At 44.3% G+C, this 817920-nt stretch overlaps 6 protein-coding genes and 4 long non-coding RNA genes across 46 annotated transcripts; 4 read left to right on the top strand and 6 right to left on the bottom strand.

Moving 5' to 3' along the window:
• Positions 1-6161: 6161 nt before the first annotated feature.
• Positions 6162-68601, top strand: LOC309651480 (uncharacterized protein; the record flags this gene model as incomplete). 9 transcript variants are annotated; one of them, XM_082444296.1, is made up of 5 exons in its annotated part: positions 6162-6309; positions 35608-35714; positions 39000-39096; positions 39197-39283; positions 61020-68598. In XM_082444296.1, the coding sequence occupies 5 exons, from the start codon at positions 6162-6164 to the stop codon at positions 61100-61102; spliced, it is 522 nt and encodes a 173-aa protein (XP_082300422.1). In that variant the 3' UTR covers positions 61103-68598. The 9 variants fall into 9 exon arrangements, 1 of the variants encoding a protein (XP_082300422.1); XR_014258147.1 differs by lacking the exon at positions 39000-39096 and adding an exon at positions 17375-17462 and having other exon boundaries at positions 6286-6420; positions 39129-39283; positions 61020-68600; XR_014258149.1 differs by lacking the exons at positions 35608-35714; positions 39000-39096; positions 39197-39283; positions 61020-68598 and adding exons at positions 17375-17466; positions 18525-18640; positions 21070-21597 and having other exon boundaries at positions 6194-6309.
• Positions 6336-398725, bottom strand: LOC309651492. Its single transcript, XR_014258189.1, has 8 exons — positions 394540-398725; positions 390145-392801; positions 116083-117158; positions 113605-115933; positions 104193-104568; positions 96266-96410; positions 47341-47386; positions 6336-6466 (listed from the first exon to the last, which is right to left on the bottom strand). It is a non-coding gene; the product is annotated as an uncharacterized lncRNA (long non-coding RNA).
• LOC309651489 lies at positions 172972-195835 on the bottom strand. 2 transcript variants are annotated; one of them, XR_014258185.1, is made up of 8 exons: positions 194871-195835; positions 190552-190672; positions 182711-182832; positions 181880-182635; positions 181519-181693; positions 177920-180753; positions 174535-174731; positions 172972-173138 (listed from the first exon to the last, which is right to left on the bottom strand). It is a non-coding gene; the product is annotated as an uncharacterized lncRNA (long non-coding RNA). The 2 variants fall into 2 exon arrangements; XR_014258186.1 differs by lacking the exons at positions 182711-182832; positions 190552-190672 and having other exon boundaries at positions 181519-182081.
• Positions 195848-268201, top strand: SH2D4A (SH2 domain containing 4A). Of its 9 annotated transcripts, none has more exons than XM_082444256.1 (10): positions 195848-195977; positions 200650-201024; positions 216727-216886; positions 218159-218330; positions 232719-232799; positions 239104-239215; positions 240352-240553; positions 245465-245595; positions 266098-266318; positions 266963-268201. In XM_082444256.1, the coding sequence occupies exons 2-10, from the start codon at positions 200844-200846 to the stop codon at positions 267053-267055; spliced, it is 1353 nt and encodes a 450-aa protein (XP_082300382.1). In that variant the 5' UTR covers positions 195848-195977; positions 200650-200843; the 3' UTR covers positions 267056-268201. The 9 variants fall into 9 exon arrangements, with proteins under 9 accessions (XP_082300382.1, XP_082300381.1, XP_082300380.1 ...); XM_082444255.1 differs by having other exon boundaries at positions 195871-196134; XM_082444254.1 differs by having other exon boundaries at positions 195871-196353.
• CSGALNACT1 (chondroitin sulfate N-acetylgalactosaminyltransferase 1) lies at positions 280063-607391 on the bottom strand. Of its 9 annotated transcripts, XM_082444243.1 has the most exons (10): positions 453277-453466; positions 452872-452965; positions 442591-442662; positions 362213-363105; positions 320679-320895; positions 307391-307492; positions 293512-293690; positions 292565-292659; positions 284232-284313; positions 280063-281735 (listed from the first exon to the last, which is right to left on the bottom strand). In XM_082444243.1, exons 4-10 carry the CDS (start codon positions 362820-362822, stop codon positions 281446-281448), a joined length of 1575 nt encoding a protein of 524 aa, XP_082300369.1. In that variant the 5' UTR covers positions 362823-363105; positions 442591-442662; positions 452872-452965; positions 453277-453466; the 3' UTR covers positions 280063-281445. The 9 variants fall into 9 exon arrangements, with proteins under 9 accessions (XP_082300369.1, XP_082300366.1, XP_082300365.1 ...); XM_082444240.1 differs by lacking the exons at positions 442591-442662; positions 453277-453466 and adding an exon at positions 607295-607391; XM_082444239.1 differs by lacking the exons at positions 442591-442662; positions 453277-453466 and adding an exon at positions 607197-607300.
• LOC309651500 lies at positions 486353-496995 on the top strand. Its single transcript, XR_014258197.1, has 2 exons — positions 486353-486546; positions 487192-496995. It is a non-coding gene; the product is annotated as an uncharacterized lncRNA (long non-coding RNA).
• Positions 607392-663074: 55683 nt separating the features above from the next.
• Positions 663075-705370, top strand: INTS10 (integrator complex subunit 10). 4 transcript variants are annotated; one of them, XM_082444229.1, is made up of 18 exons: positions 663094-663492; positions 664077-664144; positions 665332-665435; positions 667046-667185; positions 669329-669410; positions 669905-670045; positions 670480-670651; positions 671110-671279; positions 672052-672185; positions 683158-683311; positions 684453-684535; positions 685263-685415; positions 688108-688216; positions 697858-697937; positions 699056-699218; positions 700072-700165; positions 702828-702905; positions 704982-705370. In XM_082444229.1, the coding sequence occupies exons 1-18, from the start codon at positions 663364-663366 to the stop codon at positions 705136-705138; spliced, it is 2211 nt and encodes a 736-aa protein (XP_082300355.1). In that variant the 5' UTR covers positions 663094-663363; the 3' UTR covers positions 705139-705370. The 4 variants fall into 4 exon arrangements, with proteins under 4 accessions (XP_082300358.1, XP_082300355.1, XP_082300356.1 ...); XM_082444230.1 differs by lacking the exon at positions 702828-702905 and having other exon boundaries at positions 663107-663492; XM_082444231.1 differs by lacking the exon at positions 663094-663492 and having other exon boundaries at positions 664080-664144; positions 665349-665435.
• An 18637-nt stretch (positions 705371-724007) lies between these two features.
• On the bottom strand, positions 724008-771049 carry HGSNAT (heparan-alpha-glucosaminide N-acetyltransferase). Of its 4 annotated transcripts, none has more exons than XM_082444233.1 (18): positions 770836-771049; positions 763553-763668; positions 759996-760132; positions 759669-759790; positions 756973-757042; positions 737249-737318; positions 736498-736595; positions 734972-735048; positions 734343-734373; positions 732748-732908; positions 731511-731626; positions 729226-729347; positions 728737-728863; positions 727521-727607; positions 725781-725858; positions 725112-725182; positions 724910-725022; positions 724008-724263 (listed from the first exon to the last, which is right to left on the bottom strand). In XM_082444233.1, exons 1-18 carry the CDS (start codon positions 771020-771022, stop codon positions 724082-724084), a joined length of 1965 nt encoding a protein of 654 aa, XP_082300359.1. In that variant the 5' UTR covers positions 771023-771049; the 3' UTR covers positions 724008-724081. The 4 variants fall into 4 exon arrangements, with proteins under 4 accessions (XP_082300359.1, XP_082300361.1, XP_082300360.1 ...); XM_082444235.1 differs by lacking the exon at positions 770836-771049 and adding an exon at positions 770286-770701; XM_082444234.1 differs by lacking the exon at positions 770836-771049 and adding an exon at positions 768977-770255.
• Positions 740260-743955, bottom strand: LOC309651499. Its single transcript, XR_014258196.1, has 2 exons — positions 741006-743955; positions 740260-740821 (listed from the first exon to the last, which is right to left on the bottom strand). It is a non-coding gene; the product is annotated as an uncharacterized lncRNA (long non-coding RNA).
• A 16932-nt stretch (positions 771050-787981) lies between the features above and the next one.
• POMK (protein O-mannose kinase) lies at positions 787982-813323 on the bottom strand. Of its 6 annotated transcripts, XM_082444251.1 has the most exons (7): positions 812969-813124; positions 811151-812531; positions 810947-811040; positions 809948-810100; positions 806010-806312; positions 796545-796604; positions 787982-796423 (listed from the first exon to the last, which is right to left on the bottom strand). In XM_082444251.1, the coding sequence occupies exons 4-7, from the start codon at positions 809973-809975 to the stop codon at positions 795834-795836; spliced, it is 981 nt and encodes a 326-aa protein (XP_082300377.1). In that variant the 5' UTR covers positions 809976-810100; positions 810947-811040; positions 811151-812531; positions 812969-813124; the 3' UTR covers positions 787982-795833. The 6 variants fall into 6 exon arrangements, with proteins under 6 accessions (XP_082300377.1, XP_082300373.1, XP_082300378.1 ...); XM_082444247.1 differs by lacking the exons at positions 810947-811040; positions 811151-812531 and adding exons at positions 804902-805030; positions 806441-806548 and having other exon boundaries at positions 787982-796604; XM_082444252.1 differs by lacking the exons at positions 809948-810100; positions 810947-811040; positions 811151-812531 and adding exons at positions 804902-805030; positions 806441-806548 and having other exon boundaries at positions 787982-796604; positions 812969-813113.
• Between the last annotated feature and the right edge of the window lie 4597 nt (positions 813324-817920).

Below are 817920 nucleotides of genomic sequence, written 5' to 3'. Positions count from 1 at the left end.
CACTTTATATATATGACTTCTCACCCCTAGAACAAGGTAAATATTAGACTCTGTCTCAAAGACAGGGACACAAAATCTGCAGAAGTTAAACTGCTTTCCCAAAGCAACATAGCAATGAGGTGGACCCAGGTCTTTCAGGATCCAAAGTCCATGCCCTTTCCACAATGCCACATTGCCTCCCAACAAATATATTTAGAGGACAATGTTATCTTCCATTTTACAGACAAAGACTTGAGATTTGGAGAGGTTAAAAAAAGAAAACTTTTCTCACATCCTCCCTAGGTTCCAGGGGCACATGGTCCCCTCAACTCCTCCACTCCTTACTTTCTCCAAACCCAGTCCCCTGTGACTATTTTTTCCTCTCCTCCAAAAGCAAGCCGGGCTCATTTCTTCAGGAGATGACACTGTGTCAGATAGTCCCCTTGTGATGACTATTTATGGAGGAACCAGATGGGAACGCTTGGGAAATGCTCTGATTAGAAGGAGGCTTTCATTTCCATCCTGCTTCTATTTCCTTTACTGCCTGCCACCCAACTCCATACACACATGGGTGTGTTCTGAACGCTTCTTTGTATGTTAAGTTGCTATGTGTCTACCCTGGCATCTGATCACACAGGCTGATGCTTTTGAAGTAAATGGAAAAAGTTCTTGAACAGACCAGAGCACTGGCCTGAGGAACTTGAACGCTCTGTCCTGTGTCGAGCTCAGATGGCCATCCTCTCGTTCGCAGTTCCGAGACCCTTTCTACTACTACGAGGCGCTGGGCAGTTAGAGGTGGGGGTCCTTGCAGGGAGCAGGGCCACCCCACCGAGGGGCTGGGGTGGGTGGGAGGAGAAAGGCGGCTTGAGGGGGAGGAGTGGGTTTGGGGTCTGTGTTCGCTGAGGCCCGGGCCAGAGGCAGAGGCTGTACCTCTTCACTTGGTCTGTAATTGTCCCTTGGGGAAGCCATCGTCACAGGACTGTGAGTTTACTGGAAGGAGCCTTCACGGAAGCTTGATTAGTTGAGTAGCAATGATTTCAAGTGCACATTTTGTAAGTTCCAGGTGAACTTGGTGACGGCGCAGTTTGACCCTGCATGCCCAGCGCCTCCCATCTGCTCTCCTGTTTAGTTCTCGGAATGCAGAGCCTGAGGCCCAGGGAGGTGGGTCAACTTGTCCACTGCCGCTGACCAGAGGCAAAGCCAGCCCTCAGCCCTTCTGTCATAACTGCACACAGGGCCCTGATGGCACCAGGTGCCTCCCAGACCCACCCAGGCCGCACTCCCTGCCACCCCATCGCATCCTGGCAGTGCCCACCCCATCCTGGCCAACCGACTATACTAATGCTCTGCACCCGTCTTCCAAGCCCCAGGTCTGCACGCCTGTGACCCTAGGTCCCCAGTGTCTCCAGCGTTGTCGACTCCACAGACAGTGGTTTGCCTGCACCATCCGGGCTTTCCCAGACTCTCCTCCCACTCTTCTCCTGTGGGGTTCCCTCAGACAGGACAGGTTCCCCAGGTCCACCGTGCAAAGCCTCCACCCGGACCCTGGCTGAGCTCTCCCCTTCCCTGTCCTCCCCATCCTTGCTAGACACTCTGGCCATCAGTAATACTCCCCTTTCTAGCATTTTCTGCCAAAACATTCATTCTGATGCCCATGGTAGAAGTAAGAAAGAAAAGACAGGAAAGAAAGTTTTCAAAAGGCTTTAGAAAATTTCTTTTCTCTAACTCCTGACACAGTCTCAAAAGCCATTTGAAATATTTTAATGTTGCAACTCTTCTCCCATAAGTAAAATATTAGGCTCAATTGTAAACTCAGATCAGAACTACATATTGATAATTTTTAAATATACACCGGACTACAAAGTTTATTGATACTCTATGGAACTATGACTAATTCAGCAGTGAGCTTGAGAAGCTATGTGTCTGATATACTTGCATAGTGAGTGAGGCACCGTTTACGTAGAAGTGAAGGAGGTTTTATCAGGTCTTAATAGGAACAGCTGTACCCGTATGATGAGCACGCTCTTTTCGCCCTCTGGTAACGGCCCTGCATGAAGGCTTTGAAGGGAAAACACAGTGATCCTCAGCCCTCGTTGGGGAGTTTGATCTTTTGCTCTACTCCCTAATTCCTGAAAGGGTAGAATGATCCAGAAGTCAGGAACCAGTCACCTGGATCAGTGTTAAACAGAATCTCCGTCCCAAAAAAGGTACAGTGTGATCACTTAAGCAATAGGGAGGGAGAAATCTAGAATTAATAAGGCTGGATAATATTGGGGATCCTTACTTGTCCATTGGATTCCCAGCTTCAGTTTTAGGATTTCCCAGCTTCTGCTGTACTTTTTTTTTTTTAAGTTTTTTAAAATAAATTTATTTATTTTATTTATTTATTTATGGCTGTGTTGGGTCTTCGTTGCTGTGCGCAGGCTTTCTCTAGTTGCAGCGAGCAGTGGCTACTCTTTGTTGCAGTGTGCGGGTTTCTCATTGAGTGGCTTCTTTTGTTGTGGAGCATGGGCTCTAGGCTCGCGGGCTTCAGTAGTTGTGGCTCACAGGCTCAGTAGTTGTGGCTCACAGGCTCCAGAGCGCAGGCTCAGTAGTTGTGGCACACGGGTTTAGTTGCTCCGTGGCATGTGAGATCTTCCCGGACCAGGGCTCGAACCTGTGTCCCCTGCATTGGCAGGTGGATTCTTAACCACTGTGCCACCAGGGAAACCCTCTGCTGTACTTCTTGACAGGAGCTTCAGGCTGAAGGAATGCCCCCCACTGGAGACAGGCACAGGCTTTGGTCTGGAGAGAGTGATGGAGAGGAAGGAGCCGTGGACCAGACTACAGTACTAGCCTCACACCTTACCAGTAGCACAGATGTGAGGGTTCAACTTCTGCACGTAAAATTTTTTTAAATTTTTATATTTTAACTTCAGAATGTTACTGAATATATTTTTCTTCATAGTGTTACTGAATAATTACCATGTTAGGACCATAGAAGGGAATTTGAATCCTGATGCTTTCTTTGAAGATAAGAGAAATTGATTGAACAACTGATGTCATTGCCAGGAAGTGACACAGTTCACTATTTTAACAAATGCTACCGAGCATCTCCTGTGTGCCAGGTGCTGTGAGTCCTGTGTGACAGGGCTGCAGAGGTGAGACTGCACTGTCAGTGCCCAAAGCAGCTTAGACCCTGTGGGGTGCAAACTGCACAAGCAAGTAAACGTCCTTAGAGGCCGTGAAACCAAAGTGCCACAGGGCTCAGAAGAAGGGACATCATATCAGAGCGGGGAGAGTCAATGGAAGACGGCCTTTATGGGCCGAATGTTTGCGTCCCTCCAAGATTCACATCGAAACCTAGTCCCAGAGGAATTGTGTTTGGAGGTGGGGACTTTGGGAGATAATCAGGTCATGAGGGTGGAGCCCCTTTGGTGGGATTAGTGTCCTTACAAGAAGAAGCCAGAGGGCAGTTCCCGCTCTTTCTGCCACGTGAGGACACACCGAGAGTTAGCAGTGGGCAACCAGGAATAGGGATCTCGCCAGACACCAAGCTGGCCGGCACCTTGATCTTGTATTTCCCAGCCTCCAGAGCTGTAAGAAATACGTTTCTATTGTTGATAAGCCACTCGGTTTATGGTATTTTGTGATAGCAGCCCGAGCTGAGACGGAAATGGGGTGCTGCTATAATAAGTACCTAAAAATGTGGAAGCAGCTTTGAAACTGGGCAATAAAGGAACTTTTAAAGGCAGTGCTGGTACAAGCTCAGAAAGGAAAGGAGAGCTGTAGAGAAAGCTTCCATATCCTTAGAGATCACATAAATAATCATGTACAGAATGTTGGCAGCTATATGGATGGAAAAGGCCATTCTAATGAGGCCTCAGATGGAAACAAGGAACGTGTTACTGTACAATGGAGAAAAGGCAATCCTTGTTATAAGTTGGCAAAGAACTTAGCCGAGTTGTGTTTGTTTCCTAGTATTTTGTGGAAGGCAGGACTTGTGAGTGATAAAATTGGATATTCAGCTGAGGAGGGTTTTTTTTTTGGCCGTGTGGCTTGCAGGATCTTAGTTTCCCGACCAGGGATCAAACCCGTGCCCCCCTGCAGTGGAAGCTCGGAGTCCTAACCACTGGACAACCATGGAATTCCTAGCTGAGGAGGTTTCTAAGTGAAGTGTTGAAGGAAAGGCTTGGCTCCTTCTGACTTTTTATAGTAAAATGTGAGAAGAGAGAAATGACTTGAAGATAGTATTATTAAGCAAAAAGGAACTAGAACTTAAAGATTTGAAAAATTATCATATTACAAAGAAAATGAGAAAGCGTGTTTGGAAGAGAACACTGAGGGTGTGGCCAGGCCACTGTTTAATAAGTAGATCAGTATGAGTGTGAACTGCGTCAGAGAAGACTTGAACAGACATTTCTCCAAAGGAGACATACAGATGGCCAACAGGCACATGAAAAGATGCTCCACATCATTAATCATCAGAGAAATGCAAACCAAAACTACAATGATAGGTCATCTCACATCTCTCAGAATAGTTATCATCAAGAAGTCTACAAATAACAAACGTTGGTGAGGGTATGGAGGAAAGGGAGCCCTCGTGCACAGTTGGTGGGAATGTAAATTGGTGCAGCCACTATGGAAAACAGTATGGAGATTCCTCAAAAATTAAAAATAGAACTACTCCATGATCCAGCAATTCCACTCCTGGGTATATATGCAAGGAAAACGAAAATGCTAATTTGAAAAGATACATGCACCCCAATGTTCATAACAGCATTATTTACAATGATCAAGATATGGAAGCAACCTAAGTGTCCATCAACAGATGAATGGATAAAGAAGATGTGGTATATATATACAATGGAATATTAGCCATAAAAAAGAATGAAATTTTGCCATTTGCAACAATGTGGATGGACCTAGAGGGTATTATGCTTAGTGAAATAAGTCAGAGAAAGACACTTACTGTATGTTATCACTTATATACGGAATCTAAAAAATAGAAACTAATGTATGTAACAAAACAGAAACAGACTCACAGATATAGAGAACAAACTAGTGGTTACCAGTGGGGAGAGGGGCACGATGGGGGTATGGGATTAAGAGACACAAACTACTGTGTATAAAATAGGTGAGATAAGAGCCAGCGTGGAGCACCAAGGTGTGGTGGGCACGTAGTCATGCCAAGCAGGCAGGTGCAGATGACGCAGGCGTGCAGGTCTGGTTCACCTTCGCCTGGCGGACCAGGCAGAATCAGCAACCTCAGCCAGGCATGCGTGGATTTGCTTCTCACCAGTGCTCTCTGCATTTCAGAAGGAAATCCTGCAATAGCAGAAAAAAGGCCTTATTTATCTTGAAAGGCCACGTCAAGTACAAGAGGAGTGAGGGGTAGAGGGCAGCAAGAAACACTTAAAAGTGCAACTGTTTGAAAACAGAATGCTTTTCATTAGGTCTGTGCAGCTGCTTAAATAATGGAAAATGACTGTTCATTCCATTTAACACACATAGGCATTAAAACCCCTTTTTAAACTTCGCTTCACTTATCTCCACCTGGTAGTCAGGGGAGAGGAAAAGGTGCTTGCTTGTGAAGCAACTTGGAAGATGCCAGGAAGGCCTACTTGGCCTAAAAGTTATGCTTATCAGAGTGACATAGACCCAAACGATCTACCCCCACGGATTCATTTCTCGGGGTTAATCATTGCCTTGGGGGTGAGGGTGGATTCTCCTTTAAAACACTAATTACTCTGGGAGGAGCAAACCCACCACACCCTAGTGTCTCGGTGCAAGTGGTTTTCTTAGGCTGCATCCTTAGGAGGGCCCAGTGGTGCAGACTGGGGGAACAAGCCTCACTCACCGCCCCAGGAAGCTCCCCGCCAGCCGAGGACCCGGGGCAGCTGAGGAAAATAAAGGGTTAATGAGCTCAGTGATTCCAACTGTAGTTGCAGCCTTTTCCTTTAGTCACTTTCTACGTCTAAAATAGCGTAAGTGACGTAGAACATTTTAAAGATAATTTTCATCCTTTCCAGCTCTTTGTTATTACAAATATTTGCTTCTGAAAGAAACATGTTCGCACGTGTACACTTACGTGACTGTGCTTTTTTGGTTTGTTTTGCGTTTAGCAAGAGGAAAAAACCAGTTAACACTAAAAAAAATCCAGCCAAGCAGAAAATTGGGAACAGCGGCAGCTGCGAGAAGAGATGCGCGCACCGGGTACAAATGAGTTTCCTTCCCCCGCGCCCCGAGGCTCTGTCCTCAGTCCTCCGAGTCACCAGAGGCCCATCGGACAGGCGGCCGTGCTGCGGGCAGGACGGTGTCGGAGGAGAGACGGGAGGGAGGAGCATCCTGGTGAGTCCTGATGGAAGCGGCTCCTAGAGGCCGAGGGTTTCCGGTCGCGAGGAGCCGCCCTGGCAGCCTCGGCTCGGAGGGAGAAGGCCCTGCCCCTGCCGCACCCGACGGGTGATCTTGGGCGAGTCACTGGGCTTTCTGATCCTCGTTTTCTCATCTGTAAAGTGATCATGGTAATGATGTCTCCCTTGCGGAATAGAAGCAAGGACTAAATGAGATACTATACAAGGAAGCAGCTTGTAGGGTGGATACTGCTGTGCACGAATGCATAGATGGCTCCACTCAAGGTTGCAGTATCTCCCTGACAGACGTGTCCTCCTGCACGTGGCTCACACCAGTCTTAAAAAAGTATAGGAATTAGCCAGTGAAGGAGGAGGGACAGCATTTGTGTTTGCAATGAACAAAACACACGCAAAGAAATCCGAGGCCTGCAATGTGCAGGGCCGGCCGGGGCTTGCGGAACTGCGAGGCGGGGCAGCGATGAGCCTCAAGGGGGTTGGGCTCCGTGCCGCGTCAGGTTTGAGGCAGACAGCAGCGGGAGCTTACCCCGCAGGGCATCACGTGCCATGTTAGAGAGCTTGGATTTTTATTCCCTAGAACAATGTTTATCTATTGCGTTCAGTGAAATGTTAACAGACATGTTTGTTAAAGTTTCTATAGTCCAGCAAGTTCAGGATTAAATAGTAAATCCTGTTTCTTTGCTGCAGGACTTGTCAGGGCCTTTACTATGCTAAGGTGCTCCATGAACCTTCAGTAAGGGCAAGCACTCTGCCGTATTTCTTCATGTTTGACAGGAGGACCTTTTTCTGATCCTGCCCTCTCTGGAACGCCTGCTGCACCAGGGTTTCCATTTTCTAGCTCCACAGTTGGGAAATGCTGCCACTTCGGGGAACCAGCGTCAGGGTCACTGCATGTCTGTGCTTGTAAATGTTACTGTGCTTTTCCAACCTTTCCTGACCCTCTGTCTGCTCGCCAAGACCCCGTCCCAACCTTCTCTTCTCAAGGGCCCTGCTTCTTCCCCAGTGGATGAGTGTACAGAAAGGATGAGGTCCAGCTGGGCCGGCCCTTGGCTACATCCTAACACATCCACGTCTGCACACTCTGTCCTAATTAGTTCCAGGGATGGCGTTCCTCTTTCCTAGGGTGGACGCCAACATGTCAGTCTAAGAAGAGGAAAGAACTGTCAGCGAAGGGAGGCTACCTGTTCCAGGGCACAGAGTTGAAATAGACAGAGGTCTGGCTAGAACCCGTCTTGGCTGCGGCGGCGGGACCTTCCGCAGGTCCCACTGCCATCCAGATGCCCAGGAGGTAGTCCTGGTCCGAGAACGTGGCAGAGGCATATCATCAGTACAGCGTTTATACCGGCACAAAATTACTTAGTCGTATCTTGAATATCTGTGGTAGAAATCTCTCAAGTTTCTTTTACTAGAACTATTTTGTTCCCTTTCTTTTCACTACAGTTGCTTCATATAAACCACTCTTAGTCCCAGAACTACAAGGGATTAATATAATGCTTTCTGCCCTAACAATTAAAACAAAAACTAATTTATTGAGCTGCATTTCACAGGCGCTCCGTCATTTTTGCTCTTTTCCCAGCACTTTCTCTGGTTCCCACTGTGCTGGGGATGCCCAGGAGGTGGGCACGAGACGGGTACCCTCACCCTGCAGCAGCTGCGGCAAGCTCTGCCGTCAGCATCCACGTAGAAGCAAACACTCCGGGTGCGTTGGCTTCACTTAACATTTTTGGATTTAGAGACAACACATGAATAAAATAGCCATTTAAAGCGCTTTGCCAGAGGTGGCCTCTTGGCATTGAGTCAATGAAACCCCTTTCTTTCTCCACTGCTCATTTCTCTTGGCACTTAGAGTAAAGCTGTTCCCTGGACTCTTTCTTTTTCCAGGTACTTTGGGTAGAATTAGTTTCTGTTTATTTGTTTTTAAATACATCTTTAAAATCTGTATGACTGTTTTCAAAGTTTTCAAAACTCATAGCTACTTTAATCACTTTTTCCGGGCACTGTTTCAATCCAGATACTTTGAAGAAACTGGGCCTTAGAGCTGGCACACACATGTCCTGAATAAGGGCCCTTGTTCTCCAAGTTTAAAGCAATCTGATTTGGAAGGAGTGAGACGTTGCTTGTGTTTAAAAATAGCCAGCTGAATATGGGAGGCTTTTTCCAATTACTGTGGAAAGATACTTTCAGGCCCGATTAGCCCCCAGACCACAACTATAAATGTTTTACAGCTTGTGAACATAAATATATTTGAGATAATTTGGGACAGTCATTCAAAAATTGATCTTTTGAACATGACAAATCCAAGGCTGAACTATTTGCTCAAGTCAAATATTGCTAATTCTTCATGAAGAATATAATTAATTACTCTATGTAACTTAGTTCAACCATACATTTACACAGCCTATTTACCTTTTTAAAGAATATATGTGTATATATATATTCAAAGAATATATGTGTATATAAATATATATATACTTATCTGCTGAATCATTTTTTCTTCCCAGCAGTTTTGCCTCCAATTTCTTTCTGATTTAATCCATCCCTTATGCTGCTGCTCGGGATACCTGCCCATAGCCCATGCATGAAGCCATGACAGATAAAGGAATTTATGGCATCTGTAAACGATGATTAGAATGGTGGAGCATGGGATTGAATCTAAGCAAGAGGGGAGCCATTTATGAGACTATTGATGGACAGGGAAGAAGTGGGAGACAGTGAAGTGTGAGTCGTGATGAGGTTGGAAGCCCTCTAGGAGGGATACTTGAATAACTAAACTAGAAGGACATGGATGGTCTGGGAGCTGGAGGTTGGCCTTCAAGCTTTCAGAGGTGGTGCAGTGTCCGGGGGCAGTGTCCGGAGGCAGCTGTCTGAGTGGGCAGCTGCTGGAGAGGGAAGAAAAGATCATTTGAGACACGACATGAAAAAAACCGAGATGCTGGGGAACCTAGATGGCCTCCCCTGGGAAAGTCTAAGTCACAAAAAGGATGGAATTTGAGTGGAAGGAAGCCCAGGAACCAGTGAGTGAAGAAGGTGACTGAGAGATGACAGAAACCGGGGAGAAGCCCGGAGCGGGCGGTAGCATGTCCGAGTCACATGAACATCAGAGGCACAGGTCTGGCAGGAAAATGGGTGCAACTGTGTGGAGGTGGCAGAGGTGGGCACGCAGGCACCCACCCCCCTTCCTGTGGGCCCTGGTTACATGGCATATGGGAGGAAAAACAGCCTCGAGTGTCCGTGGGAGAGCCGTCTCAGAGAACCTCCCCATTTCAGAGGGGAGGCCGTGAACAGAAGGTAGACTCGGGCACATCGGGGCCTGTGCAGACAGGTGTACGGTGATTGCTCAGGTGAAGGGCGACGGGGACTCGGGGCCTCTGGATGCCTGCACAGCGATGAGCCCGCTGGCCCCTTAGAGGGGGGGGCTTCAGCCGGGCCGTCTCGGGCCACAGCCCTTGTCGTCCAGGGCGGCTGCCCTTCCGGTGTGCCCTGTGTGCATGTGGGTCCCCACGGTCCCCAGACACACTCTGGATCCTCCCACCTCTGCCCTCTGCCCCCGGCGCCCCACGGGAGATGCCCTATTTCAGTCCCATCTGTCTTCAACGCCTGACACAAAAGCCACCCCTTCTGCAAAATCCTGCAAGTCACTTCCAATCAGAAACAACCACTCTGGAGTTTGGATTTATGTCAGTGGAATGAGATGGAATTCGAAGTGGAATGTTTCAAAACAATTTTTCCCCTGCTCAGCAGAAAACCTTTTTTCTGAGCATTTTTGAGGGAGGTGACGTGTCTTAAAGGTGGGCCCCTGTGTTCCTAAGGCCCCTACACTTCCCTTCTGGGGAGGGGAACGGGTTTTGTGTTGCCCGGGATGCGGGTTCCAGGCCAAGGGAGCCTTGGGCCCCGCCTGAGGCTTTGGTGAAGGAGAGCTGAGGCGGGTCTGGGGGAGCTGGGGAGGGACCGTGGAGGGAGCCCGGGGAAAGGGACAGGGGCCGCTCAGAGAGCTCACATGCCTGCGTCCATCCTGCGGCCCAGGAGCTGCTCTCAGGGAGCACGAGGTTGAGGACGGGCAGGGACTGACTGCAGCCGCTCCTGAGGGGGCCTCGCCCATCTGGACCGGAGCCGGCACCTGCCCGATGCCTGGTGGATGCAGGTGCTGGCACTGCCGTGTCCACAGTCCCCAGCGAGGGGGCTGGCATGTGTGCGGTTGGGACTCGGTGTAGGTTTACTGAGTGAAGCAAACATCCTGTGAGGTGGGTGGGATAGGTCTCATCCTCTGCACTTTACTCCTGGAGATTCTGAAGCATAAGAAGGTTAAGCTGACATCCATATGTTTATTTAAACAGTAACTGACAGGAACAAAACCCAGGCTCTGCAGGGACTGGCGTCATTGCCATTTGTTTTCCCCAGCTACACAGCTTCCCTGAACAAAGAGATTGAGGCTATGTCAGAAAAGAAAGGCAGAATTTTATGATTCTGCATTAAAATTATCCCTTTGGTAGAGAGATCATTTTCTGTAAAGCATCCCTTTTGTTTGCATAAACAAAAGGCCACTTAAAGACAATCTCCTCATGTGAACCTGCGGTAACCACAGGGTAAGACTTGGAGTGAGTGTGGACAGGACGGGGAGGTGATCTGCAAATTAAAGTGGTGTAGAGTTAGGCTGGGGTTATGATAAACCTCCTGACTTTTCTTCGATACCTAACTTATTATTTTTATGTTACATTCTCAATAGATGTCTAAGAAAATCTCAACTTTAGAATAAGGCAATAACTAGTAGCACTTGTTGAACTGCTGTTAAAAAGAATCACAGGTAAACAATATTTTCTTGTCTCTGCTCCTGGAAGACAGGAAGACAGTTGTTGAGATGGGAGCAGCGTCAGGGACCGCCCCCAGCCCCTCTCTGGAAGCATTCCACTTGGGATGCAAAAGCCCTGGTGTCAACTGGGGACTCTATGGGTTGAACACCACTGTTGCAGGTGCCTTTTGTGACTTTGTTCGGGGACGTGCAATTGTGTGGGAAGGTAGAGAAGTGGCTGAAGAGCAGGCCTGGGGGTGGGAGGGGACCACGCTGCCTATGACATTAGCTCCACGTCTTCCTCATCAGACCCCACTCGTCCCCAGTCCCTCCCTGCCCAGCTCTCACCAGCTGTCACCCTGACACCTCCGGCTGGCAGTTCCCGAGCAAGTTCTGATGAAGGCAGATGACAGGGTATCCAGATCCATCGGAGGAGGGCCTTGAACTAGACTCGCTGCCACAGGCCTGGGGGCCAAGGCATCCTCAGGCCCCCAGGTCAGAGCCGTCCCCTGAGTCCTGCATGTAGGAGGCCTGACCAAACTAATAACTGCTCTTAGAAGGTGGGACAGTGTTTCCCTTTAGCTTGTGTGAGTAGCTCCCGAGAGGGGGCAAGGAGGGGCTTCTGGGGGCCCGTCAGGCTCTCCTTCCTGATCTGGGTGTCACGTGGGTGTGTCCAGTCTGTGAGAATCCCCTGAGCCAGGCAACGCTTACGACGTGTAGATTATAATTCAGTAGATCAAAAGTCAAGAAGAAAAGAAGAGAGGGAGGGAGGAAAAGGAAAAAGGGAGGGAAGAAGGAAGGGAGAAAGGGAGAGTGATGTAAAGCCGGGTCGAGGCACTTGGACCCGATCCAACAGGTAAACGTGTGAACTCCAGTCGTCCCGTTGGGACAGGACAGGACAGGACAGAAGCGTTATTGTAGGAAGATTGATCGTGGAGAGCAGTTGAAACGGGATGAGGCTGAAGCAAGAAAACAGAGGAAGGGTTACAGTGGCCTTAGTCTGGGGATGAGGCTTAGATTAGATAGGTGGGGATGTTAAGAGGGTAGGGGGCCAGTTTTAAGGTAAGCTTTCCATTCATGAGCCCTCGTGCAGCACACGCTGTCGGCTGCTTTCATAAGCTAGCATTTCATATCGTGCTGCACAACATTAAAATTCACTTTCTTTAAATAGTAATCATGATGCTTGCTGCTATCAGCTGGGCAGGGCCCAGGACAGCCCGCTTAGACGTGCTCGTCCACAGCTGAGCTCCAGAGCTCCAGCCTGGCGAGCCTCTGCTCCCAGATGTGTGCCCTTTGTCAGGAGGCCCCAAGGTACTCTAGCAGAGACCAACAGTGTGATTGGCAACATGAACCTTGTTTTTTTTGTTTTGCTTTGATTTGGTTTGGTTTTTAATACATCGTGATAATGTTGGTGTCAAATGATTAGCCTGCCAGATAAAACTACTAAGACCAGTTCACAAGATTCATTTAATGGCAGAATACTGGAGATTGAAGAGAATATTGCTTTCTAAAGTATATAACGAAGATTTTAAAGATTGGATTGAACAGATCAAGCTTGTTCTTTGGAAAAATAATATGAAGCACAGGGTATTAGCACAGGGTCCTTAGTAGAATTTAGATTTATGCAAATGTTCAGTGTTCCATAAGCCAAAATTAACAAACTTAGAATGACACAAATCTGTTGAAATATGATGCAAACTAAACATTTTAATGCATCTTTCTAGAATTCAACAGAATGTTGACATCTAAATTTACATTATGCACCTCATTTAATTTCTGCATGATGAACCAACAGGCAGAAATAGATGAATTGCTGACACATTGACTTTTTTCCAATTCCTAGGAGGAAAACAAAGGTTTGTAGTCAGAGATGAGGGAGGAGTTCAACTGGTCCATTAGTTTGTGTAAATCCATAATTATGCACACAAGTAATTTGTATGTGCTGCACTAAATGTGTTATTATTATTCAGCTTTGCTGCAATGCCTGTCATTGAAACATAATCTAATTTTATTAAGTTCCTCAAAGCCTGGGAGAGTCTTAGTTACAAGCCGGTTCCCTACTCATTAGCATTGACCCCTATGGTTTGTTTGTTTGGATTTTTCTTTTTGGCCTTCTGCCCCCAAGTTAACACCCCTTTGTTTCATAATCCATACTGTCATCATGCCCTCTGGACCCAGAAGAGAGGCAGATGAATGGAAGTATTGATGCCAATTTTACAGCTTCTACAAACAGGCAAGAGGCCTGAATGCCTAGTCACTTGGCTCTGATTTCTTTGGAAACAAAGAAGGGAGGAGTAGACAGAGGACTTGAGCAGGTCTTCAAGGCCTTCATGGACCCACACTAAGGAATGCTGTCTGTGCACAGCGCATAGGAAGTCCTGCACAGACAACACTCTGCAAGATGATTAAACCGTGCACAGCGCATAGGAAGTCCTGCACAGACAACACTCTGCAAGATGATTAAACCGTGCACAGCGCATAGGAAGTCCTGCACAGACAACACTCATTATTGTTGTCCCTGGTGTTGGTATTTTGAGGGCCTCTGCTTCAGTCTTGTACTGTCTTGAGACTTGGTCCAAAGGCCCTGTATCCCCCCTCTAACTCCCAACCAGCTGAGCAGCCCTCTACCCTCTTCGAAAAGAACAGGAAGAGTCAGTTAAGATGACCAGCCGGACAGGTGGTGCTACGTGAGGATGTGCAGAAGAGGGCATGGCTTCAGCCTGCACGAGGGACCGCAAAACCCACAAAATCAGAGTGGCCTGTGTAAGAGGAACACAGGTACCCGCCAAATCTAGCCATATTCACATGACATGTGGATTCTGAAGTTTCATGATTAAGCAACAAATAAAATGAATTTTTACTTCATTGAGTTGGTAGTAAACTTATAAAATGCACTACTAGAAAGGTCGGGCAGGAAACATATTTGAATTATAAAAAGGTCAAAATAGCTATTATGAAATTATATTATACAAACTACATAAAAGCTTGGGAAATTATGATGTTATAATTTTAAAAAGAAAAAACAGAATTAAAATTAAATGGATATCACAAATCAGTAATATAAAAATATGGAAGCTTGGGACAAAAGATAGAGGGATTTATAAAAATGAAAATAATTGTGGTTAAGATTTGGGGTAGTGTTTTGTTTTCTTTATTCAAAAAGGTATTGAATATAATATTGCTTTAAATAAGTGTTTATCTGTTATATTGTTTTCTGTTCTTTTACTTCAACTTGTTGGTGTTTTAATGTTTTAGGTATGTCTCATAAATAGTATATAGTTGGAATTTTTTCCCTCCCCCTCTCTTTGGTTTACTTCGTTTTTAACTTGTAAGATGATAACACTTATATTCATTGTGATAATTGATATATTTAGATTTGTTTATACCATCTTACGTTATTATTTTGGTCTTACTTTTTCTATGCCACTTTTTCCCCCTTCCTTGCCTTTTAAAAAAATTAACAGAACTTTTATTCACTTTTTTTATCCCCTTTTTTCTTCTTCTGGTTTGGAAGCTAAATATTCTATTACTATTTTTGCCAATGATATTTCTGGAGTAAACAAAGCCTAACTGAAGTCAGTATCTTAATCTTTTCCCCAAAATACAAGAACCTTGTGTTGGTTCTAATTCCACAATTAGACATCGTTTTTATTATAAATTGCATGATTTCTACTTTATTTTCCTGCGATTCCTTCTTGTGCCTCAAACCTTCCTTCTGGGATCACTTTCCTTGATCTTGAAGTAGGTTCTTTAGAAGTTTCTTTCATAAAGTTCTGCTCCTGGGAACACTGGGCCTTTATCTCAAAAGGTTGTTATTTCACTCTTATTCTTAAAATAGTTTTTCTACGTTGTTATTCAGCGATTGATGATACCATTCCACCATTTCTGGCTCCTTTTTGTGTGTTGAGAAGGCTGCTGTAAGTTTAGTTGTCGTTCCTCTATGGAAAACTTGCATTTTCTCTTTCGGTGCTTATCAGGCCTTCTCTTTGCTTAGATATTCTGTAATTCGTTATGGTGTATCCAAATAATTTCATTTATCCTGTTGGTAAGTTTTCTCTCATCAGAAATCCCCTTTTCTCTTCAAGTATCACCTCTTTCTATTCTCTCCCTCTGGGACTCTGCTTATATGTTTGGTGGACTTATCCTTCTATCCTCCACATCCCTTTATCTCTTTCCCATAGTTTATACGTTTAGAATCATATAGTCTCTCTTCAGCTACTATTAACACACTAATCTATCCATTGAGTTCTCAATTTCAACAGTTATACTTTTCACTTTAAAAAGTTCTATTACAAATCAAAACTACAATGGGGTATCACCTCACACTGGTCAGAATGGTCATCATCAAATAGGCTACAAATAATAAATGCTGGAGAGGGTGTGGAGAAAAGGGAACCCTCCTACACTGTTGGTGGGAATGTAAATTGGTGCAGCCACGGTGGAGAACAGTATGGCGATTCCCTAAAAAACTAAAAATAGAGTTACCATAGGATCCAGCAATTCCACTCCTAGACATCTATCTGGAAAAGACAAAAACTCTAATTCAAAAAGATACATGCACCCCAATGTTCAAAGCAGCACTATTCACAATAGCCAAGACATGGAAGCAACCTAAGTGTCCATCAACAGATCAATGGATAAAGAAGATGTGGTATATATATAAGATATGGTCCATATATACAATGGAATACTACTCAGCCATAAATAAGAATGAAATAATGCCATTTGCAGCAACATGGATGGACCTAGAGATTATCATACTAAATGAAGTCAGACAAAGAAAGACAAGTATCACATGATATCACTTACAAAGACAAGTATCACATGATATCACTTACATGTGGAATCTAAAAAAAAGGATGCAAAAGAACTTATTTACAAAGCAGAAACAGACTCACATACATAGAAAACAAATTTATGGTTACCAAAGCTGAAGGGGAGGGAGGGATAAATTAGGGGTTTGGGATTAGCAGATACACAATACTATACGTAAAACAGAAAAACAACAGGGGCCTACTCTATAGCACAGGGAACTATATTAAATATCTTGTAATAACCTATAATGGAAAAGAATCTGAAGAAGTATATACATACACTTTATATATGTATATATATACTTATATATATACTTTACATAGATGCTTATATATACATTATATATGTGTGTGTGTATATATATATATATATATATATATATATATATATAAACTGAATCACTTTGCTCTACACCTGAAACTAACATGACATTGTAAATCAACTAAAAAGAAAAAAAAAGTTCTATTAGGTTGTTTTGTAAATCAACCCATCATTTTGTTTCTTGATCAGATTTATGATCCCATCCTTTATTTCCATAAATACTTCGTATTTAAGAATTATGTATTCTATATCTGAGAATTTAAAAATATGAAATCCTTTGGGGTCTAAGTCTGTTTATCTCCGTTTTCTATGACATGATGTCTTGTTTATTTGTGTGTTTGGTGATCTTTTTGAACTCATATTTGCTTGAGTGCATGGAAGTCATGCAAACTTCATCAGAGAGAACTTGTGCCTCCTTTTGCTACTACTGAAGCTGGCACTGTCTACTTCAGCCCCCTCTGAAAACCCCGGCTGATGTCAGAACACAGGCTTCCCTCGCCCACCTGGCACCGGCCCAAGGCTGGAGCTCCCGACTGCAGTACAGCTCTCAGCCTTTGCCCTCAGGGAAACACTGCACGTCCCATTTGCTTAATGCTCCCAGCTCCTGACTCTGCTTTCAGCTCACTCTTTGGTTGGGGGCTGGGGTCGGGGCTAAAGCCTGCAGGGCTGTGGCGTCCTGAAGAGTTCCTTTCCTTCTCATCAGTCCAGCAATCTATCTACAATCTACGAGGTATCTCAAAAGAGATGTCTTCTTCAATGCAAAGTCCTTCAGCACCCAGCACAGTGTTTGGCACTGTATTTATTTAAGGAATGGATAAGGAATAAAAATGTTACAAAGATAACAACACAACCACATTCAGTGTGTCAGCCTCTATGTCACTTTTAGAAAGTGGTGTCCTATTCCCTATAACCTTACAAGGTCAATATATTTATTATTATTTGTATACTTTACAAATAGTAAATGGCAGCTATACCCCAACACAAGTATATTTTGCTCCACAGTCTATGTACATAATTGCTATGTGTGTTGTTTCAGCATAAATGAATAAATATAAAAATCATTCATTTATTCAATTAATAAATATTTATTGAGAATTTACTAAGATCCAAACATTGTTCTTAGGTACTGGCAATATAGTAGTGAACAAAACAGAAAACAAGTCTTGCCTGTGTGGAGCTTATATTATTAAGGATGGAGAGAGCACAAACATGTAAGTAAATTTATAATAAGGAATTTATATATAAATTTATAATGTATATATTTATAATGAGGAATTTATATGTATAAATTTATAATTAAGGAAGATTGAGATTGCCAAGGGCTGGGGGGTTGTTACTACTTTACCTTAAGTGATCAGGCAAAGTCTCACTGAGAGTTGATATTTGAGCAGAATAAATGAATGAATGAGTTTAAATTTTAGCTGTCTTAGTACAACATGAGACAAACTACATATAATTTAAACATAAACGGAATAGGATTTCCTTTAACAAATGTCATTTTCATTAATAAAGGGTTGTTTCTGAATATTAATATATTGCATTTATACTATAATTTCTATTTAAGATAATGAGGTTTCATCTTATTTTTACCTTGTAGATCTAGTAGTTTAGAGAATAATGATTAATAACATGGGTTTGAATTCTCATTCTTTTCTCCTTAGCTCTGTGACCTTGCGGGGAAGTTACTTTACCTTTTTGGTCTCAGTTTCTTCATCTTTCAAGTGGGAATAAAACATAGTGTCTTCCTTATACAATTATTGTGAGGATTAAACAAATCAGTGCATGTAATACACTGAGAACAATGCCTGTAACAAACACTGTATATTATTCTCGTTTTATGGTGGTGAAAATCTAAATGCAGCTGGTTACTCTAAAACAAGATTGCAAAATCTAAATTCCCTGGCTCCAGAGGGCAGGAAGCCTAACTGCCTAAACACGCTTGAATTTTACTTTTGAACCATTGCAACACTTATTTGCCATGTTAACGTTTGCTTTCCTCAGAGCGGTTTACATTGCTACCAGGGTTAAAGTCAACAGAGATACCTGGGTTTGCAAAAAAATTGATGGGCAAAACTTTTCCATTGCACTGTTTCCTCCAAGTTTGGATTCAAATTGTGACTTCTGCTTAGCCAAGGAATGACATGCGATTCTCCTCCTGAATCCTGTGCGCTTCATTAGTTTAAGTAGGAGCCATTCTTTCCCCAGAAGAATCACAGATTGCTGAGGATTTGGGTGCTGGCTCTATTTTCTAAACTTTCACGTTCCCCGCACAGTAGCTGATGGTCATATGTGGCGACTGAACACTTGAAATGTGGTTGGTACAATTCGAGATGGTCTTTAAGTAAAAAATACACACAAGACTTTGAAGACTTGGTGTGAAAAAAAGAATGTAAGTTATTTCATTAATTTTTTTTAAATTTTATTTATTTATTTATGGCTATGTTGGGTCTTCGTTTCTGTGCGAGGGCTTTCTCTAGTTGTGGTGAGCGGGGGCCACTCTTCATCGTGGTGCACGGGCCTCTCACTATTGCGGCCTCTCTTGTTGCGGAGCACAGGCTCCAGACGCGCAGGCTCAGCAATTGTGGCTCACGGGCCTAGTCGCTCCGCGGCATGTGGGATCTTCCCAGACCAGGGCTCGAACCCGTGTCCCCTGCATTGGCAGGCAGATTCTCAACCACTGCGCCACCAGGGAAGCCCCTCATTATTTTTTATATTAAGTTAATGTTCCTGATATATGAGCTTAAATAAAACATATTAAAATTAATTTCACTTCCTTCCTTTAACATTTTTAAATGCAGCTACTAGAACATTTTAAGTGGCAAGTGTAGCTCACATTATATTTCTTTCCTTCATTAGTTTCCTCCATTGAGTAGGTCTGAAGACCAGGAAAATGGCATTTTCAGTTCTTAAACTGACCACTTGGCCATTTCAAACTTAAAATTGGTTCACAGCCAAAAAGATGACTTTACTTCACACTGGCTACATCTGTTATGCTTGAAAACAAGTGCTAGTTATCTCAATACCCCAAATAAGGTTTTTCAAAATTTGCTCATACTTTTAATTCCATGTAACTTGGATTGGGGGCAGAGGGCTCAGTGGGGAGAGAAAGGGAGCAGATAGAGAACAGACAGGGTTCCTTATCCATCTAAGTTCATTAGGAAACTAAGATGTTTTTTAATCATCGATTATCTTGCACTGTTGAGACAAACGATACACTTAATTTAGGTAAAAGTGAGCAATAGAGTGAAAGATTCCCCAGGATTTGGATACTCACATACTCACCATGCTGCACCAGATCCAGCAAATACAAAATCCTTCTCTTGGGGTGTAGCTAATGAGGATCTCCACATTTGACTAAAGGTCAAATGCACCTCTTTCAAGACTCATTGATGGTCCAGCCAGGGTCGCACAGGGGTCGGGGCACTGCTGTCTCTTGTTCAAGCTCTGCTGTGGAGCTCAAGGGGGACAGAGTGAAGGAGCCACTGGAGAGGACTTTTCACCCAGAGCCCAGTGAGGATTTCCCTCCGTGCAGAGGAAGAGGGCACAGACTCTTACATTTAATTACAGTTCACCATCTTTTGCCCACGATTCCAAAGAAATTCCTGAAAACCATAAGATTTTCAGAATTCATTTGAAGGCGAAACCTGGTCTGAACTGACTGGAGGCTATTCTTAGTCTCCCTTTATCCCAGCTAGTGTGATGTTCCTACAGAAACTGCAGACGTGCTGCTGTGTTGGGTTGTGCGCGGCTGCCCCAGCCTCCCTGGGGTGTCACACCATCTGTCACAGTATGTCCGAAATAGATTACCTTCATGAAACCCAAAACATTCGGAACTTGGAAACACATCTGACCCCACGAATCTCAGAGAAGGGACTGTGAACCTGCCTGCGGGTACCACAGCCCAGAAGGCAGGGAGTACCAGAGCTCTCCACCTACCAGGGTTTTCTCCTGACTCAGGCTCTTATCCCAGGGTTACTTTTCCCTTCTGTGCTTTAGTTCCTCGTTCACACAATCCTGCCCCAACTCAAAGGGCACTTCGTGGATAACCACAGTTGCCAGATATGTTTCAGACACCCCGTGGTTCTCTTTATGATGTGGGCCAGTCTTTGTTTGCAAGCCTACATGAAATTATAGTAATGAAATTTACATTCTCTAAACTTACTAAAACAGAAAAAGGATATAGAGGATCTTTTTCAAAGGGAAAAAGCATCCCATGAGTTAGGAGAAGAAAATAATGTGTGACGTATTGTACTCTGAAGATTATACATTATTTTCAGAAATTTGCAACATTCTAATCTATTGAGAGAGCTTGATTGTTCTCAAATTTCCTATTAAGAATTACGATTTTAATTCATTTTCATGAAAGATTTTAAGGATTTGGGGGAGAACTGGCAACTAAAATGTAATCAAATCTGTTTTATCTTAACCAGGGATTTTTTTTTTTTTTTTTTAAATCCTACACTGTTTCTTTAACAACACTTCTAATTATCTGGCTTTGGTGAAAGCATTTATGGTTTCTTTCTTGGAAACGTTTCCTTAGTGACTATTCATATACCACTCCAGATGGATGTTGCATATTTGTTACTGTTTACAGCCTTTGGCCCTAAATTTCATTTTACATGAAGACAGAACATGAGAAAACTAATCAAAAGGCTGTATACTTTTCTTTCTTTCTTTTTTTTTTTAAAGAAATCTTTCCACTTCTCTCTCCCTGGGAGTGTAAATACGTAAATCTATATATAGCTTACGCTATGCAGTGGTTGCTGTCGTATATCTGTCCAGTTACTATTTGTTTGCATTTGAATATCATTGCTTCAGTGTAAACTCAGAACTCTGGGATCATCAGCCTAGGTAACACACAAGACATGACATACCTTTCAAACCCTGTGCCTCTTGCAGAAGTCCTGCACGCCAGCCTATTGGGGCCTCCTCCTCCCTCCCACCTGCGTGGGGTCATCTTAGTCGTGCCTTGAAAATTCAGACCAGGGTACCTACTGATGTGGCACCTCTGCAACCCCAGGAAGTCGACACCTGAACGCAGCCCCACTGACACCAGGCCGGTCCCTTACCTGGGATGTCGAGACCCGCCCTTGTGCTCCTTTTCTGGAAGTCCCTCTACCTTAGGACCAGTTGGTCTCCTTTTCCCCATGGAGCTACCACCTGGAGCCTGAGTCTCACTCTGCTTCTCCCGTCTCCCAGTTCTTACTCCAGCGGTAGATCCAGGCATGGCTTCAGGAGAAAGTTCATCTGTCCATTCGCTCCTGGACTTACCCCATCTCACACCATCAAATGTGTTTCTGTCATATTTAAAAATTTGTCTTTTGCCATTAAACTCCATTCTCCTGCCTTTGTGTTCTTCTTTGGGGAATGAATTCAAATGAGGGCTGCTTTGATTGGATCACCCTTCCCAAACTCCACAGGTGACCAGAGAAAAGGCACTCCATGCGGAAGCAGATGATTTTTCCACGATGTATGGGACCCATGTGCTGTCATGGGTACGCTGGTGTTTTGGGTTTTGTTCTTGTTTCCTTCTTTCTAGTAGTTTCTAAAGTTTCATCTCTGCCTGAGTTTCACAAGAACACATGTAAATTCTGCCCTAACCCAGGCTTAGGGCGTGGTAGGCAGCCCTTAAACTGGCTTGTCTATACTTTCTTGTGGGTTTGCATCTGCCCCGCCAGCACTGTATTCACTCAGCTTAAACAACTGCATTTAAAAAAAATATTTTATTTATTTATGTTTTGGCTGTGCCGTGCAGCATGCGGCACAGCCAGGGATTGAACCCACGCACCTTGCGGTGGAAGCCTACCTGGAATCTTAACCACTGGACCACCAGGGAAGTCCCAGACAACTGCATTTTCAAACTCTGAGCTCGACAGCAGTTGCCCTGGGAGCGAAGTGACCCAGGAACTAAGCCCAACGCTGCACTCAATCTGGCAACAAGGATTCTCCACAAACTCCTCCTCAGCAGAAATCTACACTACAGTCTCCTCCACCCATTTGTTTATTTTCTGGATCACAAAGTTTGTTTCAAGTTGTCTCTAAAGCTCCAAATAATAATTTCTGGAGGACAACATTTTATTCCACAGTATTTGTTTGGGATATAATTCATAGAACACAAAACTCATCATTTTAAAGTGGTTTTTAGTATATACTAAAGTATATACGGATAAAGTAGTTTTCATATAATAAAGTAGATACTAATAAAGTGGTTTTCAGTTTATCCACAATGTTATGCAACTATCACCACTGTATAATACCAGAACATTTTTATTATTTCAGAAAAACCCTCCATACCTGTTACCAGTCATGCACCATTCCCTCCTCTCCCCATCTCCTAGCAATCACTAATCTACTTTCTCTCTGTAGGGATTTGTCTATTCTGGACATTTCATAAATGTCATTGTACAATATGTGGCCTTTTGTGTCTGGCTTTTTCACTTAGCATAATGTTTTTAAGGTTCATCCATGTTGTAGCATGAATCAGGACTTTATTCATGGCTGAATTATATTCCATTGTGTGGATATACCAAATTTATTTAATCATTTATCAGTTGATGGATATTTGAGTTGTTTCCACTTTGGGCTATTTTGAAATATTGCTGCTATGAACATTTGTGTACAAGTTTTTGTGTGAACATGTATTTTATTTTATTTTATTTTTTTGATTTTTTAACGTCTTCATTGGAGTATAATTGCTTTACAATGGTGTGTTAGTTTCTGCTTTATAACAAAGTGGATCAGTTATACATATACATATGTTCCCAAATCTCTTCCCTCTTGCGTCTCCCTCCCTCCCACCCTCCCTATTCCACCCCTCTATGTGGTCACAAACCACCGAGCTGATCTCCCTGTGCTATGTGGCTGCTTCCCACTAGCTATCTATTTTACATTTGGTAGTGTATATATGTCCATGCCACTCTCTCACCCTGTCACATCTCCCCTCTCCCCCTCCCCATATCCTCAAGTCCATTCTCTAGTAGGTCTGTGTCTTTATTCCCGTCTTGCCACTAGGTTCTTCATGGCCTTTTTTTCTTCTTCTTAGATTCCATATATATGTCTTAGCATCGGTATTTGTTTTTCTCTTTCTGACTTACTTCACTCTGTATGACAGACTCTAACTCCATCCACCTCACTACAAATAACTCAATTTCGTTTCTTTTTATGGCTGAGTAATATTCCATTGTATATATGTGCCACATCTTCTTTATCCATTCATCTGTTGATGGACACTTAGGTTGCTTCCATGTCTGGGCTATTGTAAATAGTGCTGCAATGAACATTTTGGTACATGACTCTTTTTGAATTATGGTTTTCTCAGGGTATATGCCCAGTAGTGGGATTGCTGGGTTGTATGGTAGTTCTATTTTTAGTTTCTTAAGGAACCTTCATACTGTTTTCCATAATGGCTGTATCAGTTTACATTCCCACCAACAGTGCAAGAGGGTTCCTTTTTCTCCACACCCTCTCCAGCATTTATTGTTTGTAGATTTTTTGATGGTGGCCATTCTGACCAGTGTGAGGTGATATCTCATTGTAGTTTTGACTTGCATTTCTCTAATGATTAATGATGTTGAGCATTCTTTCATGTGTTTGTTGGCAATGTGTATATCTTCTTTGGAGAAATGTCTATTTAGGCCTTCTGCCCATTTTTGGATTGGGTTGTTTGTTTTTTTGATGTTGAGCTGCATGAGCTGCTTGTAAATTTTGGAGATTAATCCTTTGTCAGTTGCTTCATTTGCAAATATTTTCTCCCATTCTGAGGGTTGTCTTTTGGTCTTGTTTATGGTTTCCTTTGCTGTGCAAAAGCTTTTAAGTTTCATTGGGTCCCATTTGTTTATTTTTGTTTTTATTTCCATTTCTCTAGGAGCTGGGTCAAAAAGGATCTTGCTGTGATTTATGTCATAGAGTTGAACATATATTTTATATTCTCTTGGATATATACCTAGGAGTGGAATTTCTGGGTCATATGGTAACTCTATGTTCAACTTTTTGAACAAATGCAAAGCTGTTTTCCACAGCAGCTGCACCATTGCACAATCCCAGCAAGAATGTGTGAGCGTTCCAGTTTCTCCACAGCCTCATCAACGCTTATCATTGCCTCTCGTTTTGATTATAGGCATCCTAGTAGGTGTGAAGTGGTATCTCACTGTGGGTTTGATTTGCATTTCCCTAGTCACTAATGATGTTGAGCATCTTTTTATGTGCTTCTTGGCCATTTGTATATAAATTTTAGAAGAAATGTCTATTCAAATCTTTTGCCCATTTAAAAAATTGGATTATTTGTCTTTTTATTATTGAGTTGACAACTTCCTTACATATTCTGGACACTAGACTCTTGTCATATATATGACTTGCAAATATTTTCTCCTGTCCACTTCTTGATTGTGACTTTTTTTTTTTTTTTGGCTGCATTGGGTCTTCATTCCTGTGCACGGGCTTTCTCTAGTTGCAGTAAGCAGGGCTACTCTTCGCTGTGGTGCACAGGCTTCTCATTGTGGTGGCTTCCCTTGTTGCGGAGCACGGGCTCTAGGCACGTGGGCTTCAGCAGTTGTGGCACACGGGCTCAGTAGTTGTGGCTCACGGACTCAGTAGTTGTGGCTCACGGGTTTAGTTGCTCCATGGCATATGGGATCTTCCCAGACCAGGGATCGAACCCATGTCCCCTGTATTGACAGGCGGATTCTTAACCACTGCGCCACCAGGGAAGTCCCTGATTGTGTCTTTTGATCCACAAAAGGTTTTAATTTTGAGGAGGTTCAGTTTATCTTGTTTGTTTGCTTGGAATACCCTCTTTTTAAAAAATTAAATCAGTGTGGAACACCACTATATAAAAAGCGCTCTGGTGAAGCAGAAATGGGGATCTCATATCTGATCACACAGGAAGCCTTCCAGCACATCAGGCTCTATGGCATCTGATGAGGTCCTGGAAGCTTTTAGGGCTGATCTCTGAATATCAGCTTTTCACTCCTGACCTTTCCCGGTGCTCTACATAACACATGGGCTGTTCTACTGTCTCACAGCAGTGAGAAAGAAAATAAGTGAATGTGGGAAAGTGTTTTGTGAACTTAAAGGGGCAGCAAAAAATGGAAGTCAGAGATCATAGAAATCAGAGTAAAAAGACTATTAAAGATTATCTAGTCTAATATCATATTATGTAGAAATAAAAACTGAGGTCTTGAAGAGTCATTTTCAAAGTGCTGTCTCTTGATCATTGCTGGAGAGCTTAAAGGCTCTTTCATGGAGTGTGTGAGGTGAAAGCTATTTCCGTAATAATAATAACTTTTCATAATAATTCTAAGACATTATTTGCCCTTTTCACCCTCATCCTCTCACAAGTATACAGAAAAGTTTCCCATGGTGTCATTATTCCAAAATCTAATGGAATATGTGCTTTTGTACTCTTGTGTTTTGTAACTTTTTCAGATTTAATTTATAATATATATCAATATACATCTATCTTTCTATCATCTATCTACCTACTTACCTACCTATCTATCTCTCAAGTAACACAAGCAAAGAGCTCTTAAGGGTCTCAATAATTTTTAGCAGTGTAAAGTGGTCCAGAGATCCAAAAGTTTGTGAATGTTGGTCTAAAGAGATTAAATAACATAACTAACTATATTTTCTGTGACATGTTTTCTTTTCACTATTCTGGAAAGAAAACAAAAGGTTAAAAACAGTATGGACTACATAGTTGTATACAAGCTTAAAAATCATTCATTGTACATATAAGAACTGGGCAATTTAAACACTTTACTATATTCATGTTATGCCTCAACTGAAAAGTAATTTTAAAATTTGGACATAAAAAAGAGTTCTGGTAGAGAGAAGAATTAGAAAATAAGTAGCTGCACAAATCCCAGGTAATTGTCCAGGTCAATAAAAGCATGAGTGATTTGACAAAAGCAGATTTTACCTCCCTACTAACTATTATCTCATTCCTAGAGAACCCTCACCTTAGAGTCTCACTCTAAAGGAAGTAAAGGAGAAAATATCTCAAGAATGATGGGAGGGTTCTCAAAAATGAAGCTCTGTCAGTGCACTGATAAACAAAACAGTTGGCTGTTTAAGAAGGTGGAAGGAGACACATGTGCAGACTGGAGAAGGGACCCACGATAAGGAACAGATAGCTAGTGAAATTGTACTTGGGATTTAACCAGCTTGTTGCGTTCTTCTACCCCAGCCCTACTCGGACTATGTGATGCAGACCAACACTTGCCTTGGGAAGAGTCTTGTCAGAAATGAAGCAAATTTTAAGTGGAAGCACTAATAACCTGGGGGTGAGGCGATGGTGACTCTGTGAAACAGGTCCCTTTTCATCCCCTCGACTCATTAAAGAGCTCAGATTCAGGGAGAGGGAGAGAGAGAGAGAGAGATGGGATGAGAGGAAGAATACAATGAGAAATAGTGTAAAGGCCAAGCTCTGTGTCCCCATCTCCATCCCCCAGAACAAGTTGGTGGGGACCCAGTGGAAACTAGTTTGGGGGTCCAAAGGAGAAAAGACCTGGGTTGTAGCCTATGGGGAGCAGTAGCCAGCCTTGGAGAGACTGCTTACCCTACTCTGTGCCATCCTGGGTTATAAAGCAAAGATTAGGACATGTGAGCCTCAACAAGCAACCTCATTCAACACCATGACTCCAGTTGTATCTTACGTACCAGCAGTTTCCAAGTGGTATCTCCAGGCCAAACTTTCTCTTCTCAACTTCAGACCAAGAAATGGGGCTACCTACTCAGCACATGCATTCAGATCTCTCACAGTGTCACAAATTTAACATGTCAAAAATCCAGTTTATGACCTTTCCCATGCAAACTGCTCCTTTGCCATTGTTTCCAGTATAAGTTCATGACATCATTCCCTAGCTCAGTAAAATTGACACCTCCACTTGGATATTTAATAGACATATCAAAGGACAAAAAACTCTTTTGACTTTTTACATCTAGTCTTTACCATCTCCGTAAAAAGGTCTGTCTCCTCTCTTCCACTCATTCTCCGTCCCCAATCCCAGCACAAAACTGTTGTTTCTGTCCCCACTTTAGAGATCTGACCACTGTTCTCCATCTCCTCTGCCACCAGCCAAGGCGCCCTCACTTCCCATCTGGGCAAATGCAAGCCCCTTGGAAAGGCCTCCCGCTTCCATGGCAGGAATCATTCATTCTCCACACGGCAGCCAGAGAGAATTTTTTAAATACTGATCTTTCCAGGGGCATCGCATTACACTTAGAATGAAATCACAACTCCTTCTGGTTTACAAAGCTCTCTGTACTCTGGCCCTTCTCTACTTCTTTAAGTTTATCCCATTCCACTCTCCATTCACCCACTAAGTCCAACCACAGGGGTTTCTCTGTGTTCCTAGGGTTGCCAGGTAACATACAGGATGCCCAATTAAATTCTTTTTTAAATTAATACACTTTGATTTTTAGAGCAATTGAGCAGAAAGTAGAGTTTCCCTATACCCTCTCCACCCTCCCACACAATTTTCCCTATTGATATCTTGTGATACATGTTACAACTGGTGAATCATTATTAACACATTATTATTAAATAAAGTCCATAGTTCACTCTTTATATTGTACACTTCTATAGGTTTTGGCAAATGTAGAATGACATGTGCTTAATGGCACATGTTTATCTTTTTTGGAGTTACATTATCACACAGAATAGTTTCACTGACCTAATGATCCCGGGTGCCCCAGCTACTCAACTCCCCTCTGATTCCCCTCCAACCCCTGGTAATTGTTGACCATTTTATTCTCTATAGTTTTGCCTCTTCCAGAAAGTCATATTGTTGGAATTATACAGTATGCACCCTTTCCAGACTGGCTTCTTTCACTTAGCAGAATACATTTAAGGTTCTTCCATGTTTTTGTGGCTTGATGGTTCATTTCCTCTTGTTGCTGAGAAATATTCCACTGTATGGATATATCAAACTTCGTTTCTATTCGCCTATTGAAGAATATCTTTATTGCTTCCAAGGTTTGGCAATTATGAATAAAGCTGCCTATAAACACTCACGTGCAGGTTTTTTGTAGATAGAAGTTTTCAGCTCATTTGAGTAAATATCAAGGAGCATGATTGCTGGATTGTATGGTTAGAGGATGTTTAGCATTGTAAGAAACTGACAAACGGTCTTCTGAAATGGCTGCACCCTTTTGCATTCCCATCAGTAATGAATGAGAGTTCCCATTGCTCCACAATCTCACCAGCATTTGGTGGTGTCAGTGTTTTAGATTCTAATCATTCTAATAGCTGTATAGTTTGTTAGGAAATTTGCAATTTCCTGATGACATAAGATGTTGAGCATTTTTTTCAGAGGCTTATTTGCCACCTGTGTATCTTCTTTGATGACTGTCTATTCAGATCTTTTACCTTCTTTATAATTGGATCATTTGTCTTCTTATTGTTGAGTTTTAAGAGTTCTTTGTGCTATTTTGAATACAAGTTCTTTACTTGTATGTTTTGCAAATATTTTCTCTCAGTTTTTGGCTTGTTCTTTCATTCTCTTAACAATACCTTTCAACAGAAGTTTTTAATTTTAATGAAATTCTACTTAACGAATTTTTCTTTCATGGTTTGTGCTGTTAGGTGTTGTATCTAAAAAGTCGTCATCAAATGCACCACTTAGACGTTCTCATATCTTATCTTCCAGAAGTTTTATAGTTTAAAATTTTATATTTAGGTTTATGTTCCATTTTGAGCTAATTTTGGGGAAGGGTGTAAGGTCTATGTCTAGATTAATTTTTTGCATGTGGATGTCCAGTTGTTCCAGCACCATTTGTTGGAAAGACTATCTTTTCTCTGTTGAATTGCCTTTGCATCTCTGTCAAAGAGCCGTTGACTATACTTATGCAGGTCTATTCCTGAACTCTCTATTCTGTTCTACTGGCCATTTGTCTGTTCTTTCACCAGTACTACACTGTCTTGATTACTGTAGGTTTACAGTCTTGATGTTGAGTAATGTCAGTACTCCAACTTTGTTCTTCTTCAATATTATGTTGGATATTGTGGGTATTTTGCCTATCCATACAAACTTTAGAATCAGTTTCTTGATAACCACAAAATAACTTCCTGGTATTTTCATTGGTACTGCACTGACTCTATAGGTCAGGATGAGAAGCACTGACATCTTGACAATATTGTCTCTGCCTATCCTTGAACTTATTTAGATCTTCTTTGATTTCTTTTATCAAAGCTTTTTTTAGTTTTCTTCATATAGATCTTGTACATATTTTGTTAGGTTTATATATTCCTAAGTCTAAGTGTTTCTTTCTTTATTCTTATTCTTTTTCTTTTTCTTTTTTTTTTTTTGGTGGTAATGCAAATGGTATTGTGTTTTTAATTTAAAATTCCAATTGCTGGGAATTCCCTGGTGGTCCAGTGGTTAATGTGGACCTGGGGTTCGATCCCTGATTGGGGAACTAAGATTCCACAAGCCGTGTGGTGTAGCCAAAAAATAAAAAATTAAAAAATAAATAATAAATAGAATAAAATAAAATAAAATTCCAATTTTTCATTGCTGATATATAGGAAAGCAGTTGACTTTTGTATATTAAACTTGTGTCCACAAATCTTCATGTAATTGCTATTAGTTCTAAGAATTTGTGGTTGATTCTTTAGGAGTTTTCTACATGCACCCAGTTAAATTTGAATTTCAGATAAACAACAAAGTTTTTTTTTTTTTCTTGGTATAAGTATGTTCCAAATATTGTATGGGACATATTAATACTAAAATAAAAATAGCTGGTTACCTAAAATTCAAATTTAACTGGATATCTTGTATTTTTATTTCTATATCTGGCAACGCTACCCATTTCTCATTTCACTAAGCTCATTTTTGCCTTGGAGAATTTCAGCAAATAGTCCCTCTTCCTGTGATGCTGTGTCTCCTACTTTGCACGGTTGTCTTGTTCTTGTTCTTCAGACCTTAGTTTAAATGTCATCTCCTCAGACAGGTCCCCGCCGCCGCCCAGTCCAATCCAAAGTCTCCTCCTCTATCACATCAGCCTATTTTAATGCTTTGCTTAGCAGCCATCACTTAACGATTTATTGACTAATTGACCCATTGATTGTCTGTCTCCTCCCCACGTCTCACTAAGGTGCCTTTTCTTGCTCAGCACTGCACCCTCAATACCTAGAATGCTGCCGGTCACTCGTAGGTGCTCAATAAATATTCGTTAAATTGATAATTGAGTGAAAGTACTTTACGCCACAAAGCTGAGTATTTAATCCTTCCTCTTTTTCCTTTGTGTTTATATCCAATCACCAAATCATGTCCAAAAATCCCAGCAAAGGTATCTCCAACCCATCCTTTCTCCTTAGGACTGCAGTGTCAGTCCTCTGACTCAGTCCTCAGCTGGGGAGGAAACTCTCAGGATCTTAGCACCCTAAATTGAATGGTGCCATGCATCTCCTGCACACTAAATTTTCTTTTAGTGTCTGTCTTCTCTTAGACTAAGCTCCACAAAGGAGGAACTGTGTCTGGGGGCTGCTGTGTCCTCTGTGCCTGGCGTGGAGACTGACACAGAGTAAATATTCAGTAAGTGTTATCCATTATTATTTTAGAGTAGTGACAATAATCATTTATTAAAACCCATTTCGCTTCAGTGAAAGATGTCTATTAACTAGAATTTGAATTAAATATAATCTTACCAGTGACATTCATGTCATGACGCATTCATCAGTTATAACTCCGGGCTGGCTACGGATTCGGAATTTAGCAAAAATCAACAGAAAACTTTCTGTGAGAATCAGTTGGCTATATGGAATTGATAATAAAGAGCACTGTATATTTTATTATTTCTAAATTGTGCTACATATCCTTTATATCAGTTATAGACGTATATTGACACACACGTACCTACAAATACCTTTTTTTTAGAGCTGGTTGTTAAACATCTACTGATACACTACTGCTTGTGGTGGTTTTATCAGACGTGAATTTTTCCAATTAAAAAGTTTGGTGGACATAAACTTGATGGGCTATATCCTTGTCGCTTTTCTCTGCGTTTACATGATTCTGTACTAGTTTCCTGTGGCTGCTATAACAAAGTACCACAAAGAGTGTGTCTTAAAACAACGGAACTTCATTCTCTCACAGTTCTGAAGGCTAGAAGTCTGAGACCAAGGAGTCAGCAGGGCCATGCCCCCTCTGAGGCTCTGGGTAGAACCCTTCGCTGCCTCGTCCTAGCTCCTGGCTGGTGATCCTTGGTGCTCCTTGGCTTGGAGCTGCCCCTCTCCATCTCTGCCTCTGCCGTCACATGGGTTCTCAACCGGGCCTTCACACTGTCTTGTCTCGAGGGCCCCAGCCATGTTGGAGTAGGGCCCCTTCACCCCAGGATGGCCTCCTCTTAACTAACCGCATCTGCAGTGACCCTGTTTCCAGTAAGGTCACACACTGGGGGTTAGAACTTCAACATAGCTTCTGGGGGGACACAATTCAGCTCAACAATTACTAACGAAGAATAGATTTAGGTAAGATTCCTTATAAGATCGAATTTAATGAAATCTGTTTATCTTTGATTTCAATTAGAGCAAAGCACAGGAAACGCTGCCCACACTCCCTTTCTCTCCTACCCTTCCTGCTTTCCCAATGCAATGCGATTCTTAGAATATCGAGGTGATCACTGCAAAATAACTGTTTGGATTCACAGTTCTATCTGATGGCAAAAGTGCTTCCAGTGTGGATACTAGAATAGAGATGGTGTGCAGGCTTTGTGACCAGACAGACCTGAGTTCAAATGCCAGACAGATCTTATCAGTTCTGTGACCTTGGGAACAGTACTTTAACCTCTTTAGACTTCAGTGTTCTCATCTGTAAAACGGAGATACTAATATCTATTCAGTAGCACTGCTGTGAGGATTTTATGGGATAACAGACTATGCCTGACATGTAGTAAGAGCTCATTTAAAGTAGCTGTTATTACTATTGTTTTTTTTTAAATTAATTAATTAATTTATTTATGACTGTGTTGGGTCTTCGTTTCTGTGCGAGGGCTTCCTCTAGTTGTGGCAAGCGGGGGCCACTCTTCATCGCAGTGTGCGGGCCTCTCACTATCGCGGCCTCTCTTGTTGCGGAGCACAGGCTCCAGACGCGCAGGCTCAGTAGTTGTGGCTCACGGGCCCAGTTGCTCCGCGACATGTGGGATCTTCCCAGACCAGGGCTCGAACCCGTGTTCCCTGCATTGGCAGGCAGATTCTCAACCACTGCGCCTCCAGGGAAGCCCACTATTGTTTTTTGTTGCTGCTGTTCTGTTACTTGATAAACCCCAGTCAGTCATCTTGTTTTAAGTAATTGTTCCTCGCCTGTTGGAGGGTCTGCTGTAGGTCGGTTACCCTGGAAGCCAGCACTTAGGCGGTGACTCACTTGCAGGACGTTTGCTGGAACGACTGTCAGAATCACGTGGGGAAATCAGTGCGGCAGGACCAGACAGAGGGGGCCCGAGAGGACCAGTTCTACAGCCCAGGGGGTGGGGAGGGGGACTCTGGAGCTAGAGTGGCCCCAGCTGGAGCGAGGGGGCTGCACCTTTAGACGCCCACAGCAGCCAGTCACTGGACGTGGGCTCCGCACCGCGGGGAGCGTGACCGCGGACGAGGCTGCCCCTGCAGAGGCCTTCGGTCCGGGGCAGGGAGCGAGCTGCGAGCTGCCGCCGCCCAGGCTTTCCGCGGCGGGGAGGAGCTCTTCCGTCCCAGGCGGGCGGGCGGCGTCGTGCATCACAGCGCCCCCTACAGTGTCCAGGAGATGTAGGATTTTCTCCCCTGCCCCCAAAGAAGTAGGCTTCTTCAGTAAATAATTTCACAATCACATCTGCGAAGCTTTCTTCACAAACCCCAACTTCTCAAGTCCTTTCTCCACACTTGTTGACTTCAGGGGCAACAGGCTTCAGCGGAAGGAAGACTGACCTTGTCACAGAGGCCGGCAGGCAGGCTTACCTCACGGGCCACCAGCGTGCCAGACCCTCACCAAGCTCGGCGGAGCGCAGAGTCTCGTCCACGTGAAGGCTGTAATAGCGCACGTGGTGTGGTGTGCCTGGGTGTGGGAAGCGACAAGAACCGCGTCCATTTAGCTATCCCACTCCTCTCCACCTGTGATTCCACTGCTCCTTTATCCAGAAAGTTCTGGCTCGCTAGGTCACCATGATCACTTTAGTTTATACCCTACACTCTAAAAGATTAAAAGCAATATAAAAGACCAGAGAGCATCCTTGTCCTGATCCAGCGTCTGAATCACGCTGGCCAGCTGACTGTTGGCGTCACGGGTCAGCTTCCCACCTGGTGTCCATCTGGCCACTTTTCTTACTTGATTCCCAGTGCATGGTTGCCTCCCTCTTTGCATGACCCCTTCTTTCTTGACCTCTGGCCGGCTCATGGCAGGCAGCTGCACAGGACCATCAGTCTTAGCTGAGATCCTTGGCTTTCATTGTTTATCTTGTTTTGGCTGTTGTTAACCCAGTGTTTTTCATTGCTGCCTTGTTCTTCTGGATCTTACTTATATCTCTTCTGAGCTGTGGCCAGTGGGAAGCCCTCTTGGACTGTCCTGACCCCACGGCTCCTCAGGTTTTAGGGCAGTGCCTCTGTGTCCAAGTTTGGTCCGAGACATCACAGCTCTCCTAGCTGAGTAAGAGCCTGTCAGGTTGGAGCGAGGAAGGCAGGATGGGGTGGTGGAAAGAGGGATGGACCAGGAATCAGAGGCCTGGGGACTGGTCGTTGAACCCTGCCATGTCAGCACTCGAAGGAGCTTAGAGATTGTATTGTTAAAATCTGTTATTTAATTTAAAAGGGGACTAACACCCAGAGAAAAGTGTCTTGCCTCAGTTACAGAGCTACTTAGTGGCAGAGCTTGTATAAAAATCTGAGCCCAGAGTCTAGTCTCCTGGTTTCTGCTCACAAACAGTATGAACTCAGCAAACACATGTCTCTGAGCCTCACCTTCCTCATCTCCCTCCAGAGGACAGCAATAGCCTCAGATAGGATCAATGTGATTAAATACGATCACGTATGCAGAAAGGATGTCTAAAGTCTTAATGCAATATAATATGAAGTCTCTCATTTGTCTTCTTGACAGGCTATAGATAGTTAAGTACCTTATTTTTCTTGTGCTTATTTTTTGAGACATAAGTCTACATGTTACAGGAGGAGACAAACACACATCACTCCCCTAAGGTTAACTTAACTTACCTACCTGGGGCTAGTGACAAGAGTAGCAAGCGCTTAACTAATCAAGTTATCTAAGATTTTGAAGAATAGTAAACTTTGCTGCATTTTTCATGATTGATCTATTTTTTTCTCATAATCTATAAGGTGAGTTCAATGAAATTACACATACACAACTTATTTTTTAAAGGTTATATTCCACTTATAGTTATCCAATATTGGCTCTATTCCCTATGCTGTACAATGTATCCTTGTAGCTTATTCATTTTATACACAGTAGTTTGTACCTCTTAATTCCCTCCCCTTATCTTGCCCCTCCCCTCTTCCCTCTCCCCACTGGTAACCACTAGCTTGTTCTCTATAGTATCTGTGAGTCTATTTCTTTTTTGTTATTTCACTAGTTTGTTGTATTTTTTAGATTCCACATATAAGTGATATCATACAGTATTTGTCTTTTTCAGTCTGACTTATTTCACTTAGCATAATGCCCTCCAAGTCTATCCATGTTGTTGCAAATGGCAAAATTTCACTGTTTTTTTAATGGCTGAGTAGTATTCCATTGTATATATGTAGCATATCTTCTTTGTTCATTCATCTGCTGATGGACACAGGTTTTGCTTCCATATCTTGGTTACTGTAAATAATGCTACTGTGAACATTGGGGTGCATGTGTCTTTTCAAATTAGTGTTGTTGGTTTTTTTCTGATACATGCCCAGGAGTGGGATTGCTGGGTCATATGGTTCCAGTTTTTTGAGAAACCTCCATATTGTTTTCCATAGTGTCTGCATCAATTTACATTCCCCATATACAATTTATTTTGGTCTCAAATAATTTGTAGAACTAGGAAAAGAAAAGGAAGGTAACCAGTATGTAAAGTTTGTCTCAAACTTTTTCAACATTTAAAACAACAAAAGGGAGTAGAGGAAAGAGCACGAGGTTTGGGCTGGGAGGCTCAGCCGTGAGAAGGGTGGATTTATGTAATCGGGGTAAGCTGTTCTCCCTCAGGTTACCACCGTATCAGAAAAGGAAAACGATAAGGTTCCTGCCTCACCAGGTCGTTGTGAAGTCAAGCAAGAGAACGTACCTGAAGGAGTTTTGTAAACTCTAAAGCAGATTCAAACTTCTGCTCAAGCCTGTTTAGTGTCCGTGTACCCTGTTGGCCTACACCGTGCATTACCATTTTTTACCTGCTTGCTAACCTTTTTAGAAAGGAGATTTCACATGGAACTTGGATTTCTGTCTCTACTTGGCAGCCCTGGACTGACATTCCAGGGATCGGGACCATCAGGACAGCCCACCTGCCACGGAGACCAGGTGAGAGCTGCCGCTCATCATCGGGCCACCTCTTGTTTTTATTACACTGAAATTTTTCTTGTAATGGAGTGAAGAAATAGTGAAGCATTTCTTAGATTCAAGTCTTCATCAAAAGTTAGAAAATGAATGATAGACTGAGAGGGTTGCAAGGCTCAGAAAAAATGAGAGGAAGTGTGTTTCTTTGCAGAAGCTAAGTAATGTTTATGTGTTTACTATGCAAACAAATCTATCTGTATTCAAAGCACGTCCTAAGATGCCTTTATGAAACAAGCCCAGCCTGAATACTGTGACAAGACTCCACATGTCAGGCAGTGTTAGCGATATTATGTCAGTGTCTCCTTATCTATTATTTCTCCTCCTCTCTCTACTTAGCAGGATAGGAATTGCTTTTACAATCATTACATCCCTCTGCGACCCTGAAGCCCTCTATCATAACATTTTTGTAGTATTATCCAGTAAGTATCAAGTGTCTCCAGTTTAAGTGTGAATTGCTTATTTTTAACCTCCCCACATTTCCAGCCTTAAATTCCAGTTCATATAAGGGAATATGAATTTTAGGACCAGAAGGACAGACAGTTGTCCACCATCTGCCGCAGGAAGTCACTTGTGCGAGATGTAAAAATTGACTCAGAGCATGAGATCGATTATAAAGTCCAGAGACCTGTCAGCCTGAATTTCCTCCGGATTGGCCTTGAGTACATTGCTTGCAGGTCATATGTTCTACCTTTACTTAATGGCATTTAAACACATTCCCAAACACCCATGAAACTGTGCACCTCAGATTGGGACTTGAACCCATGTGCCAGGACTCAAACCCAGCCTAAAGCCAGATTGGAACTTGAACCCACGCAGCCAGGACTCGAACCCAGCCAAAACCCCGATTGGGACTTGAACCCACACGGCCAGGACTTGAACCCGGCCAAAACCCACAGTCTTCCAACTGAGATCACACACCTGGTTTCAGGACTTAATGAAGCTCGGGTTCTTGATGTCTCATCGCAGAAAGAATTCAGTGAGAGACAAAGTGATAGGTAAGGAGTGGATTTATTTAGAGAAAAACACATTCCACAGACAGAGCCTGGGCCATCTCAGAAGGCGAGAAAAGGCACCTCAGTATGGGGTTGTCAGGTTTTATAGTGGTGGGTAATTTTATAGGCTAATGAATGGGAGGAGTATTCCAGCTATTTCTGGAAGGGCAGGGATTTCCAGGAATTGGGCCACTGCCCATTTTTTTGATTATGGTTGGCCTTGGAACTGTCATGGTTCCTGTGGGTGTGTCATTTAGCTTGCTGATGTGTTACAATGAGCATATACTGAGGCTTAAGGTCTAGTGGAAGTCTTGTCCACCATCTTGGACCCATTTGGTTCTAATCTTTTTATGTCATGTCCTCGGGCTATGTCATTCTTTCAAAAGTTGTGCCCTGCCCCCTCCCCTCCTGTTTCACCCAGGCTAGAAACTCAGTTACCTTGGGTCCTCTTTCTGCCTCACCTTCCACATTAATTTAGTTACTACATGTCATGAATTCCACTCTGAAATGTCTCTGGAATCTGTCACATTTTCCATCCTCACTGTCAAATATCATTGCAATAATTTTTAAGCTTTTCTTTTCCCTGCCTTTTCCCCGGTTCCAGGTATTTTTGTGGTACGAATCTTTGCTGCAAGGAGTTTTGCTGCACAACTAATTGGCCATAAGACAATTTTATTGTAAAAGATAAGAAGGACATAATAAAAAAGATTAAAAGGACATAATGACACATGAAAAATTAATAACAAAAATTTTTTAAGATCTTATTGTAAAAAATGAAAACACAAGAAAATATTTGACTACGTTTAAAATGTGTAGATTCAGGGTTATAGTTGTATTGGGGTATATCTTAGAGAAAGTGATGATACTTTCTTTCTCAGTGTTGATCATTAAGGATTCAGGATCTAATGTCAGACGTAAATTCTTTATGATATAAAAAAATTTGCTGCAAGTCTCTCCAGATTTCCCTGGAAGTAAAACAAACAGACAGGGACACTGCTATTTTTCACCAGTGTATGGAACATATGTAACCGCTGGAACATATCTGGGCTATATTGAAATGTTCCATCACATGCCTAGTCCGTATATTCCACCAAATCAAGGAAGCCACATTCTGTGCCAAATACCAAACTTCCATCTACATCATGTTCTCCATTATCAAATGGCAAAAAATTTCACATTTTCAAGAAACTTACTCTCATCGGGAATCACATAACTATTTCTTTTGAGTGGGTAGGAGGACCTTGATGCTTCTTTTGCCTCCAACCTCTAATATTGTTAATGTTGATAAATTTTGTTAAAAGTGCAGGAGAGAACAAGCGGTGTATCTAAATCAGCCAAAGAATGGATCAATGCTCTTGAAGACTGTTGTGAATTACTAGGTGCATCTTTTATATTGTCTTTAATGGCACTGGCACCAAACTGTCAACCAGCTGGTTTATCTTTTAGAGCAAAACTGTCCTACAGCCAGATAGTTGTGCAATGAAACTGCTTGCAGCAAAGATGTTTATGGCAAAAATACCAGACGTGCTTTCACGCACCCCGCTGCATTCTTTATGTTGTGTATATATTTACATGCAAACAAATGGTATAACCATCTCTCTTGTTCCTGTGATTTTCTATTGTCTGATGAGGTTCAAAGCTCTTATGGTGGCACCTTCCAGAGCTGGGCCCTTGTTTATCCCTTCAACCTCAGTTTTGATAATATCAAACCCCATTCAGACCTCACTCATTCATTCACGAATTTCACAAATTTTTATTGAACACCTGTAATATTCTGAGTGTTATTCTAGGTTCTGAGGACACATCAGTGAACAAAACAGACAAAAATGTCTACCTTTCTGGAGCTTATATTCTGAGGATGGGTTGTAGGTGGCAAATAATAAACTAAATAGGTAGAATATAGAGTGTTTGATAGTTATATGTGATATGAGAAAATAAAAAATAAGAGGATAGGGTGTAAGAGGAGGGATGGCAATTTTCTGTAAGAGGATTAGGAAGGCCTATGGAGAAGGGTCATTGAATAAAAACTGGAGGGGGAGAGAAGTGTGGCTCGGGGAGGCTGGGGGGAGTGCTAGGCTCCCGGAGGTGGTGGGGAGTGGGCAGTCGGGGAGTAGAAGGAGGTAGGAGGGATGGGGGGGTCAGATCATTCAGGGCCTTGGTCGGCCACAGTGAGGACTTCAGCTTTTACTCAGTGAAATGGGGGTCATGGGGGTTTTTGAGCTGGAGAATTACATGATCTGTCTCACCATATACGTGGATCGATCGCCCTGTCCGCTCTGCTGAGAATGGATTGAAGTGGGGCAGCCCTGCGAGAGATGATGGTGGCTTGGATGAAGGTGGAAGCAACAGAGCTGGTAAGACGTGATTGGGTTCTGGATCCTTTAAGTGGAGCCAAAAGGATTTGCTGACACTTTGGAGAGAGGATTACAGAGAGGATTCAATCGTGACTCCTAGGCATGTGGCTTGAGCAACTAAAGGATGCGGCTGCCATGACTAAGAAGAGGCAGACCATGGGAGGGGCCAATGGAGGAGGTGGAGAGGGTAAGAAGTTCAGCTTGGGGGCGTATTAGGTTTGAGATGCATGTTGAAGAGGCAGCTTGAGATGCGCCCCCTTCACACCCGGGAATAGCAGTGTTCTCACCTTTCCCTCCTTACCTCATTCTTTCATGTTTATGCGGGTTTTGCACTTGCTTAAATGCACTTTCCTTTTGGCCTCCACTTTACCTCTTACTGCATTGCATTGTAATTATTCTTTTATCTTTTCTCTTCCTTTCATCATACTGTCCTGCTACTCATCCTCAGCATAATGCCTGATACAAAATAATCAAGAAAAGTCTATCGAATAACTCAGACCTATTGGGGCCATAATCTCCTATGTTCAGTTGTTAGATTTCTTGATATATGTTGCTATTTTTTTCTCTCCCACAAAAAGAGCTGTTTGGCACACATTGTTTTAATCGATGTGAATTAAATTCTATTTTTGTTGGTGTGCTTTTTTTCATATTCCCTTGGGAATGTGATTTATCAAGCATGAGTAGTATCTGGCACACAGAGTCTCTAATAGCTTCCTTTTATTATTAGATCAATGATTAAATTCTTGAGAAAGGAACTATCTGGAAAGAGAATGCCCCAATTCCTTGAAAATGGTGCTAAAGAGAAGACATGGCAGTATAAACAATGAACAATGAAGTTGCTTTGGGGGCACTTGAAGCCTTATTTATGGAAACTTGGAACCATTTTAAAGTATCTTTTTCAGCAGCCAGTGAGTTAGTTATGATAGTTTGGCCTCTGAATATTGGATGCATTTATCGTGTCTTTCTTTAGTGTTTGGCATATTTTAAAAGAAACATGAAGTAAACAACTAATTTTAACAAACAAATTCTCACCCACACCTCTCCACCTTCACCAGCTCGCCAGTCCCTCTCTGCACTCAGTTAACAGCTATTTTCCTCATTTTTTTTCAGAACTAAGCCTTCATAATTTATATTTATGTCTATCCCTTTTTTTTTTTTTACATAAATGGGCCCCTACTGCGTTATCTTTTCTGTCACATAGTTTTCTTTCACTTAACATATCTTAAGCATGCTTAAAAAGTTCTAGCATGTAAAACAGCTAATACATATCAGTATACTTTTTTCTCGTTAATACCTCCATAACATCCCACTGTATAGTTGGGCTATAACCTAATTTAAAACATCCTACTGTTGAGTATTCACGGTTAGACATTTACTGTTGCAATAAAAAATGCTACAGTGAACAACTTTGTGTATGTACACACATATATATACCTATATATACAGATACATTAGCATTAAGTACAATAGGTATTTGTATGTATACATATTACTATATGTATTTGTATGTATATGTATATATAGGTATATATGTGTATACATACACAAAGCTGTTCGTATACAGGCTTCATGCTAATTATCTGTAGGGTACTTTTCAAAAGGGCATTTGCCGTTATAATTTTTGACATATAATTGACAAGTCTGAGAAACCCAGCAGGATACACTGGTGTCCACAAACACAGGCTGCACAAAATTTAATCAGGACCCAGGTTTCCATTATCAAAGCCTCATTAACCAAGCCATCCGCACTCATTTCGAGATTGCTGGCTGGCCAAAAAAGCAAGTAGCAGATGTTGACCTTGCAGAGGTTCACTTAATAGAGTTGAACTTGATTCAGATTCAGTCACTGCTTCCGCAGCCGTCGGGTGGGCCAGTAGTACCGCAGAGGTGAGGTCGTGGTGTGCACTGCCAGCTCGACGTGCAGGCGTGACTCACACCTTTGCCTTGAAAGGCTCCACTGTGTGTTTGATCCTGGGTGGAGTGGGGATGTGACTCACCTGCTGACTCAGCCCCCCAGCGCCTCCCAGACCTGCTGATGGAACGTCCGTGTGGGGCGTTAACTCCGTCCCACCCTGCTCTCCAGCAAGTTGGTAAAGAGAGTTGCAGCCTAGGATGGCCTTTGGCTGGGCAGAATGCAGCTTGTCCTTGGGGTTCTCCATCCCCACCTCCTGCCCTCCACCCAACTACCCAGCTCCCTAATGTCACTTTAAACGCAAAGTGGTCTTTTAAGTATAAACCAACAAGTGTGGATGGGTAATATTGTGACTACACATTTCAGTTCAGTCTATGTGCTTAATTACAGGGATATAATTTATCTGAATCAATCCGCCAGCGTAAGTGCAGTTTGAGTCTCATCCCTCCTAAGCAGGGAGATGGTAGCTTCACAGCCTGGGGGAGCGGACCTCATGTTTTGGGTGGGTTCTTTGTCCTCTACTAAAGCCCCATGCTTCCCCTACCCCTTCCAGAGTCACTTCTGCACATGCTCTGGTTGACAGGGTTATGAATGGTACAAGATAAGTTCCGTGCTACCAATTGTTGGTCTTTTGGTTTATTCTTTTGCTTTCTCCTTCCTTTCAGGAGATGCCGCTGCTTCTCCCCAAATTTTCCCTTTTTCCTCATGCTCCTTGTGGTGTCAGCATCTGCATTAAATCAATGTCTGGTTTATGTTTGTTCAGATTTTTCTGTCTCGCAAGAGATTTTTCTGGGACTGGCTTTTTTCATGGCGGGAGAGGCTATTTCTCGGCCATTCAGGAAACCTCATTAGTGGGTCAGGAAAGACCAGCTTTTAGGCACAATCATCAGAGAGAGTGCTCCCTACACACACACACACACACACACACACACACACACACACACCCCATAAAGCGAGCCCTCTCTATGCTAAATACCATTTCTGCAATTTAAAAACCACTTGAGACTGGAAGAAAGGTCCCCTCAACACCTTCCCTGAATCCTGCACTGCGTCCTCAGGCCGTCCTGCCCTGCGGTTTGGGGTGTTAGCAGATGGGAGGGATGGAGCAGATGTGCTTGAGTAGAAGCGAAGCCGGAGGGAGCATGTTTGTTTCATCATCTGGGCAGAATGTTGTCACAGGTGGGGCTGGAAGAAGACGGCTGTGATCCTGTCCCTTGGGTGATGCTTATTCTGAGCCATGGCTTTAATTTTAGCTGCCTTTCCTAAATTCTTCCAAATTGGCCAGTTAAAAGCACAATATACCATTTGCAGGAAGCATTTTTTATTTCATCCTCACCTCTTCAATCCATGCTCTGAAAGTGTAGCTTGTCAAGGAGAACCAAGGGCACAGATGTGCTACATCTCAACACATATTGACACTCACTGCCACATGGAAGCTCAGTTTAGGGGAAGGAGATCTGAGCAGGAGACAGGATCTTAGAAGGAACCCCAGACTGTGGCCTTGAGGAGGTGAGTTAACCTCTCCTGCCCGCCACCCACCCTGCCCCAGGCGCAGTCATCTGAAGGCAGGAGGCCAGCTCAGGCCTCTCACAGCCCCTTCCATCTCTACGATCCAAGCACTTAGTTAATTTGTTATTGCACTAGTCCTCCCAAGAAAAAGAAAGAAGTACAAATAAGTGATTACCCAAGTCCCATGAGGTGAAGAAGATTACATTAATGGAAAATCTGCTGTAAGTCAAATGATGTAAGTCAGACCAGATGACTGTCCAAGCCCTGGGATTCCTTGAGTACATTACTTTTACTCAGAAACAATGGCACAAGAGAGGGAATATGAGGTCATATAAAATGTGCTCAGCACAGGGCCGAGAACACAGGCAACAAGAAGTGAGAGCTGCTATTAAAAATAATAATAGTTTTGTTGTTAACTTTTTAAAAAATTAATTAATTTATTTATTTTTGGCTGCATTGGGTCTTCATTGCTGGGTCTTCATTGCTGCACGCGGGCTTTCTCTAGTTGCAGTGAGCGGGGGCTACTCTTTGTTGTGGTGCGTGAGCTTCTCATTGCAGTGGCTTCCCTTGTGGAGCACGGGCTCTAGGCGCACGGGCTTCAGTAGTTGTGGCATGCGGGCTCAGTAGTTGTGGCTCACGGTGTCTAGAATGCAGGCTCAGTAGTTGTGGTGCACGGGCTTAGTTGCTCCGCGGCATGTGGGATCTTCCCGGATCAGAGCTCGAACCCATGTCCCCTGCATTTGCAGGTGGATTCTCAACTGCTCTGCCACCAGGAAAGTCCCTGTTGTTAACTTTTTATAGAAAGTTCCTAATGTGATGTCATAGTCACGTATATTATCTGTCTATATAGTTTCCACCGAGCAAACAGGAATATACTTTTAATTTAATATTGTATAGTATCTCTCCATGAAAGATGCCTCATTTGAACTCCTAAATCATGGACTAATTTTACTACAACAAATAAAAAGTTTAGGGACATATTTACTCAGGAGAACAGGACAGTCTAGTAAGAAGAGTATGAGCTTCGGGGCTGTCTGGAGTTCTTCTTGGCTGCACAAATTAAGGACCTTGTAGTTAGACATGGTGCCGCCTTTGAAATAGACAACCCTGGGGTGTTACTCGGCACGCAAAGCCTCAGTTTGTTCCTGACCTAATGCAGGGCATCTGCCTGTGAAATGAATGACCAAATCCACCCGTGCACCCCTTCACCAGGTGAGATGCATAGTCAAATCTTAAGGTGAACATCCACCTGTGCTCCTTCACCAGGTGAGATGCATAATCAAATCTTAAAATGAACAACCACCTTTACCAGGTGGTTGATCTACAATGTCAAAGGATGTGAAAGTCTTGGCTTGGTTTGTGCCTCAACCCAAAGGTGTAGAACACTGAATTTGATCCCGACTCTTCAGAAGCAAGATGCTTTCCATCTTGGTGGCCTCTCCCAGTCTGCCCAGCACTGTATAGCTACCACCTCCCTGCCAAAGTGACCTGCCAGCGTCAGGCTTGGCCCAGGTGAGGATGCTTGCGGTCCACTTGGAGCTCTGTACTCAAGCAAGCGGGCTCTGGAGCTGGTTCCCTGCCCCGGGCCTGTGGTGCAGGCTACAAGGGGCAGAGCCGATGCTTCTGTGATGCTCATGGAGGTGACAGCCACGGGGCCCTCCTCAGTCCTCACCCGGGGGAGTCTGTCTGTCCTGCCTTGTCCTGGAGGTTCACTTTGGCCACCTGAGACCATCACCAACTCACCCAGTACCTGCTAGTCTCTTCCTCCAGGGCAAGTACCATTGCTGTAAGAGCTCCTATCTTCCCAGTGTCTGTCCTTGACCCCCAAAGGCTGGTCCTTGAGCCAACTCCCTGATTCTGAGAACCACGGCTTCCTCATGGCCCCAGGAGCTCCCCAAGGCGGATCCCATTCTGAACTAAACTTCTGGACTTGTGATTCAGGCCCTCCCCGACAGCTCTGCATGGTCTGGCCCCAGCCCCCTCTGTACACACACCTCCTTACCCTCTGCCCTCACTCCAGGCCCACTGGCCTTCCTCCTCATCCCATGGGGACCAGTTAAACTTGATCCTAGTTTTGATCCTTTGCAGTAGCTGAGCCTCTGCCCGATGTGCTCTCCCGCCTAATTTTACATGAGTTGTTCCTTCTTATCGTGCAGATCTCAGCTCATATGTCACTTTTTCAAAAAGACCTTCCCTGATGACCCCAGTCTCTTTCTCATCACCCTTTTAAAAATCTTTCCAGAGCATTTACCAGTAACTGACACTTTCATATTTTCATTATCATGTGTGTCTTTGTCTGTCTCTGGCCTTACAATTTAAGCTCCATGAGAGCAGGACGTCACCTGCTCAGCCTGTGCTACATCCCAGCACCTGGGACGTCTCTTGGCATGTGGAGCTGCTCAGCAAACGCTTAGGAAATGAATGAGTGTTAACCCCACCCTGGGTGGAGGGAGGCCAGAGACCCCCCCACCCTGCTCATCCCCTCCTTGGCCGCCGCATGGCCACCTCAGCTCACAGCCCCTACCCCACTGGGCCTGCCTAACACCTGCAGGTTTAGGCTGCACAGTGTAAAAAGATGTCCTGCATTTTGTCACAAAAGCACCACTGTTCTCCTTTTTAAAACAAAATTCAAACACAACAATAAAAGATCGAGCCTTACACTATATACTCATTTCTTCAACACATGGTTAAAATTCTCCTTTCTAACTTTTAAAAGTTGGTTTATCACGAATAAAGCAAAATCACATTCCAGGGCATCCTCCATACTCTCCCTCTCTGCCTGCCCCCCGCTCCCTTGGCAGAGCCTGAGGGCCCCCATGTAGCGCGGAGCTGGAGCAGAGACACAGGGAGAAGAGCTGGGGGGTGAGGCGGAGGCACTGCTCACCCAGTGGGATGGGCTCCGAGCGTGTGTGCCAGGCTGGGTGCAAATGCTGGGAAACTGAGAACCGTCCCCCGTGAGGGCGGTAATGGATGACAAGCTGGGTTTGCCTGCCTGAACCAATGAGAGAAACTGCACGGCCACACTTGAACGAGAGGCTTAGCTGAGAACTGCTTGAAAACAGGCTGGAAAGCCAGGCTGCCAGGCTGCCCTCAGGGGCGTCGAATCTCACTTGGATGCTCCAACCATACAGCCCACACATCCAGGACCACCCTGGTCTGGAGTAGGGAGTAAGGTGTAGACAGTGCATAGAGAGTGTCAAGGGGAACCGGAAACTAGATTCAGGAACCTTCAGATGAAATCCAACGCATGTACTGAAATCCTATCTGTAATTCTAATTCCTAACAATGGTATAAACTTTGTACCCTATGGGGCATTTTCTCTACATTACCTTGCTGACCCTTATAACAATCTCATATAGGAGGCAGAGCAAATAATATCATCCTTACAGTCGAGAAAATGGAAACTCCGAGTGGTTAAGAAATTGACCACAACGTCATAGGTGTTGTCAGATTCTCTTGTGGGTTCAGTAGGTTCAACTGAGTCTAAGAAACCATTTTTCCTAAGTTTTAACTTTGAGTAACTTATATTAGCCTAAAGACCTTGCCATTAAAATGGTAATTATTCATTTTATAAAAAGAATCTTAATTTATCAAAAGAATATATGATTTGTTTAAATAACAAACTCCTTTAAATGTAGGCTAAAACGTTTTAAAGTATCTTTATTGATGTATGTGCACTGGTGCATTTAAATGATCAGATTTATTGTATAAATTAAATAGGCAAACTAGAATATGTAAGGAATTCCTATAAATCAATAAGACAAAGCAAACAAAATAAAAATGGACAAAAACTTTTACCAGCTGAGTCATGGAAAAGGAGGCCCAGAAGCCACACAAATACCTGCTTGAGAAGGAGAGCTAGTCCCCCTCCCCACTTCCTCCTGGACACATAGTTGCCCATCCAGGGACCATGACTCCCAGCGCCTCCTAAGGACACGCCTGACTTTTGCCAATGGAACGTGAGTTGAAGGAGTGTGTGCAGCTTCTGCCTTATTTGCCTGTAAGACAATTGCTTTCTCAGAAACTCTCTAATTTTTTTCCAAAAGTTAGTGTGTGACAACTACCCAACTTCAACCATGGGGACGAGGAGGATGACCTAAGGGGTGGCAGTGTGACAAAGGGAAGGATCCCTGAATACCAGCCTGACCGCCCAATGCAAGGTGGTTACGCAAGAGAGAACTACTGTACTTGGGGCCTCTTTGTTACATCAGCTTAGCTTTACCCTAACTAATACAATGTTCAACCTAACTAGTAATTGGGAAATGCAGGTTAAAATGAGATGTCATCTCATGCCCTAAGGATGGCAACATTTTAAAAGTCTGATGATACTAAATATCGGCAAGATTATGGGAAATGAGAAACCTGCATATAGTTCTGCCAGGAGTGTAAATTGGTATAACCACTTGGAGGACAATTTGTCAATATTACTGAAGTGGAAAATGAGCTCCCTACAGTCTGTTCACTTCACTTCTAGGGACAGTAAACTTGCATATGGAGACTGTCTGTAGGGTGATTCCAACATCACTTTTATTAGCAAAATCGAAAGCAACCTGAAAGTCCATTAATAAGGGGATAGATAAATAAGTTGTGATATTTTCACATAACTGAGCACAATCAGCACTTCAAATGGATGCACTGCCTCTACATGCATCAATATGAATAAATTTCAAAAACATAATATTGGAGAGAAAAGAAAGTTGAAGACTATGTACAATATGATAACACTAGGTAAAATTCAGAGTAGGCAAAGCATAACGATGTACTGCTTTGACTACATATATATATGGTGAAAGTATAAAAGTGTAATCTAGAAGAATACATACCAGATTCTTGAGATGGTTTTCTCTGGGGAAGGAAGGTAAGATGGATCTGTGGAGAGAAACAAGGAGGGTTTCAACATTATTCACAACGTTTTATTTCTTTTGTGAAAAGATGTCATGCGAAAATTGTTAACATTTGTTTATTATGGCTGTTGGGTCCGCTCAGTGGTGAGCTGCAGCTGGATCACCCCAGGAAGGGTAGATTGTGTGCAGGTCCTCCCAGCTCCCCGTTCAGTGATATCACCGTGATAGCTGGAAGTATTCACACCAATTCACAGAAATCAGCAAGTCCTACAAATCAGAGCTTTGCTTTCCTCTTGAGAGTTGGTTGTTAACATTGACCACTGGGTACCTACTAAATTAATCTTGGAACTTTTAAATATTTTTTAAACTTTTCAAAATATAAAAATTAAAATTCTATATCTAATTTTTCAGGATTATGCTTTTTGCACAAAGCATCCTGAAGGTGTGTCTTGCTGGTGATGAAAAAATAAAGCATCTCTCAGAAAGAGCCAACCAAAGGTCAGGCTTTTGAGAAAACCTGGTTCATTTGGGTTGGGAGAAAACTTTGGACCTTCTACTTATTACAAATTTTCAACGGCTAATGTCTTCAAATCATATATGACATTCCCTATGTGATAAGAAGCTTCCTGCCTCTTTTTTTTTTTTTTTTTTTTTTAATTTATTTACTTTTGGCTGCATTGGGTCTTCTTTGTGGTGAGTGGGTTTCTCATTGCGGTGGCTTCTCTTGTTGCAGAGCCCAGGCTCTAAGCCCAAGGGCTTCAGTAGTTGTGGCTCGCGGGCTCTAAAGCACAGTCTCAGTGGTTGTGGTGCATGGGCTTAGTTGCCTGCGGCATGTGGGATCTTCCCGGACCAGGGATCGAACCCGTGTCCTCTGCATTGGCAGGCGGATTCTTAACCACTGTGCCACCAGGGAAGCCCCCCTGCCTCTTTTCTAAGAAGAAAACGTCTTTCACAGCTGCTAGAACGCCTACATTTACCTCCAAACTCCAGGTGTCGACACAAGTTTGAATCCTACTTGTGTAAAAATAAATCTGGTTTAAAGGGTTTACAATGTGGCCTTGAGACCCCACCTGGTTTTAGCCAGCCTCTGCGTCTGTCACCTTGGGAAATGGGAATCACATCCTCTGCACCCCACATCGGGACAAGTGGCCACATAACGAGGGAGGACTGCGGGAAGGGTGTTTGACTTCAGTTCTGTCATTAAGATTCTGGGCTTTTGATCTTCTAATCGTAGTACCAGGTGACAAAAGTGACTTATTCCTCATTAATCACACACAAATCAATCCTTGGAATGATTATTTTTAAGTAATTTTCCATTTTTGTTATTAAAATGTAAAACATTAAATGCAGAAAATAAAAGCATCCATTCATAATTTCATGACCTAGAGATAACAACCGTTAATAGTTCAATAAATAACTTTTCAGATTATTTTGTCTATTTACTTTTTTTTCTAAAATAATATTAAACTATATACACCGCTTTAACTAGCCTTTTTCACTTAAGACTCTATCGTTAACTTATTTCCGTGTCATTACATTTTTTTCAGATGTGTTTTTTTATAGCTATATAGCATTATATAACTGCAATCAAATTTATTTCACCCATTCTCCCATTGTTAAATATTTGGATCATTTGTTATTCTTCCATATAAATAAGCATAGTTTAAAAAAATGAGTAAAAAAGAAAAATTAACAAAATTCATCTTCACTTCCATAGCTGATGACTTGGGGCAAGGTAATTAACTTTTCCTGAATCAGTTCATTTTTCTCTGAAATAACGGTGTTAATTCCCAAGTCGTAGAGTCATGGCTGCTGCATTTCCTGACTCTACAGAGGTTTTCCTGCTGTGTGTCCAACCTTGTCAGCTCCTGAACTCTTCTGACTGAGGTTGGCTGGCTGACTCATCAGCTGGGGGGCCCAGAAGGGGAGGAGAAGCCTCAGGGTTTGGTGGGCTGGGTGCTCAGGGAGCCTTGCTTCCATCTTCACCCCGTTACCCTCACCTCTGGGCCTCCCTGAAGGAAGGACTTCCTGCCGCTGCTGCGTACTCTCAGCAGACAGCCTTCCGCTGCCGGCCGTCAGGGTTACTCGGCTGCAAAGCGCTACCTCATTCAAGGTCCAGCCTTTCCCAGGGCAGCCCATACCCAGTGACTGACAGGGGGGTGCATGACAGCCAACCATCTGGCCCACCCCAGGACGGCTCGGACAGGTGATGTTCGCTCCAAAGCTCCCTGGCGGGGTGGGGGGGGGGGCGTCGAGGCTGCTGAGGCTTGGCTGCCCTCCTCCTCCCGCAGGCACTGAGCGCGTTCCCCAGCGAGCACACAGTCTGCTTCCTGGAGAACCCACCCCGTGAAGCTGGTACCAGGACGGGGGTGACAAAAATAATGTGGGGTTTGGAACTGGTTCACTTGCTACCTGACTTACCTCTCACTGGTGCTGAGTCAAGCACGAATAGCCCCTGCCACAAAGCGGCTCTTGGTAGTGGGTTGACGAGTGTCCCCAGAGACTCACGTCCACCCAGAACCTCAGAATAGGACCTTACTTGGAAATAGGGTCTTTGCAGATGTAATTAGCTAAGGACCTCAAAATAAGATTTAGGATTGGCCTTAAATCCAATTATGGCATCCTTGCCAAGGGGAAGCGGGGAAACCTACAGACAGAGAGACGTAGGGAAGAAGGCGTGTGAAGATGGAGGCAGAGACTGGAGCGATGCAGCCACAGCCAAGGAGCGCCAGGAGCACCAGAAACGGGAAGGGGCGAGGAAAGTTCTCCCCTCGGGGCTTCAGAGGGAGCCCACTCTGCTGACTCCTTGATTTCAGACTTCTGGTCCCCGGTACCAGGGGACAACACATGACTGTTGTTCAAGCCACCCAGTTTGTCATGGCGGCCCAGGGAAACTAATGCCCGGTCTAGTCGTTAAAACTTTTGCCAGTGACCAGTTGAGAGGGTGGAAGGAAATGCTAGTGTAAAGTGCCAGATGTGTGAAAAGTTTGGAGGAAACAGCGACTCTAATGACAGTGGAATTCAACAGCTATTACTATGGCAAAGTCGACACTCGTCATGAAAACCTGCGAGCGATTTACGGTGATGGAGAGTCAATGTGGAAGCCAGAGGCCCTCCTTACAACAGCAACGAGGGTCTCACCTCCCAGAGGGAGAAGGCAGAGAAAGATGACCACCAGGCTCAGGACCTAACCGTCGGAACAGCAGAACCAAAGAAGGGGAAGCGTCCAGCCAAGGACCTTTGGGATGGTTTCAGCTCCCCCTTCAGTCTTTAAACTCCTAATTCCCCAAACCCTCTGGGCCTGCAGAAACAAGCCACCCTCCCTATAAAGAGCGGCCCTCCTGCCCCCATCACTGCCGCCTTGCAGGCAGTGCAGAGACCTCCACCCACAAGACACGTGTCCCATCAGGACCTGCTCCCACCCACCTCTTGACCCTAGTCCTATAACTGGGGTTAAGCTTCAGCATAACTCAGCCCTGAGGATACGGCATGAGCCTGCATGCCTCACTCTTCTGTGGTTTCACTGGACCACAGCTCTCGGGAGTGGCCCCGGAGAGACTCCCTACAAACCTCCCTTCCGGCGCTGTCTCTGTCTCAGCACATGATCCGGGAAACCCTACCTAAGACAGTAAGCACTGCCATCGTCCATGGAGTCTGGCTACTCGCATACAACTTCATGTTTTTAAATAAGTTTTTATGTATTAAAAAAGGAAATTGGGAAGAAAGGGGTGAAACTGACACCCCTGAATCCGCCAGCAGAGGGATAGCTCCGAGAGCCCCATAACTGGCGCCTCCATCCTCTGTGCTACACGTCAGTTTATCAGTGAATTGAAGAACACCTGACCTATAAAAGCTCTGGGTGCGGGCTTCCCTGGTGGCGCAGTGGTTGAGAGTCTGCCTGCCGATGCAGGGAACGCGGGTTCGGGCCCTGGTCTGGGAGGATCCCGCATGCCGCGGAGCAACTGGGCCCGTGCGCCACAACTACTGAGCCTGCGCGTCTGGAGCCTGTGTTCAGCAACAGGAGAGGTCGCGATGGTGAGGGGCCCGCGCACCGCGATGAGGAGTGGCCCCCACTTGCTGCAGCTAGGGAAGGCCCTCGCGCAGAAACGAAGACCCAACACAGCCAGAAATAAATAAATAAATAAATAAATAAATAAATAATTAAAAAAAAAAAAAAAAAAAAAGCTCTGTGTGCACTTACAGTTTGCTGATTGAAAGCCCGCTTGACACTAAAAGCAGGCTTTGCACACCAAAGCTTTCTTGCATGTTGGAAACAAAGGGCTCTCAGGAGAGTTCGGGTTTACAAAGGCACATTCGTGCTTGGAGATTTATGGGTTTAGTTTTTTCAATTAGGTCATCTCATCTCTAGGTTGTAGATCAGGAGCACTGAGAACACGCAGGTAAGGTCCTGGAACATTTATTGGGATTGATGACAATTTCTCGGGTATCTGGGAACCACTCCAAGGGAGGAACTGGATTTAAAGTCCAGGCGACAAACGAACAAACAAACAAAAACCCCTGCTTTTGGGACTTCCCTGGCGGTCCAGTGGTTAAGACTCTGCAATTCCAAGGCAGGGGACACGGGTTCGATCCCTGGTCGGGGAACTAAGATCCCACATACCTCGCAGTGTGGCCAAAAAATAAAAAATAAATAAATAAATTGGACCTCATCACAATTTAAATAAATAAAGTCCAGGCGACATGCACTGTGCTGTCCCCAGTAAGACTATCTGGGACTGGATGGAGAGAGTTAAATAATTTCTTAACACATCAGAAAGCAAATTCTGATGGTGATATGACCCTGAGGAGAGCTAACAGTGATGCTTCTACTTTAAGCTGAAAGGCTCTGGCGGCCTTGAAGTCCGGTTAAGGAAGCACAGAGGTGCTGGCACAAAAGAAGCTTAAGAGTTCAGGCAAAAGGGCATCATTCTGTGAAACCACCAAGAAGGTTAATAAACGACCCAGATAATGGGAGAAAATAATTGCAAATCCCTTATCTGATGAGGGACAGGTGTTAAGAATATACAAAGAACTCTTGGAACTCAATAATAAAGAAATAAACAACGTAATTAAAAATGAGCAGTCTTTGAATAGATATTTCTCCAAAGGAGATATACAAATGGCCAATAAAGATGCTTAACATCATTAGCCATTAAGAAAATGCAAATCAAAACCATTAAGGATGCTAGGATCAAGAAAGATAATTACAAATGTCAGTGAGGATGGGAGAAATTGGGAGCCCTGTACATTGCTGATGAAAACGTAAAATGGTGCAGCTGTTCAGGAAAACAGTTTGCAGTTCGTCAAAAGGTTAAACATAGGGCTACCACACGACCCAGCAATCCCCTCCTCAGTATATAATCAAGAGACATGAGGGACCTCCCTGGTGGTCCAGTGGCTGGGACTTCGTCTTCCAATGCAGGGGGTGTGGATTCGATCCCTGGTTGGTGAACTAGGATCCCACATGCCTCTCTGCCAAAAAACCAAAACATAAAACAGTAGCAATATTGTAACAAATTCAATAAACACTTTAAAAATGGTTAAAAAAAAAAAAAGAGAAATGAAAGTGTATGTCTACACAAAAACCTATACACAACGTTCCTAGTAGTCCCAAAGTGAAAACAACCTAAATATCCATCATCCAGTGAATGGATAAGCAACATGTGGTCCATCCATACAAAGGAATATTATTCAGCCACAAAAAAATTATGAAGTACTGATACATGCTACGGCACCCGTGAGCCTTGAAAACATATGCTAGGTGAAAGAAGGCAGTCGCAAAAGACCACATATCATACGGTTCCATTTCTAGGAAATGTCCAGAATGGGCAAATCTAATGAGACAGAAAGTGGATTAGTGGTTGCCTCGGGCTGGGGGTTGGTTCATAGGGAGAGACTGTTAATGGGTACAGGGGTTCTTTCTGAGGTGACAGAAATGTTTTAAATTTAGACAGTGATGATGCTTGCACAATTCTTTCAATATGTTAAAGTCATTGAATTGAATTGCACACTTTAAATGGGTGGATTTTATGGCATATGAATTATATCTCAATAAAGATATTAAAAAAATTTAATGAACTTCATTCCATTAAGACTGCCCTATCCATTTCTTCTGCGAGGAGAAAAGGAGCTATTGAATCTTAGTCTCCTGGGAAAGTCTGCCTGTCATTCTACAGCTGAGGTTTTAGTTCCTCGGTGTATATTTTCCACGCAGGCGAGAACTATATATGTATGACAACTTCCCAATCAGAAAATTTACAAGGATGGGAAATTAATGTGAAAAAGCCTTTTCAGGGCTGTTGCTTGGCTCGGTGGTACCTTTGCTGCAGCAGGAATATCCCCTATGGATCTGCTTCTTTTCCATTCTATACACCTCATGTCTTTGTGGTGGGTTACATTATGTTTCAGCAGATATTCCCTCTCACCTCCAAGTCTGTCCTACCTCACCCCTCCCCCACACCAGGAGCAGTGCATTTCCCAGGGAAGTTGGGTTTGGCTGGGTGGGTCGCTTTGGCTAATTGAGTGAGGGAAGCAGTGGCCCCTGCTTATCCCAAGTGGATGCTGGAAAACGCGTTGAGAGAATTCCCACCAGCCCTCTGACAACTACCACCATGGGAAGTGAGCATACAAGATAGTGTCTCCCTCAGCATGAGTCCCAGATGGAGGACATGGGGCAGAATGGAAGCTACCCGACTGCCCATGACTGCAAGGGAGAAATAAGTGCTGCAAGCTGCTGACATTTTCTTTACGCAGCATTATCACAGTGAAAGCTGACTGATACAACCATCACTTTATTCATTCAGAAAACATATTTGGAGCACTGCCATGCATTAGATTTCATGGTTATTCTTTAAGGAATAAGACAATCTCTTCTATTCTCAGGCACCTTTCCATCTAGAAGGTAAAATAGGAGAAGACACAAATAAACAAAATACAAAATATGTGGTGAGTGACACAAGAAATATAAAATGTAAGAGCTGTAGAGCAGAAAGAGATTATTTCTGACTCAGAGGAATCACAGAACTTCTTTAAAGAAGTGACATTTCCATAATCAGTTATTTTAGGAAATGAATACCCAATAGTATATAGATTGTTTTCACCGGGTGCCACTGTAGACACAGGACAGCTGGAGAGCTCCTGCTTTCCCCACAGGCACCCTCTGCCCTGGCTACAATGTAGATAAGCCTCTGGGGCTGATGTCGCCCTTCAGAGCAGGAGGAAGGGGGCAGGGAAATCATAAAGTGACTGGGAAAGCCCTGCGGTGATAGTTTTAGTTGAAACTGACTAGATTTTCTAGATTCAGGAAGGATGGGGACTTAGGTAGACTTGAGTTTTAATTATAGGAAAATATAGGCAGTTAGGTTTCTGTGCCCCTGAATGTCACACACTGCACACAGGAAGGGAGCAGCTCTTCCAAATGAGGCCATAATCTCAGAGAGCCAGATGCTTGGGTTCTTGCCCAGATGTCTTGTTCCTTTAGGTAACTGTTCCATTTTATTCCATTTGCTAAAATAAAGTCTGACGAGTTTTCCATATATTGTGCTGTGACCAAGAGCCAAGAAGAAACATCAAACCCCAAAGAAAAATCAACACCCTTGCTTTTTTTCTATATTGAAGGCATGCTTTGGAAATGAGGAAGTTCCTCCCAAATGTTTCCATTAAAACATCTCTACCCACACACCCCACTTTTTTTTTTTTAAGTACATTTGTAATAAAGAAAACCTGAATGTACCTTTAACACAATGTACTAAAACAGACCACACACATGCTGAAAGACTCAAAACCATGGTGGAAATTACACAGGCATTTTTGACAGTCTGGATTTTAACTTTTACTTCGGTACATTTTTATGAAGTCAAAATAATAGGAAAATACGTTCTCCAGTTTCTTTCAGTCAATTTTAGGATAATCTCTAGGTCTCCAGAAGGTTTCAGTACAATCTCCTGCAACTGATTTTGGCATCTCCAGCAACACCAGTGGGGAGCACTGGGGTGGCCCTGGGTCGACTCCTGGCTCCACCAGGAATTCCCCTGAGGCTCGGGCAAGTCCCTTCCTGCCTCTGGAGCTCATTTCCTCATCCTTGAAATGCATGGGCCTCTAGATAATCTTTAGGCCCTTTCCAGCTGCCACTCTTTGATTCCACTTTTTTTTTTTCGTGAAACTTTTAGATTCATAGCTTGACGATTGAATCCTTTAGAATTAAAAATATTTTTCTCCGAATAACATATGTTTTGTTCAAAGTCCATTGGAACTAATTTTATTCATCTTCCTACGGGTTGATTCAGAATTTATCTCTATAGTTACACACACACAAAGGGGGTGTTAATGCTGGAAGAACCACGTCATCTTCTGCAGACTTGCCTCTTAGATCAGTTAACTCTGCCTCGTAGATTACAAGTGACTGTGGGTCACTCAGAGAAGAGAGAGTTAGCGGGCTTTTCCATCAGGAAGAGAAGCAATAATATTTCAGCAGAGACTGCTCAGTACAAACCACTGCCTAGTCCTTTTATTCCCATGGAGCTTTATTGGCAGATTCAAAGGTACAGTTGAGTTTGGGGCAGGTAACAGTATTGGTAGTTTGCATTCAAGCACAATTTTTGTGAGTGCTTATTATGTGCCAGACACTGTCCTGAAAACTTCCCATGAGTCAATTAACCCTCAAAATAACCTCACAAGGTAATATTCTTACAGATGAAAATACAGACACAGACAGGATAGGTAACTTGTCTAAGGTCTCAGCGTAAGCGGCAGGGTCAGGATTTGAATCTAGACAGAGCCCAGCCCAATGAACTGGACAAAGTCTGTCCCTGGAGCTCAAGGGCAAACTTGGAGACCAACTCAAACCACAGGGCGGATGTTTGGAATTGGTGGGGTGGGGATGGAGTTTACTGTATTTAACCTGCTTTCTTTCTCTGCCTTGAGGGGATTTAAATTGCTGCCACATGAATGTCAAAGGGAAAGGAAAATATTAGCATTTAAATTCTGACATTCAGGGCTTCCCTGGTGGCGCAGTGGTTGAGAATCCGCCTGCCAATGCAGGGGACACGGGTTCCAGCCCTGGTCTGGGAAGATCCCACATGCCGCGGAGCAACTAAGCCTGTGACCCACAACTACTGAGCCTGCGCGTCTGGAGCCTGCGCGTCTGGAGCCTGTGCTCCGCAACGGGAGAGGCCGCGATAGTGAGAGGCCCGCGCACCGCGATGAAGAGTGGCCCCACTTGCCACAACTAGAGAAAGCCCTCGCACAGAAACGAAGACCCAACACAGCCATAAGTAAATAAATAAATAAATCAAAAAAAATAAATTCTGACATTCAAAGTAGGATTTTTCGGTTACAAGACAGGCTTGATATGACATGAAGGGAATGAAGCTGTATTAGTGCCTGGCTGGCTGCCCAGCCCAGAGTGCACATGGGGGTGGGAGCCAGCCCACCAGGAAGAATCGAGGACAGCCCCCTTTCTCCTCCCAAGCGTAGTCGGGGTGGGGATGACACGGCCAACAGAGGCAGCTGTGTGTTTGATAGAACTTGGAAACCTGAATCGGGGGCAGGAGGGGTTCGGTGTCTCCGTCCCAGCGTTGATCAAAGGGCAGAGAGAGTGTCTAGTTTGGGAAGCTAAGCTTCCCGCCCGTCCCCTGTGGGAGGATGGTGAGTTGAGAGCCAGCTCACAGCAGAAGAGCTGGGGGTAGACCCTGGAACAGGGGACAGGATGGAAGACGGAACAGAGGTTTGGAAAGTCCACAGCTGGTGGGGCTAAGTCACGGGAAGAGGCACTAGGTCTTCCTGAGCTGAGAGACAGTGAGGTTAGTGAGAGCAGCCCCCAGGGCACGAGGGAGAGCCCCTCTCAGCGGGGATAACAGAGAGCATGGCCTGGATCGGAGGCCCCTGAGCTCCCCCATCAGAGGCAGGACGTCCCCCTCCCTCCCAGAGGAGCTGGATGGGGTTTGGAGACCTTCAGGTCAGAGTCTAAGCAACTACCCCCAAACAGCATTATCAATGGGCTGTTTAAATGACTGGATCACATTCAGTCTGCAAAGCTTCCTCTCCCAGAGCAGGAGGGGTAGAGGTGGCCAGCTCACGAGGAAGTCCAGGAAAATCTATAAACAAATGAAAGAAACTACACTTTATCTGCCTCACTGAGTTATGGCAGTCTTTGTTTTTGAACCGTGCACTGCACGTAAACAGGTAACCACGATGAAGCGCGGGAAGTTTTGGGGGAGAGTGAGAGAACCGTGCTTGCTGCCACGTCAGACCCTGTCCCAGCGCCGAGCAGACGTTAACTCCTTTAAGGCTTAGACATTCCCATGAGGTGGTGCTATTTTTACCCTCATTATGCAGGTGAGGAAACTGAGACACAAAGGTGAAGCAACAGGGTCAAGATCACACAGCTGATCAGTGGCGGGGCTGGGACTGAGCGCAGACAGTCCGGCTCCCAAGTCCAGGCTGTCACCCTCCGGTTCCGCTGTGCAGATACCAAGTGTGACAAGCACACGGAGAAGACACGCCCCACTCTGCCCGCTGCAGAGCAGGCTTCTTAGAGGACGTGCCGTGGGCTTGGCCTTGAGGTGGAGAAGGGAAGCAAGGCGGGTGGAAACAGGAAAAGAGAAGGCACAGAATCCTGAAGGAACATGCATTCAGGGAAGGGCAGTGCAACAGACCCCTTAACGTGCTACAGGGATAAGTCCAGACGCCTCTAGAATATCTGCTTGTGAATATTGTATTAGCTGCTGCACAATGGTAGGCTTTATACTCAAGATTTCTTCTTCTTCTGACCAAGAACCAAAACTTCCTAAAACCTGCACACTTTGACTTCACTTTCACTACCATGCTGCTTTCTTTCTTTCTTGATCCCTTTGCATAAAGAAACAGTTTTTACTGCTTTATGAGAACGCTTGACGATGAGTATGAAGCAGTGAAGCACAGCGACCTGGGATGTTAGCATCAGGCAGGCTCGCTCACCAGCTGAATGACTACGATCCAGATTCCAGCCTCAGCAGAGCAGCCCCGAACAGTCAACGCCGGGAAAGTGAAACGCAGGACCGCAGGAGCCCGCTGTGTCCTGCTGAAAGGCCTCACGTCCCCAGCTCACCACAAGCTGGGAGCCTGGGGACAAACGGGACCGGAGAAGGACTCTCAGAACGGGGACGTTCTCTCAACCTAGGAACTATTCTGGAGAGTCTTTCTGTCTTAGAGTATTTTTCTCTTTATTGCCCAGTTGTATTTCTTATTTTGTGAATTTTCAGTGCACATATTTTGTCTTTTTTTAAATTGAATATTCATCTTTTTAAACACTTTTTAATATTCTTAGAATATTAACCAATATATGTTGTGAATGTTTTGCTCAGTTTGTTATTAACCTCTTAAATTTTAAAAAAGTATGTTTTATATTTAAAAGTTTTAAAATTCATGTTATTAAATCACCTTATGTTTTCTTCATTTGTTTATATTACTAAAAAGTTCTTTCTATCCTAGTTCAGAAAAGCAGCTCTATATTTTTTTATATCTGCTTCCTGGCTCCCTTACAGCTTAGAGGCTAAGAGCCCAGGTTCTGAGTCCAGTGAAGGTGAAGTTGAATCCTGGTTCTGCCCTTCACTGGCTGTGAGAATTTCCCTTCCTTCTGTTTCCTCACTTATAAGCCAGGCACTCAACGATGCAGTGAGAGAAGTACACTCCCAATATGCAGATGGGAAAACTGATATTTAGAGAGGGGAAATTGCTTGTGCAGAGGTACTTGGTAAATGGAGCTGGAATTGGACACCAGTTCTCCTGTACTCTTACCAATTACACTTACGCTGTACCGATTTACATGGAACATAATTGTTTTATTTTTATTATATTATTGAAGAAGTTTTGCTAGCATTCTACTTGAGATTGTCAAAGGTGAGGCTGTGGTGCAGTTTTCCTAATGGACATGTTTCCTAACCGTGGTGTTTGAACTACATTTAGGCTCTGCCTGTGTCTTCTGAGGCCTCAGTTATCATATCTGATTGGCCTGCTTCAAACAGGCTTGTACACAGTCCCTCTAGCGGGACCTACAGGGGGCTAGACAGCGATTAGAACAGATCTTCGGTTTAGTTAAAGGCTCTTAGTATGTTTTTCTCTGCATCAGGAATGAAATAAATGTGTGTAAACAGGTGATAAGAAGATTCCACTCCCCCAGGGCTCCTTAAAGCAAGACCTGTCTGGAGATGGTGTGGGTTCATTCAGAGCCTGTTTCCAAGTTTTCATTTAACTTGATTAGAAACAGCTGGAAGACCAGAACGACGGCATAACCTCTCCAGTGATGCAGAGGGAAAGAATGTTCAAGTGACAGAACCGCAAGTCACCACCCTGGCTTGACTCACAAGTGGAAAAATTGCATTAACTAAGTTACAAGCCCCAAACTTCTCATCCTTTCAGTGTTCATTTTTACGTCTGTTCAAATTAATACTACCCCATGCTGCCAATTCCTGTCACAGTGCTAATTATTACATAACTAACATCCTTTTTATCTTTACAAAGGGTTTTTAAAAAATGTGCATATCAATATAAAATTTTTAAAAATCAAAAACAATTATTTCCATTATTCAGTCACGAGCAGAGGGGAGAGGAGTTTCTCCAGACAATACAGGGCTTGGTGTTGACCCAGCCCTGAGAAATGTGCTCGCGGCGGGGCAGAGTCTGGTTCTGTTGCTGAAGGTTCAGCCTCGTCCGTACCGCAGTCAGTGGCTTGTGAACCCTGCACCGAGGCCAGGCTCCATCCCCTCCCTGGAGACCCCCCCTCCCAGGCAGTGGTCCAAACTGTCCTCAGATCCTTAATCAAACCTACTACTCGACTCGAAGAGAAGTTGAGAGAATTCTTTGCTAATCTTTTCTAATCTTCACTTGCATAGTGTAAATAATTAAATCAAAATGCGGAGAGTGTCAACCTCACAAGCCATTCTCAGAATAAACCGTAAAACTTCTACATAGTGTTTTAAATAAATCATGTTACCTTTAAATGATGAAAACATTTAAAGTTGCCTAAAATGTGAAATACAGAAAAGGAAGGTGGTAACAGAGACAGAAAAGGTGATCCATAATCTCACCACCTCCAGACAACCACTATTAACATGTTATTTTTCCCCAATATAAGTATTTTGTTCTTTCTCCCTCTTTCTCCTCTGTCTTTGTCCCCTTCTTTCACTCCCTCATCCAGAGGTTGCCTCGTTCACCTTCCCTCACAGATGAGACAGAAGGGCAAAGAGGGAAACGGGTACAATGGGATCCACACACCTGGCCTTGGATCTCCACACACCATGTGTTCTCGGCCCTGATAACCTAGAATCTTGATCAGCTTATTTCTTAATTTCCCACAACTATCTCTGTAGAGGTTAGCAGACACTCATCTGTGAGCAGGGATGGAAAAAGAGCAGAGACATGTGGATGGGATAGAGAAGGACTGACTTTTTCATGGCTGGCTGGCCCCGGTGGAGCTCCACAAGTTCTAGGTGTTATAGCCAACCTCACCACCGCCCTTCCAGTGGCTCTTATGGTGCCCTATTTGGGTAGTTTTAAAATTCCTTTTCTCCTGGTGGGGCAGAGACAGTTAGGGCTCACCAAGTATTCTGTTTGCTCATCAACAATACCAGCTCTCCAGCAGTTAAGCAAGGCTGTGAGACTAATTCCCTCTTTCCTTGCAGACATGGATGCCTTGTGTTCCATCCAGATGGTGCAGCTACAAGACAGAATATTGAGGGATTATATGTTGCAAGACCCTTGTTGACTCATGTGAGACATGTCTTGTGAGAGAGAGAAATAAACATTTTTTAAGCCTCTAAAGTCTGGGGTTTGTTTATTATTGCAGCACAAACTAGCATATTCTGACTAATGTAATTGGAGGGGTTCTCTCGGTTGGCCCTATACGCTGATCTTTTTATATCCTTAAAATAACAATTTGATCGTAGTATTTCCTTGTTTAAAAATTATCAGGAGCTAGCCATTGCCTAAATGGTGAGGTCCAAATGCCTTACCCCAGCAGACTATCTGGTCCAACTTATCCTTGTGGGCTAATCTCCTGGTGTTCTGCCCCCCAACCTATAGCCTAAATTACAGCCACACTGACTCCTAGGCCATTCCCCAAGTTTCCATTGCCTGAATTTCCCAGTCCTTTAAATGCTGTAAGGCCTTTGTTCATGCTGTTTTCTTTGCTTAGCTGGCACTGCATTTCTCCACTTAGCATATTGTTACACATCCTACAAGACCCAACTCAAATGTGACATCTGTGATGTTGAAGCCAACACCGCAAAACATTGTCAGCTCCCTCTGCCAAGTTGCCACAGTGATTGGTAAGTTCTTTTCCTCAGAAAATCTCCTACCATATGATTTATTTGCATGTACACTTTAGGCTCTTAAAGGTGATGTTGTACCATATTCTTTTCTAGCACAATGGCAGTTACATAGGCATGCATATGCATTCTCTATAGAAACTACTATTGTGGCCACAATGGTGGTCTGGGAGCAGCACCTATGGTTTCTGTCAGTCTACCCTCCCTAGTCATTGGTATGTAAAACTGATGTTTCTCAAACAGAATGTTATGTAAAGCAGCTTAAGACAAGTCCTCTGGGAGGGGCCCAAGATGGTGGCATAGGGAGACCCTGAGCTCACCTCCTCCCTTGGACACACCGAATCTACACTACACCTACATATAGACCTCAGATCTAAAGACACACACAGACTGAAAGTGAGGGGATGGAAAAAGATATTCCATGCAAAGGGAAAAGAAAAGAAAGCAATACTCCTATCAGATAAAATAGACTTAAAAAAAAACAGACTGTAATAAAAGACAAAGAAGGGTGTTACATAATGATAAAGAGGTCAGTCTAACAAAGAATATAACATTTGTAAACATTTATGCACCCAATATAGGAGCACCTAAATATGTTAAGCAAATATTAACAGCATAAAGGGAGGAATAGATGGAATACAATAGTAAGGAAATTTAATACCCCACTTACATTAATGGATAGATCATCCAGACAGGAAGTCAATAAGGAAACACTGGCCCTAAATGACACATTGGACCAGATGAACTTAATGGTTATAGAGAGAACATTCTATACAAAAGCAGCAGAATATACATTCAAGTGCACATGGAACATTCTCCAGGATAGATCACATGTTAGTCCACAAAGAAAGTTTCAATAAATTTAAGAAATCTGAAATCACATCAAGCATCTTTTCCAGCCTCAATGGTATGAGGCTAGAAATCAAGTACAAGAAGAAAATTGGAAAAAACCAAAAACACATGTAGACTAAACAATATGCTACTAAACAATGAATGGGTCAATGAAGAAATCAAAGAGGAGATTTTAAAATACCTTGAGACAAATAAAAATGGAAGCACAATTTTCAAAAATCTATGGGATGCAGCAAAAGCTGTTCTAAGAGGGAAGACCTAAATATAAGACCAGACACTATAAAACTCTTAGAGGGAAACATAGGAAAAACACTCTTTGACATAAATCACAGCAAGATCTTTTTTGACCCACCTCCTAGAGTAATGAAAATAAAAACAAAAATAAACAAATGGGACCTAATGAAACTTAAAAGCTTTTGCACAGCAAAGGAAACGATAAACAAGATGAAAAGACAACCCACAGAATGGGAGAAAATATTTGCAAACAAAGCAATGGACAAAGCATTAATCTCTAAAATATACAAACAGCTCATGGAGCTCAATATCAAAAAAACAAACAACCCAATTAAAAAATGGGCAGAAGACCTAAATAGACATTTCACCAAAGAAGACATACAGATGGCCAAGAAACACATGAGAAGATGCTCAACATCACTAATTATTAGAGAAATGCAAATCAAAACTACAATAAGGTATCACCTTACATTGGTCAGAATGGTCACCATCAAAAAATCTACAAACAATAAATGTTGGAGAGGGTATGCAGAAAAGGGAACCCTCTTGCACTGTTGGTGGGAATGTAAAGTGATACAGCCACTGTGGAGAACAGTATGGAGGTTCCTTAAAAAACTAAAAATAGAACTACCATATGACCCAGCAATCCCACTACTGGGCATATACCCAGAGAAAACCATAATTCAAAAGGACATATGTACCCCAGTGTTCATTGCATCACTATTTACAATAGCTAGGACATGGAAACAACCTAAATGTCCAATGACAGATGAATGGATAAAGAAGATGGGGTACATATATACAATGGAATATTACTCAGCCATAAAAAGGAACAAAATTGGGTCATTTGTAGAGATGTGGATGGACCTAGAGTCTATCATACAGAGTGAAGTAAGCCAGAAAGAGAAAAACAAATATCATATATTAATGCATATATGTGGAATCTAGAAAAATGGTACAGATGAACCTATTTGCAGGGCAGGAATAGAGACATAGACATAGAGAACGGACATGTGGACACAGAGGGGGAAGGGGAGGGTGGGATGAATTGGGAGATTAGAATTGACATACATACACTACCATGCATATACACTATATACTACTATACCACTATGTAGAGTGTATATATACTACTTACATATATACTATACCATGTATATAATTGACATATATACCACTAAAATAGATAGCTAGCGGGAACATGCTATAAAGCACAGGAAGCTCAGCTCGGTGCTCTGTGATGACCTAGATGGGTGGAATGGGGGGTGGCAGTGGGAGGGAGGTCCAAGTGGGAGGGGATATATGTATACATATAGCTGATTCACTTCATTGTACAGCATTGTAAAGCAATTATACTCCAGTAAAAAAATTTTTTTAAAAAGGAACAAGAAAAATCTCAAACAATCTAACTTTACACCTAAAGGAACTAGAAAAAGAATAACAAGTAAAGCCCAAAGTTAGTAGAAGGAAGGAAATAATGAAAATCAGAGTGGAAATAAATGAAATAGAAACTAAAAAAAAAAAAATAGAAAAGGTAAATGAAACAGACTTGGTTCTTTGAAAAGATAAACAAATCAACAAACCTTTAGCAAGACTTATCAAGAACAAAGGAGAGAGAGTCCAAACAAATAAAATCAGAAATGAAAAAGGAGAAATAGCTAACACCATAGAAATACAAAGAATCACAAGAGAATACTACAAAAAATTATATGGCAAAAATTAGACAACTCTGAAGAAATGGATAAATTTCTAGAAACATACATCTTCTAAGACTGAATCATGAAGAAATAGAACATCTAAATAGAGCAATTACTAGTAAAAAAAAAAAAAAAAGGAAACAATAATCAAAAAAATCCCCCAAGGTACTTCCCTGGTGGTCCAGTGGTTAAGACCCTGCCTTCCAATGCAGGGGACGTGGGTTCGATCCCCAGCCAGGGAACAAAGATCCTACATGCCGCAGGGCAACTAAGCCCGCGAGCTCTAGAGCCCACATGACACAACTAGAGAGAAGCCCACACGCTGCAACGAAGAGCCCACGCACTGCAACGAAGATCCCACGTGCCGCAACTAAGACCCGATACAGCCAAATAAATGAATAAATAAATAAATGAATTTTTTTAAAACCCTAAAACAAAAGTCCAGGTCCAGATGACTTCATAGGCGAATTCTACTGAACATTTAAAAAGAGTTAATGCTTTTCCTTCTCAAATTATTCCAAAAAGTTGAAGAAGAAGGAACACTTCCAAACTCCTTTTATGAGGCTGGCATTATTTACCCAATACCAAAACCAGAAAGAGACACCAGAAATAAAGAAAATTACAGGCCAATATCCCTGATGAACATTGATGCAAACATCTTCAACAAAATGTTAGCAAACTGAATTCAGCAATACATTAAGAGTATCATACACCATGATCAAGTGGGATTCATTCCAGGGGTACAGGATGATTTAAAGTAAATCAATCAATGTGATATACCACATAAAAAAAAAGAACTATAAAAATTATATGATCATCTCAATAGATTCAGAAAGCCATCTGACAAAATTCAACATCCATTTATGATAAAAAAAACTCCCAGCAGAGTGGGTATAGAGGGAACATGCCTCAACATAATAAAGGCCACATATGACAAACCCCCAGGTAACATCAATGGTGAAAGGCTGAAAGCATTTCCTCTAAGATCAAAAACAACACAAAGATGCCCACTCTCACCATTTTTATTCAACATAGTATTAAAAGTCCTAGCCACAGCAATTAGCCAATAAAAAGAAATGAAAGTCATCCCAATTGGAAAGGAAGAAGTAAAACTATCTGCAGATGACATGATACTACATATAGAAAACCCCAAAAACTCCACCAAAAAAACTATTGGAACTAGTAAATGAATTCAGTAAAGTTGCAGGATACAAAATTAATATACAGGGTATTCCCTGGTCGTCCAGTGGTTAGGACTCCATGCTTCCACTGCAAAGGGCCTGGGTTCAATCCCTGGTCGGGGAACTAAGATCCTGCATGCCGTACCGTGCAGCCAAAAAAAAAAAAAATGTATAAAAAAAAATTTCTATGGAACCACAAAAGACCCCAAATAGCAAAAGCAGTCTTGAGAAAGAAGAACAAAGCTGGAGGTATCACACACTCCCAGACTTGAAACTATACTACAAAGCTATAGTAATATACTGGCACAAAAACAGACATGTACATCAATGCAACAGAATAGAGAGCCCAGAAATAAACCCACACTCACATGGGCAATTAATCTATGAAAAAGGAGGCAAGAATATATTATGGAGAAAAGACAGTCTCTTCAATAAATGGTGCTGGGAAAAACTGGACAGCTATATGCAAAAGAATGATACTGGACTACTTTCTTAAACCACATACAAAAATAAACTCAAAATGGATTAAAGATTTAAATGTAACACTGGAAACTATAAAACTCCTAGAAGAAAACATAGGCAATAACCTCTTTGACATTGGTGTCAGCAATATTTTTTCAGATATGTCTCCTCAGGCAAGGGTATCTAGAGCAAAAATAAACAAATGGGACCACATCAAACTAAAAAGCTTTTGCACGGTGAAGGAAACTCCACAGAGCCACTATGGAAAACAGTATGGAGGCTCCTCAAAAAACTAAAAATAGAACTACCATACGATCCAGCATTCTACTTCTGGGTATTTATCTGAAGAAAATGAAAACACTAATTCAAAAATTTATATGCATCCCCATGTTCATTTCAGCATTGTTTGCAATGGCCAAGATATGGAAGTAATCTATGTGTCCATCGACAGATGAATGGATAAAGAAAATGTGGTATATATGCAATAGAATACTACTCAGCCATAAAAAAAGAATGAAATCTTGCTGTTTATGGCAACATGGATAGACCTGGACAGTATCATGCTAAGGTAAAAAAAGTCAGAGAAAAACAAATACTGTAAGATTTCACTTATATGTGGAATCTAAAAACATAACAAACAGGGACTTCCCTGGTGGTCCAGTGATTAAGAATCTGCCTTCCAATGCAGTGGACGTGGGTTCGATCCCTGGTCGGGACCTAAGATCCCACATGCCACGGGGCAGCTAAGCCTGCATGCTGCAACTACTGAGCCCGTGCGTTCTAGAGCCCACAAGCCACAACTAGAGAGCCCATGTGCTGCAACTAGAGAGATGCCCGCGTGCCGCAACTAAGACCCAACCCAGCCAAATAGATAAATTAATTAAAAATTTTAAAAAATAACAAACAAACAAAATAAAACAGAAACAGACTCATAGATACAAAGAACAAACTGGTGATTGCCAGAGGGGAGTGGGGATGTGGGACAGATGAAATAGGTGAAGGAGATTAAGAGGTACAAACTTCCAGCCACAAAATAAATAAGTCATGGGGATGTAATGTACACATAGGGAATATAGTCAAGAATACAGTAACAACTTTGTACGGTGACAGATGGTAACTGGACTTATTGCAGTGATCATTTCATAATGTATATAAATATCCAATCACTATGTTGTACCCTGAAACTAATATAATATTGTATGTTATGACTCAATAATAAAAGGACAAGTCCTCTGTGTACTCTTCTCCCACAACCAGAACTCTGCCCTTGAATCTCTCCTACATCAAAATGTTAGATCTGGGAACTCCCTGGCGGTCCAGTGGTTAGGACCCCATGCTTTCACTGCCGTGGGCCTGGGTTCCATCCCGGGTCGGGGAACTAAGATCCCACAAACCGCGTGGCAAAAAAAAAAAAAAAAAGAAGAATGTTATAGCCAACACTGAGTGCGACTGACAACGTCTGTCCCTAAGAGGCGCTCAACAAGTGTGTCCAGCCTACAAGGAAAATAAACTATATATAGTAAGAGAGGAAAGCTATGTGGGAAATGGATTGAGTATTTTTAATAATAAATTGATATAATTATTCTTTAAATGGTTTTAAATGATGAGGGGAAAAGCCCCAAATGTTCATTTGTTCATTCATTCGAGGTTTCTTTCCCATGAGCCGGGAACAGCTGGAGGCCCTTCACGTGCTGCGTCATTTAATCTCGGTCAAGGCGCCCGATAATCCCAGAATGGGCGATTTTTTCTCATTTACAGAGGAGTCAAGGATAGACGGTCACCCACTTGACACGCATCCCAGCCAACGGCAGAACTGGTGCCTGCAGTTTTTACCTGATTTCATTAGCAGGGAAGCAGGAGGGGGCCCAGTTCTTCATGCCTCTCCCTGGAGACATAGTCAGTCCGTGAAGGCTCAAATCAACAGTTATCCAGGTGACCCTTCAAGCCACTTTTGTCTTTTTATTCACACCTAAACCTTAAAGTCCTCAGGCAGAAACCAGAAACTAAAGGGCCCAGGAGGAGACAATCGGCTTTTAATTACTTGGAGGCTGTTCGCTCCGATGGAGATTCATTTCATGTGCTTTTACCATCTCTTCCTTTGGAAGCATTTTCCTGCTTAAAAAGTGTATCTACAAGCAAGAGGGAAAAGTGAGAAGGATTCAGTTCAATTCAGTTCAATTGTACTCCATAGATTCAATTTTCTCAGAAGAGCTCTGGAAAACACAGGTCTGAGGGAAATAAAAGCTGACTTAGTTCAAATGGAATTTAGCAATGCTGCAACGCGGAGGTGGTCCCTGCTCCCAGGACACAGGGTCTCCAGGAAGCCCCTAAGCGGCGTCGGTTGGTACCTGGCGGTGCCTAATCCTTGCTTCCCAGGCCGCTCCTGGTCAAAGGCACAGTGTAGCCGTAAGAAAACCCTTGATTTTCAGGCAACGCCGGACGAGGGACGGGGAGCCAAGCTGGGATTGTACGGCTTGCGTTTCAGCTCTGCGACCTCTGCACGTCTGGGGACCCACGCCCCCTCCTATCCGTCCACCCCCCCGTCCCCGAGAGTTCAAACCCCGATTCCGCTCCTCCCGGGGGACGTCAGAGGCCCCCACGGGCGTCGGCTGTCAATCCAGGATGACAGCGCCTAGCTGCGGACTGTCCGGAGGGTCACGATCATCCATACAGGGTCCAGGGCCCCGGCGCCCCTCGCTGGCGTCTGTTGGTCCCCGTGAGGCCGGCGTCTCCTCCCGGCCTTGTTACTTTGTCAGCGCCCAGGGCGCCCCTCTGGGAGCCTGGGGCTCGGCTGCTGGGGTCTCCAGCTCTCCCTGGGGCCCCCACCGCTCTCCTCTGAGAGCCCCACTGAGCTGCATGAGCTTTTCCATTTTCATCCCCCGGGGAGGTCCAGCCCCTGGCGTCAGCCACATGCTCTGCCGGCAGTGAATTCAGCTTGCTGGTACCTTGCACCCCAGTTGCAAGTTTGTGGTGAGCAAACGGTTTCACTGCATTTTAAACCCTTTAAAGAAAAATCCAAGATGTCATCTGTGCTTGAAACACACCATACCTGCACTGTTCCACAGGGCAGGTGCTAACCTCACGAGGCTGTGAGCCCCTGAAATGGGGCTGGTCGGAATTGAGTGCTGTGACGTCAAATACACCCCAGATTTCAAAGACTTAATACAAAAAAATTGGAATGTAAAATGTTCAAATACATTTCTGTTGATTACATGTTAAGATCCATAGGGTTAAATAAAACATATCATGAAAAAACCTCAACTGTTCGTTTTTACTTGTTTGAATGCGGCACTAGAAACATTTACTATGGCTCACATTGTATTTCCAGTGCCTCTCACTGTGCCAGACAAACCTGGAAAGCACAGATACTAACTATTACAGGAATACCGCAGTCATCAACAACGTCATACTGTTGGGGCAGCTTTTTCTCTGAAGAGATTAGGAAGCCAGCTGCGTATGTCACGTGCGCTACATAATCATTAATATTTTGAAACAGTGCTTGCAGCTGTTGTATTCTCCTTCTATGTGTTGTCTGACCGTTTCTTTTACTTTATTGAGTAAGGTCACAGATAAATGATGTTCAGTTGGCAAAAAAGTTAAAAATCATGCATAGGGTTTTCTATTGTAAGAGTAATATACCAGCTGATAAAGCATCTGCCATCTCCCATGGACGATGATTCTCCTATGGAGAATTTATAATAATTTATAATAATGGAGTCCATTTGTTTTCTGGTTTATTTATTTGATTGTCTTAACTCTTTTTTATACATTTCAAGCTATTTTTGTTAGTATTATGTAAGCTATTTTGGATAAGCAAGTCACTTTAAAAATTTTTTAACTGCCAATTGCTCAAGCAAAAGTGAATCAAATTCAGTAATTACCTCAACAATTCCCATGGAAGTTGCATTAGTTGAGGACAGCCGCTTTTCATTGCAACATCAGAAGGACAAACTTTTCATTAAAAAGTAATAAACACAACTCTGTCAAGCAATCCAGGTAATACTGTATTTCTTTGTTCTTTGAGACACAGAACACTTTTATTTGATTGATACGTGATCCAAGTACAGCCTTCTAGCGCTTTATAGAATCTTTATGACTTTTGAAGGTTCTTTCTTCACATACACATCCAGTCTAAAAACTGGTCTCCTATAAGGAATATCTGTCCCTTTGAAAGCAGTTTAGGAATAAAATGACACATGCAGTCTTGGAAAAGGCCAGCCAGGGTCTCATGATAGTTTTGATCATTTAAAATTTTTTTCCAGAATGTCTATTTTCAAAACTTTTTTGTGTGGGTGTATGTGTGTGTGTGCTTGTGTGTGCTGTTTGATTTTCTGTAAATATTAATGGGATAATAATTTGGGGGGAAAAAAGAAAACCAACGTTTTCGTTAAATGGTGTCAAAAATTATTGCTCATTGTAACAAGCTGAGATCACAGAATTTATCAAAGTCAGCGAATTCATCAAAATTAAGCCGCTGTTGGCCTTTATGTACTGTTTGTACAAATTGTTTTACTTTGTTCTTGTTTTAATCCTCCTTCTTCTTTTTTTCTTTCCTACTTAAGTGTCCTGACCTTCTTTATCTTTAAAAATTCTTCTGTGTCATTTTCATTACCTATATTTTCTTGCCTTTATTAAGTCATCTTATCCTTATCTTCATTAGTTTTAATTATTAAAGTTTTGGGAGTTTTTTAGTTTCCAATGTGCTACATCAGAGAGGTTTTGACATTTTAAACTCTGTCAGTTTTTCTTTCTTACAATGTGGGCTTCCACTGGGCTACTTCTTTCTTATTGTGTTTGAATTTTAGTATGAACAATAAATCTGAAGAAATATACCTAATTAATTTGAAATCAAGGCCTAGAGTAGAGCAATTCAAAGGTAATTTTATTTTTTTAATATAAATTTATTTATATTTTATTTTTGGCTGTGTTGGGTCTTCATTGCAGTACGCGGGCTTCTCATTGCGGTGACTTCTCTTGTTGCTGAGCAGGGCTCTAGGTGCACGGGCTTCAGAGAGCAGGCTCAGTAGTTGTGGCGCACGGGCTTAGTTGCTCCGCGGCACGTGGGATCTTCCCGGACCAGTGCTCAAACCCATGTCCCCTGCATTGGCAGGTGGATGCTTAACCACTGCGCCACCAGGGAAGTCCCAAAGGCAATTTTAAATGGTTACGATGCTGCTTTGTTGCATTGAACTGTGTAGCTGTTTAATCAAATCACTCTTCTGTTCCATACGTTGACTGATTGATGGCTGAGCTCAGGAGTTTTGTCGCTGGACCACTTGTGTCAGTGACTGTTTGCCACATCGTTTCCTCTGGAACCACCAGACTCTGCTAGGACAAGACCCCCGAGGATGCCGCCCACGGGGTGTGGCTTGTCGAGATGCATGAGCACACGGCTTCACACACACACGTTTCCCCGTGGGTAGGTTTGTGTCCTCACGCACAAGAAGTCTGATCAATTCCTCTCACTGGCTTCCGCCGACAAAGAAAAATATTGCACAGGGATTTTATCATTTTATACACTGGGTTATTGCGTCTGTTCCTGAGAGAAGAACATTTCCCTTTTGACCAGGTGCTATTGAAAGTGGACTCCTCTACCTACCATCTTACACGTCTGATAATTGGGAGAACTTTCCAAGGACCAGTTTCTGTCTCCAAGTGTTTAAATCCTGGTTTCTGCTCTGCTATCCGGCTGTACCAGTGCAGGCACCGCGGGACACGCACTTATCACAACCCGACCCTGGCCCCGCACCATGACATCACAGCAGGCAAGCCGGGGTGGAAGCAGGGGACCCCAGGAGACAGCTCCCGGTCACTTAACCCTGCACAAACGTGACAGTGAGCCCCATAAATATACGCCACGACCCAGCTGCACACATCCCCGATTCAGCTGCCGCTTAGATGGAGAATCAAGACTCCATGCACGCGCTTCACACCCTGGACACGAGACAAAGCACAGAGGCACAGCAGGAGGGGACCGGGACAGAGCTCTGGGCCAACGGTGCTTAAGGTAGCTTATTTTTCCTTTTGGCGGTATATTTTACAAGAACACGCGACCATGTGAGCACACTGCTAGGGCCCCTCCCAGGGTCTCGGAAGAGACCCACACGGTGAGGGTCCCTGGTGCATAAGTTTACTAGCTTCACAGTGAGTCCGCCCCTACTCTGAGGTCAGCTGGAGCTGGGTTCCAGGACTGGCCCAGATGTCTCAATTCTCCCTTGTGTCAGGGCATCCCTCGCCCAGCCCCTGTGCCCTTTACCCAGATGGGGGCACCTTTTGTCTTTCGTGTATGCAGGAGCATTCGTCAACGTGGAGGGGCCCTATCTTCAAGCCCCCTCCCACCTCGGCATGGCATTGCCAATGTCTCCCAGGTGGGAACAGCTTAATGCAAGCATGTCCCTTTCTGGCCTGTTCTGATAACCAGAGCTCCCTTGGTCCTTGCTCTGAGTTATGGAAGAAATTATCATTAGGCGAAGACTATGAAAAGTTAAACAAACTTTTTCAGGCAAAATTCTAGGAAGCTACACAAACTTTGCATGTTGACGACGAGAGAAGAAAGTTCCCAAGTATATAATATGATTTATCATAATGTAGATAAGTTTGTAAGTGATTCTGGGAAGAGCATCAAACGTCAGCGTAGATGATGTAATGCAAACCCCAAAGAATTTTTAACCCAGTTGTGACATTTGAGACGGGATATGATAGCTGCCTTCAGTAATTGCTGTGTCTACTTACAAGGAAAAGGATGAATAACTTAGCTTGGTACAAAGCAATCTAAATTCAATCAGTAAATTAAATTAAGTAAAAAATAATTAGGGCCAAATGTTGTGAAACTCCATTAGGTTATGGAAATCTCCCAAAGGAGATGCAAATAACACCATTACTCAGAACTGAAAAAACAATATTATCACTGCATGTGTTATGAGTAACTGTGCTGTGCTTCTTCCCGGGCACTAAAGGGATGTCCAGATACATGTTTACTCTTTCTTTTTCCACAAGCTATGATTCTGTGGGAACTGCATCTTTGTTTACCCAGCGCTAAATTATGAGAACAAATTTCTTCGTTAATATAATACTTAAATGTAAAGACTGTTGACTAGGGAGTTTAATTACTTAAAGCCCTAATTAAAATGCAGTCATCTCATACAGTAGCTGAATTTTCCATGCAAGCCAATTAATTTGATGCTATCCAGTGAAGAACGTCAAGCTGGGAAGAAAAAGCTGAGAGCAGGGATGACAAGTGAACTTCATCTAGCAAGCCTGCTCTAACTTAGTAGTAGTGTTTGCTTGGAGCTCTCGGTTGAGAAAGATAATACCATGATCCACCAGTGACGTCTGCCAAGGCTTAGGACAAGCCAGCGACAGCCTGTCTGCCATTTGCAAAGCTGCTGGACCACAGCTACTGGTCAGGATCGAACACACCCCAGGCAGGGTGGACATCCAGGACCAGGGTTCTGGGCTGAGACTCTCTGCTCCTCCCCTAAAGGGAGCAAGAGACCAGGAACCCATGCTGTAGGCACCCCCTCCCTAGGCTCTGGAATGCAATAGAGCCGTATCCACTACAGGGAGGCCTTAGGGGCCTTTTTACACAACTGTATCATTTCGATTATGAGGAAGCTGAGGCCAGAGAAGCTATTTCACCCACTGTGGCCATAAGACAACTTAGAGGCAGTGTTGGGACCAGACCCCAAGCTCTCTGGCAACCAGACCTGCCCCCCGTCCCCCCACCTGCACACTGGTCCCAGGTCCTGCACAGCCACAACAGATTAGCCCTAAAGCAGTGGACATACTCAACCTCTGGGCTGTTGGCCATCTTCACTCACTGGTTCTGTTCCTGTTTCATTTTGGTGTCAAAGGCCTGACATCCTCTTGTCCTTCAGGGTCCAGTGGCTCACGGGTGCACTGAAATTCAGGAACAGCAACAAAGGTGGCTCTGAAGTGCCCAGTCAGGGCTCAGCCTGGAAAGTAGTGTCATTTGTCATGTGAGCTCTGAATCGGGATGTTCTTGACCTGCATCTGGAGAACCCTGAACAAGCCCACATTTCTTTCCAGTCTGTGAGCAGCGAGAGCCTGTGAGGGCACATATGAGTCAGACCTGGTTTCAGGCTCGACCCTGGGCTGACCTTCAGAGCAATCTGCCTATGAGAGGCCTAGAAACAGCGGAGCAGCTCCCCCGCCTCGCCACGGGATCATCACCCAGCACAGGACCACCTGGTCCGTTTCACGCGGCTCCCTTTCCCCTGCACTTTCTCTCTTCCCATTGGGCACCTGACAGCATGACGACACCACTTCACTCTTCCGAGGACCTGGCAGGACGCGGACAGAACAGGTAGAATAGAATTCGTATCAGCAGAAAGCTGGGCCCTCCCATCTCCTTCCCAGGACAATATATGTTTCATCAGCGCCCTTCTGAGCTTTCTTCTTTGTGTTACTTCCTAGGTTTGGCCTCAGGCCACAGCCGGGGGGGTGATGAACAGGACACCCAGTGGGGGGAGATGAACCATCCCTGGCGCTGGTGCGGGTATTTGTTTTCTTTATACATGCAGTGCCTTTGGCTAGACCACCAGGCAGTATTGTTCTGGCATAACCCAGATTGCAGCCAATAAACACGGAACCCAGCACAGTGTCCCCAGTCCTCAGAGGCCCTGCTTCCCGGGAGCCTGGGCAGATGGCAATTACCCTGCCAACTGCCCCCCGAATCTTCACATGTACACCCAGGGCTCTGTGAAGGGGTCCATGTCTCTGCATCATCACCTAATGTTTAAAAATGAAATATCCAACTGCTAATGCAAAGCATCTAACACAGTGCCTGGCACATGGTAAGTGGGAGGTACCATTAACTATTAATATAAGTATTATGATTCTTATTGTGTAAGTAGTACTATCCTATAGTGTGTAATACTATGTACCCAAATCTTCATAAGAGCTGGCATATTATAGAACTTTGCAGCTATTAAATAATTTTCAGTCATAATCCCATTTGATCCTCAGAAAAATACCTTAAAATCCACCTCTACATAAAGTTTTCTTCATTGGTTCCAATCTCTTTCTTCTCTGAACCACCATAGAATTTTATTTGTCTCTATTTGTCCCCCAACCCCTGCCATCCCCTCAACACACACACACACACACAAAACCCAGGGATCATGCACGTCCTCTGTGGCACTGCTATGAGCCCCAGCAGGTGACATCACCTGGGTACCCTGATGGCTGGACTAGGTCAGTGGAAAGTACCAGCAGGAGATCAGAGAATGTGTAGTCAGGCATTAGGGCTCTCCTGGTAAACAGAACCAACTGTGTGCGTGTGTTTTTGTGTTTGTAATATATGTATTAAGAGGTGTTTTATAAGGAATTGGCTCACGTGATGATGGAGGCTAAGCCCCGAGATCTGCAGGGTCAGTCAGCAAGCTGGGGACCCAGGAAAAAGGATGGTTTGCATATTCTTCAAGAAGATGTCCATGGGGCTTCCCTGGTGGCACAGTGGTTAAGAATCCACCTGCCAATGCAGGGGACATGGGTTTGAGCCCTGGTCCGGGAAGATCCCACGTACCGCGGAGCAACTAAGCCCGTGCGCCACAACTACGGATCCTGTGCTCTAGAGCCTGCGAGCCACAACTACCGAGCCCGTGTGCCACAACTACAGAAGCCCGCGCACCTAGAGCCCGTGCTCCGCAACAAGAGAAGCCACCGCAATGAGAAGCCCGTGCATTGCAACAAAGAGTAGCCCCCGCTTGCCGCAACTAGAGAAAGCCCAAGTGCAGCAATGAAGACCCAATGCAGCCAAAAATAAATAAAGAAAAAGAAAAAGAAGATGGCCATGCTGGGTCTCTCTGTGAATCTATACCCATATCCAGGTATCTAGGTATCTAGAGTCTATTAAGTGACAGAGTCCTGGTTCTGGCAACATGGGCATTTGAACTAAAATAAGCTCCATCCCATCTACAAACATAAACTATAACAAAGATTGTAAACACATAGCCAATATTGAAAAAACAAATGGACTTTCTTCAATTATCAGCAACAGCAGAAAGGTCTTGGGCAGGGTGAGAGGCTTACAAGCTGCCTCGGGTGGCCCCCGAGACATCAACCTGAATACAGGTCCAAAAGAGTGAGGTTTTAATGCTCCAAGAAGGACATTTTGATGTGGTCTTAGGCTCTGCAAAGGAGGGAGCTGAAACTGGGAAATACCTTATTCAGCTAAGTCCCTAGAAAGAAGTTCTAGAAAAACTCTACTAGTAGCTTGTTCCTTGAAAGGGTTCTGATTTTGGAATAAAAATCAAATAAATGAACAACAACAAAAATTCTTCCGTGAGAATGAAAATCCAATCCTGAAACCCTCGCAAGGTATAGAGTCCTCATTTATGGGCTCATAACCCTTATAATTAACACAAAAGTGGTTTCCAGATCATTGAAACCCATGGAACACTTGGCAAAAGAAAATGCAAAACAAGTCTGTAGGGACATTTTCCTACCAAGCTCATGGGACACCCACAGAAACAAACAACTTCAGTTGAAGATGAGCTCATGGTGAAAAGTTACAAACCACAAAAGAAAATGAATCATCATAAGGAAATTATGTGCTCCCCACCAAACTGAAATATTAGAAAGAGACTATATAATACTATGTTTAAATCATTAAAAAGTTAAAAAGAGGGAATAGAAGCCGTATGGAAGATCAGGCACTGAAGAAAGGAGAAACAAAACAGAACTAAAAATGAAGCATGTAGTTATTGAAGTTAAAAATTCAAAATATGGGTTAAATAACAAATCAGATACAATGGAAGAGAAGAATGACCTGAGGACATACCCCAGAATTCAGAGAGAAAATGATTCTAAGAGGTAAATGACAGTGAGTTTAACAGCATATTCAAGTTTACACTTAGATACACAGCACTTACTTTCGGTAGGTGCTGTACTGTGTTCTCTACAAATATCATCTCACTTAATCCTCGTAACAATCTTATGATCTAGCTTCACTTATTTTCACTTCAGTTATTATCAACTCATGGCTGTTCCCAGTGCATTCTTCACTAACCCCACACGCCCCAGTGGCCGAGTGCTCTAGTCCCAGCATGTCTACAAACACTCTTCCATTCTGAGCCTCGCAGCAATCCCGCAAGGGGAAGGGCAGGAATTACTCTCTGTGTTAGGCAGACGGGGCAGTGGAGACACAGAGTTCAGGAAACTTGCCTCCGTCCATGCAGTCATTTAGTGACTTCAGGACTCGCACGGCCTTCTGCCTCGGTCTGTTGCTTGTGTCACCTTGTAACATTATCCTAAAATGGTGATGGTGGAAACCCCAGCATGATGGGGTCCCCAGGAGTTTCCTGTTTCTTCTTGGTCTGTACCACTTTCTTCACCCAAATAGCGCAAGATCTCTGAGGTCTTGAGGTCTATAAAAATGCAAGGAAATTCCACGAACTCCGAATCCCCAACAGCCCAAACGCCACCTTCTGGGTGAAGACTGCTCTCCCCCTACCTCCCTGTCTCTCCCTTTCCAGGGAAGACTTGTCACCCTTCCCTCCGTGCTCTGATATCCCTTTGCACAGGACTTTACTAAAAGTTTTTACTTCATGTTACAGTTAGCTGTTATAGGTCTGTCTCTCCAGCTAGAATGAGTGCCTTAATGGTGGGTCTATATCTTCTTCTATTAGGGCCCTGGCCCCTCAAGTTAATAATCTGGAGCAAGTTTAAGAAAGGGACTGTTTACAAAGATGGGACCAGGATTTAAGAAAAATAAAGAAATCACACAGTATCTTTCCTTCCCCCCCACCCCACCCATGGATTTACACACACACACCCCCAGACCTGACCCATTACTGGAACCCTTCCGGAACAGAGAAAGCCATATGGGCACAGCTGCCGACAGGAGCCGACCCTAGCCAGAAGCCAGAAGGCAAGGGTCAGCCTCCCAGGGCAGAGCGGGGAGGGCAGGGCAGAGAGCAGGACAAATGGAGGACGTGCCCAAATCTGTGCACTCCCAGCATGTAGCAGGGAGCTCAGCACACAGCCGGTGGACGGAAATACTTTTGATTGAATTACTGAATCTTAGATATTCCTCACTGATATACCCTAGAATGGTAGAAAACATTTTTAGCGTTGCTACAGCGTAGTGATCACAGTTTAAACCAGAGAAGTACCAAACATATGATCAAAGTGTAAAGTGTTATGTTGTCATAATGAACTCAGGTTTCTAAACCAAAACCTAAAACTCATTTTCTATTTAAGAATATTATAGCCAAGGTATATCGTGCTGTATGAGTATGAAGTTATAATCCTTCCCTACTAAATGGATTCCAATAAGGACCCTGTATACTCCTTAGTATTAGAAAAATACATTTTTTGTTCTACTTTTCTTGCCCAAATGCTGAAGCTCCTCAGGCTGCTGGGTAGTTAAATCACTGTGAGAGTTAGAATGACAAACGCCACCACTTATGACAAACATACCCAAATGCCTCAGCTTCACCACCTCTGAAGAAAGCAGAGAGTGGGTCCAGAACTCCCCAAACAGGTACTGTGGGTCCTCTGGTTTCCAAAGCTCTTTTCACCAGCAGTCGGATTCTCTGCTTTTATAAGTATGTCCGTGTGGTGACTTTTGCAACATGAAATCCTTACTTTAAAGGCCACTCAGTATGCATTTGTCTAACTGACTATTTAACAAAAACGCCCTGAAGGGTTTGCATCACACACCCAAACACCTGGCACATCTGAAGTTGATAAACCGAGATAGTGGCTCCAACTGCAAACTCACCAGCGACCACCAATTTGCTGAAAATGAATAGCTTAAGCCATTAATCACCCAGGGAAGTTGGTCCAGGACTTGTTGCCCAGTGTGGTCACTGGTAGTCCCCACTCCCTTCCTCAGAAGTGTTCTGATTGGTCCATAAGTTATATGGTCGCCCTACTTAAGACCCACGATCAGTCTGCTCTTCAAGACTCTCGGTATGTAGATGACAATGCTCAAGCAGCACCTTCGCTGACATTAAAATCTCAATGTCTGTGCTGTCATCTGTCAGTTCATTGCCATGCTGTATTAACTTCCTGCAGCTGCTGTAACAAAGTATCACAGACTTGGTGGCTTAACACAGCAGACATTTGTTCGCTCACAGTTCTGGTGCCTAGGAGTCCAAAATCAGGGTGCGGGCTGCTGTGCACCCCTTCTAAAGCTCTGAGGGAAGCCCATCCTTCCCTTCTCCAGCTCCCCCTGGCAGCAGGAGCCCTCGTGTTCCCAGCTGTCGCCACCTCACTCCCGGCTCTGCTTCTTCCCCTTGCGGTTTCCCCCTTCTGTCTATGATAAGCTCCCGGTCTCATCCTTATAAGGATGCCTGCCATTGGAGTTATGTCCTACCAGGATAATACAGGATGAGTTCTTCATCTCGAAATCCTTAACTACATCTGCAAAGACTTTGTTTTGTTGTTTTTTTCAAGTAATGTCACATTCACAGGTCCCAGGGGTCAGGACTTGGACAGAATTTTGGGGGCCACCATTCAACCCACTACACATATTAACTGAAGCTTACATTTTCTAATTATATTTTTGAAAGTGTGGGATTTCTGTGCTACATTTTTAAAGATCCTGTTGAGTCACTTACACTTGACATAATTATATCCCAGATGTCCCCATTACAAATTAAAAACCAATTGAGGACAGCCTCGCTGGCCCCTGCTCTGAGAAGTCTGCTTTCTATAACACTCTCCACGGCAGATGAGTCCAGTTCATTCAGAGGGTCTATCACTGGGACTAGGGTGACGGGACTGAGGCACTTGCCTAGGGCACAAAATTTAAGCGAGTGCCAAAAATCTCAGTGATCAAGATAAGTAATCTACTAGATATTAGGTACTGTGTGTCTAATATATTAGATAGACATTACTTATCTTGATCATTGAGGTCTCTGGCAGGTAGGTACCAGTTAATGGTAGGTACCATTAACTATTAATATAAGTATTATGATTCTTATTGTGTAAGTAGTGTAGTCCTGTGGTGTGTAATACTATGTACCCAAATCTTCATAAGAGCTGGCATATTATAGAACTTTGCAGCTATTAAATAATTTTCAGTCATAATCCCATTTGATCCTTAGAAAAATACCTTAAAATCCACCTCTACATAAAGTTTTCTCCATTGTTTCCAATCTCTTTCTTCTCTGAACCACCATAGAATTTTATTTGTCTCTATTTGTCCCCCAACCCCTGCCATCCCCTCAACACACACACACACACAAGTAAGTAAGCATGCAAGGTGAGAGTCCTATCGGCCTCAGCCTAGGCTCTACATCTTCAGCTATTTTCCTTTGTAAGAGCGGGCATAGCTCCCGTGTTTGCAGTGTTCTCTAATAATGAATGTACAAAATCTGCTCTTTCCTTTCCACTCTCAGTATTTCTCAGCATCATAATCTGCATCTCCCATAAATAAACACAGAATGTAAATGTTTCGGAGGGTTAAGTTTCCTCAGTCCCTTCCCTGTCCCTCACCACCAGCCTGCCCCACAGTCTCTTCCAATCCTAGAGCCCAGAGAAAAAATAACAGACTTTCTAATTTTCCCTTTTTGGCCATCAAACCAGTGGACACCAGGTTTTTTCTTGATGGAAGAGGTAACTTTAAATCAACTCGGGACCTCACGCTCATCTCATGAGATGTTTCTTTCTATTGGAAACATGTAGTGTGTTACCACCACTGTATCTCATTCGGACAAGTCACTCTCAAACTTCTGAAGATCACAAGCCGCCATCCTGAAAGGCTGGCCCTACCGGCAGTATCTTCCAAGTTAAGCCAGCAGGATCTGAGAAACCTGGCCCCGACGACCTCAGCCCCTGGTCCTCACCCGGAGCCCCTCTCCAAAACATCACTTCTGGAGACTTCCAGCCTGTTCTGACATTGCTCTCCTTCACTTCGGAGAGTTCTCAGGGCTTATGGGATCTCTCCCCAAAGAGTCTTGGTCTGCATCTCTGAGCCTAACTCAGAGCCCCTCTCTCACGAGAGTGCAAGAGCTGTCCTTCTCAAGCAGGTGGTGTGTCACATGCATCTAAGCAGCCCGGGAGGCCCCACGGCCCCCAGCGAGTCTCAGGAGAGACCTTGCACTGCTCAGGGTTTGCTCAGCGTCACTGTCAGGACAGAACAGAACTTCATGGTTGGTCTCCTTCCTGAGCAATCACTCCTTCAAAGTCACTGTTTGGGTGTGAAGTCAAGACAGAACAAGGCAGCAAATTGTGTGGAGACAACTGAAATATTTTATGGGTTGTTTATGTGGTTCCAAATAGGAATGCGTAAGAAAGAAAGAGAATTTCCTGACTTGACTTTTTACTTCAAGCCCCAATATGTGAGTCTAGTGGCTATGAGCTCTTCATTAATAGCTCATTAATAGATTGAATCCATGTTATTTCTGTTTTCAACTTGATTTGCTTATTGGTCTTTAGTCTTAGCACTCTCAAAGGACATCGTTTTTAAATAACTGAAAAACTATAGCCTTTGGAGCTTGTAAAGAAAAATAATTTATCCTTTTGTCATGCCCAAGAAATTTTGTTATGTATATAAACAGCTCATACAACTCAACATCAAAAAAACAAACAACCCAATTAAGAAATAGGCAGAAGACCTGAATAGACATTTTTCCAAAGAAGATATGCAAATGATCAACAGGCACATGAAAAGATGCTCAACATCACTAATCATCAGAGAAATGCAAACCAAAACCACAATGAGATATCAGCTCACAACTGTCAGAATGGCTATCATCAAAAAGAACACAAATAACAAATGTTGGCAAGGATGTGAGAATAGGGAACTCCTGTACACTATAGGTGGGAATGTAAATTGGTGCAGCCACTGTGGAAAACAGTATGTAGATTTCTCAAAATATTAAAAATAGAACTACCATCTGACCCAGCAATTCTACTCCTGGGTATATATCTGAAAACAAAATGAAAACACTAATTAGAAAAGATACATGCACCCCAATGTTTATAGCAGCATTATTTATAATTGCCAAAATATGGAAGCAACCTAAGTGCCCATCAACCCATCAACAGATGAATACACACACACACACACACACACAATAGAATAAAGTCGGCCATAAAAAACAACAAAATTTTGCCTTTTGCAACAACATGGATAGACTTGGAGGGCATTATGCTAAGTGAAATAAGTCAAACAGAGAAAGAAAAATACTGTATGATGTCACTTATATGTGGAATCAAAAAATAAAACAAACTAGTAAATATACTAAAAAAAGAAACTGACTCACAGACATAGAGAACAAACTAGCAGTTGCCAGTGGGGAGAGAGAAAGGGGGATATAGAAGTAGAGGATTAAGAGGTACAAACTATTATATGTAAAATAAATAAGCTACAGGGATATATTGTACAACACAGGAAATATTTTATAATAACTATGAATGGAGTATAATTTTTAAAAATTGTGAATCACTATGTTGTACACTTGTAACTCATTTAATATTATACATCAACTATACTTCAATTTTTTAAATTTGTTTTTAACTAAAAAAAAAAGAAATCTGTTTTGTGTAAAGAAGATAGAGTCAACTAATTACTCTTCTCAAATGTTAATTGTGGTACCAGTACTTGGTCACTTGGGATCTTTGTATAATAATCATAGGCTTTGATGTAGGCTACAGTATTTATGTACTGTAACGTAAATATAAATTACATTTGTATTAGAGAATTTCCTACACAGCTACTCTGAAGTTAATGAATCTGTGCAATACATTAAAATTAAAAAAGAAATTTTGTTACCATGTGGTTTACTAAATAAACCACTGGGTTGAGAACAATTACAAAAATTCACTCATATTCTTTCAGTTTCTGCATCATTAAACTAGTAAGACAGAGGGACAATCAACCAATCAATAATTTAACACCTACTAAAAATATGAGGCAATATCTATTATCTATTATCATAGAGAACAGTCACTCATAAGCTAAAATCACAGATAACATTAAAAGTCATATACTTATTGGTTTTTGCATATAATGCTTGCAGATCATTTATTTTTAAAGTTATATTTTGGAGAGACTAGTATTGAATTACATTATTTGAGCACATAAAGTTGGGCAATAAAGAAAGTGACCTGAGAATTTGTTGGGAACCAGAGGAGACTTCAGTTTGAGACTGAGAAAAAAGAAAAAATGAAAAAAACAAAAATAAAAACCATGAGACTGAATAACCTGGAAAACATAATTGAGAATAGGTCTATTCTAGTCACGGCTATAAGATAAAGGGACAGTTTCTCATGTGCAGTTGGGATAACCAGTGTAAGACTTGGTAGTCACTTTCTCTGTCAGAAGAGGAAGAATTAGGAGAGAGAACAAGAGACCACAGTGAAGGGAAGGGAAGAGGCTCCAGCTGGGAGGACTTCCTCGGCTCTCTTCGCCTCTTCCTGGTGGCAATCGTTAACTTTCCACTCAGTTCCCACTGCAAAGGGAAGGGAAGCAGGTCGAGAAAGAACACACCTGACAGTTGGAACCAGATGTAATACTGCTCATTTGTTTCCCAGAGACGACTTTGCTAACATAGACCCAAGCCCACCTGTAGGGCTGCACGTTCTCTTAGACTCAGGCTACAGGCCACAGGACACCAAGCGTTCCGAAAGAAAAATATTTAGGCACATCCACTGCTGTGTGCATTTAACACTCAGACCAACGCCACTGCTGCTCATCAGCCCCTGTGGAGCTAGTGTGCCCTGGGAGCACGGCCCCCAGGCCCTCATCCTCCTGCTCTGCTGCAGGTGCCCTCAGCCACCCAGGGCTCAGTTGTGGGGCCATGGCTCACTTCCTTTATGGTGTCTGAGCTGGGCTTGGACAGCTCCACCATCAATTACCTCTTCTGGCACTTGGTTTTAGCAAAGTTGAAACATCGTGTGAAGGTTATTAAAAGAGAAAACTGACGCTCTGAGGATTCTACAAAAGCCATACATAACTAAAACTTAAAAAAAAAAAAGTGAGGCCAAACCAAGAAGAGTACATTCTGGGGTACTCTTGTACCATTTCCTTGAACAGTGATGCAGGGAATCTGAGTTGGGTTTGAATTCCAAAGGCGAAATTTCCAGAGCATTACATGTAGTGCCCTGTCCCTTGGCCACAAGAGGAGGTAGTGATTCAAGCTTGTTAGGGGTGGAGGGCAGTGAATGAAATATTGTCATGTCAAAAGGCCAGTGGGACTGCTGATTAGACAGGCTTTCTATGTAAATGGATCCAGCCTCAACAGTAACTGCCTGACACAAAATCTATGGTCTGTTTGCAAAGGCAAAAACAGAGAGAGATGACCCATAGCAGCAAATCACTGAGAAAAAGGTGATTTGGCTTCTTTGTCCCAGGTGTTTTGTATGTGCTGTGTTACACTTTTGAGGTCACAGGAGATAGTAGGTTTTTAAAAATATAACTTTTCTCAATATGTATTCCTCCGCAAAAATTTCAGTCCCTGGGGCTTCCCTGGCGGCACAGTGGTTGAGAATCTGCCTGCCAATGCAGGGGACACAGGTTCGAGCCCTGGTCTGGGAGGATCCCACATGCCGCGGAGCAACTGGGCCCGTGAGCCACAGCTACTGAGCCTGCGAGTCTGGAACCTGTGCTCTGCAACAAGAGAGGCCGCGATAGAGAGAGGCCCGTGCACCACGATGAAGAACACAGCCAAAAATAAATAAATTAATTAATTAAAAAAAAAATTTCAGTCCCCAGGTAGAAGGACGTGTGCTCACACTCTCTCTTGTGAGAGAGTGAGCACCGGAATCACAGCTAACTGCTGAATCACAGCTAACTGCTGAACAATCATCGACATGAAGACACTGGAACTTACCAAAAAAAGATACCCCACATCCAAAGACAAAGGAGAAGCCACAATGAGACAGTAGGAGGGGCACAATCACAATAAAATCAAATCCCATGACTTCTGGGTGGGTGACTCACAAACTGGAGAACACTTGTGCCACAGAAGTCCACCCACCGGAGTGAAGGTTCTGAGCCCCACATCAGGCTTCCCAACCAGGGGGTCCGGCAAGGGGAGGAGGAATTCCTAGAGAATCAGACTTTGAAGGCTAGTGGGATTTGATTGCAGGACTTTGATAGGATTGGGGGAAACAGAGACTCCACTCTTGGAGGGCACACACAAAGTAGTGTGCACATTGGGACCCAGGGGAAGGAGCAGTGACCCCATAGGAGACTGAACCAGACCTACCGGCTAGTGTTGGAGGGTCTCCTGCAGAGGCAGGGTGTGGCTGTGTCTCACTGTGAGGACAAGCACACTGGAAGCAGAAGTTCTGGGAAGTACTTCTTGGCATGAGCCCTCCCAGAGTCCGCCATTAGCCCCCCCAAAGAGCCTGTAGCCTCCAGTGCTGGGTTGCCTCAGGCCAAACAACCAACAGGGAGGGAACCCAAACCCACCCATCAGCAGACAAGCAGATTACAGTTTTACTGAGCTCTGCCCACAAGAGCAACACCCAGCTCTACCCACCACCAGTCCCTCCCCTCAGGAAGCTTGCACAAGCCTCTTAGATAACCTCATCCACCAGAAGGAGGACAGCAGAAGCAAGAAAAATTACAGTCCTGCAGCCTGTGGAACAAAAACCACATTTACAGAAAGATAGACAAGATGAAAAGGCAGAGGGCTATGTACCAGATGAAGGAACAAGATAAAATGCCAGAAAAACAACTAAGTGAAGTGGAGATAAGAAACATTCCAGAAAAAGAATTCAGAATAATGAGAGTGAAGATGATCCAGGAACTCGGAAAAAGAATGGAGGCAAAGATCGAGAAGATGCAGGAAATATTTAACAAAGACCTAGAAGAATTAAAGAACAAAGACCTAGAAGAATTAAAGAACAAACAAATAGAGATGAACAATACAATAACTGAAATGAAAAATACATAGAAGGAATCAATAGCAGAATAACTGAGGCAGAAGAACGGATAAGTGACCTGGAAGACAGAATGGTGGAATTCACTGCCACGGAACAGAATAAAGAAAAAAGAATGCAAAGAAATGAAGACAGACTAAGAGACCTCTGGGACAACATTAAACACAACAACATTTGCATTATAGGGGTCCCAGAAAGAGAAGAGAGAGAGGAAGGACCTGAGAAAATATTTGAAGAGATTATAGTCGAAAACTTCCCTAACATGGGAAAGGAAATAGCCACCCAAGTCCAGGAAGCGCAGAGAGTCCCAGGCAGAATAAACCCAAGTGGAAACACACCGAGACACATAGTAATCAAACTGACAAAAATTAAAGACAAAGAAAAATTCTTGAAAGCAACAAGGGAAAAATGACAAATAACATACAAGGGAACTCCCATAAGGTTAACAGCTGATTTCTCAGCAGAAACTCTACAAGCCAGAAGGGAGCGCCATGATCTATTTAAAGTGATGAAAGGGAAAAACCCACAACCAAGATTACTCTACCCGGCAAGGATCACATTCAGATTTAACAGAGAAATCAAAAGCTTTACAGACAAGCAAAAGCTAAGAGAATTCAGCACCACCAAACCAGCTCTACAACAAATGCTAAAGGAACTTCTCTAAGTGGGAAACATAAGAGAAGAAAAGGACCTACAAAAACAAACCCATAGACCTAATGAAACTTAAAAGCTTTTGCACAGCAAAGGAAACCATAAACAAGACCAAAAGACAACCCTCAGAACGGGAGAAAATATTTGCAAATGAAGCAACTGGCAAAGGATTAATCTCCAAGATTTACAAGCAGCTCATGCAGCTCAATAACAAAAAAACGAACAACCCAATCCAAAAATGGGCAGAAGACCTAAATAGACATTTCTCCAAAGAAGATATACAGATTGCCAACAGACACATGAAAGAATGCTCAACATCATTAATCATTAGAGAAATGCAAATCAAAACTACAATGAGATATCATCTCACACCGATCAGAATGGCCATCATCAAAAAATCTAGAAACAATAAATGCTGGAGAGGGTGTGGAGGAAAGGGAACACTCTTGCACTGTTGGTGGGAATGTAAATTGATACAGCCACTATGGAGAACAGTATGGAGGTTCCTTAAAAAACTACAGATAGAACTACCATACGACCCAGCAATCCCACTACTGGGCATATACCCTGAGAAAACCATAGTTCAAAAAGAGTCATGTACCAAAATGTTCATTGCAGCTCTATTTACAATAGCCAGGACATGGAAGCAACCTAAATGTCCATCAACAGATGAATGGATAAAGAAGATGTGGCACATATATACAATGGAATATTACTCAGCCATAAAAAGAAATGAAATGGAGGTATTTGTAATGAGGTGGATGGAGTTAGAGTCTGTCATACAGAGTGAAGTAAGTCAGAAAGAGAAAAAGAAATACAGTATGCTAACACATATATACGGAATCTAAGGAAAAAAAAAAAAAGGCCATGAAGAACCTAGTGGCAAGACGGGAATAAAGACACAGACCTACTAGATAATGGACTTGAGGATATGGGGAGGGGGTGGGGTGAGATGTGACAGGATAAGAGAGTGTCATGGACATATACACACTACCAAATGTAAAATAGATAGCTAGTGGGAAGCAGCCACATAGCACAGGGAGATCAGCTCGGTGCTTTGTGACCACCTAGAGGGGTGGGATGGGGAGGGTGGGAGGGAGGGAGATGCAAGAGGGAAGAGATATGGGAACATATTGTATGTGTATAACTGATTCACTTTGTTATAAAGCAGAAGCTAACCCAGCATTGTAAGGCAATTATACTTCAATAAAGATGTTTAAAAAAAAAAACAAACCCATAACAATTAAGAAAATGGTCATAGGAACATACATATCGATAATTACCTTAAACGTGAATGGATTAAATGCCCCAACCAAAAGACATAGACTGGCTGAATGGATACAAAAACAAGACCCATTATATATGTTGTCTACAAGAGATCCACTTCAGACCTAGGGACACATACAGACTGAAAGTGAGGGGATGGAAAAAGATATTCCATGCAAATGGAAACCAAAAGAAAGCTGGAGTAGCAATACTCATATCAGATAAAATGGACTTTAAAATAAAGAATGTTACAAGAGACAAGGAAAGACACTACATAATGATCAAGGGATCAATCCAAGAAGAAGATAGAACAATTATAAATATATATGCACCCAACATAGGAACACCTCAATACATAAGGCAACTGCTAACAGCTATAAAAGAGGAAATCGACAGTAACACAATAATAGTGGGGGACTTTAACACCTCACTTACACCAATGGACAGATCATCCAAACTTAAAATTAATAAGGAAACACAAGCTTTAAATGACACAGTAGACCAGATAGATTTAACTGATATTTATAGGACATTCCATACAAAAACAACAGAATACACTTTCTTCTCAAGTGCACATGGAACATTCTCCAGGATAGATCACATCTTGGGTCACTAATCAAGCCTCAGTAAATTTAAGAAAATTGAAATCATATCAAACATCTTTTCTGATCCCAACACTTTGAGATTAGAAATCAATTACAGGGAAAATAATGTAAAAAACACAAAACACATGGAGGCTAAACAATACACTACTAAATAAGCAAGAGATCACTGAAGAAATCAAAGAGGAAATCAAAAAATACCTAGAGACAAATTACAACAAAAACATGACAATTCAAAACCTGTGGGATGCAGCAAAAGCAGTTCTAAGAGGGAAGTTTATAGCAATACAAGCCTACCTCAAGAAACAAGGAAAATCTCAAATAAACAGTCTAACCTTACACTTAAAGGAACTAGAGAAAAAAGAAAAAAACCCAAATTTAGTAGAAGGAAACAAATCAAAAAGATCAGAGCAGAAATAAATGAAATAGAAACAAAGGAAACAATAGCAAAGATCAATAAAACTAAAAGTTGGTTCCTTGAGAAAATAAACAAAATTGATAAACCATTAGCCAGACTCATCAAGAAAAAAAGGGAGAAGACTCAAATCAATAAAATTATAAATGAAAAAGGAGAAGTTACAACAGACACCGCAGAAATACAAAGCATCCTAAGAGACTACTACTAGCAACTCTATGCCAATAAAATGGACAACCTGGAAGAAATGGACAGATACTTAGAAAGGTATAACCTTCCAAGACTGAACCAGGAAGAAATAGAAAATATGAACAGACCAATCACAAGTAATGAAATTGAAACTGTGATTAAAAATCTTCCAACAAACAAAAGTCCAGGACCAGATGGCTTCACAGGCAAATTCTATCAAACATTTAGAGAAGAGCTAACACCCATCCTTCTTAAACTCTTCCAAATAATTGCAGAGGAAGGAACACTCTCAAACTCATTCTATGAGGCCACCATCACCCTGATACCAAAACCAGCCAAAGATACTACAAAAAAAGAAAATTACAGACCAATATCACTGATGAATATAGATGCAAAAATCCTCAAGAAAATACTAGCAAACAGAATCCAACAACACATTAAAAGGATCATACACTGTGATCAAGTGGGATTTATCCCAGGGATGCAAGGATTTTTCAATATATGTAAATCAATCAATGTGATACACCATATTAACAAATTGAAGAATAAAAACCATATGATCATCTCAATAGATGCAGAAAAAGCTTTTGACAAAATTCAACACCCATTTATGATAAAAACTCTCCAGTAGGTTTCCCTGGTGGTGCAGTAGTTAAGAATCTGCCTGCCAATGCAGGGGACACAGGTTCAAGCCCTGGCCTGGGAAGATCCCACATGCCGTGGAGCAACTAAGTCCGTGCACCACAACTACTGGGCCTGTGCTCAAGAGCCCACGAGCCACAACTAGTGAGTTCGTGTGTTGCAGCTACTGAACCCCGCATGCCTAGAGCCCATGCTCCACAGTAAGAGAAGCCACCACAATGAGAAGCTCGTGCACCACAATGAAGAGTAGCCCTGCTCGCCGCAACTAGAGAAAGCCCGCGCACAGCAATTAAGACCCAACACAGCGAAAAATAAATAAATAAATAAGTACGTAAGTAAGTAAGTAAATAAATAAATAAATTTATTAAAAAATAAAAAAAGAACTCTCCAGAAAGTGGGCATAGAGGGAACCTACCTCAACATAATAAAGGCCATATATGACAAACCCACGGCAAACATCATTCTCAATGGTGAAAAACTGAAAGCATTCCTCTAAGATCAGGAACAAGACAAGGCTGTCCACTCTCACCACTATTATTCAACATAGTTTTGGAAGTCCTAGCCACGGCAATCAGAGAAGAAAAAGAAATAAAAGGAATACAAATTGGAAAAGAAGAAGTAAAACTGTCACTGTTTGCAGATGACATGATACTATACATAGAGAATTCTAAAGATGCCACCAGAAAACTACTAGAGCTAATCAATGAATTTGGTAAAGTTGCAGGATACAAAATTAATGCACAGAAATCTCTTGCATTCCTGTACACTAATGATGAAAAATCTGAAAGAGAGATTAAGGAAACACTCCCATTTACCATTGCAACAAAAAGAATAAAATACCTAGGAATAAACCTACCTAAGGAGACAAAAGACCTGTATGCAGAAAACTATAAGACACTGCTGAAAGAAATTAAAGATGATATAAACAGATGGAGAGATATACCATGTTCTTGGATTGGAAGAATCAATATTATGAAAATGACTATACTACCCAAAGCAATCTACAGATTCAATGCAATCCCTATCAAACTACCAATGGCATTTTTTATAGAACTAGAACAAAAAATCTTAAAATTTGTATGGAGACACAAAAGACCCCGAATAGCCAAAGCAGTCTTGAGAGAAAAAAACAGAGCTGGAGGAATCAGACTCCCTGACTTCAGACTATACTACAAAGCTACAGTAATCAAGACAATATGGTACTGGCACAAAAACAGAACTATAGATCAATGGAACAGGATAGAAAGCCCAGAGATAAACCCACGCCCCTATGGTCAACTAATCTATGACAAAGGAGGCAAGGATATACAATGGAGAAAAGACAGCCTCTTCAATAAGTGGTGCTGGGAAAACTGGACAGCTATATGTAAAAGAATGAAATTAGAACACTCCCTAACACCATACGCCAAAATAAACTCATAATGGATTAAAGACCTAAGTGTAAGACCAGACACTATAAAACTCTTAGAGGAAAACATAGGAAGAACACTCTTTGACATAAATCACAGCAAGATCTTTTTTTATCCACCTCCTAGAGTAATGGAAATAAAAACAAAAATAAACAAATGGGACCTAATAAAACTTCAAAGCTTTTGCATAGCAAAGGAAACTAAAAACAAGACAAAAATACAACCCTCAGAATGGGAGAAAATATTTGCAAACAGATCAATGGACAAAGGATTAATCTCCAAAATATACAAACAGCTCATGCAGCTCAATATTAAAAAAACAAACCACCCAATCAAAAAATGGGCAGAAGACCCAAATAGACATTTCTCTAAAGAAGACATACAGATGGCCAAAAAGCACATGAAAAGCTGCTCAACATCACTAATTATTAGAGAAATGCAAATCAAACCTAGAGTGAGGTGTCACCTCACACCAGTTAGAATGGGCATCATTAGAAAATCTACAAACAACAAATGCTGGAGAGGGTGTGGAGAAAAGGGAACCCTCTTGCACTGTTGGTGGGAATGTAAATGGATACAGCCACTATGGAGAACAGTATGGAGGTTCCTTAAGAAACTAAAAATAGAATTACCATATGACCCAGCAATCCCACTACTGGCCATATACCCAGAGAAAACCATAATTCAAAAAGACACATGCAATGTGTCCCAATGTTCATTGAAGCACTATTTACAATAGCCAGGTCATGGAAGCAACCTAAATGCCCATCGATAGACGAATGGATAAAGAAGATGTGGTACATATATACAATGGAATATTACTCGGCCATAAAAAGGAACGAAATTGGGTCATTTGTAGAGACGTGGATGCATCTAGAGACTGTCATACAGAGTGAAGTAAGTCAGAAAGAGAAAAACAAATATCGTATATTAACGCATATACGTGGAACCTAGAAAATGGTACAGATGAACCTGTTTGCTGTACAGAAATAGAGACACAGATGTAGAGAACAAACTTATGGACACCAGGGGCGAAAGTAGCAGGGAGTGGTGGTGGTGGTGTGATGAATTGGGAGATTGGGATTGACATATATACACTAATATGTATAAAATAGATAACTAATAAGATCCTGCTGTATAAAAAAATAAATAAAATAAAATTCAAAAAAATAATTTCAGTCCCCATAGTAATTTTTCAGGTTTTCTTGCATATGCAGAGAGTGAAATAAAACAGATTTCCATGCCCATGTGTAATGATCATACTGGCACTTGGTAATCTGAGCAGTGGTTCTCAAAGCGCGGTGTCACTACAAGCAGCAGTAGCACCAGCTGGGAACCAGTTAGGAATGCAGATTTGGGGCATCACCAGAACCCCTGACTCAGAAGCCCTGCAGGTGGAGCCCAGCCATCTAGACGAGCAAGCCCTCCAGGCGATCCTGACACAAGGCAAAGTTTGAGAAAAACCTTGTCATTGTTTATTACTGATTACCATGACATCATTATAAACTAAGCAAAAGGAAACCACGGAGTTGCACATTTTGGGGTCTGTTCTCACATCTGCTATTCAGCAAGATAGATAATTTTGGAATTGCTGTGTCCACATGTATCTCAAACATAAATCCTGGACTCACTCCACTGAAAATGGAATTTTGAAACAATAGATTTCCTGCTGTTTGCCTTTCAGCTTCTGCAGAGACATTAGATCCCAAAAAAAACCTTTGCAGTTGAGTTGCCAACATTGAGGATTATTCTAAAGGATGGATGTTACACGGTTTCAGATGCTGGATGGCACTTCATTGTCCTGGGCAGTAACTGGCCAGGGCTCTGACTCCAAAAAGAAACGTGAAGCAAAACTCAACACAGGAACAAATCGCAGCTTTTTTTTTTTTTTTTTTTTTTTTTTGGCCGCGCTACACGGCTTGTGGGATCTTAGTTCCCCAACCAGGGATAGAACACGAACCCTGGCAGTGAAAGCACCGAGGCATAACCACTGGACCACCAGGGAATTCCGCAGCCTTTTGTTTGCATATAAATGGATGGGAATATTTGGGATACTGAAGGGAAGAACAGCGAAGTACAGTATCATTATTGTGACCAAACTCTTCCCCCCAGGTCACTTCCATTTTAAATTAAAGCCGCTTTTTATTCCAGGGTAAACACTTGAAATTGTCTGGAATATGCAAAAGTGGAAAATAAGGTAAAGAAAAGGAGGAGTCTTCTGATAAACGTTTCCAACCTCACAGTGTACCTGTGGATAAGTGCTCCTTGGAAAATTATCAAGTGTTCACATCCCTCTAAAAATCAAGTCTAAAAAAAAGAAAACCAAAGGACTGTTTGGAGCCTGATAAAATCAGTATCTTCACTTCCTCCAAAACCCAGTACATTGGAGTTTTAACGAGTGCTTGAAATAAGCTTTACTAAGACACAGGGTCAGTGTGGCTTTGAGTTTTGAGACTCTGAAACTCTCAGCCACCTCCCTGGGCGGGGGGTTGGGGGGTCCCAGGTGTGTGTCCCCTTTCCCGATACCTCAAGGGCAGGAAGGGCCTTGGCATCCCAGGGCCACCCTGACAGCTTCTCTGCTTCCCGTCTCCCTCAGGGCACAAAGCTCACATCTTACTTCAGGCTCCTTTGCTACTTTCAGTTCAGTATCTGCACGATTTCTGTCATCTGTGTCCTCTGATCTTCAGAAGAAAGATGAAAATGCAATTTTTAGGGGTTATTCATGGTTTCCAGTAAAATAGCCCATGAGCAGGAAGGAAGGAAGGGCAGAAAGGAAAAAAAGTGGAAGAGGAAGGAAGGCTTTGCTGAAAGGAGAAGTGAGCAAGTAACTACAGTCTCCGCCCAGAATCCGTAGCATGAATGGTCCAACTTTGGAGACTTTGCCTTTCAGGGACTACCCCAAGCCCACAGAAAGATTTCCCTGGACAGTTCTCAACGCCGTGGTGAAGGGGTGCTGTGTGCCTTGTAATAAGGACCACCGTTTCCTAAATAAAAGACACGCACTTGTGCCTCAAAACTATTTCACGCAGTGACTCTCCGCCGTGAGGGAGTGTGGGCCTCGCCTGCGGGAACCCGGGATGCACTGAGGCACGTGGATGGTGCAGCAGAAACCTAAAGGGCCAGAAGCAAGAGCTGCTCTGAGTTTTAACATGTCCTCGTAAAACCCTCTTTTGTTCTGACTCATGTCAATAGCCGGTACAGGACAGACAATGACCAAGGCCTTTGCCACTAAAAGTGCCCTCCTTCCTTTATTAGGGCAAGGCAAGCAGGGAAACAAAAATGGCAACTTCTGAATTTGTGGCAGATATTTCGAAGCCTTCTCATGTCTCTAATACCCTAGGGAAGAAGAGAAATGGAACCAAGAGACGACCCATGCCTGGAAGTGTCACTGGAGAGAACACGACAGGAGCACATGACCAAGCCCCTCTCCCCAGCCCCAGTGAAAATCGACCCCAGCAAAGGACCATGGTGACACCTGAGGTTGGGACCAGAGAGGGAGGGGAAGAGCGCTCCACGATCCCCAGGGAGGAGGTGTCAGGAGAGAGGGCTGTCGAGAGGTCCACTCGAAGGACATTGTAAGGTGACCACTCAGAAGGACACTGGGTTTGAGGTCACAGATGACCTTTGCTGTGACAATTCAGTCGAGCGGTGAGGACAGAAACCTCACCTCATTTATAGGCTGGGGGAGAGGAATAAATAGATGAGAGAGACGGAGTAGGAAATTGATGAAATAAATCCCCAGGGAAGGTAGGAAAAGAGAAAAACCATTAGCAAAGATGAAAACAGTTGGCTTTGGGGGGACATGAAGGATTTCTTTTCCTCTAAGGTAGGAGGGAGAGTGAGATGGGTAAGGAAGTGGACCAGATGAAAACTGAGGCACGAAGCTGCCCAATAACTTCTGCTAAAAGAAATTTTCACATGTCGAGAGATAGGGAAGTTATTCTGGCTTATATACGAGCTAACTTAAATGTTATGCTAACTAAAATAGCCTGTTTGTGGCCTATCAAACATAGGTTGTACATCTGCTTTAATTATTAGAGAAAAGGGAACACTGACCAGAAGTAAAGACTGTCCAGGGCTTCTGGGTGGCGCAGTGATTAAGAATCCGCCTGCCAATGTAGGGGACACGGGTTCGAGCCCTGGGCCGGGAAGATCCCACATGCCACGGAGCAACTAAGCCCGTGCGCCACAACTACTGAGCCTGCGCTCTAGAGCCCGCGAGCCACAGCTACTGAGCCCGCGTGCCACAACTACTGAAGCCCGCGCGCCACAACTACTGAAGCCCGCGCGCCTAGAGCCCATACTCCACAGCAAGAGAAGCTACCTCAGTGAGAAGCTCGCGCACCGCAACGAAGACCCAACACAGACAAAAAAAAAAAAAAAGAATGTCCATATTAAAAATAAAGATTAAACGCGTCTCTTCCTGGGACACAAGTGCTGGTCCTCCCTGATGAGAAGACCCCCTTCCCAGGTGCCAAGGCCATGCTGACTTGCTGTGTATGTGCTGGCCTGTGTGACCTTTGTTTGTTTGTTTGCTTGTGTTTTGTTTAGTTTTGACCTTGAAGAAATATATCCCTGACTTGTTTAATGTTCTTTGTTCTGACAAGATATAAAACTGCGGTGGACACCCCGCTTCTCGGGAGCAGCTCCTCAGGCTACTCTGGGAAGTGCGCGTCCAGGCCAGTCCTCAGTTTGACTCACATAAAACTCTTTTCTATTGCTATTATTGTTTATTGATTACTTTTTTTTTGACACTTCTTTTCTGAGTAGCCCAGGGAGCAGGTTCTCTGCAGACGTGCTCATGGGGATGGGAACAGGAGGAAACTGGGTTCATGTCACAAGCTCCAGAGATGCTATGGACACTGGTTTTTAGGGACCAAATCTTAGGAAAAGGAAAAAAACCTTGCTATTTATTTAAAGCTTCTTCCTTCAATCACGACATTTCCTGGTAAAGCGGCACTTAAAACGGGGAGAAAAGTGATGCTCAGGCCAGAGCAGGGTGACCTTCACAGGCACCACTTTTTCTGAAAGAGAAACCATAGCTGATTGCGGCCTTAGGTCTGAACATGGGACATGGTTGTCTCAATTGCCCTCATAGGGACAAAGGGACATCAGCCAGGTGAGGTGATTATTACCTTCATTCTTGGACTCTTTCGGCAAGGACTGCTGAGGAAGCTTGTCATTGCCTCACCTCAGGTGTCCCTGGCCTGCTTGCTTGGCTTGAAAGAGGCAAGTGAAGAGCCACGTTTCCATCTCCTCCGAGGCTCTGGTTTCTGGATTCTGCCGGGGCAAGAGGAAAACGATGCGAACCTCAGTCGAGAGCCCAAGGAAATAAACAAGTCTCAGCAGAGCACCAGGTAACAGACACTGCTTTCTGGTGCTTCCAACCACACTCAGAAAACACTAAGCTCCAAGAAGCTATTAAAAATAGGAAAATATTCAACTTCCCATATAGATACTGACACAACATGTGCGACCACCCCTTATAAAATATTAAGCCTAAAATGTGCACTATCACAAAAGGTTTGAGTATACAAACACTTGCCTAGAGCACTGACTATGTTTCCAGTGGAAAAGCTGCCACGAGGTAAAAAGTGATGCTTTAAGTTTGGGTACACAGGTGAGCTGGGTATACTGTTTAGCTAAGAAGTAATACACTTAGTCACAATTCAGCCAATTATTCTTTTCCAAAAATATAGTAAGAGAGGAAAAATGTTTACTAACTCATGTGTAACCAACATAAGCTGATACAGAGCAAGATTTAAAGAAACTCAAACACCCAGATATATTTTGGTACTACATGAACTAGAATTCAAGTTTAACACTTCTAACTTTAAGGTAAGACTCACTGAGCCTTTTCTTAAAATCAGAAATTACCTAAGACATTATACACACAGAACAATCTCACTTGACAAGAAAGCTTATTGTTTTAGCTGTCAGGCCTTTAATTACTTCCTTATTCTAATTACTAGGACTTTATCTGTATCTATTTCCTAATTATCCCAGGAATGTAAATTCTCTGAATCTTCTTTTCTAGGAGAAAGTTACTTTTCTTCCTGTGTGTTCACTTCCTTATGGCTAACAGAAAAAAAGGAAAAAAAAAGAAAGAGAGAAAGAAAAGAAAAAACCATGGCATACACTACTAACTTCCTTTGAATGTCTTTCTTATTTCCAAATTGTATGTTGCATCGAATAATTTCCTTGCTTAACCTTACAACGTTTAGTGCTGAGACTTCTTTTTAACTTTTGCAGTTTTATTGAGATGTAATTGACATACCATATACATTTAAGGTGTACAGCGTAATGATTTCATTTCACTTCATTTCATATATTGTGAAGTGATTAAGAGACTTCCCAAATGGGTCAAACCTTTTCTTTTTTTCTGAGCATTTTAAGATAAAACCACACCCAAAAAGTATTTTAAGCCAAGCTATTCAGTAGTTTTTTAAAATACTTATTTAGAAAAAATAATTTAAGCCATTTTGTTATACCTTCCGTTATTTCCCACCATCAAATTTGTTGACTATACCTATTTTACACATGAGTACATTCAGGCAAATTTACTTCCCTCTAAATTTATTTATCTATTGAGGCAAATTTATTTTTATCTCCAATCATCATTTAAAGTCCCTGCCTCATAAGATAGCTGTGAAAATTATATGATTAATGGAAACTAATTACATATAATGTAAAACACTTAGGAAAGTGCTTACAAGTGAGCAAGGGCTATAAAAATGTTAGCTGCTATTACCATCATTTCAGGAGTGACTAAGAAAATAGTGATCACCTGTTCTGATAGTTGGCCTGTATTTTCTAAGAAATCTATGAGTTTTTTTTCTTTTTTCAGAGAGCTATTTCAAAGCCAGATTTTTAAAGATATTAAACTCATTGTTTAAAGGTGAGCAGGATTGTGGTTAACCAAACATTTCCTGTTAAAACTTCGGACAAACGTATGTGGAATAGAACAGACTGCAAGGCTGTGAGCTACAGAGGGACTTTATGTGTGCCACTATCTCCTAAACAGATTTCTCAGTATCTGAATTATCAGCTTCTGCTGGTGTTTCAGCCAAAAGAACACGGTGAGGTCACATTACTCGGGAGCTCACCTCAAGTACACACGGCGCCAGTAAAACTGTGTGAGTCATGGTTTGTTCTTTCGTAACTGCTACAAAATATGAAGTTTTGTAAAGAATATAAAGTATTGCAGCCTTTCCCCTTGCTGTGCTAAATTACACAGTCTTTAGAATGCAGGGAGTGGGCAGCGAAGCCTGTCATGAGTGGGCATCTCGGGGTTTAGTGTAAAAGTACATGTTTCAGTCAGACCACAGGCTCCCCGGGAGCACATCTAGGAAGAAACCAAACCACTATAGAGGCCCGAAGATGTGGTCTGTCACCGCAATGGTGGGATTTTATTTCCTCTGGAGGTGTACTGACGATACTCAGTGTTTAAAAAGAAACCAACTAGGGAATTCCCTGGCGGTCCAGTGGTTAAGACTCCGCGCTCCCAGTGCAGGGGGTCCGGGTTCCATCCCTGGTCAGGGAACTAGATCCTGCGTGCTGCACCTAAGACCCAGCGCAGCCAAATAAATAAATAAATATTAAAAAAAAAAAAGACTCTGTGTTTATACTGCAGGGGACTTGGGTTCAATACCCAGTCAGGGAACTGAGATCCCACATGCCACACAGCCAAAAAAAAAAAAAAAAAAGAAACCAATTAAAGAGTTCACATAAATTCAAAGCAATTTCAATTTTTGAAAGAAATATATAAAATAACATAATCACTTTGCAAACTAAAACCAAATGATGCAGGACCTTACTTAAAAACAAAAAAACCCAAAAATCTAAAATATATTTAGAAAGGCAGAGAGCAGGAAGGAAAAGACAAAGGAGGCAGAAGGGGGTGAAGAAAAGAGAAGGAAAAAGGAGAGAAGAGGAAGTATAGCAAGAGAAAACTTTAGGAAAGTTATAACAGAGACAAGCGATACAAGAGCATGATTAAAAGAGTTCCTTTTGCATTAAAGAAAAATAAGAAAATGATTTTCTATATCTATTTCAAATTCATTTTCTGATTAAATTCTGTAGCTTTTTTTTTATTGCATCGGGTCACAGTTGTATGTAAAATCATAAAATGTGGATCACAGATAAGAGCATTTAGGGTGAATTTTTTATGTGTTTCATTTTTATTGGCTTTTACTTTGGCAGAAGGATAAATATGATGCTTATAATAATAAAGAAAAATCAGTGTGATCCAATTAAAGGAATCAAGGCAATACAGGAGGTTCCATTTGAGTTGGACCTCAACCTCCTGAACTGAAAAACATATATAAACTTATTAGTAAGAAAATTCTCAAGCATACACAAAGGTGGAGAGAATAGGAGAATACCTTCATGGACTCATGGCCCAACTTCAACAATGATCAACACATTGCCAATCTCATTGCAGCCTTCTGCCACTAACACACACACACACACACACACACACACACACACACACACACACGGGGGCAGAGAGGACGAGCTGATGTGTTTGTGTGTGCAGATACATAGTTTCTCAAAACTATCTAAAACCCAGCAAAGCCAGCATATTTAGGCACTTTTTGGAAATGCAAATTCTTAGTTCCACTGCAGACCCACTGGATCAGAATCTCTGGGGGGAGACTCAGTATTCTACGTTTTCCCAAGTTCTCCAGGTAATCCTGGTGCACGCACACTCTGAGAAGCAATGTACGCAAGCAAATCCCACACATGAGGTCATGTGACCTGTAAACACTTCAATATGCATCTATGAGTGATATTATTGCATCAAACAGAAATGAATAATTCCTTAATAACATCCAACCTGGGGTAGTCACCGGTCCCGATTGGCCCAGGTCAGTCTGGTTTATACCTGCTGTCTGGTAATAATTATTAAAACTACCCCTTTTCACTCTCAAAAGTGTCCCAACTAGGATGACACACTTTATGGTCACTATACTCACTCTCAGTCTAACCTTCATGCACTTGATATACGATTACTAGGTTCATTTGCTTCCTTTTGTATTGTTTTAAAGGTGCTTTTCAATTTCTTAAAATTATGTAAAACATTTTCATGTTTCTGAAGTAAAGGTTCATCTTGGTTCCCTCCACCCTAATTCCTCCCTCCCCAAAGGTAAACATTTTTTATTAGTTTTGTTTATTCTTCACTTGTTTCTTTTTGAAACTATGGGGGAACTCATATGCTGTTTCACTCTGTCCCTCTTTAACACTGTTCCATAGCTCAGGGTTTTAGGTACCCCGTGGGGAGCTCCCTCCAGGGTGGGTGTACAGACCATTCGCATTCCTTTTACAGCTGCAGAGTGACCCTTTGTGTGAAAGTAACAGCATCCAACGCCTACTGACAGACATTTGGGTTTCTGACAATCTCTCGCCATTTCACATAGCGCAGCAATAAGCAACCATGTGCCTGTTGTCACGTCATAACTTGGCCTGCACGTCTCTGACGCGGACTCCTAGAGATGGCGCTGCAAAGTCAAAGGATGAGCGCACACATAACTTCGCTAGGTACTGAGAAATGCCCCCCAGGGGTGCCAGCAGCTGGCACACCCAGCAGCACTGGATGAGCGGACCGGTTTCCCACCACCTTCTCTACAGGATGTGCTGTCTAACTTTGGGATGTTTGCCTACCTGCTAAGTGAGATGTGGTATCTCAGGGCAGTTTGCTTGTTAACTTATTTACGTACAACGTACATACAGGAGGGGTACCTATCAGAAGTGCGGAGATGGTAAATTTTCACAGACTGAGCACATCCTTGTAATCAGCACACCAATGAGGAAACAGAAAAATTACTAGCACTGCAGAAGCCCCCTTGTGCTGACTTAGTGAGTTGCAATTTGCATTTCTCTTACTTTGAGCAAGGGTAAGCTTCCTTTCATATATTTAAAGGCCATTTGTATGTTTTTCTGTGGAACTTTCTGTTTCAATATTTTGCCAACTATTTTCCTACCAAATAGACTTCAGCATGATTTATAGGAAACCCACAAAGTTTTCAGGAGAATTGTGGTAGCAGAAAATAACATCAACTGGGACAGAAAAGCATAGAAATGTTATAAAATAAAGAGACCCCTTTGGACCCACAAACTTCTGTACACAAAAAGCAGGATGGGAAAACCACTGAGCTGCAAACATGGGCTACATTTTACTCCCAGGGAGGAATGAAGAGCCTGGAGGGCAGAGTCAAGAGCTGTCAGGAATTGTTCCTAGAGTCATAGGCCTGACGCCTAACCAAGAACCTGGCAGCACGTGCGGGACTGGATTTTAGAATTGCTGTGCTTCTCCTGTTACTGCCTTTTGAGTGGGAGCATCTATAACGGTTATCCTATGCTGTCTCACTATTGCAGGCTGCACATGCAGAGGGCAGGTAAGTCCTCTCTAGCTTGCAAGACTTCAGATTGAGAGGAATATTACACAACGAGCTGTATGTGAAGAAATGCACTTGAGAAGCCTCAGCTGTACATAAACTTGATTTAAATAACTTGATCCTGAACTTCAAGCCTGAGCCTGGTACCTTAATGCGCAAGATCTGGGGGTCTTCTGAGAGGGGATGAATGCATTTTGCATATGGAAGGGATGCAGATGACAGTAGCCAGAGGACAAACTGTAGCATATTGTATTTTCCAAAAATGGCCATGACAACACTCCTGACCCCCACATGCTCTTTCAGAACTTTTCAGCTCTCCCATCAAGAGATGGAGTCTATGTCTCCTCCACTTGATCTTGGGTGGGACTTGATGACTGTCTCAATGAATAGACTATGGAAGAAGTGACATAGGATGACTTCCAAGGCAAAGTCATTATAGGCAATAGAATTTCCTCCTGTCTCTCTCTCTCAGGACACTAGCTTTTGGAGCCCTGCACCACATGTAAGACGTCTGAGGCTGCCACGCTATGAGGAAGCACAAACTTCTTTAGTCAAAAGCAGAGACCGTGTGAAGAGAGAAGCACCTGGCCAGTCCCCAGATGCTCCACACACAGCTAACCCCACTGCTGCCACCCTCAGACTGACCACACCAGCCACTATCAACCAGAGCTACTCAGCTGAGCCAACCCAAACTCCTGATCCACAAAATCCACGAGAAACACTACACAAGAGCCCTTGTTTTCAGACACGAAGTTTTGGGCACTAGATAGCTGGAACAGGTTTTGATCCCCGCTCGCAAAGTAAGAAAAAATCTAATTCTCTACTAAATTTAAACTAAACTAAAACAAAACGAAACACCCTCAGGAATGGTGGCTGAAAAACAGCTCAAATTTTAGAAATTCACTCTGGAGCACGAGAGATGTTGGTTAATTTAATACACATCATCTGTAACTTAAAGTCATCTGACTGCCTTACGCTCCAATTTACAATGATGGGACTTAATGCCTGAATTTTCTAGTCAACACTTATTTACTTGATATGAGATTTCAACTGTTCCCATAAAATTAAGTTAGGTTTTAAAAAAATCTAGTCAGTACAAATTAGGATAACCAATAATAAGAACAACATTATCAAAAGCGAACATACTCTAGGAACAAAATTGGAACTGCTGTTCTCAGAGATTCATCAGTTTTTATAAGCTTTGCTCTGAATGGAAATATTAAAGAAGTCAGTGGATAGAAATTATTCTGTGAATCAAAAAATATCCATTTTAAGCATAACTAGCCAAATTTACCTTTTAAAAGTTGGGACTTGATAGAAGCTTTGAAAGCCCTAATCTCTATCATTTGATTTGCCAAGAGCCAAAACACAGTCACTGGATATATTTTCCAATACTTTTATTCTATCATATTTAAAATAGCATCAACTCTTACCTTGACTGAAGTAGTAAGCAACAATAAAAATGTTGGGTTATATACTTTTGATACAGAGGAGATATATATCTGAGCTGCCTTGTGAGCATAGAAATGGTGTTAAATTACTGAGGCATTAGATGTCACTGCTGCTGTAATTCTATTATTCAAAAAAAATGTTTACTCTTCTAGATGGTTAATGTGTTTTTCTTCTGAAAGCTTTTGGAGTCTCAGCACATTTCATCATATTTAATGGGTGTTGTTTTTACTTTTAATTTTAACAGAAAATTAGGATGTGACTTGACTTGTTTTAGTTAAGACTGAGAAATCATAGGTTCTAGGGACTGCCAAATTTCACACCTAGGCAAGATGCATAAGAGCTGAAGACCGCTTTTATAAAGCTTCGCTCGCCCCCAAGGCAAGCTGTAATGAGACCGAAGGTGAAGAAGATTGGATGCAGGTGTGTGTGGGGGGCTTCCCCTCCACTGCCCTCACCTGCCGTGGGGAAGGGGAGAGGATGCTTCAGCCCAACCGCAAGCCAGGTGGGAGAGGGGCTCCAGCAGAACCACGTGGAGAGCTTGGCGCCAGTGCAAAGGTGCCGAGATGATGTCGCTGGGTCAGCCTGAGCAGGAGAAGAGATGCCTGGAGCGCCGTGCCTCCCCCCACCTGCGGGCACAGGTGCGCCTTCCTCCCGCGGGTCGGGATGCCCGGAGATGGTAGTGGACGGAGTCATGGACAAAAGGGGTGTTTGCCCAAGGCCTTCCTCCAGGGGCAGGCCTATGGCACCTCAGCAGAACCAAACTGGAGGAGGACCTCCATCAAGGGGCCAAGGGTTAAAAGAGGTTGAAAACGACCAGCCAGGCGAGTCAAGATCCTCTTCACCAGAATTCAGTGGGAAGTACCCAGAGCGGATTCTTTTAAAAAGCATGGACGCTCCCTCATCCCGCACAAAAGGCCTCGGCTGTAGGAACCCACAGCCCCAGAGCACCCACACACGTGAGCTTGGAGCCGGACCACGGCGCTTACATGCGCCTCACCCCCTTCCTGGGTGGGCCACACCAGTTTCTCCGGGTGTCAGGTGGGGCCCCAGCAGGAGAGCAAGATGAGACCGGGGATCGGAAGCGCGCTCATCTGCCTTTATGTTTGCTGCAAAAATATATTTCAGAACATTCTGGACGCAAGACACCTTGAGAAACATTTACTTGTCGTGCCTTTTTAAAGCATGGACTCACACTAGTGGTGAATTTACTAACCTCAGTTGCTGTACAAGTGACACTATTAAGCTCAGTTGTATGAAGACGCGTCTCCCCTCTTCCTCCAGTTGCTGGACAAGTGACACTATTAACCTCAGTTGTATGAAGACACGTCTCCCTCTTCCTCCAGTTGCTGTATAAGTGACACTATTAACCTCAGTTGTATGAAGACATGTCTTCCTCTTCCTCCAGTTGCTGTATAAATGACACTATTAACCTCAGTTGTATGAAGACACGTCTCCCCTCTTCCTCCAGTTGCTGTACAAGTGACACGTCATTGGAAATTTCTCTGAAAACTGCCTGAAGTAGAGTCTTGAACATACAGTGGAAGTTTGGAGACATCCTTTGACCTGTAATTCCTCTTCTAGAAATTGATCTTAAATAATTAAAAAGATGTACAAAATATTAGCTGCAAGGATGCTCACTGCAGCATTGTTTATAGTGCTAAAAATTGGAAACATCCTCAGTTTTCAATAACAGATTGAACAATATTTCAGTTCAATAAACATGGCACATTCATACAAAGGAATACTATTCCATTATGTAAAATGATGTTGTAGATCATTGTTTCTCGACCTTTTTCCAATATTGTCCCTCTAAGGAGCCTTTTTAGACTTTTTTATCCTAATATCTTAATAGTTTCTCACCCACCTCCTTCCCCCATGAAAGTTTTTCTTTTCTTTTTTTTTTTGGCGGGGGTGGGGGGCATGCCATTCAGCTTGTGGAGATCTTAGTTCCCTGACCAGGGATCGAACCCCTGACCCCTGCAGTGGAAGCTTGGAGTTCTAACCACTGGACCACCAGGGAAGTCCCAGCCCCCATGAAATTTTAATACCACGATGTACATCTGTTTATATACTGTGGTCCTTTGAAGGGTCACAAAACATTGTAATATCTAAGATTTTTTTCACCCCGAAGAGCCAGTATTTTCCAACTTGAGGGCTCATTCTCAAACTCATTGAGAAAGCATGTTGTTGATGGATATGTATTGACATGGAAAAATGTTTATGATATTTGGGAAAGTAAAAAAAAAAAGGTTGTATGATACAATCCACATTTATTTACTTGTAAATAGGTATAGAAAAATATCTAGAAGTTTCTATATAAAGGTATTAATTTTGGTTGTCTCTGGGTGAAAACCAGACCAAATATTTATTAATGTCCTATTATGTGAGGCACTTGTCATGTCATTCACCCCCGATAACTCTGTGAGGGGCTGGGGGCCCACAGTGAGACCAGGGGAGGGTAGCAAGCACGGAGCTTTGTACAACTTGGCATTTAGTAAGTGGTAGCTATTTTATTATGATCTTTACTATTTTTATTATTACCTTATTTTAGAGGTTCTGTTTTTTTGTTGTTGTTGTTGTTGTTGTTTTTAAAACTTTTTACACGTTTAGTTTCTTTCCCTTGACTCTGTTTTTTTTTTTTAATTTATTTTTATTTATTTATTTTTGGCTGTGTTGGGTCTTCGTTTCTGCGCGAGGGCTTTCTCTAGTTGCGGCGAGCGGGGGCCACTCTTCATCGCGGTGCGCGGGCCTCTCACCATCGCAGACTCTCTCGTTGCGGAGCACAGGCTCCAGACGCGCAGGCTCAGTAATTGCGGCTCACGGGCCCAGCCGCTCCGCGGCAGGCGGGATCCTCCCAGACCAGGGCTCGAACCCGTGTCCCCTGCACTAGCAGGCAGACTCTCAACCACTGCGCCACCAGGGAAGCCCTGTTTTTTTTTTTTTTAAATTAGACAGCAGAGGTGAAATGGCACAGGGACCCATGCAGTCAGGCAGCCCAGGTCTGAATCTTTGCCATTGGCTGGGTAGCCTTGTACCAGTCACTTAATCTCTGATGTCCAGCCCCTCACTCACTAAATGATCATGATGACAATAATTATAGCCACCACATAGGCTGGTTGTGAGGATTAAATAAACTAATCCACGCACTATGCTTAGAATAGTGTCTGGTATATAGGGAGCCCTCAATAATGTTGCCTTTTATTCTTACTTAATCTTCACAATGAACCCATGGTGGGGGGATATAATTATCTCAGTTTTACAGGTGAAAGGACTGAGGCTTGGAGAGTTTAGATGATGGAATACGACTGCATTCCATCCCAGGGTGAGGAATCTGGAACCACAAGACAGTGCATGGGGGTCCAGGGGCCAGGTGGAAGGTGGTGATTAAAAGAAAATAAGTTCTCTCCAGTTTCCTATTCATGTCTGTGGTGATGATTGCCCACCTACGTGCACAGCGTGTGTTTTACACACATACATACGACTGCCTTGTGCTTCCGGCGTCCTTTCTGGGGACCACATGGAGAGATAGGATCAGGGAAGGTGCATGGCCTGGGGCTGAAGCCTGGCTCCACCAGCGCTAGTTAAGTGGCGCTAAAGTGCACACCCGCCCTCGGATCCAACATTTCCTTACGTGTCAAAAAGGGGCCATAACATCCACCTCATGAAGTTAGTAAAATTAAATGAAATACAAATAGCTACCATTTAGCACATGCCAGAAATGCATGAGTTACATTACGTTACACAAATCCCACAGGGGCTCTCAAAGGGCCACCTCCTCTCCCCCCCCTTCCCTTTCCCTGTTCTTTCCTGAGGCTGATCCAGGAGATGTCTCGTTCATTCTCTGTCCACCCAACAGGCCCTCAGCAAGCTGCTTCCTGGTCCCGGCACCTGCCAGCTCTGGGAGGTGAGAGGAAAAACATCACCCCAGCTCTGGAGTGGCACTCGGACTGGTTAGAGGACAGTCCCATAAAGGTGTCACCGGAGTACAGTGTGATGCAGCGCCCCAAGGGACAGGCATATGACATTTTAAAAGGCTCAATAACATTTCATTTCAAGCTGCAAACCCTCCGTGATTAAACCTTTCCTTGTTCTGCGTCCGCTGCCAGAGAACACCGTCTCGGAGATTCATAACTGGCACCAAGGCACCTACCTCACTTTCTAGTAACCTCCTCTCACATCAAATAGTGGTTTCTCTTCCTTCAGACCTCTCTGTTGCAGAGACAGCGAACTGCGTCACGTTCCCGAGCAAGTGACCTCTTTTCCCAACTTTGAAACCTCTCTCAAGGGCTTAGGTTAAAGGAACCCAGAACTCAGCCCTTAGAAGAAGGCTGAGGAGTGTCCCACTACATCTCTGTACGTCTCTAATACTTAATCACATGCTCCCAGGGTGAGTTAAAGGGATGACAACTCTCATAGTTAAGATCTAGTTGGGTAAAAAGAAAAGATGTTTATAATCGAAGCCCTAAAACAATGGGGAGGGTTCTCTTTCCCGCAGAAATTCCTTGGAATGATGTAGAAAGAATACCTCCTAAAAATGGAGAAATGCACAAGGTAACTTTCTCAAGATCCATCTCCTCCAATTAGGGGGGAGCAAAGACTAAGAACGTTCAGTTCATACAACAAACATCGACGAAGCCCCTGGGGTACATCAGTAAACAAAACAGTCAAAACCCCTGCCCTGGGTCGGTTACATTCTACTCAGTGGAGGCAGACAATCGTCGTAATAATGCACAGAGCCTGTCTTAGAATGTAATCATTGCTCCTAAAAAATAGAGCTGCTTAGCAAATAGAGCTCGCCAGGGGTGACCGGGACAGGAGACCGCAACTGAAAGCGGGCTGGTCGGGGTGGGCATCGCAGCGGCGTGACGAGTCGAAGGAGGGGAGGGAGCATCAGGTCCCGGGCAGGCGAGGCGGAGGCAGCGTGAAAGCCCCGGGCCTGAGCGTGCCTGGCGCGTTTGGAGAGCCAGAAGGAGCCCAGCCCGGGAGCCAGTGTGGCAGGAACTACGCCGGCTGGGAGGACAGATGATGTAGGGACTTGGAGACAGCTCGCTGGCAGGACTTTGGTTTTCACTCCAGGTGAGACAGGGGGCCCTTGGAGGGTTTGTGCGGCAGCACAGTGTGATCTGACTTTTGTTTCAAAGGGGCCACCCAGCCTGCCAGGTGGAAAGTATATGGGGAGGGGGCTTGTGAGGGAGCAGAGAGCAGTTCCTGCAACGGTCCAGGTGGGAAATTATGGCGCTTGGACCCAGTAGTCAGATTCTGGGTTTTTTGAAGACACAGCTGACTAGACTTCCTGGAAAATGGAATATGGGGGGATGGGGTGAGAAAAAAAGAAGAATCAAGAATGACTCAGATTCTCGGAAGGATGGAGAAAGATGGTAGATGGGGAAGATTTAAGGGGAGAGTTTGGAACATGTCATGTGAGAATCCATTAGACACAATGAGGACTTTGAGCTGCATCAGCTGAGCTAAGACAGAGCCCATTCCCTCCCGTGGCTCCCGGTCGGGCCACAGGTGAATCTGCGCTGAGTTTGGAAGGTGCAGATGAGGCAGCGTCTAAGGTCAGGCCAGGACCTGCCTGCACTGTGGCCGAAGCGCTGGCCACCGCGCTGCCAGGGCGGGTAGCAGATCCTGCAGCCTCCCTAGCCCCACCCCTCCCCAGCTCTGCTGACCCCGGGGCCGGGGTGCAGGCCGGCGTGCGGTCCAGGTCAGAGGCAGTGAGAGGCAGATGTGGCCCCAGTCGTCCGGCTCCCTCCCACTTCAGGTCCAGCTCTTCCTCCCAACTGCAGGTACAGCTGACCTAGGGCACCTGCAGGCCCCCAGGGGCAGAGTCAACAGATCTTCACAGACCCTTCGGCAGCTCCACCACTGCAGAAATTCTAATCCCTGCAATGAATCCCCCCCCATTTCCTATCACTCAGAGTGGTCCTGCCCTTCTGATTAGACTCTGCTACAGCATCCAAGTGAGATGCTGGGTAGGTGTTGGTCGTAAGTCTCAAGGTCAAGGTCCCAGCTGGATGTGTAAATCTGGGAGTTGTCGTCATATGACTGGTATTTGAAGCCCTGAGACTGGATTGGATCACCCAAAGAGAGAGCATTCCAATAGGAGACGAGTCCAAGGCCCAGGACCCTGGGAGCTCCACAGTAAAAACGTCAGAGGGGAAACAGCCAAGGAGACTGAGAGCTACCAGTGAGATAGAAGGAAAACCAGAAGAGCACACGCAGTTCAAGGTGAAGGAAGAAAGAATGTCAGGAGGAGATCGAGATCGACCGTGTCAGGTAAGATGAGGACTGAGAGGTGACCGCTGTGCTTGAAGTTATTATTATTGACATTTTCCAGAGGGGTTTGCTGAAGTGGAGTGAGTAAAATCTGATTACAGCAGGTTCAAGAGGAAATAGGGTGAGAAAAATTGGAGAACACTCTCGAGACATTTCTTTCTGAAGGAGAGCAGAGAAATAATGAGGAAAAAATGACGTCAATAAAAAGTTGCTGTTTTTTTAAAGTTGGGAGAAACAAAACCTATTTGCTTTCTGGTGAGAATGACCCAGTAGAGAAGGGGCCCGATTGCTGGGGGAGTGTCCTTGAGAAGTGATGCTGATAGGGTCTAGTTCACAGGGAGGCCCCTGGCCGCAGAAGCCTGGACGCCCCGTGAAGGGGCAGGAACATGGGGTCACGTGCTTCCTGATTGGACTCGTGTCAGGAGTTTGGAAGCTCTCTTCCAATGACCTCAGTTTTCTCAGTGAGTAGAAAACAAAGCCATCAGCTGAGACAGAGCACAGGGAAAAGGTGTTGGGGGTTTTAGGAGAGGAAAAGGCGTGAAATATTTCTCTAGGCGAGCAGGAGAGCACACGGACCAGGGAAATATAGGATGTTCTCAAGGCAGCATCGGGGCCCACTTGGGGACGGTGGTCGTGAATGTCACGTGTAGTGTGAGTGTGTGTGAGCCACTCTCAGCTGCGCAGACACAATACAGAGAGAACGAGGGCAGGGTCAGGCAGGTTTGTTGAATGAGAAGGATGAAAAAGACAAAAACAAGGGGGGATGAGGGTGTGCACAAGAGAGTGATTGTAACAATTGGCCATTTAACTGGGCAAAGAGGGAAGAAAGGGGGTGAGAGACAGGGAACAGGTGACAGAGTTGACGGAATGAAGGTCCCACTGGGGTCAAAGGATTGTTGGGCTCAAGGTGCTGTATGAGTAACTGAAAAGACAGGGGATGGAGGCGGGAAGTGGGAGGCATGAGATGAAGGTCATGGGAGGTAAGGACGTGGAAGTGAGTGGCTGACGGCGGGTGGAGGGCAAGATTATAGGGAACAAGAATGAAAGGACCTGAAGACCAGGGCACTGCAAGGATCACAGATGTGTACGTTGAAATCAACAAGAGTTAATATGAGAAAAGTGTTGAAAAGAGTGATAGTGATTCGGGAACTAAAATGACCCAGAAATGAGGGGACTTGACTGTTGTGATCCCCTTCCACCCACTCATGGGTGAGGGAGGGGTCCCTGTCTGAATAGCATGGGACACAGGACGCTCAACACGGGACAGAGGAGAGGGCAGCGGTTCACCAGCCACACACACTCACAGCTGGGGGAGGAGGGCACCGCCTGCCATGCAGGGTCTCATGGGGGCTGCTCTCAAGATTACAGTGAACCAGAGAAGCCTGGGGGCAGGCTTTGTAGTAACAAGAGGGTGTGGTGCCCCTGCGCCCTGTGGGAGGGGCTGATTGGCTTGTTTGGGTAATTTTTCAGGGAAGTGAACTTGTTAGCTTGAGGACCAAGTGGGGCGCAGCTGACCCAACTGACAGGAAGCCTTTCCCACTGGGGTGGGAGGCATATCCGGCAAGAGCAGGGCAACGCAGGATCAGCCCTTTGGGGCCTGTGAGGCTCCAAAGTGTCAAGGCGGCATTTGAAGTTTTAGGCTTTACAGTACACTTGACCCCAGCTGATGACTCTGACAATGAGAGGGAGTGGGGGGCAGAGTCTGATGAGATGGGGTTTAAGGCTGGGAGATGTCAGGACAGGGGGAAAGGGTGTGGAAGGAGCAATGGGGGCCGAGAGGACATCGACCCACTGCTACCTGAGGAGCTGCAGTGTCCTCCAGGGAGACTTGGGTTCAGTTAGGCAGTGAGGGGACCATCCAGAAAGGAAAACTGAGGGATACGGAGAAATAAGCTGATGGCTTTCAGCGAGTTGCAGAGGCACTGTGGAAGGTTCCAGGAGTTGGGGAGGACTGAGAGACAGGGGAAGAGGGGCTCTGCAGAACCACATGGTAAATAGAGTCCAGGAGGGGACTAGGGCCCTGTGGGCTGGGCTCCTCGTGGTGACAGACATAAACAAGGGAAAAGGAACAATGAGATTAGTCATGATAGCCTCAAGGCACAGCTGACCACTCAGTGGGCAGGTTCTGGCCAGGCTCTGCCATGATTAGTTATGGAATCGAATCGTGGATTCATCTCTGGGCTTCACTTTCCATGTGAGTGAAATGAGGGACATGGAATAGAAGATTTCTTGGGGTAACTTTTAGTCCATAATATGAGATTTTATCCAGTTTGCCCAAGTGCTGCAGCGCCTGTAGGCCACCGTGGCCCTGCCCCACTCACCCAGCCTCAGTGCACAGGCTCTGTGAGCAGAACCAGTTCAGAGTCATTTCTCACGATTCCCTCCTTTCCACCAGCCCCACTGTGCTCTGAACTCGTCACCAACTTTACTCCTGTCCTCGCCCTGATCCCCGGAGCCACGCACCTCTCGTCCTCACTGTGCTCTTAACGCTCAGCGTTCTGGCTCTCCACGTGAGTCTCCAGCTCACCCCTCCTGGATGGAGGTCAGAGCCGCCTCAGTGAGCCTTGCCTCCTTCCACGGTCAGGACCCTCTCTACCACCACTTGGGCAAGACTAACCCAGTTACAGGGTTCTCAGATTTCTCTGGATGACCTGTACTTGTTTACACAGGGCAAGAAGCATTTTCTGCTCTCTCTCCTACACAGACACTGCACACAAAGCGCAGGGGTCTTGGACTGGGCCTGCTCTTCTCCCAAATATCCTGAGATGCCAGAGCGGTAGAAGTCCAGCTTCCAAGGCAGCGTAGTTCGAAGACACGTCTCTCCTCCACCTGTGTGAGTCCTTCCCCTCGAACACGCTACTCATGCAGAGGAGTGGTTCTTCCACCAGCAGTTCTGCACAAGTTGCAGGGGGGTCATAGGCCTTCTTAGGTCCACCTCTTAGAATCCCATAGATCCCCTTAGGGTTTCTTAACTTGGCCAGGATCCCTTCCTGGGAATTTTATTTCCTTCTTTTCAAAGACAGAGAGAGAGAGAGCATCCAGAAAGGAGATGGAAGGCTCCATCTCCCCTCATCTCAGGGAAGAGAAATTCCCGGGACAGAGAGTGGAAAAAATCCCATCTCCTGACAAAGACTCCTTCCTGGGAAACTTGTCTTTTCAGTTCATATCCACAAAGGCGCCTCCACTGCCCCCTGGACAGCCTCCCCTCTCCCAGCACTTGTCCTTGAAATCTCAATCCTCTGCTCGTATCCTGCCCGTGTATCTAATTGTGATTCTGGAATTAGGCTGAAATGTAGTCTACATTCTCATTTTCTAACACAATCATATTTAATCATTGTTATTAGTGACACATTCTAATATTTATTCTTCTGAGGAACATATAGGTTAACATGAGTGGCACACCTTCTAATCTTTTTTCTAATTATTTATAAACTATGCATTTTGTGTAGTCATCGGCTGTCTTTCTCTAAAGGGAGCGCTGACATTTCCCATGGTTGGCAACTGCTCTGCCCAGCAGCTGGTTATCTGATATATCTGGTTAACAAGTTCCTCTTTGACATTTAATAAACTGCAGTGATTTCACATTTAGGTATTTCCCCACTCGCTTGATGAGGGCAAAAGCACCATATAAAGGCCATCTTGGTAGGTGTGATTGCAAAAATAGCGGCAATTTTTATGGATAAGCAGAACTAAAAAGTTACCTTTTCTACCTCTGTTTTTTTGAAGTTTAAATCTTCAGCTTTTCTTTGGAAATACACGATCTTATTCTAACGTTTTTACTGTTTACAGGTTTTCTTCGTAATGTATTTGCCATCAACTGCTTTGGTTATGGTTTTGTCTCTTTAACACTAAAGATATTATTAAATAAAGGGCAAAAAGGAAAGTTTTTGTTTTTGTTTTTTTATGGAACTATAGCTCTTTAAATCAGAATAGACTTTTGAGTTTTCCAATAAAATCTTCCGTCAGTGAATGTTCAGTGAGAACTCTACACATCCAACCAGTTGACTTTCAGAATATATTGAAGGAAAGCATAATTCAAGGTCATCAGCCTGCCTAGATCCTCAAACACCAAGTCTCTGGCAATTTGACTTTATGCTAGAATAGCTTTAGATGGTAAAACCAAGAATATTTTTCTGACTCTTCTTCCTCCAAAGGAAAACATATCCCAAAGCAGCCCAGCAAAATACCCCAAATCACATCTCCCACCATGTCAGAATTCTTATTTTAACACAGTCACAGTTATAGAAAGTATAAAACTTTTCAAAGACTCAAACATTTCTTCCTAAAATATATTCTTGCTGGTGTTTTGCTTCACACAAAAGTTTCAATCCTAAGCAGTGACTTACCAGGCTTGCATCTGGCCAGGTCCTTGGAGAGGCTCCTCTTTGTTTTGAGGTTGTGTCTGACACAAAATATAAAATTCGGTCACTTCCGCTGCCTGGTATTAGTGACTTGGTTTATCCCAATGGACTGACTCCACGACAGGGTGAAATCCAATCCCTTCTCTCTGCAAATCTTCAAATTATTTTCTTCCTCATTTCTCCTCTTCTACACCGTAGGCCATGACAAAAACTGCACAATCTTGGTTTACTTGTCAAGGAAAAGGTGTCAACTGTACACGTGTCAAGCCAAGTAGGAATCATCGATCGCAAAAGGATGTAGAAGGTTCTTCAGATAGATTAGTCACCCCATTAGCTCTCTGCTTTTGTATATATTTGTCAAAGGAGTAAGTTTTTTCAAAGCGGGAGTGATATCCAAGTGCCGACAGAGAAGGAGACAGGGATTCTAAATCAGCAGGAGGGAAATCAGACCCTGTGGCTCCGACAGTTAATCCAGCAACAGGAAGCGCACTGGTTTAGCTAACGCTGGAGAAACAGTGGCCTCTTACGGAGCCAGCTGTCACACTGATTACACACGGTGTGGTGACTGGTAGCTTATCGTGCCAGTCATTCAAAGGGAAGTACGGGATGAGAGGGCTACAGCTGAAAAGCCATCTCAGGCCTAATTATTTCATTTTTATGACTAAAGTCCAGAAGTTCCATAATGTTCTTTTCCTCATCCTTCCTTCCCAGCGTGTTACCTTCCTCCTCGGAGATATTTTAAAGATGCAAACATACTCTAATGAGGTTTAACTTTTAAACAATTAGTAACGACAGGTGAATTTTTGTTTTCCTAATGTTTCTGGCATTCTCTACCGTAGGAATATCATAAGCAAAAGATATTACAGTATTTACTTTGACAACCTATATTGAAAAATATCTTACAACCGGGAAAAATCTTCCATCTCTACACAGAGCAGTTTTGCCCACCTGCCACATAAAATATAGGCAGGCAGCACAAACACTGGGGGATGGTGAGAGGTAGTGAGAAACTCAGGTTCTTCCAATCCTTGCTATGTTCATTTCTTTTCTTTTATGCCATTTTTACAAATGTGAGCATAGGCAAGAAAATTAGCACATGCGGGTCTACCCAAAACCTAGTAACAAGCTGATCCTAAAGAAAACCAGAGAGGCTGCCCCCTAACCCTTTTCAGATCTAGTATTTACTGGGGCTTGGGGACCTTGCTATTCAGAGAGCTCTGATCCTCTACCAGGCAGACCCTCGTGCGCTCACCTGTGATAAGGTAGAGTGAGATCCAGAACAGACAGTGAGGGGACACGTGGGCCAATGTAAATTGTAGGGAGAAGAAAAAATATTTGAGGAGAGTTCTCTGAACTTTGAGTAGCATGTCTTTGGTGGAAAACAACACACAGGTAAATGTAAAATACAGTCAAAGATAAGCCAAAAGGGGGCTTCCCTGGCGGTCCAGTGCTTAAGACTCAACACTTCCACTTCAGGGGATGCGGGTTTGATCCCTGGTCCAGGAACTAAGATCCTGCATGCCGCAAGGCCAAAATATAAAATAAAAAATAAATAAATTAAAACGAAAAAAAAGATAAGCCAAAAGGAAGGCTCCATTTGTCAGAATCTTATCTGTTAAAGGTAATTCCCAGGGTTTTCAATTTAAGTGATAATACAAGGTCACGTGAGATCATACATTTAGCAGAAAACTTGGCATCAAAGACTGTTTTCCCCCTCATATTGCCTCCAGTCAGTAGCACTGTCATGTCATATTATGTTTATTAAGCACAAAGCCAGGAATCTTCACGGATCCAAGATTTTAAGATAATTATTCTATTGGTTTTCAATTATTATTTTTCTCAGGGTACATTTATGGTCTTATTTCCTAGAAGTATTTTATTTAGTTACATGTAAATTCATAAAAAAATTCTCAACACATAAATGTTTCATGATGTCACTGGATGGTCAGTTTTCATTTATGCCTGAATGCAGGTTCACTGAAAACATTTTGTGGTCCTGGTGGAAAACCAAGAGGAATCCTGGCAGAGGTTTCCTGGAGGTTAGCAAACCTAATGAAATACTGTACAATGAAGCATTGTTTGCAATTGTGACTTAACTGCATTCTTATCTACTTCCAAAGTTGCTTTTGTATTTATCTGAGTTGTAAACAGCTTCCAAAGGTCAGACTACTTTACAGGGAAGACCTCTGGTTTCCTTTCTGTGAAGGCATGTATCTCTGCTCTATCTTTGCAGTATTTTACTTTCTTCAGCCCTATTCCCTTTTTCCTATGAAGGTCACCTGTCCCTCTCTGCCATGTCTCAGGATCTATTCCACTCCACTGATATTTTCTAAGTCAGATAGAGAAGGATGCCACCTCTCTACCTATTATATGCTATTTTCTCTTGAAACAGTTATAAGGGAGACAACATATCTAAAGATTTTAAACAGTAGTGAAACAGGAGGGAAGGGGGCAGGGTACAACCTTTAAAAGAATGACATAGCCATAGGACATGATAAAAACTGGTTAGAACCAACTAGGTCCAAGATGGTGGAAGATTTGACTTCCAGTGGACCTTGAGCCTCATACATTAGCATCATTGTAATACATTAGCATAAGTAAGTGACACACCCACCAGTGCCATGACACTTCCAAGGCCGACCATGAAAGATCAAAAAGTGGGCAGTGGCCCAGTTCCTGGAAATCTCCACTTCTTCCCCAAAATAGTTGGAATAGTTCTCCCACTCATTAGCTTATGAAATTACCCAGTCCATAAATACTAACCACCCCATATTTTGGGGCCTCTCGCCTTCTGAGATGGCCCACACTCTGTCTGTGGAGCGTGTTTCTCTCTAAATAAATCCACTTCTCACCTATCACTTGGTCTGTCACTGAATTCTTTCTGCAATGAGACATCGAGAACCTGAGTTTCATTAAGTCCTGAGACCAGGTGTGTGATCTTAATTAAAAGACCATGGGTTGAAGTCCCAATCTGAGTTGCACAGTTTCAGTAGTAGTTGAACTCATTTCTTGTTCTTTTTTCTGAAATATTTTTTCTCATTATAAAAGTAATAAGGCTCATTGCACAAAATTTGAAAACTGCAGAAAAATCCAAAGTACAAAACTTGATAATACAAATCAGCCACATTACCATCAACCAGAGACAATCACTCTCCCAGTCCTTTTTTTCTACATGTATTTATTCTTCATAATATTCAGATAGTATTATGTCCTCTTTTCTCCACCTACTTTTATATTTTGAATATTTATGTCCCCATGTTATTTAAATGTGGTTTTAATTTCTATACAATACTCATAATGTATTTACTTCTCCCCCCATGGGAGGCACTTAGATATTTCCCAATTTTTCATTATTTTAAATAATGTTGTTGAGAATGTCTCTCTAGACATTTTAAAATTGCCCCTCGGGACTTCCCTGGTGGCGCAGTGGTTAAGAATCCACCTGCCAATGCAGGGGACAGGGGTTCGAGCCGTGGTCCGGGAAAATCCCACATGCTGCGGAACAACTAAGCCCATGCGCCACAACTACTGAGCCTGTACTCTAGAGCCCGCGAGTCACAACTACTGAGCCCGCGCGCCTAGAGACCGTGCTCTGCACCAAGAGAAGCCACCGCAATGAGAAGCTCGTGCACCACAACGAAGAGTAGCCCCAGCTCGCCACAATTAGAGAAAGCCCGCACACAGCAACGAAGACCCAATGCAGCCAAAAATAAATAAATAAATAAATAAAAGCAATCTTTTAAAAAAAATAAATAAATAAAATTGCCCCACTTCATCAAAACAACCAATTAATCCAGTCCATCTATGTACATACAAGCCTCAGTCCCCTGTGAGGTGAGGGGTTGCCCTTGCATTTCCTTCAGTTGAGGGGCCCAGAGAGGTTCTATCACCTCCCTGGAGCCCTGTAACTAGTTATTTGAAATTCAGAATCTTTGATTTTTTTCACTTTCTCCATCTTTCATGCTCAATCAAACACTAAGTCTGTCCTTCTGAACTGCCTTTTTTTAAACCTATTTATTTTTATTTTATACCAGCTCTTGCCACCCGGTTCCAGGCCCGTCCTTGTAGCCACACCCCAAAGCCACCTAAATGGGCTTCCTGCCTCTGGACCCCCCTCGTTCTAACCCTCCCCGCACACCAGCATCAGATGGGTCTTCCTTTAAGCCACTAAGCCAGTTCAAAGCTTCACTGACTCCTGAGTGAAACCCTACATGAAACATGAACCCCTGCCTGGCCCTCAAAGCCCCATTTTCCCTTCCAGTCTTACCTCATCCACTGCCCCCGCCCCTCATCTGCTCACCCTCCCATTCCTGGCTCCCTGCCTTCTCCTTATACTCTTTACCCCAAGCAGAATACTCTCGTTTCCTCTCATCTCTTCAAATTTTACTCAGGCCTCTAAGGCCCAGCTCAAGTCTCACTTACTCCATGAAACAGAGTGAGCTTCCCATTGGATTGAAGTTGGCTGACTTGAGGTCAAATCTCTGCTTTGCTGCTTCGGCTGGGGGATCTGGGGAGAAATACTTAACTTTTCTGAGTCATTTCTGCATATGCAAAGGTAAATGATTATACTAATACTTGCCCTTTGTCAATCTCCCAGAACCCTAGGAAGGACAGAATGTGCGTCACAAAGGTCTGGTAGCGGAAAAGTGCTAGGCAAATGAGAGGCAATACCGTCCATGTGTTGGGCCAGTTCAGCATCCAGGTCTGCACCACGCACTGTAGCACTGAATTACATCCTGTCCCATCAGGCTCTCTCGTTGTTTCATGTACGGTAATCATTTTCCCTCAACTTGGCTGTGAAGTCTCTGAATGCAAGGCAGTACCTTACCTCACTTCCATAACCCTCAGAGCCTAACACAGCACGTTGTCTTAAAGACTGCTGGTCTAATCCACATGAGTTCTAGCTGGATTCGGGTCACAGTGGAATTTAGATACAAAGGGAAGAGCCCAGCCTTCTGTCGGTCTTCTGGAGTAGGAAAGTCTTACACTTTGGGGAGTCCTAGAAGACTGGGATCAAGGTTAGCATACGCCTTGGTGAGTCTATGGAAATGTACTCTCAAGTTGGATCTTGCCTCTCAGAGACTTTCACTGAATTTTCACAATGACCCTTATTAAGTACATTTAGTGACATCAGAGGACAGAGGCAAGGATGTCCTGTAGACATCCAGGAACAACACCCACACCTTGGATATCTTTATCAGAAAGGTCAGGCTACCTGACCATGAAATGCTGTTGAAGATGGTCCACTGATGATCTGCTCGTAAATTACTCATTTAGTCTGAAATTCATTTCTCAGTTTGTTTTTTTTTTTTTAAAGATTTATTGATTGATTCATTGCTATGTTGGGTCTTCGTTTCTGTGCTAGAGCTTTCTCTAGTTGCGGCAAGCGGGGGCCACTCTTCATCGTGGTGCGTGGGCCTCTCACTATCGCGGCCTCTCTTGTTGCGGAGCACAGGCTCCAGACGCGCAGGCTCAGTAGTTGTGGCTCACGGGCCTAGTTGCTCCGCGGCATGTGGGATCTTCCTGGACCAGGGCTCGAACCCGTGTCCCCTGCATTGGCAGGCAGATTCTCAACCACTGCGCCACCAGGGAAGCCCCATTTCTCAGTTTTGATTACCTGTTTTCTAGAGACCTAAAGAACATTTTACCCTCATAGGTCTACCGCTAAAAAAGCCAGTTCTAGGGATAAGGTTAGGGTTAGTGACAAGAAATGGGGTTCACGTTAGAGTTAAGCGTTAGTGCTGCATTTAGGGTTAGATTCAGGTTACCGTCAGAGTTAAGGCTCAGCTTCGGATGAGGCGTCAGTTTAGATGCGTAGCTGCAGATGCAGGTTCATGCCAGAGTTGGTGTTAGTGGTGTCAACTACAACTGGCCCTCGCCATCGGCACTTGCCATCTACCTCTACAAGGATTAAACTACGTGCTGTTGCAGCTGCTGATTTTCAACACCCCCTGAAAGGAGTTCAGCGTGGAGAGCTGAAATGAGGCACTCTGTGCTCTGGGAAAAAACTGGCAGAACAGGTCTTCAGATAGTTAGATATTTTCAGGAGCCGACTTTATGAGCCCAGTTCTTGTATCTCCTCATATCTAGAAACACTAAAATCCTTCATGGTGACATCTGCTCCTCGTGACTAGCAGTAAGCTTCACGAGACGAGCAGAAACCTTCTACAAAAAATCTGTGCTTGACTGCATGCATTCCCCCTTCACCAAAATCACATATATACTGACATTCCCCCCTACTTCTTTGAAGCAGTTTCTCAGAGCTATCTGAAATGCTGTCTCGCGGGCTGCAGTCCTCATTTTGCCCCAAATAAAACTTAACTCGCAACTCTCAGGTTGTGCCTTTTTTTAAGTCGACAGTGCGACACGCAGGTTGGGGGTTGGGAGTAGAGTTAGGGTTAAGGGGACAGGTTAGGGTTAGAGTTAAGGTTAGGGTTAGGCTAGATTCCTGGATACAAGGACGATTTTACAAAAAGGTGTTCTTGAAAATTCTTTGTATGATAAAGGACACATTTTTACCGACTTCCCGGGAACTAGTGCGGCACTGTTGGAAAGAACCTTCATTCTACAACATTTCAAGATCAAATTCAATATACAGTTTTCCATAGTTCATCAGAGTGTTTTTTAAATCTCTAATCCTGAAAGGGCAAGTAACACTTTTAATGTCATCGTTAACACCCTGAAGTTCACTTTGTAGGTTGTGTTCAGTTCGTACTGCCCTCTTCCCCTCCTGATATGCTGAATCCCCGACAGAAAAGATGACACCATTAAAGAAAAAAGCCATGATCTGGAATCCACTTACATTTTATATGAAAACTACATTTTAAAATAAACACCATATACTTTTGAAGTGCTAGTCATTTGTCAGGTGCCATAAACATAAAGTACAATCTGTTTTTAGCAGAAACACACTTCCAAATGGTTACACGTAGCTCCCATCTGCATTTCTGGCCCAGTCCTCTTTCTCAAACTATTGCAACAGGTCCAAAAATGAGCCCGTGTCTCCACAGCCATCACCTAACACACCTGCTGCTTCTTTTCCATTCTTCTCAACAGCAACACCATTAACCAAGGGTCCAAAACAAAAACCTTCTCTCGACTCTTTTCCTCACCTCCCACCATCCCCTCCTGTTGTAGAAACTCTCAGATCTCCACTGCATCCCCTCTTTCTGTCTACCATGCTTTACTGCGCTCACCACACTTTTTTTTTTTTAATCTTTATTGGAGTATAATTGCTTTACAATGCTGCGTTAGTTTCTGCTTTATAACAAAGTGAATCAGCTATACGTATACATATACCCCCATATCCCCTCCCTCTTGAGCCTCCCTCTCACCCTCCCCATCCCACCCCTCTAGGTGGTCACAAAGCATCCAGCTGATCTCCCTGTACTATGCAGCACTTTCTTATGCTCATCTCCCGGGAGTGGATGGTAAGCTTCTGGAAGCTGAGACCATCTCATTCATTGCTGCACCACCAGTGCCCTGAACAGTGCCTGGCACCTAGTGAGCGCCCACAAAATTTTGCTGAAAGAAAATAGCTTACAGGGCTAAATAACTCTCAGAGATCCTCTTTATATATTAGTACGTCCAGTCCGAAAATAAAACTTATGCTGTGTAAGGCTTCTTTAAAAAGCACACCCTGCATCTTAACAGGAAGATACAGATTAATAAACAGCTGACAGAACAAACTAAATAGCGTCCAGTGACTCACCAGCTGACCATTCAATTGCTGCTAACGACGCAGGAAGCAAGCAAAGATGGGGACAGACCTCACTCTTCATTACTAGCAGGCTTTGCAAGGTGCTCGAAAGCTCTGGGTAGCAGGACGTTCGCACATCTCACAGTGGGAAAATCCAGGCACAGAAGCAGACCATAGCAAAAATGAAATTGGGAGGCTTTGTGAATACAAAACCTGATTAATACCAAATTGGTGGCCACAGAATATCCGGCACACCCTCCCTCGTCCACTTGTGTAGCAGGGAGCCTGGCATGTGGTTTTTAGGTGCCATTCATGAGAAGATGATGACTCTATATAGACAGTAAACGTTTCTGTAACCTCTGGGTTCTGCCCTGCAATAGAACTAAAGTGGGGGAGTTGCTGGTTTCACAATAATAAAGTCAGAAAGCTCAGTCACCATCTGCATTACAGAGCGGAAGGCCCAGAAGACACAGCCCTGGGCACATGCCTACCGCTTGAAGCTTCTTCTCCTAGGAGAATGCTAATCCCCTATTTAGCAGGTTGGAGCTTAGTGAGAACTCCCACCGACAGCTTCCACTTGGGAAGGCGTAGGTGATCAGACGAAGTACAAGCGGATGAGTGGCGGGAGACCGTATATAAATAGGCAACTCTGACCCGCAATCCCTGCAGCCACCAGACCAAAACGGTGAGGATTTGATCAAGCTACGCAAGCTTCCTTAACGTCCCGCCCCCGACTCCCCCTCCATCCCGTGCTTCCAACTCTGGACCAACCGGGGAAACCCAAATATTCTTCCTGAATCAATCACGCAGAATGCTGGGCTTGTTGCCCAGGTCAACAGCCTGGGGTCAGGGCCCCTGTCCACTACGCAGCCTTCCGACCGCCGCCAGCGGTGGCGGCCACTCCCGCGCGTTCTCAGGGCGGGGGCCTCCGCGGGTTTTCTCTCTGCGCGTCTCTGGAGCGTCCTGAGCCCCGCCTTCTGTGATGGAAGGAGGACTGGGCGCCGCGGGCGGGGTGGTGGCGTCCGGAACTGCAAGGGGGCCCTTTGGAGTTGGGGGGAGCGGCTGGGGTGCAGGTAGAGGCCTGGGGGCCGCTGGGGAAAAGGGGAAGGAGGTGAGGAAACGCGCCCCGCGGGGCCGCGGTGCGGGCGCCGGGCGAGGGGGCCGCCGGTGATGGTGGCCGTGGGAAGCCGGTCGCAGCCGCAGGGGCGCCCCGCGGGGAGTCGTGCCCCGAGGCCGGCGCCTGCGCCCTGCGGGACCGCCGCTCGTGCTCCCGGGGGTGGCCCTGTCCCGAGAGCCCGGGGGCGCGGGGAGCCGGGCCGCAGGGCGGAGGCGGCCGCCTGAGCGCCCGAGAACCCCCGGGAGGTGGGGGAGGAGGGGCTGACCCCGCCTCCTCGTTCTTACTCTGACTCAGTTCTTCCCGTCTTTCTCCAGCCTGGAGCCCTCCAGAGCGGGACGTTAGCCTGTGAGTCCATAACCGTCATGTGCCCACACCCTCCCCACCCCACATACACCAGGGGCTGGAATCAGATCCCCCCAGGGCCCTGCAATGATGCCAAGGAACTAGCTCCAGGGCAGAAGCGTCTCAGCTGACGGGAAAAGAAGGCCTCCGCCCACACCCGCGCCTGCAGCCCTCCGGCCGCAGAGAGCTGGGAAGGTCTTCTCCCTCCACCCTCTTTTAGGACGGGGTGATGTTTACTTTTTTGTTGTTGTTGGTTTTTGGCTGCGTGGGGTGTTTTCAAGAGAAGGGCCTACTCTTCCATGCGGTGCGCGGGCTTCTCACTGCGGTGGCTTCTCTCCTTGTGGAGCGCGGGGTCTAGGCGCACAGGCTTCAGTAGTTGTGGCACGCAGGCTCAGTAATTGTGGCTCACAGGCTCTAGAGCGCAGGCTCAGTAGTTGCGGCGCACGGACTTAGTTGCTCTGCGGCATGTAGGATCTTCTCGGGCCAGGGATTGAACCTGTGTCCCCTGCATTGGCAGGCAGATTCTTTTTTTTTTTTTTTTTTTTTTTTAAATTTTATTTATTTATTTTTGGCTGTGTTGGGTCTTCATTTCTGTGCGAGGGCTTTCTCTAGTTGCGGCAAGCGGGGGCCACTCTTCATCGCGGTGCGCGGGCCTTTCACTGTCGCGACCTCTCTTGTTGCGGGGCACAGGCTCCAGACGCGCAGGCTCAGTAGTTATAGCTCACGGGCCTAGTTGCTCCGTGGCATGTGGGATCTTCCCAGACCAGGGCTGGAACCCGTGTCCCCTGCATTGGCAGGCAGATTCTCAACCACTGCGCCACCAGGGAAGCCCGGCAGGCAGATTCTTAACCACTGTGCCACCAGGGAATCCCCGAAATGCAGGTTTTTGTGACACAACTTCCTATTGAAGAATTCCAGTTGGATGGTCCACCAGCACCCGAAGCAAAGCATTTTAAAAACTGGAGTAGGGACTTCCCTGGTGGTGCAGTGGTTAAGAATATGCCTGCCAATGCAGGGGACACGGGTTCGAGCCCTGGTCCAGGAAGATCCCACATGCCGCGGAGCAACTAAGCCCGTGCACCACAACTACTGAGCCTGTGTGCCACAACTACTGAGCCTGCGCTCTAGAGCCCACAAGCCACAATCACTGAAGCCCAAACACCTAGAGCCCCTGCTCCGCAACAGGAGAAGACACCAAAAGCCCGTGCACCGCAACGAAGAGTAGCCCCCGCTCGCCACAACTAGAGAAAGCCTGCGTGCAGCAATGAAGACCCAACGCAGAGATAAATAAATAAATAAATAAATAAATAAATAAATAAATAAATAAATTTATTTATTTAAAAAATAAAAAACTGAATTAATTATTCCCCACAGCCCACACAAAAAATTGAGTTCTCCTAATTGCATGTCCTTTTCCAGTGAATAGCTCCTTCTTGCACTTACCTGCTGAAGCCAAATGATTGGGAATTCATTTATGTTTCTTCTCCCTCACACCCAACATCCAGATTCACATTTAGTAAAATTTCCCTCCTAAATATCAAAACCACCCCTTTCAAATGCCACTGCACTAATTCAGCCCATCATCTCTCACCTGAACTATTGCCAAAGCCCCACAATGGATTCTCCTACCTCTTCTGCAATCTGTCCTCCATAACTTTACTAAAGTTTTTTTTTTCCTGAAAAGCAAGCCTGACGTGCTGCTCTTCAGGGACTCCCTGTGGCTTTCTGGGCTGCTCTGGTTCTATTTCTGGGTGGGATAGGAGGCCAGGATTCTGGCTGAAATCCAGGGACAGCTTACTTGCTTCTAGAACAAAGGCCATCCTGTCTTCAACGTCTTCATGTTTGCCATTGCCCAAGAACCTCCCATGAGCTTGACATGAACAGGCTCAAGGGAACTCACATTCATGAATAGACAGGGAAAGGTACAGCTTTTTAAAGAGGGTCTTCATAGCTTGAGGGAGGATTGACACTCACCTCCTGGTGTTCACATCCTTGTGTAATCCCCTCCTGCGAGGAAGGGCTGGCCTTATTGACTGACTTCCAAGGAATAGGATGTAAAAAAGAAATGGGATATCATTTCCAAATTGGGTTAGAATCATGCTGTGGCTCTGTCTCGGGTGTTCCTTCTCACATGCTCTTGGATTACTCCTGGGGGAACCGGCTGCCCTGCCTGAGGCGGCCTGTGGAGAGGCCATGTGAGGGAGCCTGGAAGCAGACCCTTTCTCAGCTGTGCGTGAGAGGACAGCAGCCGTGACCGGCACCTTGGCTGCAGCCTTGTGAGAGCCCTGGAACCAGAACCACCCAGCTCAGCCGCTCCTGGACAACCCACAGCAACTGTGAGCTAATAATGTTTAGAATTCTAACCACGACATTCTGGAGTAATTTGTTATGCAGTAATAGGTAATTAATACCAAGTCCAAGAGAAGGAGGCTCTCACTGAGGCAAAAAAGACAAAAGAAAATTTCATAGAAATTTAATAGAAAATTTCGTAGAAATGTAATAGATTCTTTAACAAGAATCTCAAATAGATGCAATTATACAATTTTAAGAAAGATTTGCTGTAAGTACAAAACATGACTTTGTATTTAAAAATTCAAGAAACACTAAAAATTATTATGGCTGTTGTGAAAATTCAATTAATGGAGCAGATACCTAAAAGGGACAAATAATTCACAACTCACAGCACAGAGGAAAAAAGGAAAGAATTGCAAATCATAAGGAAAACAATAAGACGCTTGGAAAGCAAACCTAAGAAATCTATTATACAAATAATAGGATTTTTATGAGAAAAGAAAACAAATAGAGAAGTGATGATTAAGGGTAAAATAGAATATAAAAGTATTCTAAAGTTTTTTTAAGTGTTCGAATCATTTTACTGACAGGGAATTCCAAACAGGATTGGGCAAAAAAAGACACACGCCTAGACATATTCTGGCAATGTTTCTGAACTTCAATGATAAAGAAAAAAAATATGTCTAAGCTTCTAGCCAGAAATCACAGGATACCTATAAAGAATAGAAGATTCAAATTCTCTGCAGGATTGGAAGCTAAAAGATAGTGGACAATCGTTGTAGGCTACTGAGTGAACAGGTATAAGTCCCAAGATCGTATACCCAGTGAAGACATCGTCCTTTACGTTTGCACACCACCCACATATTCTATCCAAGGAAAACACTTCAGGAAGTAACCTAACCAAAGGAAAAAGAAATCTGAACAAAGGGCTTAGATAAGGAAACTAAAGAGTACAAGAAACAGTGGTGAGCAATGAGTGGTGAGTGGTGAGTAAGTGGTGAGTAAGACATGGTTAAATCTAAAGGGATGACTATTACCTCGTTTGACATTACATACATGCACTGAGAGTAAGAAGAGCCTTCCCATTTCTGGTTGGGCATGTAAGGAGCTTGGAAATTGTCACTGTGTTCTGACAGGTAAACAGCTAACCAAACTGAATCAGCAACTGTTCTTAGTCCATCAGAGAAGTGAGGTCACAAAGTAAACTGCTGCTCCCCAAATCAGAGAGACAGACATGTGGATACTGAGAATCACAGCTTACTAGAGCAGAAGCCCCCTCAGGAACCAATACCAAGGTAGGGGAAACTGAACTTAAATTGACAAATTGCTGGAGGCTCAGTGTGAGTAATTCTGAGTTTAAAACTCCAGAGGGACACAGTCAAGGAAGGCCTCCCTTTACCTCTAAGAGTACTACCCTCTTGCAGTGAAGACTGGAGAAAGACTTCCTCGTGCTTCTGGTGGGAGGCGGGGAGGCTAGCCATTTTGAACCATGTCCGAGTACTCTGTCCTGCCCCCCAGAGTACTCAAGGGCTGCCCTCAGGAGAAATCATTTTTCCCAACTGAGCTGCAGGAAGGGGATACTCCAGCTCCCTCTATTCTTCCACATGGGGGACAGAAAATACAAGATTTCATCCCCTTCTAGCTATTCTGTCTCATGCAAGGGCGGGAAGAGCAGAAACGGAGAAGCACGTCTGAAGTCTGCCATTCAGGGGCACAGGCTCGTTAAAAGAGTAAGATTTAATCATAAGATTAAAGAACATTTCTTCTCCACACACACTTGACAACCATATTGCTAAAGAACTATTTACTCCAGTTCCTTTTATGCAGTACCTCATATCTGGCCACCAAGAAAAATCACAAAGCACACTAAAATGAGAAAAAACACAGTTTGAAGAAACTGAAAAAATAGCAGAGGCAGAGTCAGGTATGGCAAGAATGTTGGAATTATAAACCAGGAATTTTTTAAAACTATGATTAGTATGTTAAGGGATCTAATGGACGAAGTAGACAACATGCAAAAACAGATGGATAATGTAAGAGAGATGGAAATTTTAATAAAGAATCAAGAAAATATGAGAGTAAAAAACACCAACAGAAATGAAGAATTCATCAGATGTGCTCATTAATAGACTTGGCCTGGTTGAGGAAAGACTGTCTGAGCTTGAGTCTATTCCAATGGAAACTTCCAAAACTAAAAAGAAAAAAGAAAAGACTTTAAAAAAACAGAACAGAATATCCAAGAACTGTGGGACTACAACAAAAGGAGTAAATATGTGAATGGGAATGCCAGAAGGAGAAGAAAGAGAAAGTAACAGAAGCAATATTTGAAATAATAGTGCCTGAGAATTTCCAGCAACTAACATCAGACACCAAATCACAGGTTCAGGAAGCTGTGCTTAGAGAAACACAAGCAGGATAAATGCCAAAAAAGAAAAAAACAAAACACAACCTACACCTAGGCATATCATATTTAAAATGCAGAAAATCAAAGATAAAGAAATAAATCTTGAAAGAAGCCAGAGGGAAAAACAGTTTACCTAGAGAGAAGCAAAGATAAAAACTACCTCTGACTTCTCTTCAGAAACCAGGCAATCAAGACGACAGTGGAGTGAAATGTTTAAAATATTGAAAGAAAAAAACCCACCAATGTAGAATTCTGTACCCTGTGAGATTATCCTTCAAAATTAAAGGAGAGGGCTTCCCTGGTGGCGCAGTGGTTGAAAATCTGCCTGCCAATGTAGGCGACGTGGGTTCGAGCCCTGGTCTGGGAAGATCCCACACGCCGCGGAGCAGCTAGGCCCGTGAGCCACAACTACTGAGCCTGCGCGTCTGGAGCCTGTGCTCCGCAACAATAGAGGCCGCGATAGTGAGAGGCCCGCGCACCGCGATGAAGAGTGGCCCCCGCTTGCCACAACTGGAGAAAGCCCTCGCACAGAAACGAAGACCCAACACAGCCAAAAATAAATAAATAAATTTATTTATTTATTTAAAAAAAAAAAAGTAAAGGAGAAATAAGACTTTGTCAGACGAACAAATTTTAAGGGAATTTGTGACCAGTCAACCTGCCCAGTGGGATATGTTCAAAGAAGTTTTTCTCAGAAAAGGAAAATTGTATAGATCAGAAACTCAGATCTACATAAAGAAAGGAAGAGTGTTGGAGAAGGAATAAGTGAAGGTAAAGTGAAAATGTTTATTTTTCTTTTTCTTAATTGATCTAACAAATAAGAATTTGTTCAAAATAACAATAGAAACAATATATTAGGCTATATATGCTTGTGTACAAGTGAAATAAATGACAGCAATGATACAGCGATGAGAGGGAGGAATGGAATATTTTTTATTATAAGATGCTTGCACTACCTGTGAAGCAGTATAGTGTTATTTGAAAGTGGACTTCAATTAATTGTAAACATATATTGCAAACTCTAGGACAACCACTAAATAAAAGTATAATGGATATGCTAAGTAAGGAGAGAAAATGGAATCATATAAAGTGCTCAGTTAAAACCACAAAAGGAAGAAACAGAGTGGGGGAACAAAGAACAAAGGGCAACATATCATAGAAAACAATAACAAATATGGTAGATATTAATTCAGCTATATCAATAGTCACTTTGACCGTCAGTCATCTAAATGCATCAACTGAAAGACAGAGATTGTCAGAGTGGATCAAAAAACACTACCCAACTATATGCTGTCTACGAGAAACTCACTTTATTTTAAAAAAATTTTTAATTGAAGTATAGTTGATTTACAATATTGTGTTAGTTTCAGGTGTATAGCACAGTGATTCAGTTATATAGATTCTTTTTCAGGTTCTTTTCCCTTATAGGTTATTACAAAATATTGAGTATAGTTCCCTGTGCTATACAGTAGGTCCTTGTTGGTGATTTATTTTGTATATTGTAGCGTGTGTATGTTAATCCCAACATATGGGGGGAGAAGTGGGAGGTGGGTGGGGAGAGGGATAAATTAAGAAACCCACTTTAGGGACTTCCCTCATGGTGCAGTGGTTAAGAATCTGCCTGCCAATGCAGGGGACACAGGTTCGAGCCCTGGTCCGGGAAGATCCCACATGCTGCGGAGCAACTAAGCCCATGCGCCACAACTACTGAGCCTGCACTCTAGAGCCCATGAGCCACAACTACTGAGCCCACGAGCCTAGAGCCCATGCTCCGCGACAAGAGAAGCCACCGCAGTGAGAAGCCCATGCACGGCAACAAAGAGTAGCCCCCACTCGCTGCAACTAGAGAAAGCCCGCATGCAGCATGGAAGACCCAACACAGCCAAAACCAAAAATAAATAAAATAAATAAATTTATAAGAAAAAATGTAAAGAAACCCACTTTAAATATAAAGCTAAATATAGATTAAAAGTAAGTGGATGGAGAAACACATACCATGCTAATACTACTCAAAAGAAAGCAGGAGTAGCTATATTAATGTCAGATAGAGCAGTCTTTGAAGCAAGGAAAATTATCAAGGATAAAGAAGGGCATTGCATAATGATAAAGGGGTCAATTCTCCAAGAAGGCATAACAATGCTTAACATGTATGTGCCTAACAACAGAACATCAAAGTACGTGAGGCAAAAACTGATAGAACTGCAAAGAGAAATAGACAAATCCACCATCATAGTTGAATATTTCAGCACCCCTCATCAGAAATCCAGCAGGCAGAAAATCAGTAAGGACACAGTTGAACTCAACACCACCACCAATCAACTGGATATAACTGACATCTACAGACTATTTCATCCAACAACAGCCAAATACATATTCTTTTCAAGCTCACATGGAACATTCACCAAGATAAATCATATTCTGGGCTATAAAATATACATTAACACACTTAAAAGCATAGAAATCATACAACATATGCTTTCAGGTGACAATAGAATTAAAGTAGAAATTCATACTAGAAAGATGGCCAGAAAATCCCCCAAATTTATAGATTAAACAACACACTTCTAAGTATCACATGGGTCAAAGAAGAAATTGTAAGAGAAATTTTAAAATACCTTGAAATAATAAAAATGAAAATACAACTTATCAAAATGTGTGGAATGAAGCAAAAACAGTGTTTAGAGGGATATTTATAGGATTTAATGCATATATTAGAAAAGAAGAAAGATCTAAAATAAATCATCTAAGCTTTCACCTTAAAGAACTAGAAAAAGAATAAAAAATTATATTCAAAGTAAGTAAGAAAAAAATCATAAAAATTAAAGCAGAAGTCAATGAAATTGAAGGCAGGAAATCAACAGAGAAAATCAACAAAACCAAAAGCTGGTTCTTTGGAAGATATTAATAAAACTGATAAGCCACTAACCAGGCTAACTAAGAAAAAGAGAGAAGACACAAATTACTTTAATAGAAATGAAAGAGGACTTCACTACAGATCTTTGAGCTACGTTTGTTCTTTTTTTCTAGTTCCTTGAGGTGTAAAGTTAGGTTGCTTGAGATTTTTGTTTCCTGAGGTAGGAATTTATTGCTGTGAACTTCTCTCCTAGAACTGCTTTTGCTGCATCCTGTAAGTTTTGGTATGTTGTATTCCCCTTTTTGTTTGTCTCCAAAAACGTAGGGGACTTTTAACACCCCTACTAATATTGTATTGCTATCTATTTCTCCCTTAAGGTCTGTTAGTATTTGCTTTATATATTTTAGTGCTCCTATGTTAGGTGCATGTGTATGAATAACTGTTATGTTTTCTTGATGAATTGTTCCATTTGTCATTATATACTGTCCACCTTTGTCTCTTGTTACCGTTTTTGGTTGAAATCTATCTTGTCTGATGTGAGTACGGCTACACATGCTTTATTTTGTCTGCTGCTTGCTCAGAGTATCATCTTCCATCCCTTCTCTTTGAGCCTATATTTGTCTTTAGAGCTGAGATCAGTCTTCTGGAGGCAGCATATAGTTGGAGTTTGTGTTTTAATCCGTCCTACCACTCTTGTGTCTTTTGACTAGTGAATTCAATCCATTTATATTTAGGGTGATTATTGATAAGCAAGGGCTTAGTACTTCCATTTAATCGTTTGTTTTCTGGTTGCTCCATATCGCCATTGTTTCTTTTTCTTTTTCTTTTTCTTTTCTTTTCTATTTATTGTGGCTGCACTGGGTCTTCATTGCAGCATGCAGGATCCTTAGTTGCGGCATGTAGGCTCATAGTTGCAGCATGCAGACTTCTTAGCTGTGGTATGCATGTGGGATCTAGTTCCCCAACTAGGGACTGAACCCAGGCCCCCTGTATTGGGAGTGCAGAGTCTTACCCACTGGACCACCAGGGAAGTCCCTCCATTGTTTCTTTTTCTTGTGTTTCTGCCTGCCATTTTGTTTTGGTGGTTTTCTATAGTATTTTTCTCAGTTTCCTCTTTTGTATATTTTGTGTCTCTGTTCTAGATTTCTGTTTTGTGGTTAACATGAGGTTTGTATAAAATATCTCATAGATAAAATTGTCCTTTTTTTTTGCTAACAGCATCTTATCTTCATTTGCCTATACAGATTCCATCCTTTTCCTCTTCCCCTTTTGTGTGTTTTTTTTTAAATTAACTTATCTATTATTTATTTTTGGCTGTGTTGGGTCTTCGTTTCTGTGTGAGGGCTTTCTCTAGTTGCGGCGAGCGGGGGCCACTCTTCATCGTGGTGCGCGGGCCTCTCACCATCGCGGCCTCTCTTGTTGCAGAGCACAGGCTCCAGACGCGCAGGCTCAGCAGTTGTGGCTCACGGGCCCAGTTGCTCCGTGGCATGTGGGATCCTCCCAGACCAGGGCTCAAACCCGTGTCCCCTGCATTGGCAGGCAGACTCTCAACCACTGTGCCACCAGGGAAGCCCCCCCCTTTTGTGTTTTTGTTTCCCCAAATTATCCCTTTTTATGTTGGGAGTTTATTACCAAATTGAAATAGGTATAGTTATTTCTTTTCCTGCCTTTTCCCCCTTTAATTTTTATGCTGTAATAAAGTGTTTTAAAACCTATTCTAATAGAGAGTTGCAATTTTCTGTTTCTATTTATCACCTTGCTCAGGGGTTTGTATATTTTGGCCATTTTGTTTCTGGTAGAAGAGCTCCTTTCAACATTTTGTAAGGCAGGTTAGTGTTGATGAATTCCCTCAGCTTTTTTCTGGGAAAGACTTTATATCTGGATGATAACTTTGCTGGATAGAGTATTCTTGTGTGACAATTTTTATCTTTTATTATTTTGGGAATGTCATTCCACTCCCTCCTGGCCTATAGGGTTTCTGATGAGAAATCTGCTCATAGACTAATGAGGGTTCCTTTGTAAGTTACCATCCTTTTTTCCCTTGCTGCCTTTAAAATTCTTTCTTTGTCATTGACTTTTGACAGTTTTAATATGATGTGTCTTGAAACAGGTCTGTTTGCATGGAGATAATTGGTTTTTCTGTTAGCTTTATGGGCTTGTATATCAGTTCCTTCCTCAGATTTGGGAAGTTCTCAGCTGTAATTTCTTTATGTAAACTCTCTGTTCCCTTCTCCCTCTCTTCTGATTCTGGGATACCCATTATTATAATGTTGCACTTCATAAAAGTGTCAGATAATTGTCATGGAATTTCTGAATATTTTTAGATCTTAATTCTCTTTCCTCTTCTCTCTGTATTATTTCTAGCTTTCTATCTTCAAGCTTGCTAATTCTCTCTTCCATATGGTCTGCTGTATTTTCAAGGCTTTCTAATGCATTTTTCATCTTGTTTATTGAGTCCTTCATTTCCACTATTTCTGTTTGGCTCTTTTTTAGAGTTTCAATCTCTTTTGTAAAGTTTTTCAGTTTTATTCTTAAGGTTATTGAACTGACTTTCTTTTTTTTTTTTTTAACATTGGCTTTTCTTTTATTTATTTATTTATTTATTTATTTATTTATTTATGGCTGTGTTGGGTCTTCGTTGCTGCACATGGGCTTTCTCTAGTTGTGGTGAGTGGGGGCTACTCTTCGTTGTGGTGCATTGGCTTCTCATTGCGGTGGCTTCTCTTGTTGCGGAGCACAGGATCTAGGCGCGCAGGCTTCAGTAGTTGCAGCGGGTGAGCTCAGTAGTTGTGGCTCGCAGGCTCCAGAGCTCAGGCTCAGTAGTTGTAGCGCACGGGCTTAGTTGCTCCGCGGCATGTGGGATCTTCCAGGACCAGGGCTCGAACCCATGTCCCCTGCATTGGCAGGCGGACTCTTAACCACTGTGCCACCAGGGAAGTCCCTGAACTGACTTTCTGAGTTTCCTTGTAGCTCACTGAGTATCTTCATTATGACTATTTTTAATTCTCTATCAGTTACATTGCAATATCCCATGACTTTAAGTTTAGTTTCTGGAAAATTGTCATTTTCTTTTTGTAATACAGTATTACTCTGGTTCTTCATGGTGCTTGATGAATTATTCCTCTGCTTTTCTTCTTTAGGTAAAGTTTTTGTTTTTCTTTGATTCTAATGAGACAACAGGTTAGAAGCAAGAAGCCTTGCTTTTATTTCCAGTAGGTGGCGCTATAGCACAAGTTTTTGGCTCCTCTTACCTGAGCTGCCTGAGTTGGGTTCCTGGGTGCTGCTGCTGCAAGTGGGGGGTGGGGGCCAGAGTCTTGGTGCCCCCATGGCTGGAGGGATGGGGCCTGCTGCTGCTGCTGCTGCTGCCCAGTTATGTGTGGCCATGAGTGCCATGGCAGCTGGTAAGCCAGTATGCCACTTCCCCTGCTGCCACCTGGGGTTGTGGGCTCAGCTGCCACTTCTGGGGGTGGGGGGCAGGATTCCAGGCACTGCTCCACTGTTCCCCTCATTCCACCTCCTCTATTTGTTCCAATCCACTCACCTTTAGATGTACAGATGTGTGGAATTCTCCTGCATCCTGGTGTGTTGGGCAGAGACACATGTGTTGAATTGTGGATCTTTTACTGGTTGTAGTTTGAAGGGGAGAAACAAAGGAAGCATCTCACTCTGTCATGATTTGGACATCACTCCCCAAAGGGGAGGATCTTAGTCAGCACCTAGATTCAGGCTGATTGAAAGCCAGACCTTCAGGTAGCAACTTAAAAAAAAAAGCAAATATGTACAGTTCTATGGGACCATAAGCCCTAGTGGCCCCCAGAGCTGGGTGCTCTTGAGGTGTTCCCTGGGCAGCAGTCACAAAAACTGGGGTTCCAGATGGGCTTACAAGCTCCTTCTGGGAGATACTGGTGAGCTATAGTGAGGCAGAGGGAGAGCACAAAGTTGACACTCTTGGCCTATGTTCCCTGAGAGCACCTCTGTATCTTCTAGATGTGTGCAAACCTGAAGCCTGCCCCCAAGCAGGACTAGCAAGTAGACCTCTTCCACAGAAAGGCTGGGGGTGTGTCAGTCCTCGGTGCAGTGCCCTGGGGGTGGTAGCCTGCCAAGAACTGTCTCTCCAATTGTTACAGTCCTGTGGTACCCAGGAACACAACCCACCCCCCCGGCCTCCAGAACTAGACACGGTAGTCATAAAACCCAGGGCACCAGATGTGTGTTGACGCTCCCCTCTGACAGATACTGGCACTCTGGAGCATGGCAGAGGGAGAGTGAAAACATGGTACTGACTGATAAAAGGGAAAAAACAAAAAGAAAGAGAAAAAAGTAAAAAGGGAACTATAAGGAAAAAAAGGAAAAAAGGTGGCACCTGCTGGCTGTAGCAAGGCAGAGGGAGAACAGGAAGATGGCGCCCACCAGCCCCCGCCCTGGAGAGCATCCCCGCAGTCCCCGCCCCACAGACCCATGCTCTAAACTTAGGAAATGGGTCTCTTTCACATAAAGTCCTGGTGCTTTTCAAAGAGCTGCTTTTGTGTTGGGCCCCAGGGTGTGTGAGGCTGTGTGTGAGCCCTCAGTTCACCACAGCCCCGTGGGTCTCCTGGACACAAGCCCCATTGGGCTTCAAAGCTGAATGTTTTGGGAGCTCTTCTCTCAGGCACCAGTCTTAAACGTTGGGGTTCTTGAGGTGGGGTAGGAATCCTTCCCTCCTGGGTTTTGAGTTCCCTCCTGATTGTGGGGCACTGTGTGGGGTGGGCTTTATGGCGAGAGTGTCTCTGCCTCTCCTGCCACTCAGTGTGGTTTCCCTCTTGTTTGCCCAGTGTGAAGGTTTGCTCTGCCAGTTTTTAGGACTTTATTCAAAGGAAATTTTCCATACATAGCTGTAGATTCAGTGTGCCCACGGGAGGAGGTGAGTTCACGATCATCACCATCCTGAACCAGAATCCTCATCAATACTGTATAGTTTTCAGTATACAGATCTTTCACCTCTGTGGGTAGATTTGTTCCTAAGTATTCTGTTGGTTTTGATGCTATTGTAAGTGGGATTGCTTTCTTAATTTCTCTTTCAGATACTTCATTGTTAGTGTACAGAAACATGATTGATTTTTGCATGTTGATTTTGTATTGTGCAACATTACTGAATTCATTTACTAGTTCTAACAGTTTTTCAGTGAAGTATTTGGGATTTTCTATACATAGAATCATGTCATTTGCAAATAGAGACAATTTTACTTCTTTCTTTCTGATTTGGATGCTGTTTATTTCTTTTTCTTTTTTAAATGCTGTGGCTAGGACTTTCAATACTATGTTGAATAGAAGTGGTGAGAGTAGATACACTTGCCTTGCTCCTGATATTAGAGGGAAAACTTTCAAGCTTTCACTATTGAGTATAATATTAGCTGGATTATGTTTCTTCTATACCTAATTTATGGAGAGTTTTCATCATGAAAGGAAGTTGAATTTTGTCAAATGTTTTTTCTGCATTTATTGAAAGGATCATATGATTTTTATCTTTCACTCTTAATGTGGTGTATCACAATTATTGATTTGGTATGTTGAATTATTATTGCATCCCAGGGAAAAAGTCACCTACTGCTGAGTACGATACCCAGTCCCAATCGACTAGTGAGCCTGACCAGAGAATCCAGGCAACCACAGAGACCATCTTATAGCCTCACTTGGGCAGAGAACCAAGCCAGCCATCCTATCCAGTCATTCTCAGCCAGTGACACCTACCCCTACCCCCAATCTCAGAGCTTGAATATTTGCCTTGCCCCAAAATAGACCATAATAGCAGGCCCCACCTGCTCAAGGACATTACCAGCAGACTTGTCCAGAAACCCAAATTGAGCTGACTGGTAAAGAACTGGCTCTGCCAAAGAGAACCTGCAAAGTCTGGAAGAGAAGAACAATTATTCAAATGTGCAGACACCAGTGTAAGGAATCAAGGAACATTAAAATCAGGTAAATATGACACCACCAAAGGAAGCTAATAAAGCGCTAATGACTGATCCTAAAAAAATGGAGATATATGAGCTGTTGGACAAAGAATTCAGAACAGTCCTCTTAAGGAAGTTTAGTGAACTACAAGAAAACACAGACAGACAACTAAACAAAATTAGGAAGACAGTGCATGAACAAAACAAGAAGTTCAATGAAGAAATAGAAACCATAAAAAAAAAAAAAGAAATCCTAGAGCTGAAAAATACAATAACTGAACTGAAGAATTCAATAGAGAGCTTCAAAGGCAGACTTAATGGTGCAGAGGAAAGAATCAGTGACCTGGAAGATAGGACATTTGAAATTATCCAGTCAGAGAAGCAAAAAGAAAAAAGAATGAAAAATAGCGAAGAAAGCCTATGGGACTTATGGGGCACAATGAAAAGAAACAGTATTCACAGTATGAGAATTCCAGGAGGAGATGAGAAAGAGAAAAAGGGACAGAAAATATATTTAAAGAAATAAAGTCTGAAAAGTTCTCAAACCTAGAGAGAGAAACACACATCCAGATTCAAGAGGCCCAAATGATCCAAAATAGGGTGAATTTGATAGGGCTACAGTAAGACTCATTATAATTAAATTGTCAAAAGTCAAAGACAAAGAAAGAATTCTAAAATCAACAAGAGAAAGGAGAAGTTACATACAAGGGTACCCACATAAGACAGTAGGCAGATTTCTCAACAGAAACTTTTCAGGCCAGAAGAGAATGGGATGACATATTCAAAATATTGGGGGAAAAAAAGACAAAAAACTGTCAACCAAGAATACTATACCCAATGAAGCAGTCCTTCAGAAATGAAGGATAGGTAAAAACTTTCTCAAACAAACAATAGCTGAGGGAATTCATCACCACTAGTTCTGCCTGACAAGAAATGCTGAAGGGAGTTAAGTAGAAATAAAAGAACACTAGTCAATATCATAAACATAAGAGACAGTGTGAAACTCACTGGTAATGGTAAATATATAGTCAAAGTTAGATTCTATAATATAGTAATAGTGGTGCGTAGTTCACTCACAGCTCTAGCTTGAAAGTTAAAAAACAAACATAGTAAAAATAACCATAACTACAATAATCTGTTACTGGTTACACAATATAAAAGATATAAATTGTAACATCAACAGCCTAAATGAGAGAGGGAGAAATAAAAGTGTAAAGCATAGGAATTCTATTGAAGTTAATGTATTAGTATAAAAAAGGGTGTTATAATTTTAAGATATTTTATATAAGCCTCATAACAACAAGGGAAAACGTGCAGCAGTTACACAAAAGAAAATGACAGAGAAGTCAAAACATACTAATATCGCAAGATTTCAGAACATCACTTCAAGAAAAAAAAAGAAAAAAGAACAGAACAAAAGACAAGGAACAATGGATCTACAAAGCAACCAGAAAACAATATTTAAAATGGCAATAGTAATTCCTTACTTATCAGTAACTGTTTTAAGTGTAACCAGATGAAAATCTTCAATCAAAAGACATTAAATGGCTGAATGGATTAAAAAAAACAAGATCCAATGATATACTTATTGCCTACAAGAAACTCACTTTAGCCTTAAACACACACATAGATGGAGAGTGAAGGGATGAAAAAACATTTCAAGCAAATGGTAATCCAAAAAATGCAGGAGTGGGGACTTGCCTGGTGGTCCAGTGGTTAAGAATCCATCTTGCAATGCAGGGAACACTGGTTCAATTCCTGGTCAGAGATCCCAGTTCCCCGACCAGAGGCAACTAAGCCCACTTGCCACAACTAGAGAGCCCATGTGCCACAACTACAGAGCTCACATGCTCTGGAGCCTTGTGCCACAACTAGAGAGAAGCCTATGAGCCACAACTAGAGAGAAGCCTGTGCACCACAATGAAAGATCCTGCATGCCACAACTAAGACCCAATACAGCCAATAAATAAATAAATAAATATTAAAAGAAAAAGAAGTAGAGAAGCAAGACCTAAAAAAAAAAATTTTTTTTAAATGCAGGAATGTCTATACTTAGTCAAAATAGACTTTAAACTAAAAGTGGTCAAAAGAGACAAAGAAGGTAATTATATAATGTTAAAGGGATCAATACACCAAGAAGATATAACAATTATAAATATTCCAGTGCCCAACATTGGAACACCTACATACATAAAGCAAAAATTAACAAACAGCTAAAAGGAGAAATAAACAGCAATACATTAACAGTTGAGGACTTTAATACTCCACTCTCAACAACAGCAGACCATCCAGACAGAGAATCAATAAGGAAACAGCAGATTTGAACTACACAATAGACCAAATGAACCTAACAAAAATATACAGAACATTCTATCTGACAGCAGCAGAACACACATTCTTCTCAAGTGCACATGGAACATATTTTTTTTTTTTTAGCAAATTCAAGGAGATTGAAATCATACCAAGTATTTTCTCTGACCACATTAATGTGAAACTAGAAATCAGTAACAAGAAGAAAACTGGAAAACACAAATACACAGAAATTAAACAACACTTTCTTGAATAATCAATGAATTAAAGAAAAAATTAAAGGGGAAATTAAAACAAGTATCTTGTGACAACCAAAAATGGAAACACAACATACCAAAACTTTTGGGATGCAGCAAAAGCAGTTCTAAGAGGGAAGTTCATAGCAATAAATGTCTACATTAAGAAATAAAAAAGGTCTTAAACGAACAACCTAAGACTACACTTTAAGAAACTAGAGAAAGAAGAAAAAAACTGAGCCCAAAGTTAGCAAAAAAAGGAAATAATAAAGATTAGAGCAGAAATAAATGAAATAGAGAACAGGAAAACAATAGAAAAGATTAACCAAACTAAGAGTTAGCTCTTTGAAAAGATAATATTAACAACCTTTTATTTAGACTAACCAAGGAAGAAGAGACAACCCGAATCAACAAAATTATAAATGAAAAAGAAGTCATTACAACTGATATCACAGAAATGCAAAAGAGCATAAGAGGCTACTGTGAACAACTATACGCCTTCAAACTAGACAACCTGGAAGAAATGGAAAAATTCTTAGAAATATACAAACTAGCAAGACTCAATCAGGAAGAAATAGAAAGTCTGAATAGACAAATTACTGGTAAGGAGATTGAATCAGTAATCAAATATCTCCCAAAAAATTAAAGCCCAGGACCATATGGCTTCACTGGTGGACTTTTCCAAATATTTAACAATCCTTCTCAAACTCTTTTTGAAAAGGAAAGAACACTCACAAACTCATTTTATGAGACCACCAATCATCCTGATACAAAGCCAGAAAAGGACACTACCAGAAAAGAAAATTACAGACCAATATCTCTGATGAATATAGATGTAAAAATTCTCAATAAAATACTAGCAAACTGAATTTAGCAGCACATTAAAAGGATCATTCACCATGATCAAATGGGATTTGTACCTGAGATGCAAGAATGGCTCAACATAAACAAATTAGTCAATGTGATAATTCACATTAATAGAACAAAGGAAAAAAATCATATGATCATCTCAAGAGATGCAGGAAAAGCATTTGACAAAATTCCATAACTGTTCCTGATTAAAACTCTTTACAATTTAGAAGGAACATACCTCAACATAATAAAGGCCATATTTGGTAAGTCCACAGATAACATCATACTCAATTGTGAGAGGCTGAAAGCTTTTCCTCTAAGATCAGGAACAAGACAAGGGTGCCACTCTCAATACTCCTATTCAACATCACACTGGAAGTTCTTGCCAGAGTAACCAGGCAAGAAAAGGAAATAAAAGGCATCAGAATTGGAATGGAAGAAGTAAAGCTATCTCTATTTTCAGATGACATGATTTTATCTATAGAAAATAGTAAAGACTCAACAATAACAACAAAAAACTTTTAGATCTAATCAACAAGTTCAGTAAAGTCACAGGATACAAAATTAACATACAAAAATCAGTATCATTTTTATACACTAACAACTAATTATCTGAAAAATAATTAAAGAAATTGATTCTATTTACAATAACATCAAAAACAATAAAATACTTAGGAATAAACTTAATTAAAGAGATGAAACATGTCTACTCTGAAAATTACAAGACATTGATGGAAGAAATCGAAGAAGACACAAAATGGAAAGGTATCTCATGTTCATGGATTGGAATAATTAATGTTGTTAAATTATCCATACCTATCAAAAGCCATCTATAGATTCAAAGAAATCCTTATCAAGATTCCAATGGCATTTTTTACTTAAGTAGTAAAAACAATCCTAAAATTTATATGAAACCACAAAAGACCCCAAATAACCAAAGCAATCCTCAGAAAGGACAAAGTAGGAGACATCACACTTCCTGATTTCAAGCTATACTGTAAACCTATAGTAACCAAAACAGACAGATAAATAGCTCAAGGGAATAGAACTGAGATGCTAGCAATAAACCCAAGCATATAAGGTCAACTAATATTTGACAAGGAAGCCAAGAATACTCAATGGAGAAAAGACAATCTCTTCAATAAATGCTGCTGGGAAGATTGGATATTCACATGTAAAAGAATGAAACTAGACCCCTATCTTACACCATTCATAAAAATTAACTCAAAATACTTAAAGACCTGAAGCTATGAAACTTCTAGAAGAAAACATAGGAGAAAAGCTCCTTGACATAGGCCTTGGCAATGATATTTTTAGATATAACACCTAAAGCACAAGAAAGAAAATAAAAAATAACAAGTGGGACTCTATCAAATTAAAAGCTTCTTCACTGCAAAAGAAACCATCACAACATTAGCATTAATTACTGTGTTTTTATAAATATATAAAGTATAGTGTGTAGAGCCCCTTTAATTTTCTGTAGGTGGCATATCTATTTTAAATATATTGGGAAATTTATTAATACAGTTGAATAGCTCTGAATTGAATATATACATTTAATAAACAGGTTTATTGCCTTAAGTATAAAGATATTGTATGTAAGGCTTTTTTCATTTTGGAAAAGATGTTTACGTAATAAAGAAATATGTGTTCATAAAAATAAAAAGAAATCATCAACAAAGTGAAGAGGCAACTTACAGAATAGGAAAAATATTTGCAAACCATACATCTGATAACGGATTAATATCCAAGATATATAAAAAACTCATACAACTCAATAGCAAAAAAAGCAAATAATCCAATTAAAGTGGGCAAAAGACATGAATAGGCATTTTTCAAAGGCAATTTATGAATGGCCAACAGGTACATGAAAAGATGCCCAACATCACTAGTCATTAGGGAAATGCAAATTAAAATCTCAAAGAGATACCACCTCATGCCTGTTAGATGGTCATCATCAAAGAGACAGGAGATAACAAATGTTGGTGAGGATGTAGAGAAAAGGGAACACTTGTGCACTGTTAGTAGGGTTGTAAATTGGTATAGCCACTATGGAAAACAGCATGATGAATCCTTTTAAAAATTAAAAATAGAACTACCACATGATCCAGCAATTCCACTTCTGGGAATATATACAAAGGAAATGAAAACACAAACTCAAAAAGATAGCTGCACCGCATGTTCATAGCAGCATTATTTACAATAGCCAAGACATAGAAACAACCTAAGTGCCCACTGATGGATAAATGGATAAGGAAGTTGTGGTATATGTACAATGGAATATTATTCAAACATTTAAAAATGATGAAATCTTGCCATTTGCAGCAACATGGTGCTAAGTGAAATAAGTCAGACAGAGAAAGACAAATACTTTATGGTGTCACTTACATGTGGAATCTAAAAACCCAAACTCAGAGAAAAAGATCAGATTTGCAGTTACCAGAGGTGGGCAGTGGGGGTAAGAGGAACACCTGAAAGGTGGTCAAAAGGTACAGACTTCCAGCTATAGGATAAATAAGTATACTAGGGATGCAATATACAGCATGATGACTATGGTCAACACTGAACAATATATATGAAAGCGTTGAGAGTAAACCCTAAGAGTTTTCATCACAAGAATACAAACTTCTTAGAACTGTATATATTGGTAACATAATTCTTGTTTCCGGGTTTAAAGTCCAGTGGAAATTAAAGTCCAGATTCCCCTCAACATTTGACACTTGAAGTCACCCCAAAGCCTGGGTGACTTTTCCATCCATTTGGGTTGGCCTAATTTATTTATGGCAGTTGTATTCACTTCTCCTGGCCTGGAAGCCTCATCCTTGAGGTGCTGTAGACACACGCACTTTAATGCCAAATAGGCAAAAGTCACCATTAAAACTGCTGTCCTACAAGACATTACAATGAATTATAAATTTTAAAAATGCTGATTGCTCACAAATCAACAGACAACAGAAGACAATACATTTTGAAAACATCTTTAGAATATATTTTATTCACAACTTAATCTCTCTTTTCCTTCCCATCCAAACTTTTTAAAAGACTTCATTGTCTGTTTCCACTTCTTCATCTCATACCCTCTCCTTAGACCACTGAAATCTGGTTACCACCTTGGGCACCACTACATTCCACAAGGATTTTGCTGCTTCCTTTGTGTCTACACCAGGGCCTGGCACATGGTGCCCTTCAAATATTGGGCTGGCTAAAACGTTCATTCGGTTTTTTCTGTAAGATGGCTCTAGTAGCACTTAGTTGTCTTTAACTTCATTTGAAACAATTTTTTTAGGTTGTATGTGACAGCTGTCATATCAGCGTGCATTTTAAAAAAGACATCAAAATTGGTGAATTTTTGTGTAGCCATTTTAATATTGAAGATGGAAGAAAAGAAAAACATTTTCGACCTATTATGTTTTATTATTTCAAGAAAGGTAAAAACGCAACTGAAACGCAAAAAAATAGATTTGTGTGGCGTATGGAGAAGGTGCTGTGACTGATCAAACATGTCAAAAGTGGTCTGCGAAGTTTTGTGCTGGAGATTTCTCGCTGGACGATGCCCCACTGTCAGGTAGACCAGTTGAAGTTGATAGCGATCAAATTGAGACATTAATTGGGAACAATCAACATTATACCACGCAGGAGATAGCAGACATACTCAAAATATCCAAATCAAGTGTTGAAAATCATTTGCACCAGCTTGGTTATGTTCATGGCTTTGATGTTTGTGTTCCACATATGTTAAGCAAAAAAACCTTGACCATATTTCACCATGCAATTCTCTTCTTAAGTGTAATGAAAACATTCCATTTTAAAAACAAATTGTGATGGGCAATGAATGAAAAGTAGATACTGCACAATAATGTGGAATGGAAGAGATCGTGAGGCAAGCGAAATGAACCACCGCCAACCACACCAAAGACCGGTCTTCATCCAAAGAAGGTGATGTTGTGTCTATGGTGGGATTGGAAGGGAGTCCTCTATTATGAGCTCCTTCCAGAAAACGAAATGATTAATTCCAACAAGTACTGCTCCCTATTAGACCAACTGAAAGCAGCACTCAACGAAAAGTGTCCAGGATTAGTCAACAGTATATGCATAATCTTCCATCAGGATAACGCAAGACCTCGTGTTTCTTTGATGACCAGGCAAAAACTGTTACAGCTTGGTGGGGAAGTTCTGATTTCATCTGCTGTATTCACCAGACATTGCACCTTCGGATTTCCATTTATTTCAGTCTTTACACAATTCTCTTAATGGAAAAAATTTCAATTCCCTGGAAGACTGTAAAAGGCACCTGGAACAGTTCTTTGCTCAAAAAGATAAAAAGTTTTGGCAAGATGGAATTATGAAGTTGCCTGAAAAATGGCAGAAGATAGTGGAACAAAACGCTGAATACCTTGTTCAATAAAGTTATTGGTGAAAATGAAAAATGTGTCTTTTATTTTTACTTAAAAACGAAAGGCACTTTTTGGCCAACCCAATAAAATACTTGCTGAAGAAAGGGATTATTTTTGCCACAGTCATCAATGACCTTGTTGAATCAAACAGATATTTTTTTATTCCTTATTTTAACTGACCCTCTGCCACATCGGACACTGTCACTCACTTTCTATTTCCTGAGATCTCTGCTCCCTTCCATGTGATGTAACAGATGCCCTGGTTCTCCCCCGGATGACTCATTTCCTCTGTGGGCTTTCACCCTCCAGCAGCCCCTTCATGGACAGAGATCCTTGGGTTCTGTGCTCAGCCAATGATTTTTTCACTCTTCATATTCTCTTTCTTGCAACTATGATATAAATGATAAATCGCCCAAATCAAAGTCTGTGCTTTCAGTCCTCAAACTCACGTACCCAATTCTCTCACCAGAGAGGTATCCCCGGGGCCCCTCAAATCCATATATCCAAAACTGAACTCATTGTTTTCTCCTACTCAGTCCTTATTTTCCTTTATTTCATTAATTTATTCCAAATATTTTTTGAGAAATGACTAAATGTCAAATGTTGGGTTAGGGTGATAGAATACAATGGTAAAAAGACAGCAATAGTTCCTAGTCTCATTTAATTATCAGTCTAGCAGGAGTGACAGACAAATAAGAGATTACAATGCAGTATGATTAACGAAAATGAAAATTACAAGGTCTAAGCAAGTGCATTGCAAGATTACTTACATAGTCCAGTGGGGGTGTCTGACAAAGCCTCTTGGATGAGGTGGTATTTAGGGTCAAAAATCAGCTTATGTGGGGATTGCTTATTGTAAGAAACAGAAATCCATCTAAATAATGGCAAGAAAAAAGGGAAATGATCGGAAGCCCAGAGGAGTATCTCAAAGATTGTACCTTAGTTGGGTTATTCCATAGGTAGATCCTAAGACAAAGATGTAAATGCAAATAACTAATCTGGGAGGTGATCACAGGAAGTAACAGGATGGGGGAAGTGAGACGGGGAAGGAAAGGAGTTTAATGGAAAGTGTGATATTGAGCAGGTCCCTGCTGTGGGAAACTGGGGCTCATTCCTGCCAGCCCACCTCCGTTAACCTAACAAAGGCACAAGGACTCTTTATACTCATGCATCCACTAACTTGCATCAGTCATTGGTTCAGGGCTGATCCCAGGAGTCATTAATTCCTCCAACGTTTAGACCTAACCTCATGCAGATCAATTGTGCTCCAGCAGCCAGAAAAAGTCCTAGACAAAGCGTCATAGATGTTCGTTGTTGGAAGCACTTGAGTCATGGAGGATCGGGATGGTGAATGCCCAGGAGTCCCCATAGCATCTATCACAGGGTATCCCTTGCAGCACTCAGGTGCATTTGTGCCCCCACATTAAGTTCACTCTGTTCTGCATTGATTCTTCAAAGTGGTGGCCAGTCAAAATATCTATATATATTTAAATATATAGTTAAATAGATTTTCTTCAAAGTGCAATGAGAGAGTTAGTGGGATGTGCTACAGACCCTGCTGTTCAGTTGGGCCTAAAGCCATAATTTATATTTTACTCTTTCCTCTAGCACCCACTCTAGATTTCTCTCATCCTTGGCCAGCAGTTCCTCTAGTCTAGTTTGCTTGCCCAATAGGATAACCAAGACCTTCATCCCTAAGGAGTCTGAGCCCCTGGTTACCATGCCTTTGTCATGGTATGGCCACTGTGTCACCCATTTCTTTATTTAGAGCACCACACATACAGGGATCAAGATGCATTCTGAATGAAACTGAATGCTTGACTTTCAGATCTACTTCTTCCTGCCCTACACATAGCAGCCATTCACTTTCCTCGTGATGATCACAGTAAATTACACCAGTCTCTGCAGTAATTTCTTTCTTCACCAGATGGTCTGCTGGCCTGAGGAATCTGAACTGACTAGGTTTAGGATATAGCTTAGGTTTAGAGAACCTTTACAACGTCCCATGTTAGAAGATTCCTACTACCTTTCATCTTCTTTCAGGCAACAAGGATCTCTAGCCCAGCAAAGGCAAAAGTTTTAGGGACAGGATGCACAAATTTCCCAAACTGGTCACCAAAAGTGATGGTGAGAGGATGGCCAAAGCTTACTTCCTACTTCTTCCTCTTGGTTCCCATATCCACACATTGTAGCTCACTGTGACGTAATAGCACCTTATAATGGCCTTTGGCTCAAAATACATACCTTACCTAGGAGGACAGCTTCCCAACCCCAAGCTGATGCCTTAGCTGTGTGTTTAAGAGACATTCTAATACTCTTTCAGGCCAGCAGCTTCCAAGTGCTGTGATATATGTCAGATCCAGTGGATTCCATAGTCACATATACATTGTCACAACTCATTTGCCATAAAGTGGGTCCCTTGGTCCTTGAGGCAATGTCACATGGGGCCTATTACCTTAAATTACATTAAATCAGACCCTCTGTGAGACCTCAAATAGTGGCCCGGCCAAGACACTGATCTGTTTCAGTTTTGCTCTTACTTCTAAGGGTTAACTTCTTTTCTTAGAGTGTATTCCTTATTCCAGGAAAGGGAAACTTATAAATGAAAAGTATATCAATGACACTAAGAGTGAATTAAAGAAGAAAAATAGTCCAATGTAATTACTTGCCATCAAATGGCTGATTGGTCACCCTGAGGGAAGAAGGTATACTGTGGGCACTGCAGGATCCCCATAGTGACTATGTAAGTGGCATAGCTGACTTTTATAGCGGTAGGAGCTAGATCAGCCTTGGTGAGAGGCAGCCATGCTGTTGGCCTCGTGCATAGCCTTCATCTCTGCGGATTCCTTTTATGCATCTAATGTACAAGCACTGGGACTGCCAAAGACAGAGAGGGGCTGAGAGCCACCAAATGAGTCACCCAAAGCCCTGGTGGTTCAGTGTTTCCTCTGTGATGGATGCTCTCTGCTGGGCAGTGACATGAAGAACAAAGGCTGGCCTGGGCTCAATGCTCAGGAATATCAGAAACATAGGAAGACAGGGGTCAGATTTAGAGCTAAATATAGAGGAATTCAGTTAAATTCTGCATACTGACTGGTAGGAACATCATCTTCCTTCCCAAGATCTGCCTCAAGGACCCTAGAATCCAGGCATTGCCAGGCAGGAGATGCTAAGAAGGCTCCTCTCTGGGGAAACTAAATAGTCCAGAGAAAAGGACCCCAGATACTGAGATGTAGGGGAGAGTACCCCAGAGAAACAGCTGGCTCAGGTGCAATTACTCTACAGTGAAGCCCACCAGGCAACAAGCTTCATCTCTGCAAGTAGGATTTCCAGCCAGAGTTCAGTGCTTATTCTTAAGTATAAATGGAAGCAAGATATTTGAGGAAATTCTCCAACATGGATGAAAAAAGATGAAATAAATAAACCAAAGAAAAGACTCTGGAGGAAAAGATCCAATGCAGAGAATAGAAGAACATTTAAAAATAAAATAAAAATGAATATACCCAAGAATAGAGTAAATGTTACATTGATGAAATAAGAACTAGATGCTATGGGAGAAGGAGGGATGAGGAGCAATCACAGGTGACTCCAGTCTTCATGGCAGGGGAATAGGATATAGGAGGGTGCTGTTTGCTGATGGGGCCCACAGAAGATGGATCTGGTTGTGTAGGGAGGGTTGGGCTACAATGAAATCAGTCAAGGACATATTGAGTCTGAGATGTTGCTGAAACATCCAACTAGAAGATGAAAGTGTGGGGGCTGGAACTTAAAAGAAAGGTCTGGGGGTGGAGTCAAGATGGCATACTAGGAGGACATGGAATTCATGTCTCCTCACAACTAGGGCACCTACCAGGCACCAGTGGGGGACCACAGACACCTAAGGGGACAGGAGGAACCCCCAGTGACTGGTTGTTTCAATTATAGTTTTATTTTTCCTAATACATTTTTTATCTTTCTAATTTTATTTGGTTTTTTATTCTTTGATATTGTACTGCTCCTTTTTTTATTTCTTCTTTTTTTTCTTTTTTTTTTTTAACTGCACCACGAAGCTTGTGGGATCCTGGTTCCCAGGCCAGAAGTCAGGCCCAAGCTCCGGTGGTGGGAGCTCTGAGTCCAAATCGTTGGACTAACAGAGAATCTCAGACCCCAGGGAATATCAGTCGTAGTGTGGCCTCCTGGAGGTCCTCATCTCAGCACCAAGACCCAGCTCTATGCAACTGCCTGCAAACTCCAGTGCTGGACATTTCAGGCCAAACAACCAGTAAGACAGGAATACAGAACCACCCATCAAAAAAAAAATGAAATGACAAAAAATTTGTTACAGACGAAGGAGCAAGGTAAAAACCTACAAGACCAAATAAATGAAGATGAAATAGGCAAACTACCTTAAAAATAATTCAGAGTAATGATAGTAAAGATGATCCAAAATCTCAGAGACAGAATGGAGAAAATACAAGAAACATTTAACAAGGATCTAGAAGAACTAAAGAGCAAACAAACAGTGATGAACAACACAGTTACTGAAATTAAAAATACTTTAGAAGGAGTCAATAACAGAATAACTGAGGAAGAAGAATGGAGAAGTGAACTGGAAGGTAAAATGGTGGAAATAATTGCCAGGGAGCAGAATAAAGAAAAAAGAATGAAAAGAATTGAGGACAGTCTCAGAGACCTCTGGGACAACATTAAACGCACCAACATTCAAACTATAGGGGTCTCAGAAGAAGAAGAGAAAAAGAAAGGGTCTGAGAAAATATTTGAAGAGATTATAGTCGAAAACTTCCTTAACATGGGAAAGGAAATAGTCAGTCAAGTCCAGGAAACACAGATAGTACCATACAGGACAAACCCAAAGAGAAACATAGTAATCAAACTATCAAAAATTAAATACAAAGAAAAAATATTGAAAGCAGCGAGGGAAAAGCAACAAATAACATACAAGGGAATCCCCAGAAGATTAACAGCTGATTTTCAGCAGAAACTCTGCAAGCCAGAAGGGAGTGGCAGGACATATTTAAAGTGATGAAAGGGAAAAGCCTACAACCAAGATTACACCCAGCAAGGACCTCATTCGGATTCGACAGAGAAATTAAAATCTTTACAGATAAGCAAAAGTTAAGAGAATTCAGCACCACCAAACCAGCTTTACAACTAATGCTAAAGGAACTTCTCTAGGCAGGAAACACAAGAGAAGGAAAAGACCTACCATAACAAACCCAAAACAATTAAGAAAATGGTAATAGGAACATACATATCAATAATTACCTTAAACGTAAATGGATTAAATGCTCCAACCAAAAGACAGACTGGCTGAATGGATACAAAAACAAGATCCATACATACGCTATCTATAAGAGACCCACTTCAGACCTAGAGACACAAACAGATTGAAAGTGAGGGGATGGAAAAAGATATTCCATGCAAATGGAAATCAAAAGAAAGCTGGAGTAGCAATTCTCATATCAGACAAAATAAACTTTAAAATAAAGACTATTACAAGAGACAAAGAAGAACACTACATAATGATCAAGGGATCAATCCAAGAAGAAGATATAACAATTGTAAATATTTATGCACCCAACATAGGAGCACCTCAATACATAAGGCAAATGCTAACAGCCATAAAACAGGAAATCAACAGTACCACAATTATAGTAGGGGACTTTAACACTCCATTTTCACCAATGGACAGGTCATACAAAATGAAAATAAATAAGGAAACACAGCTTTAAATGACACATTAAACAAGATGGACTTAACTTTATATTTAGAGGACACTCCATCCAAAAACAGCAGATTACACTTTCTTCTCAAGTGCTCATGGAACATTCTCCAGGATAGATCATATCTTGGGTCACAAATCAAGCCATGGTAAATTTAAGAAAATTGAAATCATATCAAGTATCTTTTCCGATCACAACGCTATGAGACTAGATATTAATTACAGGAAAAAAACCTGTAAAAAATACAAACACATGGAGGCTAATCAATACACTCCTAAATAACCAAGAGATCACTGAAGAAATCAAACAGGAACACAAAAAATACCTAGACAGGGCTTCCCTGGTGGCACAATGGTTAAGAATCTGCCTGCCAATGCAGGGGACACGGGTTCGAGCCCTGGTCCCGGAAGATCCCACATGCCGCGGAGCAGCTGGGCCCGTGAGCCACAATTACTGAGCCTGAGCGTCTGGAGCCTGTGTTCCGCAACAAGAGAGGCCACGATAGTGAGAGGCCCGCGCACTGCGATGAAGAGTGGCCCCCACTTGCCACAACTGGAGAAAGCCCTTGCACAGAAACGAAGACCCAACACAGCCATAAATAAATAAAAAAAAAAAAAAAAAAAAAACCTTAGCAGTTTCACTGTATTTAAAAAAAAAAAAAACCTAGACAAATGACAATGAAAACACGACGACCCAAAACCTATGGGATGCAGCAAAAGCAGTTCTAAGAGGGAAGTGTATAGCAATACAATCCTACCTCAAGAAACAAGAAACATCTCAAATAAACAACCTAACCTTACACCTAAAGCAATTAGAGAAAGAAAAAAAAAACCAAAATTAGTAGAAGGAAAGAAATCGTAAAGATCAGATCAGAAATAAATGAAAAAGAAATGAAGGAAACAATAGCAAAGATCAATAACACTAAAAGCAGGTTCTTTGAGAAGATAAACAAAATTGAGAAACCATTAGCCAGACTCATCAAGAAAAAAAGGGAGAAGACTCAAATCAATAAAATTATAAATGAAAAAGGAGAAGTAACAACTGACATTGCAGAAATACAAAGGATCATGAGAGATTACTACAAGCAACTCTATGCCAATAAAATGGACAACCTGGAAGAAATGGACAAATTCTTAGAAAAGCACAACCTTCCGAGACTGAACCAGGAAGAAATAGAAAATATAAACAGACCAATCACAAGCACTGATATTGAAAGTGTGATTAAAAATCTTTCAACAAACAAAAGCCCAAGACCAAACGGCTTCACAGGTGAATTTTATCAAACATTTAGAGAAGAGCTAAGGCCTATCCTTCTCAAACTCTTCCAAAATATAGCAGAGAGAGGAACACCCCCAAACTCATTCTATGAGGCCACCATCACCCTGATACCAAAACCAGACAAAGATATCACAAAAAAAGAAAACTACAGACCAATATCACTGATGAACATAGATGCAAAAATCCTCAACAAAATGCTAGCAAACAGAATCCAACAGCACATTAAAAGATCATACACCATGATCAAGTGGGGTTTATCCCAGGAATGCAAGGATTCTTCAATATACACAAACTAATCAATGTGATACACCAAATTAACAACTTGAAGGATAAAAACCATAAGATAATCTCAATAGATGCAGAAAAAGATTTTGACAAAATTCAACACCATTTATGTTAAAAACTCTACAGAAAGTAGGCATAGAGGGAAACTACCTCAACATAATAAAGGCCATATATGACAAACCCACAGCCAATATCATTCTCAATGGTGAAAAACTGAAACAATTTCCTCTAAGATCAGGAAAAAGACAAGGTTGCCCACTCTCACCACTATTATTCAACATAGTTTTGGAAGTTTCAGTCACAGCAATCAGAGAAGAAAAAGAAATAAAAGGAATACAAATCAGAAAAGAAGAAGTAAAACTGTCACTGTTTTCAAATGACATGATGCTATACATAGAGAATCCTAAAGGTTCTACCAGAAAACTACTAGAGCTAATCAATGAATCTGGTAAAGTAGCAGGATACAAAATTAATGCACAGAAATCTCTTGTATTCCTATACACTAATGATGAAAAATCTGAAAGAGAAATTAAGGAAACACTCCCATTTACCATTTCAACAAAAAGAATAAAATACCTAGGAATAAACCTACCAAAGGAGACAAAAGACCTGTATGCAGAGAACTATGACACTGATGAAAGAAATTAAAGATGGTACAAATAGATGGAGAGGTATACTATGTTCTTGGATTGGAAGAATCAACATTGTGAAAATGACTCTACTACCCAAAGCAATCTACAGATTCAATGCAATTCCTATCAAACTACCAATGGCACTTTTCACAGAACTAGAACAAAAATTTCACAATTTGTATGGAAACACAAAAGACCCTGAATAGCCAAAATAATCTTGAGGAAGAAAAATGGAGCTGGAGGAATCAGGCTCCTGGACTTCAGACTATACTACAAAGCTACAGTAATCAAGACAGTAGGATACTGGCACAAAAACAGAAATATAGATCTATGGAACAGGATAGAAAGCCCAGAGATAAACCCATGCACATATGGTCACCTTATCTTTGATAAAGGAGGCAAGACTATACAATGGAGAAAAGACAGCCTCTTCAATACGTGGTGCTGGAAAAACTGGACAGCTACATGTCAAAGAATGAAATTAGAACACTCCCTAACACCATACACAAAAATAAACTCCAAATGGATTAAAAACCTAAATGTAAGGCCAGACACTATAAAACTTTTAGAGGAGAAAATAGGCAGAACACTCTATGACATAAATCACAGCACAATCCTTTCTGACCCACCTCCTAGAGAAATGGAAATAAAAACAAGAATAAACAAGCGAGACCTAATGAAACTTAAAAGCTTTTGCACAGCAAAGGAAACCATAAACAAGATGAAAAGACAGCCCTCAGAATGGGAGAAAATATTTGCAAATGAAGCAACTGACAAAGGATTAATTTCCAAAATTTACAAGCAGCTCATGCAGCTCAATATCAAAAAAACCAAACAACCCAATCCAAAAATGGGCAGAAGACCTAAATAGACATTTCTACAAAAAAGATATACAGATTGCCAACAAACACATGAAAAGATGCTCAACATCACTAATCATTAGAGAAGTGCCAATCAAAACTACAATGAGGTATCACCTCACACCGTTCAGAATGGCCATCATCAAAAAATCTAGAAACAATAAATGCTGGAGAGGGTGTGGAGAGAAGGGAACCCTCCTGCACTTTTGGTGGAAATGTAAATTGGTACAGCCACTATGGAGAACAGTATGGAGGTTACTTAAAAAGCTAAAAATAGAGCTACCATATGACCCAGCAATCCCACTACTGGGCATATACCCTGAGAAAACCACAATTCAAAAAGAATCATGTACCACGATGTTCATTGCAGCTCTATTTACAATAGTCAGCACATGGAAGCAACCTAAGTGTCCATCCACAGATGAATGGATAAAGAAGATGTGGCACATATATACAATGGAATATTACTCAGCCATAAAATGAAATGAAATTGAGTTATTTGTAGTGAGGTGGATGGACCTAGAGTCTGTTATACAGAGTCAAGTAAGTCAGAAAGAGAAAAACAAATACCCTATGCTAACACATATATATATATGGAATCTAAAAAAAAGTGTTCTGATGAACCTATGGGCAGGACAGGAATAAAGATGCAGACATAGAGAATGGAATTGAGGACACGGGGTGTGGGAAGGGTAAGGTGGGATGAAGTGAGAGAGGGGAATGGACAGATACACACTACCAAATGTAAAATAGATAGCTAGTGGGAAGCAGCTGCATAGCACAGGGAGATCAGCTCGGTGCTTTGTGTCCAACTAGAGGGTGGGGTAGGGAGGGTGAGAGGGAGACGCAAGAGGGAGGCTATATGGGGATATATGTATACGTATAGCTGATTCACTTTGTTATACAGCAGAAACTAACACAACACTGTAAAGCAATTGTACTCCAATAAAGATGTTAAAAAAAAACAAAGAGGGACTTCCTTGGTGGCACAGTGGTTAGGAATCCGCCTGCCAATGCAGGGGACACAGGTTTGATCCTTGGTCTGGGAAGATCCCACATGCCGCAGAGCAACTAAGCCTGTGCGCCACAGCTACTGAGCCTGCGCTCTGGAGCCCACGAGCCACAACTACTGAAGCCCGTGCGTGTAGAGCCCATGCTCTGCAAAAAGAGAAGCCACCACAACGAACAGTAGCCCCCACTCACCACAACTAGGGAAAGCCCGTGCGCAGCAACAATGACCCAACGCAGCCAAAAATAAATTTATTTATTTATTTATTTTTAAAAAAAAAGAAAGAAAGGTCTGGGATGGAGTAAAAATTTGATGCCACCGCTATGTAAATATGATGGAAACCACAGAATGGATGAGGTTTCTCAGGGAAAGGATTTGGGGAGAGAAGAAAAGATGGTGAGTCAAGGACCAACTCCTGAGGGACATCAGCATTTAAAAACAGCCAGGGGATCCTGAGAAGGAATAGCGAAGCAGACAGGACATAAAGCAGGAGAGGGTTGTGGTATAGTTGAAGGTATTTCAAGAAGGAAGAGGTGCTCAAGAGAGTTAAACACTGCTGCAAGCTCAGATGAGATAAAAACTGAAAAAATAATGCCATCGGACTTAGCAATGTCTGTTATTGATGACTTTGGGAAGAGCAGGTTCAGAGGTCAGAGCATAATCAGATGAAGACAGAGCAGGGCGACAGAAAGTAATAACTCAAGAAATCTGGCTGTGCAGACCACACCGCTATTGGGTGACATAGAGTTATATATAGGTGTCTGTTTTTTAAGATGGGAGGGACAGGGCTATGTTATAAATCTTTCCACTTAACACAATTACTGTGCTTTTCTGTCTTTCTCCAGTTGCAGACTGCAAGCACCATGAGAATAGTGTAGACTCATATTTTTGCGTCTGGTGCAGAGTAGTCTCTTTATTTTTATTTTCCTTGACTGCGCAGCTTGTGGGATCGCAGTTCCCCTACCAGGGATGGAACCCAGGCCCTTGGCATCAAAAGTGCAAAGTCCTAACCATTGGACCACCAGGGAATTCCCCAGACTTGTCTCTTTAGAAGGGTTTGTTGAACTAAAACTGAGCCTTAGTCCAAACTACAACAAAATCTCCTATCACTGTCATTCCCTATTTAGTCAGGATAAGCTAGGTTACGCTCTGACAACAAAGAACCCTAGAATCGTAGTGGCTTAAAAACACAATTTTGTTTCTTGCTCATGCTATATACTCATCTTCAGTCAGGGACTCAGGGTGACAGAGCTTCCACTGTCTGGAATGGCTCCCGTCACTATGATGGAGGAATGGCTGTGGAAAATCACGTACTTCCACTAACTGGACAGAGCCACATGGCCACACCTATCATGAGAGGGGTCAGGAAGGAGGAGATGCAGAATACTGGTGACACCCCCCAATGACCTTCCATACTCCAATAAGTCTTCAAGGTGGTCAGAAGAGTCTTCCTGCAGTCTTCCAAGGGGTCCGGGCAAGCACAACTGCCAACACCTAGCAGAAGCTCTCCCCTTTTCTGTCCCCGTTCCACAGCTCTCCTCAGTCAGCAGACATGCCTGTGAAGCCACTTAGAAGCTGTCTTTGACCTTCTGGATGGATCTTCCATTTTTCGCCACAATCCAAATACGCTCCACACAGCAGCAAGAGGGATGTTTATTAAACAGAAACCAGGTCATGCCACACCCCTTCTTGAAACTATTTACTTCTAAGCACTAGAAAATCCCAAACTCCTTACCCTGCTCACAAGCGTCCCCGGATCTCCCGGCCTTTCCTCACTCTCACCACTAGGCTCCCACACCTGTCTCCTCTGCATTCCTCACACACCAGTGCTTTCCTGCCTGTTCTTTCTTCTTTCTAGAGAGCTTTTCCTTCCAGGTTGTCTCACATCTGGCTCTTTCTCATCATTTTCTCAAAGCAAAGCAAGTATCATCTTCCTGGAGAGAACTCTCCTGAATATTCTAACTAAGGTCATCCCATCCCTGTCCAGTCACTCTTTATACCATTACCTAGTTTTAGAAATATTTAGCATTCATCAGTATCTGAAATTATTTTACTTATATATTTTTATGTATTTATTGTTTATCTGCCCTCACTGGAATATAAGATCCAAGAGTTTATGGATTTTTGTCTGTATTGTTCACTATTATATCCCCAGAATTGTTCTTAACAGATATTCATTGGATTAATTAATCAATCAATCAATACATTTTGGACGTAGATAAGGCTAGAAGGAAACTAGTTGCCAGATTGAGGCCAGGTTTGAGCACCAGCCTTTGCTAAAGATCAAACTGTCAAAGGAGCTCAGGAAGATGAGCGGGGAGGGGAGTCAGGAAAGGGCAGTGAGGAAGAGGAGGTCCCGCCACGCAGATGGGTGGAAGCCACACCTGGGAACACTCACCCCTCGACGGCCACACCCTCAGCTGGTTAACTAGAAAACAAAGTACACAATAACGGGAATTACAACAATCTGTCGTGCAGAGTGAGAGGGTAAGAATATTTGCCTGGGTAAGTCTGGGCTCTGAGGGGAAAGAGAAAACAAGAAACAGAAAACAATTCTCCTCTCAGAATCCCTAACCACAGCAGCCCACTGTGGATCTGGGGCCAGAAGCCACATTACTCATGGAGGAGAAAAGTCAAAATTTAGTCTAAGGAAGTCTTAGGATGACAGGTGTCTGTCAAAAACAAGGAAAGCATTTTCAAATCCTGGTTTTTTTGAATTTTCACAAATAAATTTCCAAGGGACATGAACTCACAATCAAAAATCACAAAACACACAAGGAAATAAGCCACCTTGAACTATATCAGCAACAAAATGCAAAATTAGAACTTCAAAAACTGTAGGCCTAGGAGTAGCGGTGGCCTCCTGATATTACAAGCTCTAAAATGTTTTACCAAACCTGGGGGTTTCCCTACACTCTGTTCCCACCTTGATAAATAATCATTTTATTAATCTGTTCTCAATTATCAAATTTGAGTGTATCATCTGTTTTCTACTGGGAACTTGTATGAATAAATTGGTTAGTTCCTGGACACTTTACCTATCTTTGTTACTATGTAAATGACACTTCATTTTTATTATATTTTTCTAGTTTTATATCAGTGGTGTGAAGAATGTAGTTCTTGTTGCACTGATGTTTTTCTTGGCACTTTTGCTGAACTCTCTTATTAGTTCTATTAATTTGTATATTGATTCTGTTGGTTTTCATTGGGTAAATAGATAATCATATGATCTTCAAATAGTAAAAATTTATCTCTTTTTCTTTCACAGTTTATACTTCCTCTTTTCCCCTTGTAGTATTGGCCAGAACTATACTGGGGATTGTGGACTTTATCTTAAAGGGAATTCTTTCAAAGTTTTTCCATTAAGTGTAATTCTTCCTATAGGTTTTGGATAAAACCTTCACCAAGGTAAAGAAGTTCTGTTGTATTCATAAGTTACTGTTACAAAAAAGACTTATAAATAGGTATTGACCTTTATGAAATAAATTGAACTTATAAAAATTTTTAAATTTAGCTCTCCATTAAGAAAATGAAAAGGAAAATCACAGACTGAGGGAAAATATACATATAGAAAGGACTTGGATACAGCTATCCAGGATATGTGATGAGCTTTAAGTCAACAATAAAAGGAAAATAACCCAAATTTAAAATATGGGGAAAGGACTTGAAATTAACTTCACAAAGAAGGATCTATGTATGGTAAATAAACACATGAAAAGATGCTAAATACTATTAGTCACCAAGGAAATGCAGAGTATAACCACAATGAGGTATTACTTCATGCCCACAATAGTGGCTAAAATTTAAAAGACTGACAACATCAAATGTTGATGAAGTTGTAGAACAACAAATCTCTCCTACTTTACTGGCTGAAGTAAAATGGTTTCACCACTTTAGAAAACTGACAGTTTTGGCAATTTCTTATAAAGTTAAATAGACACCTGCCATATAAACCAGTAATTCAACTCCTAGGAATTTATCCAGGAGAAATGAAAACACATATTTACAAAAAGACTAGTACAAGAATGTTTATTGCAGCTTTATTCATCATAACCAAAATATGAAAACAATGCAAATGTGTATCAAGAGGCAATTGGATAAATAAATTGTTTGGAATATAGCAACAAAAAACAATGAACTGGGCTTCCCTGGTGGCACAGTGGTTAAGAATCCGCCTGCCAATGCAGGGGACATGGGTTCGAGCCCTGGTCTGGGAAGATCCCACGTGCCGTGGAACAACTTAGCCCGTGCGCCACAGCTACTGAGCCTGCACTCTAGAGCCTGTGAGCCACAACTACTAAAGCCCACTCGCTCTAGGGCTGGTGTGTCGCAACTACTGAGCCCGTGTGATGCAACTACTGAAGCCCATGCACCTAGAGCCCATGCTCCGCAACAAGAGAAGCCATCACAATGAGAATCCTGTGCACCGCAATGAACAGTAGCCCCCGCTCGCTGCAACTAGAGAAAGCCCGGCGCGCAGCAACGAAGACCCAACGCAGCCAAAAATAAAATAAATAAAACATTAAAAAACTTATGAATTAAAAACAAAAACAAAAAGAAAACAATGAACTACTTATACATGCAACAACATGGCTTAATCTTTTCTTTTTTGGAGTCTTATTTTATTATGGTTGAGTCAATATTTGAAAAATTCTTTATAGATAGTTAATACGCATTTTACATTTCTAAGTTTTACTATTATACTGGTTTTTAATTTCAGATATAAATCAAAATCTTGAAAATTCAAACAATACAGAAACACCAGTTGGAGATATTGAAAGCTCTCCAAGTTCTCTGCCCTCCCCGCCTGCACCCTCACCCCATCAATGGTTTAGCACATCCTCTCAATTCTTTTTCATATTTTGCGGGGAGGGAGGAGGGAAGAATAATAACAACAGTACCATTAAAAGAAAAATAAAAGCTGTTATTGGTCAAGCTTTGGCCAAGTTTCAGGCAATTTCCACATATTAGCATTGATTCTTACAAAAGAACCCATAAAGGCAATTATTATTATCCTTTTCTTGTCTGTGAGGAAACAGACTAAGAGTGAGTGAGTAACTTATCTAAAGTCACAGCAAAAGAGCAGAGGCAGGATCTGAATTTAGCTCTGCCTGATTCCAAACCTATACTCTTTCCACTGTGATGAGAGTGACAGTCACCATTTAATGAACCCCTATTATTTGCTCAGCCCTTTAAAAAGTTATTTCCATTTTCCACAAGAACTCAGTGAGATAACAGTGATCATTTCTCCTTTGAAGAGGGGGTGTGGTTGGCCAAAGCCACCTGGAAAATCAAGTGCAGAGGCAGGATTCATAACCAGGGCTCTTAGACGCCAATGTCCCTGCTTTTCCCTCGACACATTTACACTGTAACATTTCAATGAAGTAGCACCTGTATCTCAACATAATCCTGTGCACAGTGTGTTCCCATAGGTTTCTCATAGGTTTGGGAATAGTTGTCCCGTAGGTTTCCACCCCTGTGCCAACTCCATAGACGGATGGTCGCTGCCTGGAGCACTTGTCTGGGAAGGGTCCTCAGGCAGCTCTGTGAAAGCGAAGTGCTGTGGTGGGCTAGCGACGTCTGTCTAGTGCTGTGGTGGGCTAGCGACGTCTGTCTAGTGCTGTGGTGGACTAGCGACGTCTGTCTAGTGCTGTGGTGGGCTAGTGACCTCTGTCTAGTGCTGTGGTGGGCTAGTGACGTCTGTCTAGTGTTGTGATGGGCTAGTGACGTCCATCATGTGCATGGAAGGGGAGGTGCTGTGGCCTCAGTGCCCAGAATCCTCCATCCCCAACATGATTATTGTAAGATAACATAAGATTACTAACTCTTAATTACTTACATTTCTACAATGATCAGTGGTCCCCTCACCTTCCTCAATGATCTATTAAAAAAATAAAACTCTAGTTATAAAAAAAGAAAAAACAATCTACAAGGAGGTATACACATCCATATACTAATTCTCAGATAAAATTCTATATATAGATAAGCTACTTTTAGTATATACCAAAGACAAAATTATTCAGTACAATTTGACTAGCAGTCTTATTCACACAACCTGCCTTGTTTCATCATAGTGTGTGCTCTACACAAAGATAGAGAATTCTAATCTTCTGCTCTAGTAATTTCCTGCCCCTCCACCTGACTTTAAGCTACCAGACGATTTTAACTCTTTGTACATCTCCAACTTAGTCATTAGTCTGTAGTTAAAAGACCAGCTTAAATATTTTTCAATTGGACCGAATGTTGGATCTCATTTTAATCTGGTACTTTGGCTTTGTGAGTAGAGATGGGTCTGGAAAATAGAAGGAAGTTGGCATTAATATAGGAGAGGGGAATATGGGGCTTAATCTTAAAAACATTGTGTGGAGGAAAATAAACCAGGCACAAAAGAGTACATATCTATGTGATTCCTCCAAAGAACAGCCAAAAATAACCTATGGTGATAGAAATCAGAGTAGGGTTGCCTATGAGAAGGGAGATTGGTTGGAAGGAGGCACAGGGGAACTCCCTGGGGTAATGGAAATATCCTGTCTTGATTGGTGCATTGATACACAGGGGTATGTGTTCGTCATCACCCACCTGATTGCACACTGAAGGTCTGTGCACGTCTGCCTTAAATTTTATCATCACTGTCGTCATCATCATAATGAAATGATGATACTAACATCACAAATGAACTGCGTAGTTTCATTCTCTATTGTTTGGAACAACTTTTTTTTTTTTAATTTATTTTATTTATTCTTTTTTTTTTTGGCTGCATTGGGTCTCTGCTGCGTGTGGGCTTTCTCCATTTGAGGCGAGCAGGGGTTACTCTTCATTGTGGTGCGTGGGCTTCTCACTGTGGTGGCTTCTCTTGTTGTGGAGCTCGGGCTCTAGGCACGTGGGTTTCAGTAGTTGTGGCATGCGGGCTCAGTAGTTGTGGCTTGCGGGCTCTAGAGCACAGGGTCAGTAGTTTTGGCTCACGGGCTTAGTTGCTCTGTGGCATGTGGGATCTTCCTGGACCAGGGCTCGAACCCATGTCCCCTGCATTGGCAGGAGGATTCTTAACCACTGCGCCACCAGGGAAGCCCTGGAACAACTTTTATAAGACAGGAAACAAGTGTTCATTGAACGTTGGTGGAATTCACCAGTAAAATCAATCAGGTGTGTTGTCTGTGTATGTATCAGTTATCTCTCGTCATGTGACAAACTACCCTAGAACTTAGTGACTTCAAACAACACACATTTGTTACTTCACAGTTGTGTGGGCCTAGTTGCTTCTCACTCAGGGTCTCTCACAAAGTAGCCGTCGATGTGTGGGTCAGCTCTCGCCCGAGGGAGAATCTGCTTTTCATCTCACTCACGTGGTTCTTGGCAGGACTCAGAAATCCACTTCCCAACCCAATAGCACGGCTGTGCAGAAGCCACAGGTCCTCACTGACTGTTGGCAGGAGACTCAGTCCTCGGCTCTGGGCCTTTCCTTCGGGGAACCCCCAGCGAGGCGCCCCGCTTCCCCAGAGCAGGGCTGAGAGGGAGAGGAGGAGAGCAGCAGCAGGGTGGGCCTAGCTTCCCTGCGGCCAAACACCTAGTGACGTCCGATCACTTCGCCATACTCCATTCATTAGGAGAGTCCCTCGGTCCAGCCCACGTTCAAGGGCACCAATCCCAGGAGACAGGTCACGAGAGCCACTTCAGAGGACACCCACCACCACATGTCCCAGGATGGCGGAAATAAAAGAGGGGCCGTGACACAGTCTCGATGCTGACTCTGAGGGGCTTGATTAGCCCCACCTGTCGTGTGTGTGTGTGTGTGTGTGTGTGTGTGTGTGTGTGTGTGTGTGTGTGTGTGTGTGTGTGTGTGCATGGGCACTTGTGCCTTGAGAGGGACAGTTCATTAATTCCATTTGAAAACTTTGTGTACTCAGTGGTTAATTTTAAAATTTCTCTTTGTGCCAATTTTTACACATTTACATTCCTAGGAATTTATCTGATTCAGGTAGTTTTTCAAATTCATTTGTATATATTCATTTATAATCACCTTTAAAATTTTTCAAGTGTCTGTAATTAATCCCCCTTTTCATTACACATTTTGCATATTTGCATTTTCTCCCTTTTTCCCTCCAGATACCTTTCTTATTAATCTTTTTCACGAAACTGCTGCTGTTTTTGTTCATCTCTGTTGGTATTTTTCCTCTTCCAGCTCATTGATTTCTGTCCTTATTTTTATTTTCTTTCATGATGTTTCTTTGTATTTATTCTAGTGCTCCTTTTCCAAACTGAGTTGAACAGTTAGCTTGTAATTTTTAACCTTTTAAACTTTTCTATTAAACATATTTAAGGTTATAATTTCACCTAAAAGTACTTCTTTAGCTATTGCACACATTTTAACATGTTGTGTTTTCATTATCCTTTAATTATGAGCATCTATTTGTTTACTTTATTTCCTCTTAAAACCAAGGCTTACTTAGTCACTAAATTTCCAAACATAGAGGATTTTTTTTAAACTTATACCTTTGTTATCAACTTCTAATTTTCCTGAATAAACTACAATTTCTACTTGAATAAATCATGGGTTGCAAGTTCTCAGGGAGACCTTTCCTCTTCCTGGGGGTTCAGCCCTCCCAGGCCCGCCTGTGTGTGGGTCTCACCCAGATGTCTGCTTGCTGCGGGGCCAGAAGCATCACCTCCCGGCTCAGGCCGACACCCCCAGGGCAGCGAGGCACCGGGCAAAGCCGCCTGGTTTTCAGCGCTGAAGCATCCCGTTACTTTTCTTCACACTCAGCTCTGTGTTGACAGGGCTGTTTGCGACAGGCGATACCGCCCGGTGAAGTGTTTGAAGTGGAGGATTTCAGGTAACCTAACCTTCTGCATTGCTTATAACTGGACCAGGGTCAAACAAGACAGAATGAAAGGCGGCGTGGGTGATCTCAGCCTCCAGAGGTGACTGCTGTGGCCTCGTGGTCTCCTTCCCACAGGCCTTTTCTCTGAGCTCACACAGCCCCGCGGGGTTGGGGGAGTGGAGCCTGAGGGCCTGGCTTCCCAGGCTCAGCTCTGTCACAAGCTTCTTGTGTGACTTTGAGAAAAATCATTAACTTCTGTCGATCCTGTTTTCTCCTTTGGGAAATGAAAGGGCCAAGTAGACACTAAGATACAGTGTTCATAAGCTTATTTTTTTCTCTGACTTCTTGTTTAGTCTGCCTTTTTTGGTCTCTATAGTTTTTTCATGGAAGTAGACTGTGGTTAGTAATGCATAACTTTTCTGGATAAAGAAGATGTGGTGCATATATACAATGGAATATTACTCAGCCATAAAAAAGAATGAAATAGTACCATTTGCAGCAACATGGATGGACCTAGAGATGATCATACTAAGTGAAGTAAGTCAGACAGAGGAAGACAAATACCATATGATATCACTCACATGTGGAATCTAATTTTTTAAAAATTATACAAATGAACTTATTTACAAAGCAGAAACAGACTTACAGATTTTGAAAACACACTTATGGTTACCAAAGGGGAAACATGGTGGGGGGGAGGATAAATTAGGACTTTGGAATTAACATGTGCACACTACTATATATAAAATAGATAAACAACAAGGACTTACTGTATAGCACAGGGAACTCTACTTAATATCCTGCAATAACCCAAGTGGGAAAAGAATCTGAAAAAGAAAGAATATATGTATATGTATAACTGAATCACTTTGCTGTACACCTGAAACTAACACAACATTGTAAATAACTATACTCCAATAAAATGTACAAAAAAACTTTTCTGTAATTAAAAGGAAAAAAAAAAAAAAAAGAGGATCCATGCTATGTCTAAGGTCCTCTTAAGCAGTTAACAGAACTCTATGGTCATCTGTACAAACAGTCCTGATAATTGGGCAGATAGTTCCCACACCTGCTGTGCATCAGAATCACCTGGGAGCACTTGTTAAAAATGCAGATTTGTGTTAAAAATACAGTCCCTGGGTTTTGAAAAAAGAGCCCTGGAGGATTCTGATGAGCAGCCAGCGGGGATGCCCAGCAAAGCTCTGGCATCAGGAACGTGGCCACCTGGTGGCACCAGGGCAGCACAAGGGCACTGCAGACGCCACTGCCGTAAGCGTCCTGCCTGGGGGTTCTGAATCCTCACGCCGACCCTGGGCAACGTCCTTCCTCTCCCTGGGCCTCAGCCGCTGGTTCTACGAAATGAAGGTTCTGATTCTCTTTCCACCTGGAATCCTACACCTTCACAACCCCGCTGCAGGCCCTCCCTCCCCCCGACCCCCCACAGGATCAAAGCTGGGCCTTCCTAGCAGGACATCCCTTTGCCCAGAGCTGGTCCCCTGCAGAATCCCGGGTGACACTTGTCTTTCAAATCCTGGCTCCCGGGCATGATTCAAGGAGTCATCCTAAACCCTTTCTCCCGCCTGAGATTTGGGAATCACACTTATTCCAAGGGGGTAGTCCATCCTTCCTGGGGATGTTTCTATTCTCAAAGAGGCCCTCAGGCACGGGCAATGTTTAACCCGAAGAAATAAATTATTGGCAAAATTAAATACCTGCTCGGCTGCTATACGGGATACTGGGAGGTGGGGTGTTGTAAGTTCTCTTTATTTCAGGCATAGCCCCTACATGACCAGCCACATTCCCTGCAGGTAAGGAAAACTCTCCCTGTCTGTTAATCCGGCGTCATTAATTCGTTCATTCTACTTCGAATGAGTCAGAGCCTGTGCGCTCAGGGAGCTCCAGGTCTAAGGGAGAGACGCCTTCACAACATAACCGGCCGGGAGGGGTGGGACCAGGCTGGGGGGAGGCGCGGAGGCGGAAGGCCCCCCGGGATGCTGAGCTCTGACTCCCAGGTGAGGGGTGTGGAGGCCAGTGTCGGGTAGGGGGAGCGGAGGAAAGGCGGAAGGGCGGTTTCACAAGGGGACTGGGCTTAGCCCGGGGCTGGCGGCTAGCGGCTGGAGGTGTCCCCGCTCCTGTGTCCTCAGGAAGTCTTTCTTCTCGTCTCTTCTCTTGAAAAGAGTAAACAAAATCATAAATGTCCTCTCCTTTCCTCTTTTCCTCCTACCGTGAACAGATTTAATTATTCCTTCGAGGAGTCTCTGAGTCCCAAATCATCAAATAATGGGTGACCTGAATGAGCACTGTTTTAAGACTCATTTGCTATGTCTTAGACTATAAAATGAAAGAGGCTCAGTTTCCTAATACTTCCCAGCCTCAGGGGATGGGCCAAGCTCATCCTGCTGACATCACTATATTATAATCAGTTACTGAGGAAGGCAGGGATCTCAACAGCGATGTTTCTCCACTCAGCATGGTCCCGAGCTTTGCTTCAAGGGGAGGGGGGGGCGCACCAAGAGTTCTGACCCCTGATCATAACCCAAGTCTGATCTCTGGGTTTGAGGAACTAGCCCATCTCGGCCCCTTGGTCCATTTTACAGATGAGGAAACAGCTGTGACGTGTTCTTCCCGTTGTATCACACTAGCCGAGGGCCAAGGATGACACGACGGCGGGTAGCTTTGCGGAGGTGCCGGGAGCCCGCGCGGGAATCACCGTGGAGATTGAGAACACAGACGCCCAGCCCGCCCGGACCCACCAGAGCTCAACAGCGGGATCCAGGGATGCTTATTTTGCTCTCAGGGTGATTGTGAAGCGAACCTCTGATTAAGAACCACTGCATCAGCGGAGGCTCTGTTTGCACTGAAGTTGTTTGGTTTAGTCGGCTCGCTTGTTAGCGCAGTTTCTGTCCACACAGCATCTCTGGAGCCTCACGGGATTATCCTCAGGGCACCTGGGCTGACGCGCCCTTCCCTCTCCAGGACTGCAGTCCTAGGAAGGTTGCGGGCACCCGTCCCCACGTGGCCGCTGCTGAGTGTCTTGTCTGTAGAAGGATCACACGACAGTGCTGCTGGATCCCAGGATGAAATCCTGGGCACGCGACCCTGTCCTTGAACGAACCCGGAAAGTGAGTTCGTTCCTGACTGTAGGACGCGCACCTGGTCCCGGAGCCTCCGGCGGCCTACAGCGCCGCCTGCTGGAACAGCTGGTTATTTCCCGCTGCATCTGGGCCTGGGCGATGCAGGGGCTGAAACCTGGTGTTTATTTCCTCATGCTTACCTACTACAGTTACTCGTTCTGTTTATCCTTTTCAGTAGCATAGATTTCCTAAGGGCAGCAACAGTAACTGAATTACTACGAAAGACTGGGCTGAGAACGCCATTGAGAATAGAGTGGGCTGGGGAGGGAAAATCTTAGAATTTTTCAAAACAAAGGATCTTTGGCTCTCAAATTGCGCATTAGGAAAATCTCAGGCCCTTCAATGGTTATTTAGAGTTTCCACAGAGACTGAAATTCCTGTGAAGTCCGTATTTTCTCAAGAGCTTCCCCAGCCTCTCAGACTGTGCCACTTCATTTGTTTAGAAGGATCTGGAACCTCCCTCAGGTTCTGTGGTGTTACTTAATAAGATGTGTCTTAGATGAATGGATAAAGAAGATGTGGATAATGAAATAGTACTCAGCCATAAAAAAAATGAAATAATGCCACTTGCAGCAACATGGATGGACCTAGAGATGATCATATTAAGTGAAGTTAAGTCAGACAGAGAAAGACAAATAAATGATATCACTTATATCTGGAATCTTAAAAAATGATACAAATGAACTTATTAACAAAACAGAAACAGACTCAAGCTCATAGAAAACAAACTTATGGTTACCAAAGGGGATAGTGGGGGGGTGAGGGGAGGGAGAGGAGGAGAGATAAATTAGGAATTTAGGATTAACAGATACACAATACTATATATAAAAGAGAGAAACAAGGACCTACTGTATAGCACAGAGAACTATATTCAATATCTCGTAAAAACCTAAATGGAAAAGAATCTGAAAAAGAATAGATATATACATATATGCATAACTGAATCACGTTGCTGTACACCTGAAACTAACACAACATTGTAAAGTAACTCTACTGCAATTTAAAAAACGGTAAAGAAAAAAAAAAAAAAAAACTTAGGGTGTGTCCTATTGCTGGTGGCTGGGCAACTCCAGCCTTGAAAGAAAAGGCAAGGGCAGACCACTGAAAATAACTTTAAAGGTTGAATCCATGTATAATCGTACTCCTTTTCTTCCTCTGCTACTCTCAGCTTGAATGGGTCTAAATGTCAGTGTAGGGTAACATAAAGGATGTGAGCTTTGAAGTCAGGGAGACTTGGGTTCAAATCCCTGCTCTGACATTTACCAGCTGGGTAACTCAGGCAAAAGTAGTTAATCTTGGGCTTCCCTGGTGGTGCAGTGGTTAAGAATCCGCCTGCCAATGCAGGGGACACGGGTTTGAGCCCTCTGGGAATATACCACATGCCGCAGAGCAACTAAGCCCGTGTGCCACAACTGCTGAGCCTGCGCTCTAGAGCCCTTGAGCCACAACTACTGAGCAAGCGTGCCACAACTACTGAAGCCTGTGAGCCACAACTACTGAGCCTGCGTGCCACAACTACTGAAGCCCACATGCCTAGAGCCCGTGCTCCACAACAACAGAAGCCACCACAATGAGAAGCCCGCGGACGGCAACGAAGAGTGGCCCCTGCTCACCGTAACTAGAGAAAAGCCCACGTGCAGCAACAAAGACCCAATGCAGCCAAAAAAATACATAAAAAAATAAAAATAAAAAAAGTAGTTAATCTTTCTGAACATGATCATTCCTCATATGCAAAATGGGAATAATACGGTGCCTCCCTCATGAGGTCTTCCTGGGGAAATCAGTGAGAAAGCATGTGATATGCAGAGCCTGGTGCCAGGCTTGCGGAAGGAGGGTGGTAATGGTCCTGAGGATACGGGGTTAGCACAGGACAGCAGGAGGAAATCGGTGATGCTCTTCTCCTGGTTCGCTGGGCAACATGGCCAAGGAAGCAAGAGAGGTCAAGAGACACGCTGGGGCCAGTGGACCTACACAGGCCGGAGCGCCACCCCTCTGGGAGCTGCTGGCAGAGTGAGGCCAGGCAGGAGGTCCCCGGGCACACGCGCCACACCTGAATCCTGCCCTGAGCCTCTTCCAGGTACCTCCCTGGAGACAGCAGCTCCCACCTGGTCTCTCCCTGCGTGGGCTTGCTGGGCCAGCAGCTGAGGAGGTGGAGGGAAAGACTGAGGTTCAGAAAGTAGGAGGTCTGAAGGGCCCCGGACGAGGATAAAGGAAGGGGCCTCGGCGGTCAGCCCTGGACCCCGGGCTTCCTCGCGGTCCTTTCAGGCACCTCACAGGACACGTGGTAAATGGAGTCGCTGGTCCAGGGCACAAGGGCGAGCAGAGAGAGCCAGGCCCTGGGCGGCTCTGATGATTCCTCTTCATCTGGCCGCTCAGGACAGAGACTCAGAGTGGCAATGGTCCAGCCGCTGACCAGCCTGGGTCCCTGGGCAGATCACTTACCCCTCTGAGGCTCGGGGCGCTCATCTGTGAAGTGGAAATAATGGTTTCACAGAGCTGTTGGCAGGATTAAGTTCGGTAATATATATATTTAATACAGCACAGTGTACAGTAAGAGCGAAATAAACGCCAGCATTCTGGTTGTCATCCTCATTATCATAATGTTATTACTGTTATTATTATTCTGGCTTCATGCTGCTTATGTTGTTCTCCCAGTGGCTTCCCCAGTCTCAGGGCGCCCCCAAGCATGATAACCAGTCTTCTTGGGGGTAGGAACATTTCGAACCACTGCTCACAGCTGTTCCTTTTGGAGGCCCTGTGTGAAGCATGGGAAGGAGAGTCGTGTGGTCAGAGAGCTCCCTCTTCAGGTCCAGGTAGTGACCCTCCTCTCCAACGCGCGTTCACATGCAGGTCACCTCTTCCTGTTCTTCCAGCTGTGGTACGTCCTTCTGCACCTTGAGCATGTGGTCTTCAAAAATGTGCTACTCTTAGATAATCACACCTTCAGCTATTAAAATAGCAGCACCGTAAAGAGAGCAGTCAATATTATTCACATTCTCATTTTATGCCCTGCTCAGTGCTGGGCCCTTCGCGTGCATTATCTCATCTAATTCTAACAACTTTCGAGGTGTGTATTAGTAGCTTCATTTTGTACATAAGGAAACTGTGCTTCAGGTGGATTAAGAAACTTGACAAAGCCCCACAATGAACAGAAGGTGGAACCGGGCGCAGCTGTGTATGTGGCGCACCTAACACTCCCGAGGGGGTCATTTTTAATACCCCTCTTCTATGTGGCAAAATTACGTTTAGTAATAATTACGATGCGAAACAAAAAATTTTAAAACCAGAAAAGAAATAGGCAATGAAAATTGTCTCTTATCGAACCCTATACTTATTTATGCCATTAAAAAGTTTGTAAGTAAATAAAAAATGAAATAGTACAGTACAAAAAAAAGGAAAAAAAATAGATTCATACTAATTATATTAATGGATTTTTTAAGGGAATGAACATGTGATAAATTAATAACGATGAAGTTCAAAAACAACAAATTAGGGAAAATGACAATTTTTAAAGAGAGGAACACATTTAACTTTAAAGATGTCATTCTGATTCTGTGTACTAGCTTCCTAGGGTCTCCATAACAAAGTACTAGAAACTAGGTGGATTAAAACAGCAGAAATGTATTCTCTCACAGTTCTGGAGGCTGGAAGTCCAAAGTCAAGGTGTGGGCAGGGCCGTGCTCCCCATGAGACCGCAGGGGAGGGCCCTTCTTGGCCTCTCCCAGCTCCTGGCCGGTCCCCAGGCCTCCGTGTTCCTTGCCATGCAATGTCATCGCTCTCATCGTCACCTGCATCACCTGCATTGTCACATGGCGTCCTTGTGGGTGTCTGTGTCTTCACATGGCTTTCCTCTCCCCACATGTGTCTCTCTCCTCTTACAAGGACCCCTGTCATATTGGATTAAGGGCCCACCCTCACTCCAGTATGACCTCATCTTAACTAATTACATCTGCAACAATACTCTTTCCAATTAAAGTCACATTCTAAGGTACTGGGGGTTGAAACTTTAATATATCTTTTGGGAGGACACAATTCAACCCATAGCATTTAGTAAAATATCTTAAGTGTTGGGACTTCCCTGGCGGTCCAGTGGGTAAGACTCTGAGCTCCCAATGCAGGGGACCTGGGTTTGATCCCTGGAGAGGGAACTAGATCCCGCATGCAGGCCGCAACTGAGGAGGCCGCGTGCCACAACAAAGATCCCTTGTGCCACAACTGAGACCCGGCACAGCCTAGATAAATAAATCAATTAATTTAAAACAATCTTACATGTCATGCGAACTAAAATTTGCACTTACCAAACAAAAATATTACACCTCGCAGTTCACACTCTGTTTTACTCTTAAATTTTAAAAACCATATAAAAACTCCAAGTGGTCATGTGGAATGACAGAGTTGAAGGACTCACGCTTCTGTTGCTTTGTTTTTACCACTCCTGTGCTATTGTTATTTAAAATCTACTGTTTAAATAAAGTATGTGTATAGGTACCAGGGATGGAGTTACAAACTGTGCTCCAAGTAAGTTCAAATCATTCTAAACCATTATGAATTCATTCTCTGAACCTAAGCAGGTAGCTGTATCCTCACGTATAACTAGTAGGGTTGCCAGACAAAATACAGGATGCCTGGTTAAATTTGAATTTCAGGTAAACAATAAATTTGTTTTAGTATAAGTATGTCCCACGTAAGCATGGGACGTAGCTATACTAAAGAATTAATCATTGTTATTTGAAATTAAAATTTAAGTGGTGCCCTCTGTTTTTCTTTAATCAATCTGTCAACCCTAACTGGGAGATCTCTGACTAACTTTCATGGAGAAGACAAGGTTTATTAAAGGATAAGAAACAAAAATGTGGTAAGTTGAAATTTTCATATATGTTATTAAAATTTAATAGTAACCATAAGAATTGCTTGGAATTCAGACCTATGAAAGACTTTTTCAGGAAAGAGTATTTTATCACTGACATTATTTAGAATTGCCAAACACAGTGATAACAAAAAGCAAGCTCACTTTTAGTTGGTTTTATAACTGTTTTTAAATTCTTTACAGACAATGCACCTTCCTGATGGCTGACCTTGGCACACTACTGACCGGGCATAGTAAAAACCTTTCATTGGTGGGATGCTTTACAGTTTCTAAAGCCCTCTGTCACATCCATTATTTAATCTGGTCCAGAACAGTTATGGAAATTAGCAAGTCTATGTAACTGACTTACCCTAAGCCATGCGCTTCCTACAAGGCAGGGCTCAGACCCAGTCCATCTTTTGACCCTTTATCTCAGGCCCTTTCTTCCCAGACACCTTGGTTCTAGTGCTGATTTTGCCACAGACTCACCTGAGTCAAGCCACGCTACTTCTCTTGGATTCAGTTTCCTCATCTATTCAAAAGGAAAGGATTGGACTAGGTGATTTTTGAGACACATTTCAGCCCTGAGATTCTGCAACTCAGACCTTGGGACGCTGCCCTGTGCAGGCATTCTCTACCTGGGTTGGAGCGAGAGAGGAGAGTCAGGCGCCAGCCAAGGGGAAGCGAGGCAGGTATGGGAGCATCACAAAGGTGACCTCCTTCATCATTTGGCCCAGAGCAGCGAAGTGCCATCCTGCCAACAGAACACAGTTTGCCCCTGAGACTAGAGCACGGCGCTGAGGAAGCACACTCACCTTCATCAGTTCACACTCACATGCGGCCCGTGTACACGCTCACACCAGGGGGACCAAGATTCTTTTCAGGTACAATGGGACACCTCCCTGAGGACACTCCAGTTTCCAATGCCAGCCAATGTGCTGTGAATCTGACCTCCCCCCACCCCATCCATCTAATTCCAGGTGGGCATGACCTACTCAAGACACGTGTGTCCCAGATACTCAGCCTCTAGCAGAGCTTTACCAGGCCGGATGCAATCACTATCTCTGCCACTGGGTTATTGTGGGGTTTTTTGGGTGTTTTTTTGGGGGGGGGTGGTTATTGTGTTTTAATTATTGCTATGGAGAGGTTGGCGGGCGAAGACAGGAGGATAGGGAGCACGTAGAAGGCAAGGAGACGAGAAGGGTGTTTGGCCCCAGGGACCTTGTTGTGCCCACATCCGATCATATGTGAGTCCGGGTGGGAGAGCCAGGCCGCGGGGCAGGGGCTTCGCAGCGACCTCCGCGAGCGCACGCAGTGAACTCAGGGCGCCGTCTCCCTGAGAGCTGCCCCTGAGTCTGGGACGGGCAAGGACAGGCCAGATGGCAGGCAGGGGCTTCTGGAGGGCACATCACACTGCCAAGGTCCAGCCTGCTCCGAACAGACATGCCAATTCGCCCGAATACATATCTCACGATATCGGGGAGCCATGCGGTGCCAGCAGGACCACAGATGGCGCGCGAGATCCCGGGGAGGCCAGAGCCCTAGAATGGCCCGCGGCAGGGTCAGGGGAGGTCGCCCCTGGAGGACCTTTCCAGGCTCCGCATCAGGAGCTCAGTGCTGGGACGCTGGCACCAGGAACACGCCCACTGGGCGGGAGCAGCCCTTGTCCACACAGGCCTGCCATCCAGGATGCCCGAGGGCAGGGGCGCTGGAGTGAACTGCGCAGGTGCAGGCATCTGTGACTCAGCCTCCAGGCACTGTGGGATCCTCTCCGGATCCAGGACGTATGGGGATAGGCCAGGCCACCGGTGGGGACTTCTGGGGACTCTCAGCAACGCCAAGGTCCACCACAGGCTCCAGGACAGGGTTGCCGGTTCCACTGATGCCAGATCTCACGGGACCTCTAGGGAGTAATCCCGGGGAGCCCTTCAGTGAGAGTTACCTGGGAGACCTGCCTCCCATGGAGGCCCTGTGTATCCTCCGGGCTCTGACCCGACGACCTCCCGACTCTGCACCTATTTCCAGGGTGTCACTTGCCGAGCTGGCTCTACTCCTGCTCACACAGCCTAGAGGTACTAGATTCCTGAGGGTGGGAGTCGCAGGGAGGGAACTGCACATGCGCCCTTCCCCTCAGGCTGGGCGGCCCGGCTCCCTGGGATCAGTCCCAGGCCAGGGCCACAGGTGGGGACTTGAGGGGGACACTCTGGGCAGCTGGGGTCCATCCTGCTCCAAAACAGAGTCAGGGATTTCCCTGATGCCAGTTGTATGTAGATACAGATATACCACATACGCATATATATAGCCAAATAAAAAATGCACAATAACGAATATAGCAATAGACTTCTTAATTGCAAGGCTGAATTTAGTAACATTTTCCCCCATAGTTAATTTACAGATTTAATACAATTCCAGAGTTGGCAGGGAGCTATGAAGTCGGCTACCTCCTGTATCAATGGTGGCTTTGTAAAGCCGTACAATCCTTTGGAAAGTTATCTGGCAATATCTGTAAAGAATCATAAAAATATTAAAGCCCTTTGGCCCAAAATCTCACCTCTGGGAGTCTATCTTAAGGAAATAATCCAAACTATAAGAAAACCCATATGCTTGTAGTTGCTCACTGCAGTATTTGTAACGATGAAAAATTGGAAGCAATTTAAATGCTAACTAATGAAGAATGATCATGGTACATCATAGAAAGAATGTTATGCAGATATTAAAATTACTGAACAGAAAATAACATCAAGGAACAAAGCACAATACAAGGCTGTATTGTTACAACTAGTAAACGTCTTAGAAGCAAAGGTTTAAAAAATTACACTTTATGAGTTAGGGTAACAGGTGACTTTCTCCATACTAAATGTGGTACACTTTTCCTGGTATAATAAAAGAAAGTAAAATCAGGGCAAAGTTGAATTAGAAAAGCATACTTTGTTCTTTGTGATTGGAGTAACTACATCAAAAATGAAAGGCAAGAAGTTTTGGCCTGCCAGATGTTACTATTCACTTGTTAGTTTTTTTCCTTAATTGCAGGCACAGTGCCAAAGAAGAAAAAAAACATTTCTTGAACGTTTTTGGAATGTCTTGGAAACCAAACACATTAAATGAAAGCAAACATTCTGTCTCAAAGCGGCCACTGCATAGAGCAGGCCGGCCTGCACACCCACTCGGCTTCAGTCAAGCCAGCGGACTGTGCTGCTTCCCCACGAGGGGTGGATTCTGGGGAGGGCAGCGCTCAGGAGGAGACCTGCCTCAGGGGATCCGAGGTTTTGCTGTATCACGGGAGGACGCTGTGTGGGAAAGACCGGAAGAAGAATCATATGTGGGATAAAGACCAGTGTTTCCAACCTCCACTACAACATCCTGATCAAAAATAACCTACTGAACTCTGTGTATTTCTATAAGTCATCTCAAATTCCCACTGGAGCAAGATGATTATCTACATAAATAAAACATCTAGATTTAAAAAACAACAACAAGAATTTACTGTATGCCCAGCACTATCAAAGGCGTTCCGGTGGGGTTGAGTGGTAGACACTTAAACAAGGCACCTGCCCTCACAGCGCCTAACATCTGGTAGGGGAGACGGGGTGGACGGGAGGGGCTATGAGAGTGGGGCTATGAAGGTAAAGCAAGAAAAGAACGAACGAGACCAGCGTTCTACTAGATAAAGGAGGAGAAGGAAATGAGAAGAGAAGGGACAGGGGCCCGTAGGGCTGGGAGACATAAAAAAGACATCCTGGGAAGATAGGGAGCCCGTGGACCACAGAACCCGGAGACATAAGAGCATCACGTAAACTCAATGGAGTTTCGTTTGGCTTCATGGTCCTGCTTTCCATTTGGGGAACTAGGAAACCTCATTTTGATTCAAGTGCAAACATATCTTGTTCATTTTGATTTACTGGAGAAATTTCAATCAAGTCCTTAGCGTAGCGCAGCACTCAAGTTGTCATTTCTTTGAAAGACACAGGTGATATATGCGTGCAGCCGCCTTCCGCAAGCCGTGTGCTCGCTGCCCTGCCAGCTCCGAGCCCATCAATCTCGGTCTCGGCTGGCACATCCAGCCTCTGTTGCCAGGCTGCTGAAGATGCCTTTGGTCCTGGTCAAAGATTATTTGAAAGCTTAAATAGGCACTAAAATTATTCTGTTTTTTTATTACTTGAATGATAACCTAAGATATTCCTGAAGGATATGGCCCGGGTTTTTATTACTATGCAGATAAGCAAAGCTTACTTTAATCTGCTGTCAAATTAAAAAGCTGTGCTATCTTTTCCAAGAGTTCATATGACACTGGGATAGGGACAGCACAGATTTTTTTTTTGGAAATTGAAGACCACATGGGAATTTCTGCATGAGTCAGTCAGCATCCATAGGGCATCAATTTGATGTCAGGTACTATGCTGGACAAAGCAGTTTAATACACACACGTGCACACACATACACACATACATATACACACACAACACTTACATACCTACACACACGACACATACACACATACATACACTTTCACACACACATACACACATTACACACTCACACACGCACACACACACGCACACAACAGGAGCCTAGCTTCCAGAGTACTCTGAGTGAGCCTCTTAGATCAGAAGGAACATTAAGTAAGGCCATGAGGATTCAGTCCCACATGCGAGGACAGGGTGTGGGGTGTGAGGCTGACACGTGGCAGTCCCAAGCACCCATCCACTGCAAGGCCACGTGACCTTCCACCCAACTCCCGCCATGGCTCCGACCTGCTCTTCCTTGCCCCTCCCCTGCTCCGATCATTCTGACCACCCCCCTGTTCCCGGGCATGTCAGGGCCCTCCCACCAGGGCCCTGTACAAGCTACCCCCACTGTCTGGCACCCTCTTCCAGAGGTCTCCCTGGCTTGTTCCTTCATGTTCTTTTGGCTTTTCCCCAGTTCCATGCTCTGAGGAAGGCCTTCCCCAGCCACCCTATCTCTCTGTATAAAAGGCCACCCCTTCTCATATCCCTGTGCCCTGTGTTATTTTTGTCCCCAGCACTTACTACTGTCCAACATAATATATGATGTACTTATCTACATTGTTTACCATCCTTCTCCCCTACTAAAATGCCAACTCCACGAGGGCAGGACATTTTGCCTGTTTAGTTACTGCTCCATCCCCAGCACGGGGCAGGCATTCATGAACGCTTATCAGACATTATCAGGTGAATGAACAAATGCCCTTTTGTGTTCCTTGGTCTGTGCCAGGTGCTTCACTTAAGTCATGTGTTGGAAGCCTCTCAGCAATTCCTTGGGGCAGATGTTATTTCAGGAATTTAAATGTTTGTCCTTAAGCCCATGTGATATTTTGGAGTCCTTCTCAGGGCAAGGCCAGCTGGATGTTTCCCCAAAGCGTTCACAGCACAGTGCCCATAATTTTGGTATATTTACTCTGGCCCGAGGCCTGCAGCCTTGCAGGCTTGTAGACACTTGGCCAGGTGTTTCAAACTGCCAGTATATTCATTCACAGCAAGAGAGAAAACTGCCCCACAAACAACCATGGGCACCACAGGCCGTGGATATTCTTTCCTGTGTAGCCAGACCACGTGGAAACTAAACCATCGCAGCATCATACAGCCCTCCGGCTTCCATCTCCACGTTAGGAACCCCGCCTGAGGTTTGGACCACTCTCGGCCAGGTCAAACTCCCTGGCCCCGGGGCAGCGCTCCTTGCCCCCTCCGTTTCCATTCTCCCTCTTCTCTGCCCCACTCTGGCCCGGGGGACAGCCTTCATCCCCAGGCTCTCGTGCCCTCAGGCCTCCAGTCGGAGGCCAGCAGGAGGCGCCAGCAAGACAGATGAAGGGCAGGAAGAGCAGGGTATTCCCTCAAAACGCCCATGGCAGGGCCATCAATTTGACAGCGGCTACTGGGCCCAGTGACATCATACCCCCTCAGGCCTCTCATCAGCAGCGTGGTGCTAGCTCCCCGCTGTGCAAAGGCCCCAGATGCTTCACCAGCTCTGTGGGTTCGATTTTAGATCAGTGTAACCCTATCTTTGTCAATAATCTGTTTACTATACCCTCTTCAGTTAACCCTGCAAGCGCCATCTGACTTCTCCCAGGACCCAGGCGGATGCAACCTCACTACCAGTGTTTAACTGGAGATTCTCCATAGTCTGCAAGGTTAATCAGCTGGCCAACTCTTCTACCAGATCACGGGAGCTTTTCTAGATTAGAGCTGACCCACAGAGCTTTCTGTGACAATGGAAATGTCCTTGATCTGCACTGTCCAATGTAATAGCCACTGGCCACGTGGTCTATTGAGCACTTGAAATGTGACTAGTGAAACTGGGGAACTGTTTAATTTTATTCCATTTTAATTAATTTTAATTTTAATCACCACATGTGACCACCGTATTGGACAGCCCAGGGCTAGCCGCTCACTCAGTCAACTACTGCTGGCCTGGCAGTTATTTATTTGTCCTTCAGATGACATACCTGTGTCTCATCTCTTATGGAAGCAGTTTTCCTAATTTCCAAGTTTTTGATGGGAAGCTCACCGTAGCCCCCAGAACTTACAACAACATTACCCGAGAGTTTAGACATCGCGGCGAAGCAGGCTGTGCCATAGTAGTTATGAGACCCTGGCCCTCCTGCAGGCGGGGTTGTGGAGCAGTGTGACACAGGACCTGCTTCCTGGCGTCCCCACCTCTGCCTTGTTTCCACTGCGGAAGTGCAACAAAATTCCCCCTTTATCCAAATAGGAAGGAATTTAGCAAATAGATAATAACATAGCAATAGGGAGTAAGTTCAGGGGGAAGAGTGACTTCCTGACGGGGGACGGGGGAGGGGCACCGGGCACGCCCAGGCCAGGCTCTGTCCCCTGTCCCGGAGCCTGCTGCCCGCAGGAAGCATGCAATCTGCCCTCTCCTCCGCCAGGAGACCTTTCAGGGCAGGCTGGCAGGTGGAAGGGGGGAGGGGGTGTCTGGTTCTGGAGCTCAGTGTCAGAAAGCCTGCTTCACAGCAGATGAAAACTAAGCCTGGCATTTATCAGTGATTAGGGATTAAGATTGGTTCTCCCGTCTGCCTTACTCTTGTCTTATTTCTGAAATGGCTCAGAACGTGGAAAGGAAAGAGAGGTGTTATTTCAGGACTCCTCAAACACTTCAATTTAAGAGTCGGGTCAATATTTTGCGATGATGACTGTGCCATCCGGCACGGCAGAGAGAGCTAGCAAAGGAATGGTGCAGCCCCAGGAAGGGGCTCCACGAAAGGAAGTGTGTGCAGGAAATGCAGGGCCAGGACAATACGGCAAGACTTACCATTCTGGGTCTGAATCAAACTTTGTTTTGATGGTTACTTTATCAGTTGGGTACGCAGCTTCAGGACGGAAGGCACTTTGTTTTGTTCACTGTCGAATCTTCAGCACTTAGAGGTGCCTGCACATAGTAGTTGCTCAATAAACATTTTTTTGGATGAATAAATGAAACACGATTGCCAGTGGTAGCAACATAGACTCCTTTTACAGGTGAATACCTGAGGCCAAGGGAACTCGATTACTCAAGGAGAAACTGCCAATTCGTGGCGGACCCCAGGCTCCCACGCCACTTCTCTTTCTTCTCCTCCAGGCTGCCTCCCAACTCCAGGCTCTGGACGAATGATCTCACCTTTAAGCCAATTTATCTCAATGCTTTAGTCTCTAATTTTTCTGACCAAACAAAGCGGTTCCTCTCCCCAAACATGACTTGTTTACGCTTGTAAGCTCTGTTCGCTCTGAGTGTCTGTGCACTCGTCCCACCATTGAACCAAGCAGGGCCCTTTAAATCCCCATTCAGACCTGCTCCCCTCTGAGAACTCCTTCCTGATCTACTCACCTGGCTCTAGTTGCACCGTAAAAGCTATTACATAGATATCCTTGTGAGCTGCAGTAGTTTCACTAGAACCTTAGGTGGAACTGAAAGATATGGGTGTGGCCACCCAGCTCTCGTCTATTTGCCTCTGTCCGCCTCCGCTCCCTCCCAAGACACAGGGTGGGACCCAACAGCTCTGGCTGTGCTCCCGAGACCATATCTCCCGCTCAGAAGTGACCAATCCAGGCGTGGACGGCTGACCCAACCTAAGCTTGTCGGATGTCTCTCCCAGAAACTAGAAACTTCGAGTTGAGAGACATGGAGCTCTGGGGGCGGGGGGCAGGGGAGGGCAGTTGAGGCGAGGGTCCTGGCTGCTGACTTCGTCCACAGCAACGTTCTAAAGAGAAATGCCACAGATGCAGCAGCCCAGCTTCCTGCAGCCTCCTGGTCCCTGTTGTTTCCGAGGCCTGGGTTTTCGCCCCTTCTTTGGATTCTCCACACCCCAGCATCCTTCCAGTACTTTCTAGCTTTTGCTTTAGCCAGCGAGAGTGAGTTCCTATGAACTGCTATCAAGCTAAGACATAAGCCAGTCTCCTCGTTTTGAAGATTGGAAAACTTGAGGCCTGGAGACAGCTGCTTTCCCATCTTGGGCAGGTCTGTCCTCTCTTCTTGCACTAGTTGGCACCTGTCTCTTTGCCATCTCCCTCCTCGCCTACATCCCACCACCCGCCCTGGCGCGAGCTCGCACACAGGCCACCGTGCACTCCTCCCGGCCAAGCCTGGGCTGCCCTTGGGCACATATGCTGCACCTCACTCCACTCCCCCACTGCCGGGCCTGTTTCTCGAGGGAGGCAGCTTATAAAACACGTTTCCTTTACGGCTTTTGCCCTTGCTCTCCCCACAGCCATCCATCACTGGTCATCCTTCAAGGCCATTTGCTCACTAGCTTCCGAGCTGAGATCCAGGAACGTGAAAAGCACTGTTTAAGAACAAGACTCCATCGCTGATCTGCATGCGTTTTGCCAGCCCCAGGAATTAACAGCCAAGTTCTGGGTTCCATAACAACAGACAATAGTTGACACTTCCAGCTGGAAGATTTAGGTTTTTATTTGCAACTCTGCTTTTTGTAGGACTGTGGCTGAAAGACGGCATTATGTCTAGACCGCCCTCCTTTCAAGGCCACCTTCAAAGCTTCCAACTCTACCAAGGTTGAGGAGTGGAGCTGCAACACGGAAGGGAATGAAACTTCCCTCTCTGTAAAAATAATAAAATAGAATAGATTAAAATATAAACTCTGACTACTTATTTATTTTAAATTCTTCTGTGAGAAAGGTAGGGTATCTGTTCATCGGATTTAATGTCTTTCAGAAACTCACTCTGATTTTTTTTTTAAGACCCCTTTTTACAATAACTACTCCATTATCTTCACAAAGATGGGTCATTTAATTCGAACTTTAAAACAGAAATAGAAAAGGAGACTTGTGGTCCCTTGGGGAGTGAAGGAGAATATTTGTTTTCAAAATTAATTCTGAAGTTTTATCATTCAAGTCTTGATTTTTAGTACCTAATGATAAGTTAGTACCTATATATTTTCTGTGCAGTTCTGCAACAATATTTATTAAGTATTGCACTTACTGTGTCCCCAGCTATCTTGATGTATCCTTAAGGAGTTTAAAATCTAGGTATAGAGACCAGACGTTCACCTAAAACAATCAAATAACAACCTAAGATGGATAGATTTGCATCCCATGGAGGTCAAGAAGCAGGAGATTTTTATATAAATCTGTTTATGATTTTCAGAGACTGGTTCCCTCTCAAAAGCATGATACTGATGGAATAGCCACAATCCAAATTATGAAGCACACTTTATGAAGGCAACACATTATGCAATGACTCTAAAAACTGACATGCTTCATTAATGATGTTTTTATTTAAATCAAAGAAGAATAATTCTCAAGCCATGTTTCATAACCACATAAATAACACCATTATTCAAGGAAGTTAGAAAAGTACAGAGACGCCTTAAAAATTATTTCCCTGTGTGATGTCAGTGGAAAAGCCAGTTAGACGGCTTCACTCCCAGACTCACTGGCCCGGAAGGCACAGGCTCAGCCAGACGCTCACACTGTGACCCACTCAGGGTCATGTTTGCTGCCTCGTGGCGGGGGAGGCTGGCGCTGCAGATTGATTGGTTCCCATGGACGCCAGGCATATTCAGATGGCAACACGGTTGACACAAATTCAAGAGGAATGTGGAATGTGACAAAGAAGACTCCCAAACTATTTTCATTCCAGGATGGAAGAACCTGTAATGGTTAAGGACACAAACTTAGGAGTCCAATGGCCTGAATTGGTTTCCCAAGTCTACCACTCTTTAGCTGTGTGATCTTGGGCAAGTAACTTCTCTGCCTCAGTTTCCTCATTTGTAACTTGCAGATAACAGAAGGTTTAACTATGAGACGTGTGGTGCCTGGCACACGGTAAACACGCAATCGATGTAAGCTGTTTTTTCACTGAAGGCTATTTGAATTATTTTGTAAAGAATACACTGGTCCACGTGGGGCAGTGGTCTCTGGACCTTTTACCCCTTTTCTTCAGGACTACATCCAGTTGTATAAATCAGCTGGAGAAAAGGAAAGGTGAGAAATGACAGAGTCCGTGTGAGTATTCCCTGCATCCCCTTTACACTGTCTTCTGTCCACTGGTGTTTACATTCTGTTGTCTACCTACACTACATGATCCAGGACCACACCACCCGCAAGGTAGATAACCTCCAGGATGGAGCTAATAGACCGCAGTCATTGAGTCAATGTTTTCCATCTCAAAGTATGTGTACACAGAGGACAAAAGTAGAGCCAGGCAAAGAGAGAAGAGTGGGCATGGGAGCCTGAGCAAGATGAGGGAAGATGCCACCTCCCCAGTGCTTTAAGTTCTTAAATCAATCCCGTGACATCTCTCTGGCCAATGGGCCTTTTAGGAGAGTAGGTGGCGATCAGGACATTTACAGCCTGAGTGATGTTTTTACCCAATTAATCCTGGTCTTCTGCTACGGGAGCCTCGTAGAAATCTACCTGGAACCTTTGTCACATCAACCTGGAGAACAGCATCCTTCCCCACTGCTCTGAAAACCCGAGGGCAGAAGCCTTGTCTTCTTGCTTTTTCACATCTTCCCCAACCTGGCACTGTGCTTCAGACGTGCTAGCACTCGGCACATAGTTTTTGACTGCTGGATCGGATCCTGAAAACCTGTAACAGAATCATCCAAATAGTTCAGCTCCACATAGGAGCCCATGCATTTGCGCCCTTTCCCTTGGAAGAGCTGGGGAACACGCTGGGGAACAGGCAGTGCACTTGGGAAGGCTCTCCAAGTGTTGGAAACCCATCAGGGGATCTGGTCTCCAAAGCCTCATACATCACCAGCCTCTTGCTAACCACTGCCGTGCGATGGGGCCTGGATCTGATGTCATTTGACTTTGGCAGATGGCAGAGTAGTTTTGAAATTCATCCAGGTGCCTCCTCACAAGAAACGCCGGAAGGACCTTTAGTTCCTCCCAGACCCTTGTTTTTAGTGAGGCTCCAGCAAACTGCCATCGCTGATAAGTATAATCGGCCCGCCTTTGGATTTCAGATTGATCTCTAAGAATGAAAAAAAAAAAGTTAGGTGATTATAAGAACACAGCTCTTGTCCGACTGACACAACCGAAATTTCTAGTCTTGAAATGTTCCACACTTGAACCTCAAACCATTAGGTGTCTGATTTATGAAAAGAACAAGAAATAGATTGACAACTGGATAAAACCCTGTCATGGGCCAGAAAAACCGGACTATCGGCATCTTCAAAAATTTCCCCATCTAATCTTTATTATAAATCTGTATAGAATATTTGTTGGAACTTGAAATTCATTGCATACGCCCTTAATTACATTTAACTCAGATTCTCAGGCTAATTAATTGTCTACTTCTCAAGTTTCATGGATCTGTAGAATTCTGGACTTTTAGGCCCCTTCCCTTATAAGCTTTTCGTTATGTAGTGAGGACGGGAGGGAGAGAGGAGCCGCTGGGGCCTGGGCCCCCTCTGCTCTGCTAGAGCCGAGATGAGTCTCCATGCGGTCCTACTCCTCTCTCCACTCTTCAGCTGGTCTTCGTTCTGCTCCCAGCTGCCATCCCTCTTTCAGTCATGGGCCGCTTCTACAAGAGAACAGCGTTCAGCTTGTCAGGACTGATTCCCAGAAGCAGAGGTGTTTTAGTTAATGACTAACTCACCACTTCCAAAAGGGGGGCTGCAGAAAGCTGCTTCTGTCCTCTGATGAAGTCCGTTCCCTCCCAAAGACACAGCCACACTGGGTGCCAGTGCCAGTGGTGTCTTTGGTCACACAGGGACCCACCTGGGGGAGAAGGGGGCGCTCCTAGCCATGGTGAATACCGCTCCCACCATGCTGGGCAGAAGATAGTGCGTGGTGGCAGTGCAGGGAAGTGGGGACGGTGGCCTCAGGCCAAGAGCTGGCATGTCCCCAGGGAGCCGAAGGAGTGGCTCCATTGGGGGTTCCAATGAGTTTAACAAAACAGCAAGAACCAGAGTGGACGTCATTCCACAGGCTGAGAGCAAAGACTCCTGCAATCGTGGGCGAGAGTGGCCAGTTCACCCTGAGCTATGCAGCCTGTAGATTAAAATAACCCACCAACCCTTTCAAGCTACCTTAGTGAAAGCCAATCATACGTTTCCAATTCAAACATAAAATTTGTGCCTAAAAAACTTCATATTGCTTCACCGTAACACATTTTTGTTATCTTCATTTTACTGTAATAGTTACAGGCTGGAATATTTAACAACTGATCTTTGAAACACTCACCTGCTCTAATTTCAGCCCAAAGATTGCAGCACATCAGCTATTTTCCTCTCCCTTGGCATAGTCTTTCTTTTTATTTTACCTTCCAACCTTGGACATGCTCTGATTACCCACTGAGCCCACGGGTCAGTGTTAGCGTTGCTTCATGATTTTAGACAAAGGGTGGTCTTCATTCTGCCACGCTTCTGATACTGATGGGGCAACTGTGTAAACTTAGCTTTTAAAGTACCTTCAGAAGAGTGTGTAAGCAGCATCGCAAGTCTTAACCATTGTCAATCGGTAGAACCGTTTTTCATATGCTATCGGGGAGGTGACAGGGGACAATGAGAGGGTTAGCATCTTGGCACCAAAACCCGACTCTAGGGTTTGTAAAGGAGATCCATTATTCCATTTGTTTCTCAAACGTTAATGAAGTATCTACCAGCTGTCAGGCACTTTACCAGGTTCTGAGGTTACAGCAAGGAATGAGACCACTATTTCCCTTAAGAAAGTTACACTCTCACAGGGAAAAAGACCTATTATAACTTGATCGTATAAAATATCCAGTGAGTGCTTTGAGGAGCATGTAACCGGCATTATGCGAGCAGGCAGAGGGGCTCTAACTCTGCAGTGGACGGAAAAGGAGGCCCAAAAAGCTTTGTGGAGGAGCTGATGCCTGAGCTGAGCATGCAAGGATGCGGAAGAGTTAAGTGGTGGTTTTGGGGGGTGGGGTGAGGTGTCAATATAGAGAGGAGAAAGGAAAGAACATTCCAGGCAAGAGAGAGGGCATGCACAATGACAAAGAAGCCAAAAATAGCAGGAAAATGCAAGAAACTATATAAATCATTAGTGCTGTTGAGGCCGAAACTATGGGACACATAGTGTGAGGGATGAAGCTGGAGAGGCAGGACACCCCCTGGGCGTCAGTGATGGGCTTTGAGATGTCACAGCACAGTTGGTTAATATGTCCTGTTTTGCGGCTATGTGGAGTATGGATTTAGAGACGATGAGATGGGAAGAAAGGAGGCCAGTTAGAAACTCAGAAAGAGATGTTGAGACCCTCAACCAATGACAACAAAGCTGGAAAGGCTGTGATGAATTCGAGAAATGTTTAGGTATTAGGATCGACATGGTCAGATAAGAATTAACATGGGACGGGGGATAGTAAAGAAAAAGGAAATGGTAAGAATAACTTGAGGGACTGGTTGAAATCACCAACTTAAAGAGATTAGAATAAAGGAGAAATGTTAATCCTGTGTGTGCGATGAGAGCTGACATCAGGTGTGATGTTCAGGTGACAGTGTGCATTGGGCATTTTACTATCCAAGTCTGAATTTCAGGGAACAGGTATGGACTAGAGGTACAGTTTAGGAGACATCCACATACATGTGGTTCAAAAAATGCAAGTAGAGCCCAGGCAGAGTCCACTAGAGTTGTTAGAATCAAAATCATGGACTTAGGAACCCCAACATTTAAATAGTAGGCGGAAGATGAACAGCCCATGAAGAAGCAGAGGACTGATTAGAAAGGTAAGGAAGACTAAGACAGCAGGGCGTTCACAGGAGCTAAAGGAGCAGGAAGTTTCAGGAAGGAGGAGGCATCTCCAGGGTCGAAAGCAGCAGCTCCGCACTTGTGAATCAGGGACTAATCTGTGTCCTTTGGGTTTGACAAATTGGTGCACGTTTGTTTGCCATAATAAGAGCAGCTTCAGTGGAGGCAAGGCTGGGAGCATTGAGGAGTGGGCCAGAGCCTGACAGCAACAGGTCGAGGGGAATAGTTGATGAAGAAATGGAAATGATTGATTTAATTTATTATTTCAGGAAGTTAGCTTGAGAAGCAGGGGAGCGCAGATTGATGGAGTCTAGGGAGGGATTTTTGGGATGGAAGAAGCTTGAATATCTTCATTGATTGAGGATAGTTGTCAAAATAGAGAAAGATTCAGAATATAGAAAGGAGAGGGTATGATAGAGGACACAGAAGAAGCAGAAAGGGGTGGAGTTAAGTGCAGAAATAAAGAGGGTGACCTTCAAAACTAGAGGCACTATGATTGGAAGAAGGAAGGTATGAATGGGTCTGGAGGTAGATAAATTTTCAGGTAGAGGTATGAAAGGTGGAAAGATCACAGGGGCTGTTTATCATGTTTGTAGCTGCCAAATGTCTTTTGCTCACCCCTCCTGTATTGGAGAATTTCCCATATGATGAATCCTGCCTCCACAAGGTAGAAACCAGAACTCACTCTCCTGGCATCCCTTGCTGCTGAGAGGCAGGCATGTGAATCCAGCTCCCACTGGTCAGATGCTTCTGCATGAGGTGTTGACTTGGAAGGGAGCAGCATAAGGAGGTAGGTACACGCAGACTCCATATTTCGGCAAATGAACTGAAGAAGTGTTTATCTCTTCAAGCACAATAGGAACAGAACTTCCGGCTTTCGGTTGTGACCATCATCAGTGCATGGTGCCAGCTAAGGTTTGGATTCCGACAGTGGTGTTTACTATAACAGCCCCCATGGCATGGTTGAGGCCGCATAGCTTTCAAGGGCTCTGAGGTCCTTCCGGAGATTCTCTGAACTGCAAAGTAATTTCTAACAAACATGCCATTCAACCAGTGGATTGGATTCCGTTGTTTGTAACAAAGAACCCTGACTGATGCAGCCACCATGTCTAAAAGCATCAGTTTTCTCAAGACAGGAGGCAGGTCATCTGCTGAAATTGAGAGACGGGGGCCTGAAGAGTGTGATTATGATAGTATTATTAGAGTAGTTGGTGGGAACAGCGGGAGAGGAAGCTAACCCAAGACTAGCGGCAGCCTTGAGGTCCAGCTGAAGTTACAGCCATGACCCTAGGCTGTGATTTTCCTTCTCCAGCAAAATGAGGGAGAAGTAAGGGAATGGAAAGTGGTGGTGAGAAATCAGCAAAGGAGGACTATGCTGGGGAGAGAAGAAGGAAGGGGCTGAGGGTAGCTGGTAAGCCAATAAAATTAAAGAAATCAAGGGAATAAATTTCCTTTGAGCTAAAAGAGCAGTGCAGTGTGAGTTCATGAGAAAATTGGGAGAACAGCAGGCTGTGGCCAGAAATTGCTATGTTCAAATACCAAATTTAAGAGGTACAGAAGATCCAGGCTGTGGACAGAGCCAAAGGAGCAGAGGATGTCTTCGGAATTAAAGAGACCCAGGAAAGGGCGAGCTATGCTGTGGGATGGATCATCTATCTAGGTAGATGGTGAGATTTTCCAGGTCGCTGGCAGGAATGGGAGTGGAGGGGAAGACTTTGTAACAGGTCTCAAAGTCTGTGAGTGAGGGGCAGTGCCTGGGAGCTGAGTAGGTGACAGTGGTGAAAGGGATGAGATGGGACAGCTTAATGAAACAGTCTGACACCGTGGAATGAGCTTTAATGCAAGAAACATAATAGATTAGAAAGAGCAGTTGTGGGTGAACATATTTCGAAAGGATACACAGCCAGAACTGACATTTGTGAAACCCAGTGTAGCCATAAATAAGAAAATGGACCAGGACAAAGTGAAGGTGGTGGTAAGTTTCCATTGTCCTTCATTTGCTAAATGACAATTACCAGAAGAGATGAGATGTCCTGAGCAATAACTGACCTCAAATTTCAAATGTCCTAATCCATCCAAGGTATCTCTAGTACGCGAGACTCCTTCAGATATTTGAGGAGGTTCCCATATACCCCCAAGCTTTCTTGGGTTCAGGCTAGTCACCCCCCAATTCCTTTAACTGTACTTAACTTATCCATTCTTCCCCGGAAAAACTACACTTGTCCATGATGGATGTCACCTTAAACTGTGGCACTCAAATTCAAACAAAATTTCCCAAAGGCAACCTGACCGAAGGAGGATACAGTGAAATTGTCAGCCTTTCCTTCCAACAGCCTGAAATTGAGCCAAAAGAAAAACCCTGGCATCATTTCCTGTGACACCCCCTCTTCTTCTCTCCATGCCCTTCACATGCACTTGAGCCTGAACAAAAATGTGCTGCTTGATGACAAGTGAGGAGAACAATATGAATAATGGTAACAGGGGTGATGACGAGGCTCAAGGCAACCCATGGGTGACAGCACTGCATAGACCCAGCACCAGCCCTCCTGAGGAAGGGGACCCATAGGTTTGGATTTGTTTGCTTATTTAACCTGAACCTTACACACAGAACAAAGACTACGTGCCTTGCTCAGGGACCTGCTATCCTAATGCCAAGTTACTTCCTGGCTTGAGTCAGAAGTGCAAGCAAGCTGAGAGCATTACTGTGGCTCCCAGAGATGCCCACCTATCCCTGCATAGTGGCTGACAGACTGGGGAACTGGGACGCAGAGAAAAGGCACAACAGAAAGAAGTACTTAACATCCTGTTCCTATTCAGCACTCTGCTGTTTGTTAAATTAAACCCTTAGGCTTAATGAAAAATAAAGCCTATAAGAAATGTGCTCTGAATTCACTTACAGTTACAAGCTGAGCTTTGTTTGATGTGGAATTATCACCTCTTTTCTGAAAAACAACTGACATTATCAAGTGTCAGACATAGTCTCATGGTCAGAATACCAGCTAAAGCAAAGTAAATCAAAGTTAATAATAAACAGGAGGAAACACAGTTTGGGGAATGTAAGGTTCAGGGCTGCAGGATCTGGTTTGGGGTCATTCCTCTGTAGTGTCTCTACTAGTTAATGTTAAACATGGTAAAAATGAAATTAATGGGAGATTGTGAAGTAATAAGGAGTATTCATAGCATTGAAAAGTAGAGGAAACAGCAAATAAATTAATTATAAATATTGAAAAGCACATAAAATATTAGACAAGAAGTCCTCAAATGTTACAAAGTAAATGAAACTGGAGACAAGATATCCACAGGGGCTGGAGAGGGAGGGAGGTGGCTTATGCAGAGATCATTAGACTGAGATCTGAATTCTAGTCTTTAACACTCCCTAAGTTAGCATGGGCAAGTGAGAGGAAGGAAGGGAGGGAGGGAGGGGAGGGGTGAGGAAGGAAGGAAGGAAGGAAGGAAGGAAGGAAGGAAGGAAGGGAGGGAGGGAGGAAGGGAGAGAAAGAGAGAAGGAAAGAAGGAAGGAAGGGAGAGAGAAAGAGAGAGAAAGAAAGAAAGAAAGGGAGAAAGAAAGAAAGAAAGAAAGAAAGAAAGAAAGAAAGAAAGAAAGAAAGAAAGAAAGAAAGAAAGAAAGAAAGAAAGAAAGAAAGGAAGGAAGGAAGGAAGGAAGGAAGAAAGAAAGGAAGAAAGGAAGGAAGGAAGAGAGGAAGGAAGGGAGGAAGGAAGGGAGAGAAAGAGAGAGAGAAGGAAGGAAGGAAGGAAGGGAGAAAGAATGAGAGAAAGAAAGAAGGAAAGAAAGAAAGAAGGAAAGAAAAGAAAAGAAAGAAAGAAACAAAAAGAAAGAAAAGGTTCTTGCAGGTAGTGTCACCAGTGGTTTATTCCAGTCTAGGGGTTGTCCAGACACTCCACATGAGACATCTACAGAAACAAGCTAACGCAGGAAACAGGGGAATAAATTCCTATACGACTCAGCTTTCCTGGGCAAGCTGTCCATGTTCTAGGGAGTTCTGTGCTGGACTGTGTGGTACACTGTAACAGTAATGGTCCCAGTGAGTCACACTTCCTAGAATCTGCGCAGTGTAGCCTCTCCTATATTGACTCTGAAGGTGGCCTTGGGTTTGCCTCAGCCAGCAGGACACGAGCACATGTGCTGTGACACACCGGGCCGTGTCCTCTTGGAATGCTGCTGCTGCTGGTGGAGAAATCTGCCTGGACCCCGTGAGAGTCAAAGGCCACATGCCTGCCCCAGGGTCCAGCTGCCCCGCAAGAACAAGCCCAGGCAAGGGCAGCAGGATAACCCTCCCGGCAACCCACAGACACATGAGGAATGTTAAAGGTTATTGTTTAAAGTCACTACATTTTTGGTGTTTGTTATGCAGCAAGAGATAACTGATACAAGCTGGAAAGATGAGACCAGAGGAATAAAACTTTCTAATTAAGAAAACCTTCATAAAATCCTATTACGTGTTCAGCCTCACTGACAACACCAAGTGCCTCTGTGATTGCCCCACGAATTCCCACCATCCCCTACGACTAAGCTACCGGAAGGAGGAAGGAATGTACAATAAGTTCTCTGATAACCATCAGAGTTTCCAGAGTCCCTCAGGTTGGTGTAATCTGTCTTCTCATGAATGCTCACACCTTTGTCTCTGTGGCCTTTGTAGTATTTATGTTTTCAACCTCGTTATTAAAACTATTTTAATTGTTTTTATTCATGACATCTCCCCCTCTTAGGTATTTGCTCATGGCCATCAGGGACTGTTTCTTTTCATTACCCCCCGCCCCCCAATGACACGGGTTTACTAAATGTTTGACAAGCCAGCAGATGCAATCATTCATTTCCTTTTCACTTTAGCAATGGAAATTCCCATCTGTAGGTTTTCACATGCTATTTGAGAAGGAAGAGAGGGAAAAGCAGGAAGAGAAGGTGAGGGCACATGTGGCTTCTCTTCTTAATGCAAATATCCTAGAAGCAGCTCCCTCAGTTCCGTCTACTTTTTTTGCCCTACCAACAGAAAGTTTCATTATACAAATATATAACTCTTAGGAAATACCATGAGGAGTTTAATAAAACAGAATTTCATTCCAGCTACAATATTAAGTTGGATCAAGATGAAAACTAAAAAAAAACATTCTCTAGCGAACATTGTCAGTCTACACTAAGAGCTCCATCAAGGGAATCTACATTCTTTGCCATGATCGGTGTACTCAGAAATCCATGTTTTGTGTTGGTCCTTCATTAGGTATGAGGGAGATAAAATACATAAAATGCACGAGTCTATCTGAAGGAATTTATAATCTAGTTGGAGAACCAACAGCAATGAAACAGTTGAATAATAACTCAAGATGGTGCATTCCTAAAACTGCAAGACTGATCATGTAAATAATCACCCTTCTAGGTCAGAATATGCTATGTATTTCAAAACAATAGTTGCTCACATGTGTGTCATTCACATCATAGGGATAAAAGATTTACATCATTGCACATAATGAATAATAATTTGAAAAATAATAAAGCATTAAGGGAAAATAAAAATAAGGCATATGATTCTGTGGCAGGGTAATAATATAATCCCCATGAGATTATCCCCTCCTTTCATACAGACTAGCGTCTCAGGTCAGAACATTCAAGTTACATGAGCCATTCCTGGGGTTAAGATGATTCCTCAAAACACACTGATAAGTTCTTAGGCTGCAAAGCTACTTAACCTTAATTTCCAAAAATAAGCTTACCCAGACTCTGCGGGGAGGCACTGATTCTCTCTGGGCAAGCCCAAATTCAGATTCCTTCAGCTCGTCAACAAACATGTGTTCAGTATCTGCTCTATATCACAGCCCAGGCTAGGCTTGGGGACTGCAAAAATAATGAGACAAAGCTCCAGCCATCCTATGCACGCAGGGAGAATGACAGGGTGACAGAGGCAGTAGCGTGTGGGGAAAAGGGCCTTGGACTAAGTGTGGGAAGACCCGAGTCCCAGCCCTGGTCCACTACCACCCAAGCTAATGTATAAACCAGGCAAATCATGGAATTGCCCTGAACCCAAGTATCCCCATTTGTCAATTAAGATCAAAAGGCCTATCTCACCAAACATGTTGGGAGGACTGAAGGAAATCATAGCTTGAAAGTGCTTTGAAATGTTGATCTGTACAGATTTACGGTGTCATGATGATTTGGCACACACTCGGAGGACTAGAAACCATTTCTATCTGACATTAAGTGTCATCTCTTTAGTGACATATGTTACTTCCTAGGAGTCTAACTAGGAAATGTTATTTAAAGGAAAAAACAGTAGAATTTGAGTCTTTTGTTTCCCAGGTACTTGATTAGACTTTTTTTTCAGCCAGTTCGGGAGGGCTGCTCACCACACAGCAAAACTAGCAATAAAATTCATGCTTTCAAGCCCAGTATTGACCAGAAATTCCTCCTCTTCCATTAAAGACTCAAAGTAATTTCTGGAGGCTGGATGCATTCTTCCCCCTCTCATGTGTGAACCCCTCCCCTGCTAGTTAGGAGTACAGATTTGAGGCTCCACAGGAAGCACCAATGCGAAGCAAAGCTCACTTAGGAAATCAGCTGAGTCATGTAGACATTTTTAAAAAATCACCTCCACTCTCTTTATTCTTCTGGCGTTGATTCCTCTGTTCCTTCTTCCCACGTCTCTTCCTCTGGGCAGAATTTGACCCAAGGAAACACTCAGAATTGATTGGTGGTTCCATCAGTACCTGCTTATTGCACTGAAGAAAGAGGGAGGGTCACAGCCTCAGGTCTGCCTTCTCCAGAGGGGCTGAAAAGCTCGATGTGGCACCTGCAAGTCTCCTTCTGCAAGTGCTATGAGCACGGCCAGCAGAGCCCAGAGGGGAGACCTGTGCCCCATAGCTGGCCTCGAGCTGGTGCAGCCCCGAAGAGGCTCCCGTCTGCCTCTTCATCACCAGACAGAGGTGCTTATGTTGGAAGAGAAACACAGGTGATGGTTCCCTTCATTCTTACTCCTGAACTCAGTAAGGTAAATGATCTGGTTAATTTATTATAGTATAATAACTCTGTAAAGACTGTATGTCGGAAACTCTTGTTTTAATTCTGTTTTCACCACTAAAGCTCTGTTATGGTTAACCTTGCTTTCCCCCCATTTTTTTCAGCTGCAAAATGAGGTCCAGATAACGTCCAAATTCCTTCCAGCCCTAAACATTGTATATGATGTACTATCCCTTAGTGAGGACAGAGCTGTAGCATGCACTCCCAGTGACGGTTCCCAGTGTGGCTATATAAACTCTATGAATACAGACTCCTTTCTCCAAAGGGAGTCTGTCCTCTTTCATATCCCCTATTTATAAAGCATGATCTGTCATCTGTTGGCCATAACCTTCCATTATACTGGATGCTATACAAATGTCCTTGTTAAAATGCTGACATGCCAATAAAATCAACTCTCCATTTCAAACTTAAACAATGGCATTCACCGTTGAGGCCATAAACTGGCTCTTCTTTAAACATACACTTAGGGGAAGAGGCATAGTATCTTACTTTACCCCAGGGTAACGCTCTCCTTGCTGTTAAAGAAGAGTCTTTAGGCAAACAGAGTATAATGGGGGAGATGGCCCTAGAGGGCAGAACTAAAGAGCTATCCCCAGGAAAGGCAAGGACGTGAGGAGAAGAACGCCTGGAGCCAGGAGCCTAGGTGGGAGTCTCTGGGCCAGAGTGCAAGCCCTGTCCTCAACCAAAAGGCCAGAGGGAATATCTGGGTTTCACAACCAGGAAGCAGTGAATGGAAGGAAAGAAGCAAAGCTCAGGCCTACTGAGCGGCAGTGACGAGCCAGACACTGCATTTATGAAATGAGAGGCTGTCCATCCCCAGACAAGGCTGTGGGACTAACTTCAAGACCAGAACCAAGAAGGTGAACATCTAGTTCTATGTTTATTTTAGTAAAGTCTAGGGGCTGCCGTTACTACTCCTTCAAAATCTCCCTTAACCAATTAACTTTGTTCCCACATATTTTAGTGGTTCTCACCCTTGGCCACACCTTAGGACCTCCTAGGATGCGCTGGGAAAATGTTGATGTCTGTGCTCCATCCCATCCCCATCAAAAGAACCCCTTAGGGGAGGGGACAAAGGGGCAAACTGTAAACCTCCCTTAGGTTTTTTGTTTTTTTAAAAAATTATATCTCATTGTTTTAATTTGCATTTTTAAAAAAATTTATTTATTTTTTATTTTTGGCTGTGTTGGGTCTTCGTTTCTGTGCGAGGGCTTTCTCTAGTTGCGGCAAGCGGGGGCCAGTATTCATCGCGGTGCACGGGCCTCTCACTATCGCGGCCTCTCTTGTCGCGGAGCACAGGCTCCAGACGCGCAGGCTCAGTAGTTGTGGCTCACGGGCACAGTTGCTCCACGTCATGTGGGATCTTCCCAGACCAGGGCTCGAACCCGTGTCCCCTGCACTGGCAGGCAGATTCTCAACCACTGTGCCACCAGGGAAGCCCCCTTAGGTTATTTTAATATGTGCTTGAGAACTACTTCTGGGATCGCCGGCAGTAAAGCTTTATAAAACTAATTTGAATCTGTGTAATTTTTGAAAAGATGGCACGTAAGAAACAGGTTAGGAAATCAAAACCTGATTCTGAGTCTGGTCCAAGATTAAGAGATGAGACTTTGGTTTTATTTGCATTAGGAGACCTATTCCAAGCTGCCTGGGAAGATCCAAGGATGCCAGGATGCTAGCAACGGCTTTTACAGAAACACAAGAAATGAGGAACGTCTTGGCACCAGCCCAATAGCGTGGGTTTGGAGGAAACAATTCCATAAAGGTCATTCAGCAGAAACATCAAAAATTAGAGTAATCTAATTAATTTAAAAATGATGTAAAGACCACTAATGTATCTTGATATTCATGAAGATGAAAAAATAAAAGCCACACAGAGTCATAAAGGAATGAAAATCTTTCAAAATCAAATCTAACTGCTGGCAAAAAACTGAAGACAAAGTAGCCCTTCAATACGTTAAAAAAAAAAAAATTGACGACTAAGATTTATTTTGAGATTGGTCAATTTTTAGTAAAATTAAAATTTCTTAGTCTTTTTCTTTCACATCAACTTCACAGTCACTGAGGGACAAATGTATAGCTTACTTCTTGGAGAATTAAAAGCATGGCTGGACTTTCTGTTACTGATGATAAAGTATGACAGGAAAAACATTATTGGTGTTTATGCTATTTTCTAAAGAAAACATCTGAAGGTAACTTTCATTTTCTATAAAACTCACACACTTATGAAAAGTGGTCTTCTTGGTCTTCCTGGCAGCACTGGGGCTGCTGTGGTGTCTCACAGCTGGGGGGTGACCTATGCTTTGTCGCCTCTGCTCGGCGCCCCTCCAGCTGCACAGAGCCGGCTGCGTGGCTGTACATGGCAGCCTACAAGCAGGGATCTTAAGCAAGATTCTAAAAGGAATGCCCCGGAACGTGTTCATCAAAACGTAGGCCATCTGCTTCATGGTATCCATTACTACAAATAAATGACTAATTTTAAAAATTAGTATCAAGTAAATAGATATTTAGCTCTTCTCTTGGAACGCGGCCCTGGGTGGGCATCGGGAACTCCTGAACACTCCCAATCATAGGGGTCTGTGACTCGCCCGTGGCCAGCAAGCAGGAGAGGCTCAGCCCCCGGCCCCTGCCAAGGCCCGCTGGCCCACACCTCACACTCGACAGGGGCCCTGCCGGCATGTGAAGGCGGCAACCCTCCCACAACTCATCCTGGATCACGGGGTGGGGACATGCTTTCTTCTGAGGGCATGGGCCCAAAGGGAGGGAAAATAATTGAGGGCCTCATAATTAAGTAACAGAGCCATTGTTGTTTTTGGAGCAATAGAAAACATTTTAACTGTCTGCTTTTGAAATTAACGAAAAAATATATTTTCTATATCAGATTATGCCAATGGAAAGAGGAAATAATGAGTGATGGGAGAGAAGGAACAGAAAGGGAAGGTGGTAGCGGAGAGGGGGACAAGGTGAAGAGGATGGAGGGGGAAGCAGAGAAAAGAGAAGAGGAGAAGAGATATCTTACCAATACAGGAGTGAGGCCCATGGCAAGGAAGATGTAGAGGAGGCGGCAGAGAAGAGGAAAGACACACCGGGCTCTTCACTGAGCGAATGATGTAGTGTACAGTCTGTGCTCAGTCGGGCTGTTAACACCCATTCAACCAACGTGTACTGCGTGCCTGCTGTGTGCCTGGGTGTCAGGTAGGATTCAAACTTGCCTGGGATCAGTCCTGGCATCACGTTTATGATTTCAAAGAGGCATGAAACATACACACAGCTACTGTACAAGGCAGTGCTGCCCCGAGGACGGCAGCAGGGCCCGGCTGTCTGCTCCCTGTGGGTCCCAGTGTCACCACGGGCCTGGCACCCAGCAGGTGTTCATTAAATGCTTCTCGGATGTGTTAAATGCTAACTTCGTAGTTCTTCAACCGCTCCACCATGCAGTGTTAGGGTTCACTCTGAGTTGGCCACAGCAGGTAGCCGGGGGGCAAATGACACTCCGGCCAGAAACACCCTACAGGCCATTCATTTAATAAGCAGTGGGAACCAAACCCAACCAGAAATTCTTCCCTGATAGGATCCCTAGAATAGTTCTTAAATAGCTCCTCAGGAGTCCTGACCTCTGCCCCCAGGTTCTACCTTTGAGTATCTTCCGAGATCTGGAGAGGCTAGAAATGGGTTTCATTTCTGAAGGAGCAAGTCAGGTGGGCTGCGTAGACGAGGTCCACACTCGCTGTTTACAGCCTCTCTGCCGGACACCCGCGACCTGGGCGTCACCAAAGCAGGCTGTTTGCTTCACACATTCTGAACGTTCCTCTAGATGTAAAATGCCCTCCAACGTTTCCGCTCCGCTTCTGCTGAACTGTCCTCCCAGATTTCCTTCTCCGTCGGCAGCCAGCTCCTCCCCCGTGCACCACCCCGACCTGGCCTGGCCGCAGTCCACGGCCTTCCTTCACCCTCTTTCCTTCTCGCCGCGTTTCTTTCATTTTCTCCCCCCTCTCCGCTGTCTTCATCTTCTCCGGCCTTCCTCCTCCTTGGTCCTGGCCTCCTACGAAGCCACACCCGTACGGACAAGCGCCGGAGAGTTTGATAATTTACTTCAGGTCAACAAAAGGGAAAGAAAAAAAAAGAAGTGAGCTCCAGCGACGCCGGAGCAGAAGCTCAGCCCGTGCAGCTGAGAAGGTCCCGCCCGCCTGCCTGGGCCCCACCTGCCAGGACGCCCGGCGCCCGGCCGGGACCCACTGCGGCCCGCGGGACACGCGCGGAGGGCTGAGCCCCGGCGGCCGCAGGTGCGGGCGGCCCGGGCGGGCCTGGACCACGGGCGGGGCGGGCGGGGACGTGCTCGGCCCATGCCTTCGCCTCCCTCGGCGCCCGACGGCCCCGGGCGGCCCAGCCCCGCGTAGGCTGGAGGCGGCCGGGAAGGGCCGGGAGGAACCAGGGAGCGCGGGGGTTCCCGCGGGTCCTTGTCCTGCCGGCGGGCCCCGCGCTCCTCCACCCGGCGGGCTCAGGTGCGGGCGGAGCGGTGTCCGGTGTCGGGTGTCCGGTGTCGCAGCGCCGGCGGGAGAGCCGCGGCGCCGAGCGCCGGGCCGGTGGTCGTGGTGAGGGGCGCGCGGGGCCGCGGGGTGCGCGGGCAGCTCCGGCTCCGGGCCGGGTCCCCGAGGGGCGCGCGCGGGGCTGCCCGGGAGGGAGCGCGCGGGCGGCGGGGTGGGGTCGCGTGGGAGTCGCGGGCGGGGGAGGACGGCCTACCGGGCGCGCTTCCCGCTTTCGAGGGCGCCGGGGGCGCGGGGGGAAGGTGCGGGGCCCGGGGTGGGCGCGCCGCCCCCGGAAGACGGGCCCGGAGGGTGGCCGCAGGCGGCCCGGCGGTGACCTTACCCCGCCCTCGGGTTCGCCGGGCGCCCCCGGGGTGGCGTGAGAGGCAGCGGCGAGTCACTGCAGGTTCGCTCAGCGTCGTCTTTCCCCCGCAAGTCACAGGAAGAAGGCAGGCGACCTCCCCTCTTTCTAAACTTAGTGCCTGCTCGCCTCTTAAAGGGCTTCGTTTGACTGCCTGCTTAATAGAAACAACGACTTGGATACAGTTTTTTGGGTTTTTTTTGAGTTAAGAAGTAAGTGGAAGGCGTATGCGGGCATAGATCTGGCATGAGTGGAGTTTCTGGGTAAATCCGTGTACAGTGATTTCAAATTTCTGAAGAGCGGTGTATATTTACAAAATTTACCAAATTGCTGTCACCATTGGCAATTCATTTTATCCTCAAAGAGAGCCCTTGTGCAGATAGATTAATAACAAAGTTGAGTAAGATAACAAAGTCTGAAAACAGCTGGCTGTTTTAAAAGAATTAGAATTCAAACTATATTCTTATCGTTAAAATTATACCATCCATATCACACTATTTTTATTATTGATTTGGCTGTATCTCTGGCATTTTGGGTAAGGTCTCAGTCCATTAAAAATACAATTTAAAAAAAGATAGAACAGTGGCTCTGGAAAGTGTGAGAGCTAGGCCACATCTCTAGGCATCCTGAAACACAACTGTGACCCATTAGAAATTTATTTTTGGAAAAAGTAGCAGATGTGGACATGTTGCTTGTCATTTCTGTCTTTTAAGAAAAGTGCTGTACAAGAAGAAAACCGAGTTAGCCGAGCATTCCTTTTTACTGGATCTTGCATAAGTGGAAGCCTGCTGCCCTCAGTGTGTTAGACACGGAAAGTCATGACCGTTTGAATCAGCAGCAGCACTGATTGTCCGGGGTAAAGTGGGGAAACCCTGGTCAGTTTATTTCCTCATTTCTGCTTCCTCTACCCCGGCTCCACTTGTCTCCGTAACTCCCCTCTAGATTATATGGCCTGGACCTCAGATTACAAAGAGTCACAGCTCAGGCTCATTTCTCGGTGAGGAAACTGACTACAAGGAAGTGAAGTGACAGCCCAGCGACACACACACAGCCTGCAAGGCAGAGCTGGCCGTCCCGTGAGCGGCCTGAGCTGTGTTTGAGGAAGGCGTTCGTTCACACCACTGGGAGTCCACAGCCTCAGCGTGGCAGGCAGTGCATATTATTCAGCAGCCTCGCCCCACAAGAATGTTGTCAGCTGGGTCCCCAAGTTTTCTCTGAGGACAGAGGGAAGCCAGTGTCTTTCCCTTAAGGTCCACTAGTTATCTTTAATGCCAAAAAAATCCATGTTTGCTACAAAAGGCGAAACAGCACGAACGTGAAGCTGTGAGAGCTTGAACGTGTCATCCCCAAGGTGCAGAGCAGCCCTGCACCCCACGGTCCGCCCGTGCTGCTCCCAGGGACAGTGGGAGGGGGAGTCAAGGAGACTGAGTGCCCGGTGAATGCCGTGGGCAGCGTCATCGACGCCTGGGCCGGCATGGCGGTCATTTCCCGCCGTCCTTCCTGGGGTGGGGGCTTTTCAATACCTGGCCTCCCCTGAGCTCACCTGCAGTTGCCGGGGTGAGGCTTCTGCCCCCGAGAGGGACACTGCCTCGTGCGCTTTCGGTTCAGCGTTTCCGCTCTCGCGAGAACTTGCTGGTTTTCATTCTGAAACTTCACCCGTGGTACCGCGTCCCGATGATGCCCTGATTCTGGGCTCACAGACTCTGCTGTACTGACTTGGAGCCAGACCGCCCGGCGTACCCCTTTCCATCTTCTATAAAATGGGGATAGTGAGGGACTGAACTCCAAGATTATGGCGAAGATTCATTAGTTACTGCATGTCAAGCGCTCAAGGTAGTGGCTGCGCGGCAGGTGTCAGCACTTGTGACCAGGAGCGCCCTGGGTGGGGAAGGGGGGGGGATTTGACCCTTTCAGGGTTTTAGTTTTTAGGCTCAACCCACACTGTCCCTGTTGCTGGGAGTCACCCTATTCAAACTGGGAAACAGAGTGGAAGCCTCCAGCTTCACTGGGCTGCTCCCCTCCCCACGTTTAATTTCTGTGAAAGTCAACCCCTGCTCAAGGAATGTGCCAGCATAAGGACATTTACCGGAATGTCAAGGACTCATTCACTTTGGTTTCTTACCACTTGGTCTTGGAGCACCGGAGTCCAGTGAGCTGAGGACCTGCATTCTTCCTGCGGTTCTGACACCTACAGATAAGAGCTCAGCCTCAGGAAACCTCCCTTTAGTGTGGATTTAGTTGGCCCACCCCTGGAGAAGCTGTGAGACCCAAGAGTCAAGAAAGCATCACAGAACTTCAGTACTGTGGCCGTTACAGCCTTTGAAGATCACCTCAAAGTAAAATACAAAGCTAGCCAGGGAGCCTGGGGCGGGCATGGCTGACTGAGTTAAAGTCAGACAGTGCCTTTAATTAAAATTTTCTCTTAACGGTTGTGTTCCATTTGAGTTTTGGTAGTTGAATGCTGCAGATTGCAGGATGCAGTTAGCGGGAGTCGTGGTAGCCTCAATAAAGGTCCCTGCTACACAATGGCTCGTTAGTGAATCGAACTATGTGTTGTGTATGCAAACCACGCTGGGTACCCTGGCTCTTGGGCTGTTGCTCTTGCGTGTCTCGGAAGACTGGTGTAAATGGAGAAACAGATGCACGAGTATGAAAGTGTGAAGCTGCAGGGGCCTCCCAGGGGTGAGAGGAGCATCGCAGTCTGGCTAGAGAACAGCCAGGTGATGGAACTGGGAGAGCCATGGTGTGGCTAAGTGACTCGTCTGAGGTTTAAGAGCATTTGAACTTAGTTTGGAGAAAAAGATATTTGAGAGGGCGTGGCTAGATGGTGGGATTATTGAGGCATTGTAAGCACAAAAGGATTAGTCAGTTTCTTAGAACATAGATCATCCTGGAAAGTCGAAATAAGTAAGCTTTTTTTTGTGTATCCTATTATACTGGAACCAAATAAACGTCTTTTTTTTCAGAATGGAAATCTATACATTATTTCCTTCTGATTACAAAAATATGAAGGTTTGGTATATTTTTTTAAAATAGACCAAATAGAAACGTGTGAAGTAGAATGAAACCGCAGTGGGGTAGGCACCCCCATGAAGCAACCTGTGTGCTTAGGTCCAAGGCTCCTTCCTCTGAGAAGCTCTCTTATAGAGCCAGGACCCTTTGTGACGAGCCTGGTCACCTCCACTCCCCCAGTTTATCTGGTCTGTAAATTTAGATCCTATTAAATTAGGTTATCTGGAAGAGGTACACCTAAAACCTGGTGACCTTCCAAAATGTACATGACTGTTCTCTCCTGCACCTGCACTGTTTTCATGGTCTAGTGTGTTGTCTGAACATTGCATTGTCCTTTTGTGAAGATGAAAGTACATAATTGTGTTTATTTAGTGCTACTTTTAAGGAGAAATGGGAAAATGGCACTGTGGTCTAATTTTTATTTCTTCTTTTTCCTTCCTTGAGCATGGCTTAGGTTTGGTTTGGGTTTGGGTGGGTAATTCTGAGAAATCTCAAAAACAGTATTTCCTTTTGAAATAACTTCTTTTAATTTTTCCCTGTGCCTTTGTCTCTTTAACTCTGTTCGTAGCCATGGACGTGGTGGTTTGTTGGGCTCTGAGGTAATAGTATGTTTGCTTAGTTGGGAGAAGGCCAAACCTCTGTTAATTTTTTTGTTTCCCTGAGATTGACCTGTGCAAGGTTAGGATTTGGTTTGTTTTGTTTTGTTTTCTGATAAAGTATCTTAGGAAATTACAGGATACAGGTTACACAAACTCTTAACAAAGCTTGCTTCAGCTTTCTTATGAAGTGAAAAGCGATACTGTATTTCCTCCAAGCTTTATTCCTAAGCCTGTCCTGGCCCCATGTCTGCACATTTTAACACTTTTTAACACGGCCTGCATTTTGGCTGTTGCTCTTTGCAGGTTCATGAGTGGCGTTTTGGACAGGATGCTTGGTGCCGGGAACCCAGAGCCAGTTTGTTGAATTACTGTCCCAGCCCCTCAAGTCTCGGGGAAGGTCTGCGGGTGCCTCCCAGGGCCAGCCCAGGTGAAGGCAGCCCTGGAAGCCATTTTCAAGAACTTTTGCCACAGGTGTAAAAGACTCCAGCCTTGCAAAGATGCTGAAACAGATACTGTCGGAGATGTACATAGATCCTGATCTGCTGGCAGAGCTCAGCGAAGAACAGAAACAGATCCTGTTCTTGAAGATGAGGGAGGAGCAGGTCCGCCGATGGAAAGAAAGAGAAGCAGCAATGGAAAAACAGGAGTCCTTGCCAGTGAAACCCAGACCAAAGAAAGGTAAGCGGAGCCCGCCTTGCCTGGGAGCCTGCACATGGAATGCCTCCCCGCTCGTTCCCACGTTTCACACCAGTCAGAAGCAAGCCAGGTGCGAGGTCCAATTTGGCAGGTGGACCCTCAGTGTTACTGAGATTTTAATGGTGCAGTTGATTGACTTGAAGTCTCCATGCTCGTGCATGTACACACACACACACACACACACACACACACACACACACACACGTGGCAATTACCCTGGAGCTGTGAGGCCAAAAGCAGATCTCCTACTTGAAACCAGACTGATCTTAAGCTGCAGTAAAAAGTCACCCGTGGAGCTGCACTTGAGGGGAATTAAGGAAGAGTTCTATCCCCTTATTGTCACAGACAACTAATATTCTGCTACCAGCATATGAAGTCTTTGTGTCAAAATCTTTGTAGCAATGCTGTTTGCATTTCCTAGATTCTAAGAGATATTTCTTTGAGTTTTCTTTTTTAGGGAAATTCACTCTTAAAATGCAAATACTACTAACAGGAAAAAAGTCATAATACTAATTTTTTAGTGTGAGATCATTTTTCAGATGTGCTACGTCTTCCTGACTCAAGGAATCCCTGGTAACTTGAGAAGGACTTTTGGGACCATGGGTGAGGAGGAATTCCTTGTACATCAGGCTTAAAGCATATACACACACAGATGTGGAAAAGCACACATTAACACACCCCCCACACGCACACACACATTCTGTTATGGATGAATACCTATTTTGTTTTAAAAAAGCACAGTTTTCGGCTTTAAATTGTCAAAGTGTGATGGGGAGCCTTTATTGAGTAATAGTCAATAGAAAGTTAATTGGTCTTAGTGATTTATTCCGTGCCACTTCTTGCTATCATTTTGAAATTGTTAAACTGCGCATAGTTCAGAAAGCAAACCTGATGTCTTCACAGGAGATGGAGCCACATTTGTGCTCTGGGTGGGATCACCTCTGTAGGAGAGCATTACATTTTCTCTTAAAGGCAAAATGCTTCTAGATTTTGCCTCTTTACTTTGTATTTACTTTTAAAGTTGCACTTGTTCACTTATCAGTGTTTATGAAATCCTATATTTGGGATGCTTTTTCTATAATAAAATGTTATCATTTGGAAAAAAACAACACAGTTTTCAAGGTCACTTACAGAGAGGTATTCAAGATCAATTTCTCTTCATTTTTCATTAAGCCAGGAAAAATTAAATTTGATAAAACCATTCAGGGTTTCAAAGATTGAGAACATGAATCTAACTTGTATACACAGACTCAAAAAGGAAGTCAATTTAGTGACCTTTACCTTGTACTGCCTTTCATTAAAACCTTTTTCCAATTAAGCCTTTATTTTTCTTTTAAATATTTATTTATTTGGCTGCGCCGGGTCTTAGTTGCTGCATGCAGGATCTTCATTGCTGCATGCAGGATCTTTGTTGTGACATGCGGGATCTTTAGTTGCAGCATGCGGCATCTTTTAGAATTAAGCCTTTATAGTGATACGGAAATAAATATGAGTATCTCATTTATTATTATTATCATCAATGGCAGCTATTTATTAAACACCTGTTTTGTCAGACACCACGCAAAGCACTTTTACATACATTATATGTCATCTTCACAATATATCTGCAAAATAGGTATCAATTGTCCTATTTTACAGATGGAGAAACTTAGAATCAGAGAAGTTCAGTAATAAATGCAAGGTCACACTACCAGTTAGTGCCCAGATCTGCTGGGTTTCACAGTACCCTACACTCTCCAGATAGATACTCGTTTTTCCTTCTAGAGGGAACGCGTCCAAACTGAAGCATGAGCTTTTATCTTTCTGAACTGGCTCCTTCATCTCCTTACATCCTTCAGTCGGAGTTTACCAGGTATAACCAGGCCTCTGGGCACCATGCTGGTTGTGAACATAACGCACAGATGTGGTGGGTGACTGAAGCCTGGTGACAGCAGAAGGACTCTTGCTCCTGGAATCGTTGCCCCAGGCTCTTTGAAAGACTTTGGGCTTCTCATGTTTGCTGAATTGTTCTCCTCGTGCTGACTTAAGACAATAATTTCCGTTTCTTTGCTTAAGTTCTTCCTCTGCAGGGTTTGAATCTACCTCTTCAAAAACCTATGTTACTTTATAAGTTAAGTGATCATAAAAAAATGTATGTTGATTTACACAGTGGAATAGGTAATTTTAAAATCTAAAAAATACAACAAACTAGTGAATATAACAAAAGAAGCAGACTCACAGATGTAGAGAACACACTAGTGTTTACCGGGGGTGGGGGGGGGAGGGGGAGGGAGGGTACAAACTATTGGGGGTAAGACAGGCTACAAGGGTGTAGTATGCAACACGGGGAATAGAGCCAATATTTTGTAATAACTAGATGGAGTGTAAAATTGTATAAAAAATTTAAGAAGTAAATTAAAATCAGGAAAGAATCAAAAGAAAAAGGTGAAATTAATTTTAATATCTTTTATTTTACCCAAGATACCCAAAATATGATCATATCAATATATAATGAATATAAAAGTATTAATGTGGTATTTTGCATTAATTTTCCTCCTACCAAGTCTCTGGTCATTTACCTGTCTAGCACACCTAAGCCCAGAGCAGCCTCATTTCGTGTGCTCAGTAGTGACCGGTGGCCAGCGGCTACCAGACTGGACCCTGCAGCTTCAGCCCTCTGGTTACGCCCCAGCAGGCAGACGAGGTCCAGAACTCTGTCCCTCTCTAACAATCATATTTTCACACTACATTTCGAAATGATTTTCTGATCTATCACTGAGTTAAATCCATACTTCCGATTGTTTTTTAGCCTCTCCTACTTTAGCCTGAGGATTACTGTAAGGTGGACAGGTTCCTGGGATACACAGTATGCTAGTATCACTAAAAGTCTAGTGATGCTTTTTGAAAACTCACCACAGCAGGCTATAGAGAGAAAAAAATGACCAGATGACAGTGAAACCGCTAAGTGGTGAGCTAGAATGGTAAAGGAATGGGGTGGATGTAGATATATTTATGAGCCAAGAAAAGGACAAGCTCAAGGCCACAGCCCAGCTATGAACCACTAAGGAAAAGTAGCACTTAAGTCAGCCAGACCGTCGAGGAGGAACACGTGCTGCGGGCTCGACAAGCAGCAGCTGGGGCCTCGTGCGGCCTGGGGAGCCCCAGCCATGACAACACGGCCTTGACTCTCTGTGGCGTGATCACCAAAGACAGAGCAAGATGAGACACAGAGGAGACCTGTCTTTATAGGGGAAGTGGAGAAAGACTCTCAGACCTTTTCCTTTTCTCTAGTCAAAGAGGAACCACTTTGGTGCAAAACGTATTCTTCCAAGTGTTAAATTTAAGGGAGTAATGAACTTTTGTTGTGAAAAACTGATAGAACTAGTCTCATAGCACTGTGGTCAGAAAAGATGCTTGATATGTTTTCAGTTTTCTTAAATTTACCGAGACTTGTTTTGTGGCTTAGCACAAGATCTATCCTGCAAACCATTCCCTGAGCACTTGCAAAGAATGTGTATTCTGCTGCTTTTGGATGGGAAGCCCTCTATATGTTCATTAAGCCTATTTGGTCTAATGTGTCATTTAAGGCCCGTGTTTCCTTATTGATTTTCTGTCTGGATGATCTGTCCATTGCTGTAAGGGGTGTGTTAAAGTCCTGTGCTATTATTGTATTACTGTCAATTTCTCCTTTGTCTGTTAATATTTGCCTTATATTTTGAGATGCTCATACGTTGGGTGCATATACAACTGTAACAATGTTACAATTGTTTTATTTTCTTCCTGGATTGATCCCTTGCTCATTATGTAGTGTCCTTCTTTGTCTCTTATAACAGTCTTTATTTTAAAGTCTATTGTATCTGATATAAATACTGCTACTCTGGCTTTTTTTTTTTTTTTTTTTTTTGATTTCCATTGACATGGAATACCTTTTTCCATCCCCTCACTTTCAATCTGTATGTGTCTCTAGATCTGAAGTGAGTCTCTTGTAGGCAGCATATATACGGGTCTTGTTTCTACATCCATTCAGCCAGCCTACATCTTTTGGTTGGAGCATTTAGTCCATCATTTACAGTTAAGGTAATTATCAATATGTGTGTTCTTATTGCCATTTTGTTAATGTTTTGGATTCTTTTTTTTAGGTCTTCCCCCCCCTTCTTCTTTTGTTCTCTTCTCATGATTTGATGACTGTCTTTGTGTTATGTTTGGATTCTTTTTTCTTTTTTGTGTGTATATCTATTATAGGTTTTTGGTTTGCTATTACCAGGAGGCTTTTGTATAGCAGCCTATATATATATACATGATTGTTTTAAGTTGCTGATCTCTTAATTTCAAATGCATTTTAAAAACCCTGCTTGTGTACTTTCCTATTACTATTTTTGATATCATATTTTACATCTAATTGTTTTGTGTACCCCTTAACTGGTTATTGTGGATATAGATGATTTTACTACTTTTGTCTTTTAACCTTGCTAGCTTTGTGTGTGGATGATCTCCTACCTTTACTGTATGTTTGCCTTTTCCATTTTGTAATTTTCTTGTTTCTAGTTGTGGCCTTTTTCACCTAGAGGAGTTCCTTTAACATTTGTTGTAAAACTGCTTTCGTGGTGCTGAATTCTTTTAGCTCTTGTTTGTCTGTAAAGCTTTTGATATCTCCATCGAATCTGAATGGGAGCTTTGCTGGGTAGAGTATTCTTGGTTGTAGGTTTTTCCATTTCATCACTTTAAATATATCGTGCCACTCCCTTCTGACCTGCAGAAAAATCAGCTGATAGCCTTATGGGGCTTCCCTTGTATGTTATTTGTTGCTTTTGCATTGCTGCTTTTAATATTCTCTCTTTATCTTTAATTTTTGCCATTTTAATTACAGTGTGTCCTGGTATGTTCCTCTTTGGGTTCGTCCTGTATGGAACTCTCTGTGCTTCCTGGACTTGGGTGACTGTTTCCTTTCCCAGGTTAGGGAAGTTTTCAGTTATTATGTCTTCAAATATTTTCTCAGGCTCTTTCCCTCTCTCTTCTCCTTCTGGGCCCCTATAATGAGAATATTAGTGCATTTGATGTTGTCCTAGAGGTATCTTAAACTGTCCTCATTTCTTTTCATTCTTTTTTCTTTTTTCCTGTTCAGCAGCAGTGATTTCTGCTACTCTGTCTTCCAGCTCACTGATCCATTCTTCTGTATCATTTACTCTACTATTGATTCCTTCTAGAGTATTTTTCATTTCAGTTATTGTATTCTTCTCTGTTTGGTTGTTCTTTATATTTTCTAACTCTTTTGTTAAAAATTTAAACTTCTTGCTCTGTGCATCCAGTCTCCTCCAGAGATCTTTGATCGTCTTTATGAGCACTACCCTGAACTCTTTCTTGGGTAGATTGCCTATCTCCACTTCACTTAGCTCTTCTTCTGGGGTTTTATCTTGTTCCTTCATCTGGAACATGTTCCTCTGCTGCCTCATTTTGTCTAAGTTGTTATTTGTATTTTTATGTATGTGGTAGGTTAGTTATGTTTCTCGGCCTTGGAGAAGTGGCCTTCTGTAGGAGATGTCCTATGTGTCCCAGCAGTGCGCTCCCCCCTTGTCACTCAAGCTATAGGCTCTAGGGGTGCCCCCTAAGAGGACTGTGTCGGCCCTTCTGTTGTAGGGGCTGAGTATGCACGCCATCTTGGAGGCTTGGTTGGTCCCCAGCCTGGTTGGTTCTCAGGCCCTGCCTTGTGTGGATGCTGCTGGCTGCTGTGTGGATGGATCTGGTCATGAGGTGACTGCTTGAGGAATCCTAGGGGGCCCTGGGGCCAGTGCTGGCTCACTGGTGAGTGGAGTCAGGGTACCAAAGACTCCAGGGATGTTGCGCACCCACTGACAGGTGAACGTAGGTCCTGGGGCTAGTGCTGGATTGCTGGCAGGCAGAGCCACGTCCTGGAGTCTGGCTGCAGGGCCCAGGGATCCCAGAACTCATTTCAAATCATTGGTGGTGGGGGAGCCAGTTGCTGGCACAGTTGGGTCTGGGGTCCGGGGTGTCCTGAAGCTTTTGCTGGCCTGCTAGTGGGCAGGGCCAGGTCCCAGCTTGTCCCACAGTAGGGTCTGGCGAGCTGTGGGTGGGCTGGATCTGCAGGCTGTGGGATCGTAGTTTTGTTGCTTCTGGTGTCTGCCTCTTGGCCAGTGAGTCTGGTCTAGAGACTAGTGCTGGCTTCGTGGAGCGAAGGGTCAGTGCCTGTCCACTGGTGTGTGGAGTTAGGTCTTGGCCCGCTGGTGGGCAGGGCCAAGTCTAGAGGTGTGTCTAGAGTCAGCTGTGGGCTCAGGAAGTCTTTAGGCAGCCTGCTTATGGGTGGGGCTATGTCCCCATCCAGTTGGTTGTTTGGCCTGAGGCATCCCAGCAGTGCTGCCTACAGGCTGTTGGGTGGGACCAGATCTTGCCGCTCATGAGCCAAGATGGCAGCCACCAACAGCAATGTTCTCGCAATAGAATGTTCCCAAATACGTCTGCCACCAGTATTTATGGGCCCAGGGTGATCCGTAGCCACCCCCGCCTCTCTGGGAGATTCTCCAAGACCAACACGTAGGTCTGGCCCAGGCTCTTATCAAATTACTGCTTTTTGCCCTGGGTCCTGGTGCATGTGAGATTTTGTGTGTGCCCTTTAAGAGTGAAGTCTCTCTTTTCCCCACTCCTGTGAGGCTCCCAAAATTGAGCCCTGCTGGCCTTTAAAGGTCAAATGCTCTGGGGGTCATCTTCCTCGTGTGGGAACTCTGGGCTGGGGAGGCTGACGGGGGCTCAGCACGCTCACTCCTGTGGGAGAACCTCTGCAGTACAATTATTCTCCAGCCTGTGGGTCACCCACCTGGAGTACGTGTCTCGTTGTGGCTCCTTCTTTACGTCTTTAGTTGTAGAAGATCTTTTCTTGAAGGTTCTGGTCTTTTTCATCGATGGTTCTGCAGATAGTCGTGATGTTGGTGTGCTCGTGAGAGGGGGTGAGCTCAGGGTCTTTCTACTCCATCATCTTGGGCAAACTCCTCTTTTGATTTTTTTTTTTTTTTTAAGAATTTCACTTATTTATTTATTTATTTATTTATTTTTGGCTGTGTTGGGTCTTTGTTTCTGTGCGAGGGCTTTCTCTAGTTGCGGCGAGCGGGGGCCACTCTTCATCGTGGTGCGCGGGCCTCTCACTATCGCAGCCTCTCTTGTTGCGGAGCACAGGCTCCAGACGCTCAGGCTCAGTAGTTGTGGCACACGGGCTTAGTTGCTCCGTGGCATGTGGGGTCTTCCCAGACCAGGGCTCGAACCCGTGTCCCCTGCATTGGCAGGCAGATTCTCAACCACTGCGCCACCAGGGAACCCCCATCCTCTTTTGATTTTTTAATTGGGCTACTAGAAAATATATAATTACAGGCGGAGCGCCCATTGGACAGCACTGCTCTAGACGGTAAACATGGCACCAGCCGGCACTGATTGAGCTGACGGCATGTCAGACCCTGACCTCTGTGCTTAAATATATCATCTCATTAAATAATCACAGCCACGCCTGGAGCTGAGTTACTGTTCACCTTTTACAGGTGGGGAAACTGAGGCTGAGGGACCTTAATAACTTGCCCAGGGCAGCAGCTAGTAAGTGACCCTGAGTCTGACTCTCCCGGAGCCAATGCTGTTGACAAACATACCACCCGTTCAGCTCACCTGGAGCTTTGTAACAGTTCCTGTTGTCTGCAGGTGCCCTGCTTGCGTCTGAACATGTGCTTGCATCGGCGTCCTGCCGTGGAGCATTTATTCTGTAAGATTCTCTCTGGTAACACACACAAAGGAGGCTGCCTAGCAATGGACCTCTCTCCAGCCGGCAGAAGCCTCACGCAGGAGGCTGGGCTCTGGGCACCGTGTGTGGTGCCCGAGAGGCTCCACGTGTGCCCCTGAAACAGCCTCGGGCTTGTGAAATTTCATTTGTGGATTTTCAGGCAAGTTCCTTTATGCAAAACCTTCCCTTTTTCATGAAATGATGATAAAGGCTTGCTTTGTGCCACCTGCCGTGTCTACTTCCTCCCCTCCCTTCATTCCTGACCCAGCACGGTGACCTCTGCTGCTAGAGTCAGTTCTTACCTCAGTCGATTCCTCAGCTGCGTCTGACCCTGTGAGTTGCCTCTGAGTCTCTTGTTGGTGTCATGGTCACTTGCTGTCTCCATGACTGCTTGTTTTTCGTCTCTGCCTGACCCTGAATACCCGTGTTCCCCAGGGGAGTCTCATTTTACACCGGTGGTTGGTAACCTTGAGGTGGGATTGAGGGGCCCATAGACTCCATGGAAAACTTATGAAAAGCTTGGACCAGGAAAATGCACACAGAGGACGTTTCATGTAGAATTTCCCAATGTTCACGACTCCCTGAGGCTCATTCACAGACTCAGAGACTAGGTTAAGGTTAGGGTCTCTGTATTCTCTCCCTGGGTCATCTCTTCTGCTCTTTATGCCAGACTCTCACACCCGTATTTCAAAGCCAGACCTTTCACCTGAGCTTTGGTTTCCATGTCAGTTACCCAGTGAACATCTCCGCTCAGAAGACCCTTAGGCCCTGCAAACTTGATGCAAAACCGAGTTCATCAGCATCACCCCGGTTCTCCCCACCCCCAGGCCTGGTCCTGCCTCTCAGTCTCCACCATGATCTGTGGCCCTGAGTCACCAAAGCCAGAAACCCGGGAGTCCCCTGGTTACTCCTGACCTCACTGCACCCCATCTGCTCCGTCCCAGGGAGGTTTTCCCCACCAACCTGCTTGTCTGTTAGTGTGTGCCAGCCAGAAGCCTTGTATTTATGTTGTTTCATTTAATCCTCACAAGAATCCAGGGAGGTGAACGTTGCCCCCCTTATTCTTACAAGTAAGGAAACAAACTTGGAAAAAGTAACTTGTGTGGGTCACCGGTGGAGTCAGGGTTTGAACTCAGGTCCAGATCTACTCCAAGTCTGTTCTGAGCCACTGGTCCCGACCCTGTCTGTGCCCCTCACTCTGGGCTGGATAGTGTAACGGACTCGGTGTCTTATGCGTTGAGCACCGGATGCAGATGCTCACTGGCTGCCCTTCCCTTTCACCTCCACGAGCTGTGGACTCAGCGGGCCTCCCTCCTGGCTCACCTTCTCACTTGTCTGTGCCACCACCTGCTTCCCTGGACCATGGCGCCATGCACATTCTCCAACTTCCTTCCTGTCCTTTTGTCTCTATAGTAAGCATAAACATTTTTGAAGTTTTAAAAGATGGTCCTGTGTTAGTAGCTGCAGGATTATTACCCAGGTTAACTTCAGAAAGTGCCGGTAGGACTGGGCCTTGTTCTTCGCTAAATGCACATGAGGCTGGAGCTGTCCAGCTCTGCGGGGCCGAGAGGGCACATGACAGTGACCCCACACCCAGCTTGCTCAGCAGAGCCCCTGTACGTTGTTCATTTCCTGCCATTCCTGTTGGTGGGTTTCCTTTTTTGCTCTCAAAAGTATTTCCGTTTGGACAATGCATCAGAGGTGCCTCTAAACACAGGTTTTACCATCTCACAGCTGAGTTTTGAATTCTGGTTCCAGTTTCACCACCTCTATGATCTGGGGCAAGTTACCCTCCCTAAGCCTCAATTTCCTTGTGGTCAAGTAGGGTTAGTAACAGCCTCGGTGATGCTCTAAGTATTTCAAGGCAGACCTGGCACGGGCATCAGTCAGAAGGGACATGGCCATAGCACCCGAGTCCCGGAGGCCCCACCGGCCAGGCATTCATTCACCCTTTGGTTTCTGGGTTGGAGGTGGGTGACCTAGAGGAGCGGCCAGAGTGGTGAGAGAGTCCTGGGATGTTGTGAGTTCAGGGAGCATATGGACACAGCAGCCTGGGGTTGGTAGGAGCCCTGCTTCCGTCAGCCCTGGTGTAGTTCATGCGTGATGCGTTAGGGGTCCTGGTTCTGTTGCTTTTCTGGCTTCTGTTCTCCAAGTCCGTGGTCTTCTCTCAGTGGGGGTAGAGCATGCGATCTCCCTCTCTCCATCCCGCTCCCTCTCACGCGCACCTGCTATTGTGCTCGTCCCTCCAAGTCGATCAGTCGGAGTGGAGACCAGGTGCTGACTCTGAGGCACAGTCATAGCCCCAGGGGTCGCGTTGACCTCAGTGGAGGAGACGACCCCGCTGACACCTCCGGGCGCCGCCTCCTGCCCCCTGTGGGCCCGACACGCGCTGCATGAGCGGCGTCCCCTCCCCCGTCAGAGCGGAATGGGCCTGGCCATGGCCTTGCCAAGGACGTGCGTGACCCATCACTGTTTCTGTGTGACATTCTACAGCACTGCCTCTTGGGTCCCTAAGAGCAAACTTGAGAGCACTGCAGCATAGAAACATGAGTCGAAGACTGGGAAACAAGCTCATGATTCAATGGAGGCGCTGTAACAGGTCCCTCTCTCACTGTACTCTGAGTTGAAGTCAACAGGAGGCCCAGGACGCCTGGAGAGCATTAAGTCCAGACGAGTTGCAGTGCCTGCCCTGTTAACACCCCTGATGCTTGTATCTTTACCTTAAGGAGGCACACTGGGGGCTGAACGTGGCTCCGTGCAGCCAGGTTTCAACTCTAAGCAGCCGAGCTTTTCTCTCCTCAAAAGCACCCTCTTTCCCTGCTCTGTCCTGTCCCTGTGTCCCCACCCCCGGCCTGGTCCCTGGCGTCCGTACTCCTTCCCCTCCCAGCAACCCAGTGGAAGCGCCCACGTTCCCCGGAGCACCTGGGCTGCTCTGTCCTGCCCGCGGGCACAGCGGGTCGTGGCAGGAGCTCAGTGATGCCCGCTGAGCCCCGCCGAGCCCTCTTTGCTCCTCCCCCAGTAACTTGTACCCAGTCCTTTGTGTCCCCGCGCAGCCTGCCGCGTCTGTCTGAAGTGACCGTCTCTGAGGCCGGAACCTCTCCTCTCCTGGAGGCAAGGCATCCTCCCCACTCTCCTTCCAGCTATTTAGGAGTCAGGATTCCCTCTCCCTCTTTTTCCTTTTGAATCAGGACTCTCCTTCCCCTGTCTTTTCTTCTGTGTCCTGACGAAGCACATGCTTTTCCGAGGGCCTCTCCTGGGTTTCATTCTCCGGGCCAGCGGCGTCCACGATGGCATCTGTAAAGTAATCCCCACATTCACCCTGCGCGTCCCGACCTCACTCTGAACTTCAATTCCACGTTTCAGGTATGTGCTCAACCTTGCCACGTGGGTTTCTAGTAAAACTGAAAATAGTTTATTCTTCGTTTCCCAAAACGTTCACTACCTAACTCCTCAAACACATGTATTTTCTTGACGTCACTGTTTATCACCCCACGTCCTCAAACCTTTGGCCTCATCTTTGAGTCCTTCCTTGCCTCAGCCGCCCAGACGCCATCGCCCCATTGGAGGCCGTCTTCCCCTCGCGCAGGCCCGGCCGGCCTCACCCCCCTTCTCTCCACCCTTTGTCTCCTGGAACATCATTGTACACCCGCTGCACACCGCCTGGTCCAGGTCCTCCCTGCGTGCGGACGCGCTGCAGGGCTTCCTGGTCCTGGCACCATCTGCACGGAGACTGTCCTGGGCTCTTTTTATAATGGAAGTCGAGGTGATTTACAATACTGTGTTAGTTTCAGGTGTACAGCATAGGGTTTGGTTTTGGGGTTTTTTGGCAGATTAGATTTGATTATAGATTATTATACGATATTGAATATAATTATACAGTAGGTATAATTATACAGTACGATAATTATACAGTGCTATACAGTAGGTCCTTGTTTATCTATTTTATGTACCTGTTATGTAGTTTGTATCTGTTAATCCCATGCTCCTAATTTATCCCTCCCTCTCCCCTTTGGTAACCATAAGTTTGTTTTCTATGTCTATGAGTCTGTTTCTGTTTTATATATGGATTCACTTGTATTATTTTTAGATTCCACATATAAGCGATATTATATAGTATTTGTCTTTCTTTGTGTGACTTACTTCATTTAGTATAATATTATCTAGGTCCATCCATGTTGCTGCAAATGGCAATATTTCATTCTTTTTTATGGCTGAGTAATATTCCAGCGTGTGTGTGTGTGTGTGTGTGTGTGTGTGTGTGTGTATATCACGTCTTCTTAAGCCATTCATCTGTTGATGGACACTTGGGTTGTTTCCATGTCTTGGCTATTTTAAATCATGCTGCTACGAACATTGGGGTGCATGTATCTTTGAATTAGAGTTTTCTCCAGATATATGCCGAGGAGTGGGATTGCTGGATCATATGGTAGCTCTATTTTTAGTTTTTTAAGGAACCTCCATACTGTTCTCCATAGTAGATGCACCAATTTACATTCCCACCAACAGTGTAAGAGGGTTCCCTTTTCTCCACACCCTCTTTAGCATTTATTATTTGTGGACTTTTTGATGATGGCCATTCTGACTGGTGTGAGGTGATAGCTCATTGTGGTTGATTTGCATTTCTCTAATAGTTAGCGAAGTTGAGCATCTTTTCATGTGCCTGTTGACCGTCTGTATGTCTTCTTTAGAAAAACGTCTGTTTAGGTTTTCTGCTCCTTTTTTGATTGGGTTGTTTATTTTTTTGATATTGAGTTCTATGAGCTGTCTGTATATTTTGAATATTAACCCCTTGTTGTTTGCATCATTTGCAAATATTTTCTCCCATTCCATAGGTTGTTTTTTCATTTTGTTGATGGTTTCCTTTACTGTGCAAAAACTTATACGTTTGGTTAGGTCCCATTTGTTTATTTTTTGCTTTTATTTCTTTTGCCTTGGGAGACTGACCTAAGAAAACATTGGTACGATTTATGTCAGAGGAGGTTTTGCCTATGTTCTCTTCTAGGAGTTTTATGGTGACATGTCTTACAGGTGTGGACTCTTGGTTGGTCACTCAGACCAAGAACATGGAGCTAATACTTTTTAAGCACTTGTCATGTGGCAGGCCTGTGAGTTCAGACTCATTACCTCTGTTTTATCAAAGAGGGAACTCCGGCTCGGAGAAACATTGCGATGTATACGTGGTCACGTAAAGAGTTGGTAGGAGCACTGGGATTCTAGTACCACTTTCTGGCTTTATGCAACACAGGGCCGAAATTTAAACCCTTCAGCCTGGTGTCTGGGGCCTGTGCCAGGCGGCCACCTGCTCCCCCTGCGTGATCCTCAGCCCACGCCAGGTGGCTTCTAAAGCCGGTCGGCTCTGGCGGAGACCCTTGTTCCCCGTGCCCCCGTGTTGATTCCCTTCTCTGATCTTGCTCATGCTGTTCCTTGTGTCCAGCACCAAACCCACCCCTGTTCTCTGTCCAGATTCCATATCCATCCTCCCGAACTGAACACAAAGAACTTCTTATTTCTTCCCTGTCCTTCCGAAGCATCCTCCGTCCTCTGAATCCTCGATGGACTTAAATCTCTCGTGGTTACGGTGTATGCCCCCGGCCCTCCACACATCCCGCAGCACTTCAACACCCCTCCCCAGTTACTGCTACTTTTCTAGGTAGCTAGCTGGTCAGCACCTGCCTCCCCCAGCTAGAAGGAGGGACTGGTCTGTCTTGTTTGTAAGTGTCCACGCGTGTCTACCTCAGGGCCTGGCACAGAGCAGATACGCAGTGAAGTTCATTAAGTCAGTGACCTACCGCCCTGCTCTTTCTCTCCCAGGCTCTGGGTGACCTGCAGGAGGATGTTTCACCCCACATCCCGCAGCACCCAGCTCTGCATCCTGCCAGCGTTAGGAGCGCAGCAGGATTTTGTGGAAGGAGCTACACAGACGCCCTGCTAGCCCCCCTGTCTTGGTACAAAGCAGAGGGCACCAGGCCGACGCTCACTTTACTGGAATGACTCCCCCTCCCTGGGTTCAGGGAGCTGTGTGGGCCCCCTGGAGGACCCCAGTGTCTTCAGAGCAGAGACCCCTGTCAGGGCCGCTAAATCTGACACGTCCTGTCTAATTCCCTTTCTTCCTGCCCCAAAGCCTCTGCCTCTTTACCTTCACCTCCCCTCCTTTAGAGGCGTCAGCACTCTGTCCTCTCCTTTGCTGCCCCTCCCTTTCCTTTCTAAGGCCCTCCTGTGTTCACAGGGTCTCTGGGATTTCGGTCCCCCCAGAGCAAGGCCCTCCCCCCGAGAGTCATGCCCCCGCCCGTCCCCCGCCCGCGCCCACTGTGCCCAGTGTGCGCCTGCGCCCACTGTGTCGGGGGGACACGGCTCGGGGGAAGCGTGTGTCGCTGTCCTGAGTAGGGCTGCGGGGACCTCTGGTCCCCTCCTGCGTCCCCTGGCTCTTGGCCTCTCTCCTCTGCGGCCACCTTCCTCCTGCTGCCAAAACTGTCGGTTAGACGGTTACTTAGGTGAAGGTTGAGAGGTGGACATAGTGAAAATATTCTTAGCTGCCCTAGAGAGGTAGTAATAAAGGGGGTCTGTGAGGTCTGCCAGCTTTCCACGGTTAATGAACCAGCGAGCATTTCCTCAAAAGAGCCAAAGCTGGCTGGGCCTCCCCCGGCCCCCCAGCCCCCAGGGCTCACCTGGGACTGACCCTCCCTCACACCTGCTCCACCTGTGAGCACAGAACGTTTGGCTCCTGTTGTGGTGAAGACTGTGACCCTGCCCCCCCAAATATCCTCTTCAGAGCACAGTCCCCAGAACATCTCTGTGGCCCTGAGGAAGGTGGAAGGCGCCCAAAGAAAGAGCAAGCCTGGCCCCGAGCAGCTGCTTTTTTAATGTGTCCTGAGGCAACAGCAGGACGTGAGTCCACAGCACGTTGGACAGAGATGCTTTCATTGGAAACCGTCCTCTACTTCCTGTGACATGGCCACGGCCCGGCCTGCGTGCCAGCAGCTGCCCGTGTCACACACTCAACACCACTGGCTAGTGTGGGTCCTCAGGCCCAGGCATCTTGACCAGCCGTGGACCATGATAGCCCCGGTGAGTCCCCTCTGGGGCCTTCAGGTTTAGGACTGCCCACCCCCTCTCCTGGGAATGGTCCACCGTCCCAGGTTTCAGGGAACATGACCTGTGTGGCCGCATCTGAGGAGCAGGAACCAGAGAGAATGTAACACAACCCCTGCTGGGAGCAGGCGGAAACACGGTTACTCAAGTAGCTTCCCCGCGTCTCACACTTCGGGCGTGTCATCTCTCACGGGCCGGCCCGAGTCTCTGAGCTGGCACGTCCATCTGTCAACAGCACAGAGGGACGGTGGCGCCAGCCTCTCCTGAGAGTCCGTCATGTGTCGTGTGTCAGACACCTGGGGACCTGCCTGCACGGCTGTCGCCGCCTCCCCACAGCCATCCTCCTGAGTAGATGTTAGTATTCCCATTTTGCAGATAGGGAAATTGCGGCTTAGGGAGATTAAATAATTTGTCCAAGTCACACAGCTAAGTGGCAGGGCTAGGATTTAGACTAAAGCCGGTCTGACTCTCAAGTGTTTGCTTTGTACTCAGCAATGAAACCTAGAAATGCAGTGGACACCCCAAGCCCTGGAGCAGCCAGGTTGCAGGGAGCTTCTTAGGCTGTAGATGTTCTGGCGTCTGATGCTGCTTTGTTACCCTAAAGATAATGCAGACAATGCCTGCTTTCTTCCCATCTCGCGTCTTCACTTAGAAAAGGGGCACCACATTCATCATATTTTCAAACAGACGTACCGCAGCCCACTGCCACCGCCCTGGGAATGCTGCTCATTCTGAGCAGGCTGGACGGGCTTTGCCTCATCTGCCTTTTAAATACTTTAATGATGGAAAACATCCTAACCCATGGCTGAAGATACGTGTTCATCCAAATTCTGTTTTGCCTGCAGACAACGGCAAATCGGTTCATTGGAAGCTGGGAGCCGACGAGGAAGTCTGGGTGTGGGTGATGGGTGAGCACCACCTCGATAAACCCTACGACGCGCTCTGTGATGAGATCCTCGCCCAGGGGGCACGGCTGAAGCCGGAGCAGGAGGTGCGGGAGCTCAGGTATGAACCCGCAGGGCCGTGAGGGACTGGCCAGGCGCCACACAACGGGGCCGCGAGCCCCCTCGCTCTCAGATCCTGTGGGGGGCCAGCTGGGACTTGAGGGCGCACGGTGACTCCCAGTTTCTGGAAAGTTCCTTCAGGCTTCCGGCGACTCCCTTCATTTTCACAGCGCCACCATGTCGGCTGTTTCGCTTTCCCACTTGGGCCTGGAGGTGGTTCCCTAGTGACCCCGGGCTTCCCTAGCCTCGCGCTGGAACAGTGCAGCTGTCGGGGGGGGACCCTCGGGCTTCAGGCTCCGGGGGCCCCGGAGGAAGCGGGCCCAATGGTGCTTGTCTGTGCTGGGTGCTGGGAGCTCAGGGATGGACCAGGAGCTTGCGGTCCAGGAGGAGAAACAGGCAGACACACAGGCTATGGTGTGCACTGTGACTAAGGCCAGGCAGAGGGTTCCCCGAGCCCATCATCCTGATCCACAGTGGTGAACCTTGAAAGGTAAGTAGTTTTCCAGCTACAGAAGGTCACGCAGGACAATGCAGGCAGAGGGGTCATCAAGACCTCTCGATGGAGCATGTATGGCGCTTTGGGTGATGGTGAGTCCTTCTGCCTGTTTGGGGTGCACAGGGGTGAGGGGGGCCGTGCTCTGAAGTGCCTGGAAGGCCAGGTTTAGGAGTTTGGACCTTATTCTGTGACAGTGAGGAGGTGGTGAATGAGGAAGCGACATAATCAACTGCAGAGACAGGAAGGTAACTTGGGTGGGAGCAGTGAGGCAGGGGATGGGTCCCCTGTGCTGGGTGCCAGGGTGGCCTCTGCGAAGTGTTGGCAGCCCCATGCGAGCAGGGAAATAGGAACAGACACGTGGGCCTCTCTTCCCTGCCGCAGTCCTGTGACTTCACAACCGTAAGTGGGCACATGGAGAGAAAGGGACTCTTTGCTGCTGATGACACGAGGGCCGTGTGCTCTGGCTGTTCAGCTTCTGAACCAGGAGCCGGGCAGACCTGGGCTCCAGTCCTGGCTGCTGCGTGGCCTTGGATGAGTGATACCATTATTTTGAGCCTCTTAACAGCAAAGCAAGGATAACAGCGCCTTCCTCGCAGGGTTGTTATGAGGATTAAGTTAATGTCTTTAAATACCTAGCAAAGGGCTCAGCCTACCATCAGCGCTCAGTAAATGGTACCCATTACTGGTTTCCACGTAATTTGAATGCAGACCTCTACTTTGGTAAAGCTGTCTTTGTTGAAGACTGTTTTTGATAATTCCACATTTGTTTCTCTTCAGAAAAACTCAGTCCAGAGAATTCACCAGCAGCTTGAAACCAAAGTCACACTCCTCCAATGTGCGGGCACCAGGTGACCGGGAGCCTCAGAGCGTATGTGAGAAGGCGGCAGAAGAGGGGGGACACGGGCGCGGCCGTGGGCCAGCTTCACCCCTCGAAGAGGAGAAAACGCCCGTGAGTCTTTCCTGTCTGTAAATGTGCGGAATTTCATAACGGGGGAGATGAAGGTATTGGGGCCACTGAGCGTCAGGATCCTAAACTGGCTTTTCTGGGAAAAATCCCTCCCAGCTTGAAGGCCCTGCTGTTATTCCTTGTTGGGAGATTCGGGGGTTTGGCTCACCTGCTTTTTCACAAACAATATAAGGCACCCTTTTCCACGGGAGAAGGTGTGAGGAAAGAACTCTAGATATAAGATTGTGCATTTTAAGACATTTCCGGGGTTATTTTTCCATGTTATGTGCCTTCTATAATGGCTCGGCAGACTCGGTCCTGAAGGGCCAGATGGTGGACCATGGAGCTTCTGGGCCCTGCGGCCTCTGTCTCAGGTGTGCACAGGCTGTGGCCACTTTACTCACCAGGATGGTTGGGGCGGGGTCTGGCGCTCAGGCAGCGGTTTACTGGGCCTGCCTGTAACACTGGCACCTCCAGGTCCTAGATTTGTCCTAATGGGTCTCCCCTTTTGTTGAGGACAAAGCATCAGTGTCTCTTGGCTTCGTAGATTCTGCCTGGGATTGTGGAACAGCTGTTGCCTCAACACAACAGCATTCTATACTCAAAACTAGGATGAATTCTCTTAGGTCAGGTGGTTTAAAAAGCTCAAATGTAATTTGCGGCTTGGATTATGGTTTGGAAGAAGAATGAAACTATATGGTGAAGTATTTCTTCTGCCAACAATTTAATTACCATGAGAACTAACAGGGGATTTGCAGCTGTGTGGCTTCCATTTGGTCTCTGGCTCTATGACGCTGTGTGTGCTCTTTACCTCTTGGAGGCTGTTAAGTGGGAGGTACATTGAGGAGACGATCCCAAGATTGATTGATTTACTCATGCAATGAACAAGTACCCATTATGTACTAGGCTTGAGATGACAATGCAGGAGTGAAAATAGAATCACTGCTGTCATGAATTTCGTAGTTGAGGAAGCAGGGAAAGACTTCACATAAAATGTCACTTCAAACGATGGCAGTGCTCCAGGACTGGGGTATGTTTCTGTGCCTCGCTCACCCCAGGACGTGAGCATTACCGGGGCGTGCATAATGGCTTTGCAGGGGACTCAGAGCTGGAGGTGACCACAGAGGCTGCCTGGGGCTGGAGGTTCCAGCAGAGGGACAGTTGGGCAGGGCTGTGTGGCTGGAATGCGGAGGGAATGACAGAGTGAGGGGCTGGGCAAGGCCAGACAGGACAGGGTCTTGGGGGCGACATACGTGTTCTGACCCTTTGTGCAAGAACAGCTGGAAATTGTCAGTGATTTTTGAGCAAGGGGCTGGCCTAAGCAGATTCATATTTTGAAAGGAACTGATCAGGCATCCCAGTGGGCAGGGGAGTGAGGTTTCTAGCACAGCCCAGGTTTCCAAGCTTGGATGCCTGGGAGTGTGGGTGTGTCATCAGCATAAACAGGAACAAATGGCTGGAGGAGTTGCTGGTTTTACAGACGATGAGTCTGGTTTAGAAACATCAAGGACTTCTCATGCTCCTCCAGGTGGAGATGTAAGTTGATTTCATACAAAAGAATAAAACACACACAATTTGACTTAGCGTCCACAAAGCTTTTCCTCATGGATTTAGTTCATTTTACAACACAATGCAAGTGATGATTTCTTTTGTACAGATGAACAAACTAATGCCCAAAGAGAGATTGATTTGCCCCCCATATCTCAGAAAGTCCTCATTTTTGTATATCTACTTGAACTTCCACTCCCATCATAACTTTGATGTACTTAAAACAGATTCATTGTCTTCTCCAGATCTGCTCCTTGGAGAAGAACTCTAGTGAGAAACCAAGGCAGGAGTTTTGGAAGTCACCCATTGCATGTTTCCAAATGCAATCCGGGCTTGCGCTGTAAAGACTTCCGTGTTTTGGCCATAATTTAACCATAGTATCTAGAAGGATATTGTCATGTCTTTAAAATTGCATTGTCTACACAAGGCCTAAAGTTTATTATAAAAGGAAAAATCATCAAGCCATTTTTATTGATGTTAGTGATCATAATGCTTATCTGAATAACCATGGGAGGATTTAAAGAGCCATCAATTTTCCAGAATTATAAAAAGTATTCAAGGAAAATCAGCTATAGATTTACTAAAATAAAATGGTCTTGTTGGACTTGTAATGAATTTCCACATGACAGATCATCACCAGAAAATGTGCCCCATATGCTCAGAAAGTTCTCCAGACCTGAATCTGAAAGCACTCCTTACTGGTCTGATCTAAAACCTCTGAAGGGCTATGAAGAAGAGATAAAAGTTAAATTCAACCCAAATGCTGATGTGCCTTCAGCACCGTGGAAGCTCTTGTGTAAGAGTCAGTCACTCATAGGAGGTGGTGCTTCTTAGTTAATGATTTAACTGGGGTGTAAGAGTGGACTGGGTTTCTGCCTTTGTATCAGCCAGTGTCTTTTCAGCTCTGCTCTGATTATCTTGTGAATGGAGGAGAACATGTAGTCAGGGACCCCTTTGGGCCTGTGTAGGACTTGGGGGCCAATCCCACAGTTATTCCTTCATTATCCTCCCTCTTTACCCGCTAATATTTTGAATAAGATGAAATCAGCTTAAAAGAATGCCAAGGCCAGCTTCAAGAGGAGAAAACAGCACATCCTAAGAGCATAGCCAGGAGCCTGGGATATTCTTTGGTGAAAAGGCAGATTTGCTTTCGTGCAGGTAACTGGGGTGATCGTGGCGAGGGGGAGGAATTTGACACTTCACGTGCAGGCATCCCTGGACAGTTGCCAAATGACTTAGATGCACTGTCTCACTCCATCCTCACAGCAGCCGTCGGAGACGTGAAACAGGGTCTGTTCTCCGAGGGGAGGAAGCAAGGGCAGTGGCTTGTGCAGAGCCTGTGTTCGAGGAAGAGCTGGGCCATCTCGTCTGCCCCTGCCCCGGGGAAGCTATCACGGCTGCATCGTCACCATCACACTGCTGGCAAGAGAGGTTTTGCTTTTGTGCCCCCAAAGCAGGAGTGCTTTAGACCCAGATGTTGTTGGCTTTCAAATTAAACAGTAGACTTTTTTCTGTAAGAAAACACGGAGAAAGAGAGAGAGGAGAGCGGAGAAACAGACGCAATGAGCTCTAACTGCCTGGACACCTGCCAGGGCGGATCCACGGCAGTGTCCGCAGAGCTCGCAATGTGGCCCTGCTGCTGCCTCGGCCAGATTCCCAGGGCGGCGTTTGCCCTGCGCGTGGCAGCACTGAGTCTGTGAGGCAGGGTTTCTCACGTGGGCTAGCGGACAAACCTCAGAACCTTTTGGAGCCTCTGTCTTCTCACCTGTAAAAACTGGGAATTAAAAATACCTGCCTTGTTTTATCTCATGGTTTATTTTGTAAAAATGACATGAGATAATATATTTGGAAATGCTTGGAAAACTGCAAATCCCACTACAACTCCAAGGGGTTATTTTAACCAGAAACACGCGAAGCCTTGCCTGGTCTGCGTGACAGCGTCCTACACCCGGCCTGCCCTGCGAGCACGGTGAGGCCGACTGAGGTGAATCGGCCCTTCCGTGAGCGAAGGCTCGCCGGGGGCTCCATACGTGTAGTGATAGGTGTTGCGGGGCCATAAGGGAGGCACCCGACTGGGTCTCGGTGTCTCAGGACTTGGGAGAAAGAAGGGACACCCCCTGGAAAGCACTGCACCCAGTGAGGCAGGACAGTCAAGTTCCTGGTGGGGAGGGCGGGGCTGGCCGGGGGAGGGCGGGGCTGGCCGGGGGAGGGAGGGGCTGGCCGGGGGAGGGCGGGGCTGGCCGGGGGAGGGCGGGGCTGGCCGGGGGAGGGCGGGGCTGGCCGGGGGAGGCCTGGGGGCCAGCAGGGTGTCAGTGGAAAGTGAGTGAAAGCATCTTGAGCGGTCTAGGGAGGGAGCGGCCTGACCCGGGCAGGGCTTGGGTGGGAAGGAAGGCGCTTTGGGAGGGTGTCTAGAGGCTGTATCATGGGGGAGGAATCAGGCTTGTCCTGTTTAGTTTTGTGTTGCTGCCGTAGCAAATTACTATGAACTTAATACCCACTTGTTATCTCACAGCCCCCAGGTCAGACATCTGACATGGCTTGGCTGGGTCTTCCGTTCTCACGAGGCAGAAATCGAGGTGTTGGCTGAGAAGGGATCTTATCTGGAAGCTTCGGGAAAGAATCGCTTCCATGCTTATTCAGGTCGTTTGCTCATGAGCCACCGCGAGCCCTGTCAGCCTGGGAACAGTCCTGGGGCTGCCTGCCTGCCTTCTCGAGCTGCCAGTGTGGCCCCTCCCGCAAAGGCGGGTGGAGTCTCCCTCCTGCTTAGAATTTAGAGAGTTGCTAATATTCTAGACTTGACCTTCTGCTGCATCTCTCAGACTCCTGCTGGAGAAAGTTCTCTGCTTTTAAGGGCTCATGTGATTAGTTGAGGCCAATAGAACAATCCAGGAAAGTCTCCCTATTTTAAGGTCTGTAGCTTATAATGAATACCTGCAAACTTCCTGTGTAACATAACACAGACGCAAGTTCCGGGGGATGAGGGTGTAGACATTTGGGAGCTACTCTACCTGCCACACCCTGTAGGCGGTGGACTCAGTACCACTGGCCTGCCCTGCCTTATCCAAACCCCTGGGCCAGATGCGTTTCAGATTTCAGATTTTTTCAGATTTTATAAAAGAAATGCTGTGTATATACTGTATAATATATAGTGTCCCCAGCAGGGTTTGGTTACACTTTGCAATCAGTTACTGTAAATACTGTAAATGATCTCATGTTAGTCCAAGTCAGGTTTTCCCCCTCAGTGTGAGTTACGTACGTTCAGAGCTTGTTGGATTTCAGAATTGTTAATAAGGGATTGTGGACTTATGGTAGGTTTTTGCTCTGTGGTAACATAATGAGAGCAAGCATGGTAAACGTAGTCAGAAGAACTGGGCTTTCATTCTCACTCTGTGTCTGCAGGATTTCGTTTTTTCTTATCTATAAAATGAGAGGCTTTTGAAAGGTACGTAGACACAAAGCTTAAGACCTCTTACGCACGTACACCTGGGCAGACATCACTAATGGATCGCAGCTCTCCTTCCCCCAACCCAGGGCACATGCGCCCTCGCGTCCTGTCCACAGCCGCCTCCGTGCTCAGTCCCGGGAGCGAGCGTCTGAGATGGAATCTATTTGCTGAGCTGGCTCCGCCTAGCCTCCCAGCTCTAAATGCCGGTGATCCTAAACAGCACCCATGCCTGCGTGCCCTGAAGGCGAATATTTTCTCATGTCTTTAGGGCTGTTAAGGAGGGTTTCCATGCAGTTTCACTGGAAAAATCACATCACCAGGGCTGGACTTTCACATCCAAGCAGGAATTAGGCAGGGGTGTGAGGTCCAAGCCCAGCAGTACAGGGCCGAGGTTAACCCAGCCCCATTTCCGAAAATAAAGTGCATACTACGTCCTCCTTAGTCAACTGGCTAGCCTATGCTCAGCTTTTCACCACAGCCCTCCACCCCCAGATTGGAAACTATACCTCTTGACCCACCTGGGTCTACTTAATCTTCTCACATATAAAAAATTGTAGAGACCTGTACCCTTCCCTCCATGGAACCAGAACAGTAAACAGCCCAATCTTTAGGTTTGCATTTGGATTATTTTATACCAGTGTAACAATGATTTATTTTATATCTTCATTGGCAGATGGCTTCATCCAAGGAGATCTTTTCTAGAACAGTGAAAGATTCGTCCCAATTCTAAGGGTAGAGAATTTCTGCTTGACCCTTAGATCCACAAGAAGCAAACCTGGGGGATTTGAGAAGAGTTATTTGATGCCTGCCTCAGGGTTTGGAAAACTTGGGGTCCAGTCTCAGCATCTTTTGACACACTGAGGATAATCTTTACAAAACATTTCTTAAGAATATATTTATGTTAACTTAAAATTTTCATTTTAACAAATGGGTAACCAAAAGTAAGACTGCCCAATTAAGTACCAGATACCTTGAAACAGTGCAGCTGACATAGAATACCTCTAGTCCGGGAATGGAGGTTTCCATCCTTAGAAGCAGCTCTGTGACCTGCGGCCACATCCTACAGGAATCAGTTCCCTCTCTAAAACAGGGATTAAATTAGCAACATTGTTTCTTTACAAAGGAAGCTGAAAAAAATTTATGACGTTGCTTGCCTAATATCATCTGACGGAAACAGCAAGAATTGCCCCTGAAGTCCTTCAGTTATGAGATGCTATTCTCACCATGAGCCCAGGCTTGGTCCTTCTCATTTTTCAGGTGAGGAGGTAGAGGCAGAGCGAGGCTGAGTGGCTGGTGCAATCTGAGGAGACAGAAATGATCCCTAGATTAGAGCTGCCTGCATGGCTTCTTTTCTGGAAGCTGTTGCCCTCTACAAAATACCTGCCCTTTCCTTGTCTTTGACAGCAGTGGTAGCACTTGGGAAACTCAGAAATGATGTTCTGCTTAATATCTAGTGAGAGTGTTCTGGTTCTCAGTGGATCACAGCAAACATTCAGTGTTGCTGGGAGCCTGTCCCTGAATGGGAGGTGATGGTAAATATGAGAATTTAGCTGTCACCCAGCCATGTTCTGAGACATGCAGGTTGGGAAGCAGAGGCCATTCCCAGGCAGAGACAAGTCTGATGAGGAGTTAATAAGAGCCAGAGAAGAGGACAGGAGAGGCACTGTGTGAGCAGGCGCCCCTCCCTGGGGGAGTCTGGGTAAGAACTAGGGGTACCTCTCTGCTGAGCAGAGATCCTTAGGGACCCTTGGTGTGGACAGCCCTCCCAAAGCAGTCAGTGTTTAACCCCTTCCTGCAGGAGAATTTGGGAGGGAAAAGAACAGGTTTGAGGGTGGTGGGTGGGATGCTAATTAAAAGAGAAGCCCTTGTGTGGCTCTGTGTCAGGTGATTTGTAGGCTGGGGACTCATTCATCAGTAGACTGACTGTCCTTGCCCCGAAGGGGACCTTGGATAAAACTATCTGCTCACTTTTAGATTTTTATTTCCAGAGAATTACTTGTTTTTAACAGAAATGGCCTTCAAAGTGGACCACATTGCAAACCAGGAGATTAAAAAAAAATTAGAACGCAAATATTTGGAATTCAAAGCATTAAAAAAAAACCAAAAAAGACCTTGAAGCTAGCAGATTAAAAACCCTTGAGCAAGAGTCTTCCCTGTCATACATAGTATCTTCTTTAACCAAATGGAGCTAGAGATGAGACCTCTCACCTCTCCACCTCTACCATGTGCACGCACACACACACACACACACCCCTCCCACACTGCCCCAAGGCTCTGGCACCTGCTTTTACATCTGTCATTTCACTATAACTGATAACAAAAACATGCCACTAAAATGTGCATTTTAATCGTAAAGTTGACATTGAAACTGTGGTAGTGTTCAGTTGTGTTTTTAGGTGTTATTCTAACTCGTAGCGTTATGTTCCCTTCAGTAGAGAACAGTGAAGGGGCACCTGGATAATGATTTTTAGACACAATGAAAGGCTTCCACTTAGGTTTTCCTTCTTCCTTACCTCCTTCATCCCTTCCAAACTGAAGTTATTAAGCTTGCTGTCTACTCAGAAGCCAGCAGTTCTCTAAAACTGGATTTTGATTGTTTGCCTTCATAAAGGAGAGATTCAGAAGCAAGATACTGAGATCAGACCACTTGAAGAGAATGGAAAAGAATATGCTTGATTGCTACTTTTGGACCCTTATTCATCTCAAGGTCCTTCTACATAGCAACCACAGTTTGGGGTTCTATGTGGCACAGACTTTCTATTAAGAGTGAAAAGTAGTATTATAGCACAGCTCCTTAGGTGACTTAACCTAGGAGAGTAGGCGGGTGGAGACCCCTGCCCCGCACCGAGGGGTACACGCCCTGTGCCAGGGCCTGGTGGAGCCGTCGCAGGACGGCTGGCTCTTGTCTGCAGACAGACATGATGCCAGTCCCTCAGAGGGAGTAGGGGTCACACTAATAATGAGGAAACCACTGCAAATGGAAGGGGAAATGTATTCTTGAAATGCAAGTGGAATTTTGAGGGTTGAGTTGAATGTGAAGAAAAAAGATAATCCCAAACCAGTAACCGTTTCTCTTGATGTATATTCCCTCCTAGTATACATGAAGGAAGCATTTCAGTATTATTTTTGTGAGAGATTAAAGTATCGTGTATACCAGGTAAAAACAGACGAGGAATTAACCGTGCTCATTGTATTAATTCAAGAGAAGAGCCGTAATCAGAGAGTTACACAATTACCCAAGTAGTTTTTGTGTAACTGTAATAGAATTTCATGGTAGTTTGTAGAATAAAATTTTATATAAGATAGAATCACAGAATCGTAAGCCCTTAAAAGCCTTTTAAGCTGTTGGAGTTTTAAAAGTAGTATGTTATATTAAAAGCTTCATATAAAGTGAATTACAAAAGAGAAAAACAGTTCTGGTGTTGAGAGTTGTACATTACAAAGTTGGTACCACAACTTCATTTTGTGTGATGCACGTGATGTTGGCAATGATTCATTTATCCGACTCACTGGAGTAGCGTGCTGGGAAGAAAAATATGGAACCCTGTGGGGCCTTGCTGACCTTTCTGGGGCTCAGTTTCCTGGTCTGAAAAATGGAGGTTACAGTAGCTGCAAATCACTGGGTTGGATGTGAGTAAAATATTATATATGTAAATACTATTTTCTATTATTATTTATTGTTAGGCTCCTATTTTATGTTACGTCAAGACTTCCCAAATCAACCATGTTTTTAAGACTCTTTGACTACTCTCCTAACAATCCTTTGTTACTATCCTCACACTTTATATTCTTATACTTTATATTTATATATATTACAGCTATGTAAATATATAAATATTTATAATATCCTTAAACTTTATATTTAACAATTACTTTATTTCTCTTGCTGTCTTCCTTTTCTCCTTCATGGATCATATATCAGGTATCTCCCTGGTGAAATTGTAAGAGTGGCCTCTGAAACTCTTTCATATCTGAAACACTTTGCCCTAACAACCCTTATTAGTTCTGATTATTGCATTTCCTGACGATGTTACTGCCCAGTTCTGCTGTTTGCACATCGCTTGGAGGAGTCGTGGGTGAGGTGCGTTGCCGGCAGACAGACCTTCATGCAGCATGACAGTTCCATGCTCTGCTCTGCTCAGAATAAACTCAGGTGCTAAAGACTAATGCATTATTTAAAGAGGTGCCATAAAATTATACATCATACTAGAGTCCACTGTATTTTCAAGTCGGACTCTCCAGTAGTCTTTGTGCATAGATTTTGCTAGGAACAATGTTAGAGAAATGGGGAAAAGATTCCCTAAGGTCTCCGTTGTCCTAATTCATGTTTCAGTAAAATCTCTCCACAGGGACCACACAACATATTTTCAGCAGTAAAATTGAATGTCCCTTTTTCATCCTGTTAGTCTAGTTGGCTTTAGGAAAGTATCTCCACTTTCTCTATATTATTATTCTTTGTCACTTTATCAGAGCACAGTTTCATTATTCTGCCTCTCTCACTATTTTAGAAAGAAAGAAAAAAAAATGCTAAACCCCAGTATGCTCAAAAGCTTACTATATAGTCATCACTGGGAAATTCCCTTTTCACTTAAAATGGTTGAGAATAGAAATAGGAATCTGATTATTCCAGCGACCTGGTTAGCAAAGTGCAGGGACAGGCCATCGATTTTTGGAGAATTTGAATTAAGTCTCTCTTATTAGTATTAAAACTAGACTGAATATCTTTTAATGATTGAGAACGTGTTCATGAATACATAGTGTGTTCATTCATTCACCAAATACTTATTGAGGCCCTGCTAAGTGCCCAGTCGCTGTTCTCTTTGCCGAGGCTCCAGGTGTCGTGAATTAGTTAAGCTGACGTGATCTTTGCCCTCACAGAGGTTACTACTCTGACCATTAGTCTGTTAAGGAGTACCATGGATTTAAGAGGTGTAAGATCAGGATGAGCCAATACTTAACCTCGCAGTTTGTTTTCAGATGTAAACTCTTGATTTTAGCCCCTTAATTCAGCGGTCCCCAGCCTTTTTGGCACCAGGGACCGGTTTCATGGAAGACAATTTTCCACGGATGGGGGGTGGATGGGGGATGGCTCAGGCGGTAACGTGAGCGATGGGGAGAGATGGGGAGCAGCAAATGAAGCTTCGCTCGCTCGCCCGCCGCTCACCTCCTGCTGTGCGGCCCGGCTCCTAACAGGCCAGGGACCGTTAGCGGTCTGCAACCTGCGGTTTAGGGACCCCTGCCTTAATTCATCATTTTCTTCTTCACCATTAAAACATAAGCGCTAAAAATGTTCTGTTCACTGGAGCTTTCTTGTTTATTCCAAAGGCTCTTGACGTTTGTTTGATTGTATAGTCCTACTTTTAAACAGAGTGAATATTAGGTTGGAAGCCAGAATGAACCATTTTTCAAACCAGTTTAAAAAGTGAATATAATTAGAATAATTCTCATATGACACATAGTCTCTGGAGGAAATACAGTTTGTAACCATATAATATTGATGTTGCTGGCAGCGTCTTTTGTTTACCCATTGCTTATATAGATTTGAATGGCCATACTTCTAAGTTTAATGGTAATTTATATATACTTATAAAATCCTTTGGTCATTGTGGAGGGGCTCCACTCCCAGGTCTCCTTGGTACACATTGACTGGAGAGAACCATTCTGACTTGGTGTCTGCAGGAAGTCCACTAGCTTGTGATGTCATTGGCTTCCAAGTTTTCTCTCTATTTTTTTGGAGCTTTTGCATAAACGTTCCATGGCAGTTTTCGTTTTTAAACAAAACAAATATGAAGAAGATACAATAGCTTTAACCCTGCTCATAGGGCTTCAGCAGCTGCAGAAGTCTCTGTAATGCAGCAGGTGGGAGGGGACTGCCGTGGCTTCTGTGCACGAGAGCAGACAGATGTTCTCTCCGGGACACCCCACAGAAGGAGCAGGGCAAGGGTTTCAGCCCCTGCTTTCCTACCTATGAACAGGTCGCCTTACCTTTTTGGTAAAGGGCTAATACCTGCTTTGATACCCTTATGGTGTTGATATGAAGGTCAAATGAGGCATGGACTTGAAAGTTCTTTGTAAGAAAAAATTATGCAGGGAGGTGGGTAGTTTTCCAACCTTCCTTGTGTTGCAAATTGGAATAGCTAAAGAGTCTATTCCCTGGAACCCAGCGTCATACGGAAGCTTCAGAGAGGGCCCGGCGCCCTCTTCAGGACGCCTCTTCATCCTTGAGCTGGGGACGCTCAGAGTGCTATTCCTGAGGCTGTCTCCTCGTACTGACATCGTGAATCATCACTTTTGAGCCATGGATCTGGCTGTTTTTTAGTGAAGGAGATCTGGCTCACACTGCTTTCAGTCTATTCCATTGTACATGGTGTGCTTTGTGGATTCGTAAGCATGTAAGTGTATCTGAATGAACTGCTCTACGCAAGTCTTGATGAACTTCTTCATATTATTTTAACATTTTGGAATAAGAGCGAATCTTCGCTCACCCTTAAAATGAGAATTTTTATAAATGTGGTTCTCAGTACACGTGAATAGTTCTAGAGTTGACAATATGTTTTAGACACATGGAAGGATTTGAATAGAAGTACTGCTCTCTGGGGTGGTTGTTAAATTAATCAGTTGTTTATGCTAAATCTTATCTACTCAAGAACCAACTTGTGAGCTTTGATGTACTAAAAACAAACCTAAACCTTCAGACAAGGAAAGGCTGTCATCTCTGAGTGGCACCGGTAGGCGGTGCTGACGGTCACAGAGGTCCCTTCAGTCCCCGGCACCAAGTCCTGAAAATTGTCTTGTTCCTGCATCTGTGCTTAGATTTGAGCTCTTTTAAAAATATTGATGACCCTGTAATATCTGACAAGTGAAGAAGCAGTGAGCATGTTGAAAGTGCTAGTGAGAAAGGGCACATGATGATGATGGAAAAAATCCAGACTGTAATTTCTTAAAAAGCAAGTGGTGAGAAAACACTTTTGTGTGTATACATGAGATCGATAGTTCCATTGAAGGAATACTTCTAAGGGACAAAGAATAACTTGTACAGTGTGTTGAAGGTGTTATGTCCAAGCAGAGGACGGTAATTGGCAAGTGATGGGGGAAAATGCTTGACAAAATAGACCACACTTTGGGATATATGACTTAGAAGAGCAACGTCAGATATCTATTAGCCTGACGCTAATTCAGGAAACAACTAAGAGTTTGTTCAGGAGCTGATCGTGGTGGAGGTGCTGCTGATGAAACCTTGGTCCAAAGCTCTGCTAGTGGCAGAAGCCCAGGTTCCTCTGAAACACATGAGTGGAGAAGCGGGGGGCTGCAGCACTGTCTACAGCACCTGAGGAGGTAGCAGTGGAGCGCAGTCACCTGCCTCCTAATTTTCAGCACAGAAGAAACATCCTTTTTGCCAAATGATGCCCCACAGATCTTATATCATTGAGGGAAGGGAGAGTGAGCCTGTTTTTAAAGTTCACAGTTCTTATAGTGGAAATGTATTCAGAGACCACAAGCCTGAGCCCTTCAAAGCCATCTCGGACTTTTGAACAGACAGACTTATACAAAAGCTGTTGGAAGAGTTCTCATCTGTTCATCAGTAGAGGAACTGGTTATCGTCCTATTCTGCTTTAGATGCAGGGCAGCTACATATCCTTTTATAATATCAGAATAAGGAAAAGATGAGACAGAATATGGCAAGTAGCAATTGTGAAACCTATAGGATTCATTACTTTGCCAAGTAATAGGTATAAGAAATCTTTTGACCTGCAACTCATTTCCCTATCATGACAATATTGATATAGTGGAAAAAGCATGAACTCTGGCACAGGCTGGCTGTGTGATCCCAGAAAGCTGCACAACTCCTCTGAGATTCAGTTCCTTCACCTGAGGATGGACGTTATGTTGCTCCTCCTTCAGCGATGTTGTGGGCAGTGAAGATGATACTTACTAAGGCGCTGATGCAGAGCCTGGGCAGGACAGGCTCCAGTGACCCTCAGCCATCAGGGAAATCAGCATCGACTGTACTCCCATGATCAGTAAGTGACCTCAGCGGAGAGCTGGAGTCCAGGGCCGCCAGCGATGGCCAGCTTTATCAGCTAAGACAGGATAGACCAAACAGGCAATGGTCAAAACATCATGGAGGTGCATCTTTCTCCCTTGTAACGTCCAGGCTGGGTGTTCTGGTCCAGGAAGGCTCGGGTCTACACAGCCGTTCAGGGACTCAGGCTTTGGAGGCTGTGCTGTTTTTCTAGTAGCATGACTGCTGTCACCATTCCAGCCCAGAGAAGGGGGAAATGGCCTGGAGACACATGTGAAGGAGGTTTTAAGGGCCCGGATAGAAGTGGCCAATACCAGTTATCACCTGCATTATTTTGGAGATAATTATTCACATGGGCACCGAACTGCAGGGGCAGGATTGAGGTAGCCATGCTGGTTCGTTTCATGGCATAGAAGTGACCCTAAAGTACCCCCTGTGCTCCACACTGAATCTTGGTACCGACCTTTGGCTGCAACTTTGCAGGCAATTTCTCATCTATGCCAGGATCCAGGAAGGAGTCCTCAGGCACAAGGCTCATGAGTCGTGGTACCGTGGGTTGAGGGTGGCTAATATCGGCCACACAGGTCACATGGCTGCCATGCTGGCCTTGGCCCAGACTGCACTCAGGCCAGGGACCGGGTGACGGGGGCCGGTGTAACTGACCTGGTCTTATGAGGCGCCCCGTGTGCTGTGCCAGCTCAGTCACAGAGCCAGAGGGGTTGGCAGGTGGCCCACAAGGATGGTCCCAGGGAATCCAGGCAGCAGAACTGGGAACCCCATTGGCAGGAGCTGGCTCCTAGGAAATCCGTCTAGAGCAGCAGAAGCCTAGATCCCGAACTGGGAAGTGGGGACAGTGGGGGGAGAGGGGGGATGTGAGCGGGCAGGGAGGGTGGGCAGGGCTCCCAGGCACTGGGTGTTCCAGGTATGCCTCCAGCCCTAGAAGGGGAGAGAGGTGAATGCAGTTAAGTGGCCGAAACTAAGGCGTTTCTCTGGTCCGACCTAAAACACGGGATGGGGTAGAGCAGGGATTAAGAGAGAAAGAAGGGAATTGAGATTAAGGAGTAGTGTTGATGTCTTAAAGTCATCCCAGGGACCTTGGGGCCAGCTGGGAGCAAGACAGGAGCAAACCACCAGCTCCTGGCTGCTGGGCAGTGATTCATCTCTAACCCTACTGAGTGCAGAGGCTGGGGCTTCATATACCCGCCCCCTCAGTCAGGATGGGCTCAGGAGCTCACTTGCTGGTGGGAAAGGGCTGGATCCAGTTGGGGCGGGCAGCATTTGGGAACATCGACATGAGGGAAGCATTAACAGATTATCTTCTGAAATTGCACTGCAGCTCTAAATGGCATAAAAATGTGTTTCATTTAATTTCTAGTTGCCCTCCAGTTCCTCAAGAAATGTTCACCAAATGTTGGCAGATTCTATCAGTCGTATGAAGGAATATGGATTTCACCAGGTAAAAGACTTACCTTCCGTCTCAGGGGCTAAGTGCAGAGCCAGTTCCACTAATGTTTCACAAATTGTTTTATTAGCCTCATGCAGAAACGAAAATAAGCAGCACACTGTGAACTCTGTCTTTGAAAAGCTTGTGAGCACAGCTGTTCATCTTTACCTGTTTTTCTGGAGAGTCTTGAGTATCATGGAAAGGGTGTGCCAGGACATATCTGCTCGTCAGGACATATCGGACTCCTCCCTGAAGATCTGACGCCAGATAGCGTCCTGGACAGAGGCAAACGCTGGGGAGACTGATTTCAGAGAGAGATAGACAAAACATGAAACTTGGCAGAAATCGTGAATTCACATTAGGTTCCCTAGGTGTTCACTCTTTCTCGAGCCTGTCCCTTTGCGCTGAGCAGCTGCTTGGGTCACTGTGCCCATGGTGCCCGCAGGGCCTCCAGGAGCTCAGGTCTCCGGGTCCATCCGGACAGGGACCTCTCTGCTCCCTCCGTCCTACTGCCTTGTTACCATATATGCGGCTCAGGATAACTGAGGCAGAGACTGGAAAGAAAGCCTGTAGGGTTTGGCCCACAGATGGTCTGAAAAAGTGGAGTGAGAGATGAGGCTGTAAAATGAAGGTTCTGGGGGCCACAGGCTGGGATGGAGGCTGTGAGGAGGCGGCTGGGGCCGGTTCCCTTGGGTGGTGACCCAGGCCTGGACTCCTCTGCAGGGCCACGTGTGAGCTGGAGAGCTCACACGTTTGAGGCTTCAGTCATGGGGAGGTCTGGAGCTGTGGGCCTGGTGTGCAGACGCTGATGTAACACATGCCTCTTTATAAAACAGCAGCAGTAGTCCCTAAAGGAACTCCCCAGTGACACTGCCCTGATTACATTATGTCATTTTAAATGAGGGCAGGTGAGGAAGAAAGGACAGAAGATCTGCGTGTTCGTTCAGACGACCTATGTTGAGTTCCTCCTGCGTGCCAGGCTCTGCTGTGGGCACTAGAGACACAGTGAACGAAACAGATAAAGTCCCTGCCCTCGGAAAGCTTATACTCCTGATGGGGAGACAGATGATACATCTGTGTGTGAAGTCAGGGCCTAAGAGCTCTGCAGGAAAATCACGCAGTATAAGGGAGCTGAGGAACGCAGGGAGGGTGGGAGTTGGTTTTTATAGAGGTGGCCAGAGAAGTTGACATTGGAGCAGAGACCTGAAGAATGAGGGCGGGGTGATGGGGATGGCTGGGGCAGTATGTTCCAGGCAGAGGGAACAGCACGTAGGAGGGCACAGAGGCAAGAGCTCTTGGACACGGTGGAGGAATGACACAGAAGTCAGTAATGAGACGTAGTGAGGGGCTGATGAGGGAGCTGGTGGGAATATTTGTGTCAGCAGCCCGGGACGAGCGGCTTTGTGTCAGGGACCTTTGACAGCTCCGTCTGCCCATCTCTGGCTCCACACCCCGGCCCCTGGGCATCTGGACCAGCGTCCAGGCTCAGCCCTGCTGCCCCTCCACTCCCTGGCCTTCATCCTGCACCTGTGTGCTTCAGCAGAACACTTCTGAAGAAGAAATGATGGTTTTCTAAACAGAGAAAGTAAAGATCAACTTGTAAAGACTTTTCTAAAAGTAAATTTTCTGGAGGAATCCTTAGAGAAACTCGGGACAAGTTCTTGAGTGTTCTAGCTGCTTTGAATAGAAACAGCGGCCAGGGTCAGCTCTCATCTGCTATTACTCTGTGAAACATTAATTTTGTCTCCTTTCTCACTGTGCCCATACATAATGACACTGTGGATGAAAAAGGAGTGAGACTTACTAAACACAGCTCTCTCAGACACTGGAGTATCACCTCAGCAACCAAGTACCGCCCGATTTATTATTTACTTAATATATTTCTTTAAGTAGACTCACTTTGTAAACTTCTTGCTTTTCCTAAGCAACAGTATCCTTAGCATAACAGTATACTATGATAGCATAGTTTAATATTGTAGCTATATTTTTCTAATTATTTAAAATCATTTAAAAATATGTGTGTGGAAGACAAACAAAGCTCCCTTTGAATTTTTTTCTGTTTGAGCTTAGAAATTTCTACCAGCACTTTTGATGTATTTCAGGCTTGCCAACAGCTTCAATAAGGTAATGGCAAATTTTAAGTCATTTCAAACACCAAAAGCTGTTCTTTGGTTTTTATAATATTGACTAAAGAAGGGGGCTTAGCTCTAGGCAGGAAAAGAATGTAAGAAAAAAAGTGAAAACAGTCAAACCACAACAGTTTCGTTGCATCTGAGGTGAAGTGCATAATACGAATTATCACCATCTTCTGTGTTAACTGTGATTTAATGGTGATTGAAACCAGTTTCACAGCATCGAGGTACATATTTTACTTGTGGTGAAATAATTTAACCACAAGAAAGTCTTTATCTTTCTATAGGAAAACACAAAAGAAAAAAAACCATGATTTCTGTGGTGCAGAGCAAAGCACGGCCAGTCTTTCCCGCCCCTCAGCCTGTTTCATGACTCAGCTGATGAGTCTTTTTCTTGCCACACCAAGTTGTAAATTCATTTTTCTCATGAACACTCAGAAGGTTGTCCTCAAAGAAACAAAGGAATTTTTAAGTGATTTGGTGTGTTAGTTTTCTCTTTGGTTAAAAACAAATTCCCTTGAGTGTACTTAAGGCTACAGAACCGTACATGTCAAAATGGTTAAGATGGTAAACTTAGTGTTATGTATATTTTACCACAATTTTTAAAAACGTTAAAATGGTAATTTTATGTTATATGTATTTTACCACAGTAAATAATATTGTAAGTCCACTATACTTCAATAAAAAATTCCCTGTTTAAGGAAGACTCATGTTTCTTATTCTATATTTTTCCTTCTCAAAAATGATGCTTTTAAAAGATATTTTTGTATATTTTATTTTTTCTTTTCTTTATTGAAGTACAGTTGATTTACAATATTGTGTTAGTTTCAGGTGTAGAACAAAGTGATTAAGTTATTTTTTTTCAGATTACATTCCATTATACATTATTATAAGATATTGAGTATAATTCTCTGTGCTATACAGTAAATCCTTGTTGTTTATTTTATATATAGCAGTTTATATCTGTTAATCCTATACTCCTAATTTGTTCCTCCCTCCCTCGCTCCCTCTCCCGTTTGGTAACCATAAATATGCTTTCTATGTCTGTGAGCCTGTTTCTATTTTGTATATAGATTTATTTGTATTACTTTTTAGATTCCACATATATGTGATATCATGTAATATTTGTCTATCTCTGTCAGACTTACTTCACTAATTATGATAATCTCTAGGTCTATCCATGTTGCTGCAAATGGCAATATTTCATTCTTTTTTATGGCTGAGTAATATTCCACTGTGTATAAATATCACATCTTCTTAAGCCAATCGTCTGTTGGTGGGCACTTGGGTTGTTTCCATGTCTTGGCTATTTTAAATCATGTTGCTATGACCATTCGGGTGCATGTATCTTTTTGAATTAGAGTTTTCTCCAGATATATGCCCAGGAGTGGGATTGCTGGATCATATGGTAGCTCTATTTTTAGTTTTTTAAGGAACGTCCATACTATTCTCCATAGTAGATGCACCAATTTACATTCCCACCAACAGTGTAAGAGGGTTCCCTTTTCTCCACACCCTCTTTAGCATTTATTATTTGTAGACTTTTTGATGATGGCCATTCTGACTGGTGTGAGGTGATAGCTCATTGTGGTTGATTTGCATTTCTCTAATAGTTAGCGAAGTTGAGCATCTTTTCATGTGCCTGTTGACCATCTGCATGTCTTCTTTAGAAAAACGTCTGTTTAGGGTTTCTGCTCCTTTTTTGATTGGGTTGTTTATTTTTTTGATATTGAGTTCTATGAGCTGTCTGTATATTTTGAATATTAACCCCTTGTTGTTTGCATCATTTGCAAATATTTTCTCCCATTCCATAGGTTGTTTTTTCATTTTGTTGATGGTTTCCTTTACTGTGCAAAAGCTTATATGTTTGGTTAGGTCCCATTTGTTTATATTTTGCTTTTATTTCTTTTGCCTTGGGAGACTGACCTAAGAAAACATTGGTACGGTTTATGTCAGAGAATGTTTTGCCTATGTTCTCTTCTAGGAGTTTTATGGTGTCGTGTTTTATATGTAGGTCTTTAAGCCATTCTGAGTTTATTTTTGTGTATGGTTTGAGGGAGTGTTCTAATTTCATTGATCTACATGTAGCTGTCCAGCTTTCCCCAACACCACTTGTTGAAGAAGGTGTCTTTTCTCCATTGTACAGTCTCGCCTCCTTTGTCATAGATTAATTGACCATAGGTGCGAGGGTTTATTTCTGGGCTCTCTATTCTGTTCCATTGATCTTTATGTCTGTTTTTATGCCATTACCATGCAGTTTTGATTACTGTAGCTTTGTAGTATAGTCTGAAGTCTGGGAAGATTTTTGCCTCCAGCTTTGTTCTTTTTCCTCAGGATTGCTTTGGCAATTCTGGGTCTTTTGTAGTTCCATATAAATTTTAGGATTATTTGTTCTAGTTCTGTGAAAAATGTCCTGGGTGTCTTGATAGAGATCACATTAAATCTGTAGATTGCTTGGGATAGTATGGCCATTTTAACAATATTTATTCTTCCAATCCAAGAACATAGGATATTTTTCCATTTCTTTGAATCATTTTCAGTTTCCTTTACAAATGTTTTATAGTTCTCGGTGTATAGGTCATTTACCTCCTTGGTTAAGTTTATTCCTAGGTTTTTGTTTTTGTTTTGACGTGATTTTAAAATCATGTTTAAATTTCATTGTTAGTTTAAAGAAGTGCAACAGGTTTCTGTGTATTAATCTTGTATCCTGCTATCTTGCTGAATTCATTTATTAGTTCTAGTAGTTTTTGTGTTATGACTTTAGGGTTCTCTATATAGAGTATCATGTCACCTGCAAATAGTGGCAGTTTTACCTCTTCCCTTCCAGCTTGGGTACATTTTATTTATTTTTCTTGTCTGGTTGCTGTGGCTAGGACTTCCATTACTACGTTGAATAGAAGTGGTAAGAGTGGGCATCCTTGTCTCGTTCCTTTGGGAAGTCTTTCAGCTTTTCACCATTGACTATGATGTTGACTGTGGGTCTGTTGTAAATAGCTTTCATTATGTTGAGATATATTCCCTTTATACCCATATTGATGAGAGTTTCTATCATGAATGGATGTTGAATTCTGTCACGTGCTTTTTTGGCATCTATTGAGATAATCATGTGGTGTTTGTCTTTTCTTTTGTTGATGTGGTGTATCACATTGATTGATTTGCATATGTTGGGCCATCCTTGTGACCCTGGAATGAATCCAACTTGATCATGGTATAGGATCCTTTTTATGTGTTGTTGGATTCAATGTGCAAGTATTTAGTTGAGGAGTTTTGCAGCTATATTCATCAAAGATATTGGCCTGTAAATTTCTTTTTTTGTAGTGTCTTTGGTTTTGGCAGCAGGGTGATGGTGGCTTCATAGAATGAATTTAGGAGTGTTCCCTCTTCCTCAGTCTTTTGGAAGAGTTTGAGAAGGATCAGTATAAGTTCTTCTTTGTATGTTTGGTAGAATTCCCCAGTGAAGCCATTTGGTCCTGGACTTTTGTTTGCAGTGAGTTCTTTTTTAAATTACAGATTCTATTTCACTTCTAGTGATCGGTCTGTTCAAATTAGCTGTTTCTTCCTGACAGCTTTGGTGGGCTGCATGTTTTCTAGAAACGTTTCCGTTTCTTCTAGGTTGTCCAACTTGTTGGCATATAATAGTTCATAGTATTCTCTTATGATTTTTTTATATTTCTGTGGTATCAGTTATTATTTCTCCTCTTTCATTTCTTATTTTGTTTATTTGGGTACTCTCTCTTTTCTTCTTGGTGAACCTGGCTAGAGGTTTGTTAATTTTGTTTATCTTTTCAAAAAAACCAGCTCTTGGTTTTGTTGATCATTTCTATTTTTTTTTTGAGCTCTATTTTATTTATCTACTCTCTGATCTTTATTATTTCCTTCTTTCTGTTGACTTTGGATTTTGTTTGTCCTTCTTTTTCTAATTCTTTTAGGTGGTAACTTAGGTTATTTATTTGAGATTTTTCTTGTTTCTTGAGGAAGGCCTGTAGTGCTATGAACTTCCCTCTTAGAACTGCTTTTGCTGCATTCCATAGATTTTGTAAGGTTGTGTTTTCATTTTCGAGCTTTCTATTCTCTTCCATTCATCTATATGCCCATTTCTGTGCCCATACTATGACTAGTGCCTGCCTTACTGCAGGAAACTGCCAGAATCCCTCACCAGTGTTTGTTTTTGGTTTTGTAAACAGAAGAAAGAATCTGTGAAGAAAACACAAGATGAAGAAGTAAAACAAATAGATGAAGAGAGAACCAAGCAGATTTATAAGAGCTGGAAAGAAGATTCGGAGTGGCAGGCCTCTTGTGAGTACCCAGAGGCCTCCATAACAGCAACACTAAGCTAGTTTGTTCACCGAATAAGATGATCCATCTAGGAAGCACTTAGAGTGGTTGTTGAGAGATGTTTTAACACTAAACTATTACTCAGAGGCTACAGAGCCATCTAAACATTGACTAGCAGAAAGGTTCTCATCTAAACATTGAATAGCAGGAATGTTCTCAATTCATCTTAGTACCATCAAAATTATGATGTATGTATATGATGAAATGGTATTTATCTATGAAAAAATGTTTTGGAAGAGTGTTTAATGTCCTTGGAATGTGTTTATATCTTTTTAGCTTAGAGAAGAAAAATCATTATAAAATAGTATGAAAAATATCCCTACTTAAAAATGTCTAAGTATATGAGGGAAAAGAAGTGGCAGGTTAACATATTAACATTAGTTTTCTTGGAGAGGCAGGATTCAAGGTTATTTATCGGAATTCTTGTTTTTCTGTACTTTTCTCAGTTTTCAACAGTGAACACATCTTAACTTTGTAATCAGAAGAACACAGGGGTAACAGGCTGGATGTGTCAGCATCACTCCCACACCTATGGCTCAACCCTGCCCCCTTCTGAGTTAGCACTGCCCAGAGATCGTCCTCCTAGGGAGAGGCCAGTGCAGATGAAGGCAGAGCAGAGCATGTGTGAGGATGCTGGGAGGATTCGGGTTTGAAACAGGATTAGAGCTTCCATCTGACTTGGACAGAGACACCCTAACTTCCCGGTCATCCCTTGAAGCAACAGGAGGAGAACGGGCGGCCATGTTTGCAGAATGTTGGGAATTCCATCACAATGAACATCATTAAAATGACAATTTTTGTGAAGTGAAAATGTTTACCAGATCCAATCACTTCTATGCAGTGAAATCTTAGTGTAATGGAACACTTTAGGCATTTCTGTGAAATCAAACATAACAGATTCTGACCAATAATGTCTGAAGTGCAGATACACTCAGTAAAGCTTATTCTTACATCCTGCATTAGGGTCTTTAATGCTAGGCATTGCTGGTGCCTGTTCATTGTTACCAGAGTCCGTTCTGTTCAGTTTGTGGTGCTGATTCTTCTAAACATCTCCGTGGGCTCATGAGGGCCTTTCTCAAACCCCACTGTTTTTCTAGTGCGAAAATCCAAGGCAGCTGATGAGAGGAGGCGCTCCCTGGCCAAACAAGCACGGGAGGACTACAAGAGGCTGTCCCAGAGGGGGAGAAGTGGTGAGGGGCCACAGAGCCCCCCTGGTGGCCCCCAGAAACCCCGGAGGCCCCCCCTTCCACCCAAGCCTCAGTTCCTGAGCCCTGCGGGACACCCCTGCAGACCTCTCAGGTAAGAAGCCATGCAGGTGGCTTTAAGCATAAGCGGTGAAATGGCCGATTAAAATAGATGAATTGCGTGGCCGCTGCGGGGAGAGAGCCTGCTGGTGCCATTCAATCCAGCCCCACCTCTGAGTCTGTGATGCTGAGACACCTGGGCAGCCCTTCATCTCCCCTCATCTGTAAAATCCCCACTGTGGGTACCATTATCATAGCCAGGAGCTTCGTGAAGATGCACAGCGAGGTCCTGTGCCCCCAGCCCAGCTCACCCCCACCTGGTGACAGCCAGTGAGGGGAGGGGGGACAACTGGGGAGTCATCACAGTAGGAACCCAGGCTTGTCAGCCTTCACATCATGAGCAGAGCTACATTTCCACTGCTCAGGATTAAAGATGTGATGATAATTCTCATTCTGGGATATACAGCCAAGCTCATAGATTGAGAATATGGAAATGTTTCTTTTCTTTTTTTTTTTTAATATCTTTATTGGAGTATAATTGCTTTACAATGTTGTGTTAGTTTCTGCTGTACAACAAAGTGAATCAGCTATATGTATACATATATCCCTATATCCCCTCCCTCTTGAGCCTCCCTCCCACCCTCCCTATCCCACCCCTCTAGGTCATCACAAAGCATCGAGCTGATCTCCCTGTGCTATGCAGCAGCTGGAAATGTTTCTTTTTTAAATGAAGACTTTATTTGGCCATGGTGGTCCCTTTGCCTCCTAGGCTGTGGGGGGAATTAGGCAGAATAATTTGTTTTGGAAAATCCTTGAATAAAAATACAGTGCAAACCCAGAGCTAACATCATTCTCAATGGTGAAAAACAAACCATTTCCACTAAGATCAGGAACAAGACAAAGTTGCCCACTCTCACCACTATTATTCAACATAGTTTTGGAAGTTTTAGCCACAGCAATCAGAGAAGAAAAAGAAATAAAAGGAACCCAAATCGGAAAAGAAGAAGTAAAACTGTCACTGTTTGCAGATGACATGATATTATACATAGAGAATCCTAAAGCTGCTACCAGAAAACTACTAGAGCTAATCAATGAATCTGGTAAAGTAGCAGGATACAAAATTAATGCACAGAAATCTCTTGCATTCCTATACACTAATGATGAAAAATCTGAAAGAGAAATTAAGGAAACACTCCCATTTACCATTTCAACAAAAAGAATAAAATACCTAGGAGTAAACCTACCTAGGGAGACAAAAGACCTGTATGCAGAAAACTGTAAGACACTGATGAAAGAAATTAAAGATGATACAAACAGATGGAGAGATTTACATGTTCTTGAATTGGAAGAATCAACATTGTGAAAATGACTATACTACTCAAAAAAACCTACAGATTTAATGCAATCCCTATCAAACTACCAATGGCATTTTTCACAGAACTAGAACAAAAAATTTCACAATTTGTATGGAAACACAAAAGACCCCGAATAGCTAAAGCAATCTTGAGAAAGGAAGATGGAGCTGGAGGAATCAGGCTTCCTGACTTCAGACTATACTACAAAGCTACAGTAATCAAGACAGTATGGTACTGGCACAAAAACAGAAATATAGATCAATGGAACAGGATAGAAAGCACAGAGATAAACCCATGCACATATGGTCACCTTATCTTTGATAAAGGAAGCAGGACTATACAATGGAGAAAAGACAGCCTTTTCAATAAGTGGTGCTGGGAAAACTGGACAGCTACATGTAAAAGAATGAAATTAGAACACTCCCTAACACCATACACAAAAATAAACTCCAAATGGATTAAAGACCTAAACGTAAGGCCAGACACTATCAAACTCTTAGAGGAAAACATAGGCAGAACCCTCTATGACATAAATCACAGCAAGATCCTTTTTGACCCACTTCCCAGAGTAATGGAAATAAAAACAAAAATAAACAAATGGGACCTAATGAAACTTCAAAGCTTTTGCACAGCAAAGGAAACCATAAACAAGACGAAAAGACAACCCTCAGAATGGGAGAAAATATTTGCAAACGAAGCAACTGACAAAGGATTAATCTCTAAAATATACAAGCAGCTCATGCAGCTCAATATCAAAAAAGCAAACAACCTAATCCAAAAATGGTCAGAAGACCTAAATAGACATTTCTCCAAAGAAGATATATGGATTGCCAACAAACACATGAAAGGATGCTCAACATCACTAATCATTAGAGAAATGCAAATCAAAACTACAAAGAGGTATCACCTCACACTGGTCAGAATGGCCATCATCAAAAAATCTACAAACAATAAATGCTAAAGAGGGTGTGGAGAAAAGGGAACCCTCTTGCACTATTGGTGGGAAGGTAAATTGATACAGCCACTATGGATAACAGTATGGAGGTTCCTTTAAAAACTAAAACTAAAACTACCATACGACCCAGCAATCCCACTACTGGGCATATACCCTGAGAAAACCATCATTCAAAAAGAGACATGTACCACAATGTTCATTGCAGCACTATTTACAATAGTCAGGACATGGAAGCAACCTAAGTGTCCATCAGCAGATGAATGGATAAAGAAGATGTGGCACATATATACAATGGAATATACTCAGCCATGAAAAGAAACAAAATTGAGTTATTTGTAGTGAGGTGGATGGACCTAGAGTCTGTCATACAGAGTGAAGTAAGTCAGAAAGAGAAAAACAAATACCGTATGCTAACACACATATATAGAATCTAAAAAAAAAAAATGGTTCTGAAGAACCTATGGGAAGGACAGGAATAAAGATGCAGACATAGAGAGTGGACTTAAGGACACGGGGAAGGGGAAGGGGAAGCTGGGATGAAGTGAGAGAGTGGCATGGACATATATACACTACCAAACGTAAAATAGATAGCTAGTGGGAAGCAGCAGCATAGCACAGGGAGATCAGCTCGGTGCTTTGTGACCACAAAGAGGGGTGGGATAGGGATGGTTGAAGGGAGACGCAAGAGGGAGGCTATATGGGGATATATGTATACATATAGCTGATTTACTTTGTTATACAGCAGAAACTAAAACAACATTGTAAAGCAATTATACTCCAATAAAGATGTTAAAAGAAAAAAGCAAAATGCAGTGATATCACAGCAGAAACCCCCATCCCTTATGTTCACTAATTATAAAATTATTTTCTCCTGTTTATTGCTATTATATGAGTTTTTCATATTCTGGTGTGTAGGAAGATGATATTTAAAATAACCAAGAGAAATCAAATATTGATTTAATGAAACACAACTGTCTAAAGCCTTTTCCTCTGAAATAAAAACTAAAAATGCTTCTCTGTCAGGAGTATGGAAAAATAAAAAACAAAGATCTCCTTTTGTGTGGGTCAGTAGTTATCTTCAGGGCTTTTTCCTAATGGGGATTATGTCCTCAGAGGAAGCAGGAGGTGGACCATTTCCTCTGCTATGATTATACTTACTCAGTTGAAAGGTTCCATCTGGGGACTTGGGGACCAGCATTAACTGACCATGTTCTACAGAGTGACAGTTTGGGGAACGATTTTTTCCTTATGACAACAAGAGAGGCCCCTCAACGTTGTGACTGGGGCACGGAGTGTGAGCTCCTGCGCAGGCGCCTCCCACACCCGAGCCTTTCACTGTGTCGGGCCGCAGGTCCCCGCAGGCTATGTGCCTCTCCAGGCTCCTCCAAGGGTGGAATACGGCTTGTCATACACCCGCACCCACAGTATTTTTAGAGCACAGCTTATGTGACTGACAGCAATGAAGGTGCCTTTTAATGAGGGTTTTAAGATGATGCTTTAAGCTCCAGTAGCTCATTTTTTCCAACTTAAGCCACTTGCATGAAGTGCTTTTTGTGAGGTGGCCAGACCGGATGGTTTCAGGGGTGGGACTTCAAACAGTGATGACCGAGGTCAGCTAGGAGCCAGCCCAGGGAAAGACAGACACAGGCTGTCCTTGGAGTTTCTGCTTGACCTCCAAAGATTTCCCGAAGAAAAGAACCTAATCTGAAGGCCGGGAGGAGAACTTAACATGTAATCTCATGTGTGTGCAGTGTCTGCTCCCTTGGAAAGTCAAGTATTATAAGCTGTTTTCTCCAAAATGCTACGTATATGTATGTACATGCATATACATCACGTGTATATATGTACATCTGACATATATATATCACATGTAACTCCTGATAGCATGTGTTACCATAAAAAGCATAAAGAACATAATTTACATGGCACGATATTCCGGTAGCTCATCCAAACTCGTTGTTTTTACATTGAATTCTCAGAATTTGTGGGCCTGGAACTTGGGAATACATTTGTTACACTGCAGTATTAGTTTTTGTAGTGGAAATTGACTTAAGTTCTGCTACTGAATTTATTTCAAAACCATTCTGCTGCCTGTATCTTTCTCTTAAGCTATCTTCAAACACTTCTCTTTCTTTTACTTTTTATTTCTGAGACTGCCTTTTAGCAGAACTCTTCAAAGTATGGGAGAGAAGGAAGCAAGTCAGAGAGGTCAGTGGAAACAGAAAGATGAGGAAATTGAGTGATGGAAATGTTAGGGAGAAAGTTTATTCTATTGCATCTGGTTTCCTCCTTTTGCAAGTACATGCTCTCCAGGAAAACATGGCTGGGGGTGTATTTCACTTTTTAATGCTCATTTCGTCAAATTTTAATTAATGGAGCTTCTCATTCATATTAAAAATGAATTAAAATGTGTGTGTCGGCACAGCAGCAGCTCATGGCTAGCCTGCGGGACTGAAAGGGCAGGTGACAGATCTGCTCCCTCCTCTTCCCTGCCCTGGAGGAACCGTGTGACATCCGTGCGCAGGGTCGCGCCCCTTGAGCTCAGCTGCGAGGCCAGGTCTTCAGACGTGTTACATTCTCTGCGTGCGTGTGTGATTTTTGAAAGCATTATTTTCCAACCAGTTGAATCTAACTTGAAACCCTTCATGAATGTCAGAAACCAGGCAGCGGCGAGGCCGGCGTCCCGCTCGGCCCAGGGGGACATCGTGCGCTGGTTCCGGGAGGAGCAGCTCCCGCTGCGGGCCGGCTACCTGGGCACCTCGGACAGCATCGCCCCGTGGTTCCACGGTGAGTGCACGGCTCCGCCCCTGGCGGTGGGTGAGGCGGCTCGGCCTCTAGGCGCGCGGGGTCAGGGCTGCCTTTCACCTGAACTGCCCCCGAAGAGGCTCTGACCTTGTCCTCGCAGAGCGGCTTTCCCCGGCTTTCTCAGGGAGCTGCAGTCTCACGACCAGAGGCGCACGCCACGGTGGCTGCCAGCACGGGGGGTGGTTCATCACCCCGGAAGGACACCACGGGGTGGAGGGAAGGCAGGCCCCTTGGGACACCCCGCAGATGGCAGCGCTGTCATCCACCCCCACCCCCCCGGGGAGGGGCCGGTGTGGCCTCTGTGCGTGGTCGGAAGGTCACGGGCTGAGTGACCTTGAGCAGATCATCGTTCTCCGCAGCGAGTCCGTTTATCTGAGCCTCGCTTTCCTGATCTGTTAAGTGAAGGGGTGGGACTTTGTGATCTTGAACTTAAAAGTTGATCCGTGTGGTTAAGGCTGCGAAGTGGGTCTGTTAGGGGCTGAGCAGAGGTCAGCTCGTAAAGCACGTCTTCATTCGACCCTCGAAGCTAGGCTCATTCAATCCGTCTGTTTACCTAGCGCCCGCCTCACCGACTTCTCCGTTTCTTGAACTTCAAGAAAAGGAGGTGGCTTCCTGCCTCGACTGGCCTCCACGAGGTCTGTGGTTGGGTTGGACTCACTGGTTCCGTGGACAGCAAAAGCTTTTTTTTTTTTTTTTTTTGCTGCACGGTGCGGCACGCCGGATCTTAGTTCCCCGACCAGGGATTGAACCCGTGCCCCTTGCAGTGGAAGCGCGGAGGGTTAACCACTGGACCAGCAGGGAAGTCCCAACAAAAGCTTTAAGACAGAGATCACGCCCTCTCATGAAGCACACTTGTCCTAACGGGTATCTCGGTTTGAGTTATGTTTAAGGCTACTCTCTTTCCAGTAGGATCGTCTCACACATAAATAAAGCCACAAAAACAAGCTCCCAAACACACAGCATGGCAAACTCCTCTAAAAAGAACTACGTTATCTGCGGTAGGCTCGTTGCCAAAGGGCTGCCTTTACAGGTACAGCACAGCAGCCTAGTTTTGCTTGAAAGTGCATGTTCTTTGGCGATTTAGGTTTTGTAATTGTCCATCCCCAGAGGAGCCCCCCAGCCCAGCCCTCCCAGGACCAGGTCCTTCCTTTCCATTCTGCTCTGAAGACACTGGGGGAAGGAGTGACAACAGCGTCAAAAGATGAATAGAAAGAACGTGGTCAGAGACCCGTCTGTCATGGTCAACTCCGCTGCCCCACATTGCCTGTTTTTTTTCCTTTTTAAGATAAGCGGTGAGGAAATCAGCCACTTTGTAGCTTCTGTGTCACTGGGCAGAAGATGCTGTCATCCCTGATTAAAAGAGTGGTAGCTTTTTTAACAGCAGGTTGTGAGAAATTAAAAGTGTTGGTGTTATTAAAAATCCTGATACTTCAATGGGCAGATCTGTTTGAAACAGTTGCTACGAGCTAGGAAGACACAGTCGGACTAAAAATCTAGTTGAAGCTTTGGTTAAAAAATAAGACTCTTGAGTTTTACGTATAATTTATTAATTGTTATTGATTTATTTTCATTTATACAAACATTTATCATAGTTATAAGCAAAGCAAATAATATGATACAATATAATAAGGTAATAATAAATAAATACACAGCCAGTCAATGTAAATCATTATCTTCAGTTTTAAGAAGACAAAATTTCACATTTCTATCACAAAGAGAAGATGGATCACATCTTATCTTTTTTCTTTTTTTAATTTTTATTTATTTATTTATTATTTTTGGCTGTGTTGGGTCTTCGTTTCTGTGCGAGGGCTTTCTCTAGTTGTGGCGAGTGGGGGCCACTCTTCATCGCGGTGCGCGGGCCTCTCACTGTCGCGGCCTCTCTTGTTGCGGAGCACAGGCTCCAGACGCGCAGGCTCAGTAGGTGTGGCTCACGGGCCCAGTTGCTCTGCGGCATGTGGGATCTTCCCAGACCAGGGCTCGAACCCGTGTCCCCTGCGTTGGCAGGCGGATTCTCAACCACTGCGCCACCAGGGAAGCCCACATCTTATCTTTTTGAAATATAATTGTTTATTTATCAGGAAGCCTGTTTTGAAATAGCGGCATGGAAGCTCTTCTTCATTGGTTTGCCGTATTCCATTCATTGTCATGCACTCCGTTAATCACCCTTCCTAAATTACTGTTTTGGCCACCTAATCTTCCACCCCACAGAAGTTTCTATTTCACCCCTTTCTCTTAATTAGCTTTGGGTAAGGATGGGCGTGGGTAGGAGGAGACCAGGGAAGTGAGGGCTGCTGGGCCTCTGGCTTGTGGGGTGGGTAGGAGCTGCACGCTGTTGGTGAGACAGGAACCCAGGAGGATGCGGGGACTTAGGGGAGGGGACAGTGCACTGGTTTGGGATATGATGAGTTTGAATGTTCTTTGGAGCCGTTGTGTGAAAGTATCCATTTGGCGATCAGATTAATGGGTCAACCCTGGAGATAATAGATTGGATCGTTAGCCCATAATTAAAAGCACGGAGGGGATGAGACTTTCCAGGGGTGAGTTGGGAAGATGGTAAGAGAGGAAGACCAGGCACAGAAGCTGAGGGAGTGCCAGCCACCACTCAGCGTGGCGGCAGAGAGGAGCAGAGACCCCCCCATCTCTGTCCCAGTCTTGGTGGGTCCAAAACCTGCTGGGCAGGTCAGCCAGAGGGAGAATGGCAAGATTGGCGGCTCAGATCCAGAGGCTGTCCGCCCCCTGGCAGATTCCTTCTTGCTCAGGGAAGGTCAGTCTTTGTCCTGTGAAGGCTTTTAACTGATTAGATGAGGCCCAGCCACACTATGGAGGGTTTTCTCTCCTCATTTAAACATGATTTTTCTTTTCTTTCTTTCTTTCTTTTTTTTTTTTTTTTTTGGCTGTACTGGGTCTTCATTGCTGCCCGTGAGTTTTCTCTAGTTGCGGTGCGCAGGCTTCTCGTTGCAGCGGCTTCTCTTGTTGTGGAGCATGGGCTCTAGGCACGTGGGCTTCAGTAGTTGAGGCTCGTGGGCTCAGTAGTTGCTGCTCGCGGCTCTAGAGTTCAGGCTCAGTAGTTGTGGTACGTGGGCTTAGTTGCCTTGTGGCATGTGGGATCTTCCCGGACCAGGGATCAAACCTGTGTCCCCTGCATTGGCAGGCGGATTCTTAACCACTGGACTACCAGGAAAGTCTCTAAACATGATTTTTCTAATTATGAAATATTTTAAACAAGAACAGTACAGAGGGAAATATATCTAGTGCCAGTGATGAAACACGTTATAGCTACTCTCCAGATACAGTGAATGTTAAAAACTATATTTACTTCATATCTGTTTTTATTAAGAAATAAATCCTGACAGAGAGAATTAAGGCTCCTTTTTTATTCCCTTTTTGATCCTATTTTCTTCTCTCCTTCCCAATGGGTGAACCACTCTTCTGAAGCTGTCCTTTCCATCCATATTTTTATACTCTTATTATATATATGCATATGTGTGTATTTCTATAAAATATATTTTAAAAATATAAAACATAGGTATATGTATGTTTCTATAAAACAGAATATTGTGTTTAGCATTTACATGGGTATCATGTTATAGACATTCTTCTGCAACGTGTGTTTTCTCTCAACATTATGTTATCTGGGTTTTTCTTTGTTTATAAATGTAGACTGGCTCATTCATTTTACCTGTAGTGCAGTATTATATGATATATGTTATTTAAATATTTATAATACACACGCTATAAAACACATAATGTTTTATTTGTGTTTAACGATGATATATATTTTATTACACACACATATCATTATTCATTCATCCCTTCTCCTACATTTGGTACATTTTTTTTGCTATTGAAGAAAATGATGTGGTATACACCCTGAACATGTCTCATTGTAGACATTCATGATAATTTCTTCAGGGTATACATCTAGAAGTGGAAATGCTGGGAGGTAAGGTATGTGCATCTTTAATTATATTAAATATTGCCAAATGCCCTCCAAAGTGATTATACAAAGTTATACTCCCACCAGCTATACTTGACAGTTTTTCTTCCTATATACTTGACATACATGGTATTGCCAGACTTCTTTGTTCATCTAACAGCCTGCGGTGGAACCACCTTATTTTAATTAGCATTGATTTGTTGTCCAGTTAGCCTTTTTCTATTAGTTTATAAAGAATTTATTTTTCCAATTCTTACATGAATTTCCATGAAAAACCTTATATTGACTTCTTTATTGGTTAAAAAAATCAAATATTCACCATGATATTTTTTAATGTACTATTTTTTTTAACATCTTTATTGGAGTATAATTGCTTTATGTTGTTGTTAGTTGCTGCTGTATAACAAAGTGGATCAGCTATACATATACATATATCCCCATATCCCCTCTCTCTTGCGTCTCCCGCCCACCCTCCCTATCCCACCCCTCTAGGTGGTCACAGAGTACGAGCTGATCTCCCTGTGCTATGCTGCTGCTTCCCACTAGCTATCTATTTTACATTTGGTAGTGTATATATGTCAATGCCACTCTCTCACTTCGTCTCAGTTTACCCCTCCCCCTCCCCATGTCCTCAAGTCCATTCTCTACATCTGAGTCTTTATTCTTCTCCTGCCCCTAGGTTCTTCAGAACCTTTTTTTTTTAGAGTCCATATACATGTGTTACCATACGGTATTTGTTTTTCTCTTTCTGACTTACTTCACTCTGTATGACAGATTCTAGGTCCATCCACCTCACTACAAATAACTCAATTTTGTTTCTTTTTATGGCTGAGTAATATTCCATTGTATATACATGCCACATCTTCTTTATCCATTCATCTGTCGATGGACATTTAGGTTGCTTCCATGTCCTGGCTATTGTAAATAGTGCTGCAATGAACATTGTGGTACATGTCTCTTTTTGAATGATGGTTTTCTCAGGGTATATGTCCAGTAGTGGGATTAATGGGTCATTTGGTAGTTTTATTTTTAGTTTTTTAAGGAACCTCCATACTGTTCTCCATAGTGGCTGTATCAATTTACATTCCCACCAACAGTGCAGGAGGGTTCCCTTTTCTCCACACCCTCTCTAGCATTTATTGTTTGTAGATTTTTTGATGATGGCCATTCTGACCGGCGTGAGGTGATACCTCTTTGTAGTTTTGATTTGCATTTCTCTAATAGTTAGTGATGTTGAGCGTCTTTTCACGTGCCTCTTGGCCATCTGTATTTCTTCTTTGGTGAAATGTCTATTTAGGTCTTCTGCCCATTTTTTAATTGAATTGTTTGTTTTTTTGATATTGAGCTCCATGAGCTGTTTGTATATTTTGGAGATTAATCCTTTGTCCACTGTTTCATTTGCAAATATTTTCTCCCATTCTGAGAGTTGTCTTTTCGTCTTGATTATGGTTTCCTTTGCTGTGCAAAAGCTTTGAAGTTTCATTAGGTCCCATTTGTTTATTTTTGTTTTTATTTCCATTTCTCTAGGCGGTGGGTCAAAAAAGATCTTGCTGTGGTTCATGTCAAAGAGTGTTTGTCCTATGTTTTCCTCTAAGAGTTTTATAGTGTCTGACCTTACATTTAAGTCTTTAATCCATTTAGAGTTTATTTTTGTGTATGGTGTTAAGGAGTGTTCTAATTTCATTCTTTTACATGTCCAGTTTTCCCAGCACCACTTATTGAAGAGGCTGTCTTTTCTCCATTGTATATTCTTACCTCCTTTGTCATAAATTAGGTGCCCATATGTGCATGGGTTTATCTCTGGGCTTTCTATCCTATACCATTGATCTATATTTCTGTTTTTGTACCAGTACCATACTGTCTTGATTACTTTGGCTTTGTAGTATAGTTTGAAGTCAGGGAGCCTGATTCCTCCAGCTCCATTTTTCTTTCTCAAGTTTGCTTTAGCTATGTGGGGTCTTTTGTGTTTCCCTACGAATTGTAAAATTTTTTGTTCTAATTGTGTGAAGAATGCCATTGGTAGTTTGATAGGGATTGCTGTGGGTAGTATAGTCATTTTCACAATATTGATTCTTCCAATCCGAGAACATGGTGTATTTCTCCATCTGTTTATGCCATCTTTGATTTCTTTCATCAGTATTTTATAGTTTTCCGAGTACAGTCTTTCGCCTCCTTAGGTAGGTTTACTTCTAGGTATTTTCTTCTTTTTGTTATGATGGTAAATGGGATTGTTTCCTTAATTTCTCTTTCTGATTTTTTGTTTTTAGTGTATAGGAATGCCAGAGATTTCTGTGCGTTAATTTTGTATCCTGAAACCTTACCAAATTCTTTGATTAGTTCTAGTAGTTTTCTGGTTGCATCTTTAGGACTTTCTATGTATAGTATCATGTCATCTGCAAACAGTGACAGTTTTACTTCTTCTTTTCCAATTTGTATTCCTTTTATTTCTTTTTCTTCTCTGACTGCCATGGGTAGGACTTCCAAAACTATGTTGAATAAGAGTGGTGAGAGTGCACATCCTTCTCTTTTTTCTGATCTTAGTGGAAATGCTTTCAGTTTTTCACTATTGAGTATGATGTTTGCTGTGGGTTTGTCATATATGGCTTTTATTATGTTGAAGTAGGTTCCCTCTATGCCCATTTTCTGGAGAGTTTTTATCATAAATGGGTGTTGAATTCTGTCAAAAGTTTATTCTGTATCTATTGAAATGATCATATGGTTTTTATTCCTTAATTTGTTGATATGGTGTATCACATTGATTGATTTGCATATATTCAAGAATCCTTGCATCCTGGGATAAATCCCACTTGATCATGGTGTATGATCCTTTTAATATGTTGTTGGATTCTGTTTGCTAGTATTTTGTTCAGGATTTTTGCTTCTATGTTCATCAGTGATATTGGTCTATAATTTTCTTTTTTTGTGATGTCTTTTTCTGGTTTTGGTATCAGGGTGATGATGGCTTCATAGAATGGATTTGGGAGTGTTTCTCCCTCTGGAAATTTTTGGAAGAGTTTGAGAAGGATCAGTGTTAGCTCTTCTCTAAATGTTTGATAGAATTTGCCTGTGAAGCCATCTGGTCCTGGAATTTTGTTTGTTGGAAGATTTTTAATTACAGTTTCAATTTCATTACTTGTGATAGGTCTGTTTATATTTTCTAATTCTTCCTGGTTCCATCTTGGAAAATTGTACCTTTCCAAGAATTTGTCCATTTCTTCGTGGTTGTCCATTTTATTGGCATATAGTTGCTTGTAGTCGTCTCTTATAATCCTTTTTATTTCTGTGCTGTCAGTTGTGATTTCTCCTTTTTCATTTCTAATTTTATTGATTTGAGTCCTCTCCCATTTTTTCTTGATGAGTCTGGCTAAGGGTTTATCAATTTTGTTTATCTCCTCAACGAACCAGCTTTTAGTTTTATTGATCTTTGCTATTGTTTTCTTCATTTCTATTTCATTTATTTCTGCTCTGATCTTTATGATTTCTTTCCTTCTACTGACATTGGGTTTTCTTTGTTCTTTCTGTAGTTGCTTTAGGTGTAGGGTTAGATTGTTTATTTGAGATTTTTCTTGTTTCTTGAGGTGAGTTGAATTGGTATAACTTCTCTCTTAGAACTATTTTTGCTGCATCTCACAGGTTTTGGGTCATTGTGTGTTCATTGTCATTTGTTTCTACGTATTTTTTTATTTGTTCGATTTCTTCAGTGATCTCTTGGTTATTTAGTAGCACAGTGTTTAGCCTCCATGTATTTGTGGTTTTTACAGTTTTTTTCCTGTAATTGATTTCCAATCTCATAGGTGCTGTGGTCAGAAAAGATGCTTGATATGATTTCAATTTTCTTAAATTTACTGAGGCTTGATTTGTGACCCAAGATGTGATCTACCCTGGAGAATGGTCCATGTGCACTTGAGAAGAAAGTGTATTCTGCCACTTTCGGGTGGAATGTTCTGTAAATATCAATTAAATCTATCTGGTCTATTGTGTCATTAAAGCTTGTGTTTCCTTATTTATTTTCTGTTTGGATGATCTGTCCATTGGTGTAAGTGGGGTGTTAAAGTCCCCTACTATTATTGTGTTACTGTCGATTTCCCCTTTCATGGTTGTTAGCATTTGCTTTATGTATTGAGGTCCTCCTAAGTTGGGTGCGTAAACATTTATAGTTGTTATATCTTTTTCTTGGATTAATCACTTGATCATTATGTAGTGTCCTTCCTTATGTCTTGTAACAGTCTTTATTTTCAAGTCTATTTTATCTGATACGAGTATTCCTACTTCAGCTTTCTTTTGATTTTCATTTGCATGGAATATCTTTTTCCATCCCTTCACTTTCAGTCTGTATGTGTCCCTAGGTCTGAAGTGGGTCTCTTGTAGACAGCATATATATGGGCTTGTTTTTGTATCCATTCAGCCAGTCTGTGTCTTTTGATTGGGGTATTTAATCCATTTACATTCAAGGTTATTATCAATATGTATGTTCCTATGACCATTTTCTTAATTGTTTTGGGTTTGGTTTTGTGGGTCTTTTTCTTCTCTTGTGTTTCCCGCCTAGAGAAGTTTCTTTAGCATTTGTTGTTAGTTTGGTGGTGCTGAATTCTCTTAGCTTTTGCTTGTCTGAAAAGCTTTTGATTTCTCCATCGAATCTGAATGAGATCCTTGCCGGGTAGAGTAATCTTGGTTGTAGGTTTTTCTCTTTCATCATTTTAGGTATATCTTGCCACTGCCTTCTGGCCTGAAGAGTTTCTACTGAAAAATCAGCTGATAACCTTATGGGGATTCCTTTAAATGTTATTTTTTGTTTTTCCCTTGCTGCTTTTAATATTTTTTCTTTGAATTTAATTTTTGTTAGTTTGATTAATATGTGTCTTGGTGTGTGTCTCCTCAGGTTTATCCTATATGGGACTCTCTGTGCTTCCTGGACTTGGGTGACTATTTCCTTTCCCATGTTATGGAAGTTTTCAACTATAATCTCTTCAAATATTTTCTCAGACCCTTTCTTTTTCTCTTCTTCTTCTGGGACCCCTATAATTCGAATGTTAGTGCATTTAGTGTTGTCCCAGAGGTCTCTGAGATTGTTTTCAATTCTTTTCATTCTTTTTTCTTTATTCTTCTCCTCAGCAGATATTTCCACCATTTTGTCTTCCAGCTCACTTATTTGTTCTTCTGCCTCAGTTATTCTGTTATTGATTCCTTCTAGTGCATTTTTCGTTTCACTTATTGTATTGTTCATCTCTGTTTGTTTGTTCTTTAGTTCTTCTAGATCTTTGTTAAACATTTCTTGTATTTTCTCAATCTGTGCCTCCATTCTATTTCCAAGATTCTGGATCATCTTTATTATCATTACTCTGAATTCTTTTTCAGGTAGATTGCCTATTTCCTCTTCATTTTTTTGGTCTTGTAGGTTTTTACCTTGCTCCTTCATCTGTGACATATTTTTTTGCCATCTCCTTTTTTTTCCTTTTTTTGATGACTGGGATCGTGTTCCTGTCTTACTGGTTGTTTGACCTGAGGCTTCCAACACTGCAGTTTGTAGGCTGTTTGGTAGAGCTGGGTCTTGGTGCTAAGATGAGGATCTACAGAAGACCTCACTCCGATGAATATTCCCTGGGGTCTGAGGTTCTCTGTTAGTTCAGTGGTTTGGACTTGGAGCTCCCACCCCATGAGCTTCAGCCCAACCCCCACCTCATGAACCAAGATCCCACAAGCCACACCGGGTGGCAAAAATACAAAACAAAACAATGTAAAAAATAAAATTAGACTAGGAAACTAACAGCTATGTTAGAAAAAATATAAAAATTAAAATATAGATGAAACAACCAGAAGGTAAAACAGAACCACAATAGTGAAAAAGAGGAGGAGAAAAAAAAAAGAAAGGTGGAAAAGGCCTTGGTTGTGGAGGGTGGTGCCTAAGCAAGGGCGAGGTTTGGGCGGTGGGCAGGGCCTATGCTCAGGACCCACAGGGCTGGAAAAGGTGGGGGGTAGGGGGGTGGGGCTTAGGCTCAATGGAACATAAGGGACCCAGGTGTGCCCCCCACCCCTGCTCTCAGCGGGCGGGGGACCCCACCTGGGAGCCTAGCAGGCTTCCTGGACTTGAAGGGGCAGGGCAAACACCCTCCTCTCCTGCTCCTCCCGTCCTGGAAGGCCCCTCCCACCTGCCTCTCCTGATCTCCCCGGCCTCCCTCCTATGTCCCCAGGACCCACGTGGTCTGGAGTGGGCTTTAGAGGGTGGGAGATCGGCCTGGGAGCTTAGCAGGCTCCCCAGGCTCCAGTGGGCAGAGCAAACGCCCTGTGATCCTCTCCCACTCCTCTGGTCCTGGAGGGCCCTCCCGCCTGCCTCTCCTGTTCTCTCCCGGCCTCCCTTCTATGTCCCCAGGACCAACCCAGCCCGGAGGGGACCTCTGAGGGCGTAGGACCTGGCCTGAGAGCCGGGCAGACTTCCCTGGCCAACTGGGCAGGGGTAACGCTGGGCCCGCATCCCCCAAATCCGAGCCTCTGAGGGTCCCTCTAGGTGTGGGAACCCCTGCCCCCTCTCAGCCACCCCTCAGGGGCACCGGTCCTGTCCAGCCTCCATTTCTCCTGCCCTCTCAGTCCCTCCACGTCCTACCGGTTCGCTTGGGGGTTCCTCTCATCTCCTTGGGCATCAGGGCAGGTGCCCTAGTTGTGGGGAGATGCAAAGTCTGCCTCTTCCCACACCGCCATCTTGTCTCCACCCTGTAATTTATTTTTATATATGATATGTGGTATAGAGGCTTGACTTATCCTTTTTCATACGAGTGGCCAGTTGTCCCAACATCATTCCTTAAATAGTCCTTCCTTTCTCCACTGATTTGTAATGTCAAGTTTTAAAACTCTCGTTGGGATTTTTAATGGAATTGCATTGAATTTGTAGATTAATTTGGAGAGGTAATTGCCATCTTTATATTATCATATCTTTCCACCCGTGAACATGGTAAATGTCTCCTTATATTTCTTTTTAAATCATTAGATAAATTCCCCATACACGACATGCACTTTAAAAAAAGCAGACCAGACTTTAGTTCTATGTACTTATAATTTTTGTTTCTATTTTGAAAGAGATTTTTTGAAGTATAGAATTGGTTGTTGGTGGTGTAAAGAAGTTATGTTTTTATATATTGAACAGTAACACTGTTGAACTCTTATGAATTCTACTGTCAGAGTATTCTGTTGGAGCTGTAATATTTCGAGGGCTAACACGGGCCAAGCATTGCACTGTGCTCTTGAAGAAGGTAACTTTCATTCCCACTCCACAGAAGAAGAACCCAGGAACTAAGATGGTAGGTTCTTTCCCCACCTGTGGTGGCAGAAGCAGCATTCACACCCAGATCTATTTGACTTCAAAGCCGCAGTGTATCTGCACTAGGACAAGTGAGAACACCCATGTGGTGCTTTTTATTACCTGTGAAGTTTAAATCAGTGAACAGTAATACCGCAGAGATTTGCTTCTCTGATAAATGAACGAGGTCACTCAGTCTCACAGTCAGTGGTGAAATGGGAGTGTCAAAGAGACCTCATTCAGCTACGTCTTGTCCCATCCCTGCCTCTGAGAATAAGGGAAAAGCACGCTTTTGTCTGGACACTGTTTTGCTCACTCCCAGGTGGGATTCCAAGAAGCAGTTATTTGACATACAAATGTTCCAAGGCCACAGGGTTTGGAGTAACAGAAGTGCAATCTTATTATGATTGTGGTAGTAGTTACCCAACTGTATGCGTTTGTCAGAATTGATCTACGGCACACTTAAAATTGGTGAATTTTATTGTATGTAAATGATATCTCAAACTGATTTTAAAAAATTTAATGCCCCAAAGCAGCACAGAGTTTTCTTAGCTACTAGCTCGGAAAGGTAGTATGGTGCAGGCTTAGTACCAGACTCCAAGATGGATCACTGGGTTTCAGTTGTGTTTCCTCCTCTGTAAATGGGTGTAATATCTACACCACAGCATTGTTTTTTAAGTAAGTCAGCTGACATGCGTGAAGTGCTTAGGGCCTGGTGCAGTGTTTCTGTTGTCACCAGAACCGATCAGCTTCCTATTGGAAGTTCGCCCCTCCTGTCCTCCCTGCCTCTCTGTTCCTCATCATCCTCACCCCACCACAAAGTATTGTCTTGAGTAGCAGCATCACATACAAGGAGGAGGCAGCACTTCAACAAAATAGATCCTAATTACTGCCAAAACCGTCCTATGCTGTTTCCTCAAGTATTTACTTAGGGCCTGTCCTTTAAAAGCCTAGAGCCCAGGAGGTCACCCCAGAAGGCGACAGTAATTTTGAAGAACAAACGGACAGCCACCCCACAATCAGGGAATGAAGCTGTGTGGAAAGTTCAGCATAACAAGCAGTTAGGGTTGAGCGTGGGGTTAGGAGGGAGGATGTGGTGAGATGGCAGTGAGTCCTAGGGTCACTGAAGCAGTGTCTTCTCTTTTCTAGATTTATAATTTTCTGAGTACTGTAGTTGTTAAGTCTATTTGGTTTTGTTTCCTTAAGAGGGATTGTTTTCTTCTCTGTTCCTCACTGCTTATCTCCTCGCATGCTTGTGTTCAGTTCGGGACTGTCTTGACCCTCGAATATGATCCTTGTTTTTATCCATTTCATTCTTGCGTGTGGCCACCCTATTACAGCGCCTTTTGGTCTGGACCGTTTGTGCAGTTGGTGATAAGTGTCGGGGAGCATTCCTGGCCAGACTTAACACCCCTCTGAGCAAAGTCATTTCACTCATTCTGTCTCCTGCTGTGAGTCTCCAACGTGGGTAGATATGTAATTAATTGTACCACTTCTTGGAGAAAAGGGCCAAGGAATAAATAAAACTGAAGTTTCAAGGTCCATCCAGAAACCCAGAGACCCATTTCTTCATTCCGTCCATTTTCTTATTCCTGTTAAATATGCAACAGTGTCAGGAGCTTAAGAACCAGCAGGAACTAGGAGTGGGAAGGTGGGAAAAAGATAGACGTAAACGTGTAAACAGATTTCTGATTTAGGAGATTTCTAATTACTTCTGTTGTTGTTAGATAATTCACATGCTTGCTTTATGCATCAATAGCTGATCATTATTCCTCTGAAATGTAATTTATGCTTCCTTATCCAAAAATGGAAATGCTTAGACTGTTGATGAAATATTTCCACCTGATTTATTTCTTGTGGATGTCTTTGCTGTCGTGGCATATGATCGAACCTGCCCTCCAAATGCTTTACATTTTTTTAAAACTTTACATTTTAAGCTACTTAAAAAGCAAATCCTTTTAACATCTATGGGCTACCAACACAGTTCATACTGCAACTATTTTGATTCCTTCCATATTAGCTACACCCTCCAAATTTTCATCCTCCATTGGGGGTAAATCCTGTCCATTTCTGTGGAGGCAGTTATTCTCTGGAACTTAAGTTCCCTAGAGATGATTGTCCAGGAGGAATCCTGTGTCTTTGTCTTCCCAGTGTTACCGAGTCCAAGCTTATACTGCTCGGGGCATGACAGGCCGATACATTGAGAGATGAGGTGTTGGGGCAGAGAAGAGTAACTTTATTCAGAAAGCCAGCAGACAGAGGAGACGGTGGACTAGTGTCCCAAAGAACCATCTTACCCCAGCTAGAATTCAGGCTGCTTTTACACTGAAAGGGGAGGGGGTGTGCTTCGTTATTACAAACTTCTTGGTGTCAGAATCCTTTGTTCTTGCAGCTGTCCACATAGGTCACGTAGGTCAGATCACAACAAGACAAAGGTTATTCTGTGTTCTGCAACTTTTTATCTCTTATGTGAATGGAAAGCGTTATACCTTTAAAGGTCAGAGCCTTGAGAATGGGCTACCCTGTATATTTCAGGCTATAGGCAGCACTCCTTTTTACAAAGGTGCAGAGCCGGCGTGACTAAGCACAGGGCACAGAGCACAAAGGTTAGAGCTAAAGGAATAGGTCCAATATGGAGTCAGGTTTGTTCTCCTCCATTATACCTGCAGTGTGCCATCCAGGCTCCATTAGCACAGTCCTCCAGGGCTGAGTGTATATACCTGGATGGGTTGCATTGAGAAAGTCTCACAGAAGCCTCCCTAGATTTCTTTCAGGCTAACACCTTAATTAACCTGGAAACTGGCATCCATAAGTGACAGTCTGTCCTTCAGCTATTTTGCTGAGGAGTAGAGATTTCTTAATTGGGGGGCCATCAAAATTCTACCCATCTCTCACAAAGTGATTTTTCAAGCTTCTGTCTTAAGCACAAATTACTGATTTGTGTGACTTTCCAAAGTCACCCAAATGTATTCACCCTGCCTCACTTACATCTATGATTCGGCTGCCTCATGAAGTGGAAGAGGCTGTGGTCGGAAGCAGGAGGACGTCAGTGCCTGTGCGAGGCAGTGATCTCGCAGAGGCAGCAGGGAGTGGTGGCGTGAAGCGAGACCTTAGTTCCCTGCCCAGGAATTGAACCTGGGGACCCCGGATGAAAACCAGGAATCCTAGCCACCACACCCCCTGGCTCTTGCCCACGGTGAAAAATGCATTTCTCACAGAGGCAAAAACCGTAAAAACAGGTACAAACTTTATTATTAGAGACACAGCACAGCAAGTGGGAGAGCACACAGGGAAACAGTGTGTTCAGTTAAGACAGAAACAAGGCAGAGATGCACACCCGGAGAGAAAGGGTGTGGGCGTCCTCCCTAATAAGGAGGAACGCAGTAGAGAGGCAGTGAAGTCACTTATACAGGGCAGTTCTTCCGGGTCTCTGTTCACCTCTGGCCAATTATCTGGTTTCTTTCTCCGCACCTGCCCTGCCCTAGGACCCTCCCTAACACGTGTGCGCAACTTTTTTCCAAGATGGATTCCAGCCCAGAGGCCTATGGGATGGCCTTAGCATCACCTATTATGGGGTGGTGCCCTCTCCTTTTTGACCCCCAAGGAGGCTTTCTGCACATGTGCAGCGTCTCCCTTGCCCCAAGGGTGGGAAATATGTGACCTCTTGATCCTTTACCCAAACAAAGTTTAGCCCCTGTCTGTTCCTGCCAAGACTGTTATCTTCAGGCATCCACAGGAGGCAAAGTCTGGCTATTTACACTGTTTCTGTTGTCACTTCCATTTCGGAGAGCAAACAGGAGGCTGATTTTAACTGTCTAACCTAGAACCCATCTATCTCCTGTCTCAGGAAATGCAAACAGAAGACTAGTCTGGCCTGAAGCCCACTTTTTCCTGCCCCCTGAAATGTAAACAGGAGGCCAGTTGTAAATGCCTGGCTTGGGGCCCACCTATCTCCAGCCTCTGCAGGGGAGGGCACGGGGAAACCCTGACCTTGGGAGGGACCAGCAGGGCCTGAGCCACGAGCCCTGGGAGTCCCCTCCGTTCAGCATCAAAGCTTCATCCACAACGAGGCATCAGAGCACTTTGTCCAAATTACTCTCTGCGGTTCTCCTATGTGCCTGCGTAGTGTTAGTTCAGATTTCTGAAATACCTGAAGATGAAACATAAAGAGGTGAAAGCTACAGTATTTATTCAGATTTGAGAAGAGCTATCTTTTCTGCAGCGAATACTACGCATTGTTTTTTTTCTGGGAGACCCTGGCTTTTCTCATAAATTACCCAGGGCTTAGTATGTTATTCCAGTAATGCGGAGAACAGTCCATTAACCCCAAACCCTTTCTTCCTTGAGTTTTTCAAATGATGCAGTTGGGTCCTCACGCAGACGCTGCGGGCCACCGGGGTCAGGGCCTGCCTGCGCTCGGGGCCTCGCACTTCCCATCACTGACGCCCTCCGCTCCGGGCTTGCGGTTTCCACTGTGGTCTTGGAGGGACCTCGGAGGCAAGAGAGAGGGCAGTGGGTGGGTCCCACCAAGGGGAGTGGCTCTGCTTGGGGGTTTACTTGGGATGCGTTTCTGGAAAGGGGCATTCTACTCTTTAGAGAAGTAGTTTTAAGTCCACGCTTTTGTTGTCAGACTTTCTTTGTCATCACGTGCCTTGTGTCCTGGACTTCTGCTGCCACAGCCAGAGCAGGCTAGACGCTGCTTCTTGAGCCGGTGCGGGGAGGCGGGCACATGCACTGGCGACAAGCGCATCTCTGGGGCCTGGCCGCCTGCGCTCAGCTCCCGGTCCCCCACCAGCCGGCTGTGTGGCCTCAGCAAGTCGCATGACTCCTGCACTTGACTCTCATCAGTCTGATGTAGATAACGACGTTACCTGCCTCCCAGGGCTGGTCTGAACAAGGTAAAATACATAAAGTACTTAGAACTGTGTGTGACGCATACTCAGGCCTGGTGAGTAAGTGTTAGCCATTAAGGTGATGAAGTGAGAACAAACGATGTAATTTTAACCTTTGCATTATTAAGGAAACATTATGAGTAATACTTTAAGAGCTCTGGCCGTTTTTCCTCATCCCTAAGGTGCCTGAGACGTCAAAGGTGAATGTCAGCTTCATGGTGCGTCTCCTTCTACACAGAGGACCAGGGCAGGACCCAGAGCCTCTCTGAACGTGCTTCCTTTACATATTGCAGGGTCAGAGAGTGTAAAGTAGGGAGGAGCTCTCTCCCAAGTTTAAGACTCCCCGGGGATAACGTGTACACTCACAGTCTGCAGGGTTCTGCCTGGAAGAACCGACGTGCCCTCCAGGGACAGGTGTTCCGGATGGGTGTGTGTGATCCTGGCCTCGGGTCAGGCACCTGGTCCAGCCAGCACTCCGGGCCCACCCGAGAGGCCTTATGCACGTCAGGAACTCTGCAACACGGGCCTTCCCCTTTGTCCTTGAAGGGCAGTGACAGTGCCTCTTCCTCAGGCCACCGTGAGGATTGAATGAGGGAATGCACACCTGGAGGAGTGCCAGGCAGACACAAAGAACCCTCAGTGCTGTTGTTGTTGGGTTATCTTTCGTCTGGTTATTAAACACAGCTTTTCCAGACACTGGAAGCAGGTCACACAGATGTACGTGTATCAGCAGAGTTAGACCTAGCGGTGCCTTGGAGAAACCTGAGTGCACCCCTTGTCCCCTTGGTAACAGTTCTCAGACCAGAGGCAGTGGTTGCTAGAAGTGTCCTAGAGAAAGAAGTAAGACAAAATTATTCGTTAGACCTTTTCTGGGTATCCTGAGTGGCAGGTGCTGAGGCTGTGAAAATAAATAAGGAGTGGGAGCTGCCCTCTCGTTGCCCACGAGGAGGTGGGGCAGGGAGAGACAGAGCAGAATGTACCATGGTCCCTTCAGAGCTGTGGACGGCGCTTGCCCAGGTGGAGGTCGGGCCAGGTGAGCCCTTGGAGAGGCTGAGTGAGTGCTCAGCGGGGATGGGGCCAGGTGCTCACCGGGCCTGCAGGACCCTGAGCCTCAAATTGCTCAGGGAGAGATGAGAACGCTTCACGCTGTTGGGCTGAATCTTGGAGAATACAGAGGAAGGGCCGGCAAAGGGCATCCCATTTACCTGCCCTCCTTCCGTAGGGAAGTCGCTGTCACTTGGCTTTCCAGTGAGGGTCCTGCCGGGGGGTTCTGAGTTGTTTCAGGTCTCCTGGGGTCCATTTACCGTCTCCTGTGCAAAAACAGTTTTCCTGGGCCTGGCCTGGAGCGCTAAACCTGCACTCACAGGGCTTTAGGGCTGTGCGCTCCGATATGGAGCCACTAGCCATGCCTGGCTCTTTACATCAAAATTAATTAAAATTAAAAATTGAGTCCCTCAGTCGCATGTCAGATGCTCAGTAGCCACACATGACCGGCACAGACAACATTTCCATCGTCACAGAAAATTCTGTTGAATAGGACTGTTCTTGAGGGCGCCGGGCATCACGCAGACGACCGGGACAAGTGGGACCTTTCTCTCTGCTCCTCTCCAAGCCGGGGGTCCAGGCTCTCGGGAGCTTAGCCCCTTCCCCCGGCACAATGCCCTCTGCTGTCCCCCGGGCCACCGCCATTCTGCCCCACCCGGCCTGGATTCAGCTCCGAAATAGACCGCTGGGTGAGGAGCTGGTTCGTTTCAAAAAACTGGTGAAGCAGAAGGAAGCTTTCATGGATCCGTGTCCACGAGCGCGGAGATCCTTCTATGCTCTCAGACAGGTTTGGTTCTTGTGTGAGGAGAGCTGGTGCGAGGGAGGTGGCCTGGAGGTGTCACAGCCTCGGGGACTGGAGGAAGACCACTCACTGCTCCAGAATTAATTTCTTAGAGTCGTGCACGGGGCACGAGTCTGTGGTGATTAATATCTGATGCTGGGCTTTGGCGTTGCATTCAAGAGCTCCCTTTACGGGCAGACCAAGCTCCCCGCTTGGCAGTGACCTCAGTCAGGCCTCCCTGTAGGCACCCGCTGCCCTTGATGGAATCGTGAGAAATTGTCCATCGACCTGTATCACAGGTGCACCAAGAGAGCGTGCCCTTCAGGCATGGTGACCCTGTTGTAAAGCAAAAAGAACAAAGCCTGGTCCCCGTAGCATTCGCTTTCTGCACCTGCCGTGGGTACCACTGAGTGGAAGGAGGCCCCATTAGGACCGAGTTCTGGTGTCTCTGGAGATGAGACAGCACCAGGACTTGTGTGTAATGAGGAATAGTTACAGACTGGGAGGCTCTCCGGTGGTTTGATTTACAGCTACTATATGACCTGATTTTAGGAGGAATTTCCCTTATTCTGGGTATAATTTTCCAGAATAGCTTTCATTTTAGGAATCCAAATCCATCTTGATGAAATTCAGACATTATACATTATAACATCTGTCCCATCTGTTGAAGTAATCTGGAATCTCAGAGTCAGCCTGTCAGTAAGTCGGGGAGGGGAGAGAAATCTTTTCAGAATGAGCCCCTCAGCTAGATTCTGAAGTCAGTGAAAAATACCCCTGGTTTCAGAGATAGACCCAGAGTCTTCAAACCTTGGTCCCCTGTAGGCCCCGGGCAGGCTGGTCACCTGTGGCCTTGGTTCAGCCTCCAGTCGCCCTCTGTGGGACCAGGTGTGTGCAGAAGGTAAACAGGCAGACGGAGCTGGGGGAGCTCACCTGGGCATCACCTGGGCACCTGACGCGGACACCCAGCAGGTGACCCGGGGGCTCCTCGCCGGGGAAGGGCAGGAAGGTGACTGGAGAGGACAGACAAGGTGCCCCGTGGGGCAGGGGCACAGCAGAGCTGGGGCCAGAGGAGAGGCGGCAGGCTCATTTCCTGTCCAGCGCCCCGACTCCCACCCCAATCCTGGCGTCGCCCTGGGGCTGAGCCTCACGCACCTGGACGTCAGGTGCGGGCCCTGCAGGGGGGATGGGGCAGGAGGCGGGCCGGTCGGCTGGTCTCGGCGGCGGGAGAACAGCGGATTTCCAATCCTCCCTTTATTATAAAGGTCTGCTTACAAAAGAGAACATAGAAGCAGTTTTATTTTAGGCTTCACCCTGGATAATTAGGTTTAATTCTCAGTTAACTTTACCACCTTTAGTCATGTTGGACTAAAGGGCTGTGATAATCCATTGCCTTTTCACCAAGAGGTTTTCCGGGTTGTCCTGATATCGATACTGAGGATCAGCATGGGAGAAGGCGAGGGGTCCCATCTGCTGACGTGGGAGAGGGCACAGAGAACGCTGCTCCCCAGGTCAGAGGTCAGAGGTCAGCGTCGCTCACCGCCCCCACCACCCTGCCAAGGCGTGTCTCTGCCCTTTCTGGCTGTCTCATCACGTTGCTGTTTCATCTGAAGAATTACACTAGGCACGAGAAGGGGAACCGGGAATACGAGTCAAACCTCATGCGTGTGGACTCATTGGGGAAAAGGCTGGTCTGAATCAGTGTGAATTCATGAGGCATCCGAACTATACACATGTATACATAGGTGTATAAAACTCATGTGTATATATATGAAGGGTTTCATTCTTTTGACTGTATGTGAAGACATAAATGTTAATAGATAAGCATATATGTATACACATGTACATGCATATCCCTATATATCTACCTTCATTCCTGTAAGGGAAGCATCATTTAGGAGTGGCCACAGCAGTGGCACTGGGTAGGCCTGGGCCCGTCCTGGTTCTGTCACCAACTCGCTGACACCCGACCGGGGTGTCCACCTCCGGCGCTGGCGGCACTTGGGGCTAGATCACTCTCCGTAGCGAGGCTCTTCTGTTCGCGGTGGGGGGTCTAGCATCATCCCAGCCTCAACACACTGGGGGAAAGTAGCCCCCCACCCAGGACAGCCAAAAGTGTCTCAGACATTTCCAGACATCGCCCTGGGTGAGAACTACCGTTCCAGATCAAGCAGGATCATTCCCAGGCCACAGAGCCCCGTCAGTCAACTGGGGAGAGCTCACCCTCCCAGGACGACCGTCAAGGGTCCGACCACACTCAGAAGCCACCTGACGCCTGTGCTGTTGTCAGTGGGTGTGCGAGTGGAAATGTGTTCTGAGGGGTAAACGTTTCAGCTCTCGTTTATACTATCCATTTGCTTATGTAACCTACCCCGGCCCAGTTACCAAATACCAGACGACGAATGATACTATACCGTATTCCTAAGAAGTCCAAACTGGACTTAAACTTGCTCAGATTTTTATTAGCTTTATCCATGCGGCTGCATTTAGCAGAGGGGAGTTTTGGAAATGATTTGGCTGAAACACCTCTTCTTTCCCACAGGAATTCTCACACTACAGAGAGCGAATGAGCTTCTGAGCACGTGCGTGCCAGGCAGCTTTCTGATCCGGGTCAGCGAGAGGATCAAGGGCTACGTCCTGTCCTACCTTTCCAAGGATGGCTGCAAACACTTCCTCATAGATGCCTCCACGGACTCGTACAGCTTCCTGGGTGCGGACCAGCTGCAGCATGCCAGCCTGGCTGAGCTGGTGGAGTACCACAAGGTGAAGCGATACGCAGCTTCACTGGCTCTGTGATAAGGGTCCTGCAGCAGCTCTGACAGTGAAAGGCAATTCCACGAAAAATGACTGACACAAGCAGTGGGGGATTAGCCTGTGGTGACCCCTCCTGATTATCAGGATTGTCAATGGCATTTCCTTTATCACTGAACCTAGTTCCTCCTCAGATGCTCAGGGAGAACGCACTGGGGCAGAGCATGCAGGAGATGCTACAGAATCTGTGCCCTCTGATCACATCTGAGAACACTCCTTTTTATTTTTGAAGTATAGTTGATTCACAATGTGGTGTTAATTACTGCTGTACTGCAAAGTGACTCAGTTATACATATATATACATTCTTTTTTTTTAATATATTCTTTTCCATCATGAGAACACTCTTAAGTTAGAGCACAAGCCCGGGAGGGAGGGAGACCACGTGGCAGTTTGCGGGCAAGAAAAATCTCTTTCAAGGCTGCCTAAGCCAAGAAAGCTTTGTGTACACCGAGGGGAGACCAGAAGTTATGTGCTCTGGCGAGGTGGGGAGGGCATGGCTTCTTATTGAACTGTCTCATAAATAAGACTCAGGAGCCACCTAGTACCTGTGCTGCTGTCACTGGGCACAGCCTGACCTGTACCCTCTGCTTCACAGGAGGAGCCCATCACCTCCCTGGGGAAGGAGCTCCTTCTGTACCCCTGCGGTCAGCAGGAACAGCCGCCCGACTACCAGGAGCTGTTTGAGTGACAGCCTCATCGTGTCATCCTGCAGCCGCCATCTGGGCCGTCCTCTGGACAGACAGACACCGCAGAGACGGACACTTGTGTATGAAGCCACATTACCCTGCAGCGAGCCGATCCCGATCAAGTGAAAGGACCCTTGGGGGTCCCATGGCGACCTCTCTTCTGCACAAATGCTGGAGTTTAATTAACGCTAAGAGGGAATCACCTCTGCATTGTACGCACCCCAGCAGTAAAGGGAGAAGAACCCCCATTTCTGCAGCTCCCAACATGAAGGCTACAACCCTAGTGATGTATGGAATAAACGAAGAAGAAATTGGAACCTTTTAGGAGTTAAGGGGCACCTCAAAACCAGAAGTCCTGCATGGCCTCGGCACTCCCTCTCTGCCTCATCTCGGAAGGTCTCGGGGTCCTGCTCCTATGAAGTTCCTCGACGGCGTCAGGGGCTGGCCAAAGAGCCTGCGCTGGTGGCTGAGCCCACGGCCCCGCACACCTCACTTGCGGTGCGTGTGTGGGCCAGGGTGTGAGACACACAGGGAACACAAGTTGCGGGTGTTGTGAACTGAATGAGGAGTTTGAAGGTGTAGGACGAGAGCCTTCACATGTACAGAAATACGGCAGGAGGTGAGGGGCCCTGTGTGACGGGTACCCTGGCTCTGGGGAGCCGGTCAGGGCTCCGCCCAGGACCTCGCCGAGGAGGGTGAAGCCACATGCGTGCCTTGGATAGACAAGGGCAGAAGAGTGAGCTTTCTGGACACCAGGTGCTGGGGGTCGAGTCCCCCAAAGAGACATTGAAGTCCTAACCCCCTGCACCTGTGAACGTGGCCTTATTTGGAAACAGGGTCTTTGCGGATGTGATCACATTAAGACAAGGTCAGACCAGATTAGGGCAGGCCCCAAAGCCAACGACTGGCATCCTTATAAGAAGAGAGGGGTTGGGAAGTTGAGGTGCGCACGCAGAGGGAATTGCAGCCAGGGGACAACAGAGGCAGGGCCCCGAGTGCCAAGCCGCAAGCCAGGGGACGCCGGGGGCCGGGGGGGCAGCGTGGAGCAGACTTCCCAGAGCCCTGGAGGGGAGCATGGCCCTGCGGACACCTCGATTCCAGACTTCTTGCCTCCAGAACTATGACAGAATAAATGTCTTTTGTCTTAAGCCACCGAGTTTATGGTAATTTGTTATGGCAGCCCTAGGAAACTAATACAGAAGTTTATGTAATTGCAGACCCTGATGTGCATTGCGTACCTTTGGTGGCTGTACAGCCCGCCTGCCTCCTGAGGAAGGGAAGGCGGGAGATAACTCCTCCCGGCTCTTCGGCTCTGGACGCAGATTTGCTCAGTCAGGCATCTCATGCAGTAGCTCCCGGGCCAGCCCAGCAGGGCCACGACCTCTGGGCGGCCACCAGGATCACGCGGGAGGATGGGGTTTGCTGGTACTCCAGGCCTGACTCCTGTGGCGGCATTCATTTAAAGGACGCATAGGGTTGTAGCAGTCTGTTTGTGAAGTTGTTCGCTGTGCAAGACACACCTGGAGAGTGTAAAATGTAGCCAGAGAAGAGGGTGGGGTGCACGTATATGTGTGAGTGTGCATGGGTGTATGTGTGCTTTAATGAGAAAGTTTTTAAACTGATCATTGTTAGGTGTTTCTTGAAATGTTCCGTGTGGTTTCTGTTGTCTGAGAGACAATGGTCAGTTGTCTAAGAGAACCTGTCTCTTAGCTTTCATTTGTAACAGTAGTTCAGCAGTCATGACATTATAAAATTGCAGACATACACAGGGCTGGAAGTCAGAAACTTCTGTTACCGGGCTTCCCTGGTGGCACAGTGGTAAAGAATCCACCTGCCAATGCAGGGGACACAGGTTTGAGCCCTGGTCCGGGAAGATCCCACATGCCACGGAGCCACTAAGCCCGTGCGGCACAACTACTGAGCCTGCGCTCCAGAGCCCGTGAGCCACAACTACTGAAGCCCGTGGGCCTAGAGCCCGTGCTCCGCAACAAGAGAAGCCACCGCAATGAGAAGCCCACACACTGCAACAAAGAGTAGCCCCACTCGCTGAGACTAGAGAAAGCCCACGCACAGCAACGAAGACCCAACACAGCCAAAAATAAATAAAAATTTTAAAAAGAAAAGAAAAGAAACTTTCGTTCCCATCTCTTCCCACCATTAGCTGTGTGACCTTGGACAGGTCCCTCTACCTCTCTGAACTTCAGTTTTTCACTTCTAGTAAAACAAGGTGGGATAACCAGGTAATTATTATTTTCATCCATCTCTGAAATCTTAAGGTTCTGGAATAAATAGAAAAATATCCTATAGCCACTAGTAATTATGAAGACATATAAGATTCTAGCATCACCCTCTGCCTACAGTTATTTTGGAGGAAATAAGTACAGTCATATCTGGATATAACTACAGAGTGACACCCTATTGGAGGAAGACTTAGAAAACAGGTGACCAGATTGAATTAACCTAATATTACCAGGAGGGGCAGACTTGAGTTCTCTACTGTTTTACCCTGTTGGCTATTGATATTCAGAGGAGGAAACTGTCCAGTGTTTGCTGATATGATGGCCAAGAGTAGCACTTGACATTCCGAGGGAGAGTGGTTTACATAACTCAGAAACTGCTTACCGCTAAATGGGGTTGGGGAGGCCTGAATTCTCATCCCAGCTCTGCAATTAGACTCAGTGTCCCAGGGTCTCAGCCTGGTTAAGGCTGAAGGCGAGGACGTCCAGCCTCTGGCCTGGTCTCACCCTCCTGTGGCCTCGATAAGGCCAGCACCCAGACCTGCCTGCCGAGCTTTCCTGGTCTGGGATGCCCCCCGGCCCCGGGCGCTGCAACCCACCCACCTCCGTGGGGCTGTGCTGAATACCGCTCCCTGACCGCGGTGACTCTTCTCTCCCCCAGGGAGATTGCGGGTCTCCTACAGTTGCCCCGGACCCTCCGCTGCCCCTCCCCACTGCCAGAACCTCACACCCCCACCAAACCCCCATCATGGCACAGGAGGGTGCACCAGAGAGTCACTCTGTACTCTGGCGTCCCCAGCAGACTAAGCGACGAGCAGAGGCATCAGTTGGCTCAAACCTCACACCAAGAAGAGGAAGACACAGGCACAGCCAGAGAAAAAGTGAACCCCGGGGCACGGGCAGATCTCTTGAGATATCTCAGAGGCATTTGCACCAGAAATTGCCTCTCTGAGCTAATGCTTTGGAATTGACCATCCTTTTAGCGTAAGGTCATGGCTAATGTGGCATGAGGTCTGTTTTTAGGTTAAAAAATTAAGGTCAGGACTTCCCTGGTGGCGCAGTGGTTAAGAATCCACCTGCCAATGCAGGGGACACGGGTTCGAGCCCTGGTCTGGGAAGATCCCACATGCGGCGGAGCAACTAAGCCCGTGTGCCACAACTACTGAGCCTGCACTCTAGAGCCCATGAGCCACAACTACTGAAGCCTGCACGCCTAGAGCCCGTGCTCCACAACAAGAGAAGCCACCGCAATGAGAAGCCCACACACCGCAATGAAGAGTAGCCCCCATTCACTGTAACTAGAGCAGTGCAGCCAATAATAAATAAATTAATTAATTTTTTAAAATTATGGTCTATGTTTTTGCAATTGCCAGCTCTGCAGGGGCGGCTTTCTTCACACACGCGCATCCAAACATTGGTTATGTCCTCACATATATATACCCTGGGACTCCTGCATTTGGTGCACAGAGAAGACACAGAGTGATTTGTAGGGGATGCTTGGATGTGTTTTCATGGGGCCTCTTTGCTTTCATTTTGTCAAGAACATGTTCCAGACTGCATTGCACAGGTTTCTGTTTTAGAACATAAGTTTCCTACATTTATATCTTTAAATAATACTTCAATTTGAATTATGTGTTCCCGTCCTCCGGAGTAACTATTTTTTTTTTCTTTTTTTTTAAATGGCGGAAGTTTTTGTTTGTTTGTTTGTTTTTTAATTTATTATTATTTATTTATTATTTATTTTTGGCTGTGTTGGGTCTTCGCCTCTGTGCGAGGGCCCTCTCCAGTTATGGCAAGCGGGGGCCACTCTTGATCGCGATGCGCGGGCCTCTCACCATCGCGGCCTCTCCCGTTGCGGAGCACAGGCTCCAGACGCGCAGGCCCAGCAGTTGTGGCTCACGGGCCTAGTTGCTCCGCGGCACGCGGGATCCTCCCAGACCAGAGCTCGAACCCATGTCCCCTGCATTGGCAGGCAGACTCTCAACCACTTCGCCACCAGGGAAGCCCCGGAGTAACTATTTTTGACTTAAAAAAATACACAACGTGAGAGTTGCGAGTTAAGTTTTATTTGGGGCAAAATAAGAACTGCAGCCCAGGACATGGCTTTTCAGATAACTCTGAGAAACTGCTCCAAGGAGGCGAGGGGGGAGCCAGGACATATAGGAGTTTTGCAACGAAGGGCAGGTAGTCAGGACCGTCAAAGGATTATTGTTAATTAAAGAAAACCAGATACCTCAAGTTAAAGAATTTAGCACTTTTCTATGTATGGGAAGATGCAAGAGTCTGGGCTCACTGAAATCATTCCTTTGATATCCACTTGAACTATCTGGGGCCAGTATCCTCTGTTTTCACATCCTGAGTTTCCTCGGGGCTCTCTGTAGGGAGTGGCTGCAGTCTGTTGGCTGCTGGATGGCAGGTATTCTTTTCAGCCCTGAGTTTCCTCCGGGCTCACCGGCTCTCGTTGCAGGGCTGCAATCATTGGTGACTGTGGCATCCTTTGTTTACTGATATGGCAGGAAATATTCCATTTATCACGATACATCTTACTTAGATTTTCCTCCTTTGCCTTCCATTGTTGTAATCTCCTTATTGTTTTCCTCTCTCCATCCTCTTCCTTGTATTTTAGGAGAACTGTTCGCTCTTTCTTTTCCACTCACAGGTTACCTTCTCTGCAGTGTTAATTCTGCTCGTACAGCCTGCAGTGTGGACATTAGTACTTCTGTTTCCAGAAGTACTGGCTCTGCCTCTTTACCTTCCTGTTCAGGGGTCTTTAGACGTCCTACTACTGCCCCAGACTGAAAGCCACCAGGAGGCTTGAAAGATTAAAAAAAGATTCCTCTTTTTATTGTGTGGTAAAAACGCATTATTTGGTAATGAGGTAGCTTGGTATAGTAGAGGGAAAGCCCAGCAGGTTTGGGTTTGTATCCTGGCTACTTCATTAACCAGCTGTGTGGAATCTTAAAAGAAAAAAAAAAAAAGCTAAGCTGTATGAGCTTCAGCTTCATCTCTGAAACAGGAGTTCTAAAGTCATCCTTTGGGTTCTGAGGTTTAGAAAAGAAATATGTCAAGTGCCTGGAACATACAAAGTTCTCCACAAATAGCAGTTATTCCTGTGAGTCCTGAGCCCAGGATCCATCTCCCCCTTTATCAGCTCAGCTCATATAACCAATGGGCTGTGTATCCTAATGGCCCCTTTGCTAGAGTTTCTGGGATGAATTTAGGGGGAAAGGGAAACTTTTATAGAGTAAGGGACCTAATGATGAATCACACAATATATCAGCCAGTCGACTTGCAGAGAAATGGCTCACTTAGTTTGGATTGGAAATGGTACGGAAAGGGCATTCTCTAATGTCTGATTTTGACATCACCCAAGTTAGCGGTCATCAGTCTTCACCCCAAAGCTGGCCATTGAGATATCCACTGCCATTGAGATATAACAGATTCAGCTGCCTTGGCATTCCTGGTCACAAATCCGCAAGTATTTGCCTCTCTTTTTGACCAGAAGACTTATTACAAACCCAGATCGCTTGGGAGTTAACTCTGCCTTGTCTGCGAAGATGTCAGGCAGAGCTGGTGCTAAGCCAGATGGCCAGGGAGGGGGCAAGGCCCAACACCCTTGTCAGTCTAAATCAGCTTTTACTTTTCTTCCACTGAAAGGATGTTCCTTCATGAGTCTTCCCACCGCCTGAGTCCAGACCTGGTAACCATCCATCGCACTGGGCCTCAACACCCCACAACACAGCGAGCGCCCCACCTTTGGAAGGTGCACTTGGTGGTGTGCCAGAGCTCTGGAGAAGGCTTCTTAACCAGGCCACTCCCTACATTCCTGGCAGCCCACACACTGTGGGTGTGAGCTTTTTTCTCTTTTATCTATTCTGTTTGTCCTGACTGGGGGAAAGTACAGGCACATGCAGGCTCTAACGCTTGTTTTGTTTAATTTTTTTATACCCATCCCCCCAAAAAAACTAAAACAGTTCATCCATTTCTCCTCCCCTCCACCCCCTGCCACATGCAACCACCAATCTTTTCTTCATATCTATGAGCTTGGGTTGTTGTTTGGTTTCTTTTTTCAGATTCCACATATAAGTGAGATCATATGGTATTTGCCTTTCTCTGACTTATTTCACTTAGCATAATGCCCTCAAGGACCATTCATGTTGCAAATGGCAAGATTTCATTCTTTTTCATGGCTGAATTATGTTCCACTGTGTATATTTACCACATCTTCTTTATCCATCAGTGGACACTTAGGTTGTTTCCTTATCTTGGCTATTGCAAATAATGCTGTGATGAATGTGTGGGTACATATATCTTTTCAATTTTGTGTTTTCATTTTCTTCAGATAAATACCCAGAAGTAGAACTACTGGATCATATAGTAGTTCTATTTTGTATTTTTTGAGGAACTTCTGTACTGTTTTCCACCAATTTACATTCCCACAAACAGTGCACAAGGATTCCCTTTTCTCCACATCCTTGCCAACACTTACTATTTCTACACTTTTTTATAAAAGCCATTCTAACAGGTGGTATCTCATTGTGGCTTTGATTTGCATTTCCCTGATAATTAATGATGTTAAGCATTTTTTCATATGCCTGTTGGCCATTTGTAAACCTTCTATGGAAAAATACCTATTCGGACCTACCACCTATTTAAAAATCAGATTGTTTTGTTTTTGTTATTGAGTTGTAGGAATTCTTTACATATTTTGGTATTAGCCCCTTATCAGAATATATGACTTGCAATTACTTCCTCCCATTCAGTAGGTTGCTTTTTCATTTTGTTTATGGTTTTCTTTGCTGTGCAAAAGCTTTTTAGTTGGATGTACTCCCACTTGTTCCTTTTTGCTTTCGTTGCTTTTGCTTTTGCTGTCAGAATTAAAAAATCATTGCGAAGACCAATGTCAAGAAGCTTACAACCTGTGTTTTCTTGTAGGAGTTTTATGGTTTCAGGCCTTAAGTTCAAGTCTTTTATCCATTTTGAGTTAATTTTTGTGTACAGTGCTGGAGAGTAATCCAGTTTAATTCTTTTGCACGTGGCTGTCCAATTTTCGCAACTTCGTTTTTTAAAGAGTCTATTCTTTCCCCATTGTATATTCATGATTCTGTTGTTGTAAATCAATTGACCATATATGCATAGCTTTATTTCCGGGCTTTCTATTCTGTTCCATTGATCTAAGTTTCTGTTTTTATGCCAATACCATACTATCTTAGCTTTGTAATACAGTTTGAAATCAGGGAGCATGAAGCCTCCAGCTTTGTTCCTCTTTTTCCAGATTGATTTGGCTATTTGGGGTCTTTTATGGGTCTATAAAAATGTTTGGGTTGTTTGTTCTATTTCTTTGAAAATTACCACTGGGATTTTGCTAGCGATTGAATTGAATCTGTAGATTGCTTTGGGTAGTATGGACATTTTAACAACAGTACTTCTTCAATCCATGAACACAGAATATATTTCCATTTATTTATGTCTTCTTCAATTTCTTTCATTAATGTCTTATAGTTTTCAATATACAGGTGTTTCACCTCCATGGTTAAATTTATTCCTAAGTGTTTTACTCTTTTGGATGCAATTGTAAATGGGATTGTTTTCTTAAATTCTCTGATAATTTGTTATTAGTGTATAAAATGCAACTGATTTCTCTATGTTAATTTCGTATCCTGCAACTTTACGAAATTCATTCATTAGTTCTAACAGTTTTTTTGGTGGAATATCCAGGGTTTATATATAGTACCATGTCATCTGAAAATAATGACAGTTTTACTTCTTCCTTTCCAATTTGGGTGCCTTTTGTTTCTTTTCCTTGCCTTACTGCTTTAAGAATTCCAATACTATGCTGCATAAAAGTGGCAAAAGTGGGCATCCTTGTCTTTTTCCTAATCTTAGTGGAAATGCTTTCAGCTTTTCATCATTGAGTATGATATTAACTGTGGGCTTGTCATAGATAGCCTTTATTATGTTGAGGTACATTCCCTCTATATCCACTTTGCTGATAGTTTTTATCATAAACGGATGTTGAATTCTGTCAAATGTTTTTTCTGCATCTATTGAAATGATTATATGATTTTTATCCTTCATTTTGTTAATATGGTGTATCACTTTGAATGATTTGCAGATATTGAACCATCCCTGCGTCCCTGGAATAAATTCTATTTGGTCACAGTTGTATGATCCTTTTAATGCACCGCTGATTTCAATTTACTAATATTTTGTTGAGGATTTTTGCATCTATGTTCATCAGGCATATTGGCCTGTAATTTTCTTTTCTTTCTTTCTTTTTTTTTTTTTTGTGGCATCTTTGTCCCGTTTTGGTATCAGGGTAATGCTGGCCTTGTAAAATGTGTTTGGAAGAGCTCCCCTCTTTTCTATATTTTGAACGAGTTTGAGAAGGATTGGTATTCATTCTTCTTTGAATGTTTGGTAGAATTCACCAGTGAATCCATCTGGTCCCGGACTTTTGTTTGTTGGGAGGTTTTTGATTACTGATTCAATCTCTTCGTTAATCATTCTGTTCAAATGTTGTATTTCATCATGAATCAGTTTTGGTAGGTTATATGTTTTAGGAATTTATCCATTTCTTCTAGGTTGTGCAGTTTGTTGGCACATAATTGTTCACAGTAGTCTCTTGTGATCCTTTGTATTTTTGATGTATTAGTTGTAATTTCTCTTTCATTTCTGATTTTATCTGAGTCCTCTCTTTTTCTTGGTGAGGCTAGCTACTGCTTGGTCTATTTTGTTTATCTTTTCCATAAACCAGCTCTTAATGTGATTGATCTTTTCTATTATCTTTTTTGTCTCAATTTCATTTGTTTCCATTCTGATCTTTGTCATTTCCTTCCTTCTACTAACCTTAAACTTCATTCTTTTTCTAGTCCCTTGAGGTGTAAAGTTAGGTTTTTTATTTGAGGCTTTTCTTGTTTCTTGAGGTGGACATTTATCACTTTGAACTTCCTTCTTTGAACTGCCTTTGCTGCATCCCATAGATTTTAGTATATTACGTCTCTGTTTTTGTCTCAAGGTATTTTTAAAATTTCTCCTTTGGCCCATTGGTTATTCAGTAGTATGTTGCTTAGTCTCCACATATTTGTGATCTTCCAGTTTTCTTCATGTAATTAATTTCTAGTTTCATACTTTCGTGGTCAGAAAAGATCTTTGATATGATCTCAATCCTCTTAAATTTATCAAGACATGTTTTGTGGGGTCTGTCTTTAATTTTCATTTATTTTTCTTACCCTTTTCAAATGAGGTTTGACATCCCAGCCAAAGAGGTGATGTTAATTGTTGTAGATTTGTAAACCCTGGAGTTGGAGGTGGTTTTCGTGGTGGGGTTACAAACTGGGGGATTGATGACTGAGGTAGGGAGTTGCCAGTGGTGCTGTACTCACCTTGATTCAAGCTAACATGTCTGACCCTCAAGTAGATGAAGAATAAGTACAGTTCACCCAGCGTCCCCACCCGCCACCCCGGGTACTGCCTGTGTGTAGAAGGCAGGCCATCTGCACAGCCAGCCACCAGGTGAGTCTTGGGCAGAGGCCATGAAGGTGGCCTGGCCCTCTCTGAACCTCTGCGTGATGATGGAGGCCAAGACAGCCTGAGGCAGCACAGTGTCACTTCGTCTCCCCACCCCTGCCCCTTGGAAGAGTGGACAAGGCAGACACAGCCAAGGCGCACTGGACTAGCTACTCCAGAGGGTGTGTCAGAGGATCAGTGATGCAGAGATGTTTGAAGGGCACCTCTGCTGACTGAAGAGAACATTTTCTCTGTGTTGAAAAAAACCACCACCCAAATCCCCCAACCAACTGGCACAGGCCCCATAGTTTTTGGCAGCATCAACAGCAAAGCCCTGAGTCCTGCCAAGAGAAACAGCTTTGAATTCAGATACAAAGCTCATCAGAATAGGGACCACACAAAGCTGCCAGCTATTTGATGGGTGTTGGGAGTAAAACACACCCACCCTTCCAAGGGCCCACCCAAGGGCATTCTCTCTGATCAGCAATCCTCAGAAACAATGTCAAATCCTTTCCAAAAAGCAAGGATTCCCACCTGCCCTCCCCTCCAACCTAAGGTAGACTTTACATCTAACACCTTGGGATCCTGCTTGGAGAGCTGGCTTCTGAGGCCTCCAACCCGCCAGTGACGACCCAGAGATGGAAAGGCAGTGGGAACCCGAGGCACAAGAGGACAGGTGCTGGACTCCACCCGGGCCAAAGCTCCTGCCCCTGCCCCGAGACCATCAAGCCCTCTGGAGCTGGTCCTGGGAGCCAAAACGATGCCAATTTCTGGCCAGGCCTCTGGGCAAGTTCCTGACCATTTCTGAGCCTTGGTTTTCTGCACCTGGAAAATGGAAGTAATGACATTAGCTGCCTTAGAAGGTTGGCGTTCTGTATATAAGGTGCCTGGCTATGCTTTTTACTTCAAAAACCTCTAATGCCTCTCAACTGCCTAGGGGGTCACCAACTCCAAATCACTGAGCACAGAATTTAAGGGAGGAACTATTCATTATATTTTACACTCCTACTAACACTTCTGTGGATAGACTGAAATTGTTTTCAGAATGACAGAAATAAATGACAGTGGTGCACGCATGATGGGTTCATGATCTCTACTGTGTGACCCATGGTCTGATTATACCCAAAAGGTGCGGGGCACGCTGGGAAGTACAGCAGACACAGTTGTGAATTCAAAATTGGTATCAGATAATAACAAATGGATGTGAATACCTGCTATGTGCATGACGTGTCCTAATTCCACTGTCGGTCGTATGATATAAATGCGATTGCATTCATGAACCTGAACGAGGAAACGGGTGGAGATGAGTGTCAGGTTTAAGATCATATGGCCTGGAAGTGAAAGAACTGCATTTGAACCCAGGCATGTGGCTGAGGAAACCCTGATACTAATTTCCACGCTGAACTGAAACTGCAAATACAACGCATCCTACATAAAAGACTTGCACAAAAACAGCCCCCACGGATGCCAGCGGAGGACCATCCCCCCGCCGGGGCTCACTGCAAGCTGCCAACGTGTCTTTAGGTTACAAGTGAGGAGCGGGAGGGAGTGCCAGCAACTGGCTCTCACGAGGCTGGTTGGTGCACGGCTGCTGGGCGGGACCCCAGGTTCTACTAGGGACCCTGCTCCAGCGGGGTGACTGGGGCCAGTTCCTGGGCAATTTACATACAGTCAGAACAGTGGAGGATGCAGAGCTGGAAGGGACCTCAGACAAGCCCCAGCCTCAGTGCTTCCCTGGTAGCATCCTTCCTCCTTTAGAAGATGTCATTCATCACTGCCATGCTTTGCTGTCTAAGGTTAAATGCCAAGTCCCTGATTATAATGCTCCAGTGGGGCATCAGCAACCCTCCCATTATAAATAAGTATCTTGGGCAGAGAACGGGACAGGTCCTGCTAGGGAATGAATGTTTGTGCCCCCATAAGATTCTTAAGTTGAAGCCCTAATGAGATGGTATTTGGAGGTGGGGCCTTTGAGAGGTACTAGGTCATGAGGGTGGAGCCCCCACGACGGGATTAGTGTCCTTTTAAGAATACGAAGGAAAGCTAGCCCTCTGTCTGCTCTCAGCCATGTGAGGACAACAGCAAGAGGGGGTCCTCACCAGACACCTGATCTGCAGTGCTTTGACCTTGGACTTTTCAGACTCCAGAACCTGGGAAAATCGGCGTCGGTTGATGATGCTGCCCTGTCTGTGGTGTGTGTTACAGACCAAGCTGAGACAGACCCCTCCTGCATGTGCTCTGCGAGGGCTCCTGCCTCTTGGTAAAACCGTTTACCTACCTAAGCTTTGAAAAGAGGGATAGTTTGACACTATGCTGTTGTCTCTTCAGCCACCCTCAGCATCCTTTAAAATCCCATTTTTAACCCCTGCCTCAGGCACCCATGATATGCAATTTAAACCTGCACAAATGGCTGGTCCCCCCCACAGTGAGCCTGGAGCTCCCATCCCGGGACCCCGAGACCTCATTCCACAGCCAGACATTCGCTCCCGCTGCTGGCCTTGCTGGGACAGCAACCTCCCGACCCAGAGGAAGACGGCAGGAGTGGGCAAGGTCGGCCCCACCAAGCCCAAGACCCAGTGGAGAGACAGACAGGTGCCCGGAGCCTCCTCCCCCAGCCCCGTGTGTGGAAGTACGAAACGCACGTACAGCCAAAAGGGCTCCTGGAAACCATTCCTCAACGTCTCCTAATCAAAAAGGACGAGCGGACTGTATTAACTGCCAGGTTCTTCACTACGGTTCTCTCCTCCCTCTAGACCAGTTCCCCCCAGGGGACACCTGGCGGTGACGGGAGCCAGTTTAGATGTCCCCCTGGGTGAGAGATGCTCTTGGCTTCGAGGGGGGAGAGGCCAGGGATGCTGGGGGCACAGGACAGCCCCCAGCAGGGAATATCTAGCCTGAAACGCTGTAGGGCCACAGCCAGGGAACCCTGGTCTACAGACACAGAAAACCGTTCTCCAAAAACTAAAGATGTGGCGTTCTTAATCCAAGAAGAAATCGTACCCACAAATCACATTTTATTACTTGTCCAATGCCACCTTCTATTCATGTCCTGGGTTTTAATTAAATTTTATGAACTACCAGTACAAATCAATACAAAGCATTTTTTTTTTTTTTTTTTCAACACACCAACAGCTTGAATGTTCCTGAAGCTTTTAAACAATGAGTCGACTGTGGGCAAACAGAAGGCAAGGACCCAGAGAGATAATTAGCTCATGCATCTGGTGCTGGCTAATAAATAATTTTCACATGAATGTAGAAACCACTCAATGTTAACTGCGTTTATTTTTTTTTAAATAGTTGGAAACTATAATAAAAGGCGATTTTCAGAAGCATCTTGGTTGACTGGGTAGAACAGCTTAATTTAAAAAATAATTAGTTACTGCCCCTTGGCTGGGGTGGGTGAACACACAGCACAATCCTCCGTCCCGCTGGATGCTGGCAGATGGAGTGACCTTTCACAAAAGACATTTTCCTGCGTTTCTTCTCGTGGAAGCCAGAAGCCAGGAACAGCACCCTGCTTGGAAAAGAGAATGTTTGGTTCACACAGTCTGCTTTGGTTTATTTAAACAGGTAAGAAAGTTGTCCCCAGTTCCCCTGAGGAGAAAATGTGTTTTCTGACTTCTATCACCAGTCTGAAGGTTTCCTTTTCTGTTAAGGTAAAAAGTACACTTTCCTTTCCCTCCAGTGTTCAGTTGCTCCTCTCCGGAAATACTCTTCAGATAAAGTATCCGTGCGTCTCGTTCGGCCAGCAGCCCCAGGCCACGCCTTCCCCACGATGACCGTCTGCCGTCCAGTGCCCGCAGGGTCAGCGACTGCCACGTCCTCGGATGTGGGTAACAATCCGATGCTCTGAACTGAAAAGTTCTCATAATGCAGCTAAAAGTATCTTCTCAAAAAAATGTAAAAAGGTAGCTAACTTATGCTCTCTTAGTAAGGCTTGCGAACTGGTAATTAAATAAGCAGAATATAACTCATAAGCCAAAAAAGTGCATTTTAAATAAAATTAACAGAGATTGTTAAAACTACAACCAAAAAGATGGATGAGCAGGTTATTTTTGGTTAATCTTGGGTGGAGATGATACAATAGCTATGGTTTTTTTTTTTTCGTTTTTAGTCCATTTGGTTTTGCTTGATATAGTCACAAAGATCACGATGAGTGTATCTTTGAATTTCACACGGTCTCTCCTCACCGGCCTCCTGACATTTCAGCATCCCAGACACTAGAGCCCCGCTGATAATCCCTCATATGGGGAGGGATGTGCTGGCCTTCCATTCTAATGAACTTTTTACAAAACTTGTCTTCATGAATATTTCAGTAAGCATAGAAAACAAACAGCCCTTGCTTTGCTGTAAACACACCATTAGGCTCACGATCTCACAATCAGGCAGCCTTTGTCAGACACCGGACGGGTGCGTTTCGGCTGTTTCTGCAGGCCAGGCTGAGGGGTTTTGGTTCCTGTTGCAGAAGCTGAACAGGCAGAGGGAAACAGGAGGCTCTCCCCTCGCCTGCTTTACTAATCAAATTCTTTCCATCAGTCAAATTCTTTTCTTGCCCTTCAGGGCAATCTTTTCCTTGTTGCAGCCATTCATTTGGTAATTGCAAAAGGAAAAAAATAAACCGTCTCCCCACAGGGGCCCCTGGGAGCTCATGTGTTTTGGCTCCCTGTCTCCTGTTTCTGTTTGCGGAGGTGGGCCTCTATCTCGTGCCTGAAGACCAGCATCCCCAGCTGCCCGTGGGACGCCTCGTTCATGGCCTTGGACTGCATGCACATCTTGTACTGCTCGGGCGTCAGCTCGTCCATGCAGCGCTTCTCGTGCCACAGGTGGAAGAGGCCCCGCACGGGCGTCCGCACCACAATGAGGTTGCTGTGCAGGTACTTGCGGTAAAGGTGCACGTCCTCGCCGCCCCAGCCTTTGATGTCCAGGTCGAACCCACCTGTGGGAGAGAACACACTGCTGAACACGCTGCCGGGGCCCCCTCATCCGCACCAGCACAGAGCGCTGCGTGGAAAGCAGGAGCACCTCGGGGAGGTCTCCCCGCCCCGCCGAGTGGCGAGCGTCCAACGGGGTCAGAGAGCTCAGACACCCCAGACACAGAGGGCCTCGCCGGCAGCGGCTCCAGCTCCGAGACAGCGTGACTGCACGCAGCACCCCAGCCTCGCCTGCTCCCAGGAGCCCCCGGCAGCGTGGCTGGCTGCAGTTATAACAGCTCTGGGGTCAGCGATACCCCAGCCTTAGACCAAGGGCTGCTGCAGCGTCCCAACGTCCCAACCAAAACCTCTGAACGAAACCTCGTGGGATTCTTTGAATGTGGCCTCCTCCTGCCACTGCAGAGGACAGACTGGGGCCCTGCGGTGTGAAAAATTCACGTCCCACTAAAGCACTGTTCCTCCTATCGACTAAAGGGGGTCCCCGAAGCTGTGTGTCCTCCACAGGCTGGTGAAAGGAGTCATTTTAAAGGGACTGGCCTCACAGTTCTGAAGTTTGACTCAGAGAATCTCGTTTCACGTTATAGTGACTCCTTCACACAGTGAGGAAGGGTCACCTTTGAAAACTGAGACAGCCTCACATCTTCTCTTCACTTCAAGCCACGGCGTCCCAGACAGAACCAAGAAGCACTGGCCTCTCTGTCATCACCGTTCCTTTCTCACTGAGGAGATTTCTTGGACCTTTTTTGGAGAAGTGACTCAGTGTCTTTGTCGCGCAGCCCCCGATTCCCTGCAGTCCCCAGGCCACGCTGCTCTGATGGAGACCTCCACTGGAGGGGGGAGTGGGGAACCCAGCCTGCGCCCCTGGCGGTGAGCACGGCTGCCGTGCGGCCCCTGGACGCGGGACAGGAAGATCCTGAGTCACGGCCTGAATTCGAGTCTTGGTTATCATACCGGCGGCCACTTTCCCTCTCTTAAATTTAGTTTCTTTACCCTGAAATGCAGCAGGTGCCGTAACCAGATGAGGCAGTAGGGTAAGGGGCAGTGCTTGGTTGGCTGTGATGGATTTCTCATCACCAGTATCATTACTACTTATTAAATAGAAGGCGTACAAGTGAGACACCTGCAAATATGCAGAGGACGGCAAAGAGCGACGGGGGTCCAGATGTGACCCAGAGGCTCTGAGCAGGAGCCCCCTTCCCGCCTGCCACCCCCACGGCTGTCAGTGACAGCTATGCTCTATCGTTAGGAAAATCCAGTGTGTTATAACTCCAAAACTGATAAACGTACATCATTTCAAAATCACCTTTGCTTGTACACAGAGCAAGGAAACAAGAGTTTCTCAAAATGGAAATTTCCTTCAGAACATTTTAAAAATACGTCACTTTTGGAAATTAGATTTGCACATAATCATTCAGGACGACTTCTTAAAGAAATCAAGGTGCACCCGTGGTGAGTTGCTGGCAACCTGAGCAAACCCACCACTCAGAGACCCACGTCCCCCACGTCCTGCTGCTTCTAACAGGACTTGACTTCAAGACGTTTGGGTTTTTAATCTTTCTAACTTGGTGATCTCTTCGAGGGTCCTGTACTCCCCGTTGTCCAACGCACTTCTGAACAGAAGAAACCGGGCTCCTCACACCGACTCACTGACCTTGCAGAGAGAAGCCCTAAGCCTTGGGCAGGAGGGGAGGGGGCCAGGAGAGAGCAAGACAGGGGGCTGGGGGGCCCCAGGGGGACGCAGGGGTGGGAATCTCCACGTGAGGGCGGACCTCTAGCTCCACCCCGCTCAGGGTCCACCCGAGCCTCTGGGCCCAAGGTCAAGGCTTGGGCCTGTTCACTCATCCCCGGTCGTGTACAATCCACAGATCTATTCCCTCCAGAGGCACCTGAGTAGGTGTGCTATTTCCCAGGGGACAGGAGACCCTCGGTGCTGATACTGACTATGCCCCCCGATGGCTGTGAGGTCCACCTGCCTCTGAGAGACTCGGCCCCTCACCTGCAAGCAGAAGGCCTTTCTTCTCTGTGTTCTGGGAGCTGTGTGTGTGTGTGCACGCGCTTGTGCACGTACGTGTGTGTGTGCGTGTGCACGCGTCCATGCACCTGCGTACACGTATGTGTGCCTGTTGACAGTGACTGCGCACTCCGGACTTGAAGTGACATCTGGAATTTTCCCAGGTTCAGCAGAAACCGGGATCCTCCTGGTGTGTGATTTTCCCCGGTCCTCCGTGCTGCCCTTCTTTCTGTGGATCCCCTCTCCGTGGAGGACATTCTGTGTGGAGGACACAGGAGCCCGGCCCGGCTGGAGGGAGGCCCTGGGCAACTTGCTTCGAAGCCGCCTTGATGCAACAGCCTGACTTTGCCCTCATTTCTGTCCTCCCCCAGGGACACTGAGAGGTGCTGAAGGAGAGGACAGGGTCCCCACTGCCCCGAGCCCCCTCAGCCCAGCGCCCACATCCGTGGCCGGAGAGCGGCCTCCTTGGGGACCAGGGCCCCGGGCTCACCTATGTTGATGAAGTCGGACCGGTACTGGCACGTCATCCCGAACCCGAAGTCTCTCCAGAACCCAGTTTCCTTCTTTATGACCTGCAGGGAGGGCACCGTCACTTGAGGGAGGAGGACAGAGTGGACGCAGATGGGGGTGTCACACATGGGGGGGCGCGTCGCTGACACACGGCCACCCCCTGGGTGGGGACGTGGAGGACAGTCAGGACACAGCAAGCCACCCGTCCCCAAGGGGCTCTGTGATTTTGGGCACCTGTGGCCGGAATGTTTCCAGGGCAGAGGCTTGAACACACACACACACACGCACACACTCTGACAGCGCAGCGGGGGCCGGGGTGGGGAGCCAGTTTGGGGCGGTGCCAGGGAAAAGCCACTACACATCTGGCCTGACACCTGTACGGGCGAGAAGGAGGCCTGGGGCCCACAGGCCAGGCGGGCGGCCAGCAAAGCGCTCAGGAAGCTGAGAGAAGGAGAGAGAACCACCTAGAATTCAGGCGCCCTGGCCCGGGGCGCGAACCGGACTCCCTCAGGGACTGAAAAGAAAACCCGAGGCTGCGTTGCTGGCCGTGGACAAGGGCGCCGAGAGGCCAGGTCCTGAGGACACGCCCTGTCCCTTCCTCCGCGGCCCGTTTTAACCTCAGCTGTGCCCCGCGCACGTGCGGGGCCTCCGGGCAGGGACCGGCTATGAAAAGCCGGTCCTGGCCCTGCCCCGTGTCTCACTCTGCAAGTACGTTTCTAACGCATTTGCTGGAGCCGCAAGACTAATTTTAAAATGGTTTTTGTTGTTTACGTATTTTTGGCTGCACTAATCCTGGGAGTGGGTTTGCGAACCTAATGGCTGTTTTCCCGGATTTGTCCTGGTCGCTCGCGTAGGTGTTAGGAGGAAAGGAGGCCCCGCAGCAGGGCCCCCGCGCCCGGCCCGTGGCCCGCTAACTGGAGAGAGCTCGCCCCGCCCTGGCGAGACCTCTGGCCGGCGTGTCTGCCTCAGGCAGGCCCCTCAGTCCCTCTGTTTCTGTTCCTTTAATGAGGAGATTGAGCCAAGTCGCCCCAAGGGCTCTCCCAGCCTGACACCCAAATACTCACCCCCTCGCTGCCCTCCACCTTCCCGAGGGCTCACTGCATCTGTACCACAGGCTAAACTACACTTGACAAATGGCCTGCAGAAGCGGCGATGGACTTAACATTTCCTGTACTCTGCAACCTATGAAACCGTCTTATTTCACTATAACCTACACATGGATGTCACTTACACTATGGTTAGCACAAATCAGGACCAAGGAGAAGAAGGGCCGGGAGAGGCCTGTCTCTCCCCCTCGACTCCAGAACAAAGGCCTGCTGTACAGTAGCTCCCCAGCCACAAGTGTCATTAGTATCAACTGGAAAGATTTCACAGGGCAGGAAAGTCGGGAAAAATTTCCACTGAGTCATTTTTTAAAATGTTTTCTGTTCCATCCCAGTCATGGCAGGTACACTGTCTCTGCCACAGCTAATGGCTCACTGTCCTTTCTGGTGGCCAGGACACAGACATGGCCTGGGTAAAAATGCAGTCGAAGAGGGCTCCCCTGGTGGCGCAGTGGTTGAGAACCCGCCTGCCAATGCAGGGGACACGGGTTCGAGCCCTGGTCCGGGAAAATCCCATGTGCCACGGAGCAGCTAAGCCTGTGCGCCACAGCTACTGAGCCTGTGCTCTAGAGCCCGCATGCCACAACTACTGAGCCCACACGCCACAACTACTGAAGCCCGTGTGCCACAACTACTGAAGCCTTTGCGCCTAGAGCCCATGCTCCGCAACAAGAGAAGCCACCATGATGAGAAGCCTGTGCACCGCAACGAAGAGTAGCCTCTGCTCGCTGCAACTAGAGAAAGCCCACGCGCGGCAACGAAAACCCAACACAGCCAAAAATAAATAAATAAAATAAAATAAAATAAATAAATTTATATATTAAAAAAATGCAGTCAAAGAGCCGTGCAGCATTCGAACTTCAAATATTTGGCAGCGGTCTACCTGGCATTTAAGAGAGAAAGCTCCACACAGGGAAAACAGTGGGCCAGCGCTTGGGAAGAAACACTAGAGGGACTGCAGAGATAGCCTCCCAGGACCCACTGAGTGGACGCAGCGCCCGGCAAGGTATGACCCTCACCTGGGGACAGCGTGACAGAGGCAAACTGACTTGTGAGCGGGGAATGATCTACACAAACACTTATTAACGGGGGCTTTAAAGCTGGCGGGTCATGAAAAGCCAGTATCTGAACAGCGCGTCGAAATTCAGCCCTTGGTGGGAAGAGATCCGGTGGTGCCCTCGGCATGTACCGTGTGGGCAAGACGGGCGCGCGTGCCAAGTCCACGCCCCTCAGGTGGGCTGGGCGCTAACTGAAGCAGTGCCCTCGACAGCCCATGAGGCCTCGAGCGTGAGGCAGGCCGCAGCACAGCCCCCTTCCGAGCCCTCGGTGGTTTAACTGCACCCCTCCCGCAGCCAATCAGAATAAAATCCACAGGAACATCCGGCCTGCAGAGGCCCCACGTGACCTGCCCCTGCCTGCCCTGTCCATCCCCTGTCCCCTCGAACGTGCCAGCTCACAGGTCTCCAAGGCTGGACACCCGCAGTCTGCCCGGCTGGGGTCGCCCTTTCCTGCTCACCACCGGGCTCCGCTCGGAGCGGTCACCCTGGCCGCCCGCCAGTGTCGCGCCGCATCAGCTGGTTTACTTCTCTGTAACGTGAGGGCCCTCTGCAGCTCTCCTGTCCACGGGCTCTTCCGTCTGCTGTCCCCACCCGCCACCACTGGTGAACGTAAGCTCAGGGCCTTGGTCTCGTTCAGGCTGGAGGTGCAGGTCCGATCACGGTCCAGCACCCAGCAGGCACTCAGTCACTCCTTCTCCAAGGAACGAGTGAGGAGCTCCCGGCCAGTGGAAACGAGGCGGCTGGGGTAGGGAATTCTCAGCAGCGAGGGGCTCAGCCCAGGCCTCGGCGTCCACTGAGGAAGCTCTCAGAACCCAGGGCTCTGGAGCCACAGGCAGAAACGCTTTCCCCTTCCTGGGCTCTAAGCAAGACGGCTCGACTTCTTAGAACCTCTGCCCCAAGCTTGTGTACGGAGCTACACACGCGGGTGATGTCTACTACCGTGGAGGAGATGGAGAGGATACTGTAAGAGGACCATCCCCCTGCCCTGGATCTCACCCCTCTGCCTCCAGTGCTGTGTCCTCATGACCATGCCCCCTCCCGACCCCCAGCACCCTCTGCACCCGGATCCCAGCAGGCTCTGCCCGGCACGACACACCACAACCGGACAACTGGACAGTGGGCAGGCCCGCCCTCCCCCGGGGAGCCCCCAGACACGCGCTCTGGGGGAGGTCACGTGACGGGAGTGATAACTTCCTATCAGGACCAAAGCACAAGTCAGCGCCTCTCCCCACAGATGTGGGAAGCCTCCTCCCTGAGGCCGCAAGGTTCAACCGCGCCTGTGGGGCGCCACGTGGCTGACTTGGCAAATGCCGGGGAAGCAATTTGGGCCGGAAAATAAAATCAGTTACAAATTCTCAGGCAGAGTATTTCCTCTAAACCGGAGAGAGTCTCCCAGGAACCGAGGCTGCGTTTGGCCTGCCTCACGTCACCAGAAACCCCATGGGCCCCGGGTTTACAGGCCTCGTGCTGGTGTGAGGCTCTGCTGCTGTTGCCTTGAAGTCTTAGTACATCCTGAGTACCGAGGGCCTGTGATTTCACCGTGCACCGGGCCGTGCAGTCACGCGGTGAGCGGCAGACAACCTGGGCTGCAGGGGTCCCGAGGCCGGGCTGCCGCCCCCCGTACACCCCGCGTGGCCTGGGCCCTGAGGCTCAGGGGTCACATGCGCAGGATCCCAGGGGCTGCGTGTGGTGTGCACGGGCCTCGGGCTGGGAGGCAGCATGACCTGCCCACGATCACTCAGCCAGTCGAGGACGAGCCCAGACCAGCACCAGGCTGGCCGTGACGGTGTCCATTTCTTGACAAATGAGGTGTTTCTCAAGCCACAGCTTTCAAAGAATTGGTCTAAGAATGGACTCAATTGCCACCTCCTCCAGGATTTGTACTAACCTACACTTTTCTACAAGTCTTTCATTGGCATCTGCATGAAAAAGTGAAGTGTTGGGACTTCCCTGGTGGCACAGTGGTTCAGGATCCGCCTGCCAATGCAGGGGACACGGGTGCGAGCCCTGGTCTGGGAAGATCCCACATGCCGCAGAGCAACTGAGCCCGTGTGCCACAACTACTGAGCCTGTGCTCTAGAGCCCACAAGCCACAACTACTGAGCCCGTGCGCCACAACTACTGAGCCCACAAGCCACAACTACTGAGCCCACGTGCCACAACTACTGAAGCTTGTGCACCTAGAGCCTGTGCTCTGCAACAAGAGAAGCTACGGCAATAAGAAGACTGCGCACGGCAACGAAGAGCAGCCCCCGCTCGCCGCAGCTAGAGAAAGCCCGCGCGCAGCAACAAAGACCCAACACACCCAAAAATAAATTAAAAAAAAAAAAATGAAGTGCCTTCTGAAGGGCATCGTGCTGGACCAGGACTCTTCCCAGGGAGCCTGTAACCCAAAGTCAGACCCTCTGCCCCCTGGAAGCACGCGGAGGTGGAGAACGTGCCCCTGCCCCCAGCTGCCGCAGTCTGGTCCCATCACTAGAGTTCCCGACCTGCCACCCAGCGCTGAAGGCATCTGAGCAAGTAACACATGCCTCTAACATTGAACGTTCTCACCCGTGACATGAGCGTAGCAGTCCTTTTCACCTTACTGAGTGTTACATGGGACAACGTGGGCAGAGTGCCGGCTTCCCAAAGGCCACGGACACGGCATCTGTTAATGTGACTTCTGTTCTCAGCGAATGTCTGCTTCCTGAACAAACAGAAACAGACTAAAAGGATGGACCAGGCCCAGACAGCACTTTTTAGAAGTTTAAACTGAACTGCAGGTCAGTGGTGAAGTACTCTTCGGACTAAAGGAGAGAGAAGGGTGTAACGAGAGAGAGGTGAGGACAGGGCCCGCGGACCAGGCGTACGCTGACCACTCGTCAGACAGTGAGGGCAGGACCACATGGCAGAGGGAGCGGCCAGGCACTGTGGGCACCAGCGCCGGAGAGGAGATGGCCCTCGGGGGAGGGCAGCTCACGAGACACGGGCAGGGGTGCCCCGGCTGGCGCCAAGCCCAGGTGCTGGGGTTGGGTTTGCAGACATTTCCTCAGTGATCAGTATGAGAGTCAGATTGTGGAGGGCAGTTCATCCCCCAAGGAATCAGGATTCAGGGCTGAGCTGGCACGGCCGGGACCAGCTCACCGCCTGGGCAAGGAAGTCTCTTCCCAGCTCTGTCCAGAGACGTCACGGGGGAAGCCTGAACCAGGCCCCGCAGGAGGACTGACGCCCCGAAGATAGACAGCCAACGCGGGGAGCCAGCTCCTTCCCCTTCGGAGAGTGGGCTTTAAACACTTCTGAGCACACCACTGGCTTTATGCCTTCAAAGGTTTGTTTTAGTGGAATTAATCTGTGTTTTGGAAACGCGTCTCTGGCCGAGGGTGAAGGAGAGACTGGAGTGTGAGGGAGGGATGGATCTAGATGGCTCCTGCAGTGGCCTCAGCAGGAACTGACAAGGCTCGAACCAAGAGAGGGGATGTCTAAAGTTAGCAGTTACGTAAATGAGGGTTATTCCTTTCTCGGAAGGCTGTTTCTACATTAAAGCATCAGCAAGTTTCACCTCAGGTTTAAAACTCTACAAATTAAATATTAGTATGAAATCCCATGATTTCACTTCCTACTGATTACTAACGGTCTGTACTCAAATGTAAAGAAAGAAGTAACCTGAACACACAAAATATCCCCATAAATTTGGTTTCTCGCCTCTATCTGCAGGCAAACGTTATCAACCGTCAGTGGCAACAGCCAGAAGTAATAAGTGGTACACTGACTACCAAGGTCATATTTGCAGGGCTGCTGGCCAAGTCTCCCATTTGCACATGGCAGTCATCTGTCACAGCCGCATTCCAGACCTGGGCTTTCCCTTCACCTTGATACTGATGCACTCCAGTGAAGGCTCTCAAGAATTTATTAATATATATGTGTCGTATCTTTCAAGACTGAGCCAAAAGGAACCCCTGGCAGGAAGTCTCTCCTAATTCACCCACCTCCAATCACTATCTGTTATTTTATACCTTCTCTGCACCCACATGTTCTCTCTCCACCATATTAACTTCTGGTGTTTGAGGCTCTCCTCTGGTCATTTCCTCTCTTTTTCCGCTCTCACCTAGATCTTAAGCAAATCTGTCTCTGCCACGCTGGATAAGGGAATCCCGGTCTTGGCCTGAGCTCTAGCTGGCTGTGTGACCCTGGGCGAGTCTAGGAGAAAGAAGTGAGTGAGTGAAATGACCTGGGGCGTCCCTGCCAAGCACAGGAAACTGCTCCAGTCCCTGACTGCCACACGCACACCTCAACTAGCTCTCTATGGGCAGCAAGTGCTCCAGAAACGGCTCAACCAGTAAGAACATAATGGATGCTTTTCTTTTTTGACGGAGACCCCTTGGTCTCAGAGACAATTGCTGTTTCTGGATAAATAGCCATAAATACTGACTCCTAAAATACCAGACCTGTGTGCTCTATGGAAGGTCTCAGTTGTATTCGGAGGCGACTGGTAAAGGTTGCAGGATAACTCAGAGGCCTTGGAGCTGTGGACACAGCAATCTGAGTTCTGTTTCTGACTTGACCACTAATTCTGAGGACCTGAGAAGCTGGCTGGACCATGCCAGACCTTGAGCTTCCCTGCAGGAATGGCAATAAAAGGATAAAACTTTAAAATTGTGAAATGTATTCCTTGAAAGCAAATAAGGTCTTGGTTTGAAGTTGAAACATTAATCCTATTCAGTGTCAAATGTAAAGCAGTACTTTATTTAAAATCAAAGGAACTTTTATTCTGATTGGTTGAAAGAAAATAAATCCTGCATCCCATCCCCCCCCGAAGCCCTATTAGAAGCTTAGAACTCTATGGAAAGGAAACATGAAGTTTTTCCATCTCAACAGGAGTGATATCACCTCTAAGTAGGAGTGAAAAACTCTTACTGTGTTTATGTATAAAGCACATGCATACACACAGTACGTACAGATACACAACAAATGTGCGGTATTACAATTTCGCTGGGGGAAGAGAGAACGGTGTTATTACTGTGCTGTGCGCCTCACGCCGCAAGTGAAACCACGCTAAGACATGATGAGAAATGAACCTGGTGCAGCCTAGAGGAACCCAGGCTGGAAAAGATCATTACATCAGCTGCCAGATGGGGACCCAGGATGGGGTGGGAGAGAACAGGTTTTCCTACTTCTGGAAGCTTCAACACAGAATCAGCCTTCCCAAAGAATTCCATAGAACACATTTTCAATGAAAATCAGTTTACTTTCCCACTGCAGGGAAGCATGGGAGACTGAGTCCCATCACCTCCTCATGGTCAGACAGCGGCTTCCTTTCTCCACCCTGAGAGGCAAAGAAACACGCCTTCGCCACCTCAACAGGAGAGAGAGCCGCCTGAGGCAATTCCTACCGCCGCCCCCAAGGCTCAGCCTGAGCTGGCAACAGCTTCAGATAAGCCCCTCTGGCGTCTCTACAGAAGATCACGGCCCAGCTTGGCGATGACAACAGTGGGACATTTTGCCTCAGAGAGGCACACCTTCCAGCGGCACAGGGACCTTCTGCTGGCTTCACCCCGTCCTCCTATTGCCTGCACTCTCTGCTGAATGGACCAGCGAAGACATCTCAGCTTACAGAGAGCCTGTGTGGGTCCCCTACCCATCACCTGTGTGGCTGGGGTCTTAGCACAGAAGTCCCTCCCATATTCCTGTGAAAGCCACCTTGCTGGAGACACTTCTGATGCTAATGTGGGAATGGTGACGGAGAGCAGGGACCTGGCCCCTGCCCCACTGTGTGCCTGGGGCGGGGGGTCAGCCACCTCTTCCTGACTTCCGTTTTCCACCTGTCAGATGGGAACCTAAATCTGAGCTTTCTTACCTCATAGGATTGTAATAATAAAGGGGAAATGTGCTGCAACCATAATGCAGTAATACTGGTTTCCAAAACCGTAGAAGAAAACTATGAAATTACCTTTCTGTAAGGTACTGTTCCTATTTATTTTCCACTTTTAAATACTGCAGCACTTTTAATCAACGAGGCGCTGGGAACAAAGGCCAGAACAGCTGTCACACTTACAAGTTACTCTGGGAAGCAATCCACAGGTTTCCACTCACCTCCACTCATGGTCAGGTGCCCCTGGTGAGGAAAGACATGAAACAGAGCCCCACCAAGGCCCCTCAGGGGGAGTACTCACCAGCTGCTTTTCTAAGGGAGGGATCGAGTCATGATGGCCGTATATTATGCCAGGATTGTACTGACTGAAAAGGACCGGATAAAATACCTTCTTCCCTGCAAACCAGAAAACAAACATATGCGCTAAGCGACAGATAAAGCTGTTAGGTTTGTTCATTTATATGCGACCGTCAGAAACACCCTAGGGATCTGCGTCCACCATCCCTTTTCCCTCCACTGGACTCTGACACAGACCTTAGCAGTACTGTGGCAGGTAGACCAGATGGACACACTCGGATTCCCTACTTCCCAGCACGGGGTAACGTTCCAAGCTCTGACGGCCAGTGGACCTGGCACTGGGCACACCAGGTGGGAGTGGGTGTGAAAGAGGGCCCCAGTGCCCCCGTCCTGTCAGACCTTAACCCTTTAACTGCTGGCTCGTGGGGCAGTCAGCCAGGGTGACCTCGGGCAGCAGGAAAAGACTTTGGGAGCCCCGGGTAGCTGCTCTTTACCAATTTTCACAGAAGAATTTCAGTATCTGAACAACGGACGTGGCCATTGCAGTGGTTATGAGCTGAGTATCGGCCTTGCCGCTGAGTCAAAGCTACGAGAACATTGTTCACACTGTGGGTTCTCTCTGTCTGGAGCGCCTCCTGCCCTGGTAACCGCCCGTAGCCACTCCTTCCCTTTGGTTTCAGCAGCGCCTCCCAGGCCCAAGTCCTCCCCACCACACCTGCTCCCGGCTCATCCCCTAACGCTGACCTCCTAGGGGAGAATGGAAAAGGGGCTGTACACACGAACTTGGGACCAAGAGTCCCAGAGCTATGGTGGCTGACAGGCCCACAGCACGACACCAAAGGAGGAATCAAACCAGACCGTGTCCTTGTCTTTGTCAGCGGGGTAAACGAGGCAGATCCAGGAGCGGGTGGTCGGGGCAAGCTGAGGGGTTGCTTGGGAGGGGAGCCCCACCTGGCTGCGTGTTCAGCCTGCAGGTGTTGAGGAGCTCGGAGGTGAAGTAGATGTCCACGTCGCAGAAGAAGAGCAGCACGTTGCGGCCCGTCCAGGAGCGGGCGCCCACGTCCAGCCCCTTTCCCCGAGAGAACTCCCCATTCAGCTGGATGAAGGTGAAGTTCCTGAAGTTGGCGGCTCTGAAAGGTGAGACCACACACAGTCACTCAGGTGCCCGGGCTTGCTGCCGGAGGATTCCCCTGGAAAACACACAACCGAGGCCCACCACATCTCACCACGTGTCTTCTGTGACCCGAGGGCACTGGGATTAAGGGCACCAAGGACACTTCGAGAAGTTTTAGCACCAATGTATTTTTTCTTTTTCTAGCAATTTCCCCATATTGAAAACTACTGTCACGGCTAACGTGTGCTCCTCATGAGGGGGAGAATGTGAGCCAGTGAAGACCAGGTGACAGAACCGGGGACAATCCCAGTGCCTCTGGAGCCAATGAAACCACTGGCCAAGGAAATAAAGCCACACTGCAATGGCCCCACTGAGCAGCTTCTCATCGGGATTCCCTCCAGGAACCCGGCAGGGTGGTCCGGGTGTACGTCTATCCCCAGACACGCTTACACCTGGATCCCTTCCCCACCCGAAGGTAAAACAGCCGAGCACAGTAAGGAAATGACTCTTGGATTCAGAAGATGAGGACGTTTGGGACCTGGCTCCCCTGCGGATTAACGCTGTGATCTAGGCAAACCCATTAATCTCCCAGAGCGGCTGCCTCATCTGCAAAACAGAAATAACGACACCTTCCTTAACTGCTCTCAGAGTGATCAGCGTGGTAAGTGGCGCTAAGAGTATAGCGCGCAGCAGGTAAGCACCTGCCAGTCTGTTACCAGCACAGGCTGAGGTAATGGAGTCCAGGTGCTTCTGCACTTGGCTTCTCGCTCCCAGAACCTTCTGAGATGCAGCACGTCTTGAGCAAAAGTTCCAAGAATTCATCTAGTACCTAGTGGGACAGGGACTGTCTTCTCCCAGACAGAGACCCACTCTGGGTCCTACTGGACTCCCAATTCCACTTGTACAGGCCTGGCATCTGGCCAGCCCCTCTCCTGTGACACACCCTTCCTGTCCTGATGGCTTCCTCGTCCCCAGCTCAGAGCTCTCCCCCCACCCAGCCTATCCCATCCCCCGATTCTCTCTAATCCTGATGCCTCAAAAGAGGTTCAAAACCCATCTCCATTGTTTAAAGTCTGTAACTATCTTGGGTAAAGGTCAACACAAATACAGTCGTAAACTTTTCAAATGTATCTGGTAGTTTAATCAGTGGAACTAGTTCTGCTACCCCTTCTTTGACTTGTCACCTCCTTTCAGACCTGGCAATGAGCTTGGGTTTTTTATCCTGGGAATCTGGGCCCAAGCTTGTCTGAGTCTGAGGCCAAACATGCTTCTCAGATTAAGGCAGAGGGCCCAGTGCCTGGAGGAGCACTGGAGTGTAAGCCAGGAGCCCAGGTCCAGGGCCTGGGGCTGCCCGGCCCCACTGGGAACCCAACGGATGCTGGTGACTAAATGTGTCCATAGATGAATGACTGCAATCCAGCACTGCCTCTCATTATTTCCGGCAGTCGCTTCACTTCTCTGGTCTCAGTTTCCTCGCTGCAAAGCCTCATGGTACAGACCTCAGGCCCTTTACACGCTAAGGTTCTACTGTTGGATGATTCAGCTCAGCGCTGCTCTACCCGATTCTACTCTTTCAGAACTCCGTTTTGACTCTTCTCTCTGGGTAGGCGGGCCCCGGTTCCTATTTTCTGTGAGTCGCCTGGGGGTTATGCCCCAGCCTTCCCTGGTAGGGACAGCGCGGCCCCCTTGTCTCCAAAGAAGACGTCCAGGTGGAGCGAGACCCTTGCAGCACCTCTGCATCCCCTGGAGGTTTCTACAGCCCACTTCCCCCTGCCCTACTTGATCAGTTCTCAGGGAAGTTCTACCCTTGGGAGATGCCTGGGTTTTCACCTTCATCTAAGCTAGCCTCACAGAACTTGTCCACCGCCCAGTGGCCCGGCTTTCTCTCACAGCTGTAGCAGGTCTCTCTTCTCAGCTGTCTCACAGTTCATACTCTGTGAGACCACAGGGACTAATTTCCAGGGCAGGGAGGGCTTACATGCCCAAGCACCAAATCCTTGTTCACGTGTATCTGACTCATGACTCAGGTGGCTCCTCCCAGAGGTTTCCCAGGGTCTATCATTAGAGACTGCAAATAGAAAAATGATTCACATTTGAACGATGGCAAGAAACTTTCGCCAAGAGTAGGGGAAGGCAGATCCTTAATTCACTGTGTTAAAGACAAGCAGGACTTTTGTCCCAAACAGCTTACAGTCCATTTGTGTTGACATATCAAATATTTACACACAAATAGGATATTTGCTATTTACTGTGTAGAATATCAAACATTTACACAAAGTGGAGTCATGTTTAATACTTAAATAAGAATACAGGCAGCATTAGAAACTGAACTAACAGCATCGAAGGCATGACCAGCCAGGGGGCTGAGTGAGTGGTAGGGAGGCAGCAGAGTGCTACAGGTCCGGGGAGAGTGGTGATTTGCGGAACACACGTACCCCACACAGAGCTTAGTCTCGTTTGTTCTGTCCCCCAATTCCCCAAGCCCTGGTTTGAACTCTGCTGATGGACTGCTCTTCTCTGCCCTGCTGCAGTGGGAAGGGGTGGGAGAAAGGGAGGAGAGGGGAGGGGGAGGGGAAAGGGGAGGGGATGGGGAGGGGAAAGGGGCGGGGGAGGGGAGGGGAGGGGAGGGAGCTTGCCTGTTGGTCACCGTCCCTGGGAAAGGGGGCTGGGACAGCTCACTGTCCTAGTGCTTGAGATGACCTTGATGTAGAAGAATTTATTTTAAAGTCTTAGAACATCAGCCTCCGTGCTTCAGTGTGTGTGGTCTGTAGAGGAAGAGATCTCGGGGAACGGGTGCCGGGCCCACTGCTGGATGCACACGCAATCTGCCTCCTCTCTCTTCGTCCAACCTCCCAACGAGGATGAGACAAGCCACGTTACACCCACGGCACCACCCAACCTGAATGTGCACTTTAAACCCACTCTCCAGCGCGCCCACAGGCCGGACGCAAAGCCCCAGGACACAGCCCCTGCCACTCGCTGTCCACACGGCGGCCCCTCTGCCCCACGGGCCCCGGCCGCCTCTGCTTCCCACGCCCCATAGAACCCTGGCTTCCCATCCACCCTGACCAACGCCGGCCGGCAGGGGACATGAGGGACCTGGACAAGACTGCACGCCGAGGCGGTGGGGACGGAGTCCCTGCTGGCCCGGGAAGCCCCATCGGCCGGTCCTGGGCACTGGAGAGGCGCAGGGTAACTCTGTCACCAGCCGTGGTTCCCAGTGGGGCGGCCAGGTCACTGTGCTCAGTTACACGTCTGTCTGCAGGTGGATATCGGTGCTGCCCTCCTCCTGATCACTCAGCCCAGCACCCCCTGTAATTAACCAGGACCCCTCCTTCTCCTCTCTTGCTGTCAGGAAGGACCTCTGATAATTGACACGTGATCTCTGCTGAGAAAGAGGGCTGAGCTGGAGACACCAGAAACCAAACCAGAACAACTTCCCTCCCCTCTTCTCCAGAATGGCGAGATCAACACACTGCGAAGCCTCTGGGCTGGGAGTGGGACGCCCCCTCCCATCTCAGACTCATCAGCACCAGCTCCGGAGCACAGGGTCACGGGATGAAGGGACACTAGCTTCTGCAGGATAACCGGGCCCCGGACCTTCCCGCAGAGGGACTTGCTCGCTGGGCCTGAGCGCCCTGCCCAGCAGCACGTGGACAGCATACTAAGAGGCTGTGCAGAAGCAAGGACACATTTCAACACAGAACACTGACTGGCCCGTGGGGTCGTGGGTTTGGGAATGTGCATGACACGACCACAGGGCCACAACCCCAGATGCAGGCCGCAGAGCTACACGGGCAGGGGCCCTGTTTAGTTCTCTGTTCATCCCCATCCCCTCCGCAGCGACCAGCCGGAAGATGGGCACCAAGAGCGTGGACACACTGGGGCCTCCTGTGTCAGCTCAGTGGTCCCTCCCCGGAATCCACCTCCTCCCCTGAGTCCAGTGAAGATCCCACCCAATCCTCACGGCCCACATCGAGTGTCACTGCCTTTCACCCTCCTGTGGACCAAGGTGCCCTCTCTGAGCCCCCAGGCGTTTGGGCCAGTCCCGCCTCCGTTTTCCTGGGCCCAGTGCATTCTCGTGCCCTGTGCACTGGACCACCTGGTCTGTCCTCTAAACCCTGGAGGACAGGGACTGCCTTATTTTCTTATCTCTATCTTCAGAGATTATCAGCGCTGTGCAGTAAGTGGCGCCCACGGGGACACAGTGCAGCTCAATAAACACTGGGTGAATCAAGAGATGAGTCAATGGAAAACACAGAGTGTGTCTCAGACCTGTCACTGTGGGAGATGCTGCCCCAAGACGCCACCTCATTCCCTCAGGTGGGCACCGGAGAGGCCCTCACACATCCTAAGCCCGCCTCCCGCATCAGAAAGAGGCTCCAACCAACACGTTCCCAAGGACAGGCACAAACCGAGCTTTTAAGAAGATGACAAATATGTAAGTAACAGAAAAAAAGAGAGCTGAGGAAAATAAAATGCAATTTGGTTTGAAATATTTAATCTAGCCATACAAAGAAATGTAATATTTAGCGGCATGTCTAGAGTAATGGCCTCATGAGGAATGGGCTTTTTCATGGTAGAATGTGGGCATTACACTCTCTACTATGTAATTTCCTGTTATGAATCAGAGTCTGCAGTTCCAAACGGCCCCAGGATTACTTATAATTATTTCTTCTCTTTTCTTCTTGAATTGTATTATCATCTGATGAAACTCCTGAGTCTCTCATTCAATTCCTTTCCTTTATATAATAAGTGTGATGCATGGGGTCTCCTCCAGGTTATATGTAGTCATGCTGACAGAGGTTAATATGACCTGAGGAAGCCACTGTTTCAACCAGAGATTTAATTTCTCTAATTGACTTGCATTTCCCAGAACTGCGGGCTTAAAAATGATAAAAGATCTTGCTGTCTAACGTGATTTACTCTAATACAAATTTCTGCCCACCACTGCAAGGAAATCCTCTTAATATGACACTTCCCACAAGAGCCCTTCATAAAAAAAAAGAAAAAACCTTTAAAAATTTACATAGAAATATTATATTTGATGTATAACTTAAAAATTTAAATCTAACAACCCTGAATACTGACATTTCTTATGAGTTCTACTTACTAAAGGGATCTGAATACAGTAAATAATTTAAGGCTAAACATATTCTCAGCCAGTTGTTCATAGTAGGCATTTTAAACAATTTAGAGTTTTCTAGTTTCTGAGCTTATATACAAGCCTGCTTATACAATTGTTTTAGCAAGTTTCTTTTGAAAAGATAAATAAAATTGACAAACCTTTAGCTCATTATCTAGAAAAATAAGAGAGATGACTCAAATTAATAAAATTATAAACAAAAAAAGGAGACATTACAACTGATACCACAGAAATCCCCAATATTGTGAGAGACAACTATGAATAATTACATGCTGACAAATTAGATAACTTAGTAAAAATGGATAAATTCCTAGAAACACACAACACTCAAGACTGAATCATGAAGTAATAGAAAATCTGAACAGACCAATAATGAACAAAGAGATTGAATCAGTAATCAAAAACCTCCCAACAAATAAAAGCCCAGGGTTAGATGGCTTTACAGATGAATTCTACCAAACATTTAAAGAAGTAATTCCAATCCTTCTCAAATTCTTCCAAAATATTGAAGAGGAAGGAACACTTCCAAACTCATTTCATGAGGCCAGCATTACCCTGATACCAAAGTCAAACAAAAACACAACAAGAAAAGAAAATTACAGGCCAATATCCCTGAACATAATGCAAAATCTTCAACAAAATACTAGCAAATTGAATTCAAGAGTTCATTAAAATGATCATATGCCATAATCAAGAGAGATCCATCCCTGGGATGCAAGGATGGTTCAACATCTGCAAATTTGAAAATGTTATACATCACATTAACAGAATGAAGGATAAAAATCATATTATTATTTCAATAGATGCAGAAAAAATTCAAACATCCTCTTATGATAGAAACTCTCAACAAATTAGGAGTAGAAGGAATGTACCTAAGCATAATAAAGGCCATATATTATAAGTCCACAGCTAACATCTTACTCAACAGTAAAAATTTAAAAGCTTTTCCTCTAAGATCAGGAACAAGACAAGGATGTCCACTCTCGCCACCTTTATACAGTAAAGTATTGGAAGTCTTAGCCAGATCAATTAAGCAACAAAAGGAAATAAAATGCATCCAAATTGGAAAGGAAGAAGTAAAACTGTCACTATTTGCAGATGGCATGATACTATCTACAGAAAACCCTAATGACTTCACCAAAAAACCATTTTAACTAATAGATGAATTCAGTAAAGTTGCAGGAAACAAAATAACATATAAAAGATCAGTTGTGTGTCTATCAATACAGATTTACAGTTACTGCTTTATGCAGTTATCTTTTTACTTTTACATCAGATAGGAAAAAAGCATAAGCAAAAAATACATTTATACTGTCTCATATTTCCCTATGTAGTCACTTTTACTGGCCCTCTGTATTTCTTCACATGGATTTGAGTTTGTGTCCAGTGTCGTTTCATGTCAGCCTCAAGGACTCCTTTCATTATTTCTTGTGGGGCAGGTTTACTAGTGATAAAGTCTTTCAGTTCTTAACTGAGGATGTCTTAATTTCTCTTTCAATTTTGATGGATGGTTTTGCGGAATATTGAATTCTTGGTTGACAGTACTTTACTTTCAGCACTTTGAATATGCCACCCCACTTTCCATCTTATTAAGGATCCCATGCACCTGATGAGTTGCTTCACTCTTGCTGCTTATGTAATAGGGAAGGACAAATCTGACTCCATATTGGATCTGTTTCTTTTACTTTAACCTTTGTATTCTACTGCTTTTGCTAGAAGTTAAATATGTTGCCTATAGCCTGAAATATACAGTGTAGCCCATTCTCAAGACTCTGACCTTTAAAGGTATAACTCTTTTCCATTCATATAGAGATAAAAAGTTGCAGAACAGAGAACAACATTTGTCTTGTTGGAGGTTTACAGGAACATCGTTACCTGACCTACCTGACCTACGTGGACAGCTGCAAGAACAAAGGATTACAGCACCAAGAAGTTTGCAACAACTAACCACACCACCCCCCCTCCCCTTTTAGTATAAAAGAAACCTGAATTCTAACTCAGGAAAGATGGTTCTTTAGGACTCTAGTCTATCATCTTCTAGGTCTGCTGGCTTTCCAAATAAAGTCGTTATTCCTTCCTTGCCCCAACAATTTGTCTCTTGATTTATTGGCCTGTTGTGCAGTGAACAGTACGAGCTTGGACTCAGTAACACAGATTCTTTCTGTCTGTTTTTCAACCATTTGACTATGATATGTCTAATGTGCATTTCTTTGAGTTTTCCTGTTTGGAGTTTTTGAGCTTCTTGGATGTGTAGATTAATGTTTTCATCAAATACAGGGAGTCTGGGGCCATTATTTCTTCAGATATTTTTTCCTGCCTCTTTCTCTCTCTCCTATCCTGGGACTCCCATTGTGTCTATGTTGGCATGCTTGATGGTATCCTGCAGGTCTCTGAGGTTTTCTCAGTTACTTCATTCTTTTTTATTTTTGTTTCTCAAACTATATCATATCAATTGACCTATTTTAAAGTTCACTGATTCTTTCTTCTGCCTGTTCAAACCTGATGTTGAGGCCCCACAGTGAATTTTTTTATTTTAAATATTGTACTTTTCAGCTTCCGAGTTTCTATTTGGTTCTTTTTATAACTGATCTCTCTATATTTGGTGAGACATGGTTCTCATACTTTTCTAGTTTTTTAAACATGGTCTCTTTTAATTCTTTGAACATATTTAATACAGTTGACTTAATGTCTTTGTCTAGTAAGTACAACACCTGTGCTTCCTCAGGAACAATTCTAATGATTGATTTTGTTCTCTGTGCATGAGCCATATTTTCTTGTTTCTTTGCATGCCTCATAATTTTTTGTTTAAAGCTAAACATTTTAAATAATGTAATGTGGCAGCCCTGGAAATCAGAATCTCCACCCCCCTCAGGGTTTTGCTATTGTTGCTGTTTGTTGTTTGTTTGTTTAGTGACTTTCCTGAACTAATTCTGTAAAGTGTACTCTTGTGTGTGACCACTTAGTGGTAAGCTAATGATTAAGCAGGGATTTCCTTAAATGTCTGGAACCAATAAGTCTCCCAGTCTTTGCCAGGGGACCCTGTGTGCATGGTGGGGACTCTGTGAGTATGGTGGGGCATGTCATCAACACACAACCAAGCAGGTAACAACTTACCTGAGCCTTTACTTCCTTCTTGCACAGAGACTCAAGATCAGTCAGAGGTAAAAAGTAAGGGCCTGCTCAGGTCTTCCCTAAATATGAGCACAGCCTCTGGATCCCCAGGAATGTGCTGGAGCTTTCAAAGCCCCTTTGGAGATCTCACTCCTCAGATTCACCTTCTGAGCTTTTTGGTTAGTCTACTGTTTGCCCCAACTCTTATCTACACCTCAGGCAGCCACAAAGCTAAAGACTTCCTATAATTGTTTTTTGTCAAATACCCCTGGATAAAAAGTTCCATGGGGAGGCCTCTGAGTCAGGTCAAATGAAGACAACCTTGTGAGCAGGGTCTTCCAAAGAAATCCGCAGGCAGGTCCAATAATGACAGTTCTCTGAGAATAATGCTTTCAAGGAGCTCCAGCCCCATCCCAGCCCCCAGTGGCTGCCCGGCTGTGATTCTTGCGGGCTGCCGGTCCTCAAGGCTATTGAAGAGCTGGGTGCGGGGGTGAAATGGGGCAAGTTAAAGTTCACAAAGCTCCCTGTTCACACCAAAATTCAGTCATTTGGATAAACACTTTCCAGACTGTTGCAAACTTTAATTTCCATAGTTCTTAAAAAAGTTGATTCTGAGAATTTTTAGTAATTTTCTCACTGCTTTTATGGAGGAGAATTTTGCAAGCTCTTTATTCCACCATTTTCACTGATATCACCTTTTTTTAAACTGTTGCATTATATTCCATTGTATGAACTTAATATCATTTAATTTTTTCCATAATATATTTTCCCCCAATTTTTTACTTGGAAAAAATTTAAACCTTTAGAAGTGTGGTAAGCATAGTAAAGTACCCATATACCATCACCCAGATTTACCAAGTGTTAAAGTTTTGCCATATTTCCCCCCTCCCTCCCTCCTTTCCTTCCTTCCTTCCTCTGAACCATTTGAGGTTACAGACATCATGGCAACTTCACTTTCAAAGATAAGTACTCCCCAAGAACCAGGACACTCTCCTTCATAACATTATAACAATGTAATAATCACACTCAAGAAATTTAACACTGTCACAATACTGTAATCTATATGCCATGTTTGAATCCCCCAAAGAACAACTTGGAATACCTAAAAATACAGGCACATCTCCACAAAGAGCTGGTCACCAAGCAGAGTCATGCTTAGCCCCTTCTCTGGCAGATGCCCAGTGAGACGGCCACAGGCCTAGGTGCTGCCTTCACCTGTGAGGTGCTTCCCAGGGTCCAAGGCTCTTTATCTTCTAGGAAGGAATTCACTGTGTAGCTTTTTTCATTTCAGCAGATGACATTCTTATCTAAAACATCCTTGTTTATGAAAAACTATTAAAACAAAGCAACAATTCTCAAATTTCAGACAACTTTCCCCCCAGTTTTCTTTTGGGATGTCCTGATAAAATGTTCCCGAGGGTACATGTCAAGCAAATCCCTTCAAAGAGGCATGAAATGTGGACAACACCATGGCAACAGGGCATGTTCCTGACAACACACACACACACAAAACCCCTTCTCAGGCACATACTTGTGGGACACGGCAGTATCTCAGTTCTGGTGCTTCAATGTCACAGGTGATTCTACTGAAAGATGCCTTTGTGTCCTCACGAATGGACAAAGATGAAGATACCACGCAGTAAATTATAACTCATGCAAATCCACCAACCAGTATGAATTTTTTTTAATTTCCTAATACATAGCTCCAAGCAAATGTCCATCTAGGCCAGAATTCCTCAAAATGTGGGCCATGGACCACCCACATCAGCATCACAGGTTGAGCTCATTCTCAGTGTTGGTTGTTCCCAGGCTTCATCTCAGGCCTAATGACCTAGAATTTCTGGGGCTGGATCTCAGGAATCTGTATTTTAAAAAGCACCCCAGGTTATTCAAAGTACATTTATATTTGAGAACCACTGAGCTAGGGTGTAATCTGAGATTAACCGAAGTTTAGTATGAAAAACTCTGTGGAATAAAAATCAGATATTGAGAACTCATTTGTACTGTTATCTACGTCAGTGGCTTCTAAATATTTTGACCACAACCCTTACCCTTTCAAAAGAATATATTATACATCATGACACAGCGCACGCACACACGTGCGTTAAATTAAAGTTTCATGAAACAATATTTATCTTTAATACTTGGGATGTATTCTGATAATCTTCTATTTTATTTTGATTTTTTAAAAACACTGCACGTTACCCACTAAATCAATTTCACAACCCTCTAATGAATCACAAACTGTAGTTTGCAAAACACTGCTCTACAGCAATCAACTGAGACGTAAAGCTCGACAGAGTAAGCGTAAACCGAGAGACACAGACACTGCATGCTAGTCACTAAACTGGGGTTTTTCAAGATATTCTTAAAATATATACATTAGCTACATTTAGAACAGTTTGATCACAATGCTGATAGCCAAATGAAATAAATTTCATTTAAACTGGTTTCAAATCTTATTGTTCTCAATGAACAATTATCGGTTTTTGGAGTGAGAATTTGGTGCAATGTCAAGACTGGGAGTCCAGGAGTTACAGACGAGGTTCAGATCTGGCTGTCCCCTTGGGCCGGGGTGGCAGCCTGAGTAACAACCTCTCTAAGCCTCCGTTTCTTCATCTAAGAAATGGGGTTAATAACAGCTTCTCTCTCATAAGGTTGCTGTGAATATTAAATGACATAACTCATGTTAATAACAATGGTTATTATATTATTCAAAGATAAGATGCATTTGAATAGAAGCTTAAGCATCTTAAGAGAATGATAAAAACGGTATTTAAATAAAGCTTCGTATATGCGTTTTATATAGATTACAATGTGTACGAACCTACTACACACCTGGCATCGTCCTTCTCCTGATGAACGAACACTGAACATTTTAAAACTGAGTGAGGCCCAGTGCCAAGCGCTGGAGTTTCAGAAGCATGCGACCCAGTAGCACTAAGCAGCTTATAATCTAGTGAGGACAGCAGAAAGAAACGTAAACAGGCGAATCGTATGCCAAGTGCCACAGATGAGAGACGCTGCAGGGGTGTATGCGGACAGGTCAGGATGAGCTCCAGAGCGGGCACCTGGGCGGGGATGCACAGGTAGGGGGTCTGAGGAAGTAGGAAGGAGGATGGAGGGAAGGCCAAACTTAAGAGAATAACGGGCGTGAAGACAAAGGGTAAACTGCGCCCCCATCTGGCTGTGGGGCAGTAAGTCATCAAAACAAAGTTAGAAGTAAGAGCCAGCTTGGGTACCAGGCTGGGACAGTGGGTGATGAGGAACTTCATCTGGACGGTGGGGCTGCAGGCAGCCGTGGGAAATCAGCTCAGGCTGGTGGCAGAGGGCAGGGCGTTCCTAGAGCAACGCCCTGGAAGGGGCAGGACACACCCCACGGCATCGGTGACGTCAACACTGCAGTGTCGCCAGTGAACAGAAAGAGGAATCAACACAGAGAATGGCGCTCCAATGCATTCGCGGAAGTTTCTGCAGCACTGCTTTAAAGGCTGCCTCAGGCTCCAGAACGAAGTCCCCATCACGGGTAGCTTTATCTCTGGAAATTTTCCAAGCCATCCCTACCCCTCAAATGATTTTACTTTTCTCATTCAGATTCATTCTCTGCTCACCACACAACCTTCTGATTGCGAATTCAGCTTGCCAGGCCACGTGATACGGCGGAGAATGCCTTGATAGAATCCCGGGCGCTCCGGTCACTGGAAAGGGTATTTCCCGTAACACTGTCTCAGCTGGCCTTCACTTGTCCATCAGACTCGTGTAAAGTTGGTTACACGTATCTATCAGACATCTGATCACCTTCTGATGTCCTCGGAAGGTGCCAGAGCCAACAGGACTCATGTCTCAGTCCTGGCTGGGCTTTCAAATCACCTGGATCTCTACTTCAAAATACCTCGAAAGGAAGCAGCTGGCTGCAACCAAGGCCTCCCTCGGGCAGCCCCTGGGGGGGCCGCTACTTTCCCAAACAATCATCCTCAATCCTGGCTGCATGTCAGAATCATCTGGGAAACTTGAAAAAGGTCCACACCCAGGGGGTGGCTACTTGCAGAGATGTTAAAACCTATCCATTGGGCAGAGGACATGAATTCTAATAACTCACGCTCCTTACTCCTAAGCAGAGATGAAAAGGATACTGCAAAGCATTGGAGTCGAGAGATTTCTATTTCACTTACATTTAGGATATTGAATTATTTTATTCCCTTTGATCTCCCTTCAACAGGTGCCATAGCTTTAAGCTGGTACTAGTTTTAAACTCTTTTAACTCCTTATTGCTTTAGAACAGAGGTCAGCAAACTTTTTCTGTAAAGGACCAGATAGTAAAGAGTTCAGCTTTGCGAGTCACACTGTATCTGTCACAACTATTCAGCCCTGCAGCTGTAGCCCGAAAGCAGCCATAACTAATACAGAAACAGATAAGCACGCCTGCGAGGCAATAAAACTTTATTTACAAAAGTAAGTGTGGACAAAATTTGACCAGTGCACTGCTTCAGATGTCTGAATAATAATTAGCATTCTGATCTTGTGCTCGTAATACAAAATTGGTAACAAAGCCTGAAAATAAATACAAAAAGTGCACTCAATCTCAGCATCTTATCCTTTGACTGTCATCCTATTACCATTTACCAAAGACTCAAAACAGAGGGACTTGTTTATATTCAGACCATACGGACCTACTCAGACGACTTCTGCCCCCAGTACCTCTGACCACCCTCCAAGCTGCACCTATGGAGGAACCACCCACCTCGTCGTTCACCTGCAGCGTGCGAACCAGAGGGAGCGGGCAGTACCGCCAGCTTCCTCACTAGTAGAAAATGCCTCAGATATGTACTCATTAAATACATGCTTGTTCATTTCTTCTGGTAAGAAAAACCCCTCTCTTCTGCTTTTGAATACATTTAATCTCCCACGTAACTGATGAGCGAGGTAAAAATCCAGAGCCCTCGGTCCAAAAGTGCTGGTTAAACAGCTTCTGTTAATCTAGGGTCCCTACCCAGCATCACTGGCCCCTGAGCTCTCAAAATGCAGAATGAGTGACAGTCAGAAGGGTGAGGCCATTTGCTAAGCGGATGAGAGCGAACCTTGACGAGCGGGGACTGAGAAGGAGCTCCCTGCGTGGCTGTGCTCCCCAAGTCCACCCCTGCCACGTGCGGTCCCCAAACCTGCTGTGTCACGCGGGGGCCGGAGGAGCCCTGCCCCCGACCCTGGGTGCTCTGGGCAGTTGTCTCCACTGTCCGAGTTGACACCCCTCACAATGAGGGCGGGTGTGAGGCAGGTGGTCCCCAGGAAGGAGGGCGCAGAGCTCCCACCCCCGACACCACCACACGCAAAAGGCCAGCCCGTCACTCTCCCGGGTTGGGTCGCCCACAGTGAAAGGGACATAAAACGGCTTGCATGAGCTCAGGTATCTCCTCCCGTGTTCAGGTTCCAGACTCCCCACCATGGCTCCACATCAGACTTACTTGGAAGTGTTTTCAAGTATTCCTTTGACCTCATTCATTTCTTCTTTTCCAAAGTAAACGACAGTGAGATGAACTCTCCCATCCTGCTGGATGCACATCTCCCTAGAAGACAAAACATGGATGTCTGGTCCTGTGTTCACAGCAACAGGCAAAGCTGAAACAAATACCTATTCTGTAAAGTGCAAAAGGGTCCTGGGAGGGAACTGGGCTGCCAGGAGAGCAGAGAGGGGACAGGACATTCTGGCTGGCTCTTGCCATCACCTGTATTCTTATTTCTCTTACCAAGAAAACCACGAAATTTAAACATGCAGATCTGGTCAATGAAAACTCAGATGCAAGAGGCCACAGGCTCAACCTGCCTCAGGTCCAGCCCATCAGGGCCTGGATCCAGTGTCTAGAACGGCCCTGGGTCTGTACCCTTCTCTGCCAGAAAAAATCTACAAAGTACAGAAAACACAAAGCCCAAGGTACAGATGAGAACACTGAAGTCCAACGAGGGTGAGACTGGATTCCTCGTCCTTGCCTTTTCTCGTGTGTGCAACACAGTCTTAGAGACTGAACGAGCAAAGATAAAAAGACATCTATTTGTTTAGGACCCTAGGAACCCTGGGGACACCCAGTGTCATGGCTGTGTGGAGGGGCGATAGCCCAGAGCATAGCTGCTGTGCCTCACCCTCCCTAGGCAGATTCCTTCACTGCTTCTCCCTGTGGCTGACGGTCCCAGGCACCCGGCACACACACGCCAGGCTCCCGGCAGCCCTGCTGGGCGGGGCCAGGCCTACACCTGCCTTCCCCACCAAAGCGTATCTGTTATTTGCCCGTGCCCTGTCCTCTGCTGAGGGTTTACTTCATATACATGTGTGTACCATGTGCATAATGTTTGTTGATGTGTGTATATGGATGTATATATAAATATGTGTGTATAAAAATGTGTTTATGTGTAAAACGTATGTGTGTACAGATATGTACGTGTGTGTGTCATTTTAGCAGATTTCTGAAAGCAAATGAATGGAACGATTCTACTGTCAGGATGGTACTTGTGATACGCTGATACTTTGCATGCCCTCCCATTTCATTCCTTTTATCGCTGTGTTGCAGCTTCCCTGAACCCCTGACAACAATCCACGTCAGAGTCTTTCAGAGTCTCCGAGCTCTAACTGCAGAGGCCAATTTATGCAGTGATTTTCATCGTGACATCAAGAAGGAGGGACTGCCTACCTGGGGTTGCTGGGAAGATCAGAGAAGATACGGTTCCTGCACTCAAAAACCTTACTTGAGAAATAAATGAGCTCAAATGAAATCATCAGACACATCGTGGCGTTGATAAAAGTTCACAGAATTCAGAAAGCACGGCCAAGCCTGTGGGCTGGATGGCTGGAGCCCTGAAGGATGGGCCGGGTTTAGGATGGCAGAGAGGAGGAGGAGAGAATCCAGAGGGAAGAAGTACTGGGGAAGATTCTACTGACCCTGGGCAGAGGCACCAGGGCTCAAGCCTGGTTAGAGGCTTGGCTCGGAGAATTCTCTCTCTTTCCAGAGGAAGGAAGGGAAGAGCTGATCCTAAAAGCAGATGGAGGACGGGGCTCCAAGAAGCAGAGAAGGGACCAGGAATGGGGCCAGGTGCTATTCCTGCTTCAAAACTGAGTGTTCCCCCAGCCTCAGCCCTGCAGACCGAGCTACCACCCACCGAGCACAAAATTCCCTGTACATAAAAGATCCCTTCTGCAAACCTGCCAGATGACGCTGTAACTTCCTTTGCCAGGGCAGAATAAAAGCCCACACACAGCATCAAGTGCCCGAAAAACTATGCTTTAAAAGTGTGGGCAGTTGGACAAATCCATCCCAGAATCAGCAGAGGGTCATCCGCTGAGCCTGAATAAAAAACATTCTTGTTTTTTCTAGTAACGTCTTTGTTGGCATTTTAAAATCCATCAAAGGACTTCCTGTTTTCAAGGAATAAAACAGAGACACACTGGACCTTTACTTTTCATTCACCAGCTCAGGCTTCCCGAAAAGGCAAAGCAGAGTTTGTTCTGAGGGCCACCTCCAGGGCCTTTTCCGTTTATTCATTTATTCCTTCCTTCCTTCCTTCCTTCACCAAACAATAAATCCTAAAAAATGAGTAGGTCATTTCTACCCTTGAGTAGTTCTCCATCTGATTGGAGATTGCATGATTAAAGCTATCTACACTGCAGCCAACACACACTGCTGGAGAGAAACACCATCACCAAATGTCTGTTGATCTTGTAACTTTCATATTTTTCAAAACAGTTCTCACTGGACTTCATCCCCAGAAAGATGTGTAAGAAAGAGTGTGCACGTCGGTGACTGTGGGCACAGAGATGTGTGTTCTGGTGTAATTATCTGTACCTGGACCCACACTGCCTAGGTCCTTGGAGCCAACTCAGGTGCCCAGCTAGCTCATCTCTGTAACAGCAGGGTGGCGGTGTTTGGGACGAACCTCAGGGAACCCAACTTCCTAAGAACCCTCTGGGAAGCTCTTTGGTTCACCCGGCTCCACTGCTTTAGCTCCGCACTGGACTTTCTTCCACCTTAACCTGGAAGCCTAAAAATTCTGTTTCTATGTCACCAAGACCTTACCTTTTTAGGACTTCAGAGAGGAAACAACAGTTCCTTCTCACCCAGGATATTGTAACACAGAGCATAGAGACTAAATAAGGTATCTTTTCAGCCAGAAAACATGGATCACAGCCACTTAAACACCTATATTTTTATTTCCCAAGAGGCTGAGAGCACGTCACGGTCTCTGAGTTCTGCTACTAATCTGTACAACCGCACCATGGAAAGAGACCCTTGACTGTCATTCATACCCTACCTGGACAGGTAAGAAAAGGGGTTCCAATGTCCTGCCTACCTAGGCATGCAGCCCAGTTTCCCTCAGGACCAGCCCGGTATTGGTACCTCAGGTTTCCTTGGCGAGGGTGAGGGATGCACCCAGGACGCCTCACGGCTCTGGTCCTACCACTCAGGACCCCAGCACAAAGCTGGGTAGTGGGCATGGCCAAGTGGAGGACAGATGCTGCTGGCAGAGAGCATGGCAGCACCAAAGCCCCTCGGCATCCGTGAGGACCAGCCATGCTGTTCTTGTGAGAAGCACTGAGTTTGCACCACGCAGCTGACCTGGCAGTTAGCGGAGGCTGAAGTGTGTCTGACCTTGTGTGAGACCTCCCTGGGAAGTCGGACAAAGACCAGAGGGCACAGGAGGCTGAACATCTCACCACAGAAGGTGGGAGAGAGCAGGAAAACCATGTTTCTCATAGTTAGGGGCCCTGTTCTTATACCCTGGGCTGAGTGGCCTGTGGAAACACGGTTTCAATGACAAACATTATTGAGTCCCTTTGTTGTGTGATGCATAATTCTCATTGGAGTAAGATTTTAAAAGAATCATCGTGTATGGTCCTGTAGGGGGACCATCCAGGTTTGCCTGGGATTCTCCAGGGTTTAGCACTGAAAACCCACATCCCAGGAAACACCTCAAAGCAAACTGGGACAACTGGTCCCCCTTCCTGCATCAGGGACTTGACAGGAAGGAATGGGCACCTGAAGAGCACAGGACAAGGCGGGACAGAATAACGGCAGTAACAGGTCTAATGAGCCAGGGAAGTGCGGTGGAGACGTGACTCATTTCTGATGGGTGATGGGGACGGATACCAAGGTCAAGGCAGCATCCAGGCCGGGCCTGGACAGGTGAGTAGACGCCACGCAGGTGGAGAGGACCAGGGAAAGGGCTCTCCTGGCTGAGAAGGCACAGATGCAAGGAAATCACGTCCCGATTCTTCTCTCAGTCAATCTGCTCCTCAGGTATATCAGGTATGAGAAGAAACCCTATTTAGGCTTTAATTACGTCCCATGCAAATGAAATAACACATAACAGCCTGTCAGGCTACCATCTCTCCCTTTGGTCGTCAAGGACACCAGGAAGAAATGTGCTCAGGCACAAAGGGACGGAGGAGGGAACAGAGAGCGGTGGGGGCCTGTCATCATCAGGCTTTAGAAAATGAGGTTCTTCTTTTGCTTTGGTGGGTTCTCCCCGCTCCTGCACCCCATGCTGAAGTGACACACAACTCCTGGACACCGTTATCTGACAAGCTGAGATGTGAGCGTGAACAGTGACCCTCAACCAAGCCATCGGGACCTGCTCTCCTGGTTGCACGTTTCAGAACAGCAAATGGGACCATTGCCAACTGACCATTTCCTTCTCTTGAACAGATGTTTCTACATAATCTGTGGCTCAAATGAAGTGAAAAACATCTTTTATTAGGCCTCACAGAGAAACTTTTATGCAAATAAGGTGAATGATGTAGATTCGCGTTTCTCAAACATGTAAACCATAAAACCTTCCTGGGTGCAACACTGGGGTCTGAGCAGAGAAGAGGCTGCCTGAGGAAAGCTATGGAGCAAGGCAGGGATGGAGGACGGTACTGGGAAAGGTAAGCTAGCTTTCCTTCTGGGAAACACAACGAAGACCGAGCACCTCCTGGATTGCAGCCTGCGGGTGCGGCCCAGCACACCGCACGGCAGGGCTCAGCTGGTCCGCTGCACACATGCCGGCTGAGCCCACGCTGCAGCCCCACTTCAGTCTCAGAGAGTCCACAGTCGCTGTTTTTTAAAGATCCAGAAGTGTCCACAAAAACATCTTAACGGCGCTAAGCAGGAAAAGGATTTTAAAAATTGCTGAAGAAAATTCAAGTAAAAGATGTCCCTGATACTACCTTTAAATGTCATAAATGCCGAGGGAGGGACCAAGAGAAGTGTCAGAGGAAGGAGAAAGGGACAGATTAAAACAGAAATAACCAGCAAAGTCTGAGAAGACCCACAGCAACATGGAAAAGGGTTCTCAGTCCAGCTGGAAGGAGTCAGAATAAAAATCAAGCAAATTTGGAATGAATTGAGAAAGATCTTTGAAAATCACAAAAAATCATTTCCATAAAAATCCTTTTTTTCTAGGAGAGGCTCAGAGACAAAGACACTAAGACCATCTATAATTTTGTTACCGTGAGGTTCCTCCTGCTACTGCGAACAAAGTACACAATAAAACAATAGATGAGCTTAAAACCGATAAGCCAGATGCCAAGGGAAACTGAGCAGCCAAAAAGCAAATGTGAGAATAGCTCCAAGAAAGGCAGAATGAGGAGTTTAAAAAAGAGAGGAGGAGGAGGGGGAGGTGGGTTTAAGGCAACACACCACTGGGCAAAGGGGACTGAATCTGAAGCAAGTTCTCCTGGGGGCACCCCCTCTACTCCTGGCCATGCGTAAAGCCGTCCTGGGAGGGGAAATGGCACGTGGAGCCTGCGAGGCTCATCCAGGGATCAGGACCACCAGAGAGCAAGGGAGGAAGAGGCTGCTGGAGCAAAGAGCCATCTTATCTCCATAGCAACAGTGGAGCCCGGAGCACGAAGGCCCCAAAGCAGCCCCACAGCAACTGACCAGAGGGTCCATACATCTCCTCAGGGCACATCCGGGTGTCATTGCCACTCAGGGAGGGGACAAGTTATGAGGAGCTTTAGCCTCCTAACTTCTTTTTTTTTTTAACATCTTTATTGGAGTATAATTGCTTTACAATGGTGTGTTAGTTTCTGCTGTATAACAAAGTGAATCAGCTATACATACACATACATCCCCATATCCCCTCCCTCTTGCGTCTCCCTCCCACCCTCCCTATCCCCCGCCTCTAGGTGGTCACAGAGCACCGAGCTGATCTCCCTGTGCTTCGCCTCCTAACTTCTTGTAAATCCCAAAACATCACCCATTCTTGCTCATGGCCTCTTAAATAAAGGCCCTTAGGGTCTAGGGCTAGGAAAATCTTCTCTCACCCAACAAATAGCAGCTTCCTTTTCATTAACCACTGAGGCTGAAGGAAACTAGGCTTTCTTTTTCTCTCTCCCCCTTGCCTGCCAGGGGGTTCAGAGCTAGTGTTTCTGACACGTTGCACTGCTTCCCTCAGTCCCAGCACCCAGGTGTACTTCACCCCTGTTCCACTCTGTTACTGTGTCCTTGTCCACTGATCTTTATAAAAATGGTTTTATGGAATTTGTATTTTTTATAAACACAAATAATTCTTAGGATTTGTTGAGATGGTTCTAATAATCATGAGAATAGAAGAGTAATCATAATAAATACCTTAGTCCATGAACTCCATAAACACAGGAATCAATTTTGTCACGGGGATCCACCCCACCCCGGACACAGTTCTGGACCAGGAAAGCTTGGTCCTTGGTCCTTGCAGATGGCACCCCATGCCCGGTCATCACCCCAAGTGAGCGATTTCTCAGATCCAGCCTTCCCCAGGGCTCTTTGTGTCTTGTGACCAGGCCTGCTCTCTCTGGAGGATTCCAGGCTCTACATTGATTTCTTCTGTCCAAGAAGACATATTTGTTATAATGCTTAGCCATTTGGGTCTTTTCTAGCTGAATACTAAGCACACTGATACTGAAGTGGGAAATAAAAAACCTAACAACCAGCATCAGAGGTGAAAGGGACTCATGTGGACCAGTACTTTGATGTTATAGAAGATGCTAAAGCCCAGATGTATGAAGTGACTTGTAAAAGTCCTCAGCCAAATGGTGTCAGAGCAAAGGTTGTTTACATTTTAAAGGAGATGCACTGGGAGGATAATGTTTTAAATAAACTAACCTCAAGTGGTGATCATTGCTACCATGTATCCAAAAGAGTGGAAAATGGCAAAAATCTTGCCACCAACAAATGGCCGAAAAAAGAGGTACAATCTGCCATGAACGTCACAAAGAGGAGGCCAAGGAAAGAAATGGAAGAGTCCACCGTAGCCTCGTGGTTCCAGCTCCACAAGTGCTGCAGAAGAGGGGCTGGAGGTGTGCAGCAGATGAGAAGGCTGGGGGACAGGGGCCCCGGCTCCGCAGCGGGGTCTCCACACAGGGACGGCCGCAGCAGGGTATCTGGTCCCTCCACATCGCATAGGAAGTGACGAAGGAAGCAGGGCCATCCTAATGATACTCGGTGAACTAACCCCCGCAAAGAGGCAGGTGTGACAGGACCAGAGGGGAAAAGGCATCGCATTAAGTCAAGATCCTTCGTAAGAGCAGGAAGAGGAGCCAGGGCGAGGGGCACTGACAGCCAGACTCCTCCCCGCCCACCCAGCAAATACAGGGCCAAAGCCTCACCTTTTTTCCCCATTTTTACCTGTGGGAGTGGAAAGAGCTGAAGACAACTGGTGGGTAAGATGAGAGAGGAAAGCGAATGGGGGCCAATTCCCTCTGACATTTTAGCCTCAGCCCTTAACAGAGGCCCCTGCTGGGAGCCAAAGGATCCCCCCTCCGCCGTTTAGGACGAAGGTCCACCCACAACCAGGTAGAGTGAGGTTGGTACCACCACACGCCCGCCCCAAGGCCCGGAAGGGCTGCAGGAATCTGGAGCCTCTAAGAAAGGCGCACAAAGGCCAGCGGAGCTGTCTCCTCCTTCACCTGCTCTTCCAGACCACGAAGGACGTGAGGAGAACACAAAATACAGCTGGGAGTGTGACACAGCCCTCAGTCAGGGTGGGGGACAGCCGAGGACAACCCACCACTACAACATCAGAGTGGCAGAAAGCATGCCACACGCAAGAGGGATGAAGACAAACAGCAGACAGCCACATCTGAAGGACAACAGCAAAGTTAAAGGAAGAAAGAGAGGGCATTCAGAAAGCAACAGTGTTCAAACGCGAACAAAAAACCTAGTCTGAGAGAAACTATAACTCTAATTGAAGAAAACGCCTTACAAATGTTTCACACTTTCTTAATAAAAATGTGAATTCAATAAAAAAAGTTCAAAGAGGAAATGATAAAAATAACAGATTTTGATTAAGAAGCACATTCTGTGCTCAGAAAAACAACGTGATAACCAAAAGAAACAGAAGAAGTAAATTAGAAACAGCAAGGTACAGAATAGATGTATCTGAAAATCAAATTATTCACATAAAGGAAAGGCTTATGTGAAAGCAGATAAAAGACTAACACATTAAAAACTAGAGAGAAGCTAGTAAGTGGAGAAAACCTATGGAATGCACAACTGGGTCTGAGAAGCAGAGAAATCAAACCCAAAGCAGGAGAAGTACTCAAAATTAGAACACCAGAAAAAGTTCCCTGAAATGAAAGAATCCACAAAACAAACAAGGAAACTGAATTACAGGAGAGAGAACAACAGGCACTGAGCTGAGTGAGACATATCCTGATTAAGTGATCACGATTCACAACAAAGGAAGGCATTCTTCTGTCATTTTCAGGAGAGACAAAATAAAGCTGTCCTAACACTTCTCCACAGTATCATCAGATGCAGAAGAACCTCTACAAGGTCCTAAGGAAAGGAAGTGTATCCAAGGGTTTTAAGCCCAGCCACGTCATCCTTAAACTGTGCAGATAACAAGCAGACATTCTGTTCTCAAGCACTCATGACCCTTCTTGAAGAAATGTCTTGACCATGAAATCCAGACAACCCAAACCTCAGGAATGAAGAAGCCACTGTCGGAGGACAGCTGATGAGTGCACTAAATCCACTTAACACACAGGAGCTGTGGTTACAACGCAAAGTGTAAGGGTTGCAAACCCTGATGAGGTAAAAATGATAGAGCAGTGATTATGTCATAGAGTGTTCTGCCTATGTTTTCCTCTAAGAGTTTGATAGTGTCTGGCCTTACATTTAGGTCTTTAATCCATTTTGAGTTTATTTTCGTGTATGGTGTTAGGGAGTGTTCTAATTTCATACTTTTACATGTACCTGTCCAGTTTTCCCAGCACCACTTATTGAAGAGGCTGTCTTTTCTCCACTGTATATTCTTGCCTCCTTTATCAAAGATAAGGTGACCATATGTGCGTGGGTTTATCTCTGGGCTTTCAATCCTGTTCCATTGATCTATATTTTTGTATTTGTGCCAGTACCACACTGTCTTGATTACTGTAGCTTTGTAGTATAGTCTGAAGTCAGGGAGCCTGATTCCTCCAGCTCCATTTTTCGTTCTCAAGATTGCTTTGGTTATTCGGGGTCTTTTGTGTTTCAATACAAATTGTGAAATTTTTTGTTCTAGTTCTGTGAAAAATGCCAGTGGTAGTTTGATAGGGATCGCATTAAATCTGTAGATTGCTTTGGGTAGTAGAGTCATTTTCACAATGTTGAAACTAAAAATAGAACTACCATACGACCCAGCAATCCCACTACTGGGCATATACCCTGAGAAAACCACAATTCAAAAAGAGTCATGTACCAAAATGTTCATTGCAGCTCTATTTACAATAGCCAGGACATGGAAGCAACCTAAGTGTCCATCAACAGATGAATGGATAAAGAAGATGTGGCACATATATACAATGGAATATTACTCAGCCATAAAAAGAAACGAAATTGAGTTATTTGTAGTGAGGTGGATGGACCTAGAGTCTGTCATACAGAGTGAAGTAAGTCAGAAAGAGAAAAACAAATACTGTATGCTAACACATATATATGGAATCTAAGAAGAAAAAAAAAAGGTCATGAAGAACCTAGTGGCAAGACAGGAATAAAGACACAGACCTACTAGAGAATGGACTTGAGGATATGGGGAGGGGGAAGGGTAAGCTGTGACAAAGTGAGAGAGCGGCATGGACATATATACACTACCAAATGTAAAATAGATAGCTAGTGGGAAGCAGCCGCATAGCACAGGGAGATCAGCTCTGTGCTTTGTAACCACCTAGAGGGGTGGGATAGGGAGGGTGGGAGGGAGGGAGATGCAAGAGGGAAGAGATATGGGAACATATGTATATGGATAACTGATTCACTTTGTTATAAAGCAGAAACTAACACACTATTGTAAAGCAATTATACTCCAATAAAGATGTTAAAAAAAAAACGTACTTTAAAGGAAAAAAAAATGATAGAGCAAATGGGGAGATGGGACCAGGAGAGTGAGAAAATATAACTTTGCTGCTCTCCTCTTCTTATTATAATTTTTCAACCAATGTAGTCTAAAACTAAAATATGGGGTAAAAATACACAATGATTCCAATCTGTTCTGGTTAGTAAAGTCACTTTTTTAATTTTAGAGGGATCTTTTATAGCACAGAAACATTTTCTCAAAGATCAGCAATTTCTTCTGTTATACTTCAGATTCTCTTCTATAAATTAAGTAAGGTAAAATTTAATTATTTAATTAAAAATAGAACATATGGCATGTCTCATGCTTAATTACATTTCAAGCATGTTATTTTTCTATCTGTGTAAATGCAAAGAAAGGTGCCCAGAATGTTCAATTAATGTTAAAAATGGCTAATTTAGGGAAGAAGGGCCAAAAGTGAATTTTTAAATAATTTACTCCTGGTTGTGTTCTACTGTTTAAACATCTCATAATAGCCACGTGTCACTTTTATAAACTTAAAAGTCAGGTTTAAATTATAAAAGCAAAAAAATATATTTCGTTGAATTGTTAAAGAAAACATAAAAAAATGCTAACTATATAAAAATTTACAAAACAATATAAAAATTTATAAAACGGAGAGAATCCAAAAGAAGGAAATAAAAATCACTCATAGTTCCATATTCAGTGCTAACGACAGTTGACAGTTTCCACTCCTGGGATGGAAGGGACTTCACAAAGACAACATCAAATATTGAATAATTAGCCCCTTATATTTTCTCCCAATACTCTTATGGTCAATTTAATGGCATTTAAATATTTAATTGACCAGAGTTTACTTTGGGTTTTGGTGTGAAGTCAGAATTAAATCTTTTCTGCTGTTTGGTTAGTTGTCCTAAAGCCACGTTCTGAACAATCCATTCCCTGCTGGCCAACTTGAAATGCCACCTTTACCAAGTTCTGACCCGGAATTAAATACCCCAGGCTTGAGTACCCTCTATCATCCCAATTTTTCAGAGACCTCAACGTGCTCGGGAGCCCCTGGTCCATGGAGCAGATGCCCTTGTCAGCCTCTGCTCAAGCACCTTCCATCTGGGAAGCCTTTCTTGGCCCACTGTCCTGGTCTCTATTTCTATCTCTGTGGGACTAAGATTCTTCTTTCCATGAAGCCAGGTTCCTCTTATCCCTCCATCTGGTCCAGTGTCCGGTGCACACACAGGCCCTCCTTGTCCCCAAGGAACCAGTCTCCCTGACCACCCTCTCCTGCCCACGTGCTACAGCGGGCATCTGAACAGAGACAGGCAAGAGAAAGGACCCCTGGATTTTTGTTTTTAAAACATTAACTAGAATGACATTCATGTCACCACTTCCACTTTGGAGACTTGTAAAGGTTTTACTTTTTTCAACAATATTTCCCTTCCAATTTTATTCCTACTATTAATTACTTGCCATCCTCATGACACTAAGGCAATGATCAGTCATAATAATTAGTCATATGCACCCAAGAGAATCCTTCTTCCAGGCTCCGGAGTCCTGAAAGGAGGACTCGGCTGTGCCCTGAGCAGACAGCCCTCCGGCGCGGGCACCACCTCGCCAAGCTCAGCTCTCTAGCGACCGGCCTGTGTGCTAACGCCAACCTCAGGGCCCTGCCCCAGGCTCCAGGCAGCTTCCTGGCTGAGGGAACTTTCTATAAACTTGTCCTGGGAACAGGCACACCGGCCGCTGGGAGTCAGGGTTTGCCTTCAGGCCTGGTACCCAGCCCTAGGTCCGTCCTCCCAGGATGGATGCTTCATTGGCCAGTGCACTCGGCCAGTCCGAAGAGAAGGCAGAGAGGGACACAGATGCACCCAGGGGGGCTGAAGGGAGCCAGAGCCACGCAGCCACTTCAGTGCCGGAGCCAGAGGGGCGCTGCCGACAGTCGTGGGATCGCGCGCCGGGGTGTTCTCCAAACTGGTGGGGGGTGGGTGTGGGAAGATCAGCCCAGCCAGCTCCGCAGGACATCAAGCTGAAGGCCCAGCTCCCAAACCCCGAGAAGACAAAGGCAGCCATTGCTTCAAAGGCCACAACTAGACCCACTGGGTAGAAACTACAGGGAGGCAGACTTCAGGTGCAAGTAACAGCGAGCTTTCTACCCGGACCTGCAGCCCGCCCTGGCACACACACGCACACACTGCACACACACACAGCCGTATCAGGAGTGCCGCCGAGGGACTCTGAACTCGCGGAAGACCAGGCCAGAGGGCCCCCCAAAGACTCCTGGGTTCTGACCTTAAAATGTAGCTAGAGAAGGGTTACTCTTTTTAATTGGAGAAGATGTATTAAGGACCTATTTACAAAGCTTAATGATAGGGTGTAAGGAAGACACGGGGATGAGAGCAATATCCCCTCCTAGTGACTGCAGAACTGTTATCATCTCCAGGCCTGAATATGCCAGTGGAGAAGGTTCTGGAAGCTGGAATGAGACCATCTTGAGAGGAGCTGTCACCTTTGCTTGAAGGACACGTTCAGACTGAGGTTACAAGACAGAAAGGGACCCAGATACATAAGTGCTGGGCTTCATTTACTCCCCCCTCTGAAGCCTGGCCAGAAACGGGTTACTCTTCAAACGTGTGCATTATCCAGAATTTTGAGAAGACTCAACTACACCCTTATACTGAGCCTTACTGGCTTTTAATAAAGTGAATTTAATGAAAAAAGATTAAAAATAAGTTTGATCTTCTGATATTTATCACTAGGCACACATGACGTTCTATCTTTAAAATAAGCCGGCTAAGTCAGCTAGCTGATTGACCTCAAGCAGCGTGTGAGTGTCGTCCACAAGAGTGTAAGATCCGACACCGCACTGTCAGGAGCTCGAAGACACGTGTAAAAACTACACACCGCATCGGAACATAAAACCCGCTTAAGTCTTCTTGAGTAGCTACAAATATGAGTGCTGGGAGACTTCTCGGCATAATTTTACATGTAATCTCTGAGGAGACACAGGTTAAAATAAAAAAGACTCTGACTGAATGCATTCCAGCCGCTGCCAGGGCAGGACACCAAAGGAAGCCAGGCTGTAGCCGAGCACACAGGTCCACGGCCACGCGGGTGCCGGCCTTTCGGAGGCTGGGAGGGGCCCAGTCCAGTGAGGGGACAGCACGGCCTCGTGGTCCCCCAACCTGAGCCCCAACTGCAGTCAGAATGGAACCCAGCAGGCGTGACCCTACAGATCCTGATGAAAGCCCAGTCTTCCTAACCTTCGCTTCTGAAGGTAAACCCGCTTATCTGGCAGCTTTCTAATTGCTTTAGGGAAAGGCAGATACAACGATAAACTTCACAGGAAGAAAACAGAGTCGAACAGGGAGAGACAGGGGCCTTCGTGCTGGGCAGGGACCAGGGAGGGACGGGACGCGCCATCAGCGTTTCACACACACGTGCCGACAGGCCCACCTGAAATTCTGCATGAACTGCCGGAACTTGTCCACCCTCCTGGCCAGTGGGACGATGACATTGACCAGCGTGCCGGCCATGTTCAGCTCCTCCTTCTTCACCTTCATGATGGGGCCAAACGGTCGGAACAACACAAGGCGTCTGAACTCGTGCTTGTGGTCCCCTCTGAACGTGAGCTCGTACAAAGTGCCTTTATCCTTTTCTGTGCGGTAGATCCCTGTTAACAGACACAAGGAGAGACAGTTCTAAAAATTAACCGTGGCTGTTGAGTGTTTTTAATAGCCAAGAGCTAGCACAAAATGCCTTACTTTAAAAAATTAAGATTAAATCTCCACACCTAATACTTATTAGAAAACTCAAAATGCTCCCACTTAAGTCACAAAAGAAATGAAAATACCATCAATTTAAAAATCGGTTATGAAAACCTAAAGAAAACACACAGCAAAAAGTTTGTAACGTTGGATACAAAGCTGCATTTATACTATTCAGAGGCATTTAAAAAAGGACTGTAAGGAAATATGTCAAAATAAGACTGTCTGTGCTGTGGAGCAGGGTTATGTGTTTTTTTTCTTTTCTGCTATTTATCTACATTTCTGCAATATGATAAGATACATACTTTAATATTATATTTAAGAAGTGTGTTAAGACGATCTCTGAGAAACGACAGCCATTTCAGATGAAGTGACCACAGTGGTCCATTCGGGGCACTGGGAGCCACTCGGGCCGGTCCCATGGGTCATGTGGCCCCATGGAAGCTTCCGGAAGCTTCCGGAAGCACTAAAGCAGACGGCATGTACAGTACCAGCACAGCGGCAGGTGCACATCTTACGTAGCTTCCCCTCCAGGAAGCAGCACAGCCAGCGCCACAGAGCCAGCCTACTTGGGGCGACGATGGGCCCCCCAAGTGTTGCCGTCACTGGAACTCCACCGTCTCATTGCCGGGCGGACCGTGTGACCCAGCATTTCGCTCAACCATGGGATGAGGCTCCGCAGGCCTGACCAGACGGAACTTCCCCGCCTCACGAGCCAACCATCCCCTGGGGCCTAAGTTCCACACCTCCCCGTGTCACTGGGCTTGTGGGCGTTTTCCTACCGGCAGAAAAACCCATCCAGTTCAACAAATCACTAGAGAAGCGTCCTCGTCTCTCTTTTCTTGACTGGCCAGGTTTTCTCTTCCTCGTCCTCCCTTCCTTACTTTGGCTGGGATGCACGCTGGGCTCTGAGTAGCTACAAAGGCGACTCCACAGAAGGCATCCTCCTGGGGTCGCCGGTTTCCAGGCCTCTCCGAGCCCTTCTCTTTCTGTCCTCACCCCCCCTCTCCTCTCTTCTGTGGGGACCACAGGTCTGCTGCACAAACGCCTCTGTTCTTCGCCTTCCAGGAGCTGTTCACCCCACACCCCCGGCTCTGCGGCCTCTCTGATCTCCCTCCAGGGCCGCAGAGAGGAGCCTGGGCTGCGAATCCTCCAGGGGGTCTCACCTCCCACCTCCCAGAGGTTCACATGCACAGCCCGACGCCGGCGGCTCAGGGACTCGTGGACCTGGGCGCAGGGCTACGAGGATGGGGCGGAGCTCCCTCCTGAAGCCTCCTGGGCTCCCCAGTGCAGGTCGGGGAAGCTGAGAGAAGGTCTGCCGAGCTCCTGCTGGGACGGGGTCCCAGCATCCCCACCGGGACCACTCGTGGGAGAAGGGAGGGGCACTTCTCACGAGGCTCGGAGGATGTCTCTGAAAACGGGAAGTGGTTCCCTTCGAAGCCTGTTCACCCTTTCAGGCAACTGATCCTCGCAGAGGACACGGGCTCTTCCCACCTCTGCTGCCCAGAGCAGCTGGGCAACCACAGCTCCCAGGGGCCCAGGTGGGGTGGGGCTGAGTCAGGAAGCGGTCGGCTCAGTAACAGCATCTCTGCTGGACGGAAACACAGCTGTGACCCGGGGCCAGCAAGTACCCCTGCTCTCCACGGCAACCCTCCCACAAGGCTGCTACAGCTGAACCTGCAGGTGACAAGTATGCGGGCCGGGATGGCTTCTCAGAATTGGAGTCATTTTCTTTCTCAGCACCAGGATCAGAATCATTAACTTTTTTTTTTTTTTTTAATTATTTTATTTATTTATTTATTTTTGGCTGTGTTGGGTCTTCGTTTCTGTGCAAGGGCTTTCTCCAGTTGCGGCAAGCGGGGGCCACTCTTCATCGCGGTGCGCAGGCCTCTTACTATCGCGGCCTCTCTTGTTGCGGAGCACGGGCTCCAGACGCGCAGGCTCAGTAGTTGTGGCTCACGGGCCCAATTGCTCCACGGCATGTGGGATCTTCCCAGAGCAGGGCTCGAACCCGTGTCCCCTGCATTGGCAGGCAGACTCTCAACCGCTGCGCCACCAGGGAAGCCCCAGAATCATTAACTTTTTAAAATCTAAATCCACAGATTTGAAGATGCAGGTATGCACCTGTCTCAAGAGATGGGCGTCCATTTATAAAGAACCAGAGAACGTAGCAGTTCTTACTAATAATGATTCCTACAACCCTGCCTGTGGGGAGCGGCGCCAGCATCCCGGGGGACAGAAGCGGCCTGCGTTCCTGGTTCCCGGACACACCCTCCCCCCACCCCTCCGGGGCCTCCAGGAGCCAGTGGACCAGGCTGATCTCACCCCCAACTCCAGCTGCTTTGTTGGCCTCACCCGCATCCTGTGCCTTGAAACAGCTATTACATCAACAACTTTTTAGCATATTTCCCCCTACTATGCCTAATTCAATTCATCATGTCTTATAAACCTGATTTTAGATCCCTTAATCCCATCTATTTTAAATAAGTTACTTAAAGCTCTCTTGCAGCCTGTGTCCACCAAAACCCAGCCCCAGCCCTCGTCCACCACACCCACAGGTACGTCCCCCCACCCCAGTCTCCTTGTGACGTAAGGACAGCACCTAAACAAAGCCCGTGCCTCCTGGAAACCTTGAGGGGTGGAAACTCGGAGAGTCTCCCTCCGAGGTAAAGGGAGCAGAGGTACCGCGGCAGGATGGGGTTTTCAGCCGACGAGCTGCATGCACAATGGCAAAGGCAAAGCAAGCTGGCCACGCGAATACCTCCCTAGTCATATTTTATAGGGCAGTATCATTCTTACCCACTATGCAAATTAAAGATCAAAATAAGGACTCTGGAGCTGGCTGAGAGCTTAGTGGAACACCTTTTCCCGCTTTCCGCCACTAGGTGCCGAGCTTCCTGTGAGTTTGCTGTTTCTGCTCCCCGCGCAGGCAGACCCGTGCTTGTCCTGCTCTCCTCCAGGGGTTCAGGCCCCAGGAACAACAACTAGATGCGGACACCTCCGGGAATCCAAGATACAGCTCCCCGGTCTGCTGCAGATGTCTGCTCCTTCAGTAGGCGAGGAGCTTACCAGATGCGGACGTGACCCCCTCCATCCTGCCTTCCACTTACGGACCTCAGAAATCATGATGCCGAAGGTCCCCGCCCTCACTCAGGACGAGCGGACGTGGCTGTGGCCAGTGCTGCACTGCTGAGCCCAGAGGTGTCTCCACTTTCAGCCCCGCCTTTCCTACCTTCCCACATGGAGCCCAGGTCCGCCAGCTGGATACCTGCCGCCTCTGACACCCCTGCCCCACTTCCAGGGCCCGGCCCATCCTGCACATACCCTGGGGCCCTTAGCTTCCTGTAGCATCACTCTACGCCTGCTCTGCCCCAGCTCAGAAGCCCCCCAGCTTCCCACAGCCCAGAGAGCAAAGCACCAATACTACAGCCAAGCCTTCAAACCCTCCCTCATCTGGCTCCGAACCTAACTGTAGGTCCTGCCCCTGCCTCACGTGAAACTGGGTTTACGTCGAGCATATACAACTACTCTTCCCCCTGGAGAAACTGGAACCGAAAGTGCAACGCTGGTGGGAATGTAAAATGGTGCAGCTGTGGAAAAGAGCCTGGCAGTTCCCTCAAAAGTTAAACACAGAATTATAATCTGACCCAGGCATTGCACTTCTGGGTGTGCACCCAAAAGAGCTGAAAACAGAGACTTGAACAGACACCTGTACACACATGTTCACAGCGGCATCATCCACAGCAGCCAAACGGGGCAACACCTCAGACCTCCACGAACAGGTGAATGGATGGACAAAGCGTGGTCTATACATGCAACGGAATATTACTCAGCCTGAAAAAGGAATGACATTCAGACACGTGCTACAGCATGGATGGACCCGAAAACACGAGCTAAGTGGAGTCAGCTAGACAGAAAAGGACAGAGACTGTATGACCCCCCTCGTACGAGGAGTCTAAAGCAGTCAAATTCACAGAGGCAGGCAGTAGACTGGGGCTCACCAGAGGCTGGGGCAGGGGGAGGGGACTTAGTGTTTAATGGGCATGGAGTTTCAGTCCGACATAATGAAAAAGTTCTAGAAATGCGTGGAGATGACAGTTACACACAATGTGAGTGTACTTAATGCCAATGAACTGTACACCTAAAAATGGTTAAAATAGGGAATTCCCTGGTGGTCCAGTGGTTAGGACTCCGTGCTCTCACTGCGGAGGGCGTGGGTTCAATCCTTGGCTGAGGAATTAAGATCCCGTAAGCTGCACAGTGTGGCCAAAAAAAGCCTAAAGTGGTGAATTTTACGTTATGTATATTTTACCACAATAACTGCTGTCCTGTGAAAAGGCCTGGCACTTTCTCAAGACACAGGTCCCCACCGGTCCCCCCTCACCCCTTCTAAACAGTACCCTCCTCCCCTGGGAAGATTCCCAGACTTTCTCAATCTCAAGTGATCGCTCACTCCTCCAGACACGCGGATCTGAGAGCTTACACACCTCTGTGTGGAGCTGCTCTCCTAGCCCGTGACACATGTGCCCCCGGACATGGTCTAGTCCAGCCTCTCATTTCACAGACGAGCACACCGAGACCCAGGGAAGCTGTTTCCTCCCTCGAGGTCGCCTTCCGTACCCAACACGAACCCCTCAGAGCAAAGGAAAAAGCAGGAACGTGGGCAGCAGCGTCTGAGAAGTCAGACAAACAACATAAGGTTTGTGGTAAAAACCACGGTTCACAGCTCCTTTACCCTCGGATAACCCTTACAAGCCCCCTTGGAGCTTTTCTCTTTCTTTTACACATAGCTCTAACAGCTGCTAAATAACAATGATCCGAGTTCAGAGTCTACAACACATTAAAAGTAGTAAATTTTGAAAAGGGGGGGATTTTCATGAAAAAAATTATTTCCAGAAAAAGGAGAGTATATGCAGAAAGAAAAGGTGTAACAGGCAGAAATGCTGACAGTAGTAAGTAGTGACAGGTCACCTCCTAACAGCAGGGGGGAGATAGAATGTTATTATTTTGTTTTAATTTAACAGAAATGTCTGGGATCATCTAATATAAAGAAAAAAAAAAATACTCCACCCATGTAAACTGACTTTGAAGACACCACTGTAGGAGCCTAATCTCCTTAGTCTGTTCAGAAAGAGAAATTGGGACATACCTGAGAAAGATTTTATTTCACAACGGTAATTTTCTACTATTGTGGTGCTTCAGTTATCTGAAGAATTCCACTTAGATGAAACGTCTCACTCCCAGGCCACGTGGGATAACAAGACATCATCACAGTGCCATCTGTTGTCGGCTCTGTTTTCTTAGGGAAAGTAGCAGACACTTGACATTTGCGAAAGACTGCCATGAATCCCCAGATGCTCAGAGACTACAATGTAGATAATTCTCCCCATAAAGACAGTAAAAAGTAACCACTTTACAGCGTTCCTCCTCTGCCAGGTTATGGGACGCCTGCACACGCCTTGTTTCTCCTGCATCACAGGGCATCAGCTCACAGCCGCTTCTGCACTCGTCCTGACTCACGTTCATCACCATTAACTTTCACTAAACGTTCCTTTTGATAAGAAACGGCTGCACCGACTGATGTCCTTGCTGAAACAATTCATGAATCCCCTTTTTTATTCCTATTTATTGCATTTGTTCATGCTGTAGATCCATGCAGACAAACTCAACACTTGGTTCTTTTTTTTTTTTAAATTATTTTTATTTATTTATTTTTGGCTGCGTTGGGTCTTCGTTGCTGCGTGCGGGCTTTCTCTAGGTGCAGCGAGCGGGGTCTACTCTTCACTGCGGTACGCGGGCTTCTCATTGCAGTGGCTTCTCTTGTTGCGGAGCACGGGCTCCAACACTTGGTTCTTAATCCATCAAGAATTTCTAAGAACCTCACTTACTGAGGGCTCCCCCTTACTTCATCACTAATACTGGCAGTCGACTTTCTTTTCAGAGCCATCTTTTCCCCACAAAGCTACATATCAACTCCATGAAGACAATCATGTATCTGATACTAAGTGGGAAGCGAAGACATGTTATGATCCCAGCGCAGCAGTGGGCTGGGCTCCTCACCAGGTGTACCACCAGCCACGCACAATTCATAGTCACATGACATGGTTATTTTTATCCTTATTGATTTTCCTTATGGGTATCATTCACCATGGACTGTGTTCTCCATTAGAGATATAAAGAGAGATGTGATTTAAAAAAAAATCACTGTGGGGACTTCCCTGGTGGCACAGTGGTTAAGAATCCGCTTGCCAATGCAGAGGACACGAGTTCGAGCCCTGGTCCGGGAAGATCCCACATGCCACGGAGACACTAAGCCCGTGCGCCACAACTACTGAGCCCGCATGCCGCAACTACTGAAGCCCACGTGCCTAGAGCCTGTGCTCTGCAACAAGAGAAGCCACCGCAACGAGAAGCCCGCACACCGCAACAAAGAGTAGCCCCCACTCGCCACAACTAGAGAAAGCCCACATGCAGCAGCGAAGACCCAACGCAGCCAAAAATAAATTGAAGATTAAAAAAGAAAATCACTGGGCTCTCAGAATTCACATTCTAGAGAGAAGGCAGACAGGTAAACCAAAGGGGCACATATAACATGCGAAGCACCTGAGAGTCTGCCCACGGTGCAGGGAGCAGAAAGGAGGGCGTCTCCACCTGCTGAGGGTGTGGACAGGCTGACAGACGATATTTCACCAGAACTGGAGACTGGGCGTTTGCCAAGACTACAAAATCAGAGAGAACATTCCACGGAAAGATAACAAAGATACTGAACAAACAAAACCAACTTGTTATGTTTGGCAAACTTGCAGCAGCTCAGCCCGGCTGGGGCACAGGAGGCAGGTGCAGGAGGTGAAGCTGGACAGCGAGGTGGGGCACAGCACGCTGACCACCAGGGCCTCCTCAGGAGCAAACCCTCCCCAAGTGCAGGGGAGAGGCGAGGTGGCTTTAGTGCTGTCGCCTGACAGCAGTGTGGATGGAGGACAGGGGGTGAGATCAGAGCAATGAGGGAAGAAGCCCTGTGACTCAGCAGGAAACTGAGACAGTGCCAGTGAGAAGAGGGCAAGTGGCAAAGGCTGGAGAGAACCGGTTAGAGGTGAGAGGGCAGGCGAGGGGAGTGAGCTGCAGGTGAGGCGAGGCCTATGAGTTAAACTCTGAAATGCTGACTTGAGGAGCTTGTGTCTGAAGCTCAGCAGACGGGCCCTTTTCAGACAGAGTGAGATGCCCCAGCGTTTGGGGGGGCTGCAGAAGTGTGGAGAGTGAGAAGAGGGGCCCCGGAGGCAGGTGCTGCGTAGTCAGCAGAGAGGCTGCCAGGTCAGGCGCAGGACGGGGCGGCGGGGAGCTCACGGTGGGCCAGGGCAGCTCAGCGCCCGCTGCTGCGTCAAGGTCAAGTAAGATGAGGACGGGGCAGCCCACTGGATGGCAAGCAGCCCAACGCCTTCCGGCCATGACGTTCCCGGAAGCGACAGGGTCTGGAGCAAATCTGAAAGAGGGTGAGAGGTCAAGTGGCAGGAGCGAGCTAGGTGAGGAAAGCATCTTGCTTCTGTTTCCTGGAAGTTGTCAAGTTCCTTCCTGCGCCAGGACCTTTGCCCTTTCCTCCGCCTCTGCCTGGGATGCCTCCCCAGGCTGGGCACCGCCGGATCCTTCCCCCCTTGTAGGTCTCGACCCAGATGCACCTCTTCCAAGAGGCCGTCTCCCGTCCCCCTCGGTCCCCTCTTCCACGCGCCCTGTTCTAGTGCCATCGCCGCCCGTTACCTGAGGGTGTTCACCCTCCTCGCCCCTGCGCCCCCCCATAGCTGAGCTCCACGGGAGCCAGAGCTCTGTTTCTGCAGCACAGAAGGCGGGTGGGATGGGGAGGTGCTGGGTAAGAAGGGGCGGACCCAGCAGAGTGGCAGCCAGAGGAACTCAGAGGGTTGAAAAGTCCTTCATGAAGGACCTGAAAAATAGGAGAAAGAACAAGTCTGTCACGCGCTGAGAGGAAGAAGCAAACAGAAATAGATCACAAAGATACACGGATGGAAGGAGGGGTGGGGGGTGGGGTCCCACGGGGTGGGGTCCCACCCTGGGGTCCCAGCCAGGGAAGGACCAGGTCTGGGACAGAGAGGGGGCAACCTACCCCCCAGCACAGGGCAGGAGGCCAGCGGGGTGCGGACCACGCAGGGGTGGGACGAGGAGCCCAAGGAAGCACGAGAACGAGCGTCCAGTTTCTCGCGCAGCAGGAGGAAGGCCGGGCTGAGAATGGGGCTTAGGGGCGACACAGGCTGCAGGGCGGGCCGGGCCGGTGGAGAGCCGGGGCGGCACGGGGCAGGGCAAGAGGGGTCCACACCCGGGCACGAGGGCGCAGGAGGCCCCGTGAGCCCCGACAGAGCACGTGCACGAGGGGACTGTCCCCGGCGGCGGGAGGAGCAGAGCAAGGAGGGGGACACAGGACTTGCGGATCCAGGCCGGCTCTGCGGGACACACGTGCAGGGCCAGGGGGTCGGCACCGCGAACAAAGTGGCCGAGGGGCCTCACCGGGGTCCGGCCGAGGGTGCGGGGGAGAGCCGGAGGCAATGCAGGATCGGAGGGGGAGAAATCGGGCCAGGTGAGCATGCGCAGCTCGGGAGCCGAGGTCAGAAGTGACAGCGGAGTCACAGGAAAAGGCTCCTGAGGACGTTTAGGTTTCGTGGAAAAGCGGGCTCCCGGGGAGGCCAGGCTTTCACACTGGCCGGACAGACCGCGACCCCACCGCCTCCTCTCCACCCGAGCTCTCACTCTGCGGCGACGGGGTCTCGGGGGATGCACCCCCCTCCTTCCTCTAGGGAACCAACGTGGAAGCCGCACAGAGCGACGCTGCCGGACTCGGCAGAGTCTGAGGGGCCTCGAGCGGGGACCAGGCAGGGGTCTCAGGGCTCCAGAGCAAACCCGGGGACAGGAAGTCGGACGCCGTTATCACGCTTCCCACCAGCCGCGGACGGCACGTCCAGGATGTGGGAGAAGCAGCAACTCAAGATACAGCAGCAGCAATGCGCAGGGGTTAAGGGTCAGAGAGCGCGGCATGTGTGACCTCGCCGTTTTTCTGGTGCCCGTGAGCTGTGTGGACACGACTACTCGTCCAGCTCACCCCGAAACAGAGGCTACGCAGCCCAAACAGCCGTGCCTGCCCGTGGCTGCTCAGACCATGTTCACAAATACCACCTCGGTTCGAAGGAGGCTTCCAGAGGGTCCGCCCTTTACCACGTCCTTTTTACAGACGGGAGAATGGAGGCCTCTGCAGAAGGTAAGTGAGTAACCTGTTCCACGTTACGAATGACATGCTCACAGGGTGACCGGCAGCACAGCTGAGAATCCAAGAGCCTGCCGTGCTCAAGCTCTTAAAGGTCAATCAACCTCACCATCAAAAGGATGTTTACAAGTCTTCTTTCTTTTCTGTTCTTCCTTTCTTTTTGAGATTGACTTTTGAGAACAGAAAAACATCAATAAAGATACTTCAGAAAGATGGTAACTGTCCGAAGTATATCAGAAAAGTCAGTCTCAAGACTCACTTTTGAAGACTGAGATAACGTATTATGGATTGATTCATTGATACCACTTTCCTCATCTTTAAGAAACGGGATCAATAAAAATACAGCCCTATTTCTTTATACGGATGTTGTGAAGGTTAAATAAATTAACACATGTAAACATGCCTGGTACCCAGGAAGCACTCGGCGATGTCAGCAGTGGTAATAACGATAACGATGTCATTACTATTCTTATGACGTCCTGCCCCTTTGCCCCATTCGTCGTTGACTGCATCACTGCTCTCAGTCAGATGCGTCCGGGCTTGGGAAAGCCCTCCTCCTGCTGTGCTATGTATCAATACAATGGCATCAAATATGCTAGGACGCTGGATCCAGTAAGTCATTCTTTTAAGTCACTGTGGACCCAGAGACCAGGATTCTTCATTTTCTTTAATTTTATTTTTTTATTGGAGTATAGTTGATTTACAATGTTGTGATAGTTTTGGGTGTACAGCTAAGTGATTCAGTTATACATACACATATATATATATACACATACATATATTCTTTTTCAGATTTTTTTCCATTATAGGTTATTATAAAATATTGAGTATAGTTCCCTGTGCTATACAGTAGGTCCTTGTTGGTTATCTATTTTACATATAGTAGTGTGTATATGTTAATCCCAAGCTCCTAATTTATCCCTCCCCTCCTTTCCAACCTTTGGTAACTGTAAGTTTGTTTTCTATGTCTGTGGGTCTATTTCTGTTTCGTAAATAAGTTCATTTGTATCATTTTTTAGATTCCACATATAAGTGATATCATATGATATTTGTCTTTTTCTCTGTCTGACTTACTTAGTATGATAATCTCTAGGTCCATCCATGCTGCTGCCAATGGCATTATTTCATTCTTTTTTATGGCTGAGTAATATCCCATTGTATATATGTACCACATCTTCTTTATCCATTCATCTGTCAATGGACACTTAGGTTGCTTCCATGTCCTGACTATTGTAAATAGAGCTGCAATGAACACTGTAGTACATGACTCTTTTTGAATTATGGTTTTCTCAGGGTATATGCCCAGTAGTGGGATTGCTGGGTCGTATGGTAGTTCTATTTTTAGTTTTTTAAGGAACCTTCATACTGTTTTTCCATAGTGGCTGCACCAATTTACATTCCCACCAACAGTGTAGGAGGGTTCCCTTTTCTCCACACCCTCTCCAGCATTTATTATTTGTAGACATTTTGATGATGGCCATTCTGACCGGTGTGAGGTGATACCTCATTGTAGATTTGATTTGCATTTCTCTAATCATTAGCGATGTTGAGCTCTTTTCATGTGCCTTTTGGCCATCTGTATGAGACCAGGATTCTTGATATTCTGGTAAAAGGCCTGGTGATATACAAACTAGCATATATAAAATCTGAGTCAAGGTAGTTTCTTAGCAATACTGCAACAGAATTTTTTTACCCGTTGCTTGAGAAACCCATTTCTAATGTATAATATCAACTGGAATTTTCAAATCGCTGACCTGTAGTTATCAGATACCACAACCCTTTATCTGACTACACCCCCCATACTGGTTAGCACCACCCTGCACCGCAGCACGCCTACACCCCTCCCATCATCAGCACAATTAGAGCAGCCTCCTTCCCGCTGCGGACACGTCCAGGCCCCGAGCTGTCCTGACAGTCGCTGTGCTTGGCACCACCTAAGCCAGAGACCCCGGTCTAACCCTGGCTTCACACTCACTTCACAACACTTTAAACAAGATATTTCACGACACCGAGCTCTTACTTCCAGGCCTTAAAAATCGAATCACAGGGTAAGGTCAAAGCATCCATGTCAACTGCTTTGTGCTTCAAGGAATATTCTAAGTTGGACCTGCTGTGAGCATTTATTTTATTTGGCTAACTTATCCAATTAGTCAGTGGTAAGAATTCATTTTAGCTTTACAGATAGGCTATAACACTGAACCACTGGATATCTGGGGGAAAGCATGTATGTTTCTGTGGCACTGCCAGAAGACAGATCAACCACAGCAAGCTGAAGAGTAAAAGAATCAGAAGGCCTGGCATGTAGGTCATCATTTTCTACCACAACAGACAATGGTCCACCTGCATTTGTCTTTGCTGGTAGGAACTGGTCAGCCTTAGAAAAGGCAGATTCTTGGGCACTCCCCCACCAGACCTATTAAATTGGGGAACCACTGGTTTACCCCCAAACTGGTACCAACATTAGACAGTAAACACCAGAAGTAGCCATTGCAATAAATAATAATGTTCTGAATCGATGGAGCTTTGCTGGGAGGGGGCCGTGATCAGAGGCCCACGGAGCAGGCCCCAGAGCATGGCTTGGCCTGCGACCCCCCCCTGCTTCAGGGTCACAGAAAGGGAGAGGAACTGAGGTCACAACAGCGAGGAAAACTAACACGGAAAGAAAGCACTTTTCAGACCCCAATCCTCTTTCTTTTTTTTTTTCTGTTTGAACACCTCCTTCATAACATGAGAAAGTTTGGAGCTATGGCCCAAACTTTAGCAGTATTTTAAATGAAATGTGAATGATGAATCATTTCTTGCAAACACTCTGGGGCCACAAGGGCAGAAGGAAAGGCAAGAGGCTGGTGAGTGATGGGTTCTGCTTCTGTGAACCATCAATCCAGTCGCTCCTTCACTCCACGGTCTCTTGATACGCACCTTCCATCACGGTAACAGACTAGAGCCATGAAGATGAATAAGACCCGGGCCTGCCTGGAGAGCACTGTGGTCGGGGCGGGGGTGGGGGGCGCGGTGAGAAGCCCCTGGCTCTGTCCAGGAGACGTGGGGACTGAGTAACGGAGAGGAGGTGGACGTGTCCACGCAGAAAGCTTCGGACAGTCCTAAGGCTGGGCGAGGGGCCAGGCGGGTCCCCAGTCTCCTACACCTGTGAGTCACACCAAGGTCGGACCCGTCACTACCACACAGGTTATTGGTTTTGCTTGGATCCTGGTTTGTGGATTTTCTTTTACTTTTTGACAATCACTATAGCTAAAATATAACAATCTCGATCCTAAACTGTAAAAAAGTATGTCCTAATCACCATAACGGGTTGTGAAGAAAACCGCGTTGAGATTAGCTTTCTTTTAGAAGAACGAATCCTATGCCACACTTTCTTCCCCATCCTTAGAAACAGACATGGACACACGCCTCAGCTTGATCACCAGGGAAACCGCACGGTGGGGAAGTGAACATGCTTCTCTGGGGTGAAGAGCACACTAAGAAACAATGTAACACCGACTACTGGGGGCTGTGAAGTCTGTCACCCAACAGGAACATCCCGTTTAGTGAAACGGTCTGCTCAGAACGCCGAGCTATGTGTCCGTCACCCCACGAGGGGGCACGTCATAAAGGGACACCTTAGATGACAGAGCCAGGGACGTTCTTACACAGACACTGCCCCAGGAGAAAGAGACACTGAATTTAATTCCAGTCAACGATTAACTTGCTCTGTGACTTCGGACAAAGTCAATTCTCAAAGCTTCAGGTTCGCCAACTACACAGGACACACAACAAACAGCACATGACTCACTGTGTCCGTGAAATCACAATAAACCCAGAGAAACACATCTTAGGGCTATGAGCCTCTAGAGAATTCCTACAGCAACCTTACTCACATAGCCTGAAACTGACCTACTAGTCAAGCATAAAGTAATTCCACAGCATATCAAAACAAGGTGGTCTGTTAGGCTATGCAGTTTTCAAATGATAGTTGAATATAAAAAATTTTTTTAACTTAGAGAATGTGAAAGAACAGACACCACTTAACCTATCTAGGTGGCAGTACTCCATGAATATTTTTTCTCAAGTATGTCATGACCCCCAAATTGTCTGACAAGGTTCCCATCAAGGGAGGGCCCATCCCCTCGAATCTGAGTGGGCTTGTGGCCACTTTGCCCAAGAGAGGACCGCGGAGTGATGCAGCTGCCACTTCGTTTGCTGGAACGGTTTCTCGTGGAGCCCAGGCCACCACGTAAGAGGTCAACTACCCCAGGGTCGCCTAGCTCCAGGGACCACCCTGGTGCTCACGTCACCACAGCGCAGCTGCCAGACTAGCAAGGGAAGAAGGTACGTTTGGGTGATTGTCTCCCCAAGGTCGAGTCACCCCAACCTTCCCGCCTTCCCAGACATGGCCCCAGACGAGCTGGAACGGGGACAGTCGTCCCCACTGGGTCCTTTCTGAACTCTGGACCCACAGAATCTGTCAGCATGTGAAAATGGGGATCAAAAGCCACTAAATTCTAGGACAGTTTGCAACGCAGCAGTAATAATGGAGCGAGAGCAACTGATAAGGGTGTGCAGACACGAAAATACACCATGCTGGTCACCACAAGCAGATGCAAACACTGCCAGCCACCGTGACTGCAGTATTACTGACATCTTCTTATGACACACAGGGCACATACCAGAGCAGATGGCCACTTGATCTCAGCAAGGAGCTGCGCAAAGGGAGTCCCCGGATGGGACTAAATATTCCTCAGAAGAAAGTTCTGGGTCCACCAAACACATGAACAAATGGGCAGCTGAGACGCTAAAACCCCATGCAATTAAGTGTGATCTCAATAAATTTAGCTTAGAAAACTTTTCAAGACGATGACATCAAACTTTTACTTTGGCCATAAAATCATGCAAATAAACAAAGATCCCTTGGTCAAGTACCCACTGACAGCTGTTGTTAATTTCATCTCTTGGTGAGATCTCTAAAAGAAAATGTACCCTGGTTATGTAAACTGTTAATCTGGGAGACAAACTTTAACACATCATGATTACCTCAAGTCTAAATGGCCTAAATATACCAATTTTAAAAAGGAGACTGGCAGAATGGATTAAAAAAAATGTAACACAACTCCAGTTGTTTACAAGAAACTCACTTCAAATTTGACAAATGACATGGATAAACTGAAAGAAAAAGGGTGGAGAAAGATGTACCACACAAACATTAATAAAACAGGAGTGGCCATATAAGATAAAGTAGACTTTAGAGCAAAGAAAATTCCTAGAGACAAAGAGGGACATTATAAAATGACAAAGGGATCAATCCACCAGGAAGACATAACGATCTGAAATACATATGCACCAAACAACGAAGCCTCAATATACATAGAGCAAAAACCAATAAAGCTGAAAGGAGAAACAGACAATTCCACAATTATAGTTGGAGACTTCAATCACCTTGTCAGCAACTAATAGAACTACTAAACATAAAATCATAAAGGATACAGAAGAAAAAAAAAGGGGTACAGAAGATGTGAACAATACAGTCAAGCAACAGGGCCTAACTGACATATATAGAATACTCCACCAAACAACAGCATGATACACATATTTTCCAAGCATCCATGGAACATTCAATAAGATAGACTATATCTTAGGCCATAAACAAACCAACAATCTTAAAAGAAGTGAAATTATACAGAGTGTGTTCTCTGATCATGATGAATTCAAAGTAGAAACCACTAACAGAAAAACAAGGAAATCGCTAAACACTTGGAAATTAAACAACACACTTCTAAATAATCCATGGGTCAAAGAGGGCATCTCAAAGAAAGTAAAACAAAGTACATTCAATTAGATAGTTAGGGCTTCCCTGGTGGCACAGTGGTTGAGAATCTGCCTGCCAACGCAGGGGACACAGGTTCGAGCCCTGGTCTGGGAAGATCCCACATGCCACGGAGCAATTGGGCCCGTGAGCCACAACTACTGAGCCTGTGCGTCTGGAGCCTGTGCTCTGCAACAAGAGGGGCCACGATAGTGAGAGGCCCGCGCACCGCGATGAAGAGTGGCCCCCGCTTGCCACAACTAGAGAATGCCCTTGCACAGAAACGAAGACCCAACACAGCCATAAATAAATAAATTAAAAAAAAAAAAAGAAAATTATTATTTAAAAAATTAGATAGTTAACTTGCTGTTTAAGGTTGTTAGATATAGAAGAGCTGGTGTTATAGGACATCAACCAAGAATAATTATTTTGAAATTGATTTGAAGTCATTTTTTTCTGACAGCATTACACAGGTCTGTTATCTGTTAAGCCACCCCTAGTTCACGACAGTGAAAGTATGAGTAAGGGCCTGGCACACTGTAGGGGCTCTGTTAATGCCTACTGAATGAATCAGTGCTTGGCTTTCTCTCCGTGGACTGAGAGGCAGGAGGCAGGAGCGCAGACCCCAGAGCCAGGGCACCTGGGTTCAAGTGCCAGCTGTGTAATCCTGGGCAGGCGACTGAAGCTTTCTTTGCCTCTGTGTCCTCGCTTGTAAATATGCAGGACTGTAATATAAGACCCGTCTCATGGGGTCCTCGTGAGGACTGAAGTACACATAGAGCACTTAATACACAAAATGCTTGAAGCACTCAGTAAGTGTTAGCTAGCGTATTATTTGGGGAGAAGGAAAGGACCAAACGAAGGTCATGTGCTAGTTACAGAGAGAAGGTCAAATATATTTCATAATGTTCCACAAAGAGTATCACAACTTCCAGAGACCAGCCCCCAAACGGGCACGGGCTTGAGAACTATTACCTGGGAGGGCGTTCCAGCTCTAGGGCTGGCGATTCCTTCAAGGCAGTGGTTCACAACAGCAGCTGCACCCTGGGGTCACCCGGGGAGCTTTAAAAATAGCGATGCCCACACCCCGCCCCCAGAGATCCCGATTTAGTCAGTCTGTAGCGTGCCCTGGACTCCCCACGAGATTGCAACGTGCAGCCAGGGTTGGAAAGCACTGCTTTAGGGACTATGACGTCAACGCTTCCACAAACCAGTGATTTCCAAATGGAGCAAGGCCATCGCAGGAGCCGGGGGCTGCACTGCAGAGCGGTTCTAGGAGGTGAGTACGGACAGGAACGATGCCCCCTTCTCCACCCTGAACCACTCTGACACCTCACTCTGAACTGCACCAGGAGCGGAGCATCCCGGCTGCAGGGGCCTGATGTGGCAGAGGTTTCGTCCCTTGGAGGCCTAACGTTCACGTGAACTGCTGTGAACAACCCTGAAGCCAAGAAGGGCTCCCCGCCCTCACTGCTTGCCATGCTCCTTACAATGGCTGTTCAGCACGCTGTGTATCTTCACCGAGTGTGTAACAATAAGGGGCTTGAGAAGCCCCGGGTTTCCCCGTTTTATACAATCCACTTTAGGTTGTCAGTGTGTGAATGGTGGACATTTCTGTGAGAAGAAACGGAGGGGGAACCCTGGGGGCACAAGGACACCAGGAATGCCTGGAGACGGCTTGTCTGATGGTGTTTAGACATGGAATTCAGCATGAAAGCCCCGCAGGGTGAAAGTCTTATGCATGATGGCTACTATGGGATGTGGGTTGTCATTGTGAGGAGATGCAGTTGGGAAGAGATAGGAAAAAATATCATCCTTCAGGACAGGGACCCATCTGTAAAGCTTGTGCAAAAGCTGTCTTCTGGGCCCAGGGTCCCATCCGTTCCAATAAGAATGGAGGTCATCACAGCTGTCACTGACACAGAATAAGACACCTCAAGGGCCACAGCTATAAAGAAGCTCTTAACAAAGCAGGCGTGAACTTCCCTGGTGGTGCAGTGGTTAAGAATCCGCCTGCCAGTTCAGGGGACACGGGTTTGAGCCCTGGTCCCGAAAGATCCCACATGCCGCGGAGCAACTAAGCCCATGCGCCACAACTACTGAACCTGTGCTCTAGAGCCCACGAGCCACAACTACTGAAGCCTGTGCACGCCTAAAGCCCATGTGCCGCAACAAGAGAAGCCACCACAATGAGAAGCCCGCGCACCGCAAGAGTAGCCCCCGCTCGCGACAACTAGAGAAAGCCCACGCACAGCAACGAAGACCCAACGCAGCCAAAAGTAAAAATAAATAAATAAATACATAAATAAATAAATTTATATATATATATATACAAAAGCAGGCGTGATGTAAACAAAGGAACGACAGATACCTGATAGCAGAGCATTAAAGGGTAATTCTCAGGACAGCAGGCTTATTTTCTCAAATTCGAATTATAAATACCTACAGCAGTGTGTATTTCAGTTGCCTCCTTCTCTAATTCCGATTAGGAAACAAGCAGTATACTTTATACAAACCTAGCAAAGAGCAGCGATGCTGAAACTTCGGGGTCTGGAGGGTCCGGCGCTGAGAAGTAAACGGGTAGGCACTTAGCAGGAGCTCAGGAAACATGTGTGGGCAGGGGTGAACTTAGGGGTTGCCATGTAGTCAGGGATGTAACATCATAGGTCTCTAGACCCCCAAACTACGGCATAGGGCAACACCCAAGTGGACCTGGGAACCACCCTGGGGAAAGAGAGTGCAAAACTGGGGACACACATGCATTCCTATGGTCAAAATTCATTTCCACGTCCTCAACGCCCAGCTCAGGAGCTGGAGCACAGAATGCACTCAGCACACGATGCCATGTGATCACGCCGTGCAGTATGTCACCCAGCACCGATGCCCCAGGAGGTCAGAGTTTAAGTCAACAGACAGGTACCAACCCCGCTTTACGTGCAAAGCTAAAAATGATTTTTACAGGGATAATACCACGTTTTCTCTTCCCAAGTAAACTTTTAAACACACCTCGAAGTATTCAAAATAATTTTTTAAGGGTATCACAATGCTGGCAGGAGTAGAGGGGATCTTTTTTCTATTCACTACAGCTGCCTGATGGGGCAGAGGCAAACATATTTCACACATGAGCTCTTTCCCACCCAGCTCTAAGTATCTTATGTCTCTCTCATCTCACACACACACACACACACACACACACAGCTCAAAACAGCCACTGCTACATTTCTTTCCTCTCCTTCACTGCTCAGCATCTAGACCATGACTGTCAAAAAGAATTTTCTGCGATGATGAAAATGTTCTGAATCTGTGCTGTCAGGTGGCTACTGGAGACTTGAAATGTGGCTAGTGAAAGTGAGAAACTGAACTTCTAATCTGATATCATCTTAATTTTCATTTGAAGTAGTCACATATGTGAGTGGCCATTGTGCTGGCAGAGCAGTTCCAGATCATGTCTGTGTCCGAGGACTCCATCTCTTCCCCTCCCTTTCCTCCACCCACTGCGATCTTATTCCTGTCCCACCACACCACCGAAGACGTTCTTGTTAGCCCAGGGCATCCGTGACCTCCTGGGGCAAATCCAGGGATGCTGCGTGTCCCTATCTTGCCCTGCCTCTCACCAGCATCCCACAAGAATGCCCACTCTCTCCATCAAAAACTGCCTCCTTTCCTTGGTTTTCAAGGTACCAAATTCTCCTGGTTTTCTGCCAACTTGCTTGGCTGTTCCTTTCTAGCCTCCTGCACAGGTGCCCTCCCTCTGCTGGTCACTCAATGTGGGTCTTGGGTGCCCAGACTTCCGGTCTCAGGTATTTCACCAGAGCATCTCACTCTGCTCCATAGATCGGATAGACATCAGCACCCTAGTAAGTCCCACCTCTGTAGCTCCAGACCTGATTTTTGTCTTGAGCTCCAAACCCATATTCCAACAGTCCTGACCATCTCCCCTCACGGGTCCCAGAGACACCTCAAAGTCACCACCAAAGCTGGGCTGACCATCTCCCCCTTGCTCTTCCTCTTCTGAGGAGCAGTGAATGGCACCAGCATTAAAGGAGCTGCCCAAACCTGAGGTTCAACCTTAACCCCTCCCTCTCCACGCCCTGCCTGGCACACAGTGAGCTTCAGCTAAATGTCGGGTATTAGCTATCATGGAATCAATCACCATCTCTGGAACCGTCCGCCACATCTCATATCACTAATTCTGCTACCGCAGATCAGCTGGCATCACCCCAGCCCCGAATCACTGCAACAGATCTCTGTCCCACTGGGCTGAGTCCCTCTGCTGCATCCTCCACAGGGCAGCCAAGTGATACTTCTAAATTCTGACAGCATCTCCCTCCTGTTTAGCCCCATCCAGTGGCTTTCCAGTGTCATCAAGGTCAAGCTCCCAGGCATGTAAAGCTAAGGCACTTGGTCATCTGGTTCTCAGTGACGTTTCCAGCCTCATCTCAACACACCTGACCCCAACCCAAAGCTCCAGTCAAAATGGGTTCCAGCCCATGAATTCACCCAGCTCTGCCTGTCGCCAGGGCTCTGAATATCTCCACGCTGGCCCTGGCCCCCCACCTCCAGTCTGCCTTCCCCCAACCCCCACCCAGCTCCCATTCATCCCTCAAGACTCAGCACAGAGTATCTCTTGCAGGAGCTAGTCCTCCCCACGCCCTACAGGAGTGGGCTTGGTGGCCTTCCTTCTATGGAATCTCGCCACTGTCAGTGATCACTTGTGGACTTGGCTACCCATCTGGACAAGGGGCACTGTCTCATTCATCTCTGTTTCGATGCCTAACTTGTCAGACATACTTAATACAGCGCTGAGTGAGTGAGATGAATATATGCAGCAAGAGCATTTATTTCAATGTTTTGTCCTTTAACATAAGGAATATTATTGACATTCTCATTCCAGGGGTCATTTCTCCTGGCTGCAAGATAGTCTAACCACACGTCTTCAGATTTCCAGATACCAAAGATGACCAACGTTATGGGCTGAACTTTGTCCTCCAAAAATTCATATCTAACCACCCCCGGGTGTCTCAGGATGTGACTGTGTTTGGAGACAGGACCTCTAAGGAAGTGATTACGTTACAGAGAGGCTGGTGCCCTTAAAGAAGAGGAGATTAGGACACACAGAGACAACACAGATGTGTGTGCACAGGAGAGACTGTGTGAGGACACGGCGGGTAGGTGGCAGCCTGCAGGTCAAGGACAAAGGCTTCAGAAGAAACCAACCCTGCCTACACCTTGATCTTGGACTTCCAGCCTCCAGACCTGTGAGAAATTGAACGTCTGTAGTTTAAACCCCTCCCTCATCTATGGTACTTGTCCTGCAGCCCTGGGACCAACGATGACCACCATCAGTTACACGGGGGTCTGCCTTCCCTGAACATATCGGGCTTTGTGTGTGTGCATGCGTGTGTGTACTTGTTTAGGAAATCTATTATCAGAGTATGTTTCTTATCATTTTCTCAAAAACAAGCTTCATGTAGTTTAGACACGAGAAAGACATCTGCAAGTTGCAAAACAGACCCCACTTCTCCCCCTAACATACACACACATGCACATGCACACACACACACGTGCACACACACACACACATGCACGCTCTGCCCAGAGTCGGCCCATCTCCGTCAACAGCAGTGTGCCCTCTGGATGCTCAGGCTGAAGTCATCCCTGACTCCCCTATTTTGCTCGTCAATCCTCCTGCCAACGAGCCGGTTCCATGCTCAAAATACGCCCAGCATCCGACCACTGTCAACCACCTCCCCTGTCACCACCCTGGTCCAACCACTCCACCTGTGCACGGTCCCTGCGACAGCCCCCGACGGGTCTTCGGCTTCTACCCACCCCACGGTCTACTCCCAACACAGCATCCAAAATAACCCTTCCAAAACTCAAGTCAGACCATGCTACCCTTCAGCTGAAAGCCAGCCAGGCTCTCCCCATTTCACCGAGGCACGTAAAGCCAAGTCCCCACGACGGTCCATGAGATGCGGCGCACACCCCCTCCCCCCGGTTCCACCTCCCCTCTCCTCCCCCACAGCTCTGCCCGGCTCGCTGGCTGCCCATGCCTCCCTCCCAGGCACCGGGCAGCGCCAGCGCCCCGCCTGTCCTCTCTGGACCCCCCTCCCTCCAGGGACATGGAGGACCAGCTCCCTCGCCCCCTGCACGCTTCTGTCCACCTGTCACCGGCTCAGCATGGCCTCGTCTGACCGCCGTATTTCACACTGCAGTACTCTCCCGGGCAGCCCCCACTCTGCTTAAACTCCTTTATTTTTCCCCGATAGAGGGGCCTGTCTTTACTCTTGGCGCATAATTTGCTCCTTTAGGTTTACGTTGACTCTCTTCACCAGCTAGAACATAAACCCCACGAGCCAGGCTCCGTGTCTGGGTTTCCACTTCTGGGCCCCCAGTGCCTGGGGTGGCGCCTGGCACACAGCAGGCGCCCAGTGATGCCGCGGGATGAACGGGAGCGGAAAGGCTGTCTGCTGTTTAACGCCTGTGCGAACGTCTCAGGACTTACCACACTGCCTCAGGAAGCCAGGGTAAAGAGAAATCCTTTCACCGTTATTTCTGGGGAAGAAAGTTAACCTTTATTCAGGTGCCAACTCACACTTCTATACGACGCTTCCTTTCTGAAGTTATTACCTCATTTTTTTCCCTCAGGCTGACAACTCTGAAGAGCTTAAATTTTATTTCCGAAAGCTTGTGCTTTAACATTTACCTGTTATCTGCCCCACAGACTCATCTATCAGGTTAATATTTGAAAAGCACTATGAAATAAACTATATCCTAAAACACAGTATTGCTTTAGAAAGACAAACAATTTTATTCCAACCGACACCCCAAAGTTATGACCATTCCACCTCCCCACTGTAGCTGTGGGGTACCGAAATAAAAGGATGAATTTACTTTATTTCTGCTCTTGGTTGGTCCCATCGGTCCCAGATCCCAAGAGCACTGGCCGCCCAGTCTCGTGACAGAGAGGTCTGGACCCAGCCCCCAGTGGAGGAGGGGCCGCCAGGGCAGAACCTGCACCGAGTTCAACGGGTGGAACACATGAGTCTGGGGCCAGAGAAAGGAGCATCTAATCGCAATTAACACGGTGAATGGAAAGTCAGTAAGACTAATGGGTGAAATTCCAGACAAGAAACATGGTCAGGCTTTGAAAGACTCAGCTACTCATAAACTCCCACAGGCAAGAAGCCACAGCGCTAACAAATCTGCCTGCAGCTTCAGCTACAGGGCGTGGTCCACACCTGCTGCTAACAGTACTTCCCAGCACAGAAGTGCCTTTTCACGTGCCAGCTGCGAGACCCCTCCTCTGCCACCATCTCCTAAGAGGATTCTAATCCAGAAGAGACTGCAGGGGTCGCAAAATCACTGGGCTCTCCAGCAACAGGAGGCTTGGGGTTTGAGAATGGAACACAGCAGCCCAAAGAGAGAAATGAGAAAGAACGAAAACTCACATTCCAGGATGTGCTGAAATCAATGAATCGATAATCATCCTAGATCCAAAATTCTCCACATTATACCTTTCCCAAGAGACGCCCTTTTACTTCAATAGATTCTGATGCACAAAACTATGATTAGGATACTACTGACATTTAAATATGACCACTGGTAACCATAATATTAACACTGGGTGAAATCAGAACTCTAACTTTGTGAAGAGAACTTTTCAAAACTTCTTCACTGGAAAACTTTTAATATTGCTTGCATTAAATGATATTTTGGAGATGAGTCAAGAAAGGGAAATGAACTCACCACTATCTCAATGGTGTCTTAGAGAAAATCAACTATAATTCAGGAGGGTATGAAGAGCCAGGGAAGGAGTCTAAGAAATTTCCGGGGCTATAAAAATGCTTCCCCCAGGCCTACCAACAAATAGCAAAAGCAGTAATAATAATTAACATTTACTGTGCCAGGGGCCACTATAAAAGCATTATGTGTATTAACCCATATATTCCTTGCAACAATCTCATGAGGTATTAGTAATGCCCTCTGTACAGATAAGAGAAACAGGAGTGGCTTCTGTCTGTACATCTACAGGTACAATTAATTAGATGTCTCAGCTGAGATTTTTCTTTTTAACAGTTTTTAAAAAATTAATTAATTTATTTATTTTTGGCTGCGTTGGGTCTTCATTGCTGTGCACGGGCTTTTCTCTAGTTGTAGCAAGCGGGGGCTACTCTTCGTTGCGATGCGTGGGCTTCTCATTGCAGTGGCTTCTCTTGTTGTGGAGCACGGGCTCTAGGCGCCCGGGCTTCAGTAGTTGTGGCACGCGGGCTCAGTAGTTGTGGCTCGCGGGCTCTAGAGCGCAGGCTCAGTAGTTGTGGCGCACGGGCTTAGTTGCTCCGCAGCACGTGGGATCTTCCCGGACCAGGGCTCGAACCCGCGTCGCCTGCACTGGCAGGTGGATTCTTAACCACTGCACCACCAGGGAAGTCCCTCAGCTGAGATTTAAATCCAGGCAGCCCGACTCCAAAGCCAAACTTATGAAAGAAGACAGCAGAGGGATGGGATAGTCTAATATCAATACACGTTCCCCACTGTGAGATCATGGAAAATATATATTGGTCTCTGCCCTGGTTCCTGGCACAGAATTCCTCAAACCCTTGGAATTTCCTGGGTGACATGAGTGTCTTTTGTTTTGATGAGGTGACTCTGGGTGGGCTTCCGGATGGGGGCTGGTCACCGGAATGACAGAGTCATGATTAGAAGCATAGAATTTTCAGCTCCACCTCCACATTCTCTTGAGAAGTGAGAAAGCCTGGAAATGGAGTTAATAATCCACCATGCCTGTGTGAGGAAGCCTCCGTAGAAATCCCAAACGTATGGGGCTTCGGAGAGCAGCCAGGCTGGCGAACAGGTAGAGATGCTAGGTGGCACCCAGAGAGGCCATGGAAACTCTGCCCCTTGCCACATATCCTGCCCTACATCCCTCTCCAATCTCTATGTTCATCTGTATCCTTTATCATATCCTTTTATCATAAACCAGTCATCTAGTAAGTGAAATGTTTCTCTGAGTTCTGTGAGCTACTCTAGGAAATTAATTGAACCCAGTGGGGTCATTGGAACCTCCAATCTAGAGCTGGTCAGTCAGAAGCCCAGGTGGTAACCTGGGTTTCGACTGGCATCTGAAGTTGCGGAAGGGGGCAGGCTTGTGGGACTGAGCCCCCAACCTATGGGATCCAATGCACTCTCCAGGTAGAAAGTATCAGAACTGAGTTGAATTCTATGATGCCCAGCTGGTGTCGGAGAATTCCTTGCTGGATGTATGGGGGAAAACCCCACACACACATTGGAATTGGGCACAGAACCCTTTTACCTGCCCATGAGTCACAGTAGAATGAGAAGGTTTGCATTTTACATAGACCAAGATTGTAAAGAATTAGTTATATGCAGTTACGACACTGGCCCACACTGGTCCCCCTTTGAAGGGCAGAACATGCATCTCCTACTGGTGCAGTATGGAGATGAGCAAGAGAATGCCAGGTCACCTAAGACAGGTTAACAGCAAAGAGAGTGCTGTGAATCGCAGCAGGGTGAGGCATCCTTGGAAGAGAAGGAAGATGGACCAAGGGCAAGAACCAGGATGGTTACTAAAATAGAAACGCCGAACACACATTAAATTAGCTTTCTACTTTAAACACTCAAATACATAGAGATATGGAAGAATAAAAGTGTCATATGAAATCATCACTGTCAAACATTTATTGAATAGTAAGTACAGTGGTTATTTTTAGGTGTTTAGACCTTAAATTGCTAGTCTCTCTCTCAGAGGAAAAAAATCAAATGAGCAAAAGTTTACTCATCGCTCCACAGGGCCACCCTCTCCTCCGGTTCAAAGGAAGCGTCCTCCTTCTTCCTGGTCAGGCTAACCCCTCTACCTGTGCGCTCCTGTGAGTTAATTTATTCATTCAACAAACACTTGCCAGCGTCTATGTACCAGGCACTCCACTTAGTGTTAGGGCTAGAAAGTGGTATGAGAAATGGTCCCTCATCTCAGGCTAGTGGGAAAACTTAGCAATCACAGGACACAAATGCTATGAAAGAGGAGTGCATGGGGTCAGCACCAAATGCCCCAGCTTGGGTTTCCGCTGGCTCCCTTGACAAAGACATCTTTCTCTACCCCAATTAAAGAGTTGAGTATCTCCACTTTCAAATTGAAAACAAACAAACAAAACCCCTCTCCTTCCATCTTTTTGCTAGGAACGTTTCATTTGGGAAGCCAAGAAGAGCTGCTGTCTCTCAGCTGTGATGATTCATTTACACACATTTTCTACCCAAAGCCTCTGTCCACAACTTGAACGGCACAGACACGAAATTCTGCTCCAAGCTCAGGAAATGACCAATTGCCTCCACAGACTAGTTACCGCCTGGCCCAGCTGCCTTCACGGGCCATCTGCTCTCTTGATGTCCCCAAATATCTCTAACTTCTGGATTCGCAGGTAAGAGCCAACAGCATTCAGCAGCCAATCCCATCAATAGCCCTGCTCTCCCATCTGACTTTCCAGCTCCTCTTGAAACAGCACACGGAACAGTCCCAATTTAGGCAGCTAAATATATGGCACATCATACAGACCAAGCTACAGATGGAAAGCCACATATGCGAGGCTGCCGCAGCTCACGCTGTCTTTCACAAACCGACTGACTGCAAGACATATTTTTGGAAAAGAAGGGAAAGGGGAGAGACAGGCTTAAAAAAAAAGGCACCATTGACAGTAGGGTCTTTTTCCAAGAGGAGGAAGAAGAGGTGTTTTGTTCTCCTTCTTGACATTTGAAACTCCTGTTCCTCTCACAGGAATCCTGGGAGGGCTCTGAAGAAAGTTAGAATTTGAAAAAGAATAGATACTGTACATGTATATGTATAATTGAATCACTTTGTTGTACATGTGAAACTAACACAACATTGTTAATCAACTACACTGCAATATAAAATAAAAAGTTTTTTTTTTAAAAAAACAGCTATGTATACAGAATAACAACAACAACAAAAATAAAGTCTATTTTGTCTGATACGGAAAAAAAAAAGAAAGTTAGAAAGCAGAGTAAGATGTCACGGGGACAGGGGCTCGGATGGAAAGCACCGGAGCCGCGGGGATGTCGGGGACACAGGCTCCGCCAAACTGCTGTCCAGGGGCCACCGTCCTGCAGAGCTGGTGACGGGGGTGGACATATGGCCCTCTGCCGCATCCCTCCCTCCAGCCTGGGCACCTGCCATCCGTCACGATGAGGACGGACACGGAACTCAGGGCACGAAGAAGCTGTGCTCACGCCCCTTCCAAGAGGCTGGCCATTGCCTTTCTAAGGACGACCCTCACTTCTGCGGGCTGGCTGCCTTCTCCAGGCTTGGTATTTAGGGTAAAGGTTGGTCAAGACTGAGAAGCGACCTACAATGTGTTTTTCTCTTCTTGAGTCTCCAGAAGCAGGACAGAAATGCACTAACACCACCACCTTGGATTCTCTGTCTGTTTCAACCACCAGATTTTGTCACTTTGAGGAGATCAAACGCTACTTTCTTTTTGAATCATGTCAACATCGTTCAAGCACTGCTATATCCTTTTGCAAAATATAAGAGCAACAGATTGTCAAAGTAGAATATCTGGAAACAAGGCATCACCTATAATTCCACCACTTGCGAATAAATCCATAAATGCTTTGATATAGTATTTTCATCCTCTTTATCTTTTTTCTTTACATAGTTAGGTGTAAACTTTATCATTACTTTCACAGCTAAAATTACAGTTTTGCTCATGACATAAGCTTTGCCCCATTTTACTTAATAGTTACTGAATAAATGATTTTTAGTTGCTGTACAACATCCCACTTTAAAGATACTACATGATTTTACCAGTCTCCTACTGTCAGGCATCTGAGTTATTTCTATTTTATCACTATTATAATTATTTCTATGGCGAACATTCTTGATATAAATATTCACGGGCATTTCTGAGAATCAGTTTTCAGAAATGAAAATACTGGGAAAAGGTATGAACATTTTAGAGGCTCTTGATACAAAGTGCCTTACAGAATGGCTGTACCCATTTATATTCACATTACTAGGTATAAATGTTCATTTCACCTCACCCTCACCAATGCCATGTATTGCCATTTTTTAAATTATGGCAATTTAATATTCAACTTTTGTTTTCATTTTTAACTATTTTTTCACTTTTTAATGTGTATTTCAGGCACCCGTGTCTCTTCTTCTGTGATCTGTTCATATCTTTAGCCCATTTATCTTTCATAATATTTGTCTGGACTTAAGTTTAAGCAAGAACTTATATCAGGCTCATTGTACCTTTAGCCAAATAAAGTAGGGTCTGTTTAGATTTCACTCGTAGCATTTGATGTGTGCCTCTCTGTTATCCAATAATCTGCAAAGGACAGGACTGATTCTGAATAAATCTGGTACATAACTGAAGGGTACTAAGACATACTTTTATATCCACACCCTTTACGTGAGGCCACACAGTCTGCTATTTTTCATGAATTCCAGTGCAATTTAGTTTGTGGCTAGAGGTTACTGAGATTAATGATTTCATTAAACATGTAGAGAAGGCCAAAGTATACTCCGTACTATTAATAAACTCTTATTGACCATAAACATATTCATAACTTGAGGTTCAGCCATGAACTTGAAAATAATAACATGTTTAAACTACAGCCTTTTAGGAACATTGGTAACTAGTGAGAATCCCTAAGAAAATGTCCAGAAATTTAGAGGATTTTAGTAACATATTATTATCTACGTGAGAACTGTGAAGGCTCCTTTCAGAGAAGCACACAGCCCTCACCCTGAGATCAGCCAACATACCCCTGGGCTCTGCCTGACACGCAGCATATATTCAATAAGTGTTTGTTGAATAAATAACTGTCCCAGGGTGCCGAGCTCACTGCTCCTGACCTGACTCAGATCGCATCTCCTGCCTGTTCCCTGTGTCCAGCTGAACCCCAGACCTTTATCCCTGTTGAGCCCCTTGAACTCTGCACCTCCTACCCTGCTTGGGCCTCCTTGCCAACTGGTGCCAAACCTTGCCTGCATCAGGCCTGACGCCCCAGTCGGACCAGGTTTTGCCCTAAAGGCGTTTGTCCCCTTCAACACCAGCTGGAGGCCCAGCTGTGGTTTAGTCTCACAGCTGGTTCACCCTGCAGCCCAGCTCCCAGGCCTCCGCTGATGGCCACTGACCAGCGATGGCATACACGCTTTTGGTTCTTATGCTTGAATGTTTGGCCTCAGACTAATGACAGTGTGTCTGGACGATGATTCCCAAACTGGAAATTCGTTTTTAAGGCAGTCAGTTGACTATGGTCAGAAACACGTAAACAGAGATTTTTCGTATTTCTGTCTGTTGAATTAATCTTACAGTAAAAATAAGGCTTATTTTTTTCAGCCTCTGTTCTACTTCCCCGCCCAGTGTCTGCCCATAATAGTGTCTCATATAAGAAGGACATGATTTAGCACTTACATAAGGGGGAAAGAGGTTTGACATCAATAAATACCACTGCTGCCTTAAATTCCCTTTTGTAAAAGCCATGATGTAAGTAAATATGATCCTGGTAGCTTGTTCATTACACACTCTGGAGAAATGCCTACGGAAGAGCCCAGGATTCTATGGTTGGACCCAAGGAGTTACCACCTCCCGACATACTCAGCTCCACCCCCCACCCCGCCCCCGCCCTGCCCTCCTGTCCCACAGCTGCAGCCTCCGTGCAGGAGCCTTCACCACCTCAACTGTTTACAAAGCAGTGTCATTAGTCTCCCAGCCTTCACTTTCTTTTAAGGACAGAGATTATGTCATATTTATTTTTATTTATTTATAAGTAGCTTTATTGAGATATTATTCACATACCAATTAACCACTTCAACCGCACAAGTCACCGTTTTTACTATAGTCACAGAGTTGTGCGACCACTACCACAATCTAATTTTAGAGCATTTCATCTCCCTGAAAGGAAACCCGTACCTATTAGTGGTCACTGCTCATCCCCACCTACCCACCCACCCACCTACCTGGAGTCCTAGGCCACCAAAAATCTGCTTCCTGTCTCTACCGATTAGCTGGTGCTGGACATTTCATGTAAGTGGATTATACAATATGTGGTCTTTTGTATTTGGATTCTTTCACTCGGCATCATGTTTTCAAGGGACACCTGTGCTGTAGCGTGTATCAGTACTTCATGTCTTTCTACGGCAAATACTTCTGTATGGATAAGTCACATTTTGTTTATCAGTCCATCCACAGGCGGACATCTGGGTTGTTTCCACCATCTGGCTATCCTGAACACGTTTTTGTGTGAATGTACGTTCTCCTCTCTCTTGGGTTCATACTTAGGAGTAGAACTGCTGGGTCATGCAGTAACTCTACATTTCCCATGTTGAGGAACTGCCAAACTATTTCCCAAACCTGCCTCGACTCCCAGCCCACTCCAATATCCCCTCTACCCTGCTATCATAGTGACCCAGCTAGAAAGCCAATCTAAGCACTATTAAAAATGGTCAGCAGTACCTATGGCCTGCAGGATAAACTAGAAACCCTAAAATGCATATAAACCCTTGATGATGTTGGCCCCGATCCTTCAGGGTCCTCATCTGGCCACACCTCCTCCCACGCAGACCAACATCCTCCTACTTAATACTCCAGCATCCTCTGACTGCCTGCAGGTCCGTGACTGCCCGAAGCTTTCACACGCCTCCGGGTTCTGCCCATGTCACTCCCCCTGCCTGGAGCACTCCCCCGCCCCAGAGCACATGCCCTTGAGCTGGGACAACTCGAATCGTCTTTCAAAAGCCTTCTCCGTGATGCCCTTTCTGACCCCGCCACCTACGGCCCATCTCTCCCCCCTGTACCCCTTGTTTAAGGTGTGACTCTGCCGTCATCGCCTGTGAGGGGCAGGGACCACGCGTGTGACTGTGTCCAGCCCTAGCATGGACGATGCCGGCACAGAGGGCGCGGCCAGTGGATGAACAGACTGAACATCCAAGTCTCTCAAAACCTCAAAGCATAACTCTCTCGTTCCCCATCTATTCCTGCATTTAAGAAGCTCTGACGCTTCAAGTCGCGTCTAACCCGATCACTTCCTCCTGGAAATTCATTTCCTCTCGGCTCTGTCCTCTACCGGCAGCATCCTCCCTACAAAACCCTGCACGTGACGAAACCTCACAAAATGGTGTTTTCAGACCAACTGATAAACCAATGGAACCTCCAAGGATGGAAAAGTCTATTCCTTCCCTTCATCTATGTCCACAGCAAAGACAGGGGGCTGAGGGCAGAAGGAGAGCCAGGCAGGATGCAGGCCAGCGTTTCCAAGATGGAGCCACGCCCCTTGGTGTTTACTCTTCCCCCACCTCAGCTCCTATGGGTCCTACAGTGAGAATCAAGTCATCGGGGCAAAGGCTCAGCGGCCCTTCCAACCCATCTCCCTGCGGATGCCGACTTCGGATCAGCAGCCTCAGCGGAAACAGATGGAGAGAGAAGAGAGACGTTTCACAGACCCTGGTGACTGTTTACAGCTCTAAGCAAAATATAAAAGGTAATCTCATCACTGCCACCCATATGCTCCCTTCCCCTGGGTGAGTCGGATGGGGTCTGAATTGTAGTGCAGGAAGTGCTGGCTGCTGCTGACAGAAACATTTACAATGCAAAGGAAATGGGGGGGGGGTCCCCTATCTACAAGTGGGCTGCCTTCAAGAGTGCACGCGTAAATCGCTCCGAAGGCACAGGAACACTAGGATCTGCGGTGGTGAAGTCCTCGGGCCAGCCACAGAGCCCTGATCCACCACGCACCTGCGGAGACGCGCCCAGCGCTGTGAACCAGCCCAAGCCCACGGCTATGAAGTCCAGTCACAGCTACGGCTCCACAAGTCAGCACGACAGACATCGGATGGGACAGGGGACCATCCCTCCCTCCCCCACAAGACTGGGGACAAGGGGCACTGGCTGCAGGGAAGGAAAGAAGGAGCCGGGCGACAGCCAGGGACAGAGCCCCAGAGGAAGCAGCAGGACAGGACACAGAGGGGACAGCACAGCCTCCCAGCGTTTCCAAGTCTTGGCTTTATTTCTTAAACAACGGTCTGTGTAGAGTGACAAAGGGGTGGGGCTGCAGGTGCCAGCTTCAGCCACCAAAGTGTCCCCAGGCCTGCGGGGACGTGGGGGAGGGGGTGGAATGCAGGAAGAAGGCAGATGTTTGATGTGGGGACAGGACAGTACCTTTCCCCCCTTTCCCCTCAACTCCCCCCACCCAGCTAACACAGGACCCGATCAACACCAGCAGGAGGGTGACGGGGATGCCAGGCAGACCAAGGTGAATGGCAGAAAGGGATGGAAAATAGTAACCCCAAGTTCTGAAAATGCAGAAGGCAGGGACGGCTCCACATGCCAGTTTGGGGAAGTGTGCTTGGAAATGATCGATTGTCACAATACTTGTACTTTTTATGATCGTGTGACATTTGGTAGAAGAAATCCAAGTGGCCAACACTGAAACATTAAAACTCAAAGAATAGACATATGGTACCAGATAGGCTTAAGCGACTCTGCCATTTCTCTGATTCATGGCCACAGTGGAGAGACCACGGCATTCAAGGTTTCCGCTCAGAGGACCCAGGTGTGGGATGTCCCAACCTTCCCGCTCATGAGCGAAATCAATGCAATTCAGTGCTTTTAAACTGTTGGCTTGAGCATGATGGGTGAAACCATCAATAGATTGTGAGAAGAGATTATTGATTCATAGAGAAATGGAAGTAGACTAAGTAATCAATAGATTTTAAATTATTATTTTAAAAAGTGGTTTCACACTTCTGCTTCCACTCCAGGGTATAATGAGTTTAAAGACACATTGCTCACAATGAAAAAGAGCCAGACTCCCTTCAAATGCAGGACTTTTCTGAACTTCGGGGAGAGCTGAAGCCACAGAACAAACAGCTGGTCCCAAATCTGAGGAGAGACAGGAGCCTGCAGGGAGGGCAGAGCGGGGAGCGCTGGCCCAGAGGGGTGGACGACATGGGGCGGAAGAAAGAAGGCCGAGCATAGGCTGGCGGCACAGGGACGCCCTGGGGCTCCAGAGAATGGAGAGGTCTGTACCCCCGCGCTCTTCCTCCAGAAGCTTCCTCGGGTACTCACAGAAAACCAGAGCCTTGGAAGTGTCCACGAGGTGCAGGCCCGGGGGCAGGGGTCAGCAACCATGTCGGGGGGCCCTTTCCTCCTGTCCCCCTCTCTGGAACCAAAACCTATTGTTGGGGAAAGCGCAACAAACATTCTCACCCTCAGGAACTGGTGAAAGCTCCCTGCAGCTGGGGAGGGAGGAATAAAAAGCCTTATTCCTGGGGTGGGACAGGAGACACCCCAAGAACCAAAGACTTGGTAGGACTGAGATTTAATTAACATTAAATGGTTAATGTTAAAAATGGTTAATGCTCCACTCCCCACTGCCCTGCACTAAGCTAACAAGCTTGAATAGCAAGTGACAGCAGAAATGCTGGGAGGGGACAGGAGAGGAGCGCAAGGAGACCTTCCCCGAGGGGTCACAGGGCTGGACGGACAGCCCTCACGCAGAACCGCCTCCACCCTAACACAAGGTATCATGAGGAATTTGGAGCCTGGGATGCACTGAGGGTAACCATAGCAACCACAAACCTCAAGCCCCGCCCACTCCTGCGCCCGTGCATGCACACACAGCACAGGAAAGGGAAAAGTGTGCCATTTCCAGGCATAAACACTATTTATCTCAGTCTCTACTAGCTACACCAGATTCGACAAAAGTTATGAGGTTTGGAAAAGACAAGAAAAAAATCCAAGACACAAAGCAATCATCAGAACCGGACTCAGAGATGACACGGATGCTGGAGTCATCTGACAGGAAATTTAAAATAACTATGATTAATATGTTAAAGGTGGAAAAAGTGGACAACACATGCGATCAGATGGGCAACTTCAGCAGAGAGATGGAAATGATCAGAAATAAATGGAAATGCTAGAAATTAAAAGCGCAGTAATAGGCGTAAAGAACGCCTTGATGGGTAGTCTCTCTGCTGGGGAAGAATCAGTTAACTTGAGGTGGGTCAATGAAAGTCACCAAACACAAAGAGAAAAAAAAGTGAAAACAAAAAAAAAAGAGAACATCCACTGGCTGTGAGCCATTCACACAGGCGGAGTCCAGAATGAGACAGAAGGCACGGGGCGAAGGAGGACTGGCTGGAATACGGGCTCAGAACTTCCCCAAATGAACGACAGACACCAAACCACGGAGCTAAGCAGTCCCGAGCACACCAGGCAGGAGAATCACAGAAGCGAAGCAAAGCTGAGGCACAACTGAGGAGACAGTGCCGTACCAGTGCTGCTTCCCAGGGCGGACGCCCGCACCCGTGCAGAACGCTGACAGCGGGGAAGCTGGGGAGAGGCAGGCGGAAACCCTGCGCTGTTCCTGCAACTCTTCTGTAATTCCAAAATGACTGCAAAATACAGCGTTTTTTAAAAGTGGTTTTGGTGTCAGGTACTCTGTTGAGAATGTACTAGTAACACCCAGGGCAGAAAAGGAAGATAGCTTTCTAAAGACGTCCTCTCCACTCATCCCCAACCTCTGGCATTTATGTCCTTGCGTTTAGAGTTTAAATCTGATTTGTGATGGGTCCCAGGAACCCAAGTACTCTTTACGGTATTGTTTCGATGGAAAATATCCTCCCATCAAACAGCTAATTTACAATGGAAATTGAAGAGCAGAGGTGAGAACTGGGTACCTTGGGTTTTCTGTAAACTTTCTTCCACAAGGTTCGAGCCGTCTCTCTTATGCACGTGGACCGGGCAGGGTGTACTCAGAGACAGGAGCTGAATGGGCCGCAGGTCTGGTGCCCCAGGCCCACGCTGCTCACTCGGCACGGGGAGTGGGAGGCCGGGCCCCCCAGGGCCAGCGGGGTCGTGGGGGGGACCTCGGGGAAGTCAGACTCTGGCCAGGCGAGGCTCCTGAATGGGAACCACCACCGTGAGGGCTGTGCAGCCACTGAACAGGGAAAGAACCGTGCACCCATTGCTGCTGCTGGACGTGGTGAGGAAGATGGGCTGAGTCTGATAAACCAAGCGTGACAGAGGGAAAAGGGTCTGCGAGCTCATCGCACGGCCTCGGGAAGACGACAGGGAACTTCTGGCTGGAAGAACCTGAAGACTGCAGAGGGGACGGTCTTACAGAGGGCACAGCCTCGGGTGCAGAGGACGGCGCCCGGGGAGGAGGAGGGTCAGGGCGGGCAGGAGAGCTGGGCACTGGGCGAGGGGGAACGGGCAGCAGGAGCAGTGGAAGCAGAGCCGGCAGGCGAGCTGGGATCAGAAGGCGGGCGGGCCCCCCAGGACTGCCCGCACCGTGGGCTTCCATCAAATCCAGAGCTCACATATAGTGCGTATGTTGGAGAAGAAAACAGGACCGTAAGCCCTGTCTCTTCCCTTAGCACCGGACACGCCCGCCACCCGGCTCCCTGACAGCCCCCGACGGGCTCTTCTGCACTCCATCTTCCCTCCTGACTCGTCAGCTCCCGCCCCTCCTCCACACTGCTGTAGGAGTCTCAGAAGAAACGCACCCCGATCAGTTTAAGTAAAGCGTTTCATGCTGAAGGCGCCCAGCCCCGCATGACCCGCTCCCCTTAAGTGAATGAGGCGGCCCCTCCCGTGCCTCTGTCTGCCCGTCTCCCCCAGGAGCTCATGATCTTCCTTCTCTTCTTTTAAAAACTTCTTCCCAAGAACATTTACACAGCTCACCCGGGTAGGACCTCTCCCAACGGTCTGCACCCCTTGGACATGCTTTTAGGTTTCCCTCATACCATCCGGGACCAGAGAGGCGTGTGGACAGGTCAGAGACCCTCAGAGGTCCGAGGTGGCATGGCCAGGAGCTACGATCTAAAGTTCTGGAATCTGGGCCCATCACTTGCCAGCTGAGTGGCCTGGAGGCTGTCACTTAACCTCCGAGTTCCAGACTCACCCTGACAAAACGGAGATAAAATGAATCCGGGGTGCTGGTGGAAGAGGGGGTGAGATGAACCAGTGCTGGTGAGACGTCAGGACAGGGCCTGGTGCACAGACGCAAGACCAGCTACGATAAACCATGGGGTCCCCATCTCCGACCACGGGACCTCCAAGATGCCACGGCTGCTTGAGCACCTGAGAACCACAGCAAGTGGGAGGAGGCGGGGGTGGGCTGAGCGGGACTCTGGAGCTGAGCTCACTACCCACCGCCCCCCAAACGAGGGCCCGTCTGACTACAGATCCAGGCGATCCTGTGAGCTAAACCCCTCGGCCCAGGCCTCAGGGTCCTCGTGTCCAACATTCCCAGTGACTCTCGGGTCCCACCTGCTGGCTGGGCTGGTCTCCCCCTAACCCCAGCCCGGTCCTACTCCCCGGTCAGTTGGCTCTCCGGCCCCCACCCTCTGCTGCCATCTGTTCTCCTCTCGCTCGCCCCTCCCCATAACCCCGTCTCCCCTTCGAGGCTGGCTCAGGTCCCACTTGCTCTGAGGTCTCTCCCGAGCCCCAGGGGCCTTCAGGCACCGATTCTGACACCCTCGGACCAACGGCCACTTCCCGCCACTGAACCTCAGTCACTGAGAGCTTTGTCTCCCCATGTGGGGAACCGGGTCCTTCAGGCCAGAGACCTGGCTTCATTCCCCTTCCCCCACCCCTCAGGCCACTGGGGACGTTCTGCCCACTGAGCAGGTGTCCCACCCATGCACGTCGATTAAGCCTGGGCACCGGGCCTCATCCACGACCCCGCAGAGGACAAACTCAGGGTCTGGCTAAAAAACTATGGCTCCTTTCCACAAACACCAGCTCTTCCCCAACGTGGCTGACAGACTGGGCCCGCTGGGCCGCACCCCTTGCCCGCCGTCTCCCCCCGCCCCCCGCACCTCCCACGGAGCCCGAGGCCCCGGTCCAGGCCTCCGCCCATCACACCTCCGCTCAGCACTCCCGCTAACGCAGCCACGTTCCTCCGTCCTGGACGTTCCCACAGCATCCCAAGCTCCCTCTTACAGCACATCCCCAGCAGGAAACGCGAGGCAGGAAGAACAGTGACACTTCAATTTAAGAAAAATCCCCTGGGAACGAAAGTGCTTCGAATGAGTCCAATAAAAATACTAACAACAAAGTTATCGTAAAACAAAGTTAAGACTTGCCGGTTTCCGCAGTCTTGCCAGAAAGTACTCCACACGCACAGGATGGGTGTCAAACCAAGGTCGCGCCTGTCCCGGTCCGCCGCGGGTCCACAGAGCCGGCCTCAGCGATGGTGTCGGGCTGCACAGTGTCCCGGTTCCGTCTCCCCTCCTCACCCTCCCTCCTGGCCTCTCTATTCGGCGGTAGGACTGGCTGCCCAGTTTGCAGGGACCAGAGCAAAATGAAAAGGTAGGGTCCCTTGTTCACCTACCCTGGCAGGAGGCTCATCCACTCCCCAGAAGGGGGGGCTAGGGTCCCCCCCCCCCCGCAGAAGTGCAAGGCCGCTACCCTCCTTCTCGCCGTCCCCCCAGGAAGAATCCCTCTACAGCGTAGCCTCAAAACATTTATTGGCACTTAAGCCTCTTATCTCTGATCTCAGAATAAGAAGCATTTCTCCCTCTTTAGGAACGTAGAGCATCAGCAAACGCGTGAGGAGACCTCAGGGAGGAAGCAGACAGAGGGAACGGCGTGAGGTGACAGAGGAACCCAACACCACGCAGGCCCGGCGCGGACTCGACAGTAAACACGCATGGCCCTTGCGTGCACGTGACGTGAGGGCGGGTGGGAAGGGCTGTCCTGGGTTCTACGGCCTTCGCCTCCCTGGAGATGCTGGCTGAGAACTGGGGCCCCGCTCAGGACCTGAAGCCCTACGTCCTGCCCACAGCAACCTCCCCACCTCCACGCAACACCTGCTCTTCCCGCCACACCCCGTCCACTGTGCAGAATCCTTGCTCTCCCTTATTTCTGCACCAAGATCCCCAGGCGCCCCCAAATGCCCGGCAATGCACCTGAACGCCTGCCTTACCTTCCCTCCCCAAGTCACAAAGGAGCATCTCCCTGAAACGCACGCCAAGCATCACGGCCCCGAGCACCCGGGTCTCCAAGCGCCTGGCCCTGGGACTGGACTCAGCTTGTCTAGAAAAGCTTAGCAACATGGTCACATGGCATCCTTGGAGGTTATGCAGAGGCACCAACAATGGACATAAAAATCTCCGGGCCCTCACTCGGTGCCCCGGCTGCCCAGGCAGCATGCGGTCTTGACTGTGGAGCACGGGAGGTGGGAGCTTACTGGGCAGGCGGTGGTCACTAAGGTTTTAGAGCTATTCCCGTATCCCCTTGTTTTAAAATGCGTCTCAGGGTGCCATCAAAACCTTCACTTTCTTGTGGCTCGTGGCTTGACTCCATCTCATCCTAAAATCAAGTCTTTTGGCGTCTGAGCCACTCTTGCCACCACTAACCCTGCGAAAGCTGGAGGAGGGGAGGTGCCCAGGCCGGTACGGAACCACCCCATGGAGACAGCAGACACAGCACCTCACACAGGACTCACGGTGTAGGGTGTTTGGGTTGTAAAAGGGGAATAATTCGGGAGGCTAAATCGTTTTATGGAATGATGTCGAATGTAGGCCCCGGAGCTCTATTTAAATATGCCATCAAAGCCAAAAACTGTGCCACTCAGACTTAAACAGGAGTCTGTGTATCCCACACAGGAGTCATGAACGACAAACACAAAGAGAGGTTTTCTGTTCACTTGAGGAGATAAACAGATAGGTTTCTGAAAGCACAGGATCTGATCATGCTTTTCTACTTTATCTTCTTTTCCCAGACGGTTGTACAAAAAATTCATGTTATTATATGAGAATCCAATGCAAGAATCAGTGCCAGTGAAACATCTGGTGAAGGGAAACTGGGGCAAATGTTGTTCCCTCTATGTTTCAGAGATAGATAATAATTCAATCAACATGGATAATAAATTAGATGGTCATCAATAGGCATTCGCCCTCCGCAGGCTTCACACAACTGTAGGAAGTGGCCATGGTCAGAGCAGGCCTTACAGATCACCTGTCTGAATCCCTCCTTCCACAGAGCAGAATCCCAAGGGGTGGGGCATGTCCTGTCACCCAGCAGAGGGGGGGCAGGGTACCCCGCAGGGACGGTTCCTCGACAAAGCCAAGAAGAAGAAAGCCAAAGCGGTGCTTTGTATTTTGCAGAAGGCTGGGCCGGGTGGGCCTTGGGGGACATGAAAGTCAACCTCTTCTTGAAGGATGAGGAGACCCAGCCGCCAGGAGGTGAGGGGTCTGGGTCAGAGTCACACAGACCCTGCTGTGTCACCACGCCTCCTGCCCCACGGCTGGCTTTAAGTCTACTCAACTGTTATCATCCAGAAGCATTCCACAGGGTTTTATTATTATTCGTTTAAGCACAAAGAACCCCCATCCTTATCACACTAGTTCAGGGTTCAGTGAATCCGTGGCCCTCGTGTAGAGCTCTCTGAGGGTGTGGAACCCAGGTTTACCCATGGACTTCCACTCAACTGCCCCAACGTTTAGACTACTGACACCCAAACACAAGATAGTCTCTCCAAGGTTATGCTTAAAAACCCAAATACGTTATGTTAAAGATACACTTCATCCTTACAGGGTCCCATTGCTTGTTCTCATGCATTATAGAACACAGATTTCAAATCAGACCCTTTCCGTTCCCTTCGTTCTCCTTAACTAGGTGTAGGTCAAAGAATCGTGAGCCGGGATTGCAAAGGTCTTCAAATGTAATTCAGTCCAACCACCTCTCTGATGCTAGAATCATGAATTATCACCTCCTGGCCATCCAGCTGATGACAGAATCCTTGCAGCGACGGGAATCCCACTTTGTTCCGAAACGTCACTGTTTGACAGTTACTCCTTATGCTGAATTTAACTCTGCCTTCCTGCAGCTCCCTGACTAGTGAAGTCTTTCATGATGCCCCAGTTCCTGGGAATATAAAAGATGCCCTCCACCATCTTTTGTGATAAGAATGAAAAAGTGAGATCAACTGCGTATGACAGTCAAATATGTAGAAATATATTTAAAGTGTTTGCATCTATTTACTCATCATATGAAAATAGCTGACGAGACTTTCCCCAAATTTGGAAGGTGTGTGTGGACTGATCTGCCTTCACACACAGGCTGTGTTAAGCCCCATGGGGCAGCATGACAAGAGGAAGTCAGACGTACCACAGAGCACCTCAGCTCAGGCACAAGAGGCCCGAGTCACTGAGAACCACAGGCCTTGCACTTTAGATCCTGTACACAGAAAACCAGACGGGGATTTCAAACATGAATGCAGATTAAAAATCACTGATTTGTAATCAAGTTCTTTTGAAAGTGCTTTGTGCGAGGGCAGCTCTGGCAGCGTACTCCACAACCAGGGTTTCCTTTCTAAGGATGTTTAATGATTTTCCCTGGGGGTCAGCTAGGCAAGTAATAGTTGTGGAAATGTTTGATAAACTCTAAAGCACTATAAAATGGGATGCTACACCCTCCTGACACTTTAAACGCTTACTGAGTGCTTACCTTGTGTTTATACTTGCTAGCTCCCCAGTGCACTAGGCACTTTTAATACTTCATATAAATGCGTAAAATCCTGACACCAGTGGGCGAAAAACTGTCACTTGCCATCCGCCTCTACAAGGATGAAGTCACTAGCCACGGCAGCCGCTGACCTTCAACTCACCCTGAAAGGAGTTCAGGGTGGAGATCAGGAACGAGGCCCTCTGCGCTCTGGGAAAAACTGGCAGAACAGGCCTTCAAATAGAGATTTTCAGGAGATTTTATGAGCCCAGTTTCTTGCATCTCCTCATATCTAGAAAAGCACTAAAATCATGAATGGTGACATCTGCTCCTAGTGACCACCTTCTGCCAAAACGTGTGCTTCACTGCATGGACCCCCTTCACCAAAGCCACACAGATGCTGACCTACACCCCACCTCTTCGGAGCAGTTCCTCAGAGCTGTCTGAGATGCTGTCCCGGGCTATCGTCCTCATTTTGTCCCCAAATAAAATTTAACTCACTACTCTCACATTGTGCTTTTTTTTTTTTTTTCAGTCGACAGACCAAAAGCTTGATCTTGCGAAAGATTTCTTTACCTAGCTCTAGGTACATGAAAAATGATAATATACCAAAATTGCATTAATTTACAGTTCACATGTAAAGGGGGAAAAACCATAAGACAGGAAAGCGTCCAGAGAGAACAGGCATCAGAGGCAGAGGGAGGGTTTCTGGTATGACTAAAGAGGGTCTGTCTTGCCTACAGGTTGATGAGATGGTCGTTACAGAACCCAAGTAGGGAGTGGGGTAAGGCGGGCAAGCCATGTGTCTGGGAAGTATCTCCTTTCCGGAAACAGGAGGAAGAACCGGATGCCCTCGAAGGCAGTTCCTCTTCCAAATTATTAGTTGATTTTTGAATCAGTAACAAAAATTTGGTAAGAAGAGTCTTCCAAGAAACTCCAAGATGAGGCTGCTTTCTTCTAAAATTGACACAAACACAATTAACACTAGGTTGTTCTGTGCCCATGAAGAAAGGTGAGGCATTCACCCTCCTAGTTTCCAGGTGCTCTGACCACCTCTACAATATGACCTAGTGGTTAAGGACGTGGACTCTGGAATCAGACTTCTGGGTTCAAAGCCCAGCTCCGTCACTTGCTAACAGAGCCCCCTTAGGTGATTTACTTACTTAATCTGAGCCTCCATTCCCTCACCCCGCAAAAGGGGTCACTGCAAGCGTAAAGCTTCCAGAACAGAGCTGGGCGGACGTAAGTGCTACATGTACATGTTCGCTATTACTGTCCTGTCCGGGGCCTGATGACAGGGCCCGGTCTCTAGAAGTGCCTGGGAGAAGGCATAAAACGAAAACTGCCTATCACACTCTATTTGGGTTTCAGTATTTCATGTTTATATTTTGTTTTCTTTCTTTTTTATTGAGAGCAAGAAGTTCCACCTTCTTCTGCCAAGAAACAACGAACCTGTCCACTCAGTGACTGTGGTTTCCACAAGGAAGTGAGTGGAAGCAGGTATTTCTGAAAAATACAAAAAGCCAAGCCTTGCCTTCAGTCGCTCATACAGAGCTGCCTACGCGCCATCCCCAAAGCCACCGCCAGCCTCCGCAGCCGGGCTCTGCCTGGGCCCAGACCCGGGTGCCCCTCCGACCACTTTCCACCCCCTTCGCAAGCGGGCCAACCTTCAATGAAGTCCGAGGCCGCGTAAGGACGCTGGTCGGGGCCGCTCTCGGCCGGGCTGTTCAGGGCGTCCACGGCCAGCTGGATAACCTCCACCAGCTCATCCCGCTTGTCCTTGCGCACGGGCTTCTCCTCGGGGTGGCGGGTCAGGCCCGTCTCCAGCTGGTACACTTTGTGCAGGGTGAAGCTGTCAAAGGGCACAGCGGCGTACTCGGTGGCCTGCTTGACGCCGCTGTGCACCTCTGCCCTGTCCACCTGGGAGCGCAGGAAGGCCAGCAGGTCGGCCTGGGCCCTCCCGGGGGGGCCCGCGGGGCCGCCCGCCAGATGCTGCGCGGTCCTGAGCTGCTCGCTCCTCTCCTGCAGCTCCTCCTGGAGCAGCGCAATCTGCCTCTTGAGGCTGCTGATGTCGTCGCGGTGATGTTCCTCCCGCTGCTGCATCGCTGCCTGGTACCCGTCCTTCCCCGTGGGGCCGCTGGCCCTGGGCAGCCCCAGCTGCTCGTCGTCGCCCCTTGGCGTGCAGGCCAGCATGTAGAGGACAGACACAACGCAGCAGAGGAGCACAAGCAAGACCACCACCCGGGAGACCCACGCGAGCAGCCCCCGGCGCACCATCCTCGCTCAGGGATCAGCCACGCGTCCAGCAGCCGCGGCGTTCATCCCAGACCACCCGGCCCGCGAGGGGCGTCCCTGGACTAGACCACGGGGAGCACACGTCCGGGGGTCCCCGAGCTGCTCTCATCCATTTCGGTCTACACCGCGTCTTGTTCCCGGGAGTCCACCACCAAGGGCAGCAGTTTCCTGACTTCTAAAGGATGAACTTCCAGGCAGAGGCAGCGAGTCAGGGGAACCGTCCAAGTTGTCACGCTCAATCCCATCATAGCCTTCCAGAGGGAACCTGGGGAGACCAATGACAATAACACTTAGGACAGCAACCCCCGTGTGTTCACCACGGCGATCGATAATCAATATTCAATGGAGTTTATGGAAAATGCTTGCAACAGGTGATTAAATATCGTTCAGTGTTTCTAAATCAGAATGCAAATATGCATCTGCAGAGTGGCGTACACAAAGAACAAAGGATGCAGAAAAAAGACTGGAAGAAAACATGGCAAAATGTGAATTCTCTCTGGGTGGAAGGATTAATGGTGATTTTTCTGCTTCTCTGTAATTTTCTTTATCTTGCAAATTGTCCACAATGGCACATATTATTTTCATGGGTAAAAGGGAAAAAGCAAAACTTGAGTGACAATGAAATTGCAGAGCAGGGCCTTCCCGGCACCGGTAGATGCAAACAGTGAGCATGCCGGGCTCCTGAGGGCACCCAAGCAGGGTAGGCCTGCAAGCTGGCTCAGGGTGGTCCTCATACTTTCTGATGAGGAGGTGAGGAAGCACCTGGAGGCCCAAATGTGCAAATGCTAAGTGCGGATGGTAGCATTCGGAATGCGTCGGAACAGTTCTTCCAGGACAGGGGATGATGAGTTTACCACAGAAAGGGATGGAGCTGGGAGAAGTAGACCAGAAATACTGCTTTGTCAGGACTCAAACCCAGGACGCCTCTGCTCAACCTCTGGGAGCAATTCCGGGTCCTGGCGGCTCATCAGGAACACCCAGCCAGACCACAGGGCCTTTCATCCAACTCCACCCACCCCCCAGACAAATGAGGCGCCACCTGGCTCTCACCCGCTGTCCCCTTCCCCCGGGAAGCCCTTCCCTCCTCCACCCAGCACTCCTTCCTCAGTGCCCTCCCTTCCTTCATCCCCTTTCCTCAGCTCCCCTGCCCATCTGAGCCGGAAAAAAAGAATGATAAATGGATCAAATAAGATTTCTTGTGGTAGGGAGATTTTAATAAAATTTTCCTAGATGCCTCTTTTTATATCACTTCTCTTAAACAACCTCCCTAAGGGTACTGACTGTGTCCTGGCCATTTTATAAAAATTCAACATTAAAAAAATCCCCATGAAAACTAAATTACCTTTTTTTTTTTTAAGGTTTTTTGTTTGTTTTGGGGGTTTTTTTGGCTGCGCCTTGCAGCTTGTGGGATCTTAGTTCCCCGACCAGGGATTGAACCCAGGCCTCGGAAGTGAGAGCACAGAGTCCTAACCACTGGCCCACCAGGGAATTCCCTAAATTACTTTTTACAGTCTTCACCCGACCTAGAAATCCAGATTCTCACCTCATTTACTGGTGGGCTGTCCCCTTTACTGACTGGCAGGACTCCAGTCAATTAGCAACTTCAGGACCCCTGGGAGTAGGGAGAGATGATCCCTCTGGCATCCTCCCTACGCTGAAAATACCGTAAACAGTAAGGCTCACTGACGGTCTGAGCAGTCACCTGCCGTGTCCTATGGCCACACTCTCGAGTTCCTCTCCTATTTCCCTGGTGATGTGCCTCTTACATATATCATTATGCTATCAAAATAGTTTATTTCCCAATTTTCCTTTAAAATTCAACACATAACATTCTCTCCAATATTTCCCTTGGCCTGAGGATTCTCTCTCCTATAATTTAGCACAATACACGGTTATTAGTGCTGAGTTTAAAGTGTACGTTTAGCCGTGGAAGCCTCTTCTGTCTGATGAAAATCTCAGGCTTTGTATAATTACTATAATTCTGTGATTTAAAACATCTCAGCTTTGGTATTCAGGCACCTTGCTGTTTTTAATGAAATCTCTCCGATGAACTCATTATATCCAAGTATTAAATTACCAGTGAAGACATGTTATCACGTTATGTGGCTACTTTAAAGAATTTTACTTAAAATGGACTGTCATTAAAGACAAAATAAGCAAATCAAATAACAAAAATGGAAGGTTCAACACCATTTGTTGTACTGTGGAAACAAAGTATGCAATCTTTGTAACATATTTTTAACGGAATAATGGTTACGTTTGCATAATACATTGAAATCACGTTGGTTAACCAAAGCAATGTATTAAAACAATGGCTAAAGAAATTTAAAACTGTACAACAATTATTAGTTCTGTTCCATAAGTCTCTTGAAAGTCTAGTCTGGCTTTTGAAATTCACTAGTATAAATTTCAAAGTTATTTGGTATTCCATTCTTCCGGATGTAAAAGGAGAAAAATACAGATCTAGAAAGAAATGACTTTTTAAAAGCAATAAAAGCCGTAAAAATTACTGCCAAAGGAGCAGTGATGGATTTCTACTTTTAAATGTCAAGAGCAGATGTCAAAAACAAAATTCTGCATCTTTTAACACACACTGTGTTTTGGATGTTTCTAGCAATCTAACCTGTAATCATAATAGTGACACCTGGCCACACGTTTGTCTGCTAGAGTCAGGGGGCTCATCCTTCGCACTCTTGCTTCTGTGGAGACATCGGGTTTTTCAACTGCAGCAAAGATGTGACCTTCCCAGCTCTACCACACACAGGAAAGAACGGCCTCGATGAGATGTAACCCTGACCCAACATACAGCCAAACCGCAAAGGTACAACCTCTCCCGCTCTCTGCAGAGATGCTGGGAGAATTAAAGAGTTAACTTTTATAATGTGTTTACAGCTGCAGATGGAGAACACCATGTAATTACCAAGCACCATCACAAGTTACAGACGACAGTGAAAATACAGCTGTACCATCCCAGCAGCATTGTGTTACTATTTTAAAAACTTAGAAAAGGCACCCAGATTTCAGAGGAGCTCCGTCTTTGGGGTGAGGGGAGCGCGAGATAAAGCCCTGTCAGTAACCCACGTTAGGAAGTGTGGGTGAAGGGAGGTGTGTGCTCCTATTTTTTAACCACAGAAAATCCCTCGTGCTCGTCGGGTGTCTTGCCACCTACATTTTAAAGGTCCATCCTTCTCAAGCGCTTTCCCCAGTGCTTTCCTGCCTCTTGCCAAATCCCCGAGGATGTTCTGTGATGCACCTTGTCCAAAACACTGAACTTACTGATTAGACGGAAGAGACATCCGAGCCCAGCGGTTTTGCTGCCATTTTTACAACCTGTCTGGGCAACAAAACGGCGGGCAGAGGCTCCTCCACGGTCCTCTGTGAAGGGAGAAGGCGCTGCAGAGCAACGCTCGTCAGATGCCCCAGCGTGAGCCACCCGAACGCAGCGCTACTCCCCAAACTCTCTGGCTGGACAAGGGATCTAAGGACAGACTGAATAGCCCTAAGAGCTCTGCCCTGGGGTATACAGGTAGGCGGCTGCATAAGGAATTTCTTTCTGAACATTTAAGGCAGAGAGTCTGAAAGAAGCAGGGGGCCCTAGGCCACGGGGTCCAGCAATGGGTGGGTTTCTCAGACTCCAGGTGCAAAAGCTGTCCGGCAGCCCTGACATCCTGGCCAGTCCAGCAAGCATCCTGGGCAGCCCCGCATCGCCACATAACACAGCGACGGCCCAACCACAGGACGGAAGCACAGTCCACGCCATCCAGGATACTGTCATTATTCATCCTTGCGGTTACTGAGCACCTATTGTTATTATACACTGATAAGAAGTTACAGGAGATGAAAAGCGAACCAAGCACAAATTCCATCAGCAAGTTCATGAGCTTGTAGAGGCATTAAGCCCTTTGCAAATAACTATAACATGAGCCCCCAGCAGGCAAACGCCATTAAAACAAATACAAAGCGTTAATGCCACGCTCCCACCTACCAAATGTATGGGGGTGTGTGTGTGTGTGTGTGTGTGCGGGGATTGAGAAGAAAAGTATAAATAAATAAATTTCCAAATGAGAAAAGCTTAAAATAAATGTTAGGAATCAACAACATTCGTTAAAATAAGATAGGCAAGAGGCCAAAGGTACTGTTTATCATTTCATCTTAAGAGTGGAAACTCTTCGAGAGTGAGACTAAGACAGGTCTAAGTTTGGTCCAGAGTCTGACACTCAGCCAAAATGGGGACAGTGGAAATTAGAACTTCCACAGCTCGGACAGAGGCACCATTAGGACGGGTGTACTCATTTTAATCTGTAGACCCCAGGTCACGAGGGCTGTGTACTGTGACAGAATGTCCACGAGAGGCTCATAAATCACGAGGCCCGCAGGACATGCCCGGCTGTGAGATGCTGTCGGGGCAGCAGCAAGCGGAAAGGACGGTGGCTTTGTGGCGAGACCAGGTCGGGTGGCACTACACACCACAATGACAGGCCTTGAGAGTGATAAAGGAGACCATTCAGGGAGCGGCAATAAATTCCACGGGACAGCCCGACCCTGTGCACACACACAGCCAAAAGGGATGGTGGGGAATAAAACCAGCAGTGTGTCCTGGGCCGGGAAGTGGCGGGCCAGGGCCCCGAGGCCGCTGTGTGCATCAGTTCCTCCTGCGCACAGACAATCAGCTCTTTGACGGCAGGGGGGCAGCTAACCTTCAGCGGCAGGATTAGCTGTACTAACAGAACATCAATCGAGGTCCTGTCTCCTGGGTAAACACACCATCCTGAATGTGTGTGGAGAAGGCAACCTGCAAAGATTCTTATTCAGAGATTTCTCGGAAACGCATATAAAGTAACCCTGTACACTTCACCTGGCCTCAGAGCTGCATTTAGAATCCCCTCCACCTCCGTTTAGCCCCCAGGACGGCCTCCGCGTCCCTGTCTTCCCACCATGGTGTCTACCTCCCCCCATCAGCCCGGGGCCACAAGGCTGGAGTGGGCGGATTCTGCAGAATCCAGCAGAACACGGACCAAAGCCACCGCAAGAGCCAAAGATCCCCCCAGCCCCGAGCCCCTGCTCGCTGCCTCCTGTTCACAGATTCCCCCTAACTGTTCTCCATCTGGTCTCTTAGGAGAGACGAGCTTCTACACACAACCCCTACAGCGGCGTTGCAGGGTCCACAGCAACCTGGCTCTTGTGCACACCTCTACGTCAGGGTGAGACGCTGCAGAGAAGTTAAAGCAGCCTGAAGATGAGCATAATCTCCCCAAACCACACCCCCGGGGGGCTTCGGAGCAGGGCTCCTCAGGCGTGGCAGACCTTTCCGGAACGCGGGCGTCTCTGCTCCACTGGGGCTTGAGTCGGCGTCCATCATGGGCCAGGTGCTTTATCCTCGGGGTGCTTCTGACGGCAGCTGGGGAGCGGAGGGAAGCCCCGTGTCACTGTCTACACAGGACCAGGTATGGGCCAGCGAGGGGGGCACGGGCCTCCACACGCCATCACAGCATCAACGTGGCCGAGAAGCGTCCCCGCGGACCGCATCCACCCTGACACCAGGCTGCCTGGCCCGAGGCTCTGCCCGGACACAGAACCGGGCTCCGAGGGTCGCACTCCCCCTTCGCCCTTGGCACTTGGATCAGGGGTCTCCAAACTGACCAACACAAATAGCATGTTCCAGGCAGGAAGTAACTAGTGGACGAGTACCACATGCTAACGTGCTCATTGGTAAGTCAGAGTACTGTTGTAGTGTGTATTCGCAAAACAATACCCCTAAAATAACGAAAAAATTGTTTTTAATGTCTTCTCACCCTGAGGAACCGTCCCAGCTCCCCAGGGACCCGCTTCTAGCTCCCAAGTAACTGCGCTCCGCACCGAGTTTCACCCCAGTGTGCCCGGGACGGAGCTGCAGCCCCGCCCACCCCAGGGCCCCAACGCAGGCTCCCACTCCTCAGGGTGACCTTCCTGCCTCTGGACCTCCGGCTCCATCCCAGGGTCCCCAACACCTGCTGCCCAGACACTGCCTGGCCCCTGCCAGGTACATGCTTCCCTCCCTTCCAACCCAGAGGACCTGGACGTGGCCTTCAAGACACCCTAGAGGGTCCATTCTGAGGTCCTCCCTGTAACCAGATTCAGGAGCTGGTTCCCCATGGCCCAGAGGGACCAAAATCCCCTCGTTGGGAGGTGTCCCTCCATCCCCTCATCTCTACACTGCTCTGCAAGAATCATTCTGATTCCTTTTTCCCTACTTGGAAGCAGAGAAAGGGAAATGTGGAAAAAGAAACTGGGGTCTGCTAATCAGAAAATGAACACACGGAGATTAATCACAGCTCTGAAAGCCAAAAAGCCAGGAAACAGGCCCAAGCCCTTTCTGCTAGTCTCTTTTGATTTTGGTTTCTAATTTACTGGTGAACCTTTGTAGAGAAGAATTGAAAGAGAGGGTCTTCCTGAACACACGTAGATTTTTCTATTCCCCGCCCCTTGCCACCTCCAACCTTGTTTCAGGAAGCATCTAAGGAGGTCAACCAGCACAGGTGGCGGCCGTGGGGCCTGGGGAGTGACGAGAGAGAAGGGCACCGGCACAAGAGGGCAGGACTCACGCTACTTAGGATAAGCTGAATCAAGAACCTTTTCCCGGCAGGAAGATGCCCCCAACAGACATGCAGGCCTGAGTCAGCTGCCAAAACCCTGCTGAGAGGCCCGTCCGGCCTCGGTCTGCCCCGTCCTGCGGGCTCTCTGAGGCTGGTGGGGTCACCCTGCCCGCAAAGCGAGAGCCCCAGAAACCAAGCTCCTAGCACCTCCTGATGCTCACGATTACATCCGCTTAGAGAGCATCTGCTCTGGGCCAGACACCAGACTAAGCACTTTATAAACATCATCTCATTTAATCCCCCAAACAATCCTATGAGCTACGTCTTATTATCCCATTAAAGATAAGGAAACTGAGGCTTAGAGCAGGGACGTAACTCGCCCCAAGGTGCACAGCTGGCAAGCGGCCAAGCCTGGTTTCACATCCAGCTCAATCTGATGCTAAACCTTGCTCCTACCCACTAGGCCGTACCGTGCACCACCCTCACTAATCCCGAACTGCTTGCTGAGACCCGTTCCTCATCTTGTACCCAACCTGTCCAATTTTTCTTGCTCCTGAATGCCTAGTGGATCTTGCCTGGCCCCTCAGATGCAGCATAAAGCAATCTTTTCTTCTCTATATAATGTTTTGCTTTCCCACTTAGCTGTGGTTTGCATGTCCACATCCCTTACAAGCTCTGCAAACTCACACCACCCCTGGAAACAATGCCAATCCCGGCTGTGCCTGGTGTGAGCCTTGCTCTGGCCCCTCGGTGGGCTCGGGACAGAACACCCCCTGTGACATCCAAGGGCTTCTGAGCAGATGCCAGAAGCTTACACCCACTTATCACCCACTAAAAAGCATCCTGGCAAGTGGAATTTCTTCTTTGAAGGGAGAGAGACAGGGCATCTCTCAGTCGGCTAACCAAGCTGCTGGCTGGCCTCACCACGAGTTCCCTCCTGCCCGACACTGGCTTCTCCCTTCCGTCCTCCAGAGCCTGGCAAAAGGAGCTGCCCATGCAGTGCCACGCACCGCGAGTCCCCTACCGTGCTCGCATGCAGGCAGAAGTCACCCCGACCGCTGACACCGCTGGAGACGCAGGGAAGTGTGCCGCTGGGGAGAGCAGGCCCCAGCTTCCAGGGAAAGGCGCGCTACTGATTCACAGGAGAGGGTAATTGAAAGTGAGCGGTGCTGTGCGCCCCTCCAGCTGAGCAGCAAGCACAGAGCCCCAAGCAGATGCTGGGTGGAGCTGCTGGGCAGCAGAGGTCAGCTCCGAGGTGGGGGTCGGGACTGTGAATCGCCCTCCCTGTGCCGTGAAGGCTGAGGTGGGCTCAACTTCAGTGACAGCGAGGGCAGCACGGAGAGGGAAAGCGGGGCTCTCTGCTTCCTGGTAAGATGACCCGTGTACCTTATTAGCAGATTGGAGAAGGAAAGAGGAGGATGAGAAATAAGGTTCACCAAATGCCCCCACCATGTCCCAGCCAATGCCTTTAAAACACTTCTAGACACAGAGCTCCCAGAGCAGATGAAAGTCCAAGGCAGGGACCTGGTGGCCCTTCAGGCAACCCCAGGGGCTCCACTGAGGACCTTCCGAGAATCACGGGACCTCAAGCATCACCTGCTGTCTCACCTGAACCTCATGAGAGTGGCTGATCCCAGTCTTGAGACTAGGATCTGGGACGTGGGGAGGCCCGAGGCTTACCCACCCAGCCAGCGGCTTCCACATCCCCACACGCCCCCAAAGCCATCGACACCAATCAGCCTGACGCTCCAGAGTGCAGACACAGCTGCCACACGTACAGAACCAAACCTCACCAGCAAAGGGGAGGCAACGCCCACAAGCAGGGCCACAGGGAGCAACGCAGCAGGGAAAGCCCCACAAAGAGGATAAAACACGGGCCCTAAAGAGAAGCGCAACCAGACACCAGCCTGTAAAAGTGCAGGATGGCGGCCCTTGGACGTGGAGGTGAGCGCTGGGGAGATGCAGGAAGCTCTCCCCGCTCCCCAGCCTGGGCTCCCTGGGAGAGACTCGGCTTCACTGCAAACAGTGACGACCCACGGCTTTCCTCTGGCCCTTGTGGTCACGCCGTGGCTGGTGTGCGCTGCCCCTCCCGGGGTGTCACTCCAACCCCGGGCATCAGCCAGCCTGATGTATGAGTGTGGCCACCCCGGGTCTCGTGAAAGAAGGGGATGAGCACAGCAGTTCCTCACCCCCGCAGCACGGCCACGAAGGAGCAACCCCTGGACACATCCTGAATCGAAGGTGCTGGGACCCACTCTCTCGAGCCCGCTGACGTGTTTTGCTGGCATGTTTGAAGCGAGAGGGTTAAGGAGGAAACCGCCACTTTGAGTCAAGACAAAATAACCAGAGTGATTCTGCCTCGTTCTCCTCTTTCTTCCCCACCGACAAGGAGGCATCAGCACACAAACAAGGGTCTGGCTTCTAGAAAGTGGCTATTACAGAACAGGACTGGAGAAAGTGCGGATGGTTACAGAATTACTTTAGAAACCCCATGGGGTTAGATCAGCAGAGCCGTCTATCTGAGTAGAGAAGTAGAACCAATAATGCAGAAAAATATAATATTAGTCCAATATTATATAAATGCAAGATGTCATATTATTTTCGCAAAAATAAAACCTAGAGCTGATCGCAGACCATATTTTGTGGTCCAGCTGCGGCCCGCCATGCCATGGGCCCCTCCTCTGGCGTCCCAGCCTTTCCTCGGCTTGCACCCCACACCAGAGCCAAGCCTCTCCTACTGCCCACTATACCCACTGGGGGGTCAACTGATCACTAAGGGATTAGCTAAAGCATTTCAAGATGTTACTTCCAGGGACTTCCCTGGTGGCACAGTGGTTAGGAATCCACCTGTCAATGCAGGGGACATGGGTTCAAGCCCTGGTCCGGGAAGATCCCACATGCTGCGGAGCAACTAAGCCCGTGCGCCACAACTACTGAGCCTGCACTCTAGAGCCCGCGAGCCACAACTACTGAGCCCGCGCGCCTAGAGCCCGTGCTCTGCAACGAAGGAAGCCACTGTGATGAGAAGCCAGCGAACCGCAGCAAAGACTAGCCCCCGCTTGCCGCAACTAGAGAAAGCCCATGCACAGCAACAACGATCCAACGCAGCCAAAAATAAATAAATAAATACATTTATTAAAAAAAATAGATATTACTCCCAGAAAGAAATTTACCTGCAATAGAAATTGTCCTATTTCTACACAAGATAGACAGCAAAGAGTGCTTACTTCATCCAAGTTTGTTTTTCAGTTTAATACTACTTAATATTATGCTAATATTCCTCTGCATCACTCTTAAAATATTCCCTGCCCTTCCTGGAAACATTCACCTTCCTCTCTAGGACCCCACCCTCTCTGCATCTTCTTCCTGCTTCTCTGAGGTCTCCGATGGGGCAGGTTCTATTAACATCATACCCATTTCGTAGGTAAGGTCATGGAGGCAGAGGTTAGTCACTGGCTCAAGTCACCCAGCAACAAAACAGCAGAACTGGGTGTCCAGCTCAGGCAGCGTGGCTCTGCTGTCCGTCTCTCCACCACTGGGCCCCACGCTTCTCTACAGTTTTCTACGTGCTTTAACAGAGCCATGGGCATCGTAGAGGGGTGCACAAAGCCTGGCCAGGGAGCAGTGCTGGAGCATGAAGGGCCTGAAAAGAAGGAACCAGCCAGCCAGGCTGGCACCTTGACCTCAGACCTCCAGCTTCCAGAACTGTGAGAAATAAACGTGTGCTCTTTAAGCCACCTGGTCTGTGGTGTCAGAACAGTGGTCTGGCCTAAGACAGGCCTCCTGTCATGACGGGGACTTTGTACGGTAGCCTATAGGCACGGGTTAGCCAGCCGGCCACCTTTTTAAATAGGGGAACCACATGATGTGAACTGAATTTCAGCAAACGGGCAGTGCTGAGAGGGACTGGAGAGGGGAGACCGGCCTCGGGGAGATGGGCACGTGGCCAGCGCACCTCCACGGTGTCCGAATAAGGGAGGTGGGGATAGCAGCAGTAAACGTGGGCTGTGATTCTAGACCGGCGTGTCGGGTACCATCTCCAGGGCCTGCAGACCGGCCTGACACGGGATAGAGAGTGTCCAGGGAGCACGAGGGTGGAGGGCGGAGCCACCGCTGGGAGAGAACAGGCACAGGGGAAGATCCAGGGCAAAGACGGGCTGGTGCTGGACACGCCCGGCGGGTGCTGCTGCTGAAATGACGGGGGCGGGGGGGTCGTCCCGTCAACTCCGAAGCCTCACGCCTGCACAGCCAGCAGTCAACCGAACACGGGCGGAACCGATCAGAGAGCCGGGCCGGCACGGGCAGTGTTTCACTCACCAGGAAGATTAGCCTCGGAGAAACAGCTGGTGTTTAGACAGCGCGAAGGCTCGGGTGAAGCACGTCAGGACCAGAGCCCACGGCTCTGGACGCCGGTCCCTGCCTCTGCCCCGCACTCCAGAAATTTTAAATCAAAGTAGCTCTCTCACATCCTTCCCACACCCCAAAGCCCAGTTTATTTTTAAAAAGAAAAAAGAAGAAAACCGTAGTGTATCTTAAAAGCTCTCCCCACACTGCATTTAAACAGAGAGGCGGGGACCCCAGGCAGGCTGCCGGGGGGTTTTAAAAGGCCACTGCATGTGAAGGCTCAGCTCGGTGCCCAGGCACGGGGACGGGCACGGGGCAGGGGGGGTCATCACATTTCCTAGACATCACTCAGGTCTCGGGACAATACACCTCCCGGCTGTAAGCAGCAAGCAGACAGTCCGACCAGCGGACTGCCCACTTGGACCACGGGCACAACTCAGCCAAGGTCGGACCCACCAGGTCCCTGGTGAAAGGTTAGCAGGTACCATTTGGGAGAAATCTCATAGACCCTCCTAAGATATTTCTGAAATGCAATTTTCCAGTAGCTCAAAATGACATGACTCGATACAGCAGTGTTCTAATTTTAGCTGCCAGTATTAGAGATATTCCTGGGGTTCAAAAAAAGTTTTTAAACAATAAAACCTGCTTCTCTAAATGAGGCTTCAAGATGCCCTCTTCTGACTGTACATCATCATTCTGATACATAACAGTTCTCAGTTCCAAGCTGCTCAAGGTGGGCATAAAAAGCCTCTTCCTGAAAGATAAACAGGAATACTATCCTTTTGATGACACACTGAGTCTGCAACACTTGCTAAAATGACTACAACTGCACGACCCCATCTCAAAGGAGCAAAACACACACAGAGTTTCACCCCAGCTGCAGTGACCTGCGGGCAGCAGGGACGGGTGGAAGATGAGTGGGGGCTCTGAGACCACCCCCTACTCTCCCCATGCCCACCAGTTCCCACCGGAGGGTGGCACGTGGAACCCTCGTGACAAGCATTTTCTCCATAGTAACAGGAGCATAGAAAATAACTCCTGAGATTCAGCAACGATGTTATAATTAACATGAATTTTATCCACCCAGTCACTGAATATGTATTGAAGGAGACCGTTTGGACCACGACAGCGACAGAGGAAGGGTTAGTCGAGGTCCCCGTCCTCACAAGGTGCCGGGAAGGGGGAGAGAGGGACAGGTGAAAAACAGCTGGCTGCCAGGGGGATGTGACCAATCACCATTAATACAAACAAGATGTCGCTGTGGTTCAGAGGAGAGACTGTTCTGGTTGGATCAGAGGAACCTTCCAGGTGGCAGAGCTGGGGACCCTCCGAGAATCCCTCCATGACCATGGTTATAAAACATGCAGACCTAGTTAAGGTTTTCCACTCCTGCACCAATTCCACTACTTAGGATGCCTACTGTCTTAATTTTTAAAAGGGGAAAAAGATAAAGAACTATAAAAATTCAGCATTTTATTCACAGACTCTAGTTTTTCCTAGATTTTTTTTCCGATTCTTTTCCATTATAGGTTATTACAGAATATTGAGTAGAGCTTCCTGTGCTATACAGTAGGTCCTTGTTGTTTATCTATTTTATATACAGCAGTGTGTATATGTTCATCCCAAACTCCTAATTTATCCCTCCCCCCTCCCAGACTGTGTCTCTCTGAGTGGGTCTCTCTGTGTTCAAATCTCTTTCATGTGTCCCAAGCCAGGTGAAAACTCCATGGCCTTGTCACAGCCCTTATTTATTTATTTATTTAACATCAGCTCCTTCTACATAGAAAGAAGAGTTGAATTTTTTTTCTTGAAACCAAGCTAATGGGTCTCAAGATTGACACAAAGGCAATTATCCGGTGGAGAAGTGGGTCTGAGGAGGGCTCCACTTTAAATGAACGTTGCTTTATCTCTATTAAAAGCCTCTAATGAGATGAGATTTTAAGGAGCTTCCTTAGCTACAGAGGCTGACCCTGTCGCTTGCCTACGTTTGGCAGATGTTTACTTCCGAGTTTCTGGCTCCTGGACAGGGCTGACATAAGCAAAAACATAACGAAACGAAGGGTACCTCTGTCAAACATGGCACAACCTCAGCCTCCGAATCAGACGAAAGATGCTGAAAAGAACAAAAGGAGGCCATCGCATCCCCACTGCAGCTCTGGTCACCAGCACGCTGGCTCTGAGAAGCCACCAGGGAATCTATAAACAGGGCAAAGCACACACTGACCACGCCTTCAGGCCTCAGCACTGCATATAATTCACTGTTTCGTTATGTCTTTATTTGTAGCAATTCAGAAAAGCAAGCAAGCCCCCTCAGCAGGGAAACTTCATGTTCTTTATCCTATTTATTTGCCAGATCAAGATCTCCCTCCAGGGCACACAATCCCAGCTGCAAAGCGGATGAAAAAGTAATGTCAATTTTCTTTAAACAAATGTGAAAATGCAGAGTACAAACTAAAACCCTCAAGATGGGTGGGATCATTACTGCTTTCGTTTTCATTATGACCGGCACTAAGAACTTGCAGAAATTTCAAAGGAATAACGCTGGAGAAAACCAAATTAGGGGGTGATAATCAGGAAAAAAAAATTCTTGTTTACACAGGAAGTTCAAGGCCAAGTCTGTTCTCAGATCACTGGCCTCCGCCTCTCCCTCCCAGCTCCTCTCTCCTCCTGCCGCCCCCCGACGTACACTCACCTGGCCCATCCTTCACCTGGCACCAGGTGTTTTCTGAGAGGCCTCCCCTCCCCCAGAGACGGGCAGCTGGAGAGGCTGCTTGGTGTGTGGTCTGGCTCAAAAGGATGAGCAGAGACTACCAGAGGCCTCGCTCAGAAAGTCGGAGTCAATGACCCAGGGGGAAGCTGCCCACGGGGAGTGGCAGCCGGGGCACGTGGCTGAGTCACAGGACGTCCAGAGCTGCAGGTCCACAACCTGAGCGCCTTGTCAGACCCGACAGGTGAGGCCAGAGGCAGCTCCTCCCTGCTGCCTGCGGAGGGATTGCCGTCAGGTCCCGTAAAGCTGCTCCCTGCCCAATCCCACACCCCGCCCCCACCCCTGAAATCCAATGGGGTCTAATGAACAGGGGATGAGGAGGCTGGAGCCCCGGTTCCACCCACAGGCTTGCACTCCCTCAACTAGGAGGGGATGATAGCCATTATTTAAAGACCCTTAACTCTGAGCTTATAGATACATTTAAGATTTATAGATAAAAATTATAGATAAAATGAAAAATGCTTATTTGACTGATAAAGATATTACCTAAACTCTCAGGAGTCATAACCCAATGGCAGTCAATCAGAAACGAAAATAAAGCATTCCTGAAAATATTCTGTAATTTAATGGGGGAAAACTGTGTACTTTACAAACTTCAATCCAGACACTACTTTTCTGAATTATATCCTGAGTAAAGTAAAAGACACCCAGATAAAAAAATATTTGGCTTACTCTTTTCAATACTAAAGTCACCAAAGCTCTGTCATTCCAGGACTGGACAAAATGCTAACAGAGTCTTTAGACAACAAGCCGTTGAACAAGCATGCACTGAATATACTGAATTAAGTGCCAAGTCTAGTTCACGGTATCAGCTACCTATATCATACAGACCCGTAGCTACATGTCTGCATTTAGATACAAGTGTAAGTGCAGATATCTAAGTACAGACAAAGTATAGATGTACAGATACATCTCAAGACATAAAGATGCACAAGCTAGAGGCCCTGCAGGAGGCAAGCACGTGAACAATAAGCTCACCGCTGCAGGAGCAAAAGTAAGAAAGGATCGACACAGACAGGGGCATACAAGCCAGCACTGAGGGCAGAGAAAAGGCTTTCTGCAGGCGGTGACACCTGAGCTAGGTCTTGAAGGAGGGACTTAGCAGGGAGAGAAAGGATGAAAGAGCATTCCTGGCAGAAATAACCCCATGGCAGGGCTTGGAGGCAGGAAGCAACATGGTGCACATGGGCCGCGCAGGCCATCGGGGTGGCTGGAGCGGGGGCTGGAGCTATGGGATCAGGTTGTGCAGAACATCGAGCTTAGGGCGGAGATTATAAATTTGGCTTTGGCCTTGGCCTTGTTAAATGCCTCGGAAACGTCCAGGTGGAGATGGGGAATAAGAGGAAGTCTAGCATACAGACGGTACAGCATCTAGGCCATCGCCGTAGAGACGGTACTGAAACCCTGAGGCCGAAGGAGATAATGTGGGGAGAGCACAGAGCAGCAAGCAAAGCTGGTACCCATACCAGTGTAGGAACTCCAGCACCAAATGGCCAGGAAAAGGAGAGGAGCTTCAAAGGAGCCAAGAAGGGACTTCCCAGGAGCTCCGAGTTCACGGCACTGTTTCAATCTAGAGACAAAGACCCTGGGCCGCTGGGCCTACACATCTCCCACGCCATCCACGAACGGGTGGGAGTCTGCCTGTTCTAGGTTCAATATCAGGTAGCCCACTTTTGCCACATACTCAAACGATGTCCTGCAAACTAACCTTCTAACAAAGCTGATCTCGTGGTCTCCGTCTGCCTGAATACAGTTTCTCCACTTGTTCAGAACTGAGAAAAAAGAAAAAAGAAAGCAACTCCTGACATTCAGAAGCTGCCCTGACCCTCCCAGCAAGGCCATGTACCCTAGACATAAACCATCTCAAGAATACCAGCCTCCCACAAGGTTACTCTGAGACCAGGATAAGAACAAACAAACACAAACAAAATAAGGCCCCTTCATAATTTTGTCTAATCACAGACAAAAACAAAGAAAGTGTCACCCACGAAATACCAAACAGCCCCTTTCTTGGCCAAAATGACTGACCGCTACTTCTTTCCTAGTTCCCCATTTGAGCCACTGCTGCAATGGATAAGATTTATTGAGATGCCAAATCAGAGAATTAACCCCGCTTTCTGACAGCATCCAATCTGGAGCAAATCTCCCCTTCCTCAGACCCACCTGCGGGTCCTCCAACTGATACCCAAATCCATATACTAGGTTCTATCAGCCTCCTCCTGACACCCCCTGGATTCTCCACAGTGTGTCTTTATTGTAATGAGCAACAGACCCAGAATGACCAAGTACCGCCCTCCTGTCTGTGGCTGGAGACAACTGACGGAACTCAGGTGAGGAAGCCCTACACTGAGCCCTAGGGTCCCAGGACAGGACACTCAGGACAGTAGTCACCTCTCAGGGGGGCGCAGGTGAATGTGAGCAGGGAGGATGGAGAGCCTGGGAAGCCCTGGAAGGAAACAGGTGTTGATATTGTTAAGATTCTTTTTCTTACAGTGGGTGGTATGTGGGGCTGTCATATTCTTAAGAAAATGTTTTTTAAGTCTGAAATCTTTAACAATATACTTTTAAGAAGGAGGATGCAGAATAACAATGTCAGACGCTGCTGAGCTGTCAAGCTAAGAGCTGAGAAAAGGAGGCCACGGTAACTCAGCGAAAGCTCTCTTACCGGCTTGATGGGTGTGAACGGCAGGTTAGGGTGGATTACAGACAGAGGGGGAAGGAGATGGAAACAATGAGTATGGAAAACGTTTTCTAGTTTAGCTGCAAGGGAGAAGGCAGAGAGAGCTGGAAAGGTGCGTGACGTCACGTGACAGGTGAGACCTACGGACCTCCACTCAGGGCAGGCAGCAAGGAGGGGGAGCCACACGGAGAAGAGAAGACCCTGCCTCCTGCGGCTGCCTCTGCCCTTAGGCTCTGGCCTCTGATCAACATTTAACTGATCATCACCACAAATCCCCCCTTCCCCATTACTGACTAATGAGTATCACGGATAGGAGTGAATGAGAAGATTGTATCTATGAAATTTCCTACTATCTGCAACTCTTTCCTTCATTAACATAGATCAGTAATAGACTTTGTATTTAGTTTAGTCTCTACATTTATAAATTATAACCATGTTATATAAGCTTTGCTGTAATTCAGACGCTAAAAATCTCGTTTCCATAAAATTGTGGAACCAAGAGCAAAGCAGAAAAAGGCGACTGTCCACAAAGTTCGCGGAATTTACGTCTCACCTCACAGACGCTCGAATGAGAACGGGGCTGGTGACAACAAGAGCCACCCGGAAGCAGCCACGGAGTTTTGTTCAGCACAGCGTTTCCCTGCACTCGGGCCTCCATGGAGCTGCTCTCCCACCCCACACACAGCAGGACCAAGGCTGCAGCCACGCCCCAGGCTCTCAGGCAGCAGCTGCTTCATGACAGAGGTCAGCGGGGCTCAAGGTCAAACCTAGAACCTGGGCTGCACTCTGGGCTCGAAGAACTCCAGTCAGTGGTTACTTGGTAAAGCTGCCATTCCCATCAAATGAAAACATGACGATGATAAATTAAAAACCTTTGACTAATTCCAGGGAGCTCAAAACTCATCACAGACAAGATTATTTCCCTAATCCTCATGGCATGCTACTAAGGGATCAGATATCTATTATCCTTATTTGAGAGAAGGAAAAATTTAAATCCCCAAAGCCCAAGTTTCTAGATGAATGTAAAATAATTAATGAATCGGCCTGCCAGAATATTCATTCATATCTACACATAATGAAGAAAAAATATATTTAGAATCCTCCTTGCTATGGGAGGAGAGAAGAAATTTTTAAAGATCCTTTTCTTCAAGGAATATGTAATCCGAGGGAAAAAAAATAAATATGTGGAAAGCAACGCTTAAACAGAACTTCTTAAAAATGCCAAAATGATAAGATGTTCAAAACCAGGAGGGGAGGAAAGACAATCTTAAGTATCAACCAAAATACAGCCTCCCTGAGTGTTCTGGCTACAGGCCTGAACGTCTCACCTCTGGAGTGTGTAGCCAAGGTGAAACTGTATATCAACAATGACTTCTTTGGATGAAAAGAATTTTATCTTCTGCAACTGAATTCAGTCTGCTCTCAGGGCCCCCATCTGCAGGGAGCAGACCTCAGATTCCCGTCTGTTCGGGTGCACTCGCCGCGGCCCGATCCAGCGCAAGCACCCCTGCACACCTGATCTGCCCTGTGCATCACTGTGTAGCCCAGAGCTGTACCTCCTCCAGCAGGCAGTGCCCCGAGGTTTCCCCACCGCTCCTGCCCTTCTCCTGCAGGCAAGGCTCCTGGGGGGAATGGAAGGGCCGGCCCGTCGGAACCTCTCCGCTTCCTGCTGCTGCCTGAGTTTTCTTTATCATTCCCAAGAAAACGGTCCGGAGAGCCCCACGTCAAGACTCTGGTTTACTGTAAATTCTACCCTTAGGCTGTCAGCTTGGGCTTATAGGAAAGCACAGATCCTTTTTTGTTGTTGGGCTGTTTCCTTCTTTCTCCCTCTCAACAAAGCCAAGCTTTTGGAAATATTCAGTGTGTACTTTCAGGTTACTGTCTCACTATGAACCTTGAAACAACTCTCATTTTGCTCCTGGAAGCCCAGCCGTGGCCGCTCCACCCAGGCAGCACCGCCCTCCTCCAGAAACAATCAAGGTCCTAGTTTCAAAGGATGGAAGCTGCAGGGCAGCAAGGAACACTCAGGGGCTACTGGGAACAAGACACATGGGTATCTTCAAAACATCATCCGTGGGGGCTTCCCTGGTGGCGCAGTGGTTGAGAGTCCGCCTGCCAATGCAGGGGACGCGGGTTCGAGCCCTGGTCTGGGAAGATCCCACATGCTGCGGAGTGACTGGGCCCGTGAGCCACAACTACTGAGCCTGCGTGTCTGGAGCCTGTGCTCTGCAATAAGAGAGGCCGCGACAGTGAGAGGCCCATGCACCGCGATGAAGAGTGGCCCCCGCTCGCCGCAGCTGGAGGAGGCCCTCGCACAGAAACGAAGACCCAACACAGCAAAAATAAATTTAAAAAAAAATAATTAATTAATTTAAAAAAATCATCCATGTTACAAAAGGCTCTTGTATATGTCCTCTATTTTCTAGTCCCTTCAACATCTCTCTCTTTCAGGTTCTGATCATACAAAGAGCTCCCCGGCCCGCCTTCCCACTCCATACCCTCCTCCACGGCTGCCATTAGGGTTTTACTAAACTCACAGCTTCGATTATGATCTTAATCATAAATAACTGGAAACACCCCTCACGCTGACCTTCAAGCTCCCGCTAAAGCGGACCCCTGCCGCCCTCCAGCCTTGCCTTCTTCCACAGTCCAGCCAGGGCCGTCCTCAGAGGGCAGGCGGTGAACCCTCCAGCCCCACAAGACGCGCAAGTTCAGGCTGCTCAGCCCTTGGCAGCCGGCGCAGAGAGCGAGGCGTCGGCTAACGTGCCCAGATCCAGGGCCGTCCACCTCCGGCCCACCGCTGGAACGGACAGCAAGCTGCTCGTGCATCGTGCTCTGCTCTCTCCTGCTGTACCTGTTCGTGGTGTAACCCTGGTCTACAGCGGTCTTCTCTTCTTCTTCATTCCCTACTCTTAATTTGTTCCTTTCCAAATCTGACTCCTTCTTCGGGACGCATCTTAAATACCTAACTGTTCACGAAGCTTTTCTTTACTGCTATAGATTCTCTCCTGCTTTAGCCTTCAAGTCCCTTGATTTCATCTTTCTCGTGGCGCAGACATTCTGTCTCCAATCACATATTTCTAGGCACTTCATGTCCTCTTAAGGGACTGTAAGCCCCTCGAGGGCAGGACTGGATCTGCCCACTCTGTACATCGACAGCACAGAGGGCACAGAACAACATTCAGTTTCAATCTGTTGAGCATCTACAATATATCTGGAAGCCTCCTTGCTGGGGAGTATAGAAGAGAATTTTGCAGATCTTTTTCTTTTCTTCAAGGAATATGCAATATAATTGAGGAGAAAAAAATTAGATATATGACAAAGCTTAGACAGAACTTCTTAAAATGGCTGAAATGATAAGATACTCAAAAGCATGAAAGGAGGAAAAAAAGAATCTGTTGTATTAGATCAAAACACAGCCTTGCAAAATGTTCTGGCCGGTCTCCCCCGCACCTCCACCCCCGACCAAATCCACTGTCGTAAAAAACTCAGATCCAGCGTTTTGTCTTCTTTCCTAAAGGCCTAAATTAAAGTAAGTAGAATATGAAAATATATCCTATTCAGTGATGTGTGAAAATCAGAATAAAGTTTGGAAAAAAAACCACAGAAACACACTTGCTATTACCAAGCTCATAGCGGGGTGAGATATTCAGCTGCAGGAGAGCAGTTACATAACAAAGCAGCAGACCGCAGGGAAATCAAACGCCAGCGACTGAGTTGCTGCAGATGGTGGTACGTGAGCAGGAAAACGCCCATCACAGCCCTGCAGAGGCCGCGAAACCAGCGGCCGGGGAAGTTAAATGCAATCCACCAAGAATTATTTCTTGTCAGAACTCAAGGCAGAAGGAATACAAAACTGAATCAGAAGTGGAAAAGCCCCAAGTGACCTAAACTCTCTCACAGGTACCTAAAATGCACAGGGAATGACCGCTTAAAGAGGCATAAGAAACGCCTGGAAGAAATCAAATAATAATAATAGGCAGTTGATCAGGACTAATCCTGCAAGCGGCAGTATTTTTTCCTCCTCCGGTCAAGTGGGGAGTTTGCAATCCAAACAGTTTTGGTGATTATAACAAAATATTATATTTTGTGTCTCTCCATTGCACTTCCCAATATTTCCTCCCAGGAGAAGCTTCTGATCACAGGCAGCTGCCAAAACATGCGCGGGGCTGACGGGGCCAAAGATGTTGCTGGCTAAAGAAGGTGAGGGCACTGAGTCTGCAGAGAAGCGTTTACAAAGGAGAAGAGCAAAGGCTCAAAACCATCCGTGGTGAGAAAAAGAATGTGGAAAGAGGTCTCTAGTACTTTAAAAATGTTAAACCGACTTCCAAATTACAAGCCCTGTGCCTGTTATCCGTGAGTAGACTAGATCATACAATACGTAAGAAGAGAAACATTCTCTCCCATGTTTAATTTTATAGAATAATTAGTGAAGTCTTCCAGTTCTCTAAAGGCCCGCAAAAAAAATTCAGGGGGCTCTCCCAGCACCTCAAAGAAGGATTTATCATCCAAGCTGCCCCTTAAACTATGTCCAAAATCAAGGGTCTAAGATAACTTAATAATTTACAACTTCTGTTCCAATGACAACAGTAAAAAATGGGATAAAAGTTGATTACTACTTAAAATAGACCTTCTTGTAATGGGTGATTCATCAACTGAACTCTCCTGATTAGAAGGTTTCGAAAAAATATACACTCGATCTCAAAATCACTGGTTCAACTAAATGTCCATTAATAACAACGTTAACATTTTAAACATTTGCAATCATTTAAACAACGATTAATAGCCCCAGATTAACAACTGAAAAGTGAGGTTTTGTTTCTTATAACTGAGGGAAACATAATGTTCCAATTCAGTGTCTGGAAATTTAGAAACTAAACATGATTCCAGTTGCAAGATAGCAGATTGAACCCATACATTTAAGCTAATGTAATACACCATACTAACATGCTATAGAACAAAATCACATGATCTGATGAATTGATGCAAAAAAAGCATCTGACAAAATTCAACATCCATTCATGATAAAAAAAAAAACTCTCAGAAAACTAAGAATAGAGGGAACTTCAACTTGATAAAGAGTATCTACAAAAACCTACGACTAACATTACATTAATGGTGAAATACTGAACTGGGAACAAAGCATGGATACCCACCTTCATAACTTTTGTTAGATCTAGTACTGGAAATTCTAGCTAGTGCAACAGTGAAGAAAAGGCAGACACACTAGAAGTAAAGAAATAAAACTGCCCATATTTGTAGATGACATGATTGTCTCTAGAAAATACAAAAATAATCATATTTCTACGTACTATCAGTGAACATGTGGACACAAATTTAAAATACAACAGCATTTACAATCACTCAAAGAATTGAAATACTTAGGTGTAAATCTAACAAAACATATATACAACCTATGTGCTGAAAACTACAAAACACTAACAAAAGTATTGAAAGATCTAAATAAACTGATTCATGGATTGGAAAACATATTCAGGGATTCAAAGACTCAACATAGGACAGATACAGATTCTCCCCAAACTGATACACAGATTTACTGCAACTCATAAAAATCTCAGCAAAATTGTTTTATACATACAGACAAGATTATTCTAACAATTATATAAGGCAGCAAAGGAACTAGAATAGCTAAAACAATTTGCAAAAGAATAAAATGAGAGGAATCAGTCTACCCATTTCAAGAATTATTATACAACTACAGTAATCAAGACTGTGTGATACTGGCAGAGAGACAGACACACAGACCAATGAAACGGGACAGAGAACCTGAAATAGACCTAAGGGATATGCCCACCTGGGTTTTCACGAAGGTGCAAAAGTAATTCAATGGAGGACAAACAGCCTTTTCAACAAGGGTGCTACAGCAATTGACTATCCACAGTCCCTCCTCCCCACAATGTCGACCAAAAATTAACTCAAAAGGGATCACAAATTTCAATGTAAGATGTTAAACTATAGAGATTTTAGAAAAAAACACAGGCGAAAATCTTTGGGATCTAAGACTAGACAAAGAGTTCTTTCACTGGCACCAAAAGTATAATGAATAAGAGGAAAAATTAATAAATTGGATGTCATCAAAATGTAAAACTTTTGCTCTGCGAAAGACTTTGTCAAGAGGATGAAAAGATAAGCTACGGATTGGGGGAAATATCTGCAAACCACATATCCAACAAAGGCCTAGCATCTAGAATATACAAAGAACTCTCAAAACTCAACAGTGAAAAACACGAATAATCCAATTAGGAAATTGGCAAAAGGACATGAACAGACATTTTGCAAGGTGGGAAATCAGCCAGGAGGCCAAGGCAGTGATCCAAGCACGAGATAACAGTGGTCCAGATGAGGATGAGGGAGCGGGCGGGGCAGAAGGGAAGGAGCTTGGGCTCTCTGCTGCACGTAAGACTGAAGGACTGGGCAACTGGATGGTAACGTGGGAGGCGGGAGGTGTCATGGATTCTGGGAACCACTGGATGGTTTCATTTCCTGAGCTGATGGAGACGGGCTTGGAGAAAACAACATCAAGGTGTGCTTCAGGCAGGGCAAGCTGCAGATGACTGTGAGAATAGTGGAAAGGGCAGGGCTTTACGGTGCTCTTTGTACACTGGGGTCAAGGTTATAAAGCAGGTCTCCCGCCCTTGCCCCCTCGCTCCCCAGTACCCCACACTGACGGGCTGTGTCATCTCCGAGCCCCCCAAGCTCACTCCTGCCCCCAGCCTTGTACACATCTCTGCCTGGAACGTTCCTCTCGAGACCTCAACTCTCAGCCCTCACTTCTTGGATTTGATGCTTCAGCCCTACTGACTTACGTTGGAGGTTTCTCAATCTTCACGTCTTCTCCTTGCCTTGAGAGCTCCGTTCGTCCTGTTCCCTTTGCCTGGGAAGGCTGTCCTCTCCCTCCAGTACCTTTGCCTGAATATTCTCGTGCATGCTTCAGCTTCAGTTTGGCCTCCAGGAATCCTTGTGTGACCTCTGGTTAAACACCCCCCGTGTGGTCATCTGACACGGCCCTCCTCACATTGTCCTGTGGCCGCCTGTTCACCCCACCCCATCCCCAGACTGCCCGTCACTGAAAGAAAGAGCTCTGTCCTATTCCTTGCTGCCTCCACGCTGTCAGGCCTCTATCAGCACATATGGGACCATCACACGTGTCAATATTTTCTCTGGGTAGTAGGACAATAAAAGAATTTTCTCCGTTGTTAGTTTGACTCTTATGAGTTTTCCATATTTAGCTTCATAAAAATGTATTTTGTAGTAGAGAGTAAATGTGATTCCTGAATGCTTCCACTTCCCCACTCCCTCCAATGAGTGTCTGGAGTGGACCACGAGGCTCCAGATGAGGGCGCTCCGCGCTCCGGTCTAACACTGCTGCTGGCAGTTCTCGCTGGAAGCCTGCAACATCTGACAGGAAAGGTCTTCAGTAACCAACACACGCTGGAGTGGAGACAAGACACCCTTATACAAAAGAAGGGCAACTTTGGCACAGGTAGATTTTACTACGGAAAATATTTCCAATCCAAGAAGACTGTCTAGTTTTGGGTGGAGGAAGGAAAAGGAGTATTTAAATGACAAAGAACCATTTTCTGAATGCTCTCTTCTGTGGGCCACTTGGTTTTTTTTTTTTAAATAAATTTATTTATTTTATTTATTTATTTTTGGCTGTGTTAGGTCTTCGTTGCTGCGTGAGGGTTTTCTCTAGTTGTGGCGAGCGGGGGCTACTCTTTGTTGTGGTGCACGGGCTTCTCATTGTGGAGCACGGGCTCTAGGCACACGGGCTTCAGTAGTTGTGACGTGCAGGCTCAGTAGTTGTGGCTCGCAGACTCAGTAGTTGTGGCGCACGGGCTTAGTTGCTCCGCGGCATGTGGGATCTTCCCGGACCAGGGCTCGAACCCGTGTCCCCTGCATTGGCAGGTGGATTCCCTTGCGCCACAAGGGAGGTCCGGCCACTTGGTTTTGACAAGGATTTCATTCCAAGTATCCAAGAAAGAAGAGGGAAGGCACAAGGACACACACACACACACACACACACACACACACACACACACACACACAGTAACTGAAGCCTCTTAGATTAACCCAAAGGAAGGCCATTTAGATTCCTTATTAAGAAAACAGTCAGCCAAACCAGGGCTGTGTCACTTCAGCCACAGCAAGAAGGGAAGACTGTCCATTTCACAGAAGATTGAAACCACGTTAGTGGCAGAGGGATAGTTGACTCTAAAACCCCAGGCTGGCTGGTGGCTCCTGAGGATGCCCTCCCAGGCCCCCCCTCTCACCTGCTTCTTCCCTTCCTCACAAGTGCTTGCCGTCCTCCCTCTTTTCAAGTCGGGTCCTGAGTGACACCTCATGAAACTACACCAACGGAGTAACGGAGACCAGAGATGATTCCTTTGTACAGGGGAGCAAAACACACTTCCATGTCTTTTCATAGGAAGACAAACAGGCAGTCCCCTTCTGCTCGCCATTTCTTCATTCCGTCATTTTTTTTTTTTTAAGTTATACAATTTTTATTTATTTATTTATTTATTTATGGCTGTGTTGGGTCTTCGTTTCTGTGCGAGGGCTCTCTCTAGTTGCGACAAGCGGGGGCCACTCTTCATCGCGGTGCGCGGGCCTCTCATTATCGCGGCCTCTCTTGTTGCGGAGCACAGGCTCCAGACGCGCAGGCTCAGTAATTGTGGCTCACGGGCCCAGTTGCTCCACGGCATGTGGGATCTTCCCAGACCAGGGCTCGAACCCGTGTCCCCTGCATTGGCAGGCAGATTCTCAACCACTGCGCCACCAGGGAAGCCCCCCGTCATTTTTATTTATTTACCTACCTAAAACCTCGTCATTCCCTTGAGTTTTTAGAACAGTTGTTATTCAAAACAGAACCAGAAAAGAAGAAAACATAATTTCTAAGTTGTTTTAATTGCTTAAATGGTTCTAAAGCTATTGGGTTAATTTATAAAAGGAACACTGTAAGCACTTTATGAAGCCCTTCCTTACATTCCAATTCTGTGTCCTGATAAATCCAATTTAGTTCCGCAAGCTTCAATAATGAAATATCAGAGAGGTAACAGCTACTCCTAGAATATTCACCCACAGGTGTAATCCTTCAGGAACACGGAAATAAACTACTGGCAATAAAACCATTTTAAACTGTGTGATGCCCAAGCTCAAGCAGTTCAGAAGCAATCGCCTGCACCTGCAAAATGTAACCCTGACGATGACTGAATTACAACTTAAAAATATTAGGCTCATGAGACTTCTAAAAATAGAAGTATATTACGCAGAGAACCCTCACAGTTTTTCATCTTTGGCTCCAGGTACCTTTATAAAATGCAAAGTCTGATCTTGATGACAGTTCAGAGGAACAATCATATCGCTTTCCCCAGCACTGTCACTTGGAGTTCAGCGTACTGTTGCAAACAGTTTACAAGAATGAAATGCACGCCTGTGTGGGAAAGCGTTCACACAGCAGGCCCGAGGCTGCTGTCCTTAGAAAGGCCTGCTTACAAGGTTGGCGCTTGGCTGGCGTCCGGAATTCGGCTTGTACAAAACTCCCTAAACCGGTGTGAAGCGTCTCCTACTGATAATGTGGTTTTGCTGTGTCCAGGCTGTCTGCATAAACGATGTGATTTATGGTGAACATCTGCTTTCTTTCTGGGAGGCTGGAATTTCAGTGGGCGTGCTAGGCAGAGAGTGCCTACCTGACCATCCCCACAATAAAACCCTGAACTCAGACCCAAACGGGCTTCTCTGGGCAGAAAGCTCTGCAGACAGTCAGCTGCAGTTTTCGCCGTTCGGGAGGGTGTAGCTTGGGTATCTTTCACACGGACGGCACAGGAAGACTGCACGACCCTTGCTGTGTCACTGTAAACACCCCAGACATAAGTGTGGCCACATGCTGATGCTGTGAGCCCTTCTAGTAAATCACCAAACTACCCCTCCAAAAGGCTTAAAACAAAGCATTAGCTCTTACTGGATAAATATTTCGTGTTTGTTAATTTTTCTAAAGGGTAAAATAGACTGCCATCATTAAATCCAGCTGACGTAATAACCTGATGCCGCTAACGTAATGGATTTTTCATTATGGAGACACAACTGTAACTTTTTTGTTTTTTGCAATTTAGTTGTTTGTTGCAATATAGTTTATGGAAAAAGAAGAGTTTGGTAACCACAAGGACATGGCTGTCAAACTATAGATTTAGACAGAACCCAAATAATAAATCTGCTCTCTGCCAGAGGCAACAAAATAAAGCAGAGAGGCAACAAAATAAAGCAGAGCAGACAGCTGGAATATGGGCCTCCACCAAGGAGACTAAGACTTTATTTCTCTAATTCAATCTTAAGAAAAATATAACTTAATAAGACTCATCTCCACTACTTTTAAAATATATACTTTAAAAGATATTGGGAACAAATTATCACTAATTTTTATTACTGAAACACTGAACATAATAAACGTGAAAATTCAGGTGTTCAAAATGAGAACATAAGATTTTAATTTTCTTCTCCAATAGTGAAAAGAAAAAAAACTATAGAGCTGTACAAAATAGATAAGCAACAAGGATACATTGTACAGCACAGAGAAATACAGCCATTATTTTGTAATAACTTTCAATGGAGTATAATCCGTACAAATACTGAATCACTGTGCTGTACACCTGAGACTAATATAATATGGTAAATCAACTACACTTCTATTTAAAAAAAACACAGAGCTTCCCGATAACTCTGAAAGGAGAAAACTCTGTTTTCACTACTTTAGAAATACACAGAACTGGGACTTCCCTGGTGGCGTAGTGGTTAAGAATCCGCCTGCCAATGCAGGGGACACGGGTTTGAGCCCTGGTCCGGGAAGATCCCACATGCCGCGGAGCAACTAAGCCCGTGCACCACAACTACTGAGCCTGCGCTCTAAAGCCCACGAGCCACAACTACTGAAGCCCACGCACCACAACTACTGAAGCCCACGCACCACAACTACTGAAGCCTGCCCACCTAGAGCCCGTGCTCCGCAACAAGAGAAGCTACCGCAATGAGAAACCCGTGCACCGCAAAGAAGAGTAGCCCCCGCTCGCCGCAACTTGAGAAAGCCTGCGCGCAGCAACGAAGACCCAACGCAGCCAAATACAAATAAATAAAATAAATAAATTTATTTTTAAAAATCTTGGTTAAAAAAGAAGAAATACACAGAACTGAACCAAAGCTGATCCCAAATAAACATGCACCAGCTTGGAAGACCTTCCTTTTTTAACCACTCTGATGTTACAAACTGTCGAGAGGATCTGCAACTGGCTTATCCAAATATTTCATTATATTTCTAGAGAAATATGGAAAATGGCCCCAGAGCCATGCTGGGAGATGACATAGAATATGTATGTAGATTACACAGTAGGTCTGATCTTCATCCATCCCACTCGGTGACTATGGACATCCAACCTCATCCTCCAAATGGAGGCTGTGAATCTAAGAAACAAGAAAAGCCCCCTGGGAAGACAGCAAAGAAATAGACTATGCTTTATGGAAGGGACTTTGAGGCTCTTTCCTTTCAAAAAGAGCAGCTTTCAAGAGCAAGAACCATGGGAGAAACCAGCCATTCTTTCAGACACTTTCTACTTTCAACAGCTTATCCCCCAGGACGAGGGTGACACCACAGCTGCACAGGGATTCCTGGGGGTGGGACTGGAGCACAGCAAGGCCACTCCCAGGTCATCCCTGAGGCTACAAATGATGCGTCTGTCTCCAGTGAAACCGTTCAAGTCCTGTTTCTGGACTTGACCGACCAAGGCCGAGTCTGGCCTGTCAGGGAGGCCTGTTCACAGCGGTTAAGTGGTCACCATGGGTGTCTGCTGTAGGAGGATGTGGCCATCCTCCCGGTTGAGCTGAGATGAAATGTATGAAATATCAAGAAAAGACTTTTCTATAGAACAGTCACCATTTAATTGACGATGTAAATTCACCGACAAGCCTCTCATGGAAAATGAGATTCTGAGAATTTTCTCACAGACGTATCCCGGAAAGGCAGACCCTGGCCTACGACTCTTTTTTTCTTTGATGATAATGGATGCTGAGAAAGTATAAAATGCCATCGTGCATGGCCTCTTGCTGACAGCAAGGATTTTGCCTTTTGCTATTCCTTCCTTCCCAGCGCCTAGCATAGGGCTGCAAACATAAAAGGCACTCAATAAATGTTTCTGGATGAATGAAATGGGTATGTTAAAGAGATGAGGTAGTAAAACAAGTCAAATGATCAGACTAAACCACAATGCACTTTTCCTCCCAAAGTCTCCAGACAGACAAGGATGGAAGATGCTGAGAGCAGCTGGCGTGGAACCAACACGACAGCCCCATTTTTAAAAAACAGCAAAACAAAACACAAAAAAGCAAATAAGCGAGGCACATAGTGTGTAAATTGCAAGTATAGTTACGGAGTGTGATAGAGTTTGAAATTCAGGATGTGCAGTTGCCGTAGTGTTGGATAAAATCACTAGAGTACTTTTCCCTTCATTTAACACACGGAAAAAAGGTTTAGGAGGAAACAAGAAAACATTCAATATACTTTACATGTTTAATTCAATTATACAAATAAATGTATGCAGAAAAATTTAGTGAAGTAGAATATTTACTTTCAATATTTTTACCCAATTTCTATACTCACTGATATTTGTATATCAAATATACCAATATAATAAAAGATTTCTTTAAGCATATTTTGATAAATGAGTTAAATATAGCTTTAATGTATGCTTAAGGGGCTGTGTTTCAATATTAAGGTTTACATTTTTTCCTTCCCAAAAATAACAAGATGCTCATATGTTCATCTTATTCCTGCTACAACAATCAATTTTTGTGCAAGTTACTGACCACACACAAATTATTAGACACTATTCTTTCTAACAAGAGCTCTGCCTTTACCTCTGTCAAAGAAATTTGTGAACCTCAACAGAAGTGTTGGAACAACTGTGCCTCATCACTCTCCACTGAGACAGGAACGCATCATTAAGAATTAGAAGGAGGTCATAAAGCCTACTAGAATTTCCTTAACTAAACGTGCCATCAAATCATTTAGAAAATAAATGCTTGGAATATCCTCTGACAATGCACAACAATAGAAATTCTTTAAGAATATAAGTTAAATTCTTTTTTAGTCTACTGAGTTGTAGGGACCTATAGATCAGAAATTGGCCCTTCAGGACATGAACAGATATCTGTACACCAATGTTAATAGCAGGATTATTCACATTAGCCAAAAGAGAGAAATCAGATGTCCACTGACAGATGAATGGATAAGCAAAATGTGGTCTATACATACAACGGACTATTATTCAGTCTTATAAAGGACGGAAATTCTGACACCTGCTACAACATGGACGAACCTTGAAGACATTATGCTCGGTGAAATGAGCCAGACATAAAAAGACAGACACTGCATGCTTCCACTTACCTGAGGCACTTAGAGTATTCAAATTCACAGAGACAGAAAGCAGAACGGTGGTCTCCAGGGACGGGCAGGAGTGGGAGTTAGTGTTAAATGGGCATGCAGCTTCGGTTTAGCCAGGTAAGAAGAAAAAGAGTTCTGCAGATGGATGGTGCTGATGATTCCACAACAACGTGGATGTCGTTAAGTGAACTGTACCCTAACAGGGTACCCTGTACCCTGAGCTTAAGTGAACTGTACACTTAAAAATGGTTAGGATGACAAATTTTATGTTATGCATATTAAAAATATTTTAATTTTTAAAAACTTTAGTTTAAATGAGTTTGTTTTATATATATATATATATATATATATATATATATATATATACACATACATATGTATATACACACACATATACAGATTACCATATTTTTTCAAAAAATACTGTAATATACCAAAGCCATTGAATTGTGTATATAGTTGTTTTGTATGGTATTAAATTTATATCTCAAGAAAGCTGTTTTAAAAAAAGAAGAACTTGGCCTTTCCAATGTGACAAATCCCCAATTTAATTCAATCAACCACAACGGAGGGTCCCCTACAGAGACTACGCTGTGCTTGATGAATTGACCCCTAAACCAGATGGTGCAGGTAATTATACACGACCGGAATCAGGCTGTTTGAAGGGGCGGGCCAAAGCCTCCATGCTTCTCTCTGCTTTATCTGCCATCTACTCCTTGTTCATCATGCAATTATTTAGATAGTCCTGCTAAACTGCTAATAAAATGATATCTTAAAAGCCGTCTTGATCTCTACCCAAACTCGGATGAAAACTAAAAACAAACCCAACTGTTCCTTGCAAAGAACTTTAAGTCAACGAAGCTGAGGTCTTGCCACTGTAACCGAGGTCCCTGAATCAGTGTCACATTAAGGGCCAGGGTGCAGGGCGCTCCTGTGGCTCACAAAGTCCATTAACTGCCAAGATGCTCTTCCCAGAGGGAGCTGACAGCAGCTGAATCATCAGAGGCCTCTTCCCTAGAAATACCTGACAGTGATTTTCCAAAAACATCTTCTGAGACCTCACCAGTACCTCAAAGGAGAATCTCCTGCTATTTTTACACCCAAGAATGTAACAGATACAAAAAGACACCCGGAGTCTTACTCGCTAAAAAAAATACATGTTAGCCAACAGATGAAGGTTCTAGACGATGCAATAAAAGCACTATTTTGCCAAAAGTCTACTCATCACTTGTTGGGTTTTTTTGAGGCTTTATATAACATGTTTTAAGGTACATGTTTACATAACATGTTTTGGTTATATAACATGTTGAGGGAGAGAAGAAAAATCTTTTATTTATGGTCCAGGCCTAGTCATTTGGGATCAGAACGCACTTACATATTTAGAAGAAACAACAGTGTATTCTAGGGACTTTCAACTCACATTAAGAATAATAATTTAGGGGGCTTCCCTGGTGGCGCAGTGGTTGAGAATCTGCCTGCCAATGCAGGGGGCACGAGTTCGAGCCCTGGCCTGGGAAGATCCCACATGCCACGGAGCAACTGGGCCCGTGAGCCACAACTACTGAGCCTGCGCGTCTGGAGCCTGTGCTCCGCAACAAGAGAGGCCGCGATAGTGAGAGGCCCGCGCACCGCGATGAAGAGTGGCCCCCGCTTGCCGCAACTAGAGAAAGTCCTCGCACAGAAACGAAGACCCAACACAACCAATAAATAAATAAATTAATTAATTTAAAAAAAAAAAAGAATAAATTGCTGCTAAGGGACTTAGGAGAAGACTTAAAAAAAAGAATAATAATTTAAAATTCCTTGGAAAAAGAGACAGATCACTGATACGGAAAATAAATTTTGACTAGTAAATAATTCTCAGAAGTGAAGGAAAGAGCAAAACTTACATAAAAGGCAAACAGGACAAGAAGGCCACCGCTGGGCCCCGAGGGACTGGGGTGTGTTTGTGGGGCACCGTGGTGATGGAGGAGGGACATGGGAAAGCAGCTAAGGTTCTTGGCTCAGTTTCCGCCCTGTTCCAAGCACCTTATTACGAAATCCTATGTATGATGTAACACATCGTTCACCCTGAGTCTGTGAGGTTGAAAGCCTGAAGATTCCAGAGCTGGAAGGAGACCACTATAGGCTTGTTAAAGGTTTAAAATAAATAGTGCATCTGGTGTATAGTTCAGCCAAACCACAATCAACACTAATCATTAAACTCAGAAGAGGCAACTTGCCCATTTCACTATAACTGGAATTTTCCTCAAGGAAGGCAAATTTGAATTCCAATGATTCTGGCACCTTTTTCTAATGCTTAATAAATATTAAAGAGTAAATTGAACACCACATGTGTGAATAATAAAGCTATTTTCTCACAAATTCCAATGTCAAATATCAAACCAACCATGACTCTGAACCCAGGATTCAAAACAAACTAAAAAATGTGACCTTTTCAATATTCCAAAAACTCGTTGCTGTTAGTTATTCTTAAATAAATATTAATTAATAAAGTATTTTGTGAAATACATGAAAGTTTACATGTGTAAACATACTTTTATGTAAATGGTTTACTTTACTTTTATCAACATAATGCACGCACATAATTTCCAAACTGAACAGCAACACAGGCTCACAATTAAAATGGCAGACCTCTGCTCTCCCTGCCCTCCCATTCTTGAGTCCCAGGAACCAAAGGCAATCACTTTCAACCCTTTTAGCTGTTTTTTGGGGGTTTTGTAGTATTTACATTCATATTTTAACAAATATTCTTCAACTGCACCTTCTGACCCATTTTTACTGTCTCTGGGCTTCCTACTGTAGAAAGTGAGGATTTAGCTCTCTTGCCTTCTACACACACTTCCCAGCAACCCCACCAAATCCTCTCAATTTAACTACATCGCAGTTTTTGGTTGCAATAACACTCAGCATTTGCATTACACTATTATGTCTGCTTAAGTACTGTTCAAAGCTGAGCCCCATCATAAGAGACCACTACAAGCAACTATATGCCAATAAAATGGAAAACCTGGAAGAAATGGACAATTTCTTGGAAAGGTACAACTTTCCAAGATTGAACCAGGAAGAATTAGAAAATATAAACAGACCAATCACAGGTAATGAAATTGAAACTGTAATTAGAAATCTTCCAACAAACAGAAGTCCAGGACTAGATGGCTTCACAGGCGAATTCTATCAAACATTTAGAGAAGAGCTAACACCCATCCTTTTCAAACTCTTCCAAAAAACTACAGAGGGAGGAACACTCCCAAACTTGTTCTACAAGGCAACCATCATCCCGATACCAAAACCAGACAAAGATATCACAAAAAAAAATTACAGACCAGTATCACTGATGAACAAGACGCAAAAATCCTCAACAAAATACTAGGAAACAGAATCCAACAACACATTAAAAAGATCATACACCATGATCAAGTGGGATTTATCCCAGGGATGCAAGGATTCTTCAATATATGCAAATCAATAAATGTGATACACAATATAAACAAATTGAAGAATAAAAACCATATGATCATCTCAATAGATGCAGAAAAAGCTTTTGACAAAATTCAACACCCATTTATGATAAAAACTCTCCAGAAAGTGGGCAGAGAAGGAACTTACCTCAACATAATAAAAGCCATATATGACAAACCCACAACAAACATCATTCTCAATGGTGAAAAACTGAAAGCATTTCTTCTAAGATCAGGAACAAGACAAGGATGTTCACTCTCACCACGATTATTCAACATAGTATTGGAAGTCCTAGCCACAGCAATCAGAGAAGAAAAAGAAATAAGAGGAAAACAAATTGGAAAAGAAGAAGGAAAACTGTCACTGTTTGCAGATGACATGATATTATACATAGAAAATCTAAAGATTCCCCCAGAAAACTACTAGAACTAATCAATGAATTTGGTAAGGTTGCAGGATACAAAATTAATGCACAGAAATCTCTTGCATTCCTATACACTAACAACAAAAGATCGGAAAGAGAAATTAAGGAAACAATCCCATTTACCATCGCAACAAAAAGAATAAAACACCTAGGAATAAAACTACCTAAGGAGGCAAAAGACCTGTATGCAGAAAACTATAAAATACTGATGAGGGGCTTCCCTGGTGGCGCAGTGGTTGAGAATCTGCCTGCCAATGCAGGGGACAGGGGTTCGAGCCCTGGTCTGGGAAGATCCCACATGCCGCGGAGCAACTGGGCCCGTGAGCCACAATTACTGAGCCTGCGCGTCTGGAGCCTGTGCTCCGCAACAAGAGAGGCCGTGATGGTGAGAGGCCTGCCCATCGCGATGAAGAGTGGCACCCGCTTGCCACAACTAGAGAAAGCCCTCACAGAGAAACGAAGACCCAACACAGCCATAAATAAAATAAATAAATAAAATTAAAAAAAAAAAAACAAAAACACTGATGAAAGAAATCAAAGATGATACAAACAGATGGTAAGATATACCATGTTCCTAGATTGGAAAAATCAATATCGTGAAAATGACTATACTACCCAAAGCAATCTACAGATTCAATGCAATCCCTATCAAATTACCAATGGCATTTTTCACAGAACTAGAACAAGAAATTTTACAATTGGTATGGAAACACAAAATACCCCAAATAGCCAAAGCAATCTTGAGAAAGAAAAACGAAGCTGGAGGAATCAGGCTCCCTGACTTCAGACTATACTACAAAGCTACAGTAATCAAGACAGTATGGTACTGGCACCGAAACAGAAATATAGATCGGGGGAACAGGATAGAAAGCCCAGAGATAAACCCATGCACATATGGTCACCTTATCTTTGACAAAGGAGGCAAGAATATACAATGGAAAAAGGACAGCCTCTTCAATAAGTGGTGCAGGGAAAACTAGACAGCTACATGTAAAGGAATGAAATTAGAACATTACCTAACACCATACACAAAAGTAAACTCAAAATGGATTAAAGACCTAAATGTAAGGCCAGACACTATAAAACTCTTAGAGGAAAACATAGGCAGAACACTCTATGACATAAATCACAGCCAAGATCTTTTTTGACCCATCTCCTAGAGTAATGGAAATAAAAACAAAAATAAGCAAATGGGACCTAACGAAATTTAAAAGCTTTTGCACAGCAAAGGAAACCATAATCAAGACGAAAAGACAAACCTCAGAATGGGAGAAAATATTTGCAAATGAAGCAACTGACGAAGGATTAATCTCCAAAATATACAAGGAGCTCATGCAGCTCAATATCAAAATAACCCAATCCAAAAATGGGCGGAAGACCTAAATAGACATTTCTTCAAAGAAAACATACAGATGGTCAACAAATACATGAAAAGATGCTCAGCATCACTAATCATTAGAGAAATGCAAATCAAAACCACAGGGAGGTATCACCTCACACTGGTCAGAATGGCCATCATCAAAAAATCTACAAACAATAAATCCTGGAAAGGGTGTGGAGAAAAGGGAACCCTCCTGCACTGTTGGGGGGAATGTAAATTGATACAGCCACTATGGAGAACAGTATGGAAGTTCCTTAATAAACTAAAAGTAGAACTACCATACGACCCAGCAATCCCACTCCTGGGCATATACCCTGAGAAAACCATAATTCAAAAAGAGTCATGTACCAAAATGTTCATTGCAGCACTATTTACAATAGCCAGGTCATGGAAGCAACCTAAATGTTCATCAATAGATGAATGGATAAAGAAGATGTGGCACATATATACAATGGAATATTACTCAGCCATAAAAAGGAACGAAATTGAGTTATTTACAGTGAGGTCAATGGATCTAGAGTCTGTCATACAGAGTGAAGTAAATCAGAAAGAGAAAAACAAATACCGTATGCTAACACATATCTATGGAATCTAAAAAAGCGGTACTGATGAACCTAGTGGCAGGGCAGGAATAAAGACACAGACGTAGAGAACAGACTTGAGGACACAGCGGGGGAAGGGTAAGCTGGGACGAACTGAGAGAGTAGCACTGACATATATACACTACCCAATGTAAAATAGATAGCTAGTGAGAAGCAGCCACATAGCACAGGGAGATCAGTTCGGTGCTCTGTGACCACCTAGAGGGGTGGGAGGGAGACGCAAGAGGGAGGGGATATGGGGTATATGTATATGTATAGCTGATTCAGTTTGTTATACAGCAGAAACTAACACAATATTGTAAAGCAATTATACTCCAATAAAGATGTGGAAAAAAAAAGCTGAGCCCCATGATGTACTATAATTATATTTCTTTTCTTGTGCAACCTTTTGTTTTTCCTAATGTTAATGATTACCTCAATTTTCCATTTGATTGATTTTTTTCAGGTCTCTAACACTCATTCCCCCCATACTCTAGTACAGAACCAGAATTCTCATCTCATCAAAGGTAAACACACTAGGTGATCTCTCTGATTTGCTGCTGTTTCCTTCTCTCCTGCCTCTCCATCTCCGTCTGATCTGGAAAGGCTGTTCTCCAGGCCTCACGCAGGTGCTATGCAGGTGTCACCTGGAACATGCCTTCGCCTCCCATCAGGGAACTTCCTTCCCTTTCCCCTGCTCCCCGCACAGTGTTCGGCGTGTTCCTGTAAGGAAGTCCCCTTCACTTCCTCCAGGGACTAACCAAGAGAGAGTCATGGGAGGCCAATTTTTGAGACCTTTCATGTCTGTCTGAAAATAGCCTTATTCTACTCTTGCATTTGGCTGACAATCCAGCCAGGTCCAGGATTCCAGATTGGAGGCTATCTTCCCTCAAATTTGGGGGTAAAGCTCTATTTCTTCTACATTGCACTACTGCAGTTGAGAAGGCAGATTCCTGAACCTTTGTATGTGACCTACTTTTTCTCTCTGTTAAAACTTGTAGCAAAAATGTCTGTTACTCACAGACTTTATCAAATATGTTTTGGAATTGGTCCTTTGTTATATATTGCACTTTATGTACCCCTTCTCTGTGGAAATTTATGTCCTTCAATTTTGAAAGAGTATTCCATATCATTCTCCTTTTTCTTTTCCACATTTTGTTTTCTTTCTAAACCTCTTACTAATCAGATTTTGGGCTTCCTAAAAGGAGCCTCTCATTTCCTCCTCTTTTCTCTCATGTTTTCTGTCGTCAACATTCCAACTCTTCACTGAATTTTTAATTTCTGCTATCAATTTCCAAGCCCTTTCTCACAGATGCAGTATCTTCTCTAACCTCTCAAAGAATACCAATTATAGTTTGTTGATCTTTTTCTCCTCTCTGCATTTCTCTCTGTTTTCCCTGTGTATTTGTTTTGGTCCCATTCGTTCGTGTTAGAGATGACCCTCAATGCGTGGTGATCCTTGGCTGTGCCCGTGGGACCCAAAAATGGTGAACTTATGTCTTATCTCCTCAACTGGTCAGTTTCCCAGAAAAGAACCTTCTAGTCCTCTAATCCAGGGATGGAGGGATACAAGCCTGGTTGTCAGAGCTCTGGGTGCCCAGAAAGGAGGTGGCGCCTTTCTACATGTAGACATTTACATAACACTCCTATTTTCTCCAGAGTGTCCCACCTGTACTCTCACCTGTATCTGCTGTTTCCAAGTCCAGCGCGTCTCTGCTCTAATTTCTCCAGACAATATACCTACCAGGGGTGTCTGTCCAGCAGCCTGGGGAGGGAGGGAGTCCGACTGCCCCTTACCTGGGTTCCCACCGTCCCCAGTGCCAACCTCTCCCTCACCCGCCCTCTGTGCAGCTTGGGGTGCCAACTGCAGAGCCTCTGGGTCCCAACCGCAGTCACCCTCCCCAGGCTGCTTCCCTCCCTGTGGGCACCTGGCTCTCAGCCTCCTCCCCTCTGCCAGTTCAACTCCCACCCATGCAAACCTCCCTGTCAAGCCTCCCAACTTTTGCCGACACTCCTCATCCACCAAGCCTCATTTCCCAACTTCCTTGTCTGAGTGGATTTATGCCTTTCTTATTTGCTGCCTAATCTGGGTAATCTTAGGAAGCAGAGATAAACAAGTGTGTTCAAACTGCCATGTAGAGCCTTCAGTCCAAAAATCTTTTTATCATGAAAAAAAAAAAACTCAGGTTAGAAGTCTCGGTTAGAGAACTCTCTAAATAGAGTGACACCCTCATTGGTTAATGAGGGTATGACCAAACGGTCATATGTTGGCAAAAGTATTAGGTTCAATTTTTGAATCTACAAATCATAATTTATAGAGGATATGGAGAGAATTTACATGGGGAAAAAAACAGTAATTAGAGAAGTTGGAAACTGGCTTAAGAGAAAGAGCTAAACAAACAGATTATACCACAAAGAGAAGGATGGTGTGGGATTTAGCAATGGCCATCAGGCAGGTGAAGGATTATTATAGACACAAGATGCTTGGCCCAATTTCTCTGTCTCCATTTGAAACAGAGTAAGAAAATGCACTTAAGACATAGCATAAGGAAAATCACTGACAGTGAAGTATATTAAACATTACCAAGGGAGGGTGTGGAATTTTATTTTCTGAAATTATATTAAAAGCAAGAATAGTCTACTTCTTAGAGGTAAAATCCTGCACTAGATGACCTCTTAAATGTCTTCCAGCCGCATGTTTCTTTTCTTTCCAATAGACCTGCATGCAGAAAATAATCACTGCTATTTCAAGCTTGTTTTTTTTTTTGCTAATAGAAATATTCTTCTGGGAATAAGAAAGATTATTTTTAAAGCAAGTTCAGTTCAATTTCAAGATTCATACTTGCAAGTTCCAATAATTTTTGAGCGAAATTAAAGACTGACGTTCTACACATAAAAAGCATGACTACATTCAAAATGTGGGCGATCACTTCAATACTGAGACAAAAATCATCATTGCTAAAGTTTTAGATTCTGCTTTGCAATAAGATGCACATTTACAAAGTATTAGTTTCCATGTGTAAAAAGACTCATGAAGACAGAGTCAAACTACAGCTAAACAGAATGCTTATTATAAGACTTTTCCTTTGCCATTCACCTTCGATAACACACTGACCAAGGGCAGGACGGTGGCTACTGAGGGACTACTGGGAGGGACAGAGGCAGAGGAGGATGCATGTACGATGGATGGAAACCACATCGCAAGGTTAGGTTAAGGCTCAACCACATGGCCCTGCCTCCATCACGTGCTTGATTTTCATGTTGTTGCTAAAGAAACATAGGTTTGTATCTATTTGTTTTTAGTACAGGAATTTGAGCCTGACCTCATAACACGCACAGGAGTCAACTCCAGGCAGAAGACCTAAATGTGAAAGACAAAGGTTTAGAAAACAAATACAAGATCACACCTTCTTGACCTCTGATTAGGAAAAGATTTATTACATAAGACAGAAAAAGCACTAACCACAAATATTGATTGGACCACAATAAAAATATTTGTTTATTAAAAGATACCCCAAAGGAAGTAAAAAGGCAAGTTCACAGAGTGGCAAAAGCTGTTTGTAACACATAAAACTGACAGATAATTTGAACCCAAAACACATTTTTGAAAAACCCTACAAATCAAAAAGAAAAAGATAACCCAACAGTGAAGAAGAAATCCAAATGGCCACATGACATGTAGAAATGAGTTCAACTCAGCCATCAGCAAAATATAAAGAAAAACTACAAAGAGATGCCACTCTGTAGCTATCGGAATAACAATTTTTAAAATCTGACAATATGCTGCATTAATTGGCAAAACCCCTTCAGAACTGTTGGCAGCATCTAGTAAAGCTGAAGACATGCATACTCCATGACCAGCAATTCCACTCCCCAGTATCCACCTGGCAGAGCCACGAGGACACATTTATCAGGATACCCGTACAAGAGTGCCCCTAGCAGCGTCACAGCAGTGTAAAACTGGAAACTAGTCAAATGCCCACGAATAGTAGACTGGCTAAAGGAACTGTCATATATTCACATAATGGAATATTTTGCAGCAATGAGAATGAATGAACTACAGCTACAGGTAACCATGGGAATAAACCCCACCCAAATGAAGGCAAGCAAAAGAAGCCCAAAAGATGACTCCATTTAATCGTGATTCTAAATCATGATTCATCTTAAATCAATTCCCAAAAAGTCACTAGGAATCCATACTTAGGTAAAACGATAAAGAAATCCAAGGAAGTAATAACCTTACAAATCTGGCCAGCGGTTACTTTAGGGCGACAGAGGCACTGTGACTGGGGAAGGACACGGCAGAGCTTCTGCGGGGCTGGGCTGCCCCGTGTCTTGATCTGGGCAGTGGTTCACAGGTATTCACTTTAAGTAACTCTTTGAGCTGTACAGTTACGATTTACTTCTCTTTATTAGTTTTTATTTAAAAATCTAAGTAGTTAAAGAAAACAAATACAGCATTACATAAAGTAGATACTGAGTCCTTACCCCACACTGACAAAGTAACTACTGTTAACAATTTGGTGTGTTTCTTTCCAGATGTGCCTGCATGCTTTTTCTATAACTTAAAAAAAAACAAAACTGAGAAGGGATCCAAAATGGAATCATACAACACCAACTCACTGCAGAAAGGCTACAAGGAGATGTCACTGTAAACTCCTTCTCACCTGAGTGAATCCAAACTCCAGTGAGGCTGCTGAGACTCATAAGCAGTTACAGCAAGGTCCCAGGATACAAGGTTAACATACAAAAGTCAGTCACTTTTCTGTATACAAGCAATGCACAGATGGAAACTAAAAACAGTATCGTTTACATTAGTGCCCCCAAACGTGAAACACTACGGTATAAATATACCAAAAATGTAAAAGATCTATGTGAGGCAAACTGCAAAACTGTGATTAAGGAAACCAAAAAAGAACTAAATTAATGGAGAGATTTTCCATGTTCAAGGATAGGAAGACTCAATATTGTCAAGATGTCAGTTCTTGCCATCCTGATCTATGAAGTCAATGCAATCCCAGTCAAAATCCCAGCAAGTTATTTTACAGATACTGAGAAACTGCTTCTAAAGTTTATATGGAGAGACAGAAGACCCAGAATAGCCAATGCAAAATTGAAGGAGAAAAACAAAGTTGAAAGACTGATACTACCCAACTTCAAGACTTACTATAAAGCTACAGTAATCAAGACTGTGGTATTGATGAAAGAATAGACAGATAAATCAACGAAACAGAACAGATAGCACAGAAATGGACACACATAAACACAGTCAACTGATCTTTGACAAAGGAGCAAAGCAATACAGTGGAGCAAAGACAGTCTTTTGACAAATAATGCTGGAACAACTGGACATCCACATGCAAAAAAATGAATCTAGACACACCTTTCACAAAAATTAAATCAAAATGGATCACAGACCTAACTGTAAAATGCAAAACTATAAAGCTCCTAGAAGATGACATAGGGGAAAACACAGATGACCTTGGATTTAGCAATGACTTTTTTAGCTACAAAACCAAAGGCACAATCCATAAAAGAAAAAGTTGATGAGCTGGGCTACATTAAAATTAAAAAATTATGCTCTGCTAAAGACAGTGTCAAAAGAATAAGAAGACAAGCCACAGACTGGGGAAAAAATTTGCAAATACACATCTGATAAAAGACTGTCACCCAAAATATATGAAGAACTCTTGAAACTCAACAAGAAGAAAACAAAAAACCTGATTAAAAAACGGGCCAACAATCTTAACAGATGCCTCAATAAAGAAGATATACAGATGGCAGATAAGCACATGAAAAGATACTCAACATCATATGTCATCAGGGAAGTGTAAATTAAAACAACAATGATACCACTATACACCCATTAGAAAGGCCAAAATCCCAAACGCTGACAACACCAAATGCTGGCAAGGATGTGGAGCAACAGGAACTCTCATTCACTGCTGGTGGGAACGCAAGATGGTGCAGCCCCACTTTGGAAGACAGTTTGGCTGTTTCTTATAAAACTAAACATACTCTTAGCATAGAATCCAGCTGTCATACTCCTTGGCATTTACCCAAAGGAGTTGAAAATGTATGTCTACACAAAAACCTGCACATGGATTTTATAGATGCTTTATTCATAACTGTAAAACTTGGAAGCAAGCAAGATGTCCTTCAGTAGGTGAATAAATAAACTGTGGTACATCCAGACAATGGAATATTATTCACTGCTAAAAGTAAACGAGCTCTGAAGCCATGAAAGACATGGAGAAAACTTGAGTGTGTGTTACTAAGCGAAAGAAGCCAATCTGAAAAGGCTACACACACTGTAGTATGAGTCCAACTACATGAAATGCTGAAAAAAAAAAAAAAAAAGAAAAACCGAAAAACTATGGAGACAATTAAATATCAGTGGTTGCAAGGGATGGTGGGGGCGGGGAACAGATGTTGAGATGGAGCACAGAGGATTTTTAGGGCAGTGAAAATATAATGATAATATAAAGATGGAAACGGGTCATTATATCAATACATTTGTCCAAATCCACAGAATATACAACACCAAGGGTGCTTGTGACGTGTCAATGTAGGTTCATCAACTATACCATGTGTACCACTCTGGTGGGGATGTTGACAATGGGCGAGGCTATGCATGCATGGGAACAGAGGGTATATGAGAAATTTCTGCACCATTAAAAGAAGTTTTTAAAATGTAATTATTATTCTCAGAGAGCTGAGAAAATATTGCATCCATAAAATAAGTACAGGATGTTATGAAAAAATCAATCACAGAACAAAAAAGGAATACACACACAAAAATCTTTTTAGTCAATAAAAGATTGGAAGATAAAGCAGAGAAAACCATCCAGAACATAGAAAAAGAAAACACGGGCATCTAAAAGATGATTTCCAGCTTGTCCAATTGTCCATCATCTAACAAAAGTTCTAGAAAAAGTGAACAGAGAAAATTAGTAGGAGAAATTGGAAAATTAATGAAATAAAACACACAGACACACACACACACACACACAGACACACACTCCTGAACACAATATGGAGAAATTTCAGGACCCCAAAGTAAAGAAAATATTCTAAAGGTCTCCAAAGAGAAAGCACAGGTCACCTGCGAAGGAAAGACAACTAGATCGTTATCAGGCTTATCAGCAGCACCGGACACCAAAGTGGAGCAGTGTCTCAGAGCTCTGAGGGAAAAGCAATGTATCAACTTATCAAATAAACCGTATCAATATGGGCAACTGGAAAGTCCGTGGACATGACCGAAGGGGACAGGGAGAAGGGGGAGAGGTGCCGGGACCTCAGCCTACAAGTCAGGGGCCAGGTGACTCCACCTGGAGAGATGAAACAAGATACACAATAAAACTCTGTTACTTAAATGACTGAAATAGGGGAACTAAAGATTGTGATACAACTACACTGGGTAAAGGGGGAAGGAGAGATGGGAAAGCATGGCAGGAAACCAGCAGACACTGTCCAAACTGGTGGATGAAGAAATAACAGCGTGAGTGTAGACCTCAGATGTATGGCAAGAGCCACTAGAAGAAGCAGTTACAGGTGTTAAAAGGGTTTCCTTTTGGCAGGAAGGGAGGGCCACTAAGCCATTCTGCACCATTTGACTTTTTAACCATGGGCGTGAGTTACTTCGATAAAAATTTTAAAAGAAGCTATATCATAAAACACATTTATAAGTCGGTTATTGATGTGCTGTTGCAGCGGAGGTTGGGAGTGCCTCGGGGGACAGGTGGCAGGGCCCCCAACCAAGACAGCTCTCAGAGAGCAGACCAGGCTGAGGGCAACGTGAAGAACCCGGTGGAGGGACTTCCCTGGCGGTCCAGTGGGTACGACTCCGTGCTCCCAATGCAGGGGCCCGGGTTCCATCCCTGGTCAGGGAACTGGATCCCACACGCATGCCGCAATGAAAAGATCCCGCACACGGCAACAAAGATCTTGCGTGCCACAACTAAAAAGACCCCGTGTGCTGCAACGAAGACCCGGCGCAGCCAAATAAATAGATAAGACCATACTAAAAAAAAGAGGAATATGGTGGAGAAGCTGTAGAGGACGGGGTGACTGACAGCCAGGAGGACGGGACTAAGGGGACTTGGAGACGCAGGTCAAAGCTGCAGGCAGGGGCGTGGGCTGGAGCCGACAGCTCACAGGCATCTGTCCACAGGCTGTTATAAAGGCGGGAGGTAGGCTATCTGGGAAGAATATGCGGTGGGATCAAAGGAGTGGCCAAGGGTAAACCCTGGAGAAGATCCAGGTGGTGTGGACGGAGACCCAGGAAGGTTTGCTGTCACGGGAGCTGGAGGAGTGGAGTCTGAAGAAGGAAACTGACAAACGTATCAGATGCAACAGAGAGGGCGCTTTAAAGGGCCATAACTCCCACACTTTTCAAGGTCTCCTATGCTACCTGTAAGCACTCTGATCTAAGGATCTGAAGTCTATGCATAGACTGAAGCATAATTCCCACACAGCTAATAAGGGGCTAAAACGGGACCTTGATGCCAGCTTAACTGGAAACATCTCTGAGCATTCAAACCGTCCTCGTGGTTAAGGTGCTCTTTCGTGTTCCAAACCCTACACATCTAGACTGCACCTGCACCTAACAGGTGGCTGGGCTCCAGGACAACTAGGAAGATCCACTTTCACTCATACTTGCTTTCAGAATGAAATGTACTGTCATCTTTACAGACTCTGCCTAAAAAAGATGGGATGCCTGCTTTGTGAGGAACCCTCAACCTGGTGTATAAACCACTGAAAATGCCACTTTTTGGAAACACACCAACTCCATGCATTCCTCGCCTTGGTAACTCAGCAGTGGGGTTGGATCAGAAATTGGAGAAGGGGCTTCTCTGGTGGCGCAGTGCTTAAGAATCCGCCTGCCAATGCAGGGGACACGGGTTCGAGCCGAGGTCTGGCAAGATCCCACATGCCGCCGAGTGCCTAAGCCCGTGCGCTACAACTACTGAGCCTGCGCTCTACAGCCTGCGAGCCACAACTGCTGAGCCCGTGTGCCACAACTACTGAAGCCCACGGGCCTAGAGCCCGTGCTCCACAACAAGAGAAGCCACCGCCTGCGCACTTCATCGAAGAATGGCCCCCGCTCACCGCAACTAGGAAAGTCCATGCACCGCAGGGAAGATCCAATGCAGCTAAAAATAAAAATAAATAAATAATAAATAAAAGAAATTGGAGAAGTAAAACGCTCATCTTCATTCTGGAGTCCCATTCAAAAACCAGCCATCAGGGATGTCTATGCTGCGGTGTGTTTTTCCCTCAAAAATAAGAACAACAATAACACTGAAAGTTACAGTGAGAAGCAATAACAACATCTGGCGTTAACAGACTACATGAAAAGGAATATTTCATTAGTGAAGAAATCCTGATTGACTATGCGTTCCTTGTATTTTATTAGAAGAAGGAAAAAAACAGCCGGCAATCAGCATTCATGAAACCCAACGGATCTGCCTTTGGCATCAATTCAGAGTCAAGACTCAGTGTCACTGAACCAGAGCGAGGGACGCTGCCTTCCAAGAGCACTGCCCTCCGGTCCGTTTAATGAGCTGGCACCATTGGAACACTGCATTGTTGGGACTGTTCTGTATGCAAACTCCTCTCTGCTGTGAGCAGGCACAAACTAATAGATTCTCTCCTTCTTCCAGGATAATTTCTTTAGTGCCAACATGCCAAGCTACAGCAGCCATATTAATGCCCCATCTATCTTGAAGCAAATCTAACCTCACAAAGACTTAGCAATTTTTCAGGTCAATGCAGAGATTAAAGGAAAACATTACGAAGTTTTCAGCTGTAAACTGAAACTGAACCAGGTGCAGGCATTTAAAGTCAATCCGATGCAAAGTTAGTGACACCTGTGGGCAGGTGTGCTGTAAACAAACCTTCCATCACCCCAGATGAGAAGGATGTCTGCCCAGCAAACAGCCTGAAGCCTTGACTCAAAAACATCCCTGAGAAAAAAAGAGCAAAAGCACATTCCGGCAAAGCATTCTAAGGAGGGTTAGTCGGGTCGAAGGGAACAGGCAGAGCTGTGAGGGGCCTGGATTCCCCCTTGTATCCCACACCCAATTCTTCCGCCAATCTCGTTGCTGAACCTTTAAAATATATCAAGAAGTCATCACACTGTCTCTCTCGCTCGCCACTCCTGGTTTCGCGCCATCACACTGCAACCACATCCCCTCCCCACCAAGCCCTCTTCCGTCCTGGTCTCTCTTCAGACGTTTCTACAGCAGCCGGAGGGCAGGCACCCTTCAAACCCGCAGTCAGACTGCGTTATTTCCCTGCTCAAAACTCTGCAATGCCTTCCGACACTTAGAGTAAATCCTGAGGTTCTCAGCAGGCCTCTGGCCCTGGTGACATGTCCCAGGCCTCACCCCACCTCCTGGCCCACCTCCCCTGCCCACCTGCCTCCACCCCCTGACCTGGCTGCCCAGAACACAGAGCATCTGTGCTTCCTATTCCCTTTTCCTAGAACATTCTTCCCCAAGACCACGGGCTCACTCCCTCATTTCAAAGGTCACCTCCTCAGCGAGACTTTTCTAGACCACCCTACTCAACAGCATCCCTGTCACCTTCACTCCCACCCCCTCCACTTCATTTCTCTTCTTCCCACTTCTCCACACCTGTCACTTTACCACGTAGCTCTTTGCTACTGCCAGTCTCCTCCTCTGGAATATAAATCCTGGGAGGAAGGGAAGGACTTTGTTCACCACCGTATCCCCAGTATATAGAACAATTTCTCACACATAATAGGTTCTCAGTGGATGTGTGTTGAATAAAGGAATGAAGAACAAACAAACAAACAAATTTAGTCCCAACTGTAATAAATAGGCACGTCACTCGTCTCACCTCTGGGATGAGGAAGTTATACTGCATGGTTGATGACGTCTCCTCTTACTCTAAGATGCTAATATTTCCTTCATCAGCTCATCGCCACCACGAGACAGCGGGAAGCTACCATCCGATTAGTATGTATCATGTTTGCAGGTGTTCACGAAAACTAACTCTTGGCACACTTTCCTTTTTTACGGATTCGGGGTTCCTTAACATCCGATTTGTTTCAATTGTCAGTAATATCCGTTTATACATATATACTCACCTGCACAGCCACTCTGGGGAGATAGGAACACTTTTCTCATGCTGACTACCTAGCTTTGTCCTTCCCAATACTATCTCAGAAATTTGGGGGGTTTTATAATTAGGGATGCAAGGGTCCCTGTAGCTGAGCAAGTCATATCATCAGGGTTTCCAGGTGGTTTCTGAACACTCTCGCAAAGAATGTGTTGACATAGAGAAAGATATATATGATCTGGAAGGTTAATTAATATCAATCAAAATTATAACATATTTTACTTCATGTGGCTTTTATTTAGATTTTACTTTTTTAACTTATAACACTTGTCTTTTGCTTCTAAAAACTATTTTTAGAAAATACACCACTCAATTACTGACTCAATACTCAAATTGTTAGTGTCACTGGTCATCCAGGACAAGAAAAGCTCTTTCCACACTGACATTTAGTTTAGAGACTGAAATGGAATCATGGGCAAGTTTTAAATCTAATTATCTTTTAAAAATTGGTTCCTCAAAGGATGAGGCCATTATGTACATGTCAACAACATTCTTGTAACGATTTTTGAAAAGAACTCTTTTCCTCCATGAAAAATTTGTATAAAGGAATTTTCTCATTATTAGCCAAACAAAAAAATTCTGAACATGATTTGAAATTTTCCAAGGGAAATAAATTCCAAATACTTGATATTCCTTGCACTACATGCATGGGTAAATAGTTTTATTTCATTGCAATGTTACCTTTCATATTAAAAAGCTTAATTTTTATTCCTCAGGGAACTTCAGAATGAAATTTGGTACTTCAAGGCCTTAGTTTAGCAGCATAGATGGTATGAAAAAGGAAAAAATCACAAACTAACCTCTTTAACGAACACAGATACAAAAACCCTCACTCAAAATGTCAGCAAACTGAATTCACTAACATATAAAATATCAAGTTGATTTTATCCCAGATACTAAGTTGGTTTAACACAATGAAATCGGGAATCTAGTTTCTCACATTAGCAGTCTAAAGCAGAAATATCATATAATCTTCTCAACAAATGCAGAAAATATATTTAGTAAAATTCAATATTCATGATTCAAAATCCTTAGAAAAGTAGGAATAGAATATCACATCTTTCCTCTTTATTAAATTACCTACGCCCTCCCCCAAAATGCTATAGCAAACATATTGAATGGTTAAATGCAGAAAATTTCCCTTTGAAATTAAAAGGACAAAGATGTCCACCTTCCTAGTCAATAGTAAGTGGACCCCAGCCAGCATAATGGGAGTAAATAAATAAATGGTATAAGGCTTGGAAAGAAAGCCTTATATATCTGGATTCTTCACAAATGATATGATTATGTTTGTTGAATATCCAAAGGTATTTACACATAAGCTGTTAGGAGAGTTTCACAATGCAGAAAAATCAATTAGCAATGTGGAAGAACCAATTAAATTTCTATATAAACAGCAAACAGAAAATTAAATCCTAAAAACAATAACATTTGCAAGAGTATAAAAAAACTATGAAGTGCCTAGCAATAAATCTAACAAAAGATACATAAGGTTTCTAAGGAAAAAACTACAGAACTTTATTAAAAGGCATTTTAAAAGACTTAGAGAAAGATTCAGTATTCTCAAATATCAATTTTCTTCAAATTAATTCATAGATTCAATACAATCCCACTCAAAATCCCAAAACTTTATTTGGGGGGTGTTGAACTTTACTAAGTCGATTCTAAAATTTTAAATGGAAATGTAAATGGCCAGGACACGTCAAGACTCTCTTGAGGAAGCATGCCCTCTCATATATCAACATTTTTTAAAAAAAATAAACCAGTGTGGGCACTTCCCTAGTCATCCAGTGGGTAAGACTCCACACTCCCAATGCAAGGGGCCCAGGTTCAATCCCTGGTCAGGGAACTAGATCCTGCATGCCGCAATAAAGATCCCAGGTGCCGCAATGAAGACCCGGCACAGGCAAAATGAATAAATAAATAGATATTAAAAAATATAATAAACCAGTGTGATATAGGCATAGAGTAGACCAACAGAACAGACTCACATTCTTACTGATATGTGATACATCACAGAAGTAGAAAGGATAGTCTTTTCAACTGAACTGGGACTATTACATATCCATAAAGAAGGAATCAATCTGGATTTTTAACCTCACATCACACATCAAAATTAATTTCAGGTGAACTTCAGACCTACGTGAAAGGCTACATAAAGAAAATAATTTAATATAGAAAATTCATTAAATCACAAATAACTGCTGAACAATCATCGACAGGAAGACACTAGAACTCCCAAAAAAGATACCCCACATGCAAAGACAAAGGAGAAGCCACAGTGAGACAGTAGGAGGGGGGCAATCACAATAAAATCAAATCCCATAACTGCTGGGTGGGTGACTCACACACTGGAGAACACTTATACCACAGAAGTCCACCCACTGGAGTGAAGGTTCTGAGCCCCACGTCAGGCTTCCCAACCTGGGGTAATGGGAGGAGGAATTCCTAGAGAATCAGACTTTGAAGGCCAGCAGGATTTGATTGCAGGACTTCGACAGGACTAGGGGAAACAGAGACTCCACTAGTGGAGGGCACATACAAAGTAGTGTGCGCATCAGGACCCAGGGGAAGGAGCAGTGACCCCAGACCTACCTGCTACTGTTGGAGGGTCTCCTGCAGAGGCAGGGGGTGGCTGTGTCTCACGGTGGGGATAAGGACACTGGCAGCAGAAGTTGTGGGAAGTACTCCTTGGCATGAGCCCTCCCAGAGTCCGCCATTAGCCCCACCAAAGAGCTGGGTAGGCTCCAGTGTTGGGTAGCCTCAGGCCAAACAACCAACAGGGAGGGAACCCAGCCCCACCCATCAGCAGACAAGCTGATTAAAGTTTTACTGAGTTCTGCCCACCAGAGCAACAACCAGCTCTATCCACCACCAGTCCCTCCCATCAGGAAATGTGCACAAGCCTCTTAGATAGCCTCATCCACCAGAGGGCAGGCAGCAGAAGCAAGAAGAACTACAATCTGGCAGCTTGTGGAACTAAAACCACATTCACAGAAAGATAGACAAGATGAAAAGGTAGACGGCTATGTACCAGATAAAGGACCAAGATAAAACCCCAGAAAAACAACTAAATGAAGTGGAGATAGGAAACCTTCCAGAAAAAGAATTCAGAATAATGAGAGTGAAGATGATCCAGGACCTCGGAAAAAGAAATGGAGGCAAAGATCGAGAAGATGCAAGAAATGTTTAACAAAGACCTAGAAGAATTAAAGAAAAACACCTAGAAGAATTAAAGAACAAACAAACAGAGATGAACAATACAATAACTGAAATGAAAAATACACTATAAGGAATCAATAGCAGAATAACTGAGGAAGAAGAACAGATAAGTGACCTGGAAGACAGAATGGTGGAATTCACTGCCATGAAACAGAATAAAGAAAAAAGAATGAAAAGAAATGAAAACAGCCTAAGAGACTTCTGGGACAACATTAAACGCAAGAACGTTCGCATTATAGGGGTCCCAGAAGGAGAAGAGAGAGACAAAGGACCCAAGAAAATATCTGAAGAGATTACAGTCGAAAACTTCCCTAACATGTGAAAGGATATAGCCACCCAAGTCCAGGAAGCACAGAGAGTCCCAGGCAGGATAAACCCAAGGAGAAACACGCCGAGACACACAGTAATCAAATTGACAAAAATCAAAGACAAAGAAAAATTATTGAAAGCAAAAAGGGAAAAACGACAAATAACATACAAGGGAAAAGCGACAAATAACATACAAGGGAACTCCCATAAGGTTAACAGATGATTTCTCAGCAGAAACTCTACAAGTCAGAAGGGAGTGGCATGATATATTTAAACTGATAAAAGGGAAGAACCCACAACCAAGATTACTCTACCCGGCAAGGATCTCATTCAGATTTGACAGAGAAATCAGAAGCTTTATAGACAAGCAAAACCTAAGAGAATTCAGCGCCACCAAACCAGCTCTACAACAAATGCTAAAGGAACTTCTCTAAGTGGGAAACACAAGAGAAGACAAGGACCTACAAAAACAAACCCATAACAATTAAGAATATGGTAATAGGAACATACATATGAATAATTACCTTAAACGTGAATGGATTAAATGCTCCAACCAAAAGACACAGGCTCGCTGAATGGATACAAAAACAAGACCCATATATATGCTGTCTACAAGAGACCCACTTCAGACCTAGGGACACACACAGACTGAAAGTGAGGGGATGGAAAAAGATATTCCATGCAAATGGAAATCAAAAAAAAACTGGAGTAGCAATACTCATATCAGATAAAATAGACTTTAAATAAAGAATGTTATAAGAGACAAGGAAGGACACTACATAATGATCAAGGGATCAATCCAAGAAGAAGATAGAACAATTATAAATATACATGCACCCAACACATGAGCTCCTCAATACATAAGGCAACTGCTAACAGCTATAAAAGAGGAAATCGACAGTAACACAATAATAGTGGGGGACTTTAACACCTCACTTACACCAATGGACAGATCATCCAAACAGAAAATTAACAAGGAAACACAAGCTTTAAATGACACAACAGACCAGATAGATTTAATTGATATTTATAGGACATTCCATCCAAAAACAGCAGATTACACTTTCTTCTCACGTGCACACTGAACATTCTTCAGGATAGATCACATCTTGGGTCACAAATCAAGCCTCAGTAAATTTAAGAAAATTGAAATCATATCAAGCATCTTTTCTGAACAAAACGCTATGAGACTAGAAATCAATTACAGGGAAAAAAACGTAAAAAACACAAACACACGGAAGCTAAACAATACATTACTAAATAACCAAGAGATCACTGAAGAAATCAAAGAGGAAATCAAAAAATACCTAGAGAGAAATGACAACGAAAACACAACAATCCAAAACCTATGGGATGCAGCAAAAACAGTTCTAAGAGAGAAGTTTATAGCAATACAAGCCTACCTCAAGAAACAAGAAAAATCTCAAATAAACAATCTAATTTTACACCTAAAGGAACTAGAGAAAGAAGAACAAACAAAACCCAAAGTTAGTAGAAGGCAAGAAATCATGAAGATCAGAGCAGCAATAAATGAAATAGAAACAAAGAAAACAATAGCAAAGTTCAATAGAACTAAAAGCTAGTTGTTTGAGAAGATAAACAAAATTGATAAACCATTAGCCAGACTCATCAAGAAAAAAGGGAGAAGACTCAAATCAATAAAATTAGAAATGAAAAAGGAGAAGTTACAACAGACACCACAGAAATACAAAGCATCCTAAGAGACTACTACAAGCAACTCTATGCCAATAAAATGGACAACCTGGAAGAAATGGGACAGATTCTTAGAAAGGTATAACCTTCCAAGACTGAACCAGGAAGAAATAGAAAATATGAACAGACGGATCACAAGTAATGAAATTGAAACTGTGATTAAAATCTTCCAACAAATAAAAGTCCAGGACCAGATGGCTTCACAGGTGAATTCTATCAAACATTTAGAGAAGAGCTAACACCTATCCTTCTCAAACTCTTCCAAAAAACTGCAGCAGAAGGAACACTCCCAAACTCATTCTATGAGGCCACCATCACCCTGATCCCAAAACCAGACAAAGATACTACAAAGAGAGAAAATTACAGGCCAATATCACTGATGAATACTGGTGCAAAAATCCTCAAAAAAATACTAGCAAACAGACAACAACACATTAAAAGGATCATACACCATGACCAAGTAGGATTTCTCCCAGGGATGCAAGGATTCTTCAATATATGCAAATCAATCAACATGATACACCATATTAACAAACTGAAGAATAAAAGCCATATGATCATGTCAATAGATGCAGAAAAAGCTTTTGACAAAATTCACCACCCATTTATTTATGATAAAATCTCTCCAGAAAGTGGGCACAGAGGAAACCTACCTCAACATAATAAAGGCCATATATGACAAACCCATAGCAAACATCATTCTCAATGGTGAAAAACTGAAAGCATTTCCTGTAAGATCAGGAACAAGACAAGGATGTCCACTGTCGCCACTATTATTCAACATAGTTTTGGAAGTCTTAGCCACAGCAATCAGAGAAGAAAAAGAAATAAAAGAATACAAATTGGAAAAGAAGAAGTAAAACTGTCACTGTTTGCAGATGACATGATACTATACATAGAGACTCCTACAGATGTCACCAGAAAACTACTAGAGCTAATCAATGAATTTGGTAAAGTTGCAGAATACAAAATTAATGCACAGAAATCTCTTGCATTCCTATACACTAATGATGAAAACTCTGCAAGAGAAATTAAGGAAACACTCCCATTTACCATTGCAACAAAAAGAATAAAATAGGAATAAACCTACCTAGGGAGACAAAAGACTTGTATGCAGAAAACTACTAAGACACTGATGAAAGAAATTAAAGATGATACAAACAGATGGAGAGATATACCATGTTCTTGGATTGGAAGAATCAATATTGTGAAATTGACTATACTACCCAAAGCAATCTACAGATTCAATGCCATCCCTATCAAACTACCAATGGCATTTTTCACAGAACTATAACAAAAAATTGCACAATTTGTATGGAAACACAAAAGACCCCGAATAGCCATAAAAATCTTGAGAAAGAAAAACAGAGCTGGAGGAATCAGTCTCCCAGAGTTCAGACTATACTACAAATCTACAGTAATCAAGACAGTATTGTAACCATGTTCAGCTAAAGACAAAACAAGATGTTGGGTAAAGACTAGGGGAGCCAGTTATTGGTGATTATCAGGAAAAGCACAGTAAACAAAGGTAAGGTTGTTATGCAGATTTAAGTTGCTGCCTTCTCCATTGATAAGTGTTTCTAGAGATTTAGTCATCCTCCTCTTCCTGGTACAGAGAGGAAGTCACCCTTACAAATAAAGATTTCCCTTATAAATGCAAATGTCTCTTACAAAAGGGTAACTTCTTCTGGGTTTTCAAAGCTTCTCCTGTGTGTGCTGTTTCTTAAAAATAATCAGCCCAAGATAGATCTTACGTCAGAGATACATTTTTGGGTGGTATATTTTGCTCCCCTTCAAGATTTAAGATAAAAATAGGGATATTTAGCCCTAACCAAAGGCTAGAATAGGAAATAGGTCACCTAATAGACCTATAGCATTTGGGAATTTCTGAAAAGGTCTTACAACAAAACCAAACTTGTTCTGAAAACAATCCAAAATAAGTTAATAGCTTTACAAATCAAACAATAGGATCGTTCCATGTTCTCCCATTTTCTTCCCCAAAAAAGGGTTCACTGATAAGGATACTTGATATTACTATAAACAAAATGAATACTAAACAAACAACTTCCCAGTGCTGCCCAAAAATTAATAGGCAAGGACAAATCTGATAAAAGTGAGGGGCCAGCAAGAGAAAAGTGAGGGGCCTAGCTTCCAGTTTTTCCCTTAAACTCGCAAGATTTGTCATTAACTTTTGGCAGCTAATTTTACAGTTCTCTTAGAGTTACAGTTCCTACACTTTGCGCAATAAACCTACCACTATGTCTGTCCATCTTTCTTGGAGTCAATGTCACCAAATTGTACCACTGCAAGAAATCTCAGCCACCCCCTATCTCCCAGCCAATTACCCTTGGTCCTTTGACTGAGAAATGGGTCTCTTTTGTGATATCACACCAATCAATTTAATTCAGTAGGCCACTTGAAATTCCCAAGGATTTTTCAAGTCATAATCAGACCGTAGCTAAATTGGACCTAGGCTTACTGGTATCCGTGTATTTAGATAAAATTTGAAGATCCCCAGGAGAAAACAGATTCTGTATGGATTAAAAATTCTACATATATTGGCAGATTTGATGATACTGAGCCCATCAAGGTTCAGTTTCATCCATCCATACCTTTACCCCAATGTGCATAACATACCCTAAGGAAAAGAAGGATTAAGGCCCACAGCAGATATACTAAACAAAATAATACTCATAGTTTGCACTAGCCCTTGTGATAATCCTGGCCTGCCTGTTAAGAAACCCAATGAACAAGAGGTCAGACTCGTTCAAGGTCTTAAGTCTGTCAAGAGTATGGCTGCAGTCTGCTTTCCAGTGGTGCTAAAGACAAATGTCTATTCTTTTCATGATCCCATCTAAGGCCACCTATTTTACAGTTGAGGATATATATTCTGCCTTTTTTTAATGTCCCCAGATTTTCAAACAGTGAATATTTGTTCACCTTCACTTGGAAGTAACAACATTATACATGGACTCTCATTTCCCAGGGAGTCACTGAGATTACTGCTTATTTTTATAGGTTCTTAATCAGGATCTCAAGGATCACAATTTTTTTTTTTGTAATTTTCCCCTCATATAATATGTGGATAATGTTTTACTAAGCTCCAAAAATAAAGAAATCTCTAAAATGAAAAAAAAAAAAGACAGTATTGTACTGGCACAAAAACAGAAATATAGATCAATGGAACAGGATAGAAAGCTCAGAGATAAACCCATGCACATATGGGCACCTTATCTTTGATAAAGGAGGCAAGAATACACAATGGAGAAAAGACAGCCTCTTCAATAAGTGGTGCTGTGAAAACTGGACAGCTATATGTAAAAGAATGAAATTAGAACACTCCCTAACACCATACACAAAAATAAACTCAAAATGGATTAGAGACCTAAATGTAAGACTGGACACTATAAAGCTCTTAGAGGAAAACATAGGAAGAACACTCTTCGACATAAATCACAGCAAGATCTTTTTTGATCCATTTCCTAGGGAAATGGAAATTAAAAAAAAAAAAAAAAAACAAATGGGACCTAATGAAACTTAAAAGCTTTTGCAAAGCAAAGAAAACTACAAACAAGATGAAAAGACAACCCTTAGAATGGGAGAAAATATTTGCAAATGAATCAAGGGACAAAGGATTAATCTCCAAAATATATAAACAGCTCATGCAGCTCAATGTTAAAAAAACAAACAACCCAATCAAAAAATGGGCAGAAGACCTAAACAGACATTTCTCCAAAGAAGACATACAGATGACCAAGAAGCACATGAAAAGCTGTTCAACATCACTAATTATTACAGAAATGCAAATCAAACCTACAGTGAGGTATCACCCCACACCAGTTAGAATGGGCATCATCAGAAAATCTACAAACAGCAAATGCTGGAGAGGGTGGGGAGGAAAGGGAACCCTCTTGCACTGCTGGTGGGAATGTAAATTGATACAGCCACTATGGAGAACAGTATGGAGGCTCCTTAAAAAACTAAAAATAGAATTACCATATGACCCAGCAATCCCACTACTGGGCATATACCCAGAGAAAACCATAATTCAAAAAGACACATGCACCCCAATGTTCACTGCAGCACTATTTACAATAGCCACGTCATGGAAGCAACCTAAATGCCCATCGACAGACGAATGGATAGAGAAGGTGTGGTACATATATACAATGGAATATTACTCAGCCATAAAAAGGAACAAAATTGGGTCACTTGTAGAGAAGTGGATGGATCTAGAGACTGTCATACAGAGTGAAGTATGTCAGAAAGAGAAAAACAAATATCGTATATTAACACATATATGTGGAACCTAGAAAAATGGTACAGATGAACCAGTTTGCAGGGCAGAAATAGAGACACAGATGTAGAGAACAAATGTATGGACACCAAGGGGGGGAAAGTGGCGGGGGCGGGTGGTGGTGGTGGGATGAATTGGGAGATTGGGACTGACATATATACACTAATATGTATAAAATGGATAACTAATAAGAACCTGCTGTATAAAAAAATAAAATAAAATTCTAAAATTAAAAAAAAAGGAATACATTAAATATACTTAAGTTTCTCATAGAAAATACATTAAATATAAAATTTAATACAGAAAATACTTCCTTACCTTGGGGTAGGAAAGGATGTCTTAAACAAGGTCCAAAAAGCACAACCCATAAAGGAAATAATTTATGAATTTGACTACAGCAAAATTAAAATTTTGTTTACCAAGAAACACCATAGGAATGTCATCAGGGAGCAGGAGAAGAGATAAGGCATATGTAGAAACAAGAGAAGACTAGGATCCAATACAAAAGAGACAGACGACACAACAGAAAAATGACCTGCTTCACAAAAGAAGAAATCCATATGGCCATAAACATATGAAAAAGTGATCAACCTCAGAGTAAACAGAGAAAAGCAAAGAAAAACACCAAGAGATATGAATACACACTCTCTTTTAGCAAAAACCAAGGTGTGCCAACACTAAGTGTTGACAAAGTCAGATGACCTTCTGGAACAGAGCAGAGGTGAAGACAGCCAGAAACTCCCCTTCTCGGCTGACAGAGAACGTCCAGCTGTGCACGGGACACAGGCACAGAACAGTCATAGCTGCTTCATCTGTGTTCCCCAGACTGTTAGCAAAAGCAAGAGGTGGAGAAGCACATGTCATATTTTCAGTCAATGAAACACTATATGGCAGCGGAATTTAACAAACTATAGCTACACACAACAAAACAAATGCATCTTACAAACCTAATGCAGAACAAAGAAGACACAAAAGAAGTACAGTCTGACTCCACTTACCTATGATCCCAAAACAGGAAAAACCAAATGATATTATTTAAAGAGTGGTGAGATTATTTTTTAAAGCAAGAAGATTATTACCATAAAGATGAGAACGGTTACCTGAGTGAGGAGGAAGGGGTACGATCAGGAAAAGACCGGCAGGCTGCCCATGCTCTGGGTTACACAGGTGTTTACTTTCTAATTATTCACTAACCTATATATTTATGGTCTATGGGGTTTTCATACATCTGTTATATTTTATAATGAAAATTACTGAAAAATATGTAAATTCTAGAGTTTGATTTGGAGCTATTAAAGCTTCATTGTCATAAGCAAGTACAGGAAGATAGGAGAATGATAAGAAATAGATTACAAATAAGAGAGTGGAGACTACTCCCTACTTACTAGTCCCTGTTCTTAGCCCCCTGGGCTTCTCACTTGTGTTCCCTCCACTGAACCACAGAAAAAATTCACGTCCAGGGGCTTCCCTGGTGGCGCAGTGGTTGAGAATCTGCCTGCCAATGCAGGGGACATGGGTTCGAGCCCCGGTCCTGGAAAATCCCACATACGTGCCGCGGAGCAACTAAGCCCGTGCGCCACAACTACTGAGCCTGTGCTCTAGAGCCGGCAAGCCACAACTACTGAGCCCACGTGCCACAACTACTGAAACCTGTGTGCCTAGAGCCCGTGCTCCGCAACAGGAGAAGCCACGACAATGAGAAGCCCACGCACTGCAACGTAGAGCAGCCCCCGCTCTCTGCAATTAGAGATAGCCCGCACACAGCAACGAAGACTGAACACAGCCAAAAATAAAAAACAAATAAATTAATTAATTAAAAAAAAAAAAATTCACATCCAAGTGCTGCGTCCATCTCTGCTACAGCTGACCTCAGCCTGTTGTGCTGCGGTCCACTGGTCAGGACATATGTGCCAGCCTGGTCTTCCTTCACATGGGCAAATAGAGAAGTGGGGGGATGGACAGGGGTCACAAAAGAGAAGACACCATGACCCCATCTGCCTGGACGCCAGAAACTATCACAAGGCCAAGAGCAGGAAGAACACGCGGTGAAACTGGTTCTACCTGCAAGGAACCAACAGGGTGAGGACGGCCAGGGGAAGCCACAGGGGCCACCGGCCGAGGAGTTAGGGGGACCTGAGCCACCGCGGGGCCACACAGGCAGGGGACAGGTCGCTACTCCAGCTCGAGGCCGGCTCCCCCATTCCTCACTCCTGGTCCCCCACCTCCACCTACAGCAAAGGACCTCAGGCTTTAAGACACTTCCCTCAGTTTTCAACTTTGAAAAGGCCACTTGTGGTCATTTACAGCAGAGGTCCCCAACCCCCGGACCACGGCCCGTTAGGAACCGGGCCCCAAAGTGGGAGGTGAGCTGCAGGTGAGTAAGCAAAGCTTCGTCTGCCGCTCGCCATTGCTCCAATCACCGCCTGAACCATCCCCCATCCGTGGAAAAATTGTCTTCCAAGAAACCGGTCCCTGGTGTCAAAAAAGTTGCCGACCGCTGATTTAAAGTATGTTTCCCAATTAGGATGACTTGCTCATTTAGCACAAATTCTTCAGGCTCACACCAAAAGATCAGTTTGAAGTTCCTTTGCACAGAGTAGTAAGAACTTGGAAAGAAAAGTCATTTTCAGCCACAGCAGCAACTGGCGAGTCCCTGATGACCTGGACTCACCTCTGCCGGCCCCCGCTGGGTGACAGCGCCCCTCCACCGCCCACCGCACCGCCCTCACGCCCGCCTGCTCCCCGCACGCAGGGCCCACCCCGGCTCCACCGCCGCTCCCGCAGCGGCCCCGCGCCCCGCGGCCTCACTCTCGCTCCAGGCTCACCCCCCAGGCCTCCCATCCCGAGCCTGCTCAGACCCTCGCGGCCTCAGCCCCGTGCGAGGGCTCCCAGCGGCCTCCTTGCGTACCACTCAGGGGCCTCGGCCTGCCCCCCGCCTCTTCCCCCACGCTGCCCCCCTCTTCCCGCCTCTCCCTGCCCCACGCTGCCCCTCCACCCCACACAGCCTTGCGCCCCATGATGCCCCCGCTCATCTTGCCCCCGCCCCATCCTGTGCCCTGCCCCGCGATGACCCCATGCTGCCCCCCTCGTCCTGTCCCCGCGATGCCCCCACGCTGCCCCCCTCGTCCTGTCCCTGCGATACCCCCACGCTGCCCCCCTCGTCCTGTCCCCGCGATGCCCCCACGCTGCCCCCTTGTCCTTCCCCCGCGATGCCCCCATGCTGCCCCCTTTGTCCTGCCCCGCAATGCCCCCACGCTGCCCCCCTCGTCCTGCCCTGCGATACCCCCACGCTGCCCCCCTCGTCCTGTCCCCATGATGCCCCCACACTGCCCCCCTCGTCCTGCCCCGTGATGCCCCCATGCTGCCCCCCTCGTCCTGCCCCCGCGATGCCCCCACGCTGCCCCCTCGTCCTGCCCCGTGATGCCCCCAGGCTGCCCCCTTTGTCCTGCCCTGCGATGCCCCCACGCTGCCCCCCTCATCCTGCCCTGCGATACCCCCATGCTGCCCCCTCGTCCTGTCCCCGCAATGCCCCCACACTGCCCCCCTCATCCTGCCCCGCGATGCCCCCATGCTGCCCCCCTCATCCTGCCCCCGTGATGCCCCACACTGCCGCTCCACCCCACACTGCTCTGCCACCCCACGCTGCCCCACTCCCGATGACCCCACACCGGCTCTCTCTGAAGCCTGGAAGGTGTGTCTTCGCAGCCCTACTCACCAAACACCTCCTTCAAATCTCGTGCCTTCCGCTGGGAACTTCCCCCGCCTGCTTTGACCCCTCTGTGTTCGGTGCACCCACAAGACTTTGCTTAAGCTTCAGCTGAGGTATTTGTTTCACTTAACATGTCTACAGCCAAACTCTTAACTTTCCTCACCAAACCTGCTCCTCCTTTGGGCTTCCCGTCCAGTGCCCGGAGCTATGGTCCACCTGGTCACTCAGACTGGAAAGGCATCTGGGATGCCTTTCTCTCCCCACCACATGCGATCCATCAGCGGCCCCACTGGCACTGCCTGCGGTCCCCCACGTCTGCCACAGCCTCCCTGTGGCTCCCGTCTCTTCTGTGACCTACAATCCCTTCTCCACAAAGGGCACAGAGAGACCTTCTAAAAACATAAAGCCCATGATGTCATTCCCTCTGTTAAAGGACTCCATGACCTGCCACTGATTTTAAAATAAAATTCCTTACCTTTTCAGAATCCTGAATTACCATGCTGGCTTTAGATTAGATGAGGATTTTTTTTTTTTTGCAATTATAAATCAGCATTTATTAAAAATAAACCAAAACTTGTAAAGGAAATAAATCAAGAGAAACTAAACTGTTGATCTTGCATTAATCACATTTAGCTTAGAACTTAGCTGTACTTTCTTAGAAACAGAAACAAAATAATCATGGGAATGTGTGAAACCCATAGGCACCACTGGAGAGTCGCCACACCCACAGGGACTCCCGTCCAGAGAGCAGTGAGGCCTCGTGGGCTACTCCCCAACGTTAGCCGATGAGAGAGCAGGTAATAAGTCAAAGATCCTTTGTTTTGGGCTGGAATTACAGCAATTCAAATTGGTACTAAGGACCATTTCATTTATATCAGATGTTCTAATTGGCTATTGATCATAAAGTAATTTCTGAGGGCCATCTTAGAACAAAGGATCCCAGACAGTAAAAAAGTGGGGGAATTACTGTTTAAAATTCACCGATAACACCTTGGGAACAAAACAAAACAAAAAAAACAGCCACAAAAATGGATGCCGGTTCCACCCTCATAGCTTCACATTTAGTTTCTCTAGGGTGAGGTCCAGGTAAGGTTTCAGGCCCCTGCAGACGCTTCTATGGGCTGAGAACCGCAGAACCAGGTGACCAGCTCTAACCCCTTCTCCAGCCTCGTTCCCTCCCATAAACCCCTCACTCACTCTGCTCATTTTTTGGCTCCTCCAAGACATCAAGTTCATTCTTGCCCTCGGGACCTTTGCCAGAGCTGTTGCCGCTGCCCTGTATGTTTCTGCACCCTCTCTAGCCCACCCACAGGCTCACTCCTTCCTGTGCCGTCGTAGATATCACCTCCTGAGAGAGGCCTTCTTGGCTGGATCCCCCAGTCAAGAAGCCACTGGTCACTCTGTAGCACTTCTTACTTCAGTTATCTGCAGAGCACTTATCATTCTCTGAATTTCTCTTGGCTGTTTTCTGTCTATTCTCCACCAAAATGAAATCCTTATCTGTGCTGTTCATCACCACTTCCCAAGCTTCTAGGACAGTGCCTGGCACACGGCAGCAATTCGGTAAATATCTGTTGAATAAATGAGTGATAAGCAAAAAAACAAAATAATAATCTAGGTCACCTCTATCTACCATGCCTCATGAAAATCACCACTGTGTTACAAACTAGCCAAACTTTAAACATTACAGTCAGCCTTCCTGAAAAATATCCTTTTCCCGTATCCAGAGAATGAAATATTAAAGACTAAAATCCATCTTTCAGAAAAACTGTAAAATTGATAAGCATCATGTAAAACAATTACCAGTCTGTGTGACTCCCAGAGTGAATACATTTAAAATAAAGCATCCCTTCAATTTCCTTTGGCATAAACTGTCACCTCCCTAGGCAGTGCAGCATGACTGTTTATTTACATTCTTCGACATCGTGTAAATTTTTTGAATTAAATCTTTTACTCTGTATTTTTGACATTCATTCATATAATTGGGCTGTTAGAGAATCTTTCAAACTCAAGTCCCCCTAATAATCAATTTTAGTGGAAATAAACAGGAAGTCCAAAGGAGAAATGAGAGATATATTCAAATATTATTTCCTCTAGCTCCACTTTTTGGGTACTAAAAGTAGAGGCACCTCTATTCATACATTAAAGAAATTCAAGGCTGATCTAGTCTTTAAGTGTCCATTTCTAGTTACACCAAGAAAATCACCACCAAAAAATAGCTTTACTTTTAGGGGACTGAATGGTGGTCTCCAAAAAGATATATCCACACCCTAGAACCTGTGAATATTATCTCACATGGCAAAAGAGTGAATATCACCTTACATGGTAAAAGATGTGATTATGTTAATGATCTTGAGAGGAGGTGCTTTCCTGAATTATCTGGTTGGACCTTAAATGCAAACCCATGTACCCTTAGACGAGAGAGGTAGAGGGATGCTGACAGAAGCGGGAGAGGTAATGTGGTCATGGAAGCAGGGGCTGGAACGAGGTGCCTGACAACCAGCAGATGCTACAAGAGGCAAAGACCAGACACCCACCCCCGGAGCCTTCAGAGGGAGCACAGCCCTGCCAGCACCTTTCCTTTAGACTTCCAGCCTCCAGAACTGTGAGACAGTACATTTCTATTGTTTTAAGCTTTCAGTTTGTGGTCATTTCACAACATTTGTTACAATGGTCACTTAATTGACCATTAAGATGTGCTAGACACTATGAAAAGCGTGGCACAAGAAGTTTGATAGCTATCCAAAAAAAGTTTTTGTTTTAAAGTAAGTAAATTTTGACATTTACATTTTAAATATGTATAATTTAAATATATTCAGTTTCCATTTGCAGGACAGATCTAGAATATGGTGCTCTGTTCTCCTCATGATTTGAAGCCAATCGCTTGATCTCTGCAAGGCAGTTTTCCACCTGAAAATACAAGATTAAAATTCTTGACCCCCTCATGGTTGTAAGGATAATGAGAAAAAAGATGATGACAGCCACCCCTCAAAGATTCACAGAGTCTCAGAGCTACAGTAGCCCTAGAGGAGAATTTAGCGCCAACCTCGATCCAGGGAGGGGAACACAACAACTCAAGGGGTGAGGCCCTTGCCCTGCAAGAGCCAGGGGACCCCAGGTACCTCGACTCTGCCAAGAGCCCTTTGCACAGGGATGTGCTGCCTATAGAAGGATAAGGACGATATTCCCAATTCACCCGTGCATAGGACTGCGACACAGATTGTTTCCACTGAAAAGACTCTAGCCTAGGCCTGATGGGGGGAAAAGTAACAAAACAAAAACCCAAAATGTATTCTGAGGATAATGAGCCAGGTGCTACGCAGAACCTGCACAAAAAGGAGGTGTCAGGCGATTGTAAACATCAATTCCTCCAGCATCAGTTAGCCAAGAAAGAGAGCGAAAGGATCTGCCTGGAACCCATCCCAGGTAATAAACAATCCAAAAGGTCACATCTTAATGAGTGTCAGTCAGCACTGCCATCTTCCCATTAAAGAGACAGTGTGATAGAGACAAAGTGTACGATAAAACTCACACCCAAACAGGTTAAAAATTCTTAACAACTAAGAATAGGAGGCAGCTTCTTTAATTTGATGAAGGGTATTTACAAAAACCCTCCAACAGGCATCAGACCTATCAGTGAAATGATAAAAGTTTTCCCTTCAGGATCAGGAATAAGATAAGGATGCCCACCACCACTACTTCCGTTCAACACTGCACTCAAGATCTCAGCCTATGCAGTAAGGCAAGAAAAAGAAATAAAAATGATAAGGGATGGAAACGAAGAAATAAAAGCGTCATTATTTACTGATGTGTAATTATATATGTCGAAAATCCAAAAGAAAGCACAGATGAAATATTAGAATTAATAAGCGTGTTTAACAATGTTGCTAGATACAAAATTCAGTATGTAAAAATAAATTGTATTTCAATATATCAGCACAAAGAGTCAGAAAATGAAATATTTAAAAGACACCATTGACTACATAATCAGAAATATAAAGTATCTAGAAAGGGGTTTAACAAAAGATGTGCAAAACCTATACAAGGATAATTATCAAGTTTACTGAGTTTTCTAAAAGTAACTCAGGTGTGTGCATAGGTTTTAGTCATAACAAATGAAAGAAAAATAAATTGGATATGATTATCACCATATCTTCTCATTCAAAATTGGTTTTTGAAATCTAGAGGTATCTTGACGCATTAAGTAAGAATTCTGATCAGATAGGCAAAATGTAGGTTCTGATTGTGGACCAGAAAGACTTCTTATCATTATCCCATGTTTTAAGTAAACATTGAAGAAACATTTGAATTTCCATACTTTTCCACACTAAGTACTATATTAACTGAGAAAAACAAAAGGACTTTAAGTCCTTTAATTTTACAATGAGTATACAGAAAAGTCTATTGGAATATAAGATCTAAAGTGACTTTTACACATATCTAAAGATATGTATAAAATTTTAACACATCTGAGATTCTACTGCATCTACTCTATTCCAATCCATTTAGAATAAGTGGTCCAAACCAATGGATATATAATGGGGCCAATTCATCCTTTAATGGGAATTATTTGAAATTTCTGCCTTAATTTTTAGTTATTCCCCTGTTAGAGCTACCTTTAAATGTAGGTGGAATGGATAGCTTCTCTTAATGTGATATTTATAAAGCAGACTTCTCAAAATTCTCCATTAGCCTGAAAACATCAAAAATCCAAGCATCAATGGTAATTCCTTTGAGCTAAGACACTATGCCTCCTGGGATCCATTTTTAAAAGAAAAATACTTCTTGGAGGAGGTAATATATATGAGTCATTATCCAATTTTAATACAAAACTTAATTTACCTGACTCATAAGCAAGATTTCGGGGAATCAAATCTGACAACGCACAGGAGAAAGGCAGAGTACTTTTAGAGAGTACATAGTGCTACCATTAGCCAGATGGGCTGGCACAGTGAGGTATGCTGGAAAGTACAAAGTTGACAACATCACAGTGCTAAAGGAAAAGTGAAAAGACGCCAGAGACGAGCATAATGCACTTGATAATGTAGCTGAGGACACAGTCCTGCTGTCAAGATGTGTTTGAGTGACTTGAATACGGCACTTACTCACATCCTGACTTGCGGTGCTGATGACCTGCTCTCTACAGCACCCCAGTGGAATATGGTAAACCCATGAAAGCAGGGGTTATGTTTTATTCTCTTACAGACCCTAAGGCACAATAAAGCCCTCAATAATAGCATTTGGTGAATTGAAAATTCATTTAAAAGCAAGTAACTTCGCTCTGGGGATATAAAAATTATATGTTTAAATTAGAGATAGCATTTCTTTAAATGTTAAAAGTTGGCTGCTGACAAAACCAAGTGTTGACAAAGATGTAGAGCAACTGGAACTCACAAACAATGCTGGTGGGAGCCTACACGGACACCACCAATTTGGAAAACTGTTTATTAGTGAGTTCTAAAGATACACATAGGCTCTGTGATCCAGTAATTCAAGAATAGATGTGTCCACCAGAGCTTTATTTGTAATAATCATTGTATGATGGACACAAATTGTCCATCAACAGTAAAATGATAAATAAATTGCTGAATGTTCCTACAATCGAACACTACACAGCAACAAACAAGAACAAACCGTTGCATCAATCTCACACAGTGAAAGAAGCCAGACGCAAAGGAACACAGACCTTATGATGCCACTTACCTGAAGCTCAAAAACAGGCAAAACTAATCCAAGATGTTGGGTTAGATCAGAGGTCAGAAGAGCAGTTATCTTTGAGGGCGGGGGTATTTAATGTGAGAGAGGGGTGGACAGGGAGCCTCTCTGGTGCTAGACATGTCCTAAATCTTGATCTGTGTGGTGATCGGTGTGGGTATAATTGTATGTAAAACTTCACTGAGCTGCACACTTAAGATTTGTGTACTTTATATAAATTATACCTCATCAAAATGGTAAATAAGAAAAAATGGTGGCGGTTTATCCATGTTTAATATTTGTTTTGATCACTTTAATCATGAGAAGCCGATTTTCTTTAAACATATTTTTGCTGTTGGCAATAATTTGAACATCTAAACACTTGGAAGGAACTTTTAGCCAATAAAATAAAGAACAGGACCCTCTCCCAACTCAGATATTTAAGCGGTTCTAACTGTCTCAATAGTTTGGTCCTCATTAACATCTCAGAGAAGCCCTAATCAAAGTCCAGACATCAACGGAGAGCAGGAGGTAATGCGGACAGGCACCGAAATGAGGGGCATCTCCAGCTTTGCGACTGGGGGGCCCCAGGGGCTCAGGGCACGGCTCTTGCTACCCCTGAGGACTCTCCTAATGTAATAAGACGTGTACAGAGATGCCTCTGATTCCTGAAACTCTACATCTGAGATGCGTAAGACACTCACTGGCCAGACCCTCTCTCTTACATGAGCCAGTCGCCAGCTAAAGACCTGTTAGTCAGGAAGTTACAGAAACTAGAGCAGGAGAATTACTGCTGACATGAGCCTGGTGTGTCTATGGTGGAAAGACAAAGGCAGCGGAAAGCAGACAGAAATCAGAACCAGGGAAAGGGTCGCTGTTAGCTGCCACCTCTTTCTCACTGACTGTTGTGGCTACGACGGCATTTGCATGAAAAAGGTGCTAAACATATTTTAAGTTAATGATTAAACATAAAGGAGTTGTTAACTGTTGTTTAAGAAACTCCAGATGAAAATAACCAACATTTGGGAAAAAAATAATATTGAAAAGCCACAGAGAAAGGCATTAACTTCAGCTTCCACAGTCAAAGCCCATGGAAAATGGCCTCGGCTATTTCAGCCACTGACTTTCAGAGCTTTCAAGCAAACCTACAGTCCATCAGCGAAATGGAAAGGAGACCTCTGCCCTTTTTGCTACCAGAACTGGCTACCTGGAAAGCTAAGATATGATACTTCTGAATTCTATGAAGATGCTGTTAAGTTTTCAGTGGGGTCTAGACAGATAAGTTGGATTCATTTCAAAATATTTAGATTAAAACTGCCAGCCTCATTTTCATCAACAAAAAAGTCATTACATCATTTTTTCCCTTTAGCCGACTTCCCACTTGAATGGGAAACACACTCTTCATGTATCACCTCATAATTGCGTATTTTAAATGGCTACAGAAAATCATCCACCATCAAGTGTCTTCTTCATACTGAAAACAGGAAAATCTGCCTATCAACCGGAAAAATGTCAGCAACAACAACAAAAATGTAAATACTTCCCCTTAAAATATTATCGATATTATTATATTTTGGGTCTTCCCCAAAAGACCTAAATGTTTATCCATCTATAAAATTTCATCTCCCCTGATGAAAGGGATGAAAACTTTAAAATTCACACCATTAATTTTCTCCTTTTCTTGTCATTCTTCATGGATATGAGGCAGTGATAGAAGAGCAGTATTTTAGGCTTAACACTGATTCTAAGAAAAAAACTCACAGTAATTTTCAGAACAGGTTAACACAGGAAGTCAAGAAAGCAAAAGGCAACAAGATTCAAGAGTCCCTTCTGGGAAACTAGCCTTAAGAATGGTTCAGGCTCAAATATCAATTCTTTCTTTGACCAGCAAAAGAATCACTTTCTGTGTGCACACTACTCACAAAGTAAAAGTTTAAATTCAGCAAAAATAATAAATTATTTCAGCAGTTCAAATTAATTCTATTTACCCAACTACAAATAAATAAATTTACCCTTTGGGTGGATAATTTGAAAGGCACACTTCTTATGCAAAAGGGAGGAAACTGGATAGCAAATGCTAAAAATGGCATTTCATAAGGACTATTAAACGTTTACACACTTAATGTTTTATTAATCGGGCCACTTGTGACAATTCAAGCTTTTCATGGATGTCCATGAAAGACAAAAGACACTACTTTTTTCATTTTGTTCCAGTTAAGATAAATAACCTGGAATGAAATATAATTGTGCACTTTCTCTAGAAAACTGCCATGGCCCTGAAAATCATATTTAGAAAAGAAGACAATACAAGGGAATCCATGTCAAAACTGTAAGCATTTCAACCTGTGGAAATGACATCAAATGAGAACTACACAGAGGACAGAGGATGAAATTAACAGACCGCGGGTTTGAGCTCCCACCAGCAGATCATTTAAAAGGATACAATCCCTCCGCTGCCCTTCAGAGGTTTTACTTTGATTCAAGACATGAAAAAGATGAAGTCAGCTTGGTTCATACTCTCCTCACCCAACCCAACCCAGCAAATAAGTTCCCACCCACTCCATCCAAATACACACTGTCTGAGCAACCAGCATGCCGAACGACCACAACCAGAGAACATGATCAAGACACAGCGGACATAGAGAACAAACTGGTGGTTGCCAAGGGGGAGGGGGCTGAGGGAGGGATGGAGTGGGAGGCTGGGATTAGCAGACGTAAGCTTTTATATAGAGAATGGATAAACAACAAGGTCCTACTGTGTAGCACAGCGAACTATATTCAATATCCTACAGTAAACCATAATGGAAAAGAATATTAAAAAAAAGAATGTATATATGTGAATCACTTTCCTGTACAGCAGCAGATATTAACTTTAATAGGCTCAACTGATCAACAACCAATGGTTTTATTTTTTCCAGTAACTGCGAGCTGCACACTGTGCCCCCTTCCCCCTGGGATGTGAGTGACTTTTATTCTCAGTCCATTCCCAAACGTTTTAGTCTCCTTTGTTTATTAAAATATTAATAACATTAATATTGATAATAATATTTAATATTGATATATTAAAATAACCACCTATGAAGTATCTTGTCTACAAATAACTGAACCTGAATCTAGTCAAGTTTCTAAATCTACCTACCAGCTTACAGGTAATACCAGGGATAGAGAAACAAGTTAATTGTCACCAAGAGGAATCAGTCAAGAGGGTGAAATGTTCTACAGGACAAATGAACCTGCTTCTCCATCAGTCAATGTCAGGAAGAAAAAAGAGAGAGTTCACTAGGGGAACAACAACATAATAAAAGAGACATAAAACACAGTAACCAAATGCAAAATGTGGGCCTTGTTTATATACAAATTTGAAAAGCAACTGTGAAATGATCCCTTTGAAATAATTGGGGAAATCTGAATGTGAGTTGGGTGTTATATAATATTAAGTAAGGAATTAATGTTAATTTTGTTATAAACAATAATGGCATAATGGTTTTGCAAAAAAAAGTCCTTGTATGTTAGAAATACACACAAGAGCATTTACACGTGAAATGACATAATGGCTAGGATTTGCTTTAAAATATTCTCACAAAAAATTTTTTAATAAAATAAAAGTTGGGGAAGGAGAGAAGAAACAAGAAGGGCAAAATGCTGGTAACTGTTGAGACTGGGTAATGGGTTCATGAAAGTTCATTATATTCTACTTTTGTGTATATTTAAATATGTTCACAATAAAAGGGTTTTTTTTCAAGTCCATGCAACATTTCAATCTCACGTTCAATTCTAAGATTTCCCTCCTCTCTGTAAAGCAGGCCAAGCTGTTGGTCCTAATGGCTGAGGAGGGAAGAGGTGGGTGGGCTGAGGAGGGAAGGGGTGGGTGGGCAGAGGAGGGAAGGGGTGGGTGGGCAGTGGAGGGAAGGGGTGGGTGGGCTGAGGAGGGAAGGGGTGGGTGGGCAGAGGAGGGAAGGGGTGGGTGGGCTGAGGAGGGAAGGGGTGGGTGGGCAGAGGCAGAGGAAGGGGTAGTCTGCTCCCCACGCCCCTCCCTCTTCCCTGCACCCGCTCCTCTGGCCGCAGAGCAGAGAGGCTGGGGGGAGCTTTTCCCTCCGTGGTTAGTTGCTTCTGTGTTGGTGTCCTATTCTTTTACACAGTGGACACAGAAGGATGGATGGAGGCCCCAGCAAGGCTTGCTGGCAGGAGGCTCGATCCCGAGCAGCAACTGGGCATCGATGGTGTCAGATCCGATTGCACCTTCCAGCTGAACCCCCGCCAGCAGCATCATGCCACCCTGCGCCGATACGAGAGCCTCCTCTCCACGCCTGTGACAGCCCACGCTAGTCTTCCCTCTGTGGGCCAGGACGTGGGCCTGCTCATGGTGGGAGCCTGCCGGCGTATTTCTCAGGGACCCTGAACTCGAGGGGGCTGTCTTGTGTCCTCTGCATGTTACCCCACCACACCCTCTGTCATCAATGCTCTGCTCTGTGCTCCATCAGCCCTGGGGCAGGTCAGCAGGTCCGGTAGCTCAGCAGACATCCAGTAAGATAGCGCACACGCAGCCTTTGCTTCTTGAAGAGCCCAGGAATTTGATGAGCAATCCTCTTGTCCCTCCTCCGCCTCAGCTCAGAAGCATGGTACCCTCCCAGCCCCCTTAGCCTCTCTGCTCTCCTTTGGGAGATTCACAAAGGTTGTCCCCAGAAGTCCCTCTTCTTATCTGTCACTGGTAGAAGTTTGACAAACTAGTGTCTCTTTTTTTTTTTTAATTAATTAATTAATTAATTTTATTTTTGGCTGCATTGGGTCTTCGTTGCTGTGCGTGGGCTTTCTCTAGTTGCGGCAAGCAGGGGCTACTCTTCGTTGAGGTGCGCAGGCTTCTCACTGCGGTGGCTTCTATTGTTGCGGAGCACGGGCTCTAGGCTCACAGGCTTCAGCAGTTGTGGCTCGTAGGCTCAGTAGTGGCTCGCAGGCTCTAGAGCACAGGCTCAGTAGCTGTGGCTCGCGGGCTCTAGAGCGCAGGCTCAGTAGCTGTGGTGCACGGGCTTAGGTGCTCCACGGCATGTGGGATCTTCCCAGAGCAGGGCTCGAACCCGCATCCCCTGCACTGGCAGGCGGATTCTTAACCACTGCACCACCAGGGAAGTCCCTAGTGTCCCTTCTTGCACATGGAAATCAACTGGGGGTGTACTGGGCCTTGGAGAACTTAGAACTTGTTCTCAACAGGACACTAGCTTTACTATTGGGACTGGGGGGTTGCGGCACAAAAGATCTCAGCCAGCACCTCCCACTGCCCTGCTGCATCCATTAGGCAATGGGAATATGAAGGCAAATGAGATCTGCCACACTGGCTTTGAAATCACAGGGAGAGAATGTGGGCACCGGACCTGACACTTCCCGGGGCTCTGCCTTGAGTAAGACTCTGGAGCCTTGTGAAGACTTTGCACCTGTCATCAGGAAAGGAGAGGTGGCCGAGATGACTGCCTGACCCGGAGCCCTGGAGGCTGGTGAACGAAAATCCTGGCATCCTGTGAGCCCAGCCCTCTGCCACAGCTGATTCAAAAGTGAAGAGCCCATTGGTGTGGGCCCTGTAGGTGTGGTTCCCTGAATGGAGTGGTGGAAAACACTGTGCCACAGCTGACAGGCCGGTGCAGGGTCCAGATCAGGTGGTATGCACAGCCCATGTCCAAGTCACAAGGTAGCAGGCGGGCTGTGGACACCGCCCTGAGATTCTACTCCACCTAGCTGTTCACCCTGCCACTGGCATTCAGGATCACAATTTATTATAATTTCTAATATTATCTCTCCCAAAAGCCGAGTCCTACTATGAGAGCTAGTCCAGGCCCCAGCCACCGAGAGACCTAGGATAAGCCAATGCAGTGGACACCTGTCATGCCCTGGGCTTTGTGTACACCCCTCCTATACTTAGGAATCAACCCTATGATCCTGCTGCCTCAAAGAAGACATTTATTTTCCCAGGATCTCTTGCATTTAGGGTGAACCATCACCCTGGATTTTAAGTTAAAAAATAACTATTACTTAAGTCACTGTATTTGGGGGTAGCTTAGCCCAGTCTCTAATACTCACACGAAATGAAAGAGTCTGTTCTACAGGACTGCAGACCCTACCACCTCTGTGCCGTCCATGAATTTACATTCGAGTGTGCATGTGAATACTGACGCACAGCCAGGTTTCTCAGAACAGTATCGGCCCTGGTGTCTCTGTCTTCTCACCTCTCAGCCCCTCAGTCTGGCTGCCGCGTCCACCACTCCACTCACACTGACCCTCCTGAGGTCACCTCTGAGCTCCTTTCCAAAGCCCTGATTGCCAAATGCCTTAGGAGTCAGGTCAACAGAAACACACCCGCCTGAACTCCACCCCAATCATCGTGATCACTGACTGTACCTAGATGAATAGATTTACTCCACTGCCCAGCAGAAAGAAATTAAGTCTTCTCTGGAGGAAGGTAACAGCATCCAGAGACCCTACGATTTTCATATACAATGTCAGGTCCTTAAAGAAAAATTACAAAGCACAACAAGAGACAAGAACAAATGACCAAAAACTAAAGAGAAAGGACAGATAATATATACACTCTAGGTGTACTATCTAGGGGATATACTATCATTATCAAAAAGGAATTTTGATATAATTATAATTGCTGTGTGCTAGAAAACATAGATTAAAGATGATGAATTTTATCAGATACCTGGAATCTATGTAAAAGAATTAGATAGAAATATAATAATTGAAATTAAAAATGCAATAGACAGGTTCAAGAGCAGATTAGACAAAGCAAAGAGGGATTTCCTAAAGTAAAAGAGATGTAAGGAGAAAATATCCACATAAAAAGCACATAGAGGGCTTCCCTGGTGGCGCAGTGGTTGAGAATCTGCCTGCCAATGCAGGGGACACGGGTTCGAGCCCTGGTCTGGGAAGATCCCACATGCCGCGGAGCAACTAGGCCCGTGAGCCACAATTACTGAGCCTGCGCGTCTGGAGCCTCTGCTCCGCAACAAGAGAGGCCGCGATAATGAGAGGCCCACGCACCACGATGAAGAGTGGCCCCCGCTTGCCGCAACTAGAGAAAGCCCTCGCACAGAAACGAAGACCCAACACAGCCATAAATAAATAAATAAAAAGCACAGAGAGAACAAAAGAATGAAAATACAGAAAAGAGCTGAAGTGGCACCTGAGACATGGATAAAAGAACTAACATGCTTGTAACTTGAATCCCAAAAGAAGAAAAGAGGAGAAAGAAGCAATAGTTGCAGAAATACTCACCCAGAGTTTCCCAAAACCAATTAAGGATATTGAGCTGCAAATCCAAGATGCTCCGTGAACCACAACTAGGGGAAATATATCCGGGGGGGGCGGGGGGGGGGCTAGTAATGGCAGCTATAAATTGCATATTTAGGCCTGGCTCATAATTTTATGTCAATTATGGAATTTTGATAGTCTCTCTCACCCACTTTGCTATTAAGGATAAAAGGTCAGATAACACCCCTTTTAAAGTCCCAAGGTTAAAATTTTTTATTAATTTGGGGCAGAATTCTGTAAGATATCAACTGTGATATATAAATTCTTTTCTCTTTTTCTTTCCTTTTTACCTTTAAAACCTGTCACTTGTTCTATAAAGAGAAAAGATTTTTATTGAAGTCTGATGCTTCTTTAACTCCTAAAATGAATATAAAAATACAGCAGCTACTGGGTATCAACAGTATACTTATGCTCATAATTTCACTTTATAGGAACCCAAGGCCCATAAAGGAGAGAATAAAATTGAGTTATTATTCTGGTGTGCTGAAACTGATCTCTTAACATGAAGACAGAAAGCTGCTATTGTAGATATTTAAGAGTGCTGAGTACACCTGTAATTTATATAACATTGTACATCAAGTATACTTCAATAAATTTTTTTAAAAAACTAAAGAGTTCAAAAGGGATTTACACTTTAAAAAAAGAGTGGTGAGCTCATCATAATTTCAAAGGCTTCAGAAATTTATTCTGATTTTTCCAACAACCTAGAAAGTTATTCATCTTAGTTAACAGGAAAAGAAAGCAGATGCAAAAGCTTAAAGATAATTTTGTGAGGGAAGGGGATTTGAAGGTGGGTGAAGGGGGTCACCTGTACGGTGATGTATGGTAACTAGACTTAAGGTGGTGACCACCTGTAGTGTATACAGATGCTGAACTATCATGCTGTATACCTGAAACTTATACAATGAGAAAAAACTTTTTAAGATAATTTTGTGAGGGAAGGCGGTTTGAAGGTGGGTGAAGGGGGTCACCTGTATGGTGATGTATGGTAACTAGACTTACGGTGGTGACCACCTGTAGTGTATACAGATGCTGAACTATCATGCTGTATACCTGAAACCTATACAATGAGAAAAAACTTTTTAATATAATTTTGTGATAATAACTTACCCACCCAGGCTCTGTTTGAGTATCTGTCTCACCCAAATGAGTCCTGGAAAAGCTGGGACAGAAAAACAAGGCTTGAAAACACAAAGCTCCCGTCACTCTGCCCTCGCTCAAGAAGGCCAAGGCTGTTACTGGGCACTACAGCTGACTGTAGGTCCTCATTTACTGGGATTTTAGATATTGTCCTGGTAAGTAATAGCATAATGGAAGAATATGATTAAAGTCTTCACAGATAACTCAGAGAAACCAACACAAGAACCTTATGGGGGAAAAAATCAACACTGACCGCTTAGACCATGAGCAACACTGCGGCATCCAGGTCGAGGAAAAAGACCCTGATGCCCGTATGCCCTCAAAGCCCCGACAGCTTAATTTGAAGAGCCTGAGCTCATCTACTAAACCATCATTTTCTCCAGCTCCTGTGTGAAGGAAATCACCAGCTTCAGGAGTAATACACATGACCAAGACCTCATCAATGAGTAATTCAACCCCGAGACACGAGGATTGGTTTAGACAGACATGTGCCCCCGTCAAGGCCAGCGAGAGTCCATCCTGGGATTTGCTGGAACGACCAAGAAAGAAGCACCTCCCTCTTCAGCTGGAATTAAATCTACAGATTGGAATTAAATCTTTCCCACTACCTGAATGAAGCCAACATAAAGAGCAGAGCCGAGAGATCTCAGTCCCTGGACCAAGGAACCTGAGAAGCCAGCTGCCCTTGTGTATTTATATAAGCCAATATGTTTCCTTTTTTGCTTGAGCTGGTATGAGCTGGGGTTTCTAGCTCTTGTGGTAGTTAAGAGTCTCAACTAGTACACATGCTCTGCAGAAATGCAGCCATTCTAACAGGTACCGCTGTGCAATGCCTCAAAGGATTTCTCAGCTGGGAGCCCTGGGGACTGGATTAGACCATGGAGGGCAGACACTGCCATGGACACACACTTTAGAAAAAAAAAATCCTAAGCTGCACTGAACCCAATGCGAAACCATGGAGTAAATAAGGTATCTGACCAGCCTCTAAAGTTAAAACAAAGGTAAGGTCGTTTGATTCCATGCTAAGCGACCTTTTCCCAGAATGTATCGGGTTACCAAACATCTCAGTCCTTTCTGATAATGATAAGCAAGTATAATTCAGAACAGCATAACAGAGAGAAATACATTTAATTTTCACTAAAATTACCAATCACTATAAATCCAATTACTTTGACCATAGGCCTTGTTTGGAATGATGGTCACTTGCAGGTACAGTTTCAGCTTATTTCAACTCCCCCGTCACCTTCCCTGCCACCCTGCACCAGGCTTCCAGATTCTGTGGGCCACCTGCTCTTTCTCTGGGTCTGAAAGCGTTGACACTGACATCTATCACTGCACGCAGCCCGCAGCTCTGGGGAATGTATGCGTTACTCGGTTAGCATTAAACAACACGTAAGAAGCACACACTGGGCCAAGCCTAACAGTTGGCTACTTAGGCTTGGCTAAAGTGTTTCTTAAAAATACTGCAGCTAAAGGCAACACTACCTATGGTGACAAAATAAGAAGCAGTGTCTGCCACCCACCAACCTTGCGACTTTCAAAAGACCCTTCACCTCTGCACTTTCTTCATCTGTAGAAGGCTTATGTTCCTATGACTTATGTTTAGTCAAACTAAACGATCACCCTCCAGAGCTAACATCTGAGACATCTGTGTTCCCTACGCCTGAAAGCTTACAGCCATGTGCCTCCCGGGCAGTGGTATTTGGCTTCTGGAATTAAGTTATGGAGACAGTTAACATCACTCACACTGAGCTTTTGCAAGTCTATGGTGATTTTCACGTTACAATTTCAAACTGAGCTGAAATATAGGTTTTTTTCTGTTTTAACACAGTAAGGTTTAGCTTGGATTCTGAATTAAGAGAAAGTTTAGGCTAACAGTTAACCTTGGATTAATATTTATTTTACTAATGCTGGCTTTATATCACATGCTGATATTCTATTTCCTCCAGGAAATTTTTTATGCCATTATAAAATTCTAGCTAATGCCACAAATTCTAGATGTACGGCACACTGCCAGCGAGCACTATTGACTGCTTATTCGAAAACCAATCATCTATTTATAAAATCGAAAGAAGCATAATCTAAATATACTCAGAGGAGAAAAAGGCTCGATCTTGTGCCACCATGTTCTTTTCTTTCAGAGTCTGTCCCAGAATGACTGGTGACAAAAAGTGCTCTGTCCCATGGCTGCAGTAGTATCTGATAAGCAATAAAGCATTACAAGGCATCTCTTTATGTTTTTAAGAGCTTGTTATCCAGCTCAACCACAAAAAAGATATTCAGAAGCAAGAGTGATGGCAACCTTGACATGCGGACCAGCGACAGACAGCAGGACAGGCCGGGGAACATCCAAGTGGACTTTGGAATCGAATAGATTTAAGTTTGAATTCTAGGCCCGTCACTCTCAAGCCATCCGTGTACCCTTGGACGAGATATTTTATCTCTGAGCTTCCGTGTCTCTCATCTTTACTTAGAGAATTAATAAGAAGTCCACAGCTTCTTTTATAACTTCAATTAATAACTGTCCACAGCTGTGGCAGGGAATAAATGGGGGGATTATACAGTATATGTGAAGTAGATTACATAGTGCTTGGAACCCCATGCAGAAAGGGGTCCCCTTTTCTCGCCTTCTGGCCCACTCCTGGGTGGGTCACTTCCCAGCACCAGAGAGAGAGACCAGTGAGGGCTCTTTCCTCCGCCCATAAATTCACAGGACGGGGGGTGCTTTCTGTCTGAGTTTACACTCTCTGGTGACAACTGGCATCATTTCTGTGGTGAGGCCAGTGACCCCACGTTGACCATGTGAAGACAAGCTTGATTCGCCGGCCTCTGATCCAAGATTTAGCCGCTGGGGCCTGTCCCACACTCCGTGCAGCGTGGGTCGATTTGGTAGACACTGATTTGGCTTTAAACCCGAGCAGGACCCTATGGGGCCTTCCCAGGACAGACCCCTACCCACCATGTCCTATTCCTGCCTTTTGTCTGTAGAAAACCTTTAGCCAAAGAATAAACTTAATCAGAGAAGTGAGAAAATGCAGAAGCAAAGAAAAGCAGTCAAACAGGACAAAATAATAATAATTTAGTCATTTAACAAAGTCAAGGACCTTTAGTTCCTCCTCAAGGGCTATGGATAATATTCTGAGCCATGTCCTGTGAGCAGTCTTGTAGATACTGAAACCCCCACCAGGTGGAAGGAGTTAGCTGACGACACGATGACCAGGCTGTAGCCATGACATAAGCTGCCACAACTCGGAGAACTGGCCTCAAGGAAATGGGAAATAACCGACCCTGGAACTGAAGACTAACTGTACTTAAAACAATCAAGCTGACGCCGATCAGACCACCGCATGACCAATTTCAAGATGACTGTCGGAGCTGACTGTGCTGTTTCTACACGTAGCCCCTTCCCTCCGCCTGTACATCCCTGAAGCTCCCCCTTCAAAGCTCTTGCCCCTTGACCAGCAGGGGGAGTCGGCCTTTGGACATGAGTCTGCCTTCTCCCCTGGTTTCCAGCCTCCAAAATAAAGCAACCTTTCCTTTCTACCAACACTTGTCTCTGCAGTGTTGGCTTGTGAGCAGTGAGCAGCTGGACCTGAGTTTAGTGACAGCTTCTGTTGTCCTATGTTCTCACCTGGGCCCTTTCCTGGAAAAGTCCCCAGGGGACACAGCCTGTGGCGGCAGGACCCACCTTAATCTCCCTGTGTTCATTCCCTGAGGAACTACTGCAATACCCACCCACCTCACTGAGCCATTTCCCACCTGGCTTCTCATGGTACAAGGCAGAGGAACAGAGATTCGAGAGGATGTCAGGTCCTGAGGGGAAAGAGTAGAAGAAGCTAACAGGACATTTCTCCAAGAGGACCTGAGGCCCACCTCCACGTCACCAAGTCACCAGCTGACTGATGGGCAGAGATCCAGGTCTAAGCAGCACCTGAGGGCTCAGAAGCAGGACCCTCGACGCACCCTACCCTTCACCACTTCCCTCCACCCTCCAGCAACCTCAGGACCACACCTGCAAGAGACCGGGGCCAAACCCCCGGCACACAACAGCGGGAGGCCCAGAGGCTGAGGACCTCTGAGCCACACGTCACATCAGATTTCTTTCAACACGAAACCAGTTCCCTCGAGGAAACATCCCAGCATCAAAGAGCGTGAAGTGGAGACAACTACTACAGCCTTAGAGAAAAAAAAACAGAATTAGAAACCTCTTCCAAGCAGAGTGACTCTCAAGCTCTAGCTCATCTGAGACCACCTGCAGAGCATCTTAAAAATGTACGTCACTGGCACCAGCCCAGACACTCAGGATCAGAAACTCTGGGATGAGCTTGGGCATCGGTATTTTTTCAAAGCTCCAAGACAAAGGCTGAGGAACACTGGCTGAATCTGTGACTATTAGTGAGGAGCAAATCAAACTCGGAATCAGGTTTTCCCATCATGGGCAGCGTTTCTTCAAGGCTGGTGGGTGGAACACTGTTCTTAAAAAGTTAAGAATTGTCATGCTGGAAAAGGATTCTGGGGAGAAGAAAGCTGGGACCCATGAAGTTAAGCCAAACTTAAGTCTTCCCTTTAGAATTTCCAGAACCTTTAACAGGCCCAGTTTCGTCCTACACTACAAGAGAGGAATACGCTATATGGTATTTTCCAAACTTATCTGATCAGAAAACTCTCCCTTCGAAAAACGTCTGGTAGCTCTAGTAATCTCTGGGAAACACTTTGGGTCTGACAAACTGTCCTCCGTTAATTGTCTCGAGAGGTTTCCTGAAAGAACAGTACAGTGAAAAGGCTGGAACGCAAGGAGGGGCAATGACGACTCCACTAGGAGATTAGTCGAGAATCCGGTGACGAGGACCTCTTTTCCCATGTCTCCCCGCCTGGGATGCTGCTCTACACAGCCCAGCACTCTTCTAACTTGGTCCCAATAGAAACACACATAGGTAATAATGACTCCCAAGCAGTGAATGAAAGTGAGCCTCCGCACACAGCACCGAATTTCTCGGAATAAAGTTGCCAGGTATATCCACGTTCTCAATGACACTGCAAACTTGTATGGACCTCCTTCCAAAAAGATAATGCTGTACAAGCCCTGTAAGCTGTTATTCTAGGAGCTAGTGCCAAGGGCATAAACACCCCTGCATCACAAGAAGGATCCTTAAAAGGGAGGTACCTTCCAACCTCAGGTCACATAGGGGCGCAGCTTTCCTCTGTTTCCCCTCTTGGGGGCAGTCAGAATTTTAAACTCAACATAAGCAACAGACGCCGGCTATGATCGGATCACACTTGCACTTCCTTTGTGGCCAGCACTGCAAATACGCAACAGAATAAAGTCATAGGCAGGGTATTCAGTTGGTGATGACAAAAATACTAATGTCATAATACTACCTTCAATATCACATTCTAGCCAGTGAGAACTCAGCAGAGACATTATTATTATTTCTGCAGATTATTATTTGATTGTGAGTAACATGAAATAAAGTTCATCTAAGCAAACTTAAAAGAACCCAGTAACTTATATCCTACCAGAGTACTGACTACCTAAGTATAGTATTACCCACAAACTTTACCTATAAGTTAGAGCGTGCCCTTGCTCCCAATCCACACATCTCCGGAGTGTCTCCTCTTCGGCAGGCAGTATCCTAGGAGGTGGAAATGCAGCAGTGAACGAGACAAAAATCCCCGCCCTCCTGAAGCTTTTATTCTAGATCCAGGAATCCAAATATTTAGCAAGTTAACTGGATTTTTGTCATTTCCATTTTCTTCTAAGGTTTCTTCACTATTAAACTCCTATCTCACGTGCACCCCAATGTTCACACCAGCACTAAGACATGGAAGCAAACTAAATGTCCACTGACTGATGAATGGATAAAGAAGATGTGGTACATATCTACAATGGACTACTACTCAGTCATAAAAAAGAATGAAATAATGCCATTTGCCATTATTTGAAATAATCCCATGGATGGACCTAGAGATTATCCTACTAAGTGAAGTAAGGCAGACTGAGAAAGACAAATACCATATGATATCACTTATATGTGGAATCTAAAAAACAATACAAATGAACTTATTTACAAAACAGAAACAGACTCACAGACATAGAAAACTAACTTATGGTTATCAAAGGGGAAAGGAGACGGGGACAAATTAGGAGGTTGGGATTAACATATACACACTACTATGTATAAAATAATCAACAAGGACCTACTGTATAGCACAGGGTACTACATTCAATATCTTGTCATAACCTATAATGAAATATAATCTGCAAAAAAAAAAATCACTTTGCTGTTCATCTGAAACTAGCACAACACTGTAGATAAAAACCATAGTTCAATAAAAGAAAAAAAAAAAAAAACTCCCATCTCTCTTTGATCACAAAAATCTTGGATTATCAGAGCTGAAGGAAATGACCGGGGCCGCTCTGTCCCTGGCATGGACTCCAGGCAGGTGGGCAGGGGACCAGATCCTGGCTGTACTTGTACCTGTGACCTCAGATGACCCCTTTCCTGCTCTGAGCCTCAGTTTCCTCATCTGTTAAACAAGGACTGGGTTCGAGTTTGACTCAAGCACGGTAGTGGAGGGTGTTTGGAAATGTTGGAGGGGGCAGATTCTGGCTGACACAACAGCTGAGTGGGCCCAGGAACGTCGAACACCCTGCAGGTCCCCGGACAAGCCTCGCCCGGGCCACGGAGCTTGTGAGCTCAGAGTTGGCACAGGGCCGAGATCGCTACACGTAGCTGGGGGCTCCTTCTGGACACCGGGCTGTTCCTCTCTTTAAGGACAGTCTCAGCCTTTGATGGGGAGGCCGCCTGCCATGCTCCTCTACTCTGAAGTCCTCACACTGGGTACAGCAGGTGCCCCTCGTCACGGTTCTAAAGCTACCCTGATTTTCAAAATATCCGCCTTCCTCTCACAAAAGCCTTTTCGTAGCTGAAGCTCAAATATATAAAATTGCAATTATTATGTCAACTAGATCTAATTTCTACTAGGAGCTAGTTAATCCGCATCTTGTTACCAAAGATATAAACCTTATGACAACTTTGGTTTTGAGATGATTTTCAGCACTCTTCCAAAGCCTGAAGACAAGCTAATCATTAATCCATAGAAAATAAGCAGCTTGTGGGGAGAATAACATGTGAACCAAACCAAAAAGGTTAAGTAAGAAAATCTCATCAAATAAACAATGTAGTTAAACGGCTATCTGCTTATCCATGGTAAGCAGGGTATAAAGCAGTACTGACCAAAAGGCAGAGATCAGGCCTCCTACCTGAGCCATACCATAAATAAAAGAAGGAATTTTCACCTTTTGCCAATGAGGTTGAAATGTCATCTCTGCCTCCTGCCTGTGTGCTGTGAAATTATAATCTTGTTCCCTGCAGTTATTCAACCCCTAACTTGCCCTGGAGGCACATATTTGGGCGGCTAACGGCTACGGAAGGATTATAAAGCATCCCCAGAAAGATTCTTATACCTAACTAGATGGTTCGCACCTGTGTCCCGAGGCACCCTGGGGCACCCAAGGGAGCTCAGAGCTGTGCTTCAGAATATTTTAAACTTTCAAGCAAAGCACTGGATACTAGACATCTGTTGGACGTTATGCAAACTACTGGCTCCAGGTAATTCACACTTTCAACGTTAGACTGAGCCACATTCCTTTTGAACATATCACATCTTTCTGAAACTACATTTTGAGCAGTTCCTGTGATGAAAAGCAACGGCTACATAAGATGAAGCGTCTAATCTGACCCCAAGGTTTGGGGGGCTGTGCAGCACCCTAGAGAGAGACACATCCCATTATTAAGTAACTGCGGTTAAGAATGAGATAAAGCAAGTATTTTTCTTTCAATTTATTGCATTATTTTTTCAAACAGCTACTAAGTTGTTAGGACATAAATACTCACAAGCTAATGAACGTTACTACTCAGTGGGGAAAAAAAAAAAAAATGTTAGCCATTTTCTTGGCCAAAGGGTGTTGGGAAAATGAATGGGACCCTAGCGACGATGTTAACTGAGACAGTTAAACCTCTGACCTAAACATCTCGGTCAATCTCCAAAACAGGGCAGGGAACAGGAAAGTTTCTTTTGCAAAGGGCAGATCTTTGGAAAAAGAGGTCCACTCCTGAGTGGCCGCCTCAAGTGTCACGGTGACGGCATCGCTGCTGTGGCCCCCGTGGGACAGCCAGGACCGCCAGGACCACCAGCTCCCCACGTTGTATGGCCACTGCCACCTTTGTTTCTGGGGTTCAAACACAGAAGGATAGAATGACTGAATATGTACAGTAAACACAGCCTGCAAGCTAAAGATGGATTTCCACACTGTCACTGCAATTTTTTATCATGAATTTAGGAGTGTGAGCTCTTCAAAATAATTCACCATAAGAGCATCCGTAAAAAATCAGTGACGGTTACTTCAGTTCCTTTTCAGGCCTCCTATTCATCAATCTCCAATCCATCCAACTGCTGCCATAAAATTAAGATCAGGCGGGAGTCTCGGCATAAGCCAAGCACCTGAATTGTACAAAGTAGGCTTTAAGACTGCTAACTTCATTACAGGCAAAGAGCTGACGGATAGGTATCAAAACAAAAGGGATAAAAGTAAGGTATTTCTCATTAGTTACAAGGAGAAAAACAGCAACCATATAGTGAAGAAATGAATCATCACCTTGCCTGGGTCATCAAAATTAGCATCACCAGTGAGGGGCAGATGGGGACCTGATAAGAACACATCCCTAAGCAGAATCCCTGCTAGGAATGCACAGCGTGAATCCAACCACGAGATCATTCATCTAACCCCAAATGAATATTCTCTAAAAGAAAAATGATTGTATTCTTCAAAAACATCATTTCACAAAACAAAGACTATGAAAACGTTTCAGATTTAAGGAAGATACAGACATAACAGCTAAATGGAATGCCTGGTCCTAGTACTAGAGGGAAATGCTACAAAGGACATTATAAGTGAACTTACAGAGTCAGAGTACAGACAGTCTGTTATCTAATAAGATAAACTGAAATAAATGTTAAACTGACTGAATGATGCCTGCACCATTGTTATATTAGAAAACATGCTTATTCTTGGGAAATACACACTGAACTATTTAGGAATAAGGGCTATGATGTATGAACTTAAAATGGTTCAGAAAAAAACCTAAGGTACAATAATCTTTATGTGTATATATACTATATAGATAGGGAGAAGGAGAGAGAGGGGAAGAGAACGCACAAATGAAAAATGGTGCAAAATATTAACAATAGGTGGATCTGGGTAAAGGCTTTATGTACTTTTGGTTCTGTTGGGTTTTTTTAACATCTTTATTGGGGTATAATTGCTTTACGATGGTGTGTTAATTTCTGCTTTATAACAAAGTGAATCAGCTATACATATACATATACCCCCATATCCCCTCCCTCTTGCGTCTCCCTCCCATCCTCCCTATCCCACCCCTCTAGGTGGTCACAAAGCACCGAGCTGATCTCCCTGTGCTATGCGGCTGCTTCCCACTAGCTATCTATTTTACATTTGGTAGTGTATATATGTCCATGCCACTCTCTCACTTCGTCCCAGCTTACCCTTCCCCCTCCCCGTGTCCTCAAGTACATTCTCTACCTCTTCGTCTTTATTCCTGTCCTGCCCCTAGGTTCTTCAGAACTTTTTTTTTTTTTAGATTCCATATATATGTGTTAGCATACAGTATTTGTTTCTCTCTTTCTGACTTACTTCACTCTGTATGACAGACTCTAGGTCCATCCACCTCACTACAAATAACTCAATTTCATTTCTTTTTATGGCTGAGTAATATTCCATTGTATATATGTGCCACATCTTCTTTATCCATTCATCTGTGATGGACACTGCATGAAAGGATACTCAACATCACTAATCATTAGAGAAATCAAAACTACAATGAGGTATCACCTCACACCAGTCAGAATGTGCATCATCAAAAAATCTACAAATAATAAATGCTGGAGAGGGTGTGGAGAAAAAGGAACCCTCTTGCACTCTTGGTGGGAATGTAAATTTGATACAGCCACTACGGAGGACAGTATAGAGGTTCCTTAAAAAACTAAAAATAGAACTACCATACGACCCAGCAATCCCACTACTGGGCACATACCCTGAGAAAACCATCATTCAAAAAGAGTCATGTACCACAATGTTCATGGTTCTATCCTTATGTTTACAACTTTTCGATAATTTGAAATTATTTCCAAATAACGTATTTTCAAACAGTAAAGTGCTGAACCACATTTGGGCATAAGAAAACAACTGCTTAAGTAACTAAACATGACACATGCACCACAGCTAAAGAATGTGCGTATCAGAAGTGTGTGGTCTTGGTGGCTGGACGTTCACCATAACCCAGGTGTGATGACAGCAGAGCACGTCGAAAGAGGCTCTCCAGTCATCAGCCTGTTGGAGGCTCTGGAGTGAGGTGCAGGGACAGTGAAAAAACTGGAGACGGCCAGCCTGGAGCAAAGGTCACGCCTCCTTCGGGGGGCCCTGGTGGAGAGGTTCTCCACGAGGAGGTGAAGTCGGCGTTATTCTGAGGCTCCTACGGGCAGAGCCAGGACACCCGAGCTCCCCAAAGATTCCGATTCCAAGTGAAGCCTGGGATCCTGGGTGGGTCCCCAGCATCCCAGATGACTCAGTGCAGTGGCTCAAGGACCCCGCCATGGGCTCCTGCGGGGCAAGGACCGTCCATCCCTCCAAATCTCCAGCGTCCAGCAGTGGAGGACTCGTGGCCGACACCCAAGCCAATGTTTGCTTAATTAATTAATTAACCAACAAACAAGTGAATTCTTTCAATTATGGAAGCTGGGAAAGGAAAAGGGAGGAAGCAGGGACCAGAGATTTTTTTTTTTTCCATTTTAGAATAATGCAAACATTTACATCCTGTTAGTTAATATTGATAATTTCTTGCATCCCTACTATGTGCCAGGAACTTCTCAATCGTCACAACAACTCCAAAAGGTACCATTCGTTTCATTTTCCGGAAGAGGAGAAGGGCAGAGGGGCTCCGTAAGCTGTCCAGCTCACAGGATTAATAAGGGATGGAGCTGAGGCTCCAATCCTGGTTCTAGGGTCCTTGTCAAGCCAACTGCCTTGCCTCTAGAAACAGGGAAACGTAGACCTCAACGCCAATCGGCCGAACAACCAGAAGGGCCAGGGTGAGAGCCACCTGTGCCCTGAGTTGAAGAAGAAGAAATTCAGAAGAAAGGGGATGCCTAGATACACCTTTAGTCTGCTTCTAACGGGAAGAAATGCACGTTAGGACAAAGACATCTTAGGGAGACATGCAGCCGGCAAGTCGCCAGGCTGGTGGCCATGTACTTATGTTCCCCAAACCAAAGTAAAACACCTGGAAACAGGAGTGAGAGGGGCAGTGGGTAGGGTAAACAAGAAGTTATTGTTCTGATGCACTTTTGACTCTTTAAGTTAATTATCTTCTTTCATTCATATCCTCCTTTGTCTTAAGTTTCTCCCGTGATTTTACTCAGGAAGAATGAGAGCCCTTCTTAGAGGGGAAGGCACAGAGCAGGAGAAGAAGGGAGAAGAAAGACGCTGGTTTGAACCCCTCGACAGCTCGGGTGCTCTGCGTCCACGCATCCACGCATCCACCCTCCTTGTCAGAAGAGCAGGCGGGCCGCTCCCGGCCGGCCCACACTCACCCCCTAACCTAACCGCTCATGCCGCTGAGCATGTGCTCTATGCCAGGCACCAAAGGTGTCAAGTGGTCCCGATGGGGCTCAGGACCCTCCAGACATCTCAGGTTAGTTAACAGGAAAGAAAGGCAAGAAAATCAAATGGAATAACACCGTTTAGTAAGTGGCAAAAATCGGGAGGCTAACCCGCAAGTCAGCCCAGGGGGAGAGGCCTGGAGGAAGGGACCCCAAGTCATGGAGAACGAGTAGGAACCGGCCCGGCCAATGAGCCCGGAAGGGCATCCCGGGGAAAGGACCCAGCAAAGGCCCCAGGTCAAGCCAGAGAGCCCTCAGGGTTGGCGCACCAGAGCGCAGGCCACCTGGAGGTGCTGGGAGGCCACTGGGAGACTCTGAACAGGAGCTACGTGAGCAGAGATGACGCACCTCAGAAGGGCCGCTGTGGCCGCAGGGGGCGGGTGGGGGTGAAGGTGAGGGCCTGGGGAGTCCAAGTGCAGGCTGACACACGAGGAAGAGGGGCAGGTGGGACGCAGGCACCCCGCGACGGACCGCATGAGCACCCTGAGTGACAGTAAGGACGTCCGGATGCCCTGGGGGGCTCTGGCTGGTGACTGAGGGGGAGCCCGAGGGGACGTAACGAGTGCAGGGTGCTGGCGGGGCACGTGGCAGAGACGGCCAAGCGTCCGCGGTGCCAGACGGCAGTGTGACCTGGGGACACAAATGTGAAGTCAGCAGAAGTTCACCATTTAGCGCAGGGGAAACTGTGTGGATAATACAGAATGAGAGGGCAGAGAGGATGGAACGCTGGGAACAAGAGACCGGAAAGGGGGCCACAGGGATCAGCCACAGAAAGAGGGAGAAAACCAGGGAGAGTTCATTGTCACCGTACATAAGCCAAGGGAGCGAGAGTTTCAAGGGCAGTGGTCAGAGTGTCGGATGCTGGAGAGATGCGTGTCGGGTCACACGCATCTCCATAATCTGACTTGCTAGGTACTAAACTGAGAGTTAAGATGCCTTATCAAACTACAGTGAGAGGAGCAATAACACTGAGACCGAAACTCACAACCGGAAATTCATCCCAACATTTGTTTGTGAATATGAACAAACACGCTAGGGGCTGCGAAGGTAGAGACGGTGCTCCCTTTGAGGATAATGGCAGCCAAAGGACAGACATCTAGCAGGTAAGCAACTGTAGGCAATGGAGAAATAAGGTGGGAGGTGGCAGTGGGGCACAGAGGCCCAGCCCCAGGCCAGGCAAAGGCGGGAAAGGCTTTCCAGGGCTGAGTGCAGAGAAGGAACGCAGTCTGGAGGGCAGAGGACAGAGGAGGCAGGGAGGGGAGGGGCCGCCAGGACAAGACGCGGGCATTAGGAGGCTGAAGCAAGAAACCAACGGGATGGAAGCGGCGTCTCAACGGGCAGAGCCCCGGAACAGGGCAGAAAAGACAAAAGCCAGGCCCAAGGAAGTGTCGATCAACAGGGAGAGATGGCGGCCCACTGGCAGGCGTGCACCAGTGGACACCCACGCTGGTGCCAGCGTGACCCTCCTGGTGTGGCCCGGAGAAGCCTCATCTGCGGAAAGCAAACTGTGCTCAGGAGGATAAATTAAAATTGCAGCAGCAAACGCTGACACTCATGAAAAGCCTACAGACTTTACGTCTCATTCCATTAAATGGAAAGATTTTGAGAGTCTAAAACAGGTCCCAAAGAAGGCTGCTTTATAAAACACAAACTGCTCTACTGAATTCTCTAGTTTTGCAAAAATGCGCAACTTGCCAAGTGTCTCCATTATAGCTTTATATTAGTATTTACTTATAATACATGCTTCGTTCCAACATAAAACGGAATCAGCTACCATTTTACGTGAGCTGGTAGACGCACGTCACGGGCTTGTAGAGCTGCAGAGAACGACGGGGTTATCCGTCCACAGACAGAGTTTGTACCCCTCAGACGCCAGGTGAGGAACTAAGCGGATCACAGAGGTGAGAACAGACGGGTCTGCGGCCTGCTGGGGCGGGGGGGGGGGGGGGGGGCAGGGGCGGGGCGCCCGGGAGGCCGTCGTGGAACAGTGATGACGGGGCAGTGACGGGCGCCAGCCCGGGAGGGTGTGAGGGTCAGGGGCCGGTGGCTCCTGCAGGGCCGGGTCCCCGCTTATTCCCTTTCCCACGCACCCGCTCACCCATCCATTGCTTCCTTCGGTGCCTCCAGGCGCCAGGCCCTGCTTCTGAGTGCTGGAAGCCCCACAGGAGGGTTGCTGCTGAAGGACCAGTCAACGTCCCCTGGGGGGTGGCCAGGAAGGAAGAGCTGCTGGTGGGAAGGAGAGTGTGGAGACACGGGGCGCGGAGTGGGGCACAAACACGGAGGGCAGCGCTTCACTGAGAAGGACCGGCAGCCGCACAGGCTCCGGGGGGATGCGGGGGACCCCAGGAGACCCCCCGGCAAGCCTGGCAAGGCCTCGGGCTGGTGAACATCTGCATCAGTCACCTCTCCCGGCGGGGACTCCATGAGCACCGTGCACGGGGGAGGCACACCTGCCGACCAACGCCCCAGACACTCTTTCCCCAGTTGACACCGCTGTTCCCCGCAGGTCTGGTGAAGCTCCGCTACCGAGGGCCGTTCAAGGCCCTGCGTCTATAAAGGACTCAGTCAATAAGGAGCAGTTCCCGGAAAACCGAAGGCTTTCCCAAGCTCGTACTGCCCCGCTGGAGCCTGCCTCCCCGGCAATATCCAGTCTCTGCAGCGGGATGCACAGCCCACAGGCCGCCGCCAAAACCCAGCTCCGCCGCCCTCACCGCTGCGTCCTGGAGGATAAACATCTTAATCGGCTTCTGATTACTCCTCTCTTTTGTACAGTTGACTTTGGCTCTTTTCTACTATTACCTCAAGGCTTTAATATCATGGAGTTCTAATGAACTGCTCTCTTCTACATCATCCAAGTAACTCTCAAAAACATTAAACATCGCAAGACCTCAGATTAGAAGAATTCTATTATGACCCTTAAGCTGGCCTTGAGTCACTTAGGCCTCTTAGCCACTCGACTTTCCACTCAGAAAAGCACTTGTGAAGAATTATTCTTTAGCTATTTTTGTTTGATTATTAACTTTGGCCAGGGTTGGTTTTATTTTTCGTTACTGGTGACTCAGATACAGTGCCTTTAACTCCTCATTCTCTACTGTTTGAGTACAAAGTGGTTCATTAACCCAAAATCACATCCTGTGTTTTGACTTTCACTCTTTTATCTTAATCAGTGTAACAAAAGTAAAAACAAAAAACACAAAATCATGAACAAAACCTCTATACAAGTTTGTTAAATGAAGGAGAAGGGTGAAGGGGTTTTCCTGAAGATATGCAAGGGCTGAGCACAGCTTACCTATTTTCATTTTTATGGCTCCAGAATCATGTCCAGAGAAAACTAAAAAAGGGCTTTTGCTCTGCTGAAGGTAAGAACCACATATACGACTTCCCATCTCATCTCATGCTGTTCCATTTCAACTAATGATGTCCCTAAGGTTCTTGTTTTTTTCAAAGTTTAGTATTGCCAGATGTAATAAAATAACATTGCCGAGAAATTCAAAATTACTGGTTACAACAGCTGAACTAAAACAACGTTCCCGAGATTTACATGCGTCCCCAGTCTGAAACCAACCGTACAATCCATCAGGGTACTACTATTCTCCAAGAATTCTAGAAAGTATTCCCCTAAGATGTTCCCCTTCAATTTCCTAAACATCTTATTTAAATAATTATTTTGTAGCATGGTGAAAATTACGATGCCCTTTTGATTATGAGTTAAATATTTGAGAAAGCTTAACATTTTGTCACAACTTCCAAAAGAACAAATGTTCCTATTTAAGTGAACTTTTTTTTGAAAGAATTATGCAGTTCTTCTAACTGTTTACATTACTGGTTTCAGGCATTTGCCACTCTGTGAAGAGACAAATTCTGAGGAAGTTGGCAAAGTTAAATGTCGATTACAGGCTTTACAAGTAAAGAAAATGCTTTTCCAAAGCAGCCAAGTAATTGTATTACGTTGAAAAAGTACCCATATCTTAAAATAGTAATTTGTTATTAATGGAAAGTAAAATGAAATTTAGCACATTTCAAACATAGCCACAATACTGAATAAACTCAGATCATACAGAGGTTCATTTCTTAAGTAACTCATGATTAACAGACTCACTTACCTGGAAGTATAGGAAAAGAAGGTTACGATGAAACTACATCATTTTTTCACCGGGTAATAATATCTTGACTTCTCTCCTTGAAATGGAAAGGAATCTAAAATACAAAAAATAAAATAAAATAAAAATAGGAGTCGCCCTTGTGAATTTCCATGTCTTAAATTACGAAATTTTAAATCATTTAGGAGATAAAATACAATCCATCCAAAGTCCTGCCCCAAAAAGCAGGATGGTATTTTCCCCTTTCTATCTTAATGAGTAAAATGCAAAATATTTGTTAAAACACACACACACACACACACACACACACAGATAATCAAGGTTTAAAACAAATGCTGAGAGCCATGTAGAAGTGTGTGTAAAAGCAAAGCAGAGTCACATGCTCGGAAAAGACCCCAAAAAGCAAACCTCGCAGCGAAGCAGGGTGCCCGCCGCCCGCTGGGGCCTGGGCGCTGCCTCCGCAGGGAAGCCGCAGCTCAGGTGGGGTCAGGGGACCGCGCACGGCGCCGGCACTTTTTTTTTTTTAATGGTCGTAGGAACTGAAATGTTACGAAACAGCAAATCCCCGGGAAGTTGGAGAGCTCAGCTCCCCGGGACGCGCGCCCCCGCGGACGCCCCCGCGCACCGACCCCGGGGGCGCGCACCGCCCTCGGTACCTGCCCCGCCCCGACCCCGCGCCCCGCCTTGCAGGAACCCACCGAGCCGCCCCTGGGTCCACGGAGATCAACGCGGATGGGGAAGAGGTACGAGCAAAACACCCGGGAAGCGAAGGCAAGGAAAATACTCTGGAGAGGACTGAGCCTCCCTGTTAAGTAGATGTTAATAATGCTACCTTCAACTCATTCACGCAGAGTCGTCTTTCCCGAGTTTGTGATTTCATCTCATTTGTCTTTATAATTCAAGTCATAGCAAAAAATAAAAAATACTATATGGTTCCCTTTTCACACGCAGGAATTAAAAAAGGCCCAGGGTGGTTATACGAGGACAAAGAAAAGACTGATAAGCTGCTCAGGTCTGCGACCACTAACTAGTCCCCCTGCTTGGCGGCGTTGGCCTCCTGGTGCTAGAGCGGGGCTATCACATGCTTGTTCCTCCCTCCCGTTAAGTTTGAAGGTTCTCTCTGCGGCATTGGCACTAAGTCAGTACAAGTGTGAGGTGCGTCGCTGTAGAAGTTGGGAGGCCATCCGTGTGCACACACTCTCACCACTTTCCTGCGAGTGGGCCGGCCAGCCGGGGCCCGGCGGCAATGCCTCTCCTAAAAGCCACTTCCGTCCCTGCCTGGCGAATTAATCTGTGTCGAAATGGAACTGCAGTTGGCAGAACGGCAGCAATGCCAAGATCGAATAATCACTTGGACCCGAATCTGAGTTGTTTCCTTCCTTGACAACAAATAATGTTACCCTCCAGAGTCTGCGGGCCAGGAGTTGAAATGAGTTCATAATTTGGCTTCCAGGCTCTCTTCTCATTCTCAACCACTTAAATGTCCTTTTCTGCCTTTTAGCATGCAGGGGGCAGCTTTGGAGGCTGAATCACCGACGTGGTCTTTATTGATATCCGTAATGAATATTCTTTGCCAAATAAATAAAAAGAGGAAAAGCCCACATCATTCAAAACCACATTTGTTTTAACAGCGAAACTAAATAGACTGTCGGCTCATACTACCACATGATCATTAATAATCTAATTTGTTCTTCTCACTCCAGCAACTTGGAGAGAAACGCTCAGTGTTTTCATCTACACACAGAGGCCCCATTCATCCGGCCCCTCAGTGCCTGGTCCTGGCGATGCCAAACTGCAGGTTAATTAAGAGCCACAGGACAACCCAGCGCCTCCTCTTTTCCTAGTAAAGAACTCATTAACACTCAGATCCTTGGCTCTGGGCAGTACATTGTCTCCTTAGCAGTTCCAAACATCATGTGCCCTGAGAAGGCAGTCATCTCTAGCTGGTGATGGAAAAGGAAAGAGACAGGAAGGCAGAACCACTGGCAAGACTCCCTAGAGATCAGGGTGGGACGGGAATTAGCATCATGGAAAATTACTGGAGGTGAACCACAAGTATGCAAAGGACAGGTGGGTGTGTCCAGCTAACATACCCTGTTAGGAGGAAGGGAAGTGTCATCACCCACACGCCTACCACACGCCTCACACTGAGCGAGCGGCTCTGCGTGTGAGCTCCTCCCATCCCCACAGCGATGCCCTGGATGTCTGCATTAACATCCCCATTTTACAAACGGGGAAAATGAGGCTCAAAGGTGTTAAGAAATCTCTCCAACTGGTACGTGGTAAAGCCAGGATTTTTCTGACTTCAAAACCGAAGCTCAAAAAAGAGAAAGAAACACAAGCCTTTACTTCTTCTAGGATGTAACATGGTCTCGTCTGCAAGCGCTAGTCCTCACGGGTGGTTCTCCAACAGGTTCGTGGCTGCCGCCAGTGGTAACCTGGCAGATATGCTGCCAGCATCCAAAGGCTGCCAGTGAGGTACTGGGAACAAAGACCCTCCCCAGACTCCTGAATCCCTCATCCTTCATAAGAAATCACAGTGACAATACCACTCTTGGACAAGCCTTCCTGAGTATCAAAGAAATAGACAATAACAATGTGCTAAAAATAAACGCTAAATCCAGGGAAGCAACTGCAGGTACAGAGTAGAGACAGTACCTTGCTTTGTCCAATTCAGAAAATAGTTCTCGTCGACATCCCTCAGGCTAAATCCAGGTCTGAGGGCTCCTCTCCTGTCATCTGATGCCCTGCTGTTCTCGATAGTTTGGCCTAGAGAGTGAGGATTACAGAGGGGCTTCTGTGGATTACAGAGGGGCTTCTGTGGCTTCCCGAGTTCTAGTTATGGTAAAGAGTGAGCAGGAGAAGGCAGGATGTGCCTGAGAGTGGCTGGGAGAGCGTCCATGGGAAAATCACACACTCGGTTTTGGAAATCTCCCAGTTGGGATTCTAAAGGTTGGGAAGCCTGCCTCACCCCACGGCCACAGTAATAGAGTTTGACATCCGTCAATTAGCAGCATTCCATAAATAAGTCAGCTTTTAATCATGCCAAAGAAGCCCGCCAAAAATCAACTATGGAAAAGAGCAGTTGAAAATGAGCACACTGAGATCAATACTATTTTAACAATCTAGGAAGCCGTGCTATTCAACATACAATGAATAAGCGAAAGTCAACAGCACTCACAAAGAACTTCAAAGGCACAATTGGTCCAATGGTGTGACTATACCCATCTGTGTAGGTTAAGTTCCAAGGCTTCCTCATATTCATAAATGTAAATCTAAATCTTTAATCCATCTAAACCACGTCTGTGTCGGACACATTGATTCCTGAAATGTGAAAAGTAAGACGGGAAGACGAAAAAGCCCTTTCATCATCAGTGTGCCTAAAATAACAAACAAAAGCACCGAAAGACTAGAAACGTGTCAGCCAACTCAGGCTGCCTGGTGGGATTTTCTTTGTGCAAATATGGATAGTAATATACATGTTTTAAAATCTTGATGGTAGTGTTTTCACTTGTATAAATCAACGGAGTCCCCTGGGTAGCAGCACTGGGAGACATAGCAGGCTTAGGGTCGGGAACTGCGCAGCCAACTTCTAAAATTATCTTTCTCAAGAGTATGTTTCAGAAAAGCAAGGGCCCTTGCATGCTACATGTTACAAGTGGCATGTGATTATAGGCTCGACAAGATTCCTTCCACATTAAATAATTTTACTGAAAACAATATGTTTTAGGACTCAACTGACTTTAAAAGTCATGAGTTCTTCCCCCCAAATGTTGTCTTCTATTCTTCTGTGAAATGAAAAACCGGGTCTCTGTTCTGGTCTTGTGTGTACAGACGCGGACTGAATGAGAAGTTGCCCCTTTCTTATTCCTAATCCTGCCCGTGAAGTCGGCCACCCTCACTTTCTTCACTTCAGTTTCTAACTCTGATAAGTGAGGATAAGCACAGATACTTTGACCAGAACTACCAAGATGATGAACAGAATTATGATGCTAAATTATTTGAAGTCTCTTTTAAAATGCGTGGGTCTAATATTACCTTAAAGGTATCAAGTAGATTTCCTTATGCTCCAAGGATTTACCAAGTGCCTCCTACCCTAGGCCTTGGGGTCCTTGTGAGGCCCCTGTGTGAGCCGTCTCCACACAATCAACATGTAAACCACCAATACGAGAGAAAATGAAATGACTCACATGCTAAATAGAGACGCAAATAATATGCCGTTAAAGCATCAGAAAAAATGGGCTAGGACTGGAGAGAATGGGGGTTACATCTAATCACTCGGAAAGAAACTAAAGCGCTCTGTTTGCCGTTGATCATAAGACCAATAACACAATCTTTCTCCTAAATCAGCTGGGATACAGACAGATAGTTGATGCTCCTTCATAAAAGAGAGCTCTTTCGCAGCACAGTCTGCAGTTACACTCAACGGCCTCTCCCAGGAAACTCCTCCAAGGCCAGCCCTGCCCCTATGAGATGCTGCAGCTGCTGGCACATGCTAGACAACATCACAGATGCTAATGAGGGAGACCTGCTGCACTTAAACCCTGAGCAGAGCAAGAGATTCAGGTTTTCATCTGTTATGGAATATTTCTGCTCCCCCAAACTTCATATTTGAAATTTTAATCCCAGTATGTTGGTATTTGGATGTGGGGTCTTTGGGAGGTAGTTAGGTCATGAGGGTGCAGCTCTCTTGAGTGGGATTAGTGCCCTCATGAGACACCGCGAGAGAGCTAGCCTGCTCTTTTTTTGCCACATGAGGACACAGTGAGAAGTCAGCTGTCCGCAGCCTGGAAGAGGGCCCTCACCAGAACCAGACCATGCTGACACCGTGATCTTGGACTTCCAGCCTCCAGAACTGTGAGGAACAAGTGCCTGTTGCTGATAAGACTCCCAGCCTGTGGTGTTTTGTTACAGTGGCCTGAGCTAAACCATCATCTTAAATCTGTTGCTGTGAGATTGCATACAAGTCCATAACTTCTTAGCCTGTGTTTCCAGATCTGTAAATAAGGGGTTGGACCAGGCCATGGTTCTCAGTGAAGGAGGATGGTCTTTATCGGCTGGCTCACCTCCCCACTAGGATTCCATCTGTGGAAAAGATACATTGCAGAGAGGAACAAGCAATACAGACAGAGGAAGATGAGGCAGGACAGCATCTAGACTTCGATGTGAAGGGGAGGGAAGGGAACTTTAAAAAGCACAAGCTCTTGCAAGACTTAAAGTTGTGGCCTTCCTGAGTATAAAGATTCTACCAGACTAGTTGATAATGGGTAATTTGACGATCAAAATCATGGGTTTGTCCATTAACCAAACGTCACATCTCACATAACTGATAAGAGCCAGAAGCACAACCCCACATTCACCAAAGTACACCCACCCCCCAAAGACAGAATGCTCAGGAAGAAGAGCCCGTCAGGCTGAGGTGCCCCAGGGAACAGGGACCCCTACACGGAGCAGCTCAGAGAGAACGAATGACACATTCCAGCACCATACACACCAACAAACCAGCCCCAACACAACAGAAGCAGCAACACAGAGAGGGCATGAGTGTGTGGTTCAGAAACCCCAGACCTAGTCCCAGTTCTGCCATTAAGTTATTGTGTGACCTTGGGCTGGTCACCAGCAAAATAAAAGTCTGGACCAGATCATCTCCAAGTTAACCTTCCAGCACAGAAAGTAACTGACTTACTTTTTACCGTGTTCCATAAAAATTTATCTGCTCCTAGAATCCTTTCGGCATCTTTAAGGTCAGTATATACAACTCCATTTATGGGCTCAGTTTTTAAATTAGTGCATTCCCAGGCTTCCTAGGACAACCGCCCAGAACACAAGTCTAAGGCGCAGGATGGGTGAAGTTTCTTTTCTCTGGCTTTCTTTATGATTCCCTATGGCTAACCTCTGCCCTCGCCACTGCCAAGTCTCTGCACTTCTGGCACTGAGGTTTGATCTATAGTGTTCATAGGGCTCGTAACACTGTGATAGATGAAGAAATTAAACCTTTTGCCAAACTTGAACGGGTGTTTTGAATGGTAATTTTTATCTTCTCCCTTCCCAGATGCAGAAATGTCAACAGTTGAGAGATACTATGATGTTGGTAAAAAGTCATTACAAAAATGGACTTGCTGCCCAAATGATCTCTTATTATCTTGCAAATGTATTACTTTTGCTGTATCAATTTTTTTTAGTTTATTTCATGTTATGCTCCAGCTGCAAGGAAATTGAGAACATACTGTCCACATTTTCAAAAAAAGACTATAACATTAGCAGAAGAAATATTTCACCATAAAAATGAAAACTATGTGTAAATATTCATATAATTGAATTTATTCAATCAATTTATTGAGTCAAGCCAATGGAAGGATGCTTTTTTTGTAGTGAGAGCCAACAAGACAGGAGAAAATTTTCATCTCAGTGTTCAAATAAATAAATAGTCATATTGCTCATGGATATCAATTTTTTAAAATATGCATACAGAATATAATGGGTGTTGCTCTCAGGGAACGTACAATTCCTATATACTATTTACTAAGTATACTGGATAACAACAAAATGAAAACTAAGAAAGAGAAACACAGATATTTAATCAAGGAGTATTTAAAAATCATTAAAATATGTTTTCATTCCATACCATGGCCAGTTAAGCAAGACAGGGGTAAAGAGTAAACAAAGAAAATATTATTGGAGTAATCAGCAGTAACAAGGAATGAACTATTGGTACACATATCAACAGGATGATAATGATGCTGAGTAAAAGAAGCCAAACAAATAGTAAACATACTGCATGATTGCATAATATAAAATTCTAGCAGATCAGCATTTGCCTGGGGATGGGTGTGGAGGGTTGGGAGGGGCCAGGACGGAGCAGGATGGGTAGGATGGTGGGATTACCAAGGGGCAGAAGAAAACTTTCCTGATGATGTACATATGTTCATTATCTCGATTTGGGGGGTGGTTTCATGTGTATATCAAAACTAATCAAATTGTATACTTTAAATATGTGAGTTTATTATATATCAATTATACCTCAATAAAGCTATAAAAATTATTGAGTAGAGAGACAAAAATAGGGAAAAAATGTTAAAGATTAGGAGTAGTTATATTTTGAGGCAATTAAGATACCTGTTGGATGAAAAGCTACAGAAAAAAATAGGCTACACTAGACCCATAAAAGACTACCAAAGAAAGATTTCTGATTGTTGCTATATTATACAGAGAGAATTTTTTTACTTCCTTAGGATTTTTCACAGAAATAGTTCTAACTACCCTCAGAGCCTCAATAACAATGGCTAACATTGAGCCATTTTATCCTCACCTAAGGAGCCTAAGAGTTGGTACTACCTACTATGATGAGGATACCAAAGTTCAGAGAAGCTCACGTCCTTCACCAGCCCAGTGGTGGAGCTGGGATATGAACCCAGGCTGAGCTTCTGAAATTAAACTTCTCTCCCTCTGCTAGACAAACAGGATCCTGGACCAGTGCTGTGGGTCACAATTTGCTGATTCACACCTCTGATGGCTTAAAGAAACTCTGTGCATTAAACGGCTACATTTCTAAGTCTGAAGTCTAATCGTGGTAGCACAGAAAAGGTCAGTAATGAAGCGGTGGTGGAAGGCAGGGGAACTGCAGCAGGGGGAGCAGGAAAAATAATACCCGGAAATCAACAGATTTGGTTTTGGCCATGTCCTCAGGGATGACTATAAACTTGGGCAAGCCATTTCTCTTCCTGGAGTCTGTCTCCTCTTTAGTAAAATCAAGGGTTTGGACTAATCAATTTCTAAGACTCCTTCCAGCTTGGTGATTTTGCCAGTCCTCTTTGGGGTAATACACCTTGCATTTTGTAACTTGGGTCAAAACTTTTCCATGACAACAAACACATTTCCGGTACAAAGCTTCCTCCATCTCTTTGAGCACCCGCACCTAGCAAATCCCTTCACTATTTCCCAGAGGCATTCTGTTCCCAAAGGACAGCGCTAAGGGAAGGCCCAAGGAAAAGGAGGACGGCCCCTCAATCAGAGCCCACCATGTTCCCCTGTACACACTAACAATCTTTTTCACTTCAAAAACACTAAAACATTGACTTGGGAGGCGTGGCCAAGATGGTGGCATAGGAAGGCCCTGAGCTCACCTCCTCCCATGGACACACCAAAATTACAACTATTTACAGAGCAACTATTGATGAGAACAAACTAAAGACCAACAGAAAAGATTTTCCACTGCTAAAGATATAAAGAAGGAACCACGAGATGGGTGGGGGACGGAGACGTGGTGTAGTCAAGACCCATACCCGCAGGTGGGCCACCCACAAACTGCACGATAACCACAATGTCCCCAGGGAGTGAGGGGTCTGAGCCCCACATTGGGCTCCTCAGCCCAGGGGTCCTGCACTGGCAAGACGAGCTCCCAGAATGTCTGGCTTTGAAGGCCAGCAGGGCTTGTATATGGGAGAACGTGAGGTCTGTGGGAAATAGAGTTCCACTCTTAAAGGGCACACAGAATCTCACATGCTCTGGGAACCAGGGCAGAAGCAGTAATTTGAAAGAAGCCTGAGTGAGACCCTCTTGCTGATCTTGGAAAGCCTCTGAGAGAGGCAGGAGGCAACTGGGACCGCCCCCCGCCCCCCCCCGCCCCGGGGACATAGACACTGGCGGGAGCCATTTTGAGGGCTCTTTCTGCCACCTGGGCACTGGTGCTGGCGAGCACCATTTTGGAGCCCTCCCTCTAGCCTATTACTGCCAGGGGCTTGCCTGCCCACCAGCGGGCTGGCACCACTTCCAGCCCCACCACCCAGGCCATGCAGCCAGGGAGACCTGGCCCCACACACCAGCGAGCGACCAGCCACTGCACGAGGCAGGGCAGGGCCTGGCAGCCAACCAGGCCAGAGGCAGTCTTGCTCACCAGCCACACTCAGAGAAGTTGGCCTCACCACAACAGAAGGGCCCACACAGCGAACACAGGGGCACCCCAGAGCATAGAGCTCTGGTGAGGGCACTGCGCTGCTGGGCCCCACAGGACATCTCCTACATAAGGCCACTTCTCCAACAGGGAAATGTGACCAACCTAAAATAATACATAGAAATAAATACAGAGAATTAGGGAAAATAAGGAAACAGAGGAATATGTTCCAAACAAAAGAACAAGACAAAACCTCAGAAAAAGAACTAAATGAAGTGGAGATAAACAGTCCACCCAATAAAGAGTTCAAAGTAATGACCATAAAGATGCTCAATGAACTTGGGAAAAGAATGGATGAACCCAGTGAGAAACTTAACACAGTTAAAAAATATAAAGAAGAACCAAACAGAGACGATGAATAAAGTAACTGAAATTTAAAATACATTAGAAGGACTCAACAGTAGACTAGATGATACAAAGAAACAGATAAGTGATCTGGAAGACAAAGTAGTGGAAATCATCTAGCTGAACAGAAAAAATGAATTTTTAAAAATGAGGACAGTTTGGAATAAATTAGGAGTTCGGGATTAAAATATACACACTACTATATGTAAGATAGATAACCAACAAGGACCTACTGTATAGAACAGGGAACTATACTCAATATCTTATAATAACCTATAATGGAAGAGGATGTAAAAAAAGAATATATATATTTACATGTATATGAATAACTGAATCACTTTGCTGCACACCCGAAACTAACACAACATTGTAAATCAACAATATTTCAATAAAATAACTTTTAAAAAGAATCTAATAAGTAAATAAATGAATAAGTATTAGGACAGTTTAAGAGACCTCTGAGACAACTCACGCATACTAACATTCACATTATACGGATCCCAGAAGAAGAGACACCAAGGGATGGAGAATTTATTTGAAGAAATAATAGCTGAAAAATTCACTAATTGGGAAAGAAAACAGACATCCAGGTCCAGGAAGCACAGAGAGTCCCAAACAAGATGAACCCAAAGAGGTCCACACCAAGACATATTGTAATTAAAACAGCAAAAATTAAAGATAAAGAGAGAATCTTAAAAGCAGCAAAAAAAAGCAACTCATTATATAGAAGGGAACTCCCCTAAGACTATCCTCTGACTTTTTAGCAGAAACTTTGCAGGCCAGAAGGGAGAGGCACAATATATTCAAAATAATAACAAGAAAAAACAAACAACAACAAAAAACAAAAAAAAACAAGAATAGTCTACCTGGCAAAGCTATCATTCAGTTTTAAGGGAGAGATAGAGAGTTTTATGTAAAAACAAAAGCTTAAAATATTCAGCACCACTAAACTGGCTTTACAGGAAATGCTAAACTTCTCTAAGCAGAAAAGAAAAGACCACAATTAGAAATTAGAAGAATGAAAAGATCACAATTAGACAAATGAAAATAGAAAACACAGCGATCCAAAATCAGTGGGATGCAGCAGTTCTGAAAGGGAATATGAGCCTACCTCAGGGAACAACAACAAAAAATCTCCAATACACAATTCTACCTTACACCTAGAGGAACTAGAAAAAGAAGAAAAAACAAAACCCAAAGTTAGTAGAAGGAAAGAAATCATAAAGATCAGAGCAGAAATAAATAAAATAGAGACAAAAAAAACACAATAAAAAAGATCAATGAAATTAAGAGCTGGTTCCTTGAAAAGATAAACAAAATCGATAAGCCTTTAGCCAGATTCATCAAGAAAAATAGGGAGAGAGCCCAAATCAATAAAAACAAATGAAAAAGGAGAAATTACAACTGACACCACAGCAATACAAAGGATCATAAGAGACTACTGCAACAACTATTCAGCAATAAAATGGACAACCTGGAAGAAATGGACAAATTCTTAGAAAGGTACACTCTCCCAAGACTGAATCAAAAAGAAATAGAAAACATGAACAGACCAATTACCAGTAAGGAAATTAAATTAGTAATTTAAAAGACTCCCAATAAGCAAGAGTTTGGGACCAGATGGGTTCACAGATGAATTCTACCTTCTCAAACTATTCCAAAAAAACTGAATAGAAAGAATGCTTCTGAACTCATTCTACCAGGCCTGTATCACCCTGATACCAAAACCAGACAACAAAAGAGAAAATCACAGGCCAATGTCACTGATGAACACAGATGCAAAAATTCTCAACAAAATATTAGTAAATCAAATTCACAATACATTAAAAGAATCATACACCACGATCAAGTAGAATTTATCTGAGGATACGAGGATGGTTGAATATCTGCAAATCAATCAATGTGATACACTACATTAACAGATTGAAGAATCAAAATCATATGATCATCTAAATAGATAAAGAAAAAACTTTTGACAAAATTCAAATCCATTTATGATAAAAATGCTCAACAAAATCGGTATAGAGGGAACATAACTCAACATAATAAAGGCCATATATAAGCCCACAGCTAGCATCATATGCAATGGTGAAAAGCTGAAAGCATTTCCTCTAAGATCAGGAACAAGGATGCCAGTTTTATTCAACACAGTGTTAGAAGTCCTAGTTACAGCAATCAGACAAGAAAAAGAAATAAAATGCATCCAAATTGGAAAGGAATGAGGAAAACTGTCACTGTTTGCAGATGGCATGATGCTATATATAGAAAATCCTAGAGATGTCACCAAAAAACTGTTAAAACTAATAAATGAGTTCAGTAAAGTTGCAGGATATAAAATTAATATACAGAAACCTGCTGTGTTTCTACACACTAACAACAAACTATCAGAAAGAGAAATTAAGAAAACAATCCCATTTACAATTGCATCAAGAAGAATAAAATACCTAGGAATAAGTCTAACCAAGGAGATGAAAGACACAGAAAACTATAAGACACTGATAAAAGAAATTGAAGATGACAGAAACAGATGGAAATATGTACCATGCTCGTGGATTGGAAGAATTAATATTGTTAAAATGACCATACTACTCAAAGCAACCTACAGATTCAATGCAATTCCTATCAAAATCCCAATGTCATTTTTCGCAAACTAGAATATTTTCCACAGAAATGACTTCAGACTATACTGCAAAGCTACAGCAATCAAAACAGTATGGTATGACACAGAAACAGACATATACATCAATGGAACAGAATAGAGAGCCTAGACATAAACCCATACTTATATGCTCGATTAACCTACGACAAGGGAGGGAAGACTATACAATGGGGAAAAGACAGCCTCTCCATTGAATGGTAGTGGGAAAACTGGACAGCTACATGCAAAAGAATCAAACTGGACTATTTTCTCACACAATGCACAAAAATAAATTCAAAGTGGATTAAAGACTTAAATGGAGGACCTGAAACAATAAAACTCCTAGAAGAAAACATAAGCAGTATGCTCTTTGACATCAGTCTTAGCAATATTTTTGATATGTCTTCTCAGGCAAGGGAAACAAAAGCAAAAATAAATGTGACTACAGCAAACTAAAAAGCTTCTGCACAGCAAAGAAAACAATCAACAAAATGAAAAGGCAGCCTACTTAATGGGAGAAGATATTTGCAAATGATATATCTGATAAGGGGTTAATATCCAAAATATACAAAGTACATACAACTCAACATCAAAACAAACAAACACCTGATTGAAATATGAGCAGAAGACCTAAATGGCCATTTTTCTAAGAAGATGTACAGATGGCCAAGAGACACATGAAAAGATGCGCAACATCACTAATGATCAGGGAAATGCAAATCAAAACTGCAATGAGATACCACCTCATGCCTGTCAGAACAGCTATCAGCAAAAAAGACCAGAAATAACAAGAAGATGTGGAGAAAAGGGAACCCTCCTACACTGTTGGAGGGAATGTAAATTGGTACAGCCACTGTGGAAATCAGTATGGAGGTTCCTTGAAAAAGTATAAACAGAACTGCCATATAATCCAGCAATTTCACTTGTAGGTTTTTACACAAAGAAAATAAAAGCAGTAATTCAAAGAGATGTATGCACCTTTATGTTCACTGCAGCATTATTTACAATAGCCAAGGCATGGAAGCAACTTAAGTGCCCATCAGTAGATGAACGGATAAAGAAGATATGGTTTTATATATATATATATATATATATATATATATATATATATATATATATATATACACACATACACACACACATACACACACACACACACACATATATATAAAACACAGAATACTACTCGACCACTAAAAAATGAAATCTTGCCATGTGCAACAACATGGATGGATATAGAGGGTATTATGCTGAATGAAATAAGTCAGAGAAAGACAAATACTACACGATTTCTCTTATATGTGGCACCTAAAAAACAAAATAAACAAACAAAACAAAATGAAAACAGACTCTTAGATACACAGAACAAATGGGTGGTTGCCAGAGAGGAGGAGAGGGGGGTTTGGGTGCAATAAGTGAAGGGGATTAAGTGATACAAACTTCCAGTTTTATCAGTTATATAATAAATAAGTCAGGGGATGTAATACACAGCATAAGGAAGACCATTTCATAATGTATGCAAATGTCGAATCATTATGTGGTACACCTCACCTGAAACTAAACATCATGTTGTATGTCAACTATATTTCAATTAAATATACATTTTTTTAAAAGTTGGTTTGGGCTTTCAGGTAGTTAAAAAGGAGGCACCCCATTGCCCACAGCTCATTCCATTTTCCCTGTAAAGCTTCCAACATCTGAGATGATCCCAAGTACTCAGCATGTGTGGCCATGGGGCCAGGCTCCATTTATCTCCATTCCTGTTGGTTCTCTAAAGTGGCTATTCTCTCTTTACACTAAAAACTGATCATTTTCTCTTTTTAAATAATGAATTTTTGTTACTCTTTGGAGAGACATAAAAAATAAGGGCAACTAAATAAGGCAATTGTAAACCATTTCAGCATCTATAAAACTGCCTCCTTTGTCACAAAAGAAAAGAAGAAAAGCCGCTGGAAAAAAAATGCAACTGACAGGGAACCAGATATCCCTAAAAACGACTTCTCTATGAGTTTTCTTCTCCAAATTTGAGGGTTTTAGCTGCCTTGAAAATTATTTCTGGGAAAAGCGTGTGTGATATCAGTTATCAAGTGTGATAACTATTTTCAGGATGCATTGGTGAGGCAAATGCTTAAAAATTAAGGGAAGCGTAATGTCTATTTTTCTATAATTCGACCTGTATTTCTGCTCTACATTTTTATTCTGTAGTTCATACACTCTCTTTTCATAGAGACTCTGTTCTATCTCAGAACATATCATTTTTATTTTTATTGACTGACTTAGCAATCATTATACTATCAACATAATAAACCAAAAATTAAAATATAGATCACCTCTTTCCCACATAAAACTGGAGATTCACAAAGTTTGCTTCCAACCCTTATCATTGCACAGGCATGGGTTTTACGTGGTTATGTTCAGATGTGCACACTATTTTCTAACTTTTTTGCTTGAATTCTCCATGCATCTACTTGGTCCTCATATCTGTCATTTTAAATGGAGAAATATTCCACTGTATTGCTAAAACGGTTTAATTAAGCTATCTTTCAGCTAATTGTTTCCACCCATTATAATTCAGTCAAGCATTTTTAAATAAATTAATTTTCTTTTTCCTTTTTGAGCTATTTCCTCAGGCTGTAATCTGAAAAGTGAGATTACCAGTTTAAAGACCATAATCAGCTGGGTGACTTTTATTATAAGTTGCCAGGAGCTCTCCACAAGAAGCATTACCAATTTGCAACGTCACCAGAAAAATATGAGTCTAGCTTTTTCTTCATAGTCTCTTTAACACTGGGCTTTCTGGCTTTTATTTATTTTGGGTTGATTTCAAAAGATTAATGTAAAGTATTTTAGTTCTTTGAATCTGTCATATGTTTGTTTAATACTCTTACTGCCTCTTCTTAAAAATAGGTATTGATCATCTACTACATGCCAGGTGCTTTATGTGCCTTGTAACTCACTTAATACCTCTGACTGCCTCATAAAGTAGACACTGTAAATTTCATCTTCACTTAAGAAACTGAGTCTCAAAAGCTTAAATAATGTGATTTGAAGGCTAATAGTTGATGTTGTCAGGATTCAAACTCACTATCTACTTCCTGTGAATTCTCCATACGCCATCCTGCCTTATAAACACAACCTTTAAACATCTTGCCAGTTTTTTTCCTCTCTTTTTTTTTTTTTTTTGGTTTATTTATCTTGTTTATCAAGGTATAAAACACACAAGTAAAGTGATTAAGTTGCCTTCATCTTAAAGGTACAGCCAATGCGTTTTTACATACATATACACAATGTAACCACCACACAGATCAAGACGCAGAGTCGTTTATCAAGACACAGAGTCTGTTATCAACTTAGGACCTTTTCTCTGCTTTTTAAACACAGACAGGTTTTGTGCTTCTCATTCTCCATAGGGCCTGGTACTGAAGCTATGCAAATAAGTGTTTAATAAACTCTCTTTAATCATAGAAGGTTGAAACCTAGAAGTGACCTCAGAGATTATGTGTCCCAACCTCCTAAACTTCCAGATGTGGAAACTGAAGCCCAGAAGGAAAGGATCTAATATTCAGAGCTATTCCTGCCTCACCTGCCTGGCTGCTTGCCACTCCTTACACAGGAGACACAGTGAGGCTGACAGAAAAGGCAGGGTGCACAGCAGAGAGAGGGCCTAGACAAAGATTTTGTTTTGCTATCTTTATTTTAAATGAGTCTTTAAGTAACCAAAGGGTCAAATTACAGTAAGCTGACCTTACTGTAAAACACTATCTTTTTTTACATAAAAGTATCAACACTTGAAATCAAATGAGATTGCCTGTCAGAGCAGCCTCCTTGGTTGGGTAGACACTTACTCCAATAATGCTCCATTGCTCGTGACTTCTTTCGAACGCCCTCTTTTACAAGAACTTTCAGAGCTAATGAGTCAATTTCACTTTTTAAATCTATAAAATTAGCAACAACAGAATAAAAACTGGATGTTGCCTTTCAAATCACCAGAAAGAGAACAAAAATATAATCCATATAACAAAAGCACAGAGAATAAGAAGCATATAAAGTAAAAAAAAAAAATTTTTAATGACAAAAGATCAAATTTATCAAATATGGAAATAAATGTGAATGGGTTAAACAGACCCCAACAAAGACAAGGATTCCCAGCATCCCATTATATGCTGTTTATAAGACAGACCTAAAACCAAATGACTCAGAAATCTAACATAAAAAGAAGGGCAAGATGTTTCTAGAAAACACAAATGGAAGGAAGGTTTAGATAGCAATATTTATACCAAACAAGGCAGAATTTGAGGCAAAAGAACATTTAACAAAACAGACTACGTGAAAAATTTCAACTGTACTAATAATAAAAATTTTGCTTTTAAGAAGCAGTTTAGTTTGTCAAATTGGTAAATATATTTTAATTATAATAGTTTTATCATTGAGTGTACAGGCAAAGAGACACATCCAGGAGCTACTATTAATAAGACAATAGGAAAATGGTCAATACAGTATGGTTACATATGATGGAATAAAACGTAACCACTAAAAATCACCTTTTAAAAATTTAATGAATGGCAATGTACTCATCATACAATACTAAATAAAAGAGGCAATATACAGGCAGTAGGATCTCTATTTGTCTTAAATAAAATATACATGAAAAAAATAATAATAAAATAAAATATACATGAGATATTTTTTAAATTAGAAAAAGTATACCAAAATAACACTCTGGTTAAATTAGGGTAGATCTTTAGTTACTTTTTACACTATTTTTCCCTATTAAAAAAAAAAAAAGAGGGTCTGAAGTCCAAGATAAATGAAAAGATAGCATGAGGGGACTTTGCTTCCTTAAATGAATTCAGGTGTCCAGACTTCCTGACACAGACAAACCCCGTCCCAGGGCACTGGCAAGCGAGTTAAAGAAAAGACTTTTTGTATAGGATGAGAATTCTGAACCTCACAGCACCTTCAAGATCTAAAACCATGATGTTTAGTGTTTTCTTCCAAGGACTGACTAGTTTTTAACGAATATAAACTATGTTAATTTTCTTTTCTATTCTAGGTTCTCCGAATGAACACAGAACAAGTAAACTAATAAATAAGTAAACAAAGCAGTAAAACAGTTCGATCACCCACTTTGTTCACAAATCTCTCCTGCAAAGACAGATTTGCCTGCATTAGAAACAAGAATGTGCAAGTTCTCAAGGATGATTCTGAACAGAAGTTCCAAACGTATTTTAAGCAAAGGCAGTCTCCTGGGAACAGCATCCTGGATATCTTCACTGAATTACTTTGCATTCATTTTGATGTACATATTTTACATGTTAGGGTATCTTAAAATAAAATTGTACTGATTTATGTTACCACGTCATTTATTTAACAGTTTGAAGGAGGAATAGATAAGCTTTTACAAGACAGACTCAATAAAATTCATATTCCTATATGCTTAAAATGAGATTTGTACTCACTATCATGATTAGGAAATAATCAGATTCCAGATCTTTTGAGAAGTTCTGTATCTTTGCACAATATAACCCCCCAAATTATAACACATCGGCTATCAGGTGTGACAGTAAGGGCCACAGACCTGAAAGAATCTCGGCAATCACGGCGCCCAGTGTCCCTTTCTCCTGGAAACCACAGCCCAGGGAGGGGGGTGACTCATCCAAGTTCTCAGCTGGAGCTCTTTCCCAGCGTAGCCGCATCTGTCATGCCTTCAGAATTTTTCCTCCCTGCTGGATCTACATAATGTAATTATCACCACCACCCATTTTTGTCCACACTGAACTCTGTACCTCAAAAGGAGAAGAGAAATGTTTAATGGGGTGGAGAGCAGGTGCTTGAACAGGCAAACCTCCCATTTCTCACTCATGCAACAGAAATGTCCCGAGGGCCCTCAAGGGTCCAGTTCTATGGTGAGGCTACAGCCCCTGCGCTCAGGGAGCTCACAGACCCTCTGCTCCACCACCATCCAAAATTCAGAAGGCTGTGGGGTCTGGGGGCGCATTGCAGGTGCTGGGGGAGCATCTAATCAGAGTAGGGGGCTCAGACTCACACCTGAGCCGCGACAGGCAGGTGGGAGGAAAGAGGAGAGAGAAAAACAGCATTAAACGTGGCCGGACGTGCAGATGCCTGGGGGCCCTGGAAGCAGGCGAGGGGGCAGAGAAGGCTGGGAACCTCCCTACAAGAAGGAACCGTGTCCAAAAGGCCATGCGGCCACTAACAGAACTTAACTGAGAGATGGAAATGGTCAAACTTGTGTTTTAAAATGCTCACTGTAGGGCTGTGATGCAGCTGGGCTGGGGAGGTGAGGACCCCAGGTCTGGAACATTCCAGAAGGCTCCAGCATCACCCAGCAGAAAGGACTGGGGGCTAGGTGAGGGGGGCAGGTGCCATGGGGCAGATCGAGGGGACATCCAGGCAGGCACTCGGGACAGATGATGGTTCTCCCATGGGGTGAGGGAAAAGAGGAAGCTATTCAAACTTAACTTTCTTCTTTTTCAGAACACATGTTTGAATCATTTACACATTCATGTGTAACCACAACAAAATGGCCCTGTCCTCAGACTCTAAATTTCAAGGAATCCTGACTAAATTCTGGCAATAAAAAGGGAAGCAGGGGCCAGTGAGGTTACTTGAGAGACAAAGGAGAAACAGCACAGGCCGCTGACAAGTCACAGGACAACATAGCGGTTAGAATGGCGGGTGAACTTGAGTTCAAATCCCAGGCTGGCTACTTGAAACCTCGGGCAAGTTTTCCTTATTAAATCTCAGTTTTCTCATTTTTAAAATGAGGGTAAGGATAGGGCCTACCTGAGGAGGTTAATCAGCAGGTTGCTATAAGGAGAAAGTGCAAAATGCAGGATCTGACCCCAGCGAGCGCTCCTCAGGTGATGGCTATCATTATATAGTACAGAGGATTTCCTAGGGCTGGAAAAGAATAACTTTTTAATTTATAATATTAGCTTTTACTGTTAAGATATCCTGAGTTCTGGGCATTGGGCAAGAAAGAGAGCATCAACATCCAGCAGGTAGCAATGACCTAACGGCCACGGTCAGATGCTCCTTCTCGGTTTCAAGCAGGGGCATCAGAGGGAGCAAAGGTCCTCACGGGGGACGGTGAGGTGTTCCCACCCAAAATCTGCCAGCAGGACTCAAGGAAGTGCACCTTTAGAAGGCGCTGACAGAGTAACAGAAAAATCTTTTAAGCAAAAGGAGAGGGATTATGTACTTTGTATTCTGAATAGATAAGCAGAGAAACCCACTACTATAAAACATACCGTAAAAATACTGTGAAAACCTTGGGTGAGGGCTTCCCTGGTGGCGCAGTGGTTGAGGGTCTGCCTGCCAATGCAGGGGACACGGGTTCGAGCCCTGCTCTGGGAAGATTCCAGATGCCGTGGAGCAACTGGGCCCGTGAGCCACAACTACTGAGCCTGCGCGTCTGGAGCCTGTGCTCCGCAACAAGAGAGGCCGCGATAGTGAGAGGCCCGCGCACCGCGATGAAGAGTGGCCCCTGCTCGCCACAACTAGAGAAAGCCCTCGCACAGAAACGAAGACCCCATACAGCCAAAAATTAATTAATTAATTAATTAATTAATTAAAAAAAAAAAAAAAAAAAACCTTGAGTGAGGCCTGGGTAGTTTTGACAGAGGTGATAAGAGGACAACTTGTCCAAGTTCGGGGGAAACTCTAGTAAAGAAATGTACAAAGAAGCAATTGCCATATTTAAGTCAGTAACTTCTGTCACCTTTCATCGGAGGATTCCTAAGTCAGCAGATACAATAACAACACTTTTAACTAGTTTTAGAGGAATGATTCAGTGGTGTGCTGGCGAATGTTAACAACCAGCTCTCTGGAAAAAGAGGAATTGCCTGTATATCTACCTATGTACATACGTAAACTATGAATTTTACTGATGTAGAGTATTAGTACACAATTTACAAATAATAATAAAATATACAATGTTCTTTATTATAAATTCCATATAGCCAATTCATTCATTAATTTTTGCTAAATTCTTGTATCTGTAGAAAACCTATGATGGTTGCAGCTGACAAATGAGTGTATTAGTTCCAAGATGAATGCTTGTCCATACTTTATTTTACATCAAGAGCAAGACAACACATCACTCGCTTATCAATGGCAAGAATGATTTTTCGCTGAGTCAGATAACTGTTTTTTAATATTAGAAGAATATTTCCACAATTGTTTGTGCTTTTCATGATGTAACGCTACAGACAGGAGACATTATTAAATTTAATCTTCAATTTTCTTAAGTCTAGGAAACAAAACAACAAATTACGCTCTGATGTAGAGCCAATACTCCCAAGAAGCAAATATTCCACTGAGGCCAGTTTCAATCCACAGCACGCCCACCACTCAACAGGGCTTGGAAGGGAGGCAGTAGCACACGGTTACATGGTGTTTTCACCATACAGGTACCTCATTGTGGCATGTTTACAAACCCCTTCTCAATCCTTCATCCAGGTCATCAGTAAAAATGTGCCCCATTTGTTGAACTTGACAAAACATGGTGTTTGTTTCATTGTTTAGGGATCATCTATACCCGTGTTTAGATGCTGAGATGTTTGGAATTCCAAGGATGACTTTTATTAAACTTGGCTATCAGTCTAAGAAATGACCTCACTAGGGACGTCCCTGGCGGTCCAGCGGTTGAGACTTCGCTTTCCAGTGCAGGGGGTGCAGGTTCGATCCCGGTTCGGGGAACTGGGGTCCTGCATGCCTCTCAGCCAACCGGCCAAAGCATGGAACAGAAGCAATACTGTAACAAATTCAATAAAGACTCTAGGGATGGTCCACAACAACAACAAAAAATCTTAAAAAAAAAAAAAAAGAAATGACCTCGCTCAGTGGTACTTGAGCTCAGTGGTACTTGAGCCAGCTCATACTGGCTCAAAAAAGATAATTATTCAATTTTCAAGGATTTTGCAAGCTGGTTGTTAAATACAACCATTACTAAAAAAATAAATTACATAGACGTATAATTAAATAACTTATATTTTAAAATTTTAAACAAAGATATTAAATAATCAAGAACCGTTACTTCCTATCAATTTTACCACACTGCACCATTATCATTGCTCATGGAGTTATTCAAAATACATGAATATAGTAGCATATAAGAAGAGGTGGGACAAATAGAAATCAAATAGTAAGACGGTAGCTTGAAATCCAAATAGATATGTAACTTCAAAGGCAAACAGACTAGTCCAATTAAAAGACAAAGACTGACAAACTAGATGCACAATAAAATTTAATTATGCTGCTTGGAAGAGACATACTTTAAACATAAAGATGCAAATGTTTGACAGTAATAGGAGTTGTAAAAAAAGATAGAGCATGCCAACACTAACCAAAAGAAAACTGGAAGAGCTATGTTAATCACAGTAGACTTTAAGGGAAAAATCATTGTCATCAGACTAGTAAAACAATTCTATATTTTGTATAAAGGTAGTAACAGGCCTTGAACCATATAAAGCAAAAAGTAGAAGAAATGAGGGAGAAATAATCACAAGCACTAATCCATAATCATAGTGAGCTATTTCAACATACCTCTCTCAGGAGCTAATAGAATAAACCGGAAAAATTCAATTTTTCTACCCTTTTACCTTTAACTTCTCTATGTCCTTAATTCAAAAAGTATCTCTTATAAGCAGTATAAAGTTGGTCTGACACATTTTTAAAATTAAACAATGCTATTAACACTCTTGAACACTCAACAACTGTAGAATACGCATGCATTTCAGGAATAAATAGAATGTTTACAACAACTGACCTCATGCTTGGCCAGAAAGCATGTCTCAGCAAATCTCTAAAGATGGAAATTACACTGAGTGCATTCACTGATCACAGTAAAATTAAGCCAGAAATCAAGAACAGAACTGAAAAATCCCCAGGTGTCTGGATATTAACCAATAAACTTTTAAATAATTCATCATCAAAAACTACTCAGCACTGAATGATAATGAGAATATAAATCCTTCCAGACGGAAAAAACCTCTAAGTCAAGAGGGTATCTTTCGATCCATCCACTGAAAGTGGTGAAGAGGTCTGCTCCCCTCAAGACGTGCTGTCCTGAGATCTCGGTCATTTTTATTAATGAACCACACACCGAGCCTCTGCCTGAGACGAGGCCTCCCTCCTGCTTGCGTCTGGGAGGTCACTGGAAGCAGATGGTTAAACACCTTGGATATAGACCCTGGGCAGCCACCCCAGTGGAACACAAGAACCTTCTGTTTTACAGTGAGTAAAGGTACAGTCTTTCCTTCTGGTGCCCAGCATTACTCTCTCAGGAGAAGAATGCCCACCCCCACTAGACCATCCAGACAACCTCCTCAGCAAAGGAGGCCCTCTGAGACTCTGGTTCCTTCTGCCACTCTGGCTCCTGATGGCCCTTATCCTTAAGGGACTACTGCCTTGACTTTCACCTGGATAAAGGACCTGCCTTCTGGTGCTTGAAAATCACATAAAACACATATAAAACCACAAACACATAAAAACTCTCAAAAATATTTTAGGTTGAAATTTTATATTCATCACAAATGAAGATCTGGTGTTACAGCCTCCTACTAAATTGCCTGCAGGCTTTCTAACGTATTTCCTGCAGCTCATTAAAATCGTGAAGCATTTACAGTATTGTAACCAATATAATATTCAAAAGATAATTTTGTTTTAAGTTTTTAAACATTCATCAGTACGTTAATTGGAGTAATTACCACTAAGTGCTGTAACCCATCCCCCCAAATCTCAGTGGTTTAAAACAACAAAGGTTTAGTTCTCTTTCAAACCACTACAGCGACTCGGGGACTCAGGCCGCCGCCACCTTGTGCTGCCGTGTCATCCAGGTATCGTGCAGCAGAAGCAGAGGCATACAAGGGACGTCAGACCAGACCAGGTCAGACTTAGCCTCTCAGCCCTGGAGTGATACACACTGGCCATGCTCACATTCCATTGGCCAGAACTAGTCACATGACCCTACCCCAGGCAGGTGTGGTCTCCCGTGATCAGGAGGAAAGTGAAATGGGCTGCTAAACCCGTAACGCTGTCCCTGCCTCAAGTGGACATCAAACCTCCCAGGCCATTAAGGAGGGAGGAGGAAGGAAGTGGCCTTCACTGACGTAAGTACCAACTTCACACACATTGTGTTTAAACAGAAAGAAGATTTGTGAGCCAGATGCCGTTATCCCCATTTTATAGATGAAGAAACCAAAGCACAGAGTTAGTAAACAGGCAAGTGAGGAGTTGATCCAGGTCGATGACTCCAAGGCCATGTGCTTTCTCGATCATCTCAGGTTGGGCCCACCTGCATCAGAGTCCTTGAGGTGCCTCTTCAAATTGTGGGTTCCTGAGCCCCGCACCACACTTACTGAATAAGAACCACTGGGTACATGAACCTGTACTCTTAACAAGTTTCCAAGGGACTCCATCCTGTTACCCCTGGAATTCAACAGCAAAGTCTAAATAATCCCTTCCAAGAAAGTAGAACAATGCATGGGCAAAAGAAAAGATTCAGTAGGTTTAAGAGGGGAGGCCTTGTGGAAAATTGAAAATCCTGCAGACGAAAGAGTCAGAAGCCGTGGACACTGGTCCTTGACCAATTAACCTCCTGGATGACTTTAGGAGCCACTCACCCACACTGAATCTGTTCCAAAGAAAGATGACATTTTCTCCACCAAAAAACATTAGAATCAGGCTAAATGATCTTTTTTTTTTAAATTTATTTATTTATGTATGTATTTGTTTTATTTATTTTTGGCTGCATTGGGTCTTCGTTGCTGCGTGCAGGCTTTCTCTAGTTGCGGCGAGCGGGGGCTACTCTTCGTTGTGGTGCGCAGGCTTCTCATTGCGGTGGCTTCTCTTGTTGCTGAGCATGGGCTCTAGGCGTGCGGGCTTCAGTAGTTGTGGCACTCGGGCTCAGTAGTTGTGGCACGTGGGCTTAGTTGCTCCACGGCATGTGGGATCTTCCCGGGCTCCCCTGCATTGGCAGGCGGATTCTTAACCACTGCGCCACCAGGGAAGTCCCAGGCTAAATGATCTTTAAAGCCCACTTTGGTTCTATGGTAATGTGAGAACTGTAAAGTGAGGCAATAAAACAAATACAGAATGAAAAAAGTAATAGTAACATTTAAAATAACAGCTTACCCCAGAGCAAGGCTTTTTTTTTTTTAAAACAAAGACGAGCTGCTTCTAAAATTTATAGGGAAAGGCAAAAGAACTAAGATAACTAAAAACAACTTTGGAAAAGAAGAATACAGAGAGAGGAATCACAATACCCAATTTTGAGACTGACTCTGTAACTGCAGTAATCAAGACAGTGTGGGATTTACTGGCAGAGGAACAAACACGTAGATCAATACAACAGATTTCAGAACCCAGAAATAGCTCTGCGTCAGTATAGCCGATTAATCTGTTTACAAAGACACGAAAGCAACTGAATGGAGGGAGTATAGTGCTTTTAACAAATGGCATTGGAATAATTGTTTATCCATATGCAAAAAGAAGGAAAGAATTTCAATCTAAACCTCATACCTTAAACAAAAATTAAATCAAAATAGATCCTAGATCTCAATGTAAAATGTAAAAATATAAAGCTTTTAGGAAAAAACATAGGAGAAAACCTTTATAATTTAGGGTTAGGCAAAGAAATCTCAGACATAACAAAGGCATGATCAATAAAAGAAAAAAATCAATAAATTAAAAACTTTCACTCTGCAAAACATCCTGCGAACAGGATGTCACAAAAAGGGAGAAAATATCTGCAAATCACATATCTGACAAAGGACTTGTATGCTGAATATATGAACTTTCTAAACTCAATAGTAAGAACATAAAGAATCCAATTTCTTAAATAAGCAAAAGACTTGAAAACAGACCATCACCAAAGAGAATATACAGATGACAAATAAGTACATGAAGAGATGTCCAACGTCACTAGCCATTAGGGAAATGCAAATTAAAGCCACAGTGAGATACCACTTCACAGCTTTTAGAATGGCAAAAATAAAAAACAGCAATGCAGAGAAACTGGATGTCTCCATTGATGGTGGAAATGTAAAATGGTACAGCCACTAGAGAAAATAGCTTGACTTTTTTTTTTAAGTTAAACATACACTTCACATATGACTCAGCAATCACAATTTTAGGTATTTATCCTTTGAGAAATGAAAACACGCTCACACAAAATGGACATGAATTTTAATAGCAGCTTTGTTTGTAATAGCCAAAGAATTGCCAACAACCTGAACGTCTTTCCAGCAGTCAATGGATGAACAAACTTGGGGCATCCATACAATGGGCTGCTACTCAGCAGTGAAAAGTCAGGCACTGCCGCCTCACGAACAACCTGGATGGCCCTCAAGGTCGTTATGTTGAGTGAAAAAGACCCATCTCAAAAGGTATGATCTCCCCTTGTACGACGTTCTCCAAGAGCGATGGAGAACAGACGCTTGGTTGCCGGGGGATGGTCGGGGGGAGGGTGTGACCGCGCCGGGACAGCCACTGTGGAAACGGATCAATTCTGCATCCTCACCGGGGTGGTGGTTACACAAAGGTGTGTCATGAACTTTCATAGAACTGTACACACATACACATGAACACACAAAAGAAAGCATGGAAAACAGGTGAAATCCGAGTAAGATCTGTAGTGTTATAGCAATGTCCGTTTCCTGGGTTTGATAAAGCATTATCATTATGGAAGATATTATCATTAGATGCAGCTGCGGTGGATTCAGAACTTTCTATAATATTTCTTCAACTTCTTGTGAGTCTCAATGATTTCAAAACAAAAAGTAAAAAAAAAAAAAAAATAGCTAATATTTGTTGGGTACTCTCTGTGTAGCCGTACTGTTCTGAGAACTTTATATTTATCCACATATTAACTAGTTGAATATTTACAGTAGACACTGTGTTCATCACATTTTACAGATGAGTTTCAGAAAAGTTAAGTACTTTGGGCAAGGATGCAGTTGGTAAGTAGAAGAGGTGGGCCTCAGACCCAGGAAGGCCAGCCCCAGAGCCTTAGCTAATAAGCAGTATTTAAAAAAAAAAAAAAGAAAAAAAAAAAGCAAGTCAAAGAAAAGGTCAGCACAGGAGTCAATAATATGAAAGGAAAGAAAAAGGACACAAAGAGAGTACAATGGACACAGCAGGAAAGGCCCTGGAGTGTTCATTCCTCGCTGCTCTGTGTGTGTCCAGGAGGACACATGGTCCCTTTTGACCCATGTGTCTCTGAGGACTGAGGAGGAGCTGGAGAGAGGGAAGGGACACTTTCAAAGGGGCATCGATCAGTTAGAGGAATTGAGGTGATTTAATCTAGAGGAAGTCAGGAAGGTGGTTTAATTACCACCTTGATGAAGGCTCTTGAGAGAGTGTCCAGAGGATATGGGACAGAGGAAAGGAGACTTACACTGAAAAAAGAGAGTTCAGTTTGACATTAAAAAACATCTTCCCGACCATGTGAGGAGGGAGAAAACTAGGACAGATTAGAGGGAGGTGACTCTTCTGAGACCTTCGAGAAGGAAAGCATGAAACTGGCAGTTCATCCTGCTCACTATTACACCTGTGTGGACAGTCCCCCACCCCCATGCTGTGCAGGCCCCGCGGAGGGCACGTAATACATGCTGTCTGATTGAATCAGCTGGTTATAAAGTAGGTGTGGCCGGTCCATTTCACAGATGAGGAAACTGAGCTTCAGAGAGGCTGAGTTCCAGCCTAAGCCCCTCAGCTGCCAGGGGGAACATGTGGGGTTCAAGCCCATGTTTTTCTGCCTTCAAGCCCAGACTTTTCCACTACATGACACACTCTGCTAAGTTCAAATAAGTAAGGACTTGAAGAGTCCTCTGCCTGCTGGCCTTAGGGGGAAAAAAATCAATTATGGTCCTTTCCAGCTGCAAAAATATCTATCCCTCAAAGTGTGGCTAACCTGGTTTTACATCAGCTCCACTTCCCCTGATACCTACCAGGCTGATCTTTTAGGAGCTCGATTCATCCAGAAAGTTAACCCCCGTTTCTGATTATCGTTCTCTTTACAACATCCCTGTGGGTGTCAAGTCGAATTAGAAGAAACTCGAGAGAAAAGGGAAGAACAAATGACTCCCGCCTTCTAGATGAGAACCTGGGCTGCCCCCTCGGGTGGGCGTGGGAAGCGACTCGGGGGCTGCGGAGAGAACCACGGGAAGATTTCAAACCAGAACTAGTGCAGCCCAGGGGAGGCCACCTCAGAACAAACGCCCCTGGAAGGACTCCTCCCATCCAGCCTATGCAGACGGTGATGCCGACGGTCTTCTTCAGCCTGCTTACGTGTGTGTGCTCCCATAACATTTCATTTATGGACACCGAAATTTGAATTTCAGTTCCCTTTTTGCTGATTTTTTAAATTAATAGACGGTGATGCAGCCACGGTTACCACGTCAGAAGAGGCATCCACCGAAGTGCCGCAGGTGTGTATTTATGTGTGTGTGCTCCAATTAAATTTCATTTATGGACACCGAAATTTGAATTTCAGTTCCCTTTTTGCTGATTTAGGTTTACAGAAAAATTGAGCAGAGAGTACAGAGTTTCCATATATTCCCAACCACCCCACGGAGTTTCCCCTATTACTCACATCTTGCATTCCTGTGAAACATTCGTTACAACTGCTGAAGCAATACGGATACATTATTATTAATACACTTTGCATTAAGGCTCGCTCTTGCTTACAGAGTCTGTGGGCTCCGTCAACTGCATTATGACGCACATCCACCATTACAACACCACACAGAGTAGTTTCACTGCCCTAAAAATCCTGTGTGCGCTGCCTGCTCCTCCTTCCCCACCCCAAGCCCTGGCAACCACTGATCTTTTTACTGCCTCCAGAGTTTTGCTTTTTCCAGAATGTCACAGAGTTGGAATCACACAGTCTGCAGCCCTTTCAGACTGGCTTCTTCCACTTAGCTATGTGCATTGAAGGTTCCTCCATGTCTTTTCATGACCTGAGAGATTTTTTTAATAGACTTTTTTCTTAAGAGCAGTGTTAGGATTACAGGAAAATAGATCGGAAAGTACAGAGAGTTCCCACAAACCCCCTCTTCCCACACACTCACAGTTTACAACTTGTATTAGTGTGGTGTGTTTGTTGTAATTGACGAACCAATACTGATACATTATTATTAACTGAAGTCCACACTTTGACATTAGGGTTCACCAGGTTATGACAGATGTATATGGACGTGTGTCCATCATTAGTAATCTCCTTTCTTTTTATCACTGAGTAATTAATACTCCATGGTATGTATGTACCATAGTTTACCCATTCACTGATGAAGAACTTTTTGGTTTGTTCCAATTTGGGGCAATTATGAATAAAAGTTCTAGAAATGTTTGTGTGCATGTTTTTGTGTGGACCTAGTTTTCAATCCATTAGGAAAACACTTATGAGCACGACTGCTGGATCATGTGGTGAAAACGTTTCGCTTTGTAGAAATTGCAAACTGTCTCCAAAGCAGCTGTACCATTTTACATCCCCACCAGCAACAAATGAGAGTTCCTGTTGGTCTACATCCTCGCCAGCACTTGGTGTTGCCCGTGTTTTAGAGTCATCCATTCTAATGGTCTGGAGTGGTATCTCAGTGTTGTTTTAACCCAAGTATATATTTTTTAAAAGCACAATGTTCAACTCCCTAAAGTAAAAAAGCAAGTTCTAATAAACTGCATAATAAACTGCCAGGATTTAGCCCATAATGGTCATTCTCAGAAATTCCAATCACACAAAAAGGCTACCTTGAGAGAGAGAAAAAAAATCTTTAAAACAATTAATTCCTATTGCTGAAGGCAAGGTTGGTATGACTTGGAACTTGAAATACACTGAGCTTGAAAAAGCCAAAGCAAAATTTGTCTGTTCATCACTAATATACTAAGATGAACTTTCAAAGGCAGGAGGACACCTGAAGTTTAAAGATTAAAAAAAAAAATGTCTTCTAGTGACCACTTGCCACATACAGGCATTTCCTCTGACATTCCTGGATTTGCTTTAACACAGTTCTCAGATTTAAACACTGTGCAGTCCTAAATTGCTTTGTACTATTTCTAAGACACTATAACTTGTGGAGAGGGGAGAGGAGGGAGGGCTGGGTTTTTCCTTCTTCTACAGCTTGTCCAGATGTTCTCTGACACTTTTTATGGAAACTAGAGCACCAGAATAATGGGAAGAAAGATTTTACTGTATATTATTACACCTGCTATGGCTTGAATTTTCACAGTTAAAGATATTCTCTTGTTATATTTATGTCAAAGCATCATTTCACACTTGCATGTTGATATAATGGTTTTGATGTTCATTAACTCAACAAAGATTCAGGCAATGAAGTGCAAAAAAATTCTTGAAGAAAGAAGTCATTCAATTTCATATTTTTTTGCATCCACGTGAACTTGCCATATGAAACTTAACATAATCAAAAGTCACATAACACATCTACCTTGAAAAATTACTGGCATCTTAAATTTTTAAACAGCCCATGTTATGTTCCCATTCTTAATAGGCATGATATAACCCATATAAAACAAGTGCTTTATCCTCAACTCTGGATCTGCTGTTTATGGCAGCTCCTCAAAAGCCTTGGAAATAGTCCATGATGAGGTGGCAAAGATGCCTGAAAACTTTTCCAAACCAAATGGCAAAACATTTAAGAGAAGCATCAAAAAAGAATTTGCCAGGAATAAACCTAACATGTGGAATACCTTTTCTTTGCATTTTGAGGATGCATTTTTGGAGGATACGTTCAAATACTTCTGCTTTTAACCACTGGCTACCTACAAGAACTGATGCTAGGCATCCCCATATTTTATATGGCAACACTTCTAGTGTAAGAACCTTCAAGTAAAAGCTGAAACACCCACACTTCAGTAATGCTAAGAAAATTCTCTCCATTATTTTGCTGTCAACCTAAGCAGAGTGACTATGCATTCTGCTGAAAGCTTTTTTAAGGGGAGTTTTGGGGTTAGTAAAAGTAAAATATAGTCTAACTTATTTAAAATTTCCAGAGAGGGAATTTTGACCCAGAGCATACTTGATTATCATGCTGAATTGAGGTGTCTTTGCCAGGTCAACCACATACCCTCACTAATCATGTTGTGAAGTCTCCAGGACAGGAGAGGTACAGATGTTTAATGTAGTACAAGTAACTGGAAGATTTCTGTAATTCACTCCTTTCCTCTTACACCCACAGCTTAATAAACATACTACTCCCATCCACACCAAAGATGGAAAACTTTCTAGCATATAGTTATGGGTTGAATTGTGTCCCTCCTCCCCAACAAAAACAAGAAAAGATATATTGAAGTCCTAACACCCAGTACCTCAGAATGTGACTTATTTGGAACCAGGGTCTTTTCAGATGCAATAAGGTCACCTCACTGGAATCAGCTGGTCAATGGAATAGGACGGGTCCCTAATCCAGTACGGCTGGAGTCCTCATAAGAGAACGATGTGCAGACACAAGGAGAGCACATGACGACAGAGACAGATACTGGAGAGATTGAAAGATGCAGCTGCAAGCCAAGAAAGGCCAAGAATCAATACCACTACAAGAAGCTAGGAAAAGGGAAGGAGGAACTGTCGCCTACAGGCTTCAAAGGGAGCATGGCCCTGCCCACATCTTTCAGACTTACAGATTTCAGACGTCTGACCTCCAGATTTGTGAGACAATACATTTCTGTTGTTTTAAGCCACTCAGCTTGTGGTAATTTGTGTGGCATCCTTACAAAACTAATACACAGCATCATCAAGTGGGATTTCAGCATACACAAGACAACCAATGTGATACACCACATTAACAGAATCAAAGATAAAAATTATATATTCGTCTCAATAGATGCAGAAAAAGCATTTGACAAAAACACAACATGCTTTCATGGTAAAACTCCTAACAAACTGAGTACAGAAAGAACATACCTCAACACAATAAAGGTCATATCTGACAAACTCACAGCCAGCAATACTCAATGGTGAAAGACTGAAAGCTTTTCCTGTAACAACAGAAGCAAGAAAAGGGTGCCCACTGACACCACTCCTATTCAACCTAGTACTGGAAGTCCTAGACAGAGCAATCAGGTAAGAAAAAGAAATAAAATGTATCCAAGTAGGAAAGGAAGAAGTAAAAGTGTCTTTGTTTGCAGATAACATGATCTTACATTTTAAAAATCTAAAGACTCCACCAAAAAAAATCGCTAGATGTAGTCAGCTAATTCAGTAAAGTTGCAGGTTACAAATTCAACACATAGAAAACAGTTGCAAGGGACTTCCCTGGTGGCGCAGTGGTTAAGAATCCGCCTGCCAATGCAGGGGACACAGGTTTGAGCCCTGGTCTGGGGAGATCCCACATGCCGCAGAGCAGAGCAAGCCCGTGCACCACAACTATTGAGCCTGCACTCTAGAGCCCACGAGCCACAACTACTGAGCCCGCGTGCCACAACTACTGAAGCCCATGCACCTAGAGCCCATGCTCTGCAACTAGAGAAGCCACCGCAATAAGAAGCCAATGCACCGCAACAGAGAGTAGCTCTTGCTCGCCACAACTAGAGAAAGCCCATGTGCAGCAATGAAGACTCAATGCAGCCAAAAATAAATAAATATATAAATGTATTAAAAAACAAAGAAAACAGTTGTGATTCTACTAACAACACCTAAAAGAGAAATAAAGAAAACAATCCCATTCACAGTAGTATTAAAAACAATAAAATACTTAGTAATAAATTTAACCAAGGAGGTGAAAGATCTGTACACTGAAAACTACAAGACTTTGATAAAAGAAACTGAAAAAGGCACAAACAAATGGAAAGATATTCCATAATATTAGAATTAATATTGTTAAAATGTTCCTATTACCCAAAGCCACCTATGGATTCAAAGCAATTCCACTCAAAATTCCAATGATACTTTTCATGCAAATATAAAAACTATCCTAAAATCTGAATGGAGCCACAAAAGACCCCCTAATGGCCAAAACAATTCTGGTAAAGCAGGACAAAGCTAGAGGCATCACACTTTCTGATTTCAAACTGTACTACAAACTGTAGTCATCAAAACAGCATGGTACTGGCATAAAAGCAGACACATAGACCAATGGAACAAAATTGAGAGCCCAGAAATAAACCCATGCATATACGGTCAACTAATACTTGACAAGACACCAAGTATACACAATGTGGAAAGGACAGTCTCGTCAATAAATGGTATTGGGAAAACTGGATAACCACATGCAAAAGAATGTGCACCACCAACAAAAATGAACTTGGAATGGATTAAAGACTTAAATTTAAGATATAAAACCATAAAACTTCTAGAAGAAAACAAAGAGGAAAAAGCTCCTTGTCATTGGTCTTGGCAGCAATTTCCTGGACATGACACCAAAAGCACAAGGAACAAAAGCAAAAATAAATAAGTGGGACTATATCAAACTAAAAAGCTTCTGCATATCAACAAAATGAAAAAGGAACCTACTGAATGGGAGAAAATATTTGCAAATCATAGATCTGATAAGGGCTTAATATCCAAAATATACAAAGAACTCATATAAATCAACAGCAAAAAACCAAACAACTCAATTAAAAAATCAGTGGAGGACTTCCCTGGTGGTGCAGTGGTTAAGAATCCGCCTGCCAATGCAGGGGACCCTGGTTCAAGCCCTGGCCCAGGAAGATCCCACATGCCATGGAGCAACTAAACCCGTGCGCCACAACTACTGAGCCTGCACTCTAGAGCCCACAAGCCACAACTACCGAGCCCACATGCCACAACTACTGAAGCCCACGCGCCTAGAGCCCGTGCTCCACAACAAGAGAAGCCGCTGCAATGAGGAGCCTCTGCACCGCAATGAAGAGTAGCCCCCGCTCGCCGCAACTAGAGAAAGTCCACGTGCAGCAACGAAGACCCAATGCAGCCAAAAATAAACAAATTAATTAATTAATTTTTTAAAAAATCAGTGGACTAACTGATTTTCCAGAGAAGACATCCAAATGGCCAATAGTTATATGAAAAGGTGCCTGACATCACTAATCATTAGGGTAATGCAAAACCACAATGAGGTATTACCTCACACCAGTTAGAATCAAAAAGAACACAAGTTACAAACGTTGGCGACGATGTGGAGAAAAGGGAACCCTAGTGCACTGTTGGTGGGAATGCAAGTTGGTACAGCCATTATGGAAACCAGTATGGTGGTTCCTCAAAAAAGTAAAAATAGAACTACTATATGATCCAGCAATCCTACTTCTGGGTATTTATCTAAAGGAGTTTAAAATCAGGATCTTATAGAGCTATCTGCAATCCCATGTGCATTGCAGCTTTACTCACAATAGTCAAGATATGAAAACAACCTAAGTGTCCATTAACAGATGAATGGATAAAGAAGACGTGGTATATATAAGACTAACAAGTTATAAATTATAAGATGAACAGGTTCTGGGAATCTAATGCACAGCCTGATGATTACAGCTAACAATACTGTATCATATATTTGAATGTTGTGAAGAGAATAGATATTAAATATTCTCATCACAAAAAAGAGACAGTAATTATGTAACAAGATGGAGTTACTAGCTAATGCCATGGTAGTAATCATTTTGCCATATATAAATACATCAAATCAACATGTTGTACACCTTAAACTTTCACAATGTTGTATGTCAATTACATCTGAATAAAGCTGGGGGGGGAATTAAAAATAAAATCAACCATCAAAAAAATAAAAGAAAAAGAGTCATGTACCAAAATGTTCGTTGCAGCTCTATTTACAATAGCCAGGACATGGAAGCAACCTAAGTGTCCATCATCGGATGAATGGATAAAGAAGATGTGGCACATATACACAATGGAATATTACTCAGCCATAAAAAGAAATGAAATGGAGGTATTTGTAGTGAGGTGGATGGAGTCACAGTCTGTCATACAGAGTGAAGTAAGTCAGAAAGAGAAAAACAAATACAGTATGCTAACACATATATATGGAATCTAAGGGAAAATAAAGGTCATGAAGAACCTAGTGGCAAGACGGGAATAAAGACACAGACCTACTAGAGAATGGACTTGAGGATATGGGGAGGGGGAGGGGTAAGATGTGACAGGGTGAGAGAGTGGCATAGACATATATACACTACCAAATGTAAAATAGATAGCTAGTGGGAAGCAACCGCATAGTACAGGGAGATCAGCTCGGTGCTTTGTGACCACCTAGAGGGGTGGGATAGGGAGGGTGGCAGGGAGGGAGATGCAAGAGGGAAGAGATACGGGAACATATGTATATGTACAACTGATTCACTTTGTTATAAAGCAGAAACTAACACACCATTGTAAAGCAATTATACTCCAATAAAGATGTTTAAAAAAAAAAAAAAAAAAAGAAAGCTAGTACACATACCTTGTGAAAAATGGGTTCTGGAGTCAGATAATGGTTCAAACCCTGCTGCCTGGACAAACTTTCATGGCCTTCTAAGCTCCTCTGGGATAGCCTTGATGTAGTTACCCCTCCCCAAGGGCCAGAATCCTGTCCAGACCCAGAGTCAGTGCCTTGCTTCTTGTCCCCGCACTTCCCTTAGCAGGGAAATAGCCTCCAGGGACACCACCTAAATGAAGGTCTGTGGTCAGAATTGATGGAGGGCCTCCAGGGACGTGTGAGTTTGTTTTTTGTTTCTTTGATATTTAATAAACCCAAAATAAACTGGGAAACTCATTTTACTTTAAAATTAAGATATACCTAGGATATTTTATGTCATATTCATGAATCCTAAAAATATATTTTACTACTTTTACACATATAAAATAGCTTTGGCTTAAAAGTTGTTGGTATAGATTGACTTGTGTTCACCCAAAATTCATACATTGAAGCCCTAACCCCAATATAATGGTATTTGGAGATAGGGCCTTCAGAAGGTAATTAGGGTTAGGAGGTCATGAGGGTGGAGCCTTCATGATGGGATTAGTGCCCTTATAAGAAGAGACACTGGACTATGTGTGTGTGTTGTGTGTCTGTCTGTCTGTCTCTCCCCCCACCCCACCCTGCCATGTGAAGACACAGCAAGAAGGCAGAAGTACAAGCCAGGAAGAGACTCCTCACCAGAAACCCACACACTGGCACTTGGACGCGCAGCCTCCAGAACTGTGAGAAAATAAATTTTTATTGGTTAAGCCTCCCAGTCTATGGTATTTTGTTATGGTAGCTTGAGTTAAGACAGTTGTCATACACAAATGAGAACACAATTTAATGAAATGGTGAAAACACCTCAAATTCTGTAGTGGTAATCAGATATCAACTGGGTCAGAACTCCCTCCTTGGAAGTCTTAGGTGCTTTAAGTACAAAAAACGTCTAAATGATTGTGTTTCAGTTAAGCTGCTGTGCTCCTTTGCTTTCAGTAACAAATAAGATCTGTTTATTTCGTGTTCCAGGGCACAGCCCTGTGCCCTGGGGTTAGCTCTCAGGGCAAAGTGGAACAGGAGGAGGGGAGGGAGAAGATGGCTCTCCTGTCTTCTCTCCAGTACACCCTGGCCTGAGCCTGGGCCCCTGCCTGAACCTCACGGCCAGTGATGCTCGTGCAAAGCCACAGCATGTTCGCGTCAAGAGCTTGGGATGAATCGAGGCTGCTTCTCTGCCCAGCTTCCCTGGTGCCAGCGCCCTGTCTAGAGCACCAGATGAATAGCTCCTCCCCTCACCGCCCCCATCACCTCTGAGATCAGCTCCACTGCCTCGGCTTATTGGGGTCACTTCATTAAGGGATGAGCAGAAAGGAACAGATGTGAGGCATCCAGAGAAGGGCAGGAGGAAGTCTCTCCACTTTCCTCTCCATCTTTTCACTCCCCTGTTCTTTCAAGCTGTCTAGAAGACCTCTCACACAATTTCTCAAATTTCATGATAATATTCCCAGAAAGGATGTATAAGAAATGCCAGAACCCCAGAGAAAATACCTCTGAAATCAGCACCACTTTTGCATAGTGTTGGGGCCACTTCATAGAGAAGGGCTGACTTTTTTATATTCTATGTTTTTTTGAATCTGAAATGTATTGACAGGTCCATAAGAACACATTGGTTTGTTATTTTTAATACAGCTGAACAACACACGTCTGGCCAAAATCGGTGTTCACAGCAATTGAGGTTCACTGGTGCCATATATGCACAGCCAACAGTACTTCCCTAACTTTAGGCAGATCTTTGTAACATCCTTCTAGAATTCTCTGTTCAACAAGCATAGCAGGAGAGTCCTTCTTCTTGGAGGTTTTATGAAGTTTTTTACCTTTATTACTTAATGCATCACTTTATACCACTTGGATATGGATGCTTTCATAGGATAATCAGAATCCTTGAGACAATGGTTTCAGATGTATCATTCATTAAAGAAAGCAATGACTTACATTGCATCATCTGTTTTCATTAAAACGTCTTAAGGAAATTGTTCTGCCTTAATGGCTCTCTTTCTTGTCCATATGCAACCAAATCAGCCCCTTCTTTTCCATGAAAAACCTTTTATTTTTCCAAGTTAAAGTTGGTGATTTTAATATTTAGTAATAGCCACAATCATTCTTTCTTATTTACCATATGCAGTGGGTAAGATGTTTATTTTACTATTTTTCTTTACATTTTATGATAATGTTCTCTTTTTTGTATGATAATGTCATAAGCCTAATTTTCCCTTCTGTTAGGTCTTGGTTATTCCCCCCAAAGGCTGATATTTTAAATGAAAGCATTTAAAACAATGTTAGCAGAATGGCTATGTGGTCACATGCATAAATGGGGAAATAAGCCTACAGATATTGTTAATATTATTCCTTGCAAATTAAGTCTAATGCAGCACATGCCGTAAGCAGCTTCCCTTCAGGGCTGAGCTAATTGTAAAACTGAGGCTAAAGTTTTAAAAAGGTAACAAGAGGGAAAGCAAATAACTAGGAATCAGTGTGTCAACTGCTGTTGCAGGTTTGACTTCTGAGAATCATTTGCATCTGACAAAGATAATGACAACTTAAGAATTATGGCCATGGTATGAGAGTCTAGTCTAAATTAACCTGACCAGCTTTTTTGTTGCTATTTGTTAACAAACGTACCAGACTGCTGTCTCTTGCAGACATTAGCTGATGTTGGGCCAAGGAATCAGTTAAACAGGTCCTTCAAGGTTACCTGGAGCCCAAGTGCAAGTTGAAAGAGACAGCTAGTTTAACTGAAGCCAGAGGATGGGGGTTACTGGGAGGATCAGTTTCAGGAAGGCAGGAAGTGGCAGTGAATCAAGCTTACTGGCTTGAGGAACAGCCTAAACTGTCAGTTCCTTGAGAGCAGGCACTGAGTAAGATTCCCCTCTTGTTTCCCACTTAATAACACGTGCTGAAACCTTCTCTGTGCCTGAAATTCCCGCCCCCGTCTCTCAGCATCGCCGGGTCCACCCACCCTTCAGGCCTCAGGTCCAGTGTCAGCTCCTAAGAGAGGCCAACCCCGGCCAGGCCCTGCCCCAATGTCTACCGAGATGGCACGGCAGAGATGAGAGACTGACAAGGACAACCCGCAGGGGAGAAATGGACACGCCTTGCCCGGCGTGGCAGCCCCGCCCCAATGAGGCCTACTTGACTTTGGGCTCAGCCTGACCCCAGACCTACCCTTCTTCTCTCTGCCTTGTAAGGTTCCTGCTCTCACGTGGATCACTGTTCTAATCACTTACGGTCCTCAGAAACATCAAAACTGTTATCCCAAAGTGAAGTAAAAGAAACTGAAGGAATTGGAAAGGGAATAGCAGAGAAAAGAATAATAAAAGGGTACTTGGAAGGTATTGTAATTGAATGAAATCTAAATGCACAAAAGACTGACCCACCTGGAGTTCACACAGTTTTAGGAGATCTTTGCAAGAAGTGATTACTTAAGTGGTCAGAAAAGAGCAGGAATAGAGAGGAGGGGCCGCAGAGTGCCACTCCCCCCGCTGAGAGATACAGTGAAAGAGCTGAGCTGGGCCTCTGCAAAGGTATTTTGTGAAGTCAATGCATTATCATCACTTTTATGGACCACATTCGGATAGAAAAGCACATACAAAGCCTTATGTAACTCCAAGGTCAGCTAAAACCACCACATACATAATTTGCCAAAGGCTTTTTTAAGCTATAAATGCCTCCTTTTGTGTTTTTTTTCTGAACTTTTATGGCTCACCAATAAAGAGATGCGTCATCATGATGTATTCTCTAATGAATCTGCCCTGTCTCTTCAGGACTCTGAAAAGGGAAAATCGGGAGTAAGTGTAAATGTTTTCTTAGCCCTTATAAAAGTACAAAATTAAAAAGGCCTGCTATCCTGTAACGGAAATATTCTACTTAATTGAAATCTCATTTTCAAATGACCCAACTGCAGAACAATCAACAATCACAGGCTTTATGTCCAAACGGGAGAGGAGAGGGGCACAGCTAACTTGCCCGTGGGTTAGAAGGGTTATATTTAAACAGTGAGGGCCAAACATATCTACACAATGGGCTCTGAGAAAAATATGCTGGGTATTTTTTTAATTAAGGGGAATTTTGCTCCCAAATTTCCACAGAAAGCTTTTTCTTTTCTAATCTGATTATTCGTTGCAGTTTTAGCCACTGCCAGGAAGAAGTCAGAGGACTGTAAAAATCTATGACATCACATCTGAAGCAATGTGACATACAATCGGGGTCCCGGAGCCGCGCGTCCCAGCATGAGCTGGGTACGGGTGCAGGGGTCAGGAAGAGAGATGCACATAAAGCACCAAGCTTGGGAGGTCCCCAAAGCGGGAGCAAGTATTGCGAACCACAATCACACCAAGTGTGGGCGACCAGAAGCCGGGTCAGTGATTTAACACTTCTGACAAAAAAAGTTTCCCACTCCTCCCAGACCCACAAAGGCTGCTTTTCTTAATTAGGCCACAGACAACACGCAACTGCTTTGACCCCCTCCCTTTGCCATGAACAGATGGCAAAATATTACAGTGTCCTGGATTTACAGGGATATATCCATTTGCATTATCTAGAAGTGATCTTTGGAACACTGAATTTTAAAAGAATAGTTCTTGAAACAACAAGGTCCTACTGTACAGCACAGGGAACTATATTCAATAGCCTGTGATAAACCACAATGGAAAAGAATATGAAAAAGAATGTATATATGTGTATAACTGACTCACTTTGCTGTACAGCAGAAATGAACACAACTTTGTAAAACAACTATACTTCAATAAAATTAATTTTAAATAAAAGAACAGTTTTTGAAAACTGATATAACAAAAAGATGGGAGGAAGAGGGATTAAAAGGTGAGAGTTTATAAAATTAGTTGCAACTTAGCATCATTTCAGTCTAATGAAATGCCTGAAAGCTTTAAGCTTTATTTTGTAATCTATAGGATATTCTCATACAATGAAAACAACTAAATGTACCAAGATTATTTTAAAAGTCTACTTGTTTCCTTGTAAGAATCTTGAAGCTACTACATGTGAAAAACCCACGCACGACCAGCTGACTGCAGTGCCAGCAGTAACAGCGTCATGTCTTTATGCCTCTCCGGGTGCATTATAGGCAGTACTTTAGATCACCGTCATAGTAATTATCATGCCCATCCGAGGAAGTCACCCAGACAAGTGGCAAAGACAGCCAGTGAGGGAATCCGTCCCATAAACCGAGCACCCAACCCCGAACCCAGTACTTTTCACTAAGGTCAGGTTTTCTGAGGAAGAAAATTAATCTCCTTAAGAAAGGCAGTATTGCATGGTGGTTAAAAATATGGGCTTTGGAGACAACAAACCTAAGTCCCAGGCCTTGCTCTGCCACATTCCAGCTGTGTGACTTTGGACCAGTGACCCATCCTCTCTGGGCTCGGTTTCACCATCTGTACAATGGACCTATGAGAGCCATTGTCATTATACACCAGTTTCTGGTCCCCCCTCCACCCGCCCAACCTTCCCAGTGCACAGAAGGCTCGCCTCCTGGCCACCTGCAGCTGGATGGCGCCACATGACCAGTTCTGACCAATGAAATGTGAGCAGATACAGGCTCGTGCGGTCCAGGTGTGCACAGTGAAAAGCCCATGCACCCACGATGCCAAAGCCCCTCTGGTACCCAGCCCTGGGCTGAGATGGGAGACCACGGAGTCATCTCACGTGGGGTTGTGACCGCAGCATGACCCAACAGATCCTGGCTCAAGCATTCCTCAGGCCTCTTCTTGTGATGATCAAATAAAATGACAGAGGAAGTTCTTAACACAACGCCTTGTACAGTCACCAACCAATAAAAGCTGGCCCCCATCAATGTGACTGTACAGGGGCGAAATGTGAGAACCAGGATTCAACCTCAAGACACCTAATTTACAGGCCACTTATTCCCTCTACAAATGTTTACTGAGTCTCTACCATGTGCCAGGCACTCTGCTGGGAGCTGAATATACCCCCCAGAAATAAGCACATCTTTAAAAATCATCTAGAAACCCCTTTCTGAGGGAGTTTAGGTGCAACTTTTCATGAATATGTACAGATATGTCCTAGTGACTTGGCAAAGAATGAAGCCCTGCCCTGGCAAAGCTCTGAGGTATTAGACCCAACAGGTCTCTTCCTAGAGAGACCACCTAGGAAGCTTCCAAGGCCTCGACTCCCCCCAACGCCGCTGCCCTGCATGGAACTCACTGAGCCACGCTGTCTGCTGAAAAGGACCTGATGGAAACGACTGAGGTCCACAAGGATAGAGCTCTGATTTCCTTGAAGGATATTCTAGGGAACAAACAGCTTGTTACATTAGCATCTCACAGTGTATCCTACTGCACTTGCCAGGTATCAGCTCATTTTATGAAATATGTGAGCTGGATAGATAGATCCAGATAAATCTCCCAATATTTTAATCTTGTTTTCTCCTTGATTCTCAAAACTGTACTTTTCTTGAGCGGGAAATTCTGACTCCCTGGAGTTCAGCTGCTAGAATATTCCTGACTAAACATCCAACTGCTGCTGGACACATTCTCAAAGTAAGAGCTTTGAGCTCCTGATACAGCCATGTTTTCATTCACTTAGAGAAGATGATTATATCTGATACACTTGCACTCAAAGCTCAAAATTGGTCCCCCATGGCATCAACAAACAGCACTATTAATTGCAGGCAGACTCCTGCAGAAATTAACAGTGAGGCACTACTGCATTTCTCAGTAGTGATCAGTCACACTCAAATCTAATTTAAATTTCCAACAACTTTGCTTTAGAAGTTTTTCCATGAAATTTGGTCTTTGCCTGACTTGCCTGCTGTAAGTTCTATTAACCAAACTTGGCAGGGCCTTACACTACTCTTGAATAATGTTACATTTGGAGGGAAAAAAAGATTATGAAACATCTAGCAAACACCTTCTATATTTCAGAAAGTAAACTTAGGAGCTTAAGACTTAAAGGTTGGTCGTTTTTCCTTTCAGATTATCCAAAAGGCTGGATTCAATGCCTGAACAATCATATTTTCCAAAACACAGGAGACAAATCCTAAATTTGGTCCCAGCTGTGAGACTCAGGCTGCTCAAACCATGAAACCAGGTCTCACTGGTCCTCTCTGTCCCTTTCTTCAGCAACAATGGAAACTTCTGGAACAAAGGCAGAACTGATGTTATTATTCTGACTCATCTGTCTTAAGTCTTTCTTTCCTTGGGGTTTCCAGGTCTCTGAGGACACAGAATTTGCTCATGTTACCAGTAACAGCGACCTGTTGACCCCGTCTGTCTCCTGCCAACAAATCTCGCATCCTCAAGTCTCCTCCCAAGACCTTGCAAAAGTCTTCAAGCTCCTTCAGGACACCCGCAGCCTCCGCAGGGCTATTTCCTCGCCTGAGCTGCTAGACTCACACTCCTGTCCCGTCCTCGGGGGCGTCTGAGCCTTCTCCAGTGATGTCATCCTTCAGTATCTGCAAGGGATTGGTTCTGGGACCCTCGTGGATACCAAAATCCAGGGATACTCAAGTCCCTTATGTAAAATGATGTAGTATTTGCATATAACCTATATACATCCTCTCCTATACTTTAAATCGTGTCCAGATTACTTCTAATACCTAATACAATGTACACGCTATGTAAGTAGTTGTAAATACAATGTAAATGCTATATAAATAGTTGCTGGCACACAGCAAATTCAAGTTTTGTTTTTTGGAACTTTCTGGGACTTTTTTTCTCAAATAGTTTTGATCTGCAGTTGGTTGAACCCTCAGATGCAGAACCCATGGATATGGAAGGTCGACTGTAGATGGAAGTTAATCGGATAATAAACCAGATCACATCAGGTTAACAAAATGCGTTCCTCTAGTTAAGAAGAAGTATATGAAATAGCACTGCTGGTAAGGTTCGGAGCATGGGGCAGAGCTCGGGAGTCTGCTTGGAGTCCTGCAGACACGTCTGTGTGGACAGCTGCTGACCCCACCAGCCCTGCTTCAGGACACAGGTCATAAAAAAAAGACGTTCCTACAAGCAGACATGAGCCTTCAAAAAGAAGTACTTTAAAAAAAATTTCACAACACTCAAGGCACTTTTTAAAATGTATAAAAACATTTTGAAATGTAGGGAGAAAACAAAGGAAGAAAGAAACAAAACCTGTAGTCATTCACTCATATACTCAACTAAGATTACCTTAAATGTATTAAACAAACAAACAAGCAAAAGCCTTCCGCATGCCTGTCTGTGTGCCGATGGTTTGCTACAGATGCCCTCGGCAAACTTTATCTGTAAAGAGCCAGACAGTAAATATTTTTGGCTTTGTGGGCCACAAAAGGTCTCTGTCAAATATTCTTCTTTGATTTTACAAGCTTTTTTTTTTTTTTTTTTTTTTTTGCCGTGCCATGCGGCATGCAGGATCTTAGTTCCCCAACCAGGGATCGAACCCACGCCGCCTGCGGTGGAAGTGCAGAGTCTTAACCACTGGACCACCAGGGAAGTCCCTGATTTTACAAGCTTTTAAAAGTGTAAAAACCATGCCAGCTTGAGAGCCATGGGTGGGCAGCCTTTGGCCACCTTGGGCCATTTTCAGGCTGTAGTCACACAGTTCTGCCTTACACCATCTTCGGTGCTCAAACAGTGACGCATGATAACCATCTCTGAGATGATAAAATTGTAGATTAAGCAAAATACAGAAAAATGAGAAGCTTATGTTTAAAAGGAAAGTGCCTTTCTCGATAGGCACTAAAAGAGCTCAGCTCTGCCTAAATCATTTTATTGGTTCTACATAATTCCAATGATAAATCCCAGAGCTGTTTGTGTTTCCTTTTGCTTTTCATTTTGTCTGTTTTTGCTCTGGGGTGGAAGTGGGGAGGTCAAGGAGATACAGGATAAAGAATTTGGCAAAATGATTCTTTGACTTATATTTTTTTTAATTAAAAGGTTAAAATAAGTAAATTCTGGAAAATAATTGTAAGAAGGAGAAATATAACCTCTCAAATAATAAAACATATTATAAAACTACAGAAATTAAAAATATAATTTTAGACTAAAAATAGAGTTGCCATATGATCCTGCAATTCCAATCCTGGGCATATATCTGGACAAAACTATAATTCAAAAAAATACATGCACCCCTATGTTCACAGCAACACTATTCACAATAGCCAAGACATGGAAGCAACCTAAATGTCCATCAATAGAGGAATGGATAAAGAAGATGTGGTACATATATATAATGGAATACTACTCAGTCATAAAAAAAGAATGAAATAATGCCATTTGCAGCAACATGGATGCAACTAGAGATTATCATACTGAGGGAAATAAGTCAGAAAGAGAAAGACAAATATCATATGATATCACTTATATGTGGAATCTAAAACATGACACAAATGAACTTACCTATGCAACAGAAACAGACTCACTGACAAAGAGAACAGACTTGTGGTTGCCAAGGGGGAGGGGGGTGGGGGAGGGATGGAGTGGGAATTTGGGATTAGCAGATGCAAACTATTATATAGAGAATGGATAAACAACAAGGTCCTACTGTATAGCACAGGGAGCTATATTCAATATCCTGTGATAAACCATAGTGGAAAAGAATATGAAAAATAATGTACATATATGTATAACTGAATCACTAAGTTATACAGCAGAAATTAATACAACTTTGTTAGTCAACTATACTTCAATAAAATAAATTTTTTAAAGTATAACTTTTACTGTAAACAAGAAACAGATCAATAAAACAAAATGTCATAGAAACAGACCCTAAGAGATACAAAACATGAATACACGATGAAGTGATGACAAAAGTCTGTGGTGACACAATGGCTTATTCAACAAAATAATTGCTGGGTCAACTGATTACCTATTGGAGGAAATCAAGTTAGAAATATATACTCCAAAATAAATTCCAAGTAAATCACAAAGTTTAAAAATTCCATTAGAGGAGCTATGAAACAACAGTTAAATGTATTATCTCCTTTCTGTATGGGGAAAGACTTTCTAAAACTATGACAGAAATCACACGCACATAAAATATAAAATTGACTACTTAAACGTTAAAATTAGTAAATTAGGGACTTGCCTGGTGGCGCAGTGGTTAAGAATCTGCCTTCCAATGCAGGGGACACGGGTTCGAGCCCTGGTCTGGGAAGATCCCACATGCGGCGGAGCAACTAAACCCGTGCACCACAAATACTGATCCTGTGAGCCACAACTACTGAAGCCCGCAGGCCACAACAAGAGAAGCCACTGCAGTGAGAAGCCCGCGAACCACAACAGAGAGTAGCCCCCGCTCGAAGCAACTAGACAAAGCCCACGCGCAGCAATGAAGACCCAATGCAGCCAAAAATAAATAAATAAATAAAATTAGTAAATTAAATAAATTTATTTTTACATAGTAAATTATATGTTCTACAATATATTATAAATTATATAGCAAGTTAACATTATAAATAAAAAATAATAAATTAAATGCATCGAAACATCAAAAAACTAAAAGCCAACAACTAATTAGGAAAATATTTTCAACAAATATAATGGAGAAAGGGTCCGGAGCCTTAATATATAAAGATCCCTTATAAACTGTTAGGAACATTCTAGACTTCAACAGTTTAAAAAGTATTTTTTTCAAAGAGTAGAAAAGTTTATATACAGATAAAAAATGTTTAACTTTGCTGATAATCAAAGAAATGCAAATTGAAACACCATTAGTTTTTGCTTCTCAAATTAGCCACGTCAGCACACAATGTCTGATGAGGGTAATGAGTCCGGGCTCCCACCCACTGCTGGCTGGATGGAAATTCACACTGGGAAATAATTTTGAGTTTTTTTACTGTTCAATTTCTTTTATTGAGTAGTTGATTTACAATGTTGTGTTAATTTCTGCTGTACAGCAAAGTGATTTAGTTATATATACAATCTCTTTTTTAATATTCTTTTCCATTATGGTTTATCACAGGACACTGAATATAGTTTCCTGTGCTATACTGTACAGTAAGACCTTGTTTATCCATCCCATATAAAATAGCTTGGGCTTCCCTGGTGGTGCAGTGGTTGAGAGTCTGCCTGCCAATGCAGGGGACATAGGTTCGAGCCCTGGTCTGGGAAGATCCCACATGCCGCGGAGCAACTGAGCCCGTGAGCCACAATTACTGAGCCTGCGCGTCTGGAGCCTGTGCTCCGCAACAAGAGAGGCCACGATAGTGAGAGGCCCGCGAACCGCGATGAAGAGTGGCCCCCGCTCGCCGCAACTAGAGAAAGCCCTCACACAGAAACGAAGACCCAACACAGCCATAAATAAATAAATTAAAAAAAAAAAAAAAAAAAAAAGCTTACATCTGCCAACTCTGGGAAATAATTTGGCAAGCATTATACATCAAGTACATTTAAAGTGATCATACATTTTGGCCTATTAATTTGACTTCGAAAAAACTCAATCTAAACAGAGCAATCATAAATCTGGACAAAGCAGATGCACTAAGGTGTACATGGGAGCATTATTCATAAAATTAGGAACAATTTAGGGGCTTCCCTGGTGGCGCAGTGGTTGGGAGTCTGCCTGCCAATGCAGGGGACACGGGTTCGAGCCCTGGTCTGGGAGGATCCCACATGCCGTGGAGCAACTGGGCCCGTGAGCCACAACTACTGAGCCTGCGCGTCTGGAGCCTGTGCTCCGCAACAAGAGAGGCCACGATAGTGAGAGGCTCGTGGACTGCAATGAAGAGTGGCCCCCCGCTTGCCACAACTAGAGAAAGCCCTCGCACAGAAACGAAGACCCAACACAGCCAAAAATAATAAATAAATAATTAATTTTTTAAAAAAAAAATTAGGAACAATTTAAATGCCTACCACTGGGGAATGGTTAGTAAGTGATGACATATACATACTATGAAATATTATCTTGCCATTAAAATAGTGCTCATGAAGAGTTTTTAATGATGGAGAATTTATTATGATCTACTTTAAATGAGAAAGGAGAATAAAAAATTGCGCATGTGTTGTGATCTCAGGTCTGATAAAACACACACAAACACACACACACACACACACAAGGACTGGAACAAAATCCTAAAGTGGCCAAAAGAAAGTGAGAAAGTAAGATTACAGGTGGTTAATATTTTATTCTTTATATATCACTGCATTTTCTACATTTTCCCCAATTAATATATGTTAACTTCCTACTCACAAAATATACACTTTAAAGACTTTCCTCAACCCCTCAAGAAAAGATAGTAAGAAAGGCAATATTGATACTCACCAAGCCAGAACGTACTGGAAACCAGAATTACAAAACTAAAAAGTACCTCGGGCATCTAATCTAAAACTTTCACTGTAGGTTAAAACACATTATAAGAATCTTATGGAACTGAGGCATACCCTAAATTTATCAAGGTCTTTTCCTAGCCTGCACTCAGCCCAATATTAATAATATTCCCATGTAAACATCAGCAGAATGCTCTCTTTAGGCAAGACACGGGTCTAAGAGTTAAAAAGCCAGCACCGATAAAATGAAAGAATCCATGTAAAAATCCTTTAAGCATCAAAGTTTAATTCATTAAAAGGAAAATAATCAATAACCTTGATTTTGGTATTACTGATAATAGATGGTCAGGGCAACACGTGGTATTACTTTAGGACTGCCCTCACAGTGTAGGAGGCTGGGAAACGGGATCCACCAGGTACTTGATTCTAACACAGTGAACAAGGGAAACGATGTACTGAGATTATTAATGAATCAAATAGGGAGCATCATGCAATAGTATTAATATACAAACTAAGACATCCTCTAAGTAGGACACGAAGGCACTAATCCAAAGGGAGATAACAAAAAGTGTAGACAGCACTCAAGTACCAAGTTCATTTGGACAGAAAGGATGTACCACGGTGGAAACAATGCAGGTTTTGGAGTCACACAGACAGGGCTGGAAACTCAGAGCATCCGCTGACAAGCTGTGTGCTTCTCGGCAAGATTCTTAACCTCTCAGAGCATCGGTTTCCTTGACCGTCAAGCACAGAGAGTAATGAACCTTGCAGGGCGGGTGTGAGGTTTGAGGTAATAGGTACCAGACACCTGAATTGAAGCCCAGGTGCCCAGCCATGAATGGAACCCACTACCCACTCCATTAGGAAAGACCAGGGGCCACAGAGGGCACCCGCACCCGATGCTGGGGGCACTGCTTTCGCTTTCCTGGCCGACTTGTGGGCCCCAGGGAAAAGCCTTGCTTGGCGCTGGCAGGGGGGCAGGGGCAGGTAGGAAGGGAACGAGGGGCAGACCCTGAGTGATTCCACAGAGCCCAGGTGCTGAGGGTCCCTGCTCCACCACAGCCCAACCCAGACTCCAGACAGCCTGGGACAGAACTGGGGCAAAAGGGACGGGAAAACGGCCCAAATAATCCCCAGGGAAGAAGCAAAATATAGTAAGCCTTACAGTTAAAAGAAAAATAATAAGAAATAGATCAAGAATGAAAAATCGACAAATCTCAATAAGCCTACTGAATACTTTAAAAGAGATGTTGATCACAAAGGAAGAAGAAAATTTCGCAGTGATGGGAAGAATTAATGAAGCCAAAAATCAATATCACTCAGTAGGAAGACAGAGAAAAATCCTGGAAATACAATGATGTGTAAAATAAGAATGCTGCCTGGTGGGCTTGAGGATCCTAAGGGAATTAGATATTGACCTTGCTAGGGGGCAGGGATGGGGAGGGGGAAGGAGAGAGAGAGCGAGACAGAGAGAGAGAGAGCTCCATGCATCACCACAAGCTGGTGAAAGACCCTGGGTGGTACTGCTGATCACTGAAAAGTTAAAGGGCAATTCTGACAACCTGTCAATGAATTAAGGCCTCAGTTTTCAGAGAAGTCATAAAGATAATTAGAGGAGATATTGAAAACCATTAGCAACATTAAAATTACGGGTTGTTGAACTAGGAGTAATAATGAGCCCTTATTTAGAAAAAACTATTGTTTCAGACAAATGTGACTGCTCCTTACCTCAGTGTAGGCACTTCTCTTTTTAGCTGGCAGGAGAGCACAGTGGATAAGGAAGCACCATCTTCAGTGTGAAAAAGACCTGAGCATGAACCTCAGTTCTGTCCCCTTCTTAGTTTACACGTTAGTTCGTCTCTCCAAGCTTCAGTATTTCATCTGTCTCATTGGTGTTGGTGACAATTAACAATTAATTGACAAAAAGACTAGCACGTAGGAAGAGCCACATAAACGGTACCTACTGTGAAGTTGAATAGCATCTCTTGTGCTGAGCTAGATTCTCAAGAGGGGGGGAAAAGACACGTTCCTCAAGTCAAGATCTTGTCGAGTCACTAAGGAGGGATGACAGCCATGCTGATGATAATGCGCCCGGTGTCCAACGCCTCGGGGAACACGTGCACTGTCCCCTTGGCTCCCCACACAGGCAAGCACGGAGGGCTGTGATTCAGCCCACCACAAAGTACCTGGGGACCCCACTTGTCCATGGGCCAGTAAATCAGAGCAAACTTTCTGTGGCCCCGTGCGTCCCCCATAGGGGGCCTGACAAACTACAGCAACCACGCGTGGGCGTCACAGGCCGCCCTGAAGGTCATTTCCTGGATCTGCAACAGCAAGCGCATCCCTACCAGGTGGGGCGCGGTCAGCCGAAAGCCCGCTGGGTACCACCTCGACCAGCTACCCCGTTCAACACTCTTCCCATCCAGCAGGTATTTCCTGAGCGATACCAGGGACTAGAAATGGCCACGCGTTTACAAGCCTCTTGGGACATAACGTTACCTTTGTTTCTCCTCAGCTCACCTGAATATTCGAAAAGAACCTAGTGATCTGATCGTCTGCTAAATGGATTAAAAATGTGTATTTCAGTGCTGATCATAATGCTAAGCACAGCCTAGTGTTATGTCCCAGGAGGGCAGTTATATTATGCACTCTGTAAAATTCAACAGCCGAATTATTTACAAAGTGTAAAATAGATAAGAGGATTGCAAATATTTTGGATTGCTCAAAAATCACTAAGCGAAGGGCACACGCTTTGCCTACATCCTAAATAAAAGCCGTACAGTGAGCACGGTTGGCAGCAAGGGTTTGTATAACGAGATGTGTGAGTGACAGAAAGAGGCTCTCCATGTGCCAACCTCAGAAATGAAGGCACCTGGCAGAGCTGGGAAGCCGGGCGCTCCAAGGAGCCTTCAGAGGCCAGCACCACGCAAACTAGAACATGACGTACCCTGTTGTTCCACGTTCTTCCAAACTGTTTTGCTTCAGTATCTCGAGAATAATTCAGGAGTCAGTGAATATAATGAGTTTGTTTCACGCTGTACGTCCCTCACCATACCACTCTATCACTCCTTCAACATCTCAGAACAATTATCTTCCCAAAAACCTGTTCCAAAAAATCCAGCAAACTTAATGAAATTTCCAAATACACATGAGTATTTTTATTACATATTCATGAACAAAATTGTATTTTTTAAACATTTTTTTTAATTGAAGTATAGTTGATTTACAATGTTTGTTAGTTTCAGGTGTACAGCAAAGTGATTCAGTTATACATATATATATTCTTTTTCAGACTCTTTCCCCATATAGGTTATTACAGAATACTGAGTAGAGTTCCCCGTACTATACAGTAGGTCCTTGTTGTTTATCTATTTTATATATAGTAGTGTGCAGTTAATCCCAGTCTCCTAATCTACACCTCCCCACCTTTTCCCCTTTGGTAACCATAAGTTTATTTTCTATGTCTGAGAGTCTGTTTCTGTTTTGCAAATAAGTTTGTGTCATTTTTTAAAGATTCTACATGTAAGTGATATCATATGATATTTGTCTTTCTCTCTCTCTGACTTAATATGATAATCTCTAGGTCCATCCATGTTGCTGAAAACGGCATTATTTCATTCTACTTTATGGCTGAGTAGTATTCCATTGTGTGTGTATATATATATATATATACACCCCATCTTCTTTATCCATTCATCTGTCAATGGGCACTTATGTTGCTTCCATGTCTTGACTACTGTAAATAGTGCTGCTATGAACAGTGGGGTTCATGTATCTTTTCAAATTAGAGTTTTTGTCTTTTCCAGATATATGCCCAGGAATGGAATTGCTGGATCATATGGTAACTCTATTTTTAGTTCTTTAAAAGACCTCCATACTCTTCACCACAGTGGCTGTATCAATTTACATTCCCACCAACAGTGTAGGAGGGCTCCCTTTTCTCCACACCCTCTCCAGCATTTATTTGTAGTCTTTTTGATGATGGCCATTCTGACTGATGTGAGGTGCTACCTCATTGTAGTTTTGATTTGCATTTCTCTAATACAAAATTGTGTTTTTAAAAATTAAACTCTGATTGTCAAAACAAGTATATGAGAATATTTTGCTGGTAAGAGTACATCATTCTACAGAGGGCAATTCGTCAGTATCCAGCAAAACAAAAACCTATACTTTGACCATTTCTAGATTCCACTTCTAGAAATTTACCTACAGACACACTAGCACATGTACACATGCAATTTCACCAAGGCTTTTTATAATATCATAGGAATGGAAATAACCCAAATATCCACCCATAGGGGACTGGATACATAAATAATATACATAAAACAGAATCCTACAGACCCACTAAAAAGAATGAGGCAGATCTATACATAATAAAATGAACCAATCTCCACATTGTTAGGTTAAAAAAAAAGCAAGGTGTGGTAGTGTATACGGTATGCTACTATTTAGTACAGAAATGATAAGGACATAAAGAAATGCTCACACTCTGCAGGCCAAGAATTGTTCTTAGCACTTTACATGAATTATCTCATTAGTTATTCTCAGCAACTTTGAGATCCCATTCATACATCCATTTTGCAGATGAGAAAACTGAGGTACAGTGAGGTTGAGTAACTTGCTCAAAGTCACAAAGTTAGTAGCCAAGGTTCAAACTCTGTCTGGCCTCAGAGCCCACCCTCTTGGGCATGACCATACTGAACTTTCTAGTACATACACTATCTCTGAGAGTGTCCCTAAGAAACTCATACAAAGAGGTGCCCCCATGGAAGGAACTGCCTGGCTAGGAGGTGGGGATGGGAAGGAGATGATCTGATTTCTATATATATGCATGACCTGCCCCAAAATAAATAAATGCAATAATTTTTTACTCTGCCTGCTTGGATTAATCATCAAGAAGGACAATATCAATTAGTGTTACGAATGAATTATGTACTTTTAACAAAATGTAGTTTTATTCATCTATTGACTTGTTCCTATATTTAATTAGTTCCTCAATTTTTTCAAGGACTTGAAAAAACGGGAAATAAAACTTCACCTGGTACAGAATTCACACTTATGCATAAAAGCAATTTCCGAGATAATCAAGGAGGAATGACAAAATATGCACACAAAATATAGCATTAAGCCTATTGCTACAGGTGAGGGTGGACGTTGTTCACTTACTACCCCAGACTCTCCTCAAAGGCAGGAGGAGTATTAAACTTTGTTATTTCTACATAAACAGAGAAGTTAAATGCAGAAAGAATAAAAGCACACTCGATCTGTCTCTTAGGTATGATCTATCTCCAATAATAATCGAGAAAAACAGCAAAATGTTCTGATAGCGAAAACATTCGTCATAAAATATAAAACCACATTATCACAACATATAAAAGATAGAAAATCTCCGTGAGGTAGGGCTCTATTCTTTGTGTGTTTGTCTGCAACACAAGGTCAATAGGCCAGAGCAGTGCTTCTCAAACTTTAATGTGTGTACACATCCTATGGGGACCTGGTTAAAATGCATATTCTGATTCGGTAAGTCTGGGTGGGACCCAAGACTCTGCACCTTTAACGTGCTCCCAAGGGACGCCTGGACTGCGGTGGGCTGACCACACTTTGAGCAGCAAGAAGCTAGACAATACGGGTAAGTAGGCACAACTACAACCTGATTGATAAATTAAGTTGTAGAACTGAATTGCAACCATTAAAATCTTAGTCCCTTTTTTACCGACCAGGGTTCTTGGCCTCCCCCAGTCAATAGAAATTGATCAGAGGCCAGACAAGAAATTCAGGCAAGGCTTTACTGGGGTCCCTGCTGCAGCAGTGGGTGAGCAAGAACAAGTAACCGGTTCCCTTGCTCGCTCGCTCCCCGAGGTGCGGCGAGCTAGTTCCTTACATGGGGTGAGTGTAGGGGCGGGTCCAGAGGTTGGGCCAGAGGGGTAGCTTAGGTGGTCTGCCCACCCCTTTGGTGGTGTTGAGAGCAGGGGGCATGCGCAGTACCCTGCTTTTGCTCCTGCCTCCTCAGAAGGGGCAGTTGGGAGTTTGGTCTTTTTGTATCTTGTTGTCCATAATTTGTCCCACCTGCACATATACACAGTTATTTTTAGTCCCTTATAGTTTCTCTACATTTTGTTGCTCAAGGAGACGTTTGTTCAGGTGCAAGCACTGCAGCAAAGGTCCCTGGTCCCAGGTCCCAGCCTGTCTCACCTTCAGAAGCACCTGAAAATCCAGCAAAGACATAGATTTGAACGGATGTGTATTTTCTCTTGAAAACTGAGCAGTGTGGCATAAAGAGGGAAAAATGTACCTGTAAACACATTGCTTTCAATATGGTCAGTAATTCAAAGTGGATTCAAAAGAGTCAGGAGAGGATCTGGTTTCAGGAGCAGCTGAGGAGGGCCAGTAATTAGCACCATTTCATGCAGAAGTGAGCAATTCTACAGCACTTAAAATTTTTCAACTTCGTCAAAATTCACATGCTGAGCGTCAGTACCCGCTAAGCCACTGTGGGACACAGGGTCGGTGAGGTCCCCGTCCTCCAGGTTAGAGTGAACAATGCAGTGGCCCCATCACAGCAGGGCCTCTCACAGGACACAGATGATACTCGAAATGCACGTGCAGGATGGAAATAACACACTTAAGTGCTGGGGAAGTTCAAAGCAAAGAAACAAAACCACCGGAGTAAGAAATACATGAGGGTTTTGGTAATGATTTCAGAGAGAAAGTAGGTCTTGGCTTCTTAGAAAAGGTGGAGAAAAGTAATCCAAGGGAAGCAGAATAAACCAGCACATCCCAGTCATGGAGAGAGCAGGGCTGGCAGAGTCCTGCCTGCAACACCAGGGCTCCTGCCTTTGGCACAGGTCCGCTTAAGAAGCACCCAGACAGGTGTATTTCTAGGGTGTGGCCAGGATAGGTGTAAATGCGATCTAATCTACAATTGTAACAGTTGAAGTTCTGAGAGAGGAGTCAGCAGGTAATTCTCAGAGCAGGCAACATCTGGAGAACGCCAGGGAACACAGAAGGAAGTGCTCCCAGAGATGGGGGGGGAGAGGGCTCCTCTGAAGTCAACATCCTCTCTGCGCCTCGGTTTTGCCACCTGTACAGAGGTCAGTAAACTTCCGAAAAGGGCCAGTCAGTGACTATTTTAGGCTTTGCCATTGCCGTGCAAAAGCAGTCTGAGATGACGTGTAAATGAATGAATTGGAACATGGCCGTGTGTCAATAAAACTTTATTTTACAGAACAGGCAGCAGGCAGGCTGGATTTGCCAATGCCCCTGAACTGTAAGGTGGGGGGAGGTGATAACTTTCCTAATGTTAGGTATTTTGGGGTAAAGATCAAGGAGGGGGAGTTGATGCAACTTACAAGTGACACTGCATGCAATTCAATAGTCGTTGACTATAACCATCTGTGCCCATCTAGAAACATCTGCATCCCTCTCATCTTTACCTCCGTCCCTCCTGATCGTGGGGCGAGGTGTCTCTTCTCACCCATCTCCTTCCTCCTCTGGGACCTCACTCCTTAAACCTTCTTTCACCCCTCCAGATCTTCAACTGCCCTCACTCTATTGCCTCTTTCCATTAGCTTACAAAAGCACAAGCCTATCCTGCCCCCCTAAAATAATCCCCGCCTCTTGACCACATCCCCCTCTATCTACCACTCAGTCTACTTCAGGAAACAGGGACCTGCACCAGCTCTGCCCACTTCTCAGCACTTCCACTTAACATTCCTGTGCTAATTGGACTCTGACCCCACTACGCTTCTGTAATAGTCTATGCCAAAATCACTTCTGAGTCATTAATGTCCCTGACCATCTCGAGCAATGGAAACTGCTGACAGCCATCCCCGCCTTCAAACCCTCTCCCCGCTTGGCTGGCAAGCCAGCACCAGCTTCTCCTGCCCGTGGCCTCTTCAAGTGCTCCCCCTCCTCCTCCCTCAAATGTTTCCATTCATTAAGTTTCTTCTGTGAACCTCCTCTCTGCATACATAATAATTTATGTAACCCAAGTTTGAGAGTCATAAACTTATCCTTTTAATTAAAGCCATGGAAGGAAATGATGAACTGATGAAAAATGAATCCATCCCTTTCTCTTCAGAGCTGCTCCCTGCTCCCAGATCCGCTGTCCCCCTCGGTGGAACCAGCATCCACCTCGCTACCCAAAACACAATACTGTCCTCCCCCACTGCTCCTCAAGCCCCATTGTCAACTGATGGTCATCTCCTGTCAGTTTTAATTCTCTCAGGGTCTTCATATCTTGCCAGATAAATCCAATGAGCACTTTTCAATTTCACTGTGACCTGATCTCTCGCAGGGTTGGCACTGCCGGGGACGCCCTCAGACAGCAACCCTCCCCTCTGATGTTACAGGTCCTGCACTCCCGCCCCCGCAGGCACCTGCGCCCACTGCCACCTGGAGGCTCCCTTTTTATGGCCCATTGTGCGCTTCAAGGTCCTGCCCTTGGTCCTGATCCAACCCCACAGCTTTAAGTCCCATCTATGTACCTTAAGTATCAAATCAGAATCTTTACCTGTGCATTCCTCCAGGGCATCAGACCCCTACATCCAACTATCCACCCACCTCTCCATTTAGGTATCATCAAGTGCACGACAGTGGCTGTAGTTTCTGACTGTCTGCGTGCCTCCTCCTTGTAAGGAAGCTATTCCGGGTGGTTCATGCCAGACCCCGTGTCCCCCCACTCCCACCAGCCAGAGCCCTGCAGCCCCCTCACTGTGCCCATGGCACCAACAGTGTCCCATCCAACAACCATGGGAAACGCCTAGGACTACTCTTGAGTGCGTTTGTCACTGCCAGTGGTAGTCACTGGACAGATAATATTTTCCTGCTGTTTCTCCAAATACAAAGTAAACAACAGGAACTAGGAATGCTCAGTCACTTTCCGATGAGGTCATATCCTGTGAATATCACAACAAGCTTTGAATTTCAAATGGGAAGGGAAGGCGTTTAAACATGTGTAATGTCTAACATTTAAAATCTGACCAAATCATAGTATAAAGCTGAACCTGTGAACGTGTGGAGTCCGGAAAAGAAAGCAGAGCTATAAGTTCAGGTGAAGCAAATCATAACAGTCCCATCCTTAATTGGTGAGTGACTAAGACAAGTTATTTTGCTTCAGTTTCCCAATATTTAAAATGAGGATCCTGTAGGATATTCAAAGTTTAGATCAGGTAGTTTATAAAAACTTCCCAGTTCAAAGTAAATTTTCCAGACGCACCAGATAAAGCAAACTCAAGACTTTAAAGAAAACATTTCTCCAGTTCTACTGGGAAAAAAATTCTAAAATCACCTGATATTGAAAAAGAATTGGAAAAGAAGAAAAATTGCAACATGCATTCATTCACTTAACAAATTGAATGCAATATATTGAGTAATGATCAAATAAACTTTAGAGCAGTAATTTTTATAGAACAGTCTGGCCTAATCTCTCTTTGAAAAAGCAACTGATAGAAATCAATTTCCTAGAATGATACAAAGATTTTCCTCCGTAACAGACATCTCTGACTCTATCATGAACAGACAGTTCTGCCAAACCACTCTGAACTCCAGACACTGAGACAGTGGGAAAAAATCCAAGCTCTCTGTGATGGGGGATGTCATCACCCAGAGGAGGTCTCCACCCACTTCGAACTGTGCACGAGCTGATCCCGCACCTTGCAGCCCCTCCCTCACACTGCCTTTAAAACCCCTTTCCTGAAAGCCATTGGGGAGTTTGGGTCTTCTGAGCATGAGCTGCCCATTCTCCTTGCTTGGTGCCCTGAAATAAACACTGTACTTTCCTTCACCACAACCTGGTGTCAGTAGATTGGCTTTACTGTGTGCCGGCGAGTGGACCCAAGTTTGGTTTGGTAACATTATGAAATTTTTCTGACGGAAACAATAAAGTATCTTGAATAAAGTATCTTGAAAAAGGACGTGCATTTTCACAGCATCAACCACATAACAAGCAGTATGGCTGCCTCCCAGGGACTGCAAGCAAATCTGACTTCTCAAACCTCGTGACTACATGGAGGAAACAACCTCCCCTAAAAATGTGTCATCATGATCTAGCTCTCACATAGAACCTGCAGTGCAAATTCACAGTGCCTGGTGGCCTGGCAAACCTCAAGACAAAAGTGTATTTTAAGGTGCTCCCAGGTTGGTGGGATCACCAAGAAATCTGATAGCAGCAAACAAATTCTCTGGAGGAACCCACCTTCAATCTAGACCTCCAAGAAGCCCCATATATAAATTTTCAAAAAAACTGAATTCACACTTAGAAGTCACAGATATACAGGAGGAAGAACCAGCGGAAACCACACATACAAAAAGATCAGCAAAGATTTCAAATATTAGAATTATCAAACACAAACATAACACAATTATGTTTAAAGAAATAAAAGTAGCAATTGATAAGATGAATATAAAGAAATAAAAGTAGCAATTGATAAGATGAATATGAAACAAGAAACTGTTAAAAATAAGCAGGTTTTTTTAAATAAATAGAGATTTTGGAAATAAAAGCATGTAAGGTAAGTGACACTTAAAATGCAACGGGTATATTTACTAGCAGACTAGACACCAATGAAGATACATCTTGAAGACAGAACTAAAGAAATTATTGAGAATGAAGCAGAGAAAGACACAGATGGAAAACTGAAGGAGATATTAAAAGATATGAGGATGTTGAAGACGCCTAACAAATCTAATCAGATTCCCATGAGAAAAGAGACTGGATCAGAGGCAGCAAATGAAGAGAATGGCTGGGCATTTCCTAGAATTGATGAAAGACACCAATCCAAAGATTCAGAAGATCTAACAAATCCCAAACAGATTCATTGAAAGACCTCCTGACATATCACAGAGACACTAGAGAACACCAGAGACAAAAGGTCTTAAAAGCAGCCAGAATGAAAAGACATATTACAGTTGTCCCTCAGTATCCAAGGAGGACTGGTTCCAGAACTACCGTGCAAATACCAAAATCCACGGATGCTCAAGTCCCTTATGTAAAATTGTATAGCATTTGCATATAACCTATGCACATACTCCCGTATACTTTACATCATTCCTAGATTACTTATAATACCTAATACAATGTAAAGGCTATGTAAATAGTTGTAAATACGACATAGATGCTATATAAATAGTTGCTGGCTTGTGGAAAATTCAAGTTTTGCTTTTCAGAACTTTCTGGATTTTTTTCAAATATTTTCAATCCAAAGTTGGTTGAATCCTCAGATGTGGAATCCATAGATACAAAGGGCCAACTGTACCTTCAAAGGAACAACAATTAGCTGATTTCTCAAGAGCTACAATGCAAGTCAAAAATCAGTAGAATAATAATTTTAGTGTAATGACAGAAAATCAATGTCAGTCTAGCACCAGTACAGGTTGAGGAAGCAACTTTAGAACTAGGGCAAAAGAAATGTATCATGGGAAGAGTACTCTAGACAGAGGGGACAGAAAGTACAAAGTACAAAGGTCTGGAGATGGGCACATGATTGGAATGTTTGGAAAAAAGGCCAGTGTGATGGGGGCAGAGTAATTGAAGAGGGCTGCCAGGAGATGAGGACAAAGGGGATCCTGGGGGCACATTATATGGCCTTATAAAGCTAATTTGAAGGACCTGAGCTTCTCCACTGGGAAAGTCAGTGGAGGGTCCAACTGACCACACTGGCTGAGCCCCACATTATTGAGTATCCAGACATCGATCAGACAGCTTGATGCACAAAGACTCAGACATCCGCTTTGTGGTCCAAACAGCTGATTTTTAAGGCTCCTCTCAACCCTGAAAGTATGGTTTATTATTCAACCAATCATACTTTATTAAGATGTATTTCAAGATAGGAACCACCAAGAAAAGTCGAGGATTTCCACAATCCAAGCAAATGCTCTGTGCAACCAGATTTTCAGCAGCCGTGGTATTTAGCAAGCTTCAGCTCCTTCAAGGGAATTTTGAGGCTAAAAAGTAATACATAGCGTTCACCTTCCAATCTGTAAACCTTGTGTTGAACAGGTCGGTGGGATGTAATAGTCAAAATCCATTACCTGATGGCTAGTTACATCTGTTGAAGTTGTGAATAACTAGCTTCATCTAAGTGATGGAATCACTGATTCAGTTCTCACTGAGAAGGTAAAGGTTTTTCCAGCTTGCATGTCTTTGTTGTCTACATTTTCTGCAGGATAGTTTCGGCATTTTAATGCCCAGTGTACCTTTGGGGGACATATATATTCTGGGCAAGTTTATCAAGGCATCTCGCAGAAGAAGAGGGTGCAATGGTATTTCTTAAATTCATACTACAAAGCAGAACTCTGTAACCCAAGCCCACTGTGTCCATGTCTTCCATGATTTCCCATCTGTAACTCTCTAAGCATCTCTTTCTTTGACCCAACTATGTCATCATCCTTCAGGATGGTGTCCTCCATACTCTCTGCCTCAACCCAAAATGTGAATTCTCATCACCAATTCAAACCCTCCCACAAAGCTGACCACAAGTAATTGTGTGTTTCCAACAAAACTGAAGTCCCCTTGGGAGCAATTAGTCATATGAATCCCCCAGAACTTGTATCTCTGTACTGTTTCCAAATGTGTTTAAATTGAATCTGCCCAGAACCTATAAATTATCATGAAAGTGTTTTTCATCAGAATCAGATATCATCTTAAATTTTCGTTTTCTTTTTTGCATAATAAGAGTATAGGACACATACCCTGTTAATTTCTACCTAGATTGTTACCTAAAGACTGGCTGATCATCCAGTTTTGCTTAATATGTTACCTAGAACATTGTCTGCCGAGACCCCGAGCATCAAGACACCTGTACGGGGACAAAGCTGCATGTCCTGCCAGCCACAAAGCACCCACCTCTTCTCCTGCCTGAAGAGACAGCAGCAAATTATGACAAAATAATAATGGCTGACATGCAGTGAATGCTCATCATATGCTAGACTCTGTCCTAAGTGCTTTCTAGGGAGTAATTCATTTACTATCTTAACAACATAAAGTAGGTACTACTATTGTCCCTGGCTTACAGATGGAGAAACTGAGGCAAAGATATGTTAAGTAACTTGCCCAGGCTCACAGCTAGGATGTGGCCAGGCCCTGATGCAAACCTGGTAAGTCTGTTGGGCTCTGCAGGTCACATTTGTAACCACAATTTCATGTCCACATGTATAAAGGGCACACTGCACTATCCCCTACATCCTGCCACAGATCAGAGGAAGGAAGGAAGGAAAGAAGGGAGGAAGGAAGGAAGGGAGGGAGGGAGGCGAAAAGAGAGAGAGAGGGAAGGAAGGGAGGAAAGGAGGGAGGGAGAGAGAGAGAGAAAGGAAGGAAGGAAGGAAGGAGGGAGGGAGGGAGGGAAGGAAGGAAGGAAGGAAGAAAAGAAAGAAAGAGAGAGAGAGAAAGAGGAAGGAAGGGAGGGAAAAGATGAGAGGGTACAGCAGATTTCAGAGTGCAGTCTGGGGGCCAGACAGGCCTGAGTTACAGTCTCAACTCTTTTAACTGTGTGACCTCAGGCCAATTACTCAATCTCCCTAAGCCTTAATTTCCTCATCTGTAAATTGGGGATAATTATACCTTCTATCACTGCTGATGAGTGGCAGAAGCAGTATTCAGCCCCGTAATCTTTCCATAACACTATGCTGCCACATCCTCCAGAAGATTATAATATTTCAAAACTATGGGGAAGAGCAAAGCTTTATGCTGCCAGCTGGCTGGGAGGCAACTGTACTGCCAACCAGAATCCCCTGGTCCCATTACATCCAAAAAGCCTGGGTTCTGAGTGAACCAGTGAGCCACCACACAGACACACTTCCTAGCAAAGAAAGGCCATCCTCTTCCTTGTGAACAGCTCCATTAGCTAAGGGAGTGTTCTCAGAGCCCACTTCCACATCACCCCCTATGTCAAAGGTGATGGCTTCGTAGCTGAGAATTACCAACACCTGCCCAGAACAACCCACTCCCTCCTACACACAGCAAAACACAAGGTTCTTAAATAGAGCATGCATCCCCAAAGGCTCCTAGACAGACCTCCTGCTAGGGGGGTGGGGCCTTTCAACCCTCCCACCCTGGATCTGCCAGAGCTCGCCCTGTGAGGGCCCTGGAAACTGGCATGGCTCCGCTCAGACCACGTGAAGATGACTCACCACCGGGGAGTACCTTGAGCTATCACCACCCGGCACAGGTCCCCGGCGGGATGCTGCAGAGACCTTTTACGGATTCACTATGGTTGTTTATTAAATGAAGGTTAAAAATCAAAATGAAAAGCTATCTAGAATCTGAAGTTTGCACCAAACCAATAGTGTCTGTGTGAAGGTTCTGGTTTCACGGCTTATACTTCTGAGACTTTTCCAATGTTCTGTGATACAGTATTATTATTGCTATAGAGATTTTTTTTTTTTTTAAGTAACACAGATAATATGTAGCCTGGATTGGACGAGAGATAAGGACCTTCATCCCTGATCTAGTTCATGACCGTCTGTGTTACGCTCCCTATACAAATAATGCGACAGACACTTAGAATATTCTGTTATTACGGGAGGGTCCGCTCTTCCCTTTCCGTGAGCACTAAAGGGCAGCTGTGCCTTGACTTCTAACAGAAGTGCTGATGGATCTACCACCGACACACACAGTTATGGGCATCCCGCCTTTCCACAGCCTCAATAAATTTCATGTGTGAACAGCATCTTTTCTTATGAGACTTACTTTGACCTAAGAGTGCCCTTGCATCCTAGTATGTCAAGATTTGGGGAACAAGCCCATATTCCACCTCAGCCATTCCCCTTCTTAATGTTCACTCTTCTGGATTCAGAGGTTAGATATCTGTAGATTCTCCCAACCAGCACTAACTCCTTTCCCACGCATCATTTAAAACTGTCCCTCTGCATGTTCACCAGTGCCCGCTCTTTACTGAAATTCAGTAACTAAAACAACTGCAACATAAATTTATGTTCCCAATACCCTCACTGATTTAAAAAATCTAAGTTAAAATGCTAAGGTGATGTTTTGGTTAAAAGAGGTTTGCATCGTCCAACCTAGGGGCAGAACAGGAATAAAGACACAGATGTAGAGAATGGACTTAAGGACACGGGGAGGGGGAAGGGTAAGCTGGGACGAAGTGAGAGAGTGGCATGGACATATATACACTACCAAATGTAAAATAGCTAGCTAGTGGGAAGCAGCTGCATAGCACAGGGAGATCAGCTCGGTGCTTTGTGACCACCTAGAGGGGTGGGATAGGGAGGGTGGGAGGGAGGGAGATGCAAGAGGGAAGGGATATGGGGATATATGTATACATATAGCTGATTCACTTTGTTATACAGCAGCAACTAACACACCATTGTAAAGCAATTATACTCCAATAAAGATGTTAAAAAAAAAAAAGAGAGAGAGAAAGAAGTTAAATTTAAATAAAGAGGAAACCAGAGAAAGGATTATGGGAGAAATGCAGCTATGTTAATGATTATATTTGACATGGGTAAACTTTTTTGTTTGTTTTTGATTACTTATTTAAATGTTACATATAGAGAAGTACGTAAATTACAAACATATAACTTGGTATAATTTCACAAAGTGAACACACCCATGTAAACATCATGGAGACTAGAAACCAAACATTACCTGCATCCCTGTAACTCTATCTTGGGCCCCCTTCCAGTCCCCAAGGGCAGCAATTATCCTGCTCTGACACTATAGTTTAGTTTGCCTATTTTAAAACTTTAAATGAAGTAATACAGTGTATGCTTTTTTTTAAATTTCTGGATGCTTTGTTTAATGTTATGATTGTGAGACTTATACACTGTTGTTGTAGAACTGTTGTAGTTCTGGTTTGTTCTTTTTTTTTTCTTTTGCTGTAAATACACGACACATTTTTATCAAAAAAAAAAAAAAAAAGGTTTGCATCGTCCAATAACTGTATGCCATCTAAATAGTTAACAACCATATTCCCAGTAAACAGATTTCCTCCTCACAAGAAAGCCTCCTATTATTCTATTTCCTCTTTCCTGACAGGAAACCTTTAAGTCCTGAAGTGGAACACAGCCGCTGGCCGCAAGCACGGAAAAGCAGTCCGCTAGGAGGGTGCTGAGGCTGCGGCGATAAACACATCGGAACAAGATCGCTGTTGCTTTCACTCCTTTGGTGACAGGGGCCAAGCTGGTAACACCCTCATGGGGCTCTGTCCCCGCCGACCGCTGTGAGCCATGAGGAGACACAGCCCATCTGCTGTGGCCCCCGCAGAGCTGTCCTGGTCCCCCCACGCGGGGGTCGCACTGTGCATCCAGCCACTCTGAGCCTCCAGCTGCCCCCGGAGAGGAAACGCCTCCGCCTCAGCTCTCCCCCATCAGACCCCCTCGAGGCAGAAACCCGGGCATCATCCGCTCACGCAGTCAAGCACATCTTTAAGGGCAAAAGGGAAAGAAGAAAGCTTCTAGGGCTACACACGCCTGGAACAGGATGCAAGGCACAGCGTTCGGGCCCCGTCCGTGTATCTACCATGTTTCTCATCAATGACGATCGCTCTGCCTCTGCGATGCCTTGAATCCCCACCCCGGCCCCCGTACAGTTGGGGAAACACTTCCCATCAACATATTTCAAGACAACCACAGTCCTGACGATGGATTTTTCCATCTTCCGTGACTTAGGGTCAGGTCTGCGCTTACTGTGTGTTTTTCATCTCCTACCATGGTTGAGGGCTAACATACTATGAAAACACTATGTGTTCTTTGGGTGATTATCTTCCTTTTAAACCACTCCCCCAGCCCCAGAAAATCTAAAAGCCAAACATACTGAAAATCACTCACTGTAATGAAAGATTCCCAGAGCAAATCTTACATCTAAAACACCCAACGACCGAACACCCCCAATCCGCCTTTCCTCCCAGGAAGAGGGGTCCCTCCAATGGGCTCCCTTCCAGACGGCGTGCATTCATGCTTTCACGAGCTGGGAATAGACAGTCCTGGAGGCTGCAAAGAAGGCCTCATTCACATGCCAGGCATGCGTGGCCGGACGGCAGTGCTTCCTTAAACCTCCGTGGCTCAAAGCTTGGAGGAAGGTATAAAGAATGATTACTGACTGGAGATGAGGGAGGGGAGGGGGGACTGTGTACACATATGTGAGACTTAAAGAGACAAGAGACAAATGTATTACCTGAAACAACTTGGAGGAAATGTAATACTACATTTCTCTGGTGCAAAAAGTACCAATTCATCAAGAAGGATTATTAGGTATGAAGGCTGGTAAGAGCCAGGGAGATAATCCAGGCCCCCCACGCTGCTTCCTCCAATTCTCTGTTGCTAATGTTTGATTTGACCCTGAACCCACCTTTAGATCTGTGTGTGAGCAGACGCTGGCAATGTTACGGCAATAGACAAGGTCACTTTCTATACAAGACTAAACAAGACAGTCTCCTCGTAACAGAGACTTTTCCAATTCCCAGCAGAGGGACCCGACCCCCCAGGGGAGGGCAGTCCATGACCGGACGCCCCCATCCCCAGGCCCTTGGGGGGCCCATGCGGTGGCTCAGGCGAGGCCCTCGGAAACAGCAATTCTGCTCTCATTACCTCTTGGTATTGCTATACTCTCCCCAAATGTTCCTCAGCCTCACATTTTACGCTGAAAACATTTTTCAAAGCTGTACATCGAGGAGTGGAATGAAGACGTTACTGGTTTTACAGGGGTGCTGAATAAAGAAATGGCATTTCTACTCAGCTTCAAACTATCCTGATAGATAAATCTGGGACTTATAAAAATAAAAGAGAAACTTGTTTGCAAGAGTATTCCAGACTGAATTCTGTTATTGCGTTGGCCAAAAAAGTTCGTTTGGGTTTTTCCATAAGGTACTTGGCCAACACGATAAATACAGTGGTTCTTTCAGGCTTTTAACACAGTGTGTTAAATAGTTACCAAATGTCTATTAATAGCCAGCTTGCCTCCTAAGATAATACACAGGAGCCAGAACTCAGAAGGAAGGATCAAGAAAAGGCAACTGTCTCAAAGGTCCTGAGGCTCCGAGTGGACTTTGGTGGAATAAATGCTCGTATTCACAGCCTGTGCTGAAATGTCTCCACACAGCGATGACTCACCAAGCCTCCTCCCGACGTGCAGCCCGGGGTGCCATGGGTCTCACCCCCACCTCGCTGACGTGCAGCCTGGAGCAGAACCGCAGTCCACCGAGGAGACTTCGGTTCTGCCATCAGGACCAAGGCGGACGGTCGCCTCGGAAGACGTGATCCTCTGCCAATAACCTCCCAAAGGACGTGAATTTCCCCCAGAGTCAGCACATTGTGTAAGGGTGTGCGTTAGTTACGCTGGGGATAACAGATAACTAAAAATGTATTTTCCCCTGTCAAAGAGCACAGCTTCTATTCATTTCACCTTAACATGTCAACGTCCAAGAGGCAACCCCTCCATCTCACCTCCCTGGTTGAGGTCAAGGGCCCCTCGTTCATCTAACCCCATCCCTGATGATGTGCCAGACTTCCTACCTCCATCTTTCTGGTCCCGGTTTCCTTTCTCTGTACATTTCCCTCAGGACAGCATTCACGTGGTGGTCCACGTTTAGGTTATTTTAATTCCTTTTGGGGTCACTTCCTATGGTTTGTCTAGTTTAAATCCTGGCAACCTTAGAGATCATTCCCTACAGTGGGGTGAAACAGTAAAAGGAGGCTGTTCCATGTCCCCCTAAGGCTCATGGAATGAGGCAGACGTGCTGGAAGCAGAGACCAGGGCAGCCCACCAGCGCCCCTCCCAGAGCCCCAAAGCCCACGTTACCAGCCTTCCCCAGTCAGACCACACAGTGTTAGTGCCGCAGGGGAATCGGAAGCATCCAACCCACTGGCCCCACTTTACAACTAAGGGACGGAGGCCCAGAGAAATGCAGTCACTTGCCCCAAGCCCTACGAAGAAAACACCACCTCTTTTATGTCCTTCTGTTCTAGTGTTAGCTATTTCACCCAAGGCATTTACTAACGTCTTCTCCTCCAAAGAAAATTTCTATTCTACCTTAGTACTTAAAACGTGAAGTGATCTCTTATATGTGGAATCTAAAAAAGAATACAAATGAACTTATTTACAAGACAGAAACAGATTCACAGACATAGAAAACAAACTTACCGTTACCAAAGGGGAAACAGTGGAGAGGGATAAAATAGAAATTGGGGATTAACATATACATGCCACAATATATTAAATAGATAAACAACAAGGACCTACTGTATAGCACAGGGAATTATATTCAATATTGTAATAACCTATAATGGAAAAGAATCAGAAAAAAATATACAAATATGTTTAACTGAATCATTTTGCTGTACACCTGAAACTAACTCAATACTGTAAATTAACTATACTTCAATTTTTTTAAAATGTGATCTAAGTATTCCTTCACACAACAATGAGAGGAATAGTCTGGACTCCCTGTGAACAAGCAGGATTGGAGTTTGAACAGGTCGAGACCCTAAATCCAACACGACCGCAAAATGACTGTCAGGAAACGGCGTCTGCAACTCAAAACCCAATGTCTCTCCCTACAATGAGGAGAACTTCCAGAAAGCAGAGATCGTTTGCTGCTTCGTGAGAGAGAATGTGAAATCATAGGCTGTAAATCAGTCTAAGTTATACCAAAGAGAATGGAATGTAAGATTATACCAGGCACATATTTTCATTATGAGTATTAAATATTGGTAAGAAATTCAAAAACTTGAAAAAGCATTTGAAAAAAGTATTAAACTCTATGAAGATCATGAAATTGCCTTCAACTAAATATTTTAAAAGGAAACATAATTAAAGTGCAGATTACCAACTCCTCTGAAAATAAGGATAGGATAGTTGAACAGAAGGAACTGTAAAAATTCAAATATGAGAAGAAGCTGGATTAAGAAAATAAAATCCTGAGTGGCATACACCGTATCCTGTAACTTTTCCAACAGGAAAGGAAAAAACTGGCTCCAGAATGTAAAACACAGTCATCTCCACAGGGAAAAACAGTTTTGACAAGTATTTTTTTCTATATGTTTTTCAAAAATGCAAAAAAGGAAAAGTAAAAATCATACATAATAATCTCATCATTCTTTTAAAAGTATATAAAGTAAGAAGTGACTGTCTCCTCCCCCCACTCCTCCAACCCCACCCTTGTCCCCGGAGTCACTTCAGGGATGCAGCTTGGGGCCGGATGCTCCTCAGCTTGTTTCTCTCCACACAGAACCCTAGCTTCACACACACACACACACACACACACACACACACACACACACACGCAGAGCCCCAGCTCAGACACACACACACACACACACAGACACACACACACACAGCCCCAGCTCAGACACACGCACACACACACACACACACACACGCAGAGCCCCAGCTCAGACACACACACACACACACACACACACACGTGTACACACAGCCCCAGCTCAGAAGCACGCACGCACAAACTTTACAAAAATAGGCAAACATTCCACGTGAGTCTTCAATTTGCTTTCTTTCTGAACATACTTCAGAATTTCAAAACTAAAAAAAAGTAACAAGTTGAATCTTTTTTTAAGTAAGACCAAAAAGAGGTAACTGATCACGTACTTGGTGAGTAAACTCAAATCCAAAGATTCCTAGCTATGTACTTCTAAACTGTAAATCTATTTTTTTTCTTTTTTTCCTTTTTCCAAGTTTATTGCGACATAACTGACATATAACATTGTATAAGTTTACGTTGTACAACGTGATAATTTGATATATGTATATATATATTGCAAAAGAATTACCACAATAATGTTACTTGCCACATCCATCACCTCACAGCTCCTTTTCTTTGTGATGAGAACTTTTTTTTTTTAACATCTTTATTAGAGTATAATTGCTTTACAATGGTGTGTTAGTTTCTGCTTTATAACAAAGTGAATAAGTTATACATATACATATGTCCCCATATCTCTTCCCTCTTGCATCTCCCTCCCTCCCACCCTCCCTATCCCACCCCTCTAGGTGGTCGCAAAGCACTGAGCTGATCTCCCTGTGTTATGCAGCTGCTTCCCACTAGCTATCTATTTTACATTTGGTAGTGTATGTATGTCCATGCCACTCTCTCACTTTGTCCCAGCTTACCCTTCCCCCTCCCCGTATGCTCAAGTCCATTCTCTAGTAGGTCTGCATCTTTATTCCCGTCTTGCCCCTAGGTTCTTCTGACCATTTTCTTTTTTTTTTTTTTGATTCCATATATATGTGTTAGCATACGATATTTGTTTTTCTCTTTCTGACTTACTTCACTCTGTATGACAGACTGTAGGTCCACCCACCTCACTACAAATAACTCAGTTTCGTTCCTTTTTATGGCTGAGTAATATTCCATTGTATGTATGTGCCACATCTTCTTTATCCATTCATCTGTTGATGGACACTTAGGTTGCTTCCATGTCCTGGCTACTGTAAATAGAGCCGGCAGAAGACCTAAATAGACATTTCTGCAAAGAAGATATACAGACTGCCAACAAACACATGAAAGAATGCTCAACATCATTAATCATTAGAGAAATGCAAATCAAAACTACAATGAGATATCATCTCACACCAGTCAGAATGGCCATCCTCAAAAAATCTACAAACAATAAATTCTGGAGAGGGTGTGGAGAAAAGGGAACCCTCTTGCACTGTTAGTGGGAATGTAAACTGATACAGCCACTATGGAGAACAGTATGGAGGTTCCTTAAAAAACTAAAAATAGAATTACCATATGACCCAGCAATCCCACTACTGGGCATATACCCTGAGAAAACCATAATTCAAAAAGAGTCATGCAGCAAATCTATTTTTAAATGAGAAAATTATATAAATCATGTACGGTTAGAAATATACACTTTGAAATCCTTTTGAAATGAAAAATAGTTTATGAATTTCCAGTGATCATGGTTTGAATTCCTCCCCAAAATGTTTTTAAAAACTGTTACAGGTGATCATTTATTGACTCTGAAACTAATTCTGCATAAAGCAATAGACAGAAATAGCATTAATATCAGAACACTCACTGCACATAGTGGTGTCAATCATATCGATAATTGTCACACGGTTTCTGATAAAGCACGCTTCTTAGAGACGAGGCACATGGAATCCATTCAAAATTATTTTAATAATTTGGTATACAGCTTTGAGAGGGTAATTTTTTTGGCTGTACCACACAGCTTGTGGGACCTTAGCTCCCCGACCAGGGATTGAACCCGCGCCCTCAGCAGTAAAAGTGCGGAGTCCTGACCACTGGACCGCCAGGGAATTCCCTTGAGAAAATAATTTAACCATGTAAAATTTACCTCCATTTTCACAGTAGTAGTTGAGTAAATTTGCAAATTCAAGTGCTAGTCCAATCCAGTAGCTGTGCAACCACAGAGGGAAAAACACATGTTTCTGGAAGCAAACAACTTTCTCTTTGATTTTATGTCTGTTCACTTAATAAATTTCATTATGAGATGAAAGGCACTACCATAAATACGACAAATAGCAAAAGCACATGGTTCCTCTTCTACTTATCAAACCAAATGAAAACCGGAAACCTTTTCTTTCAAACCCCGTTTCTAATGTGGTCCCTTGGGAGGCTGAAAACAGAGCCTCCTACTCCAGCAGGAAGGGTGTCCCTGTGGTACCCAAATCCACCTGCCAGCTTCCTCTGCCAGCCCTCACCTGCACATCCCTGCCCGGGAACCCACCATTCACCCAGTTCCTCCTCCCATCCCCTCTCAACTGCGTTACCTCCACCTGCAATCCTTTATTTCCCCATGTCTACGATCTCCCCGCTAACAAAAGTCATAATTCTGGGCCCATAATAATGCCCCTACTCCATGCAGGCGCACCTGTCCCCAGATCTCACACAATCTCTCCCCGCTTTAAGTGCCAGCAGTATGTCTTTTCCCTTCGGCATCATTTATGCACTTAGAATCCCACCTCACAGACTGTTTTTCAGCTGACCTATACAATCCCCTTCATTGCTTACTGAATTACCTTACAAACAGTAGAATCTCAATAAACATTTACTGAATTGAATCATCAGTTATAGAATAAACTGCTTCCTAAAAATCAATCTGTAGTCCCTGAATAAAAACCACACAATTTTAACAGCGTAAGGTTACTGCAATGAAGTTATAGGGACTTTTCACTTTAGCTTATTAGCTTTTTAAATTATTCATAACAAACTGTCATTAACTATACATGTGCATACATATATTATGATGCCTTCTAAGGCACATGAGTCACCGCCCCATTCTATTCTCATGCCATGTTTGAAGGGTCAGAAAAGACACTTATTTTATATATGGGAAACCAAGGATCAACCAACAGTATGTGGTATCAACTTGGAGACCTTCACTACGCATTAGTGAAGGCAAGAGAAGTAGAAAATAGAAAACTTTTTCTCCAGCAGCTTGTCATTTGCTTGCAGAGAAAAGACAGCACAGAGACAAGTGTCCTGTATGTACTTAGAGTATTTCTACGGTTGCTTCTTAAAGAGATTCCACGTGGCTCCCGACCGTGGTAGCTCTGGCCTCTTTGGTTAATGTCGGTTGCAAACGAGGGTCTCCCAAAGGCCAGTGTCAGAGCCGTGAACTAAGAATGGAGTTGAAATGGTGACCAGGAAAAATAGAGCCTGTGAAGGAGAAAGCAGGGGGAGACGCAGAGGCAGCCCTGAGCACGGGGTGTGATAGGAAAGGGGGAAATGGAACAGGAGAGGCTTAAAACCCGACCACTGTGGTGCGCAGAAGCCAGGCCAGAGCCCAGGGGTCCTGAGATCCACGCAGACAATGCTCGCTACTCACAGCTAGAAGGCTCTGGTTCTGCCCCTTCAGTCGTCCGTTCAGCCATCCCCAGATAAACTAGGTAGGTCACACGAGGAATTCATTCGCAATAATATCTCTCTTAAGTTTTTTTCCCTCTACTTATAGAGGTAATCCAGGTTTATTACAGAAAATATGGGAAGCTCCGAAAAGTAAAAGGAAATAATAACAATCATCTTATTATAACCCCATTTCCTTCAACATTTATTCAACAATCACAATATTTATTAAGATCCGCCATGTGCCAGACACATCAGAGAGCAAGATAGGAAAAAATCCCTGCCCTCCTACAACTTAAATCCTATCAGGAGAGAAAGACCATAAGCAGAAATGTGAAGAAGTAGGTTGTATAGGACGTTGGCAGGTGGTAAGCACGGAAAGGTCAAGAGCTGGGCAGGGTGGGCCCAGAGTGCGCCAGGAGGCCCGCGCAGGGTGAAAACGACGTGCTACCACGTTGAGATCATCCTGCTTTACAGGCTTCCTTGCCCACTTATTAGATGGTGGGTGTTTCCGCGTGCTGTTACACATTCTTTTGCAAAATAATTTTTAATGACTGCAGAGAACTGCATCTTGCAAATGTACCATAATTAATTTCACCATTCTGCTCTATGCAGCAATGAGATTTTCTTTAACTATCATAAATAATGCTTCTATTTCCTCAAGAGAAATGTAAAGAAGAGGAATTCCACAGGACAGAGGGCACTGCTGAGGCTCGTGGTGCCCCTGTCACTGCACAGGGCAGAGCATCTTCAAGCCATGAGCTCAGACTCCTCGTCCTCTCTTTCCTTCAAGGTTCCTGCCACCCACCCCTGACAACCTTTCCATCAATTCCCGGAAGAGCTCCGGCTTCTGCACTGCCCCACCATCGGCTGCTGTATATAAAGGAGAGGAACTCTCCCCTAGACGCCCCCCTAGCGCCATGTCTGGTATGGAGCAGAGCATGCAACAAATACCTACTGGATTAGTAACTGCATAGAACAATGAACGAGCACTCAAAAATCACTCTGGCTTTCAGACCGCCAGGAAGCTGCTTAGAAATTTCCCTCCCACTGAGGAGTGAGTCATATCTCAGACACATTCAGCACCTTCCTAACAGGGCTGTAAAGTATTTCCCGTAATGCCTTTCAGATATTGGAAATTGCCATACGACCTGGACAGCCAGAGAATACTATTAACCATCTAAATTAAACACTAAATAGCACACAGAGACTATGCAGAAAACATTGCCAATACCTCCCCTCTTTCTAGTTACTGAAAAATTACAATTACATACTACCTTACTCTTGAAACATAAATGAGAAGTATATCTTTTAATAGTTCATGAGCCACTATTCATCCTAAATGCCAACCATAGCATTATAAACTGCTACTCTCATCAAAAATAAACAACAAAAAACTTATACTATCACATAAAGAAAGAGGAAAAGCCTTAAAATGATGTGTATAAAAACTTGACAAACAATTCAAAACAGACTCACAGACATAGAGAACAGACTTGTGGCTCCCAAGGGGGAGAGGGGCTTGGGAGAGATGGATTAGAAGTTGGGGGTTAGCAGATGCAAACTAGTATATAGAGAATGGATAAAGAACAAGATCCTACTGCATAGCACAGGGAACTATATTCAATATCCTGTAATAAACCATAATGGAAAAGAATATAAAAAAGAATGTATATATATATGTATAACTGAATCACTCTGCTGTACAGCAGAAATTAACACAACACTGTAAATCAACTATAGTCGAATAAAATTTTAAAAAATATAACTTGGCAAACAAGAAAATAACAGAACTCAAAAAACCAAACAAAGAACAACAGCAGACATCAGTTCTTTTTCCCCTAAGCTGGTTCATTATGGGGCCATGTGACTGAGCAGTGACAGTTTCAATGTTGAGGGAACAGAAGACTCTGAGTTGTAAGTGCGATATTTCACTGTGAGAAAAACATCCTTGAAATCCTCCTTCAAGTCCACTTTCAGAAGTTAGAAGTAAATCCAGAAAGCCATCTCAAAAGAGCTCCTAATTTATAACGTAGCCTTAGGAAAAATGAGAGGCACATGTCCCCTTATACTCACCAGCCGCGAGAACACACACCCTGGGGTGACAACTTCCTGTGAATCACCCTCGTGGCCCTTCATCCGCTGCACTGAAAATGGACTCGGAGGCAAAGAACAGAGGAGATGTGGATTTCAGAGTCTTCACTGGGTTTCTGGGTGTACGCCTTTGAGCTCCATAACTACTGCATCTTCACAACCCCCCGGCTGCATCTCAGAGGTGCTGAAATCAATATAGGAGGGGAGGATTCTGGCCACAGCAGCAAGTGACTGTTTAAAGTTGCTCACTGTTTAAAGTTGCAGATAGGGGCTGCCTATCTGCATAAGAGCTCTCAGTCTGTCATCACGTTCTTGGGACCTGGCCACAGCAGAACAAGGTGCAGGATAATGAGGCCAAACTGGCGATGTGCAATATGGCCGGGGCTGCCTTCCACCCTGCCGTGTCCACCCCATCGGTCTTCAGATGCACTATGTATTCGCATCTCTGATCCCAGTGGGTATCCTTAAAAAAATGGCCCAATGGGAATCAAGTACCCAGTCCAAGTGTGTAAGAGTCAAAATTCATTCATCTGCTTCCACCAGGGCACTGAGGCTCTGCACTCCAAGGGTGGCCTGTGATGCCAGCATCTTAGAACACATCACCATAACAATGTCTGCATCCTTCTCTTAATACAGTGTTTTTGGAAAAGACTGGAAAGTAACTCTACCAAATTCCTTTCTGTGAAGAAATACTCTGGCTACATTGTTTGTCTTTTGGTTTGTTCATTCAACACATATTTCTTGACTATCAGTTTTGCAAGATGAAAAGAGCTATGGAGACAAACGGTGGTGATGACTGACCAACATTACGAATGTATTCAATACCACTGAACTGTACACTTCAAAATGGATAAGATGGTAAATTTTATGTTATATGTATTTCACCACAGTAAAGAAAAAGAAAATAATGGGGGAAAAAAAGCAAGCAGACTGTGGAAAGGAGTCAAAGTTGGAAAAGGGACCTGCAAAGGGTTAAGCCCCCCATTTATCTCCCTCCCCTCTACCTTCCTTTGTCCCCAAGCGTGGGCCCCTGTCACAGATGTCCACGGTCCGACAAATCACACAGAGGAAACCCGTCCATCTGGTTCTAGTGTGAGTGGGACCAAACAGCAGAGAGAGCTAGACAAGGGGGGGTCCCCCGAATTCCACATGTGAACCCATCCAAGCAACATACGTGCAGGACAGACTCAAAACAGAAAACAGAGGCTTTGGAAAACTAAACTACATTGGAACCACCACTCAGAGAGGGTGAGACAGAACTTGTGTCCTAACCTAACCATGTCAACTACCTGCTAAAACAAAGAAACAGACAAAAAACACCCTCCTGGATTACAGCAGGACCCGGAGTTTACACACACAACATTCACAATGTTCAGGACCACACAAAATTACTCAGTGTACAAAGAACCAGGGAAATGTGACCGGTTCCCAAGGGAAAAGATGATCAGCAGATGGCGACCCAATTTGACCCAGATGTTAGCATTACCACGCAAAAACTTTAAAGCAGCTTTTAGAGCTGTGTTCCATGAGGTCAACGCTCTTGAAATCAACGCAAAGTCAGGTGTTCCCAGCACAGAAACAGAAACGATAGAAAAGAATCAAATGGAAATTACAGAACTGAAAGCTAGAAGACCTATAATCAAAAATTCATAGGGTCATCGCAATAGCAGAGGGGAGACGACAGAAGAAAAGTTTGTAAACTTGAAGATCAACAGAAATTACCCAATCTGAAGAACAGAGAGAACAAATATCGAACAATAATAAACACACAGCCTCATGAACCTGCGGGGCAGTGTTAGGTGATCTGACACATGTTGTCGTAAAAGAAGGAGCAGATAATGAAAGTAAGACCAAAAACAAATATCTGAAGAAATAAAGTCAAGGAACTAGATGAGAACCTCTGTAAAGTAAGAGAAGGGGGGACCCAAAGACCGAACCCAGTGCTCAGACTCAAGAGGAAGAGAGACCGTCAACACGAGGTAAAGGGGGAAAAAGACAGGACAGAACTGGGAGGCTGGGCCCTGGGACCCAGGGAAGAAAACCAGAAAGTGAGGAGTTGAGGGTTGTGTCAATGCTGTTGGTGGATCAAGTGTAACCAGGACTGGGAACCAACCATTGGACTAGACAATCAGAGTTATCAATGACCTTGGTAAGACCTGTTTGCTAAGGTGATGGGGACAAAAGCCAAAATAATGAGGATGCAACGCAGGAAGGAAGGAGAGGGAGCGCAGATGATTCTTTTGAAAAGTCTTGCAGGAAAGGGGAGGAGGGTTCCACAGACAGAGTGGGTTCAAGAGTGTGTGTTTTAAGACGGAAGATATTTCTGAATGCTGATGGGGCTGATCCAGCAAAGAGGGAAAAGTAACGACACAGAAGAGAAGGATCAACTTTAGAAGGACGTCCCTGAGTGAATGAGAGGGGATGGAACCCAGTACAAGGAGGACAGGCCTTAGAGAGGCACACGGGTAAGAGTGTGGGCGTTTCAGCAAGAAGGAATCAGAGCCTAAAAGTGCAGACGTGGTGGGTTGGTAGTTTTAGCTGAAAGGATAGATTCACTGTCTCAAAGTGTTTCATCAGTGAAATAAGAAGCAAGATCTCCAGCTGATATTAAGGAAGGGTGGGAGATGTTGGAGGTTTGAGCAGACAAAAAGGTGTGAAAAAAGTCATTTTGGAGAGAGAGAGCATATCTGGACCAGGGAAAATCACAGTACAGAATTCAGCAGGGATGTAAGGAGGGTTCCTTTGTAGGGAAGGTTTGAAAGTCACAGATGACTGGAATTTTCAAACTGTCTGAAAAACAACCCCACTAAATGCTTCCTCAGCCACATTATAAACCCTCTTCCTAAGTCATTTCCTGGGGGATTAACCCCAAATGTTAGGCAATCACTTCAACCTTAACACCCAGCTGCTCAGGGGCTCAGGCATGGCCAGGGGGTAGAAAGAGGTTTCTGCATATTTGCTTTGTGGCCTCAAGGAGACTGGCTGTTGGGAATGAATATGAAACACTAACACATCACAACCTGATAAATGTCAGGAGAGGGAGAGGGAAACTCCAGACCAGGAACTCTTCAAATAACCAACAACAAAGCCAAAACTATCCCAGGAGGAGATGCACAAAGGGCAGCTCAATTTAGAAAGTTCTGTCGCCTTTTGTCCTCATAGCTGAGCAGAAACTGTTAATGTCTGACATAATTGCAAAGCAGGCACCCAACAGGAAAGGTAAACAGGCTTGAGGAATACCCCTCCACCCACAGATTATTAAGAAAAGAAGGTCCAAGACTAATGGTGAACAGGAAAAGGTCAAGAAAAAAAAACAGCTGGAAGGACTCTGAGACAGCAGACAGGAATCAAAACCAGTTCCTGGAATGGAACAAATCAAAATCCTAACAACATAAAAAAGAAGAGATGCTGTACCTCTTGACCCATGAAGGAGTGCTCTCAGAATATGAAGCAGATTCCCCTGGAGTGGCAGAAAAGACCTTCAAATTCAGCAGGAGGCACCAGAAAGCGCAGGAGACCCACTAAGGAGCAGATAGGCAGAGGCCCCCAGCAGTGACGGCATCCCTGGCTGCAGTGACCACAGGACAAGAAGAGAAGGCACACCGTCGGGGTCCTATTACTACAGGCAGGTGGTGCCAGGTCATCCCGACGTGTCATGATCCCTGTTTGATAGACGAGGAACAGCTTCACCATGTTACGCGATTGATACAAGAGGAAACGAATTTCACAAAGTTCGGAAAAACAGTAGTTATGATTCTACCTACTAGAACTCTTAAAGGAAAGGAAATTCCAGACTGCCGGAAAGCCAGGAAAAAATTGCATCAATTTAACTCCACGTGCAGATCAACGTCATTTCAAAGCAGGCACGAGGACACGAAGAACGTGCAGTGGATGAGCCCCGCGGCCACCTTTCAACTCTAAGAAGCTGTGACTCTTGCTGGGGCTCTTCAAAGGTCCTCTCCTTCTAACGTGGTCACCAGTATGAAATCTAACGGGCACGCGTGGAGCTGAGGGTCCTGGGCGCAAAGGGGGTGTTCCCCTACACCCCCTCCCCACCCTGAGCTCCCTACCCCTGAACAGGTGCTATTACCCAAATCCCCCAGGAATCAAAACAGCGCTCCTCCGTCCTGACAGGGGTGGGAGAGGGCAGCAAGGTGGGCTCCCAGGCCTGGCTCCAGACAAGGCTTTGTTGAGCTTTGCAGAAATCACTTCACACTCTCTGATCAAGGTTTCCTCGCCCGTAAGAACCAAGCAGATGGACTCAAATTACAGCCCTTCAGAGCTGAAAGGGGGCCCCCCGTCAGGTGAGACTGGATTGGGTGCACTTATTGATGTGCAAAGAGCATCTTTTACATCCAAAATTCTAAAAATAACAGCAGACCTAAAAAAACCAGTTGGTCATAACAATGACCAACACCTTTTGTTCTGGAAGTTCATTTCTAAATCAGTTATTTGAAAGTGGGAATGTACTTCTCCATAGAAATAATGTTATTAGAATAGTTAGGTTTCCATGTCAACCAACCCAAGCCTAGTAACTTGCAGAATACCTGAATGCAGTGCCACCATAATAATGTCACCGCTCACTGGGGTGCACGGGAAACTCTCCCACCTCCCCGCCAACCATCGCCACCACTGTCACCGTCACCAAGCAGCAGGGAGAAGGAAATTCTCAGGCATAAAAGGAACAGAAAATGAGAACGGAAACCAAGCGGAAAGATGGGTCCTGGGTGGGTGCCGGGGGCTGAGGCAAAGAGTGAGGACCAGACCAGCAGATCCGTAAAGCAGAGGCAGGAGGAGCCACGTGCCCCGCTCCTCCCCGGCCCCCCTACTGGCCCCTTTCATCACAGCAGACCCCCTTCCACCAACACCGAAGCCACATTGTAAGGGAGAACTGGGGCCGGGGGCTGGGAAGGACAGGGTCCGAGACGGCACCACGTCCACTGGGTCTGCATCAGAGGAGTCGTGAGTCTGTACGCGGCGTATTGCCCACACCCAGAGGTCACAAAAGGGCATTTCTAACGTCACAGTTTGGCACGTCCCAGGGCTCACAGGCTTGGGGCGCCTGATCTCTCCCCGCAGCACCTCGCCCGCTCCATCCACTCCTGCCATCTCCATCCCCCACACCCACTGTGCACCGTAAGCTGGGCAAGAGGCTGGTCACCCAGCCCAGAGGACCCCGCTCACACCCCTCCAGCCGTGCCATGTCCACGAGGCAAGGGGCTCACAGGGCCCCCATCTTCCAGACCACACGAAGGTCCTGGGGCCGTCTCCCAAGGTCCGTTCTCCCGGGGGGGACCACTCCACCACGTGCACAAGGAGGCTGTCTGCAGGAGAGCACACAGACAAGAGGAGTATGACGATTCAAACATGAACCGGCTGTCCAGGTCGTCAGGAAGGTGTGTTTATCAGGAGAGGAGGAATTTACAGGGAGGCGACTGATGTCTCTGAGATCTGCGCTCAGACACACAGCACCTGAGCCTCCGTCTGCGCTCATGGCCCCGGCGCAGCCAATGTCAGGGGCGGGGCTGCCCTCCTGCCCCAGCCAGGCCACCAGGCAGTGTGCCCACGAGGTCAGATCAGGTTTGTAGTGAGCTGACTTCCCTTCTCAGGGCTCTTCTTAATTAGAAATAAAATGATTCCCAGCGCTCCCCCAATAGAAGTTTCCCCAAATTTCACTCCCACTGAGGACACTTCCCCCACCACACACACACACACACACACACACACACACACACACACAATCACAAAGATGACCTCTGTGGGCATCACAGCCCGGGGCTTGTTCCCCTGCAGTAGGACACTCGCCCACTCACTCACACGGGAGGTGAGCAAAGCCCAAAAACTGTGTTGCTTCAACGTGAAACAACGTTCAAGGGTAACCCGTCTACCCCACAGGTAGGTCATGGATGCGGGTCTCAGGTTACTCACCTCCTTGCTACTCAGCTGGGCCCCAGCACAGCCGGAGAGCGGCCGCAGACCCCGGCTGCTCACCTCACATCCTGCTGCACAGGGAGGCGGTAACACCTGCTGCAGGGCCCCCACCCAACAGCAGGTGGCCCCCAGGCACACACAGTCCGAGGGCCCCCTGCTACCTGCACTCACCCAGGGCTCGTCCAACAGGCGCTGTCCTGCACGGCCAAGAGCAGGCAGAACCAGGGGGCACCGACGTGCGTCATCAGACAGGACAGTCAGGGCAAGTGAGAAGCAGCCATGTAGTATCAGGACCACGGCCGAGTTCAGTGTCAGCTCAGGATACGTGACCTGATCTGCGCTACAGCGGGATCTGTGCTGTGTGGGTCACATTGCCAGGCTCTCAGTGATTTCAGTAAATTCCACAAGTTCTGTGCATCGTAACCTTTGCCCTACTTTGCTCCATCACAGTTGTTATGATCAGGAATCCTGCCCGATCAGGTCACCAGGATGAGGCCACCAGGCCCTGACCTCCTCTCACAGCACAGGCGCCAGTCATTATAGTGTTTCTGATGAATTTTTATTCATCAGAAACCACTCCAAAACTGGGTTTGAGGGCTTCCCTGGTGGCGCAGTGGTTGAGAATCTGCCTGCCAATGCAGGGGACACGGGTTCGAGCCCTGGTCTGGGAAGATCCCACATGCCGCGGAGCAACTGGGCCCGTGAGCCACAATTACTGAGCCTGCGCGTCTGGAGCCTGTGCTCCGCAACAAGAGAGGCCGCGATGGTGAGAGGCCCGCGCACCGCGATTAAGAGTGGTCCCCACTTGCCGCAACTAGAGAAAGCCCTCGCACAGAAACGAAGACTCAACACAGTCATAAATAAATAAATAAATAAATAAAAGAACGTGAATTTAAAAAAAAAAAAAAAACTGGGTTTGATGAGATGTCGAATTCTTTTGTAAAAAGCCTTTCTACATACCAACAACAGACAGTTACAAAAGATTATGGGAGAGGGACATAAGATCCCTTTCAGAACAAAAATAAAAAATACTACCTAGAACTGAATATTAAAATTTTGCCAAAAAGCCCAAAAAGAAAAAAACCCCACACCAATCACAGAAAAAAGAAAATGGAATAAAGAGAAATACCATATTTCTGGAGAACATAATTTAATATTATATAGATTTCAAGTCTTTAGAAAATAATCTAAAATTAATCCAATCAAATCCCAACAGAATTTTTTTCTGGAGTTTGGCAAAAATGATTCTAAACATCACTTGGAATAATAAAATATGTGAGAAGAGTCAAGAAACTTTTTTAAAAGACAAGCTATTGAGGGGACAGGGCAAGACCCCACCCTCCGAATATAAAAATATATACTAAAGTTCAACAATTGAGGGAGTAATGGCCTAGAAATAAACAGGTGTATCAATGAACAGAACAGAAAACCCAGAAACAGATCCAAGTATAAATAATAACTTAATATATGGTAAAAGTGGCATTTCAAATCACTGGGCAGGGTGGATTAGTTAACAAATGGATTGAAGCACCTGGTGAAAACTTGGAAAAAATAATAAATTAGATCCTTACCCCTGAAACATTCACCAGATTAAACTAGATGTGACAAAGACAAAACATGAAACCATAAAATTCTGAGAAGAAAATGCCAGCAAATGCCTGTATCATCTTGGGGTGGGACAGGAACTGTTCCATCCCTGCTGGCTGACTCCCGGGGGCCCAGGCTCGCAGCTCGGAAGAGAAGCCCCCGCCCCTGGCCACAGCCCTGGGACCCAGGCTCTTCCCCTGCCCTGCTTCCCTCCCCTGGGTGGCCAATGAACTATAAGCAGCGGGACCCTCCCTCACAGTGGCCCCGGGGAGGGCAGAAGAGCCATGTTCCAATCTGATCGGGAAGCCTTTTTAGTATAAGCTTTTCTGGCCAACTGCCCAAAGAGCCCAGAAGAAAAACAGGGAGCTGAATTTCCATAGCCCCAGTGATGTGTTGTGACTCCTCTTCTCGTTCTAAGTAAACATTCACTTTCGTATCTAACTCTGTATTCAAATTTTTATATTCTTTTTCTTAAAGAGAAACTGCATTGCACAAGCTTCAGGCCCTGGAAACCGGGACCCAGGGTGCCTCACACTTCCCTGCAACACCGTGATCACAAGCACCTCGCTGCAGCAGGAACGCGGCTGGGAGGAGGTCCTCGATAAGAATTCATGAAGTAACTGCACGTTTATACCACGCAGTGAACGGTTGTGGTTGGAGCCCAGCCTTTGGAATCAGGCAGACTCCTCAGACGTTCAGTTCCTTTTTCTGTAAAATGGGGATTATAATAACTTGCCAGCTGGGAAGGTTGATGAGATCAGGTATGTAAAAACGCTAAGAACAGTACCTACTCTGTGGTGGTGAAATTTAACAGAAAGAAGGGCCAGAAAAACACACGTTAAGGTGGTTTGGCTTCTGAAGACACGCATTTCCAGAACTGAAACGCTACTGTCCTATTATCTACTCCAGTCCGTGATTTTTACTCTTAGAAAGAAAAAGACTACCTAGAGGGAATACTCATTACTGTGTCCATTACAACTGTAGATCATGAAGCAAAAAATCACTGCAATTTTTCAACTGCTGATACTTCCAGGCAATTTAGTCAAAAAAATGGAAAAGTGACTGAAGCAGATAGTATATGACCTTCAGAGAAAAATATCAGGTTTCTCATAAAACGTAAATACCCACAGTGGCCTACAGGACTACAAATATTCGATTCCTTACATCTGTATAGCACTCTGCAGTTCACAATTTTTACCGTTTAGAGAGCATTTTTATAAGAGTGATCTATCTCACAACATCCCCTGAAGTAGGTGTTCATACCCCATTTTACAGATGACCAGTTGACGCTCCGAGAAAAACAGCTCTCTGGCCAGATCAGTGTTTGGTCCTGGGGCCCTCTGTGAGGGCTTCTAGAAGCCCTCCAAGCCCCAGGTCTTCCTACGGGCTCTTCTGCTTAAGGGGGTGAGCTGGGAAGAGGTGGAGTTTGCTGGTGAGTTCTCTGAGGTGAGACTGAGGAGAAGAAGTTGTCACAAATTCCAGTGGAGGTCACTGGTGGGCCACGGCTTCCAGCAACGTGGGGTATTGATTTGTATTTAAAATCTCTTTGGTCTATTGCAAAACAAAATGGCAGGCAAAGGGCTACGTCCTGAAGGGGAAGGAAAGAGGCCACCACAGCTGGTGAGCCGCCCCATAAACAATGCTTTTCTCCAGGCAGAATCCCTTTGTTCTACAGCAAAGACTTAGAGTGTCTATGGTGTGAGGCACGGTGCAGGATCCCTGCATTGAAAGAGGAAGTAAGTCACATAGGTGGATGGGATGCCACCTGACACTTGGCATTGGCTCCTTCCCTTCACCCTACAAACTCTCCCAGCCATGAAAAAAGAAAAAATAGAAAAAAGAAAAAGAAAAGGACAGCTGTCCTGGCCCACCATCACCATCTCCTTCAAACGTGGGCTAAGCACTGTGAACGCACCACCACACTTGCTGTCTTTGCATCGCCATTGTCATCCCATGGCTCCCAGTGGCCTCGCAGCCTGACTTCCGTCCTTTCCACCCCAACAGGACGGCCTCACCCAGCTCACCTGGGCCCACGGCAGTGCACCCCTGAAGAACACTGCTCAGCAGTACCTGCTAGGCCCAGACTGAGTCCAATCGGGCTGTGTAATCAGAGGAAGCCGGGCAGCCTCTCCTGATCAACAAGCCATCAAAAGTCTTCCACTCAGTATTCACAATAGCCAAGACATGGAAGCAACCTAAATGTCCATCAACAGAGGAACGGATAAAGAAGATGTGGTACATGTTTACAATGGAATACTACTCAGCCATAAAAAAGAATGAAATAATGCCATTTGCAGCAACATGGATGGACCTAGAGATTATCATACTAAGTGAAGTTAAGTCAGAAAGAGAAAGACAAATATATGATATCATTTATACGTGGAATCTAAAATATGACACAAAAGAACTTATCTACGAAAGAGAAACAGACCAGACTTGCGGTTGCCAAGGGGGAGGAGGGAGGTGGGGGAAGGAAGAATTGGGAGTTTGGGGTGAGCAGATGCAAACTATTATACACAGGGTGGATAAATGATAAGGTCCTACTGTAGAGCACAGAGAGCTATACTCAATATCCTGTGATAAACAATAATAGAAAAGAATATGAAAAAGGATATACATAGGTATGACTGAACCACTTTGCTGTACATCAGAAATTAACACAACATTGTAAATCAACTATACTTCAATAAAAAAATTTTTTTTTAAGTCTTCCATTTAGAAGCCACAGCTAAATGTTCACCAGAGGCTCCTGATAGGGGGTGGCCCTCCTCTTGTCAACAGGTACAGTCTGCGGTCCCCAACCTACAACGGAACACAGAAGTCACGCCCTGAGACTCCCAAGGTTGGCAGGAAGAGGACGTTGCAGCTCACCACCTGGTTCCACCAGGATGATGGCTCCCAGGACCCAGCTTCCACAGTACGAGAGAGCTCAGGCGCCCACGGAGGGTCTCACAGGGAGAGGGACAAGTAGAGTCTTGGAAGAGGATTCTCCACCCCCTCCCCTCCCCCCTCCCATCCCCATCTCCCTCCTCCATCCCCTCCCCTCCCCCTCCCATCCCCATCTCCCTCCTCCATCCCCTCCCCTACCCCCTCCCAGCCCCATCTCCCTCCTCCATCCCTCCCCTCTCCCCTCCCATCCCCACCTCCCTCCTCCATCCCCTCCCCTCTCCCCTCCCATCCCCACCTCCCTCCTCCATCCCCTCCCCTCTCCCCTCCCATCCCCATCTCCCTCCTCCATCCCTCCCCTCTCCCTCCCATCCCCACCTCCCTCCTCCATCCCTTCCCCTCTCCCCTCCCATCCCCATCTCCCTCCTCCATCCCCTCCCCTCCCCCCTCCTTGAATGCATGACCTGCATGCCTTTCGTGGTGTGCAAGCCTCCCAGGGCAACCTCTGCCCAAATCGTCTGTTTGTGCGTAAATAATAAATGACTGTTGTTGTTTTGAGCTGCTATGTTTGAGGAAGGTTTGCTATGCGGCAATAAATAACATACACGGGACTGCAGAAAATTCTGCTTCCATTCAGAAATTCTAAATGAAAGATGGTGAGAATTTTCTATGTATTAAACGTATTACATAAAGTACAATACTGTATTTTAGAGATAACTGGAAAACTGCAGGTACAAACTTGTGAGAGTCTGAAGAAAACTGTTTTAAATAAAAGGTCACAAGCAGTTATTTTCTAATAGATTGCCTAATATTGATTAGCAATTAATACACGAATACTTTCGGAATTGATTTCTAAAGTAAGAGAAAATATAATTTTCCATCTTTTCTTTCCAGAAGGCCACCATTAACTGCATTAATAGCCAAGTAAAGCTGTTTTAAACCTTTATCATCCAAATCAATTATCTACATTGTTACAAATTCATCCATTTTTCTAATCTAATCCAGGTCCTAGCACACTGATTTCTCTACTTTGGGTCTTAGCTCGCTACTTCCGCACAGGAAACATGATGGAAGCTTCTGCGAATGTGATATACGGAACTATTACAAAGAGCTCGCATTTCTCCTCGCTCAGAACTTGGTCACAGGTCCCCAAAATGAAAGAAGAGAAACCATATATAAAACAGCTTTTTCCTTTATAAGCAAAGCCCACTTGTAATAAACTACATGAGATACTCAAATCTGCTCGAATAGAGCTGTTTAAAAATACATGGCTGGAATTCACCATGCAGTTTGCAGACGGAACAATAAAGATACTTGGAATTAATAATTCATACGTGATTCAAATCCGGCAGGGAAGGAGGTGGCGTGTCACGCACACTCTCACCCTCTTTATCCCTCATGCCCTATGTCTTCCCGTGGGCGGTTTTGCTCAGTGGGTGATTCGGGAAGTTAGGCAGAGTTTGTGGGTTTTGTATCCGAGATCAGGGATGAGAATTCACGACTCTGTGACTCTGTGAGGGTTACTGGGAATGGCCACAGCATCCATCCACGTGGGAGGCCGATTTTAATTAAAAATATCCTCCGTTATTATGAAACAAAATGCCAGGCAACAGGCCACACCCCGAGGTAGAAGGAAAGAGGTCTGAGTGCGGTGGCGAATGTCCACACTGCAGGCGGTGGGCCCGGGGCTGGGGGTTCCCAGTCCAGAGGTCAGCTGGTCATGCGGAGGGTCCCCCCCGAGGGCCGTGGAGTGGGGCTGCCAGGCCTCACAGCCTCAGACAGCACAGCCAGCCTCAGTCAGCAGGGGCGTTTGTACCAAAAGCGAAAGTCCACTAACCAATCCAAACAGGACCCAATGTTTTTAAAAACGTAACCCACGTAACCAACAAGGACCTACTATATAGCACAGGGAACAATACTCAATATTTTGTAAGAACCTATAAGGGAAGAGAATCTGAAACAGAATAGATATGTATAATATATGTATAACGGAATCACTATGCTGTACACCTGAAACTAACACGATATTGAAAATCAACTATACTTCAATTTTTAAAAAAATGTAACCCATCAATTCACTTTCATCACAGAATAAAATTTAAGAAGAAAACTCACTAGGGCTGTAAGACCAAACTACGAATGCCACAGGTGGCCACTGAGGGTGGCACCGTCCAGTCCTGCAACACCAAAGCCCTAACGATAGTCCAGGCCTGACCGTGGCCAAACCTGGGGGACACCAGCAGCAGACGCACACAAGGACCTCCCGCTACCGCGTCACAGCCACATGGCCCTGAACCAGTGACGTGACCGCTCCCACCTCGGCTCTTCCGCCGTAGGATGGACATAACACCCGCCCATAACTTTGTGAGGAACCGAGGCACTCGTGCTGTGGTTCTCAAAGGGCATCGAGACCAGCAGCAGCAGCTGGAAACTAGTGAGAAACACACATTCTCAGGCCCCACCCAGACCCGCTGAGTCAGAAACAGAGTGGGAGCCCGTAAGGTGCAGAAGCTGCCTGCATTTTAATCAGCCCTGTAGGTGATTCTGATTCACACTAAGGTCTGAGAACCATGGCCCAGCTGTTCTTTTTTTTTTTTAATTGAAGTACAGTTAATTTACAATGTGTTAGTTTTAAGTTAGTTTTACAGCAAAGGGATTCAGTTATACATATTTAAATACATTTTTTCAGATTCTTTTCCATTATAGGTTATTACAAGATATCGAGTAGAATTCCCTGTGCTATACAGTAGGTCCTTGTTGTTTACCTATTTTATATGTAGTAGTGTGTATGTGTTCATCCCAAACTCCTAATTTCTGGCCCAGCTGTTCTTAAAGCACTTTGCACAGTGCCTGGTGTGTGTTAATAGCTCAATAAATGACAATTATCATGGTTACAAAGAGCTGAACTCAGCTCACCTCACCCCTTCCCCGCAATGCAGGTGACACAAGGTTCTACTGACAGGTGTTCAATCTCTGTGACGAGGACAATGGGGGTGCTGACAATGGTGACGGGATGATTAAAATGGCAACTGTTCTACCTGGAGCGGCTGGAAGGGGGACACAGATGGGAACACACCCTAGTTCACGGCTGGGAATTTATATGACTGACTCAGAAAGTGTTGGCTCTGCAGCCATCCAGGACAGAAAGGCATGAAAGGAGCCTTCTTTACAGAACTTTATTTTAGTTCTCACTGTCGCGGAATTCTCCATCATTGATCCAGGGAGGTTTGGGGAGCCCTGGTTGAAGGCCAGCTACTGCGCCTTCACGCGGCGGTCGGAGTCCTGAGACGGCGTCACTGCCCGCACACCTGCCTGAGCTCCCAGCAGGCTGGAGAAGCAGCGCCGTCTCCCCCTGTGAGGGGCCCGATGCTCGGGCTCGGTCACCCTCGTGGAAGGCTTGCTCTGCTGCTCCTGCAGACGCACCGGGCAAGCACGAAACTCGCCAGGAGCGCGTCTCCCTCCAGCCCTGCCCCAGCCTCGGGCCTACTGCTGGTCACGGGCCTTCCCCGGGAAGCCACCTTTTCCAGACTCACCTGCCGACCGGCTCCAGCTAGGGTGAGGTGCAAGGCTGGAGGACGGACGGGAGGAAGAGGCCAGACTATCTCTTCTCTTTCCTCTCTCTGCTTTGGGTGGTACCTCTAGCAGTGGCACCAGACAGGCCTTCCCTCCATGGCCCCAGCTGCCTCTGTGAGCCTCCGTGGAGATCCAGCTCTTGGCCTCTGTTCCACCAGCCTCAGGGTGGCACTGGTTTCCCGCTATTGCCAATCTCTGGGTGACCACATCGCCCCCTATTTGGCTTTCGGGTCTTCCAAAGACCTTTGTAACTAAGTCTTTGCATTAAAGGGCTCCTATTTGACTGCATGGGCCATGACTAATGCAGCCTCCTCTCACATCTTCAGCCTTGATCGTGCCTTACCTGACACCTGTCCGACTGACTCAGCTCCCTAGCCAAGACTTTCCTCAGGACTACATTCTCCTGTGGGGAGCCCCTGTTCACACCTGGCTCTTCAGTTCTTATCTGTCTGTGATCATCCAGATTCGATACCAGCCTATGCAGCTGTGCCCTGAACAGAGCCCCAGCCCTGATCACTGAGACTGGATACCCACCTAACTCCAGTACCCTCAAGGACCAGCATGGGCCACCTGCCCCTCCTTGAACTCAGTAACTAAGTTAACACGCACACTGAGTTTCCCAATAAATATTTTACATTTTAAACTCTTTCCAGGAGCAACCATACACCATTAACTGATAGGTTAATCAGGCGAAAGTAAATTTGTGACTTGAAATAACCGTCTAACTGGCCCCAAACTCACCTGATATTTTCACAACGTTCCACTTTCTTTTGGCTAGAAAGATACAGCAGATGTACAGACTAGAGTCAGAACACAGTGTTCCAGAAAATGAGGATGCTTTCGGCAGCTACCCACATAAGTGCAGTAAGTACAGTATTAGTGACTATCCTTGCTTGATGCTTCTTGCTTTGTAGAGATATCTGTCCCATTTCAAGTCTTGCATTCCAAAAGAAATCACCGAATTATCCTTAATGGCCAAACTCTAAAAGCTCAACTCTGTTAATTAATTTCTCAAAAAGCTCAAAAGTGAAAAAAGCTAACCAAACAACTGCATGTAAGGAACATGGTGGTGTTGATCTGGGATTGGAGCCAGGACAGGCAGACGCAGTGACTTCCCTGGGCAGACAAGCACTATATTTATTCAAGCTGCACACTGCACTACAGCTTTTGGAAACATTCAGTTCATGTCTGTGAGAGCTTCTAGAATGGGAAAGGGTATGGGTTTCCTTAAATGTTAGGTAAACTACGAGAAGTGATCAACTACCTTAATATGTGCTTCTGAGCCCTTCTATCCTTACTCAGCTACTCCCAGTTTGCCCGGAAGCTAATGCAAGCAGCTGTCTTAATAAAAAGCACATTAATAAAAAGAAGAAAAAGAACAGGCACAGATTTACAGGCTATGTTCTAAATTGATCCACTGCACAAATGCACAGGGTCCCCAAGAGTTTATGCCATGCTGCCTGTGCAAAGACACGGGGGCCCTGTGTCTGCAAAACAGCTATGGCCCCTCCCATTCGACAAGCCCGGGAGACCCCACCTGAGAGCCCCTGAGCCAACACAAGGCCCCCATCTCGCTGTATTTGGATGCCAAGAGCCTAGTATTTTAACATCACCTAACACTCTGAATGAGGATGTAAAATCCCAAGAAAATGTGTCTGTAGAAACATCAATGTGAAATTCAGTGCTTTTTCAAAGTGCATTGTTACTGTTTTCCTAAAACCACTGACTTAATTTCAGGTTTCTACAGATTTGGAAATCATTTAAATCATAATAGCTTAAGTTTACAAATAAGAACTTGGACCTTTATTATTTTTTCCCACCCAAGTTTCTGGATGATTTCATCCCTGAAAACTTACAAAAGGGAAAATTTTCAACTAGGAAATATGAGTGTGTGGGTCTTGTCCTGTCTTCACTCCACCACTGTCTAGTCATATGACCATGAGCATATTTCATAATCTCTCTCCTCATCTTTCTTTCTTGTAAACAAGGTGGTTGGCCCCTTCTAGGCCTAAATGTTCTGATTAAAATGTACAATCGGCTCCAGAATAATAACCTAAAAAATGCAGGTTTCCATTCAAGGTAAATTTGAAGCATGATGAAATAAAAACACTGGCTCTTAGATTTCTAAAACTATCTTGGAAGCTACACTGCGGCTTGGGGCTGAGATTACGAATATAAGAGAAACAACAATAAAAAGACAAAGGAACGTGTGTGATTTAGAATAGCTTCCAAAAGTTACTAAGGTTTCACATGATGTAATGCACATTTTTTTTAATTTGCACTCAAAAGCTTTTCCCTTCAGTACAGAAGAGTTTGTAATATTTCTAACTGACAGCATGTGAGGAAGAGAAAAATCAAATATTACACTACACGAGCTTTCATCCTGTCACAAAGCCATTAGAGCTAATGGAAAACGGTGGCATTGTTAAGTTTTATTTATAGTTTCTCCTTAACAAAATGAAAAATGAACAGAAAAACACTCTGAATAGAAATTTTTAAAGACATTAAAGATCGAAGACCAGTAGCAAAAACATATATGTTGACACAGGCCTATAAATAGTCTTTTTTTATGTATAGATACTAGGCTTGTGTATGGGTCCTGCGGAGTTTTCCTTTTCCCCACTGGCATCATGAGTAATTAGATATCCTGCAGTCCCAGGTCACTGCCATCAGGAATTTGGGGACCTCATAATGTGAAAAAGATTGTGTCTTCAACTCAAACTGTATACAATCTGTCCTAAACACTACTGACTGACCCCCAGTATAACCGAGTGAAGCGTGATACCGCACACCGAATTGTCACCTGCTGTCAAACCAACAAACCGGGCATTACCCTAAATTAGGTCTAGGAGCAGGAGAGAGAAAGATCACATTTGTTTAGCACTTACTGTCCAATGCTTCACAAACTGTGTCCCATTTAATCAGACAAATGTGTCTTAAACATTTCACATTTTTTAATCCCCGCTCCCATCATAATACATGACAACAATAGCAGTAACACTGTTATTTAAATAGAACTTTGAGCAGGGGTCAGCAGTAAAAGGCCAGAGATTATATATTTTAGGTTTTGCAGGCCAAGAGGCAAAATTGAGGATATTATGTAGGTACTTACATAATAAGGGAACACACAAATATCCTCAAATTTGATATTGACCTAATTCAGCAGTCACGCCAACTGAATGTAACAGATCTACCAATAAGGAAGAACAGAAATCTTGGGAGGGATAACATTTCATCTAGTTGGCTTTTAGAGTTCACGTTCCCTATCAGCAGCTCTACTGCAAATATTCATCTGTAAATTCTTAGCTTGTAGGTAACGCAGAAACAGGCTGCAGGCCAGATCTCCCGGTAGTTGGCTGACACCTGCTTTACACCTTACCCAAAATGTTTTCATTAATCATTCATTCAACTAATTTTTAATACATTCCTTCAGGTATTCTTTCAAAAAACATTAGATGAGTATGGACCATGTGCCTCACTGGACCACGGGGATACAGAAGTTTTCATCTTTTCTGGATATATACCCAGGAGTGGGATTGCTGGGTCATATGGTAATTCTATTTTTAGTTTTTTAAGGAACCTCCATATGGTTCTCCATAGTGGCTGCAACAATTTACATTCCCACCAACAGTGTAGGAGGGTTCCCTTTTCTCCACACCCTCTCCAGCATTTATTATTTGTAGACTTTTTGAAGATGGCCATTCTGACCCGTGTAAGGTGGTACCGCATTGTAGTTTTGATTTTTATTTCTCTAATAATTAGTGATGTTGAGCAGCTTTTCATGTGCCTGTTGGCCATCTGTGTATCTTCTTTGGAGAAATGTCTATTTAGGTCTTCTGCCCGTTTTCTTGATATTGAGCTGTATAAGCTGTTTGTATATTTTGGAAATTAAGCCCTTGCAGTCGCATCATTTGCAAATACTTTCTCCCATTCCATAGGCTGTCTTTTCGTTTTCTTTGCTCAAGGTTTCCTTTGCTGTGCAAAAGCTTTTAAGTTTAATTAGGTCCCATTTGTTTATTTTTGTTTTTATTTCCGTTACTCTAGGAAACGGATCCAAAAAATTACTGCCATGATTTACGTCAAAGAGTGTTCTGCCTATGTTTTCCTCGAGGAGTTTTATAGTATCTGGTCTTAACATTTAGGTCTTTAATCCATTTTGAGTTTATTTTTGTACATGGTGTTAGAGAATGTTCTAATTTCCTTCTTTTTACATGCAGCTGTCCAGTTTTTCCATCACCACTTATTAAAGAGACTGTCTTTTTTCTCCACTGTATTATATTCTTGCCTCCTTTGTCATAGATTAATAAGTGCATGGGTTTATTTCTGGGTTTTCTATCTTGTTCCATTGATCTATGCGTCTGTTTTTGTGCCAGTACCATACTGTTTTGATGACTGCAGCTTAATAGCATAGGCTGAAGTCAGGGAGCCTGATTCCTCCAGCTCCGTTCTTCTTTCTCAAGATTGTTTGACTATTCGGGGACTTTTGAGTTTCCACACAAATTTTAATTATTTTTGTTCCAGTTCTGTGAAAAATGCCATTGATAATTCGATTGGAATTGCATTGAATCTGTAGACTGCCTTGGGTGGTAGTCATTTTCACAATATTGATTTTTCCAATCCAGGAACATGGTATATCCCTCCATCTGTTTGTGTCATCTTTGATTTCTTTCGTCAGCGTCGTACAGTTTTCAGTAGGTTTATTCCTAGGTATCTTATTCTTTCTGATGGGATGGTAAATGGAATTGTTTCCTTAATTTGTCTCTGATATTTCATTGTTAGTGTATGGAAATGCAACAGATTTCTGTATATCAATTTTGTATCCTGCAACTTTATCGAATTCATTGATGAGCTCTAGTAGTTTTCTGGTAGCATCTTTAGGATTTTCTATGTATGGTACCATGTCATCTGCAAACAGTGACAGTTTTCCTTCTTCCTTTCCAATTTGGATTCCTTTTATTTCTTTTTCTTCTCTGATGGCTGTGGCTAGGGTCCCTGCACCCAGGACATAAGCACAACTAGGGGCTCCCTGTGTACGTGGAGGAGAGTGTACCAAATGCCATAATAGAGCTGTGTGTGAGTCAGGTGCGGGCAGGGCAGCCCAGGAGGAAGTGGCCACCTCTGTCTGATGCAGCCAGCACTGCTCCAGTGGTACAGAGCCCAAAGTCTACAGTGAGACTGCCTGTCCTCAGATCCCTGCTAGCCACTAGCTAGCAGCGTAACCCTGAGCAAGACATTTAACCTCTCTGTGCCTCCGTTTCCCAACTGTGAAATGAGAGTGATAATAACGGTGCTTACCCTACAGGTTGTTTTGAGGACTCAGCAAATTAATGCACGTAGAGCATTTAAAGCAGCGGCCGGCACACAGGAAGCGCATGCGAGTGTTGGCTGTTCTCCTTATGACGGAGACAACTGGGATGGAGCTGAGTCTTAAATGATGACTGGCAATTTCTACCTCCCATCAAGGTAGAGAGAGTCTTCCTGGCAGAAAACAACGCCTGCGAACACACACCAGCATGAAAGGCAACCCCAAGTGCTTTGCTGTAGCTCAGCAGTGAAGGGGTCTGAGGGCCAGGAGGCGAGGACAGCAAGAACAGAGGCAGACGCTTGTGCGTGCCCTTCACAGGGAAAAGACCTTGATCTTCAAGGGGGCGCGCGTTCTGGACAGCTGAGAGCAGCCGCGGCGGAGGGTCTAGCGGCGGAGTGGAGGACGCCAGGGAGAAGGCAAGGATGGGGCCAAAGCGACAGGACGAGGACTCGGGCAACAGTGACAAGGAGAGATGACCACAGCCTGAGAAAGGAAAGCGGCATCGAGGACACAGAGGAGGGGAGGACGCGGGAGCCGTGCAGAAGCAGTTTCAGAAGCTCAGGGACCCTCAGCTGCAGGTCACGAGGGAAAGGGACAAGGGGGAGTCCCAAGTGACAGCCAGATCTCTGACCTTGGTAAAAGGTGTCTGGATGGTGGGACTGATGGCCTGACGGGAACTCAGGCGGAGTTAGAGGAAGAGGCAGGGAGGGGTCCAGACACAACGGTGAAGCAGGTTAAGCCCGGGGAAGGCCCGGCCATACCCTGCGAGGCAACTAGGCCCGAAATCCCAGGGCTGCGCAGAAGCAGAACAGGAAGAGCAAGGTTAACCGTCAGGAGGATCTAGAGGCTGGACCGAGGGCGCTGGGGTGGGAGCGGGGTGCAGAGGATGAGTGGTCCCAGTGCTCCCGGAAAAGGCCCGAGGAGGGGGCGGTAAGGAGGAACCCGCCGCTCAGGAAGTGTGGTCTAACCTAGAGCAGTGGGATGGGGAGGGAGGGAGGGAGACGCAAGAGGGAGGGGATATGGGGATATATGTATATGTATAGCTGATTCACTTTGTTATAAAGCAGAAACTAACACACCATTGTAAAGCAATTATACTCCAATAAAGATGTAAAATAAATAAATAAATAATAAAACAGATATTCCCTGGTCAAAAAAAAAAAAAAGAAAGAAAATTAGGTCTGGAAATACACATTCGAGGCTCATCAGAACATGTGCCGTGGGTGGTGCCCCGCCCCGAGAGAGTGCAGAGAATTAGGAGAAGGGGAGAAACAGGATGCTGAGAGAGAACTCTCCGGAGGACACAGGAAATCAGAGGGAAGCACTGTCCCAGGAGCCAAGGGGGGAAGGTCACAAAGGGAGCAGTAAACACGCTCAGATGCTGCAAGTCAGGGAGGACGAGGCCCCGCGCTCTCCGGACTTGGCGATTGGAAGAGTCACCGTGAGAGCTGAGGGCAGCAGAGCCGTTTGCAGGGAAGCTGGAACTTCAGGCGTGAAGAAAGCATGGAAAGTCACAGGGTGGCAGCAAAAAGGAGGCTGCTGGGATCCCACTTCTGGGTGTTTATCCGAAGGAAATGAAAACAGGATCTTGAGGAGACATCTGCATCCTCAGGTTCCCAGCAGCGTTATTCACAGCAGCCAAGACGGGGATACAACCTAAGGGTCCATCAGCGGATGAGCAGATAAGAATCTCAAGATCCATGATGTGTGTGGAGACGATGGGACGTCATTCAGCCGTGAGAAAGAAGGAAATCCTGCCATTTGACACAACATGGATGGACCGTGAAGGTGTTATGCTCAGAGAAAGAAGCCAAAGGCATTAGATACCTTATGCTCTCACTTACAGGAAAAATTTTTAAAAGTCAAACTCAGAGAAACAGAGTGTAGAACGGTGGTCGCCAGGGCCTGGGGCAGGGGGCAGGGGCATGAGGAGATGTTGCTCAAAGGGTACAAACCCCCAGCTAGAAGATGAATAAATTCTGGGGATCTAATGTACAGCACAGTGACTATAACGGACTGTATCCTTTACTCCAAAGTTGTTAAGAGAGTAGATCTTAACTGTTATAACCACACACAAGAAAAGTGGTAATTTTTTAAATATAAACTTATTTATTTATTTATCTATTTATTTATTTATTTATTTTTGGCTGTGTTGGGTCTTTGTTGCTGCATGCAGGCTTTCTCTAGTTGCGGCGAGCGGGGGCTACTCTTCATTGCGGTGCACGGGCTTCTCATTGAGGGGGCTTCTCATTGAGGTTGCTTCTCTTGTTGTGGGGCACGGGCTCTAGGCACGCAGGCTTCAGTAGTTGTGGCACGCGGGCTCAGTAGTTGTGGCTCACAGGCTCTAGAGAGCAGGCTCCGTAGTTGTGGCGCACGGGCTTAGTTGCTCTGCAGCATGTGGGATCTTCCCGGACCAGGGAACGAGCCCGCGTCCCCTGCATTGGCAGGCAGATTCCTAACCACCGCACCACAAGGCAGGCCCCAAAATGGTAATTTTTGAGAGGATGGAGGTGTCAGCTAATCTTATCGTGGTAATCATCTTGCAATACGCAGGTGTATCAAATCATCACACTTGTATGCCTTAACCTTGCATGTGTTACATGTCAATAACATCCCAATAAAGCTGGGAAAAAAACTTTAGGCTGTGGTGGGGAGTTAGGGAGAGGTAAGTATAAAAATCTAGTCCCCTGAGGTGCCCACGGTTATGCCTTTTTTTAAAAGATAAAGAAAATAAGACCCAGATATTTGTCTAAGGCCCCTTGACTAGCAAGTGGGAAAGCTGGAATGCTGTTCCATGCCTTCTAGCTCCAAGACCAATGCCTTTTCCACTATAACACTTTGGAAACATCGTGTTTTGGGTTAAGATGTAGGAGGAGCTCTATAGCTAGGAACAAGAGGAATATTAACAAGAGTGTACTTTGTTAATGCTTTTAGCTTTTCCAGGGTAGTAAAATCAATACTTGAATGAGCATATAGCTTAGGGCTTTATCTCATCAACATCCATACAATCCCTCCATACGGGCATTTGTATTGAGTGGAAACCGAAATTGAGGCTCTCAGGCTAACTTACTCGCTCAAGAAGATACAAGAGTTAAGCAGAGGAGCAGTGACTCGAAAGGAAGTTAATCTGGAGGCACTGCTGATACTGCTTGAAAACTTCGGTAAGTACCTCACTCCTATTAGGATGGCCACTGTCAAAACCACAGAAAACAAGTGCTGGTTGGTGAGGATGTGGAGAACCTGGAACCCTTGCGCACCGCCGGGAGGAATGCAAAATGCTGCAGCCGCTCTGGGAAACAGTATGGCTGTTGCTCCAAAAATTAAAAATAGAATTACCACATGATCCAGCAATTCTCCTTCAGGGTATATACCCAAAAGAATTGAAAGCAGAGTCTCAAAGAAATATTTGTGCACTCATGCTCACAGCACCATTATTTGTAATAGCCTAAAGGTGGAGGCAACCCAAGTGTCCATCGACAAACAAACAGACAAACAAAATGTGGTGCGTGCAAACAATGGAATATTATTCAGCCTCAATAAAGGAAGGAAAGTTCCACGCATGCTGCACCACGGATGAACCTTGAAGACATTATTCCTAGTGCAGGAAGCCACTCACAAATGGACATGTGCTAGATGATTCCAGTCATCTGAGGGAGCTGGTACAGTCAAAATCATAGAGACAAAGTAGAATGTTGGTTGTCAGGGGTTGGGGGGAGGGAATGAGGAGGTATTGTTTCATAGAGGTTCAGTTGGGGAAGATGAAGAAGCTCGGCAGATGGACGGTGGTGACGGGTACACCATGTGAATGTGCCCAGTGCCATTGAACTGTACCCTTAGAAATGGTGAAGGTGGTAAATTTTATGTTACGTGTATTTCACCACAACTGAAACAAAAAACTTGGGCACAGAGAGGGTAAGTTATTTTTTCAGTTATATACATCAGTTACTGCAGCTCTAAGCCTAGAGCTGAAACCTCCTACTTCCGGGCATTGATCTTACTAGATAGCGCTCATGGGCTTTCTTTCAGCTCTGACTCGGACTTGAGGTTATGCAGGTCCTTACAGCTCGTTGCCATGGTCCTTCTTTATGTGTAACTCTTGCCTGATGTCTTTCTTATCTACAGAACCAGGCTGATTACCTTCCTTCTTTGCATCTCGTATATATTTATTGTGTTTTTATATTACTGTCAGCCTGACTATACATATAGAAACATGACGACAGGATATGGACCAGATGACAAAGTCTTCCTCACCATTGGTCAGACAGCACCTGTTATGTGACCCACAGAGTGTATCTTAGGTATAAACTACGACTCCTCCCTAAACCTATACTGACAATTAATTGAGCTGAGAACATCCTATGTTACCATCTCTTTCTGTAATTGTCTTTTCTTTCTTGAACAAACTTCTTAAAGGCAAAAACTTACAATATGCTAAAAACTTAACTGATTAGACTACCAGAAGCTCTCAATCTGGGAGAGGGCAATCAACTGCTACTGTAGAAATAGACAAAATTCTTTGAAGCCCCTGAGGTAATTTTCCTGCATTGAGGTCCCACGGTGGCAGAGACCGCTAGCTGCCCACAGAATATCCATCCTTCTCTTTTTTCTTAGTAACAGCAGAACATCTGTATTTTTGAGGGGAGCAAAGTGCCTGGAGAAAATTAGCTTTTCCAGCATCCCCTGAAGATAGAGATGGCCAATAAGATATTAGTGGAAGCCCTTAGGTAGGGTTTCTAGGAAGGAATTTTAAAGAGAGCTTATCGAACCGGTAGGTACCCTTTTGACCTTCCACCCTTCATTCTTCTTCCTTCAGTGAGACAGACATGGTGGCTGGAGTGGCAGCAGCCAACTTGAGCCCGTGAAGGAGGGAGACCAAAAGAATCTCAGTTACCCTGACATCCTGAAGACATCAAAGCAATGCCAGCAACTGTCTACCTGCAGTCTTCTTGTTTAGAAAGTAAGCCCTTAGGAGTTCAAGACCGTGGCGGGGAGAGCGTCTGTTAACTCTCGGCCAAATGCAATTCTTAAGGGGGAATACTTAGGATGCTGAAAAGATCCTATATCTCTGTGAAGTAAGACACTTAATTTGTTATAAATAAATGTTACAAATGATGATCATGATTACAACGACGACGAAGACGTTAACCTTTGTGAAGGTGGCAGGCACTGAGGCGCGGCAAGGCTAAGTGGTTCACCTAAGGTCTCACAGTTAATAAGTGGGAGGCTGCGCTTTGAATCCAGAGTCCATGCTTTTAACTACAAGACAGTAATATCACACACGACAAACTAATATACCCTGCACAAATAAACCTCCACAGATACACTAATCTTAAAGGAGCTTTGTTGATTCATCAAGGAAAATTCTTATTACATGTCATCCCTAAATTGCTCCTCTATTTGAGAAACTGTTTCCTGCAGCAACTGAGATAAGTCTCACAAGACATTTGGCTGGTTTCATATCATAGCTGTCTCACGTGTTACCTTAAATACAGCTTGGACCGTGACCCCAGTCTCCTGACGGAAGTCCCTCCTCACCCCCTTCCACCACTGCAAGATTAACCTCCCGAAAGGGAGCTTTGACCACATCACAGCCCTTCACACAAGCCTTCAGTGGATCCCCGCTGCCTGCGTCTGCTCCCAGCCCCTCCCCTTCGCACTCCACACCCTCCAGTGTGCCCTGCATTCACCTGGGATTTTCCATCTTGGACCCTGGCTCATGCTACCCAGGCCACCTGGATGCACGTCCTCTCCCATCCTCCCCCAGCGCCACGTGTCAGCACCGGACCTCACCCTCGAGACCGAAGTCAAATGGCTCGCGTGCCATGTCGTGGCTGCTTCTGGACAAGGGCTGAGCTGCCATGGAGGTGGTTTGGGAGGAAGAGCGCTGGGTTTCAGAGTCTCCCCTAAAGAGAGCAAGGGTACCCCAGCCAGCAGCAGCCCCCTCCAGACCAGGGCCAGGACTGGACCCCTTCCTCCACCACCCTTCCCTGCTGTGCTTTCACTTCCCTCCTCCTGGTGGATCAAAATCAACACCATGGACAGCCTTCAAGCTAAAAATACTTCACAAAAGGGACACTCGTAACCCTCGGGATGTGTGAGAGAGGGGAAGGAGAAAGTCCCTGGGGAAGCTCTCCTGGGGCCAAGGGGTCCAGCCGACAGGAAGCTGCTGCCTCTCTGACCTACTGACCAAAATCACCCAAGTCAGGGAAATCCAGAAGGGAGCTCACCCAAGGCTGGTGCATCATAAGAAGGGGCTCACTTCTTCTGAGACCCCCAGGTAACTAGAGGGTTGATTACTACTAACTGCACAGCACCTTGCACAGGAAAACCAAGTGCAACCAAATACAAAGCATGCCCTTGGGGCTGCAGGTCTCACTGACTGATACAAAGTTATCAGATTCAGTCACACAAAACCACATATTCTAAACCAAGTCATGCACGATGACCGAGCCTAGAGCTACTCGGTGTGACTTGATTGCAGTTCTCCCCACGGTGAGTACTGCTACTGCTAGGGTCCTCCAGTCACGGGACGATGCGAGCTTCTCCTCCCCCTCTCAGAAGCCCCCTGTACACATACACCATGTGCGGGCATCTGGCTGTTGCATCCTCCCCAGCAGCCGGCAGCTCCTGAAGGCCGGGGAGGGCGGCATCCAAGTCTGCTGTGCTTTTCTTGCCCCAGTTAGACTAACAGCCCACACTGCACTTGGGAGAGCTTTTTAAGGTTTTGAATGAAGAATGAAAAGGCTCCGAATTAGCTGCATTTTATGGTGAGTTAAGCAATTCAGTTGGGCACTCTCACACCCTTCTCTCCTCCTCCCCTCCATCCCAACATCCCCAGGAAAACAAGACACCAAGTGAACCTGGGGCCAAAGAGGAGAGAAAGAAAGTGCACCTGAGTCCCACACGCTTCTGGAGCCCCCGTTACGCTGGGTTTAGGTGGATTTTTCCAAAGTACCACGAATGCTGGTTTTTAACTTAAAAATAGATGTCTAATCCCTCTCCATCCCCAATCACGCACGGCCTGTACACAGTAAACCACAGCAGGGAGAAGGCTGTTTATACCCGTCTTTCTTTGTCTGCCAGTACACCCCGCAACCCCTCCCCAATTTAATCTTTAACTCACTCAAATTAGGAAGAATTCTGTTTCCGGCCTTAACAGATTTCACAAAAGGGTCAAGAGTGTGTGAAGCAAAGCCCAGCTCAGCCATATGTGTGTCGTGGGGAGGGGTCAGCGTTTCCTCAACATCCTCAAAGGAAACGTTACTTCCTAAAAGGAAAACTGTGGAGGGGCGGCCGGTCCCCTCGGGGCCGTCAGTCTGTTGCCACTCAGGCCGCCTGGACCATGACCCCAGGCGCCAAAGGCACCACGTGGGGCTCAGGGGGTGTCTGTTCCTCGCCTGAAGCCCACCAGGCCCGCAGGAGAATCCTTCTTAGTCTCCAACCACGAGGGAAGGAGAGGGATCGCTCTAACGGGGATAATAAATGTCTGTGGGCCGCACCCCAGGGCATCTGGAGGCCAAGGTCCCCCCAGGATGTGGTCCCCTGGGGGGGACGCCAAGCACAGGCCTCTGGCTTATCGTCACACTTCCCTCCACACCTTATCTGAGCAAAATCAACACCACAGACAGTCCTCAAGCTAAAATACATCACAAAAGGAAAACTCGTGACTCTCAGGGTATGTGAGAAGGGGGGCCGCAGGGAGGCCCTGGAGAAGCTCTCCCAGTGCTGAGGGGTCTGGCCAACAGGAGGCTGCTGCCTCTCTGATCTACTGACCAAAGCCATCCAAGGCCAGGAAATCCGGAAGGCAGCTCAAGGGAAAAGCAGCATGAGGTTTAACAGGATCTGAGAACACCAGCAGTGCCGGTGGAAATACTGGTGCTGAGGGCAGGAAATTCTTGTTTGGTTGACAGATCAAGCAGTTCTGTGTCCGAAAGGCACTGCACAATTACGCGCAACCAACGACAACCTTTAAATCCCAATGAATAATGCTGCGAACTAAGGGACCCAGTAACACCGCAGTTGCCAACCTACTTGCCCATCATTTCCTATAAAGCTGCCCGATTTAAGATGAGGACATACCTGTGGGTAGGTCAGCAGCGGGAACCACGCCCCTACCAGCCCTATGATGAGTGACACAGCGTCAGAGGTGGGGGTCCGTTTATTTAAAGAGTCATTGATCAAAAATGGGAAGTACGGAGAAGGTCATTCTGGAGAAGCTGGCCTCTGTAACTTAGCATCCAAACAGGCACACGTCTGATAACTGTGCAGGGACAGCAGACGCCACCCAGGGCTGTCCCGGGTGGGCCAGCGTGTAAAGTCACCCTCCTCAGGGGTCACATTCAAATTAAATCGATAGCAGGGATGAAGGTTTAACTGACATGCTCTTTAAAATCCACCCCAAAGCACTTAAACTATAAAACTATATTAGACAGGGGCTTCCCTGGTGGCGCAGTGGTTGAGAATCTGCCTGCCAATGCAGGGGACGCGGGTTCGAGTCCTGGTCTGGGAAGATCCCACATGCCGCGGAGCAACTGGGCCCGTGAGCCACAACTACTGAGCCTGCGCGTCTGGAGCCTGTGCTCCGCAACAGGAGAGGCCGCGACGGTGAGAGGCCCGCGCACCGCGATGAAGCGTGGCCCCCGCTTGCCGCAACTAGAGAAAGCCCTCGCACAGAAACGAAGACCCAACACTGCCAAAAATAAATAAATAAATAAATAAATAAATGTGAAATTCTTTAAAAAAAAAAAAAACTGTATTAGACATAAACAACAAAACCACTCGGCAGCTCCATGCTGAGCGAGGACGAGGAGCCAGGCAGAGACAGAGACAAAGATGGGGACGGGGGAGGGAGGGAAGGGAATGGAACCAGAGGAGAGCGGTTTAATTCAGTTCTGAGGTCAAGGTAACCGATCACATTACCCTGTCTTATTTCTTATGGTTTAACGGTCGAATGATGCAATATTTCTACATGCGAAGGAACATATGCAGCACACGCACCTAAGTTATGAAGCAAACCAGTAAATTCAGCACCCATGACGCACCACCCACGCCATCGCATCACGTGGAGGCCCCCTGCATTGGGAGGGGTGACATATTTTTTTTTAATATTTATTGATTTGGCTGCATCGGGTCTTAGTGGCAGAACGCAGGATCTTCAGTCACGGCGTGTGGGATCTAGTTCCTTGACCAGGGACTGAACTCAGGCCCCCTGCATTGGGAGTGCAGAGTCTTAGCCACTGGACGACCAGGGAAGTCCCCGGGTGACGTATTTAATCTCTGTTAGTCAGGCACTTAGAAGCTGATGCACTGATCAGAGATGACTCCAGGCTTCAGGGTCTTTTCCTGGAACTCATGGTCAGCCCTGATGAGGGTTCCCAGCAGCTCCCTCAAAGCCAACCAGGTGCAACAGAGCCAAGCCGCTCCAGGTCCTCACCTGCACCCAGAGAGGGGCCACAGGAAACTGTGAGCACAGAGTGGAGGGGCGGCCAGTGCCCGCCGGTGCTGGAGGGGTCCGATGCCCTCTCTCACGCCCTCATGGTTCCCAAAATGGGCACCCATTCCAATGCTCTCATTTACCACGATGTGGACTCGGCCATGTTACTTATTTATTAATTATTATTTTGGTCCCAATTTTATTTGATATCTAAAATTTTTTTCATTTTTATTTTATATTGGAGTCTAGTTGATTTACAATGTTGTGTTAGTTTAGGTGTACAGCACAGTGAGTCAGTTATACATATACATGTATCCATTCTTTTTCAGATTCTTTTCCCATTTAGGTCATCACAGAGTATTGAGTAGGGTTCCCTGTGCTATACAGTAGGTCCTTGTGGATTATCTATTTTATGTGTAGTAGTGTGTATATGTTAAGCCCAAGCTCCTGATTTATTGGCCACGTTATTTACCTGCTCTGAGCCTGTTTCAACACCTGTGCGTGATCTTCCCACCCCCAAGGAAAGGATCAGGTCAGAGTAGATGAACGCTCCTTAGAGCCGATGACTATTGTATACATGCTTGTGTCTATATTTTCGTTTTTATTATTATTATTTGTTAGGAGGTACTGAGGGAAGACCAGGATACAGGCCCAGGACTGGGTTTCAGGGTACATTGCCCTATATTCTGATTAAATACTCACAAAGAGACTGGTACATCTTTTCAGAAAAGAAGTTACCCTTCTTTAGGTCTTAGAAAAAGGACTAACTTATGCTCAGTGGCCCTTCAAGGCCTCCTCATATTAAAATTCATTCTCATTTAACAAATATTTCACATGTATATGTATTATGCCAGGCACCATGCCGGGCACAGGAACAGGGTGTAAACAAGAAAGCAGGGTCCTGCCCTCAAGGGGTCCATTTTCTAATGGGGGTGGGGGAGACAATAAGCAAATGAACAAATTCACAGAGCATTTCGGATGCCTCCCATGTGAGGACGGGAACAGAGAGGTGCCGTGCTTCGGCCCAGCTGGTGAGGGGTGGTGGGGCGTTTAGAAAGGCTGGTCTAGGAAGGCCCATCGGAAGACGTACAGCAGGTGCTCCTGGGCCGAGGAGGCACTTGGTGAGTCCAAGAGCCTGGGGATGCAACTGTCTGGGTGTGGCCTGGAGTCTCCAGGCTCCCCAGGTGTTTCTGATGCACGGCCTGAGTTAAGCACCACCCAGGTAAGCCTGTAAGTAGGCTCAGGACAGAGCCCTGGGGCACAGGGGGATTGCGGCCTTCCACTTCGGAACCTTTGCTCCAGCAGCATGGCCAGGTGAGGGGGCGTGTCCACAGCAGGTGTACAGGAGTAATTACTTCTTTCACTTCACAGCCTGGAGGGAGGCAAGACCGTGCGTGTGCAATATTTACTCCCTGGAGCCTTGACTTTTCCTCCTGAAGGAATACTTCTAGGAAAAACATTACACCTAAATCAGCATACTCCATATCCCTGGAAACTGTCCACTGCTTCTCATTTCAAGTGTTAAAAAAAAAACAAAAAAGAAGGCATAAATTCATTATGATTGTCTCTGGCATTCCATAAAATGAATAATTAGAAATTAACACAGCATGACTCTGTACGGGGAGTGAACAGGGTTTATAATCCACATGTCAAGAAATAATAACCAGCTGAGCATCTGTGGCTGCAGGCACCCAGCTGACTTTATGGCCCATCGTAAAGCAGAAAAGTCATCTGTACAAAGGATGGTTCCTGTAAAAGAAGCTGATCATCACTTCAACCATTATACGCCCCGTGACAGGAAGCTCACCAAACTCACCACAGTGGCATCCTCTGGGAAGGAGGAGAAGGACAAAGAGTTCTTTCCTCAGAAATATCTTACTTCTTTCATTTAAAAAAATCTGAAGCAAACATGGCACAATAGTTATGAATTCTAAGGAGTGGCCCATGAGTGCTTGTTGTATTTACTCTATACTTTATGAGAAAGAGAAAGAGAGAGAGAACATTCGAAGGGTAAAAAAATTCTTCGTTTAACATTTCTTGCATAATGTGTTAAATTGGCTGAAACCGTATAATTATTTCTTACCATGACTGTTTGCCAGTTTCTGAGGCAATGATCCAGAATTCATCATTAGCATTTGTGCTCCTGTTATATTTATACACGAGGGCTAAGGAAAATCTGTTCAATGCTGTGTAGATTGTCTATTTCACACTCTCCTCTCTCATTCGATTGAATAAAAGAGGACCTTAAGTGCCTCTCTGCCATTCTTCCTAAAAGTACTGCAGACAGTCTCCATAGTTTCCCAGGAAGACTGATCCTGACACCTCTTCCAGAGCCCTGCCACTGACTTAGACATTTGGGTCAATCTTTACATATTCTTTTTTTCCCTTAACTTATGCTTTCAATATAAATCTGTTTCAGAGGGCAATACAACTTTAGGTTCTCATATGTCTTTACAGGATAATTCATGGTCTTGTGCTAAGTCAGGCCCAATAAAAAGCAAGAAATCATCAAAATGACAGTTGAGTAGTGCTGGGGCAGGTGCAGGAAACACAGAAACTGAAAGTTTTAGAACGGATATTTTCATCCTGAAGTGTTTCTCAATCAATTGTACAGCAGTAGAAAACATTACCTTCCGGCAGGAAGGTGGGGTGGGAGGAAGTAGAAAAAGAGACAAAGGAAGAGATTCTAACAAGTTCAATAATAAATTTTAACAGGATTCACATTGGTAGATCAAACCCTGTGAGTTGAGTGGCAAGAAGTAATATATCCCAACACTGTGGTGTCAATTTAAAGGGACATCACAAATAAAACTTAAGCTTATAGGGAAGCTTTTACAGTATAAACTCCTAAATCAATATTATCATTACATCTAAAAATTAATATTTTTCACAAACTTACGGTTACCAAAGGGGATAGCGGGGGCGGGGAGAGAGATAAATTAGGAGTTTGGGATTGACATCTACAAACAAGTAGTATATAGTAATATATAAAATAGGTAAACAGGGGACTTACCCGGTGGCGCAGTGGTTAAGAATCCGCCTACCAATGCGGGGGATGTGGGTTCAAGCCCTGGTCCGGGAAGATCCCACATGCCACGGAGCAACTAAGTCCGTGTGCCACAGCTACTAAGCCTGCGCTCTAGAGCCCGCGAGGCACAACTACTGAGCCCGCAAGGCACAACTACTGAAGCCCGTGCACCTAGAGCCTGTGCTCCACAACAAGAGAAGCTACCTCAATGAGGAGCCCGCATGGAAGAGTAGCCCCCGCTCACCGTAACTAGAGAAAGCCCGCGTGCAGCAACAAAGACCCAATGCAGTTTAAAAAATAAACAAATAAATAATAAATAAATTAATTAAATTAAATAGGTAAACAACAAGGACCTATTGTACAGTACAAGGATGTCCATATCTTGTAATACAAGTATTACAATATCTTGTAATAACCTATAATGGAAAAGAATCTGAAAAAGATTCTTTTATATGTATGTATAACTGAATCACTTTGCTGTACACCTGAAACTAACACAACATTGTAAATTAACTATATTTCAATTCTAAAAAATGATTTTTTAAAAAATTAATATTTTTCAAAGGTTCAATCGCCAAATGTATCTTAGGCTATAAAAGAAAGAACAGCGGGTAGAAAAGCCCTAACAGGCCGCAGACTTCCACTGCTGAATTTTTAACTGGGACTCAGCATCTCACAACTGACCAGAGTGTCACCCAAACAATTTACTTCTACTCCAGGCTGCTGCTGGCAAGCCCACACTGCCACTTCCCTCCTCTTTGCTGTGGTCCCCATGTTCTTCAAAACTAGAAAAGGATAAACTACAGCATGTGGCATCTCCGACAGGCCCAGCAGTACTGGACCGGCCACTTTTCAAATATCGTACTTCACTGAGCCTTCCCAGGAGCCCCAAAGGTGGTGTCACCTTTGTGTTGCAGGTGAGGAAGCTGCATGTCCAATATGCAGAAATAGAATGGAGGCACAGATTGAGAAAATACAAGAAATGTTTAACAAAGATCTAGAAGAACTAAAGAACAAACAAACAGAGATGAACAACACAATAACTGAAATGAAAAATACACTAGAAGGAATCAATAACAGAATAACTGAGGCAGAAGAACAAATAAGTGAGCTGGAAGACAAAATGGTGGAAATAACTGCCGAGAAGCAGAAAACAGAAAAAAGAATGAAAAGAATTGAAAACAATCTCAGAGACCTCTGGGACAACACTAAACGCACCAATATTCAAAGTATAGGGGTCCCAGAAGAAGAAGACAAAAAGAAAGGGTCTGAGAAAACATTTGAAAAGACTATAGTCAAAAACTTCCCTAACATGGGAAAAGAAATAGTCACCCAAGTCCAGGAAGCACAGAGAGTCCCATACAGGATAAGCCCTAGGAAAAACACACCAAGACACATATTAATCAAACTAACAAAAAATAAATTCAAAGAAAAAATATTAAAAGCAGCAAGGGGAAAACAAAAAATAACATACAAAGGAATCCCCATAAGGTTATCAGCTGATTTTTCAGCAAAAACTCTGCAGGCCAGAAGGGAGTGGCAGGATATACTTAAAGTGATGAAAGAGAAAAACATACAACCAAGATTACTCTACCCAGCAAGGATCTCACTCAGACTCAACAGAGAACTCAAAAGCTTTTCAGACAAGCAAAAGCTAAGAGAATTCAGCACCACCAAACCAGCTTTACAGCAAATGCTAAAGAAACTTCTCTAGGCGAGAAACACAAGAGGAGAAAAAGACCCACAAAAACAAACCTAAAACAATTAAGAAAATGGTAATAGGAACAAACATATTGATAATAACCTTGAATGTAAATGGATTAAATGCCCCAACCAAAAGACAGAGACTGGCTGAATGGATACAAAAACAAGACCCATATATATGCTGTCTACAAGAGACCCACTTCAGACCTAGGGACACATACAGACTGAAAGTGGAGGGATGGAAAAAGATATTCCATGCAAATGGAAATCAAAAGAAAGCTGGAGCAACAATACTCGTATCAGATAAAATAGACTTTAAAATAAAGACTGTTACAAGAGATAAGAAGAGACACTACATAATGATGAAAGGATCAATCCAAGAAGAAGAAAGAACAATTATAAATGTTTACCCCGACACAGGAGCACCTCAAAACATAAGGCAAATGCTAACAACCATTAATGGGGAAATCAACAGGAACACAATAATAGTAAGGGACTTTAACACCTCAATTACACCATTGGACAGATCATCCAAACAGAAAAAAAATAAGGAAGCACATGGTTTAAATGACACAATCGACCAGAAAGATTTAATTGATATTTATAGAACATTCCACCCAAAAGTGGCAGAATACACTTTCTTCTCAAGTGCACACGGAACATTCTCTGGGATAGATCACATCTTGGGTCACAAATCAAGCCTCAGAAAATTTAAGAAAACTGAAATCATATCAAGCATCTTTTCTGACCACAACGCTATGAGCTTGGAAATCAATTACAGGAAAAAAACTTTAAAAAACACAAATACATGGAGGTTAAACAGTGTGCTACTAAATAACCAAGAGATCGCAGAAGAAATCAAAGAAGAAATTTAAAAATACATAGAGAAAAATGACAACGAAAACATGATGATGCAAAACCTATGGGATGCAGCAAAAGCAGTTCTAAGAGGGAAGTTTATAGCAATTCAATCTCACCTCAAGAACCAAGAAAAATCTCAAATAAACAATCTAACCCTGCACTTAAAACAGCTAGAGAAAGAAGAACAAAGAAAACCCAAAGCCAGTAGAAGGAAAGAAATCATAAAGATCATAGCAGAAATAAATGAAATAGAACCGAAGAAAACAATAGCAAAGATCAATAAAACTAAAAGCTAGTTCTTTGAGAAGATAAACAAAATTGATAAAAAAGACTCATCAAGAAAAGAAGGGAGAGGACAAAAATTCATAAAATTAGAAATGAAAAAGGAGAAATCACAACTGACACTGCAGAAATACAAAGCAATATAAGAAACTACTACAACTATATGCCAGTAAAATGGACAACCATGAAGAAATGCACAAATTCTTGGAAAGGTACAATTTTCCAAGATGGAACCAGTAAGAATTCAAAAATATAAACAGACCTATCACAAGTAATGAAACTGAAACCATAATTAAAAGTTTTCCAACAAACAATAGTCCAGGACCAGATGGCTTCACAGGTGAATTCTATCAAACATTTAGAGAAGAGCTAACATCCATCCTTCTCAAACTCTTCCAAAAAATTGCAGAGGGAGAAACACTCCCAAATTCATTCTATGAAGCCACCATCACCCTGATACCAAAACCAGAAAAAGATATCACAAAAAAAGAAAATTATAGACCAATATCACTGATGAACACAGACGCAAAAATCCTGAACAAAATACTAGCAAACAGAATCCAACAGCACATTGAAAGGATCATACACCATGATCAAGTGGCATTTATCCCAGGGATGCAAGGATTCTTCAATATACGCAAATCAATCAATGTGATACACCATATTAACAAAATTGAAGAAGGAAGACCGTATAATCATCTCAATAGATGCAGGAAAAGCTTTTGACAAAATTCAACACCCATTTATGATAAAAACTCTCCAGAAAACGGGCATAGAGGAAACCTACCTCAACATAATAAAGGCCATATATGACAAACCCACAGCAGGCATCACACTCAATGGTGAAAAACTAAAAGCATTTCCACTAAGATCCGGAACAAGACAAGGATGTCCACTCTCGACAATCTTATTCAACATAGTTTTGGAAGTCTTAGCCACAGCAATCAGAGAAGGAAAAGAAATAAAAGGAATACAAGTTGTAAAAGAAGAAGTAAAACTGTCACTGTTTGCCGATGACATGATACTATACATAGGAAATCCTAAAGATGCCCCCAGAAAACTACTAGAACTAATCAATGAGTTTGGTAAGGTTGCAAGATACAAAATTAATGCACAGAAATCTTTGGCATTCCTATACACCAACAATGAAAAATCAGAAAGAGAAATTAAGGAAACACTCCCATTTACCATTGCAACAAAAAGAATAAAATACCTAGGAATAAACCTGCCTAAGAGGCGAAAGACTTGTACTCAGAAAACTATAAAACACTGATGAAAGAAATCAAAGATGACATAAACAGATGGAAAAATATACCATGCTCTTGGATTGGAAGAATCAATATTGTGAAAATGACTATACTACCCAAAGCAATCTAGATTCAATGCAATCCCTATCAAACTACCAATGGCATTCTTCACAGAATTAGAACAAAAAATTTTACAATTCATATGGAAACACAAAAGACTCCCAATAGCCAAAGCAATCTTAAGGAAGAAAAACAGAGTTGAAGGAATCAGGCTCCCCAACTTCAAACTATACTACAAAGCTACAGTAATCAAGACAGTGTGGTACTGGCACAAAGACAGAAATATAGATCAATGGTACAGGATAGAATACCCAGAGAAAAACCCACACACATATGGGCACCTAATTTATGACAAAGGAGGCCAGAACATACAATGGAGAAAAGACAGCCTCTTCAATAAGTGGTGTTGGGAAAACTGGACAGCTACATGTAAAAGAATGAAATTAGAACATTACCTAACACCATACACAAAAATAAACTCCAAATGGATTAAACACTTAAATGTAAGACCAGACATATATAACTCCTAGAGGAAAACATAGGAAACCCACCCTTTGGCATAAACCACCACAAGATCTTTTTTGACGCACCTCCTAGAGTAACAGAAATAAAAACAGAAATTAAAAAATAGGACTTAATTAAATCTAAAAGCTTTTGCACAGCAAAGGAAACCATAAACAAGACAAAAACACAACCCTCAGAATGGGAGAAAATATTTGCAAGTGAAACAACAGACAAAGGATTAATCTCCAAAATATACAAACAGCTCATGGACCTCAATATCAAAAAAACAAACAATCCAGTTAAAAAATGGGTGGAAGACCTAAATAGACATTTCACCAAGGAAGACATACAGATGGCCAAGAGGCACATGAAAAGATGCTCAACATCACTAATCATCAGGGAAATGCAAATCAAAACTACAATGAGGCATCACCTCACACCAGTCAAAATGGACGTTATCAAAAAAATCTAGAAGCAATAAATGCTGGATTGGGTGTGGAGAAAAGGGAACCCTCTTGCACTGTTGGTGGGAATGTAAATTGATACAACCACTATGGAAAACAGTATGGAGGTTCCTTAAAAATCTAAAATAGAACTACCATATGACCCAGCAAACCACTACTGGGCATATACCCAGAGAAAACCATAATTCAAAAAGAGACATGTACCCCAACGTTCACTGCAGCACTATTTACAACAGCCAGGACATGGAACCAACCTAAATACCCATCGACAGATGAATGGATAAAGACGATGTGGCACACATATACAATGGAATATTACTCAGCCATAAAAAGAAACGAAATTGAGTTATTTGTAGTAAGGTGAATGGACCTAGAGTCTGTCATACAGAGTGAAGTAAGTCAGAAAGAGAAAAACAAATACCGTATGCTAACACATATATATGGAATCTAAAAAAAAAAAAAAGAAAATGGTACTGATGAACCTAGTTGCAGGGCAGGAATAAAGATGTAGACATAGAGAATGGACTTGAGGACACAGGGTGGGAGGGGGAAGCTGGGGCAAAGTGAGAGTAGCATCAACACATATACACTACCGAATATAAAATAGTTGGCTGGTGGGAAGCAGCAGCATAGCACAGGGAGATCAGCTTGGTGCTTTGCGATGCCCTAGAGGGGTGGGGTAGGGAGGATGGGAGGGAGACACAAGAGGGAGGGGATATGGGGATATATGTATGCATATGGCTGATTCTCTTTGTTGTACAACAGAAACTAACGCAGTATTGTGAAGCAATTATACTCCAATAAAGATCTATTAAAAAAAATAACTGATGTTGCAAAAACTGGACAGCCACATGCAAGAAAACTAAACTAAACCACTATCCCACACCATGCACAAAAATCAACTCAAAATGGATAAAAGTCTTGAATGTAAGACCTGAAACTAAAATTCCTAGAAGAAAACATAGGCCGTACACACTTAGACTTGAGTCTTAAGAATATGTTTCTAGATATGTTTCCTCAGGTAAGAGAAACAAAAGCAAAAAGAAACAAATGGGACTACAGCAAACTAAAATGCTCCTGTACAGCAAAGGAAACCATCAACAAAGTGAAAGGACAACCTACCAAACAGGAGAAGATATCTGCAAATGATATATCTGATAAGAGGTTAATATCTAAAATATGTAAAGAACTCATACAACTCAACAACAACAAAAAAAAAACAAACCCAAACAACTGGATTAAAAAATGGGCAGAGGACCAGAATAGACATTTTCCAAAGAAGACAAATAGATGGCCAACAAGCACCTGAAAAGATGTTCAACATCACTAATTATCAGGGAAAATCACATCAAAACTGCAATGTGATATCACCTTGTGTCTGTTAGAATGGCTATTATCAAAAAGGCAAGAAATAACAAGTGTTGGCAAAGATGGAGAAAAAAGAGAACCCTAGTACACTGTTGGTGGGAATGTAAATTGGTGCAGTCACTATGTAAAATGGTACAGAGATTCCTCAAAAAATTAAGAGTGGAACTACCATACAGTCCAGCTATTCCACTTCTGAGTATTTATCCAAAGAATATGAAAACACTAATTCAAAGATTTATGCACCCCTATGCTCACAGCAGCATTATTTACAATAGCCAAGATGTGGAAACAACCTAAGTGCCCATCAACAGATGAATGGATAAAGAGGATGTGGTATATATACATATATACATACATCTATACAATGTAACCTCGCCATCTGCAGCAACATGGATGGAACTTGGGGTATTATGCTAAGTGAAATAAGTCAGATGGAGAAAGACAAATACTGTATGATATCAGTCATATGTGCAATACAAAAAAACCAACAAACAAGTAAACAAAAAAATAAATAAATGAACAAGCCAAACCAAATAAAAAGAAACACATAGATACAGAAAACAGAGTGGTGGTTACCAGAGGGTAAGGGGTGGGGAGGCGGGAAAAATAAGTAAAGGGGATCAACTGTATGGTGACACATGGAAACTAGATTTTTGGTGGTGAACACACTATAGGGTATACAGAAGCAGAAATATAATGTTGTACATGTGAAGCATATACTGTCATAAAGCAATGTTACCTCTATAAAAAAATTATGAATTAAAAAATAAAAGGTAGGTCAGAAATACACAATACATTGCAACCACTTTTGTTTTGCACAATGTTCTCGCTCAGAGCAATTAAAAATAGGAAAAACTGAATTTTATTTTACCTTCATTTATGCCATTTCCAGTGTTCTTCATTTCTTTGTATAGGTCCAAGATTCCACCTGGTATCATAATCCTTCTGCCTAACGATCTTTCTTTAACATTTCTTGTAGAGTATGTATGCTGGCAATGAATTTCCATAGTTATTATTTGAGAAAATTATTTTTTCTCTTTCATTTTTGAAATAGATTTTCACTAGGTGTAGAATCTGGGTTGACAGCTCTTTCCTAGCAATTTTTAAATGTCACTCCATTGTGCTCTAACTTGCATAGTTTCTGAAGCAGGGTCTGCTTAATTCTTAGTTTTATTTCTCCGTAATGTGTCTTCTTTCCTCTGGCTGCCCTTAAGATCTTCTCTTCTTCTTTTGTCCATAACTGCTTGACTGTGTGTTTTGTTTTGTCGTATTTAACCTGCCAGGTATTCTCTGAGCTTCCTGGATCTGTGATTCGGTGTCACTCATTTGGGGAATTATTCAGCCATTATTTCTTTTCTTTTTTTTTTTTTTTAATTTTTGGCTGTGTTGGGTCTTCGTTGCTGCACACAGGCTCTCTCTAGTTGTGGCGAGCAGGGGCTACTCTTCGTTGCGGTGTACGGGTTTCTCATTGCGGTGGCTTCTCTTGTTGCAGAGCACCGGCTCTAGGCGCATGGGCTTCAGTAGTGGTGGCACACAGGCTATAGAGCGCAGGCTCAGTAGTTGTGGCTCATGGGCTTTAGAGCATAGGCTCAGTAGTTGTGGCTTGTGGGCTTTAGAGCACAGGCTCAGTAGTTGTGGTGCACAGGCTTAGTTGCTCCGTGGCATGTGGGATCTTCCCGGCCCAGGGCTCGAACCCGTGTCCCCTGCATTGGCAGGTGGATTCTTAACCACTGCACCACCAGGGAAGTCCCCAGCCATTATTTCTTCAAATATTTTTTTCTTCCCCATTCTCTCTCACATCTCCTTCAGGCATTCCAATAAAGTAAATGTTAGACTATCTGGTATTATCCCACAACTCTTAGATGTTCTGGTCTTTTTTGGGGTTTTTTTTTTTTTTTTTTGGTTTTGTTCTGTTCTTCTTGCTTTTATTTTTTTTTCCCTGTGTTTCAGTTTGGGTAATTTGTATTAACCCATCTGATCTTGCACATTTTCTATTAGAGCCTTTAGCCTATTTAATCACAGTTACTTTAAACTTCCTGTCAGACAGTTCCAACATCTGTGACATGCCTGAGTCTGACTCAAATGATTGCTTTGTCTCCTGGGATTTTTTTCTTGCCTTTTCATATGCTTAGTAATTTTTTACTTAAAGTTGGACATCTTGTGTAGGCATGTAGACTAACATAAATATTTTTTTAATTCCTGGAAATGGGCACACCTTTCCTTCTGCTAGGCCTTAGTGTGAGAGTTTAAGCTAATCTAATCAGGAGTCGGGCTGGCTTTGAGGTCTCTTGTTGCCATGGTTACCCTCAGTGCCCCACCCTGTGTTAGACTCAAATGCCAGAGTCTATTTGTTTTCCCACGACAACTGCACCCTCAGCCTCAAGTCCTCCCTCCGCACCAGGCCTCAGAGGTCTGCCTCTTGCAAATTACTTGTTATTCCACACTTGTTAGCCTGGTGGTGGCGTGAGGGTGGAGGGTGTCCTCTGTTGTTCCGATTAAGCCTCAGTCTCAGGCAGGTCCTGTGTCCTTGGACCTCGAGGGGATGGCCTACTCAGTGACCCTGCCCTCTCCTGCATCCATTGTCCTGAATCCAGCTTGTAATCCTGCCCCTCCCTTGGGGCTTGAGGTTTTCTTTCCTGTTTTCTTCCCGCAGCTGCACTGAGATTTCAGCAGTACCCTAACGATGACTGTGCCGGTCATCCCTCCCCCAAAGCAAAGCTTCTGTCTGTGGTGGAGATACAGGAGAAGAGTTCGGGAGAAATGTCTTGCCTTCGCACAGCAGCGTCTTCTCCTCCTCCCAGTTTTGCCCGATAAGAAAGATCTTCTATGGACTTTTTCAGTCTCTTCTGTGAGGGATTGGTGTGGTTCATGGAGAAAAGAACTTGCAAGGTGGTGCGGATTCCCCCATATTTGCACCCCCTGGGGCATCACTCACAGTCAGCCTTCTCCAATCTCCAGTCAGCCTTGCTGGACTCTTCTTACCTGTGTGCAGGTAAGTGAGTGCTGTGTCTCCTCTGTCCCTGCACGCTGGGCCTTGAACCTTCAGCATCCCGTGGGTTCCAGATCCGTTGTGAACTTGCTGTGTGCCCAGCTTTTACTCATTTCAAGGTTGGGAGTGAAGGTCTTTACAGGTCTTCCCACCCTTCTATACCTCCAACCAGACACTGAAACGCCTCTGTGCCCTTTCATCCTCTTCCCTCCACCAAGAGAGACCTTCCTGCTTATCTCCAAACACTAAAATCCACCTCAAATATTACACACCCATCAAAACCGTTCCTCATTTCTCGTAATCATAAGTCAGCTTCCCCCATGCTCCGCAGCACTGCACTTGGACCTCTCCTTTTGCGCTCAGCATGAGCTGTCTGGGAGGCAGTATATTTCTAAATATGTTTTACCTCGTGTAATACAACAAACAGGTTTTCCCACGGTGTCGATCTGTCTTATTACTTATGTATGCTTATATATATTCTATATGTGCTTATCTTGTATCGTAAGCAAGATCATTTCTTCTTTGATAACACAGTACAAACTTTTTCCTTTTTTTAAATTAGTATTTCTCTTTTACACCACCTTATACTCTCCTCCAACCTCCAAATACACAGGTTCACCTGGTCCTTTCCTGCTAACTGTAAATGACTAAGAGACAGCAGTTCATGCTGGAGCCTCAGGTCCCCTCTCGGTAGCTGCGTGGCCTGAAGCAGATGACTTAGCCGTCTGAGCCTCGGTGGGGATAAAGAGAGGAAGGTTCATACTTAATTCACAGGACTGTTGTGAAGATTAAATGAGATGATGCACATGAGAAGCACTGCACAGATGTTAGTTTGCAGTATGATCATCATTTTAAGAAGTAATCGCAGAGATTGGGATTGACATATACACACTACTATATATAAAACAGATACCTAATAAGGACCTACTGTATAGCACAGGGACCTGTACTCAATACTCTGTAATGACCTATATGGGAACAGACCTAAGAAGGAATGGATATATGTACATGTATAACTGATTCACTTTGCTGTCCAGCAGAAACTAACACAACATTGTAAATCAGCTACAGTCCAATAAAAATTAATTAAAAAAAAAAAAAAGAAATAATCTCTTCTAGCAAACGAGGAACGGAGGAGCCTTAACTGGTCCCAGCACGGTGCCCAGGGCTTTGCACTTTCTCATTGAGCCTCATCACTTCAAAGCTAAGCGTGTCATCATCCAAATTTGTGACACAAGGAAACCAAAGCTCAGTCAACACTAATGGTCACGTAACTGATTAGTACGAAGCAGAGACTCGAGTCCAGTCTGTTCCCCCAGCGGCTCCACTGGCCCAGTGACCTGTGCAGCGATCTCAAGGGATTCTGCTCGCCGTGACCACGAGCCTCATGACCACCCCGCCCCGGCCACATAACACTGGCGCTCGTGGCCATAAGGATGGAGTTTCACAAGCCCTGGGGTTGGGGTCCGGGCGAAACGCCCACATCCTTTCAGAACAGGATTCATCACATAGAAACAGGACATGAGATCCACACCCTGGGCTCCAGGTCCGGCTGGGCCTCGGTACAAGTGGCCTCGCCGGCAGCAGGAGGGGACGGAGCCCATCGCGCCACATGGCCAGAGGAGCCTTCCCTGTACCCTCTGGTGCCACCGCCAGCTCACAGGGCAGCTAAGGAGCAACTCTGATTTCCTTGGAGGAAGCCACTGCCATGTGTCCCATGCAATTCAGCTTCAAGAGAGTATTACTGCGTGTGACAGAAGCAAGGGACAAAGTTACGGTGTCGCTGCTGACGTGGCCTATACACGACGGCCGCCTCTTCTGGGGGGTCAGAGGGACCCTAGAGGTGTACAGGAGGAGGTTCCTGATGAGGTGGCAGGGCAGTGACCTTTCGGGGCTGTGACTTCACTGCTGGGCCTCCAGACTCCATGTGTTCAGTTACGTGGGTTCTGACAAATACAGCAAGTCAAGTCATCACCACCCCAGAACCCCAATAAAACACGGCCCATCACTCCACAGCCCCCTCAGGCCTCCCCTTATGTGGTCTGGAGATTGGGGTAACACCATACAGCCAGCGGGCCCAGCTCGGGTGCCTGATTCTTGGGCCCCAGTCCCCCATACTCCTGATTGGGACCAAGATAGCAACAACCCCAGCTTGGTCATCCAGGGACCACCAACCTAGGCCTTATTTCTGTAGACTAGTTTCTTCAAGGCTAGAGGTCATTTCTAGCTTCTCACACTTTACCCTAGTCTAGCCTCGGCACCGTTACGTGGCAGGGCCCAAGTATCCCGTGGCCAAGGGGCCCAACCACGGCCCTGCCTGTCCTCCCCGGCCACCGGCTGCAGCATGGTGGGGACGCTGGTAATGGGGAGGAACACACCTGACTCCATCTTAGATCTCTTCCTCTTATTTCAACCTCTGTGCTCCGTCGCCCGGGCTTAGTCATGCTGGCTTTGCAAAAGAATGCTGTAAAAGAGTGTTGCCTGTAGCCTAAAATATACAGGATAGCCTGACCATGACCTGACCCGAACGGAGAATAACATTTGTCTTGTTGGAGGTTTACGGGAACACGGTGACCAGACCTACACGGACAGCTGCGAGAACAAAGGATTCCGGCACCAAAAACTGCACCAACCAACCACGCCCCTCCCTCACCTGGCCTTTAAAAGTGCTTTGCTGAAACCCTTCGGGGAGTTTGGGGAGTTTTGGACACGAGACACCCATTCTCTTGCTTGGCCCTGCAATAAACCTTTGTCTGCTGCAAACTCCAATGTTTTGGTTTGTTTGGCCTCACTGTGCGTTGGGCACATAAACTTGCATTCAGTAACACACTGTCTGCCTGGAGTTCAGAGCCCAGAGCCGACAGACTCAATTCATGAGGCCTGAAAGGTCCAGAACATCACAGGCCATTCTTATCCATTTTCCTGTTTACAAAGTAGAAGCCAAAGACTGAAGTTGAAATAAATGTGCACAATTCCTATGCTCTATCAACAGAAATGCATGGTCACAGGAAACGCATCTGTGTTCTCCAAGTGATCTAACTGAACAGATTCACTTTTCCTTTATTCTCGCCATCAATGTGCTGTTTTTATTTTACATGAACCGGCAATTATGGTATGCAGTGTCTTCCCATCATGAGCACTTAGTAATTCTCAAAAACACTGCTTCGACCCTGTCACTTCCCTGCGCCCAGCATCTCACAGTTCGCCGCTACTCATCTGGTAAAGTCCAAACCATTTAGCTGCCTCTAAATTTGCCCAGATTGCCTCCTGCAAGAGAGCTCGGCTCTGAATAAAGGACTTATTTTCACCTTCTCTACCCCTGTCCCTTCTGCAACTGTCACCACCCCCAGGAAGCCCTCTCAGACCACCACGAACAGGAAGGAATCTCCTCCCTCTCACCTGGATTTCTGTAGCCCAAGTTTCTCATCATCCTAAGCCGCCCTGAAGTGTTATAGCCGTTGACAGGTCTCCTCCCTGCCTACAAGATCTCTCAGCACTGGAAAGCATCAAGCTTCTCCTGCGTAACTGTCTGTCTTTGCCTCATGGATGAGGGTTCGTTCCCTCTACTTGCTGAGTAACACAAAGCTCAGGGCTAAATGTGTCCCCGACTTCTAACAAGTATACAGGACCATACGGCATACCTGTCATGTGGTCACTTCACCTTCAGCCCCGGCTCCAATCACAGGTCTCTCTGACTTGTAATTCATTTAATCTCACCACGTGCATGAATGCTTCGGAGAGAGGGTGAGAATGTGTCAGAGAGTGCGGCTCGTTCTGGCACAGGCATCCTGTACCCTCCACGAGGCAGTGTTGGCAAGAGGAGTCTTAACATGCTGATACTTGTCATCCTATGTGTCAGAAGTAAGCACAAGTTCTTAAGTCCTGAGGCTGCCGCTGCTATGACCAACCAGGACCATGAGCTACTCAACCCTGGGTGCATTAAACAACACCAAGGCCCTGATCTGGCCCAAATCAGAAATTTCCCATTCCTTTAAGATATTTTCAGAAAAACTGTAAGAATGTCCATACCACCCAAAGTAGTCTACAGGTTCAATGCAATCCCTACCAAGATTCCAATGGCATTTTTAACTGAAATAGAAAAAACAATCCTCAAATTCACATGGAACCAGAAAAGATCCCCCCACATAACCAAAGCAATTTTGACCAAGAAGACCCAAGATGGAGGTATCACACTGCCTAATCTCAAACTATTTTACAAAGCTATAGTCATCAAAACAGTATGGAACTGGCATTAAAAAAGACACACATATCAATAGAACAGAGAGCCCAGAAATAAACCCATGCATGTACATTCATATAATTTTTGACAAGGCACCAAGAACATACAATGGGGAATGGACAGTCTCTTCAATAAATGGTGTTGGGAAAACTGGACAGCCACATGCAAAAGAATGAAACTGGACTCTTTTCTTACACCACTCACAAAGATCAACTCAGACAGATTAAGGACTAAAATGCAACACCTGAAACAATAAAACTCCTAGAAGAAAACATAGGCAGTAAGCTCTTGACAATAATGTTATGGATCTGACACCAAAAACACAGGTAACAAAAGCAAAAATAAACAAGTGAGACTACATCAAACTACAAGGTTTCTGCACAGCAGAGGAAACCATCAACAAAATTAAAAAGCAACCTGCGGGCCTTCCCTGGTGGTGCAGTGGTTAAGAATCCGCCTGCCAACGCAGGGGACACGGGTTCGAGTCCTGGTCCAGGAAGATCCCACGTGCCATGGAGCAACTAAACCTGTGCGCCACAACTACTGAACCTGTGCTCTAGAGCCCGTGAGCCACAACTACTGAGCCCACGTGCCACAACTACTGAAGCCCACGTGCCTAGAGCCCGTGCTCCGCAACAAGAGAAGCCACTGCAATGAGAAGCCCGCGCACTGAAATGAAGAGGAGTAGTCCCCACTCGCTGCAACTAGAGAAAGCCCATGCGCAGCAAGGAAGACCTAATGCAGCCAAAACTAAATAAATTAAATAAATTTTTTAAAAAAAGGCAACCTGCGAAATGGGAGAAAATATTTGCAAATCACGTATCTGATAAGGGGTTAATATCCAAGATATATAAGGAACCCTTACAACTCAATAGCAAAAAAAAAAAAATAACCTCATTTAAAAATGGGCAAAGGACCTAAATAGACATTTTTCCAAAGAAACCACGCAAATGGCCCACAGATATATGAAAAGATGTTCAACATCACTAATTATCAGGGAAATTTAAATCAAAATCACAATATCACCTCACACCTGTTATTATCACACCTATTATCAAAAAGGCAAGAGACAACAAATGTTGGCAAGGATGTGGGGAAAGGAACGCTGTCGGTAGTTATACAAATTGGAGTGGCAACTGTGGGAAAAAATGTGAAGATTCCTCAAAAAATTAAAAATGAACTACCATACAATCCAGCAATCCTACATCTGGGTATGTATCCAAAGGAAATGAAATTGCTGTCTCAAAGAGATATTTGCACCCCCATGTTCACTGTAGCATTATTCACATGAGGCAAGATATGGAAACAACATAAGTACCTAAGTGTCCATCCATGGATGAGTGGATGAAGAAAATGCGAAACGCACACACAATGTAGTATTATTCATCCATCCAAAAGAAGGAAGTAGAGTTGACCCTTGAAAAACGTGGGTTTGAACTGCGTAGGTCCACTTATACTCAGATTGTTTTCAACAGGAAATACTATGGTACTACAGGATCCAGGGCTGGTTGAGTCTGCGGATGCAGAACTGTATCCTGAGGACCCGTGTATACGAGGAATGGAGCTGACTATGAATTACAGGCAGATCTTCAACTCCGTGGAGGGTCAGTGCCCCTAAGCCCCAGGCTGTTCAAGGGTGAACTGTACTGCCTTTTGCAACAACATGGATGAACCCAGAGGGCATTATGCGAATTGAGATAAGTCAGAGAGAAATAAATACTGTACAGTATCACATATGAAATCTAAAAAAAACAAGACCCTTAAACTCATAGAAACAGTAGAATGTTTATTTCTGGGTGAGGGGGATTTGGGTCAAAAGGTCCAATCTTCCAGTTATGAGATTAATGAAGTTCTGAGAATACAGCATGGGAACTATAGGTAACAATAGTGTATGATATACTTGAAATCTACTAAGAGAGTAGATCAGAAGTAATCTCACCACAAAAAAAAAAACAAGAAAAGGTAACTCTGAAGTGGTAGATGTGTGAATTAACTTGACTGTGGTGATCATTTCCCCAAGTATATCAAATCTTCACAGTGCACACTTTAAATTATATTACAATTTTATTTGTCAATCATTACCTCATCAAAGCTGGAGAAAGAAAAAAGGAAAACTGCGGGAAGACAGTGGATTCCAAGAGTTAAACCCTCCAAACAGTCTTCCGGCGCTGGCGGGAGCAGCCGCCCCAATATCCCGTGTGCTTCAGGGTCTAGACCTTCACCCTCCCTCTTACCACAGAGCTTCCCGTCCGCTATTAAAACCACTCACTTGGCAAGTGTCTGTTTGAGTCTTTTCTACGTGGCAGCATGTCTCTCAACGCTAGCTGCCTACCTTCTCCTTTTTTCTTTACCATTAGAACCCCAATTTTGCTCCAGGCAGCAACATACCCTCCATAACAAAGCAGCTTCATTTCCCTGGCTCTCTTGCAGCTAAGGATGGCCTACTTCTGGCCAGGGAGGTGTGGGCAGAAGAAAGCTGTCCTTTTCCTAAGAACAAGAGAAGCGAGGCTTTGTTTGGACTTCCCTGGTGGCGCAGTGGTTAAGAATCCACCTGCCAGAAGCCACCACAATGAGAAGCCCGTGCACCGCAACGAAGAGTAGCCCCCACTCGCCGCAACTAGAGAAAAGCCAGCACATGGCAACGAAGACCCAACGCAGCCAAAAATTAATTAATTAATTTAAAAGAAAAAAAAAAGAATCCACCTGCCAATGCAGGGGACATGGGTTCGAGCCCTGGTCCTGGAAGATCCCACATGCCGTGGAGCAACTAAGCCCGTGCACCACAGCTACTGAGCCTGTGCTCTAGAGCCCACGAGCCACAATTACTGAGCCTGCATGCCTAGAACCCGTGCTCTGCATCAAGAGAAGCCACCGCAATGGGAAGCCCGTGCACCGCAATGAAGAGTAGCCCCCGCTCACCACAACTAGAGAAAGCCCGTGCGCAGCAATGAAGACCCAATGCAGCCAAATAAATAAATAAAAATAAATAAAGTCCTTTTAAAAAAAAAAAGAGAAGCACACTCCGCTGGACCACACCTTTTGATGTTGCCATTCACCCTTCTTACTACCGGGAAGGCCACGTAAGGACCATTTCTAGAGGTACAAGAGCCATTTCTAGACCTAAGAATGAGAGAAAAGCAGAACAGAAAGCTGAGGATAGGGGTGCTGCACCATCGGGGGACCGGGCACCAGCCTGGACCACTACATCCTCTGCACGTCTTGCCGCACGAGAAAAATAAACCACCACATTTCAATCTAGAGGTTCAGGTTTTTCTATTACACGCAGCCAAACTCAGTCCCAAAGCGCTGGGGAAGAGGTGTCCTTGACAGTAAGCAAGATGAGTAAGGCCTGGTCCCAGCAGCCCTCGGATGGCGATAATCTATCAGGGGAGATGGAAACATGGAGGAATACTCCTACCACCGGACGGAAAGTGCCCAGCACGTGGGCCACAGCTGGGGTGCTAAAGGGAGTTCAGAGAGGGGAGAAGGGCTTCTAGCTAAAAGCATTTAAACTGGGCCACTTCACTCTCAAACAGCACCTTTATCCCACCTGGGGCAACACTGTGCAATCCAAGAGAGTACATCTCTACCGGTGGACGGCACGGGTTGGAGCCTATTGGCGGGGTTAAGGCGGCTCCCCTTCCACGGACGGACAGACAGACGGACGCGGCTGAGGAGCGTGGCAGGGAACACGTCCTGGATTCCCTGTCTCCACCCTCCCTTCCACCCGCCCACTTCAAGAGCCCCAGATACGTGTTCTCGGGGCCCCAAGGGGACCGCCCTTCCTCCGTCCTCCCCAGATGATTCTGCGGCTGCTGGCTGGGGCCCAGGAACACGCCGGCAGAGCGGCTCCCTGGACAAGGTTTTAGTCGCATGTTTCAAACCATCGCAGCGAAAGCCCTGATGAGGAATCCGAGCCTCAGCCTGCAGGGAAGGCGGCCCTGCGGCGCTGTGACACAGCCCTGTGCAGACACCCTGAGGCTGTGTGAGCTCAGCCGCCGGGCCAGGGCGCCCAAGAAAACACGCCCAGGGGTTTGCAGCACTGTCTTCCCAGACGGCCCGGGGCCTGGGCAATACGTAGGGGGTTGCCAGAAGCGGGAACCCAGCTGTGCGGCCAGCCCTCTCCCCCTGCTGCAACTCGGCCACCCGCAAGTGTCCCCCTGGCTCCTCCATTCGAGGCTGGTGCCCACGACCTACACGAGGCTCTCTCCGTGTCTTCCTCCCAGGCCCCCCCAGGGTCCTCGGCCACCGCAACGCAATCTCCACAACCCGCTGCTGCCACCAGAGCACGTCTGGTCACCCACACACACACGCTCCCTGCCCTGACTCACCGAGTCCCAAAGGGGGGGGCACCACCCTCCGCGCCCCCCGCCGCATCCACACGGGCCACACGCAGCACCGCCCTGTGCTTTCAGCGTCTCCCACCACCCCACTCCCAGACGCTGTTCAGTGTGCACACGCTCTGTGATTTGGGGGAGGGGGTCTATTTTTTTATATTGAAGTAGAGTTGATTTACAGTGCTGTGTTCGTTTCTGGTGTACAGCAAAGTGACTCCGTTTTATATATATATACACACACACACACATATATATACTTTTTCAGATGATTTTCCACTATAGGTTATTACAAGATATTGAATATAGTTCCCTGTGCCATACAGTAGGTCCTTGTTGTTGATTTTCTTTATTTTATATATAGTAGTTTGTATCTGCTAATCCCATACTCCTAATTTATCCCTCCCCCCTTTCCCCTTTGGTAACCATAAACTGGTTTTCTATGTCTGTGAGTCTGTTTCTGTTTTGTAAATGAGTTCATTTGTATCATTTCTTAGATCCTACATATAAGTGATATCATGTGATACTTGTCTTTCTCTGTCTGACTTACTTTGCTTAGTATGATCATCTCTAGGTCCATTCATGTTGCTGCAAATGGTAATATTTCATTCTTTTTTATGGCTGAGTAATATTCCACTGTATACATGTGCCACATCTTCTTCATCCATTCATCTGTTGATGGACATTTAGGTTGCTTCCGTGTCTTGGCTATTGTAAATAGCGCTGCTATGAACACATGGGTGCATGTATCTTTTCAAATTATAGTTTTGTCCCAATATACGCCCAGTAGTGGGATTGCTGGATCTTATGGTAGTTCTATTTTTAGTTTTTTGAGGAACCTCCATACTGTGTTCCATAGTGGCTGCACCAATTTACATTCCCACCAACAGTGCAGGAGGTCACACCCTCACCATCTCTTTTGAAAAGTGCCACTGCCCGCTGGGACTCGGGCCAAGTTCACCAGACCAGGCCAGGCCAGACAGAGGGCAGCGTGTGGACGTAAATCCCACCTCACCCTCCAAAGCTGACACCTATCACTAACCCTCGGGGCCATCTTGCCCAGTCTACACCCTTTCTCGGGAGGCCCCCGGTCCTCCTTGTAAACACCACCCTGGAGACCATGTAACTGGTCCTCCACGGAGACCCAACTACACACCCCAGAGCCCCAGCCAAGACCTCAAGCCCCCTGTCTCCACCCACCCCACCTCACACACAAAGAAGAATTCTGATTGAAGAAGCATGGAGAGCACTGTCTTCACTGTGAGATCAATAACTACACAAATATTTTACCTAAAACACATAGACTGTAACAGTCAACACAATTCCATTTGCCACCTCAAAGGTTAAATTTGAAACGACAGCCATTTCTTCTCACCATATCACATAGTCAAAAAATACCATGCATCACATTGAAAACACATTTACAGCTAACAAGCCGGACTACATATGCATATTCATACATGCTAATTGGCTTTGGCTGTTTCTTTTACATAAAGTCAACATTTTTATGGATCATTAAATGTCTCCCTTAGCATATTAAGTTCAAAAGAAACATTAATAGCTATAAAAACAAGTTCCCTGTTGCAATCAACGTAAAGATAGAAAACAGCTAACATGTTGCTACAGCCGAGTGTCTTAACATGCTGGTACCAACACTGAGTAAGTCCTCAACTCAAGCAAAAAATAAATTTTGTACTGAAGTCTTTCTTTCTGTGATTTAAAGCTGACTGACCAATTCTGGTTTAAGTTCATTATAAGCTATTTTGCTTACATTTCAAATGATTTAAAGTAATTATTTAATCATCTTTTTTTTCTCTTTTTTCTCATTAGATGAGAAAAAGAACATGAAAACCAACAAGGCAGCAAGAGGAATCAGGTCGTGAGGCTACACTGCCTGCCCTGGGACGGCTCTTTCCCAGGAATCCACACTGCAGAGCATGGCACAGAGGAGCCCAATCGACATTCTCATAGAACAAACTACTGTATACAAAACAGATAACCAACAAAGACCTGTATAGCACAGGGGACTATATTCAATATCTTGTAATAGCCTATAATAGAAAAGAATCTGAAAAGAATATATATGTATGTATGTATATATACAACTGAATCACTTTGCTGTACACCTGAAACTTACACAACATTGTAAATCAACTATACTTCAATCAATAAATAAATAAAACGAAAAATAAGATGAAATATTCTCATATAAATGAAGGAAGAAATGAGCTGTTTACAGCATCTCATGATGCCTTTAGCTAATTAAAGGAATACCAACAGCTAAAATTTCTTGTAAGCTCACTATGTTCCAGGTACCCTTAAAACATAGGTAGTGTCTCCAATTTACAGAGAAGAAAACTGAGGCTCAGGAACGTTACGTGCCCAAGGTCAAGTAGCTATTAAGTGACAGCCAAGATTCAAAGGCAGGTGTGGCCACAAACTCCCAACAGCATCTGCGCCTCATTTCCCTGTCCCAGCGCCCACGAGTAGGGAAGTCTGCAGACGCGAGCGTGTGGCCAGCAGACGCCCCTCAGAGGGCCTTGCAGCCCAGAGTCCCAGTGGAGCACTGGCCTTGCACACCCGGAAACCTGATTTAACCGGCAGGGGCCAAGTCATCACTCAGAGAGACTCAGACTAACCTAGTCACCGTGCTGGGCGTGATCAGAGCACCAGTTCCTCTTCTGCAATGGGAAATAACGTCACAGGGACCAGCATGTTCTCCTGAGTAGCAGGATCTGCTACACAGGAAGCCAAGTAATCATCAGAACGTTGCTGGGAAACCAGAACAAGGGCGGGTGCAGACATTTCATAAGTCTTTTCGGAGCAACTATTTGGATTTCACTGGCTACCACTGCCAGCCACCCACCTCAGTTCTGGGGACAAAGCGTAGAGAGGCAACTCCTATGTCTGTCTCAAGACTGTCCTTTTCAGTGTCCACCTGAGAGCCAGCCTCCTCCAGGTACATAGGCTAATATTCACTTAGTCAGGCTACCCTCAAACTGAAATTCTGGGAACCCTTCACCTCTTGAAAGAGACGCAGCAGTCGGGGCTCTGACCCAAAGACCCAATGGATTGATATCGAAGTTTAAGGTCAAAGCTTATTTCCCTTATTTTCAAGTTCTTATATTTGGGAGGACTTTTGGTATAAGCCTAAAGAACCGAAAACAATATCATACGTGTGCTTAACATTTTGAACATGCTGATAAAAGACAAGTGTGGCAAGAACAACAAAAAAAATCTGGCCATCAGTACTATATTTAGCATTAAACATTATATATTGGCATTAAACACTATATATTCACATTAAACATCAGCACTAGGTATTAGCATCACATCAGTGGAAACGTCACATCACTTCCATTCTCTCCAGATACGAGGGACTATTTGGAAGAAGAATAAACGTTCATCTCAGACCTCAAGCGTGGCTGACTGTGTCAGTTCTCAGGTTAGCAAGAGTGAAAAAAGGAAATGGAATCTATAAAACTACCCACTCACAAGGCAATGCTACTGGGATAAAAAAGAAGATGAAGGCGGGGAAGGAAGGTAAGTCGACTGGTTTATTTTCTGCTTCAGGGCACAGAGGTCATGGTTAGCTCCTCCCACACTATGTGACCTTCACTTTGGAAAAAGTGGCTCCTTTTTGAAGCTCATGGTTAAACATAATGATACACCATTTAATGGTACTGTAAGTGAGAACATTCTATAAACGCCCTGGAAAACTCAGGTGGCTATATTATCATCTGTAAACTATCCTGGTCCCAAATTCAAATGAAAATCAAAATAGTCAGTTTGAAATAGAACTCTGACCAAAGAGTCTATCTTTCAAGGGTAGGAGACTTTCTTCTATCAGTAGAAGTAGTTTATTCTATTTTAACACCAATTTTATCACCTTTTTTTAGGAGGGAGGCTTCAAATATCCCATTTCTAAAACCCTAGGATTTTCTGGCTCTTGGGTATATTGGCACCTGAAAGTGGGGTTTCTGCATGAACCCTCTGCACTGGCTTCTCTGTTTCTGATCCCCTGAGCCAGGCTGACCCTGGAAAGCAGGGCCGACCCGGCAGCACGCTTGCACCCACTTCCTGCAGCTGCTGTGACAAATGACCACCAACCTGGTGGCTTAAAACGTCTCAAATGTATTCTGTTACGGTTCTGGAGGTCATAGGTCCAAAATGGGTCTCCCGGGGCTGCATCCTTCTGGAACACAGGGAGCCTCTCCAGGGAGAAGCATCTCTTCACCTCCCCAGTCTCCAGAAGCCGCCTTCACCCTGGCCAGCGACTCTGGCCTCCACTCCCGAGGCCAGCGATGGCTGCTTGCGTTTTTCTCACATCACGTCAATCTGGTTCTCTGTTCTCTTCATCACATCTCTTTTCTGACTCTTTGAAGACTTGTGATCACACTGGGCCCCCCAGATAGTCCAGAAGAATCTCCCTGTCTCCAGGTCCCTAATCCCGATCACATCTGCAAAGCCCTTTCTGCCACGTGAGATACCACGGGTTCCAGGGATGAGGATGCGGGCATCTTCGGAGGCGACTATCCTGCCCACAACACCCTCGGCTCATGAACGAGCAGAGACGGGGGCGATGAAGCTGCAGGGAGTCCAAAGCAAGGCACCAACGTAAGCGCACTCTGCCCAGACGTCCCGGGATCCGCAGCCTTGAGGGCTGCCGGTGAGACACGCCACGTGCTCCGCGTGTCATGACCTTTCGGGGTTAGAGGATGGCAGGGGCTCAGGTGTGAGGCCCCACGTGCACCTGGTGCCCCGACACACCCTGCTTCCTCGAGGCGTCTGACCCGTGACCTCCACCCTTGCGTCAGCCTTGGCCGGTGCCTCCACCTACTCCTGACCCCGGCTGTTTAACCTGACCCTGAACCCATCCTTACCCAGGAAGCTACCTCAGGTCAGGAATAAGCACAGGCTTCCTCGGGCAGTGTGGGTAGCGGCTCATCCTCAGATGGGCGGAGAATTCGAAGGCACTCGAGCCTCTCCAGTGCAGCCTACCCTCCAGAACAGTCAGAGCCGGGGGGTTCTGGACACACAGCTACCAGAATCGTTGCCCGCTGGCTGCCCAAGACCCTGGGGAGCGTCCAACGTGGCTCCGAAAGCCAACTCAATAAATAAGAGACCGTGACAATGCACCAATAGGCCTGAATGTCTGCAAAGACCAGAAATTGATAATGTTGGCCAATAATCATGGCCATATTACCCAAGGAAAGTCATGGGGCCTTGGATTTAGTAATAAGACACTGGCATGCCTGCCTGAATCGCCTAGACGTTAGAAAGTGTATACTTGGATATGCATATTTGGATTTAAAAAGGTATTGCAAGTAGTTACAAATTTTAAAATAAGTGAAAATTAAATTTTAATGCAAGTATATTCAAGACCTTTAATAAATGAAATAGCCTTGTGTTCCTAAAATGAGGCCTAATAAAAACATTTATTTAAGACACAAAAAATATGAATTACCTTAATAAATATGAAACATCCATGCTATCTTGGTGAAATAGGAAAAACACTTATTTTTAGAATGGGTATAAAATTGTATGAACAATATAAATATTGAGTATGTAAAAATATATTAAGAGACAATGGAAGGAAAATACATCGAACGTTGGCAGAAATTTCCTCTAAATAGCAAGTTTATCAGTTAGAGATCTTTAGCTGCGAACAACAGGGACCAGTTCTGACTAACTCAAACCAAACGAGTTTTACGACGACGATACTGGGAGCTCAGGGGATTGTGAGCTGGGAAGCCAAGCTAGTAAATAAGTGAGAAGTAAGGCGACTTCAAGAAAGTCCTCACTCAGGAATGCCGCTCAGGTGCCACCATCAGGAATAAATGAGCCCCGGCATTTTAAATCTTTGTCACTCTCCTTAATCCTTGGGAAGGAACACCATTTACCCAGCTTGGGTCACACACACCCCGCCCCCCAGGGCAAGGGGAGGGAGAGGCCCCTGCTTTACAATCCCTCCAGACTCTACCCTGCAGGGAGAGATGTAATCCCCCCAGAGGAGATCAGAGAGCTTAATGGAAGGAGTGGGTGATACTTTAAAATAAAGAGTCTGCTTCAGTGGAATCAGGAGTTATTTTTTTTTCTCTTTTTTAAATACTTTCTTTACTTGCTGGATTTCTTATAATGATGATATGCTACTTTCATCAAGATAATTATGTTCTTTTTTACGCACATGGTGGACACTGCCGGTTGCCCACCAAAATCCGCTCTCCCGTTTTCCCTAAAACCATGGCTGGATTGCATGTCCCTTCCTTCCTTGCAGACAGGCGTGGCACCGTGCCCATGGCAGGTGAGACTAAGTTCTGTTCCATGGAAGATGTACAGGGTATCACATGCCGCGCCTGGGCGGACAAGGCCTCAGAGCCGAAGCAGACAGAGGGCAGGTGACCTCCACTTCCTTCCCATCCCCAGGGGCCGAATCTGAGCACGGCCACCACCCAGCCCCCATCACACAGGTGCCGACAGCACCCTAAAGGTGACAGAGCACTGACTTGGAAGGAATAGGAACCTGAGGCCACGAAGGACTCCCGGCAGCAAAACTGCCCTGCTCGCCTGTATGTCCCCTGAGACCACGTGAGAGGGAAAAAAACCTTCTTTTCCTTAAGCCGCGAAAATTATTGTTGAGTCTCTTTGTGGTAACCTCTCGGCCTTATCCTAACTGATACAACAGATGCAGGATGTCACTACAAGGGAGACAGTAGTTCTAGGAGCTACACTCTGAGAGGCCATGTCAAGGAGTGACTGAGCCACACTCAGGACAAACTGCCACCAGGACAAACTGCCAGGGCCTCGGGCAGGGCTCCCCCTCGGCAGAGGCGAGCGGGGTGAGCTGGTGAGACTTGAGAGCTTCAGTTCCCTTGTCTGTACAATGGAGCTAACGGGTGCGCCCACCTCTTTAGGCTGTTGCGAGGATTAAGGGAATTAGTCTGTGTAAAACATCACAGTGACTGCACAAAGGGATCACTGTTCTATGTCTACATTATTTCACAATAAGTAGTCTCGATTTTACAGTCATATTTCAGCTATCTGATTTGGAAAAATATTAACACACCTATCAGTCAGCCCTAAAAATAAGAAGTGAGCAGGATGAAGGCTAGAACTATAATAGGGAAGAACAAATCTGACTCCATATTAGATCTGTTCCTTTTTCTTTAACCTTTGTGCCCTGTGGCCTGTGCTGAGTCAGGCTGGCTCTGCATCTTTTGTAAAAGAATGTTGCCTGTAGCCTGAAATATACAGGAGAGCCCATTCTGAGGCTCTGACCTTTAAGAGTCCTTTCATATAGAGATAAAAAGTTGCAGAACAGAGAATAACATTTGTTGGAGGTTTACAGGAACATCTGAACCTGAACTACACTGACCGGCTTCAAGAACAAAGGATTCCAACACCGAGAAGTTTGCAACAACTAACCACGCCCCTCCTTCACCTGGTCTTTAAAAGTGCTTTGCTGCAACGCTTGGATGAGTTCAGGGGGGTTTTTGGGGGGGGGGTACAAGCCACCCATCTCCTTGCATAGCCCTGCAGTAGACTTTTCTCTGCTCCAAACTCCAAAGTTTCAGTTTGCTTGGCCTCACTGTGGGCCAGGCGCGCACACTTGCATTCAGTAACAGAACATGAGCATTCTCCACGTGGGTGGCAGGAATTATTAGAACTATAGTAAGAATGAAGTTCAAGAAAGGCTTAAACTAAGTGGTGTGAGCTTAAGATAGAGTTTTATTCTAAATTCTTCTCTTTCAAGGTTCTGTGAGTTTAGGTCAGACTTTCCGTCTTATTTGCATGGATCTGTTCTAATCTGAGCACGCACACACACACAGGCACAAACACTCACACATACACACACAGGCACCCTCCTTGATGCAGAGGTGGCTCCACATTTCTGCCCACGATTACGCAGCTGAGGATAAAGTGCTATTCATTCAGTGAAGAGGCACGTTGCTGCCGCATAAAAAGGCGGCTTGTTAATTCATTTCTCCAGTTTTAATACTTTCTTACAAGTTCTACCCAAAACTCTGGAATGGTTTTAGGTGTATATTACTGCACTGTGGAAAAAAAATTAACTCTTTCCTGGACCCTAGGAGACTTAATTCCCCTCTAGGCTGGGCCTTTCAAGAAAGTGAAAGAAAAGAGGACTAAATAAAATTATCCCTCAGGCAAGGAGCTATGAGTTTACAGATGTCATGTTACTGGGGAGTTTACCAAGGGGAAATTGTAACTGTTCCCTTTCTTTTTTAAGCTGAATATATTTACCCAAGGCAATTAACACAAATTTCATCTCTGTCCTCTGACAAAATATTCCCACAGATATTTCCATAATGGCATAAGCCAGTTAAATTGGGCCTACCAGATTCAGCCCAGTGTGGTTGAAATGTACCACTGTTGCCAGGAAGGAAAGTCCTATCTTTTGAAAACTAACGCATGCACTCGGAAGCTCTGGGCAAGAATGTTGGCATGTTACGCCAAGGGAGAAAAATCACACAAAATAACACATGGAGTCAAGAAGCAGGCTCAGCCCACTCTGATACTTACGCATTCATGTGTGTCCTTGCCTGCTTGCTTGTTACATGACTGGGGGCATGTTTCCAGACAGGGTTCACACGCAAACTGTACCCATCTTACCCAATTGCACTTTGTGTCTCTAAGGGGCAGAATTTAAGACCAATGGGTAGCAGCTGTAGAAAACATATGGAAAGCTTTCCAATTGGGCCACCCAGATTCAGAATGGACCGTATCGTAAAGTGGTGAGTTTGCTGTCCCCAGAAGTATTCAAACACGGACTGGACAGCCCGGGTTGCTGTAGAGAAGCTTCAGTATCAGAGCGCTAGCTAGACTCCATAGAGATCTCGACTCGATCGAGATCTAGGTCAACTGAGAGAGCCCAGGACCTCACCGAGGCAAACCAGGAGTCTATGGTTCCTTTCACTTCAATCTAACGATGTTTTTCTCCTGAACTGCCCAGGCGCAGAGGATCCAGCTCCAGGACATACGGGGCACATACCTAGAATGTGACAAGACTTCCCTTCCCGGTCCTTGACCCCCCCAGGGAAGGGTAATCCCCATCACCCAGCGCTTGGGGAGGGGGGGACTCCGGGTTCCTCCTGGGGACACTCTGCAGCAGTGAGAAAGAAGGGTTGCAGCGTGTTCCACGGAGATGATCCCAGGCTCCTGCCTCAGGCAGGGACACATGCCCGACCACCCCAGCTCCCTGGAGGGAGCGCCGCTGAGCTCTCCCAGGAGAAACATGGACGTGAGCAGGACCAGGCCATCCCTGTGGCCGAGGGGGGACCACAGGGAAGGGTGGTGCAGGGGGAGCCCACCAGACTAGAGACCTCCTAGGTAAATCCTTCCAATCTTTCTGAAGGTGCCCACGAAGCAGATAGAGACCCCCCACTCTGCAACTCCGACTCTCAGCTCCTCAGTGATAGAAAAGCAGAAAGCTCGTTGCTCGTTCCTTGAGAAACGCAAAGCCAAAATCACATTACAAGTCACCACACTCCCTTCTTTAGACTCTCAGTATCATCATCCCCAAATCCTAACCAACCAAAGGATTATGAAGGCACAGACAGGACGACTACTGGGAAGGAGGCCAGGCTCCCGGCTCGGCCCTGGCTCCGGAGAGGGCCGAAGTGCAGCACCAAGAGAATCTGCACACTGGAGGCCCTCCAATCAAGTTGTTAATACAGAAACTGCTTACGCTAGATGACTAAAAATGTTCTGCATTATTAAACGTGTATCACGTCCATGCTGAGAATGACAATGTGTAAGTGACTGCTATTCTGAATGGACTTTATCTAAGAAAAGGGGGTGGGGAACGAGCAAAAAAAGTCATGTGATAATGTGGACTGTGTGGAGACACGGACGTGGTCACCGGCAGCGGCGCCTCCAGGCCCAGCCAGCAACTCCCAAGGGGGCGCAGCAGCCCAGCTCTGGCCACCCTCTGACTCTCCTCCTAGGGCAGTGTATCCTTCAAGTTGCTGGTGCTTGTCGGTAACAACTAATTCTCGTGTTTTCCATTTTCTGATCATCTTGCAAACCAGACTCCAACTGCCACTGGCCAGACCTTCCTCACTACCCCCGAAAGGCTGCTCTCAGGCACCTCTCATGCGCCACGCCCGGGATGACCGTGACCTGGCCTCCTGCATCCTTCAGCCAGCAGGACACGGTCTAAAGCTTGTGGGGACTTTAAGCAGATACCCGTGGGGGCAGGAGTGGGAGAACTTGAGGAAGCCTCAGGGAATTGTAATAGGGAAGAACAAATCTGACTCCATATTGGATCTGTTTCTTTAACTCTGTATTTTGTTGCTTTTGCTACAAGTTAAGAATGTTGCCTATTGCCTGAAATATACAGGAAGCCTTCTCAAGGCTCTGACCTTTAAAGGTATAACACTTTCCCACTCAAATAAGGATAAAAAGTTGCAGAACAGAGAATAACCTTTGTCTTGTTGGAGGTTTGGAGGTTTAAGGGAACATCCTGACCTGACCTACGTGGACAGCTGGAAGAACAAAGGACTCCAGCACCAAGAAGTTTACAACAACTAACCACGCTCCTCCCCTTTCAGTATAAAAGCAGCCTGAATTCCACCTTGGGTAAGACGGTTCTTCCGGACACTTCCGGTGGTTCTTCCACCGTCTCCTCCGTCTGCTGGCTTTCCAAATAAAGTTACTATTCCCTGTCCCAACACCTCATCTCTCGATTTACTGGCTGTCGTGCAGTGAGCAGTACAAGCTTGGACTCAGTAGCAGAACTAACCTTGGCTGGGATCCCCACTGGGATTAGGGAGTATGGGGAAATGGAAGGCCGCCCTTAAAGAAAGGGCCTCATGAGTCCTCTAAAGATGGGTGTTTTGTGACACACCACCTTAAAACTTAAAGACCTGAGAACTTGCGATGCCACCTGTCCGTAATGAAATTCCATCAGGCTAGCTAGAGCATGGCACTTCAAAATAACAGTAATAACAATCAGCTCCTAAAAGAGTTCCAGAGATGAATGGTGGCGATGGCTGCACAACAATGTGACTACACTTAATGTCACTTAACTGTACACTTTAAAGTAACCACTTTTAAATGGTTAAGATGGTAAGTTTTATGTTATGTGTATTTTACCACAATAAAAAAAAGAAAGAGAAAAGCTCTTGCTTAGGCTTTAATTCCTGATCAACAAAGAGCAGATATTTACTTGTCAGCATCCTCTATAATTTTACGTTAAGAACTTCTTTTAAACTGTTGTCATGGTTAATCATTTAGAAAATAAATTAAACTGTTGAATCAAATAATAACCTAGTTGTCAGGCCACGCTGCAACTCTGTATTTGCCATTTCATCAGAGTGAAATCTGATGAAATTTATCAGAGTTTTTATCTCCATAATGCACTGATAGCATGCAGAAAACAAGAACATTTCCAAAAAAGTGTCATTCGCCAAACCCTTTCTTACAATCAACTCTAAATCTTCCAAGTTAAGAGAATTAAGTAATGTAAGCCAAATGCTGCAATCTGGATCAATCTAGCTTTAATCAGATCTTCCTTGTTTTCTAGAAACTAGTGTGTTAAAAATGGCATGTTTTAAAAAAAACTAACAAGGGCTAACTGTATTCCTCCTACTGTGTTTGACAGATATTAACATGTAAAATCTGCACTCAAAAACACTATTTTTAATTTCCTGAAATACAAAAGTTAGAGTTTTTAACAGTATTTCTACAACAAAATACACCAATTTAAGATCCATAAGTATCCACTGTGGGTAACTCTATTTATCAGCTGCCATAGAACAGGTATCAAATTAGTTGCCGTGCGCTCCAGGCCCATCTCTTGAAAACCAAAACATGAACACAAATTGACTCTCCAGTAGCTGACCTTTCACTTAGATATTGAATTTCCCCAACCCTGAAATTAGAATAAAAACCAGCTGTGTCTTCATGTGACTTTTCCCTGGCACCAGCTCAATGCAGGGCATATAGCAGGGGCTCCATGAATATGTGTTAAATGAATAAATAATAACATCAAGGTTCAAGAGTTTACAATATACACCAAAAGTAAGAAGTATTCACAGACACCTTACTTTTGGCAAGAAGTCAAGTTGCAAAAAAGTTATATACGTGCATCTTTAAAAGTTATGTCATTTCCAAATACACTACCTCGCTATATGAACTGCTATCTGTATTACCTTGTATCACTGCATGGATGAAGGAAAGTTAGGTGGTGGTTTTTTTTTTTTTAGGAATGTAAGTAATTTCTAATTTATCTATTTTGTAACTTTGATGATTCTGGGTTTATTGTTGTTCTTTATTTGTTCTTTTTCAAAAGTAGAACATGTGGATATCTCAAATTCATTTGTAAGTATGAAAAAGATAAAATATAAATACCTAAAAACTGGAGAACCCGTAGTTTTAAACAATGATACTCCTTAACCAGCCGTTTAGACTGACATGTTGGGGAATGGTATAGCACTGAAAGAGGATTTCTGAAGATTAATAACATATACTGATAAAGAGTAAAACATGTGGAAAGAAGAGGGGAGAAGAGGCAATAGTGACCTAAGAAAACCCATTGTTTTCCAGGTCTTTTGTCTGACACAGCAGTGTTTCATATGGAAGATATCCAGTAAGTTCAGGTTAAATAAAAATACAATCATATTCATATATTCTAAATACACAATATTATAAAGCACCCTAGTCAATTTGGAATAAGCTCCTTGTGGTATGTTACCATTACAACATCACATCCAAGGCCCGCACTCGATCAATGATCAATGTGAAATTCTATTTAAGCATAAAATAGATTCCTTTATTTCCCACTTTGAAGACCTTTACTTTCTGTTAGTAAGAATAAATCAATTCTCTGTTCAGGATAAGCCCCAAGTCAAACTCCACCGTCTCAAGCTTTCTGATTTAGAAGTCAGCAGCCGTGTGACACATGAATACGGACTATTGCTAACCTCCTCCAAATTCCCAAAACAGGGTCCGGAGGCAACGCACCAGGCACTCTGTGTGCTGAGAGGTCTAGGTCTTTCTGCTGATAGGGGAACATCAAGGGCTAACCTATGCCAGCTGAAGTACACCTGAAACACATCTCATACACGCTGACCTTTTGGAAATGAGATGCAAACAAAGAAAAAGATACTCCTTGAGATAATCAAGGATAATCAAGGAAACCTTTTTTTTTCACTCATCAATATAGTTTAATCATATGTGCACATCATTAATCATCTACATCATTCTTTCTAATGGCTAATAATAATTCCTCTGTATGGAGGCACCATAATATCTTAACCCATTTCCCACTGAGTGATATTTAGGATCTTTTCTCTATAAATAAGGTTTTGATGAACATGCTTTTACACACCTTTGGATACTAGTCTGATGATCTCCATAGAATGAATCATTATAAGCAGACTTACTAGGTTAGAGTATGTGTTTTTTTAATTGAGGTATAACTAACATAATATAATTAGTTTCAGATGTACAATGTAATGATACAATATTTGTACAAACTGCAAAACGATCGCCACAGCAAGTCCAGTTAACGTCCATCACCACAGGTAATTACAAAACGAGGAAAACTTAAATATGGCCTGGGTATTAGGCGATTTTTAAAGGATGGTTATTAATTTTTTAGGTGTGAAAACGGCATGGTGGTTTTATATAACGGAGACATTATTAAGTTGAAATAAATATAATATTCAAGCAGTATGTTTTCCCCCTGCTACCCAAGGGAAACTCTGGTAGGTCCCATAATTCTCTGGCCACTTGTAGATAACAGAAAGTCCTAAAGTTAATTTAAGTCACAAAACACAACTGTGACTCAGAAAATAAAATGTCAGGTCAATGTATTATCGACCGTTTAAGTAAGGCCAAAAAGAGTAAGAGACATTGGCTTCTGCATTTCCTCCCCTCCCCCTCCCCCCTTGCTGGCCGCAGTTACCCTCCCCTCCAGTGTTGGAACGTGGAGAAAGGCCACCTGACTGCTAGTGCCATGAAAAAGAAGTGGCACAGGCTGCTGGCTGCCTCCCAATATCCACTAGTCCCTTCCTCTTGACAAAAAGAATCCCAACTTTAAGCTGGGCCCATGGCTACCCAGCAACAAGTTTATATTTCCAAGGCTCTCTTGGAGCTGGGCCTGACCCCGTGACTCGACTCTGGCTAATGGCATATAAGCAGAAATGCTGGGTGATGTATCTTGAAAGTATCCTTAAAAGGGAGCAAGCAGATCCTGCCTCTGTCTGCCTGAACTGTAACATGATGGCTGGAGCTGCAGCAGCCCCTCTGAGCAGGAGCACGAGGACCACAGTCATGGGCCTGGGCCTTGGGGCAGTGAACTAGGAGGTGTGACCTTGACATCTGCGTGGCGCCCCCATCCCATCCCTGAACTGCCTACTTCCCAACTGATTCTACGTAAGAGAGAAATTAACTTCTACTCTGTGTTACCACTGTTGTTTCTCTTACATGCAGGCAAACTTCCTCCTCACCTGCACAGACGGCTTTGCAGTCTACAGACCAGCCGATACTCAGGCCTGACTCTGACTCCCGTGGGCACTTTTGTGGATTCTCCAGGGGCTCCCCTCCGATCCCTGTGGTATGGGCGATGCACCCAGACCCTGAAACTCACTCCACAAGCTCTCCACTGGTTGTGTCCTTGGGCAGGGGTCAAGTTCCAGGCTGGCTCTCCCTCCCTGCAGGGGCCACACCTGGTCCAGGGGGAGCCCCCCTACAATGGCCCCAAGAAACACGGCAGTGGGGGGGAGGCCTGTCCCAGCTGCTCTTCACTCTCCACACCCCCAAACATCTCACCAGAGTCAGAGCCAGCCCACCACGCGCCCAGCTGAGGGGACACAGGGCTCGGGGTGCGTGGGCCGGACCTCCACCCCCATTTCCTCCAGGAGGTGCAGATTCACAGCAGAAGATTCTCCAGATAGATGGGGGCTTCTTATACCCTCACAGTAAGGAGGATTTTCGAGAGCTGTGAGACTCATGTTCCGATACTGCCTCTGAAAATGCCCATCTCAGTCGTGCTGACACCTCATTTTTGTAACTGTTATCTAGTGCATCTGGAGGCTTTAGTCAAGTTTTCCAATTCAACAGCCTGTCACAAAAACCATAAATTATGTGGGGATGCACACTGGTGGTAAAACTCTAATAAAGCAAGGAGATGATTAACACGATATCTGGAGGAGCAGTTACCCCTCAGGTGGGGCAGGAGGAAGGAAGGAAATAAGACCCGGAAGTACATGGGAGGGGCTTCAGAGGGAACGTTCTAGATGCTTACTGGATCGTTACTCGCTTTATTATTATAAGTCAAAAGGCACACACACGTTACATACACATATACTTACCATGACTTATGAATTTAAAAGGAAACAAGGAACAGACACAGCATAATCTCTAAACTCCATAGCAACACAATCTGGAAAGAAGCCTGCACCTGATGACGAGGCTGTGAACTCAACACGAAGCGGCGGATGCTGGTCAGCGGTGAGACTTCCTTGAAGGTGTGAGTGTCACCCTTGACCTCTGCGGCGGAGGTCAGTGACAGCGCCCTGGGTGGATCTGACCCACTCAACCGTCCAGATGACAGACGAGGGGAAATAGTTCAGAGCTGCCGTCTGGAACCCCAGAGCCACCTGCAGCGGAGAAAGTCACCAGGTCCTGCGAGCAGGAGAGGAATCTCGGCCATCGGCTCGGCCCCGCGGCCCCCCAGCCCTGGTCGGCTCTCCTATGGCTGTGCCCACACTGTCCACACAGAGGGACGTTTGGTTAAGCCTTCCGAATTCTCTCTGTGTGACTTCTGTAATTGCCAAAGCGACGTTCTGATCATGATCTGGTTTCTAGGAGCTGGGTGACGGGTGAAGAAGGCACTGATCCCGTAGATTCTCCTGTTGCTGTTACTGAGGCACTGGCAGCTTTGCTACAATCAGCGAGGACAGCTGATACTGCGTGAGGGCTTATCTCACTTGATCCTCACAATCATCTTAATCCCACTGAGAGGAAGCAGAAGAGAGAGAGAAAGAGCAACGGGCTGCCAAGATTCACACCCCGGCTCCAACCCTTAACAGCTGTGTAACCTGGAGCAATTCACTGAACCTCTTTGGGCCTCAGTCTCCTCATCTGTAAAGTGGGAATGATGGTAGTACCTACCTCATAGGGTTTCTGCGAAGAGTACATGAGTCAGTGGTCCTGAAGCACTGAGACAACAGCTGTCACATAGTAAGTGCAATATAAATGTTTGCTACTATTCCCATTTTACAGACAAAATGCCTGAGGCTCAAGTAGTAAGGTAACTTGCCTAAATTCCATACACGGCAGCTAGTGCAACCCAAATACATTAGGCTTCAGACCCCACGTGCTGAACCACCACGCTTCTTACCAACCACCAAGACAGTTATTTGTCAAGGTGAAATAACCCCTAACCCCTGTGCCCTGGGGTGTGTTGGTTGGATGACTTACTCGGGGCCTGACGATGCCACCGCAGGCTGGAAAAGGCCAGACTCTGGGCCTTCACAGCTGAGGTCGGCCGAGCGGCAGGCGCCCCTCCCTTGGAGCATCATCCCAGGACAGCGGACGGAGGCCTCGCTGCCGACCCCCTGCTGAACTCAAAGGTGCTCAGAGGCACACGCTGGCTCCCAGTTCTCCACTTCTAGGAATAGGCCCATGAGCAGGTACAAAATGTAAGCTCTCCAACCCCGGACGGGCTCAGACTACACCCACTCTGCCTTGAGCTGGCTGTAAGGCAGCAAGCTTTCCTTCAATGCCTTTCTACTTGGATTGATCCCTTGCTCATTACGTAGCGTCCTTCTCTGTTTCTTAGTCTTTATTTTAAAGTCTGTTTTATCTGACATGAGTATTGCTACTCCAGGTTTCTTCTGATTTCCATTTGCATGGAATACCTTTTTCCATCCCCTCACTTTGTCTGTATGTGTCCCTGGATCTGATGTGGGTCTGTTGTAGGCAGCATATATATGGGTCTTATTTTTGTATCCATTCAGCCAGTCTATGTCTTTTGGTTGGAGCATTTAATCCATTTACATTTAAGGTAATTATTGATATGTATGTTCTTACTGCCATTTTGTTAGCTGTTTTGGATTTGTTTTTGCAGGTCTTTTTTCTTCCCTTCCTCTTGTGATTCGGTGACTATCTTGTGTTTGGATTGCTTTTTCCTTTTTTTGTGTGTATCTACTGTGGATTTTTGGTTTGTGGTTCCCATGAGGTTTTGACATAGCAGTCTATATTTACACAAGATTTGTTGAATTTGATCAACAAGATTTTAACTTGTTGATCTCTAAGTTTCAAATGCATTTCCAATATCCTGCATTTGTGCTCTCCTCTTCCCACAATTTCTGGTTTTGATGTCATATTTGTGTGTGGATGATTTCCTACCTTTACTGTATGTTTGCCTTTACTGGTGAGCTTTCCCATTCATAATTTTCTTATTTCTAGTCATGGCCTTTTCTTTTCCATCTAGAGAAGTTCCTTTAGCATTTGTTGTAAAGCGGGTTTGGTGGTGCTGAATTCTCTTAGCTTTTGCTTCTTTACAAAATAGAAACAGACTCACACACTTCGAAAACAAACTTATGGTTACCAAAGGGGAAGGTGGGGGGAGGGATAAATTAGGAGTTTGGGATTAACATATACACACTACTATATATAAAATAGATTAACAACAAGGACCTACTGTGTCGCACAGGGAACTCTGCTCAATATCCTGTAATAACCTATGTGAGAAAAGTATCTGGAAAAGAGTGGATATATGTACATGTATATCTGAATCACTCTGCTGTACACCTGAAACTAACACAACATTGTAAAACAACTAGACTCCAGTATAAAATAAAAATTAAATTTAAAAAAACTTTCGAACTGATCCAGGCCCAGGTACACTATACCTGTGAAGGGCCGGAAGGTGGGACCTGGCCCGAGGGTCACCATCAGGCCTGCAGACAAGTGCAGTAGAGCAGGACCCCTGCTAACACCATGTGACCTTGAGGAGCCACGTGCCTCCCTGCCTCAGCTTCCCCACTAGAGAAGCAGAAGCATTAGACCAGATGACCTGTGAGTTCCCTTCCATTCTCTGATCTTTATATCCATATTTTAACTCAGAGCTAAGTCTCATTTTGATTTGACTGCATTCAAAAACAACCCAAAATAAACTCTCATTTTAAGGAGATACAGGCTGCTTTCTTTCCATAGTGCACAAAGGGCAAGTGACGCTACTGCTATTTGCAATTGTGAAGGGATGAAGGCGCTTTCAAAACCCTAACAGGAGCTGCTGGGACCATGAAAGGGCAAAACCGATTCGCCCTGATAGCCACCCATTACATGAAACACGGCTTAAAAGCTTTTCTCCCTGGAAATAATAAGCAATAAACTGGGCCTAATCCTTATCTGGTTCATGCCCATCAGCCCCAGATTATACGTGTGCACATGCCTGTTCCTGTGTGTGTGTGTGTACAAGCTCACAGCAGACTGCAGATTTTTTTAGGAATATAAATAATGAGGGAGTACCACGAACACTTCCAAAAAAACAACGTTCATTACAATGATTGTCTCAAAAGGATGTAGATGACTTATCAAAGATACTAGCCTGATTCATAACCTTACTTTTGGCCTTATACTAATAAAATGCTTGCTAGGAAATCCATGATGCAAATTAATTTTTGCATTAGACTGCACAGAAGAAATAAGTTGAAAAAGTAAGTAATGGACCACCCCATGGACTTTCAGGTGATACTGCTTCGACATCTAAAATTATTCTTTTCATCAGCAGCATGTATAAAATGCAACTACTTACTGATGGGTTTTCTCTTCTTCCAAACAACATTGTAACTTGTATTTTTAGCCTTTAAAGCTATTTTAAGATTCTTTAATTTAGTCAAATTAGTTTCATCAGAAACATCTGTTCAGAAGACTGATTCATGAAAAATGCCAACTATAGATAATACATCGCTCCACTCATTTTTAAAAGGTTTCATAATCTTTGTAGCAGGCCCCTTCTTAATGGCCCGACGGTGCTGAATCCTTCACCAAACCCTCCTGCACTATATTAGGTACATGGGCACTCTGATAGGAGGAAAAAAAAAACCACAAATGATCCAGGAAGCTGAGGTATGTCACAGGTAACGAGCAGACTATTACTCTGATAATCCAGGCTTGCGCTGAGCGCTTTGCCTAATTAGACTTCACACAAGGGGGGGATAAACGCTTTAATATTTAACAAGTATAATTGTGTAATCGATGTACACAAATCACCTGATAAGGAACATTGCTTATTGAAGAGAGAGACAGATGGCTACGGGAGAGGTATCATCACTAAATATAAAATCTCACAGGCTCCCACTGTGAGCACCAGCGACGCATCACCACTCCAACCCCAGTGACTCCACGCCTTATTTAGTCCGTCCTCTTGCTCAGGAGCCTACAGGTACGCCCATGGCACAGATTTAAGAAAATCACTTGGTGGAAATAGATCACCTCTGCTGTTTCTCAAAGCATCTTAACCACTCTGGCTGCTGTCAAAATCCCAGTGAGTCAAGATCTCCAGCATCGGGGCTTCCCTGGTGGCGCAGGGGTTGAGAATCCGCCTGCCAATGCAGGGGACACGGGTTCGAGCCCTGGGCCGGGAAGATCCCACATGCCACAGAGCAACTAAGCCCGTGCGCCACAACTACTGAGCCTGCATTCTAGAGCCCGCAAGCCACAACTACTGAGCCTGCATGCCACAACTACTGAGCCTGTGCTCTAGAGCCCGTGAGCCACAACTACTGAAGCCCGCGCACCTAGAGCCCGTGCTCCGCAACAAGAGAAGCCACCGCAATGAGAAGCCCACGCACCGCAACAAAGAGTAGACCCTGCTCGCCACAACTAGAGAAAGCCCACACACAGCAACAAAGACCCAACGTAGCCAAAAATAAATAAACAAAATAAATTTTTAAAAAGATTGTGTAAGATATGAGATGGGGCCAAGCCTCATTCTTTAAAAAAAAAAAAAAGAGAGACCTCCAGCATCTCTCTTATAATCACATCAGTGTGATAATTAGTCCTCCTTTTTATAACCTTCAAGAACACTTAATGTGTTGGAAGCCTTCCTGACTCTGTTAGATCCAGCCAGCCTGCCATAAGATTATGAATGCATAATTTGTTTACAGGTAGCTTGGAAGAAAACAGCAAGCAAGAAAACAGTATGTGGGAAGACAGTTGAAAACAGGCACGCTTATGAACAGCAAATGATATTAAAAGAGACTTTTCTTTTGGGGTGGGTTGTTTGTTTGGTTTCTCCAAGGTCAGCTTTACACTCACCTGCAGGGACCCTGGAAGGTAACGTGCCCTGTTCGTGAACACAGTTTCTCACCAACCCTGTTGACGATTCAGTTGCTGCCTCTGTTCATTTCATGCGTATTTACAAAGAACCTACCGTGTCTACACACTGCACCTTGCTGCTTGCAGCGCATCCAACAAGGGTGTGAGCTGTGGACCCCATGCTCCGGGTCTGCAGTCCTGTTCAAGAATGACACAAAAGCAACTGCAAGGCCGCTGCCACATCACACTTGATACCCATGGAGGCACCACGCTTGGGCATGGGAGCTTCAGCGGCAGACAAACTTTGTGCAAACGCTGGGTCTCCCTGCCACGCCATCTGCCCCTGCCAAGGCATTCTGTCTACCTGAACCTCAGTCCTTCCAGTATTTTTATATGGGTTTAAAAACAATTCCACAAATAAAGTGCTTTGGATACTGCCTAGTACCTAGTAGATTTCTTCCTAAGCTTCTGCCACTTCTGCACTCCCAGGGAAAAAAATGGGCCTCAATTTAATTAAAAAGCCAATAATTCAACCCCTGACTTAGCTGCAGTGATACCCATATCGACATCTTACTTCTCTTTGACATAAACAATTTAATTTTTGACTTGTGTCCATAAACAAACTCCTCCAGAACTATTCTTAGCAAGTGTTTCCAGAAAGATCATGGATTTGAAGTGCAGAGAAAAAAGAGTTTCAAATTTTAATCCAGATGACACTGGGATCATTTGGAGTCAATTTGATTCATGAAGTTTATGGCCATGATTTCCATTTCTGATGCTGTAAAATCAACAGGAAATTAAAACTAATCCCATTGACCTTGAAGTAGGCACTGAGAGCTTACATCTCCAAGGAAGATGTTCCACATGTCACTAAGCCATGGCTTAATGATATAGTCCCTTCTTTGTATTTCACTCTACTGAGAGCTCCTTGAGGTCAGAAACCCCTGTCTTTTCACCTGTGCATCTCTAGCACCGAGAACAGTGCTGGGCACACGGTAGGAGCTCCATAACCAGATTCTGAAAAACCTGAGAGCAGGTAGTTGTGTAGGTGGCATCACTGTCAGGGCACCTAAAACTACCTGCCAGCTGGCGATGGTACCCAAGGATGCTGCATGGCCCATCAAGAGCAGTGAGATGGAAACAAGGGACCTGGGCTCCATTCCTGACAATGTCATTCCCCTCAGTAGCTGGGCCATCTTAGATAAGGCACTTCACTTCTCTGGGCCTCTTTCTGTTCATCTGAAAAATACAGAGATAGTCCAAATGATCTCAAATGGTGTTATTATTTCTGCAAAATACTTATGTTGGTCCAACTGATCTCAGAAATAACATTATTTCTGTTGATGTATTCTTGCTAAGCAGTGGTCCTCCCGTGACTTCTAACTCCAACAAGTCACTGACAAGACCGTTAAATGAAGTCTACAAATCCTCCAGAATCCAAGTGTCCCCTTCAGATGCACGATTTTGCCATTTCAAAGATTTTTAGTTCATATAGATAAAATAGATGAACATGACTAGCTTTAGTCAAAGCTTCTCCATTCATCCTCTGACTCTCATTCCTAAGTGACTAAGAGCTGCAGTAATGCCTGTCCACTTCACACTGGCATGACATTTGCCCCCAAGATAATGAAACAGTCACTTATGGAGACCAGGGAAGAGAGTTTTAAAAAGCTGGTGCCTCCCACGTGCCTTCACCCCAGGAAGGGCTGTCCCCACAAGCCAAACAGTCACCTCCCCATGCTTTCAGGCGACCAGACGGGTCTAGTTCCTGCATCTCCTCCTGTCTCCGGCCTCGTTTCCATCAGAACGTGAGACACCCGCTCTGCGTAAAGGGCGTGTTCTCATGGCCTCTGTGCTCCACACGAATAACGGCCCAGGCACTGGTCCAGACTCACTCTTGGAGGAAGAGAAAAAGGTAATTCCAGTGACGCTGGATAAATTCTCCTGAATGCCCAAGGATATACATGGAAAACACTCTCAGGATTTTTAATGACTTAAGTGAAAAATATCCTCTCTACAAAGAAAAGCTGTTTTTGAGACAACCCAAGACCCAAGATGTAGAAACAGCTCACTTGATCCAGCAGAGTCACTAGCTTTATGCTCAGGTTTTGACTTCAGCCACCGTTTGGACTGATGAAGCCGTTCACAGTCCATAAATTTCATTGCTTTGCATTCAAATGGCCCCTGAGTCTCGATGATTAAATTCCTACTTTAGGGATTAAGAACTTGCCCATGGCCACAGAGTGAGTCAGCTCGGGAATCCTTTCTCCACCGACCTAGTCTCCTTCTGCAGCAACACGTGTACACCTCCATCTGGAGGAGAGACACAAAACAAACAAACAAACAAAACCCCCTTTACACTCAGCTCTCTCGTTATTGTGGCCCAGAAATCTATGGGCCATGAGTTCAGTGAAAAGACAAAAGGACCCTCCCCATCAAAGAACGTGCTTTGGATACAAGAGCCTGCAGGTCAGAGCCACATCCAAAGAAATATCCCCCCAAACGCAAGTCTCCTCCGCTGGGTTCCCATTATGTACCCACAAACATACTTAAATAAATCTTATTTCTATGCAAATAAGACATCCAAAGGTACCCTGGGTATTTTGAGTTATTTATGTCGAGGTCCAAGAAGTACTTATTTTCTATCCATCTGTAAGTAGAGTAGATGGGAAATAAGCCAAGGATGGCAAGTATCCTTTGGGCAGCTCACTGAAATAGCCGAGGGACACTAAGAATTCCTTCTTGAACGGCAAGACCCCGTCACGGTCTTGCCCCTCTCAGCCCAAGACCATGAGCTACGTGAGGATACCGAGGGCAGTTTTCTGGGATCAGAGTCTACACCCAGGCACCTTATCATAGGGACATATACACAGCAGGTGTTCAAGACGTATCTGATTATAATCATCTAGGACTTAAGACATTAAAAACTATGCAAGAGTAGAATGAGAAGCGTCCAGGCCCAGGGTGAATGCAGATGCTCCGATCCTCGCCTTCCCTTCCACCTTCCCTCCTGCGCGCCTACGTTTCCCTTCCACCTTCCTTCCTGTGCGCCTACGTTTCCCTTCCACCTTCCTTCCTGTGTGCCCATATAGTCACAACAGCTGATGCTACCTAGTATTCACCTTGTGCTAAGCCATTTACATACCTTCTCTAAATCAACTGGCAAACTGCCCAATACGATGGGCACCATTATCCTCATTTTACAGATGAGAAAACTGAGATCTAAAGAATTTAGGTCGCTAGAGTCACTGAATATGCTGTAGTCTTGAATAGCGCCCTGACAAGGGGCAGATTTTAGATGCGCTACCTTGAAAGCTGCGTGTAATTATCAAAGTGGGGGACTTGAGTTCTTTACCCACTTGAATCAGATTTACTTTTGTGAGTGATATTTTTCTAACTGTTACCTGGATGGATTTTGTATCCATTATAGTCTAACCTGTAACTTGTGTAAGTTTACCGTCTGTTGTCATTAAAAAAGTGTTCGTAATTACAAAAAAAAAAAAAGAATTCAGTAACTTGTCCAGGATCACAGGTAAGAAAGGGTGGACCTGGGTGAACCGGCTCCACTGCCCAGGCCCGTCCCGGAGCTGACCAGACTGTCTCACTTATTAGAGCAATCAGCAAACATTCATTCCACTCAGCTCCCCAGGAACCAAAGGAACCAACCTGGAATCCATTCCAAGGATTACTCTCCTCCCCACAAAGCTAGCCTTCTGTCGCTTTTTTAAAGTCTGCTTGTTCATTTCATTTTAATACACTCTATTAATTCTATAAAATGGGCTTTTGAAAATTACAGTAGCTTACTTTAAACAAACTGTTACCCGATTCAATACGTTTTTTAAATTTCTCGCATTTTTTTTAAACGCTGAATCAAGCTTCTCTTGCACCTGGGCAGGTTCTGTTTGCTTATTCACAGAAGGGCTGGTTTATGCCTGTGAGCCCGCACAGAATAAATGAGTCAGGGCCTCCTGCTCCCTGGCTGAGGTAGCCGGTCCCAGACCGGAATGATTTTGTGAAGCCCGCGCTCCATGCCTACCACACACGGCACCTACCCCGGACACCAAACAAGGTGGCCCATTATCATAAAACCACTAGGAACATCTCCCTGAAAACACCCCTGATCTCACAACACAGCCCACACTCCAGAAAGGCCAGCAGGACCCTAAACAGGGCCCTGTGGACCGGGCTCCCGGCCTCACCAGGAACAGATCTGGGTGTGTTTAACCGAATCTCCAACTGGAATAAGTAAAGGCTTATTTTCCCATGATACCGGCTACCCCTTGAAGATCTAGAGTGAAAACTGGCAACAGCTAGTAATTTTGACTTAGCTGTTTGCTGGGAGAGGCTGCAGTGCTTCTGGAAAAACCCTGCAGTGGGAGGCCAGGGAGCTGGAAGTCCGTAACAGGCCCTGCAGCAGTCGGGGAGGCAGTGCAGGAGGGCTGCAGGCCTCTCCCCACGCCTCAGCACCGCCCGCCAGCCGCAGATCTGAGCCGCCTGACCCCCTCGTGTCCCCAAGGACAAGCTGCTCACGCTATTGCCTCGCTCTCCACCCACGTCCCAAACCCTTTCCACTCAGCCCACCTCCGACTTCTTTTCTGGCCTGTTCCAATTTCCATGGGACCCGAGTTCCTGGCTACTCCCACGGAAGACTCTCACCCCCACCCCTGGGACCCATAGGCACCTATCCTGGGCTCCAAGCTGCCCTGGCTTCCTGGAATCCATCCTCCTCTGGGCCTCCTGGGTAACAAGCCAGCGTGACAGGAACGCTACACTGGCACCAGCTCACATATCACCCAACCCCGCTGCCGGGTCTGTCCCAGCCCCGCAGGGGAGAACCAGAAAGGAACATGTGGAAGAATTCTATCTTGGAGTTTAAGTATCTTTATCTCTCCCAGGCCCTGTAATTGGTGGAAGTGGGAGAAGAGACAGGTAAGATGGGGGAAGAGGAAGGGCACCGCTGTGGGTCAGTACCCACCACCTCCAGCGGCCTGATGGCTTCCCCATGCATCTAATTCGTGCAACAGCCTACCAAGTATTATTATTCCCCATTATGCACACGAGAAACTAAGCCTCAGACATGTCCACTGATGGGGCCAGGACCCCCAGTCAGTGAGCGACAGAGCTGAGATTCAAACCCCAGCAATGCCCACCCCGAAGGCCCAGAGCCTTCCTCTGCACTGCAGCCTTCCACATCTTCGCCGTCTCTGTGGTGTCTGGCAGAGTGACTCCAGAGAAGAGGTGAGTAAGAAATATTTGTTAAATGAACGCATGAACGCCTGACGCCAGCCTTCACACCTTAATATTCTGCAGCCACACGCTGGGTTTTATTCATATATTCTTCTTATAACATGCCTGAGAAGCGCCTTGACAAGACGTTAAACGTTGTACAGAAATAAGTTGTACCACGCTGTATTGTATTTCGAGCTACTAGGAAAAGCCACATATAAAAATCTATAAATAAAAAGTGCTGAAGCAGACCCACTGATAACAGTTCATTTGTCATCCTGCTCCATCGTGTCTAGAAAAGGATACAAATACAAGAATCTAAGGGAAATCAATGTTTTCACATTTTGTTAACCCTCAGAACTCGAAGACGCTTTCCGGGCTACCAATTCAAAGAGTACGGATGCTGGAAAAGACAGCACAGAGGTTCTGGAGCCGGGCAGACACGGACTTAAGGCTCAGGCTCGCCACCCACGAGCTGACCTCGGGCAGGTAACTGGCCGCTCTACACCCTGGTTTTCTCATCTGCAAAAATGCAGAGAATAATAGCACATATTTCCTAAGGTTGCTGTGCTGATTGAATGAACAACTCACAGCCCACATTTCGCAGAGCAGTTGCCACGCGGTTAAGGGCTCTGTGTGAGCCGTTTCTGACACATGGAGAGAAGAACTCTAATGGAAATGCAGCAAGAAATCTGAAAAGAATGAATCACTTGCTTTCGCAAACATTATTATAAGCACTAAGTTCACGTGAATCCTCTGTTCCAGATTATTGTGCCTACCAGCATGGTCTACCCCGAAAGCAACGCTATCAGTAATGATAATAATAATAATAACCACCACCGCCAGCAGCCGCAATGATACATCTCTCATCGATCATGTGCCCGGCACTGTTCTAACCACTTGTACAGGTGTAAGCCTCACAGACAGTTGTGTGGACAACTGTCCCACGAGAGGGCCCGACGGGAGGCGAGCAGGCTGAGGCCCACACTCTGCTTCCCACGCTGTGCACCCTGGCGTGGACGCTCCACCTCAAAGGGGCCCCTGCTGGGCTGGCAGCCCTGTTCACAGAGGTTAGCTGCCACATTAACTGAGCAAGTTTCTAAAGACAGGAGACAGAAGTAGAAGGTCACTTTGGAGAGTACCCAGGACCTAAGTCGAAGACCATCATCTTAGTAGTTTCGTTAATAGAGTAGATGAGGACAGCCCCAAAACACCAGTGAACAGCTCCTGTCATCAAGTTGCAGGGCGTGTGCTCACGTCCCTTGGGAAGGGAAAATAAGGGGCCCGGGGGTCCAGCATAAACAGACAACCCCCATCTACCTCCTCCCTGCCTCCTGCTTCCCTCTTCCTCCATCAACTCAAATATTCCTTTGTGTGAAAAGGAAACAGAGTAGCAGATGTGACCCCAGGATAACCAAATGTATGTTTTGCACTGTCCAAAAGCAACAACTAAAATGATCTGTGCATCAAAGTACTGTTTCCCTAAGTCACAGGATCCAAACCTCTCTGCAAACTCTAGTGCTGCTGTTGCTGTGCATCCAGGGCCCAAGTGCAAGTTCCTAAAAAAAGACTCCCATGTATAAACATGCAATTCCTCCCACCTGGGGCATCCATCATCTTGGTCAGCTCCAGGCTGCTGTCCAAACGCACATGCCTCGCCTTGCACGCAGCTCTACACCCATCACTGCGGCTGAGCCTCGCCTCCTTCTGGGGGAAGTCGGGGAGGCAGGGAGATGCAGGGCCTTCACCGGCGGGATGTTTAAGGGCAGCGGCAGCGCTCCCCCAGTTTAAAGAAGCGTTCTTGTGCGAACAGGATCTGTGTAGCTCTTTGACATGCTCAGAATCCTAAACATAACCCCCAAAAGTTAGCTAACTCATCGGGAAGTGATAAGAATTATCTACGACCTTCACACAGAAGTTCTCCTCTTCCCCAGTTCTTAGTAATGATCTAGACCTTGAAAGAAAGGCAGCAAAGATCAGACTGCCTTGTTTTAAAGTCCCACCACGTGATGTATATCCAGACAAAACTGTAATTCAAAAAGATACATGCATCCCTATGTTCATAGCAGCACTATTCACAATAGCCAAGACATGGGAACAACCTAAGTGTCCATCGACAGATGAATGGATAAAGAAGATGTGGTGCATATATACAATGGAATACCACTCAGCCATAAAAAAGAATGAAATAATGCCATTTGCAGCAACGTGGATGGACCTAGAGATTATCATACTAAGTGAAGTAAGTCAGAAAGAGAAAGATAAACACCATAGGATATCACTTATATGTGGAATCTAAAATATGACACAAATGAACCTATCTATGAAACAGAAACAGAATCACGGACATAGACAACAGACTGGTGGTTGCCAAGGGGGAGGGGGCTGGGGGAGGGATGGAGGGGGAGGCTGCGGTTAGTAGATGTAAGCTTTTATATAGAGAATGGATAAACAACAAGGTCCTACTGTATAGCACAGGGAACTATATTCAGTATCCTATGATAAACCATAATGGAAAAGAATATTAAAAAAAGAATATATATATATATATATATATATATATATATATATATATATACTGAATCACTTTGCTGTACAGCAGAAATTAACACAACATTGTAAATCAACAATACTTCAATAAAAAACACACTGAAAAGAAAAGTCCTGCCACGTGAAAATCGGAATCAGAAGTCTGATAACGTACTGAATTCAGAAGAAATCCCTCGGTAAGATTTGGGGCCTGCAATGCGCTGAACTCTTCTGTAACAGTAGTTAGTTTTACTTTACCGATTACTGGTATTTAGTTTGTCACTGTAATTAAACTTCACTGAAAACCTGAAAATACAATATTCTCTTATTCACTCACAAACCATATGTCAATATTTTCAGTCATCGTGTTTGCTTACATACCTTGTCGGTATTTTTTTCTACCAAATAGCAAATTCCATCTGACAAATAAAAACACCAACACACCTTCAAGTTGTTCAATAGTCTCAAGCCTGACTAACTTCATTCAAGCTCTAATTTAGAAATAAGAGGGCTTTTCAAAAACTCCCAGAAGAAAAATGCCTTTCAGTGATACATCTTGGAATGTAATGAAATATATATTTTTATGTGTGGAATTTCACGTGGCCCCTTTTTTAAAAAACACAAGACACCAGCAGCTCCTACTGGCCAGATAAACTCCTTGAGAAACAAGTTATTAGCGCTCCAAGTACCAATTTAGGAAATAAAGCAATTTTAAACACATTAAAAGATAAAAATAAGCTCTACCAAAAACGTACTCCCCAAAACCCCTGAAAAATACTAGAGCAAAATCATATATTTGAATTTTTAGACAGTTTTTTTAAAGTCATATATTGGAATATGAGGATATGCAAAGCAAAAAGCCCGATTATTACATCTCCTTTAAACCTTTAAAGTTATTCTCAGATGGTACCGAATCTGTAATTTAAGACCACTTGCACATATTTTATTTTTAACATCTTTATTGGAGTATAATTGCTTTACAATGGTTAGTTTCTGCTTTATAACAAAGTGAATCAGTTATACATATACATATGTTCCCATATCTCTTCCCTCTTGCATCTCCCTCCCTCCCACCCTCCCTATCCCACCCCTCTAGGTGGTCACAAAGCACCGAGCTGATCACTTGCACATATTTTTAGGCCTTTGGTAATGCTTTTCACACAAGGTTGCTCTTTTCTAATAAAGTATTCCGCGGGGCAAACCCAGGAAGTTAAGTTCCTTCACTACCTTACAGGACATAATAATGGCAAAGGATGACAGCCTGGGTGATACGCTATGCAGAAGAGGCCCCTAGTGGTGGAGCCGCTGCTCCGACTTGGCCGCGTAAGCTTTTATAAGACTGCTTCACCACCAGGGCAAAATCGATAGGTAATCAAGTCTACCTGAGGTACCTGAGCTACCTTCTTTAATAACCTCTATTAGCCCTAGTATACAGTAGGGCCATCATTTAGAATCCCAAGGTCCTTTCACTAGGAATAAAAAACACGTGACCTGAAGAATAACTTCATTACACCCTGTCTTTCAAATCCACAAATACTGATGAAGCCGCGCGCCCTGCCCGGCCTGAGCTGGCCTGGAGAGACAGGGTAAAAGCGAGAGCAAGCACTGTGCAGAGCTTCCTGTGCTTTCTTTCCAGTGTGACAACATTACACTGGGGACAGAGCTAGAGCAACATGAAGACCGGGAAGCACAATGCGTCATCATGTGACCTCGTGATGGATTCTCACCAACAGGAAAAGCCTTAAGTATTGCCCACCTCCACCTCCAGAGTCTCAGCCCCTCACTTCCTAACACCCAGACAGGGCAGCATCTGAGGTTCTTCAATCAAGGGTGCTTGAAGGGATGGATGGGAAGCAAGCCTGCACACGAGGAATTTTAAGTTAAAAACAGCAACAACGCTGTAACATGGCAGATCTGGGGGTTCCTAAAAGTCAAGGAAGACAAGAGACAACTTTTCCAGAGCACTTAGTGTGCTCTGGGCGCTGGGATAAGCTCCTAAGTGTTACTTCCTTTTTCCCAACGTCTTCATAAGGTGAGGAATATTACTGGCATTTTACAAATTCGAAACCAAAGCTGTGAAAGGGTGACTTGCCCAAGGTCATACAGTTAATAAATGGGAGGCTGCCTGGAGCCCAGGAGTCTGGGACGGCAAAGCAAAAGTTCCCTTCGCTTTCATGTAATCTGGTGAATGCAAAAGCTTGAGATTTTGCTTTGAACCCCATTATGACAGTTTGCAATCTGGAGCACAAAGATGAACAGAATTAAAGCATTTCAATGCTGTATACTTCAGAGTACACATAGGATGGAAAGAACCATCACATATTTAAACCGTTACGGCCCATCTCTCGCTTTCTAGGAATTGACCCTCTCTGGGAGCACAACACGCCGTCCCATGTCCTATTATGCACATTACACGTGTCCGAGTCACTTTTTACGACTAAGGCTTTATGTTTTTTGCTTTATGCTTCTATATCTAAGTTTGGCGTTTCTGCTTCCAATTAGCAACATGACAGCACCGCGCAGGGCTTGTTAATGTTCACTGCTGCAAGTAACGCTACGACAATTACAAGTTTCTTGTGTGAAAATGTTAACAAAATCCAACAAACCCGGTAGAAATGAATTTCCATTTCTAGTAAAAAGACGTGAAAGAACAGTTAATTATCTTTATTATCTAGACCTCTCTAACAACATTTAAGTAAAAACCACTCCGAGGCTTTGAAAGAATAAAAGCGGAGTTGGCGGCGAAATAGCCAATCAATTATGTACGAGGGCTTCCCAAGGCTCGCTGTTTCGGCGTGCACGGCGCTGTTAGACCTTCTCCTCTCCCATCCCTTGGCTCATCGGTGAAAAGAAAAATTCAAAGTCACCGACCGGCGTGCAGGTGCAGGAAGCGCAGCGGAAACACCAACTTCGCGGCGTCTCCGTACAGCTCTCCTCCGCGGCCGCCCTTCACCCCCAACCCCAGACCGTGCCCTCGAGGGGCCCCTCCGCTGACCGCGCACAGCACTTCCTCCCGGCATCCCGGATCGCGGCGACCCTCAGGCACGTTCGCCCCGGCCCGGGTCCCAGGCAGAGGGCACGCTGCCCACCTCCACCTGGGCGCGCCCCCCGCGCCCTCTCCATCCCAGCAAAGACGACTCTGCGCAGCCGCAGCTAAAGCAGTCACCCGGGCACGTGCCAAGGCTACTTTTTAGTCGGTGTTCAAGAAAGTCATCAAACAGCTGAAGGCCACCAGAGTCTGGTGAAGCCACAGCGACCCCGGCCAGCAGCGCCCGGGGCCCTCCCGGAAAGCCTCCCCCGCGACCCCGCGCGCCCACCTGCGGGCGCCGCGCCACCCCCTCCCCTCTCCTCCCCCTCTCCTCCCCCTCCCCCCCTGCGGCGCGACCCCCTCCCCACGGCACCGCCCCCCAGGGCCGCGCGAGCCACCCGTGGTGGAGCCGCGGGGCGCGAGGATGCCGCCCCGACGCCCCCGCGGCGCCCACGCCCGGCCGGCCCGGGCCCGACTCACCGCGAGGCGCTGCCGGCCGGCTCCCGCCGCTCCCGCCGCCGCCGGCTCCTCCTGCGCGGCGCCGCGGGCTCGGCTCCACCTCCCGCTCGGGCGGCCGCGGAGCCTCCGGGGACCCGGGGGCGGGGAGCGCGGGACCGCGGCCGAGCCCCGCGCCGGGTGGGGGCCGCGAGCCGCGGGGCGCGGGCCGGGGGTCCCTCGGGCCCGAGCGGGCGCCCTGGCCTGAGCCGCTCCCCCTGCGGCGGGCGCGCCCGAGACCACCCCGCAGGTGGCGGCTCCGCGCGCGCCTGAGACCCGGCGAAGTTGAGGGAGGGGCGAGGACGCGGTGGCGGTGGGGCCCCAGCAGGGGGCGTCGGTGTCCACTCGGCAAGTGTGGCCCTTGCTCTTTATGGACTGAGACCCCCGCCCGATCCCCTCCCCCCAGCCGCCCTGTCCCCTTGCCTGCTCTCGGCTGCCCTCCCCTCCCTGGGCCGACTGACTTACCCAAACTTTGCACATGGCACTTCGGAGAATTAACCCCGCAGTCGCGGTCTTTGCGGCCCGAGTGGGTTATAACCCTTCGCTAGAGAGCTGTTACTCACAGTGAAGGTCAGAAAGCCCGTGAGCTCCGCGACCCCACCGCCGTGGGGAAATGATGTCTGCAGGGAGCCCTGACGGCCACTGGGAGGCCGAGGAGGGAGGTCGGAGCGGGGTGGGGGGGGGGGGGAGAAGGATGGAAAGCGGGCAGGCGGGGTGTGGAGTAATAAAGCGCCTCCCGCTCACACACACACACACACACACACACACACACACACACAGGCCCTCGGGGCCACAAGTGCCCTTGACTTGCAAGTGCTCCAGCGCTCCTCTGCGGGAGGGGGAGGTATTTTGAACCCCAATTCTCGGTATAATGAAGGAGACTCGGGAGGCAACAGTGTCCGCCTGGAGGAGGCCATCTCTCCACGCAGCTTGCAGAGGCGCCCACGGCTGAGGCAAGGCAGGACCGGCGCTGAGACCGGCCCTCCGGCGCCTGGTGCTTCTTCTACTGCCCGGCCAGCAGAATGTCCAGGGTCCCCGTCCCAGAGATTTGGGGGCACAGACTGTATGTGGGCACAGGCTGGTAAGTCCTGGAGGCAAGCACCTACTGACCCGCAAGAAGCACTCCAGAAGCCAGTATCCCAGCAGCAAGCCTGCTTCCTACAGCGACTCCCCAGACCACCCCAGGCCATCCTTCTTCCAAGGATGCCCCGGGACCTCAGTGGCTCTGTCCGCACCCCGACTCCCCTGAGTGAGTTACTCACCTTGTGAGGAGGTCCCCACAGCAACTCAACTGTGATTTGAGAAAGAGGGGAGAAGCAGGTGTTTACCAAATGGATGAAAAATACAGGGTCAATGTACTGCCCCCAGAATGTTGCCAAGTAATGGAGGTGGTACCTAAATGGCTAACGCGGCATCCACACACATGTAGGTACAAGTGATTGGTCAAGCCTCCTCCATACATGATCGTAGGACAATCTCCACTGTGCAGGTGCAGGGGCCACATAGAGGCTGGGTTAGTGATAAGTCGTGTGAAGATTAGAGCCAGCACAATCAGGCACTCTGGGTAACCAAGTAACCTCTTCAGAGCCTTCCAACTGTCCCCAAGACATTCCCCACCCCCATGCAGTAATAGGTGGGTTGCTAAAGCATTGATTTTCTTGCCTCTGCCGAGGTATCTCCCATCTGTCTGTTCAGTGATGTCTCCAGAATCTCTGTATAATAGGGTTTAAGCGACGAATCTTGTTTGGAGGATGGGCCAAGGGCTTGAGTAGGGGTTGCTGTGCCGGCACACCGGGTGACCTAGAGGTCACATGCACTGGCTTGGGGGAGGCGGGGGAGGCACCCACCCCTGTGGCTGCAATTGTCTCTTTTCCCATCATCTAGAAGGAAAAGGGAGATCACGTCAGGATTAATCGCATTAGCTCCAGGGCTTGTAACACACCTGTCAAGGTACGTGAAGAAATTTTCCAACCTTTCTCAGTTAGGATACGAGTAGATCAGCACTGCAGTGTAGGTATCAATATGTTTCACAGCGGTTCACATCAATATGTATCGAGTCATGAAGCCAGTGCTAGCTGAGGGCTTGGTGCCTCCAGGTACATCTTCACAATAATTGGTACAATAATGAGAAAATAAGAGAGTTGAAAAATGATAAAACTACAAAACTAATAGCATAATGTGAGAAAACATACCTTTTGTGGGTGTGCTACCCAGAAAGAAAGTGGATATTCTTTCAATTATTATTTAGTAGATACTATTTTGATTACATGGATTATCTTTGGGGAGGGCCACTTTTGGGGGTGGAGGCACTATTACGAGGCAGTGTCAGTCATCCTTAGTGTCCACCATTAACAGAAACAGAACAGGGGAAAGACCAACCAGCTCACCTCTGCAGCTCCCGCTCTGTGACGGACGATGCCAAACAGAATTGGGACAGTGAAACCAGTAGAAGGATGGGTTCCCTTAGACCTTCTTAGTTTTCTACATGGGTTTTAGCTTTTGGCCGTTGTGCTCTTACGTAAACGTTTTTCATAAACATAGTGATTTAGGAATCAGAATATGTTATTTGAATTTCCAAGCACATTATAAAGGTGCTGCCACCTTCACATGGTCCTGGTAATGTGGTAACAGTACAGAAATATACACAAAGTTCTGGAAATAAGTAAGATCATGATGCCAGAATGATTTTATCCTCTGGGTGGGGAGGGGGGGGAACTAGTCCATATAAAAATATACTGTAAAACAAACAAACAAAAAATACGTAAGGTGCCAAACTTTTACACTTATAAAATACAAAATATGTGTAGTGTAATATGTAATTTGTTTAATAACCTGTTTCAGATATACACTGCATAGATATTAAACTTTAAGCACAGAAATATTTCACGCAGTTCAACATCAGACTTCTCAACCTCACCTGGATCCTTGAGAACCTTGACCCAGAGCCGTCCAGGAACCCAGGGAGCATTTATGAAGCTCATTCATTAAAGCTCAGTTACTGCTTTACCTTCTAAGGGACGCAGCCAGGCAGTCACTCAAGTGTGTTGACTCTTTCTTTAAAGAGCTCTAATAATCAGGGTTATCTGATTTCTTAGATCACAGCAGCTGTGCTGTGGAGTCAGAGGGACTCATGCGGTGGGCGAGGTCTGTCGTGCTCAAGCGTGAGGACTCGTGGGCTGGAGCTGCTGGGAGAGGTGTCATTGAGATCGGGTCTAATTATAGTCCAGAGCGTCTACTTCAGAAATCTCACAAATATGCAATGTATTTCCAAATAGGTTTTCATTTAAACTGACGAAAATAAATAATGTGTGACTTAAAAAGGCAAGCTTTGTTTTTCTAGACCAAAAGCCACCCCCGTTGAAGACCTCATTCCGTAAGCCCTGTAACTCAGCCATAGTGGGGCTCACTTAAAATGTGTTGACTGAATAAAGGATGCTATTAACTTCGTCTAGATGTTTTGCTTTAACATCTTTAAATATACGCATCAAAATCAATGAGTTGGTTGGTATTATTTTCAATCCTACACTCTCCGTTCTTTGCGCTGTTTCTCCCGAGTCATTCCAGGAGCAGGACAAGAAGACATACTCCCATCTTTGTGCCCCTACCAAGCGCTCTTCTCCAAGCGACAGGCAGCGGGAGCAGTTCCGCGGGCACGTGCCGTCAAGAGGATCGCTGAGACCTCACACAGAAGCATCTAGCACACCAAGCGCCTCGCAGGGCAATGCTGCCATTCTGCTTCTGTGCACCCAGCATCCCCATGAGAAAAGAAGTGTTACAGAGGGAACCACGGGGAAAAAAAAACAAACAAACAGCACGGCGGCACCGTAGGCTAATCCACATCTGGTCTGCATCTGCTTGACATAAAATTCCGAGATCTAAACACAGATCAGCTCAAGACGGTGCCTTTTATTTCGACAGTAGATGTGCTAATTCACCCTTATACAGCTCTAGCTCACCCAGGCCTGTCTTCTTGGAAACCAGGAATACTGGTTTGTAAACATTTCCCTTGGACACCTCAAGTCTCTAAGGTGTACAGAAAAGGGGTATGTAACTTTCACCCCAGCTTTAATTTTTTAACTCTGATGGATAGATTATTTTAAATTATTATTATCTCTTTCCAAGCATTATTAGCATCTTTTTTTAAAAAAATTGATCATTTATCATTTAAGTCAATATCGGCAAAGTCCTGTCTGACTTCCAGGCCTCGCTCTGGGCCCTGTCACTGCTATAAATACATGTTATGGTGAGATCTCCACTAATAAAAGAATATGTTTCAATAACACACATTACTGTAAGAATCTTTATTACTGACAGTAGAAATAGGATGTATAAGATGTACTGAAGGATGTTAGAACAGGAAAGCTACTGTATAAAATATTAACACTCAACAGGGAAAGTGGCTTGAAGACCAGAAAGGCAAGGATAGTAATAATCAATAGGTCCAAGGATAATTAATCCTAAAGGAGAAGCAACAAGTGAAATGCCCACTGACAAATTAAAAAGACACAGAAAGGCAAAGGTGATGCAGGAAACAAGCATTGTCAATTTTAGAAACAAGTGTATTTCCTTTCCTTTTTTCATACATATCTAAAACCTGGGCACACAAGGGATTCATTGTGTATAACCACACACGTGCATTTGTGGGGGAGCTTTTGAAACTCAAAGATGCCAGCATTGCCTCTCTTGCTACATGAGGCATGTTTGGCTTCTTTGTAAACACAACCAAAATGTTTTAGGCAAATCATTATTCATCCAATACCAGTAAGTTAGGCAGTTCGTGTGTGCCAGGCACTGTGGAAACTACAAAAATGACTAAGCACAGCCCTTAACCTCAAGGAACCTAAAATATAGTAGGAAAGACCGAACGCAGTATTATAGGAATCCAAAGGAGAAAAGAGAGAGACACCTGAGGTGTCCATGGACTGCTTCATGTTAGAAGCGGCTTTCCAGCTACATCTTGAGAGATGAGTGACTTTTGATGGGCAGAGAAAATAGGAGGGTGGCCCCAAGCAGCAATGCCTGACCAGTGAGGCAGGGATGGGAAGGGCTGCACACGTCCTGAAAAGGTGCCAGAACACAGGGGACGTTTAGAGAGAGAGGTAAGAGTCCAGAAGTGGCCTGAGTCTAGACTATGGGGACTTTGAATGACAGATAAGGAATTTATGATATGGATTTTCGTGAGTGGGGAATTGTATGTGTGGGCCAGCAGTGATAGTTGCCGAATCACAGCCTTCCTTGCTGGAGGAACTCTTAGCTGTTCAGAGCGCATCCCCCGGTGCCCCCCGCCATGAGGCCCTAAGAGGGAGGTCAACACGCCCCCAGCTCTTGGGAGGGAGGGGTGAATTGTGGTTGGTTTTAGCCAAGAGGAAAATCAATGTGAAAAATGGCTGAGCTTACGGTATCTGTGGGACCCCAGAGGACAGGTCTGGTTTTCCATTAGAACTAGAGAGCTGGGGACTTCCCTGGCGGTCCAATGGTTAAGACTCTGCACTTCCACCGCAGGGGGTGGGGGGCGTGGGTTCGATCCCTGGTGGGGGACTAATATCCCCCATGCTGCGCAGCACCACCAAAAAAAGAAAAAAAGAACTAGAGAGCTGGAGCTCAGGGTAAGCCAGAGCCAGGGATATGGACGGAATGGGGAGTCCTCCACGTATGAAATATGACCATTTAAATGAGGATGAAAGTATATACAATGAAAGAAGGTGGCTGAGAGCACATCCCAGGGGACATTAGAGTTAATGGAACTAGAAAAGAGGCTCTATGAAGGAAACTGGAAGGTGTGAGAAAGACAGGAACCAGGTCTTAGGAGCCAGAGAGCTTCACGGGGTGAGGGACGGGTATACAAGCGTGAAGTTCTGTAGCATCTACTGGGTTTGTCCAGAAGCCACTTTAGTTGTAGATGAGCCATTATCATCACTTCAAAAACCCAACAGAAAAGGTATGTATGTCTACAATGGGACAGCATCAGCTAACTAAGCACAAAAATTTCCCTGTTTTTTTTTACTAGAATCATCTGAAATCACCGCGGTTACACTGACATTTCACAATGGACCCAAGCTGATTTGCTGCTGATGGCATTCCAGGACTTTCTGGGGTGTGGATGGTGACCTGGTCACTGTGCACAGAGGGTCCAGCGAGCCATCCATCTTGGCCTAGAAGCTTAAGTGCCTGTATGTTTACTCATCCTGATTGTTTTCTAGCATCACAACCATATCAGTAATTCAAGCCACAAGGTAAATTTATTCTATCCCTTTGATAATGGTGAAGCTTTGGTTAAAATCTGGATGAATCAGAGATGAAATAGAAAAATAATGTGACTCCAAATGGAAAAAGTCATTTTTGTTACAGGCTCTCAAGACCGTGAATCTAAAGACCCAGCTGTGTCCGAGCCCTGAGTTCGTCCTGAGCTATTCGGATCCGCAGCCCCGCTGTGGAGCAGGGGCTGTCTCTGGTCTCGCTGCCCTCGGTCTGTATCCACCGTGAGCGTCCGGTCACCACGGGCAGCGTCCTCTCCCCTTTCCGGAGGTCTGAGTTCTCTGAGAACAGCCTCTGCTTTCAAGCCTGGCAGTCTGACCCAGGCCCTGATCCCTTCCCGGCTGTTTTGTTTATTCGTTTGCTTGTTTTTTCCAATTTCACTTCCTCCACCTACAATACGACTCCCTAATCAAAAGCTGCTCCAACCTTGATAGCCCAAGCAGACTCAGCTTTGACCTCTGCCCTCGAAAAACAGGACCACTTCTGCACCCAAACTCCTGCAGTCCAATCCACACTCCCTTAAAGGTACAGCAGCCTCACTCAGACCAAAGTCTGCTGTGTCCCTCTGGGCACTCTGGGTGGGGCTGCTAGCCAGCTCCAGGAGGGCCAGCCCTTCTATCTGGTTAGTTCAAATAATAATAATAATGATATCACTCTTATTATTATTATCATTGTTAAGATTTTGGCTTTTACCATGTTGCAGGCACTGCTCTAAGCCATAAATACATTTATATACTTGCCACACCTGATGAGGAAACAGGCTTAAAGAGGGTATATAGCTTTCCCAGGATCATATAGCTGGGAAGCCGTGGGACCAGGATTCACACCCAGACCAGCTTCCTTTCCCCATGGACACACCTCTGGGGGCTCGTGTCTTAGCCTGATACTGTAACAGTTTAGATAACTAATAAAATCTTTCAAAACATCATGTCTGCAGGGCAAAAATTATAAAATAGTTTCTTTGTAGTGGAAAAGCTGGGGACCAGCAATCTCTCCAGTGTCTCCTTTGAGAACAAAGTGAATATCCAGAACTGGGATCTAGCCCACCTGACTTGCATTCCAACACGTTCTTCTCATGGTCTAAGTGTACATCATCAGAGCTTTTAGGAAGTGTGGCCAAGTATTACAATGGAAAGTTAAACAAGATTTTAAATAATGGAGCTGGTTTTTCCGTCATTTCCTTTATTCTTTAGTCACATGATGCCACGTTTTGTACTCCAGTTGAGGTGACAATCAACATCATTTATGTATTTTCAATTTATTAAGCCAACAACTAGAGTCATACTAACAGTGTTTACCTAACGAAATAGAGAAGGCTTTTTGGTTTTTTTCCTTCTCACAGAACAGATACTTCTCGTTCCTAATTTTTTTTTTACCAGCATCTTGGAAGACGACCAGTCCCAGGATCTATAAACAGTGCTTCCCTCCAGATAGAGCTTTTATCTTGATTGGACGGAGAAGATAGCCTGCTCTCTCACTGAGAAACGGCTTTTTGAAGACTTTTACGTAACTTCTGCAGTGTATTTGAGAATAATGCCCAGGAAAAGGGGGGGCATATTACTTATCGCTGTACATACAGTTCTATTTTTTTCTAGAGTAATATGGTGTTACAAATAAAATGGGAAAAGAAACAACAATACCACATTGCAGCTGAATTTCATCAGAAGGGAACTGGGCACTCGTCCACTGACTTCCGGCCGTTTGCACATGTGGCCTCTTTCCTGGGGCATCTCTGTAAAGCGCAGGCAGGCTCGTCCGCTCTTCAAGCCCTGCCTCTGAGCAACCCATTCTGAGAAAAACTGGGGGAAAAAAACGCATTTTGAAGTGCTTAAGAAGCCGTCACACTTACACGAGAAAGTGTTCCCTAGTCAGGGCTCCCTGTGGCCATCTCCTTGCAGAAGCCCTGATGCCGCCCTGAATTTCTAGGTACAATTAACTGGAGGTGAGCTGTGACTGTGCTATTTTATATGGGGTTTTGCAAAATCTATTTATATCATAACTGCATACCTAGTCTTAGCTTTCAGGTTGTCTTTCTTCAAGGGGGCCCTTCAGAGCCAGATAAACTGTGAGGCCAGCCAGGCAGCTTCTTGGAGTAACAATCTATAAAAGGAGACTAACATATCACTGAAATGAATCAGAGCTACAGCCCCTGTTAGCCTGAGTAAAACAGAATCGGTCTCACTGTTCTGGAAATAGATGACATTCTGGAGTGGGAAAATAAACACACCACACACACACACACACACATACACACACACACCTATCTCTGTTGAATATGTTGTCAACGTATATGTGCTAAATAGTAATTAGCTGCCTTCAGCTAAAATTCTGAAATCAAATAATGTATAGCATAATGTTTACTGAAGTGAGTTACGATCCAAAATTTTAAACCTTTTTACATACCGCCTAAGATGTTGTCTGGTTCAGAAAAATCACAGAAGGAAAGGGAAGGGCAAATAAGAACTACAGAAAAATGGAAAATAAATTCAAACAAATGTATCATCAGCCGTTGAAGTGAATTAAATGAGCGACTGTAACGCCATGCCATGTTCATTCCTATAAGCTAGTTTCTTCCCGCTCCCACTAACTCAAGGCTACACAGTTATTTAACGCATATGCATTGCTGTGTAATTGCATTCCTGGCTTGCTTAGGGCGCTCACGTGAAAATCTTGAGCCGATGTCAGAAACCACTCATGCTTTTTTCACCACAAAAAAAGGGAAACAAGTGGCCTGTGTCACTTTGAAAAACAGTGTGGCAGTTTCTTAAAATGTAGCACGCATATCAACCATGTGATCCAGCCATTTCATTCCTAGAAATTTACCCCAAAGAAAAATAAATGTATGTCCAAAGATTTACACACAGATGTTCCTGGCAATGTTATTTGTAATAGGCAAAAATGGAAACAACCCAAATGTCCATCAACGTTGAATGAATACAGAAATCGTGTTGAATCCACACAATGGAATACTGCTCACAATAAAAAGGAGCAAACTATTTAGACCCCAACATGGTTGAAACTCAGAACAGTTATGCCGAGTGAACGAAGCCAGAGCAAAAAGAGCACATTCTGTACGAAAATGCAAAAGGACCTATAGTGACATAAAGCAGGTCAGTGCTGCCTGGGTGTGGGGTGGGCAGGAGGGGTAGAAGGGAAGGACCATAAAGGGCATGAGAGAACTCGTGGGTGATGGATACGTTCACAGTCTTGATTAATGATCCTGACATTTTGTTCAACGGCTAAAACAGTGATTCTCCAAATTCAGGAGACATAAGAATACCTGAGATGCTCGTTTGAAATGCAGACTCCTGAGTTTCACACAGAGGTGTGCTAGAAAATGTTGATCAACTAGCCCTCCCAAAAAATAAAAAAGAAAACAATGTAGCATTCTATACATACCTAAGTATATTATATATCTTGCTGATAAAAAGATGTGTAGTACATAATTTACAATTAATGATACAACGTTTTTTGTTTTTGGGGGGGTTTTTTTGCAAGTTTTTTTTTTTTAAGCTCTTTTAAATTTATTTATTTATTTATTTATGGCTGTGTTGGGTCTTCGTTTCTGTGCGAGGGCTCTCTCCAGCTGCGGCAAGCGGGGGCCACTCTTCATCGCGGTGCGCGGGCCTCTCACTATCGCGGCCTCTCCCGTTGCGGAGCACAGGCTCCAGACGCGCAGGCTCAGTAGTTGTGGCTCACGGGCCTAGTTGCTCCGCGGCATGTGGTATCCTCCCAGACCAGGGCTCGAACCTGTGTCCTCTGCATTAGCAGGCAGATTCTCAACCACTGCGCCACCAGGGAAGCCCAACAATGTTTTTTATTGTAAATTTCATACAGGTAATCGATTCCCACAGAAATGCTTTTTTTTTTTTTTGCCAAACTCTTTTATCTATAGCCAACCTGTGATCGCGATTGATGACTAAGTGTAGTTCTGACATGAATGTGGGTTGATATTTTCGTTTATATTAATGAGTAAAACAAAAGTGAAACATCAATTATTAATGATGTGAGAGACTTCTTTGCTGAACTGTAATTGTTTTTTGAATACTGGAAGAATATTTTCTCATACTTTGTACTATTCAAAATGTAATGGCCATAGACATGACACACTTTTAAGTTTAATCTGCTTTATTAACATTTTCTCCATTACTCTCTTAAGTCTAGATAATCCACAAAACCATAAACTAAGCCTGGTTTGTATTTGCCAAGCCCCACGTGGCCAATTTCAAGCCACAGCTGAGCGTGCAGCTGGGAATTGACACCCAACAGCACGCTGTGACTCAGCGTTTCCACCAGCCAGACACAGCGGGCCTCGGGAGCATAGATCATAGCAGAGTGTAGTAAAGCCCAAGAAGTGATGAGTTTTGAATATTTGTTACCTTTGTTTTTAATATACTGTATTTAACTGTAAGCATATATAATTGAATTTTTAATGATTTTTAGTAATTGACTCATAAGATTCCTTAAAATTTAATAGTTGGCTCTCAAGAACCAGTATAAGTTGGCTCCAGCAAACCTCAAGGAATTAGGTTCTCTGGGGTCGGGGGTCAGGAATGTACATTTTTGATATCTCCCAGGATGATTCCAATGTAAGATACTGGTAGAGAATCTAATTGCAGGTTTTTTTTAAATCTCTGTAGCTGGAAAGTAGGTAATCTTCAGAGGCAACAAGTTTTATGGGAAAAGAATATAGGCTTAAGTATTAAGAACACTAAGGTTCTAACTCTGGTTCCGCCACTAATTACATGGTTTTGGACAAATCACTAACCCTCTTAGTTTCCTAATCTAATAAGGAGGGAGTGGGACTAACAAAGAATTAATAGATGTAATTTTTAAAGGATTTACTTACATACTGAAGTATTTATGGATTTAATGAAGTGGTACTATGGTTTGCTTTAAAATGCTTCGGGAAACAAAGAAAAAGTTGGCCTGGGCGGTAGGTAAAGTAAGATTGGCACACTGTTTTGGCAATGAGAATATGGGAATTTATTACAATATTCTCTCTACTTTTGAGTAAGTTTGAAATTTTTCGTAATAAAAATTTCTTGGAAAGTCACCAATAACCTTCCAGGATCCCTTCTATCTTTAAAAATAATGTTTCACATCATCTTGGAGTTTCTAAACTCTTTAACGAGACAGGGGTTAGGAATTCGCATCTACTATACATTTGATGCTTAGGAATTGAATCTCTTCTAAGTCTCAGAGCAAGTCAGTGGCTGGTCCGCCTTCCAGGCTTCGAAGCCCCTATGGCTGTTTCAGTGACACCAAGAGCCGGGGTGCTGCTGTCCCATCGTCACATCTAACGGGAACATGGCAATGGGAAAGAGGGTGGAATGGGTTTGCTGACTCAGATCTTCCAGGTCACGCTTCAATATGTTATTCAAAATACATCCCACTTCTAATTACATGCAAAATCGGGGGCAAATATTACCACAGGCAATCAAAAAGCCAGTCACAGAGAATGCTCTAAGCAGGTTCCGGGCTGTTGAGAAACTACCTGTACCACTTGCATTCCCACTGATCTTTCCAGAGCGGAAGGCTGGACTCACACATGTCAACAAAGCATCTTCTTTGTTTCAGCCCAGATGGCGCCCGATACAGAATTCAGCACATAGTAAACATGCAATACACGTACTTGGTGGAATCTAGGTAACCTTAATTGTTTTTAGCTATTTCTGCTAAATGGTAGTAGGCAACATTTAGAACTTTTATATTTTAGATTAATTTAGTAACTTTTGATTCATCCAATTATTAATAAATTGTTATATCAAAAATGCTACTGAAATTTTTCAGTTTGGGAATCTTTAGGCCCTTCTTGTATAAACTTCATACAATACAATTAACTCTAAAAGCATCAGTAAAAGACAAATCATTAGATTAGAATAATAATTTAAAAAGCAAGACTCAATTATATTCTGTGTACAAGAACCGACTTTAATTTTTATTAATTAATGTTTATTGGAGTATAGTTGCTTTACAATGTTGTGTTAGTTTCTGCTACACAGCAAAATGAATCAGTCATACATATACATGTATCCCTTCCCTTTTGGATTTCCCTTCCATGTAGGACACCACAGTGCATTAAGTAGAGTTCTCTGTGCCATGCAGTATGTTCCTACCAGTTGTCTATTTTATACATAGTATCAGTAGTGTATGTGTGTCAATCCCAATCTCCCAGTTCCTCCCACCCCGTCCCTTTCCCCCTTGGTATACATACATTTGAAGAACCAACTTTAAATATAAAGACATAAGATAGGTTTAAAGTAAAAGGGTGGGAAAAAATATACCATGTAAACTCTAACCAAAAGAAAGTTGGAGCAGCTATGTAAATATCAGACAAAGTAGGCTTCAGAACAAGGAATATTACCCTGAATGTAGAGGACATTACACAGCGATAAAGGGGTCAACTCAGCAAGAAGACAACAATACTAAATGTGTGTGCGCTTAGCAACAGAGATCCAAAGTACATGAAGCAAAGCTTGTAGAGCTGAAGGTGATATAGAAAAATCCACAATACTTGAGCTCACCACGAGGTCTGAGAGCTAAACCTCAGAGTCTCACATTTCTCTGGGTCTTCTGAGGGGACCATCAGGCGCACACCAGAGGATAAAACAAATTCTTCCTAAAGAAAGCATCCTGGATTTAGGCCCTCAGAATTCCAACTGATTAAAATCAACCAAACCTGAACTCACAATGCAAGCTCACCAAACATGTAAGGAAGTAAGCCACCATGACCAAAAGTCGAGAAACAAGGAACAATAAACTTAGAACTCCAAGAACTTGAATACTGAAGTTACCAGATACAGAATACAAAATAAGCATGAATGAAGTGGGGGGGGGGGGGGGGAAATGCGTAAAAGAGTGATAAGGAAGCAGCAAAACAACATGAGCCAACAATTTTTTAAAAGAACCAAATCTTTAAAATATATTAATTGACATTCTCAATGTATGGGTAAAAAGGCAGATTAGGTGTAGTTGAGAGATAATTGGCAAACTTGGGGAGAGATTAGAAAAACAGCACAGATTGCTGCAAAGAGAGACAGGAAAGTAAATAATGTGCCCTGCACATGGTGGGGGGCAGGGGATGAATGACAGTGAATCTAGTTCTAGACATGGTTTGTGAAACTGAAGACGATGCAAGAGAAAAAGAAGATCTTGAACGCTATGGTTGCCATATTGTCTATTGTCCAAACGGGGACATATTTTTGGCATCAAAGAGGGCATTCTTCATCACTGTCCTAAGGCAGCAGTCTTAAACTGGGCTGTCTGGGCACATGCAGAGGCAAGGTCATCCTGTTAAAGCAGCCAGTGAGACAAGATGACCTCCTCAGAATGACAATTAGACTGACGGCTGACTTCTCACCAGTAGCAACGGAAGCCAGGGAACTGCCAAGAAACACTTAAAAAATGCCGAGAGCAAACTACTGTGGATCTCGAATTATGAACTCAGAAAGACTACGTTTCAAGAATCAAGTTGAAATAAAGACATTTTCAGATGGAAAATAAATTTTCAGTTTTTGTTTCCAGTGCATCTGCACTAAAAAGAACTCATAAAAGAACCTCAGAGGGGAAGAAAAACAAAAACAAAACCTGCTTCAGGAACAAAGTGTGAGATGTAAGGAGGAATGAATGAACAAAAAAATAATGAAACTGATAAGTGTGTGTGCTCACGCATGTGTGTGTGCCTAAAGCAGATATTATCTGCATAAAATAATAATATCTAAATGGGTTTTTTAAAAAGATGAAATGCTGGACAATAATAGCATATAAATTGGGAAAGAGTGATCACAAGCATATGTTCTAAAGCTCTTTTATGACCCTGGGAGAGAAAAAATGCTGATTAACGTTAAATTAAATATGTATGGTAAAATACTAAGGGTAACCACTAAAATAAAAGAAATAAAGTATATGACTTCCAAACCAGTGGAAGAGGTAAAATGGGATAAGAAGAAAATTCAATTAAAAAAAAGAAAGAACAATAACTAACAGGTCTGAGAATACCGACTGTTGGCACATACATGTGTATAGGAGCAAGGGAGTTTTTAACAACACTGCTCATAATGTTAAAGACTAGAAACACCCATATATATATATATATATATATATATATATATATATATATATATATATGTATATATATAGTACACATACATTATGTATATATTACATATATATGTACTTGCTAGGGCTGTCATAAAAAGATGTCAATGGGTGGCTTAAACAACAAAATTTATTGTCTTATAGTTTTGGAGGCTAGAAGTCAGAGATCAGGTTTGGTTTCTCCCGAGGCCTCTTTCTTCTTGGCTTGTGGATGGCTACCTTCTTGCTGTGTCCTTACATGGTCTTTCCTCGGTCCATGTATATCCCTAGCATCTTTTTTTTCTTTTTAATATTTATTTATTTTGGCCGCTCTGGGTCTTAGTTGCGGCATGCGGGATCTTCGTTGCAGCATGTGGGATCTTTAGTTGCAGCACGCAGACTTCTTAGTTGCGGCATGCATGCGGGATTTAGTTCCCCGACCAGGGATCGAACCCAGGCCCCTGCATTGGGAGCGCGGAGTCTTACCCACTGGACCACCAGGGAATTCCCCCTAGTGTCTTTTTGTGTGTCTAAATTTCTTCTTATAAGGATACCAGTCAAATTGGATTAGGGCCCATCCTAAGGGCCTCATTTTAACTTAACCACCAATTTAAAGACCTGATCTCCAAATCCAGTCACATCCTGAAGTACTGGGGGTTAGGCCTTCAACATATGAGTTTGGAGGAACACAATTCAGCCCATAGCAAACCCAAATGTATATCAGTAGGAGAATAGGTAAATTTTGGAATAATTACTAAAGTATTATACAGCAGTATCATGGATGAATTACAAGGACATGTGAGAAAATGGATAATGTTGACTGTCAAAAGCAAGTCACAAACGACGACCTCCATTACGATACCATTTTTACACAGGAAAAGGACAGCAAGATTAAAAAGTGTATAATTTAGGGATGCATGTCACTATTTTTAAAAGGCAAAGGAATGATAAAGATAAAATTCAAGATGGTGAATTCTTGAACTCTTCTTGGGAAGAAGCAGGGGGATGGAACTCAGGAGGAGCCTACAGTATGGATAATGTTCTAACTCATAAGTTGGGTGGTGGGCTTGTGGGTGTTCATTCAATGCATCATTACTTGTATCACCCTGTATATAATATTCATGTAAAATATAGCGAGCCAGCGCCGTGTACTGAGCAGCATCTCCAGCCTTTACCACTAGATGTCAGTAGCGCACCCCAACCGCCACCCCCAGTCAGGACAATAAAATGGCTCCAGACACTGCCAAAGGTCCCTTGGGCCAAAATGCACCCTGGTTCAGAACCACTGTTCTAGAGCATTCCTGATGCAAAGGGCAGATACACTGCACTGGAAATAACTTTTTCATCCCATACTCCACTGTCCTATCTTGCCAAATAAATCCCTTTTGTTCCTTAATGTAAGATATTACTTAGCCACCAAAACAATGTTGACCACAGTATCACATTGAAATACTAGGGATAACTGAATTTGATTTTTTTTTTTTAATGTTTCACCTCACAAAAGAGCTGTGGATGCAGAGTGAAGAGAAGGCACCCTGAATTTCTCTGTGTTGCCCTGGTAGCAAACTTTAAACTTTAATTTTCTATAGCTGTGGACAAATCCATGCTCTGACTTAAACTTTCCCAATCATGTCACAGGACTGTACAATACTATGCAGAAATTTTTCTTTCTCCTTTTTCATAAAGCTCTTTACATATTTAAAATAGGTCCATTTCTCAGATCATTTCTCAGAAATGAAATTATTGGCTCAAGGTTATGAATAACTTTAGAGCTCTTAAATATATTTAGCAAATCACCTTACCAAAGGGTTGTACCCATTTGTACCAACACCTCTGGTTTGAAATAATACCATTGACTAGAGAACTCTACTAGAACAGTGAGACTTTTTCCATCCCCCTGGAGGCTTTTGGCTTTCTCAGATCTTTTGAATGGTTTCCAATTTCTAGAAACTTAATTCTAGAAACCTAATTTCTAGAAGGAAATTTCTTCAATGTGGTGAAGACAATACACAAAACACCCCCAGATAACATCACACTCAATAATGAAAGACTGAAAGCTTGTCCCCCAATAAGGAATAAGACAAGCATGCCCACTTTTGCCACACCTGTTTAACATAGTGCTAGAAGGCCTCACCAGAGCAATTAGGCAAGAAAAAGAAATAAAAGGCATCTAAATTGGAAGGAAAAGTAAGATTATCTGTTGGCAGGTAACATGATCTTCTATGTAGAAAACTCTAAAGATTACACACATACACACACACACACCTGTTAGAACAAATAAGTGTATTCAACAAAGTTGTAGAATACAAAATCAACACACAAAAATCAATTCACTTTCTATACACCAGCAATGAACAATCCGAAAAGGAAATTTTAAAAAGTTTCATTTACAATGCATCAAAAAGAATAAACACTTAGGAATACATATAACTAAGGAGGCAAAAGATTTGTATACTGAAACTATAAAACATTCCTGAAAGAAATTAAAGAAACATAAATAAATAGAAAGACAGCCTGTGTTACTGGAATGGAAAGCTTAATATTTTTAAGACGATGATACTATCCAGAGTGATCTACAGATTCAGTGTAATCCCTACCAAACTCCCAATAATGTTTTTTGCAAAAATAGAAAAATCCAACTTAAAACCTGAATGGAATCTCAACAGATCCCAGATAGCCAAAACAATCTTTAAGAAAAGAACAAAGTTGGAAGTTCTCACACTTTCTGATTTTGAAACTTAACTACAAAACATCGGTAATCAAAACAGTGGGGTATTGGCATAAGGACAGACATATAAACCAACGGAATAGAACATAGAGTCCCCCCAGAAAAACTCTCACATGTATGGTCAATTGATTTTTGACAAGGGTGCCAAGACCATGCAATGAGGAAAGAATGGCTTTTTAAACAAATAGTGCTGGGAAAACTGGATATCCTCATACCACACGCAAAAGTTAAATCAAAAGTTAACCAAAATATCAATCAAAGGCCTAAACTTAAGAGATAAAACTATAAAACTTTTAGAAGAAAACATAGGAGAAAATCTTCCTGACTTTAAATCTGATGATAATTTTTTGCATATGACATCAAAAGCACAGGCAACAAAAGAAAAAATAAACTGGATTTCATCAAAATTTAAAAGTTTGTACATCGAAGGACACAACTGAGAGTAAAAAGACAACCCACATATTGGGAGAAAATATTTGCAAATCATATATCTGATAAGAGATTAATATCCAGAATATGTAAAGAACCCCTACAACTCAACAACAACAAACAAGCAACTCAGTTCACAAATGGGCAAAGGACTTGAATAGACATTTCTCCAAGGAAGATCTACAGTGGCCAATAAACACACGAAAAGATGCTCAACATCATTAGTCATTAGGGAAATGCAAACCAAAATCACAATGTCTTATCACTTCACACCTGATAGGAAGACTATTCTTTTTTTAAAAAAGGAAAATAGCAAGTATTGGCCAGGATATGGAAAAATTGGAACCCTTGTGCATTGTGGTGGGAATTTCAAATGGTGAAGATGTGATGGAAAACATTTTAGTAGTTCCTCAAAAAGTTAAACATAGAATTATCATATGATCTAGCAAATCCACTTCTAGGTATATACCTAAAAGAATTGAAAGCAGAGACTCAAAGAGATACAGATACCTGTACACCCAATGTTCATTGCAGCATTATTCATAATAGCCAAAATCAGAAACATCTTTTGTGTCGATCAACAGATAAATGGATAAACGAAATTGTGGTCTACACATAAAACGGTATGTTATTCAGCCAGAAAAGAATGAAATTATGATATATGTTACTGCATGGATGAACCTTGAAAACATTATGCTAAGTGAAATAAGTCAGACACCAAGGGGCAGGTATTTTATGATTCCACTTATATGAGATTCATAGAATAGGAAAATTCACAGAGACAGGAAATAAAACAGAAGTTACCAAGGACTAGGAGAAGGGGGAGGGAGGTACCCAATACTGTGTAATGTTTGGGATGATGAAAAAGTTCTGCAAATGGAAATGGTAATGGTTGCAGAATATCGTGAATATACTTAGTGCCACTGAATTGAACATTTAAAATGATTAAAATGGTAAATTGTATATTGTGTATATTTCCACAATAAAAAAATAGAATGAACAGATAGTTTGAGATGTCAGCTGCCCAGTTAGGCAAAGTCAAAATCAAGGTGAAACATTAAAATCAAGTTTTTAATTGATTAACTAAAATTTGAAAATCTACTCAGCTGAGTAGTTCAGCTGAGTATAGTTAAACCCTGGTCTCACATGATTTTGCTAGATACTCCATCACACCACAATCTTTTAAAAACTTTAGATGGCAAAATTTAGGCATTTACCAATTTTTAAAAGAAAAAGATGTGGTTCTTAATTAGGCAACAAGAGGACCTAACTCTCATACTTAAAAAGAGGCATTTACGAAAATAAGAGGAAAAAGAACGTACACCTTTCTTTAATCATAGCACTTAGTCAGGCATATGAAACAGACTCCAAGCAAGTCCTTAGTTTCTTCATCCGTAAAATGGGGTTAGCATTACCTGCTCTGCACCACTGTCTCTCACCCTGCCCCCCACCCCATCACTAAAAGGTAATCACCTGGGCAGAACTCAGGCTCTAAACTGAAAACAAGAAAATGGATAATCTTAAACATTAATCCATGTTTAATATTCTTCTTCGAAGACATAGAGTACTTTTTTTTTAATGAGGCAAATTCCAGATGGGGGGGGGGATTTTCCCCACAGATGCACACATAAACTTTTCTGTGTTTTGTGTGAAAAGAAATCTAGTCTTATTGAAGTATAACACATATTTATGTAACTCTTTTTAAAAATAACCTTAAATGACATACAAGTCAATAGAACAGGAAACACCAGGAAGAGGTCCTCTTATACTTCAAAATTTAAAACGTGGCAATGGAGGCTAAATCATTGGGGAAGACCAGGGTTATGCAGGCCATGGTTTGGGGACACCTGACACACAATTTGGGGGGATAATTGCATTTAGATCATCATCTCATAATATATACACCAAAATTAATTTCTTGAAAAACCAAATGACATTTTGAACATTGCCTTAGAATATATACCAAAATAAAAACCATAATAAAAACTAGTAGAAAAAAGAACTTAGTGTTTATTGAGCCTTTAAACTTAAAGGCCTTTTTAAGCTGAAAAGAATTTTTTTAAAAAGGCACAAAGGAAAGGGTCAGCAAATTTGACTGCAACAACAAGGTCAAAGTTAAAGGCTAACACACAAAATGTATATGTAAACATATATTTCTAGCAAGTACAAATGACAAAGGGGAATATCTTTGCTTCATAAAGAACGATCATCAAACTCTTTTCCCTCCCACCCACCACCGCGAAAGAAAAAAGCTTAACGCGGAAACCTTAGCGGAAGTTCTGAGAAGTACCTGCCAGCCAGTCCTACAGGAGTGAGATGAGGCAGATGCGGTGAAGTGGAGGAGTATCTGTTTTTAGGTGCATTCTATATTGTTTTAAATTTACAATAAGTTTATATTACTCCTGCGATTTAAAAAGACATACAGTTTTGAGGATAAAATGCCACATCACAACAGATAATTCATAAGAAAGGAAATAATACTGTTAAACATGGGTAAATGATTAAACTCAGTCATAATCAAAGAGAAACTAATTAAATACAGTCTATCATTTTGCTTCTATCAAACTAGAAAAGAACAGGAAACATCCGGTATTGTCATATAATGATGATGGCAATATGAATAAGTACACCCTTTTGGTAAAGCGATTTGAAAACATATTCAAGAGTTCTAAAACGAGTCCTTACCTTGAGCCAATAATTTCATTTCTGATAGATCCATTCTAAGAAATAACATATAAGGAGCATTTTATGAAAAAATACAAATAATAAGTGTTCAACAATATGGAAATGATAAAACGAATTGTATACATGCATTCAATGAAATATTAGACAGCCAGTAAAAGGACACTTTAAAAAGACTGTCTGATAGCATACTATAAAAGTGACATCGAAGAATATAGAGCATCACAGAAAAAATTTTTATGAAAAAACAGAATTCAAAACTGTTTATACTGTACAATTATAGCGACATATTTTTTAAAATGCCTATACACAGAAGGAAAGAAAGGATCAGAAATTAGAATTCCAAATGTTAGTCAAAAAATGGTTGTGTTTTCCTGCATATAAGCTGTGACCACAGGCTGGTGTGCAACGAACATTCAATAAAGTGAAGCTGGGGGGAAAGTGGCGAGGGTGGAGGTGGTGGTGTGATGAATTGGGAGATTGGGATTGACATATACACACTAATATGTATAAAATAAATAACTAATAAGAAAAAAATAAAAAACATTCTGCACACACACAAAAATAATAAAGAGAAGCTGTTCTCATTGTTAATGGGACTAAGTATTTTTTCTTACTTAATGAACATGTATTACTTTAAAATAAAAACTAATCCTTTTGAAAAGCATTAAAAACTAACGTTATTGGTGGTGACTTCTGAGTAGTGGAATTGTAGGTAATTTATTCTTTTTTGCTTGTCTGTTTTGAATTTCAAAGAAGAAGCACATGTTGTTTATACAAATTTTAAAGGGTTTTAAAGTTTTTTATTTTTAACACACTTAACATGTGGTCTTTACAAATCTGAATATATTCCTGTCCTAAAATTCACCCTGAGCCAACTTACTGAATCATATTCACTTTGATATGTTGATATCAGTCAAGATCAATATCCTAGAGGGACTTCCCTGGTGGTCCAGTGATTGAGACTTGGTCTTCCAATGCAGGGGGTGTGGGTTCAATCCCTGGTGGGGGAATTAAGATCCCACATGACTCCGGGCCAAAAAACCAAAACATAAAACAGAAGCAATATTGTCACAAATTCAATAAAGACGTTAAAAGTGGTCCACATTAAAAAAAAGAAAAAACACACACACAAACAAAAGATAAGTATCCTGGATATTGAGACTTACACTTTTTATCCTATATACTTCCATAAAGTTTTATGTTCTTAAACTGAACATGTATAAATGTATTACCTGTGTAATTTCTAAAATAATTTAAAAGAAAACTTAGTGATAAAACAAAAACTGCTTTGTTCTCAGACTATAATTAGGGCACATAAGACTCTTGTTAAGAAATTAATTCAGTAACTACTCAAGTAGTAATCTCAAACAGATACATAGCTTTTCAGATGGAGTTTACTTTATTTGGAAGGTAGTGCAGAGAAAGAGAGAAAAGCCAGTTATTTCTTTGGTTTGTTGTCTTGGTAACTAAGGCAGCTGTATGAACTGTTTTCTATTATTTTCCAATCCTGTCACAGAAAGAAAATTTTCAAATGGGAAAACAGATGTGTCAAGGGTATAATTAATCTCCGTGAACATGGCCCATTAAAATAACGTCAGCGGACATAAGGATAAAAATGAATCCAAACAAAAGAACTAGAAAAATATAAGCCTAAAGCCAGAGAGTGCTACGCATTTGGTTCCCTTTACACAGTAATATGAAAGATTTTGTGACGGTCCAAAAATCTCTACAGCTGGAACCTAAGGAGGCCCAGGCAAGCTTGCTCAGAAACCAGTCAGAGTGGGAAAAAGCTTCCTGGGGCCAAAATCACTCATACAAAGGAACAAAGCTCCCACTGGCGAAAGCGCCAAAGGAAAGAGCATGACTTCATGGGACAAATCCTTCTAAATGGAGTCTGTTTTCAACAACTGCGTGTAAAATGACTAATTCTACCAGAAGTAACTCAATTAAGAAAACAAACCTTTGGACAACTGTATGCATCTAACGTTCCAGGGCTGTATTGGTATAAGGACGCCTTGCAAAGCATGCACCTGTACATAATGCACTAAAACAGATCAATTACAATCAGCCACGTAGATTCCACCAATGTCTGGGAAGTGGAAATTTACACAGAGATAGATTGATCTTAGTTGGGTATGATTTTTGGCTACTTTCAAGTCAGCTGAACTTGATGCAATTGGAAATGTTAACTTTTTACTAGACTTTGAAAGTACAAAAATAAAAGATCATGGATCTTATTTTCTACTTTTTTTTTCTCTCTCCACATTGCCCAGCACAGATGGATGATTTCTCTTTCAGTGAATCAATAAACCAGCTGGGAAAATGTCAGCAATCTCAGTTAGCAATGGAAAGAGAGAAATCTTCAGATTCAAGCGAACAGCAGATAAAGTAAGTTGCACTATTATCTGGGTAGGCTAGCTTCAAAAAAAATTTTAAGTTAAAAAAAAAAAAACAAAAACTCAGGTCATCCTAAGAACCATACGTTTTGAGTTACTCTCTACCCAGGAAGAAAAAACTTTGAGTTTAATCATAGGCTTCTGAAAGAATATTTAAAAATAAAGTCTCCAGAGGATTGCACTAGACTTATTGTGGTGACCATTTTGCAATATATACAAATATCAAATCATTATGTTGTACACCTGAAACTAATATAGTATTGTAAGTCAATTATATCTCAACAAAAAATAATAAATTAATTTAAAAAATAAAGTTTCCAGTTATTCTTCTTACTCCAAAAATAAAGTATGCCCATCGGCCTCCCCTCCTAAAGAAGAAAAGGAGGGAGAGGAGGACAAAAGAAAACTGAGACAAGCAGAAGCAAAAAGAGAAAAGAAAAAACAAACATGGGTGGGGTTTCCCAGCAACAGCCACTGTGGACCCTCTTGACGTGGGCACGCCCAAACCCTTTTCTTCGTGTGTACAAAGTTTCCCTGAAAACGTATTAATTCGTAACTTTTTTCACTTAAAAATGTATTTTGTGTTTCCTCTTCTCCTTTTCCTTTTTCCTGTTTGAACGCTTTGGGCCGTGAGTCATTAGATCATCACGTGGGGCTGAGCAAGACGCATGGCTGTGGTTGGGTGCGAGGGCGCGGCGGGCGTGGAGGTCTGATCCGGTGAGGAAGGGAAGGGCCCGGGGAGTGACACTGGCAGCCCGGGGGGAGGTGTCAGAAGCCACGTGGGTGAGGGGGGCACAGCAGGAGGGACGGCCTGAGGCACAGAGGCCCTGGCAGGGTGGAAAGGGCATCTGCGGGGGTGGGCAGCCGTGAGGGGAGAGCGGCTGCACACAAACGAGGGGGATTCCGGTGATAAACCGATGTACTGAGGACAAGGGGAACCAGGTTTCTCACTGTCAGGGAGGGGAGGTCCCGCTGTGGAAAGGAGGAGAGAGCGCTGAAACTGGGGATATCGGTGTGAATTCCTGGTTTTTAAAATATATGTTTACTTATGAGTGTGTGCGTGAATGTATCTAATCCTTAGCTCTGGGGACAGGGAACTCCCAATAATAGTGAGCACATCTGGCACTCAGATTGCGATTTCTTTTTTTTTTTTTTCCCGCGTGTGTGTGTTTTAGTCCATCATTATTTTAATTTAATTTAATTTATTTTTTATACAGCAGGTTCTTATTAGTCATCGATTTTATACACATCAGTGTATACATGTCAATCCCAATCTCCCAATTCATCAGATTGTGATTTCTAAATACCGTCCTACACTAAAAGGATCCAGGGCTCCTCCAGAAATGGCTAATTCTAGGCCATTCCTAGAGCAAGGAAAGGAAAGTAGTTTCTGAGACTGCTCTAACGAATGACCACAAACCTGGTGACTTCAAACAACAGACATGTATCCTCCCATAGCTCTGGAGCTGGAAGTCCAAAATCAAGGTATTGGTAGGGCTGTTCTCCCTCTGGAGGCTCCAGGGGAGAGTCCTTCCTCGCCTCTTCCACGTCTGCTGGCTTCCTTGTGGCTGCATCACTCCAGTCTCTGCCTCTGTCTTCCTATGGCCTTCTCTCTCTTTTTTCTCCTCTTCTGTCACCTGTAAGGACACCTGACATTGGATTTAGGGGCCACCAGATGTCCCAGGATGCTCTCCTTATCTCACGATCTCTAACTTAGTCACATTTGCAAAAATCATTTTTCAAAAAAAGTATTAACTTTTTATTCACCGGTCTGGAGATTTGGACACGGACATATCTTTGGAGGGGATTATCATTCAACTTGCTATAAACACAATGATCCTGGAATATCTATTGTGCCAGAAAGTAAGAAAGAGCCCAAAGAATGATGGTGATGTGTCAAAAAACATAGAGCATAGCTTGGAAAGGTTCCCACCAGTCAAATATGGAACAAATTGAACATCAAACAAATAATGACAGAGACAGATTATAAAGCAAGGAATAAAATAGGAAGCCATGTGTCCATGGAGATATAAATAAACAAATTGAGAGTTTGATGAAGAACGAAAGTTTACGTCATCTCAATGGACCTCTCCACACAATGCTTATCAATTACAAAGTGAAAAAAGAGTAAATTTACAGTGGAGAAGACTGAGAAGATTAATCAAGTGTCCCAGGAATGAGACAAATGGAAGCCGTACACTTTCCCAGCTGATACAGAATACAGTGAGAAGCATCACTTCTGAGACTTTCTTGCCAAAGATGCACAACCTGAATCCACTCATACAAACCCAGATTGAGGAACATTCTTAGCTGCAAAGGTGTCATGAGGAAAAGAAAGACGGAGGAACTGTTCCTGATTGAAGGAGACTAGAGAGACCACTAAATGCAACACATTGCTCTGGATGGGATCTTTTTTCCAGAAAGGAATATTATTGGGACAACCAGAAAAACCTGAATGAGGTAAGGAGATATTAAAATGGCTAAATTTATGTGTCAACTTGGCTAGACCACAGCACCCAGATATTTGGTCAAACATTATTCTGGGTATCTCTGTGAGGATGTTATTGGATGAGATTAACATGTAAGTGGGTAGACTTTGACTAAAGCAGATTGCTCTCCATTATTTGGGTGGGCCTCATCCAATCAGTTGAAGGCCTTCATAAAACAAAGACTGACCTTTCCTGAGCAAAAAGGAATTCTGCCAGCAGATGGCCTTCGTACATGAACTGCCACTTTTCCCTGGGTCTCCAGTCAGCTGGCCTGCCCTGCACAATTGTGTGAACCAATTCCTTAAAATAAATTTCTATCCCTCTGTTTCTCTGCAGAACCCTGACTAATACAGATATCAACGTTAATTTCTTGATTTCGATGGTTGTATTGAGGTTATACATGAGAATGACCTACACCCAGCCACAGTAAACAAGTATTCAGGGGTCAGGGGATACTATGTTGGCAACTTACTTTAAAATGGTTAAGGAGAAAAATATTGACTGTTCTTATCTCTGCTGCAAGCTTGAGATTATTTCAAAATGAAAAAAATTTTAATTCAAAAGTGCAGTTTTAAAAAAATATATTTAAATACTCTTCACATCTGCAGATACATTCATGTAACATCATTTTAAATAGTTTTATATACTGGATGTATATATCATTGCTTATCTAACCACATCTTCTATGTCAGACATTAACATTCTTTCCAAGTTTGCATTATTCCAAACTATGGTTCATTGACTATTATTGTAGTGATTTATCTGAGTATATTCTTAATTATTTCCTTAACACAAATTTGTAAAAGTGGAATTTCTGGGTCAAAGGCATTCATTCGAAACTTTTGCATACATAAATTGCCAAGCTGCCTTCTGAAACACCAGATTCCCTTGCCACCAACAAACATAGAATTACTTTAAGTAAAATGATTGCCACTGTTTAGCCAAAACTCACAGCTCCTTAAATGCCCCGGCCTAGCTCTCAAACTGTCCAGATTCCAGTCCCCCCTTCTCTTTCTGCCTTAAGTACACCCCTCACGAACACGGAACCTCCACGCCAGCCAGACGGCATGAATGGCCTTCAAAGCATAAACCACACATGTGGGTGAGAACAGGCTTTCGAGTCAGACCTGTATTTGAATACCAGTTCCACCACGTCTTAGAACCAGCTACTCTACTTTGGAAAAACTACTTAACCTGGTATATGGTTTAAACCATATTATATGCTTTTTTCCAAATTCCAAGATGAAAATAATTTTAAAATATGAGACTACAACACCTTGTGTGTTAGTTCAGGTCCTCGGATAAGTAGAAGCAAGGATTGCATGAATGTGTTTTATCTGTGGGAGAAAATGCACTGGGGGTTGGGGAGCATCACAGTGGGATGAAGGAAACAGGAGGGGGCGTTGAGTGGAGACATCTCAGACCAAGATGCCAAGCATCTAAGGAAAGTTCAGTGAGGCTTCATGGGTGCTCAAGCCAACATCAGCCGGCAGTGGGGCCCTCTCTCCCAGGACCAGGCTGTCTCGGTGTCCTGGTGCAATATCGTGAATTACAAGAAATACACCCATGATTCCTGGCTCACAGCTCCCCAAACCCTTGGAATTTCCTGAGCAACAGGAACAATGGGAGCATCTTTTGTTATAACATTTGGTCTCTTGTCCTCGGTTCCTGAAAATGCTTCAGAACCACAAAAGTAAAATGGGTGTCTTGTTATTCATAACAAGCCCCTTTCCACAACTACTGGGTTTATGTCAATGAGGTGATTTTTGGAAATCCACAAAGATGGGGGCTGGCTGCCAGGGGAACCAACCACAAATAGAAGGGTAAAATTTTAGTCCCTCCCCCCCACCTTCAGGGAGAGGAGAAGGGCTGGAGGTTGAATCTATCACAACGGCCAATGATTTAGTCAGTAGTGCCTGTGTAATGAGCCTCCATACAAACCCCAAAGGAGGGGACTTCCCTGGTGGTCCAATGGTTAGGAATCTGCCTGCCAATGCAGGGACACAGGTTCGATCCCTGGTCCGGGAAGATCCCACATGCCGTGGAGCAACTAAGCCCATGTGCCACAACTATTGAGCCCACGTGCCGCAACTACTGAAGTCCATGGGCTTTAGGGCCCGCGTGCCACAACTACTGAGTCTGCATGCTGCAGCTACTAAGCCCGCACTCCTAGAGCCCATGCTCGCAACAAGAGAAGCCACCGCAATGAGAAGCCCATGCACCACAACAAAGAGTAGCCCTGCTCGCTGCAACTAGAGAAAGCCCACGCACAGCAATGAAGACCCAACATAGCCAATAAATAAATAAATAAATACTTAAAAAAGAAAACAAAAAACCAAAGGAGGGGGGTTCAGAGAGCTACCAGGTTGGAGAACCAGAATGCTTACACTTGCCGCTGTACCGGGCCCCAGGCTCCACGAGGACGGAAGCTCAGGACCTCACCGACGTATCTCTTCCTCTGGCTGCTGATTCATGTCCTTTAATCTCCTTTGTAATAAATCAGTAACTAGTGAGTCAGGGGGGTTCCTGAGCTCTGTGAGTCGCTCTAGCAAATTAATCAAGCCCAAGGAGAGGGTCATGGGAACCTCCAATTTATAGCCAGTTGGTCAGAAGCAAAGGTGAGAACCTGGGCTTACGAGTGGTATCCAAAGTGGAGGATGGCCTTGTGGGACGGAGCCCTCACCTGTGGGGATCTGAGGCTATTTCCAAGTAGGCGGTGTCAGAATCGCGTTGAACTGTAGGACACCAGCAGGTGTTGGAAACCTGCCAGTTGGTGTGGGGAACCTACCCCTACCCTGCAACCCTCCACCCCACACCCTCTGCCATGTTGAAATTGGGTGCGCCACCCTTTACCCAGACTTGGAGCAGTGGTGGATGTCAGGGCACAGCTCCAGCCCTTGCACGGTTTTTCTCCCTGAAGTCAGAGGATGGCAAGGCCCAAGCTCAGGGCCACCACACCTGGCTCGCTCCCTGTCCCCACAAGTTTCCAACATTTAACCTCATTTGGGGAGTCAGCAGTCCATACTTTGGAACCAATCCTGCCTCTCGGGAAAAGGAGATAAATGGTTATATTTTTCTAATCAAGAAGAGATTTGGGGGACCTGTAGGAAGATATTGACAGAACTTTACTGAGGATCACAAGAGAAGACTAGAATAAAGAAAGAGACTCTTCTCCTGAATGAAACAGTTCTAGATGATTAAAATATGATTTCTTCCAAATGTTGGAAGAAATAATTCAAAACACCCATGAGAAATGGGTGATGAACAATTGATGAAATTGTTGTAATATCATCTTAATGAATAAATGGGAAGGAATAGTTAAGAAATGTTGAAAAGGATAAATAACAAGGAAGGGTTTTGCACTTGACAGATACAGTAAACTATAAAGTTTGGTCATTAAGATAGCATGATGTGGTCACAGAAATAGACACATGGAAATTATTAGAGGGCTTAGTAATAGACCTAAGTACAAAGAATTTAGTCTGTGCCGGACAAAGCCTTTTAAATCAGCACAGAGATAAGTGAGTAAATGGTTTTGAAATGACTATTTGTAAAAATAATAAAACCAGGTCCCTAACTCTCATGAAACACCAAAAGAATTACAGAGGGATTTTTTTTTAATGTACAAAAAGAAAAGAAATATAGTACCAAAAAATTACTTACCTGCATTTAGAATGGAGGAAGCCCTTCTAGACACACAAGCATAAACATAAACCATAGCAGTAAAGAGTAATAAATTTTGCTCCATTAAAACTAAAGACTTCTGGGACCTCCCTGGTGGTCCAGAGGTTGAGAATCTGCCTTCCAATGCAGGGGACGTGGCTTCAATCCCTGGTCGGGGAACTAAGATCCCACATGCCGCAGGACAACTAAGCCCTTGCACCACAACTACTGAGCCCACACGCCACAACTAGAGAGCCTGTGTGCCGCAACTACAGAACCCACATGCTCTGGAGCCTGTGCACCACAATTAGAGAGAAGCCCACATGCCACAATGAAAGATCCCACGAGCCACAGGTAAGACCCAATGCAGCCAAAAATAAATAAATAAATAATTTTTTTTTAAAAAAGTAAAAACAAAATTAAATTAAATTAAAGACTCCTGCAAGTCAGAAAACACTATGATAGAGTCTGGGAAGTTCAAGGTGGCAGAGATGATATAATCTGGGGGACTTCCTGAATCCCAATGTAATAATAGAGAGAGAAACTAGATAGCAAAGTCTAAGTCATGGCCAACATTTACAACAAATCTGGGTGAGAGGGTATTCCCACAAACCCCTGCCAACTAAAAATTGCCACATGCCATCTGCCTCTACAAGGATGAAGTCACTAGGCCCTGCAGTCGCTGACCTTCAACTCACCTTAAAACGAGTTCAGGGTGGAGATCAGGAATGAGGTACTCTGTGCTCTAGGAAAAACGGGCAGAACTGGCCTTCAGATAGATATTTTCAGGAGAAGATTTTATGAGCACAATTTCTTGCATCTTCTCATATCTAGAAAAGCACTAAAATCATGAATGGTGACATCTGCTCCTCGTGAATGGCAGCAACCCCCTGCCAAAATGTGTACTTGATTGCATGTACCCTCTTCACCAAAATCACATATATACTGACCTCCCCTCAAGTCTTTGGACAGTTCCTCAGAGCTGTCTGAGAGGCTGTCTCCCAACCTATAGTCCTCATAGAGTCCTCACTGTCCCAAATAAAACTTAACTCACAACTCTCACATTGTACATATTTTTCAGTCGACAGTGCGGATACAGCAGAGAGGGACAAACCACCGACAGCCATAATACCCGCATGGTATTAGCGTCTTTGCAGGAGGAAGCAGAGGGAAGCCACGAGGCATCTAACAGATCTGAGAACAGCAACACCATAAAATAGCCAATAGATATTCACTGTAAACAACAGCAAGTCACCTTGAGAACAAAAGCTGAAACTGAAGGGATTTCATGCAGTCCAATGCAGATGAGAGCAAGAATCCATATTTAGGTCTGGAAAGGCTGGAACCTTCCAGACCCTTTGCACTCTCAAAACTGACCAGCCAGTACTCCCTTCCAGAACTGGACTCCACGCTAAAAAGAAATTATTGGAAATGGAATCAAAATTGAGTAGTGTAAGGGAAACAGAGGCAAAGAAAAAACAAGGCACAAATAAAACAGTGAGGGAGAACTAAGCCAGGACATTTCAGAAGGCAAATTACCATATTTTTTCAAAACTACACAAAAACAACAGAAGAGGGAGCACTGTGAAGGTAGAAAAGCTTGACTAAACCACCCCTCCACCAAAAAGTTGAGGAAAACTAATTTCACATGAAATGTGAACTGACAATGATCAAGGTTAAATCCCGTATAAAATCCCAAATGAAAATAAGGAACAGAATAACATCAGTGAAAGCACTCCAGAAAGACATGCCCACAAAACACACCCAGACCCTTACCTGTTAGTTCATAATAAGCTAAAAATGTAAAAACTCTTTGGAAATCTAGGCAACTGAGCAGCTGACTAACGAGGGTAAGGAAATTAGATTATCATCACACTCTTTGAAAGCAACACTTTATGCTAGAAATAAATTTAAGATCCTCTATGAAAGAAAATGTGAACCAAGGATTTTAAACCCAGTAAACTTTTAAGTACAAAAAGTTAGAAAGACTATTATCAAAACATACAGAACTCAGGGAATAATTTTCTCATGAGCATTTCCAGAAATATCTATTAGAAAAGAAGCTTCAAACAAATACTTGAGAGACATTGGCATAAGAATTGGTCATGAGCATTAAGCATATGGTTACTTTAAAACTAAGTCTAAACGAGGGTAAAAGACGAAGGTTTAGTGTTTAATAGCTTTACTCTTTAACAAGGTAAATAATATACAACCATTAAAAATACAGAAAGCTTGGGAAGAGCATAAGCAAAAGTTTTAAATATATATTGAATAATCATTTTAGTGATAATAACAACCTTAGTATTGCTGTTCTCAGATTGCTGTGAGATAAGGCAAGCATGCAATATGAGATTTTTCTAATTCTATCATCTCCTGTGTCCTTGAGAATCAGGATACTCGTGGAAGAAAGAAAATACAGAAATATAGATGAGATTAAGTAAAGATTCTAATTTTGTAAATAATGAATTTTGGGTGGAACATATTTTACAAATAGATAAATAGATTGATGTAAATCCTAGATCTGTCCATTGAAAAGGTTTGTAAACAATAACCATCTAAGTGGCAATGGGAACCCATCAAACCCAGATTGTGATCTTGAAACAGCATTTCCCACTAAATCCCAACATGAAATAAAACAAATAAAAAACAAGGCTTCTTGAAGAAATGGCTGAAGATGTAGAAGATAAACCTGGAACATCTTGTCACACCAGGTAAAAAGGAAGGTGTCACAACATTAAAAAGATTGTACAGGAAGGTTCCAGTCCAAGGTGGCAACATAGGAGGCTCCTGAATTCAACTGCTGCCATGGACACACCGAATTTACAACTCCATATGCAAAACTTCCCTCTGAAAGAAATCCAGAAACTGAGTGAGTTACCCCTACACATTGAGTGAATGAGAAAATACCCACATCAAAACGGGTAAGACAGGTTAAGATGCAATTCCACCATAAACCCCATCCCCTGCATGACAGTGTGTAATCAAGAGGAAACTCACAACTCTCTTTAAAGAAATCACTTTTAAAAAGCTTGTGAGGATTCCCAACTTTCCCCCCAGGCCTCAAAGCAGAGATAGCACATGGCAACGCCCAGTCTTTCCCTGAAAGAGGCCTATTTGTGTATCTTGAAAGCTGCAGCCTATCAGGCCTCTAATTTAACACAAAACAAGGGGCTGACAGCAATGTTCTCCAGAGACCATGGAGGCCCATGGGCACATCTGTGTGCCTTCCCTGTACCTTGATCTATGTCATGAGTATCTCCCTGAAAGGAGCTTGTGTACACATCTGGTGCCCCAGTTTGTGTGCCTGCCACCCAAGGGACACACTCCTTGATTGCCTGTCTCTGGTTGCCAGAAGGACCTTATGCTCTGAGATCTCACAGGATCATATAATATAGAGAAAGAGTTCTTAACAGACTATTCCCCCAAGGCTCAGTGCAGAGACACCAATCAGAAACACAAAACCCCCAGTCTGTCTTTGAAAAAGTCCTATTTGCTTATCTTAAAAGCTACACCCTGAGAGTCAGCCTTCTAATTTAACACGCAGCTAGGGTCCAAGGACTGGGGAGGCCAGCAGGAGCAGTTTTCACGCTCTCCCTCTGTCCCATTCCAGGTCACCCATCTCCCCATGAGGAGAGCTGGGCGCACACCTGGCACCCTGAGTTGTGTGGCTGCCATCCAGAGGACACATCCCTTGATCGTCTGGCTTGGATGCCGTCAGGCTTGTGTTCACAGGTTCAACCAGACTGTGGCGAAAAAAGAAACAGTTCTTCACTGGCTATGCCCCCAGAGTTCAGTGCAGAAGGAGCAGAGAGAAACTTCTTCTGAGTTTTTTCCTGAAAGAAGTCTATTTCCATACTTTAAAAGCTGCTGCCTGAAGGTCCAGCTTCCAATCAGCCTGCATATGGGTGATGACTGAGACCCTCCCCTTTGGGACACGGACAGGTCTTGGCACACCCTCAACTACTGGGAGCCACTAAGAACAAAGTAGTCTGCTTAGACAATCACAAAGATTTGAGAAACAACCAAGAGTAAGGGCAGGGTTGAACAATAAGTTTCCTCTCCTACAGGAGGCCACTGGTTCAAGACTGGGAGAGATGGCTGTTTTATCTAACGCATAGAAACCAGCACAGAGAGTCAAGGAAAATGAAGAAATAGAAGAATATGTTCCAAATGAAAGAACAGGATAAAACCACAGAAATAGATCTTAATGAAATTAAAATAATTTATTTACCCCACAAAGAGTTCAAAATAATGGTCCTAAAGATGCTACCCAAGATAAGGAGAACAACGCATGAACAAAGTGAGAATTTCAACAATGAGATAGAAAATATAATAAAGTACCCAACAGGAATCACAGAGCTGAAGAATACAATAACTGAACTGAAAAATTCAACAGCAGACTAGATGTAGCAAAATAAAAGAATCAGTGAACTTGAAGATAGCAATGGAATTCATTCAATAAGAAGAGCAAAAAGAAAAAAGTGTGAAGAGAGATTAAGGGACTTATGGGACACTATCAAGTGGACCAAAAATCGCATTATAGAGATCTCAGAAGGAGAAAAGAGAGAAAGAGGCAGAAAGCTATTCAAAGAAATAATGGCTAAGAACTTCCTTAACCTGGGGAAATAGACATTTACATCCAGGAATCCCAGAGAGTTCTAAAGAAGATGAATCCAAAGGGACCCGCACCAAGACACAATATAATTCAATTGTCAAAAGTTAAATACAGAGAATCTTAAAAGCAGCAAGTGAAAAACAACTTGTCACATACAAGGGAACCTCCATAGACTATGACTAGTTTCTTCAGAGGAACTTTGCAGGCCATAATGAAATGGCAAGATATATTCAAAGTGCTGAAAGAAAAAAAACTGCCACCAAGAATACTCTACCTGGAAAAGTTGTTCTTCAAAACTGAAGTAGAGATAAAGAGTTTTCCAAACAAGCAAAAGCTGAAAGAATTTATCACCACTGGATCAGCCTTACATGAAATGTTAAAGTGACTTCTTCAAGCTGAAACAAAGGGCACCAATTAATCACAGAACAACATATGAAAATATAAATTTTGCTGGTAAAGGTAAATATATATTAAGTGCAGAATACTCTAATGTTGGGATGGGTAAATCACTTCTACATTTGGTATAAATGGTAAAAGGCAAAATTAGTAAAAATAACTATAACTACAATGATTTGTAAATGGATGAGCAAGTTAAAAAGATATAAATTGTGGCATCAAAACCGTAAAATGTTTCAACAAGAAGAGTACAAATGTAGAGATTTAGTATACATTCACAGTTAAATTGTTATCAGCTTAAAAGAGACTGTTATAAATAAGATGTTTTATGTAAGCCTCATGTTAACCACAAAGCAAAACCTTAAATAGATTCACAAAAGATAAAGAGAAAGGAATCTAATCATACCATTATGTAAAAATCACCAATCACAAAGAAAGAGAGCAAGAGAAGAAAAAAGAAAGAAAGGAATGACAAAACACAAGAAGACAATTTTAAAATGGCAATAGAAAGTACATACCTGTCAATAATTACTTTAAATGTAAATGGACCAAATTCTCCACAAAAGACATAGAGTGGCTAAATGGTTAAACAAAACAAGACCCAACTGTATGCTGCTCACAAGGGACTCACTTCAGCTTTAAGTACACACACAGACTGAAAGTATAGGGATGAAAAATGGTATTCTATGCAAATGGAAACCAAAAAAGGCTAGGTATCTGTACTTGTATCAGACAAAATAGATTTTAAACCAAAGATTGTAATAAGAGACACAGAAGGTCATTACATAATGATAAGAGTATCAGTACAACGAGATAATGTAACATTTATAGATATGTATGCACCCAACATAGGAGCACCTAAATATATAAAGCAAATATTAACAGACCTGAAGGAGGAATAGACAGCAATAGTATAATAGTAGGGCACTTCAATACTCCACTTTCATCAATGGATAGGTCATCCAGACAGAAAATCAATAAGGAAGCATTGAACTTAAACTACAGATGGACCTAACAGACATTTACACAGTATACATTCAAGAGCAGCAGAATACACATTCTTCTCAAGTGCACATGAAACATTCTCTAGGATACATCATATGTGAGGCCACTAAACAAGTATCAATAAATTTAAGAAGACTGAAATCATATCAAGCATCTTTTCTGACCACAACGGTATGAGACGAGAAATTGATTATAAGAAGAAAACTGGAAAATTCACAAATATGTGGAGATTTAACAATGTGTTATTGAACTACCAATGGTCAAAGAAGAAATCAAAAGGAAATCAAAAGTATCTTGAGACCAATGAAAATAGAAATACCACATACCAAAACTGATAAGATGTAGCAAAAGTGGTTCCAAGAGGGGAGTTCATAGTGATAAATACCTACCTTAAGGAAAAAAAAAAACTTTCAAATAAACAACCTAACTTTACACATCAAGGAACTAGAAAAAGAAGAACAACCTAAGCTGAAAGGTAGTAGAAGGAAGGAAATAACAAAGATCAGAGCAGAAATAAATGAATTAGAGACGAAAAAGACAATAAGAAAAGATCAATAAAACTAAGAACTGGGGCTTCCCTGGTGGCACAGTGGTTGAGAATCTGCCTGCCAATGCAGGGGACACGGGTTTGAGCCCTGGTATAGGAGGATCCCACATGCTGCAGAGTGGCTGGGCCCATGGGCCACGACTACTGAGCCTACGCGTCTGGAGCCTGTGCTCCGCAACAGGAGAGGCCGCGACAGTGAGAGACCCGCACGCCGTGATGAAGACTGGCCCCCGCTCGCCCCAACTAGAGAAAGCCCTTGCACAGAAACGAAGACCCAACACATCCAAAAATAAATAAATTAATTAATAAATTAATTAATTAAAAAAACAAAAACTAACAAGTGGTTTTTAAAGATAAATAAACAATCCTCACCTAGACTCACTAGAGAGAGAGAGGATTCAAATAAATAAAATTAGGAATGAAAGAGGAGTCATTACAACTGATACAACAAATACAAAGGATTAAAGAGGCTACTATAAAAAATTATACACCAAAACAAAATGGACAACCTAGAAGAAATGGATAAACTCCTAGAAACATAAAACCTATCAAGGCTGAATCATGAAGAAACAGAGAATCTGAACAGACTAATTAGTAGTAAGGACATTGAATCAGTAATCAAAAATCTGGCAACAAAGAAATCTAACAAACAGTTACAGAAGAACTAATACCAACACTTTTCAAACTCTTCCAAAAAATAAAAGAGATGGAAACACTTCCAAACTCATTTTATGAGGCCAGCATTATTCTGATATCAAAAGCAGACAAGGACACTACAGGAAAAGAAAATTACAGGCCAATATCCCTGATGAATGCAGATGTTAATCCTCAGCAAAACATTAGCAAACCAAATTCAACAGTACATGATACATCATGATGAAGTGGATTTTATTCCAAGGATGCAAGGATGGTCTAACATCCACAAATCAGTCAATGAGGTATATACCACATTAACAAAACAAAGGATAAAACCATATGATCATAACAATAGTTGCAGAAAAAGCATTTGATAAAATTCAATATCCATTCATGATAAAAACTCTCAACAAAGTGGGTATAGAGGGAACGTACCCCAACATAATAAAGGGCACATATGACAAACCCACAGCTAACATCATACTCAATGGTGAAAAGCTGAAAGCTTTTCTTCTAAGATCAAGAACAAAACAAGGGTGCCCACACTTGCTACTTTTATTCATCATAGTGCTGGAAGTCCTAGCCAGAGCAATTAGGCAAGAAAAAAAATGGCATCCAAATCAGAAAGGAAGAAATAAAATTATCTACTTGCAGATGACATATTATATATAGAAAGAGTTTACCAAAAAACTGTTAGAACTAATAAATGAATTCAGTAAGTTGCAGGATCAAAACCAATGTACAAAAATCAGTTGCATTTCCATACACTAATTACAAACTATCAGAAAGAGAAATTAAGAAAACAATCCCATCTACAATTGTATCAAAAATTAAATACACTGAATGCTATAAAATACTGATGAAGTAAGTTGAAGAAGACACAAATCAATGAAAAGATAGTCCATGCTCATATATTGGAACAATTGATAAATTAATATTGTTAAAATGTCCATACTACCCAAAGTTATCTACAAATTCAGTGGAATCCCTATCAAAATTCCAATGATATTTTTCACAAAAATAGGAATAAACAATCTAAAAGTCATATGGAACCACAAAAGATCCTGAATAGCCAATGCAATCTTAAGAAAGAACAAAGATGGAAGCATTATACTTCCTGATTTCGAACTCTATTCCTAAGTTATAGTAATCTAAATACTATGGTATTGGCATAAAAATAGATCAATGGAACAGACTAGCAAGCCCAGAAATAAACCCATGCATATATGGTCGATTAATTTACAACAAACAAACCAAAACTATTCACACTATATACCAGACGGCCACATGCAAAAAAAATCATTGTTGAGCATGAAAATCTGCTCAACATCACTAATCATCAGGGAAATTTTAATCAAAACCACAATGAGATATTGCCTCACAACTGTCAGAATGGCTATTATGAAAAAGACCAGAGTTAAGATTTGGCAAGGATATGGAGAAAAGGGAACTCTTGTGCCCTGTTGGTGGGAATGTAAATTGGTACAGCCATTCGGGAAACAGTATGGAGATTCCTCAAGAAATTAAAAATAGAACTACCATATGATGGAGCACTCTGTCTTCCGGGTACTTTCTAAGGAAATGACAACACTAACTTGAAAAGATATCTTCACCCCCATGTTCAATTGCAGCATTACTTATAACAGCCAAGACATGGAAACAAGCTAAATGTTCATCAGTGGATGAGTGGTTAAAGAAGATGTGGTACACACACAGACACACACACACACATACACACAAACACACACACACAGGAATGTTACTGAGCTATGAGGAAGGAGGAAACCCTGCCACTTTGACAACATGGATGGAACTTGAGGGGATTATGCTAAATGAATAAGCCAGACTAGAAAGACAAATACAGTATGGTATCATTTATTTGTGGAATCTTAAAATAAAGGTCAAACTCATAGAAACAAAGAATAGAAAAGTGGTTTCCAGAGGCTGGGGGATGGAAGAAACAGGGTGAGGTAGGTAAAAGGGTACAAACTTTCACCTATAAGATATATAAGATCTGAGGATCTAAACTATAACATGGTGACCAAAGTGGCTAACTCTGTATCGTATAACTGAAATTTGCTGAGAGAGTAGAACTTAAATGTTCTCACCCTCTCCAAAAAAAAAAAAAAAAAAAAAAAAAAATATATATATATATATATGTGTGTGTGTGTGTGTGTGTATAGAAATAAATAAGGTGACAGATGTGTTGATTAACTAGTTGGGAGGATTCCTTTCACAATGTATTAGGTCATCACTATGTACACTTTAAATATCTTACAATTTTATTTGTGAATTATACCTCAATAGAGCTGAAAATAATAAAGCATAATGATAAAAACCATAGACTAGGTGGCTTATAAACAACAGAAGTCTATTCCTCTCAGTTCTGGAGACTGGGGAGACCAAGATGGAGGCGCCAGCAGATCCGGTGTCTGGTGAGAGTCAGCTTCGTGGTCCACAGACTGCAGTCTTTACCTCCAAGTACCATCACCTTGGAGATTAGGTTTCAGTATGTGAATTTGAGGAGGGGGACACAAATATTCAGTCTATGACAGATACACGTGGAAGTGATTTTATAAAAGTCAGGATAGTAGTTACTTGTGGGAGGAGGGGGAGAGAGATAAGGATGGGCACACCAAGGGGACCTCTGGGGAGACAAAAGTTCTATTTCTTTCCCTGATGGTTGTTACAAGGATGTTTGCCTTAGAACAATTCACAAAGCTATATGTTTGTTTTGCGTGGTCTTCTATATCCATGTTTTATTTTACAGTAAAAATACTATTTTTAAAAAGCATCATACGTACAATTAAAAGGAACTGTGGGAAAGGTACATATGTGACAACAAAAGATTAATATTCTTATTTTAAACTTTTTTAAAGAATAAGGGAAAAAATTAACATCCCAATTAAAAAACAAGCAAAGGTAATTCATAGGAGACCAACAATGTTCAGTAAACACATTTTTAAATGGTCAAACTTTCTAATTATAAAAAATGCAAAATTCAAGCAAAAATAAGAATGTGATTGATCAAATTGGAAAAGATTAATAAAATGACAAAACCTAATGTTGGGGGTGGAGAGAATTAGCATTCTCCCACAATGCTGTTGGGAATCTGATATATCAAAATGTTTCTGGAGAGTAATTTGACACATTCAACCTTTTTAAAAAAACTTTAAAATGCATTCACTTTATTTAAATAACTCCAGCTTTAAGAATGTATCCAAATGAAACTATCATGTACATCTGAAACTGTATATTTACAAAGATGTTTAGCAAACTATTATTTATATTTAAAAATCTAGAAACTACTAAATGCCCAATTATAATGAACCTCATTCAGGGAATACTATATGGCCATAAAAAGTAGAAGACTTAATGGCATTGAAAACATTATTAAGATATTGTTTCGTAAAAAGCAAATTTCAAAGCAATGTCTAGTGCAATACTTTTGTTTCCTTTTAAGAATTTTTATTGTTCAATATAACATAAAGAGTGTACAAAAGAAACAGGTAGATCTGACTTATCACAAAGTGAGTATCTTGTAAGCACCACTGGGTCCAGAAATAGAATGATTCAAGCATCTCAGTGTCCTCCTGCCACCTGCCAGACTTCACCCCTCCCTTCTCCCCAAATGAACCACATGAGTATAATTATTCCCTTACTTTTCTTTGTAGTTTTACCACTTGTGTGGTAAAACTATAAAGAAAACACTGTAAACACTTTGGCTTACTTTTGTTTGTTTTCAAACTTTATGTAAATGCAATTACATGGTGTGGGCACTTTAGGTCTGGCCTCTTCCACTCCCCGACGTTGTACAGAGTAGCCGTTTTTCATTGTTGTGTCCCAGATGGAGAAAGCCATTCTAAGTCCTTGCGTGAATAGACCATGATGTATTTATTCATTCTGCTCTTGAAGGACATTTGTGGCTATTATGGGTAATGCTCCTATAAACATGCTTCTATATGCCTTTTATTACATAGGAGCACACATTCTGTTGAGTAAATATTTAGGGGTGGGATTGCTGATGCAATGATATGTGAATCCTCAGTTTTAGCAGATTATGTCAGTTTTCCTAATTTCCTGCAACCAGTTGAAACTCTCATCAGTGGTGTGAGAGTTTCCATTGTTCCACATCCTTGATAATACTGCGTATTGTCAGTCTTTCTTAATGTTAATAGTTGTATCGTTATAGAGTAGTATTTTGTGATTGTAATTTGCATTTTCCTTATTTCTACTGGATTTATTAGCCACTTACACATTGTCTTATATGATGGGCTTGTTCTAATCTCTTGCCCATTTTTTTCTATTGGATTGTTTATCTTTTTCCTTAAAAGAATAAAATATAAGTGGCAAAAAATTTTTAATGACTGCATAGATCATGGTAATATCAGTTATTTCTGAATGATGGAGTTACGAGTGACTTATATTTTCTTCCTTGTGCTTTTCTGCACTTTTCTAATTTCTACAGTAATTATATATTATTTTTAGAACTTTTAGTGTTTCACAATTCTAATGAATAAAAACGATGGATTTTACAAAAGATACTATCTAGGGAATAAATTTTGAATGCTTGACTGTTAAATTTGTGGGATATTTGGATGATTTATGGTAGTGATTCTCAAACTATTCCAAGGTGTTCTACAGTGAAAATTGAATAATAATACCCTCTTCCAATTTGCAATGGTTTCATTTATTTTCTTTAATGCCTACAACCAAATTTAATATATCAAGCTATCAATCTATATACACATCAATGAATTATTAATATGCCAAATAGGATCCAGCAGAAACAAAAGTTATGGACAAAGTTTGAGCCAAAATTAGGAAATCACACTCCTCTATCAAGAAGAATTTCTGCTTTCACTCCCATCAGAACTCCTATTAATGTAGGAGCTTCTAAAATAAAAGTATTTGCATCCTGACAAATCACACATTAAAAGACCTTAGATTTCTCATGCTCTGAAAAATTAATCATAAAATAGTAATTGAATAACAACTGTTCCCAATAGTGTGTAACATTAAAAAGAATGAAAACATAATGCTTGACCTCAAAGAGCTTGCCGTCTAATTGGAGAAACAAAGCAAGCCCTTATGAAAATAACAAAATGCATGATGATGTATAAATGATGTAGGGAGTCCAAGGAAAACATTTAAAAGTAGGATGAAGCCTTAAGAGAATGCCTAATACAAGAGGAACATGACCGTGGGTAAGGAGTCTCTCCTCACTGGGATTCTGCCTGAGACCTGCAAAAGATGTTACTGCACAGCAATATAAGATTTTGCTTTTAATAGATCTTTATTGGAGTATAGTTGTTTCACAATACTGTGTTAATTTTTGTTGCACAACAAAGTGAATCAGCCAGATGCATACACATGTCCCCATATCCCCTCCCTCTTGAGCCTCCCTCCCATCCTCCCTATCCCACCCCTCTAGGTCATCGCAAAGCACTGAGCCGATCTCCCTGTGTTATGCTGCTGCTCCCCACCAGCCAACTATTTTACATTCTGTACTGTATATATGTCAATGCTACTCTCACTTCACCCCAGCTTCCCCCTCCCACCCCATGTCCTCAGGTCCATTCTCTATGTCTACCTCTTTATTCCTGCCCTGCAGCTAGGTTCATCAGTACCATTTTCTTTTTTATTAGATTCCATATATATGCATTAGCATACAGTATTTCTTTTTCTCTTTCTGACTTACTTCACTCTGTATGACAGACTCTAGGTTCATCCACCTCACTACAAATAACTCAGTTTCATTCCTTTTTATGGCTGAGTAATATTCCATTGTATATATGTGCCACATCTTCTTTATCCATTCATCTGTCGATGGACACTTAGGTTGCTTCCATGACCTCGCTCTTGTAAACAGTGCTGCAGTGAACATTGGGGTACATGTCTCTTTTTGAATTGTGGTTTTCTCAGGGTATATGTCCAGAAATGGGATTGCTGGGTCATATGGTAGTTCTATTTTTAGTTTTTTGAGGAACCTCCATATTGTTTTCCATAGTGGTTGTATCAATTTACATTCCCACCAACAATGCAGGAGGGTTCCCTTTACACCACACCCTTTCCAGCATCTATTGTTTCTAGACTTTTTGATAATGGCCATTCTGACCGGTGTGAGGTGATACCTCTTTGTAGTTTTGATTTGCATTTCTCTAATAATTAGTGATGTTGAGTATCTCTTCATGTGCCTCTTGGCGATCTGTATTTCTTCCTTGGTGAAATGTCTATTTAGGTCTTCTGCCCATTTTTTAACTGGATTGTTTGTTTTTTTGATATTGAGCTCCATGAGCTGTTTGTATATTTTGGAGATTAATCCTTTGTCTGTTGTTTCATTTGCAAATATTTTCTCCCATTCTGAGGGTTGTCTTTTTGTCTTGTTTATGGTTTCTATTGCTGTGCAAAGGCTTTTAAGTTTAATTAAGTCCCATTTTTTAATTTCTGTTTTTATTTCCGTTACTCTAGGAGGTGCGTCAAAAAAGATCTTGCTGTGGTTTATGTCAAAGAGTGTTTTTCCTATGTTTTCCTCTAAGAGTTTTATAGTGTCTGGTCTTACATTTAAGTCTTTAATCCATTTTGAGTTTATTTTTGTGTATGGTGTTAGGGAGTGTTCTAATTTCATTCTTTTACATGTAGCTGTCCAGTTTTCCCAGCACCACTTACTGAAGAGGCTGTCTTTTCTCCGTTGTATGTTCTTGCCTCCCTTGTCGTAAATTAGGTGCCCATATGTGCGTGGGTTTATCTCTGGGCATTCTACCCTGTACCATTGATCTATATTTCTGTTTTTGTGCCAGTACCATACTGTCTTGATTACTGTAGCCTTGTAGTATAGTTTGAAGTCAGGAAGCCTGATTCCTCCGGCTCCATTTTTCTTTCTCAAGATTGCTTTGGCTATTCGAGGTCTTTTGTGTTTCCATACGAATTGTAAAATTTTTTGTTCTAGTTCTGTGAAGAATGCCATTAGTAATTTGATAGGGATTGCATTGAATCTGTAGATTGCTTTGGGTAGTAAGATTTTTGATCTAAATTTATGCCACCTTCTTACCGTTATCACAGTGGCCAGTCAGATGGCTTTAGGATTGTCTCTAAGCTACAATTCCCCAGGATCCCAATCCTTTCTCTACTGCTTTGCTATGCTCTACATCTTATTCATACACACAAACGTGCTTTCTTTTGGCCAAGGTACCAAGCATCCTTTGCATAATCTGGAGTATATCTTGAAGAAGGCCTTAAAATGTGTGTATAAATTAATTTAAGCTATGACTCTCAATAATTTTAAATTCCACATAGCAACCTGAAGTCAGTTTTTATAATTGTTAAATTAGAGAGCTGACATGAAAATTTAAAAGTCACTGTACCAGAATGTAAGACTAAATAAGCCTGGGATGGCAGGGAAGATGGCAGTGTAGGAAGTGCTAAGAATTTGTCTCTCCACCTGGACAACATGTATTGGCCAAATCTGTCTTCCATCATTATTTTAGAATTTCAGAGTCTATTCAAAGGCGTGCAGCTTCCAGGCAAGGACAAGCCTGGTAAATTGCGCTTACTTTTGGTCAATTTCAGCCTAGTGCAGCTATGCATCCTCCCACGCCCCAGCCCACGGCAGCCAGCTGTACCAGTGTTCTTAGAGGGGCTTGCAGGAGCCAGAGTGGCAATAAGGACTTTGTCCTCCAAATATCAGGGATCTGGGTTCTGATCACCAACAGCTGCCTCTGGTAATGGAGGGGCAGACACACAGGGGGCAGTCAGCAGCATTTCCCACCACCATTGTTTCATGCTCCTCCACCTCAAGCACCTTTCAGGGGATTTAAAGAGACAATGGATCTTTTATTCCCTTCATTTTTCCCTTTTGCCCCTTTTGGGAGCAAGATACTTAAAGACTAGTTACACATACAGAGAAATTTAGAAAGATAACACGCATGTCCAAGATGCAGGCCTTTCTTAAACCTGAGAAGAGCTTAAGTTTACACACTTCAGGCTCATCTCTGACACAGAGACACCTACACTCACAAAAAAATGTTTTTGGAGAACAATAAATCCTAAAATTTGCATGGAACCACAAAAAGACTTTGAATAGCCAAAGCAATCTTGAGAAAGAGGAAAAAAGTTGGAGACATCACACTTCCTGATTTCAAACTATATTACGAAGCTATAATAATCAAAACACTATGATATTGACATAGAAACAGACACACAGATCAATGGAATAGAATAGTGAGCTCAGAAATAAACCCATGAATATATGGTCAAATCAGTGAAGAAAGGACAGTCGCTCCAATAAATGGTGCTGGGGAAAGAGGACAGCCACATGCAGAAGAATAAAACTGGACCCCCATTTTACACCAAACAGTTACACAAAACTGACGCAAAATGGATTTAAAACTACCATAAGATCTGAAACCATAAAACTCCTAGAAGAAAACATAGGCAGTAAGCTCCTTGACATTGGTCTTGGGGTTGATTTTTTGGATTTGACACCAAAGCAAAGGCAACAAAAGCAAAAATAAACAAGTGGGACTACATCAAACTAAAAAGTTTCCTCACAGCAAAGGAAATCATCAACAAAATGAAAAGGCAACATACTGAATAGGAGAAAATATTTGCAAACATACCTGATAAGGAGTTAATATCCAAAATATATAAGAAACTCAAACAACTCAATCTGATTAAAAATGGGCACAGGAAGTGTATAGATATTTCTCCAAAGAAGACATACAGGTGGCCAATAGGTACATGAAAAGATGCTCAACATCACTAATCATCAGGGAAATACAAATCAAAACCACAATAAGATATCACCTCACACCTGTTAGAATGGCTATTATCAAAAAGACAAGGGATAACAAGTGCTGATGAGGATGTGGAGAAAAGGGACCCCTTGTGCACTGTTGGTGGGAATGGAAATTGGTGCGGCCACTATGGAAAACAATAGTTTTTTTCCTCAAGAAATTAAAAATAGAACTACCATATGGTCCAGCAATCCCACTTCTGGGTATATATACTAAGGAAACAAAATCACTAACTTGAAAAGATATCTGCAACTCCATGTTCATTGCAGCATTATTCACAATAGCCAAGATATGGAAACAATCTAAGTGTCTATCGATGTTGGAAATGGATAAGGAAAATGTAGTATATATAGAATGGAATATTATTCAGCCAAAAAAAGAAGGAATCCTGCCATTTATGGCAACGTGCGTGGATTTGAAGGGTATTATGCTAAGTGAAATAAGTCAGACAGAGAAAGACAAATACCGTATGACCTCATGTGTGGAGTCTAAAACAAGAACAAGGAAAACCTGAACTCATAGATGGAGAACGAATTGATGGTTGTCAGAGGCGTGTGTGGAGGGAGGCAAAATGGATAAGTGGGTCAAAAGGTACAAACTTCCAGTTATAAAATAAGTAAGTCCTAGGGATGTAACTTACAGCATGGCGACTACAGTTACTGATACTGTGTCATATATTTGAAAGCTGCTGAGAGAGTAAGTCTCAGAAGTTTTCATCACAAGGATAAAACCGTAGGTATGTGTAGTGATGGATGCTGGCCAGACTTATTGGGGTGATCATTTCACAATACACACATGTATCAAATCATTACGCTGTACCCTGAAACTAATACAGTTGCCCCTTAAACAGTACAGGTTTGAACTGCATGGGCCCACTCATACGGGGATTTTTTTCAATAGTAAACGTTACCGTACTATGCAATTCTCGGTTGGCTGAATCCAAGGATGATACGGAGGCACCACGAGTACAGAGGCATGACTGTAAGTTGTATGCGGATTTCTGACTGTGCAGAGTGTGGGCGCTCCTAACACTACCTTGAGCCGTAAAATGATATCAATTATATCTCAGTTTTTAAAAAAGTCAAACAGCAAACCTTGGGGAAGGGGGAAAATCTGATTTCCAAAGTTACCACATTATAAGATTTACTTGTCCAGTTTTCAATTAAAAAAATCACAAGGCATACAGAGAAACAGGGAAGTATGGCACATCCCAAGGAAAAAATAAATAAAAACTATCCCTGAAGAAGACATGATATAAGAAGAGGGATTTATTTCAAAGTGAAAAAGAATTTTTTTTTTAATGATAAAATGGTCATAGTAATTTTCTAAAGTAACTCCTGATTCTGGCCTTGATGGATTAGTTCAAATTGCATTTATATTCCCACTATAAACAACTAAAAAACTAGAAAGCAACTGTCTTCAAGCACTGGCCGTATACAGCACAGGGCTGTGATCTTGGAAGAAAGGAAGCACACCATAGGTGAGCTCCAAAACCACCCAGACTTCTTCTCTGGAGGCATTTTCCAAAAATAGTGCAGGAAAATGGAGGCCAAGCAGAGAACTGTCTCACTGGGCAAAAAGCAAACAAACAAAACAAAAAAAAACAGAGATTGGAATTCAGAGCAGCTAAGGCAGCTGAAATATTGGGAGCAGGTCATCAGAAAGGAAGGAGCTACAGAGAAAGAATCCTAAAGTCTACCTAAGGGTTTCCCTGGCGTCCTTTTACAAATCCAAAGCTGTCTGTGAAGATGAGGCTCTGAAAAGCCTAGCAGAGAAAAACTGCTTTGAGACCAAAAGCTAAGAGGAATTAGGGATTTCACAGTGCTGGGGAGACACTGACCCATCCAGAAAGGAGAGACACTGGTCAATGTCCTTGCCATTCAGTTGAGACACCAGAACGCCCATCTTGCAGAAGTAAAGATCATACCCTAAAACTGAGGGCAAAATATGCCAACCTTTAAAAAGCCTAGAGCTAAGCCTTAATAAAAAATCAAAGTGGTCCACATTAATTTAGATGTCTGCCAAAATAAAATTCAAAATTCTTTTGAAGAAAATAAAACAATCCAGAGCCTCTAAAACAAATCATCAAGGGTCCAGTATGCAGTCAAAAATTACTAGAAATGCAAAGAAAAAAATGTGATCTAGAGTAAAAAGTAGAATCTGTCAATAGAAACAGACACACTAAGAGGGGGTGGAGAAAAGGGAACCCTTCTACATTGTTGGTGGGAATGTAAATTTGTACAAGCACTATGGAGAACAGTATGGAGACTACTTAAAAAACTAAAAATAGAGCTAACATATGATCCAGCAATCCCACTCCTGGGCATATATCTGGAGAAAACCATAATTCAAAAGTATACATGCACCCCAATGTTCACTGCAGCACTGTTTACAATAGCCAGGACATGGAAGCAACCTAAATGTCCATCAACAGAGGAATGGATAAAGAAGACATGGTACGTATATATAATGGAATATTACTCAGCCATAAAAAGGAATGAAATTGTGCCATTTGCAGCAACATGGATGGACCTAGAGACTGTCATACTGAGTAAAGTAAGTCAGACAGAGAAGGACAAATATTGTATGATATAGTTTATATGTGGAATCTAAAAAAATGGTACAAATGAACTTATTTACAAAACAGAAATAGAGTTACAGTTGTAGAAAACAATCTTACGGTTATCAGGAGGGAAAGGTAGGGAGGGATAAATTGGTTGGGATTGACATATACACACTATTATATATAAAATAGATAACTAATAAAGACCTACTGTATAGCACAGGGAACTCTACTCAATACTCTGTAATGACCTGTACGGGAAAAGAGTCTAAAAAAAAGTGGATATATGTATATGTATAACTGATTCACTGTGCTGTACAGCAGGAAGGAACACAACAGGGCTTCCCTTGTGGCACAGTGGTTAAGAATCCACCTGCCAAAGCAGGGGACTCGGGCTCGAGGCTTGGTCCGGGAAGATCCCACATGCCGCGGAGCAACTAATCCCGTGCGCCACAGCAACTGAGCCTGTGCTCTAGAGCCCATGAGCCACAAGTCCTTGAGCCCGCGTGCCACAACTACTGAAGCCCATGTGCCTAGATCCCGTGCTCCACAACAAGAGAAGCCACCACAATGAGAAGCCCACACACCACAACGAAGAGTAGCCCCCGCTCGCCACAACTACAGAAAGCCCGTGCACAGCAACGAAGACCCAACGCAGCCAAAAGTAAAATAAATTAAATAAATTTATAAAAAAAAGAAAGGAACACAACCTTGTAAATCAACTATACTCCAATAAAAAAAATAATAATTTTTTAAAAAGAAAAGAAACAGACATAAAACACTATGCCTCAAACACACAAATAATAACATGTAAAAGAATCTAGAAAAAAGGATGGATATAATGGGGAAAGAGATAAGAAATTTTAGGAGAGTTATAAAAATTTACATATATAGTTTCCAAGTGGAAACTCTAACACTGAAAAAAAAAGCATAAGAACTGGAATCAAATATTCACTGGATGGGATTAACTGGAGGTTGAACACAACAGAAGAAAGGATTAGTAAACTTGAAGATAGCTCAAAATACCTCATTAAACTGAAACACAAAGAGTAAAATAGTAGGAGAGAAACAAAGAACAAAGCCTCAATGACCTGTGGGTCTAACACATGTGTGGTTAGGGTCCCAGAAGGAGGGAAACAGAAAATGAAGTAGGAATAATCTTTGAAGAAATTTTCATCAAAATCCCAAATCTGATCAAAAAAGAAACTCACAGACAGAAAAATCAGTGAACCCCAACCAAAGCAGAAAATACACCTAAAAAGAAAATCACACCTACACAGATCATAGTCAAAGATAAAGATAAAATCTCAAAGGCAAGCAGATGCAGGGTCTTGAAGAGGTACAGGTTCATAGCAGCATTGTATCCATCAAAGGGTGAATTAATAAACAAAACTGGCATATATACACAATGCAATATTATTCAGCCTTAAAAAGCAAGGGAAATTATGACACATGATACAACATGGATAAAGCTTGAGGACATTAATCTAAGTGAAATAAGCCAATCACAAAAAGATCAATCCGGTATGATTCCACTTATGGGAGGTACCTAGATGCTCTAGGTACCTCGTAAAACTCATAAAAACAGAAAGCAGGGCTTCCCTGGTGGCGCAGTGGTTGAGAGTCTGCCTGCTAATGCAGGGGACACGGGTTCGAGCCCTGGTCTGGGAAGATCCCACATGCCGCGGAGCGGCTAGGCCCGTGAGCCACAACTACTGAGCCTGCGCGTCTGGAGCTTGTGCTCCGCAACAAGAGAGGCCGCGATAGTGAGAGGCCCGCGCACCGCGATGAAGAGTGGCCCCCACTTGCCGCAACTGGAGAAAGCCCTCGCACAGAAACGAAGACCCAACACAGCCAAAAATAAATAAACAAATAAATAAATTAAAAAAAAAAAAAAGAAAGCAGTTCTAAAAAAAAAAAAACACACAAAACAGAAAGCAGAAGTTTGGTTGCAGGGGTGCAGGCATGGGATATAGGGAATTGTTTAATGGACACAGTATTTCAGTTTTGCAAGATGAGAAAGTTTTGGAGATTGGCTATAACGTGTGAATATGCTTAACACTAACGAACTCCACACTTAAAAACTGTTAAAATGGCAAATCCTACATTATGCATATTTTACCACAATTTTAAAATTTTTGAAATTTTTTTTAAAAGAGCAAACATAAGATAAAAGATACAGTATGTGCAAACAGCAGTAATAAAAATAAGGCTAAATTCTCATTAGAACTAATGGAGGCCAGAAGACAAGAGTATCTTTTAATTTATTTTTTAAATTTAATTTATTTTATTGAAGTAGAGTTGATTTACAATGTTGCGTTAATTTCTGCTGTACAGCAAAGTGATTCAGTTATACATAAATATACATTCTTTTTCATATTCTTTTCCATTATGGTCCATCACAGAACACTGACTATAGTTCCCTGTACTATACAGTAGGACTACGGGTATCTTTAAAGTGCCAAAACCAAAAAAAAACTATCAACTATCAACCTAAAATTCTACACTGAGTGAAAACATCTTGCCAAAATGAAGGCAAAATAGAGATATGTTCAGATCAATGGACGTTTAAATAACCGGTTGCCTGCAAACTCGCTCTGTAAGAAATGCTACAGAAAATTCTCCAGGCTGAAGGAAAATGGTACCATATAGAAATCAGACTCACAAGAAGGAACAAAGAGCACTGGAAATGCGAAGGATATTGGTAAAAATAAAAGGGTAATTTTTTGGTTTCTTGAATTCTTAAGAAGTTAAACATTTATAGAAAAAACAATAACAATGTATTGTGGCAGAGGTAATATATGTGACAACAGCACAAAGGGCGGGAGAAAGGGTAAATGGAGTTTTGCTGTTTTGTCTTCACATTCTTCTAGAAGTGGTATTATAAACAAAGAAAACGCGCAAGGGAACATTAGCAGCGTTACAAGTGGATTTGCACACAGCAGGAGCACAGGGGACCACAGCCAGGTCCCCGCAGTGACAGTGAGGGCCCGGTGCTGCTTGCTTCCCGTTCTGCGCCCTGCCCGCCCGCTCTGCTCCAGAAGGTGACCCCTGGGGGCTGCATTAGCCCGGGGTTAGCACCACCCAACGGAAGGGAAGTACCGCAGGCGCTCAGAGGGCAGGAGAGGGCAGCGGGGCACTTCTTGTCCACTCTCTCTTCCTGTATCGGTGCAAGAGCTTGGCGGAGGCTGGCATTCTACCACAGCAGCCTCTGCCGGTATGCCCCTCAGCTCTCAGCCTCCAGGGCGAGGGGTAATCTACTGTCGCTGGTTCCCGGTCCCTCCACATCCCCCGTGGGTCTCTTAACTCTGTCCACACTGCTGTAAATTCGTTAAATCCTTCAGAAATCCACTTGAGTGTATCTTGTTTTTTCCTCTTGGGACCCTGACTGAGAGAGCAAATGGTATGAAGAGTAACCTTGAACAACAGCTCTCAAGATGGAATTCTGGACTTCCCATACATGGCTCAGAGCCACTGGAAACCCATAGCACACCCTGGCACCAGGATTACTCAAATTAAGGTCTGCCATGGCACGGAATGGTGTAGAGAGGGGAAAAGACTTGGAAAATCACTTGGTTACTGCAGCAATAAGACGTAGATTGGAAAAAGATAAGCTGGGTGTCTTGAACTTTCAACTCAGGGTGTTAGTTGAAATCAGAAAACGTCTCTGATGGCCTCCAAGGAATCTGTTATCTCTTTGCTTCCAGGCTGTAACAGCTGCAGATGGGGTGCCTGTTCTGCATTATATCCAGGCATATAATGAGAGGAAAACTCCAGAATGGCAGCGTATTTGCATGGCCTTAAAGTGTCTCCCTCGGTTTGCTTATTGTTGCAAAGAGAAGAAAATACCTACAGTTCAGACAACACCTTGAATGATCAAAATGAGTGTCGCCAGTGAGGGACAGGTGGACATTGTATGCCTCCAGGTGTGATGCCCGGAGAAGGGTAGATCACACACGTAGTGTTCCACCTGGGAATGCACAGCTGAATCTAATCAGGAGGAGGAACAGATGAGCCCAGAATGAGGAACTTTCTATGTAAAAGAAAATGGAGGGGAGCTATATTCTTCAAAAATGTCAATGTCATAAAAGGCAAGGAGAGGCTGTGGAAATAGTCTAGATTCAAGGAACACGAAGTAGAAAGTGAATGCAATACCTGATCCAAGACTGGCTCCTTTACTAGAAGGGGGATTCTGTGAAAGACATTATTGGGTCAATTTAAAAACTGGAATGTAGATGGTAGAGTGGATGAAACTATTTTATTAATGTTAAAGGTATTGAAGTTGATCACTCTCCTTGGCTATGTAAGAGAATATCCTTATTCTTAGAAAACACACGCTGAAATATTTAGGAATAAAGGACCATGACAAATACAATTTACTCTCAAATTGTTCGGCAAAATATATATTATGCATGTACTTATTGAGAGAGAGAATCCATGCAAATGATAGAGCAAATGAAATAAAATGTTAACAATAAGTAAACCTGGGTAAAGAGTATGCATTAGCTTGCGAAGGTGGTCAAACAAAGTCCTACAAACTGGGTGGCTTAAACCTCAGAAATTTACTGTCTCACAGTTCTGGAGGCTGGAAGTCCAAGATCAAGGTGTCAGCAGGGTTGGTTCCTTCTGAGGCTGTGACGTGGAAGTGTTGAGGCCTCTCTCCTGGCTGCTGGTGGTTTGCTGCAAACCTTTCGTGTTCCTTGGCTTGTAGACACATCACCCTCATCTCTGCCTTCATGTTCACGTGGCATTGTCCCTGTGAGTGTGTGTCTCTGTGTCCACATTTCCCCTTTGCATAAGGACACCAGTCATATTGGATTAAGGCCTAAGCTAATGACCTTAATTACCCCTGTAAAGACCCTATTTCCAAATCAGGTTACATTCTGTGGTATCAGGACTAGGACTTCAACATATCTGTTCTGGGGGGAACACAATTCAACCCCTAACAGCTATATGGATAATTTTTATACTATTTTTATTCTTGTAACTTTTCTGTAGGTTTGAAATTGTTTCCAAGTAAAACATTTTTTTTTTAAGGAAAAGAAATTCCTATATGGCCTAAAGAGTGACTTACTAAACCAGGAAGAGAAAATGTATATCCCAAAGGAATTGCAGGATTCTACCAACCCACATCCACAAGATGCTTGGAATTGACCAAATAGGATAAATTATACAATGAGATAGGACCAAATTGATCAATACGGGTGCACTTACCAAGAATTCTAGGTTCAACATGTCCAGTAGCAGTCTAGGAACTGCTTGTCAGATGGGCATGTTTTGCTCCATTAAGCCTTGTCAGGGGCTGCATACGGCATCCCTATCCGTCACAGCCATTTTGAATTGTGTTGGATCTGTTACAATAGTTGCAGTTCCCTCTTTTGGGATCTGCAGCTATTATAGATAGTTGAACAGCTGTTAGGTGCCAAATGGCTCTAAGAGTATGCTTGTGAAGACTGGTTCATAGATGGCCTAGATTGAGAAGCTGGAATTTTCCCAGCATACGTTAGAGAAAGGACTATACTGGCTCACTGCGATGGGAATGTTGGAGTTAATTCTTTATGTGCAGCCTGCTTAGCCAGCCCCTACCACCCAACCCAGGAGGCCCAGAAATGCTTCAGTGAAGGGAGCACCAGAATCCATGAAGGTCGCAGTGCTAACTCTCCTCTGTACACCAGAGATGCTGGTGGGAGATAACCGCAGTAGAATTGGGTGCCCTAATTTCAATGGGAATAATGGGATCCCTGTGTGGTAGCAGTGTGGTGGCAGCACTTGACCATCAGGGACAAAGTAGGCACAATTAGCATAATAAAACACAGGGACAGAGTGCCCATCAGAGCATTTTGGCTCTCAAGGTCTGTGGCAGTGGTTAATTGATCATAAAGTTCCCAGGAGTAAAACAGATGGACAGCCTCCATCAAAGTACAGCTTGATCTGTAAAATCAGAGAAAGTCTAAGCCAGGTGAGCAGAAATCTGAGTTGAATGACTCTACAGGAAGTACCTAATTCCCATCAGCTCGTAGATCCAGAGTCCTAACTGAAAGAGTGGGAGGTGGAGTCGTTGAGAGCCCAGACTGATACTAAGACCAGGAATCTCTTACAGCATCAATCTGCACATGCGTGTGCTATTCTCCAGCAGGACTCAGCCTCCTCAGTGTTCACTGACTATATAGTTATTGCCCCTATTTCAAGCCAGTCGCAACATCCAGCAAGATGCACCACAGGGTGGATCCAGGGCTGTTCATCTGAAGAGTGGATACAGGTGGGATAAGAAGCAAAGACTCTGAGCATGCTGAGTGTCCAAGCAAGGCTATAGCAGGAGGAGGCAGATAAACTAGGAGGAAAAGGTAGGTCTGTCAAGTTAACATCAGGAAGGAAGAAAGGAGGAAACTGCTGAAAAAAACCAAGGAGAGAGTTGAGGGCAGGAAAGTTAAGAGATTGTGTTTATGAGTTTTGAGATTTTGAAGTGGAAGGTAAAAAGCAATATAGAGTTTAATACGAATCACTGAACTGAGGTCCAGGAGCTTGAGGCTGGATGCTGGATGCTGGGCATCTTATGTGACTTAGAAGTTGTCAGGGAGAACGGGAGCCAGGCGCCCAGATGCTCAGTGAGGCTTCGAGATCAGGACGAGGAGGCCCAAAAGACATAAACCCACACGGTGTGGTGCCTGTCTTCTGTACTTTGAGATGCCAGCATGATACCCTAGGACAAATATTTATCTGGAGATCTTTCAAAATTAAGAGGTTGGCTAGAAAATAGCCACAAGTCTTATCTTGTATTCTGGCGAAAACTCAATTGATTGGCATCTAAATTATAACCAGAGCTCCCTTATATAGCCCTTGCTTTAAAATTTTAATTTTCAGTTGTTACCTATACAACACTAGAGACCTAAAGACTCAGGAACAGGTACACAGTTTTGTTTTGGTTTCTGTTTTGTAATCCCATAACCAAAACATAAAGTTTAAAGATTAAAGTCTAATCAGTCATTTTTGCCAATTTACACATTATACAATTTATACATTAAAATCAATGAAATAATGAAAAAAATATTTAAGCTAGCAATGTTTTTTTGATCTACACTTTGTAAGATAAAAATTATCCTGATTTTTATATTTATGTGTATATATATGTGTATATATTTCCTTTTTTTTCTTTTTTTGGCCGCGCTTGCAGGATCTTAGTTCTCCGACCAGGGATTTAACCCGGGGCCATGGCAGTGAAAGCACCGAGTCCTAACTACTGGACCACCAGGGAAGTTCCCTGATCTGTTTACCTTCCTTTCTACAAAGCTGAAAGAATTCTATCACTGAGCAATCCATCCCAGCCTACAAAGTGATTGCATAATCACGCTGTTCCTGTGCATAATCAGAGGACATTAAATAGCGTTAGGAACCATAATGCTTCCCAAAGCGCTAATACAATTAATGTATCAGAGTGACTGAGGGTAAAGCAATGACTCTTACCTAAAGATATCATTGAGGATACTAATGAAACAAAATCGAGTTTTTTAAATCAAGGTTTTAAAATAAGGGGGGAGATACTAAAATTATCATTTTTAGACTGGTATTATGAGCGAAATAGCAAAAGAGGCTGGACATTGATGGATTTGGTAGCGTTGGCGCTTTACATGGTGTTCCTTAAAGCCTGCTCTTCTTGGTACTTTCCTCTAAAACTAACACACTAATTCACCACTAACTTTACGATTGTTTTTATTATTTTTTCGGCCGCACCACACCACATGCAGGATCTTACTTCCCCGACCAGGGAGCGAACCCATACCCCCTGCAGTGGGGTCGCAGTCTTAACCACTGGACCCCCAGGGAAGTCCCACGGTTGTTTATTTTTAAATTATTATAATTACGAAGTACATATTATACTTTACGTATAACCACAGTGTTGACTGAAGAAAAATGCACAACCTAAAAGTTGCTAGTTATGTTTTATTTGGGGACCTTACTGAGGACCATCGCCTGGGAGACAGCCTCTCAGATAGCTCTGCAGGACTGTTCCAAAGAGGTAAAGAGGAGTGAGGATATATAGGAGTTTCTGCTGAAAAACACACATGGGAAGATGCAAGAGTCTGGGCTCATTAAAGTTACTCCTTAGGTATGCATCTTGATGTAGGGCCACTATCCTGTTTTTCTCCATCCTGAATTCCGCTCATGGGGCACTAATGGGGGGCGGGGGCGGAGGGGGGCCAGGCTACAGTGGCTGATAGCTTGCGGGCAGGCAATAGTCATTGTTTACTGGGATGGCAGGCAACATTCTTTGCCCTCGATAGTAAGTATATATTCATATTTATTTACCATATTTATAATGTTTTCATGTATGAAGTATATAGTCATTTCTTTTTTTCCCAAAAAAATCAGTTTTGAATCCCTAATCTCGGTTTTAAGTCCAAGATATCAGTGGTACTAGAATTTGCTAAAAGTTTTGTATATAGACCTTGGACTGGAGACTCCAACGAACTGTTGGGAACCCACATTTTGGCACATGCCTCCTATTAGGCAAATAAATGCTGCTTCCTCCCGTTCCTAAGTGTGGCCTCCCTTCACGAGATCAGGTAGACTGTTTTGTTTTCATTTGGTGAAAATGACACTGATTCTGGTTGAAAGAGAATTAAAACAGCTATTTTCTGTAGGTCACAGGTCCCTAACACTGTAAACTCGGGTTGGAACAGGATAAAAGGCTCGGTAGCTCCTGGCATGCAGCCAAACACCTGCAAAGTACTAAGACTGCAACTGGCTCAATAAATGCTTTTCGGAGAAACCAGGGAATAAAGGCACAAGGACCATGAGACGTGACCATGCTGAGGACCCAAAGCACCGGTCCAAACGCTGGCGTTACCGCCTGACCGAAACCAGCGCGAGCCTTTCTGTACATCCGAACCGGAGGTCCCGAGGGGCTCTTCCCGCCGCCTCCGCGCCGCCTCTCGGCGCTCCCCCTCCAGCGTCTTCCCCGCCCGGCCCCCGGCCGCCCGGCCGCCCGGCCAGGACCGGGCTCCGCGCGTGCTCCCTGGCTGCACCGGGGTCGCTCCCGAGCAGGGTGAGAATCCGCTCCTCCGCGTCTTGGAGGCGACCTGGAAGAGCCGGGACGAACGCGCTAGGTCTTCAGAGAACGAAACGGCCGGGCACAGGCGCAGAGTGGCCAGGAAGAGGCTGCTCGCAAAGCCCGGAAGCCCTGCCGGATCCACCCTGCGGCGGCCGCGCGACCCCGGACCTGCGCAGTAGCGTCCGCGGCGGCGGCGGCGGCGGCAGCAAGATCCGCGGCGGCAAGATCCGCGGCGGCAACGTCCGCGGCGCCCCCCAGCCGGAACGTCCGGCAGCCTCAGGCCGCCCGAGGCCTCCCGCGTCATGTCGGCCCAGGGCGACTGCGAGTTCCTGGTGCAGCGAGCCCGCGAGCTGGTGCAGCAGGACCTGTGGGCCGCCAAGGCTTGGCTGATCACGGCCCGCAGCCTCTACCCCAGCGACTTCAACATCCAGGTGAGGCCGGGTTGGGGCGCAGGTGGGGCGGTCCTCCCCGCTTCCCTGAGTCCCCCGCGAGGCTGGCCCAGGGGACCCCGGGCCCCGCTCCGGGTCGGGGCGACGGGAGCGTTACCCTCTCGGCGGCCGGGACAGCGCCTCGCGCCGCCGGGCAAGGCCGCCCGGCGGCTCGTGGGTCCGGACGGCCGCCGAGCGGGCGCGGGTAGTGGCGGGGGCGGGGGCGGGGTGGGGGTGTTCTAGGTCCCCGCGGGAGGGAGCTGGGGTGCAGTGTAGTGAACACAGGCGCCAGCTCCGGGCTGCGGCTCTGTGAGGGGACCAGTACCGCGCATCTGCGGGCCCCGCGGTAGATAAAGGCATTCGAGTGACGCGAACGCCGTAGACCTGCACCGCGTTGCCGTCGGGGGTAGTCAGAAGCCCCGCTGGCCGCGGGAGACGTGCCTGCGCTAAGCCGGGGCCCCGGGGCCGTCGGCGCGAGCCCTGAGGCTCCGTCAGCGCGTGATGCCCGACCCTGGGACCTCCGGGGCGGTGGGGTGAGCCGGGCCGGCCGGGCGGAGGGCCTGACGCGGCCCCGGCCCGTGTTGCAGTATGAGATGTACACCATCGAGCGGAACGCGGAGCGGACGGCCACCGCCGGGAGGCTGCTCTACGACATGTGAGTGGGGACGCCGCCCGCCCCTCTCGGGAGGTTTCCGTTCTGTCTGTGGCAGAGGGAGTTGGGGGAGGGTCCTCAAGTTCATCTGCGTGTCCGGCACCTAAAGCTTAACTTGGTCGTGGGTCTAGGCCTTCCGTTAACTGCGGGGAAGTCTTCTTAGGTTTTATTCTTGTTACAGTTCTTCCATTCAATCATTTATTTTACTTTGGGAATAACATAGTAAGGCTCCTTGCAGAAGTTGCGACGGTACTGAAGTGTAGAGAATAATCAGTGGAAGTCCCTCCCAGCCTCGGCCCGAGTTAAGGGGTGCGTGTGTCTGTGTGCATGTACGCCCAGGGCGCATCAGCAGGTTCTGGGGGAGGAGCTGCAGCGGTGAGCGCCTACCGCTCACCCACTGTGATGGGGCGCTTTCCAGGCCAGCATGTGGGGATCTACTTGCTTCTTTCTCCTGTCTGCATAGCGTTTCAGCCCTCTTTTCTCGGCGGACATTTAGGTAGTTTCCAGTTGTTTGAAATTATATTCAGAGTGTCAGAAAGCAGTTTTGTACTCACATTTGGGTGTTTTTTGTAGAGTATATTCTTAGACGTAGGTTTTCCTAGTCGAAGGGTATGCGCATTTTAAATTTCGATGCACTGTCAGATTACTCTCCAAAAAGTACTGTTCAGTTTACATCTCCACTGACCTGACCGTGTGTGAGTGCCTCTTTTCCCACACCTTCGCCAGCATTGGATATTATCAGTCTTTCTCTCAGCTGTCAATTTTTGCCGGTGCCGCAGGAGAAAACAATATCTTGCTATTTTTTAAAGATTTGTGTTTGTTGTATTACTAATAAGACTGAGTATCTTTTCAAATATTTTGCTGTTTGTATTTTTTCTGTGATTTGCCTTTGCCCATTTTTTTCTTTGGGGAGTTTTTTTTTTTTTTTTTTTTTCAGGTCGTTTAGGAGTGTTTTGCATATTATGGTCACTTGTCTTTTCACTTATTAAAAAAACTAAAGACTTTTGTGAGTACCCTCATTTTTCTTAGTTTTTATTTTTATATCTTTATTTCGGTTTGTTTTGGTACATCTATATATTCACTTGGAATATAGTAAAATATGTTTTTCTCTGATGCTAACGTTTTACTTTCTTTTTTGGATACTATTTGGAATCTGACATTTTAATTTAATGCATTCATTTTAAAAATAGGTTTGTGAATTTCCCAGATCAGCCCGTGGTGTGGAGAGAAATCAGCATTATTACATCAGCATTAAGAAACGATTCACAGGATAAACAAACCCAATTCTTAAGAAGTAAGAATGAAGTGATAACTTAATGGTGTGTAAATTACTACTTCTGTAAGTCAGAAAGAGAAATACAAATACCGTATGCTAACGCATGTATATGGAATCTAAAAAAATGGTTCTGATGAACCTAGTGGCAGCAGGAATAAAGACACAGGCGTAGAGAACAGACTTGAGGACACAGGGGTAAAGGGGAAGATGAACAAAGTGAGAGAGTAGCACTGACATATATGCACTACCAAATGTAAATTAGCTAGCTAGTGGGAAGCTGCTACACAGCACAGGGAGATCAGCTTTGTGACCACCTAGAGGGGTGGGATAGGGAGGGAGGGAGGGAGACACAAGAGGGAGGGGATATGGGGATATATGTGTATGTATAGCTGATTCACTTTGTTGTACAGCAGAAACTAACGCAACATTGTAAAGCAGTTATACTCCAATAAAGATGTAAAAAATAAAATTACCAACATCGATAAATAGCTAAGGTATTAAAGCTATCATTAAGAAATCAGAGATAAGATATACTAATGTGTTTTATGCTACATACTCTAGCAATATACATAATTTATGATAAAATTAGAAGCAAAAATGTAAAAGAAGATGATTCATCTAATTTTTATAAAATGTCTGTATGAGATTAAAAGTAATTGTATTTTGGAAGTTTTGCCTACTTGGGTAAAAATACTAGCAATTATTTCACCATAGTAAAAGTGACTCACAACTGTGAACCCAATAAGATGCAGTTTTATTGATCTGTTAATTTAAAAAATAATAATTTTCTGAAAAACAGAAATATCTAGAAAGTGATCATTCTTTTTACTGTTATTAGAACATAATGATGATGCTATCTCATATAATACAGTTGTAGATATACCAAAATATTTCCAAGTAGAATTATATTATAATAAAAAACATATAATTCTTTTTTAAAAAAATAACTACTTCTGGAATACCAAGTTCTGTGTAGTAATTTCACAAAAAAGTCACATCTGTGGTATTGGTAGCCATATGCATGTTTTGTTCTTGGCAACTGAAGCCTGTACAAATGATGTCACTTGATCCCTTGAGCATATGCTTAGAACCCTTTAAACTTCCTTAAAGGATGTGGATTTATCAGTTAGCCCGGGAAACTGAATATATTTTAACAAGTTTTACAGTAATCAGAAAACATCTGTAGATTAGGCAGATCTCCACAGAACAGGAGAGAAACTTTCAGTAATTTATGACCTTTCTTATTAACCTTCACTCTGTGTTGGTTGCTATAGCCAATCCAGTATTTCAGATTTTGGATAAAAAAGAAAGTAGATTGTTTAGGTCATTTCAACTCAAGTGAGTGCTTTTTATCTCAGTCAGCAGCAAGCACTGCTGTGACCCTTCCCAGGCATCATTCTTCTCTTCTAGATCCAATAAGGCCTCCAAAGGTTTTATCGTCATTCAGCAAATATCTTATGCCCCATAGTATCTGACCCCAAAGCCTTCCAGGTTGTAGGTGAACTCCAACAATAGTGGTTCTTCACTTAGTATACACCATTCTGTACGTGATGATGCCTTATCTCCACTTTTGCTTCCGTACTTTCTTTCTGAAAGAAACTTTTAAAAATGAAATGTGTTATATACAGGTTTATTTGAAACTCTTCCTGGTCGGGTCCAGTGTGAAATGTTACTAAAGGTTACGGAACAATGCTTCAACACTTTGGAACGATCAGAAATGTTGCTTCTACTTTTGAGACGATTCCCTGAAACGGTGGTACAGCATGGGGTAAGATTTGATCCTTTCCTTTTTCATAAAAGAGAATAAAATTGATCAGTGGACTCATGAGTATGTTTAAGAGCTACAGTGTATATTATTCTAAAGCAGATTATTCTAATTCTGAGGAGTACCAGATAAGATTGAACTCAAATCAAGGAATCTTTGTCAGTAAAGGTAAAAGGATGTCACTGTTACCAAACGCTATGAATATCCAGTAGAAGTTGTGTTACCAGTGTGAGGAAACAGTCACCGAGCCTTGGCAGTGCTACTTATCTTCAATTTGTAAAGTACAGTAAAGTTTTAAAAAATAATCTGTTTCATTGTATTGAACAATGTGTTTGAATTTAAAGGAGAGCCATAGTTTGTATTCTTAAGGTTTTTCACATGCTTTTGCCACATGGTCACCGTTTTCCCTCTACTCTGCCCTTTCCTCATATCTCTAATGATCATTGAGTGCTACTGGCAGGCATTGGTCAGTGGTCAGTAGGTCCTTCTGTACTCCTTAGATCCGTTGAGGTAGATAGCATCCTACTTTACATATATGTTAGTCACTTCCCGTAGCCAGTAACAGAGAGGTGGGGTTCAAATCATTAACTCTCTTAATTCAAACTCTTTGGCTTATTCTTTCTGGCTACACTTTTCTGGCTGCTGGCCCCAGTTAACCTTCTCTGTACGTCCGTATATTAGTTTCAAGGACCGCCATAACAAAATACCAGAAGCTGGGTGCCTTAAAACAACAGAAGTTTATTCTCTCACAATTCTGGAAGCTCGAAGCCCAAAAGCAACGGATGGGCAGGGCCGTGCTCCCCGTGAGGGCTCTGGGGAGGACGCCTGCTCACCTCATCCTGGCTTCTGGGGCACCAGCGATCCTTGTCATTCTTTGGCTTGCAGCTTCATCACTCGGTTTCGGCCTCTGTTGTCACATGGCCTTCTTTGTGGTCTGTGTCCCTGTGTCTTTACATGACCTTCTTATAAAGATACCAGTCATTGGATTTAGGACCCACCCTGATCCAGTATGACTTCTACGAAGACCTTTTTCTTTTTTTTTTGGCTGCATTGGGTCTTTGTTGCTGCACGTAGGCTTTCTCTAGTTGCGGTGAGCGGGGGCTTCTCTTCATTGCGGTGCGCGGGCTTCTCGTGGCTGCGCGCGGGCTTTCTCTAGTTGCGGCGAGCCGGGGCTACTCTTCGTTGCGGTGCATGGGCTTCTCACTGCAGTGGCTTCTCTTGTCGCGGAGCACAGGCTCTAGGCATGTGGGCTTCAGTAGTTGTAGCACGTGGGCTCAGTAGTTGTGGCTCGCAGGCTCTAGAGCGCAGGCTCAGTAGTTGTGGCGCACGGGCTTAGTTGCTCGGCGGCATGTGGGATCTTCCCAGCCCAGGGCTTAAACCCGTGTCCCCTGAATTGGCAGGCGGATTCTTAACCACTGCACCGCCAGGGAAGTCCCACAAAGATCTTTTTTATAAGATAAAAAATATATGAGGTCACATTCTGAGGTTCTGAGTGGACGTGAATTTTGGGGGGATGCTGTTCAACCTGGTGTCCTCCCTGATCATTACTCTGACTTTTAACTTTGTCTCATGTAATTGTTTACATGGTTCCCCTCTCCCCCCACCCCATGCATCCCCAAGTGGTTACAAGGAAGATGATGCAGGTGTTGGTGGATTTGGAGAAGCCAGCTTTCTACTAGGCTAGGGCATCAGTAATGGGAAGGTGGCCTTCTCAAACAGTTGTGTCTGACCTAGTCCAGGCTGTATGACTGACTACTCCCGGCAACTCTTGAAGATGTTAAGTTTGTCTACATAATGCATCTTGATGTAGAGAGTAAAGTTAGTTTCTACATTTCTTAGAAAGATCTCTACATCTCTATTATCAAACTAGCTCCAGTGCTTCCATTAAGTTTCTTAGACATTTTAATTGTACTAGTTCAGGGGAGAATAACCAAGACAGAGTGGTCTGTGGTCCAGGTGCATGTGGGGTTCCCTTCTGGGTGGTGTTGCTGATGCATTCTTTTGTTTTCTAGTCTTTAAAATGATAGTATTTGTTTCTTGGGTAAGTTTGAATATACAAACTATGTGGTAAATCAAATATGGTGTTTATTCTTGTAATTCTGACATCTGAAACTTAACACAAATGATTAATTGTATTTTGAAACAGGTTGGCCTTGGGGAGGCACTATTGGAGGCTGAAACTATTGAAGAGCAAGAATCTCCTGTTAACTGCTTTAGAAAATTATTTGGTAAGAAAAATTACATCTTGTATTCATTCCTTATGCTAAGTAGAATATGCTGGGGGTAAGTGTCATTTCAAAAATAAGGTCATTTGTGGAAAGCAAAGGAACTCTTCGTATTATGGGATTTAAATCCGTGTTTATTTTTTCAGTTCAGAAAGCATTTTAAAACAACTCCTAAATTTTTATTATGTAATAGTTGATACCTCTGAAAGAATATGTGTAACCATGTATTTGAGTATGAAGCATACTAATAAACACCTGAATTTCCACCCAAACATCACTCATAATGTGGAATCTGCCTGTGTGTTTCCTTGCTGACTCCATCCACTGGTGTCCCTCTGCACTGCAGTTTTTAAATAAATGTGCCATAAGGGGTTTCTTTTTGCCTGTCTATTTTAGGTAGTACATTAAGTGAACTCTAAAATGAATTTTGTTTTTGCCAGAACCCTAGAGTAGACAAACAGCTTAATCGGTTTTTCCTCATTTTCCCTCTTCAACAGTGTGTGATGTCCTTCCTCTAATAATTAACAACCATGACGTTCGGTTGCCCGCCAATTTGTTGTATAAGTACTTGAACAAAGCAGCTGAATTTTATATCAATTATGTCACTAGGTCTACTCACACAGAGAGTCAGCATCAAGGTAAGTGGGAATAACCTGCAGTTTATTTTATTGTATTGAATTTTTTATTTTGTAAAATTTCAAGCTCAGAAATCCCTCAACATTCTGATTATTCTCCTCTGGATACATACCAGTTTGATAGTCTTGCTAAAAGATGGTTCCTAGAAAAAAACACTACAGTTAGGAGATGAGACTTTTCCGGAACCAGTTTTACCCCTCGATTGAAACGGGGAACCTGCTGAACTTTAAGGTTAACTTCATGCATTAACCACAGCTCAAAGGTCCCTTCCTGCTCCACCAGGGCCAGTGGTGGGTCTTTGAATAAAACACCCAACATGCTGAGGGTCTGTGTTCTTGCCTCTTGCATGGGGAGTTAGACATGTTTTCTCTATAAAGTACCGCATAAATAGTAAGTAGTAATGGTAATTGTCAACTACTTTTTTTTCACATCTCAGGTGCCCAAGAAACGTCTGATTTAATGTCACCGAGCAAACGTAGCTCTCAGAAGTACATAATAGAGGGGCTGACTGAAAAATCATCCCAGATCGTGGACCCCTGGGAGAGGTTGTTTAAGATTTTGAATGTTGTTGGAATGAGATGTGACTGGCAGATGGATAAAGGAAGACGGTACAAAACTGTTCACTTCTAAGATTGCATAACAAATCTTTTGATAGCATACTTTCTATAAAACAAAATACTTTTTTCTAAAAGCATATAATGTATAGGTACACCTCTGGGCAAATTCTGTAACACTCAGTATTTATGCAAAAGAGTGTGGTTTTTCACTTTATTAAAAGATTCCCAACGGAAGTATGAACTCTTAAGATGATGTTGAGCTTGAAGCACTCCTTGGTGTTTAGAGGAAAGAGAAGCTACTTGGCATGTTTGTGTCATGATCTCTTGGCCTGTTGCTGCTCTAATTCAGAAGAGGAATTTGCATCCATATGCAGACAATGAAGAATAATTTTACATGCCTAGAGCCACATTTGGTAGTTGTAATGGTTCTATTGGGGCTTTTCTCTGGTAGACCTTTTGCTGACAAGCCCAGAGTAATTAAATAATTTTTATTGTCCTTCACCTTTCAGAAGCTATGGTGATATTTTGCATAGAATGAAGGATCTCTGCAGATACATGAACAACTTTGATAATGAAGCTCATGCAAAATATAAAAACCAAGTGGTTTATTCCACTATGTTGGTCTTCTTTAAGAATGCATTTCAGTATGTCAACAGCATACAGCCGTCTCTATTCCAAGGTTGGTTTAAGAATTTTAGAGTGTCTCAAAATACTGGCCTCATTGGGGGTGGTGAGGAAGATGAAAATGTTTACCTTAACATTGTTCTTGGATCCAAATAATTGCAGGGTGATGCCAGAGCTTTCATTAGTTGTTGATTTTTATGTAAGTAAGTTTTCATTAAAAACTTCTATATCAAAGGATGTAGTGATGCTGTGAAACTAAATACAGATATTGAATGCCTCTGTTTTAAAAAAGCAGCAGATGTAGCTAAGTACTGAAGTAGATTTCACAATGACTTCTCAATAGACAAAGATTTTTAAAACAATATGTATGCATATAAATCCTAGAGAATGGGAAAAACAGGAAAACAGGGTGAAATCAGCCACAATACTTCCAGTGTAATGCAGCTCTCATTTTTGTGTATTGCCTATAGTGTTTCATATATTTAGATTTGTTTGGAATTTATAACAGTAATGTATGTGCGACTTGGTAGTTTTTCTTTTTTTGGTAATTTTATGCTTCGTGATCATTGTAAAAAATTGATAGATAACGTAAGAACAGATGCAAAGAGGGAACTTTCCCTTGTCCACCACTGAGGAAGAACCTTTATTAACAATTTGGTTTATATCTGTACAGTTTTTCATTTCTGTATATGTATACTTATTTGTTTACCTAATTGGGATGATACTGAATGTATTTTCACACGATGGTTGAGTAAATTTCCACCTGATATTGAGTACTGTTTTCCTTGCTGCATTTTTAAGTGTTGGTGTTTTCCCTCTATCCACAGGTCCTAATGCCCCTAGCCAAGTTCCGCTGGTCCTTCTGGAGGACATATCAAATGTATACGGTGATGTAGAAATTGATCGCAATAAACACATACATAAAAAGAGGAAACTAGCTGAGGGAAGAGAAAAAACCATGGTAATTCTTTCAGATGTAATTGTTAACGAATTATATGTTTATGGTTTGCTAGAAATGAATCTTTGAAAACATGGCTCTGGAGCTAAATTGATAAAGCTTAGGTCTTTTAATTATAAAATATAATTACTATATAAAATCAGTGGTTCTCAACTAGAGGTGATTTTGCCCCCTGGGTTATTTGACAGTGTCCGAGGACATTTTTGATGGTCGTGGCTCGGTGGGGAGGGGTTACTGTTAGTATCTAGTGAACGGAGGCCAGGGATGCTGTTAAACATGCCCCTGTGCACAAGGAGAGCCCCACAGCAAAGCGTTATCCAGCCCCAAAGGCCGCTAGTGCTGAGGCGGAGGAACCCTGGTGTAAGTCGTTCATACCTGTTTGACTTAGTGCCATCGATTAAATTTAAAAGGCAAAACCAGATAAACTACCTTGGACATGTAGAGCGGGGTGCCAAGGGGCACTGGCCACAGAACGGGGAGTTCTTAGGCCATCGGGGTAGGAGGTTATAACCCGAGGGGAGATGTTGGAACCGTCCCATGAAGGAGCTTGGCATTTGATGCCAGCCTTGTAGGGTTTTGTTGTTCGGAATTGGGAAGTAGATTTTGTTGAGAGGGGGCAGCTTGCACAAAGATGCAGGAAACCAGAGAGAGTGAACCATCAGTCTTCTGGTCTGGCCTGCTGGCGAGCCAGTGCCCAACGCTGATTTTCGAACTCTTTTTAAGCAGAGGAATCCTTTCTTTCAAGGAACACTTTCGCGGAGGCCCGTCATGTAACGTGACAGTGGGGATGCTCTCGGTCAGGGCTCAGCAAACCTTGTCCTGTAAAATGCCGGGTGGTGAATGTTTCAGGCTTTGCAGGCCATGCGTCTCCATGGCAGCTACTCAGCTCTGCTGCTGAAGTGCAGAAATAGCCACAGACAGTGGGAGACAGCAGGGTTTGTCCTGCAGGGCATAGCGTGCCAGCCCCTCCTCTGGTGGAAGCGTGAGGGCAGCCAGGAGTCTCACCCACCTTCTGTCCCCTCTTCTCTCCGCCTTTCAGTCTCTTACCTGCACTTCTTCAGCCCTTGGGTAACATTTAACGAAACCCTGGCTTGATGAGAGGCAGGTCTGAAAATCAGTTTAATCTGATGTCTCCGAGGTTCTGGAGTATAAAGTGGTTTGGAGTGGGAAGACGTGCCCATTCTGAATGTGCGTGTAAGGGTGTTAACCCTTCTGAAAATCTAGTTTGTTTCCTTCCACAGAAAAATGCTCAACATGCACAATTTTGCTTTGAAGCCCAACCCTGAACCCCAGGCTGAGGTCTCCATGCTAACCCGGCTTTCCCAGACGCCCTCTGTCTGCTCTTCCGTTCTTTCCTGACATCCCCAGGCGGGGTAACTCTCGTTAGCTCTCCCTTCTGCTTTCTGCGGGTGTGTGGTTTCACAGTAAGACCACAGACACCTCTCCCACCCATGTAGGTGGTAGGTTGTGTGTTCCTGGTCTTAATGAAAAGCAGCGGCCTGTCACTCAGCGTACGTAGCGTATGCACCCTGCGTGTGTCTCCATCCCTCCCGCCTCCTGCCTGTCCAGGCACCGCGGCCTCTGCTCTGGGTCACCCGCGTCCTCCTCCTCGCTCCCTGCTCGCTCTCTTGCTCCCCACAATCTCTCCTCTACCCGGCAGCCTTAGTGACCTTTTCACAGTGTGAGTCAGACATGGCTTCTGCCTCCGACGGCTTCCCGTCACTCTAAGAGTAAAATCCAGACTCTTTCCTCTGGCTTCGGAGCATGCACTGAGCCGCCCTCGGTGCTGCAGACACGCTGGCTGCCGCTGCTCCTGCCCAGGCCCCGGCGCAGCCCATAGCCACGCTGTGGGGCGGAGTGCCTTTCTGTGCCTGGCTGGGTCCCGTCGGTCAGTGCTCAGCCCAGAGCCGAGCGCTCTCCCGGAGGCTGCCTCCAAATGGCCATCAGTTTTCTCTTTTTATTACTGTATCCAAATTCTGCATAGCCCTTATTGCTGTTTATTTTTAATTCTTTCTTGGTTGGTTGGTTTGCTGTCCGTGTCCCTTCACCAGAGTACAAGCTCCATGGGGCCAGTGACAGTGTCTGGGCATCCATTCGAACGGTGCCTGTGCCCCAGCAGGCCTTCGGTGAGCTCTGGTGCGCGAGGGGATTCACACATGCCCTCCTGGGTGTGGGTCCGGGCGGTGGTACAGCTGTTTAGCGTCTGGCCCATCCGTTCCTCCTTCCATCCTTCACTCGTCGTGTGCCGTCTAGCAGGCTCTGCTCTCATGCTCTGGCCCTCCAGGCAGTCTGGGGTCTCCGTCCCACTGCCTTCCCCACCCAGTGCAGGTCCAGCCAGGTCTGTTTGTCCCATTGTGGCAGGGGACATACCTGGTGGCCCATGAGCTCAGCTCACAGACCTGTCTTGTTTTACTCATAGTGTTTTGTTTTGTTTTGTTTTGTTTTGTTTTTACTAACCTAGCACCTAAAACTTGGAGGCTTTCTCTCACTATCCAGATGTGTGACGTCCCTTTAATAATTGGTGTCTCTGATAATGCTGGCCCCTTGTGGAGGCCCAGCCCTGCAGTGGGGTGGACATTCTCCCCGCAGCCTAAGTGCCTGCTCACGTGACCGGCCAGGCAGCGGGAGCCGGGGGCAGTCTCCCCGTGGGCAGGGTGCCCCCCCCACATACACTCGTGTGCCTTCCCTGAGGTCAGGACCCCTGCTTCAGAGCATATCCCCGCAGAGCCTCGGAGTGCGTTGCTGTGTTTCGAAATCAATTTCTCTAAATTTTACAGACTGTTTGGAACTCCACGCTATCCCCACCACATCTGAGGCCCTTCCGGAAACTCCTGATCTCATTGTGAGGCAGGAATGTGTTCCATGAGTTGCCACGGCGATGAACACACCATTCCTATTACTGTATCTCACTAGATGGCCCACGTGTGGCCCACATGTGGCCCCGATGAGCTAGGGTGCCTGACAGATGGGTTTTGGTTTTGAAAGGAATTGGGGTGTGTGTCATTACTAGGGGGATAAGAATATGAAGCTAACTAGGGTGGGACGGGGAGGGTCCCCAGCTGTCAAGGAATGGGGAGAAAGTGGGTAGTGGGAGGGAGATGCCAATTTTTTCTGAATTTAGCTTGAGGATTGGAGTTTTTTTTGTTTGTTTTAACTATAGTTGTTTTACAATGTTGTGTTAGTTTCAGGTGTACAACTTCAGATTCTTTTCCATTCTATGTTATTACAAGATATTCAATATAGTTCCCTGTGCTGTGCAGTAGGTCCTTGTTGGTTATCTATTTTATATATAGTAGTTTTTATCTATTAATCCCATACTCCTAATTTACCTCCCCCCCCATCCCCCCTTTCCCCTTGGTCACCATAAGTTTGTTTTCTATATCTGTGAGTTTGTTTCTGTTTTGTAAATAAGTTTGTGTCTTTTTTAGATTCTACATACAAGTGATATCATATAATATTTGTCTTTCTCTGACTTACTTCACTTAGTATAATAGGTCCATCCATTGTTGCTGCAAATGGCATTATTTCATTCTTTTTTGTGGCTGAGTAGTGTTCCATTGTACATATATACCACATCTTCTTTATCCATTCATCTGTTGATGGACGCTTAGGTGTCTTCCACGTCTTGGCTATTGTAAATAGTGCTGCTATGAAGATTGGGGTGCACGTATCTTTTCCAATTAGACTTTTCGTCTTTTCCACATATATACCCAGGAGTGGGATTGATGGATCATATGGTAGCTCTACTTTTAGTTCTTTAAGGAACCTCCATACTGTTCTCCATAGTGGCTGCACCAATTTACATTCCCACCAGCAGTGCAGGAGGGTTCCCTTTGCTCCACACCCTCTCCAGCGTTTATTATTTGTAGACTTTTTAATGATGGCCATCTTGACCAGTGTGAGGTGATACCTCATTGTAGTTTTGATTTGCATTTCTCTGATAATTAGTGTTGCTGAGCATCTTTTCACGTGCCTGTTGCCATCTGTATGTCTTCTTTGGAAAAATGTCTGTGTAGGTCTTCTGCCCATTTTTTGATTGGGTTGTTTGTTTCTTTGATATTGAGCTGCATGAGCTGTCTGTATATTTTGGAAATTAATCCCTTGTTGGTCACATTGTTTGCAAATATTTTCACCCAGTCCGTTGGCTGTCTGTTTGTTTTGCTTATGATTTTCTTTTTTTTTTTCTTTTTTTTTTAAACGTCTTTACTGGAGTATAATTGCTTTACAATGGTGTGTTAGTGGCTGCTGTATAACAAAGTGAATCAGCTGTACATGTACATATATCCCCATATCTCCTCCCTCTTGCGTCTCCCTCCCATCCTCCGTACCCCACCCCTCTAGGTGGTCACAAAGCACGAGCTGATCTCCCTGTGCTACGCGGCTGCTTCCCACTAGCTATCTGTTTTACATTTGGTAGTGTATATATGTCCATGCCACTCTCTCACTTCGTCCCAGCTTACCCTTCCCCCTCCCCATGTCCTCAAGTCCATTCTCTACGTCTGCGTCTTTAATCCTGTCCTGCCCCTAGGTTCTTCAGAACCATTTTTTTTTTTTTAGATTCCATATGTATGTGTTACCATACGGTATTTGTTTTTCATTCTGACTTACTTCACTCTGTATGACAGACTCTAGGTCCATCCACCTCACTACAAATTACTCAGTTTCATTTCTTTTTATGGCTGAGTAATATTCCAATGTATATATATGCCACATCTTCTTTATCCATTCATCTGTCGATGGACATTTAGATTGCTTCCATGTCCTGGCTATTGTAAGTAGAGCTGCAGTGAACATTGTGGTACATGACTCTTTTTGAATTACGGTTTTCTCAGGGTATATGCCCAATAGTGGGATTGCTGGGTCATATGGTAGTTCTATTTTTAGTATTTTAAGGAACCTCCATACCGTTCTCCATAGTGGCTGTATCAATTTACATTCCCACCAACAGTGCAAGAGGGTTCCCTTTTCTCCACACCTCCTCCAGCATTTATTGTTTGTAGATTTTTTGATGATGGCAATTCTGACTGGTGTGAGGTGATACCTCACTGTAGTTTTGATTTGCATTTCTCTAATGGTAAATGATGTTGAGCATCCTTTCATGTGTTTGTTGGCAATCTGTATATCTTTGTTGGAGAAATGTCTCTTTAGGTCTTTTGCCCATTTTTGGATTAGGTTGTTTGTTTTTTTGATATTGAGCTGCATGAGCTGCTTGTATATTTTGGGGATTAATCCTTTGTCAGTTGCTTTGTTTACAAATATTTTCTTCCATAAGAGGGTTGTCTTTTCCTCTTGTTTATGGTTTCCTTTGCTGTGCAAAAGCTTTTAAGTTTCATTAGGTCCCATTTGTTTATTTTTGTTTTTATTTCCATTTCTCTAGGAGGTGGGTCAAAAAGGATCTTGCTGTGATTTATGTCATAGAGTGTTCTGCCTATGTTTTCCTCTAAGAGATATATAGTGTCTCGCCTTACATTTAGGTCTTTAATCCATTTTGAGTTTTTTTCTGTATATGGTGTTAGGGAGTGTTCTAATTTCATTCTTTTACATGTAGCTGTCCAGTTTTCCCAGCATCACTTATTGAAGAGGCTGTCTTTTCTCCATTGTATATTCTTGCCACCTTTATCAAAGATAAGGTGACCATATGTGCATGGGTTTATCTCTGGGCTTTCTATCCTGTTCCATTGATCTATATTTCTGTTTCTGTGCCAGTACCATACTGTCTTGATTACTGTAGCTTTGTAGTATAGTCTGAAGTCAGGGAGTCTGATTACTCCAGCTCCATTTTTCTTTCTCAAGATTGCTTTGGTTATTTGGGGTCTTTTGTGTTTCCATACAAATTGTGAAATTTTTTGTTCTACTTCTGTGGAAAAATGCCATTGGTAGTTTGATAGGAATTGCATTGAATCTGTAGATCACTTTGGGAGTATAGTCATTTTCACAACATTGTTTCTTCCAATCCAAGAACATGGTATATCTGTCCATCTGTTTGTATTGTCTTTAATTTCTTTCATCAGTGTCTTATAGTTTTCTGCATACAGGTCTTTTGTTTCCTTAGGTAGGTTTATTCCTAGGTATTTTATTCTTTTTGTTGCAGTGGTAAATGGGAGTGTTTCCTTAATTTCTCTTTCAGATTTTTCATCATTGATGTATAGGAATACAAGGGATTTCTGTGCATTAATTTTGTATCCTGCTATGCAAATCAAACAATGTGATACACCATATTAAGAATTTGAAGAATAAAAACCATATGATAATCTTAATTGATGCAGAAAAAGCTTTTGACAAAATTCAACACCCATTTATGATAAAAACCCTCCAGAAAGTAGGCATAGAGGGAACCTACCTCAACATAATAAAGGCCATATATAACAAACCCACAGCCAACATCGTTCTCAGTGGTGAAAAACTGAAACCATTTCCTCTAAGATCAGGCACAAGACAAGGTTGCCCACTCTCACCACTATTATTCAACATAGTTTTGGAAGTTTTAGCCATAGCAATCAGAGAAGAAAAAGAAATAAAAGGAATCCAAACCAGAAAAGAAGAAGTAAAGCTGTCACTGTTTGCAGATGACATGACACTATACATAGAGAATCATAAAGATGCTACCAGAGGGCTTCCCTGGTGGCGCAGTGGTTAAGAATCAGCCTGCCAATGCAGGGCACATGGGTTCGAGCCCTGGTCTGGGAAGAACACACATGCTGCAGAGCAACTAAGCCCATGCGCCGCAACTACTGAGCCTGCGCTCTAGAGCCTGCCAGCCACAACTACTGAAGCCTGCCCACCTAGAGCCTGTGCTCCACAACAAGAGAAACCACCACAGTGAGAAGCCCACACACCACAATGAAGAGTAGCCCCTGCTCGCCTCAACTAGAGAAAGCCCGCGTGCAGCAACAAAGACCCAATGCCGCCATAAACAAAACAAAAAACAAAGCAGAACAAAAAGAAAAGATGCTACCAGAAAACTACTAGAGCTAATCAATGAACTTGGTAAAGTAGCAGGATACAAAATTAATGCACAGAAATCTCTTGCATTCCTATGAGTTTCTTTGCTGAGCAAAAGCTTGTAAGTTTGATTTGGTGCCAGTTGTTTTCATTTCTTTTGCCTTGGGAGACTGATCTAAGAAAATATTACTATGATTAATGTCTGAGAATGTTTTGCCTATGTTCTCATAGCTGTTTTATGGTGTCATGCTTTATATATAAGTCTTTAGGCCATTTTGAGTTTATTTTTGTGTATGGTTTGAGGGAGTGTTCTAATTTCATTGATTTGCATGTGGCTGTCCAGCTTTCCCAGCACCACTTGCTGAGGAGACTGTCTTTTCTCCATTGTATATTCTTGCCTCCTCTGTTGAAAATTAATTGACCAGAGGTGTGTGGGTTTATTTCTGGTCTCTCTTCTGTTCCATTGATCTATATGTCTGTTTTTGCGCTAATACCATGCTATTTTGATTACTATAGCTTTGTAGTATTGTCCGAAGTCTGAGAGGCTTATGCCTCCAGCTTTGTTCTTTTTCCTGAGAATTGCTTTGGCAATTCTAGGTCTTTTGTAGTTCCATATAAATTTTAGGATTATTTGTTTTAGCCCTGGGAAAAATGTCATGGGTAATTTGATAAAGGATCACATTAAATCTGTAGATTGCTTTGGGTAGTATGGCCATTTTAACAATATTAATTCTTCCATTTCAAGAGCATGGGATACCTTTCCATTTCTTTGAATCATCTTCAGTTTCCTTTATCAGTGTTTTAGAGTTCTCAGCATATAGGTCTTTCACCTCCTTGGTTAGGTTTATTCCTAGGTTTGTTTGTTTGTTTATTTATTTATTTATTTAAAATATTTTACTCTTTTTTTTTTATATAATTCTTTATTTTATTTATTTTTATTTTTGGCTGTGTTGGGTCTTCGTTTCTGTGCGAGGGCTTTCTCCAGTTGCGGCAAGCGGGGGCTACTCTTCATCGCGGTGCGCGGGCCTCTCAGTATCGTGGCCTCTCTTGTTGCGGAGCACAAGCTCCAGACGCGCAGGCTCAGTAGTTGTGGCTCACGGGCCTAGTTGCTCCGCGGCATGTGAGATCTTCCCAGACCAGGGCTCGAACCCGTGTCCCCTGCATTGGCAGGCAGATTCTCAACCACTGCGCCACCAGGGAAGCCCAGTTTATTTATTTTTTGACGTGATTTTAAATGGGATTTTTTTTTTTACTTTCTGATATTTCATTGGTAGTGTGAAGAAATGTAACAGAATTTTGTATATTTATCTTGTATCCTACTGCCTTGCTGAATTCATTTATTCTAATAGTTTTTGTGTGGAGTCTTTGGGATTTTCTATATAGAGTATCATTTCTTCTGCATACAATGACAGTTTTACCTCTTCCCTTCCAATTTGGATACCTTTTATTTCTTTTTCTTGTCTAATTGCTGGGTTAAGACTTCCAATACTGTGTTGAATAGAAGTGGTAAGAGTGGGCATCCTTGTCTTGTTCCAGATTTTAGTGGGAAGGCTTTCAGCTTTTCATCATTGAGTATTATGTTGGCTGTGGGTTTGTCGTAAGTGGTTTTATTATGTTGAGATAGGTTCATTCCCACTTTGGTGGGAACTTTCATCATGAATGGATGTTGAGTTTTGTTTTGTTTTGTTTTGTTTTTTCTTATTTATTTTTTGGCTGCATCAGGTCTTCGTTGCTGTGCAAGGACTTTCTCTAATTGCAGTGAGCAGGGGCTATTCTTCGTTGCGGTGCACAGGCTTTTCATTGCGGTGGCTTCTCTTGTTGCAGAGCATGGGCTCTAGGCGTGCGGGCTTCAGTAGTTGCAGCACGCAGGCTCAGTAGTTGCGGCACGTGGACCCTAGAGTGCACGGGCTTCGGTAGTTGCAGGGTGTGGGCTCAGTGTTTGTGGCACGCAGGCTCTAGGGTGCACGGGCTTCAGTAGTTGTGGCACACAGGCTTAGTTGCTCCGCAGCATGTGGGATCTTCCTGGACCAGGGATCGAATCTGTGTCCCGTGCATTGGCAGGCGGATTCTTAACCACTGTGCCACCAGGGAAGTCCAGATGTTGAGTTTTATCAAATGCTTTTTCTGCATCTGTCGAGATAATCATGTGGTTTTTGTCTTTTCTTTTGTTAATATGGTGTATCACATTGATTGATTAGTGTTGTGTTGAACCATCCTTGTGACCCTGGAATGAATCTAACTTGATCATGGGTGTATGATCATTTTTATGTATTGTTGGATTCAGTTTGCTAATATTTTGTTGAGGATTTTTGCGTCTATATTTATCAAAGATATTGACCTGTAATTTTCTTTTTTTGTAGTGTCTTTGTCTGGTTTGGTATCAGGGTGATGGTGGCTTCATAGAATGACTTTGGGAGTGTTCCCTCCTCTTCAGTCTTTTGGAGGAGTTTGAGACGGATTGATATGAGTTATTCTTTGTGTGTTTGGTAGAATTCCCCAGTGAAGCCATCTCATCCTGGACTTTTGTTTACAGGGAGTTTTTTTAATTACAGATTCTGTTTTAGTGATTGGTCTGTTCAGATTATCTGTTTTTTTCTTGATTAAGTTTTGACAGGCTGTATGTTTCTAGAAACTTGTCCATTTCTTCTAGGTTGTCCATTTCATTGGCATGTAACTGTTCATAGTATTCTCTTATGATTTGTTTTGTTTCTCCAGTATTGGTTGTTATTTCTCCTCTTTCATTTCTTATTTTATTTAGTTCCTCTCTTTTCTTCATGGTGAGCCTGGCTGGAGGTTTGTTGGTTTTGTTTATGAGGATTGGAGCTTTTAGCTGAAATATTTTTACATATTTTTTTTAAATTTTATTGAATTTTAAAAATTCAGTTGATTCAGTTGATTTACAGTGTTGTATTAATTTCTTTTGTACAGCAAATTGATTCAGTTATGCATATGTATTCTTTTTCATATTCTTTTCCATTATGGTTTATTACAGGCTATTGAATATAGTTCCCTGTGCTATACAGTAGAATCTTGTTTTTTATCCATTCTATATATAATAGTTTTCATCCGTTAATCCCAAACTCCCAGTTCTTCCCTCCCCCATTCCCATCCTTGGCAACCACAAGTCTCTTCTCTATGTCTGTGAGTCTGTTTCTGTTTCACAGATGTGTTTATTTGTACATATTTTTAAATGGTCTTAGTGGGGTAAAAATCTGCAGGGAGAATTTAATTTGGGTCAATGAATTAATAAAAATGACATAGGTAGAATTAAAGATTCAAGAAATTTTCAGGAAAATAAAGTGAAATGGAGCTTTTTTGACTTTACTTGTTTTGGCAAAAAGTCTGACCATACTCAGTGGCATTTACAATAGTTGCCTTTCTCTGAGGCCCTCTCTTTTCTTTGGCTTTATTTGAGATGAAGAGCAAGAAACGTAGGAAAGTTTATTATAAAGTAAAATGGGTAAGTGCAGACAAATGTAATTCCTGGCCAGACACCTTGCATTGGGTGGCCATTGGAGAAGTTATATGCAGTGAACAAAAGATAAGTAACAGTTTCTCTTAATTATTTCTCAGAGGACTCGGGCTTTAATTTTATTGCACTACAGAACAAACTGTTTCTTGGAAGCAAATTAAATGTCACATATTGGAAAAAAGTAAACTGTAAAACAGGTGCTACTTAATTAAGCTGTATCCCTAAATGTAAAAATGTAAGTTTTGGCTTTTATAATATTGATATATTTTTTAAGTTATTGGAAGTTTTAACTCTATGGCTTTACTCTGAAGCCAACATAAGCTTAGAATCTATCATCAGAAAACCTTAATTTTAAAAGTAACTATCAAATGCGTGAAAGGATGAAAATTTTATGTTACTTTTTAAAGCTAAATTGTTAAATTCAAAAAAATTGTATTATACTCATGATAGTATCCTTTGATATGAAATTCATATAATAGAATTGACAGCGATAAACGTAATAATGTTTAAGTAGTGACTATCTTTATAACTTTAATCATGTTCTTCACATTCTCTAAACAGAGTTCGGACGATGAAGACTGTTCAGCAAAAGGAAGGAATCGTCACATTGTTGTCAATAAGGCAGAACTTGCTAACTCGATCGAGGTGTTGGAAAGCTTTAAGCTGGCCAGAGAGAGCTGGGAGCTGCTCTATTCCCTGGAATTCCTTGACAAGGGTACGGCATGCTTATCCTGCTGTGATATTTCATTTTTTATGTGAAATCATCATGCCGAAAAGGTTCATTATTCTACTCGAAATGTCAAGTCACTAACGGCTAATTAAATTGATTACGGTAGTTCACACATTTCATAGGATTCTTTTTTGAGCAGGAAATCTAATCAGTTATAAATATTCAAATAACCATTTACCTCTTAGCTCCTGCACTGGGGATGTATTATAATCAGGGTTGGGGTGGACTTGGAGGGAGGGGGTTTGGTCTTTCTGTTAAAATTTATATTGCTGGCCTTTTTTCTTGCTGGGTTTGTCTGGTGCTTTTAGTCACTCTGCCCACTGCTTGGTGCCCCCTCCAGCCACATGTGACTAAGGCTGCAGAAGGTGGTGCTGTGCTGCCTGACTTGACTCCGTTGCTTGAAAGCCCAAATTCCAAACACTGCAGAAAGCCCGCTTTGAGCATAGAAATGAGAGGGAGTTTCCTCTGTACAATATTTACACTACTGAGTATTTCAACACTACTCAGAAATCACTAGCACTCTGCTAACCAGCATATTTTCCTGTACTTTGGGATCAAGGCCGTTACTTTCCTCCTGGCCAGTGGACAGTTGTCCCTGGCCTGCTCCTGTCACGTGCCTATACAGACTCCTTGTTTGATGTGTCATGTCATAGTTTCTAAGTAAACATTGCATCTTCCAGTTCATCCTTGTCACATCTAGAATGGTGAATAGGTATGTGACTTTTGGAGGGGATGTTTTTCTTTAGGTATAAATCGACTTAAAAAAATGAATGAAACTCTTAGTGTCATATATTTATTACTTTAACTGGGTGAAAGCAAAGCAGTTTAAAAGATAAAGTAATGTGTGAAAAGCATTCTGAGCAGCTGCTAGCACATGATGTGTGCTTAGTAAGGGTTGGTGCCTAATAAGATTATTGCTTGTGTATTACTGGTAAGTATTCTGCCCTAACTTTACTATCTAACTGAAAGTCCAGACCATTGTTTTAGAAATCAAAGTCTAAAGTTACATCCATTTTTTGGTAATTTGTTTCTCTCTGACTATTGTTCTGTTGGTGGGTATGTCAGTTTTATTCTCTGCTTCTGTGTTACTTATTTCTGGTAAATTAGCTTTTGAATTCTTGCTCAGAATTTACAAGAATTTGTTTGGCGTGGAAGACGGATACTTGGCTTTGGTTGAGAATCTTCCTCAATGATGTGATCATCTATCAGGTAGTGTGTGTTTAAGTACCCGTGTCTTGACAGGACCACGGTTGCTGCGAGCATCTTCAGCGTGAAGGTGTGTGCGTTTCCTCCTGCTCTGAAGGCAGATGTTCTGTCTTCACTGGTGAGGGGATTGTGGTCCACTTTCAGCTGAGAACAGCTCCGGACGGCAGGCCCACATCTGGGTTACTTTTGGGGGGTCCAATCACACCCCTCTGTAAAAGTAAGAGTTTTATTTCTCAGTGAAAGACAAACACTGCTCACCCCTCCTCTCTGCTCTGGGGGAGCCCTGCTGCCTTGCTCTGCTCTCCTTGAGCTACTTATGCCCAGAAGGGAGAGGGGATTCAGTAACAAGAGGGAGCGCTTCCAACCCCTGTTGTTGAAATGGGCAGGTTGCAGCTTCCAGCCTTCATGAAGGAGAAATGGTATTAATAGTAAAATATTCATAAAGAAGTGGTATATCCAAAATGTACTCCACCAAAGAGCTTGTGGCATTTTATTTAGTCTCAAGAATTAAGACTAGAAAGAAAAATCTTTGTATTTATGAAGTCCCCCTACAGATCCCCCACTTAGCTTTAGCTAAGTTGGTTTGATTCTGTAGCTAAGTCTCCATTCCCTCCTCAAATGATTAAGCACAGGTGCCTGATTTGTGGTTGCTTGCTTGCTAGTGGCGTAATTAGCTCTGGAGATTCTTTAATGGCACTGTGTTTTCCTCCTTGCTGTGTGACTTTCCAAGGGTCAGTATAAAAAGGCCATAGCCAGCCTGCACCACTTGGCAGCTCTCCAGGGACCACTTCCTCAGCCACAGATCTCGGGACAGGGGACCTTGGAGCATCAGAGGGCGCTCATCCAGCTGGCGACCTGCCACTTTGCCTTGGGGGAGTACAGAGTGAGTACTGGGTGCCTGGCACGGGGACGCACAGGCACACTCGGCGACCCTGGGGCTTTCTTTTTTTCCCCCAGAGTGGCTTTTTAATTCAGTGCATGTTTACTTGAAGCTTGCTCTTTCTGCCTAGATTTTATTATCGAATCCGCTGGTAAAAAGCTTAGTGATGCTGTTTAATTTCCTCCTTTCTATAGCTTCCCTCAAGTTAGGCTTCCATACTTTTCACATTTCCCGCTCATTATTCCATGTGTTGGAAGATGATTTTTACTTTCTTGCCTGGAATCCCTTTACAGTGGAGTTAGTCCTCTTGTACTTGGACAGAAGAGGCCTTCACCAAGTGGGAGATGGAGATTCACAATAGCTTATCTGAACCTCAGGTTCTCTTTTTACGTCGTGGTGGCATCTCCTAGGGGTGTTGCAGGAGCAGCTGTGTGAACAGACCTGTCTTCTCTGTGCTGTGAGCCCCTCCTTGCACGGTGGCCGCACAGCGTCGGTCCGCAGTAAACACCTGCATGCGGTGAGCGTGATCAGCACAGCTTTGTACGCAGTTACTGGATAGATTCAAGTCACACCTTAACACACAAACTCTCATTTCTTCTTGTCTCTCTATATGTTAAGTTGATTACTTTGGAATTAAAACCCCTAAATTAAATTTTTTAACTTGAACTTTGAAATATGATTTATAATTTGCCGTGATGAATTTTAGAAAGAAAAAGTTAATAAGTATGTGAAGTATGTGCATTTAAAATTGAAATGCTTTTCTACCATCACTTATGTTGTCAGGTGCCTAATTCTAAGTTTCAGTTGATTCCTTTTGAGAACTTAAGAGAGCACATAGTTATGCACACAGATACACGTGTTGTGTAGAATTAGACAGCCGTGCACGGTACTGCTGTTCTGCATTGTACGAGGGAACGTACAGTAAACTGGTAGATTTGATTAAGCTACGCAGACTCATTCTCTCTGAGGGCTCCTGTTACCACCTCCGTGCGGGTCGCTCTTAGGCTTTCATCTTTGGTTTCTACCTTACCCGATTCCTGAGTCTCTGACTGCCTGTCTTTGGCTGGCACTCAGCATGTCCAGATGTGCATTTCCTTAGTTCTCTGGACCTTAGACACCACCTTTCAAGTCACAGAGACTCTTACTCAAGCTGGTCCTTTTGTCTCTTCCAGGATGGGGCACCAGTGCTTTGGGCATAGTGCCTTTTATTTCCACTGCCACCACCCTAACCCACGGCTTTTAACTGAGTTTGTAGCCTGTAACCATTTTTCCAACCCTATAAGTTATGGTCAACTCTCTACAACATTGCTGTCATCATTCCATTTCATCGAGGTGTTGACTTCCTGGGTGCCCCAGGGTGGGATCCCCGTGTTCAAGGACATCTAATTTGAGTTGGAGAGAGAAGTGAAGGTGTTTATGTAAGGCAGTTAAAAATCCAGTGCTAGCGGTTTGCCTCAGACCTGTGCACAGCAGTCATTCAGGAAAGGGTGGTTTCACCCAGGCCCACACCCTCAGGGAAGGATTTACGGGAAAGCCTGGCTGAAGGTGGGTATTGAAGAATGGCAGCATATGACTCTGAGTTAACTCCTGGTCCCACTACTCACTAGCGCTGTGACCTATCTAACTCCAGGGTTCAAGCTCTTAACTACCCAGCTGCCGATCTCTCAAAGCTGGAGCTTCACGACCCTGTGGCCGTGGGTGGTTCTGGATGTGCCAGGATACCGACCCCTCAGCCCCAGGCAGTTAGCTGTGGCTTGAGCAGCTAAGCCCCGGGTCATTTGCTGCCAGCTCTGAGCAGCCTTACAAATACTATTTTCTGGACATGCCAAGACATGAAAAAGGTTGGGAAGCATGGATTTAAGATTCCACTTCGTCATCTGTAAAATGGGGGTAGTAGGGGGTTGTACCTGACACACAGGAAATGCACCCTCAGCCGATTCTGACTGTTTCTACTGGAATTTGATGGGTGGACAGAAGGTGATGCCCTGCTCTCTGTGGCTCGAGACCACCTGCTCCGTGGGGCACCTGGGGCCGCCTCTCATCCACCAGCATGTCATCGGTCCAATTTCGTGTCTGTTTCCTAAACCATGCCCTCCTTCCCCTCAAGGGAATTGCCAAAACCAGTAGAAAGCCTTCCCCACGTCTTTCCGCCTTTGAAAACCCGTTTTTCTCTTTTCCATATTTCAGATCCTGCCCCCCTTTAAGGCTTAGATCACCTTCCTGCCTGAAATTTTTCCTGCTAGTTTCCTGCCTGTGTGTGTTTCTACTTAGTTTTAAATTATGCTCTAAACATACCATTTTAGTCCGCCACCATGTGTCCCATTTTGTTAATTTTTCTATTCAGTGAGTTAGTAAATGTCCTTAAGATGGGGACATACTTCTTTTGGATTCCACTGTGCTGTGAAACACTTTGGTAGTTTAGTTAATACTTGATTAATTTTTAAGTTTTGTTCTTTTGTTTTTTAACAGTGAAGAATGAGTTAGTGTTCCCTGAACAGTCTAGTAGTGGATTTAATCTTAGTTATTTTTCTACACTCGGTGTCAAGCAGGCAGTACTGGTCACGTGGCATCCTGGGGCCGTGCTCCCAAGCTCTGTGCACAGGTGGCCCCACTTGTGCTGCAGAGGTTTTAGTTAGCTAGATTTGGTTTCAGTCAGAAACTTTCAGTTACTTCCTTCTGGTCTTGTCTTCTCTAGATGACGTGTGAGAAAGTCCTTGATTTGATGTGCTACATGGTCCTCCCCATCCAGGATGGAGGCAAGTCACAGGAAGAACCCTCAAAAGTAAAGCCCAAGTTTAGAAAAGGTACAGTGACAAATTTTATTTTTATTTTATAGAAATAGCTTTAGGACCTAAGGCTGGGAATTTTTTGTAATTCCTGACAACATAATAATACCATGTGATCTGCAGAGCTTGACAAATTGTGTAAGAAGCGAAGTGCTCGCCAAGCTTTTCGTGGCTCTCATTTCATAAGCAGCCATAAATCTGTCCTCCTTCCAAAGTTCTCGTCAATTTCTGAGTTTGTTGTCTCTTTGAAGAATATCAGTGAGCTCCTTTTCCTGTCTTTACCAATTCTAGGAAATCTTGTAATAATTAGTTGAGAAGGATCTCTTAGCATGTCTCTCTTGGGCTGTCTTGAGCTTTACCTCAAGTTGCTCATTGCTGAAAATCTGCGTAAGTTGAGCTGTGATGCTTCATGGGAAAGGAAGAGGCCCCACTGTCACGATCTAAGCTCCATCTTAGAAGTTGGAAAAAGATAAGCTGTCAAACCCAAGCCAAGTAGAAAACGGGCAATGATAAAGACAAGAGCAGAAACTATTGCAATAGAAAAAAACAGAGGAAATTAATAAAGCAAAAAGTCGGTTTTTTTGAAAAAAATTAATGAAATTGATGAACCCCTAACAAGATTGACCAGGAAGGTAGTAAACACAAATAACCAATATCAGGAATGGAAGAGGGAGTGTCACTCCAGATCGTGCTGAAATCAGAAGGACAGTAAGAGAATAGGTTGTGAATAACTTTATGCCAATAAATTTAACAATTTAGGTGAAATGGAAAGAATTCCTTGAAAAACACAACTTACCAAAACAGACACAAAATGAAATAGAAAATCTGAATGTTTTATATCTATCAAAGAAATTAAATTTGTTGTCAAAAACTTTCCCACAAAGAAAACTCCAGGCTCAGTTGGCTTCACTGTGAATCTTGTCAAGCATTTAGGAAGAAATAACTCCAATCCTGTACACAGTTTTGGAGAAAATAGAGAAAGAGGGAACACTTACCAATTCAGTTTTTTTTTTTTTTTGTAATGTCTGAAACATTTATATTAACATATTTCCATACAAATAACCCAATGAAAGTTTAGTATTAGTTGTTTTGTTTCTTTTTTTATACTGCAGGTTCTTATTAGGCATCAATTTTATACACATCAGTGTATACATGTCAATCCCAATCGCCCAATTCAGCACACCACCATCCCCACCCCACCGCAGTTTTCCCCCCTTGGTGTCCATTCTCTACATCTGTGTCTCAACTTCTGCCCTGCAAACTGGCTCATCTGTACCATTTTTCTAGGTTCCACATACATGCATTAATATACGATATTTGTTTTTCTCTTTCTGACTTACTTCACTCTGTATGACAGTCTCTAGATCCATCCACATCTCAACAAATGACTCAATTTCGTTCCTCTTTATGGCTGAGTAATATTCCATTGTATATATGTACCACAACTTCTTTATCCATTCGTCTGTTGATGGGCATTTAGGTTGCTTCCATGACCTGGCTATTGTAAATAGTGCTGCAATGAACATTCGGGTGCATGTGTCTTTTTGAATTACGGTTTTCTCTGGGTATATGCCCAGTAGTGGGATTGCTGGGTCATATGGTAATTCTATTTTTAGTTTTTTAAGTAACCTCCATATTGTTCTCCATAGTGGCTGTATCAATTTACATTCCCACAAACAGTGCAAGAGGGTTCCCTTTTCTCCACACCCTCTCCAGGATTTGTTGTTTGTAGATTTTCTGATGATGCCCATTCTAACAGGAGTGAGGTGATACCTCATTGTAGTTTTGATTTGCATTTCTCTAATAATTAGTGATGTTGAGCATTTTTTCATGTGCTTCGTGGCCGTCTGTATGTCTTCTTTGGAGAAATGTCTATTTAGGTCTTCTGCCCATTTTTGGATTGGGGTGTTTGTTTCTTTAATATTGAGCTGAATGAGCTGTTTATATATTTTGGAGATTAATCCTTTGTCCATTGATTCATTTGCAAATATTTTCTCCCATTCTGAGGGTTGTCTTTTCGTCTTGTTTATGGTTTCCTTTGCTGTGCAAAAGCTTTGAAGTTTCATTAGGTCCCACTTGTTTATTTTTGTTTTTATTTCCATTACTCTAGGAGATGGATCAAAAAAGATCTTGCTGTGATTTATGTCAAAGAGTGTTCTTCCTATGTTTTCCTCTAAGAGTTTTATAGTGTCCAGTCTTATATTTAGGTCTCTAATCCATTTTGAGTTTATTTTTGTGTATGGTGTTAGGGAGTATTCTAATTTCATTCTTTTACATGTAGCTGTCCAGTTTTCCCAGCACCACTTATTGAAGAGACTGTCTTTTCTCCATTGTATATCTTTGCCTCCTTTGTCATAGATTAGTTGACCATAGGTGCGTGGGTTAATCTCTGGGCTTTCTATCTTGTTCCATTGATCTATGTTTCTGTTTTTGTGCCAGTACCATATTGTCTTGATTACTGTGGCTTTGTAGTATAGTCTGAAGTCAGGGAGTCTGATTCCTCCAGCTCCATTTTTTTCCCTCAAGACTGCTTTGGCTATTCGGGGTCTTTTGTGTCTCCATACAAATTTTAAGATGATTTGTTCTAGCTCCGTAAAAAATGCCATTGGTAATTTGATAGGGATTGCATTGAATCTGTAGATTGCTTTGGGTAGTATACTCATTTTCACAATGTTGATTCTTCCAATCCAAGAACATGGTATATCTCTCCATCTGTTGGTATCATCTTTAATTTCTTTCATCAGTGTCTTATAGTTTTCTGCATACAGGTCTTTTGTCTCCCTAGGTAGGTTTATTCCTAGGTATTTTATTCTTTTTGTTGCAATGGTAAATGGGAGTGTTTCCTTAATTTCTCTTTCAGATTTTTCATCATTAGTGTATAGGAATGCAAGAGATTTCTGTGCATTAATTTTGTATCCTGCAACTTTACCATATTCATTGATTAGCTCTAGCAGTTTTCTGTTGGCAGTTTTAGGATTCTCTATGTATAGTATCATGTCATCCGCAAACAGTGACAGTTTTACTTCTTCTTTTCCAATTTGAATTCCTTTTATTTCTTTTTCTTCTCTGAGTGCTGTGGCTAGGACTTCCAGAACTATGTTGAATAATAGTGGTGAGAGTGGACATCCTTATCCTTGTTTTGTTCCTGATCTTAGAGGAAATGCTTTCAGTTTTTCACCATTGAGAATGATGTTTGCTGTGGGTTTGTCATATATGGCCTTTATTATGTTGAGGTAGGTTCCCTCTATGCCTACTTTCTGGAGAGTTTTTATCATAAATGGGTGTTGAATTTTGTCAAAAGCTTTTTCTGCATCTATTGAGATGATCATATGGTTTTAATTCTTCAGTTTGTTAATATGGTGTATCACATTGATTGATTTGCGTATATTGAAGAATCCTTGCATCCCTGGGATAAATCCCACTTGATCGTGGTGTATGATCCTTTTAATGTGTTGTTGGATTCTGTTTGCTAGTATTTTGTTGCGGATTTTTGCATCTATATTCATCAGTGATATTGGTCTGTAATTTTCTTTTTTTGTAGTGTCTTTGTCTGGTTTTGGTATCAGGGTGATGGTGGCCTCATGGAATGAGTTTGGGAGTGTTCCTTCCTCTGCAATTTTTTGGAAGAGTTTGAGAAGGATAGGTGTTAGCTCTTCTCTAAATGTTTGATAGAATTCACCTGTGAAGCCATCTGGTCCTGGACTTTTGTTTGTTGGAAGATTTTTAATCACAGTTTCAATTTCATTACTTGTGATTGGTCTGTTCATATTTTCTGCTTCTTCCTGGTTCAGTCTTGGAAGGTTATACCTTTCTAAGAATTTGTCCATTTCTTCCAGGTTGTCCATTTTATTGGCATAAAGTTGCTTGTAGTAGTCTGTTAGGATGCTTTGTATTTCTGCGGTGTCTGTTGTAACTTCTCCTTTTTAATTTCTGATTTTATTGATTTGAGTCCTCTCCCTCTTTTTCTTGATGCATCTGGCTAATGGTTTATCAATTTTGTTTATCTTCTCAAAGAACCAGCTTTTAGTTTTATTGATCTTTGCTATTGTTTTCTTTGTTTCTATTTCATTTATTTCTGCTCTGATCTTTATGATTTCTTTCCTTCTGCTAACTTTGGGTTTTGTTTGTTCTTCTTTCTCTAGTTTCTTTAGGTGTAAGGTTAGATTGTTTACTTGAGATTTTTCTTGTTTCTTTAGGTAGGCTTGTATAGCTATAAACTTCCCTCTTAGAACTGCTTTTGCTGCATCCCATAGGTTTTGGGTCGTCGAGTTTTCATTGTCATTTGTCTCTAGGTATTTTTTTATTTCCTCTTTGATTTCTTCAGTGATCTCTTGGTTATTTAGTAACGTGTTGTTTAGCCTCCATGTGTTTGTCTTTTTTACAGTTTTTTCCTTGTAATTCATTTCTAATCTCATAGCGTTGTGGTCAGAAAAGATGCTTGATATGATTTCAATTTTCTTAAATTTACTGAGGCTTGATTTGTGACCCAAGATGTGATCTATCCTGGAGAATGTTCCGTGCGCACTTGAGAAGAACGTGTAATCTGCTGTTTTTGGATGGAATGTCCTATATATATCAATTAAATCTATCTGGTCTATTGTGTCATTTAAAGCTTCTGTTTCCTTATTTATTTTCATTTTGGATGATCTGTCCATTGGTGTAAGTGAGGTGTTAAAGTCCCCCACTATTACTGTGTTACTGTCAATTTCCTCTTTTATAGCTGTTAGCAGTTGCCTTACGTATTGAGGTGATCCTATGTTGGGTGCATATATATTTATAATTGTTATATCTTCTTCTTGGATTGATCCCTGGATCATTATGTAGTGTCCTTCCTTGTCTCTTGTAACATTCTTTATTTTAAAGTCTATTTTATCTGATATGAGTATAGCTACTCCAGCTTTCTTTTGATTTCCATTTGCATGGAATATCTTTTTCCATCCCCTCACTTTCAGTCTGTATGTGTCCCTAGGTCTAAAGTGGGTCTCTTGTAGACAGCATATATATGGGTCTTGTTTTTGTATCCATTCAGCCAGTCTATGTCTTTTGGTTGGGGCATTTAATCCATTCACGTTTAAGGTAATTATCGATATGTATGTTCCTATGACCATTTTCTTAATTGTTTTGGGTTTGTTTTTGTAGGTCCTTTTCTTCTCTTGTGTTTCCCACTTAGAGAAGTTCCTTTAGCATTTGTTGTAGAGCTGGTTTGGTGGTGCTGAATTCTCTTAGCTTTTGCTTGTCTGTAAAGCTTTTGATTTCTCCATCAAATCTAAATGAGATCCTTGCTGGGTAGAGTAATCTTGGTTGTAGGTTCTTCCCTTTCATCACTTTAAGTATATCATGCCACTCCCTTCTGGCTTGCAGAGTTTCTGCTGAGAAATCAGCTGTTAACCTTATGGGAGTTCCCTTGTATGTTATTTGTCATTTTTCCCTTGCTGCTTTCAATAATTTTTCTTTGTCTTTAATTTTTGCCACTTTGATTACTATGTGTCTCGGCGTGTTTCTCCTTGGGTTTATTCTGTATGGGACTCTCTGTGCTTCCTGGACTTGGGTGGCTATTTCCTTTCCCATGTTAGGGAAGTTTTCGACTATAATCTCTTCAAATATTTTCTCTGGTCCTTTCTCTCTCTCTTCTCCTTCTGGGACCCCTATAATGTGAATGTTGTTGCGTTTAATGTTGTCCCAGAGGTCCCTTAGGCTGTCTTCATTTCTTTTCATTCTTTTTTCTTTAGTCTGTTCCGCAGCAGTGAATTCCACCATTCTGTCTTCCAGGTCACTTATCCGTTCTTCTGCCTCAGTTATTCTGCTATTGATTCCTTCTAGTGTAGTGTTCATTTCAGTTATTGTATTGTTCATCTCTGTTTGCTTGTTCTTTAATTCTTCTAGGTCTTTGCTAAACATTTCTTGAATCTTCTCAATCTTTGCCTCCATTCTTATTCCGAGGTCCTGGATCATCTTCACTATCATTATTCTGAATTCTTTTTCTGGACGGTTGCCTGTCTCCACTTCATTTAGTTGTTTTTCTGGGGGTTTTTCTTGTTCCTTCATCTGGTACATAGCCCTCTGCCTTTTCATCTTCTCTATCTTTCTGTAACTGTCACCAATTCAGTTTTTAAGACCAACATAACCCTGATAGCAAAACCAAACAAGAGAAGGACATTAAAGGCCAGTGTCTATCATGATCATAGATGCCAAAATTCTTAACAAAGTATAAGCAAATACAGTAATATATAAGAAAGGTAATACATAACGGCCAAGTATACCGGGAATGCAAAGGTGGTTTAAGCACAGGAAAACTAATCACTGCAGTTCACCACATTAGCAGATTAAAGGAGAAAAATCATAAGATTGTCTTAATAGATGCAGGCAGAATTCAATTATGTCTGCATTTATCATTCATGATATTTTTTAAATCTTAGTAAACTAGAGATAGGAGGAAACTTCCTCAGCATCATTTTTAACTATGAAATATTGAATGCTTTCCTCAAGACCAGCAGCAATACAGGGGGTGTCTGCTGCCAGCACCTCAATTCAACATCCTGGAGATTCTAGCAAACACAATAGGCAAGAAAAAGAAAGGTTGAAAAAGAACCGTTTTTGTTCACAGCTACATATTTGGCTATGTAGAAAAGTCAAGGAATCTCCAAATAGAATAACACCAAAACCCATAAAATACTTAGGGATAAATTTAATGAAAGATGTGCAAAATCATGTTTGTAGGTTAGAAGTCTCAATATTGTTAGGATACCAGTTCTCCCCAAATCTCTCTGTAGATTCAATGCAATCCCAGTCAAAATCCCAGCAGACTTTTTTTTTTAATAGAAGTTGACAAACTGATTCTAAAATTTATATGGAAATACTACAACAGTTTTGAAAAAGACTAACAAAATTGGATAAGTTACCCTACCTGATAGCAGGGTTTAATATAAAGCTACAGTTATCCAGACAGTATTGGCATAAGATTGGAGAATCGAGAAATGGACCCACATAAGTATGGTCAAATGATTTTCCATGAAGACGCCAAAGTAGTTCAATGGAGAAAGGAAAGCCTTTTCAACAAATGGTGCTGGAACAAAGGGATCTTCATGTAGAAGAAAAAAAGATCCTCACCTCCTACCTCGCATTATTCACAAAAATTAATTTGTGCTGGAGCAGAGACTAAATGGAAAAACTAAATGATAACATTTTTTTAGAAGAAAATTTCTTTGAGACTGGTAGTAGGTTTCTTAGGACACTAAAAGCTTTCTAGAAGACAAAAGCATGAGAGCTTTTTTTTTTTGACAGTTTTGATACTTATTGGGAGTTCATTATACTATTCTGTTTACTTTTTGTATGTTTGGGATTTTCCACAACCAAAGGTTGAAAAAAATAGATATAGCCCAGACCCCTTCAAAAATTAATACCTCCGTGGAACACAAACAGATCAGGTGGGTAAGACTTGACCTAGCAGACATCAAGACTAATTTTAAAGTGTAGCATTGGTGTAGAGATTGACCCCAGGAACAGAATAGAGAACCAAGAAACTGGTAGCATTACAGTTCAGTGGAGGAAGAATGAATGTATCCCAATAGTGGTACTGTTACAGTTGATGATCCAAATATAAAAACGACAGAAAAGAGGTTCCTCCTTCATACTACACAAGAACCCTTTAAATTTTAATATTTAAATATTAAAACTAAAACTTTTAAACTTTGAGAAGAAAATACAGAAGGCGACCTTTGTTGCTTTCTAGTTAGAGAAGGATTTAGGCTACAAAGAGCACACGACATAAAAGATTAGTGAATTTGATCACGTTAAAATCAAAATACCAACAAAAGATATTATGATCAGTGAAAAGCTATAGACTACAAGAAAATTGTCCAGCACAATTTATATATTTATATACTTATATATTCAACAAAAAATTAGTATCCAGAATTTTGAAAGAGCTCCTGTAAGAAACAAATAACCAACCCCCCATAGAAAAATAGGCAAAAAATATGAACAACAGATTCACAGAAGCCAAATGGCCATAAACTACTTGGAAAGATTCTCCACCTATTATTAATATAGGAAATTCAGATTAAAACAATAAGCTATCATTTTCCATCAGGATGCAGAGAGTAAAGGGTGGCCGTATTGACTGTCTGGACGTGAAGATACGCATCGCCCACGGGCTTCTGGAAGGCGCATAGATTCATATGGTCACTTTGGAGAGCAGTTTAGCAGTACCAAGTTGCACATCTCACTACCTGGTTATGTGCCCCTTCCAGGTATAGACTTTAGATCAGTGATCTCCAAACTTGGGCCCTCAGCTACTGGGTCATGAATTTCCAATAGAAATTTTCTTTTTTAATGAGGTAGACTGTAACAGTATTATTAAAATGAATGTATCTCCACTAAAAAGGGTAAATTTTATTTCACGAACCTTTTGTTTTAGACACACAATTGACCCTTGAACAATGCAGGAGTTAACCCAGGGGCTCAGACCCACCCCTCCCCGCAACGGTCGAAAATCTGGTACTGCTCTCTGCCTCAAAAACAGGAATTGACCAATGACTCAGCCTAGGGCAGGAAGCTGGAACAGTTTGGATAAAATCAGGGCTCAGACTGCAATTCTTTTGATTCCACATGTTGTGATCTCTAATCCAATACAAACTTTTCCCCACACTTAGTTCATTTAGAGATCTGTAAGATGAAAATGCAGATAACTGTATTTACTGAAAAATCCATGTATAAGTGGACCCGTGCAGTTCAGACCTGTGTTGCTCAGGAGCCAGCTGTATGAAATGTGTAAGTGCATGTGCACAGGTTCCCTACGTGAAAAGCGTATTTATTTCTTGCTACTTCTTGCCTCTTGGGTAGAGAAGGATTTAGGATAGAAAGAGCACACAGCATAAAGGAAAGGACTATGGTCTTGGTTTGAAAAACAACCATTGCTTAAAGTTTTTTCCACAAGTGCACAAGAAAATATATGTAAGAATGTTTATTTCAGCATTGTTGGTAATAGTGAAAAATTGGAAATCTCAGTGTTCACCATAAAAGAATGGATAAATCAGTTGTGGTCAATGTAACCAACAGAGCACTACGTAACGCAGAAAACCAATGAGCCAGAGCCACAGATATTAGTACCAAAAACAATCTGCAGAAAGATACGTACGCTATGACACCATTTATATAGTAGAATGAAAACACGCGAAACGTTTCTCTGTGGTGCGTGAATATAGATTCCTGTGTTAAAAGCAGGCAGTGTGCATAGGAATGATGAACCCCCATTCAGAATAGCAGTCTTCTCTCAGGAGGGAGGCAGGGGTGGCATCAGAAGAGGAGAACTGAGCTCGCGGTGCTTTACATTAAAATGTAAAACTAAAGCAGATGTCAGCATTTTATACAGCTGAGTGGTGAGCACTCTGGTGTTTGTAGTAATCTCTGTCATCTTCTGTGTGTTTCAAATGTTTCATAATAATAAGTATTTAAGCAACTTTAGAAATTTAGATTGAGAAATGAAATCCAGAGACGATTGAAAAACCAGTTTCACCTTCACTCAGTGTAATTGTGATTTAACTGTGTTGAGACCATGTGATTGTTGCTTATCGTTTTCCTTTTAAGGAAAGCACTTTAAACATTTGCTTCTCAAAGCTCTTTTCTTTGCTACTAACAAGTATATTGTGGACTTTTCTTAGGTTCAGACCTGAAGCTTCTGCCTTGTACCAGCAAGGCTATCATGCCCTATTGCCTGCACTTAATGTTAGCTTGTTTTAAGGTAAGCTTCACATTGATTAGTGTAAAGGAAATTAATTTGCAAGATTGTTGTGATGATCTGGAATGACATGAATTGAGAGCCTTAGGCACAAATGTTAGTTTAGTCCTTTGAAAACAGGTTGGTGTAGTGAGGAAAGCACATGGGCAAGGAATTAACAAATATTTATTAAATATCGACCGCACTAGGCAAAGATGAGTAGGAACTAATCCCCATCCTCGAGAGGTTTACGGTAACAGTGGGACAGATAATTTACAGGTAATAGTGGGGTGGATACGCAAATAACCTCGCCTGTGATAGTGTCCAGTAAATATTGTATGAATTAGCCTGCGAGTGAGGATATATTAGCTACAGAAGAAGGGAGCACAAGTGCTGTTGGGCTCATGGGGGGATGTGAGTTCATTATCACAGGCGTAGGGCGTGAGCACGAGCGCGTGCAGAGGCCCAGCAGAGCCAGGGAAGTCTGAGGACCGGGCTGTGGGGAGCGGAGGCCTGGGGCGGCCAGGCTGAATTGTCTACGAAGGCTCAGGAGCAGCGGGCAGCAGTATCCGGTCTCCCCTTCAGGGCGGTAATTCCCAATCCTGACTCTTGATCTGAAGCACTGAGGCGACAGAAACAATTTGAAGTGACTTCAGGCACAGCTGCCGGTTTAGAACCAGAAGCCCTTTGATGGCTTCTCACTTCACACCCCTGCGTCCTCCTTCCTGTGGCTCCCGCCAGCCTTTCTCCCCAGTCCCACGGTCTCCTCAGACCCTCCTGTCTAAGGGGGCCTCTCGCCCGCCCTCCATCCCCCCCTGGCCCCTTAAAAGAAGTCCCCAGATTCTCCTCTGTTGCCCAGACCGCTCACCTTCCTCGCGCCCTCATCCCCGCGCTCAGAGCCTCGGGCCCACCCGGCGTGTCCCGCTCCCGCCAGGAGGCTCACGAGGGTGCCGGGGGGCCGGGTTCTGAGATCGGGCCCCTCCTCGCCGGCAGCGGTGACATTTGCCAGGCAGGCTTGACTTCTGCTGTCCCTTCTGACTGGTGACCTTAGTCACGCACTTCCCTGTAACAGCATTTTGGGGGAAGTGGTATCGGGTGTGTGTGAGATCACCCCGTGACTCCCTCCCCTCTGTGTCCTGCAGCTGAGAGCCTTCACAGACAGCAGAGACGACATGGCTCTGGGGCACGTGATCGTGCTGCTTCAGCAGGAGTGGCCGCGGGGAGAGACCCTTTTCCTGAAAGCCGTCAATAAGATTTGCCAGCAAGGAAACTTCCAATATGAGAATTTTTTCAATTATGTTACAAGTATCCTTTTTCTTGTTTGAGCAGAAGAAATGCTTGGTACAAAAATGAACGAACCATTTGGGGTAGGAATAATGGTTTTGGTGATTTGGGGGAAAAGGAGAAGGAATGGTGACTTAAAATGGGATTGTGGCAGCTGGTTTTGTGAAAGTCATGAACGGCTTCAAAGAGGAATCAGGAATGTGGACAGCCCTGTTGCATTTTCCACTTCAAGTGGCTTCTTAGGAAGGTACCCAAGGTGCCTGAAGTAAGGGCCTGCAGGCCCCGAGTGACTGCTGGGGCCGTAGACTGTGATTCTCCGTTGGCCTTCCTCTGGGAACAGGGCCCCTGGGGTCTGGGGTTACAACAGCAGCCGTCACAGGCCCGCGGGGCACCCGCCAGAGAAGCTGCTCCACCCAGCACTGGCTTTCGTGATGGGGAGCGTTGTATTTCCTCCTGTTGGTTAGGGAAAGGTCTGGCGTTCATACTTCATTGCTTCTCTTAATACATTATTTTTGAGTCGCAAGGCGTCTGATGTCCCTGTCCAGGTGCCTAGAGCAGCATTTCTTAACCTTTGGGCGGGGGGAGGGGGGCGGTGTGTATAGCACCTCTTCCGCCTCTTTCATTTCTTACTAAGAAAAGAAAAGATGCTGCTCTTGGGACCCTATAGGCTCTGCTCAGTCAGCTACCTGAGAAACGTGTTTCTCTCCGTGAGGGCGCTGGGCTGGCATAGGGACCGCTGCGTTTGGACTCAGGCAGCGCTGGGTTGCTGGTGCGGTCGCCGTGGGCAGGGCACTCCGTGGCTGCGAGCCCGTCTCCTCCTCCAGGAGAGCAGGGCTCCAGGCTTTCTCACGTGGTTCCCTGAATCTGGCCTCAGATATCGACATGCTGGAGGAGTTCGCCTACCTGAGAACTCAGGAAGGTGGGAAGATCCACCTGGAACTACTACCCAATCAAGGAATGCTGATCAAGTAAGGGCACCGTCTCCTGCTCTCCGTGCTGAGTGCCCGCCTTCGTGTGCTTGTAGGAAATATTTGTAAATGTCTGTGGCTTTCAAACAGTCATTAGAAAGGAATCCAAACCTGGTCTCTGTTTTGGAGAGTAGATTTGATTCCGGGAATCCTTTTGAAAGACTTGGCATTTCCTTACCTACATTTCTGATAAAACATTGTTTAAATTGGGGTAGTTCCGTCACTTTTGATACTTAACTTCACTAGACGAAAGTCTTATTCATGGTATCTTTTCCGTTCCAAAACTTACAGACTGATCCTATAATTTCTGATTAGAAGTAGGGTGCTTTTAATTAAGAAAAGCCATGCTTAACTAAAGTTGAGCCGGACTGGGAAAAACTGCAGACCTAACTTCCACACTGTACTTGGGCCTCAGTGTTGACTGAAGCCCTGCTGAGCACCTGCCCACTCAGCAGGGTGGGGCTTGGTCTTGGCACTCCCCACTCCTGGATGAAGTCAGTGACCATTTATGATTTTTAAATGCCCTTGCTTCTGCCCTTCAGTCTTCATTGCAGTTTGGACAGTACATCCTCTGTGCTGCAGACGCCTCGCGTAGTGTGATGTCCATACTTCCTCCTCTGCGTCCTGCACGTTCAGCGTGTGTGGGTCAGGATCAGAGTCACTGCAGGAGACCGAACCCCGAGTGAGAAGAAAGTGTTGCTGAGGCTGACAGATTCTCCTTTTTCACTCACTTGTGAAAGGGACGAGTTTTCAGTGGAAAGCCAAAATCCGCATCTCGTTCTGTCTTCGGGGAGTGTTGTCGAGAGGGAAGTAAGAGGTGTCCCTCTGGACTCCCGTAGGCTCGGGGCTGGCACATCCAGGTGGCACAGTGTCCTGTCAGGAATGGGAAGGTGGGGTGCTTGTCCTTCACCTTGCAAACGTTACTAAAGATTCTGAGCATTTGACGTGAAAGCGCAAGACCTTTGTACGTTAGCTGGCTCAGGCGGGGGACCAGACACGCTCATCTTCCCACGCCGGTAGCTCCCCTAGAACGTGGGGAAAATAATTGCATGACTCAAAATATTCTTCACCGTGCTTGAGAGTAAAGCTGGCTTTTTGACACGGAAGCCTAGGTAACCCCTTTTATGTTGTAATTTCCAGGTTTTGAGGCTGGACACACAAACATACCTTTAATAGCTTTTTCTTTAATTCCCATTAATGCTCACCATACAAATTGTCATAATATGGAGACAACCTCAGTAGAATCAACTCCGTTTACTTAGGTTAAACCTAAGTTTAATAATCCTCACACTAGGTAATGCTTAGCTGTGAATGTGAGAGACGAGGCTGTCAGAAAATCAGTGGTTGAGTCTCAGACTTCATTCTACTGAACCTGTCTTCTCCAGCCAGTTTTTCTGAGCTGCACAGTGACACGGGAACATGCAGACAAGCCCTCGGACGAGGAGTGGAGGCGAGGGCTGTTGGACACCCAGACGGTGTCCTTAGTTAAAGAAACCCTTAATTTCTTCTAACTCCCTGTAGAAGACCATTAAGTCTCTTAGGAAACCTGCTGTTCCATCAGTTTGGAAGCAGGACTAGGGGCTGTTGCTTAGTGAGCTGACAGTGTGAGCCTCGGGGTTCATTTGAAACCTGCCTTTCAAATTTCTGATGAGAAACTACTGCGGAGAAGCGGGCCGCCTGAGACAGTTGAGGTATGGTCGGGATCTTGAGTAAAACTGTCACATTCCTTTTCCCTTTGGGTCGCAAACAAATTGTCTGAAGCCATTGTGGACCTTCTGGGGGGCCCTCCAGCCGAGCGCAGAGGTGCAGGGAGCAGAGTCCAGCCTTCCTTCGGGTGAGGCTGTGAGTCCGTCCTGGCTGTGGCGTCTGGGCTGCAGCAGGTACGGTACCAGCGCCGAGGGCACGGGGGCCTGACCGCCAGGAGGGACGAGCTCTGATTCTTACCTACACGTGCTGCTCTCATGTATTTTGGAGTCGAGAAATGCTTCTGTGCTGATGCTTGCAGTACCCTGGGTGACACAGAAACCCATGTCCTGCGTGTGCCCCAAACTGGGTGCATGATGACGCTCTCAGAGGTGATCACCTGGCGAGTGTACTTATTTCTGTTGTTACAGAATCCCGCAAAGCCATGGCCCGGACTCTTGTTTTCCCCCATCTCTGCCTTTTCTCGATACTTTTTGAAATTTAAACTCAACCTTTCTTTGTCAAAAACATTGCCAGCCTCTCCAGTCCTCTTGAAAGGGCCTCTTCAGTCTGGGGCTTCAGTCCCATCAAAGATGGTTCTAAAAAGTCACGGGTGTCTTTCTGGGATCGGCATGGACGTGGCAAGCGTGGAGAGCAGAGGCGCTGGATCTGAGACTCTCTCCACGGCCGTTCCATGGCATCTCCCCGTCCTCTCCCCTGGCGCTTGCTTTTCATGCCAGATCTCAGCGGGCTGAGCCGGGGACCGGCAGCCGAGAGGCCTGGGGACCCACGTGGGCCACAGCCGTGCAGCGGGGGGGACTGGTAGCCTCTGTCCTCCCGAAACAGCTGCCCGAGGCCTGAGGCTGGCGGTTCTGTGCAGCCTGCCCCCCGTCTCATGCCTTTTCTCTGGAGTGTTGTTTTTAAGTGCAGGCTGAGTCGGTGTGGGTGTTTGAATGCCGCTGTTTGCTGTTTTTTAAAGGCCTTCTAGCCCTCCCATGGGGTTACTGCAGCAGGAATTCTTACCTGTGCTTCAGCCCAGCATACAGACTGCTGACAGGTACCAAGTGGACACACCTGCTCATAGTGTACTGTTTGTCGACATGTTTTACTGCCCATGGTTTTCAGCTCTTTGTTCCTCAGTGCTCTTTTTCATGCTTTATTTAATTTTTTAATTTGTTCTGCATTCCTTGGCAAACCATCTGGTTGTAATATTGTAACATTTCTTATTTTTTTCCATAAGTTGCCAGTGTTTTTGTGTTCAATTTAAAAATCATTATGGATCTGGAAATAAGTGAACGTTACATAAAACTGTGTAAGACTAAGTGCACATTACATTAGGCACTAAATTATGATTCTCTTTTGGTAAAACATAAGGCATTCGGTCCTAAATATTTAAGGATGCTGAAACTTATTCTAAGTAAATTTTTATTCCCAGATTTTCGTATTAGTGGCCAGTGTTGAGGTCTTGGTCTAAATGGGCATAAGCACAGTATCTTCCTGCCACTGGTACTGTTTTTTTCCGACCTTACCTTTCCGGATTGAAAATATTTGGTAGGCTAGAATGCTACATTTACTAGTTGACTTATCCTGGTCTTAAACCACAAAAGCTAATTCGTCCTCTTCTTCATCCGAACTTGCCAGAGGGATAAAGACTCTGATAGAAATACAGTTGAGTTGTACCGCTCTTCATGTATGGAAACAACACCTTTGGCCTGTGACCAGCAGGACACAGCATTTTATTGCATTTTTACTAGTATTAAGGGGAGCGTGTGCTTGGAGCCATCCGTGCCCTTTAGCTCGGTGTCTGCAAATACCAGTGTCTTTCAGTGGGTCAGAGGGAGGGCTCCCATTTGGGGTTGCAGTCTGGGTCCCCCAAGAGCAGTATCTCAGGGCAGCATAAAGGGGCTGCATGAGCTCCCAGCGGGGCTCACTGACACTGTGTACTTACTTCTGAGTCACCAGCCGGACCTGATTAGAGACGTCCACAGAGAACGGGCTGTGCTGTCTCACTGTGGTTCTGTAAACTGTCCACGGGCGTTGTAGGGTGTCCTGTAATATCTTACCCTTCTAACAAAGCCTGTTCTGGTTTTCTTTTTCCTTCTGTTACATTGCAACTTTCTGACTTCCGTTGTACTTATTTTATATAATTCAAGTTTTAAAAACAGAAACATTTTAGAGTGGTTTCAACAGTTTAATCTTGGCCAGTACCTAAAAATGTAATTTTAAATTCCTGTGACTGTGTCTTAGGGAAGTTAGGCAGTGGGAGTGGGGGATGGAGGTGGCTTTTGTTTGTCTAAATCTACCCAGTTACTGACTGGTAGTTAAAACGCCTTTCCTTTTGATTGAACCCATTGAATTTTGCTAGGTTTTTCTTTTGCTTCCTTCATTTTGGTGTTTGGAGTTTCCTGGGGGTTCCTCTGTAATTTCCTTCTCTGGAGCCCACCCTCCAGGGCGTCGTGAAGGACGCACCTGTGCTCCCGCCGGCCCGGCCCAGCAGGCCCTCAGGAAGCTCTTCATCAGCGACTCTGCTTCTCTCTCCCCGCTGGTGCCGGACTCTTGTCTTGGGGCCCCAGCTCCTCCTGCTTCTTCGCAAACAGACCTGGAGGAGCTGTCCCGTCCCGGCATCGCAGGGAGAGAGGCACGCTTGTGGCCCGGTGCTGTGCGGCAGCCGAGCCTTCCTGAGCCTGTCACGGGGCACCGGCCGGGGGCCGCGACCATGGCCACGCTCGCTCAGGCATCCTCCTGCCCGCTGCTGCCTCTGCGCTCAGCTGGCCTGGCGGGACCCGAACGGTGTGGCCGGGGTGGTCCAGACTCCGTCAGCCCCAAGTAACTGAACTGTGCGTGAGTCACAGCGGGAAGCACAGCGTCAGGGCTGCAGAAGTTAGAAGCCAAGCAGGCAGCATCTCGCCAAACACGCGATGTTTAGAATAGCCTTTTCCTGAGTGGGGAAGACGGCTCTCCGGCTTTAAGTCTTTCTGAAGAGGAACGGGCAGTGGAGGCTGTTTGGTTGGGGCTTTTTTCTTTTTTAAACTTTTCGCTAGATTTGAGGCAGCCCGTTCTCCTGCCCCAGAGTCACTGACCTGTGCTGCCGTGCTAACTGTGGCGTCCGTTTGTTTCCCTGTCGCCGCCCCAGGCACCACACGGTCACCCGGGGCATCACCAAGGGCGTGAAGGAGGACTTCCGCCTGGCCATGGAGCGCCAGGTGTCCCGCTGTGGGGAGAACTTGATGCTGGTGCTGCACAGGTTCTGCGTCAACGAGAAGATCCTGCTGCTCCAGACGCTGGCCTGACCGGCCCTCCCGCCAGAGGCAGCCCACAGCCGCGGGGCTCGGGGGAGACACAAAGCGCGGATGAGCGCTGCCGTCGTCGCTCTTCAAAAGGAGAAGACCAGCGGTGTTTTAACTCATTGGTCGCTTAGAAGTAGTTCCCAACAGTCCAAGAAGCTATTACTATTTTTGTCATATTTTGTAATTTTTGTAAAACAAAAGAACCTGTTTTGTAAATAAAATCATCCTAAATTTGTGGGGTTTTTTTAAATTTTATTTTTAATTCTTAGAGTTTCTGAACAAGAATGTACTTTACTTAAAAAGGCATTTCCTTCCATGTGCTCCAGATTTTCTTTTCCATAGTTAGGTTTTGGTGAATATCACATACCAACATAATGCTAGACCTTTTCCTTCGGGAAGTTTTAACACCAAAAACCTTTGTGCCAGGATGAACTTGAGTGAACTTCCACTGAAGGCGCCGTGGGGGGCCAGGGGTGGGGGTCCTGCCCAGTGGCCTGTGGAGGGCGCCTCCGCTGCCCGTCGGCTGCTGTCACCTGGGTGCCCTGAGCCAGACAGCCTGGCCTCTGGCCTGGTTCTGCCCAGCCCTTTACTTGCCACGTACCAGAGGCAGGTTCATGTCCTTCAAGCTTGTCATGGGAAATACAGGCACTGGCCCTTCCCTCCCAGCTGGCTGTAAAGACAGTGACGTGACACACTTGGGATGGGGCCTCGCACTTCTAAGCACAACACTGGGGTCAGGGGTCAGGTTCATTTCTTTTGCTGTTCCTGAAATATATCAGGTAAGCATCACATGAACAGTTGTTTCTGGGGGGATGTAAGAATGAAAGAGCTAAGAAGTTGTTCAGTTACTGTTAGTGAACCAGGCCCATTGGCCCAACATGCAGCAAGCCAAACGCTGAGAGGCCAAGGTTTGCAGCTGAGAAAGACTTTATTCCTAAGGCAGCCAAGCGAAGAGACAGGAGAACGAGTCTCAGGTCCGCCTGCCCGAAAGCAAGGGGCTTGGGGTATGTGTGTTGTGAGCAAGGTGGTCTCAGGAGTGGGGACAGATGAGGCGGTGGGTATTCTGTGCCGGGGCATCTGGGCTCGTGCATCTGCACGTTCACAGTGGAGGCAGCGAACACCATCTGAGGGTGGAGACTTCTGGTGGCAGAGGCCGTTCATGGGAACCCCCAAGACCCAGTTTCAGGAGCAGTGGTCCCAACCGGTCCTAGCCAGCTCACATCAGGCAGGAGCTGATTACAAGTTCCTGGGCTATGGGAGGCTGGGAGGCATGCATTTAAAGAGGAAGAAAAGAAAAATAACCAAAGTGAGCTTGCTCAGTGAAAGCAGGCCACAGGGGTTTTTAAGCTGTTCCCTTTGCTGCTGTTCTGTGAGAGAGGCTCGGGAACTTCCGTTAGTCGCCAGTCTCTGTCAGCCCTGTGGGGCATGGTTTCATTACTGTGCACAAAAATTTTAGAAATCTTTTCTATATAAGACCCTTTTATAGATTTATTAAAATCGATGGGAAACTGCAACAAGAGAAGCCACCGCAATGAGAAACACGTGCACCACAATGAAGAGTAGCCCCTGCTCGCCGCAACCAGAGAAAGCCGTGCACAGCAACAGAGACCCAATGCACCAAAAAAAAATAATATTAATTTTTTAAAAATCAATAGGAAAGAAAAGACGGTGAGGTAGAAGGACTTTGAGCTCACCTCCTCTCATGAGCACACCAAAATCACAACTGCTGAACAACCATCAAAGTAAAAGACTGGAACCTACCAAAAACAGATGTTCTCCATCCAAAGACATGAAGAAACCACAGTGAGACAGTAGGAGGGGTGCACTTGCAATATAATCAAATCCCATACCACCCAGGTGGGCGAACCACAAACTGGACAATAATTATATTGCAGAAGTTCTCCCACAGGGGACTTCCCTGGTGGCACAGTGGTTAGGACACCATGCTCCCAATGCAGGGGGCCCAGGTTTGATCCCTGGTCAGGGAACCAGATCCCACATGCATGCCACAACTAAGGGTTCATGTGCCACAACTAAGGAGCCCGCAAGCTGCAGCTAAGACCCAATGCAACCAAATAAATAAGTAAATATTTTTTAAAAAGTTCTCCCACAGGAGTGAGAGCTCTGAGCCCCATATCAAGCTCCCCAGCCTGGGGGGGGGGGTCCAGCATTGGGAGGGGGAGCCCCCAGAGCATTTGGCTTCAAAGGCCAGTTGGGCTTGACTGTAGGAGCTCCACAGGACTGGGGAAAACAAAGACTCCACTCTTGGCACACACAAGGTCCTGCATGCACCAGAACTCGGGGCAAAAGCAGTGACTTCACAGGAGCCTGGGCCAGACCTACCTGCTGGTCCTGGAGGTTCTCCTGGGGAGGTGGGAGGGGGCGCCTGTGGCTCTCTCTGGGGTCATGAAAACTGGTGGCGAACATATCAGGGAGTGTTCACCTGTGTGAACTCTTCTTGCTGGAGGCAGACATTTTGCTTGGCTCATTAGCACCAAGACCTGGCCCTACCCAACAGCCTATGGCTCCAGTGCTGGGATGCCTCAGGCCAAACCAACAGGAGGGGTAAACAGCCCCACCCATCAACAGACAGGCTGCCTAAAGATTTCCTGAGCCCACAGCTACCTCTAGACATGGCCCTGCCCACTAGAGGGCCAAGACCAAGCTCCACCCACCAGTGGGCAGGCACCAGCCCTTCCCACCAGGAAGGCTGCACGAGCTGCTACACCAGCCTCATCCGCCAGGGGGCAGATACCAGAAGCAAGAAAACTATGATCCTGGAGTCTGCAGAACTGAGTCCACAAACGCAGATCAGAACCTACTCTTGGACCAGCTGGTCCCTGGCCCTTGGGTGATGAGAGGGGAGTGTACTGCTGGGACACATAGGACATCTCCTACAGAGGGCCACCTCTCCAAGGTCAAGAAATGTAACTAACCTACCACATAAATAAAAATGCAAACAGAAATGTAAACAAAATGAGACAGCAAAGGAATACATTAGAGATGAAGGAACAACATAAAACACCAGAAGAACAACTAAGTAACGTGGAGATAGGCAATCTACCCGAGAAAGGGTTCAGAGTAATGGTCCTAAAGATGATCCAAGAACACAGGAAAAGAATGGATGCAGAGAGTGAGAAGTTACAAGAAGTCTTTAACAAAGAGAAGATATAAAGAACAGGCCAACAGAGTTGAAGAATACAATAACTGAAATGAAAAATACACTAGAAGGAATCAATAGCAGAATAAATGAGGCAGAAGAACGGATCAGTGAGCTGGAAAACAGAGTAGTGGAAATCACTGCTGCAGAACAAAATAAAGAGAAAAGAATGAAAAGAAACAAGGACAGTTTAAGAGACCTCTGGGACAACATCAAATACACCAACATTCGCATTATACAGGAAGGAGAAAAGAGAGAGAAAGGGCATGAAAAATATTTTAAGAGATAACAGCTGAAAACTTCCCTAACATGGGAATGGAAACAGTCACCCAAGGCCAGGAAGCACAGAGCATCTCATACAAGATTAACCCCAGGAGGAACATGCCAAGACACATAGTAATCAAATTGACAAAAATTAAAGACAGAGAAAATATTAATTTTAAAAGCAACAAGGGAAAAACAACAGATAACAAAGGGGAATCCCATATGACTATCAGCTGATTTTTCAGCAGAAACTGCAGGCCAGAAGGGAATAGCACAATATATTTAAAGTGGTGAAATGGAAAAACCTACAACCAAAAACACTGTACACAGCAAGGCTGTCATTCAGATTCGACAGAGAAATCAAAAGCTTTACATACAAGCAAAAGCTAAAAGAATTCAGCACCATGAAAGCAGCTTTACGACAAATGCTAAAGGAATTTCTTTAAGCAGGAAAGAAAATGTCATAACTAGAAACAAGAAAATTGTGAAATGGGAATGCTCACCAAAACATACAGTAAAGGTAGGAAGTCATCCACACACAAATATGATATCAAAACCGGCCACCGTGAGAAGAGGAGAGTACAAATGCAGTAAATGGGAATTGCATTTGAAATTAAGAGACAAGCAACTTAAAACAATCTTGTATATATATAGACTGCTGTATCAAAACCTCATGGGAAATGCAAACCAAAAAACTACAACAGATATACACACAAAAAAGAAAAAGCAACCCAAACACAACACTAAAGATGGTCATCAAACCACAAAAGAAGAGAACAAAAGAGGAAGGGAAGAAAAAAGACCTACAAAAATAACCCAAAACAATTAAGAAAATGGCAATAGGAACATACATATCAGTAATTACCTTAAATGTAAATGGATTAAATGCTCCAACCAAAAGACATAGACTGGCTGAATCGATATAAAAACAAGAGATGAATATGCTGTCTACAAGAGACCCACTTCAGATCTAGAGACATATACAGACTGAAAGTGAGGGGATAGAAAAAGGTATTCCATGCAAATGGAAATCAAAAGAAAGCAGGAGTAGCAATACTTATATCAGATAAAATAGACTTTAAAGATTGTTACAAGAGACAAGGACACTACATAATGATCAAGGGATCATCCAAGAAGAAGATAAAACAATTGTAAATATATATGCACCCAAAACAGGAGCATCTCAATATATAAGGCAAATGCTACACTAACACAATAATAGTGGGGGACTTTAACACCCCACTTACATCAATGGACAGATCATCCAGACAGAAAATCAATAAGGAAACACAGGCATTAAATGACACATTAGACCAGATGGACTTAATTGACATTTTTAGAGCATTTCATGTGAAAGCAGCAGAATACACGTTCTTTTCAAGTGCACACGGAACGTTCGCCAGGATAGATCATATGCTGGGCCACAAAGCAATTTTTGGTAAATTGAAGAAAACTGAAATCATATCAAGCTTCTGACCACAACACTCTAAGATTAGAAATCAACTACCAGAAAAAAAAAAAACTGCAAAAAGCACAAACACATGGAGGCTAAACAATACACTACTAAACAACCAATGGACCACTGAAGAAATCAAACAGGAAATTAAAAACTACCTAGAGATAAAATGAAAACACGATGATCCAAAGCCTGTGGGACACAGCAAAAGCAGTTCTAAGATGGAAGTTTACAGCAATACAATCTTACCTCAGGAAACAAGAAAAACCTCAAATAAACAACCTGACCTTACACCTAAAGAAACTAGAGAAAGGAAAACAAACAAAACCCAAAGTTAGTAGAAGGAAGGAAATCATAAAGATCAGAGCAGAAATTAATAAAATAGAGATGAAGAAAACAATAGAAAACATCAATGAAACTAAAAGCTAGTTCTTTGAGAAGATAAACAAAATTGATAAACCTCTAGACAGGCTCATCAAGAAAGAAAGGGAGAGGGCCCAAATCAATAAAATTAGAAATGAAAGAGGAGAAGTTACAAATAATACCACAGAAATACAAAGGATCATAAGAGACTACTATGAGCAACTATATGCCAATCAAAAGGGCAACCTAGAAGAAATGGACAACTTCTTAGAAAGGTACAATCTCCCGAGACTGAACCAGGAAGAAACAGAATACATGAACAGACCAATTACACCTACTGAAATTGAATCTGTAATTAAAAAACTCCCAACAAACAAAAGTCCAGGACCAGATGACTTCACAGGCAAATTCTATCAAAAATTTAGAGAAGAGTTAACACCCATCCTTCTGAAACTATTCCCAAAAATTGCAGAGGAAAGAACATTTCTGAATTCATTCTATGAGGCCACCATCACCCTGATACCAAAACCAGACAAAGATACCACCAAAAAAGAAAATTACAGGCCAATATAACTGATGAACATAGATGCAAAAATCCTCAACAAAATACTAGCAAACCAAATCCAAGAATACACTAAAAGGATCATAAACCATGATCAAGTGGGATTTAAGCCAAGGATCAAGGATTTTTTCAATATCTGCAAATCAATCAGTATGATACACCACATTAACAAATTGAAAAATAAAAACCATATGATCATCTCAATAGAGGCAGAAAAAGCTTTTGACAAAATTAAACATTCATTTATGATTAAAACTCTCCAGAAGGAAGGCACAGAGGGAACATACCTCAACATAATAAAGGCCGTATATGACAAACCCACAGCTAACGTCATTCTCAACGATGAAAAACTGAAAGCATTTCCTCTAAGATCAGGAACAAGACAAGGATGCTCACTCTCACCATTTTATTTTTTTTTTGAATTTTATTTACTTTTTTATACAGCAGGTTCTCATTAGTTACCCATTTTATACATATTGGTGTATACATGTCAATCCCAATCTCCCAATTCATCACACCACCACCCCCACCTCCCGCCACTTTCCCCCCTTGGTGTCCATACATTTGTTCTCTACATCTGTGTCTCAATTTCTGCCTTGCAAACCGGTTCATCTGTACCATTTTTCTAGGTCCCACAAATATGCGTTAATATGCGGTATTTGTTTTTCTCTTTCTGACTTACTTCACTCTGTATGACAGTCTCTAGATCCATCCACATCTCTACAAATGACCCAATTTCATTCCTTTTTATGGCTGAATAATATTCCATCGGATATATGTACCACATCTTCTTTATCCATTCGTCTGTTGATGGGCACTTAGGTTGCTTCCATGACCTGGCTATTGTAAACAGTGCTGAAATGAACATTGGGGTGCATGTGTCTTTTTGAATTATGGTTTTCTCTGGGTATATGCCCAGTAGTGGGATTGCTGGGTCCTATGGTAGTTCTATTTTTAGTTTTTTAAGGAACCTCCATACTGTTCTCCATAGTGGCCGTATCAATTTACATTCCCATCAACAGTGCAGGAGGGTTCCCTTTTCTACACACCCTCTCAGCATTTGTTCTTTGTAGATTTTCTGATAATGCCCATTCTAACTGGTGTGAGGTGATACCTCATTGTAGTTTTATTTGTTTTTTTGTTTTTTTTAAAATTTTATTTATTTATTTATGTATTTTTGGCTGTGTTGGGTCTTCGTTTCTGTGCGAGGGCTTTCTCTAGTTGTGGCGAGCGGGGGCCACTCTTCATCGCGGTGCGCGGGCCTCTCATTATCGCGGACTCTCTTGTTGTGGAGCACAGGCTCCAGACGCGCAGGCTCAGTAGTTGTGGCTCACGGGCTTAGTTGCTCCGCAGCATGTGGGATCTTCCCAGACCAGGGCTCGAACCCGTGTCCCCTGCATCGGCAGACAGACTCTTAACCACTGCACCACCAGGGAAGCCCCTCATTGTAGTTTTGATTTGCATTTCTCTAATAATTAGTGATGTTGAGCAGCTTTTCATGTGCTTCTTGACCATCTGTATGTCTTCTTTGGAGAAATGTCTATTTAGGTCTTCTGCCCACTTTTGGATGGAGTTGTTTTTTTAATATTGAGCTGCATGAGCTGTTTATATATTTTGGAGATTAATCCTTTGTCCGTTGATTCGTTTGCAAATATTTTTTCCCATTCTGAGGGTTGTCTTTTCGTCTTGTTTGTAGTTTGCTTTGCAAAAGGTTTTAAGTTCATTAGGTCCCATTTGTTTATTTTTGTTTTCATTTCCGTTACTCTAGGAGGTGGATCAAAAAATATCTTGCTGTGATTTATGTCAAAGAGTGTTCTTCCTATGTTTTCCTCAAAGAGTTTTATAGTGTCTGGTCTTACATTTAGGTCTCTAATCCATTTTGAGTTTATTTTTGTGTATGGTATTAGGGAGTGTTCTAATTTCATTCTTTTACATGTAGCTGTGCAGTTTTCCCAGCACCACTTATTGAAGAGACTGTCTTTCCTCCATTGTATATCCTTGCCTCCTTTGTCATAGATTAGTTGACCATAGGTGTGTGGGTTTATCTCTGGGCTTTCTATCCTGTTCCATTGATCTATATTTCTGTTTTTGTGCCAATACCATATTGTCTTGATTACTGTAGCTTTGTAGTATAGTCTGAAGTCAGGGAGTCTGATTCCTCCAGCTCCGTTTTTTTCTCTCAAGACTGCTTTGGCTATTCGGGGTCTTTCGTGTCTCCATACAAATTTTAAGATTTTTTGTTCTAGTTCTGTAAAAAATGCCATTGGTGATTTGATAGGGATTGCATTGAACCTGTAGATTGCTTTGGGTAGTATAGTCATTTTCACAATATTGATTCTTGCAATCCAAGATCATGGTATATCTCTCCATCTGTTGGTATCACCTAATTTCTTTCAACAGTGTCTTATAGTTTTCTGCATACAGTTCTTTTGTCTCCCTAGGTAGGTTTATTCCTAGGTATTTTATTCTTTCTGTTGGAATGGTAAATGGGAGTGTTTTATTAATTTATCTTTCAGATTTTTCATCATTAGTGTATAGGAATGCAAGAGATTTCTGTGCATTAATTTTGTATCCTGCAACTTTACTAAATTCATTGATTAGCTCTAGTAGTTTTCTGGTAGCATCTTTAGGATTCTCTATGTATAGTATCATGTCATCTGCAAACAGTGAGAGTTTTACTTCTTCTTTTCCAATTTGGATTCCTTTTATTTCTTTTTCTTCTCTGATTGCCGTGGCTAGGACTTGCAAAACTATGTTGAATACTAGTGGCGAGAGTGGACATCCTTGTCTCGTTCCTGATCTTAGAGGAAATGCTTTCAGTTTTTCACCATTGAGAATGATGTTTGCTGTGGGTTTGTCGTATATGGCCTTTATTATGTTGAGGTAGTTTCCCTCTATGCCCACTTTCTGGAGAGATATTATCATAAATCGGTGTTGAATTTTGTCAAAAGCTTTTTCTGCATCTATTGAGATGATCATATGGTTTTTCTTCTTCAATTTGTTAATATGGTGTATCACAATGGTTGATTTGCATATACTGAAGAATCCTTGCATCCCTGGGATAAATCCCACTTGATGGTATATGATCCTTTAAATGTGTTGTTGGATTCTGTTTGCTAGTATTTTGTTGAGGATTTTTGCATCTATATTCATCAGTGATATTGGTCTGTAATTTTCTTCTTTTTGTAGTATCTTTGTCTGGTTTTGGTATCAGGGTGATGGTGGCCTCATGGAATGAGTTTGGGAGTGTTCCTTCCTCTGCAGTTTTTTGGAGGAGTTTGAGAAGGATGGGTGTTAGCTCTTCTCTAAATGTTTGATAGAATTCACCTGTATAGCCATCTGGTCCTGGTATTTTGTTTGTTGGAAGATTTTTGATCACAGTTTCTATTTCATTACTTGTGATTGGTCTGTTCATATTTTGTTTTTTCCTGGTTCAGTCTTGGAAGGTTATACCTTTCTAAGAATCTGTCCATTTCTTCCAGGTTGTCCATTTCATTGGCATAGAGTTGCTTGTAGTAGTCTCTTAGGATGCTTTGTATTTCTGTGCTGTCTTTTGTAACTTCTCCTTTTCATTTCTAATTTTATTGATTTGAGTCCTCTCCCTCTTTTTCTTGATGAGTCTGGCTAATGGTTTATCAATTTTGTTTATCTTCTCAAAGAACCAGCTTTTAATTTTATTGATCTTTGCTATTCTTTTCCTTGTTCCTATTTCATTTATTTCTTCTCTGATATTTATGATTTCTTTCCTTCTGCTAACTTTGGGTTTTGTTTTTCCTTCTTTCTGTAGTTCCTTTAGGTGTAAGGTTAGATTGTTTATTTGAGATTTTTCTTGTTTCTTGAGGTAGGCTTGTATAGCTATAAACTTCCCTCTTAGAACTGCTTTTGTTGCATCACATAGGTTTTGGATCGTCGTGTTTTCATTATCATTTGTCTCTAGGTATTTTTTGATTTTCTCTTTGAATTCTTCAGTGATCTCTTGGTAATTTAGTAACGTATTGTTTAGCCTCCATGTGTTTGTGTTTTTTACGGTTTTTTCCCTGTAATTGATTTCTAATCTCATAGCACTGTGGTCAGAAAAGATGCTTGATATGATTTCAATTTTCTTAAATTTACTGAGGTTTGATTTGTGACCCAAGATGTGATCTGTCCTGGAGAATGTTCTGTGCACACTTGAGAAGAACGTGTAATGTGCTGTTTTTGGATGGAATGTCCTCTAAATATCTTAAATCTATCTGGTCTACTGTGTCATTTAAAGCTTGTGTTTCCTTATTAATTTTCTGTTTGGATCATCTGTCCTTTGGTGTAAGTGAGGTGTTAAAGTTCCCCACTATGTTTGTGTTACTGTCGATTTCCTCTTTTATAGCTGTTAGCAGTTGCCTTATGTATTGAGGTGCTCCTATGTTGGGTGCATATATATTTATAATTGTTCTATCTTCTTCTTGGATTGATCACTTGATCATTATGTAGTGTCCTTCCTTGTCTCTTGTAACAGTCTTTAATTTAAGTCTATTTTGTCTGATATGAGAATTGCTGCTCCAGCTTTCTTTTGATTTCCATTTGCATGGAATATCTTTTTCCATCCCCTCACTTTCAGTCTGAATGTGTCCCTAGGTCTGAAGTGGGTCTCTTGTAACAGCATATATATGGGTCTTGTTTTTGTATCCATTCAGCAAGCCTGTGTCTTTTGGTTGGAGCATTTAGTCTATTCACGTTTAAGGTAATTATCGATATGTATGTTCCTATTACCATTTTCTTAATTGTTTTGGGTTTGTTTTTGTAGGTCCTTTTCTTCTCTTGTGTTTCCCACTTAGAGAAGTTCCTTTAGCATTTGTTGTAGAGCTGGTTTGGTGGTGCTGAATTCTCTTAGCTTATGCTTGTCTATATAGCTTTTGATTTCTCTGTCGAATCTGAATGAGATCCTTGCCAGGTAGAGTAATCTTGGTTGTAGTTTCTTCCCTTTCATCACTTTAAGTATATCATGCCACTCCCTTCTGGCTTGCAGAGTTTCTGCTGAGAAATCAGCTGTTAACCTCATGGGAGTTCCCTTGTATGTCTTTTGTCGTTTTTCCCTTGCTGCTTTCAATAATTTTTCTTTGTCTTTAATTTTTGCCAATTTGATTACTATGTTTCTCAGCATGTTTCTCCTTGGGTTTATCCTGCCTGGGACTCTCTGCACTTCCTGGCCTTGGGTGGCTATTTCCTTACCCATGTTAGGGAAGTTTTCAACTATAATCTCTTTAAATATTTTCTCGGGTCCTTTCTCTGTCTCTCCTCCTTATGGGACCCCTATAATGTGAATGTTGTTGTCCCAGAAGTCTCTTAGGCTGTCTTCATTTCTTTTCATTCTTTTTTCTTTATTCTGTTCTGCAGCAGTGAATTCCACCATTCTGTCTTTCAGGTCACTTATCTGTTCTTCTGCCTCAGTTATTCTGCTATTGTTTCCTTCTAGTCTATTTTTCATTTCAGTTATTGTGTTGTTCATCTCTGTTTGTTTTTTCTTTAATTCTTCTAGGTCTTTGTTAAACATTTCTTGCATCTTCTCAATCTTTGCCTCCATTCTTTTTCCAAGGTCCTGGATCATCTTCACTATCATTATTCTGAATTCTTTTTCTGGAAGGTTTCCTCTCTCCACTTCATTTACTTGTTTTTCTGGGATTTTACCTTGTTCCTTCATCTGGTACATAGCCCTCTGCCTTTTCATCTTGTCTATCTTTCTGTGAATGTGGTTTTTGTTCCACAGAGTGCAGGACTGTAGTTCTTCTTGCTTCTGCTGTCTGCCCTCTGGTGGATGAGGCTATCTAAGAGGCTTGTGCAAGTTTCCTGATGTGAGGGACTGCCCACGCTTCTCAGTCTTGGCTCTGTGCTGGGGGAGCTGCTCTGTGTCCTCAAGGCCTTGGGGGCATCCTGGCTCCACCCACCGGGACTCTGGGCTTCTTCCTCACAGAGCAGAAGGTCTTCCTCATTCCAGGTCTTGATCCAGGTCTGAAGGCACGACACAGCCCACCTTCTCTGTTCACTGAGTTCTGAAGGCTGGGAAGTCCAAGATCAAGATGCTGGCTGTTTGGTCTCTAGTGAGAGCACCCTTCCTAGCTTGCAGACAGCTGCCTCCTTGCTGTGTTCTTCCCACTTTTTTTTTTTTGGCCATGCCACACTACCTGCAGGATCTTAGTTCCCTGACCAGGGACTGAACCCAGGGCCACAGCAGTGAACGTGCCAAGTCCTAACCACTGGACAGCCAGGGAATTCCTCACCACTTTTATCCAACATAGTTTTGGACGTCCTATCCACAGCCATCAGAGAAGAAAAACAAATAAAAGGAATCCAAATTGGAAAGCAAGAAGTAAAACTGTCACTGTTTGCAGATGACATGATACTATACATAGAAAGTCCTAAAGATGCCACCAGAAAACTACTATAGCTCATCAATGAATTCAGTTAAGTTGCAGGAAACAAAATTAATACACAAAAATCCATTGCATTTCTATACACTAACAGTGAAAGATCAGAAAGAGAAATTAAGGAAACAATCCCATTTACCATCACATCAAAAAGAATAAAATACCTAGGAATAAACCTGCCTAAGGAGCCAAAGACCTGTACTCTGAAAGCTATAAGATGCGGATAAAAGAAACTGAAGATGAAAAAACAGATGGTTAGTTATACCATGTTCTTGGATTGAAAGAATTAATATTGCTAAAATGACCATGCTGCCCAAGGCAATCTGCAGATTCAATGCAATCCCTACCATATTACCAATGGCATTTTTCACAGAACTAGAACAACAAAAAAAATTAATTTGTATGGAAACACAAAAGACCATGAATAAGCCAAAGCAATCATGAGAAAGAAAAACATAGCTGGAGGAATCAGGCTCCCTGACTTCATACTACTACAAAGCTACAGTCATCAAAACAGTATGGTACTGGCACAAAAACTGACACATAGTTCAATGGAACAGGATAGGAAGCCGAGAAATAAGTCCATGCACCTATGGTCAATTAATCATGACAAAGGAGGCAAGAACATGCAATGGAGAAAAGACAGTCTCTTCAATAAGTGGTGCTGGGAAAACTGGACAGCTACATGTAAAAAAGAAATTAGAACATTCTCTGACAGCATATACAAAAATAAACTCAAATGGATTAAAGACCTAAATGTAAGACTGGATACTATAAAACTGCTAGAGGAAAATGTAGGCAGAACACTATTTGACATAAATCACAGCAATATCTTTTTGGATCCATCTCCTAGAGTAATGGAAATAAAAACAAAAATAAATGAATGAGACCTAATTCAACTTAAAAGCTTTTGCACAGCAAAGGAAACCACAGACAAGATGAAAAGACAACCCAAAGAATGGGAGAAAATATTTGCAAACAATACAACTGACAAGGGATTAATGTCCAAAAGATACAGACAGCTCATACAACTCAATATCAAAAAACCAAATGACCCAATCCAAAAAATGCGCAGAAGACCAAAATAGACATTTCTCTGAAGAAGACATACAGTTGGCCAAAAGGCACATGAAAAAATGCTTAATATCATTAATTATTAGAGAAATTCAAATCAAAACTACATGGAGGTATCACCTCACACCAGTCAGAATGGCCATCATCAAAAAGTCTACAAATAATAAATGCTGGAGAGGGTGTGGAGAAAAGGGGACCCTCTTGCACTCTTGGTGGGAATGTAAATTGGTGCAGCCACTATGGAGAACAGTATGGAGGTTCCTTAAAAAACTAAAAATAGAACAACCATATGATCCAGCAATCCCACTACTGGGCATATATCCAGAGAAAACCATTATTCGAAAAGTTACATGCACCCCAAATTTCATAGCAGCACTATTCACAATAGTCAAGACCTAGAAGCAATCTAAGTGTCCATCGACAGAGGAATGGATAAAGAAGACGTGGTACATATATAAAATGTACCAGCCATAAAAAAGAATGAAATAATGCCATTTTCAGTAACAGGACCTAGAGATTATCATACTAAGTGAAATAAGTCAGACAGAGAAAGAGAAATATCATATGATATCACTTATATGTGGAGTCTAAAAAATAAAAGATACAAATGAATTTATCTACAAAACAGAAATAGACCCACAGACAGAAAAAAACTTATGGCTACCAAAGGGGAAAGGAAGGGGGAGGGATAAATTAGGAGTTTGGGATTAACATATATACATCCTATATGTAAAACAGATGGTCAACAAGGACCTACTGTATAGCACAGGGAACTATACTCAATATTTTGTAATAACCTAAGGGAAAAGAATCTGAAAAAGAATTATATAACTGAATCACTGTGCTGTACACCTGAAACTAACATGACATTGTAAATCAACTATACTTCAATAAAATTTTTAAAAATAAAATTAGATCAATAAAGTGGTTTAAGGAATAGATATCCAGTTTCAGAAAATATTTCAACTAGCTCATTTTAAAGTGCTTATCACTGTGATATGAGTGGATTACAAATATTAAACCATCCTGTTGTTTTTACAAACATGGCGTGCGTTGCCCATAGCAACTTTCAAAGTAAACACTCTGGCACCTTTTGATTTCATAACCCCTTCCTCAGATCGGCGTCTGGGGGGGCAGCACACATCAAAACAAGACTGTCTCACACCTACATGTGTAGGGACCAGATAAAAAGGAACCAATCATCTTTTTTTTTTTTTTTTTTTTAATTCGGTGGTGCGTTGCTGTGCAGAGTTGCAGGAAAAGGGCCACAGGATAGAATGGAAACTCAGACCAAGTGTGCAGACGAGGAAGGGCTTGCACCACTGGCACAGGAGGGTCCGTCCAAGCCCTGCACTGAGAGACTCAACCAAAGGGCAGCCGCCTTCCAGCAGCTTAAGGGGTGTCCCGGGATGACCCCAGCGCCCTTAAAACGTCTGCCTGAGAAAGCTGCCACCACCAGAATTTACTCTTTGCTCCTTTAGAAAGCTTGCAGTGCTCAACCCTCCCTCTGTTCTCTGAGATGTGAGACTGCCACCCAGAACTGTTTCCTCCAGGAGCTCTCTCTGAAATGTAAACATCCAGGGAGGATGGGGACTAATTCCGTGGGTACCTTGCTTCATGTGGCACCACCGCCTCCTGCCATAAGGATAGAAGTTTGTTTCTCCTCCGTAAAAGCGCCAGTGAACAAACCCAGGTGGCCCAGTCACGTGGACCAATCCCATCCCAGCTCCCGGTGCCTTTTCAAAGCCAGTCAGCCTTTCAAACTCCAGCCTTTTGTTTCAGGAAACTAGTTCTGATCACGCTGGACCCTCCCTCCATTGCCCTCACCGCTTTAGCAGCCTCTGGCTTTGTTCATTTTTGACAAGGGCCGGCTTTGCCTGTGATTTGTTAAACTGATGTAAGCTGTCTCCTGGGCAGAGCTGTAACAGGCAGGATTTGGATGGAGGTACCACTTTACAAGCCAAATGACACACAGAGTTTAATCAAATAGCAGAAAAACTCTATTTATCGAAGTGGAAGGGTGTGACCTCTAATAAGATAAAATGCAAGAACGAACAGCCATGAAAGGTGGGAAAATCAGAAAAAGAACTGACCTCTGTAGAGAAAATCCAGCAGTCAGGACAGAATCCCACCAGACCCGAGATGGTAATGGACACCGTGGGAAGCCGTGGGCTCGGCCCTGCAGGGAGTGAGGCCAGCTGTCCTTACAGCTGCGTTTGGGATGGATTCTGCAAAGGAAAGCTAGCGGGATGCTGGTATCTTTTATCTGGCGCAGTGTTTGCACATACATAATTAGATAAGGGGGTTACAGGGTCTGGAGCATCTTATGACATGATGCAAACATCTAGCATTTCTATCAACTTTGAAATTGGAAACGCATGTAGCCTGAAAAAAACCAATGTTTTGGAACTAATGCCCAACAAAAACTGATTACTGGGAGAAAACTGGTGGCTTGCTACACCAGTGAAAACAGATTACACAGATATGCAACTGAAGACAACCACTGGCGATGCGTTTTCCCGCCTAATTTCAAAGTTTAAACAAAGGGTGTGTTTAACACCTCAGAAGCTGCATTGTTCATAGGGCCATGGCTTCTACAGCGTATTGCTTAGGATTTTTAAAGATCTACCCCTAGTTTTTTACAATTGATGGAAATATCTTTCTGAAAGGCAGTTTGATTTGTTGAGAAAATTTCTCAAAGTCCATTTGTCGCCCCCATTTATTTGGAAAACAGGACTACATTAAAGGAAAAATAAAAACTAGTATGTTGACTTTCATTTAAGCTGATACCGTCTGATACAAACCGGATTATTGTGCATTTATGAAAGAGGCCCTTTATGGGCCAGAATGAAGTGAGGTAAAGTGTAAGAGCAGCAGTTTATTCACCTAATTATAAAGCGGAATTAGGATTATAAGTGCAAAAACTGAATAAACAATGTCCAATTATTACATCCCCACTCCAGGACAGTACTTTCTGCTTTGTTACACGAGGACTCCGCCCAACTTCCCCACAGGACGCACTGTGACACGTGTCTTCTGCAGCCACCGCTGCACGGGGCTGTCCCCACCGCCATGTCCCACTCCACCACTCACCCCGCACACCCCCTGCCCTCCCCAGGGAGGTGCCAGCTGTCCCCGCTCAGCCCCGGGCCAGGCCAGTCCAAGCTCCCTTGTCACGGCTGGTTTTGCACAGTTTGGGGAGCGTTTTCTGGCCAAGAACGTTATGAGGCACAGAGGGGATGCCCGCTCCCTCCCGTGTGGCGTTGGCTGAGTGCGTGTGTCTGTCGTGATGGCAATGGGGCGGGCATCTCGGCCGTGAAGCGAGCTGGCTGAGCTGGAGCCCACCCGCCTTGGGACTACTTATGTGCGATGCTCTCCTTATAACCCAGCTGGATGGGGAGTTCCTGCTCCGTCCGGCTCAAGACATCCTAACCGATGGACACCCCAACTTGAGAACTGCTTCTGGAGAGGCCCAGCTCAGCCTTGCCTGCTGAGATTCGGGATGACACAGCCATGACCACCCACAAAGGTGCACCGCAAGAGAGGGGTTTCCTCAAAGATGACAGCTCTCCCCCCGTGTACGCGCGCGCACGCACACAGACACACGTCAGCTCCAGATACACGCGAAAGCAAGCCCACCACCCCATTTTGCTCTCACACACGCTTATTTAGCGCCTGCGCGTGAGGAGCGTGCCTCATCCTCCACAAGCTCTCAGTCGAGCGCGGGAAGCTGGTCATGGACCCACGTCGCTGTCATACAAGGCAGAGAGCAACAGGTGCCACGAGACTGAGCCCAACCAGATACGACGAGAACCCAGAGGAAGAAACTATTACTTAGGGACAAGACTAAGAGATTAGAGAAGGTGCCTTAGAAGCAGGGGGCGAATGTGATAGGTCAAGCGTCGATGGGAGAAAATTAAGGGGACTAAGCAAAGTCAGGGGCAGGAGGCAGCTGATGGGGCTGCAAGTAGCAGGCTGGGTCCAGGGGGCTGGCAGGGAGCCGAGAAGCTGTGCTGGGCTCAGCGGAGGACGGCTCTACCTGCCAGCGAAGCTGTTCCACCTTCAGGGCAAGCGCTTGTAAGGAGGTGATGCGAGTCAGCCTCTGTTTATGCAGTGTAATCTGGGGCAGAGGGCAGTGACTTTACAGAAGGAGGGACCGAGGGAAGGAAAATGATTCCTCTTGGCATCTGGGCAAGAGTAACAGGCAGTGACCGTGAGAACTGAGACGACTTGGCAATGACTAAACATGGGAAAGGGGGACAGAGGAGGTAAAGCGGGTGAAAGACGGTTTTATCCGAGAGACAGAGGGTCACCTGTCTGCAGAGCTGGAACAATCCAAGCTGGAAAGGCTTGTGTTTGAGAAGAGAGGGTGGAGGTGGGGAGCCTGAATGCTGGCGGACACCCAGGCGGACAGGTACAAGTTGGGATGAGAGTTCGGGTAGAGATGGGGTAGCTGGAAACTCACTATCCACGCAGGGTGAGAGCTGACATCAGGGGGACAGGTCGAAGGGAGCCCGTCTCACCATGCAAGGATGCTCCAAAGTACAACCTATTGCCACAGCTTCCTTCAACGTGGGATTCTCACAGAAAACCCCTAAGTAGGATGCTGCAAAACGGGAGTGCTGGTCCTCTGTGTTCTCCTCCTTCACTCCTGAGAAACAGGTCTTCAGCTTGGTGATTCCAAGCAGGAAAGCCGCCTCCATTGTGGAGGGTCATTCTGAAAACAGTTACTCTGATGAGAGTTTTTTAAACTTCTCATTTATTTTGAAGAGTTTTCTGCAACAAAATTATTTTTCTAAGGATTTCAGAAATGCCACCGATGTCTCCCACCCCGCTGGGTCTCAGAGCTGGAGGGGAGCTGAGCGGGCAGCACCGTGTCCCTCGTTGTGATGGGACCTGCCTGGCGTCTGACCCGGCAAGGACGCCACAGCAGGAGCCCGGCCATGACCATGAGCTTCTCTCTCTTCCTAGAGACAGAGGATGGCCTGGGGGACCAGCTACCACCCAGACACACAGACAGAAAGACAGACAGGCAGGAGGTGGGTGGGTAGAGAGATGGGTATATGCAAGGGTGGCCGGGAATAACACATCTACTGTTTCACTTGTTTTTCAAGTGAGGAAAAGGAGAAAATGGCTTCTGATAGAAAGGCATTTTTTTTGGACCCACCAGTTACTTACAGATCTGAAAGGAGATTACTTGGACTTTCTTGAAATACTAAACTGTACGTAACCGAAATATATTAGACTGTGTTACTACACACCATACCCAATGAGCTTCAGAGTCAGACAACAGAAACGGTGGTATCTTGGTCGGCATGGACCAGCACAGAGAGACAGTCTGCAGGAAAGAAGATCAGTAAGATCAGACCTTAGGTGGTCACAGAAGCAAAATGGCCTGGTTAACGCCCTTGTGAAAAACTAAAGGAGAAATCCTTAGAATGAAGTTGCAAAGGCATCCATTTCTACAGAAGGTGGAGAGAAAAGACAGTTACGTTTCAGATGTCTGAGTCTCACGTACACAGAGTCAGAGGAGCCATGTCCAATCAACCAGCCTGAGCACGTCCGCATCTCCCCCAATAACCTGGAAATACGCAGTTTTATAACGAATGGCTCCTTTTAATGAGGCCCCAGGCCCTGTCGTCCGCCAGCAACGCATCTCAGCTGCAGCCTCAGATTTTCCAGAACACCTTCTTCTTATAGAGAACGTAGGCGATGAGCACCCAGAGAGCAGTGGCGACTGTGTTCTGAACGAGATGCTCCTTGTGCGCCTCGCTGTCTCCCAGCCTCCACTGGAAGGGGAAGTAGTTGGCGAAGACCTCGTGGCCCACGTACACCAAGATCGAGTTCATGCCTGGGGAAACACAGCTGGTTGTCGACTTAACTCTTGAAATTTGCCTTTAGTTCAGTGAAAAAAGAAAACGTGCCCACTTGTTACTGGCTACGCCAAAAATAAGTGATGCGAATCTTAGAGATTTGAGTGTAAACCTTATCCAAAAATTATTAGAAAACATTCCTTTGGTAAGTGTAATTCTGGAATACGAAATCTGAAAGGAAAGCCAGAATGATTCATTTATATTCTCTACACAGAAAACTTGAGGACCAACGAGCGTAAACTGTTACTGGACTCGGGGCTGAAACGAGTCACTGAAGTCATCTACTGTCTCTCGTCTAGGGCAGAACCCGTGCATCTCCGCGTGGTGTCTCTTAGGCACCGCCTGCAGGGCAGTGGGTTTACATGAGAAAGCACGGCCCTGTTTCTGAAGCTCGAGGGACTGCACGACGTGCCTGAAGCGGCCAGAGGGGTGCATTTATGATCCCACAACCTAAATGGTAAAACGGGGTGGGCCTGCTCGGGGACAGGCCCAGTGACGCCCTGCGTGGACCCCCTCGGACCCCCTCGGCCGGCACCTTGGATACACCCGGCACCCGCGGCCTCTGGCCCGTCCGCTGGGTCCCCTCCTCCGTGAGGCCTGGGGCCGGTTGGTGGGGGGACTCACCCGGGTAGAAGAACGGGGTTCCCGTCCACAGCCCCTTCACGTCCACAACGGGGTACAGGACCAGCAGGATGAAGAAGGCGAAGGAGCTCAGCGTGGTGACATAGGAGATGGACCTGGGGGACAGCGGGCATCTCAGGGTTCCCGAGAGCACATCCAAGGGCAGCCCGACCGGATGTGAAAATGACAGGCTTTCTGTACCTACCAGAGGTTTTTGTTGACTGGAATAAAGCCTTCATTTTCGGAAGCCTTTGTCAAAGCAACAGAAATAAACCCCTAGAAGCGGGGAGAAAGATGTTAAAGTTTTTTACATCATCCCAAGAAACAATTGTGGTTCAAAACTGAAAAACAGGAGTGACTTAATTGCTTAGGGAAGGCTGAAAACTGTGCCCTCCGTTTTATTCTTTTAACTGGACAAACATTTTTAAGATGTGTAACTAAAAATGTTCTCCAAAAATCCTCTTTTCAGCATTACTCTGAGTTGAAGGTAAATGAACTGATCAACTGGAGTGAATCCGTGGAGGAAACATGACTGCCAGGTCAGGGGTGAAAGGAACAGCCAAGCTTATCTTTTGCCCCCACTGAACCTGTTATCATTGGCCTGGTCCTTCTGGCAAAGGTCCCCACCAGAACCCACACCTCCGCTCCATTTCCTCATATCTTCATTGACTTATTTATAAAGACATTTTCCTAAGAAAATCAACCTGACAACTTAGATGTCGAGACTTTTCCTCTCTGATATTCAAGTGAAGAATGTTATCGATGCGAAGTGACAGCTGCTGTCTATCCCACGGCCGGTCACTAAACATTTTATGTCTTTGAAATGTGTATGTGTGAAGAGAAGGAATTTCAGTGAGGACCATCTGCTACTTACAAGAAAACAACCCCAGGCAGCGAATCTGATCAGGATGCCTTTGGTCTGATCCTTGTAATACAGGAGTATTTTCCCTGCCTGGGGAAGAAAACGCACAGTATGACCAAGAGAATCGCCTGCGATGTGTTCTTACTTCATACTCATCCACTGTCCTAACCGCTCGACAGGCAGACTCACCTGCAGGCACTGGGGTTACAAGGGGATGAACAGTACCCCTGCCCTTGGCTAGTGGAGGCCTAGAGGCACAGGGACCACCAGGGAGGGAGGGAAGGAGGGAGGGAAGGGGATGTGCAGAGGAGGTACCGCCAGGCTGAGGATATGAGCACAAAGCAGGAACAGTGTCTGGGCAGGAAGGAACAGCATGCACAGGAGTATGTCACACGGGTGAAAATGCACAGCCTCCCCGAGGTGCTGCAGGCAATTCAGAAAGGCCGGGGGTGGGCGGAGGTGGGAAGGTGGGAGCAGGTAGGCACGAGCTTTCTCCCACAGGTGATGGGAGCCAAGGAAAGTCACTTTTCCCCCCAAAGTGACAAGGAACCAGCTCAGACTGGCCTGCTAGATGGCCCAGTCTGGCAGGGGTACAGAAGAGGGACAGAACAGGGTGGACCCAGAGGCAGGGAAACACTTTAAAAAGAGAAAAATCTGGACTTTGCATAGCCCCGCCCCCTTGCAAATTAGGAATTAATTTCTGGAAACGTCAGAGAAAGTGTTAATAATAACTTATAATAGCTAAAATTTATGACTGTCCCATTCTTAGAACCTTATGTGAATTAACTTATTTAGGTGCCACTGCATCACAGAGGGTGCAGTAACACTCCCGGGATGACCCAGCTAGTAAGCGGGGTCAAGTCCAGGCACCGGCGCCGGTCTGTACTCCTCACCACCCACCCTCGGCTGCTCCTGCAGGCGCAGATTTCCCTGGAGAGCATGTGGGGGGATTAAATGCATTTATGAATAAAAGCACCCAATGTAAACTCTAAAGTGCTGCAGACAGAAAGGCAGTATCTCTAAATAGGAAATTATTTAATCACCAAAATGTATATGCTGTAGACCTGCACTGTCCCACGTGGGAGCCACTGGCCACCTGTGACAATTTCAGTTTAAATTTAAATGACGTAAAATTACAAACCAGTTCCTCCGTCAGACCAGCCACGTCGGAAGACTCAGCGGCCTCGTGGACAGCACACGCGGAGCATTTTCACCGTTGCAGAGCACCCCCGGGGGGCTGGACCCGGTCTTTCCCCTCCCCGTCATCTCCCCTCAAATAATAGTTTCAAACACCAATAAGGAGAACTTCAGCAAGGAAAATCTAGACTGCTCAGAATCCCAACAAAACTGCATGTGAGAGAAACCAAGAACAACCTGTACTGACTTTGGCATAAAATAGGCATAACCTGAAACTGTGTCAACTGTACACATAAGGTGACAGGTGACCTTCCAAAGACTGCCAGCCCAGCAGGGACCCCTCTCAGCCAGGGGCTGCTGTGTACCCACTGCCGAGATGAGCCATATGAGTAACGTCTTTGGAGAATATAGGAATTGTACCTAATTATTCGAATGTGCTACATTTTAGCAACCTCTGGTTTTGACAACCTGTCAAATATAAACAGAATTTATTAGGTCTGAAACACAGAAGATGTGCTTCCAGTTACTTATTTTAATCAAACGGTTTTTGGATTAGTAATGAATCAATAATCACGAACTGTCAGGAACACGCATTCTCATGAAATGAACAAATACCTGAACTCCTAAAAACGCCATCACGATGGAGTTGATGGTCCCCAGGATGCCTTCTGGGTCGTAGGCCACCTCGGTGTGATACAGCACCTGACAGGGCAGGACAAGAAGGCCGGACTCACCCAAGGATCGCAAAAAGCACACAACAACTCGCAGACAAAACGCAAACTTGGCTACACCCCAGTATTCAACATTTTTGGTTTTCCTGCAGAAATTCACTGCTAACTTATGGGGATGACGGGCAGAATACTTCTGGCCAAGAAAGTGTGTGGCATGTGACACTCTGGAAGGGAACACAGACGTGAGCCCTGGCGCAGTGCAGCCGCCTGGACCTCAGGCGGCCCCGGAGACCGTGCTGGGCCCTGTGGCTGTGACACTACACGTCCCTAACCAGCTTCAAACACCACATGTGACATCTTCTAATTTTCAGCTTTACTCTTTGCGGCCAACCCTACTGTAACACCGACAGCTTCCTTTCTTCTTTTAAGGCAAATAACGATAAAAAAAATACCTTTGTATTATTTCATTATAAAAGAAATCGTTATTGTAGAAACGGCAGAAATTTGGAACCAGTCATTGCAGTGGGTGCTGGAAGGCACCGCCCAGCTATCCGGCCCCCGCCTGTCCGTCCCACCCCTTTTGCAACTAAAGCATCCACCCCCCCACCCCCCCCCCACCCCCCGCTGCTAGACATATTCATGGCCCAAAGCTCTCAGCCGCTTCTGGATTTGTCCCTGAAGAGAGCTGCCCCTCAGGAGTCACCCCCTGGCCAGGCCATCACATCCCACCAGGGATGTCTAGGGCCTGGCCCCTCACTCCACTGAGAACAACCCTGAGGGGCCGCCCCAGCCCCCAGGAGACCAGCGGGGGCCTGCGTGTGGCTGTCCCCACTGCCCCGTCCTGCTTCCTCCAGCCCCACACGTGCTGATCCCAAAAGCACTGGCTGACAGACCTCCCGCACGGGGAGCTGTCCCCATACCTGAGATGTACAAGAAAGCACCCTGCTGCACACCTGACACCAGGCAGTCTCACTTCAACAGCCAAAGAAACGTCTATACGCCGCCCACAACCAACATTAAACTCAAGTCTGTGAAGGCAGCCAACTTTTCAAATAAAACTTCGCTCCACCCTAGTCTATTTTATGGCCACAGTTCGGAGTTGGCTCTTTCCCGTCCTTCCCCTCAGCGTCCGGTTCCAAGTCGGAGCCGCGCTCACTCACAGCCGAGGAAGGATGCTGGTAGAGGTGATGGCCTCCCAGGAGCAGGCGGTCAATGTAGCCGGCAGCGCCTCCCGTGCAATTCGGGTACTTGCCCCAGTCTCCGAGGCCCCCGGGGCCCAGATAGCCGCTGGGGAAGCGAGAACATGCACCTCACCCACCAGACTTAGGAGCGGGGGGATGTACACTGGTGACGTGCGTGCCCACAGAGAGCCGCAAACACCCACCAGCCTGACGACCCCAGGGCGCCATGCACGTCCACTGCGGGGCCCCTGACTCGCCGGCTGCCCGAGGGGTGAGGCGGGGGCCCAACGTCCGTCCCACCGACCCTGGAAAACCTCACGGAGACAGGCCTCTGGACACGTGCCCAAACCCCCTCCCACACAAGGGGAGAAGAGAGAGAGGAAGGGAGGTCCCAATGTGGGAAATCCGACAGCTGTAACCCAGGGGCTCGGACTTGGCAAAAAGGGGTTTCCCACAGGGCTGGCTCACGTAGGGCATCCGGGAACAGGTAAGAAGAAGGTCAAGGCCAGCCAAACACCTTCCAGCATCAGGACGAAGAGCCACTGGGGCCAGCTGGATGTGATATCCAGCAGAGAAAAGCAGCTTCTCTCCTGCAGGGGCAGGGCATAAAAAACGTGAACTAAACGCAAGTGGAATGGGAAACAATACACAGTCCAGTACATGTACTCAGAAAATTCTCTGTGACGCTCCTCTTGGCCTTTACGGTAGTCGCACAAAATAGACGCGTGTTTATTCCATATGTGGTATGTGGTCTAGATGCTTCATCTCTATGATATAGCACAGTAAAATACCAGTTGAGAAGAAATCAGTGGACAATTCCACTCCTATACCCGAGATCTGAAAAGAGATGTTCGTACAAAAACTTGTACACAAATGGACATAGAATCATTATGCATAATAGCCAGAAAGTGAAAACAAGTCAAATATCCATCACCTGATGACTGGATACAAAATGTGGTACATTCATAAAATGGAATATTATTCAGAAGTAAAAAGGAATCAAGTACTGATGGTATAACATGGATAAACCTCAAAAAATATTCTGCTAAATGAGAGAAGCCAGACACAAAAAGCCACATATTCTATAACTCCATTTCTATGACATGTCCAGAACAGGCAGATCTATAGACAGAGAGTAGACTAGGGGTTGCCTAGGGCTGGGGGGACCTGGGGTTGGAGAGTGGCTGGTAGTGAGGACAGGGTGTTTTGGGGGATAATGAAATTGTTCTAGAATTAGACAGTGGTGACAACTGCACAACTCTGTGAATATACTAAATATCCCTCAATTTTACACCTCAAATGTGTAAGCTTTATGGTATGTGAATTATATCTCAATAAAGCTATTATTTTAAAAAGAAATAAAGGGACTTCCCTGGTGGCACAGTGGTTAAGAATCCGCCTGCTAATGCAGGGGACACGGGTTTGAGCCCTGGTCTGGGAAGATCCCACGTGCCACGGAGCAACTAAGCCTGTGTGCCACAACTACTGAGCCTGCGCTCTAGAGCCCATAAGCCACAACTACTGAGCCCACGTGCCACAACTACTGAATTCCGCATGCCTAGAGCCCATGCTCCGCAACAAGAGAAGCCACCGCAATAAGAAGCCTGCGCACTGCAACGAAGAGTAACCCCCCTTCACTGCAACTAGAGAAAGCCCGCGCGCAGCAACAAAGACCCAACACAGCCAAAAATAAATAAATTAAATTAAATTAAAAGAAAGAAATACAGCTATATTTTTAAAACGGAAAATAAAATTTAAGCTTTTGGAGCTCTTCTGGTTGAAGGAAGGAGAGGTGCAGCCCACCACTCCTGGTGTCCCCCCAGACCTGGGCTCCACTGTGGGACCTGGACGAGCCTCGCAGACCCTCCGGTCCCCCACAGCCAGCAAGGTCAGGTTCACGTGTGCACGTGCAGCCCCTGCGTGCCTTCCGTAGTCTACAGCAGAGGGCACGGGTGCGCCAGCGGGGGCCGGGGGGCGCGGTGCGAAGGAGTGAAGTGTAAATGCGCTCCAAGCACACACAACCGAGGGATCGTTACAGGAAAAACCAAGAGAACCTGGGATTCAGTGATGAATTTGCTAGTTACCCACACAGGAAGCAGCTGGACAACCAATACAGCTTTATTAACTTACTGTGAAGTAGGACCCCAAATGGAAGGATTGAAACATTTCCACCTGAAGTTTTACTTCCATTGGGGGAAAAAAATAGCTGTCATCTGAGTAAACTCAACTCAGCCATTTATAATAAGACAGAAAGTAATTATAAAAGAGGTGAGATGCTCACATACTTCTTACAAAGAAGAAACAGGAAGCAGCCCAGGGCGGAACTGTCATCTCCTGGCCCGATCTTGGCACTGTCCAAGTCGAACCTCTGCAGCATGTGTATAGACACTGAAATGTTCTGTGAGGTTTTTGTGTGTCTTTACCACCAGGAAATTGAAAAACTGGCAGTAATTCCCCCAAGAGGCTGGACCAGCCAACTAAAAGATGGTGATGTTATTTAACGCCATCACATTCATTTGATTAACGGAAACTGAAATATGTGTGAAGAGGGTAGATCTCATGTTATGTGTTTTTTACCACAATTTAAAAAAAAAGATATAAAGACTAAATAAAAATAACTAATTGAAGAGAAAAATGAACGTTTTTGACTGAGTTAAAGAGTCTTGTAGTATCTGGTACTGCACTCAAAACTAAAGAAAGTTCTAGCACCTAAACAGGGACCTCTCCCCCTTCTTTAATGCAGGGTTTCTCACCGAGGTGCAGATCTCAGGCACGGGCTTGGCAAAGAGCAGCTCCAACACGGCGACCACAAAGTAGGTGCCCCCGAGCCGCTGGAGCACGCCGGGGATGCGCACCTTCTCCCAGGACACTGCGGGACGCACAGGGTACAGGGGTGTCAGCCAGCACTGCTCACTTCACCCCAAGACGACACCACTGTTTCCTGAGGGGGGAGACAGACTTCCATTGCACCTGAGGAAGTTAAGCTCTTGGAGATGGAAACACACGTGGTCAAGGGCCTGGCTCACACACGGCAGCGAGGCTGGGCTAAGAGCAAGGGTCCGGCTCGGTGTGGGGATAAAGTGCGGACGCCCTCAGCCCTGAAGCCCCGCCCCGCCCCGCCCCGCTCCGGCCATTCCCATCAGGAGTGTGGATTCAAATCACATCCAGCAGGAACCTGCAGACCCAGTGCAGGCCGCGGACTGTCCCTGCCCTGCAGGCTACGTGACTGTATCACTGCCCGAGGGTAACCCTGTAAGGACCCCCGCAGTGTGTCCTCCTCGGAGCAGCGGCCCTCTGTTGGGTGATCCATCGAATGGACTTTTCTGTGACACCTTCCCTTAGGACCCCACCTCCTCCCGTTGCCTGAAGCCTTAGTGCTTCTTGCCTGAGGGGTTCACCTGGCACCTGCCTGGATAAGTACGTCTTCTTTCTGCTAATGATACCGTAAGCCCCTTAAGGACGGTGGCCGCTGCATTCCCCGGTTCCGACACTGGTCCCCAGAACAGGGCTCACATTCTTCCCTCAGCTTTTCTGTCCCTCTCACGCCACTCAGTGACAGAGATGTCATACCTTTCCCGCAGCCCGGGGGCATTCAGGTGATGGCAAGGTGGACCCTTGAACAACAGCCTTACTGTGAAAGCTGATGAAACCAAAGCGGCAGGAGGGCAGCTCTGAGAACCAGTGGCCTGGTCTGGCCCCTGCTCTGCCCTTCACTACACACGGACACAGCACCTCACTCTCCCGGCCCCAGGGTCTTCCTATGTACAGAAGGGTTTGAGTGGACTTGGTGGCACCTCCCAGGCCTAAAATTCCAAGATAGTAATAATAATAATGTCCAAAGTCATACAAGTATATATTAGATATACTTTTCTAGTAACTGTTCTTTTTGCAGGTACATGAGATGGAGAAACTGCACTTCTTTCAAATTATAACACATCGTTTCCCTATTTCAACCTGAATACATTCTAACAGAGGGGAAAAAATACTTACGTGGACCAAGGCAATAATTGGGGTTCACAATGACAATTCCTATACAGATTAACAGGAAACTCCTCCATGCAATTTTCCCCAGCAATCTGAATTTGGAACATCCCCGCTGCAGAACAGAAGTCATTGACAGAAAGATCGAAGATCCCATAATAAACACAAACCTAAAAAAACAACAGCTATTACTAGGTGGCCACTTCCAACTTTTTTTGTCTCTATGTCATTAGTATTTTATAACCAAATATGTAAGAGAAGCAACACGTGATTTTTGAAAGAAACCGACGATTGAAACCACTTCCGGTTTAGTGGTGGAGAAGAATCAGAATGTTGGGCTGGAAGGACTGTGCACCTTCTCGTCCTGTCTTAGGCGGAGATCCTTCGGGACTGACTGCAGCTTCCATGGACAAGCCTCCCATCAAAGACAGACAAACCACTAGGTATAAAATAAGCTACAAGGATGTACTGTACAACATAAGGAATACCAATATTTTATAACTATAAATGGAGTGTACCCTTTAAAAACTGTGAATCCCTATATTGTACACCTGTAACTTATATAATGTTGTACATCAACTATACGTCAATTAAAACAAAAGGAACTCCTCCCCCACTCAGATAAACCTGAGTTCACATTAGCAGTGAAACACTGGGGACCAAAGACGCAAACCAGTGGCTGGTCCTGCCTATAAATGACGGAAGCAAGTCGCTCAAAGCATCTCAGCAAAGACACAAAAGCCACGTTGTGCAGGGGCCAGAGTCCCTCAACAGGGGAATGCTCCAGGCAGAGCGGGGTACTCGACTATTATTTTATTTTATTTTATTTTTTTATTTGTTTGTTTATTTATGGCTGCATTGGGTCTTCGTTGCTGCGCACGGGCTTTCTCTGGTTGCGGCGAGCGGGAGCTACTCTTCGCTGCGGAGCGCGGGCTTCTCACTGCAGTGACTTCTCTTGTTGTGGAGCATGGGCTCTAGGCACATAGGCTTCAGTAGTTGCGGCTCGTGGGCTCAGTAGTTGTGGCTTGCGGGCTATAGAGCGCAGGCTCAGTAGTTGTGGCACAGGGGCTTAGTTGCTCCACGGCATGTGGGATCTTCCCGGACCAGGGCTTGAACCCGTGCCCCCTGCATTGGCAGGCGGGTTCTTAACCACTGCACCATCAGGGAAGTCCTCCACTATTATTTTAAAGTGTAACTTATTACTACCCTTAACTGCTACACACTTATCAGAATTCCCTGATACTGATATACTGCATACCTTTTAGGAACTAAGATGTTTAAATTTATTTTCAGGATTAGTGGAATATTCAGAATTTATGATTTCCTACGAGATTCCAGGATCTTGTACATCATATCCACACTAATAAAATGTTCCCTCTGAGATCAGCAGTCTTTTATTCTCAAGTGTCTTAGATAAGCACGAGGCCAAGTGTCAGAATGATTCAGGAACCCGGCTTTTGGAAGGACCTCATCACGCCATCACCTGTGGGCAGCACAGGCCCGCAGCCTGGAACTCAAGGCTGGTGTTGGGAAGGTCCAGCATCCGCTGAAAACAAAACTTTGCAGATGGGCTACGAAGAGCGGATGGCGGACTTGCAACTCACCACGGGAACACAAGGTCAGCCACCGTCAGTCCTGCAGAAGAACACAAGAACGACAGTGAGGAAAGGACCTGGAACGTCGGTGCTCCCTGACCCGGGACGGCTTCCATCTCGCACTGACGGGGCGAGTCCTGGGAAAACCCTGTGAAGCAGCACCGAGCTCCCTGGACTCTGCGGCCAGGGGCCAGCCCGGGCGCTACCTGAGAGCAGCCCTGCTGTGGCAGCACCACAGAGAAGTATGCGGACAATCTGTGATCTTAGGCAGATCTTACTCAAAACCCATCCTAGACCAACCCCCCAGCCAGATTCACAGCCACTATTCAGCACCACTCCGGCCACCCCCAGCTCCACGGCACCCCCAGGAGGACCACGAGTCTCGGGGCAGGACGCCCATGCGGCTGAGGTACAAGACACACCTAGAGGAGGACAAGGATCGTTGACAACGTGATGGCAGCGAAGCATCTCCGAGCCAGAGCACATGAAAGGAAGAACAGAACTGAAGGCTGACAGGATGACCTAAGGGACCTCTGTGGGGCTCACCTCTAGAACCCCTGGGGGACGCCGAGGAGCCCTCCTACCTGCGGCTCTCAGAGGGCCCACGTCAGCAAGGCGACCTCTCGGCGGTGTCTTACCGTTCCAACTTGCATGCCTGAAGTACCAGTATCTCCCACCTCCGTAGTTCACGAAGACCATGAGGATGAGAGCGATCCTGCAAAGCCACAAAGATGTGCTCTCAGGGCCTGGGCACGTGACAAGGATGGCCCGGCTGCAGGACACAGGTGCCGTCATGATACAAGCAGACACTTAACGAGCAGGAAACTCCCACTTCTAACCATCACGGTTAGGACCCCGCGCTAAAGTCCTCTCAGCCAACACTTCCAACATGATGTCTGAAGAAAAACTTACACCAACACTGAACTGTGTAACTTGAAAACGGTGCAAAACATTCCCGATCACTCCACTTTGTGCTAATTACTTAGATGTCTCAGGTTAAAGAATTGTAGTGGGAGGGGACAGTCTTCAGGGTCAAGCCCTGGGTCCCTCTCTCTTAGGAGCCACTGGACCTCAGGCGAGCCCCTCATCAGTTCTCTGTGAAGGAGGGACACCCCTGACCCGGGGACCACGGGCACCATGACGGAGAGTAACATACGTCACAGCACCTAAACGGTGCTTGAAATATCTTAGCACTTAATCCATGTCAACTCCCGTCCACCTGTGAACATCTCCGAAAGGAAGAGAAATACAATAAAATAGATTCTGCATGTGCTGTTGTTTGCTGCTAATTTCTCAGAATGTGGGGGAAAAAAACGGTAGTATGTCAGTGGGTGATTTGTGGGCACTCTGGAGCCCAACTTACTCAACTCTGTGGCTCAATTTCTTTATCTGTGAAACAGGTGTATTATTAAAAGTATACACTTCATAGGATTGCTAAGAGATTAAAGAAATTAAGACAAATTGGAACAGTGATTGGCATACCATGAGGACTCAAAACTGTTAGCAGTGGTTACTATTAGTATCATTACTGTTATTACTGCCTGGCTTTGGATACACACACAGGAGCACTCAGAGCTCGGGAAGCTGGGTCAGAGTTATCAGGTTATCACTGGAGTTTGAAAGGCCTCAGTGGGAGAAACAGAAGACCTGACACCTAGATATTGCTTTTCAGCCATACAGTTTTAGACTCTATTTTCAGAGTTTGGTCCTGGCCTTCGTTCTTTTCCCAGAACTGGAAAATAACAATTTACTGCAGGACTCTGTGGATTTGCCATCAGTTGATATCCGAGCTGCTGTGCGAATGGTGGAGGAGGCTGAGGGTTCCGTTTCCAGACTGGGGCACCGGCCCATCGGTCCAGGGCTGAGCGGACACGGGGCGCTCGGGCAGCTGCTCACACGTGTGAGTGGCTTTCCCAGCAGCACCTGTGCACCAGGGGAGGCGGGCTCCGGCCTCTCCCACTGCTGCTCTCCAGTGACACGTCACCCTGGCTCTCATGACAGTTTTCAACTCAGAAGAGGCTGACGATTTCTCTTTAGGGCAGGAAATCCTTTCTAGCCTAGAGAGTAAAAGGTACGTGAAATGCCTCCCGCTGCAAGTGGGTGGACTTAGGAACGTGCCATCCGAGGCCACCTGTGCCCACGTGTCACCAGGGAGCCCACATACCCGCGGAACGTGTCCACGCAGCGGAGGCGCAGGGGGGTCGCCGACTGACGCCAGGCCTCTGGTGGGGGGTCGTCCGCCCTGCTCGGAGACCCCAGCTCCTGCCGGAAAAGAGGAGAAAAATGCAAACAGTTCATAACACAAAAGAGTAAACTACACTTTCCTGTGTTTTAGGGAAGAAATTAGCAGAGTGAAAGCCAAGGATCATTGTTCTGGATAATAGTTTAATTTGCTTTTGTAAAGACCCCACCTAGAGGTTAGGTTTTTCACTTTATTTGGTTTATGTGCCTCCTGCTGAGCCTCGGTGGCCATGCTGATAAATGACCACAAAGGAGCAAGAGTACCAGCAAGTGTGTCCATAAGTGGACACAGATACGTCCATAATTAATCGATTAACACAGACAGTATGTTTAATCATCACAGCAGGCCATCCCATGTATAGATTTAATACTGATGTCTCTCACTCTTTTGTCTTAATCTTGATACTCTCTACCTAAACGGATTGATTCAACAGTGCTGCCTGAAGAGTAAAAACCATCTCCACACCCAGCATCACAAAGCAGCTAAAGCTCCAGCCTCACAAAGACGGGGGGGCACCCTTCACGGGGCCAGCGAGGACTGCTGTTTACCAAGAAGGCAGGACACATGACCTGGCCTTGCACAGCATGAGATAATTAAGATTACTAAACAGCGGACTGTAAATCCGAATCTAGGAAAACACCCAAAGCACACACGATGCGTTTTAACAACTCACAGAATTGATGAGGCCATCAGTTTCCTGAGAGTTTATGGCTTTAGAAATCCAATCATGAAAGTCTTCCAAGCTGTAAATAAATAAAAGCCCTGGTTAATTTGTTTTCCTCGGCAGAATTTTCAAAATGGTATCATATTGAAAGGAAATTAATTTAAAGTTCCCATTCTATACAAGTCAAAGAATTAAACATTTTAAAGTGTTTTAACGAAACGGAAGTAGAAATCCAAGTACTTTCAAATGCTTCACCCTGACAGCATGGTCTCCTGATCGATGAGACAGGAATAAAGACAGAGCTTTCGTTCAAGAGTGTTGTGAGGAAGATGGCGGGGTAGGAGGACGTGTACTCACTCCCTCCTGCGAGAGCACCGGAATCACAACTAACTGGTGAACAATCATCGACAGGAAGACACTGGAACTCATCAAAAAAAAACCCCACATCCAAAGACAAAGGAGAAGCCACAATGAGACGGTAGGAGGGGCGCAATCATGGTAAAATCAAATTCCATAACTGCTGGGTGGGTGACTTACAGACTGGAGAACACTTATACCACAGAAGTCCACCCACTGGAGTGAAGGTTCTGAGCCCCATGTCAGGCTTCCCAACCTGGGGGTCTGGCAAGAGGAGGAGGAATTCCTACAGAATCAGACTTTGAAGGCTAGCGGGATTTGACTGCAGGACTTCAACAGGACTGGGGGAAACAGAGACTCCACTCTTGGAGGGCACACACAAAGTAGTGTGCAAATGGGACCCAGAGAAAGGAGCAGTGACCCCACAGGAGACTGAACCAGACCTACCTGCTAGTGTTGGAGGGTCTCCTGCAGAGGCGGGAGGTGGCTGTGTCTCACCGTGAGGACAAGGGCACTGGCAGCAGAAGTTCAGGGAAGTACTCCTTGGCGTGAGCACTTCCAGAGTCTGCCATTAGCCCCACCAAAGAGCCCGGACAGGCTCCAGTGTTGGGTTGCCTCAGGTCAAACAACCAACAGGGAGGGAACCCAGCCCCACCCATCAGCAGACAAGCAGATTAAAGTTTTACTGAGCTCTACCCACCAGAGCAACACCCAGCTCTACCCACCAGCAGTCCCTCCCATCAGGAAGCTTGCACAAGCCTCTTAGATAGCCTCATACACCAGAGGACAGACAGCAGAAGCAAGAAGAACTACAATCCTGCACCCTGTGGAACAAAAACCACATTCACAAAAAGACAGACAAGATGAAAAGGCAAAGGGCTATGTACCAGATGAAGGAACAAGCTAAAACCCCAGAAAAACAACTAAATGAAGTGGAGATAGGCAACCTTCCAGAAAAAGAATTCAGAATAATGATAGTGAAGATGATCCAGGACCTCGGAAAAAGAATGGAGGCAAAGATCAAGAAGACGCAAGAAATGATTAACAAAGACCTAGAAGAATTAAAGAAAAACACCTAGAAGAATTAAAGAACAAACAGAGATGAACAATACAATAACTGAAATCAAAAATACACTAGAAGGGGTTTCCCTGGTGGCGCAGTGGTTGAGAATCTGCCTGCCAATGCAGGGGACACGGGTTCGAGCCCTGGTCTGGGAAGATCCCACATGCCGTGGAGCGACTAGGCCCGTGAGCCACAACTACTGAGCCTGCACGTCTGGAGCCTGTGCTCCGCAACAAGAGAGGCCATGATAGTGAGAGGCCCGCGCACCACGATGAAGAGTGGCCCCCGCTTGCCGCAACTAGAGAAAGTCCTCGCACAGAAACGAAGACCCAACACAGCCAAAAATAAATAAATAAATAAATAAATAAATTTATATATTAAAAAAAAATACACTAGAAGGAATAAATAGCAGAATAACTGAGGCAGAAGAACAGATAAGTGACCTGGAAGACAGAATGGTGGAATTCACTGCCACAGAACAGAATAAAGAAAAAAGAATGAAAAAAAAAAAAAGCCTAAGAGACCTCTGGGACAACATTAAACAGAACAACATTTGCATTATAGGGGTCCCAAAAGGAGAAGAGAGAGAGAAAGGACCCAAGAAAATATTTGAAGACATTATAGTCGAAAACTTCCCTAACGCGGGAAAGGAAATAGCCACCCAAGTCCAGGAAACGCAAAGAGTCCCAGGCAGGATAAACCCAAGGAGAAACACGCCGAGACACATAGTAATCAAACTATCAAAAATTAAAGACAAAGAAAAATTATTGAAAGCAACAAGGGAAAAACGACAAATAACATACAAGGGAACTCCCATAAGGTTAACAGCTGATTTCTCAGCAGAAACTCTACAAGCCAGAAGGGAGTGGCATGATATATTTAAAGTGATGAAAGGGAAGAACCTACAACCAAGATTACTCTACCTGGCAAGGATCTCATTCAGATTAGACAGAGAAATCAAAAGCTTTATAGACAAGCAAAAGCTAAGAGAATTCAGCACCACCAAACCAGCTCTACAACAAATGCTAAAGGAACTTCTCTAAGTGGGAAACACAACAGAATAAAAGGACTTACAAAAACAAACCCATAACAACTAAGAAAATGGTAATAGGAACATACATATCAATAATTACCTTAAACGTGAATCGATTAAATGCTCCAACCAAAAGACACAGGCTCGTTGAATGCATAGAAAACCAAGACCCATATATATGCTATCTACAAGACACCCACTACAGACCTAGCGACACATACAGACTGAAAGTGAGGGGATGGAAAAAGATATTCCATGCAAATGGAAATCAAAAGAAAGCTGGAGCAGCAACTCTCATATCAGACAAAATAGACTTAAATTAAAGACTGTTACAAGAGACAAGGAAGGACACTACATAATGATCAAGGGATTGATCCAAGAAGAAGATAGATTATAAATATATATGCACCCCAACATAGGAGCACCTCAATACATAAGGCAACTGCTAACAGCTATAAAAGAGGAAATCGACAGTAACACAATCATAGTGGGGGACTTTAACACCTCACTTACACCAATGGACAGATGATCCAAACAGCAAATTAATAAGGAAACACAAGCTTTAAATGACACAATAGACCAGACAGATTTAATTGATATTTATAGGACATTCCATCCAAAAACAGCAGATTACACTTTCTTCTCAAGTGCACACAGAACATTCTCCAGGATAGATCACACCTTGGGTCAGTAATCAGGCCTCAGTAAATTTAAGAAAATTGAAATCATATCAAGCATCTTTTCTGACCACAACGCTATGAGCTTAGAAATCAATTACAGGAGAATGCAGCACACGAGCAGTGGCGACGGGCGCGTGGTGGTGTGGTGCACCGGCGCCCCGGCCTGCAGGCATCTCCAGCAGGCACCTCCAGTACACACAGAGGAGTCCTTGGACTTGGAGGAGGAGGCCACAGCAAGCAGAGGCTGTGGAAACCCAGAACAATTCTGCCTTCATACTTGGCATTGACTCAGAATTCCTTGAGTCCTGGTCAGACGCTGTGAGCTGATTACTGCCCCTAGCATTAGATCAGTCCATAGGTAGTGGGAGCAATGGCTGTGCATCTGTTGGAGGATTGGTGCAAGGGGCTGGACCTGGACCCCAGGAAGGCCGTGCTGATCGTGGGCATCCCTGTGGACTGTAGTGAAGAGGAAATGACAGAGACCCTGAAGGCGGGCTTACAGCCCCTGTGTGCCTACAGTGCGCTGGGCAGAATGTTCAGAAGGGAAGACAACTCTAAGGCAGTTTTCATCGAATTGGCTGACGAGGTCAATTTTGCTACGATGCCCAATCAGATCCCAGGAAGGGGAGGTACCTGGGAAGTGGTGGTGAAGCCCCGTAGCCCAGGTGATGAATTTATCAACAGACTGAACTACTTCCTGAAAGATGAGGGCCGGAGAATGGTAGATGTGGTCAATATCCTGGGGCATAGCACTTATCCTGAGGACGCAGAGCCAAAAGGCTTGGCTCAAGTCGAGCCACCAGTCCCGAAGCCTCTGAAAGAAAGCGTGTAGTACCCAAAACTGAAGGTGTTTTCAGGAAGCACATTCCCAGACCCAGGTGAAGAGAACTTTGAAGCCTGGCTAGAGCAGGTGACTGAGATGATGCAGATGTGGCAGGTGCCTGAGATAGAGAAGCAGCGGCGTTTCCTGGAAAGCTTAGAGGGCCCTGCGCTGTCCCTCACACAGGTGCTCCGGGGCCAACAATGACTCCATGACTGTGGAGCAGTGCCTGGACACCCTGAAGCAGATCTTCGGGAGTAAAGAGGACTATAGAACCTCACATTTAAACTTCCTCCAGACATACCAGAAGTCCGGAGAGAAAGTCTCTGATTTTTTGCTACGGTTAGAGCCCCTGCTGCAGAACGCCCTGCAGCACAGCCCCTGGTCAGTGAGAAGCGCAGACATGATTCGCCTGAAACACGTCCTGGCTCAGGCCTCCATGAGCCCCGCCCTCCAGGGCAAGCTCAAGCTCCTGGAGCAGCGAGGGCGTGCGCCCACTTTCCTGCAGTTACTGAAGCTCATTTGAGACGAGGAGGAGTGGGAGGCCACCATGGCAGTGGCCAGGAAGAAGCAGAGGCAAGTGGGAAGGGGCCGCAGGGCCTCTGGCCCCCAGGTACTGGCAGAAGCCAGTGTCCCAGCCCGTCCGGTCATGGTGCAGGCACGGCTGTTTCGTGGGAGCAGCGCTGAGACCGTCCAGACAGGGGCTACCCTGTCACTGAAGCGCAGGCAGGTGCCGTGCCTCTGCGGGACTGGGGAGGAAGGCCAGAGCCAGGCAGCGTGTCCTAGGGCTGAGAACCAGCCCCCAGCAAAGCAGAAGCCTCAGCTTGCAGCAGAGGAGTTGGGAAACGAGATGGGGGCTGGGGCCATGAGCCACCCCAAGCCCGAGGAAGCATAGGCTCAAGATATCCAGGCACCCCTTCCCCTAGCAGGCAACCCAGATACTTTAACGAGGGGAAGGGGCAGTCCGCAGGAACAGTGGGGGCCTTGACAGGGGCAGAGGGGCAGGGCAGCCAGGCCCAGGCCCAGCCCCCTCGGCATCCACCAGCTGGAAGGGACTCCACCAACCAAGCCAAAGTCAGCTCAGGGAGGCACCGGCGACACAAGCGGGGAGCCACCATACCCAGCACGAGGGGTACCCGAGCCTCAGACAGAGACCCCAACACAGCAGAGGCCGAGAAAGGTATAGTCGGGGGCTCTAGCATCAGCCCTGTCTCCCGGCCACCCTCAGATGCCCACCCTGTGGGCTCTGAGCTAGTGATGCTGATGGGCCCCCAGGCCACGCGGGGCCTAGAGGCGCCTCCCCCGGGGCCGCCCCTGCCGGAAGGAGCCAGCGCTGGCGCTGGCGAGGAAGAGCTGCGGGGCAGAGAGGAGGTGCCCCGGAGGGGACACCACAGGGTCCAGCCCGTCTTCAGGATCATCTACACCGCTCGAGGGGAACCCCGCCCCAGGAAGGCAGCCCCCTGGAGCCTCTGCGCAAGTGAGGGCCGGGGGCAGTCTCCTCCCCCTGCAGCCTGCAAGGGCAATAGGGACAAGGACAGCAAACGCTGTGAGGAGACGATCCCAGGCGAGAGCGTCGGCTCAGCTTGGCAGGCAGGGCGCTGAGTACCTGGTGGCCCAGTACCCCACAACTGGCTTTGGTGTGAGTGGGGGGTGCAGGGAAGCGTTTGTTCCAAAGGAGGAGGAGGAGGAGAGGGAGGAGACGGAGGAGGGAAACATGGAGAAGAGGACGAGGGGCAGGAGGAGGAGGGGGGTCCGGGCAGGGTCCAAGAGAATTTGTTGGCGGGAGGGAGGAGTGTTTTGTTCTACCTAGGTTTGTGCATGGCCACTGGAGACCTGGGACTGGCCTGGAGAAGCACAACTCACCAGCTGCCAATGCCAAGGCCAGCCCCAAAGCCTGCCACCTGGCAGCAGCCCTGAGTGGCCAGCCCCGGCCTAGGTGAGGGGCACCTGCAGATGGCTGCCACCCACACTGGCCTGGGAGACGTTAGGGGCCACTCAAGGTGCCTGGGCCTCCCTCCCGAGAGGGGACCTCTATTCAGCGTCCCCCCTCTGGGGCAGGCTGCTCCCTGTGCTGGCAAGCCCAAATGTGTCCCTGTAGGCCCCAGAGGGACCCAGGTGTCAAGGAACCCCCCAGCCCCTGCTCCCCTCCGCCCAACACACACACCCTAGCCATCGTCCCCCCGCGGAGCCCTGTGGTGCGCCACGTGCCAGCCAAGGCTCTGGTCTCTGTGGGCCAGTGTCGTGAGCTCAACGTGTGCTTTCTGGGCGTAGATTCAGGCCCAGCGCTGCTTCTTGTTGTGGAAGTGTGCGTGTGTTCTCCTCTGAGCAGTTCCCCCCGACCCCGGCCCAGCGCGGAGACCCCAAGCCCAGTCCCAGGAGCCGACGGGGAGGACGCGATAGACGAGGTCAGAGCCAGCGCCCACCCCAGGACCTGGGAGCCCACCTGGGACCTTGGGAAGGAAGACCTGGACCGGGGCTGCAGGAGGTCTGCGGGAGGATCCCGGGGCCTGTGCTCTGCTGGGCCACCCCGCTGTTCCTCGGGACTCCACGTCCTCGGTTCGGTGGCGCGTGCCCTGCTGCGGGACTGTCCTGTGCCCGCCATAGGGCAGGGCCAGGCCCCGGGCAGGTGGGCCAGAGGGGGAGGGGCTGCCCCAGGGGAAGCGGGCATTGCCGGTGCCCATCGTCCTGGTGAGAGGCCACCAGCGGGGCCCTGAGGAAGGGAGACTGGGGGGGGATGGAGGGCCGCCCGGTGGGGTGCAGCAGAGGCACCTTGTTGGGGACCCTGAGATGGGGGGCCGGGACCTGTTGGATCCGGTGGCCGTTAGAAGTTCCTCTGTGTGTTGTTATGCCCTGTGTTCAATGGTTTCAGTCAATGTTTCTCTTTAATAAATTTCCCTGAAAGTTTAAAAAAAAAAAAAAAATCAATTACAGGGAAAAAAACATAAAAAACACAAACACATGGAGGCTAAACAATACATTACTAAATAACCAAGAGATCACTGAAGAAATCAAAGAGGAAATCAGAAAATACCTAGAGACAAATTACAACGGAAACACAACGATCCAAAACCTATGGGATGCAGCAAACGCAGTTCTAAGAGGGAAGTTTATAGCAATACAAGCCTACCTCAAGAAAAAAGAAAAATCTCAAATAAATAATCTAATCTTACACCTAAAGGAACTAGAGGAAAAAGAACAAACAAAAAACAAAGTTAGCAGAAGGAAGGAAATCATAAAGATCAGAGCAGAAATAAATGAAATAGAAACAAAGAAAACAATAGCAAAGATCAATAAAACTAAAAGCTGGTTCTTTGAGAAGATAAACAAAATTGATAAACCATTAGCCAGACTCATCAAGAAAAAGAGGGAGAGGATTCAAATCAATAAAATTAGAAATGAAAAGGAGAAGTTACAAAAGATACCACAGAAATACAAAGCATCCTAAGAGACTACTACAAGCAACTCTATGCCAATGAAATGGACAACCTGGAAGAAATGGATAGATTCTTAGAAAGGTATAACCTTCCAAGACTGAACCAGGAAGAAACAAAATATGAACAGACTAATCACATGTAATGAAATAGAAACTGTGATCAAAAATCTTCCAACAAACAAAATACCAGGACCAGATGGCTACACAGGTGAATTCTATCAAACATTTAGAGAAGAGCTAACACCCATCCTTCTCAAACTCCTCCAAAAAATTGCAGAGGAAGGAACACTCCCAAACTCATTCCATGAGGCCACCATCAACCTGATACCAAAACCAGACAAAGATACTACAAAAAAAGAATATTACAGACCAATATCACTGATGAATATAGATGCAAAATTCCTCAACAAAATACAAGCAAACAGAATCCAACAACACATTAAAAGGATCATACATCATGATCAAGTAGGATTTATCCTAGGGATGCAAGGATTCTTCAATATATGCAAAACAATCAATGTGATACACCATATTAACAAATTGAAGAAGGAAAACTGTATGATCATCTCAATATATGCAGAAAAAGCTTTTGACAAAATTCAACACCCATTTATGAAAAAAACTCTCCAGAAACAGGGCATAGAGGGAACCTACCTCAACATAATAAAGGCCATATATGACAAACCCACAGCAAACATCATTCTCAATGGTGAAAAACTCAAAGCATTTCCTCTAAGATCAGGAACAAGACAAGGATGTCCACTCTCACCACTATTATTCAACACAGTTTTGGAAGGCCAAGCCATGGCAATCAGGGAAGAAAAAGAAATAAAAGGAATACAAATTGGAAAAGAAGTAAAACCATCATTGTTTGCAGATGATACGATACTATACATAGAAAACCCTAAAGATGCCACCAGAAAACTACTGGAACTAATCAATGAATTTGGTAAGTTTGCAGGATACAAAAATAATGCACAGAAACCTCTTGCATTCCTATACACTAACAATGAAAAATCAGAAAGAAAAATTAAGGAAACAATCCCATTTACCACTGCAACAAAAAGAATAAAATACCTAGGAATAAACCTACCTAGGGAGACAAAAGACCTGTATGCAGAAGACTAGAAGACACTGATGAAAGAAATTAAAGATGATACCAACAGATGGAGAGATATACCATGTTCTTGGATTGGAATAATCAATATTGTGAAAATGACTATACTACCCAAAGCAATCTACAGATTCAATGCAATCCCTACCAAATTACCAATGGCATTTTTTTTACAGAACTAGAACAAAAAATCTTAAAATTTGTATGGAGACACAAAAGACCCCAAATAGCCAAAGCTGTCTTGAGGGAAAAAAACAGAGCTGGAGGAATCAGACTCCCTGACTTCAGACTATACTACAAAGCTACAGTAATCAAGACAATATGGTACTGGCACAAAACAGAAATATAGATCAATGGAACAGGATAGAGAGCCCAGAGATAAACCCTTGCATCTATAGTCAACTAATTTATGACAAAGGAGGCAAGGATATACAATGGAGAAGACAGTCTCTTCAATAAGTGATGCTAGGAAAACTGGACAGCTACATGTAAAAGAATGAAATTAGAACACTCCCTAACACCATACACAAAAATAAACTTAAAATGGATTAGAGACGTAAATGTAAGACCAAACACTATAAAACTCTTAGAGGAAAACATAGGAAGAACACTCTTTGACATAAATCACAGCAAGATCTTTTTTGACCCATCTCCTAGAGTAATGGAAATAAAACCAAAAATAAACAAATGGAACCTAATGAAACTTAAAAGCTTTTGCAAAGCAAAGGAAACTATAAACAAGACGAAAAGACAACCCTCAGAATGGGAAAAAATATATGCAAACGAATCAACCGACAAAGGATTAATCTCCAAAATATATAAACAGCTCATGCAGCTCAATATTAAAAAAACAAACAACCCCATCCAAAAGTGGGCAGAAGACCTAAATAGACATTTCTCCAAAGAAGACATACAGATGGCCAAGAAGCACATGAAAAGTTGCTCAACATCACTAATTATTAGAGAAATGCAAATCGAAACTACAATGAGGTATCACGTCACACCAGTTACAATGGGCATCATCAGAAAATCTACAAACAACAAATGCTGGATTGGGTGGGGAGAAAAAGGAACCCTCTTGCACTGTTGGTGGGAATGTAAATTGATACAGCCACTATGGAGAACAATATGGAGGTTCCTTAAAAAACTAAAAATAGAATTACCATATGACCCAGCAATGCCCCTACTGGGCATATACCCAGAGAAAACCATAATTCAAAAAGACACATGCACCCCAATGTTCATTGCAGCACTGTTTACAATAGCCAGGTCATGGAAGCAGCCTAAATGCCCATCGAGAGATGAATGGATAAAGAAGATGTGGTATATTTACACAATGGAATATTACTCAGCCATAGAAAGGAACAAAATTGGGTCATTTGTAGAGACATGGATGGATCTAAAGACTGTCATACAGAGTGAAGTAAGTCAGAAAGAGAAAAACAAATATCGTATATTAACGCATATATGTGGAACCTAGAAAAATGGTACAGATGAACCGGTTTGCAGGGCAGAAATAGAGACACAGATGTAGAGAACAAACGAATGGACACCAAGGGGGGAAAGTGGCGGGGGTGGAGGTGTGATGAACTGGGAGATTGGGATTGACATGTATACACTAATATGTATAAAATGGAAACTAATAAGAACCTGCTATATAAAAAAATAAATAAAATTCAAAAAACAAAAAGTGTTGTGAGGGAGAAATGAGATCATTATTCCCCGTGGCTGGAATTCTGATTAACAACACTATTAAAGTTAGAATAGCAGAAGCCTGCAACAACCAAACGTGCTCAGTGCAGCAATGACTAATCTCAGTGTCTTCATCTGTGACAGGATGAGCTATGGCTATTAAAACAGCAGGAAGAGTGCAGCAACAGGATGGACCCAGACACCATCATACTAAGTGAAGTCAGATAGAGAAAGACAAATACCATATGATATCACTTACATGTAAAGTCTAAAAATACAACACAAATGAACTTATCTACGAAACAGAAACAGACTCACAGACATAGAGAACAGACTTGTGGTTGCCAAGGGGAGAGGGGAGTGGGAGAGGGATGGAATGGGAGGTTGGGATTAGCAGATGCAATTATATAGAGAATGGATAAACAACAAGGTCCTACTATACAGCACAGGGAACTGTATTCAATATCCTATGATGAACCATAATGGAAAAGAATATTTTTAAAAAAGAATGTATATACATGTATAACTGAATCACTTTGCTGTACAGTAGAAATTAACACAGCACTGTAAATCAACTATACTTCAATAAGACAAATTTTAAAAAAAGAGAGACAAAAGAGAAAAAAAATTCGTCCACCCTGGAAAAAAAAAGAATGTCTGTACAAAGAAATGTAAATACAAACTATTAAATACAAAAAGCAAATCATAGTATTCAGACTCAATTACAACCAAATAAAAATGCACAGATGTGGGACTTCCCTGGCCATCCAGTGGTTGGGATTTCATGCTTCCACTGCAGGGGGCACTGGTTCGATCCCTGGTCGGGGAACTAAGATCCCACATGCCGTGTGGCATGGCAAAAAAAAAAAAAAAATGCACAGATGCAAACTGAGAAAGTTTGACAGTGACCTTGGAGTGACTCACAGTTAATGTACTGGGTTCTTTCTCCTAGACGGTGCTTTAGTGCAACAAGATATCCAGAGGATATTAAGTTGATTCACATGATTAACAAAAGATAAATACCTTAACTGGTTTTTCTTTGAAACGAGAGATCTTAGTTGGAAAAAATGTTTCAAAAAGTATATTTAACTCTTTCACACAATGTTTACATTCTGATTTACTTTACTTCCCCTTTTCTTTTTTTTAAACTTTGCAGTGGAAATGAATCCTGATTTCCAATACACTAAAGATTGCTTAGTGACTTGATGGGGTAATATCGTTTGTTATTTACAATTTCTGAAATTTTCTGCGACAGTTTCACTTTTATTTACTTTGTTTGTGCCCATAAGGACATGAACTTTCCACTTTATGTCCCCACATCCGATTATTAAAAGTCCACACAGAATCCTTTCTCAACCCAACAACTGTGTCAAAGTCAGAGCTAACAGGCCAATTTGTTATTTTTCAAATAATAATGAATAGTTAGCATTTTTAATTTGGTATATAAGAACTATTAAATTTGCCCTTTTAGTAAGTACAATTCTTTGATTAAAAAGTCAAGAGAAGGCAAATCTTTGTCTGTAAATCATTGAGGGCTTTCTTATAGAAATTATATATAACATTTCTAATATTACAAGCCCTTATATGTACTGTGCTTCCAGCTCTCTTGACACTGAAAAGTGTAATAAACTTCATACTCATACAGGTTTTGCATAAAATTTGGACATTTGAACATTTAATATATTCAAGGCATACGATTTTTCCTCTTCTTTCCTTTTTTTTGGTTATGGAAAGTTTCAAACATATACATACATATAAGTAGACAAACTAGTATAATGAACCACCATGGACCCATTACCCACCTTCAACAAGTATCTACGAAGCATGGTCAATCCTACTTCATCTATACTTCCACCCACTGACCCTTTTCCCTGACTTGGCTTGATCATTTTAAAGAAAATCATAGGGGACTTCCCTGGTGGTGCAGTGGATAAGACTCCGTGCTCCCAAGCAGGAGGCCTGGGTTGGATCCCTGGTCAGGGAACGAGATCCCACATGCAGGCCGCAACTAAGAGTTCGCATGCCACAACTAAGGAGCCTGCCTGCCACAACTAAGGAGACTGTGAGCTGCAAATAAGGAGCCTGTGTGTCACAACTAAGGAGCCCGCCTGCCTCAACTAAAACCCAGTGCAACCAAATTAATTAATTAATTTAAAAAAGAATATATTTTAAAAAAAAAAGAAGGAAAATCATAGACATCATATCATTTCATCCAAAAATACTTCAGTATGTACTGCTAAAAGATAAGGACTCGGGAGGCAGAGTCAAGATGCCGGACTAGGAGGACGTAGAATGCGTGTCTCTGCACAACTAGGGCACCTACCAGACACTGGTGGGGGACCACAGATGCCTAAGGGGATGGTAGGAACCCCCAGCGACTGGCTTGCAGGATCTTGGTTCCCAGGCCAGAGGTTGGGCCCGAGCTCCTGTGGTGGGAGCTCCGAGTCCAAACCATTGGACTAACAGAGGACCTCAGACCCAGGGAATATTCATTGGAGTGAGGCCTCCCAGAGGTCCTCATCTCAGCACCAAGACCTGGTTCTAACCAACTGCCTGCAAACGCCAGTGCTGGAAACCTCGGGCCAGACAACCAGTAAGATAGGAATACAGCACCACTTATCAAAAACAAAATGTTACAGATGAAGGAGGAAGGTAAAAACCTAAAAGACGAAATAAATGAAGACAAAATAGGCAACCTACCTGAAAAAGAATTCAGACTAATGACAGTAAAGATGATCCAAAAGCTCGGAAGGAGAATGGAGAAAACACAAGAAACATTTAACAAGGATCTAGAAGAACTAAAGAGCAAACAAACAATGATGAACAACAAAATTACTGAAACTAAAAATACTCTAGAAGGGATCAATAACTGAATAACTGAGGCAGAAGAACGGATAAGTGAGCTGGAAGATAAAATGGTGGAAATAACTGACAGGGAGCAGAATAAAGAAAAAAGAATGAAAAGAATTGAGGACATTCTCAGAGACCTCTGGGACAACATTAAACGCACCAACATTCGAATTGTAGGGGTCCCAGAAGAAGAAGAGAAAAAGAAAGGGTCTGAGAAAATATGTGAAGAGATTATAGTCGAAAACTTCCCTAATATGGGAAAGGAAATAGTCAATCAAGTCCAGGAAGTGCAGAGTCCCATATAGGATAAACCAAAAGAGAAACACGCCAAGACACATATTAATCAAACTATCAAAACTTAAATACAATGAAAAAATATTAAAAGCAGCAAGGAAAAAGCAACAAATAACATACAGGGAATCCCCATAAGGTTAATAGCTGATTTTTCAGCAGAAACTCTGCAAGCCAGAAGGGAGTGGCAGCACACATTTAAAGTGATGAAAGGGAAAAACCTAAAACCAACATTACTCTAACCAGCAAGGATCTCATTCAGATTCGACAGAGAAATTAAAACCTTTACAGACAAGCAAAAGCTAAGAGAATTCAGAACCACCAAACCAGCTTTACAACAAAAGCTAAAGGAACTTCTCTAGGCAGGAAACACAAGAGAAGGAAAAGACCTACCAAAACAAACCCAAAACAATTAAGAAAATGGTAATAGGAACATACATATCGATAATTACCTTAAATGTAAATGGATTAAATGCTCCAACCAAAAGACATGACTGGCTGAATGCATACAAAAACAAGACCCGTATATATGCTGTCTACAAGAGACCCCCTTCAGACCTAGGGGCACAAACAGACTGAAAGTGAGGGGATGGAAAAAGATATTCCATGCAAATGGAAATCAAAAGAAAGATGGAGTAGCAATTCTCGTATCAGACAAAACAGACTTTAAAATAAAGACTATTACAAGAGACAAAGAAGGACACTACATAATGATCAAGGGATCAATCCAAGAAGATATAACAATTTTAAATATTTATGCACCCAACAGAGGAGCACCTCAATACATAAGGCAAATGCTAACAGCCATAAAAGGGGAAATCGACAGTAACACAATCATAGTAGGGGACTTTAACACCCCACTTTCACCAATGGACAGATCATCCAAAATGAAAATAAATAAGGAAACACAAGATTTAAATGACACATTAAACAAGATGGACTTAATTGATATTTATAGGACATTCCATCTAAAAACAACAGAGTACACTTTCTTCTCAAGTGCTCATGGAACATTCTCCAGGATAGACCATATCTTGGGTCACAAATCAAGCCTTGGTAAATTTATGAAAACTGAAATAGTATCAAGTATCTTTTCTAACCACAACACTATGAGACTAGATATCAATTACAGGAAAAAAAACTAAAAAATACAAATACACGGAGACTAAACAATATGCTACTAAATAACCAAGAGATCACTGAAGAAATCAAAGAGGAAATCAAAAAATATCTAGAAACAAATGACAATGAAAACACAATGATGCAAAACCTATGGGATGCAGCACAAGCAGTTCTAAGAGGGAGTTTTAGAGCAATACAATCCTACCTGAAGAAACAAGAAAAATCTCAAATAAACAACTTAACCTTACACCTAAAGCAATAAGAGAAAGAAGAACAAAAAACCCCCAAAGTTAGCAGAAGGAAAGAAATCATAAAGATCAGATCAGAAATAAGTGAAAAAGAAATGAAGGAAACAATAGCAAAGATCAATAAAACTAAAAGCTGGTTCTTTGAGAAGATAAACAAAATTGATAAACCATTAGCCAGACTCATCAAGAAAAAAATGGAGAAGACTCAAATCAACAGAATTAGAAATGAAAAAGGAGAACTAACAACTAACACTGTAGAAATACAATGGATCATGAGAGATTACTACAAGCAACTATCTGCCAATAAAATGGACAACCTGGAGGAAATGGACAAATTCTTAAAAAGCATGACCTTCCGAGACTGAACCAGGAAGAAATAGAAAATATAAACAGACCAATCACAAGCACTGAAACTGAAACTGTGATTAAAAATCTTCCAACAAAGAAAAGCCCAGGACCAGATGGCTTCACAGGCAAATTCTATAAAACATTTAGGAAGAGCTAACACCTATCCTTCTCAAACTCTTCCAAAATATAGCAGAGGGAGGAACACTCCCAAACTCATTCTACAAGGCCACCATCACCCTGACACCAAAACCAGACAAAGATGTCACAAAAAAAGAAAACTAAAGGCCAATATCACTGATGAACATAGATGCAAAAATCCTCAACAAAATACTAGCAAACAGAATCCAACAGCACATGAAAAGGATCATACACCATGATCAGGTGGGGTTTATCCCAGGAATGCAAGGATTCTTCAATATACACAAATCAATCAATGTGATACACCATATTAACAAACTGAAGAAGAAAAACCATATGATCATCTCAATAAACATAGAAAAAGCTTTTGACAAAATTCAACACCCATTTATGATAAAAACTCTCCAGAAAGTAGGCATAGAGGGAAACTACCTCAACATAATAAAGGCCATATATGACAAACCCACAGCCAACATTGTTCTCAATGGTGAAAAACTGAAACCATTTCCTCTAAGATCAGAAACAAGAAAAGGTTGCCCACTCTCACCGCTATTATTCAACATAGTTTTGGAAGTTTTAGCCACAGCAATCAGAGAAGAAAAAGAAATAAAAGGAATCCAAATTGGAAAAGAAGAAGTAAAACTGCCTCTGTTTGCAGATGTCATGATACTATGCATAGAGAATCCTAAAGGTGCCACCAGAAAACTACTAGAGCTACTCAATGAATCTGGTAGAGTAGCAGGATACAAAATTAATGTACAGAAATCAGTTGCATTCCTATACACTAATGATGAAAAATCTAAAAGAGAAATTAAGGGAACACTCCCATTTACCACTGCAAGAAAAAGAATAAAATACCTAGGAATAAACCTACCTCAGGAGACAAAAAACTGTATGCAGAAAACTATAAGACACTGATGAAAGAAACTAAAGATGAAACAAACGGAGGGAGAGATATACCATGTTCTTGGCTTGGCAGAATCAACATTGTGAAAATGACTATACTACCCAAAGCAACCTACAGATTCAATGCAATCCCTATCAAACTACCAATGGCATTTTTCACAGAACTAGAACAAAAAATTGCACGATTTGTATGGAAACACAAAAGACCCCAACTAACCAAAGCAATCTTGAGAAAGAAAAACGGAGCTGGAGGAATCAGGCTTCCTGACTGCAGACTATACTACAAAGCTACGGTAATCAAGACAGGGTGGTACTGGCACAAAAACAGAAATATAGATCAATGGAACAGGATAGAAAGCCCAGAGATAAACCCACGCACCTATGGTCACCTTATCTTTGATAAAGGCAGCAAGAGTATAAAATGGAGAAAAGACAGCCTCTTCAATAAGTGGTGCTGGGAAAACTGGACAGCTACATGTAAAAGAATGAAATTAGAACACTCCCTAACACCATACACAAAAATAAACTCAAAATGGATTAAAGACCTAAATGTAAGACCAGACACTGTAAAACTCTTAGAGGAAAACATAGGCAGAACACTCTATGACATAAATCTCAGCAAGATCCTTTTTGACCCACCTCCTAGAGAAATGGAAATAAAAACAAAAATAAACAAATAAGGGCTTCCCTGGTGGTGCAGTGGTTGAGAATCTGCTTGCCAATGCAGGGGACACGGGTTCGAGCCCTGTTCTGGGAAGATCCCACATGCCGCGGGGCAACTGGGCCCGTGTGCCACAGCTACTGAGCCTGCGCGTCTGGAGCCTGTGCTCCGCAACAAGAAAGGCCGCAACAGTGAGAGGCCTGCGCACCGCGATGAAGAGTGGTCCCTGCTCGCCGCAACTAGAGAAAGCCCTCGCACAGAAATGAAGACCCAACACAGCCAAAAGTAAATAAATAAAAATAAATATAAATAAATAAATAAATAAACAAATGGGACCTAATGAAACTTAAAAGCTTTTGCACAGCAAAGGAAACCATAATCAAGATGAAAAGACAACCCTCAGAATGGGAGAAAATATTTGCAAATGAAGCAACTGACAAAGGATTAATCTCCAAAATTTACAAGCAGCTCATGGAGCTCAATATCAAAAAAACAAACAACCCAATCCAAAAATGGGCAGACCTAAATAGACATTTCTCCAAAGAAGGTATACAGGTGGCCAACAAACACATGAAAGGATGCTCAACATCACTAATTATTAGAGAAATGCAAATCAAAACTACAATGAGGTATCACCTCACACCAGTCAGAATGGCCATCATCAAAAAATCTACAAACAATAAATGCTGGAGAGGGTGTGGAGAAAAGGGAACCCTCTTGCACTGTTGGTGGGACTGTAAATTGATACAGCCACTACGGAGAACAGTATGGAGGTTCCCTAAAAAACTAAAAACAGAATTACCATATGACCCAGCAATCCCACTACTGGGCATCTATACCCTGAGAACACCATAATTCAAAAAAGTCATGTACCACAATGTTCATTGCAGCTCTATTTACAATAGCCATGACATGGAAGCAACTTAAGTGTCCATCGATAGATGAATGGATAAAGAAGATGTGGCACATATATACAATGGAATATTACTCAGCCAAAAAAAGAAACGAATTTGAGTTATTTGTAGTGAGGTGGATGGACCTAGAGTCTGTCATACAGAGTGAAGTAAGTCAGAAAGAGAAAAACAAATACCGTATGCTAACATATATACGGAATCTAAAAAAAAAAGGTTCTGAAGAACCTAGGGGCAGGACAGGAATAAAGATGCAGATGTAGGGAATGGACTTGAGGACACGGGGAGGGGGTAAGGGTAAGCTGGGACGAAATGAGAGAGTGGCATGGACATATATACACTACCAAATGTAAAATAGCTAGCCAGTGGGAAGCAGCAGCATAGCACAGGGAGATCAGCTCAGTGCTTTGTGAACACCTAGAGGGGTGGGATAGGGAGGGTGGGAGGGAGACGCAAGAAAGAGGAGACATGGGGATATATGTATATATATATAGCTGATTCACTTAGTTATAAAGCAGAAACTAACTAACCATTGTAAAGCAATTATACTCCAATAAAGATGTTAAAAAAAAGAAAACGATAAGGACTCTTTATTTTTAAACATACTGCAATTCTATTACCTCCTTTAAGAATATTATCAACAATTCCTCAATATTATCAAATAGCAAGTTCAATTTTCCTGTCTTTTTTACAGTTTAATTGGTCAAGTCAGTATCCAAACATGTTCCATATACCCATTGCTTATATTTTTAATTTCTTTTTTTCCTTACAACTCAACTCCCATTTCTAGTTTATCCAGCACTAATAACATCACCATCACATGAAAACTTGAAAACAGAACCATCTAAGGAAAGGTAAAAGAAGATATTTAAAAATTAAAATTAAAAAAAGCACTTATTTTCTTGTACATGCTTGTTCCCCAAGTGAAAAGGAGAAAGATGCTGTATTCTTACTACTTTTTCAGATTCTTTCCTGGTTCAGACAAATCTGAACTTCCCTAGGCTTCCATGGGCACACTGGAAAGTGATGGGGAAAGGTACAAGGGACCCTTGCTTTCCCCACAAGAGCTTTGTGCCCACAGGCTGCAAAGGAAATCACATGTAAAAGGAGTTTCAATTCCACAGTGGGGCAAGGTGGGATTCTTCTCTTTGCAAGAGTCTGATATCAGCTATCTACCACTTTAAACATCATGTAATAGATACATTCACAACCAAAGCACCAAATGAAAACACTCTAATAAACTGGAACACCATTTACATCTTATCACCAAAGTAATGCAACTCCTCTTTGTGGACTGCACTCCGTCCCTAAAGGGTCAGAGTGATAAACTCCCCAAAGGTGCAGGACTTCCCCAAGCTAGCAGGTTCTTTCTTCCAATTTGGATCCAGCTCACCAATAAAATCTCACGGTCTTTCCTGAGACCGTAACCAGATGAGCATGTGAAAATTCAACCTTATTCCTTTTAAGAGGAAGGACCTTCCCTTGGCAAGGTGATGTGCCAGGCCTGGGTCTATTTCACTTTCTCTTCCTTCTGCAGTCCACAAATCCACTCACCAGAATCGTTGTTTACCAGGCAGGAGAAGGAATCCCCTCCCTCTCCAAGCTGGCCGACCCTAACCAAGGGAGAGTCCACCCTGAGGTCGGAGGTCCCCACCACAGGAGCTGGGAAGCTGGACCAGAGGCGTGGCCTCTGGGTTCAGAGCCAAGAGGAGGAAGACAGTCAGTGTGGCAGCACCTCCCAAGAGCATCACAGGCCTCTTCCATGCGCTACATGGCAGGATGTGAGAGTCTGTCAGGAAATAATGACTGCTCAAGTATTTTCTTCTACATCTTCAGCCACGTGGGAGAATTGAAGGCAGAGAGCCATTCGCACTAGGTTATTATTTCCCTGAAGTCAGGGACCATCTCTTATTCGACACTGAATCCCTGATGCCTAGGACTACACTGGGCATGGTGGACACAGTAAGTTTTCATTTAATCCAGGAATAATGGTCCAACTACCCTTTCTGAATACAGTTGTTCTGTATTCTACTTTCCCCAGTGTGGCCCCCCCAACGCCTGCTTACCTCAGCGAGAACCTTAGAAGGGACACCACAACGATGAGCACCAGGCCGACGAGGAACGCGATGCTCACAGCTGCAAAAATGAAGAAAACATATCATCACCAAACGCTGTCGTGTCATTACCGTGAACCTGTACATGAAAAATGCAAACAGAGTATGAAAAGGAATGTATATACACGTATAACTGAATCACTCTGCTGTATAGTAGAATTAACACAACATTGTACATCAACTATACTTCAAGAAAACAAATTTAAAAATTAAAAAAAGAAAAAGGCAAACAAATAAAAGTGGAAACGTATGAAGGAAAAGCCTATATCCTTATGTGAAATTTCTTATTAACAACTGAGAATACTCTTCGTGAGGGAAGCGCTAATTTTCATCATGAAAAATATCAAACATACACAAAAGTACAGAGACCTGTACAATAAACCCACATATAGCCGTCACCTAGACTCTAGAATATCAAACATTGTCACTCTTGCTTCATCTACTACTACTACTCACCCTTTTTTTTTTTTCCACCTGAAGTCTTTTAAGCAAATCCCAGACATCAAGCTATTTCATTCCCACATTTTCAGGATGTATGTCTATGTACGTCATGCAACTCTTACGTGACGCCCTGAGGAGGACACTGCATCTCTTCCGTAGGACGCTACTGAAGACGCACGGCCTCTTCTGGGTCACAAGAAGGCAGCAAGCAAACCCAAGTAACAAAATAACTGGCCAGTCCTCTTCAAAAGTGTCAAGGTCGTGAAAGACCAAGAAAGGCTGATTAGAGGCCATGAGGTTAGATTAGAGGAGGCCTGGGAGACCTGATCACTAAATGCTCTGTGGGACCCTGGACACAAAACGGACACGAGGAGGACAACTGGAGAAATCTGAGAACTCCGCAGCTCAGTTAATAGCGCTGTGTGCGTGAAGTTCCTGGTTTCAATCACTGTACATGGAATCGCTGTACTGTGATTATATAGTTTAGGGGCTTAGGGGAAGCTGAGTGAAGGGTATATGGAAACCCTGTTTTGCAACGTTTCTGTGAGTCTAAAACTATTTCAAAATTAAAAGTTTCTTAAGAATGGACCTTTTGCTGTATAAGCACAATGTCATACAAAATTAATAATTCCCTGGCTAACACTGAGTCCATATTCAAATTTTTCTAGTTGCCTCGAAAATGTGTGTTGTAGGCCATGTGTTCAAATCAGGATCCAAGCAAGGCTCGCATCTTGCCTGCATTGTTAACGTGCCTTAAGCTCCATGCATTGGTCCACAGCCACTGACTTGATTTACACGAGGCTGGCTGTCTCCTATCAGGGCATCTCATTCGAGGTCTAGATCTGCCAGGACCCCTCGCCTGGTGTCACTGAACTTGTTCCTCTATCCTCCGTGCGTTCTGTAAATGGGAAGTTAGCTGTAAAGCCTTGGCCGAGAAGTCCCACTTCTCTGGCAGGAACGCTTCGCAGGTGCTGTGTCTTTCCCACTAGGTCCCATCAGGAGCACCTCCTGCTTCAGACCTTGTGCCCGACGCCCGCGTTCAGCTGGTGAAGGCCTGTCCCCTCCCGTGTAAAGTTCCCCTTTCATTGGATGGTTCCATCCACTCATGGCTTTTGCCTAAATCAATAAGTTAAATGGGCGTTGCAAAATATTCTGCCACATTAGCTGGATTCCTTCTCTAAAGAACTTACCCTCATCATCTAGGACTATTTCGTTACCCTAAGATATAGTCAAAACAGGAAAGGCAGGAGAGATGGTCCTGCCTTTACCAGGATCATCAGTAAACACCAGGTGTCCTTGTTACCCCCAAAGGCAACCAAAATATTGTTTTTGTTGGGGGAGGGGGCCTTGTGCTTTTTAGCTTCAGAGTGAACTCACTGGTTTTTGTATGTGCAACAGGTTTCCGTCAATGACATTCATTATTCTTCTAATGATTAAATCATCCCGCGTTGGCTCTTTCCCATTGGCTCTTACCAGTGTTCTTCTGACAGTCTTCAACAGCGTCACTGTGAACAGTACTTACTGTTGGAACAGCCCCAGGGATTCCTGATACTATCTACTGGGGGCTTGGAGGGACAGATTTTCTCCAGTGGAGTTATTAGAGAACGAACAATCCCTCCTGAACCCAAGGGGACCTCTGGACAGTCAGAGACACATACAGGAAACACTGTACCCTAAATCCTAAAACAAAGAAAGACACCTGACAGTCAACTGTCTTATTTCTAGTTTCTTCCCACTGCATTAATTTTTTTGGCTTATTTATACTTCATAATACAGTAAATAACAACTATGAGAATATGTTGGTACAACAAATAATTTTTTGTATGTCACATAATTTTCTTAGTCTACACCAATGACACAACAAATACATTACAAATATGCCACAACTAAGTGAGACAGACAACCTATAATCCAGGATTTAAATTACCCAAAATGTCGCAAACAGTACTCAAAAACTAAAACCGTTGAAAATGCAAATTTACCAAGAGGGACTTCCCTGGTGGTCCAGTGGCTGAGACTCTGCGTTCCCAGTGCAGGGGGCCCAGGTTCGATCCCTGGTCAGGCAACTAGATCCCACATGCTACAACTAAGACCTGGTCAGGGAACTAGATCCCACATGCTACAACTAAGACCTGGCGCAGCCAAATAAATAAATAAATAAATAAATATTTTTAAAACATAAAAATCAACCAAGAGCATGTACGTACGGAGGTTACTGTCAACTGGCTTCTCATTAACGACCAGGTCACATGCAATTTCATTGACTCCATCATGGGTGTGCTTTACCAAGAGAGAATAGTTTCCAAATTCTCCAAATTTGTATTCCAGCCTACAAAGATTAGGTAAAATGAAGAAACATCATTAGGTTAGGAAAGAAGCAGTTGGATGTTGGTAATGTCACCCAGGCAGAGTGATAGGCATTCCTGGGTGCAGACCAGGGAAGACACAGAAAGAAGAAGCTAAAACCCAAACAGGAAAAAAATAGTAGAGAGAAAGTGCAGGTGTCAGTAGGTCACATCATAGCAGCTACGAACCTACAGACTTGCCTCCCCGCCGCGGTGTCATTAAGCTGCAGGACGGATCCGTGCTGGGTGCTCACAGCCACGGCCTCAGTGCTGGGCTCCCCGGGTTTCCTGCTCTGGGAGACGCCGACCAGGACCTGGAGCAGGCACTACACGATCCAAGCACAGGCCAGGTGTTAGGGGTCTGACAGTCTGTGGTTGCTGGGTATCCAACTGAAGACCTGAGATAACTTTTCCTTCATACTTATAGAAAACTTTTACACTTCAGTGATTTAGGTAAAATTTGCCTACATAACTAGGTGTTGCTATGGAACTACATAATCTTTATTCATAGGTAAATTCTTCACATAATTAACAAATAGAGCATCCCTTTAATCTTGCATTCTACGGTTTTACTTAATATTATTTAACAAGTAAACTTCCATGATTCTACCCAATTTGCATATTTATAATTTTTAATGGTTGCATTATATTCCATCAAATACTATCGCTATGAACACTTAGGCTGCTTTCAAAGCTCGTTTTATCTTTTTGTATATAACTTATATAAATTATATTGTTTTGGAAGATATATAATTTAATTATATGATATATAATAATATAAATCTACTTATATTTATAATTTATATAAATTATATTGTTTTAAAAGATCTACACATGATGTTCTTATTCCTTTAAATTCTTTCCCTAAGACAAATTTCCAAAAATGAGATTACTGGATTAAAAAAATAATCATTTTAATGGTTCTTGTTACACGTGGCCAAACAGCACTCACATAAGAAAAATTACAATAGATTTATTTCTCATCAGCCTTACCAGGACTTCATATCATTCTTCCTTTTGTTCAGGTACTAGGTGTTTATGATACCACAGCATTAAGATTACATTTTAAATTATAAGTAGATTAAATAATTCAATTTTCTTTTGCTCTTTTATGTTCCTTATGGTGTGAACCACCTGGTAGACACTCAATTCCCTCAAACAGAATCTTAGAAATCTGTCCTCATACACTGTAACATTAAACTTCTAACTCTCTCAAACACTTCCCCACTCTAGTGCTTTCATCTTATTATGTTCTGTTGTTTTTAAAGTTTTACAGAGTCATACTACTCTGGTTTGTTATTTCTTCTATTGCTTCATGAGTTTAAAAATGTATTCTGCATTTTTTACTATTTTTTAAATTTGTGGGTTTTTTTTTTTTTTTTACTTGAATCCACTTGGGGTATTTGATAGATGGTATCCCATAATTCTAAATACCTTTCCCATGGTTTTAGCTGTTAAATTCTTACGTAAATTAGATTCTACTTCTTATACTTCGTTTGGCCTGTTGGTCTTCATTTCTCTTTTTTGGCTACGTTCACGACTGTGCTCTGTGATACTTCTTATCTGGCACAGCAAGTCTCCGTACTGTCCGTTCTCCTTTTGGGCCATCCTCTGATTCTCTTGCACACTTATTTTTTCATAGACATTTTGGAATTATTTTTATGCAGCTTCTATAAGGTATCCACAAGCAATTGTATTGAATGTATAAACTAATTTGGGAAGTATTGCCATTTTTCCTACGTTTAGGTGTCACATCAGCGTGCATTGGCTATTTCTCCATTTAGCCTATAATTTTCCCATTAAAATTTTATCATTGTCCATATATACGACCTCTTACAGATTCTTCAAGATGAAAATATAAGTCATCATAAATCTCTCAATATGCCAACTTGTTCTACCTGATAGTTTAAGATTTTTACACCCACATTAATTAGAAAGATTGACCTGCATTTTCTATCATGTCTTGGCTAGATTTTAAGATCAACACCCTGCAGAACGAATCAGATACCAAGCCATCATTTTTTTTATTGTTGTTATATTTAGGGTCAGTTAATATAGATTAAGAATTATTTATTATTTGAAAATGCAGGAAAAAATGATCTATTTTTAGGTAGAGACATTCATTACAACTTTCCAGATTTCTTAAACAGTTGCTGATCTATTTATGTCCTCAATTTCTTGAATCAATCTTCATATTATATTTTTTGAAGGAAATCAATCAATTTTTGTGCTTTAAATTGATCAGTCTTAACTGTTCATTGGACCATAATTATTTTAATTTCTGTTGACATATAATTTCTAATTTTATTAATTTCCATTGTTCCCTTAAATGTATCAATAATTTGTCAATTGTGACTTTTATTTATTTTTTAATTTTTTAAATTTTTATTGGAGTATTGTTGATTTACAATGTTGTGTTAGTTTCAGGTGTACAGCAAAGTCAATCAGTTATACGTATACATATATCCACTCTTTTCCTTTTTTTTGGATTCTTTTCCCATACAGGCCATTATTGAGTATGTGTGACTTTTATTTTAGAAAACCATCTCTTGGTTTTTCTATGACATTTATGTCTGTATTCTCTCTCCTATTAGTTTGTTTTTGTTATGCAGAGATATGAAATTGCAGAAAGTATAATCTCTGCCGTTTGTGTTTAGTCTCGTTTGACAACACATGATTGATGTTTTGTTAAATACATTACAGATACTTTTGAAGTTATCAATTTTTTCTACTTAATTTAAGGTCCTTTTAGGTCCCTCTTGTGATAAACCTTTTCTTGGTCTTGACCTACCTTTTTGATACTACCGATGTTGTGTTTCACTTAACTTTAAAGGAGGTGTCATGTACTGCTCCATCATCTTCTAGCTGATACCCACACTGGGGACTTTTTAAATTTGTTTTCTTTTTTAAAAAGCTATTTACACTAAACAGGTCACTATCCATTAAAATTCCTCCTCTGAAGGTGGTACATAGAAGCTCTTAATTTGGAAGTAAAGAGTATTTCATTTTACATGGAAGAATAGCCCTGTCCTGAAAAAGCAACAAGGTCTAGCATAGGAGCAACACCTTCAGATAAAATCCTTTATCGTCAGAAGGGCCTCGGCGTAAGCCTCCCGTGGCCCTCACCGCCCCGCCCTGCCCCCCGGTGTCTCACTCCTTCCTTCTCTGGTCCAGCAGGAGGGTTATGCAGTGGGCAGAGGAGTCAAATAAAACACGTCTATCACTTCAGGCTTCATAAGGGATCAAACTTAATGGACTCCAAAAGGGATTGTGAATATCCTGCAGAGACCCCATCCTAGGGCATCACCCCTCTGCAACTTGAACACCAGTGGTGTGGCTGCCCTGTCACACTCTAGGCCCCCTGATTAATGGCTCTGAGGGTACAGGCTGTAAGAGGTGGCAGAAATGAGCAAGAGGCCCGGATCTGGTTTATGCTCTTATTGTGGGATGAAAGAATGCTTGTCGCATTAAAAAAAAACGAAAAACAAAAAAAACATGTCTCTCAATTTTGCTCATCACAGAAACTGGTCTGAAAAAGACGGGCAGGGAAAAGATAAAGAAAGGATGCTGCCCATTGCTAGGCACCCTCCGTGACGGAATTTCTTCTGAGTCTTTGTCCAGCCTGTTTGTTTCCTCACCCGTAAAGCTGAAGCTAACATGTGAAGGGCTTCAGGTCTGACAGCACTGGGGCCGTATCAAACTAGCCCCAAAGCAAACACAACTGTGAGCAAGCACGCGGCACCTACATGATAACAGCGATCGAAATTCCAGTAGACGGTCAAGTTTGTCCCAGGCAGTTCATTATGGATGAGCAGCAAAGCCTGGTCCATCTTCAGCTCTAAGCGCCTTTTGTTTCCTAAGTCTGGTAAGAATTAAAAGAAAAAGAAAAAGAAGGCACCTGAAAGATGTGTCAGAGACAAAGTGCATCAGAGTGGAAAGTGGCTTCCCAGGAGAGCTTCTCAAATGCCTGGGGTCTCTCGTCCCTTATGCCGTGTCCACACGGATGTGCACATGCACACACACACCCAGTTCCCTTCCACACACATGCCTCTACCACAAACGAGGATTCAATCAATACCATTCACATCTTACAGTCACCAAGTACTAAGGTATGAGGGGCACCGAGTTTGTCTCCACGCAACTTCTATTTGATAATGATGACAACCTCATGAGCTAGGTATTTTCTCCATCCTACGGATGAAGAAATTAAGGCTCACAAAAATTACATAACTGCCCATGGCCACAGAGTTTTTCAGTGAAATCACTGACGTGAACCCAATCTGCGTGATTCCGAAGCTCCAAGTTTCCTGGCCCACATCACTCAGCTCTGAGCTGGGATGGGCAGCTCTTAAAACCTGCAGGACCCCAGACTAGGGAGTCAGGACGCGCAGAACAGCAGTGTTCCTGGGGGATCTGCAGGCCCTTTACAGTCGGAGAAGCTCTGCCTGATATCACTTTTGTTTGGAGTTCTGCACCTCCTGGTTTCCATGGCAGACGTGAGGCGGGGAAGGAGAGAGGGTAAGTCTGAAGGGCAGAAAGAGCCACTGCTCCATATTCCCTGGGCTTAGAGCTCATCACTTTACCAGATGTTCTTAGGGTCCCATAAGGATGATGCATCTTCTACCTTTCAGTCTGCCAATTTGGTAGGAAAACAGTGAACTATTATTGGCTAAAGTTAAAGCAAAGTGTTTCATCCAGATCAACTGGGCCATTTATATCTGTTATATTATATGAAAGAGAAATTACCATCTAGCTTCTAGGCAAAAGAAAAACAGGGAAACTTTCTTTAATTTTTTATTTTATATTGGAGTATAGTTGATTTACAATGTTGTGTTAGTTTCAGGTGTAGAGCAAAGTGATTCCATTATACATATACATATATCCATTCTTTTTTTAAATTAATTAATTAATTAATTTGGTTGCACCAGGTCTTAGTTGCGGCAGGTGGCCTCCTTAGTTGCAGCTCGCCAGCTCCGTAGTTGCAGCACGTGGGCTCCTTAGCTGTGGCAGGCGGGCTCCTTAGTTGTGGCATGCGAACTCTTAGTTGCAGCATGCATGTGGGATCTAGCTCCCTGACCAGGGATCAAACCCAGGCCCCTACATTGGGAGCACAGAGTCTTATCCACTGCGCTTCCAGGGAAGTCCCCATATATCCATTCTTTTTCAGATTCTTTTCCCATATAGGTTATTACAGAATACTGAGTAGAGTCCCCTGTGCTATACAGTAGGGCCTTGTTAATTACCTACTATATATACATATATATAGTAGTGTGTATATGTTAATCCCAAACTCCTAATTTATTCCTCCCCCTCCCACATTTCCCCTTTGGTAACCATAAGTTTGTTTTCAAAGTTTGTGAGTTTATTTGTTTTGTAAAAAAGTTCATTTGTATCATTTATTTTTAGATTCCACATATAAGTGATATCATATGATATTTGTCTTTGACTTAATTCACTTAGTATGATAATCTCTAGCTGCATCCATGTTGATGCAAATGGCATTATTTCATTCTTTTTTATGGCTAAGTAATATTCCATTGCATATACGTACCACATCTTCTTTATCCATTCCTCTGTTGATGGACATTTAGGTTGCTTCCATGTCCTGGCTATTGTTAATAGTGCTGCAATGAACACTGGGTGCATGTGTCTTTTCAAATTATGGTTTTTTCCAGATATATGCCCCGTAGTGGGATTGCTGGGTCATATGGTAATTCTATTCTTAGTTTTTTAAGGAACCTCCATACTGTTCTCCACAGTGGTTGTACCAATTTACATTCCCACCAACAGTGTAAGGGTTAAGGGAAACTATGTAATAACACAACCAGAAAGGTAATAATCTAGCCTCTTATATTTTGTAATGTGAAAGCTTAATTCAGGGCTCCCCAGTACCTCATCTGGTTAATTCAGAAAATTCTTCACTGCAGCCAGCCTAAATCCCTCATTTTTAGCGTTTATCCTAATTTACCCTTATTTAGCTCTCAGTGAAGACAAAACACAGAGTATATAACTTTTAATAATCTACTGAAGCTTTTTTTCCCCTCCAGGCTAAACAAAGCTTTATCAGTCACTTTTTCTGTTCTTTCGTCGCCCTATGGTGAGGGGCCAGTGGAAGCAGCATTCGAGACCGGGAGTATAACATGGTGGGTTAAGTGTGTGGACTCCACGTTGGGCCAACTTGAATCTGGACCCCACCCTGCCTCAGCGTCCTCATCAATAAATTAGGGATCATAACAGTGTGTGCTTCGGAGGATTGCTGGGGAGGCTAAAATTGATAACACAAGCAAAGTGCTTGACACAGAACCTCAAACAAAGTAAGTGTTCAACAAATGATGATTATAATGATCTGGGCCACATCCAACCAATGCAGGGGACAACACGGGCTTCATCAGAATCAGGAACATGTGGTTAACTATTTTGAAAAGTTGTTTCTTCTCTTTTCATTTAACCTTACTTCCAATTTCCCCCCATTCCCCTTTCTTCCAATTATAAGAAATGATGCTATATCCTATATAAAAATGGCGCTATAGACATCTGAAAATCAACATGCTCTCTTTTCAACATAGTTCCTTAAGAATGAACTTCCAGGAGTGAAATTTTCAACCAAAAATAGCTTTTTAAATAGTTTTTGATATGTTTAGCCAAATTCCTCTCCCAATTTAGCTGTGCCGGTTTATAAAGACAACTGTGGTGTTCATTGGCTCCCAGGTGACACAGAAAACGACACACTTACTGTGCTCCAGGTCCCAACAGCCTCGTGAAACAGCTGCTGGTGTCTCCAGCCTCCGGATGAGGTATGGGAGGCCTGGAGAGGTCACCCACCAGACTGACCCACCACTCCGGCCAGCACCTAACCTCTATGCTCCCAGTCTCCTGAGACTAAGCAGATCTGTTCCCTAGCAGCTGGGCCAGTTTAATTTTTTCCCCTTGCTTTTTGGCCTGATGTATAGAAAATATAAACTCCTTATTATTTTAGTTCTGAACTAACAATGATCAAGTTTGAACATGTTTTCCAAATGTTGACTATCAGTACTTTCCTTTCCTGTGAAATGTTGGAATGTTTATTTAACCACTTAGCCCCTGTGATATTAAATCCTTTGTCATACTTGTCATAATGTTTTCAAGTATTTCTCTTTTTCATTTCCCTTGTTCAGGTTTGAGAGCTTCCATTTGCAAATTTATAGTCACTAGCTGTTGACCTTTTCCTCCGTAATTGTTCTATAAGCATCATCCCTTCGGAGCTGTAGTAACTACTGTTTTTATTCATACTTCTATGAGTCTTCAGTGGTGGGGGGAATATGGTTCTTGTTTCATGCTTAATTTTTCCATGTGAATTTCAGACTTTGAAAGCTCTTGTCATCAATATTATTTTATGTAAGGTTGTATGAAGGGTTAATGCTAGCTGAACATCAGAATTACCTGGCAAGGTAAAAAAAAACACAAAACCAGACTTCCCTGGCGGTGCAGTGGTTAAGAATCTGCCTGCCAATGCAGGGGACATAGGTTCAAGCCCTGGTCCAGGAAGATCCCACATGCCGCGAAGCAACTAAGCCCGTGCACCACAACTGCTGAGTCTGCGCTCTAGAGCCCGGGAGCCACAACTACTGAGGCCACATGCCACAACTACTGAAGCCCCTGTGCCTAGAGTCCGTGCTCCACAACAAGAGAAACCACCGCAATGAGAAGCCCACACATTGCAATGAAGAGTAGCCCCCGCTCGCTGCAACTAGACAAAGCCCGCATGCAGCAACAAAGACCCAACACGGCCAAAAATAAAATATAAATAAATAAATAAAATAATAACATAAACAAATAAATAATAATTTAAAAATAAAACAAAACAAAAAAATACCAATGCCCTGGCTCCACCCCAGACCTATTAAATCAGAATCTCTGCCCAACCAGTATGATTTATTTTTTGTATTTTTTAAATTGAGGTATAGCTGATTTATTAGCTATATTATATTAGTTTAATATATTAAACTGATAATATATTAGTTTCAGGTGTACTACATAGTGATTCAAAATCTTTATAGATTATACTCCATTTAAAATTACTATAAAATATTGGCCATATTCCTCATGCTATACAATATATCCTTGTAGTTTATTTATTCTATACATAGTAGTTTGTATCTCTTAATCCTCTACCCTTGTTCTTGCCCCTCCCCCTTTCCTTTCCCCACTGGTAACCACTAGTTTGTTCTCTATATCTGTGAGACTATTTCTGTTTTGTTATATTCATTCATTTTATTTTTAGATTCCACATATAAATTACAACATACAGCATTTGCCTTTCTCTGACTTATTTCACTTAGCCTAATACCCTCTAGTTCCATCCATGTTGCTGCAAATGGCATTATTTCAGTCTTTTTTATGGCTGAGTAATATTCCGTTGTATATATGTACCACATCTTCTTTATCCATTCATCTGTTGATGGACACTTAGGTTGCTTGCATATCTTGGCTATTGTAAATAGTGCTGCTATGAACACTGGGTGCACGTATCTTTTTGAATTAATGTTTTCATTTTCTTCAGTTATATACCGAGGAGTGAATTGGGGATCATATGGCAGTTCTATTTTTAGTTTTTTGAGGAACCTACACACTGTTCTCCATAGTGGCTGCACCAATTTACATTCCCACCAACAGTGCAGGAGGGTTCCCTTTTCTCCACACCCTCATCAACACTTATTATCCTCCCCAAAACAACAGCAACAGACACTGTGAGTGTAAGGCCAGGGGATTCTGACACCTTTGTACCTTTTTGCATTATTTGAGCATTTTTTAAAAAAACCAATGAGTCTGTGGGATTAGCATATGCAAACTATTATATATAGAATGGATAAGCAACAAGGCCCTACTATAGAGCACAGGGAACTATATTCAGTATCCTGTGATAAACCACAATGTAAAAGAATATGAAAAAGAATGTATATATACGTATAACTGAATCATTTTGCCATACAGCAGAAATTAACACATTATAAATCAGCTATAGTTCAATACAATAAATTTTTTAAAAACCCAATGAGTCTGTAGTCTGTATCACTCACACACACACACACACACACACACACAAAGGACGAAATTCCTAAGCCATCCAATATGACGCCTAAATTGAAACTGATGCTCAGTTTCTAGAAAAAGCTGCCAACAGCTGAACTTACAAATACCAGGGCAGGGACTTCCCTCGTGGTGCAGTGGTTAAGACTCTGTGCTCCCAATGCAGGGGGCCCGGGGTTCGATCCCTGGTCAGATCCCACATGCATGCTGCAACTAAGAGTTTGCATGCCACAACTAAGGAGCTCGCCTGCTGCAACTCGCCCAGTGCAACCAAATAAACAAATAAATTTTTTTTTTTTTTAAAAAGAAATACCAGGGCAGCCTCAAGGAGCATTACATACAACAGACAATTCCCTCTTCCTGTCTACAATGTCTTGGTGAGGAAATAAACCAACCAAAGTCACGTTTCAATAGTGCCCAAGTAACTGTACTGCTCGCATATTAGGCTTTTACTTCATTTCCAAATATTTAATTTCTGGTTCTAGCTCCCTGATCGTAAGTGTCTTTGCTGAGCATATTTTCAAAGACATAGTCTACTTAACTTTTTTTTTTTTCTTTTCAAGTAAACTTGAGTCCATAAATCATATAAAGGTGGAGTTTTTAGTAGGAATCTGTCCCGCCCAAAGTTGGCCTCCAGGTGGCACTAAAAGCCTGGCTGACCTGGCAACACTGCTCTGTGAAGGTTCTGGAGTGGATGGCTTCAGAACGCTACTAGTACGTTCTCCCTCACTACACAGAATCACTGCTTAGAAACTTACCTTTTTCCTACAATAATTATCATTATTAACGGATGCTAAAGCACAAAAATAGAGCGTTGTACGGGATCTGTCCCTGACAAGTCGTGACAGGGCAGATTATGTAACCCCTTGCGGTCTGTTCCTCGATTATAAAAGGGAGGGAGTGACGAGACTGAGCTCGGGGGCGGGGGAGACACTGTATTAAACGTAATCAGCTAAGATGCTTTTTCAAAATTGATTTTGTCTTCTCCCTACAACATTTTGATTGAGGAGGAGGGGCAGTTTGAACCACATACGCTGACACCAAAACCCCCGCCTTCTGATACAAAGGTGACGGGATGAAGGGAGCAGAGGCAAGTGGCCCCCAGCTACCCAGGTGATAAGGAGACCTTCCCCAACACTGACCGAACCGGGTTTGCTGCCCTTCGCTGATCCCACCACCTCCGACCACAGCATCCCCTCGGGAGGGGCTTGGGACTGAGATCTTCTAGGGCCCTGGGTCCTCGTCCAAAGGGTCTAGCGGGAGGCCCTGGAATTTGCCTTTTTTTTTTCACTTCCCTGGCGAGCTCGGAGACCAGGCAAGCTGGGGAAACGCTCGCTGAGCCGAGGTTCAGCTCTCCTCTCCTCCCTGCCGGACATGCGCACCGCCCCCGCCGAGCCCTCCCGGGCCGCCGACCTCGTCCGGGGTCCCCCTGCAGACCGCGGCCGCGGCGCTCCGCCCGTCATCATGGAAGCGGAACCACCCAGCTGGCCGGGGAGGCTCGCTCGAGATCAGACCCCGCGCCTCGGCCGCCGGCTCCCGCGCCCGCCGCCTCCCGCTGCGCCCCTGGCCCGGGCCGCGGTGACCCCGGAGCCCAGCGCAGCCAACCAGGCCTCTCCGTCCCGCCGCGCACGGGGCTGCGCGCTCGGGCCGCGGCTCCGGCGGGTCCCCCGCAACCCCTCCGTGCGGCGGACGGAGGGGGGCGCCTGCCCGGCTACGATCAGCTTTGCATTCGGGGGCGACAGGTCTCCGGGTCAAAGGCACTCCCTGAAGCCCGAGGAGCGCCGCTCCCGCCTTCCTGCGTCCTCCCGCGGGTCGGCCTTCTGCACGAGACCCGGCCCCGCCACGACAGCGCGGCGGAAACGACACGCGAGTTCCAGGCGTTGCTCCTCCCGAGCTGTCCCGCGCGCCGCCCCGGGGAGGGGACAGTCGCCGCCCCGCGGGCCCGGCCGGAGGGCGCACTCACCTGGCGTCGGGGAGCCGCCGGGGGCCAGCAGTGCGGCGCTCAACACGGACGCGGCCAGCAGCAGCGCGGCCACCGCCCGGCCCGCGCCCCCCGCCCTGCTCATGCCGCCCGCTGGCCCCGTGCCGCCTCCGCCGCCACGCTCCTGGGACCCGCGTTGCTCGGCCGCAAACGGCCGCTCTCCCGTCATCCCCCGGCGCTCGGTCCCGGGGGCGGTGCGCGAGCCACCGCGGGGGCGGAGCGGGGGCGGGTCTTCCGGTGGAGGGGGAGGTCACCGCGTCCGGAGCAGCTGCGCAGGGTTTTGGTTTTTTTTTTTTGTCCTGGGAGAGACGCATCGCGTCGGGGAGAGAGGGCCCCGCAGGCCCCGAGCCGCCGCTCCGCGGTCCCTCACCACCCGCTGAGCGACATTCCGCTGAATCCCTGCGTCCAGCCATTCGCCATACAAACGGGTGTTAGTGTCCTCTGTCCACTGCTCTGAGTCCCAGCCCCCAAGGCGTTTGCTATCCAGAGGGAGAGTTGCGACATAAAAGCCATAAAAGCCACCGTGTGTTACCACCACTTGGAAGAGCTGGTTGCCAGTCCCGGATGAAGTTAAAGGCGCGCAGGCACGATGACCCCGCGGTTACACTCCTAGCTTTGCGCCCGGGGAAACTATCATACGTATGAAGGGCAGATCCAGTCATGCTTGAGGCAGAGTGGTTTGAAACTGCAAAAACCTGTAAATGATCTCAATGTCCATCAGTGGAGAAAATGGATGAATTGTGGTGTAATGCATACAGCAGTAGAAATGATCTAGACTTACCTGTGTCCACACGGATGAATCTCAAAAATAAGGCTGAGGGGGAAACGCAAGTTGCAGAAATATCTTTGTAATATCATACATAAAGGGTAAAGCCAAGCAAAATAGATATGTTGTTTAGGCTTATATGCATGTGTAATAAAAGTATAAAGATACATATGGAAAGTTAAACACTGAATTTAAGCCGTGGTTGGGAATAGGGCGGAGGCACAATGTTGAGGGCCAGCTTCACAGTGGGCTTCAGCCAGCGAAGTTATTGCTTAGGTAGGGTGATAGATTTATGGGTGCTGTCTATATTAGTTTTTGTACTTCTCTATATTGAATGACTTGATAACTTTGTAAAGCTACAATACAGGGTGGTGAGTGCTATGTTCATAGAAGGACAAGATGCTAAGATAGCATTTGATGGAAGCACCTAAGCTAGTCTGGGAAGCCTCCCAGGAGGACTGACATTTAAACTGAGTCCTGAGGGATGTGAGCCAGGAGAAGGGAGGAAGAGCGTTCCTAACAGAAGGAACAGCCTTTGCAAAGGCTCAGAGAAAGCACGTCTCAGTGCAGGAACTGAAAGAGACCCAGTGTGACTGAAGCAGAATTCTGTGAGGGGAAGGAGGAGCCAGGAGGTGAGCCTGCCAATAGGGCTGAGTTTAGGCTTCTTCTTAAGAACAGTAGCAAGCTGTTGAAGAGTTTTAGGGTGGAGATAATGTTCAGGAAAGTCATGGTCATGAACTATCTAATAAAGGTCAGTCACATGGGTTTTCTCAGAGAAAACAAACCTCTGTGCCTGAAGGTCAGGAAGAAGTTCAGTGACTCCTTTTTTCCTCCTTGCCCGGCCCCACTGTTCAAAATCCCAGGAGTTGAGCCAGCTAGACATCTGCTGTCCAACAGCTTCTCTGGTCCCCACAAACCCAGAATGGGCCACAGGGCCCCTTGGGTAGGTGTGCCCTTCTCTGCTTCCTTTTCGAGGATGGCTCTTCCAGCTCTGTCACAATCCTCCGTGCCCAGAAGAATCTGGAATTCCTGTCTTAGGGCTGAGCATGGCTGGTCCCTCTACCTAGAACACCCTTCCCCCGACACCTCACAGACCCCCTCTCACTTCAGGTCTCAGCTCACCTGTTACCTTCTTCCCCAATACCCCTATTTCAAACATTCTCTATCCCTGTGTCCTGCTATATCTGCTTTGTTTTCTTCATTCTACTCATCTCTACCTGACACTATAACGTGTATTTGTTTTTCTGCTTCCCTTGCACTAGAATGTAAGATCCATGAAGGCAAAGAGTTTGTCCTGAGGGCAAGAACCTTCTCTCTTAAGCTATAATGCACAATAAACAGACACCCAGTCTTGTGGCTTATTTCAGCAAAAGTTCATGTCTTGCTCACATTCATGTCCAGTGCTTCGTCTCAGCAGGAGCTTCTACCATGACTGCAGCCGTGGAGAAATGATGTAGCAAATCCTACACTGGCTCCTGCCCAGCAGAGATGCCTGTGACTGGCATCCACTGGCCAAAGCAGGTCATATGATTCCAATGTGACAAACACATGCAGAAATAAAATTGGACAAAATTCAACATCTATTCAACTCTCAACAAAATAGGAATAGAAGGCAACTTCCTCAATCTGATAAACGGCATCTATGAAAAACTTACAGCTAATATGACACTTGAAAGACATATTTTTTGCCTAGAATCAAGAACAAAGCAAGGATATCTGCCCTTACCACTTCTACTCAACACTGTCCTGGAGGTTCCAGTCAGTGCAATAAGACAAGAAAAAGAAATTAAAAGCACATAAATTGGCTTTGTTCAAACATGACATGATTATATATGTGTAAAATCTTAAGGAATCTACAAAATAAAAGCTGCTAGAACTTAAAAGTGAATTTAGCAAGGTCACGAAGTTCAAAGTCAATATACAAAAATAGATTGTATTTTTATAACCTAGACATAAACAAAATTGAACTTTGAAATTTTTAAAATAGCATTTACAGTAAGTTTTTAAAATGAATACGTAAGTAAATTTAACAAAATATATATAAGCAATGGATAAACATGGATGGATCTCATAAACATTACACTGAATGAAAGAAGACAGACTCAAAAAGGTATATACCATACTGCATGATTCCAACTACATGAAACTCTGGAAAAGAAATTCTAATCTTTCTAAGAATAAAGCAGAGAGTAATTGCCTGGGGCCAGCAGTGGAGAAAGGATTGAATGGGATGGGGCACATAGGAAATTCCAGAAGAGATAGAAATTCATTGTGTTTTATCTGTAGGGTTGGTGACACAAGTATATCAATGTATCAAAACTCATTGAAATGAATACTTTAAATGGTTGCATTTTATTTTATATAAATTGAGTTTCTCCCTTGGGAAATCGCCATGGATGGGGTGCCATGTACAGATGTAGCACACACAAAGCAGCAAATTTGAAGCAGAGAAGAGTTATTTTGGAAATGCTGAGTTTGAGATGTTCTTTGGAGAAATGTCTATGCATTTCACTGGATGGTTTGTGGGTTTTTTGCTGAGTTGTAGAAGTTCTGTATATATACTGGATATCGATCATGCATCAGATATATGATTTGCAAATAACATTGATATAAAAGTCAGGAGAGTTAAGTATTTGGGGAAAATCAGTACTTAGGTTGGCAAGTGAAATCGTGAAAGTGGATGAGATTACCCAGGTAGTGTGTGTAGGGCTGAAAATGGAAACCGGGAGCTGGGGGTGGGCAGAGACTGAGCGGAAGAAGCCAGAGGGGTGGGAGAAAGCTAGGGGGTGGGAAGCCACAGCAGTCAAGGGGTATTTCAAAAAGGAAAGGACTGAAAAGTGCACATTAAATTTAGCCATTAGTGACCTGGTGACAGCAGTTTCAGGGCAGTAGTAGTAGCAAAGGTCAGACTGCAGTGGGTGGAGGGGTCAAAGGAATACAAAGAATCGTAGACATTTCAACAAGTTGTTCTGGGACAACTGGATAGGCATATGCAAAAGAGTGAAGCTGGACCCTTACTTTACACCATATGCAAAATTTAACTCAGTACTTTAATGTAAGAGTCAAAACTATAAAACTATTGGAAGAAAACATAGGGGTTCATCTTCATGACCTTGGATTTGGCCTTGGATTCTTTGTTACTCAAAAGCATGACTAACAAAAGAAAAATATAGTCAAACTGGGCTTCATCAAAATTTTAAACTTTTGTTTTTTAAAAGACACTGTCAATAAAGTAAAAAGACAACTCAGAGAATGGGAGAAAATATTTGCAAATCATACATCTGATAAGGAACTTGTATACAGAATATATAAAGAACTCCTACTCAACAGCAACAAAAACCAAACAACTTGATTCAACAATGGGCAAAGAGGGGGCGGAGTCAAGATGGCAGACTAGGAGGACATCGAATTTGTGTCTCCTCACAACTAGGGCACCTACCAGGCACCGGAGGGGGACCACGGACACCTAAGGGGATGGGAGGGACCCCCAGCAACCAGGTAGGATGTGGGGCTTGGGGGAAGTGAAGGGAGAGGAGAAGCGGAGGTGGGATGGGACTGGCCCACCTAAGGGGTGGCTGGGGGAGGGGAAGGGATCCTGCACCTGAAGGGGGAAACTGGGGGACTATTGGGAGGGCAGAGGATCAAAAGGGAGCATGGCCAGGTTTCCCCTGCCCACTTGGGCCCCCGGGAACCTGCTGAGATCCCCGGCCTGATCCTCTGCCCACCGAGGCCCTCTCCAGCTGTGCGGGTCCTGAGGGAGTGGGAGGGACGGAAGGGGGAGCAAAATATAGGCCGGACCTACAGGATGGGCACCCTTGAGGGGCGGCTGGGAGAGGGGAGGACTTCCTACACCCAGTGGGACCCACCCATGGTTAGGGGTTCAGCATCGATGGGTGAGACCCTGGGGGAGATGGCAGGGGAGGGGCATGAAGGAACAGAAGGGAATGGGGCTAGTGCTTTCCCGGTCCACTTAGGCACCGGGGAACCTGTAGTGCTCCTGGGCCTAATACTCTGACCTTGGAGCCCAAGCCCCGCCCCTACACCCCCACCCAGGGCCCCACCTCTACATTCGGAGACCCCCTCTGAGACCCCTTCCAATGTGCTGGGCCTAAACTCCACCCACACACCCTCACTCAGGTCGCTACCTCCAAACTCAGGAACCCCACACCCCAGAGGCCCTCCTTTCCACGTGCTGCCTCTCCCCTTCTGCACGGGTCCTAAGCAGAGGCCCTGCCCACACTTGAGCATTTCACTGCCTAGGCCCTGCCCCATGCTCAAATGTCACACCCCCACCCGCCTAGGTCCCACCCCACCCAAAACCCTGCCCCTGCCTAAGTTCCAGCCCCTGCCTAAACCCCGCCCCCATAGCCAAGGTTTTTTTTTTTTTCCTGTTTTACCTTGTTGATTCATTGTTGTTGATCCTTTTATATTTTTATTTTTCCTAAAAAATCTTTTATTTTTCTAATTTTATTTTATTCTTTATACTTTGTTATTGTTCTCTCCTTCTGGCTTGTTTCCCACCCCCCCCCCTTTTTTTTTCTTTTTTACTGTTGTGGCTTTATTTTACCATGTTGCAGTTGTTTCAATTATAGTTTTATTTTTCCTAATATAATTTTTATCTTTCTAATTCTATCTTGTTTTTTTATTCTTTGATATTGTACTGCTCCTCCTTTTCTTTCTTCCTTTTTTTTTTTTTTCTTTTTTACTGTGCCACGAAGGTTGTGGGATCTTGGTTCCTGGTCCAGAGGTCGGGCCCGAGCTCCTGTGGTGGGAGCTCCAGGTCCAAACCACTGGACTAACAGAGAACTGCAGACCGCATGGAATATCAGTCGGAGTGAAGCCTCCCAGAGGTGCTCATCTCAGCACCAAGACCCAGCTCTATCCAACTGCCTGCAAACTCCAGTACTGGACACCTCCGGCCAAACAACCAGTAAGACAGGAATACAGCACCACCCATCAAAAAAAAAAAAAGAAACGACAAAAAAATATGTTCCAGGCAAAGGAGCAAGGTAAAAACCTACAAGACCAAATAAATGAAGGTGAAACAGGCAACCTACCTGAAAAAGAATTCAGAGTAATGATAGTAAAAATGATCCAAAATCTTGGAAACAGAATGGAGAAAACACAAGAAACATTTAACAAGGATATAGAAGAACTAAAGAGCAAACAAACAATGATGAACAACAAAATTACTGAAATTAAAAATACTCTAGAAGGGATCAATAACAGAATAACTGAGGCAGAAGAACGGGTAAGTGAACTGGAAGATAAAATGGTGGAAATAACTGACAGGGAGCAGAATAAAGAAAAAAGAATGAAAGGAATCGAGGACATTCTCAGAGACCTCTGGGACAACATTAAACGCACCACCATTTGAATTGTAGGGGTCCCAGAAGAAGAAGAGAGAAAGAAAGGGTCTGAGAAAATATTTGAAGAGATTATAGTCGAAAACTTCCCTAATATGGGAAAAGAAATAGTCAATCAAGTCCAGGAAGCACAGAGAGTCCCATACAGGATAAACCAAAAGAGAAACAGGCCGAGACACATTTTAATCAAACTATCAAAAATTAAATACAATGAAAAAATATTAAAAGCAGTGAGGGAAAAGCAACAAATAACATACAGGGAATCCCCATAAGGTTAATAGCTGATTTTTCAGCAGAAACTCTGCAAGCCAGAAGGGAGTGGCAGCACACATTTAAAGTGATGAAAGGGAAAAACCTAAAACCAACATTACTCTACCCAGCAAGGATCTCATTCAGATTCGACAGAGAAATTAAAACCTTTACAGACAAGCAAAAGCTAAGAGAATTCAGAACCACCAAACCAGCTTTACAACAAATGCTAAAGGAACTTCTCTAGGCAGGAAACACAAGAGAAGGAAAAGACCTACAAAAACAAACCCAAAACAATTAAGAAAACGGTAATAGGAACATACATATTGATAATTACCTTAAATGTAAATGGATTAAATGCTCCAACCAAAAGACATAGACTGGCTGAATGGATACAAAAACAAGACCCCATATATATGCTGTCTACAAGAGACCCACTTCAGACCTAGGGACACATACAGACTGAAAGTGAGGGGATGGAAAAAGATATTCCATGCAAATGGAAATCAAAAGAAAGCTAGAGTAACAATTCTCATATAAGACAAAATAGACTTTAAAGTAAAGACTATTACAAGAGACAAAGAAGGACACTACATAATGATATAGGGATCAATCCAAGAAGAAGATATAACAATTCTAAATATTTATGCACCCAACAGAGGAGCACCTCAATGCCATAAAAGGGGAAATTGACAGTAACACAATCATAGTAGGGGACTTTAAATTTTTTTTTTTATTATCTTTCGACAAACCCATATGTCAAGGGCTGACTTTCAATAGATTGCACCGAGGGAGTTACTCTGTTACATAGGAAACCCTGACCCAGAAGCAGGTGGTCTATGAATGGTTTAGCACCAGGTTCTCCACGAACGTGCGGTGAATAGTAGGGGACATTAACACTCCACTTTCACCAATGGACAGATCATCCAAAATGAAAATAAATAAGGAAACACAAGCTTTAAATGACACATTAAACAAGATGGACTTAATTGACATTTATAGGACATTCCATCCAAAAACAACAGAGTACACTTTCTTCTCAAGTGCTCATGGAACATTCTCCAGGATAGACCATATCTTGGGTCACAAATCAAACCTTGGCAAATTTAAGAAAATTGAAATACTATCCAGTATCTTTTCCAACCACAATGCTATGAGACTAGATATTAATTACAGGAAAAAAAAACTGTAAGAAATACAAACACATGGAGGCTAAACAATATGCTACTAAATAACCAGGAGATTACTGAAGAAATCAAAGAGGAAATCAAAAAATATCTAGAAACAAATGACAATGAAAACACGACGATGCAAAACCTATGGGAGGCAGCAAAAGCAGTTCTAAGAGGGAAGTTTATAGCAATACAACCCTACCTCAAGAAACAAGAAAAATCTCAAATAAACAACCTAACCTTACACCTAAAGCAATTAGAGAAAGAAGAACAAAAAACCCCCAAAGTTAGCAGAAAGAAAGAAATCATAAATCTCAGATCAGAAATAAATGAAGAAAACAAGAGCAAAGATCAATAAAACTAAAAGCTGGTCCTTTGAGAAGATAAACAAAATTGATAAACCATTAGCCAGACTCAAGAAAAAAAGGGAGAAGACTCAAATCAACAGAATTAAAAATGAAAAAGGAGAAGTAACAACTGACACTGCAGAAATACAAAGGATCATGAGAGATTACTACAAGCAACTCTATGCCAATGAAATGGACAACCTGGAAGAAATGGACAAATTCTTAAAAAAGCACGACCTTCCGAGACTGAACCAGGAAGAAATAGAAAATATAAACAGACCAATCACAAACACTGAAAATGAAACTGTGATTAAAAATCTTCCAACAAACAAAAGCCCGGGACCAGATGGCTTCACAGGCAAATTCTATCAAACATTTAGAGAAGAGCTAACACCTATCCTTCTCAAACTCTTCCACAATATAGCAGAGGGAGGAACACTCCCAAACTCATTCTACGAGGTCACCATCACCCTGACACCAAAATCAGACAAAGATGTCACAAAAAAAGAAAACTAAAGGCCAATATCTCTCATGAACATAGATGCAAAAATCCTCAACAAAATACTGGCAAACAGGATCCAACAGTACATTAAAAGGATCATACACCATGATCAAGTGGGGTTTATCCCAGGAATGCAAGGATTCTTCAATATACACAAATCAGTCAATGTGATACACCATATTAACAAACTGAAGGATAAAAACCATATGATAATCTCAATAAATGCAGAAAAAGCTTTTGATAAAATTCAACACCCATTTATGATAAAAACTCTCCAGAAAGTAGGCATAGAGGGAAACTACCTCAACATAATAAAGGCCATATATGACAAACCCACAGCCAACATTGTTCTCAATGGTGAAAAACTGAAACCATTTCCTCTAAGATCAGAAACAAGACAAGGTTGCCCACTCTCACCACTATTATTCAACATTGTTTTGGAAGTTTTAGCCACAGCAATCAGAGAAGAAAAAGAAATAAAAGGAATCCAAATTGGAAAAGAAGAAGTAAAACTGTCACTGTTTGCAGATGTCATGATACTTTTTACATAGACAATCCTAAAGATGCTACCAGAAAACTACTAGAGCTAATCAATGAATTTGGTAGAGTAGCAGGGTACAAAATTAATGCACAGAAATCTCTTGCATTCCTATACACTAATGATGAAAAATCTGAAAGAGAAATTAAGGGAACACTCCCATTTACCATTGCAACAAAAATAAAATACCTAGTAATAAACCTACCTAAGGAGACAAAAAACCTGTATGCAGAAAACTATAAGACACTGATGAAAGAAATTAAAGATGATACAAACAGATGGAGAGATATACCATGTTCTTGGATTGGAAGAATCAACATTGTGAAAATGACTATAACCTCCAAAGCAATCTACACATTCAATGCAATCCCTGTAAAACTACCAATGGCATTTTTCACAGAACTAGAACAAAAAATTGCACGATTTGTATGGAAACACAAAAGACCCCGAATAGCCAAAGCAATCTTGAGAAAGAAAAACGGAGCTGGAGGAATCAAGCTCCCAGACTTCAGACTATACTGCAAAGCTACAGTAATCAAGACAGTATGGTACTGGCACAGAAGCAGAAATATAGATCAATGGAACAGGATAGGAAGCCCAGAGATAAACCCAATCACATATGGTCACCTTATCTTTGATAAAGGAGGAAAGAGTATACAATGGAAAAAAGACAGCCTCTTCAATAAGCGGTGCTGGGAAAACTGGACAGGTACTTTAGTCTTGCTTGAAGGTAAAGAATGTGGACTTTAAAGATGTAAGAGGCACCATTACAAGTCACTAGGAAGAGCCTCAAAGAGCAGCTTCTTTGGGCAACAGACAAAGAAGAGACTAGAGTTGTGTGCTGTGGTGTGGGTGTGGTTGAATTGTTCACTGGAGTCACCAGTCAGCTTGGGACGCATGTGTGACTCCAAAAATTGCTGTTTGAAGATGTGAGAATACAGTGAAGCTCGTTGTATTCATAATGTACTCCACAATGGCCAGTCCAATTGCTATCCATTTGTTTTTATCTAGAGGCTTAATTGAATGATGTGACAAAATGATGTATGAGAATTAAAACAGTGAAATTCTTTATTTCTGGGTGGAAAGATATACCAGATTAGCTTTATCTGTTTAAAAAAAGACAAAAGTTATCACCAAAACCCCATTTCCCATCTTGCACTGTTTGGATTGAGCTTGGGGGAAGAGATAGTTTTCTTAACTGTCTACTTTGTTTGAACACTTTTTCTGTGGTTCAAGTGCTGTTTTGTGTGTTGGGACCAAACAGTTGTCAATAAACTTTAAAAGCAAGCATCAAAAAAAAAAAAAATCAAAAAACAAAAAACAATGGGCATAGAAAACAAATGAGCAGAGGATCTGAATAGGCATTTCTCCAAGGAAGATATACAAATAGCCAATAAGGACATGAAAAGATGCTCAATATCATTAGTCATCAGGAAAATACACATCAAATGCACAGTGAGTGCCCTGTTCATGAAGGAACAGGGTAGGCTGTTCCTGTTCACTGGAAGACTTAATACTGTTAATATGTCAATAACACCCCAAAGCAATCTACAGATTCCATGCAATTTTCATCAAAATCCCAATGGTGTTTTTTGCAGATAGAAAAAAACATCTAAAATTTATATGGTCTCACATACTCAATTTTAAAACTTACTACAAAGCTATAGTAATCAAAAAAATATGATACTGAGTCATAAAGACAGAGAAATAGACTGAAGGAGTAGAATGGAGAACCCAGAAATAAACTCTCACATATAAGGCCAAGTGGTTTTAGACAAGGGTGCCATGACCATTCAATGGGGAAAGTACAGTGTTTTCAACAAGTGATGTTGGGAAAACTGGATAGCAACATGTAAAAAATAAGTTGGACCCTGTATATAAAAGTTAACTCAAAGTGGATCCAAGAGCTAACACTATAAGTCTCAGAAGGGAACACTTCATGATAATGGATTTAACAATGATTTCTTGGACATGACACCAAAGCACAGAAAACAAAAGAAAAGATAGATAAATTGGACTTCATTAAAATTAAAAACTTTTGTGCATCAAAGGATACTATCAACAGTGAAAAGGCAACCATGGAATGGCAGAAGATATTTACATATCATATATCTGATAAGGGATTGATATCCAGTATTTATAAAGAGCATCTACAACTTAACAACAAAATCAAACAACCTGATTCAAAAATGGGCACGGGACTTGAATAGACATTTCTCCAAAGATATACAAATGGCCAATAAACACATGAAAAGATGCCCAACATCACTAATCATTAGGGAAATACAAATCAAAACCACAATAAAATACCACTTCACATCCATTAGAATGCTACTATTGAAAAAAAAGAAAAGAAAAGAAAAAGGGGAAATAACGAGTGCTGATGAGGATGTGGAGAAATTGGAATCCTTGTGTAATTGCTGGTGGGAATGTAAAATGGTACAGCCACTGTAGAAAACAGTATGGCGGTTCCTCAAAAAATCAAACATAAAATTACCACATAATCTAGGAATTCCACTTTTGGGTATATGCCCAAAAGAATTTAAAGCAGGGACTCAGAACAGATATTTGTACACCCATGTTCACAGCAGCATTATGGTGGCTGCCAGGCACTTGGGGTGGGAGTGGGGCGGGTTGGTGAATATGGGGAGTTAGTGTTGAATGGATAAAGAGTTTCCCTCGAGGAAGATGAAAAAGTTCTGAAGATGGACGGTAGTGGTGGTTGCACAACACTGTGAATGTACTTAATGCCACTGAACTGTACACTTAAATATAGTAAATTTTATTTATATTTTACTATAATTTAAAAAGTGGGAAAACCACTCTAGAAGAAAGTTATTGTCATTTCCTATTTCACATATAAGAAATAGAGCCTCTGTGAGACTGATTTTAACAGTAAGGACACTCAAATTCCAAGTATCAGAAGCCTCATCTAAAAATATATAAAAGTAAACCCACCCCAAAGAAAAACCATCATCAGATACCACTTCCCACCCATTAGGAGAGTTATGATCAAAAGGATAATGTAGAGAAATCAGAGCCCTCTTACATTGCTGATGGGAATGTAAAAGTGCAGATGCTTTGAAAAATAGTCTGTTTAATGGCAGTTCCTCAAATGATTAAACCTAGAGTTACCAAAAGACCCAATAGTTCCATTCCTGGGTATATAAGAAGAGAAATGAAAACACAAATGCTTATATCAGCATTATTCATAATAGCCCAAAGTGGAAACAACCCAAATGTCCATCAGTGGACTAAGGGATAAAACAAAATGCAGTATTTATCCATGCACTGGAATATTACTCAGCTCTAAAGAGGAATGAAGTACTGATACATGCTACAGCTTGGATATACCTTGAAAACATTATGCTAAGTGAAAGAAACCAGACACAAAAGTTCACATATTATAGGATTCCATTCATATGAAAGTCCAGAATAGAGAAATCTATACAGATAGAAAGTAGATCAGTGGTTGTTTAGGGCTGGGGTTGGGGGAGGGATGGGAGGATAGGGGATGAGAGCTAATGGGTATCAAGGGTTTTGAGATGATGAAAATGTTCTCAACTTTTTCTCAGCTTTACTGAGGAATAATTGACAAATAAAATTGTATCGATTAACAGGGTACCACATGATGATTTGACATAGTATACTGTGTGAAATCAGGTTATTTAATACACCTATCTCCTCACAGTTACTGTTTTTTGTAGAGATAATGCCTAAGGTCTACTCTTCAAAAATCTAGAGTACACACACATTAACTATAGTCACCATGCTGTACACTAGATTCCCAGAGCTTATCCATCTTACAACTGAAGATTTGTGCCCTTTGACTGGAATCTTCCCATCTCCTTCACTCCCCGGCCCCTAGTAACCACCATTCTGTTCTCTTTCTATGAGTTTAATTTTTTTTTAATTCCACAGATAAGTGAGATCATGCAGTATTTATCTTTCTTTGTCTGCCTAATTTCACTTAGCATAATGTCCTCTAGTTTCATACATGCTGTTGCAAATGGCAGGATTTTCTTTTTTCTCATGGCTGAATAATGTTTTTTGTGTATGCATATTTTCTGTCACACCTTCCTTACACTTAGTTTGCTTTTATATCTTGGCTATTGTGAATAATGCTACAATAAACATAGGAGTGCAAATATCTCTTTGAGAGACTGATTTCACTTACTTCAGATATATTCCCAAATGTGGGCTTGTTGGATCATACGGCTCTATTTTAAATTTTTTTGAGGAACCTCTATACAGCTTTCCATAATGGCTGTACCAGCTGACATTCCTACCAACAGTGCACAATTTCTCCACAGCCTGGACAACACTTGTTATCTGTTGTCTTTTTTATAAAAGCCATATTAACAGGTGTGAGGTGATATCTCATTGTAGTTTTGATTTGCATTTCCCAGGTGATTAGTGATGTTGAGCACTTTTTGTGTACCTCTTGGCCATTTGTATGTCTGCTCTGGAAGAATGTCTATTCTGCCCATTTTAAAATTGAATTATTTGTTTCTTTGCTATTGAGTTGCACAAGTTCTTTATATATTTTGGATATTAACCCACCAGATATATTGTTTACAAATATTTTCTCCCATTCCATAGGTTGCCTTTTCATTTTGTTTCCTTTGCTGTACAGACACTGTTTAATTTGATGTAGTCCCAGGTGTCTATTTTTGCTTTTGTTGCCTGAGGTTTTGGGTGTCATATAAAAAAATCATTGCTAAGACCAACATCAAGGAGCTTTTTACCTACGTTTTCCTCTAGGAGTTTTACAGTTTCAGGTCTTACATTCTAAGTCTTTTATCCATTTTGAGTTAACTTTTGTGAATGTTATAAAATAGGGGTCCAGTTTGATTCTTTTGCATGTAGATATCCAGTTTTCCAAACACCATTATTGAAGAGACTATCCTTTTCCCATTAAGTACTCTTGGCACTCCTGACAAAATCAAGGTTTATAAAAGGCTCTCAGGTCTGTTCCATTGGCCTGTGTCTACTTTTAATACCAGTACCATACTTTAGATTTGTAATACAATACTTTGAAATCAGTAATTGTGATGCCTCCACCTTTGTTCTTCTTTCTCAAGACTGCTTTGGCTATTCAGTCTTTTATGATTCCAAGCAAATTTTAGGACTGTTTTTCCTATTTCTGTGAAAAATGTCATTGGAATTTTGATAGGGATTGCACTGAATCTGCAGACTGTCTTTGGTGGTATGGACATTTTAACAATATTAATTCCTCCAGTCCATAAACATGGGCTATCCTTCCATTCATTTGTGTCTCCCTCAATTTTTACATCACTGTCTTATAGCTTTCAGCATATATATCTTTCATCTTCTTGGTTAAATTTATTCTTAAATATTGTTTTTAATGCTATTGTAAATAGAATTGTTTTTTAAATTTCTATTTCTGATAATTTGTTGTTAACATATAGAAAAGCAACTGATTTTTGTATATTGATTTTGTATCCTTCAACCTCATTGAATTCATGTATTAGTTCTAACTTTTTTTTTTTTTTGGTGGAGTCTAGGGTTTTCTATATATAGAATCATGTCATTTGTAAACAGACATTTTTACTTCTTCTTTAAGAACTTGGATACCTTTTATTTCTTTTTGTTGCCTAATTACTCTAGCTAGTACTATGTTGAATAGAAGTGGTGAGAGTGGAAATTCCTGTCTTTTTCCTGATGTTAGAGAGAAAGCTTTCAGATTTTCACTGTTGAATATGATGTTAGCTGTAGGCTTGTCATATATGGCCTTTATTATGTTGAGGTACATTATTTCTATCCCTTATTATTGAGAGTTTTTAATCATGAAAGGACGTTGAATTTTGTCAAATTCTTTTTCTGCATGTATTGAGATGATTCTATGATTTTTATCCTTCATTCTGTTAATGTGATGCATCTCATTGATTGATTAGAGTATGTTGAATGAACCATCCTTGGTTCATGTTCATATATTCTTTAGGGGTATTGGCCTGTAGTTTTCTTTTCTTGTAGTGTCCAAGAAGGCTTTGGTATCAGTGTAATGCTGGTCTCATTAAAATAAGTTTGAAAGTGTTCCCTGATCTTCAATATTTTGAAAGTTTGAGAAGGGTTGGTATTAATTTTTCTTTATATATTTAGTAGAATTCACCAGTAAAGACTATAGGTCCTAGGCGTTTCTTTGCTGGGAGGTTTTTGATACTGATTCAATCTCCTACTCGTTAGTCTGTTCAGATTTTCTATTACTTCATGATTCCGTCTTGGTAGGTTATATGTGCCAGGGATTTATCCATTTATTCTAGGTTATAAAATTTGTTAACATACAATTCTTCATAGTAATCTCTTATGATGCTTTTTATCTCTGTGGTACAGTTGGAATATCTTCTCTTTCATTTCTATTTATTTGAGTCCTCTCTCTTTCTTAGTCTAGCTAAAGGTTTGTCCATGTTTATATTTTTAAAAAAATCAGATCTTAGTTTCATTGACCTTTTCTATTGACTTCCTGGTCTCTATTTCATTTATTTCTGCTCTGATCTTTGTTATATCCTTCCTTCTGCTAACTTTTAGGCTTAGTTTGTTTTTTTTCTGGTTCTTTGAGGTGTAAAGTTAGGTTGTTTATTTGAGATCTATTTTTTCTTAATGTAGACATTTATCACTATACATACGCTTCCCTCTTAGAACTGCTTTTGCTACATCTGTAAGTTTTGGTGTAGTGTGTTTTCATTTTTGTTTGTCTCAAGGAATTTTTAAAAATTTCCCTTTTGATTTCTTCTGTGACTCATTGTTTGTTCAGGAGTGTGTTGTTTAGAACATTCCCTAACACCATACACAAAAATAAACACAAATGGATTAAAGACCTAAATGTAAGGCCAGATACTATAAAACTCTTAGAGGAAAACATAGGCAGAACACTCTTTGACATAAATTGCAGCAATATCTTTTTCAAGCCATCTCCTTGAGTGATGAAAATAAAAACAAAATTAAACAAACGGGACCTAATTAAACTTAAGAGTTTTGCACAGAAAAGGAAACCATAAACAAAACAAAAAGGAGTGTGTTGTTTAATTTCCACACATTTGTGAATTTTCTCTGTTGTCCATTTGTTTTCTATTTCATTGGTTTCTGTTCCCTTTGTTTTCTGCTCCTGTTACTGATTTCTAGTTTCATACCATTTTGGTAAGAAAATGAGATGAGATGGTCGGTATGATTTCTATCTTCTCAAATTTGTTAATACTCGTTTTGTGACCTAACAATATAATCTATCCTGGAGAATGTTTCATGTGTGCTTGAGGAAAATGTGTATTCTGCTGCTGTTGGGTGGAATGTTCTATATATATATCTGTTAGATTGATTTGGTCTAAAGTATAGTTCAAATCCAATGTTTCTTTCTTGATTTTTTGTCTGGATGATCTGTCCATTGTTGAAAGTGGGGCATTGAAGGCTCTAACTATTATTGTATTGTTGTCTATTTCTCCCTTCAGAGCTGGGAGCATTTGATAAAATATTTAGGTGCTCCATTGTTGGGTGCATATATATTTATGATTGTTATACCCTCCTGATAAGTTGACTCCTCTATCATTATATAATGAATTTCTTTTTCTCTTATTACAGTTTCTGATTTAAGCCTATTTTGTCTAATATAAGTATAGCGATCCCTGCTCTCCTTTGGTTTCCATATGCATGGAATATCTTTTTCCATCCCTTCACTTTGAGCCTATGTGTGTTCTTAAAATGGAAGTGAGTCTCTTGTAGGCAGCATAAAGTTGGGTCTTGCTTTTTATCCCTTCAGCCACTTTGTTCCTTTTGATTGGAGAATTTAATCCATTTACATTTAAAGTAGTTATTGACAGTAAGGACTTATTAATACCATCTTATTGTTTTCTGGATGCTTTATAGTTCCTGTCTTCCTGGTTCACTGTCTTCCTTTGTGAATTAATAATTTTCAATAGTGGTATGCTTTGATTCTCTTCTATCTTTTGTGTATCTACTGTAGGTTTTTGCTTTGTGGTTACTGTAAAGCTTACATAAAGCATCTTATAGTTATAACAGTTTTTTTAAGCTGGTAACAACTTAAATTTGATTGCATATACAAACTCTACCCTTTTATTTCCTTCTCCCATTTTACTTTTTTTTTTTTTTTTTTTAAAGATGACAGGTTTTGTTTTGTTTTTTAACTTTGGGTTTATTTATTTAATTAATTAATTAATTTATGGCTGTGTTGGGTCTTTGTTTCTGTGCGAGGGCTTTCTCTAGTTGCGGCAAGTGGGGGCCACTCTTCATCGCGGTGCACGGGCCTCTCACTATCGCGGCCTCTCTTGTTGCGGAGCACAGGCTCCAGACGCGCAGGCTCAGTAATTGTGGCTCACAGGCCTAGTTGCTCTGCAGCATGTGGGATCTTCCCAGACCAGGGCTCGAACCCGTGTCCCCTGCATTGGCAGGCAGATTCTCAACCACTGCGCCACCAGGGAAGCCCTCCCATTTTACTTTTGATGTCACAGTTCACATTCTTTTATATTCTGTATCAATTAATAAATTATTGTGGGACTTCCCTGGTGGCGCAGTGGTTAAGACTCCTCACTCCCAATGCAGGGGGCCCGGGTTCGATCCCTGGTCAGGGAACTAGATCCCACATGCTGCAACCAAGATTTCACATGTCACAACTAAAGAGCCAGAGAGCCACAACTAAAGAGCCCAGCTGCCACAACTAAGGAGCCCGCCTGCCACAACTAGGGAGCCCACATGTCGCAAATGAGGAGTCCGTGAGCTGCAACTAAGGGCACACGTGCCACAACTAAGACCTGGTGCAACCAAATAATTAATTAATTATTGTGGCTATAGTTATTTTAATACTTTTGTCCTTTAACCTTTATAATAAACTTTAGTGATTAACAAACCACCATATACAGTATCAGAATATTTTGAATTTGATTATGTACATACCTTTACCAGGGTGATTTATATTTTCATATGCTTTCATGTCACTAATGTGCATCCTTTAATTTCAGCTTGAAGAGCTCCTTTCTGCATTTCTTGTGAGGCATGTCTAGTGGTGATGACTTCCCTCAGCTTTTGTTTGTCTGGGAAGTCTTTATCTCTCCTTCATTTCTGGAGGAGAGCTTTGCTAGGTAAAGTATTCTAGGTTGGCAGTTTTTTCTTTCAACACTTTGAATATATCATTCTACTCTCTCCTGGCCTGCAAGATTTCTGTTGGGAAATTCTCTGATAGCTTTATGGGGGTTCCCTTGTATGTGAGGACTTTTTTTTTTTTCTCTTGCTGCATTAAAAATTCTCTCTTTATTTTTGATTTTAGACAGCTTTATTTTAATGTCTTAGAGAAGATTCAAAACAAAAAGATTCAACAATCTTTTGGGGGACCTATGAGATTCGTGAACCTGAATGTCCAAATATCTCCCCAGATTTGGGGAATTCTAAGCCATTATTTTTTAAAGTAAACTTTCTGCCCCCTTTTCCCTTTCTTCTTCTTCTGGGACTCCAATAGTGCCTAGACTGTCTCTTTTGATGGTATCCATAATTCACGCAGGCTTTCTTCACTCGTTTTCATTCCTTTTACTTTGTTCTTTCCTGAGTGACTAATTTCAAATGACTTGTCTTCAACTTCCTGTCTTACTGAGAGAGAGAACAAATGACATGTCTTTAACTTGATGTATTACTGAGATTCTTCTGCTTGATCAACTCTGCTGTTGCTCTCTATTGCACTTTTCATGTCATTCGTTGTAGAATTCAGCTCCAGAATTTGCTTGGCTCTCTTTCATGAGATCTAGATCTCTGTTAAACTTCTTGTTTTATTCATGTATTATTTTTCTTATTTCATTGAATTGTCTTCATGTTTTCTTGTAGCCTGCTGAACTTCTTTATAATGACTAATTTGAATTCCTTATCTGGCAAATCACAGATCTCCACTCCTTTGGGATCAGTTACTGAAAAATTATCATGTTCCTTTATTTTTCATGTCCCATGAAGTGTTGAATGGCCATCTTCACATTTGAAGAGGCAGCCATCTCTTCCAGTCTTTAGTGATTGGCTTTGGAGGAGAAATACCTTCTGTCAGTTCTGCCAGGGATTCTAAGGCTCTTCCAGAACTTTTCTATGGATATGCCTGTTACATATTTCTTGATCCCTCCTAGGGGGGAATTCTTAAGATTCTCTGCCTTCTCTTTATACTACAAAGCTAGAGTGAGTCCTGACAGCCTCCTGTTTGCTTTCCCTTGGGCACTGCTGAATGTTCAAATCTGTGTACTTTCTCCCAATCCTGCAGAGTCAGGATTTCTGCACGTGCTCACCAGGCATCTGCAAAGGTTCACTCTCACCACCCTCTGGGGTGTACACAGGGATCCAGCCATGGGTTAGGTGTGTGTGTAGGTGAGGTATACAGAACATTGGGGATGCCTTGGTTTCATATTTTAAATTACCATTAAATCACCAGTCCCCAACCTTTTTAGCACCAGGGACCGGTTTCATGGAAGACAATTTTTCCACAGACCGGGGCCGGGGGGATGGTTTTGGGATGTTTCAAGAGCACTACATTTACTGTGCACTTTATTTCTATTATTATTACATTGTAATATATAATGAAATAATTATACAACTCACCATAATGCAGAATCAGTGCAAGCTCTGAGCTTGTTTTTCTGCAACTAGATGGTCCCATCTGGGGGTGATGGGAGACAGTGACACTTGAAGTGTGTTGCTTATGTCCAGTCTACTCCATAATCTCGTTTTGGTTGCTGTCACTGCAGAAAACCCTGCTTCACAAAGAAAGATGTTGGAAATGGAAGCAGGCTTTTCAGTGCTTTTGTAGCAATCTCAGGATATTCTGCCTTGACTTTAATCCAGAACGTATGGAGATTTGAAGTTGTCTCAAACATACTTTTAAGGCCACCATCATTTGCGATCTCAAGCAGCTGATCCTCTTCTAGTACCGACAAAGTCGATTCACCTGGTTTACTCACAAATGGGTCGCGGATCCATTCCTTCCCAGTTCGGGGGTCTTTTGTGGTTGGGAAGTAATGCTCAAACCCTTTTGAAAGCTGAGACAGGTGATCATGCACCAGCTGGGAGAAAGAAGGCCCTGGCTCAGTCACTTTCAAAATCTCTGCTAATGTTTGAAACTTCAAAAATCCCAATGTTCACTCGTCGCCCCCATAATTCCAGTTTGGCTTTGAATGCCAACTTGAACACAGTTGTCTTTCTCCCCTGAAGTGACAGACTGAGTTCTTTGAGCAGGTTGAATACGTCACACACGTAAGCAAGTTTTGCGACCCATTCCGCGTCACTGAAATGTGCTGCCAGTGGTGACTGTTTTTCTAAAAGAAATCTCTGGAGCGGCTCTCATAACTCAAAAACTCTGGCAAGTGATCTACCCTTAGAAAGCCATCTCACTTCTGTGTATAAGAAAAGACGTGTGTGCTCTGTGTCCATCTCCTCACAGAGCTGCATGAACAGACGTGAGTTAAGGGCATGTACTTTAATGTGGTTGATAATTTTAATCACATCCTGCAAAATGTTAAGTTCAGGTGACATTTTTCGGCTAGCCAGCATTTCTCTATGGGTGACACAGTGCATAGACTCACATTCAGAAGTGACCTCTTTGACCTGAGTAGTGAAACCAGAAAGCCGTCCAGTCATGGCAGCCACTCCGTCCGTGCATATACCGACAAAAAATGACCAATTCAGTTTTCCTGATATGTAATCATTCAAAGACTTGAATAGTTCTACAGCTGTGATGTTGGCTGGCAACAAAAGTGCACATAACATATCCTCATGCACATCCTCCTGAAAAATATATTACACAAAGACAGGCATTTTTGCCTTGTTGTCAACATTGGTAGACTTGTCAACCTGGATTGCATACCTTGGTGACTCATTAATCCTCTCTAACAATTGTGCCTCAATATCCTCTGCTATTTCATCAATTCTTCTAGTTACGGTGCCAGCCAAAAGAGGAACACGTGCCACCTTTTGAACTGCAGCCTCTCCTAAAAGTTCACGACCAATGTCCTTAGCAGCAGGCAGGATCAACTCTTCACCAATAGTAAAGGGCTTCTTAGCTTTAGCAATGCGGTTAGCCACGAAGTATGATGCTCTCAGTGCAGACACATTTGATGAAGTGCTGGACTTCAATAATTGAACTTCTGTTCTTTGTATTCATTGTTTTTTCTTTTGAAAAACCCCAAAGCCTTGTCTTTTAATGCAGGGTGCTTGGTCTCCATGTGGTGAAGCTGTTTTGAAGGTTTCGTGCTTTCGTTGGATAGCCCATCACCACATATTATACAAAGCAGGCTTGGAGAATGTGAATCACCTGTTGCAATGAACCCATAATTTAAGTAGGACTCCGTATTTTTTTCTAAATGCAGCTTTCTTTTTGTTGGCAGTCTTAGAGTCTTCTGTTATCTCATCATTGGGTCTTTCCACCTTTTCAAAGAAGCTCTCCAGTGATGTTTGTTTTTTACTCATTTTGGCTAGGGTTAGCTTGTGGGCTTACCAAAACTGTGACTGAGACAAGTGTGCAGTGCAGGAAAGAGGCATGGATGGAAGTGGTAAATAAAATAATGAGCGGGCCACACGCGGACTAAAATAAGTGTCGGATTCTGACTTAAAGCCCACCATCAGATGCAGCTGTATGATTGAAGTACCATCAACTCACTTGCCACTATAAAGCCTGCCACCAAAAGCAGCGTAGTTTTCACTTGCCACTCACTGATAGGGTTTTGATCTGAGTCTGCAAGCAATTGATCTATTATGGTCTCTGTGCAGTCAAAGCTCTCTGCTAATGATAATCTGTATTTGCAGCCGCTCCCCAGTGCTAGCGTCACCGCCTCAGCTCCACCTCAGATCATCAGGCATCAGATTCTCATAAGGAGCGTGCAAGCTGGATCCCTCGCATGCACAGTTCACAGTAGGGTTTGCGCTCCTATGAGAATCTAATGCCACTGTTGATCTGACAGGAGGTGAAGCTCAGGCGGTAATGAGAGCGATGGAGAGCGGCTGTAACTACAGATGGAGCTTCGCTTGCCTGCCGCTCACCTCCTGCTGTGCGGCCCGGTTCCTAACAGGCCACGGACTTGTACTGGTCTGTGGCCCCAGGGTCGGGGACCCCTGTGTTAAATGATTAAAAGTCATATGAGAATAGTGATTACTGAAACTGAGCGACATTTATGTTTAAAATAATGGGGAGGAGGGTGGATACACAGAGGACCTTTTTAACACGTCCTGCGTGAGATAAGCTTTCCACCCCACTCCCACCTCATGTGCCTCGTTTTAAGAACACTCATGTGTCCTGTCTCTGCTGAACAATTTACAATCCCTGGAGGCTCTCAGAAGCTTGGAGTGTTTGTAGCATCACATGAGATAAACAGAAAGCACACTATAAACCACATGGTAGTGATGATATTTTTTTCTTTTTTTGGCCGCGCCACGCGGCATGCAGGATCTTAGTTCCCTGACCAGGGATCAAACCCTTGCCCCCTGCAGTGGAAGTGCAGAGTCTTAACCACTGGACCTCCAGTGATGTCCCCATGGTGACTTTTTTAAAAAAATACTTGGAATAAGGTTAGCAGAGAGACCACTAAATCCTGGGCTGTGCTTTGAGAATGGCTCACCTCATCTGCCTTTTCTCCTGATTATACTTTTGCTGAATATGTGGGCAATGAACTCACCTAGGTTTTAGTGAGAATGTAAGTTCCTCTTATGATTTTGCAGTTCTGTTGGTACTGAAGATTGAACGTGAAGGGCCAGGTCCAGTTTGGTGTCTGGCACTGGCATGATAAAGCATCAGGGAGAACTCAGAGGCAGAGGAGAAGTTGGAAATGCCTCTCACCAACTCTCTCATTCAGAAATGGGTTTGTCTGAGGCCACACAGGAGTCAGAGGCAGAGCTGGGACTGTACCTCAGGTCTCCTGATCCTGCCCATGTCCCCTCCCCTACACCATGCTGTCCATTTGAGCTCTATCATCAATAGTTAAAAACAAATTCACGTGAAACAAAGTTTTGCTCCCAATGCAAAGTCCCAAAACCAAGAAAACCCTCAAACCAGAGTTACAACACGAATAGGGTAATTTCAACTCAGCAACTCCACACAGTAACTACTACGCCAAGTGAAAAGGGTCATAAGAGGTACATGGTCTTGTGGCAGAGGTGGGGGGGGGGGTTCCAGCTTTATTGAGATATAATTCACATACCATAGACTTTTCCCTTTTTGTACAATTCAGTGTTACTTAGTATATTCAGAGTTGTGCAACCATCACCACTGCATAATTTCTGGACATTTTCATCACTCCCAAAGAAACCCTGTACCCATTAGCAAGCACTCCCCATTCTTCAGCCCCAAGCCCCTGCCAGCCTCTAGAAACTACTAATTTACTTTCTGTGTCTATGGGTTTGTCGATGCTGGACATTTCATATAAGTGGAATCATACAAATGTGGTCTTTCGTGACAGCTTCCTTCACTTAGCATAGTCATCCGTGTCGGAGCATGTATCAGTACTTCCTTCCTTTTCGTGGCTGAACGACACCTCATTGAATGGATGGACCACATTTTCTTTGTTTTCTTTATCTATTCACCAGTGGATGGACATTTGGGTTATTTTCATCTTTTGTCTATCATGAATAATGCTGCTATGAACATTCATGTACAAGTTCTTTTATGGCCATGTTTTCAATTCTCTCAGGTAAATACTGGGGAGTGGAACGGCTGGGTCATGGTAACTCTATTTTTAACTTTTTGAGGAACTGCCAGACTGTTTTCCAAGGCAGCTGGAACACTTGGCATTCCCACCAGCAGTGTACGATGGCTCCAGTTCTCTACATCCTCACCAACACTTGTAATTGTCCATCCTTCTGATTACAGCCGTCCTAGTGGGTTCTGGCAGCATTTTTATAACAAAAAGCAGCAGTTAATATACTCCGGGCAAGCGTATTCTCTGACCAACCATAGGACCCACAGGGCCCGATCAACCACAGGCAGTAGAACAGGGATAATACTGACAATACTCCCTATCCTACTGCCTGGGCTGCCCTCCCTGACAGTTAAGGACAGTGGTTCTCGAAATGTGGTCCCCAGACTGGCAGCACCAGCATCACCTGGAAGCCAGTGAGAAATGCGAAGTCTCGGACTCCACCCAGACAGATTGAGTCAGAGCCTGTGGGTCGGGGCCCAGCTCCCTGTGACTCCAGTGACTGTGAGGCCTGTGCAAGCCAAGGGCAGGCAGTCGGCTGCACGGCGTCTTTGCCCTTCAGGGCCAGCTTCAACTCCCTTACTGGTGATGATGGCTATGCACCAAATCCATCATCCCCTGCAAGCGAGGATGACAGTGACCAAGGAAAGAGCTATTTGAAGGATTCAATCATGCGAGTCAAGTGCAAGGGTTTGACGCCTTCTGGTAATGAGTGACAGATACTGTTGATATAAAATGTTCACAATCATTAATTTTGGACACAGAAAATCCAGCTGGAAGGTAAACAGGAATTTCACAAGCACCATCCAAGGCAGTAACATAGATATAATCTCCATCATACTTGATATTTTAAATGTTCCTTATCCATTCAAAATTTCAAAGAGCATGCAAGCTCGCTGGGAAGGGAATGGCACAGGAGCTTCACAGAGCAATCATTTGACATGGTAGAGATGCCTCATCAGTACCAGTGAAATACACCGCAAATACCTAAAAAAGCGAGTCCTACAGCTTGTTTCTTCCGTACACTGCAATTTAAAAACCTCTCTACACACATTTCTTACAAGCTTACACATTTAGGTGTTAGGGAAGCCTCTTTGTAGCTCCATTTTTGTTACTTCCTTCAGATACCGGCCAGAGTCGCTGCTTCTCTGCACCTTCGCCTGAAGCCAGGCTCCCATCAAGCCCGGTTTGCTCTGGCTTAGTAACTCCTGCCAGGCAGCCAGGATAGGGAGCCGCTCACTTGTGCACGCGGATGGAGAGGAAGAACCATGGGGCAAAGCGGCAGAAACCTCCCCGTCAGAGCGGAACCACTGTAACTCTTCCATCCGATCCTTGACTCCCGCACCTCACCGGCTGCACTGGTCTTTACAGCATCTCTCTTGTCTGAGACGTCGCGGTGTCTCTGAGTAGATTCAAAACCTTCTGGTAAGTGTCCAGGACGTCCTGAGCGGTGGGTCTCTCCGCAGGCGTCTGGCTCTTACATGCCTTGTGAATATCAAACAAGTGGAATCGGACCATGTCGCTCCCTTCTACGTGCCCCAGAAGGAAACTGGAGACGTCTGGAATCTTCCAGATGTCGATCTTCTCGTCATACGCGGGCATGAGGTCGTCGTGAAAAGGCACGTCCTCTCCGTAGGGCCACAGCTGCTCTGGGGCCACGAAGTCCCCGCGGAGCTCCCGGTGGCCGCACTTCACCAGGGCCCCGGTGCTGCGGTTCACCAGGGGCAGGGCGTCCAGGTCGTTGAGCACGATGCTGAAGTTGGCGGTCAGCAGGTACTGGGACAGCGTCTTGGGCAGGTCGCTGGAGTCGCACATGACCAGCGTGCCCAGGGGGCTGCGGTGCAGGAAGTCGATGATGGCCACGTAGCCCAGGGCCAGCTGCAGCCTGTGCTGCCACGTGTTCGTGCTCCGGTACTTGGAGAGGTTCAGCGTCGCCTCCAGGCTGCTCAGGGAGCCTAAGGGGTGGTACTCGGTGAGGATGCTGTTGTCATCCTCACAGTAGCCCAGCAGCGTGACCACGTGCTCACTCTGCAACGACTTCAGCATCCGCAGTCCGTGCAGGAAGTCGTCTCTTACCTCCAGCCTGGTGAGCCGCGACAGAGCCACCTTGCGTTCCTTCCACTCGGACAGAAACACCTGGAACAAAGCCACAGGGAACGTCAACCCGGAACCCTTGCCAGCTGGTGAGCCGGGAAGCCACACGGCAAATGCCTCTCAGGGTCAGATGTGGTGCAGAGGACACAGACATTAGCGAGGTACAGACTGTTCCAAAGACTTGCTCATAAGCCGGACCAGACGCCGGGCGAGGCAAACGCTCTGTCAGGGCGAAGGCCCAGCGCAGAGGGGGCTGGGCAGCTGGTCCGGGTGCCGAGGGCTGTCGGGAGAGCCTGCGGGAACGTCCTGGAAGCTGGTCTGTGGGATGAAGGGGCTCGCCAGCCAGCTGTGGAGAATGGGGGGCACGCCCAGGAGAGGGGACGGCACGAACAAAGGCAGGAAGTAGCAGACAGACCAAAGCAGGGCAGCACGAAGCGGGGGCGGGGCGGGAGAAGGCTGGAAAAGTGGTGAGTGGAGAGCTGGAAAACCCCACACAGGGACCGAGCCCAGCCAGCCCATCACACACAGCGCCACCATTCGCTTTAAAAGGTGTCAGAGCAAACCACAAACAGGAACGACCCTACATAAGGAACACATTTTCACACGGTCCGTGGTTTTCTGTGACTTCAGCTGTAACAGCAGGAGCTGAAGTGGCACACACTGGACCTGCTGTCCTGGCACACAGCTGGCAGAGGAGCAGCTGTACCGCACGGCCTTGGATTCCCATTTCTATCAGCTGGCAAAGAAGAACCACTGGGGAATTCCCTGGCAGTCCAGTGGTTAGGACTCTGCACTTTCACTGTCATGGGCCCGGGGTTCAACCCCTGGACAGGGAACTAAGATCCCGTGAGCTGTGTGGCTTAGATAGATACATACATACATAGACAGATAAACAGATAAATAAACAGACAAATAAAGTGGTATTTAAAAAAAAAGAAATAAGAACCACTGATCTTCTGCTCGAGTCCCCAAAGGGAAGGCAGAAGGTTGCAGAAGAGAAAACAGGATCCAGGTCAGGACTCCACTGCACCAGGTGGCTCCTGGTCCCGTAGGCTGTGTCCCTCTGGCTTCCTCTTCTTCACTGTTAAAATAAAGCTTACCAAAGCAACTTGGGGCATATTTATCAAGAGCCTTGAACATTAAAATCTACAATCTATCTAAGGCAACAATCTGAAATACCTAAAAAGCTCTAGGAATAAAAATCTGGCATTATTTATAAAAGCATAACTGGAAACTATCCATCCATCAAAAATCGGGGAGCAGTCCGGTTATGCAGGACCACTCAAGGAAGGTTACAGGGCTCAGCAAAATGCAGCCGCTGATAGGGTTTTCACAGATAAAAGTAACGTTACAAATGAAAAGGATACAAAGTGTTTTTATACCATTGTTCTAACTGCATAAAACAAGACAAAATTACATAGAAATCGAAGGATTTTTGCTGTTCTCATTATTTTATTTTTTTTTCCTTCATACATTTTGGTATAACTTTTCCAGAATGAATATATATTACTTTTATATTTTAAAACTATTATATCAAATGGAGGTGGGCTAGAGGACTGTGAAGATTTATTTTGGGCCTGAGAAGGGAGGTTCCTTAATGGAAAAACACTCTAACTGCTGTTGACCGTTTATTCAAAAGAGAAATCTTTCAAGACCTTCTCAGAAACCCGAATTTGAAAAATTTCACTGTGGATAATTTCTATTAAGAAGCCACATTTCTCTGGCTGCTACAGTCTATAAGTTTCATGAATATATATTTTATTTATTTTTATACAGAACACATTTTATTCTCTCCATAGATCTGCACCAGCACTGTATTTGATCTCTGACTCCAGTATAAAAATCCTGTTTCTGTTGAGACCCATCACTCCCTTGGGCTCCCCTCCTGCTCATGGTCGGCACCAGCACTAGCAGACAGCTTTGGTGTCCAGGCCCATTTTTCATACAAAACAGTAATCACTTTAGAGAAGCTGCCACGGTTTACACATTTATTCAACAAGAAACGCGGGAGAGGTTCGGCTACAGGGCTTATGACTTCCTCCTGAACTCTCGCTTAGGACAAATTCATTTTTGTGCCTCAGATAAATGAAAAATTAAATACTACTTATTATTAAGTAGTATTAGTCTTTGGGATCTCTCACAAATACCTGAAGCCTCCAATATTAAATATTTGCAAGTTAAAGGTTAAGAATCATTTCTCAGAAACCAACTTTACCTTTTTTTTTAATTATAAAAATAATCATGAATACTTTTCTTGGTAAAAGTTCAAAAAAAGAAGGAGTAGAACTCCTTCCTCTGCATCTACTCCCAACCCAAAGGAAACTAGTTAACTATTTGGCTGGTAACCTCCCAGAAGTTACTCTATGCGTTTACATGAATTAATATCCATTTACAAAATAGCATTTGAGTTTATTATGTAAAGTGGGAATATAACAAATATATTGCAACTGGCTTTTTTCATTTAACAGATGCCTCAGAAATCTTTCCCTAATGTATATATAGATCTAAGTCATTCTTTTTAAAGCTGCATAATATTTCATAGTATGGGTGTACTACTTATACTGGTATATTTTCAGTTTTACAGATGATCATTTCTTTTTTAAAAACTAAAGTATGATATAATAAAAATTCATAAAATTTGGAACAGATGCTGTCAGAATGGATTAGGTTCTTTTTTCTACACAGCTCTATCATTTTACATAAACATTTAATATGATCTAATGTGATCTATTTTTAAAGACTTGATGGACATTTAAACTATTTCCCATTTATTTCTTAGTAACAACAATTCTACAATGAATAGCCTTATATTTACATCTCTGTGCACCTCTGCAAGTGTTTTTATAAGCTAGGGAAGTAGATGGATCACTGAGTGAAGACGAGGTACTATCAGGACCCTTCAAAGTACCAACGCGTACTTTCACCAATCGTGTATAAATCTTGTGTTCTAGAGCCTTAACCACACTAGCTGTTAGCAATCTTGGTAATCTGTGCCAATCTAATGGATGAAAAACATTTTCCTGTTCCAATTTGATTACTAATGAGACTGAGCACTTTTCATCCTCTGGGCATTTCTGTATTTCTTCTGTGGAAAGTCTGTTCATTGTCCTTCATACTATTTTCTCTAGGGTTGTTTGCTTTGTGCTTATTAATATCTAGTTCTTTATATATTATTCATGTGATGCTTTATTACGAATGTAAAGACAAATTTTAGAAGATAATTAGCTTATGTGGTCTTTTGTAGTACAACGTCAAATCTGTCTTCATTCATTTAACAAGTACTTACATCAATTAAAAAAACTGAAATAAATCCCTGCCCATATGAAATTTACATTCTAGTGTAGGAGGCGGACAAGAGAGAAAATAAATAGGAAGTGTGTAAAGTATATTAGAAGGTAAAATATGCTTTGGAGAAAAATTAAGCAGGGAAGGGTTTACAGCTTTCCTAGCTTGGGGAAGCTCTCACTGGGGTGAGGCTGGAACAGGAACCTGAAGGAGGTGGACCATGTCCCAGGCGGGGAGGACAGCAGGGTAAAGGGCCTGGGGTGGGATATGTCCACGGGCTGCGGTGTCTGAGCAGGGGGAGGGGAGCAGAGGCTGGGAGAGGCCTTCAGTCGCTGCAAGGACTAGCGTGAGACAGGGCGCCCTACACGGAGGAGCTGGCTGCCGTGCGAGAGCATCTGAAGGGGCAAGTGTGGAGGCAGAGAGCCCACTCTGGAGGCTGCCGAGATAACCAGGTACCAGGCACAGAGGCCTGGGCGGGGAGGGGGCCGGGGAGAAGCCGAGGAGCGGCCAAATTCCAGGTCTCTCCTGCGTGTGGAGACACTGCAACTTGCTGAGGGACCGAACGTGGCTGTGGAGAAAGGGGGATGACAAGGGTGCCTCCCTGGGTGGGGAGGGATAAATTAGGAGTTTGGGATTAACATATACACACTACTATATACAAGATAGATAATCAACAAGGACCTGCTGTGTCACACAGGGAACTCTACTCAATACTCTGTAATGACCTGTATGGGAAAAGAATCTGAAAAAGAGTGGATACATGTATATGTATAACTGACTCACTGTGCTGTACACCGGAAGCTAACACAGCATTGTATATCAACTCGACTCAAATGTAAAATAAAAATTAAATTAAAAAACAAAAACAAAGGATGCCTCCCGGGTTGTGGTGTACACAGCTGGACGGGTGGGGTTGTCCTCAGGGTGATGGGGACAGTGAAGGAGGAGCAGGCTGAGGGGACGGTCTGTGACACACTCAGGCTGAGAAGACACTCAACATCCAAGATGCGGGGTAGGCAGGGGATAGAAAGGTCCAGAGCTCGTTCAGGGGATAAAGATACGGGACTGGACGAGGCCACCCTGGCAGTGAGCACAGAGGAGAAGAAAAGTCCAAGGTTAAGAGGGATGAGGAGGTGGACCCTGCAGGGGAGACCGAGGGGTGGGCACTGCTATTTCATGCAACATCTGTGCTCCAGCCAGCCTTCCACATTGAAAACAGATCACACACGACCCTTCTAAGGGTTACACAACACTAGAGGGCGACAGAGTAAGAGCTGAATCCATTCTTCTGATGGGAGCCAACCCAAATGTTATGGCTTTTTAACACACCATACCTTAATTTTAAAGGACAAACCACGTAACTGAGAAAACTCTGCTGGAGAGTTGTGCGGCTGAGCACACAGATGCTGCACAGGGCCACACCGCCTCCGCTCCCCCAGGTGGACGCGAGTGGCCGGGATGGTGCCTGGTGTCCGCAAAGCGCGGTGGAGTGCCCGCCCCCGGAAGCGTCGGTTCTACTGCAGCCCTAACTCCTCACGCGCACTCCTGCCCAAGTCTGTGGCTCAGAAAACGGGCAGCCCCGAGACGTGGCCGCTGCTGTCCTTGAGCGGCTGGCAGAAAACGTACCTGTCCGTTCAGTGTCATCTTGGGTTTAAAAATCCAAAAGGGCTGAACCTCACTGTCATCCCCCGGAGTAAGATGGGACAGTGAGGAGGGGCAGGTGAAGGGCCTTCACCCTGTGCTCCAGCTCCTTCTGAACATCTGAGCTGGATGCACTGCTTTCATAATCAAAGAACAGAAAAGGAAAAGCAGGGGGTCAGTCGGCCTTGCCCCCAAACCAGCTGCAGGAGAGGATCTGTGGCCCCAGCAATTCCAAACACAAACCAGAAGCACAGTCTGGGGAAAGGGGGGGCGGCGGTGTGCTTGTATAGTGAGGAAACTGTCAAAGCTAAGCCAGTATTTTATTTTATGTGGATTCAGCCAATGAGCCTTTGTGTTCAGGCCCCTAAAATTTGCTCTGTGAACCAGCCACAGGCTAGGTGCTGAGGACACACAGGTAACTGGTGTCTGTGCCCTCAGGAAGCTTGCATTTGTAAGAGACAACAAACCAGATGCCAGATGGGAGGGTCCACGGCAGGGGGTGAGGTGGGTTTAGAGAGGGATGCCAGGGAAAGCCTCTCAGAGAAGTGACATCTGAGCTGAGACCTGGAAATGAGGAGTCAGGCAGATGGGGAGGAAGAGATTTCAGGCTGGGAAAGGCGCCGAGGTGAGAAAGGGCTTGTCTGATCAAGGAACAAAAGAAAGGGCAGGGTGACTGCAGGGTGGGGTGAGGACCCGGACCGGCCTGGGTGAGTTTAGGAGGAAGGCAGGGCCCAGGTTTGCGGTTTTTCCTAAGGACGCTGGGGGTTTTAAGGAAGGGACATGTGTGGTCTGAAGTGTGTCTGCAAGATGCCTGCCTGGGGCTCAGGGAAGGGCACACGTGGGCAGGGAGGCTGGTTCTAAGGCCAGGGACAGAAGGCTTACCCAACAAGTTGGGAAATGTTTTGAAAACATACCTGATGGAACTTGCTCTTGGCCTAGTCAGGGGGAGGGGTGAGAGGATGCAAGCTGACTCCCTGGTCTGGCCAGCGCCGCTGGGGGGAGTGCTGGCATTTACTGAGACAGGAGGACTGGGGAAGAAGGGGCTTCAGAGGGGAAATTACCAAGAGTTCCACCCTGGTCACACCTAGACGCTCAAGGGACCCCCAAGTAGACAGGTCCAGTACAGGTGGATACACAGACCTGCGGCTCAGGGGAGAGGGACGGGCTGCAGGTATCAAGCTGGGGGTCGCCAGCCCATAAAATGCATTTAGAGCAATGGATAGATTAAATCACCTACGAGTGCATCCCAAGAAGACAAAGGAAGGGGACCCTGGTAGCCACCGGGAGGAATAAGGTTTCTCAGCCTCAGCACCAGGGCCACCTCGGGCCACGCAGCCCCTGGTCTCTGCCCACTAGACGCCCGTGTCACCTCCCCACGCCCAGCTGTGACGGCCACACAGGGGTCTCTACTCATTGCTAAACGTCCCCTGAGGAGTAGCCTCGCCTCTGGGCTAAGAACCGCTGCTTTAGAGGCAAGAAGAGCGAACAGGAGCAGCCAAGGGGAGTAATTAGGAAGGGCTGCCCAGGGGAGGAAAACCAGAAAGTCGTGGAGCCCGGGGCTGCAGGGAGAGACCAGGAGCCAAGGGCTGCAGGAAAGGTCAAGTGAGAGGCGGGCAGAGCAGCATCTGGCCAGGGCTCGGCGGGAAGCTGGGTGAGAGCCGTCTCCCTGGAGGGCGGTGTTTGGGAGCCTCTCGGGAGGACGATGGAAGGGTGGATGGGCGAGGAGGAAGCAGAGGGGAAGAAACAGGGAATCACGGGAAGAGGGTTTTTTCTTTGAAAGCGCGAGCGTTTGTGCGTAGCCAGTAGGGACCATACTCAGAGTGGGGAAGAGCGATGACATAGGGGAGGGGGAATCATTTAAAGGGAACTTGTGAGCAGTCAGGGACGACCCCGGAGCTGGAAGGTTTGTAGGTCAGGTGGGCAGATGAGGACGGGCCCTCTGGGTGGCTTCTGTTTTCATAACATCTTAGTAGCAAGATCACCAGCTAAGGAAACATCTAAGGAAACGAGGGGGTTGTTAAGGAAACGTCTGTCTCAGAGAATGGGAGGGAGAAGTTACTAAGGGAAAAGAGCCTGACCCCTGGGCTGTGCTGAGGTTTGTGGTCGTGCCGGAATGGCAGGGCTGTGGCGTTCCTCTCTGCCTCCAGGGCAGCTGCCCAAGTGCAGATACACAGCTGGCGTCAACCAGGTGTGGGGCTTTCCTGCCAGGCAGGATGGAGACAGAGATGCAGGGAGATGTCGCCAGTGTGTGCGCCAGAGTGACGAGGACACAGCCGCAGAACCTGCTGCTGGGTGAGTCGGGATGCAGACAGGCGGGAGGGTCAGAGAGGGAGAAGGTGGTGGGATCAGCCCACCGAGGCCCCGAGGAATTACTGAAGCCAGGGCACCAGGAGGGGCGGGGGTGGAGGTCAGACAGGGACGTCAGGAACTTTGGTCACAGAAATTCCTATTGAGAAACTATGCCCCCAGAACGGGTGCCAGAGAGGAGGGATGCCCACGTGGGCAGGGTGGCCGCGGCAGGATTGTTGGAGTAGGTGCCTACACGGAGGGTCAGGGGACTGCCCTGGGCCGGACCATGCACAGGCCCCGGGGTCCCAACGGGGCAGGACAGATGGGGCTCCCAGTGGAGCTGACATCCTGCGCTCAGAACACCTGTGCCCCGAGGGCAAGTTTCAGCCAAAGAAACAAAATCTCAGTGTAACAGCCCTTCACCTTAACAAACAAACCACATTCCACATTGCTGAATCTAGTGGGCTAGGTGTCATCTGCGAGGTTCCGTAAAATCAAATCTGTCCTCAAACAATAATCTGCCACCATCGAAGCTACTCAAAAACATCCTTCAGGGTAAAAAGCAATTCCAAAAAAAATTCCAAAAATGTTCTGAGCGAGCGCAACAGCATGGAAACAAGTGGGCAGCCCTCAGGGTCTCTCTCCGAAGGAGGCAGAAATTAACTGGCTGTGAGTCCTCTACTACTCCCCTCCCTGGTGACTTCTTAGCCCAATGCTGTCAACACCCCCCCCCCAAATCTACATCCCCGTCCCCCCGAGTGCCAGACTGGTACACCCAACTGCCCGTGTCCCTGCCTGGCCACCTCACACACACACAGGACCTCCCCGGGCAGGTAACGCAGACCCTGTCTTCCCTGCTGCCCCGGCCGGGCGCCTCTGTCATCCCCTCCCTTACACCCCACGTCCAGTCTACTGGGACATTCTGCTGCCCCCGCCTTTAAGAGACAACCAGAACCCACCGATTTCTCGCTGTGTCTGGTGCTGACACTCGTGTCGAGCTGTAGCCACCTGTCACCAAGCTCCCTGTGAGCCCGGCCGGGTCTGCTCTGCACACAGGCCGGCAGTCCTCCCCTCCACTCACGCTGCAGTGGAGCCCGAGGCCAGCAGCCCCGGGGGACCCTCACCTCTGACGTCTTCCTCGCATCCTGCCTCTGGTCCCCGGACAAGCAGGCGCGCTCCACCCAGGGGCGTCTGCTGGTCCCCATCTTTCTTGCTGGATCACTGTCCCCAAACACCCACGCCATTCTGACCACCTGGAGTAACAAGCCCGCGGCTCTTTCCTCGCCCCACTGGCTCAGAGCGCGTCACTAATACAGCTTCCTACGCGCCTGTTTCCTGTCTTCTTGACTGTCTGACTCCCCAGCTGGCTTCAAGGACCTTTGTTCTGTGCACTGCTGTGCCCCCAGCACCCACTACAATGCGCGGGCGAATCTGAAGAAACCCTTTACCTTCCCGTCACCTGGCTTCATGCTTTCACCTCACATTAATTCCCCTCCCTTCTCCCCTCTGACTCCCTCCTTCAAGGTGAATCCTTTCCCCATTCAGGGACGCAGCTGTCTCTCCAGCTGCAGCCCTGCCGTCACTCGCTGCGTCCTCACAGAGGGTCTGTCCTGTTCAACACCCTTCACTGGCTTCTGGACTCACCCTGTCTCAGTGCAACCACTGCGGAAGTGCAGCCCATGAGACGGGGCTCTGGAAGCTTCTACGTGAGAACTGAATTCGCCCCTTTGCTTTCTCTTTTTAAAATAAAACTTTTTTAATCAATATAATACCACCATAGAGTTTGAAAAATAAGAACGAAAAAAACTGCCCCAAATCTTCCTTCACCATAACACACTTTCTATCATTTTTATATTTTTCTACATATATAATCTTGCAGATGAAAACAGCGTATTGCACAATTTTCTATTTTGCTTTTCTCCTTATCATAATGAGAGCTTTTGCATGTTGCCGCACAGGGTTCCTAACTACACTTACTGGCTGTAGAATATTCTACAAGCGGTTGGACCATAACTTAACCATTGCCCTGTAGTTATTACGTCTAGTTTTCTATTACTATCCACAAGGAAGCAGAGTACTCCTTGGTGCATTGCTTCCTTCCTTCGCCTCCCTTTACTAGGATGATGTCCCAGCTGGAGGCACTGGCGGCTGGACTCGTGGTTTGCGGCACACGGTGCCAGCCCCCCTCCCGCCGGGCCACCCGCTCCCCCGGGCGGTGAGCCAGGGACTCACTCTCTTCACGGCTCCTTCCCCGACACGCTTCATCTGCCTCACTTCTGTCCTCAGCTGCTCGCAGGACAGCCACGGGGAGCAGTTGCTCATCGGCCCCATCCTGAAGTGGCCGTGGGGACAGCGCGTGGGGTCCTCCGTGGAGCGCCAGGGCGAGATGAAGAGCCGGTCGAGGCAGAGGTAGAGGAGGGCGTTCATGAGGGCCATGGACAGCAGCAGTCCCACCACCGGGGGCACGTCCCTGGGCGGGGGCCCCTTCCTGCCCTCCTGGGGCCTCGTCTCCATGGCGCTGGCTTCTGCGAGCTCCTAAAACAGACAGTGAAACAGGGAGTAGGCACGGTCCGTCTTATTTCAGGAAGGACGGAGGGTGACACAGCCCCCTGGGCCTCAGGGTCACTGTGAGGGTGAAAGAGGGCTTGAGAGCAGCCTTGTACCAACGCTCGACGCCAGCTCCTCCCAGGATCGTTGCTTCCTGTCACAGCTGCGAGCAGAGGGGAGTCTTGGGTCTGGCTTTGTCTCTGTCTCCGCTGCAGCTGTCTGCGCTGAGTAGACACGCACGGAACAGTTAGTAAGATGAAAGCAAACTGTGGCTCTGTTAGTCCAGTGGGGCTGCGGCAGGAGGTGGACAGGAGAGGAGCTGGGGTCCGGGTGCGGCTGGGACTCTGAGGGGTTGGGATGCTCCTTGCAAGGTACTCAAAAGCCCCCTGATGTTTTTACGAAGCAAAGGTGTGAAAGGCGCCCCAGGGCGGGAGGCCCCAGCCGGAACCCAGAACGAGCGCCGACCAGAACGCAGGGCGACACGACGGGGGTGAGGCGGGTGGGCGCGCAGGCGAGCAACCACCACGGGGCAGGGGCGCTCGCCATCCAGTGGGCTCCCGCCCAGCAGCAGGTGCGAGGCCCGGGGTGGAGGCAGGCGTCACCACCTGGATGCCTCGGTGGAGGGTGGGGAGGGACCTGGACATCGGGAGCGGGGCACTCAGGGTGCCTGGGGCGGACGCTGGCTGCCACCCGCAGGGAGCGTCACTACCCCGACAAGCGATGTGGCTGGACCACTGTGCGCCGGCTTAACCACAGCACTGGGGCACGCGCGACACCAGTGACGGCACAGACCCTGTGCCAAAGCTCAGCAGCCAACGTGCAGGCCTGGCCCCTCGGCAGCACCTGGCCTGGCGACCACTCCCTCCCTCCTCCTGAAAATGCTCTGCACTCGGCTCCCAGGAAACCACGTGCGGGCTGGGACCTGGCCCCGCCCTCGTTCCTGGGGTGGGGAGATCTCCATGCCCATCCGCTGAGCTCCAGGTGTGAAGCCCAATCCCAGCCTCCCCAGAACTCCACACCTGCTTTCCTGACACCTCTACCTGGAGTCTGATGGACAATTCAAAAATATTTCTCCTCCACAATAAAAAGACAAATAACTCAATTTAAAAATGGGCAAAGGACTTGAACAGACATTTCTCCAAAGAAGATATACAGATGGCCAACAGGCACATGAAAAGATGCTCAACTTCAATAGTCATCAGGGAAATGCACACCAAAACGACGAGATCCCACCTCACACCCACTAGGATGGTTATAATAAAAAAGCCAGGCGGTTAACAAGTGTGGACAGGAAACCCTCAGACATTGCTGGTGACAATGTAAAATGGAGCAGCCACTGTGGAAAACAGTCTGGAAGTCCTCAAAGGTTAAACACAGAGTTACCACCAAATCTACTGCTCGGTATCTACCCAAGAGAACTGAAAACATACATTCATGCAAACACTTGTACATGAATGTTCACAGCAGCATTATTCATAGAAGCCAAATAGTGAAAGCAACCTAAATGTCCATCAGATGATGCCTGGATAAACAGAACGTGATGTGTCCACACAATGACACAGTATTCAGCCATTAAAAGGAATAAAGCACTAATACGTGCTGCAACATGCATTGAAAACATTATTCTCAGGAAAATTAACTAAGGGAAATAGCATATGATTCCATTTATATAAAACTCCAGAACAGGGAAGTCCAGAGACAGCAAGTAGATCAGTGGCTGCCAGGGCCTGGGTGGAAGCGGACATGGGGAGAGGCTGTTGATGTGACAGGATTTCTTTTTGGATGAAAATGTTCTGGAATTGGTGGTGACGGTTGCACAACCTTGTGAATATACTAAAAATCACTAACTGTACACTTTAAAATAGCAAATCTATAGCCTGTAAATTATATCTCAACCTAATTTTTTAATTGAATTATAGTTGATTTACAATATTGTATTAGTTTCAGGTGTACAACATAGTGATTCAGTATTTTTCTAGATTATATTCCGTCTAAAGCTACAGCAAGTCCACTACCTACGAATGAGTTCCGTTCCAAGAGAGCGTTCGTAAGTCCAACAGAGTTAGCCTAGGTACCAAACTAACACAATCGGCTATAGCACTGTACTGTAATAGGTTTATAATACTTTTCACACAAATAATACATAAAAAACAAACACAAAAAATACAGAAAACATTCTTACAGTACAGTACCCTGAAAAGTACAGTAGTACAGTACAACAGCTGGCACACAGGGGCTGGCATCGAGTGAACAGGCAAGAAGAGTTACTGACTGGAGGAGGGAGAGAAGGTGGGAGATGGCAGAGCTGAAGGATTGTCAGCAATAGGAGACGGAGGGCAAGCTGCCATTTCACTCACGACTGACGTTGATGGAATGCAGGTTCGGACCTTTGAAAGCTCGCAACTTGAAGGTTCATATGTAGGAGACTTACTGTATTACAAAATAATGGCTGTATTCCCTGTGCCGTACAATTATTCTTGCTGCTTATCTATTCTATACATAGGAGTTTGTAACTCTTAATCCCACACCTCTATCTTGCCCCCTCCCTTCCCTCTCCCCACTGGTAACCACTGGTTTGTTCTCTATATCTGTTTCTGTTTTGCTATATACATTTGTTGGTTTTATTTTTAGATTCCACATATAAGTGACATCATACGGTATTAGTCTTTCTCTGACTTATTTCACTAAGCATAATACTCTCTAGGTCCATCCATGTTGTTACAAATAGCAGAATTTCATTCTTTCTTATGGCTGAGTGATCAGAAAACCTGAATTGACATTTTTCCAAAGACAATATGAACGGCCAACATATGAAAAGATGCTCAGCATTGCTAATCATCAGAGAAATGCAAATTAAAACCATAATGAGACATCACTTCACACCTGTCAGAATGGCCATCATCAAAAAGACAAGAGATAATAAATGCTGGAGAGGGTGTGGAGGAAAGGGAACCCTCCTGCACTGTTGGTGGGAATGTAAATTGGTGCAGCCACTATGGAGAACAGTGTGAAGGTCCCTCAAAAAACTAAAATTAGAACTACCATATGATCCAGCAATCCCACTTGCGGGTATATATCCAGAAAAAAAAAAAAAAAACCACTAATTCAAAAAGTCACCCCAATGCTGACTGCAGCTCTATTTACCATATTAATAGACACGGAAGCAACCTAAGTGTCCATCGACAGAGGAATGGATAAAGAAGACGTGGTATGTATTTTTATGTATATATAAAATCTCAACATTAAAATATAAAAATACTTCCCAAACTCAACTCTTCCCCTCAACTCTGCTGTTTTCAGTGTTCACAATCTCAGTGAGTGACAACTGTATTCTTCCAGTGACAAGGCTGCAGGTGAAGGTCAGGAGTGACACTCTTCTGCTGAGCAGGGGATTTTAGAAGGAACGGACTCTTCTACGGGTCAGTGCACTCTTCCTAAGGAGAAGAGAACACGCCACTTTGCTCATCCCTGCTGTCGTGACGAGGTGCTCGAGAGACCCTGGCTCCACTCGACTGCTGCAGCCTCATGTAACTGCTCCTTTCTCGAGACGATGCCATGTGCTCACCCACCAGCTGAGTCCGGTCAGCAATGCCCAGCAATGCTGCAGGGGGCTGTCTGCTCACCTTCCTCATCGAGATTCCGGGCCCACATCTTTCTCTCCACCTCTCCCTCCGGGCATCTTCCAGGACTCCTGTGGACATGATGACGATGTTCACCACTCAGGCCTCACGGTCTCTTGAGCTTCCTCCACTGACGCCGGATTCTTAGAAGGTGACCTTAAAGAAATGGGCAAAACCACGGCCATCTCTCCTCTGTAGCATTTAAAGTGACCAAGAGTGTGTCAACTTAGACCTGAGGCCAGGGACCAGAGAACTTTTTTTCTGTAAAGGATCAGACAGTAAATGTTCAGGTTTAGGGGCCAGAAGCAGGAATCGAGTGGCCACGGCACTGTGACGTGCGGGGTGAGGAGCAGTAGTGCCGGGTGACCAGGTAACTGTCAGAGTTATTTCATCTCGTCGTCAGCAGCGGCCAGGCCATGCTACACAAGTGAGCGAGCGTGACTGTGCCCCAACAAAATGGTGCTAATGGAAGCTGAGATTCGTTTCACATGCCACACGTTCTTTTGATTTTCCCCCAACATTTAAAAAAGTGAAAAGCATCCTCAGCTCACAGGCCGTACAAGAATGGGTGGCGGGGGGCAGCCAGCCAGCCCACCTTAGGTGACGGCATCCCTCTGGATGTCATGGGCCCCCCTTCCATTCCACGCCTTCTACACAGTCTTGTCCCCGCACGTGGCTCTGGCGGCTGTGTACACGCTGATCGTTTCAAGTCTCTTCCGTGGCCTGGCTCTTTCTCCTACACTTCGCTCAGCTGGCCCCTCAAGGTCTGCAACATCCGTACCTGAATTCTGTCTCTCCGGTCGCCAGCATGCCCACTCCACAGGGTTCCCCTCTGTGACGGGCACACGACCAGGTGACTTCATTCCTCCCTCCTTGGAACCACTAGACCAACCAGTCGGCACCGACAGTCACTTGTCCCCGCAAAGCTCCCAAATCTGCTCACACCCGACCGCCCCGCCCCGTTCCCCCGCCCCCGTTCCCCCGCCCTGGTCTAAGCATCACCTTCCCGGGCTTCTGCAACGCTTTCCTACGCACTCTCCCACTGCTTTCTCCTTTCCAATCCATTTTCCTCACCGACTAGGATCTTTTTTCTTTCCTGAAATGTTTCAAGCATAAAGAAAGTTAAAACATAAGATCATGAGCACCCACCCAGCTCTGTCAAGTAATACTGCATCCCCTTTTTAAAAGAAATAACATGTTACAAACATGGCTGAAGCCAGGTACCCCTCGCAGTCCTATTCTGCTCCATCCCAAGAAGTAGTCCCCGTCCTCAAGTTGGTATGTCTGTAGTTCTCAAACTGTGGTCCCTGTACCTGCCGCAGCACCACCTGGAACTTCTGAGAAATGCAGGTTCTTGAGTCCTTGCCCCACACCTACTGCATCAGAAACTCTGAGGTGGAGCCCAGACATCTGTGTTAACACACGTGACATGGGGGTGCATGCTGAAGTTTAATAACTTCCACGCATGCTTTTTATTCTCACATGAGTATGTGCCCATAAATAACAACACATAATACACGTATGTTTTCAAACTTTATATTAATACAAGCAGTGTTGTACTGTTTGTCCCTGAGTAACCGCAGGGGATTGGTTCCAGGACCCCCTGCGAATACCAACATCTGCGGATGCTCAAGTCCCTCATATAAAATGGTGTAGAATCCCTCTGTATCGGGGATGCAGGATACACAGTCCTCTTATGACTTGCTTTTTTAAAAGCCCAGCATTATGTTTTTGAGGTTTATCAAAGCAGATACATGACGCTCTACTTCGCTCTTTTGGATTGACTATACCGCAGCTGGTGATTCAGGTTTGCACACACTTCCTGTGTACATGTGGAAGGTTTCAATGGGGTCTTTTTTTTTTTCAATCATTTTATTTACTTTATTTATTTTTGGCTGCGTTGGGTTTTCATTGCTGCGCACGGGCTTTCTCTAGTTGCGGCGAGCGGGGGCTACTCTTCGTTGCAGTGCATGGGCTTCTCACTGCGGTGGCTTCCATTGTTGCGGAGCAGGGGCTCAGTAATTGTGGCACGTGGGCTTAGTTACTCCGCGGCATGTGGGATCTTCCCGGACCAGGGCTCGAACCCGTGTCCCCTGCATTGGCAGGCAGATTCGTAACCACTGTGCCACCAGGGAAGTCCCACCCACTTCTTAAAGAAGTCATTCACCCACTCCATCACCTGAGGGTCTTTTTTTTAAAGATTTATTATTTACTTAATTTGTTTTTGGCTGCAATGGGTCTTAGTTGCGGCATGCAGGATCTTTCGTTGCAGCCACGGGCGTCTTTCTAGTTGTGGCGCCCAGGCTCCAGGGCGTGGGCTTTGCACTTTGCGGCACGAAGGCTCTCCAGTTGTGGCGTGCGGGCTTAGTTGCCCCGCGGCATGTGGGATCTTAGTTCCCTGACCAGGGATCGAACCCGCGCCCCCTGCATTGTAAGGCGGATTCTCTACCACTGGACCACCAGGAAAGTCCCCTCTTTTTTCTTTTAAAGGCATATTTCTGGAGTAGGTTGCCCAGAGCTAGGGAAGAGGTTGTACGGCTGAGGAAATGTTCTCGTCCAGGAATAAGCAAAACGACACTGAAAGCTTCTGCAAATTAAGAAATAACGATTGAAGGTCCAGGTGGGTAGGAGAAATTCAGACACTGTTTAGACACAAAGGATTTCTGACAATGATAAGAAAAAATTGGCAACAGGAAAAAAGTGGTTCCCACTGCTATACACTCACAGCTTAATTTAAAAAGAAAGAAAAGCGATGGAACAAAATTGGTTTTTACCAGCTGCAGAATATTTTACACAACCAGAGAAGAAATGAATTAGTGCCCCCCCCCCCCCCGCCCATACAATTTTGGTTAGAATCCCATTTTGCCAACAAAGCACAGGTACATTAATTATTTTAAATATTCCGGATGCCTGGTTAGCCTTAAGGTTCTATAGTAAAGGTCAAGCAAGGGTGGAGAAGACAAGACCACCAAAGAACACGGCTAAACCCTGCTTTTGAAAAAGGGGCAGCAGAGGATTCCAGACCTGGAGGCGGTCGCAGCGCGGCACCAACAGAGGCAGGAGCTGAAGCCTGTCCCGGCGGCGTGTCCGTCGGCTCACGTCCAGCTCGGGCGCCGGGCAGGACGCAGCCCAGCTATCCCCGCGCCCGCCCGCCGCCCCTACCTGCCGCCCCTACCTGCCGCCCCTACCTGCCGCCCCCTCCCCCGGCCCGCCGCCCCCTCCCCCGGCCCGCCGCCCCCTCCCCCGGCCCGCCGCCCCTACCTGCGGTCCCCGCCCCCCGTCTGGCACGCAGCCTCCTGCGCCTGCGCGGCCGGAAGCGCGCCCAGCAGGACCAGCGCGAGGGTGCGCCCTGGTGTCGTCCTCCCGCCGCCGCGCAACCGGAGGTCGGTCGCCGGAACGCAAAGCCAGAGTCGGAACGCACCCGGAAGCAGCCCCGGTGCACCGGGCTGGCTCCTGTGGCGGCTGCTTCTCTGCCAGCGCGTGAGGGCGGTGATGTGTTTAGTCCGGACGCGCAGCCGGGTGCGGGTGCGGGTGCGGAGAGGACCAGTACGATCTAGACGCTGCAGAAAGCTCCCGCTCAGCGCAAGGCGGTGCTTCCAAAGGGCGGTCCTCAGACCAGGTGCCGACGCTTCACGGCTCCAGGGAACTTGTCAGAAGTGCGAATTCTGGGCTCCATCCCAGACCCGGGGCTGGGGCCAGCGCTCTGTGCTTTTACAGGCCCCCGGGGGTGCCCGTGCTAGACGTCCACGTTTGTTTATGCGTGACTTCATCCTGGAAGAACACTAGGTGAATGCGGAAAAATGCACCCAGCTGAGCCGCGCTGCGTAGGAACGCACAAAACACACGCACGCACCTCAGCATCTCTCAGTGTCTTCAGTTCCTGTCGTGAGCCACAGCCATCCACATCTGGTGTTTCAACTTTCCAGTGGGTTTCGGGGAACTCCCATCGCTTCACAATAATTCACAGGCTGCAGCCCTTCCAATGCCCATGTCTAGAACTGAGAAATATAATAACCAAAACAAAAAACTCACTGGATTGGTTCAATAGTAGAATGGAGATGACAGAGAAAAAAAGTCAGTGAATTTGAAGACAGATTAATAGAAATTATCTAATCTGACCAACAGAGGAAAAAAAGGAAAAAGAAAGGGAAAAAAAAGAACAAAAGGCACCTGTGGGACAAGAACAAAAGGTCTAACATTCTTGCATTGAGAATCCCACAGAAGAGAAAGGGCTGAAAAAATGTTTGAAGAAGTAATGGCTGAAGATTTCCCGAGTTTGGTGACACCTACAGATTCAAGCAGCTGAGCAAATAGGGTAAATCCAAAGACATCCAGGCCCAGACAACATCAAAATCAAATTACTAAAGACAAAAATTTTGCAGGCAGCCAGAGAGAGATGACATGTAGGTGAACGACCATTCTAATGACAGGAAGTGACATTTCCCAAGTGCTGAAAGAATTGTAAACTCATAATTCTGTATCCAGCGAAAACATCTTTCAGGAATGAAGATGAAATAAAGACATTCTCAGCTGAGGAAAACTAAACATAATTTGCAACCAGCAGAACTAATCTAAAAGAACTGCTGAAAGAAATTTCTTCAGGCAAAAGGGAAATTATACCAGAAGGAAACTTGGAACATCAGGAATGAAAGAAACGTAACAAAAATAGTAAATCTCTCGGTAAATGTAATAGGCCACTCTTCTTGAGTTCTTTAAAATATGTTTGGTGGTTGAATGCAAAAAGTATAAAATTGTCTGATGGGGTTTTCAATGTAAGTATAGGTAATATATAAGACAGCTTTGGCATAAATGGTGGGGGTCAGGAGACCTATACCGTGGTAAGGTTTCTACATGCCAGTTGAAGTGATAAAATATTGATATAAATAGGCTGTAAAAAGTTGAATACGTGTTATATAATTCCTAGAGTAACCACTAAAAAATAATAATAGAGAATAACAGGAAAGTCTCCGATCACTTGGCAATTAAATGATACACTTCTAAATAATCCCTGACTCAAAGAGGATGTCTCAAGAAGGGAAATTAGAAAATATTTTGAGCTGAATAAAAATAGAATGTATAGCATTAAATGCTTATATTGGGGAAAAAATCATCTAAGCTTGGATCAATATAAGCTTCCACCTTAAAATATTAGAGCATGTACTATATACTAGAAATTTGCTAAGAGAGATCACACACACACACAAGTGTGAGGTGAAGGATCTGTTCACTAATCTTAACGTGGTAGTCATTTCACAATATATATCAAATCATCATATTGTATGTCTTAAGCTTACACAGTATTACTTGTCAATTATATCGCAATAACTGCTGGGCAAAAAAGCTAGAGTGGACCAAATCAAGTAGAAGGAAAGAAATAAAATGTGAGAGAATTCAATGAAGTTGAAAGTTCTATTATATATACTTTTTTGTTTTTAAAGCTTGTCAATACACACTGACTTGCCCATTAATGGGTTACAACCCAATTTGAAAAACATTGCTTTTTATAACGTAATTTCCAGAGAGAAACCTTCTGGACTCTCTTACTAATTTATAAGTTAATATCTGAGATATAACCAATTACAGAATTGAGTTGAAGGCCTCACTAAAGGATGTAAGTAACGAAATTTGTCCTCCTTTGTGAACCCTTCCTGACTCCATCAGAAAGATAATCCCTCCTGCTTCTGTGTTCCCAAATAGTACTTCTTCAACAAGCTAATAAACATTTTCAGGGTACTGAGGGGAGTAGCATACTGTTGGTCTCTCTCAAAATTGGGATCCCTGAGGGCAGAGATAGTAGTGTCTTACTCTCTTCTCTAGCTCCAGATTTCCTTAATGTGGGTCCAAGCTAGTGCTAATTGCTATATTTGAGATTTTAAAATTTTAATTCATTAATAAAGCAATAAACCCATTACATGTTAACAAAAATAACATTTTATGAAACTTATATTTTCCAGAAAACCAACCAGGAAAATGGCAGTTTTACATTTTTGCAAATCCCTTTCATCCGACTTAATAGAAGATTTCCAGATTCTTCTATCTGCTTCTATATTCAATCTGTTGGAATATGGTGTTTTTGGTTGAAGTACATGAAGAAAATCCACTCATACACACAGATACATAGTCAGAAAGGGAGTATTTTAGGAGTCTTTTAAGAAGTTGTGGATATTCTTCAATACTACACCAAAATTCGACAAGTGGTGGTTTCTCAAAGGTTAGCTGCAGTGTGGCATCTGCAACCCTATCAATGTACTTTTTGTGTTCTGTTACATCTGGTAATGTGAATGGATTGTTTATGCATTCATGATAATATCATAGATGGGTCATTTGGAAAATATTGGTCCATTGAGCTATACGGATCCACCAATTGTGGATACATTTAACTATTCATTATTGATTCAATAATTAATAATTCATTAATAATTCATTAATATCATCACTTTGATTTCATCAGAAGGAGCGGGAAGCTGTCAAGCTGACTGTGGTAGATTAAAATTTTCCCTCAAAAGCTCAAATTTTATGCCTGGCAACAAACACTCAGTTGTTCAAGTACAAATGGCATTCCAAGAAGAGTGGCCTGTTTGGGCCACAACTTACACAATTGCACAAATGCTTTTCTTCAAGACAACCAAAAAGTTTAGGCATACTTCCATTCAATCACACAAAATACTGAAAAGACAGTGAATGCTGTGAATAAAACATATAATTACTGATTCATCAAGTACATCGTTCAGTGAATGCATGGCAGTGAAGAATACAATGACTATTCAGTACCACTGCCTTGATTTGTGCTAAGGCAACGGCAGTTTTACCCACTGTTTATGCGCCAGCAGTGCAGATAGCAACACAGTGAAAGTATTATTGGATAAATAATTTTGAGCTAACAGCCCCTCCACAGACCACATTTTTTTTTAAATTTTTTTAATGCTATTCTTGTCTGCTTACATTCTTTTTATGTACGTATGTATGTATGTATGGCTGTGTTGGGTCTTCGTTTCTGTGCGAGGGCTTTCTCTAGTTGTGGCAAGCGGGGGCCACTCTTCATCGCGGCCTCTCTTGTTGCGGAGCACAGGCTCCAGACGCGCAGGCTCAGTAATTGTGGCTCACGGGCCTAGTTGCTCCGCGGCATGCGAGATCTTCCCAGACCAGGGCTCGAACCCGCGTCCCCTGCATTGGCAGGCAGATTCTCAACCACTGCGCCACCAGGGAAGCCCACAGAGACCACATTTTAATTGTTTGTCCAATGAAAAAAGTGCACTGCCAGGTCTCTGTATTCAGCTGCCCATCAGGAGATGGCCCTCATTAGGATCATCAAAATAAGATACACTTGAATCATGGGGCCTCCTCACCTGATTCCATACTCACTAAGCAACCTTTTGATAAATGAATTGCCACCTAAACGTCAGGCAGAAAATGCCAAGTGGCTAGGCTGATGCAATTGCTTGGTACGCCTGTTACATTTCTCAGTGTAAATTAGTAAAACTGCCATTATGCTTTTTATGAAACAGTCTCTTACGAGCTTTGTTGAGTCAGCAGCCCTGAATCTAATCAGTTTGGGGACACTGACGAGGTAGTTTCTGAGAGTAAATGCCATCTTATGAAAACTTTTCTGTACAATTTTTCTTCATGACACCTTTGAAATTGTCTACATAGGGATGACACTTTATGAAAATTTCAAATATAAATTCAGAGATTTTTGGAGTCTAAAAACAAAAACTGACATGTAAAATGTTAAATACCCACAAAGTATATTTTCTCCAGGAATTTTTTTTCACCATTATCCTAGTTATATTATGTGTTTTTGTTTGTTTGTTTCTTTTTAATCAGACTGGTCTTCCTTTTAATTAGTGTTTTTTTTTTAAATTTGTGTTTATTGGAGTACATTTGCTTTACAATGTTGTTAGTTTCTGCTGTACAGCAAAGTGAATCAGTTATACATATATCCCCTCTTTTTTAGATTTCCTTCCCATTTAGGTCAC

The sequence above is a fragment of the Balaenoptera physalus genome (genome assembly GCF_965194825.1).
Source record: "Balaenoptera physalus genome assembly, chromosome: 21".
NCBI classification, from domain to species: Eukaryota; Metazoa; Chordata; class Mammalia; order Artiodactyla; family Balaenopteridae; genus Balaenoptera; species Balaenoptera physalus.
Note: the sequence above shows the minus strand (reverse complement) of the source record. Positions and strands in the feature narration are given on the sequence as shown.

Bases quoted from the DNA above. Each gene is read 5' to 3' on its own strand.
- SH2D4A (XM_082444256.1), top strand. From the start codon at position 200,844: ATGCTGAAACAGATACTGTCGGAGATGTACATAGATCCTGATCTGCTG. The intron at 240,554-245,464 runs GTAAGAAGCCAT...CATGAATGTCAG, and splicing joins CACCCCTGCAGACCTCTCAG to AAACCAGGCAGCGGCGAGGC. The intron at 245,596-266,097 runs GTGAGTGCACGG...TCTTTCCCACAG, and splicing joins CATCGCCCCGTGGTTCCACG to GAATTCTCACACTACAGAGA.
- HGSNAT (XM_082444233.1), bottom strand. From the start codon at position 771,022: ATGACGGGAGAGCGGCCGTTTGCGGCCGAGCAACGCGGGTCCCAGGAG. The intron at 757,043-759,668 runs GTACGTACATGC...TCATTTTTGCAG, and splicing joins GCCAGTTGACAGTAACCTCC to CTGTGAGCATCGCGTTCCTC. The intron at 725,023-725,111 runs GTAGGTACAGAA...GCTGTCCCCCAG, and splicing joins CCAGTCAACAAAAACCTCTG to GTCCATCTCCTATGTCACCA.
- CSGALNACT1 (XM_082444240.1), bottom strand. From the start codon at position 362,822: ATGGTGCGCCGGGGGCTGCTCGCGTGGGTCTCCCGGGTGGTGGTCTTG. The intron at 320,896-362,212 runs GTTGGCCCGCTT...GTCTGTTAACAG, and splicing joins GGCCTCGGACTTCATTGAAG to GGATCTACCGCACAGAAAAG. The intron at 292,660-293,511 runs GTGGGGCTCCCC...TCTGGTTTGCAG, and splicing joins CAGGCTGAACACGCAGCCAG to GGAAGAAGGTATTTTATCCG.
- POMK (XM_082444247.1), bottom strand. From the start codon at position 810,025: ATGTCCACAGGAGTCCTGGAAGATGCCCGGAGGGAGAGGTGGAGAGAA. The intron at 805,031-806,009 runs GTGAGTCCCTGG...TTGTTACTCCAG, and splicing joins GGGAAGGAGCCGTGAAGAGA to GTGGTCAGAATGGCGTGGGT. The intron at 796,605-804,901 runs GTGAGGGTCCCC...GCTTTGTTCCAG, and splicing joins ATGCGAGGAAGACGTCAGAG to GTGTTTCTGTCCGAGTGGAA.
- INTS10 (XM_082444229.1), top strand. From the start codon at position 663,364: ATGTCGGCCCAGGGCGACTGCGAGTTCCTGGTGCAGCGAGCCCGCGAG. The intron at 663,493-664,076 runs GTGAGGCCGGGT...CCCGTGTTGCAG, and splicing joins CCAGCGACTTCAACATCCAG to TATGAGATGTACACCATCGA. The intron at 669,411-669,904 runs GTAAGAAAAATT...CCTCTTCAACAG, and splicing joins CTGCTTTAGAAAATTATTTG to TGTGTGATGTCCTTCCTCTA.